Raw genomic sequence first — 1,153,433 nt, 5'->3', positions numbered from 1 at the left:
TCCTGGAGTCCATTCCCCAGCATATGGGGCAAGACCCAAAGCAAGGAGAAATGGTAATTGCATGTTTTCTGTATACACAGTTCCAATTGCAAGCCCTTACAGATTTTCAGAGATCCTGTAAGGATAATGATCTGGGAACCTGTATGAGAAAACAGTACAGTTTACTGGCTCACTCTCTGAATCTCAGGCAGCTGACAGGAGAATTAAAGTGAGAAAGACTGGCCTAACTTTTCAAGACTGACTAATGATTTTGAGTCCCCGTGTGTTTATACCTTTAAACACACAACATTTCATACAGGTGATTTTGTGGGTTTAAATATTTGTCAGTGTGCTCTGTGCACAATTAGCTTTAGGAGCACAGTGGAGGGGGATTCTCTAAGGGAAAACAAAGTGACAGTGTACTTGAAAAGAAAAAAACCCACAACTTGGAGCTCTGAAAAAAAGTAGGCCATCATGTTTTTTATATGCGAGCAGTATTCCCATAACCATCCAGAGGAAAGTATTTTATATATTTTATACATTGGTGTGAGCTTCCCCCTTATCGTACATGTATTATTCAGGAGCTGTGTGAAAGCAGACAGGCATAAAGCATTAGTATGAAATTTGGCACGCACACTTCTGCTCTCTCTTAGACTGTTTTTCAAACACACACACTGGTGTAGTCTCCTCATCCTCTACGTATTGCCATACATGGAATACACACAGAAAAACCCTGGGGAGAAGAACTTCAGAGATATACTAATTGTTTCCATATAAAGCAGGGCATGACTGCAATCTGAGAGGATATTCAACTAAAAGCCTGCAAATATTTGGAAGCTTCCTGTCACACAGGGAAATGTTTGATTATAAGCAAAGATGGAGTTATGAAGTTTTGCAGGCAGGTAGTCAAGATTTCAAATGCTGTTTCTGATCATCTAGTCCTCTGAAATTACTTGATATAATATTTTTTATTTCCTCTATCTATTGCTAATTCTGTGTACAACTCTATCGTACAGTAAATATATAGTTGAAGCCTAGAGATTTCAGAATAGTAACAAAAGAAATCAGCTCCAGGACTAGTTAAGAGATATTTTGTAGGCTCTCCCAAGATGACACTGAGAGGTTACGTCAAATTTAAAGAGAATTAAAGGCTAGGTAACATTAATAGGGATTTCTCTATCACTTCCTTCAATGAACCCCATTTCCAGGGAATAGAAAAAGCAGTTTTTAACCAGGTTAAGTCCTTCAAGCTATTGAGGATACACTGAAGAGATAATATTAAAAAATACAGTTCATAGGGACAGCAGCATAAACATCCAAAGAGGTACCAGTGACTCTCCAAAGAGAAGTTTGTGTCCACATCCTTAGTGTATTGGGAAATTTTCTGAGGGTTATTTAATTCCCATTTTGCATGAAGGATCCACAGGAGGCAGTTTGGTCACTGAAACTCAGCAGTTAGTAACCAGCCCAGTGCAACCATGGAGAACTCGGCATCTTCTGCCACTGAACCCTGGGAACCCGGTGAGTTGGATGGAGAGCTCTGCTACAAGCCTTCCTAGCTTATATGCGTTGGTTGTTTTATCTTAGGAGACGTACTTAGGAGACATACTACAGACGTACTGGTCTGCGTTATAAGGCATCGTAAGGGCTAGGTCAACAAGCTGCATGAAGAATACGCAAAACCCCTCAGATAAATGGGAGATAAAAAATTCCAAAATACAGTTTATTGATATTTTTAAATTAAGAAGCTAAAAAATGTACTTGTACTTCATTCAAGCATAGTGCTCCCTAGAGAGCATGCACAAATCTGGTGAAGTTCCATTTCTGATGTCCTAAGGACAGAAAGTATTCAGTTAATTGAGGACCCACAATTTCAGTTGTTTTTCTTACTTTTCCTGGAATGCATGACTCAAGAGCTGAACAACGTTCAGTAAAAAATGGTGTATTAACTCTCCCTCATTAAGCTTTTTTATTTTTTCTGTGGCTTCCAGCCAGATAATAAATCCATTAGGTATAATTTGGTTCTAACAGTAAGTAGATAAAAGTGTGTATGGGCACGAATAACAAGGGGACAGGTATGCAATTATCTGATTTGCAAATGATAGCAGAGGTGTGTACAAAGTTCATGTGACAAGGTAGGTGTGTCTTCTGAATATTTAGTATTGATAGCTGTCTATTTGTTATCAGTCAGGGCTCTTCATGCTAACCCCTGGATTCCTTTGCTAGAGAAAAAGAATTCAGTTGAGACTGAATAGTCGCAGCAGCTGCATCTTTGGTGGCTAATTCACAGATGAACAGACTTTTTTGGCAGGAAGCTGTATGTCAAACCTTGAATAACCCTGCATGTGGGACTGAGTGTTTTAGTACCAAGAGATGCACGAAAGCTTTCAAACAGAATGAATCAATGTGACCATGCCTGTCCGGGGTAACTGAAATGAAGCAGGAAATGGCCTTTAACCTGGAGCTGATTTCTCACAAGTGGTCTTTTATAGGGATTATGAGCATTTTCCTTTTACTCCCTTGTGTGTGTAAATTGTTTTGTAGCATGAGAAACACTGATGTAGCCAAGGAACCAAAATTGTTCCTGTGCTGCTTCTTAATACAGTCTCTTGACCTTGGCCTGAGTGTAGTAATGGTGCAAGGCCTCATGCTTGCAGCCAGCCATTGCTCACCCCAAGGTGACTCCTTACCTGCTCTATCCGCCTGAGCAGCTCCTTCTTTTGACGCTCCCACTCTTGCCGATCTCTATCAAGCCTGTCCAGGAGCTCCACCTTTTCCCGGTTCCAGTTCTTCTCACTGTGCTGGATTTGCCAGCGGAGGTCCATCACCACACCATGACTCTCAGCCAGAAGTTTCTTGTGCTCCTCTCTTTCCCTTTTAAAAGCTCCCTTTGCATCAGAAGTGAGGCCTGTTTCTCCTGAGGTGTTCTCACTCTTCCCTTCCAGCTGGCATTAAAATAAAACATTACTAGGACATCAAACTTTCTGTGGTAAAAGCCTGTGTCTGACAACGAATTTGAGTTAAAGACCTAACTCCACAAAGGTAATGGCAAAATTATCGCAAGTCTTAGCTCTTAGGTTCTCAATAAATGATCAAAGATGTTCAACTTGAAAAACGATTTAAAATCAAAGCAGTGAAAACCATAGGGAATCATTTCTCAAGCTCTACCAGCTTATGTTATTAAGACATCAGTTGTGATCTTTCTGCTGGGAGTGTGGGTACCAGCAATGAAGAAAACATGGAGGTGAACTCCACCCTCATCATCATCTCTGGCACAATCACCAGGACAACATCCTCAGCCACTGCTCTGCCTTTGTGCTCTCACTCAGTGCCCCCGAAAACTAAAGACAGTGCATTCATCTTCTGAAGAGACTTTTTGCAGAACAACCCTCAGCAATGGTCCTCACACCTTCCAACATAAGAGAGTGTTAGCAGCACAAGATGTACTGAGATCATCCTCCCCATCTCTGTAGGTTCTGCTGTCTGAACTGAGTTCTAGAGCAGTTAGCTGATGCTACCTTCCCTTCCTTCTCCTTCACTTCATGCTCAGGGATCCGCTTGATCAGGTCAGAAGAGCTGGCCCAAGGTAATAGATTTATAGGAAAATGCAGGCTTGATGGGGTGTCAGAAGGTCTCTAGTCCAATCCCCTGCTTCCAGCAGGGTCAGCTCTGGGATCAAACCAGGTTGCGCAGGGCTTTTTTCAGTCAGATCCTGACAAACCTCCAAGGACAGAAATTGCACAACTTCTCTGGCCAACCTGGGCCACTGCTGGAGTGTTGTCAGAGTAAAAAAAGTGCTCAGTGGTTTTGTGTAAGTTCAAGCGAGTGAAGAATTTATCCCTGAAGGCTGACCTTTTGTTGACAACTCAGTAGATGTGTGAGTGACTCAGAATGGGACACATCTCCGTCCCCTGGCTCTGCAGGTGAACAGGAGTGAAAAGCAGCGAAAACTCATTTCTGCCTCTGAAGTTAAAGTTGTCCTCAAAAAGGAGAGGCAGCAGGTCTGCTGGGAAACATGCTCCTTAGCAAGAGAGAAGGACACTGCCTTCACATTGCGCTACATGGAAAATAAGCCTAAGCTTTCTGAGCACACGGAAGTTCAGACTGGATTCAGGAGTGAAGCTTACTGTCTCTAGAACAGCCTCCCCAAGTAAATGGCAGAGGTGTCATTGCTTCAGTCATTTGAAATTGTACTGAGCTGCAGAGAACATCCTGTAACAGCTACTTGCATGGACAGGGAGATCTTAAAACACCTCTGTCCTGTACCACTAATTTCCAAAGTCCAGTTGTTTTCAAACGACCAACCAACCAAGAAAATAAATTATAAAAAGGCAGCATCCTATTTTAACAAAGTTGACATGGCACTATCTTTCTCACACTTATCCTGTTTGTGCAGTGTAAATTTGTGGGACCAGCAGCGATGTGCGAGAAGCTGTCCTGCACACAACTGCATGGCTCAGTGGTGGACCGAAGGTGCCGTGGGGCAGAAACACAGAACATCTCAGGAGAGACACCTCTGTGCTGCAGATCCACGATGGGAGACACCATCCTGGGCAGCGCGGCTCCTCAAGAGGCTGGAAAGCTTTGCAGCCTTCCTACCCACTACCCAGCACATTGACTGCCCCCATGTTAGTTCAGCAATATGTAAAAATATCACGGCCAGTTTCCAAGCTCACCGCTAACTTCAGATAATGGCCTTTTGCCCCTTGCTACATCTTTCCTCTGTCCATCCACAAGTCCCCAGCTCCATTTCATGGTACTGCGAGAGTCAAAGTTGCTGCTGCAGCCAGGGTCAGCCATGTTTGCACCATTCTTTTAGGTTTGTTTGCTTTGATTTTGTTCCAGTATTTAAAGGGTGGCTACAAAGAAGATGGAGACTCCCTTTTTACAAGGAGTCACATGGAAAAGACGAGGGATAATGGGTACAGTTATTCCTGGGGAGATTCCGAACGGACACAAGAGGAAAATTTTCACAATGAGATCAGCCATTGGAATAATCTCCCCAGGGAAGTGGTGGATTCCCCAACATTGGACACTTCTAAGATGCAGGTGGACAGGGTGCTGGGCCATCTTGTCTAGACCGTGCTTTTGCCAAGAAAGGTTGGACCAGATGATCCTAGAGGTCCCTTCCAACCTGGTAGTCTATGATTCTATGATTCTATGATTTTACTATTCCGTGGCCTGCACCCCCTGGCTTGCCCTTGCAAGTTCCTGCTGGGTTTACTAAGTAGCTGTGGCACTAAATAATCATGTATTTCAGGAGTGTCACTGCAGAGCTGAGACTGGCCAAAATAGTAAGGGACTACTGAAGCAAACTCTATACAATTTCCTTACACCTAAACCTGACAGAGGGCTATTTAGGACTTGTTCTTTGTCATATACATAAGTCATCTTTCAAGGACCTTTGATGCTCCTGTAGACTTCTCATCTTGCAATAGGAGCTCTCAGGAGAGGTTGCTGGAGTGTCTGGGGTAAATCCAACCAGGCTGGAGTGCAGACAACCTTACAACTCTGCTGCCTCCTGGGGAATAATGCCATACGCAGCAGTAGCTATGGCTAGCATGCTAAGTTGCAAAGACATACCAATGCCTGCGATAAATTCTTTAGCTGGCATGAAGCATGAAAATTCTAAAAGCAACCTATAAAGCAAACAAACACTCAGATGCGATAAATACAGTTTGTATGATTATCCTATAAAGCAAATTCCTTCTTCCATTTTTTGAATATCAAAAAAATAGCAAAATGTTGAACCTCAACATTGCTCATGCTCTCTCTCCCCTTACACCACTGAGTTCTTCACCACCACTGGGCAAATTCTCAGCCTTTCAGTTAGCAAACAAGAAAAGCAGTGGTGCCTAGGCCATGGTACCTGTGAAGGGCAGGAAAGCTGAGAGAAGCAGCGGGGAGAAAGAACATGCTCCAGGAGGGCGATACTCCAAGAATGCATGGCTGCCGTTAGACTGCCTTGCCCAAGCTGCCAAAATACAGTAAGTGATCCTGTGCCAGACCATGGGCTCACCCAGACCAGAGCCCTGGCTCTTGTCCCATTTGAGAAGAATACAGGAAGCCTATAAGTACAAAGATGAGTTCAAAACCAAGGCAAGTATAGAGTGATACACCTTCAGAATAATTTCCTGGTGTTCAGTGATTTGGGATCTAAACCTTCTTCAGTCAGAGGTGGTGTCTTTAGACTCAGAAGACAGTTCTTGGTGCCTGTGGAAGGCAGAACAATGCTCCTGGCAAGGAGAGAGTCCTTCTGCCTCTGTTTTGATGAAATGGCTCAAATCATGGGGAGAAGGTCCATTGGTGGCTCCTTATCATGAAAGTCTAGATGTGACTTTCCTAAACCTGCTAACTGCTAACGGTGGCCAGATGCCTCTCCATGTGCACCACAGCTTATATTCTCCCAGGTGTCCTGAAGCTGGACTGTTGGTTGGAGTCCTAGTGAGGGTCCATGTCCTTACGTGCAAGTTCTCAATGCATACGCAGGGTTTGGCCCCACATACTAACTCCCTCCTTCTTCCAAACCTTTCTCGGTTCCCAGTTCCCAGAATACTGGGATTTTTCACTTGCCCAGCTGGAAGCTGAGAATCACTGGGACTCCTTATTGACTCAGAGTTATCGCAATCCCATACTTGGGAGCAATCTCATTATTTCTTATCTTAAAAACAATGCCTAAGGATCCTTCTGCCAAATACGATGTACATGCATTTCTGACAGCCAAGACTTTTATTTTTAATGATGTACGCAGTCCTAAAGCTCCAAAGCAGCAGGCAACAGTACACTGTCACCTCTGATATGCAGTGCTTTTGTATCAAAAGAGTTTTCTTTCCTTTTTTTCTTTCCTATACAGAGAGTTGAAGCATCAAAATGCAAAACCATTGCCAGTGACTATTAATTAGGAGTTGACTCTCTTGAGGAAAATGCTCTTGTTAATTGACCTACTGCTTCACAAAAAAAGTGGAAAACAGCAGCAGTGAAGACAACAGTGGAGACTAGAAAGGCCTTGATTCTCTATGGGCTTGTCAAGGGTTTGGCAGCTCTATACCCTCCTAGGGCGGGAGGCTGTACAGCCTGCTGCTTCATCACTACCAATCAAAACAACAAAATGACATCATGAGAGGTTCTCCTACCCACATTGACATGACAGACTTGGCTATTAAGTTAAAGCTGTTGTTATGCCACATGTTGATACAGAATAGCAAAAGATGTTAACATGACTATATGTAATGCTGATATTTTACATGTTGTTCACTAGCTCCTCCCATTTTGATCCTGAAATTGAACCTCTAACAAAAACACCCCATATTTTGAATCCTTAACATTAGTTTGAGATACATTTATGTTTATACTATTTCTATTTCAGGCTTATTATATTATTATTTTTATATTTAATTTTTTAACTGCCTCCTTGTAATTGTGAGCGTGTATACCAGACCTCAGTGGGACACTCACATTGTTTGCCCTACCCTAATTGATATTCGAATGATTTATGTGCTATCTTTTTTGCTACTGCATTAGGGACCTGTTTTTACTGTGAAATAGAAATGTAGTTTGGGGAATTGGCTAAGGAAGACAGTTTGAGGTCTTAAATATTGACCAGTTTCATTCTTTTAATTTGCTGGAAAAAATGTAAGAAGTAACACCCACGGCTTGATAATTACCATATGTTATATATTATTACCAGTGGAGCAGTGGAGGTAGCAAAGACCCCGATAAAGGCACCAGAAGGAAGGATGTAAAGCTACCTTCTCCCTGGGCAGGAATGGCAGCACTGTCCTGGTGCCAAACACCAGCCAACGCAGCACCCTGGGAGTTTATCGCCCATGCAAAGGCAAAGCATGCAAGTTCTAAATTGGCAGTTCGTTGTCAGACTAACTTTCCCTAAGTTTTGTTCTTTGTTGCCATCTTGAGCTTAAGATAAATCTGTCAGCGAGGTTTTATTTTGGGAGGAGTGAAAATGGGGATTGATTCTGTTTCCTTTTTCAAGTGATCTGTTGTCTGGAAATGTGCGTGCACTAAGAAGCAGCTGAACTGAGAATTTGAATCCGCTGAGAGAAAACTCTGCTAAAATGAAAGCTTCTTCCTTCATTCTGGGAAAGCAGCCTACAGTACCTGGGCAGGAAAAGCAGTGCTCGCATCTCAGCTCTGTGCGTCACACTGAGTCTCAAACGTTCAGTAAATCCTCCTAAATGTACCACCCTCCTGGCAGTGAATATTTTTATTATATTTATCTTCTGCAGAGAAGCTCTACAATTGCAAATCTTTTTCTCAGGACCTGAATGTACTAATTCTCCACCCCTGCCCTCTTCAATGCAGAAAATTAGAGCTTTTATGCCATCAGCTTTGGAAATGAATCCTTGTGGGTTTTTTGCTCATTTGTTTTCATATTGCTTCAAAAACAGTACATCTTCTGTGAACAGCCATACATGACTCTGAAGCACCTGGCACCAGATTTTATATACATACTTCTAACAGTATCCCATGGTGGGTAGCTAGAGCTCTCTCTTCAGTAGCGTACCATCCATCACTAACCACTAACTTTGAATAGCTGGTTTAATATTAACATATTGATCTAACACTTCAGTATTATTAAATCACTCTTTTCTCTCCTATGCATCAAATACCGCAGTTGTTATGTGCCAAGGCACAGTGACGAGCTAATCGTGAGCACGCCAACATCAAGACATTTTCTCTCCTATAAATGCCAATAAATACAGACACCCGCATGTCTCGTTACTGCAGCTGATACGTTACCAGCCAACTCTTCTGAGAAAATAGAAGAAGCAAGAAGAGGTTCATTTCCTTTGTCCCCACCTATTACACAGTACCTACTACATGAGTACCTACTACATGAGCTCTTGTGCTGGGACAACTGGATTCCAAGAGGCAAATCAAGAGGCAAAGCTTTGCTCAGGCTTCAGGGGGGCTTTCAGGCACCATGGTAAAACGAATACATATAGTACCTTTCCTGGCTGTCATAGATTTCCCATTTCATTAAGCACCTCAGCCGTTCTTTACCGGTGTTGGACGCAAGCGATGTTACCTGTTCGAGGTGGCACTTCAGTTCAGTCATTTCCACCTCCCAGGCTGCCTTGTGCAGGGCATACTGCTGCTGGAGCCCCTGGCGCTCACGTTCCTCATCCCGCAGCTCCGAGCGGAAGTCATCCAGCAAACCCTTCAGAGCATTCAGGAGCTTCCGATTTTCACTTGCCTGCCGCAACAAAGCAAAACAAATTATGTCATTGGATGGCTTTAGCCTCCAGGTTCATTTTTAGGGGGCAAAATACCTGCATGTCCACTGCATGGAAGAGAAAGTGCCTGGGCTAACTTTTGCATGAGAGAACTAAGAATGGCAATGACTTCTCTGTTTACAGGCTGCCCAGGGAAGTGGTTGAGTCACCATCCCTGGAGGTATTTAAAAGACACGTAGATGCGGCGCTTAGGGACATGGTTTAGTGGTGGACTTGGCAGTGTTAAGTTTATGGTTGGACTTGCTGATCTTAAGGGTCTTTTCCAACCTAAATGATTCTATGGTTCTATGATTCTACTTCTTGTTAGCCCTAGTCCTGAAGCACCCATGAAAGCCAAAGATACTTAAGTCACATTGGAAAAGGCACTAAGCATCTTTCTGGATTGAGCACATCTGTAATAACTTCTTTTTTAATACTGTAAACCAAAGCTAGAGTATAATTCCTGAGGTTTGTTGGGTAGCTGGATGTCTCATACATACAGCCATTGCTCAGCATCAAACCTCAAATATTTGTAAACTACACATAAAGAAAAGGGATTCATTTTTAATGCTTTTGTATTATCAGATACAATTACTTTGGAAAAAAATGTGAGGTTTTGAGCCGAGTATCTGTGCTAAGGTGTTTCACTAGTCTGTACTTCACATTTCTCCTCAATCCCAGGCAGTTGCACACAGGTTAGCTTTGCAGCAGCACCCCGCTTGGTACCAAAGGCACGAATGCCAGGTAGGCCACTTTCCCTCTTGCAGATGGGATCAAAGAGCAAACCCCTACCCACATCTTGTTGAGACTGTCATGGCCATACTGAAAATGTTGTCTGTGCTGTTGTGCTAGCCAGGAGCCATGAATGGAGTCAAACTAAAAGTCTAGCCAGAGCTGACATCTGATCTTGGCAAGTACTGAAAGATAGCATGTATACTTATTCAATTCTCTAAAGTTTTTTTCTTAGTTTTGGCGTTTACTTTCTGCACATTCTCTGGTGACTTGCAAAACCTGTCATTTTCCTGTTAAATATTGAAGAACATTTTTTAAAGATTCATTCTGTATCAGTAAAACAAAAGGTACCCCACTGTTTTTTGCAGTCATTGAATTAGGAGACAGATATGTGTAACATGATTTATTTATCCAAAATTTAAATCAAATATTCCCAATGAGCCTCTCAAAGACCAGGGAGTAACCAGAGATTGTATCTGACAAGTTATTTTGAATAGAAAAGACTTTTAAGAAAATTATACTTGATTAGCAGACACAGCATGAGCAGAAAAATGGGAAAGCTTACTCAACAAATCAGCATTTAATCACCTGGTTCTTATGAATGCATTAGCTTCCTTGGGAAGGCCTAACTCAAATTAGCTGTCTCAATTCTTGCATGATAGTCTCATTTATTTTATTTTTTATTTATTTTCCCAAGTGGAGGCTTCCTGCAATTCCTCTTATCTGGTGTTTCATGAAGTACCTATATGAGGACTTCTTTTAGACACGTCAAGTAAACAGATGTACGCAAAAATCTAAATTATTTTCATGTGCTTTTTTCAATGACAATACCTATAAAATTTTATGCAGACAACTAAGTTGATTTCATATGCTCATCAGATTTTTAGCATCACTGAACCCACCTCACCCACTTTTGTAATTACTAATCAGACATACCACAGTGCCTTTTTTCTTTAAAAAACAAACAAATGTGGTCTACTTTTTCCAAGACATTTGGTTTATCAGCAAAAATATGCTAGATGCAGGGAAATGACTGCAGGTGCTCATTGACTGACCTATCATCTGTTTGGGCTAATGAAATGTGATGGTGTACAACATGGGGTTTTATAAGAAACGCACCTACAGAAGCGGAATTAATTCCATTAACATTTAATGCCAATTAGCAGTTTCCTACTATACAGCAGCAGTCTCCATCATGCATATAAGATCACCTACTTTTCAATATGTAATGACATTTTATGTTTCCACCATGAATTTTCGTTCTGATACCCAATTAAGACTAAATTCTCCAAACATCTCAAGCCCCTTGTGTAGTAATCAGAATAAGAGCTCTTTTGAAGATTTGTCCTTAGTGTCACAACAGGAGCTGCTGGGTATTGAGCACATCAACAGCTGGCCTCATCCTCTTTGAAAATCCTGACCCCAAATGTCTATGAAGTGCTTTCATTCAAGAGCCACGCTCTGTGTTTTCTGGTATGCTGCATAAACCTTTCTCTGGCAAAGTAGTCTAAAGGCTCCACAAGGGAAATGAGGTAGAAAAAAATGTAAAACCAAACAACACTAAACCAAGCGACATCCCTCATTCCTGTGCATACATTTGATAGCTTTAGAGTCCTGTAAAATTGGGTTTGCAAAGAAAGAAGTGATGGACTAGTACAGAGAGGAGCCAAAAGAGCCTCACTGCAGGTTCGTAGCCTACTGGGATGAGGGCATGTCTTATTTCTAGAGGCATTACATCAATGTCGCTGTTATGAGACAAGTACCCCAGGTGCCCCCTGGGCTTGCTGGGATTTTAATTAACTTGCCAATATAAATCCAATTTTGGTTACATACTTTTAATTCCTGCAGAGAAGTCTCTTTTGCATGACTTTGTATTTATAGTCTGAAGTTGGAGAGGTCTGTGAGATTATTTTTTCTGTTTTGCCAAACTGGAGTGGTTTTGGAGAACAAACAAAGTACTTTTGAGACAATGTGCACTGAAATACAACATTTACAGCTAGACATGTTTTAGATTTCTGTTGGTAAAACTGCCAAACAGCTTCTGCCTAAGAATAAGTCCCATAGATACATAATGAGGATTGTTATGGTCTTCCTCTTCCTCCCAGGGATGTTGTACAGGCAGAAGAAACAGGGCATGGCTGTGATTCCCTGGACAGTCTCCCATGCAAGGAGCTGGCTCTTTAGTACCTTACCAGTTACTGAAATTTAGAGCATGGAGGAATCTGACTGATGTAAGAGAAGAGAATAACAAAAGCAGTTTAAAGTCTTGTTGTATCCACAGCTCAGGATTTATAGGTAAAGGAAACAACAGCTGACAATAAGTAAAAACTTAATGTAGTAAACCTCAATTAAATTCCAGGACTTTGGAGTCTTTACTAAGTTGAGTCAATGCCAGAGATGGGAGCCTCCAGCTCTAGAAAAGTTTGGGACCAGAGCAGTTGTTTGAAGCTTGGTTCTGCTTTTAATCACAATTCTTTCTTCTCTGAGAATTTCACTTAAGAATTTAGCCACAGTCTGGTATTACAAGCAGTTTAGTAGAGCAGTCAATTAAAAGCACAAGGTCAGGAGCCTAAACAGCAAACGAGAACTGTGTATTTTCTCTGTCTAATCACAGATCTAGGCAAAAGTGAAGCTGGATCTTGGTGCAAATCGTTTTAGTATATTTAGGTCTTAATTACTATTCCTTTGGGCTTTTCTCTTAGCTAAGCTTTGAAAACAAATATTGTATGAGCAAAAAAAGATCTAATTGGGGATTTTCTTGACCCCTCCCCAGCAACAACACGAGTGTTTTGTTTTTTAATGCTTTTTCCATTGCACCACAGATGTGTAAACCCTTTTCTTCTTACTCCCCTGATCTTACACCATTCAACAGGCATCTCACCCTTTCTACTCAACTGAACCAAAGCTCTTCCTTTTTCCACAGGCTGTTCTCCCTGATCTCTTACTACACACATAGAAACGCTGACTTACAGCAAGCCCTCCTCTACTGTGCCACCAGCCCGACTTGCCTGCTTATCTCCTGCCCGTGACCAGACTTTCCACTTGGCTCTTGAGCCTTGCCAGCTCCTTGCCTGACCCTTTCTGCAGTGTGCCCCAGCTGCCAGCCAAGGGACAACGCCATGAAGAGAAAGATGAATTGGCCCTTCTCAGAGTCCCCATCTACTCTGCCTCTCATGAACTAACCTTTTTTCCCCCCTTTCCCCTCTGTTATGCCTTCATCCCTCCACACACTGGCCGCATAAAAATCTCAGACAAGTGAGACGTGTACTTTCCACCAAGTCGAGTACCTCAAATCATAACAATATAAAATTAAAGGCTGCTTGTTGAAATTAAGGCCTCAGGGTTTATCATTTTTCTCAAAACAATTCCACTTTCCAGGCAGGGTGAGAAAGTCAGCAAGCAAGAGTGCAGGCTGAAAATACAAGCCATTAAATATTAACATTAAATGTTAAAAATAAATATGGGTTACTTCAAGTTACCGTAAGCCCTTTCTTTTTTCTGACCTAGTTATCTCAGCCACTCCTAGACTATCACAAAATTTCCTTCCTAATGTGAAACACACACTGATGTATTTCATCTTGGAGCTTGCCAGGCAGAACCAGTAACTTAGGGCTCTCCTGGGCTGGTGCAAACCTTGGAGACTTCCAGCTTCACCACTCACCCCAAATTCCCCATATAAACAGTGCTTTTTTCCAGCTGCGGGCTTAAGGAACCTGCAGAAGACCCCCAAAACCCTGGGTGTTTTTCAGCACAGCCTGACTAGTCAGTGGCATACCGGGAGGTGAGCACTGCTGAGATCCACCCCTTCAGGAAGGACGTGCTCTGGGTCTGCTGATACTTTCAAAGCTTTTAAAGCTGGGACAACAAAGGCGAAGTGTTTTCTTGCTCTATTTTTCTTTAGTTAATGTGTTTTAGGATCATACATGAATTAAGTGGAGCTGATGTTTATGGGTGAAAGTCTGTAATGTGTGTAGAGCGAGGACCAGGATCTGTTTGGTTGGTGAGCACAGCAAAGGTCCTGCACGCAGGAGGTTTGCAGGGCCAAGCCATCCACCATAGTGAGATGGACAATTCAGGCCCAACTGATACTAAGGTGTGTGAGGGCAGAGCAAGGCTCTGGCAGAGCCTCAAGGGTGCAGGAGGTGTGCAGGCAGCTACTCCTCTGTCACGGTCCTCCAGAAGACACTTCCAATGCCCTGAATCTATGACAGCATCAGAATTAACCTATACTAGGGCTTCCTATTTCTGTGCCAGAGAATACTCATAATCCTTTCTTGCCATTGACAAATACAAGTCCCGTAGCACTGAAAACCCTTTTTATATGCCTGTCAATAAACACAGTGCTTGTTAGAAAATTCACTAGTGTGAGCGGGCAAAACAAGTAATAGTGCTTAAAATGAGAAATATTTAGCAAACTCACTCATTCTTGCAGTGTTGAAATAACACTTTTTTTCCTGGTTGGAAGGCAAGAAACCTATTTTACCTTCACAAGTCCTTTTGGATATCATGCACTATTCACTATTAAGAGGGGTACTGAGATGTGGTCTGTTCCTATGGATCATTTATTTCAGCAAGATTAGCTGGAACTGCTGCATTAGAACATCATGCAGTGTATATAAAAATGAATTATAAGCAATCCTACTTCCCATTTCTGCCACCTTAATTGAGATTAATGCCTAAGCAATGATTATTTCAAAGACGACATAATTTATTTGAATGTTCTTGGTCATTTTAAGAGATCTATATGGAAAGTTAGTACATGACAGAGTTTGTACTGAGAGTATGTTGGTTTATATTTATTTTACTCATTCTAGATTAAACCAGTCTACGGATGGAATGCAGTTAAATGACCTGCTCAGGAGCACCTCCTCCATGGCCTTCTTCAGCCTCTACCAGAGAAGAGCTTGCTGAGAGGATGACAGTGATGGGTCTGGGTGACTGGCAAGGTAGAACCTTTCCAAATGCCAAACTGATCAAATGAATACTACCTTGGTAGCACACTTCACAGAAAATAATAGCTAGAGAATGGAGTTGTCAGCTAGCGCTATGAAAAAAGTAAAGCAAAAGAGTATATAAACTTAAAGCAGTATATGAAGTAGCATAAAGACCACAGATCTCTACTATTTTTATTCAAACAGAAATTCTAACTGAAGTTACATCTTGGACTAGGTTGCAAGGCAGCTGTGCATCTCCCAGCACCAGCCTAACCTTATTATAGGATGGAGACTTACTGTTGCCTGCTGCGTATCTATTAGACCATATAGATAATAAGCAAACAGGTTGTACATAGTCGTGAGAGTCTGGGGAATTCAAGGCGAAGAACTGAAATGCAAAGACACACACAATCCTCAGACCCTGCAGCGAGTCAAGCAAAGTAACGCGGTTATAGAGAGTTACATACTTGTCGGAGAGCTCTTGCTGTGGAGCGGGCTCCCAAGTCAAGGGCCCGGATAGAGATGGGGCATAAGGCATAAAGCTTCAAGACCTTTTTCACTGAATTTGTGTTTTACACAGAATTCTTGCTCCATTCTACTTATGATTTCAAATAATTCCATGTAACAGGATGCTCTCATCTGAACATTTTCCATTTTTAAAATATAAGAAGATGCTCCTGAAGAACTGTTGGAAGCCTTAAGTCTGTCCCCTTTGAATGTTTGCTATTATTATTGTTAGGACTGCTGGTATATTAAATGCACAAAGGAAAAATCTAGGATATATGGCAGTGCTCAGATACACACAGGCAGGGCACAGGCGATGTCAGGGAAAAGTTAGCATGATTTGCTTTTAGGCATTTAAAAACAAGCCTAGTGACAGGAAGGAACTTTTGCATTGTTTTCCTATCATCTCTAAGGGAAACGTTAAATACATGTGCTGGTTTCTTAAATTATTTAAAGGAAATAAAATCACCTCTTCTTGCTAAAAGCTTGACAGTGGAATACAATAGATGTGCTCAGGCAAGAGTAGCATGTAAATTCTGCAAACCATCACATACTGATAGATGTTTCTGGGCAAACAGCCACAAGAGGAAATGGGATTTTTCACTGATAGCATCTGCCAACAGGAGAACAGTAATCACGTGGCTCTTGATTAAATATAAATATAATGGATGAAATCCACTGTAATTGCTGTGTAACTAGAATTATTTTTACAAGTATGATTCTAGGTGATTTAACACAGCAGCAGAAGAAAATGAACTCCCTTGGAAAATCCACAGTTTCCATCCCCAGGGCATGATAAACAAATGGTATAGTACCTGCTTCTGCTGCTGCAGTAATTCTGCAGTCTGCAGCTGTGGTCCACGATCTGTGCTCTCCGTGGTGGGACGCTGGGAGAAATCTGTCAGTGCAAACACAACATCCTCTTCCTCCTCGTCTCGCTCTGCATCATCCACCTTCTGCTCAGACTGAATGCCAAAGTCTGGGAGGGCCTCAGGGTGCTCGATCTAAAATGCAAGAGCTGGGGGTCATCAACACTCTTTTGCCATTTGCCTCGGGGTACAGAAATCTATTGGAGGGCTAAAGGAAGGGACTATCTTCCCCTGCATCTCTGTGGTGGGATATATTGACTTCTATTCTGTAGGCTACAGGAAATGACCTTTGGGTGATATATGACATGTTGCATATGTGAACACAACACTATGCAGGCGTGCGAAATAGGAGGTCTACGCAGCTGAGAAGATGGGTGTAACATAGCATGATGGATATATTCCATTACGCATTAATGAAAATCTATACAAGACACTGGTGTATTGTCTGATGAAGATATGGAGATCAGGAAGTATCCAAATCTAGCGCTTTATTCTCTCTAATGCGTTAGCAAAACACAACTCCAATAATGACTGGAGGTGGATTGATTATAAATTAACCAGTCAAAAAATCCAAACAGTGAAAAAATGAAAGCTATTTTGATATTAGAAGATGAGCTAGTTTACATAGAAGCAAATTAGTACTGCTGAAGTAAAGTAGAAGCAAATTATTTCTAAGTAGTTACTCATCTCTTGTTTCTGACTCATATTACCACAGCAGATGAAGGTAAAGATGTTCATCCACCCTTTATCTAAGAATACAAAACATTGCAGTATTCAACTTAAGCATACTCCTACCAGACCTGAAAGGTTACTTGTACTGCCAAATGCAGCAACCACTGAAAAACACTAGGTACATAAGTATCAGAAATACTGAGAAAAACTACTTAGTTGCCTTAGCAAACGGTTTCAGAATTGCATGAATCTGCAAAATAAATCTATTATTCTCAAGAATTTTGTATAAAATGTCAGAATGGGCAAACATTTTTTAAATTTATTTTTTCTTTAGGTAAGATTTCCAAAGCGAATGGTAATTCTGGATGTGCAACTCGACACAATTTAGCAGCACCTTTCTTCACAGTGCATGTTGACTGGCAATCACACCCCTGCTGAGATGTGTCAGCTTGGGGATTCCAGGTTGTTATGTACTTCTGAAATTCCTGATCTTAATTTAGTTGCTACATGGAAAATCACCATGATGACTACTGGTGTACTGCTGCTGACGGTGATAGACGTGTGTATGGAGAAGAGGAACAAACAAGAATGATTCACTGTAAGTTCCCACAAGAAGCTGTATAATTCTCCTGCCAACATGAAAACAGAGCTTCCCTCCATCTGTATTGATGAAGGTTTTGTAAGGAACACACTGTGCACACGATGAGAAAAACGACAGCACTCAACCCATCTACACAGATTTGACTCCATCAGCTCGCTAACAGTTTTTTTTCTTTCCAAAAATTATTCAGGAGTCATATCTTTGAGACCTAATTAAATTTTCATTTACTATGAGACAGTTTTTCAGGACCAGATGTTTGTGCAAGTTAAAGGTTTAGATTTAATGATGGGTGATCTGTACCATACCATGCAGAATATATTTTAGCACAAGCCAACTTAAGAAAAGGCTTCATGTTTAATTTGAATCCTCTTTAAATCTATGTGTAATTATAAAGTTGCTGATGCCACATCATATTTAAAGTCTACACTTAAAGAAGGAACATCCCAGTACCCCACCGCTTGCAACTTCATTGGGTTAATAAGGTGGGACAGTTACCTCTAATATGTCCTCCCCTTCCTCCTCCATTCGCTTGCCTTGCCGCCAGTGTTTCAGCAGCCACTTCAGTTTGACATACAGGAGAAAGGTGTCCTGCTTGAAATGCCTGAGTTCTTGCTGCAGTAAACTTTTCTCCTGGCTCCAGGTCTTCTCTTCCAGTTTGTTCTGCAAAGTCAAGCTCTGCACTTCCAAGTCTTTCCTCCGCAGGGTCTGCATATGCTCCTCCTCCAGCTTTAATGGAACGACAGACACCATGTCAATGGGGTGGTGTCCTGGGGCGGTTTCCAGGACTTGTACTTTGTTGGGTGAGACAAACTGAAATCTCTAATTTTCTTCAGTAGTGAGTAGCTATTGAGTTTGGCTCAATAAGTTCCTCAGCAGTTATGACTGTTGAGGAAATTAGAGGACAGCAGTCGATAAGCTTTGCTTAGACAACCATATCCAAGTAACCTGCTGTGGAAGTGGACGTTTACTTTAAAGATGCACAAGACCTCTGCTGCTGCTTAAACATTTTATACCACTTGTATTTTCCTCCCTCTCTTGATTGTATCCCTGCAATATGTTCCCAGCACGACCACCACCCTACACTGCTGCACATATCACACCTGCTAAATGCATTTGCAGCCATTCCTACAAGGTGGGACCACAGCTGTCTTTCAGGCAACCTGGAATATTATCCTTGCTTCTTCCCTCCCCAGGCACAGACTCATCCTTTCCTCTGTGGCTACGTCTCCCTCTGCTTCTGGAAGGGCAACGCTTCTGAAGGAACCACATCCAGTGTCTCAGATACAACTACTGGTCCCTCACTTCTCACAGTTCATACTTGGAGGCATCTGAATGACTCACAGTAAAGAGTTTCTCATTCTGATATGACTAGATCAGAGACACATGCAGGAACTGAAGAGACAGGAATAGGTTGCAACTCGGCATTCAACATGTCTCAGTTTCAGTACTAGAAGCACCAAGAAAAGCTCATTCTTTGGAGCACACGTATAATTACATCTGTTTCAACACAAGGCCACCTGAAACATTATTCTTTAAATGTGACTTCTCCCTCAATATGTCAAAATCAAACAATGGCATGACCTGCACCCAATAGTACTTGTACAAGTTAGTGGTACAACATCTCATATTCTGCATGGATGAGATAGTGTTTCCACTTCAACCAAGCTGTGGTTCACATTGATCAAGAGAAAGCAGATGGAAAATGAGTACGGAGCCACTGCTTACAGATGCCAGTTTCTACTATTTTCCATTCTGCGGAACAACAGCCTCTCCCTTTGCTGACCAGCTCCATAGATGAAATCTATGAAAGCCACAGTATACTAATGACCACAACAATTTAAACCGTAAGGACATACCCTGCAACAAACAACATTACACTGGAATGAAGAATACTTCAGAGATTCTTCTTCAGGTGCATGGACCCCCTAGCAATTAATACTGCTAAGAAATATATGCTTGATTTTCATGGCAACATTCAGATGCTTCTGACACGGGCTACTGGTCCATATTAGATGGTTTACTAAGGACTTTCCTGCCCTTTAAATGATGTGCTCTGGCATAATGCAAATTTTCAGCACCTACACTACTATGCCTTAAAAAGTTCTAAATTTGAAATTTTTACAGTAGTTGCTAGCTTAAATGGGCTTAAAATGCAGCATAAAAGTAGTCGGGAACAAAATTGGCTATAACGGCCCAAAAAACATACATGCAACTCCTAATAACACTCATGGAGATGGTACACTGCTAGCACACATCAATTTGATGTCATTGAACATTGCTAAAAATAAAATTATGAAAAAGGGGCTTATTTTAAATTTAATTTTTACAGGAAGAAACAAACAGATTTTGTGTTGATGCAGGTTCTTCCACCAAATGAATTTATGGTCAAATACAGCAAAGATCTGAGTCATTTCCACCAGAAATCCTGGAAGGTGATAAAAAAGGAACAATATCAACCGGATGGGCATAATCTGGAAAAAATGAAGAATCCAGAAGATGCTTTTATTCTTCTATTTCTACTGGCTGTCAACATGAATAGCTAGCTTTGATTTTGCTGCATTTTTTTCATTGTTTTTACAAGCTGTTATGATCTAAGTTCCCTTGGTCACGAATTCTTGCAGAAGGCCCTGGTAGAGGTAGCTTCATAGAGTATTATGCTTTTTCAATGGATAGCTATCGCAAAAGAAAAGAACTTTAAGAAGCAGGCATAGCTTCCAAAAAGCTTTCATGGCCAAGGCAACTAGGAAGGAAATCAATTTACTGGTTGCCTTCAAAAGCCTCCATGAGAAAGCTCCTATGGAGATCAACTGGAAATTAAAGCTACTTATGAAAAAACGGAGGGATACCACTTGGGCATAATGAGATTAGTTGGCACAAGGAAAAATGCTTTGCAGTATGCAACAATTATGCTGAATTTAGTCTATGAAGTAAATTTAAAAAGAAAACTTCAGTTAAGAGCCAAACAGCCTGCAAAAATTAGCAACAGATTTTTTTCGCTCTAGGAGCTAGAGATCACAAAACGATTGACTAATCTGTTCCAGCCTTCAAAAGAGCAGGGGGAGCCCATGTAACAAAATATGATTTATTCACCAGTTATGAATAAGAGGGTTGGAAGCGTGGGGTACTGAGAAATACAAAAAAGTCCTGATTTATGTCTCAGTTATGAGCATGTAACAACTCCTCTGACTTCAGAGGAGCGTTGGTTTTTCTTTGGGCTAGGAGGGGTCAGAATAAAGCATAGAGACAAACTGTGCTCCCAGAGATCAAATGCACCTTTCCCCAGCTCACGGAGAGCTGAAGGGGCTGATATAATTCCCCATGCAGTATTTCACGTCTTTACCTCAACTGGCCCCGCACAGGGGAGGACAAAAATTCCCTCCACCAAGCACAGAAGCCAGATTCAAAGTGGCAAAATAGGCTTGAGTTTACATTTCCCCAACTTCCAGATTCTTCATTTACTCAGATGACATCAAACAGGCACAGCCATCTGGACACAAGTTCCCATGGTCCTGACAAACAAGGTCCACACCACACACCATGGTCATGCGTCTCTCCCAGCAGGCAGGTTTCGTATTTACCTGGATGATCCTTTCTGTAAACTTTTCTTGCTCCTCTCGGTGAAGTCTCGTCTCCTGCTCAAGCTGAGCCTGAAGCTCCTGTATCGATACATTCTGTACAGGTAAAACATGGGAATCCCTGAGCTGATCAGCAGGACAAAGGGATAGGTTTAGCAGAAAATGTGTCTCCGTGGTGTAAAAAAAGGAAAAAAGAAAAGAACTGCAGGACAGACATCTGCACAACTCACGGTTATCAATAGTTAAAAGCAAAGCACAGTGTGCAAGTAAACAGCAATGCCCTAAATATGTGTGGGAATTTCCTGTGTGGCTCCTTCGGAAAACTAAAGCTGGGATGCTGATGTTACATGTTGGATATTCCCTTCAGGCCTCTGCTCTGGGTTTGCACTTGAGTAGCTGAGACAACACACCATCATGACGTTTGCCAGATGAGCTCCTAGTTACAGGATTACATATTTCGTGGTGTATTTCTTTATGATAATGAAAGCTATAAAATTTTAACATCTCTGCAGAAGATGCATCTAATGCATATATATTGAACCTAATTATTTATTCATTTGCAACACTTCTGATTAGGCAGTTAATGGGATAGCATTTATTAAACCAACTAAGCATATAAGGTCCCTTTCTTCAGATACAGGACAGCTCTCTGCACAAGTCGACTTCATTCTGTGATTTCTACTCAAAATAATTACTCCACAAATGTCATGGTGATAAGCTGTGTGAGCCTGAGATCTGACCAAAATGCTTAAGTATCTCCTCTTTCAGGTCCAACACTATTTTAATCTTCATGTTTTCAATTGTATGTTCTCATTAAGTTTGGCATCCCATCCACTTTACTTCTGAAAGTTACTTAATTCAAAAATAAAGACCTAAGAAGGCAGAGCCAGACCTCATTATTTATACTACGTTAATTAATCTTGTGGCACTTATATTCCTGATCAGAACTTTCTAAGCCCTTCATTTTGTGTCTCTCACATTGGAGCTAAAACTGATTTGTTTGTACAAAGGTGATGCTCGGCCAGATGCTGTCCTCTTCACATGTGTGACCACAGAAAACACTACTGCCCCACACTCCTACTTCCCAGAGTAAAGACGCATTTAAAAGAAGGGATCACTTCAGGCTTCAAAGCGTAATCCCAAATTCTCTGCTGGCCGACGTCCAGCGTGCTCCAACCTCAGCAGCTGCAAGGATGTAACGCAGGTCGTGGGACCGCTCTTGGGGGCTGCATTGCTATTTCCTCTCCGGCATCAGCCCTGGCACCTATCTCCTCTCCCTGAGCACTCCTCCTGCTTCCCGAGAGCAACACCAGCTGCTGCCACTGTTTGGGCCGTGGCAGCCCTTGCTGGGACACTCTTGGTTATTCAAAAAGTATTTGTCACTGAAACAGATGCTCCTCTCCTCCTCTAGGGAAAAAGAAGATAAGGCAGATGGAAGGATCTCATAAACCACCCGCAGGACCATACTCCGCTGAAAAACGAAAGTCACCCAACATATACTTTCTGGGCCCTATCAGTTCTTTCTTTACTTCATTCACTTATTGACTTGTGCACATCTGTTTTGTACCTGAGGAAAAGACACTTCCAGCCCTCTGAAAGGTACACGTAAGGTGACCAAGAGAACATTATCTGCCTTATCGATTTCATCTTACGTCTTAACATGTCTGCAGACATTTTGTATTGCACAAAGGCAAAAATTCGGTCTCACAAATAATTTGGAAAGAACTGCTTGCAATGGGATTTGCCAGTTTTGCACAATCATTTGTAAATCATCACTTTAATTTTCTCATCCAATAAAGGAAAAACTACTGTCATCAGAAATTTCTGCATTCTTGTATTCTCATCAGGCTTCTTTATGAATATGGCAAATAATAACCAATGTACTAGTTATAGTACATTAATAACCAATGTACCTGGTTAATTCAGGTGTGATTTTAACAAATGTGTGTTCCTTCTTTTTATGAATTCAAAATCAGCCAAAATCATGCAAAGCTGATCTGGTGAAAACAGATACAACATGGCAACACTCTTCTGTTTGCAATAATCACTGATCTTAATATGCCTCTCTTTACAGTCATACGATTACACATTTAGATAGTTAGAAATATTGTTGGTCTTGGGATTCCTGAAACTGGAAGCTGAATCAGAGCAGCAAAAGGTACCAGGAAGGTAAGGTTTGAATTTTTCACTATTCACTTCACACTTGTGTTTTTCAATGAACAATGATTTGCTAAAAGATCATTTGTTCCACTTCAGACTAGTATTAATTGGAATCACATAGTTATGTATATACTGACAACACCTTATATCTGCAAAATTAGGGCAAGAAAATGATTAACTCATGCAATTTTTTGATAAACATGTAGCCCATGCAAAGCCAAGTTTCAGGAAACTTGGGCGCTGGGATTATGTGATAACTGTTGGAATTACTAAGAGATTAAATACATTATAAAGGTAGATGATAGACTATTACATGCACACTACACAGTGCAAATCTTTTTACAATTGCTTTGCCTCTTTAAGGATGATAGATTTTTATAAGCAGCAAAGTAAACGTCTTGAAAAGCAGTTAATGCATGAACGCAGAGCTGCACACCTTTTGCCTTCCAGTGCAACCTGAGGACTCTTCATAGTCCATAATTTCATATAATGTCATTTCTACCAGAAGCACTGGGATTAGTACTGCTCAGATCATGGGAGATAAGGCTGCTTAAATGCCTAATAGATTGCTGCTAAACATCTGGATCATGAACGAAGAAGGTGTAGAAATGTATCGTGATATTTGTATACACAGTTCAGGTACCTGGCATTGCATTGATGGACGTCTATATGTTTATATGTGGATATCAGGCCCCTATCATGTAATCAGCAGGGTGTAGTCTGTGGCACAACTGTGGTTTGGTTTTGTTTTGGAAAACAACACTGCTACAAAATGGGCACAAAAGTTGATAACCTGTTAACTTCCATTCTTTGTCTCCTTTGTTCTCATAAACAAAGGCGCTACACGAGGAACTGAAATCACCCCTAACGTGACGGCCACCACACAACGTACTGACACCACAGAAACAGGCAGAAACTCACTGCAACAAGACATACAAACACACTATAATGGGAACTACAAGCTAGTGCTACTCCATCACAGTGCCACAGAAGCGGCTGCACTTCATCCACAGCTCGACACCAACCGACAATTTCCCATGAATCCCAATTCTTGCATTTCCAGATCCACTTCCACTCCCATCCTCTCGGACAGGCAGTGCCAAAGCCTTCTGCGGAGTCCTTTTCTTTCACCTATTATCACTCCACAACAAGCTAATCCATATCGATGTCTTTACCTCAAGAGGATGTTCAGAGAAAAGTCATCCACGCTTTGGGGGCTTCACCAGCACTCCCTCATTGCACCGACCCCTTTCTGCCCCTCTCAGCGTGTTGAAGGCTTTTCAGGTTACTTTTCAGCTTGCACAATCCCACATTTCTGCCAGGACTTGTTTTTACAATGTTGCCATGCACCATGAGGCATGCCTGGGTTTTACATGTCTGTTTTCTCCATTTTACATTAGCTAATTGCAATCTCAGTTTGCCTGCAAACTTAATCGGTTTATATGCAACAACTGTGAACATCAAATTTCATGGAATCTTTCTTTTCAGCATTTTTTTTTGCAGAAGGGATGGAGCAAAATAAGGCCTGAGGAGGCAGGGTAGAAAGATGCTCTCCAGCATTTGTGTGTAATTCCAGGAAGCCAAAAGATGAACATTTTATGCTGCTCACCTAATGCTATGCTATAAAGCTTTGATATTTGGACCTTACATTTGACTATGCAGTCTAAAACCTACTACTTTTTCACATGTGACGGCTGACCATTGCATGCATACAATCAACCAGATCAGATAGGAACTTCAGTGCCTTTTGTATTACTTTTTACATGCAATACACATCTAACTGAATTCTCAGAGGCTGCTTCTGAAGATGTACTCTTCTCCTCACCCCTTAAAAATAAATGACATATATTCCATTTACTAGTGTACAATAGGCAGTTGTGTGGTTATTTGTCTGTGCTTATATGGAGAGTCTCTGATTTTGGAAAAACACAGAACACTTTGCTCCAAGTCTTTAAAAATCCATCTCATTGTATGGATAGTACACAAAGTCTCACCGAGTTCAGTTAGGACTGGGATATCCAGATTTACATCATAAAGGGTCTTTTAAGCCGTTATATTGTCAACCTTTATGGAATCTTGCATAGCAAGAAAGAATACAATTCATCAAAGTAAATTATTCTTGCTGCCCCTAATCTTGGTGGGAAGAAATACTGTCAGCACCAGTTTGTCTTTCTTCTTCCCACAACTTTGCATTGGAGGAACAGCGGACACTAAGAGATACAACTTTCTATGCGGTCCTCATTTGTTGTTTTTTTGGCTTTTTTTTTTTTTTAGAAGAAAGAAAAGTCACAATGTATAAAACATTCACTGTTTCCTTTCTGGAAAACAAAATCTTAAATCAGGGCAAGAGAAAAGGTTGTAAAAATTTTCAGCACATGGCTGGGAGCTGCTGCAAAAGCCATCCAGCCGAAAAGCTCTCACATGGAATTATGAAAATGGCACAGAAGGAGCACAGACACTCCAAAACCAGCTAAAAATATAACATTCAAAATATAGACCAAAATTCTTCTCATGTGTCTAAAATGGATCCATACAGAAGTTTTGATTTAAAGCAGGTGGTAAAGTGACTTACCTAACTTGCACATCACTGTATCTGGTTGGTCCACACTTAACCCAGGTATTAACTTAGAGTAATAAAGATGTTTTATATATCTTATGGGCATGATAAGTAAGGAAAATGGATAAACAGATTAAGAATGACCTAGAAGAAATTATTCTTCAGTGTGAGCTCTTCCTACTTTATTACTAGACCTTGTGGAAGACTTGCTTTTTAAGACATCCTCTCACCTCTCTAGCCTGTCTGCTTTTCAATTCTCTGGTGACAACTTGTTCGTTTTAAGTTAATTCACTCCAGTGGTTCTTTTTCCATAACCTGAGAATGTCGGAGATTTTGTGGCATTTTTCTACACAGAAACAAATGTGTAAGTCCTTAAAAGCCATGTATGAAAACAATCCAAATCTGAAATGCAAAGATGAGTGCTTTTGCCTTTGGCGATATCTACTTACTCAGGTAAGGGCAGAACTGATACCCTCTGAAGGAACAATCAGAACTAGGAGATACAGCTCCATTTTAGAGCATCGGGTATCAAATACTGCAACAAACTATATCTGGTCATTTGAAAGAGTGAAATTTTTCTTCTCCAGAATGTCTTCTTGTTTCTGAATAAACAGGAGGAGACTGCTTAAGGAAGCTGCCCTTTGTTTATGGATATTCCATTGGCAAAAAGGGTAAAATTCACCAGACAAAAAATTATTTACCATTTTTCCCACTGGTTCCCATTTGTTGCCATAGTAATCCTTTGATTTGTGCCGGGCGTTTGCTCCATGAAGCATTGTGTTACCTTTCTTAGTTCCTCCCTGTCTTTTAGTCAGGGCAATTCTCACTTGATCACTTGCTTTTTCTTTGGATGGTAAAGAATTATTTCCCCCTCCCACCATAACCCAGCTCTGCTAAAATCATGAATAATGGATCGAACATCCACCCCAGTGGGCTCCAACCTCCGCAACAGCAGCTGAATGGCTTGTTTCAGCAAGAAAACAAAGCCCTGCTCTTAAGGCAATTTCAAGATATAATTTCCCTTGGACTGTGACTCTAACCCGCTTCTTTAACATGCAAATACATTCTAATAACACTGTTGCACTAACAACTGCAATGCAAAGCCCAAACAAAGGCAGATGTTTACAGTTAGGCTACGGGGTAGTTTCAAGCACAAGTCAGTCTGCATTTATTGTATTTAATCAAACAATTAGGCTCCCACGATGCTCATTTTTAAAAATAGGAGAAATGGCTAAATGGAAGCTGCTCAGCATTGCTTGGGAAAATTTTCATTTAAAATTCAGTTTGGAAAAAATGAATTTAGAAAAATGGCTTTGCTTGCTTAAAAAGAAAACATTTGCCTCACTGATATGAAATGTGTTCTTCTCATGCTGAAAGTCCATACATAGTAAGAAGATCATCGATCAATGTTATCCACTGGCCAGTGCATATATTTTTCACTTCATAAGTTAAAGCAGATAACGACTTACGTATAGCCATCTCTGCTGTGGGCACTGAAAGGTTTGAGTCTCCATCTGAAATATCTGTGGTAATATAAAAGCCCCTTCGGTATCTGAATAATATTTTTTCCTGCTCATTCATCTGGCATAAAAAAAATGGTAGTTTTTGCTAGTGCAGTGTATGAAATTAAAAAAGAAAAGACTAAAAATGATACCATACAAAATTATTTGAAGGAATCTTCTGCTTCACTTGGGCTCGACTATTACAGATTATAAGATTTCAATTGGCTGTCCACCCACTGAACAGTTTCAGTGTAAAGCAGTGCAATATTCTTTGTTGCTTGAGTAAACCTGACCGAAACAAACACCTTAGTCTTCAACATTTTCTCACGTTGGGCCATTTAAGCCCCAGCCTTGCTCACCTTCTGAGCACATCTGGACCTCAGCTGGATATTCTCTACCTTTCATTATAATTACTGGCTTTTTCCTTGTCAGGCTATGGTGTGAAAACTATCCATCCTCTGTTTAAACACAGTTTGCTGTACACGGTTTACACGTCATCCCATCCTGGGAGTGGAAAAAAAAGATGTTGTGCCAAAATAACCCAAATTCCTAATCTTAATAGAGGGTTCGCATATACAGGACTTGATATAATAATGAGGCTGATCTAAGGTAAGAGGGAATTAATAAAAATGACAAAATTTAAACCAAAATATTGTAAACATTTGCTGTGGTGATTTTCTGACCTAATCTACCATAACTATTGACCAATACAATTGCAAAAGGATCCAGGCTGAATGGCAAGGTTTCTCTACCTCATCATCCCATTTCACTGCTGAGGAAGAAAACTTTACCTTTCAGTGAGAGACTTACAGTGTCCTGGGTTTATCAGATGTCCTTCCTGAGATTTATTATCACTGGTAAAAGTGAAACGTTGGAAGAGAAGCTGCTGAACAAATTAATTATTCTAATACGACCAAAACTCTGCACTGTCAGGATAGTTTAAAACAAACAAAACAAAACCAGCAAAGAATTACCTGTGTTAAGATGAAGGGCCACTCTCCCTTTGATATTCAATACAGCATCGTGCTGCTTGGCTACCAGCTGCCCTGAAGCTTTTTCTTCCTACCCCTGCTTTCTAGTGCTTGTTATCGCTTACTCACAAACCCAGCTGTTCCAGCCAGCATTCTCCTTCTGCCAGACTCAATTAGGGGTTTCAGATATGCTAAGGCCTCTGCATGTGTCTTTAGAATTAAAAACATATTAAATCTCATCCCTCACTAGAAGCTACTCTAACCAGCACAGTTTCAAGGTAGATTTGGCTTCCCAGTGGCCAGCAGAAAAGTTTTTCAATGCTCCAGCTCGCCTTTGCGGAGACAGATTAGAAATTGTTTTCTTCAGGACCAGCTGTAGTGTTGGACAAGCTATGTTCATGAGAAAGCAGCTAAGGAGATGTTTACTGAGGCTGATATGGCCTCTGCATGGATGAAGATTTAAATAAAAACTGATCAATGTTTTTGACGAATGGAAAAGTATTCCACAACCTGAACAATGGAGAATTCTGCTTTAAATAATGTTTTTTTGGAAGCTGCAGGGTGCTGTGTTCCCTGTTGAGAATCACCATGCACACCAGCATCAAACCCTCTCCTGTGCAGACTACTGCCAGGCAAAACGCAAAGCAGTCTCTATCTGTAGGCTTTCCAGATTTAAAATATCCAACAAGGTGAAACCTGGAAGCATGATCTCACATCAGGGATTACAACCTCTTCCAGAGATCTTTCGTTACGATACTCAATTGTAGTGGCTCCCTGAGCCGTATTTTCCCACTTAGCGAAGCTACTGGGAGTAGGGTGATGAGTCCAAAGTCAGGACCAATTTGCTTCTCTGAAACTGCAAGGGGGAAAAGAGGTCAACCACAAGTTTCACAACAGGGGTGCTGTGTTTGGTCCAATTTACTCCCCCAACCCCTGGCTTCTGTTACTCATCTCCTGGCTAAGGCAGCAGGAGGCAGTGAGTAAGATGGGCTGTTTTGCTGACCTCTAGACTGAAACAGCCCTTGTCTCCTGGCCTGTAGAGTTTAATGTCTCCATCAGCTCTGCGGTGTGGGTCGGTGGTGGCTCGCTGGTGGTGAATCTCTCGCTCCTCTCCACGATCTTGTTTGAGCTGCCACTCCATCTGATCCCTCAGTTTGGACTGTTAGGTGCATGGGCGGTTTATAACAAAAAAACAAAAGGACAGGAGGGAATAAAGAAAACAAAAATGGGTAAGGTAGACGACTGAAATACTACAAGACAAAGAAAAGCGTGAACAGAAAAACCAACTTAAATACAGTGGCATAAGAAAGTGAAGAGAACAAAACCAAAATGAGGATGAGCAAAATGATGGGCTGAAACATCTGAAAAGCAAAAAAGAGAAAGAGAGGAAAAAAGAATGCAAACACTGGTTATGAGGCGCATGCAATGAGGATGCATGAGTCAAACCAACAGCAAGCATACAAGTCATGAAGGATACGGGACACAAGGCTCTTCCTTCCTTACTTGTGCTGTGCAGAAAAGCCATATCCAGTGTGGCAGTTGTGGCAGTTTAGGCATGCGCCCATGGGCAACGCTTTAGGCAAGGCAGTCCTTCGCTGGCTACAGAGCTTCTCACTCGCTGCTCGGTTAGGGGAGTGAGCTGTAAGCAGGCTTTTCAAAACACATCACTTAGAAAACCGCGTTTGGTTGGGTTCTTTTGGCAAGGCTTTTGAGAACACGCCTGACCCTTTTACGAGAGAGCATAATAAAGACCTCCTCACATTTCTTAGCAAGGCTGCTAATTTACATTCATCAGAATTTTATTTTTTTTAAATTAATCTCCTCTTTCACAGGGAAACACTGCTGTTACAGACAAAAAGAAGACAGATCTCTATAGCACCAGTGGATTAGCCTTTTTGCCACGAGGAACCGCCTCTGAATCAAAGGAGTTGTGCAAACCAACAAAAGAAAAAAACCTATAAAGTGTTTGTTTAACATTACACGCTTCAATACATCACGGGTCTGAAATCATAACAAAGCAGCTGAGAGGAAAATTAGCTCTAGGGTAGCGATGCCAGCAAGAAAGAGAAACAATAAACAGAAAGAAGGGAAACAAGGGGCCGACCTACCTGGAAGTCGGTGATTAACTCCTTTCCCAGGTTACCAATGGGAGAGTCTCGAGACATGGACGTCATTGTGGATAGAAAACTGGAAGACTCTGTGAGATGGGGAAGAGGGGAGAGGTCCTCCAGCTGCTCCTTAAGGCCCTCCCCAATGTGATCAACCTTCTCCAGGAAGGTCTGCAGCTCCTTCCGGAAAGCTTTCATCCTGGAGTTGATGGTGTCCAGAAGCTCCGGTTCATGCTTATCTTCTCCCCTTTCCTCACCACTTTTGAAATCCTGCTCTGTGGATGGGCTGCTGGTTACGTGCACCTTTGCGTCATAAATCAAGCTGTCCGTATCAGTGATAAGGCGGTCCACAGTCCTTTCGAGCCGCTCAGCCTCGCGTTTGATATTAATTAAAGACTCGGTGTCTTCTTTCACTCTCATGAGCTCGACGGAGCACAGGTCACTGACTTCCGATGGCTTCCCGCTCCCAAAACCCGACGTCTTCTCATAAACTTCTTCAGAGTCGCTCTCGCCCCCGATGGGACCCTCTCTCTTTGGCTGGGGTGGGCGACCCTCTTCACTGTCACTCTCCTTCTTTCCAGCATCGCTGTCAGCATCACTGTCCCTGGGGCTGGAAGTGCGCAGGCCCAGGTGAGAGGCAAGATCATAACGCTGGACATTGGACATCAGAACCCTGTTCTCATACTGGAGCTTCATCACTTTCCCGCTCAGCTCGTTGATTTGCAACCTGGCTGACTTCAGCTCCTCTTGCAAAGTGCCGCCACACTTGGACGCCGCGTCGTCCAACCAGCCCGGCTCCTGGCCTGGCTCAAACTTGAATTTGTTCAGCTCGTTCGTTAGCTGCTTGTTGTGATCCTCGATTTCAGAGATCGACCGCCTCAGCAGTTCTGCTTCCTCTTCCACGAACTGCAGGTGCCGGCGCAGCTCTGTGGCCGACTCCACAGAGTCGCCGTAGGGCGAGGTAGGAATGCTTGAAATGTGGTCCCTGCTGAGACACTCTTTTTCGTACTGGCACCTCATATCCTCCATCTCAGCTTTAATCCCCCTGTTCTCCACCTCCAGTTCCACTATTTTTCTGCCCAGTATGTTGGCTTCCTCCTCCACCAGCTTCAAACGAAGCTTCAGCTCAGCCTCCCTGGTGCTGGGTGGGCCCCCTGCCTCCCCAGTAGGCAGGGGACTGTCCACGTCTCCATAGATGGACTTGTACTTCTGGAGCTCCTGCTCCAGTTCATCCTTCTCCCTCCCCAGTTTGGCCATCTTCTTACGCATTAGCGCTGCTTCCTCTTTGGCAAACTGGAGCTGGCACTTCAAATCAGCGCTGTCCTCCTGCCAAGAATAATCACCCCCCCAAAGCTTATATTAGAAGCAAAATCAGTTGCTCACCTTCCAAAATCTCCACCTCCCCACCTTCTGAGCTGTATCTGTTAGGTATGCAAACAATACACAGACAGAGCTGCGCAAACCACACGGCTGACACATTTCATGGCTTGGTCCTGGTTAAATTGGCAAAGCAGCTTGACCAGAGTCAGAGGGGAAAAAAAAAATCAGTGTGCCAGTGCAAGTGTTCAGTGATGCAAGAGTGCCAGCACAATGCTTAGTTTTTCTCAAATACTGAGCAAATTTTGTGGAAAATGAGAATGACTCAAATGAAAAGGTGCTGTGATTTGTTGGCACTTTCTGTTCCATTTATGTTTAATGATACATTTGCTCCCTTTTAGCATCACGAAACAAAGACTACTCAGATGAATTTGCTCATTGTAATCCCAAATCCCGGGCTTCTTCAGCTAGAAAGCACAAAAAAAGTGTGCTAAGATGCCTGGGTGCCTTGCAAAGTGAAGACTTTAACTACTGGATCTCTAAATGCTGTGAGCTAGCCGGAGTGCCTAACTCGCTTTCTGAATAGGAAGCGCTACTGTTGTCTCAGCTGCTGTTATTATTAGGATGGACCGGATTGTGATCCCTCTTTCTGGTATGGACAACTGTTCACATGGGAGATTGGTGAAAACATGTGAAAAAGGAAAGAAAAATTCATTAAACCGTAGTTACATCCAAATCTGTCCCACGTGAAAACCTGTGTTTTTCAGGAAGCACCAGGGTATTAAATGAGAGTAGGATTTTTTTCTGTGTGTGTTGGGCATTTTAAAGCACTGCATCTCAACTCAGATGAAAACTCCAGTGCGTATTGTGCTGAAATAAGAGACAAGGTTAAGTAAATTCTAAGCCGATGAACAATTTCTTTGCGTGAATCACTTTCATGAATTGTCATGGAGATACAGGCACTTGGCCTCATAAGAGACACATTTATCAGCATTAGCAATATAATGGAAGGCAGGCTTTGAAAGATGATCTCTTGAGACAGCAGATTTCATCATTGTTGGTAGGCCATGTGGACATATGTGCAATTATCTATGGAAACTTCATTTCGGTCTCCGGAGCACTGTTATCTTTCACAAGCACCATTTTGTTATAATTCCTAACAATGGCAACCAAATCCAGAAGAAAACATGACTGACTTTAATTGTTCACCCAGATCAGGCTATTAAAAAAATAAAAAGATTTACAAAACTAATTATGGCTCAGCAATCTGAGGAAACGATTTAATTTCTAAAGCACACATCCTTGCACATTGGTAATGGTGTCTTTTATGTTACCCAGATTAATTTTGCCCCATTCTATTTAGATATATACTAATTATGTCTTAATTTCAGCTATTAATACCGGAACAGCCACAAAAGTAATTGGTTGTATACTTCTGAACTCAGTCAGCTTTCTTACCGATTCCACTTGGTGCAGCTTGGAGCTTTAAAATATTAAATAGTAAAAAAGTGATCTTAAATGTTAATAACATGATAGAGGTAAAACATAGCCAAAGTTTCTGTTAATATGGGGTTTTCAGTGACAACCAGGAGTCAAACACAACTGCAATCAGTTGATCAGTTGACTGACTAAAACCCTGGTCATTGTGTTTCTGGCACCAGAAATGTGAGTTTTCTATGAATACAATTGAGGTGCATATAATTGATTAGAAGCAGAGCCTCTAGAAGATTGGCTTTCTTTCCTCTCTATCATCTCCTCACATACCCACACCTCTTTTTCACACATAGATTTGCAAATTGCTTTTCTCTTTATAACTCAAAACTGCAAATTAAGTATCAGATTTAAACCTGGCAAAACTCCAGGCAGCCTCCACTGGAGTCACTCTGAATTTTGGTTGCTCTGGCTGGATAAGCTGTATGATTAAAGTGTCATCTTTGGTCAGGGCTGCGCAAGACATTACCTTTGTTTTTCCTCTCATCGAGAATCAGTTTACCCCTGCAGCTGTAGGCTTTACTTTTAGGGAAACAGAAAGATCACAAGGAAGGTTACATCCAGACCAGTGCTGCGCTTCAGAGCTCACAGGTGGGGTGATCACTCCAGTTTATTTATTTATCTGTTAATAGCTAGGAAATAATCGCATCTGACATCTTCCTTATTCTGTCTTTGTAAGGCAGCATTTTTCCCCGTGCTTCTTGCCTACCTTTGGCTGCGAGAGCCCAGCCATCAGTGGCACTAGCTGGTGCCTCGCACCTCCCTGGCTGCAGGCAGCCGGACCCATGCCGGTGGGGAAGGGCCAGCCTGCCCGCACCCCTCTCCCCCGGCTGGGAGCATGAGGGGCCAGCTCCTCCCCGGGGGCAGAGCGGGCTCCAGCCTGACACCCACTGCCTTTCAAGCAAGAGAAGTAACAGTCACCGAGTTGCACTCGGGACAAGGCACTCAGCATTTTGAAGCTTTGGAAGAAAAGGGAAAGGCTTCGATGGGTTTGGGGTCAGGGCCCCAGTGTTTTTGCTTGGCATCACTGCACGACTCAACGCGTCTGCGGAGTTAGCGCGTTGTTATAGCAGGACAAACCCACCATTAACTTCTTATAACGGCATTACTTTATTGCTAGGCTTTGTCTACGAAAAAAAAGGATCACATTTGTAGGTTTTGGTTTTCGCAAGAGCTGAAACAAACAAGATTTTTTTCATTAAACAAACACAAGCCTCATAAAAAACAACAGAGCTGATGGATGTTAATCTCGCCTACTAAATATGGATCCCATCTGGAAAGGTGAGAAAGCTGTAGATCTTCCCCGCTTCTCTGCCAGGGAACATGACTACTGAAAATCCCATTCCCCGGACAGCTTTTTTCCAAAGGAAAAGAATGGTCAGGAGAGATTTATCAGCCAGATCTAAGCATGCCAGAAGGGTAGGACTCCAACCTTCATGCATCTGTCCCTCTGAAACTTTGTGTACAGAAATATCAGTGGTTTCTTGATCAGTTGAAACCGAGTAGAAACAGCAAGAGGGTGAGACACCCACACAGGCAAGTAGAGTTTTGACATATAAGGCAAACTAAGGAGAGGCCAAATCACCAAAATTAAGAATAGTTCATTATTAGTTAAAGCATGAATGAAAAGAAAGGGGGGGAAAAAAGGAGAATACAGTCTTTCCACCATTTTGGCGGAACAAGAGGCTCGAATCCCAGGGGCTGAAAGCTAGGCTATGGCACAGCCTGACACTATTTCACATCCAGTATATGTGGATGCCTTCCTGTGTACGTAGGGCAGACTGTATAGAAAGAAAAGAAGGAACGAGAGTGCAAAAATGTTCCGTCAGTCATGGTGCTAGTCATGGACTTTAAGAGATCATTAAGGATAAATGGGAACTAATGATTACTGATAGTGATTATTTGCATGCAATAGCATCACAGCTCTGCATGGCACTTCAGAGGGATGTTAATGGAAAAAAAAGCAGAAAGAAAAAACCCAGATCCCTCCCTACAGAGTCTGCAGTCTAATTTAGACAAATGTAGAAGGTGGAGATAAAGAAATGAAATGTAAAAGAAAGAAATGAACTTAAATTCATTATGCAATGTAAATGATGTGATGAGAATGAAGAGCTGATCAAAAATCCCCAAATATGATATTTCTTTTCTGGCAAGAAGACACAAAGATAGATAGAGTCCAACGCCATCTCCTCGACCACCACCACCGGCTCAAGGGAACTGCCAGGCAGAAGATGGGTAAGCGGTTTTGGGGTTGCAAGTCTGACGACAGGGCAGTACGACCAGCACCCAAGCATCTGGCTGAGTGCCAGCACTCCTACCTTGCGCTGGAGAACCACTTTTCTTTGTGTTTTGCCTGGTGCCTGGTATTTTCCAAGAAGCTCCGTTTTGCAATTCTGCTGAACAAAAACTTTTTTTCTTCAATACTGCTAGAGGCGGGTAAGCGCTGCTATGAATTCTGCTTTTACATGACTTCAAGACAATCAATTTCACAGGTATTATTTACTCAGTGTGCCCTGCAGTGGGTGCGATGTTCCAGCTAATTTTCATGATGAGCTCCCAGTGAGTAAAAACACCAGTCTTGCCATATGCTATACATATCTGTAAGCATGCGGATGCACAGAATCTAAGTTTGTGGTTGCTTTTCACAAAACATGCGATGGATATTTGAACTTATTTTAGGTATTCAGGGCTGCTGTCCCTGAAGAGCAGTGTTTTGAACCTCCCGGGCTGTGTCTGTACTAACCCCTTTGGGCCATGCCACAGCACCCGGCGGCTGTTTGACCAGGTTGGGGACTTGCTGTGGTGCCCTCTGGTCTCAACCAGCACATACCTCTGAAGGGATACCCGGGTTTGCAGACAGCTCTGGATAGCACCCTAGAGTTGGGAGATAGCTAGGGCATGCACCTATAGGCTGGGCCATGTCAATATATAAGATTGTTTCTCAGTCTTTCCTACCCTAAAGAATTGCTGAAGAAAACTGAATGGCCACCTGGCAAAGCGCTGTCGCAATGGTTTTCATTTTCAAGCCCAAATCCTTTGCTTGCCTGAGTTACGATGCGTGTGTACAGTGTAAAGGGTTTTTTTCCCCGGGTGGTTTCCAGGATCACTTCCCCACGTTGTGACTGGCGCAGAGCTGACCCAGGGTTACTCGGATAATTTTGTGAAGACCTTTTTAAGGCTTTCCAAGGCAAACTAAAGTTGCTGTTAATGCCTGTGTTGGGGCGGAGGAAGCAAGCATAAGGAATCCATTCCCTCTGCACCACTCCTTATTTCCAGGAATGAGGAAAGGAAGAACAGTGCTGCCCACAAACTCTGGTGGACACAACCCTGCCTTCATGTAGCTTCATCTGTAATCTGCATGTGTGTGGGCATATATATGTGTGTGTGTGTGTATATATATATATATATATATATATATATATATATATATATATTTCATCCATGTATTTTACAGACTTGCAGAAAAACAAACTCTCTGACCTGACTGACGACTTAAATAATTCTCCGTAGCAGGCGCTGCAGGCAGACAGCCCAGTGCCCCATTTTAAGGTCTGATTAAGCCGTGCTTTTATTGGCTTGGCAGGGACGCTTGGTCTGCTGTGTCCTGGGAAAGCAGGCTGCAGCCCCTGGCCACCACGAGCCCCCTGTCTGCCCACCCTACCCACTCAGCTGCCTGCCCTACCCACTCAAGTGCAAGACATTGTAATGATTTATTACAGTTATTATTACAAATCAATGGATTTTAAGACTCCATGGACTCAGAGGAGACCTCTAGGGTCTCGGTTGCGTACACTGAGCCTGCTGAGGGGGCAGCAGGGGAGGTGCAACCTTTCTCTAATGAAGGCACGATGTCGCTCTTGGCTCCTTTCGCAGGGAGGTGAAACACTATCCCCATCTCTCCAGCTATAAACAGTAACTGTATGGGTGCTGGGAAAAGCTTTAACTCCTACAGTCAGCACAAAAAGCAGAGGAAACTGGGCAGACTGCTTCCCCGAGAAGGATCAGCCTACGGGATTTCAATAAAACTGGTGTCCAAAGGGAGACTGAGTGGGTAGCTTAGGCTCTGTTCTATCTCAGCCTGGGGGAGCGCAAGTCCACATGCTGCCCGCCCCGACACCAGAGAGAGATCAAACCCGGGGCCACGACATGAGAGCTCGCGAGGTGTCGTTGCAGTGTGTCAACCACATTCCCTGCCAAGATGCTCATTAGCACAAAATCTTTGGCACCATGTATAAATTTAGTTAGTCCCTAAGCTGCGATCCAATTACTTTGTGAGGCAAGGTGATTTTCTCTTCTTGTAGAAAACCTGCAGCCTGAATCTATGGATACAAGCACGAGCCCAGGAAGCTGCACGGTTTAGAGATCACACTTGTGTCCTAAATTGCTTCTACATTATCTCTGGGAGGTCTCAGTAGATTAAGACCTAATTGCACTCTAGTTAATGTGCCTGATGGCCCTGTCAACACCCGTAAAAAGAAATTTGGAGTTTTATCATGTACTTTTGCTCCAAGTTGCACGTTCTTGAAAACCATACCTGGGTAAATGCCTTTTTTTCTTTGTGTATTTCTCTGCTGCCTCTTCTCTTCAGGGAACTCTGCAATAGAAGCAATGCTGAGTTACTGATAAGCTGAACACAAAGCCTGCAAGTTTGGCAGGGCTCACCACCATAAAAGTAATTGAGAATTCTCCTGAGCAGCTAGGGATTTCGTTTTTCGTATTAATCACTAAAAAAACAAGATGATCAGGGCCTTGTCAGTGAATTTTTCAATGCACAAAATTTCCCACCAAAAAAAAAAAGGAATAAAATTAGTTAAAAGTTCACAGAGGGAAAAACCCCACCCTCTTTTCTTCTCTGGACCACCACAATTTTTGGCAAAACTTTCTTTCTGCATGGGGCAATGATTTATGTTTGATTAATCCAGGGCAGAAGTCCAAGAATGTTACTCACAGTAGATGTGAAACACATTGTGGAAACCTCAGAGGAAAGCAACCCCCCAAAAAAAGGGAAGGACATTCATGTTTAAGCTATATGGCATAACATTATTAGTTAATCCGTGCTAGGAAATACACTGAGGAGCCCAGACAAAGATGAGGTAATTCTCCAGGTATTTCTGATTTTACTTTATAAATCAGATTTGATTGGCTTTGCAAATCTTTATATCCCTTTATAAGAAGGTTTTTTAAGACATGGAAATGATGGCACCACCACTGCTTGGTTTTCAGAAACCTCTCAACACCCAAATGGAAAAGGACAGTTTTCCTGAGAAGCGGGAGGTGGAGCACCGTCAGGACGTTATCGAAGTTTGCACTGACTTGTGTCTCAGGACCAAGTTCAAACCGGTGTGAGCTGGGTCTATTTAGAAAAGGCATAAATTTGACTTTTGTAGGTTGAAGTATCAGAGGGGAACGATAGATATTAGGCAAAAAAAGTGGGATGCTAGGAACTATGGAGTCATTTGAATTCAAAGCAAGCCGTATTTGTGCCCAGAGCCTGAAGGCTGATTACTCCCCAGCAATCACCCTGACATTGTGGCCTCTTTTATTTATTACTCCTGTTTATATTTGCTCTGCGGGGGACAGTTTCCAGCTGAGGTGAAGCCCGGGCTGTCACAGGCTTGCCCACAGCATGCTTCTCCTCTGGCCCGTGTGATGGAGCAGCGTGCCCAGACCAGCGCCTGCTCCCGCATCCGATGGGCTAAATCCTGGTCTCTGTAACCTACACTAACCCAGCACTGGAAACCATGAGCCCAGCAAAGAGGAAGGGAAAGGAGGGAGAGGCATCCTGTTAATTAGCTAAGTCCAGTCTCGTGCTCGGCCGTCAGCTGGCAGAAAACACGACGTGAGCTCGGGGACAGGCGCGTACACCCCATGCAAATCCTAACCAAAAGCCTTCTGCGGCTTTGTGGTTTCTGACTGTTAAGCTATGCAGCTACTGCAAATTATAACTATTGCACGCTAAGACAAATCTCTCCTTCTGCTCTTTGTTATACATAGTTAAGTAGTTAAAACCCATTCATACGCGGCACCATATGCCCAAGACATACTACAGTTTATTTTTTGCTAATCTGCTCTCTACTTTAATCCAGTGATTTCCTATAACTAATGAAGCTGAGTAAGAGAAATGGGGTTTTTCGAATACTGAAACGGTTTAATGAAAAAAGACTTTAAACACTGAAAACATCATATGAAAACCTGTTACACAAGCTTAGCCAGGATAAACAGTTACTGTTTTCTCTTTTTTTTTAAAATGTGGTGTTATTCTGGAAACAGCTATGTAGCTGAAAGCAGTCACCAGTCAGCAGCATCATGCCCCAGCATGCGAGATGGGTCACTATGGTTGAAGAGATACAGGGCATAGCCCTGGCCCTCACACTTTTCCGTGTGACTTCAAGCAAGAGTAGCTTGAACAAGAGGAGGTTGTCTGGTTACTGCATTTGGTTTGTAAGTAGAGTCAGGGATGAGTCTACCAATTTCTGTAGAGGCCTCAATGCATGACTGTAACAAACAGCTACCAAGCATACTAGAAATGCAAAACCTTGTGTCAAATCCTAAAACCCTTCTGCTCTTCCCTATAAGTAAAAGGTTACACTTAGACACATCCAACTGGAGAAGCTAGGGGATATAAACACATGGGCTACGCTGTGCAAGAGAAAGTAATAAAGCCTTTGCTCTGTTGTACAGGATAATACTTGGAAAGTAAGGGGAAAGGAATTAAAATGTAGGTAGGAGACATGGATGACACTGAGAAACAGGCAGGTAGCGATCTGGCTTTGGAAGCTGTAAGCTCCACTCCTCACTGAAAAAATGGATTTCACAGATCCAGACTAACAAGTTTGTATCATATTGCCCTAGATGGAGCCTCTATTTAAGCATTTTCACACTGTCCTGATTGGATTTACGTAAGAACAACCTTCTGATCAGTGCTCGGCTGGGAGAGTGCTTTGTATTTCCATAACGCTGAGACTCAACCTTAGGCTGAGTCTGTCCTCAGTGTAAGAAAAAGAATGGGATATTTCCCTCTGGGGGCTACCAGTGGATTACAGGGAGAAACCCCCCTTCCACGTGCCAGTGGAGGACTAGAAACATAGGCATGGCAACAAGCGACTGCCTGGCCAAACCCCCCTAAGCCCTATCTGAGAGCAAGGAAAGATCTCCATTTCACCACCGTGGGACCAGGCTGCACGTGTGTACGGAACACCAACCAATATAGCTGATATTTCAGTAGGACTAAGGGCAGAGTGCTGCTGCAAAAAGAAGTAGGTGGAACATGCTACAAGCTTAAATGGTTTAAAATGTAAAATGGTGCAATAAAGGAGCATTTCTCTTTGATGTACAGGAGATCAGCATCAGAAACTGATGTGAATTAATGCTAGAAGGAACATTTCTATACTACTTGTTATACTCAAGAGACCAACCAGAGTTGGCCATCTACCAAAATGTCTTTCAATGATGGTTAAACAAGATTTTATTATTCCTTTGGTTAACACAGTCTCTTAGGAAAGAGGTTACTAGCTGGACATTTTCTACCTTCACAGTTTCACTGCAGTTTGTTGCCGTACCTCTTGGCTACCAAGGAGAGCTAATATATGGGGGTAATAAATTGCCTGGTGTTTTAAAAGTTAAACTTCCCAAAAGATTATTGGATGTAGTGACTACAGTATTAACAGCAGGAAGAGGCGCAATTATTTTCACTTTCCCTAGGAGCCTAGCACGGATAGGAAGAGATAATTTGTGTCTTTCAGTGAATTCCATTTTTAACAGGTCCAAGAAGAGTCCTGCAAACGGAGCAGTGAGAGCGAGACTACCTACATGGGGAACAGTAAGCAGGAGTCAATGCACTGGAATTAGAGGTTGAGCAAGACATGGAAATAAAGTTTGAGTTAAGAGCAATCATACATGTAAACACATGATATGCCCCCAGTTTTCATACTGAGGCAAGTGCTGAGTAGGATGAGAATAGAGCTATGAACAGGCGGCAGTAAAGAAGGACTTGGAAAATAAGAGGAGAGCCAAGAGTCCCTAAGAGCTGCCAGCCTGTCACTTTAGTCACTGCTATTAAGAGGAGCAAGTCATTTTGGGTGCAGTCTGGCATCTGCAGGCAAGCATGGGCTTGCCATCATATGTGCATCAAACTGAACCTGCAAAATCAAGTAGTCAGCCTTTGAAGTGACGTCTGCAACTTAAAAACAGAGAGGCTGGCTTGGAAAGTCTGGCCCTGAAGGCATTTTCTATCACTGTGATGCATGAGGAATTACTGGGGCTTATGAGCTGTATGAATAATGTTCCGTGCGCAACGATGGCTTGCTACCAATTGCTTTGAAATGGATAATCACAATTTTCATTTGCATTCATTAGAAAATACTGCCTGTGAGAGATCTGACAGTACTTTTAAAAAAAAATATGCACGAGTGACCAAATCCACTTGCTTTAAATACAGCAGTAGGTGAAGCAGACCACTTTCAGATTAGCGGTATCTGCAAGACTAACAGCTTCAGTTGCACATTGGCATTTCATAATAAGAGATAACTTCTTGCTAGCTGTTGAGCCCCCTCATGTTCAAGAAGGAACAAAACATCCAGAGAGATATAATCTCTGCCCCACAGTACGTGACTCATTGGGAGATCTTGCCAATGGACCAACTCTTTCATAGCAGTTACTCTCCAAGAAACACCAGTGATTTAAATGAAGGTAATTCTGCTTGGCATGAATGCGAATCGGAAGAAAACCAGATCCACTTGTAACAGATGGTCAGAGGTGGATTTATCCCCAAGTGATGTAAACCAGCATTCATTGACTGCATTGCTAATCACTGCTCAGGAACGCCCCACGCAAGCGTTTTCCAGGCACTGTGCAGGACTGCATGGGAAGATTATGGCAGAGGATGAAAAAAGCAGGGGATCTCTATGCTCCTTCTCCGGCAACCCCCCCTCCACACAAATCCAGCGCCGCTGGCCACTGCAGGCAGTTTCCCTCTTAACTTTTTGCAGCTTTGGACTTGCCAGACCCATTTGCGGGGGTGCATGATTCCCCTTCATCTCACTGCTTCAGAGCTACCCCTGCTTGCCCAGTCTGGTAGATAAAGAAAAAACCCTTTGCACAGAGCTCTGTCACTCCCAAGCCACTAATGAAAAAACTCTTCTAACAAATGCAGCACTGAAAGAACATGACCAGGACCTGTTTCTTTAGGAGAGGCAGCTTTCAGCTACCACACTGCAGCTTTCTGAAATCTCCTTCCCAGTACTGTTACCTGCCCATTTGGTGAAAAGGAAGCATTTCCTCTTTCTGTAGCAACATCCCTTTTTTGAATGGTAGGACAGGGTGGCTTTCCATTCTTTCTTAAGGCCTGAAGTGTCTCTAAATTCCAAGTACCCAAGTGAAGTTTTGCTTTGCTGCCATCCCGTGCTTCTGTATTACAACGGCTGCGCAGTGAAAGTACAGCGGCAGCTTTTTCCATGTGGACTCTTGTACATATCTATGGGATGCTTAATGCAACTGGAAAATACAATGAAATTCTAATTGCTTTTCAATTGCTGTAGGCCCTTGAAAAAGATATCTCACCAAGCCCTGATAAAGCTGGGTTTGACGCAAATGATCTATATCTGCATTCATTCCCATGTGTGTTTCATTTACTAGAAACCTCTAAATACTGCGATATTCATTGTTCACACGACCTAGCAAAGCAAGCCATGTCTGAAATATCATAAGCATTATAATTCAGGATAAAAGCCATCCCTTGAGTAAAAAAGTACACTAGCTTTCAGCACCAGCTTAAATTTCCCTAACACTGCATTACTCTATTGTGCTAAGCTTAGAACAGGGGCTTTGGAGGAGCCTATTTCTTTTGCCTCTTACTGCTAACACATGGCACTGGTTGTCTCTCACGGCTTCCCGGTGCCCTTCACATGTAGACTGATACCATCAGGATATTATCTGGCTTGGCGTTTGCAAATAATTTGGTGTGACAGGTCTGGGAGCGCGCTGCGGGGAGGGAAGCAGCAGGGTTGTACCCGCTGCCCGAAGCCCTGGCAGGTGAGACGGCAGCTCTCAGGCGGATGGGAGACAGCTGGGCCAGCTCCGCGTTCAGCTCACAACACACCATTTCACTTAATATTTGATCAGTGGAGGCTGACAAGAGGACCTGAAACCAATATAATCATGTTTATGAATATGATAGTTGGTTAATAATCATTATAGTAATAACTGGTAAACAATTAGAGCCCAGTGATGTAATACCTGTTAATAATATAATAAATGAAATCCTGCAACAGACAGCTGAGATCCTAAACTCTAACCAGGTGTATCACTGTCTTATGCAGTGCTTCTGCCCAAACACTTTTCTTAATAACTTCTTAAATTCATTAAAATGTATTCTAAACGTCCCTCTCTGTCCCATTTTGTTAAGACATCAAATATCCAAATTACATCACGTGTCACAATATATGCAGAAAATTATACCAGACTGAGACCAGACTTTCCTTTTTTGTGTGTGTGTGTGTGTTTTTTTGGTTTTTTGTTTGTTTGTTTGTTTGGTCCTATTTCAGGTGAAGAAAACCAGAAAGAAGCCAGGTAGATCTCTGCAGACAGCGCTGCTTCTCCCCCTGCTTCTCCCCCATGGCACTGACGTGCCGGGAGCAAGCACTCCCCTCCAAGCCTCGTCACCCCTCCATTTGCCCAGCGCCAGTTCCCCACGCTGTGCCCGTCCCTTACCCCCACGTGGCAGGCGCACTTGCTAACCCTCTGCCGTGGCACCACCTCGCTTCCAGCCCCTGTGCCGGAGGAGGAAACCACAGCCGCACGTCCCTTGCAAACCTGCCAGGCGGGAGCGGCAGCAGCACCGGCTGGCAGCGGGGGGTTGCTGCCAGGCCTCTACTTCTCCATCTCCCACCACCTTACGCCCATAATGCCCACAGTAATGTGTACTAGCCGGGACTGCCCGCCCTCCCCTCCCCGCCGGCGCAGGAGCAGCACCCCAAATTCCCCTACAGCACCTGCGCTGTAGCCACCGAGCACCAGCCCACTCCTGGCCCCCGCAAATGGGCTGTGAGCCACGCCAGCTTGCACCCCTTTAGGAAAGAGCTCGTTCATGAGCTGGGCCTAATTCGGGTGGTATGAACTGCGCTGACACTGCCCGAGCCCTGTAATTACCTCGTTAGCATTATATCGTAGCAGACAGCCTGTGAAAAATGCGCTGGGCACTATATACACATAGAAACTGTCCTGAAACGGTTTGCCAACGGGAATAGTACTCATCCTCGGCCACAAAACCCTACCTAATGATACATGTCTGGTGCCTGTAGCCCAGGACACACTTCAGCACGCCAAGAGAGAAATGGTGTCCAGCCCCATGGCTGGCGGTGCCAGTTGGGGCTCCCTTCTCTGCCTCTCTGGACAAAGCAGGGGTGGCAAAACTCCCGGAGAAGATGAAACAACTTGTATGACTTTTTTAAGCCTTTTTTTGCTCTCGTGATGACTCTTACTGCAGCAGCCTGGGCAAACTACACAACTGCTAGAGAACGCAAACCCTTGGGAACAGCCCCCAACGTACCTGCTTGGCCATCTGCCATCCACGTCGCAATGCTCGGCATTGCCGCATCGCCCAACACTAAATGCGGACTGCCTGAAAACGGAGGTGAACTGCCCTCCCCTCCTCTTCTCCCTGAGAAAATGCTTTAAAGCCCAGATCTTTTCTGGGGGACTGCAGCAAATGTCCTGCTGTCATGTCACGGGCCTTTCAACTGGGAGCTGCTGACGGGGCTGGCTTTATGAAATTGGTCTGTAGGCCAGGTAGTGCTCAGAGAGGGGATTAGGAGTTTACACTGCTGAAGGAAGACAATATGAGAGCATTTGCTGCTGATCAATGTACATGCAGCCTGGCATTTCCTGTAGCACAGGCAATCTATTATAGGCATAAATATTTGGTTTGGTATTTTTTCAAAAGAAGATGAAGAAGGCAGTATACGCACAGGGATAGATACCTGCTCGCCAATTGCAGAGACAGAGCCTGCTCATTCTCTGCCACCAAGAGCGTTTAGAAAGCAATGCTACATAGCTGGTGGTACCAGTATCAGGACACCCTTCAGCGCACTGGAGAAGCAAACTGGAGAGTTTGGCAGTGACAGGGCAAAGAAGGAGCTGTGATTTGGACAGTGCCGGTAAAGGAGAGCAGGGGAGCTGAGCGAAGCCCCAAGGTCCCACTAGGTCAGGAGGCTACTGCAGCAATTTACAGCACTGGGAGAGGGAGAAAACACACGGCTCTGAAATCTCTGTAGTGTTCAAGGTATAGGTGTAAAGAGCAAATCTCATAGAATCTAAAAAAAAGTTTTACATATATATTTTTTGGAAGTCTTTTTGCAGAGAAAGATAGTCAGAGCTGCACAACACCTGTGCTTTCCACACTAATGGATCAACAGCTACAGAATTGTTTTTCACATTGGGGATGGAAAGAAAAATTTTCCTTGAGCAGACAACTATAAGTACAAGCATATTTAATCTCCCCTGGATTAGAGCAACTTGCTGTTTCTATAAAGTATTAAATGAAATTCTAAAGAAGCAGAGAGATTAAAGGCCAACTGCGATGATCCCCAACGAATGTGTCCCAGATAGTCTTTGTAATCCTCAGTTGCTCATCTATTATTTCACAATTTTAAGGACGCTGCACTCTGACAAAGGGGTTTATAAAAATAGAGTAAAAAGACGGCAAATTCACACTTCGGTAGCTGGTGACATTTTTGAACCTCATATAGCTGCTACCTGTGACACACTTTCCTATACATCATTCAATGCACACAACCGTTTACCAGCAGGTGATGGGTCACCCCCAAGATATTCATATTCAGCAAGCCATGGGAGTCACAGTTCAAGGACAAATAAAGTTAGTTCTGCTACAACGAACAGGCCATCAATTATAGGAATGAAAGTCAAGCCAGAGCATAACACTTGCAATTAAGAAACGGTGGAGCCCGGGCCAGGGCAGGCGCAGGTGACGAGAAGGGGACACAGCTCCTGCGAACACACCAGCCCACTGGTGAGCTGTAGCACACGATGCTCTGGGAGCAGCAGTGTGACGTCCACCCATTCCCCCAACACATTCTGCGGGGCAAGAGTTACCCTCATGGGAGAAAATTGCTAGGCTACCTATGAGCCAAATTGCAGCTGGAAATGGCCAGGAGGGAAAGAAATTTTTAGGAGAGAGTATAATTGCAAAAGCTGCATTTCCTTAGTAAAACCAGTCTATAAAGGTGTGTCAGCAGCAACCCTGTAAATGCCAAATGAAAAACTCTACGTGATGGATATAGCTCCACAAAGATGCGCTTGGAAAGGAGTATGAAAAGCCCAAGTGGGAACACAGTGCTTTAAACACTAAAATTCAAAATGCACAACAAAATTATAAAGGCGCCCATGGACGTTAACAGCAAATTATTCTGGTGAGAAGCATATTTCTGAGGATACCCTCATATGGGTGCGTATTTGGGTTATCCTTAACCATTTTGTCTGCTCCTGGGGCTGGGCTGTGATTGCCTGGGAACCTGTTCCCATTGCTTGTGGGGAGCTGGGGTGACTCTGTAGGTGTGCAGGGGCTGTGCTCTCCAGTGCTACTGCTGCTTTGAAGCCTAAATGAGCTGTCTCGGCTCCTTGCCGGGTTTTGTGGGCCCTGCCTCTGGATATAGAGGGATGCTCCGACCCCGAGGACCAAAGCACAAAATGAAAGGGATATTGTGCATTACTGGGTCTTATGTGGGGTAGGGAGACCCCGGAGAGGGTCTTCATGCTCTGAGACCTCTGAGAGCAGCTCCTAGGAAGATGGGTGAAAGCGTGGGGTGAGATGCTTCTTGGTCTGCTTTGTAGCTCCTGGGAAGGACAGATGGCTTTCCCATCCCTCGGCGCAGGAGCTGACTGCCCCAAGCTTCCCCATTGCAGTGGCTCAGTGCTTCGGGGCACTGATTTCTGGGGAGCCAACGGCGCTCAGCACCTGCCCGAAGGAGGAATTTGCAGCTTCAACTTTGTTGGTGTTCACCTTTCTCTACACACATCCTATTCGGGGCCTAACTGCTGCACTTTGCTTGAATGCAGATTTGCTTATGAAGCACAATGTTTTATATGTTTTCCCAAAACAGAACAGAAGAGAGAAAGAGGATGACCCATTTATATTCCCTTAAAACAGCAGAAGGATGAGCTTCACCAGTCCAGATCACTCCAATAGCAATTATCCAAGGCAAAAATCTTTATTCAAGCAATGTATTGATTTTGGGATACAAGACTAAGGGACTTGGATCATCACATCTTACATGAAGCCGTTATATTAATTAAACATTACCAGAATGGATTAGGACATCTTTGCTAGGACATGTGCTTTTTTTTCCTCACTGTATATTATTCCTGCATTTTTGTTTAGTCTAATTCATAACTTCCAACTTTCATCACTCCTCTTGACAATTTAGACTATACTTAAGTATTCCTGACAGGGGAGGATCTCTCATCTCTGAGAACTTATCCTGCTGTCCTCCTCTCTGCCTCTCTTGCTAATATCTAACCAAGCACAAGAATCATAGAACCATAGAATCATTTAGGTTGGAAAAGACCTTTAAGATCATCGAGTCCAACTGTAAACCTACCACTGCCAAGTCCACCACTAAACCATGTCCCTAAGTGCCATGTCTACACGTCTTTTAAATACCTCCAGGGATGGTGAATAAACCACTTCCCTGGGCAACCTGTTCCAGTGCTTGATAACCCTTTCAGTGAAGAAATTTTTCCTAATATCCAAGCTAAACCTCCCCTGGCGCAACTTGAGGCCATTTCCTCTTGTCCTATCACTTGTCACTTGGGAGAAGAGACCAACACCCACCTCACTACAACCTCCTCTCAGGTAGTTGTAGAAGCCTAAAATGTCAATACAGATGCATATTTTTTAAAAAAAATACAATCATTATGCTCAATAACACCCCACGTTTCCATTCCCCTGTGTGGGACGAGCTGCACGCACACAGCAGGGACTGGTTTTCAGGAGCTTCTTCTGCATGAGAAACCTTGTACCCTCCAGCCACTGCAGCCATGACCAGCCTTGAGCTGAGGCAGCAAGCAGGAAGGGACTGTGTCGGTACTGCATTAGGCTGCTTGGGAAACTTCTCTTCTACCATTTCCTAACCTTTCGAGTGACTGAATTTGTAACCCTAGTCACGTTGTACATGGTATTTTTATTATGATAATTATTATGATAACAAATGAAGACTGACAGCACTCGGGTTTGATGGCTTTCTCTCAAAGGCTATAAAATTACGCCCTTTTCTCTGTACTTTTACACACCTGCTGTAAAACATATATCTAGAGAATACATACAGTTCATCAATGAAGTGGAAAAATCCCACTCCAGCTGTCTGTATTGTGCTGCTGCACACATTCAATCTCAAATACAGAATGAAATACAAAAAAGGTGAGCAGCACTGTCGACTTTACAAGTCCCTGAAAGCTGATGCCAGTCGGTGTTTCCCCGGTTGTAACCATGCACTAAAGCACACAAACTACAGGGAAGATCTTACTGATCCCATTTGCACAGCTTGTTGATGCTGCTGCCTAGTAAGAGAGGTGTCTGACGATGATTTGAGAATCAGCTTCTGAAAAATCATTTTTAGACAGTAACTCCAAAGTCCTTCTAATCTCTGGGTACTTCTCATGCTGAAGTACATCAGAGCAGGAACATCTTCATGTGTTTTGTATTTGATTTGCCTACTCCAAAGAACCTCTTCATAGGTGGAAAGCTTTGCAAAGCACTCAGGAAGAGCAAAGCAGCAATGGCATGCTCCTGCTGGGGACTGCAGGCTGGGAAAATATTCTGGGGAAGTACCTTTTTGTTATACTTCTTGACCAAAAAGAAAAGGAGGCACTTTTTTTACTATAAATCAGCGTATGAAGTACAGGGATTTAACTATATACAAAAGGCTAAATACCAGATACCACTGTGGAATATAATTCTGTGCCAAGATCACAGCAATCTCCACTTTTTAAGGATTTTTTCAAAAAATCTCCTCACATTTTCATTAACTTCAGTGCAGTCTGGACTAGAGCCTCAGGCAGTGTAAGGGTCTCATTGTCTTCTCTGAGACACAAGTTTGTAGGAGACTGGACAGCATACAGGGGTTCCTGCAGAGAGGTATTTAATGGTCACTAATCCACGACTACTGTTCTGCTGTGATTAAAAGTAAGGCAGCAGGAATGCCTGATGAAAGGACATGATCAGGTCACGTCCTGAAGCCATACCAAGTCTGACAGGCAAGAATACAAATCTAGGATTATTTTGCGACGCCTGAAGAAACAACCAGTGCAGATTTGTTAGGGGACTTGGTAAACCTTCGCCTCTTTTCTCGGACTAGCAAAGCAAAACAAAAAGGGGAAAGAAGATGGAAAAGCTTCAAACCATCTAGCTAAATATTCTTTCTTTGCCGCTGGTCAGGACAAGAGTTCCCAAAAGGCTGTTACTCTCCTGGCAATAACAAAATGGAAATGTCTGAGCCACAACGGTGGATGAGCTTTTGATCTGAAACATAGCAACTAACAGCAGAATAGGCTTTATCCCAGCCTGGGTGCAGAAGATTAATGACTATGAATAATATGTATGCATTAGAGTGAATAATGACAGCCCAGTGGAAGGACCGCCAGAGACTCGCAATTTGTTTAGATCATTATTTCTCAGATGACAGAAACTATTACAATGAGGAAATTCATGCACTTTTCATTTTTCTAATTAAAACACGAAAACTGTTTCTCTCTAGCACTTAATTCATTGCTTGGTCTTTCTTTCTGCCTTCTCAGCCACCTGGAAAAAGCAGCTCCTTGCAGGTAAACTGTTTCTTAGCCGAGGGCCCACCCTATCTCAAAGGGTGCTGCAGTGTCAGTGCTTAAAGTAAGGGCACGAATAGCTGCCTTAAGGATTCCCACAGCAAAAGAAGTGCGTAATTTGAATTCCCGGTGACCTAAAGCAGGCGTGCTGCGGTTGCTACCTGGGTGCAGGCTCTGCCCACTGACCGATAAAGAAGGGGAACCAAACTGCTTATGGGACTGATCTTCCAATGCAGCTGCTGATTAGGAATGAAAATTTCATGCGGTTACAGTTTTTACAGAGGGTCTGGACAAAATATGCATTTCTACTCTGTTCTTAGAAATCTTGGTGTGCTTTTTTTTGGTTTGTTTGAGAAGCCTGAAGTCCCCAGGCCCTTTTGGCAGCTATTTTCTAAGATCCTGGCAGTCTTGACACCTAAAACATTGGGAGGTAGAGAGTGAATAAAACCACAGGCAATTAGCAGCTGGTCTCAACCAAGACATCACTTCCAACTCTTGCTCTTGCTTTCCTTGCTGCCCTAGCTTGCCAGGCTCCCAGGAGCCCTGAAGGGAGGTCTGAGGCAGGCTCTGGATAAACAGAAACAGAGAAGCACCCACTTTTTCTCCCAATGAATCTCTAAAGCATGGCAAAGTCCAGGTCTCCCTCTCCAGACACTGTTTCTCCCCCACCTTTTGCAGGGTTTTACCTCTAAATGCAAAGCAGGAGATGCAGTGCCCTTGTCCTTACAACCGAAGGAGCCTCACATGTGTATATTGAGGCTTTTTTTTTTTTAGGGATCCTCGTGGTGTGCATTTGGCACAAGTTACTACACACAGTGCATGACGGGGAGATCAGACCCCTCATGCTGGGATGGGTGAGTGAGGAGTGAAAGTCCTCAGAGATGCACAACATCTCTTTGAAAAAGACCCCCCCCCAAAAAAAAAAGAAAAAGAAAAAGAAAAGCAGGGAAAAAATCAGGCAAAAGTTTGCAGTGTACACAAATAGCCTGAAACATATTGACTGTTCAACACTTGCATATCGGCAAATTCACTAAAGGGACATGAAGTTATAAAAACTCTAAAAAAACCCCCAGAGCTCGGTGAAACTTAGAAACTTTCACCCCATGTGCTCCCTCGCACAGATGTGCACATACACACGAGCACGCACCTTTCCATACTCTTTCTCCATCAGCCAGCACCATCGCAGCCAGGCACGCAGCGCTACCCCCCTCCCGTACCCACACACCTCCCTGTGCTCCTTGGCTCACCAGTGTCAATGCCAGAAAAGCTCCTCCTGGCCACCGAAATGCCCTGAACGGCGCTCAATTTCCTAATCTGGCTTTGTTATTTTCTCTTTATTTTGCATATAACTGAAGTATGAATTTCTAACGTGTTTTCATTTACACGGGAAAACTGGAGAAAGCTGTTTGTGCCCCAGAAGGAGACAAAGAAACTTGAAGCAAAAGTAGATCTAGAGTTAAGCCAAATAAAACTCTAATTGAGATAATTATTTTTAATGACTTGGCACTGAAACTCATTTGGATGAATCCTCTTCAGACTTTGCCTATTAATTTCCCTAACTGTCAACATAAAAATGGCAGGTTTTAGCCAAATAGTCTACCCTTATAACAAAAACTAAAGTGAAAGTTTGTTGCAACCTTAAATTCTGAGAGGCATAAATTATCGATTTTATTAGAAGGCATATACTTATCTGAAATCTCCTCCCACTTTTCAGATAATAAAACTACTCACACGTTAGGAATAGCAAATGATTGATTCTGACTGGTGCTTAAAGAAGATACTTCTTTTTTTTAACCTCGCTTTCTGCCACTGGGCTCTGGTACGGCATTATGTATGCTCTGTATCACTTGTTGCTATGATTCCAGCAGTGACTTGCAGATACTGCAAGTTGAAATAAGTGGCTCTATGTTCCTTCCAAATGATTCAGCAGGGATTCTCTTTAAAAATAAAATTTTTTGAACACCATTCAGCACTACTGAGACATAAAATAAAAAATTCTCTACTCCCAAATATGACAAAAATAATAATAACAATGTAAAAAAAACCCCAACCCACAACCAAACTTCAATAACCATTTTTATTTCTACAGAGCAAACTGACTCTATAGTATTTGCAGCTATTCGGGCTCCGAAGTTGTGCTGCACGTACTGATGTGAGTGGCTCATTATTAGTCACGCAAGGCATCCCACTGACCTCACTTCAGTACAAACTGCAGAATCACAGCCCTGTTATGGGCAGGCCCAATATTTATGCACACTTGTCAGATTTCACACAGTTCCTCTGAATGACATGCTCTCCTCTGGCCCTGCTTTTCTTCTCTTTAGGCGCTTCTTTCTTTCCTCTGCCCTCTAACTTCTATGTGGCTTTTCATAATAAGTGTGAATTTAACCAGCAAGCCTCTCTGCAAACTCATGTGTAGGACTGTACAGTTCTCACAAGGAATGCTAGACATATTCATTAAGATCCCGGGCTGAAATATTCAGTCACACAATAAACTTGCAATGGAAGGATGCTCTCTGGCCAACGCTAAAGAGCTGAGCCCAGGGTAAGAGCTGAGGGAATGGAAGAGACTTTTAAAACTTTGCAATTACTGTCTGCAAATAGTCTGCTGAAAATACTCCAGGCTACCAGCTGATCGTAATTCTGCTAGATGTTTTAAAAAGCAGCTTTGACAAGCTTTCCTCTGAACCAACTGCTCTTCCTCCCAAATTTTTCTGGAAGTAGTATTCTCCATAGAAGCCAGAGGACTCTGATTTTCCTAAGAATAATAATGCTTTAATACCAAAAGTGTTGGAGATTGGAAACAATGCCAGGTGTCCCTCCGTGCTGCATGGAGGGAGCAAAGTCCCCACCGCTGCCGTTGTATTAACACGTTCCCAGGGCAGATCAGCGCTTCTGGATGTATTTCACAGCAAGAAACTATGCGGGGTCTAATGCGGGAATAATCTGCAGAAGCAGTATTTTCCTTTTGGCTGGATTTTAACAATGAATGCAAATGCATATAGGCTTTTATAGTCTGAATGTTTCTATTCAAATCTTTTGATTCAAAAGCCTTTCTTTCTCAATCACTGATCATGAGAACAGAACCTAAAAACCAACCAGTCCTTTTCTGAATCGATATTCTGCGTACAACGGTGCAATAATGTCACCTAAGGGGCTACACTTTTTAATATCATCGCTAGCTCTTACATTTTTACTTGGCTATTTCAGTCTTTTTAAAATGAAAACAGAAAAACCTTAATGTAAAAAATCCTGCAGTTTTGAGGTGTTTCGTAGGAACTAGCTTGGTAGCATACTGTCAGATGGCTGCTCCCAGATTAGAGATAGGCTGGTATTTTCAGCTCTTCCACCAGTTTTTTTAATGTTGCAGTTTTGTTTCCTTATGATCCTACTGCTGCTTTTCTATCTGTCAGTGTGTCACCACAGAGAGATTAGCTGAAATTTCAGGCTCCATTGAAGTCCCTTTGTCCTCTCCCACATGACGCCTTAGCTGCACATTGCAGTACCCCAAACAAAAAGGGATAACTGGCAACAAAGTGGCCCAGCGCCCACACTGCTGATGCAAATTTCTCCAAACCAGGAGTTTTAAGCCCCATTACTCTTGGATGTTTGCATACGTGCCTGGATCTTTGCGCACAGTTGTAAAAAGTTGCTAAACGAAGAAAAGAAATATTGATTTTTCTCTTCTTCCCTACAATTGGATATTTATGATGCAAACAACCCCTAAAATATGTAGGCTTTCTTGCAGAGCCTTGAAGAGGCTGCACAGTCAGCAGAGTCTGAAAGTTCAGCTGCAAAGGTCAGGCAGACACATAGAAAAAGGAAGAAAAATGTCCTGAGACTACCCCCACTTTGGAGCAGAACAAGCAGATTATTCTGCAAGAGAGGTCACGATTTAGATTTCTCTGCAGCTCTATTTCTACCCCACACAGACAGACAACTGAAGCAGCAGAAGCAAGCAAGGATGTGGTAAAGAAGAATGCTGGGTTCTAGTTTAACACCAATTTTTGTATCACCTAATTTCTGGACTGCAGTTTGCTCACATATGTAACTCACAGGATTGTTGCGAGGATTAAATCTTTGCAAGAATTAATCTTTAAATCTGGGTTTTGAAAAGATCTGTGTATTATATGTAGAATAACCGCTATGGTTAAGGTCACTTGATTACTCTCCAGGCAATAGAAATTAAAAGATCAGCTGATAGCTATTGTGTAATTATCTTACATTACATTTAGAAAACCTCTCTCTACTATCCTGGGATAAAATCCATGCGTAATTTGGCATAACTTAAAAAGCAGACAGGTATTGCAAATAAATATACCTCAGATGATTTCAGAGTTACACAAATCGCAGTCATAATTTATTTTTCAATTCCCTTTGATGTTCCCCCACACTGAAAACACATATGTCATTTCACATTATGGCAGCTATCCTGGCTATGAGCCAAATTCACCATCGGTGTTAATAGGTGCAACCTGGCATAAGCCAGCCACGATGCAGCTGCTGCCAACAGAGATTAAGTTGGTTCAAAGCTCTGTCAAACCAGGAACATGCCAGTTTTACACCTTTATGGTCAGTGTGCGCAGCTCTGCTCCCCTGTGTAATTCTATATGGCTGTCTTCTTAAATGTGAAGCATTAAATTAAAGAGAAGAGAAAAAGTAAAAAATGCAGTATAGATAAGAAGTTCCCCACAAAACACAACGGCCACCTTTATAGCTCTGAGGAGCTACTTCTCAGCTGCGGTCCTGCAGTCAGAGCCGTTCAGATCTCCCTGTTGTAAGCCCTGACAAAAGACAAGAACCTTCAAAAAGAGAAGTGTGTTGAGTTCAGTAGAAGAGGCTGCTGCTGGTATGAAGACTCATGCAGAGAAACAGGCATGCCATCAGGGGGGACAGGAGCATGTTGCCCTCAGGAACCCTGTGCATCCTTGGTGACCTCCAGTTCTGGACATGAGACCATAAAGGCTGTATCGGGTGGAGGAATTTTTTTCAAGTCACTTCTATTAGTTGCTACCAGTGGCTTCACAAGAGCTTGCAAGGCCTGAATCTCAGTAGGACAGGCTGCAAGGGTAAGGACACCCCCCCAAAAGGGTTCTTCCCTTCCTCTGGAAATGGATACGTAGGGAAGGTCTAGCTCGGGAGAGAAAAGGTCTATGGTCTGGAAACCTACATTAGGGAAGACCCCAAGAAGAGGTTAGTTGTAAGGTCAACGTAGTGACAAAAGCAACAGCAACCAGAGACTTGTGTAAGTGGTGAGAGCAGCATGACAGCAGTGAGAGCTATCTGGCAGTAAGAGGCAATAAACACTTAAATCAGATTTATACTTGGAAGTAACACTCTGACCAACAATTAATGAGGCTACTCTGAAGTCCGCCCCAGCTGCTGCTGATCTAGTCCATAACTAAACTCACTCTTCCATGTCCAACCAGTTCTTCCAAGCCACTTCTGGAAAAGTGAGAGAGCGTGTTATTCAATCACATCATTTGGTAGGGAAATGCTCAGTCTCTGCTCTCTGCAAACGTCTGTAATAATATCCACATCACAAGAATAGCAAAACATTATTCCCTCTTATCTGCAGACCAAAGTCTGACATCAGTCCCACACTGGCCTGGGCCCTCAAAGCTCTCGCTGGATTCCCAGGGGTTTTCCGCCCGAGCGATGATTGATTAATCCCCACCCATCTAACAGAAGGACGCCAGCGCACTCTGTGCTCCCCTGAATGCTGTGCAATCATAGAATTCAATTTAAAGTTCCTAAGGACCAGCAATCGTCTCCTCAGACACTGATCTACCAAACAGTAGGGTGCTCAGCTACAGAATAAAGGAAAAGCAGGAGAGGGCATTTCAGGAGTCTATTGCTAATGAGCGAACCATCTGTCTGTCTTCTTTGTGAAAATTGGATATTTATTCTGACATTTCCTTTTCCCCAAACAGTTTTTCTGCTGATGACCTTATTATTTTAAAGTAATATAATCTAATTTTAATGCTAGTACTTGTCCCATTTTTTTTTAAAAGCAATAAAGATAACTGTAGCTATCCTAGCAAATGGAAAACCAAAAATGTACCATGCCCGTGAGATAGAAAAGGTGCAAGCTATCCAAGCTGCGAAGTCCCACCACAAACAAGCCTAGCTGGTGATAATTACACTCATTATTAAGGAAAAAAACCATGGCCACAGCTGTGAAATGAGTGACCAATACTGAATTCTTCATATGGGATCATTCTTCCATCACAAATGAAAAAAGATGCTGAATACAAATTAGAGAAAACAAAGGAAAGTCTCACTATTGGCAAAAGCTTTATCATAAATACATAAACTGGGATGGACTCTCCCTGGTCTGCCTTACCCAATTTACGTCTCTCAAAGGAATGGGTCCATTTCAGGACAGCAGACTGTCCTTGAATGCCTGTAAATGCGAAGACTATTTTAGCAGAAATGTAAGGAGAGGATACAGAGACTAATCAAGTTGTCCATCCATCTTCCGGTATCACGTCTCTGCTGCAGACACCACCAGCTGCTTCAGAGAAATGGGTAAGAAGCCTGATGGTAAGTTAATAGGGATAGTCTGCCCAGCCAGGAAATCTCCTCTTTATTCTTACCAGCTATAGACTAGTTGCAGACCTCAAATATGAAGTTTTGTGGCTCTTTCAGGACTTCCCTTCAGATTTTTTTTGCCTGTTTTCAAACAGTGCCATTACAATCCTAAATCTGAGCAGCTAGGCAATGCCTATGCACTTCTAGCAAATGAGAATATCCTAAAATGTAAACAACCAGAGTACACTGAATTGTAAAATGAGGTCTGAGTACACGAGTGGTTATTTTTGAATCCACACTCCCTTTGATCTGTTGTCTCAAATCAGCAAGCATGGGCCAACTCAGACCTCAGAAGTGAAGTCAGGGAAGGCTGTTTCTTTGGATGGAAAGGTAGAACTTAATAGTGTCTCTCCAACCACCTTCTGATACTCATTTTAATCTCAGCTGAGCCTGTATTTCTTTGTGCATGGTTTTATGCCAGGTAGTAAATGAAGAATGCTGCATTTGGACTCACCTTTAGACTTTGGTGAGGCAAGCATTTACCCCAAATGAACACTTTGCTAAGGAGCTTTGTCAGCAGCGGCATTTTCTGATGCTTAACCTGGAGTTCAGTTTGCCAGACTTACGGAGTGAAAGGAGAGATTTATGGAGAAAGGACCGACACATCCTGCTGCCATGAAGGTCTCACAAGAACGTACTGCTTGTAATTACATGTGGCCCCTCCTTCTTCTGATGCCTTCCCCGTCAGCCTTGGAAATGTCTGTGACACGCAACGAAAAGAGGCATAACAAGCCTTGAGCTAGTACTAACCTGGCATCTTCGGGATGCAAACCAGCTGTCAGGGATCAACAGCAGTACTAAATAACACCAAAATGTACAAACCAAGGTGGTACAAGAGCTACATCTCTTTTAATAACCTATGTTTAATGAGCGCAGTCCCACATACCAGGAAGCTGGGTCAGACCCTTTTATTAAGAAGAAGAAGCTGCCACCCCTGGTTTGTATAGTGTGCTACCTAGTGCCCTAAACAGTGTGCTAAAGCACTGCATAAAGTCAACAGTAACCAAAATTTTTCTTTGATCAAGCAACAGAAGACACCCAAACAGGAACTGCTAAGAGCAACCTAACTGGCACAAATTTCTCTTCTGATGGTGAGTAAAGCTTAAGTGACTCTTGCTTATCTGGTGGTTTGTCTAAAGCACCTTGAGTATGTCCACTTGTCTCTAAAGGCACTGTGGACAACTGCTCCAAGCAAAGCTGCTTCACTAAAAGGGGACTTCAAAAAACATGTTGTTAGCATTCATCTGTTCCTCATTACTCCAACTGAATACTAAGTCTGAACAGATCTGGAAAAATGTACTTCCTACACAGACATTTTTTCCTCATTATTGTCTCTCTAAGTACTGAAAACGCAGCTGAAGGCGTGACCAGCTGCAATACTGGAAGCTACAAATATGCTACTTACGCAGTAGCGATGCTGGAATAACCAGAGCATGGTGCTCTGCTTGTTCCAAAAGGAGGAGTTTTGAGAGCGAACTGATAGAGCAGATTTTCCTGCTCCTCTAAGAAAAGCGAGTACTCCGGGGGCATGTGTTCAGCAAACGACAGGACATATGTTTCTGGGTTTACAATCTAGTAGAAGAGAGTAAAGGCCTAAAACCTCCACAATAACCCAGAGTATGTGTCAGCAGCTCTACTCTAAGTTGTTCCTTCTGGGAACATTAAACAATGTGACAATTTAATTTTTTTTTTCATTAAATGGTGAGCCCAAGTGGTATTGATGGCAATGCGACCTGGGAGGGAGAAAGACTCAAGAGAGCCTAGTTACCCACTGGCATCCACCGCCAGATTGCTAATTTTATTTGGTCTGAGAGTGACTGACCCAGGAACACCAAGGCTATTATTATAAAAAAGCTACCCCTAAAAAAATGGAAAAAACCTGAAGAACAAAAAATGAGGGTGTAAGGTTATCTGACTAAGGGCTTTATCACAATAAGCACAAAGACCTGGAGAGGATCAGAGGAGTTACAATAGGTGGAGGAACCCAAGTAACCTAATCAGTGAAATCAGAGCACAGCAAGTGCTCCATCAAAGAAGATTAAGCTGTCATCCCTGGAGTGAAATCCATGAAGAGCTGAGGGGAAGAAACTTCCTTCCTGGACTGCCATGCAAAATATGGGGGTTACTGCCTGAAGGGGCATAGGGCTTATTATGGGATGCAGGGAGAAGCAAATTCGGGGATGGTGTAAAACCTATCCAGTTGGCAGTTTGTCAATTTAAGAAGATGAAATACCATAATTTGCAGATTCACCTGCTTAAAGTGGGCAGAAAAATAAGTTTAGGGAGAGAGATGATGCCACCAGACAACCCTTACATTTATTTTCTTTTTCTACTTGACATTGCTTGTATATCTCCATGGATGTGTCCATGAAGTCGTGAAGTGCACTATGGCTGTATGTTCTACATTCCCTACATCTGCATATTTTATTTATAGGGCTGAATAAGACAGCATAGGTACTTTTACTTATCCATTACAATCTTTACTAGCTGTGTTCAATTTCACTTAAGCATCTCATTTTGACATTAATGGGCTGTAGTCAGGCTCACCTGTTCTGTGCTCATGCTGAGCGAAAGACCTCATCATATAAGTTTCCAGGAATTAAAATTCACTCAAAGAAAAAGGATTGAGGCCATTATTGAATACGATGAATGTGAATCACATGCCTGTTTCCAAAACTGGAAGTCCCATTCTGAGGTTTCTGACGTTCTGGACAGGAACCCAAAACAATCTCTTAAGATTACCTCAAGTTATGAATGCCAGCTTACAGAGGGACTGTGAATCAAGAATTGTTCCAGTGGGTTAAGAAGATATGCAACTTCAAAGGGCTAACTGAATCCCTCTTCACATAATTCACCAATATGGTCAGAACATGAGGAATCACAAGGACTTTACCCATTCTGGCCTGAATTTAAGCTTTCAATACAGAGCACCCAGTGTGAATGGAGATGTAACCTAAGGAGCTTTCTCTACCTCTGTGTACAGTGACTAAGTAATGGTGACTGACCCTGATTGCTCCTCAGAGGCGTCCCTGCTATCAAAAAGTGCCCTAAGACTGGCCATGAGCAGCACATACACCCCTCAACAGCAACATGGCAGGAGTACATTTCACCAGCCATATACAGAACTGCAGTTACAACTTCGAACCACCCTCACTTACAACTTCAGACCACCCTCATTTTTAAGCGCTGTATCCACATAAAAAATACAAAGCATCAAGGATCAAGAGAAGCAGACTTAAAATATCAGAGCTGACATACCAACATATGATCGCACCTTGGTGAACCCCTGTCTCAAGTAGCTGAGAGACTTCTGGAGGCAAGTGAGAGTCTACACCAGCCAGGATCATATACTGGGTCCTTCCATCCAAGCGAGTGTGATGTCTCATGGCACGTAAGGAAGGGCGGCACTGCGACCCTCCACGCTGCGTTACTCAGCAGGCCAAACCAAAACGCACATTCTGCTTTCACAAACTCTGCAGGTGTTTCTGACTTGGATTTGTTTGTTTCTGCTCTTTTGGGACAAGAGCCTCCTTGAGTTAGCCGTGAATTTTGGAAACAGCACAAGTAGTTATCTAAACCACACCTGCCGATCTTAACATATTTGATATACGCACAACTTGCTGGAAAACAGCTGGAACAACCCCTACCAGAATGTAAAAAGCAACCGAATCAAAGACAGAAACCACATTTTTTTTAGATCTCACTGCCACTGTGCAGGAGGTCAGCATGAAACTTCTTGGTTTACAGAGGTACTTTATCATCGCTAAATTAAGAAAGAGTGTCTGTTTAGGGAGAACAATGCTGCAGCCACGTTACAGGAGAAAACTGGAAGAGAGAGATTGTAAACGTTGCTCGCCTTTTCACAGTTGGCAGTATATTCCCCTGACTCACGCATACGTAGGAGACCTGCCCACAGTCTGAGTCTATGCAGGAGCTTTGAGTAAGACTTTATTACAATCTCTTTCAGTGCATACCCATAAACACGTTTGTCTTCTTGGCATAAATCTTCTTTTATATTATATTTATGCTCCACTGCATGTCTCAGGAAAACATTAGAAGGTTTATCATTGCTAAAATTTCAGATATACTACAGCCAATGGTTTAGAAAATTATTCGTTAGCTGCTAAAACAGTTAATGTAAGCCTCATTTTTAAACTGTAGAATCTTTATGACAGAGGACCTGTCTTCTGCCTCTTATGTGAAGTATTTGGGATATTTTGGGGCCACATAAAGTGATAATAATACCCTCGCAATCAAAGTAGCAAAACCTAGCATTTTATAATGGTCTCTCTGATAGAAAAAGTGTTCCAGAAAAATTTGGGCATACCTATCTCTAACTGGAAGTTTTATTTATCATCAAAAAATATTTCTACCTTGCCAGATCTTGATTTCATCCCTTTCTACTTTTAAACAGGTTTTCAATTTAAATCATACTTTCACAGGAACAAATGGCTTCAAGTTGAAATCTCTTTATTCTTTGCTTTCACCCCTCCCTTGCAAAAAAAATACCATGGAAATAATGCAAATACTAGCCTCTTTGCCATAGGTCAGCATCAGAAAAATCTGAAAGCGTTAACTTTTTATATAATACTCCTTCTGTCTGGTACATACATTAACATTTACGATGGAAAATGTTGAAGACCTCCCACCTCCAGTTGTTCAAGAATTTCTTGTTTAGCATCCACTGCATACTATAACAGATTTGCTGGAATACACATCTCTGCATCCTCAGATGAATAGTCTGTGTGTTTGCAAAGGTCTAAGGGATGGGGATGCCAGAAAGTGCAGTTTGTTAACAGCTCCAGACAGTTCTCACTGGAGTTTCTGTGTGCCTCTAATACACATCTTAGTATTCACCTAGAGAAGATCACACGTAATTTCTCTGCACAGAGGTAGAACCTGTGCAGTGGGTCAAAAGGGCCTTGAGGTTGATATCAGTAATTCCTTGCTATTCAATGTCCTTGAATACCGGCTCAAAGGAATAACCTCTGAGGAAGTTCAAACCTTCAGTATTTCTGCCTTTTTCAACTTTTTGGTAAAGATCTCCCCATATCACATTTTCCATCTACCACTTGAATTCCCACTGAACACAAAGAACATGAGTCAGAAGGAGACATATGAAGCATACCTAATTCCAAGAAAAACAAAATTGCATCTCACTGCTAACCTGATGAATAAGGTTCTTTGCAAGTCAATGATTAATCCCCCTTTGTCTGACTTGATTCAAAGGGAGGGGTGTGATAGGAAGCACATACTTCCTTCTCAGGTAGCCTTCAACTCCCAGATCCTCCATGCCGTTGCCTACTCTTTCACATATGCAAGGACTTCTAAATCAATCCTACCCACAAAGAGGGCCATAAGACTCATTTCAAGACTGTCCTTGTTTCCAAGTTCCCAGCTAGTGCGGAGAAAAGTGGATCCTGCCTGGACTTGGGGCCATTTTGGGTGCAAAGAGCAACGTTACTCCATTTTCCTGTGCGATAGATGCGGGGTGAGGGAAGGAGCCTGGGGCTGTTGTTGGGCAGCCCTTTCCTAACGGAGCAATCCTTCAGGGAGGGCAGCATTAGGAGAAGGACACATTGGCTGTCGCCTTTGCAGAGATGGACGCATGGCTGCTTCCCAGGGCTGCCATACGGTTTGGGTTCAGCTCCAGCTCCAGGAGTGGCTTTGAGCCACAGGGTGACTCCCTGTTCCCAGGGATTTACCACGCTGCAGCCCTGGCCCCACCAGCACCAATCAACCAGGCGTGCGGTCTCACGCAGGCACCATCCCAGTGAGCCCGGGCAAGCGACTCCAGCACCCAGTGGGAGCAGGAGCGTGTGTCCACACACTGAGAGGTGGGCAAGTAGGTCACTTGCATCTCCTGCACGCTAGCAGGATGATATAAGTGTATGTCCATAAACGAAACAACCATAAAGGGAGCCCACGTTTCAAAGGCACAGCTTCTTTTACAATGCAGCACTCTTTAAAATTGTAGTAAAATACACATGAGTATTTAAATTAACCATGCACATTAAAATGACAGGCAATCCAAGGGACCAAGCAATGAAGTTACCTATTTCTGGGGAGAGGAGAGGAATAAGTCTGGCAAGGTGAGTTTGCTGTGAAGGTCTGCCTGGAGACCAGCAGTTTGTGGCAAGAAGTTAAGTATTGCTTTATTTATTGAACTCATACAAATATCTTTTAATCCTACCTGCCCATCAGTTCTAGCCTACAGAAGGTATGGAAAACCACCACTGGTCCCTTCCCCAAGTGACTCAGGGGACTATGAAATTCAGCATAATAATTAATAAAGATGTAATAAAATCCCCAAATCTCCTGGGTCGAATTTTCCGAGCAGTGCTGAGGTGGCATGGGATTAGTTCTTGTCCTCTTCTCACTTCCTCAGCAGTGTCACCAACCTGTACAGCCAGCACTTGGTCTGTCTAATTCCTTCCTTCCACTTCCCACCTGTGTGAGAACAACTCTTATGCCTTGGTCATACTTACTACTCCTGTTTTTCCGACATTAGATCAGATAAATGTAACGAGGGGACCAATAGATTTTATATAACCCTTGTCCAAAGGATTCAAAAACTTGGAGGACACTTAACACGTTTCAGCTATCAAGGAAAAGGACTACACATATCTCTGCATGGAGCTTCACCCCTTGCTAGATTCGGCTTCTCCAATCTCAGCACAAAAAGCAGTCACTGCCCACCAACTGTGCTGAGCTCTACTGCAGCGTGTCCATCCCTTTATGTCCTGGAGAAGGAGGCTGGCCTGAGCCTGGCATTAGCGGCAGCTCTTCCCCTGCATGAATTCAGAGCCCAAATCCCCCCGTGATGCTGCAGCCCACAGGCTCCACAAGTGACTGTAGATCTGTTATGCAGCTGTTCCTCTCAGATACCTACCCACACAAATCCTGTTTACTCCAACTCTGCTGGGAAAGTACAGAACAGCACTAAATCCTATTTTACTACAGTCAGGATTAAGCTTATACATCCACGATGACAGTCTAAACCTTGCTATGCACCAGCTAAAAACCATGCAGCAGCCATGCACCAGCTTATAGCCATGCACCAGCTTAAAGCCATGCACCAGCTAAAAACTGGACTCAGACTTCCTAGAAATTCTGTAACATTATCTTTCCTTCATTCACCATTGGGAGAAAATATTAAAAATAAAGACCTTGGTTCAGTTGAATTACTGATTAGATGTTCATCTAGCAGTTTCCATGTAAAAAAAAATTCCATCAGTAAGCAGCAAGATGATACAGCCTACTTAAATTTAATTTATTTTGCCAGAGAAAAATTACACAAGCAACTGCATTATTAGGATGTACTATTTTAATTAAAGTTCCTGAGGAGAAGATAAACATCAACTAAGAAAAGCCAGTCATGTCTGGAAGCTGTATTGTGAATAAAAAAAATGAGATGCCAAAACACATTGCAGAAATGGACTTTTGACATTTGAATGAGGATTTCTAATAGCTCAGATGAAGGAAGAATACGAAACTGGAGGTTCAATCTAGGGCTGATTCAGATGTAATCCCTTCTGTTAGGGATTTGGGGCTGTGAAGCGTCTCAGCTTCAATGAGTATGTTTTTAGCAAGGTTATGCATACCAGACTGAGAGACACCTGCACGTTCCCTTTGGGAAGCAAGCTGGGGATGATCACCGACGGTGCCTGAAAGAAGAAGCTTCTGCAGGAAATCCCTTCAAGCTAATGGGACCCCAGGTAAATCTCCAAATTTGATGTGCACTTAAATCCTAAATCCAGTGTGGCCTTCATTCCTAAAACTTGTGGTAATATTTGCACTTGTATGACAGGTCTGGTTGCTCACTTCATACAGATGCATGCCTAGTCTCCTTTGAGTCTCCCTAAATCCTTGCCCTTCGGTGACAATCATGGAGCAGTGAGTTTCACAGACTAGTGACTTGTTTACGCCGTCTGCCCAACAAGTTATTCTGTAATAGTTTCTGCCTCCGGCAATCCTCTATGCCAGTGTAAAAGTCACTTTGTCTTGGACTGGGGGAGCAAAGTAAGCAGCAGCAGAAACACTTTTTCTTCAGTAAACACCGCGGAGAAGTGATGGGTGTTTAAGGATTGCTGTGAAAAGCTGTGATTTGGAGTGCTATCAACAAAAGGATACCCAAACTGGGCAGAAACTCTTTAGCCACACACGTATATTACACTTCCAATCTGAAAAATGAAATAAAATATAAAGCTGCTTTCAAACATATCCCTGGACAAACTACTGTGGTTGCACTTAAAGGATAAGAATTCATTCATAGTAGTTGGGCCTCAAAGCCCAATGGCTATCCCTACTCAAGAGATCAGGAACAACAACAACAACAACAAAAAAGTAGTATATGTTTTAAATAATCCTGTGCCTCACTTTTCCCCATCAGTAAGCCTGGAGTAAATTGCACACAGAACTCCATGATGTAATTTATTAACTTTTGTGAATTACAGTGAGGGTCTCCAACTGAAAACATTTTGATAGCCCCAAATACATTACTAAATGTCAGTAAACACTCTGAAATATCTTCTTTTCATTTTTGTGAGTATGAAAGAGCTACTCATACTTTAAGTAGTTATATTGGCTAAAAATCTGTTTAAGATTACTCAAAATTCTTGTATACACAACAGCCCTGCACATTCCTGATTTTTTTCTCAATGACTGTTTTCTTTGTAGTAGCTGTAATAGTAATCAATGGTAGTTTAAATTTATTTTCAGCTCGCTCTTTCTTCTTTATTAATTTATCTTTTGCCACTACTGTTTAAATCCCCCTGGAAGTCGGTGGAGACGGTCATCAAGCTTGACAGCATTAGCAGAGGATCTACCTTGCGCCTGAAATGAGTCTCAAGCTGACATTAGATAGGGCTCCCTGGATGCGTCTGGGCAGCAGTTTGCATGTGGCTCTTCCATACCACACCCAAATATCAAAACAAGGCATCAACCTCTGTGTATGCCATTGCAAGCAATGTGTAAACATCATGAGATCATCACAGGAAGTTCACGTCATAAAAAAGCAGGGAATGAATAATACAAACAGATGAATGCTTCCAGGCAAATAAACTTCATACCAAAAAAAGGGGGAAGGTGTCTTCCAACCTCTGCTGCACCAAAGAAGAAATGCCAATTGCAAATTAAAACCAGAGTGCTTGTATTTCATGAAGGTTAGGAAGGAAATTCTGTCTGCCCTCTGATAGCTGTCTGTGCCAGCCAAAAGTGAATTTATGGCATAATTGAAATTACATTCCTTTTCTGCTACTCACTTGCTTCTGCTGAGCATCATTATGCTAATGCAATTTATCATGGTTTATATCTGAAAGAGCTCTTCTGTTTCTACAATCCCACCCTTTGTCCCATCACTCTCTAAAAATCTGGGCATTATAATCTTCTTCCCCCTCCTGGTTCCCTTTCATGAAAACTCTGTAGACAATTGTGAGACAAAATACAGAGGACGCACACAATCCCAGATAACTATTAAATCTTCTAAGAATTAAGATACACTTTCACTGTCACAGGGGAATTTTTGCTTTGAGGTTTTGGCTCCAGTGTCCCTCATCTAGCAAATCCTCCAAACCCACGAAAGAGCAGAAGCAGGCAGCAGAAGAGAGGCAGCAACCTGCAGCTGATGTATCTGTAAGTAGGTAAGCACCATGCAACTGCCCCAGGTGCCGGCTGCAGGGCAGATCAGGCGACTGTTCTGCGAGAGGAACATTTGTACATGTAGTTCCCCCTGATGCTCAGCAAAGAAAGGAAAGGAGACGTATTCTCTTCCATTTCTCCTGGCAGACAAATGAATTAGCATCCGCTACCAAAGGCAGAAGCTGGTGGGTTGGCCCATGCCCTCAGATGTGTTATTGTAAGAAGAGGCTACCTCTGCTGATCATAGCAGAGAATAGTCGATCCGTGCCAAGGAATACAGTCTGTTCAGCAGAACGGTTTTTTCACTGTTGTTTATGAACAAACCACATCCCATGCTGAGATTTCAGGACTGGTAATCAAAAAGTACACTAAACAGATTTACTTTGAAGGTCTGCTTGATCAAACAGCAAGCCCCAGATGCTGCTTTACGTACCATTTTCAAGAACAGAAATACCCTTTTAAAGTAGCATGCTCAACCTCACCTAGTCCAGATTTTAGTTCGTTACCTGTTGCCACAACGCTGAATTGACAAATTCAGTCTGGAGTTGACAAAACGGTACCGCAGAGGGGGAAAAGGGACTGCGTGGTTGCTGGATCCCACGTCGTGCGGGTAGGAGTAGGCACTCCACCAGAAGACGCTAATCGGAGGTTTTTAAAGCCAACTATTGAGAGTATCCACAATTGCAAGATACTGAAACCTTGATATTTTATTTGGCTGTAATCAAATTACCTTATCAAACCTCACACACTTGTTTGCTATGGAATGTCAAACCCAAATAATGGGTGCTCTAATGCATATTTATTAGTCTGAAGGATTCATTAGGTCTGTAAGAATAATCAGTGGTTTGAGACAGAAAAAAATCTTTTTGTTGGGCAGTCTGCCTCCAGAGATTGTCACTGTTACCTGGGAAGGCTTGACTTGCCCTCGCTGCATAGCCAGCTTCTCTTTAAAAACTGCAGACAGACAGCAATCAGACTTTTGACACCTCCAGGGATCCAATTCCCCTACCTCCAATCCCTTATAAATATATAAGTGCTGTCATCAGTTTCTCCCATATTTCAAAACTCCCATGAACGGAATGCTAGAGTCCTAAAAAGCTTAACGTGGCCTGATTTTTCCCTACTTGGGCAGTAATTGGATATTTCACTTTGCATTTCTTCATCACATCACTCCCCAAGGCTGCCTTTGTAACGCACACTCAGTCATGAAAAAAACTAGCTCCGCAATTAAAGAAGGAAAACAAAGTAAAAAAGCCAAAGAGCTAGTACACCATGAGCTTAAAAAAAAAGAACTGCAGGTAGCTATGATCATTCTGACATCTGCTCACTTCTGGTCAAATGCTCCATCTCCTATCAAAGAGGAACAGAGTTGTCACTGCTATGCATGCTATAGAGGCAAAGTCTGACTTGCCTGGCTATAATAGCTAAGAGTGCTGTCAAAAAAATCCCCTAAATGCACAGTCACTAATGATTTCATTATGGTAAATCTTTCATTTGAAAATAATAGTTGGTACTTTAATGGAGAAAATAGGAACTCAATAAATCCTTAATGATGCCTAGCCTCTTTTATGCTAGCAGTTTTACATGGTAAAAACAATTCTTCTTGAGAATGTCAACCTGCCAATCTGGTTTAAGGTTTTAAACTTTTATGAAGAATTTCAGAGGGACAGTAGAAATATTACTGTTAATGGCTTTGTTTGAAACGTCTTGATCATGGATAATCAGCTACAAGGAGCTGCAACACAAGAAGCCCCTGAAAAGAAAATTAAAGCTAAATCAGAAGTGTTCCAAGGCTTTCTATTCCTCATCCCCCATCACAAGCCTCCAAGAGGTTACTGCCATGTCCTCCTCGCCCAGCAGTTCCCACTTCTGAGACAGGAGTAAAATGAGCCTTTGGTGGTGGGCGATTTATCTGAACTATTTCCTCTCCCAATTGCCCAGGCAGAAATCTCGTATTCTCCCCCTCCTCCCCTCTGAGCTGCCCAGTAAAACTCAACTCCAGGACCTCAGAGCAAGAGCTAGAGTGACCAAGTCAGGAACAAAATCAGTTGCAGACCGGGAAAGGCATGAAAAGATGGCTTCAATTTTAAAGACCAGATTGTAATATGATAAGAATGACAACCTTTGCATTCTAATTAGTGCTCCTGTCCCCTTCAATTTTGTTGGATGATGACCTGGAATAAAGGTACCAGGATCCAATCAACACCCACATTTAAAACCAGTTAACAGACTGTCAGGTTCAGTTGTGAAAATGCCTTTATTAGTAACCAGTCTCAGTGGATCCTGGAAAGCACTGTCAGTCTTCATACACTGAGCATTACATGCTGGTTGGTTTAGGAAACTGAAGATAATGTACGGAAAGGCCTTCTTTTTCAATCTCTCTTGGTTTGTGTTCACTATGAAAAATCATGTACTAATGTTACTGAGATCTTTCTGTTAATACCAGATTGTTTGAAGAAGTATTGTACTTCTTGTGGAGCATTACGTTGTGGATACTTGTGGGGTATCATATCCACAGCTTTTCTATTGCTCTTGCTTCTAGGGAAAGCATCCGTGAAGACATGAAGCATGTGCGAAATGCCCATGCCGGCAATGCTCATCCCCACAAGGCTTCTCTTCCTTCCCTTTGACTAAGAAAATTACTGCCAAATTTTCTCCTGATTGTCTTGTAGCAAAGAAACAACAATGCTGAAGTTCTCCACAGTGCTTGTTCATACCGACTCAAAAGGACAGCAGTTCATGCAGCGTACCTGTTTCTTCCAACAACCTGATAGCACAAAACCACGTTCAATGAAAGACAGCTGCCAGAGTGCCAATGCCTAATCTTTCTGTGCAGAACCACAGGAACTCCTTCCGTTTTCTACATTTTTCCCCCAAAGAATACACAAATTGTTACATATGGTTACTCTTACAACAGTTGTGGCCAAGAGAAGCAAGGGATATCCTGAATTTGTGCTACCTGAATTACTGTCTCCTCTACGGCTGTGTGGACTGATGGACTATTCACTCAAACAAAACTGAACAGACGCTAAACTTTATCCAAGAGTGAAATCAACACTGTAGGATCAAAACCACCCTGACTTTAATATTCACTGACATATTGTTTTTCATTTTGTTTGGTCTTTGCATTTACCACAGTCAGGACCAGAATGGAAGTGGCAAATTATCCCAACAAGGGCATGTTCTCACAGTATTTCCAGGGAAATTGAGAGCAGGTGGAACCAGAAATAGCACAGAAAAAACTTCCTATTTAAAGATTTTTGTGCTTGCCTGAAGCCCTGACCTAGGGAAGCAAAAACTTCTGGCAGCAGCTATAAAGTAACTTTTCAAATGGGGTAGCTCAGCTCCCAACGCTGGAGACTGCTGTCCCGAGGTGTGCCTGAAGTCCTGCCCATCACAGCTGCCCCTAACCTCAAGGGCTGGTTTGCATATACTGGAGAACTGTGGGTTCAACTTAGCATCCACATCTGCAATATGCAGAGGAAAAGCCTAAGGTGAAGAAGAGAGGGAAGGAACAAAAGATGCGAGAATCCCACCAAGGAGGGACCAGTAGAAGGGGAGGGAGGAAAGCTGATAGTTTTGGTCATCTGAGGAGATGAAGGACACCAAAAGGGAGGACTGGTGTGCTGGGCATTCCAAAGATGCATTCCAACTCTTTTTTTTTTTTTTTTTTTTTTTAAGGAAACTAACCCTAATTTATTTTTCCTTTCCCTTGTGAAGGTAATCCAGAAACTATAGTCATATCCCTGACAGCTGACCATAACAGTGGAGAAGTGAAGAGCTATCCTTCTATAATTTTGATGCATAATGGTCAAGGTCCAACAGTAACTTCCTTCCCACAGGTGATTTCCACCATTTCACATCCTGATAAGTAATGTAGGACCTATGTTTCAGTCCCTCCCCAGACTAATATGGGAACCTCCCCCTATAACTGCCCACAGTTTGTGATACCTGTGGCAATATGCACTACCTCTTCTGGTTTGGGAATAATCAACAAATTAATAAAGTCATCATAAAAGATACATGAGGATGGCAATGGAAAACCAGAAAGACTCCTTTGGGAACTACCAACCTGTCAGCCTCATTTCTGTGCCTGGGAAGATCATGGAACAGATCCTCCTAGAAGCGATGCTAAGGCACATGGAGAACAGGGAGATGATTTGAGACAGCCAGCATGGCTTCACCAAGGGCAAGTCTTGCCTGACCAACCTAGTGGCCTTCTATGATGGAGTGACTACATCAGTGGACAAGGGAAGAGCTACGGATGGCATCTATCTGGAATTCTGTAAGGCCTTTGACATGGTCTCCCACAACATCCTTCTCTCTAAATTGGAGAGATATGTATTTGATGGATGGACTGTTTGGTGGATGAGGAATTGGTTGGATGGTCACATCCAGAGAGTAGTAGTCAACGTCTCAATGTCCAGATGGAGATCTGTGACTAGTAGTGTCCCTCAGGGGTCCATACTGGGACCAGTACTGTTTAATATCTTCATCAATGACACAGACGGTGGGATTGAGTGCACCCTCAGCAAGTCTGCAGACAACACCAAGCTGAGTGCTGTGGTTGACATGCCTGAGGCATGGGACGCCATCCAGAGGGACCTGGACAAGCTGGAGAAGAGGGCCCATGTGAACCTCATGAGGTTCAACAAGGCCAAGTGCAGGGTCCTGCAGCTGGGTTGGGGCAACCCCTGGAGTCAATACAAGCTGGGGGATGAGGGGATTGAGAGCAGCCCTGCAGAGAAGGACTTGGGGGTACTGGTGGATGAAAAGCTGGACATGAGCCAGCAATGTGTGCTTGCGACCCAGAAAGCCAACTGTATCCTGGGCTGCATCAAAAGAAGCATGGCCAGCAGGTCGAGGGAGGTGATCGTGCCCCTCTACTCCACTCTGGTGAGACCCCACCTGCAGTACAGCATCCAGGTCCAGAGTCCTCAGTACAGAAAAGACATGGACCTGTTGAAGTGGGTCCAGAGGAGGGCCACAAAAATGATCAGAGGGATGGAACACGTCTTCTATGAGGACAGGCTGAGAGAGTTGGGCTTGTTCAGCCTGGAGAAGAGAAGGCTCTGGGGCCTTTATTGCAGCCTTTCAAAACTTAAAAGGGGCTTATAAGAAAGATGGGGACAGACTTTTTAGCAGGGCCTGTTGCGATAGGACAAGGGGTAATGGTTTTAGAGTAAAAGAGGGTAGATTTAGACCAGATATAAGGAAGAAATTTTTTACGATGAGGGTGGTGAAACACTGGCACAGGTTGCCCAGAGAGGTGGTAGATGCCCCATCCCTGGAAACTTTCAAGGTCAGGTTGGATGGGGCTCTGAGCAACCTGATCTAGTTAAAGATGTCCCTTCTCATTGCAGTGGGGTTGGACTAGATGACCTCTAAAGGTCCCTTCCAACCCAAACCATTCTATGATTCTATGAAGGGCCAGACTCTTGAAAACTGAAAGGGGAGATGAATAAACAATCCTCAATTATTTTTGATAGAAAAATATATTATATATGATGAAAAACATTAAAGAGAAAAGCAACTTAAAGGCTTTCAGATTTAAATCTGCCTTAGAACTGTTTATCATGTCATTTAATTACTTTATTCCCTCCTTCATCACTTCAAAATCTGCCATTTTGACACCACTGAACTCAGGGATGGGAATTTATCCTGAACTCTGCACACAGCGGTAGTGAGGAGAGCCGCCTTCACCAATCTCCGCACAAGACCCAGTTTCTCTCGGCACAGCTGACTGCAGCAAGAGCACGCTGAAGAGATTGGACTATTTTGGAGTGATCCCTGAGAAAGAGGCCTTAAATAGACCAATACGTACATCTGGCAATCTCAGATGGATCATTGTGCTCCTTCTGCCCACATAGACATTATGTTGGTGTCCCTAAATATCAACACAATTTACCCTTCCCAGCTCCAGCTACTATCACTGGAGCAAGACCTAAATTTTTCATATCCAGATAAGAATATATTGCAATGCTTATATTCATTTGGGCTCAAACTTTCATCTTGCAACAAAATATACAGTAAAAAGAAAAGGAAACACAGAAATCAGAGGTAATGTACCCATTTGGGGCAGATAGCGTCATCCTTCTAGACTGAATGAACCGCCGTTACGGGTACTAAAAGAAACCTCAGGCTTTCTCACATCAAGGCACAAACCCAAACCCAAATCAAGTGAAGGCTTCACTGTGCCTCCTCCCACAGAACAGAAACTGTCTCCTTCCCAGGCATTTCTCAGCAGGCGGATTGTGGGAACAGGGTGAAAAAACATGCCAGCCTTGCAGCGAGCTCCCTACCAATGTAACTGCTGGCAAAACCCATGGGGATCTATGGGGTGTGGGGATCAATCGTATGGGGATGAGAAAGGGGCTGGAATACTGCACATGCCACCGCTTTGGCATGAATTGGGTTTGTGAAACGAGTGAGATGGGTGAAAGTATCCTCACCTGTGGCACAAAGGAAACAGGTTATTTACAGAAAGCAGCAAAATGTGCTGATTAGAGGTTGCTTGAAGACTCCCAACTGCTCAATTCCACCTCTTTGCCACTTAAAGCCTTTTCCTGACCTACTCGCACTGACCGACTCCACTTTCCCATTCTAGGGGAACGGAGAACTTCTTGATGGATCCAGGCGATGCACAATGCACTGCCAAGCTGGGCTGCCTGACAGCCAGCAAGGCTCTGGGTGGCAGAGCCAGGCTTACCAGCACAGTGCCAGGTGTAGGGAAGGGGGAAAGCCCAGTGCCGTAGCATGTGGCAGTGCAAAATTTGCCAAGATGGTCCGATCTTTCCCCCTCATTCATCCTCTGACAGCTTGAGTAGGGTGATGTTAATAATTCATAAGTTATCTGTGCAATAAGTTATGTTCTCCTTTTAAAAATAGAGCTAGAGAAGCAAGTGTAAATAATTAATTTGAGAAGAGAAATAATCAATTAACCCTTTTCAAAGAAGGAAAAAAATCAATAGCTCTGACTTTTTTTCACCTGCCTAAGCATTTCCGGACAGTGCCGTCCCCGTGGCTGCCAATGCTCCGATGCAACATGTATTCCTACATGCAGCATCACCACAAGAAAAACCACAGGCAATCTGGGAAATTTGGTAAGAAACTACACATCTCACAAAGCTCCTCTTCTCACCCTGACAGACTGTCTCTTCTTCTTTTCCATCCCGCTACCCAGAGCTCCAGATGCTGGGATGAAATTACCGGCGATGTGAGATGAAAACAGTTGGCGCCTGCTCACCATGAGCCAGCCAAAGCGTGGCAGGAAAGCTATGCCTCGCAGGAGCGGCAGCACCAAGTGCCAAATGAAGGGTGCTTTTTTACAGGTTTATATACCCCTTCTCCTTCAGCTGGAGCTCCCTGATATGCTCGAGGCCAGATTCACTTAGGATCTGTGCTGGCTCCTCCGAGCCCTGGGAGGAAAGTGGGGAGGGCAGGGCGTGAGACATCTCTGAAACTGCGATGCCCTGGGTACCCATGTCCACCCCAAACACCGTGTGACGCTTCCCGCATGAACAGTTGCCAGACAGTGGCTGATCTGAATTTCACCAGAGAGCAGAAAGACAAGACTTATTCCTAATTAACTTCACTGTACACTCGGCTGTGGATATTCCAGCTCTAGATCCCAGTTTCTGCTCACAGAACAGCAGCATGCTGCGAAAATTTGCTTGCCCTGGAACAAAGTCTTGCCCACACCTTGGCAAGGAAAGCAAAGGGTACTGTCTTTATCGAGGACTTATGCCCCAATTGAAATGTGATTTAGAATATGGAGAGCATGCCTTAATTTTTCCCCCCAGAACAGCACTTGAAGGATTTGCTACCAAGTTTTTACAAGGGCTTGCTGAAGAAAACCTTTAATTATGCTGTAGATAGATTAAGGGAAGGAATGAAAAATAAGCCCATATTTTTCCCATGAAAGTTTTATATAGATGTCACAGAGGCTACAGTTTGTTTGCAGTGTCACTGCTGAAGCCCATGTGACAGACAGCAGGATTATTTTTGGTAACTGGGTGGAGGATGGGGAGACCGATACACAATTTGAGCTTCGTGGAGGTTATCTCCATGCAGTCTCTGTTATTGAAAGAGCAGCGGTCTATTAGTTACTGAAAGACTTCTGCTTTATAGTAAGAAAAATACATGACAAATGGGACATAGAGGAATTTCAGTTACTATACAAAGCAGGTTTCCTTATAACTAACCAGTACCTGGACAATCATGCAGTTACAGTAGATCACTGCTCCTGCTGTAAATGCCACCACTTAAATGTAATTTCTCCATATGCAAAGGCCAGTTGAGGTCCACCAACATATTTGGGAGCGAGGCTGTGAAGGGGGTGAGTTAGAGGAAGCCCCTGTCTGGGATGAGAGGCTCTGCTCAGGCTGAGTAACAGAAGAGCAGGGTTTTTTGCATGATATAAAGCTCTGGATCTCATCAGCAGAGTCACTATTACTTTATCTCAAAACCCCTCACTTCAAATATTATAATAGGATTTGGAAGCACTATTAGATGATTGCTGGCAAGCATGGACAAATAGCAAATACCTAGAAAATAAAGACTAGCTGGAGCTTGGTGGCAACTTATTCGGCAAATCATAAATTCAGATGTAGATACTGTTTGGGGGGGGGGGCATTTATAAGCATAAGACACTGGCACAAAACATTTTTAAAATTTCAGAGGTTTTTTTTGTTTAAATCTATTTTTAAAATTGCTAAAAAGAAAAGTGGGCAGTGCATTAGAAGATGTATAATATAATTCCTTGGAAAAAAAAAATTATGTTACTGAGTTTGCTTCTCAACTGCTATACATTTTGAGTCGAGCCAGATCCATTTCCACGCCTTTTCTCCACCCTGTTTGTTGGTAGCAGACCATTTCACTATCTGTACAGCTCCTGAAATGCCACAACGAGCATAAATCATTCACTATGGTTTAGGTCCCAATTCATTATTTATCACAGTGAAAAAAGGATACCGGAGACAAAATGGTGCTGCGGTAAAACTTTCATGCAGTTAATGGTTTTAGTTATGATCATTGCACAAGACTTCATTACTTATAACTATCACAAGCAGTAACTTCTAAGCAGGGCTACTGAGTCAACATGGTGCTCTTGCTTAGCCCTTTTAATGTTATTTGAATCTATAGCTTACAAGTCTTCTCTTTGTCCTGTTTCTCAGCAAATTGCCATCATTTAAACTCATTGATACCTAAGAAAAGTCATATATTACAAAAATCAAAGATTTTTCACAGTACAGCCCTACTTCACCCCAGTGAGTAAATTTCTTTTGAGAAATGGCTGAAGAACATTATGTGTTACCTTAATAAACATGTATGAAGTCCTAGCTAATGAAAACATGGGCAATATTTTCTACAAACAAGTGTGTTTTCAGCAAGAATAATTTCTTCACCCTTTGTGTATTACTTTGCACCATATCTATGTATTTATATCAGAGAGAAAAGAGGGACAAGTGATTTCAGATTGGAATAATCACGCTTTACACATACGCTGCATGTATTATGCCCTACTTAAAAGGTTCAAGGCCATGAAAATCAGACTGTCATGCTCAGCTCTATAGAAATAGCCTCCAGATTTCATTTTGCTAGATTATGTTTATAGAGCTAAATTCTTCTGTCAGCAAAAAGCTCTCTACCTCTAGTGATGTTAAACAGAGTAGTGCACATGCACTTTGGAGAAAAATTTGTCTCTAAATAATGTGCCTGGAAGATATTTCATCTCATCTTGTATATTTCTATCATTTTTACAAGCATCTGAATGCAGCTTCTCACTCTGTTAAAAGGAACAGATATTTTAACAGAAAAATTACTTTGACTGTTAAAAGCAGCAGTTCTTGAACTGTGCTTCAAAAATCGGGTGCTGCAGGGGAGGAGGAGAGGGTAAGCTCAGGCATGATAGCATCGCCATTAGCACGTAAGCCTTGGATGAAAGAGCCTTGAGAGAAGCCACTGCCCTAAAAAGCCCACAGGTAACCTGGGAAAGCCCATTTGTACCATATGAAAACCATATGTACTGGTTTTCATCTCAGTCTGTGTCCTAAAGAGATGTGTTGAAGACATTGCTAACGGCCAGTGGGCTTGCACTTCTCTCCTCTCATGCGGAAATGAATGGAAACAGTATTTCTTGCCTTCCCATTTTGCCTCTGCCTTTCTTTGTAAAAACACCAGAGAATGCGAGCTGCAGCCGTGGTCCTCCATCAACTGGAAGTGATTTCCTGCGTGAACATGCCCGGAGAACAGCACTCGTGCCTCTAATGGTCCCAACAACCTGGAGGGCTCGAAGCACAAATTATTTCGACTGAAGTTAGGAGCTGGCCAAGAAAACCTCAGTGTCACAGAGGAGGTTGCTGCTACACCAGAGGTCCTTGCAAGAGAGAAAGCAACACCTCTGGTTGCTCCCCCTCCGGTCCTTCTGCTTTCAGTGGCAATAGAGAGTCACCTGCTCAGTACAGCCGTCCCACAAGCAATAAATGCCCCTTTCTTCCCAGCTACACAATTCTCATTCATTGCTTGCTAAACTGTTTCATAGCGCTCATGTCAAATCTTTCAGCAGCTGCTACCCCCGTCCCTAATCCTTCCCTCTCTTTGTCCAGTCTGGCAGGGCTTCCCTTCCAGCAGCATCAGCGCTGCCACAGCCATGCCTCTTTCTCTTCCCTGGCTCACAATGCCAAACCCAGACAAAGAACACAAGAAAATACAAGTTTAGCAGCTGCGAACAAGCAACCGACTCATTCTCCCCACAGGGAAGAGGAGTGGGTCCTGTGCCATCTCAGCGCATTTCTACAATAAGTAGCAAAAATGGTTTATTATTCCCCAGGTATGTAGTTTTTAGAGAGAGGATTACTCTGAGAGGTATTACTTGCAGGGGAGTTAATGATCACTACAGCGATCATTAGGCATAAAGGCACCCAACACTTGCCAAGCACGATTTCATAGTGGTTTAAACTTACACTACAGATAGGTCATCTAGTTGTGAAATATCTTTGCTGAGAAAATATAAGCAAGACGTTCCCTAAAGACGCCCTGGTGGCTCCAAGGAAGTGATGTTTGGGATAGGTTAGATGTTGACTGGAAGATGTTCAGATGTCAAAGAAGATCCACTTCCTGTTGTCAAGCCTTTGAGAAAAGATCTGGTTTGTAGATGCTCAGGAGAGAATTGGTAAGGGTTTTGCCTTAGTGCTAAGAAAGGAAACTTTGGAAAGAGTTTTCTGAATGCGTGCTGGTTGACCAAGTTGAATTCTTAATATACATAAAAATTTCTCATGAGCTGAATTAGGATATTAGGAAGGGGAAAATGACAGTTGCAGGGATGTTGCTGAGGTAATCTGTTAGTGGTGGAGTCATTTTATTCTCTCCTGGCAGCCTACTGACTCAAATGGTGATGTTAATAACTTAGACAACAAGAGAAAAAAGCAAGCAAGCCTTGGCAGTGATATGTGTACGTATTGAATCTGTGAGGGTACACTGCCTTTGCTTCTAAAGTTATAAGGAAGAAGCAGCTTTGGTAAGTCACAGAAAATCCTAGCAAATTCCTAGAATGGACAGTTCTTAGAGACATCCCAGTTTTGCAAGGATATGCTACAAAGAAGCATTCACAGCAGTAGGAAAACTCTGAAGCTCTGATGAAGAATGCCACAAAAAAGGCATCAGAGGGAGGCACAAAACCAGTTGAAAAGTTCACAGTAAAAAAAAAAAAAAAAGAGGGAAGAGTTGAAAAAGGGAAACTGGAAAAGTAGGTGAATGTAATCGTGGAAAAAAATTCAGTGAACCACAGTGCTGCAGCAGTTAGAGAAGACTGAAGCAGAAAAACTTGGTACAGTCAGGAAAGTTAAAAAATATTCAGAGAAAAAACATTATTACCCAGTGAAAGAAGTAGCTTCAAAAGAATCAGTGGAAGTATTTCAGGCAAGAGTAGCAGAGTGATGAACTACACAGCGATAAACAAACAAAATCTGAAAAAAAATTAGGAAGCATTGTGGGAAAGAAAAGCACCACATTATCTGTTGGCTAAGAGGACTGAAAAAAAAGGAAGTAGAGTGGCATGATTAAGGAAAGTAAATGCCAGGGTGCTGATGAAGACATTCAGAGAAGAATGGTGTCTAACTGGAAGACATCAGAAGTTGATAAAATCCACAAGTATTGGTTAAAAATCCTTACCGATCCAGATCTTAGCTCAAAATACATCTATAGGATATGCTGCAAAAGGCTGGAGGGATGGAGCATGCTTATGGAAAAAGAAAAAAAAAGGGAAAGAGGGAAAAAAAAAGGGAAACACTGTCCTAAAAACCTGCAAGTGACTCACTGATGATCTGAGAGCTCCTTATTGAAACAATCAGTGAAAACCAGAGTATTTTGATGATGGAGAGTACCTGGCAGATACCAGAACAAAACAAGAGCCTAGATGTGGTTTTGACAGATCATGCAAAAGCTTCTGAAAGCATGTCATGAAATGGGAATCCAGAAGCATCTGGGACTGGGGAGGGAAGTGCATTAGCTACGACACAGCTGTAGGAGAGGAGATAAGAGCACTGTGAAGGACATGGCAGGTGACTTCTTGTCACCCTTCCTCTTTGTTGTAATGTTGCTTCTATTATTTGCAAAGCTGAGATGCTGAGAAACATTACTTAGTGACAAAAGAGGAAAGCCTGTCTCATATCTGCTTAATACAACAACTTGAAATTACATGGTCAGGAGGAGGCACAAATTCATTTCCCAGTTAAAACTGCAAGGCTTTTTTGAAGGAAATAAGAATTTTATTTGGACAGAGCAAGCCTGTATATATTTCACACCAAAAAAATCCTGTTGAAAGTATCACAGGAGATCGAAACAGGTACTGGGGTGAAAGAATCCATAACAGCACTAAACATTGTAAATGTTAGGAATTCTTCAAAAGATTATGATAAAAAATGAAGGTGGCTTTAAAGAAAGAGAGCTTTCAGAGATGTGTACAATTCCTAAAGATATTTCAGCATGCAAAATACATTAAACGTAATCAACATATATGCCATCCACTGCAGTGAGAAACTGGACCCGAGGGAATTGTATGGTAGGACAAAGCAGAAGTTGGCACTGAATTAAGCAATAAACATGAACACGGATGTGATAAAATCTTTTTGTTGATCAGAGGATGATAGAGGAAAAGGGCTGAGAATAGTCAAGGATATTACAGAAAATGAGCATATGGTGACAGTGAGCTATATCAGAGAGCGAATACTGTCTAACTGGGTCTCGGGCAACGCTCCAGGACTGGATAGGAAAGACGCTCCTTCTAAGTGTCAGCCTTTAGATAGACAAGATGCACAGTCAGGGTGGATTGGGAAGAAGCTACATGGCCTTTTGGTGACTTTTCTCCTGATATATAAAGCACCAGTTTTCCCACTGCATGTCTATTATACATTGCTTTAGAGCTTTGTGCGCATTAAAGAGGCATTGCTTCTGGTAGTTATTTGAATACATCTTGAGGCCAGATTTTTTTTTTTTTTAATTTTTCAGCAATGTCAACAGCGTTGCAAACACATACTTATCTGACACACGTATCACTGTGTTTCTCCAACTTTTGTCTCATCTGTCCTTGTGTGACCTGCCAAGGACCCAAACCTCTGTCTTCTCACCTACTGTAACCTTGTGAAATTCTGACTCCCAGAGAAACCACCACTCATGGTATGAAAAACGAGACCGTACTACTACTACCACATCTTATGCTACATCTTACACCCTGCTGTGCCTTCAGATCAGCATGATCTCATCCTATCATTCTACCTGCCACCTCCCCCTTTCCTTAGCTCCCCTCCAGCCTTTGCCTCTTATGGGGCAGAGTCTGCTTCCAAAGCAAGGGTACATTCACTTCCACTTGCAATGCAGCAGAGACAGTTGAGTGAGTTGTGCATCCCTGCCCTGCTAGGCTGCAGCAATCTAAGAAGCAGGGTAAATTCAGCCTGGTTAGAGCTCGCTTGAGACTCCAGCACTGCTGGACCAGTTTCCTTCCCACTGCTCACCCACAATTTAGTTTCTCAAACTGCTTAATCCCAAAGACCATCAAGCAGTATCTAGTGGACCTGTGTGTTAATCAACAACAAGCAATACATTTGGTACTGTGGATGACACGGTATTTTTGTATGGAATATAGACTGCAGACCTGGTAACATGGTATCATGTCCATTAAGCACAGCATTCACAAATAACATTGGGAAAGAAGAAGAGTAGCTAAAACATCATGCCGACTTTATCTTTTGTGTCAGGCTCCTAAGTAATCTAAGCAACACTGGTATTTACACCAGCTGACGATCTGTACTGTTAGGTACAAAATGCTCCAAAACTCTTGCACTGGACTCCCCATAACCCAAACGCAGAGAGAAATTAAATAGGAGTTGTCCTTATAAAACCGAGTCAGGCTTTGTGCCAGTTGACTTGTAAGCATTGTTTGAAAGATTAAAATAACACATAATTGCACCAGCTTTCTAAATCTCACCAGGGCTCAGAGGATAAATGCCTTACCTCATTATGTTTAAATGCTCTATCTCAATCTGGTTTAAAACAGAGCAGAGGCTGTGAGCTGCCAATCTGCTGTACTGTTAAGAGAACAGAAATACCACTACAGACCAGGCTGTGAGCTCCGGCAAAGAACCACGCTTAGTATTTGGCTTTCCTTTACTGTCCCCCGCTCCTCAGCTCACTTGCTTCCAAGGATCGTCACTTCACCCAGTATGACTATGTGTCGGCTCCAATTGAAATGATCCCTTTTCTCAACAGACAGCGTTTCTGTGCCTGAAGTGCAATGTTATTTATACATTACAGACCACATTCCTGCTGCCTAGCTCATGCTAGTGGCTCCTACTGTCACCGCTGAAAAGCACCAGCCAAAGCGGCAGCTTGCCTATCTGAAGTATCCTCTCAGAGACGAGTCACGCACACCTCATTTGACTCTCAAATAGGTGGAAGTCCCAGTCTGTGTAAAGGAGAGTCAGAGCTAGCTGGAGTCAAATCAAAGATAGTTTTGCTCCAGTAGGAAGAGAGGCTTTGAGGAGCCAGTTTAAAACGGGACAGAAGCCCTGTGAGAAGCCCCAGCCAAAAGCCCCAGCATCACTCCTCTACCTCCCTTATTGTTTCTAAATTACCAACACATTTGGGACATATAACAAAGATGAGGAGACCTTTTGGGCAATTGTACAAGCAATATCAGTAGGCATTTCAGGTAAGAGTTAGTCCAAGATGCTTGCATGTCAAATTTCCCATCCAACCCAGCAACACCGCTCTGCATGGCTTTCCTGACTATTGCATACCTCTTTTAACTTGTCCAGCTCATTTTGCAGTGTCTGCTTGGATACTTCCACCTCAATAATTTGCTGCCGAAGGATTTCATTTTCATCTTCTGCTTTAACACGTTTCTCTTCCACAGTCTCCAGCTCATGGTGCAGTCTGACAGAAACATCTTTGGCTACCTGGTCAGAAGAACACAACCACATTAAGAGGATCCATGAGGAGCAAGAGCTACAGTATATCTCCTACAGTAGGACGCATATTACAACCCTAGACAGCTGAGAAATTTTTAATTCAATTATGTGACTGTTGATGAAAGACTCCAAGCCTTCCAAGTACCAAAATGAATATTCATTTCTAATAAAGAAATCCAAGATGAAAATCTATTTGATTACCCGTCTCCAGCTCCCTCTCCACATTATGCTAAGGCAATGCCGTGAACAGCAGGAGGAAACGCGCACATACCAACCCCACACATCAAAGTCCCAGCATATCACACTGATAAAACAGAAGATGAGGAATTGTGCTGTAAAGTTGACAGGTCATCGATCAAAGCTGCATCCATGCAGCAGTCTCATCCACCCAAATTTGCTGCTCTAGCAGCAATCACAACTAGGCAAGAGTGATATGAAAGCACAGAAATATATGCTAGCTTAGGTCTTCTGAATCCAGCCTAACAAGAATAAATATTTACTCCAAAAACACTTGGAAAGGTGATTCATCACGCAAAATGATGAATTACTGAATTACAACAAGTCAGCAAAAACAAAGCAAACAAACTAAAAAACCTCAATATCTCTTTCATTTGAATCTATGTACAAGATTTTTACTGAGTAATGTATCATTTCTATTATGATAAGGTTATAATTTGTTTTCTATCATAAAAGAGAAAATTAGGTCTGACATTTTGAAAAGTTTGATGACTTGATATGTCACTCTCATTTCCACTGCTGGAAACCAATCATTCCAGTTTCAGAAGGTTTTATGTTTTGCATTTTTAAGTACAAAATGCTTAATAATTCTAGTAGTAAGCAGTCCCTCTCTACAGAAGATATTTTCAAAACAGCTACAAGACAGCAATATTAAGACAGACGAGTAAAGCTAGATAAACATCGTGCCTATACAAAGCTTAGCCTTGATGGAAACATTTCTGAAAAATATAAAAACCGTTTCAGTATGGACATAATTTTTACAGGAATTTGTGTTTTTATGGGAATAGCATTTTGATTCTCTATCTGCCCTCCTAAAATATTATAATAGTCTGTTCCTGTTATGAGTAACGCATTAGGCACTAAGAAATGCAACGTTGACTAGGGTTTTTTCAGTTATTTGGCATAAGCAAGAAAAGAAAAGGAAGGAAATGGCATGAATTGGGAAAAGCATATCAGGTTTTGTTTATACAGTTCTGCAAAGCTAAGGTTTTCACTAAAACCAGTAAAACAAAACCCTTTAAATCTTTCAAATGCACAAATGTAGCTTGACTGCATTTCTTTCATTTTGAATCTAAGCACACTTTTTTTACTAACACATCTTTTTATGATGCTGCATATTTGTTCTCCACCACAGAAGAAGGAAATTGGTTCTGACGTTTGGAGAACTACTGCCTGTTTCATGTGTCACCCTCCCTTCCATTGCAGGGAGCCAAATCCCCGTCTGCTCTCTTTTGCTGTGAATATACATCTCTCACCCACCTTTAAATCTTGTTCCAGGCTCCTAATGAGCTCTCCATCCACATGGCCTGTTTGTGCAACTTTCAAGCTTTTCTGTTCTGCTTTCCTGAGACGATATTGCAGAATGCGGCAATTCTTGTTTGCCCGGTCCAGCTCTCGCCGGAGCTCCTGCAGCTGGTAAACATCTTCCTCTAAATAGCTGTCACGCATTTCTTCCATTTCAGCCCGAAGTTCATCCAGCTCATCCTGTGAGAAGTCAAAACAGTGCTCCATCATACCTCAAAATCTCACCCGTGGGAGCAAAATAGGAAACATGCTCACTAGGATACCATATTAATGAAGTGATACAGATTGCAACATGCAGCTCCAGAAGTCATAGGAACAGAAGTTTTATCCCAACATTGACTAATTATGCTGAACTAAATTAATGAATACTTGTTATATTTCTTACAATTGCTTTAATAACTAAAACCAGACCAGATGCTTATCAGTCTCCTGAAGCTGGTAACACCTTCATTTTACCATCTCTAATTAAAATAAAAAATGTATAATTCTTTGCCACTATCTGAACTAATTCCTTGCTTTATTTAGACTACAGTAAACCTACTTAACTAAGTACCTCAGCATCCCTGTGTGATGTGCCTTCTTGAACAACCAGCACTACCTTAAAATGAAATTGTCCCTTGAAAACTTTAATGAATCTTTACGCCAAATACCAAACTGCTCCATATGAAAATACTGTCCCATCTCAGCCTAGCACTATGCACATGCTTAATGACAGATGGGTTGGATGCAGGAGAAAGTGGGTTTCTGTTGTGTGCACACACATTTCAATAACAGGACCACATGGACAAAATAAAACCTGTGCCCGTGGGAATAACCTGGTCATTCTTTTCTGGGAATCATGAACTGTCCCAATTCCACATTATACCATGAGTGGCACATGCTCTCTAAAGTCAGATTTAAGGATTTACGGCTGAACAGGATAAGCTCTATCATTCCCATTTGTTTAATGTGAGCATGACTGAAGCTCCAGAGCTAAAACTCTTATAAAGGTCTTCCAAGCACAGGGGTACAAGCCATTAAACTACTGTGTGAGAGGAAAACTATGACTCTACTAACATTGAACAAAGTGGGGAAAAAAATCAAGAAAAAGAGCCAGGAGGAGAATATTTGAAATGAACTCTTAATTTTTAAATGGTTTTCTTTAAAATTGCATTTGATATTTTAAAGACCAATTTTTCTGTGGAAAACATAGCTTAAGAAAGATTCAAGGAGAACTTGCACCAGGGCTAGCTGCACTGTCACCTCACTTCAGATCTCTAAATGACACTTGAAATACCAAGGATGGCTGGAGACTATTTCACACTTGTATCGGGTGGAGGAGACACTGCTATGGAGTTAGCTCCCTTGACAAAGTCCCGCCTGCCCCAGGCTGGACCATCCCTGTCCAGTCCCTCCATGAACATGTTTGCCTACATCCCCCTGGTAGTTCTCTCAACCATTCCCCCTTCCCATGGCCTAACTGAATGGAAGGTCGTGTTTTTCCCTGTATTCATCTTGCTCCACTGGAGCTTTAATAACAAATGAGGGACAGATCTTGTCTCTGAGCACAGTCCTGACCAAAGGAAGACACGTTGAACTTCTTTAGCCTGGTTAGTTATGTTAGAATTATACCGTTACTCCTACCAAAATCCCATCCACATATAAGAACTCCAGTATTTATACAGCTATGTTTTAACTTCAGCTAGTTGAGCCAGCAGAAGTTAAATTTTGGGTAAGCACAAGGCTGGTTATTTCCAACATGACCACTTTGGGCTCAGCAGCGAGGCTTTGCTCCACCAGTACAGCCCTCCCAGGGCTCTACACAGTTCTCCCTAGATGCTCAGAAAGGACAGACTGGTTTTCTCACAAGCCCACTATCGCTATACATTCTCAATATATTCAGATTTCTGCTGTAGGGGCATCCTGTCCCACAATCTCCCTGGGACAGCTGCAGGAGTAGGGTATTTGTGTGGATGGAGAAGCTCAAGGGTTACTCCACAGTGAGCTGGGTCATGCTCGCACCATACACTGTCTGAAAAGGAATAGTACAAGCACAGTAACAGAAGTTACCCTTGCAGCAATGACATCCTCAGAAGCTGCAAATACATTAATTAACCACAAACAGCAGACTGCGAGGAAGCAAATGAGCTCTGCAGACCAAACCCAGCAGGATTCTTTAAAAACATTTTATGGTTCGGGCCCTATCTACTCCTCCTCAGGGTATAGCCAAATACTCTGGCCAGTTTGTAGTCAACACACCGGTAAAGTTTTGATAAATGATTGATATTTTTAAAAAAGAAAAACATAGCAACCTATGCTTGAGTGAATTGCGGAGGAGACCTGTTTTACTTTTTAATGTACACACTTTTTCACTTTGCTGCACATTTATGGACACTTTCAAGAGGTAAAGTAAAAGTTTACCCAGTAATGACAGAGATGCAGAAGAAAATGTCAAGGTTTTAGAAACTGGTTAGAGAGTAGCAGTGGTTTTTGAGCCTAAGAAAAGGAGTACACTTTTGTGTTACCAGTTGATTGACTAGGTATTTTGGCTAAGGGACTCATACCAAAAGTACAGTCTTTACCTGTCGGAGCTAATACAGCCCTCTGGGATGAACAGGACCAGAGTTATTGCCTAGGGCTGTCTGTAGACTCAGGAGCTGAATCTACCTCAAGTAGATTTAAGTTCAATTAACTTTGTAATATCATCTTCAGAATGCTAGTGTTAGATTAATAATTTGGTTGTAAATTAGAATTTTGAAACACAAATCCACAATAGAGGAAAACATCTGTCATCAGATGGGATCTGGTTTATAATCTGATGTTTCTATTTAAGAACTAAGCAACGGCTTTCATGTATTAAGTGGCCTAAGAGCAATTATAATGTTATTGCTCACCTCTTAAACTTCCTTCTCATCTATATCAGGTTTTGGAATTAGTAAACCTGGTTGGTTTCTAAAGACAAATAATCCACAATATTTGACTTCATAGCATTTATTACAACCAAATTTGGAAAGTGAAACTCACATCATTTTAAACAACCCAATCCGTGAAACAGTCATCCCATTGAAACTGAATATTCCCAAATCCTCTCAGTGGGCATGGGAGCTCTCCCAGCCTGAAGAGTCACTCTGTTTCTGTTGGAGACTTGAATCCAGTGTCTTTCCTCCCACCAAAGAAGTTCCCCAAAGAGCTGCAGACATTGGCATGAGCTATATTTCAGGAGATAGATAGGCCTGTCTTTTACATCTGGGAAAACTGAAGTTTTCTCAATCTCCCTTAACAGCACAACTCTGACTTTGCAAGTCTGTGATTTTTTTTTGTTATGCTTGCCTCTGGTTTTGGTTATAAATACAAAGTTTGCTTTTCTCTAGTGTAATTTTGCAGATAAACTAAAATTTAGGATACAATCAAGAAAGCTGTACTTTAAAACCTCGCACAGTTCTGCTCTCAGATTTTTTTTACTGAATTGAGCTTCTTTTCCACACTTAATTTTTCTTCTACTCCCCAAACTTTCATATAGAAATCAAGCTGTGTCCCGGTCCCTTGTATTTAGGAATACAGCGTCCTTTGGACGAGCTTTAGAACACGGCAACATACATGCAAACACAATGAGGGCACAAACAATTTTGACCGTATAAGGAGCAGAAACCTCACCATACGGGCTGCACGCAGCGCCAGCCCGCTTTCTGCTCTATTGCTGCAGTGCCTGGGGCTTGGACCTGCATAGTCTGTCCAGCCCAGGGAGGAAAAACCCAAATGGGACAGATTAAATCTTTTTGGTTAGCAAGATGAAGTCCTATTTTTATATATTAAAAATATACATACAGAAGCATGTCACCTCTGAAACATCAAAATATAGGAAAATGATATGTGGTTCAGATATTGTATGACAGCACACAATTATGGACGCTGGGACAATCTTTTACTAGTTACAGTAAAGACATAATCTTGCTCTCGATACAGGCCACAAAACCACTGGCAAGGGTGTAGATGCTTCCAGTTCATAACAGCTTATTCTCCTTGGTAGGTACTTGTGATTCTGCCGTAGATGCTGGAACCTTGAGTTAGCATCTCCTAAGTCGGAGCTGTTACGATTACACCTACAAAACCAGGACAGCTTAAACTCCTCTTCTAAAGTGATGCATGCACACAAAACAGAGGAAGCTAAGTTAAAGACCCAGGGAAGTGGAAATTACAACTGAAACTATGACGATCCTAGCTACGAAACTGGCAAACCTACTGCTTTGAAGGAAAACATGTCAATCATTAGTGAAATCAAAGGTAAATGCAGCAAAGCCAGAACCTTAAAAATCCCAAACTCTGTAGTTCACAAAAAAGATGCTTTGGCTACAAGGCAGTGGGAAATAATAGGTAAACCCAATCCCTCACTTCATTAAAATGTATTGTTCTTATTACTATTATTATTTTGAGTGAGAATTAAAGCTCTTTCTCTCAGGAGGTATTGAGCTTCATAGCGTGGACTTTAATATTGTAAAACTGAAGAAAGAGATCAGACTAGGCACATAAAAGTAATTAAAACAAACAAGTAAGAAAGTGGCCATCCCTCTTTGTGCGTCTAAAAAATGGAGAGCCTGCTCCCTCCCTTAAAAAGGGAGGACCTGCTCCAGCATCCCAAAGTGGCAATTGAAATTGGGAGGTTAAGTGCTGGCGTAAGAAGCTTCACTTTGCTGTACATCCCTGTAGGGGATGAGAGCCTCCTCTTGATCCCTTTTAATTTAATGATAATTACGTTATTACTTTCAGTAAGAACAGCACCAGGCAGAGAGTCCTGGAAAAAAGAATATTGTTCAGGAAAAAGCTAAACTGCTTTTCTTTCCCGATGTCACTCTGGTCATCAGAAAGAACAAATGGAAGCGTGGGAAAGAAAATAACTTTCTAACTGGCAGCTCTTCCCAAATTTGCAGTAGAAATCCAAGTTGCTCCTCCTCCTGAGTCTAACCACTTACAATTTCAGGTACTTGGCCCAAATGACTTCCTAAAGGCCAGTTATTTGGGGTCTAATAGGGATCACTCATCTGAGATTCACCGGGTGGCTGTATGAACACAGGGCCACACTTAAATAGCTGGTCCATTTTCAGGATTCCCCTAGACTTCAGTGCAAAAGCAACAGAATTAGGATTCACTGTTTCCCTGTCAGTCTACCAAGCCAAGGTGAATTGGCTGAAAGGGGAAAGCCTGTGTGCAGTTTCCATTGCTGCGTAGGCCAAATACATACTGATGGTGTAATTTCACATCTGTACTGTGCAAATTGAAGACTTGCCTGTCAGAAGAGAAGCCATTATCTCATTAATACCTTTACTGATGTCATGCTTGTTTATTATTGATTTAATTTATAATGAAGTATAATTAAGGGTAAATTATAGGAATATGCCTTGTTTAGGATTCTTAAAAAAAAAAAAAAAAGAGAGAGAGAGAAAAAGAGTCAGGCCATGCAGCTATTACAATAAGTAACCCATACTCCTGTGAGTCATTCCCACCGAAACGACCAGGAATACTTGTACAACTGATGGCCTGTGTCTACCCGGCCAGTCTGGTTGAGATCCGTAATGAGGTTTGAAAGTAAATTTTCCAATCATCCCCACCGACTGCGGACTCATTCAGCCCACAGAGCACGCAAGAACCAGGTTCCTTCTGAAATAGAATAAACAGAGACCTACGCTCCAAGGGTGCACCAAATGTGCTCCGTTACTCTTGAGTCCTCTGGACAACTGTAAAACACAGGCACGATGGGGATGTTTCATTCAAGGGGCCAGACCAAATACAGCCCAAACTGCATATAAAGACAGAGGTAGGGGCATCAGCACCAGCTGCATCTAGGCCAGCCTGCCGATCTACCCTCACTGAGCTGAATTACTGGCTAATACAGAAAAAGCTCTTAACTCAGAGCGTGAATAGAGACTGAAAACTGGAACCCAACCATGAGTCAAAAAGAAAAAAGGAATTTTGGAACTTACTATTAGGGAGAAATTACATGCAGAAAATAGCATAAAAGATGTATGGATACTGAATTCATTACTCTGCATTTACAGTTATGTATATTAGCAAACTGAAAGTCTTTAGGCTCCAGTGAATTAGAATGCATCAGTGTCCAGAAGTTATATACTAACTTGAAAACATCTGCAAACTAGGAAGACAAAAACGTACAAAACCAATAAACTGTACAGTGTTTAAAGAAAATGCAAATGAAGTATGAAAGTCAATTGTCCATGTAAAAAATGTAAGTATTTATTAAGTTAGCCAAAAGTCATATTTTTAGATTATGCCAGTACTATTTTCTAAATAGAAGGTTATTTGATATACATTAAATCAAATGAGGGGAGAGTGAGGAAGGAAGGAGGGGCGGAAATTATAGTGGGTAGCTGCTATTGCGCTGACGAACCCAGAGCTTCTAGAAAGTCCTTGATAAATCTAAGATTCATAAACTGTGATTTTACGTAATCTCTGTTTTTGTATTTTAAATACCTCAAACTGTCTGTATGTAGGAGATGCTGCTGCTGCTAAGGAATAAACACATCCCCCATATCACTTTACAGCAGAAGTGCAGCAGGGATAAACATGCTTTAAAAGGCTTTGGTTGGGAAGAAAGCAACAACTATTATTTTTGCCTCTTGCAAAACATGTTAATGAACCTAAAGTCCCTGGGCCCCTGATATTGTTGTCTAGCTCTCAAACCAAACTACTTTACCAGTCATGCACTGATCTGATGTTGTCGAAGCTTGTGCACAAAACAAGATGAAAACTGAAAAATCGTAGGACCGTGAGCACCTGTTGACTTCAGGGCTGGTTTAAGTTTGCAGGATCCGAGAGCGAGAGCAGCATCTGGCAGCTTTTCTGCTTCATTCAAGCATTAGCCCCGGTATTGTTTCAACACACTTCCTCGACTGGGGCGACTGAAGCTGTTCGAGCAGTCATCTGGCTGGTGCAACATTGGTATCATCTATTGAGGGCCATCAAGGGAAACTATTGCCTGGTGCATCACACAGCTAATCCCCTCCAGGCAGCGCAGGGGTTGATGGGGACACAGCTGGGGCTAACAAGGCACACGGCCTTGCTATTCTTCCCCAAAGTGACATCCCCCTCCGACAGCTGACCGTCCCTCCAGCCGAGCGTGGCCACGTGGGTTTTGTGCCCTGGGCAGGGTTATCGCCTCTGTTCTCTTCGGGACCGCCAGTCACCAGGTGGGAAAAGCAGCATGTCAACCAGAGATGGGGGACGAGCTTTGTTTTGCTAACCCCAGTAACCCTCACTAAACGGAAAAAAATAGGTCCCATCGGTTTGCATCTTTTTTGCTCTGCAAAACCCTTTGACATAGACAACTCCCTGCAGGTTAATAAAGGAAATGGTTGTATTACTCCTCATGAGTTCATCCCAAGCCTACGGATGTGAAGATCTACAGTTTCAAGGGAGCTGAGAAATACAATGTAACCTCATATGACACACACTGTGATTTTAAACAAAAATGAACATCCTTTAGATGTATCAGAGTAGAATAAGGGGCCTGGAGTGGCCCCTTATTCAATTTATATCCAGCATATGTCTCAGATAAAAATTAATATAGAAAGAATAAAGACAATGCAAGATAAACAAGATGATTCTCTAATAAATCCAAGATAGTTTAGAATATATTTTTGTCCTAGTCCACACTATAGCACCATTTCTGGCATATTGAACTTCAACCAACACACGCACAAAGAGAAGGCCCAGTAAAGCAAAGCAGAGCAAGCATCAGTTTTGTTTTAAGGGCTGTATGAAGTGTTATGCCTCATGTAGGAGGCTGCTTTCACACTGTGGCCATGAAGGATGTAAAAAGAAAAGGGGCATGTGTCACGGCTAAAATACCACTGCTGTTTCTGCTAGCACGTTTATTTAATTAAAGCAGTCTGAATTAAACTTTGGCCAAGATAAAGCAAGAACATTTTTCATGGCTAAAATTTGGGTCCTCTTCCTTAGGATCCCTCATCCTTTAGAGGGCTCTACACCACAAAGAGCTTCTTTCAAAGTTTCCCAAGGACTTGCATAGCGCATGACGCTTCTCCCCGTGCTGGACACTTTAAAGTAATCCTGAAAAACAACACTTGTGTGGGCAGTATTTTGCTATTACTATCAGGACTGGCTAGCAATAACTAAAACTTTACCTTCTGCTAGCACTTACTGATGACCTCCTGGCTCCACGGAGTCAGGCACCACGACATAATTTCTCTCTTACACATCAACAAATAAATGATACCTTTTAAATGCTGCTATAGTATTACAGTCTTCCCCCATAGGTAGCTGAAATAAGGTTATGCAAGAAATACATGAAACTGAAATCAATGATGAAACTTCACAGAGGTAGGAGAAGAGACACTTCCCAATGTAAACACTTCTCCTCAGCCACTTCACCTACAGGCTTAACTTTATGGATAGTTGGCCACTGCTGGAGCCAAAGTCTCATCTAGGGTAAAATCACAGTCCCTGGAAATACATAAGGTGGTAACTTGCTATCAGGTTGAAGTCTGGCTCACAGTATATGAACTCTGAGATGTTTGCAGCACCAAGAGTTTGTTCTGCAAAGGCTTCTATGGAGCACTCTGGGAGAGTTTCTAGCACTTCTTGAGTAGAAATAAAAACAAATGACTGTTTTGTTTTTTCTGGTAGCCCTTTAATCTCCAGTAATCTTTATCACTAAGTCTATGTATATGTATATATATATACACACACTATCTTCTATAACCTATGTTCCAGCCACATGAAAGACCTTCCTATATGAATAATAAATTTCCCTAAAACAGGCTTTAAAATTATGCACACTTACTGTTGCACTCCAGCTGCAGGGAGGGATAAAGAGGAGTAAAAACTACAAAATTCGGCATATGGCCATGCTCAGGAAATTAACAGTTTCTTCTGGGATTTATCTAATCATTCGTCTATTTACAGCTGACAGCTTCCCCGTTATCCCTTAGCCCCCTCCAGCTAAAGGAGAAACACAGCTTGCTCCAATACCAACCAAGAGAACTGCATTGTAAAAAACACGAGGAACAAACCCACAAGTAAACAACTCAGGCAATGCTGTGGTTTTAATTTGCAGAAGGTTTTTATAGGTTTCCCTAGGAAAGGAAAATGAAGTTTGGGAATGCTCCTGATAACTTTTGTGCCACTGGGCTGTTTCCAACCATTTCGAGAGAAGAGCAGAACTGCTAAGACTTCATGCACCCAGGTGGCCAAGGAGAGCAGACAGACCATGTACCTATTCCCCTCAAAGGAGGCGACAGTGTGAGCTTGTGGCTTTCCAGGCACCAGGACATCCCCACTGGAAGTCAGCTGGGACACTGAGCCCCAGGAAACCAGTCTGTATTATCCTACTGGTCTCAGAAATACTTGTAGCCTGAAAAAGTCATAGTCCAAACCAAAGAAGGGACACAAGTGCTGCAGATGATGAGGACATCAAGGTGAAAGACCTGAAGACGCTGTTGCACAGGGTGAGAAGTTTGAAATTATGTAGAATAAAGTTATTTACCTAGGACTTGCCAATGTCAATCAGGTCCCATGATAAGAAAGTCCCTCAGGTGGAACACCCTAACAGTGGTCGGCCCTAGACGATTCAGACAAACTCTTTTTTTCAGTTTCCCATAGTTAAAAATTACTTTCAGTATGAAACAAGAGGCTTAACACATCCTTCATAAAGGGTTAAAGTTTAAGTACTATAGTTGTGCAAATCCTGTAAGGCAAAGAGGTGCTCCTGGGCTTCTGGCCTCCATGATTTCTAATGGCAGTGCCAGTTTACCTACTCCTAAAGCAATTCCTATTATCAATTCTGATTTCATTACATCTCCTCTTGTTTCTGGGCTGTCAGGTAAAACAGAAGCTTCTGATAAAGGTTCTCTGTGCTGCTCATCTTTTTATAGACTATTACATTTCCCTAAGACACTCTGGAGTTTTCCATCAATAAGTGCTATAAAAGCTTTGCTATGCACCAGTAATTTTTATTGGTCTAGTTCTGTATTATCCTTTTCTAGATGACCAGCAGTGCCCACAGTATTTCAGGTACACCCACTGATCTGTGTAACAGCTACAGACCTATAAACATTATATTTTCTTTGTTATTCTCTGTTCAGTTCTCACTGAAATCTAACATAATTTTTGCCTGCAGTTTCACATTGAGCAGAGATTTGCATTGCTCCTTCTCTCATGATGCTCCTGAGATAATGCAGTGCATTTAAAACCCAGAAAAGTGCATACTCAGTCCTTCTTTCCAAGTGCTTCAAATTTTCAATACTGAGATTTATTTCCCATCCCCTGCCTTAATTTTTCACTTATTCCTTAGGGGTTAAGTCTATGATTAAGTTCTGTCTGGTCTTTGCTGGGCTTGACTTAAGGTAAAAAAACTTAGTGTCATCTGAAAATTTTGCTGTATCATTGCTCGTTCCTTTTCCCAGTTCATTAAGCAGCACCAGACCCAGCAAAGAACCTTGCAGCACCCCTGCTGTTAACCTTTTGCTATGCTGAACATCGTTTCTTGTCCCTGAGCCAAAAGCCCTTAACAAGCCCAGTCTCTACCTTTACCCCCCTTCTCTCCCAAGGTTACACCCAACTCCAGTCCTTATCCGAGCAAAACTCCCATGGATTTCCATGGTCATTTTGCTTGACAACAGTGTTTCCAAAATCAGGGAACAAAGATTGTTCTCACCAGCAGCAGAGTCAAATGGTACCGTAGCTGCGGTTACATGATTATCTCAGTTTATCTTATTTATAGATCTTTATGGATGTAGCCTCTTTGCTGTGCCAAAAGATCAGATTGTAAGTGCAAGTCCAACTAAAGGTTCCCGCAGGTCAACCCAGCTCAGAGCACGCCTGAATTTAGCTTTTCTGTTTCTCCAAGGATGAATGCAGACAGATGTACTTTTCTACCTGCGCAGGGTTGCAAGGACACTTTTTATTGCTGCTCTTGTTAGTCTACTAGTACTTCACAACGAGTGGCTTCACTTCCCAGTGATAAAGTAACACAATAAACAGACAACATAATGCTGTCATCCTTTCCACAGCAAATGAGGGAACCGGTTTCTTTGGCTTTTCTTAAAGGGTGATACCGAGGAAAACAGTTCCTGGAAAGCAAGGTCTTGCTAACCGGTAGAGTGTTTGCGGTGCTTTAGAAAGAGTTGGGGTGTGCTGAGCTACCACCACGCCAACCAAGCGTAACATTGCCACAGTACACGTTGCACCAGACTTACGTTCGTCCAGCCTCCACAAATCGGGCTTTTGCAGGGAGCCGAGATCACACGCTTAAGTCCCTTAATGCCCTTAAGCCGTGCCTCGGCCCCGCTTTGCGGGGCTTTTGGCTCTCCCTGCACCTATTTCTCTCCCGCGGGTGAAATCGGGCATTTGGTCGGGCGGGGGTGGGGGGTCCCACGGGAGGTGACTTCAGGCTGCGCGAATCCACCCGCCGCCCCCAGCGCGGACCCCGCAGAGGCGGGCGGGAGGGGGCTGCGCCTCTAGCGCTGCCTCCCCCTTCCCCTCACTTCCCTTCCCGGGGCCGGGACCCGCCAAGGCCGGGCTCCGCGGGCGATGCTCACCTTGAGGTACTCGTTCTCCGAGCGCAGCTCCTCCACCTCCCGCTGCAGCTCCTCCGGGGCCGCCGCCGGCGGCTCCCCGCGGCTCGGGGCTCGCCCCCCGCCCGGGGGCGCGGGCAGCGGATCCCCGCGGGGGCCGGGGGGCGGCGGCGCTCCGCGCCCGGGGCCGGGGCCGGGGCCGGGGCCGCCGCGGGTCGGCTCGGCGGCGGCGGAGGGCTGGGCGGCGGGCGGCTCCCGCTCGCGGTCGCTGGAGCCGGTGCCGGACTCGGCGTCGCTGCTGGCGGCCGGGGCCAGGCGCTGCTCGTCGGAGAGCGGCTCGGAGGGGCAGTCGGAGAGGTCGGAGCTGCTGTCCGTGTGGCCGACGCGGGCCAGCGCCGCCGCCGCATGGCCGCTGCCCGCCGCGGAGCCCCGCTTCCCCTTCCTGCCCTTGCCGGGCGGCGGGGCCGCCTCGCCGCCGGGCTGCCGCCCCCCGCCCCGGCCGCCGGGGCCCGGCTCCGGACCGCGGGCCGCCCGCTTGGCGCAGGGGGCGGCCTTGGCGCCCGCCCTGCCGGCGGCGGTGCCGGCGGCGGCGGCCTTGCCCCCCGGGGCGGCGGGGCGGCGGGAGAGGCGGCCTGGCGCCGCCAGCAGCCCCGCGGCCGGCGGGTGGGCGCCCGGGTGCGGCGACGGGGGCGACCGGCGGGGGAGGCCGGGGGACTTGGGGGGGGCGGGCGGCGGCTTGGCGGCGGCGGCGCGGGCGTGGAGGTCCTTGAGGAAGGGTCTGGCGGGCGACGGGGCGCGGTGCAGCCTCTTCTTCTCGGCGTGCGGGTGGTGGTGGCCGGGCGAAGGCGGCGGCGGCGGCGGCGGCCGCAACGCGTCGCCGGGCCCCGGGCCGGGGCCGGGGCCGGGGCCGTTCAGCGCCTCCATGGCGCGGGCCGGGGGCGGCGGGGCGGCAGCGGCGGCCGCGGGGGCGCCCGGCGGCGGCAGGAGCGGCGGTCCCCGCGGGGCGCAGCAGCAGGACGGGCAGCCTCCTGCAGCCTCCCCGCTCGCTCTCTCATCACTTCTGCTTCTCCCAGCCACAGCCCTCACACTTTTCTTTCTCGATCCCCCTCTTCCTGCCCCCCCACCCCCACCCCCTCCTCCTCCTCCTTCTCCTCCTCCTCCTCCTCGCCGCTCTCTCCCGAGCACTGATTTGTTTCAATAAAACGAGCCCAAATCCCCCGGTGGCAGCCGTCTCCTCCTCCTCCCTCTCCTTCCCCTCCCGCTCCCCTCTCTGCCTGGCTCAGCTTGATGCAGCTCAAGTTGTGATGCAGCCCAAAAAAACCCTCCTTTTCCCCTCAAGCCGAGGCGAAGGCGTGTTTCCCGGCTGCCTTCGCCTCCGCTCGCCAGCCCCCGCTCAGCCCACCGCCGCCGCGAACCCCATGGCTCCCGCTGCCCCCAGCCCCGGCCGCCGCCTCCGCCCGGCTCCTGAAATAGCCCCGCTGCTGCCGGGGCCGCTCCGGCGCGGCGCTGCCCGCCTGTGCGCAGGATCCGCCTCCGCTGTCAGCGAGCCAGGCTGCTCTCCCTGCAAACTACTTTCCTCGCACGCTTTATTATAGGGGCGCCTCTGCCAGCCGCTTCCCATCAGAAAGCCTAATCTGGGGAGAAAATTTAATTTCCCCTCTACACGAGCTGTGTAGCGTTGCCCGTGTATTTTTTTTTTTTTTCCCCGAGCTAAGACTTCATGGAAACCCTCTCTCCAGAGACTGGCAGCGACAAAACAACAGCCGCCGCATTATCTCTTTGCTCAAGGCAGACACAGGTTCACCGAGAGGCAGGGCTGACTATCGGAGGGAATCAGCCGGTTCCTGGCTGTGGCTAAACTACAAAAGGCACGGACCCATCCTTTTGGAGCACGGGGATATGAAATTACAGCCCTTACATTTGCAAAGCACCCGGAGAGTAAATGAAAGGGAGGAGAGGCTCAAGCGTGGGAAAGAGGCGCAGCCTAATCGGTAGAGCGGAGCAGCAGCAGCCAGGATGTTTCTGACTCCTCCGCTCGGGCACAGCGGGACCTTGGACGGTGACTCCCTTATCTGTCAGAGGAAGGCGGTAAATGCGTGCTTAGCTCACGAAGTCCTTGGGAGGCTCAAGTCACCCACGTCTGAACGGCAGTGGCTGCAGCGCGCCCCGGGGAAGGGCAGTCCCGGGGGTTTTGGGGGGACGCTACCCTGGGGCGCTCCGGGTCCCCCGCTCCGCTCATCTGGGCGCAGGGTATTACCCCGATAGCAAGAGCCCCGGCGACGGCCGGAGCCTGAGGGCACCGGCACCGTCGCAGCAGCAGTCAGGGCGGCCGAGGTAAGATCGGCCGCTGGGCCTGGCAGTCCCGGGGCGGGTCCGGTGCCAGACGACGTTGCCCGGGCCGGCCTGCCTGGGGCAGAGCTGGGACCGCGCTGGCATCCCGGCAGCCCTTGTCCCGGTAAACGACGGAAAAACTGATTTATCCTGCTGAGTAGCAACACCGAGGCTGCTACAGGAGTACGCAACAGGTAGTCTTTACTCTGCCAAGGCTGCGGAGGTGAAAAAAAATAATAATATTCAAATCGGAGCTGTATTTACAGGTCTCCGGGAGCGGGGAGCAGCTCCTCGGCACCGCCCCGGGCAGCCGGCGTGGGCAGCGCCCGCCGGGAGAGCGCGGTGATGGGCGGGCTGCCGGCGGGGCCGGGCTGGGGGCGGCTCCAGCACCCTGGAGAAAGCCGGGGCTCCGGGCCGGCAGCGGGGGCGGCGGCAGGGGTCCCTCCCCGTCCCCGGCCGGTGGGACAGCCCTCCGCGGCACGGCGGTGCGGTCCTTCCGCGAGTGGGCAGGAGATGAAAGCCCTGCTCCAGGGCACCCACCGGGCGAGTCGCTGCTGTTGTCGGCTGGGGTTGTTTTAATCTTTTGGCAAAAGCAGCTTGTCACGGCTCACAGTTTCCCCCCGTTGGCATCGCTGCCGGGCGGCTCGGTTCCCGCATCCAGATGTGCCTTTCAGGTCACACAGCAAAGTGCCTTCTGTGGCAGAGATTACACTTGCTGCTGCCTGTCCGCACATCTGGTAGGGCTACCGGGAAGACTTCGTTGGGCCGAGTCCTTTAAAAATTGTACAAAAGACCCCGAGGAAAGGAAAACACAGCAAACCCGCTGGCGGGTGTAAGCCCCCTCACCCTCCCTCTGTGTACAACATTAGTAATTTACTTGACTGGGTGAGATAACCCGTCTAGAGAGGCAACATGAAGTGGCTCAGGTAGAGTTCGAGCTAGAAGAACGACTTTTGAAATACAAACAATTGCTACATTTTAATGACATAGCATTTGTCAGGCCATCACACATTATCAGTGTTTCCTACCAAGCTGCTGGGCTCTTAGTTGGCGGGGTTTTTGGCAATATGCTGCTGGTCAGTTCAAGCAATCCTCCTTTTCAAGAATGCTTGAGAGTGAAAGAGATGCCAGTTGCTGTATTTAATCTTGAAAAATAGTAATTATTATGGAACTACTACCTATTATGGATGTTGCCCTAGATGCGAGATATCAGAAAGGTTGTTTTGCTCTACTGTATTGTCACTCTCACTTGGTTTTGGCTATAACTTTCAAGAATAGATGGGAATTCCAGCTTCGCCTATTAGATTTGCAATGTGTTCTATTCCTGTGATGAAAGAGGAACTGCTCTGTAATAATTTATGAGTACCCTGTTTTGACTTTGCCCCATGAACAGAACAGTTCAATTGAAAAGGAAAATGAAAGGAAAAAGTATGGCTCAAGATAAGCCACTTTTCTACAAACAATAGCTGAGAGACAGTGCCAGGCTTCTTTGCACTGGAGGGGAAAAGAATTAGGGAGGTGAAAAAAGGAGCACATTCACAAAAGGCTGGGAATTGTCTGGGAGAATTAATCTGAGACACTTGAGTGCCCGACAGAGTCCAGTTTGCTGTGGTTACCTTGTCAATTTTACATTGCAAATACATGAATAAATATATTTTTTGCTATTTTATGTTTTTTTCCACAGTATTTTGGTTGTGTTTCTCTGTCCTCTGCTGTCGGTGCGATGCCATTTGGAGATCCCTACGAGAGCGGTGTAAATAGGCATGGCGTGAATGAGAATAAGACCCTAATATGAAAGCTAAGTACATACCACAGAAATCTCCACTGGGCTAGGCAAATGCCCAGTAAGGATTGCTGATATCATATTTCTTATTTATTTATATCAAACCATTTTTTCCTTGACTTAAAAGTTGCTAATGGTTCTCATAGGAACATGCAGGAACAGACTATCACGCTTACCCTAATTCTCCTCTCCCTTTCTTTTTATGTGCTTGTAATGTCCAATTGTTTTCTCTTATCGTAAATTAGTCATTACACTCCCTGGTGGTGGAACGGGTTCTTATACGCTTGTGTAGCTCTTAACATAATAGGACGCCTGGGTGTTGGCTGAATAATACAAATAATGAGACGTAACACTTTTACAACAAATTTATTTTGGCAATACTGATATCCTTTGTCTGATTAATGCAGACATTTGATAACTGAGTTGTATTTGCACAAATAATGATGAAAAGTAGATGCTAAGCTCGACTACTTAGATTAGCTATCACACATCTTACAAAGCATAAGGCACACTTTTTGGCAGTGCAGGGCTGCCTAAATTCTTTTCTAGGGCTGAGGCATGAGAGAGTTTACAATTACTTAGAGAAGATGTGAAGAGGCTCAATCTAAATGTAAATTTGTCCCTCAGCTGGCCCAGCTTACAGTAGCCTAAGCCTAAACTGTCATTTTCTGCTATTTCAAATCCCTATTCAAGATCTACTTCAATGACACCATAAGAGCAGCCAACTTATAATGGCTGGGCTCGGAGTTATAAGGGAGCACTGATGTTTACGGAGCTAAAACAAAATAGTAAATGAAGACACAAATGCATCCATACAGGCCATACATATGGATAAAACAGCATATATCTGGTTGAGTCTATCATTCTTCCCCTTTTATATGTTGCGGGTCATAAGTTGTAATTTCTTTGTGGCCACATTGTGCTCTGTGATTATACCATCCCGCAGGAATCCTAATCAGGGCCAGCAGGTGTTACAGTAACACATTAACAACAGCAACCAGGCACAGCCTCAACAGAAAAATGTGTGACATTTTCAAGTTCACAAATCCTATTTTTTTCGCAATCTCTCCTTCAACTGCTATCTCTCCTTGGGGGATTCAAAGCCCCAAAGACCTTTTCTAAAGCTTTATGCCTGGTCCCAGGAGTTATTTCTAGATTGTGACTGCTTGCTCCTTATTTGTACAAAACCCTACTATTGACGGTCTCGGTTCTTTACCAGAGCCTCTGTCCTACAGTAATATTACTGATTGCCATAAATCAATCAGGGAAAGGAAATAATTGCATGAACTAGCTCCTCGTCCTAAAGGACTTCAGTACTAGAAGAAGGGCTTAGGGAGATTTTAGGCATGTTCATCCAGAACTGTGATCCCTCAAAGCCCATCACCCAACCCCACAGACTCCTAGCTCTGTTGGCCATCTTAATTTTGGCCATAAAGCTCCAAAGACGACCAGAGCTTTCCCTTGCATGCGTCCATGCCTGCTTACTCAGAGCCAGTAGCAGAGCCCCTGGGCATCATGCGGTCACCACTAATGCTTTCTGGTAGGGATCGGGGTCCTCGTAAAACACAGCAGCAATCAGCTCTGTTGAGAAAACAACAGCACCCCACCTCTCGCAGAGGGCCTAGTGGCCATGTGGTGGGGCACCAAGTGAGATGTTGGGCTTTGAAGCCTTCCCCAGCCTGCAGGGATTAAAGACCAAACCCCCAAATATGAAAGGGCTGGTGGGGCTCGCTGACTGCTATCAGTCATTCCAGCTGGTGCTGAGCCTTTGTGTGTGTGTGTGTATGAAACCTCCCCGGGTCACAGTCAGGAGGCAAACGTGGCCCTTGCACGCTTCTTGCTGGGGAGAGAGTTTGGGCCTCCCTGTGCAAGCAGCAGGTGCTTCCCATGGGTGAAGCCCTCCTACCCTTCCTGAGCATGGAGCTACCCCCTCTCCCTGTTCCTCCAGCTCTGGGTTAGTCACCCCTGCCTGGGCTGAAATCTGCAACCCTGTTATGGGCAGGTGTTCCCAAGTGTGCACAGTTACTCTTCCAATGTCTGAGGAAACACCAAAGAGCCAGAATGTAAAGTCCTACATGTCCAGCATTACAAGGTAGGGTTTTTCCAGTGTCGCGTCTGCTTGAGAGTCACAAAAGTTCATGCTGAGGCCTGACTTTGGCTGTTACCCACTGTCTCATCTCTGTAGTACAGCCAGCTGTAATGTCCAATAGGAAAAAAACCCTCCAAAATTAATATATTGTGCTATCATACCAAGGGGCATCTGTGAACCTCAAACACCAAGGAGCACATACCATGCTATTAGAGATATTGCCTATTTCAGAACTAAGCAAGTCAAACATGCAGTTTCCAATATTAGTGAATTTGTACTTTTCCTCCTCACAGACCACCTGCCACCTCAATAAACACCCACATGCACACTTTAAAATTTATCATCTGCTCCCCATTGTAGGCACAAGTACCTAGAATCTGGTATTGTCTGTAGCAAAGCACTGTGTACCACTCATTTTCCAGCTCCTGAACTTTCAAGGGATCATTTAGTGCATTTCAACAAGTGTGTCTTCCAAAGTAGAATTGATACAGCTTCTTCTGTTTCTGGTTAACCCTTACACGCTACAGCTCAACTCCATTGACCATTACTGTTTGTTTTGTTGGGGTTTTTTTGAGAGGGTAACTGTACTAAATCGAGAGTTTCAAAGCCATAAAACATTTGCTTGTTTTGAACCCCTGGATGTTTGGTGACATTCAAAAGGGAGAGACCAAATAAGTCGAGGATCCTTGAGAATCAAAGGCTGGCTCTAATCAGAGGCACCAAAAGAAGAACACTGCTTTTGGGGTCTTCCTTCAGAGACAGTAAGGAGCTGGCACAGAAAGGTGGCATTAATTTATCAGACATACAATGAGGAAAAAGAAAGACAGGTCATATACTTGTTACTTACTGAAGACAGATGCTTTTCACAGGTTCTAGATGTTGAAATGGATACATATTACTGGATATACTATTTGTAAGTTATAGTTTGATATTACCTCAACATCAGAAATATTTCACAGAATTATGACACATATTTTAAAAGGCGAGGAGGCAGACTAATAAGATGACTGTTGGTTGGCAGTGTTATTAGTTTGGATATTCTGCAAAGGAAAGTGTCACCTTACACTGAGCAAAACATCAGTCAGTATATTATAAATTATCCATTTCTAATGGTACAGTCGGCTGAAGAAAGCTGCAGAAAATATCATATTCTGCACACACACACATACCTCTGATAACTAACCAATATCCCAATATAGCAAACATTTAATAGGATTAACTTCCTAGATATATCTGTGCCAAATTTAGCAATTAAAGAGTCAGTATTTTTCCATGGTGCTTCATTCCCACTGTGTTATTTCCTCCTACCCCTAGCACCTCTTCAACTATTTCTCTTCTGACCATGATTAAGGAGGCTGTTCCCAGCAGAAACTAAATCCCCAATTTTTTTAATTCCCACTTCAATTCCTCCTAACATGCTGTGGGCAGACATGCTGTATTCTTTATTTTGTCTCTTTTCAGTAATTTCAATTAATCTACCTCCAATTGATCCTAAACCTTTAGGACCTCCGGCTTTAGTGCCAGTTCCCTTCAAAGCTGTAGCTGTTTTTGATTTAAGTCTGGTTTTTGAGACAGCTGCTCCCTAATTTTTTTTTCTGCCTCTGAAAATCCCAAACAATTGCTTCTTACAAATACTCTGACTGTGATGGTTTAGGACTTGCTTTGTCCTTGGTGCATCTGCTGTTCTGTTAGAGCTCAGGAAAGCTGATTACTGAAGTCTGCTTCCCAGCCTGTGCTTTCACATGGAATTCCCTCTCCAACTCTCCCATCCAAATTTGGGGCACGTCATTGCATTACCGTGTGACAGTCAAGCTCTCGATTATGCAGCACCTTTGAGGCAAGCCCATAGTTACCTCCTGCAGTTGAGAGGCATCTGAGAAGGCTCCACAATCAGTTGAGAAATCAATGATTTTTAAGGAACATGCAAACTCTCGCCCATCAGTGTTTAAGTTCCAAAAAATAAAGGCCTGGAAGAAGCAGAAGCCAATGAGCAGGAATGTGTTATTCTGACATAAAGAGAAGTATGAGCGAGTAAGATTGATTTTCATATGTCAGAGGGAACGTTTGGAAGAGGGACCATTAATTGCAGGGGAAGATGGAGGCACAATATAAGTAAAATCTAAGCACAATATAAGTCACCAAAAATAGTATTAGTGGTATGTTCAAGGTTCCACGCTCTTTCAGTAAATAAGTCATTGACTTTAAGTTGTGAATTTAAACAAATACTGTTAGCACCTCCTATTCAGAAGTTGAAGAATAAGCTTTGCTTGCTTTCTTAACTTGTCTCGTAGTGTATTCCAGTTTGTTTCTGATCAGTAGCAGAACTGACAACGTTGTTTCCCTGCACCTGTAACAAATGGTTCAAAAATAAAGTATTTCACTAAAACAGGGAGTTAATGTTCACTAAAAAATATTTTCAGATCAGCAGACGCCTGTGGCATATCCAAGAAGTGTCCTTAGCACTGAGTTATTAGAATTCCAAAAAAGGCTCAGAAATTAGACACCAGTTATATCTTTACAACACTTTGAGGCTCTTCTTTTTTGAGGCTAGTTTGAAGCAGTTCTTTATGTCATTTAGTACTGGAAATGCCCACATTTCATAAAGAATAAGACACAATCTGATGGCTAATTTATTTACTGCATTTCAGTTTGTGGGGTCGAGCTCAGAACTACGCTGAAGTGCCCTGCCAGGGCAGAAAAAACAGGGGGAGGAAGAAGAGTTTTCTAGTTGTCTTATCTTGCAAGACTGTTTGGAGTCTGTTCTCCAGCTTCTGAAGGAAGAAATACCTTTTTGTTAAATTTCTTACCTGGCAATGGAATTAAAGCTCTAATATTCTCTATTTAAAATCGTGAGGTGACAGCATGGTGCTAGCCCTGACAAGTCTTAGGGTGTTAAATGTATTTGAATGCCTTACCTGTGCATAATTAGCCCAATATTCATATGAAGATCTGTTTACATTAAAGACAAAATAAAACAAAACCTCAGTTTCTTGGATATCTGTCTTGGTCTGGGAGTGATTACAAGTTGCCGCTGCTATCTTTCTAACACTGACGCTGCAACTTCCTAAATTAATTTATCCTAACCCTGGGTAAGAACAGGCACTTGCCCAAGGGATGCCATGGCAGTGGATGCTTCGGGACGTTATTGCTGAGGCAGGAGTGAGAACCAGCCCCCTTCGCAGCACGGTGGGTACCGCTGCGGGGTGCAGGCAATGCTGCCTGCGTCTGCTGGCAGGGGTGCTCGCCCCAGCCCCAGTCCCTCAGCCCTGAGCCGGGAGGAGACAGGACCAAGGTTCAGTTTTCCACGCTTTCTCCCATCAGCGCTGCGGTGGACTTGGCTCTCTGTCCCAAGGTCTTGTGTTACCCCTCCCCAAGGAGGGACTGGTGAGCCGGGTGGTTTGCTCACATATACCTATGCCTGGCTCATATGGATGAACCAGGAGTGTGGGCTGTGTGTGAACTGGAGCCCTGGCTCTGCTGCTCGTGCCCATGCAGAAAGGTAAATCCATTGACTATGGTGGGACAGCTTGTGACTGCTTGGGTAAGACTAGATTAGCAGCAGAGAAAACAAAGAGGAGGAAGATCTCCCCTACCAAGAGGGGGTATCGGCACAGAGGTGAAATCACAAGCCAGCTACCGCTCTGGGAGAGTGCAGAAGATGACTCGGCTTTGGGTGTAGCGTAGATGTTAATTAAAAACAATAAAATTAAACCTTTGAGACTTTCATAGAACAACTAACATTCTTCTAAATACCAAGAGTTTATGAAATGCAGAACAAACAGGAGCTGCCATTTATTTCAAATTTTCTGAAGTGTTTTGATAAAATCTGTCTTTGGAGGTTGTTGACAATTCATCTTGTAATGAGCTGAAAACTTACTGCAAGGTGGCAAGTACATAGGGATAACTGGCAAAAATGGAAAGCTGTTAATCGTTGAATTTGTCAAGGAATATCACAATACAACTGGCATTTTCAATCTATTTATTTGCAATTTAGAAGAGGAAATGAATGTCCTCATTCACCAAATTTGCCGATAGCAAAATTTTATTCTGGTGGCTCAAGACTGTGACAGACTCTAGGAAAACCTTAATGAAATTAGGTAATAGACAATTTTGTGGTAAACTTAATTTAGATGCATGCAAGACTGGGGACTAGACATGAGTGAATAATTATTTCTAAAACATATTCAGCATATTTAGCTTTTGTATATGTTTGCAAAATGCTAAAGATCCATTTATGGTTTTCCAAAATTCATTACTTGTTTCAGTTATTTCCAATTTAATTGTTATGAATAATTCTCAATTCATAAATTGTTTATGGCAAGTTCTGACCATTTCATTAGGTAGGACCTCAAAACACATGCCCTGACTCCTGATTCCAGGTTGGTGGTATCTGAAAACAGCAATGCAAACTGATTTCTGTGCTTTTAACCCCAGACCATCCTTCATTTATGCATTAATTAATATGATAAAGAGAGGTTTCTAAAAGTTTAGAATTAGCTAAATTAAGGGAAGTGAAAGAGAAATGTATGATAGAGTAGAAAAGGTAATGGTAAGACACAGAATATGGATCAGCCTTTCTTCTCCTGTTCTGTACGAGGCAACTCTACAGGATTTAAAAAATATAAGCTAAAACATATACTCTGCATCACAGCTTAGCAGCAATAAGAAAAACCAAGCTAAAAAATATAAAATGAAGTTTAGAAAAATTACAGGAGTAAATTACAGGAGTAAATATGGAATGGAGGAGAATCGATCCTAGTAAAGATGGTATTTTTGAAGGAAAACCATAGAAAGACCATAGAGAAGCTCAGAGAGTTTGTAGGACCCAAAATGATCGGTCTGTTATCACGGGAACCTCTTTAGTGTTGTCATTTTATCAGGTTGGTCAAGAAAGATTTCAATAGTTAAGAACTTTAGTTTGCTTTGAAAAGGAACTACTCTGTGGGTTAAAAGTAAGAAACTGTGTTGGTCAACAGCATCTAAAACCCCAGCTAATGGGCATCGTAACTGTGTGTGCTAAGAACAATTCGGAGAGGAGAACTGGATCGACCTTTTGTCATTTTATAAAGATCTGTACTGAGCCTGTTTTGGCACACATTACAGATAGCCAGCATTGGATTATAAGTCACATTGCACACCTAGATTTCTGTAAATCTACCACCACACAGCAAAGTGGAGAATTTGGGAGAAAAGGGGAAAGAATCTGGATGAGGAGAAAAAGAGAAGCAAGCTTACAAATTAAATTACCTTCCAACAATTAATAAAATACCTCTAGGTCTAGGACATCCCATTACAGCATATTTGGAAAACTACCCCAGTGCAGTCTGACAACGCCTTGTACCGCCCTCTCTTCCCATCCCTCACATGCCCTTTCCAAGTGGACGAAAAGGAACCGGGCGACGGAGGGCAGGGAGGAGGAAGGGGCTGGCGGAGACCCTATGAGACACCATGGCCGTGGCCAATGCCTGCTGGCAGTGCCTCCCTCTAACAAATTCACCCCCCACACCGCGGGCCTTTGTCACACGAGGATGTACCTCTGCTTTCTGTGTTCCCTGGTGCAGAAGCCATTCACCCCTCCGAGGGTAAGCAGCTTTGCTCCGAGGAGTGCCAGCATAACATGGCAGTTCATGAGGAGCACGGTAGTGCAGTTTCATTTTAACAACAGCGAGTTTATGTTTGTGCCACCTCTCATTTTTAATTTACTGTCACAGATGCATTAATTTTGTATCACTTGCATCGTCAATAGAGCCCTTCCTGCAAAAGGAGCACTAAGGGTCCATTATTTTCATCTTCCCGCCCTATTCTGATTTGCTGTTAGTCACCTTTTCTACACGAATCAATGTTGTTTCTCCCAAAAAACAGGCATGTGGGATTTATTCAGGCAAAGTGCCGATATTAAAGTTGCGGCATTTCCCTTTAGCAATAAACAGTGAACAATAATGTAAAGCATTACAGTATGACAGCTGTCACTCGAATGAGGAAGAATACACTCCTGACTCATCCTTCTTGCTGTCTGTCAACAGCAATGGATTTGGATCTGGCAGTGCCTCTGCATGCTACACAACAGGTTGTGTCCTTGTGTGTTTTGGACTTGTGTACTAAGAACCTGCATTGCCACGCTCCAGAGACGTGCATCGATTTTTATAACACTTCTGTTCTCCGCTGAAGCACAAGAAAGATCTTTAACATCTATTAAATTGGCACTTGTCACTAATGATTTTTAAGCTTATTATCTTTTGTAACTTAGAGGTCTCTTTAGTTGCTTTAATTTTAGACTCCGTATACCATCCTTTTTCCATTCAAGAAAAGAGTACATCATCTCAGGAGGCAAAGACATGTACTATTCTAACAAACTCCTGAAGAGCTTAGAAAGGTATGAATGGATCCTGCGGTCTAGGCAAACACCTATTGTGCTGATGTGACTGCATGAAAGAAATCAACACCCAGAATATAAAAAGGCAGGTTCACTTTTGGCATTAAGTTTCTCTTCCTTTACTACTCTTTCCCTGAAGCATGCCGTGCCTCTGTTTATCTCCATCTCCTGCTTTCTCTTCTCGTCTAACTCCTGCTTATTCAGAGTATCAAAATCTCCTTTGCCCTTTGGGCCACATTATTCCTCTTCAAATCCTTCTTGCCTGCAGCATAATTTTTAAGGTCTTATCCTCCCATCTTCATGGGTTTACCCACGCTTCCTGCTTCTTTCCAAGCATAAAATATGATCAGGGGTAAGAAAGATGCCGTAGGCCCACAGAGTTTGAAACCATTATGTTTAAGCCTGGCAGTGGGTCAAGGCAGAGAAGCAGCTGCAAAGCTGCATTTTCATATGTATTTTATGCCTGATCTATAGTAGAGATGGACCGTGTAAACTACTCGTTGAAACCCTTTTGTGAGGGAAACTCGCAGCACCATGAAATACACTATCAAAAAGAGAACAGGGGAGGAGGGGGGAAAGGATAACTGCTACTCGATGACCTCATTACCCCAGTGTGGGATGAAACAAGGTGACCAGGAAAACCCAGTCACAGGTGCTTGGCAGTGCTCTCCTACCTTACCTCCTCCAGAGCAAGTAACATCCATCCACCACAGGGACAGTGGTCGCAGCCCTCCATATAAAGTTGCATTTCACGGTGGATACAAAATCTCTTCTTTTGTGCCAAAAATGCCACATTTATGGTGCTTGCCCTTCAAGAATTTTCAAGAATATGTACTGACTAGCTTGATGTGAAATTAGTTAAAGACTAGGAAGTATGGCATATGTATCCGTTCTTGTATCATGCATGGGATACACTGGGAGAAAATAGGTTACAGTTCTGCTAAGTTATTAAATGCTCTTCTGGCTAATTGCTGTGATTATACAGACTATGGGCAGGTTCAGGACAAGAGTGCAGGTAACTCTTCAGTGGTCACTGTGCGATCAGAGATAAGCCAGGTACTCACTTCTCTACTTCCAAGCTATTGCCTGCAACAGTGCTGCTCCCTGCGATGAGTCTGGAGTTTCCTTCAGTGACTTGCACTTTTGGGGGAGCCACTGCTACAACCACGAAGGCTCGGACTCAAGCCCTGCTGCTCTCACTTCCTATAATATTGGTCTCACCATAACAGTCCTGCAACCTCAAGAGATCAGCTCTGAAGCTAGAAGCCAGATTCACAGGCTGTGTCTCAATTGCTTGGTAATGTTCTTCTGAATATGGGAAAAAAGTCATAGGAAAATATAAGCTGTTGGGAAAAATTTATAGGAAAATGTAAGTTGTAAACTCAGTATTACTAGATGGTGTGCTTTATTTTGTATGCTTCAGTATTTTGGTGAATTTGCCCACAAATCTGTGTGTTACTGCATATTTTATCTAATAAGTGATATTAAATAATGGTATGCTTTTTGCTGGGTTTTCTTTGTCTCAATTACTGGGCATATTTGAAATTTTACATTGTATTAAATGAAGACTATTATCCAAGCAAAACTATGAAGTGTAAGCTTAAGCATTGAAATCTATACTATTAACTCAAGGCTAGCCCATACTACAGAGTGAAGCCTTTTAAAGAATACTATACAATACATTTTGGATCTAAGCTTTTCAAAGCAGGATATGCAGGATTAAGGCTACATTTAAATCCAAACATGATAAAAGGAAAAAACTACTTTATAGCGATGTTATGTAAGAACTTACATGGGGAAATAATTCATCCCCTGGTTATATCTTGTAAAGGTATCAGGAGGGAAAAAGATATTTTAAAACATTAATTCTTTTTTTTTTGTCCTTATCTGATCTGATACCATAAATACTAAAATACTTTAATCCAAACTGTATGGCTATTGCCATCACACTGCAGAGCTCATTTTGTTTGTGAGGCTCCGTTCTGTATCTTCTGTTTCAGCATACTTCGATTTCTCTTCAGTACCAGCTCGGCTCTGACATTTTGGGATTTTGTGACCACTGAAATACTTAGCTTTGTGACGCTTTTCAAATAACTGCAGCATTATCTGTACTATATTCCATTTTCAAGTTTGTGACAGATATTCTCAGTACTGACTCAGTCTTGAAGCTACTTGCGTTTTCAGGCAAAAATGCTAAGATTACACTATCCTTTGGGACTACGTATGCTGCCTACATAATATATATATATTTTGTAAGCAGCTTAGGATAGGAATCGTGTATTATATAAAGTGGAGCATATAACCAATGCCCTTATTTAGTAATAACCCATGTTCTCACTCCTTCTGACTGTAGTGCCCAGTGGCAGGCTGGGATTTATTCAGGAGAAGATAAGTGGTAGCACAATAACATCTACTAAAATACACTCATTATTCCTGCCTTTCTCATTCGAAGTTGAAGATGAGCAAGCAGCCAGCGGCATAACCTCCTTGGTAATCGATACACATAAGAGGCTCCTAGGTCCTCTCCGGGTCGTTCCATCTTCCACCTCCCCAGGAATAAACGCTGTGATGAAGACGGCAGCATTATCCGCAGGAGGGTACTGCTGCTCCCCTCCCTCCCTCCCTCCCCCAGGGTCCCAGAGAAATACACTGCCTTTGAAACTCACGTGCCAGGATATGATTCAAAGAGTTATGGTTCCTGATTCTTGCTACAGTCCGCTCTTGCTGCTTTATTTACTTGGCAGGCTGAGGGAGGGAGGAGGGAACTGGATTAGCCTCCAAACCCCGCAACAAAAGGCAGAAAAGCTCTGCCTTAGGCTTTTAATAATCTGCATTTCCAGAGAATTACTGAATATGCCGGAATTACCTCCAGAAAATTTGGCGTATTTTAAAATAGCTATTCACAGCACTTAAGAAACACTTCACATCAAAATAGATTTGAAACCAACAGGAGTTTTGTTCTGATCTGCTAACCACTGTCACATACCATAAGAGAGGAGCAAAGCTAAATGATGACACCAGGCTGCTGGATTAGCAGAATTTAGTTATTATTTAAAGTCCCTGAGGTTTTGCTTTATCTACTTTACCTTTAGATGTATAAATGTTACATAGATAAAAATGATCAGAACCACTGGGATGGGAGTATTGGGAAAAAGACGGGGAAACAATTCAGGTTTTTGGTCAAGTGAATAATTATCTTCCCATTTGTAAAGACCTTTACAGCTGAGAGAGGACTACAGTATTTCCCTGAACATAACGTGGGGAGAGGACTGGGGTATTGGTTTTGCTGATTTATTTTTTTTAACAGAGGAAGAAAACTACCTAGTCTTTGCTCGTGGTATTAGACACATATCATGCAATGGCTCAAAACGCTAATTTGCTTAATTGCATTAGTCCACTCCCCTCCTGTTATGGGAATTCAAGCTTCAATGGCAAATTCAACCTCCTAATGAGATTATGGTGACGTTCCCAGTATGAGGCTGTGGGGTGGCAGTAAGATGGGCACGGGAGCCACGCGTTTCCTTGGTGACTGGCTGAGTGGTTAACCCTGGTAAGAAAGGGTGGAGGGAAGAGTCAGTTTGAGTGACAGTGCTTCATCCTTTAAACTTCAGTTAATGGCTGAGCAAAGCAGAAATAGTGCCAAGCAATGACCATGGGGAAATTACCCTTGTTTTAATCTCTGTCTCTTCCAGCTGATGTCAGTAGAAGGGGACAAGACAAAGGACCTCAAGCAGTGGTAAAGATCATTAAAAAAGAAGCATATAAAGCCATGGACATCACTGTGCCATCTATTAAATATTAATTTCAGTTGAATGCAGACATTTTTCTTTGTTATGCTGTTTGATGCTATATTATACATTTAATCCATTTTGTATAGTTTTATTCCTTTTTAAACCTCCTTTGTAATGAAGGTGCCTTCTAGTCAGCTCCACCAGCTAATCAAATTGCTTTCTCTTCATTACTCACACTGAGCTTTCAAAGCCTGAAGCCTAAGCTAACTGGAATATATGGTCACAATTTAAGTTCTGTGGAAGAGCTGAAACTATGCCAGAATCACAGCACAGAGCTGTGTTGTTATTGATGTTATATCGAGAGCAGGTGAGATGCTTTTGAATTAGGGAGTATTCAGTCACAAACATGTCCAGTACATGTACAGTAGTAAAACGTGTGTGTTTATCATTCACAGCCTCCTGTGGAAACAACTAATAGTCTTTTTTGCCATTTATCCAATAAATTGTGTTAAGACAAATGTAGGGCAACATTAAAGAGGTGATGTCTGTGAATGGAGAAAGACAAGAATTTGGGGGGGACATTATTTTTTCCCAAGGCAAAGATATTTCTGAGTCAGAGGACAACATTGCCCACATGCAATTAAGCAGTTTATAACCCACACACGGATCCCCTGAGCCCAGTTTAGTTGACAGCAGTGCAAACCTAGAGGATTTCCATCGCAGCCAGTAAAGTTAAGCTGTTGTCAAATACACTCATAAAGGCAAAAGTGTTCCCACTTTCACAAGACTGCATATGAGAGGAAAGACTGGAGGTGCAGGCCTGTGGGTAAACCTGAACAAAGGGCTCCAAAGGCTACGTGAATCCGAAAGTGATAGAAAACTTACCCTGACCACCGAGCACCACCGGCGGGAGATGTGCCTCTCTGGCACGCGGCTGCTGCCCGGGAGGGCGGCGGGGAACAGCGTCCTGGTGCAAGGGCGAGAAGAAAAAGAGAGACCATCAGTACATGAAACCAACAGCAGCAACTTCTAATTCCTCTACGCTCTAATTCAGTACAACCGAGAGTGTCATCAATTGCTGAAATCTTTTCACTACTTTTAAACCTTAGGGAGCAAATGGAAATCACATTTTAAAGACAGAAACTTAATTAGGGTTTTTGAGAGCTAGTCATTTGCCGAAGGAGAAGAGACAAGGCCAGTTCTACATTCCTTACCTCTTCTCTCCTCTGGGAAGGTTTCTGATGTCTGCTGCTGATCCACATGGTGTTTCTTTTATTGTGGATTTGACTGTGATGGCTCCCGGCAGATCATTTTGACGTAGCTGGTCATCAGGATTAAAATAGAAGAATCAATGGGTTTTTCAGTTTGTTTGTGTTTTTGTTTTCCTCAGCACTTTTAGGAAAGCCTGTAATTCTTATAATCACATCCTGACCTCAGTTCTCAAGATCTGTTTTCGAAGATACCTACACTGTAATCAAAGTTGCCATTACGGCATGGCTAGGCATACCTGCAGTGGCTTTCATCTAGCTAGATTCAGATTAAAGGTTTCTGCCACCTTTGGGCTGCTGAAGCCAATGGCAGGGAGTCTGTCGCAGCAGAGGCACCCTTACAGCCCCACAGGGAATGCTGGGCACCTGCTTGCAAGGGCTGTGGGCTTGGTGGCCCTTCCCATGACAGCTCCTGCCTACCTGGCTCTGCCAGACTCACACCTTTGCCTCCTAGAAATACCTCGTTACCCCTGTCATGATTGGATTGTCTGTAGTTAGGTCTTCAAAACATGACCTTCTTCACTCCTTCAGCCCAAGTATTTATTAAGTGCATGGCCAGTTTTGCTCATTAAGCTCTCGCAGTTCATGTGGGCTGAGAGTTTAGCTCCAAACGTAGCAGCTACTGTTCTGGCTGTGATACACATCTGTGGCTCCTCCTCTTCAGCTCTGGATTTTTTTCTGAAAATTTTTCCTTCTCAGCTTTCTTCAAGCTTCTTTGTTGTTTCTTGTTGGTCTAGAGCCCAAGAGAAGACGTGCTGGTGTACTTCTGAAAGTTCAGCAGGATCAGTTAAGTTAGCAGCTTAAGAAGTTGAGAGGCTGGGAAGAAGGCAAGATATTCACAGCACCTCTTTAAGGTATTTGATACATAATCAAATACAATCAAATATTTTGATACATAAATTAGGAGCCTAATCCCTCCTGACTTTCCTAACAGTGAAAGGGATGACTCCTACTGACTCCACTTGGTGGAGGAACCTAATTTAAGCATCCAGATTTAGATGAGTTAAGTATATGATGTGATGACTCCTTCCCACTCCTGTTCATTTTTCCACTGCTCACATGGGTAGGAAATTCAGATGTATGTTAGTATTTTTTTTAGCCACATGTGACCCCTTATTGCTAATGAGAAGAGATTAACCTTTTGAAACACGAGGATGAAATTACACTCTCTTCAGGACTAGAGCCATAAGCTCTATATAATATAATCACCTAGAGCCTAGGAAAGAGCTATGGAGACACCAGAACCTCAGATCTGAAATTTGTCTATAATGAGAAAACCAGAACCCTTATTAAAAGTTATTTAAAGAGGCTCAGGATCACAATCCCAACCAATTCTGCTTTGGCCAGCAACAGAGAATAGTTAGAGTAAGGATGCGAACCCAGATCTCCACCCACAGTTTCAGTGGGAGAAAAAAATCATCTTCCAGCTGGGTTTTGCCATTGACTAATCCTACAACATCAAGAATTTTGATTTTCATGGAGAGGCCTAAGAACTAAAATGAGCTCTTAAAATGCAGCCCCAACACTGTTTGGAACAGAATTTTGGGTGTGTAACATACACTCATGACAGTCTTTGGCTGTATTATATTTTGAACACAGCTGCAAGCACTCATGTAGTCATTCCCTTAGAAACATCCATCTTGGTTATGGAAATATTAGTATTATTAGAAAATAACTACTAGCCATTAGGAGAGTGCACCCTCATCTGACCATATGCTAAGAGAAGAACTGTGGAATATAGGCAATATTATTTGGAAATTTAAAAAAAAGGGTGTGAGGGCAAAGAAAGGCCAAGATAGAACTTCATCGTGTTGCATTACCATAAAATATAAATAAATAGAATGAAATGCACTCATAATTCCAATTCAGAATTTGAGGAATTACCTTAATTGTGGCTCTGCCACAGGCGAATGGTCAAAAGCACCACCCTTCTGACTGCCAGCAACATTTTCAAACTATTTGATATATACTTAGGTGCTTGTGAATCCACAGGGGAGGAATAAGAAGGTATAATGTAATGGTAATGCCGTTACCAGTAATACCAGTAGATTTATCCAATGCAGAAAATACTTACCTAAATTAATCCATCTCCCTTTTGGTTCTGCTGTCTTGTGCATCAGATGGGATGTCAAGTTAAATATTGCAGTGCTAGAAAAAGAGGTTTTGCTGCTGTTATTGGCACAGTTTTAACAAAAGCAGAGGGCTAGTTTCCTGTGCCACCACAAAAGTAGCCCCACATATATATTTTAGAAACAACCAAAGTACATACAGTTGGATTCTAGTTGAAAGAAGCTTCTACTCATATGCTAACAATTTTGTTGGCAAGAGCTAGACTGCACTTTTAATATTATCAACATCTGTTCCAGTTTCTCTCTTCCATTTCAGTATGAATGTCTCTTTCTTCATTCTTCTCCATCCCTTGTAATTCTTCTGCTCCCATTGCAATAGTGCTCTGGAGGCTTCTGTCCGTCCCGTCCTCTAGGTATGAAACGTGCACGAGACTTTCATGCTACAGCTCCTTGGATCCTGGCCCGAGGATCTGAGCCCTCGCCGGGGCTGCCTGGGGAGCGCCTGCGTGCAGCCTGTACCATGCACGGTTACTCCCCTGCTGGCTGGCAAGAGGCTGCTACATGAGACAAAACCCTTTTTTAAGCCTTTTGTCTCTCAAACACTGATATTTACTTATGCTGCTTACTTAAAAGTTATGCAATGCATGGCAAAAAGCTGATCTTACTGCAGAAAACCTGAAGTTCTCTTTTTTTCACTGATATAATTGCATTCTGTTGCCATTAACTGGGAAAAGGGACGTTTAACTGGTCAGGATAGCTCTCCTCCATCCTCCTTTGGGTTACATTATCAACAACATTCTCAATTTCAGCAAACACCTAAGCTTTCATTATAAGCTGCTAGCACAGCCTAGCACAACTGCAATGATTTAAATCTATCCTATCCAAATATATTTTACCCGTCAGTATCTTATGACCCAGGAAGACATAAAACTCGATTTACTCATTAACCTTAGCTTCCTGAAACCGCAATTACTGCCCTGTGGACAGTCAGTAATTGAATTGAATAAGGGCAGCATGCAAATGCCAGCCAGCGCTAGCTACTGCTAAAAAGATAATCCCACATGCTTACAAAAATTGCACGCGGCACACAGACAGCAGGTAGCAAAGCAGAGTATTAGAAAGGAAAATGCATAAAGTAGCATGTGCAGGGATTAAGGAGATGCAAAAGATCAGACTCACAGGAACCCACTCAGTGGGAATAAACACAGTATTATATGAGCTTAGGTTTACAGTTACAGTTAACAGCATGCAGTTATTACTTTTGCCTTGAAAAGCATCTTCTGAGTGGATGGTTTCACCGCAGAATCAGATCTTGTTTTTCTCTCTGCCTTTTGTAATTCAAGATGTTAGCTGGCATTTTATATAGCCTAGTATCCCTTGCCTCAACTGCAGTAAAAGAGATCAAGACGTTACAGATAAGGACCAGAGTTAGTAGAATAAGATTCAGTTTGAAGTGTACTTGTCTTTCAACGTTGTTACTTTGCATTTTTTTTCCTCCCATTGAACCATGAGTGTATGCTTTTCCAGGCTTCTGGACAGAGCTTTTGCATTTTTCAGCTTGACCTAATTAAAGCATAGATAACCCTGGTCTCTTACAGCTACATTTCATATCTCATCATGGCACTTGCAGAAATATCTTGCTGGTTGGCTGAGTGCATTTACTATGCAACCTCATATTCCTCTCACATTTAACTTGTTTTGTTTAGTTTCCTGGTTCCAGTCCTAATTTCTTAGTTTCCTCCTTCGGTACTGGAAGATGCTCCAGTAAACAAAAAATGCCACTTAAGAGCTTTAATCACCATGGTTCTGATTCCATACAAGACACGACTACATTAGTATTTTAATTCAGATCAGGATCATCCCTTCTTACTGCAGTTCAGTTCACATCACAGAATTGTGTCGGAGAAAATAAAGTGGGTTTCTCCTAGAGGAAACTAAACCAGATGATCTTCAGGAGCACAGGTAAAAAATTCCAACTGCTATCAGTACTCAGTGCCCGAGGCCACACTAGAGCAAGCCCAAAGCAACCCCTTCCCTAGCAATGCCCATGCAGATTCCCAGCACAAATTCAGTTTGGCGGATCTGCTCATTTTGGATCACATTACTTAAGACTGACATAGCATCCACAGCATATGTAAGTACACACAACTTTCTCCTGTTTTAATTTGGTGATGCCTTGCAAGAACCTACACAGGATCTACAGCTATCTATAGAAAACAATATGGTTTTTTGCTAATATTTTTGTTGTAAGTGATGTCTCTTTAATCTGATGTTTGACTTATTAGAGTAGTTGTCTGGTTCTCCTCTTTGTCTGAACTTGTCTCAGCCTGACTGGAAACCTTGGTTTAGTTTGCTTAGCTATAACAACTTTTTTTTTCTAGTGATCAGACAGCTACTACCCGTTCTGTGTACTTTTGCTTATTTTAATCCTGTGATGTACTAATTTTTATAGAGATCATAGTGGCAGTTGGTTATTCCACATCGAAAGACGTATTTAGAACTCAAACATCCAGCGGCTGGTATAATTACATAGGAATAGAGGCAAGGTATGACAGCAAGGCCCTCCAAAGTGGGAACACTGGATGGAATTTACACAAATACAAGCCTGGGCTGATAAGAGGGGGCTCAGGATAACGCTAAGGATGCAAGTACTCACCCATGCTTGATTAAAGATATGCACAATTTGGAGCTGGGCAAAACCAGTATTAGGAGTACAAGAGAACAAAAAACAAGTATCCAACACATGTAAAATGCACTGTATATTGTAAATGTGGATGTAATGTACTTGCAGACCAGCGAAGAAAGAACAAGAGGTACGAGTGTGTCAGCAGACATGAAAATAGCCCCAAGTGGAGCCCAGAGTGATGAAAAAGCTGCCAACATCATATTCCTCCTGACAAAGATAAGGAGGAAACCCAACCATCAACGTCACACTCCACCCAGTATGTGCTCATGTGTTTCTATGCAACAATTTAAACTGTTGTTTTTTTTTTTTAACAGTGAGAAGTGTTTATTTAATTAGATAAATGGAACTGTGAAATTTAGTAACTGGACTAATCATATAACTGTTTATTGCATTTTATTTAAGTCTACTAAGATTTCAATTAGACTAACAATAAATTCTTGGCTTTGCATATAAGTTATGTCCCCATTTTTGCCCATAACAAGATTTTGAGAATAACAAACTGATTTCAATTAAGATTTATGCTGTTGCCATTTTGAGCAATCCTTGTTTAGTTCACAAGAACCTGTGAAGGCGAGTTATTTTGGTTCAGATTTGTATCCAGAACACCACCAGCGGTGCAAGTTGAACATAGCCAAGGTTAAACTTTGAAATGTGTCAACATGGAGATTTTCACTGCTTTTAAACTGCTTTCAATCTGCTCTTAAGCTGACAGAAATTGTGCAACCTGCCTGTGCTTTCCTTAGAGTAGTGACTATACACGTCTAGTGCAAAAACTACCCATCTTGTCTGTCCTCCCACACACATTCCACTGAAGAAGAGTTCTCTAAGGGACATCAGACTGACATCGATATGGGTTAGTTGGTAGATACTATAATCAAAGAATAGAAGGCATGTAGAAAAATGACATTGGGGATCTAATAACATCTGTGATATCCAGCCATTATAGACCACATGAAAAGAGAGATCCACTTGATCTAATTTACCTGGATTTACAAAAGCCATTCAACCACGTCCCTCACTGAAGGCTCTTAGAGATACTAAGGTGCCATGGGATAAAAGAAAACATCCTCTTCTGGATAAATTACTGATTAAATGATAAAAAGCTATTGTGTAAACCTATGCTGAAACCACATTTTTCAATGCAGTGCTGGCCTTCTTGAAAAAAGACGGTAATAGGAAACATGTACAGAGGAGAGTTGTAAGGATGTTTAAAGGTATGAAACGGCTTCAATAACAGGAACAACTGAAGATATTAGGACTTGTCAAGCCTGCAAAGGATGTGACTGATGGAAACATTTGATAAAGGATCTTAAAATTATGGGTGGCATAGAAAAGGTAAAAAGGAAACAATTGTTCCCTGTTTCTTCTGGTAAGAGAATGCTGAGGGATTAAATGAATTAGCAGATGATAGGTTCAAAATCAAGGGAAGCACTTTTTCCCATAGTGTATAGTTATGCTGTAGAACTTACTACCGCAGTAGATTGCAGATATCAATAATCTACATGGGTCTAAAAAAACCGCAAGCAACCAGACCAATTCTTGGAAGAAAAATCCATTGTGCTGTTATGATTCACCAGCTCAGGGCCAGCAGAAGTTTACCATCAAGATTTCCTACCCAGCAGGGGAAAAACTTTCTTTTCTTTTAATCCTTGTCTATTATAGGACGGCAGTGGGCAAAAAGCCTCTATTGTATGTTTGCCTATAATCATGGGGGATTAAGTTTCTCTTCACTGTAACTCTTCTCTGTTCTTAAAAATCAAAACTGCACTGGAGCAAACAAAGCCATGCCCTTATGTGGAGGTCATCACTGGCTGCAGATGGATGTTTCGGTCTCTTCTTTCTCCCAGTGGTTATCAGAGCTCTTTGGATTTTGTCCCCCTCCTGACATGCCCCTAGAAACCCCATTAGGGGCAGCTGCAGTATCCTCCAAGGAGAAGTGACTATAGTCAGAAACCTGTAGCATAAAGTAAGTAATTTCATAATTTGGCAGGTAACTCATTTTGGTTGCCCTACTGCCTCCCCTCCTGCTTTTCATGCAAGCCTGGACAATTCCATAAAGCCTGTTTACATAGCTACTGTGAATTTGCATCACTGTCCCTGAGAAAGAAAACTGACTGCTCGCTTTGGTACTAGCCAGCTTTTAGGGACCCATAATTTTATGTCAGCTAGGGAAGGTGTCTATAGGATTGTGTGTGCTAACACATTAAGATACACATGGTAGATTTTATAACCCTTAAATGCAACGAGAGGTCTTTAGAGAACATGCTAAGGAACTCGGAGTAGAGGAAAACATAACAATTTTAATCGAAAAATGCATCTTAATTCCCTCATAACAACAAAAATCATAGCCAACACGAAACAAGATTCCTCCTTTCTAAGAGACCAAAATCATTGTCAGGAAATAAAAACTTAAAATTATAAATAAAATAAAACCTCAATGTTTCATAACTATCTGTTAGGATCTACAGAAAGCTGGATTCTTTTTCAAGGGCTGGCACTTACCCAGACTGACACAAAATTTTGTTTTTATAGCATTGACCCTGTAATCCTCTGTGATAGAACAGCATCCTTGAAGAATAATACATAGAATTGGACCTGTGAAGTACTTAGAATTATAATGAAAATTTGACCTTTACAAATTTAAGGATATTTAAAATTTTAAGATTTTAATGTATATTTTGGCTAGAGTTGGAAGGAAAAATAATTTCACTCAAGATCACCTAAATCAAGTAGTAGGACAAAGAACAGATTTTAGGGGCAATTCTAAGAATAATAAAAAAAAAGATATGATGAGTCCTGATAGAAACACAAGTAATAAATCACACTGAGGTTTTTTTACCCTTTGATTCATTTATTAGGAAATGAAGAAGGCCCATCTGGATACTTAATGATTTTTGAATAAGTCATCGAAGGAGATCCTCAAGAAGTACAACTAAACAAATTGCATCTATCGCACAGATGACTGGAAATTAGCTAAAAATATCCCTTCTGTCAGAAAAGATACTTAAGCAAACACAACTTCGCATACAGAAAGTGTCTATTTTTAATCCTTCAATACTTCCTTCCTTGTATCAACACAACACACCCGTGCATTTCTTTGGCTATCTTTTCAGTGCCCACAGCTATTCACCAATACTATTCTTTAAGTTGCTGCTTTGGAAAAGCAGCAGGAGTTTCAGCAAAAGAGACATTTGCTCAGTAGCAAGAAGCAGCAAGAAGCAATTGCTAATATCCCAGGAAGAAGCAAGAAGCAGCAAGAAGCAATTGCTAATATCCCAGGACAGGTAACAGACTCCACTGGCAGGGCTTCAGTGACCCCTAATGGACAACTTCCACCAGTGCGCCTGCCCTTGCAGGAAATCCAAGCCATGCCATAAAAACTCGCAGTACTCAAAACTTCTCGTTTCAGCCTAATATGAACTCTGGCACTTCGGCTTTTCCTTGTTCAATGTGAGCATGTGTACAGCTCACACTCAAGACAACCGTACCTACTTCGTATTCTGACCATTTGAAATGTTCTAAGCTAGAAGGAAGAGAAAGGTGAACAAACCCTACATTTAACGCAGCCATTCTGACAACTAGTTAGGACAAAGCAAATTCAACTCTTTAAAAGCTAGAGCCAACTGGTTTTACATCTTCCAACATGAAACAAAAAATGTTGAGGACTAGTACCTCAAATTGACCCATTTAAACTATTTTAAAAGGAAGACTTGCAATCAGCACAATCAAGAGTCTGTATAAATGATGCTAGTAATTTGAAAGACACAGTCCAAGTATTTCTGCCTTTTCTCCCCAAAGTGAGACTATACTGCATTAGTACAGCAACGAGCCGTTTTCATTACAGGTAAAGGATTCTTTGCTTCAGCAAAACTACTGCCGTTTCCACTGAATGAAAAACTGCCAACACAAGAAGGGAGAATGAATTCATGCTGGTTGGTGCAGTTTCTTTTTGTCTTTCACAAACTGCAGAGATGAACTTGTGTGAATGAACTCCCAGTACAGGAAAGCAACCAAGCTGGAAACGGACTGCATTGCCTATTCCCCCTCTAGAAAAGGTTTTTGTTCATGTTCTTTCTTTACTAGCTTGGTTGCTCTGTTCCCCTTTTCCTGCCTACCTTGCTTTCCTTCCCACCTCAGAAATGTACCTGCTATAAATCTTCCTATCTCAGTGAGATTTTGACACACAAAAAGGTCAAGGCACTGAACAGAAGCATGACAGAGCTGATGCTAGCACTGACAGCTAGCACAACAGCCCCATTTAGACAACCGATAGCACTAGTCTGTACAACAGCTATTGGCTTCCAAGGCCAACTGGATTAACTATAAATCCTTGCCCAAGTCAGAAAGACCTACCAAATTCCCAATCCTGCTTAAATCTAGCACTATAAGTGATGATCAGTTCACTGTATCACTTCCACAAATAAGAATGTTAAAAAGGCAAACCAATTAAGGCAAACCCTTCGCTGCCAGAAATTCCTGCCTCTTCAGTGAGGTGACATAAATAACAGATTAAATTAAATTGAGGGAATGCTGAAATCTCCAGCAAGGGCACCAACACACAGCCCTAAATTTGCTTTAGCAAGTCACCATATCTTGGCTTTTAACTTCCAGTCCTTTTTTCCACCTTCTTCTCATCCTCCTTCCTCAGAAGTACCAAATGTTGACATTAGTTGTGTGTCCCTGGCTCTGAAGGAAAAGAACATCTGCTGAAAGGAAGATGTGACTGTCACTATTCCTCTAGCACACACAGCATAATTCAAGATGTCCTGGTAAGCCAGTGGTTTTCAGCTTTTTCCGTATCATGACTCACTATTACACAAGAGAAATTTCCAGTCTTACTACTTTCCTTCTGTTCACCTATGATCTGTTAACTCAACGCAATGGTTGAATGTCCATTATAGGCAGATCTAAAACTTTATGGACACAATCCAATACTGTATCAATCTCTTGATAGAGATGAACTTTGGTTTTGGTACAAGATGCAGTGCTAACTGGACATACCACTGAAATTGTGCCATTTCAGGAATTTACTGGATTAAATCCTAACCACACTGAAATCAGTGGCAAACCACCGTTCAATGGTCACGATCTACCATTATGTCATGAAAGTCAAGAAACCACCACTACTCTGGAGCAGTAGAGACACTGTGATTTCTGCCACTCCTGTGATTTCTGCTTGCCATGCTTGCTTATCAAAAGACACCCCTGTGTATTTTCTCCAACACGAAGAAACTCCCAGAGACTAGAGGACCTCACACCATCTGATGAGTTTAGTGGTAAAGCATGTTGGGCTCGGTATTAGAAGGAAACAATCCCCTCTCACACCCTGAAGAGTGGGAATGGGTTACCCTTAACTAGGGCTCCTAAAGAACAGCGATCTGCTAACACAAGTTAGAACGGACTTACAGCTGCAGCTAGTGCTCTTCTTCCCTTTTTTTATCCTGTGATCTCTCAATGGTTGAGCAGGCCATCCAAACAGTTCATCATTAGATGTCAACAAGGGTTGGGCTGACAGCTGAACTTCCACATGAGGCAACAGAGCAGCAAGAATAACTTTTTCCCCCACTCATCTTTCCACACCGCACTGCAAATCCCTGCTAGGTGGAGCAAGGACATAAATGAACTTTTTTTGACTCATATAAAAGTTGCAGAGATAAAATTAGGAGACAAAACCCTCTTCAGTCTCATAGTATAATAGATGCAAAGCAAACAGTTTTCCTGAACTTTTTATGATTTCCAAGGAATAATCAAATACATTCAAGCATTCTTACATAAATATGTCTTTCTTAAATGCGATAATTTTTAATTTTTGGTACAAGAGACTGGGATTCCAATCTACCTATACACAAACAGCACAGAATTACAAGAAAGTGTATCTAAGTCAAATTTCTTGATTTTTATTAAATTCAAAAACTGCAGGAAAAAAAATCACAAGTTTCTAAGTACAAATAAAAACAAATCAGCTAAAATAAAATGGTTGTCAAGTTAAAACTCATTTTCCATAATTTTCCCTTCCTTGCTATTGCCCACAGTACCATCAGAAATCCTACAAGTGCTTTAGAAATTGATTTTATCTTACCAATATGATAGCAAACTGTAAGTTTACTATGTAAAAAAGCAAACCGTTTAGGCACAAGGTGGCAGAAGACATAAGCACAAATATCAACCATGCTTCCTTAATTTGTCAGTTGAAATCCAGGTGTGCTAAAGATCTGCATGGTATTGTATTCAGAATGTCAGAGCTTACTCTGTGAAATAAGGGCTCATTTTTTATTTTTTTACTTATTTATTTAATGTTAACAGTTTGGTGTGTCTTTTTTCCTTCCAGAAATCAGAGACAAGCTGTTGAAGTCAGTGGTATACCTTACTGGTCAGTGCCAGTGTTCTGGCTAGAAGAGTGGCAAAAGTGACAAAATGGGTTCCAGCACCAGAGAATGAGAAGTAGAGAAGCTGTAGTGTGAAAAAGACTGGTTCATACTTGTGTTGCCAGTGTAATTAATAGTTTGGCGACCACCTGCTGAGATAGCATGACAAGCAGTCACATGCTATTTGAAGATATCAGCTGGGCTAGGTCATCAGCTGCTCTCCCAACAGAGCAGTGATCAAGGTGAACAACTAACGTCTGCTGCTCTCCTAATTACACCTAAAGGAACTGTCAAACTGAAAATTAATCATAACAAAATTAAAACACGTGTTGTTCTATATGCCAGATTCTACCTTTTACCCATCATTTGATACTTGCCATTCTAATAACAGGTGCAGTTCCACTGTCATTCATAAATACAAAATTTTATTTGCACTTAATTAGTTTAGAAAGACCACAATGTTTTTCAATACCACAACATTCAGGACACACCAAGTTATTCAAATATGTAACTACCGATTTACCACAGCTAAACTAAACAGTGCATTTTAATAAAAGATATACCAAAGATATAATTCACAAATTCATTATCAGACATAAACCTAACACAGTATTTGCTTGATGGGAATAATTTCCACCATTAGGAAAGAAAATAATTTTACCTTAGGTTCCCTTCCCCCCAACCCTACAGATGTCCAGACAAATACACATATATATTCCTTAACACAGGAAAATGTATCATCTTTTTTTTCTTTTCTTTTTTTTTTAAAGAATTTGTCTAGGACAGCAGCATTGCTTTTTATACCTTCTTTTAGAGCTTGAATATATCTCCATTCTTTTATTGAAACTTAATGATTCTTGCAACCAAGTTTATGCTTACGCAGAAAATTATATATGCTATTTCAGAGTGCAATCTTAGATCTGCACCAGATGTGATGTCTTGATACACAAAGAAAGGGTGCAGCATTAAACAAAATAAATAAAAGACTGCCAAAAATTAAACTTAGCTTTTCAATAAATCCAGTCAGCAGAGGATGCTACAGCCAAAAATGTTTTCACTACATTAAAAGGAAACATAATGCTGATTATGGAAGCTTTGTACATAAAGTCCTCTGTTTTTAAAAAATTTGTCTTTAAAATAGTTAGCAAAGCACCATATACTTATCTTCATACCAGAAGAGCTTCTGCCTGCCTGTTTATAATAACAAAGAACTATTACAACATTTATGTCAAGAATAGGTATAGATTTAATTTCTCCTCCTCCTCGACTGGAAGTGTGGTAAACCCCCACCGACTGTACAGTATTTATAACACTGGGGCAATGAAGGAAACATCATTGTGAGGGAGAGGGGTAATAATTAAATGTTATAGCTGAATCCTACACAGGATTGCATATTTGCATATTTACAAGTTAGTGTGTAGCTCTGACTCGAATAACAAAGTGCAACAAGAAACTGCCAAATGATTGTAGTGCAGAGTAGTACAGATACTTTCTTTACCCTCCCACTCCTATTTTTCACTCTGTATGGAGTAACAAGTCAACAGCAACGGACATGTGGCCTTGGAGGAGGCAGTTCTGGTGGGATTTCTGGCTCTGGTTGCAGGGACAGGATACTGTTGGACAACTCATTTCTTATAACATCCAGTGGCATCTTAAAGAAAAGAAAAATCACCTGTAAACAGTCATCTGCATAGAACTCAGCACAAAGAACTCGTTTCAAGAGTTCACTGTCAGCCAAGGTCTCAATTTAAGGATCTTTTGGTTCTTATTAATGAACTACATTTGAGTAAGTCATGTTGAGAATTTCTTTCAGAAAAAAGTTACATGACATTGTCAAAATAAAGCCACTTCCTAAACCAATTACAACAAATCACAACAGAACTGCCCGCAAATGAAAGCAGGCAAACGTACAGTCAGCTGCTGATATATAGTGAAGTTATAGGAAAGAGGAAGTACAGCAAATAGGAGCAGATGTTTACCAAATTCAACAGCAGTATTTATTAACTGAAGTGTTCAGCAGAGTCTGTGAACTACATCATGCCCACTACTTATTAACCAAAAATTTCACCTGACTGCGTGTACTCGCCCTCTATGTCCTCCCAACAAATACCTGCAGTCATTATTTAAACATTGACCATTTATGTGGTCAGAGGAACTACCACCTGAATATTTTACCTTTTTCAGAATGTCATCAACAAGTTTTAGAAATATTTCATCCACATTAAAATTATCCTTGGCACTTGCTTCACAGAACCGCATCCCAGTTATTTGCTGTGCAAACTGATGGAAGAGAAAATAAAATAACTACATGAAGATACGCACAAACAGCAACAAACAGCAAATATACACTCCTCATAAAACCTTTAAAAAAACCCCACAACTTTCCCCAAATCTGTCTGAATTAGACTGGAGTCTAATTCAATTAATAATCCTGAATCTCCAAGGTACAGCAAATATTGCCACATATAGCTAATTTTCACTTAAAATTGGTTTACTGGAAAAGTATGCTGCATTTTTCCAGACTTAAATCTGAGAAATTCATGTCTTCAGTTGATGTGGATTGCTGCATATTGCCAAAAAGTAAGAACTTTTCAGAAGAGTTAATCTCAACCTTATTATTAAAATGCAGAAAAGGGAAGTACAGATGTAAGAATTAGCCTTGACTCTCTAACAGAAAATGCTTTACTTCCAAATGCAGGATGGGTAGCTAAAGGAAAACGTTTGTGTATGTCCATATTGATAGTGTCCTGATCAAGATGGTGCTATGAGTGCCATGCTAAAACATACTATCTTGTCAGGTTCCTTACCATTTTTGGAGTTGGAAGATAACAAAAGAAACATGAAAACAAAGGTGAGCTAAGTAATCAAGCGGGGCTGTTGCCTGTCCTAAAATACTACTGAAAAGCAAATGTCTGGAAGAAGGCTCACAAAGATGTCCTGAGTAGAGATATCTCCATTTGTGATTCAAATCTTCACTATATCCTCTTTCAGAGCCCAAAAAGGAGTATCCCCTGCACTACTGTGTAGTGTAAGCCACCTTGTAGTTTACTCTTTCTTTAGATCAAAGACATACTGCTCCAGCAGGAATGCAAACAACTGCACATTCTATAAAAGTAAATACCATATGGATTTTGACAGAACACCACCACTCTCAATATGCTCCTTAGGCCTAACAGTCTGAACAAGAGTAGTCATGGACCACCAGCAGCAATGCCACAGCAGTTTTGCTTCTAACAGTAACTAAGAATCTGGTTAGACCGGTTCTTACCTTTTCTCCCTGCTGTCGAGTAATCTCTCTATCAACTTCACAGTCCAGTTTATTTCCAACTAATAGAAGCTCTGCATCTTCTGAAGCATACTGCAATTAAAATATTTTTAATTAACTAAACCTAGAAATGTAGGATTTTGTAATGCAAACACAATATTAAAAAAGGGCAATTCCTCTACTAAATAAGGAACCACACCTACACAGTTTATATGTAAATGTTCTTTCCAAACATTATTTAAAAAATTTTCAACTTCGATTTTTAAATTCCATTCTTAAAACATGACTTGAGAACTAGCTGTTCTAGTTTATCTAAGAATGAACATAATGACCTTATTTCACAGACAGGAAATAAAACTCCCCCCCCCTCCCAGTGCACAGGTAAATGAATAATGTTACAGATTTCCACTGACACTTCTAATTGGGACAATTCTAGTTCAAGGGAGCAGGAATGGACAACCATTTTACAACAAAAACACATTAATGTTAAATCCTGGCTAAAAGGATCCAGTTCAAATTAGTTGGCATTAGTTTAATAATCCTATATCAATGCTGTTAAAAGTCTTACAGGGTACCTTTTGAGGAAAAAAATAATTGCTTCTTAAAAAAAACATGTAAAAAGAAAATACTTAAGGCCTACCTTATCAATCATTTTCATCCATTTTGGTAAATCATCAAATGTTTCCTTCTTGGTGATATCATACACCAAAATAATTCCCTTGGCACTTCTGTAATAAGCTGAGGTAATGCTGTTGAATCTCTCCTGACCTGCTGTGTCCCTAAGAAGCAGCAGCAAACATTGGCACAAATATTTCACCAATTTGCAAAGTACAGAATAACTCTGTTTACATTTTCATAAAAATACCCCCACACTCATTAGACACTCTATATCAAACATTTCCTTCTATATGTGTGAATTTCAGGCAAAAAAAATGGAGCAGTACTTTCAATCATAAAAAGTTTTCATATCAGGACTACTTATCCCATACTAACTTCACCAAGAAAGGCCACCAAACAGTTCTACATGTGCCTGAGAATGAAGCTGTCCAATGAAAATGTACCAGCAGATGAAGCTGGCTTTGTGTTGTTGGGGTTTGGTTGGGTTTTTTTAATAGCCCTGAAAAAATGAAAAAAGAAATGGATACATGCTTATCAAACACAGCTGGACACCCAACTATGAGCAATGCACTGATCATTATGATTCGAGCTTTCAGAGCCTTTTTGGATCAACCACAGCAATTCAGCCATGGTTCTAAAACGAATACAGAAACTACTGGCAGAAGTGAATGAAAAGAGTGAGCAACCACTATGTGGTACGGCTTTTGAAAGTAGATACCTAGCTTCCACGCTTACATCTACTAACCTGAGGTGTTCAAATAACATTTCCATTCTCACTTTCAGCATTGTAGGTATTTCAGACAGGGTGCATTTACACTGGAGACTATTTTCCAGCAATGACACCATGTCACCTGTACTAGCTATGGCTTATATTCCATGTAGATGAGACAGAAGGGTTATTTTTTACTGAACCATGAAAACCTGTGAACTGCTTTTAATCGTATCAAGCCTACTTATGGAAGATTTTTGGCAGTTATACTAAAAAAATAGCTGGTGCATACCCTAAGTCTTAAAATGTGACTGGTATCACAACTGGAATGTAAGTTATACAGTGCTCCAAAGCGATCAAGCATTTGCTGCTTGAGTTCAGCCCCCAGAGTCAATGGATAACTTTGAAATTTCACTGTTAGAGCAAGTCAAAAGATGGACCAAAATTAAGAGTGGATGGGGGAAAATGTATGCACATGTGCTGGGACTCAAAAGTTCAAAAGGAACTCTCTTTCAACAGTCACATTTTAGACAAGAGGAGGAGGAGGATGAATTTGGGAATGAGATTAACAATGGAGACCTGAAACACTTGTCACCAAAAAAAGGTCATGTTCACAAAATGCCACATTGATTGTCCTGAAGAATGAATTCTTCTAAAGTCTATGCACATCAAGCAGTAGAATAAACTACCACAACCCTGTCTTGCTCTTCACAAGATCTTTAAGAATTTTAACTAAGCAGGTTTAAAAGTGAAGTACTTGACTTTCTCCTGAAATTGCCACAAGTGTACTTGATAGCAACAAATCTTTGCTAGTGATTTCACAAAGTAAAGCAGTGTCCACTAGAAAAAGATTTGAAACTTCTGCTTCATAGCCTGTGGAAAAATATTGACTACTTCACTGCCAGCCAATAGCATTGCAATATGGGGCAGAAGAGAACAAATTCCTATTGCATCCATTTTTATTTTATTTTTATTCAAATCCCATTTTCTACTCAGAACTTCACAATTACATTCATGCAAACCTTTGGGACCCTGCAGAAGGTGAAAAAAGGTAGCCTGTTTCAATAAGGTCAAGCTCTAGTAGTATTTCAGACCGGTTTTGGATGGTTAATTGGTTGCTTTCTTATCACTAATGAGGCATTTTTATTAAAGCAACAAAAGTTCTTGCAGCTGAAATTACATATGTAAGTATTACTCAGAGCAAGTAACTCTACTTTTTCTTCCATTACTTCTTTGCTATGGTCAGATTTATTTTTTGAAAGGTCCTTTGGACATTCACTCCATGAAAGATTAAAAAATTCTAGTATGAACCGTTGATTTTCCACATATGGATAACATTGCTTTAGTGCTTATGAACAGACTTCTCAGAATTATAACCTTGTAGAGCAGCCCCTGCCATCTGTTGCTAATCCAGCCTATTGATCAAGTGTATTAAGGATGGGATCCCTTTAGTTCCATTGTTCTAAGCAGACATAACTAGATGGCAGGTGGAAGGGCATACCTGATGTGGAAGAATGCATCAATTCTAGCTTTGAAGAGAATAATGGAAAAAGTTGCTTTTTTTGCTGGCTGGTCTTCCCCCTCTTCTCTGTGCCCCTACCAGAACACAGAAATAAAGGGGCTCTTTCAGAGTCACCTGGTTGTGCCTTCAGGTGAGTGCTAAGGACCTTTAGCAACTCCATCACAGAGGGGCTACCAGGGTACCAGATCACTCAGTTAATACATCAGAAAAACAGAGGGGAAATAAAGACAGTAATGTTCAGCTACCCTCTCTCAAGACAGTTGTCAACGCACTGGATAAGCCTAGGGGCAGGCGATGGAGCCAACCATGCAACGTTACACTCTGCCACTCCTGCTATCTCCAACTCCGCATTTCGCCTAGCCTGCCGAGTGCTGTATCTCCAAGTCTACCTGGGTACGATCAGCCTTTCCTCACCCCACAACACCCTCAGGCTCTTTAAAAGTTTATGGTATTCACAGGCTGCTGCTCCTCCTCTCTGTATCCTCAGGTCCCGCACTCGCCTTTGTGTAGGTCCTTCACCCAAATATCACACAACTTGTAGTCTGGCTTGCTGGCTAATCGAGACACACCACATGCTGTGACCAATTTAAAACACTCACAGACAACCTGGCTGCCCACTACATTTGTTAAATGGCCAGATGGCCACTGACTGTCACCTGCCAGTCGCGCTAATTACAGTGGATTATGGCTGACTTTCTTTGCCCTGCTTTAAGTCATTGACTTCCCCACACTTACACAACTAATGCCTCTACTGCCGCAGCAAGTTTAAATGAAACCAGTCAACAGGTTTCTGATTGTAAGCACAATATTCTGATCTTTGTTTCCTTTGAAAACTGCAAGAAAATAAGCTGAATTTGTGGTCTCTAACATTACATTAACATTGTACTAGCCTTCAAACAGTAAGGTGAAAATCGGAAAACTATTTCTGCAATAAGTAAGTTTAGAATGCAACCCCAAGCTACCTAAATAAGCTGCAGTTTGAGAAGAGTATCAAGTCGCTCTCTCACATGGAAAATCTCATCTTCTACGAGGTGCTATCTTATTTTTCATGAAAATGTGCAGTAAATTCTTCCAATATTGAGGAGAAAGTGACAACCCCTAATGCAGAGCTAATATTAAAAGCATATCCAACTTAAAATGCCTTCCTTTCATGTGCTGTGCTGGAGCAATTAAGTTTGTTATACTATTTTCATCGATGTATTACACTCCTGCAGCTGGAGTATTTTACTAAGGATAGCTATTGAAGCACTAGTGGAAAGCTGGAAGAAGAGGCGAGCATTATTTAACTGGGCTAACAGTACGCAACTTCATGAATTTCATAAGTGATACTAAGTGCTGCTAGTTCTTTATTTGCTCTGGTCAGAATCAACATAATAAATAAGTCAGTTCAATTTAATTCAAACTCCAGAAGTCCAAACAATATGTTACTACAACTTGATCAATGATTTGGCATCACTGAAAAAAATACAACAGATTACTCCTTTTTTAATGCTAAAAGCAGTGTTCTTTTATTGATTTTTTCAAGAAATTGTTCTCATGGAAAAACACTGGTATTTCTAAATTGTAATCAGAAACATACAGCACATGGCTCCTTGACCATCTGTAATCTGCAATAATAAAACCCCACTGCTTGGCTCTGTTTTTCTGCTTCCAAACCAGAAACTAGACATCACTCCAAAAATACAAACAAACATTACACCAAACAAAAGCAAATAAAAAAGCCACACAAAGCCCATTTTCAAGTGTTGACTTGTCATATTCTCACTATTTGAGACTACATAAAATACAATACAAATACAGTTGATCTTAATTAAAATAGGTTTGGATAATTTTTGTTTTACATAAATGTTCTCTGTGTCTATCTAAAACAGTTGCTTGAAACAAACACATAGACTCAAAACTGTCTTTGGCTCTGAAGTTAAATTTATTTTTTATGAGTGGTGGTGTGAAGTGGCAATAGAAAGGAAAATATTTTTAAACATAAATAAAAATGTAACACTAATTTAACACTTCCACTTGCTCTGTGCTTTTATGGAACCTACAGGCAATATTTTTTAAAAGGTTTTGAAATTATTTTAGAGGTTAATTCTACTTGTCAAGATGAGCTTTTCCATCCCATAAAAACCACAAATATATTTAAAATCTTTTATTATATGAAATATTTTATTTCAGAGGTACTGAACAGAAGGAACTACATTCTGTTATATTCCAGGACAGGTGATCTCCTCCTCAGACTACTCCTCGCCCCAGAGATTTTCCAAGATAACAACTGTCCATTAGAAAATGCTGAGCTGGCAGGATGTGAACTTTTTATGAGAAAGCACCAATTTAAACAACCTTCAGAAGCAAATCAGGCTGTTTTCTTGCCAGGTCACTGGCTTCCTTGGGCGTTAAACCTGTAGAGATACCAGAGAGCCCCTTTGGCTCCCCAGCAGGGAACTGGGCACAGTGGCAGAGCACCACAGCTTCCACTAACCAGGTCCTTTCAGAGAGGAAGCCAGACGTGACTGCTGCTTGTGTCAGCCGAGTGCCCAGATTACTCAGGTAGGAGGGAACAGTCAGACACCCCACTGTCCTGCCGAGCAACGCCCGGCACACCTATGCTTCAAAGCATGAGAGTGGGTTTCCTATTATTTGGTCTAGTTTTCAAGCTTTGAAAAAGCACTGATTCACAGATGCTCAGATTTGCTTGGGACACTTATGCTATCCAGTAGTTCTGGTTACTTTACCCTGCGGCCTGAGCTGCATGTGCGCATTACTTCTCACAGAACGTATGAGCTTGTTTCAGCCAAGAACTGCAATGCAGCAGCAGATTTACTGTATCTACTACTTCTGGCAGCCCAAGGGGCACTACTAGTGTTCCAGGTGGCACAGAGAAGATGGACACTACTCTGCATCCTCAGTGCTGCTCTACCATTTCATAATCTAAGGAGCAGGAGGTTGTTTCCTGACTGAACGTCAGGGAAATAGGGGAAGAGGTACTGCGAGGTAGCAGGGACCAGACAGGAACAGGCAAGCTAGAGGCGAGAGCAGACGCCTCTGTGATCCTCAGCACACAGTATCCCGTTGTGAGAGGAATACGGGACACAAGTCCAATTTGTATACCACTCTACTAACAGCAGCAGGTGTGAAAGCTGCTTTCAAAAGGACATCTCGCACGCTGGTTTTTTCATACATTCAAGTAGTAAAGGTCTGTGGAGAACACTCTGCTGATAGAGTGGTCAGTGGAGAGACAGGTCAGACGACCATAAAAAACCACCAAAGTTAAACTTCCTTTTTAAATTGTTCTTGTTTGATTTTTTGAAGTAGAATCATCAAATGACTAAAAAAAAAATCAAACTTTGATGCTTCGAAACATAACCTTAGTCATTTTAAGAAAACAGAAAAGCATAAACTTTAGAAATTATCTGTTCACCAAATAAAACATTCTTTTGTAGTAAAGTTACTGTAATCATTGTACATAAGACTGCCAGGAAGTATGAGGCAACCTTAATTCTGTCTCTGTGTAGGTATGAAAGGAGACTGACTTAGGATCAGCCATGCAGCTTAAGTCTGTATTTCTAAACTTCCAAGTGTTTGACTTGGTAAATTGCTTTCCTCTTTTAATCTAACAATTGAAGGTACAATAAGGAGGGGCTGAGGGAACTGGGGTTGTTTAGCCTGGAGAAAAGGAGGCTGAGGGGAGACCTTCTCGCGCTCTACAACTACCTGAAAGGAGGTTGTAGTGAGGTGGGGGTCGGTCTCTTCTCCCAAATAAAAGCCATAGGACAAGAGGAGATGGCCTCAAGTTGCGCCAGGGGAGGTTCAGATTGGATATTAGGAAAAATTTCTTCCCCAAAAGGGTTGTCAAGCATTGGAACAGGCTGCCCAGGGAAGTGGTTGAGTCACCATCCCTAGAGGTATTTAAGAGACAGGTAGATGTGGTATTTAGGGACACGGTTTAGTGGTGGACTTGGCAGTGGTAGGTTAACGGTTGGACTTGCTGATCTTAAGGGTCTTTTCCAACCAAAATGATTCTCTGATTCTGTGATTCTATGATAATAAGAGTTTATAAATAGGCCCAACAGCATACACAACATAGTTCAGGATAAATTAGCAAAAGGAGTGGTTAACTAATTGCTTTCCCAAAAAATTAGAAGTATGCCAAGACAGTTTTAAGGGTTAAGTATAAGAACAGCATTTTAACAGCCACTGTTGGAGAGAAAGTGACACTTAGGAACAGGATGTTGTGTTGATGGATTTTATAATATTTTAAAATATTATCTCTTTACATTGTATTTTCTCTACCATTTTAGCAGGGCTTTGCACACGAGTAATGGTCACATTTTAGGAACCTATCCATTTTTAGTTTTAAAAGTTTCCTATATCCTACTAGCATATTCTCAATATGTGGAAAATAATGGTTTAAACATCTCTTTTCCAACAAAACATCTCTCCTATAAAGTATTTATTCAACACAAATAATTTTTTTTATAAGCTTAGCACATTTCATATCAACAATTCATATCAGGTGTACAGTAGCATCTCCATATCAGAATTTTTTGTTACCTCTGTCAGCTCCAGCAGACCCTGGCTAACAATTGCTGGCTCAACTGCCAGCCTTGTGGTCATAGGTTTCCAAACGGGGACAGATGATGGATGAAGACATGCCACTAACATTCAAGTGTTAGGTGACTGATGATATCAAAGATGAAGCAGCAGTTAACTCAGAGGGGAAGCAAGACAGACACATGGTGTGACAAACAGAGTTGATGGTGACCTGCCAAGAGGAGTTAGTAAGCTGAATTCACTGCATCCATGTAGTTAAGAATGAGGAACCACCAGAATATCCCAGAAGTGTAACAACAAGTATATTTAGAGCTTTTTTTCCCCCTCTATGGATTGTTAGCAGCTTTAACAGTTTAACTACAATGCCAATTATGCATCACACCGTTAATAAGCCAAAGCTAAGCTTCTACATAGTACTATAAGATTAACGTATAGAACATAGCTGGTTTATTCTCTCATAACAATGTTTATGTATTGTACCACTCTGCAAAACAAAGGAGCTCTTAAGTTCAATAATTTCTAAACAATAAAAACCATATTAATCATTGACATGGGAGAATCATTATCAGGAAACATGTAACCTACTCCAGAAAGGAAAAGTTTAGCTCAAACTTTGAGCTTTCTGTAGTAGGACATGGGTACCAGTTAAGATATAGAGTCTTATTTGTATGGGATTGTTTTACTTCTCAGTGCTGTTTACAGTGAATATAGTTTACTTAGTCTTGAATGCCCTTCACTTTAAAGTTATTTAATATAGCATCAAAGAAACAGCACTGCCTATACCAGATTTCAGAAAAACAGTTTAGAAAATACTTCACAGTTGTTTTATAATTGCCGTTACAATGAAGGTCAGTTTTAAACAGTCCAGAAAATAAAAAAAACCAAAGAATACTTCCTCTAGTGTCTATTTAACACAGTCACCTTTTGTTGTTTGTAGAACTCCTATCCTATTTCTTGTGTAGGTGATACCATTATTCTAGGAAAAGGGGCTTGAGACCTCTGTGATGTATTAACATTTCAGTAATTACATTCATGTCCTATTTCTAACTTCATCTCCTTCTCCTTCTTTACCCGCACAAAAATCTAAGAGCTATTTGGTTTTGCTTAAGTCTTGTGGGAATGGAGGAGAAGAGGAATAGGGTAAGAGCTAAACCAGCTTATAACAGTTAATAGTATTAGACAAGCATATTAATTCATGCTAGAACATAAAAATTAAAACATACTGCTGGTTGCACGTTTGTTTTACTTACCAGATTTGTAATCTAATTTTCTTTCCTCTTAGCTCTACTGTTTTGATTTTAAAATCAACACCTATAAATAAAATACAGTAAACAGAAAAGGAGGAATAAGAAGCAAAAGTAATGAGGGTGTAATTATTATTTTTTGATAGTTTTTTTTCTTTATATCAACTTGTAACAGTCTGAACAAGCAGAAGGGTTTGCACCACTATGGGTCAGGAACATCATGGGGATTTGACAACCGCTACATAGTCTATGAGCCATCCAATTTGGCAGCACCACAACATAAACCTTCCACTTTGTGCAACACTTCCAGCAGCAGGTAAACCCAACATGACAGTAAAACAACAGGCATAGTATGTTTCTTTCTCCCCTATTCACCTTGACTGTCAAGGACAAGGCTGCTCTACTTCCAACTGGTACAGATGCCCTGGAGGCACGGAGCGAAACCAATCCCTCCACATCAGTTTTGTTGTCTGTGAAGTGGGAACAATACACATCTGATTTCCAGGCTGGATGCTTAGCATCTGTAAAGCGCTTTAGTAGAAGTGCTGGAATTGTGGTTGGCTTATGAAGAAGTTTGTCAGCACTGTCATTCACTGTCATTTATTAGCAAACTGCTTAGATTTAGAGAGGGTATTTGACTTCTTTCCTGATTTCTTTTATACCTGTATGGTACTTTTACCCATCATCTCAGAACTCCAGCCACATTTTGAATGCATGCTAAATATCAAAGATAGAACCATGAAGACCTTGTTATACATAAAGATTTTACTTCTATTAAAATAAAATAATGCTGGCAATCAACACGTAAGACATACTATGGTCAAACAATACCTAGACACAAAAGATTACCACCTCAACTACAAGAATATTTCAGGGTATAAATGTCCTAGAATATCATAGCATTTGTAGATTGTGAACCTGTTCATTTTAGTATACATTTGTATGAAGATTTTTACTTCAGTCCTTCCTTCTGAACACCATTCCTCCTAACAGTGCTAAATCAAAGAGGGGGAAATAAAAGGACAAGAGAACATGGTTCAGACTGGTACACAAACTCACACAGAAGTGTAGAAGCATAGTGTGTTGGAAACACTTTTGCTATTTCACAGACAATTGTATACCAAGGATAGGGATGAAAGTGAAGAGGAAAAAAAGATTTTTATTTTCTCTAACAAAAACTACACATTTTCCTAACGTCTACCCTTGGTAAAAGCCGAGTGTCACTGCCGATATTGTTAGAGTCAAGACTGGATTGTAACTTTGACGGAAAGGACTGAACTTGGCCCTTATGCAAAGCTTTTCAAAAGTCCTGAAAATTTAGGTAGGGAAAAAAAAAGAGTGCATTTTACATCCTGAAAACCAGTTGCACATTGTTGACTTGGCATTTATTTCAAAGTGCTTTTAAAGATGTCTGTAAAGTTGTTGGTATGAGACAATACAATGGACTAAGTTTAAAAAAACTAGATACGCTTGACTAATTGAAATATAAAGGATACACTCGATTCTATTCTTAGTTTGCAAAGCAGGTTGCCCCTGTTCAGCTAGACTAAATAAATGGAATGATCACTGATCTTCATTCTCCTAAACAAAAATCCCTTCAAACAGCTTGCAGTTGCACATTACATAGTGATAAAAGTATTGGTTATGACCACAACATTTGTCCTCCTTCTCCATGTCCTTAAAAGTGTCTAGCACACTTATTCACCAATTCTTGGAGAGCTATTCAGGACATCTGATGTTTATATTTCACTTACCAAAATGTATCCCATTCAAACCCCAGTAGGGTTCTTAGGCAATACAGGAGCTAAAGCGTTAAACTGATTTGTACTATACAGTCTGCAATTTTAATGGCAATTTTCAAGTATTCATATGCAAATTGAGAAAAATATTAGAATGATTAAAATTTCAGAGCATTTATTAATCCTAACTTTAAGAAATATTTTTCTACACTTTTGAAAAACCACCATCTGTGTTAGGGCAAAAGCAAAAGTGAAATGATCCAGCTATGCTCTATTATCCAAAATGTGGGAAATAAGAATTCTTGTAATTACTGCTTTTCTATTAATGAGATTTTTTTTCTTTTTTAAAGAAACACACATCCATTTCTACTGCTAAAAGCCTTTTCTCTATATAAATGCATTTAAACTATAAAATGCAATTGTCTTAATGGTCACAGCTTTGTCTACAACAAGACAAGAACTTTACTTGCCAAGGAGATACGCAATATTAACTGAAATTGCTTCAAACCTCTCCCTTCCTCAAGGAAGTTTGAATATAATTGCCCACACATCTCAATCCCAATTCCCAATCCTGCCATTATCTCATACACAACATACTATATGATTTGCCATTCGTCTAAGAACTCGGGTTAAAAAAAAAAAATCTCACTTTTCTATCCCACCGAAATACAAATAGAAAAAAGAATCTATGATGCTTATACAGGTGGGTATACTTGTCTTAGGCTAACAATTATACTTGTAGAGGAGCTTGATCTGAGCAGAGAGAGGATACAGCTCTGCTGTGTAAAGAAAAAGTCCTGTTGTCACACAAAAAAAGAAGTGTAAACCATCTCTGATCCAAAATTGTGTATTAAAAACCATCATGGGAATTTCACGTAAGTTTCACCAACTCCATCAACAAAGTATTTTTATTTTTACAGAAGTGCTTTATACACTGCTGTCTTACACAAACCAAGGAACAAAAAGGTTTTGTTGTATTTTTTAAAAAGAAAAATAAATAATGAACTATGGAGAGAAAAATCCAACTGTTCTAATAAAGTAAATTTTCAGCTCAGGACTTCCTGGGACTAGCAGGCACATCTGAATGAAATGAAGCAGAAAAAAAGCTTACCTGTTAAAGAGATGGTTTCAAAATAAATAATATGTCAACAACATTGTTATTTCAAAGGCAGATCTTTCTATTAATCATCTTAAAGTCATACCATGGAACGTTTCCCTACTGTTAAATTTTGCAACAAACAATGCAAACTAGTAACGGTTTTGCAAAAGCACGTTCTTCCACAGAACTGTTTGAATCATTTAATACTTAAGTCAGATAGCTTGCCAGAACTAAGCAAAGGTTGCTCAACTGCTCTTTAGTAATAATTAGTAATGCTCTGCAAGCATCAACACAATACCAAAAGCTTAATGTCTGCCAATACTGAAGGAAAAAATCTGGCAACTTTCCTTTCACACATGAAGAAACAAATTCCTAAGCCTGTCAGGTTTCATTACCATGTTTCACCATAGACCTGCCAAAGGTAGTGCTTTGAGTTTACATACAAATTAGTAATTTAATTAAAACAACAACACAATCATTTGTTTTCCACTTCAATTTCAAATATCATCCCGAGTTAAGAACAAAGTTCAATGAAACAAATTACTTAGCTTGATTAACGTAAATGAAAATACCTAAATAAAAAGTTTTGCTATCCATACGATTAGTCCAGCTATTAAAAACAAGGGGAAAAACTGTTAATATTCTTTGCAAGTCAATTGGGAAACTAACACTTTCCACTACTACAGATAACAAATACTTATTAGTCACACATGACATTGAGAGTGAGACAACTGCACCTTTCCATTCATGTATGCTAAGCCAGTCATATACGTTCTTTATATTTGCAGTTGTAGAACAGACCATTTGGATCAACTGCTTCAAACTCCCATTCTTCAGCAAAATAACTGCAAACAGTTCTTTTAAGCACCTCTGGTCAGCACAGGATAGAGAAGGTGTTAAGTCTGCTCTTAGAAAATGGTGTGTTTTTTTAAAGAAGTGCTTTGTAATACTACAGTGTTGATGCTGGAAATATTTGATAAATTATTTAAAATCCTTGCTTCAACAAACTCTTAATTTACAGTTGTTCTAAGCAAGATGTGTCTTTCTGAGTCTTGTTAAACCTAATTCTAAGACCTGTTAAGTACAGGCACATTGTCGGAATTCTTTGAAGTTTCACTCTGTTTGTAATGATACTAGTAGTCCTTGCAGTTACTACTCCCTTAAGGCAGCTCCCAAACCACAACTAATACCCAAGTTTAATAAACTTGTGCATCTGTTCTGTGGCCAGTCCCTCCAGAGACTGCTCCAGTCTTGAAGCTATATAGTTGCACAAACAGTGGCGGGCTAGAATGCGTGCACTGACAGCATGCAGGACTTACTAGCCCTGGCATAACACTCTGCTAGCACAGCTACACCAACATGTTCCCCACCGTTCGCTCGCCTCCAGTTACGGCAGGTATCCCCTAAAAGGATGTCAACAACAGCTAACACAAACAAGCCACTTAAGCACCTTGTGTCCTTAATTATGCAAATAGAACCGAGGTCATGGGTTTATATATAGTTCAACAAAATAGAGGAATCAATAATTACTGTTGACAACTGCCTGAACGACACATCTTGTAAAAGACAGGATTTTAAAAGGCTCTCTCTAGCTGCTGCAACACCGGCAAACTATTGCTGGTTTGCCTGCTACCTAGTTTGCATTTTAAATGCCTGCTGGCTAATTTATTGTCAACGAATAACCAAATGTACACACACCAGTGGAGCTAACAAGTGCATCTATTTATGATCATACTGAAGTGTGCCCTCTGCCAGGTCACAGTGATGTGAGGGGAACCAAAAGGCTTATCACAATCTCCCCTCCCATTAAGAAGTCAGCCTCCTCTCCATACATCAGGCTTGCATGGACCTCAGGCAATCAATGCATTCAGTTTTTCTAAAATTATTACACTCATACCATGAGTAAATCCAGACCACTACCTCTCTCTATGAAAGAAAGGTGTGCATTTTGGATGTCAGATTTTGACCCCCATTTTTCTCTGGAAAAGCCTTTTTCAGGAATCCAAACACACATCCCATACACATGTATGAACTAATGAAAAAGGCACAAAAATATAAATCTCGGCCTCTGGTTTGGGTTTCTGATTTTGTATCTATTAAGCATTTCAAAGGATACTGATTCAGCTTGCCCTACCACTTAAAACTGCAAATGAGCTGCTGCCCTCTCCCCACAGGCTAGATATATGCCAAATAAAGGCATTAAGTACAGCAGCACTTATCTGGTGTGTGTAAGGTAAGATTATTACTTAAGGATTTTCAAAATTTTATACAAAGCACATTGTTTTTGTTAATAGCACATGAACTTTAGATTAAAAATATGCTTCATGCAAATGAGAACATCTGTTACAACATGCGCTCAACTGAAACTATGCTTTTTCCAGGGAAAATAAAGGGCTAGCAGAATAGAAATTTTTTTTAAAAGTATATTAAACACACAGCTAAGCAAACTGTCTGTAGTCCTTTCAAAAATAAACAGCCCTGAAACAAAGAGAACAGACACTCAAAATAGAAGTGCACTAATGAAGTTCTAGATAAGGGCAAGTCGGTGAGGATGACGTATCGTGTCACTGAACCAAACTTGAGACTGTTCCAAATTCGAGACTGAAATCCAATAAAAATTAAGTCTAGCCCAGAACAGATTATAATACATAAATTTCTCACCCCAAACAGGAACTAAAAGTTATCTACTAAAGCACAAGCTGAAACACACACAACTGGGTCTAGCCTTTCTCTTTAAAGCTAAAAGAATTTGTTAGAAATAAAACAAATAGTAAAGAAACTTCTTACGATGCATTTTGCATTTAGGTTTTCCATTTTTTTTTTTTTCCGCCTAAGAGGCAGAAAAAGGAAGTGGAACAGTTTTGGTTTTGCTTAATGCACACAGAGTGACCTTTCAGAGGCCAAGATTTCCTGATAATAAAGTTAAAGGAGGAGCTGGGAAAACAGATGCAAATAGAGCACAAAAACCCCCTCCAACTAAAATCAATTCCAATAGATCAAATTTTCAGAGGCCTATTAGTGATTTGCATCAAAGCAATTCAATCAGTGAAAAATAATCAGACCACATTTAAAGAAACACAATCAGTTTAAAAATTCAGAGTTGCATACTAATTAACCATTAGAACAGACACATAATTCAAAGACTACGACAGTTTATTTAATTTAGACATCTGACAGCATTATACAGACAAATTTTCTTACTTCTGCTACAATTGATGACTGAGGTCACATGCTTCTTGAGGTAAGAACTGCCTTTGTTAGTCCTGGTCTGTAACTAAACACAATACAATACTTACACCTATCCAGAAACTACTGAAGTCAATGAAAAGATGCTCAATAGCTTTGATACTGATTTCTACCATCTTGTTGGGGGGGGGAAGCAAGCAATGACAAAAAGTACATGGAGGGGAGAGGGGAAGGTTACAAAAACTGTTTCAAGAAAAAAAACAAAACAAAACCAAAAAACCATTGCATCTTATTTTAATTGAAGCTGTAGAACACAAAGATAATTTTAAAACACACTAAAGCGGAAATACCTCTTTCAAACTGCATGTTATAAATTTAAAGATTTTTAAAAAGAGATTTGGAGGCATTAAGTATTAGTCAGACACGAGCCAGTTTGGGGATTATTTTAGAGGCAGGTAAAGTACGTTGTCCATAAAGCTTCAGCGTGTAATTCTAGAATGATTCACATGCAGACATTTGAGACTGCTCATCTAAAATAAAACTCTACCCATATCTCAACTGGCAACTGTGCTACAGACCAGAATGAAACAGATACACCAACAACAGAAAAAAAAATTGGTAATATACATGCAATGACTAAATTTTGAAGGTGTAATTATAATGAGTTTTTAGAAAACTGGTAGTGATTTTTTATTATATACAGCTTCCAATATACAGCTTCTAAACATGTCAGATGCTTGGTACTTCCAAACTGAATGGGAATGGAGGAAGTTATCATTTCTTTACTTTCTTGTGGACAGTAAAATTATAAAGCCTTTAACACGATTTACAGTACTAAGTTCAAAGCATGCACCAAAATTTTGATAAACAGAATGAGGTGGAAGAGGAGCATGGAAGGACTAAGACTCTCTGTGCCTTCCTGAGCAACACTTATTTTCAAAACTTCTGATTACAGAACAAGAAAACATAGTGAGCTGCTGGTCTACAACTACCTGACCTGAAAGGAAAACTGAATGTGAAGAAAAATTAAACTTACTTGATGAACAGCACTATCCAGGTTTTAAAAAGGCAGAATCTATTTCAAAATAAGACTGAATTTAGCATTTCATTTTAGGTATCAAGTTTCCCACTCTTTGGGATATCAGAAGAAATAAGTTGTAAAAGTGTTGCTATATGCTGTTAAATAGTTGCAATTTTAACAACTAGGAGAACATTAATCCTCTTTCTTGTTTAAGGACAGTCTAGTGAAGATAGTTTACAAAGACTTCAGGATTTTTGTGATGAAAGGCACTCTAAAAAGTGTCTCTTCCATTTTCTAGTTTAGCTAAAACCACAATTATTCTGCATAGTGCATACACTATTTTCATCAAATGAACATTTAAGCTCACAACTCCCAGAAAGAAATAAAAAAGTCCATAACTGAGAATCATACGGCCCTTTTTTTTTTTTCTTCTGACACGCTCAGCTGTTCACAGCAGAGACTGAGTTTGACAGCTGCATTCCACTCTCCTTGCAAACTAAACTCTGCATTCGACACCATTCAAGTGGCCTCTTCATTTTGCCTGTTGTTTTACTTGCGTATTCTCATATACGTACTGACTAGGGACTACAAGGTACTCTGACAGTTCTGTCGTGTTGATATAACCCAGTGCCTGAATATTTCTACCAGCTGAAGTTATCATCTAGTTTACAAATTAAGAAAACAAACTCAATTTCAAATTTACTCTTCTTCGCAACCTCTTGGTAATTAAAAACCCCATACCTTCCCAAAACCCTATTCCTGAACCCCAATAATTTATATCATCTACCTACTACATTTTCCTATTTTAAAATACAGTTCTGTTACCTTATGAGGACTCAAACGATTACGCATGGAAGACAACTGCTGACTACACAAAATGCTGTAAAATATGCTTAGTTGACACATCCGAGGCAAACAATGACTTGCCAGGTGCTTTCAGTCGCTGTAGTCTCTAGTGTCAATTAGAAGTGACATCGCTCCTAAAGGTGAAAGGCAGCTTCCAGAGAACACGGGCTTCTGTTGCAAGTTGCATTTCCTAAACTTATGGATACAGAACTGAAGACAAACAAGGCAGGTTCATACATGCTCCCTAATTATCTTAAGGTTTTGTGTAAGACAAAATTGTTTTCTGTGCGAGTTTCCAGCCTCCTGCTCTCCTCTATTTGTAGTTTGTCAAGTAATTGCAGCACACCATTAATGAGGTATTTGTTTGTTTTATTTACACTATTCTGCACTAGCCAAAAAGCCAATATATAACAGCAGATATGTATTCACACCCTGGACATGCGAAGATAAGAAGGGTCAATTCTCACAGAAATACCTATCACTGATCAGAACTTTCTTCCTTTTTTTGTACAACAGCAAAAATTTCTCAGTCTGAGCACAGAGCTGATTTTGGGTATAAAGCAAGGACATCTTACTACTACTTTGTCATGATGTGGTAAAACAAGACACATCTATTTCTACCCTTTCTTCCCTCTCCCCATCCCAACTAAGTTTTCAGTGCCGTCTTAGGGAAGGGAAAAAAAAAAAATCTTTAAAGAAAAATTAAAATTAACTATACTTGTCAGAAAGAGCCCACAGGCACATAAAAGTGTAGCAAAAAGACAAGTGTTGTCCTAGTTGATGCAGGATGTTTTTCTGAAAATTTTATGTAGATTGCTCTTCATCTCAGATTACATCAAATTACTAAACTTGTTTTTAAAACATAATTTTAATTACAATTTACTGAAAAATTATTTTTCTAATGGTTAGTAAGCCACATACCCTGTTTACAGTGCTTGTAAGAATAAATACTGACTAGGTAACTAAAATACTGAGGAGCAACTTAAAGGGCAGTTCTGAAAAATGACCAATTGATACTTTTAAAATGAATAGGCTGATGCTTTGAAGTGAATATAATTATATGACAAGCTTATGAGAATGAAACTTAACATTTGTGATGTTAGTCCACATTTTTTAAGGATAAAGAGAATGAAGAAAGATTTGAATTGTGGCAGAACCCCCAAATATATGTGTATATATATATAATTATGTATGTATATATTTATATATCATATATATTAAAACCAGAAGCTGCCTGCCTTCAGATTGCTCTGATAAAAGATAAACCTAAAGTTTTCACCATCGCTGTTGTTTATTTGAGGGACGTTAGGCATTTTGCATGGACATGGGTATTTTAAAAAGAATTGATAGGGAAAAGACTGCTTGGAAGAAAAAGCTACGGAGCTCTGTAAATCTAATGAGTTCCCAATTTACGTACCATTTCGCACTAACATCAAAGTAAAGTGAAATAAGGTCAAAGACCATTTTTGTGAAGCCAGAGGTGTCTTGCACAGCAGTACATTTGCTTGCCACTCATCTGGATTCCACAGGATACAATTAGTCCTAAACAGATCACAGGTCACAACATTCCCATCCTGATCCACAACAGAACTTCCCATTACAAACTTAGCTCAGTAACTCTACCTATGATTTTGCTTATAAACTAGGACTGAAGGAAGCTTTAGTGTTTACTAAAAGCGGTACTGTCATTTCCTGCAAATAGCTGCTAAAAGGAGGCACCCAAACTGCTCTGATATTATCAAGGACAAGGCCTCTTTCCTGGGATGCTTTCAGACCTGCTGAAAGAGACCTGAAGGATAAGACTAGGCCTCAGAAACTTTACATACTAAGCCAGCACGTAAAAGAAAAGCCGAGGAGCTCAACTTGATTTGAGGGAGCAGGAGAGTCAACTGCCTGAGAGGTGAGTCAGTGCAGGCCCTCAGGTTTGGGTGAGCAGGAACCTCAGGTTCAGAGATTAAAACCCAGAGAGAAGCAAAAAGCCTGGGGCAAAATACAGCAAATACTGCTGAGTACAGGAATTTTGTAGATCTGTCATGGAAGAAAAAACAGCAGAGACATTGGGAATGAGCTAAGATTTGGTGGATGCAGGTAGGACAGACAACCGTGAGACTGAGCAGTAGTTGGACAGATGATGGGAAGAGAACAGAGGCCTTTGACTATTAAATAAAGGGACTCTGATTAAAAAGAGGGTGAGATAGCAACATTTTTAAAAATTAATATATAAATTATAACATCACCATTATGGAGATCTGAATTAACACGTATCCCTTTTGGGATAAGAACAATGGGGGGAAAAGGGGGAAGAAGCAAAGGCAAGCACTCTTCCTTCACCACCCATCTTTGAATCTTCTCACAAATGTGCTAATGAGTATTTATCCATGACCTTTGGAAAGACCATCCTTTTTCATGCCAAATTTGGCATACTTCTTTTTAATTGCCAAGAGTCTGAAAAACCTCTAAGCGATAGTTTTGGATTCTGCTCCTGTGTGAATAACGAAGGTGCATGGGGGTCAGGTAACAAATCATAAATGGAGATGAAATTTTATTTTAAAAGAAAAAGTGTATGTATATTTATGTTTGTTGACAAAGCCAATATTACCCTCACACAAGCATTATTCCATTATAGAAAAGAAGTTACCTTAACTACTCTGGATTTAACACTGGCATGAAGAGAATTTTACATCATTGCAGATACAGAGGAACATTTCTAAATACAATTTCTTTGCCCAAACAAATAATAAAAATAAGTTATAACCTAACAGTAAGAACAAACATTCAGACCTAGCACATCAAATTGTAAACAGCAACATCTATTTCTCATCTGACAACCACATGCAAAAATCAGTAATATTTGAGCATATTGAGTATTCCCAGTACTATGTAAATAGCAGATTAAGTAGACACAATATTCTATGCAACTAATTTAATGCCCAAAATAAATACATCAAAAGAATTTTAGATCAACAGCACATCGTGTGCCGTTATGAATAATGTGCTGAAATCTGCCAAGCTATTTTCGAACACTTTCAAAGAACTTCAGTATTTTGAGATGAGACTGAAGACATGTTGATATGTTTTTATTATAAAATTTACCAATCTGGCAAAGTAGTCTTCTTAAATTAGCATTAAAATACTGTATCTTTTTAAATTGAATCCACACCTCCCCTTTTCAGCAGAAACACTCCACTTTTCAATGACATGGCCTTATTATCCTAAACAGCACTTAGGGCCTGGAGACAGCCAAAGGGTTTGGACATTTGCAATTCTTCCACTGTTGGAGAAGACCTCCAAGTAGCCTGTACACTTTCATGCAAAAGGTTAAGATGTTAAATGTTGTTCTGTTTCACCTGTACTTCCACAGGTTTAGTATAAAAACATAAACATAAGGTTCAGCCCATTAATATCAAGGTAAGGGAGTAAATATGTATCCTAGCATTCCATTTAAAATACAGTTTTGCTAATAAAAGGTAGATACAGCAAATTTTAGTCGTTCATTTGATTACATAGTCTTTTCAAATTTAATCTCAAGGTATATTCAGTTTACATAACTTCCTCTGACATTGCATCAGTCACAGGGTTTTCAACAATGTTTCAAAACACATTATCCACTTGTAATTCTTGAAAACCACTGCGGTAAGTGGTGGCAAAGAAAGAGCTTTATGATTTCAACTGTGTATCAAAGTCTGACCTCAGGTCATTTTGGAGTGTGGGTTATTTTCAATCTATGTGAAATGTAAATAGCAGAGGTTACTTTTTCTTATTCTATAGTGCAAAAAAGCAGTGTGCAAGCTGACTGTGAAAAGCTCTTTCATTTAGCAGTCAATGGATCTGAGGGAATCTCAACAGCTCTCAAGTTTAGTCAGAGGACCTTGAAAGAATGCCATTACTGTCAAGTCTTTCTACATGTATTTTGGCACAAGTCGATTTCCCTATGCTGCTTTATGTTGGCACACTTTGTACATCAAACATTACGTAATCTTCTGTCTAGCAGCATACCACCATTTATTTCCTGTTTCTTTTCTAAAATAAGGAAGCTTCTCAGCATCAATCACTTTCTCAGTTATCTAGCAAATCAGTTTTGCTTACAAGGCACCAGACTGGAAGTCTAGACCGGGATCTAGAGTACCTCTTCTCACTTCTCAAGATTCACATCAGGAAACTAACCCTAGTTACAGAGAGCAGCCCAGCCTTGAAGGAACCCTTAATGTAGGTCAACCCAAAGAAGATGCACATGAGTTCAAAACAACATACAGATCTGGAGAATTTATAAAGAATACGTTCCGCTATTAGTTCTATTTCCTCAACTGTAGCATGTATTTAATTAAATCTGTCTGTCTACAGAAGCCATCAGCATTTCTTCATTACAACACATCACTTGAGGATTATGCCTCTGATATATTACCACTGTCTTCTAACTTCTACGAGGTTAAGTTACCAACTTAAAAAAAAAAAAAAGTATCGACACTAACAGTACTGGTCTGCACTACTGGATTTGGATTTTTAGAGGACCTAGGAAAGAATGAAACAACTGATAAAATACACATTAAAACTAAAGTAACTGTGTATTATTTTGTCACAGGAAGATAATTTTGGACAGTAATAATTCAGTTTCTAAAAGGCAATACAATCACTTTCCATCAGATACTGTTTCCTCACATTCCAAGCTACAACTAAGCTAAGCACACGTATTTTCCAATGACACAGACTTAACAACCGCCTTGCTGCAATACTCAAGAGTTCAACTCCAAGGGTAGGACTATAATAACAATGCAGCCTAAATAGCTTGCTTTCCTCCCTTTACACAGGTGCACATTAAAAGACAGCAGGCATTCAATTACCTCCAAGACTCGCACAGATGACTAAACCATGAATAAGACAGCATTCTACAGAACTAGGAGGTTGCTCTCCAGTTAGCTGTGTGAGGAACAAAACATGCAGCGTGCTCAAGCCATCCTCTTCAAGAAACAAAACATGAACTTCCTCAGATCTAACATCATGGAGGGTTCCTCAATGAAGGTGTAACAGCAATCTGGAGTTAATCAGACTATGGTCTGGAACAGTACTTGAAGTCCCATCAACTACGTTGAATACACACTGTGCAACTTTTCAACTCCTGAAATAGTTCCATTGCCCTACATGAAACATCTAAGACTTGTGCACAATAACCCGTTTTACCAACCATCCCTACTTTTTTTTTTTAAACTGTGTTGCTTGTTGTTAGTAAGAGTGAAACAGGATACCCAACACCTTCTCAAAACTTGCAAGGATAATTAGGGCCTCCATGATTTTTCCATCAAGAGCTGGGAAGTCTGACACCAAGGGCTCCCTCGCCATAAACCCTGTGAGCTTCACACTGCAAAGCAGCACATGGCATCTCCAGCAACTCCTACGGCCCAGCAACCCACCCGGTGTGACGCAGCCCCACGCTGCCAGGCAAGAGGCTGGGTGGGAAAGGGACCACCACACACCCCGAAGGGGACAAGGGATGGAAGGCCCCTGAGGGGAAAGCCTCGGGCCGGCATGTGGGGAGGGAGCCCACATTGGGGAAAGGCGGGAGAGTGGCAAGGGAAGGCGGCCGCCACATGAGCCCCGTGTTTCCACGGCCGGGCCCTGCGGCAGGGTGGGCACGGTGAGCACCGGGTCGAGGACACCCCCCCTCCCCCGGGACGGGACGGGGCGGGGGGGGGGGGGGGCGCGGCCCGGCCGTCTCCCTTACCCACGGTGGACTTGCAGGCCTCGCAGAAGGTGTCGTCGGTGAAGCGCTCCATGAGGCTGGTCTTGCCCACCCCCCGCGACCCGATGATGATCACCTGCAGCTTGAAGTCGGCCGGGCGCGGCGGCTGCTTCCTGCGGCGGGACTGCCCCCCGGAGAGCGCCGGCGACCCCCCCGCCGAGCCCGCCCCGAGGTCCAGCCCGCCGCCCCCCACCCTGCGCTGCGGCAGCCCCGAGCCCGGCTCCATCAGCGACGCATGCGGCGCCGCGCTGGCGCCGCGCTCCCTCCCCGGCCCCGCCGCGCCCCGCGCTCCCGCCCTCCCCGCCACCGGCGCCGACGACTGCGAGGCAGGGGGAGGAGGGGGCACCGAGGACGAGACACGGCTGCCGCCCGGCCCTGCGCCCGGCCCGGCCCGAGGGGAACAGCAACAGCAACAGGAACGGGAACTGCGCCGCCGCCGCCGGGAGCGGCGCGCCCAACGCCGCGCCCGGCCGCGCAGCGCCCTCTACAGCGCCGGAGCCGCGGCCCCGCGCCGCAGTGCCGGGGGCGGGGAACGGCCGCCCGCCCCGCCCTTCCCCCGGGCTTGGGCCGGCCGAGGGTCCCCGCTGCCCTGCCGGCGCTGCTGCCCGGGCCCCGCCTGTGCGCACCCGGAAAATGAGGTGGGGAGCGCGGCTCCGCGCCGCAGGGCCTGGAGTCCGCCCGGAGCGGGGCTGGCCCCGCGCCGCCTCAGCCCCCTTGGCGGAGGTGAGCCCTGGTGGCCTCCGGCCTCGCGCGCCCGGAGCCTGCGCAGTCAGGCCCTGCTTCGAAGCGCGGTGCGAGCTGTGCCTGCCTGAGGGACAGCTCGAAGCGCGGTGCGAGCTGTCCCTGCCTGCCCGCCCCTGAGGGTGGGGTCTCCCCTAAATTTACCTTCAGGTAGCCAAACAGACCACAGCCTCACACGGACCCCCCCTGCGTACAGCAGCTCACGCCGCTCTGTGTCGGCTGCGGGTGGATTTCACCATCAAATCCACACCTAATACCTGTGCATAGGGATGACACGCCTGCACCCAGGCACGGACCTTTTCACAACAGCATATGCTAGCTCAGTAGTTCAAATTCCAAGCAAAGGAAAAAATGGCATTAGAGGAAGTAATGTCATAAATCATGTGAAGGAAAAGGATCAGGATGAGCAGTGGCTCACTGTAATTTTTGAGGAAATTTCTACCTCTCCAAGCACTGAGGACTTGGAGTTCACAGAATACAGATTTTTCAGCAACGGCAGGTGGCAAAGATGTGGGCCTGACTTCCAGAGGTAGGAAGGATTCACGGTTTTAAGTGGGATCTACAGGTAGGTGCAGTGTTCCTCTGAACATCAGAGGTGAGGGCAGCCAACGCTAGTGGATATTTGAGAAAATTTGGTCCCATCTTCTAGATTCTCACTACCATTTGTAAGCTAAGGAAATTCCACAAGGGAATATCAAATTGGGCTTTACACTTAGGAAACCATTGCCGTGCAGGAATGATTTTCTCAAGAGTTAATTTTCTTGAAGAAATGAGACAATTTGACAGTAAGGCTATGTTGTCAAGACCAATTTAAAAAAAAAAAAAACAAAACAACAAACTAGAACTAGTTTCCATTTTTCTTAATTGTCACTAGTTTTCATCACCAGAAATATTGGCAGTTCTTCAAACAAGTAGAATGATCTAAACCTAAAAAAAAAAAAAAGCTTAACAAATCAATCCCAACACTTCTTGTGTGTTACTCTCACCCCACCCTCTACCTTCTTCATATTGATTATCTGTAATGCTATCATTAGGTACTTGAAGGGGCAATCCATCACTGAGAGTGAAATAAGCTTGCAAGCAGAGCATCATAACAAGATAACCTTTTTGTTGTGTGTTGGGTTTTCTTTCCCCTTAGGTCCTGCCTCTAGAATTATAATCTCCAAAATCAGGCACTTGCTGTGACCCATCTGTAACTCTGACAGATCCTCAAGATTGCTTAGCTCTTCCTAAATCATGCAGACCACTAGGTATGATGTAGTCTGTTTCCCCACATGCATCATCAGTCATTAGAGCAGCCCCAGTTCCACATACTATTTTGTGTGCTACCAACTCATATTTGAACAAGGTAATTCAAACGAATCTGGGTTGACTGCTCTATTTCTGTACCTGCGCATAGATACTCAGCAGCATCAATATTCATTTTCAGTCCCTCATTAAATGAACTGAACTGTGAATACCAGGCTTCAGTTGCATAGGCTTGAGTGGTTTGTATCTTTTGTGCAGCAGGAGAGCTTTTTCCTGATTAGTCAACAGCTGCAGAGAACCCACATACATAAAGTTAATTCCTCTGTGCCTCCAGTCTGTCATGTGTGTTCTAGCTTGTTTTTATTCCTCTCTGGCTATTCGGTGGGGCCATCTCAGCAAGCATGCATAGATTTTTCACGTTAGCTAGTTTGTGGCTTCCAAATTTTTCCTTCACCTTTTCAGCTTTCCCACATTAACATGCATAGTCAACTACCGAGTATCGCAGAATCGTAGAATATCTCAGGTTGGAAGGGACCCATAAGTATCATCAAGTCCAACTCCCTGCTCCTCACAGGACTGCCTAAAACTAAACCATAAGACTAAGAGTGTCGTCCAGACACTCCTTGAATTCTGACAGGCTTAGTGCCGTGACCACTTCTCTGGGGAGCCTGTTCCAGTGACCAACAACCCTCTCAGTGAAGAACCTTTTCCTAATGTCCTATCTGAACTTGCCCTGACACAGCTTCTTTCCATTTCCTCGTGTCCGATCGCTGGTCACCAAAAAGGGGAGATCATCAGCACCTCCCCCTCCACTGCCCCCCTTGAGGAAGTTGTAGACTGCGATGAGGTCACCCCTCAGCCTTCTCTTCAAGCTGAACAAACCAAGTCACTTCAGCCGCTCGTCAGAAATCTTGCCCTCGGGCCTTTCACCATCGTGGTCTCCACCCTCTGGACACACGCTAATAGACTGATATCCTTCTTATGTCAAGGCACCCAAAACTGCACACAGTACTTGAGGTGGGGCCGCACCAGCGCAGTGTCGAGTGGGACAATCACCTCCCTTGACTGGCAAGCTATGCTGTGCTTGATGCACCCCAGGATATGGTTGGCCCTTTTGGCTGCCAGGGCACACTGTTGACTCATATTCAACTTGCCATCAACCCAAACCATAGACCCAAAGACTTGCCATCAACCCAAACCAACCAGTAGAGCAATAAGTCCTCGTTTGTCAAGATCAAACTACAAATCTCAGGCAGAGTAAGAAGCATCTGGACAACCTGCAGTACTGCAGAAATGAGTTTGTCATACCCTAAACTATTTTACTCTAAACAGAACAAGTATTTTTATTGCAGCTTTTTTTTTTTTTCCCCAATAGCTGGGCTTGGATCTTCTTTAGAAAACAGAGAATACTATCAGTAGCTGCTGATGGAAACTTTTTCAAACAGACTTTCAAAATGGTCTTCTGAATTTTGCTGCTTTATATCAGACATCATCATTCATCGCTTGGAATGTAATTCCTTTTCCAAGGATTTGGATATGTCACAGTATTAGTTTGTTGGTGTTACTTGCCATCTCTGGGTGACCTGATTAGTATTTTAATCTCTCTGGCTGTGAGAGTTGGGAGGGACTGATGCCTTCATCTAGATTTCTTCCTCTCCTACTCATGCCAGAAAGTGATGATTAGAGGAAGAGTCATTACCAAAACCATGGAAAATAGGTTCTTTGGCTGAGCTGGAAAGAGATGATATGTAGGAACTGGAGATGATATTTAGGAACTGTAAAGTACAATTTATGACATAAACAAACTATTCTGAATTAACATTAAATAGCATTTTAATTAGTTGTATTCATCTCAGATGAGTTTTTTAAACTTTTTTTAAGTTTTAAAAATGTATTTAATTTCAGGGATATAAGGGGCTGGGATCTGAGCTTCACAGTTATAACGTAGATTGATTTGACTGAGGGCATGTTTTTTTTAAACCAAAATACTGTTACTGTTAATAGTGTGAATACTCTTTTACTGTTACAAAGAGATTTATACTGGTATGGTTCATACACTTGCCCTAAATGGGAGCCTGTATATATGTGTGTTAAGTGTATGTGCACCAGTAGAATCATACCTACACCAGAAGGATGTACTGATATTACTGTATAAATAAGTTTTGGTAAAGCTGTACAACTTTTATGGATACCCTGGCCTACACTTCAACTCATTTACATATACAAATAAAATATCAACATGGAAAAAAAAATCCAATCAAAAACTAGCTCAAAAAGCAGAGAAAGAGATGGGATTTTGATTTCCTAGTAATTGTTTGGTGAAAAGCAATCAATATGCTAGTAGGTAGTATAGTCTGAGTTGCAATGTTTTCATTACAAATTAAATTGGTATTGGCCAGCAGAAAAAAGCTTGGGGCAAAGCCCACAGGATCAGTACAGCAGCATGGTTGAAATAGGACAAGAGCTTCTGACCTCTTAAAAAGCAAAGAAACAAAAGCAAAAAAAAAGAAGCCCCCCAAACCTCTCTTTTTCATAATAAGCAGATGTATGGAAAAAAGGGCTGGTTTAATACATTTTCAAGCTGTGTTCTTAGGGCAAATTGTAGTTAATATTCCCATCCCTCCCCTACATACCAGACACTCTCAGTGCAGCTAGTGTATGTGTTTATGTTTAGAAATGTGAAAGGAGACTTGCTTCAATGTGATGAACTGTTTGGAGAAGTCACTTTGTGTCTATGCAGTTACTTTCCACTGTACAGCCTTTAGTATATATCCCCTATATGTCATCTGTCGTGCCCTAGGCCTAAACGCTTTTTATTTTCATGCAGTTTCTTTTGCCTTCCACTATGTCTTGTACTCTTCTAGGTTTGATCCAGGTTGAATTTATTTCAAGAGAAATATTGAAAAGAAAATACTTGAAGTATTTTCGTGAAGAGAGGGGGAAGAGCAGGGTTGATTGGCTAGATCAGCCTCAATGGCTGTCAAGCCCAGTCTCTCTAAGCTTAAAGGATATTGATGGAATATTGACAGATCAGTCATTGTTCTAGTGGAAGGGACTCTTGCTACTCAGTTGAGTACAGCAGTATAGTTAATGCAAATGTCTCTTTAATCAATCTTTCTCACAGTGTGTTCTGAGATACTTATACCATAATATCTGAACTATGTTACTCTTATAATTAATTTTTCTTTTCAGTACACATCTAAAGGGCTACCATTGCACCCATATTACAGATGGGAAACTGAGGCCCTGATATTTTTGGCTGTGTATTGTTTTATGCTGATTTGAAAAATTTTAGATGGCTATTTTATGTGTTAAGTCTTGAGGATGTCCTTCATAAACTGGTTGGAATTTGCTGTTTTGGAAAGGGTTGCAAAATAACTTTTAAGACAGTGGCAGTCAAAATGAACACAAGATAGGAACTGCAAGCTTACATGTGCACGCTTGCGAGAGTGTAGTCTAAAAGCAGGATTTCAAGGCTTGTGCTATAGTACATTGGAAAAGTTATAGCACCTTAGAAGAGTGATCCAAGAAATAGTAGTCTTGAGCTTCTGCAAGAAATGCTAAGCACAGGGGTATAGCTAACCTCTCTTCCCCACAGAGTTCAAAGTTTTATACAGCTTCTTCAAGGGGTGTAGCACGATGCAGATTCTCCCTGCCAGACTAGTATCCTAAGACAATATCTTCTCAAATATAAATAAACTCTGTGGCTTCTGTTAACATCATTGCTCCTTTTTCTACTCTATAAATTTGTGAAAAGATACCAACACTCTGGATCTATATGCAGATTTTTTCTTTGGTGGAAATAAAAAATTACCTTTTTTCCGCTGTTTTCAGAAAATTCATCAGCTCTGAATATTTTTCCCTCTTTTTTCAGGGTGGTCAACTGTGATTCCCATGTGAATTTTAGATATACTTTCTAAACTGTTTTTTATTCTGAGCAATAAACCCCCTTTTTAATATGTTTGTTCCTTTCTAGATTGAATATTTTATTTACTGTGTGAGTGAACTGAAAAAACCTTTTTCCTAGGCCATCAGAACCCATTCTGGGATTTGAAAGTATAGCAATTTTGAGTGATATCTCACCCAGTTTTCATTCCTTAATATCTTTTTTCCCCCTGAAAATTCAATATTAGCAATATTATTCATATTGTTATTCAATATTATTCAATATTATTCATATTGTTCTCATTTTTGACAAATTCCATACATGCATGAGATATTTATAATCTAGTATCAAAATGTCAGATTGAGTATGATTAAATCAAAGAAGAAAACAAGCAAAAATTAGAAAAAGTCCTACTGTAAACAGCTCTGCAGATTTTTTATTGTACTATCGATTTTAAGCAGGTCTCCTCATTGATTTCGGTGGGGAGTTTGGTTAAAAATCAATAGTATGAGATGGCCATCTGATTGTACCTTAAAATTTGTACAAAGACAATAAAAGGATTTTATGTGAGGGAGGGACTTTTTACTAGTACCATTAGTATGATAGTTAATGGGCTGTATTCTGATCACTGTCACTTCTGAATAAGTTTTCATTTGACACATCTTGCAGATCATGCACATAGAGAACAGGCTGTACACATGTAATCCATACCTTTCCTCATGCAGGACTGAACAGCTTTCCACATCTTCCTGGGATCAGGATTGATTTCTACGTATGCAGAGACCCTTGGGAGAACGGGAAGGAAATAAGCAGGACACAGTTTAGATAAGGGATAGGGGAAACAGGCACTCAGTTCTCATTTTTTAACAAATTTGGAGGTGCAGAACACCTAATACCCTTTAGCTATTGCCATGGATTTGTGTGGTCTGCCACAGGAACTCTGGTCTGTTCTGTGAAGGCAAGCAGCTCCCCATCCCCAATGAAAGGGTCTCTTAGAATTATATTTTGCTGAATTCCTTGGTTCACAGAGAATTATTATCACAAAGGCGCAACATCTTTCTCTTCATTGACTTCAGTGGAATGGCTTCATAGTTACACAGTGGCTTCATACTTGGCCTTACTTCTGTGGTCATGCTTTACATTCAGCTTTCTGGTTCTGTATTTGTTTTAAATGTAACAAGAGATTCATTGTAAAACATGGCAGTTTTGACAGCTTCAGTACATGTCTAAGAAATACGAAACTCCATCCATCCATCCATCCATCCATCCATCCATCCAGGTAAAGCTGGCTTACTCCAGGTGAACTGTAGGATGTAGTGAGGGAGAACAGAGAAGTCCAGCCATGGGCAGTAAGTGGCTTGAATGGCTGCTGCAGCTTCTGGTTACCAGTGTTCGATGCAATTCCCACTCTTCTCTTGGTCCACCCATGTCATGGCCTTTTGTGATACCCAAAAAAGGAAACAGAGACTGTATTCATTGACTTCTGTGGAGTCAAACTGGATTTATACTGGTGCATACTTTTTTTTTTCCTTGATCAAAGTTTCCAATAAACTTCAGAAGAACACTAAAAAAAGTACAGAGTGGTTTTGCTGATGCAAGCGTATTTACCTCAGTCCTGTTCCTAGCAATGCTTCAAATAGACTTAGATATAATATATTTGCTTCTGAAGTGAGAAACTCAGTAGAGAGCAAAAAATAAATCCTGCAGATAAATGGATCTACAAACAAATTCTTAGAATAAAATTAAAGCTAATGATCCAATAGTCTCTGACTACTGTAATATGAAAACATGAAACATACCTTCAAGGTATGCAATCTTATGGAGCTCAGGTCATTATAATAAGCTTAACTGACCAAGTTTCCTCCTTCCTTTTCATTCTATACTTTTCCTAGCAATTCCAGAGAGCTATTTGTTGGATAGCTTTCAAAATTTTGATTAATTTAAACAGAAATAAGCTCTGAGGTTTGATAATCAACATTGCTAATTATTATGATTAACTTGGAGGCCTTGAATTTAAAATTGAAGGGTTGCAATTAGATGAAGACATTCAAGTACCTTACTCACTATTAAAGAATAGCAGAATTTTTGTAAAATGTGGAGTCTTTATATGAGTTGGCTCCATTGTAACCAATAGCTTTTAAAAACTCAAGAGTTTGTTTTCTTCCTTGTATTTGTCTGTGAAATACTGAATTCCCTCCAGATGAAGCTCTGGATCTCAGAGCAAGTCAGAAATTGAATGTTTTCTCCCCGGTGCAAACACACACACACGCATGCCTGCGCATGCACACACGTACACATATGAAAACTAATACTTGCTTTTAGTTCATGAAATGTTTATTTCAAGAACTTGAACTGTTAAGAACTTGAACTGTTTATGCATTTCAGGACCACTAGGTGCTGCCTATTCACTGCAGCAAACCTTACAGTCTCTTATAGCGAGTGAGAGGAAATAGGTGAATTATTCATAGTACAAAACTGATTTTGAGGCCTTTTGCTTCCCAGTGTAATCCGAACAATTGAGAATAAAGCTAAAATATGGTAGAGGGCTTATGTTGTGTAATTAGGAGAAGCATTTCCTTGGCCACTTAGTTTTGAGCCTTCAATTACTGGCATTGCGAATAAAAGGTATTAAGAAAATCCTGCAAAAAGCCTTTCCAATGTTTTAAGAAAGGAAAACACAAAAAGCCCTCTCATATTCTGGTCTGACTGGCATAGGAGGGATTTACTGTCAGGCAATTACTGAAAATTGAAAAATGTAATTAAGGTTCACTTAAAAGTTTCTAATCTCACTTTAGCTCTGATGCTCATTATCATCTGAAATGTGACATCTATTGTTTTTTAAATAACACGTGAAGAGCTCAATTCTTACAGTTAACACTCAATCCTTCGTAATATATTTCATTACCTGCTAATTCTGTACATGCAACTGCAGATTAAAGCCAGGCAGGAATAGAAGAAGAAAGTTTTTCTGCGTGGTTATAATAGAAAGTAGTAATACAAATCTCTAGCTTTAAACGAGCTTATCCATGACAGTTGTAAATATGCTTGAGCGAAATGCCAACAGCAATCACAACATGCGAGTCACCTATCTGCAGACAAGTGGAAGCTCATGGCTGCATGAAATGGCTTGGAAACCTTTGTGATTTTGCTGTTCTGAACAAATCTGTATTCTTCTAGAAGATGGACTGGTTTGAAAGTAAATATGGGACAATAAAAAGAAGTAAAGGACATGGATAGTGTGTCAATATTAGCATATTATGATAAATGAAACTTACTGAAATAAAATGTGCAGGATGCAGAAAGCAGGGTTATTGCTGCTACGTGTGTTTGATACCACTGTTCTCTTTTCTAAAGAAGAAGAGATGACATTTCATTCTTCCTTTGACTCAGACCATTTTTTTCAGTAGGAAGAATAACGGAGATATGAAACTAATGTTGAAAGGCAGACTGAACATTATCAAAAGTTTTTGCAGAGATTTAGGTAAAAAATTACAAGAGAACAATTGTTCTTTCCGTGTCAGTAAAATGAGCCTAAGAATGAAGCTGTACCCACATTGTTTTCAAGGTCTGGAAAAAAATAGTAATGCTTGAGTAAACAATAAAATATAGTAAATTAGTAGCCTAGGTGAAGAGATTAATCACTTCTTTAAAGTATCTGTCTGTTAATACCTCATGTAAAGTTTGTCCTAAGGGAATATGTAGTCAGGTGACAGAATGCCCGAGGGAGCAGGCTAATGGTAAGAGCATGGCTAAGATTCTGAAGCAAAGTTTAGAAACCATAAAACCCTGCATGTTCAGCTTTCAGTTTCTCCTCTCTTTAATTGCAAGGTGCAAATTATATGTCCCAGAATGATGTTATGATCCAGAAAATGTAACGTGAATCAGAACACACTCCATGTTATATTTATCAGCGGGAAATCACAACTCAGTTTATGCTAATAGGAGGATTTTTTTTTTCACCTCTGATTTCAGTATAGCAAGGCCTCATCCATTACTACTTTGGCTATTCTTTCACTTTAAGCGCTGGCTAAGAAGCTCAGACTGCTACCAGTTGTGTGGAACAGGCGCAACATTCCCATCCATGTTTCCGAAGCCCTTGTTTTTCACAGCTACTGCCAGGTTTGGGGCCATACAGTCACAGTGTTCTCTGCTGCAGATGATTTCTCCTTTTGCAGAGCAAGAGACTTAGCATCAACTGTTCACACTGGCAGCATGGTGTGACATTTATACAAATGTGGTCAAAAGAAAAATGGTATGTCCTGGAGGTGGGAACACTCAAGGTCACTTGGTCCACATCACTACTGTGTTGTAGTGCCCATTTTTTTTCCCAGCAGTAAAAATGAGCATGATTTGGGAAAGACTCTAATTGTTTGCATCATTCCCTTCTCCAGGAGATTTGCCAGGAAACAGCTTTAAATCATGTCTAGGGTTCTGAAGAGGTACTGGTGGCAGAGCCTGCCCCAATGAACAGTGACCAGCTGTGTGGTGTCAAAGCTTTAAATGCCAAATTCCTGAAAACCCATCAGCTATTTAACAGTGTTGTTTTCAGTTACACATGGCAAGCTTGACCAAAGGACCTGCTTAGTGAATGTCACTGTTCAGAGATTAGTGTGTAAATGCCAGGCTTGTGCCTGATCATACAGTTGCCCGAGTTACAAGGTGTAGACCTTTATTTGTAGTGAAGCTTGCTTCTTTATGACAGTGATGATTAGATCACCGTAAAAAACATCTCATTTTCTGGATAGAACGGAACATTTACTCTACCTGAGGAAGGTAGAAAGGAGAATATCTGGTAGCATCTTCTAAAATGAAATATATTTATAACAATAATTTATATGCTGTTAAAGTTCTTCTTGAAATTATATTAAATAACACTAATTTTCAAATGATCTTGGAAACTTGAAGACAATCCAGTGAGGATTTCCAGCATTGTTCTAGAGAAAGTGAAGGAAACTCAGGGATCTACTTATTTGCTTAAATCCCATACAAAGTAACAAAACAGTTAATTTTGTTAAAAAATAAAATTATAGACTTAAACTGTCAATCAACATAATTTCATGGAAGGTAGATGTCTCTTTCCAAACAAACTCACATTTATTTTATAGTGAATGGTGGATCTGATGGAACGAGGTGGTTGTATTGATACAGTAGTGTTGGATTTCTCCAGTGGGTTTGCTATAATCCTGCACATTCTGAATAAAAGATGTGATTCATGTGGGACAACCAGCGTGCACAGTGTATAGATTTAAAACTGGATTACTGAGAGGCCTTGAAATGCAACTGATACCAAGCTGACAGAGCTGGGTGTCTCCAGCAGGTTCCAAAGGGGTCATTAAAGTACTTCAACACTCTTTTTAAAATCAATTGTGTAGCTGATGATACAGAATCTTCTCCTGGATGGTTTAAAGATGACATAAAGATCGACCAGGAAGTAGATAAGGAATACAAGTTGCTTTACAGAGAGGACTTAGTTACCTAATTAAATGCAATTACCCAGTCCAAAGAACTGTGATTCAGAAGAGCCACATGTATAACTAGGAGTCATTACAGGGCACAGCAAAATCTGAGCCAGCGCTGAGTACTCTTCAGTGGGGCTACTTAGTCTTGGCATATGGTCTTGGCTATGCTGTTCTTCGTATTCAAATTAACTCTTTAGGGGCCACCTCAGGCATGTCTGTATTACATTGTGTAGACTTGCTTACTCTTTGTCTTGGTAGATGAGTGACTCGAAGAAGAGTTGAAAGTCCACTGTAGGTAATAATCTCAAAATCAAGCATTAATGGTAGGTTTTAGGAAGAAAGAGCAAAGGGAAATGGCAAAGTGACTTTGCCAGTACACATATTACAGTAACAGCCAGTAACAGCATTATTAGAATGGTCTTAATTTTTGGTAGCTATGCTATGAAAAGAATGTGGACGTACAGTTGAAGGATACAGAAGAGTACAGAGCAGTGTTGTGATGAGGTCTGTGACTATCTCTGCTTGGATTATTGGCGTCTAACTTTTAGGGAGTTTGAAAGAAAGCAGAATGCCTTTCTACTAGTGGCCCATGTTCATAACTTCACTTGTGGACTGTTCATTACCTGGTTAGAAAAAGTCTGAGCTAAAAGTATTCAGCATTGTTCTGAGAATCACATCTGTCTGCTCTCCAGTTTGTGTCCCAAAGCAGAGAGTCCTCTTCCTTGTACTTTCTCTTCCCATTTGATTCTTAAAGGGTCCTTATCTTGTGACCACCTTTTCTATGAAAGCCTCTTGTGCACCTAGAACAAATATCAGGTAAGATGAGCAAAGGAGATTAACTAAGTCCTGCAGAGGCAATTGCATAATACTGTGCTTTTTAAAATTTAAACCTGGATTTTTTTAGAAAAGATGTTAATCATTGTATAGTATTCTAAAGACCCTCTATAACTACCTTTTCATTTTCCCTGACTTCACTGATAGCAGAGGGTGGACCAGTAATGATCTTTGGCTACACAGTGCTTTTTTCCTTTCAATAAAAGAACAATAGATAATTATAGCTTATTAATGGACAAGAGAACAGTTATATACATACAGGAAAAAATGTTAGGGTCTTATTCTAAGCTGCAGAGGGAAAACTTTCAATGCATAGAGGCGTTCTGTTTTATGGAAGGACTTGGTTTTTGTTTTTCCTCCAAACAGTGGTTCTTCAGAGGCTCAGTAACACTTTGAAGACTGTATTATTTGGTATTTAGCATTGTGTGAAGATTTGCATCTTATGGAAGGGGAAGTCTACCAAAATTCAAAGCAGTTTCTGAATTGTTTTAGTGACTCCAGTTCAGGTGGGTCTATCTTTTTAAGTTAACCACAGATTTGAAACCAGGAATTTTAAGTGCAATGTAAAATATACCTGCCACTGGAAAACTCTTGCAATCTGCAAGCATCCCAAATGACATTTCAATATGTGCTTTTGCTATTTTTAAAGATCAATTTTTTATATAACTCCAGTAACAACAGGTATTATTTGAATTTAAATGGTTTCCAGAGTATTTAATAAGTCTTGTGGCTGCAAAAAAATTAAATATATCACATTAATAAAGCTAGACCACCTGCCTCCTGCCTTGATCAATACATCAGTTGTTCTGGAAGGGATAAATCTGTGCTGTAGATTGTAGCTATTTGTTTGCACTTCAAATCCTTTCAATTCATTTTTTTAAAAAAGCAAAGAGAAATACGTCCTCTTCCCCAGTCCCTAACAATTATTGCTATGACTCAGAAGTGCAATTTGAGATTAGGTTATTTACATTTCAAAAGGAGCTTTGAGAAGAGCGGATACATGGAAGATGCAAAACCACAAGAGTCTTTGTGGACCACAATTTCTGAACTGTAATAGACGGGGTTTTTTATTATTTATTGTTAATAAGATGCACCACAAGATGGCTCTCTAACAACAAAAATAGTCAAAAAAATCCGGAGCTGGTTCTAAAAATAGTTGTTGAGCTCTGATTGGGAGCAAGTTCACTGGCACAGACCTGTGTGCGGTGCTGTTGGAGCTGAGGAGAAACAGTTTAACCACTCTGACAATACCAAATGCATCAGTGTTTTTTTCCTGCATGGTGTCATTTGCTTACAGGAAGCAACTAGGATATAATAGCACTTGCTTAAAGGGTTGACAGTAAATAGCCATGCCAACCTGGGACAAGTTAGCAGTGTATTTGTTTTTGGGATGCTGAATGCAATGGCACAAGAACTCAATGGCATTTTGTGATGGGTTGATCCTGGCTGGACGCCAGGTGCCCACCAAAGCCGCTCTGTCACTCCCCTCCTCAGCTGGACAGGGGAGAGAGAATATAATGAAAGGCTCGTGGGTCAAGGTAAGGACAGGGAGAGATCACTCACCAATTACCGTCATGGGCAAAACAGACTTGACTTGGGGAAATTAGTTTATTACCAATCAAATCAGAGTAGGATAATGAGAAATAAAACAAAATCTTAAAAACACCTTCCCCCACCCCTCCCTTCTTCCTGGGCTCAACTTCACTCCCGAATTCTCTACCTCCTCCCCCCCAGCTGCGCAGGGGGATGGGGAATGGGGGTTGCAGTCAGTTCATCACACGTTGTCTCTGCCGCTCCTTCCTCCTCAGAGGGAGGACTCCTCACACTCTTCCCCTGCTCCAGCATGGGGTCCCTCCCATGGGAGACAGTCCTCCACAAACTTCTCCAACATGAGTTCTTCCCGTGGGCTGCAGCTCTTCATTAACTGCTCCAGAGTGGGTCCTTTCCATGGGGGTGCAGTCCTTCAGGAACAGACCGCTCCAGCATGGGTCCCGCAAGGGGTCACAAGTCCTGTCAGGAAACCTTCTCCAGCATGGGCTCCTCTCTCCATGGGTCCACAGGTCCTGCCAGGAGCCTGCTCCAGCGTGGGCTTCCCATGGGGTCACAGCCTCCTTTGGCAGCCACCTGCTCTAGCGTGGGATCCTCTATGGGCTGCAAGTGGATATCTGCTCCACCATTAACCTCCATGGGCTGCAGGGGCACAGCCTGCCTCACCATGGTCTTCATGATGGGCTGCAGGGGAATCTCTGCTCCAGCACCTGGAGCACTTCCACCCCTCCTTCTTCTCTGACCTTGGTGTCTGCAGAGTTGTTTCTCTCACATATTCTCACTCCTCTCTCCTGCTGCTGTTGTGCGGCAACTTTTTTTTCCCCTTCTTAAATACATTATCACCGAGGTGCTACCACTGTTGCTGATGGGCTTGGCCTTGGCCAGTGGCAGGTCTGTCTTGGAGATGTCTGGCATTGGCTCTATCGGACATAGGGGAGGCTTCTAGCAGCTTCTCACAGAAGCCACCCCTGTAGCCCCCCCTGCTACCAAAACCTTGCCACAGAAACGCAATACACATTTTTAGCTGAAGAATAATTTCAAAATAATTTATAGCAAATTTCGAGTGAAAAAAGTGAAGCACTTATTCTTATTTTGTACTATTTTGTTTTCTACTGTTCTTTTGAACAGAAGATAAGCATGTTCCAAACTTCCATTTATTTACAAAAATTATGTACATACTTGACCAATGTACAGGTTTGCTTGTTGGAAACAAAGATTTGCATGTGTGCAAAAGTGTGGGGAGAGAAAATGCGTGTGGAAAATACATACCAAATAAAAGTATCAACTGCAACTTGTATGCAGTAATAAGTCTTAAACAGGTACAGTCAGAAGTGACTACTAGGAAAGGCCATCTCCCAAGAAGTATGCACTGACTTTGCTAGAGATGAAGCACCAAACTTTCGTATCTTTTTGTCCTTCATCTCATAGGTTATTGTCAAAAAGGAGAACTTCCCTGCCTGTAGCAAAGGCTAAACCAAACTTCAGTTCTTTTAAAGTCAGCGACTGTTTTTGGGGAAACATTGGGTAGGTCTACACAGTCCCAGCACAGGACATTTCATGCCCTGGACACCCAGAAGACAAAGAGACTAGTCTAACTTGACTAGTCTAGTCCAGTTGAACTCCCCTTGGAGCTTAAGGGCAAATTTAAGAACACAGTGAAAGAAACAGGGTCAGTATCTGAGTCCCCCTATTCTTGCTGAGCAGACCAGGACATGCGGAACTGAGAGGAGAAAGTCCGAAACTATCCTTAGCTGCTCCTCATCTGTTAGTCATGGCTGAAAGCTGCAATTCAGTAGTTGCCCACTATTCCATGTTCTGTTCTGTGTGAGGACAAAAATCAAACAGAGTAGTTTAAATTCACCTGTTTGAATTTTCCCCTAGATGGAGCAGAAGAGCCCTTGTAGTCTCAGTTACCAGCTCTCAGCTAAGAGTTATACACTACCCGATTCATAGCAAGGCAAAATAACAGATTAGTTTCAACTATCTTCAGCAGCTTGTTAAGATAACATGTCCTGAAATGAAGTGCTCCCATAGTCAGGCATAGCAGAGATGTGATGCTAGAATCTCTTTTTCCTTCCCTCTCAGCTGCTAGCTGCTACCTCAGACCCCGTACCTGACTGTGGAAAGGCTTAGAGAGTACTAATAAATCAAAGGCAGGCACAGATTTAATGTGTTAGTGGGTTTGCTGTGACTGAACTTGTGATAGAGAGCTTAGCTACAACCCATTGTTATTATGGCTCTGATAGAGACCACTTCACAGAGGCTTGTGGTGCTAGTAATGAAATATAAGAGGATTACTGTTTTGGACAGAGATTTATATCTAGTCTTCCCAGCTCTAATAAGAAATGGTCCTAAGCCGCATAAAATGGGATCTAGACTTTCCTAAAGTTTAGCCATGTTCTGAACGGGGACTTTGGTTCAGGGAAAGTATTTATAAACTTACAGCTCCTGAAGTGTCTGCTCTCTGAGACTCCCTTGTCCTCTCTACAGCTCCCTGTGGAGCAGTCCAGCAAAATTACTGTGATAAAAGGTCTGCCTTGCAGTTCTTCAGCCCTAACCCTGTCCAGGTTTCTCATAAAGGGCTCTTGTTGCTGACCTGGCCTCTTTTGTTACTATCCTTCAGGTAAATCATCTTTCACAGGGATGAGATAAGGTTGCAGACAGAGCTAGTGGAGATCTAATAATGTGACCATTGTTTGATTACTCATGTGAAATCATGGGATAGACTGTGTCTGTTGACTGACATCAAGTGAGATGATGTACCAGACACTGAAATAGCTGGATTAAACTGGAAGTCATGGCTGATTCCTTTCCTACTACTCTTATAACACCCTGATCACTCTCTTCATTGGAAGGGTAACCTCCAGTTACAATCTGTTGCAAAACTTAATGTGATGAAAATGGCCCGTTTTAGGTGGTACTGGAACAAAAAAGGATCCCTAGATCTGCGGGATGGACCAGGAAGATTATATCCATTGATACAGAATCACAGAACGGTTGAGGTTAGAAGGGACCATCTGGTCCAACCTCACTGCTCAAGGAGGGCCACCCAGAGCAGGTTGCCCAGGACCATGTCCAGTCAGGCTTTGAATAGCTCCATGGCTGGAGACTCCACAGCCTCTCTGGGTAACCTGCTCCAGTGTTTGACCACCCTCCCAGTAAAAAAGTGTTTTCTTGTTTTCAGATGGAATTTCATGTGTTTTAATTTGTGTCCTTTGCCTCTTGTTCTGTCACTGGGCACCACTGACAGGAACCTGGCTCTGTCTTCTTCGTTCCTTCCCATAAGTTATTTATATAAATTGATAAGATCCCCTGAGCTTTCTCTTCTCCAGGATGAACAGTTCCAGCTCTCTCAGCCTTTCCTCATATGAGAGATGCTGCAGTCCCTTCATCATCTTAATGGCTCTTAGCTGGACTTGCTCCAGTAAATCTATATCTTTCTTGTACTGGGGAGCCCAGAAGTGGACTCAGCACTCCAGCTGTGGTCTCACCAGTGCTGAATACAGAGGAGGGATCACCTCACCTGCTGGCAATACTCCTCCTTAATGCAGCCCAGGATACTGTTGGCCTTTTTTGCCACAGGGCTGCATTGCTGGCTCATGGTCAGCTTGTTATCCACCAGGAACCCAAGGTCTTTCTTGGCAAAGCTGCTTTCCAGCCACTTGCCCCCAGTGTGTGCTGGTGCCTGGGATTATTCCTCACCATATGTGGGACTCTGCATTTCCCCTTGTTGAACTTTATGAGATTCATCTCTGTCCAGTTCTCCTGTTGAAGTCCCTCAACAGTGGCACAACCATCTGGTGTATCAGCCACTCCTCTCTGTTTTGTATTAGCTGATTATCTGTGAACTTGCTGAGGGTGGACTCTGTCCCATCGTTGAGGTCATTAATGAAGGTGTTGAACAGTATTGGCCCCAGTGTTGAGCCCTGTGACTAGTGGCTTGACAAGTCACTAGTGACTTGCCTCCAACTGGACTTTGGGCCACAGATCACAACGCTCTGGACCTGGTCATTCAGCTAGCTTTTAATCCACCTCACTGTCCACTTTTCTAACCCATATTTTGTCAGCTTGTCTGCGATGATGTTACAGGAGTTGATGTCAAAGGCTTTACTAAGTCAAGGTAAACAGTGTCCACTGCTCTCCCCTTGTCCACCAAACTAGTCACATCATTGTACAAGGCTATCAGGTTGGTCAAGCATGTTCTCCCCTTTGTAAATCCTTGCTGACTACTCCCCATCACCTTCGTGTCCTTCATGTATTTGGAAATGCTTTCCAGGAAGATTTTCTCCATCAACTTCCCAGAGACTGAGGTGAGGCTGACTAGCCTGGACCTTTGTTCTTGGCTTCCTGAAGATAGGATTGATATTGGCTGTCTTCCAGTATTCAGGAACCTCTCCCAGTTGCTATGGCCATTCAAAGATAATCAAGAATGTCCTTGCAATATCAGCCAGCTCCCTCATCACTTGTGGGTGCAGCCTTTCAGGGCCCATGCAGTTATGTACATCCAGTTGGTTTAAGTGCTCCCTAAACTGTTCCTCCTCCACCAGGGTAAGTCTTCCTTGTCCCAGACTTTCCCTCTGGTCTCAGGTGCCTGGGATTCCTGAAGGACTTTTTTGCTGGTAAAGACTGAGGCAAAGAAGGCATCGAGTATCTCAGCCTTCTCTGTACCATTTGTCACCAGTTCCCTTGCCACATTCAGCAGTGGACCCATGTTTTCCTTGGTCTTCCTTTTGCTGTTTATGAACTTGTAGAATCCTTTCTTGTTGTCCTTCACATCCCTTGCCAGACTCAACTCCAAATCAGCCTTGGCTTTTCTAACCCTATCTCTGCACCATCAGACAGACTCTATACTCCTCCTGGGATGCCTGCCTCTGCTTCTACCCTTTGTACACTTATCTGTCATAGCCATGTACCTGCTGAAAATACTTCAGCAAACATGGAGAAGAGCAACAAGATTCCTCACTCTCCACCAGCCCTTTGCAAGACAGACTGTGCTGAGTTTGTTAGCTTCTCCTTTCATTTGCACCTATGGACTTAGCATGGTTTCCACACCTAGCCACTGTCAGCAGCTTCTGCCCCAGAGGAGGCAGCATCACCAGTGGGAGTAACAAATATTCCGTGGGGAACTGGGCTCTATTCCTACTTACCTGGCTCAGAACTGAACTAGGTGGCACAGTGGTGAAAACACTGCTGGTCCGGCAATGCCACCCCTCCCAGCAGCGCCAGGAAGAGTGCTGTCAGAGTGTGAACAGAAACAAGAAATTGCTATCTCTAGTGGGGATAAGACAAAAGAAAATGTACACTCGCTTGTGCAGAAAACCCAACAGAGCACTTTGCAGCCAGCTCGGTCTTCTACCCAATGTGCAGCACAGCTTGCAGAAGGGCTTCCAGGCCCCGGTGTCGCTGCGGTGGGAACAGGAGGAAGCACCGTGGCTGCAGCAGCATCTTGTGATCTGGAGCAGACTTGTTCACTGGGCAGTGCCTTTGAGATGTTACAGCCCACTCCTGTGTGTTTACCTTTGGTAAATCCTAATGTGAACTTTTTTGTCTACTGCTATATATTTAAAAGAACAATGGATTTTTTAATATCTAAAGGCTAAGGATGAAAAACACTATAAATGTTACATATGTTGTTCCATTTATTTCTGTTTAACAATTTGTTATTGAAACTTAAAAAGACAAAAGTGGCTTGGCCAGTTGGAACATGCAATCTGCTGTATTGCTCTTTGGCAAGTGATATTTTGGGATGCACAGGACAAATTATCGTTACAGTTGCTGTATCATGGAGACAACTGGAAAAAGATACAACACAGTAGAAATCTCATGATCTTGTTCTAGGTTAAAATTCACAAATATTTGCAGATTTAAATGGAGGAAAAATGTATTTTTAAAATTGTTTTATGATTAAACTATAGAATATTAATAATGGAAACAATAGCAATGCCTTGTAAATAGAAGTGTAACACTATACTCTGTGCATGCTCAAAATTTAGCAATTTGAGTGAATTCAGTATAAATGAAAATAAAACGCAATAAATTTCATCTGTGGTGTTCAAATGTATCACTGTTATATTGTGAAATTTACAGTCTGTGACTCAAGTAATGATACTTGAAAGTCTTAAGTGATAAAGCACAAAGTGGCTCGTACAGAACACAGAAATTGCATCAACATGGACTCAACAAGTAAAGCCACAATAGGGAACAACAGGAAGGAAAATTATGGAGATACTCTCATTGCTTTCAGAGACAATGTGGGGATGGCAGGTGCAGATACGTGTTTGAGAAAAATACTCACTTCTTAAAAAAAAATCTAATGACTTAGTCGGCAGTGAATAATATTCTCAGGGTATTAAAGCATCAGCCAATATGTTTCATCTTGTGAGATCTGTATCATTAACCTATACATGCCCCCAGTGCGATACTAGGTTATGTAGATGCATGTGGCTTATCAAGGTGTATAATATTTTCTTAGATCTGGCAGTTTCTGGGAAGGTGTCACACTGCTAATCAGCATTAGAAGATGCAACATTTTTCCCCCCCTCCATGTGGGTAGGTTATGTTCCTAGACAGCTGACAGTGCACCAGAAACCTTTCTTTTCCCGTTATTAAAGCTGAGGAGTGCCACCAGCACATTCCCAATTTTAATTGAAAGGTGTAATTCAAAGCTAATGTTGATGAAGATGTTTGCTCAAGGGATACACCGAATGGACAATTTGACTTCCCAGTGCTTGTGCAGCTCGACCTGTATTGGAACCGAGGGTGCCTGTACGCCCTCACACAATTGAGTCTGATCAGACATCAGGACTGTTAATTGTCAGTTAGAGGTTGAAATACTGAAGGCCGGGCTGCCAACACACCACTGAGCCATCAAATCTCACGTTCCAAGAAGATGCACGTCAGCATCAGGCTGCTCTCGAGTGAGTAGCACTGGAGTGGGCAGTGCCCTCCTGGTTTTCTCTTGCACTCATCCAGCTAGGAGAAATAAAAGATTAGCTCTGAGTGAGACTGCCAATATAACTTTGAAGAATATATATCAAAAGCCAAGAGGCTGTAGCACCAAATCCCAAAGTGCATCTCCTGAGAAAGAACAAATGTTTTCCCCTGTACACCATAAATTTCTCATTGGTGAAAGAGCTGCAGGTGTAAGAGCTGAGGTTCAAAATTCCCAGGCTTTATCCTGCTTTGCCGCACCATATTTTGTGTGTTTAATACAATTGTTTTCCTGTCAGTAGATGTAAGGACAGGCATATGTAGTATTTTAGACCTACCTTGAATGTCTTAAAGCTGTTCCTGACACCTGGTACTGGGTATGTCAGGAAGAGCACCTTGCCTGGTTCTCTGTTGTTGTGCCAAGATTTTCAGATGTTCTTTTAAAATCAGTGCTCTATCAAAATATATTCAGTACAATTAATGTCTTTAGGTGTTTTCTAGTGAGGATGTAGCTATTAGCAGAGGCAGCAATAAATAGGTTAAAAAAAAAAAGAAAAATCTCTTAATCTAGCAACAATATCTTCCAGACTTGTACGCTACCACATACACTCATAGCAGCTCTTCCAGGACCAGTCCTCTAAGCGTGGGGGTGCACGAGTTCCTTCATACATAGAAATAATCTGCAGCAGAACTAATCCCCTGGAAGAAGTTACTCACGTGCCTTGGTGCGTACAGGGCTTGGCAGTTCTGTATTTGCATTGTGCAGTTACAAATGTCAAGGTGAATGGTATTTACATGGTTAAATTTTTGCATGAAAGAGATACCATAGCACTGTAGTAGATGTCTGTGCATTGGTCCAAGGCAGTGTTTTCTACAAAATTCTGTACTAAATTACAATAATAATACTTTATTTGCTTAATGTCAAGCTATCATCAATCCCATGCAAATTGTTAGCTTTGCAACAAAACACCATGTAATTGTCACTACACTCTTAAGCCTCAGCAGTCTTGATTTTCAAAATACTAGTTCATCAATAAACCATTGTAAAGGCTTTAAGCTCCAACAGGAATGCAGTAAGGAAGCTCTTTTCATCTGTGATGTCAATAAGCTGAGATGAGACAAGAAACTAGATTCATCAAAGTGACAAGTGGATATATATATTTTAACCATAATGAATAAATGACATCCCTATTAATGATTTATCTCCTTTCAACTTTAACAAACAGTTCTAGTGATAATGACTAATTTTTTTTTTGCATTAGGAAAGTAAACTGACACATACCTTACATAGTCAAATAGAGCCTAGTTCGATATTCATAAATGCTAGCTTTGTATATGGAACCCGAGTTGGTAATTACAACCAGAACTATTCATTTCCTTTTTTAAAAGTAGATACCTGGGAATGCCATTTAGTCATTACTCAGAATTACTTATTATCTTTGATGAACTTAGTCTGTGCTTTCATCTGGTACCAGACTGCATGCTAATACCAATCAAGAGTGTAAATATGCAAAGAAAAAAAATATTTGGGATGCGAATTTTAAATACGCTTGGTGTCATTTTCATTCTGCTCCCATCGAATCAGAGACTGCAGTGGCAGCACCCTCTTCAAAAATGCTACCGTTGGGGCAAGAGGGGATATCACCATGCTTAGAGAAATCCATCTCTATTCTTGTGACAAGAAATGCACTGCAAATGGGCATTTTTCCTATCCCTCAGTCCAGTCCATTTGTTCCTATTCTTATACCAATTTCGAGCCACTCACCCGTATCCTGCCCATTAGAGCTGGTTAGTACGTGCTGTTCATTTATCATACGGGAAATAGGCTGCTTCACCGGTCAGATGTTTTACAGGAAGGTATCCGTTTCAGCGAGGCTTTTTCTGAAGGCTTGAAAAGCAAGAGAGAAGAGCCCCGTGTCCCAGGGCAGCCCCGCCATCGCCAGGAGTCACAGGCGCAGGCGTTGCATACTGAAAACCAGCGCTTCAGCACAGCACCGTTTTGTGCAAACAATGGAAACGGGTTGTTTTTATCCATGTACAGAGTAAAAAACACAGCAGCAACAATAAATGTCACAACTTGAAGAGCTGCCACAAAACAGAAATGTCATCCTCCGGTCAATTTTTGGAGACATTTAGTTTGGAAATCTAACTCATCATCTAAGACAAAAAAAAAAAAAAGATGATGTAGCTGTTTTTCTGCAATTGGCTTCTATTTTTTTTCACATCCTTATAGTTAAAATATCTATTTTAAGCTTTCCTGTAGTGTCTATCATCATTCCCTTTAGATACTGCAGAGGAAATTTTGAAACACAAATACTCAATAAAAACAACAATAACAATAAATATGAATGTCAGGGAGGCAATTACTCCTATTTTTGCCTTAGAAAAGTTCTCTCACTGAATCATTAAACATCCCCAGTGTTCTCTAACCTCAGTACATTTATCTGTAGGGAGATTAATGCTCTTTTGAAGTTATGGGTCATTTTTCAAAATGTTGGTTTCCTCCTGCTTTCCGTTCATTTTTCTCAAGATGCCTCTACTCCACGGCGATGCTGGTTAATACATTAGCTCTTCACCTCTGAAGAGCTGGATGAAAGATTTTAGCCTTTCACACTTGTCCCTTATATTTACTCAGTCATAAACCACAGCTACCAGAAAAGCAGGAGGAAATGTAGAGCAGAGCTGGAGCAGGAGGCACGGTGCAAGTTTAGGGAGGGGTAATGTTAGTATAGCTGCGAGGGAATCACTTTTTAACACTAGCAGACCTAGTTAAACCTGAGTTAGGCTGTCAGCACTGAGGTCAGTGCATTGTATCAGCTAGACCAAGGTGAAATCAGGACTTACCCTCCTTTTTATGCTGGTCGTGGGTTCAGTGTCTTGCTCTAGCAAGACAGCAAGAGCTCTCTCCCCACCTTTGGAGACCAGACAGTAACCTTGAAGGATAGTTATTTGCATAATATATGTTGCAAATACTGGATTTCTGAACACAGGCTTCTGTTAACATATTTCTTCTATTTCAATAAAAGCACATTAAAAAACAGATGGTTATTTGGAATTGTCACGCATTACAGTGAATACAAATACACTCTTATAAATGAATAAAATGCTAAAGCTTCTTACGTTAGGATCTGTCACTCAGTCTCGGTGGAACTTTATCCTCTTCGTAAAGGCTTAAATTTTCTACTGAAATAAATATAAATCAGCACCTCATTCTAAGTCATTGAAATGGTGGTTTGCTTTGTTTTTCTTGACGAAAATCAGATGGGATCCAGTTGGCAAGCTTGCAGTAAATGCCTTAGTGGTCAGACTAATCACCTTTAATCACTTCAAGCCCTGAGCCATTCCGACATGAAAAGGGAAAATCCAGGCATTGCTGTCTGCACCTTCCTGAGAAAAACTCTGTCTTTGGGCGCAAAGTCCGGTGGGGGCCATGGCCTGGGAAAGAGGGGCCAGAGGGAATAATAAAATAAGTTCAGCCTAGCCTGGAAATGTTCTTTGTCCCTGTGGGGACCTTCACAAGGCTCAGGAGGATGCTTCTGTTGCCCTTCAGACATGCTTTAACCTCACCGGGGAGGTGCAGGGCAAGTGGATGGATAAACGATAGTGCCTCCTGTCATGGTGTGTGATGGGCTGTGCAGTTAAGCAGGGCGGTGCTATTCAGGAGCTTCAGAAAGCAAGTTCTGAGAAGCTGGCTGGCAGGAAGAAGCGAGTGGGTTGTTTGTGATGGCTAACTCCCAGGAAGAGGGCTCTCAATCTCCTTCCCAATGGGGATCTTTTACAGAAAGTCGTAGCAAACATCAGGCCAGGCATCAGCCAGTTCTGTGGTCTCGCTGTCCTCAGATTTCACAAATAGTGTGTATAGGCCGTTTTGTTATTTACACTGAAAATCACAGCTTCCTACCAGAGACTGGGGAGGTTAAATGAGATTTGTTAACATCTCTGGAATTCCTGCTGGGCTGAGGTCCATGGTCTGCATGCAGGTGTTGATAGTGTCTTTGTATGACAAGGAGACAGCATATAGAAATCAAAATGGTTGTTCAGCGTGAATGTGATTTGTGACCACAGACTCTGCAGTACATATGAACCATCTTTGGTCTTGTCATAATAAGATGTAGAGGAAAATTTCCTTTGGAAAAAAAAATGTTAAAAGAGCTTTTCAAGTGAAGTTTCTACCCTTTTGCCCAGCTTCTTTCAGTTATTATAAGAGTTGAGAAATAGATGTATTTGCTTCTCCCCTCCCTCCCTCTTTCAGCTCTCCCTTCTCCCCGCTCCTCAAGCTCTGCCAGGCTCTAGCTGCTGTGCCTGAGGTGCTCTTGGAGCTGACTGGTTCCCAACAACATCTAGGAAAAAACTTCTGGACTGGGACCAGAAAACAGCAAATGGAAAGGAGGGGATAAGGTATGTGTTACAGACCATTTGTTTTCAACCTTTTCCCCCATGGCATCACGCAATCAGTTCTTGATTATCCACATTAACAGAGACTTAAGATAGCTCGTGTAAAGCAAAAATGTAGCTAATGCAAACCATATGGCAATTAGACTATTGGAACATTCAGTGAAAAATATAATGGGGAAGGGAAACAAGGCCAGTAAAACTCCCAGGAGTGGAGCATGGCGGTCCCCAAGCCAACACTGATCTATCAGAGCTGTTTAAGTCCACACTGCCCTGTGGCACCTGCTTCTGGACGTGTGCAAGATCAGGAGGAGCTGTAGGAATCTCTCTCTAAGAGCGAGTTACTTATTTACACCTCAAACAGTCTGCTAAAAAATAATCCAAAGGTAGTGCCTCAAAAGAAGGTATAGGACCTCCTTTCTTCCTGCATTTCAACAGGAACAATGATCACAGTCCCCTGAAGTCTGTCCTGTCCTAAGACTGAGTTCAGTAAAGAGCCCTTAATAGTCATGTCCTCCTTCTCTAGCTGGTGGATTAACCCGGTACCAAGTTGTTCTAGTCTTCTTCTTGATAAAACTAAAGAAAACCTCACAGAGTCCCTCAATTTGCTAATCCCTTACCCAGCAGAGTTCAGAGCAAGGCCCAGGCTTATTTTTTTCCACACAAGGAAAGGTTGTGATCAACTCCTGTTCTTTAATACCAATGTAAAACACAACCCTCACCCTTCAACAGCTGCATTTCAAACCTGCCACTTGAATCACTGGGCTTGAAAATTATTAATCCCACTGTGGCTTCTCTGTGGGCTCCCAGAAGAAAAGAAATCTTTGTCCATGCTCAACAGCCATCCACTGCAGGTTAAGTTGCCCAGGGGTCAGCGCTGAGGGACAGTACATGCAATCACAACAGGCAAACACCAGTTAAAGCTTGAATGCAAAACATCCCAGCTGCTTCATGCCCTGGCTGAGAAACGAAGGGCCCAGGATGAGAAAAGTTTCCTGTCTGATGAACTGAAAAAGACAGCGTGTGAGCAGTTCATTGCTTAGTTGCACCATCAGGCTTTATAGTGCTTTACTCACCTAGAAGATAAAGCTGAAGAAGTTGCTTGACCAACATGTGTAAGAATATGTAATTTGTTTGCAAGTTTACCGTGTTTATCCTGTCCTGGTACACTCCAGTTCTCAGTGGAAGGAAACGAGAAATAATTCCTCTTAAATATGTTCCTCTTAAAACCTGCCGTCTGCTGATAGTTTGAGATACCAAAAGGCTTTGCTGTTTGGGAACATTGAGTGTTACCCTATGGGATTAAAAGCAAAGGCTCTGTAGTGCATTGTGAAATGGATTCTAGGATTTCAGGAGATGGCAAAAACATTCAGGGGGACTTAGATATAAAACTGTTGGGAAGGAAAGCAGTAATCAGGATTCTTGCAATGATAGGACTGAAACCACCAGATTCCCCATGTGCTATATATCACTTATCTTGAAATCTAGTCTACTGATTCCCACCATACTGCAGTAAATGACTGGAAGGATTTTGCAACCTCTTCCTCCCTGCCACGGCTGTCAGAGTGTGCCTTCTGGTGAGTCTAATATCAGTCTGTTGTTCAGTAATGGAATACTAAGGGGAAAAGAGCTCCATACATGTCTGGGAGATAGAAAACCCCCCGAAAAAAATCTGTGCAGGTTTACAAAGAACAGATCGTACCACCCAAGCTAGGTTATTTTTTGATAGAATTACTAAATTAATGGATGACGAGAATGAAATCGATTAAGCAGTTCTGAGTTTTCTGTAAGGTGTTTGACATAGTGTGTCACAAAATCTAGTGTGAAAAATGAGTAGCCATCAGAGCTGCAAAGAAACGGTCGTGAGAGCTGAGGATTGAATCAAGGACTTAAGGGGAGGGAAAGAAAATTCAAAAAATAAATGACAATGACAAACCAGAAGGAGGTATTTGCTCTGGGCTCTCCACAATCCGGTGTTCATTTCACTGGTATTTCATGCCCTATTAGGGAGCTGTTATGAGAGGTGAAGGTGACAGTAAATTAGGAGATTCAACTGAGTTAGAAATATGAGCAGGAATTAGTAGGAAGATTAATTTCCCCTCAGCCTCAGATTCACGCAGCAACACCCCCCCTCCTCCCCCCAGACACCCTGTAAAAACCCAAACCAAACCTAAAACACTGGGAGAAGGGGAAGGAAACACAGCAGGACTGAAACATGTGCCTGGAAGGAGTGGCATGGGGAGGCTGGCACGGACCTCGGTGCAGAGAATGAGAGGAGACCTCTTGACCGGCTGACGGCCGGTTCAACCCATCTTATCGTCCACCTGGGGACCCTCCGGGCTGTGGGTTTTGGTTCTCTCCCACAGCTTGCTTTGCCTGACAGCCGTGCTCTGCTTGGAAGGCTGAGAAGCCAGCAGAGACCTGTAGAGATGGGAACTGAAGAGAAGAAAAATTAGCAATCCAACTCACATTGCACAGAAAAAGGGTATTTTAAGGAGTATGCAGGAATGTTTAATATCATGTCACAGGAAGGTCCTGTCTGCAGAGTGCTGATGAAACTAGGCTTCAAATACAGCTTTGCTGTACTGACTTTTTACTCCCATTTCTATGTCTCTTCAATAGTAAATAGCACCTTCTTCCCACCTCTCAGGTAAGCTGCACCTTTTGAAAAGATTACTTCTTGAAAATAAGCAGACAGGTAACCCACATCCCCAGATAAGCCAGGCAGGGTGGCAGTGCCCTGCCCTGCTTGGTGCTGGGGAAGGGAGCGAGGAACAGTTTCTATGCCACTCCGCATAAAAGGTCATTTTGCTTTGCCCTCTCCTGTATTCACTGCTGCTGAATTAAAGATATCTCATGGCTGTGCACATGACATCTGTACTACCAGCTTCCAAGGAATTACTAAATAATAGGGTAGGTATGATCTTTTTTTCTTTGTGTCCTACACCCAGAGAAATGAGAGGTGACACAACCAAGCTAAAGGACCAGCGTGGGTCTGTGGTGTAGCCCAGGACAGACCCCTGAGCCCTTGATGCCTTACAACTGAGTGTCAACATCAGGTTTTTTTCTAACTTCTTATAAACACTTAATTTCCTCCCTCCCCTGGAATATCAACATTTACTCCCAAATGTGGTTGGCTGAAACCACTTGTAGACCTGGAAAGCACCTTTTATTCCCTTATACATGTTGTAGAAATTTCTATTCTGAAGGTCTTGGACCTTCTCTGACTCATTTTTTCAGGATTTTTAGAGTTTCTGTGTAACTGTAGTAGCAACCGTGAGTGATACTAAAACCTTGCCACACAGAGAGGCTAATTTTCTTCTGTTACAGAGATTAATGTTATTCTTTTTGGATACAAAAGAAATCTCCTGGCTGATGAACTTTGCTATGACACTGGGCGGGAATGGCTCCAGACTGTTATTCTCTCTCTTTCTCCAGAAACGCTTTGCTCAGCAGCTATTTGCAGGATACTGAATAAGCCAAGGAGCCGTGCCAGTTCCTGCTGAGAATCAGTGATCAGCTCTTGTGCTGGGGGAAAAGGCGGTAGGAGCTGAGCCCTTCTGAGGGAAAGCTGCCTTGTTAAAGACCTGTCAGCTGCTGCCAAAACCAACACGGTGAACAGCCCTCGTGGGCAGCTGCGAACCCGTGGGGCTGGGAGGGCTCTGCTGGTGACACAGTCCAGGGTGAAAACACCTGGAGTTTGAAGGAGCCAGTGGTCCTTTCTGATTAACAGCCTCCTACAAAACACATTTTCATCTAATTTTCCTCTTTTGGCTTTCAAGTAAGCAAGTAACGTCACACCTGCTAAGCAGCTAGAATTATGCAGCATCATAAATTAAACTTTTTAATTTGCCCAAATTCCTGGCTTATACCGTTTATCATTCAGAGAGGCAGAATTGTTTCCTGCACGGCTGTGTACGAGAGGGGAATCTTTTCCCCTTGCCCTGCAGCGCAAGATGAGGCACGTGGGCAGTGGGCAGCGGGTGCCGGCACCAGGAGCTCTGCAGAAGGATGCATCATTAGTGAAGTCGTGAACCCCAGGACACTTGTGTGGCAGTGCTGTGTTTTGCACTGCATACCCACCGCAGCTGCTTTAGGCTGAGCGACTGGTGAGGTCCTGCTGTTTGGGTCCCCATGACACGAACCGAAGCCCTCTGCAGCGCAGGCGCCTTTGGGCAGTGGGGTGGCACTGAAGAACCAGCTGCTTTGCTGCTGTCAGATACTCTGAGAAGTTCTTACAAACCAGAGCACGATGCTCACATTAGTGATGCTGTTCCAGCTGAGTAGGCTGGCATCAACCAGAAACACTCTACCATACAGGGAGGGAAAGTGTCCTTATGAAGTTGGGTAGTTTTGACCTCCCTCTTCCTCTCCCTCAACTCAAGGCTCAAAGCTACTTAACCCATGAGACAGGGAATCAGAGAAGAGGCTATTTCTGTGAATGCATTTCACTGGTGAAAGCTGGGCTTTGAAGATTGATATCTCTTGAAAACTCTTCAATACAGTGAATATCCGTTGGAAAAATATTGATGAGGCTGGATTTTACATACAAGAGCAAGGTGGTGCTGCTGCTTAGCACAAGCTTCCTGGAAGCGAAATCAGAAATGTGAGCTTGTCCCAGGTCTGGTAATTGCAGACAAAATGAGGTGCCTGCAAGGTCTCTTCCTGTGAAAATTTTCCATGGGTTTTCCCCCACTGCCTTTCCTTTCAGGCCAAATGCTGAACCCTTCTCATTGTTTGGAGACTGGTGGTGGTGGTGGGTTCTCCTTCCAAATGAGAAATAAAAACTTGCTCATGGACTAGAATAGTTTGGGGTGGGGGATGTGGAGTGGAAACACTATAGTGAAAAAATAATTTCCTTTTGAAGAAATATTTGAAGTCACAACAATTTGGTTTTTGAACAAATCTATGAAAAATTGTCTAGGCAGCAAGTAATACAAATGAATTAAACTACTCATAGGCAGTTGCCCTTTTCATAAGCAAAAAATCCATATCAAAACAGATCTAGATATATGTGGATGTGCTTAGGGTAAAAGAACTGCATCTAAAGAACTTAACCTAAAAATGGTAGCACCACACAGTCTAACGTAAACGAGAAGATGAGAGCTATTTGTGGTACCTTGCAGAGAGAGACTTAAATTTGGATGCTACCCCTTCTTTCTGTAAAACATCCACATAGCTGCTGGGCAAATAAGTTGGGAAGGAGCCAAAAAGAACAGCAGTGAATGGCATGAACCCCACAAAGGGAAAACAAAGTCCACCCACCGCGTGCAGTGCAGCTCAGCTTTCCCTCTCTGCTGTCTGCTTTCCTCGGGCCAGAAGCACAGCCCGGGGTCAGCGGGCAGAAGGTGGGTTTCATGTGCTGGCCTGGCTGCTGGGAGCCTCCTCCCATTAATTACTAACAGAGTTCAGAGGACCTGCAGCTTCTCTTGACCTTTTTGCTGCCCTGTTTATAGCACTGTTGTTCCGGCAGGGGACTATGCCAGGGCCACGGCCCCAGGGCTCGGAGGAGATGCCTGCAGAGCAGCACACCATGTCCTGTGCATCCTGCATCTGAGCCTGTGGTGCAGTGCTGGCTGATGCAAGGTCTGTCCTGTCATAAACTAACTCACAGCCAGATCTGTCTGGAAAAATATCCTAAAATGGCTATGGTTCCTAATACAACAGGTGCAAACTTCAGCAAGGGTGGAGGTGTTTGCCAGTTGCTGTTTGCACCGCTTGCCTCTGTGTGTCCTTCTGGATAGCCTTCTCCCAGTGGCATCCTGCGCTTGTCAGGGGGAGAGCAAAGGAGCCGTGAAGGCTCAGAGATGCACACGCTTACTCGATGCACCAAAACTGCTCTTTGATCTCAAGCAATCAGGACAATTCACGGAGGTTTAGCTTGTTGTGGTCTCTTCTGAGGGAAGACAAGGTCTTAATCAAGTTAAATATGCACATTGCCCATGTGATACTGATAAAGGATCTTCTATGCTACATCCCTGCTGTTAGGGATGTAAAATCCTTTGTTTAAATTAAGACTACATTATTGCTGTTCACATCTAAATTAAAGTATGGAGACCAAGTCTGGAGTAGTTACACACCTCTCGTCCCAAAGGACTAAGCCGTATTTATTCAGCATAGGGATGGATGCGGGAGGGCCAAGGTCTATAAGTATACTCGTGCCTTGGATGTGCCGGCACCGCCGAGCCCCTCTCAGTCAGCAATGTGAATGCACCGCATGAGTAGCAGAGCGCGGCTTGCTTCAGCTTACTGCTGGGCCTGAGACAGCAATGCAACTAATTCCAAGTCCAGTGGTGGAAAAAGCCCATCCCTGTGGGTCAGCACTGTTAAAGGTCTTCTGGAAGCCAAGTCAAGTAAGATGGATGCACATACCTCATCACCATGTGAAGTGTATTTAGAGCTTCACACCTGTGAGTTATAATAAAAAATATGCTAACATATACAGCAATAAGGTGTGATTTGTGATGTTAATGACTTTCCCATCTATACATTTACTGACAAAATATATTGCATAATTTATGAAATTGCTTTAGCACTCAGAGCACAAACGGTGCCTCCTGATTGGCTCAGTTCAGTGCCATATGTTGTATAGAAAATGTATTTATACTCATGAAGATATAAATTGTAAGGCAGCCTTGAGTACAATGATAAAATTATAAACACATTTTCCGCCTGTTGAACACAGAATTTATATTTGTAATCTTATCTTGGTTGTGTTGCAACAGTCAGCTTGGCTTCTGTTTTTGCCCCTAAAGGCTTTCTTCAAATATTCCCTTACTAGAAGTGTTTTTTGAAGCTCTACAACCAGACAATTAAGTGAGTACAAAGAGCACAATAATTATTTCACACAGCCAGTATCGTGTCATGTGTGGTAATGTCTTTCTTCCTTTTAGTTTATTTGATCTAGCAATATGCTACACCGATAGACTGGCTTCCAAGTCCGTATTCAACTCAGTTACCATCAGTTTTAAGAGAACATAGCTGTTCAAAAAAATACGTAAATGTGCAAAAGCTTGAAAACTGGAAAGAGTTAAAGTGATCCAGGGATTTTTCATTCTCATTAACTGATAAGAGCATTTCAAATTTAGACTCTCCTGCTATAAGTGTGTATATATATATATATATATATATATATATATATAAAAACCCCTCAATTTCCTCAATTGTTTAAGTTATATTATCATATAGCAAGTTACATTAAATCTAACCAGCAGGTTCGTCCTTCCTGAGAGGATTTAGGTGTAAAATATGCAAGAGGAGAGGAGATGGTGGCCCTTGTTACCTCTACACCATCTACATCAGCCTGTGGAGGCAGATGGACGCCTTCGAGGACGACTCACCCCATGGCCATCTGTCTCCATGGGAAAACAGTCTTGCGGTAGGCAGACTCCTAGCAGGGTCCTCGCTCAGGTGGCCATGATTTAATGACCGAGTCAGAGCCTTGGCACATGTGTTTCATTTAAAATACAGCTTTCTGACAATCCTGGTAGACATTGGCCAAGTTGGCCAAGTCTTTTTTCTTTTTTTTTTTCTCCTTTCCAGAGAGAAATGAAGATCTGTTTAACTGCTGCCAGCTTCGTTATCTAATTGATGGGCTTGCTGGCGTAGCCGAGCACTGCTCTGAAGGTTAGGTTTCCTGAAAGCAGAAGGAAAATCCCCCCATGACCACTCTGGCACTTGTAGAACAAGCAGTTTAACTGACTGGCTGCTGAATGTATTAATATTTGAAGTTAATTTGTCTGCTTGAATAATCTGGTGCCAGATCATGCAGCCATTTATCAGTTGTAATGGGAAGATGCCACTCTTGCCCGACCTCCTATAGAAGGTAACCACCATAACCTCAGTACATTTGACACAGCTGACTGTGGAAAATTACATTGCAATATTGTTCTGACTGCTTGGTTACAAAAAGTATTTAGTAGCTTTATGTGCAAGGTTGGACTGTATTATATGTCTGTAGTCCAGATGAAGTGTAACAAATGAATTTGCAGTTGTACCAGCAGTACCAGTTAGGGAAGGGTGCCCAATTCTGCCTAAGCTAAATGGAAACCTCATGCAACAAGTAAGTGTGTTGAAAGAGAGCGTTCTCAGCAGAGGTTTTTGGGAGGGGAGAGAATGCTCTATTTAAAAACACGGAAGGTAAACACCACCCAAGCCAACAAAACTCTGCCCACCTTCAGCAGACAATGCTCTGCCCCAGGCTGTGCTGCTGACAGATGTGGTGGGATGGCAGATGGGAGAGCAACGCTGTCAGCTTGAATGAGAGCCTTCGCTGGAGAACACGCGTTTGGCAAAGCCGCCTGTCAAAACAGACGCAGGATGACCACAGAATGATCCTTGAAATGTAGTCAGAGATTCAGAATGTGGGTCAGAGTGATTTGGCAAGAGGGGACGTTGGCAGCGGGGAGGGAGGAAGGAAGGGCGGAGTGCCAACAGAAGGAGAGGGAAGCTCGATTTCACCAGCAGGCTTTGTCATCTGATAGAAAGACAGTACAGTTTAATATATCAAAAGCTTTTATTCAAATCAGTCACAAGAGCACTCACTTACAGACCCTTTTGGCTGTCAGACTGAGGCGTAGCTCCACGCTAGGCAGCCTAAAGAAGGCAGAAGGCAGACTGATAGCAGTTCATTCATTTATTGTCATTGAAAGAGATGATACAGACTTGTGCATGTGCTATCTTCTTGCTAGATCTCGACAGAGATTGGTACAGGCAAGCTAGAAGTACCAGGATGTGAAGAGTATCTAGTTTGGGGGATGGCCTGTATTTTGCTCATATCCTACCAAAAGAAAGCCAATGTATACACAAACTGAATATCATGAAGCAAAAGAGTTGCAAGCCATTGGCAGATGGTTTTTTAGCGGTTCTATCTCTGTGGATTTGCTCAAAAGCTGGTTGTTTTCAGATGGAGACTGTAATCGTTCCAAAACACAAGGCTGCAATCCACCAATGTGTCTGAGTCTGTGCAGATCCCCTGTAACAGCTACATTTTGTTTTATGTGGTGTGTAATATTGATTAAATTCCTGTACATGGCCAACAAAGGTCACTCTCCTTACGCCTGGCTGTGTGAGAGTTTCACAGGCATTCCCACCAAACTGCGCAGACTGGAGAACACGGAGACGAGCAGATAATTAAGTCTTCAAGGACCAACATCAAATTTCATCCCACTTCTCATGTGGCAAGGCAGTAACTATATTTCACTCCCAAGACTTTTCATCCTCAAAAGGCTTTATATTATAGGCTGATTGTTATATACCATATAAATCAGAATTTCAAGGGGACACAACAGCAGGCTAGTTCTCTGAAATGCATTCAGCTCAGCTTCTAAAGGTTACAAATACAGAGAGTAACTTGAGACTGGATACATCCCAATGTCTCTTCAGAAGCTGTAATTACTAACTCGATGTGTAATATGAGTATTAAGTAGGTGATCCAGCACGGTGCTCTGCCTTCTGAGTTATCTGAAGTTAATAGTTTCTGTGGGAGCAACTAATCAGGGTTAAATGCCACCTCCTTGTACAGCATCTAGAGTTGTGCAGGTCTGGAAGCTCTCAGGCAGGGCTCTGCTGCACCTGTAACATTCCTAATGTATATCCAGCATGAATGAGACAACAGCATAGCAAAAACACTGACAGAATTTTTTTGTTGTAGTAACTGCTGGTTATAGACAACACTTAAAATGGGCTGAATACCACACAGATAGAGAAGACCAAGTATCTGTCCCAGATTTTCTGCCACGCACAATTCACTCCTATGTTTTTCTCATTTTAAGTGAGTGGGTCTATCTGGCCCTGTCTATTTGGGTTCATTTTAATGACACGCTTAAATCATGTGCTTAATTTTAAGCACCTAAGCAATCCCATTCATTTTATGACAAGTAAGCTCATATTTAAAACTTTTTGTTTAAGCACATTGTTGACCGATAGCTGTAGATCTTAGTCCTACAAACACTTCTATGCCATCTGTGGTGGGTTGACCCCAGCCAGCAGCTAAGCCCAAGACAGCTACCTGCACACTCCCCCTACCGCCGGTGGGATGGGGCGAGAGCATAGGAAGAGCAAAAGCGTGGGAATTCATGGGTTGAGATAAAGATAGTTTACTAAGCAAAGGAAAGAGGAAGAAGAGAGGGGAAAAAACCCCATTCAAAACAATTGATGCATAGGCATGCACTCGCCACCTCCCACAAGCAGACCAACGCCCAGCCAGGCTCCTAGAAATGGCTCCCTCCCCCTCCATCCCCATTTTGTTGCTGGGCATGATGTTATATGGTATGGAATATCCCAATATCCCTTCTTCGGTCAGTTGGGATCAGCTGTCCCGGCTCTGTCCCCTCCCAACTTCTTTCCCACCCCTAGCCTACCTGCTGCGGGGGCAGAATGAGAAACAGAGAAGGCCTTGATGCTGTGCAAACACTGATCAGCAACAGCTAAAATGTTGGTGTGCTATCAACACTGTTTTGGTCACAAATCCAAAACACAGCACCGTACGGGCTGCTACAAAGAAAATTAACTTCATCTCAGCCAGTACAGCATCATGACATGACATGTACAAGGACTGACAAGCTCAGATGCAAAATGTGTGTGAGTATCAGATTGATTTTTTTGTGGAAGTGGGACTAGACAAGAGGATATTAATGTAAATGTTTGTAGGACTAGGTGTTTTGATTGCATTTACTCAGTATTAATGTATATCTGGCATGAATGAGACTTATGCTTTAATTGTGGCCCCTGAGCACATCTTCACAGTTACTAGAAATTTCACAACTGTAGAATACAATTAAAAGTCTTCTAGCTGCTACTGAAAACACATCAATAGAAGAGTTTCAGGAGCAAAAATACCATTGCTTGGCAGGACTGTCAGTGAACATGAGATATTAATCTCCCCTGACACATTCCCTTAGACAAGCTACAGCAAGCATCGCTCTCACTCCTCATTGTCAAAGCCCACCTTTTCTGTGCTTTTGTGCATCGAGTACTATCAACAATATTAAACAAAATCGTGGCAGGGTATTTATAGTCCCCAGCCTCTTCCAGCCTCACATCTCCTTTCCACCTATCTCAGGTCGTATTACCCAGAAGAGCATCACGTGCTGCGGTGACAGGACTGGGAGGGAAGCGGGATGGAGGCTCATGGGGCAGGTTAAACACGATCCTGGGGTGAGAGGCAGGACCATGGCACCAGAGGGCAATGCATCTTCCAGGAGGGCCCTTGGAGGCTCTGATGCAAGATACAGACCTGAAGGCAGTGTAGCACTGCAGCTCTCCTGCTCTGCCTGGCCAGGCTGGGCCAGGGAGATGCGACAGCCTTGCCCATGAGTGGGTGAGGAGCTGGAGAGACGGACTGGAGGAGGTGGGGGCGGCAGGGGTTGGCTTTCAGGCTTAGAGCAGGAGATCAAGCGAGTCTGGGGAAATAAGCAGTGCAGGAGCTGCCTTTTCAGCTTTCCCCAGAAAAGTCTGCTTGGACATACCCAGCAGGGGTGAGGAAGGCATTTTGCTGTTGCTGTTCATTGCAGTTTGCAAAGGGTTGACAAGGCTTTGGAAAGGTTCCTTCATTAAAGTGGGCTAGGATGCTGAAGGTGAGCGGTGGCAGCTGAGCGAGGGCACGCAGAGCAAGCCGCCTCGTGCCAGCGGCGTACGGAAAGCTCCCACAGGCAGAGCATGTGAATAGCTGAGGCAATGCAAATGCACCCATCAGCTTATGATTTCACCATATAGACAAGGTCTAGGCTATACAAAACAAACAAACAAATGAGCTCCAATAGAAACAGCGTTATTTTTCACACGGTCTGTTGGGTTTTACTGGTACTCTGCCCCCAAAATGACATTGGTCATTGGCTTCCTTAACAAGCTCAAACAACAGAACTAAGCTGTACATTTTTCTTCTAGTCCTAATTTGATTTTTCTTTTAATAAAGCCGAGTGTCTGGCATCAGATATGGGCTGCACGTGATTATGTAGTCCAAGGCTCCAAGCTGATAAATATAAAACCAACAATAAATGTAAAATGATATGATGAATGGTTCTGTTACCATCATCTGCCTACATACCTCGCTGTTTCTGAAGGCAAATGCACCATTGTTTGGAGAAGCTACTCTGGGAGGCAGGGCAACCAAATTACCTTTGAATCAGAAAACTAATGAGGCTGTAAAACCTCAAGTAAATTTCCAAATCACTTACTTTCCTTTAGTTATCCTTCATTTGGGGGGGGAGACACAAAACAAGCACAGACTCAGCAGTTTTGGAGTGAGTAGTGCCAAGGGGGCTTTAGGTTTGCTCCTACCATTACAGCCTCTCCTCGCCTCCTCGAAGGAAGCTGCCTGGAATAGCTGCTGCTGGAAGTGTCAATTTATCTTCATTGCCACACCTCAAAGAAGAAAAATCTGGGTCTTTGCTACACGTTATTAAAGGGCCAGTGTTGATTGAGAAGGGGCATATACAGTAAGCAGTTAGACCTGAGGGAACACCCACATAGAGTGAAACAAGAAGCAAACATTTCAGAGATATTGAAGATGAGCCCTAACCAGCTGAAGGAGAAATCCAAAATGAAGGTGGTCTTGATGCTGCATAGCGCTTTCAGATCAAGTCTTCATGGCACAGAGACCCTATTGAGCCACGCTGCGTACAGCTGGGCAGGAAGTTTTTTCTACGCTTTATTTTTTTTAATCTTACTATATGTAGTCCTTAAGCTTTGGGTTAGTACTCTGTGAAGCTACCCTGCCAGTGACAGACTCATTTTGCTGATCAGGAAGCTGTCGGGAGCATTGCTGTTAAAAAGATACAGATTACCTGCATGCGATCACTCACCTCTCTCACCATCCCCATTGCTGCTCTTTCAGAATAGCTTAGCAAAAATCATCTACCTCACGTTCCGGAGAGATGATGAGTTGGGTGATACATATGGCTAACCATTTAAAGTATCTCTTATTCATTTATGTACCTCTCATACACTGGGGACTGAAGAAAACATCCCTTCCTCTGTTCCTCCCAAACTAGGACTGATGTCTCCATAAATTCTGCAGCTGTACCAGGCTTGTAATTGTGCAACTTTCTTCTGAAGAGGGAGGTTGGTTTATGAACACTTAAAATGGCTGTCACTGCTGTTTTCTTTCTGTTGTCTCCTCTAAAATGCCATCCTCCAGGTCACTTCTTCGTAAGCTCCGTGCTGCTTCTTGAATATCTGCCCCCCACTTTCTGCTTCTTTCTGCTCCTTTCTGATTCCTTACGTTTCCTCTATTCTTAACTCCTGAGGTCCTCATCTGTTTTCCTTCTTGCCAAAATATTGTTTTACCTAACCCTGGATTTCTCTATCATTTGTATTGATTGATAGCTGTAGTATGAGAGTGAGGACACAAAGCTGCTTGCTGTGCTTTCTTTAGCTGGCTCCAGTTTTAAGGCATTGTAGTTCACAGACTGCCTTTTGGGACAACATCACACAGACTCTGTAACACGGGTTTGACTATGCCTATGTCAGAAGAAGAACAACAAAAAGTAATATCAGTAAAACAGAAAGAAACACTGCAGAACTCTCTCCTCCTTGTCTCCTTCCCCCCCTCATCCCCCAAGACCTACCTGTGCAAAGCATGTCTGTAAGAGTACGGCAGCTGAAATAATGTCTGGCAGACACTGGCAGTCTCTGTCCTTGGGAGAGATTGCCATGATCCTTGCTGCATTTCAATAAATCTCATTCACATTTGGGATCACACTGCCTCCGTCACCTTCTGTCCTAGGGTTCCTTCAGCACATTTACCCGTCTTACTTATGCTTCTTGAAAGCATCAGGAAATACTGGACACATACATGCATATTTCAATAAATAGATCGTGGAACCCAACTTTTTAGTGTCCCACAATTATTACAAAGAAGCATGCTTGGCTGGCATACCTGGTCTGTCAAGCTGGTTGTGAGGAATATGATGTTAGAGGCTTGGATTTTGTTTCCTAACATTAGGGTTTCCAAAGGAATCAGAGCATATTCTGCAACAGGCTGAAGTGCTACAGGGTTTATCCAAGGACCATCATTCTTCTCAGGGCTGGGGTGGTTTTTCCCAAGTTCTTCGGTACCTCTGTGTAATTTATAGCAATGGCAGGTACCTGCCAGCCACATTTTAAAGCAATTTTAAAAGAGATGCTTTCTAGCTGCAGAGGAAGCCTATGCTCGTGTCTTCAGATCTGCATTTTGCAGTGGTTTTGAACTGGCAGTTGCCAAGCTGTGAGTCATTCTGTCCAAGCTAGATCTCTTAGATTTAGAGCTTCTCAAAACATTTTGACTGATACTTTTATATAGACACTGCCCTCATTCCACATGGCTAGCATATTAAAAGGATCTTTTTAGGAGCTGAAATACCGTGCAGTCTGCCGCTTCCTTGCATTGGGTTTCCCATATAGCTTTGGAAGGCTTCAGTATTGAGCAGTTGCTCTGTCTGCAATGTCTCCTTGACACTTCTGGGTGAGAGAAAGATCTGCAGTTCCGGCAGACGGTGCAGCAAGCCATTGCTGCCTCATTCCCGTCTTCCTGCTTCGTTGCTGCCCCTCCTGCATCCACGGACACGAGGCAAGTCCCAGCCTGTTCAGACACGGGTGAGTGCTGGGGAGAAAGGGGAACCACCCAAACGCCATGGAAGTGCAGTGCAGCCGTTCTTGCGACAGGCAAGAGCTTTGATGGTGTAAACCTGTCCACTGGCAGTACTGGTAACAGCCCTAGTAACAGAGCAGTTTTACTCACTTTTTAACCCCCCCAGTCATTCTAGTATTGGTATCTTTAACACGAGGAATTACTTGCCCCTCGCAGCAGTCGTTCTTCCCAAGAACAAATGCACCATCACCCCTTTCGTAGCAGCAGACACAAAGCGAATGGCAGGGCATGCTCAGGGCTCGACTGAGTACTGCAAGCCCAACACCATCTCTTCTTCATACAGCAGGGCAATTTTCAGGTTCTGCATTTGCACATGTGCATCTTTAAACATACAATTCACCTCTTTTTATATATTGGCATGGCACATCCTGCTATGGGCTGGATCAACACTGGATCACACGATAAACACGCTCTGGAGGTAGCTCACTATTTACAAGAATTAATCTGAAAAGAGGCTTAGCTGAAGGCCCTCAGATGCCAAGAGATACTAAATTAAACGAGATTTTATCATGTATGTAATTATTTATTGAGCTGAGAATCCATACAAGGTAAACAAATGTTTACACTATCGTACAGTAAGCATTTCCAGGGCTTAATAAAAATGATTGTCACTCACTGTGCTTCACAAAAAAATTCATTTTAATGAATAAATAATTTGATGAAATCAAAAAATATTTACAATATAAACAAATGAAAAAGCTTTGGATATATTAATCTGAGCATCCTGTATTTTGCATTTTCTAACTGTATTTCTATCAAGATTCTCTCTCTGAAATGGTACAAAGTGGATAGAAATTACAACTCAACAAAGTTAACATGATTTGGTACATGTCTTTCCATTAGTTCAGGTAGGCTACATATGATTCATTTATTATGCACGTGTTAGAATACAAATATAACTAAAATCATATATTATCAAAATGCCAGACAGCATTCTCCACAGAACAGAAATGTACACTAGGCTGTGACAATAACTGAGAATCACAGGCAACGAAATATAACAGAAAAGTACAAATTCCTTCATAAGAATATAATTGTGCTCTCTTATTTACCAGAGGACTATGCTGCTTCACCACATCAATGGCTATGTATGAATACAGTGTTCAACAACTGCCATGTGGTTTGGTGTACGTTCATATGGGTGTCAAGCAGCGGCATTATAGTGGAAAACGGGCAGTGCAAGCAGTTTTATAAACATCTTTTCGGGCTCTTAAAAAGAGCCAATTATACAAAGCAGTATAAGCATAACACTGAGAAGTCTTCATCTCATTTACACAGATATCATGAAGCGACTTGCTTTGTTTGTGGTGGTGAAAGGAGCAACTTTGTCTGTGCTGTTTACGCAATCAGCCAGAATTCAAGTATTCCAAAGCCACTTCATAGCAGAATTTGTACTGATCCTGAAAAATCAAAAGAAAACCACAGTTATTGAAGGAACTTAATTAAGGGGATCAATATTTCTCTTCTGTTAAAATTATTTACTATCAGCTGTTGTCAATGGGAAGCAGTTTGCAAATCCAATTTATATTCAGATAAGAAAATCTTTATATTAACCAGACAATAGACACTACACACAGTAACTTATGGTACTGCTCATATTAGATGCATATTTAGCTGCTTTAATACACTTGTATGAGAAAAATTGACTACACGCAAGCAAATTGACTTGCAACCCTTCTGTCATCTGTCAAAATGCACATGTAGCACTTTATCAGAATTGGAGTTATTGAAATTCCTCCCTGGCAATGTTTATCTTAAAATAGACCCAGTGTCTAGTACTTCCCAGATTGTAACATTTATTTTAATGTCATTCACACGCTTGCTACATTTCAGGTCAAGAGCTGCTTACTGTTCCTCCTCTACGTGCAGCCCAAACCCACGCCGAAATACTGTCCTCTCCCAGTGCAATAGGCCTGTGAGATCGGGCCTGAGCTAAATTAATTGGATTCATTCCAATTAATTTTTAGCAATTGATGGTGATGCGTAAGTTAGGCTTTTAACAGCTCTTCTGTTACCCAGGCTAAGTTTTCAGGTGCCAGCCCTGTGCTTCAGACACAGACCTGCTGGTTTTATTTGCGCCTGCTTGGAAACAGGGCCGATCCCAGGGAAATCCCCTTCCCGTGGCATGCAAACCCCGTCTGCATCCTTCCGAGACGAAGGGTTGTGACTTCGCCCCTTCACATCTTCAGCGGTGTGGAGAGGCCAATGCTTTTGACTGACCCTCGCCCACTCTGCAACTTTAAATGATGCAGTCACTGGTGACATCAGAGTTTTGTGTGCGCACACATACTCCTCTTCCATTTTCATTCTTGCTACTCGCAATATTTAGCAATACTACAAACGTTTGAATGAAACAAAAAAGCTGAAAGAAATAGCAGGTGGGGGTTCCCTGGATCCAAGGGCTCTGTCGTCTAAAAATTCAGTTTGGAAATACCTGCCAGTTTTATGACTATTTTTGCCACTGAAATGCCTCTTTCTCTTATGAACTTTAATCAATTAATAAAAGATAACTAAGCATGTACTATCATACAGGAACACCAACAGGCTTAACTAGCTGACAGCACTCAGCCTTCACCTTCCCACCATCACAAGTAGGAAGCTTACCATTACACTTCAGATATATTCTCCTTTTCATTGAAGCAAACATTTTAAAGGATTAACTCTTTTGGCCTGTACTTGTGATTTTGGGTCACATTTTAGCTGAGAAGACAGTCCACCTTAACATGTAAGAGACCAAGTACTATTACAACAATCAAAAAGCCATTAACAAGCATGGACAATTTCTAAGTTCTTTTGTTGAGAGCTGTCACTTCAAAAGAAAACAAATCTTAGGTGCACATATCATCTAAGTTATGAATGAGTTGTATGTGAGGTTTTAAGATCCTGCAGGGTTCCATAAACTGCTTGTGTCTTCTTCAGAAGGAGAAAAGAATAAAAAAGAAGAAAGGAAAGAAAGGAGAATTATGTAAATTATTCCTTTTCTGCTTTTATTGCATATGTTTCTAAATAAATGAAAATTATTCTATAAGTACATAACAGATCAAACCAAAGTATCAGCCACTCATCCATTTCCATTTTTCCATGCTCATTTTATGCTGATTTACTGATCCACCAGAATAACTGTCATTTTTAGTAAACCGAATACTTAAAGAGCAGACATATATTATTTCCCACTGTGTTCACTCGTGTGTCCTTTGTACGTTTTTATTATTCCCTTGATGGTGGATATTAAAAGTCTCTTTACGTTAGCTAGCTTCAGAGGTATACTTATATTTTTTTTTCTAGGACACCTATTGGGAGGTCCAATAACATTTATCACAAAATGCTTTGGGCATTCTGTAATAGACATTTTGTAATACCATGTGTTACCTTTGTATGATGGCTGAAGAATTTCATAGATTTCCATATTGTATGGATGTGGCATTCAGATTTTTACACTTGCAGGAAAACCAAAGGTTTCAATGAAATCAAGAGATGAATCTCTTAAGTATGGACCGTAAAGATTGCCCTTCATCTCGTCAGAAAGTGCATAACAGTTATTGATAAAGCAGTCTTGAAACTATTTTTGTGAAATCCTGTTATAGTTCTGAGCATTTGATCTTTTACCACAGAATTTTACAAAGGTAGATGAATATTATTGTTCTCATTTTTCAGATATGGAAACTGAGGCAAAGGCACATTAATATAAGAAAGGTCATAAAGGATAAAGTCAGTAACAGGATCAGGAAAAGAACTCAAGTGTCCCGATTCCCTTTTACCATGAAACAATCTACATGGAAATTGAAACCTTGCTAATTCAAATATTTGTTCCTACAAAGTAGAAGACCAAGACTGAAAAGATGTGGTTCTAACTCTGCTTTGTCAGTGAATTACGTGATAATGGGAAAAATCCTGATGGTCCCCTGCCTTTGTTCCTCTGTCTGTAAAATAAGGAAAACAATACTGATCTCCTTCACAAGTGCTTTGAAATCTCCTAATGAAAAGACCTTACAAGGCCTCTCAATGCTGTCCAGACATTCTCAATACCATCCTTAATTTACTAAAAGCTATTTTAATTTTCTAAAATAATACATTTAGCTTTTGATTAAAAAAATTCTCTGCTGAAAAATGGAGACAGCTGCCTGACAAATCTATACCTGGAGAACTGTCACAAACAGGAATTTATAGAGAGCATTTTCTTCAACTGTACAACTCCACACTGGCAATTCTCTTTTTATTTCTATAAAATAAATGAATAAGAGATCAGTGAGTTCTGTGGACTTAAGGTCTGGGAGAACAGAGAACAGCAGGCCTGCCAAGTCTCTATCCAAACTATACTATCTGAATGAAGAAGTAGGACATTTTTCTTAATATCTAGGAAATAAAAATGTATGGTTCTCAGCATGATGATTCTCCTCCTGAGAATATAAACTAGAGGAAGAGGAGCCAACTAAGCTGCTCCCTCCCACCACTGCGAAAGCTTGGTAGTTTCTCACTGATACAAGATTCACAGTTCTACATTGCTGGCTCATGGCCCTGTGGTGCTGCTTGCAAACTCCCTCCTTGCTTTGCACAGCTGGCAACATCTGGCTTTTTTCCATGAGCCCAGCCAGAGCAAGGCCTCGGGGAGGATCTGGGACTTCACAGGTAGGCTAGATGCGAGCACTGCGATGGAGGATGTGGTGGAAGCCGTTCTTCTATGGGACAGATGAGGCGCAGTGATACATGCGGTAGGGAAATGGATAACCCTACCCATCCACACATGAGCCTGAAAGGCTCACTCTTCCCAACAGAAGAGTTGCTTTCTGCCCATCCTCCAGCATGTTTCACGCCCAGATCTTGGTAGCTCATCTGAGAGAGGGGAATCTCTCCTAAAATTACAAGAGGCTGGACCAGCTCTGCGAGATGCCTCCTGCCACACCCTGGGCACCCTGTAGAAAAGATGTTGAAATATGACCCAAACTTGTTTAACCAGAGCTTGCAAAATTAGCTCAGATTGGTTTAGCATTCCTGAAGCTGCCCAGGTGCTGCTTCCTCCTGCCTATGATGCTAAATCGAATACAGCTGCCTCTTAAGCAGCCACCTCTACAGCAGGATGTTGTAAAACAGTGTCTTTTATAGCCCAGGCTTCAGAATAGGGTATCACACTACACCCATCTCCAAGTACAGAACTACACACTGGAGTGCAAGAACCTGCTGGTTTAAGCTGTTCTGCAGCTCTTCTGGCATAGCAGCTGGCACTTCAGCAATTCTCCATTTAAAAAAAAAGCTCATAAAACACTCTCTAGGAAAATAATTGTACATGGCCCCTTGTTTCTGAACTTCTTTAATCTTTCTATGAGATAGAGCAACCATAATTAAATGCAATATTCTGGATGTCAAACTGAAATTCATGGCTTTGATAAATATTAGGCGATTAAGCTATTTATAAAATATATAATTTGAAAATCTGGCATTTCATTTTACATAAGTATTATTTCTACCATGCAAGGGCTGCTCTCCACTTGGCTCAGCCTGCTAGAAAAGAAAATTAATAAGGATGTTCGGCTGAAAGTTTAAAACTCTTAAAAAATTCAAATGAACAGAGACAAAGTCTCCTTGGGAAGAAAGCAGTGTAAAAATACTCTTACAAGTGAAGTGACTTCATTATCCCCTTTGAAAATGACTTGCTTGCTTTGTGAACAACTCCCACTGCAAATCCTGGAAATCTTACTGAGTCTTCTGAGAAAAAGGAACATGTTCTATTTAGTGGTGCAGTTAAAAAGCTCGTACCAGAAGGTCCACCATGTTAGGCTTATTATTCCTCAGTGTCTTCACAGCATGGAATACGTCAACAGCCCTCTGATGTCGAAGCATTTCACAAACAATACTGATTGCACAAAATGTCCCACTGCGGCCACCTCCATTCCTACAATAAAAGTGATAAAATGGCTCAGTTACAATTGACTCTGTGTTACAAGTTCGTACAGCACTAGAGATGGCTACAGAAGGCATGAGTTCCATTAGGGAGAAACCACAGAACGTTCCTGCCCCCAAAGGCTGCTGAACTCTAGGCAGAACACGATTTTTAATTGGAATTAATGGGCTGAAAGATCTCAAAGCTATGATTCAGAATTCAGCAGGCTGAAAGCCTGGAGGGAATTGAATGGCTGAGTTTTGCACCACCCTTCAGTGAACAGCTGACACAGCACAAAGAGGATGCTAAAATAAGGACAAGGTACTTTTCGATTCAGTTTGACACCCCTTTGCACTGTGAACGCACGAGATATTGCAATGAGCATCAGGCCTGGAAATGTGATAGAGAAAGTGGATCTTTGAGTTCTTTTATTCCAAATCCTGGTGCTTTCCTCCTGGACCCAAAGGTGTTTCGGAGGAACAGCGAAAGTGCCCAAAGTCTCATTTGTAGGAGCCCTTCTGGTGGCTCCACCTTTAGCATGGCAGTAGGTGGTGCTGCGATATTCCCCTGGCAGCAGGCAGAGGGGCCGGCTGCCTGGCAATGCCTACTTTTAAAAGTGTATGTATTCCCCCTCCACCCACAGTATCAGAGGATGAGAACCCGAAGTGACTTGCTAACAAAGAAGCCAGGCACAAATGTTCATATGCATGATCAAATACAGTATTTAATAATACTTTATCCCCGGTTATTTTTAATCTTTAAGAGAATCTTTTTCTTTCTGGAAACCCTATTATTTCCACAGCTATTCTAATCAGAATCTTTAGGCTGCGCTTCACCGAAAATAATAAACGTTAATAATTACCAGAGTGCAGACTAGTTAGGTAGCGGGCCTTTCAAACCAGCTTCGCAAATGGTTGATTTTCAAAGGAAGCTACAACGTCGCACATCTGTCACATCCAGGCAGTATGAAAAGAATGCTCTCTGCTGCCAAAACATTGCCTGATATTGTGGGACTCTTTGAGAATTTTAATTAAAATAAAGTCATTTAAAAGGATTATATTAGAGCTTTTTCTTTCTTTACTGCCTGGAAGTGACGCATGTGTGATGTTGTACAACTATTTAATATCATCAGCCACCTCAGAGATAACAGTAATTTGCACTTCAAAAGGGTCTTTTCAGCTAAAGATCTCAAAACATTAATTAATCACACGGCACAATGCTCCTTTGATGAAAGTATTATTATCCCCATTCTACAGATGGGGAAACTGAAGAGCAATGACTTGTTCAAGGTCAGTGATAGTGGGAATTATTAATACACTCTTAGATTTTCCTCCATTGTTCTAACATTCAGTAACCGCAAACCAAACTTCAGGAAGTTATTGTCTACTCTTGGGTCCCAGCTTCTGAAAGTGCATTAGCATGTACTTTTCCCACTAGCATGTATCTTCTCCATCATGGTAGCATCTTTAAGCCGATGCTTAGAGGAAGAGGGATACAACTTCAAGCACTGAAGACTTGGTTTCAAAAGATCAGCTACTGCTGAGGGCAAACAGCATGTACAAGTATTAAGCCATATCAAAAGGAGGATGGTGGCAGAGTGGATGAGAGTCTGCACCAGTGGAGCACAAAGGTCACAGGAGGACAAAAATATATACCATTAGGAGAGAAAGGTAAGGCAATTCCAGGAGTATCGTAACTGGTCTATCACGCCACTTTTACTTCTGTGCTTTATGTCTGGAAGAGGAATCACCCCTCCAATACTACTTATTTCTACAGTCCTTATCTGTAGGAATAAAAGGTACATTGTTCTGAAGGTACAATTTTGATTTACTCTGAATAAATATGGACCTTTCCCATTTGCAAAAGTCACTGGACATCTTTATATAAAATAGAGTTAACTTGCACCCATCATCTTTTCACAGGGGTCTACCAAGGGACAGAGAGGGAAACTCATTAATCTACGTAAAAAATTATACAGTTCCTCTTGTATTCAAAGCTTTTAAATGAGCAGCGGTGTTATTTATCCAGTTCCAGATTAGACAGACGCCTCTTCACCTCTTCACAAATCTTTTAAAACGTGGCACAAACTCTGTAACAGTATTCCCTTACTTTCTCTCTTTGGTTTCCAGTACTTACAAACAATGTACAACTGTGCGTCCCTCTCCCCCGTTATATTCTTCCTGCCACTTCTCCACTTGGCGGATGAGCTTCAAGAAGGAGCGTTTAGAAACGGGAGTGTCTCTGTACATGGGCCATCCCAGGAACTGGAACTGCTGCACCATCCGATAGCCGTCTTGGGGCTGTAGAGATTCAGACAACAAGCAGGAGAAAGTAACAGCATTTTTTTTGGTATGTAATTTAGATATTTGCATCAATGAGGAAAGTTGTTCAGGCAGATCACTGCTGACAAACTACTAATGTAATTTCAACTGCCCTTGAGCAGTTATGACTTCTAATTTCCAACAGAGTTATTAGAACAAGAGGTTTTAAACAGAGTGCTATACAAACAGACTAGAATAGAGCAATGGTACAGCTGCAGGATCAGGCAAATAATTAATTAATATCATAGCAGGAACTTGGTAGCAAAGAGGGAGCTGCAACACAACTTCAATTATATACCTTTTTTCATACGTTTCAGCATTTCGAAGAATGTTTGCATGCTTCTGTCTTTTTTTACGAGAAAGGTCAAAACCTCTCAAGATATTTTGAAGCAGGAAACATTTAAAAAAAACAAATGAAACCCTCAGATTTTTCCAGCTTATAAAAAATCTAACTACATTTTATTTTATTGTGTGCTACTGCAGCAGTCAGAACCCCTCTGGTGAAACATTTCTGAACAGTTGCTTTATGGTGATTTAAAATAAAAAAGGAGCATAGAACAAGTGTTAGTGGCAGAAAATTACAGTCCTTTGAAAAGGGCATAATAAACACACATATGAAAACTGTTTTTGTAGTCTAGGATTTGCCACTTTCACTTTTGTGCAAAGTGAGGGCATTTTAGTGCCACTTTTAAAATGAGCAACACACAGAAAGGTTGACATTACAATTTTTTCTCTAGAGTAAGAGGTAATAGAGAGGACGTAAGACTAACAAGGTAAGGGAATAAACCAAAGTGGATGCAGCATTAGATATATTCTTCAATAGGTTTTGTCTGCTTTATGGCAAAATTTGGAATCTACTGATTTTCTGGCCAGTTTCTTTCAGCTGACGGCCCCTCTTCCCAAAGCACATCAGCCAGCCCCAGTGCCTGCTAAAGCTCACATTAACGCTGCTGGAGATTGTGCTTTTATGTTGCTACATTTACTGCGAATGCAAGGCCTTCCTAGTACTAAAGAAATATCTTGAAGCTTACCATCTGCTTTCCTGTTCAGATATTAGCATGTTTTTGTGTCTGTTTTGGGGGCCTTTCTCTCACTGTCCTGAGAGCTACCAGATCTCAGGGCAGTCCCCAACTTTTTTCAGCAGGGAATGCCACTTATTCCTAGCTATGGTTCTTCGGTGATCGATACCAGTCCATTGCAAAGGCTCTATTCATCTGGAGGGGAAGAGATGCCTGGTCTGTGGTGGAACCTTTTTTCCACTCAGCTTGAAAGACATGCCTCGTTTAGTCTTCTGTCAACTTTATAGGAGCATAAAAGCTGGATATGAGAACGTACTTGTGCTTCTGAAGTGCTTACATATATTATGAAGTGTGATTAGTGGGACAGGATCTTCACTAAAAGCCTGGGACTGGTATTGAAAAACATGCCTAGCATTGGTGCACAGCTTTCTTCGCATGACACAGGAGACAAATAATGCAAGATGGCTAATTTCAAACTGCTGAAAACAGCACTGATTTTGGCATTGCTTGTCTACCAAACTGAATAGTGCATTTATTTCATTTGCATTTAACACACTTGAGATATGCATTAAAATATTTTTTACTTTAATTACACATAGAAGGCTTTTTTCTCATTGATTATGGTGTGACTCAGTATTGCACTGTTGCTCTCAAAAAAATAAGCTGAAAAATGAGAATGGTTTTTATGTGAGTTTAACTTTCATTTTTTGTGACTTGAATAGAGTCAACACATCTACTGAGATAGAACTGTTTTGCAAATAACATCCTTACTCTGGCTGCATTATAAATTCGGAATATCCGGCTGATTATGTCTTCTTCTAAATCAGCTGATACAAACTCCACCTGAATAGGACCGTGTCGGTGTACTCCATTTTCTGGCCAGTACTGAGGACACAGCTGTAGAAGATGACAAACACAAAAGAGCACAGTTAATCACTTTGAATTTCATGCTGCCTCAATATACTTTTCTAGATTTTTCTTTGTGCTACGTTCATTACTGACATTCTCGCGCGGTATCTTTATAAAATACGCAATGCACCATCCTCCATCAGTTTCAAGCACTCTGCTTCTACTTGTGCGGAACAAGTTTAAACAAATGTCTTTACACTTAACTGACCATGCTATTGCTTGCTGCTGTACTCACCAGTCTCTGGTATTTGGAGTAACACATTTCTGACAGTCAGCGTCAATTCTGCAATCCCGTACGACAAGACGGGGGATGCTGCCAAATATTACCATATCTTGGAGACAGCGTGAAGCCTAAAGACCAAGGGTCTGGTATCTCCAACTGTCCTGAAAAGTTGTTACTAATTCAAGCTACATCAGAATGTGTGCTTTATACTATGAAGGGTGCATCAGTTCTCAAAACTCAGGACTGAACTTTCACATCTGTTTCAGCCATGACTGATGATACTGGCTAATATCAGCATTGCTTTACATTTTCAACAACTGCTCAATTTCATCTTATGAATGCCACCTGAAAATAGTAATTATGCTTTCTTTAGTGCTCAGAAAACATTACTTCTAGGTATCTAAAGATCACAAAGTAACATTACCATTATCTTGCACAGTTTTAGTGTCTAATAATATCACGATGGCTTAATCCAGGAACCAATTACCATCTGTGTTAATACTTTAAATCAACACTTTGCAAGGAGGTTTCTGAAGCTAGACTCTGCTTGTCCATATTTTTCCATAAAAACCCTAATGATTTTTTTCCATGTATATTTACAGCAGTTCAAGCACGTAGCTTTTGCAAGCATTCACCAAAATTAAGTATGAACTCATGAAATTTTGTTTGCTTGCAGAAGCATTGATGTCATATTTGGAACTTTATTTCATTCTGTAAAACAGCTGTGGTCTTCATTCTGCTGCATTGCTGTTGGTGATCCAGAGCTGAGCTGACAAATCACATTTACTCCAGATGTTGTTTTGCATTTCTTATAACACTTATTCCTCAACAAAGCCGTTTAGAGATGACTACATTTTAGGAAAACGTAATCATTTACTACATCAATTAAAAAGAGAACAGGGTTTGATTTGCAGGAGTTCACTTTAACAAGTTAAACCCAGAAATTTTGAGTAGGAAAATATATTTTCATTTATTTGAAACCCCCCACATGATTCGGTTTGCTGAGTAAATTACTTTCCAAATATTGTCTAAATCTTACACAAATTTCTATTATGAAATATGCTAGTGTACAGGATAGCAAAATACAATGCATACAACTAATGCAAATGCCAGTGCTCAGATCATTTAACGTGTACAATTTAGTACACGTCTTTCAAATACATAGGAATACTGTTCTAACATATCTTTGAAAAATGCTTAAATGATAATAAGCAGAGCTTTTTGCTGGAGCTGTTTTAGGAAGCCAATACTTTCAAGTTCTAAAGAAACCAAACGCATTTAGGTCTGTGCATTTTGCATGCATGTGATGCTAGTGACTCTCTTTAAGTCAGAGTCACTGTGAAGGGTTGAATTTCATTTCCCAATAGAGCATAACAATCCACATAAATTGTAATATCTTAACAGAACTGTAAACACTCCATATATACATAAATAATAATGATAACAGTAATTATTAATAAATCTGAATGTAATGTGTGTTTTAATAAGCTCTGTCCTCTCTCCACTTCTGTTTGCTCTGAGGGTTTTGAGATTTATTCCTAATGAAAAGATTGTTACTCACATTAGAGGGAAAAAGGTTTAACATACTGCAGAGGCAGGTGCATTAACTGCATATCCCAATAGCTTTTAAAAGCCTGTGAGGCTAATAAATGCTTGAAATAGCCATGCGCTATTGTAAATTCAAAACACAGCCCACAAATTAAAAAAACCCTGTTCAGCAGTCCCTAACAGTCTGACTCCCTTGAGTCTTTCTTTATTCACTCAGAAAATAATCTTAGATTCATGAATAAAAGTTTTGTCTTTCATTTCTATTTTTTCTCCCTGTAGGCAGTTAAGGGCTTGGAATCAGAAATTCAGTCTTTAAAACAGGGCGTGGAATTCCTACACGTTCCTTTGAAAGACAAAACGGAAGATTAGTATGTTTTAAAAACAAATTCTTCATGTTAAAAAGAAATAGAAGGAAACATTTTTCTAGGTATGAACAATACTCAACGAACTAAAAAGATTCTTGATCATATCAAGAATAAAAATGACATGCAGTCTGCTATAAAAAATAACAATTGCTCTTAACCAGTACTTAGCAAATATTTACATATTAAGAATCCAGATTACCATCACGTTATTCCAGCAGACGGCTGGTGCAGTTTGTTAGAACCAAGGAAACGATATCTGTGTAAGAACTTGGAATTGCGCAGGTGCGAGCCAGGCTCTAGGACACTTAGTGATTAATGCTAGTGATTAAATTGCCAAACCAGTAGGTACGGTTTTCCAATTTTCTGAAGAACATGTACAGCATGCACAACTCTCTTGTAAGGTAATTATATTCCCCCATATGTTTCCTTGCCCTGTTTTCTCTTCTGAAGGATGCTTAGTCTCCAATCTTGTTTAGTTCCTATCTCCTTGCTAACAATGTCATTTTGTAGCAAACGTAACACAGATTTTCACACTGGGAACAGCTATCCCCTGGTAAGCAGACCAAGGTCATTGACCTGTTTCAGGCAGGCTAATGAATAGCTGTTGGATTCTGTTTATGACTTTTGGCTATTATTAGTGTGTTTCAGACTTGAGTCAGAATTCTACAACCATCATTTTTGTTTTTTAGCAGCTCTTCCCAAAGTATGTTTTCTTATTAGAATAAATTATGGGTGCACACACTTATGCGTGTGTGCATTAACATTTTGGTGGAGAAGCTGCTGATGGTCTGATTTATTCTTCTTTCCCTATGTGTATCTGCAAGCTACAAATCAATTTTTTAGCGTGTTAGTATTTAATGTTGTTTTATAAAACTAATTACATCCTAAAGCTGTTCTGAAGCGCACATGTGCTGAAATGCTGAGGCACTAGCACTCCTCTGTTGCATGGAGCAGTTTTCTGGACTTACTTGTGCTGGATCAACATCGTTCAGCATAACTATTGAAGTGCAGTGATAATCTAGGACCAGTCTCCAGAAATCTTTGACAGTATTTGGTAAGGGATGCTGCGTAACTATAAAAGCTGACGGTTGCTTGTAGCTCTGCAAAGAAATAACAAGAGATGGTGAGAAGAATGGTAAAAGATAAAAATCCATTTAGCAGAATGCCAGTCATAGCCCCAAAACTTTGGGACAGAAATAATTATTTCTATATAATTAATACATTGTTTTCAGCTCTTTCCCAAGATCTTATATGCTTCAAAGTTAGTAAACTGTATTTGGGCAGAATATAACTTCTGCAGTTGTTATATTTCTGAAACTTATTTTATGCCACAGGCATAGAGTAAAATCATCAGAGGTTTTTGCCTCCAATGCAACTTCTACAAAATTTTGAGCAACAGTTTTGTTTTGAGCTGTTAATGGACAGATTAATCTTGGCTGTCTGCACTTAGCTGTTAATTTGAATGATGCCCATGAAAATAAATATCTAGTCATTTTTCAGAAATATTGTTGAAATTCTGGTCTATCTGACAGCAGCGAGGATACCCAGGGGATAAATTTCAGCTGTTTTTGGTTTGTTTTTTTTTTAGTACCAGAGTATGTCGTTGACTGAGCTGTTTGGTGGAACCGTTTAATCGTGTAATTTTCAACTACGTCCTCCTGAGTGTTGAACGCCAGTGCAGCCATACTGGGGCAATTCTTGGGAGGGGTTGCCACTGCCTTCATTAATGATGGTGGGGAAGCCTCTACATGCCTTGAACTGAAGTATTTGTACCGCGACAGAGATACAATCTGATCAGCTGTTTGCATCTTTCTTTCAGAGACAGTCACTGAAGAGACCACAGAAAATGAATCCAATGTGTTTTGGGGTACAGATGAAGACATGCAAGACTTCAGTTCTTTGTCTTGGTTTCAGCAAACTGCAACCAGCAGGTATGGATGCTGCTGGTACCTCAGTCAGCTGCTGGTCCTGTCTTGCTGGAAGTTGCACGCAGATGAGAGATGCTGGAAGGGCTCTCCATTACTCCCTCACTTACAAGTCCCAGCAGGGCTTTTTTGGAAAATTGTTCTCAAACTCCTTTGGTACTGAATAACAAAAATTATGCTTGCTACCCCTGTTGCTTGAAGTGAGCTTTAAAGGTTTACATGAAGTGATCCAGCTGCATCTGGATGGATGCAAGTGGAGCGGGTGAAACGCATCATCTTGCCTGCTGGAGACTGAGTGTTCAGAGAGAGTGTAAATGTCTGCTCTCGTCCATCAGTGCAGGGATGTTGCAGGAGCCTGGCAAGGGTGCTTTGGGTGGAAAGTGACCCAAATCACCTCCTCCCTTGGAGCCTTTTGCCCAGGCACACTTTTGGATGCAGCTCACTGTTTCAACAGTGAAGAAGGGAAGCATTTTCAAAGCAAATATTGAGGCACTGCTCTTTCTGAGCAGTACTTAATTTACAGAACAAAACAGTACTGAACTCTTCGGGAAAGAAGACAATGTAATGGCAAGATTGTAAATTGCAGATCAAGGAAGCTCCATTCTAATATGAAAAGTCGTTGACCTACTGTAAGAACCTAGAAAAGTCACTTAAACTTTTGTTCTCAGTTTCTCTACATAGATGAAGATAATACACTTACCTTTTCACCGGAGTGTTTTGAACTTGGGCTTATTTTAGGAAAATGCTTTGAGAACTTGGAAGGAAAGAAATGCAAAAACTGCTATAAACTGTTATTACTCTAGCTTCACGTTTCAAAAAGGCCATTTACAATGTGTTCATTCTTTGCTAACCTCTGTTTTCTTGTTGTTTATGTGTTTGACAACTGTAATTACTATATCTCTAAATTGTCAAAGATAGGCTATAAATATCTGTAGACTGTAAAGGCAGTTTAAGTGACTTTTTACTGATATTCTATTAGCAGGATTAGAATTACCATAGATGCATTAGAAAAAAAATCAACACACACATGAAGAGGAACCATTCATTCAAACAGAAATAAACGGAAAGACTGAAGTAATGGCTTGTGTACTATCTTGTGCTGACAGACAATTTTTTTTTTGTTAATTACTGTTTAAATTAGAAACAAAGGGAACTGAAATATTGCCGCAAACCTTATTATCCTATTTAACTGCCTTAGTGTCTTAATAGGTAACTCTTTTTTTCCTAGGCCAGCTGGTTAAAAATTCAAACACTAGGGAGAAATCCAGACACATTTAATTTATCAAAACTCCCTGACTTGCTCTTTGAGCATGGCTTTGGAACCTTGGCTGTGACATAACATATGTGGGATTCTAAATGTACTTGGGAATTTAAAGATTTTGTGCCATGTGTCTGGAAAACAAGCTAGAAGGATTTCAGTCTTCTTATGCTGACTCCACTTTCTGGCATTGCTCAGTTCGGAGGGCTGCTTATTCCCTTTTTATTATTAATGATGTAGTGGAGACTTACATCCATCAGTGCAGCATTAATGTAGTTACTGCTCTCCCCATCTATCGTTATGAGGAAAGGCAGGCATCTGTCTGGAGGCAGAACATCCATACAGCGATTCTTTTCATGATTTCGTGGTAAAAGTGCTATGCTGCAGTCTTCTACGCGCAGTGTCGGAGTCACCATATTTAAAGTCTTTCAAAAAGAGTAAACAATACAACAGAAAAATTAACACAGCAGTGAAAGCATCCCCAAATATTTAAAAACAGATCAGCTCAGCATTCAGTTTCAGTGGGAATCAATATGCAGAGAAATGAAAACACATCACAGTCAGCAGGGTTTGGAAGCAAAAAATCCTGGAAGCATACAGATCTGAAAAATAACCTCAAAGATAGCTGCAGAGTAACCTGCCTTCTGGAGAAAGGACAGTGGAAGAAATCAATATGCTTCCCTTGAGTAAAGAGAAGATTTTACTACTACCCGCTGCATTCTTTTATGATTTAGCATAATTCAATAGCAACTAGTGACATATTATTTTCTTTTTTTTTTGCATTCTTTCCCTCTCAGGCCTAGTCCAAAATTCACATGGTTATAAGCAAGCACTTAAGTAGAAGTCTTCAGCATAGCTGAACTGTATAGCTTCTAGGTACTGCTAGCCACAACTTACCCTAAATTCCTCTTTGATCTGGCTGGAGTTAGTCTGAGGATCCAGTTTATTCATTTCATAGTAAACAGACCTAACTTGAGAAGCTGGAATAGATGTGTCCCCACAAAGACAGGCTTCCAGGATAGCATCGTGGATGAATACATACTGTTCCTGGTAAAGCAATTAAAATAATTACTGACATAGACAGCATACGCTACTAGTATTTTGGTAAATAAAAAATAGCAACTAATATGGTTGCCAGTAATTCTCTCTTGACTTTACTGGCACTGAAGCAAGACCAGAAGGAACAACAGCAGCTCACAAAACTTTATCCATCCCACTCATTTAGAAATTAATATAGAAGGATCGACTCAAACTGGTTACAAGTACAAACAGAAGTGCAGTAACACTCCATAATAAAACTTGGAATGTTTCTAGTTTCTTCATTCCTCTGCACAGTTCTGTAGGTGCTAATACATAACTGAGCCTCAATAAGAGGTATGCCAGAATGAATCCTCCCTGAAGAGGAAACACTCATGATTTTCCTTTTTTTTAGAAAACCATTGCAAGCCTTAAGTGCAGCATAACTGGGCACTTGTTCGGGCAGCACTTCTTCAAGTTTGTATGTTGATTATTTTCTGCATATGACTGAATAAACTACCTTCTGGATGGTGCCTACCACAAAGGGGCTCTAGTTTTATGTGCCAGAAGAATACTTTTTCTTGCAAAGTGTAAGGCAGTATTCTAGTAGATTAACAATACCTCAGTCTGCACCATGTTAACTCTCCGAGATCGAAGCTCTCTCACGCAATTGTATATGTCTACAACGCCTTCTCTTTCTGCCATATCTAGCATGATGTCAATAACAATGAAGCACCCAGTTCTGCCAGCACCAGCACTAAAGTAAAAGAAGAGCACAGTTAATGTTCAGCAGTGTATTGGAAAATGTAAAGTGCAAGGGTTCATCTTGCAGGTACTTGATCAGTGGGATGATTACTGAAATTAAGTCTTGCATTCAGACATTTGCAGGATTTCAGACTCAGTTTTGCCATTCTTCTTTATATTTTAGGTATTAAGCTTTTGTGGGTAGAGCTCCAGTGGCTTCAGCCACGTGTGTGGGGATGAGGCAGTACAGGAGAAGCAAAAGTAGGTTCTGAGTTTAGCGGACAACATTTCTGTTCTACCCACCTGCAGTGAACAACCAGAGGTCCAGCGTTTGGTGGGCTCTTGGATTTGACCTGCCGTACAAATCCCAGCAGGCCTGTCGCATGGTATGGTACGCCGTGGTCTGGCCAGCCAGTGAAGTGAAACTGCCGAATTTCCCGAATCTCATGAGCACCTCTCTGTTGAAAAGAAGAAAAAGAAAAACAAGCTTGAACGTGAAAGAAATTGGACAAGACACATCATAAGAATGTAACTTCAAAAGCCTGAGCCTTGCTGAAAAACATCCACCCCCTACCAATACCCTTATCTGTACAGACTGTTGGAGAGCTTTCTCATAGCAGGAGAGCAAGTTCAAAGGCTACATATCAACTGGTTTCAAAGCCTTACAACAAAACTGAGTAATTTAGCACTAGATTGGTTAGAAACTTTTAGCAACAAGATAGACGCTCATCTCTATATTTAAACACTAGGTTGCTTTGAAAACTGTGGCCTTAAGATGCATGCCACGATCACAGAACAGGTCAGCAGCAAGGCCATGAACATGTAGCACAGATGACATTTTTTTCCCACTGCTCTCCACAGGAGTTTTGCTGCTGACTTCAGGGAACTACAATTTCAGCATAATTTTCATTATCATTTGTCTCCTTCATTGGTCTGAAAGAAACAGCTGAATAGTAAGAAACCTGTTTGCACCTCCAATCATAGGGGCTGCATTTGTAACCCTCCACATGCTCACCCTTCAAATGATTTGCCACAGTCTACAAGGACATGGATATGGTAAGACAGGTATGAATGAGAAGCTGATCGTGTAAATAATTTCCCATGTGACTTTCTGGAGCAGTCTGGATATTAGAGGTGTGTATGCTAAGTTTGATTTTCTTAGTGCTTGTATTTCCCCTTGCCCCTCTAAAAATGTAGCTGCCAGTATTTTATTCTCATTAGAAATCCACAGACCAGAGGCCATCATACATATTTCATGAGCAAACAGCAAAATTATGACATATCATGTCTAGGCTGGACTAAATGTCAGTGATATTAATAACCAGTGGTTTACAGTTTTTCTTCTTAAAGATGTATTTCCTGTCTTGAGCTGGTCTGCGTATAAAAGGTCTAATTCTTTTTGCATAATGAAGTAATATAAACTTCCTAATGTATTGCTAGTATGCAAGCTAAAAGAGTCTGGGATTTTCAATGACTGAGAAATTTTGGCTGTGCCAGTGCTACATGACTGGAGTGGGCTTGGTGTATCTTGGAGTCCTGATGCTCTGACAGCTCAGGCTGGGGATCTGTGGAAACTGGGCATCTGCTCAGAGGAATATCCACACTCATCTCCCTTGGAAACTGTGACACAAAAAGGCAGGCAAGGGAGAAGATGAATAGCGTATGTCACGCTGGTGTAGACTGAGGAGATCACACCCTTGCAACAGAAATGACCTTATATCCTAAAAACCAATCTTAAAACATATTAAAACCCAGGAATAGACAAAATAATTTGCATTTTAAGACAGTGCAGCAAACACATTCAAATACAATTTGGTCTCTGTACTCTGGAGATTTTAGAGTGTGTTAGTTAACACAGCTTTTTGCTACTGTAAGCAAGGCCTCCAACTCCATAAATAGCTGTGCGTAGGTGGGGTATCCATGTCCCAAACACTTTTATATTGCTCCTAACAACTGCCCACAATCCCCCAAGAAACAAAGATCCCATACAAAAAGCAATGCCATGACTATACAAACTGAGGACTGAAACAAGTACCTCTCACAAATTCTTCATGCTGTACGCAGCCTTGATTTTCAAGCAAGTTACAAAAAGTAATCTGCCCCTCCAAACTAATGCACCCAGCTGTTGCACAGATCAGTATATGTCCTGTGTATCTCGTGCATTAGTTTTGAAAATGCTGTCTGTCATGCTGACTGCATTTTTGTCTATCGTTGGTAACACTCAGCTACTTACAAAAGATTTTGCATATAGGGTACTTTTATGAGTTTGCTTATTATACCTACAAAAGAATGATTTTCATGTCTGTAGCTTCCCTGCTGGTTTCTAAACCCAAAATAGTAACACAACTGCATGAATCATAAAAGCATATGCTCGGCTTCGAAAGACTATTTTTTACTTTTTTTTTCAGCTGAAACAAACAGAAAATGGTGTACTTTTTGCTAACAAACCCTAGGTAGGATGTTAAAAAATGTAGACCCTGATCCTACAAATACTTATGGTACTGCTGTATGTTACTATCTGAGTAATTCATCTGAGTTAACTTGTGCTGTAAAGGAACTGCTCCAAAGGAACTGCTTACGCACCCAACTTAAAGCGTATCTAGGAAGTGGTCTTCAGAATCAGAGTGTAATTTTGGGTTCAATTTTCTTAGCATTATCCCCCTACTCCTCAATAATTACCAAATAGCCATTTAAAAAAATGAACATAAGTGATCAATTTATCTCCAAACAAATCAACTTCTAAATTGTATTTTAGGAGCAGGTACGAGATGTTCATCCACAAATAGAAAAGATGGTCAGAAGGGACCTTTGGAGGTCTCCAGTCCAACGGCCCAATTGGAGTGGGTCTATGGCCAACACTAGATCAGGTCACCAGTGGCTCTGTCTAGCTGAGCCCTGATGACCTCCAAGAATGGAGATTCCACAACTTTTCTGGGTAAGCTGCTTTAGCACTGCGCTACCCTCCTCCTGAAGGAGTTTTTCCAGTGCAAGCCTTCCATGCTGCAACTCCTTGGCCATTGCCCCATTTTACCATCCATTACCATTGAGAAGAATGAGGAGAATTTGGTGCCCCTGATTTTCTAAACATCTTTGAGGTAGTCGCAGACTGCAATTAGATCCTCCTTACCCCTCCTCCTCATCTCTACCACACCGAACAAGGCCAAGTCTCTTAACCTCCCCCTGCGGCTCATGTGTCCTACATCCATAATCATCTTGGATGTTAGCTGTTGTACCAGGATGTCACAGCATGTACAGACACATGGGGTTAGGCCACCTAAGGCACAGAACTTTGCATTTTCCCTTGTTGAATTACTAAAGTTCCTGTTGGCCAAATCTTCAAGTCCTTTGGAAGTGAGGCTCCAATGTTGAGCATTTCAACACCACCCTTCACTTAGCATTATCTGCAGATTTGGTTAGGGTGCACTCTGTCTCATCATGCAGCTTGTCTTGGAGATGCTGAAAAGTATCAGTCCCAGCAGAGAAGAAATATAAACTTGAGAGAATTATGGTGGAAGAGATGTACAGACTTGACCTTCCAGTACCATTGGAAGAGTTAAAAAATATGGAAAATAGGGTAAAAACAAATGTACTTTACTCAAACTACACTGACATTGCTTTTAGAGGCTTACTGAAAAACTACCAACTATTAAAAAGCAGTGTCTAAATGAAATCTTTTTCAGATGGAGATTTTTTTTAAGAAATAAAATGTTTAGTGCCTTTTATCTCTATCTGTTCTAATGCACTTATTCAAGACAGTTTGGTTATGATCAACTGTAAAATCCTCTAGGTCTTTTTTTCCAGTCCCAGTTAAGAAGTGAAAAGCTAACATCAAAGCATGGGCTTAAAATTTGCAGAATAGAAATCAACCAGTGCTTCATCTACTTCAAAGTGTAGCCACTATTTCTCATCTGTTTATTAAAAATATCTAAATGCAAGGAAACAACAGGCTTGAATGAATTCGATGTACAATATGTATAGTGGTAAACATGATACAATATTTCAGTTCATTCAAACTGCATAATTCTGTTATCATTACCCTCAGGTTGCTGTGTTGATGCATATTTAAGTATTAGATTGAAGAATAAAACAGGAAAAAACCTAATTCCTTTGTTACTGTGGATATACGTACAGAGACCCTGTTGGGCTGTCTTTTTGGCAGTTTCATCTACCTGGGTGCAGGATTCTTTGATGCTAAAGATTATGTTCTTCAAAACCATAATTGAATACTATTTCATCATTAGAGAGAACCACTGTATCACAGGTACTGCAACTAAATCAAAAGGAGTTTTCTAAGCTAATTAGTTGAAAATCTACTCATGGAGATGCTGCGAGAACATTACTTCAGTGCACCATGAGGAATATCCGGTCTTCCAAACAGGCCCTTTCCTCCTCGTTCTGCAACTCAAATGAGTCTTGATACATACAATACAAACACTTCTGTCCTTTAATGAAGTCTGAATAAAACCCCTGAATTAACACAAAATGCATGACACACTTCAGCATTGACTGACTCTGCTTGTTCTCACTTTCAGTTAAGTATCTTATTTGTTAATTGTATGTTGCCCGTATATTGTAAGCTGTTTGGGAGAGCTACAAGATCTAGTAAGCATCAAACAAATTCATGGCATTGTTCTAATAAACAGTAATACAACATGCTGATTGGAACTCTCCCTATAAAGACAGATTCCACATGAAAAGTGAAATTGCCTTGAGAAGAGAATTAATTTGTTTCAGCTATGTCTCTGCAGAGCAGGAACACACCAGCCCAACAGACAACAGTGTTCTCCACCACGGACTCCTGAATAATGGTGCATGCCGCCTCTAGTACAGACAGAAAATTATTGTGGGGAACATAAGATGGGAAAACAGCACGAATGTGTTTTTCAATTGATTGCTGGGAGGGAGGCTTCGATTTCTCCTAGGCAAGGAACATCACTTTTTCTAACTCAGGCAGGGGCCAACAGTGATGGAAAGCGCAGAAAAGTTGCTGCATTTAAAGAAAACCACAGTTTACCATAAGAGGGCGGTAGTCGTTTACCCAAAAAATAGCTGCAAAACCGGGATGTCAGTCAAAAGATTTAACTTTCCCATGTTGAATCTTTATATGTTACTTAGGCAGATACCATCGTATTTAAGAAAACTGAATTTGGAAACTTACCTTTTCTACTGCAAATGTTCGAATCACATATTCAGCCAGGAGCTCTGTTTCTATTAGGGTAACTTTAATGTCTTTATATATCTCTGTGTCATCTGGCCAGTATTTGCAGCATTTGACCTTTAAAAAATACAAAAGAAATTAAGTTTCATTTATTTTAGAAGGTTCATACTGAATCTATTCTGTATTCTGTGCAATGATTTCTGTTTTAAAATGCAGTCATGCGCAAAACAGTCACATTTCCCACATGTGGAAATGATTAATGTTTAAGGGACACTGCCTCTTTTTTTTTAAAGACATCTTTCAGAGTTGCAGGTGAGATTTGTGTTGTGGTTACTAAAGTAAGGCAAATTTGTACAGAGCACAAGGGATATTTCTACCCTGCTCAACTCAGTTACAGTAACTGTTCATTTCCTGTGCTTTCCAACGCAGGGCGTGCTCAGAGGGACGACTACCACCAGAAGGTTTTTTCCCCAACCTCTAGTTGGTGATTTGTCTCAAAAATATCTTCCTACCTTCTAAAGTGAAAATGTGTTTTTCAGACAGGAAGGATCTTCTCTACTGTATAGAAAAGTATCTGTTTTCTCAGATTAAATTTCGAAAGGAACTGATGAGAGGTCAAATGGCAAAACTCAACACTTGAAGTCAAGAAATGAGTTTTATGTCTAGGCTTTAACACCAATTCACTAGATGACTGCAAACACCATAGGTGGGATTTATCTCACTTAGCTCAAACTAAGAAGAGTAGGACGAATGCCTTCTAGAGGTGCCTTTATTTTTGTTAACTATGAAAAGAGTCTAGACGACTACCTTCGCCTAGGTGTTTGTTTGGCTTCTTGATGGCTAAGGTTAGGTGAGATTAAGCACCCTTTCCTCCATAGTGATTTCACCTGGCTTCTGGAACTGTGCGTTCTTGGCAAATTTATCCCGGGATATGGATCCAGAAAGAAGGTGGGTTTTGTGAACTGTATTTCAGATTTTCTGAGCCCTGGTGTGGTCTAGATGGGATGGACTTCACAGTATTTAACGTATTCAAATGTGCACTATAATTCTGTTACTTTTTAAAGTGGGTTGTTGCGGGGACTGTATACGATGATGCAGATAGCTGACAGACTTAAGAATTTTCTCCTCCTTCCCATTTGTGTGGACAAGGTGGTGGGTGGGGAAGCTAACACATTACTTACATATCTTGGTTTTATTCTGCTCTATCACGGTAATAGCTATGCTATCACCACTGCATCTGGCTATCGTCCAGTAATGCAGTACGTGCTAGGAGTAGCATCTGTTATACATCTGCTGCATGGAATGGTTTCTCTCTCTCACCGAAGGGAAAATTTTAAACGGATCTTTTACTACATGTAAATCTACTGCTTTACTTAAATATACACTTAAATGGGTTGGGTAAAAAACCCAAACACTTCAAATATTCAGTGGAAAACTGATACAAAAATTAAAAAAAAATTAAACTTCACAACTCCTAGAGTATTTCTCAAACCCATTTTCATGCCAAAATATTTGGATTACTATCATGTCTAGTCTTGAGCAAAAGGTAGAACTGAAGGATGTGTGTATAAGCATGCGAAAACTGTAAAGCATGATTCAAATGATTTATTTATTCAAACTCCAGATTCAGTATATAAAGGATTACACAGAGAGTCAAACCTTGTCCTGTAAGGCAGAAGAAGATACTTTCCTCAGAATTTGTTTCTAGGGACATAGCCGATAATAATGTACAACCCCTCTTTACTGTCTGGACAGAAGAGAGGTCTTGACACACCAAAGTGGTAACATCAGCTGATAAAATAAAAAGTTTGTCAGGGCAGGGTCAGTAGCTCTGACCTTTTTTCTGACTCTTTAGCAGGATAAAATTTAAATCTGAATAGAACTGAGTTGAAGGGCTGGAAAAACATCCCCACATCAGGATCCTCAGAGAAAAGAGTAGCCTAGTTGTAAGCCCTGGCTCCCAGCCACAAAATTATACAAGCACCCTAACAGCTTATTCCTGCTTACACAGCTGATGGAAAGCTCCTAGAGCAGAGCTGAAGTTCAGGTAGCTACAAGCAGGTTTTTATTTATTTCTCTAGGCTTGTCTTCAGACCTAGTAACTGCATTAGTATTGGCTAAGAAAAATTCTTTATATTCTTCACATTTCATCTGGTATTAAGCATGGTTTCAGGACAACTGGCAAACACCAGGTTATATAGTTCCCTTCCATAGCAAGAGGCTTGGAGCCGGGACACTGGACAGTCCTCGCAGTGCCTAGCACTCTTGTACCAGGGGCAAGGGTAGCAAGACTGCTTCCCCCACCATGCTCACCAGCCAGCAAGCTGGCAGGGCATCAGTGTGGATGAGAAGGTTTCCACCAGCCAAGGGCCAAGCTGGGGACAATCCCAGGGTGCCTAAACTGCAGGATCTCTGGCAAACGCATACTCATGTCCAAAGCACATCTATCAGCTATAAGCAATGAACAACCATTTCAAAGGCATTACATGTTGCTGCAAGCAGTTTAGTAGTTGCTGCTATCTATCTATTGTTGCATCTACTTGATACTCATTCAGATCTTATCTTATTTGGATGTATTTCCAAAAACCCTCTGACAGAAGCTAAGTGAAAAACATTGAATGCTCATTGTTTTGTCTGTGTTGTTAAAATAATCCAGAAAATTCACATTGTTCAAATCCCTTAGGCCAGCAAACCAACCCTTTTATAGTCATTGCCAGGAACTTTATAAAACAGGGTTTTCGTACCTATGGCTAAGATAATTTTTCGACTCTCCATGCAGAATAAGGCAATTCACACTACCTCCGGACTGGAGCAGTCTGCTGACAACCCCATCTCTGGAGCCGATTCCCTTTTCCTGCCTGTTCACTCATCCTTTCCGTAGGTGGAACCTGAACCACACAAAGACGGCCAATGCACGTAGGAAGGGAGCAGCTGCAGCGTTGATCCTAGTCACAGCACTGCTGATCAGCACGTCTCTTTGTTGCTATCTTTAGCCTCTTTCCTTTCTGATGGGTGCCTGCCATCCTCAAAACAGCTCTAGTTTAGTAAAATAAACAATCGGGAAAAAAACCCCAACCCTGGCTCAATTAAATTGCTCAGCCTTGAAGGAAAACATGTCTGTTTCTAACTTGGTAAGTCTAGACAGTCTGGATTATGACGAAGAACTAGGGACATTTAGAAAGACTAGTTTAGAAGAGCATAGTCCCCACCTTCTTATGCCTCAACTGTTGGATTTTCTTCCACTCTTTTTTTAAACCTTATTTAAGATGATCCAGTGGAATAATTAGGGAAGCATTGGGGGTGTTGCACAGAAGTTATAGCCTTTCGTGCCTCATGCAGCTTACGCCTGCTGGGGATTTCTTACTCTGCTGCACAGGGGATTTTGGGCATGGAGCAGATTGGAGCTAAGCAGAAGGATCCATGACAACACAATTTCCTGAAAACTCTCCCAAGTGGAATAGGGGCTGTAACAGCCGTGGGAACGGTGCCAGAGCCGCAGTCAGAGCCACAGACCAACACTAAATGATTCACTCAACTGGGAGGAGAAAAAAACCCAAGTCTTTTTTTTTTTTTTTTTTTTAATTCAGGCTTTTTTCCTACTTTTGGCTCTTGTTCTGCAATGCTGCTGCACGTGCTGAGCTCTAGACATGGGAACTCTGTGGACTCCTGATGAGCCAAAAGTTAAGTAAATGCTTAAAGACCAGTCTCCCACCTCCTCCGGGACCTCTCAAATAAATGCAAAGGTGTCTTAAAGACAGAAGCAGATTAAATAGTGTAAATCAAAATCACACTTATAAATGTTCATTGGATCAGGGCCTTTATTTGTACAAGGAAAGACAATTGCAACAAAATAGAATATGGTTTTACTCATCAAATATGAGAAACTGCTGGTAACATATGTTTGTTCATTTTTGCTTTTTAGCACAGCTTTAGCTACTGTGAATTGATGAATCTCTTTCCCTTTTTATAAACATTTTGTACATGTTTTGCAAAAAAACCTACTAACAGAAGGTTTAGCTAAATAATTGATACATGAATCCAGAACTGAATATTAAATGCATTAGTTTTTTTTCACACAGTTGCTACCATAACAGTAAATATCGTCCACAAAGTAGAAAACATAATTTTGAAATCTCATCTGAGCAGAACTATAATTGAGAGTTTGTTCAGATACACCCCACATTTATATCCTAACGTGCCAAAAAATACAGATGTTCATCACAAGATGAGATAAAAGGGTGATTGCCAGAGACATAATGAAAATGCTTGGGTTTAATCTATTCATCCCAAGTTAGGCTGTCCAATTGTTCCAAACATGTTTATTTTACTAATAATTTTAGAAATTTGGAGAAGACGATTATCTGCTTCCACCCCCTAGCTCCATCACCCAGCAAAATAGTCTAATGTGAGAAACTAAGACTTAAAAATGAAGGTGGAAAGTTGTTGTTGTTGCTCCTTCTAAATATAACAAACAATGTAGGCAGTGGATAGCTAATGAACACAAATTGTGACTTCCGAAGCTGTATATTTAGCCATTTGGCAATGTGACACATCTAGCTAAAGGCAGTATGAAAGCCAGGACAGTAATTAATTTACTTAGAGGTCTGGAATAGGAGGAAAATTACAGAACTAATATGTGAGCTGGCTGTGAAATATACTTCATAGTTTGTACAGAACAGTTTAAATAACACTGATTTTTCAAAGTTTCCAATGTCCTTTGATTCTGAAATATTCTCAGCAAGAAGGTGACATAACTGGCTATGCACTGCATGGATTGCTATTAGTGAAGAGCAGTATTATATATTCCGATTTAAAATTAATCCTGAACTAAGTAATGATGGTAAGTCAGACATAAATTTTGAGGTGAAACCTCTAGGATACAAAATGAAATAGCCAACCAAGCTCACTGGTGAAAATTTTAAACAGATTTTAGAGATGTAGCTAGGATAACATAATATACTTTTATTTGGCTGACTACAAGCAAAATGACACCCAATAATTGAAAGTATTTTTATTTAAATAATTTTCAAACAAAAAATGTATTGTGATTTAAGAACAGTTTATAAGTTATAAAACAACCTTTGACAGAAGATAAAACCCAGTCTTTCTTTTTTTCATTTTCTTTGTTTGCTTTTGAGCAAGTCAGTTAATTGATTTATACCTCATTTTACAGTTTTCTAAAAGAAGTATGGAAGAGTATTGAGAAATAGAGCATTTAAGATACTGTTTGGCACCATCAGATGAATGGGTCTGTATAAAGGCAGCCAGGAGTCTTTATGTTGTTCACAGCTCCCAGAGGGGGAGAGATGTCTCCATGAACTTTACTAGCTCAGTCTGACTTTTTCCAGTGATGACTCAGAGCTGATGTAAGTCTCCACCTTCTGCTGCCCTATGTTGCCCCAGCAGCGCAATCCTAGGTTGCCTGGTAGATGCACTCTCATTCAACTTCTGCCCAGAATAGCTGGCATTCTGGACATGTCCGGTAGTAGCCATACACTAATGCTTTCCACCTGGGGGAATCAGTGTGATCCCTTTGTTCTTAAGAATCAGTTATACTGTTAGCATGGCATCAACCTGTTAGCTGGGATTAGATGAAATTAAGCTGACAGGCCAAACTCATGGTGTGGCCACACTTTGGCCATAAAACAGAATTAGTTTAGGAGAATTGCTTTAGGGTAAAGGTGACCCAAGGTAAAGCTATTGTAGTGTTGCTGTCTCCATCACTAGTACCAACAGAAGGATATGGATTGCCTCTATTTCATTGCTTATGTTTAGGCAATTTTGTCTCCCACTGGTCATTAAAAAAGGCTGTAAATTAGTGCACCTTAGTACAGCCCTGCAGGAAAAAAGGCTGAGCACAGAGCACATGAGAAGTGTGGTCCCATGCCAAGATGAATGATGGTTACAGGATTAGCTGGAGCTCCTCAAAGCCTGTCTTAATCCCTTACACAACTGTGAAATCATGGGCATATTGCTCAGTTCCTGTGCTCCAAGGACCTGATGTGTCTGCATCGAGCAGAACAGCCTGTGCTCTGAATCATGCTTCTGTTCCAAGAGCAAAATCATGCTATTAGTTGAGCTACAGAGCACCACCAAGTTAGTGGATTGCCTTCTGGCTCTAAAACCTGATCATCTGATGTTAGGGTAGAAAGTTCTACATGTTACTCTACCGGGTAAGGTAAAAATGTGTCATTGCCTCCAGGATGCTTCTTCCTTCACAGGGAGACTGAGAGATTAATTTCATGAGACTGCTGAGGTGAGGAGACTTGCAGTGTTGAAGCCGTTTCACTAGCCCCGACATTTCAAAGAAGAACTTGAAGACCTCTTTGCAAACTGCACTTACATTTGCTTGTTGGGCAGCACTAGCCCAACAAGGGGATCGATCCATTTGTGTATCCTCAAACCTCTTTTATTTATTTCTCAAAGTGAATTGTCTCAATTGGATTAGTGAGCATTAAGATATTAATCTCTGTTGATTACCATTCTTTGAAACACAGCTTTTACTGGAAACGAGAATGCATCAAAACACTGAGAGCTGAAACCATGTCTGCTTTGAGTCACATGGGACAGTGCCGAATGCTTGTAGGTTGCTGTCCTGTTGGATGATGCTAACATTGCTAATCTGGGGACATCTTTATTAAGTGATTGCAAGGAGTCCTTCCTTCTCTTTCCTGAAGAACAACAGCCAATTCTTTCCCTAATGAAATAATGCCAATTTGTTATTTCTGGTTAGAAGTCTAGAAAGCTGAAATCTTTTTTGACTAGAAGGGTTCACTGATTTGAAAGATTAACAATAGTTTTAACTTAACAATTGTTTTCTTTTTTTCTCATTGATTCTCTGTAAAAGTATAAACTCTGTGCTAACTAAGAAGAGAATTACGGTGAAACCAAAAGTAAAACAACAGAATATCTAATAACATATATGTACCATAAGCACAGGTCCTAGGTTTTCTAGGTAAACATGATTAAGAAAAAATTTTCCTCTAGATGGGGAAGGACACTATTTATAGGTTTTAGAAGCTGAGACTAGAATTACCTAGAGGTAGGAAAGGGTTTCATACAGCAACCTTTCTCCCTCTCATTTATAAAATGTGGTTTCTTTCTTTCAGGAGAAAAGTTAAAATGAAATCTTAGTCACCCATATGCTTACAAACTCTTTGGCACACCTCCTAAGGAGCGCTAATGCCAGTATCCTGAACTAATTCCAATGTAGGTAATTTGGCTTATTACATTTAGAGGCAGTTTCAATTAGATAGAGTGTTCTTCCATTTATACTAAAAACAAATGTGCTGTTTGTGAGACGTGTTAAAGAGTTATTGTGTTTCACCTCTGCAGTATCTCCGTAATGGGTGATCTGAATCTTAAATACAATTTGAATTTACCTTTGTTTATTAGAGGGTTCTTCTGCATGGAAGATTCTCAAAACTTGTAAAATGCGTAAGTGCAAGCTTCATAATAGCTTTGTGTCAAAAAATTCCTTTTTATTCTAAGAATAGGTGGCAAGTCCATTGGAAATTTCACACAGTTTTAATGTTACTGGAATTTCCTATGAAGTTTTTGTTTGATTCTTGCAATATGTTTTCAGTAAGAAGTCTTTGCACAGAGCTTTATTTGGCAGTTTTTCTTGGATGTCTAATGTCTGTCTATAACAGAAACAAATCATCAGGTCGACAATAAGAAGATCTGGTTCAACATAAAGACTTCTGGATTTTGTTTGTTAAGGAAACATATTTGTATCTGGTTTAGAAATGTTTCTTGAATGCTGACCAAGGCTGCACATCCTGAGCAAGGACCAAGCTTGGACCCAAGGCCCAAGCACATGCACATATGAATGCTTAGGGCTGGGCCCACAGTCTTTCTTGAGGACAACAACTCTCTTCTGACAGATTGTATCTTACAACAGGGAACATTTTTTACCCAGCCAGCAGCAAGATGTTCCCTTTCTGTCAGAAGACCTTCATATGGGTCTCCTCACTGTCATGTAGACCCCAATACTTTTTTAAGCATGAAAAGTCAGAGCCATCAACATTTTTGCAGCAAGGCAGATGAGAGTGACATGTATGTAGCATGTCAACCGCAGGTCCAGTAAAACAAGCAAAGGAAAAGCTAAGCCACTGCTGTGTTCTTTCTTTTTCCCTATGCAGATACAACCCTGCCGGCTCTTGAGAGGGAAAAGTCACCCAGGAGGAGTGTGAGATGGCTATCAAGAAAGCACAACGCTCCTAAGAGGTAAGATGGCAGTGAGAGGCTGTTTCAGCTGTTTCAGTAGCGCCAAGGTGTGCGTGCAAGCATAGGGGCTATTTACCAGTCCATGGCTGACCTTCATTCCCCTGTTTGTGTCACATCCATTCTGCTATAGTCAACCTTGCCTTCTTTGAAAAAAAGGGTCTTTTGTGTGCTTATTAACACTATTAGCACTGGCTGTTTTCTAATTCTGGATAATAATTGCAAAACTCTAATTACTGTAATTACTATGCTCCTGGGGTGAGGTTTTATTTTTTATAATTATTTCTAGTGATTTTTTTTTGTAAATACTTTGTTATATTAAAAGCATGATAGACAATCATGAGTCCTTGCAGCACATTTATATATCAACCACCTCCACTGAATTTCATCAGTGCATTTCACCATTTATTAATCAGATATTACTAAATTTCTTCTGCCTCAAGCAAAAACAAGGAGTGGGAGAGAAAGTGACTGCTGACAAATGACAAATGATGTGACATGCCAAGTTTGATTCTGCCAACCAAGTATTAGTACCAGCCCAACAAGAGCAAAGATGGAGGTGACAGCTAGATGGCACAATTGAATATATTCTAAATCTTCCCAGAATAACTCTTTAAGGCTGAAAGAAATGTTTCAATGTGTGCAAACATTGAAGCACTTCAAGAAGCAACCTGAGACTTTGGCCAGTCCATAAAGACCTTGATCCAGTTCCCGTTGCTTTCCACAGAACGATCCAGCTCTGTCTTTTGGAGTCTGTACTCCAGAGCAGTCTCTTGGAGTAAGCAAGATGTTCTCTTGTGTCTGTTTTCTGATCAACCCTACACTGGTGGGATAAAAAGTTTTGTTTCTTCTAGAATAATCCACCAGATTATGCAAAGTGTCTCAAGAAAAGATGTCTGAAATTACACTACTATCTTCAGTTGCTCTAGCGCTTACAAACATGAGCATGGAGGCCTCTTGCATTAATATAATCCAAAATACATTATTTTGAAATAACTTGTGGTCACACTAATATATTTTTATGAGTCTTGGTTTTGCTTTTTACCTGTTAGTGTGTGGTTTGGAAAATTCTGATTCTTGCACTAAAATGTAAGTATACTGTGCCATTAATTACTTGTCATTCCCTTTTTGTGAACTTCATTGTGAGTGGAAAGTTGTTGACCCCAGCATGAAGAAGATAGAGACTTTTCTTCAAGGATGCTTCAAAGGCTGCTTATTTGTTTAGTTTTTTTGTACAAGTTCTTATGTCAACCTAGGCCAATCTTAACTAAAAACCACTTCATCATCCATTATCAAAGAACTGTTCATGCAACTCAGCAATGATTTTTCTAAATGACTGTGAGACCTCATTTAGATTTTTAATAAACAGTCACATTCTAATGAGGTCTTCATAAAACTGACTAAATATGTTTAGAAATCATTAGCTTAAATTACCAGTACAAAAGTCTCCTTAGGGAGCCCTGCAGATTTTGTGATAAGACTTCTGGCAGATGGATTAGTATAACAGCACAAGTCAGTTCTGAATTTCCACACAAGCAGTGTAAATGTGAGTGACTGGGTAACAGGCTACTAGATAAAGAGCTAAATGTCCCTCAGGTGGGTTCATTAAAGAGAGAAAACAATCAAAACACATTTCTGTGCCATTTAAATACCAGGTGCACAGCAGTCTGCAGGTGCCAGAAACACTGACAAGGGTCCCTTGCTGGAACACACAAGAGCTTAAAGGCATGCATGGTTCAGACAAGTATGCCTCAGATAATGACAGATATTGGCAGATGTACCCAGACCCTGCTGGAGGGTAATGCAGGGACTGAGTCATTTGCAGCAGGTGCTTGCATTAGGGACAGCCTCATGGTGATTCCTCCATCCGCAATTAAAACAGTCCTGATGCATAATGCTCCAGGGCAAGAAGCAAGTTCCTAGCACTGATTTAATGACTATCCAGCCAGTCCTGGTAAACAAATACGCCCCCTCAATGATTAATTCATGAAGGATGTACACTGTGTGGCAAACATGTTAAATAGATATTCCTCTTTCCTGAAAATATAAAGGAATTTTCCTCCTCAGCTTACAATGGGTCAAGAGGGTTAAAAAATAAAAATAATAAGCCTCTGTAAATCTTATACCAGCAATAGCAATTGAGATAGAAAACCTCAAGGTTGGGAAGGTTACAAGGTTTGCCCTGCAGGAATGCTACCAAAAGGTCCATTAAAATCATTACTAATCAAGGTGGCACAGAGCTTGTGTTAGGAGTTGCGGGACAGATGGTGTGTTTGTAATATGCCTCCTTGTTGCTGATGTTTCCAGCTCTGGGAGCAGGACAGAAGCACCAATGGAAGAGTAACTGCATTGTTCTGTGGCTCATACGATCTCATTTCCATTAAAAGCTCATTTCAATTTCTGCTCTCTGATCTCACCTATGTTGGCCTCCAGAGAAAATGAGAACAAAGTCATTTCTAGCACTGCCAGAAACAACAAAGCCGCAGATCTGTATCCCACTAGGACTCTTGCACCCTGAAGAAATCTCCATGGTGGCACAAAGTTTTACTTGCTGCTATGGGAATGTGCTGCGTACCTAGACGTTGCGAAGTTGAGGCTGCTAACACTGGCACCAAGACTGGTGTCTCCCTGGCTGATACCTGACAGTTCACTCTAACTGATGCTTTCAAATCGTGACTTTAGGAAAACAGTATGTGGTTTCATGCAGTATGCTATTTTTGTTCTAAGGCTTGTTTATCCATACCCTGAAAACATCCCTTTTTAAGTTGTGTGCTTGGGTACTTATGAATGTGTATAAAGCTTTAACGAAGAGGTTTGCTGGAGAGCTTCCTATTCTTACAAATCCATCTGTTTTGAATGGATGTGACCATCCAACTATTTCTACCTTCTTCCTCACTCACAGGACTGAATTTTTAAAGCGGCCTCCAGGATCCTTTTTTGTCTCTGCAATTAGTCGTACATGTGTTCCTGCAGCAGGTGTTAATTGCAGTCACAAATCCCATCTTTTTTATTTCTAAAAATAATACTGGCACCTGACCTGTTGGCAGGCTTGGGCACACAGATACCTAAACGTTAGGATTTATAGTAACAATTGACAAAGGACATAAGGAAGAATAAATTGAGATTGTAAAACTGGACTTGCTAAAAAGGAGACAAGATCTGACACTTTGACTCACACCACATAAACAGTACTCTCTCTCCTCATGCCAATGCCACAGGGCAGAGCGGTATCAGCCACTCCACCAGCGTGAAATTAAAAACATCTCTTAAAACCATGTGGCTCACACCAAAATATGTGCACTTGACTTCTTATTTCAACACTTCGATTTACAGTAACTGCAGTAGTTGCAATAAAAGCAGTGGGTTTTTTTCATTCCAAATGAAAGCTATATGCCCAGTTCCTAAGCAAATTTTCCTGAAAAAAGCATCCCAGATGAGAACTAAGACACCAGTGCATAGACAAAGCAGTAAATTAAAAGACTCAGTTATTGACGGTTGTGAGAAACAAAGAAAATGTTTCCATTCAATACTTGTTGAAAACAAAATTAGCCGTAATGACTTGAGTAGGAGGCATACTTTAGAAGTTATCAAGCAAAGAAAGAAAAGTACACAGTATCAGCCAGGTAACTCAAGCTTTCCTTTACTACTCAGCTCCTGAAGAAGACCTCCTGGTCAACAAATTTAGCGTGCAAATGAGTAAAGCTAATTTTTTCTGTTTGAGACCAGAAGGCTTACAGGAAGGACAACCCAAACAAACCACACTGATTTAGATTAATATACTATGAAGAAGGTGCAATTTCATAGTTTAACTACTTTTCTCAGACATCTGTTTCAGAATTACTCCCCCTCAGCCTCCCTGAGAAAAAAGATGACTCCATACCTTGTTCTGTAACCAATTCCCTGGTTTCCCTTAATAGAAATGGTATGTCTGAGATATATACAAAGATATGACGCTTTCCCTCGTTGGCAGTCTTTGCAGGCTGTGCTGTACAGAGTGCAGCTTTACCAGTTACTTTTTCATTGTGCTAATGTTATCAAAGCCAAGCATCCAAGGCATGTTTAAAAATAATTGATAATGAACCTCTTAGCACAGGCAGTCATAAATATTTTATGTGCTATACTCAGTATATAAGCATTTTGTTGGTCTGCTATTTAATTTCCAAAAGCAAACACCTTGGAAGTCTTTCATCTTTTTAAGTACAAAAATCACTTACCCTTCCCACTTCTACGAGATTAGTAACCATGATTATGCTGGCTGTGTTTTCATGCCATACCATTCTCCAAAAGTCATATATTGTCTCCTGCATTGGTCCTGAAACAATAAATCAAAGGAAAGGTTACTATCTGAAAGTCTCATGATTGGAAGCTTGTCTCTGGGGAACTTTGAGAAACTGTGACTATACACATATATTCATATCACTATCATCATATTTTTCATTTAGGGTCAATTTCTTTTCTGTCATCCCACCTATCTGCATTTAAGTATTTTTCCCCTGAAATAGTGCTCTGAAAGAAAGTTAGTTCTCCAGCATTTAGGTATTTATCTCTGTAATACCCAGAAGCTGAATTATAAAAAATGGATAACATTACTCTTTCTCTTAACTATTAGATGATAACCTAGGGAAGGTGTATTTGGAATGAAATGAGCCTCAATGGACTATGTGGCCTTTCCTGGTTTCTAATATTTTTCTTAGTATACACTATCCATCAAATTACCCCAGCTCCTAAATTGTACTTCCTGAAGTGAGACAGAAGTTACAGGTTTTTTCTGCAGAATATCACTTTGCAGAACAGCGGGGAAAGCGGTACAGAACCCTGGCATGCCACAGCAGCCATGTCCTCTGCGGTGCTTTCCCCAACAACCTGTGCGCTTTTGTAGACAAACATGCAGGGCTTCCTCTAGCGTCATGCTAAAGCTGTGTACCAGCCCACAGGAAATGCTGCAGAAATGTAAAATGTTGAGAACAACCTCATCACTCTGCGTATGCTTGGTCCTGTCTGTTTCTAGCCTACATGTCTGACCCATGACGTTCGGTGTGCCACTCCAATTTTAAACCAATGCTTTAAAATCACTGAGGCAATAAGAATAAACAAACGTAAAATACTATCAGCTACTACAAACTTAACATCCATATTGAATCCATTACTGAACTGCCACACTGCAGTAAGCAATTAGTGCCTTATTTAGAGGAATGCCTTAAATCAGCTAATTGGAAGACAAATGGATAATGTATTGGCCTAAATGTTCCTCTAGTGAAGAAACGAACACTCTTAAAGCATTACAAAACCATACATTGACAGATTTGGGTAGTTTGGCACCCATGTTTTGGTACTTTGAGCTCTCTTTGAAAATAAAATTTTCAGTCTGAAAGTCAAGGACTTAGTGAAAAATGCAGTAATATATTATTACTATATTATCATATCGGGGGGGTGGACTAGATGGTCTTTGAAGGTCCCTTCCAACCCAACCCGTTCTGTGATTCTAGGACTTTGTGATTCTATGATATTATAGGCAAGTCAAAACCAACTCACTAGGCAAATAACATGACAGTTATGATGCAACTTACTTAGAAATTAAGTTTAAGAAACAGGATGGTAATAGTCTAAAACTTTTGAATTTTTAAAATCTATTTTTATTTTCAGCAATTTCAAAGCATAATTTTATCATCCATAATTTGCATAGACCATGAAAAGAAGTTATGTATTCTCCCCCTTACTTTCTCTGCTTTTAAAAATGCTGCATATATAGTTAGTTTCACAGGTTTCCCTATAGTCACTCTCCGTTTACTTGCTTTGGTAGTTCATACAACAGGAGAAAAAGCCATTTAAAACAACAGGAAGCTAAGACTGCCAGAATACAAGAAATGTCAGAAGGTCTCAGAGTAGAAATAACAGCAGAATCTAAACCTACACTTTCTGAAATTACCAAATTCAAGCTGATGTTGTGGCTGCAAAACTGGACACCTTTTTTTTCTTTTAATTTACAGCACAGAACAGTTGCTACTTTTGTGAGATTTCATTCTGAAGTACGACAAGAGTTAAATCACCCTCCACCATATGGAAATTTACAGTAAGTATTTTACTTTACATAAGTGTCCTGGATATGGAATACAGGCACAGTCTGAATGCAATTTTGAATGTCACAGTAAGATAATTAATATACATTATAATGAAAGTTTATCTTACTTGTGCTTTAATAATGTACGATTCAATATAACTTTTGGGGCAATTAAAGTCACAACAGCATTAGAAAGGTTTTGGGCCAACCTCTGCTACTGGTAAAAGGAAGGAGACTCTTTTACTCCCTGTAGGAAAATACTATCTCTGTATGGCTCCTTCCTTCCTCTCAAATCTCAAACAAATACTCAGCAAAATTACTATTGCTATAATATTTGAAGGAGTGTAGCTAAAAATAGGATTAGGGCAAGGCAGTTTTCTATAGAGTAGTGTCCTGGAAAGAGTCTGCAAGTTCATGACACATTATTAAGATTATTTAAGCTTGATCAAGGACAAAAAATAACACCACTATTGCTTCAAGAATCCTTATTCACCACCTGGTTTAATGGAGAAAATCTAGATGACTCCACTGCATTCTGTCACCATAGGATTATGTGATGTTTCAAGACCATTCATCTGAATATGTTTTCGTTAAAGCTGCAGGACAGGTGAGAAAATATCCTCTGTCCACACAGCCCTCCTCTTTTCCCCTTGCAAGAAGCCAGAATCTTTGAGAAAATGAGGGGCAATGTAGTAAGTTTCTATATGTATTATTTCAGTTTTCTTTCCTACAGATTCACTTGAGATACAAGATGGTTGGGCCCTACTTTGTAACAGTCTTTTATTTTTGACAGCTCTGGGATAACCTGCAACAATTTATTCCTGATTTTTTTTTCTACGGACAGCACAATCTGTCTTGTGATTTAAAGATTCCTACATTTCAGATCCTGAAATCACAAATTACAACTGGGGAGAGATCCTAAACACTAATTTCTTCCTAAAGATTTTGAATTTGTCATTCTTTATAAAGAAAAAAAAAGATAATAAATTATGAGAAAAATAAATCTTTAGAAAAAGTAATAGCATTTTTCAGGCCAGAGAAAGAGCTGAGCTCTGACAAGACTTTCAGGCTTGATTCCAAATGTTCTTCTAGAAGAAATGTCCTATTCTGCAGTGCTGAGTATGCTCTTCTCAATCTTACTACCCAAATGATAAGACAATCATAATTATGAGTGCTTGACAGGATTTCCTGCTCTCCTCAAGTATTTTAAAGTGTTTTCTTGCTTTTCCTCTCCAATTCTTACATGTAGCCTCCAAACTTTTTTCACATTCAGGACACTGAAAGGAAAAAAACCACCTGAAAACCTACCTTAAAGTCTCAGAAAGTAATTCTTTTCTACTCCATTTCTCTTTTCTTCTTGACACTTTTCAAATTATTTTCTGACATATGAATAAATTATTACTTGTCTCCAGCCAGAATTGAAAAGCATTAGAGGCTAGGTAGGGTTGGAGGATTTATTGTCATGAAGAACTGAACAATTTGATTCCAGAGACTCGTGGTAGGGAGAGAAAGAGCCTATAATTGTTCTAGGCATCAACTTAACAGATGTGTGCACAATAGGCAGGAAGGTTATTCTCAGCAGTTGCCCCCTCGCGGGAGGAGCAGGTCTGAAGAGAAGGTACAGTGCTGCCTAACAGTAAGCCTGCGGTGTACCCCATTAGCTACACAATATAGTAGTTGGTATCCAACATTTCTGCTGTGAAAAAAAGAAATCAACAACATACTGCAACCAGAAGATGAAAAGCAAAGGAAAATAAGAAAAAGAAATCAACCCTCCAAACCCCAAGCTAATTAAATGCATTACTGAAGAAACTCAACAGAAATGATTGGTTGTATGTATCACAACCCTTAGTTGTATTACTAGTAGTTGTTAGTTGCGGCTCTGGGAATGCAAACATATTAAGAAATGGAAAATCACACAGCTTTTAAGACTGGTTTAAACTCTTAAGAAGCTGCTTCTGTACACAGAGCTTTCTAGAGCCTCTATTTCTGCTCGTTATTGTGAGACCCAGTTCTAACAACTGGTATTGATACTGGGGTATGTGATCAATTCGAATGTGATAAACTAGCCCAGAATAGAGGAAAAAGTGTACAGATGTAGGAAAGAAAGCAAACACACAAAGAAACAAGTAAAACCTGAATCCTGAAATGTCCCCAGCACTTACTCAGATGGGACTTGTAAATCCATGGGTCATTTTTCAATTTCTAGAAAAGCAAGCAGCTTAAACAAGCAACAAATAGCTTCCAAACCCTTTTTCTAGCGTCAAATGCACAAGCTAATGTTGGGTCCACCTGAGACCAAACTCAATGATAGATATTAAAGCTAGAAATGTGCAGAAAATGAACAGACACCTTTAAGCTCCAAAGGCTGCCCAGGGACAGCGCATTAGCAGTGCCAGCCGTTAGCATGTGTTGATGGAGGCAGCAGACTGACAAGATGCAAGACTTATACCTGCAGCAGTTAAATTCCATCTTGAAAAGAGTGCAATAAACCTCCTTCCAGTGAGTAGATGCGTCCACCCAGTGTGAGGAGGTGGTTATAAAATGGTCCCCTCACCTAATGGTTACTGCAGTTTCTAGTAGCAAAGATAACTGTCTTCACTTTTTATTCAAGCAAAACTTGCTGCTTGCTATTGTGACTGCCTACAACTTGACCACTCAAGGACAAGTAGCTACTATGCCTGCATAGAGGGAGCTGCATTTTAGCCCTCATTCTTTACTATGTATGATCCCTTCAAAATGAACTTGAGACACAGTACATGTTTTCTTATTAACAGATATGGCTGCATGTCCAAAAAGCAACGATTCCCTTTCCAACTACACTGTCAAAAAACCTCAAACCCATTATGTAGCAGAAATTGTTCAAAATACACATGAAAGCATAAAACGAGAGATTTAAAAAAAAAATAAAATACTGGGAGAACAGACTACAAGCTAATAGATTAAAAAGTTCAAGAATTTTCCTTTTCATAATGAACCTCTTAAATGGGACAGATTAGCCGTTAGTAGAATAACTTACAGAGAATTTCGCAGGAGGAAGCAAAATTACAGGGTTACTAATGCTCTGCCAGTCCGGTGATCTGATAATCCATAAGTGCATGTTATTTGCTCTTTTAACCATGCTAGAATTCAGAGGTAAGAACAAAATGCCCTTTCAGAAAAAGTTATGTAAAAAACTGCAGTTAAATGTTACTTTAAACTATAAATATGACTAACTGCAGGCAAGGGAACATCTCCTTTAACTGAAATACATTTTTTCCCTACTCAATAAGGCAACATGCCCAAGATTTTATCAACAGGAATTTGCAGGCGCATCATTATGTGATCAGGTTTTCATGAGCGTTCAGTTCTGTCAGCCTCCCAGTTACCTCATGGGAAGCTCATCAGTGGTCACCAGCTCTGCAAACCTGGACACCTCTTTGCGTGACCAGGTGTAGACTAAGGAGTGTAAGATTAGGTTCCACTTTTTCACAAGTAAAGTAAAATAAAATAAAATGTCTCGATCTTTCTATCTAAAATAGTCAGCATATGATAAAGAAAAGTGACACATCCCAGTTGTGCCGATTTAGTCAACTAGCAAGATAAACTGCTAGTTCAGTATTTTTTTGTAACTGCATGGCCGCTGCCACACAGCAGTACAGCTGAATCCTGGCTCATCTCTGCCCTCCCCAAACGAACTGGTTTCTGAATGGAAGATGCTTTGAAGATCTGACCAGTTGCTGATAATCTGATTTGTCAAGAGCAGTCTTTACCATATGCTTGTTGAATAGGTATGGTAGCATGCATTTAACTTTCACTCACCCTTCCAGGAGTTCTTAAGGGTTTATTGCCTCCATGGAGGCCCGCAAAGTCCAGAACAAAGCTCTGCTATAAAATCTTAAAAAACTCAGGCAGTGATCATGCAGTCTTTCTGCAATAACTTATCTCAAAATAGGTTTAGACATTTGTTTTCTACTATAACATATACCTTTAAATTGACTTTAAAGGCTTATACAAAAGTATGTTTTCATAGGCACAGTATGTAATGCTCCTATAAACACTGTGAGTAATTTTTAAGTCTGAGATAAAACTGTGGTCAAGGTATCACTAAACTTATGGGCCCACCACTCACCCATAGCTATCCAAATGCATACAGATCAGTCTTTGGTATTTTAAGGCGGCAAGAAAATAATGATGAAAAAGAATCAGGTCATATAACCTGGATGCTTCTAATGCTTTAATTAAAGTCCTCCCAAGTCTGTTCCAGAAACTAAAACAGCATTGAGGGTAAAACGTACCCCAGTGCCATGCACCTATTCACTTTTATTGAAGTCTCCTATAGGCCTATCCCTGTAAGAATTAGCACGCTAAAAGGCAACAGATGTTTGTACTGGCAAAACTTGGCCATAAATGCCTCAGTGTTATTTATTAATTGCTGGTTTCTAGTTGCCATACTTCAGTATTAATTATTATTTGTCGCTTCTGCATATCCCAGCCCCAGACATTTTGTACACTAAAGAATCTCAATGAAATTAAACAAAACCCCTGTAATGAGCTGAAAAAAATACATTCTTGCTTTTATCACTTTATTTCATTTGACTTATAGTGTTGACTGTGATGGCATTTGAAATGCACTTTCTAATTTTAGCCTTACAAATATTCATTATTATGTAATCTTCAGCAGGGTTATATTGTAATTATACAGCTATGCTGGCTTTCCTGATAAAACTTTCTTGGAAATCTCTCTTACTTTGGAAAGATACAAATAAACAAAGCTGTGGATGACCTTCCAACAAGGTTGGTTCCCTACAAGTATGTTAAGCCAGCAGGCAGCCCAAGCAAGGAAGCCTGAGGCTACGGTTACTCTTATGTGAGGTATGGAAAAAACCTCCCCCTCAGTTTTAAACCTTATTTTCACTGACTCCTCCATGGTCAGAGATGACCAGATTCAGAGATGGTGCAGAGAGGAGCCACTTGTTTGCAGAGGCAGTAATTAACTCATAGTCAGGTAAGAAAGAACACCGTTTTGTAAGCAAGAATGGTACCAGAACGTAATTCACAAACAAATAAAAAATGTTCCATTTCTCCTAACACTAGTTTTAACCCAGGCTTCAGAATACGCCGTGCCTACCATATATATGCAGAACCTATATTTCAGTTGTAGCCAGTCCACCATTTCTTTTTTTGGTCTTTTGCAACGATACCACCTTACAATGCAAAAAAAAGAAAACAGTATGCAGCAACACTATTCCACAGCAAGTCACCTCAGCTACACTCAAGTGGGTTAATCAGGACTGAGCTATGAATTTAAAATGTGTTTTTCATTATTTCCTCACCTTAGATGGATTGTCAATAAGAAACAGATCTGACTGAATCTTGTTAGCTTGACATTTCAGGAAGACGCTGCTTATAAAGCAAGCTGAAACGCTTTATTGAGACAAATCCTGCCCAGTGCAGCTACTGGCAACATAGAGGCTTTCTACTGTATCCTTTGCTCAGGAAAAACAGTCTTCTCTCATTATCGGCCAAGGGACAGCACAGTGAATAGTAATTGGCTGATTTTCAAGCACAAACTAAATCCTACCTGCTTCAAGATAGCCAGTCAGCAAGCCCTGCTGCCTGCACATTACTACATGTGAAAATTGGCTTTCACAAAATGAAATTTTCAAAGTGCTTTCAAGTCCCATTAGCTTTCAACGAGGCTTAGATTACCAAGTGACTGAGGTGCATGTAGAAATTTTATCTAGAGCTCCCATGAGACTGACCAGTGCTCTGGCTGGCTTTCTATACCACCTCCTCCTATATTTAGAGGAGTCAGCACTAGACCTTTCACAGGATGAAGGAAAGGAGGAGATTGACCTGTAAATTCTCCATCTCTTTCCAAATGTAAAAAGAACATAAAAACATTTGGCCTGTAACATGCCGTTTAGAATGTACAGTAGCGATGAGCCACAGTCCTCTCGTTTTATGAAATATACGCAAGCATCTTACAGCTAGCTAAAATAAAAACAACCCTCCATTCTAAATTCCCAGTTTAATATGGAGATGCTTAAAAAATACATCCTTTGAGTAATGACTAAAGTGATTATTCCAGAGAATTTTTTCATTAAAATTGCTCATTTCACAAAACTAGATAATCAGTTTGAAAGTACATATTTTATAAGTGTCCATATATACACATACACATCAACTATCATTTCTCTTGTTGGCTTTTCATCTGATCCTATTCTGCAGTGATTCTGTGGGTAATCAGAAAATTTTATGGGGATGTGGTATTTATTCCCTGGAATATCATATGGCATTTTCTTTTCTTTATTGATACAGATCTAACTAGGCTGGAACAGCGCACATCTCTATGCATTACTTTTTCTGCATTATGGTACCATCTAGAAATCCCAGTCTGGGACTGGAGCTCCACTGTAGCGGGAACTGCATTACATATTAAATGCCCATGAATACACAAAAGGTGTTCATGGCCCTCACAGTCACAATCCAAACATACCTTGAGAGACAACAGGAAGCAAGGTAGGATTTGAATGAACTGAACAGGCTTGGTATAATATACAGCAGCCACAATATGCCAGCTCCCTAGCCATTTCTGAATAATCTTACCTGTCCCTGCTCCACATTAATATTTCCTCCATGTTCAGAAACAAGCCATTGCTGCACTTAAATGTATTTTTAAGTCTGAGACCAGACTTTATGTGTGCACTCTTGGCAGGTGTTATTTAAGACATTTTTATAACACTACAGCTAATGCTACCAGCTAACTTTCCATCTAATAAAGTGTTACACACTTATTGATTGACATTTCTCCACAGCTAAATTTCAGTACTAGCTCAGTTTGTTCTGTATCAACAAAATAAAATAAAATGTCATATGATTTCCCAAAGAATAAATAGCACAGTCCCATAACACCTTTTGACTACTCACAGAAGTAATGCAGACTGGGAACAGAGGAACTGCCAGCAACAGAAATGGTCCAGATTTATCCAGTTAGCCTCAGATTAGGCAAAGCTGAATGCAATAAAAGCTGTGTACATAGTACTACTGGCCATGTACGTACCATTATGCCACTCAAGAAAGCTGCTTTTTCTGATCTTAACTGCAGGAAATTAAAAAACCCAACAAAACAATGTAGTTGTAATTTCATGTAGTTCATCCAGTATAACTGAAGAACTCTTTCTTTCATATAATTTGTTTGCCACACAGTAGGGATGTTAAATGGTCTGTTCCTCTCATTAACATTTTCTCAGACTGGATAAATCCAGTATCTTCCAAATTTTGCATTACATGTAGCATTCCCGGGGGTTAGGGATCCCCTAGTGAGGGTTATGTGGGATACCTGAATAAGGCCACAGTCTTGACTCTTTACCTTGCACAGCTTTCAGGAGAGCACTGCTAGGCAATGGCTTGCAGGGAGTGTGTTTCAGATTTTTCTGCTATGAAACAGGAATACTTTGAATAACTATAATTGTAACTAGAGGCCTTGATGTATTTTCCAGCGGATTGTATTGGCTACAGAGAAACAGAGCTGGTCTCACTCGCACATGGACTCTCTCTCTCTCTATGCCCTACAGACATGTAATTGTTAATTACAGTCAAGGATGTCGGGAGAACGATAGGGGACTCGTGGGAAACTGAGACACAGGACCAAACTGATTCAGATCAAATAGCAACATGAGGTATTGGCTCTCCATCTGAGGTCACAGCTCTGACTGAAGGCTTATTCCAGGAGCCTTGAGCCCAGAGTTTGAACCTGAACTGTCTTTGTGATAGCAGTCCAACAGAAAGTTTCAGTTTAGCTGAATCAATGTTTTCCAGTAAGGAAGCTGGTTTAGTTTCTAATTTGTGCATTCTTCTCAATAAGGGTGATTTGCATCATAGAAATATGAATACCTATTAATCACTCATTCTAAACAGCCCATCTGAGCTTGGGAAGACTAACAAATATGTAATTTATTTTGTAAAAAACATGCTGCGTGTAACATTTCCAACTCAAAAGTCTTAGGTAATTGACTTGTTGGACTGGGTTCTTCATATCAACTTGTAATGCAGAATCAATTTTGATGATGGATGAGAAGTTTAAGATCATTTTATCCCCTTCAGTAGAAGGTTCCTTGGGGAATGGACAAAATAACCTAATTAGTCTTTCCCATTTCTACTTTCTATTTTCATGTTGAGTCAATCGTAAGCATTGGGATGTAATAAAATCATCACTATTCTCTAGCTCAAAAATATGAGTTCATTTTGGCTACTTGTTTCTTTTATTTTTCCCCAAGGACCTTATTGTGAAGGAATGTTGCTCATGCTTGTGAGTAAGATATTCAGATGCTGTATTTTTTAAACTTGTGCTGGGAGTTTAAGTGCATTAACACGAACGCTTTACCCAGATGAACAAACAAGATAATTTAGTCCACATTAAGGCATAAGTAAAATGCTAGCAAAACCAAATTTGTCATAATTTATTATCCTGATAGGTATCTTGTGAGTGAGATATATCACTCAATATATTTTTATATTTAAGGCTGGAGAACTTTGGTACATTCATTTCTTGCTCAGTCATAGAGATAGTTAGAATCAAACAAATATTAGTCAGACCAAGATACATGTGAAGGTCATTAACAAATAAATGTGTATTGGAAATTTTTCCTTTTAACTTCAAGATAATTATGGTAAAAATTAAAGCTGCATGACAACAAATTCTCTCAGCACTATTGTTTATTGTTATTTTTGGGAGCACATTGGTTATTGTCACCACTTCAAGTAGAAAAGGGCAACACTAACTTTTTCATTCCATTTTTTGTTATATTTTATGGGACACTGGAGTATTTGATGTACACTGTAAACAAGGAAAGCGATTCTAACATGCAGAGTGTATTTGGGCTTAGTACACACATAATAACATGAGCATGCTTGCAACAGAATGAGATTTAGCAGCAGCAGAGGGAATCTCCACAAAGTCTACATCTGAATATGCAACTGCACGGAATAATTCAGATGGATAGGGAAATAAATTAATCCAGTAAGTCTGTATCTTTTTTTTTTCAAAGGCAGTGCTTCAAAATCACCCAGACTGTCATGTGCATTGGTGGCTGTATCAATATAGAGATTTCAGTTGCCACCAAAGGATATAGAACAGAAAAAGATGACAGATTTCAAAGATTCGGATATGGTGACAAGACAAAACAAAGCTGCCTTATTTGTTTCTTGATACATTTGTTTCTGAAATTCATTCTGTTCGTAAATTTGCTACACTTTTTTTTTTTCAGCAAATGAGAAGACGAAAAGCCTTCTTACACCTGCTCCCAAGCTTCCTCCAGGCTGCTGAAGACCAGTTGGAAAATAAACTTACCAGAAAAAAAGATGCTTTGACTACGTGATTTTCCTGACAAACTGCATTTCTTTGCTCCTTCTTCTGCTTTAGTGTTAGGCTTCACTGATTGACAGGCATGTTAACAGTACTCCATCAAGAGTGCCAGGTACCTTCCCTATCAAGTCCAATTTATGGCTGATTCTTTATCGAGGATGGAAACTCCATCATCAAACATCAGCTTTTCATAATTCGCAACCCACAAAAATACAGATATGTGAGGTACATTTGTAAGGCTGATGCTGTATACATCTTCCTTGGACAAAAACCAGATTCTAGTGCATAATCTAGGTAATTAGGAGTCTGAGCAGCAAATACACTAATACATGGCCACCTCCATAATGTTCTTTTCTGAAAGTGTGTTTGGTTCACAAGGACAATTTGCTCAGCTCTTGAGTTTCAGGAAGGTCATAACTTCCTTGTTTGCAGGACACATTTTATAGTCACATTTTTTAAAAGAGGACAAATATATTACTTTCCACACAATCTTCTATTTTCTACAATACAGCCTTGAAACATTTTCCTTTTGCGTGATTCACCTCTTTGTCTACTTAATTACTGTAGCCTCTCATTTCTCTTACTTCTTAATTCTGATATGCAGAAGTCTGCTGTAGCTGTTCTAGACTGACTTCACAACAGAGAAATCAAACCAGTATCTTGTCTTTGAGACAAAGATCTACATATGCTCTAAAGACCTTTACGTCTTATGTCCTGCTGCTCAATCTTTGCAGGGGAGAGGATAGAAGGATTGCTTTTTCTTCCTCTGTGGCTTTGACAATGGACTACAGAAAAGTTATCAGTTTCTCAAACTGTTGTTTCACAAGCCACATTAACAAGCAAGTGAAAGAACAGTCTGCATGGGATGTGGGAATTTATATTAGCAAATAAATATTAAATAATTATTCAGTATCATTTCTAGAGCTTGTTTGTACTTGCAAAGAATTTCCAAAGGTTTATGAAAGGCAGGCATGTATTTTATGCAAAATGTAGCCACACATATGTGAAGAAGAATGTAAGTGGCTCTACCTAGTAATGGATCTATCAGCAGTTTTCCAACAATACTGCTGTTTCACTTGGTCTACACACAAAGATTCAGAGAAGTGACACACTGCAACAGAGCCCAAGCCAACTTTGTACCTGTTAGAAAACTATGCTAGCTCTGCATTTACAGCCTTCTACACTGAATGGAAAGCAACAGGGGCATCTCATTCCCTGTACAGACAAACTACTGCACAGCTGATTAAGACAAAGACAGAAAAAGATAGGAATCATGAAAATGGTGAAAGATAACTATTCTAACACAGTTATCACTAAAATCTCCTATTATAAACAAAAAGGCAGAGAGAAACTCTGGTATTCTCATGTACCGTATGTGGCAACTGTTGAAAAGCGTTGACTTTGATAGTTACCAGTTCTTACTACACACTGTCTCTTTTTGTCCTCAGCACTAGTAAAAGTACCGATTTTTAAAAGATGCTCAAATGTTGTAATTGTTATCATCAGCCTTGGGTGGGAAATGGTAGTAAGAGAGCTCTGGTGAGTTTGCCATATGGCTTCATAATATAACCTGGAGATACCACTTCCATATGTAAAGGGTCTATTACTTCTGTGTGCATTTGGGTGTGGGAAAAAAAGTAACTTTGCCATTTGTCACCACTATTGCAAAACAGGTGAAGGACATGTTTCAGAAAGCCTTGCCTATTCAATGTAGTGCTTAAGAATGGGTTTACCTCCTTCACTGAAGACAGCTGGCTTCAACCACCTTTTTAACATTTTGATGTTAACACAGTTGAATCTTCAAGTTTAATACAGTTGTATAGAATTCAATCACTTCATATATATATATATATATATATATAAATATATATAAAGAAATCAGCCTGACTACCCTACATACTGCAAAAATGACAGCATATATAAAGCTGAAAAATTGTGTAGAGCTATCTTGCTTTGTTGTTTCTCAATTCTCCCTGAAGTAATTTCAAGTTTTAATTTTCATCTGGAGGCTAAAACCATGGCAGCAAAAGTTTCTTTGTAAAGAGAAGTGTGGAGCTTCCACACCGCTGTAGTTCTGACAACTTTTTGCTACATAAAAACAAAAAACATGCCAAGGAAGTTAAGAGTATTATTATTCAAAGCAATATTTCTGCTTCAGATGCCTGAAAGAGAACTTTCAGTTTGAAAGAAAATGTGTTTTTGTTTCTGAAAACCCTTATTAAAATGTTCACACAACATATACAGTTGAGTGTGGAAGAAAGACTCATATTTTGCAGGAAAGAGAAGGAATATGAAAGGGGTTATTACAGTGGCAAGTTTATGCTGCTGTAGTGAAGACTGTAAACATTTCCATTGTAAATATTTATTTTCAGAAGTTTATAACTCATACCTAAAAAACTCCTCCTGACTGAAACTTGACTTGATGCCTGTCTTCATAATCAGCAACACACAAAGTGAAACAGTTTAGCATCTGCTTTACAATTGGATACAGACAAAAAAGAGCTTGAAAGGATACACTGGGCTATTATATCTAAAGCTGCTTTATTTTCAAGAGTAACTTTTTACAGTCATTAAGATATGCTCTGAATTACTTCCACAAGACATCTAAGATCTGGTTCCTCTGCAGCAATTATGCAGTGAGCAGAGACAATCTGAACCGTGAGGAGTATTCAAAAGTCCAAGATGCACAAATGAATGTACTTCATATATAAAGACATGCAGCTTGCGTGTGAGTATCTGCTGTTTCACACATGATTGATCTGCTCGAAAACCAGCCCTGGCAGAAATGGCAATGAGCGATGCTGTAGAACTATATTAACCTTTGTTTGTCACTCATAATTTACAGTTGCTGGTGCAGTGGTGGAGGAAGCATTACAAAACCTTTGATAGAGACTTGCTAAAAGAAGCTGACTCACAGCTCAGTTAGCTACCTGAACTTCAGGGGACACAGAACAAGTAAATACAAAAAAGATTAATTTTTCCTGCTTTAGTAATCAGAGTGAGACATGCAAGATCAGCAACAGTCATCCAATAGTAAGAACATCCAGCAGTGTGTGTGAGAGTAAGTACCATAGAGATATTCAACCTAATGCTCTCACTAAAGGACCTGGTTAAAATGCATTGATTACCTAACTCCTGGAAAAAAAACCCTAGCTGCCAGTAAATTGAACAGATCATGCAAGAGCTCAATATTCTGCTATAAAAGAATTTTAAAGAATTATATCCATGGGAACAAGGGATATATAAAACAAAGTAGAGAGTTTTAAATTGCACCAGCTTGCTGGTTCTGCATGACCTGATATGCCGGCTTGTGATGAGGGATTCTTTTTAATCATGGTGACTCAGGTGCGGATCCCATCTGTTGATGCCAATTACAGCAGATCACCAAAAGTCTTTATTAGCTGTAAATTCAGTCTACCACTCACATTATACTTATCACATAAAGGAAAATTGATGTTAATTTTATAATTGAAATCGCACACTCTGAATGTATTACTCTTAAAATGGAAGTAAAACCTTTTTCGGTTATTAGTTGAGAAAGCCTCCATTAGGTAAGTCTTTTAAAAAATGTTTCTCCCCTAATTCAAATTAGCAGCAGGATGCTATGAATGCCAAGGTGGAAAGATACCAGTCTGTATGTCAAACTCTGGTTAGTATGGAAGACAGTAACACTTTAATAAAGAGGTGATTATGCAACTCCCAGCTCTGTTAAAAGCAGATCGGTAGTCTATTACAAACGGATTAAATTTGCCACTTTTTCACTTCAAACAATTATATTTGTTCATTAACACTTGATATGTTGAATGCAGCTTAAGAAGAACATAGGAAAATTAAATATCAATCATTCTAACTCCTCAGAGATTTAAAACTGACTCACATAATGATAATTTCCTTCAAAGAACAATAGGCATGTGCACCTGTGAAAGTTGCGGTGGAGGAGAAAAGGGAGAATGGGAAAAGTTATTTAAAGACTGATGTAAAGTAGACATCAAGGGAATTAAACATGCAGCTTAACTGTTGTGCTGCATTGATGTGTTTATACATATCTATATGAAAGCGTGTTCTAAAACAGAGCACGGACATCGTTGGCTATACTGCAAGCTGTGGCTCATGACAGGCTTACTAGTAAGGAAGACATAGAGAGGCATAGTCTGTTTGACGTGAAACAAATGTCTTTCCTTTCATAGTTAATATAGAGCCTTAAAGGAGTTTTAGAGATTATTCCCAGTTGCCTTATCACCTTTGCAGAAGACAGAGATTGCATCTTACTGGAAGTGTTACTATTGTGCAAAGGCTTTGTCAGGAAGCTGGGATACTGGAGAATAACACTAACTAGCCTTTACACAGCTGCATCTATCAGGACATTGCAGAGAACTATAAAAAGCAGATGAGTATTTTTAACCCTATTCTGCAGATGGGAAAGCTGAGACAGAGGAAGGAAAAGAAACTTTCTCATGATTCTTCATCAGGCCAGGGATAGAGCTAGAGAGAACACATAAACCTCTTGAGATCAGTGCTCTTCATTCCTCCAAAATAGAGATACAAATCTGCTTCCCAACTGGCCTTAAAAAATAAGATGTTAAAGATGTAATCCACCAAAAACCGCACAGCCAGATTACTTTGAATTTGCTGTAAATTGTATGCCTATTTTAAAATGAATTTTATATTCTTTAGAGAGTCAGTTTCTCACTCATTGCACCATGAGAGGGGTTAGGCATCCCTGTGCATTAGCTGCACCTACACAGAAGAAACTGATGGGACCTGCCCCAAAGAATGACAGCTGAAACTGTCATATATCCTTTACATCTTGGAGAAAGACTTGTTTCTACTTCTCTTATTCTCTTCTTGACTAGGTACTTCTTGACACTATATAACGAAAAAAGTGTGGCAAAGAAACTGTAGGGACTTGCTGGTGGATCTGCTACATAGACTTTCAGTACATTACTCATACATTATTACATACTAGGCTTTAAGAGCTGGAAGTACAAAAACCTCAAGCTTGGTATTTGCTATTCAAGCATTATGATGAGTGATAAAGCCACACTTAAACTTGCTTCAGATAGGGATCTCATATGTCTATCAGAAAGCTGTCAGGGAGATCTTCTGGTGAACCTCCTGATGAAAACAACTGTATTACAAACTGCAAGTAAAATGACAACTGTGTATCTTTTTATTTTAGGAGTCAATTAAAGGTGAAAAACAACAGCATCATTAGCTAAAGGTTAAATGGAACAATCCATTTCTTCTTAGAAGAGGAGGGTGTAAAAGCCCAAAGGCAATTTAGCAAATGCTGCATTTTTGTCCTAGTTTTCCTGTCTGGCTCATCTGTAGAAAGACTGTGGACTGAGGAATGTGGTGGGTGGGTAGCAGAAGTGGAAGAAGAGGCACATTTAAATGGCTCATATTCTAAGATCACAAATTCTAATTCTGGTCTAAAAGTGTAATAGACAGTAGTGAGGCAGTTCTAGAAATAAGATCTATGTCCCGCCCCACTGTCATCTGACACAAAGTAGCACCTCATTTGGGACTGTCAAGAGCTGAAGTACAGAAAGGCAGAGATACGAAGCCTCCCACTGTCAGAAGTGGGGATGGGAGAATGCAGACTCTGGGTTACTTAGGGGACAACTGAAATCACAGTAAGAGCTCTTATTTGACATGGGCAACATTTTCTCTGCTTTGATAGAAAGCCATTAAAAAGAATATATGACCTCTAAATTCCACACATGGTAAGATTATTCTGAGTATATTATACTCAGTACTCCAGCTGGCTCTCTTAAATGTTGGGCATGTGTTGAAATAACGTATGTGGGTGTAGCTCAACTTCTTCAGATCCACGGGCAAATGCAAGAAGCTCTGTCACAGAATACCTATTACAGAGAAGACTCCCTCCAAGCAATGGAGGAGCAATCAAATTTTCACATGTATGCTATCCAAGCATAGGCAGGAGACTGGCATGTTCAATATTATGCTTAAGCAGTCACAACAGACCCATCTTTCCCACCTGTTCCAGCTCTGAACTTGACCAAAAAATAAGAACTGTATCAGAATGGGCAAATTATGTCTTTGAAGACAAGTACAATTTGAAAATTAATTTTTGTGTTGACAAAGGAATAGGTTCTTGTTCACAAGCAAGCTTTTAAACGATGGTCTGTAAAATTGCCTCTCTAGATCCCTTTGAAGAATCCCCCTGCAAGTGTAGTATGCCTTTGGGTCCTCTGCTAAAACTTGCTAACTGAAGTGTTTTGTATTTTAAGGACCTGAAGCCTAGTTATGATTGAATAATTAAGAGAACATACATTTTCATGACACTGTTGTCTCTCTGAAAAGTTTACTGAATATTTCTACCATGACTTATTTCTTTTTTCTTGAGTAAAACACATGTTGAGTAACTTCTGTCAAAAAGGATGTATTTTGCTTTTCTACTCAAAACCTATTTGAACACAAAGGTAAAGGACTGCTTACTTGACATACCTGAAAATTAGATAATAATTCAGTTTGCTTGCTTCTACCTAAGTGATTGAGCCTATTCTGTCATGGATATTGATTGTGGCAAGAATGCATATTACAGAGTATAAACTGTAATCCAAGTACCAAAACCTCTTAGCCTCACGTAACCAAAAAGAAAGGGTGATAAACTTACCTTGTGTAGCAATGTAGTGATTTGGTCTATGATAACCCTAAAATAAATTGGAAAAAAAAAAAATAAGCAATATGCACCTCGGCTATGTTGCTATGAGTGAAACTTCATTTAGAGTAGTATTCAGTAAAAATCACAACAATACAGATAACGTATTAGATGCAAAAGTTCTTTCCAGTGGGGGAAGGGCAAGGGAGAAGGGGAACAAGAAGCAAATGTGTTTTCTGCAAGATACTTAAGTTGCAGCCTTGTACATTAGGGGACAGAAGTAATATGTTCTTTCAGTCCCTTGTTGGCTCTGCTGAAAATGAACAGCATGAAATCCTCTCTAGCACTTGCAGCTAATGGCATCAGATGCTCATGGAGGCCAAGATATACCTCCAGGTTATTGCTATTGATATCAAGCCTATCCCTTTTTTAACAGCTAAAGAACGCTAGATTTGCATTCAGCCTGGGGAAGGGTGAGGGGATGTTCACTCTGTCCACTGTGATTTGTTTATGTTTCATTTCTGAACAGTAAAAAGGAGGGTAAATTCTTTGACTAAATGGTTTGGTACGAATACACTTTTTCATATCTAAATAGGAAGAACATAAAACAATTCTATGTTTCTCTGATGACAAGAGCAACTTAATCACAAGCTGGCTGTGCAATAAAGTCTAATACTCTATGGATTCTTTGCAACATTGAATAGGTTGCCAATAGGGAACAATATAATTTTTACAGTATTTGAGTTTCTGATGCAATGGGAGTGTCACCAAAGATTTAGATCATGCACTAGTATGTTGAAAAATTCAGTTATACCAGTGTTAATCTTTTAATAATGGTTATGATGCATGGTCAGTCATCAACAGGAAGAATTAAAGCTGTAGCTTGCATGCCATTGCAATTTATTTGTAAAAGAGCAAGGGGCATTGCAGTGATGCAAGGTGGGAAAGACTCAAAACAACTGAAGACACCTTGAATATTACAGAAAGAATAACGTGAATTACAGAATTGATTCCTTTACATGCCATTGAAGCAAAATTTGGAAGTCTATGAACCGAGAAGTGTTCAGATAGCTACAGAGTTGATTTTTTTCTGCTATGTGTTATCCAATATCCCTAGTGGCTGGGACCAAACAATTCCATTTCCCAGCGAAAAAACGCATGGGAAAAAATACAGCATAACCATTGCCTCTCTCTCTTTTATCCAAGAAAATTTCATAGTGTCTGTGACGGTGCCATTCCCTTATTAACATGTTTATTCTGACAAGATGGCAACTGTACTAATAACCACATACAAGAGTAAAATTGCAGCTGCTTCTGTAGTAGAAAACCAAGCATTTCTAGTGGAAACCTGACTAGCAAGATTTTAAACAAAAAATGCTGTGTTTTGTGGTAGAGTTGTCTTTGGAAGCTGTCTGCAGTCCTCCAAGCTTTGCAATGAAGCCATCTGCTGAGGATGAGGGAGAGAATTTTTTGGTTCTCACCCATTGTTTCTTTTAGGGCCACATTCTCTCCATCTTCTTGTACTTCCATAAGAAAAAAGGTTGCTATGCAGCTATCTTATCAGCATTTTAAATGAGACTATATGGTCCAAATCCCTATTCCTCACATCTTTTAGTATTTTAGAGTCGGATCAAAATCTGACACAAGAACGTACTAGTAGCCGAAAAGGAGAACAATCCTGAATGTTGGAGAAAGCGTGAAAGCAAATTCAAACCCAGGTCCCCTATGTGAACTCTCTCTTTCCTTTTGTGACTGGTTACTCCCATCAGAGTTTAGTGAGATGTCTAACTAAATATATTTCCATATGTGCCTTTACGTCTTGGGGACTGTGCTATTCTTTCAAACAGCAAAGGACTGAGCAGAAATCTGACCTTAACTTAATGGTTCTTGAACATGCTAATAAACATCAACAGAAGGAAATATCTTCAGAAAGTTACAACTTCAGACTTCAGATTGTTACAACTGAAGTACTTACTTTTCTTGTATAGCTCTAGTTCCTCCATACTCCAAAAAAAAATCTGTTACATTCTTGTTTCATACTGGTGATTAAATTTGAACTGTAAACTGTGACACCACTTTTCAAAGATGCCACTGCTGAACAAGAAATCTTTAGCAGACAGTTTCCTATGAAGCAACACTTGTTTTACTTAGCCTAACATCTAGCACTCCATGTAAACAATAAAATTATTATATTTGCTATCCATAGATTTCTGGCTTTAGATAGTATTGACTTTCTAATGATTTTCAATTCTACTTTTGAGTTAATTCTTTCAACCAAAACCACCTTGTCTCTTAAAGAATTTATTCTAATGTAAAACATTAAGTTAACATGATGCAGAATGAACAAAGAAGCCACCTTCAATAATTAAACAGCCTACATATTTAATGAAATGTCTTGCTTGCATTAGAAGTACTGGTTAACAGCTGCAGAATATACTTTGAAGGCGACTTAAAAGTGAGATGACAAGAGATTGCAAATCTCTGCATTAGGCATTACAGAGTTTTGTCACATTAATATGCAAACAGCTTTCTTTTAAATGTGGAATGATGCCAAGCTGTTGACAGAAAGTGAAAATAACATTTTGTTAGCCCATATAAGCACCAGCAGGCAAAGTAGCCATACAGTGTTGCTGGCAAGGTTTCAGTCTAGTGGCAGTTGGGGGAAATTACTCCTTTCATTTGCTTATTGACAAAACCTTTGAGGCTTTTTTTTCCTTTAGTGTACACCTAGCTTCCAAAGATAGTACTTTCCAACAATGTTTAGCAGCTGATACTAGCTGTGATATCTATTACAAATTATGAATAATGTGAGAACAATAAGAGCTGCCTCTTTGACTGAACACGTTAAGTTTGTTGACTACATCAGTATACGCACATCAATATAATTTCCATTGATGTAATCGGAACTTGTTTCTCCTTCAATGGGCTGCAACCTCACTCGAGAATGATCATCTGAAACAGGAACAATGGAGAGAAAAAAAAGTAATTAAAGACACATTCAGTAACAAAGTCGTCATCAAAATACTACTTTAAAGTCAAACTAAAACCTCAGCATTTGCAAGTTCATGCTTGTTTTGTTGTCCAGGAAAACATCATATCTATATTTAATCTTAATTTCATTCATAAAGTTTTCCAAATCCCCTCTGATTTTCAGTCTGAATGTTTTAAATATTTCTAATGTGAAATCCACTGCAGTCATGTTTTTTTGCCTTGACACCCCTCCCCCCCTTTTGTCAATAAAATAAATGACATTAAGTTGTCAAAGGTTTAGTCATTTGGAAATGCTTCTGCCAGTACTCAAAATACACTGAAGTCATTCTACAAGACATAATGCCACCTCACAGTTTCTGAAGGAAACTCATTATGTTTTCAGTAAGGGAGAAAGCAAAAGAAAGTAATGACAAAATCCAAGCAGTCAGATAATGGCTTTGTCACTGAATTTTGCTCCACTGTGGCCATCTGTGTCTATCCAGGAATGTGCAAAGACTTCCAACTCTATTTTCCAAATTCCAATCCAAAACACCATGGCATGAATTTATTTCTTGTCAGCTGCCTCATTTTCTTTATGATATCACAGCAGTGATTAAGAAGTGCTAGAGGCTAGATCCCCCCAAAAACAGAATCTCTGTATGCTGGCAAGGCTTTTTCTTCTTTGGACTTCATATGCTCATCTTGATTCTCTTGGTTCAAAAGCAACCAAACACAATAGCTTTTCCAGAATGCTGCACAAGTTGTTGATAAAACAATTTGGGGGTATAATCTCAAGGATGGAGAGATGGTAAATAGCCACTTTACTGCTGCTTTGTTTACAAGTTACTCTTGCTAATTAGATACCTGTGTATTATTGGTTTTGAATGCTGCTTGCTACCTGAGCTAATATTACTTGCAGCTGACGACAGACCTTCATGACTGTGATCATTTCATTGTAAATGTAAATAAGCATTAGAGCACCTGAAACTTGCCACCCATGTTCTGAATAGCTATTATTTCAGCTTTAAAAATCCTAAGAGATAATGAATGAAAGAACATGAAGTGGCTTAAAAACCCAACTTCATCATAAATAGCATAATATTGGCCCACACTATGGGGGAGGAAGGAGAGGGCAAGTGGTTCTTCAAACAGCATTGTTTTAGAATTACAAGTCAAGAAATTTTCAAATGGCTGAGTAGGAAAGGAAGAGGCAAATACTTTATTTCATCCTCTTTTATGCTCCAAGTCTCAGGGACTAGAGATATCAGAGCCTCATTTGCTTCCTTGTGATTCCCTTGGGAGAGACAAAGGGCACAGTTTTAAACCAAATATAGTAAATCAGAATGAATTAAAATTCCAGCTCGAGGTTCCACACAGCTCTTATTTTGCTATTTTCTTGTGATTATTTCACCCAACAGTCTTCAAGAATGAGTTTTTCCAAACATGCTGAAATATTCAAATCAGTTATGTTCATCAGGTCAGCCTTTTCAGCCTCTTTATTCACTTTGCCAAGACTAAAAATTTATAGAGATGTGACTCTCCATTACATAACCCATGCTGGTCTGACCCTACCAAGCTATGCTTATCCAAGTGCTGTGCTATTCTCTGCTTAATTAAGCTATTTATCAGTTTCTTCAGAACAGAGGTTTGGCTCACAGGCCCTTAATTCTAAAAATCCATCTTACTTAAGAAAGACACTACATTAGGAAGTTTCTGAGCTCCCGACATGGCTGCTGCTTTAACAGTTTTGGGACCTGATCCAACTTCTGTTGATGTCAGCAGACTCCAGAAGTCAAGCTTGCTTGGACTCATGGTATGTTTTCATCCAGATTTTCATGATTTCCTGCATCATTGCCTTCAAAGCATTCTCACCAGGACAACTCAGGCTAGTAAAGATCTCCAGTTTTATATTTCTTGAATTACTTAGGGCAGGATTCAGTTGTCTAAACACAAACATCTCATGCCACTTTAAATACCCTGGGATATACTGCCTAGCCTTCAGCTGCCACTATGGAGTAACACAAGTCTCTCGTGTACTGTGTCACGTTTATTGGTCACCTAGGTCACCTGAAATGGCACTAAATGTCTATGTTTAGGCAACTGAATCCTGTCTTTGATGACCAATGAGCTCCATATTGGGCAAAACAAGCTTAGATTTCCTACTAAGGAATATCTTAAAAATATAACTTCCTGTTATTACTTTTAGACTGATTTACACAATTGAATAATATGCAGTGGTATCTTTTCTTTACCTTTCCTTTTATTTTGTTATTTTCTTTATTTACTCCATTCTTTCCTTGCAATAATTCTTGCTTCAGATTGGGCAAAACTAAATAAGTTACTTCATACCTTTATCTTCATATCACCTTTTTACCCTTTTTTCTTCTCGTGTACATCCTTTCTAGTACTGCATCCTCAGCTAAGTTTCTGGGAATTCTGGAGGTAATGGACTGTTCAATACCCATTTATTTGCAGTGGAGCTGGAGTGACTCCCTTTTTTTATTGCTTTGAAAACTCCAGTTAACTCCTTACTGCATAGCAATGCTTCTTAATTTGAAAAAAATCTTTAGTCAACAAGAAGAAATGTTACTGTGTCTATGCCTGTGCTTATGTCAAGTAGATTTAAACCTAAGAGGTACACAAGCCATATATTCTTCCAACATGTATGTTGATTCTTAAATAGCCTCTAGGTTAACTGTCTAGATTTTTAGGGTATTTTTTTCCTTTATACTTCAGCTGCTCTTGACAATTTTTGTAGCTTTTGAATACTCTCTTTTCCAGCTCATTGTTATTTTGATACCCTTCTATTAGGAGATCAAACTTAACTTTGCACTGATTGCTTAAGCTTTCAAAATGAGTTATGATAGAATCCATTTGTCTTTGTAGAAAATGGTCATAGATAATGAATATAAGCATTTTATTCTCGCTTCCCTCATGTTACCTACAACATGTATATACCAGCCTGCAGACTGTGATCTCTAACAAGCCCCTTGAGTAGCTGGTTGATTAGCATGCCTAGCCAATGACCCTTTCTTGGGACGTGCCTTGCTGATTCTTTGCAAATCACGCCTTTTATAAATGTCTCACCTAAAATCTTTAGCTGCTTTTAAAAGCTATGATCAATATTCTCTTCTCATTTAGTCAATACTGAGCTAAGTAAAAATAAATACATAACCCCTCCCATTCTGAAATTACCTCAAGATCTCTCCTGAGGAAAAAACAATAGATTTTACCAAAATCCATGTATAACCCTACACAATTACGGCAGAAACAGAATTTTTCTTAGGTAAAAAACCATTCATTTAGCAGATTCATGCCGGTTTTAGTTCCTAATGAGAAACACAAAGCTTTTTGTGTTCAGTAAAGAAGGAACATGTTTTCTGTGGGTGAGTGGACTGTGATCATGGTTCGGCTTGTTGATACAGTGGCTCACAAGTTGCAGCCACTTTCATACAGTGGGTAGGGCATGCTTGTAGCCAATTAAACGCACATCACTTGGGTAATGTAAAGCATATTGCCATTTTGACAAGCTCCTGCAATGCTGTCCGCTTGGTGCTATTGTTTTAGTTCCCTCAGAGAACAATAATGACTACAAGCAATAATGTAACAGTAGTATCTCAGGGAAAATTTAAACAAAGAGGATAAATGGATGGAAAAAAATTACATTAAACGCTTTACAGAAAAAATATACATTTCATTATAATCATGTACCCATAGTCGGTGGCATCTGAACCATCGTATTTTTAAGTCTTTAAACATAGCATAAAAGGGCAATTTAGTAAAATGTTTTTTAGCTAAAGCAAATACTTTATACAACTATCTGGGACAAATTTTCAAAAGTGGACCGCTAAAATTGTACTCTCAGACTCTGAGACAAGCGATCATTTATCCAGCAGAAAAACACATAAAATAATTAAACAGTTAACTACCTCATTTGCATACATGTATTTAACAGAGGACAAACTGTGGGCAGTTTCAGCCTCTCTAAAGATACTGCCTTTAACTCTAATGGATTTTAATTTTAACTTGTGTTATCTATGTTTTCACAGCCACATAAATAGGAAGTGTTATTGATAAAAACTCCATCCAACTCTTTCCCTTTGCTAAATACTGAGGACATTAAAAGTAAATTGAGATCTAAATTATCTGAGTTATATTTGCCCTCTCAGAAAGCCTTCAGTATTACTTGTAACTGCCATTGACTTGTGTATCTAATATCTTTTACTTGTTTTCCCTTGGCTACTCATCACTTTATTACCTCAGACATATAGCACTAGGAGTCTTCTGTTTTCTTCAACCAAAGGGTGTCAAAGTGTAAGGCGATGCCTAACATGACTTTAAAGAGGGGACTGACAACACTAAACCTGACTAAAAGAGAAGATCTATTGTCATAGGCTTGGACTGGAAATAAAATTTCACAAAGGAAGGATAAATATAAAACTTTTTGGTATTCTTATTTATGCCTTCAGTATTTTTACTGAAACGATAATAGTCATCTAATGTATTGCTACATCCTCACAAAATAACAAGTTTGTTACACATTAAAGATTGCTTGGAGGAAAACAAGCAAAACCACATCTAGCTAACTTATCTTCTTTTGCATATGCTCCAGCCCATCATGACATTCACATTTCCCTAGAAGATTTCATTTCCTTTTTCAGTAAGTAGCACAGCGTACATCCAAAATACATAGCAATACTATCATGTCCATTCAAAATGATGTGGCTGATAGCTCCTCTTGCTTAACTTGCCTCTGCCTCCACAAGCATTTCCTGTGGGTTCTCCTTCTCCTTCTGCAGCAAGTTACAGAGCGGTTTTCTCTTTGTAGACTGTCTCAGCCCCACTGGGTCACAGTGATATAAGGGCATATTCATACCACCTACTGTAGGTCACTAAGTTATGAGTTGGTCTCTCTAAACTCGTTATGCAAGCACTGCAGAGAAGACTTCCTGAGGTGGTGATTCAGAAGCATTCAAATGGTCTCTGTTTCGGAATAATTTCTCTAGAAGAGCTGTCCTTCTCTCTGTCAAGTCCATATGGTTCACTGATGAGGAAACCTAGGTAGATCTGTGCCTGGACAAGCACCTATACTAGGTTCTGAACTTAGGCGGTGTAAATATGCACTACATAGGTGCTCCAAATGTTCAGACAATCGGCACTGTTTATTCTTCTATGCTGTCCCACGTACCTAGAGTTATACCTAGAGTTATGATTTCTAAACTCCAGCAGTATCATTAAATGATCCCTCCTTAAAGGCCATCGTTCATTTTCATGATTACAAAACTTCTGACATACTGTGACTGCTGCTTATTTCTCTGCTTATACCTGCTTCATGGTTATCTGTCTGGCTGCTAGAAACACATACGCTTCGTATCTTAAACTTAGATTTTGAAGGAAATATCAGGGAAGGGATCATCTCCTACATACACACTGAGAACTTACCCTTTAAGTGCAACAACACCAGTGTGCAAATAATAATATAATTTTACTGAACTTGATATATTTTCTGCCCCCATGTTCATGTGCAGCATCTCTTGCCACACCGTTTTGCGATCTCATAATGACAGATTTAGAAGTCATTCACCAAAGCATGCTATTATCTCCTCAAGTTATTTGATTATTAGTGTATCTAATCTTTATCAAGCTTGGCCTTTTTAAGTAAAAACATGCAGATTCTGGTTTTTTCCTTAGAGCCTGTCTAGCATTAAGTCAGGATAACTGTCACTGTTATCAAGGAATACTTAAAGCAGCAGTATTGTCCACTCCTACAATATCCAGAACCCAATATGAAGGTACCGATGCGATCATGGGTACTCTTTCACTAAGCTGCCAGGAGTGTTGGGAGCTGTTTGAGCCAGATATTGCTTAAAGGTGTCATTCTCCATTAGCCAAACGTTGATCACAGGATGGAAGGTATACAGAAGGCTAGTTGAGAAAATGCATTAAATCTGCCAGTTTTCTCAAAAAAAAAGGTAACATCTTCCCTCACTTTTACTTCTTAATTAGAGAAGAGGAACATAAGCCTGATGTGAGCATGAGGCTGGTGGTCATTCTTACCCAGTTCTGAAGGGAAGTTAACACAGTGCACAATTATGTTGTCAACACTTACATGCAATGATATTCCCGTATCTATTTTTCATTCTGTTCTCATCTTTCTTAGCTGAATCCCACGGTGCAGACTGTCCTTCAAAGAAACTCTAAAAAAGGAAAGAAAGTGACATTAAGAAAAGCATGCAGCAACAGTTACCTTATGGATAAACCAAGGAGAAAGGCAAACAGTACTTTCGGGTATTGTTGTTAAAGTGTCATTTCACTGATTCTTTTATTGAGCAAAAAATGAGTCTCCTGTTTAAATGGTATTTATGCACAGCTCCAGATGTTATCTAAAATTTGACATGAGATTTTCTGTGTAATAGCAAGAAGAATTATTTGCACGTGAAGTGCTATTAAACCTTTCTAAAGTTGCATGCTTGCAACACTAAGAGTCCTTCATTTGTGCTATTCAGATTCTCCGCGCAATTCTCATACACACATATGAAGCTGAAGGAGCTTCATCATCAATGTTGGAGTTGCTCCAGCGTTTGAGTGCAGAATTACACACTGTACTAACATGTTTTATTTTTGACATATCCACAAGTTTACTTCTTGGCAGATGACCTCATGTATCTAAACATATATAGGCATTTAAAAAAATTTCGATTCAACTAGCATGTATGTGTCTTTTTTTTTAAACACAATTTATGATACCACCAAGATGATTATTCTGTCAGAGTATAAAAATAAAGTGATTTTGTGAAAGATATAATCTAATATTCACCCAACCTCTGTGCTGTAGTAGTAGTAATAAATTTGTGTAGTAATAAATTTAATGTAAATAAGAAAGCTGAAGGTGCTAAAAATATATTTTTACATTAATAAAACACACAAGCTGCCAAAAGGGCAGCAAGCAAGTTGTTATGTCCTATCTGTCCTGTGCATTCTGTGGTCTAAAAGAGCATTTGCACAATTTCTTAATTTACGTGCTGTATCTGTAGGTCATATAATGTAGATGCATTTTATAATTTCATATTGAAATATTAATCTTACGTTAAAAATATTTAGTTGCCAAACAAACCAGTGGAATTCTATCAGAACGATGGCCGGTCTTAACTCATGTTTTGACCTTTTTACTAGAATTATCAGTAGATTAAATCTTTTGATTCAAGAGGGACATGAAGGTACATGATTTACTTTTCTCATAACAGAAGCCAAAAATGGCTAAGTCCCAAACTAAACAGGGAAAACCTTGGGAAGTTTGTAACTCTCACAAGACCTCAACAGATTCTGAGTGGTTTAAAATAGATAATGCCCATTAAATTAAATTAAATTAAAAATAATGCCCAGGACACTACCATTAGTGTCCTTTGCCCTCAGACTTGAAATGCATTGTTGTTCAAATCCAATGATTTCCATTAGTAAAGAGCATAAAAGTAAAAAAAACCCCTTGATCTCTTACTGAAGTCAATGGAACACAGGGACTTTCAGTGTCTAAAATGAGTTTTCTTTTAATAAGTTCACTAGAGTGCTGGTTTCCAATTTATGATATGAAAACTCCTGGGAATACATGGATTATTTCTAAAAAGTTTGTAAATAACAACTTAAGAAAAACACAAAGCTTGTCAAAAGGCTTCATTTTTTTTGTCCTTCATCTCTCCACACTTTCTTAGAAAATTTTTAAAGGTTTGCAAATTGAAATTATTAAAACCCACTAATATAAATAAGTTTCTCCTTAATCATTGGGTACAGCTCTGAGAAATGCAGATTGCTGCCAGTATAGAGAAGTGGAACCCTGTAAATCCTAAGATGACTTACAGCTCTGTGGCTGTTTGCCAAAAAGGCGCCAATCATCTGCCAATATGGCAGTATATATCTGCCAATGACATCTAAAGCGAGCAAGCCCTCCCACTCCAGAGCACTCTCAACTCAGGCTGGATGGAAAATACTTTTGTAATAAGCCAGACTGAACTGCATAAGGAGTTGCTCTCCATGGGCAAAGACCTATGTCTCAATTTCTTTCAAAGCTCACACTTACTCTCAGACAACACTGGATGATGAACAATTAAACATAGTTAAAGGCAAAATAGAGATGGAAATGTTCAGCAACAAAGCTCCAAAGGCAGAACAAACTAATCATTCATCTGATCTAAAACTTGACCTGGTAACTTCCTCAGGATTTTGCGTTTCAGGCAGCTAGATAGACTATAGAGAATTCTAGTTTTCTTACAGTCCTTCTGCTAGAGACTAGTTCACAGAATCGATCCATAAAACACTACCCAGAAAGTGGTTTTGGGTTTAATTCACTAAGCATTACATATGCTGTTACAGAGAAAGAGTCGTGCTGATACAGCTTCCCAGCCTACGCCTTGAAATATGGAGGACCCAAATATACTCCTAGGGACTTCTTGCTTCTCCCTGTCCCACTAATGAACTTTTACTAAATTTCTTTAAACCAATCGATTACAGTAAATCTCTGGAGACAACTGGGAAAGATTTGCACGGTATTGAATTCAGGGAAGGTATACAATAGGCAATGTACTGGTTTGGGCAGCTCACCCGCTTCTCATCTGCTAATGTATAGGTTCAATTTCTCCCACCTGTTTGGAACTTCTGAAAACACTGATAAGCTTAATGAGCCTTACAGATACAATATCTCCTAATAGTATATCAGCAACACAGATAATTCTATTCTTTAGAATACATATATATCAAACCTCACACAATAACAGGAGACAGATTTAAGTTTCTAGCTACTGCATACTGACTTCACTTTCTTTATGAAAAATGTATTATAGAAAAAGAACTCCATATATATTTTTTTTTCTTCGGGTTTTTATCAATAAATTAGTGAATGAAATAAAAGCTGTCACATAGGGAAAATAGACGTAATTTATGTAGATCCATTTTTCTTTTTAATTCATTTTGGGATACACACAGGTATTTCAGTGAGAAGTGTACAGAAAAGATAATTTGAAGGAAGAGGTATTACAGTGCAAAAGCATAAAAAGAAACAGTTATTGTAAAAGACAGCTGGAGTGTCATTTCCTAAATTACCCATGTGCTGCCATTACACTAACCGCAACAGAACGATAATCCACAATGAATTATAAGGAGAAATCCCATTTGTCCCACAAGTCAAGAACAGAGCAGATACCTCATAACAGATGATCTGTCAAGATCTTTCCTTACTTGTTAGAAATATATGTTTCATTACAGAATTTTTTTAATGTCTTTCCTGACATATCACCCTCCAGGGAGACTGCTGCACAGCAGCCCACACATTATCTTAGCGGCTATTCATTCTAATTCATCCTTAAAAGTTTCTTAAAAATGTGGACTATTAGGAAGAAATATGCCCCCAAACAGCTTCATTCCACCAAATGTCTGGCAAGGGCAATGAAAGACCGAAAATGAGTGTAGGACATTTCTCAAATCATTTAAAATAAGTATTTCTTTAACTCCAATCACACAAAACCTTGGCTACCCAGCCTCCATGATCTACTTGAAGAATGAAACACTTTTCAAGCCAGCTGTTGTTACAGCAAACATTTCAGTGTCAACTGTTATTCAATTATTAGAAAATAATAATCAGGATAAAACAGTTTCTGAAAAAACCTGAATTATACAGAACTGCTGTATATGCAACATAAGAACTGGCCAGTGATGCAGCAGCAGGATCATCTTAGGATGAATGTGAAGCTTTTGCTTGCTTTAACTCAATGCTGAAGTGGTTTCCATTAAAAATTAAATATTTGCCAAGGGCTAATTCACTGTGACCCTCAGACTAGAAAATAACTGCAATATCTCAAATGAGAGGGGGAGATAATAATTGCAAATACAGATTTTTTAAATTATACCCTTTCCTCATTTAAAATTCACAAGACCAGAAAATATTGGAAGAGACCTATATAAAAGTACAATTTGAAGAGGCTGGAATGTGGAAAATAGGCTGAGATCTTCAGGATACAATTTGTAGCTCTTTTCATTGTCATTTTTGGTGACACGCTTTCCATCCTAGATTTTCATGCTTCCAACTAAGGATAGTAAAAATAATGCATCTTTTTAAGCACTTTAAGATCTACAAATGTAAAGTGTTGAGTGGAATTACTATTTTTATTATTAATCCAAAGCCAAGCAGCAACTTTTTCAAAAAATGCTTCATAGTTGCTAGGTGACAACAGTGTAGTCTCCCACAATGTCATTTATAAAATGCAAGCTCTTACAAGCAAAGAAATGAGAAGTTAAGGACATCATAAATCTTGCTCTGCCTACTTAATAAGCAAGAATATTATTCACAGGTACAAAGAAATGCATATTTCACTGTGTAACAATCTTAAGTTTGATCTGTGGATTTGTTTTTAAATGTATGGCTCTTTATGATGTGTGATTTTCCTGATTGACCCTAAGTTTCTCCACTGATAACATCCATTTTTCCATTGCTATTTCTAGATAACCAGATTAAGATGTACTTTAGCAAAATGAGTAATTTGACCTATTCAGTTATAAATGCCTCTGGATTCGTTTTTAAGCTACATGCACAGAGTTAAGCACGCTGTCTACTTTAGGCCAGACCAGACAACTCATGGTGGCCCTAATGGAGGTCCTTGTCAAAACTCAATTAGCTACAGAAGAAACTTACATTTCTACCATAGGTCCTTTGAGTTGCAGCTAAATTAGATGCCTAAAATGCCCTGAAGTGTATAGTGAAGACACATCGCTAGTTTTACCTAAATATATCACCCTTTACTACTGCTGTGTCCACTTTATATGTGGAGATTACAGATGGAAAAAACCCCATCTATTAAACTCTGAGTTAAGATCCTAGTGTCGTATTAGACTCTTCTTTGTATTTACAAACCCTAGTAAATACACATTTTATTTTAAGCAAGTTCATAAACGTTTGGAGGACAAGGACCTTCAGGCTCATTTAATGAACAGTGCAAAATTTATGAGTACAGTAAATCTGTCAGTTCATTGGTTTTTCAGTATTCAGAATCTGCAAAATACCTGGCATGTGAGGATGTTCTTCTTACTTAACATTAACTGCTTTTTTAAACAGTAAATTGAAATAATCACATTCAGTTTGTTGATAACTGAGTATTTAGATTGTTAAGGAATTAAGAAGGAAGAATCATTGATAGTTACATTAAAGAAATCTGCAGAGAGGTCCAAGCCATGAAACAACATTTTTAATCTTCTAGTCACTTTGCGGAAAGATTTTATCATTGAAAATGCATCACCTGCAAGTAATAGATCAGCCCAAGTGTTTGTGAGCAGTGGTAAATTATTTCACTGATGGCAACCCTCTGTATGCAAGCAGCTCTTCATACTTGAATCATTGCTTTGGTCACTGAAAGCATCTGTGGATGACAGCGTGCCACTAGAGAATACATTCACCATCAGCTTTTTCTTCCCTGTCAGCTTCAATCACTGAGAATTATGTCCAGTTTTCAAATAATGGAATTTAAAAAAACATTTTACTATTCCTGCTCTTGAAAACTGTCTGTTGCAAGAGCCAATGTGAAAATCTATCTAATCAATGTAAACTGCCTTCAGCAGTTATAAAGCACTTACCAGTGTGTTACTGTAACCTAGGTCTGAACATGGAAGAAAAAAAAACAATAGACTGCTGCAAATAGAATATATTGATGTTATTGACAAAACTCCCTCATTCTGTTTCGAATTTTCTGGAAAAATTAGGCTGATAGTTTACATACGGTTTTCTGAGTGTGAGATAAAAGGTGCAGATCAGTCTTAAAGCAGACAGACAGTTAATAGTCCGACATACAGCAACTCTCTAATATTGTTCCTGATGCTCCTTTATGTGGTTGTGCCTCCTTGAACTGATGTAAAAAGAAAAAAAAGAAACATCCATTCATAAAGGCTTGCGTCGCCAGAGGTAGGAAACAGAGTCTTCTCCTTCTCAGGTGCATTTAGGTTAGTCTACATTACATACGAGAAGAAGAGTAGGAAAGCAAAAGTCCTTCTGGTCTTTTGAGACACTAAACATCATAGCCACTGCCTACATTAAATGTTGAAATGGAAGGGGAACCACTACCTCCTCCACTGACTAACTGCAGCATGACTTACCATTTGGATTTCAAAAAAAAGGACTAAAACCACGTGGTAAGACAAAATCTGGTACTAATTCTGTCATTGTATTGGTGTGCTCATTTTTCAGCGGCAAGATGCTTTCAATTAGTGTATTTTCTAATACATTTGTATTTTTAAAGTCACAGGCTTTGGTACTCCCTGGACAGCTGGCCAGTCTAGTCAAGCCATAGCTGCATAATGAAAACATATTAAAATGATTGAACTGCTTTGGTGTGGTATCTTTAATGACATAAATACTTGTAGCAGTTAACATGAGGTAGCTGTAGTTGACAACAGCATTAGCAAATGCATATGAAATTTAGTTAACGCTAGGATAAGGGTGTAGCTCAGTTATAAGAATAGAGAAGTAACTTAAGTGAAAGTGACTGTCAGTCACTGTGAAAGTTGTGAAGGTGTTGCACACCTTCAGGAATAGCAGATCATGAGCGCCAGCCATGGTGAAAGCTAGTTTTTAGGCGCCAAGTGCATTTGAACAAGAAAATCAAGAATTAGGTATTCTTTCCTACCCAGTCCTATATTTGATAGTGTCCTGGGTTGCTCGGGGAGAGGACCCAGAGGACAAGGGAGGAGGCCCCCTGAGAGACACTGTAGGACAACACATGGCATGGCTGGAACCACCACGCAGACCCACCCGACTTCTCTCCTGGACCATGTCCTCTCTCCTGTGGAACAGGGAAGTTGTGCAATTTGTAAAACTGCATATAGCTGTGATTGAAATATTTGGTAGCTGTGATTGAAATATTTGGAATACATTTAGTCTCCAATGACCAATTGTCATTTGGTCTTAAACCATGACAATACTGCAAAAGAGAGTGTCATGGAGTACTTCTATAATAACTAACAAAGAATTACTTTCCAGATATTTTTTAAACCACCCTATTTATGAGATCTGTTGATGTCATTTCTTATCTTGGTATCTAACACTGCCACACCTGAAGTTCACTTTTAAGATTCAACAGCAGGAATAGAAATCTTTATAGATTCTGCAGAGTGGTTGTCCTGGTTTCAGCTGAGATGATAAGAGTTAATTTTCTTTATAGTGGCTGGTATGGGGCTATGTTTTGGATTTGTGCTGAAAACAGTGTTGATAATACAGAGATGTTTTAGTTGTTGCTGCACTAGTCAAGGACTTTCCAGCTTCCCATGCTCTGCCAGGCGCAGAAGAAGCTGGGAGGGGACACAGCCAGGATAGTGGATCCAAACTGACCAAAGGGCTATTCCATACCACATGACATCATGCTCAGTATATAAAGCTGGGGAAGAAGAAGGAAGGGGGGACATTTGGAGTGATGGCGTTTGTCTTCCCAAGTAACCACTACGCGTGATAGAGCCCTGCTTTCCTGGAGATGGCTGAACACCTGCCTGCCCATGGGAAGTAGTGAAGGAATTCCTTGCTTTGCTTTGCTTGCGTGCGCGGCTTTTGCTTTCCCTATTAAACTGTCTTTATCTCAACCCTCGAGTTTTCTTACTTTTGCTCTTCCGATTTTCTCCCCCATCCCACCAGGGGGGAGTGAGCGAGCGGCTGCGTGGTGCTTAGTTGCCAGCTGGGGCTAAACCACGACAGTGGTCTAAAAATTTGATAGATAACCTAGTTTCTATAGGCTTTCAGAGACATTTCCATTTTAGCTACTTAAGTTTTAAAAACTCCATTACTTTAATTCCTTTAAAATTCTTTAAGACTTCCATATAAGGAAAGATTTTAGAAATATAGTGAAATGTGAATTAGTAAGAGAAGTGCAATAGAACATACAATTAAAATTCTAATTTAGAAACTTATTCACTGGCACACTAGATAGCAATAACTTAACCTCATTAATCTTCCTGATTTATCTCCAGCAGAAAAATATAGTATGTTGATGGGATTTTATGATCTTTTTTTTATGGAAAGGACCCTCTGGGGTACAATACGCATACTTGCACTGTAACTCATGTGCAGGATATATTGTTTTTAACTTGTGTGTAAAAAAATTAAAGTTGGTCCCAAGCAGTGCTTATTTCCTCTCATGAAAATAGATTTCCTGCTTTTGGAGGATTTAACGAATAGTTTTCATATACAGCATGTGGGATTTTCATATCTCCCTATTCCTCCCCCACTTTTTTTTTAACACAATATGTAATTAAAAGTTTTGCTCACAACTATCATACCTTGTACATTTCCAAGAAGACAGTGAACTTGAGCAACACTCATGACTGCAATGTCTGTAAACATAAAGTGAATGAACGCAGGCTACACTGAATACCAACTACTTCTGTGCTTTGATAGGAAACCTCTTCTGGGGAAATACAGAAAGACATTGATCACCACATAGGCACTATCCATCCTTTGTGAACAAAATTATCCGCTTCATTATTCAGTAACTCTGCTATCTTCTTGATTCCTCCCTACATTGTTCCAAAAGATGTAATTACACATGTTAATTGCACACTACACGAGTAAAAGATGGTGCAGCGTTATTTATTTCTTAATGAGAATTCCTACTTACCAAGACACAGGTATTTACACAAAAGGGGCAGGACTCAAGGTTACATACAGTGCACTGAATGTGTGGATAAGGGTTTTAAGATAAATTCTAAGGTAACATTTTTATAACATCTTCAGAAGGGTAACACTTGACTACCTCAAATGACTTGGACAGAAGGAAAATATTCAGCCTGATCACTATGACATGGTTTGAATGAGGCCAAAAAGGAGAGGTATCTTAAGATATTGGATGAAGGCAGAGGCATCAACATTAATTCAGGGAAGTTAACGACACTATAATAATAATAATAATAATAATAATAATAATAATAACAACAACAACAACAACAACAACAACAACAACAACAACAACAATAATAATATGTCACAGTGGTAACTTCTGGTGCTCTTTTGTTGCAGTTGTTTTACAAGTAGCCACAATGACAGACCCCTAGAACTTTCAGACTGAGGAAGTTGCAATATTGCTGTTAGTGGTGCCACAGGCTTTGATTTTTTGCATCACAGATCTGCACTGTTTGCTAAGACTCCTTGAGACTTCCTGTTGAGTAAGCTTTGCAGAAGAAAAGAAATGACATCCTGTTTTACCTAGCAGCGGCTTCCTCCAACTTCTCTTTCCTCCTTGGCTGCAACTCTGCTTCTCATTTCCTTTCCCTCTGTTTGGAGTTACTTACGTTTGCATAAGGATGTCTGTATGCCTGTGCATTGCTACTCTATTAGAATTTGGAAAACTGTGGGTTTGTCTTTTCTTGTTTTTTGTTTCTAATTTTTAATCAAGAAAATCTTTTTCAAGGGCCTTTCTGCCAAGCAAAACATTCCTTCCACAATACTACTTAGCACTCAGAAGTACATCGCTCCTAGATTTTCTCTGTTGAACTCCGAATGTTAGCAGGCAGGTGGAGTCTACAAAGTGCTTTTAGATACCTTAGAGCTTTGAGAATATTATTTCGGATCTTTTTGTGCACTTTAAATTTAAATTCAAAAAAACTAATAGAAGATTTAAATGTTTCTTCTGAGTAGCCCATTTTTCCTCCTAAAGATTAGCACTATGATACTTGATTTACTTTACAAATAATAAAAGCTTGCCCCAGGGAACAGTTTCAAAGAGCTAATGAAATGTTATTAAAGCAGAGCATAAAGACACAATGTGCTATGAAAAAAGTAGGCAAGGACTACAGATCTTTTTCCTCCTATAGTAAAGAGAAGACTTTGCAATTGGTTTAAAATATAACAAAAATAAAAAAAAGAAAAAATAAATTAAAATGAAAAATATAAAGAAAGAGAAAGAGAGAGAGTGGGGAGAAAAAGACAAGACAAAAATTTTTTTAGTCATCAGAAGAAAAACAATAGTGTGCATTTAACTAAAGCAGTAAGCTTTGTGTTGTAGTCATTATAATTTTCTGTTCACTCATGTTTTATGTAGTTATTACTGAGAGCTACTCCACTTATTGCCTACATATGCTATGCAATGCACAAAACAAGGCTTAAGGATTTCAAAAAACTCTTTCTGAAGTAAGTGGGAAATACTTACTTTCCATGGCAAAATACTTACTTTCCATGACTTGACTGACACTGTAGGCCAGGACACTACTCTTTGAGCAACTGTATTATTTGAAGAGGTACTATTTATTTAATACCTGTTCACTTCTGTCACCTGCTTGCTGAAGATTATTTCTAATGAAAGGTGATCAACATTGAACTGGTGGACACATACGCTGATAAGAAAGGTGACTTCTGATACATTTCTAGCTAATCCAGTAATATTTTTGCCTGATTTTATCTGAATAAATCCTTGTAATAGAGACAGTGCACTGAGCTCAGAATTCACAAGAGCTGCCTAACTCTTTAAATTATCAGCTGACCCAAGCATAGAAAACCTGATAACATCTTCAAATTCCCTGTAAAGACAAGCTGTTTCTGATTTAGAACCACACAATTTGGAAAAACCTTGAATGTAATAAAATTCCCTGAAGCAACAGAAAACAGCATGTGGAGACACGAAACAAAAGCAAACAAATGTCGAATTTGAAAAGTGAACAAAACCCCTCCTATCTTTGTCCAAGTTGTAATGTACACACAGCTGATCCAACCTTTCAGAAGTGATAAAGCACCCCTCAGATTTTGCGCACTAAGTGAGCCTCAAGGGTTTTCATGAGTGTATCTAGGCCGCTCTAGTTAATATAGTTTGGATAGAAGATAAGAAAGAAACAAAGCTCACATAATAAGATTTTAATTCTGCTACAGGGCAACACTGACATCATATTAAACTACAAGATAAAAGCCAGAGTACACTAGCATGCACAGACGGAACACAAATATTTTGCACACTGTTGTTTTTCCCAGTGGATAAGACAGTACTTTTCAAGGGAAGTAAGAGTAGTAGGGTAGGCTAAAATAGATAAGGGTCTAATTGCAGTGCCCTTTCAAAAAAAGGATAGCACTTCATTGTGCTGGTTCATTACATTTTTTGATCTTCACAGGAAACTTTGGTGCCTTGATGTCTGCTTTGCTTGTTTGCAAATACACTATTTGCTAGCACATATAAAGAAAATTATTCATTCCTCTAGGCTTGACTTTTAGCCCAGCATTTTCCTTGTTCTAAAGAAAAAGACCTCCTTCTATCTAAAGCTATGTGTCTACTTCCCACTGTTCCTGGCTGGCATCCAGTCCCTGTACCTATCGTTTGCTACACTGTTCTGCTCGGGGGAGAGCAGTAATGGGTCACAGTAGGGCCGCTGAGTGCTTCCACAGCGATGGGACCTCCCGCTACTTCACTATTCAAAACTCCTGGCTCTGGCTTTTTAAAGTTGCTTCCTTTCCCCAGACATCCCTCTGCAGGCTCTCACTCTATAACTGCTTCCTGCCAATCATCTTCCCTTTGGACAAATACACACTTACTGGAAAGGAGTGGGCGGGTAAAAACTTTGAAAAAACATGGTGTTGGTCCTAGACGATTCCACACCTCTCTGAGAAACTATTGAAAGAATAATACAGAGTCTTTAAGAGCATACAAAGATAATCAGCATAAAAATAGTAGCGGTAGTAATGGGATTGACAATGATGACAAGTGTTGCTGTCAATTGTTAACCTAATAATTTTTAGCATGCTCACTGTATACTGACAGACAGCAGCGCTTCAATACAGCCCCAAGACTACTTGTTAAAATGCAGAGTGTCTGGTGAGGCACGCTAATGAATAGCAGCAGCTCACCAACCTGAATCGTCCTATTTTGATGTTTGAAATGAATATACAGCACTTTTTAATTCCAAGAGAGGTATCCCTGCAGCAATTTATCAACCAGGCTTAAAACCAGACAGTTTATTCAAACATATAATACATGGGATCACAGGCTATTCAGATGACCCAGACTCAGCTAATGGCTAAAGTGAAGTGGAAGTACTCCGGGTTAACAATGAGGGAGGGGTAAAAGGGGTTGCTGTCCCCTTGAGGACACTGTCACTTGAGGACCACTTCTGCATCATTAATCTAACATCAGATACGTAGTACTAGTATTTTGTCAACGGAAAAGTACAAACACACCATACACAAGTGACAGTTTCACTACAGCATGTATCCACAGGAGCTTATCAATGGACATTTGGATTGTCCAACTCTATTTCCATGTAATCACCTAGTATATTCCTGATGCCTGAGAAAGAAACTTCCAAAGAGCTTTGAGAAGTCTTTTAAACTTGTATTGACCTTGTGCAATACAATGGAGATCTCTGAATGTCCCAGTGCAGATGTCTCTTCTTCCTTCTTATTTATCACTCACACGGCATACATTCAGAGAATATACTCTGCAAGTGAAAAAAGTATTGGACTAACTAACAGAAAAAAATAAATCTCCAGCAATAATGATGGAGATGGCAATTAGAGTGCCATCAGTTACTTACTGGGCAGATGTGCAACAGGGATGTCTCTTCTAGTCTAGTTTGGTAGTGTTTTACATTTGTTGCTATGTACAAGTAACAGCATGGTTTAGCAAAATAATGAACCAAATGTAATATTCACAGAAAACAGATTCTGGCAAAAAAAGGGAAGAAAAGTGCCATTGTTTGACAGGACAGACTTTTTTCTAAAGGACAATATGGTGAGGACATGAAGATGAGTTGTTTATGGAGTAAGGGAGCTAACTGAAAAGTTACAAAGTCCATGTAAAACAAATAGTTTATGAAATAAGAAACTTAACAAACAAATAAAGGGTTAGTCACAGAGAAAAAATAGTGCGAAATATTGTTTACATTCACAGCTTTAAGAACAGAAAAGGAGTAATCATAGTTCTGCACTTAGATCACACCCATGACATTATTGTTTGGATTTTTTCCTGATGTGCAGGACCCTTGCAAACATGTCACCTAGCTACTCTTTTGTTCAGATTCTGATCTGCTAAGTATCAAAACAATTCTTCAGTAATGAAGATTGAGGTTTAACAACTTGATGTATAATTTTGTTTTTTGCAATCTGCTTCTTCATTTTCTCTTTTGCATAAACTGAGCAAAATACAGCAATTTATCAGCTCTCCATGGACATTTCAAGATTTATATATATTGCAGCTCTACATTTTTATTCTACATTTCCTTTCATTAGAACACCGCCCTCAACTTAGATTAATTGAGGCAAGCCAACATTATAAAAGCTCTGTTGAATAGCAGCAGATGCCTTTATTCTCTGCATTCCTCCATAAAACAAAACTTTTAAAAATTTGAGTCTCTATATAAATATTTACCTTACAAGACAATACAAATATTCCAGGCATCTGTCTCTCATTAAGCCAATTAGTAGTTGTTTAAAATAATCCAATAAAGTCCATATTTATCAGATTTCTTATTAAGTACTATTAGACTCTATGTGCCAAATTCTGCTAAGGGAACCAGATAAAATGATGAAGAGTGAGACAGATGGACAAGAGTGACTTGGCACTGAAGCAATCCAGTCCTGACATTTGGTGGAAGTTCCAACTTTGAGACAAACACCATTCAAGCAACAGGGGAAGACTTACTGCTATGGGATTCAGAGACGTCAGCTCAGCAGGGACTAGACTTCCAGCTGGAGTACTAGGGAGGACATATACTAGGGAGTATACAGCTGGAGCATTAGGGAGGTCAATACTGGCTTGAATCCTGTTTAACATCTTCCTTAATGACCTGGATCGTGGGGCAGAGTGCACCCTCACCAATCATAGAATCATTTAGGTTGGAAAAGACCCTTAAGATCATCAAGTCCAACTGTTAACCTAGCACTGCCAAGTCCACCACTAAACCATGTCCCTAAGCACCACATCTACACATCTTTTAAATACTTCCAGGGATGGTGACTCAACCACTTCCCTGGGCAGCCTGTTCCAGTGCTTGACAACCCTTTCAGGGAAGACATTTTTCCTAATATCCAATCTAAACGTCCCCTGGCACAACTTGAGGCCATTTCCTCTTGTCCTATCACTTCCTACTTGGGAGAAGAGACCAACACCGACCTCACTACAACCTCCTTTCAGGTAGCTGTAGAGAGTGATAAGGTCTCCCCTCAGCCTCCTTTTCTCCAGGCTAAACAACCCCAGTTCCCTCAGCTGAAGAGGAAGAAATATCTCAATTTCTTTTAATGACGGATAAAGGAGTCATTTGAATGCAGATTGTGGTACTGAAATTTCACCTGACAGCTCAATGATTAGGATACCTTCCTGATACTAAGGATTTGCTGGACATGGGACATAGTATTCTTTAAAATCAGGTTTCAGCCCAAATTGCATTGAAACTAGAAATGTCCTGGAATTACCTTACATAAGTTACAAGAAAAGATTTGTCTTCCAAAACAAAATAGGCTCCTGGGACACTGGGATGGTAAAAATAATCAAGTTAGTAAAAGATAGTAAGAGACTAAAAGACAGTAAAACTGATTCAGGCCCAGTGAACCTTAAACTCTGTTTTTCTCCCACTGCTAACAACATTTAAGGTTCCAGGAGAAACTTCTAGTAGCTGTAAGCTGCCTGGATTTAGTGCAAATCTATCAATGTAACATGGTAGTCCCATGTCCCAGCCTGGCTCCCTACCTAACCCTAAGTGAACCTCTGTAAGCTGAATCTAAGTTCCATAAGAATATATTTAAAAGTCTATCTGAGACAATACCCTCAAAAAGTATGGTTTGCTTTTTTCATATTAGGTAGCTGGATTTGGAAGTTATAATTCTCGGTAACTTCGCTGTAGTCATAATGGTTGCCATCTAAACTTGCCTTATCAGTTAAAATACAAATACTTGATATGATACCAGATCAAACTTGAATATTAGCATAAACCAAGATAACTTTTCTGTTTTTCATTAGAAGATGCTGAAACTTTTCCAGGCATGGGCAGAACTGTATGGTGAATGGAGTACTTAATTCCTTTATGCACAGGCATTTTCAGCTTTTTAAAATATGGTGGGTATTAGTGGCAGTAAAAAAGTACTTTCTATAGTGTATTTTTTTCCTTTTTCTCCATGGAAATAGAGAGGAAAGCAACCTTTTTCGCTTTTTCATATTATTGTACTACTAAGCTTGAGCACTCCAACACACTGCTCCTCCATGCTAAAACAGTCGTATGGGTAGCACCATTCAAATCTTTCATGACACCAAAAAAATCATGTTGCTACTAAACTTCTAGATCAGTCAGTCAGGTTTCCAGGGACTCTGACACTTGCTATTCTGCAAAACTGTGGAAAAAGGACACATAAACAGGTGACCTTTTCCTCCTTCAATCCCAGAGACACAGAATTGCTACCCTAGTATAACTCCTTCCCACAGCTGTTTCCGCACCCTGGCCTCCCCAGTCAGCACATCTTCTCCACTGTTTTTCTGGGGGAAAAAGAAGAGTGCTGCCAGCTGAAAGGAGTAAAGCAGGAATGTAGTCTGCATTACCTTACATAGTGTTCAGCATCACCTCCACTGAAGGCGGAACCACTGTTCCACACTATCTCCGTGCTTTCAAATGCTCCTGGAATAGCTATGGGACTATGAATGTTTTCACCTTACCCTCCTGTGGCAGTCAGCAGGTGAGTAGTGGGGTTCCCACATCTAGGAGGGGATGCAGTGAAAGGTAAAACTTTATCTGTGGGGAAGGTTCCTGGTATCGGAGGAAGTGCTTCTGGGGAATGAGTGTAAATATTGAGTAAGCACAAGCAGACCTCTGTGTCAGTGTGTAACTAGACAGAAGTTTAATAGTTTCACTCGTTTCTTGGCCCTTGGAACAGGGCTATTTTAAAAAGATCCAACCTGATCCCTCATAAGATATTTAAGCCAATTCCACTGTAGCATGCTTGAGCTAAAAGAAAACATACTCCTAGTTATGTCAACAGGAAAGACATTTGCTTCCCAACTAGGCTGTCCTTCTATCTCAGCAATGTTTAAAAATCGATTGATGGCAGAATCATAGTGTTTTGAAAAAATGTCACCAAAAAATAATAAACACATAGTCTCAATGACAAGAAAGAAAAAGCAATCCACAAAACAGTTAAAATTTATAGAAGCCCTAAATGCTGCAGATAGCATGGCCTTTTTTAGCTTTCTTTGTGTGCCAGAGATACATGTGCCTAGTAAATATCAGTAAAATAAACACAAATGCTGTGCAAAGAACTGACAAATGGAGGGAAAATATGTCAATCTCTAACCAGATCTACAATTAAACGTATAAAAAGCATGAGCAATTTATGTGATTTTCTTGGATTCGAACGTTTTTGTATGTTCTAGCTACTGTTGGTTCTATAGACTTGATTCACAATGTAACCGTCAAAACGTAAAATTCAAGCTGGTGATGCTGTAAAAGAAGAGACAATTAAAAAGTCAGTGGTAAAATCGAAATGTGTATAAAACTACTAGGAAAGCAGCAAGACACCAAATTTGCTTAGATTTGAAATGTTTTCCCCAGTGCAAAACCAAAGCAAATGCTTTGGTGTGGTTTGGAAGCTCAACCTGTTTAATTTCAAAATTCATATAACTGTCCCCCTTTTGCTCTCCGAAAGGCAGGAAGTGGTTTACTGCCCACGCTAGGAGTTTAATTCCACTACCTCTATGTACTGTAAGTAACAGGACTCTCTTGAAAGGGCCTAATTAATGTAAACAAGGTTCTTTGCAGAATAAAGCATTGCTCAGAATAAAGGCTCAAGGATTAGGCTTCAGCATAGCAGCTACATGAATTTAAATAAAAACATTTTACAACTGAATTTCTTTTTTTCTCTTTCCCTTTACAGCATCATCATCCTGCATTTCACAGTCCAACAGCAAGATAGTGGACCAGGAGAACAGCTACTAAAGTAAAAGACTAGAAAACACCAAGGATGCTAGCTAACTTAAGGAGTTCTTTGTGTTCTTTATAAACTGAAGTGATGTTAGTTCTATAAAATTGACTACCAGTATGTAAAAAAAAAAAAAAATTAAAAAAAAATTTACCATTTCACATCACGTTGTTTGCTTTGTATATACAGAAGCATGTATTTTCTTCTTCTTTATGTGTGTTAACAGCCATACTGGGTCAAACCAGAGGTCCATACAACCCATTATTTTTTTCTACAACAGCACTAGTAGCAGATGTTTACAAAGAAGTATGAAGAATAGAGCAAATAGAGAGTGAATCTTTCCCCAGCATACCCTCTTAGCTTCTAGCAATCAATGGCTTTCCTGAGCAATCTCTTCCTCAGCCAGAGACTGCACACAGCCATTGTGTTTAATAATGAATTTGTCTAGCCCATTTTTGAACCCATTTATAATTTTGGCTTCACAGCATCTTGAGGCAATGAGCTCCACGATGTAATTATGTGCTGTGTGAAAAATATTTCCTTTTGTTCACTTTAAACCTGCTGCTTAATAGCTTTGTTGGGTGCTCCCGATTCCCTATATTATAAGGAATAATGAATAATTGTTGTTAGCATTGCAGAAGTAACACTGATCTCTGGCACGGCTCAGAATATCCTAAGGGGGTATTGCAGCAGCCAGGAATGAGTGATATTTCACTACCCTGGAAACAAGGTAGAGACTTGGTAGTGGAGCTGATAAAGTGGCTCTGTGCCACTTTAAGGATTTCCTTACTCATAGAATATTTACATAGTTTATTGTGCCAACCTTACAGAAGCTGTGTACAGCAGTGTTACACAGAGCATAAAAGCTGAAGTAACTACAGTTTTACTGTAGTTATTTGTCCAACTTGACCAGAGACACCAATGACAAATAGAAACGCAGATAAAAATCAAGGCTAAGTGAACAAAAGCTCAGCTGATATCACAGCCTAATGCAGAGGACAATGTTCTGAAATACTCTTCAAGCAAACAATATACTAAAGTGTTCTGGTAAGGAATAATGGTTGACAGCACTTGGAAGAGCAATACTGGTATCACAAAAGACTGAAGAACTGTTGTATGCAGTCTTTCTCAAGATTTAAAAGCATATGTCTCAACTTGACAGTCATGCTTAGATTCAGAGAATCTTGGAAGGACATGAAAATCTAAAAAGAGCTTTGCACTAGAAGCTTTTCCCCATCTATTTAAGTCACCTAATTTATTTCCTGACTATTCATGTGGGGTTGGAGGTGGCTGCTCTTACTGTTCTTTTCTGAGTAAAGGATTCAGGATCTGACCTACCTTTTTAACATTTGTTATGTCATACTGGAATTTTGTTGCTTTGCCATCTAAACTTTGTGATACAGCCAAGTATTTAAGTATCAAAGGCAAAGTATTCCTGTTGCCTTCTCCCAGACTAATCACACACTAAAACTTTATGCTTACTTCAGGAACCAATACTGCACTGCATGGAAGCTTTCACCATCCCAGAGCAAGCACTAGGAGGCATGCTAATCAGAAGGGAATCCTGTCACTGTTTGGGTAGGACAGAGACAAAAAATCTACAGTTTCACTAAAAAGAGTTTATACCTCCTTTATTGCAGGCTACCTTTGTTAGCAGAAGGCAGCCACAGCTACGTCTGCTTCAGAACAGCCCCAGCCTGTGCATCAAGGAAGGTCCTCACTTCTTTTGTCTCCCTTTGGTGTGTGGTGTAGGAGTGGAGATAGCCTGCCTCGTAGAGACTCAGACCTCTTTCTTGTAGATATAAGAACTTCTTTTCTGTTATATATTAAGAGCAGTTATTATTGCACAGGCAAGCACCTTAAAGCTAGATGGGTAATAACTGAGCTCAGCTGGTAGATGCATTTTAACCTTGCATAAATGCATGCTATCTATTTTTTCCACAGACCAAAGCAGAGCATTTTCAGTCATGAATCTTTTTAAGATCTTAGGGGGAAGAAACTGCACTGTTTTGGTGGACAGATATTCAAGCTTCATCACCATTACATGAACATGTCTAAACCATTATGTGTCTGATGCCCCTGGTGTTGCTTCCACTTAAGTGAATGGTAAAATGTAAAACAGGAAAGAATGTATATTAAAAGCAACTTTAAAACAGTCCCTTACATCCCTTTAAAACCAACTGGACTTAAACACATGCTTAAGTTCTTCCCTGCCTTGGACTCCAAATCATGCTGTAAACCTAAAACTTTCAGCTCTTTGTGGGTTTGTGGCGAGGGACTCCAGTCTGCTGTTTCTGTCTTGTGAAGAAGTGTCAATATTATGAATTTTCATCAGTCCTGAACTGAGCTTCAAACCCAGTAACTCCAATAATTTTACACGGTTGATGCTGCCATCACATAATTTCTGAAATACTGACTCTCACTGACAGTACTTCGCAAGTCCCCGAAGCCAGCCTGCTTTTCCTTCTGCCCACCTCCTGGGCTGCTTTGTTTCGACGGGTACTCCAGTCTTCCCATCAGCTTTGCCCTGGGGGCCAGTTTTATCCCATAGTTGCCCTGCTCATCTTTGTCTCTGCCTGACCAAGATGCCTGCATCTTCTTATAGCTGTTTGGCAGGTTATGTCCTCTTCATCTCTCAGATGACTTGCTGAGGACCCAGGGCTACCCAACTGCTAATTAATAAGTTGGATGCAGAACCAAGCAGTTGGAGAACAGCACTGGCCCCACAAGAGTGTAGGCAGTGGCATCAGTGAGATCCCGTGTGATGGGTAACTGGGGGAGCAGCTATCGCACTGAGACAGAGGCGATGGCAGGAAACCAGCAGGAGAGAACGGGGGCTTGCCAAGCCCCTTGTCTGCCCAACTACAGCCTGCCAGATTGTCAGTGGACTTAACATTTTCCATAGAATCTTTCGGGGCCATCAAATCAGTATGTTGTAACAAAAATATCGTTCCTGCTAGAAAATGCTGATCATCTGTTCCATTGACAGGACAATTACTAAAGCACTACAGGAAACGTGTAAGAAGAAGTCTTGTATTCCAGTTAGAAAACTTCTTAAGACACACTGAGCCACAGGCTACATATGAATACAAATTTTCATTTCCTGAAAAATTTATGATGGCTATTTTAACTTATTTAAAACAAATGCATTATAGAAAATAATGCATATTTTAGGTATGCTGTGGATAAACTACTGCTAAATGAAAACTCCCAATAGGTAAATTATGCTAATTTGATTTGAAAAGTGTTCCTCTCACTTTACAAACAGCCAATAATGCTGCTCTGGTCATGAAACTAGCAATGGACTAAAATGCCTAATTATTTGTAGTGAATAAATACAAACCATAGAAAACACATAGGGTGTATATATAATTAATAAAGAATAGATTATAATTGCATTTAACATAGTTGCATAATTTAAAATAGAATAACTACATGACTGATTTTTTATGTCTTCTTAAAGGGCACTGATAAAATATGAAGGAGGTAAGGAGGCTTATATGAGTAGGAAGTAATGAATAATATCTGGAACATCAAAGCACAATATATTATTCTGTGCACATAAATCGGACCAAATCATTTTTGTAGGTGCAATGGGAAAAGTATGGTACATCAGCAGTTTTCAAAAGTAAATAATATGTTAACTGACGAAGGGATTATGGATTCTGATCAAATATTCAATGTCTTATTTGAATAATTAATAAGTCAGTCTGGTGCAAATGTGCCACATATAGCCTTCAATGTTTCAAAAACCTTTCTTTCAAATCATACTTGTCACTAGCATTTAGAAAGTTTAACCTATCACCTTATTGCTGTGAGCATTAAAGCCAGTCTTGAGGATTTCCCTCTGGAAACTCACGTTATGAGTGAAATTAAGTTCAGTGGCCTCATTTAGTTTCCTACCGTGGTGTTCAATAGCCCATAATGACGCATAGATTAACTAAATCTGAAACTAAACCCTAATTTCAAAAGGTACAGAGAGCATAGATTTGATACTAGCAAAAGCATAGTAGCAAGATCACTCAGCAAAAATGACTTGCCTAACAGACAACCAGAGTAAAATATATTCTGAGAAGTCTCCTTAGTACGGTTTGACTGTTTCTCAACCTGTGGCTGCGAAAGGGGAGGAAGACAAGACAGGCTGGAGAATAACGGTGCAACAAATTTCACATATTAAAATAGTGGAGTGATGTGTGAGTGTTGGTTATTAAAAGAATAAGCATATACCTCTGTGTACATCCAAACACAAGGAAGCAGTACGATGGAAAAGGTTAACTCTTCCCATTAAAGTTATATAACCCCCGTGTTAATTACTTGGACTTATCAGATGTGGATACTGGATTTCCAAAGATCTGCTCGGTGCCAAGTTAACAAAACCAGTGAAATTTGGAAGCTGTTTCTTTTATTGCTCCAATTTGACATTGCACATGCCCACAAATCTTTCCAGAATAAATTGAGAAAGATTTTGCAATGCCTTCAGAAAATAAAAGATCCTAATGATGGAGTCATAGGTTAGGAAAAAGGGGAGCAAAATTAAAATGAGTTTTGAAAGACTGCTGTGGCAGCTGGACCCAAGATGGGAAAAACCCCATCTTTCTAAAGCAGACAGATTGAAACTTTATTGCCATGGGATAATGAAGGACAAGAAGCACATCCACAAAACTGCATGCAACAGCTAAAATGTTTCCATTTTAAATGCTTAAGTAGACTCACTAATTAAGGATCAGGAATAACATCAGAGGTGCTTATCATGCTTTACATTACTTTTTGATTTTCAGTCCAGCTATGCTGAAATATGAAATAAATGTCTGCTACATATCTGAACATGGAAAAGACTCCCAGGGCATCTTCAGAACCATGAGAACTGACAGGTTACAACCCATTTTTTATTGCTGATAGATTTTGTATTCATTCACATGTTTGCCACCACATACACCAGGACTACCAGACTCAGTAGATGCAGAGAATGATTAAAATAGCTGCCAGAGCTCCTACATAAGAACATCCGTCCAACGGATCAGCTTAAGCATCTATATCTCACAACTTTTGAGTGGACCAACACTTTTCTGAGTGGATCAATACCACCAGTCTCTGTTTTAACTGCTTAGAGGTATACAATCGTCATGGAAGATGCACTTAAAAGCTACCAGGCTTTCCTTAGGACACAGTCTAAACTTTACATACAAGACTGAGTCTTGTAGACTCACATGGAGAAAAACACTGGGCTGAATTAGGCATCCTTGTTCTTGTTAGCTATCCTTGCTGCCTGATCATATACAGTTCAGACTGTTCAGGCTACTAAGAAGAAGAAAACAGGAGGTTCACACCCAAGTAAATCACAGACTGATCAGCATCAAAAATAGCCGTGTCACATCATGAGCAAACAGCTGCCTACACCCCACTGAGAGTAATCCTAAGGATATTGGAAGCGTTCTAGTCTATACACCTCTGCAATTTTATTATTCAAACAGATAAAACCCCAAAGCCTTTCTAATGAAGCCACGACCTGCCTAAATCTACAATCTGTGGTAAGAATAAACTCTAATGAAACCTGCTTAAACAAAAACAAATTAGAAAGCTGTTTCTGCATATGCATGCACTTTTATTTAAATTGGAGGACGAGTCGGAGAAGGAAACAGTGAGATTTAGAAAGTCCTGGGACACCTTGATCACTCAGCCGTTAGCCACACTGCAGCACAGGGCAGTGTCATGTGGATGATATTATGCACTGTGACAGCATTTCTCATACATTTGAAATCTGTTAAGAACAGAAATTCACAGCTATTAAGGATAGGTTCAGAACTGCATAAAACTGGCTGACAAACCAACAGACATTCAGCAAACTAAGTGTCTCTCCTCTGCACCGAAAAAAACCCCAAACAAACTCCTATTAACTACCACCCAGCTAAAATTGTTGACAACTGATTCTTGCTGATCAACAGCTGGAAGTCACCCGTTCTGCTATGAGACTTACTAAAGAATTAAAGGGATATTGCACGCATTGGGAAGTTATGTCACTAACAACATAGGCTATTTACTACTGAATGTAGTTTCTGGTTTGGGATGACTTTATTTCAACAATTTGGTATTGATCTGGAGTATCTTAGGATTTCCAAATGAAAACATGCTTTGTGGACATGGCAGCTGCTCATTTTTACTATTGCTTTTGACCTCCCTAGATACGATCTCCCCTGTGCTGAGGCTTCCAGTGTCCAAGAGTCTGGGATAAACCCAAGCAGGAACAAGTTACCTGGAATTCATGGAAGGCTGCTGCAGATCCCACGGCAATCTGAAGACACTGGGTTTTTCTGAACACAGTCCTTTGATAAAGGAGAAATACCTGTCTTGCATACAGGACCTTTATATCACCATCAGTTGTGGTTATCCTTCATTGTGCATGGGAGAGAACACTTACATTGCCTATAATCAGACCACTGCAACTTTCCAGTATTAAAGATTAAAGATTCAACTGGGCATTCAGGAGATTGTTCTGAGCCGCATCTAAACAGATGAAACTTCACAAAAAATAATAGCGTTGATCTCTACAGATGACTATTTCCAAAAATTTTCCACACTGTTTTCGCAGGACAAATTCCCACTATTTTACTTCTGTTTCTATTTCTGTTACGTTTACAATCTCTAATGAGTTTTCTCATTATTACAAAAATAGAAACAGAGACAGTTACCTTCTCTGCGTTCTGGAGGACGCAGATGTTGTCCTTCGTGTATTTACGCTGTGGACTAATGCCCCCATTCCCACCCAATGTTCCAGAGTCGTTCTGCTTTCTTTGTAATTTGTGTCTTGTGGGATAGAAAATAACCTGCACTGATTGTGGTATTGACTGTCTCAGCTGGTGCTGCAGAATATCAAATAAAATCAGAGAAAAAGGCACGATAAAAATGTACAGGTTGGAGGTAAGACAGGCCAGTTGCAGTCACAAGGAACACATGCAGAAAAAGCAGCACCAGCTGGGTCCTGCCAGTAGCTATATCAACATAACATCAATAAAATACTTATTTTTCCTAATATTTTCAACATTTCAGAACAGGGCCCCAGAAGCACAGGGCTTAGAAGTGTCATGTGGCAGCAAATTTGTCTTCCAGCTGGAACCAAAGAGAAAGAAAAGCTGTGACACGAGGACTGGGTTGGAGTGACAGCATTCTAGTCTGTTGTGCCTTTACATGACAGCAGAAAATGGAAACTATATCAGACTTCTGTCCTAGGTCAGACATTTATCTAACAGTGGTCTGGAGAAAACAAAACCTTAAGCGGACACCCATGGGGTAAACTTCCTCCATGAAAAATTTCCTGCTTGCCTGCAATACTTTCTGTCCCCCAAAACAAGGATCTCTATTTCTGCTGGTTTTAGAGAGTTTTTTTTTCCTATTTTGTTTCTTAAGACCATTTTCTGTTTACCCCAGATATTTCACTGGCCAGTAGTACACTGTATGAAAAACTGTTTTTATTGACTACCAGCATATCTACCTGCATATCTTCTGAAGTTCCATTTCAATTAATATATTGCTATGAAGATAGGATTTCTTTCATAACCCCAATTATTCTCAACACTAACCTCCAAATCCTCTTTGAATTATCCACTTTTTTATGATCATCTTTGACCACAATCCCCCAAGGTATAACTGAACAGTGACCATGACCAGATAAGCTATTTTAAAATACTCCTACCAATCTATAATAGGTGCTAAGAAGTGCTAGACCAAAATGAAATGTTTAACATACATTAGATAATATATTTCATGTTCCTGACCTTGACAGGCCCTCTGAGCCTGTATCCTCATAGGTATCCATCTATTTAACTGCAGTGATTTAGAGATTAATACAGTTACATTGGTGCAACCCCTCAGAGTGGAGACCATGCAGCATAAAAGGGGCATCATCAGTACAGTTTATCTTGACAGTATAAAACTTCACTGTATTAGGAATAGTATTGGTTTAACGATCACAGAATCACAGAATGGAGGAATAATACAAACGATATTCGTATAAAATAATTTCCTGACTGAAAGAGTTAACTGCCACAAAACCTTGAGAAAGGATGTGTGCGACAGGAGGGGAGGAGAGGGAAGATGACAGAGACAGTGGGGGGAAAGGCCTTAAAATTAAAGCTACATGGAGGAACCTTTTTTTAAACTCTGTTATTGACACAGTCCTGTTAGCAACAGTAAGTGAGGCTGATCTAAGCAGGATACCCTTTGCAAATCCTGGCTTTTCAAAGGAACCTCTGGTTTTAAGATAATGGAAGCTCAGAACTCCCTGTCATGGAACATAATGTGAAATTGATTTTGCAAGGCTTTATCTACACAAAGTTGCACTGGTTTAATTAAAGGTGTGTTTTTAAATCAATTCTGTTAAACCAGTCCAAGCTCCTGTGTGGACACTCTGAAATCGATTTGAAACTGTCTTGTGTCAACTAACCTTAATTTGGCAAAGAACCAATTTACACTGAGCAGGCACCAATCTTTGCTGATCCACAAATAGGGTTAAAAATGAATCTTATTTAAAATGGTAAGATTTTGATGAATTTCTCTGTTTCTGCCCTACCTACGCCAAGCTATGCTGGCCTCCAGTAGCCTAGTCCATCTGTTTAGGAAGGAGATGAACTTGCTTCTTTGCATCTATGTGTTTATGGCTTTTTGACAGATACACGTCCTTGCGAAAGGATACAGTGTAAAGCACTGTGAAACTAAGGAGTCTAAAACCAAAAGGTGGCAGGTATAAGGAGAAAGAAGTGAGACGACCTTCACCCTCCTTTTCGATTTATTTTGTTTCTGTAATGCCAAAAGGAGATAAGCAATGAGCCTCCTTCACGATCAGTAAAAAGCTCTCTCATGCTGTAGAATTGGGGAGCAGCTTAAATAACCCACAATTAGTGTAGGGTTGCATGTGAAATCAGGCCAATGGTACCCTGTCAGTCTAACGTCGCTGGAACCAAGCCACAATTTCTTTCTTAAGGGACTGGCAGGGGATAGAAAGGATTTTAAAGATCTACTGGAGACTACCTGTGTGGAAATTTCCCTGAGTTAAAGGATTTCTGTGCAATCCCTTCCAATCATTCACACTCCACTAGGCCGCAAATGAAGGTCTGCATTTGAGTCCTCAGCTTACGGAAACGTATCCACATTATTTCCACACCTGAGAAACACATGGGAAAATGGGCAGTGAACTTGTTACCAATGTGCCGCTAAGGACACGTCTGTATTTGCTCTCACTCTACAGGCACAGGATGAAGCTGCACTGCTACATCCAAGAGCCAGGGCCTGATCCTGCTCTAGGGAACAGGAGCCTTGGCACGTGCCACCACAGGAACAGGGCCACGCTGTGGGATGTTTCCCTGCTGATATTCAACCAAAGCCTTTTCAGTGATGAGAGCCAAAGTATCTCAGCTCCTCCCAGAAGGAGAACAAAAGGGTGCAATCCTGCAAAGTACAGTCTTCCCCCAAGCCCCCGTATATTGGGAGCTAAAGATACTCAGTATCTCAAGTGGGTAATCCTAATGCAGAGTTGAGCAGCGAGTGACTAAGTACCAGCCTGCCGTTGCTTAAAGATGATTTTTTAACCTTTATCCTTGTGTCAGTTACGTTACTCAAAAACTCATGCATGAAGCCGACAGGACTTAAAACTACGTAGATGTGCTTAGATTGTGAACTATAGCCCTAGTTATTGAAAACAGTGTCCCTAATTATTAAGTTTTATTTTAAAGCACTTAAAACTATGCACAACAGTAAGTGCTTTGTATCCTTGCACTCCTCTGATGTGCTGCTAACGGGTAATGTGCAACTTCACTTTCCGTTCAGTTCAACAGATTTATTTTCAGAGTGAATCCTGTGTGAATTTCTTCTGAATCAAACTCTTCCCCTGGTGAGACTATATAATCCTGCTGTCTTGTTAGAGCAAAAATCATCTATGAGACTTCATTCAAAACAAATGCCCTGCCAAACTATTTCTCCCTTTTCATTTGGACAGTTATCCTTCTGATAATTTATAAGGAAAAAAATCTTTCATTCTCTAGCTCAACCTTGTAAAGAGGACAGCATCAGTCTGATAGCACCGTAAACAGAGACTCGCAATCGTAGCAGTGCTAGAATATATTGGGCAGTTTTTCATTGCAAATGGAGGAAAAACAGCAATACTGCAGTAGTTCAGTGGAAAAAACCCCTCAAGATATGGCTAGTTATGGTTCATTCTGATTATAAACAATTTCCATACATAAAGAGGACTTCTTCAGATGCAGCTGTAGTATTTTAAGTCCCCCTTCCCTGCCACTATTAATAAACTGCACCCTCATGTATTGCATCTACTGGCATTAGTCAAGACTACACCTACTGTCTGTAATGGGATGCCATTCATCAGCTTGGTAAGCTCAAAATTAAGTGATTTTCCTGGAAACTGTTTCTCAGCAGCATCATTTGATCTGCTGTAGTTAAAAAGCCATGTCATTGGTTGCATTATAAATTCTATTTTACAGTAATCATTTTTTTTTTTAGAAATTAATTGTAGCTTTCCTCTAGGCTTATGCTGGTATAAAAGGTTTTGGCTGATGAGCAAATCTTTTCCAAAGACAAGATTTTCAATTCTATCATTTTTAAATAACAGTGGCACAAAAAACCTCACGGGAACAAACTTGTTTAAGTCAGCTACACAAATGAAAGTTGACAAGTGATTAGCTCCTTCTGGGAATGAATTGTTTTCTACATTTTAGGGGAAAAAATGTCATCAGTGACTTTGGAAGTGCCCTGAAGCATGGACTTTGGAAGTCTAATACTACAAATACCAGTTTAAACATTTACATATTTAAGCAATTGTTATAACATGGAGTTGGCATGACAAAGTGCAAACTTCAAAAAAACCTCATCTCTTCTAAAATACAAGCAGTATGCACACTTATAAAAACACAGCAATGTACTAGTAATTGTATTAGTCATCCCGAAGGACCTGCAACAGTGAATACATTAATTCCTACCTTTCATAGAATCATAGAATTGTTTAGGTTGGAAAGGTCCTTAATATCATCAAGTCCAACTGTTAACCTAGCACTGCCAAGTCCACCACTAAACCATGTCCCTAAGCACCACATCTACACGTCTTTTAAATACCTCCAGGGATGGTGACTCAACCACTTCCCTGGGCAGCCTGTTCCAACGCTTGACAACCCTTTCTGGGAAGAAATTTTTCCTAATATCCAATCTAAACTTCCCCTGGCACAACTTGAAGCCATTTCCTTTTGTCCTATCACTTGGAGAAGAGAGCGGGAGAAGAGAACGACACCCACCTCGCTACAACCTCCTTTCAGGTAGTTGTAGAGAGCGATAAGGTCTCCCCTCAGCCTCCTTTTCTCCAGGCTAAACAACCCCAGTTCCCTCAGCCGCTCCTCAGAAGACTTGTGGCTCTAGACCCCTCACCAGCTTCGTTGCCCTTCTCTGGACACGCTCCAGCACCTCCATGTCTCTCTTGTAGTGAGGGGCCCAAAACTGAACACAGTATTTGAGGTGCGGCCTCACCAGTGCCGAGTACAGGGGCACGATCACTTCCCTAGTCCTGCTGGCCACCCTATTTTTGATACAAGCCAGGATGCTATTGGCCTTCTTGGCCACCTAGGCACACTGCTGGCTCATATTCAGCCAGCTGTTGGCCAACATACCCAGGTCCTTTTCCACTGGGCAGCTTTCCAGCCACTCTTCCCCAAGCCTGTAGCGTTGCATGGGGTTGTTGTGACCCAAGCACAGGACCCAACACTTAGCCTTGTTGAACCTTATACAGTTGGCCTCAGCCCATTGATCCAGCCTGTCCAGGTCCCTCTGTAGAGCCTTCCTACCCTCAAGCAAATCAACACTCCCACCCAACTTGGTGTCATCCGCAAACTTACTGATGGTGCACTCGATCCCTTCATCCAGATCGTTGATAAAGATATTAAACAGAACTGGCCCCAACACAGAGCCCTGGGGAACACCGCTTGTGACCGGCCACCAACTGGATTTAACTCCATTCACCACCACTCTTGGGACCGGCCATCCAGCCAGTTTTTTACCCAGTGAAGTGTACGCCCATCCGAGCCATGAGCAGCCAGTTTCTCCAGGAGAATGCTGTGGGAAACTGTGTCAAAGGCTTTACTGAAGTCTAGGTAGAAAACACCCACAGCCTTTCCCTCATCCACTAGGCGGGTCACCTTGTCATACAAGGAGATCAGGTTAGTCAAACAGGACCTGCCTTTCCTGAACCCATGCTGGCTGGTCCCGTATGTGCTATGTGATGGCACTCAAGATGATCTGCTCCATAACCTTTCCTGGCACCGAGGTCAGACTGACAGGCCTGCAGTTCCCCAGATCCTCCTTCCGGCCCTTCTTGTAGATGGGCGTCATATTTGCTAACCTCCAGTCAGCTGGGACCTCCCCAGTTAGCCAGGACTGCTGATAAAGGATTGAAAGTGGCTTGGTGAGCACTTCTGCCAGCTCCCTCGGCACCCTCGGGTGGATCACATCTGGCCCCATAGACTTAGAGTTGTGTGTGTCTAAAACTTAAGCACGGTATATTGAGCCTCTAGGGCAGTGCACACTTGTGCATGCCCAAAAGAGAAATTGTTGCTTGCCCTACAGGGTGGAAGTAATTTAAATGACTTTTGCTGGTTGTCGTCCTCCCTTCTCTTTCTATCAGATGAAAGAATGAGAAGGGACATTTTTTTTTTGCTGGCTTCTACTTTGAGAAGACAGAGTTAAAATTGAATCTGTATCATTCTGCTTCTCACTGGCTATGTCAGAGTCACATCACAGTGAGACCCATTTACACCTGTTCCTTTGATTTCTCACATTCTAGTTTCCAATGAAAGGAAACTGAGGACTCTGTACTGGGTTGGAGATGCAGTGCAATTTGGACAGGTTCTTCAATTGGACAAATGGATGGGACAGGTTCCTCAACTGGACAAATGGACACTACTACATACAGAGGCAGATACAGGCTCTGTTAGGTGTAGCCTGCTCCTGGAAATGGGGGGGATGGGCTGCTGGTGATCATTATTTGATTCTTAGACCACATGGCAGGGAACATTTTTTGTTTAAATCTAATCACATAATCTTGGATCATAGTCCATACAATGTACTAAACGTTAACAGAGTATTTCAGAGGTGACAGCTTCAAGTCTGCCTGCAGATCAGACCCCACAAGTTCTTATGCAGTGCATTTTCCTACTTGATCAATCAAAATTATCTCACAAACTGTCATACACTCCTATGACAATTTTGACAATTTATAGTCCAACCCTGTGGATCAATCTTATGTATTTTTCCTCTGTGAAGTAATATATTTATGCTACTTATTTTTTGGGTTCAAATCCACTAAATTGTAATCTTGTGGGAAACTACTTGCTGTAGACATCGACCCATATTAGAGTGTTCTTGTACGTGAGAATCATTCACAAGAATAAACTTAAAATTTGAGCTAAAAGGAAGAGAAAAGTGGACAAAGGACATTCATTTTTACACCCTAACAAAATATTGGACCTAAGCAGATTTTCAAGGGTCTCAAATCCTCCCTCACATTAGACAAGGAACCCAGGTTGATAAGTCTCTGTTCATTCAACTATATGATTTGGATGAGGAGTGGTGTGTTCTTGAGACTCTTCAGCAAAACTAAGCTTTTGAAGTCAGGCATAATACTACCTTGATTTTGGGCATGACAGCAAGTTTGCTTGTTTTTCGCTTTTTTCACTTAGCAAACTGACTCATCTCACAAGGAAGACAGGATCTGCAGTGCAATGTGCTGCATTCCTATAGTATTTGCCAGGATGTAGTGGTCATGACATTTAAAACTAAGATGATAACAGGGAGGAACAGGTCACTCTAGCATGAAATGAAGAAACAGAAGTTGGAAAAAAAAAAAAAAAAAGGAAAAAAGAGAGACTATAAGTTCATATGAAAAATAATGAGTGCTAAAGATAGCCTCCAGCTAGTGGGAAATGGTTCAGGCACCACAGAATAAATTTTATAGCCCTACGGGCCTCTCTGAAGATTTGCTCACTTCCTCTCCATGATGAATACTATTATTCCAAGAAATACTGCTTTTAGAACTTGATTTCTAAGCTAATATCATGTTACGGGGTAACTATGATTAGACAATCTGTGATGTAGAACTTTGGAAAAAAGCTATATTCTTCAATAGTAAAAGAAAAATATGGCAAGTTCTGGGAGAACACTAGTGGACCTGTTTTTTTGAACATACAGCTTTATGCAATTAGAATTAGGCAGAGATTTCCAAGAAAGGTTTTTATGTCTCACTTCTCATCCTGGCTGGTTACAATCAGAAAATTTGCTTACTGTAGAGATGATCCTTTCCATCCAATATCTTCCCTCACACAGCAGCTGGCTTACTTGGTTGAGTAATTATTTTTCCTGTTCTGTGGTACAGGTAGGTAGCAGACAGATTAAGCCAACAGTGCAGAAGACATAATAATCAGATCATTAGACCTGACACTTACTTCATACTCCTCTTTGAATCCATAGCCTTCTGCACACTTCATTTGGGTGATGTGCTGTAGCAAGTCAGCTACACGGATGGCTGGATGAAGCTGTCCGGTCTGGTAGGGCACATCCACTGGATCTCGCTTCTTGTAGGTATGGGATTGGACCAGGCTGCTTGTGTCACTGACCATCGTATGGGTTTCGTCTAGAAAAAGAGTATCTCATAATGTACTGGCTCATTTTCACTTACTAATAGAAATATAAATTACACAGATTTCTAAAGGAATGGCAGAAATCTGACACCATCAGTATTGCTTCTGTCTGTGAAGGCTACACCAGAAGAACCGTAAATCCACGGAGCAGTTTACACAGGGAAATTGCAAGACTGATTGGAATGAGGCAAAGTCCATGGTTCTACAATGGAAGCATTGCAGAGCAGTCCGAACTCTAATATTGTTTTAAATATCACTAGCTGATTACAAACAGGTTTTAAATTAGGCATTTGGTTCTAAACTGCATAGAAGTTTCATTCTGAAACTTCAACAAGTCCCATGGAATGAAATTGGACTTGTATTCTTCTTAGATTACTGAAGTGTTATATTTTACACTGCAAATTTAGAGCAAATGTTTGGAGTGAGCAAAATAAAAAGATGCACAAAATGGCTTATGGTTTCATCAAGCTAGGACTGCAATGGAAATGTAGATCTGATACAACATTTGGAGACAAACTACGAGAGGACAAATGCAAAGGATCATCTGATCAGGAAAAACGTCTTGACTGGCTGCTGAACATGCTTTAGGACTATGGTATATCATGAGACATCACATTAGGCATGGAATGTTATACGTCAACTGACATGCAAGCCAACAAACAGGAGAACCCAGTGGGCTGGTTAAAATTTTTATGAGACACATACTCTCCCAACCCTCCACATCTCTTCCATGGGGCAAATGGGCAACTTACCATTGATTGGCACTTTTAAGAAGATAACATATCAGGAGAAAAAAAGAGGAGGAGAAAAAGGAAACAGGGCATAAGCAACAGTACTACATTAATAATTACAGGTAATTTTATGTTTGTAATTTAGTCTTTACAGAGTGATTTCCTAAATGAGTCAGATTCTGATCTCAGTGTCACAGTATAAATTAAATGTACTGAAACGAAGGTGTCTTACTGTGAGTCAATTCACACAGTTGTAACTGAGATCAAAACTTACACTTAGCAGTAAATAGACAGATGTGAAAGTGCACTCTACCTAAGGAAGCAATATGACTTTCTTCCTGCTTAGATGGAATTTTAAAAATTTGTTCAAACTTGACAAGAGAAAAAAATCCACCCAAATTCTAAGGTCCAAGTATCATCATAAATATTTTTTCTGTTTACCCAAATAATAATTTTACATATTCAACGAGTTTTTGATTTTTAACTGAAATTGTAAATGTGGTGCTTTGACTTATTCAAACTACTCCTCACTGGCTGCACACTACACATAGCAAGGGGTTTATAAAAAGACTATATTTATTTAAAAATTATTACTTTGTAAAATATGTTGTATGAAAGGGAAGCATTAAAATATTTCCACATTCATAAGTTAGATATAGCAGAAAGTCCCACAAATACTCTGGATGAAAAAGTCCCAGATTCTCATGTACACACCAAAAATACTACTACACCTCATTAAAGGTGAGATTCTGGTCTTACTTATACCACTGAAAATGGATTTTAAAGCCACAAAGCTCAACAAATCATATTTCAAGGATAATTTTAGGTTCTCTCAGTTCACACTGATACTAAGACACATGAAATCTGGTTCTCAGTAAGCATACAGTTAATATGAACTGTGCATTGAAACCTAAACCAAAAATAACAGAGAAAAATTTATGGGTATGACTATGGGCACTTCACTACTTTTCCTGTCAGCTTGCTAACCTGATCTAATGCAGAGGAAAAGGATTCATCTTTTAGTCATAACATTTGACAACTTTTGTCTAATGTGTGATAAAATTGTACTGCAAAGCACCTTGGGATGCATGGCATGAAGCGTGGTATACAAGTGTAGGTACAGTATGTTGCTGTTGAAATGGCACCTGAAAACTACAAGGTGGCTAAGACACAAAAGACAAAAAAAGTGTAGGAAGTTGATCATGATTTTTTGGGTGGCTTATTTCAATTTTAGAAACAGGTTAGAAAACTTGGGTTTTCTTTTGCAAACTACAGAATTCCTTGGGACACAGACTGTTAGTAACTAAGATGAAGGCAAAGTTATCAGATAGCAGGGTCCTGTGCTATAAAAGCAGCAGTTTAATCCTTATGAATCTCTTTCCTGTGAGCATCTTTGTTTTAGACTAATTTCCCTCTCTCCATTTCTGTATCTCTTATAGCTGCATTAATACTATTTTTCTCTCTTTGGGAGTGATCTTTCAAGTTGTTTTAATAAAGTGGTTTCAATCCTTGGTTTATATGGTACATTACAAGCCACGTGTATTACAGTTTTTTGCTTTGCTTTTGAGCACTGTAGCATGAGCATTTCAGGCATAACGGTCCACAGTTTTTCAAAGGGTGAGCTCCTCCACATGCAGTGTTCATATGCAATGTGAAGTTTGTCCAGCTTAAATACTCCTACAGCTGCAGTTGTTCTACTCTCCACTTACTCATTCTCATAGAGCTGTACAACACTTATTAAATAATATATTTATGTACTAGTTATATGAACTCATGGCATGGAAGGTCTCTGGAAACCCAGCCCAATATCTTTTCTGGGCTGAGACTCTTTTCCTTCTCCAATCTCAGAAACATGCACATCACTGATACTAGACAAACATGATCTACACTCATGCTCAGCAACTATAAATTTAACCACTGTTATGTAAAGTGGTTTTTTTTAATCTCAGGCTTTCACTTAGGTTATTACGCTAAGCATGGAAGTTTTTCCTCAAATGTAAGAAAATTTCCTCATATCTGAAACTGAGAAGTCAGACTGTTGCATTTTGCATCATTTAAAGAGTTCACCACCAATTATCAGTCTTTTTTTTTCCCAATTGGCTAAGTTCCTAATTTGCATGAATAGTCCAAAGATCTTGCTGTACATAAATTTGGAAATGGTAAGTGTGTTGTGGCCTTTCTAGCAGATTTTGAGAACTAAACTCAACCATTCACCAGACCTGTACCCTTCTCAGGAGGTCACACTGAAAAGTTCATTTAGTTCCAACTACAGGCTTGACCCTGCAGTCTAACCCAACTTCTTTGGACATTGGAAGACAGCAAGAGCAGGCATTAGCTGCAATTAAAACCCAGCAATTTTTGTTAATAGCTATATTCCTCTAACAACTCAAGAGTAGCTAATTTGATTTACCTGAGATAAAACACTATTCCTATATAGACAGTCATAAACACGTTTTGGGAGAAAGACCTGGTCTGAATGGAACACCACTCATAAAAGGGTACTAAATTTTTAACATGTAAGGTTACAAAAATATTCATTTTCCACAGTGAAATAACTGGAAGATTTTCTGATATGAGTAAGCACAGGTTGCTTTAGTAGACCATAAAATACATATCTAACTAATTCAAGATTTTACAGACTTAGTAAAAGCAAAGAAATTTTTTTCCCAGTGTGTGTTTGTCTGATATCTGAATTACTTGCTTAGAGATTATTTCTTGTGGGGAAAAAAGCTAACAATTTTACCACCATTATTACATAGCGAAGGATCACCAAAAAAATCAGAGAAACCATTAACTAAAACTTAATAATCCAGATAGGAAATCTCAAAGTTTTTCTCCTGATAATAGTACTTTTCTCCTTGCCCACCCACAAGGTCAGAAAGAACATCTACTGGATGAAGCGTTGAATGAATGCTAAAGCACACAAAAAAAATCTAACATCTCAGGCAGTTAAAAGCCACTGCAAATTTCATTTGCATGCAGATTATTACATTGTTACAGTCGCTACCGTTACCTTCTTCCAGATTTACATAATGTATAAAAATGCACAAGTTCCTTCTCCAAGTTATCACACTGAGATGCACTGCACTAAATATTCTTTCACAATAACAAATTTTCAAGATCACCTTCCTAAACTTCTACTTCTTATATGCTTCACTCTACTTTTAGGTAAGCCTGTTTAACTTACAGTTTAAGGGCAGGAATGAGTTAAGGGGTCTTGTATTTCTTACAGTGATTTGAAGAAAAAGGAGGAGAAAGAAAAATATTTGTTGTAAAAATATCAGACATTGTAAAAAGAGTAAATAGATAGGCTTAACATTAGAGTTGGAGTTCTTGCTACAGAGCACTGTTATATTTTGACTTATTATTTAAAAAAAATCTCCCTGTTTAGTTTAAAGTTAGTATAGGAAGGAGGTGTAAATGATTACAAGCCACAAAGCGGTTAGAGTTACTTAAGCATTGAAAATGCAATAGTGCCTCATGCTTATTGTTTTATCACTGTGCAGAAATCTCTCTCTTTTTGACATTGGACAATAGCAGGTTTTCCTAAATTCCCAGTGGAAATGCTTTACACTTTAACTGTATGTTTTTAACCTACAGTTCTACTGTTCTATTTCGTTCCTGTGACACCTGATGCATAATAAACTATATACTCTAAGTGTCATGTTAGCATTTTGCTGTTCAAAATACCATCTCTCCTCTGAAACTTCACTTTGACAAGCATGTCAGAAACTGTGCGGTATTGTGAGAAGAAATGATAGCTGGTGGATGGCCAAAACTGTATTTTGTCTGATTTTCTGTATCATGAATAGTCTAATTAGGAAAAAATGTTATTTTTAAGAAGTGACATCTTCAGTTCTGAGATAAAATGGAAAAAAATGAGAGAAACTATTTCAATTGCTGCGATAATCAAATTCTTTTGTGTCACTCCAAATACATGCATAAACATTTCCTCACAAATCCACTTGTTAAAATTATTTCTCTCTTTTCTCCCGACTTGCACTATGACAGTAGTAATCAAGCCTGATAACTGTCCTTAGCATTTTCAGTGTAGCCAAGCCTACCACCCCTCCCTTTAGCAGAAAGCTCCAGCTTTTTGCATACTATTGTCTGTACCCCGAGAACTGTGACTTTCTAAATTACTTCAGCAATAAACTTTGATAAAGGGAAATGTTCTCACCTAAAATTGCAGTTGGCACAAATGGATCTGTCATACATCATAAGCAGGTCAATGCAGAAAAGGTAAAAAGAGAGAGAACAGTAAATGACTGATAAATGTTCCCGAGTTTTCTTTCAGAAAGCTACTGTAAGCAACCAGTATGTTGCTTATGTATGTATACAATTTCTATGGCGCAGAGTATAATAACATAATTATATATGCTTTTATTATGAAACGGTCTATATAGGGTAGAAACCAAGAAAAAATCGGTTACCTGGGTAATAAGAATTAGGCACTGTTGTGCTCAATGTGTTAGTTTTCATTGTAAATGAAGATGGTGAAGATACAGCTGCGAAGAGAAACAAAGCTGGTTAGAGACAGGGAAGTGATACGTAGCTATTTAAGCTGAGTGATACAGCATATGTGATTGACTTAGTTTAGAATCCGTTCTGTTGTGTTTGCTGCATTGGAATCAGGACCTAGGGAAAACCAGGTGTGTCTAGTGAATAAAATAGCTCACTGAATTTAATCAATTCTCTAAAAAGAAATGCCATCAGAGAAAGCATTTTGATTGGTGATGACAAATATACTTCTTAAATCACAAGATTAGACTGAATACTGATGCTTGAATAAAGACATGGCGACAATACGTGTTTTTGACAGAAGCTTTGATCATTAGTAAATTTACTTAATAATACTGTAAATACTGTATGCAAATATTCTACTATAGTTCATTTTTTCCTCTCCGTTTTTTTGATTTGTTCAGACAGGTGGATAATGTGTACACAGATACAATTATGCCTGAAAATTACCCTTTGTTTAACAATGGTTTTCAGGAGTGATACATAGGCCAATGCTCATATTGGTATTTAATCATTTAACCATTTGTAAAACCTATGGGAAAGCCCCATGCAACAAATTAAGTTCATTTAGTTCCCTGGTATACAAAGATCATGTGAATTACCATTGTAAGTACAGATACATTCAACAGGTGGGAGTTAATCACAACATTTTACAGGACGTTCAACCAAAGAGTCATTAAAGGTTTTTAAGCAAAGCTCATTGCAAATTCAGCCTTAGTTGCTTGTCTACACAGCTCAAATTCAGTCAGATCAGTGAATGTAAGCACATTCTGCATACCTATAAAGACACTAACAGGAATTTGTGTCTACTTTTGTTTAAAAGTAGAATTGACGAAGACAGGATCTGCTGGATGAGAAGGAGTGAGATTACTCCTGCTGGCTTTCATCCATCTTTTTTTGGTTGATCTTCTAGGGCATTCAGTTGCCAGCCCTTGTTAAGATGGAGCTATCTGAAAACGGACTTAAATAATGCTGGCAGTTATCACTTACCCTATAAATGAATATATCTGAACCTACTTTCCTTTGATTAAGTCTCCTGAATCACTGGATGGAAAGAACAGAGTGGTATTCCTTTTGGGTATGGATGCAGAGATTAGTTGAGGTCAGTTGCTGCAGCTAATAAAACTGGCTAGAAAGAGAATGCAGCTAGGATAATAACCTTTCATAGGAAGTAGGAATGTTCTAAATCTCTTGAGTACAAGGCCTTACACAAAGATTATTCCTAAAGACTGTCAGACTGCTTCTTCTGGTGACCACATTTCTTAAGGAAAGTCTAATTAGAGGTTCTAGACCTCAAGTGGTATAAAATACTTGCTATGCCAATAATTTCAAATTGGTTTAAGGTGGTTTACATAAAGACGATTTAGTCCCAGGAACTCATTGCAGCTTCTTTGGTTGTGACCATTCAGTAACACCAGTGGAAAACTACATCATGATGATGGAAGATGAAGTCAAACCTCTTGATCTCTTCACAGAAATAAGCAATCTCATTAACTGAGATGGTATATTCTCACCAGAAAGGCAAGTCAGATTTTGAAAGATCTATTTCAAAGCAATTTCAAAAGTAACTCAAACACAAATTAACATTGCAAATTCTGAGCCTAATGCTGCTGAGAGAAGTCTCACTGTATAAACCTCACCAAGTGTTTGTACAATTGAGCTTGTCAAAGATAAGTTCTCAAGTATATTATTAAAGAGTGGGAGTTGGGCCTCGCATACTGTTAGTACTTGAAACAAAATTCAATCTTTGACAAATTCTGAAGATGTTCAAAAACACTGGTATACAAGAAAAACTGAGGTTCCTTAAGAACTACAAAAAACAAGAAAGGTTTTTGAACATAGTCATTCTTTTTTCATTCTTTTTAACAATTATAAAAAACTACTGTTTTTCCTGGTCTTTGCTCAGTGCTAACCTCCAGACAGGAATGAGTCCTCGACTAAAATTCTAATACAGGAAATTTTATATCCCAAATTTTATTTATTTTCAGGGTAGATCCAAGAAGACTCAGGATATTAGAGAATCTCTTAGGAAACTGCAGAACACATAATTCTACTGAGTTCTTCCTTTGCACAAGCCACAGAAAGAGCATCATCTAGAATTGGAAATAATAAGACAATCAGATCACCATTATTAAGTTACGACATTCAAAAATAAATTTTGCCTACAAAAAAGAAGTGAGCTGGGGAAGCATTTGAAGGACTTGGGACAGTATGAGGGATAAAATTTTTTTAACATAATAGAGATTGCAGAAAGGTAAAACTACAGCTGTTTCAGTAATGTCTTTGCTCTTTTGCAGAAGAAAAGGATGGACAGAAAAAAGCTCAATTATCCTTATTATTTTTAAAGAAGTCTGTTCTTGATGTCTTGTCTTGCTCATTCGAATACGCAGTGCAATGTGCTGCACAGTGGGAAACTCTGGATCCCATGGATTTTCCATGACTGAGTAATGAGGAATATTTTAAAAACCATTTGCACCTTTCTTCCACCTTCCAAAAAAAAAAAAAGAAAAGAAAAGAAAAGAAAAAACTTACATCTCCCATTTAGATTGTGTGTGTCCATGAAAGAGAAAGCTTCATCACAGTTGGTGCCTTGCTCCGTGTAGCTTTTATCCATTGAATTCACCATCACTGTCATTTCCTGCCGTGTACTACTCAATGTCTCTTTCCGCTTTTTAGCCAATTTTCTTAAGAAATGAATGTTGAGGAAAAAAAAGAAAAAAAACAACACTCAGTGAGCAGACATAGTCTTCATGTTGTTCAGATCAGTATTGTAGTTTGTAACCACATTATTAAGCAACATATTTACAATTATTACTGCATTTCTGGAAACTTAAATTGATTTCACACTCATGGCCTTTAGCAGCATCTGATAATCAAGGGATAGTTGCCAATGCCCTGACTTATGGTGAACAGCACCTTAATCCTTGGGGACCACCACTGAATCAAAGGGGACTACTTGGATACAAAGGTGATGTGAGCTACTGTATCAGAGGCTACATCTGTTTAAATACATCAATAAAAATGATAGGAGAGAAGATTTCACTGGAACTGACAAATCAGTAACAATTTTCACTTCACATGTGTAGAACTGTCTGGAGCTGTTTCACTGAGACACCATATAACACAGCTAACTGGTTTACATCATACTGTATAGTATATGTTTCATCTCTTAACACACTTTGCACAACCAAGTGACATTTTAAATTGAATTGCATTTCTAAAGACTATTTTCTGTCACTCTTGATTTCAGGAGAATTAGTCCCAAGAGTTAGTTGCTTCTCAGCAGGAATGCTCTGTCAGAGACAAGATCTTGATTCTGATATTAGAATAGTGATTCATTAAGCTATAGAACTGCTGTGGACACATGTACCTCTTTTTTCCAGATCTGACTGTTTCTGTCTAAACTAAAATCTCACTCTGTCTCCTCCAGAGTTATGCTTAGCTACCATCACAAAATAACATGTCCAAAACTCTTGATTTTTCTTTCAAGCTCTGTGTGACATCTGTGATCCTGATGATGCTGTATCCCATGCCCATTTGGCTTGTTTCCCTGGCCTGCGACTTTGTCTTAGACGAAGCCCTTCCCCAAGTCCTTGCCTACAGCCTTCATTCAAATTTTCCAGATTCCTTCTGTGTAGTATCTTCAAGGAATGGGTTTTACACAGAAATAACTGCTCCACAGACTTCGATCTTCTCGTATCTGTTAATTCAATGATTTTTCCTCGTGGAAAACATAATGAGCCAGGTCATATCCACCCACCAGAAAGATCTTTTAGATATCTTCAACCGGAAGTTACAGGAGCTTATTATCCCATCTAAGTTTCCTTCCACTTCTAGAGGCCTACTGCATCAAGCATAACCAACTTGTGCTAACTCTCAAAGCCTTTCTCTTTGTTAACTCTCATTCAGTATTAAAAAATGATTCCCACCACAGACTTTTACACCAGCCTCCACTAGATTTTCAAACAAGCACATTTGTATCCCCTCATGTTGCATGGGAGGAGCTTTCTGTAAACCTCCCTACCAATAGCTCACTATTCTCCTTCAAATCACTGCCTGCAGACACACTTTGCAAAGTACTGATATTACTGCTCACTGTGCTGATCAGTATTGCGTCAAGAGTCTTCCCATGTTCCCCATCTATCTACCTGTTGTCTCTTATCCTACACCTAGATAACAAGCCATTTGGGCAGGAGCTATGGTTATGTTCTGTACCAATACAGTACCAAGCTCAGCAGTATCTTAGTCCATGACTAAAGCTCAAAAGGCCTTTGAAACTGAAGTCTTGCTGTTAATAGAAGTAGTAATAGTAAGTGCAGGCATGCTATTGGGTCATTGCACACAAAAGTATTAAGGGTCACATTTGGCCCTCAATAAGCTGCTGGATTGCCACTCCATTCATGAGGGCATGTCCCCATGATGAAAGCGACTGAAGTATTCTGCCTTAAAAACCTGCTACAGTACCTGCAGTAACAAGTAGTATGTAACTCTTTGCTCATCCCGGCTCAGAAGTCACCTGTGTTAGCTTGAGCCACCATGAACACACTCTAGATTGCAACTGATGCTGAGAAGGAGAGAGCTTACAGTCAGTTGGATGGCAGCCACTTGTGGAACTCTGTACTACACTAAGCATTTAGATGTGCAACAAAACCTCATCCATAAATGCTCATTATTAGGGATTTCAAAATTCACTAATGATAATATTACAGTCCAGCTAAGAAAGAGTGTAGATAAACAGTAACAAGTCACATCCTTCCTGTAGATGAAGTTTAACTCCTGATTTTGTAATTTGGAATATCACTGGTGGACAGCAAAAATAACTCATAAACAAAGGTTTTGTTTCTAAAATTTGATTTAATTTTCACTTAAGGAGATTAAATGGAGGAGCTTAACAAGTCCCTTTCTGATCAACACTAATTTACTTTGTAGACTTGATAACAAAACTGGTTCTTTATTACTTCACAGTGCATAAATGCAGGAGGGACCACTAGATAATCTAGTCTGAACTCTTTCATATCAGAGACAGTAAAATTTCACTCAAGTACCATAACTAAAACAAAACTCTTACATCTTTGCATCCTTCAATCTCCCCCTTCCTTCATATCTAACTGTAATGAATGAATAATATTTAAAGTAGAATCTGAGATGTATCTCCTAATGCATGAACAACTTAATGGAAGTCCTTTATAAGGACTTATCAAAGTGATAACATGAAATAGATATATTTTTTCCTCCTTCCACCCTTAGCTCAGATGGCAACACACTAAGTCATGCATAGCTCCTCTTCTAATCCTCTTTAGCCTTAAGCTACATGCAGCTACTCCCACCACCTGCCAACCACTGGGCAATTCACAGCTTAGATGCATTGTGAAACCAAAACCTGAACAGTGACAATGACAGCACCCAGTGTGGTCACTGAAACTTCATCCATAAGGCACATATCATACTTATTTTATTTCACGGTTGTGCAGACCATAGGAAAGTACTTCAGGACAATTCAGCACTAGAGCACCGCTTCAGGAAGGCATGTAGAAATAGCTTTTCTTCACAAGACTTCATCTCTTCAGGCTGGAATCAGCAGCTTCTCTTTAACCAGTTGTCAATCCAACTAGCTATCTAAACACTGCATAGTCACTAAAGCCAGGAAACTGCAGTATATAGTGGCCTTCCCTTACTCATCAGTGGACCTGTGAGTACTATGTCTATTCACAAAACCTTTAATCGCTGTCAATGTCACAAGCTCAGCACTTTCTCCAAGAACTCTTGCATGTGAACAACGTACTGGTGAACAGGTAACAACTCTTCCATAACAGATTTTTAAAGAAACGTTGCTAGGAGAATTGCCCCGGGCAACATTATAGTGATACTAATCCATATCTGAAAATCCACAATGTGGTAAAATATATGATACCAGCCACTCTGTGGGATTACAAAAAACTACATGCTCTGTAGGGTTACACATCTGCTGTTACAGGGAATGTCCTTTATTTAACAGTAAAAATTGTATCCTTCCCCAGGAAAGCCAGAGTTCTTGCTTATTACACCAACAACATGAAGCTCAAATTTTGTAAAAAGTCAGCTAATTTTCTTAAAGAAATTACACTAACATTTTCTCATTTCCTTCATTTCTGGTTTTGGTCCCATAATCAAGCTATAGCAGATTGTTTTTATGACAGTAACAACTGTACAGTACTTCTCAATCTGAATCTAATTCTGGAAATAGGTCTCATGGGAAAAGCTCAAATCTGAAACAACTGTTACAGGAAGAGAGCGATACCAGCCAGACTTTTGTACTGTGAACAAAGACACCCACTGGACTTAGTCAAGTAAACTTTAGCTGAATATAGCATTTTTTACATCTGCAGTTTTCAGATATTGCTGAAGGTGTTGCAGTGCTGCAGTCTCTGCAACTCATCCATTCCTTGGATCTCTCGATCCCTGGGAGGCTCTAGCTATACAAGATTTAAGAAACTCGTAAAACCATGGTACTTCACATCACCATCACCACTCATGCTCTTAGATTTGAAGTAAATTTGGGGGGAAAAAAAGACTTAAATATTTGATCATCTTCACTCGCGGAAAAGACACTTCATAGCTACTCTCTGATGTTTCCTCCTTAAAGAAAAAGAGACATACAACCAAAGGAAAAACTAAAACGGATGGAAGCTCCCATGATGATTACCTAGGATGAAATTCTTTATGTAGGGAAAGCAAAAATGACCAGCTTATCACACAAATAGTGTCACCATCACTATATGAGGAAAGAGAATGTACTATACCAGTCTGAGAAAAGAGGAGCCTGATATTCAGAACAATCTCAAGACTAGCTAGGAACTGTTGGTATTTTAAGGCACAAGAAATTGCGACAAGTGAGCTGGTGTAATGGTAAAAATATGGTAAAATGCAGAGCAGACAAACATACAGACTCTCCCCAACAAATTGTGTGGGATTTTGGGTATCATTTACTCTGTTCTGTTACAAATATTAATAAAATCAGCCTAGGAAAATAATAAGCTAAAGGCTTCATCACAATCTGTCCCCATTTTATCTGCCACCATGAAACTCTTAAATGCTGCATCTTCTCCTGCACAGTCCCTTCTAGTTGAAAGGATCACCTTGTAAAACTTCTGCAAGCCTGACTCAGTACCTTTCTCAGAATCCTCCTTCTCTGTGATTTCTCCCTCCAACCCTCTAACAAACCAACGCCAATAACTGTTAAGTTGCTGCTACATTATCAGCCTCTATTTGGTTCATTTTCCATCTACTTACCTGCATCCATTTTCTCTGTCCTGTCTTGACTTAAATAACAAGCTCTTTGGGACCTAGCTTGCCTTTTCCCTTCGTGTTTATAAAGCACTAGGCACAAAGCACAAGACGCAATGGGACACTACCATAGTTAGAGGAATGTAACGACAGTAAAAATAATTTTTAAGAAATGGTGTCTGGGGCTGATAACCGGAATCAACTCAGGCTCTGAAAGAAATGTGCCTTCCAAATGTGCCTTTACTTTAGGAACAGTGAGAAAAGCATATTTATTTGAATCAAGCAAAAGCACTCACTTTCTTCTTCCCAATTCCAAACTGAGTGTTACTCCCCTTTTTGTATCAGTATGCCTCCTTTCTTCCAAGCAAAGAAAGGAGAAACAACATGCTGCTACTTTCCACAGCTCCAGCAACACACTACCATCACCAAGATATTAATAAACACAGTGAGATGAAATTTGTGTTAAAGTTGCTAAAGGAATTTTTTCCTTTAATTAATTCAATGAACTATTGCACTTATTGTAACTTAAGATAAAATAGCTTCTTCTTATATAGATATTGTTTCAAATTCTACTTCTCTGTTTGCGGACAGGTCACATAAATGGTTCTGATAAAGAAAGGATTGGGGGCTTTAATGCAACCCACTGGTGTGGTGCACTTGTAGTTACAAAAGCTTTTAACAGTTTGCTCACCAAACCCCTGAAAGAATCTAAAATATAATCAGAAAGATCCTTTAGTAAAATAATAGCTGGTTAAAAAGATACAATACAAAGGGTAGGACTAAAAGGTCATATTTCACAACAGAGATACATTACTAGTGGGTCCCCTACAAAAGTGCATGTTGGGATTTGTACTGTTCACCATATACACACTGATCTAGAAAAGCAGTGAACAACATTGCTGTCCACAATGTTTTTGGACAACACACAATTTTTAATTGGTAGTAAAAGTTAGAAATGGGGTTAAAAAGTTACAAATTTATCTCATGAGGTAGAGTGACTGGACATTCACTTAAGATAAAATTCAGTGTTGACAGATATAAAGTCACGCATATAGGAAAAAATAATCCTAACTATATACACACAATATTGGGTCTAAATGACTTCATAAACAACAGAAGAAAGAAATCTGGTAGTCACTGATTCTCTGAAGACAAAAGTTCAGTGCTATGTATATTAAAAAAGGCAAAAAGAAATCAGAAATGGTTAGGTAAGGAATAGAGAACAAAATGGAAAATGTCATTAAGCAAGTGTATAAATCTATGGAGCTCCCACATTTTGAACACTGCATGCAGTTCTGCTATGTGCCTATGCAAAAAAGATTTTGTCAAACTAGAGAACATATGCAGAGAAGTGATGGAAGATCAAAGGAACAGATCCTACCAGAAGGGTGGTAGTCCTTACACAGATAAGGAGTCCCCAGTTTAAAAAAGAGGCAGTTGAACTGGGAATACAATAAAAGTATATAAAAAAGAAAAGCATGGAGAAAAGTAAGAAATTAAGAAAGAATTACTATTTCTCAACGATGTAAGAACCAGAACCAGAGGGTATTCAGAAAAATTTTAAATATAAAAGTAAATACTTGCACACAAACCAGATAATTATGGAACACATCACCACAGGACTCTAGAGATACCAAAAGTAAATATCAGTAAAAGAAAAATTGATTAAGGGCTGAGCAGAGCACAGTGAATGCATTACCTTATCTTCGCTCTGTTCCTCTGTTCACCTAAAGGTTTGTCACTGGCCACTGTGACAGACATGATGTTAAGTCTGTGGACTTTTAATACAAGATTTGATGCAATTTTTTATGATATTAAACACCTTATTTGCTTTTCTAACACTTAGAATTACTCACCTTTTTGCATTGTTTAGGCTACTTATGATATACCAGGCAGGATTAATTAACTCAGAAATTAATTACTTTGCCCATCTATTTTGTCTGTCTAAGATACGCTAAAAGAAGACGCATAATTATTTTGGGGAAAATGCGTTAATGTGAAATAATTTAATGAGCATCACTGATTCAGTGACAGTCTGAAGATGTAATTTAATAAAAGCTCTCCACAAGAAGCATATAAGAAAGCCTGCAAATGTAACTGACTTAATCCCTGTTTATTGTGTCTTTATACATTTTTCATACTTATGTTGTAATTATTTTTCCTTTAACAACAAAATAGTCCTTGTCAATAACTGTGATTGTTTTGCTGTTTTCTGCAATGGGTCCTCTAAGGCAGACACAAAACCACACATCACACATCATTGTGAAAACTACATGTGTACGGTGGAGTTCAGGTTTAGTTTACCGCCTCTGGTTTGCAATAGTACACATTTGGTAACATTGTTATTATTCTAACCTGCATTAGAAAATTCAAAATACTTGCTATTTTTTAGGATATCCTTTTAGGGCATACCTTGAATCTCCAATGCCTCATCTGTATTCTTTATGTTACTTTTCATTGTTAAAAGGTCCTCATAGAAAACAAGTTTTATATGAATATCTAATTAATGTCGAACCCATTTCAACCAAAATGGTAAATTTCTTTCGGTGTTACTAAATAACTATCATTAAAAGTAATTAATACTTTTAGTCTCCTTTATATTTCTTATCAAAACAGCAACACTCTGCGTGGAACGCTTTCTAACTCCCCTGAATGGACTGAGAAACATGAAGCAATTGAAATAAAGTGAGGAAACAAAATATAAATAGTATGGCATTAGTGATAGTGAAGTTCTGCTTATAGCAAACTTTTGTCATTCAATTTCACATTTATATGCTTTATATTGAAATGTAATATGCTCAAGAATGCAATTTCCCAGTGACATTAAACTGTGTACTGTCAACACTCTATCAGACAGGAAATAAAGTTAGGAGAAATATTTTTAAAGGCACTATGTTTTGCAGCAAGAACTAGTGAACACTTAATAAAATGCTTTACAAGTTGTCCCCACTTCAGGAACTAGCATTTCTAGAGAACAACCACAGGGAAAGTAATTGTCAAGAGAATTAAAAAAGAAAAAGGTAGGCAGGATCCCACTGAATTGTGTTGTTCCTTGCTTAGGATCTCTTAGTCTGCAAACCTGTATTAGATTATAAAATTATTCTTTGTCCTAAGAAGTCCAACATATATTTTTGTATTGACACCACAACAAAGTAAAGCTACAACAGTATGGAAGACTGATGTAGAGATTATGAATATGTGACTATAGCCAAGGGTGCATAAGCCCTTTCACCTGGTGGTTTATTATAATTTCTTTTAGGTGCCTTCTTTTGTTTTAATTATCAACTTCCTGCTTCAGAGCAAATGCTAACATTATTCATTTCATTTTTACTGTGCTCTTGCATTCTCTGATAAAGACAAAAGAATGAACTTTAAAAAAATGCTGTGATGCTGCTCGAATTTTGAAAACAGAGCTCCTGATACCACAGGATTTTATTTCCCCCCCTTTCATTCACTGTGGCTTTTATTTTTTGCCACAGAGACTTTAGAAGCATTTTCAGTAACACCAAAACTAGTACTGGGAGACCAAGAAGGCATCCTAATACTAGCAGGACTGGCTAGAAAGGGAGAAGGAGAAAGGAATACAAGTAAAAGAGTGGGGGGGAGGATTTATTTAACGTACAGAGTTACAAGAATTGAGTGCAAAATGAATAAAAACTTTTTAAATGAAGGTGGAGGCTAATGAAAATGGTTTTGATTTATATCAGCATAAACAAAACCAGTTTTGATTTTCTGTGTTTTTTACTTGCCTTTTTACTCATTGCATATTAGAACTTTAATGGTCTTTTTGCACTTTGTTGTTACTAGTAGATTGGTTCATTAGCATCACATGAGATCAAAGTAAAAAGAAAAGTTGTTTGGCTACATCCCATTTTCAAAATAGCAGTGGTAGCTCACAGGTAAAGTATGGCATGACTGAAGAAGAAACAGTGGATCAGAAAAGAGAGAAAGAAAATATGGAGGGGAATGGGAAATGAGAAGGAAAAGATGATGGAAAAGTAAGGTGCAGCTGCAGTCACAGACACAGCTCACCTGCTCTTGCTGCTAAGTGTTCTTTCTTGAATTCAGATATTCAGCACATGCTTTCAGATTTGCTTATAGTGACATCATGAAAACCTCTGCTTATCTGTTTCTTAGCTTCTGCTTTGTATGAACTCCTACATCAGGTTATCTGAGTTTCTGCAAGTGAGGGTTATAGCATCAAACCCAAGAACACCTCAGGTCAAAGGAGGCGTCGCACTGACAGATTTTCTTTGCTGAAGCAGTGGCTGAGGGGGGACACTGGTGACTGACCGACAGTGTGAAGAAACTGGAGCTGTGTGGTGCGTCAGATTAATGTAACAACATTTATTTGAAATGGGCTGACTCTTGTCTTAGCTCACAGAGAAAGTTAATTTTGTGGTTACAGTTTAGTTCTTGCTTGTCCATCTAAGAAGGCCTCAATGCATTCTAGTATGATTGACAGGCTCTTCAGGGAAGGCTCTAGGCTATGGCAGAAAAAAGAATTTGAGAAGCTTTGGCAGAACTATACGTCTGTAAAGCTCCTGGCTGCAGTATTTCTGGCTCAAGTTAGTCACTGGTTTTGGTCTTCAGAAAAATCCACTGTAAAAAAAAAACCAACCAACACCACTTTGCCCCCCCCCAACAGGAGAATAAAACAGTAATGAGATGTGAGCAGCAATCTTTTTCAAAATTTACCACTATCTAATTTTGACCATGACCTTGATTATTATAAGTAATGAATCAGGTAATAAAATGTCCCATTCTACTCAGTTGAACTAAGGAAGCAAAATGAAAAGCCACAAATTCTCTGAATTTGTTTCAAAATTTAACAATTTGGCAATATGAATTTAAATTTGTGTTTTGATTCTTATGATCCCCAAATTAATCAAGAAAATAGTGAATACAATGTTTAATTGACCTGTAAGTCCTCCTGAATTGTAAGGGTATATAAGAAAAATACACAGAATATTAACACCTTGGTTTTTTCCCCCCAATGAATTAAAAGGCAAATGCTTATGAATCTCTTCAGTTCATTAAAGACTTAGCTGACTGATTTACTTATGTGATTAGAGCAGTCATGTGGAACTACTTGCAGGACGAGGATCAGGGTGCCACTTAGAATATGGGAGAGGCCAAAGTATGACAAATCCTTTACGAGCACAGGGAGGAATCCAGTAGCCCAGCTGCAGCTGGAACACTTGAAGGCCAAAAATCATGGAGTGACAACAAACTGCTATGTGCTTGTCCTCTCTTCCCACAAAGAAAAGAGGACAGCCAGGCAGCTGAGAGGTCTGTTATAGAGAAGAATGCAGGGACCCGGAGCAGCTGGGACCAGCTAAATTAGAGTAGGGAGATGAGCGGTAAAATGACTGCATTACCAAAAAAAATCACTATAGTCTTTGACATAGGAGCAGACCAGCACCCAGGTCTCTCTTTCAGCTGACAGCTCTGCTCACTAAACCAGTAAGTCATACTCTCTGATCCAGTCAATCTTGAATTACACAAAGCAGTGTATTTTTAAAGGTTTTAGAGAGTTCTTCCTATTAAAACCCATGTATAACCAACCAGGGGATTAGGACCCTCTGATAGGAAAGGAAATGGACTTTCAAATATTACCTGACTGAGCAGGGAATTGAACCTGGATCTCTCTTGACAGACAAATCCTGACTGAGGAGAGACTGAGAGATCTGTGCTTGTTCAGCCTGGAGAAGAGAAGGCTTACAGGGGATCTTACTGCAGTTTTTAACTACCTAATGGGAGAGTACAGAGACAGAGCTAGACTGTACACACATGGTGAAAGGACAAGATACGCTAGACACAAGTTGCAACTCGGGAAATTCCTATTAGATCTTAGTAACATTTTGTCACCATTGGGTTAGTCAAATAGTGGAGCAGGTGCTCAGAGAGGTGGGATCTCCATCACTGGAGATGCTCAAAACCCTGCTGGACAATGTTCTGAGCAACTCGATTTAGTTTAAGACTGCTTTGAGCAGGAGGTTAGAAAAGATGATCTCTAAAGGTCCCTTCTGATCCAAATTATTCTAGGATTCCCATTAAATATTCTGGTAATAGGGCTTTTTTCATAAAAGGCAGCCATAGGGATTTAAAGGATTACAGATTTGAACACAATCCTCAACTGTGCCCCTTCTTTGGAATAGTCCTACACGTGAAATGCGCAGTCAGAACCAATACTAGCAAAATTACATACAGTCATATAATTAAATATGATGGTAGATATAGATTCTTTTTAGTTATTTATTTCCTTTTTTTAATCATTTTTTTCTGCCGCATGTACTAAACCACCTTTCTAACTTAAGGAGCAAAGCTTGTGTAAATATTTTTATCAATAAAGCTTTTTCATTAGAGAGCTAGTTATATTCACATTGAACTGCATAATGAGAACGTGATAATTTTCCATGAAAAAAGGCAAATTATATTTTGATTTTCTAATATGGTATTAATAATATACATGTTCTCATTTTAATGAAGATGAAATGTTCCATTCTCCATTGTGTTTGATTTGTACTAATTTCTGCTACATTAATTGTACATAAATGTAAAATGACATTATACTACTTTACATGCTTTCTATTACGCTATTTCAACTTTATTGAAATGAAGGATTTGAAGTTTCTGAAGAGATTCTTTTCTGAAATGTATGGTCACATGAAAATTCCACACCTGACCTTTCCTTTTGCCGGAGGATACTTTTTTCCCACAAAAAGAAATTTCAGTTTCGTAGCTAACTCTATTAAGAACAGTAAATGAAAATTTACACAGAACCTGGACTTTCTCTTTTGTCAGCATATATGCCATTTTACTTATCTATAGTTAACCAGAATACCTAGGTTCTTTTGTATGCAAATGAATATACATACCTAATTTTGTTTTAAGAGATAAAACTTAAAAGAAACAATTTAGATGAATGAGAGATGTGTATGTCATATTGGGCTCACAGAGAGATATATTTCCTTCACAGTATTGTGTAGATGGGTATTAAAGACTGTACACGGTACAAGAAAACCGTATTTATAATGTATTGTTTAAAAGATATAGTTTGCATTTGACATTGCAAGCCTTCCCCTTTGTCTCAACAGCTTTTCTTTTTCTTCTTTTCCCCCATCATATTATCATATGATCTGAATAAAGAACTAAACAGACAACACTGGGTCCTACTCAGGAGGAGGTAGCTGTGTGATGTGTAGTGCCAGACAGGATGAACATGAAAGCTTTTCACAGAAATACATTCATGGCAGATTTTGAAATTCTCTTCCTGAAACTAATTATCATTTTAGAAAAGGCTGGCTAATGATGAAAGAAAACACCTTCTTATCCCATAGCTGTCAGTTTTAAGTAGAGCCTCAAACTCCCAGGGATGGTGTGCACTGTAGGTGCCCAGAATCCCTCTGCTTTTGCAAACCAAGACAAGAGGCAGTGTTAAACTGATGCAAATTTGTTCTGGGATGATTTTCCCCACATTTTCAGAGGTGTTCTCAGCACGAGGAATTACAGAGCTCTATGGCAGATGTATCTATTATGTGGTAGTTTAATCATCCTCTCTGTCCACTAACCTCTCTGAGATTTGCTATGATATTCTAAACTCCTTAAGCGTGGCCTGGGAAATTTCCTTCTTTAAAAGTAAATCTGCCACATAAGCGGTTCCTTCCACAAACAGAAAATCCCTAGCCCCGCAGTGCATCACTACCTGAGGCCGACCTGGGTACGGGACAGATATTTTCTACATGAAATAACTTGTTACTTTCACTATGGGGTTAGAAAGTTTGTCTTGCAAGTCCCAGCGGAGGAAGCAGATTCCCAGATTTCTACGAAGTCTAACAAGTTACTTCTATGCTTGCATAGGCTCAAGTTAATAGAAAGCAATAGTAACTGTGACAGTTTTAAATACAGGAAATATTTTTCTTTCAAGGTATTTAGGTCTCTGCATAGATCTCTCTCTCACTGGACAGAAACTAAGGCATTTGGCTTTATCAGTATAAGGATATAAAGCACAGTCAAAATAAGTTGTTTGAAGTTCTCCAAAACATTCCTTAAATGAATGATCTTTAGCATATTTGCTATTTAAATATATGTAAATATATTGTATGTATTGTATATATTATATACATGCATGTATATATGTAAATATATAACTAAATATATGTAGTGGTGTAGTGCAGAACCAAAAGCAAAGGTTTTGATAGGCTTAATTTAATACGACTCATTCATTAGCTTGCTGCTCCCCAGTAACAGAATACAAAACAGCCAAAGGCTTTTTGCTGATGCAAAATTCCATTGTATTAGTACAAATGTTCTGGTAGACAGATAAGCATCCTGACCTAGCTCCTACATAAGTCCTGCAGTGGGAGGTACTTCTTCAGTTCCTGGGTATATTGCTTTCTACGCAAGACAGTGTTCCTTGCTCACGCTGACTTTTTGAACGACAGTCCTGTACTTCCTCACTTGAATAGATAATTTTTGCCTCTGTGTATCCCAATACAGGCAGCACTCTGTACAACATATTTGCTAGTCCTGGTACTGAGCATTCACAAACTCGCACATGATTTTTTCTGTACTGCCTAGACTCCATCTCCATCACGTGCCTTTCACTTTTTCAAGCAATTCCCTCCTTCAAGACTTTTGTAATATTCAATACACCTCAGCAGTTCAAAATATCCAACTGCACAGCGTTTTAATCAGCCTTTTAGAGGAGTCTATCTTCTTTCTCTTCCACAAGAAGAAATCTGCCTCGACAAAAGTCACTGACTAAAACCTTAGAATAGGCAATACTCAGTCATGTAAGAAAGAAACTCATTTTTTCCTAAGGGGCTGCTGAAATTGGGCCATCCCCTAAAGGCAGGTAGAATAACTAGTGGGATGCATGAAGATATACCCGGAGCATAGTGTTCTTGGTAGTGCACTAATTTAATAGTGCTCTGTGCTCACTGGGGGGAAGGAAGGCACTAAGCAGTGGTTCTTTAGCAGCACGTAGCTCGTGAACCATTCAAGTGCTGTCCCAAGCCATGGGTATATCATCTACTCAGCAGTGGAAGTGCAGTGGCAGATGCACTGCTGGTAATCCAAAGCCATGACTACAGGAGGAAGCAGTCCAGCTGAGATCCTGTGAGGCTGATACTATTTGGTCAGTCTAAATTGCAGCTGCACCCTCAATTCAATTTTATCCCACGCAGAGGAATGGCACTTCTGGGAGAAACTGCCATTTGCCCACTTTATAAACAGCTAATGAAGTTGTCCAGTCCCTACTTCGCTCTTAGCAGGTATGTGTGTTGGGGTCTTACGTCCTATATTCAACGGCTCATAATGAAGATGTTAATATGAGACTTTTATGGCAAGGAAGGTTGATTAATCCACTTTAGGGGCTCCTTATACCACTGTGGAAAGGGCAGCTGATACAGCCACATGCCATGGTGGCTTTAGGTGAGAACATTCCAAATACATATATTTAGATCCCTTCATTTCTAATTCTGGCAAACTTGAACCTATTAACACCAAAGGCTTGCTTAATTAAAAGATGTAAGAAAGGTGTCAAGGAAAGCTTCTCTAAATCTTTCTAATACCATTTGATCTGAAAAAAATCAGTGTTATAGCCACAATAACGTTAACATTTGAAAAGAATGTTAACTAATGATTGCATATAATATGGGATTTTCACTCAGCTTTGCTGCCCACAAGCAGTATGATAATCCAAAGACTGAGGAATCAAAATTTTTGCATGGAACCATGCTACCTTTAAGTGTACACCTCTGTCACAGAAACACAAAGAGAAAATGAATGCCTCATACTTTTTCTCAAATGTAATTATCCTTAATTCTGTGAAAATACACTTTTAAAGACAGAAAGACATCTTTTATACTCGGAAAAGGAAAAATCTGAAACTTCTGAACAGAGCTTGCATGGTAAAATTGCTTTTGAGCAAACAGAGTAAAAGCTATAAATAATGTCATAGTCCTTCCCCCGATGAAATCATCTGTTACAAGAATACTATATGTGTTAACATGAGTTGCTAGGCACTGTGCTGTTCTTCAGAAAGCAACAACCCCAAACAACTAAAATACTACTACATCATTAAAAATATCAGTCAGTTGGAGTTTGCAGTTTTAACAGTAATGATAGCTGCTGTTCTTACAATACACAGCCCAGTACTTCAAATGTATTGGAATATTACAGATTACAGTAGTGATGTAATACAGTAAGTATACTGAGTTTTATAAAGATACACCGACCTGTCTGAAGTGTTGCAGGGAGGCAGCAATGAAGCCAGAAACAGAACTAAACAGGCTTTGTCTTGAAAACAACAAACTATTCCTTTGCCATCCCCTAATAATAACAAACAACGATGAAGTTTCTAAGATATAATGTGGTAGTGCTAAAATTAACTCTCCAACTCATTATTTACAGAGAAAGGATGTAAACTGTGACAGATGCAAGGAAGACTGCTCTTCCTCTATTAAAGAAAAAAACACCAACAGAATTTGATAACGAAGAAAGCAGTACCTCTGTAGCAAAACTTAAAATTTTGAGTTCCATAAAAATGATTCTGCACCCCTGAAGAATTTAATGGTTAATAATATCCTTTCTATGAGTTTATTGAATAACATAGCTAGCACAGAATTCTTTGTTAAAACTCTGCATGATTTGGGAGATGGTACTTGAGAGGGGGTGTCTTAATGCCTGTAACAAACTGCAGGTTAGGTCAGGAGACAGGTCTGGGTAGGATTCCCGTTAACAGAAATTAGAGGGGGAGGTTAGCAGGATATTAACTTGCAAAACAACACTACCAGTTAGTAACATTTGGGAATATGTAGATATTTTACCCTCCTAGAGAAACTGCTGAAATATTTTTCTGCACTTAAAAAAAAAATTCAGTGAGTAGGAATGCTTCTAAAACAGTACAGTATTTTCTGTGGAACAGGTTCTTTTAATGCTTTGCCACAAGTGTTGGTATATTTTCTACTGAATTAGGGTAAGTAATCCATAATATATTCATTATGGCTATTTAACTATACAAAAGCACCCGGAAATATCTACGGTGTTGTGATTGTTTTCTAAAGCTAAAGAAATATGAATGCACAACTACAAATATATCAAATTCATAAACTGGAACATGGCAATTTCTCTTTAACATACTGTTTGATTCAAATTATAACAATTTTAAGATTAGATGTCAAATAAGTGTTTTGACTAGATTGACATTTCCTAGCCTATCTAGACAACTTGTTAAAAAGGTGTATCTTTCAAAGGGAATTACAAGGCTCCTTACAGTTGACTTCAGCGGAGAGTTAAGTGAATGAGGACTTCAGAACGGTGCATTCCACTTCTGCCCTTGGAGAAAGGAGTGCTGCCTCTTTCAAGAAGCTAACGGGCTTCCCTTTGCTAACTTTTACTTGTGCAAGACCAAATGTAAAAACAAGATCTCTAGTACATCCATTAAACTTAGTCACTTAGTAAACTTAGTAATGGAATCCTCTTAATGAAAAGATGACCGAAGTGCTGCACCATGGGTACTTACAAGAGCTTTATATTGAACTGCAAGTCATTGCATGGAATGACACTACCCTCCATCAGGGGGTAATTTTTAACAGTCACTAATAACCTCTAAGCTTACAAACACTGGATAAAAATTAGTATTGTGCTAGTTTCTTCAAGAGTAAGGAAATAAGTAACTTGAAAACAGATGAGTGGACATCTGTGCAATTCATTAGGGACAGGTTCACTATTTAAATAGTGTCTTCCTTCGAAACACTGTAACACTATAAATAACTCTAACTAAATAAGAGTGGGCAATGACATTGTAATAATATTTTGACAGAGGTGAATTACAGGTGAGGAGACTCTAGTTGACTTTAGATGAGAAGTTATCGTAATAAGGAGCTAGATAAACAAGAGTTTTCCCAAGATCCAGACTCAGAAATGCAGGCTGAAGGACATACATGGACACCTGGTTCAGACACTTGTACATAAGTTTGGGTAGAATTTTAAATTGCAGTAGAACAGTATTTCCTCTACTATGACAGCTGATTTCAGAAATTAGGTAAAGTTTCTCGATTACTGCCATTTGCAGGTAAAACTGAAAAAAATGGCTTACTCTGCCAGAAGCAGACAGAAATGCTTGCATAATTTGGAATATCTTTTTTACATACCAAAATAGCATATGGATAGGAATGCATTAATATTGTGGTCTGAATCTGATAAGGACATCTTATCTCCCCTCTGCAGTCCCAGCCCGAGTTTGTCTCTGCCACTCTCTTTTTTTTTCCACTACAGTGATCTATGAAGTTCGTGTTCCTACACAATGTAAGACTCTCATGCTATTTTTCCACTTTATTAATATCATTCCTTTCACCTGAGGGGTTTTAAATATTTCATGGAGTTTTACTAATTAAAACTTACATCACTCTCTGTGCAATAGGTATGGTAAAGGGACAGACAGAAACCACTTCACTCATCAGTAAAATGGATCTTGGAAGGAAGTTAGCAGCAGGCTGACAGCAGTGTTACTCTTTACACAGAAGACGGAGAAGACTATTGCATTCAGCCAACAGATGAAAGGATTCAGTAGGATGAATGTTATTACCTAAATGGAGGGTTGGTCCAGAAAATGGAAGCTTTCCATTTTCAAACTACTTTATTCATGAGCAGTACAACTAATGGATTTGAGCTTTCTACGGATTAATGTCCTGTGTTCCCTAAGTACTGTGTCCCCAGCTCTCCTTTGGGTCCCCAGCACCTGCTCCCCAACATTTCCCAGCTACCTCTCCTATCTGTATAACTAACTAAGCAGCATTAGTTGCTAAACAGCAACAAGGCTAAAAATAAGATGGAATTTTAAGTGTCTCCAAATATCTGTAACTTCCCCTTTTAAGATGATCCAACAGATGGGCAGAGTGGCCCTCAGCACTGCACTGGGACAATGATTCAGAACAAACTTGTGGCTTTCAACTTATGTAAGAATTCAAAAAGAAGTTTAAATATAACTTAAGCTCGATTCAGGATTATATCTAAAAGTGCTAAGCTTCAAGCAATCACGTAGTGACAAGGCTTATGGCAGTTATGGACCACTCTCATTGACAAACCGGGAGCTAATCATGTCTTGCTGTAATTATTATTTTATCCCCTCCGTCCAATGCCCCTCTCAGGTAAGTACCTTGTCCACTTTTTATGTCTGGTGTTTTGGATTTCAGGTTCAGCAGTGGCGAGACCTTCACTGGTTAGGTGTTTGAACACCTAATGTGAAAGTGTGATATGGAATAGCTTGAGTGAGGGCTTTAGATTTTTTTTTTTAACTAGAAATTTTAAATAACAACAGGCAAAAATATCACAATAGAACATGAAGTAAGCTCAGTGCCCTCTGGAGGTCCTCACCTCTCTCCAATGTCTTGAAATGGAAGCCAGGGATAGTAATATCTTGTATTATGTGTATTTACTTAGGATTTAAATTAGATGGAAATAATCTGACCGTAATGACTTTAGTAGGACATGATCTTGTACATAAAATCAAACATGTTTTAAGTTTTCCTAGTCAGGGGCACACTAATGTATCAGCTCTTAACTGCTAAAAGCAGTTTAGGGCTAAAAGTGGTTTGGGGCACAGAGAGATAGGCAGACATTTTACTTACATTTTTATTTCGGCTCTGGTCACAACACTTTAACTGCCAAATAAATTGCCATGACTGGCTTAGGTGCACATGCCATACTAGTGCTTCCCTGCTACTAAACCACGTCCTAAGAAACAGGCAGAGTAACTCCTAGTAATTGTATTCAAAGAACTATTTTGCATGAATAACCACATCTGAAATATTTTGATCTGCTTCTTGGAAATAATGGATTTTATTACTTGCAGGTACTGCCAACACCACACAAGTCGAGTCATTAAGAAGCAGGCGGTAAAAATAAAAAAAAAAAACCTGCTCAGTTTCTTCTTCACTGTGTGCCATCATCACACTGTCTTTCTACTGGTTTCAGAAAGAAAAGAAGGGGCGTAATGGTTAATCTATTGTTTATTCAAAACCACCAACAGAAGTTAATAGACAGTTATAAACTAATTGAGTGCGTCTGTAGTGCTATCTCCTCATTCATCTCGCTTATTCAATTTAGCTCTGTTAGTGTTCCATATGGTACAGTGCCCCTGCTGCTAGGAACAGTCATTCATTGCAAAAAAACCCCTGTAACAACAGGAAGCTAATAGTTTAACTGTTCCTCTAAATTTGTTTGACAAAACTGACATTTAGTACTCCACGTCACGTTGTCAGTAATCTGCAATTTACCCTTAGGCAGGCAGTGGATGCTCATTTTATTTACCTCTCGTAGTTAAAAGCGTAATTAATATTCCACTCTGAAACAAAGATTAGAGATTTGACAAACATTGCAATTTAAATTCTCCATTATAGCAAACAGTAAAATCAAACATCTTTCACACACCCCATTGCATAAAGGACACGTGTAGCTGTAATTTAACTTTTTAGTTTTTAATACCACAAACTAATTTCTGCTGTCAGTTTAATGAGGTGGAAAACACAAATCTTGTTGCTCTCTGTGTGCGCAGGCTGGGACAGTTAGACTGCAGAGAGCTTGAATCAGTTTGCTTCACAACGTTTTAGTCAAAATCCCCAGATTATTGTGAGTCCAAAAAATAAGAAGTCAAAAAGAAGAAAAGTCTTAAAGACTTTGTTTAACAAAAGGCTTCAATAAACAAATACTTCAGGAACAAAAATACTGTAACACCACAGCAGTTTTCTGAATTGCTGTAGCATTGCTGAAAATCTCCCATAATCGTGGTCCGGGCTGTAACTTTGGGGCAGCGCTACTCATAGCACAAAGCCCAGCTAAACGCTGCAAAGATTGCGTAAGGAGGGCACGTTCCCCTTCTCAGCGTTTGACCTCCTTCATCCTGCTTTACACCCCATCAGGGTTAGGCAGTCATTCAAATCATTTAATCATGGGCTTAAAGCAGAAGCAGTTTGCAGCAATTCCGGACCTGGGTCAGCTGTCAGGTTGAAGGCAGGGGCTTGGCTGGCATTGTCTCTGCCACTTTCCCAGTCCCTTCGAGGCCATGCTGGGATACTCCTCCTCCTCATGCTCCTTCGACCTTCTCTCCATGCCCACAGATTTTACATGTATAGCAAATGCAAAAACAATTGCAGTGCTTTCTGGTTACAGTAGTTACGCTGTGTGTAAAAGTCCCATAGCAGGCTGCTTAGTGGCGTCTGCGTTACAACTGATTTATTGTGCCAGATTCTGTGACAACAGGGCATATTATCAAACTGGCAAAGTAGGGGGAGCTCTCAGAGAAATAAATGACTGCGGTTTTAACTCATGCTAATTTCAATTGGAATTCTAGCTCCATAAATTCTGTGTGACTGATTAAAATTATTAACATGTAGAACACCTTTAGGCAACCATGCTGGCTCATTAAACATGGAAGCCTAGAATTATCTCCAATGTAACAAATGTGTGTGCGAATGTGTGTGTTTCAGAGACATACCTCAGGAATGTTTAATTTGAGGAGATTTTCTTCACGGAAGCACTGATAATGCCAAAAAACCCCCCAAACCAGCATAAACTCAACAAAGAGGCTGCTGTTACTCTCTTCTCAATCCATCCTATGTAGTAACCCACTGACTTCTGACTCCTTCACAAGACTTCATTAGTCACTGCCAACTTCAATCTGCTTCAGTTATTTTGCATTCAGCTCCCAAAGGAAAAGCACTCTCCCCACTGATCACAGGCTAAACTAAAGATAAACTGGCTCATTTTATAACACATCAAGCTAACATGTCCTGAATCACACTAGCATCACAAACCAGGAAAGCAATCTCTGAATATATCTAACCCTGTCACAACACTAAATAAGAGAGATGCACATTTCTAAAACTGGGTCTCCAAAGCAGGAATTCAAGTTTTAGACGCAGGGAGGTTAGTGTAAGCACATTATTTTTTCCTAAATGTCAGAGGATATTTTCTCTTTCATAATGAATGTCTGCATATAAAAAATTCTTAATAGTAGTATTATACTTTAAAAGAGTGCTGTTGATGTACAATCTGAGATTCTGTGAACAAATGATTTGAATGTCCCTGTTAAGAGCAAATATTTGAAAAGGTTATAGCAATTGAATGAAAGTTATTTAGATTTTTATTTTATTCAAAATGAGATGCAGGTTATGAAAATGTATAAATCAGGAGATAAGCAGCAGAGCCACGAAGGTCAGAATCACAGCTGTTGATAAAGGGAACCTCATTAATCATAACGTAAGAATTGCCATATTGGATTAGACCTGAGCCCAACTGGTCTTACATCCTGTTTCTGTGAAGTTCGGCATGTTTTATGGAAAGTATAAGAGATACCATAAAATGCAGGTGTGGAAAAAACTGTTTCCAATCCCCTAATGGCAAGAGATGGCTCTAAATTTTGAAATATCAAGTTTTATATGCCTTCCAAAATGCTTTTTAGCAGTATTTACACCTGAATTTTAACAATTTTACCTCTGCATGTTCTTCAATTCCACAGAGATGTCCAGTTCACCTTTGAATCTTACTATAATCTTAGCCCAAGCAGCACCTGGTGACAATTAGTTTCATAGTCTAATTATGCATTATATTAAAGTTTTCCCTTCTCTGTTAAATGAAAGTTAATTTAAAAACCTGTTCCCTTTATGCTTGTATTAGCTGACTTACAGAGAATAAAAATTCCTGGTACAATCTACAATTTATTAATTTGTTTACTTTTACTGTGCCTACTTTTATCTTTTTCCTTAAATGGTCAATGCCCAATCTTTCAATCCCTGCTCATGTACCTTTTTCTGTCTGTAATTATATTCCATGCCTGACTGAAATTTCTCTCCACCTTCAATATTCTTTTTTGGATGAATACTGACCAAATTAAGAGCAGTTCTAGAGTTCTACAACTCTAATGCATGTTTGCCCCTTCTAGGTTGAATTCTTTCACTACTTTATTCTAGTTTGAATTCCTCCACTTTGTTATGGGATTGATTGCAGTGCAGACTCTTGAGAAGCTGGCTGAAAGCCTTTTGTGTTTCTGAACTGGTCTAATAACAAGGGCTGGATTTTGTAAGAGCAAATTAAGAGAGAAACTTGCACGACAGAAGAATATATTTCTTTCCAAATTCTAAGTAGCAATGCTTGACTTGACACTGTTAACTTTTCCTCTTCCAGGTAAATGAAAAGCCAAGATGGCCTTCAAGGAAAACCGAAGGGGCACAAGCACACATTGGTAGCTCTCACATGTAATTAGTGTGCTCCATTGGCTCAGCATTACCATACCAAGAAGAGGGAGGGACTTCTTCCCTTGGGAGGTCTAGAATGACATAAAATCCATTCCGTCCTTGGGGCACCAAATTTTCCACAGACAGGGGAAAATGGGAAAGCCAGACTTCATTTGAAACGCTAATAAACATACAGGGAATGCTCACTGTTTTCTTACTCATGTCAAAACTGAAGTCCTAAAGTGTCAGGGGCTTGCAAAAATCTGTTTTATATCTGTGTGGACATGGAGATCACAAGGTTTTCTGTAAACTAGTCAGAGCTGCTTTTGTCTGTTTGCCATCTGAATCTGCTCCCAGGGTCAGGCTAGCAGACTTCAAATATGAAGACTACCAATGTTCTTATTAGGCTCTTTAGGAATACAGCTGCGAGGTTTGCTCTGCATATCACAAAAATCACCTGCAAATATTTTGCCTGGGCTTCGCATGGCCCTCCCTCTCCATAAACTTCCTCCCTCTGATCATGCTACAACAGGCTAGAGAAACCAACACAGGTTGTTTTACTCAGTCAGGACTTTTACCTAGCTTCATGAGAAGAGGAGAAAAAACATTGGACACACTTACCAGTTGTTTTTTCCCCTCGCCCTACTTTTAAAAGAGAAATTAAATATACAACAATTGCTGTGGCAACGGAACAGCAATAATTAAATCCTTGGCATTTTCATGCTCTTCTAAGTGACACGCTCTAATTGAGAGACCTTTAACTTCTGTGAGAATGGTCTTCAGAAGAGACAACGGCAACTGTGAATAAAACATCCAGTTTGAAGGTTCTGCTTGAAATGCTCCTATCTTTGAATGATGTCGAAGGTTTGTTTCGACATTTGCACTCTAAATGCTGAGACGAAATTTGTGAAGAAGTCTGGTGGATTCTAATTAACACAAAGTATGTTTTTTGCCTAATTTAAACAGCAATAACAAAAGCATGTCTTATTTCCTGAGGCATTCAAGAAGTTCTTGACTCTACCTGTGCCACTCTTTTGAGGTACAATCAACAGAAATCACAGGAGTTCGAGAAATTATAGAATTCTTACTGATAGTGTCTTTTTAGCCTAGTCTGTGGGAATCTACCATCAAAACATTCAGCTTGCTTTCTAACAGTGAGCCATTGCAAATGTTTTGGTAAAACTGACAAAACTAACTTAGATTTCGAATCTTTTGCTATAAAGCTTCTTCTCAAAGAAATGCAATTTTCTCAACAAGGAAAATGTCACTTAATATAAACTCCACTTAGGAAACGGAAGTTCATTATACACCTAAAATGAGATTGTATCATATTATACAGAGTATGCCAACATTATGTCCACAGATGACTAGGTAGGCAATTAAATATGAAAGCTAACTGAATAAGCAGAGGAATTCATTTTTGGCAGCCTAGATCACAGCTAAAAATGTCTTTTTTCCAATGTGTCAAATTATTTTCATATGTATGTATAATATACATCAGTGTACATGCATCTTTCTGCATTACCATGCTAATGGTACAGGGCAATATAATATAACAAGACTTTCTGTATTGCTGTTATATATCCTCTTAACCAACCTTTTCCAACTATAAACTCACATTATATGCAAATAGACAGTTAACTGACTTTACCATCATATATTTAATTTGATTATGCTTACGGCTTCTTTTTAAAATCTTTCCCAGTGAACTAATTCATGCCATAAACTTAAACGTGCTCTAGGACATTACTGTATTGTAAATTGTTTATTCCTTCACAAAAGTCTATTAAAAAATTATGAATCTGCTCTGCCATTGACAATTGGGGATAATGAGTGAAAATCTTGCATTGATAACTAACTATGTGAGTGGGAGCTATTGTGTGTAAATGCTCAACACATTTCAGGAGTCTGTACCTCAAATCCTTTATGAGAAAATTTGCTTTTATAATAGCTATAGTTTATTGAACTTTCCTTACAATACTGAATTATTCATCCAGCCCACTTATCAATTCTTTTAGAATTTTTAGGAATTGAACAAAACTCTCCATACACTCTCTCATATTCCTTTTAGAACAGACGATTTACAAACCTAAAGTCTTGGTGTGAAATGCACAGAAAGCTCTGAAGGGAGTGTTTATATTCCAGCAAGGCTAATTTAGACATTTATCTTGCAACAGGTAAGTCACAAGTACTTATTTATTGTTCAGAAATTTTGGAAGCCCTATGATTTAATTGGTTGTATCTCCAAAGAATGGCAGAACCAGAGCGATGGTATTATTTTAACACTTTCAGAGCTGATTTGTGCCAGTACAGATGTAAACAAAAGTCTCCTCCTGATTTGTTGTGAATGGCAGTTGTACTGTACATCCGTTCACTGCTTTATCCCGAGAAGGGTGTGGATTGAAGCTATGCTGATTGGATTGGACATAGATTTGCTGTAGAGAGTGACACAGATAAAGTTTTTAATCAGAGGCCTCTTCTACTGCAAACACATTTTTCTTTTATCTCTAGGTGTTTCTAAAGTTCCTGGGATTTTGTAGTTTTCTAAGGTTTCTGGCAGCTAGCTGAAAGCTGGAAAATTTGCAAAAAAGCTCTTGCCAGTGAAGTCCTATTCATGTATGCTGTGTTTAGGTTGTGTGAACACTGTGTGAATGTTTGTATGTCTGTGATGGATGAATTGTTACGTAGATAAAGCTAATTGAACAGTATAGAACTGTTGCATTGACAAATTTAATTTTGCCTGTTTCAGATAGTACCAAAATGTATTTCCTTGAGAAATGACTACGACTGTGATGGTTTGGTATATAAGGCTCTTACCACATTTCAGTCTTTAATGGATGCTGTATCTCAGTTCTCTGAAAGCTACAACACTCAGCATTTGAGAACACTAATTGTATTTTGCTCCTTTGTCTAGAATGCTTATCTAATTGACAAGCAAATTAAATAAACTGTAATCATTTAACTGGGCAATATTTGGGTCAGTAACAGCAGAGAAACCACTCCATAAAAACAGCAGTGAGTTACAAGCAGTATGGGTACAAGCAACCTCAGAAATTAGATATCTTTTGATGTTTTCATATAATCTTTTTGAATACCGTGGCTATCTCCATTACTAGACCTGAGCATTGCAGATCACAAAGAACTGAGGGAATTCAAAGGAATAAAAGTAACTTAGGATGAAACAATGTTGAAAAGAATAAATCAGCATACATGGAATAATAGGTTGAAGATGATGTATAGATATGGAACTTCCAACCCAATCACTGCTCTGAATTGGGTGCAAACACAGCTCTAGACAAGTTTTAAGTGAACTACAGAAGACTGACCTTTCTCACCACAATACCTTCCATTCGGCACACTTCACTGATGCAGATACTAGACTGAAAGCCATCTCCTTTCATCTCTGAATTTTCCTCTCCCTCCTTTTTCCCCTCCTTCCTTTCAGCCCCCACCCCCAGAAAACTGTTACTGACATCAAGGTATGCTTGTCCCTTTTTTCCACTGTTTTGCAGTCTGTAAGCAGCCATTGTGCTTTCAAAACTAATCTTCTTTCTATTTATATATCAATAAAAAAAGCCTAGACTGCAGCATTTCACTAAACAACTTCAGGGATTTGAAAAAGAAAACAAGCCTATTTCACTTCAAAATGTCAAGATTCAATTCACCCTACCATGCTATTCAGCACACACAAAGAAGGGGTAAAATATATCCCAAAGTGTAGTGAGTGACTACCAATCAAAAAATGTCACATTTAGGTAGATAGCTATTGATAAACCTCTGGGAAGAACAGGACGAAGTCGGTACTAACAACAACAATTATACACATACACACCCTGAGAGGGGGAGAAAAAACGTAATAATTAAGACTGTAATCTGTGTATCTAGAATAAATATTAACTGACACTAAAGCAACAGAAAGGAGTTCACTATTGTCTCTGTTAGGCATCCACAACACAGTGATAGCATTTGTCTGTGTTCTGTTCCCTCAAAAATGGCAACGGCAGTTTAAATAAGTAGAGAGACTGTTTGAAGATTTTTGAAGGTTCCCCCCCCTCTTTTCTTCTATCTTGGAAGAATGCCTCTATTCTAAAGAGATGATTGCAAAATAATCTGAGGAGGATACTTTCAACTTCAATACCAGCCACTAGAATTCCTCTGTGTCTTTTTTCTCCAATTTTCATGACAGTATGTTTACTAAGAACAAATTCATAGACATAAGTCAAGAAAGAATAAATCACTCCTAGATATATAATGAAGGTTGGGCTTGAAAGTACAATTTTTAACAGTCTGCAAGGAACTAATCATGGAAGGACTGCCTTTCAGCCATTAAAGGTATGCTCTACATTATTTGGAATATTTGATTAGCTGCTTATTTATCACATCAACTATACTAGCAGAAACCTCTGCTGCTTTAATGCAAAGATATTTTGATCGCACAAGATGTTTTCAGTGCATATACTGTACCACTCAGGGATCTATTCTATTCTTGCTTGCATTGTGTTGTAATGACTTCAGGCAGTTCAAAGGAGTAATCTAAATACTGCAAAGCACACACAGAGATGCATGATTATTTTCTGCTGTCAAAATATCTACCTTTTACTTAGCTTTAGATTAGCACAAGATTGTTCATACAGCCAGGAGAAACAGAAGACACTATCTGGAGGAAGACTGCATGTCAGCTAAATTAACAAAGATGGAATCAGTGCAACTTGCTTCCATGAACCAGTTATGCCTTATTCTCCTCATCACCGTGAAATCTTCTTGCCCAAGTAAAGACCCGGGGCTGCATGAACAGTGATGATAGTCCCTGAGAACTCGGGCATTAAAGGACAACACTGCCAACCAGCATACCATGCCACCTCTTGGTCTCCTAGCTAGCAATTAATATGCATACTATGCGTTGCTAAAAGGCATTGATTATAAGATCGTGTACTTTCTACTACTAAACTCCACCATCCCCTTTCCAGTGCTTTTGTCCTCAAGGTCCCCAGTTCACCCTCATTTCCCAGTCCTCCAATATATTTATAATTCCTGCTAACTCATCAGTAAACTTCATTAGCACACTTCCACTTTTTTGTGACATGATGAGTAATGGCAAATCAGAAAAGATCAGTCTTCAGACCGACACTTAAGAAGCTCCTATGTCAAAAAGGAGGTTTTGCCACTAATATAACCAACCATTACCATCTCTCCTTTTATCACTTTCTTACATGTCCTACAATTTCTGTAATAATTGCGATCTTGCCTAGTTTAACTAATACACATCCAAACAGCACTGCACCTGTTGTCTTACTGAATTCCAGACAAACTGACCAACTACATTCCTGCTGTGTAGAAGATCATTTATACTATTACACAAAAATATCCTATTAATTTGGCATGCCCTACCTTGGTAAATCTATTTTCATATGACACTATTTACATTTAATCTCATGTCCAAATTATTTTCTTCAAAAAATGTTATACAGCCTTGAATAAAAGTAAGGTTATCTGAGACAATAGTTGCCCATGTAGTTTTTTTCTTGAAGATGGGCACCTCATTCAATATTCTCCAATCATACAGAACCACTCTGACTCAATAGCTCTATTAAAGATTTTTGGTAGTGGACCTGTCATTTATTTCATCTGACAGTTCTTTCGGAATTTGAGAAGGTGGATCATTTGCTTCCTCCAGCTTGGGTGCATCATGAGTTTTGAGTTTTGCTTCCACCTTACAGGAGTAATTTCCATTCCTATACCTTCGTTCATGTCAGTAATTCTTCCTGGCAGGCCTTTATCCCCATGTTAACCATGATCATAAGATACAAACATAGTCTTAGTTCAAGAAACCCCTTGCAGCATAGGGAGACCAGGAAGAAACAGCCTAAGAAGGGTAAATCCTGAATGGAGAACAGATAATATGGTGAATGGCTCAAATGATTATACTCACACCTTTGATGATTTGCTTGGTGAGTTATGTGATAACTGAACTTTATGGTAATAACTTTAACTCAGAGCTAAAGGAAATTAATTTTGAAGAATACTAATTGTGTTGATTTTGTGGTTTCAATCATCCCTCAGTCTGAGTACTGCTAAGCAAAGAAAATATATTTCCACTGGTGTTCTGATGTAAAATATCACATTCTCCTGTTCCAGAGGGGCACAGAAAGCCTGACTTGTCCCAGGACATGCAGACAGATTTTGGCAGAGCCAGAAATTTTAACACAGCCTTGGGACCCAATTTGAAAATAATCCTTCCTTCCTATTCTAAGTCCTATAATTTGGTACAAAGTTACACACTTACTCCTAATATCAAAAATTTCTGGTAAAAGCTGAGAGCACATTAAATGGAAATGACAGAGGAGGTAAAAGACCTGGGTGTATAATTTATTGCATTATAAGCCATCAATATGATGCAGCCTTAAATAAGGAAATCCAATTCTAGGCTGTAACAGGGCAGACATTTTCAGAGATAGAGAGGTACTAATGCCAGGGTACAAGGCACTGGCAAGACCTCATCTGGACTCCTCCAGATTGTCAAAAAAAATTAACTCAAATTGAATCAGATACAAAGAAGAGCTTCTGGGTTATCTAGAAAGGAGACCATATTTAACAGAGGAGAATTTTCAAAAAGCACAAATGAGGACATTGGGCAGTTCCACATAGGACGCAGACAGATATGTGGATGGACACATGAAGACCACGTATAGCTAGAAAGAACTATATGTCTGCTTTTGACAACTAATAGCTTGGAGATAAAAAGAACCACATAAATTAGAGGCCAATGCTGGCACAAGAAAAACTGTCTATAAACTATACGTGCTGGAAGTAGTCAAATATGGACCAAAGTAGTCAATGTATGGACCAACCTTCAAAACAGAGGAAGCTTTAAAGTAGGTATAAATTTATGAAAGTAATTTTATGACATTATTACTGAGAAAGTGATTAGATTTGATGAGCCTTCTAGTCTGAGGATCCTACATTCTTAGAAATTCATGTGCTGTGATAATCAAAATAGCAGGGGCAAAATTTTCACGCATGACATTGCACATGTGATTTTGTATTCATTTATGCAACTTGGCAAAGTAAGATATCCATATTGAGATGTAAGGTGCACTTTTCTCTACACAAAATTTTCGTGGCTGGATAACTTGTATGTTTGTCTGTTGGAATTAGAATGGGGACCAGTATTTGGCTCTTAAGCAACCATGCACATCTGGTGTATTTTAACAAAGTTTTTACACTCTTGCAAGTTATTTTTTTGATAGTTCAGTCAGAAAAAAAACACCCAAGATGGGTCAAACCTTGCTACCACATAACTAATAAAAAGAGAGTCAAGAAAAGTACAGAAAGGGTAGAATATAGATAACATGCTAAACCTTTAGCTTGTGACTTAGATTTCACTCATTGTCAACAAATTTTACAGCTGAATTCAAGTAAAAGTAGAAACTAAGTGAAGAGTGTTTGGGTTAAACAGAGCTGCCCATCTTGATTAAGTGGAGTATCTTCATGAAGCAAGGGCAGATGCTACCTACAGTTCTACCCTGTTACTTGCCTTGTCTGATTTATTCCAAACAGAAGACGTGTACTAAAAACTTAGTAAGTACAACACTCTGTGACAGATTTCAGCAGAAACATGGCTGATTTGTAGACAGACACGCAGTGCTAAAGACAGTAGCAGGCATAAACAAGGTATGAGTTGAGCAATGCTGATCACGTGGAAGTTTTGAATTCAGTTCAGTTTGCTGCATAAGGAGGGACTTTAATGTGGTAAATCACCAGACATGCTATGTACCCCTGCATCTCATAAATGGCTTGCCTGAAAGGTCAGGACAAGAGTCTCTATTCTTAGAATAGATCATATTGTATCATATTAGAAGATGATCTTGTATATTATTAATTTTAAAAAAAAATCTTTCCCCCTCATTAAGTGCATAAGGCTGAGAATTGCAGATTTACAGTAATCCCTGACTTTTAGTGAGAGTTATACACCCTCAGCTCTCTCGCAATGCTGCTGCCTGAGACAGTGAGTGAAGGGAGTTTGGTGATTTAGTAATACTGTAAAACGGCAACCCAAAACTGAATCCAGCTGTAAAGGAACAGAGTGAAGCTCAAAAATGTGCTTACTGAAGCTGAATCTTTGGTCTTTGGTTCTACTTTCAGAGTGTTGTGCCTGTATTGAAGGGCTAAAGTGGATTTGGGATGTATACAAAGATGTGATTTAGGCCTTTCATGACTAAGCTGGCTATTTTTTTCCAGGAATCAAGGAGAAAGTTCTCTTCCTACTCCTCAGGAGTAGATTGGGAAGATATTAGAAACAGAACAGACTTGTATTTCCATTGTCTTTGCAGTGGACAAAGAGAATCACAGCTAAGGCTGCTTGTAAAGGCTTTACCTCTAAGATATCTCACTTAGAACAGTTGGATCAATACATTCCGTCTGTATTTTTCTGCTTTAGCAGTGGAAAACAGACATAAAATTGACTTAACTGGATAGTTAAGTCCAGTTAATGGCTGATATGAATCTCCAAAGTATCCCAAAGCAGTTGGAGTGTACTAGTGAATCTGGCCTTTGCAGTTTTGTCTTTAAGAGCAACATTCTAATGAGGTTCTCCTATGTTTAAAGTATATTCATTTTTTAACCTCAAGTCTGTCTTAAAGTATTTTGGGGAAAATTTATGATGTTGAATTGGATTTTGAGATTTTCAAAAAATAAAAATCCTCAAATAAAATGAAATTTCTCGTATGAAGCCTTTTTTTCCCAGTAAAGTTACACAGTCCATTTTTTAAATAGTTAATATGTACACATGGTATCTTTTCAATTTATTATTTTCATTTTTTTCACCCCTTTACACCAACTGCAGTAGCAAGCAGCTATTTTTTCAGGATTCTGCAATTTAATGTTGAACTAAATATCAAGTGCTGGATTATGAAATCTGGGGGCTCAGATATAAGATAGAAAATGGGTTCTCATATGTGTAATTAAAGAGATGGTCAAAATATCCCTTCATAGATGATTTATTTAAAAAGTTAATTGAGTTATGTATTTTATTTTAAATACTGCAATTTTTAAAGGTCAGTGTATGTTGGTCTTTAATAAGTTTATAGCAACTGGGGGCAAACTGCAGAGGCAGGTCAAGATGCAGGAAATCTGCAGCACAGTCTGGATGATGGACCCTGAAAACATCTTGTGAGATGTCTGCTTAGATAATGTATTGCCATGCAAGGGTCATTTGCAAATTAAAAGCATGAAACTGCTGATGCTACTCAAAACTGTATTAGCAGAATCACAAGACAGCATGTGGCCCGATTAATCTTATGAACTCAGCATTAACATATTACTAGATCACAATGTAGATTACACATTTATGAGCATATCAACATCCAAAGCAGAGTAAAATATGCCCTGGAGCACCTTTGAGTGTAATTTTCTTCTACGAATAGAAACAAAGGTTTCAGAGCAATGGCCAGTAGCACCTTCAGGCTCAGCAAGAAATAATGTGGTCAAATTATCATCAGTTGCCACAAGTGGCTGTTCAAAATTCTACCTCCAGTTTCAGATTAAGTCTATCGTTACAAAGTTTAAAAAAGGGAATGTATATACAAGGATTTATTTTCTATAGCATCCCCTCTCAAGACATATGGAATTCAACACTTATCATGTACATGTGTTGCTGTTTTAACATGCAGCAAGTCAGAAGGCAAGAGTGGAACACCTTGAATTTGTTTCTCTGTGCTGGTGGTATGTAGTTCAACACTGAAGGAAAGCATGCCAGTGTATACATGTACTACTTAAATGGTTGTTATGCTCTAAAATAAACAAGCAATAGAAACACCTTGCCTTCCATGGTTGAATCATGTGATTTCTAATGTCACCTATGGGATCGGTACTGCCTATTATTACTTTCTGACTTTACTGTGGGTTTAACTGAAATATTGAGACGATGTGTAACAGTATAAAATCAAAGGCTGATCAGGAACCAAATTTATGAGTCTGGGATCTTAGATCAGGCTTGATATATTCTTGATACAATGTTCTCAATACATCTCCATACATGGATACAATAGATCTTTCTTGCTCCATTAATTCTGGTAAAATGCTTTTCACTATTTTCTGATTCAAAGAGACAGCCGCTGTGCATAACATATCTGCTTTGGGAGTGGGTCACTGAAAAGTCAGCATTCAGCCTGGCTTTGAGCATAGACCCACTTGACCAGTTTCCAGGCCCACAGCGACAAAAGGCCCCAGGATCTACCCAATAATATTCAGTAGGTCTGACAATGAACATGCCAAACACGCTGTTTGCTTTGCATGCACATACTAACTGTGATGCAGTGGACTTACTGCATTGGGAACAATCATGCTCAGCATTTCCAGAAACATTTAGGCAGCCTGACTAGCCGTGAGATAAATTCGCCAGTGTCAGAGGGTCTGACACAATGTAGAGCTGGAAAGTTTTGTCTTGTCCTTACTCTAGTTTAACACTAGATGCCCATACAGTATCTATGAGGCACTTCCATCAAGAGCTGATACCAACTACAGATAAAACAGGAGACTTGGAAACATACAGTATCTATCAGGCACTTCCATCTAGAGCTGATATCAACTACAGATAAAACAGGAGACTTGGAAACACTTTTTGGGTCCCGGCTCCTTGTGCATACCTTGAAACTATACTGATTTGCATCAGTCTAATTCCTTTCATCCTTCATGACCTGGTTTTCATCGAAAGGAAACATGGAATGATTGGGGTCTGGGGCCTCATAGTGCACGCTCCTTCAAATCAGCTTACATATTGCCAGCGTGGTTTATTCCAGAGGAGAGCACTGACTCCGGATACAGCCAGCCCAGAAGTGTGGGGATGCAAAGATGTTCTTCCCAGCACACTTTCACAAGAGCTTCCTTAAACACATATAGAGGGCTTGCTGCATAATTGCAACACAACTGATGGATTTTTCACATTTCATTTAGTGCAAAAGCTTCATGTAACTCAGCTGTAAACTGATGATACAGCTCACCACCTAATACACTAAACAGAAAAAGTAAAGGTTGAAGGTACTGTTTATGAGGGATAAGCTTCAAAAAATGCAGATATCTGAAAAGCAATTCAAACACTTGGAAGGTCATGCAGAATGACAAAACGTTGGCGAGGTTATTTCCTGCTTTCTTTATTTCTAGATATCTTAGGATGTTTTGCTTACAAAATACGTATCACAGCTGCTCCTACCTCTTGTCTTCATGATTTACTGTGCCAGATTCTAAATGCCTGGGATTGCTCTATCGAAGGCATTTCTGAGTATACATGACATTTTGATAGAATAGACCCAGTGACTTCAATATGACGATATGATAGGGGGATGGGTGTCGTCAGACCAGATGCCCTCACAAGGTCCCTTCCAATCTAAATTATTCTGTAAGTCTGTGTCTGCTTACCTACTGATACTTCTGATGTCTGGAATAGCCCAAACTCATCAAAGAAATGGCTACAAGTAAATGAAGAATTACAAAAAGGCTAATCAGGAGTTTCACTGCTCCTCTCTAGAGGTCTGGATATATGGTAGGAATTTGTACATAGCTGGTACCTCCGTCCTGGGGGAGAAAAATACTCAGAAAAAAATTCCACTTGCCTTCCTATTAACTAGTAATACCCTACTAAGAAACTCTCTCTCGTTCTGACTGTACTCAAGCCAAATATTTTTAATGTAGTCAAAAACAAGCAAGAATTCTACTCAGGATTTTTTTTTTTCCTTCAAAAATGGGATCTTTGTATACGAGCGTTGATAATGCACTCAAATACATGCAATACAAAGACACAGATTGGGCAGAAAGAAATAAATTGACTCTTCCTTTTAGCACCTATGTAAAAATGAAATGTGGACTTGAAAAGAAGTAAAAGCGTGACTAGCCTGGAATCCTTTGTTGCTCAAATATTATAAATGAGATAAAGCAATTTGATTGTGGTGGCATTCTGCACTGCATCACTGTAAGTACATGCCATTAACACAGCAGAGTGTAGGAAGACCTCTATTTCCACAAAATAAACATTTTAAATAAAGTACCCAAAGGTTCTGCCATGGCCTGGAGTTCCACATTGACTCTCACCAGATGGAAGAGGCGGGTAGGTATCAGCTGCAGCAGTCCTTCTTCTTGCCTATACTATTTTCAGACTGAGTAGGCAAGAAACAACTCCTCTGCTACAATCACAGCAAATAAATAAGGTCTAATAAATAACCATTGCTACTTTAGACAAGTCAAGGAGTTCCTGTTCATAAAGCAGTTTGTGTATATTTTTTCCATCATGTTATGCCCTTGTAGTTTGTAATAGAACAGACAGAAAGCATCCTACTCTTTGCTTTGTTACTTGCAAATAGGACAGGTGTTGACTGTGGTATTACATAAGTTTATGAAACATCGTAAATTGATTTATTTTGGAGTTCTCTTCTTTTTGTTATACATCTGCTGACATTCAACCCCACAATAAAATACTGTATTAAAAATTCAGTTTCCACTTGGCTGACATAAAAATACAAACATATTTGATGTGAAAATACCATTTACGCAACTGGTCTTCAAACAATTAACTGTTTTCCAAGCAACAGAAAAAATAATCTCTGTGAAAACACACTGCAGCCTTACCATATCACCAAGTATTGTGAATGTCTGCAAAGTAAAGTGAGGTGTTTAGCAAACAAAGAGGATAAAGAATGAGGACTAAGTATAGCTGGAAGATGAGATACAGCCACCTGACTTCAGAAATAGCCTTTTAACTGCCAACTGTATAATGAGAGTAAATATCAGGTGAACATGAATTCACTGACAGTTATTGAGAGAAAAATAGTTGGTGTCAAAACAAACCAGTACTACAAAATTGCCACGGTAGGCTGCTTTTCTTAATAACTTGTTCTAGCTGGATTCAGCTTTTCTGCAATTTAACATGTCTCTTCAGAAAGATGGTCTGTTTCTTTGCTAAAAGTAACCTACTGAAGAGCTGGCTGAATGCGAGGTTCGTTTGCAGTTCTGATTTGTTTATCTTAGATCTGTTTGGAATAATTGCATATGTGAGAGTAATCATTAGATGCCTGAAATAGTGCTGCATCTATCTGAATGGAGCAAAAAGGAAGAACCTTCATAAATAATAGTGAGGTACAGTATCGATAGTCAAGAATTCTCTGTCCCTGGAGTCAATGCTCTTATATTTGGATAAAGATTGAGCATCGAATATAAGAACTGCAGCATGTGTGAGCCACACATACATTAAAAATGAACAGCTGAAGGCTGAGGGACACATTTGGCTCAAAAATTTTTTTATGTGAATAGCTGACTGAGATACAGAATGCTGCTTCTGGCTTCACCTCTGATGTTCTTTGTGAAACGTCACTCTTTTTAAAATCCTCAATGGAATTTGTTCCAGAAACGCAGCTTTTTATACTGCTACCTCAACTTAACTTCTGGAAGCTGATTCATCTAGCACACTTTTAACATTATTATCATGTGTAAATAATGGTATGAAAAATGCATTTTCTGAAAATGAACATAATCTTCAACTGCAGGATCACTGAAAGGACTAAAGTACAGTGCTCTTTGCTTTCCTTATGTCTGTGCTGTTATTTACTTGGGAACTACTCATCCTTCTTGCTCCTCATTAAGTCATTTGCCACCTGAAAATGTCACAAGAATATGATTCTGTACCGTTATTGTTCCACGTCAACATGAAAATGCCATTTCCTTTAGCATTCTACATGCTGCCCAGAAATACAAAAAGATTTAGATGCCTGGTTCCATATAGAGTATCAGTATTCACATGCACATTTCTGGCAGAATTTGCTGCAAAATTATGGGTTGGTTTAATGCTATGGAATAGAAAAATGGCAGCTGCTGCTGCTACAATAAAGGGTAGCAAAAATTCCAGCTGTGGATATGCAATCCCTCTTTCAGTTTAATACAAAAAGTGATCTTTCCTATGACTAAATGCAATGTGCAACTTTGGCTTGTTTCTCTCTAATCTCATGTTTTCAGCTACTTAACTTTCTTCAGGATTGAAAAAAATAGATGCTCAATGCACCACTCCCACAAACAAAAGTATCCATGGAATAATTAATGAAAGCTGTGTAATTTCTTTTTTCTATTTGTGAATCAACCCGTAATTTCAATCTCTTCTGATTTCTGTATAAACATTTATTTTTAGCTTCAGAGATGAAAAGCTGACAGGCTTGGTAAAGAGACTTTCAAAAGAAATAAGGCACAGGAAAATTTTAATAGCTATTAGATATAGGCATAAAAATGCCATCTGTATATAAACTTCAAGATGCATACAGGAAGAAAAAAATACAGCTGATGTTTAAATGTCTATATTTCACTGGTAAATTAGGTACTTTAGGAAATTTTCCAGTATTAGTAATAAAAGATATGACACTGTCTTGTAGTGGAGCTGACTAGATGGTGAAGGAAACATAACACTGTCCCATTCCCTTAGATTTGCAAAGGCAGAATGTAGTAACAGAATGTCTTGTTGCGTTATGTTATGGACTGAAACACTGAGAGCTGCAACTTCAAATTTGGGCCATCCTGAAGCTTCTGTGGGCCTCTACAACCAAAGCTTTTTATGTCATATGGAAAAAGAGGAACTTAACAGTATCACAGCGAGCCACAACAGGTGATAGGTCTCAAGTTCCCACTGCACCCATCTCCACTTCAGCAATACTAAAAGAGTGACTGCCTGGCACAATGTTGTGACAAGCTGTGTGGGTATTGGGTCAAAGAGAAGGATCCCAGTTACTTTTCCTCCCACAGCATACCTTTGCTGCTGATTTGCAAAAATTACAGTCCATGTGGTACCAGTTAATTATTTCTCTGGTCAAATGGATACTTGTGGATCTTGTGCTGTGAGGGAAATTTGTAAGCATCTGAAGCACTGTCAGCTGAGGATTTTCAATGCTTTTCCTTCTACTGAAAGTACTACCTCAGTCTCACAGGTATTTTCTTTCTCTGGTTTGCCTCCCAGGACATTTATTTTCCTTAGCTGTTCATTTTCGGGGCACATTTGTTCCTTGATAAATCAAACAGCTGTCTCCCAGCCCATGGCTAAACTGAGGAAAGCAGGAGTGCTCATTAGCCCCAGCAGCCAGGTGCACACCCTGACTTCATCCTGACTCTCAGGTGAAGCTAAGAATAATCATCCCAAAGCCCAGGGCGGTCGGCTTCCTGGCAGATCCAAGTTAAGCAACATACTCAAGAAACTAGCACATATGGTAGTGTCCACTGGTCTTGCAATGGAGTTCCTGCAGGAGGGACTCAGTGTCCGAGGACACACCAGCATTCCAGGAAGGTATCAGGATGTCAGCGGGATGACATGGCTCACTGGCTGTTACCAGTTCACAGCCATTTGTCTCATGTCTTACTATCTGGTGTCAATGTGCTGCTTCAGTTGTCTCCTGCAGTAAAGCTGGTAAGCTGTAAATGCCTTGAGTCTTGAGACTTGTAACAAGCAGAATTAAACCCCTTGAAGCACCCCAGCACGGGCTTCCAAATTTTCCTCTCAAAAAGTTGTGTTGAGTCACAAGACAGCAATGGGAAGAGCTGAATGGCTTGCTTTTTAAAGATCATCCACACAGACACTGCCTGATCTAAAAGGAGTATGAACAAAAGGAAGAGGAAAGCTTGTTTGAAGATGAGGTCATAGCAGGCCATAGGCTCTTCTGCAGTAAAATTTTATAGCCTGTCACATTGTCTTAAACCCACAAAAAGCCCATTTCAGAATGGGAGAGTGAACATAACCCACACTGCATTACTTCTACAATAACCTGCAATAATGATGCTATTAGAGAAAGTCACAGGACTAAATTAACCCCTTTAATTTTGAAAGCTGGTGTACATGGATTATCATCAAAATGTTGGCAACTAGATGTTAGTAAGACTTCACCCAAAAAAGTCTCAAATTTTCTTCTTCAAAGCTTGACAAAAAGCCACAGCTCAAATCAACAAATGGAAAAGACTCAAAGGAGGCATTTATTTACTAGTTCTTGGGACAAAAAATGGAGGAGGTTTATTGTGCAGTGCACATGTACACGCACACCTACAGAGCTTCAGATTACAGCTTGCATAGACGAACAGAGGTATGAAATACCTGACATTAGTACTCTGGCACTTCATTTCCTTCACTTCAGATACATCATCAAATGATATATAAATAGACTAGCATTACTTTCTGACGTGACTAAGGATCTTTAGTTTTGATCTACATACAACTCCATTAATAATAGATTAAGGGTTGCTATCAAAGCATGATCACATGCTCCAGAAGGAAGAAATGACAAAGTACAGCTGTCAAATCACTCTCACTAGCTAAAGCAAGGGCAAACTAACCGTATCTGAACTTCTAGGACATTGGCTGGTCTATTCAACCTCTCTTTAACATTTCATTCCTGAGCAATGACTTGCATGCACATGACACAAACTAGTATTCTGCTTCTTACTGACCTTGGACAGGCAAGGAAAGAAAAGATCTTTTCTTTAAAGGTGACATTATCATGCAATAAAACAACAGCTTGCAGAGAGTAGGAGGAACCACGGCATTAACATTTTGTTCATTGATACTGAAGAAGTAGCATGTGACATAGGTTTATTTAGTATCTCAATCCAACTTCTCAAGGATTACTCAATATTGAGTGGATGATGCCACTCTAAAATGTTTAAACTCTGAGTAACCATTTAACTATTTCTTTTTTCCTTATAACTATACTGCTCTCTTAAATACCAAGCTGGTCTGTCTGGCCTGTAAGTGTTATAAAAATAGCTGGTTTTGGTTTACTGTCTGGCAAGCATCAGACAGTGAAAGAAGCAACAATAAAAGACACCCCATCACCGTCCTTCCTCAGAAAGGCAAAGCCATTCTGCTGCAGCCCACTGTAACATCTGCAAAATGGACAATTCTCAACACCAAATAGAAAACAAGCACACAGAAGTTACTAAAATGATAACAAATGGCTAATATGCATGGAGATTCCTTTTGTCACAAACAGATAGGATCTGCATGAATATTTATGGTGAAGACCCCAACAGGAAAATCCTAGATCACAAGTACTGCAGAGGCTAACGAGATATGGGGAAGATCAACACAGGCCAATTTAACTTTGAACTTTTGGTCACTAATAAGCAATCATGAACCAGGACAGTGACCATTCCTGCTGTGTTTGCATTCCCGATTAGTCACTCCAATATATATGCATTTCTTGGCTCTCAGATAATGAAAGACAGAGCAGTTTTTCATTCACAGCAAATTCACAAGTACCAAAAATAACATCAAGTGACTTTTATAGGGTTTTACAACTTTTTGGACCACTGCACTTCCTCACCCCTATTAAAAGACTTCGAGAAAGAGAACCGATTTGACTATAAAAGTCTAGATTCTCCATGATTAGTCAAATGCAAGAGATATATTATGAAAATCCTACACTATAAATTTAGCCTAGATTTTCATTAGACTCTGACTCTGGCAGGACACAACTGGAAAAACTAGGTTCCCAAGAATGTCCACAAAAGGAAAATAAACTCGACATTAAAAAGGGAGAATCTTGTGACCAAAATGTTAACCTGTTGTCAATATTTTTAACCCACTAGGCAATAATGTAGTGATTGGAAACACCTACAAGACATTAAGTGATGCGGAAAACAGCACTGCTCAGATGAATCCGTTTACAACAAAATATGAAAACAGTGACAAATTCGATATGATATTATTGGGATGAGCCCTAGGACTGCAGTAGGCATTTCTTGTGTTACTAAAAAGCAGTGTGAGTTAAAAGGAAAGGGAAATTAAGTTTTAATATTTGGATCCTGTATTAAGGATGTGCATGGTCCTGCATATGGGTCGGGGCAATCCCAAACACAAATACAGGCTGGACAGAGAATGGATTGAGAACAGCCCTGAGGAGAAGGGGGTGTTGGTCGATGAGAAGCTCAACATGACCCGGCAATGTGTGCTTGCAGCCCAGAAAGCCAACCATATCCTGGGCTGCATTAAAAGACGCGTGACCAGCAGGTCAAGGGAGGTGATTCTGCTCTTCTACTCCGCTCTGGTGAGATCCCACCTGCAGTACTGCGTTCAGCTCTGGGGCCCCCAACATAAGAAGGACATGGACCTGTTGGAGTGAGTCCAGAGGAGGGCCACAAAGTTGATCAGAGGGCTGGAGCACCTCTCCCATGAAGACAGGCTGAGAGAGTTGGGGTTGCTCAGCCTGGAAAAGAGGCTCCAGGCAGACCTTACAGCAGCCTTCCAGTACTTGAAGGGGGCCTACAAGAAAGCTGGAGAGGGACTTTTTACAAGGGCATGTAGTGATAGGACAAGGGGTAATGGCTTCAAACTGAAAGAGGGTAGATTTAGATTAGATATAGGGAAGAAATTCTTCACTATGAGGGTGGTGAGGCACTGGAACAGGTTGCCCAGAGAAGTTGTGGATGTCCCATCCCTGGAAGAGTTCAAGGCCAGGTTGGATGGGGCTTTGAACAACCTGGTCTAGTGGAAGGTATCCCTGCCCATGGCAGTGGGGTTGGAACTAGATGATCTTTAAGGTCCCTTCCAACCCAAACTATTCTATGATTCTATTCCTCTGTAAATAATCAGAATGGCAGTTACATGCAGAGTCCATAGCCAAAAGTGAAAGATGTGATTAACCAAGAGCAGCATATCTTGGAGTGCTTGTAGTGGACAGTAACCTTTTATTTATCATTGAGGTTAATTTCCCTTTCTGAGGGTCACTAACTTGATCTTATTTGCTTGACTTACTGTTGATCTTCTTTAATCATAGCAAAAAACCTTTCTAAATAATGCCTGTCTGAATGCAGCTAATTTAACCATATGACCTTTTCCATCTTATTTTCACCCTATGGCTATTGACTTCTTCTATCAGACAGGAAATGATTAGACTCTAAGTGGTATAGTGTGCTCAATTATTTTATTTATGCATTTCTGAAAATCATGAGATGTTAAATTATTGTATTATTCTGTTTTACTGTTTTCATACCTTTATCCAAGGAACCTACCACTGCAGTATCTGGGCTTTAAATAATTATTTTTTGTGTGTCAGAAAAGTAATCCACATGCACAAGAGTTCAAGCAGTAAAGCTCAGATGCTGATTAATCCTACTGTGGGAAAGGAGGCAGCTCTGCAGCCACTGAAGTGTCAAAGCAGCTAGTGTCACAGAAAACACTTTACACCTCCCCTGGTGCTTTTGCAAGGGCTACTCATAAGAGAACATGTGTTTCTGCAAGTATATGTGGCTAATCCTGTCTTAGCTGGTGATGTCTCTATCACTGATTTTCAGGTACTAATATGCCGACGACATATATTTTCAGGCAGTGCTGGCTTTCTATTTAGAAACACAATGATCGAATATTCCCAAATCCAAATGATGATAAAGGAAGCATGAAGTACTCTGCCTCTCTGATTAACAGACCTCCAATAGCCCCGATGCCACTGCTTTGCAGCAGTTAATACAAACAAAATTTAATTAATGGACAATGTGGAGAATATGGCACCCAAAGGTTTAAGAACTTTCGTCAGCAAGTTGGTGGCAGAAACCAGACCTCTTGATTCCCATGCTCTTTCCATAACCTATTTGGAAGCTTATTTAAAAAGCAATTGCTATTATGAGATTTTTAGGCCAGGAAGAAGCCTACAGGAAAGAAGTGAACACCAGGATTTCTGAAAGGATGACTTCAAAGAACTGCAAAGTTATAGTCCATAACTTTATGGTGTGAAAGGTTTTGCAGAGGTATTAAAATTACAAAACCTCTGGAAATTCTGGGGAAATTGTAGCCCTACAAAGACAGACTTCCACTGAATGGCCAAGCATTTTATCTGCCACCACAGCTCCATCACTCACCAGTTAATTTCTCTTATATTGCATGGCAGCAGTCATGGCAATATTTAGAAGTAATCAAAACCTGCTTTAATCAGCTATTATTGGGATCTGAGAGAGGGCAATAATGTTTGTGGTGACTTTATTGCCTTGCCAGCACTATATCTCTCTCTGTTTTTAATAGCAAAATGTACAACTGTGCCACAGATAATTTTCAGAAGTCAGTATGTAGGACAAAAAAATGTCCCTTATGAAATCAAATCTACATTCTACCCATGTATGCCTTGCAGCATTACATATTTATATGAAACACAGTAAACCAGCTAATTCATTACACAACACAAGACAGTGATTTATTAGTCCTTTGTTGTGCTGTGAGAAAATCTGGAGTCTCTCGAATTTTAGTCTCATGTAGTTAGGTTTTGCAGCATCCTAGCAATTCTGTCCAGTTGAAAGTAGCATCTGACCCCATGCAGAACACAGTCCTCTATTCATCAGGCAGCGAAAAGATGGATCCCTATTCTTTAACCTTTAATTAGTACTTAGCTACATTATGCATGCTGAGGGCAAGATTAGCCATAAATGCTTCCAGGGGCACTGTACACCTACTAGTAACCTCTGCACCTAGAAAGTACATATTTCACCCAGAACCAGCAAGTGGAAAAATATGTAGCAGAGAGGGTTGGACAGCATATAATTAAACTCGCTTTGCATATTAGGTGAGCAACTAAAGCAGAAACCATTACTCTCTGTCTGCAAAGCAGCTCCCAAGGTTGTTGCAGGCAGAACCAGAGAGTATATGTCTTGCAATACCAGGTATATGCTGCATATGACCAGTGAAAAATAGGTTTTTTGTTACGGCAGGGCTGAGACATCCAAATACTGGACCAGATTCTGCAAGGTGCTGAAGTCAATGGGAACTGAGGGCATTCAGCACTTAAATGAATTCACACAGAAGGGTATAAGAATGGTCCTTGTTTTAGGTATTTTAGGCAATCAAATTTAAGTGGTTATACTGAGTTTGTTTTACTCATTTGATGTTAACTTTATCACTCCAAGATTTTAAAGCAGTGAAGCTTTCCTTTGTCTAGTCAAATTACCAGATGTAAATATGACATTTTCTTTAAGGATATGATTTTAGGGAGCATGCTGATTTCATTACATTATACGGTGGGGGAAACATATATTTATAGTCTTAAAAATCTCATCTAATACAAAGTAATCATACACCAAACAACTAAAGCAGTACGTTCCTCTGAATCTTTCTGTGGTCTTTTCATGAGTATGTCAGCACTCTGTAAATCTGAATACATCATCATGGACTCACACTCACTAACTTAAGCTATGAACATTTTTTGTGAACAATACTTTCTACTTCTAGACTCTATGTCATTGAAAAGTCAACTAATAACGATGCTTAGAAATTAATTTATTTCAGGTATGCTATAACAACCATAATCAGCTATAAATCCTTTTGCCCTATTTGCCTTTACTGAATTTGCCTTAATTATACTGATGCCTAATTATGAAGCTCAGTCTAGAGGGGAACTCGCAAGAAGCAATGATGCAGAAAGCAGAGGACAGTTTATTCCACCTTATGGATTTACAACTTTCTACTACTGCAAACCATTTGGAACAGACTCTATTTGTGAGGTCATTAACATGTAAACAGTGTCACACTGAAGATGCATGGCAATGACCTACCAGGCTAATGAAAAGTGATATTGAGTTTACTAATTCAGATAAGGGTACACAGATTGCCTTTTCTCTAACGTGCAAAGGCCTGTCACAGAAATAAATGCATGGCCCTTGTTGCAATTAATTTGGTTCTTGTTCTTTTAAAGCTTTACTTGTAGACTTAATTAAAGCTTTCATGCAGCACACACTTTCAGGAAGTATCTATGTTTAATGGCTTTTTCTCCTAAATTAAAGAAACGAGTGAAGGTTATGATTCAAAGAACAACAGGCAATCATAAAATGAAAAGCTATTCTTAATACAGTAAGCATTACCTTGTTTTGACATAAGTAAATACACAGTACTGTGGGTGTTGAAGTACACTTCTTATAATTAATGTTATATTGCAACTTCCATGGTGACATCATTTTCAATTGCTTAAGATAAATTTTTTCTCTTTTGAATGTAAAATGTTGCATGCTAAGTTTCAACCTAGAGGTGTATATTTTTAAAGCGTTAGCAAAATCAATTTTTAGATAAGAAAAAATGAACAAATAAAAACAGCTCGCTGTTTTCCCATGAAAATAAAGAAACAATCCCCAATGCAAAAAATTCTCATGTAGACATGTAACTCAGTCTTTCCTTAATTTTACTGTATTAAATGTTCCCACAGAGTAAGTCTATCTAAGCAATACCCCTTTAGTAAATATCAAGAATAAAAAGAATTACAAAAAAGGTTGCACAATAACAGAAGGATATTCTGATGTTCTCAGATTTGCCTCTCCTTCCCTTCCACAGGTCCTGAAGAGAGAGATGGTAGGACGTGGAGCAAGAACAAATGATTAGGCAGCCTGCATTAAGTCTCAGGAGACTAAGCAGAGCATGAAGAATGAATATAAGGCAATTTTAAGGAAATATTTTTCAGGACAGGACAGACAATATAGTATCTGGGGGAGGAGAAGGAAAAGGGGCGAAAGGAAAGGAGGAGTAAGTAGAAGGAGGAGCAGAGGAAGAAGAGAAGCAGATGAAAAAGGAAATGGTCAGTAGAATAAGATGGTAGGCTTAAGAGCTGGGCACACACATTAGTGTAGAAAGAGAAAAAAAAGCTGGAAGGAAGACAACAACAGTAGGATCTAAGGAGTAAGTTAGACAAAACCCTTTGTGGACAGAGAACTGGACAAGACACTTCCATGAATGCACAGTACTTTGGCCTCAAAATAGGTTTACAGTGCTTTGGGTTCCAACAAAAGGCAGCTGAAACTGCAGTAACCTATTCAGCAAAAAAATAAACCTATTCTTGCTGGGAGCCTGTATTAGGACTCAACATGCAACCAAGGTACCTTGTTCTCCTTTTCATTTACTTTTCTTAAGCGTACAGTAGGAATTTCCTATGGTTTACTAACATCCTTATGTGTTTCTCTTCTTTTCTTAGTTTAAAATATATTTTATAATCTTAATCTGGAGAATATTAAATGCAGACATGACTCTTCCCTGTTTGGTAAGCAGAAAGTAAAGTTCTACTGCAAGTTACGCCTGGATGTTACAGCTAAGAATCAGGGCCTTATTCAATGACGTATCATAAACATGACAATCCTACCTTTAAAAATGTCAGTAAATACAAAACATTCAATATTTCATCTGCTTTTGAAAATACACTGTAATCCATGAACCTAGTCCCTTTGAAGTGACCCTTCCATGGACAATTGCCAAATAGGACCATGAAATGCAAAATACATTCCATTATACCTAAACCATAACCCAATACACATCTTTAAGCAAACTAAAATCTATCTAGCCTACCTAAACCATCACTTGCTGCAGACAATATGCATGCATTATTATACCCAATACGAACATGTTGGCCAAATCCATACTGGAAGACCTATTTTTGGCTACTGATGTCACCACACAGGAGGAAAGCACACTATCACTTTGCAATGGGAGATGGGGAGTGGCATAATTGCTCTAAACCAGCTGATCCTCTCATTCCTGTACCACTGTGAAATGCACAGGTTAGCGAATGCTTTGCTTTGCCTTTCTTTCAGACAAACCAGAGAAGCCTCTGGTAGGTCTAACTTGTGCCTTCATGATCAGAGAGGAATCAGGAAATGAGAAAGAAGGAGAGAAGCTAACTCCTTCTGCAGGTGAACTGAGTATAATTTAGATACCCCTAGACATTTGGTTCAGTATCTCACCAAGGGATCTCAGATCAAATGCAGAAGTAGTCCTAAGCTTCAGCTGCTAAAAAGAAAAATAAATGTGCTTCTTTATGTTCACCAGCTTAGTACTCATAGGAGCAGGTAGTTCATGGCACAAGCCCTACAAAACTCTGCTCTCCTCCAACTATTACCTCTTTTTATCTGGATCACTGCTGCTGTCTGGTTAGCACAGGAATGAACTAACAGAATTATGCAGGACTTTTCTGACAGTCCTACAGACTTCTCTCTGTAGCATACACTAGAAGCTACAGTCTAATAATAATAATAGCAGTAATAATAAAACCTTTCTTGTACACTTGTAAACCAAATAGAGACATGTTTCTAATATCTATCATAAGCCTTGTAAAAGATTTTATTTTTCAACAGGGTGTCTGGGACTGATGAAATGCCAGTTTTTGCTGGATTTGTAAGCACACAGTATGGTTCGTTCCTCTGTTTCCTTGCTTGATTAGTTTTTGTGAGGCTCAATTTCACAGCTGATGCAATCTTCCTAGCTACGTTTTGCATGTGGGCTATTGCCCTGAAATTAGGAAGGACCCTGATCAGATAGAATCCTTGCACAGACTCTCACAAACGGAGGCAGAGGGCCAGAGTCACCAGGAGTGGCAGAAGAAAGCAACTGAGGTACGGCTCCTTATCCTCATGCCAGAGTTAGGTAATTCATCGTAGGAAAACAATGACCAAGAAAAATGACAGAAAGAAAATTTGGAACTGAATTATGATTTTGGTCAGCTAGACACTATGGAAAGCAAATGGCCACTGTTGTTCCCTCTAGGGATCTGGCAGTCTAGCCTTTAAGGGAGCTCAAGGAATACTGTAGGTAAGAACGGAAATGAAAAGGAGAAGAAGGAAAAGAAGCCAAGATTAGAACATTTTCATTGTGAAATTAAGAGTGAACACTGACAGATGCTACCCTGAGGTGGATTATCATTAACCTGGCCATAACCCCTGCGGATAGGTTCAACAAAGGTATTTCAGCTGAAGCATCTCCCATGGGATTCAGGGGTCAGAGAAAAGATTACAGATAATAAGCTCAAACAAAAATAAAATCAGTCAATAGAAGTTATTGCAATACTAATGACTACGACACCTCAGTGCCCTGTGCTGACATCACTCAACAGACAGGAATGTCTTGTTACAGTTGTTCTTATCTGTATCACGGAAGTGATTAAGCCTGTGGTTTACTGCAGCAAAGAAGTCTTAGGCTAGATTCACCATATGATTTCTTCTACCCATTTTTCTTTAAGCTTTTTTCTGCTGCTTGTCCTCCTTGAGTCCAGGAGAGATACAATGCAACATTCATCTTATTCCTTGTAGTCCCACCTTTTGCAGACATCTTCTGTCAATCAGTTCAATATTTATAGAATCATAGACTTGTTTAGGTTGGAAAAGACCTTTAAGATCATTGAGTCCAACCATTAACCTAGCACTGCCAAGTCCACCACTAAACCATGTCCCTAAGCACCACATCTACATGTCTTTTAAATACCTCCAGGGATGGTGACTCAACCATTTCCCTGGGCAGCCTGTTCCAATGCTTGTCAACCCTTTTGGGGAAGTAATTTTTCCTAATATCCAATCTAAACCTCCCCTGGTGCAACTTGAGGCCATTTCCTCTTGTCCTATCACCTGTTATTTGGAAAAAGAGACCAACACCCACCTCGCTACAACCTCCTTTCAGGTAGTTGTAGAGAGCAATAAGGTCTCCCCTCAGCCTCCTTTTCTCCAGGCTAAACAACCCCAGTTCCCTCAGCCGCTCCTCAGAAGACTTCTGCTCTAGACCCCTCACCAGCTTCACTGCCCTTCTCTGGACACGCTCCAGCACCTCAATGTCTCTCTTGTAGTGAGGGGCCCAAAACTGAACACAGTATTTGAGGTGCGGCCTCACCAGTGCCGAGTACAGGGGGACAATCACTTCCCTAGTCCTGCTGGCCACGCTATTTCTGATACAAGCCAGGATGCTATTGGCCTTCTTGGCCACCTGGGCACACTGCTGGCTCATATGCAGCTGGCTGTTGACCAACACCCCCAGGTCCCCAGGACCCGGCACTTAGCCTTGTTGAACTTCATGTAATTGGCCTCAGCCCATCGATCCAGCCTGTCCCGATCCCTCTGTAGAGCCTTCCTCCCCTCAAGCAGATCAACACTCCCACAAAACTTGGTGTCGTCTGCAAACTTACTGAGGGCACACTCGATCCCCTCGTCCACATAATTGATAAAGATATTAAACAGAACTGGCCCCAATACTGAGCCCTGGGCAACAACACTTTTGACCGGCTGCCAACTGGATTTCATTAAGCCATTTTGAAAACTAACACTTCAATCTTTCATAAAAAATACAGGCCTTTAGTAACATAAATTATGAAGTGAGTTTTGGTCTTAATATGCAGTATAGCTTCTTTACTGTCAACACATTTACAGTCACACAAAGTGTAATGGCAGGTTTGGGGTTTAGAGAAAATAAGTTTCCAATGCCATTACCCCTCTTGTACAATAAATACTAATACTAAAATAAGGAAAAACTCTCCTTTCTATTTGGATATTTAAAATGAAAGAATCTGCAGTCAGTTTTGAGCTATCTATGTATACAGAAATGAAATTTCAGAGTAAAAAATACATGAATCACACCTTTTTCCTGAGGGAAAAGTCTTAAAGTGAATGAAAATGATTCACCTTATATACTCGTTGAAAGTCTTATTCAACAATGATGGTAGATAATGGCAAAATCTCAGTGCCCAGAATGACTGCTGTTGACAGTAAGCAGGACTGATTTGGGAACCAAATTTTTTAGGAAGCTACAAACAATGTCAACAGGCTAATTGAGGAATTAATTCAATCCACAATTTTATGGAGAAGACAGTCCACCCTGGTAAACTGGTAACATTAATTGAACAAGATTCAATATGGGACAGCAACACAAATACTCAAATACAAAGGTAACTTCTTTAACACGCATACCTGTCCCTATCCTCTCCTCCCCTCCTGAATGTATGTATTATGTCTCAGTGTTGTATATAATAAAGATAGGCTTTCAGGCTTATCCTACAAGAGTATATGGAATCCACAATTTCTAAAAGCTATCTCAGTATTCAATTCAAATCCCTGTATATTAGTTTAGAAAAGCAAGACAAAGCTTTTACTAATGTGGAAAGAACCAAGACGTCTCTAGACAGCGTAAGCATTTATTTTTCCTTCAGTTACATTGGTTCCTACACTAAATGTCTGGTACCTTCACAAAACAAGCAGTGTAAACTAAAACTGTCCCTTTAAGGACAGAAAAATCTCCAAACCCCAGCTCATCTGCAAAATTTACTGCTTGACACTAAGGGAGCAAGGACAGTAACTGAGTGTGATTGTGTGACCTGCGTAGCAATCAATCACTTCCGATATTTCACCTCACTCTCTCTGTAGTACCCATTTATTTTGAAAAACCCAAACTTGCAGCACATTACAGATTATGGTTTCTCACTCAACACACCTGGGCTAATGTTGTTTTGAAAACTCTGGGTAACTTCAGAAATGGCTATGGGTTTCCTATGTGTAGGTATTGGGAAAGTAACTTGGAGTGAGTATCTAAACATGCCCAGAAAAGATGAACTAAAGCAGAGCTATTCCTCCACATGAATGATCTGATGTCTGTTGCACCTTAAGAAAGCTATTTCACATAGTCAGATCACTGTGCTGGGGGGCTCGCATACTTCAGAAAGAGCTAATAAAATTTAAAAAAAAAGGATTTACTTACTGGTGGTCTGAGCGTTAAGGATTTTTTACAATTTTTTCTACAGAGAAATGGGAATGTAAGCCTTGGCTATAGAGCAACACAATCAGATCGAAAAGAATCAGAAGATACAAGGAATCAGTATAAGAAATAATAACTTCAGATAGATTTTTAAAAATTATGTGGTGTATTTTAACTAAAAATAACATTCTAATTCTGAGATCGCTTAGTATCTCTGCATGAAAGCTAGATATCGTACCTCTGTACTCAAAGCATATGGCACATAGCCCACAAATGTATTTTTCAGTGATGGGGATTTAGTAAAACACGCTCCTTGCTATTTTGGGCACTGCATATTATCCAAAGATTTCAATATGTTGGCATTCTAGACTTTGCCAGATGCAACAAAACTCATGGGACATCCCCAAAGTCTAGCTTACAAGACAATTACAGAAATCCATGTTTATTTTGGGTAACATGATTCTGTGATACAAGTCTATGTAACTATGCGTATTTGAAGATTCAGAACAGATCACAGACATAGTCTAACAGATCAAACACATCAAATGGTTCAAACACATTCATGTTTTTTTGTTCAGTGCTCTCTTCCATCTGCAAGACACAAACTGATGAACTTATTCGAGTTCCAGAGGCAGCTGCAGTTGAGAATACAGGACTGTTTCTAACCTCTCTCACTATTTTCAAATTACTACAGAAGCTTTAAACATGATTATTGCATAGTTCCTGGAATTATCCAGAAATCACTGTTAAGAGTTTTGACACCATTGATTTTCTGGAAATTTTATGACTCTGATTATTAGGGTCATTTTTCAAATCTGCTAACCTTGTGCTTTCTGCCATAAGTACTAGGTCAATCGCAACAGGACTGGGGAAATGAGCCACAAATTAAGTCTCTGTACAGAGCTCCAGAAGCCAGCACTGAAAATCTGCTAGCGAAGCAATAGACACAGAGATGACTAAACTGAGAACAGACTCGCAGGCTCCTGAGCTCAAGACAGACATACAAGAAAAGTGTACTTCAACTGGGCCCCAAACTATCAAATTCTCATGAAAAGAAGGGTATGTTTTTATTCACGTTTATATGAAAGAGCTCAATGTTTGTAGAATTAATTTTCTTGTAGGAGGAATTTTGTTCTCTTTGAGTCATATACAAAGTACCAGGCAATAGGACCTCTAGTCCTATACAGTCCATTTTAGTAATGTTTCAACATTGTATTAGGCTTCTGAATTGAGATTTCCATACAGAGGACATACCTGTGATGCACTTCTGTCCTAAGTCACCTAACTAAATGATTAGTGCTGGGACAGACAATATCAGATTTCATACTATTAAGATCTCAACATGATTACTATTTTATAAGAATACTGGGCAATAATTGTCTCCTATTTCCCTACTTCACCTTTCACAAGTTGAAATGACTTGTGAAAAGGCACAAAAATAGAATAACATTATGCACCTAACTGCTGTGCAGCACCGTTGTTGCATAAGTACTTAATTTCAATAATAATCATAACATACCATTTTGATATCAAGTTCAAACTGAGGGACAACATCAAAAGCTACCTTCACAACTTTGTATTTTAATTGGGCATACATCCTACTCATAGGAATGTAATGGAGTCTCTTGAAAGCAACTTATAACAGCTACAATCTGTAACTATCTGCCCCAGAATCTGGGGTAAATTGAATTCCCCAAACTCTCTATCAGGCGTCAGTGCCTCGAGGAAACTGAGATGGTCCAAGCACTCATTGTGTTTGTCTGATGTTTGAATTTGAATGAATCTACGTATGTTAGCTCCTGACTAACGATTAATGATCTCCAAGGGCAGAATCTGTATCAAAATGAAGATCTCAAATATAAAAGTTAATGGCCATCGGTCAGCACAGTGGCACTCGTCGTCACCTGAACAACAGGCTTGTCTAGTTCATTTAACCATAATTACACAATAAACTACGAATGTACTTTTCCTTCTCTGGCCAATGTCACAGGGGTTTTGCCCATCAGAAAATGTGTCAGGAGAAAGCAGTCATGCCAGCACTGGCTGCCACGCTGAGAACACCAGTTATAACAAGTGTCACTAATGACACCCTCTCCATTCTTCTCTTTCCACCTGGAATCGACTGCAAAGTCAAAAGACCTGCTGCAGAGTTAATGAGCACTATTAAATTTGCTCTAATCTTAAGAACAAAAGAACTCATACAGGACTAACTACGGCCAGACAAAAAAAAATCTGCTGCCTGACTGAGGTGAAAGGTAAAAAATGCACCAGTTCTCAGGAAAGCAAGAGTGGGACGAAAGACGTTGGCAGAGGCACTCAAGCCCATTAAAAAGAAGTATAATTCTCAATAGCAGTACTCAACTTCTTTTCGGTAACATCTCTTGACTGGCTATCTAGTAAACACAAGATAAAATGGAAATAATTCTCTGCCAAATATGCACAGCTGTAGGTCCACCTCTGATGATTCATCAGCAGCTCTAGGCATCTGCCAATTTTTTCTTTTTTAATTTTAATTTAGGATGGATCTAGAAGTGGCAGAGATTGCAGTCTACTAGGGAAAAGGAGCCCACAGCACATAAGGAAAGCAGCACACAAGACAATAGTAACTATTTCAGTGCATAGATGCTCACTTGGATGTTACAGCTTGCATTTACAATGACTAATCAGTAAATTTGAATATGACACTCAGTATAGAAGTGGTAAATTAGCAATGGCAGAGTACTTCAAATTATGTTTCTCAAAATATAGAACATTTTATAATCCATACCAACTTCCTCAGCTAAAAATAAAACTGTAATGAATTCTGCATTCATCTAAGATTTCCACCAATTTCAGTGAAATTGCGTGGTGCGTAAACAGGTGGAGAATTTGGTCCAAAATATTTCCTCCTGTTGGGGGCCGATCTTGTCTGCTCTTTTCAGGGCTCTTACTTCCCTTCTTTCGCCAGACAGGGAGCAAAACAATACGAGGTCAAGATCACACAATTTCTTTTGGAAGAGTTAATGTACCCAAACTACAAAGTTACTGAATTTGTATCACACTAACAAAACGACAGATCTTTCATTGAAGCTGCTGTGAGAGTATTCCAAATAATCAAGAGAAGCCCTATTCCATCCGCTATTAACAGTCTCTATGATTGCAAAACTGGGGACAAAACTTTTGTTTGTAAAACTTATAGAAATATTTCAATGCACATATTTTCCATTGACAGTGGAAAAAGAGAAAAAAAGATATAATCCAATTTCTTTGAATAATGAAACAGTGTTTCATGTAATGTTCCATTTGTTTCAATGTTGTTTTTTTACTTAGCCTTGAGACATGAATCATATTACAATATTAATTTAAATATATTTACTTATATGGCAACAAGACACTATATGGCTTACTATATTATACTCTTTTGACATTTTAAAAATAACATTTAAATAGTCCCAAACTGAATTTTTTTTTTGAAGGCCTATTTCATGGAAGATATGGTCTTTTCCTCTGGGGAACAGAAACAAATTTTGAAATACTGTATCTGTGGAAGAGATAATTTTTTCTGACCTTCACATTAATACAGTGCTTTAAAGAACAGTTTAAAAAATTGCACTATATGTAAAGTGTCAAATAGTGTAATACAAAATCTGAATTACCAAGTAAATGAGCAGTTTCAATATATTTAGAAGTTGTAGGGATTTTCAACTAAGAGGTTTAAATTTTAGTTGCTTTAATTAATTTGAAGCATGGTTCTGCTTACCAAGTTTTCAAGTTAGAAAACATTTACTAATTTTTCCATAAATTCTATAAATGAATGTTAGATGCTTTTTCAAAATATTAATTGAAAAAATATTTATTTAAAAAGTTTGAAGAGCAACTAGAAAGGAACATCAAAACTTAATATTGTCTTTAAATAAAAACATTACTGAAATGTGTTCCTTTCCAGAGCACGCCACTACCATATGTGCCTGAAAACTAGTACAACAGTCTGTCTAATGCAAGTAACACCCCATCTTCTGTAACTGTATAAAAATATCTCCTAGTTTCCCATGACTTTTAAACCTGAGCTTTAAAGAAGACAGATATCTACTGGACAGCTGATTTTTGCTGCTGGCCAACAAGATTAAAGAAGGTTAAATGCATCCCATTTCATGACTAAGCAAAACCCTTAATATTTTGCTAATTCAAAAACTATCATGTGCTTCTTGTACCTGGAAAGCGAGAAAAGGTGAATAGCCTCAGAAAGGGATTTGCTAAATTCACAGAAGAACCCTTCTCATTCATCACCTGCTGACAGCAGGGAACGAAACAAAGGCTTTGGGTAAATAAAGAATCATATAATGGTATTACTAAGGACTGTATCAAAATGAAAAGTTATTACGTACTCAAAGTTATGCTTCATCTTGCCCTCGATTTTTAGTGCTCTCTCCTTTGAAATTTACACCAGTAATGGTAACTCATGACATTTATGCATGATCATTATTCATGAAAAAGTAGTAATATGTACACAGCAACAAATGGAAATGCTTGTACATGTCTAACAAATGCTATATTTCCAACAGAACAAATGAGAAAGAAACCACTAAATAAATTCTAAAAATAGTTACTTAGGCATGAAAATTTCTCATAGACGTGGCAGTAATATTTATACCTACTACTTTTCAACTAAGAAAATTCGTTATATAACAATATTCAAAGGACTCTAATGCACAGTATGAGGCATAAGAAACTGCTATAAAGCTAAATATTTAATTACATTATTGACCATGTTGTTTTTTCTTGGTAAAACTTTTACAAAGGTTGTTTTTATAAAGGAATTTTCAATATTAGCATTCACTACTTAGGCATGGAACAACGTGGCAGAAAGAGTGTCTCTGATGACAAAGAAGTTACTTACAGGTAATAAGTGTAGGAGTGATAGCTTCTTCTGCCATGATGGTGGAAGGATTAGGCAGTGGTGGAAAAGATGAAATGGAAGGAAAGAAAAGCCAAATATTAATGTATGAAAAATCAAGATGAAACTGAGACCAGAACTGGTGACACAAATGAAAGGTAGCAAGAATGCATATCTGGGCATATCATGCAATGTGTCTGAAACAGACAGATGGCATATCCACTCTCCGTAAAACTTTAAGCAATACAATATATAATGCATCTCCAACTGTTAAATCAAATCACCTTAAAGTACACCTACTAAGTAATGCTAGATATTTAATGTATATTTATCTCTGCATATACTACACACACAAATACCCCCAATTAAAGTGATAAAACACCGCCGGTTACACCTCAACTGCATTAGGAATAAAGATATGGAACTTCTAACATGGTGTTCAAAGTTTAACAAAGCAGAATTTCAGAACTTGTATTAAGTAGCTTCTCTTCCATCATAGTACTGTAGAATCTTGGGATATACCTTTCTTTACTTAAAGAAATCAATTCTGCCATTGACAGGACTAGAACTTGTTTCCAGAGGGGAAAAATCAATGGCCACAGCTTTTTTAGTATCTCAGCTTTTTTAATAACCATTTAAATTCTGAAGAAAAAATTACTTCTTGCCATGCAAATAAAAAGGCTATCCTTGCTGGCTAAAATTATTTTGGTGGTATTTCCCCATGTAGCAGAGGAAAAAATAAGAACTGATCCTGCATCCCTGTTATTTCTGTCCACGTGAGTGTCACAAAGAACAAGTTGAAGACCTCACACCACCACCTTGAGAAATATGGACCCAGTCAGTCTTTCCTGGATCACCTCTTGCAGAGCCAGATCTTCCACCCAGACATGCTCTGCATGAGCACAAAGTATAGAAGCCCTCCAGCTACGCGCTTCTGCTTTACACCTCTTCCTCCCTCAGTTATGAGCCACTACAAGCAGGACTGCAACTCCCCAAAAGGGGCAAGTTCCAACCTAAATTAATTCAATATATTGACTGCAATTAAAAAGAGGCTGGAGATCTTAAAACATCTCTCAGCATAACATCAAGTAGCATTCACACGTTGGTAAGATAAAAGACTGAAAGGAACCATGTAGGCATTTGTAATTTTTACAGCACATGCATACAGCCCTTTGACTGCAGAGGAAACATGTAAACAGGCCTTGCAAAGGACTATAACTAACGTTAACTTGCCTCTAGCTACATGCTTCAGGCATCCCTTTGAAAACTAGGCTTTCATCAAATTTTCTCTCTCATCTTCTTTGTGTGAAGATGCCGTTAGAAATATTTCCCAGTTTTTATTCCCATTTTTCTGCTGCAAACAATATTGTTCAAACTCAAGAGGCTAGATACTGAATATTTAATCACGTGGCACATCTGCAAAAATGCACACCTGTTAAAGTTGAGTTTTAAAAGATATCTAAGAATAGAGTAAGGGGAAAGCTGCAAAACAGTTATACACTTCTTCTACCAGCACATACCCCATTGCCTTCAGTAAGGAGCACAGGATCAGGTCCTATCAAAGCAGATCAACTTACCTGCTCTATTAGTAAGGGGTTGTTTTCTGGTTCAGTCATAATTATATCTCCCCCTGCCCTTCTTTTCAGAATTACTCATTTTCTCACTTTCATTTAGAATCTCATGACACTGCCAACTCTGTTTCTTGCCATATGTTGCCACGACAGAGTTTTAATGTAATTAGTACAAATGTTCTCATACTTCTAAAAGATGTATAATAATTTGAGAAACAACAATAGATACAATTAATCAGTGAAGCACTGCTGGTACTTATATGCAGAATTTTGCGAAATATGTTATAGAGATAAATTATTCCTTATGAAAAAAATGCTGAAAATCCAGGAGCTTTAATTTGTGTGAATGTCCCATTAAAAATTTGTATAAGATGAGAAAAATTAAAAGACTCAAGGTCCAGTTATCTTTATATTGTTACGGTTGTGAGATTTTCCATATGAAAGTCCTTGAAAAAGAGCACTGTGGTTTTTGACTCTCAAGGATACCAGACACTGAAAAAAACAGGTAAAAAGAATAAATTAAAAACCTACAGAAACAGAAGGTTTTAGACTCGCAAGTCCTCAGGCCACATGCAAAAGCACCATTCATAATTGAAAAGATTTAGCTTTTTGAAGAAATATGGACAAGTTCCATTTTACTTTCTACATAATGTATACAAACTTTCTCTCTCTCTATGTATGAAAAGTCTTTTTCTGCTAAAGAGATCGACCCAAAGATTTTGGCCAAATTTTCTTCTGTGCATGGCTCTTCAGTCACTTCCCGCTAGAGAGGCTATTTTATGTCAATAAACTGTTTCTATGTATAGTGATAATATAAAGCACTTTTATACCCTTCGGGACTGAAGACATAAATAAATTTCATAAATATCACTTGTAGAATAAGGCCCCACTATAGTATTTATCAAAACCAATGCAGCCAGGTACAGGAGGATTGTCCCACTAGAAGGGAAAACTTCTGGCACTGTGTAATTACCGCAGTGATTTCTTTCATTGTCTCTCTTCTGTAGCTGGCCTAGAGGGAAAAACAAGGTTCAGGGGTAGCACTGGAAGACTGGCGTTTTCCTTCAGCCCCTATTATCTCCAATTTCTGTCCTAACTGCTTGAAATTGTTGGTAAAGGTGTATAACTGAACAGCCTGATTTGCTACCAGGGAATGCATTCCCAGCCCAGCTCCACTGAGTGCAAAGGCCTTCCTTATCCACTGCCAAGAACCAGGGTCTCTGAGTTAAACAGATGCCACAATTACATACGTTAGAAACTACTGGAAGGCTCAGGCATAGAGACAGCTGAAAACAGAAACTAAGGATAGGCAAAAGAAAACAATCTTTTTATGGAGAAATGCAATGATCAGAAAAACTCCATTCCACAACTGAAGCAGAAGCCAATGTAATGAAATTTTAATAACCGCTTCCTTACTGCACTCCCACTGCAGCAGCAAGATGGTAGCCCCGAAAGAAACAGCTGCCCCAAAGACATATACTTTTAAGCAAACCTTGGACCAAGAAATCTAATTTCTCAAGTTCTGTATATTTTTTAAACTTAGCTGAAATAGAATATAAAAGAAAAAGAACAAAACCAGAAAAGAATAAAGCAGTAAGGTTCTGATTTTTCCAAGTCTTGATTTAATTGCTATTGCTTTTCCAAAGGTTGTGGGAACAGTTCTCTCATTTTCACTGCTCTACTTCAAGTTGACCAAAAGATGAACTTACTTGCTGCATTTTTTATTTTTTATTTTTTTATTTTTTATAAAGTCCTATGCAGGTATATCAAAGACTGGCAGAGATCAAGGGCCTTGCCTGAGATTTAATATTCAGGATCAGATTCAAAATCTACTTTATTGTGGAGCAATATTGTGGAAACACATGTATTGGTTTCCACTGACTTTGTGTTAACTCTTAAGTGAGAGATTCAGAGCACAGCTGAGGAGAGGAAAGCCTACTGGCATTATTCTGACTTCACAGAGAAATATCATCTCATTGATATGACCATATTGGTATTATGAATAGCTTGCAGGTTCCTAGTCTACATTACATGACATCTTTATGCAGGAATGTGGGTGAATGGATAAAGAAAAGATAGAACAGAACAGATAAAGAACTCTGAACAACCAAGTGGGGAGAAAAACAGGAAAGCACTAACAGTCTTCCCCTGACCCAGGTGACAAGCATACAAATCTGTTTTACTTTAGTCAAAGACTGAGTGTCCACACAGAAAATGTTTTACTGTCCATGATGTTCCTACCCTCACTAGTGACTCCATACCATACAACGAATAGTTAGGCCACCTAATCTCTCTGTGACTCAGTTTATCATACAACTACTTCAGAAGACCACTCTATAGTGAAATTAATAATGATGCCTAATGAGTGACTATTGATATTTGCAGAACTTCTCTACCTACTGCTTTGAAAGTGACCATATCCAAAGCATGTCTGTGCTGCACTGAAAACTCTGCTTTGAATGTTGGTCTTGTCTATTTGGCTACTGAATTAGGAGTCAAAGAGGCTGATCTGTGCAAATCTGTGGTGCCTGGCACCAACCAGGCAAAGAATGGTTGCTGGACGAAATGAGGTGGCTATTAAAGGAATATGTTGGACAGAGTCACGGTTATCATGTACAGTAAAACTGCTTTGCAAATCGCTTGACAATGGAAATAAATGATTCAAAACTAAGTTAATTAAGCACTGTGAAGCCCCAAGGATAAAGTAAATTTAATCTACTGGTGAGATCTGGAGATCAAGTCTACAAGGACCCATTTCCGTGACAGAATGAGTAACAGACAGCATACGCCTTGGGATATGCCTTGGAATAGTGGAGTGTGAATGGGATACCGCTGTAGCCAACTCCAAGCAAGACAAGTTTCAGAGCATGTGGACTCAGCACGGTGAAACCTAGCATTGTGGCCCACAGAGTATGCACATAATAGTGCAGAGAGGAAAGTGGTTCTCAGGGGAAAGATGCCACTGAATTACAAGGTGTTATTCTACTTTTCACTCAGGTCTTTACTCCAGTAAAACTCCTGATAAAGTAAATGAAATAAAATGATCAAGTGCAGTAGTCAAATGACATGCTAGCTTGATAAGATTGTTTCACAAAGTAGCACCTAAAGTATCATAAAACTGCAAAAACACTACAGTTTTACTAAGCTTGCAGAATGATTTATACATTTTCTTCAAATGCATAATGTATACACAGTAACTGAACCAAGGTGAAACCATAGGGGCTCTCAGCAGCATAGTGAATTAATGCACCAATAACAATCTATTGAATAATCGGTTCATCTTTTGCTTAAGTCATGAGTATAATTGTATTCAAGACCTTCTATGCTACAGCATCTGCTTTAGAGGTCTGGGACACAATATACCTACCTCCTGAAACTCTCATTAAAGCCTAGTCACATCCTGTTACACAGATGAACCATTCTTACTTTTTAATATTCACTTCAACTCATTCCACAGTTTGTTTTGTTCAAGGCTGCAGCATCATTCTGGCATATGTTTAAGCTATTGGTATCATTCTTTCTGTACTACACAATGAAATTGTATCTATTTGGTAACAGAGTTCCTGGACTTGTACTTTCAATAGTTTCATCTCTGTCACAAGCCGATTTATTTCAAACCCCAAAGAAGTTCACATAATGCACTTTTCTTCTAACAACAGAATTACTTTGAATAATAATTACTGTGCTGTGGTAGACAGAAGGAATCAAGTATCCTTCTGCATTAACATGCAAACACTTAGGATTCGAGCCTTCCTGCCTCTAACAATTAGATTATCAAAGAGCTTTTCCCTAGAGAATGAAGCAAGAGCTGGTATAGCATCCACTTAGCCAGAGACCCTGACACCTTATTTACTTTGAAACTATTTGGATCATTTTGCAATGCTCTCCCTTCAAGATTAAGAGAACTTGTCTCCCTTGGGTGAATATATTCTATCTTTGGCGCGAACGCTTAAGGAGAGGCTCGGAGCTGGAAGAGAGAGAGTGATGAATGCCAGTCAGGAATTGTGTGAAGAAGGACTGGCCAGATAATGCGAGAAGCCTTCCTCCCTGCATGCCAAGTGTTGTGTCTGGCCCTGGGGAGGAGTTTGGGAGTTCAACTGTTAAAACTGAAGGTATGAATGATGCAAGAAATCAGAAGTGGGAAGAAAAAAGTACTGCAAAGTCAGAACAGATTTTAACTCTGCTACACTGTACTTTATTGAGAAGATTTGGTTACTGGGTCAATTTCATTGCCCCAGCCAGACTTATCCTGGGGCTTAAGTCTCAGTCTCTTCTGTATGGCAGCTTTTGACTGCTTTACCTACCTGTTGTCATGACCTAGCCCTCAGCCCTGGCCACAGCGCACCTTTCTCGGCATAGAGCCCTTCTAATTTATGGCCCTGCTTCTGTCTTCAAGGCGAGTGAAAAGCAGCTACTTCTGCTGCCTGCCCTGAGGCACTGTCAGGCAGCTGCCTCCTTAGCTGTGCACCTCCACTGTTCAAATTCTGGAAGAATTTCAGGCAGCTCAGGGGTTTGGACTATCTCAGACCTGCCAAACTAGTTAACATACAGTTAAATCACATAGTGTTGGGATGAGGAAAATCAGGCCAAGATTGCTCTCAAAGGAAGAAAAGGGGATAATACAGGGTGAATGGCAAGGAGGTGAGGGGTTATGGGACAGTAAGAAGACTATGCCAGATATGGAAGGAGAATTCATGACTCGACCCTTTACACAGCTCCCACACATTCCCAACCCCACCTCTACAGCTGCACATCTCACATCGCTCAGGATAAACCTAAAACCTTAATTCTATTTGCTAATGAACTTCTCCCAGTGTAGACTTACCTTCTATCATCACATGGATTTTTTTCTTACCCATGCCACCTCCCTAGCTATGAGATATTTTTCCCTTTATTATTTTTCCTTTTACAGTGTTGAGAAAGGCAACCAGGTTTAAAAGTCTTACACTTCTAATGTTGTAGCAGTTTTCAAATGATGTTCAAAACAAAACAATCTCAATGCGTGTGTGTGTTGAACCAGCATTTGGAAACATTCAGCACCACTGTAATATTTTCATTTGTTTTCAGGAAATTAAGTTTATGCAGAAGAATATAGACCCCATTCTTAGCACAAATTACCTTAGCTCTAGTTCCTGCTTGACTGAGGATTTCTTTTACATTCAAGAATGAAGCTACATCTAACTTTCAGCTGATCTGTTGAACAGAGTGGAGACTCACACTTTCAGGATAGAGATACTGTTCTATTATTAGAGTCCATCATGCAGTACTAATGCATAAAGTGCTAGAATCATTAACCTCAAGTTGTTTTTCTTCTATAACAAAGCCACAAACATTAATTCATAGAAAATGCTGTGGGATGAAACAGACACCGTGATTTTATAAAAACCCAACAAAGCTTTGGAGGTGGGAGAGAGCAGTACTTCCTAAACTCTGTGGCAAAGGGCACGAAAGTGGCTGGATACTTTTGCCAATATCAAACTGAGAACTGCTGTAGGAGATGCTGTAATATGAATATGTACATAGAAAACATCTACTAATTGCTCACCTTTTCTTCATTACCAGCACGACCCCCAGAAATATAATGACGAACAGCAAGATGCCTGCAATGACTCCAGCAATTTTAACAGTATGGTCGGTCTGCTTCTCAGGCTCTGGGTCCGGTTTTCGAGTGGCAGCCCCTATGGAATCAGAAAAAGGAAAAGAGGAGACAGAAAAAGAATAAGGATGTTATTCTTTTGATGTTTATACATTTAACCTACCAATGTCATTAGTTTTATCCAGGGCCAACAGATATCAATGCTTGATCTTTTAAGAAAAAGTCCTGCTTTCATATGCATTGACAGGAATATAATTCATATTGTTCCATGACATTTTGCAAGACCACAACACAGGTGGGATACCACTGCCAGCCCTGACCCTTTTATAAAAGCCTCTTCACAAATTCACAAATTTCTGTATTTTCATTATCTGTGCTGCCTCCCTTTTCTTTCTGCCATTTAGAAACTTGCTAACAACACAATAACTATCCTAAGCCTTTATCCAAATTTGATTTGCTGGAACATTCCTCAATTATTTTTCATAAATGAAGCTGTAATTCCATAACATATTAGCTTGAACACCTGGAAAAGTGAGATAAGCTCATTTACCATGCATTTTACCCGCAATTGTTTTTTACACAATAGACTTTTTTTTTTTTGCCTTTGGAAATCTAAATCTAGGTCACATCTGGTAGGCAACAAGACTCCTTCTAAGCAATTTATTCACAAAGTGGGAAGCAGCTGATGATCACACCACTGGCACCCACATTTAATATCTGTTTAAATGAGATAACCAGTGCCTTACAGCAGCTACTGTCTTAGCTCTTCCAGCTTCTCCATTTAAAAAAAATAACATCGTTTGTACTGTTTACTGTATAATGTGATGGAACGTCAAATCCATGTCTGATGAAATATCCATTTCCTCTACTAAATGAGTTCAGGATGAAAAATGTTAAGGAAGCAACATTCAATTCACTAAACTGATTTTATTTTTTTTATGGACTTCCATTTTTTTTTAATCAAAACATGACAGCATTCATCATTTGAGGCACCATGCCATAAAGTGGACACAGGGATTTATGGATCACTTTCCTGCTATAGCTTTTTTGGGAAGGGAGAAGGAAGAATAAAGCCTAAGTGAAGTGTAATATTTTAACACCACATTCTTATCTCACCGTCTGGGTTTCACAGAGGGTTTTGAAAGCACGAATTATATTTTATTTGTTTCTTCACTTCCTTTTTTTTGGAAAGAAAGCAAATTAGTGATCAATTTACATGCAGAGATACTTTCTGAAAAGTACAATGAAAACATTTCCAATGTTTCTTCTCACTTGTAACCACGATATTCTAAGATGGTGAGTACTTCTGAGTGCCCACAGTTACACTTTTGGCCTACATCTTCAAAACTCCTTACCAGGAGGAATGCCAGGAAACCCTTGCAATTCGTATTGCTGCCAGAAAAGATGATAACCTTTAATCAAAATATATCTAGAGCTAACTGCAGGAAACAGGTTCTTTGGAAAAGTCTGGCCACGGTACTTTGTGTGAGTGCTAAGTCAGAGGAGATGATCTGCTGCCTGTCTCTGTGCCCAGTCCTACCAGAATATTAGCTCGATAGCAATACACGGTATTGCTAATATACAATACAATTCGGAATTGGTAAAATTCCTACTTTGTATGAGTAAAGGTAACAGAATCTGGCTCTGTATTTTGTTCAATGCAGATGCATAAAATTCTGCTATAAACAGTTCTATTTTTATCTTCCTTGTGTCATATATAAATCATTTTGTTAAACTCTATATTGCTGTAATCTGCACGGCACTCAATAGTGTAGCAGATATTGAGGAGACATCTAGAGTATCTTTGTGCAAAAGGCAGCTGTTGAGTTGAACTTGGCAAACAGGAAGCAGTGAATCAAGTATGATGCAAATGGTAAGTCATGATAAGGACTTCACAGTCCTCTTTTAAATCTAAAACCTAAGCAAGGAAGAATGCCAAGTCAACAACAAGCAGTATCTTTTTAGACGTAATTTCTAAGACTGGTTCCTTCCAAAGTCTATTCTTTGTTATCTCCTTCAGGCTACCTCACCCTACTGGAATACTCATCAGTAAAGTCTTCTTAAAATCAAATTCTGCCTTATGGTTTCATTCCTTTCGTCAAGGCTTCCAGTGCTAGTTTTGGGATCATGAATGCTAAACGTTAAAAGGAAGTGAAGGTAGCCTTGCTACATTTTCACATAGAACTCTGAACTATCCAACGTGTTTTATCTCAGTGTCCTGTCTCTCTTTGACAGCACAGGGTCCTCACTTCTAGCTAGAACTTACTAGCTAGACTTACACTATGCAGAGGAGAGAATATCAAAATTTTATTCAGAGCACACACATTCTGCATATCATGGAGTGCAACTTTCATGAAATGCCTTCAATGACACAAAGCATTACCCTCTTGGGAGTCATGGACAAGCTGGGGAATCCACCACTATTGCAAATTCTCCAAAGAAAGCCTACATGAGAAGAGATACAGAGCCTAACATCAGGACACTGGAACTCCCATATTGCATCATCTATTGATTATCCAATTGAGGGATCATCTCAAATTGTCTAAGAAAAATGCATGTAATGCCACCCCAAATTAAAAATAGAATAAAGCTTCCCATCATGATGGACTCAGCCTGACTCATAATAGAGATTCCCTTAAACTGGAAACATGATGTTTGACATGCCTTTTAAAAACTTCTATCATTAATTATTATAAAAAACCAAATACTGGCATTATCTCAATTCTCCTTTAGTTCCATTCAGCATCTCATTCATTCCCTGACAGAATGTTGCTCCTTTCTTGGTGTCAGTAGGTTCCAAAATCCACTTGGGTTAACGAACCAAATTTGCCACCTTTCACCTTTCTTGAGCATCCCTTGAACATTTCAGTATTAGAAATTTTGAATCAACTGTCTTCATTTTATTTAATACTGTTTATTCCTTTAACGTACCTCAGTTTTTCTACAACAGGATTTTTAAAAATCGTTGTGTTCTACCCCATTCTTTATCCCCCTTAGCATTCTGTTTGGTTTTACTTTGACATCAGATGGACACTGAACAGGTCACTGGTGCACTGTTTACAGTGAAACCTGCATCCCTTTCTTCAGTGCAGTGTTCAGTTTTGAACCCTTTATGAGTTAAAAGTCATTCAAATTTACCTCTGCTGAACACTACATAGCATTTAAGACTGAAATTTGAGTTGGTACTACCTCTTTATTCAGTTTGCTTTTTTCCTGATGAAATTCTTCACAGTCCTGTATGAATTCTGCTAACCTACATAACCTAGCATCATACTCAAGAGCTGCTGCCTCAGCGCTGACTCTTCCATGTATTTAGTAGACATACTGTACAGCATATAATATTAAACCCTTAAGTGCATTAGCTACAATAAATACTGGCAGTTTACTTCTCTCTGTTTTCCATCTGATAGGTAGAATTTGATCCAGAGTAATATTTGTTTCTCACCTCGTAATTACTTCTTAACTGGCTTTTAATCTATAGCCACACAGGCAATTGCACTGGCACCATGGAGAGAAAGGTGAACTGTGTGTAAGGGGATCGAAGCAGCTGGGGGCAGTACTTCTGAAATTCATTTTGCCACTTGATTAACTGCAATGTCAATTTGTGCTTTTAATTTTGTTTGTATGTTTTTAACAGAGATTTGGAAAATTACTACTGCAAGTCTAAAAAAATGATGCCATGGTTTGTCTTTTGCTCTGCTGTACTGGCACATACTAAAACAGTTGAGTGAAATGTAATCTTTCTTTATAGAAATAGTGTTAACTATTGTATCATGATATTATAGTCTTGGTGTTTCATTCTATTTGTTATTGTTGTTTCAACCGGTTTGTCTGACAGTCATTTCTAATTTCCTTGATCACCCTAGAGCCTTTAAAAATATGTATCTACAAGACTAGTGGAGTCCTGTATCTCCAGTAAAATATCTGTTTTTAATGACAGACTGCATATTGTTGCCAACAGCTGAGCTAAGCCCACTGCATTCTCCTCACAACACTGGACCTAATAACTTATTTGGGTTTTTTTGTTCGTTTTACTTTTAAGCTTTTGGTTCTACCCTTGCACGCAGAAGACTGACTTTAAACCTTGCACAATAACCTCACTTCTGTTTTCTTACTGAGACTGTCTGGGCTGGTGGAGTTAGAAGAATCAAGGCCAAACTGACAAATATACTGTGGTCCACCTCTAGAAAGGCAATAGGTCAGTAAAAAGCAGTGAGTGCAAGACAGCTCAAGGGAGCTGCTTAGAAAATGAAAGGACAAGGAAAAGTTTCCTGCCAGTTTAAAAAGGATTAAGGTGCTGACTTTGGAAAGTCCTTACTTGATAAGAACAAACTAAAGTGCTTCCTGCCAGAAATGAAAAACAGAGATACACTTATAGATAAACCCCAAGGTGCCACAAAACCCAGCAAAGTATTTCCACAGGCTTCCTCCATTGAATAAAGTGGAAGACAGTAACATTGTTTGGTTCCATACCCTTAGTTATTTACTTTTCTAATTAATCTCAGCAATTGCAATTTCCCTTTTACTTATTTATTGCCCATTCTTTGTCATTTTCCCTACAGAAGCATTTAAAATGTGAAATATCTTTTTTTTTTCACTTAGAAAAAATGGCATTCAGCTGGCCTAATTTATGACTTTCCCTCATGGGTCCCATTTTGTTCAGTACTTTGCAAGACCCAGGGATAATATTTTTAAGTAGTATCCAGAAAACACCTAAAGATTTTATTTCACTTATTTTTGACTCTCAGACCTATTCCATTAACTTTTTCTTAATATGGAATCTCCTTTTCTGAAGTTTAGTGATTACTCAGCCACTTCTTGGCATCTTACCTCCTCTTCAGACTGATAACTGAATTATGTTCTAGTTGCTAATATTTAGTGTCTGCCATACTGTGAATTCTTAAACTACTTCATGCAGTGAAATTTCTATTTCTGTACCATGGGTTAGAAGACTGGGTAAAAAATTTCTTCTCTCTTTGAAGAATTTCTAGTTCTCATTAGAGATATACAGGTCTGGTATTAGTATTATAGGAATAATTTGTGCTTTTTGCAAACCGGTTCTGCCAATTCCTTGGGTGGAAAATTTCCCTTTCCTTTCTCACTCAGAAGGCACAAGTGCCGTGTTATTGATCAACCCCAAAACTTCATAAACAATAATCTCCTGTAGGTAGTTTGTGGATATAAAAGTTTGAGCAGAACTATTCCTCATTAAAATGGAAGCTAAGACTATTTGCTGAATGAACTAGACAAGCAAAATATCATTCTTTTAACCTGCATGCAAGCATTATCCTGTTTTTCAAAACCAATGAAAATGTTCTTCAGTAAAAGAAATGGACCTCTACCAAACTGAAGAAAAGCGCTCTCTTCTTCTGTCTTTGTAAATGAACAAAGTTTGGACTTGCTTTTCAATGTTTATTAGTCCCTTACAAAAAAATGTAGTTAGAAATGACTGACCATTGTATAGAAAAGAATGACCAATAAAATAACCCTGGCTCAATAGTCTAGGAACTGCTAGCTATACTTTCAAAGAAAGGAATAAGATTAAAGCTGTTACTACTAAAAACTAGCTATAGGATGTTTTGCCTAAAGCGATCTTTAAAAACCCCCAACATTTCTTCTCCTATTTGAGTCAACAAATAATCCCTTCCTTTAATTAACTAGACTGGTTTCACTTTATTTCTCCCACTCAAGGCTGACCATAGTTGCTGCCTTTTTTACTTCCTTTCTGCAGCTTTAAGCTCACAAAAGGTACTTGCTTGATAAGTCACATGCAAGCCTTTCCAACTGTATTTCATCCACAGGTGTTCCAGTGACTGATGTAATGGCTAACTTTACAAGGCTTTGAAGTAATAATACAGTTAGTCCAGATCGTCCTAGTTTCCAGTCAAACTTGAGACTAACTTGTTGCATTAGTAACTAGCCCATGATTTTTTTATGCAGGCAGTGCGATTCAACTGTCACATCTCAGACCTACTTTTAACTTATTTCACAGGACAAGTCAGGAAAATGAAACATGATACCCCTGTGTGACAGTTGCACTGTGATTAGGTGGCAGAAATCATGCAAAATGGTCCAACACAGAAGGGAGGTAGAGAGGTGTGATGCTTCCTTGGAACACCCATCACTAGGATCCTATTGTCCCTGCCACAAAGTAAGAAGACTGAAAAGATCAGAGAACTTGGCTTTAAAGACTCTGCCCACTCTCTCCAAGGACAACACAAATTCCAAACGCTACTATCATTATTACTTTTTATTATTTGTATGTTAGTAGGATCTAGAAGCTCTAAATCAGGTTGGGAGCTCCACTGTGCTAAGAACGGTGCAAGCACACAGCTAAGCAATCTTTGCCACTAAAAGCATACTATCTAGCTGAGCGAGGCTGTAACAGGCAGGTGTGGCAATCGCAGGTGGGAGGGCGAAGCAAATACCCCTAAGAAAATGCATTTACAATACCCAAATAAATTAACACTTCTATCCTTCCTGCTCTTTTAGCTAGCTGGTATCACTCGGCATTTCCTGTTAGTAACACAGTAGAAACAGGCATTCAAGAGTGATTTGAGGGACAGAGTAATGTTTTTACGGATGACGTTGGTTAGGGTGTTCCAAGGGAGGAAGTAACATAAAGGTTCATAAACATAAAGGTAGGAAAAGCAGAGGTGCCAAAAGTAAAGGGCTGGGATAAAATGCAGTATGACAAAATAAGAAAGTACACAAATATGTTTGTGCTACTGGTATGAAAAAAGATGCTCCACAGAGGTAGGTCCTTCTTATAAATGCCAAATGATCAACAGGAATTCTAATCCTGTATCACAGACTGCAAATTACACCTGAATGGGGCAGTAGTGCAAAATGTCCAGTTTCCTCCAGAAGTTTCCTCAGCATTTCTACCCCCATCTCCCCCATGACTGCAGAAAACTGTACCCTCATTTTTAAGTCTGTAGCAGCATTACTGGTGTTATGAAAAGACAAGCCAGTCCAACGTGCTTTTTACTTGAGTTTCAAGTTCATTCCAGATGCCAGGATTTGTGACTGTCTTGGAGAAGACCCAAAACACATACAGATTCGTAGATGAAATGAATTACCACCCTGGCTAGTCTGTTTGTACTGTAAGTGACTGGCATTCAGTCCTCATCTGCTAGCCAGCCTGTATTCTGCTAACAAAGTCTTTGTTTTATTACTCCTGGTAGAACTCCAGCTAAGGGAGAAAGTTCTCCCTCCCCTTTCTTATTGTTAGCTTTCAAATCAGTGTTCCTAGTTCTTCAAAACTGCACTGCTTTTTTGTCCATATGGTAGAAGTTACAAGGTGTTGTTGGGCAGGGTATAATTTGTGACAGAAGGCGGTTTTGATCAGTATTCTTTCAGTTTTCTCTCTCTACTCCATGCCTTGAATATGTTAGTTTTGTAAATGCCTCAGAGTAAGGTCTGCTTTACTTCTCTTTTCACAGTATTTTTCCCTTTCTGTTCCTGGCTTCTTTTGGAAATGCTCATGTGTAAAGTGCTTTTTCCATGGGGCAAGGATTATGTTTTCTTTCTGTTTTGCTGAGCACAGGAGCTATTTAAGTGTTGAAATCGATGTATCCTGATTTTTCCTCTTATGACGTGTTAGCGCTCACTAAATCTATTTTTTGAACGTCTGGGAAAGAGGGCAAACAGCACTTACATTTTAGCAGGAGCGTATCTTCTCTGTAACTTATGATCATCGGTACAATACATATTGCTGTGTACAGATCTTCCTTTCCTAAAAAAGATTTCTCTACTTCCGTAAGACAACCATGCTGATTTGGTACATTGTTTATTTGGTGTTTTTTAAATGCAGGAAAAAACAGCCGTGTTAAAAGATCTATGCTAAGAAGGGACTATCAAAATAAGGCTCCACTGAGTAACAATAATTATGAATTATTAATTTTGTTTGTGATATTCTTTACAAAAATGTAAATATAAGTGACAAAGAACTGCATGAAAAGAAATGCAAAGAACTACTTCACTGATGAATATGACTCATTTAACTGACTATCAAATGAACTGTATCTCTCACTGGTGGATGATTCATGTTGATGCATGTAAGCAAAAAGACTTTTTTTGTTAAACATCTGTGTTTCTGGTTGTCAGGAGTAATAACATTCTTTACAAAACATGCCTAAAACAAATAAAGTTCCCCGTTTGACATGTATCTTTTGGTCTCATCACAATCTATTTTTTAATGGGATTTTAATCCAGGCTCCTTAGACTGGATTTTTCTGGAGACTGTGTTTTTTGAAAAAAGGACTTACAAGCAAGCAAGCCTTGATAAACAGCTCATTTGCTCCTTTGCAACAAACCCACCAGCCTTTCTGCTAGCTTTTTTGCTCTTTTCTCTTAATCAAGGAAATTTAAATAATTAAAATTCATAAAAATTTTCCTCTCCAGTGGGCACCCAAGCAGCTGGAAGCCCTCACTCATATTGGAGGAAAGAAAGTGTAGGTCCTCGCGCTTTAATATCACTGAGATCATTAAGGGATGTTTAAAGCATACTCAACAGCTACACCACAACCAGAAATTAATAACAAGTCTAGAATATACAGACATGGTGTATCTCCTTCTTGGAAATAAATAATTTCCTAAGGAAAAAATATAAAGTCTTTGGAACCTTAAGCCTTCAAATGGCCCTAAAGGGTACCCCCATACACTTTAGTCTATTCTATGACAAAAAAAAGTCTGGTTATGTATTTATAAGTACTCACTCTGTGTGGCCAAAGAAGCAGCCACAGTGGTGCACATCACAGACCTCTATGTCAACAAAGGGAAAGGTCATGGAAGCATATTTGAAAGACAGACCCTGCCACTGAAATAAAAGATAAAATCCTCCTGACTACTAGGGAAAGAAGAAACTGGGCTTCTTTACCAAACTGCTCTCTGATTACCCAAACACGACAAAGGTCAATATGACTTTGTGAGATGCAAACTTCTGATCAAGAAGGTTGACTGAGGAGCAATGAGAACATGCTTGCATCAAATTAGCTGTACACATGTAGGTCTCATACTGAATAAGGATGAGGAGGTCTGAGGAAGAGGCATCAACCAGGGCTGGACCTACAGGTGTCTCAGTACTTTTGAAATGTAGGGCTGGTTCCCAGCTGATGCTGTGTGAAAGAGGTCCCACTTGCAGCCACTGGAAGTGCAACAACATCTTATAAATCTGACTTCTGTGAACAAGAAGTCCTATAGGTATAATGTACAACAAGGGGAGGTTTTGGCCCTAAAACATTTGATTTTATGGCTCTCTACATAACCTCAAGCCAACAGTACTCAGGGTAGAAGAGTGACTCTCAAATTAGCTCTAAGGAAATGAAAGCAGTCAGTCCAGACTGATCCTGTCCATACATAACGCATTTTCTAAGCAAGCCAGCACCACTTTCTAGTTTTCTTCTATAGAAGTAGCAGATAATTTATCATCACCCTCACCAAGGACATTTGAATTTCACCTATTGCCGAAGGAGACCTCTGGTTGACTCTTATGCTTTCAACACCAGATCTACTCCTGAAACTATACTGAAAAGTGTCAAGAAATATCAGACATCCCTGAAAGTTTATTTCAGCTCTCTTCTACAAACAGGAAAGGTGTGGATTTGAAGCCTGAAGAGGACTCTGCCCTCTTTAGGGGAGGTAAAATGTGGTTTTGCTAGTATTCAGTTGGCCTCCACCAAGCAGGGAAGATGTGAAGTCAGATCAGAGTAATGTTTCTGCAGCTGACCTACTCAGGGTGAAACTCAGCTACAGAACTAGATGTTCTTGGCATGGACAAACACAGCTGTTTTATTTTCCATCCATGAATGCAAGGGATCACATCCAGCATGGGAACTGAGTAACCTGAAGCTATGGGTAGGAAGTAGTGGAGCGAAGTAGTCTTCTGATCTTGATGCCACTGAGGACTTAACTACAGGAACACTAATGAACAGTTCCAAATGGAAAGTCAGTGAAGACCTACTTACTTTGCCATTAGGAGGAATGGGGGGGGGAAGGGAGGGAGGGGCAGAAGGACAATGTAATGTAGGGATCCCAGTAGTAGGTCTACACATCCATGCATTTTTTGGCCTATGCTGCCACTGGCTCATAGATGAGGCTGACATTCATGGTGATTTCCACTACCAGCCTCCCTCCACATTGTATCCCTTATGAAGGGTTCTTCAGAAATCCTTCAAAAACAATCACACTCTTCAAATTTACTTATCATTACTTGCTATCCACCTATTTTCTTGGAGGAAAGCATAAGATAGCTCATTCTACTCAAAGATAAATGGAATTATACACGCAATGATGCACACAGAAAGGTAAAAATATATTTGTGATAAATTTATAAAAAGCAGGAAAAAAGACATAAAACTTCTTTTTTAAAGCATTTCCAGAGTCAACACTGTTTTGGGGCAGGAAGGTTGGCTAGAGGAACTGGAAAGCAGAATCAGCACAAGAAAGGAAAAATAATTCCACAGAATTCTAAATCTGTCTTTGTGCCAATACAGTGTAGCAATTCTTTTGTTCACATTTCAGAAGCGTTTACAGTATTGCTAATGAAAAACCTGTCCAAACTGAAGCAATGTTAGATGAACCAAGGTTCTAGTACAGGGACAAGAATAGAATAGGCCTCCTCTGAATGGTTATCACTGATTTACATTTCATTTTTCATATATTTCCTGTAGGTTTTAGGGGTTACAGAAAAATCTCCCTCTGTCCTATTCGATTAAGAATGCCTTAAATAGCCATTTTTCTCATCACTTCTTTTCATATCACTTTTAATTATTGACACATTTACTCATAACCAGAAGCTGTCTAATTCAATGACAGCATACTGAAAAGTGCAAAATATAACCATTTTGCTTCAAAAAAGTTTCATGAATACTTTTTGTTTGCTTCTGAGCAATGACAATTTACCATTTTTCTTGTTTCCCTTTGTGTTTCCAATGTGAACTCAAAAGATGAAACAGAACCTGCAGCTACTGTATTTCCTCTCTTGTCAGCTTGAAACCATGTGAGACAGCAACTTCCACTCACTTTTATGCAAAACTGTGACTCAGCTTTCATTTGCATGGGAGTTTTCCATTTACAGAAAAACTTCTTAGTGGTCAGCAGTAACAAAATCAGATGAAGAGAAGGAAATGAAAGTTCAAAGTTTTGGAAAAATAAAGACTTGAAAATGCACACATATGTTTGAATGCCTTTCCCAAAGCTCTAAAATCATCGGCTCTTGCAGTCAAACTCCCATTACTGCAGAAAAGGACATTTTCAATATCATGTCTGGAGAAGCAGGTGTTAAAAACCCATCAATAACTATAGTCATGGCTTGCATAGTGTTAAGTTATTACTCCAAGCAGACAAATGTAGCTTAGATATTTATTAAGATTTCAGTTATTTCAGGGAATCTAAACTGAGTGAATTGCTGAAACATTATTTTGCCCAAGGTAGTACGTTCTATGTCTTTTGATTAAAGTCGACAGTATTACTCTCCTCTTTGCTGTACTACTGTATTTAACTGTAACACATTTTAACATTCACCTATACATTAACACAGAGGTAATCCATGTAATATTGCATTACACATTTGTTAAACTCTCCAGTGATACAAACACCAGATTTGCAGTTCCTAAGAACTACAGGTTATTTTACCCACAACTGGTTCCACATTTTCTTTCAAATTAAAATTCTAATTGCTTAGCATTTTATGAATACAGTCAATAACTACAGATGGGAAACATTGACATTCACAGGTTTTTTTAGTTACTAATTATATCTCTGAGTTTCTCTTTCTTCCCTTGTCTCTCCTTAATTTTTCATTGTGGTACATGCAAAACATTTTCTGCTTTGAATGTAAAAATCAGAGGCATATTTTTTAATACAGAAATGAAATAGAACACTAGATGACATAGAACCATGCTCTAAAAATTACCTACTGGCATTTTTCCTTTGTTTTATATTTTCTGCTTCTCTGTAGATTGCTGATGTTGAAATATTTTGGATTAGATGTGATACTGACCGGTACTACACAGATGGCAGAGATTCCTTCAGTTTGTTAAAAATTTATCCTGGTCAGTTCATTCATATCGTTATTTTCATGACTGGGTTTTATGTTTCTATTCGTTATAATGAGACTAAGGAAAGTGCCCTCCCCTCCAACCTCCACAGATATCCTCATATTAAGATTACACATTACTGAGCAAATAGATTATTTTTCAAGCTAGGATGAACTGAACAGACTCATCTTTAGTGGCTTAAGTTAAAATTTTTCACTCTCTTCATGTAAGAGATATCTGACACTGACACTTGGAATCATGTTTTTCTCTCAGCTATGGACCAGAACACTCAATTTTCAAATCAGTTGTGTACTTGAAAGATGTAACACAGCTCCTGCAACAACTGACTATTAACTCTGTGGCAATCAACTTTTTAACTCCTCTGAATAAAAGATAAACAGTTTCTACAGTGCCAAACATACCTAATTATGGTATTTGTCCTACCTAAAGGGTAGAGAAAGATTGGTACTTTCTTCTAGGTCATGGGATCTTCTCCAGCTGTTCCTATCCCAGGTCTGTAACACCACTGGCTCTGGCGATAACAGTGCCAGTGTTGCTGATGAACCCATACCTCCTCGGCCAAACATAAGCATCAATGGCCAGAGCAGAACTGCTGCTATGACCCTCTGCAGTTTATCCTCCCTACTCTCCTATTTACACAGCAGAATTGCAAAGCTCCCACTGTCCCCAACCCAACCTGTTCAGAGTAAGAGGAGCTGAATGGGAGGAGGTCCTGAACCCCTGATCAGAGCCTCTGGCTTTTCTGTAATGACTTGAACACATTCAAATCTAAGGCTGCTAATTAATTTTTCAGAAAACCTTGTAGGAATTCTTAGTATTGTAAAACATGAACTGGAGTACTTAATATGGCTAATAGAATCACATTGGTACCTGACTTCTAATTAGGTCAGGTTCTCTGTTGTCTACAGCTGGAAAGGGCTTGTATTTATATTATGGGTTATTTCAGCATTTGTGAATTGTTATCAGCATTATTTTCAGGCCCTCTTTGTCTAATTGTTTAACTGTAGCTCTTCTTCAGGTGCTCTGTGGAAAATGTACTTATGTTTAAAATCCTAGATGCTTTGGCTGCACTATCTTAAAAACAGAAAACCTGACATTTGACTCTGTAATGTACTAGGAAAAAAAAAGGAGAAAAGGAAACAGTAGCTCCCATGGCACTCCTGTATCCTCTTAACATTTTCTTGTAACTATACTGTTTTATAGATGAAACTGTCACTGCAAAAATGACAAATATAACACATAAAAGAACAAAAATGGGCAATAAATCACAAGTGACACTCCAGCCCATTGAAATGCATTCAGCCGGTGCTGCAGAAAGTAGGAAGATTTCCTCTTGCTTTGCATTCTGCCCAGCTGAGCAAGAGGACCAGAATCCTTGAACAATCAGGACAACAATTGCTGGGGCCATCATGTAAAAACAGGCTTATAATTTCACTTTGGAGAGTCAGATCCATTCTCACCCTGCTTTTGTTGTCACTTGGCCTTGCAACAGCATCGTAATACAGCTTTGACATGACACCACATAGGTGCTCGCTCTCCCCTGGATAACTATCCACAACTCCCACTGATGTAAATGCTGTTCAGAAGTATCAAGAGAAGAATAAACTCCTAAAACGGTGTATTCAACCTGCAGACAGACATATCTGCACATAGCTTTGTTATTACAGACAGCACTGTAGTCTCAACTAGGAAATCATGGGTTCTCCATTACCCAAAATAGCACTTCAAGTTTCAACATGTCAGAAGACATCTACATTAATGTTACATGGTTCAGGATGGAGAAAAATGAATGTAAATGTTTGTCCAGCCCGTGTTGCTATGCCTCAAATGCATTGTAAAGGGCAACAAACTAGATAAATAGGAAAACATTCCTTCTCAAATTCATGCTGTTGGTTTTTGTGTTAATAAACAAACTGTGTTTTCAGTAATGCAGTATAAATCTGGAGTAAATCTCTTGACATAAAAAATATTCAATGAGGTTGCGATATAATCAAAGATTTCAGTTGATTTTTTTCACTTTTACAATAGAATGGCTGAGAACAGAATCTGACCCAGACTATAACAATAAATCTTGCTATGTATTGAATACACATCTGAAGAAATCTGTACATTTTATTATGCTGCTAACTTCATAAGGGAGAATAAAGCAATTGGGATTATTTTATGACTGCTTTTAACATGGTTATAAAATATGCTGCTCATCTAGACCTTAAGGTATGCAGGGTAAAAATCATTTAAGCTTTAAGACTGCCACTATTTTTTTTTTTAATTCTTCTCAATTCTTAAGTATCAGTTATTCTACAAAACTTCTGACATATCTTGTTGTATCTGATTTGTACCAAGAATTTCATCTCTGAAGAGTGTACAATACAGAACTCTCCCTTCCAGCTGCATGTGTAATTAACAATGGGTAGTAAAAAGGGCGTTCTATGGAAATCAGTCTTAATAACATCCAGTAAAGTAGTGGCTGCTCCACTAAATCACAAATGGAAATACTTTAATTTAAATATAAGTAGCTCAGACATATTTCAACAATTAAGAAAATGCCTGAAAGAATGAACACCCTAATCATAATTCCAAGCATGCTATTTTATCAGAATGCAGACAGAACAAAATAGATGAGGGCCAAGTGAATACCAAATATGGCCAATTTAAATGTATTACATGAAGTGTCTCTTACAACATAGTGAAGGAAACTGCAAATATTTTCAGGCCTTCTCAAAAACATGGATTTGTTATTCAACTTTAAAGTCAAGACCATACAGTCACTTATGTATGTGATAAGTTTTTGTTAACCTTCTACATGATTTCAACCATACTGTTAAACCATATTTGTTTATGAAAACATGGAGATGGTATCATGAGAACTACTATGCTTCATGTATAAATAGTCTTTTCTCCTGGCTGACAGATGTTAGATGGTTAGATATTCTCCCTATCTGTTGGAGGATAGGGTCAACTGAGTGGGTTTCAAGTTAGTTACTTTTTGTAAGGTTTACACTGAAAGCTAAACGCTATCCCCCAAATTTGAATTCCTTAGTTACTAAGTTATTGAATCAGTGATCATAATATATTCACTAATACTAACAACACTAATTTGCCTATTTTGGCTTGTAAGAATCAAAATCACACAGTTGCCTTTACAGCATGTTGCATTATACTATAACCTAAGGACAACTACATTGTGGGTATTTAAGTGCAACTGCAAGGAAAAGTTCCCTTTGCTACAGGCTGCAAAGGAGTACTGAAGCAAGGAGTGGCTGTCAAGATATTTAGGGCAAATAGCAGGTAATCCTATAAATGGAAGTCATCTTATTTTTACATAAAAAGGAAGCAGAAAGGAAGGACAAAGAGGAACTAATAATGCATTGTTTACAAACTGCACCAGTAAGGGCCAGGATGAGTCGATGATGAGGGCGGAGGAAACGAGTGCAAGACTTGACTTGCAGTCATTGACTCAGTCAACTAGAGTCAACTTGAAAGCTGAGCTGTATTACCATGATCTTTCTGAAGAGGAAGACCTTTCAAAATTGGTAACAATATTCAGGAATGCAGCTGAGATTTTAAATTTTCATTATGCAAGAAGCATCAACTTCCCACCTGAAAAAAAGAAAATCCCAGCCCTGACCTCCCCACTACCAGTTATGTATCTCCTCAAATGCTAAAAGACAAAAGTAATTCCTTGATCTCAGATGTAATTACTTTGGTGCTGAGCAAAGAAGTGAGGAAAAGGCACTGACCAGAAAATGCTAAGTAACATTCTTTAACAGTTACAGCTGTAGGGCTTGTGGTAACTACAGTTAGCGACAGTCCTATGATTTTCACATAAAGAAGTCCTTTTACATGTAGATCCTTTCCACAGTCTGGGAATTTGTAGGAGAAAAGTGTGGGGAGAATGTGCATCATTCCCTGCTTCCTCATGTCCAGTCCAGCTCCTGTAAGTGTCCTTTAAGAAAATCTTTGCATTCCTCATGGATACTGCAGATACCATTATTGCTGTACTGCCCTGAAATCGAAAAGTCTGCCTAAGGGACCTCTACACAGTATGCCTCTGTAGAAAAACATGAATTCCTGTCGCTGTCAGGGGACCAACCACGTGGGCTGGGTGAGGTTTTTTCACTCCCTATTGCAGTTGTGGCAACTGAGGAGGAGGGAGATGCCTCTTTCTTTTTGATCACACAGTCCTTCAAGCGTGAGAAGGGGTTACGAAAATGATGAAGGGATTTCAGAGGCTTTTTAATACATTTCACAGATAGCCATAAATGCTGTTTGCAGGTATTATTTGATACTTCTTTTTCACTATAAAAATTAGTTTCTGGTAGAACAGATTTTTTTTTTTTTTAAAAAAAGGAAATAAAAGTCAAAGATCTGACGACCACAGAGTGCCAATGCTATGAGCCACCAGTGACAAAGCAATGAAATAAACACTTTGCTGGCTGTCCTATGCTAGCTATATCTCTGTTCTCTCATTGTTAACTACTATAGCCATCTCCTTCTTGTGGAAGAGCCATACCTCCAGTGTTTCCTGTAGCTACCCAGTTTTGCATTAAAACAAATAAAAAACAAAATAAGAGAAGAAAAACATTTAATTCTCCATATGGAAAAATATATAAGGTTATTTGAATCCTCTGATGAAGAAATCAAAACTTGTTGAAGTTCAAGGATATGGAAGAGATGTTCTTTGTCTCTTCAAAGCTTTATTTGTATTCTCAAGTAAAAAATAATTGAGCTATAAAAATGTATGTGGACAGAGCTTCTGACAAGCAGCACTAACAAGAATAAGCTAGCACTTCCTAGCATCATGTAAATATGTTATTCTGGTTAGCTCATATGTTATTACATAATACAAATATACATGCAACAATTTTGTCTTGATTGACATGGCAACTTGGGCATTATGGATCACTCAGCTTTGTTATTATAACATATTCCCCAGAACTAAAAGCTATAGCAGACATGTCACTAATTCTCTTATCTTAAGCTGAATCATTTAACTGTCTCTTATCAACTATAGCAGTATCCAGATGCTAAGCATCTGAACTCCTCCTTGTCCCTTTGACGCCTCGGTAGCAACATTTACATGCTTCCCAAGTAACTATGCCAGTATTCTTGAAAAAGGCAATGATTTTATCATATGCTAAATGCTGATGGATTAGGTCTAACTTCCCCTGTTACATATTCCATCAAAGTCACCTTAGATTCTAGAGTTCTTAATGCTCTTTGCTTCTGTTTGAAAATATAAAGGTTTCAAATCCCTTAAAAGCTTTATGCATGTGTTTATTTTCTGACAAAATGAATAATTTCCCCACATTCATAAAGATTTTCTGGTACATTCTGAACCGGCCTTCAAGCCATACACAGCCTAATAATTGTCTCACTTGTGTACTGAGTTTACTCTAACAACTAGATTTAAAAACCTTACAGTCTTGTTCATTCTCATATGTCATTCTCATATGTCACATGCTAGGTTATTTTGTTTTAATCCTAGAACTCATGTATGACATAATTAAAAAGGAATCAATTTTATTTCTTTATTTTAATTTTTTGCATATTGAAATGTTGCCAGAAAATATGATCTTCCCAACATTCTGCAGTAAAAAAAATATATCCATTAATACAAGATCTTTGTCCTAACTTACACATGCAACTCCTGAGCCTAAATTATTTAGAAATTCTAGTGTCTTGATCTAATAACACAGAAAAAAATAAACAGGTACACAGATATTTATCTATATTCAAACTGTCATTTAATTACGGATGGAGGAAGACTAGATCTCTTTACAACATCAAGCTTGAAGGAACATTCCACAGATCCCACACACAATGGGCACATGCAGCGGAGGTGTACGTACAGGGATGTGTATTTAAGTTTTGGTGCCAAGCACACAATTTAATTCAATGAAGCTGAAGAAAAATTTATGAACAAAAAGAAACTTTTAACATAGAAAACTATTTATGAGCAGAGAATGAAGAAACTAGTCAGGGAAAAGGAGCCAAAGAAAATGAGACAAAATGGGCATGATGACTTGTCTATACTTGAACATCTGACCTGTTAGTTGGTCGTCGCCTGCAGCAGGGGCGATGCGAATGTATGGTGTTGTAAGCTGAGTCACGATTATCGCAGCTAAGGCAAAGGAAGATTTCCAGGTCAGCATGCATGAGGGAAAAAAAAGCCAGACTGAAGCTAGGCCAGCAAGAAGAATTTTGGTCAATAGTTTATTGTCTGAACTTCTTACAAATAAAACCCAAAAAACTCCCACAAATTCCTTTTCATCTTCAGTTGTTAGTTTGGTTATTCTGCAAATTAATAAGCTTTCGTATGTGAGTTTCATTCAGGAAGAGGACTCAAAGGACATTATTTACATATAATGCATTTGAGGAAACTGGAGACTCTGGCTCTACTAGTCACAGCACTGGGCTTTCTAAGTGAAAGTTAACTGCTTATTCAGATTACTCTAGTATCAACCTCTCCACGTAATTTGAACTAGTTTCACTTTTTGTTTTCCTACTTCATAATAGTACATTTTTCCTATAATTATTTTTTAAGATAATTTTCATGTAAAGTATTTTTGAGCTAGCTAAGATTAATTTTTCTTGTACCCACTTGGGTCTTTGTTCTGAAAATGCACACACTACACATATACTTAACTTTCAGCATACAGAGAATGACCACTGAGAGTTGGCACGCTTTTAGTTAGGTATGTATGTAACCATCTGAGGTTCAAGTTTCAAGTTCACGTTTTGCCACTAAGACAAGAAAAAGCTGAAAAACCGGAATTGTTTGTGTGCCTGAAGTATTCAGACTTTTCTGTCAGAGCTGTAACAATCACTGACTGGTATAGATAACTATTACCATGGCTCACATTAATAAAATCTCGTATTTCTTTGTTTGCCAGCAGTGCTATGATTGCCTCTAAATGGTTAAGCACACTATGATACATATATATTAAGGAATATAAAAAAAATTAAAAGGTCAGATCCAACATGATGCAGCTGGAGAATGATGCAAAGAAAAAATATTGGAAAATTAAGGACAAAATTATATGAAAGATCACTCATTTACATAGAACAGCCTGGGTGCTATTAGAAATGTGGCAACGAGTGAGGAAAATACATCATCTACCATCTGCAGACAATTAAACTCAAAACTGCTGCTGCATAATATTTTGAAATATCCCTCTGCAACACTGAAATGCAGTGTTGATAGTAGCTGCTAGAGTAGTGTTGCTATTGGATTTAAAATATTATAATATCCTTTTCTCTCTCATAATTAATGAAAGCCTTCCAATATTGCAAAATTAGAACAATGATGTCTCCCTCTTGAGAACTGGATTCCTAGGAGATAACCAAGATGTTTCTATCCAGACAGTGTTGTAAGTCATATCAGGAAATACAGTCTTAATATAAATCACAAAACACCACAAAGTTGATAGCAATAAACTTGGAGGAGTTTTGGAATGTTTTCAACTTCATCTGCTGAGATTTTACAGTCATTTAGCTTGAAGAAAGAGTAGGTATATGAAAGCCATATTTCAAGCAAAATACGACAACCTTTATTACCACTGGTACAAAAATCTCTTCCTGATTTTTGTTTGTTTGTTTGTTTAATTATCTTGTCAAAAATAATGGGAATGGAAACCCTGCAGTCTCTACATTTGTTTATACACCAAATAGCCTCAATGGTCCTAGAAGCCTTTCTCTGCAGAAAACTAAGATCAGAAGACTCTGCATCACAAGAATATGCTGTCTGATGCTTCTTCTAGCAAAGTCAGTGGCAAAGGTTCCCTTTGACTTCAGCAGAAGCAAGAGGAGAACTTTCAGCTCTACAAAACCCAATATTCTGATCCTAAATTACACTTACAGTCATTGCAGTCAGGATTTTTATATGATCTCTAAAAGAATGCATTTAACAGAGTTTTCATTTGTAAAAATATAATGGTCATAAAACAAGTGCATTTTTTAAAATGTTACAGATTGAGGTTGTTTAAAATATACTTGATGGAATGAGAAAATATTATCCAGCACTGACCCTACACATACCTTTCACCCAGTGGAGTTAGGCTGTACTTTTCTAGAGTTAGGCTGTACTTTTCTAACAAGAAGCCTGTCCATATGATAATAGGCTATCTGGTGCACTTTGGCTCTGATTCAGCAATACAGTTTAGTGTGTGCCAGTTGAGCACATGCTTGACAGTAATCACATGCATTATTCCTGTTGACATCAACTGGAGTGAAAAGTGAAGTACCCACTCAAGGCTTCTGCTGGATGTGGGGCAAAAATGCTCTGTATCTTTATATTACACTTACTCATTTATTTTTAACAAAAAATACAACAGCACACAGTGGCCCATGGAATGAACACTGCAAAACTCAATGATAAAACAGAATCTCAATGACCTTAAGAAGGTCTCAAAGGCACCAACAACTTTTAGATTATCTGGAGTTGGGATAATTAAAGGAAATACAGCTAGCAAATGATATAGCTATGCTCATGTCAGGTTCTGAACTCCCATATTGGTCCTGAGGGCAAACTTCAAACAAGCTAACCACACACCCTTAATACAGACAAAGAGATGGCTTGGCCAAGCTCAGCTGGCTCAGTGGAGCAGCCTGGAGCTTGCCTTGGGTGACCTGGGTCCCAGGAAGGGCTGCCGATGTGCTTGGTGCAATCATCAAATTCCATGGGAAGGGAATTGCAGAAGCTTTCAAGAAACAAGCGGACAGTTGGCTGCACTGTCATGTTTGTTTTACAGGGTATGCTTTATGGCACAGGCTTTTATCCAGTAAAATACTTACATGTTCACTTTAAGACAGAATAGTTGCAATGTAGTCAGTGACATTATTCTTTGTGCTCAAAATTAGGTACATAACTGACTTGATTAGGGCCTAAAAGCATATGGTTTCCCACACACGTATTAAATTCTAGAGTATGTCTACTAACTCCAATGGTCTACAGAAGGCTGTAGGTATTTTCAGGATCAGACCTTAATTTAAAAGAAGATTGTACCAGTTTTATACGTGAATGACCTAAAGCACTTCCTTTTAGTTTTAAAAACCACCAAAGTTGAACTTTTAAAGATAACAGAAGGCCAGAATACAAACATTTCAGAAATGTTATTAGTATACGAAAACTAGATGTTGTACTGGAGAGCGTTCACAACCTTATTTGTAAGAAGCACTGTAATAAATAGATGGCACAACAACCACATGATAGAGTTTACGTAGCTTACTGTCTAGTAGCTATACTGAAGTCACAAAACTCAGTGGAAAACGGTGCATGTCTGTAAGAGATCAGGCACAGTGGTCAGAGCAGCCTTTGTTTCCTGGGGTACAGGCAATGTGAATGTTGTACTAAGCTATTTGGGGGGTGTGGACAGAAGGGGAGGTGAACAGGAGAGGACAATTCTCTGTCCTGCCCCACTGCAGGTGTGGTGATTTCTGACCTACAGACATTAGGCATTTTTACTATTTTTCCTAGTCCATATGTGTGAAGTCCAAAGAAGGCACAGAAGTCTGCTTTTCTCTCAAGTATCCCTGTTAGATCTAAAGGGAAAAAACTGTACAGATATGATTAATAACATATTAAAATATGTCATGATCTCCATTTTATTTTTAAAAATTAATATAGTTCAAAAATATAATACAGACATTCAGTTTATGAGCACGAAAATCAGTGCTTTACAGAAGCCCCCCAAGAAAGTTTTGCACCAGGGACTATAAAAGCCATTGCAGACACCTCTGGTTTCAAAGTCCTCACAACTACCCCTCACATTATTTTACAGGCTTCACAAAGGTATTACGATGGATTCTGAAACATGCTTTCAAAATAGAAATGTATGGAGATTTGTTTAAAATAAAAGCTGCATTTCTCACATCTCCATTGCCAAATGGGTTAGCTCAAAGTAGCTTGTTGCTATGGGAGCTATTTCAATCCATAAAGTTACCCTCACTTCTCAAATGAGAGAGTAAGATTTTTCAGTCAGTCAAGTAATTGAAATAGTTGAACGTCCATTAGTGATTAGAAATACAAATCTTCAAATAATTTAAAATCCATTCCTCTAATCACCTATTATAATTTCTGAGGTAATGTAGTCCACTCCTGGTATCACAGAAGCTACCTGAAAACAACAACACAGGATTCCACTTGAATCTGGAATTAATCTCTCATCTTTATTTTACTGGGTTTTAGTTTAGATATTTTAAAGTTTTCTATGGTTTAGTAAGCAGTCAGTAAATTAGAATTAAAACTACTTCCTTTGGTTTGGAAAAAAAACAATAGGAACCAATTCAAAGAGCCATAAGGAAAGTATTTGTCACATTAGGGAGGATCCAGCCTTTCAACAGAGGCAACTGTATGCTAACATTTCTGTTACTTTTAAGTAATGAGATTTTCATCCATACTATTTAGATTTAGTGGTGGTAGTGGAATTGTGAAGCCTACATGTAAAGGAAATCATGGTGGAATCAGTTACGTTAGTGATAGTCACTATGAGACATGCATGATCTCCTGCAAGGAACAGTGGTACAGAGATGAAGTAGTTTTTGTTTCACGCTCTTACCAGGTGCCCAAACCGTAAGGTGGTATTACCTGTTCCTACTCACAGCAGCACCTTCTTTCCTTTTCCTCTATTACAATCTCCAAATAATCATACTACCCCATCATTTCTTTTTCAGGCTTGAAGTTGCCACCAGCTAGAGGTACTAAAAAGGTGAGACTACAAAGATAATCACAGACAGATCTGAGCCTCCGAAGTTAAATATATCAGCGGCATGTTTATCTTTCCCTGTTTGGGGATCAAACCTATAGCTAGCACTGTCTCAATTATACAAACTTGTCTCACAAATGGTAGCATCATGTGCTGACAGTCCAATAAATAAAGCTAATCTGTACCATGAAAATGAAGAACATGATTTCTCCACTTTTTCTTTTATAAAGCAATTAAGATAAGATAATTGCTTACGAGTAAGGGGTAATTTTTCACTATGGATGTATAAGCAGCTAGTATGCACTCTGCAATTGGCAATTTTACAACTCTACTATATATAGAAAAGTCCAAAATATTTATCGTGAGATCATATAAAAACCCACAGAAATATATTTTAAAAACCCTGTGTTCAAGTAGACAACTAAAAATGAGTAATATGTTTACTATTAAAAACAAACAAACAAACTTACTTCCTAAATCTCAGCTAGAGATGCAAATGAATCATTTAAAATTCTGTAATAGGTTTAGTGATGCCTTTTAGCAATATAAACACTTCTTCAAGTTTGCAAAGACCATGTGAAGGAAAGGTCAGCAAGCTGAAATATAGAATACATGACATAATATGAACATACCTTTTGTGGCTACCCTGACGCAGTCAATTTTGGTTTCCTGTGTCAAATAAAGAGGAAAAAGGTCACATCTTGTGTCTAAGCAAAGAAAGTCATCCATGATTCTATTCTTAAAAGTACTGATAAAATGTCAGAGAAATATTCATTTAATGTGCTTCATTACATATTTAACTGCTTATTAAGCAACTCCAATGTGCTTTCATAATATGGACAAACACTGCTTGGGTATGGTACATAAACATTTCATTTAAGAATCCTCTAAAAGTAGAAAATATGTGAAAGATATTCAGAAGAGCACAGGCAAGTGTTCAGCTGTTTTACTTTGGCAATATAATGACCTTGGGAGATTTTTCTTTTTCTTACAGATAGTATGGTTCGACGCATCATGTTAGACAATTTTAGAAAGAAAAAATAATCAATGGTGTTTCACATTTCTGCACTGTCAGTGCACTGTGAAAGAGGGACCATTATGGTTTCTGGCAGAAAACACTTCCAGGCTGTCAGCACAGACAGCCAAAGCTTAGCAAGAACTGAAGGGCTCTGGGTAGGTCTGTCCAGGAAATGAAAAACAATTCCAGGAAGAATTAGTCCAATGAAACATGATCTGTGAAGACCTTTTACACACTTTTGATTTCAGTTCCACCTACTGATTCTTCTTTTACTGTTTGCAGCAAGGGGGAAAAAAAGCGGTTTCTAATTCAGTCAGGGCAACCAAATGAGAAAATGGGAGTTCAAGATGTTACAAACTGAGGTAATGGGACTGGACAGGCGAAGACAGATGTGCTAAAATCCACAATCAAGTTTGGCTTAAATTTAACAAAAGAAATCACAACGCTCTCCTCTTCAAAGCAAGAAAACAGAAACAAAAAAAGGAAAGAAAAAAAAGCCAAACACACTAATTGGACAGCTTTTAGATAATAAGAATGAATGGTAACGCACTACTTTGCCTACTTGCTATTGACAAAATGTGCTGTTTTCCCCTCCTCTTTCCTGTAACGCTTAATCATTAAGCAATATTGTGTTAGGAAAACTGTTATTTTTTAAACTCAGTGTGTTAAATTTCATGGTTACTTCATTTTCTCATTAGCAACTAAATTGGGCATCTTGCTAGTTGGTGCCAATCATCTATTTACACACAAATACTGTATAAAACCACACCTGTCATAAGACTTACCCCATTGGCTCTGCTAGCAGCTTGAAAATAGATGCTGTAGCTCTTATGAGGAAGAAGAGGAGTGTTCCAGAAACCACTGTAGGTTTTGTTATCACCAATAGTAAAAGGCTGAGCAGCTTGTAAACCATTGGCTGGAAACTCTGCAGCAAAGTAGTACTGTGAATTCAAAAGCGAGGCATTCTGGAAATGAATGGGCACTGGGTAGCACTTCAGGATTTCAGTTGTCTTTTTGGTCCTCCGTGGGCGTTCTTCTTCAACAACTATTTGATAGACACTAAGAGTGTAGAAAGGAAAGAACAAAAGAAACACATAGGTTATTTTAAGACTCGGGCAGTCAACTTATTCTGAAACCATAACAGGATACCAGTATTTATGGAAAAAAAGAACTGTTAAAAGCAAAAGACATGGGAAGAAAATGTCATTTTGATATTCAGGTGTACGAATTTGTGGAATAGATTCATGCTTTCAAACAAATTCATTTTGTTTGGGAAAAACAGTATTAGCCATACAAACCACAGCTTTTCATATAGCAAATGCACAGAACACTTCCTTGTTCTAACTCTTGTACAGAAAAAGCTTGCTTGATTAGTGCTAAAATGTAGAATTAAGTATTATTTTGTTCACAGAAGTATAAAGCTATAGATTCCATTCTCTAACCTGCTTATCTTGTCTAAATGAAATGAAATGAGTAGTAAGATAAAAATGAAGAAATAAATTACAAAGAGACGGGGAATAGTATTTGCTTAACTGTTGACATTATAACTATTTATAAAAGCACACATGGAGTAAATTACAGTCTTTTAACATTTTGGTGGCATATTGACTGTTACTGAGCAAGAATAAAACACTTTTTGATGGAAGTTATTCTCACTCAGCAAAGCACTTTTACACATCTTAGAGATAACCATATTTTTAAGTGTTTATGCATTCTGCAAAGCAATTCAGTTTGCACTTGCATTCTTTGCTGTACTGGGACCTACAGGGAACAGTCCATCCCTCTCCACTGTAAAGGTGCTATGGACATTCAAGCAGGAACAAAGAAATTGTGATTTCTGCTGTATATGCAAACAGTGTAATCATTATACCCCTGCAGTTGCTGTAAAAGCCTGAGTCAGTGCTTTCAAATTTGTGAAGTGGGAAGTCCATGTCTCTAAAGAGGACTGGCTTGCAAGTTTATTGCTTCACTGGGGAACAGTGATTCTTAATCGTTATTTGTCTCCTGGATTCTTGAATCCCGGTAAGCAAGTCAGTATAGGTAACTGATGTCAAAGCGGCAATGTGTCCACATTTTTGCACATCATCTACATCTAATAACAATTTATGATCTTTCAAGTTGATAATTCATAAAAAGCAGCAATCTCTGGGTAGGGTATGTTTCTTAAAGATGAAATATCCACACAGTCTTCTGACATGCTGTTCCCACTCTGTCATCAGTAGCTAGATGCTTACCTTTACTGAAGACTGCCCAAAGTACAGGGACACTTGGGCTGGGCCTCTGCAGGTCTCAGTCTGGACCCAACAAGGCTTATTGGCTTAGTCATATCACTGCACAGCTATGGCTATTCCCCTTCTGAAGGCAAATCTGGTTTAGAAGAGATGACTTTGTGCAGTCACCAAGGCAGCTCATAGCCAGTGAGCTCCTGCACCTGCTGGGGCTCTGCTAGACTCAAGCTGCTTTGAGCGCTGGCATAGAGCTCTCCAGCTCTTGCACTCTCTTGAGCCTTACTGACTCGGTGCACAACCAGACTAACATACTGCTTCTACACTTGAGCTGCCTTTGCATGTTTAGATAATGCTGTGTGCTTGAATGATGCCCCATTAGTGGAACTGTTCAAGGTCAGGTTGGATGGGGCTTTGAGCAACCTGATCTAGTGAAAGATGTACCTGCCCATGGTAGGGGGGTTGGACTAGACAATCTTTAAAGGCCCCTTCCAATCCAAACCATTCAATGACTTCATGATTCTATGACAGCACGATGCTAGGTCTGCAGAGCCTTCATAGCTGAATATCACCAAGAGGCAGAAGAACGCGAGTTCTCTTGGCCATCTTACTGTTTTTTTTACCAGACCTACCGATCATGTGCAACAGACCCTGTTCACTACGATTTTAAGATCTAGCATCTCCAGTAGGAGATGCTGCACTTCCTACACTCACAAAAAATGCCCAGAAAGTTAACACTGAGTAAGTTAACACTGAGTATGCTTAATACCTCTGCTTCTGCCTGATTTAGACTTTCACCATGGTGAAGAATTAGTTTAATGTTAAGACACTTAAATTTAAGTGTCTTCATGAAGATGTCTATACATCTGTAAACTCCCATTACAGTCATTGGAGAGCTACTCAGTACAGGCAACAGATCTTAAAGACCTGACCAGTGAGGAGGTATCTACTTTTGGGTCAACTTAATTGCCTTCTAGGCTCCACTGACTATAATAACTAAATACTCAGCTCACATGTAGACAACTACAAGTGGACACCTGAATTTACATATTTTAATCTGATGCTGAACCCCACACAGAAATCTAACCATGTGTAAGTTTGGTAGAGCCAGGGAGACAAACAAATGTCTTGAGGGTCCACTTGAAGGCCGCTGTCTGTACATTTTGCAACTCTGTGCAACAAAGTCTACACATCTAGCAGAACGATTTTCATTAGTTGATTAATTCCATTCTGAGTAGTAAACGAAGCTCAATACATGGCAACCTTTCTTTGATCCTAAGAGAATTGATCTGTAAAAACTAGCCATGAAATATCTACATAACAAACCTGTTTTTTCTCTTCCAAATCGATGTTTGACATGATTTTAGCAGTTAATTTTCTAGAGCAAAACACAGTTGCTTAGAACTGGGATTCCAAGGTACTTTGAAGAGAGCATGCTGCTGCCTCTAACTACTAATTTACAATGAATCTATAACAAACACCATTTGTGAATTTAAATGGAGTATTGGAAAAAAAGTAGAAGGTGATGTAAACATCTATTCTTGCAAGGCAGTGAAGCTAGATACACTTGCCTAATACCACAGCAAAGATAAGAATCCCTCAGTTTCATTAAAGCATCACGGACAGTAAACTAAGTTATTTGGCTGTCGCCTTCAGGAGAGTATTGTTACCTTTTTTATTGCAACCGGACTGAATATAAGAGGGACCTCAGACCAGACAAGGTAATATGACCTGTTTCAGTACTGGTTGAAATGAGGATTCTTTTCATTTTTCACTCAGTGATTAAAGCTAAAGATTGTAGATATTTTAGAAACAAATCTGTCATTAAAATGCTCCTTTTCCTCTGGCAAATTCATGTTGTACTGTTATACTACATGCACTACTCCTTGTATATTACATTTTAAATGCCTGCCATCTATTCATCTTCAGATACATTAAAGAAAGAACTAAGTTGACTGGAGCAATTTTAAACTTAAAATGTCTTTTCATCCTTACTCCACAAGACAAATTAGATTTGCAAGCATCTAGACCTCAAATCTATTTGCTCTTTAATAATTTAAGCACTAAAAGGTCAAGCAGCTCTTTTCTGTTCCCCTTTATCAAAGTCCAAGTGCTAATGAAAAATAACTAAATCCTATCTGCTGCCCAATTTCCACACACTCCTGTTTCTCTGATGTAAATTAACATGTTTTAAGCACCTGGGTCAACGGAAACCTGACAGAACTTTATGAGTGATATGTTTTACATTTGTACAAATGAGATCATCTTGCTAATGAATTTTACAAAATTACCCCAATTACAATTATAATCCAAAAGCTTCCTCTAATTCTTACTGTTAAAATCGCTTTCTTTAATATATAACAGCTGAATTGCCTACTCTGAAAAGGGTTCAAGCTTAGTGAATTGAGCTAGCACTGCACCAGGACTCTATTATTCCTCTTAGGTATCAGACCAATTTCCTGCTTGTTTGAATTTGCATTATTCTTTTTCCACAACTCTACATTTCAGAGAATAAAGTCTTCCTACCTGTAATCCAAAAAATAAAATCTACACTACCGTGAAACGTGCTGAAACCATATTGGCTATTGGTAGAACTTAGATTGATCTTTTTGAAGGAAAGAAATGTAATTTAAGTACAATTCATGTTACAGAGTTCTACTATAGAATTCCAATGCCTTGGAAACTGAACACATTGAACTAAAACCTCTTCAAGACCTTCTTTTTTTATTATCCTTGGAAAAAAAGGGGTTTTTTTTCCTAGGAAATGTACAAAGCCTGAAAAGCTGTTAAGCTCCTCTAACAGTGCCCTGATCAGCTGTGTAAACTGGTGGGCTACCTCTGCAGACTGTTATGGTGACACTGTAGAGCCCAATTTGAAGTTTTCTCCTCATTGTAGTAAGTCTCTTCTTAGTCTCATGCTTTATTATAAACATATATAACTGGCACTTTTTATAGATCTATTTCTGTATCTCGACTTGCATGCTTGCTTTGTTTTAATGCTAACAGATTCAAACAATAGAACAACCTTTAATCTACATATTGAGCATTATTTCAGTTACTTATTCCCATAGCCTTATTTATCTATATGCTGGAATCACTTCACTGCATTCTTCTACTAAAACACCAAAGTTCCAATAGATGGCAAAATTAAGAAACCCAAACCCCACCTTGTTATCTCAGTTTTATGTACATGAAGAACTTGATTGCTCAAACTCTAACAGTCTATAAGGTCCCCACTATTTCACCGATACTTGTGTAGACACTGAAAGTTCTTCTGTTGTACTTCCATTTAAGTCATAAGCACTTTTAAAAAATATCATTTTTTTCGTTCATGTTTTGCATCCAAAGTTTCATATATCTTTGCTCATTGTACGTTATGTAACAAAGTTTATTATTTAACACTGCTTCTTTAAAAAAAGACAATCTTTGGACAATTTTTTAATATAATCTGCAACATAATTTCCTCTTCATCTCTGTCATCAGTTGTCTCTGACATGTTCAAAGCATATCCACATAGATTAACATTGGAGATTTTGATCTATCTTTTCCTGCCCTTGTGTTGCACTAGATTCTTGTAATTCATCCTATAACTTAAAATTTTACAGGACTAGAAATTATATGTAAACCATATATTGAAATGGAAGAGAAAAATTACTCTTTAAAGGACAGGAATTAATAATTTACAGTTAGCAGGCAAATAGAAGAAGGCTACAAGAAATTGCCACTAACTCTCCTTCTACTGAGCAAGAGTCTGTGTATTTATTATAGGTGGCATTAAAGAAAGGTGATAATGACAATTCCCAATTTAGCAGGTGTCTCACCATCATAGCTACATAGGCTTTGCCAGTGGGCCAGGAGTTCTAGCAACACATAATATATACTGAACAAAATATACTCCATGTGCAGTCCTGTTCAGTACAGATGTGAAGCCAGAGAAGCAGCTGAACAGTGGTCCTGACCTCTGACCACTGTAGAACTTTGCACATTTTGTCAAAGGAGGAAGCAGACACTGTTCAACTGTGTTTTGTCTGCATAGCAAACAGAGACCATTGCTATATTCAAGATCAGCATTTATAGGATGAAAGAACTGGGTGCAGTATTAGTTGTTACTAGGGAGGGTACGGGCTCATGACAAGGGCAGTCTGAAAGAATATAAAATGGGTAGTTTATTTGGGAGGGGTGACTTTTCTTGTCTAAGCAGTAGAAATGAAGCAATCCGTATGAGTTTGGAATTTTTTTCTTTTTTTTTTTTTTTTTTTTTTCTGAGAGTGAATTGGCATTGTTACAGGTGGGGTAGGGATTAGATCAATGACTCCATAAACTTGGAGTTTATGGAATAGAAGTAAGACCAGGGAGTTTTTGATTAGCAAAAGGACAAATGAATATGCCTACTAATGACGGAGAAGCGTGTTCTAGGTAGCCCCCTCTATTTCAGGAACATTTTATTTAGGAGATCAGAGATTTTCTGGGCTTTAAGTGAAATACAGCCTTGCCTGCTATAGCTTCTAAAATGAGAAAAAAATGAAGAAGCTTAAAAAAAAACCTTGCATGAACATAAGGTTCAGATATGAAAACATAGAACTTATAGAAAAGAAAAACAAACAGACCAAACAAAATCTCCAAATTAAGGCTGCGGTACCAATGCCAACAACAATGGAAGTATTGTTAAAGTAATATACTAAGATCTAATTTATAAAGGGGAAAAAAGAAGGTGAACTAGGCAATGTTGCAAATAATACTGGCAACACAGAAGCAATCAAAATTCTTGCAACTGGTCACATTTAAGTGCTTGACGTACCAGCACTAAAGGTGTATTGCCTTTTCTTTTTGTGAGTGAAGGGAGTCTTAAATTCCTATAACTTTTTGTTTGCATCTTTACTTGAAGTCAGAATGTTTTATGCAAACAAAAGGTCCACAATCTTTGGCAGGTTTCTAAGTTTGCGGGACAGCTGGTGCTTCCAAAGTGTAGGAAAGGGACTCAGAAAAGAAAATACTTTGTGCTAGTAGCTTGTTGAAACTTGAATGGAATGATTCTGCTTCCACACACGGTTTTATTACTGGCTTTGCAAGTCAAGAGATAAGTCTGGTTAGATTCTTCAAGGCAGGGTCTGTCTTCGTTCTCAGGAAACACTATTACTGGCACCTGAAATTTTCAGCCCATGGGAAAAGTTAAATTGGAGAAAGCCACAAATCTTTCAGAATCAGACTTGGAGTGAACACAAGAGGGACTATTATACAGCACCTCCATTGTCATGCAAGGAGCCCTATTTCTCAGATCAATCAAAGCAGAAATACCTAAACAGCTGTAAAGGAGGAGATAAGACAGCTTAGGTTCAGCCCCTAGAGATACTGCCAAATGTAAATTCCCAGGTGTCATAATAAGCTTTATCTTCACAGACCCAAGTCCATTGGGGAACGGTATCTGGTTTTTAATGTAAAACTCCTAAGCTGCTTTGTGACTGCCCAACTCTTCTGTATGGACAGTCTCAAAGACTTAAAAGTCAGTATTTACAAAGGGGATTTTCTGGGAAAAATACAACCAAGCAAACCTCTCCTTAGCATTCCTATGGATTTATACAGGAAATCCCAACAGTTCTCATATGGGGAGCATTATGTCACTGGAAGTTAAAGATATTTTGCTTGTTCTTTCCTCCAAGGACAATCACCAGGGGAGGATGTGACAATGCATACAATTCCCTTGAGAAGGGAAACACTTGCTACGTAATAATAACTCAATTGCAGAAGAGTCAGATGGGCTCTGAAAGTGGTAAAGCAATGGCCACCGTAAGTTCATCACAGAAGAACTGATAAATTTATCTTTTGTGAGTTTGGACTCTCTAGGATTTAAGAGAGACGTCAGAGCCTGGGGTCCAAAAATTCTTAGAAGAAAATCTTCAAGAAAGGAAAAGGAGACAATGACGCACACTCCTTCCACCTTCCAGTGGCCAGATGGGTGCCACCTAGTCCTGATGACACAGTGTATTTAATTTTTTGCCTTATTTCCTAGTATACAGATTCACTGTTTTAGAGAATTTAAGCACATTACGTCAGGGGCAGAGAATGTCCAGCAGATCTTCAGCCTTGTAATCGCAGGCAATCATGTACCATTCATGAAATGTTTGTGAAATGTTTGTGCCTTTATATTCAGTTATCATAAATGATGACTCAAAATATAACTTTGTTTTGTTAGTAAATAAACTGAGAGAGAAGGAGAGAGAGAAAAAAAAAATCTTTTAAGGATTTCAGTTTGTCACACTTTTGTTTTAGAAGGATAATAAAAGATTGTCAACATGTAAGTGGTAGTAGATAAACTGTATTCCATTTTAAAACACATAGCATGCTGATGAACTGTAGTTTTAACTTAGTCCAGTCCATCCTTTGCAAAAATCAATAAATTCAATACATATGCTAACCTACCCTTATTCAAAGCAAGTATTAGTTTACTACTGAAACAGTGTATTAAAATTGGTAAGAACCATTTGATCAACACATATATAAGTGTGGTTAGACATAATGCCAACAATAATTGTGGCACAATAGCCTGGTCTGCTGTTAACTGAGATTCACTGACTGGCAAGGGAATCAAAACTGTTCTCTTAACCCTCCCAACCCCCCAGATCCTTAATAAATATTGATGAAATTATTTTTTTTTTCCTCCCTGGGTATACAGCTCCATGGTTAATTATTTCTAATTATTTAATACTGGTGCCCAACTAGGACTTGGGAGTGATACTACCAGTATGGTATGCAAGTGTAAGAGACCATTGTTGTCAGGATTACAACAAACAGGATGACAAGGACGCAACTGTGTCTCCACAACTGTTACATATGTTTCTACACCTGAAATTCCTTAATCCTGAAATAAAGTTGCCCCACCCCCACTCCCCAAGGGACTGACTACTACTCTATACTGATATGATCAGTTTGATGAGGGACAACGTATTAGCAACTCTCCATACTTAGAAATAACCACATAATTCTACCCTTTTTTTTTTTCTATAAAGATAAGCATATATGTCCCTTTGTCATTCTGAAGGTAAAGTTTTTCATTGTTATTTCTTCTGCTGGAAAAAAAAATGTTATAAAATACTGCAGGCCACAAAAAACCCCCTATGATCAGAAACATACTTTTTCTGAACCACTTACAACCCCTCTGTGGCTTGTGCTCTCCATACTTAATATGGATTCATGTATTTGGCTGCTTTTTCTTCAAACTCACGAATGTCAAGAAAATATATATATTTTGTACATATTCTGTACTCCTGCACAGAATAAAGTGAGTGCAAAATGCAAATAAAATTAAACCTACTTATAATAGTACTGTTTCACACTGACTTCAAAGTCATTTTCTACAGATGTAACTAATACAAGGCAAGAGAGCATTTGGCTCTATATTTATAAATTCTCTCAGCTGTTAACTGTGTATTTGCTGGACAAGCAAAAGACACCTTTAATTACAGATCTCCCCTAATGTGCTCCATACTGTATCAACGAGATATAGCTGCTACATACAGACTACAAGTGACAAGCTAAGGAGGGCACCAAAGATTTGGCAGTGTGTTTATTTTTTTGTAGGAAACAAAATGTTTAGAATGAAGAGACTGTAAGGACACATTTAAATAGTTTTAGTTTGCAGATAAGTAACTGTGCATGTGAAAAGTGAAAGAAATACTGAGCAAACAAAACCAGAAAAAGATTGAAACACTTAAGACTGTAATGCAAACAAAACCAGAAAAAGATTGAAACATATAAAAGACTACACAGGGTAGGAATGTAGAGAGGGAGAGAAGAAGAAAATAAAAGTAAAGTAAAAGAACAGATAATATACTGAAAACAGGTTGAGATGTACCATCACCTTTGATAAATAAGAAGTGAAAGAAAAAGAAGTAGGAGGAAAGATGAAGTCTATCTAATACAGATATACTTTAAACAAAGCATTTTGTAACAACTTACAGACAGCTACTTTTTATAAATTACATGCAAATATGCAATATGTTCATAACTATATTATGAAATCAAACACCTTTTACAAGCATATTGCATGTAATTTATAAAATTACTATATTTCATAATATAGGTATGAAATCATACCATATATTTTTATAAGACGGGGGAGGATTGTTTACCCAAGAATGTCTTTACACTCATGATGATCTACTTCAAAACATGATGTTTTGAACTGCTCTACCAACTGATACTTGGCATCTTCCATAAATACATAAGCTGATAGCCTTTCTAATAGGTATGTCATCATTATGTTTTTGGCAAACATAAAATTTCTCTGCTGATATCTCTTTCACGTATATGGGACAACAACATCCCATTTACATTGATCCGGTACTGGGTTCTTAAAACACCATTTGAAACAGAAGATGCTTCAAAGCCTTATAAATAGACTAAGACACTACAAGTTTTACAGCGAGAAGTTCAGAATGTGTACCCAAGAACATGCCGTAATCCCATCTATATTCCACACATCATCTGTGATACCCAGCTCCCACCCTCAATATGCTCAGCTCCTTTTAGTATCTCCCAAATACTGGCTGGAAAAGAGGCAACACATGCTGTGGCTGCTTCTGGGCTACATATGGGCTTGCTGGTATGTGAATTGTAGCTCTCTACTGACGGACCAAATGAAATGAACTAACTACTTCACACCATAACACAGCCTATCCTTCAGCATAGATATTAATCTGGGTCTTTCCTCTGTACCCAGAGATTCCAAAATGTGGGAGAAACTTACTATTTATGTAACATTTAAACTATTTCATATGTGCTTGAAAATTTCCAAGATGTCCAATATTAATGAGGGAAGGAAGGAACATACCGACAGGTAAACAGTATGATACATAAGCCTTGTTTTCTTAGGAAACTATGATAAAAGCAGGTGTAAACTTTAACTTAATTATGTTCCAGAAAGTTTAATTCTTATCTTGGATATGTTATATAGCACACACAAGCCAAGGAGTACTTCCTTTCTTCATTTTACCAGTGAACAAGTTTTATTCCTACGCTTGTAAGGACTCAGTCCCTCTAGACACCAGGTACTATTGATCTCACTCCACAAGGCTTTATGCTCTTAATTTAAAGCCCAAGCAGTAGTATCACTAACGGAGATGATGCTGGTCTAAACTGAACAGATTCTCCAGGGCTTTGAGACTGACTTCACTACGGAGCAGTATAAAATAGGGATGCCTCCTACTTCTGTTGTAGTCTGCTCACAACATGGCTTTAAAATGATAGAAAACCAGGGATGGATTGTGAGGATAATAATTCCACAAAATATTCCACAAAGCCACTATCCTGAGATCTTCTGGTGGGCATCATGGAAGAGGTGAGTAAAAAAAAAAAAAATTATCTCCAGACAGTTAGCTATACATACAGCTGCTTATTACGACACTCCTCACCATTGCCAAGTTGTTCACAACCTTACATAGATATATTTTCCTCTTTTCCTTTAGAGAGGAAAATGCTATTTCCATTTATTTCAATTTTAGATATAGGAATGGAGAGAGCATGATGTATTGATTTGCAGAAAGCTACACAGACTGTCCCTACCCAAACCAGAAATAAAACTGTGCTCTCATCTGCATCGAGCCCCAGTGCTGTATCTTCTAGGCCACCCTTCCTACCGCAGTAAGACTATGGTTTTCAGTAACCTGAAGCACACTGTAATTCCTCTCCTGGCCATCTAAGCTAAGAGGCTTAGCTCCTCTTCATCTCTACAACAGAGCTCTCCCTTGGGGAAGATGGGCCTACTCATTATCTGGACGACTTTGTTGTGTACAAACAAATAAAAATAATTTAAAAAAAAAAGTTGCGGAGATAGGTTTCAAGAGGCTATTTCTGCTGATATCAAAGAATTAACAAACCATTTCAAGTACAGAGCTTCTTCTACACTATCCTGCTGGTGACCTCTGTCTTAATTTGAGTATTTTTTTCCAGCAATCACATATTGAAAGCAGGGAGGGAAGGAGGGAAGGGGGAAGAGGGTGAGAGGGAGGTGGGGAGAGAGAGGGATGCAGAGGAGAACAGGAAGAGACAGAGAGGGAGGTTTCTGTAAAATCCTGCCGGGAACAGGAATGCCACTTAGTCCCAAATTATGTGGGAGGCTTTTATAATGAAAACCACTGATCATCAAAGTTATCTAGGTTTAGGAAACATTTCTCTCCAATCTTGTTTACAGTTATTTATATTATAAGACTGCCTTCATCTTTCTAAATTTGTATTAAAAACACTTTATTTCCACTGGATAGTTTAAAGTAACAAAAAGCCCCTCAGTATGCAGTGCCGTGAAAGGAAGGCATTTTGGTTTTTTCCAGTTTAAAGAACAAATAGCGTAGCAACTCAAATGCTCAGATTTTTACAACTGTCATGCTGTGGAAGTGTTCGTGCTTAGCAAAGCTCAGAGAACAGTGTGTAACTCTTAGTACAAAAAGCCTATGACCTAAACCATTCTTGCTCATAAAATATAATAATGAAAACAGGTAATAGCTGGTCTTGCACAGACAATTTTTGTTAGATGCCACATGTTTGATATAATAACACAGCATTGAATATTTCATTCTTGTAACTTTAATTTCTCTTTGTCCTGGTTTGATCAAGATAAAATCAGTCCTAAATTGCTTTGGAATATTAGCTGGGTACCATGAATGTATTTTGTATTCTCTCAACCATAACTCATTACATGGAACTTGCTTGGCATCAATAAGTCACTATCGCTTTTGTGTGTGTACGCATGTGTGGGAGCGTGTGTGTGGCTCAATACCCTGCTGCTAGGCTATTTAGTGATAAAATCTGATCTAATAAAATATTAATTACAGCTGAAAGGTTGGGTGAGAAATATGAACTCAATTACAGTTCCATATTGTGAACAAAGGGCAGGGTGAAAAAATCCTTTAGTTATAGAGGTTTGGGATAATAAAAGAACAACTAGAACATTAGACTCAAGCTGAGTGCTCCCTAAAAGGCCACCTGTTATTAATCTTCACATCAGGCATAGAATTTCAAGTAAATTAGGTCAAGATGAAAGATTTTGCTGCTGATTTTTTTGACTTAACTAATTTAAAGATTTCTTTATCTGAGCATTTTTTCTTTGATGTCATTGCAATTTAGTAATTAGAAATTTGTAACAAGCACGAGGACACAGCAATTAAAGGTTAGATATCATACACAGTATGCAAAATGATCACCTTATATGGTATAAAAATAGATAAGAACTAGCAGTTGATTCTACTAGTCTTCATTTCAGTCAGATTGGCAGTTTCTCAACACCAAACTATAGCAGATGTGGTCCTACCATCTTAGAAAGCCTTTTTTTAAAAAAAAAATACCAGCAGTGGAATATAAATTATTTTAAGACTTCTTAATAAATACATTTCTGTTCATCTGTTTGATTTACCTGAGTGTGGAGCGAGATGAATTACCAAAGACTTAATAGAATGTGACCAGATTGTAAACAAGCACAACTGTGAGCCAAAGTTAGTCCAAATCAAATAATATGACCTTGAAATCCTATGCATAGTAGTGAATCATGAGAACTGAGCAATCTTATCTATTACTGCAGGCTAAAATGTGCCATTATATCATAAAATAAGATTTTCCTTGTCTGAAGAACTGTGTTTTCTATTAACAGTGTTTTCTATTTCACCAAATTTTGCTGAAACTATGGCAATATATTTTGGTACCAAGCCAGAAAACATACTTTCAATGGATTTACATTTATGATACTCGGAACAATCCAAAGACCATTTCAAAGCTTCTTAATCAGCTTTATGTTCTTTGCTTAATTTCTTTTTAAAAAGAACACAGAAAAATGATAAGTTCATAAATACGAGATAAAAATATCTTGGTACAGCAAGCGAGGTGCTTTTATAAGCCAATATTACACCATTTAACTCACCAGTTTTCAGGTTGCCAAGGCCAATTTATAAAACAACTCGAAAGCATGGAAAAAGGAATAAAGCCTTGTCATCAATTAAAAGAAATTAAAGAAAGCAAAACTGTCTAAAATAATTTAGTCTAAAAAAGAACGAAGTTAGAGGGGATCTGAAGGAAATATTCAAAACTGAAAGCCATGGCAGATGTGACTGATCCTTTCTTTTCAATCTGTCGCAGAGAAAGAAAATATTGATGCACAATGGTACTGAAGTACAGATCAATGAGGAAGAAACAAAAGGAAATTCCAGGAGTCTGAACCCATGCAAACCAATATGCAAGAACCTGTGAGATCACACAGCCCATCTTATCAGAATCAGTAGTAGCATTTCTGAAAGTGTATGCCTGACTCTCTGATATTCAAAGAAAGCTCACTACTGCTTGCAAATTGTAGGTCTGACTAGAACGGAAAGATTCATTACAACACACCTTCAGCTTCAGCAAAGTCATTGACGGTACCTGAGCCATCAGAATCCACCTGGTTCCTTCCTGCTACATAAGGCAGGGTGCAAAGAAACAAACTAGTTATTTTTCTTATTACAGACTATGACACAATGCTAATACCAAGTCTTCACAAATTAGATAGAGAATCAATCTAGCAAGGTCTAAATGACCAGTTCACTTGGATTCCCAAGAAAACAGGAAGGCAGACTCCCACCTAACAGGGACATTACTAGTTCTTTAAATCTACATGGGATGAATATGTTATGTCATTTCCACTAAATAATTTTGAGATTCAAGTATTTTTTTAAGAAATACTATACTATGTTGTTATCATTCTACAATGTTCAGAGTTGCTGGATATAACATGATAAAATACTGTACTGGAATTAAAAGGAATGGAGTAGCAGATAAAGAGACAGTCTTCATGCAAGAGCCTGCCTGAGTCATTTCAGGGGCCACTTGCAAACCACAGGTTTCTTCCTCAATAGCCCTGAAAAAGGTCAGTAGCTACACAAAGATAAAGTATATGAATAATGAAAAAAATACTTTGTGAAATAATGTGATGTTCTTAAAGAAGAGGAAGATTTCCTCAGATCTAAATCCATACATAAATTATAAGATACACTATTGCTCATTCTCCTGTATTCCACTCCCAATTTGTTTATTATATAAGATGCTGCATCCTAGCGCAGTGGTTTTCATTCCGTTCTCTGCAAAGTCCTGCACAGTCTGCAAAAGGTAAGAAAACCAAACATACAGCTTGTAGATTTAAAATCGCAACATAAAGATCTGCACATACACTGCAATATCTTCAGAGGTTTACAAATTAAAAAAAATCACTCCTACTAAGAAAAACTGATTACAAGTAAGCAATATTCTACTTCAGTATTTTCTAGTAAACCACAAACTCCTGCAATGCTGTGACTATGCCCTGGAGAGCATCCACAAAGTGTGGACACTCTGCATATGCACAACATTCATGTGTGTAACTATGGCAAGTTGCACAGCTCTTTTTTATGAATGCAAAATAATATGCACATGCAAATTGATCAAGGAGCCTGGATATTACTTAGAAATGAAGAAGTAGTATTTAGAGCAGGAGATCAGCGAACAGATTAATGACACAATGTTAACACTAAGAGAATGAGATCTTTCTATATTCTACTAAGCTGTGCACCGGAAACTCACTACTGAATTGGGCTGGGGAATTAAGCAAACAGATGTATTAAAATGAGTGGTTTATAAGTAGAGGGAGAATGCTTATTTTGTCCCTTTTTCAAGGATGCTTTGCAACCTGCTTGTTTGTGTGCAGCACAGAAAGAAAAATATTTGCTGAGGCAGCTGAATGAATACACAAGCCAATTTCAACAGGTTTTTTTATTCAAAGCTTGAAAACTGTTTACTGTTCATTAAAGCACTCACAGAGGATATGAAGTTTTTAATCTATTCAACCAGGGGATACAACATGGAGCACAGAGAGACTAGCTTAAACAGATCCACTGCGGTGGTTTAAGATGTTGTCTCATTTGTCCATTTTCTCCTTCTGCCACATGCTATGCTTTCATGGGAGACTTGGTGGAAAGCAGCACATGCTTGTGCTTCAGTTGCAACTGAAAAGCCTAGCGTTATCACTTAAGCAACTCAAGCACAGACACATTTTCTCCTGTTGACTCTGCTGTGGGAGAGCAGGACCACAGCAAAAATAACCACAACAAAATTCTCGTCTCTCAGTGCTATCGTCTCTTGCCACCACTTAAATGCAGTGGGTCCTGGTCCAGCAATTTGGAAATGGAGATTACTGTCTGTGTTCATTTTCATCCTTTCTTCTTTACAAAAAGGCTCTGCAGGGCACTCTAATCAGCAGTGCAGAATGATGGAGGCAGATACAGAAAAACAGCTAGTTTTTGTGGCCTTGTCCCCAGTTTCTCAGGACTTCTGTGGATAAATACAAAGCTGACTTTCTATTCTGTCAGTGAAGGTATAACTCTTCCTCCTCCCTGCACTGGGAACCACTCTGGTAGGATTAGGTGGCATAGAAACCTTGGCAGCATGACATTGTACAGCTCTTCCCACAGGAAATCTGGCCGTAGATAAAAGATTCTGCACAGTTCAGGATTAGCACAACAGTTAAATACAGATGAGATTTTGGCCTTGTGCTTCTACTACCCTATGAGACGAATCTTGAAAACAGCTTCAGCTCTAGATGTGAGAACACGGTTAAATCATTTGCCATTGATTTCCCCATGGCAATTTCTCCCTAAATTCAACATTTTTATAATGCCTTAGACATCTATCCTACCGCTCTCTGAGACTGTTTTAGGCTGAGGCATTTATACTGCTCCTGACTAAAGAGTTGCTGCTTTCAGTTGTAGAGCCCAGTAAGTGACTCTAATGTTTCTTTATGTCATTTAATGTAATCCAGTTGAGCAGATTAGCTTTTACTTAGCAATGCTTTAGAGTCATGATGCTTGTTGTAAATGCCAGTGATTTCCTTTCCTATTTAAATGAACAGTGTAACAGAAATAAAGTTTTCATGTTAATGTTCAGTAAAATGAATACTCTTTCAGCATCCAGTATGGGAAATGACAGTGTTTCACTCGGAGCACATCTATAGCTTTTCTTCCTCTTTCAATGTAGCATTCCTCTTTATTCTTTCACCTCCTTTAATACTACTTAATTCACTTGTTTGCTTGCAATGCTTGATCAAAATGCTTTAGTATGCACAGAATGGGTCAAGCAAATATTATTTACACTGAGAGTTAGGAATTTCCCCAAATTACTCTGTCCTGGAAAACACAGTCCTCCTGCCATACATTTATGTATTAGTAACAGAATCTTTTTTAATGCAGCCATTTAGTGTTTGCTAGTGAATAAAGGGCTCGTATAGACTTGCTCAAAAAACACAATACCGGAAGAAAAAATCCTAAGGTCAATGGCAGTATGAAAATGCACCATTGTCAAAGAATCGATGGAAAAGGCAATTAAAATGGTACAGGTTACTTCTGTGTTGTAATCTAAACTATGAGAAAAAACCCACTCACTTTTGGCTCCCTGATGAAGAAAACCCTAGTCTGTGTGAGCATCTTGACAAAAGCTTGTGCTTTTTGGGGGGTTGTTATGTACAGAAAACTGAAAAGGGACTTTTGGCACCACAGTGTCGTGTGACTAACTCTCACACAATACTGCATCTCATAATAATTTCTATACATTTATCTAGCACCACCTTCCCGACATTTATATCTGTACCTGTTTCAGAGCTTCAATTCACCATTGGGTAGACTTTATATTTGAGCTGTTTATTTACATGCTCTCTGAACTGAAATTGTTCTTTTTCCTCTCTGAAGTTTATTCCCCTGATGTATTTTTAGAAAACAACCATGTCTTCTCTTGGCCTTAATTGGCTAGCTGAAATAAGTCCAGTTCTCTCAGTCCCTCCATGTGTAACACAGGTTTGCCAATTCCATGATCATTTATGCCATAATGTTCTGCTGGCATGGTGCTAGTAAATTAGTATTTCTTGGTAGATCAGAACTAGGCACAGGAGTTCACATGAGGTCCTGCCAGTGTCTTGTATAATGGCATTTATAGCTTGTCACCTTTGCTGGAAACCCCACCTGCTGCGTACAGTTTATTTGCCAACTTCACAGTCATGCCATGTTTTGATGTTTCACAGTCATACCACAAGCCATCAATATACACTTTCTTCTCCTCTGTTATTTCCAAAAATGAGCCTCTATCTTACAACATGCATCCTTGTTATTAGCTCATAAAATGCAAACTTTGCATCTCATCCTATTTGTAGGAGGTTAACCCTAAAGGCTATTCAATATTTTCTGTGCAGCATTCAATCCAATGCTGCAGGCAGGATCTACTTTTACTGCAAAATGGATTATGATGTGTTATATTTATATTTGATATCTATAAACAAAACATGCAGAATGTTATTGGGTCACTTCTCAGTTGATAATTCAGTACTTCACAATACAGCACAATGAACATGTACTTACAACATGGCCACTGGTTTAGAGCTCTTGTGAGCCACTTAAAAATACATAGTTAATTTAAATACTTATGAAAGAAAAGCAACTGAATCTCAAGAACCACAAAAAATATAAAGTATACAACATAGCTAAAGCATAGGAAGATTGATGTACAACATTGCCAAGGCTTCAGTACTAACAGGACCCAAGCAGCTATGGCTTCCAATATGACCTGCAAGACTGACTTGAGTGCTTATTAGTCAAATGGCTGAACAATCACTAAAAGTGACTCCATACTTTTCACTTGGGACATCTCACTTTGGCATCTAGCACTTGAGAGCAAAAATACCAATGAGATTTAAACCTCCACGAAAACAAAAGAACTGTAGTGAGATGATAAGCCACAGTGGAAAATCTAATTTCACATTGACATTAAGGATATGGGAAGCGCACATGCATAATACACAGTAAGATCAACAGTGAAAGCTCCCAGAGACAGTAATGGGTTATATGTGCCTGACAATTCCTAACCACAGTTTTACAGGAATTCAGAATGGGTCACTCAGCACTGTGGGTACAAAGTAACATACAGCTGCTGTGATACACATCGTCAGAAAATGACTTTAAAATGTCTCCAGAAAGTACATCCCCACATAATCCTGTTCAACAACCACTTGGGGAAATGTAGCTGACTCACATACTCCCCCTTCAATCCTTCCACAGCACACAGTAAAATGAAAACAAGTCCCTGGCATACTTCAGTAAACACAGGGCAACAGCATCTCTTTCTCATATTTTCAAGGAGTGCTCTGGTTGTTCTGCATTTGAACTCAGGTATGTATAAAGTGAGTACATGTTTAAAAATCATGCAATGTAGTAATTTCCAGTGATGTTCCTAACTATTTCATTATGGCCTCTAAATTAAACACCTCTCTCTCTCTCAAGGCAAGTGCCCAGAAATACACTTGAGCCCCCTACACACTCAGTGGGAGAGAGAAACATGTCTCTTTACAACTCCAGAGGGCTACTCTGAGATGAAGGTGGGATTGTACCTCTCATACTGTCTCTATGGGGTGATCAATGTGCCCATAACTGAGGAACTACCTAAACTCAGCCAGAAGTAGATGCTTACATTTAAAGACCTGAAAGGCACTTTATTTAGGATTTTACTGTATAGGTCTACATCTGCTTAGGATACAAATGTCTCATGCGAGATGTGACAGTCATGCCATTTTTTTCCACAATAACCTAATGACTTGAGCATGTTCTCAGACTGGAGGACAGGGTTCGATATTGTTTTCAACCTGAGAGGTTTTCACCATACTGCTCCCACCCCCCAGCCATCTGAACAGTGTTACTCTGGTCATCTGCTGTGGCTGGCCTAGCATGCAGTCAGAAATACAAGAAGTATCAGAGAACCAGGAGAACATTCATGTTTAATCAAATGGAGACTCTCCTTATTCTGTCCATTATTTCTGGTTTTATTCAATGACCATCTAAAATATAACACATTAAAAGTCCTGTGAGAAAGGAACAAGGACTTCAGGTCTCTTACTTGTCTAGGAGGAGCTTTAGGAACCTTGTGCTCCTAGTTAGAGGTTTCTACTGGTTTACTGAGAACATAGTGACACCTGAGAACAGGCTGGTGGCTCAGAGTTGCTAACACTGAGCTGCCTAAAATCCACCTAAGCTATATGCCTAACAGGAGACTGAATAGAGAAATGCAACACCATCCTCCCTATTAAATGGTTTGAAAAGTCCCCAGCAGGGCTTTGGCACCAGCCAGCTACCACTCTCCCCAAAATTTCTAGACATGAATCAGAGCCCATTCCCAACTGGCAGTCTGCAGGTGGTCATTGCGCCTGGGAGCTCAGCAGTATGAACATGGACTCTTTTCAGCCAGTTGGCCTCAGTACCAGAGAATGGTACAGGGCATACAAAATTCACTAGTAAATATGCATGCCTAAAGTCTGAACTTAAGTGGGCTAAACTGGGTGCTAAGTAGCCATTCCTTGGAAAGGGATCATGGAAAAATGACACTGTTCTGTTCCTTGCATACTCAGAGACCGAGCTGTTCATTTTAGTAAGTAGATTTAAGAAAAACACGTTTTATCAGTTCTGACTGAAGTTGGCGGTCCAGAGCCAGCAAAACAGAGTATGAGTTCCAAGAGCTTATGATCCACCAGTTGAATTGCTGCTGGATTTCAGCCTTTACCACGGAGACTGGAAAAACCCAGTGGTCAAAAGGATGTTAGCAGAGAGCTAGTCTAGCTGAACTGGACTATCACGCTGTCAGAATGAGAGGTAAGCAATATAGAGAAGACTATCATTAGGAATTATGCAAATATATGGTCTCCACTGCATCCTACTTAAGGCCAGCATGTAGAAGGGGGGTTAAAAAAAAAAAAAAGCAGAGCCTCATAACAGCGCAGCAAATTTTTCAGTTGTTAATTGTAACCAAAACCCTTGAGAAAGTATTGGTGAGTTATGAAACTGAAAAATAATCTCTTCAGAGATATGGAATAATCTATTATCTTTTATTCTGGAATTGCTCTAGCTTGCTTTATTTATCATAGATTAATTTTTATTAATCACATTGCTAAATGACAGATAGCATTATGTGCTGGATTCTCAGTGACACAAATTACTACTTCAAGAAATCGAAGATCAATGCCCCTTTTGCCCAGGGACTATGTGAGAAGTCACAGTAAAAGGACCATGGAAATTTGTGAACAAACCAGCAGGACATGTGAAGCTGCAGCACACATGCCCAGGCAACACGTACCATACATTCTAACTTAAGTCACAGTAAAAATCCAAGGACAAGTTCTACTGCATAACAAAAAAGAATTACAGCATTTTTACAGCATAAGCAATTATTGTACTGTTCCCTCAATGAAACTGAAATTGACCCTTCTGCTGTAAATAATTATACTTGTTGCTATAAAGAACTGACTATTATGGGCACTAATAAAACCCTGTCCCTTCTGTATCACAGACATCCTCGAACAAGTTTACTGGCTGCCTTACAGGTTGTAAAACTATGATTTGGAAATACAGTTTGCAGGCAAGAGCTGACCCTACAGCGTACAATTCAAGTCTTTATGTTTACAGACCCTTAAACAATAGAAAGGATGCTTGTGGCAAGCAAATTAAAGAATGGACAGTAAGTTCCCTTCATAACTCTTTAGACCTTTTGGTCTCACAGTATTTCAAAAGGCTGTATTTTGAACATAACATTTCAGAATACTAGGGAGTTAGTAATGCTACTTGAACATGTACAGTAACAGTATTTCAACATAACCATTTCTTTATCATAAATCCACCAAATATCTAGACTCCTTTATCAGTGAGCTCTTGAAAGGCCAAAGTTCACTTTTCATTTTATTGGGAAGCTTTCCAAATCTCTCTTGGTTAATGCACAGTTTTGATATTTCTCTCTCCTCAGCTGTGTCTACATGAGATTTCCTTTTTTTTCATTACTGCATTACCATGTAATGTCACTGGGAATAGAAGGAAATCACAATAACATGCTAGCATTACATAACGTGCTAGGTAGGAATTGTGAAGAGGACAGAGCTAAAAATACAGATATTGTAATGCTTTTATCTGCATGTGCTGTTACCATACCACACAGAACGCTAACATGTCTCTTATTGTGCAAATCAGCATTCTCCCATTTCCAAACTCATTTGTTCACTTATCCTGAATTTATAATCATACTCATGATGTCTGCCTCCATAATTCATGCATGGGAATTAATGCTGCACTCTTACCATGCAACATAGAAACTCAGACTAAGATATCGGTACCTATTCTTCTCTGGAAAGTGGATTGCAACTTTGAGGCCCAGCGCTGTGGCTGCCATGTACTCACAACAGCAATGAGAGTGCCCCGTGGTCTCTTCAAGGTTATGGAAAATATCCTGAAACTTTTGTATTCAGAGTGCTTGAAGCCCTGCTGCTTTTTGAGTTCCAATGACATCTGCCACAGATTTCCAAACAGCCTGGGTAGCTTGCTAGCTTTTGTTTGGATTTATTGACTGCCAGTGAAACAATTTGATCTGCTGATCTGCCGACCAGGTGTGCGTTTTTGTGAAGATGGTAAGTTTCAAGAATGAAGGTAGGCAGTGGCTTCTCTGGAAGCCTGTCTGTCAGATTGGAGGGTCCTGCAAAAGGTCTCTCAGGCTTCAGATGATCCTATTTCTTTGTACGAAAGTGTCTGAACAGTATTGCATGCCCTAACTGACGTGGCACAAGGAGCGCAAACTCCTGCTGCCAGCCTATGAGAAAGTGAGTAGACAGTGACAAAACAGAGGGGGTGGCCAGACATGTAGAAGGCTGATCCTCATGGCACCAGTCATGCTGAAGGAAAGAGATGAGGCCCTAAGACACGTCATCCTACCTTGCAATGTGTGTGGCAGCGATGGGAAGGCAATTCTGACCTCTGCTTCGTGTGCAGCGCATGGTGGTTCCAGTGGGGAACTGTTGCATTACATACGAGTCTTTGCATTTCAAAGGTGACCACCTCAGTTTAATTTATTCCTTCCTACTGCTAGTCAGTGGGTAGGAATTAGGTGTCCTCTGTCATTCATTTAAGAATTATTATACTATAAGTGTAGTTAAAATGGCTAAGCCACATACGAAATTTCCAGTCTCCCTGGGCTGACAAAGGTTTCTTTACACCATGCATCTTCCTTTGAATCATGCTGCTCCTATCTCAGGGACCACGTGCAGATGGCTTTAATTCCACCTGGGACAATGAACCTAGTATTTACAGGATGTCTGTAAAGGTCTGGATTAGGCCAATAAGAAATGTAAATCTCTGTGGAATTTAGACAATCTGTACACATCATGAAGTGTTTATCTGATGAAGTAGTAGAAAGGAGTGCTCATCACTTGAGATAACATGTAGTTTGAAATTTCTATGGTAGTTTTCAGCTGCACTTCAAAATACTTAATAACTTAATATGGCCTTTGGGCTGAAATAGAATATACATTACTTCTTCAGGGAAGAGAGATTAAAAGTATGTTTCAAAATTAAGCACTTCAAGTAGAGATGTTTGCTTTATTTTCCCAGTAGAGTTGTTCTTAATTATGCATGTTGAAGAAGTTGGGCACACTGATGATAAAGGGGATGCACTGAGAGTACACAAACTGCCTTCACTCCAGCACACTCTCAGCTTTCAACTCGCATAATTCAAAGTTTATTTGCTTCCTTCTGCATGTTTTCTTTAAGGTGCTTTTAAATTATACTACTTGGCAATTGCTGCAATTCTCTCTCTCCCTCTCATCTCGTCTGGGCTTTGCAGCTCCAGGTGCTACAGGACTGATCCCACACACTCAGCACAGGAAGCAGTCTGGCATCCTCAATGCCAAGTATTGCATCCACAGGGTGTTGCTTGCTGACATGCTTGGCCCTCCTGTTCTCTCACTTTAGGCTGGAAGAGGAAAGTACCAACTGTCTGTGGTGTCTATAAGAGCAGAAAGGGTGGCTGAATGGGCCATTAACTGATTAGAAGGGTTTAATGGGGCAAATCCAGCTGAGCCAAGCTTTGTAATGTAATATGAAAAAGAGACCAGGAGGCAGAGTAGAGCCTGGATGGTCTTGCCTTCTTTCTTATCCTTCTTGCTCCTTTCCCCAGTCTGCTGCTCCCAGAGTGCTTGCTATCGCCAGGTGGTTCCGGTGTTATCTGGGCCAAAATCTTTGTGATGTTTACTCTTAAGGCTTTTTGAGGATGTGGCACAGAATACCAGGAGGAGGGTGGTATGGTGACAGCATTTTGCTGATTATGTAAGCGAGATAAAAGAAGTGGGAACACTCAACCTTTATCATGGCAAGACTGAATGGAAATATATGTGACAAAGAAAACTTGCTTCTCCCTGCTGAAGCTAAAAGCTTGCAGGAAAACTTTTCCAGAGAAGGTCACAAGAACCTTTTATAATGGAATGCGGCAAACAATCTAAAGCTCTTTCTAACATAGATTAATATATAAATAACACTAAATACATGCAGTTACTGAGCATTACATTTTTCATTTCTGTGTATGAACCAGAGCTTTGCAATAAATTAGCATTCCTTAGCTGAAGTAAATGGAACTGACCAATCTATGTACCTGCAGACAATTTGGCCCCATGGTCTTTTAAACTTTAGGCTAACTGGCTCTGAAGAAGTAAAAGGTACAAATGATACTGCCTTGGAAGAGTGAGTCCCTCAATAGATGTTGAAGAGCCCTCATAGAAAAGATATTTGCATTTGTATGCTTTTTATGCAAGTTCTTTAAAACTTTACTGACTCTTACATACACATCTCTGAAAAAAAGAGAATATCCACAATAAGACATATATTACACAATTTCCACAGACCCATCATCTTAAATTAAAAAAAAAAGCCTTGCAAATTACAGTCATTCTAAAAATCAAAATAGCTTAGCCAGCTGTTAAAGAAGTGCATACTTTCATCATTACTGAATGCATTACTGCTTTAAACATATATAATTCCAAAATAATCTCCTTGAAACAAACAGCAGCAGCCATAAAACATGCCAGACCTGAAGTTGAAGACAAAGCAAGCAGTATTTGTTGTATTAAAACTCTGACAAAATACATTTTAATCATGTCCAGTCTTACGAATTCTAAAACAACCTGGAATGCCATTTGGCCTTCATGATTAATGTGTACTTTATCATTGTAAACAGAGCTTCCTGAACATTTCTATAAAGTCTGCTTTTTGAATCAACATTTAAACAATCAGCATTGCCCTTTCTCTCCTTTTACGTTGTGGTGGTCGTGTGCAGATTCTAAATAAGGTATATGTTATCAGGATTTTTCATATGTAAGTAGAGAAAAAGAATTTAATCACAGAAAAAAGCTGGAATTCTGAATGACCTCAGGTATTAGGTTTGTTGACTTGAATGGTAGAATTTGTGCTCTCTTTATCCATCTCAGGAATTAAAAAATTTTATGTGACATGGCTGATGTGTTGATCAATAAAACAACAACAATCATTTACACTGCAAGTTTAGTGGAGTTTCAAAAATATGCATTAACCAAGCTGGTAGTTGTAGCAGAATCAATAGACAAGGCATCTTGCTTAGTGGTGTGCATAAATGAAGTATGACTAAACTTTTAACATCCAATGAATACAGATTAAGATGATAAAATCCATATGCAGAATGTGTTCTGCAAGCTATGCAATGACTGTGTTTGAGAGTGTAATGAACAATAAAATGTTAAAAGTATTAAGAAATTCTTACTTTAATTTTCACCCTGCTTCATGCAGTATTTACATTGTGAGTTTGCAGTCAGCATTCATTTTATTTTAAGACCTGTTGCAAAGGACCTCTGTAAATTTGCTGCTTTGTGTTCATCTGTCAGCTCTATAGCTTCATGTTACTTTAAATCTCTCCTCCTATTTTCCTAACCACTCATCCCCTTATTTGGCACACTTTAATCGCCTAACTAGCTCCTTTCTGTTGTCAGTGAAGTTTCTGATGTGTCACTACTGCTATAGGAGTCAATCATCTTTAGTTCATGATGCAGATAAAAGGAATGAAACTGTTTTTTTATTAATGGTCTAATATGTTTGTATTTAAACATCAATGACTCCAACCGGTATTATTTTAATCCAGATGCTTGAATTCAGAACGACTACACTATATCTTTGTGAGATGAAGTAAGACAAACATCAAATCATTCTGTTTCTGATCTAACCTGCTAAATCAAATAGTTTCATTAAATCTGCTTTAATTGCTCTCTGTTTTTTTTCTCAGCTGGTTCAGACTTCCCCAATGTGTTGCATTTTGTTTTTAAAAAGTTGTCTGAATGACCAACAGGATAGCATTTCCTAAATGCAAACCTACACACATATAATATATAATGCAACAGCGAGTATGTTGCATAGTAAAAATCCCCAATTATTTGAAACATTGAATATTCTGAAGGAACCCCCAAAAAATTTATTTTCATTCATGCATATACGAGTATACCAGATCTGTATTTCCCAGACAAACAGAAATTACAAAAAACCTTAGCATCTTGATGAAAATAATTGATAGTAATTCACTATAGGTGGAAACTCTTCCTCCAGTAACAAAAGAATTAACCATTTTTGATGATACATGATTAGCCAAAAGGAAAAACATCCTAAACCTCTGAAAAATCTGTATTTCTCTCATCTGTATTTTCATTTATTCAGCGTATTGAGCTCATTAGTGGTTCTCATTCAAAATAATCTAACCATTCCTGTGTTTTCTTCACTGAAAAGCAGGAATCTTTTATTCTAATCAATGAAGGACTACACAGTACTGTGTATCTGGCGGTGAAATAAACATCTGTAAATTGGAAATTCATTAATGGGTACTATATAACACTAAAGAATCTGAGCTACTGGTTTTCCAGGTTGATTATTTTTCTATTTCTGCTCTCATGGTCAATTAAATGTAAATACTTTAAGAATGTTACAGTACATATTGTTTAAAATGGCTAACTTACTAAGAGTTGATTATCCTAAATCTGTGAAGTAAACAAGAAGAGTGAATATTTAAAGACAGTAGCTCAGCATAAAAAATGTGATATGCCCTTGAACTTATAACACTGCAGTAAGCAATTACCTTAAAGAAGCCACCCACACAACAGAACTATGGCTTTGTTCCTTATCTTCAAAGAACAAGCCACTTGCATCTGGATCAAATCCTTTAAACAATACATGAACACTCAACATCAAAGCACTTTCATTTTCTTCAGTTATTTAATTTAATTAGAGCTAATACAGACATGAATTTAGACACTTATTGCTGTGTAGAAAATCCCCAGAAAACATGTTCAAGAAATTAATCAACTTGGTTTTAATTTTATAAAGATTTTTCCCCCAGTACCTGACAGGAGCGCCTCTGCTCTGTGCAGGTTTCAGCAAGACTGTCACAGTGCTGTCAGTTTGATTCAAAGGTGTTTCAAGTTCATATGGTGGCATAGAGGGTGCTAGAATAAGAAAAGAAAAGAGGTAAAAATAATCATTATTCCTGTATTTCTTCTTTCAAGAGCTGTATCTTTATTTGAATAGGTAATTTTAAAGACTTCTTCAAATATAAAGACCATATTATAGGTCTAAGATGCTTTCTGTTACAACACAAGTGTGAGACAACTGTTAAATAACTTCAGGAAAAAAAAAAAAAACAACCAAAAACAAAAGAAATCCCAGCTCACTGCCAATTTCAAGACAGGAAACAGATACTAGTAGGAGTAAGTTTGCAGAAAGTACTGAGAATCCATGACTTGGAAATGAAAAGTTATCTCAAGAAGAGCATCTGCAAATGTGCATGCTGAAGTGACTATAGTTTTTGAAACTGAGCCCAGGTTTCTCAATATGTCAGTGGTATTAGGATGCACTCTCAGAATTTGTCTTTCCTGGAATTTTAACTAGTGCTGTAACTGTCCTGGGTCTATTGTCCACCACAAACATAATTTACAATAATGAAGCAGGATTATCACCACGAGAGCTTATCTTAGTTTGAAGCCACACTCAATAGCACTTTTGCAAACTGTGTCTTCATTAAGGAATTACAGTTGTGATTAAAACAAACGACGCCTCAGTTATTGTCTTTCGTTTACTGTTGCTACTTTTTTCAGTGCTATCATCTAGTCACAGTTTTATCATTATATTGGATGGGAGGCTGCTCGGTTAATTGATTGTTTAGCAGGCTGTTGTATCCTTATTGTCCAGTTGTTAATGATGATACACAATTAACAGATTTAAAGGCTATAGAAGCAAAAAGTGGTCATTGCAATGATCTTTTCTGACCACAGGAATAATGCAGAGCAGTGAACTTCCCTAAACTAATTTCTGCTTGAAAAAGAAAATCCATTTGGTGGGGGAGAAGATTTTTTCTTTAGCAGGTTCTTCCAGTGGCTAATTATACTTCATGTTGAACATGGAGACCTCTTTGGCATCTCAATTTGTTTAGCTTCATCTTCCAGCCACTGGTTACTTTGTGTACCATACTGATGAAGTTACTCAGAGTATATTATGCTCCACATACAGATAATATCAACCTCTAGGCTCCTCTAGCAAATTAAGTAGCTCCAACAACGCCAATCTTTCTTTCAAGTGTATTTTCCAATCCTTTTCACCTTCCCAGTAGTAGCTGCATCTATCTGAAAGGCGTATGAACTTCTCTCTCCTTTATCCATATTGCCCTTCAAGTAAGGACTACTTTAACACTTTTGTCCACAACTCTTCAGTCTGCTGTGAAAACATTAACAACATCTTCATTGCTTTTCATTGATATTCACCAGTTTTGAAATGCTTCACAAATAAAAAAATTAATCTTCAAAAACCTCCTTGTAAGCTGAGAGGGTTTTATTCTTTTTACAATGCTGGATATAAGGCACAAACTTTTAGACAAATCCTTTTAAGTAATTTGGGTACCCACTTTGAGAAGCCTAAAAGCATAATATTCCACAGTACTTTAAAAGATTCAGACACAATTTTCACATATTTCAGTTCTGCAGTTTGGAATATCCAGAACTTGTTCATGTAATGCCCCATTCTCAAGTTGACCATCCTGAAAATACGGGAAGCACAGAGTAACTGCACCTCCAAAAAGCTGTATGAACTCTGAACGTTTTTGGAGGACTCTAAGTGTCATTTCTTGCCCTTGGTCTCCTGCCCACATCTTATCGAGTCTTGTTATCTTCCTAATTTATGACTCCTAGGTCCCTACTTGCACTCTTTACTAATCTTAGTCTCCCTCCACCAAAATTGTCTTCCTGTCCAGGAGATGAGTTGTGGTTCTTCCAGTCCCACCTTTTAGTCCTAGCTACTTTTTCTATTCTCCACAGATTCTTGTATATTATCTATTTTTACACTTTTATCCTGTTGTAACCTATACAACTCTTTCTCCTCCACACTGCCCACAGGTAAAGAAGGTGCTTATCACTAAACAGAGAAAACAGGAGATATTCTTCCTGTTCACAGTTTTTGCAACTGCACACCTTGGTCTTCAGCAGCAGAAAGCTCAGATGCACTAAAAGGTAAGGCCCTTAGCGACTCTCTATCTGTGTTGGGCCACACTGAGTTGATGAACACACAGGCAAGGCTCGAAAAGCTTGCAGAACTTAAACCTCTTTAGTGAGGATGTCATCTATGGTGACACTGGCTGCTCGATTCTGTCAAGTTTCCACCGTTTGTGTGCAAACTGCAGCATTTACAAATTGCCCAAATCTGGACAGATTTTCAGATTGATGGCTCAGAGTAATGTCTCTCTTCTTGCTAAATATTTAAATCCCTGTTTGAAAGCACTTCAGTAATGTATCAGTCACCAGAATTTTTCATGATGTCAGCCATGTTCCTGAAATGGATGAAATTCTTAGTATGAAAGGCAGCATAAAAAATTTCAGCCCTCACAGCTGACTTTTCACGAAGTTATATGCAACAGAAAACAGTTTTCTAATAGAGTGCCCATCAATTTTGATAGCAGGCACTGCTATGAGCTTGGCTTTTGGTAAAACATATTTACATACAGATCACTTCATCCATCAGTGCCAATCACACAACTGTAGAATGAAACATGGCAACTATTCACAGTACAGAATAGTACTACTCAAACACTTAAGACAAGAAATTAAGAGTATTTTATTCAAATGAACATGCAGTCTAGAGTCAGACAAATTAAAATGCAATGACTCAATTCAGAAATTGGTCAGAATGCACTGTTGCCACCTCATCTGTCCTAAAAAATAGTGAAACCTTTTGGCCATAAATGTTCAGCATTTTTGTTGCACATCTCTCCAAAATGGAGAGCACTGGCCACACCAAGACCCTCAAAGCCCTACAGTGAGACAATGAGATCACAGGCCAATAGCACTGCAAAGAGGGTACCATATTCAAAAGCTAAAGTTTGAGTTGTGATTTTTCAATGATACTAAGAAATGTATGTATTCTGCTTCTATTTTAAATTCATCAAGAGATTGGCTTTAACTACCCAAAGAAAATTTTCCTTGTTAGTACAGTAACCAACATGAAATAATGAGAGAGTGGGGTGCAGATGAGAGCTTGCAGAACCTCACCGCATGGCAGGTTGGAGGTTAGTCTCATTCCCAAGCATGCCTGCAATGTCTGTTTACACTAATGACTTTTAGTTGGTGACATATCAAATTTAGAAAAGAACAACAATTTAAGATCCAGCACTATTCCCAAATGCCCATATTCTTATCCACTCTGAAAAGTCTCCTTCCTTCCTCGCTCTAATAAGGGCTGATTCTGCCATCCTAACTCATATCAAGTCTTGCTATGTCAGAAGTTGATTTCTGACAGAGAAAGTTTCTGCTCAGTATAGGGAAGGGGATGGAAAATGAACCCCATCGTTACCCATCAGTGTTAATTATGTTAGATTTTCTATAAAGAATAATTTTCTAACTTGAAAATTAACAACTTTTTTTTTTCTCTACAAAAACCTGTATTGGCAATAATTTCCACCTTGCATTAACTGCCTTTCCCTATAATAAGAAAAAAGAAATTGCTCTATTTCTGATTAACACTTGTTACTTTTTTTCATTCCAGTGAGGACAGAAAACGAGTGATGGGGAAAAGTACAAAGAATGAGAGTAAAAGAGAAAGAATATTTTACACCCAAATGCCTTCCTTTATCCTTTCTGAAAAGCAAAGTTGACCACAAATAGATAAGGTAATTTTCTGTAAACATTATCAAGGGGCCATAGTCCAACTGTCAGTTTAATTCCCAAGAAGATTGTAGAGAAGTGAAGAGTAAAGGGATTTCAACTGTAACTTTGCAAAACATTTTGTCATCAATTACATAAGCATTTTAGAGTATGTAATAGTATTGCATCCCATCAGCCAGAGAAATGAAGTGTTCCTCTGCCTCTGGGAGGGCTTTAAAATATTGTTCATGGATCTGCGGAAGTGACAGAGTCATGCTGCTGTTATCTGAAAACCACTAGTCCTGATGTTCTTGTCTAATACAGTTTCATATCCACTTCAGTCCACACGCCTGCTAGGAACATACGCAGGCTGGCAGTTAGCTACACTTCCTAAGCGAGCGCTAGACATATAGTATTTCTGCTCTACTCTCAATTGTTCATGGCTCATTAAAGAGATTTTCCAGCACCGTTACTGTACTAATTTAGAATCATGTCAAGGCTGACTAAGCTCTGAATGGAACCCTCATCCTCATGTCCAAAAAACCCTATGCTAAATGTTGCAACAGCAGCTGGCACTGACTGCAGGCACATAATTCACAGGGTTTCTTGGGTGATAAGTTACAGTTGTGAATAGGAATTTCAAAGTACGAGCTGATATTTAAGCACTTGGAAGTTTTTCAGATATGTTAATATATGTCACTTGGACATCTTCAGGGATGAACATGTATTTTACTTTTTCAATTTGCTGCTTGTTAAATCCTAAAGAAGTAGTAAACAACAGAAGAATCACCCATGTCATTCTCGTAAGCAAACAATAATACTCTTTAATCAAGTACCTGATATTTTAGTGGTGAACTGATTTGTGATTGGAGGTCCAAAGCCTTTAGCTGTGCTGGCTCTGATGGTAAAAGAGTAGGTAGTGCCAGGATACAGTCCGAAAAAGAGATAGTGCGTTTCATTTCCTAGCTTTGAGACTCGTCCACTTTGATTGGATAAATCTATTTCTGGGTCAAAGGAACTGACTGCTTTGTAGGTGATCTGCAAAAGAATAAGAAAGTTATAAACTGCCTTGAGCAGATGGACAGAGATTGCATCTTTATCCAGTAAACCCTTCTGATGTATGCGCTGTCAGACATTTTATGATAAGCTATCTTACTCTTATACTCTTCAAATCCCAAATCTCACGAAGGGACACAGAAACTCAGCCGTAACTGGTATGAGTTATTACTTTTATAGATACAGAGACTTAGAGGCAGCTAGATTACAACTCTGAAGGATGGCTTCAGGCTTACATTAATTCCTTCAAGATGCTGGCTTTACCAGTGTCATTTTTTGAATTCATCTTACTGTTGGTTTTGATCAGCAACAATAACAAAACCTAAACAACCAGGTAAAAACAGATAAGCGAATAACAGAAGGTATAGCCCCCAGTTCCAGCTGACTTTACTATAATTACACTTTGCTCTGAATAAGATTATCCATAAAAGATGATAAGGGCAGCTTAAGGCAAATTTTTCAGAAAGTGGGTAAGCTTGTATTTTAGTCTGAAGCTTAGCTATTGTAATTGCTAATTTGGAAATTTTCAGGTTATTATATTGTACCTAGGTCAGATTCTCATTTTGAGGAAAGGAGAGATAAAATGTTAAGTAATATATGCACAGTGTATATTGTATCTTCAGTTCCTTCTTTGATTCAAACAGTATTTTTAGTTTTCATTAGAAATGTTAATATAAGTTCACAGCAAAACTTGATCCAGATTTCTTCTATTAATTACTAATTTCCATGCACTGTAATGAGAATTTAAAAATAAGAAATCCATTAAAAAATTAAAAAGTAAAAATTATTCATCCCTCCTTTTTACTTTTAAAGTTTCATTTGTATGCGAATAATTCCAACACTCTTATTATATAAAATGATTGACATTCTTTTTGCTATATTTATTCCATACCATTATAATTAAGAAGACACATAAAACAATACATAGAAACATCTAAGTGTCAGCATTACACATCTGAAACACTTGCAATTTCCTAAAACCTCTGCCTTAATGAAAATTGATTTTTATATGACCCATCTAATATAACATCAATAAAGTGCTGAAAATTAGTAATAAAAACTTTGATATAATCTAGATAAACCCTGACATAATTTTGGTAGATATAGGCAGATCCTCTACAACTCCTCATCCATAAATTGAACTGAAAGTGCCTTAAAAACTGCTCAGCTAACCCTCCTAATTATAACAGAAGACAGAAGATTACACTACCAAATATCTGAACTTTTATCAGTAAAGAAATTAAGGTTACATACTGCCCAAAAGAATCTCCCTTTCTCATGGTAAGTGTTGTTACATCTGCTTGTGAGAGAGTGGGTCATAACTTTTTTTGGAGGTTTTAAAAGACAGGTTAGACAACTACATTGCAACTATGTTTTATATACAGCTGATCCTGTTTTGCCACAGGTATGTGAACTAAATGACCTCTTGCAGCTCTCTTTAACTCTGTTTTCTGTATTTCTATGATTCTTAACTGCATTTTCCAAAATCTCACTTAAGTTTTATTCAAAATAATACCAGGCTATCGGAGACTCTGCACTCTATGTTAGATTCTTATAAATTTTTTGCAGTGTTTAGTTGTTCGATAGCTAAGTGGCTGATGTTCCATAATGAAATAAGTTCCTCCATGGATAACGCAGAAGACATGAAAAAAAGAAGTGTTTTACCTGGTTAAAATGAACTTGCACTGTTTCTGTATTTCATTCCTACTTGTAAGACTGTTCCTACTTTTTTTTTTTAAACTAATTTCTTATGTCCACCATTGCTAATGCCAGTCCAACGTTTCAGTGATGGAAAAAAAAGGGCATGAGGGTCATTTTATCACTGGATGTTGACTATTTTTATCAATTTTAGATGAAACCTTGCCCAAAGGACTAACCCCTTTATTCCTACAACTGTGGACCTGTACTGGTGATAGAGGAGCAAAACTGTATAATTTGTCATTATGTAATTTCTTCATCTAAAGGCATTTTTCTTTAAATATTGGTAAAATAATTGGATTTGCACTTGATTTCACAATAGCAATGAATACTTCAATACTTGATACTTCAATGCACGTTTTTTTCCCACCACCTGTATTAAAAGACTGTCTCCTTCAGGCACTAAAAACAAATGCCGGGCCCCAGAGAACAGACTAAGTTCTGAGATTTTTAACAACATAGAAAGTTAGGTACTTAGAGTAAGAAATGCTAGACAGAGAGGTGAGATTGAGCTTTGTCTCTGGGAGCAGGGATGCCGACTCAGGACTGCACATTAATTTCATCTACCTGCTGGTATCAAGACCCTGGGACGTCCTGCTGAAAGAAACTGTCTGCTGCTGTAGTCTTAAGGCTGCCCCTATAAAAAACGGCTACCAGCTGAAGAGCTTGTCCTGGAAAGAGCAACCTTGCTCCTAGGTCTGACTCAGGCTTACGTACTTGCAGTCTTGCCTCACTCAAGCTGTGTGTCTTCAACTCTAAAGTATCCTGCGCTCTCATACTTGCTTTCCTCCCGGCACTACAATTCTTTCACCCCTGGTTGAGTACAGCCCAGTGGCGGGTGACAGGTGAATGGAAGGAGAATTCACTCCTTGCTGCGGCTCTGCGCCTGAGGTCACTGCCCTACGTGCAGATTAGCATGAACTGGGGAATCCCTCAGGCTGAAATGTCCTCTACCTAGGCCTCCCCCTCACTAGGTTAGTGCTCATCTGCTAGGCCATTCTCTGAAAGGTGAATGCCATGAGCACCATAGTTTTCATGAACATACCAAATATTGCATATGTTTGTATAAGAGCAGCTTTAGTGGCTATGCTTTTTAGATCAGAATTGTTGATGTACACACCACCACGGCTTAGATGCCTTTTTGTCTAAGCTTTGGCTTGCAACAGGGCGTAGGCAGGAGCTAGACACCTCACTTCTCAAGCTTAGGTGATTTGGAGCTGTGCTGGATGCATTACCTCAACAGCACAATGATCAGCCAGAGGTGCCTACTGAGACATCATGGATAGTCTGAATCAATCTATAAACCACAGGTACCTAAATTTCATCTAACTTGTCTGGATCTTATCCTGTGAGCTACTTCAGTTAGCTAAAATATACCTCAAGTATGTTCTTATATTTCACCTGAAGTATACAGGTAAAATGTCCCTGTGATTCACTGTGTATATTTGTTGGCCTCCAGGTAGTTTACCAGTCATATTTATAAAAACTTCGTGATACATTTTAGGCTTATAGGCAAACATCAGGGCAGAAAAAATATTGATCAACAAGCTTTCAGCAACTAGGTGTCTGTTCATATTCAGCCACCTGACTGGACCGAGTTGGCATCTTTAAAACAAGGGATGGTTTGGTTGCATTAGGCTGTTGGTATCTTTTACTTAAAAATTAATTAAATCAAGTTTCTGATTGAACTGATTGCCTTGCTCCCTCCCTCTCTGCTTTGAGGTGTATTAGATAAACAGTATAAGGAGATACCGGTATTTTCTTTTCTTTTCAATATTCTCTTCACTGTTGTAATGCTAGGTTCTTTTGATGTTCAGAGACTTGAACAGTCCTGACAACCTTAGAAAGTCTGGCCAAGTTATTCTTTTCTATTTCTGAATACACCTGCACAACTCCTATTACAGCTGATGGAGTTATGTATGTATATACATTTAAGAATGAACTGCATATATACAGTGCATATACTCCTCGGCAATGTAATTAGACATGCATGCATGTTTCTAAGTAGAAAGATGATTCACCACTGTGTGTTTCTATGTACATAAAGCCTAACATCAATAAAAACATTAACATATTAACTAAAACATTCTGATCCCTGAAGATAGGCAACTGTTGAACTAGCTGGAAAGTAGTTAGCTTTATAAAAAATCAATTCATACTTTTTCATAACATTTTATCCTCTTACAATAAAATAGTTTTCAAAACAGTATCAATAGGTTACCATTCAATTTAGCTTTTCTTTTACACCGTATCTCATTTAGGTGGTTTTTTTAAACAAAGCATTTCAATACCAATTTTGTAGTAAGGTCAGGTAAGAAGCTTAACAGTGATTACTGTCTGACAGCTTAATCTGTGCAGTCTTTTGTCAATTTTTCTAAAAGGTATTCAGGCAGAGGTTCCACATGAGGAAAAGCAGCGATTTTTAGACATCTAACAACATATAATTTTGTTGAATTTGCATTTAAAAAATGCTAGATTTTTTTTAATTATGCCTGCTTGTTTCTATTACAATAGGCTTCCTGTAATGAGTCTTATCTAAATGTGATGTTGACTGTCACCACTGTGTTATGTCTCCTATTTTTAAAAAATTCACTAAGATCTGTCTTTCAATCTTTTAAATATTTGATCCACATTACTAGATAGAATGCTATATCACATGGTTCTAAAAATAGCAGTTTTCTTAAAGCTGATAACCCAAGGACATTTTGGGTCCTGCATAATTCACTCCTACATTATATATTTGATTTTATTACTTTGTGACTGCTACTATCTTCAAAAAGAAGATTCATTTTACATAAACTGGAAAAAAAATTAATTTTCTTCCTAATTATGCACTTTTGAAAATCAAAACTATACATAAAAATTAAAACAGGCAAAATGCTAGGTACCTCATACAAAGTAATCACACCATATGTTTGTGCTGGCTCTCTCCATTGAAGAAAAATCTTCTCTTCAAAGGTACTCCCTTGAATGGATTCAAGTGGCACAGCGCTGGGGACTAAAGGATAAAACAAGGAAAAAATGCTGTTTTGAGAAAAAATTCAGAAGGAGACGCTGCTTAATATTTGCGCTGTTGAGGCATAAAAACTCTCCCACTATTATTTCCCCAAGACTGAAGCAAAGGCCAGGGTAGCTCAGGAAGGTAAAGATTTATTTAACAAGATAGTGCCATTAAAGAAACATATGTGTCACCTTCAGTGTAAGAAGGAATTAGTGAGCATTGCACTTTTCCCATAAAACACTGTTGATGAAAGAAAAGGACAAATCAGCTTTTTATATGGAATTAGGTGCTATCTCAAACATAAATTCTTGTAAATAAAATCTATTTGTGATATCTACTTATCAATATTGTTACTGTCCCATAGTGAAAAACATATTCACCATTCATATATGAAAATGCACAAGCATTGAATTAACAAGGTATATTTTCAACAGACTGAACTAGAATGGTTAGCTTGGAAAGATGAGCCACATGTTGCATAGAACAGCCATCTCACTGACATTAGGCCTGAAGACCTACAACAGCGTGAACATAAGGAAATTATGAAGCAGCCAAACTGAAAATCTGACATTACTAATTTTTCTTCAAGTCTCTTAATTTATGAGAATGACTTCTGAAGAGTCAGGGATGTCAGAAAGTTCTGATAAAAGGTATGTCAACTGCTCTCAGGTATCTACTTCTGTTTCCTGTTTGTTCTGCAAAAATTACCTTATCCCCAAGCCAACCTCAATGCAGTTTTCAGAGAAGGAGATGTGTAAACAGCACATGGACATGTATCTGCGATTTCATTTTTGTAAGAACACTTGCAATGGAATGTGAAAATAAAATCCTGAAAAATGCACTCAGGACTGTTGTGAAGCAACAGGCATTGATGGGTTAGCACTTTTCCACAAACTGTATGTGAAAAATCCGGTAAGAAGATACACTTAACATTTTCCACATGCTAGAGAAAGAAGGTGGAAACTACTTGCTGCAGTGGTTGAATTAACTTCTCAGACCCCTTACTGAGATTTACCCGAATGGTTAAAGAATAGGAAGGTCTGAAAGCAAGACATCTGGTGACTCCTTCCCGTTGCTAGGTCTGGTAGAGCACTACCATCCTCCTCTTCCTCTATGTTGTTGGTCTGGGAGTTTACATGGTTTGAGACTTCATAATCACCTCTCCATAGCTCTCCACAGAGTGCTTTCCCTTACCAAAGGGAAGCTCCAAGGACACAGGTGATGGTTTCTGAACTGGCTTACCAGTCCTGTATGGACCAGTAAGATTATGCCTTTAAGGCAACCTTAAGTCTGGGCACTAAAGCTTGCTTCCAGGTACGAGAGAACTGGTGAAACTCATTTGGAATCATGGGGTTAATGATTTATGTGTAAAGGGAGAGGAATTAAATATAGTGTAAATAAGTTGGAAGTATAGCAAAACACTGTGGTAACCCTCTAAAATTATCTGAAGGCCATCAACTGTGAGCAGTTATACCATAAGAGAGGTCAAACACTGGCAGTGGTTATCTAGAAAGGTTGTGGGATATCCATCTTTAGAGATACTCAAAACTCAACTGTACAAGATCTTGAGCGATCCGCTCTCACACGATCTGCTCTGAGCAAAAGGATGGACTAAATGAGCTCTGGAGGTCCCTTGCAACCTACATGATTGTGTGATTCAAAAAAACATGATAATTATTTGGGTCAGTATACTCTGTTGTGTTACATCCAGATTTATGTACCTTACTGAAAGCGTATGGTATACTAAAAAGTTATAATTTTTGTCCAGGTATTCTCTCAACCACTGATGCTGGTTTTAATAGGTCTTGGAATAACATAAAGTTCCAGAGGGCCAGGAATAAGAAAATATTATGGAAAATTTTAGAGAAAATACATAAACGGCCCAGATAACAATAAGGTCTTTAGCTTTGTCATTCTACAATTGAACTGAATCAAAATTAGAGGATGACAGCAAAATTAATTCTAATTAAACAATTTTTTGTTAGCTATGCTTTGTCAAATCTGTTGCATTAGCAACTATACATTCCTAAATTGTTTAATTTATTCCCTCATATATTTTGATTAGAAATTAGTACTACACAAAACCAATACAGCATATATTAAATGATTTAATAGGTTTAAATGACAAACTTCAAGTGCTTATTATAAGAGGAACTCATCATTGCTGAAGTTTTTTCCAGGAATCTTTCCAACATGTTCGCAGTAAATCTATCATTGATCTCAAAGAAAATACAAAGCCATTCCTGATCAGATTGCAGACAATAAAAATGGGAGGAGGACAGATCTGTTATATAAAGCAATGCCAGTAATTTGATAAGGTTTCTTTGAACAGAATGCATTTTAAAATGGCTAAAAGCAAGGTCAAAAAAACTGAGGTACACTTGTAGAGGGCCCTAAGGGACTATACCTCAGCACAGAGTGTTCTGGAAACGTGAAACTGATTTCTGGTGCATGACCAATTCAACAAGGAAGTCCCATTTTGGTATCATAGCTAACAGAGCTCCAGTAAACTCTCTGCATGTATAATCGCAATAATATCACAGAGGACTTAGGACGATGGTATAATGTTTTCCTGCAATATTACTAGAGCATTACAGAGACACAGTAGCCAATTCTGCTGTCCATGCTTCAAAAAAGACACTCACAAATTATGTTATTGCTCAAAATAAAAAAAAGAGGTCTGAAAACCCCACGTTAGCTGAAAATTACTAAAAGGAAGGGAATATCTGTATTTGAATGTCTGTATATGGAATATATTGTCTGAATGAGCAACCAACAGCGTCCAGTGGTTGGAAAGCCAAAGCTAGAGAAATTGAAACTGCAAATCAAGAACAACTATTTAAGGTTGAGCATATCACTCAACAGAAAAGCTTATATGAGGATACTGTGGACAATCATCTGAAATTTCTTCAAACTGATACTGGAACTTTTAAGAGGCAGAACATAGTTCAAGCACAAGTCATGAGTTTAATGAAGAAACGATTAAATGCGTGATGTTATAGGTTATATAAAAGATCATTATAAGACTTTTAATGGACCCTTTACTGCCTTAAAATTGCTGAGGTTGGTGGAAAATCTGTTACAGATTTCAGTGAAAGTAGAACATGCACTTATATAGAAAAGCATATTGACTATCAGGTAGTATGCATATACAATGTATGCATATATGTAAATACAAGAACTCACCATCTTCATCAGTTTGTACTACAAGTTCTTGGCTTTCTTTTCGTCCTTCGGGATTCATTAGTACTAATTTGATGCTGACATTTGTGTATGGTGATAGATTAGTAATTGTGTGCTGGGGATGTGAACTTTCTGTATCCCAGCTTACTTCTTCTCTGACTTGCTCTTGTCCTCCAGCCTGGTAACGGTAATGGACTGTGAGGTTGTATCGATGGCAACGTGTGACATTATATCCAAATGGTTCCCAGCAAATAGTGATTTGTCGAGATTTGATCTCCACAACCTCTAGTTTTCGTGGCCCACGCATTGGATCTGCAAAATTACCAACATAATTCTGGTATGATTATTTTTTCATATTATAATAGTAAGTAACATGAGTAATAAGAAGTTATACAGTTCTATAAATATGACATATAAGCAGAAACAGAAATTCATTGCTTTATCTCTCTTAGTGCAAATGACAATAAAAGTATAGATCTCTGATTTTTCAGAAATCAGGAAAAAAAACAGTGAGAAAAGGAGAGAGAAGTGTCTTTGATGAAAAATGAAGAGCAAACAAAATACCAGAAAGTTTTTATGCTTAAACTCAAACTGCACGATACAGTTTAAATGACGCTTACTTTTTTACCTATTTGTTGCTTGCAAAGAATAAATCTGTTCAATTTTTTCAAAAAATTAATTTGTGTTAACACTTTTAGAGCAAAAAACTTCACAAAACAAATATCTAGAAAGAAAAGGTAATTTTAGGGAAAACTTACAAAAACCTGGTGATTTTCTCCCAGGACTGTTTATACAAAGAAAAAGTGTTAGGCGGTTCTTCAGCTGTTTCTTATTAATTTGTTTTTAAGTTAGACTGAATTCAATTACTCAATCTCTATTTGGCCAGGACATCCAGTTAATATTCCAATTCTTTTAAAATAGTCTATAGGGTTCTTTTCCCATAAACATTAGTTGTTAACAGCTTCTTTTTTTTTTTTTTACCACATCTAAAATAAACAGTGCAAATACCTCAGTTTGTATTACTGGTTTAGCAAAAAAACAAAAGAAACGACAGGAGGCACATCAGACAATATCCTACTGCATCTGAGCTTTCCTAGAGATCTCCCATTTGATTACCAGCCATAAATCTCATCTAACAAAATCATACCCAAGAACTTACAGCTATCTATATACAAGAACCAAAGACTGTGGTTGATGAAGTTAAATTTTCTTCAGTCCTCCTGGTCCCAGCAATTGAGATAGAAAAGTGAATCCAAATTGCCACCATATTACAGCAAAACCACTGATTTGACACGCACCCCACATTTTCAAAACACTGTCATTAATAGAGCTATTATACAGATTTAGCAATAATCTGTTTTTTTTCATATTGGAGCCCTCAACAAGATTAAAGACAATGTCTGGTTTTATCCACTGCTTCACTAGTTAAATGCTTAGAAGACTTTTAATGAGCTAGAAGCCTCTTATACGTAAACAAATTAATATGCATCTTCCCTCTTTTATGTTTATTAATCAACATGTCTTCACTAGGAATGTTCTAAACAATTTACACAGGATTTCATCTTTTTACTTTTTAATAAAATCCCTGCATGCTTGAAATATTTGTTCAAAGATGTTATTCATCTTAACTCCTTGAAGAAAAGGTGTTAAGAAATTGCTTGTTCTCTCTAACATCTACAAAGCAGGGTATTTTTTTCCCCTTTTAAACCCTCCAGCTTCTTCTTTTTTTTTCTTTTTTAATTAATTGCCACTACCCAACAGTGTTGATCACCAATACAGAATATTTGCCAATTGGTGACAAAATGGCAAAGCAAAATAACTTCAATAACAGATCTAATCCTGGTCTCCTTTCTAGTGACTAGACTGACTAGTAAAAATGTCCTCACCAAGGATAAATCAGTATAGAGCCATTTACCTACTTCCACACTCAGATACCCCAGATAAGAATCCTGGTGTTTGGGGTGTTTGGGACATTTTCTATTGCTAAAACAATTAAGATTAATGAGAAGCAAACCTCAAAGACTGGCAAGTCCTAAGAGTTTCATGTTCTCCTTAAGCATTTATTTCTGCATAATTCAGACATAAATTTCACGAAAAAGGAGTTTTCCCTTTTTTTTTGGTTTCATATCAGTTTCTAAGAATTTCTTCATTTAGGTGAGAGTATGAATAGGAAAAGACATTTGATGGCTATTGTGTAACTGTAATGCTATTTGAATGGGCTAAATAGGACTAGAAAATCAACAAAATTGAGGTGACCCTGACAGACAACATTAAGCACTTGAACAAAGTTCCTAGCTGCAAGAATATGGAATAGCCTGCTTAGTTTCATAGTAGGCACATCAGAAAATTCACAGGGGAGCTGAGAAATCATTTTATTAGAGACATAAAACTAATTCGTAGCATTTTAAAACTGAAATCGAATGGCTGTACAAAAAAAAATGGATCAAAACCTATCCAAGATTTCTGCCCAGGAGGAAGACATTCTTATGTCACGTTACCTTAATAAAAAGTACAAGTTAGCCCCCTAGTTAAATCTTGAAGTCATTGCCATGCGAATGACAGATACATTTTCACTTCTAACAAAACAGACAAAGGAAAAAAGAGATTAGATTGTAAAAGATGGAGACAATACAGCTTTTGTTGATATTCACACGATAAAGCTCATCAGACAAGGCAAATACCCTGGTTGCTTTGGTTCCTGACTTGATTCTGTAATCTATAGTATCAGATAGCTACGCAGCTCATATTTGTTTTTCTTACCATTCATTCAGAGATTATGCAATTGATAGGGCCCTAATAACCCCTTCATGGGGTAAGAGTAGTGTGTCAAGCAGTTAATGTGTCAACCAGTCAATGACAGCACATAGTGGAAAGAAAGGGAGAGGTAGGATATAACAAAACCCTGGGACACAGCAGAGAAAGACAATTAAGGAAAAATAAAGCAAGATCTTATATGATGCACCAGGTCGGATAACCACTGGTTTATGAGGGAAGCCCACTGAGAAACTGAGGTTGAATATTCCAAAGAGGTTTGTCCATGAAATAGCCTCTGAAGGTACAGGCCTGTACTCCAAAGAATTTACCCACTTCATGTCCTTAACCTCACTTTTAAATTCTCAAAATGGACATGGTTAGTGGAATAGATGATGCTTTATTATTTCTTTCATCAAATAAACCTATTTCCTGAATTACCACCACTTTATTTGCTTTATTTTATTTTTCTTTCCAATACCACACTTATTTATCAGACATGACTTCATTACAGACCTGAGGACATTAGTTCTCATCTGCTCTATATAGTTGAGTTCTCAGTCATAACAGATCTATACGCTTCAAGTACATGACAATTTTTGGTTAAATTCAGTTAATTCATACAATAAGCAGGAAAGAGATGAAGGGAAACATGTCTACTTTTAACCAGAAAAAAAGGCTAAGGTAACAATAGAATTTTTGCATTAAAAAACATGTGGCTCAAAACAGCCATGAAAAATAGCAGGTATTGCAACAAAAGATAGAAAAAGAAGTTTCCATTTGATCAAGTTAGCACTGAGCTTCTCTGGAGGTATTGTTGTATACCCCAGAGGAAATATTTAACGTGATATGGTTCTGACAGCACACTACATCGTTTCCAATACACTGGAAAGTATATGTTCTTCATCATGAAGGACGCATGATATTTGGGGAAAGAAAAATGTTAAGCAACACAAAAAGAATGACAGCTAATGACTATGGTTTAAAAGGGAAAGCTGAATTAATTACCACAGCATGATGACTTCATTTTGTTGATTTTACTTTCTGCAGGATCTTTTTATCACTTTCCCATGGGAAGTTCCCAACTTTAAGTGAAAAAGTAAGTATTCTATAGAGATGCTGCTATTGTGCTCATGAGACTTGCACTAACTATTCATTTAGTACTTGAAGGTTGTTATCCTAGCAACGGTTTGCTGTTGTTGTTAACATGCATCGGGTAAGGTTAAGCGATAGCTACATAGAGAAGTGTCATTTCACAGTGCTAATCACAACTGAAATCACATTTTTAAAGTAGAAGACAAATAAGGAGATTAATATGCCATACCAATTATATTATATGCAACATATACACCTCATACCACAACAGCTATTTGCTGAACCTTTGTTTCTTCCTTACTTGGTAAAGGCCCACCTACAGAGAGGTTATACAGCCAGACCTCTCCACTCACTCTGCAGTTCTCTAGATCAACTGAGCCTCTGTTGTTCCTCAGTATTCCAGCTATTTTTTTATGCCTCACTGGTACAAATCATGAGGCGAATGGGGAAAATAAGGCCTACCAATTCATAAGAGAAGAGGTTTTCCTCCCAAAGGAGCGCACTGCCTGTCATGCCTGAAGCTTGGCCAGGTAGCTCTTACTAATTCCCCTGCTGGTGCCTGCAGCATTTTTCATACTGCTCTCCTTCTGCCAGCTTCAGCAGGGTATCAAGCAGTGAAGTCTGACAGTTGCAGCTCTGACCTGAGGGACCAGCAAGCCCGGTTCTAGCCCCTGGCACTTTAGCATCCAATTTAATTGGTGATCTTGGCTCCTTCTCTGCTCCTCTCTGTTTTCCTGAGAATATGGAGCAGAGACTGACAGACAGGATCAATTTCCATTGCAGCTGCAATTCACAGCTCATTTCTCTGGAACTTCACACTTTACCTCTTACCACAAGTACAATGCTTTTTCAGAAACTCAATTTCAGAATCACAGAGACTTTTAGGTCTATTTTTAGCATCCTGTCATTGATCATCAAAACTTGGGTTCAGAATGAAAATTCAGACTGGAAGTTTTGTCTTTTCACCACAGACTGCACAGACCTACTGAAACAAGAGATGAAGAAAGCAACAGCATGGTGATTCTCTGCCACTCTGTGATACTCCAGTAGCTGCAGACATCTGGTGTGTGTTAGGTACCATTTGAAAGACATCTAAACAATAGGAATGAAGAATGTACTTCTTGTCTAGGCAAGCTATTAGTGTGGTATAGCTCTGTAATCACAACTCTTGTGATTTAAATTCCAGATTGGACTCTATTGTCCTGCCACAGGAAGTAAAGGATGAACAGAACAAGAAAATGTAAAAATTTAAGAGGAAACCAGAATCATCTGAGATTTAAGATATTATCCACTACAGCTCTTTTAAACACAAAATTTAACTAATGATAATTAGGTGTACAGGCTTTGTCACAGATTGCCTAAGCAGTCTGTTTCAAATTACTTAACATCTTTTCACATCAATTCCCTCTGAGTAAAGTGGGAGTCACTGTACTCTAGCATCAGTATCAGAGGGTGTCGGATACAATTTAATGAACACCTGCAAGGAACCTGCATACACCTGCATCACTACAGTGATGGAGACCATAAGCACATACAAACTTCAGACTTGATTCCACACACTAAATCAGGGCCACATCTGATTGAGCAGACAATTTAAGACACATGCTTTGTTTCAAAGAAGGCTACTTGTGTTTCAAGTCAAACACATGCTTTAGGAGTTCACCAGCACTGGTAAAAGTGATCAGGCTGTCACTGCACGTTACTGAAGCAGAAGTACCTTCCAGGGAAGAACAAAACAGAACAGCTGAGCAGGAGACATGGGAAGTTCACTTTTCCCTGCAGAGAAACTACAACATTAAACATTTTTTAACAATGGAGATTACAACTCTTACTTTATATAGATTTATGCACACCATATTTAATCCATATTTCTCCTTACTTGGTAAAACCTCACCTGCAGAGGTTATAAAGCCAGACTTCTCTACTCGCTTTACAGTTCTCCAGATAAACAGATAGTCAGCTGCTCCTCAGTAGTCTAGATATTATGTCATGCCTCAGGGACACAGATCATGAGGTAATGAAAGATCATTTCATCTATTGGGGAACAGACTATATGCCTCATGAGCCAGCTGCTAGCGAAGTAACAATGTTTGTTTTGTTTTTAGAAAACAAATCTCAAGATTTGTACATCTATAGTCAACACCAAACAAGAAATTTACTTGCTTGGCTTGTCCTTATTTGATTTGGTTTGATATCCAATGTATACATGACTGCAAACAATTTAAGGTTGTTTGCAAACTTCGTCAGACAGTTTTGTGAAAGATCACATTCAACCGTGATGGAGTGATTTTTATACTGTAATTATTCTTCGTCTGACTTCTTCAACAACAGATTGAAGTTCAAAAAGAGCTTTTCTTTGCTCAAAATACCACATGATTTATCAAATCTGGTAATAGATCAGGGTTTTTCAAATTCCAATTTACCAAAAACTGCAGAGTGCAGTGAGGAAAGAAACAGTGGGCAAGACTTTAGGTAGTGTAATTTCACAGCTTTTTAACAAATTTTTATTTAGGTCAATAAAAACATTGATTTTACACAGCTGCATCTCAAATCCAAAGGAGCAGTCAAATTTGTTATATAAAGAACTGCTTTGTAGTTAGGACTAGAGGAAGAAAAGGGGCACTTTACCTTCATGATTTTTCATACTGTCCATTATTTGGGTAATAAAAGAAAGGAATCAAATAAATAGGAGGCAAACAAAGAAATAAAAGGACAAATGATTCATAAAATGAGCAAAATCAAAATCCTAATATTATGTTGCTGATGTCATTGTCCTGCTGATGTCATTGTCCTGCTGAGTCCAATCATTTTAAAGTTAAACCAAAGACTAAGCTACACAAAGCTGTGGAAGATCCAAAAACAACCCTTTGAATAAAGAGAGGCACATTATAGGTTGGTCATCCTACTTATCTAAGACCACAGCGTGTTGTGGCAGCAAGCAAAACCGTTAAAAGCAGCAAAGAACAATCGTAAATTTGTAAAAAAACTTGAAACATTGGTTTCATCTGGGATATCTCTGCTTCCTTTCATGGAGCAGTCATGGAAATTGATAGCAATAGCTACTAAGATTATTTAGGTAAAAGTAAATGACCCCAGAAGATACCCAGCATCTCCTGGAAAGATTTCAAGTTATGGTATTTAAAATTCTTACCAATCTTTCACTGTTACTTGCTAATAGCATTTCCAAAAGAACACGTCCCTCCTTCTGCAAAAATAGATGCCTCCCACAGAAAAGCAGCACTTCTATCAGTCTTCTAAACGTACTCCCTGACACTTTAAAAAATGTTGGGATGCAAGCCCTGCAGAGCTTCAGCGCTAATGAGACAGCAAAACTGAAATGATAGTCACCTGCAATCCAAAAGAGGAAGGAATAATCAGTTATATATATATTATATGCTGAAAAATACACTATGCCTGTTTTTCTTTGAGCAAATTCTGGAAAAAATGGTCTCTCTTTAATTATATTATTTTAAAAATTTTTTTCTTCTTTTTAATTATATTCTTTTAATTATATTCATTTGTCTTCCACAGTCAAAATGCCAGTGAAGGAAGATGAACACAAGGGTGTATGTACCCTAAAGTTTTCAGGATGATAACTTTGAGCAGTAGCCTGTGGGGAACCTTTCTGCACCCTTCCAAGTTATTGCAGACTTAAGAGCACTCACAGGCAGGAATAGGCTTCCTGCATACGTTTCGCCCAGCACCTTTATTAGTGTCATCAGCATCACGTAATGTGTCACAATGGAGAGAAGGTGTCAACAGGACAAGACTTAAGTATAAAAAACCACATCGCAGGGCAACCCCACCACAGATAGTTTTCTGTCTCTGGACTAAAGCACTTCCCAGCATCTGAGAACTGGAAGATTCTCACTTATGGCATGTGCTCATGTTCAGCCTCTTCTTCCTGCCAGAGATGCCAGCAGTCTACTGGGCAAAAGAGAAAAGCTAGCATCTCCCAAACTATCCTGCTGTCAGTAAGATTATAGCTAACACCATTCTTCTTCAGCGTGGAACCAGATGCAAGATCGTGCTTCCACTGATTTTGTTTTATCATATACTTTGGAAGTATTGTGTAGTTAAACCTTATATATTTGTATGAAGTATGACAATAGCATTTCTCCTAGTTTATATACAAAGAAACTGAAGCTCAAAAGAAATTAATTATCTGCTGAAGGTTACAAAGCATCAGCAAAAGCCATGGAATCCTAATGCTCAGTCTCATTTCTAACCCATTAGAACATAGCACTCAACAGGTTTTTCTGTACTTTGTGGCCAGAACTGGTTAGTTCCAAAATGTGGGAGCTCAGAAAACAATAAAATACATACTCACAGCTCACAGCCATAAAACGAGCAGGCCAAGTTCTTAACATGAGCCAGCTTGAATCCTCACTCACTTCTCCTCAAATTTAAATGTGAGATATAGTAGAGGTCTACTTTTTCCAGGAAGGATCCTAAGTACTAATATCAGCTTCTCACTAGGAGAATTGTCTTTGTGATATTTCTAGCAGCAACACAAGCTAAAAATATAAGAATTCTTGGGAGAAAACCACGATATTTAGCCAATTATAGAAGAGTCATTGAAAGCATATTCTAATAAGCATCTAAGACATCAGCTCACCACTTACAAAATATAAGCGTAGCTGTTGCTTGAAACCAGATGAGGCATTGGATTTAAGCTTTTAGTAATGTATTATTACAAGCACTGGATACAGAAACATGAATGAGTGATACAATCCTGCATGAGACAGTTTCCTTAACTTTTTCATCTCTTATTCTCCAATTCATGGCTACACATATCCCACGAGGCTTATGTCTTCAGGCTGACATTCACAGTTGCAAAATATATTGGTCTAATCATCAATAACACCCTTTTAATCATCAAGAACACCCTTTTAAAGTTAGTAGTATTTTTAAGTGTTAGTTTCTATATAATGTTTTCTTTCATGAGAGAGCCGATATGAACTTTTCACTTTGCAGTAAAATTTAAATCTGAACCGATGCAAATTGAATCTAATATTTCTTTATGTTGTCATTTTATAGGTATACCCTGAATGGTGAGTCATTTAAATTCTAATACATTTAAATAAAGAATGAAAGAAAAACATCATTTGATATATTTTTGTCAAATTATCCACATTACATGATTACTCCTCCACAATCAAAATCAGATTTTAAGTATGAATGATACAAACAAGATTACATTCCGAATCTGCAACAGAGATTTTAGTTGCTTGTTTAAAATGACATACCTAGCTATTCAGTAATCACTTTATAATAACCCCTTTCATTTCTAAATCTACTTAGCCATCAGCCAGTAGTGAGGAAAATGCTGGCAGTGGTTTTTACAACTACACATTAGTTTTACATTTCATGACAAGCTAATTCTAGAGAGTTCGAAAGACAGACAAGCATGTGTTCTTAAGGTTTTCTTTCTTTTGCATGAAGGAAGCACACATCTAACTGAGAAATGAAAAATAAAGAGTGCAGACATATACTTTTCACTTCACATATATGGCAGTGACAATTTATCCTAACTTCACCCCAGGAACCTCCATGAATATGGAAATCAACAAGAAATTAAAGGTTGTGACAAATATCTCTCAGAAGAATTACTATGGTAAGATGGCAAATAAAGTGCCTATTTCTGGTAGATGCTACCTTTGGTAGACCTAGCTTTGGTAGATACTTGGATCAGAATGATCTCTGAGGAAAATTAAAGTCCAGTGACCTATGTTGCATATATTGTCCCTCTCGATTGAATCTATCACAGGCGTTTAACCCTTTTTCTGAGTTGATCATATGGCTGGTTTACAGTGCCATTATTGTCCCTTTCTATCACATGTCCATCATATGTTAACAAAGTAGATGTCATTATCTCCTGATCTGTCACAGAGGCTCATTTAACCAGACATGTACCTCCACACCTGTGGCACCCTTCAGAAGCTGGCACAGGTAGCAGACTTCTAGACCAGTTTATACAGCGTGCAGCCCAGATGTTGCTCATATTTGAGAAGACGCAGGCAACACAAAGGAAGCTGAAGGTCTGAGGAATTGCTCTTGTGGCCATCTGACGCACCTCCTTCACACAGTTACCACGCAACAGTATTGTCTTCACTGAACATTAAACCATCTGGTAATACAGGGTCAACACAGAAACTTTCAGATATACTACGAGTTGGTGCAGGTGGCTGGCTCATAATTAAGTATATTCATGAGAACAACAGACAGAATTTGACCATGCACCATGAACAGGGGAAATGGCATTAATGTAACATACACTTTTCTACTCAGTGGTCAAAAAATGTGAACTCAGGAGAACAGTATAAACATTTAGAAGTTCTGGTGTGAGGGAAAAATCTTTTTTCTAGCCTTTTTTCCTGGAAGCAGCTGGAATACATCTATGACTTTGTAGTATGGCAAACTGTTCTCTTCATACACTAATACAGTACATGTATTTTTGTACAGTAAGTGCCCCAATCACTTTCTAATGGTGACTAATATTAATGGCAAAGCATGCACTGTTTGCTTTGTTGTGTGACACATTAGCATGTTTGAACTCATTAAGTTTTATGGTACAGCTGCTTGACTTGCCCCTGAAGTCAACTGGAGAAAAGATAAACTGTTGTGTAAATTAGTGAAGGTTTCAGCTGCTCAATACCTGCCATGAAAGTAGAAGCCCAGAGACTGTTTATTATGTTGCGCAAAAGAATAAATGGGCAATGCTGTTTCATAGATCAGTCAGAATAAGATGTAGCAGCCTGTTCTGGTTATCACTGTGGCCTATTGCTACTGACAAATCACATTAATTCAGAGCTGTTACGTACAGTGGTGTTAGCTAAATTGGGGATTGAAAACAGGCCTTTATTGAACCTAGATGACAGGACAACATGGTCATATAAATCTACGTAAAAGAGAAAATGCCACCAATCAATGTTACTCGTCTAAAAAGAATATTTACCATTCTTTCTAATCTGACATGTGCAATCAACCTTAACCAAATGATGTAGAGTGAGATCAGTTTTGACAAATAACCCTCAAATGCATAAACTTGATAAATGAATCAGATTCTCTGTAACAACTGGTAAAAGAAACTTCGAACCTACATACATGTCAAAGGAAATGGAATATTCTGTCTTCCTACTATGCTATTACGTGCTAACTACTATTAACATGTAAGTACAATATGAAATGAGAGGTAAGTACTGTAAAGTTGAGAAGACCATCTGTTTAATTTGTGACACAACCCTTTTCCCAAAAGAACTTCCTACATAATACCCAGTCAGTCTGGATACAGCCTCTAACTTTCCTCAGGTTAGGCGCATCCTCAGGACTTTTCCAGGAGCTTCACACAAGCCTGAGGAGTTACTAGCTACTTTTTCACCCATCAATCTAAACTACCATCTTTGTCTTCACATACTGTCAGTAACTAATAAATTGGGCCTCAATATCAGTTGCAACATTGAACTCTGATTCCTTTCTCAAGCTAGCACAAATGAGAACAGTACTTTACTCAGACTTTCTTAAAAGAAGCAAAATACAAACTTCTATGCTATCTGAATAACACATCAAGTTTTGGATGTTTTGATTTAGAATGCTATAAGAACTTACATAAATGATATAGGTAAAGTAATTTTTGTTTTTCTGTGTATCAGACCACCTTGTATGAAAGGAATTTCTTGCTGATTCTCTTTCCATTCAATAACTATACATAATGTCTTTAAAGTACTAGGAAAGTACCTACATTAAGAATATACACTGTTGACTTTGTTGGTTGAATATATTCAGCCTTTTTTTTCCTGATATATCACCATATCTAGAAAATTTATTGAAGAACTTCCCCAGACTGCTCCCTCTCTGGCAGAATTCTTTGAATTTTCCTGTGACAGCTGAAGAAGTTATTTGCCACCAGCATTCTCTGCTATACCATTCCCTGTAAAAAGCAAACATAAGAAAATATGCTTGCTGATGAAGGGAATTTATATTGTTATATTGTACTATGAAATACAGAGGAAACCAGCCCATCCTTGCTTCTGACACATTTGTAACAAGGAAAGAAACTTCAGTGGAAGAGGAAGGAGAAGAGCTGGGAAAAAAGGGTGTAGTGGATGGCAAACTGCTTCGAAGTTAATTCTCTTTTTCCTCATAAGATTTAAGAAAGTCCTAAGATTCCCACAAAAATGCATATACCTGGGACTTTGATGTCTGCCCCAGATACAGAAATATATGATAATACTGACAAAAAGAGTAGACAAAGGAATACAAGCACAGATTAAAGAAGAAAATACGAAAATAAACATGCTTTTGTGTAATGTGTGTCACAGGTTAGTTAAACCTGTGTTGTTTATTTCTTTTTAAGCCATGCTTTATTTCCACACATGGTCTTGAGCCTGTGTTGTTTATTTCCTTTCTCTAGTCATAAAGATTAATCATTTATCAGGTCTACATTTCCCTATGTTGCCTGCAGCATCCCCTGCTTTAATTGCTACAGGTCACTTTGCATTTGGTTATGTCCTTTTGCTTCCTTCCCTCTTCTAAATTTGGTCCTGTCAAATGGATTAAAGAACGTGTGCATTTATGCCAGAACCATAACTGACATGGAAGAACACAAAGCAGCCATCAAATATTCAGGAAAGTGAAGGTTATGGGAGGTTGCTAAAGTACCTGCAATCCTGAGCGAAGGAGAGGGGCCAGGACTAGGTTACGGTTTCACTGGTCAAAGACAGGCAGTTGCTTTACTGTCGAGACATAAGCCAGCTCCGCAGGTCACTCAGGAGCCCTGGATCACAGTTTTACCACACAGTTCAAGGAAAACACAGAAGAGGTGACTGGTAAAAGTCCACCAGAAATAAGCTGGTGTGACAAATTACGGAACTGCATATGACAGCAATTACATAAATCTGAAAACTGTCTAATTCTATCACCAGTGACCCAGGATTCAAAGTCCATTAAGCATTGTTTTTTCCAATTGAACTGAACTAATGGAAAATAATTGCTACTCTGAAAGAGGTCATACACAAAGTAATAAAAAAGCAAGTGCTATACAGTCACTCTTTATACGTTACTCTAATTTGAATTTATAAATTGCTGACATCTGTTATAAATCATGCAGTTTTCTTCCAAGCACAGAAGTTTCTCATCACAGGCGTTCCCCTGTCTCATCACAATTATGAAAGTAAAAAATTCAGGATAATAATTTACATGGAGTTCGTGGAGTGCTCAGGTTTTCATCTCTAAGGGTGCTTTTCATTAACAAAACTGGGAAGAGAGTAAAAAAAAGGCAAAAAAAAACCCAAAACCAAAGATATAAAAAGCAACAAGAGCCTACAACAGCTCAAAATCAACAGCTCCCAGAGCTTCCGGCCACAGAATAGCCACAGAGCTGTCCTTATTTAAAAATTAAAATAAAGTTTTAAAATAGTTTAATTTTAGAAAATAGGAAATATTCAGAAAGATGTAAACCACACACTGATATTTTAAGTATCAAAATTTGCATTTGCGTGATAGGAAATATAAGCTGTTATTTGTAACTCAGAACTGAACCAAATGAGAAGGCAACAGTAGAAGAGCTGCTGCTTTTGCATTTGCAGAATGGTTTCAGGGTTGCCTGTTATAATCTTGAATTATGGTGATGTTTATTTTTTTGTCAGTAATCTACACGCACATAAAAATGGTTTGCTGGTCTTGGTATACATATGCACACAAAATCTAGAAATATTCATATAATGCATAACCAACTTAAACTAGAAGTTTCTCAACAACCAAGCCGCTGCTTTATGCTTATGTAAGTCCGCTGGTAGCACAACTGCATTTTAAACTAAGTTACATTTGTAAGAACAAATAATTTCATTGATTTGTAAATGGATCGTGATATTCAGAACTTCATTTCTAATAGTTAATCTGAAAAACCAGAACATAGCCATTAATATGATGCTATAAACTTGTAATTGCTCTTGCTGTACTAGATGGTGCAAACATTCTCGTCAGGTCTTCCTGGCTGGATCTCAAAGGTCAATCGTAGAGAGAAATTGGAAAAAAAAACTGACAGAAAGACAATATGACAGAGACTTGAAGTCAACAAAAGCTCATTTGCTCACTTGCCCCATCCAACCCATCAGCTGAAGTCTTTGTGGATCGGTATTATTCACATTGGTGACAGGGCTTAGTGGAAAGATCCCCGTACTGGGGAATTTGAAATCTCATCTCAATTTCTGGCTTAGGCACTTGTCACTGGAAGGTCGTAAAAATCCCGCTCAACACCTCAGATTTGAATAACTAAATCCTCTGTTTGTAAACCACTTCGATATTTATGGCTCAGAGGTGTTACATCGGAAGAAGATATTATTATTTTTTCAGTATGCTCTGAAAGCTGAAGGGAAAGCAACATGGGAGTCAGGGTATCTCTAGCTATTCCACTGCTGAGGGCACTCACCAATTCATACAACTGCACTGAAGCTAAATGTACGTCGTAGTCTGCTTCGTTAACACATGACTTCAGAAATGCCGACAAACTGATGTCAGGGAAGGCAAGAGTTTAATTCAAGACAAAGAGGTGAGTTAGGATGGTGTATTGGGTGCATCTGCCCAGGTGCTGGCAGCGGAGGGCTGCAGGGGCGGCCCCGTGCCAGGCACAGCCGGTTCCAGCCGGTTCCAGCCGACCCACCACAGGGCACAGCTGAGCCCCTCAGCCAAGATGGTGGTGCCTCTGGGAAAGCACGTTTAAGAAAGGGCAAAACACTGCCTGGCAGTGAGAGAAGGGAAGAGAAGAGTGTGAGAAACAGCCCTACAGACACGCAGGTGAGAGAAGGAGGAAGGGGAAGAGGTGCTACACGTGCCAGAGCAGAGACTACCCTGCAGCTGGGGAGAGGACCATGGTGTGGAGCAGGTATCCACCCGGCAGCCCATGGGAAACAGCATGCTGGAGCAGGTGGATATACCCTGAAGAAAGCTGTAGCCTGTGGAAGACTCCATGCTGGAGCAGGGGAAAAGTGTGAGAAGGAAGGAGCGGCAGAGAGGAGCTGTTGTGGACTGACCCCAACCCCCTGTGCCAGTCGGAGGGGGAGAAGAGCGGGGAGTGGAGGAGTGAAGCTGCGCCTGGGAAAAAGGCGAGGAGGGGGAAGGTGGGAGTTTCATTTGTCTTTGTTTCTCACTACCCAAATCTATTTTGACTGGCAATAAATTAAATTAATTTTCCCCAAGTTGAGTCTGTTTTGCCTGTGATGGTAATTGGTAAGTGATTTCCCTATCTTCACCTCGACCCATGAGCTTTTCTATCTTATTTTTTTCCCCCTGTCCTGTTGAGGTGGGGAAGTGAGAGAGCAACTGAGGATATCTGGCAGCAACATCTGGCAGCCAGAGCCAGCCGAGGTCAACCCACCACAGTTGGTTTGGTATTTTGAATATTTAGGTCTGATCCAGGTACAAGTGAGTGTTCCCTGAATGAAGAATACAGTATCAAGACCTCAGTAAAAAAGAGACAAAAACAGACAAGAAATTTTGCACTATACCTTGGGTTTTTTTGCTTAATTTTTTATGAATTCACAGTGTATTAAGTATTAGAGTAGAAAGCAATCATTTTAAATTGTATCAGCACTAGCACTGTGTAACCATGGTAATTAAAACAATACTGTTTTTAAAAATTACAAAAGATTACTCAAGACACATAAAAAGGAAGTATCCAAGAAAGAACATCTTCCTCCTGATAACTACATTTCTGTAAGTCTGCAAAATTATTAAAGACACAGACATTTTTTACTCCTGCTAAATAGTTAGTTAGATATGCTACAGAATAATGATTTTAATTAAGAATTAAATTAACAGGGAGTTTGCATGGACAGAACTTTTGAGAAGCCTTAAAGCACATTACTGTTAGATCTCTGAGAGAGTATTTTGACCAGGATTTTCCTACTCCTTATTTCTATGGAGACTTCACTACCTTAATGCATATTTACAAGTATTCTAATACAGGAGCAGTTCCCAACTGGAAAAAAAAAAAACCAAAAAAAAACCAAACGAAAAAACCCCCAAAACATAAAAAAATCAGGCCTTTTAAGAATTAAAGCAGAAGGGGCTCACATGACAGCTCAGAAGCATTTAAGTCCACTTCAGCCCTTTCACTGAACACTGCATCTAATACTACCATTAAGAATATAAGTGAATAGGGGTTCGAGGGACTGGTCCCTCATGATGCAGTCCTTGCTTATGACAGAAGAAAAAACTCAGTAGGCAACAGCATGGAACTGCTTAAGTGGTCATTTATATAATAATGTTTAGCATGGTACAAGCGTATTGTTGACTTAACTGCACTGATCTGAGGCTTCTTCTAACAACAGCTTGTACCTGAAGCCATTAGTGAAAGCAGGCTAGGAAAGGCAAGTTTTGCCTTAATAGAACAGGAATGTGGATGAAATACTATTTTAGGTGAAAGAGATTAGACAGACAAGTCTCGTGTGCTCTCAAGTTTCCCATCAAATAAGAAATCGTCACCAGAAGTCAAAATATGACACTGTAATACCAGGAGATTGGGGCGTATAAGGTTAACCTCCTATCACATTCAGGGAACTTCTCATCCTTTCCACTTAGAGTTCTGTTTGAACATGCAAATGCCCCAGGAGAGATGGTCACCACAGGACTACCCTGCACCCTGGGCATGTGCCCAGTATGATGACTGACATGCAGTCCTGTGCTTTGGAGGCATCCCAAGAATTTCCATCCTTGCTTTCTTGTTTCCTGAGTGACAGGTGTAGCAAAAGCTGCTGGCTCACACAAACAGGAAACCACACTTTTGGTTTTCTTCATTTTTCTCCATTGCCCTGAGCAAAATGCAGCAAGAAGGGGAGAGCGGAACAAAGGCTCCAGCTATTCTCAGCTGCCTCCGGGAAGTGTGGGGGACCCACCACACACAGACATGTAATGGGATAATGAGGGAGCTCAAGGATACTGGACACCTTTGGTTACTCCTGTGGCCATGCAGAGATGCTTAGTGAAAGCTTAAAGTTAACCAGACTGTCTGGTAAGAAGCAGAAGTGCCAAATGTTTCATCAGAAGCCTATTCTCAGTACTAGTTGATAGTTTAATTTAGCAGATTCAGGGCATATGAAAGACAGCTGAATAAAGACAAAGGCTGTTTATTTAAATTAGGCTTTGGCTCAGAATGTCACCTGTCACTAGAGGGAAGCACTGTATGTCAATGCTATAGGTGAAAGACCAAAACAGGTAAGTGTTTACGTGTGCTGTGCAATGCCATGTTGCGTATCTGTAAGAGCACTTTAAAAAGACAAACAAAAAGCTTAAAAAGCTGAACCTACTATTATGGAGTTTCTGCCTTCTAGCAGAGGGAAGTCTAAAGCACGGTTATGGCATCTTATTTTTACAAGTTCATGCCAAATCACCTATCCAAAATTTCTCTAGATAAATCTGCAGTAACAAGTTTAAAAACACATAGAAGTTGTTAGTTACAAATGGCAGAACAAACCCTAGGAGGCTTCTGGCGGCTTCATAGGCATTAATCATGATCCATATATAAAAGTACTCCCTGTGAATTCACATAAAATGAGGCAATAATTCCATCCATGGTTTCCAATGACATGAACAAATGACTCAAGATTCAATCCTGTTGTTTATGATGTTGCTAGAATCTCGATAAAAGTAAAACCTAATGTTTATAACTATAGACACATTATTCCTTCCAGTATGTTCAGCAGACCATAGGATTACCTACATGACTGTATGTTGTTGAAACAATTTTACTCTCAGTACAACCAAAAAGCTATTTAAAACTACAATAAATAAACCCATTTGCTTCAGCAGAATTTGCAACTCATTTCAAATTTTAAAAACAGAGATAGTTATCCCGATCTTAATGTGGAGCTATCTCTTGAGTCAAGAGGGAAACATATGGACAACAAAACGAATATAGTAATAGTATGGAGACAAAAGAAATAGGTGCATGAAGGCCGTCCTATACATACATGAAATACTTTATTCTTGCCTAAGACACTGTCTGAAATGTCCTGGAAGAAAATTCCTAATAGCTGGTTTGAGCTTTCTCCATTTCCTTTAACGAAGAAGAATGAAGAAGAGCATCTGAAACGTTCTGAAGGCAATCTACCAAAACCACTGACTAATACAGAGCTCCCTGTATAACACCTAGAAATAATTATAAAGATCACTGTACATACAAAAATGCCATTACAAAAAAATAATTAAGTCAGAAAAATGCCAGACAGTATCACAGACATCACTAAAAATCCTGAGTTCCTTTATTTAGTTACAAAAATTAAAGAATTTTGTTGTTTCTCAATAAAGCTACAAAAGTGCACAAACAATGCTGGTATCAATCTGAGTGCTCTTGTGGTTACCTTGTGCGTGCCTTCAGTATTAAATTTAGAGGTAGGTATAGCTGCTTGTCTTACCAGGAAAGGAATTTAGCAGTGATCTGCAGATATCTCACTCCTGTGTAAATATATTTTCATATGTATGTGAGTCTGGCAGTCCATATGGCAACACTAATTATTGCAGTTCCAATTTAAAATACATCTACAGATCCAAAATTTAAATAAGGCAATGTCAGTACATCAATTTTTATCTTGAACTCTATTGTTAAATTATATTAAAAAGCCATATTCAAAAAATGTAATATCATTTGCTAATTTATTGAAAATATGCAAAATAGCTCATAAATAACTTGCTCTTTAGTTGAAATAGAACTGGATCATTATAAAAGTTATTGAAAGAAAGTGAAGAAAAAACTCACTGCATGAAGATGCAAACTGAAGAAGAGCAAAGAGGGGGTACTATCAGGGCTTAGGTTAGTACAGCAAAACTCTCTTTTAATAAAAGTACAGTTTCACAAAATACAGGATTCAGGTTCTTGACTCCCATCAAGTTTACGGCTGTGATCTGCTTCTCATATGAGATGTTTATTGATAAGCACGTGTGGTGAAAACAATTGGGCTATTCATGTGACAGCTGATCTACAGAAGTGTCCTAAGCCATTGCAGACTGCAGATCACAGCCAGCTTGGCGGTCCTGCTCAGAAGAGCTGCAATGGCAGGAAGAGACATTCCCAAACGCTGGGGAGGAAAGGGCAGCTTATGCTACATTGAGCACCTACAGGTGAGCATCCTTGCTATTGAGCAGAATTTAAATAGTAGCGAAGACAAGGCTGAAGTTTAAGGAATGGAAGCTGTCAGCCAGATTCCACAGGAGAAAAAAAGAAACACTTTCTTTACAGAAGGACTTGTAAGAGGCAACCATTAAAAAGGAGATGAAAAAAGAAAGAAAAAAATCTTTCATTAGTAACTTTACTTAGCAATTATTCCAATTGGAGAAGTATATGGATACTTCATACACTTGTTAGGCTGTGAATAGTCATTGCTTTTCAGTTTGAGTGTGTTTCTGTAAATAAAGTATTTTTTCAGTACTGTTGTGGAAATAGAAAACTTAACTTTTATAATACAATATCTGAGGTTGAAAAAGAGCAGAAGTCCTTTGTATAAATCAAACATTTATGGCTTGAGGCATATGGCAAAATAAAGCTGGTAATTTTTACGGTTTCCTTTCCTTTTGCAACTGACTCTACCTTCCTAAATGTGTTTGTTTCACTTGCATCCAAAATACAAACAACTTCATCAGATGGCAAATGGCTCACCTTGTGACCACAGGCTAACATCTCAATCTTGTATTATAGTAAAACATTGCCTAAAGGAAAACACACTCTGTCATTTTGGTTCAGGCAACCTGATAACGTAATGTATACATCCAGGGGCAGAATTCGGCCATGTGAGTGCAAAAGAAATAAATCCATCCTTTCGACAAAAGACGAATTACTAGGTTACAAAGCTAAGCCAAGCATATCGCCTAGAGTATCTGCAAACTGCTTGCAAACTGTTCACCTACTAGTTGTAAAGTAAGAAGACAAAGGACTTGAGGCCTTTGTATCTGCAGTAGTACAGCAGACATGAGGCCCTTTGAATCTTCAAAAAAACAGTACATTTGAAATATTTTTCATTTCTCTTTTTTGTTAAGCGCATATTTTCACTTAATGGTTTTCCCTTACTCTACATGATGGTTCTTTAATCTTTCATACCAATTTCTAGCATGATAAGACACAGTCAGCATCCACTTTCATTAAATATTTGATGATTACTTAGCTCTAACAAGGTGAAAAGTTTCTGCGATTTTTATTGTAGGTTTTGGATGTTTTGTAAAATCCTAAAAGTACACCAAGAAGTGTTTATGCCTTAAAACGTAGCTAGGTATACACTGTGATACAGAACAGCTAGTCTGCATTGTATCTGAGAAATGCTTTAATTCAAAATAATGCACGAGCATTTAATATGTGGCGACCAAAGATTTGCACATACAGCTTTGTTTTTATCCATTCATTTAAATGTCTTCAGGAGTAATACAACTTGTCTATGCTATTAGGCATCATAGGTTTATTTTATCAACAAAAGTTATGAAGGTGATGCCTATCAAATGAAAGCATTTACTATAGTACCTGTCTCTACGAATAGTGAGAAGACTCCATGACTCTACCTTCCCTTTAGTTAAGAAATAATGTTAGCAGTTGATTTCGTCTGTAAACTCAATCTGGAGACATCTTCTCTGCCTGGGAAAACATTCTCTCCAGTCATCACAAGCTTTGTTGTCTTTGCTTCTTTGGCAACATAGCCCTGCAAGTTTGTGACTCCTAGCAAATGGATTTGTAGCAGCTTCAGTGCTAACGATATTCCTGTCTTGTATATGCTCCCATGTAATGTTTTGGTAAGTTCTTCAGGAAACCACTGTAACCTTAGGGTTTGGAATGGGTGCAGCACACACCTCAGAAGTCCATATGACGACTAGATTGTTGTGATTGTCAAGCAATGAGGCTGTCCTACCAGACTGATGACAAATTTAGTCTTGCAATCTCTTACGACATTTTCCTAGAGGAATTCAATTTCTGTGAACACGCCAGTTTTGCTTGATCGTTTTCCTGCAAGGTAGAAAGCTGGCAACTTCCTTTACCAAAGAGGAGCACATTTGTTCAGCTCTTAATATCCACTCTGAGATGAAATATCAGATCCACATTTATCCACTGGGCAAAAGATTTAATCTACGTGAATCATATGGCTTCCACATGTCATAAAAGAACAAGACACTAAGTTTACAGATCACCCTACTGGAAAATGAAACAGCAATGAACAAGGAGTGTTGAAGCCTGAGATTTCATGATGAACATCAAGGTTCTCCAGGGAGTCTAAGACCCTAACTGGAGTATTGAAAGGGCATTATCACCACTTGAAGCTAATGCCATAAAGCCACAATAATTGAATGCAGTATTCATCCCCTACGTGCAAGCTTTGCTTTGCTTTGCAGGCACACAGATATATCAGGAAAATACCATTTCTGGAATACACTGATTTCTCTTTCTAGAAGGCATGGAAATAGGAGTATATTCCCTCTTTTCAGTTCATTGTAAAGTTGCCCTCAGCAGTCCACTGATTAGCTAATGATACCTAAGCATGTAAGGTGAGAATTGCTTAAAAGCCTCATGGCTTTGTTTTCAGATGCCTAAGGTACCACTATGGAATAAGATGAATTGGGTGCCTAATTGGAGGTCTGTACCAAAGACAAGGCATCTTTAGCAAAAGCTCTTCATTTATTAGCAGTTTTGATGAGGAAAGCAGGCAACAGTTTCAGGTTCATTTAAAAGACAGGCATACCATAACTCCTGGTCCCATGCCAGTTCTTTTTCTCAGGTGACATGTGGAGTCGCAGGAAGAGAGCAGCTCTGCACATATTTCATGCCTTACTTTGCTTTTGCAAGAAGAATTGTGCTAAAATATCCAGACTTCGTGGTTTAGTCACTATAAAGGCATAATTAGAATTAAAGGTCAAGTCTGTCTGCTGCAAAGCACTGCAAGTGTACAGACATGTCAGTTGTAAGCTGGGAGCATGTGACTGACATCTTCTAACTGTTCATTGAGAAACAGCATGGTATCATACTGTTGATATTTCCCACAATTTGTAGATGAGAGTTGTAGCAGCTGCTGATGCATTTGGCGATACTGGGGGAGCTGGTAGTGATGCAGTGGCTAGGGTACCTCCTGTTATCACAAGAAGAGAGAGGAAGTGAGACTTGTCAAGTGATGGAAAGATAGCTCCAAAGATGAGCAACTCCCAGCGTAACGTGAGCAGTTGATCTAAAATGACCAGTTACCTGGTGCCAGATCTGAACTCTCCGCAGTACTACAGCTGCAAAGCTTGGAAAGACCCTTTTCCAAAATTATGCCATTATTTCTATATTAGCATAACAATAAACAGTATTTTTCATCAGCCAGTGTGCTTTCAGCACAGTATCTAAAGTGTTTCCTAAACTTAGGAAGTATAACTAATAGCAAAGACATGTTCTATTCAGCCTCTTCCTTTCTGTTAAAATGCCTCCTGGTAGACAGGTAAAATTGAACTAGTATAGGAAAACAGACTGCAGAATCAGAGCTTTCTGATACATGGGAGAAAAGCTTCCTATTGCTTAATTTAATATGGCACTCATTTTTACCTTTGATTATAAATCACATTTTTAGAAGAACTTTTATTTTTCTGATAGTGCTTGGGGATCTGATGAAGAAATGTGTTTACTTTTTTCCTATGTTCTCTTTCTCTTTCCCTCATTATCTTTTTAATCCTGTAATATCTGCTTAGAGTTTGCATGACCACATAGTGCTGGTTCTTTTCTGAGTAGGAACTGCTAGGAACACTGAAGCACACAGCACTGCTTTCCTCATGCCATATTTAAACAAAGTCAACTCTCAGAACATAATAGAGAAGAGAATGACTGAGGTAGAGAGCATATATTTTGTATTATGAGTTGCAGCTTGAAAGAAAAGAAAGGGAGAAGGGATGTGAGATAAAAATAAGAATAGATGAACATATTATTGAAGGACTCAAGCTCACAAGTGAGAACCAGTGTTTCTAACTTTTTCATTAGTTCCTCACATACTGTATTTGACAGAATTACTGCTATGCTTGCTGACACAATCCACTGGCCTCCAAACATCATGACTGTAATGTCTGTCAAAGGTGACACCTGTTTTTCATTTGCAGTCATTGATTCTCCACCTTACAGCCAATGTATTTCATAAGAATAAACTGTTATCATTACCAGCAAAATATTGATTAGACTGAAATCCCTACCTGTAAATTTATAGCCTTAATTTCCAGTAGGTTTCGTCAGTTATATTCAAGCAGATGAAGATGTAAGGGAGTCATTAACATGTGTCAAGCAAAATGTTAGCTAGTCTCTCATGTATTTATTAAAGTTTAACAAAAACAATGAATAAATAATTACTTCTATATAATTGGAGAGAAAAAAAAAATGAACAAGCACCTGTTTAGAGTCAGACAACAGAAACTCAGAATTACAAGCCACAGACCTTATAGCTAAGTAATAACATGGGCAGAAGTCTAGAAGGAAAGAGCATAACTCTTCTAGTTGCAGAGCAAGAAAGACGTCAAAGCTCCTCCACATCAACACCCTCTAAGTCCCTGTACATTCAGCCTATTAGCAAGGCCAGTTCTCTCTGTCCCTGTAGTATTATCAAAACCCAACTTGACTTCAGTCGCTTGGTTTCTGAAAGCCTCCATGCCCAAGTTATCCTGGACAAATGAAGTCCTCTCTGGCCTCCACATTTCTCATATGCCACCTGAAATAGCAGAACCACCTTCTGCCATTTGTCGCTTTACCCTGATACATGCTGTTTTCAGTTTGCCATGCATTATTTTATTATATTTAACCTCCTCACCATGGGGAGATATCAATTTTCCCTACATATTTCCACAATCAAGATCCTCCTAATTCCCTCCTCATTCACTAAGCTTATACTAATTATTTTCTTCGTCTCGGTTCCTCAACCTTGGCCCTTGGCTGTTCTTTGTGTGGATGAACATCCGCTCTCCTCTGAGTGTTTTTTGCCACCATTTTCATGTTCTGCCCCCAGCTCTTTTTCCTATTATTCTTCAGGGCCATGATGCTAGTTAGCTACTGTAGAAACACTTCGCAACACCCTCTTGTAAAATGTATTGCAACAATCATTGTGCTTTATCATTTCAGCAGGTGCCTTATTCTATATGTGCAAGTTGAGAACTTGGACTTGTAATCTTATGATCATTGAAGAGCAGGGTCAGAATTAGCTTCTTAAAATGCAGAGCACTTTGTCAAAGCAGCCTGTAAATAAAAGCTCTTCTGAGTCTTAGACACACAAGGACACTTTCCACCATACAGTGCACCTCTGAGATGAACAAGACCTCTGGGAGATCAAGGGTACTCTTGTTTTCTCACTACCCTTAAAAAAAAAATCTTTTGCTCCTTCAGTTACAGATCATCACCATCAGCCCACTGTACATCTGAAGAACAAATGGGGCATCTTCAGCAGGAGCAGAGAGTAAACTGCATTTCTAGAAATTACACTGTTCTGATTTAATTGACTCAAAATGCATTTAAGTGACTAAACTAAGGATCAGAAGTTTGCCTTCTTTTTCACAAAAACCTCTGGTTTTGCTAATTATAGCTGAACAAAGACATACACGTGAATGTACATATTAGTTGTGTGAACCTTGTCAGTCGTAAACATGGACAAGTGAACTTGTAAGTGGAAATTTATAATGACTTGTGAGGTTATTTTCATGAAACATATGTTCCAGAAAAATCTGAAGTCTCAATGCCTCATATATGTCAACATTACATGGGCTCCATTTACTTACAGGAATAAATTTCTGATAATGTAATCCCAGAACCCTCTTTCTCTGTCTCCTCCCTATAACATGTAATTCCTCTATTTCTTCTCGATTATTCCTTAAGTAAAGAAGTCATTTTACTTACTAAAAAGAAAAAAACACTTATAATTTTTATATTGAAAATATAAATCTAAAATAAATTTATGCAATTTATTTAACTTTAACAAACTTGTGTTGTTTTCAGCTGCACTGATAATGCTACAGCTAGGAATGAAAATCCTATACATTCATACTGCACTTTTCATATTGTAAATAGAATAACCCACTTTTCATTCATTAACCACATATTATGACTCACAAATGTGAAAGAGACAAAATAACTATAAGAAAAAATGCTAAATCTTGGCTATTCATTTTTGCCTAGCTTTACAATATCCTGGAGCTCTTTTACATGGACAGACTCAAAATTCTCTGGAAATCAACAGATAATAGATGCGATTTACGTGCTGAAACAGTGAAGAGCAAAAATTCAGCATGGTACTATACAGGTTCCTAAGGAAACAAATACATACACCTTTTTTCAAATCATATGCAAGTCATTTACACCGCTAATGTTGATATGCATTTCAGTGAGAGAAAAATGCACAGCGTTCATTGTGACTAACAGAGTTGTGCCTAAAACCAGAGAGGTAGGTCATTACTCCTTCAATTTACAGTGCATAATACAAATTTTGCAACCTGTAAAAACATTATGCTCTGTTCTATTCTGCTGTGCTGGTAAAGTAGCTTATGGTTGGTCAGACTGACATTTTTCTTTTGAATAATGCAGAGAATCAATACTCTAACACAGAAGGGGGGAGAAAAAATGATGCAGTGGGAGACTTGCAGAAAAACTGTACTTGGACTGTGCATATTAAACAAGTCCCAAGAGTCCACAGAGTAATACAGATAGCTAAGCAATGAGGTCCAAATCTCCTATAAACTTTTCTATACAGAGACTGGAGATTTTTTTTGCATTTCATTCTTTTATAACCTATGAAATTCTTATAGGCCTCTAAATCTTGAAAAGGAGATTTCATCATCTTTGGGGCACAGACGATGATGGTTAAGGAGTTATCCAAGTTGTTGCCCCAACCTTAATTTTCTCCATCAGAAAATGTGAGAAACTCAAATGGAAAATTCTCTGTACTTTCAAACTTTACATACAGAAGGAAGCATATGACAAAGTTGGTCAAATCACTAAGTACAGGTGCCTGTCCACAAAGACAGAATCAGTAGGGTGCAGCAGAACTGTGTAACTAGCACAGAAACTATGGTGAAAAGAATACCAAAGAGAAAACTGGTTTGCTATTGAACAAAAAGGAAAAGTACTCAGTATGGACATCAAGGCAACTGAAGTATGTAATGCCCTTTTTGTATTAGTCTCTACTAAAAAAATCAGCTATGACCTACGGGTTATCAAAAATACAAATTCAAGGGGCAAAGATCTTAGCCTACAGTAGGGACGGAACAGGCATGCTGAAGGGTACTCAGATAAGGAAGATATTTTCAAACCTCTAGGCCCATTGCTCATCCTGTTTACTTGAAAATTGACTGGTGGTATCATGAATATATTAGCATTTATTCTGGGAAAATTGTGTGTAAGATGTCAAAAAGACAAAAATAATGCTGTTTGGTTTTTTAAAGGCTATTTCTAAAAACCCTAAAGGAAGATGCATGAAGAATTACAGGCCTATAGAACAACTAACCAGACTACATGCAAGACACAGAACTCCTCCTCACCCCTGCCAAATTAGTAGAAGACAACATAGACTTGCTAAGAATACATCACATATGTGACAAGGCAACAGGCCCTGAGTTTGGAAACAAAGTAGTAGATACCTATGTCTTGACTTTACTAAAGCTTTTGATACTATATTTTAGATAACTTTTCCATAACCCAAAGAAGCTAAGGCGGATTAGCCTGAATGAAGATACTACATTGTGGACTCAAAGAAAGAACCCGTTGGAAAACTACACTGAAAATTTAGTAACCTGGTACCCTGCAAAAGTGAAACGTAGCAAACAGAGATCTGTCTAAGATCTGGTGCTATTCAAAATTTTCACTAATGGTGTGTGCAACAGCAAAGTTGAGAAGATCTTGGCCACCAAATCTGAAAAAACCCAGAAACAACCCCACCCCACCACCAACCATCAGGACACTGTTCATAAGTTAAAATTGCAAGATGCTACAATGAGGCAGCAACAACGAATTGCACAAACTTTAGACAGGGAACAACTGCTTTAGCTGTGTTTCTGTAGAAGATGGTCTCATAGTTAGTACGAAGTTTGCACCGTTAGGGTCAAAGGCTATTGTTCAACAGTTTAACTGGTGGCTGGTTAGAAGTGCTACTCTGTGGGGGATGATACTGGAGTTGATATTGTTCAGTGTATTCACTGAAGATCTGAAGAAAAGGATGGAATGTACCCCCAAGCTTAGACATGACAAAATTAGGGGAGCACTTGCTATGTGGGAAGGCATCACTATCGATCAGAGGGATCTCAACCAGCTGACCCTGGAGGAATTGTCCAACCTCTTTAAGTTCAACAAGAGAGATGCAAAGCATTGTACTGAGGATGGAACAACCTCATGTGCCAGGAGCAGCTGGGGACCCATGGGCTAGGTAGCACCTCTTTAAACCTAGAGATCCTGCTGGTTGGCAAGCCAAACGTGAGACAGGAAATGTGACTCTGCTAACTACATACGGGACTGCATTAGCAAGCCCACAGCAAGTAGGTGAAGGAAAGTGATTATTCGTCTGTATAAGGCACTGGTGAGGCTGTATGTATGTGCATGCTTTGGTTCCTCACTACGTGAGATTTGACAACAAACTGGAATGTCTCAGAGGGTGAATAAAGTGGCTGGAATGCATCAAATAATGAGGAGAAGCTGAGGGAACTGGGCTTGCTCAGTCAAAGAGGCATTTCTAATAGCTGTATTCCAGTACATGAAGGAGAATTGCAGAGAACAAAGCGTCAGACTCTTGGATGTGCAAAACAAAAGGATGAGAGACAACTCTCATCTTGGAAATTCCAACTCGCTATGAAGAAAAAAATTCTTCACAGTGGTCAAGCACTGTAACAGGCTGCCCACTGTAACAGGCTGTGGAATGTCTGTCTGGAGATATTCAAAACATGACTGAAAAAGCTCTGAGCAAGCTGACCCAGCGTTTTAAGGACTGCTTGGCAATGGAGACTGGACTGGATGACGTTCCCAGACAAAACCCTGTGATGATGCTTTGATTTTATGATTTAGCAGTATCACATGTGAAAAAAGCAACACTACTGGGACTACTTAGGACTCAACCAGAATGCCATGTTCAGGAAGGGAATAACCTTTTCTCTGTGTCTACAGCTGAAAAATAACAGGTTTGTACTGCAGCAAAGACTGAACTTAGAGATTAGGTAAACTTCTAACAGCATGAACTGCTGGAATAGGTGGGATGAAGAAATTACAAAATTTCATTCCTTTGAGATCTTTCAGAAATCTAGACAAAAAGATGTCACGAACAACAGAAATATAGCTGACATGCTATATAGCATATTTTGGGACAGGGAAGGAACAGAAGGCCTCTACACACTCTTTCCATTCTAGAACCCTATGAGAAGCAAACCATGGTGACACACAGAAATGGAAAAAATTACTAAACAATATATTTAGGGGTTTTATATTTTTTTGGTCATAGCTTTTACTAAGAAATAGTCAAATATTAGTATAGCACCATTATTTTGAAACACAGCTCTCAGTTACTAATGTGGTTTGCTTTGGGCGAGCCCCTAGGAAAGTCGATCCGACATCATTTCCTTGAAGAAAGTTTCTTAGTAAAAAACATGAGAAATTCAAAAAAGAAAACAGAGATAGATGCTTTCATTCTAAGCAGAAGTTTGCCATTAATTGTTCGCTCCCATGCTTACCTTTTGAAATGCAGTGCTATGTATGGACTAAGTACCTAGAGCTTCCAAAACTCTAGACACAGGAAAATGTAGCTTGCCCATTGGCAATACTTGACATCAGCATTAGAAAGAAAATATTATGGACTCCTTTGAGACTGCAGTCTGTGATGAACAGAAAAAACTGAGAGCTCCAGGCTGACAGGTGGAATGCAGCAGTCTCTTGTATATTTTGTGACTAGCTTCAGAATTCTACCTATAGTACTGTGCTCCAGAAATCAAGTTTTAACTTCAGCTTTAAAAAAAAAAAAACAAAAAATGCAAAAAAACCCAAACCATCTTGCATTTGAAGTTTTGAAAACAACTACAATGATGACAATAGCCTGTATACTACATGTTCTTCTTTAATCTGCCAGTAATTTAAAACAATAGCTTCAGAAGACTTAAATCCAACTCTGATGTCCATAAATCCTTAATTCTAAAACCTGTCTACACATCAACATCATTAACTCCTTGCCTTTGCTGACTGGTTATTCTCCCTTCTTCCCAAGCTGAGGTTAGTGGTCACTCTGATGTCAAAATTTGGAATAGAATTTTTCTGGGGGCTTCTGTGTGTGTGCAGGAGAATGCACACAGAGGTGCATGAACTTGAGTGACCATTTACAAATTAGCACTTCTTTCTGCTAAAAGGAGGTAGTTCACCTAGATATTAAATGACATCCTAGATTTCTCAAGTTGGTATTTTCTTCATCTTCTAAAGAAGCTTAAATGTAATTATGTCATGCCAATAAAGTTTCATTTCTTTTGATAAGTAGGCCAAAGTAGCAGATGTCTAGTTTAGCCTAAAGGAAAAGACGTTTAATGGTGTGTGACAAATAAGAAATAAAAAAACAAGCAACATTTTTTCAATACTACCTACTTTAAAAATGTTGCTTTACTCTGTTATTTAAGTTGTACATCCCTACTTATATTGCATTAGAATGACAGTAATAATTTCTCATTCAAGACTGGGTATTAAAAATCACCACAGCGACCTTTAATATACTTAACAGTAAGCTCTCAATTTTGTAAAAGTCTTGACCCACTACTTACCTCTTGAATGGCCATCTACCAAAAGTGAAGGAGGATAATGGAGATAAATACAAGGAATCAATTGTATCCCTCCAATCAATTGTATCCCTCCAATCAAAGCCCTCCACACACGTACACTGACAAATCCAGTCAACTCACTTGACTGGTTTAAAATGCAACACTGGTTTCCCAGAAAGGATAATGGACTAGCGCATAAGAAGAAATAATAATTAAAAAAAGCAACAAGGCAACCCAAGTGAAAGAAACCTTTTGGGGAAAAAAAAAAATCATCTATTGAAAGGGAACAGACACTTTATATACTGTATGAATATAGTTTTCAACAGCAGCCTACTAACAAAAACACGACACTTTAAATACATTTAAAATAATAACATGTTATATCATTAAATGATCAACAAAGCAGACAATACTCTCCCAGTAGTGCCTCATGTAACACCAATAATAATAATCACTTATATTACCGGTGGGCCTAGAATATATAATTATTCAATATTGCATTGACCTAGGAGCTAAATACGTACAAAATTAAATGACAGCACCTGTCCCCTGTTTACAGTCTCAGTAAAATGGAAGATAAAAATCAGGACCACAGAACAGATTCAGATACAGGATGGCAGAGAACAAGTGAAAAATCAGATAATATTAGTTACATATACAACAGGTACTCTATGCCAGGGAGGAAAAATTCTTACAGCCTATATTTTAAAACTCTGAAGAAATATATCTCTCCATATCTCTGACAAATCTCTTGGATAACTGCATCTTATCTGGAACTCATTTCTTTTAACAGTGGAGAAAGGATATTATGGATTTAGATACGGAGAGATTCTGATCATCTTGTTTTTCATTCTGGATAGTCCATTAAAAATACTTAGTATTATATAGAATACAATTAAAAAATATTTCTCACATATTATTGTTTTTGGAATAAAAAGTCCCTAGTGTGGCTGACTGGATTCTTTAATTCACTTTGATCCAAAAAATTCTCTACAGTACTTATGCAGGGCTCTTGCATATGCTGTGATCTCAGAACAACACAAGGGAGCAGGACAATAGCACAGGCCTGGAAGGGACAACCCTCAGCACCAAATCCTGTCCTCCACAGTCTGTGTGTAGGCTACATTCCTACCTTTCCTTTTCCACAGGGTGTAACATTTAACAAACCTAAATGTGTTTCTCCTATTTTTCACCAAAAGTCATGGACACAGAAACAAAATTTGTCTTTCACTGCTCAAATCTTGGCAAGTTTTTATGTTTCACAAAAATTCATATTCTAAACTCCAAAAGTCCCTTTGGAGAGCAAGGTGGAAAAGGTGAGATCTTAATTTAGAATGCTCCAGAAGAAGCTTTAAGAAGTAAGTTTACTCTCTTTTTACAGTTAAGAATTAAATAAGGAAAATAGTAGCAGGATTTGTGAATAACCCTGTTATTTTGTCTAGTATGTGTTGCGAATGTTGTGTAAGGCATTCTTTCAAAGCAGTGATTGGGGTCAGTGTAGAAAGAACTGTACACATTGTACTTGTTATTACATACACATTTTATGCCCTTTCATACTGTGATTTAGTCTGCAGTGGATGCTCTAAATAACATGTGTAATTGTAGATTTATTGAAAGGAGACAATTTCAGCAGTTCAGTGAGCTTATCAGAATGGGTTTTGCAGATGAAACTGCACAACATTCTTAGAAATGAAATGTGAAGGACAGAGATGAGCAAAGCCCTTTTCTTCAAGGCTCTGGCTGGCTACCAGAGCATGCAAGTGGATATTTGTAATTGACAATTTTTCTCTGGATTCATAGCAATATGTTACTGGGATGCAACATAAATGCTGAACAGTCACAGGGAATGGTGTTATTTTCCACAGTAGAAGATTTTTCTGACAAGATCTACAGACTTGCCTGACTGTAGACTCACACTGCTCATACATAAAAAGAGTTCCTCACTCAGAACCTACAAGCAAGGAATGGGTTCCCTTCTGTCAAGCTCTCACCTTCATTATTGCCTACTTTGATATCAACTTTTCACATTTCACTTAGCAGTAAACAACTGAGGCATAATGTACCTGTAAGAGGCAATTATCCTCACAGTTCTAATTGCTATGTAATACTTCTGCACTTTAGAGTAACAGAATACAAATGTTTGCCTTCTGCAGAAGCAATATGAGGACGAAGATGCTACTGTACTATCTATCAAGATTTCACCCACGCAAGTAAATAGCAAAATCTGAAAATATAAATGCATGAACAACAAATCCATCCACACAAATTATTTGAGCATGACTCAATACAGTGCTTTTGGGTGCAGTTTAGTTGCCTAAACATAGGTGCCTACTGCTACCTGAAATGTTCTAGCTTATCTGACTGATCTGTACAAGGATTTCAGGTAAGATGGACTCTATGGGAGACCCCCTCCCCTCCTGGACTGTCAGAGAGACCAGGAGGGACACTACGAGGAATCTCCAAAGATACTCACTAGGTTGCTTGTGTTTAGGGAACTGAACTGGGCCTTATGACTTAAGGTAAACCAAGTAAACATGATTACTTAGTACTTTTTAAATAAAGTTTTATCATACCCAGGGTCCAGACTATCAGAATCATGCATGAAAAGAACTAAAAGCAACAAGAAAAATACTCCATTAATTATACGTTTGACTGCCCTGGACTGCTATTTCTATTACAAACCAATATATTATCTTTTCTTCTTTAATATTACATGTATAATGGGAATAACAAATAAAAAATAGGAAATTATTATACCAACTGCACACACCAACCTAACACATTGTCATTTGAATACCTTAGTTTTACTTGAGCAAATATATCTGTGGTCTAGCTTGACTAAGTGGACTGAAAGGAGTAGACAAAATGAAGCAAGAGAATCAGGGAAGCAACTTGCACAAAGCAACAAGAGAATCCAGGTTTATTCCTTGGTTCATGATTCCCTTCCGTATCCACTACTGTTTGCTTTATTTCTTCCATTCTTCATGAAGTCATGAAGAGAAACCAACAAAACTAACTACACAATGATGGAAAATAATTCCTTTAATGCTAGGTTTTTTTCAGCAAAGTACCATGTTCCATGTCTGTGGCTAGAAAAAAATTCAAGGTGTGAAAGTGAAATGAATGCACATGAATGGAGGCACACACAAAAGTTAGCTTTATATTTCAAAAGTAGCATCGAATTAAGACAAGTGAAAGACTTAGGAGTAAACAAATTATGTGGCTTTCTCAGTCTTCTGTGCAATTAAAAACTGCATTTTACACTGATATCATCAATATTAAGCTTCATAAGCAAAGAATAATTTTGATTCCAATCACAATATGCAATTCCACACTGCTGGAGGAAATGCATTAGGGAACATGCATATTGCCCTTTGCAGGTTATTAATGTGCTTGTCTGCTTGATAAGCAGTGCTGGAATGAATTATCAAAACATACCTTGCTGCTCTAGCTGTGGTTTTTTTCATCATCATCCCTTTAGCCATTTCCAACAGCATTTAAAAAGAACCAAACGCCTCTTAATTTTGCTTTTGGATGCTGATGTTGATATGATATGAGGCCATAGGACAAAAGCCTGCTCTCAGCTTTCCATGGTGGAGCTTAGAAATGCTGGTCTAGTTGAACGTGCAGGACTCAGAGATGTTCCTCCTTCGGCCCCATGTGTCTGGGTAACACAAGCTGAGAGTCAAGCTCCACAAACTGAATCTGAAAGCAGCATCGGCTTTCAGAGCCATATACCTTCATGCAGGCAAAACTACTGTCTACATTCAAGTTTTCCCACGTTTTGTACAACATAAAGGAATGGATAGGTGCATTAGCAGTTTTGTACAGTGGAACAAGCAGAGAAGGTTTTCCTTGCTTGTCTTATCCTTAACACCCATTTCCAAAGAAAGGAGTGAAGCTATGAAAAGAATCAGAAGCTATTTCTGTTACTATTACTCAATGGAAAAGACAGCCATCCACTTTGGAAAAGAAAATCATGTGCTTTCTTAAACACTTCATAAAAGGATAGTTAAAAAAATATTTGTTTCTTAACACATTCACAGTGCAGTATGAAGAGGATTTTCTTCTTCTTTATGGCTCTGTTCTAAAAACAATATATTCAGACAAAAAGAGGAGGGGTTTTTTTTCTCAAAAAATTTATTTTAAGCTTAACAATGAAACATTTCACCACCTTTCTTCCTCACCCATTAATTTCCCATAGTGTGTCAGCAGCTGTTTATTGATTTTTTTGACATCTATTTTGCATTGTACAGGACTTCACTGTCAACCTCCTACTGTACACATCTGATAGTCTGCAATTTCCATGATGTGTAGGAGGATGATCTGATATTGGTAGTTAACATGGCAGCAATATTAGCACCTCACTAAGTTGGCGAAGACTTCTTATGTAATGTTCCTCTGCTAATTTACCACATATTCGAATCATAACAGGCTGAAAACTATTCACCTACATTTTACAGTTCATCTCCATACCAAAATACTTGCTGATCCTCGGAGGGGGCCTGTCAGGGCATATGCCATCTAAAAATTTTGCAATCTGCATAACCAGGCATGGATGGTAGATAATTTTGCAAAAATATTCCAGAACAGTACTGAAATTCTGTCTCTTTTCTGAACATTACAAAGATGTTTGACAGCATTAAAAATTAAAATGCTTTATTTTCTTACAAAATTTGCATCATACTTGAGTTAGTATTATAGAGGTTCATCCAAGTAAGGATTTTAGTTTGTTAATATGCCCCAGAATCACAGCATGCCCCTATTAGTTCAGAAGCTATAAAAATTAAAATGCTTTTGGGCATTATCTGACTTTGCCCTTCAACATAACTACTGTAGTTTGTGTATGCAGGACATAATGATTACAGAAATCAGTTTTATTTTCATTTTGTACCATTCTTGGTTTCTTAACCAAGCACCTCCAGACTGGAAGTAAATCTGACTACATGATGGAAGAGGTACTGAACAGACACACAGCTAAATGGTACATGTCTGCTTCCATGGTACGTCACTAAGTCTGGCAATCCAAAAGCTTCTGCTCAGACCCCTAGAGCAGAAGCTATAATCCTGATACATCAGACTTCTGCCACTGTTTAGAGCCTGCTGCTCATGAGGAGAGAGATTTGCCAAAGTTCTTTTTTAACCAAAGCAGCCTTTTTGAGAACGGAAAATGTGTGGATATGGCTTCTCCTCAGGACAACAAGCTTTTAAAGCTTTAAACATCCCTAGGGACTCGTTCCTTCTTTGCAGGACTAAATTCAAACTGGATTTCACAGCTCACATGAAACCATGTAAAACCGTAGATTTTGTTCCACTACATTTTAACAGGTTTAAAGCAATTATAATTCAGGTTAGATGGGCCATATTCAAGTGTCCACAGACATAACGTTCCACCAAACCACCTCAGACTAAGGTTGTGGAAACAGAATCACAGAATCACAGAATCGTATAGGTTGGAAAAGACATTTAAGATCATCAAGTCCAACCGTAAACCTTACACTACCGAGACCACCACTACACCATGTCCCTAAGCACCTCATCCAAACATCTTTTAAATACCTCCAGGGATGGCGACTCAACCACTTCCCTGGGCAGCCTGTTCCAATGCTTGATAACCCTTTCAGTGAAGTAAAATTTCCTAATATCCAGTCTAAACCTCCCCTGGCACAACTTGAGGCCATTTCCTCTTGCCCTATCACTTGTTACCTGGGAGAAGAGACCGACCCCCATCTCGCTACAACCTCCTTTCAGGTAGTTGTAGAGAGCAATAAGGTCTCCCCTGAGCCTCCTTTTCTCCAGGCTAAACAACCCCAGTTCCCTCAGCCGCTCCTCATAAGACTTGTGCTCCAGACCCTTCACCAGCTTCGTTGCCCTTCTCTGGACACGCTCCAGCACCTCAATGTCTCTCTTGTAGTGAGGGGCCCAAAACTGAACACTGTATTCGAGGTGCGGCCTCACCAGTGCCGAGTACAGAGGGACAATCACTTCCCTAGTCCTGCTGGCCATGCTATTTTTGATACAAGCCAGGATGCCATTGGCTTTCTTGGCCACCTGGGCACACTGCTGGCTCATATTAAGCCAGCTATCGACCAACACCCCCAGGTCCTTTTCTGCCTGGCAGCTTTCCAGCCACTCTTCCCCAAGCCTGTAGCGTTGCATGGGGTTGCTGTGGCCCAAGTGCAGGACCTTGCACTTGGCCTTGTTAAACCTCATACAATTGACCTCGGCCCATCGATCCAGCCTGTCCAGGTCTCTCTGCAGAGCCTTCCTACCCTCAAGCAGATCAACACTCCCACCCAGCTTGGTGTCATCTGCAAATTTACTGAGGGTGCACTCGATCCCTTCATCCAGGTCATTGATAAAGATATTAAACAGAACTGGCCCCAACACAGAGCCCTGGGGAACACCGCTTGTGACCGGCCACCAACTGGATTTAACTCCATTCACCAGCACTCTTTGGGCCCGACCATCCAGCCAGTTCTTTACCCAGCGAAGAGTACACCCATCCAAGCCATGAGCAGCCAGTTTCTCCAGGAGAATGCTGTGGGAAATGGTGTCAAAGGCTTTACTGAAGTCTAGATAGACAACATCCACAGCCTTTCCCTCATCCGCTAGGCAGGTCACCTTGTCACAGAAGGAGATCAGGTTGGTCAAGCAGGACCTGCCTTTCCTGAACCCATGCTGGCTGGGCTTGATCCCTTGGTTATTCTCTACATGCCATGTGATAGCACTCAGGATGATCTGCTCCATCAGCTTCCCTGGTACCGAGGTCAGGCTGACAGGCCTGTAGTTCCCCGGGTCCTCCTTCCGGCCCTTCTTGAAGATGGGCGTCACATTCGCTAATCTCCAGTCAGCTGGGACCTCCCCAGTTAGCCAGGACTGCTGATAAAGGATGGAAAGGGGCTTGGTGAGCACTTCTGCCAGTTCCTTCAGTACTCTCGGGTGGATCTCATCAGGCCCCATAGACTTGTGAGTGTCTAAGTGGTGCAGCAGGTCACTAACCATATCCCCCTGGGTTATGGGGGCTCCATTCTGGTCCCCGTCCCTATCTTCCAACTCCGGGGACTGGGTACCCAGAGAACAATTGGCCCTACTATTAAAGACTGAGGCAAAGAAGGCATTAAGTACCTCAGCCTTTTCCTCATCCTTGGTCACTGTGTTCCCTCCCCCGTCTACTAGGGGCTGGAGATTCTCCTTAGCTCTCCTTTTGCTGCTAATGTATTTGAAGAAATATTTTTTGTTGTCTTTTACAGCAGCAGCCAGATTAGCTCTAGCTCAGCTTTGCCCTTCTAATTTTCTCCCTGCACAGCCTCGCTACACCTTTGTAGTCCTCCTGAGTTGCCTGCCCCTTCTTCCAAAGGTCATAGACTCTCCTCTTTTTCCTGAGTTCGAGCCAGAGCTCTCTAGTCAGCCAGGCCAGTCTTCTTCCCTGCTGGCTCGTCTTTCGGCACCTGGGGACAGCCCGCTCTTGTGCCTTTAGGACTTCCTCCTTAAAGAATGTCCAGCCTTCCTGGACTCCTTTGCCCATTAGGGCTGCCTCCCAGGGAAACTACCCTGGTTAGATTTTCTTCTCACCATGGCTGGCTGAGAAGGCAAGAAGCATGCCCACCAGCAACTGGAAAAGACCGGAGCAGTTATACTTGTGACTACTGAGAAGAAAAAATCCTCACAATAAATAGAGGACTCGCAAGACGCAAATCTTCACCAGTTCAGATAAAACACTCTAGCCCTTTGTTCAAATTTGCTTGAGAAATGGCTTATTTAGCCTAAATCAGTTCCTAGTTACCTTAACATTATCTGAAAATTCCAGGAGTGCACACAGATTTTACTCAGGCTACATATGCAAAACTGGAATAAGACCATCTTCTAAGACACTTATGTTAAATGTTATGCCAGGTTAACAAAGCTGCACGGCATCTAGACGTTGTCTGATTAGCACTTGGCCAACTTATAGCTCATGCCTCAAAACCAGTCTAAGGCCAGAACTCGAATTAAACCAGTACAGCCTTACAGGCATATCATAAGCTATAGTGCCAGTCTGCAGGGCTGTGAGCAACTAAAATGAAGATACAATCAATTATCTGTTGTTCAGACTAGTGGTACGATGAGATAGCCGAGACAGAACAGAAACTCCCTAGGTGATACAAAACATTTGTATAAACTAGGCCACTGCAAAGTTGAAATGGGAACGTGCAATACGGGTGTAACAGAGAAAAGACAGACTGTGCAGAACAGGCTCAGGAGGCAATGCCAATTCAGCCTGAGGGCTCCAATGCACAACCTCATGCAAACATGGCCATGTGGCTTCCAGACCCCAGCTAGCTCAGTGGCAGCCAGCTCAGATCTCCGCATTTGTGGCACAACCTACTGTGAAGATGGATAATCTCCCAATGGATAACCGTGGGCTGTGTGTGGCTCAGTTTCCTAGCAATGTACTTTGTGATGGCAGATCATTATAATTGGAATTGCTGTTGCTACACAAATACTAGCTGAGAAATAAGCAACCCAAGGCAGTAAATGCAAAATAAATATTTAGTATTGTGGACTTCACCTGGAATTTCTTCCTAGTCTACATGTCACATAGCATCATACATTTCCTTCAATGTATATAATATAGCTACTAATTTTATGTGATATAGCTATAATATATAGCTAAAAGTATAATACTATGTAATAATATAGCTAAAAAATAATATTATAGCAAATATTATATTTTATATAATACAGCTACTACTTTTATAACCCATATAATTACTGCTTAGGGATAACACTACCTTTAGAAACTTGTTTCCTTCCTTAGGCTTTGCAGTGAGTTATTGGTTAATGGAATATGTATGGGATTTAGTTTTGAAGGGTAGAGAGGAAAAAAAAAAGAAACAAAAAAAGAAAGATAAGGAAATCATCACTTATCGTTTTCTCTATCTGAATTTCTGAAGTTGTACTATATCTGTAAAGAGCGTACAGACTCAAGAGGATTCTGCTTGCATAAAAGAATCTGAACCCTGCCAGGACAGGCTTGATGTTTATTGAAAAACTAGAATAGAATAAAATACTGCATCCCTAATTAGAAAAGTTATTTTAAACTATAAATTATTTGTCTAGAAAGAAGAAATTAACATGGTAAGACACTGGCACACACAAACATAAACAAAGCTTTACCTGTGTTCATTACTCAGGAACATATGTATTTTAGAAACAGCTGGCTATACAAGTTTGGAGGAAGACTGTATTCCAAGAACTTGAATCTTCAAAAGTTATTGTCTCATGTCTAAGGGTATTGTGCAAGCACTGAGCATTTTCAGGATCCATTCCTTCTACTACGGAAACATAACTCAGCTGCTAAATTTTATGAAGCACAAGCACAGTAAAAGTGCATTTCCCAAATTCTCACCTGTTTTTCACAGGTAGTTTCTCTTTTTCCTTGACTGAATTTTTTACAGTTTATTTTTTCCTTTCTTAAAATCATTCACTGTTAAGTTATCTGATATACCTTATTGATACCTAGAAACAAGATATACATTATATTTCATCTTTGAAAACATCTTTTTCTACTGGCACTAAAATAAAACTCATTTAAAACTGGAAATAAATAAAGCACACCAACAATAATGACATTTCCTTATTCTATGCACAATGTAACCTCTGTTTTGGTATGGACCAAACTGCATGAAGAATAACCACACAGCTTCACAATGTGAGTATATCTGGATGCTTCTTGCTAATCAAGCTTTACCATGTGGGATGTATTTTTTGTGTGCAGAACAATGAATATCAATTATAACCAGCAATTATGGCATACACGGTTTATATGAAGTTTAGAAAACCCTTGCCATATTCAGATGAGGAAACTTTTTATGTTGAGCTATTTTAGGTACAATAAATTTATTATTATAAATGCTTTACAGTAAATAGAGTAAATGTGGCCTAACGTTTGTATCCCTATTACTGCAAATCTCTGATCTTATCAGTGTCTCGAAACTGAGGCCATCAGATGAAAAGTCCTGGTCTCTCATTTCGTGCCTCTGCGGGCACTGCCAGTTTTCCCATTACTGGGTGTGAGGCGTCAGCAGGCCCGTCTGAGCTTTGAGACCTCCTACGCTTCACCTGAGGTGCTATGATGAGAGTACAGTACAGCACTGTGATGTACCTTTTCCAAAAAACACACCGTGTTTTCCAACCTCAGTAACAGAAACGAGGCAAAGAGCAGCTTTGGCCCAGCTCACAGCCTACAGGCATGCCTCTCTTAGGAACACTTATACAGACCTAATTTGGGTTAACAGAAATCTTATCCCCTCTACTCCTAGAACAATGTAATTCCATTTTCTCTGTCCCCCATTATTCTTTAGTCAGCACATGCCTTTAACCCATGCCATTCCGAACTGAGCACTCGGAGATGGTCAAATGAAAAAGTCTAAGGAGTCTTGTGTTGTACTAAGAAGCTACAAGCGTGGAGATGTATCAGTATTGCTTCCTTTTTATGCAGAATTTAACCAGGTCTGAACCACTTGCTAGAAAACACACCCTAAGCAAATGAGTAACAATCATGTGGATTTACAAAATTTGTAATTCCCAAAAGGTCACTAACAGATTTAGTCTAGATGACACAGTTTACCATAAACCCTTCCATAAATCACCAGGATCGGTGTTTCTCAGCTGAGATTTCTGGGGCTCTGTCAATTACTTCTATGTGATCCTCAGCAGGTAACTGAGCAGACCTCTAGTCAATAGGCTTATATGCATTATACAGAGTGCTGTACGCAGTAATGGCACAGCTGTAAGGCTATTAAAATTTTTATGGAGGTCTGCAAATCAAAGACATTGAGGGAGGGGAAAAAAAAAAAAAAAATTCACTCAACTGTGCTTTACCCAAACAGATGAGTGAATCATTAAACTTTTCACTTTTTTCCCATTACTTAATCATTCTAAAGCTATCTGATTTACCAACACAATGAAAGTACAAATTAAGAGCTCTAACCTCCACCTTGTCTCAAAGACTAATTTTGAAATTAAAGAGTGCATGAGGTTACTAGCCATTGCTGGGGAAAATATCAATTAAAAACAAAGCACTAGTGAAATTAGCCCTCTGCCAGCAATTTTACACAAGAAGTTGTTACCACTATCTGCACCCAAGACCAGGCAGTTTTGACACCCACTAAAGTTCAGGGCCTGAGTCTTCTCATGTTCACAGTGATGTTAATTACTCTGGTAACAGCAAAGCTCCTGTAGAGAAGGTAAGATCCCAGGATGTGGACTTTTTGTCTGCAGTCTAGTAGAGCCAGTTCAGCACCAACCCAGTATAGTCATGAAAAAGCCACTAAAGGACCACACAATACGAATTCTTCAGATACCTAATGGCTAAAAGGAATTAATGAACTGGTAACGGAATCAAGCACGATAAAATAAAAGCATGAAAAATACATGAAGAATAAGATCCACAACCATGTCACAGATTGATTTTACCCAAGTTATTACGGTGAAAGTCACGTGGTGTAATTAGTTTCTACATCATTAGCGCTATGTGTTTTGGAACCACACTTAACTACAGGTATCATTAAAGTTAAGGAATTGCTTCTTTTATGAGGAGAGAAACATTTGCAGCTCTACAAACCACAGACTAGCCATCAGGGAAAACATACTAACATCTGAATTTAATCATATGTTCCTTCCGTCTCAACGAACAGACTTCAGAAAAGTTTAGTATCAATGCAGTAATATCAGTCCAAGATGTGGAAAATATTCTTGTGGTTAAAATACACTTGGATGAAATATTTCAGATGTTTTTGTAGTTGGAATTGCCATTTTCATATGCCAAGCTTCCCCCAGATTAAAGTAAGTTCATAAAGAAAGCAAAAACACTTTTTCCATCTACTTTTCTCTGCCCATTTTTTTATTTGCTGCTTGTATGCATGTAAAAGTAAGTTGATTTTGCAACGTGAAATATTACAACTTGCAGATTGTTAAAAGGATCATTACATATTTCCTCTTATTTTTTTCCTTTTGCTATTAACACTTTTCCAAGCAATAGCTATATTCTGTATAACTGTATCTTGACTGCGGATCTCTATACAAGTCACCATTTATGATATTATCCATGACATTTAAGATTTGCAAGTGCTGTTCCTACCTGATGGTGATCCTGTTACTTATTATAGCACAATCTGGTTCTATAAAAAGTGGCTGAATAAATTTACTAATTTTTTCCAAGAAAGGATAAGGTATCACTACTGTATTTTCAAAAGATTTTTCAATCCATGACGTAAGAGAAATTTGACTATATATCTGCGTGGTAATAGGATTTATATAGGCTGCAAATCTCTTATCATCCCCTTTCAGAAATACCGATTTCATGATTCTTTCTTAGAAGATGAGGCACCAAAAATAGCTTTCTCTGAATATCTGAGTTCTCTCAAAATTTGACTTTCAAAAGCAAAGCAGTAAGACTGAATGAAACTGGTCTGTGAAAAAGGAAAAGGCCTCCAAGTAAATATCTTGGCTTTTGTCTATCTAATGAAAAAATCTATGGCTAAATCTACTTTGACGTTCAGTTATCCACATGATAGTTTTCAGCTCTACATTTCTAGAGAAACCATGGAACTGGTGAAAAAAAATATGGGAAAGCATATGTGCTGGGGCCAGAATCCAACCCTTTGGGAAGCCAATACTCCTCCTTATGTTCTTCTGCAAAAATACTAGTTGAAACTAGTCCAGGAACTATTTCCTAAAAGACTTCTCTTTACCAGGGACTTTCCTCGCTGCTTTATCACTCTCATGTTCCAAGATGCTGAGGCTGCGCCTTCTTCTGGCTAATGTCCAAATTCCTAAGCTTACTCCTTTTCTGAATGTGCTCTGAATTCCAGAATGATACTGTCTGCCAGCGGACCCTCCTTGTACGCAGGGTCACACAGGGCTGTGGTCAACTAGAATATTATTAACTGCATCCCAGCCACTCCTTTGCATCTGGGAATGGTTCCATGCTGAAGTTAGCACTGTTTGAGCAGGTGCAAAACCTCTGTGGGGAAAAATATCGTTAACTCTGAATAATCTAAAACACGATGCATCTCTGGAAATCTGTGCGGAAATATAGCTTTCATTTTTCTAAATCTAATTTCTGAAAGAGCAGCTCTGTCTCTTTTGGTGTTTATCTGAATCCCTGGAGGATTCAGTGCTCTACTGAAGATGAGATTGCTTTTGTCTAGATTTATTGCAAATCAATGTGTGCTGAGTTCACAATTCACCCTGGTTATATTCTAAATGACTTTGCTCTTGGATGATGGCTTGATGAAACTGTCATCCAACTAAAGAAAAAAGTTCACCACCACAAGTTTCAAAAATGCTTTACAAATTCTTGGGATCATAGAGAAGCCAAATGGCACATACATATCAACGATAGATGTCCTTTCAATGCTGAAACTATAGGTTAAAAAAAATCCTCCCTGGTTTGAAAAAACATCAAAGAAACTGTCAAGAGTTTCTTGGATCAGATTGAACTCTGAAGTAGCTCTTCATTTTACTCGGAAGATTAACCAGATGATGCAGGACATTCACATTTCTTTGATTCCTTTGACAGTATTCCCTTTGGGGTTCCTCTGATCTGTTTCACAGGGCAATTTTGCTTGAAGCACCTGAGAAGGGCCTATGCCAAATATAATTCCTCCACAGGACAGAAAAGAGCTTCTTCTCCCTTGTTGGCATTCCCTTTGGAGACTTCAGCAGACCTTGGTTGGCCAAGGACAACGGATCACAACTGAAAGAGTCACTTAGCCAAAGCGTCAGAGAGGTTTCTAGTCTTAAAAGTGGAACTAAGGAGAAATGGAGGTGCCCATAGCATGATCTACAAAATCCCAGCCCAAATGTTAGGCATCTAAAGCTGGGAACATTTTTGTGGTCACTGCTATGGCTGAACCTCTTCTATCCTGTGACAATTCACATCACTTCCTGAAAACATTACAAAAAAGGTTTCGTCATTCTACGAATGAAGCATTACACTGTCTTACTTCGAATAATGCCTCAATAGCCTGTATTTTGAAAGAATTCTTTTGAACATTTCTAGTACTTTGAAATTTTTTAAATCCCATATGTATAAGCCTAGCTTTTTTTGTTAAAAGATTACCTATACAAAGCTGGGGAAAAAAAGAAATAAAGATCCTGTCCCTTAGATCATCATCCCTTAGCGCTTTATTTCTAGCATTTCCATTTCTGGTAGACAGGATACTAACAGTAAAGCAAACATACGGTATGCATCTTAAAACAAGATATATTTTAATATTTTCACTCTATTCAGTCTTACCACAGCAAACCGAGTAAAACAGAATAGCATAAAATTTATCATATTCTTTCACGTGTGCATATTTACTTCAGTGGGACTTAAGTGTAATGTGATTCTAAATGCCTTGCTGAAGAGGGATGGGAAGCTAAATATGCAGCAGGGGAAGGAGAGGAAAAAAGTAAAGATTCTAGACAAAATAAGCTGTCACAAGAAGAAACAAAGTGAAGCAGTAGGCAGCACAGGATGACATTCTAAGAATAATTTGATAAATGTTTGCAATATGTTTTTAAAAAAATCAAGCATCCCCGATTTGAACCTACTGCACCTAGTATGTATTTCAGTAGGGAAGGGGGAGGTCTGGCATGCCTATGCTTTTTCTTCCATTGTGTTACCCCTTTTTTGGTCCCCTACAGTCTGTTCAAGTGCCTTCTCCTGTCTCTCCCGTCAGGTTTGGAGGGTGTGTTGCTAAAATCACAGATTTGTTCTTCCAGCTGCCACTCCACTTATGTATAAAGTTAAGTCTTGTTTTGAGCTATCAAAACATCATGAGAACATAAAAAGTAAGTCATCTCAGTATATGTACTGTAATTTCTAGTCTATTTTGGCTAGCAGTGGTATGTACCTGCAATGCATTTTCACCCTTCAGCTGTAGTGTGCACAAAAACCCTATACTCAAAACGTAGATTGGCGTTTTTTTAAAAAAAAAATATGTGGACACATAAGTAAACTATTGGCATAGTGTAATCTGGGAACTGATTTAGCTACAGCAGTGTATTACATATATTTTTAGGAATATAATTTAGTCTTTTTCACTAGATTTGACCAAAAAGACCATCCAAAGAACCCCTCCCCTCCATTAAGAACTGTCAAAAAAAAATTAAAGCAAATCTTTCTGACAAAATGATAGAACTATTTTTCCTTTCTTCTAGAACATGAAACTCTGTAACTGGTAACACTGCCGTTGTCGGCTTATTCTTAAGCAGCACAATTTCCTGGCATGTCTCACAGTATTTCAAATCAGTTGCATAAAATCCATAGCAACTAACTTCAGAATTTGGTCTTTTTTCCTGGTATGGAAATTTCCTTGTTTATATTAGATGTTTGGACAACTTCTAACTCCACTGACATAATAAATAGTATCATCCTTGAAAGGGCTGTTGAGAGTGAGCAGAGTCAAAGTGTTATACTTTAACCTTGGCAATGGCCCATCTAAAAATGAATGGACACAACCAGGAAGATTAAGGAGACATTTGTCTTCTCTAGTCAGAGTAAGAATACATTCTGCTCAGATTCAGAAAGTCAAAGCCCTATTTCACATTATAACACAGAACTTAATCAACAATGGCCTAAAAATGAGGCTTTAAACAAGGTGTTCCTGACCTTATTTTAGGAAAATAACTTATTTTAGTCCTTCATCAATGGATATTAGGACTGATAGTATCATTGTGTACATAGCCCAGGCAGGTCTTTACATATTTTATAGGAGCAGCAAATCTTATCTTCATCCTAAGAATGTTTTAACTTTATCCCCAACGAGACTTGAGGGTATTTACAAAGATCAGGTTAGTCTCCACAGAAGCATTTTATCATCAGTGGAAAGATGCTTAAATTTAAAAGATGAATAAGAACACTTTATTTGGATCCGGCTCTGAATCAGCCTCTTGCAAAGTGTGTCTTTCCATGTTGACTACAGAAGTTACTGAAGATACACACTGAGCAGCACAAGCACAGCTCCTGATAGCATATGTAAAAGCTGGAGGCAATTCTCAATTAGCAACCCATACTTCTGCCGAATCTTAGAAAACAAGTTTATGGGAATAACATTTATTGTTTCCATAGGCACTAAGCTGTCGAAGGAACCACAGTATTTCCTCAAATTACTCATAGCAATTCTGGGGCAAAGTCAGCAGAAAGTATATTACAAAAATATCGGCAAAACCTTTCCAAGTTTGATCACAGAAGGCAAAATTAGTCTAGTCTTACTGGCTTATATTTACTTTCCCGCAAATAAAATGACTTGAAATAACAGCATGATGGCAGTACACTTAAACAGCATAATCAGATTACTTATTAGTCCCTTGAAAACAAACGTTTGTTTGCTTCTCTGATTACTCCTGATAAATACCATAGACTTGCCTTAGAGCAATAATGAACTATTGCATAGACAGCAATAGATCATTATTGGTTAAAAAAAAATTCTAATGTTACTTCAATTATTGCTTTATCAACTGTGCTTTTCAGGATTACGCCTACATAACCTATTGTGTAATACGTCTTATACATGAAATGCTACCCAAAACTGGTGTCAAACATGATGAATAAAATGGGAAAATTAATGAGAAGGAGGAAAGAGGTTTTCTCTATGGATATAAGCAAAAGAAAATGCTGGAAAGCAGCAAAAAATGCGGGCCCAGGTTGGACTGGATTAATGAGCTTCAGCCAAAGCAAAAGTTTAACTTTTGCTGGATTAATGAGCTTCAGCCAAAGCAAAGGACTCAAGGGTATCCTGATCCTCATCTAGAAAGCTTCTATCTGAAACGAGCTTATTCCTTCCCCTCTTCCCTCCTCAAGAGCAGACTGATTCCACATTCACTTCTGCTCACCCACCCACCTGAAAAAGCTGTTCTGCTTTTCGCCCTTTTTGTTTCTCTGTAGGAAGAGTTAGGATACGGCTGTAAAGAGTGTCAGCTTTTGCAAGTCTTAGGCTCTGAGCTGGTAAAGGCTTACTGACCCATGACAGCTTCTGTATCTTCCTGCAGGCTGTCTCACTCTAGAGCAATCTTGAGTTGCAGCACATTTCAGTTTCTGTTTTTCACTGGGAAAAGTGATTCCAGTCATAATCTCGACATCTAATACCACTGCAGCACTGTTGAAGCCTTTTTCCTCTCCCAAACAGCAAAAATTGTATCTTTTGCAATCCATGGAAACTTAAAACTGAAAATAGGCAAAAATTACTTTTCTTCTGCATCATGTGCCCTGTGCTTTTACTACAGCATGACAAAATTCTAATTTGAATTCATGGTCAATTTTTTACTATCCAAGACAAATTACATCACTTTAAGTTTCTTTAAAAAGAGTATCTCAGTAGCATCTCTTTAACATTTCATACTGAATAAAATCAAAGATATTCACTACTACTTTAAATGATATTCAATGTATTTTATTTTAGCCCGGCATCAGCCACTGCATGTTAAAGTAAAGCAACTAAATATTTTCTGAATTCATTTGGTAACCTTAAATCTGGTGTTTTGCATGAGAAACAGCACAAGCAAGTATACGCCTATAGATACCAGTGCACATAGTTGTCACATACATTTCGTTATCAGTCTCTTACCAACTGTTTGTGTAACTTTGCTGAATATTAACAATTTAGACTGAAACGACTACTCTTCCTCTTTCGTCATGCTGGAAAATTTTAGCAAACATAGTTCAGCTTTTTCTGAGAATTAGTTTAAAATTAGTTTATCCAATGTTACATGTATTTCCACCATCATTTAATAGCTCCACCATCCCTTTAGGGCCAGAAATAATCTTGTGCAAAAATTTAAGAAGAAAAAGAAATTGATTACCTGTGCTCATAAAAATAAACACAGATTTATGAGTTGTAAATCTGAGAAATAAATAAGTCACCATTCATGTACATTCTAAGAACTTCATAAAGGTTTGCTCCAACCAGTTGCTCAGCTGTACTAGATGTGCCCATTTTTGATGAAGATACTAAGCTATCCCCTATGAAGAAATAATTAAATGTTTATGGAGATCTGTGATGCACTCATATTCACAGAATTCTCTGAGGACTACCTTTTTCTCCTTCATGCATCTTTAAGACACTGCAAAGGCAGAATACTGTGTTGCCCTGCCATTTCAGCATTTCAACGTGTCAAATCAACTGGTATTAGACTAGAATTGTTACAGAAGACATCTAGGGCCATGCCACTTAAAGCTTCTCAATAACAGAGACAGCTCAAACCTTTTCATTTTAAGGAAAAAAACTCTAGTCTGATCCACTGGGGAACTGTGCATCTATAAAGCTCCAAATGCAGAATAAAACCTTAAGATGTTATCTAATTGCAAATCATATAGTTCTAACAATCAAGGCATAAATCAGTTTGCAGAGGTTAAAGCCTGTGGTCTGAACAAAAAGAAAGAGACATAGAAACTGGCCTCAGCAACTTGCAGTAACGTCCAGGAAGCAGCTACTGTAGAGCATGAAATTGAATGCAGAACAGTACTTTTCTGACAGATTTTAAGATATTAAAAATGGACCATTGCTTTCATAAGCAATGGTCCATAAGTCAAAAGAATAACAGTAAAGTGGTAGTACACACAGAAGTAAATGATCACTTTGAATTTTAGTAGAGAGTATCTGAAAGTTATCGTTATGAAAATAACCTATTTTCAAGTCAGTTGTTTTAGGAACTCAGTACAATATTGTACATTAAATGCTTCGCAGAGACTGTGTCACTGTAACACAGAATAAAATAAATTAGCTTTGGAAGATTCATGCCAAACTATTCTGTGATGTTAATAGAGCAGAAATAGATTCATTGTTTTAACAGATTCATAGGTAAGATGAAAGGCATTTTTACTTAGTCAAGAGTCCAACTTTTCTGTGTACATAAGAACCATATTTTGAGATTAATAGCATATACACTTTGTTTAAATAATGAACAGATAGTATAGCAAGAGGAATCAGTGTACAATGAGTAGACTTGTGTCTAATTAACAGTGATAACAAAAGCACGCAAAATACTTCTGTAAATACAGAGCTGAAATGAGTGTATGGAAGAAGCATCACACACCTGTTAGTTAAATGAGAGTGATTCTGAGCTTTGCAGTTGCCTTTGAAAACCCTGTGCCAAAACTTTTTAAAATATTAATCTTTGCTGGAGCTCCCTTTGAAAGATTATGTAGAAATGAACAGGGTACCCTCATAATGTTTTTATTAATTTTCTTTGAGACTCCAGTATCGGAAAGCAAAGGGTTCATCTCAGTCAATAATTGGAAAGTTTGAAAATCAGAATATGTTATCACTTCTTGCATTAGAAACAACTCTCTTCAAGATTAAACATAACCTTGATAAGATGGCCTTATAAAGATCCTACTTCTTCAAGAACAGTCTTAGATACAGACTGAGACAAAGTTCATGTTAACAAAGAGAAAAACAGACTGAGGAGCCCTATCTGCATAATATTACTCTGAATTACTGCAAGACTTGGTTCAACCACCATAATTTTTCATCTGCTTTTACAGCAAGTGAAATAAATAACGAAAGAATTTTTAGTTTCTCTTTAAAACAACTAACAATGCAATGCTATTTGTCAGTGAAAGGTTTCTTGACAAAAGAAATGCTTTCATTGATTATCCTGAATTATAAATTATAGCTCTCTAATTCTTCCTCTTATAAATGAATACTCTTCACAATCTAGCCTTACATGTCAGACAAAAAAGATGAAACTTTTATAATGGAAATTTAATTATAGTACAATTTTTGCCAGTTGTCATTCCAAAGTCATCTATAATTATGCTCAGGTCATTAAAAGTTATTTTTTTCATTTACTTGGCCAAACATGCCAGTTACATACCAGGTCATCCTCTCAAATTCAACGCTATACAACAGTAATTAAGTGAATTATTGAATATTTTTGATGGGTTTTTTTAAGCTAATTGCAAACAAAACATCTGCAGAAACAGTCAAAACAAAGAGCAACTGACAGACAGTTTGATTTTTGTTTCCAAAGAACATAAATTTTTAGAAATGAAAAGGCACTTCTGCGTGTCAAGAGTAAACACTTATTATTGCCTTTTTGCTTTACATGCATTTTCCCATACGTATAATACTAAAAGATAACAGTCCACTATAAACATCATTTTCTACTGCAAAATTTCTGGACCAAAACACCTTCAGAGAGCTTTTTGAAAGTTATGAATCATGAATTAATGGATAAAACTGAACTCTCCCTTTCCCAAAAGAAAACCCTCTTTTTTCCTTACCGGGAACTGGATCGAGCTCAGCAGAATGAATAAGCGTGAACTAAATGCACAGATAGGTTTTAATATATTTAAAATAATAAAAAGGGTGCTCAAAGGATGGTATATATTGCAAGACAGCTAAATGCAGACATCAGAAGGATAAATTTGAAAACACAATTGTTATAAAGTATTTTAAGCGGTTGGTCATATTTCTCATTCTAAAAAAGATCATCCTGTGGATGAAAGAACATCAGTACTGAAATGGAAGAGCCCTAAATCATTAACTTCATTGCCAGTCTTCATTTTAATCTCCATTTTATTCTTTTAATACAGTACTTCATGATAATGCTATGCACAGTGTTTCCCAATTTTATTTCTTATTTCCTTTTAGATATTTAAGTAAGTATTTGCTTGCTCAATGTCTTTACAGTCAAATGTTTTATTTTCTTTGGGCCAGAATCCATTTAGCCATGTGGGTAGAGAGTAGCAAAAAAGCATATAGAGCAGCTTTCTTCCCTCAAACGTTTGTTGCCTGTAAGAGTCTGGAGGAATCTCAGTTCCACAGGGGTGCCCCTCCCTGCCTAACCAACACACTCAGCAGTAACTAGATGGATTACCAAACAAAACTATTCTTTTAAATCTATAGAAATTGAGGTTTAGTGCTCTTTAAACTCTCAACTTTATTTTTCTGTAGTTGTAAACAGAAACATGATGCACACTTGCTGACCAGAAGAGATCCTTGGACTGTAGGACAGCATTACCTATTTACAGCACTGCTGTGACATAGCATCCTGAGGAGAAAGAGAGAATTTTTTTTTTCCTCCAAAGTCAGGATATTTCTTCATTGGGATCTGCCCTGATTTAAGGTCTCAAACTAGACACCTAGTCTATACTCCAGGTTTTAAAGTTGTAGTTGTACTTTATGGCAAAAAGTAGTACCAGAAAAGCCAGAACTTACAGCACCAGCTCTTCTTCCTGGGAACCTTCAGAAGGTTGGACTGGATTCTGTGTACAACAATTCTACATTTGTAAAACAAACAGCTTTGCAAAGACAAAATGCCTCCCAAGCACTGAAAAAACTGGAACCACCTGAGTGGTGTCATTGTTCGTTTTCCTTTGAAGTGAGGTAGAATTAATGCACCATTCATTCTGCAAACCTTTGATTTTACTTTTTCGTGAGCATTTAAAAAAAAAAAAACAACTAAAAGGTTCAAAACTTAAGTATCTAAGTATTTATACATAATTCCTGGATGCTTCATGCTTCACAGATGCTCCAATAGAATTGTGCAGTTATGTTTTTTTACAACTGGCTAAAGCTGCTGGGCAACATACACACGGTCTAACAGTCTCAAACAAAAGGGTGAGCCTTAAAATAATAATACAGAGGAGCATGCCTGTCTGTTCATCCATTTCCATCTCTCAATACCCTTTAAAACCATTGCCAAATTTCATCCAAATAACTTGTTTCAAATTTAAACAAATTTGACACAGTCCTGCCAGAATTTAATTCCAGAAGACGAGACAGCGCCAAACTAGTGCCCTCATTCAGGACGCTCAGGGCAGACAAGCAGAAGTCTAACATCAAATACTCCATTTGACAGCAGATTCCTGGTTAATTGGGTGCTGCTTCTTGCTTTGCAGGTCTGTCGTAAGGGAAAATGGGATTACCATCATAAGGTGGCAATATTTAGTGCACAAATTTTTCAGAAATTAGGCTTCCATTGTCTATGGGACATGGGTCATGTCTATCTTATTTTCCTGGCTCCTAAAACAGATGGCTCAGAAGTTCACTCAACAATTTTTTTTTTTTTTTTAAATTAAAAAAACTGTTCTATAGAGCCTAAATCCCCCTTGGTCATAGGGGTGATACATTCATACATATATATGAAGGAGAAAGATAACTGGATTGATGGACATACGTGTGTGTATGTGTATGTATACATACACACTCTCAGGCACGCATAATTAGTTATTCTTTTAGACATAAATTGCAGAAGTAAATATACTTTGGCCACTTCAAATGTATAAAAGATTTTGCTTTGGTTTTGGATAAAACCTCCTCCATTGACTAAGTCAGAGGAAAAGCCATCCTTTCCTGTCTCATTTGCTAATGTTTTTGCCAAAGGATCAGCATTATTAGTAATGAAGTGAAGTTTGCCTGTAACTGGAAGGCAGTATGGCATAACTGGATGTGAAAACTGGAATAACTGATGTGAAAATTGCCCTCAGAAGAGGGGAGAAAGTGCTCAACAGAAAGTTGTGAGGGATAAATTCAAGGCACCTGTGGAACTTCACAGGGAAGGCTTCTATACCTAAAGCATTCCCTGTTCTGTATTTCTAATTGCTTTTAATAAGAGAGTACTAATGCATTTATTTAAATCTGCAGTGATAACACTTCTGAAAAGAGAGATCCAAAGCATCCATGGAACAGTTCGTGATCACTTTGTTCAGAACAGAATAATACTAAGGAATGCCCTATCAATATTTTTGACAAGTATACCTAATTTACCACTTCTGTTAAAGGTGCCCACATACCAGTCTTTTGTATATAATCAGTACACTCCCCACTTGCTGGGATTTTTTCACTCCATACCAAGAAATTCTTCCTAAATCAAAGTTGGGCAAAATAATTTTTTGAGTGTGTGTTTTTTGAGCTTATCCTTATAATTAATAAGAGACTGCAACAAATCTGGCGATGAAGATATGTCATAGGAGAAATCATATTATCTACTTTTTCTCAAGGGTCATTATGTTTTCTTCACATTCCCTCTACCTGGCAGATGTGAAATTAATAATTTTCCCCCTCAGGTTTGCTATAAGATGGTGAAGGTTCATTTGTCTCAAAGAGCAGGTTAATTTCTTCCTCTGCAAATGTTTTGAAATGGGAATCTAATAAAGTGAAGAACTAAGTCTCCATTTAAAAGACTGCTTTTCACACAACCAAAGACAGTCCTACCTGGCAGTTCTTTTTACGAACACTCAGTTTCCACCCCTATATTAATCCAGCTGTAATTGTCAGGAAAGAATCCTAAATGCTTCTCCTCATTATAATGAGGAGCTCCTCAAAACAAACTGATCTGACAGTCAGGTTTCATACTCCGTATCCTTATCATCACTAGAATAGGTCTACGCTCCTTATACACTCCAGCCCACGTGTCAGAGAGAGGGCCAGCGGACCTAGATCTTTGCAGGAGTTTGCCTCTCCTCTTCCTGCTAGTACAGTCCCCCTTTTAGGTGGTGGGGAGAGAAAATGTTCTTTTTCTCCAATGAGACCTCTGGATGCTGTAACTAAACAAAAAATATGTATTTAGGGACTAACGCAGACACAAAAGTGCAGGGATTAGTACTTTCTACATAACACCAGCTCGTTTGGTTGCTGATATTAGCAAAGTGTGTGCACAGGTTGAAGATTCACTGAATGGAGAACCAACCTGCAATTTCCCCTGCAAAGGAAAGACACACCTGGGATGAAAGGGCAGATACCCTGATAATGTTTTACTTTCTAATAGAAAATGTTTATTTTTCCCTGTCATTGGCAACCACAAATCTGAAGAAGCATCCAGAATGATGCAGTGGAACTCAAACTTTTGTCTATGATAAAGAGTCTTTCCATCACGCTGTTCCTCACTGTTCATACAGCCTCGGTGAAGGACAGGAATATGGTGGAGAGATCATGATACTGGAGAGATCATGATACATCCCTGCTTGTGAAAGCAGAGCCCAGGAGAATTTAATAGACACCGTGGTGACAGCTCCTCTTCCCAGAGTTTGACAGAAACTCAGAATCACAGAATGGCTGAGGTAGGAAGGGTCTGGTCCATCTGGTCCAACCACTCCCTACCCCACCCTTGCCCAACCAGGGCCAACTAGAGCAGGCTGCTCAGTAGTATGTCCAGGCAGCTTTTGAATATCTCCACTGCTCTCCCCTCACCTACCAAACCATTTCATCGCAGAAGGCTATCAGGTTCATCACGCATGACCTCCCCTTTGTGAATACATGCTAACTTCTCCTGATCATGTTTTTGTCCTTTGTGTGTCTGGAAATGGTTTCCAAGATTGGTTCTTCTATCACCTTCCCAGGGATTATGGTGAGGCTGACCGGCCTGTAGTTCCGTGGGTCGCCCTTCTTGAATAGAGGAGTGGCATTTGTTGCAGCTGCATTCACTGCCGTTTACTGCATTTATTTTGCTTTCACGGACTTAAAGGACTCCCAGAGGGGATTTTTAGACTGTGAAATGAAGAGAAGGAGAATTGGACTGAAAGAGATTTTTAATGGGAGGATTTTGGATTATTTTGTTTTTTCTTGACCCAAGATCTCCAATAACACAAGGGAAGGCTGTTCTGTAAGACAGCATCAGAGAAATCAGCTCAGCAAGGAACAACTTGGGTGCTGGTCTCCAGACAAGCAGCTGCCAAGGAAGAGCTTTCATATAGCAGTCACAGCTTGACATCATTTGTGTTTTCAGTGGGGCCCTTTCCAAGAAAATGCATTTTTTTTGTTTCCTAATCAGAGGTAAGTGACAACGGACACAGAGACATGGACATACATCCCACTAGGTAATATTTTCTTGGAATTCTATTAAAATCTATCAGCTTACCTTCTGCACATCCAAAAGCTGTGATTCACCTGCTACACTGCAGAAAATCCAATACTAGCTTTTACCCTTATGAGAAAGTGAACCTTATATGGGAACAATTTGTACATCAGAAAGGCATAAGGAGAAAGGACGATACAGCAGGTATTCTTCATTTCAAATTTCTGTTAAAACTGTAACTTACTTTCACAATAAAACCATACATGAAATGTAAGTTCACTGTGGACTTCCTGTTCTGATCAATCAATGCAACTTCCTACTAAAGTTTATTACAGCTTCAGGTTTGGAATGGTGAGTTTAGAAATACCATTGAACTTTTCCATGGACAATCAAATGCTGCAGTATCTGCAACCCTCCTTCTCAGGGTTCAGGTGTCTGTGATCTGAGGTCTAGCTCTGATACAACACAGCTGCACAACCTTGGTTCAAACTTCTAAGAAAATTGCTAAGTTCTGAGAAAGAGCTGTAGAAAAGAACCTGCAGTACAGCTTCAAGTTGACATTTTCTTATGATCACAAAACTAAGCGACTTTAAGACTTTGTTATATGCCTGAAAAAAACCTGAACCTGTTCACAGGCAGTCCCCCAAGGTATAGCAACAAGAAGGAAGAACTTAATTCCCAGTGACACAAAGATCCTTCCTGTTTTCTTGAGACAAAAAGGTCAAAAGATCCAAAGAAGCCTGCAAGGACAGAGAAAGGCAGCTGCCATTTCAACCTAGAGAAGTTCTCAGGAAGGAACTCATCTTTCCTAATAGTGATACAGAATGGGGAAGGGCATGGAAATAAGCTGTAAGTACCACTGAGATTCAAGACAGGCTAGGGCACAAACACTGACAAAGGGAGGGACTAACTACAGAATTAATGACAAAAGAAGATGGGAGGGTGGAAAATAGGGAAGACCAACTGCAAAGATGATTGAGTATTCAGAATATCACACACTAGGGGCTGCAGACTGTCCATCTTGTAGGAGCTGACAAGTGCTCCGTGTCATGGGGCAGGAGGAAAGTGGTGGCATGCAGTACTATCTTGCATACCTGAGGATGTTGACTTTGCATGCAGAGTTCAAGACAGTTGCTGGCCCATACCACCTGCCTAAAGATACTTTTGTCTGTTGCAACCTGATGCAGTTGGAGAGTGTATGACAGCAAAGTACTGTATAATTTGTAGGGACTATCTAAAACGGGTAGATGGGGAAGATTAAGAATTTTATACTTTGGCTTTGGATCAGGCTGTTCTTTCATCATTCAATTTTCAATAGAGTGAACCTATGTTGCCTGTATGAATACTGTATTTCCATATTATAGACCTTATATACTAGTAAGTTATGCACCCCTTTTAGCAATGAAAAGGAGAAAACAGGGAACTTAGTTAACATTCCCAAGTAAAAATAGGGTTGTTGCTCTCATCCACATCTGATCATTTTCAGGATCTGGTAACAGGAGATGAGGTCTCAATTAATCAGAGGGAAGAGGATGCTCATTCCATCAGTGAGCATTTTGGCACATGTAGATTTTTTCACAATGCCAGTGGATACCAGTGGGCAGCACAGAACTAGCGAAGTAATTTTGACACCTTGGAAAATTACCCAGCTGAAGCCAAAGCAGTGAGCAAAATTAATAAAATGAGAAAGCATAATCTTTAAGAGTGGGGATTTAAAGAGTTCCTCTGCTCTGTTCTTCCAGATTGTAACAAAGCCTTGTAGGAGTAATAGACAGTTTACAACTAACCTGCAGCAGTGAATCAAGAGCTCAATTGTACTGGGAGTAACAGCTTTCCTCGTGACAACCTCAGGTGATGGGGTAGAAGACACAGCAAAATTAACTATGTTAATTAAAACATTCCTGTTACTTCCTTGTATGAGGAAAGTGTGAATTCTCTGCCTGGAAAATTATTGGTAAATTGACAGTGATTGTTTTTGCAAATACTCCAGTGCAATAATTGTATCTTAGCACAGAGAAGTAGAGTTCTGACTGTTAAGAAGACCCCACAATTTGGGGATAGTCCATCAGAAGTTTCATTCATGGCAGTCTTTTTATTTCTTTTTTATTTTCTTAAATTCCAATAGAGTTTTCTGGTTCAGGAAAGGAAAAGATGGTAATTTTCTAGGATTACTCCAAATGTCACAGTGAAAAAAAGAAACATTATAAGAAAAAGGCAACAATTTTCCCTAGAAGGCCTTAAAAATCTTCTCCCTTAGCAGGAGAGAGGATTTTATTTTACTTTTTCTTCCTCAGGTAGCTGGCTTTAAGCTATATCTGTTCACCAGCAAATTCAAGGAACAACATTGTTTAGAAATAAAGTTTCATAATAGAGAGGCCATAACAAAAAAATTTGCAGGAGCTCATTTAGCAGTTCTGGATTTTCCAGGAGACTCTTTTAACTGGGGCACTGCCTCACTGTCAGAGTGCAGGGGCACATACTAGATGAAGATTTGTATCGTGCAATGCATGTCAAAGACAAAACATGTTGCAAAGCACTGAAATAAATAATTCTACTCACAGAAATATTGATATGGATAAGAGGAAACTACAAAACATAGTCTACCTTATTAATCCTTCAACATTTCTACTTGGGTTTTAATACGGAGAGTTCCACTGGTTTTGGGTCAGACTTAGAGGAGATCTGATTCTGGTATTTTTCAGGCACCAGAGGATTCCCAATCTACTTTAATAAGGGATAACAGGTTTTTTAATAACTATTGAATCCCAGATCCTCAAACTGATTATATCCCATATGGCAGAGCCACTGTTGGTTCTGTGCTTACATACAAGGTGATTTCTTTGGTTCAAATATTTGTGCAGCTGTTTAGCTGCTAGCAATGGCTGGGTGGTTGAGGTCTCTATAGCAGTGGTTGGCATTGTGAGCCTCACACCGAACTAACAGTCTTATTCCTCAGGTAATGGTGTCTGAAGTGTGGAGCATTCTGATATCCTGCCCCTAAATAACTCTAATTGTGGGTGACGACTCTGGAATTCTTATTTTACAGCTATACCAGAGTGAAAATGTATACCAGAGTAATTTGAGATATACTGTATAATGGAAATGTTCTGTCATGTATCTCCTGATGAATTTTCTTCCCATTTCCCCCTGCCCCCCTTTTATTTTAAATGGCAGCACTCTTCTAGGTTCATAACACCATATGAGACAGCTGTGGGAAGAGGAAGCTTTGAGCACAGCAACTGGTGATTCAAATTCCAGACAATCTGCAGAGGCCGCGGTTTCAGACCTTGAAACGAGAAAACCCTTTTTTTTAAGTCTGACTCAAATGTGGTTCACAACGACCAAATCCATTAAACCCCTCTTTTTCAAACCTGAACTCCACGTTCTAGGTTAAATCTAATCCAGACCTAAATGTAATTCCTCGGCCTTCCTGAACACTGCACTGAAAAAGCACTTACATTTATATTACATTTCATCAAAAGGAAGCAAAGCACTTTAGAAAGTATGTAACTGCTCCACTGAGGGTGATGCAGCCAAGTCTGGAGAGATTTTTTTTTTTCTTTGCATTCTAATTGTAGATGCTTTTATTTACTAAAGTTACAGATAGGACTTGTCTATTACAAGCCTCTGAAATCTCATTTTGCTAAAATGAAAACATATTTCAAATGCTTTGAAGAACTATTAAGATTATTGAATGTCTAGCGTACTGCTTCAACTCTCCGAGTGGTTCACTAGACCCCTAGGGAACAGCCAAGCAGCATACAATTATCACAGTAATTAAAAAGGTGCAATGACTGTTCTCTTAAAGACTCCTGTTTTATTAATTCTATGGTATGCTTTGGAGACTGGCATTATTTTACTCCTACCCAGCTTAATTATACCATCATTAGTTTATCAACATCTTTTTTAAGCCCTTGGGCCAGTTATTAGCCTGTCACTTGCTAACAGTTAACCAATAACGACTACACCTTCAAAGCAGGATCTTCTGCTACAAAAAAGCCAATTTGTAGAGACAGATTTAATATCATCATTCAATTTAAACTTTTCAGTCAGCCATCTCTTTCTGCTTTTAATTTAAGAGGGTTACTGTTTAGCTTAATGAAAACACAAATAATGCTGATGTATTACAAGATGTTACCAGGTAATAAAATACTTCCAGTACATAGTGGTTTATGAGACTGAACGCACGTTTTAATACTCAACAGTATGTACCACTGAAAAGACCAGAAAGCATATGATGTTCTTAAATGTAACTAAAATTCTGGATTTCTCTCTCTCTACTGGGTCTGGCTGGGATGGAATTAATTTCCTTCATAGCAGCCTGTATGGTGCTGTGTTTTGGATTTGTGACTAAAATGAGGTTGATAACACACCAGTGTTTTGAACATTGCTGAGCAGTGCTTGCACAGCCTCAAGGCTTTCTCTTTTTCCCACTCCACCCCCCCCAGCAAGTAGACTGGAGGTGGACAAGAGGCTGGGATGGGACACAGCTGGGACAGCTGACTCCACCTGACCAAAGGAATATTCCATACCATATGATGTCATGGTCAGCAATCAAAGCTCAAGGAAAGGAGGAGGAAGGGGGGATGTTCATTGTTATGGTGTTTGTCTTCTCAAGTAACCATTATGTGTGCCGAGGCCCTCCTTCCCAGGAAGTGGCTAACATCTGCCTGCCGATGGGAAACAGTGAATAAATTCCTAATTTTGCTTTGCTTGTGAGTGCAGCTTTTGCTTCACCTGTTAAACTGTCTTCATCTCAGTCCATGAGTCTTGTTGCCTTCCTTCTATTTTCTCCCTGTCCCGTAAAAGAGGTGACTGAGTGAGCGGCTGTGTGGGCACTTGGCTGCTGGCTGGCGTCAACCCACCACGCTCTCTAGCCCTTTAGTACAGACAGGCTCACCCAATGCTACGTTATCTAATCATACAAGCAGATGATAAAATTATGAGAAAAACTGGTTTAATTTTAAAATAACTGAAGTACTTGTGCATTAAATACATACTTACCTTACCAGATAATTTTACATTATTATAAAAGGCAGTGACCCAGAAACCCTCCTGAAGGGAACTCTAATTTTTATGCCTCATTTTTGACCAAGCTGAAGTTATCTTAGTCTAGTAAAGAAAATCTTATAAATACTAAGTACTTAACTATTATTATAACTTAACTGTACTGCTTTTTGGTATTTTTCATTAAATACTTCTTTCCAGTAATGAGACGAAGAAAAAAACCAAAAAGAATATCAGAGTTAGTACTTGTATAGACTTCAAAACATAACACTGGGATTCTGACAGCAACTATATTTCATTCTATGTTTGACATCACACCAACCAGTTCAACTGAAATGCCATTTAGCCACTGACAGGTGGCCAGGTGACTTTACAAAAAGTAACTTTACTTTCATATGCGATGGAAATACATCATCATTTCTGTTGAAGTATGTAATTTTTCCTGTTAAAAAGACAAATAACACCAAGCCATTCTTTAAAAGATTAGGATCAATAAGCTAATACCATTTGCTTACTCCCATTTCCTCTAGGTACACTTCTGCCTATCTTCCACCAACTTTACAGCAGCAGAAAGAAGATTCAAAATACTGGGGGAAAATACTAATGACAGAAAAAATTCCAGGTCATCATATACTCTATTATTTTCTGAGCAGCTGAATCCCAAATTAATTTCACTGCCACTCTTCCTGAAAATTACTATACAATTGCTTTTGTATAATAGGTCTACTTTGTATCTTTTCACAGTCAGAGGTCAGCACTATTAATTATAACATTCAAAACAGGAGCCAAGACTGCTACACAGCACCACAAATCACACTATCTCATTTAATGAAAAGACATGCTATCAGTCACTCAAGAAAGCAGTCCTTTGCTAAACCTCATCTGCTAATTGAGACTTAACACTGCATACTTTTGCTGTTACACAGGATCTCTTTCCACTTTATCTACAAGTTTGATATACTTGACATTGAAAAATGGAAAAAAGAAACTTTATAAAAAACAAAGTTCTTATCAAGCTTGGGATACTAGCCAAAAAAAAAAAGAAATTTAAAAAAAAAAAAGAAAAGGATGAATTAACCTGACACCCAAACATACACTGGCAAGAGAGGGGTGTAATGAAATGGAGAGAGCTCAGTGCATACCTGATAGTAAAAATCGTTTCTTTATACAGCACTCTACACTGACCACTTTAAGGCATGCACAGGTATGATTTCATCTACAGTCTGCAGTGGCACCGAAGGTTGGTTTCAAGATCATCATAGCTGGCAAATGCTAATAGCTTACACTTAAAAGCATTCAGTCTTAATTCCTGCAGCGTATTGGTTTAAGGTAGACAGTAAAAACTGCTAGTGAAATAACTTACGTTTTCAACCCTAGAAAGATGCTTACAACTTTCCAATCACTTTTGAGTACTCACCAGCACATTTTGTTCTTGTTTTGAGAGCTGGGCCAGGAGATCCGGTTCCTCCTTCACCTGGTCTTGTAAGTAATACACTGATTTCATATTCGGTGTCAGGATCCAGGTGCCCAATCTTATAGCTTGTGGAGTCCACAGGTTGTATGTCATACCAGCTTCCACTTGAAGTTCGATACTCAACTTCTCTTTGAATAATGGGTCCATCCCCATTGATGGAATTGGCATTCAACTGTATCCACAGGTAAGTTGCACCGACTGAGGACAGCTGAGGTGGAGCAATGGGAACTGGTGGCTCTGAAGCACAGTAAGTTACAAAAAGCAGCAATTATTATCTTGGCATTTTTTCTGCTTCTAAAACATTCAAATAAACCATGGGTTTTGTACTATATTAGAGCTGAAGATTGCATAAAAATATGGATATGAAGAAATCATCACTACAGATTAACTTATTTCCAATAAACCGCAATATGCAAACTTTTGCTTATGCACTTGGAGATTTTAACATGAAGCTTTTATTTTATACCATAAAACTTCAAACCGGGTGCAACTGCAATTCTACTCACTAGACATTACATGGCAACTTTTAACTTCCAATTTAAAAAGAAAGATGATCTCAATTTTTTAATCAAAATACAGCTCTTACTGGATGTAAATATAAATCCTACTCAAAACTAACATTTTTAAGCTTAAATTGATATTGAAGTCTATTCCTAGACATAGCCAGAACAGTGATTTCTGCATGAAAACAAAATGAATTTTTTATTAATTATTTCTCACGGACTGTACTACTCAGCCTTCAGATTTTCAGACTTTTGTGTAAGCAGCATAAATATAGTATTTTTTCAAGTCCTATATCCTGGTTAAACAGAAAGAGCTTCTAAATGAGAGCTGGGGGAATTCTTGAGTCTTTACTATGACTCTGACTCTATTTCATGTAATGGCTTATTTTCACTAACTACCACACAGGAGCAGTACTCTGTTGCACAGAGCAAGCATGCGTGTGATCTCCTGATAGTCTGCATTCTAAAGATTTTAAAAGTGAGGAAAATTTTAAAACCACTTTTATTTGTTACGTGATGGGCATCTCATTTTAAATAAGACTGCAGAAATAATTTGCAGACATCATCTCTTTTTAAAGGTAAATAACAAATTCATTTTTTTCCTATTGATTAACCAGGAAATTACTCTGCTGTTTCATGGATCACATCTGCATAAAATTCACCTTCCCATTGGTTAAATATATTTATACAGAATGAAGCCAGGCTGCTGTAATAAGGCACTGTTTGATCCAATATTCTTAACATATCTATCAGCAAACACTGCCACCTTCTTAAGGCTACACGGAATACGTAATGAATGTAGAACATCTGTCTTCCCTAAGCTGTAGATTCAGATTTATCCTCTTCTGCTAACCCTTTCCCAATATGTTGAGATATAGGTAGTCAAACAGAAAAGAAGTTGAATTTATATATTTCATCATTTTCTCAAGGACTTCAAAGTCAGAGTTAGAGCAAAGAACATGAAAGAATGAAGTACAAGGGAGAAAGGAACTCTGGAAATAAGTACTAGTATTTCCTGAGAAATAGAATTGCTATTTTAACAAACATGTAATTATCCTACGTTATGCCACCTTTTTTCACTTAGAGAAAGAGTACTCAACTCACAGATCACTAAGTACATTGAAGATTAGCTATGCCTCAGATAGGTATTGTTTCTAAATTAGTGCTGTACACTTGCACATAAGCTTCAATCTGGGCAATCTGTTAGTAATTGCTGAAATATGATATCACAAACCAGCAAACATAGTCATCGGCATTATATATTTTCATCTTAACAAAACTAATTGATTACTGTCATGAAGAACATGATACAGTGGGCAACAATCCAGAATGTCTCCAAAGATGTCTACTAATTATTACTGATTGCAATAGACTTAAAAGTAGCTTAATATATTGTGGTAGATTCCAGTAAACAAAGAAAAGAATATTGTTTACATTTTCAAATCACTAGGGAAAACACTGTTATATGTCAGTAGCAATATATGGCAAACTGATGTCATCTTTCGGTTACACACATACTGCAGTTTTATTGAAATTATTGTTCCTGAAGTATATAAACTATGGCTTCATACAGCGATAGCATGTCTGGAAATAGTTCTGACTTGACTCAAAATGATTTACCATCAATTTAAATCATTAGGCTGTTTTGTGAACCAAGACATGAAATGGAACTTTTATAGAGCATCCTAAGGCATTTACTTAGCCATGCTGAAAGAACAGTTAATTACTTTCAAGTTTCAAATGCTACTAAAGGCTGTTGAAGTGCCATTCAAAATGCAAACTCAGGAGTTAGGTCACTAAGGTTAGTGGTTACACCAATTCATTCCAAGTATTACAAGTACTTGAAATAGACAGTATTTTATTGTCTTTTTATCCCTTGGGGCATATTTTTCATTCCTTTGTGATCAAAGTGCAAAAGGTTAATGCAAGCTGCATGATTTCAGCAAAGCCTGCATATACTGCAGTTTAATACTAAAAGTAGTCTTCTTACCAGAGACCGAGGTTACATAAAATGAACCTTTCAATACAAATATGATGCTCATTATTAAGTGACTGGTTAAAAACATGAGACCCGGAGTTAAGCAGGCACTTTAATACAAATGGTGTACTACCAAATATAATGAGCTGATTTCATGACTAAGGTATGAAAGTTGTTCTTCTGACTTACTCATTTATTCCTCCTTTAGGCAGAATGATTTAATTTTTTTAGGATACTGAGGAGTTTGGATCACTTAATCAGGTAAGTACCAGACTGCAGCACCATCTTTCACTAAAAGCAGTTTTACTGGTGGCCACTGCTGTAGTCTCAAATAAATAACATGCAAATTATTTTCCAATTAATACCTTTATGAAAATGGTACGATAGACCTGTGATTTTACAGCTGTGTACATTCAAGGAAGGAATTTCAACTGCCTGCAGAATCAAGTTCATAGCAGTGGCTATTTAGTACGATGGTTTAGCTTAAAGAGTTCTCCCTTGTAGATCCCTCTTGAAACACAAGAAAACAAAGCTATTCCGTACTGTGAAACCCTTTAAACATAGGCTTTTAAAATAGAATATTAACTCAAAAAAGAAGGTAAGTTTATCCATAATTTCAAATTTAATGCTTTTTCAACTTTGAACAGACAGGTGACCTATTCTTGAATTCTGTGGCAAATGGCGATGGGCATAATCCCTTATGGAAAGAAAATAGTGGCCACCTTACAAAGCCAGAGGTCTGAAGATGATGGACAGCTTTAGGCAGATGCTCTAATGTCAGCCTACATAAATGGATCATTTACAGTGAATATGAGAAAAAAACAAAGCCTTTATGATAAGGAGCAGCCCTTCTCTTATGCAGAGGATAAAAACAAATGTAGTCGTACATGCATATAAACTATTTATTCTTATGTGCTTCTATATTAACTGGACACATACTTGAAACAGCAACTTCTTTATTTACACTGCTTTGTGCTTTAAATTATACAGAATTTCCAAACATTTTCTACAAGATCCTAACATCTTTATGTTTTGCAGTTCTTTTAAAATTTTAATAGGGAGGGGAAAGGCATCACACAGAGATGCCAGTGGAGATAATGTAAATCTCTGAGATTTAAGTGAGTTACAGAACGCAAAAAATAGACATTTCTTCTCTGTGGCTCAGAACAGCTAACTTGAAAAATGAAAAAATCTGCTTCAATGGTAACGAGAACATTTTTTGATTTTTCCTTTGAGGTGAGAGGATGGAGCCATGCTACATTTGTGGGAGAACAAGGAAGAAAGATTTATCCTGCATGCTAGTTTTATTTTAATTAAATAGTAACTGTTAGTAAGACAATGTCACGATATTCCCACGTGATACTGTTCAGCACATCATGAGTAGATGAAGTGATAAAAATAAGGTATCAACCGTCTCTGATGCTCTGTCCACATTAAAAAGTCTTTATTATAAAACTAATCAAACCATTATAATATAGTCTTGAAATCAACTAAACACCTTTAAGAATGTTTTTCTTCCGTTTTCCTCTCTATTTTGTTTTTTTTAATATATATATATATTTCTGTGCTCCTCTCTTGAGCATGCAAATTATTCTATCCCTTTGGAAACAATGGAGAGCAGTGCCATTTTGCAGCATTTAATTGTGGATGAAGTGCAACAAATTCCCCCTCTGATAACAAAAGACACTGCAATGATTTTGAAACACCACAGTTCTTCATGCAATATTTTTTTCAAAAAGTCTTTAGATAATTCCTGCCAAAGCATTTAATTATTTAATTAAACAATACCTCTAAACAGTATGATGCATAACATGTGAGCTAATTTTACACTATTCCTTACTGAGACTGTTCAGGATGAAAACTTGACCTGACCCAGTATCTGAATGTTCTTAAAATTACTTGTAAATTCATCATTTAAGAAAATGTAATTGTTGTATTTTATACATATTTTGAAACTTTACAGAAAAACAAGTGTCCTTGTACTATACACTGATAAGCCTAAGCAGGTACAATCTAATTAGTTTGACATTAGTAGATAACCTGCTAAACCCTGCAGTAGTTGTAGTATGACCATTACCACCCATCCCTAACTAGGCCCAAACTGTTCCCTTCCCCAAACATGATTCCTCCCGAACCCAATTGCTCTGACTTGCCCACTCCTGACTTGCCAACTCTCTTTTAAGACAGCGCTGCCTCAGCCTGCGTTGCTCTCTCTCCATGCTCATCTGCTTACCTAAGTGGTCTAAACCCATCTACCCTTCCCTTTCTCAGCTTTGCTCTGTTTTCGTTTTCTCCCCACGCCATGGTCACCATCCCCACGTTCCAGACACCACTAAATTCCCACCCCAGGTTTGGGGTTTTTTACCCCAGGCTGCATCTACAAGCTCTGTGCCTGCTCCTCTCCCTGCCTTCCAGTCTGCTGTTGTTCTTCTAAGCATGCTTCTCCCTAGCATCTGCTTTTCCTTTCCCCTCCTGCACTAGACAGTTCCCCTTTCCAGACAGTTCTCTCTTACACTGGCCTCAGCCCCCTTCCTCATCCCCTACATACATATTTTTACATATGCATGTATGCATATATGTTTATCTTCCACCCTTTGTCGTCTTTCTCCCTAGTTTTTAGTGCTTATGTAGTCCCAATTTTGAGCTACCTCCCCTCTCATTTCAAAACACCTCCCACTTTGCCATACCTTTCAATCCCAACACTAACAACCCCATCTGAGCATGCAGCTACTTGCTCTTGCACCCCTCACTATCCATCATGCATGTCACCATTTTACCCTCACAGCACAAGGGCTCAGCGAGGTGGAGGGCTGTATACTAAAAGCACGGGAATGGTAAGCTCACAGCTTTTGCTTCCCGTGCCTGGATCCAGCCCATCCCAGAGGAGCTCAGATCAGTGCTTGCATTTAAATTCCATTCACTGTATCTAGAATTTAGGGAGAATCTGAGAGCTTAACTCAGAGAAGTCTTCATCGTACATATCAGAATGGGGGTCTTGGTGGGTTTTATTTAGCAGCTTGTAAATTGACTATACTTGAAAACAGATTTTCACAGGAACAGAGAAACAGCATTCTTGACATAACTATTACCCTCCTGAAAAAAAGTTCCTGCTTCAAAGCCCAGAGTCTTCAACACTTTGCTCTAGCAAGTTTGCTAGGATGGCTGAACAATCTCAACTGTTTTGGGTGGAGGTTTTCTCATAACCTTCAGGCTGAGGCACACATCCACGCTGGAAAATATCAGCCTGAAGTCAGTTTGCCAAAATATGAGCATCCAAAAGCAGGACTTCATGATAGGAATTGTCAGGCAACCATAAAAATAAGTCCTAATACCACCACTGTTTGTAAAAAAGGGTACAGACAGCCTGGTGGATCCAGCATGAAAGGCTAGTTGGCAGAGAGAAAACAGGCGTTAAGTACTGTGTATACTTAATGTATGAGAACAACAGATAAGCAATCTTTAATATTTTCTTACTGTGTCTTGATCTCAAAATGATTTTGCCCTGCAGAATAAAGTCTTTGCTCTAGAGGTCCAGAAGAGGTTTGGTTCTGCTCCCGGTGTTAAATCTTCCATTTGGAAAGATGCAGACATTTAAGCTGCCAGCATTACAGATGGTTACCTTTCTATGCCCTCGCTTAAAAACCTAACAAAACTCCTTTTAACCAATTTGACACCTAGGTTTACCTTGTTTGAACTCAATAAGCAGTCTGAACTCTGTAATAATCTGATGTCTGCTCAGACAGGCTCATTCTGTTCTCCTAAATCTAATCTGTGTTGGATCTGCCCACTATTAGAAAAATTCAACCCAGGGACTGTATGTAGAAGTCTAATTTACTTCACCAAATACATTTAATCAATTCCACCCTACTATTTTCCTTTTGCTCAATGTTTGATTACTTTTATGTCACCTATTAGATACGAACTGCTGTTTTTTACAATAAGTGGGTGATCTGACAAGGCCAATTTCATGTCTCCCATCAGATGAAGTGACATTTCAATCCAATTCTCTGACAAACTTAAATGAGGATACTGTGTAGTTTGAGCACACACAATGACAAGGCACTTGTCTTTTCAGCCTTTCCTATCAGAACAAACACTCGGGTAAATTGAAAACCTCCCCTTCAGGATTTATTTAAATAGGACAATCAATACTTTATTTCACCATTCTCTAAAAGACATATAAGATAACACAAACAAGTTTTCAAAAAAACCCCTTTTTTTCCTTCTTGTTTAAGGCCAGACTAATTGTTCACTGACAGGCTTTTTGCTCATTAACTAGACAATATTCATGTTTACAGTTCTTTAATAAGATAACATGGGATTAACTGACAGCTTTTTAATTGCTTCCCCCCACAGATTAAACCTTGCTATAACCATATCTGCTCAGGTAAAAAAAAGAGGGGAAAAAAACCAAAGAAAAAAAGGAACATTTGGCAGTTTCTTACATATCTCTCATGTTCAAGATTTGGTTCCTATTCCTTTGTGATTTCAGGTTTGGTTTTCAGTACCTGACACTAGTAGCCTTTCCACTGATTTTGGAAGTTCTCGTAGCTGGTCTCCAGTGCCACACAACATCATGCCACAGCAGCACTACAAACCTTAAAGAGGTTTACATAAGAAAGTAACTGGAATCCACTCAAAGTAAGTTCCTATTTAGTGAAACTATATCTACAATAAAGAAGAATGAACGTTGTACGGAGTTGTAACCCACTCTACTGTGCAAATGTCCCTATTTAAAAGCAAAGGGACTTTGAAAAAATCTCAATTCCAGTGCAGGAATTGTTATTTGCAACTTGAGTTACAAGTTCAGTAACCAGAATGAAACAGAGCACAATAAATGTTAAGAACTGATTCTCTTTAACTTACAAACGCTAGGTTTGACTCTCCTGTCATCCTAGCAGTGCAATTCCAGGGAAATTCCTCTTAAGTCAGCTTAGTTACACCAGCGAAAATGAGAAGAGAATTAGATTCATTGTTTCCAACAAAGAGCGGGGAGTAATTACACCACTATTTCTACACATACTATTATTAACCCATCAGTAACTTCCATGTATACTAAGCATTATATGCAATATGGGTAAATGTACATTTCTTCATGATTTATCAATGGTAATGGATTAAAAAAAGATATAGCTGCACTGAAATCAATCTATTACCTTTGAATTCTGCTAACTAACATTGCAAAAAAGCTGCTGAAAAAATTAGGAAATACAATTTCTTAATTATACACCACCAATAAGAAAGCATATTTACTAATTAGCCCCTAATGCTGCTATTTCAGTATAGTCATCTAAGGTTTTACAGCACAATGTTTAAAATGGGTCTTTTTAGGTCAGAAGGAATGACCTGCAGGTGGTCTCATAAAAGCTCCAATACAGGCAACAGGGATTACCATAATTACTTTGCCACTCTAAAAGTAGTTAATGGGATTACACCCAAAGGCTATACACTTGTTCACAGCGCCCAGCGCAAATTTTCTGAAAGAATCTGGGTAAGCACAAATGCTTTAATGATACGCTTCATAAATTTCATCTACTGCACTGCAAAAGGAGCACTAATAAATTAAAACACGCTAAATCAAAGAAATTGAAAAAAATCTAACTTCTTTGGCTTTCTGTATCTCCTGTCACTGATACAGTCAATCTTCCATCTGCCTCCTTCAGGCAGTCTCCATTCTTCCTCATTTCCACTGATCTTGGGTCTGAAAGATGCTTCATCATTCCTGTTGGGGTTCATACTCCACCCTTTCTTGCTCTCTTTGCTGACTTCCATACATTTCCATTTTTGGCCACTCCTTTTATTTCCTTTTCATGCTATCTTTGCTTGGACTGAAATAACCTTATGTTTTCCACCATGCCTTGTAATTATATTCTGATCTCACCTTCTCTATTTGCCTCTTTCTTCATCGGTCCATTCAAATAGCTCATCTAAGTTTTCATACTACAATTTGTTTTGTCATGTTATCTTCATACACTGGTTATTTGCAACCTCCTCCTCCTCGTCTTGTCCCGCTTCTCTCCATTTTCTCTAAAACACATCCACTTTGCTTTGCTTTTTTAATGTCTTGGCCTGATTCTTTATTTATGCCACTGTGCCTCCTGCCCTTTAAACCCCTCCTTTACTGCTAGCTTCTCATATGCATGCTTTCTATACTGACTTCAGAAACAACATCCATGCTACATTTTCAGATGTAACTGTTATCCCACACCTTGCTTATTACCCTACATATAAGTTGCCTTTAGGAAAAGGATCATATCTTTAAAAACTCCTGACAAATCCCATATAGGTTTATAAATATACAAAATAATTAAAGAGTTAGGAGAAAGAAAAGAGCAAGTTCCAGATCAACTAATAACAAAGCCCCTTATTCAGTCTGCTGTCTGCAACCAGAACTGTACAAGCTCTTATACTGCAATAGGTACTGATTTTTTAATTAGATTACTAAGTCATAAGAAATGTTAATTTGTATCTTAACCCAAAAGAGAAAACCTAGAGCAAGATTTGGAAAGCAGAGTGACAAGAAGCTACTACACAAAAATTAATTTCTTGTTCGTGTTACTGCTTAGCCTATAAGTTTCTTTAACTCTATTAGAACAGCTATAACGATACCATCCATGATAACCCAAATGCTATCCCCAAAAGCAAAAAAGTCCTATCCAATGAAGGATACTGTTTCTAAAATCAGAGGATACATAACAGATGCAAGTGTGTCCTTCCTAGTTTCCAGAGGAAAATTCCACACCTGTGGTGAATTTAGTTTTAGGGCACTCGTTCACTCCTTAACAACTTGGATCAAATTGTTTTCCAAAAGAAGAGAGAAAGAGCCTTTAGCCCTTCATCTCACTTCTTGCTTGTTAGGCACAGAATGGACCAGAAAAGGAAGACATGTAACACAATAATGTGGCTCCACAGCTTAGGTGCTACAGAATCTGGTTTTGTCTCTGAAACAACAAAAATAAAATTTTGTTCCTCCAAAATACTAGTATAAAAGCAAGAAGCAATCAAAATGCAATTTAAATATAATGAATGTTAAAAAATTGTTTTAGCACAGTTGTCTGTAATAAGGATGGACATACCTGTATGCATTCCATTTACATTTAAGTGTTTCCTGCTGTTTTTAAAAACATCCCTCCATATGTTAGAATATGTGTATTTTATGTGTTCATTTTAATGTAAAACTTTCATATTTTGCAGTAAATACAGTTTTAGAATGCAATCTCCATAAAGGAGGTAAATAGCCAGTATTATGTTCATACCTTTAAAAAAAAATCTGCTAAATATACTTTTAAAGAAATATAGTTCTAAACAGTGCATTTTGGGGAATTATTCAAAATAACAATCAACAAATAAGTAGTTAATTAGCCCTGGCTTCTTCTGTCATTCTCTTGTTACAGCTGGGTAGACTCTTAAGATTTACATAAACAGAGTCTATTTATTGAAAGTCTTATCAACTTTAACAGGCTATTAACCTCTTATCGACATTCTTACTGAATTAGCAATTGCAGGTCCTTATTCCATACACTGATCATGCAAATACTGATTTTTTAATTGTGAAATACCTTTGACTATCAGTTCTGCATAGTTCGATACACCAACTCCTCCTTCTGTCCGAATCATGCAGCGATAGTTACCAGCATCCCGCTTCGTGGCATTTACCACACTAAAAAGAGCTACAAATCGGCGAAAGTTGAACACTTTTATGTCCTTCAAAGGTGCATCCCTTACATAAATACCCTAGGCAAAGAAACAAAAATAAAGAATATTGTTAGTCATATTTAAAAAAACCACCGACAACAAATTTTATTTCTCTCAAGTTCCCCAAGAGAGGAGGCAAGATAAAAGCAGAAGTCTGTATGTTACTTTTACAGATGTTTACGGTGTGTGAGACTTTACTGCTTTCCCATGTGAGTTAAACCATTCATCATCAGTGGGCGACCACTCATCTGGAACATCTGCTTTCAACTCTTTATAGATTAACTAATAGAAAGATTTCAGAGCAATGTAACGTTTACTTGCTTGGCTTGCTTTACACAAATATTTAAAGTTATTTCTTTTAAAGAAACATGAAATCCAGCATACTCAATCTCCGCTTTCTCTTCCCCTCTGCATCTGCTACTTGGCACATGCATCTTGCACAGCTTGCACGGAAATGTCAGTGGATGGTTCTCGTATAGCAGCACCTACACACAGGGTTATCAGCAACTCAGGTGGAAGAGCCTAGGCACAGATTTACCAGGCAAATGACCAACAAGGCAGAAGCTGTCTCCATCTCCCACTTCCTCAGCATGATACTGGGAACTGCGCAGTTTCTACCCCAGTGCAGCATCTCGCCCTCAATTCAACATATTGCATGCACGGCACAAGAAAATGAGCTATGTAACAGCTGAGGGGCACAAGGCCCAGCATAAGTCCATACTATGGGCCTGCTCCCTCATGTGATCTGGTGCGTGGGCTGGAGGAGGAAGAAAGGGAGGGTAGCAGACAGAAGAGGGCAGAGACGACATCTTGCGATGTCCTCTGACACAAAGATGAAGGCAGAGAGACTTGGCTCTCAGATTCTCATCAGAACTTGTGCTCCACCTGCCCATGAAATAGGAATCATGCACTATGAACACCCAAAACCCCTCAGAAAATGTAAAATCATCAAATTACTAGAGCTGGCTGAAAAAAAAAAAAACCAACCCAAAATCTAGTGACAACATTTACTCAAACAAGCAAACAAGAAAGACACACTTTTCACAGGAACATATACATTTCAACAAACTGAAGGCTAGGGCCATTATCAAAACATCAAAAGAAACTGGAGAACCCCAACAAGCACCTCCCAAAAGACGCTCTCTCCAGGAAGGCATATGCACAGTCTTGATGCTATGTAATGATACCAGTTATTTTTAGTAGGTTTTTCTGACTTCAGGAGCTTCAAGCAGGGCAAGGGTCCTGCACTACCGAGCTTCTATAAACCATCAACACAGCTGGTGATGTCTGTTTTTCTGCCCCAGAGTTTGTAGTTTGTCCAGAATTAAGCAGAATTTAAGCTCTACGTAGGAAATACTGACCTCAGTTTGTTATGGCCTTTACTTGCCACCATACTGAAAGTACCCTTAAAATACCAGTTATAACCAGAGAGTTTCAAATACCAGCACATAAAATTAAACTCATCCATAAATCACAAAACCAAGTCAAAGTTAATCATGGCATTAATGCCAAAGAAGCAGCATAATTAACAGTAAATACTGATTCTCATGCACAGTAAGGTAGAGTTACTCCCTCTTCAAAAATAAACGTGGGTGATGCACAGCTTATTTAAAAGAAAAAAATGCTTGTAACATACCCAAAGAAGAATGTAATATCATGCCTTAAAAATTACCCAGTCTTAAATTATTACTTGAGAATTACTTCAGATAATTGCCAGCTCCTTAAAATTCCTAGATTTCTGAGCTGCAGATAAACTGGCTTCTCTCATGTGCCATGGCAGTTACCGAAAACAAAACTTGGAAAGAAACATTTCAAACCTACTATTTTTACTGGTTTTGCCACTGTAATATCCTTCTACCTATCCTTCTAAGAATGGCTGCAGATAGCAGGAAGCAAGCAGAGTGGGTTAATTACGATTTTGGAGAATGAACATTTCTTAAGAGCAACATTATTTTTTGCCTAAGACAATAACTGATTAATCCTAATTATCAGAGCTGCTGACCAGTCACAAACCATATGGTTTTAAAGCGTGTTCCTGCAGCTTTCAGACTCTTTAAGGACTCTGTGCATAGCCAAGTCATGTGCTTACATTACATCCACCCACGCTAGTTTTTCCTTTTTTCTAGCTGCAACATCAGGAAGCTTTACACAGGCTATTTTATCTTGCCAAGAAATAGGGTAAGTTATTCCCTAGGGAACAACACACTGCCACACACTGATTAATTCTAGTACCTAAACTAGCTCAGCTCATTTAGAGTGTGAACAAGGCCCTCCACTTCAGCCTGCACGGTACACCCACCCTTCCACATGGGCACCTGCATTTGGAATTTACCAGGACTCTCATGAGTTATAACACAACTGAAGAACCGTGTAAATATTTAAAGAATTATTTCTCACTGTTCCCACCCAACAAAGGCTACAGAATGCTGTTAAAAGGAGAAAAAGGTGAAGGGAAAGGACTAGGCAATGCCATGAGGCAGCATAATTTCTGCCTTAATCTGCAGCCTGTGAAGAGAGGAGACCACGGAAAGGTATGGTGCATGCACACGCCCTGCTGGTCCTACACAGAGGACCATCTCCTACCATGCCAGCCCCCTCAGACCTCCCAATGGCCCATAGAAATCCTGAACAACACAGCCTGGGTTGTCATATAAACAGCCAGGAGTCCACAAAGGGAAGTGCTCAAATACCCGGACACATAGGACTTATTTCCCATCTCTTTCTGTGCATACGTAGAATGAAAATTGGAACTGATCAATCCATTGCAGCATTTATAATAAATTATTATTTCACTGGGGTCCCATAATCTTTTTCACCTTTTTCTTATTCTCAAACACACTAATGTCGCCTGATTTCAAATGTCTTAACTGCTGTTCTACAACAGGAAATCTTAGTTTGATCAAATAATTGACTATATGGCCATGCAACACGTGCTATCCATTCACATGTCAATAATTTCAATTGAAAAAGAGAGAAGCCAAAGCATATTTCAGAGGCACACATAATTTTGCTCAAATGAACAAGCTACATGAGCCTTAAATGTAACTCAGCTTGGCTCTATAGAGGATTTGAGCCTTTTTGTCCCCCACTGAAGTCCAGATGTGAAACAGGTTCTTAATGGTGGCTTCAAAACTCATGGAGCTCCAGAATAAAAAGTCTTTATTACTATTATTATAACACACCTGTAAAATAGATGTGAGATTATTATTAATAAAGATTATCTTGACTGACTTCTCTTAAACATTACAAACTCACATCAGCAAAGTGTACAGTTTCTAATTATATGTTAGAACTCAAACAGTCTCACAGAAATCACTGGCATGCCATTTCCTACTAGAACTCAAAGGAGACAAAAAAAAAAGCTTAGATTTTTTTCTTTAGTCTCTTTGGGAAAAATATTTTCAAGGAAAACACAGTATCTGGAATGGACAAAGACTAAGAAACATAATTGTTTTACTTTCCACAAGAAAAAATACATCTCAAGAGAGCAAGTCTTCCCTCTCTTCTGGGATGACAGCAAATGAGTAGGAGAGCCGCCTAATTTATTTAAGCCTGAGCATAAAGGAATGGTAATGACGGTAATGAATTCAAGTATAAGAAAAGTTCAATCCACAGGCATTGCAGAAGAGAGTTTAAAAAAAAAAAAAAGGCTGTACAGTAAAACAAAACAAAACAAACAAATAAAAAAACCTAACCAAAAAAACCCTCAAACAACCCACACCCCCAAACACTTATTTCAGCAATGGACAAATGGCAAAAGACTATTTTTAGTCTGAAAAAATGTTATTTATAATTTGATATATGAATACAGAGTGGCTTCTGTTTTAACTGTACCCACACGGCCAGCTTTGCTCCCTTTATTTGTGATTCACATTTTGTTCTCTCTGAGTTACTGCACAGTGTCTTCAGGAAGCTGCACAGGTATGACAGTGGTCACTTTTATGGTTAGTTAACTATCTGAAATTTGGAGGAGAATGTCAATAATATTTTCTTTTCCATATTTAACAGGCCCCTTTAAGCACATTGTATGATAAACAAGCTCTCATTTCATTTAGAATGGCTAGAAATAACTTACTTATATCAAACGAACATTCGTTTATTTAACATATTAGTACATCCCACTACAATTTTTTTTACAAAGAATTAGTTTTAGTAGCATTCACAAAAATAAGTTTTTAACACTCGCTAATGCAACATTCTGAAGTCTCACAAATAAAAGAGATCATTTACAATCTATCGGTTTACTAATTGTAGTCATTAAAACCTTAATTTCAGTTCTTTTAAGATAGATTTTGAAATATACTGATAGGTCTTGCAAACTACCAGTTTTTATCTGGAAGCCCGAGTCTTCACAAATATATCATATCCTATTGAAAATTAAACACACAAAAAAAGACAAGTCTGTAATTTACTAATCCCATTCCAGAAAACAGTATAAAATTCATGATTTACAATGCAACACTGTGGTACTCTATATTAAAACCCATTAAAACAGGTTGTCGGAGCAACTTTGTAGTATCCTTCTGTTTTATGGGTGGGGTTTTTTTGTTTGTTGTAAATACAATTCAAAGATAAAGATAGTTCTTTTTACTTTTTGTACTTTAGCCCTGATTTGCCATGTGAAAGACCGAGGCTTTACTACAGATTAAGCTTGCTAGCTCTTTCTGCCTCTGGGACTCGGAGAACTGTGTGAACAGGACACTTCATTCTTTGGAAGGAGGAAACTGCCGTAATCATTTAATGCTAGACCTGCTTGGACTACAAAGGCCATGTCCCCAGGGAAGAGCTATCTAACCTTCTTAGAGCAGAAGAATTTTGACTGCAAAACAAAGATTGCAAAATGTTGAGATCCAAAAATGAAAATAACAGGTTCCACTGGCTGCTGAGCAACCCATACATTTTCAAATGCTCAGAGAAAGCTTTTAAAAAAAGAAATACACATATTCAAAAATGCTATTTAAGCCAACTAATGAAAAGACATAACTGGTAAATCACTTGTAACAATAAAATTTCTATTAAACAATGCATTATTTAATATATAGGGATATTAAAAAAAAAAATCTTAATTTAACCTCAGGATATATACAGCTTGAAAATCCATATTCCTAGTACCAGCATATTAAATGCATACAGAAACAGCTTAAAGCACTTTAAAATGCACATTATTTTTCCATTTTAGGCAAGCTAGAATGAAAAGAAATAGGTTGATGGTTATTTAAATTAGACTTACAGTCTCTTTTAGGCAATGAACTAACTGTAAGTCTTCTAAATGAACAGCAATTTAGCAGCAACAAGATATATATTAAACCTTTCAGAAATACTTTTAACAAAAATGCAGCAATAATTCAAAGGGATTGAAGTTCTGGGATGTTATATCCAGCACTACCACCGCATTAATAACTCTCAAGGTATGTTTTAACAATTTTGCCAGAAGAGACTTAACAGGAAACATTGGTCAGTCACCCTCTGTCCATACAGGTAGATTAAGCAGCTTTTCATACATTTAATAAAAGAAAGGGTTTGCATTATCCCACTTTCAAATATGCACATTTATAAAATTGTGATTAGAGTCATACCAGTGGGATCTCAAATAACATTGGTAGTGCCAGAAGTAATTTTGTTTAAAATATGTATAAAATCTAAATCAAATAGTAATTAATAACTCAACAAAATTGCTTCGCAGAGTTCATATCATTCCAATAATTAAGACAGCTGGCTTTACCTCTGAATTTCTAGAGCTGCTTTCATAACCAAGACAACTGTTTGTCAGTCTAGATTAGAACCACCACAGATCCTGTGATTATCCTGTATTTATTCCATCTGTGTAAGTTAACAAGTGTATTTCATTTAAGTAATGATGCTGTGCTGGAAAAATATTATTATTGTCCTATTTGGAATTATTCTGCTATGAGCCAGAATTGCACTCTGCATGTGTAACTAATGGGCATTCAAGCAAAATGTTATTATTTTACCTTTCGAGAAAGATTTCAGCTTTCAATATTCTAGTGTTTGATAACTAAGCCTTTTCTTCAAATCACATAGCTCTCCATAAATCTGTTTATTATGACTAAACCTAAATGCTGGCTGGAGCTGCCAGGTAATATTGTAAAATATTACTAAAGTTACACATTGAGATATCAAATATTAAGAAATGACATCTATTTGAAGATACAATTAAACATACAGAAAGTAAACAAAGGCATTATTGCATTTTCTGGAGTTGTTAAACTCAGTGTAATTTACCCAAAGCAGTTACTCTTTACTTACATACTGAAATTGTTTTGTATCATTCTGACAGGAGCAAATCTGTTATTACTACATAGAGATTTTAAAACCAAAAAAAACCCCAAACCCCTGCTCAACCTTTTTTTTTATTTTTACATTAAATTCCAGAGCAATTGAGAAGAGTTAATATTCTCTAAAAATTTGTCAGTGCCCTCAAAATACGTAAAAATTCCAAGTCTTCTTTCCATTCATCTTTAGAAGCACAGAATACAATACAAAATTACTTGTAGGGAACTACATCCTCAGAAACATCTGGAGAAAACAGAGCACTAGGAAATCTCTCTCTAACACAAGAGTTTTATACTTTAGATAGAAATTATGGCAATGATCCATGTATCTGCTAAGCATTTTGCTGAACCCATAGCCCTACTTATAAAGTCATTTAATCTAATACTGTATCTTAATTCTTTGAAATACGCAATGCTAAGTACTTCTCATCATCCTTTTATTTGTATTAAAAATTCCAAGAGTTAGGATTAATAACTTGCTAAAAAATGAAGAGAACATACACAGGATCTTAAACACTCTGCCTTTGAGTTCTGCAGTCGCCAGGCTTCTGGAGGGGCTGGGAAGGAGCAGAGTGATGAGGAGAAAATGAGAAAGTAAAGATCATTAGCATAATTTTCATCTGTACACACAATGCAAAGTATACTAAAGCAGGCATTTGTCTGTCTTTTCTATCCAAGTACATAACAGGACAGTTAAAAAACCGTGCGGTCGTGTCCCACATTCTCTTCACTGGACAAGTGTTATCTTGTTGGGAAGAAAAGCGGCATGGGATGAAGGAAGTCCAACTTGCAAGTTCTGGAGACAGCCTGAAGTCTATTCCAAAGTTATAAACAACCAGAATAGCAGGCAAAACCAAAGTAATACCAAGTCCTACAAAGCAGGTAAGGAAGAAGGAGCCAGGAAGGAAGCACACACATATTTGATGATGAAAACCCATGCCCTATTCAGGGTGAGGCAGCGGCCTCCTGAAAAGATCCTTTCAAATGGGAGGAATGAATGGCAAGAAGAGACGCATGCCTATGGTTAAAGAAAGCTATAGTAAACCCAACAGTGACAGTGCAATTTGTGAATAAAGACAACCATAGCAGTAATAACCAGTAATAAGTTAGGTACACACTGGTTCATGAAACAGGGAAGCTAATGTAGAAGGGTTTGGCTGGAGGTGTTTCCGTCTTAATTACTGAGTCAGTCACGTAGTTTAGCAGCTCTCACCCCCAACACACACCTCCTCCAATGCTCTGTTTCCTTCCTATCATCTTCCCTTTGGGTTTAATTTAATTTAATCTTTACTTCGGTTCTCTTTGCCTCAAAACAGTTTCAACAGCCCTTGGTCTTATAAAAGAAGCTGCCATTCAACTCCAATTTGAACACGATACCTCCCAGCAGTAAGTTTGTACATTTTAACTACAGTATTCATTGTAAAGGTCACTGTTTCTTTCTCCCAAAGGTCCAAGAGCATAGCACAGAAAGCTTATTGCATTTACTTCACCAATTGCCTAACTCATATGTGTCCCTAAGTGATTCTACTGCTGCTGAACTGTGCTTCATATCAAGGCAGTCTTCAGGGTCCAAAAACAGGCATACCTAACAGGCTCTTCAAAAGCAAGCTGAATTTAACCAGCCCCCCGTGGCACAGGTCAACTGTTCCAATATCTCAGGTTTGCTAATCACCATGTATTATATTATTTAACACTCCAGAATAACTGGAAGATTAACACATCAAACTGAGTTTCTTGAAAAGAGAACACTACTTGGGTCGCTTCGTTTTCAAATTCAGATAAGAATACCAAAAAGGTTAGACTGATACAGGTAATCCCAGAATAACTTTTCTTATGGGTCACTTCATCGAATGAGAATATATGTGGGGATTGATAGGGATGGAGGAGAGGGACAGATTTATGTGCATCTGTGCTGGGTTTGGCTGGGATAGAGTTAATTTTCTTCATAGTAGCTGGTATGGGGCTCTGTTTTGGATTTGTGCTGGGAACAGTGTTGATAACACAGGGATGTTTTCATTACTGCTGAGCAGCGCTTACACAGGGTCAAGGCCTTTTCTGCTCCTCACCCCACCCCGCCAGCGAGTAGGCTGGGGGGGGCACAAGAAGCTGGGAGGGGACACAGCTGGGACAGCTGACCCCAACTGCCCAAAGGGACATTCCATGCTATATGATGCCATGCTCAGCAATAAAAGCTGGTGGAAGGAGGAAGGGGGGGGACATTTGGAGTGACGGTGTTTGTCTTCCCAAGTCACAGTTACACATGATGGAGCCCTGCTTTCCTGGAGATGGCTGAACACCTGCCTGCCCATGGGAAGGAGTGAACGAATTCCTTGTTTTGCTTTGCTTGTGTGCAGGGCTTTTGCTTTGCCTATTAAACTGTCTTTATCTCAACCCACAAGTTTTCTCACTTTTACCCTCCCGATTCTCTCCCCCATCCCACCAGCGGAGAGTGAGCAAGTGCCTGTGTGGTGTTTAGTTGCCGGCTGGGGTTAAACCATGACAGCATCCCCTCTAACTTGCGTATATCCATAAATATCTGCAGGTAAGCAAATTTTCTGCAAATCAATGTATGTAGTCCATTCATTAATATCTGGTAGTTTCTGAATACTTGAGACAGTTCTGAAACAGGGGAAAAAAGGAAGAAGAAAGAACAACTACCTGTTACCAGAAGCTTTTTGTCCAGAGTCCAAGTTTCATATCATCCTTGTTAAATAAAAATAATAATGGCTCTCTTAGGTGGCACTTCTGACTCTCTTTATAGATACAAGGTGCAACAGGGCATCTTCAGCAAATGAGGAGGACCAAAATCTACTAATTTTTCATGTTACCCACAAACAAACTTCGCCAAGCTGTGTCCAGGTGTCTTACAGTTTTGCACTGTTGTCCATAACCAAGGTCCTAGTGGATTTCATAGAGTTTCCAGTGTACCTCTAAAAGCAAAACTTCTACAGTTCATGAATTTTTTAGATTTACTTTTTCCCAAAAATCTCTTTTGGTCACAGGAGATTACCAAAGATACAGAGGATTGAGTGTCATATTTTTGTGATAAAAAGGCTTTTTTCAAGACAAAAATTTTAATACCTATATTAAAAGTTTTCAGATTCCATATTCCCTTCATAAGCAGGAACAGCTGGTATACTAGTTGAAAACAAAATGTGTATTTCAATCTCACAAGTGCACTCTTGGCAGGGCACCATCCACCTCTGCTAGACTGGTGCTGAAGGAAGGCCTTTATCACCCATTATCACTCCTTGCAACCTGATGGATGATCGGCACCGCTACAGAGATAAGCACCTCTCTTCCCTCTATCTACAGTACTGTTTTTTTCTACTGTATCAAGGGTTGCTTAGTTTTCTTGAATTAAAAGAATGAAATTTGCTCACATCCACTGAAGTTTTTAGTTTCTTTTTTGGTATCACTACCAATGGGGTCTGTGGTGCTCACTGATCTGAAGTTTCCAATTTAAAGGTTTTGACAATGTAAAACTTCACAGCTGCTTCTGCCAGGTATTTTCACCAGAAAACACCTATTTCGGATAATATTTTAAGCTTCTGCGCCACTTAGGAATGGTGGAGCTGGTTCATGAGGATAGGAGTGAAGTTTATTCTTCCATTTACCCTTATCTGCATTTTTTTTACTATTAATAACAAAACATGCTGACGTTTCTTCATGGTTACCGACATTTGACTCTTGTGCCTGGCAGGGCAGTCCAGGTGGATGGGGAGGCTTACCCCATAGAGCAGCTTTGCTAGCCAGGCTTCTGCAATGTTTCTGAGTGGGAGAATATAAGGCTCATTTTTGTCTCCACTATTACAGTGGCCCATCTTATACAAGCAGTGTAAGGCTAGTATATAGATTCAGAGCAGCTATCGCACCAGCAGGCGTTTTAGTTTTTTCACCTGCGCATTTCATTGGTCATAGTATCTGTGTGAATCCCAGTTGTGCTACACAGGAAGCACGTGGAAGTAAGATGTCAGTCTAACATCCATCAGTGATTGTACTGGGGCCCCGACTTGGCAAGTTGGCCTCTATTTTTCTGTTTATTCAATGGTTTATTTTTCTAAGGAACATGCAGAAATCTCTTGCAAGAACCAGCCTCAGCAGCACAGTGCTGTGGAGGAAAGATTTCATTGTGCTTGGATGCAAAAACAGGAGGACGGCAGGTTGGCAACCCATTCCCAACACTTCTGAGAGCATGTCAGTTCCCTGACTTTAAGAATTTAGTCCTAAAGCAATCTCAGCACTCGGACAGTCATGCCAGTGATAAGAGTACACAGCACCTGACGTGCCACTCAGCCTCGCTGATGCTAAGGAAAAGATGTTGTCCAAGGAGGAAAGTCACCTTTACTTCCTATCACACTCCAAACACATTTTGTAAATTCAGCTGCACATAGCTTGTTGATAAAAACACTAGGCTGGATGGTTTCTGCTGGTCAGCTCCAAAACATCACTGAAGTCAAAACACCTCACAGATACATTGATTTCAAGATATCTTTCTGTTTCTTGCATATGTTCACTGGGATTTATCATTAACAGTCCACAATTAATTAATTTCTCCTAGTCTCTGGTATCACTAATAATTGAAGATTCTGTAAGAGAAATCTTAGCATCAGAGAAAGATTAATCAAATCTATGTACACATAAGAATAAAACCAGTAAGCCCAGGTAAAAAAGCCTGGCTGGTGTTATCCCTGATGGGAGATTGCATCCCAACAGACAGAAGATAGAAGAGGATTGCTTTAAGTGTGATGAAGCCTTCAGCCCTACTGCCCAGACAGAAGTGATGTAACTGTTCCCAACAAAGTTTGTCACATAAGCAATGCATTCGTCTTTCTCAAAGGATAAGCATCTAACCTAACAACTCTTTTGTAACAGGAACTGGTTTGGAAGTTTAGGTATACATATTCAAAAATGTATTTGACTTTTCATGCACCCTAAATATATGCTGTCTTAAGGTATAAAGCTTGTAGTATATGCATTTGCTCATAGCTAGAGCAGAACAAATAAAATAAACGTAGATACTTTGTTCCAAAAATTTGGTGTGGGATCTCTAATACATGTGAACATACTTTAAAATTTTGTAAGTTTGAAATGATGTTTAGAAAGCTGAGATTTGTTACATTTCTTTCTTATGCCTCTCTTTAGAGAATATGTAAATTAAACTAAATCCTTCTATCACATTTTATCACAGTTCTTAAAATGCAGAAAATAAGAAAAATTGAAGTTTGTCTCCTAAAAAATTATTGTGACAGAGTTTGTGCAAATTAAACCTCAAGCAGAATGAAAATAAATGCAAACCCAACTAGCTAACGCAGTACTGTACACAGATGTTTATAAAATTGTGCTGTAAATATTATGTAAGTGAGGAAGAAAAGGGATATACAGATAACAGAATGCATTGTTCCACAGGTGCTTCCAAGTACCTATTATTTGCATTTTCATTACTTCACTTTTGTAAATCATATGAAAAGCAGCTTCTTTTTGCCACTTCCTATACTACTGGCATTTTATACACAGTACTAGACTGCAGCCTCTGCGTTAACAGATGATATTGTACTTCTGACACTCTCCTAGCAATATACTACTCCTCCCACATAAATTGCTGGAATTTTAGTGTGATCAGAGGTTTAATAGGTCAGTGTTCATTGATAGCTAAAGCCCCATCCCAACTGCTTTGCTGGGTTTCCTCTGTATGCTCTTATTGCTGAGAATTTAATTTCTCTTCCTTTATGATCAACAGAAATAAAGTAAGAAATAAGAAGTGTAAACTGACAGAAATAGAAATTAACAGAAAAGACAGACCAAGAGGTTAAAATGGGAAAAGAGAGGAATCCAATCAACTACTGAAAAACAGCGTGTGTACATAGGCACACATCTCACCTCAGCCAAGAAACTCAATTTCAGTATTTCCTTATCAGTAAAAGTTGCTAAATGCTACAGACGAAAATAGTGATTTTTAAATATTATCCCAGAATCATAAAATAACTGTGGTTGGAAGGGATTTCTGGTGATCATGTAGTCCTAGCCCTCTGCTCAAAGCAGGGTCAACTACAGCAAGTTGCTCATGACTGCATCCAGCTGCATTTTTAATATCTCCAAGGATGGAGACTCCCTAGCCTCTCCAAGCAACCTGTTCCAGTGTTTGAACACCACAAAAATTTTTTTTTTCTTATGTTTAAGTGGAATTTCCTGTATTTCAGCTTCTGCCCATTGCCTCTTGTCCTGGCACTAGATACCACTGACAAGAGTCTGGCTCTGTCATCTCTACTCCTTTCAAGATCTCCCCTGATCCTTCCCTTCTCCAGACTAAACAGTCCCAGCTCTGTCCTTGTATGTCAGATCCTCCAGTCCCTTAACCCTCCTCCAGCATGTCTGTATCTTTCTTGTACTGGGGAGCCCAGAACTGGACACAGCACTCCAGGTGTGTCTCCCCACTGCTGGGCAGAGGGGAAGGATCACCTCCCTCCACCTGCTGGCAACACTCCCCCTATTGCAGCCCAGGAGGCTGTTAGTCTTCATTGCTGAGAGGGCACATGGCTAGCTCATGGTCAACTTGTCCACCACTATCACCAGGTTCTTTGCAAAGCTACATTCAAGCCTGTCACACCCCACTGTGTAGTGGTACATGGGATTATTCCTTCCCTGGGGCAGGACTTTGCACTTCCCTTTAACGAATTTCACAAGGTTCTCTCTGCCCACTTCTCCAGCCTGTTCAAGGTCCCTCTGAATGGCAGGTCGACCCTCTGGTGCATCAGCCACTCCTCCCAACTTCATATTGTCTGTGAACTTGCAGAGGGTACATCATCATCCAGGTCAGTAATAAAGAGGCTAAACACTTACGGCAATTGGTACAGCCCTTACAGTGGGAGCACAAGAAAGAGCACAGGAAAGGCATTTTTGCTCAGTCATTCAATGGAATAGAAAGAGTCATCCCATACTGACAATACACAGATGCAATAAAGAAAATGTAAACAGATGGGACACATCTGTTAATTATAAACATTCCTTCATTAGTGTCATCAGATTTATTTTTAAGGTATGTTTATGTTTAGAACATAAGCTAATGAGGACATGAATTCATAAACATACAATCTAGCCAATGACCTTATTGATTGGACACTAGTTACAACACTAAAACCAAGCTTGTATGATGCCGTGTTGTGTTCTTCAGTCCTTTTGTCTGACTTTAACTTGAAATGATATCACTGAAAATACCCACAATGATATCACTGAAAATACCCACAATTGGTTGTCAAATTATCTGACAAGCCTGCAATCACAGCTCATGCACTAGGGTGCATGGCTGCCTAGCAGGATCAGGAAAAATGCTTTTCTTGCAAAGCAATGCACTATGGAATAGGTAAACAGCTTTCTATCTTCCGTTTCCTGAAAGAGTAAATACTGATCACAGCATCATGACACAAATTTCATGGTTCATTGGTCTAATTTGGGCAGCTAACCTGTGAATTGTGGTTCCCCCATCATCCTTTCAATTGCAAAAACTTCTATAATACCCCATAAATTAATAGACTTCATATTCCATAGAGAATAAGAGTGGGATAGGCTTGAAAAGAAAAAAAAAAAGGAGGGAAATAAAATGTGATCTATGGTTTTCACTTAGGACTACTTCAAAGCCTGGGCATTATGAAACTAAGAACATCTATGCCATTTGCAACAACTACTCAGCAAAGACAAGGAGACTAAAATAACCAACAAAGTCACAATTCTTCATTTGTTTTAAGGAACATATATCCCTCACAGTCCAACAGACTGTAAAAAGTAAAGTATTTGTTCACCCGAAAAATGCATACTACTAAACTTGAAGACTTCTGCTGCATACAAGCTGAGAGGTTTTTATATAGTTATAAAAGAGATAGAAGTACAGGAGTAAAATCCTGCCACCACTGGAAACAGTCAGAAACATCACTGAATTCAGTGTGTCTGTGATTTCACCCTGGCAATTTACCTGTACTTCAGAGTAACAATGTGAATCTGAAAAAAAATGCCAGGTACTGGAAATAATTTGGGAGCAAATTATCTCACTATATTTTGGAATTGCCAAATCCAAACATATTAAGCCTCCTGATACGACTTATGTGGCAGAAATGCTGAGAGAAGCCCCTGATAAAAATCACACAACTGTATTTATTTATTTACTTACTATGGTTTGCCCTTAAGGTTTTATAAATTTAAGGAAACAAACCATCAAAAGGATGGTAGAAAGGGCTTAATAATACTGGTGGACAAACTAGGCATATCAGAGAGATTGCACAACCTGTTCATAGCACCACTAAGACCTGAATCCCTACTACCTGAGTGCTAGCATAACTGTCTCCAGAGAATGGTGCTCATTTTACTCTGGCTCTAGTGTACATAAGAATGTCTTCTATTAAGATGTTTTGTAGTTGATTATTGGTTCTACTGCTACCGGGAATGAAAGAATCTTTCATGTTCATTTGGAAGATACCATGTTTTCTGACAGCTGTTACAGATAGCTGCATTGTACTCATGGTCCTGTGGCAGCGTCATGAGATGTTATAAGCAGGCATATACAACATTGCCCAATACCATACCATGAAACCAGATGGTCTCAGTTGATTGACGGAGAACTGCAAGGTCTGGGGTTCTGTTACCCGATAGTGACCTAGTACACTAAAATACAGCTAATCCTGTTGGGAACTGTATCTCATAGCCTTGATTTGCAGCATCCCACACATGGAGCTGTATTATCAGTCTTACTGTAAGTTGCAGCAGACATCTGTGGAAACTGGCAAAGAAGTACAAAAATAAATCCAAGCTATCCAGGAGATCCTGTCAACTTTTAAAATGTTCTTACACAAAGGCACACCTGGAATTCGCACAACCTTGGACTGATTACCAGAGGGACCTGTAGTTATATGGGCAAAATAAATAAACAGTGGCCCTGCAGGAAAATGAAATACCTCAACAAGTCAATCTGTTGCTACTTTCTTATTGTTCATATGGAGAAAAAAAAAATCTCATAATCATGTATAAACAAGGAATCACTTAACTAAGCTCAGCAAAGATATTCTGGAATTGCTACTGCTGTTAAGAATTATTTTATATTACATAAAATCTAGAAGGGCATTTAATTTCTAAAATAAAGAAATTACATTCCAGCCTTGCAAAGAACTTATGTGTATCCTAAATTCCGTGCAAAAAAGTTAAAGCTAAAATTATACTGTCCTGAAATCTATGGAAAAACTGAATGGAATCAGGATTTCCCTATATTGAATTCTACCTTCAATTTTACAAAAGAGCATTATGCAAAAGTTCAAAGGTTCTAGAAAGGTTATCGTTGGTGAAATAACAACCCATTATTTTCCCATACGTGCTAAACTCTTTCCATGATGGGTAAAATAATTCTTTCAAAAAGTCTCAGTGGCTTAGGAAAGACAGGAGTCTAATTCTACCAACTCAACACTGTAATACTGGCTTTAAAGGGCTGGAGCGTTAGAGAAATATCAGCCTTATATCAGCACAGAGGTTGAAAATACCCATGCAAACCCACATGAAAACAAAGAAGATTTCCTTTGCCTTCTACTGTATTTGATCAGGCTCTTTCTGGATAGACATAACAGTTCACCATTCATATACAGATAAATATGGATCTTTGCTTTTCAAGTGGTTTTACATATTTTTTTGTGTGCTAGTTTTCTTATAAGTACTCAGCTGTTTAACCTGTCACACTTAAATGAATTATTTCTGAAATGCTCGATGAAATTTTGCACCAAGTGCAATGTGAAAGGAAAACTATAGTAAAAGCCTGAAATTGTTTGAACAACAAAAATAGAGAATTTCATCTCTAACTCCCACCTGTTACTATTGCTTCACTTTCTCCTATCCCTCTTTCTCCACATACTGCAGCTTCATGTGACTGATCTCCTTAGGCATTGTTTTAGGCATCCTTATTTCCTTCTCAGTGACAATGTACCAGTTCTAGCATGTTGTTTTTCACGTATGGAAAGCAATAGGGATCTGGAGGTTGGTATATCCCTAATGCTAAGTCCAAATACAGACTATTGTTTGCTGTAGAGAACAGACAACTCTGAAACGATGGCAGCAAGACAGCAGTTAAACTTGTACCCCCATTACTAAAAGAGATCAAGTAAGATGCATGTTTTTGATACAAGGTTACACATTGGATAAGGGGAGACTGTCTTTACTGAAAGAAAAGGAGTTGGAGACAGTCTTTAAACCAAGATCTGACACCTACCTAGAAGCTACATTACTCCATAAGTAAAAAATTATGGACTCAATGAATATAGGTAAGATTCTTTGGCTCTATAATACAGAAGGTCAGATTTGACTGTCATGCTGGTCTTCTCTAGACTTAAAAAGTAAGAGTGCAATTTTAGCTGAAAATACTAAATAGAGATAGAGGTAAGCGAAGCAAATCATTAGCGTAATGTTGCAGTTAGCCAGCACAGACCTTATGAGAAAGTCATATGCTCTTCCTTGGGGATTTAGCCTTTACTCATGATCGCCACATGTAACAAAACCAGTACCTTTGTTTTTAATAAGGCATCCCATTGAAACAAGGGAGCAAAATCTTCCAGTATCATTTTCTGCAACAGAATACCTACTATGCAGCAGTTCAAAGGCACTATAAAATCTAATATTGATGAAACAGACAGCCCTATTAATTTTCATGTTTACATTCCTTTCAGAGTGATGAACTCCCCTCCCCCCAGATCTCAGTGCACTAGGAAAGAAAGAAATTACCTGTAACCAGAGTCTGTCACCTGAGTCTGTTCCACCATTGGCAGTGCATTGAAAAGTAGCAAATTGCCCTGCATTGACTTCCACACTCTGAAGACGCAAGAAATGGGGAGTTTTTGCTGTTGGAAGAAGATAAAGTATTGAAGTTACGCAACATGGAGGTACTGGCTGTGAATAATACACTGAGCAAATTAAATAGCCCTGCTTTAAAAGGTTCAAATCACTGACTACACATTAGATTTTTAGGCTGGTTTACTTCCATACCTGGGAGAGAGCAGAGGAGAAGGGTGCTGTTTAATTGTTCCTGCTGTGTAAATTATCTTAGCTCAGCATCCCTCTTGCAATAACACTCTATTAATAAAGATCATACTGGAAACGAAGTATGTTTTGAACAAAAACCTATTAGATACTTACACTACCAACTAGACAAAACAGTAAGAAGTTGAGTGATGTTGTCAGGGAAACAGGTTTTTCTTTTTAACCCGGTACAGTGTCTATAGAGGAGATGCTTTAGAAATGTAGCACACCAAACAGCTAAAATACTAACATAACACTTCTCACCAACTACAGCTGTATCCTTTAGATACAATTCCTTTCAAGAACAATGCAGAAAAAAACCAGAACACAACGCATTCTCCATACCAATACTTATTTTTCATTTAGAAAGAGAAAACACTCCCAGTAAAAATTAAAGCAATACAGCTACAAATAACTTAATGAATGAAATAGATATTCAAACAAGAACTATGTCCACTGAAGGAGAAAAGATAGCATGTGTATTTTTGTCTTACTGCAAAGAGCCAACCACGTGACACAGAAAAGCATAGAAATTTCATACATAAACTTATCCTTGAAAAGGCAGTATTCCCCAACCATTCAAATCCTACTGCAGGCAAGGGGACTTTTTGCACGGCCTATACTAGCAGATAAGCCAGGCTCTGAACATTGCTTTCACACATGGAAATGATAGTACTAGTAATAAACTGGCAAAGTAAACATACACTTTCTAGCAGAGCATCACAACCATTTAAAATGTTGATGACATTTTCTTAAAAGAACTTATCGCTGGGAGAAACTGCAGTTTCAAGGAATTTATAAATAAACAGCTACCAGAATTCAAGAAAAAGTTGCTTAATATCCATAGAATCATAGAATCATTTCAGTTGGAAAAGACCTTTAAGATCATCAAGTCCAATTGTAAACCTGACACTGCCAAGTCCACCACTAAACCATGTCCCTAAGCACCACATCTACACGTCTTTTAAATACCTCCAGTGATGGTGACTCAACCACTTCCCTGGGCAGCCTGTTCCAATGCTTGACAACCCTTTCAGGGAAGAAGTTTTTCCTAATATCCAATCTAAACCTCCTCTGGCACAACTTGAGGCCATCTCCTCTTGTCCCATCACTTGTTACTTGGGAGAAGAGACCAACACCCACCTTGCTACAACCTCCTTTCAGGTCATTGTAGAGAGCGATAAGGTCTCTCCTCAGCCTCCTTTTCTCCAGGCTAAACAACCCCAGTTCCCTCAGCCGCTCCTCAGAAGACTTGTGCTCTAGACTCTTCACCAGCTTCGTTGCCTGTCTTTGGACACACTCCAGCACCTCAATGTCTTTCTTGTAGTGAGGGGCCCAAAACTGAACACGGTATTCGAGGTGCAGCCTCACCAATGCCTTGGTTTTTTTCAGTTTTTTTTCAAAAAACTTGGTTTTTTTCATGGTCTTCCTAAACTCTGGAAAACGAGCCTTTCTGAATTACCAGGTATGGCCTAAGGGGTGTTAGGTTTTAGAAACAAACAAACAAACACACCCACAAGAAAAACCCCACCCACCACAAGCCATCCCTTTCAGTTCTACATGCTTACAACTTGCTTTCTGCTTGGTCTTTGTTCGTACTACCCAGACAACTGCCTAGCAAATATTTTTCCCATTTCAATTTTTGTTTAAAGAGTTAATCATTCCCAAAGTATTTTTTTCTGGCAATATACAGAAAAAATAGCATTATGAGTCTTGCAAAGTTTTAGACACACAGCAATTCTATTCCAATTTTCACACTTTTTCAATTTTCTTGTAGACAATGTAACTGGTTTGATGTCTTAATTTCTAACATTTTAATTACTTCATCAAAGAACTTTTCATTAAAGCTTTTGCATTTCAACACTGCCACGTTAGAACTCTACGCGCTATGGGGTATAACTTCGTCTCCACATTAACATGAGCTACTTGCAGGTTTTGAGAATTGATTGGTACAAATGCACAGATCAAACCTCTCAAAATCTGCGTAAGAAAAATTATTAAGCTGATAAAATGCTGCTTTAGACTTATCCTACCTGAACCAAAATTATAAATTCAAAATGCACAAATACTCTCTAACAACATGAGAGCCGCTGTGTTTATTAGAATTAAGTGATTCAGAAATAACAGCTGCTGATTCTGCATAACTGTCTCTGTATTTGAAGAAATGTCTGTGTCTTGCCACTAACACTAAAACCATTTTTATGAGGTGCTCTGGTACTTTATTGGTTAATAAACCACTTTTTATTTTAAATCACAGCTCGTACTCACAAGCCACAAAGAATGCATACAAGTACAACGGTATAAGAGGAAGGTGAACAATTACACAGAAGTTGGTATCTTTTTCCCCCCTCAGTCACTTGGTCAATGAGATTACAACCTCCAGTTTCATGTATGATCTTACTACATCTTATTTAACAAATAGCAAATATGTGAAATAATCATTTATTTAAGTAGTCTGTCCAATTACGTCTGGATTACTATATTAAAGCTTTAATTTACAAAGTTTTGTTTTGACAGCAATTTTAAAACTTAGGATAGTTTATTACATATCCTTAATAATGGGATAAGGAAACATCTGAAACCTAAGCAAGTAAAACACTGCAGAAATTGAGCCATGAACCCAAAGTAAAATACCTGGGGAAGTACCCTAAGTAACCTTGCTTAGCAAAGCCTCAGCCCTCAGCCAGATGAGTTTTCTTCCTTCTAAGCCTCGGAAAAAATAATCATATCTATTCAGCTCTTGTGTTGTTCATCTGCTCTCACTAATGCCTCAGCTTGTGGCTGCACAGAATTTTGGATGGCAATAGAAAACTGGTCAAGAAATCTTTATGACTTTTGTTCTGAAGGCGTCATTAGATGGCACAGTTAGGCTCTGGGGCTTACACCAAGCGCTGTACACGAGGTGCATATAAGAGATGTCTTTAAAGCCAATATGGTGCAACTGCACATACTCAGCCTATATTTATAGCAGTGACAATGTTTTCTGACATTTTTTGTATCTTTTGCTCCACATTTATTGAAGCATAGTGGCACATTAATTTTAGAGGGCTGGCTTTAAAATAGCAGATAGGTACTTACTACACGGATGTCCTAAAACTTTCACTTCATCAATAGCCACATATCCTGGGTGACCTGAAGTGACCACTTCAAAAACGACCTGAGAAGCAAAAAGAGAATTTCGGTTAGCAGCTTTGTAACACAATGAATATAAAAATACTGTGTCATGGAAAAATATATCAACTCTTTTAACATGCTGAGAACACACTGAAAACAAAATACAATCAAAAAACCCTCAAAATGTGTTGTTCTTATCATTAAAATGAACCAGAACATAAAACACATTTTTTCATGTTTATACTACTTTTGGAGATTTACAAGCGTGATCATATATAGATCACAGTGAGAAATAACCAAATCCCCCCCAATATTTGGTCTGCCAAAGTAGTTACCTAATAACCACTTTATTTTCAATTCTTTGTCTTGCAGAATAAACTCCTACTTTTATTTTTAAAATGACAGTTCTGCAGTACACAGAGATTTGCACGGTATCAGACACAAACATACCTATTTTTATGAATGTATTTTCCATGCTCTTAATCTTCCACCAAATGTAGTGAATTAACTAAAGCAGATCCATTTGCTACGGTTTGTTTAATGGCTATAAATAGGTCACAAAACAAATGGACCGTTCTTGTCATTTGAATTAAATACACTCAAAAGTAAACCTCTTCAAATTATGGCAGTCTTAGTGTTGAACATTCCAAGAATGTTTATGTGGAATAGAAGAAAATATGCCGGTAACATTAGCAGGTACATTTCCAAACCAATGCTCAAGGAGTTCATGCTCAAATCCAGGTTGTGATTTTCTTTTTTAATGCTTCCCTTTTGCTTGGAATGTTAACTCTAATTGCCTTTTGTAACTAGTCTCAGAAGTACACTGAGGAAGACAAAGTTTAGAAACTATTTTTCACACATATGCTGCACTTGACCTTGGAACAGATGCAGAAGGACACTACGTACCATATCCTTTACTGCAATTATTTCAGCAGAAAGAGAATGATACAGAATGCAAACATGTCACAAGGATAACATACAGCCCCGTAGTATTATATCACAGTTTCCTGGTGCTGAATAAACACCGGCAGAGCACTGATTCTGATTTTAAAACAAACCTGGAGGTAAGCAAATTCTTCACCACTTCTTGCCTTTGCCTTCTCCCATCTTTCTCATTGCTCCACCTGTAGGCACCGATCCTGTTCTCTCCCAGATATCATCTTTCTAAATTCTGTCCATTTCTCCCTCTCAATCTCACTGGAGTGAAATGGCCATAAATATGGCTTTAACTCCATATGTCTGACACGGAAAAAACTACTTTTCATTCTAGTTTTGTCTCCTGTCCACACAAAAATTTCAACCTACAGTGCCAATGTTGCCCCCAGGTAAACCAGGCAGCAACAAGAAAACAAAAGACAGCAATGAGAAAAGCCCAAAAGCCACCAAACAGATTTTGCAGAAACAAGTTCTGGAAGAAAAGGTTTACTCAGTCACAAGCCTCAGCTTGTGGCCTTCTAAATGCCCAATGGCACTCTGATGGCGCTTAAAGTTCATATTACTGATCCACAGCAACAGAGTGGACAGGGTATGGATTTCGCTCCCAGCATTCAGTAGACCATCCAGAGCAAGACCATTCAAAATTTCAAAACATTTCTTTCCTACAAAGAAGAAAATCTCCTGGTGGAAACGGTCTTAGGATCTGTCTTGGGAAGTGGAAGTTCTTAAAGAAGAAAAAAGCAGAAATTATTGAAGAATAACTTGCATTCAAAGACCTGAAAGAGCTTTTCCAACAATGATCATTCTTACCCTCATCTTAACAGCCTTAAAATGGAAATATAGAGGTAGGTGACATGCACAAAGTAACCCTAAGTTTTGATGGCAGTGAAAGACCAAGAATGCAGCTCCTGTTTTCACTCACTGACTTTAAAAAAAGAACAAGCATTTCTCTGTTAACAAATGCGACAAACAGTTGTATGTTCTCAGTTTGTATTATGCTCTCTGAAAAAAATGGTTATGCTGGTGCCCTTGGAAGAAGGAGGAAACTGCTCCATTTCCTGAAGAGCTACCAAGACTATTCAAAATGGAGAAGATCTGAAAGACTGTAGGGTATGAGAACCATGGCATAGCCCCAGGAACCTGCAGTTAATGCAGGGATGTTATAACACAGCGGTGAAGAATAGGAAGCAGACAGGCAGGTCTCAGAAATGGTGGAAAAGTTTCCTAGGGAAATATGCTGCCACTAAGAAAGTCATTGAGTTAACTGGATCTAAGTGTGGAGGCAAAGATCTGCCTGTGAAAACACAGAAGGCTAGGGACAGTTACTGATTCCTCTCCTGTATTCCCTAGTGGCTTTGAGTTTTCTCTGTTAAGAAAAACAAAAACAAAAACAAAAACAGTTGACTTTCTAGTTTTTATTGAAATATAGCTTATTTAAAAAAAAACAAACAAAACCACCTCCTTCTCTTTTGGAGCACTCAGTATAAGGAGAGATCTGCACAAAGCCATCTGAAAGGTCTACCTGATCCACAATCCCATCACTGCAGAGCAGAGGAGGTTTTTTCAGGTTCTTCACTTTTAGATATGGTGTATTCTAGAAAATCCTGGGAGGAACTGGTACATACACACCTCTGAAGCAGCCAGCCAAACCAGTCAGAAGTCTTCTGCTAAAAATATTACTGCTAGATAATGGGGATTTAACTATTAAAAAAGAAAATGTTGCATAAAACTGTATTTTCCAAAGAATTACCTGACTTCCAGCAAAACCAAATACTTGAGCTCTAGAAAAGTAAACATATGCAATACCTGAGTAGAAGATCTCAAAATAATTTCTATAATTCATAACTGAGGAGCTTAGCTACAGGCTCTCTGAGAGGTTTTAAGTACTTCATTATTGCAATATACTCACAGACAAAAAAAGCTTGTAGATTCTAAACACAAACCCGTTCCTTCAGTTCACAGGCAGAAACAACAACCTTGAAATAACTGAATCAGACCTGCTTATGACAACAGACAAAGACTCAATGAGTGATCTAAAATATCCTGCTGTATCTCTAGACAACACACCAAAAATGTCATTACCACAAATAAGCCAGGCAATGTATCAAGAAACTGCTAGCTGGACATACTATTAAATTACAATTATTGTCATTAAAGAGGGCATGTTCCAAAGAAAAGTAATACAAATTGCAATATTGTCAGTTTAATCATGCTTCCATTAAAAGCAATAGCCAAGCTGATATCACTTTTAATGATCATGAGTTTTGGTCTCTTCTGACACAAAATATGCAATTTTTAGTAAATGGAAAGAGCCACTACAGCCAGTAGGGACATACCATCGTCAAAGAGACATCGCTGATGTGCCTTTTACTTCATATATAAAAGAACATGACACCTATTCCAAGCACAGTCTGTTCACAGGTTGTGAAATACTATCAACTGGTGTATCCAAATCTAGTATTTTGTTTTATTTAAATTAGTAAATGAAGATTATGGACTAAAATATCTGCTTAACTAAGCATTTTCCCTTTTTACTCTAAAAAAAAAAGAATTTGATCCTATGCATGACACGTTTCTGAAAGTCCTAGTAAGTGTGCTGCACACTGTAAGAGGGTGCTCAGGAATGGACCTAGAAACACTTCTGGTAGCTCATTTATTCACTGGGCTTTTTGGAATAAATTCATTGGGAATTTATTCATATTAGGGACATCAAGACTATTCACAAATGTGGATCAGTTTTGCTAGCAATTTCACTAGAAATTAAACCTAGAAATTTATTTCATATCCATTTTTTTCCATCATTTCACATTTGAAAAGTTGCTTGTCTTGTAAAAGTTAACATTTTTACTCCCACCTCCAAACTTTGCCTTTCCTCATGGCTGACACAACACCTGCAGGCAATATAAAAGAGCCCAGTCAAAATAGAGACAACACTCCAGCAATGTCAGACTGGGCAGCCCTTGGATTTTTCGCCTATTATTCTGCCACCTTATCAGTCCGGAAACAACCGGTTAAAACACTGAATTCATTTGCTCAGGAAAAACTCTGCTGAAGGTTGGCCTTAGAGCTGTTTTACACCATTCTCCCCCTCGCAGGCCTGCCAAACAGGAACCAGGGAAGCAGCTTAGCACTGCACTGTCCCTGATCCTCCCTGCTTCAGCGAAGAGCAAAATTAGCTTTTCATTCCTGCCACTTCCCCTTTCTACATATGAACAAAGAAAGGGGGTCTGCTCACCAACATAAATGCTTACTGCTGAAAATGTGCGACTTGAGATAACTTGTCTGTTCCAAAGAACAATAGAAATAAACAGGTTTTGTTGCCATACAACCTTACTCTGTAAATTCCTGCCTTTGTTGTTGCAAAATTACGCTTTTAGTCAAAAGGTGGATTGTACCTAATATAAACACACTCTACTTCACATGACTTAAAAATAGCACTTTGCAAAAACAAGGAGAAAGGAGTATGAAGAAAGCTACTTAACCTCAGGCTGCAGTCCTGCTCCCCTGCACCCCCAGTAAGTGGGCAGTGCTCTATCACACGCTGCCCGCAGCGCGCACTGCGCTCTCCTCTCTGCCTGCTGTGCTTTACTGCACAGAGTGCCTTTCTTTTGACTATATTTTACAAGGTGTTAGGAACAGTCTCCCTCCAGAAAACTGGCAATGTCTTGGACCCCTGTGGGTTGAGCTATTCTCCCTCTTTTGATTTGTCCTAGGACTACCCACTTTATCACTGGGGCATGATCACAGCGACTGCTGCCTCATCAAAGCCACGTGAAGGGAGGTTCCTGACCTGGTCTTTCCCAGGCCCCATAGAAACCCATCACAGCTTATTGACTTGGGCTGCCTAAAATGTGGTTAGGCCTCCCTGGCTGGGAATTCATTTTATGCCGTTTCCCTCCCCATGTCTCACTCCTGCGCAACTACCATGCAGCGCTCACGCATGCACTCAAGCACATTAAATAATATTTTGGTGGTTGCTTCGAACCTGAGACTCCAAAGAAACCTCTTATGGGTGAGCAATGCTGAAAACTGAGCTCCTGACATTAAGGCTTATTAAATCTTATTCTTCTCTTTTTGTTTTTAAACCGATTGTTGTCTTACCTTTCTCTACTGAAGGCCCAGAAACTTTCTTGGTTTAGGAACAAGGGACAGGAGAAAATAACAGAGCCTTGTGTATATGACAAAAAGTGCACGCCTGCTTACTCTTGGCCATTTTTAGACTGCTGCGGTTTTTAAATTTAGGTATGCGGTCTGCCCTGGAGCATCTTTCTCAAAATAACTATTCCCAAATCACCCTACTGAATGAAGAAGAGCTATTTAAGATGCCTGACACAAGGCTGTGATTCAAAATGCAATATGCATTTCAAAGTTTCTTTTGAGTTCAAAGAGCAGTTCAGGAACCGTAAGCGTGCTGTTGAATGCAACACACACAACACACGAGAATATGAGCCTGACCTTTACTGCACAAGAAGCTTAATTCTCTGTCCTAGCTGATGACTTAAGACATTGCATGAGCCAAACTCCAAGCAAAGCATGTACAAAGCAGGTTATGAAACAAATGAAAGTTCAACTCCAGATTTGAAAAGGTAGGTTGGATCTACCGATTCTTATTCCCTAAACTCCTAATTTACAGGGGAAAGTGTCAGAATGGTAAAGGGTAAATCTCATCTCAGTGTGAAGTGATACCATGTAACTCCTCTGTGTCCTTACTAAAAAAGATAAGGAATTACTGCCAGGCTCTTATCCCATTTTCTCATTCCAGCTTCATAGAAATTTATGTTTAAAGAAGGTGCAGTGGCATAGAGAGTAGCATTACTCCACTGGAAGCTATTTTTAATCCTTTCAATTCCATTTCTGGATTTTAAAACTGCAGTGTTTGTTATTTCATCAAGATTTGTTTCAGCTCACTGCTGCCGTGCCTGACTCCCAGCAAAGTACAAAGCAAATAATTCAAAATATCAAAACTGATAGAGGGACGGTGTGTAACTTGCAATGGTGCTGTGCCAAATTGCTTGCTTGTATAGGGTTAGGAGCTGGAAACACAAGCCACTCACCAGACTCAATCCAGTAGTGGCATTTTGCATATTGTAAAGTTCCAAAACTGCAATGCTTAAGAAACATAAAATATATTTAAAATACTACTAATTGGTCTGAGAATCATTAACTAATCTAGAGAAAAAGAAAAAAAAAATTACTCTCCCTCCGCCTCAAACAGACAAAACAAGAAAACAACCCTGAAATCAACAGATTTTCCTCCTGCTAAAAGATCCAAATGAGGAAAAAAAATCAAAACTTTGAAGAAAATAAAAACAACCCCCCCCCCAAACCTCCCACCCCCTCCTCACTAGAGGAGCAGCCTTTTCAGGACTTACTTTTATCTCAAAGATAAAATTGATATCATCAATTTTAGAGCCTCTCAACCTACTGAGACTGCTCCCCAAGAAATCTAAAAACAAGCTCACCACTACCCATAGAAATCTACATAGCATTTAATCCTCTTTTTCTGTGTACATCCTAATTCTATTCAAGTAAGGAGGAGGGTGAAGTTCTTAGTAATATGCGAAGGCTTGTTTTGTTTGCAGGCTGTCTTTAATGGCATGATAAACTCCTTGATGCTCTTGCTTAAGATGCACCAAGGAGACAATAGCTCAGTAAAGCAAACAATTTCTCCTGTGACCAATGATAAAAAGAGGAAGCCAATGCTCCCTCAGGGGAACACTCCTAAAGGGATTTTATAATACAGAAATAATACTAGCTCCTGTAGAAATATGCCAGCTACTTCGAAACAAATAGCTCAGAGACGAGGAGGCACAGCAGAAAAGAACAAGCTGTGCTGATTATCTTTGACCCTCAGAAGTTGTTTGGCAGCTTGAACCTATGTTACTGCAACTATATCGTAATCAGCAACTGGACTGCAATGTAGACATACCCTAAAGTCAAAGGCAGATGTTAAGCAGTGGCACTTAGAAGACCATTAATTATGGAATTAAATATATCCTTAATCACTAGAATACTTGACAATTTAAGTTTAATTAAGCAGTAATTAAACTACAATTAATGTTGTTACATGCAGGTTATCGTTGTGATTTATATACATAGTACAGCTTTCATACGGGGTGAAACCTACACAAATAATTACCTAGTAAAAAGAAAAGTGTACACTAAAAAAAATTAATTACTTTGTTCAGAGACTGTACTTCTAAAGAGTCAATTCTAAATGGAAACCCAACATGAAAGGTATTAACAAGCTTGGATAACTGGTGCTACAATAATAAAATACTGTTAATTATTAAATCTTTTGAACACTTTGCATATATGTGTTAATAATACATGGTTTAAACAAATAAATTGTTAGAAGTTGGATTAAAATTCACTCCACACTACACAATCTAATTTCTAGTCAACTACCATTAGTGGGAGTTATTTTGCCTACGTTTTTCATGAATCAACAGCAAAACAGAACAAGACTACTGTGTTTTTAAGTATCCTGAATTGTATAAATATTATAACTCTGAAATGTTGTCATATAATTTGTCTTCAGAGTTCTGTAGTACATTTTGTTTTCATTTGCAGCTAGACACCTTGTAGGTGTCCTACTAATGGAATGGAACTATAAGGCATTCACAAACATGCATTCACATATCTATACATGGATATGTGATTTAAAACACAACAAAGAAAATCACATTATTACATTGCTTTGTCCCTTCATCTACTAACGCTGAGTCTATTCCTGAAGATTACTCATCAGGAAACTACCGACCTTCATATATGAAAAGTTAAAAAGGGCCGTATCATTCCTTAAAAATCTTCTTAGCGGACTTTTCTTAATTTTGTTCAATAAGGTCAGACAGCCTCAGAAAATCCCTGGGAGGAAGTCTTGTACATTTTGGAGGTTATGTGAGAAACACATGGATTTGTGCCAGAAGAAGTCGGAGTTTGGGAATTAAATGAATAGCAGCTTAGGAAACAGACCTGGTGCTAGGCACCTGTCAGATGGGTCCTCTCCCTTCTTCCACCATACATGCAGTCATCTGAGCTCTCACCTAACTTGGATGCACATTCTCACAAGATCCACATACACCCTCTACCCTCGTCCTACGCTTCTCCCAGCTGCAAGCAGATAACTTCCTGTCTCGCCCCAAAACAGTCTATGTGAAGAAAAAGCATGAAAACACATGAAAAGAGTTCAGAAACAAGGAGAAACTGCAAGTGTCACCTGGTGAGTGACAAAATTGCATCACATTTCTGTGGAAGACGGAGGCATGGAGGCAACCAAAATGGAGACGATTGACCATAAGCTGTCAAAATGGAGACAGAGCTTCCTCAAGAATAAGTTAGCTTATCTGCAGTGAAGCTACACTATTTTATACCGATTCCTTGGACTGCCATGGATATTACTATAGCATAAGACATTTTCGCACATTAGCTAAATTGCAATACCTAACCAGGAATTATTTCAGACCGTAGGCAGCAAATGCAAAGAAAATTACTTACTACACCCCTCAGTGAAAGAAATATTATGTAAAAATTTCTATATTTCCAGAGGCAAACAGAGCACATGGAATCCATTACAGACAGACTCAGGTGTCTATTATATTATCAGCTGATGCATGGTAATTTGCTAAACTCCAGTACCCCATCCAAGCATATAAGGGTTCACCTACGAATAAGGGTGAACAGTCCAGACAGCAGGTCTCAAGGAGAAAGTGGACTAGAAAGGTTATCTTTCTATTTCTATGGCCAAATATCCACATTAGTCAGACATCAGTTAGAAGTATCATATTGATAGAAATCTATTAGCTTGATAGAAAACAGATTATTACTAATATCAATAACATTTAAAACTGTCAGAGCTTGCCTATTTTTATTAACGTGTTGATTTAGCTTAAATTTACTAGTCCAAGTCAGGGCTTCTTCTATTAAAATTCCTCTGTCCACATTAGCATTTTGGTTCAGAGCTAGAGTGAGGCTTTGAAGCACAATCCTTGTCTTTACTGACTGATGGTTCACAGAGCAGTTCTGTTCCATAAAAAACAGACTCCTTTCAGAAGAAAGGAAATTAGAAGCTCCTCTACTAATTCACTCCAAACCCAGATGGGGACATTATGGTCCAGACAGGCATGAGTGACACAGTCACACATTCACGCAGTGTCTGCAAAGTGCGCACGCACCACATAGCATTCCTGAACCACCCAGCACGCTCGCAAAACCCTCCAGTAGATCCCATGTTACAAACTGCCCAGAGTTATATGCCATGTCAACCACAAAATTGTCTGTGGGACGCTCTACTCTTCTCCCACCATCCACTGAGGCTAACAACACAGACTGGTCCTCATTATTTCAGTCAAGATAGAAAGGGTTTTTGGCATCACTGGAAGGCATTCTCAACACTGGCATCAAATCAGTAACATGGGGCCCACAGTCTTGCAGTAAGGTCATAGAATCATGGAATATCTTGAGTTGGAAGGGACCCATAAGGATCATAGAGTCCAACTCCCTGCTCCTCACAGGCCTACCTGAAACTAAACCATATGACTAAGAGGGTTGTCCAAACACTCCTTGAAGTCTGACAGGCAACAAAATACACATTGCCCTTTCACTCTGTGACACGTAAAGGTATGGCTAAACCAAGCTTGGACTCCGTGATCAGGATACAGCCTCATGCTCTAGAGAGGCAGGTAGTACACCGCTTCTCCCACAATGCTGAAGTGAACCTCAATTCTGCTAATACACCTGCCCTTCTGGAAAAGGTGCCAGTATTGCCTCATCGAGTCCACAGCCAATTACAGGAGATCCACATCATGAGTCATCCCAGTGAGGGTTGCTTAGATATTCATAAACTTACCCTGAATCCTCTCCAGGAAGCCCCGACGATGCAGTTGTAGCAATTCCTAGCCACCTTGGGCAGAGCACTGGACCCACAAATGTGGACCCTGTCAATACCCCCTGCACAACCTAGGAACACACTACCGGAGGCAAGAGGAAATGAATGAGTGTGCTCTTTTGGGTCTGCAGGTATTGCACCCATTGCCAGGTATCCCATGTTCCAAGGACAAGATGGTCCCGGCACTCCAAACTCATCTTTTGGACCATGAGTTTTTGTCAACTGTGGGTGAAGCAATCACAGAGGGAAAGACTCCAGAAAGTTCTTCAGCTTGTTTTTTTCCTTAGAGGAAAAAGGATTCAAAAGGAACAGCTTCGGTTGACTTGAGACATCCTCACAGATCAGCTGCCGCAGCCACAGAAAGAAGTCCACTATAACCCACTAGAGTACCTTGCAGTGCGTATTGTCAAACTCATAACGAGAATATGATGGGGCACCAAACACCTGGTCACCCTAAACAGCACATACAGGAACAGAAACAAGGCTCTGCCATGTGTGACACTGGTAGTTGGGGTGTTGACATAGGAATTAAGATGCTGTCACCCCCTGGAACAACACTGTAAAATGACAACTTTGTACTAACTAGGGAGGTCTGCAGTCAAAGAACCCCCATCTTTGGGAGAGCTTTTCTTCAGAAAGCTTTAAACCATAAGTATAGTGACAATGTTCAGCACAGTGGACCAAATAAAATCCAAACCAAACTTTCCAAACTGCAAGTGAAGATTAGAGGAGCCTCAATAACATCTTTGATCTACTGGTCTGCTCTTATTACACCAAATCACTTGCTTGCAGAGACATAGACTATATTTTCATGGGAAGAAGGAGAAAAACCGTTGAACTACTATATAACAGAAAATAACTGTATAATCTGTAAACTTTCCTACAAAAAAGCAGCACCTAAAGGAACTGTCAAGTGCGATCCTCCCTAAATCTTTAGGATGTAACCAAGAAGCCCATTCCTAAGATAACTATTGTTATATTTATGATTACTACTGGACAGAACAAATGGATATTGGATTCAACCTGAAGACTTAAACTGAGGATTCAAAGGATTCTGCTGATTCTAAGGCAACAAGTATTGCTGATCTAAATCAAACGTGAAGACGCTACTGCAATAAAATCTATTGGCATTCAATTCCAGCATTGCTAATGAACCAAAAGAATGACTGAATTTATTATAGAGAAACAGAGGTAATTGACTGAAATCAATGGCAAAATTTCTAAATTGTTTCAATACAATTATTTCACTCACATTTAAAGCATGTGTGTGTGTGCAAACATTTCATACAATTCTATAAATATATGTAAAAATATAAACACAGCCATATATATGTAAAAACAAACATTTAGCATCATCTACAAAATATAATTAAGATAAAGATCAACAAAACATACTGAAAAATATTTTGATTTAAATTCAAAATGATGATTAAGAACCAAGTCACTATTATGAGAAACAAAATTTCATAAAATGTAAAACATACCTGATAAAAATTGGGCCAGAAAGTGCTAATTGCCAGTTCTGCTCTGTTCCACGTAGCAGTGATAGATGTGTTCCAGATCGGGTTACCAATAGGACCATCATTAACTTTCACATATATATTCAAAGTGCCAGGGCTAGATCCACTCTTGCTTGAAACGTAATAGTGGAAATCAATACAATGCGTATCATTTTCTTTCAGATGGGGCAGCAGGAGGTGAGCCTTCTGTCCCGCAAATCTCCCAGATGTATTCACCAACATAAAAGAACCTGCAAAACAAAGTCACTAGTTCAATTTCTTCTTTATTTTATTCTCCTCTCCCTAATACGGCGATCTGTAATTAAAGCATCATTAAAAAAATAATCATTTTGCTTTGCTTTTACTAACATAACAGTAATTTGTATTCGGTAGGTATTCAATCTCAAATTACTTTTCAGAATCTCAATATTCTTTTCCAAAGCTAGTAAATATTAGAATCTTTATTTTAGAGTTGGAGAAAAAAAAGACACAAACAAAAAAAACCACTGACGTGATCTTCACTGCACTGAATCTACAGATGTTAGAAGAGAATCAGTTGTAGGTCTCAACTATCCGAGCATTTCTATATGCAGAGTCTGTATTGGGTTTGTGTGGCAAGGTTTTGGTAGCAGGGGCGGCTACAGGGGTGGCTTCTGTGAGAAGGTGCTAGAAGCTTCCCCTATGTCCGGCAGAGCCAATACCAGCCGGCTCCAAAATGGACCTGCCACTGGCCAAGGCCGAGCCCATCAGCGATGGTGGCAGCGCCTCTGGGATAACATATTTAAGAAGGGGAAAAAAAGCTGCTGTGCAACAGCATCGGGAGAGAGAAGTGAGAATATGTGAGAGAAACAACTCTGCAGACACCAAGGTCAGTGAAGAAGGAGGGATGGAGGTGCTCCAGGCACCAGAGCAGAGATTCCCCTGCAGCCCATCATGAAGACCATGGTGAGGCAGGCTGTGCCCCTGCAGCCCATGGGGTTAATGGTGGAGCAGATCTCCACCTGCAGCCCGTGCAGGACCCCACGCCAGAGCAGGCAGATGCCCAAAGGAGGCTGTGACACTGTGGGAAGCCCACGCTGGAGCAGGCTTCTGGCAGCACCTGTGGACCCATGGAGAGAGGAGCCCACGCTGGAGCAGGTTTGCTGGCAGGACTTGTGACCCCTTGGGGGACCCACGCTGGAGCAGTCTGTTCCTGAAGGACTGCACCCCATGGAAGGGACCCACGCTGGAGCAGTTCATGAAGAGCTGCAGCGTGTGGAAATGGACCCACATCGGAGAAGTTTGTGGAGGACTGTCTCCCGTGGGAGGAACCCCATGCTGGAGCAGGGGAAGAGTGTGAGGAGTCCTCCCCCAGAGGAGGAAGGAGCGGCAGAGACAACGTGTGATGAACTGACCGCAACCCCCATTCCCCGTCCCCCTGCGCAGCTGGGGGGGAGGAGGTAGAAAATTCAGGAGTGAATCATAGAATCATTAAGGCTGGAAAAGATCTCTAGGATCACCTAGTCCAACCGTCAACCCAACACCTCCATGCCTACTAAACCATGTCCTGAAGTGCCACATCTACACAGTTTTTCAGCTCCTCCAGGGATGGTGACTCCACCACCTCTCTGGGCAGCCTGTTTCAATGCTTGACCACCCTTTCAGTAAAGAAATTCTTCCTAATGTCCAAGCTAAACCTCTCCTGACGCAACTTGAGGCCATCTCCTCTCGTCCTATCGCTAGTTACTTGGGAGAAGAGATCGACACCCACAAGTTAAGCCCGGAAAGAAGGGAGGGGTAGGGGAAGGTGTTTTAAGATTTGGGTTTATTTCTCATTATCTTACTCTGATTTGATTGGTAATAAGTTAAATTGATTTCCCGAAGTTGAGTCTGTTTTGCCTGTGACGGTAATTGCTGAGTGATCTCCCTGTCCTTATCTCGACCCATGAGCCTTTTGTCATATTTTCTCCCCTGTCCAGATGAGGAGGGGAGTGATAGAGTGGCTTTGGTGGGCACCTGGCATCCAACCAGGGTCAACCCATCACAAGAGTCGCAATGAAATCGAGAAGAATTATATGTGCACAGATGGTGGGATACAGTATATGATGTAGATGGAGTCTAAAATGTTCTCAGTTCCTTAGCCTTACTCTAGCTAATAACCATCTACGTCCTTGACTGATTAAGTGTGACAATTGTCTCCTGGCCTCAAGAGCTGAGAAAAGAAGGAACAAATTAAAATACCCAGCAAATTGGTAAGCTTTACGGGGGGGGGGGCAGCGGTGGTGGTCGTGAATTTTACACTATGGTCCCAACTTAACAAACAACGAGAAATGTAAAGGTATAGTTCAAATAAAGTTACATTCAAACAACCCTCACATGAACAGCTAGTCAATTTATGCTCTATTTTTCAATGCCTATTAATGTGTTTCTTTGAAGTGTACCTTCAAAATAATCATGTTACAGAACAGATGCGCAACTAAAGAATTTGAATGACTGTATAGACATTACATTAGAAAAATACAATGTGATTTTCAAGACATTCATATTTCTGGGTTGAACAAACCCAAAGGAAAGAATTCTAGTAATACATCTACTATGATATCATAGAAGGAAATAAAATTCAACACAATGTCTACTTTGGAAATAAAACATAGCAATAAAATACATGAGGTAATTTAAACCCTGTGTTTTTCATAAAAGTCAAGAAATTGATATGTTATAGGTGCATGTTATAAACGCATAACTAAGTGCTCTTATAAAAATGTAAGCACACATATTTCTCAAACAGTTATTAGAAACAATTTTTACCTTTTTTTTCTTTTTTTTTTTTTTTTACTTTGATGGGTGGTGATACCTTGGAATTTCAGTGAGACGCAACCTCCTAAGTCGTTTCTTGAAACGGAATGTAAATGTTTATAGAAACTTGGTCCAGACTGCACCTTTATCTTAAATAGGTTTAACTATTCAATAATACAGTTTTGCAGTTACTTTAAATTATTTATCAAGCATAACTTCTCATTAATTTTCATTCTAGACAAAGTAATTGAGTTTGTAAAGTTGACAAAAATGGAAATTAATTGTGATACAAAGGAATCTGAATGTTTTACTTCCTAAAAGGCATTACTCTGTAGTAAATTTACAGACTTTTAGTTACTACAACATAGTGGGACAAATCCTTATTCATTAGTAATGTAACTAGAAGTCACTGAACGTGTTTTTCATACTCTTCTAGAGAAAACTTTTAATTTTTAATTTTGGAGAAGGAAAAAAGGCAAGAAGGCAAGATTCATGTGCTTTTCCACGCAAGGACTGGTTTCTACAAGTTTCTGAGTACGCTACACTCAAGTCTATCGTATGCACATTTGCAACATTTTATTTCTTGCTGTGTTTCAGTAATCTAAAATGTAGGAAGGCCATAATAAGGAGAAAAAAGGACACACACACACACTGTTCTAGATGAAGCAGCCAAGAGGTGGTAACCTTGCTCCTAACCTATTGGCACAAGCACAGGAAGGAATACTCTTTATTACTACTTTTCACATGTGCTCACCCTGTTTCAGCCTGTCACAACAGTACACCATTTTCATACAGAATGCCCTATGTGGTTTTGACTTGTAATACAAACATCTTCAAATACTCCAATGCAGAAAGAATCAAATTTACTTCCACAAAGACACAGTAAGAAGACTCCTGTCTTTATCTTATACAGAGGAGACTAACCAAGTTAGTAGTCTTTGGTCTTTACAATATTTTCTTTAGTATGACAGTTTCTAAGTTGTTCGTGGTCTTGGGTTGATCCAAGTATAGAATTCCCCTGTGTTGGAATTTTTTATTCTGTTGCTCAGTGATTAATTAGGATGCTGAAGGGTGAAGAATGAATACACACCCAGCTAGAACAAGAGTTAGTCCTGCTATATTACTTATAACACATTTCCCCATCTTTATAACACAATAAAGGGTTAAAAATAAAACCCACAAAAATATATCTGGGTACAAGAAGGAAGAAAATAAATTTTGAATTTAGCCACATGGATCTTTGCTTAAAACAGGCAGGAAAGACACCAGTGTTCCTTCCATCACTTAGGACATGCCATGCCATTCAATTCATTTATTTAAATTTAAAATGTAAACCCCTTAAAGTAGTTAGAATTTGCTAAGTTATCAAAACAACACTTAAAGCATTCATGAGTTCCCTAAAAATTAGCTGGCAAGCTTTTATAAATCTTACCACCGAGAATGCCATGCAGAAATGTCCATCTTTTCTTAGCCACCTTAAAATTTCAAACCAGTGTCTTCCTGATAACCCAACCAATTTTATATTCCATGCTGCTAAGAATCCCACAGTCCTTGACAGAATTATATTTTTAAGAACTATTTAACTTATAGCATCCTGATTAATGTAGTATGCATTGCACAACTGAACCATGTGAAAAATTATCAGTATCTTAAGAAATGGAATATAGTCAGCCTATTTTGAAAATATGTCTGTAACTCCTTTGTTGAAAGTGAAAAAGTACAGAAGAATGTCACTGTAAACAGAATAAATCCTACTTTCTTTTTTGTAAGAAAAGGGAATCTTTAAAGAGAACTAAAATAAGCGGCAGTATGTCATTCAGATGTTTTAGTTTTTCTGCTAGAAATTATCTGGTAAGCTCTTCTTAGTTCATGAGGCAAGGAGTAGGACATAAATGTGTCCTTTTAATTGTTTGACTAAACTATCGTCTGAATTCCAGGAAATAAGACACCAAGCAGTGTCGTGACAGGTAAACTACATCACATAGGTCTTTTGGACCAATTTGATTTCCCACTCGTGAATGTCTCACCAACTAACGCTTTCGAAAGCTGAAGTTTCTTTTGTTCCAGTGCACCCGAAGCAGCACCTTCACTCATACAACTTTTAACAGAGTTGAAAACCAAAAGGACATTCAGCCATCTAGTGTGGCCTTCTAAACCCAGAGCTGATTAAGTAACATGTAATAGCTTGTTGTATCAAACATAGTAACTTCTATTCTAGCCTAAACATATCCCCTAGACAGCATTTAAGGAAAAATTTCTTAAAGCAAGTAGGCATCTAGATGATGGGTCCAGGAACACCTGACTGTAAGAGCCTAGTTTCAGAAGAGAACAGACTTCTTGCACCAGGCATGGGCCACGACTTGTGTGCATGAGAATGAAAACCCAAAGTGCCTGTACATTAAGCTATCTAAAATGAGCCTGCTTAATGCAGAGCCATTTCAAGCTAGCCAATGAAGAAAAATTGAATATAGCTACATCTCCAACATTACTCATCTTTGAAATTCTGTGCTTTGCTGGAGGAAAAAGAATGTGTTCTGTCTGCCTAGAATAGCTAGCACTGCTTTTTTGAAGACAAATGCTTAGGCCTCTTCTTTCAGTGGGCCAGATGAACAAGAAACATGCACACAAGAAGTCTCAGGTACATGCAACCACCAGCACGTAGGCAAACCTAAAGTTCAGGTGTAAGCCATCGATGTTCTGGGGGTTTGACTAAGGTTAAGCAAAAAGAAAACACAGATAATAAATTTCATGGAAGCCCCTAGTTGGTGCCTTAACCCTTTATTAGCCCTTGTCTTTTAAAGACTGCCATCTCATGAAGGAATTCAATATTTTGTTTGACAGTATCTGTTTTTCCAGGCATGTGAATTCTGATAAAGATCAACTCAGCTTCTACACCTAGTTTTAACTATGGATCTTCCCACAAGAAAAATAAACTAGTATGTATTAAAATTAAAAGGCATAATCATTAGACAAAAATCATTACATATATTTTACTTAAAGCCATACGGTGTGCATAACGAAAGAAGTGAACTGAATGCATTAAAATCTTTCTTACAATGTTTTTTATTTTTCCAAATCTAGTCAACTTATCTTCAGTGTTAAGTCATGTAGAAATATTCTCTTTCAACTTTTACTATTGTCATCTGTTAAACAGATTGTTGAAATAATACTATGCCAGATGGTTATATAAATCTAAAGCATGTGGATAAACTCAATACACAAATAAACACTTAATTTTGACAAAAAAAAAGGGGGGGGGGGGGGGTTCAGCCATGATAAAGGAAAAAAAAAAAAACCAAAACAAAAAAACCCAAACCACAGCACACTTTCTTATAGTAGATCAGTTCTCCAGAATCGTTTACCACATATTTGGGCACATGAGAAATACATGCAAAAAAGAACTGCAACTATCCACTAGTATATCTACTAGGAAACAGTTATCTGCCAGGAAACAAGGATTCAACAAGAAAACACGTAAAATTATAATCAATTCAGTACTCATTCATAAGAAGAGATAGCAAGTGCACATATTACTATAAACACATTCCTTTTAAAGTGACTAATTGAGGAGGAGTTGGAAGCCCCTGTACATCAGGAAAACTATGATGTGGTTGCCATCACGGAAACATGGTGGGATGACTTGCACAACTAGAGTGCGGCAATGGATGGCTATAAACTCTTCAGGAGGGATAGGCAAGGAAGGAGAGGTGGTGGGCTAGCCCTATACGTCAGGGACTGTCTGGATAGTTTAGAGCTTGATGATGGTGACGATAGGGTGGAGTGTCTATGGGTAAGAATCAGGGGGAAGGCCAACAAGGCAGATATTGTGGTGGGAGTCTGTTACAGACGACCCAACTAGGATGAGGAGACTGACAAACTATTCTATAAGCAGCTGGGAGAAGCTTCACGATCACTAGCCCTTGTTCTTGTGGGGAACTTCAACCTACCAGATGTCTGCTGGAAATACAATACAGCAGAGAGGAAACAGTCCAGGAGGTTCCTGGAGCGTGTGGAAGAGAACTTCCTGACACAGCTGGTGAGTGAGCCAACTAGGGAAGGCGCCCCGCTGGACCTCTTGTTCACGAACAGAGAAGGACTTGTGAGCCATGTGATGGTTGGAGGCCGTCTTGGGCAGAGTGATCACGAAATTATAAGAGTTTTTGATACATAGAGAAGCGGCGAGGGGGGTCAGCAAAACTGCCACCTTAGACTTCCGGAGGGCAGACTTCGGCCTGTTTAGGAGACTGGTCGACAGAGTCCCCTGGGAGGCAGCCCTAAAGGGCAAAGGAGTCCAGGAAGGCTGGACATTCTTTAAGGAGGAAGTCCTAAAGGCACAAGAGCGGGCTGTCCCCAGGTGCCGAAAGACGAGCCGGCGGGGAAGAAGACCGGCCTGGCTGACTAGAGAGCTCTGGCTCAAACTCAGGAAAAAGAGGAGAGTCTATGACCTCTGGAAGAAGGGGCAGGCAACTCAGGAGGACTACAAAGGTGTAGTGAGGCTGTGCAGGGAGAAAATTAGAAAGGCCAAAGCTGAGCTAGAGCTAATCTGGCTGCTGCTGTAAAAGACAACAAAAAATACTTCTTTAAATACATTAGCAGCAAAAGGAGAGCTAAGGAGCATCTCCAGCCCCTAGTAGACGGGGGAGGGAACACAGTGACCAAGGATGAGGAAAAGGCTGAGGCACTTAATGCCTTCTTTGCCTCAGTCTTTAATAGCAGGGCCAATTGTTCTCTGGGTACCCAGTCCCCAGAGTTGGAAGATAGGGATGGGGACCAGAATGGAGCCCCCATAACCCAGGGGGATATGGTTAGTGACCTGCTGCACCACTTAGACACTCACACTCACAAGTCTATGGGGCCTGATGAGATCCACCCGAGAGTACTGAAGGAACTGGCAGAAGTGCTCACCAAGCCCCTTTCCATCCTTTATCAGCAGTCCTGGCTAACTGGGGAGGTCCCAGCTGACTGGAGATTAGCGAATGTGACGCCCATCTTCAAGAAGGGCCAGAAGGAGGACCCGGGGAACTACAGGCCTGTCAGCCTGACCTCGGTACCAGGGAAGCTGATGGAGCAGATCATCCTGAGTGCCATCACACAGCACGTAGAGGACAACCAAGGGATCAAGCCCAGCCAGCATGGGTTCAGGAAAGGCAGGTCCTGCTTGACCAACCTGATCTCCTTCTGTGACAAGGTGACCTGCCTAGTGGATGAGGGAAAGGCTGTGGATGTTGTCTACCTAGACTTCAGTAAAGCCTTTGACACCATTTCCCACAGCATTCTCCTGGAGAAACTGGCTGCTCATGGCTTGGATGGGTGTACTCTTCGCTGGGTAAAGAACTGGCTGGATGGTCGGGCCCAAAGAGTTGTGGTGAATGGAGTTAAATCCAGTTGGTGGCCGGTCACAAGCGGTGTCCCCCAGTTCTGTTTAATATCTTTATCAATGATCTGGATGAAGGGATCGAGTGCACCCTCAGTAAATTTGCAGATGACACCAAGCTGGGTGGGAGTGTTGATCTGCTTGAGGGTAGGAAGGCTCTGCAGAGAGACCTGGACAGGCTGGATCGATGGGCCGAGGTCAATTGTATGAGGTTTAACAAGGCCAAGTGCAAGGTCCTGCACTTGGGCCACAACAACCCCATGCAATGCTACAGGCTTGGGGAAGAGTGGCTGGAAAGCTGCCTGGAAGAAAAGGACCTGGGGGTGTTGGTCGATAGGTGGCTGAATATGAGCCAGCAGTGTGCCCAGGTGGCCAAGAAGGCCAACAGCATCCTGGCTTGTATCAAAAATAGCGTGGCCAGTAGGACTAGGGAAGTGATTGTCCCCCTGTACTCAGCACTGGTGAGGCCGCACCTCGAATACCGTGTTCAGTTTTGGGCCCCTCACTACAAGAGAGACATTGAGGTGCTGGAGCGTGTCCAGAGAAGGGCAACGAAGCTGGTGAGGGGTCTAGAGCAGAAGTCTTCTGAGGAGCGGCTGAGGGAACTGGGGTTGTTTAGCCTGGAGAAAAGGAGGCTGAGGGAAGACCTTATTGCTCTCTACAACTACCTGAAAGGAGGCTGTAGAGAGGTGGGTGTTGGTCTGTTCTCCCAAGTAACAAGCCATAGGACAAGAGGAAATGGCCTCAAGTTGCACCAGGGGAGGTTTAGACTGGATATTAGGAAATTTTACTTCACTGAAAGGGTGGTCAAGCATTGGAACAGGCTGCCCAGGGAAGTGGTTGAGTCACCATCCCTGGAAGTATTTAAAAGACGTTTGGATGAGGTGCTTAGGGACATGGTGTAGTGGTGGTCTTGGTAGTGTTAGGTTTACGGTTGGACTCGATGATCTTAAAGGTCTTTTGCAACCTATACGATTCTGTGATTCTGTAATTTCCCTAGATGTACTTTCAGATTTAAATATATAGATGATGATAGTTTCCTCAGTCAAAAAGTTTAAATGGGATTTACTTGGGTTTAGTGCTTAGGTCTATGTTTAGGCACTACATGCAATTTAATTGTTTGAAAATACACACTGAAATCAAACTGAGAATAAAATCTAAGGTAGATGATGGTGCTCAGCATCCATGAAATTCAGGCTTCTTTAACCCACAAACTTGCTAAATCATCCATATTTCATCATTTTACCCAGAGGGTTTAAGTCAACAAACTGGTGGATTTGCTACCGTTGCTGTTGGTGTTTACAATTCCTCACTGCAAAATGTTTCAGCAGTAATTCAGCAAATATTTGGTTCATTCAAATATTAATTCTAAGAAGATGCAATACTTGAAAAAGAAAATATAGACTACGGTTGCTCCAGAGTAAATGGGCAATCAAACATCCCGGTAATTCTCATTAGAATCAATGGAAGTTTTCTGTGAAGTAAGCATAGAGAAGACGAAATTTTGTACACAAAAAGACGCCCAAAAGACAGAGTGACACAAAAACTGCAAAAAAAAAAAAGCATTTGTTTAAAAAAAAAAAATCCGACAACTGAAAAAGCAATGTACTGTCCTACAAAAATGATGGAAATGGCACAAGAGAGATTTTCTACTCACTTCTGCAGGTTTTCACCATGTCACATCACCTTGTTAAGAGCCACTGTTTATACTTGGAATGTCAAATGCAATGAAATTGAAGGCAATATCATTTTTCATGCACGAAGAAAATGTGAGTAGTGGGCAAAGAAAGTTACTTTATTGATTTTTCACCAGTCTTATACATGGTTGAGGACAGAAGATTAGTTTTCCTTCCAGACTGTGACAACAGACATGACCTACACAAGTTATAATTGCAATCCTATTGCAATTTCATTGATACAATAATAAATACAAGTTAAAAAGTACTGGTGTTTAACTTATTTAGGCACTAGTATTTGTTGATTTTGACTATCACTATTTGAAAAATGTGCTAAATGAAGGAAAGCAGAAAGTCTGATTTTAAGAACAGATATTCTATGTATTACCTTATCAAAACACCCTTCAGGTGCAGAAACATCTCTCTGGAAGGCTGAAGGGTATCAAAAATGCTGTGATTAGGTAATTGCAAAGGGTTACATTTTATTAACAAAACAGCATTCCCTAAATGCCAGACAGCCCTACTGCCATCACTCACAAGGAGTGGTTACCTTTTACCATTAAAATACCCTGACTGTGACTACTGCGAGTGCCCAAGACTAAGTATGTGACTGTCCAAGATACTGGAACCGCTGTGTATATGCAGATGAAGTGCAAGGCTCAAGTGTCATGGGTCCCACTTTCAGACAAGGCAAAGTCAATATATATGTTCTTTTATTTATTGTATTTTATAAACATGTGTATGGACCATCTTGGAAGTACTCCAGAAAGCAGAAGACATGAATTTAATAATATCCAGCCTTGGACTTTAATTCCCAAAGCTAGTAAACAGAAGAGTTTGTGTCCTCAGTATTTTTTCCTACTATTTACTGATTTTACAGATAAAGGAAAATACGTTCTCGGGTAACATTTGAAAACTATGGAGCTGCTGTAATTTGAGAAACCTTTCAAAGCATGACTAGCACTACCTAAAGAAGCCGGAACTTCTGCTCAGATGCACCACATCCAGATACCATGCAGTAGGTAACTGCACATAAACATCAGTGCCACTTGCACCCCTGAATTGGCATAATGAGGTCTGCCAAAATACACCAGTTGAGAGTCTTCCCTTCAGTGCCTCAACTAACACCCATCAGTTCTGTTCATTAACTTAGAAAACATTGTCTCGGGTGAATTTTAAGCCTTCTTTTGAACAACATTTACTCATATTAAATTTCATATGGTAATTTTAATCATTATTTATTACCAATCCTAAAAATATAATGAATCATCTCAACTTTCAAGTTGTTTATCTTCCAAATTTTCAACTACTAAATATCTTGAAAAAAATCCATTAAGCTATTTCATCATAAATCCTGTATAATGTTTGAAAACAAACTACTTCTACCCATAGTGCCATCTTCGTTTTAGCAGAACAACTAATAAGCCTAGTAAGCCTTATAATTCTTTCACCAAATTCAATTCTTCCAATTCTTCCTCATGTCATATGCAGACACATCTTCCATTATTTTGTTAGAAATTGTTTTGATCAAACACAAACATCAAATCAGATATTTCTGAATCATGTATTTCTGCAGTCCCTTTTCTAATAGCCAGTAATATCTAAAAGGACTGCTTTCTGATGAATGTTGTTTGTTTTTTCAATCCTTTTCAATAGTTAAAGAATTTCAATATTTCATGAATTCCACTATTCATCCTATAATCTTTGTTCTGTTTCCTTCATAACTCTTCTAAATTTTCAAACACTGTATTGACATTTTTAAGGCTGTTTCTTATATAACTAATATTACCTCTTTACAAAAAGAAAGCAATGTATAGAAAGTCCATACACACACAGTTCACAAGCTGTTAGAGAAAACAACTGCATGTGGACAAATTCTGAGAGATTTGTCTAAAGTTTCAGATTCAACTTCTGAACCAACCGTTGCATTTTAGAAAAAATAGAAAGCAAAGTAAGAAAAGGCAAATTATCCATATGGTGGAGTACACAATATGTTATTTAACAAAAATAAAAATATCCTCTGGTGCAGAGCTAACTTGAAAATAAAAATATGAAGGTTATACATGAAGAAAAGGAAATGAAGTGAAGGAGGATGGGATGGAAAGTGTTGGGGAAAATGGATCAAGAGAAGATTCATGACTCCAGGACAGGCAGACCCAGGGAGACTTTTAAAACACAAAGCTATGCAGCAGCATCTCCCCAGGACTGGAAAAGACAAATTCAGGTTGAGTATTCTAGAGCAGGGCGCAGGTAGATATGTGAAACAATTCATTTCAATTAACTGAAATTAGAGGACAATGTGGATCTTTCCAAAGTATCCTTCAAATAAAGTAATACGAAAAGGAATTTGACCTATTTCTACCCTCAAGCTTGACCAGAGACAGCCTTTAACAGAGGGATTCAGCATTTCCGAGATGAAGGTGTAAAGTGTTCCCCCACATGAGGCCGTCACGGTGGACACCCCCAATCCGTTTTCAAATCAGTACAGCTCCAGAATAAGAGCAAAGATCATTCTTTAAATATATACATCCAAACTGGGGGAAACTATATATTGCAAAGTATTTCCTCCATCTTCCACTGTTGATAAAGGACCAGAGATAGTTTATGCAAAAAGAAAAGCCAACGGTATCATCCTACAGCTGGATGGTTTGTATGCAGAAGAAGATGATAAGTCTCTGTATTGTGAACCATATGTGCACTTAAAGAAAGAATACTGAAGAGTATATATTCGTCTGAATTAAAAATACCATGCGGAGTATTAATGGAAGGGAAAACTAAAGCTCACAGGTTTGAATGTCATCTGCAGTTAAAGATCCTGTAAATATGACATATCACAAGCTTCTCTGGCTTCAACATTGTGGGTGTAGATATTGTTGATTTGGAACAAAGATAAGTTAATGCTGGGTTTGTATAAAACCTTCTGAAGGGCAGGAAAAAGGGATCTCATTTGAACTGCAGTTCCACTCATGAAGGCAACTGGAAAGATTTTTTTTTTTTTTTAAACAGGGAACCTGACTTGCCTCAATATAAGGCAAATGTAATTACAAGGTAACTCTCCTTCTGTTTGATAAGGGGGCCCAGGCAGTGTGGGCAATGAAGTCTCCAAGGAGTTGTGCTACTCCTCTTGCCCCTGGAGGGCCACCCTATATGCAGCCCAGCCCCAAGGCAGTAAAGCAAGTACCACCACAGGCGGGAGAAGGTTTCCTTACCAGCCCTAGTCACTCAGAAAATCCACAAGCAACTAACTAGCCAAGGGGTACGACTGCTTGGGAGAGGTTTTTGTTTGTTTGTTTTTAAAGGAACTGTGCTCCAACCAGGCTTCAAAGAGGCAAGTTTGGTGCAGGACAACATTCTTGTTTGTTTTAATTTCTGTAAGATCCCTCATCCCATGTTTGGCCAAACATGATATGCTCTGGCAGCTCCACCAGTACAGCCTCTACAGCCAGTGAGAACTGTGCCACAAACTGTTAGAACAGTAAACTGATTTATAAAATGCACTCACAATAGACAGCTTCCCACAAATGGTACACAAAGTTTTCTTCAAATTCTCTCAAGAGTCCTCAGGACATAGTCAGCTGCATTTCTTTAAAGCTGGCCTAATACCTTTTACCACCTATAACATTTTTTAACTTTTATGCTATGACTGGATCTCAAACATGCCAGAGCTTTGAGACAGACCTGTCTGCACCTTCTCTTTAAAGCAAACACACCAAAAAATACCAAAAGGGCTTTGAAGAAGCAATGTTTTATTAGAATATAAACTTGAACAAACTCTCTTCTGTCTGAAAACCCAGATTCTTTCAGGTAAGAGAGATAAAATACAGCCATTTGAAAACAAACACCTTTTCTGCCCAACTGAGTCTTTGTGACAAGGGCCCTTTTCCTCCAGATCTGCTTTTCACACTAGCAACTTTCAATAGCCTCTATGGTTTCAACAAACTGTACTTGTTCTCCTCTGGGTCAACAGAAAAATCTCCCCTCTTTTCATCATCCCTGGCCTGGTTTTGCGTCTCTTCCCCATTATTCTAAGAAAACTCCCCAAGTGCGAGCTCCCCAGTCAGCACATCTATTACTGCCTGCCCCATTCTTCCCTGGAAAAGCTTCTCTCATGGCCAGGTGCTCTCAAAGAAGAAATCCTCTCCTCCCCTTCAAAGAAATGCCCCTGACCAAAAAGCATGCAGTTACCAACCATGGACTTACCACAGCATATAATGTGCATACAAAAATCATTTTAAAAGACACTTTGAACCACTATCTCATTTGTCACACACAGATTGACAATACGTGCATGAAGAATTTTTTGCATGTTCCTTCTGTTTTCAAGGAAATAAGATGAAGTTTCCAACCTCACAAACAATAAAACTTGTTTAGCACAAAGGCTCTTTCCCTGCCTCTGAGGACTACACTCACAGATGCTTCCTTGCCTTGTCTGTTCCTAATAGGGCACAGCTCCACCAGCTGATTCTTTAGCCTGTGTACCTGCAGTGAGTTTGGAAGAAGAGGTATGCTAGACACATCTGCTAAATCTATCCTAAAGAAAATAAGGAAATTCAAAACATAGGTTTCAGTAAATAAAGGATTAAAGGATAGGAATAGAAATAGTAACAATCAACATGGTAACAGACAAACAGGTCTTGCTAAAAAAAGCCTGGTTTTACAGTTGGAGGGGATTGCAAGTACTGCTGAAAAAGCAGCTAAAGATACAAAAGACTTCTGTGAAGTGCTTAACATAGTAAACAAACTGATTAGAGCAGCATGACAGAACACATCAAATGTATTAAAAGCTGAATAACTGAAGCAACTGTTAATGAAGAAATCCCAGTAAAGAAGGGATGAGGTTCTGCTAGTGGGGTTCTCTTTGGATCACCGCTAAACTAGATGCTATTTAACTTCTTTTAAAAGGACATAACAACAGATGTAAAATTGATTCTGGGAAAAATTGTAATGGATACACACACTAGCAAAACAACACAAAGTGTCTGAGTAGCCAAATCTAGGCTAGTCTCAGGACCCAGGGTGAGTTCTCCTCTCCCAGCCTGACAGACGCAAGGTCGCTGCAGTTCCATGTCCCCAGATCCACCTGGTGGTGAGGCTTCCCAACACAGACAGACAGACATACACGCAGAGAGAGATGGCCTCACAGAACAAATACACACAGAAAAACAGTGCCTTTACTGGCACCCCTATAAACACACAGAACACTCATACGAACAGCATGGACAGCCCCATCCTGTTCCTCCTCTCCAGCTAACAGGAATTTCAGTCTGCTAGTGGAACCCACACCCTGCTCCTCCCCAGGTGCTGGCTCCCGGACCCAAGAGCCCCTGACTTTCATGGTCCCACACCAGCTGCTGGCACTCAAACCTCTTCTACTGCTCTCTGGTTAGCCTGGTTTGAAGTTCGTGAGCATTCACACACACATTGAAGACAAGAGCGCACCCACATACAAGATGGTTAGAAATAGGATTTAATAAGAACACAGGATAGACTGCAGTGATCAAGCATCAGGCAGAGTCACACCAGCATACTGAGTGGCCTCCTATTTACACCTGATAAGCTTCTTTTATCCCGTTATCCCTCTATTTTTCCCCACGCTTGCTCCTTCCCAATCCAACTTTACTCCTGCCTTTGGTCCCCACATTAAGGCACACATGCAATGAGGGCAGCAAGCAAAATTGCAAGCCATGTTTTCCAGTGAGTTGCTTACCTATCAACTTGTATTTTATTATAACTTGGCATTCAAAGGATGAGACAGTTGTTTTGTCACTGAAGATAAGTATTTGTAAAACTAACCAGCACATGCCAACAATTAATGCCGTAGCCTAGAAATTCTCCCTTCTTTTCTCAGCACATTCTCTTTGCTGCACCACCAATAACATTAGTCTTTATTTTTGTAAACCATTCAACCATGCAATTCAGCATTTAAGAAACAATACTCAGGAGATAAGCAGAAATCAGCTTTAACATGTTTCAGGGGAGCTCCTGGGGTAAACCAGTTGCTCTGCAGGTAAAAGCTTTGGGGAAGTAAATATAATGGGGGGGAGGGGGAACATGGGTTGATCCTGCACGTTATCCTTATTGAAAAGAGCCACCTCCAAGAACAGGGTTAAGTGCTCTTCTCTCTTCCCAATGACAGGCTGAAAGGTTTGTTAAACACAGAGGTTAATATAAAAAGCTTCTCAAGGCCCAAAGACAGTGAGCTTTACAACTTTTATAGAAATTCAATTTTGTTTCAGCTTTAGGTTGCCAGGTTAATGTTTGACTAACGATTATACCTATGTACACCCTTCCAAATTTTAGATCACCCCAGCAGTAAGTTACTTTTCATTTAAAAGCAGACTGTTATTGTACTTTCTGCATACAGTATTCTCTGGAAAGAGTACTGCCACCTGGCCGATTACCAATTTCCTAACTACTGATAAAGGCACATTGTCATCATAATACTATCACATGTTTAAACTACTACTAAGGTGTTGCACAGATTAGCATCTGCAGTAATACAGCACATGCAAGTGACATCCATCCTTTGAATTCCACTCAAATGTCTGATAGTTTGTCAGAGACCTGTAAGACAGAAAACAAAACACTACTATATTGCCTATGGCACTAAATCCCACAACAATACAGAGCCTTCTGAAATCTTGTTTGACATATCAGTAATTTTAGAAGCATAAAGCATATTAGCCTCAAGGGCCATTCTGTTACTGGAGTAATTTACTCCTGGTTTTATGAGTGTGAACAAAGATAACTCACAAGAAATCTACCTTATCTATCAAAGGGTAGGCTAGAATAAAAACAAAAGAACTCCACAGATCTACAGTAGACTACAAAGCAGTGTTTAATCTACTTTCTTGAATCAAAGCACCCATCCTTTTCACATCTGTTTAACAGGTTCATCTGAAACCTCCCTTAGCATGGACCATATATAGCCTCAATTCTTTTACTTCCACATAAAAATCCTGCTCAGCAATTAGAAGCTCGCCAGTATAAGTACAATCAGAGACACTTCCCTAAAAGATACTTTTATATTTTGTTTGGTTTTTTGTTTTTCTGAACTGAATCACTGGTTGAAACTACAAAACACAAGTAGTAGGCTTTTTCCCCAGTTAAACTACAAATTATTTTAGATTAGCATTTACAGCATTTTTCCTCCATGGAAACACTGCAGAGACCTTAGGTAAGACTTGCCGAGTAAAATTTTAAGAACATCAGGGCCTGTGTTTAGCTGATGAGCAACAGGATGGCTCAGGACCTTTCATCTTGAGCCCCTGTCCCCACAGGAAAGCACTATGTTATACCAGCATTAAGGCACTCACCTGCCCCATGGCAACTACATGACAGTTTAAGCTTTAATGGATAAGCTACTGCACTTTCCAAAGGCTGTTATACACTTTAGATATCTACCTTTTATTGTCTCATAGCAATCAGTCTGCACAGTCAACCTATACTATAACAATATGAAAGCTTTAAAACTGATATAATAGCATATGCAATTGGGGGTGTTACTTCAATCTTAAAAAAACCCAACAAAAACCATAAAAACCTACCACCATGAATTCAAAATCTGCTCTTAAAATGGAATTTAACTCTGGTCTACACCAAGATTTATATATATATCTATATATGTGTGTGTGTATATATCAGCTTGAAATATTGCATTAGTTGGACTCACTTTGTACAGGAATTAGAGACCCATTACATCTCCATTCCTGGATTTCTTTCTCTCTCTTTTTAGTGCACTTACACCTTTGCCACAAAAGCAGCTGACAGCATTTTCTACAAATTGGTATATAAAGCCATATTTCACTTAGGTTTTCTCCTCTTAGGGATCCTGTTACACTTAGCAATGATAGAGAGAAGAGTGACATATCTTAAGAGTTCAGATTTCTTTCTTCCTACCTGATTTCCAAATTCTAAAGCAAGTAAAAAGTACAGAGTTATTTGTTATCCTAGGTCTAAGATATATGACAGGGTTACATGAAGGGGTTTCAGTACATGGCAAATGAAAAAAAACCAAAAATAATTTAAGGCATAAGGATTGTATTTGCTTAAAGAAATCAATTCCACAAGTTTGAAATCTCACTTCTAAAATAAAACTCTTTTTGCAAAAAAAACCTTCTTGGCATTCCAGGAAGAAAAAAGACTGACTCTCAGCTATTTTATTCTAGATATGTTAACCACTACAGTACAACCTATCTTTAAAGGCTCTTATCTAGAAGAGATTACGTCACAGACTACATTACAAATAATGACTACTGTGCAGGTTGCCAATTTATGTGTTTATTCACACAATAATTTCCTTCACTGGGGCAACAGTTAGACTTTCCAAAGCCATCTGCACACTGATAAAGTGGGAATTTTGCTTCTCATTCTTTTAAAGAGACTTTTTCCAAGCTCCAGAAGGAATTGGTTTTAAGTCTTGTACTACTATGGCTATTTGCTATGTCCCAGTTAGTCGCAACTTGTATCCACCTTAAATATAGCAGAAAACATCCCTAAATCATTTAGCTGGTGTACATAATGAAGTTAACATACTTACCCCATGGAACTATATATCCTTTTTTTCCTGTGCAGTCCCATGGAGGATACTGTTTGATATACCTAATTCCAAGTTCTAGTCTGCTGGAGATGCATTAAAGATATTAATTTGGGCCTGATTCATCACTGAAATAAGTCCTCCAGTTTCCATGACTCACAATCCCAGGAACTAGATTGTCACTCAAGAGAACAACAGGGTCAGGTTTTTTTCCAAGAAGGAAAGCATAAGACTTTAATTAACGTAAGAGCTTAACGATGTGCTTAAGTACCATTCAGGAAAGCACTTAGATACTTACTTAATTTGGCTTCAATAGGATTAAAAATTGAGAAGGTACATGCATAATGTTTCTGCATTATGCTTTCTGGAGTTCTGAGTTCGTGCTATTGCAGGAACCTGACATTTCACAGCTTATTTAAAAATTGTTAATTGAAATACCATTGTATTCATGGATACAATTTTCAAAAATACCTAAGTGATACAGAAATCCTAGAGTTGATTTCATGAGAGCTAATGTGTCAACAAAGTACAGTAGCTAAAGACAGCAATTTAGGAGCTACAAGCTGTAAAATTATATTAGCACATATATATACTATGCATATTAGTAGAGCAACTGAACTAACCCACACCCCGAGAAGGAAGTGCTAATTAATTCAGCAAAACTCAGACTCGTAAGTCCTGAAACTACTTTTTCCAACAATATTTAGCCACTTCTCAGCAGACTTGTAATTCCCAAATTACCTAGAGCAAATGAACCATGCAGAACCATATTCAGCACCATTCAGTATGGTGTTTTCAGTTAAATTTTAATTATGGGTGGCTGGTGGTCCATAAGAAAAGTTAAGGCTTGGTAGCAGTGCTCAAGCCAAAAAAGTTTGGAGAACACTGACTTAAACTGTTTAAAATTTTTTTCAAGCCCAGAATTTAATCCAGGTTTTAAATATTAAGGCATGTGAGTGATTCTGAAGGGGGAAGAGGAATAAATAAGTGTTCTCACTGCTGTGAAAGGGGAATGTGCATTTACACATATTTAAAATATGCTGCAGGATAAAGCAGAATCAAACAGAAACCAAACTAAAAGATGACAAATGCTCTGCGCCTTTCTTCTTCCTTGACTTCCTCTTACCTTTAAAGCTTCTAGGTTGAAATTTGGACAGGATACCAGAATCCCTCAGATTTCATTACATGTTACTCAAACAAAAACTAGGGAACTAAAGTGACATTTTTTAGATCACGTCACCTTTTTTTGCAATAATTTTAGCCTGGTATCCTCATGACCCATTCTGCTTCTCCGTGCTGCCCAGAGAAATGTGTCCCTCCCCCCTGCAGCTTTCAGGGATGACTCCCAAGCGAGCCCCAGGCCGCCATTTGCAGCCACTGCTGTGTCTTTCCCCTGCTGTGGCTGCCCCCTGCCAAGCTGGGGAGGACAGAGGAGGCTCCCGCCGGGGCCGTACTCCCCAACAGAAAGCGTGAGCAGCCAGGGGTCCAAGGCAGGCGCAAACTCCCGCCGAAAGGAGGGAGGGAGCATAGAGTCCTTCTGTGGGAGGATAGATCCTGACCCTCAGGCCTACAGGGAAGGAAGCAGGATGCCAGCCAAGACCTTCCATTGCACCCACAGGGCCCTCAGCCTACAGCTCAGACCGGGAAAGACGGCAACGTTTCACATGGTGTGTTCACTGCCAGCCCTTTACCCATCCTTCCCCGCTCCTAGGATGTTACACATATTCTGCTAAATCTTTGTTTAAAAAAAAAAAAAAAAAAATCCCCATTTCAACTGTTTCTTTCAACTAACGGTTGTTGCAATGCTGCTGAGCAGCATGAAGCGTCCCTTACGGCCCCCCACCAGAGCGACCTGTCCCCGTTGCAATGCTCTCTGCAGCAGGCAGGTGAAAGCTGACCATGGCAATGATAGCCACAGCAGGGTTTTACTACAAATACGCCTTAACGCTTCTGCCTGTCACTCATCATTAACGTGTTTCACATCAACAGTTTCTTATTTCTGCCCCCCTAATATTAAGAGCAAATTGCTATGTACGAGCAGGCAGCCTTAAGCTGAGCCTTCTATCTACGTAACCATGAAAACAAGCAGTGTAGGCAATAGTTTAAGTGTAGGTATGCCAAACCACTCACAAAGTAATGGTTCTGTATTTTTAACATTTAATAAAAAAATTTGTTTCCAAACTGACTTATTGTGTCTGGCTGTAGTTTGACTAAAACATGATTTAAAGTCTCAGTTCCATGAAACCTTTCCTTGTCTGCAAACATGAACCATCTGAATGTACCTCCTGAAGTACTACAGACCTTTGTTGTTGTTGTTTTCAAAGCCTGTTTCACATAACCAAATAAGCTATGCTTCAACAGCATTTTATGAGACAAAAATCTTCAGACATATTATGAACCTTTATCATAATGAACCAGATTACATTAAAATATTAAAGGAAAACGAAAATCCTAAACTGAATAATTTTTAGACTCAATTACCCTTTACAATATAATAAATACTTTCTTCTTCATTGAGACTACAACTTGGTGTCAAAAGCAGGAAGGCAAAGCATAGTGACATAAATTCATTTTTAGGCAAGCAACAGAATCACTTGGCTTTACTGGAGACACTGCAGCATTTGTTTTCTCTTCTCTCATCTCACTTATCGCCTTCTTATTTTGCCTTATGCAATTATTGTACTTAACATCATTTTATTTACCAAAAACAAATTTGCAACACCACAGTTCCTTATCCTGGAATTTTTGCTGTGACCTTTTGAAGCCTGGCTACCTTACTCTTGAGAATATTTTCAAGTGTTTTACTGGTGAAGTTTCAAATAAACAAAATGTGTACCAAATTTTAAAGACTTATCTGCAATCAGCCCAGGAATACTTTGCCAAGAAAATCGTATCAGTGGCAGAACATACTCAAACTAAAAAATTCATTTATAGCCCAGATACTTTTTTAAATCAGCTACTATTACAAGTAATACTTACAACTCTAGTACTTAGCCAAGATAAAAATAATATAGCCCTCATTTTCCAGTTTACTTTGTGTGTGTTAGACAGTACTTTGTATATAGGAACATCCAGACTCCAAGCTATATATTCAAACCAAAATGGAGACGGAATTGGGAAAAAAAAAAAAAATATTGGTAGTAGTTACGGTACCATAAATACACTTTTTAAAATAACTTTGGAAGTTGACTTGTTTTGAAATAGATGCCCGCTCTTCCACCTTCCTTAAGAGTCGTAAGTCCCTTTTTCAGAAAAGCTAGAAAATAAACTATAAATAAAACCACCCCTTCGAAAACACCCACTCTCTGAAGCACAGTGAAAAGCCCAGATCCTCAGGCAAACTGGATTGTTTGCTAAGTCTGTTGGACTAATCTGAACACTAAGCACTGCTGGCTCGCTCACTCTCTCTCTGTTACAGTTGTATTTTTCCAAGTCATCTGTCTTCTATTCCTTCTTATCACCTGCTGAACACAAGGGGGAAGTTGAGAATAGCCTACTAAAAAGCGAAGGCACACTTAGTTAGCAGACGTCAGCAATCTTTTTCACATGTTGCACAATTATGGATTTACAAGTTCACAGATTAAGATTTAAGAACGCATTGAAAACATTTGAAATAAAATTCTTGTAAACATATTTCTTGAAGTGTGGGGATAGTTTAAACCAACATTCTGAAATGCCTGCTGAGACACAGAAGTTGCTATGTGAAGCACAATAAACAGCTATGTACTGAATGCCATTTATGCACAGAATGAATTATTAGTCATGCCAAAGAAGCTGTGCACTGCTGTTTGCATTTTGTTTAAAGTTTGCACTAACTTTTGTAACTAAAAAAGTCTGTTGAAAAGTTAATCCTCTTTTTACTCTCTTACATAAGTCTCTAGAGATAGGGGGTTTTTAATCATTCGAAATGTACTTATTTTAAAAAGAAAGAAAACTTTTCAGTTAGGCAGCAACATCAACCATTTCATAACACTTAAACTTGGTTTTTTGTGCAGACTGTAACTCAACAGACTTCACCGTATGATGAACAGTTAATAGATAAATGCATCTAGGCTATTCCTACTCTTTGCTCATCATTTTGGTGAGGCTTGTCATTATATAGGAGGTAAAACTCACTAAGCTTTAACAGAATGTAAGTTAATTTCCTGAAAGAATAATGTAAGGGAGATTTTTATTAAATCCTAATTACTTCTACTTCATTATCACTTCAGTAGGTGGATTGGCTGATATCATTATTGTAATGGAGGGCAGCAAGAATGAATCAGTCCAGTCTTACAAATATACTGCTTCCTCTCATCTTTTTATAATAGTCTGTCACCTTTTCTTGTATTTCAGTAATAAAATTCACAGAGGTCATACTGGGGAAGTGAAAAAGCAATGACTGAAAAGTGTCAATGATAGACAAGCTCTTACTGCCTTTTTTAAAAAACTTCATCCAGAACTTCCTCTAGTTGTAGAGGCTGGCAATATTGTTAATATGAAATAATTTAACTTTCAGTCTGGTTTGGCAGATGAGAAGAATGTGTTATGAATCTCCTTGTTTTGTCAAAAGTCAGGGGCAAAAATTCTGGAATATATTCTGACTGGCTACTTCAGGAACAACCTATGGCTCTGCAAGTCTAGCTCAAGCAAGTAGACAGGAATAATCTTGAACTTCTGTTTTCTCTAGAATCCTCTTTTTTCCTCAGCCAAATATTTTAAAACAAAACAAGATCAGCACTAAAACTAACTTAAATGATTACAATTTATAAGCCTGTTTCACTGATTTAAAAATCTTTACGCTTGATTAGAAAAATTGCTGTCTTGATATCCCCTGAGTAAATTTTTCATCAACAGCAGTCCGTAACTACTGTTTTCCTTCAGAATAAAAAGCACAGGAAAAAAAGGCCTAGAAAAAGAATAAAATCCTATAAAATTCTAATTCCTTTAAGAACTAGAGTCTGTAAAAACTATGTATTTTTATGAAAAGCTAAGATTCCTAAGAAAGGATGGGGTTTTTGAGTGTAGCTAGTTTACTATGTTATTATTATTCACAAGTACTGCTGTTCATTTCACACCTACAAAAACTAGTTTAAGATTCTCACAGTTTATGTGCCTAATTCTTTCTTTAAATTTCTGGAGTTTCTTGTCCTACCACACTCTACCTAACTTCTTTGCTCCATCAGGGATGCCAACCTCATCAATCTCTTTGGTTTTGTCCTGACCATCTCCTTGTGTACCTTCCCTCTGATCCAATATTCAACAACCCACCCTCTTTCTTTCTTCCACTAAATCAGTTTGAAAGGGCACTCAATATATTAACAGGCTAAATAAGTTAATTGTTGAATGTTACTGTTTCCTCTGTCTTGAATCCCGATTCCTTAATTTCTGTTAATGGGGGCCACAGCTATCATAATTTCTAAAACCGTAGGTGGATTGTATACATAAGCATTTATACTGCCTATTTCGTCCCGACCTGACCTCGTAGATACCAGAAGATTGCTACAAGATAGGTGGAGCCTTTGAACTTAATTAGAAGTAAGTGAAACTATGCAAATAGCAACATATAACTGATCTAAACACACAAGAAGGGTCATAAAGCTATAGAAAGCGTTCACATCCTTACATCCATCAGTTTTCTATCTACCAATTACATGTGCTAAACTACAGGTGAAAGGCATTCTTTAGATGAACTAATTTTAATCTTGGATTAAACCACAAAAATAGTATTTCATACCTTTAAAATCTCAAATTATTTTCTAACAGATGGAAAAACAGTGGTTGAGCCAAAATATCAGCACTACAGCTATTCTCTGCAGTATTCTTTTTATTTCATGGCAGCTAAAAAGATTTCTTTTTGTTCTTTTCTTTTTAAAGAGTAATACACTAGTTCAGTCCATTAAAAAAGAAGGAAAGAAAAAGAAAAAAATCTGAAAACACTGATGATTTTCTGAGACACTGGTAAAGAAGTTGCTTAAGGATTCTCAAATGCCCAAGCAAATCATTACCAGGAAATTACTTTTTAATCAAGCATGAGGAGGAAAGAGGAACGTATTTTATTCCCTACAACAATACAGCATATGCTTAAACAGTTAGAAAACACTGTTTGCACTTCAAGAGAGACTATATCGCCAGAAATAACTAGAATTCTCTAATATTTAGCTTATATCCACAGGGAGATTGAAACTTGTATTTTCCCATAGCTTACTCTTCCTTGCAAATTTCTAGCAAATTTCATGTAGTCATTCTGCTATTATTTATGATTTTCTATCTCAGCTAGGACAGCAATTATAGACTAGTTGTTTTCCTTTTATGCTACTCAACTTTGGTTAGTAAGGCTGCTAAGACCTAGAGAGAAACCTGTAATCCGCAATCCTCCCCCACCTTTCTTTTTATTTTTTTTAATTGTCTGAGGATAAGGAGGAATGGATACTTAGTACTGTAATTACTTAATAATGGCTCCGATACTTAAGTAGCACAGATAAGTAGTATTTTAGGGTTGGATGTGTCATGAAAGCTCAGCTAATGCAATAATAGAGTAATATAAACATTCACTATTTTTAAAAAATAGTTGACATTTTAATAGAAAATCCAATGGAAATAATTCTGCTGAACAGCCTACTAAAAGCTCTATAATTTATACATTTTTCATTATCCTTCTGCTTTGTTCTTCCATATCTCTTCACACAAACATGTTGCAGCTTTTAGCCTCAAAGTGGTCAAATTGATCCTAGGTAAGAAGAGATTGCCAAGTCTTGCAAATCACCATCAAAGGTGCTGAAAAGTATAACTAGTGCCCATGTACACCTGCACAGCGACTTGGTCTCTAAAATTAAAGACTTGGAAATGGAGACTTAGAAATTTCAATTGCCAAAGAAAACCTCTAGTCCTTTAAAAGCAATCTGCATCATAAATCTGAATCACCTGGTAATACTTAGAAAGTTTTAAAAATATATTTAGTACTGTTAGCAAGTAATTTCAGAATACTAACATTTATGTATGACTGCAAAGTAAAATGAATCTGGAGAGAAACCCTCAAATTTGGAGCACTTGAGACAATGCTCTGTCTCCAGGTAAAGGCTGAAGAGGTGTACCTCAGGCTTTCTGAAACAAAATTCCCTAAAAAATAAGAAGTACTTTTGCTCGCCTTGCACTAACATAAAGACAAACTTCACCCAAGTCATCTGAGAGCTGGAGCTCACTGGAGTGAGAAAGATATGCAACATTCAAAGCCAAATCAGCATCTGTTATCTTATGCAGGGATACCTGCATTGCTTCTAGAGTATTTCTTTAGAGTAATTACCCAGTGCTGAGTGCAAACATCCATTACAAAAAGATTGTATTTTACCAATGCCTCTTTTATTAAGGTTGGTTTTTATTTCAATTAAAGTTTGAGTTAAAGGTGGATTGCAGACCTTGAGTCAACATTGGTGTTTTAGAATGGAAAGCAGTACAGGCGTCCTCTGTTAGGAATCATGAACTAGTGTAAGTAACTCTCAGCTTTATTTCATGCTCTGCCACTGACTCATTTTCCCAAGTGAGTCACTTAACCTGCATAGATCAATTAGATTGTAAATTATGCAGGATACCAAAAGGCCTCATGGTTCTTATGAGGTGTTACTCATTTCTGGAGGAACATTTGACATTCTTGGATAAATAAGAGTGTAAATTTTATTACTGCCAGCTAACGAGAAATCAACTTACAAGAGGGCCATGCTATTTGTGGTTATTTTGCATGATAAATGATTCTCCCAAATAGTCATCAGTGGTGAATGTCACTTTTCTCAATCCCTGCCCTGTTTTTCATATTTACAAGCTTTTGCACTGGGTATGCAAGAAGACAGACATGAAACGTGGACAGTAATTGCTGGTTCACACACAACTAAAACAAAAATGGGGACATGGCATCCACAAAGATGAGATATAATGTTCACTTTGTTCTGCAAAGTAAAACAAATAGTAACTTTTTAGTCATGATTACTATGTCCCTGATTCATTTTCTTGTTTTCTGAAAAAGTAGAACCATAGTCCTTATGTAATACTGAGTCCAAATACTTAGTTTACAGTGTACTATTATTTATTTGACAGGTATGTTAAAACCAAGCCCATTGAATCTGTTAATATGAGTTTTACTATTTTATTATTATTACCTGAAGCCAGAAGCAGAAGGACTGTTTACTATGCAGTAATAAGCAATATTTGGCATTAGCAGGAATAAGAGATACAGAAGTCATCAACTTGTGGTGAGGGAATACACTTTTATGGGTTGACTCACAGGAAACATATTGTTACTTCTTCTGGGCTTTTTTTCCCCCCTTGTTTTAATTAAAACAGGAATAAACTGTTTCCCAGTTTTGCTAAACAAACAGAAAAAAAGACCATGCTGACAGAAGGAAGAAAAGGTCTTTTCTCAGGAGACATTTCTTAAATGCATAACCTTCAATAACCTTTAGTTTCTCCAGGTTTCTTTAGTTTCTCTGAAATTCTGTTATAGTCAAACACAATTGTTTTTTGAAATGGACAAAGAATTGTTTCAACTACTAGTGATACACCATCTGTTAAGTAACATATCAGGTAGAAACGCAGAAGCTAGGCTAGGAAGCATTTCAAGGCCTACCTCTGTAGCCAAAATTGTTCTTTAAGCCACTACAGACCAGTACTCGTACTGAAAGTGGTCCACGCATTTCTACTGTACCTTCCTATTTCTGTCCTATGAGGCTGCACGGTAAACCAAATCAAGGACCCAAGTGATTTTCTGTTTTTCTCTGTTGTTTTTTTTTTTTTTTACTGCTGGGGATGTGGGAGAAGGTGGTGTCAGGTCCCGAAGGGCATTTCCAGGCCATACTGTCCCACCCCCCACCCTGCCCCTGGAGCCCTATTTCAGCTCAGCCCTGGGCCGTCAGTCCCTGCCCCGGCAATGCTGGAGGAGTGCCCGTCTCCAGCCCTGTCTCTGGCCCCTTCTCCTTCATATCCTGCCCCAGACCCGTACTTGGACCCTGGACCTGGGGCTTTCCTTGGATCCCACTAGCAGGACGTTACTGCTGTTACTGGCTCTGCCGGCTGCATTTAGATGCTGCGGGACTGCGCCCGTCTGTGAGGGCACGGCCGGTGCTGGGGCACCCTTGGCTTCCAAAGCCCCTTCCCCAGAGAAGCAGCCAGCCCTTGCTGCTCCCTAACGGGGAGGGAAGGTGTTGGTCAAATTTATATAAGCACGTGTGAAACTACTGCCTAAAAACTAGGCTTCATCTCAGCTCATCCACAGGAAATAATAATGTATGTACTTCCTCTCCAGTTGTACAAACCTCAGTAAGAAATGAAATCCTAAGCAACGCTGACATTTAAAATATCACATTTGTTACATGAGATAGCACTTATGGAAACAAAGGGACAAAGCCTACTACAACACTATGCAACCATATGGTACATACAGCTTTATTGGCTTGAATTTTTTCCTTTAATAATTTGTGTGGTAACATTTAATATCTGTTACATATTTAGCACATCAATATTTAAATATTATGCTACTTCATTATACAATTGTTTGTATGAAAGTAGTTGATTTATTTTTTCAAAGACTGGAATGGTTTTGGTTTACTGGGGTTTGGGGTTTTTTTTGTTGTTTTTTAAAGAAACCTAATATTCTGCTCTCATTGACCAGAAGTACTACATATATTTGGAAAGTGCTGTTGTCTGAGTGCATAGAATATTAAGACATGTAATGTGTTCCCTGCAAAGAAACAAAAAACAAAAAATCCTTCTCTGCTCCCAAAGGAACTTCACTAAAATTAAGAAGTACATTTCCATCCGAGTCTCAAAGTAAAAATATTTCAGGGATCCTTACAAACCATTTGGAACTGCAAAGTAAAACTACACTTACATTTCCTCAATGTAACACAGTTATAAATATAATCCCCCAAATTAAGGTAAAATAACTATACAGAATAGGCTACTCTTTCTTTGTTGTTACTGAAAAAGGATGTGAAGGCAGAGGGAGGAGTAGTAAGAGAGCAGGAGAGGAAAGAATGACACATAAAAATTATTTTATTGTGTTCTCTTCATAAAAGTTTATCATTATTTTGAATTACAAGCAACTTATACTCACAAAATACAGTCTATCACAACTTTAGTTGTAAGCATTTGCATATATTTAGCCTAGCATAAGAAAATGAGGCCCAGGTGAAGTCAATGGCAGTGATGGACCAGAATCGTAATTCAGCTTCAGCCCCTAGTCAGATACAATGCGTTACTAAAAATCAACATGTTGTTCAAGTTTCAAGTACGCTGTCCTCACAACTTCCATCAGGAAGTTTTGTTTTAGTATAATAAAACATTTCTCTTCCAAAAAGACACTCTAAAATTTACTTAGAAATTTCATTTCCAACAATGAGATTTGGCTCTTTTAAAAGACCATGAGAATATTTGAGGCAAAATGCTTTTTGATACCATAACAAAGAATGTACTGAACAAAGAAAAACAGTAATTATACTTTTAATTACTGTGCTATAATTAACACGTCTTGTATAACAAACTTCAGAATTGTAGACAAAGAATATCGGATGAGGGCAAAACTTGCTGTCATCAGCTGCTATTTGCACTTAATTAGCAACCCAAAATTTGCAGAAAAATTGTATCAGTTTCTAAAAACATGCTTTTTCACAATTTAACCTTGACATGGAAAGAAGCATGTGTTATGAAGCTTTGTATTAAGTATTGAAGAACACCTTGGAAAAAAGCAGACTGTAACATTATTTATCTTGAATGTAAGTAATGCATCTGTGCGTGTGGAAGCCAAGTGAAACCGAATCTCTTCATGTGTTCGTTTCAAAGTAAAGGCAACTACCTTGCTCAGAATATCCTGTGCCTCAGCAGATGTATTGAAAATCATCAACGTGGTTATATCCAATTGCTAGTCAGGCCTTCTGGAGTCGGAATACATACAGCCATAAATATTAATGCTTGTGCTTTTTTAGACCTATCTTCAAATGTTCCATCAAATTTTCTTTAAATGAGGAAAAACATAAAGGAACACATTTTAATAGGCAAAGAAAAGCTCAGGCAACTATTAAGTAAAAAAGGATATCCCAGAATTCTTTAGGGAATTTGACAGTCTGTGCCTCCCTAGTCTCCGCATCATTGATATGCTAAAATGCAGTACACCAACAAAGCTTTAGCTAGAAAATGAATCTGTGAAAAATAATAACGCTTAGGAAAAGCATCTCGAGTTAGAGGTGGCGAAGAGAGAAATTTGGCACAAAATAACAAACACGACAGCTGATGCAAAACTTAAAGTCTGTGGCTAGCGGATTCAGCAGAATTTAGAGAGGCGCTATAAAGACTTCCTGACCACAGAAATATCATGCATGTACTGAGCTTAAAGCAGAAGGAAGAGAGAATGAAATTCTTGCAAATAAATATATTCTCCCAAGAAGCATTACGGCACGTGAACTGTACAGAATAGGAACGAGAACAGAATCTTGAAGTAACAAAACCCCAGAATCTCAAAGTAACAAAAATGAATAAATCTTTTGGCAATTAAATTTTGCTTTCATTACAAAGATCTGTCATTTAACAAATGTAGTACAAAAATTAGGACTGCTGTTAGGCTTTAGCCTTACAATAGTATTGAAAGGCTTTTAAATGACAAAATAAAGGAAATGCACAGCTTAATCATAAAAGCAGCCTCCCTATTAGCACACAAAATAGTGGCCTCAGGTTACATAATTTCAAACACTTTTCTTCTCAATATGAATAAAATTCACTAGTGAAAGACTAGACAACCTGAGATTATACCAGAGGATTTTCTATATTCCCTTACACAGGATAAGCTCTATTTGCCAAACACAAAAGATAAATAGCAGCACTCAAGTTATTGAAGCATCACTGCAGTATAAATTTTTATTTCCATATTACGGGTGGAGAACTAGCTTTTCCAAAAGAGTATTTTCATTTGAACGACAGTGATAAGGGTAAATAAAAGACCTCAGAGGAGCTCTTTCCTGGAACTTTAAAGGCAAAGTCATTAATGGGAAACAAACCCACAAAACTTTTTATTTATGTCTCGATAATTTCACATGTACATTGCTAAATATCTTTCAGTAGATCATAACAATTATAGATTTCAGATTCCAGAAATAATCCACTTGGAGAAGATTTTTTTTTTATGACCCATTTGCTGTTCAATCAGAACGTCACTGCTATTTAGCGAAAATTATCTCTACCAGCTATAAAGGTGAATAACTTGATAGAAAAGGATGCATCTAATCTGAACCTTAATACTACAGAGAACGTCACATCAGAGTTGGAAGCATTTCCAATATGTACAGCTTGAGGAGGCGGAGGAGAAGAGAATGATGAAACTAAAGGGGAGGCTGGACGAGGTTAATTGACATAGATGTGTAATACCAGAGAAATACTGTCATCCTGCTGGTGCTGTGCAGCTGTGAAGACTACACCTAATATAAAACCATTTTATACATGTAGAAATCCTAATGATTGACGTCACTGGTGAATACACACCATATCCAAGGTGTGCATTCCAAGGGCTTTTTCTTTTTTCTTTCTTTCTTTTTAAGTGAACTTTGCTTCTTTATAGACTTGCACAGGAGGTAAAATGACCTGTTTTAATACTTTATGTTAACTTAAAAGTACAACTGGATGTAGACACACTACAACAATTAGCATGGGTAATTTAAATTCAACAGGCAGTATAATATGCCCTTGCAAAATATAGCTTTTCCTTGCTGTAACTAAAATAATAATAAACTTCTTACTAATTATATAATTGTTGTTACTGCTACACTAAAAAGCAGGAAAAAAAAAAGTCTGCCATGCATTCAAAGCTGCTTACGTTTCGCAAGCCATGTAAGTAAAATGCCTGAATTGACATTTCTCCAAACAACTTTCTGCCTTCACAAACATGCCTCACACTAAAATTAAACATGGCAAGAAAAACACCACAGCACACGTAACACCTAAATATCATTGCTGAAAGATACCGCATCTCTTTATACATGGTACATCAATTTATTCCACTGCAAAGTTTTAGGGTCACAGGCTGCCTTAAATTTCACATAGCTCATTGTGCACTCATGAAGAGAACCTGATTCTGCTGCTGACCAAGGCTACTCTAGAACACGATCATTTCTTGTTTCAGGCACGTAATCATTGCTACTGCTGCTACACAATGAGCTTCCAGAACTCAGGTAGCATCTTTACATAGTTCTGCATGGTGCTTTTTGGATTTTGGATTAATCAGTTCCCACAGGCACTAGCTCAAGAGCAGGTACACAATATCCCACTGATCTCCTCAGAAGACCACCCTCACCAACCCAGCCTCGACTTTTCAAAGGCATTTCATTTGATGTGTGGCTGCTTAATAAGGAAATGCCAAGGAAAGCAGCAAGTTTTACATCCCTTTCTTCAGGTACCCTGCTAGCTTCTAGAAAAGTACCCTTCCCTATTTGGGATATAGAAGAGTCCAGAATCCTCCTCTAAAAGCCTGTCCTCTCTTTCAAGGGTGGGATACCACTTGTAAGAGATAACGACACCACCCTTTTAAGTAGCACTACATTGGTAGGATCCCTTTCTTAAGATGTCAGAACCATAGGGTCAGTGCTGCCTTCCACTCAAACGGTAATTAGCATTGATTTCTATCAACTGAAATCTGCTAAAATACTGTAGAAGTAAAAGACTGGAATCAGGGGCCTGCTTCTCTTCACCTGCTGTTTTCCTTCCAGAGCCTTCTCAAGTGCCTGACAAATCTTGATTTCTCTTCTACAGATTGATTTCTCAAGTTGATGTCTCTTCTACAAAAGCCCATGTGCAAAAGGAGGGCTAATGACCAACTTAGGTTCTCATCTTGAGGACAGGACTATTTTCTTGCAACTGCAAGATGTGAAATTAAAAAAGCTTCAGAAAGGAGCATCTCTAACTTCTCTGAGCAGTGGTCTGATCACACAGGTCTTGCATAAAAGAAACAGCCTCTTTAGCAAACTCCCCATTCCCCTCCTTTCTTTCTTTTGTGGCTCTCAACACATGAGAAGTAAGAGAATACATTAAGGATCATCCCATTGTCACTACGTGTTTGATGTATTTCTTGTGCAATTGCAGGAGACGGACATTCTGGGAAGAACAACATCTGACTCCTGAGTTCAGGCTGGTGCCACAATGCTCAGCTGCATACGTACCAGACACTTAGAGAACTCCCCTTCACCAACTTACATGGTGCTTAGGTGCTTCCAGGAATAGGTGACAATGTTCCAGTCTATAATTCTATTGAGGAGTTTCCACCATCACTGTTTTGAACTTGTGCACCTTAATTTCACTCTTAGCCTATTGTGGGTTTCTATGTGCCTTTTTGAGTCTAGGTCTCACTCTCACCTTTTTCTGATCTGAAACTGTTTGGGGTGTGGGGAAGAGCTGAATGCCACGACAGCAACTAATGAACCATGAAGTATATCCTGCCCAGTCACGCTCCAGCAGAAACCAGAATGACACAAGAGTTGACTGTGACACCTAGGAGAGGTAAAGACTGTAAGAGTATGGGGAAATCAGGAACTCAAAATCTGGCAGAAGGACATTCCTCCCCTCTAAGGTAAGGGGAAAAATGAAATGATAAAATTATAAGTAACAATACAATCATATTTGAACTTAATACAAAATCATAGTATATGAAGTTAATGGTGAGAAAAGTGCCTCTGTAGCTTCCATGTTCTAATATGAATATGTATGTATTGAAAAGTGCTTTTCAAATCTGTATCATGTGAGGAGCACAGAACTGTGATCAACTGCTTGCATGCAATTATCACAAATATTTGATGTTATTAGCTGCTGCAACATTATGACTTGGATAATTACCTGCACCTGTTTTCTCATAATTAAATGGCTGTGTACATCATTAAATTTTCAATGAGGTCCAGACAGTATTTTTTTCTTTGTGCTACTGAAATGCAGTTGATTAGAAATGTTGTGACTTCTAGATGAAGAATGCATTATTTCAGCTGGTGAGGGAAATAACTATATTGCTTTAACACTGAGAACAAAAGTACTGAGCTCTTTAATTCAGCTCATGGAATTAATGAAAGCCTTTTAATTGCTTCTTCTCTGACTCTGAGTTCTGCAAACATATACAAGGGAATTAAGATTGTGTCTGATATGCTGGGAAATCTGATTGCTTCAAATACAAGAGAACTTAAACACAACACAAAGTAGAATCCATCCAATTTGCTTGTGTACTAACCTAGCTCCACAGCCACATTTGCCACCTCACATACTGCCACATGACTGTCCTCAGCTTGGGAGCAGAAGTTCAAAAAGCATAGACATCTGGAAACACTTGAAGCCGCACTGCAAGCGGAAGGTCTAGGTGGCTATATGTAGTCTCCTAAATGTGCTGCTTTTGGCTGAACCAATGGCTTTCATTGGAAAAAAAAAAAAAAAATTGTTTATGCCCACACCCTAAGGGAAGAAACTTCACTCTCTGCAAAATTGTAGACATTTTCCAGTACACTTCTACTGTGTATCAGATTTTAAAATATTACATAGAGTATTTTCCTACGAGGCTCGATTAAAGTTAATGAAGTAATTTAAACCACATAATTCTCTAGTAAAAGGAGGAAGACAAAGGGAGATGCTAAAAATACATTGTTCTTAAACTGTGATAAAAATATTGATTTGGTCGGAATGAGGGCCTGGTTTTTGACACTGATGAGGAAGAAGCTTTCTTGTATTTCAGAGTAATTTCAAATTCAACCCAAAGAACAAGTACTCTATAAATGACAGGTTTGCCAAATAGCTTTCTGATGCAGCATTTAATGACCTCTGCCTCAAATCACTCAAATCGATGACTTTTTGGCCACTCTTACTATAGTCACAGCTCAAGCTGCTAACAACATACTATCAGTCATCAGTGCCTGCCAACAAATTAAGTGCTGTAAGAAGGCATGAAAAAATCTCCCATAAATCTAATTGAGACAAGAATTCCCTCTTTAATTTCAGCAGAGAGCCTTAAAATAATATGCCAAGAAAATGATTCCCTGAGGAATCATAACGTTTGCGCTCCTAAAGAGGAGTGATGGAGTCCATCTCCAGCTCACTGGCATTTTCACTGTGACTATGACTATGATCTCGTCGTATAGAAGAACTGTCTTAAAAGATAAACTTCTAACTCAGGAAATAACTGACTTAGGCCCTGAAATGGAGGCAGTCACATTACACACTTTAAAGCCTGTAAATGCAAGGAAAGGTTTTGATCCACTCTTTATTAGTTTCTAAAGGGCAGGATGGATGAGAAGAAATCTAATGGGATAAGCATGAGACTGAAAGAAAAGCCCTGAAGACTGCAAGAAATTAAGAGGCTTTTTTTCCAGTAGATTAATTACTAAACAAGAAAAAGCTTATTTAGGAATAGTCTTGATTATTCCCCTTCCTCCTGATCTTGCAATGCAGTGAGTGCAGCTCTTAGAGGAGCATCTTCAGACTCACTGTTTATTCACAGTCCTCACAAGCTTTTTACTGGTCACAGCTTTTCTCAAGTATTTTTATTCTCCAAAAGAATAAAATAGCCAGGCAAACAAACACAAAGTAGAACAGAATAGACTAGACTATTTCATTTGGAAGGGACCTACACCAATCATCTAGTCCAACTGCCTGACCACTTCAGGGATGACCAAAAGTTAGTCAAAGCATGTTATTAAGGGCATTGTCCAAATGCCTCTTAAACACTGACAGGCTTGGGGCATCGACCACCTCTCTAGGAAGCCTGTTCCAGGGTTTGACCACCCTCTCACCAAAGAAATGCTTCCTAATGGCCAGTCTAAACCTCCCCTGACACAGCTTTGAACCATTCCCATGCGTCCTGTCACTGGATACCAGGGAGAAGAGATCAGCACCTCCCACTCCACGTCCCCTCCTCAGGAAGCTGTAGAGAGCAATGAGGTCGCCCCTCAGCATCCTCTTCTCCAAACCAGACAAGCCCAAAGTCCTCAGCCGCTCCTCACAGGACATGCCTTCCAGCCCTTGCACCAGCTTTGTTGCCCTCCTCTGGACACATTCAAGGATCTTCACATCCTTCTTAAATTGTGGGGCCCAGAACTGCACACAGTATTCAAGGTGAGGCCGCACCAACGCTGAATACAGCGGGACAATCCCCTCTTTTGACCGGCTGGTCATGCTGTGTTTGATGCACCCCAGGATGCAGTTTGCCCCCTTGGCTGCCAGGGCACACTGCTGACTCACATTGACCCTGCTGCCGACCAGCACCCCCAGATCCCTTTCTGCAGGGCTGCTCTCCAGCCACTCCCCTCCCCATTTATACCTGTGCCCAGCATTACTTTGTCCTAGGTGCAGAATCCAGGATTTGTTCTTGTTAAATTCCATCCCATTAATCATAGCCCAATGCTCCAGTCTATCCAGATCTCTCTGCAAGGCCTCCTGTCCCTCAAAAGAGTCAACAGCACCACCCAGTTTGGTGTCATCAGCAAACTTGCTAATGGTGCATTCAACTCCTGCATCCAGATCGCTGATAAATATATTGAACAGCACTGGCCCTGGAATTGAGCCCTGAGGAACACCACTGGTGACCAGCCAGATGTAGCCCCATTCACTACAACCCTTTGAGCCCTGCCCTTCAGCCAGTTCTTCACCCAGCGCATTGTGAACCCGCTCATCCCACAGCTGGACAACTTCTCCAGAAGGATGCTGTGAGGGACAGTATCAAAAGCCTTACTAAAATCTAGAAAAACTACATCCACCGCCTTCCCTTCATCCACTGGGCAGCTGACCTTATCATAGAAGGATAACAAATCAGTTAAACAGGACTTTCCCTTTGTGAACCCATGTTGACTGTGCCAGATGACTGCATTATTCTTTAAATGCCTTTCAACAGTACCCAGTACATAATCTTCTCCACAATTTTTCCAGGAACTGAGGTCAGACTAACAGGTCTGCAGTTCCCTGGGTCTTCCCTCATGCCCTTCTTGTAAATTGGAATAACATTGGCTAGCTTCCAGTCAGCAGGGACCTCTCCAGACTCCCAAGACCTTTGGTAGATGATTGAGAGGGGTCCTGCCCTAACATCCGCTAGCTCCTTCAGTACGCTGGGATGAATCCCATCAGGCCCCATGGACTTGTGAACATTCAGCTGATACAGCTGGTCCCTTACAATTTCAGTCTCCACAAATGGAAACTCACTGTTCTGACACTCGTAGTCATCCGACTCAGGGGACCAGGCAGCCCAAGGTCTATCAGTATTATTGAAGACTGAAGCAAAAAAACACATTGAATGCCTCTGCTTTTTCTTCATCCCTATGAATCAGATGACCATCTTCAACAAGTATCGGTCCAATGTTTTCTTTAGACCTCCTCTTGCTATTAACATACTTGAAAAAGCCCTTGCTGTTATCTGAAGCAACACTGGCCAGTTTCAACTCTGATTGAGCTTTGGCCTTTCGTGTCTTCTCCCTGCATAAACGAACCACAGCTCTGTGCTCTTCCTGCGAAGCCTGACCTCACTTCCAGAGATCATGCAACTTCTTTCTCCTCTTGAGCTCCACAAGGAGTTCCCTGTTCAGCCAAGCTGGTCTTCTGCCTCACTTGCCATACCAGCGATACAAAAATTGTATTGCTACTTAATACAAGTCTGCTGAAACTGGAGCAGAAACTGCAGTAGTTTCAGTAAGATACCGATGGCAGGGAAGGTACAGTAACATAGCATTCAGCACTGAGTGAGTACCTAGGGAACCCTATGCTAAAGCACATGCTACTTCATTTATATTACTATGGAGTCCCAAACTACCCAGCTTAAAGCTTCCTGAGGTACATTTACATGTCTCAGGCATATCCCCAGGAAAGAAGATTTACATTCTGTGTGGTCTTTTCTGAACCAAGAGCCTCCACCAGAAGTAACTGAATTTTTCTTTTCCAGACCAATATTCCAGTTGAAAAATGCTGGTTGACCAGAAGGTAATGCAAAGGTAGCTGTCCCGAGTCCCTGATGAAATACTTTAATCCTTATTTACTGGCTTTACAACATGAAGCCCTTTCCCTCCCTCCTGTTGGGATTCTCCTACCTGACTTTCCCTCTCTCCTGTTGGGATTCTCCTGCCTCATCCAAAGGAACTCCTCATGAACACTCCAGGGAGGGAAAACACACACACAAACAAAACCCCAGTTATTCAGTGTACTTCTACTTTTAATTTAGCAGGGAAATCTGAAACAAGATTCTGATGCACTTAACCAGCAGGATAGTGTCTGGCACTATGGGTGGAAAATGAGAGGGAGACTGGGTTTCCAATGTGTAACAGTAAAACTTTGTAATCCTAAACATTTTTGTTGTCAAGAAATCCATTTCAAATACAGCTCCAGTGTCTAGCTTATTATGTTAGCAGTTTCTCAGCATATATTATGGCAGGTGTTATATGTAACCTCAGCAGGAAACATGTAATCACAGCAAGGTAAATGAGTTAGGCTAGAGGGCTTGCTTAGCACTGTGTGGTACTACACCGTGTTACACAGAAATACCCACAGCAGTCAACTCCATCTTCCAGGTTGCTTTGAGAATACTCTGGTTTAATGAGAAATGAATTCCCAGACCTTTCATATAGCCTCTGACTTCTACGGAACAGGAGAGTTCCTCAAACATTAAAAAAAGTCATAATTTATCATATCATCATTTTCCAGTCAAACAACTTTAACAAATCTTTAACTACTATTGATGGATTCTAACGTAGCACCTCCCACTCACTTCCATGAGTTGCAGCATGTTCTGTGATTTTATACTCAAACATCAGAGGGCTGCTGGAATGTATAAGAAAACATGACAACTGTTATCCTCCTCCTGGTAAGCTACAGTTATAAATACTAAAGAAAGCCCATTGCTTCAAATGAAAATTTGAAAGTCAGTCATCTACGTTGGGCATTACCTCATGAACCACACTGTTTATATTCAAAATACTTTGTTCTACAAAAGAAGAAAAAAGTGTAAAATAGAAGTCATATGTAGAGAACATCTACAACAAAAGATTAAATAAATCATTAGCATATTAACCCCACCATTTTGTCTGAAAGCTATTAGGTGTGTAGGCAAAATACATTCAAATAACTTGTCTAGTTGGCCTATTAAGCAAGCTAGGAACATTATCCATCAGAGATTCTGATCCTGATTAATCTATTACTTCCCTTTGTAATAAACCCAGTATTTGTGCCAGCTGCTGAAATCTATAAGTCAGGTCAGAAGGTACAAAAATGACCATAAGATTCCTGTAAGTTATCACAACAAGCAATACCTCAGACGTAGCTGGTGGCATTACTCTGGTTGTTGAACAAATCTGTTAAGCACACTACTCACCAAATCTTTAGGTATATTTTTAAAGTAGCTAATCCCTTTAGTGCTTGCACTGTAGCCATGGCAGCACAAAGCTAGCTGGATCTGTACTCAGGTGGTTTGCTCAGGCTGACCTCCATCTTGCTCCATATTAGCAGCAACTGATATTAGCTTACGCAGTTAACTGGAAACTGGCTTGAATGTGTCAACATGAGCTGGAGCTGCTTGCAAAAGAGGCACGTCCTTAATGCTTGCGGCTATTACCTGGATGTGCAATAAAGTGCTAAACATGCTAGTGTTCCAGGTCTAGAAAATTCTATGAAAAAATGTGACTCAAACACAGTGAACAAGGTGCAACTCCCACACCTTGATAGTAATTTACGTTATCTCTGGATAGCATTCAAATTAATTAAAAAATGCACCTATTTAAAGTAAACTGGAAGAAACAGCATTGAATAAGAAACACATTTAATTCTCTTCTATATGAACATATACAGAAGAAAAGCATCCCTGCTAACACAGAACACAAACACAATGCAGTGCTAAAATATACTTAATGATAAAATACCCATCACAATGGAAAGTCAAAGCACTATAACTTTACATGTTCAGACACTGCAGTTGGCTTTAATATAGACTTGCCAACTGATCACTTTATCTGTCTTTTTAAAAGGATCACAACTCTTCTACACACAATTAAACAACAATGTACATTTTTCACACAACTACTTCACATTCTACAATACTAAATACTCCTTTAAATCAGTACCTTCATTTATGGAATATCTGCTAGCTACACATATCTGCTAACTAGGTATCAAAAGGCCATTTTAAACAATAATTAATATAAGCATTATATACATTTTCTGCAGAGACCACATAGACACTGCTAAACATTAAGCAACACTAGGTATTCAGGATACAAATAACTGTAGTAGGCCATTCAAAAAATTACATATAGCCATGAAAATCCTATATTATCACCTCAAATAGCACAAACAGAATCCTCATCCTGGCTTTGACCAGCACTATATTAAACACAGAACTCTTCATTGCCAAAAACATCCTTTCAATGCACTGAATGGCAGCCTGTGAAGATTTGATTTAACTGATTTTGAACTATTCTAAAATGAATGAAAGGCTGATGCCAGTGACTCATTGCAAATGCAGTGACATCCCTTCAGTGATATCAAACCAACCGCTGCATCGAAGAAAAATGATGCTACTGTCCTTTAGAAATCAACTGGAACTGTGAAACACTGTAGAAAGATTTTATACAACTGAACACAGTGTTTTGTAACAAAATACACAGACGTGAACAGAAATGATATCCAGCAAATGACAAATAGAGCAGACTCTTGACAATATTTGCATTTCTTACAGTAATCTGTAAAATTCCAATTGTATCACTGTTAGTGACAAGACTCGCTGTAGCAGTATATAAACTAACACAATGAACTCAAATATCTCAAAAATTCTGTTTTCATTTGAAGTTTGCATACTTCTGTGTGTTTTGTTTGTTTTACTCATTTGAGTTTTCTCAACTCTTACCCTACTCATTCCTCAGACTACTCCAGATCCTACCTAACTCCTCATTTCAGAGCTCTGACCTCTTCTCTTCATGGCTGTCTGTATGCCAGTTGTTCTCAAACGGTAAACTGGCATCCATACATCCACATGGATGTGTCCATATATATATAAATTCTTCAGCTTGTAACCTGCCCGCCCTTTAATCCAACCAACACCTCTGTTGCTCTCAGTTCTTCTGTTCCTCCCTTCTAGGATACATTGCCAGGTGTCAGAGAGATGGCTTCGCTACTGCAGTCTCACACACTCAGCCTGCATTCCTTCCTATAAACATCTCAGAATAAGCAACAGTTTTCAGTTTTAATGTAGAGTACCAGAATACTCTGTGGGAACACCACAATTTCAAAATGCTGACAGGCCACAATGAACCAGATGGGACATGAGCATAAGAGGGACTATGGAGTGAGAGTAGGGCAGGCATAGGCCAGAGAAAGAAATCAAAATCTGGGAGATCAACCAAAAATTAGATTAGAAATGCAGGAAGAAGAGCTCTAGAAGACTGTTTATGTTTGTTTGCATTATCACAGGACCTTGGAGCACCAAACAAGAACTGCTGGGCAAACACAAAATAAAAAATGGAACAAATGAATGAGGTAAGAAAACAGTACTGATAAGAACAGTGCGAAGGGATTTAGGCACAACATTTTGTTTTTAATAGACAAAATGACAAAGGAAAGTTTTACAAGCAATGAGAAGGCCACGTATCTGTTTAGAGGGAGCACCTTCCAACAGTGAGGCAACATGAAGGAAAGCATAAAGATCTCTCCCTGAAAATTTACCAACTAAATGACTCCTCATACTTTTCCCCTGCTCCAGTATGTGGTACCTCCCACAGGAAACAGTCCTTCACGAACTGCTCCAACGTGGGTCCTTAACACAGAGTACAGTCCTTCAGGAACATACTGCTCCAGTGTGGGTACCCCACAGGCCACAGATCCTGCCGGAAAGCCTGCTCCTGTGTGGGCTCCTTTCCGCAGGCCACAGCTCCTCCCAGGAGCGTGCTCCAGTGTGGGCTCTCCACAGGCTACGGCTTCCTTTAGGGCATGTCCACCAGCTGCGGTTTGGGGTCCCGCATGGGCTGCAGCGTGGTATCTGCTCCGGTGCGGTGCTCCATGGATGGCAAGAGACAGCCTGCTTCACCATGGCCTTCTCCACAGGCTGCAGGGGAGTCTCTGCTCCGGCGCCTGGGGCACCTCCTCCCCCTCCTTCTTCACTGACCTTGGCATCTGCAGGGCTGTTTCTCTCACATTTTTCTCACCTCTCTCTCTCACACCTGCTGCCCAACATTTTTTACTCTTTCTTAAACATGGTATCGCAGAGGTGCCACCAGCATTGCTAAGGGGCTCAGCTGCGCCCTGTGGGTCCAGTGGAGCTGGCTGGAACTGGATGCATCCAAAATGGGGCAGCCCCTGGTCTCTTCTCACAGAGGCTGTTCCTGCAGTCCCCCCACCCTGCTGCCAACACCTTGCCAAGAGAGTAATCTACTGTTTGGGCATATTTTACTGAAGACATCTTTATTGGACTACAGCTAGAGTGTTTACAGTTAGCTATAATTGTAAATGTGTATTATATAAAACACATTAATATCAAACCGCTGTAACTGTTCTCTAGGACAATGCAAGATGGCATTAATAATGACTAAGTGTTTCTATAATTGCAGTTTTGAACACTATTATAAACATACATACTTGGAACAGAAAGACAAGGAGAAAGACAGAGGCTGGGAAAAGGGAAGAGCCACTCTTCCTACAGCATTTACTCCATCTGACGCGGGACACTTGAAACAGAAGAGCAGTGGATTAACCACCCTCATTTAGTCCATACCAATATATACATGTCATTGCTTTTTGGGTCTGTTTAACACAATTTCAGATTAGTACTGACTCATTAAAGGTCATGCTTATATTCACCAAGAAAATTAGCATCCTACTTACTTTAGTAGCCACGACTTCATCTTCTTCTACTACCGTAACAATCCAACAAGGATTAAAGTCCAGTGTAAGGAACACTTTTAGAAACTTTTTATAATTATCTTTGATACAACTTACCAGTTTTCACCTAAAACTAGATCTCACAAAGAACTATTTATGTTCACTAACATGTAAATATATAGTGTGTACATTAATGCATGCAAACATATGCATGAATGTTATATCACATTTCTTTTGTCCCACTGAAATAACATATCAAGCCAAAATATTTATCTATCTGAAGTACAGCTATGGTCTCCACAGACTCATGTGCATTAAAATAAATCAAATGCCATAACTAGTGTGCTTCCCCCTGACTAGCACCAAACTATACCAAATATTATATATTGACATCAACTCACTCACTGGAGCATATTGCCTGAAATTAGGAATGTTATGTGCATTAATTTTTTCTACTGACAAGGGACTACTGAACTGAGAGTTCTTGTTTCAGTCTAGTATTACAACATTGTTGCATAAAGCATTTTGCTTTCAAGCCAAGAATTCCCCACAAACCATTAATCTAAGATGTTCTATTCATTATCATCTGAAGTTATTTCTTCTAAAATATGTAGCTCAGAAACTGCTGACAAACTACTTGAAATCTTTTTTTAAGTGTATCACATAACTCTCTGGCTAAGGCTAACTGAAAACTAATTAAAATCATTAAGATGATGATTTGAACAAGAACAGGAAAAAAAAGTCTAGATGAAATTATGAGGAAAAATTAGATGCCACTTGACTGAATCGTGCCCTTAGATATACCGCTTCTCATTTGCAAAAAATGAGCATTTCTTTCCCTCTCAAAGGGGTTTTTGACCTTTTAAGGCACCAATATCCACAACCCTCCTCAGACTAACTCGGTCATCTTCTGACCCAAGACTCCCAAAGCATATTTCACTTCCTTTATGGGCACAAATATAACTCCCTAAACTCTAAATATAATTTATTACCAAATTTAATACCTTTTTACTTGATCATCGGAACATTATTTTAGTCTTCTGATAAAAAGGCAGGAAGACAAATAAGAAACAAGTTGTATAACATCTGATAAATAAAATTACATATATATCATTTTCCCTCCATAAAAATACCAGTCCCTAGTCTGGACTCTTGCCTCTGGGAAAACAAAACAAACCAAAAAAAAAAAATCTTCAAGCCTATGGCCATCACAGAAAAGAACATCGATTTGAACGTCTTCTATCTGCCAAGAAGACTGAACAACATATACCGACAATCACTTTCACAAAATCCAAGTGGGGAGAGTAACGAATGAAATTTGGAATAGAAAGAGAATTTCCAGTGGCATGATTGCAAAAAGAATGTATAGCTTGTATTGCAAGCCAAGATGACTGATAAACTATGTGTGTTAGCTCCAACTTGATAAACAGTATTAAGCACTAATGAAATAGTCCAGAAAATTTTTAGCAGTGTGCGCCAAGACCACTGGACAAGAGCCAGTTTAAAAAGAAATTTGCAAGAATCTCCTTTATCTGGGATGATGAACTCAATCTAGCATGATGATCCAAGTGCCGGGACTCAGGCAAACTGAACATTCATCTTGAAGTTGGGACTCCTACCTTTGCCAGAGGAAATGAAGTGCTGAAGGAAAAGGCACTTCAGTGCAACCACCAACCTCAGAGACGATGCTGTCCACAACACATGGCAACATTGATAAATCTATAGTGAAGACCACTTTATAAGTGAATGATATCTATGGCTGACTAGTGCATATCATATGTCAGGGCATTTATTAGTCCACTAGTGATGAATGCATACGTTCAGGTTTTGTTTACGTAGTAACTTCTGAAGATTCACACTGTTTCTCTCCTAATTTCCTTATCCAAAAATAAGGGAGGAACATTTTCTTGGAAAGGACAACTGTTAAAGAGATTTTACAGAAACACCAAAGTACATTATGAGTGCTTTAAAGAACTAATTGAAATGGATGTGAAACACCAGGACATTCATCTTCAATGCTTTTAAGTGTTCTGGATATATTTATACTAAATTATGAGGCTAATGCAGAAGTCGTCCCATGATGCTACCACCAGTGATTTTATGAAGTGGTCTTTTTGGTTTGGCTACTTTTAGGTGACAATAGTCACAGGAGGCTCAGTCTTTAAAAGCCAAAGAAGACGCTGAGCTGGGCTGCAAGCACTCAGCCTCCAGGAAATGGAGATCAGTACATGGGGGGAACTCTTAACATGCCTAGATAAAAAACATGAAAAGAGAATAATTGATTAATTTTAGGCTAGTGAATAGTTTAAAACCAATGGTCAGATTTTACGTATTTGTGTGGGTGAAGTGGTAAAGGAATGACTGTATGACCAGAGCAAGTTCATAGTTCAATAGAATGCAAGGGTTGTTGCTATGGAATTAGGTCCAACTGCATGCAGTGCACAAAGTACATTAAATAATAGTATCACAACTGTCTTTTAAACACAACAAGCATAATATCATTGAGGCCCTTTGTTTTGGGATACCTCTCCTCTCCTTTTTCTTTCACCTATTTTTCACTCTCCATTTCTTTTCAGAAGAGATTTTGATTAATATCTCTTTTAATGAAAAATCCTAATGCCATCTTTGTTTTATCTCTTACTATCCCCTCTTCCTCTGAGACTTCCTGAGTAGTCCTGTCTGCCTGGTTTTAGTACTGCTTCATATTCATTTTCATGCCATCATTCTTTCTGCCTTCCCTGATTACACCAAATTTCTATTTCTACTTTCTAACCTTTATGTTCCCCACACAATGAAAGAAAACCTTTGCTTTGCAAAATATCCCTCACAAAAATCACCTGGAAGATCTCAGTATTGCAATTAACAAACAGATTTAGACAACGTGTTCTAACAATAGTACTGTCAAGAAATGCTGAATAAACACATAAGCTATGTCAAAGAGAAACAAAGCAAAAAAGACCAACCAGATGGCATCCCTTGACCTGAGGGGGGCTTTATCGGTGCGTTCACCTGATCCCAGTTAAGATCATCATCATCTGACTGACTATAGCCACAGGAACTGAGAGGCTCATCAAAGGTACAGCATCCTGTAAAATAAACACAAATATAAAAATTAAATGAGGCATGCAGATAACAAATTATTAATCTCTAATCCTAACAACTGCAACATGATTCAATGCAGGCTGTGTAATTTTTAAATGTCTTTTAATACAAGTGATTATATATATTAATCATCACTTTCTGAGAGGACATAAAACATCCTTGTCAGGAAAACAAAATCCCAAGGGTAAAAGAGCAGATTTAGAACTGCAGACAAATCTTCTCCTATGACACAATCATCAGGTATCAAAAACAAACCAGCAAAATAAAAAGCAGTAAAACTCAGAACATCAAAAGATTGTATGATTAACATTCTTCAGGAAAAACGAACTATTCCATGCCTAAGAACCTACATTTTAGAAGAAAACTGTAAGCATGGGAACATCAGCTCCCATTCCTGTATCTTGGTTTCCAAGTAAGGGAAGGCCTAAATGCTCTCAGGTGTGCTGTGTTGCAAACCAGTACCAGCCTGGGTGCTTGTGGGATCAGCACCTCTGGTACAATATAGCACATCTATCTCAAAATGCCAATCTATGCATAGCTTCAAACTCTCTGAAAGAAAACAGTATTATTTCCTCTCTTTTTCACATTCCCTTCTAAGTAATTTAGAAAAGAACAACATGTTATAAAAGCTCACACTATCCCAAGATGGGACAGGGAAAAGTCTAGTGTCATGAATTTATAAGAATGGAATCTAACATTATCCACAAGAAAATGGGAAAAGCTTTGCTTTTTCCCTTTCATACAGAGGAAACTTTTCCAGCCTTTTTACATAGTTCTCTACAGGAAACTAAACACAGGGTTACAAAATTCTGTTTTCTTTGATGTTCGATGTTTCACTCCGGTGAAGAATGACATCTTTCCTATTCGGGAAAACAAATATAACCCTAGTCACGGATATTTCAGTCCATATTAAAGTAAATTCTGCAGCTGTTCAAACAAAACTAAACTTTAGGGCTATTCATCATCTTTGCTATCTGTCCATAGGCACAGCAGGCATAGCCTTGCCAAGCTGTATTAAAATAGGAACCAAACAAAATCTAGCTTTAAAAAAATACTTTAAAACTCTAAATTTTCCTGGAACATTACAAATGGCATTACAGAATACCTTTATCAAAAAGTATAGGATCATCGAATCATAGAATCTTTTAGGTTGGAAAAGACCTTTAAGACTTTTCGAATAAAACTGTAAGTGTGGGAAAATCAGCTCCCATTCCTGTATCTTGGTTTCCAAGTAAGGGAAGGCCTAGATGCTCCCAGGTGTGCTGCGTTGCAAGGCAGTACCAGCCTGGGTGCTTGTAGGATCAGCACCTCTGGTACGGATCAAGTTCAACCATTAACCTAGCACTGCCAAGTCCAACACTAAACCATGTCCCTAAGCACCACATCTTAAAGCCTTTCAAATACCTCCAGGGATGGTGACTCAACCACTTCCCTGGGCAGCCTGTTCCAATGCTTGACAACCCGTTCAGAGAAGAAATTTTTCCTAATATCCAGTCTAAACCTCCCCTGGCACAACTTGAGGCTGTTTCCTCTTCTCCTATGGCTTGTTACTTGGGAGAAGAGACCAACACCCACCTCTCTACAGCCTCCTTTCAGGTAGTTGTAGAGAGCAATGAGGTCTCCCTTCAGCCTCCTTTTCTCCAGGCTAAACAACCCCAGTTCCCTCAGCTTCTCCTCAGAAGACTTCTGCTCTAGACCCTTCACCAGCTTCGTTGCCCTTCTCTGGATACGCTCCAGCACCTCAATGTCTCTCTTGTAGTGAGGGGCCCAAAACTGAACACCGTATTTGAGGTGTGGCCTCACCAGTGCCAAGTACAGGGGAACAATCACTTCCCTAGTCCTGCTGGCCACGCTATTTCTGATACAAGCTAGGATGTCATTGGCCTTCTTGGCCACCTGGGCACACTGCTGGCTCATATTCAGCCAGCTATCGACCAACGCCCCCAGGTCCTTTTCTTCCGGGCAGCTTTCCAGCCACTCTTCCCCAAGCCTGTAGCATTGCATGGGGTTGTTGTGACCCAAGCGCAGGACCTGGCACTTAGCCTTGTTGAACCTCATACACTTGGCCTTGGCCCATTGATCCAGCCTGTCCAGATCCCTCTGTAGAGCCGTCCTCCCCTGAAGCAGATCAACACTCCCACACAACTTGGTGTCATCTGCAAACTTACTGAGGGTGCACTTGATCCCCCTTGTCCAGATCATTGAAAAGATATTAAACATAACTGTCCCCAACACTGAGCCCTGGGGGACACCGCTTGTGACCAGTTGCCAACTGGATTTAACTCCATTCACCACCACTCTTTGGGCCCGGCCATCCAGCCAGTTCTTTTCCCCAGCGAAGAGTACACCCGTCCAAGCCATGAGCAACCAGTTTCTCCAGGACAATGCTGTGGGAAATGGTGTTAAAGGCTTTACTAAAGTCTACGTAGACAACATCCACAGCCTTCCCCTCATCCACTAAGCAGGTCACCTTGTCATACAAGGAGATCAGGTTAGTCAAGCAGGACCTGCCTTTCATAAACGCACGCTGACTGGGCCTGATCACCTGGTTGTCCTGTACATGCCATGTGATGGCACTCAAGATGATCTGCTCCATAACCTTCCCTGGCACCAAGGTCAGACTGACAGGCCTGTAGTTTCCCAGATCCTCCTTCTGGCCTTTCTTGTAGATGGGCATCATATTTGCTAACCTCCAGTCAGCTGGGACCTCCCCAGTTAGCCAGAACTGCTGATAAATGATGGAAAGTGGCTTGGTGAGCACTTCTGCCAGCTCCCTCAGTACCCTTGGGTGGATCCCATCCAGCCCCATAGACTTGTGTGTGTCTAATGGTTAGCAGATTGCTAACCATTTCCCCTTGGATTATGGGGGCTTCATTCTGCTCTCTGTCTTCCAGCTCAGGGGGCTGAGTACGACAGAACAACAGGTCTTACTAGTAAAGACTGAGGCAAAGAAGGCATTAAGTGCCTCAGCCTTTTCCTCATCCTTTGTCACTATGTTTCCTCCCGCATCCGATAAAGGATGGAGATTCTCCTTAGCCCTCCTTTTGATGCTAATGTATTTATAGAAACATTTTTTACTGTCTTTTATGGCAGTAGCCAGATTAAGTTCTGGGCTGGGCTTTGGCCCTTCTAATTTTCTCCCTGCATAACCTCACAACATCCTTGTAGTCCTCCTGAGTTGCCTGCCCCTTCTTCCAAAGCTCATAAACTCTCCTTTTTTTTTCCCGAGTTCCAGCCAAAGCTCTCTGTTCAGCCAGGCCAGCCTTCTTCCCTGCCGGCTCATCTTTTGGCACATGGGGATGGCCTGCTCCTGTGACTTTAAGATTTCCTCCTTAAAGAATGTCCAGCCTTCCTGGACTCCTTTGCCCTTCAGGACTGCCTCCCAAGGGACTCTGTCAACCAGTCTCCTAAACAGGCCACATTCTGCCCCCGAGAAGTCCAAGGTAGCAGTTCTGCTGACTCTCCTTCTTACTTCTCCAAGAATCGAAAACCCTATTGTTTTGTGATCGCTATGCCCAAGGCAGCCTCCAACCGTCACATCACCCACAAGTCCTTCTCTGATCACAAACAAGAGGTCCAGCGGGGTGCCTTCCCTAGTTGGCTCACTCACCAGCTGTGTCAGGAAGTTCTCTTCCACACACTCCAGGAACCTCCTGGACTGTTTCCTCTCTGCTGTATTGTATTTCCAGCAGACATCTGGAAAGTTGAAGTCCCCCACGAGAACAAGGGCTAGTGATCGTGAGGCTTCTCCCAGCTGCTTATAGAATATTTCGTCTGTCTCTTCATCCTGGATGGGTGGTCTATTGTCATAGATTCCCACCACAATATCTGCCTTGTTGGCCTTCCCCCTGATTCTTACCCATAAACACTCAACCCTATCATCACCATCATCAAGCTCTAGACAGACTATCAAAACACTCCCTAACATACAGGGCTACCCCACTGCCTCTCCTTCCTTGCCTATCCCTTCGGAAGAGTTTATAGCCATCCATGGCAGCACTCCAGTTGTGTGAGTCATCCCACCATGTTTCCGTGATGGCAACTATAAGATAAGGATGTAAGTAGGATAACAGAAGACAAAATTTCATTATACCTGACAAACTTCACCTAACTGAAGTCCAGCCTTCCTAATAGCTAGTACCAGTTTATATCTGAGATTCGTGACAAGCACTTTGCAAGCATATAATCTCCAAAAGAAATTAATTTCATATGCAATCACCAAATAATTTTGGGTTTTGTTCTCTTACAGTGACATTGGTCTTTATAGACATATCATGTTTGCCCTACCCTTGTATACAGGTCATCCTATACTGTTCTCTGTTCTTAAGTATTTTTCTATAGGAAGTCTTCGTTAGCTCTAGGTATATCAGGGAAATTGGCACCTCTGGACACTGCATCTTTCTGTACAATTTTAAGTGCACAAGGTTCAATTAGATAACTCAGTGGGAGCAGAAAACCCATTAAAGAACTTGCAACTCCAAACTCTAATATTTCACCTCAATGATACCAACAGATATAAATTATCTCTCCCCTAAAGTTAAACAAATTCAGAAATACAAGACTTTGTATAAAGTATATAAAATAACATCTGCAACATTTCCAGTGGGAAGGCTTAGAAAATTAGGCAGTCATTTACACATTTGTTCTAGTGCTTGCATAAATATTACTTCAAACGTCATAAAATACACCACAAGCTAAGTTTCAGACACAAAAGCAAAACATCAACTTTCACAGACCTGTTTGTGCTTTTTTATAAAAAATAGAAAAAAACCCAAAACCACAGGTGAAGCAAAAGGTAGCTTCCTTGCAAAGGTACTGCAAATGATACTAGGACATAAATTTAAATATCAAGTTATGCAGTGTGCAGCGTAGTCAAATTTGGCAAAAAAATATACACCCAAATAAAACCTGGCATAAATCAGGGGTTACAATTCAAACACAGGACTAATGAATGTATGGAACAGCTCCCATACCTCATTACATCATACGTATCTCTAGCTATAAGAAGACATAGGAAAGTTTAAGGTGTTCTTGCTCAAATCCAGAAGCGCAGCTAAGTGCTGCAAAATGTCCAATACTGGAAAAAAGGGAAGAGTTTGTGATTCCAGATGGTTAGTAAAGGCTTCTCCCCTTCTCACTAGTTAGGACGATGCCAAAAAAGTGGCTAACTAGAACAACAGTTCTACTTGTCTAGACCATTTGTCTGTCAACACAGGACCGTTTCTCACTGTTTGTTTTTCTTCATTTCTCTTGCGAGTCGATAGCTAAATCACTCTGTCAGGTTTTCTTTTTTTTTTTCCTTTTATCTTTGCCATTTACATCCTTCAAACCTTTGTGAATTTACTATCTTATCACTTTCTCAAAATGGGTATCTAATCTTCACATCTGCTATAGGAAGAGTTTAAAAGGAAGTTTTGAACTTCCATTCCTAAATCACTTCCACCCACAACTCATAACCAAACTGTAGCAAGTATTACTATGAACAATCAAACTCCACAGCCACCCATCCAGAGAACTGACCAGCATACATAAGATCTTTAACAGCACAGATGCCAAGCCATGTTTCTTTCTACAGCCAGCACTAAGGATAAGATGAATACTAATGAAAGCTTTTTGCACAGTCATGAATTTTTGGAAAGTCTTCTGCAGATTAAAATAGCATACATGGCATATATAAGTGTTGGAAGTATAGACAAGTTTATAGACTGAACTAAGAATAACACAGAACATCTTACTAGAACAACAACAACAAAAAATTAGCTTAGCCAAATTATCCAAGTAACAATTACTATAAATCAAGAGTCATCAACAGTCCTAATGGCTTATGCCTGCTCCCCAAAGTTCTGACCCTCACATCTGACTGTATCACAAATAAGATGAAGCTCTTTAGAAACAGGTCATGACATTTGACAAAACCCTACATTTGCATCTACTCAAGCCCTCCTGCCTTCTTCTGCAGTGCTTTCCCTATTTTCTAGTCATGATGCTCTTACTGTACAACATTTCCACTTAAAAAGTTATCCACATACGAAATCAACAAGGGGTAGTAAAATCTGAAAAATTATCAGTGGTCTTTAATGTCTCACATCATCACACTGTTTTGAAACATGAGCCACGGCCAAGATAGGCACTTGTTTATAATCAGCTAGCACACTTGAAAAATTCTGCCCATTGTTGCTATTAGAATTTATAATAACAATCAAAATACATATTGTCTGCTATATAGTTTAATCAAGCAAAGCATTTCCCTGCCTGTTATACTGGCATTACATTTGGATAACCGAACTGTGTTTTAAGGATTAATTCTCTGCTGACTGAAATATTTATAAGTAAAACAGGAGATACACATCCCATTAAGATTCTTTGGCTTATGATACATTTTATAGATATTTTTTGGATTCCTAAGGAATTGAATTGACAGATGCACAAGATGCAACAGTCTATTACAGCCTATGGTTCTTTCAACTGCAATTATCCATTTAACCATCATGAATCCAGTCCAATATAACTATGCCATTGTCCAAACGTAGTCCTTTTTGCACATTTCTATTTTCATTTGGTTAAATTACTTTAGGTCTTGAAAAATTTATGAGCTTAAATGAGGAATATAATTTAAGATGAAAGCAACCAATTAAAGTAAATGGGAAAAAGAATATACTATATTTTTCCTCATGTGAATAAAGTTTTATTCAAAGTATTCTGTGTGTTACAGACTATAACTACAACATCTGTTACGAAGTATTCTCCAAGAAAACCTTACCAAAAGTACAATAACAGAAGACAAAAATCGGTTAAGTGACAAAAACTAACATAGAAAAAAGTTCAAGTTACGCTGGACACTGCTTTATTTTTGTTGGTCTTATATACTGCAAAGATCTCAGATCAATATGCACTTTCTATCAGAAATTTGCTGCCAAATGTACAAGTGCTAAAACTTGTAATGCTTATGAGTATCAATGCTAGCATTGGCAGGGGACATATGTGCATACTGGAACTGATACAAGGACCCTGCTTTGGTATAAAATATATTTTTTCTTTACAGCAAAACCCTGTGGTTTCTGGTCTGCCATAGTACCATGAATTCTGTTGCAGAATAGGTGAACTCAGAAGATGAGTTTACTGAATCCCACATTTTATTAGTAGTATTCTTTATCTCATTTTAAAAGTATTCTAAATTCTGTTGTCTCTGTATTTTCAGTTTCATACTCGAAATGTATTTATGTTGATTAACTCTAAGTACGACATAGCTATTCTTTGAAACAGAAATAAAGATTTTGATACCTGACCCAAAAGCAGGGTGTCTAGATCACATGCGGTATCAGGGGGCTTTGGTAATGCAGTGCAAGATTAACCTCCTATTAGGCAACAGATCTTTTCTTTCTGTCTATAAAAAAAAGGAGCCTCTACCCAAACCAAGAATATACCATTCCTCAGCCAGCCGCATTCCCTCCTGTCCTCCTGACCATCCCTGCATCCAGCAGCAACGGACCGAGCACATCACCTGGACAACATACCAAGGCAAATGAAAAGTGAAATAAATGAATACTGTGACAAACTGCAATTGTTAAGCTCGACTGGACTGTGAATAAGTCAGCTTTCATCCCCAAGGGTTACTACTCAGGAGGATGAGGCAGCATTATGGTGCTGCCTTGTGCTTCCTTTTACATTTTTTAAGTTGTAGATTTCGGGGCAATCATCCTATCTAGACACTCTCACGACAATTAGAAAACGATGTGAGAAACACAGCATTAGGAAAACGGGATCCTGAGCCCCTAAGCTGACAAACCATCAAATCAGAGAATAAACAACTATTCCTTTGGGGGCAGGTAAGAAGTCATAGAGTGGAAAATAAAAAGCCATTCCCAATTAAAAACTGGCTAACAGAGAAAGCAAAAGTGGGAATCAGTGGACAATTTTTAATGTAAAAAAATTTAAATACTGTCTCTAAACCTGTACAACAGGTCTGGCCTGCTGTATAACTTTTATTAAAGATAGGGTGATGACAGAAATTGCTTAATACAAAACTGTTTACCTCTGAAATCAATAAATGGTTGAGCCAATAAAGCTTCAAGTAAACTAATTACAGCTACATAAATGGACGGTTTAAGGAACATATTAGAAACTGGACATAACGGCCTGTCTGGATTCTGCTTTGTGCGTAGATTCTCAGCAAAAAAAGGCTCTACCTGCCCTTTCAAAGGTGTTACAGCATTACACATTAAAAGGACTTTCCAGACATGCTAGCTCAGAGATAGCTAGCAAAAGAAACTCTTCTCTGTGTGCCTCCAAAGTGCACGCAGAGCTGCCATGTATCTGCAGTGACATACACACACCAAAAATTCTTACCCAGGCTTTACAAGTGAGCTTTCAACAGTGGGTAGTCTGTTTTAAAACAGAACATTTATTATCTCTCAAAATATACCAAGTTTTTGATTTATGCTAGAGGCAAGTGTTCAGAGCTATAAAATAATACTCTAATCTAGATTACTGGTCAGGCAGTCTGAAAAAACATATGCTGCATAATTTAAAACAGTATCTACATTTTGTCAAGTCTGCATATGCGCGGGGGTGAGGGAGAAGAGCAAGAGGGAACAGATTTTACAATTAAAGAACTTCTCTGATTGCGGCTGTGCTCAGAAAGGGTTTTGAAAAAGGTAGAGGATGGAAGAATTATCTGGAAAAATCTCATGAGCCAGAGCAAAGATGATGAGGTAAAAGGATGTACTTTGCAACTAAGAAAGGCCAGATATTAATTCTGACTGTAAGGGCGAATAACAGACGGAAAATGATAGCAAATTGTGCTAAGATATGTGGAAAAGTGGTATGAGAGTGCTAGAGTTGGGAATTCACGGACCCAATTCCAGCAGTATCACAGGTGATAACAGTATACAGAAAAAAATCATTTTGGGTAAACATTTGTAGCTGTTATTTATGAGACTTCAAAAGCTCACCACGTGTTCACAAACCATTTACAATTGTTCTCTCTGTTCTCCCTCCACTTACCTGACAGAAACTGAATCAACACAAATGTCTCCAAAAACGTTTCAGTTTTGGTGACACGGGACACTGTAGCAAAGTTGCATTTTATGGAAGACATATCTGTCAGTTCTAACTTCCCCTGGAAACCTGCCCACATTTAGGCAAATAAAATGTTTTCTAAAAAATTAGACTTGCCTAACAGATACTGAGAATAATTCCAAATTTGAGTTCCCAGACTCTAGTGAAAAGCCCTGAAAAAAAGGAACAATTTCCTCTCAAAATGTGCATTTAAACTGCTTTTAGATACCAAGACATAGGAAGGAACAGACACCACTCACCAAGGATAAAAGACAAGACATTGAATAAGGGCTCCTAAAATAAATATCACCCATCCTGTGTAAGCAAATAATATCCATACATTTGTGTCATTTTTATATCAGTGAATATTTATGAGGCCCATGGGAAAACAGGAGCACATTAACACTCTGTGAGCAAACTTATTTCTGGGATTTTTTTAATGCCAGGGTGTTTGATTTTGCAATATTAGTCATAGCTTTTCTTAATGTATGGCATGGATTATATGGGCAAGTGTACATGTATGCTTACATACACAAATTATATCCCTGCTGCATCCTGCTGCAAATTATATCCCATGCAGTTGTCATTAATTAGAACACATTACCAAAAGAAATATTTGAGTGCTCAATCCAATAAAGAAAGTACAGGATTTTGTAGAAATGTATTTAGGAAAACCTATTTTGAAAGGTATTATTAAAACAAGCATATTTGAAAAAGTTATTTGGATTTTATGCTTTAGTAATAGGGAAAGATGATATTCTGGGTGTTAAAACTACTAGCTGGTCTTCCAGTCCAACACAAGTTAATACTAAAAGAGACATTCCTTGTACAAATAGCTGCTATGGCTAAATTTTAGTGGTTGGGGGGTTTTTGGTGGTTTGTGTGGTTTTCTCTTTTGGGGTTTTTTTAGTTTTCATTTCATTTTGTATACATATTGTTGCACCTTTTTAATTATTAATTTAATGCTTAAATTGAGTTCCAGATCAGGGAATTCACTTTACAAATGTAATAAATATTGTTATGATAACTTTTTTGAAAGAAAGCCTTATTAAAAAAAAATCTCCATATGATAAGTACTTCGGAATGACTTTTCAAGAACAACTAAAAGTCCAATTTGTAACATATGTTTAACCTACAGATGTATATAGCTTATTAAAAAGATCACATTGGGCATACCACTTGCAAAAGGGAGACGGGTGATGTACATGTGTTTTGGAGCTGACTCAACCTGCCGAAACTCTGGACTGTGGTCAAAACCATTACAAAAATAAATAAATAAAAGGCAGATCCCCCATATGTTTTGTATCTTGTTTATCACAAATACATGACAAAACCATGCTTCAAAATGCATAAGTCTCTTGTATAAACTGCCTGAAACATTTCAACATAAAGCTTTGACCTACAAATAACTAACAAATGGAACCTTCTTTTCACATACTTAAAATAGAATTAAAAATTCAAAAGATACTCTGACAGTAGAATAAGCCTCCTGAGAAAAACAAAAATGCAAGTGAACACCTCTTTCACATAGTTTATATCATAGGATTCACTTAATTTATTTTTATAGCTACCACCCAGGAGTGCACAAAACCCCTTTATTAAATGTGTAAAAGCATTCAGTCATCTTGGTTGGCAAAGAAAGCAGATGCTACAGAACAAAGATGTGGGAGAGGTATTTTTTTCCCCATTTACTTGAAATGGAGACTAGTAAGGACATACTGGGAGGGCAGGAAACAGACGTACATACTGCAGTAATATATACACACAGTAAGAATTGGGTATACTTTATTTTGACAAGCTAACATGCAGTACCTCTTAAAGGACTTGAAACACCTCCTCTGTTTTGAAAAACCACAGTAAAACACATAACAAAGTTTTCTGTACTCTTTCCTAGGGAAGAAAAGAAAGAAGGTAATTTTCAGTCTAGCTCCTAGGCCATACATTAGCCAGTTGCAACTTTGAAGCAGCACTCTGCAGCACTTCACCCTTCTGTCAGCCAAGGGACAAAATACATGCCATAGGTACCTCTTCTCCACTCAGCGTCTATTTGTGATTTCTTATGTTGGTAACAGAAGCTGCCCCTATTAATTTAATTATTATGTAGAATGCCTCTATCCATTCCTCACCTGGATTTTATTGCAATTTTACCTTCACTTCTCCTTTCAGTTCACTGAGGAGAGCTATCACCAAAACATGCCCAAGCATGTGCAGCTGGCATTAAAAAGAAAACATCTAAACATAGTAAGAAATTACTAATTGGATTTCTTTTCTTTCCTGGTTTCATTTGCTCCTATAGAGCTACCAAGGCCTAGAGGCAAAATCCTAAATTGTTTCCTTACGTAAGGTGCTGCCCTGACAAAGGGTAAGCTCAAGAATCACTCACCATTAATCTCTCAGTATGGTATTTACAAGGCATGTAAGCAGTTGCGTTGAACTGCTGAAGATAGGCAAATTTCAACAAAAAGAAAGAAGACAGCTATCTGCTTTCAGGAGCTTCATATTAATTCCACTTTTTTAATTGATTATCCTAAAAACTACTTACTTCTTTTCATTTCACCTCACTTGAGTACCCCAGCATCTTCCTATATCACTAAAATACAGCACAGTAGAGCTGCCCCAGAAAGATTTGTCCAGGGGAGGGGAGAGGAGAGCAGGGGAAAGCATTTGGGAAACAGTACAAAACCTCACAGATTATATTCAAGAAAGAAATGTATATACTGGAAAATCTCAGATGAAATAAAATGCAATTCAGAAGGAAGGAAAAAAATAGGGTGCGGATATTCAGTCTTTTTTTTCCCCCAGCTGGGAGGAAGGGATTGAAATGTATGCCTTGCAGCCAAAATCTGTCATAATAAAGGGTCTGCTCACACCGACACTTTATTTAAAACACAGTGTAACCTAAGAAACATACAATTATCAAGACTGTGATTACAAGACCACACCAGACCATTTCTCTAACACCCGTTCAGGAAACACTGTATTAGATTTTCAGTTTGTCAGGAGGACAAACCTTTTCATGCTACATCCATCCTAGGGCTCTGGGGAAATACAGCCTAATAAAAGACAGTCAAACCACCTTTTCCACAACCAGCTCTGCCATCCATTGAACTCACAAAGCCATTAAGTTCCTGATCCCAATGTAATCTGATTTTCACTAAGGCACTTTTTAATAACTTTGACAAATAGCACTTCCTTCTTACAATTACTAAAATCCAACATCTTCATTCTTAGTTAGAAATTATGCTATTCAATTATCCCCGCAAAAGTTTTTCCCCACGTTGTAATGGATGTGCATGAATGAATGGATGTGAATGAAGGCAAGAATAAGCAACACAGTAAGCAACCACTGTTCTTTTGTCTATGGTTGTGCCAAGAGTCATACAAGTTTTCACAAAACAAATCAGCTTTCAGCTGCATTTCATGCTATGAGACTATGAGAAAAAGACTATGTTGCTTCAACGCATTTATCACATAAATTTACAATTCAGATTGAGCTAAAGAACACTTGCTCTGGCTGAACAAACCACAGTGTTACTTCATAGGTCAAAGTCGCTTTGTTCATTCCTTGCTTTACAGTGTTAGGTAAATGGACAGACATCGACGAACAACCCTCATGCTGTCATAGAATAATCAAAGCTATGATATTTTAAATTACTTTAACTACTGTATAACTACTATAACTGTATCTGTTAACAGCACAGATTATATCACAATAAGAAGCAAATAAGAAGCTAAGTTCTGATTTTAAAGCTCAGTATCATTATGTTTTTCTAAGGTCAATAAATACAACAGTGTAAAATAGTTCAAAGACTTGGAATAGGTAAAGTCAGTTCTAAGACAATGGGCCCACAGCAAAATTTAGGATACCACAGCTGGACTGCTAGTACAATGTAGAATATCCTCTAAGTGAACCCCAAGACTCATTTCTTTCCTGGCTTCCACAACTTTTACAGGCAGTTAATACTGCCTCTGAAGTTATCAGGTAGCAGGACTGAAGACAACCTGTTTTATCAAATCCAATTTTGATAGCTGAAAGATTATCATTTCATCCAACTATCAGAACATTCTGACATGAGTAAATTTTTTGGGTTTGTTTGTTTGTTTTTTTTCCTGTTGTTAAAAAACTACTATAATATCCTATTTATCTACATATAAAGGGATTTCACTGAGAAACCTGACAGCATTTTTCTCATCTCCCAGTTGAGCTTTTAAAATATATCTTCACCTTTAAACTCTTCAAGCTAAAAAACACAAGTGTACTTGAACCTCAGTCATTCTCCCTGGTGCTGCCCATTTTTAGTGAGCCTCTTGTCTTTACAGCTCCCAGAAGACAGACTCCACAAAGCAATCTCAGGTGATGTGAAACCAATGCTCGATGCTTCTCCAAACCCCTGTCTTTTTGAGCCTGAAATCTTCCTGCTAAACCCATATGGGACTGATGGGCCATTTCAGTCAAACCCAATTTCACTTATTTATCACAAGCCCCCACTTAGAAACTCTACTGTGGATTGCTTGTATGCACAATCTGTTTTCCAGCTTTGAACTTTAAAAAGGATTTAAGCAGTCAATCTCAATATCATTATAAACCCAACGTGCATTACTTGACTATTGATTGTGAGAAAATAAAAGTTTGAAGCTTGATTTCAGGGCTAATCTTTCCATTTGTTTGATGAGTTCTGCAGTTGTTACAGAACACTTAGTGCATCCTGTTAGGTAACAGCATATTGAGCTTGGATGAGAAATCCAGACTATTTACAACACACTTCTAGCTTTAAGTAAAGAACAAAGGCAGTGTTAGCTTTGCTGGTCTCGGAGGCTTTTCAGCTATACCACAATTAAAAAACCAAAACAAAACACTAAACATTTCTGTATAAAGGATTCCACAACCTTAAAATATTTTCACAAAACTAATAATGTTAAGGTGGATTTTATATTTCTTCTGCCTGATACATCAAAATTCAATATATTCTGTCCAAATCTAGACTTTTATATTCTACTTCATCAATGGATAGAGCAAATGAAAAAATAGGACAGGACACATTGGTATTCATTCTATTTGTTATCAGACTGTCTTACAAATGGTATTTTTCCCTATAAATTTTAAGTGAAATAGTTTATCATCTAATTAAATGAGCTGTTTATGTTCTGAATTTTAATGTGTGTGTACTGAGACATTTGAGAACAAATGCCATTAAAAAAAATTTATACATGGAAAGAATTCAAATAGATATTGAAGCCCATGGAGCCCCTTCCCTGCCTGCTAATCGAAGAATTCCCCCATACCTTTTTTTTTTTTTTTTTTTTTTTTTTAAATCTCCGTGTTTTCTGCTGCATTTAATCTGGGGGCTTTCCTTCAGGTGAGAAAGGCTGATACTCATTTTGTTTTGCTTTTTAAAGTTACTGTGTGTGCGTTTTCCCATGCAGTGACTACGAACTGCTACAGATGCATCCCAAACCATTTAGTTCTATGATACAGCTCTAGCTACTTGATCAATAATTCAGGAAAATGTTCATCTCGATTTAGTTACTACTGTCAGTACAACCCTTTGTGCCTGGATGAAAAGAGAGCAGGACCTCCATCTGGAGGTTTTACCTGTGCTGCTCAATGAATTAACCTGTAGGAGGTGTCACAGTGATGAAGCAGTCAAAAACCTCCAGCAGGCAACTTCATCACATGGGTAATTAGTTCACTACATCAATAACGCCTCCAGTCGTTAGCAGCGCCAAGGCTGAATCCCTGGTCTGCTTGTTAAATTCAGTCAGCACAACAGGCTTTCACTGTGCTACAGGTATAAATAACTTTCTATTTTTAAATGTAGTTAGCTACTGCTTCCCCCCCCCCCCCTCATTTTTAGTCATTATCTCTTGCAATAAATCATACTTTATTTCATTCATCAGGTCTATAACCTCCACCCAGAAGAAGAAATAATTAATTTTAGAAACCTCTGACATTTCACAAGGTCTGATCAACTATAAGAGAGACCCATATTTGAGAGTATTAAAAACACTACCACTGCAACATTGACATGCCCAAGCTCATATGACCCAAAGAGTGAACCCTTGAATCTTCTACATAGCAGAACAGGGTGCTAGTGCTACATTACCTGGATAAAATAATTACTTCCAGTTCTTGCTTATAAGAGGATTAAATCAGCACTAAACTCGCTTAAATGTTGTACCACAACAAAAAGACAAATCAAGGCCACACAGAGCTTCACGCTTTCTAACCCTGTAGAAACCATTTCAGGTCTGCATGCAAGTGACTGTAGGATCTAAGTACTGGGAAATGCAAGGACTCTCAGGTCGATTCAAGTATCCTTAGTTTACCTTTACTTACTTACAGACAAAAAATAAACAGTTGAGCTTCTGGGGCAATTTTCTTCTTATGTAAATGCATCTTACTTAAGTGTTTAAAAATCTTAATAAAAGTTATGTTTGGCCTCTATTTTTGAGGCAGCCAATAGGTCTAAAGACTTCAATGGGTGCTAGGAGTTGTGCGTCAAGTGTCAATGCCATCCAAATACAGGGATATTTCAAGAGGATGCAAGACATTCATACATTCATCTGCCATCACCCAGTCTAACCCAATGTACAGCACAGACCTCAGGACTTAGAGTAATTAATCTCTGCCTGAACCAGAGCACATCTTTTAGTGACATATACAATCACAGATTTTAAACATTTTAAATCATAAAGGTGCCAGAGTTACTGAGCTAACTGCATTCTCTTCTTTAATAATCTATTTGAGCACCATTTCAGGTCTTAGCTCTCAACTCTGTTCATGGGTGGAATTCGCTATTTCTCCCACTGTCATATCAAATCATGGACTGCAGTCCTGCAGCCTACTGTCAGCCAGCCTGCCCTGTTCACATCTTGCAGTTTGGAGCCAAGGGTGCCAGCCGACAACTAAACAGCTTGGAAAAGCAAAGTATTGTTTGTTCAGGTTAAACACATACTAGAAAAGGAGTTTAACACAGTAAGTCAGTGTCTTTTGCATGGGGTTTTTTTCCATAATGTTTAACACTCCTAGGACTTGGAGGTATAATTCTTTTTTCTTTTTTTTTTTTTAAACTTACTTCACAAAATGCCTCTCTCCCCCTCCCTATCGGTGCTGTACAGATCCTGACAATTAGTTGAATCCTTCTCACTTCAGCAAACGTTCCTAACTGGTTACAGCCCTTTGAAGTACTGCTCCCATGAACTAGTAAGACAGTCCTCTTTTCAGCTTCAGGTGTGGAAGCATGATGCTCCCCTACAATTGTCTCCTGGTATTAATTTGAAGATTATGCATCTATAGCTATTGTGTCCTCTTCCTGTTTGTCTCCCTCTCTGAAAGAAGCATTTGGACAGAATAATCCAGTTACCACAACAACATCATCTCAAACATGCCACTTAAATGCATTTGTAAAATTACTTCTCAGCATTTTTAGGTTCTTGAATCACAGAAGGGTTGAGGTTGGAAGGGACCTCTGCAGGTCATCTCATGTCCCCCACCCCAAACTTGGGCAACCTAGAGCAGTGGTCTCCAAAGTGGGGTGCATGCAAGACAATCCATTGGGGTGTGGGAAGAAAATATTAGACTTTCTATCTTCTTTTTTAAAATGTAAAAATAAGGAAGAAATTAAGCTTTACTGATATTTAATATACAGCTGGACATTGGCACTCTCAGCTGGTCCGTATGTCAGACCGTCATGTCTTCCTGGGGGAAGAGTGGGTGCTCCACAACACAGAGGGGGTGACAGTGATGCCCTCACTTGATCATTTGCTTTAAACAAACTGCAGTGTACTGCAGTTCAAGTGCGCCTGGTTAAGTGGATTTATGGATATTATCTAGTTTCAACTGAAGTAAAGTAACCCTCACAAAATGGACAAGTGGCTTAAAAAAATTCCTGTGAAGAAACCGAAGTCTGAAGACGATACTAATAATACAAGCACCAGCAAACAATAAGAAAATGGCAGAGCTGACATTTCTCCTTAGTAAGAGCTCTTTGTCAGCCACATTACGGGGTAACAATGGTGATGACCTAATCAGATCTCACAAGAACTCGGACAAAAAAATTTGAAATTATCAATATTGAAATAGACTGAACTTAGAGGCAACCTTCAAATCGCTGCATCATAAAGTGTTAAACTACGGTTTTAAAAAATAATGAAGCATATTCAATTACATAGCTGTCCCTAAAAAATGTATTATTAATAGCAATACTTTAACATGGAGAACAAAAAGGGGCTTTTTTTACCATTATTTAAAAAAAATTTTAAAATATTATTTCATCTTTATATCATCCTTTTTAAATTTTTTGTGCATGTTTTAACTGTACTAATTATATTTGTATAGTAGTATGTGTATATATAAACTATAAATAATGACACACATATTGGGAGTGCATGCTCAAAAATTTTTTACTGATAGGGGTGCATGATCAAAAGAGTTTGGAGACCACTGACCTACAGCAGGCTGTTCAGGACCATCTCCAGATGGCTTTTTACTATCCCCAAGAATGGAGGTTATCTGGTCCAACCCCTCTGCTCAAGCAGGGCCACCTTGAGCCACCTGACCAGGACAACGTCCAAATGTTTTCTGAGTATCTCCAAGGATGGAGACTCCACAACTTCCCTGGACAACCCGTGCCAGTGCTCGGTCATCCTCACAGGGAAAAAGTGTTTCCTGACGTTCAGAGGGAACCTCCTGTGTGTGCCCGTTGTCTCTGGTCCTGTCACTGGGCACCACTGCAAAGAGCCTGGCTCCATCCTCTTTGCACCCTTCCTTTGGGTACTTATAGACATTGATAAGATCCCCCTGAGCCTTCTCTTCTCCAGGCTGAGCAGTCCCAGCTCTCTCAGCCTTTCCTCATAGGAGAGATGCTCCACAGAGATGCTCCTTTACCATCTTTGTGGCCCATCACTGGACTCTCTCCAGTATGTCCATGTCTCTCTCGTAGTGGTAAGCCCAGAACTGGACCCAGCACTCCAGCCGTGTAGAGGGGAGGGATCACCTCCTTCGACTTGCTGGCAACACTCCTCCTAGTACAGTCCAGGATATCATTGGCCTTTGCTGCAAGGGCACATTGCTGGCTCATGGTCAACCCAGTGTTCACCAGGGCCTTCAGGGCCTTTTCTGCAAAGCTGCTCTCCAACGGGGCATCCCCCAGCCTGTACTGGCACATGGGGTTGTTCCTCCCCAGGACTTTGCAGGACTTTGCACTTCCCCTTGTTGAATGACCCTCTGGTGCATCAGCCACCCCTTCCAGTTTTGGGTCACCTGCAAACTCAGCAAGTTTGCAAGGGTGCACTCTGCCTCATCATCCAGATCATTAATGAAGATGTTGAACAGGACTGGACCCAGTATAAACCCCTCAGGTACACCACCAGTCACTGGCCTCTAACTGGACTCCGTGCCACTGATCACCATTCTTTGGGCCTGGCTGTTCAGACAGTTTTCTACTTGCCCCACTGTCTGCTCATTCAGCCCATACTTCGTCAGCTTCTCTGTGAGGATCTTATAGGAGACAGTGTCAAAAGGCTTACTGCAGTCAAGGTAGACAATATCCAGTGCTCTCCCCTCATCTACCAAGCCAGTCATTTTATCATAGCAGGTGGTCAAGCTGGTCACTTCCCCTTGGTGAATTCATGCTGCCTGCTCCTGATGACCTTCTTGTCCTTCATATGCCTGGAAATGGATTCCAGAATTAGTTGCTCCATTACCTTCCCAGGGACTGAGGTGAGGCTGACCCACCTGTAGTTTCCTAGATCCTCTTTCTTGCCATTTTTGAAGACAGGAGTGACATTTGCTTTCCTCCAGTTCTCAGGCACCTCTCCCAATTGCCATGATCTTTCAAAGGTTATGAAAAATGGTCCGGCAATGACATCAGCCAGCTCCCTCTCAGAACTCATGGGTGCATCCCATCAGGACCACAGGCACCAAAGGAATGTTTTTCCAAAAATTAATTCACCTAATTCTCAGTCTAAATTTGTTTAGTCATTCAGGCTTGTTTTACTAGTGGCCTGCTACTCTGTGGGTCACCTCAATTATTAAACAGCAGTTCTCTACAGCATGCTTGCAAACCCAGATCAAATACTGTAAATTTGATTTACTGAACAGATTCTAGTGGAAGATTTAAGGAATTTCAGAGGTGTGCTTCCAAACACTTAATGGTTCAACATAGTTGTTGTTCTGAGCTCCCTTGAGTTTGTTGTCCTTCACAAGTTGTGATGCTGCATGAGCTAAAGTATTCCAATGACATTATAATAATGCCAAGTATTCCTCCTGTTTCGGATACTTCTAATCAGACATCAAAAAGCATGGCTTCCAGTCTTTTTCAATCACTGTTTCCTTGATAGTGTTTCTTTAGGCTGGAGGCATGTCTTCATTTCTGTGTCAAAAGATACAGTGCTTTCTTGCACTCCAGCTTTCAAGATCACTTAGCTGTCCTCTGATCACTACTTACCATGGCACTAGCCCTGTTGTTATCTGCATGCTTTTATCAGTAATGGCTCTATATTTCTTCCTCATCACTAATAAAAAGGTTAAATACTGTCAGATCCAAAATTAATCCTCAGAGGACCTCCATATACTCCACATTGATTACTGACTACAATTATGTTATTGAGATCTATTAGCCATTTCTTTTAAAACACACTTGATGTATGCTGATGATTCTGTATTGTTCCAATTTCTAAATCAACATGTCAAATGGCACAAAATCAAACATTTTACAAATATTAAATGTCACATATCTTTGACAAGTCAAACTTGTTCTCTCAAAATATCACATTCTCTTGAGAAAAGATCTATTTCCCATAACCATGTGTTGATTGAAATTAATTAATGAAGAATTAAAAGGTATGTAACACAGTTGACTCCCAGGCAGCCAGTGTATTATTTTGCACAAGATTAATGTCTGCTTGACAGACTTAGGATTACTTGGTCATCCAATTCACCCTTTTAATGCTTTGTCTTATCAAACAATTCCTAACTTTTTTTAATGCACACAGCTATCCATTTCTCCTTCTCCTCTTTCCCCCACTTCCTCCCCATTCTTATAACCCATTTTACTTTTCCTCCCATCTTAACGAGGATAAACCAAACAGTTCTATTATTGCAATTAGTAACATTCTGCATATAAATTTGACTATCTCTTCCTCTACTACTTCCAAATCCACATTACTTCTGGATGCAGAAGTAAGCACCTATGTATTGTTGAAAATAAATGTCTTACTCTCATGATAAACAAGCACACCAATATACTTACTCAGTTTTATGATGCTAGCAAGTAAATTGCCAACAGTAGTAGTAAGGACACTACTGTGCAATTCCTAACCTGAAAAGAGTTCTGAATTGTGAAGCAGAGAAATTCTTTACCAGTTCTATCTATCTTCCCGGGGCGGGGGGGGGAGGAAAAAAAACCAAACAACAACAACAAAAAAAACCCCAACCACAACTTAAACATAAAAACAATAATAAAGATATTTTAATATAGAATCTACCAGTCCAAAAGGTCTCATGAAAATAACATACTTAGCCATACACTCAGAGTAGTGATGTAAAACAATCACCTGTCAGTGAAGTCACTGCCCTTTCAAATAACTCCACTAAGCTGGATTGAGACTTTTAGGAACACAACCACACACATCTCCTGCCTTTTCACACACTTTGTTTTATTCGCAAGGGAAAAAAAAAATTGCGTTATAACTCACCTGTGGCACGAGATGATTAGCAGTGTTCTGGGAAATACCGTGTTTTATTTAGAAAGGCATTGATTTGCAAACAATGGGGCTACAGAAACAGAGCTCAACAAAAGTAAATGAAGGACTAAACAAACATTCATGGAGACAGGAAATTCTGTGTATGAGAACTTTCTGGAGAAAAATTTATAATAAGCTTTTGTTCTTTAAAATCGAGACTAGTAGTTGCAAAATGAATGGCCAGTTTCACTGTGTTTAATAGTTTCTATTCCTTAGAAGGTTACTTTATTGATATAAAATTTAAACCACCGTTGACAAAATGCACGTCTGTTTCTCCACAGTTGTGAGAGTACTACAAAATCATGGCTCTCCTTTCTGCAGAAAATTGCCTCATTTACAAGACGAGTGTCCCGCATTTTACACACACATTACATTCAGTCATATTTTCCCGTGTTCTTAGGCAGTTTTTATTTTTTCTTCTTTCTCCCCCTTACCTCAGGTAAGCCTGAGAGCAAACAAGAATTAAACAAAAGCCACCACAATGACATAAAATTTGTATTTCTTATTTTTCTTATTGTTGTTTAGCATATTTACCTTCCAATTTTTTAGGAAAGTATTTTAGTCTAGCTTCAAATTCATGCATACAGGAAACTTATTTAAAGTAAGTGCAATAGTAATACTGAAGTCATTTTACTCCCTCACTGATTTTCAGCAGTAGATCTGTTCTTCAGTCCCAAAGGACTAGTGGCATTCATCCATACCCCCTTGTACCCGCACCTTTATTTGGTTGGTTTTTGTTTTGATTTGTTTTCCCAAGATAAGCATATTAAAACAGAAGGAATAGCCTACTTACAGGCCATCCTTTTAACCAACCATACTTCAGAGCAAGGTAGTTACAGGACATGAGGGTAATGGGGATGTTACACATTCACTCAGCTGCCCTCTGATCACATTTTTCCTTGCTAAGGAAAGGCACTAGAGCCTCCTTATGTGCTTGCTTGTTGTTCACATTATGGCTTATATATGGCAATGCGCCAAGTCTGGCATTTTCTTTGCAGCAAACTAATTCCCACGTTACAATATCCTCAGCACTATGTGGAGACATTTGACATTCACCAAACCTGACAAGAAAGAAATCTTGAGTTCTTTTTGGTACAGTAAATAATAGTCCCTGTGAAGGTCTACCCTAAACAGACGAACCAAAAAAAAAAAAAAAAAAAAAAATCAAGCAACAAAGATGGCTTCACTATTTTAAAAAGGGCACACCACTATCATGCCGAGTTACTCGTGAAAAGAGTCTCAAGATAACATCTTAAATTAACGCTGCTGCAGCAATTCTCACAGATGGTAAATCAACAACAGCTTCTGTACTGTAAATCCTTTACTAAAAACTGTAAATCCCTGCCTTTAAGGCCCATCTCTCTGTAATCATCTTTGCTCATCTTTCACTGCGTTGCCAAAAGCCCCTAATTAGTATCAACTAGGGCTGCCTTTCACTGCCCCTCATCCTAATCAGTTGACTAATTACTTGCACATAATCTCAGTGTCAGGTTAGAAGATGTTCTTTGAATGAAGATAAGCATGTGGAAGAAGTCTCTTGCCTAGGGGGCATGGAAGACAGCCTGTAGACAGCTACAAGAAGACCTCAATAACAGGTAGGTAAAGCTAACTAGCCTTGCATAAGGGATGGAAAGGGGGAAGATGCAGTCACAGCCAACAGCAAACTTACAATCACGATAATCCACAAAAGCCAACAGCAGGAAGCTTTTAGTGAAGAAGGCAAGTCAAGGGAAAGGCTGCAGTATGAAGAGCACTCATTCTAGCATGACAGCGGGGAATGTGACTTTGGATTTCAAATGGGCTATACAAAGAAACACCAGCAGATGCTGCAGTAACTGATGTAGGAGGAGCAGAATGCATACACAACGGTTCTCTGCAAAGGCAAGAAAAGAACACATCTGTTTTTAGGAACATATGAAAATACTTGGAGACGGTATGTATGTATGAGAGAAAAGAAAGCACGAGAGGTGTACCTCAAAAAAAGTAGTAAGATTAATGAAACAAGGAGCATGGGCAAGAGTAGAAAGAAGAACAGTGTAGAGAACAACACTTAAGAGGAGCTATCTGCCTCCCAACTCAGACAGCATTGCCATGAAATCCTCAGCATAATGATGGTGCGCTAAAGGGTAAAGGAGATAATCCAGGAAAGATGAAAAGGACTGGATTAGGAATGGAATCCTTTTCAGACTCTTTTGCAAAGAGCAGACCTCATGACAGAAAATAAGAGAAAGAACAATTAGATCAAAAAAAGTTAAAGAACCATTTTAAAAACAAATGCTTTAAAACTATTAAGTTTATATCATGTTATTACACTTAAGGAGGGGCAAAATACAATACTAACTTTTAAAAAAATGTTCTGGTGACTTAATAAAAATTCCACCAGGTGGAAACATCTTAAGGATTTCTCTAGATATTCTGAAACCAGTACAGAACTTGTGAAGAATGCAGAAGAGCATTTCACAGACGTGTATTTGTAACGTTGCTAATTCAGTAGTTACTTACCAACAGAGTAAGTACTGCAAAGACCCTAAAACTGACACCAAGGCAATGTGTGGGGATGACTTTTTACTCTTAAGATGAAACAAAACTACATTGATTTGAGTTTATGGAGTTTATGTTAGTACATCAAGGAACACTGAAAGTTCAATATTCACAAATTGTGGATCTGTCCCCCCCTTTTTTAATTATTTTTTCCTTAACTAAAATGCCTTGCAGAGATACTTCTATTTTGTGCCTAAGTGCAAAAAAACTGCAGTACTACATTCAAAATTATAAACTCATTTGAAAAACATAACTGCAACATTTCAGAAACAACATCTGTGCTCAGCACAGCCTCCCAGCAGAATCCCCAGGGGGGTATTTCGCCCAACAGTTTGCTCCATCTAGCATTTCTAGGGGGAGGTCCTAAGCTTCTCCAAGCCATACAGTGCAGAGTAACACTGCTGAATCACACCCATGCAGTTATAGTGACCGGCAGCCAAGAATGTGGCCCTACAGTACAGCCAGAATCTCCAGACTGATGCCCTGGGTCCGACGGCAGCCACATTCCAACAGTTTAAAGAAGAACATCTGACAGTCCTTAAATTTGTCATATTTCACATCCCATTAAGATGAGCAGAGGCTGAAGATTTAACTCTGCAGTTGGCAACAGTGCTGCAACACATCAATCCATGAACTGCAGACCTGGGCTGTGTCCAGCAGCCGGTGCAGCCCACCCTGTGGGGCCACTTGCCAGCATTGCTGGTTTGTATCCTCTCAATAATTTGTACCGATCTTTGCTAGTCTCCTTCACAGTCAGTGACGTGGTCCAGAAGCAAATACTCTCTCTAAATCATTATGTGCCAAGGCCCAGAATTGTGGCAAGCGTTAGCATGCCACAATTTCTTTTCTGTGACAGTCTCCACGACAGTATCAGAACTCAGAAGAAAATTGTTAGCTTTTTCTCACCTAACACACAACATGTGAATTCGATTAAACAGCTAATTATCACATATGTAGAAAAGTACAAAGAAACTACTTGGTTAACTGGATTTTCCTCTTTATTTAGCTTGCTTCTTATTAATGGGGAGAAAGTTTAGTTTGGCTAAACTATCATACAAGCAACATACAATAGTTTATCCATCTCAAGAAGGCAAGAAAGAAACTGAGGCACCCGCCGAACCTCAGGGTTAAAGAGTCTCAGGATGCAATAGACTTCACCTCCCCTTGACTTTGGGCATAACTGCCTAAATTAGAGAGTCAGTTCCCTTAAGGCCCTGGCCCCCCACCACCTAATCCAGGGAACGAGCAGGTACCTCTAAAGGACAATTCAGATTTACAGTAGTATTGCTTCCAATTTAGGTTTGGTTGCTGCTATTTATGTGCTAGACACATATAATGCTTTATCTATGCAAGTTTGTTTTTCAAACAGCTTTGAAAAATCTCTAGTTCAAATTAAATGTTTTGTAACAAATGTCAAAACTGTAAATCACTGAACAGTAGCAGTAAGCTGATAGAGAAGATGCAACTTGCTCAATACAATTCTCCAAATGTGTTAAGCCAAAAGTTGTTTAATACAATTTAACTCACCCTGGAGTGCAGTTAAATTGTGATGGATGGCAGCTTGTCTTAGTCTTTTTCATTTGTTAAATTATGATAGATGAATTATGCATATTACTGAATTTCAATGCATTCTTTCTGTTCACCACCCCCGTTTCATGAAAAACATCCAGTCAATAAATAGTCTAAATCCATCTCCATCGGAACCATATGACATTCTACAACTATGATAAAGACGTAAAGGCCAAAAATGTTTCAGAGTAAGTCCCTTAACATTAAGAGCAACAGTAAATGTACACATGTAATGTAACTACTAACATGCTTAGTATCTCTTTTTTAAATAAAGTAACTGAACCTGTACCTGGTAAAAATGTGTTATTAGCGCTTTATCAGAACTTTGAGGGAGGGAAGACTATAATGAATCAACCCCTCAAAAAGACATAGGCTTTTTTTTTTTTTTTTGAGCAATTAGCTAACATGGTATCAAAGTCACATACTAAAAACTATGTAAAAACAATTCTTTCATAAAAGAAGAAAAACAAGAAATATATTGCTAAATATAATATAATAATTTCTAAGAAAACTTCACATGAGCAGCCATGTGGTAATTATCTGCTCTTTGACAACACCCGCACAGAGACTCCTAGGACATACAGTTTGTCATTTTAATGTATTCCACAAAATCCCAGAGCACTAAGGTTCAAAAAAGAAAATCCATACTATCTACTTTTTCAAAGGGTTTTTATCTTGCAATAATTGTTGCATGTAACTGCACCTGACTTCTAGCCACTTCAGCATCCGTGCTCAACCAGTGTGGCATTTCAGGAGAACATCTGTTTACTTTGAATTATGTCCTTCAACTGGATTGTTCTTCATTTAACAACAGATGTACAGTGTCTTAAGTTCCTCAATTTGGAAGAAATTATAAAGTGAAAATGGCTGATACAGAGGTTTTCTTTAGAAAAAGACAGCATATGTCTCCATATGTATCTCTATATGTATTTGTAAACTACCACAACTCAAAATGTCTGACAGATATACTGGAAGATTAACAGAAACTGCTTCTGATTTCAGACGCGCTGCAGTGCACCAGGAGAAAGTCTCTGAAACCTACGGAGGTACATCAAGGAAAGACAAGTCTACAAGAAAATCTAGTCAGGCTTTAAATGTGTCCCTCAAGACTTACGAAAAAGTAAACAAAACCAAGAAAACAAAAGGATTTGAATTTGAAAAGTGCCACACATTTCAAAGATTACAGGGTATTTACTTTAACTGTTGGTGTGGTATAATTTAACATAGCTGAAGAATAGCATTATGTATCTGATTCACACTACCAGCCTTAGGTGCCTTAGGTACCTTCCACAGTAGGTTTTTGTCAAACATAGATGGAAGGACTCAACCTAGAATGGCTACTTTAAAGAATAAGGAAAAAAAAAGAGCTAGACTATTAACTTCACTAGCAAGTTTCTCCATCTTTGATGAAAAGACTTATGAAAAGTTTATGAAAGTACAGACATGAGGCAGTAGCTCTGTCAAATCACAGCGATATGGTCTGACTGACAGGTATACAGCTTCACAAACGCATCCTGACAGTTACACACACTGAAGCACAAGTAATCTTATTTTAAGTAAAGTTTGCAAAAACTAAAGTGTGACACTTACAAGATTTCTAAGCAAAAACCTCAGGGACAAATTCAATCTGTATTGCGTTCATTTCATCCTAGTTTTCCTTAAATATATTGTCCCAGATTATTCTTCTGATGTCTCCTATCCTGATATAGACCTAATGCCTAGGAACTACATTGACACTGTGAGTCTGCAAGGAGCTTTCAAAAAGCATTTTTATCTTAAATATGAAGCGTTTTCCTGCTGGTGAAATGGCATTACAACTTGCAGAATTCTTCATTCATCCCCAGTGATACCACCTACTGTGGAAGGTTAGATCTGAATCATCTTCCGTAAAGGAAGCTTGACAGTTCATTTCAGAGGTTCCTTTTTGTCTCCAATTTCTAAGCAGAAAGTAGAGTACATTCAGAAATTTCAAGCAGCTGTGCACCACTGCAAGTGCCACAGAACTAAAATAACATTTCTCAGAATTAGTCTGTCATAGTTTAAAGCATCAAAATTGTTAAGCAATTCTCAAGTGACATTGTAATTACAGAGTGCAGCCGCAGTGACGCTATACTTAAGGTTGAGAGAGCTATTCCTATCTAAAACACCATTTTCAGTTTCTTGAAACTTTCTCAGCACCCTTCCTTTAAGGCATACCTGACATGGGGCAGATAGAAGCACACTTTTTTGATGTGGGCCTCCTTCACAATTCCCATTTTTATTGACTAAACAAGCTCCTGTTCCTTAGAGAGGTTAATATTCAAACAGCAGACAGAAGAAATTGCTATACATAAATATTACAGAAAAACAGTTAAGTAAAATCATACATTCTTGTCCCACTGGATCCTACTTGGATGACAAAAGCTATGCATGTAGTTGAAAGCAGGTTATGATAGCAGTGCGGACACTATGAAATGGTAAAAAACCTCAATTAGGTGTAGTACAATTTGGAGAAGGTTTTAACACAAAAATCAGTTATTTGTTGTCCCTATTTAGCTGTCCCCCAATCCTGGACCACCTAAACTCAATGAGTGACAGAATTTCAACTCTGCATTCCCTAGAGCTAAGGCTACGATAAGCCCAAACAGGCTGTATGAAATGCTTGCATTTGACTCCTTGTAGCAGCCTGATTATTTTTGAAAGCTCAGCTGAACGATCAGGTATGAGCTGAGCCCTGCCACTCTTTCTCCACAAGTCTAACTTGTGCCAGATTCTAATCAGCCCTACTGAGATCTAAAAGTGAGGTATTTTTTAACTGCAGACTCCTGAGATGCTTTTTGTGACAGAGACCATGTCTAGCATACACCCCAGGGAAGGAACACCACACAACATAGCAGTGGACACCTTTCAAAAAGCAGCAGAAGAGGCTTGCCCTGTCCCTGTTTTTAAATCAACAGATTAGATCTCAGTTTCCTGGCCAACATAAACCCTACATTCTCTTGAGGGAAGACACTCTCCAATGCTCTTCTTAAAATGCACTGCTGTGCAGGAAAGGATGCAAGACTTACCAGTCCAAAGACGAGGAGACAGAAGGATGGCTGATGACACTACAATCTCACGATAAAAGAACTTATCCTGAAGGTGAAAAACTTTAAGCTATTATACAGTAAGAGACAAGAGAAAAAACAGAACCAGAAAAAGAGGAAGCAGACAATTGCATTGAAGAGCAAGTTCTGGACTGTCAAGAAGATGCATATGCCAGAAGATGCACTCAAAGCTTTTGGGGAATCAGTTGTCTTCAGTGTTTCCCTGATTATTAGATCTAAACAGGCCTGGCAAGGTGAGGTAGCGAAGCTGCCTGCCTACTCTGCCAACCATCCTGGAACACCTGGCTTTCTCCTTATCCAACAGAGAATGCCTCAAATGCACTAGGAAGACCCTGCACACCCAACAAGAGTCCAGCATTTCACTGCAATACCCAAAAAGCTCCATGGTACGACACCTAAGCTCTTTCAAGTATTTTTACTGGATCTGCACCTAACAATTCTCACTTCAGGCCCTGAAAACCAGAAAGATTGCGGCCCATTGATAAATTGCGTTGACTGCTTGTTCTGTCTGGTTTCAGTAGATTTGTGGTAATTGTCAAGACAAAGACTAAACAGCGTTTATCTGCCCCTTTTTGCACTAGCCTACAGTAGAGGAATATAGACAGCAACCATTTTTTTTCTCTTCTCTCTCCTGAGCTTTTCATCCCTTCTTACTATTGGACAACCTCTCTCAGTTCTGTAGCTTCTTCTAGGCTTTCTCAGATACTTATTAATTTACAAAGTTTCCCAGTGCAGGAATTTGACAGCTTTTATATGAAAGATAGCTCTCCCCCCCCCCCGCAGTCATCTTCAGTAATTACCAGTCAATAAACAAATGATGTCTATTTAGGCATATTAAAATTCTTCCCAGAATATGCAATAACTGTTTCCTTACCAAGACTGTCTTTTTAGTTGTCAAGGTTGCTGGAAGAACAGAAGGACAGAAAAATCATCCGCCATTCTTTCTATCCCACTGCATCTACATTGTATTTAATCCAACAGACACGGCAACTGCTCATACAACACATGTGCAAGATCATGAACACATAGATTTTGTTATCTAGATTCCACATTTCACCAGACTTACTTACTGAGATCAGTCCTTGGACTGCATGTTACAAGTGAACGTGCTGAATTTTCATTGAGACAAAACCAATAAATTCTCTTGGATTTATTTATTTATATATTTGGGGAGTGGACACTATTTCTTCCTTGCCCCTAACCAATACAGACAGCAACTATCCTTAATTCCTGTAGCTGAGGTCCCTAACTGTCAAGGAATTAGCCTGTTTATTCTGAAGAACAGGAAAGGGTGAAACAGAAAGATGTCCTATAAAAATAAAAAAATAATTAAGTAAAAGGGAAATCCTTTGCTAACTCTGGCATACTGGAAGTGAGAGCCAGGAATCTTAATAAGCAAGTTCATTTCAAGACTGCTAAATAACAGAACTCTTGCTAGAGCTCAGACACTAATACTTAAAAAACAATACTGGCTTTAAAAATAAAAATAAAGGTAAGTCCTCAGAGCCCTTCTTTCTTAGAAGGAAAATTAAGAAGGCAAAGGGAGGTCAAAAGAGCCAAGCATGCAAACTAATTATTCAGCAATTCTTAAAACAATAGTTAAAACATTTTCTCAGAAATTGTGAGAGAAATATGGGTATTTGTGAAACCTACCACATAGACTGAAGACAGATAAAATCATAATTATTATTAGAATGAATAAAAATCTTCTTAATTTTGTTCCTTTCCAACTTCCAATCGTATAGCTCTAGATAAGTTTATTTTAAGTAGCTTTGAAATAGAGCTCTTGAAAGAAGAGGATATGGGTGGAATAAAATCAGCAACTACCTTTTCCCATCTGCAATGACCAATCAATGAAATGTGCCAGCATCAACTAACCACTGCATTATTTTAAACTTGAACCAAAACTAACATACTATCAACAATAAAGTGTATTATGTGAATTTTATTAACACTTAATACAAATTCTTCCTCCTTTGTACGTACAGTCAACGTGATATTTTTCCTTCCTCCCAAAAGCAGGAGATGTAAGAATTAATTTCATCCCATAGCGAATCATCTTGGCCTATTTCAATACTTATTACATTTCACTGCAATAATTTATAGGCTGAACACTTGCAGTGACAAACACTAGGCCAGAATTTTTCAGTAAAACGGTGGAAAGAGCACTGTAAGTAAATAACATTAAATGTTTTCACCAAACAAATTGCTCTCATAAAAATGTAATCCTCAGTAAATTCTTCAAAAGAAGCCTGATTATAATTCGCAGTCCTTCAGAACAGGTTAATTTAATATAAAGAAACTGGAGACCAATTTGTTTCGCAAATACTGCTAGTTATGTTTCACATAAATCGTAGTCATAAAATATGTATCAAATTTAGCCTAGAAAGCGATACCTTCTCTTAGTTCAGCTACTTTTTTCCCCACAAAATCATGTAGAAATACCTACAATGTAGACAGGTGTAGAACTTTTTAACTGCCTCCCTCAGGAACATGTATAAAAGTCAGAATCAATCTTTCCAAAGATGAATATCCGCAAGGTGAGAGGCAGAGATGCTCCTCCATGCCTTCTGCCTGCTGTCAATGGATGACAGCAAGAAGAATCCAGGAAGAGGCATTTACAATCCTTCTGCATACAGACACTTCCCCGGTAATTTCAGTCACCGGACAGAACTACAAAATGTATAGGTTTCCATACAAGAATAATCTATGATCTGACGTTTAAAAAAAATGCTGGACTCTTCAGCAAGACTATTCTGAGACAAGACTGGTGAAGACTATTCTGAGACAACTTATACAAAGCCTATACTCTTTCTGGTTTTAAAGCATAAATACAGGAATTTGCAGCTTATTCAGTGACAACAAGTGGACGTTACTGCTAACTTCAATCTACTAAAAAAATATAATCTATCCATTATATTTAAAATAACTATGACTACTTGAATAGCTTAAAGATTTGTCTTGAATAAAGGTCAGAATACTGACATAAATGTTAATTTTTTTAAATGGAACCTTTTTTATAGCAATCAAGCTTTTAAAGAAATTAGTCAAGCATTAGAAAATTAATTTTGTATCAACCACTAATAAAGTCTGGAAATAACATGACCAGACCTTCGGCCTTCAAAAGTAAAAATGCAACACTCAATTTATACATCTTTTTCATTGTAACAATGTCAGTTATTCCTCCTGTCTTGGCAATTTCCAAAAGGTCAGCTTGTTATACACTAAGGAAAGAATTCTTAGACCATAAATTAATAAAGTGAGTTACATGGCATTCCTTATCAACCTTAAAGTTAGTCCCTGCTAAGAAGTTTTGCGGAAAAACATTAAATTGCAAGATTTTTATAACTACACCTCCAAACTGTAAATGCTTAGCCTTTCAAGTCTATTATGACAAGCAGGGGGAAAATAACTTGTTACATCCAAAAGGCAAAGCAGTGACAGAATGGAATTGTTTTAAAAAATTCTTCATGCTCCCTGTGCACTACAGAACATCAGAAATCCATTCTTTGATGATGCTGTAATGAAAGAAAGTTGCTCTGGTAATATATACAAAGCCCCAGATAAAAGCTTACAGGATTAAAGGATTACATGAAGGTTATTAAAGGGGTTGGGGAGGGAGGGAGGAGGATGCACACTCTTTTAAATAATGATCATCATTCTATCTGGAAATGTAAGTGATAAGTTTGGTTTTAGGTTGCATTTTAGCTTTTGTAATAAATGCTCTACTTACTTTCTTTTGAGCAAAAACAAACCAGCAATATGTAAGGAAATAAGTGCTTAACTTGATCTGCAAATGCACAAGAAAGATTTGTTTGCAACATAAATCTGTTGCACTGGCATAGCTTCATTAAATAGAGGTTTCAGTTCTGAATTGGCACATTATATATGGCATTTTTATCCATTAGACTGTCAAGCACCATATTTTCAGTATTTCTTTCTATGGAAAAACATATCTAAATGAAATATTGACATACCAGTGTAATGAATTACACTGTTTATCACTTCTAAAATAAACAAGTGACTATTGTTAATTTACACGTCATCCATATACATTATGCATGAGTTTCACAAAGTTTACAGTTGACCAAGATTAAATCCACTGTGGCCTCTTATTTTCACCTACTGTTGAAAGTAAATGCAACTCATCATTTGAGCAAATGTCTTAACTCTTTTTTTTTTTTTCTCATACATCTCACATCATCAGGTTTCAGCTCATCCCCAAAAGAAAATTCCAAAAATAAGAATATATAACTGCTTCCCAAAGGGGAAATCCTCAATATGATTTGGAGTTACTATGATTATTTACAAACACTGGTTGCACCATACCCACTATGGTTTTATTGACTTTCAGTGTAGTTAAACTGACTTTATTAAATATAAAATACTAACCTCAGACATGTAAGGTATTAGACTAATGGGCTATTACTTTCTTCTAACGCAGCTGTACATTTTACAATTAAAGCTTCCTTGAGAATTATCCGATTTCTTAAAACTGTCAAAAATGAGGAAAAAAATAAAAATCAAACGTTATTTGATTCTAAACAAAATACTGATGGTCCCAGTGTACTGGGTATAGTTGGTATACGAAGAAATGAGTAAAGTAATTAGAACAGCACTCTAGCTCTTTTCAGATATAATGAAATACATGACATCTCCTTGGGGACTCATTTGTTCTTAATAATTAAGCATGAATTGAAACTCTTGCTGAGGGCAGATCTGTAAACAAGTATTTACTGTAGCTATCTAAGAAAACAGGACAGTCTGTCTATTCTGCAACCAGCAACTACTAGCAATTTTAAGGCAACACATGGGTTTAAGTTCAAATATTTAGTCTGTACTCAGGAAATGTATTTCATTTTACACATACCAAATTATCCTATTAATATGTTATGCAGTCCATTGAAAAATAAATTGAGATAGTTTTAGCACTTTCCAAAAGGTTATTTTGCAAGTTCACATGAGCAAACATTTTACAGTAAAGTATTTCTTCTACAGCTCTTAGTACATATTGTAGCACCTACCAAAACTGGTACAGGAACTAGCTGAACACTTTGTGACCAGCTTTTTTTGCAAACTTTTAAAATAATCCATGTAAAATATATTCACAAATTATATAGTAACTGAAAAGATCCAGAAATCAAGAACATAGGTATGTCTTTGATGTCCTAGTTAAGAGGCATTTGACATCAACATTTTAAGTCTTTTTGGCAATCACTGAGTCATCTAACAGATGCTAAGGGGAAAAAAGGCTGGAAAGTGAATATGTATGACAATAATGAGACGTATAAGAAAGCCAAACAAAATAAAAGCTTTACAATTAATACTGAGAGAACATGGGAACATTATTTAATGTTTAGAATGGAAGAATGGAAGAACATTTATCCTTCCAATACTCTTAACTTTTAACCTATTATCCTGATAGACCTGCTGGAAAGAGGTATTGCTAAGTAACCATGGATAGGTACAGAAGATTTACGGCAATAATCATATTAACATTATTGGGCGCTACTAATATAAATCATCACCAGAAAAAAAAAAAACAGTATAAAACTCCCAACACAGATGCAATACATACATACTTTTGCTTGCATTTATAACACATGAATCCACTATTAAAACCTTGTGTTGCACAGAGGTTGCACAAAATCCCATCCCTTACTGGAACCCTCATGTAGAAAATGTTAAAAAGGTGGTGAGTGATTAGGAACATGATTTCTCAGTTTCCACCTCAGTATTTCCTATGTACCTTACATTCATCAAAATAAGTGATAGGCTTTATGCCTATTAAAATTATCAAATACTCATAGGCGTTGGTCCCTATTCCACTGGTAGGGAGAGATTATGAAGAGACACAGGCTGGAGCATATAGACAAGTCACGCTTTTTCCAAACCATTCTGTCAAGCTCCCGGCAGGAGAAGAACCAGTAGCAAGACCCTCAGCACTCCAAAACTGTCTTCTACAGTAAACATTAACAGAGCTTAAGAGTGGCCAGATAAAAGGGCACAAAATCCAACCACTCATTCTGCAACCGCACAATGTCTTGGATCTTTTCTCTACTGAAGAGTCCCACATTTCATTTAACCCTAGTCTTCACTGCAAGCTCAAATAATCTGTATTCCAAGGATTTTGCCAAAATCTCCTATAGATGGGCAGTACTCAATACCTTGGAAAGCTCCGAGATGCAGCTTCTTTGAGTAGTTTACTCAAACACACCACCGCAGTAGGTGCATTCATAAATTATCTTTGTTGTGTTTTATACCTTTCACTTGAAGTACTCGCCCAACTTGCTCTAGTTATAAAACTTCATACATATGGATAACGGTCCTTTGTATGTGCTAACAATCCTGGCAGGTTTCCCTTCAATAAACCACTCCAGATGTTAGTCTCGGTAATTACGTCTGACATCTCTCAGCTTTGGTAATGAAATACTGCTGATACAATTCCTTGTTTGTATTTCTATGGATCATCTTCAGACATAAAAACTACAGAGTTGAAACAGCCAAATCGACAGGCACAGAATGAAAATCTGCTAAAATGAATATACAGCAATCGCATGATTAGCATAAACAGGATAAATATGGAAATACAGGATTCTATGAGAAAACTATCAGTTATACAGTATATTTCTCTCTTCTGCTTAATAAAGATGCCCTTTCAAATACTATATATACATATGTATGACTACATGAAAGACAAAATTACCAGTGTTATCAATTTCATGTAACACTGTAAGATATAACCTCTTTCTTGCTTCAAAGAATCAAACTCAACTTTACACAATAGGCCTGTTGCCAACAAGGTATGAGAAGAAAGACGCACAATGGAATTTCTAACCTGAGAAGTCAAGACTCAATACTTATTTTACCTACGATATTATCACATCAACTAAACTGAATATTAAAAGTTCTTAGGCAAAAAATGCAGTTAAATAATTTGCATCCAAAAAGCTTGAATTTTGCAGATGTGATCTTAGAGAATGCAGATTCTGGAAGGTATAATATAAGACGTGTACAGTTTCTACATTGATAAATAAGCCTGCTCAAGAAGAAGTCATGGGCTCATACCACTTTCTTGGGGTTTTTAAATTATCACATTAAATATCAACACTAACAATAAAGTTATTAAATCAGTACACAACTACTGCTGATGTCTGAAATTGCAAATATTAGTAGCGCTGTCAATGTTGTATGGGGCACACAGAAAGGAATTTAAGTAGGAGCTGATTTTGTATTAAAAGTAAACATTTCTTATGGTCTTAAGCTATAATAGGTGTCATGCCAATATTTCTGCCAACAGTATTTTATTTCAGATAAATTATCAAATAGTGTTGACAAGTTCTTAGTGATAATAGCTTTCCTATATATTACACAAAAATATTAGATATATTACACAAATATATTAATTATTATGACTACCTAGCAACATTAAACACCATCACTAAGAAGCAACTTTTAGGATCTACCCACCAGCACAAACCAGATTTCATTTTTAAAAAAAGTAAGAACAATGTAAAAGTCACTTTAACTACTGACTTCTGAAGGACTAAAATTATGCCAAAGTCACTTAGATCAGCAGGAACTCAACTGACTGCTAATTTGAAGTCTTCTTAATTGAAAATCAGGAAGCCACTCATATTTACTGTAATATGCAATGCCACCATTTTCATCACATAAAACAAAAGCTTCAGCACATGCAGAAATAAAAGAACTTCCCCCCAGGCTACGTGAAGTACGCGAAATGGGCTGTTTCCCAAACAGTATTATGACTGTTCATATTGCTATCCTGCAACTTAATACCATAACTGAAAATCATTTCTAAAAACACACAATTGCAGTAATGATGTCCCACCCCTGTACATTTTATTTATATAAGCATGAACAAATGTTTTGAACAGAAATACGCGGACACACATACAGCTGCCCATCCCCATGGCAAAAAACCCATGCAGCACACTGGATATGCTTTTGTAAACTCAAGGTCATCCAAAACAGTTAATGGTTTTGAACTTCTCTAAGTAGTTTTAGGCATTTAAGTCAGCACAACATTTGTCTAACTACAACATTCAGTTAATGATCAAACAAGAAAACCAGTACTAACTGGCCACCTATGGCAAAATCTCATTACTATAGTTTACTAATGAAGGGATAATTATGTTTTGTAAGAAATAAGGAAGTACAGATTTCAAAGGGATTCACGTATTACAAAAATCACCTTAATATCTCAGAAGAATGCACTCAGGCTTGCCCCATCAAATGAGAGAAGAAAGGTGAAAAGAAGTCAGAGGATCATCATTATCTGCAACTCTGAATATCTCAGTTTGCTCATCACATGAACTCTGTTACCAAGAACCACAGCATTTACGTGAAAGAAGTGAATCGGTGCCAATGCTGTCATTCATAACAAGGTCTACGAAACGTCCTGATAAGGTGATTTTATTTAACCTAGACTGTGCTAGTAACTTGGCAGGTTATTTTTCTCCTGGTAGGATGAAAGGATACAAAAGAAAAGGACTAAGAAAAGCTCAAGAGACTTGGAAGGGAACGGTTTCAGCAAAACATGAACAGTGTATTTTGGAAGGGGGGACATTACGAGAAATGTATCAAATGCTTCTGATGATTCAGAAAGTTCAAGTAGGTAGGTGTTACAGACTGTAGATTTTAAGACATCACTGCTATATCTGACTCTAAACAGAGAATCGTCAAGCTCAGAAATAAAAAAATAATGCTGCACATTTAAGCCAAAATTTTAATTGTGCAGATTTATTAAACTCCCTGTGTTTTCTTCCAGAAAAGTCTGGCTGAAGCCTAGAACCAGTCAGTAGGAAAGAGAGAGATCACAGGAGATCACAGTCTGCATGAGTACGTCTGAACTTACAAAGGGAGTCAGCTCCTTACAGACAGGGCAGAAAGCCCAGCACAGCACTAGCAAGGACTTTTCTAAGTCTCAGGTGAATGATTCCTTGACCGAGGTCAGAGCTGACATGTTGGTAAATGAAATTCAAAGGCAAACTTTCTCCCTTTGTCCACACTTATCCTCACGACCCATCTTAAAGGCATACCATGGAGAGGGATAAATTGAATCTGTCAGAAGAAGCAGTGCAAAGTGACATCGGAGGCACAGCCAGAGCTTTGTCATCCCGTAGCCTAGGCCAATCAACCTGTATTTTGAAATATTCACACCAGGCAGAATAAAATGTTAAATCTTATATGCTGGCTATATGAAAAGGAGAGAAGAGCCAGGGGAAAACAGTAATGACTACTCTTTGTGGAAAACAATAAACTATGTGCTAGGAATATTTGATTATGCAGAGTGGATAAAACCATTTTAAATAGCTCTACAGTATTATTTTCTGTGCCTTCTCTGACAACAGAACCACCTCCAACTGAAGAACTACCTCTTGATCTCTCTCTGTTCTTCAAGCAAGGCCTTCTGTGTTACTAACACAGTATATAAACATGTGCTTACTTAGGATCTAAAGAGCACCATTATTTTGACAGGACTGCCTACATAACAATATGCTTGTGCTAGACTACTTTGCTTAATTGAGATCTAAAGGCTGAAGTAATGAGAGAAGAAACATGAACCCCACCACATTCTCTGAAGGTAAATTGACCGAGTGCTATGTGAGACACCAATTTCTACAGCCAAAAGTTTCTGTTAAAAAACTTCTGATCTGTGATTCCTTTCAAAATTGCTTAACAGTAGAGCTTAAACATCTCAGTTTAAGAGGACTTTCCAGAGAAGAGTCAATACTCACCACTCTGAAATCCATCAGAACGAAATAGATATCTTATGCCATGCCTGGAAATATTTCCCAAACAAGGTTTTTCACAGGATCAAGACATTATGAATTCAGAGACAGAATACTTTTGTTTGTTCTCATACAACATTCAACAAACCTATGCTTTCACCTGTTCCTCAATAAAAATATTCTGAATTTTCTAAAACACAGACCACACCAATCTTCCATTACCGGGTATAATCATCATAACTATTTCAGTACAAGCCTCGAGTAAGCTAGTGTTAAAAGTTTATAAAAGAAAGACTAATGAATTCTTCAAAAGCATCATTACTGCCTTTTACCTTTTGAACTGTGTGCACAAAACAAAGCCCCAGCTTTCTCCCTCCTCGCCTATGTGGCACTAAACCAGTCGGCCATTCTTTAAAAAGGCAGATTCCTATTTGTAGTACTTAATGCCAAGGCTAAGCTAGCTGCATCCAGACAATAATAACTATTTTTATTACTTGGTTTCTGAGATAAGAGGATTCTGTCATTAAAGTGTTCTCTTATGTAGTGCTTATTCCTGCTCTAGTTTACTGGCTGAGACTGGGAAAGCTTGGAACTGATCACTTCCATTTGTTTTAATAAACTGCCCTACTTAACTCCCAAGACTGTATTGGCTTCATTCTCCAAGAGGTTTCGATGATGCTGATTAAATTATGTCATTTTTAGATAATTTCTAACTCTTATTTTAAAATTCAGCATTAATTTATGATGCATTTTCTAACAAACTGTGGTGCACAGATACCCTATGTATATTATGAAGATGTAAAAGCCCTGTTTCTATTCTCAATAGAATAAATAGTACTTTGGACAAAGTACCTGTACTCTCAGTGCAATCCGATGCAAAGAATTATTAGGAGACTTGATGAAAGTATTTCTCTTTCTGCGTGCGAAAATATCTTGACAGCTGCATTGCTCAAATATTGTTATGTGTTTACATCATCATATGGTTCCAGTAGGTTCTGTGAACGTTTTCCAAACAAAATTTTTATTTTATTTTTACCCTGGCAGTGCTGTACCCATGCAAGCTGAACACTGCATTGGTACATGAAACTATGTACTATGTTTTAAGGAACAACTATGGTTTACTGCAGCAAGCCTCACATTATTTCCCCCCACAATAAGTATGCAGAACATGATCAACTCCAGTCTTAGAGGCACAGAGGAATGGGTACACAGCAGCATCACGCCACTAAGACTGTGTCTACAAGTAAGGACAAAGGTGCATGTCTTCTCTAACAAAGCAGCCTCCTGCAGCACTGAGTCACAGCACAAGTGAAAGCTGGATACAAAGACCCAGGCATGAACAACTGAAAAAACTCCTGAATCTTCCCAAATCTCAGGCTGGAAGCCTATGACAGAAGTAAAGAGTTGAGCTGGGGCAGAGGAAAGGTCTCATAACCTCAGATTCCCCCCCGCAGCTTTCAGTGTAACTGCATCACCAACAGGTTGGAAATTGCTGTTTTCCCACCTCCATCTCCGCCTATTCACACCAGTACAAGGGAGACATGGACATACAACAGAGAGTCCAGCAAAGGGCCACAAAGATGATGAAGGGACTGGAGCATCTCTCCTATGAGAAAAGTCTGAGAGCTGGGACTGTTCAGCTTGGAAAAGAGAAGGCTCAGGGGGATCCAATCAACGTCTGTAAGTAACCTAAGGGAGGGTGCAAGGAGGACAGAGCCAGGCTCTTTTCAGTGGTGCCCAGTGACAGGACCAGAGGCAATGGGCACAACCTGAAACACAGGAGGTTCCCTCTGAACAGCAGGAAATACTTTTTCCCTGTGAAGGTGACTGAGCATTGGCACAGGTTGCCCAGGAAGGCTGTGGAGTCTCCCTCGTTGGAGACATTCGAAAGCCATCTAGACATGGTGCTAGGCAAGTGGCTCCGGGTGGCCCTGCTTGAGCAGGGGGTTTGGACCAGATGACCTCCAGAGGCCCCTTCCAACCTCAGCTATTCTGGGATTTTGTGAATTACGTAGAGGCAGAACATAGGCCAACAATAGTGTCTGATCCAGGATTTGCCTGTTACACCCGAATGACGAGAACACTTATTTTAAAAAGTCCATTACAGACCTGACCAATTCTTTCACATCTTAACTGCTAAGAGATGCATCCAGTATTTTATATTACCCCAATCAGATGAAATCAAACAATCATAGGAAGAAATTCACATTTTCAAGACAGCTGTGAACCCCTGTGTGACTTATCTGCTTTAACTTCTGGCATATTTTGAGGCATCATCAATGTTTAGAAACTCACTCAGGTTCATACGTAACTAAAGCATCTGATGAAACAGGACTGAAAACAATTGATAAGTACCTGTACCTTACAGAATATTTACTATGTTTCTGTGAGAACATGGTTAAAATAATGAAAATCATATTTTTTTTTTACTTTTAATAATATAGTATCTCTTATTCTGAGTTTCAATGGCAAATAAGATTTATTTATTTTCCCATTAAACAGATTTCCTTTCTATTTGAATATCTCATAATATGAAATAGAAACTTTAAGTCTGATCATTGTAATTATTTTTACATTATACAGCATTACCATTTACAATCTAAAGTCAAATAGCTAGGCAGTATCATCCCAAACATAACCCATCTAACTTATTTCCTGCATGTTTACAGGGATATTAGTTTATGAATCTATTTACCAGAAAATGTGGTTTTCTGTATACACAGAAAATACACTGTCTTTTGCAGTAGTTATTCACCATAAAGCAAATACTGCAACCTGTTTTGCAAGCTGTTACTCTCCTACTTGAATTACATCTTTCAGCTTTCTGTAGCTGTCATTAACTTTGGCCTCTTCTTTATCTTCAATCTGAAGTTAATTCTCTGGCCAGCATGTTGCTTGCCGCTTTGAGGGATTAAATATAAGGGTTTATGAAGAAAAGGAGCTTTTCATACAATGCTATTACACCATGATAGCTTTCACAGAAGTTGTTGACTCTTGAAAAATGCATGTTAAACACACATGTTGTTCATTTAAAAAGAAATATTATCATATTGCAAAATAATAAAAAAGGATTATTTTAAAAGCATTCACTAAACATATATGGAATCCTATTACAAGAAGCAGACAGTGACATATTCTCAGCACAACACACAGACACTGGAAATGCTGTTTGTTGTTTATATACATTGTACAATTATACTTCTAAGACATATTCAAAATAATACCTAAATTTTTACTTATAAAGGAAATTCTCTTAAGAAAATGGTAAATCTAGAGAAGCATTCTGGTATTACAGAGTTACGAATCTGTGTTCCTGTCGTACCAGCCTTTCATTTTATCCCACTTCAGCTGCTGATGAAGTAAGGCATTCATCTACAGACCAATTTGGAAATTTAGGACAGTAATTAAATGGTTTATGCTAACCATAATATAGTGTGTCTGTGCTAATGTCCAAGATCTGTCTAACCAACAGATGCAATAACAGAGGATAAATGTTGTGTATTTGTGGACCACACTTCCTTTCACACCTGCTTCAAAACAGAAACTCACAGACAATTCTTTAGTGATAAAAATACACACATACTTTGATTTAAAAAATGAGCAACTTCAGCTGACCCTGCTGATCTACCTGAGCACCAGTAGAGTATCTCAGGCTTTTCAATTACAAACAACTGGGAAAATCTTAGAAATTTAAAGTACATGTGAGATGCTAGCCAGATGTAACCTGGACCTCAGTTGGAAATAATGGCAATACCACTCTCATTTCCCTTTCCAACATGTTTTCTACCCCATAAAGTGGAGGATGGTGTAGGAAGCTGCAAGAGACAACTTTGCTAACAATTTAGCTACTGAAAAGTCTCCACAGTTGAGGGGCTTTTCCATAGCATTAAGAGACAGCCTAAACAACATCTATCAATACCTACCACTATGTGTTTAAAGCCCCAAATTCTGCATCACAAAAAATAAAGCAAGCCACCAAAGGAACACTCCAACCAATGTGCCAGCAAGCCTGTCTCTGTGGAGAGAACATGTTGCAGCATGATTTTGTTTCTTTTTTTGCAGACAATGTGGTTTTCAGTGAATGTAATTATCTCAGTATCTTCTACAAGCAATAATCTTTCAGATGTGTTCTCTTGCCTCACATGCTCTGAAACACTAAAATAAAGACTATTTCTAACTTCAGTTAATTTGCACTGGATTATAGCTGAGTGACTTAAGTTAAAAAAATATTATTAATATTACATCTGTTACAGATGGAATAAGCATGGATAAGCATAATCTTTTCATTGTTTTATGGAACCACAATCCACCAGCAAGTGTACAAATCCGCATGATATCCTTGAATGCTGGATTTAAATTTAGGTCTCAGAGAAAGGTGAAAGATGTGCAAGTTCTTAAGTATACAAAGAATCCTTAGCTGACTAAACATATAAGCTAGCTTCTGCAACTCATTTGCAGGGATAAAGCACATCTTTATTTCAGCATAATCAACATAATTTCTCACTTGTTCCTGATTTTCCAAAAGTACAGAGAATAAACACACAAATGGGTATGACGGGGGACTCGGGAACCTGCAGCTCAGTATAGGAGACTGCAATATGCTTCCTGCACGCCCTCCAAGCAAATCAGAGATGAAGGTTTGTCTGGGGTAGCTCTGCAGGCAAAAGCCTTGATACATACTTACGTACCCATTCAGCAAGGAAAATTAACTATTAGGAAAAGCATTTTTATTCCAGTGTAATGGCACATACACTGGACTTCAGCACTTAAGCACTGCAGAATAAGCAGCCTACATAATGTATACAGTTATTCATCCTTTGAAATATGCAAATACCCATATCTCACTTTTCTAGATGACACTGTTCCCCTTGAAAACTTTTTGAGTTTAGCCCTTTAGACCTTGGCTTCAGATTTAGAAAACTAATAGTACAAGCACTTCTCCTGAAAGAGCTCTACCTTAAAGATTATGAAAGATGCCAGATAATCAGACAGAATGAATAGTAGATGGCCTTACAGCCAGACATATGAAGTATCAGTACTTTCCTGTTAAGTACAAAACCTCTCTCTCCTTCCCCTAATTGTCCACCACCGACAATGACAGTAACTTTCCAAATGGCTCTTCAGCTCATCTTCCATTTTTAAATATGCTGAATAAGCAAGCACAAAATTGCTGTTACACCCATCCGCAAGAGATTTTATCTGGCAGAGTACTTTTCACCTACATAGCATGTATAGACCAAAGGGAAAGACGGTAAGCGGTCCATCATTTTTACATTCCTTGTTCTCCCTAAATACTTCAGGCAATTAATTCTGAACATTTCATTAAAATTTAAGTTACATAAAATGCACCTTTCTCCCTGCTGGCTGGTTATATATTAGAGCAGTCTTTGTATCGCATAATCAAGAGATGATGGACAGCATACAATCAATGTGGCTCACAATGAATCTAGCTGCCACTCCGGAAAGTTCATGAAGACTGGCACCAATGACCGAGGCAGAGAACTGAATAAGCAACATATTGCCACATAACCTACGAAGGTTAGCAAAGTAACATATCCCAGCAATACTCACCAATTACTAGCCACTGGATGTTGGGGAGAAGCCTTCCCTTCCACCTCTAAATGCGATGACGAGAGTGACCCCTGAACACGTGGACAACCCCCCGCACCATCCAAGAAAGAGGGCTTTAATACTTCGGCATCTGCTCTTCAGCAGGCAGCCTGCTGAAAGCCGAGGGGAGGCCTTCAACTAATGGAACTCTACGGAAGGGAAAATAAATGGCTATTCCTTTTTAAATGAAATCGTTTAGTCAAGACTTCACGTATATTGTTATTTATTATGGGTGGGTGGGGGGTGTTAACTGAAAAGAAAAGGCCAAATTAGATATGAGGTTCAAAGTGAAAACTAACAACATGTACTCGGTCACCTCCATTAAACAAGCAGCATTCAGACAGCACTGATCTCTTTGAACAATACACTGTCTGAACACTGGCTCAGCCTGTACGCAAAATCCAAAACTGGTTTACTTAATTATGATTTTAAACTAGGCAGGAAGCAATTGAAACTTACAGTATAGGTATAAAAATGGACAGTAAACAAACACTTTACAGAAAACACCAGCACAGGAGTCTACAGGATACTCTAGAGTATTACACAAATAGCAGATGAATTATTATCTAATTATGCTTGCCTTGCAAGCATATCCAAAGAAGCTCTGAGCATCTGCTTGTCACATCGAAGACTTGACAAAACAGTAAAACTTAAACTGATTAGATACCAAATTTTGTCTTCATAACGCTGACCACCTCCTGACAAATACACCACTCTTCAAAAATTTCTGTCATCATTCCTCTTGGCTCACTACGAACTTCATCTGCACAACTGAAATAAGCCATGATAGTTAATAGTACTACAGAGACCTGTAAAAGCAAGTCAATGGCTTGAAATAGTAATTTAAAAATAATTTCATAGTCCCAGATCCTAAAGAAATTAAATGCATTCTGAAGAACTTCAACCTTGAAGCACCTTCCCCAGTAAGTTTCTGGACACTATCAAATCCATATTGTACTCTTCAAATCACAAGAAATGCTTGTCCTTAGGAATCACCTATTTGGACAGAGGTATTTTCTTTCTTCCCTCTCCCCACCAACTGGGTCACAAACCATTTTGGTTGAAGCTAAGCCTGATATTTAGCTCTCAAAGGTGGTTTAGACAGAATTAAAAAACAACAGACAAAAAAAAAAAAAAAACCCAGCCAACATCAAGGAACATAATGTAGCAAGTTAGAGCTTTTTAAAAATGGAGAAATGAACTGAATCCAGTTCAGAACTTCCAGCCCAATAATATGAATACAGAACCCCACAGGAAGTATCCTGCTCTCTGCAGAGGCCACCCAGTGGTTGGAAGCCTTTCCCTGAACAGCAATCTGAACTCAGCTGAGAGAATAAGACAAATCAACTTTAAAGCACTGCTCTACATTCCCAAAAATTAAAAGTCTACTACAATATTAAATAGATTATTTTAATCTTGTGAACTTAGAAGTTTCAATTAAAGTCTTAGTGGAAAAATGAGACAGCAGTAAAATGTAAACATGACACAGCAGGTCAGCTAAGCCTGCTCTTAACACTGGCAAGAAATATGCAAGAGCAGTGCTTTTCATACAGCAGAAAACCTAAGGTACCTGTAACTCAAGGACAATGAACCAGTTTACACAGCACAGAAGCAATGAAGACAGGGAACTGACTAAATCACATGCCTTCTCAGAGTCAACACAACAGGTTTGATTCAATATCTATCTAAAAGAATAACCGTGGGCTGAAGGAAGCAGGTGAAAATACGGTGGCAATTATCTTAACGTTCACCACTGAGAACATACTAACGCTAAACAGCCCACTGTCACACTTCCAGGGGGTACGTTAGTAGTTCCTAGGCTTGTGCTGGGCACCCGTGCCAAAATGACTGATCCAGCCCAGAGCGTGCTCAGTACTCCGAGACAACCGCAAAACTGAAGCTTGCATAGGATGCTGCGCTTGCTTAACGAGCGGAGCTTCACACCATAAAATTCAGACTGTCAGGCAGTCATTACCTTTTCAGCTGAAATTCAGATTATTAGTATTTTATAAAAACCCTCAAATGGTCCAGCTACCTTATAGATCACCTGCCCTCCTCATCCCAGGTTCCTCTGAGGTAACAGATGCATTCTAGTAAGAATTCCCCTCTCCTCAGAGGAGAGAGAATTCATGTGATGAAGTTTACTGTAAAAGGCTGTTAATATTGGTGACTTTTTCCTCCATTTCCATTCCTCATCAGAGCTTTCTTCTTGCAGCTTTACAGATTGTATGTAAGATCTGATTCCTTCTCCTCCACCTTGCCTCAGCTTTACTCTGTGGGCTGAAATCCTCAAATTTATCACATTTGCTGAAGATATCCATTCAGTAAAACTAATAACAAAGGATTTTTTTCCTGTATTTCTTGTGTGTGTTCATTCTTTTATTCACAGGATAAAAGTCTAGAGCATTGAGTAAATACCTTGAGAAAAATATACAATAATGTATTTGCAGTCAAAATAATTTGGCTCCAGAACAAACTCACTAGTTTCTCCCCGAAACTGAATTTTCAGTTAGTTCTATTTGAACACAAGAAAACCAGGAATTTGTTAGATAAAAGAAAAGTGGGTCAGTCTAAATCTCAATTGTTCATGAAGCAGAGGATGGCTCAGTGCTGTGTGTCAGGATCATAACCAGTTTCAAGTTTGTCAACTGTAGTTTCTCTGACAAGGGCTGGTAACAAGTCAACGTTCATTTTTTTACCCCAAGGCTGAGAAAAGAAGAAAATTCTTGAAAGAACATTTAACTGACCTCATAGTGCTAACTCAGTCCACTTTAAAGTGATAAATGACCAGCTCTACAGGGCTCCACTTAGAAAAACTTTAAATAGCACAGCTGACCACTAACACTAAAAGGTTCTGCAGTTTTGACCTACTAGATGCAGGCAAAAGGAGGGGGAAGGATTTTGTCCTGAGGGCAGGGAAGAGATGCTGACTGAAATTTTAAATGATACTTCCACTTAAGACATTAGAGAATATACTTTTTTATGTTACTGAGAGCAATAAATATACTTACTGCATGTTTAACCTTGACTACTGAAGTTTTTCTCAAACCACCTGAGACACAAATATGGTAATACCTAGGCTATAATTTTTTTCCTGGTATATAACTGCTCAAAGGTTTCCAATTTAATTAAAATTGTTGTTAATTTATTGTCAGTTCCAACTGACTCCACTCTATAAGTCTGCAGAATTGATTTTTTTAAGGAGAAGTTTGGTGGGGGTTTGGGGTTGTTTTGGGGTGAGGTTTTTTGTTGTTTTGTGGGGGTTTTTATAAACAACAATTTATTCACAGCATTATCATCAACAGTAGATGTGTAACTAAGCCATCAATTTTGCTTATACCCTTGTAAGGATGCAAAGGTATCCTTGTAAGGATACTTATCTGAGTAAAATGATTGTTTCCTGCTGGTACCAGAGTCCACTGAGATTAGACGTGTTTTCAGAAGGTTAAAAAGTATCTTTAAGAATATTTATTTTACAAACCACAGTTACATAGCAGTATGGCATGCCAGCTATAATTTTATACAAAGTCTGTATTTCCTGTTGGAAGTCTTGAAAATGAAGAACAAATTATCCCTAATAAAATAATTTCATAAGATTGATATATTTTTTAAAGATCTTCCAAAGCAATCTCTTATTGTTCCTATTCCCACAACAACCATATAGAGTTATCCATCTATGCATACAGAAACTTGGGCCATGACTATGCAAAATACAATCAGCTGTAAAATAAGATATATATTAAGGAGAGTTATCGATATTCGATGCACTTATTTCACAGATCCACACTACGTGATCCATCAGAAGACACTGGAGCTTTTTTCCCCCCAAATGAAGAAAATGTAACATGCACCCATCCACTTAAAAAAAATATATATAAAATACAAGTGCTTTCACTCAAAAAAAATATATTCCTACATAAAAAACTAATCAGGAAGTTGTGGTGATAAGTTACTCTACCAATGTTCTGCTGGACTCAAAGTGTCGAAGTGAATAATTGATCGACTGTGACACCGCAATAGCTGGGACTATATAGCAAAAGAGAGAGAAAGATCCCTAAGGACCAAAGTGCACATCTTTGTAATGGGAGCAGCTGTAATAAATCTAAGCTGACAAGTATTCAGAGACTGAAGCAATGTTCCATCAAATATTTTTAAAGTCAGTTCCACACAAGTCAACCCAGCTTCGCCTGGAGATTTATCAGACATTTAGCTGGTGCACATGTGATCACTTGTTAAAGTGGAGAGGAAAGCAAAAGAAGTGGACAAATGAGAGATACCGGACCAAGGCACAATAAGATTTTAATGCCTAAGGATGAACTTTCACATTTTGTTAAAGTTTAGAAACATCTAAAACTGTTCCCCTATCTTGCATTTTTTAAATATCTTTTGTTTTCCCCTAAAGGTTTTTATTTACAGAAAAGAATTGAGAAACTATTTTCTTTCTTTTCCTAAACTTAGGAATGTGTTTCAATCAAAGTTCTTGAATGAATTTTTTTTTCCTCAAAGACGCACATTTAAGTTGTTCTTTATCTCCTAACAGAGTTGCACATTTTTAACTTTCAAAGTTTTACAGAGAGGTTTGTAAAATTCTGCTGGGAAACCCGACCAACTCACACAAAAGACATTTGATTAAAATGGACTTTAGAAAACAGTACTAGAAAAACAAGATATCATGCATTTGAGAAAAAACAGTTTACTAATACCCTTCAAAGTATCAGCTTAAGCAAAAGAGTAAGAACAGTCATGGAGTCCCTGTTCAAGAACCGCCATCCTCAATAGCAGACCGAGCCTGTTTAATATTGGGAACTCTTCAAAATACTTATCAAAAGGGACAACTTGACAAATCCTGATGTCAGCAAAAACCCCAGCATTTGGCAACAAAAACAGATATATCAAGTACCTGACTATATGCCAGGCTGATTCTGTATCCTGCTTCCATCTACACCCACATGAAAAATGTGAACTGAACAGCTCTCAAATGCTGTTAACTCAACACAGTGCAAACACAGACACCGTTAACAAAACTCTGCTAAGATCAAGCATTCCCCAAAATTTAGATATACGTAAAATTATAAAGCAGTGAGTGGAAGGAGGAGATTGGGCAGGGAGTGGAACGATACGAGAAGAAAAACCACCTAAAGGTTATGAAATAAGATGAGAAGGCAGAATCCTGTACCATTTCACAAACACCATTCAGGAATAGTGGAGTTGAGCAGAGTATTAGACATTCTCTGATGTGAGCTCGGGATCCATGCTCCTTCTGTACGTATCTCTGGTCATAGCACAGTGCAAGCATGATCCCTTTTATACTAATGGGGTTACCATACTGTTAATGGTAATTTGGGGGTTTGGTTTCACACAAGTGAAATGTAAAGATGCAGTGGAAAGTGGACAGGGGTATTTCAGACTGGAACAGGCTGTCTGCTCCCCAGAGCTTCACGTTTGCAGAATTCAGTAGATCTGAATCAACTGATTTAGGGATCCAGGAGTTTGAAGATATTTCTACAGAAAGTCTCTGAATCTCACTGCCAGCAGGAAATTCTGTGACTCTTCTGTTTATTTACATTCACATTTTCATATCCAAGTTTGATGACAGCCATCTACTGACAATTGGGTTTATGGAGTGAACAGAGACGGATAAACTGTCACACAAACTGACATCCACAGTTCTACTCATCTGATGATGGAAGCTGGCACCAGCTTGTCTATATGAATGAGAGAAGACAGCACAGGGTGGAGACGTATCGTAAGGGGCTGCTGAGGTCCCTAAACACAAACACAACCAGTTTATAATTGATGAGGTAAAGATGTAAGAGCCAGATGGATTTCTATCATGCGGTCTTTTTTGATCCTCATTTATGTTCCCTTCTGTTGAAGTATGCAGGAGTTGCTGGGTTCAGTGATGCAGTGCTACCCTACCTAATACTTGCCACGGCAGAAATGCACCATTACATCTGACAGCCCTCCTACTGCAGCTGCCATGGAGAGCTAAGCACAGCCTCTCCCCAAGAAAAGGGATTCAAATCAACCTCTGCTAAACTGAGATTGTCTCAGTTGACAAAGAAACAAGGGTTACAGCAAGGTGACCCATTCCATTCTGAAATATCAATCTGTTTTTTTTCCTTTTGAAGCTTTTGATTAGCTTTAAAATTACTGACATGAAGTTTCAGAATTTTGAAATTCACAGGTAAGGCTTTTTATGGACCAACACGTATCAACTTCAAAGTGATCCATGAAAGCTACTTTATCATAAGACTTAAGCACAAAACCACATTTTCCCAAGACCATTATATATCCTTACTAATTTGATATTTTTGTTACTGACTCTCCAGAGTTATTGAATTATTTACTAGTCCATGTAGATACTAACACGTAAAGAATGATTTTTTCTTCAGAAGTTACTAATACAGAATTATATGATAACTGCATTTTAATTCAAGCAATGGAGCGGTCAGGGACAGATGAAGAAAAAGCAAAGAGCACCAAGTTATTTCTGCTTTACCAGAGTCCAACAATGACAGTGATGACAGCATTGATGGTGGCACCGTACACCTGCAGCACCATATCTGAAGAGGATTCCCAATGGCTTGAGCTGCAAAAATACCAATGTAACCACTCACTGCTTTTCAGCTCTCTGAAAGTCATTATTTATTTTAAGTTAGTCATTCAAGTTAGTCACCTTACAGCCACTCTGTAAGGTAATTCATCCCATGCTAAGAAAGGTAGCCAAGAAAAGTGAGATGAAAGTGAGACCCTGCAAGAGGTCTCTTGTCACTAAGAACCGGAGAAGCCTAAACAACTAGGTTACACAAGATGTCTGACTTTAACACACAAGGTCAGAAGAAATAAATCTGTCCCCTGTTCACTAGATTGAGTTGTGGGACTTGATTTTACGTTAACTGCAATACTGAAGAACTTACTTTTCATGATCTGCTCTATCTACAAATAGAAAACAATGCTTCAAAAGAAGCAAAAAGCAGACACTGAAATAGACTTAAAAATTAGTTCTAGCTCTTTGTCATACTTGAAAAAAATATAATGACAACTCAAGGCTTTTGTCATTCACAGAAATGCTATAAAAATCATAGAATAGAGTGGCCAAAATTAATTTAAAAAAAAAATTATACATCATCTTCCTGGTTTTCTGTAGTGCTTTTACAACAGCTGAGAGGCAACATGAGCATTGCCTACACTGGCTATTGCAAAGCACAGAAAGAGCTCTAATAAATTTTGCACTTGTTTTGGAGAGGTTGGAGGATCGAGTCCTTATCTTAAACACCAAACATGATTAATTTTATTCAATGGGACTACTCATATTAGTAAAAACGTTTGTATATATGGCTGTTTGCGGAATGAGACCTAAAGCAATTTTGTTCTCCTTGACATTCCGTTTCATGCAGAGGCCTTTTATTTTCCATGTACGACACTCATATTTTATACATGGCAGCTTGGAGAGTCACACTTTCATCAACATCAGCACCTTTTTGAAATCCTCTAATGCATTACAGCTTGTGTCAGAATAAGGCAAGTCAGTATTCTGCACTTGAGATAAAGGAGGAAGTTGTTGTTTGAAAATACAACATAGAAGAGTGAAATAAAATATATAATTTGGTGAAGAAATTTTAACACATGATTCATGCATCTTTCATGAGTTTTAGGTCACAAAGAAAATGCATGCAAAGTATACGTACATTGTATGAGCTGGACTCAGATAATTTAGGATTAAAAACTGAATAAAAATAAGGAAAAATTATTATCTGAATAAGCAAACATTAATAGGAAATAATTTTCTTCATTTTCACTTCTCTGAATAATTATACCTGGGAGCTATTATGAATAATTTATGAGATTGCATGCAGTTTACATGTAGCTCTGAAAGTCTATGCATTTATAATACGATCATTCCAAATAATTCTGGGGCAAACCACGCCTGGTAAGTGACTTCTGCACAAACAGTCTTTCAGCCTTAGGATACTTTAAGCTTCTGTTAACAGAGCAAGGCATTCCGTTAAAAAAAAAAAAGAGAGAGAGAGAGAGAGAGAGAGAAGAAAAAAAAAATATTTTTAGTTTATTTAAATCTCTCTCCCGAAAGTAGCATTCAATAATTCATTAAAATCTTGTAACTCCAAACTTCCTTTAAGCTTTGAGAAATATTGACTAACTACTTTATATATTGATCTTTACAGTGATTAAATTTTTAAGGCACTTGAGACTAAATTCTGGTAAAGGCAATATTCTCTTTTTCCCAGCAGCATACAAATTATGTTGCGCAGCCCAAACCCAAACCATTCTGAGTACCCCACACTAGTTTTAAAAGTACAACATTGTTTCAAAAACAAAAACCTCACTCATAACTCTAGTGTTCTATTTTCTGACCATGTGGAATATATGGGACCATTTAAAACAATTACATACCATTTCTCTATTGAAAGTCCTGTTTGCCAAGAAATTGTTTATTGTACACATACTAAAAAGAACAATATGCAAAAACCCTTTCTTTTTTTCTTTTTTGGTCTACAGTGAATTTTAGTCTTGACCAAAGATGAAAAAGCCACTTGCAAGAGTACAATAGACTACACATCCTTTTCTCTCAAGATCATTGTGCAGATTTGTAAACAGGCAGTACTTTGTCTTCCAGCATAAGTAAACTATATTTAATGACTAGAGGAGTACTGTATAAAGAGATAAACTAGAACAAAAGACATTCTGCAAAATACAATTCAGTATTTATACATAAATTATCCATTCACAATACTGGCGCCTTTTAATAAATTTTGGCCTTTAAAGTAAAATTTTGTTAGCTTGGTCTAACACATTTACTGTCTTTACAGTACATTTTACTCTTTCCTCTTCAAGATGCAACAGAAATAATAACCACCAACAGAAACTGTATTTTCAAAGCCTGTAAGTTTATTTATTAATTCTTTTCTGCTTAAACTGTGTATCTCAAAAATATATCTATTGTGTTCCTGTGCACTTTAAGTTCACAGACTGGAGTTTGTCTGTTCACCCTATCTCACTTGTACATCTGAACCTATCTTCACAGTACACTACAACATTCCTTAGAAATTAAAAAAAAAAAAGGCAGCAAGAAACATGTTCCTGACAATCATCCAAAGCACTGACATAGCTCCATCTTCCACCCACTACGTTTTTCTAATTATATCTCAACAGCTCAGCTCTCTTAAGAGAGAGAAGGAAGCAGATGACATTGTCAGTATGCCAGGGGAAAGAGTAAGACAAGTAAGCAAGGGAACCCCAGGAGGGAGGAGAATCGAGAGTTGCTGAATTTTGTAGCAGCTACTGAAACCCAGCTCAGTTGTATGTAAAGATTACACGTGCTTCAAACCTGCATTGAAGCCATTGTATGCCAAAAACTACCACGTGTATTCCTTCTGTGCAGAAAAAGGGTGGTTTGGTCACAAAATGTGATGACAGAGTAAAAGATGTGAGAAGAAAAGAAAAAATTGCCTGGTCAAAATAACAAAAAAGAACTCAAAGTTCTCCCGTAACAAACTTCCCTTGTCCTAACATCCTCCATCTCCTCCTACCCTATACTTTTACTTCTCTCCAACAAAAACACGGCCTTCTGAGGTTGGACTACCGTCTCCGATACACTGAACAGACCTGTATAAACCTTCTCCCTTTCAAGATCTTTCAGTAACACTAGGCATCTTTCCTACCTTCATCCAGAGCCACTCTCATGCTACTAGTGCTTTAAACTACTGAACACGTACTAAAAATACTGATTTTTTACAAAGTTGGTACTGGACCGATAACAAAACTTAGTAACCATTGCCCCCGCCAGGAAAGGGCAGTGAGCAATACCTACCCTACTTGGAAGCTGTCGATATATTTGAAAAGTACATCAACTTCCTTTACGAAAAAGTAAAGGTCATTGGCCAGAGAACACGATTCCAGATGTCCCTTCTTGCCTTTACTGTTTGCTATTTTGCTGCAAGAGTGATTACTCTCATAAAATTCTCCCTCCATAAACATGTTACATCATATCCAAGCACATGCTTAAGTTGCTTATAACGTTAAAGTACACTAGCTAGTTTCAAAATCAAAGCTCTGGTATCCTTTTCATTATAAATGAAAAAAACGTTTAAGATTCTTAGAGACCCATTTGGGGAAGGGAAGAGGAGAAACACCACAGCTACGTGGCACCTAACTTGTGGTATAAATGAGGAAAAACGAGTTAATTTTGAACAGGGGGAGAAGAAGCAAAAACAAACATTCTACTTGAATTCTGAATCAGCAATGCAAGCATCCACATTTCACATTAACCCACCCTTCCCTGGTATCTATTGCCAATAGCACACCACAAGAAAACTTCATCAAGATTAGTAATACACATATAATAGCTGGAACAAATTTCTGTGGGCAAGGTATCCCTGCATATTATTGTTAAGGCATGAGAAAGAGAGAGAGAGGGACATCCTGTTCCATGTAATGATTCCCTTGATGGTATACTTTAGCCAATTTCATACTCTTCTAGTAGAAAGGGCATGTCAAGAAGAGAGATGACAAGACCAAAAACCACCACGTTCAGCCATATCCTAGCAAATGCCAGGATAAAAAGTGCATTCAATGCAAAGATGATTCAGAGCAATTTGGCCTAACTTTATGTGAATGCCAATTCTGTTATAGAGTCCAAAAATAGCAACGCGCCCTGTTCCTCTCATACAACTTTGCAATTGCAATTGAAATGGGAAATACAACATATGATGCCAAACATTTTCTGTTTTATAAAAGACACAGGTGGCACCAAACTGTACAATTTCTTACAGAAATATTGATTTTTCACCTTTACTGATTAAGTGGCCATTCAAGAAACTAGTTAATCTTAAAACAACCTACACTGCTTGGAAATCAGTTAGCAAGCATACTCTAACGGAGCAGCCTTTTAACTTGACACAGGTTGGAAAACTGGAAATGCCTCACCAGAAGAGCAGCAGACCTAGGAGGTAGCCTGGATATCACATGCCAGATACTGACCATCCATCATTTCTATGCAGTTTCTATAAAAACAAAGCACTGCAGCATTCTGGTCTGTCCCAGAACCAGCTGAGCTCTTTCCCAACAAGCAAACGGGTAATTTTCATCCACTTCTTAGGCAAGACTGCTCTCTATTACACCAACCCACACTTCCTCACTCTTAGCTGCAAGGAGACACTGGGGAAGAGAGAAGCCAAGTCATTACTCCTTGCTCATGAGTTATTTTTGAAAGAGGAAACCGAGACATTGGATTCCACCCATCCGTTGGAAAAAGTGTCTGACACCTCACCAATGTTTAAATGTAGCAACCAAAGAAACCATTTTAACTAGGAGCAGAGTCTGAATTTTATTCATTTGGTATTCCACATGAAAAACTCCACCAAATTGGATCTTCATTTAATATTACCTTGTTCCCTGAGAAAAGTGTTGGCCGGTCTTCAACTACCTATGCCAGAAATCATATGGGAGCAGATAGATTTCAGAAAATACAGAGGTCCACCAAATACTGAAGATCCAGTTAAGTGCCAGTCAGTCAAGCCTACTCAGGAAAGACAACAGTCAGCTCCTGAAATGCGACACAAAGGGGCAAGCAAACTCCAACACATTTTTGTATCTGAAGTGCTCTAAGCATGGTAATACCAAACAAAAAGAAGACGGAAGCTGCTTTAATAATTGCATATAACCCTTGTCCTCCAAATGGGGAACTATTTATGAAGGCAGTTACAGAGTAAATCAATTTAGCAACCTTTGATAACTGAAGACTTCACAGAAGTTTTATTTGCATGGGGTACTGAGATTCGTATGCCTACGGAAAACTACAATACTTGAAACTTCCTGGGAGTATAAAGTACCACCAATTTTTGCTACCTCCTTAAGAATTCAGAATTCTCTTTTTTTATATAGACTGGTTTTGCTTTCTTGTCCAGATATTATTAATCTAATAGAGAGGGTAATTTTTGTAAATCTCTGTATTCTGGAATTTAAACATATGTGCATCATATATACAGAAGCATGCAAGTCTGGAGCATCTGTGACTAAGCAAATATAGTATCTTGCCCTCATTTTCACATACATTTAAGGATAAACCTGCTGCAAAGCAGAGGAAAAACACCTAGTAGACAAAAACAATATTATTTTTAATTGACGTTTGTAATGAAGTAAAAAAGAAATGCTTAAGGGGGCGGGGGATATATTTTAAACCAAAAGATAGTCAACACAAAGAAGGCCTGATACATTTATGGCATGTAGTATTTTACTACATAAATGCTAGAAACTAAAGCAAATAATTTGCCAGAAGAAATCCAGATTTTCCATAGGAGAACCTGGTGCTATATCATCACATATGAAGCCTAAATCCTGTCATGTACTCCTCCTCAGAGTACAAACGTCTGGAATAATATAACCTGAAATAAGTAGTTATTTTAATGCAATCAGAAGTATTATCTGTAAAACTCTTGCTAGACACCCTGTACTTTAACTGGTTTATTAAAAGGGAAAGCTGGCTTATCTCTAGAGATCAGTCTTTCAAATTAATATCTTTTATGTTCTGAATAATGTGTTGTAGCTAAGTAGCAGAGAAATTGGAGAATTTATGAGTAACATTATAGATGGTTCTAAAAAATTAACCTCTCCATTTTTTTTCTTGAAGGAATCCAGCATACTATTCTTTTTAAACTCTCAGTAAAGTATCTGCAAACACTCATGCTATTCCTTTTCATATTTTCAACTGACAGCTTTCCTGCATTAATACTAAACATGCAATAGCAATACCCTTTTTGCGAACATATATGATTTTACATGCAGTTTCTAGCTATAAAATAAAAGTTGGAGAACCAAAGCAGTCACAGTGGTCAGCAGAGCTTCATAAGCCAGTGTAATGAATTTCTCAATGTAATAATAGACATTATGAGAATTTTCATATTTTCAAGAAAGGTGGATTAGAGATAAATGAAAGATGCACACGCCTGCAATATCTATATAATGCCCAAACCTTTCTCTGTCTTCATGATCTGTCCCATAGCAGCTCAATGTCCAAGAGGATTAAACACCATAAATATATAGACACCTGAAAATGAAGACCTAGCCAGAATGGCGTATTTTTCCTCCCAAAAAAAAAAAAGTTTTTACCTTAATTGTGTTGTATACAAGGAATAACCACCAACTCTTGCAGCAAATAAGATGCCTTTAACAACTTTAAGGAACTTAATTTATCATCGTATTATTTCTTGAGACATTCTTGATACATGTTACAGTCAGGAGGCTACAATGATAGAAGGCAGACACACACATTTTTGTCCTGCTACTAAAGAGCAAAGCCATTATAGCTCTTCACAATCCTTAACCAAATGAACATCTATTGCTAAGTTCTTCAGCAGTCAAAATCCACAGCTGATAAGCTTTCATGCTTCCCACTATTTTCAACCATATAAAACAATACAGAAAACCACACACTCACTTTACAATTGAGCAGGCTACAGTTTGGCTGGTCTTCAGCCTGCAGGTGGGCACCCTCAACTTAAAGAATTCTGTAGAACTTAATTTAAATTTCTCTGAACTGCATAAAGAAAGTGCATTACCACAGCTCCACAAACCGTTTTACACCATGCACTGGAGCATCTGAAGGGAGAAGCAGCAGAACACTGGAAGACTAATTTTCTTTTAATTGGCCCTTATCAGTGCCATTTGTATCTTCCTTTCAGTGGGTTTGAGTAGATAAATATTGTTTCCTATTCCAAAGATCTACCTCCCTTCTCTTTCCAGATTAAGACTTCAATGATAAACCCACGCTCACAGCATGACCATAGATTTCTGATGAGTTCAGTATTTCCTTCTTAATGGAAATCATCCTCAGAAATACAAATGAAAAATGTAAACCTCAATCCAAGTGTAAACTGAGTAAGTATAAATGGACAATGATTTGAATTACCCAAGATCTCTAGCATCTCCTTCCCAGTTAAGGGTGTCCCCAAGTAACAACAGATTTCAAGCTGAGATCTCTGCACAGTATTAGTCCTGTTAGTCAAAAATCTACACTAATGTATACCAGTATCATCAACAAGAATCATATCTATTTTAATCCAGCCTTATTTTAGAGCACGAGAAGTATCAGCAATGAGTTATGGAAGATACTTGCAAAAGAAGAGCCTCCTCGCCCATCTTCACAGAAAAGGTCTGGAAGAAACAGGGGGAGGCTGGACGCCAACAGTACAGCAATGGAAAGGCACGTTTTGCTTACTGGTATCAAAGATGAAAGCTAGGATTTTTGGTGAATACATCAATTAGGAACTCATTTCCTGCAGTGATTCACACAGTTGCTGTGGTTCTGAGAACTTCCTCACACCGCTATGAAGAACATTGAGCCATGCATCACCTCAGCCCCTATCAGAGAGCAGAACTGAGATTACCTCCAAGGCACTTCTCTTTCTCCGCTAACCAAATTGGCCAACATTCTAACTCCTCTTTGTCTCTCAGTCGTAGAATATGCAAAAAATACATAGAAATTCTCCCCTAAAGAATCTTTCCCCTACAACGTGAGTGTGTATCTTCTCAGACCTCTCAGGAAGTGTGCAGAACACTGATTTGGAAAACACATACACGCTCACACATTTGGTTTACAAAGGAATCTGTTTTGCACTGCACTTTCCAACTTCTGTGTTAAGATCCCACCTGAGCAAACATAGTAATAAGACATAATAAACATGAGAGCCTGGAATATTATTTTATATGCAAAGCATATTTTGATAGTGGTACTGTGATTGTAGTAAACTCAGAAAAGAATTAGAGAGCAATAAATTGAATACCTGCACATCCTTGGGTATCTATGCTTCATTAAAAAACAAACAAAAAAAACCCAAACACAAAAAAAAATCAACAACAAAAAAACCACTTTATCCTGAATGATAGTCGCATAAGGTCAATGTCAATTAAATTTTAAGTGTTCCTTTCATGGTTCAGCTGGTGAAGCTTCCTATATAATTTTGCTAGAATATACAGCATATAAAATGAGTAATGGAGCTTGTATTTGTATTCTGTCATTCTCTATTAGTGTTGTGTACAGAAAACAAGACCCAAACAGTTAGTGATGAGTGAGGTGGAGAAGGGAAATGAAAATGTCAAATGCAGGAAGAAACTGTTAAATGGCACCAAGTGCCTGGGTGAGGTGTTTGTCTACCCATGTGCTGCTTGTCTTTCTCAATCTATCATCAGAAAGGACAAGGAACCTCAGGAGGGATGAATGTCCTAAGTCAGAAGTATGGAGTGGTCTACATCCTAGACTGCCTCAGGCAACAGCATGCTTGCCCTAAACTGTCAGTTTATGGTCTTCACTGCAATCTGCCTCCTGTCAATGTAAAATTCAGAAATTGAAATTCGATGTGACTTGTAGCCTTCAAAAACAAAGAGTATACTTTTTTTTTTCCCCAAAATGATAGAACAATGATTACAGGCATTTTTAGGGGGGGTCACAGCATGGGAGGGAACACACATTCCAGTATACCAGCTTGCCCAGTTTTTCACTCAGACTGATGCTGTGCTGAGAGATAAGAGACTGACTGGAAGTGGTTGGCCCAAATGACCATCTGACCATGAAAGAGAAATATGGGCTAGAATGTGAAAGGAAGTCCTAATGGAAATGTTAAACAGAGAGAAACAGCACTGCCATTACTGTCAGTAAGAAAGGACTGGAATAACAGAAGAAAGTCGATCAAAATAGTTAAAAATGAGAACAGAGAGACACAGAAACATGCTTAAGTTTCTGCATGTCAGTTCATCCCTCCCATTTCATAATAAGCAAAGAGATGATAAACAGGAGGCAAGCCAACAGGTTGTATACTCACTATTGCTCTCAGACATGAGCAACACAACAATTTGGATTGAAAGACTGCAAGCCACCTACTTCTACAAATGATGCCATCCTGAACAAGTTAGGTACATCCCAGTTTATCCTAGTTCTGCTTTACATTTTTCTTTTTTTCTTTTTAAAGTATTTTTATTTTTACATGTGATGCTGGGTGTTTGAATATATGGCAAACAGAAGAGATCTACATGAGCATTCAATTCAGAATGGCCGTTTCCCTTTTACAGCATGAAAGCTCACCAAGAGGATTATATCCTATTTCATCACAAAATAGTGATTTAGATTTTATTTTTTTAAATCTTTCTTATACCTGGGGATTTTAAAGAGTTATTTTTACATTTGCTGAGAGTATTTTATAAGTGAAGGCACATTATTAATATTAAATATTCTGGAATGCTTATAATAGTACCACAAGCCATGCAAGTCATTGCTCAGTCACCCACAGAGACAAAGTCAAAGCATAGATCTGACAGTATTTTCCCAAGAGACCCTAAAATTCACAACCCTTTAATGAAGTCTGGACCACACTGGAGCCTTGCACTGGAAGTTTTCATTATAGAGAGTTCTCATTAATTTACCATGTAGCAGATTAAACCAACTGCATTTTGTTTAAGATCTCCAATAAAGACTTTCACTTACAGCCAGTTTACAACTTAAAAAAAATCATTTTACACAACTTCTGTAGTCATAAAAATCAACAACACAAAATGTCATAAATTTTATATTCAGCAGCATCCTAGATCTACTTTTGTTCTTAACTGAACTCCACAGCCACGCTACCCTCAAGTTGAATGGAAGCACAGTTAGATCATAGTTTAAATCATCTGAGACCCGAACGCTACATCCACGTGACAAGGACGAATGTTGGAATCTTTTGGGTTTTACATGCAACATACGTAGGACTGAAGACTGTGCTACAACAGAGCCTACTGCTACTCTCGAGCATAATTAGAGGTGTCCCCTTCTCATAACAAGTCACCAAAGCCCAGGCAAACATATGCTGGTAATTTAAGAACAGACAGAATAGGTGAGAAGGATGCTGAAAACACAGGCATGAACACACTAGCTGTGGCGATTCATGCCCAATTTGCCAGATGCTTTAAGCAGGAATCCAGACAACCTGCAGCCCAGTGCAGTTACCGTCTTTAGGGCAACTGCATCAGAATCGACAAGATTTTTCTGAATGACCTCCAGAGCCTTAAGTGGTTGCTGGCACAGGTTACACCTTGGCAAAAGCACATGCTTTAAATCCAACACAGTCCTCAGAAGCTGACTGTATATTTCTGATGATGTCCTGTGCCAAGCCAGGCCATGTTTTCACCTTCTCCCCTACATGGTGAGCACTAGGAATCCCAACCTAATACCCATATATAAACAGGAAATAAAACAGCTGGTGGAAGACTGTCACAGCATGAGTATCTGTTCTGGATTCCTCTAACAGTGCTGTTTGGTACAAGAACAAAAAACAAAGCAGTAAAGCTTAGTTTATCAACACATGTATTACTGCAAGAATTTGCAACCTATTTACAGGTACTGAGAGATGTAAAAACTGCTTAAATGGAGAGTAATTCAAAAAAAGGCCTATTAACACAGTTTTTGGTTTTGCAGGGTTACTCCTATTATTTGATCCCATCAGGAGAAAGCAGATGAAGATGCAGACTCTGCAAATTGTATCATTTTTTGTTGGTTTTGTTTTTAAATGCAAAATTGTGTGAATATCTCAAATTGTAGCCTTTTCCACTTAGACACACAAACATACATATAGCGTCTGTCTCTCTCTCTTCTCCCCCCCCCCCCCCCCCCCAATCAAGTATTTGGTATGACATCAAGTAACAGCGTCATGACACCTTCTCTCCTTTCCATACCCTCCCCAGAAGAAAGTTAAAAATGAACTTATCCACCTTACACCCCCACTCCTTGGAAAACAAGCCCCAGCAGAAGAGCAGCCAGTTAACTGAAGACCCCCACGCCCCCTTCTCTCCCTGCTGAATCCCAGCTTGCTCTCCTTTACCTTTCCAAGCTCCCCTGGCTCTGGCCCTTCACAGGGTGGGGTTTTTGCCTCTCAGCAGCCTCACTGCCTCTTTCTAGCTCCTTCCAGGACTCTGCTTTCGCACAAGCACATATGGCAAAATATGCTCTGTAAGGCCCACTGACAACATTTAGCAGGGCAGGGCAGGGGAAGAGTCTTCTGAAGACAAAATCTTTTTTTAAGGACTTCCCCAACAGTGTCTCACTATTCACTTTCACAAAACACGACTAAACGTAGTAACACAGCTAGGATTGTCATTCTCCCTCTACCGGCACAATATTCTCTATGGGGAAGAAAGGAGAGAAACAGGGCAGGGAAGCATGGACAGAGAAAAAGAAAGAAGCAGCCTCAATGACTTATGACAGAAAATTTCTCTCCTAGCAGGACTAATCTCCATTTACTCTACTAAGATGGAGCTTCTTTATGGAACTCTTCATCTACAGCAGGAGATTATTGATTCACCATCCATCAGAGACAAATTTTATTTTTATTTTTTTTAAGCCTGATAGCTTTATAGATAGAGTTCTACTGGATACGTGTAATAAGATTGTTTCTTATTTAGTGGATTATTCCCACTAAATAAGTGCAGAAATAGCATCCCAAATTTAAAAAGTAATTCAACTTCACCCTCTTCCCACCATAACTATATATCTGACTTAACAGTATGATCATCACTGACCACATCCAAGTTGCCTCAGGTCAGATGAATTTGCAATGATCTTATGATACTAAAATAATTTAATTTGAAGGGAAGAGAAAGTAAACAGCAAATTGGTCAGTTGTTCCTTCTAACTGCAACAATCATGGAAAGAGCAGCTCACTCTCAAGATAGCCAGAGTTCTCTGAACGAAAACGGGTTCTCACCCCCTGCTCCCCAAATGCCAATCAGTGAAGCCAAGAAAGGCTCACAAATAGCCAAAAGAGGAAATGCAGCTTCTTCATTCAGCCCCGTGGAAAACAATCCTGATAGCTTTTTCCAGTATATGCAGATTCCAATCATAAAAATATTCTGCTGGGTTTTTTACCTATTCTTTTTTTTAATAAATTATTATTAGTCAACTATTCTCCAAGACTGGATAGTCTCCAAAGCGTTAGCTAAGGGTTCCTTTTAGGAAAATTATAGCCAGCCAGTGCATAAGGGGCCACATTAACAGTCACAAAACTGAAAATACAACTGTACCAATTTTAGATTTCAATACACTATGGTGTTGCTTTTACCCCAGCAGCTCTGATGAGTTGCTTAAGGTTCTAGTTAACAAAAGGTCACTCTGTAACAATTTTTTTCTTTATTTTTTAATGTCAGAGAAATCCCCAGGGCTGTTGCAAAGAGCTCTGCAAATGCCATAGCATGGAAAGGAAGAGAACAGCTTTTGGGCTGGGGGTAGGCATCTGCGAGAACCCAAACCTTCTTGGTCCCCAAGGTGACAGTGAAGATGAGTCCACTGTACAGACTCATGCAGACAGACAAAGCTACTGAGGGCTACGAAGGTCTGCTCTCAGCGCCCTCATTGAAAATCTGCAGAATGAACATCACCTTTCCAAAACTTCTACCTGCTTGTAGCGTGTATTAATCATCTAGTGTTTCAAAAAGTCAGAGCATGAGAGACTTGGAGAGAACAAGGACTGAAAGCACACACAATTCAACCAGAATAATTCAAAAAGAGTCACTTGGAAGACAAGCAATTCAGCACAATAAACTAATCATTTCCAGACAGAAAAGTCTCACTGAATAAAACAACTAGAGTGCTATATGAAAACACTGCACATCAGTAAGACTTGTTAGCGTACGTAGGTCCTGCTGACTCAACACAACCTTAAGGACTGTTATTTATTTCCTGAAAGTACAGCTCTTATTTACAATATAACCTGGGTATAAAATACTTAAGCACAGTATTTGCTTAGACAAGTTTGCTTCCCTTTTTCTTCTTTAAGAATTGATGAGTCCAGAGAAATAATTATCTTTAAACAAAAAGATAGTTCAGGTTTGATTTTCTTTATTTATTTCACATTTTATGGCTACGCAAGTCAGAAGGTGAGGAAAACTGGCAACAGAAAACAGAGTTCCAATTTCTAGTATTTAAAAAATGGACTAAATATGAACCAGAAGAAAATGGCATGTAATTTAGGGAAAGAAAAACATAAAAAGGAAAAAAAAGGCAAGAACAAGAGTTTTCCTTAAACATCTTACCCAGTTAATTTGGAGATTTTTGGTTTTTCTTTGAGATGGCAGAAGGAATGAGTTATAAAATCCTGAGCTTTGAAGTTTTGTTCATTTGATATTTTACATTTCAGCAACTATTTTTTCATTATTCACTGATCTTCTTATATTATAAGGCACAGCTGTGAACGCAGACTTAACTAGCTCATGCAGCGCCTCAATATCAGGATGTCATTTGGCAACTTAAGAAATGCAGAGATATTCTCGATCAGCCAACAAAAACAAAGTCAAAGCACCAGGGTTAGAATGAGATTGTAGCAACTCAAATCAAGGGTGCCATCACTATCAACTTCAGCTATAACAGGCATTATTATTATATTTTATTTTATTCTACTTTTAAAATCAATTCTCTTGAAAGAAAAGTAGTAATTAGATATTGAGTAGGTAAATGGCAAAATAAGAAATTTAGAAAGTTTAAAAAAAAGGTTTCCATCTATTTTTCATGCTATTTTTACTCCTCCAAGCTGTCTCAGTATACAGAACAGTAAATCAGCTTTCCTTGCTCAGAAAGTCTGACTTTCTTATTCTTTCTTAATCAGACTCTTCTCTCGTCTACCTGTGGACAGGAAGATGCTGCTAAACACTGTAATTACCCTCTGTAGAAATTACAGAAGGAAATTACAACAGGTAAAAAAGAATTAGAAAGTAAAGTCAGCAAGTTTAAAGATTTAAATCAGCAGAATTAAGAAAACCAAACTACTATACTTTCATCTTTATACATAATATTGGTAACAAGAGGTGGTCATTCAGAAATATGGAACCCATGAAACTGGGCATCATAGCTAGCATGTTTCTAATCCAGCCCAGCTCACACTGGCTGTATTTCTTCCTATGTCCTTCCACTGAGGGGAAGAAAAAAATCCACGCACAACACAAAGAAGCTGTAAAGACACAAAACATTTCAGACCAAAGTTAGAAAGGCAACGTAAGGAACTACATCCAAGTCAGCTTTGTGCTTCACATGGTCACGGCCAAAATACAGTACTCATTTTTCCTTAAAATGTGAACACTGAAACAGCCATCTGTGCCTGTCTCTCCTCCATATTAGACAGCTGATGCTGAAATGTAGCCCACAATAAGAAATTACTTTAAACTCTGTGCAGAACTCCGTAGTCCGTACACCAGAAAATGTAGCTACATTGGCTACCAATGGCACTAACATAATCCCAAAGTAGACTGGCCCTTATTTATCTGAAAGCTCTCTTTTGCTCAAGAGAGACTTAAGTCATACTACTGCAGCTGCAATAGATATGGTGCTACAGCTAGAGCTCCAGGTACATACTGGATGAACAATTAACATGGTATTTTCTGATTTTCTAGGCATCCTGCAAGGTCGCTATATGGCCAGAAGCACAGAAGACCTGAAACATTTTCATTATGAAATTACCTTTGGGTATTTTATCATCGCTGGTAAGAAGTTCACATAAATGGTCAATTTTTACACCATGAGCCTATAACTACAAATTAATAAATACATGTTTGCTGAACAGCATGCAGAGCGCTCTCATCTCAGATGGCCAACTGCTTTCACTCATTTATCTTAAAGTGTTTTGGGTTTTTTTACATTGTTAAAGTTTTTAATGACCATGTTTATCCCAATAGGATTCTGATTTGAAATATCTTCAGGTCTACCTATAAAAAGTAACATCTGTCTGTCATTCACCATTTTTGCAGAAGTAGTGCCATTATATCCAGTTTAACTATTCAGATGACCACCACATTGATGTCAATGAACTCAACAGATAATGGAATCTAAAAGTAAAAGGTTTGTTCAAGCAGCTGTTGCTAATTTCCAATTAAGAATACAGGGTACATAAGCAGCTAGTGCACTGAAATAAACAAAATACCACCTGGCTTTGCAGGGTAGTTATGCCTTTGCATCAGCTGATACATTTCAAGATAAGAAAGAAAAGGTTCTCTTCTCTTCTCTTCCCACCCACCTCCAGACTGCATCCAAGCAGGGATCTGTTTGGCCCTAGTGAGGACCAGGATAGGACTACCCTCAACTAAGTCCCCGCAACCCTTCCAGTAATGGGAGACCAGGCAAGAATACATTTTGGCAAGTGGATTTATATATAGGTCATGGCTGACCTGGAGGCTGTGTTATTTTGGCAACAGAATCGGGACGAAGCCCTTAGCTCCTCACTTTCTGTGGAGTGGAGCCATCAGCGCGACCCGAGCTATGGGCCATGCAGCCACCCTGCAGCAGGAGGGCTCTGGAAAAAAATTTCCATTATTTTCCAACCCCGCGTTGGCTGCAGCTCCCTCAGAGTCCTCTTCCTGACACAATAGGCAAAGCAAGATGGGCTGCAAGTGGTTATTTTCATTTGTTGCAACTTAGCCAGGTCTATCAATTATCTTAGAGGTGAGGTCAGAGGGAGTTTGAAAGCCAATCAACTGACCTAAAAAGCAAAAGATACAAAAGAGGCTAGTGGACCTGGAGGCAAAGCCAGTAGCTGACCTGCAACGAGAAGTAGCCTGATAGACTTTGAGCTTTAGGAAAAGTAGGCAGAAACTATCTGGCCACAGTGGACAACCTCTCCTAACTCTGTGCAGCACAACTCTTAAATGGGACTTGAATATTTCTTGATAACGGACCTAATACTGTCAATACAGGTGAACTAGAGCTCATTTATGTCTGGTTGTAATTATATTGTAGACAAGTTGCTATCTGCCATTCAGTCCTATGTGGTCTCTCTTTACCTTTCCTATCTCCGCACATGAGCCAAACAGGATTGCAAGGTTGATCACCCCAGCCATTACTGCACTTACAGTGTTCTTGCGAAAGTACTATTCAATCAAAAGGAGAAAGCATCTATAAATCCTCTTTTATCTCTATAATGTAAGGGCACAATAATTTGCAAGTTCAATATACTGCATAAGTTACAAATTAAATGAACTGCTAGCATTTTGAAGAGTTCTCATTTTTAAAAGCTAGTGCTTCAGCGCAGAAATGAAACAGGTCCTTCTAAAAGCTTACAAGGAATATAAATACTCCTCTGGTTTAGTACAACTGCTGTGTTTTATAAGGACCAGACATTTCAAATACGTTTTGCATTAATAATAATAATCTAGATGCATTTAACTATGAAAACCAAAACTGAGCTCCTTTCAGTATGAATTTGATATCAGATGTGTTACAGATACATTTAAAATAACTGCCCATGATGTTTCTTGCTTATGTATGCATATAAAGCTGTTCAGAATTAAGTCCTATAGGGATTTTCCAACATGAATGCTGGCAAGTATTCTGAAAGTTCAGAGTCTGTTGATATATATGGATATTTTGTAAAGTTACTTTGTGGAGTTGGGTTTATTTTAACTTGGTAAAACAAATATTTAGGGAATACAGTGTATTAAGTGATTCATACAACAGGGAAATATAAACACTATCAAAAATACACAGCTATTACTCAAATTTATGTAAGCTGCAATACCTTTTTACCAGCTTAAAGGTACAAGATAGCAAAGCTGTCATTTGATTTTAGAGTATCAACCACACGCCATGTATCTGCTTTAGTTCACAGTTCTACCACCAGTGCTGTTAATGACACACTGCAGCCTGATGCATCAGAGGCTAATCCTGAGGTTTAAACAAATGATTCCCTATTATCTCTTGGTCTCAGAATGTGCCACATCAGAAATCTGATGGATTAATGAAACACTGCTACCGCTAATTGCTGACACAGGAGTATTTAGGGCACTGAGACAATCACAGGAATAAAAATAATAATTAAAAAAAAAAAGGGGGAAGAAAAAAAAAAAGAGGCTTCCTCGTTTTCCTCTGCAGTACATTACTCAGTCACACAATGTCCTGTGTGAAAGATAACTAAACATATGCTTTATCACTTAGTCCCAAACAAAGCAAGTCTTTTCCGTAGCAGCTGTATGACTAACAACCAAAGATACTAAACACTGTCACAAAGCAAAAGACGAATAAAGAAATGCTTTTACATTGACTTCCTGTAAAACTGCATAATGCAGTAAGAGGCTAATGAAAATGAGAAAACTCTTCAACTATATAAAACTTGGGGCCTGATCCCTAGGAAAAACTGCTGGAGAATTTGCAAGGGTGCCCTGATCAGCCTTACTTTTACTGACACACAAAAAAAAAATCTAAGTTTGGTATTAAACAAAAAGGCAGGTAGACAGACAACTTCACTCAGCAGAAATCACAGCTTATTTTGCTGAACAGTGTTGGTTCATTGTCAAGACCTGTAAAGGAGGTGGAGGTGTTTTGTTTTGTTCTGAGTGAATGACTGGAAAAAGTCCCTAAATACACAGACACCTCAATTGCTGATGATCAGTGTACTGAGCTTTTCCACACTCTCACCAATTTATCCAGTAAACAACAAAAAGTTTAGTAAGTTCTGGAAATTTGGATCAAGCTTGCTCTGAAGTCCCTTTAAAAAGCTCCCCCACCCAAAAAAAAAAAAAGAAATGAAACATATGATGGAAATATGCACATTAAAGAGAAGTATACAATAGATTTTCTTTATATTTAATGAAAAAATACCAGTCATTTTCTGTAATCCACCAAACACCGATATGCATGTTCACTTCCAGTATCACAACTGATAGAAACAAAAACACAAAACCAAAACTAAACAAAAAAAGCCCCACACAGGTGAACAGAAAAGATGGCCTGCCACTCTTGGACAAAGGCAAAGCACTAAACTAAATGGCTATTCAATGACAACGAGAAAACATGCTTAAAAACCTTCCCTTCCTTTGCCTGCACAACCAGAAGACAGGACCTTGTCAGGGGAGGACAAGGCAACACACAGATAACATTTAAAGAGAGCTGACAACATTTATGTTGACCAGAAAAAAATTTTAACATTTATGTGTCTTTCTTCTAAGTTAAAGACAAAGTCACCAATTAATGAAATATAATTATAGACTAATTCCCCCTGATTTTGTGCAATAACCTGAACAAACAAACACCCACTCCTAAATTTCAATTAATGAAAAGCTAACGTAACAGTGGTTTTCCAGTACCATATGCAGTTTAAGATTTCCAAAATTCAGAAACCTCTCAAACTGCCAATATCTGCAAATTAAATGATGAAGCAGTAGCGAGAGGCAGTGTTTCCAAAGACAGCAGGAGCACGTCCAGCCTGTTACTGGGGGCTGCACCCCACCACCCCAGCCTCCAACGGCCAGGGCGCAGAACTGACCTGGATTTTTAACCTCACTGCAAAACCTGTTCCACATACTCGAAGTGAAGTAACCACAGATACCACAGCATTTAACGCCTGGGTATCCCACAACCGTTATCAGTGCCTTTACTGTGGTTTGCTACAGAAACTCTAGTGGATTTTCATGACCAAAAGTGGTTGAAATTAGTCCCCATTACCAGTAGATTTCTGCCCATAAAACTCATTCCCATGAACATAAGACATCCTGAGAGAGCATTGCTCTTATCTCAAGGAACATCTAATGGTAGCAAACAAAAATCGGAGTGTTAAAACTCTAGAAAAAGTGATATTAAAGAGATCTGCCACCTCTTACTGATATTACACAGTAAATGGTAGATGTTGCTGCTTCTTGTCAGTGTTTAGAAGAACTTCTAAGGGGAGCAGGTGGAAAAAGTATTTGCTAACTTAACTGGTCCACAGATTAAAAACAAGAAAGTGAATAATGCAAACACAGAAGTATGTTGAAATTCTGATTTCTCTTACCATACACATCTCTACTAAAACACCATTCACATGCTCTTACACGTTATTTTCCCATATTTTTTGTTGTTCAAAGATGAAACTCGATCCATCTTAGAAATCAATATGAAATATCATTAAAATTATCCATTGCAAGATGAGATGTTATCTGAAGATTAAAAAAAAGTATTAAGATGCTTTGCTCTAGGAAAAGAGAAAGGGAAAGTACAAAGACTTGCTGTACTGCAACATTTTTGAATACGCACTGTAACAGGCTGAAAAAAAAAATTCAGAAACCCTGAAGTTATACTAGTATGCTTGTGTAAGTTTCATATAATTAAATATATTGTATTGCTTTTTTAAAACTAGATATTTATGTAGATTTTAACACTTAGAAAAGACTAATGCAGTAGAGGCAACCTCCAAATATCAAGATTCCAAGCAATATTACTGTGTGTAGTCTTTTGCCAGAGGTGAATAACCCCCGAGTCACACAACTTCTGGCTGTCACTTCCAAACACAAGCAAGTTAGAAAGCGAAAAAGGACTGCTGGAAAACAGAAGATTGTTGAAGCTAAGACTGGACGATACTGAACTACTACATTGAATTTACACCAAAAAATGGTTTGGAACTTAAGTGATCATAATTATTTTTGTAATCACCTGAAATTACTCCCCTGGTGTTCTGGTACTAAGAGAGTATCAAGAAAACAGCCAGTAGACTTCAGCACATGCTGCAGCTCTGACTGACATTCTGTCATAGGAATTGCTGCACTTTGGCAGCTTGTCTATCCCAGTAGCAGAAATCAGGATGATCACGTATATTTTGCTAAGTGCAAGTGAAATGTGTTTTGCTTCAGAGCAGAAGCTAATTCAGTAGTCCTTCTAAATATCTATTGCTCTTTCTGGTTTCCAGTTACCCTTTGGCTGTGGCTAAGTCAACCATGGTACAGATATCTCACACCAAGCCTTTGCTTAATGACTACTCCACAGTCTTCCCGTGGTGGAGGCGCAAGAGCCGGAAGGTGCTGGAGCATCCGAATGAGGTTGTAACTATACATGCACACGCAGCGTGGAACTGGAGAAAGACAACCAACTTAGAGAAGTCACTAAGCAACTCAGAAACATCAACCACCCCACTCAGTATGTGATTCCAGCAGGTCACCTACAAGCCAGCAATCAGAACCATTCCCAGGTTTAACAATGCACTATGTGCCTGGGCAACCTCCAGAACAGAAAACTGAAAGATTGGAAATTGTAGTTGTACAAGCTATGGAAGTCGTTTCATCATACTATGATGTTCTTTACCAGATCTATGACATTTAGGATTCTGAAGTAATGGGATTTTCGTCTTTGTAACATAATGAACTTTTGACAGATGCATAATTTCAATAACTGAAGAGCTAGGAACAGAAAGCTATTCAAGATATTTTAGATATATCAATTTTTTAAAAGATAGCAATAGATAAACTCATCACACGTAGCATTAAAAAAATTGCAGAAACTTTACCAATTTTCTAATTCACTTTCTAGCCTATGTCCAAATGGTACCAATTACCTAAATAAATGCTTACAATGAACTGGGACTTTTTTTCCCAGACTACATTTCAACTTATTTTAGTAGCAATTATTTTCTATGCCTATTGCTGTGGGAATAGTGGCATAAACAATTAGAATAGTGGATGACTGAGTAGGTAGAAGTTGATAGATGGGAGTAAAACTTCTGGTCATATAAAAATCTTCAGGACAACAACAACAACAACAAAAAGGAAAAACCTAGAAAAGTGACATTGTGTAATGTCAAACTATAAAAAAGGTCTTAAATCAGAATCTTGTAATTTATAATACTTAAATAAGGTGACGTATTTTACTGCTTCAAAAACTCATCCCTTCTCTTTTTTTTTATTCAACGGATAAATCAGTAGAACACTCATAATGTGTCATTGCATTTCAGCTAATCTTTCCATCTAATAAAGCAGTAACAGTAATTTTAACTAAAATTATAATGCAAAAATGGCAAATTTGTCATTTTGCAAAGATGAGTTTTTCAGGGTTTTTTTCCAAGACTAATAATATCCATTATTTGCTATCACTCTCTTTCAGGCTTTTTTAGATCATACCATGATGGAAATACCTTTTCTACTGGGAAACATTTATTAGTCAAAATCTGACTGTGAACTACCAAAAAGATATTATTTCTTCTTATTTTACTACTGTTCTGACAGAGCAACCACATCACCTACTAATATTTAGAGTAATTACTTGTAGTATTATATCTACTCCTAACTAGAATGGTTACATTTTTATTTTAAAAGTTTGTGGGTGGAATATAACTAACCCACTATTATTCAACAAAACTGAACCACAAAATAGGTAGATGAAACTTTTCCCCCCCCTAGGCCAGTAAAAGCTATTTAATTATTTAAAAATTAAATTTAATTTTTGAGGACATATACACAGAGTGAATCTTCAGAGACAAAAGTAATGTCTCCTCTGCTTAATTTAGTTCTTTAAATTAGTATTGCAGTCCTAATGTTTTCACTATTTGGACTTTAACCTGATGATTACTTTGTTGGTGTAGGTTTATTAATGGATGGGCTCAGTGCCCCCAATTAGTGCCTTTAATTATTGGTTCCTTCCTGGATTTTTCCTTCCTTTTGTAGTTCGTAGGCAGCCATCAATTGTCTTTTTTAGTTTCTTCTTCTGCTTTTCTTAAAGATAGTGCATTTGCTTCCGTAACAAGTACAAAAGTATATTCATAACAGCAGTGAGCATTAAACAACACTTTCATAACTGGCAGTCTTACCAAGGTCATTACATTTAATACTGTTCTTTGTTCCCTTGTTCTTTGTCATCTTTGTGGCTGATGTTCTCATGGCCAGAACCTCATTCACATGTTTTATTTTCACTTGCCTCCTCTTCATGTTATAATGCAGCTCTTGTAAAAGTCATGATGTTATACTGGCCACAAAGTGACACATCTGTTTACTCATATTGTCTCTGATTTTTGCTATAGGGCAGCTGATTTCCAAGGGTTCAGCGAGCTATTTGTTAGGGGGAGAGGGGTGGAGGCGTGAGGATTGGTAGCACCGAACTTAATTTTGAGTCAGCTGCTTAGGAAAACACTTTTCTTTTTGTATTATACTCTGGCAGGGCTTTTCAGCAGGGGATGCCTAACTCTGAAATCGGTTGATTCTGCAAAACTACACAACACTGACCTTCATGAAAAGGCACAAAATGTTCCAGTTCTCTCCAGATTTTTCAAGGAGAGGATGGCTATTAAGGAACAAGCAGATCAGGAAGGCTTGTAGCTTTCCTGAAGACAGCTGTTCTTAATATAATATTTTTATTCTTACACTAAGTTAATGGTACATTTCAACCGCTGGTCAGGTAAATATTTTGGGATACTATCTTATTTCAACTATCTTAAGTTGCCTTTCTTCTTTGTAAGAATTGGACTTCAGAGCCTCTTGTATTTTTGAGCATTTTTTCAGTTCAGGGATGAACTAAAACACAAGCAAGCTAGAAATTCCTACAACATAATTCAACTTCCACACAGAACCCCCATTAGCTGCCATTCAGTCCACGAGCAAACATGATGAGCCAGCATCTTGGTGGCAAGCTGCATCAGGGCAAAGGTCTTAGATGGCACTGCCGCTGTCAACAAGCAATTCAACTCTTCCACTTTACGTCACTCGCAACAGAAAGTGAACAACTTAATAGCCAGATGATTTATCTAACAATTTATCTAATGTTTAACCATGTTGAAAGTAGTATCACTACTTTTTTATGAAACCTTGTTTTACATTAATTTTTATGCAACATCTGAGTTGCTGAGGTTTCCTTTTACCCAATGTTTTACTGTGTTTCAGTCTCATAAGTATCAATTAAGACTTGTATGAAAACTTCATTTTAGACACTGCCCAAATTATCTAGCTTCAGAGCAACAACTGACTTCTGAAAATAAGTCTAGCTGACCTTTACCTCTCCTATCTAATACAGAATTAGTTCCGTTCAGAGAAAAAAAAAGCACAGACCTCAGCGCTTCTAGTTTTCTTATTATTTGGGGTGGGGAGGGAAGCAACCTCACTAGAAGTAGCACTCTTAAAAAGAAATGTAACTTGGCAGGAACACAAACAGCCTCCATATTTCTTCTTCTTCTTCTATCCTCTACCAATTTATATTTTTTTTGGGGGGGGGGGAGGTGTTTCTTGGGGTTCTTTTTGGTGGTGGTTTTTTTAACTACCATGTAAATATATAATCCATGCTTTGTCATGCATATCTCCTATTTGTGTTTACGCCAAGACTAAAAAAAGCAGTGGCAGACCAACCAGCTAATCATATTCTTCACCTTACAACCTCAGGCAAATGACCTTAAACACTGCAAAACATAATCTTAATCAAGTCCAAATAAAAGTAATAATTAATTCAATACTGTTAGCATACAGAAGCTTAAGAACTGTCCTCAGCACACAGCAGAACGTTAAATACACTAAAAACAGCTCTGAAAGAAAATACAGCAACGAAGAGCCAAAATACCTTTCTCAGAAGCCCTCTCCACTGCATGCCACTTAAAAGTAAATTTTAACTTGCATATCTAAGTTTTATCAAAGTTAAAGGAAGAAAATCAGCACTTTGGCTTCTTCCACAATGGAACAAATACGAGTTCTAGGAAACAGCCCAGGATTTCCTGCCACAAATTATCACAGCTTATCACAACTTCCACAAAGCAATATCTTCACATTTCCCTCAATACCCCTGATGCTCCCTCCTGCCTCCCATCAGCTGCGACAGAGAATCCCGCAGTGATGGTTCCAGGTGTGCAAGCGGCCGGCCAGGCTACAGCTGAGCTTCTGCAGCAGCCGTTTCCCCTGGCACGCACGAACTCGAATCTCCCTCCTTTACTTAGTCACGAATTTTCACACAACTAACAGGAGCTAATTACCTCTGAGGTTTTTTCAGCTGTTAAATGTGGAGAAGCAAGTTCCAATGTTGCAACGAGAGACTGACAGAGCAATGAGCAGAGCAGTCACGTAAACCTCACCACTTAGGGCAGTAAGCTGCAGATATAATGCATCTGGCAAAGCTAAAGCTTTCGTTTCTGACTCAAGGTTTACACAAAAAGAGCGTACAGCCAAGATAATCCATCCTTAATTATGCCTGAGATTTCCTGACCTTTGTGTTCAAATAACACACTTGGTGACAGTAGGGTGCAAGATTACAAGCCAGTTTCCATTACAATTATATCAGTATTAATCACACAGATATAATGCCATGCACCTTCATTTGCTTCCAAGGCACTTCCCTGGTCAAACTCCAGAGGAAGTTGGTTAAAATTATCCAGCCGTATTACTAAGCACCAAGCACGGCCCGATGAACCTGATGAAGTTACTGACTGCTTTTGATCATTCACTAGGGCTGAGAAACTCAAAACCAGAAAATTATGTCAAGTTACACAGTTTATTAAATGAAGATGTAACTAAGGTTCAGTTTTACAGACTTGCTTTAGCCTCTATATATGAAGAGTGCTAGGAAAAGCATCCAAGGCTGCAGATATGTTACCTGTGTCATAAGACAGAGGAGGGATTCTTCTCATACAGTGCAAAAATGTTTGTTTGTTTGTTTTAAGTAAAGGAGGATGTTAATCAATGACTAACATCCCACAGGCAGCTCTGCTAAGATCACATAGTTTAGACTTTCCGAAAGAGACGACTTAAGCAATTTCTGAATCATGCATTTCAGGAAATAACTATGCAAGAATTGAAGTCCTGGAATACCAGCAAATTTCAGAAAATAAAGCTGTAATCAGAAAATAAAGCTGCAATGACACTTAAAAAAAGACAAGAACAAGAAACCTCTTGATCTATCCCTGGATCCTGGAACAATCCCCAGTAAGAGAACAGCTGCTAGGAAGTTCAATTATATCAAACTACCATAAACTAGCACCAGTTTATGGAGAATACTTTGAAAAACTGCAGTGTATGCTTAAAAGAAAATTTATCAGAATGTAACAGTTTTGATGCATTTTTTTCATGAAGACTTTACAATACTGTATCAGGAAAATCAGAATACTAAAAAAAGTTTTCATGACATTTGTTAAATTAACTAAAACCTAGCCAAAAACACATCTCAAATGGTAACCACTTAGGAAAAAAAAAATACACTAACTAGGTGTGCAGTGGGAGGTCTTTAACAAAAATGTTGAATAGGACAATGTTAACAACCTTTAAGAAAGCTGCACCATCCCCAAATTGAGTTTGAAGATGACAGAAAGACTAAGAAAGAAACATGAAGTAATGAAGAGTGTTACACAGCAACTTCAGTAACATTCAGTAAGTCAGAGACTAGTAAATAATCATTTTGGCAAACATACAAAAACTTGTATTTAGAAGCAAAGGATGAGTGTGGAGAACGAGAGCCTCCATGCCAGGAAGACAGGACTGAAAAACTTAAAAATAAAAGTATTTAAAAACAAACCAACTAACCTACCCCCAAAAAAACAGACAATCAACCAAATGTGGGTTCTTCATAGAATGGTGGGGCCAAAGAAACACATACGAACAGCAGGTGGGAGTTAACTACCTGGGCATTAAATGCTGGGGTTCAAGGAGGACTTAGTTTTGGAAACTGCTACAGCCTAGAGTACAGAGGCAGACAGACCAACCCACACACACCGACCCCAGTCCCTTCTGGTAATATAATCTACAAATCATGTAAAAATTTCCATAACCCAAAAGCCAGATTAGCTTCCTTTGAAAGGAAAGACAAACAAAAGGAGGAAACTGGCCTTTAACAGGCAGTTAATAATCTCTTTGCCTTGCTTTTTTTTTTTTGTTCAAAAATACTTTTCAGTTTCAACTTACTGTTAAACCCAAAACAGAGGGAAAGTCCTTGCCTAGTAAATTCAACTTTTCACAACAGTAAATTATGTTGATTTTATAAATAAAAAAGATCTCCACAAGATCTCCATAGCAAAGGATATGGAATATTAAAGCAGAATTTCTGTACAAAATTTCAGCAAAGCTCCGATACAGGATGCAGAGGTCAAATGTGTGGACATTATTAAAGCAACAAAATATAGAAAAAGGAAAAGCTATAAGAAGGGACAACCCTGGAGGTTACACATATTCAACTGGCAGAAATATAATTGGTATCCTCTGGATTTTTTCATGAGCTCTAGCAGCTTCCAACATTGCATACGCCACTGTGTTATATGGAAACTAAGCACTAAGTATGTCTTATCATAAATACACAGGTTTCTGCTTCACCAAAACATAGTCATATACATATTTATCTAATCACCAGAAGTTTCAAAGGCAAAGAGGTATGGAAATTCACTATTTCTGTAGTGAAGGAGTAATGGCTGTTAGAGCATGGGTATGAGAAAGCAACACCCACTTCCGAGTTTGAGCATTGTTAATATCCATAACATGACTTCAGCAGTACCAACATGGACCTTTTAAAAATACTGGGGGGCGGGGAGGGGAAATCCTAATTTTAGGCTATGAGCTTACTCGAGTAATATTAAAATGCTGGGCAACAAATGAGCCAGGTAACACTGATACATAGAAACCACAGATAAAAGACATTCCTGAAACATTCTTCTCTTATATTCTTTAAACAAAATAACTGATAAATCTGTGCAAAATATTAACAGAAACAATAGGGCAACACAAGGAAGGCTGGGTTCTCTCAAAGGTGAACATTTATTCCTCAAATCCAGTGCTAATAAGACTATAAATTGACAACAGCAACAAAAAAGAGAACTATGAGCTCGTCTAGCTGGGTTGCCTCTTAGCATGGGTGACCCTGAGCTCAATTTCCTGTTACATACTTGTAATGCGGGAGACCCAGAAGACTTCTTCATGAGAGAGCCATTTAGGAGTAGGTTTATTGTAAAAAAAAAAAACTCCACGACACTGACTCAGGCTGCCCTAGACTAGCTCAAGACTGGTAAACAAAGATTTCACCCTAATTGGTGATTACTGGCAGACACAGGAACTCTATTTCAGAGAAACAGAAAGCTTCATCGAGCTCAGTATTTGCAAGAGTGTGCATACTAACCTGCATATACTAGCGATTTACATTTCCAGAGTAAAGAGCAATTCATTTAATACTCTTTCTTTTGTAAACTAGTTAACACTGTAGAGTATCCATCTATCCGACTTCTCTAACTAGCTATTATATTTGAATTAACCGAGTTCCTTTCACCACCGATAGTTGCCATGATTTGTTTGTGGAGGACTTCATCCCCCACTGCAATGATCTCTGTATGTACAGCGGGAATTTCACCACAGGATTGCAGATTCCCCCCACCCCCTCCTCTTTTACAAGTACACTATGGAGAGGTAGATACTAAACATCAGGGGTTTGTAATGATCAGATCACTAAACCACCCCATCTAATATGAGGACACAGAGTGTCGTTCTTGTAAGATTAAGATTTCAGAAGTCTGCGTTTCTTTAAGAAAATAAATTCTCTACTGTGCGTGTACTCTCACAGCAGCTAAAACATCATCTTTTTGCCAACATCTTCTTAACATTAATCCAGTTATTTCATCAGTGCCAGTAATCTGACTGTTTACCCCTCTGCAAGTCCATGCGACTGAATTGCTGAAATTTTATCTTGCCTATGAGCTTACAGGTGAAGATCAGCCATCTGAGAAACTATTCTACTTGCCGGTTGACTCCAAGAGTCACCAAACATCTAATCCACAAGGAATTCATCCCAAACACTTTGCAGTGATACTAGCAAATAGTTACAAAACACATACTGCATTTGTTCCCAAAAGATTCAAGCAGAACAAACCTGTCCCATTTCATATTCTTGATTTCAGAAGTCTTGTGCCTTGCTTCACAGCTGAAGAAAAAGAGCGCTTGACCTGGAAAACGGCCCTGCCTTTCTTTTAAATTGGAAGAGAAGCTTGTAAAAGTTGGCTATGCCTGAAAACATGAGCAGAATTGTAAGTATGCTATTTCTCAGATAACAGGAGGTGACCAGTTTTTAGGTTCCCAAGAACATTTCAGAGTTTAGCTAAGGAAGTCCCTGAAGAGATACTCATTTTTAAAAGGCAAGTAAATGTAACAATATCTGAGGACCAGGACTGCTGACCTGAACAAAAGTGCCCTTACTTCCACAGTGAGAGGACACTAAATGGATTGTTAATCGAAGGAAGCCCTGACCAAAAAAAGAAAAAAGGAAAAAAAGCAGGAAAGTGACTAAAAGCTACCAATGGATCATAAGTTTTTCAAAGACTGTGGGAGATGGAAGTAATTTTCCCATTCTCCCATGGAAACTGTGAATTCATCTACCATTTTGACAGAACCCTCACAGCACAGAGCACTTGTCCAGCTGGACATTTGAGACATTATCTGAAAGCCTCTGGAGGAAGACTTTTGACTTTTCTTTGGGGTGCCCCTCGTTAATATAGCTCTTTCCTAGAAATAAGCAAAATGTTTTCACCTACTACATACCTGCTCTGGCTTCAGCCTCCTTGGAGGCAAGTTCTGCTCAAGATAACAGATAATTCTGCTCTTATCCTGGCAGTGGACTTCAAGATACTTTCCATTTGTCGTTAAATTCCACAGACAAATTTTTGCAGAAGACAGCGAGACAAGACCAGATCGACTGCATGTTCTTTTTACCTGCAAGGGAACCTAATCAGAGTGATTCTGGCTCCACTGCAGACTAAAAGCAATGTATTAGGTGAGGGAATATGCATCAACTATCTGAAGAGACCAATAGCAGATACAGGGTAGTGGCTTTCACGATGTCATCACTAGTAGTCATAATATCTGAGCTTTTTTGTCAGACAGGAACTTTAGCTTCTGAAGTCTCAGGATGCTAACCTTTAATTGTGGGGGATGGCAGGGGGTGGAATCTAACCCAAGGGAAATAACAGCCTAAAGGATTAAAAACGTGAAGCCGAGGTCAAAAGCTTTCTACTCCTAATATTACAATCAAAATATTCACCAATAAAATACAGTAACACTTCTTTTGCCTAGATAAATTAGCAGACTTCAGTGTACAGCAGACGATTTTGGCAGAAGAAAACAATTGTTAGAAGAATTGAAAGCATTAATGAAGGTCTGGAAAACCTGCCATTTGATGAGACCTATGAAGTCCAAATATTTATTTCAGAAAAGTTTAAGGGGTGATTTGCTCATAATCTAAAGAATTTAAAGAAGAATGAGATTTCTGATAACAAGCAACTTCTTCATTGCTTGATAACAAGCAACTTCTAGCAAAAAAATGCATAATGAGATACAACAGGGCAGAACCTCGAAGCTTAGACAAATTCAAATTAAAAATAGGCATTCATTTAAATTCTCTAAGTGACAGTAATTTACCACTGAAAACACTTACCTCAGGATTTGGCTTATTATCCATCAGATAGTCTATCTGTATCAATACCTTTCCAGATATAGATCAAAAAAAGTATAAAATTTAATGGGAAAGCCTATGTAGGCAACAGGGAAGATTAAAATATACAAATCTATAAATTAATCCATTCGCTCTTGGACCTTCTTATGGATAAGTCACAGCAGAGACATGATAGCCTTCAGAGGAAAAATCAGAGAAGCTAAAATTTAAGAGTTCAGTACCAACAGAGCAATTAGCATGGGCAGAAATTAGATGAACTGAGTAGGCAAGAACCTTTTCAAAGCACTGAAAATCATCCCAAGTTTGTGAGTATTTAACCAGAATAGTTTCTCACATTACTTTTTGATGCCTGTAGTAAAGCTTCTAAATACTAGGTATCTCATTAGGAGGTTTAATAAGAAATTTAAGGGGGGGGGGGAGTTTAGGGGGGAAGGTTTTGTACTTTTTAAAATCGGAATCATGAATAATGTTGTCCCACTTGGCAGAAAACAAAGGAAATCCTAGGATATGTAAACCTAACACCTTCCAGTGCTAGTAGCCTTTCTGCTGCCTCTTCCTTTCAAAGAAAGGATCCACTCCATGTACTAAGTAAACCTTAAACAAAAACAAAAGACTCAAACAAAAACAGCCAAGGTCAAAACAAAACTGAAAATCTGATTTATAGGCAGAATTGGGGATGAATCCACAATCATAGATTGTCTACACATATTTCCTAAATGTTTTAGTGAAGATCTTACTAAATACTATTTATCAAAAATCATTATACAGTAAAGGAAGTTAACAGCAAACATCTCAAATGCTAAGAAATCTCAACTTTTTCACATTAAAAGCTATGAAATAATTCAATAATTGTAAGCCATCCCCACAAAGATAACATATTCCTTTTTATGAAGAATATTTTTGAATCTTAAATAGTTCTGTACAAACCTCAGTCAATCTCAACAGATTTTTTTTTTTGAATCATCAGTAAATGTTCTCTGGGGCAAAGCTCACACAAAAACTACAGAATGTCTCCTGGTACTAAACCTTCTGTGAATAAAGCTTTTAGATACTTGCAATGCTCTGGCATCAAGACATTCATACAACTCTGCATTATTTATTCACCAATCTTTGAGCAACTTCCCAAACACCAATGGAGACCAAGACTATTTCAGCTATTTGATGTTACATCTTCTCAAGTGGCTAAAGAGGCTATAAAGCACCCCATTGCTTAAGCCTGCCATCTCAGTTCCATTAGCAGTAAAGACCTCTCTATTCAAACTGCTAAGTAAATCCTCTGAGAGCCTGGGGACTGTTTCATGCTTGAAAGCAACTGTTAAGAATTTGACAACAACCAAACTGTTCCTATTTAATCCTTCTCCCAAGGTAAAAAGAATTATAGGTAAACATATGCCTTCATTATTTGCTTTGCTGCATTTCAATACTCAATCCCACACAAAATTGCCAGCCAAGGATTTAATGCAATCTCTTCTGTATTTCAGAGCTATTGCCTTTACAGAATGGAAAAAGCTTAATAAGGGCTATAGAGTTGGTTAGCAAACAACTCTATTTTCTATAATACACACTAGAGATTTTGCAAAGGTAACTTTAATAATGGAAGGAGTTTTGGAATTTTTTTTTCAAGTTAGGATTTTCAGGTAAGCCAAAACAGTTGTTAATCCATTCAGTCTGCCAATAACTGTTTTTCTTTTTAATTAAAAGAAACAAAATTGATCTATTACAGAGTACAACTCCTCTAGTTTTACTACACACACAGATTTACATAGGCTTTCTTTTGGGTTAGTAATATGTATGTTAATCAAACAGTAGAATATCAAGGAAAGCTTCTTAGATACACTCTGGAATGTATTAAAATGAAAATTTCAAGCCTTCGGTCAGGTTAATTCAGAAATGAAAGAACTTCAAAGTTTTTCAAAGAGCCTGACACTTTGTTACTCTCTTAGTGATGTACAGTGCTCCCACCCACACAGCCAGAGCATTCAATGTCTAATCCCTCTTCTTCATGAAAAACGTGAAGCAATACAAATACAGAATAATTACTATAATGACTGAATGAAAATAAACATGCAGTTATGTTCTGTTGCAACAGTCGCTAATTGACAAAAGGAGCACGGACATCACAAAGCAGCAATTCCTACAAACAGCTGCCATAGTCCGGGCTGCAGCACCATCGCAGCCATAAGGGTTTCAAAAGGAAATGGTGCTGTGTGATGGGAGGGCCCTGCAGAGCAGAACAGCGGAGCTGAGCCATCCTCCACACGGGTCTTGACTTTAGAGTAACTGCAATGCAGTCTCAAGGACTGGACACCCATTAGCATCAGTGGGTGATGCAACTCCTGCATCTCCCACTTTAGTTTCATCCAAAAGGAATCCAAACTTGCAAGCTCAAGGATGGCTTCGCAATGTGAACTGAGGTGCGCAAACCCAGGCAATTCCGAAGTTCATTTCAGAGGTACATTCCTGATTCAAACTAAAACATGAATGTAAATGCTCCCTCAGAACATAAGCGAGGCAAGGACATAAAGGAGAGAGAATAAGTGTATTAACCCATTTTTTTATTTAATTTAAAAACAAACAAAAAAAAAACAAAGAAAACCCCCCAAAAGTAGACAACCATTCAAGCACACAAGCCTTTATTCAGACTGCAGTTTTATGCAGTGCTGGAGACAAAACCAGGGCTAATATTAAATTTCGGAGTTTATTTAAGCAGACAAAAGAAACTCCCAATTTAAAATGAAGGCTGTGGGCAACTCATTAGGCATCAGAAACCAAAGGCTAAGCCCAGATGTCTCATTAAGTTTCATGGATTTGGACTGAATATACAGTACAGCAAAAGTATCATTTACATATAGCACAACAAATACGTCCAAAACAATCTATACCGTTAGTAACATTCATACCATGTCAGAGGACTTGTACAATTATCCCCATTTTACCAAGAAGCAAAAAGAGAAAAAAACGTATTGTGGTTTATCTAATTGAAATCGGACAACTAATCACTGGGAAAGTCAAACCCAAAAATCCGAACCTTGAATCCTAATGCTTATGATTGAATTTAAAAACAAAATTCCCAAACCATTTATCATACTGTGTATCATTTATCATACTGCACTTTTTAGTGGGTTTCCCACACACACCTTAGTGAGCAAAGCCTGTCATTCATTTTAATAATACTTTCTACAAGTAAACAACCAGGTCATGAAAACAAAACATGAGACTTGAAGACACTCAGTTATTGTAGGGCTAATTATGCTATTTAGTGGAAAAAGAAAGCCTTCTTCCTAGCTTAATTTAAGAAGCAAGAAAAAGCCACCACTAGCTTTGAAAGCTGCAGCTTTCCCCACCATTCAATTAGGCTTTCTTCTTTTTTCTGCACATTCACACATTAAAACTTCATGTTCTTTTCATAAACATTTAAATAATAAATCCCTTTTCTGTTCTGTACTGCTTAAGGCAGTGGGCACAGTACAGTCTTTATATTACTTCTAAGCTTTTTTGCCATGTCAAGTCTCTACATACGTCTTTGGTTGTGCTTAACACAGGACTAAAGCACTGCTGAACACATTACGACTGGAGCAGCAGATTAAAAGGTAGTACCTTAATAGCCATTACTTTTCTTTTATGTCAACTCTTTAGAAACTTCTAAAACCAGTTTAGCATTAAAAACATGATTCTTTTTCCCTTCTAACTCATGACATGTTTTAACCTATGTTTCTTCTACAATGACATTTGAGTACAGTACCGCACTAAATTGCTACCTTTTGAAGGGAACAAAATATAACTAATAACATGTCATCCCATCCATGTGCATAAAGAAGCTCAAATGAGGACTTATACAAACTGATGCTTAAGTAAATATTTTGAGACTTCTTCACCATATTTGGTGTATTTCAAGTTTCTTGTTTTTCTTCTTGAGAAATGCTGCTCTGCTGAGGAGCTTGGTTGTTAGCAAACCTCTATTCTTACAGAAAAGAGTGGTAAACTAAGTGTAACAATAAATAGAATAAACGTGTACAGCAAAATCCTTCATTCAAATGGAGATGGAAAAGGAAGGTGATGATGGAGAGAGAGTGAATGATCTTCCTTTGATGTATTTGCAAGGTTTTGTACATTTGTACATACTCAGAGTTCCATACTATATCATCTGTATTTAGCAACAATCATTAAAAACATTGCACAGTACAATAAAATATTTCACATATACACAGTAGTCAAGTACAGAGTAAGAAAACAAACAAAAAGTATCTTTGTAAACAAATGTAAACAACCAGTCACTTAATAGTGTCATTCTTGACACATTTGAAGTTTTATGAAGGTTACTACTAGACAGAGATTTCTGCTACATTATAAATATGAGATAAAGCTAACCAGAATCTTGTATGCATGGGGTTTTTTTCAGAAGTTGTTCTAACAAAGCTGCTGTGATCAATGTTTTGCTCTCTGCATTTTCAACCTTGTCCCTTATGTTCGGCTTGTAGGCTTCTCCTGGCGAAAAGCATCTACTGCTCTGTTTACACAGTATCAGCCACGATACCTGTTTGGTTCTGAAGTACTGTCCTGCTACTCACAATGAATGATAACAGCTTGCGTGCTTTATATCTGCTTCCATGCTCCTTTCTTGTATGTTGCAGTATAGTATTCCTAAACAATAATCAACTGTTCCCCTGCGCTACAGACAACACGGGGGGACAAGAAACTTGAGAGCTAGATGCACACACGTCATATATATCCCTCCTAAAAAATTCAAGACTGTATGAGGCACAACTCATTTATATTCAAGCCCCTACATCTGTACATTTCTTTCTATAATTATGATATTGTATAGTCCACAAACAGCCTAAGCACTAAATGATACACTGTAGCTGTTGCTAAGGCAGCAGCAGATTTACATGGGTGAAATCTAGCCAGGGTACCACCCTTGTAAATTATCAATAATTAAGCTGCTTCTCCATTAAGGCTGCCACAACTAAAAAAAAAAAAAAAAACCACAACCAAAAAAACCCCACAAACCCCCCCTCCATTTGTTATGAAAACTTTACATAAAATAAAGGTCCATACGGTAAAGACAGCAAATATTTTTCAGCTTTTAGAACATTTATGGCAAACGTTTTTTGAAAGTGCAGCAGCGACTCATGGGCTGCATGCCCAGTCACAGAAACTACTTCAGGAAAGAAAAACACGAACCCAAAACCAGTTACGCCAAAACTGTTTCATAACCAGTTTCATTGAGAACCATCATGCTTTATTTAGGTTAACTGCATTGCAGGTATTCCCATCTTACGGTAGTTTCAATAAACTCCTATCTCTGTCCCTTTTTAAGTCAATACAAGTACTCACACAACAGCAAGAATTTGAAAGACTTTTCTGCAGAAGAAGAAATGTGCAGAGGAGGTAGCTGTTTGTTCACTGTTTTTGTCTGAAAGTGTTTAAGCTAGGAAAAGAGTAAAAATAACAGAGATTTTATTCTGAAGCAGGTCAGGGATAAAACTTTTCTAAAACACATTACTATTCTAGCGTAGAGATCTCTACATACAATACAATTATAACTAAGATCAACTGCGAGTAGTTTAACTATACTTTTCCAGATCTTACTTCCAAAGAAGTGACTGGTTTTGTCTATACACAGTTTTTGGAAAATGGAAAACATACTCTCAGCAAGTTGTGTACCAGAAAGTGAGGACAACAAACTTTATATACTCTGAGTACCAAAGCCATAGCAAATTATTAATATCAGCCCAACTGATTTTATTAGAACTTCCTGTCATTATGTTAATAAAGAATTAGTGGCAAATTAGTAAGTCACAGTAGTTGCATTACAATTACATTATCATGATATTGAACATGATAGTATAAACGAGACTAGTAAAAATATACTTAAGCAGAAGATTATTTGCACAAGGAGCTTCATAACCGATATGTCTTGTGTAATTAGAACAAAAATTAAGCTAATTTTTTCTGCTATCTCCCCAGATCACTCCAATCTACACATAGCAGATAAGCATTCTAATCTATACTGTGTAGTATTTGCTGAGAGGATTTTTTAGAAATTCTACAAATTTCAAATAAAAGTTGATTTGAGAAAGTTTACATTGCATAACCTTCCCCTAAACAGAACGAGCTTGATGAATGGGGAGAAATGTAAAAGATAAAAGTATTATAAATGCCTGCCTTTAATTTTGGAGACAGATGTAAGTATGTGTGTGTATAGACATATGTGCGTACACATACACATGCACTCACATTTGACTTGTTTCCTAGCCATTTTTAAGAAGAGTTATCCAGAACTGTCTGGACGCATATATTCTATAAAGTTCAACAGAACATAATTGGGTTATCAACTAGAAGAGAGTACACTGACCATACTGGAAAAGTATACTAAGTTATTCCACAGTATCTTCCAAATTAACTAAATAATTCTTATACTAAATCATCCAACAGAATTAGATAGCAGGGATAGAGTTTCCTTTCAAATTCTACAAGCCTTTGCCACGTGGAAGACTAGAAATCCAGCCTTCTTTTCCTACAATATGGTAGCCACCTGCCAACTGCAACCTCTTTTGCTGTGGAATACATGAAGTTGAAATACTGGAAAATAGAAAGTAATAAAGAAGCTTAAAGAAGTACATATTACTGCTGAACTGGAGATCAAGGCTGCTTGAGAAAGGAACACTTAAAATTGCCCTGCTATTAACTTTTTAGTTGTCTCATCACATCCTCAAACTGCCCTTCAAGTCCCACCTGTGCCTACAGGGTACATCATAATCTGCTTCCATCCTCACCAACCCCTTCCAGTTAAAGCAAAGCTTCATATGTGTACAAATGTTAATAGTCCATGCTATGTGTTGGCAATCAGTCCCTTACTCACTAGCAATTATGATCCAAACTAAAGATAGTTCTGGATCATCACAGCCTGTCACTCACACCGTAAATGCCACACTACAAGTGTTATTTCGAGGCCATTAGCCATAACTACATCAGATCACATGGCCTCCCAATAAGACTCTCAAGAGCATACAATAACCCAAAGCTAAGCCTGTAAGCACAGCCAAAGGCAGAGATGGAGCCTCTCCTCCAAAGGCCCACCACTAGCTATACTCAAGAGGGCCTTCTCATGCAATTTGTGAGACAACTACATCATGAGAAGACATAGGGTTTTGCTGCACTAATAACTGCTGCTAATCTAATGATTAAGCATTGCCAGTCCCAGTAACTGAGCTAACATGATCCTCTATCTTCCAAGGAACAGCTAGGTCTCAAGAAAGTCCTAAATGATCCTGCTATCAACGCCTGATGCTTTTTTAACATAAAAAGTGTAACAGTCATCTGATAAAAAACTATGGTAGCCTACCTCTCTATCAAATAAAACACCTAAGGAAACCTGAAAACAGAACAGGCAAAATGTAGTCAAAACTGTTTTGAAATGGAGTTTTGGGACATTAGGTATACCCACCAAATAACCAAAACACGTCAGACCTAGAATTTTGAACACTATAACCAGTGTAATAGGCCAACATTGCAACTTTCGTAACGCTGTGGAATACACATCTTTCTATACTTCCTCCATTACAGTACTGTCAAGTTATACCAGTTACCAAAAAGAAAGTTGAAATAAGCCTTTTAGGTTGCCTTAAATTCCTGTATGTAAAACGCTACATTAGAAACCAAGCGTTACATCCATGGAGATTTATTCAGCTCAAATACCTGAACTTTTGGAAATGCAAAACTCGGAAAACCTCAAATCTTTTATTTTGTCCATTTAATCTCTGCATTAAGTAAGAAGAAGGGAAAGTCCTATAGAAAAGCCGTATCTGATCACATAAACAGGCATTGCACCAGAACGCTTGCAAAAGACAAGAAAAATCTCATTTCACCATCACTGACAGCCTTCAAGAGCTTTTGAGGCATTCATAGTTGTTATGATGTATTCAGAAGAAAAAAGAAAAAAAAAAAAGGTGCTGCATTAATCAATTAAGGCAGAAGATCAACATCCCCTCCATAAAATGGGGAAACACATCTTCCTTTGTAATGTGCTCTGAGATCTGCTGATGAAAGATAGCTATAGATGATGAGTGTGGAGGGAATAAGCAAGTGAAACTATTTGACTGTTATCTGAGATCATTTCAGCTTGGCACATCTGCTTAATATTTTTAACCTTAAAATCATGACAGATTTATATTTGTTACCTAAGATGTATTTTTATATATGTACCATTTCAACAGTATTTAAAGACATAAAAATACCTCTGGCTTTAAATAAGAACATTCTTTCTTTTAATATCTTTATTAAAAAGTTAAAATATTTAAAAATTAATCCTGATAACCTTATTATTAGAGTGAATTAAGAGCTCACAATGGACACACTGACAACAAATAGCAACATACAATGTTTTGCTTATTCCATGGTTGTATAGAATCATAGAATCATTTAGGTTGGAAAGGACCTTTAAGATCATCAAGTCCAACCATTAGCCTAACACTGTGAAGTTCACCACTAAATCATGTCCCTAGGTACTACTATTAAAAGTTACAAACATTTTTCACATGCATACAGAATTCTGTCTTAATTAGAACAATATGACTAAAACATCTGACAACTGGAAAAGCACCGAGACATCACCATTCTCTTCTTAGATTATTGTCAGCATTTAAGAAGTATTCAGAAAGCAACAGTTCAGTTGCAAATATTAGCTAAGCCAAGATAATTAAAAGCTGTTTCTCTAGACATTAGAAACCAGTATTTGCAGTGACCCCTAAGGGGATTCTGCTTCCCCCACATCACACTGACAGAGAACCTGGTTTTCCCACTGCATCCAGTATAACTTTAAAAGGAACAGAATAAAGAAACATTTTAATTATACAAAGAAAGTATGCTTCCTTTACCAGCAATGAAGCAGACAACAAGCACTATGCCCATGAAGCAGCAACTACGTAAGAGGAAATGATGGGAGATCTAATTAACATAAATTCTGAAAGTGTCTGAGAAAGCAATTAAAAAAAAAAAAAAAAGAAAGATGTTACAGAGCCTATTAAAAAAATAGACAATCAAAACCATATAGATTGGTATTAGGCTAGTATTAGGGGACAAAAAGTCTGGGCTCTATTTACAATTCAGGCACAAAGAGGTAGATGATGTGGTAGAGTAAATATTATTGTTTTGAGATCTTCTCAAAAAGCAAATGAAGGACATTGCCTAGCTTCTGTTTTACTCATTAATTCACTCTTCAGGGATGTATTGGTGCAAAGTAAGAATAAATCAGTGTAAGAGTGCCTATTAGAGCCCTAAGCAGCAGCACTTGAATTCAAGAGATAAGAACTGGACTGTATAATACCACAAAGAGAGGAGAAGAATCACTGAAGGTTAAACATGAAAAAAAAAAAAAAGAAGAAATTAAAGTCACAATAACTGTCATATTTATGCACATTCACCTAACTTTGAACAGCCGTGGCAATGTAATTCTCACCAACAGTAACAAATTCTTGACTTTGTGTGTACATCTTTCACACTGTCTCTTGGTTTTTTATTGTTGTTTCTTCAAGTTACTAAGATGTCAACAGCAGGAACAGCTACTGCAAGCCACCCAGTAACAGACGCAGGGGAGAGAGGGAATCTATAATCATAATAATCTTTTGACCAACTCAAAAGACTCCCTTGAATCTACTGCAGAAGACAAGAGTGAAGTATAATAACTACACAGTATAATGAAATCAGAACTTTAAACCCATTTAAAATGCCTCACAAGATACACCAGAAAAAAAAACAAAAAAACACACCACAAAGCCAAACAAGAAAAGGAATTTACAGTATAAAGCACCATGCAGACTGAAGATACTTTTCATAGTGCAGTCTGAACACCTTTAAGCTGAGCTGTTTCCTCTGCTTTGCAAGCAGCATGAAACACAAGTGCTGTTTCACATGCAGAGCCTTTCAAGAACCTCCTCTTGGCAGCTGCAGCTAGCACACAACTGCCGGTACAATGTAAATTCACACCTTAACATGGTGTGCAGTAAATTTATTTGTAGACAAATCCTAAAAGCAAGATAATTTACTGTGTTTTTCAAATAGTTATCCACATTGTCAGTGTGTATTCAAATGGGAATTAGTGCCAGCTGAATTCACACACTGTAACTCCTGAGCACTCCTCTCCTGATGTGCATAGGTGCAGCGTTACTTGTTCTTCGTTCAGCAGCATTTCTTGATCTATGCCCCAGAGATCAGAAGAGATCATGATCTAATGGTTCCTTCTAGCCTTAAACTACATTATGTTATGCGTTTGCAGCAAACCCAATGAGCCACTGGAATTCCACTATGTACTTAGCCAATGTTTAAAGTTAAAAGGTAATTTAGTCATAATATACAGGGCACTTTCTGCAAAAGGCAGAATTCTATTTTAATAATTCTTTCCATATAAATGTACCGATAAAAGGCTATATGCAACACCAACTCATATTAAAAGCACCAGCTGAATCACACATTCCCCTACAGAGCTGCAAAGAAATGGAAGACCAATTAAACAAGTTATATTGTACAATCGCACAGATAAGATCCAAAATCATGTTTCAATCACTGAACTTATATACCATACAAATATTTTTCACTGATGAAGTCCCAGTATACAAGATTAAAGCATTTTCCCACATTTGCCTGAAGAACTCAAACACCTAAAGTAAATATATAGATCTTTCATAGTTGTAGCAAATCAGTTTAATAATGTAAATACCTTATATTTCATTAAAATAGGCATGATTACATGAATATATTAGCTTAAGTTCAATATATGATATATATATATATCTCATGTCTTTTATAATGAAAGTGACAACCCACATAATCATATATACAGCTCTACCAGCCTATTTTGAAATATCAATTATTTGCTTTGTACATTCAGCCTGCTTGAGAAGTGGATTGAGCAACAATGATTATGTTTAAGCTCACTCTGTGGGGTTTTTTGTTTGTTCATTTGTTTTTTGTTTGCTTTGTTTTTCAAGTTATAATCACTATTACTTCCGGAGGATGTCAGAAAGGAAAGAAGAGCAATACATTAGCCTTAAACTTTGCCCCAATGCAGTTTTGCCAATATCGACAGACCAGATAACACCAACTAAGTGAGTAAACAAATCTATTTTAATTTCATGCTCAATTAAAAACACAGTGGGTTGCCAAGACTGAGAAGGGTGTGGAAAATTGAACAAAAAGTTTCCTAATTTTAAAGAATTTTTAAGGGCAACTATCTGTGTAAACTATTACATAACCCCATTACAAAGAAAGAAACAACGCAATACCTACTTAGGGCTGATATGCACACAAGAACTTGCAAAATTAACCTGATCCGTTACAGAAGCAAAATCTACACGCTAGAGTGAAAAATGCGTGCATCATCAGGTGTCCAAAAAATAAAAAAAAGCTCTTCAGACATCATGCAATTTGTTTAGTTGCAACATGTTCTAAGTAGTTGTTATTAAATAAACTGAAAACATTGAGTTTGTTGCTGGCTCTCTTTCATTTCATTTTTCCCTTTCCTACACATAGTAAATGAGATAAATAGTTCTGTATGTTCCACATCCCCCACTCATTTGTTTTTCCTTTCTCTTCTCTCTGGCTCTGTTCTCAACAATTTCTTACTCTTCCGCTTCGCAGCATTTTCTATCCTGTGTTTTCTATTCCCTTTCTTTTCCTAGTTCTGTTCATATCCTCTCTCTCTCTCTCCACAATTCCCTAGGTCTCATTTCTTGATTATTCCTGCAATCTCTCCCTTACACAACTAGGAATGGAGAGATTCTATTACAGAACTTCTCTTTTCACAACTAGGACAATTTTACTACATTCTTAAGAACTAATGCTAACATGAAAAACTAAGAATATAGGCCCTAGATAATGATGCGCTGGAAAGCAAATTTGTAGGTTCTAACTACAAAGGAAAAGGAAAGGGACAGTCACTGGAATTCTAAGAAAAAGAATAGAGAAACATGAAAAAAGACCTTCTTTTCATTGCTCTGTTCCTACAACCCTCTGGCACTTGTGAGATGTGTGCTGCAAGCATGAAGACTTGCATGCTTGCAGCCTGCCTGCCACCGCCTACCAGTATTTTTTTATTCTTCTTCACAGTAAACTACTGCAGTGCCTGCTTCTGCATTTATAGTTAGAGAGCAAAACTGACCCGATAATTGACTGCTGTACTGCTGCCCACGATGTTAAATTAAAATCAGCATCCATATAAGAAAGAGTGTCTGTAAGTTGAGCATCACTGCAGCAGTTAGCACGCAGTTCATGGTTTCAAGCTCTCCTTTCCAACTATGCCACCTAGAAACACACTTTTACTCCTGTTAGCTTAAATTGTGAAGATGCTGACCTAGCACAAGGCTAGGATTGCATTCTGCTCATCAGAATCAGATGGGTGTCCAACCACGCAATGAAGCATCAGAGTTTAATTTCTTAATTGTGCAACTTCTGCTTGCAATGTCCCTCTTATATTACCTTCTCACAATCCCGTTGCTATGATTCCTCTCTAAAAATGAGACACATCTTCCTCATGAAATCTTGATTAGAAGTCCTGACAGCAGTGAGACCAGGATTACAATCCTGTTTCTCCCTTACAGCATTTAACTTCCAGTAGTTTCTCTATGTTTCAAATACGGTGCCTCTGATGCAGCACAACATTATACCAGACAAATTCATTGAAAATATTCTAATATAAGGTAATTATAGCAAAAAATATGTGGAACTGTTGTTGGCAATGCTTGGAAATTCATGCATCTCTGCTGATAACAGCCTTCATCAACAGCCAAGTTTTCCCCAGCCCAAAGGTCCCTTCTCCCTGAAGCACCAAAAACCCGAGGCCGTTACCACACACACAACCCACTGCACCACACTTCCATGAAGATGTTGGGGTTGTCAACTACTGACATGAAACCACAGGAATAGTAAAATGGAAATGCCGACCACTATACATTGCCTACTCTATTTCTCCCGTGCAGGGATAAATTTCACTCTTACAAGAAGTAACAGTCTGTGGCATAAGAAAGCCACCGCAAAATTAGCCAGAATTTGAAGCTTCAAGTTGTAGCAGCATTAGCTGCTGTTCAAAATGCCCTCCTCCCAACAGAAAGCAATACTCCACCAAACAGCCACGATTACTACTAGAGTGAGGAGGATGGTAAAAAGTATGTTAATACTGAAAAAGGAAAAGCTAGAAGTAGTGTGTTGAGTTCTGGCAGTGTCAAATAATGAGGTTGCAAATGAAAAAAAGGAGATCCACGCTTAGGAGGTTTCTCTATTTCTCTGCTGGCCTGAGTCAAATATGCTAGCTCTGGGGAAATGTTCACAGATACCTTTTATGTACACCAACTCCAATATTCACAATTCTATTGATCTGCAAGTGTAAAGTGGGTTTTTTAAAACTACTTATTTTTGTCTTGCTTTGAACTGACAGTTCTTAAAATTGGCACTTATGTGCCCATATGCATGTACACACAGATTCAAATGGTAATAGCAGCTACATGACTAAATGCAGAAGCGTGCTACTTAGTCTTCTGCATTTTATCCCCCAATAAGACAAAATCAGCATGCTGTTAGCTAAACCAGCAGTAACTAAATAAAAAGAACAAAGAACCCCTTTGCAATGTTTTAAAGAACTTTAAAAAAAAAAAAAAAACAACACTATGCCTTTTAAACAGTTTAAGAATTGCATCTGGAATCTAAATTATCACGTGTCGATTCTACAGAGCTTGTTGAGATTCCCAAAACACAGAAAAAAAGAAGATAAAATTTATTTCAGTCATTCGTGAAATCTCAGCTATAATACACCAACTCCTAATTAGAAGTCTGACATGGTAATTAATTTAAACACAGAATAACCCATAACCTTTTCACTGTTCACTGATTCCTAGCAAGATGTTTTTACTGTGACTATAAACTCCAGAATTCTCTGAAAACATGAACTTTAATCCCCTGGAAATGACCAGCATATGTCATCTCATTAGTTAGCACATTTCTGGCAAGAACAAAATTTATTGCTAAAAGGATAAATAAGGAAAGAGGACAGCAATGGAGCCTTATGTTACATAAGTCTCAAATGAACCAATACCCCTGTGAATACCAGCATGCCTGGGATCCAAAGCATGTCTAGTCAGGCTTGTTTCTCCGAGTCTTTCTTTAGTTTGGTCTCTAAACAAAAAGAAAGGTTTAGGTTTCTACAGCACTTGGAATGAATAGAACCCAATTGAAATGGAAGTCAACAATAGTTAAATGAATTAGGAAAAAAAGTATAGGAAAAAAATCTTTGGACACAGCATAACAACAGGAAAACATGTTGCTGCTTGTTGTTTCTTTCCACAAACTTCTCTAGAGGCATCACTTCTCCTTCCTTCCACTGTTTTAAAACTCCCCATGGAGTTTTAAAACTCCATGTTATGCAAAGAAGAGTAACACCACTTCTTTCCCTGCCAGTGTTCTCTGGGACAAAACTCAGTTAAAAACCTGTAGTTCTTATCTTTCAACTAGTAATTTCCCTCTGCAGGGATTTTTTTAATACATTTTTCTCATTTTAGAGGTTCTGCAATTTGTTTTTTCTTTAGTATTGGTGTGTATTTTCTCTTTACTGAAGTTTTTAATTGAAAAAAGCATTTTAATTAGGGAGAGCTCCAGTATTCTCTGTTATTAGACAAGAATGCTGGTACCATACAACGAAAACTTCTGCTATGGAAGTAGTTAAGTGTATGCCTTTAAGCTATGTGAATTTGAAAACCAAATTAAAATGTTTTCTAGAACGATTATCTCTTACTTGATTATAAGTCATCATTTTATTATTTGAAAAATAACACAACCAGAAGTGGTCACTGGTACAACCATACTCATTCTGAACAAAACTAGACAGAAAGCAACAGGAGTTTACATTACTGGCACCCTTAAAAGTATTTATCAACACTACAAAAAGGTATTTAGAAAGACCTTCCTAACAGATGCATTTCAAACACAGTACATTCAGAAGCCTAAAAAAATTCTTTAGCTTTTACCTTTTATGTTTTAATATACTCTGGAATATCTTCTCTCGATAAGTTTTTTCTCTTGCATAAAAATATTGCACTGACATACTGAAAAATTTTTAAAGCTCATATTTTACAAGTTCATATAACACAGAGGGGTTGTGGAATCTCCATCCTTGAAGATATTCAAAACTCAACTGGACAAGGCCCTGAGTACCATGATCTAGCTTTCAAGTTAGCGCTCTCTGCGCTGAGCAGCAGGTTGGGCTAGACAATCTACAGAAGCATCTTCCGACTTTAATTGTTCTGTGACTCTAATCCCTTCCAAAAGGAACTCAAAAGAAACTGCAGCACATAAATGCAAAGCATTACAACCGATCTCTTAACAAAATCTGCTGCTTTTACCTATGCAGGGTATTGAGCAGGAAGGCATTTCTCCAACTGTACATCTACCTTTCATAGTCTCTTAAAAGCTGTGAGAACAGCAATATTCATTCTTTGAGGTGGAGAAAATTAATAAGTGTGGACCAAAGCTGTGTTCCTGCTCCTCCTCTTGGTTTCTAGTCCTGCTTCTTCAAGGCAAAGTCTGTCAAGAAACATCAAGGGAAAAGCTGACAGCAAGAACCTCATAGTCAAGACTGATTTAGCAGGTAGTGGTATTTCCTGGCTCCCTCTTCTACCTCCATCTGGTGAGGCTGCCTTTCAAGATTACAGGAAGACAGTCAAACCAAGCACCAACACAGCAGAGTGAAAGCTACAGTCACCAAAATTAATCATGAGTAAATCTCTCTCTTTTTAGGTCTATACGCCAGTTCCTCTGGCATCAGATTCTACCTGTCACTGCTCAAAAGCAGGTGACGTGTGAAGTACCCATCTACTCAATGCAGTGCTCATCATAATGAGAGCATTTCTCATTTGCAATTTTTGCCTGTTAACTTCTGCTAACGTACTATTCTTCTATAACAAATTTGGCATAAACATCAAAGTTGTATATGTATGCATTTTTGCTTGATCTAGTACACTTTTTTCTTTTTAAAGGATTCTTCAGCACCTTTAATAAGTGTTTTACAGAATGGGCTGCTATACAGCTATGGCTAGGAGCTGCTGTACACCACTTCTTCCAAACAGCATGCAGCCCTTTATGCAGAGAAAAACAATTTCACTCACACTTAACACATTTACTATGTAGTAGACAGATACTAGAAGCAAAAGTTTAAGTTTAGAACTTTTAAAAAATACGAATAAAAAAAAATTCAGATGTTCTTCACCAGTGATGCTTTTACTTTTTGCATTTAGTCAGCAAAACAGAACCTATGCTTCTTATTACTTTTTGACTTCATAAGCAAATATTTATTTCCCAACTCCACGGGATTTTGCATGCAAACACTAGAGGAAAATATTTTAATACATAAACTATGTTCATGAAGACATTTTTAAGTTTGCTAATTTTTTTTTAATTATGAAAACACTTAAGGTTATCACTGTTTTGTTTTTAAGAATAAGCAGAGTCTACTACTTAGATCTAAGTTCTTAACTGTGTCCTTTTAAATGTTTGTACTACCTAAGTATGTAAAAATACAACAGAGTTACACAGGTTTTAGCATACAAGGTCAAACCACCACATTTTCAAGTGCTGCACGCTGCCTCTGGCAGAAACCATTAACTAGAATTTCAGAAAATAAAATACCCATAATGCATCTAACTAGTTTTGTAGAGTTTTTTCTTGTGCACTTTAGAAAAACAATCCTGCCATCAACAAGTCTAAACTACTGCAGGTAATACAGTTAGGCATTATTAAAAGTTCTTAGTCTTTAACAAGAGCACTCTTAATCAATAAAAATGTCAAAGCCAAATCGGTTTTGCTTCTTTCTTCTACTTGATCATACCAACTCAGAAATTCCCTATGCTACAAATTACCACTTCTAACCCTTCTCCTGTACAGTACAGTCCCTCTTCCTTTACAGGGAGGGTCAAGGTGAAATGCTCGTCATGTATAGCTGAAGCCTTGCGGTTCCCTATTTACCAAGCCCTCCAGACAAGAAAACTGGTGCATATGAATCAAATACAAGCAACACTAATGCATTAATGACTGACATGTGGCAGAGACACAGACACACAGATGCAGTTTGACATTAATGGAGAGATTTGCCTGTGGTCATGCGCATAGAGGAGGGGGGGGACATAGACCCACCTGCCTCATGTTTTAACCTGAGTATGAAATCAAATGTCAGACAAGATTAATTAGATGCCTAGAGTTTTATTCTTTTCTGTTGATAGAAAAAGCACATTTCCATAATGTGAGGAAGCATTTATGTGGAGAGCAAATCAGGTTGACATTGAGGGAAGGTTTACTTTATTGTAAATGCTAGCTGTGTGGTGCTTGTCAGTGCAATTACTTTCTACTCAAGTGGTTTGCTTTTTAACATTTTATTATCTTAACAATAAAAACCCTGGAAGCAATAATTATTTATTATGCTAATTCTTTAGCTTTTTTATTATGAATTTCTGCCAGACCATTAAAACTTGCTGTTTTCCAGAAATAAACCAGATTTATTAATATTCAGCCAATTAAGAAAAAAAAGAGAAGGCAAAACCAATCTCTGTACTAGTAATTAGTTACTAACCAGTCAATTTGTACACTTATCAGCTTCCCCATAAGTTCTGTTTTCATTTATTCAATACCCAACATTTCTAACATCATTCTGATTGAAAATAACTTCAAAACACTAAGTCCACTGCAGCATTTTTTATAAATAATGATTTAAACAGTCTGAGAGGCAGCAGGGCTTTAGACCACTCTGAAAATGCACTATACTCAAGGACTGCATTTTAATTATGGAAACCTTTTAGAACATCCCTGTTTTATTAACAGTAAGTGAAAGACTATAAACAAGGCTTCAGTATGCACCACTTCTTCTCAATCCTGCCTAAAGCCCTCAAGGGGAAACAGCTTCAACGTGCTTTCATTTCTCCCCCCAAGCATTCTCATCTCTGAATGCCTCTTCTCACCAGCTTTAAAATTCATTTAACATAACAACCACACAGTTATGCTTTTTTCTTCCCCCCCCCCCTTTTTTTTTAAAATATACAAGTGTTCCCTCCTTTAGGAATAAACACCAAGGCTCTCAAACTCCCACAGCATAAATGCAATATAGGAGACCATAAGTAAGTCTAAGCAGAAAAGCACTGCAACTAAATATACCTTGAAAAGCTCTTAGTTTGCAATGCTTTTATAAAGCTTTATGTCCATGAACAAACTGTCCCTACATTTCACGCAGTGACAGTGGTAGTAATCCCTGGAAAACTTCTAGAACAAATTCCCTAGCTCAAAGTTTAGTTCCCCCTGAGTCAGTACAGCACTAGCTTCTTCTATGGCAAAGATGCAATGCTTCAAGGTTTGTCAGAGCAGCCCTCCCAGCTTCAACGAACAATACCAACTCCCATGCTGCCACACACAAGAGTGGAGCCAGGTTTCTTCATCGCTCCCTGCTTCTGAAACAGCTTTCTCCTGTACCTCCCACTGGGAGATTGTGCCCGTGGCAACAGAAAGTTCCCTATTAATATGTAATATATACCATAATTAGGACTGTAAAGCAGGTAGTTATCTCACAACTGTCCTCCCTCCCATCCTCTCCCTCACGATCACAAAACTTTACTTACAGGGAAAAAAAAAAAGGGAGAAAAAACCCCACACACAACTTATTCAAAGCCCCAACTATTCACTCCTGACTTGAATCACTGGTATGCCACTGCCCACTGGATGGGCACAACCCAACAGGGGACAGATAATTTGCTCTTTAAGCACCCATAAGTCTCTCTCCTCCCAAACACCTACAATCCAAACCACCCAACTGTGCTGCTCCCACCACTGAAGGAACAGATGTAGAAAGGAGGCAGGTATCAAAAGAGGGAAGGAAGGAAGGAAGGAACATAAAGTAAACTCTTGCTATAGAGCAGCAGTAGGAAGAAGTAAGCTTTGCTGGCGTGGATGTTCTGTAAAAAGACAGAATAGGTTGTGGATGGAGCAACTTTTGCCCAAAAAAGATCTCAAAACTTAAGTCCAGGCTCTACAGTACCAAGGTGGGACCATCCTGATCAAGATTAATGACATGGACCAATTGTAGACTAGGGTGTAATCCATATAGGCACATGGTTACTGAGTTCAGGACAAATTTTGTTAAAACTATGACTCCTTGTTATGGAAGTGCCCCACCTCTCATGTGCTCTCCCAACATCATCAGTTGCTTGTGTTGAGGGTTCAAAGGGCCTATTTACTAAAACCCATATTCTGAAGTTTTATTTCTATCCCAGTTCATTAAGTAGATAAAGTCATCACATGGAGCACAGATGTAGAAATATACAGAGACCCTCGTCACCACCAAACTCCTCAGCTACTCCATACTCTCATGGCCCCCTGCTATTTACTGGAACCTACTTCCCTCCCAGCCTCAAGAAGTTGAAAAAACAGCAGCAAAAACTTAAGTGGAGGTAGTTTTTCACACCTAGTTATCAGATTACTATCAGATCAGGCACCATGTCCGAAATGCTTTGAAGAGCACCAAAGAGAATATAAAAATTCAAAATGCTGCCATTTGAAGACACGAGATCCATATTCCATTCTCCATATCCAGGAATAGTATGACAATACATTCAAGCACAGAAGTTCTCCAAAAATCAATTAGCAGGCCACTTAATTATTTGTTTAAATCAGTAGTTGAAAAGGAAGCTATTACACACAGTGCTACCCCCCTGAAAGACACAAAGCATGACTCAATGCTGTTTTCAGTTGTATTACCTCCAGTAAAGACACTTGTACTTAATAGCGATGTGAAATAACTCTGACCCTTCTAATTTGCTCTTCCCATTTTCTACAGGAACCTGGCCTCTTGTACAAAAAGAACACAAAGAAAACAACCATAGGAATGCTACTGATGTTCAGTTACCACTTCTCATCCTAAGGGAAAAAACAAAACCAAACAAACCCCTTGAATAAATAAAACCGATCAAGGCCAGACTAAGAAAGTTACCAAGCCTATTTAACAAAAATCAGAGTAGAAAGACATACTTTGTAAGGTACTTTCTAAGCACAGAGTCTGGAGATGGAGGAAAAGACAGCAAGTGGGCAGGGATGTAGATATAGAAGGGTCCTGGCAGCCTAGTCTGTCCTTTCCTGCTAATACACACCTAAGTCAATCAGAAACAGCATCTGCCTGATCAACCTACAAACCAGTGTCAACACAAGGCAACAGCAAGATAACCAGTTTCCTGGATAACATCCACCTGTGCTTTACCTGACAGAAAGCAAGGCCAGGGGGTGCGTGAAATCCTTTCTTACAAGGGACTAGAGCTCTCAGGATGGGCACGCAGTAATTCACTTGCCTTTTTAAATACAGACACAGCACATTGCTCTAGTCCCTCCTAGGACATCAGGTTACACCTCTAGGGTTTAAAACATTAGTGCAGCCTTTCTAACAAAGTATGTGCCTCAGTGACCTGCATTATTCTCTGCTACAGAAGAAGTAGCCAGATTTGGTATAATCATTACATTCCTAGCCACACCTCTGACAAAGTATGCAAAAAGCTCTGAAGTTCTGTCATTCCTGGATCCCAAAAGTATTTCATCTGCAAATCTAAGCCAGTGAGAGTTGCATTTGTTATCAAAAGGTAGATAAGGTAAATTGTGAGTTTCAGCATGATTGTCCCTTTTCAGCAGAAATTTAGAATGTAGTGCTCTTAAGCTTTGGTCTCAAGATATACTCCATTTGAATAAGTAAATGCTAGAATTTTTTTGTAAAACATACAAAAACTCTCTCAAAAGCTATTCACCTACCAAAATACTTTAATAAGCATGATAATCAATTTGGGAGCGACACAGAAACCCCTAACAAATACAGGCTTCTACAGACACACCTGAAGACAATTAGCTCTTGGCAATGACTTTTGGCTGCTCTACTCGCAGTAACATAATAAATACACAGTGTGTAGGCTGAGAGAAGCAATGCACATGGAACAGAACAATGGAGAAGCCTCTGAATTTTCTCTCTCAAGACAGACACCAAATTTTTTATTAATACACTCTACAAACTATATTACTAAATGTGATGAAGAAACAGAAAAAGCTCTTCAAAAATATAAGATTGTGACACAAGCTATATATCCTATTATCTTCATTTATTGTCCATGCATTTCAAATGGCATTAATTTAAAACAGTAAAAAGCAAAGCCATTAAGTACATACAGGGCCCCAATAGCTTCAGGTGTAAAATACGACTAGTTTCTCACAACAGCTTAGAGTGCTGTTGTGTATGGAGTAAAGTGTATTGAGTAAAATTTTATACCATTGCAATTCTATCTCGTGTATACCCAGGAAAACACATGGAGTTACTGTGAATATTTTCTCTCAAAGAAAATGAATTACCATGGGTGCAATATTCCTGTATCAAAGGCGCAATAGTTCACAGCCATCTTCCACATCAACATAAAAATTTATTGCAAGTGATGTCAAAATCCATTAAGTCCCACTTTGTTTGTTTATTACTGATCCGCCGCTGGAGGCAATCAGCTCCATCTCCAACCGGGCTGCATTAGCAGGCTGACTCCAGTGCAAAGTCAGAGTGGGGAGCATGAACCACCTCTGAAAACAGTCTCAGTTAACACAGCTAGATTTGCACAGAAACAGATGAGGAGTGCTCATGAAATCTAGCAGCACAGCTGAGCGATAAGGGAAGTATCCTCCATCTCTAGGTGAGTAGTGAACATCTTTGGAAATAAATATCTAACTCAAGTGATTTGTTGAAGTTAAGAGTTCGTCCACCTGAACTCTTACAGGAATATACCTCTACCAAACTCTATCCTGTTATATAACTGCAGCCATTTTAAAGCTTTTGCAGGACTTCAGCAATTCCCACATAGCTGAACCTCCACACAGTGTGTGTACACAAGATCAGAGTAACCCTTTTCTATTCCCAATCATGGCCCCACCTCAGCTAAAGACGGAATCTTACTGCTTTCCGATAACTGAGACCCTGCCTGCTTCAAAATCTTCAACTACTCTCAAAGTCACGCTGCTTTTCAAACTTACAATTCTGTCGATACTGTAGAAGGCAGCAAAAGAAATCAGTTGCAGTCTCAGAGCTATGCAGCTCTGAAGAAAAGATACCAGTAAAACTTGCTCCTGTCATTAAAGAGAGGAGACAGAACCCAACCAGTATTCAGCTTCCCAAAGCTCTGTGATCTAATTCTACACAAAAGGCTTAATAAGGTTTAGACTCATAATACAATTAGTAATTTAGCTCACAAATTAGACTATCTATTAACATTCCAGCAGAGACATCAGCCATATGAGGATTAAGAAGGAATCTTCTGCTCTCAATATGGAGTGAGAACTTGAATGCTTTAATAGACCACTTCAGTTTCTGCACAAGAGAACATATATTGCATTGTACAGAATGACGTGAGCATGGCCAGCATCCTGCTCATATATTGAACTTTCATCAACAGGAACCCCGTTAATAATTTGCACAGTAAGTACAGAGTGGGAACTTTCAAGGTCATCTTAAAGCACAATTTTAACTGGTAAAAATTTGTACTGATAGCACAGAATACACGGCATATGCATTTATAAGCATTAGAAGCACACATAAAAACAAGGGCCAAAATTAACATGTCAGCATGGACAAAACACAGGTTAACCCAAGGTATGGATATTATACAACATTTAACTGCAGGATTTGAATAAAGAAGCATCCGTTTTCTGAATCTTTGCTTACAACATTTATTCTATATCTATTATGAAAGGAAGGCAGATGTATGTAATACAAGGTTCTGCATCATCTTCTGCCCATAATCAGTGCTCAAAAGATTTAGAAAAGAGCTGATACCTCTAGCGTACTACTTAATAGCACTTTGTCCACACAGCAAAAAATGTTCCAGATGAATTTTCAAAGGCAGGCCAAGTAGGCAAAAACCACTCTACCTATTATTAAGGAACTAAAATTTCAATTGCTGTATCCAAAAAGTGCTGTTCCGATTTCCAGAAAACTATACGTGTAACTACATTTCTACAAAATGCTGATATTGCTGTGCTCATGCTAACTTGTGTTAACAACTGATTTACTTGCAATTATTGTGTCAACAGGAGCTTTTTGTAATTACTTTCATAGTATGCCCAAAACTGACTGTATTCATCTTCAGGTTTTGAGCTTGTGTTTGTATAAATAGTGCCAGTATTACTAATTCTTTTTAGCTTGAAAAACAAACAAACAAAAAATCTTCATCAGTTTACTTCACACTCTTGTAAAAACCATTCACACCCAAATAATATTATGAATAACATCCATCTGGTCTGAAATCTAGATCTGGCCACAGTACCTCATTTTCCAATAGCACTGCTTGCTGTTTCTATCAAATGTTCAGTGTGACTACACTCAGTGCAAAGTAAGACTTAAACTTCACTCGCTTGTAGTACTTACTCATAAGCACACGCTTTGCTGGCATGTGCATTAGCACACGCATTGGGACCATTTTGATCTTATTGGTCTCAGAAAAAAAAAAAAAGAGGTCAAAAAACCTGACTTGTTATGAATAATACTCAGGCAGTCAGGAACTGTATCCCTAAGCTTCTGTCATAGCCCGCCCAGAGGCCCTGGGGCTTTCTTAAAATGTGCACATAGATCTCCAAACTGTAAGGGCAACAGAGTGGCCCATGGCACCATAGGATATCCTAAATCAGAGCTACCATCCTCCAGTCTCAGCTCTCTTCTCAGCTCAGTCACAGCTGCCCAAAGGATGGAGGTGGCAGAGGAAGGCAGAAATGATCTGTGATTTGTGGAACATGGTGATGAGGAGCAGACATGAACAGAGAAAAGGCGCTGGAGAGAGCACAGGAGGTGGCAGGTAAGCAATATATTCTTAAAGGTGGCCTGGTGGTTAACAGCTTTGTTAAATATGTATGTTATTTGCTGGGGAATAGATGGTACTAAAGTGCAATTTTAGACAGAACTGAAAGCAGGTAAGAACCCTCCCTCTTCCTCTGCACAAAATTCCAGAGTACACAGCTCTAGCAGATTACTATAATTGGCCAATTCTTTCTTTTATTGCTAGACCACTGTGTAGAGTCAAAGCACTGAAATCATGCGAATGGGGCTGCTGGTGAATGTCACGTATTTGCTCAATGCCAGTTTCAAGCATACAGATCTGATTTTTTTGCAGTTCTGCTCCCAAGGGTCCAGAAATACACATCATCTAATTCTGGCACACAAGCCAGAATTAATTTTTCACTGCTGCAAATCTAACATGGCACTCTGCAGTTTGCAAAGACTTTAACTGAGCCAGTTCTGGAAAAGTGCAATTTCTCACTCACAGCGAGTGGCTCCCAAACTGTGGTTTGCAAAACTCCTGTGATCCACCCATTACGAGCATTGATTTGAAGCAAACAAGCCTGTCAGATACTACTTCACTGAGGCAGATTTACTGTGGACTGATTCAGGAAGCTGAGAGTTTATATTCATTTTGAAATTGAGATCTTCAAAAATACGGACAGTTCTCATTACAAAGTCGTTGAGTTTGGGCTACACATCAGAAACTGACTTCATTTTTGCAACGAACGCAACAGAACTGACAGCCAAGCAATAACTTTCAAAATACAAGCTTCTATGTTGCAGCCTAAACTGCAACACATTGCATGTAACCAAAACCTCCAAAGTAGTTCCTGGCTGATGCCAGAATGAGTCCACAGCTGCTTTCTATTTCCATTCGTCACTGAGTCGTAACAGGTATCTTCCAAAACAAGAATTTAGACTTCCAAAGACTGTATCTGTTTCTCTGTAGACATCAGAGAAAGACTTTCAAAAGCAGCAGACTATGCATGCACAGTTTATGTTCCCTAATTCCCCTTGAAGCAACATCGCAATACAGCTAGACCAAGCCCAGACAGTCTTTATCCAAACTTCTCAGGCTGAACATATGCAATACCTAAGGCTTCACCCCTACTCCCAACTCAAAATTACTATCTGCACTCCAAGACTCCAAGTCCACTATATGACAAAGGAAGGTACAGGTGAATAAGGCTGAAGAGCACATTCAGCAATGGATCTACCAGTGAATCAACCCACAGGCACAGCAGTATGTTTGTCTATGGTTGAAAATAGAACAGAAATAGCTGAGGAATATTATTCTTACGGGGTTATTTCCATGTCATTTCCCTGTATGGATAATCTTATGCTAGATACTAGGCTACAACTTGAAGAACATTTTAAGGCTTTTTCTGTTCACACCTTTTTGTGGTCATGTAAAGTTTTTAATGTGGGTAACATTAAACTCCCCAATATTCAGGATGCAAAGAAGTAACATTCTACTGGACAAACTGACTTTCTGTTAAGCAATTGTACATGGAAAGATCCAGCTTGTTTAAAAAACCCAATCCACGTCTGCTGTTGCTGCATGGCTGCTGCAGAAGCCGGTTTTTTATTTGTCAAGAGTGTATTTCAACTTGCCTTGGGCTCCTGGGCCCTACGCAATTTCAATGCATGTTTGCTCTAAAGGGCGTGTGCTTGTCTCAAACACTCTTAAATAAATAAAACAGTCAAACCCCAGTGTTTTCCAAATCCTCAGATGAAAATGCTAGGTTAATTCACATAAATCCTTTACTAGCCTAGATTTATGTAGGCAATTCTAACACCAATACTTAAAGTAAAAATAAATAAAACACACCTCATGAACTTTATATATGGTCTTCAATCCATGTGCTTTGCTGTCACTGTAAACAGAAGGTAGTAATGTTGGGCAATATATAGGGTTCCATTTCACATTTTCAACCTCTAAGGTTTTAAATAAATATTAACTTTAATTGTGTTTTGGTTTTGTTGGTTTCCCGTGACACTCACAGACCTAACCCCAAAAGGTTGCTTTCATACTTAGAAAGTTGCCTGCAAAGGTTTTCTTTGGAGCTAGGATTGAATCAAGATGACACCTCTCAGATACAGTAAAGAGGGCATCAACTGCACGGTGCCTTAAAATTATTACTGGGACAACAGTTTATCTTACATAACTGAGAAATTACTTCAGTAATAACTGTCTCTGCAGAAGTTAAAACGAAAAACAGCTTAAGTGATGTGTTATGTAAAGTGCTTATATTAAAGTGTTGAATGCAGTGCTTTGTAAAATAATCATCTACTCTGCAGAATCCAGAAAAGGTAACATTAAAGGAAAAAAGGCTATAGCAATTCTCAGTCATTAACATAAGAACTACCCCACCGAGTACTATGGCTCCTGGAAATGTCCACAACTGTCTATCTCCTAAACATGTGACAGTATTTAAGCACATTGTTGAGTTTCTAGGGAAGACTGAAGTTACAGGTGGTGACAAGTGACTGCTGTAGATTTTCTCTAAATACATTGGGGGGTTCTGAACTGTCACCTTCTTTTTTTTTTTAAATGTAAATTTAGCAGATTTCTCAACCATGAAAAAAAATCCTACTGGTCAAAACTAAACAAAAACCCACAAAAAGAACAGAAAAGCCTGGCTATGAAGATCCTCACCCATGTCACAGTCAAATGCCAGAGCACAGACTTAAATCCAGGTCTCTCACACCGATGTAGGAGTTCTGATCACTAAGCAACTGACTGTTACAACACGAGTTAAATATATATCTGTCTTTTTCATGCTGTGCTCCAGTGGTATGATTCATGTTAGGCTATGTCATCCCAATGTGGAACCAGAAAAATCTCCAGGCTCAGAAAGTGCCACTGAGAGAAAATAATTTCCTGGTTAAGATTATGAGACACATCTTAAAATAGTTAAGCAAAAGAGATCTTACACTATCAAAATAGTAATAAGTTCCAAAAACTGTAATCATCAGAACGCTGTTGATCCTGAATTATATAGGTTGACAGAAACATCACAGTAATTACAATAGATTATATATAGTCCTATACAGATATGCAAACAGTGTCAAACCTTGAAACAAATATACTTCCTCGCAAGTTTCTACCAAGCCTGTGAGCACACTCTGAACAGGCTGTAGAGTTGTTAGGACATTAGACTTCTGGCAGTGATTTTATTTACTGGAAGGATGGAAGAGGGAATAGGTAATAATGAAATTTTTCTTTTCAAATGAAACAAATAAACAAATCACATAAGAAGAGACAGCAACTATACCAAACAACTACAGAGAAAACAGTTATGTCTGATCTGGGGCCTAACACAGTTCATTGAGATGGCCATTGACTTGCATGTTTGTTTAGCTGAACTGTTCGTTAAAACAGGAAAAAGCCATGAGCATTAAAATAGCAGAAGTGAGATGAATGGGAGTTCCTATGCAGGTAGAGGACAATGTGAATCCCTTTAGGAAATCTCAGTCTCTGCTTGAGATATAACCTGGTAATATTCTTTTTTCAAAACTGGAGATCCATTTTCTCTACATACCCTCAGAAACTATGTAGACTTGGTAACCAAAACTTTAAGATGTGCATGCAGATGACCATTTTTTGGTCATAAATTACTGTATCAGCGATAGTAGGATCACTAAGCATCAGCTCCCAAAATAAGGAATTGTTTGACCTTAGAGGGAGAAGAAAAAGAGGAAAAAAAAAAATACAACCTCCCTGCAACCACCTCTGCTGCAAGTATGCCATGAAAAATGCAAAAGTCTGCTAAAGGGTAAGAATTCGTCAACTTTTTAAGACACAGACATACAAACTAGTGCATAGATTACAAGCATATACACAAGTATAGAAGTGCACGTCATGGACGGAAATTATTCACCAGAAAAACAAATGTGAAAAGCCCCTCTATTCATTTACCCATAAGAACAACTCCATTATGAAAACCTCAAGACATTACTGGTCCACTATCCGTCCACCTGAAAGTACATAGAAACTCCTGTAATACCCTCCTCAATCTTATGTTAGAATCTCATCAGCACAACTAAACGGTTCTTTCATCTAATCAGCCTACCCTTATGCACTACAGAATTAAAACAAAGGGCCACAGACAAAAGTATTCTATCTAGTATATTACCTTCAAAAATAAAGAGTCTAAACAATATTTGATTTTAGAGTTAAGGATAAAAGAGGCAATAGGATTCAAGGCAATAAAGCACAATCTTTCTGAAAACTTCCCCAAAATAACCGTGCTGTAAACCTCAAAAAAAAACCCACCAAAACCAAACAAACAAAAAAAACCCCTGCTATAATACAGGCATGTGATGCTCTATTTCATTCTCCTAGAAGATGAAAAGCTAAAGTGATGAAAGAGGTAATTAGCTGTTAGTTATTCCAGAGCAAAAACACATTTCTTGTGATTAACAAAACAGTGCTGTAAAAGATATTTATTATAGCTTAACACTGAAGAAAATTTTAAAAAAAAAGAAAAGGGGGGGAGGGGGAAAGCCAAGCTACCCCTCAAAAAACCCTACTGTAACCAAAACTTACTGCTCTCTAAATCAGGGCAGATTACACATGGGGGGAAGGGGGAAAACAAACACACTCATGAGCAAAACATTGGGTTTACACCATTCCAGAGAAAAGAATTAAAGATTCATTAACATCACCACACTTAATCATATGTGTAAAGATAATCAACTATTGCTATGTAAAGCTGTCAGAAGACATATTCAAGCCTTGAATATATTAAAGACAAACGTGTTCAAAACTAAGATGACAAAAATAAGAAAATGTGAATAATTATAAATCCATTTATGTTTTCCAGGTGTAATTTAGCTGCCTTTAGGACTTCAGCTTTTTTTCTAGAACATCTTCTCTTCCAGTAAGGTTCATCTGTTACACTTCCAGAAAATGTTATGCCTTCCTTCCCACCTTTCCCTCCAACCACCCTAATTCCAACCTGTTTTGATAACTTCTTCCTGCTAATACTGCCGTGGTTTTGTCTGAACAAATGTGGTCATTACTTTGTTTCCGACCACTGCTCCTTATGCGGCAAAGGGTCACTGTGGAGTCAGACGCTTCTGGCTGAGACACTTCTTTCCTATTTCCTGCAGCTACTGAGCATGAGTATGTGTTAGAGGCATAAATACACCTTTATTTTTACTGTTATTACTCTCAGAAATCTGGGCATAAAAATGTCTTTCCTTCATTTTTAAAAGCATATGTGGGGACTTACCCTGTGTATCTCCTCATAACATTAATGGAGGCTTAATGGCTTAAAAACCAACATGACACATTATTCCAAAATCAGTACAGAATTCCACTGACAGCAACATCATTTCTGAAAATAATTATTTTGAGTGGAACAGAAAGCTTCTTAATAGGTTGTGAGAAGACATATACTCACACAACACTTAAGCTTTTCTTTAAGACAAGGATCAATCAATATAACCTTATCAGATCTCTATAGCAATAACCTTTTCATTTAAACCACTAGGAAAGTACTGACAATTTCTTTGTAATTTCATGCATTTTGTTGTGTATTTTTATTATACTAGAGCATTCATTCATCCTTCTGTTGAATACTAACACTGATACTGAAATCAGCCTTTTTACGAGTAATCAAAAGTTCATTTGTATTATAATCAAACTGGTGCAAACAAGCCAACAATGGATTAAAATTCTCTAGGTCACAAAAATCCATCATATATTTTCACACCTCCCCAGCTCCAAATACACCTACACTCTCATAAAGCCCAGTTTACAGCCCTTCCTCTTTCTACGCTTAGAAAAGTGGATTTAGAGATGCAGCTACACCTAGTGATCAGCAGCAGATCACAGCAGGCAAAACTCATGAAGACACTACCAAAATCAGAGAGAAGTATGTGAACATAGTGGGGTGAATAAAGTGACACAGTAAAATTTATTGATAGACTTCTGGGGTTTTTTTCCTAAATATATGACCATATGCTCCAAATTGGTTTTAGTTTCTTGAAATCCTTTTTAATACATTGATAACATTACACACTAAAATCAGAAATACAGATCTGGAAGTTATCAGCAAAAATCAAATGAAATAAAAAGGACTCTCTCAATTTTTCCTACAGAAATTGAGCAGATAATTCAGCTGCATTCACACATCAGCAAACAATTTATTCCCAGGAAAATTTTCAGAACTACTTTACACAAGAGTCGTAAATGTGAGCTGAAAGGTTCATAAATGCATGTCACTTTCTGGGGAAACATCTTTAAAACTTATTTGAGGTAGCTACATCACTAAGTGTTTGACAGTGACACCAACGAGCTTTAAACACAAGAGAACTCCCTCTCAAATGGCATTTCCTTTAGCATGAAGTTGCAACGTGAAATACAGGATCAGTTCACGGGTCCTGACCCCACAACATCACTGGACTTTGTTCTATCAAGTCTACACCTATAATCTTCCCCTAGCTGAATCTAACGATGCAAATGGAACCGACTGTCTCAGCAGTAAGGTGTAAAACTGACCTGGCCACTGGCAAGTAGGCTGTTTGGCACATTCACTGACCACCTCAGTGTATGAGTGAGCGCACATGAAAAATAAACGATCTCCACATTTTTTCAGGTCAGACTCAAATGACATTAGTGAGATGGAGTTCAGAAGCTTATTCACTCTATCCTAACATGTTTTGTGATTTGCCTGAGGATTTGGTCTCTCTAGCTGTCAATCTAGCAACTTCTGTGACAACTAAATATATTCTTTTTTCATAAATTATATGCTACTATATTGTTTCAGGACACTGTGATTTGTTTTCCTCATGGATTCTGACGACTGCTAAATCGTGAGACCAAATAAACATCACAGGATTTTTTCCCCCGGTGTTATTACATCCTTGTAATATTTTGTAGGATTTATTTTTAATTTCTGATGAGGTTTCATTACTAGCTTTTGACAACAGGACAAGACCAGAATAGCTAAATAAAATAAATTCAAAAATTCAACCCACATACCCACCACACAGTTTCTTTTTTGACAAACTGTGCCATTTCCAAAGCCCAGACTCTCATTTTTACCTGAAGCATTCTGAAGTCCATCCAGTTTACAGGGGAACACAAACTTTATTTAATCTGTTTCTAACTGTCAAAAGGTTTTTTAAAAAAAAAAGAAAAAAAAGACATATTTAGAAGCCAATTCTTCAACATGCTTCTATTAATTTGCTGGAGTATTTTAAATAGGAATACTCTTAGGTGTAAAATACAAATCAAGTCATTCACCTGTTCACCTGACAGCAAGAAGTTTGGTTTGAGAATCTTTCCCCACAGCTCTCACTGTTTAGCAAGGCCACATCCACACTATGGACTTTGGAATAGTTTTGTTGATGAGCTGACAACTGTGTCAGCCACTAATAAAGCTGCATTTTCAGTAGTATGTGTTACTTCCCTTAGGAAGTGGAGGAATGCAGAGTTGATGGATGGATAGAGAGGAAGGAAAGCAGGTGGAATAAGCAATGCAAGCAAAAGAAGAATTTGTTAAAATGAGAGATAACCACACTTGGAGCTCTTTGCTGGTCAAGTGATCAGAGCAGCTATAAAAGACTTCCAAACAGAGAGCCTGAATGCTCAGAGAAATCTCTTTAAACACAATTAATTTTACCAGAAACTTTTTATTTTCTATACATTGCTCCAATTGCCAGGAGCTTCATTTCAGCTGGGATAGGACCTATGAAGACTTAACCTATATTCTTTCTTTTCATCTTCCCTCTCTGCAGTCACCAAACATCAACATCATTACACTGAATTTCAACTTCAGCGTGTCAAACTTCTTCCTTACATCTGTTTTTGGAAAACATGATTCTTGTTTTTAGAAAGCCTACACCCAAAAATGAAATAGATTAATGTAAGGCACAACATCTATTCAGAATGCAAGTTTTTGTATTTTTAATCCATGAAATAGCTTGAGGACTACTATTGTCTATGCAAAACCTTTACTAGTCACCAGGAAAAGTAATTTTCAATTTTTTGCACAGCACTTTTCCTCCTGTTGTTCTCCTCATAATTGCCACTAGCCCTGGTGCAAAGTTTGTTATGAATGGCCTCCTACAAGCTCTTTTAGTCAGTCCGTCCATATCTCTCTCTCACTGCACTAGTACTCATCCCTTCTCAGACAGGACCTAAAACTTTTTAAACTAGTACCGTAAAAAGAGTGTGTTAATATACAACCTTGTCACTTTCCATAGCAAAGGAGAATATAACAGCCTAATAATAGCCTCCCTTGGTCAAATTCGGGTTATAAGCAAGAAGCACCAATTTCAGAATTCAGGCTGTGTGCAAATTTACACCTATCTGAACATGATGCCTTCATAAAAACACAGTTTCTGAGTTCTATTACATATCTCCTTGCCTTCAATTTCAGCTCCCCATTTTGGTATTTGACAGAACTCATCTCATCCAGACCCTTCATTTTATGCAAGACCTAATATTTAGGCTTACAGTGTCCCTTCTAACTTTCCACACCTCCATGTTTGACCTAAATTCCTTACAGGACTGGATTGCTTTCCCTAGCCTGAATAATCTACCAAGGAGATGGAAGAAGGAACACAGTGGAGTCAGGTGGTATTTTGTATGACAGGAACACCATGTTTCAGGAACTTTTGTAATATTAGCATTCAGTGTTCGCATGGGACCACTTAGTAACATTTATGTTAAAATTATAAACAAAAACAGCTAAATTAGGGGTGCTACAGTTTCTCAGAAAGAAACTAGAAAAAAAAAAACCAAACCCAAAACTACTCTTGCAGAAAGACCCCAGCTACTTTTAAAAACTTGAGATAAGCAGCATTGTCCATTTAAGACAATGTTTTCAATAACATCTCTTGAATTCAAATTCTTGAGACCATTTGCTTCTTGAACTGATGAATGCAGAATTTTAAATTCTTTAGTTAAGGACTCAGAGAAAAATCTCATTGTTATTAACTGTTAAGCTGCTTTCAAAAGATTACTTGAAAGCTTCCAGGCCTTAAAAAGCCAAGATCCGATCTTTCAGTAAGATTATTTTCTGAATAAGAAACTCAAATAAAACAATAGCTGATGGTAATGTTAGAACCAATCTCTGGAAAACAAATCAGTCATTTTAGAAAAGGGTAAAAATAAGAATGGAACTATAAATGCCAAAGATTACTTAACTTGCCCACTGCTATTCTTTGCTTAGAACATGTGTGGAGTTGGTTTTGCTTCTTTTTTCATTGTTTGTTTTTCAACTTTTTATAGGTTAGTCATATAACTCCCGTCTGCAACAAGGGACAGCTATTACAAAAGATAACTACCAACTCAAGGACAGATCTTTCTGTAATTTAATTTCTATGACACTGATGCACCAAGCTTTTAACAAAAGCAACAGCAATTTTTTCCCCCAAGCAAAAATGACTCCCAGGCACGCACTTCAAATGGTAAAGTACAAAAATGGAAATTTCATCAATTTTGTTCTGAGTGCCAAGAATCAATATTTAAAAAAAAAAAAAATCTGTACGTGCATCTTCACAAATAATCTTTACATTCAATATTTAACATACACAGGCACGCAGAGGGAGAAAGGAGGCCAGATTCTGCATCCCATGACATCCTTTGCAATCTCACTGATGTGTGTAAATTGCAGCCTCTGTTATTCAGTTCTTCAGAACGGTTGGAATCACACCTTTTGAATAACTGTATGCACAAGTCATCTGTGAACTGTTTGTGGTTTTTATCACAGTTCTTTCCACAGTGTGAGGCAATGGAAATGAATACGACAGATACAAATCTAACACTAATGTGGGATTGTTCCTCAGTAACATGAACAGCACTTAAACGCTGACCCTAGTATAGTATCAGCATATCGCACGCACAAGTCATTTAAATATCCAGGAGAATAAGAGTTGCCCCAGCTTAAGTTTAAACAAGAAGTGAAACAGTTCACGCAGGTCAGCAATGAGTTATGGATTTATCTTAATAAAGCAAGAGCTCTCACTGAAGTCTGGACACTAGGCTTCCAATATTAATGAGTTATAGGGCTAATATACATGAGTTCAGTTCCATAATTCACTACAGAGCATAGCTTCATCCTAACAGGAGTGTTCAGAAAAGATTTCATCGTTGTTATATATCACCTCGGTACAAAACATTTTTCTGCGCAGGGATCTTCTGTCTCATCTGCAGTAAAACTGCTGGACAGAAATTAGGGGAAATGCAGCTATGTATACAAAAGGTCCCTGGAGCCCAACATAAAACCAGAATTTCTCGATTTTTAAAAAAGTTTTAAAACAGACCACCAATTCCTAGCCATAAAACCTGGTTTAGCTGCATATAAGCAACATGTGATGTACAAAATATAAACTATTCTGCAGCCTGAGCAACAAGGAAAGTCAAAAGTATTGCTTCCCACCAGATCAAAGTACACTTTGCATGAACTGAAGACCAGATGTCTTCAATTTAACGTGCTTTTCAGTTGCACTCACTTCATACTAGGAACAAAACAAACAAAAAAAAATCTGAAGTTACTCTTTGCAGTGAAGCACAGAGAACTATTTCACAATCCAAATTTCTGTCTAAAATTATGGGTTTCTTCAGCATATAAATAGGACAGGGGTGCAGGCAGAGGACTCGAGCCCAAGATAACCATCTGCAGGTCTTGGACTTCAGGGAACAGAAAGACGCTGTTGATGGAGCACTTTCCCGGGCTCTTCGCTGGATGTGAATCCTGACACCCCGCAGACGCAGGCAGCTTCTGCCCTGCCCTCCGAGGTGACGATTTTGGGGGCTGCAGAAAACGAGGGGCCAGGGCTCTACCTCCGGCTCTACCGGCGTTTCACAGCCGCACCTACGGGCAGCGCGAAAGGCGGGGAGCTCCGGGGGCGAGGGAGGAGGAACCGGCGGGGCGAGGCAGGCAGGCAGGCCGGCCGGTGGGGCACCCGCCAGCCCCCCGAGGAGCATGACAAGTTTTTGTTCCCCGTCGCCAGCTCCGTCGCCGGGTGGAGCGGCGGAGGCGAGGGCGGCGGGGGCCCGCGGCGGCTCTCCTCGCCCCTCCACCTCCCGCGCCGGGGCAGCGGGAAACTTTCGGGAAGTCGGCGGCGGAGAAACGCCGGAGCGAGCCCGAGTCCCGCCCGTCCCTCCAGCCCTGACCTCGCACTGCCCGAGCCCCGCCAGCCTCTCGCCCTCCCCCTCAGCGCCCTTGCCGGCAGGGCACAGGGGCGCAAACCTAACGGCATCCCGCCGCCGCCTCCTCCGGACACTTCCCCCCCCCCCATGTACGCAGCGGCTTCGAAGTGTCAGCCCCGCCAGGGGGACGGGGAGAAAAAAAAAAAAAGAGAAAAAACAAAAAACCAAACCCAAACGCAAACGACTCCGAAATCGCAGCGCTTCCCCTCCTTGTCCCTCCGCGTCCGCCCGCGGGAGGGCTGCCCGGCCCTGGGGGCAGGCGAGGCGGATCCTTACCTGTGAACGTCTGCGCTCCCGCCGCCAGCAAAAGTCCGGCCAAAGTAACCAGGCAAGTTCCAACTTTCCCCATATTTCCACCCCTTCCTGCTCCGGATCCAGCAAAGTGCCAAAGTGTTTGCCAAAGTAGGAGGCGCGCCCCTCCAGCCAGTGGGGCAGGCGGGGAGGGGGGAGCCGGACTCCCCCACTTGGTGCCCCACGGGCTGTTTTCCCCTCCTCGCCCTCTCTCCGATTTTAAGGGCAGGGAAAGAGGGGTGCGAAGTGGCCGGGGGCTGCCTGCCTGCCTTCCTCCGGCCGCGCCGCTGCCCTCGCCCCAGGGGCCGCGCCGCCTCCCTGCGCGGACGCCCCACGCCTTCCGCGCTGCTCGCCTCCCCCGGTGCCCGGGGGGGGCACCCTTAATCCCGGAGCCTCTTCGCCCGGCGCCGCCGTTAGTCCCGGCTTAGCTCGGCTCCCTGACTGACTCGCGGTTCCCCCCGGCAGGCAGGCAGGCTAAAGGGAGCGCGGAAAGTCACGCCCAGCCGCCGGCGCCGCCGCTCTCCCCCGCTAGAGGGCGAGGCGGCGCGGGCTCGCAGCGGCGGGGCGCCGTTGACAGGATTTCGGTTGGCGAAGCGCTCCAGTCTCCCTCCCGGCGCCCCCCCCTCGCTGCCCCGAGAGCGGCTTTGTTTGCAGAGGAGGTGGCTCCGTGCCTGGCAGGACGATGTCGAAAGTTCCAGGACGGCGGGGGAGAGAAGGAGGAACCGAAAAAAAAATGAAGAAGAATCTCAACCAATGGTCTCGGTAACTTTGCCGCGGGCCGGCCCCGGCGAGAGCTGCAGCCGCTGAAGTTGGGGCCGCCGCGGCTACCTGTCCCGCCGGGACGGGGCCCTGAGGGAACGGCTGCCGCCGCCCCGAGCAGCCCGGCCTCTGCCCGCGCCCCCGCCCCACCGCTCTGGCGCTCCTCCGAGGCACCGGGACAGGGAAGGATAAATATAAGAGAGGGGGAAAGCGCTGGCTTTTCATAATCGTTTTGTTTTGTTTTTACAGACAAGCTGGAGTCTGTCGGAAGAACTAGTTCGAGGCCACTACTCAGGGTTCCGCGAAAACCGCAAGCGTTAAGAGCCCTGCGCTCACTGCGAAAGGCTGATACTAAAAGGAAATTAAGATGTAAATGGGGTTCTCCGGGCTGGCGAGCGGCACTGTGTTGTAAATAAATTGCTTCTTATTCGTGTGCTGCTAATAAAACTTCAGCTCTTTGCCCAGCCCTCAGTTACAGCCACCCTTCGCCCCTCCGGAGCGGTGCGGGGCGGCTGGGAAGGGCGGGAGGCGGGAAGGGACCCCTGGAGATCGCCCAGCCCGGCCCCCCGGCTCAAAGCAGGGTCGCAGCTTTTACTCCTGTGAGTGAAGAATGACGTCATGAATTGGCAGGGTTAGATAGTGAACGATGGAAGTAAAATCACGTTAAAATGGCAGTCACCTTTCATTATTCGCAGTCTGCGACTTCTGGTATTTATCTCTATGTCGTGTATGAAATACAGCTGCTTGACAATCTTTTTCACTTTGGGGCTTTGGCTCCTGGTGTCCAAGACACTGCAAGGATGTGTTTATTGGTTTTAAACCACTTCTTTCTAAATTGGACTTCTAGAGGTGGAAATACTTTTGTTGGCTATCGCTTTCAGTGAAAGCTTTCTTTTCATTTCAAGTGCAAGTGTGGCCAAAATTAATGCCTATTTATTCCCTGGGGGATACAAATAAAGCGGTAAAAACAAGAATCTAGATAATGCTGCGATTAAGGGTTTGAGCTGGCAAACACAAATATAAGAGCTCAGGTCCTAGGTTCTCATTTTTCTCCAGCACAGGTCCTCTGTTTTCTATGCTACTCTCATATATAGGTAGCCGGCTTCACTCTCGTTTCAACTGAAGCCTTAACTTTGCCCATCCCCCACATGGTAGGGCGACTTACAACATATTAATGAGTTGTGCATATTTTGTATTATTTTAACATATAATACGTCATCTTCAAACTTAGGCACACGGCTGTATCATTTCCAGTGATCACCCAACCATGCTGTTGTCAGGACACTGCTCCATTATGTTTTTGCTAATGCATTTGTTACGTGATGCAATCTTCACGAAGGGACGTGAACTTTTTGATGTGTGGGGGTAAGGCAGCTACCTCAAAAGTTAACGCAAGGGGGCAGAATAGCATTAATTGTTGTGTTTCCTGACGTCAGACTACTTTTGAATTGTGAGCATTCTCTTCGTTTATTATTTGCCTGGAACTTCCCAGTCTTCTCCGCGAAAAATGTTACCTTAATTCCACAAAGCTTTGATAGCCTTGGGGTAGGTTGCAATAAAAATTCTAATTTTTTTATTTTACAATTTTTTCCTGGGTGTATAATTTATGCAAATTTTATGTTCTAGAAAAGCTGCAGTTATAGCTTCTGAAAATTAGAAACTATAGCTACTCTTGAAAGTGTTACCTTTGTAACTACAAAACTGTTAAAAAAAAAAACCTTAGAAAGTTTCATAAGTAATTTAACTTACGGCAAATTTAACTTTAAAATGTGTCTTCTAGTGGATCTGTCACTAAAAATCCAGAAATGAAATGAACAGTTAAATCGGTGCTTATGCTAATGATGACCTCTCTCTAGGTTCACAATGTCCAGACACACACAAAATTGTATCTCTGATCAGCCAATGTCAATCCTAACACAGTGTGGTAAAGTATCGTGTTCAGACATATAACGTTAACTCTCAACCCCGTTTTTGATACAGCAAATCGAAAACGCCATGCCTATATCCACAGCTATCTAGTGTTAGCTTAGCGAGGATGAGATAGAAAGTCACCGAGTTCTGTGGATTACAGAAGAGCATGTAAAAGTGTTTGGTCACAGTTACGGTAGGAGTAAGACTGAAGTGCTTGACCTTCAAAGATATAACCATTCTGCTTTAATTACAGTAAATCTAAGAAACGGTTAAGCTTCGGGGAACAGCTAAACCAACAGGAACAATAGAAAACACAGGTCATGCATGGCTGATCAGGAATTGTTAGCTGTGTTTCGCTGAGTTTTAGTACTGGAGCATGTATGAAAACAGTCCAGAAATACTACAAAAAAGAACTAGAGCATCAAGAAAACACTAGACAAAAAAACACAGGTTCACTAGTGGTTGGATTCCAAGAATGCCTTCAAGAGAGTTCATTAAGGGCTAAGCTGTGGCTGGAAAGGGGATTGGAAGCATATGAAAAAAAAACCCCTTACTTTGCTGATTGTTTCTTACTGACAAACGGATACTTTGCATCTCTTCTTGAACTGGATCACCTCAAAGAAATACCTGCTTACAGTTCCCTACACACACACACTTCAGCTTAGGAACATAGAAGATCACATATATCACAAATATAATTACTCCTGCTTAAAGGAGTCAAAGAATGAGACAGTAAGATGTGGAATAAGGAGAAAAAAATCTGGAATTTGTCACAACTATTTTCTAGACAACTATTCTCTAGTTGTCATAACTATCTCTATCTTTTCTTCTTGATGCACATCAATAGGAAATGCACACAACCAGCCTTCATTGCAAAGTTTTTGTTTTATTTTTAAATACAGAATTTGTATATATACCACTGGGGGGAAATTAAACAACCTGATGATAAATTATGAATAATTACACTGTTTATTACACAAACTTGACTGGCTCAGCTGCCCTCTCCCTGCTAATAGTTCTCTTGCAGATCCATTTCCAATATTCCAGAGCTCTGACCTACTCCTGACAAATGATTTTTGAAAATTCCAAACTGATAGAGAACCGTATTACTGGTTAGAGAGGTCTGAGGTCCAAATACTTACCATAATGTGGAAACAGAAGTACTTGACCAATGTTAAGGAAAAGTTCTTAGGACAGGCACACATAAATGCTTAACAATTACATATATATTGTGTTTATCTATTTAGCTGTGACCTTTCCTTTAAGGCACTAATGATATTCACAATGCTATTCATTCTATATTACTAGCACAAGAACAAGTAAACTTATCTCAAATTCCATAAGGCATCAAGGCCATCCTGCATAATCTGTAGCATGAAGTCACCCTTCCTATAACGATACAAAGCAGGAACACTCTCTTGCTCATGTTACAGCACAAATAGAAAAGTGAAGACTCGTATTCAAATATCAGAGGAAGGCCCAAACATCCTGCCTTTTTTTGACCCGTGACAATGCCGATTAAGTGGCCAAGAATGTGGGCTACAGGGCTGTCACCTGATCTTTTGGATCAGTAGCAGATAACATCACTCGCAGCTCAAAGCTATTTTTTGCACTATAGAGTGCAAGAATGATTTTTCACTAGCCCACTCCATCTTGTTGTAAAGCTCACAGACAAAACGTCGTGAGTCTTTCAATGACACTACTGTTTAAATATGATGAAAAAGTAATTTTCTTCACAGGACGGGCACATTTTTTTAGTTAAGTACAGCTAATTAGCGAAAGTAAGATGTGCTTTGTTAGAAGAAAGACAGACAATGATTCCAATTCTCTTTTTATCAAAGCTACTTCCCTGCTACAGTGAAATTCCAGAGCCAATCCTTGGTCAGGAGGACCACTCAAGAAAAATCACATTATCTCTATAGGCTGAGGGAGAATATGCCAAACCTAAAAGGTTTTTTTCCATTTGTTACTCTTTGTTCTTAAATACAGAGCAACATCTCCTTTGCCAATGTTCACTTATCTTTAGGTAGCTTTATCTTCTAACCCAGATTTTTACGGATACTCTTTACCTTTTCACTGCTGATTTTTTGTCAAAAGCTTCAAAAAGAAAAAAAGTGTGCTTATCTATGTGCCAGGATTTATTGATTGCATTATATTCAATTATATTCTTTCATAATGTTTAATATATCTATATCCATAGATGCTGGAAAGGTTTCATTTGTTACTGAAGAGCTATTTCAGTGATAAATGTAGTGTTCTGAATAAATCTTCTAGTGTTTATTCAAAAAGTCAGGTGTGCCCCCTTTTTTTTTTTGAGGGGTAGAGTGAGGACATAGTAGTGTCCTTAAAAGATCATGTCAACCCCATACCCCGTCTTTCCCTGCCTCCGAGGAACAACAGAGAATTCCTTGGAATTCTAAAATTGGTCAGTCTAAACCAGCTACAAAAGTTGCTGCATACAAAATGTTCCATCTTCAGTAGAGGCTCATCATCTTTCCTGCTTATTGCTGCTGGGGTTTGCTGGCACTGGAATTGATCCCTGATCATTCATTTGGCACTGAGATGCGCTAATCACAACTGTGGCTGCTTCCTATCAGATATTGCCATGTGTAACAGGACGGCCTGCTTTTTTTTTTTTTATTTTTGGTACTGCTAATGATTTGTGCAAGCAATGATAATGATCCACTTTGTACCAAGGACACCTTGCCTTATTCAGTTGATCACTCTGAAGTTTGGTGGTAATAAAAAACATAGTCCTCTTTGTTTCCATTTGTTAAAAAACAACACTTTTGATGATTGAGGAAATTCTGCATGGTCACTCCTGGCCATGATATTAAACCATGGCTGGGACTTGAAAGAGAAAACACATCCAGATCTTTGAAAAAAGTACTTAAAAGACTAGAGAGAAACAATCTTTAATCAGAAGTTGCTGAAATAGAAGTGAGAAAAAGGTCTGAAGTATCCAAGGAAAACAGTGGGGGACCTTTAGGTTCTGAATGTCAGGAGGGGAGCAAAGAGCACCAGACGGCGCTGTACGGACGTGGTTACTGCTAGTTCAAACCCAAGAACAAATAGCTGCATTGTGGAAGAATATCTATTTCATAATCTCACACTTTGCTCTAATAAGATGGATAAGACAGAGTGTAGCCTAGGCAGGCAGAAGCTTGTAAACTCATAAAAAATTTAACTCTATATGCAATGCTGTCTCTCTATTTGCTGCTGGAAGCAAAGTTTTTGATTCCATGATGAGCGTAGTCTCCTTTTACCCACACATGTGATTTGTATGGACAAGGGAGAACATGTACCTCATACCAGGTTGTGTTTGATGCATTTTGATGTCCGGGAGCCAAATCCTGTCTTGTCTTCTGCTCATCAACATTTTATTAGAAATCTATTGTGTTTAACAACCTACAAAGACTTAAAACGATTGTGGCTTTTAACTCTACTCAGAAATTTTTTATCACTGTATAGTATATGTGAAAAGCAGGCCTCTTCAAACTTGAACTTTCTGTCAGGGAGCAGAAAGGGTCAGCTGCTCCCTAAGGGATGGGGAGCCAGGAGCTGAGTGCAGTAACACCTCCCAGCAGGAGAGAGGCCAGGGGTCTGATCCACCAGCCCCCGCAAGGTAAGCAGGTTTGCGTGGCAAGATTTTGGTAGCGGGGGGGCTACAGGGGTGGCTTCTGTGAGAAGGTGCTAGAAGCTTCCCCTGTGTCCGGCAGAGCCAATGCCAGCCGTCTCCAAGATGGACCCGCCGCTGGCCAAGGCCGAGCCCATCAGTGACGGTGGTAGCGCCTCTGGGATAACTTTAAGAAGGGGGAAAAAACTGCTGTGAAATGGCAGCTGAAGGAGAGGAGTGAGAATATGTGAGAGAAACAACTCTGCAGACACCAAGGTCAGTGAAGAAGGAGGGATGGAGGTGCTCCAGGCGCCAGAGCAGAGATTCCCCTGCAGCCCACGGTGAAGACCATGGTGAGGCAGGCTGTGCCCCTGCAGCCCATGGGGTTAATGGTGGAGCAGATCTCCACCTGCAGCCCGTGCAGGACCCCACGCCAGAGCAGGTGGGTGCCTGAAGGAGGCTGTGACACTGTGGGAAGCCCACGCTGGAGCAGGCTTCTGGCAGGACCTGTGGACCCATGGAGAGAGGAGCCCACGCTGGAGCAGGTTTGCTGGCAGGACTTGTGACCCCGTGGGGGACCCACGCTGGAGCAGTCTGTTCCTGAAGGACTGCACCCCATGGAAAGAACCCACATTGGAGAAGTTCACGGAGGACTGTCTCCTGTGGGAGGGACACTATGCTGGAGCAGGGGAAGAGTGTGAGGCGTCCTCCCCTGAGGAGGAAGGAGCGGCAGAGACAACGTGTGATGAACTGACTGCAACCCCCATTCCCCGTCCCCCTGCGCTGCTGGGGGGGAGGAGGTAGAGAATTCAGGAGTGAAGCTGAGCCCGGGAAGAAGGGAGGGGTGGGAGAAGGTGCTTTTAAGATTTGGTTTTATTTCTTCTCATTATCCTGCTCTGATTTGATTGGTAATAGATTAAACTAATTTCCCCAAGTTGAATCTCTTTTGCCAGTGATGGTAATTGGTGAATGATCTCTCCCTGTCCTTATCTCAACCCACGAGCCTTTTGTTATATTTTCTCTCCCCTGTCCAGCTGAGGAGGGGGAGTCACAGAGTGGCTTCGGCACCCAGCCAGGGTCAACCCACCACAGCAGTGCAGGCCTAGATTCAACCAAGGCTCCAGATCATCAGGCAAGTTCACAGTGATGAGGCAGGTCTGAGAAGAAGCCAGGAAGACAATCTACGAGTCAGGATTAGGATCATGTTCATTGATCACCAAGCAGGTCCACAGTGATAAGACAGGTCCAAGATCAAGCTCAGAAGTCAACCCACAGATTGGGCCCTGGATCAATGGGGTCTGTGACCAGACACATGGAGACCAGTGTTCCTACAGCATAGCTCCAGCAGATACTGAAAGCCCCAGGGTGAGCTGAAATGGGGCTCCTGGGCGGAGGGTGTAGGTAGAGGCCCCAGGTGAGGCTGATCAGGGCCATTAAGGCTTATTACTGCACTCAGAGCCATCTCACTTTCCACCTTTGCATCTTCAAATATATTACATGGCTTTTAATATTTTTTCTAGCTTCCCATACCTTGTAAAGAAAAGTATATTCACTGTTCTTCTTTCACTACTTGTTCTTAGCTTCTCCCAAAATGCGTATGTCCTTAGCCGTGTCTCTGTCAACTATATCAGGAAGCACATACAGGAGACGAGAGCAAAATAGTTCAAATACCAAATACTGTTAAACAAACACCTACTTATGCCAACTGAGAGTGTATAACCTTCAGATTTGTGTATGGCTGAATAAGATTGGTCAGGAGCAGAAAGAAACAGAAACACAGGATTGATCAAATGCAAATACTTGCAAATATTCATATATTCAGTCTTCAAAGTCTGTACAAATACAGACTGTAATATCATCTTTGTCACTCGTTGCTTTGATCTTGTCATTCATCTGGGTTAACATCCTTTTCTATTACAAATTTAGGCTTAATTTCATTGTCTTCAAAGTTCTGTACTGTGCTACCTCTCCCTACTCATTTGAACTTCAAGTTGCTATTCTTTCTATTCAGTGCTTCTATAATCAACCGTGTCAAGGAATGAGACCAGAAGAATCAAAATTTAGGAGAAAAGCACTGTGAAGTAAGCTAACTTCTCAGTCTTCCAAGACAGAGTAATTGTTCCAAAATAAATTAACATTTATTACATAATAGAAGGAACACACACTGAGTTATACTGGCAGAGCTATAGCATTATATTTTTTCTGCTAAAAATATTCTATTCCATCCCTTTCCATAGATAAACCCGTTTCCAGAGTGGGTTTCTCTGCAGGCTCCCATCAGATGGAACATTCCCTTTAGTAGTAATCCCTAGAAATACTTGACAGAAGTTTATTTTTCAGATGTCTTCATACAAGGCAGAGGACTGAAGCAGACAACTGGAATAGTAATGTCTGATGCCATCAGTGCTAACATTGACTGATCACATCTGCGAGAGCCCTTCAGATGGTGTCTCCAGTTGGGAGAACATATTTCTGACATCTTGGGTTCATTTCACCAAAAATTCACAGAAGCAAAAGCCAACTGAAAAGCCATATTCAATATAAGGTTAGTTTTCTTTCTGCCTGTAGACTTCTCTTGAGTTTGTTCACTCACATATATTTTTCTTCAATAGCTTTGAATTAGCATCAGATAATAGTAGCTGTGTCTTGGCATAAGATTAAGTTTTTTCCAAAAGTTCATTTACAGCTAATTAAGAGTTTGTGAAACAAAAAAAGTGAAATATGCAGCCTCTTTGTTTCTCTTCATGGGTCTTAAAACCAGTCATTGATGGATGGAATTGGAGTTCCTTCTGCCTCCTCATTACTAACTCTTATTTAGCAATGTAGCATTCATGTTGTCAACAGCAGCTCTAGACAACTTCCTACTATTACTTCAATGCAATTGTCATATGAGATGCATGAGATGTTATTAAATTGGATCCTGTTGCAACATGAAGTTAAGATTTTTTCCCTACAGTTGTGGTTGAATGGAAGGAAGTGCACTTTATATCTTGTACTTGTCTTTCAACAAAAAAAAAAGATTTTTTTTTCCCATGAAGTCTACTTTAACAACAATTTACGCTGTTGCAAAACACTACGATACCGTCTCATTGGAGGCAATTCTGAGCAGGCAGACACAGTAGTCAGTGATGCAGAATCCATCAAAGAGGCAGCATATGAGCATAGATGTAAGTACAACCTCTCACACCTGTGCTGACTGCAGGTTTTTACCTTAATATGTTAAAAAGTTGTTGATAAGTAAATTATATGTTATAATGATGACAACTCTAAATTACGCGGTTTGTGTTAGTCATTTGTAGAATGTATTTCATATTTGTGTATTTGGAAATATTTGAAGGTTTTTTTGAAAAATGGTAATAGTGGGCCAGGGAAGGCACTACAAAGTTGAAAGGTTCACATGTAAAATCTACTTCTCTTATTTAATATTTTTTCTGTTTCTTTATTTTCTTTTCTTAATATTTCTGCTTTTTTAGAGAGGGGAGGAATATTTTTCGATATTCTTATGATTGAATTCTTGTTGGTGTTCGCTTGTGCAGAATGATGAAGAGGCGTGAAAGTTAAATGTGCTTCATACCATCATTTTTTCCTCTTGATTGCTTTCATACCAACAGCAGATGTCCAGTGAAGGGACACAAATATTTCCCTTTAGCAAGTCATTCCACTGAAAATAATGGGAGATTATTTAAATAGCGTGGCCCTGAGGAGACAAAGCGGGGGGCAAGCACAGGAGAGAATAGGAGCAGAAACGTACTCAATCAAAGAATGATTTTATTTGCATGCAGTGAAATTTTTTAGCAAGTTACACATAATAAAATTAGTAGGAATTCAACTACCCATCGATTTGTCAAAGGCATTGGGAATGATAACTTGAAATTTGTTGTGGCCATGAATGCTATTGATTCTCCTGCTCCGTGCACTATTGTGCTAAAAAATCAATTATTTAATAATTGATTTTATACTAACTGTTAAATTATTTTATTAAGTCTAAATTAAGAATTATGATGGATACAAATGTATGTGCTAAAACATAATGCTGAAATGGATTCCTCTCACAAGTTTAAATAACCATTCTGATGAGACAAGAATGATTACCAAAATAAAAGCATGATAAATAAAAGTCAGGAAGGCTTTGCAGATGTGGTGAATCATTACATATTACTTTGCCTTTCAAAATAAGTGTTGATCCTGCTGTTGCTTATTGTGCAGGACTTCAATTAAACTTAATGGGAGTTCTATGCACAGGAAAGCTGCAGTGTGGTGGATTTGGTTTTTTTACCCTCGCACCAGTATTAATGGGAATTACAGGTGTGTTTTGGGGCAAAACCACTACCCATATTAAAAAAAGTCTAGCCACATTTGCAGGGCTACATAGTACTGTTAGTTACAGGTCTCAAAAAGATGAATCTCTGTGGCAAATGAGACTATGTTTTCTCCCTTCTCCTGTGCAGTGATCAGATGCAAGCTTTGCTGAGGAAAATTTTCTCATGTTGAGGAACTGACCAGTTGTTGTCTGAAGCTATAAGCTAAGGGTATGTTGTTTCCAGAGAGACAGATGCTAAATCAGAGGCAATATCACAAATCCTTATTTTTATTACAGTACAAACAAAGAAAATATATTAAAAGAATACTACTAAAAATCAAGCACCAGCAAGTTATAAAACACCTAGATTAAAACACTTCTATAACTTCAGGGCTATACCTCTGCTAAATTCAAAGGTTCAGGTGCAAACAATGAATTGACAGAGCTCTTCAGAATATAATTGAATGAATTATGTGCAATAACCTTTGTGGTCACAAGCATTGCAGATATGAGTTAAAAGTTTCCTAGATTAGAAATTCTCCCTTCTGAGCACCAATCATTTTGGAATAATCCATATCATAACTGGAAGTAACTGCTTCTGCTTACCTCTTGTCTATAAAATCTCTGAAATGCTTCAAAACCAGGGATACACAGCTTCTGGAACAGAGTAACTGGGGAAAAACTCAAACTGAAAAATCAAAATATTTTTGCTTTTTCATGATCACACTAGTAGAAGAACTGAGTACAGTCAGGACCCTGAATATTAGGAAAGCAAACTTCCAGCTCTTCAATAAGTTAGTCAATAGGACCCCCTGGGAAGCTGCCCTCAGGAACAAGGGAGCAGAACGGAGCTGGCAGATCTTGAAGGAGGCTTTCCATAGAGCGCAAGAGCTCTTGATACTCAGGTGTAAGAAATCAGGAAAGGAGGGCAAGAGACTGGCACGGCTGAGTCGAGACCTGCTGGTCAAACTAAAGGGCAAGAAGGAACTGCACAGGCAGTGGAAGCAGAGACAGGTATCTTGGGGAGAGTATAAGGACGCTGCCTGATTGTGTAGGTATGGAATCAGGAAGGCCAAGGAACAGCTGGAGCTGAACTTGGCAAGGCATGCAAAGAATAACGAGAAGGGCTTCTACAGGTATGTCAGCCAAAAAAGGAAGGTCAAAGAAAGCGTATTGCACCTGATGAACACGACTGGCAAACTGGTAACAAAGGATGAGGAGAAGGCTGAGGTACTCAACAACTTTTTTGCCTCAGTCTTCACTGGCAACCTCTCTTCCCACACCTCTCAAGTGGATGGACTGCAAGACGGGGACTAGGGGAGCAAAGTCCCTCCTGCTGTAAGAGAAGATCAGGTTTGTAACCACCTGAGGAACCTGAACATACATAAGTCTATGGGACCTGATGAGATGCATCCCACAGTCCTGAGGGAAATGGCTGATGTAGTCGCCTAGCCACTCTCCATGATATTTGAAAAGTCATGGCAGTCAGGTGAAGTCCCTGGTGACTGGCAAAAGGCAAACATTGCACCCATTTTTAAAAAGGGTAGAAAGGAGGACTCTGGGAACTACCAATCTGTCAGCCTCACCTCTGTGTCTGGGAAGATCATGGAACAGATCCTCCTAGAAGCTATGCTAAGGCACGTGGAGGACAGGGAGGTGATTTGAGACAGCCAGCATGGCATCAGCAAGGGCAAGTCCTGTTTGACCAACTAGTGGCCTTCTATGATGGAGTGACTACATCAGTGGACAAGGGAAGAGCTACGGATGGCATCTATCTGGACTTCTGTAAGGCCTTTGACATGGTCCCCAACAACATCCTTCTCTCTAAATTGGAGAGATATGGATTTGATGGGTGGACTGTTTGGTGGATGAGGAATTGGTTGGATGGTCTCATCCAGAAGGTAGTGGTCAACAGCTCAATGTCCAGATGGAGATCAGTGACAAGTGGTGTCCCTCAGGGGTCTGCATTGGGACCAGTACTGTTTAATATCTTCATCAATGACATAGACAGTGGGATCGAGTGCACCCTCAGCAAGTTTGCAGGTCACACCAAGCTGAGTGGTGTGGTTGACATGCCTGAGGGATGGGATGCCATCCAGAGGGACCCGGACAAGCTGGAGAAGTGGGCCTGTGTGAACCTCATGAGGTTCAACAAGGCCAAGTGCAGGGTCCTGCAGCTGGGTTGGGGCAACCCCTGCTATCAATACAGGCTGGGGGATGAGGGGATTGAGAGCAGCCCTGCAGAGAAGGACTTGGTGGTACTGGTGGATGAAAAGCTGGACATAAGCTAACAGTGTGCACTTGCAGCCCAGAAGGCCAACCGTATCCTGGGCTGCATCAAAAGAAGCATGGCCAGCAGGTTGAGGGAGGTGATTGTGCCCCTCTACTCCACTCTCCTGAGACCCCACCTGGAGTACTCCATCCAGCTTTGGAGTCCTCAGTACAGGAAAGACATGGACCTGTTGGAGCGGGTCCAGAGGAGGGCCACAAAAATGATCCGAGGGATGGAACACCTCTCCTATGAGGACAGGCTGAGAGAGTTGGGCTTGTTCAGCCTGGAGAAGAGAAGGCTCTGCGGAGACCTTATTGCAGCCTTTCAGTACTTTAAAGGGGGCTTATAAGAAAGATGGGGACAAACTTTTTAGCAGGGCCTGTTGCAATAGGACAAGGGGTAATGGTTTTAAACTACAAAAGGGTAGATTTAGACCAGATATAAGGAGGAAATTTTTTATGATGAGGGTGGTGAAACACTGGAACAGATTGCCCAGAGAGGTGGTAGATGCCCCATCCCTGGAAACATTCAGGGTAAGGTTGGATGGGGCTCTGAGCAACCTGATCTAGTTGAAGATGTCCCAGATATCCCCACTCATTGCAGGGGCGTTGGACAAGATGACCTTTAAAGGTCCCTTCCAACCAAAACTATTCTATGATTCTATGATTTGTCTGCCTTAACACTTTCACCGGTGGTACTGTTCCTATTTGATCAAGTCCTGTTCCCAGTGAAATCAGTAGTAACAGCACAGCTCCTTCAGCACTTAGGCTGCATTTCAGGATACTAAGCACCATCCTAACATTGTGACTGGTCCCTGTTGTCCATACTGATTTTGCTATGCAGCTGTGCAGAGATGAGGCAAAGGTGGAGGTGAAAGGCCAGGCTGAGGCCTATTTGGTCTCTTCAAACAGAAGAGAACAGACAGGGCTCAACCCCGTGAGTTCACCATCATAACTTATGGGAGCTACCACATTGTGGTGACTAAGAAGCTACTTGAAGCAGATGACGAGCATGCTCTGGCCAAACAATGTCAAGATGAGAATAAGGAGCAATAGGCTGCCTGGTTATGCACACCAAAAGGCATGGCTCTGTCCTAAGCCCATTCCCCAAACTGTGGACATCCACCAATGGATGACGGTGGCAATATTAATTCAAAACATCTTTGTGTCATAGTTCACTGTCAGAAGGCCATGGTTTTTGTTGATGCCTTCCTTAGAGCACCTTTATTTTAGTCTCTCTGTCTCTGTCCTATCTTTCTGCATGTCCTCTTTAGATTGTCTCCCCTTCCCTGTGAAAGCAGTAGACCAAGCTGCCTGTTGCCTCAATTCCAGGAAATATGCTAGTTAATTCTGTAGGCCCCTGACTGCTCTCCTGAAAAATTGTTCTCCTATCTCCCATTTTGAAAAACGTTCATTAGTCCTGTATTTTTATTCCCATCAAGTTTGAAGAGAGGAAGAAACCCTCCCTACTGACTAGTATCTGTTGTCTCCCATCTAGAAAAAAAGTGTTTTCTAACATGTCACTTGGAGGAAGTCACAGTGTGTGGTTTTTCATGTGTGCCTTTTACCTACAGTAGGGCTTCTTTCAGGAAAGATGTTTCTCCTTTGATCCCTCTGGAGTGTCTCCCAGGATAAATGTCCTTAGGATAGTATCTCCGAGCATGAATGGACACCAGCCCTCACCCTCTGGGCACTTTACAACTCCATCTCATCCAATTGGTTCCCAGCGGTGCTCACTCTGAACTTGCTGCAGATGTGAAGGAAATCCCTGCAAAAATACAAAGCAAACACAAGGCACAAATCTGGAAATACCTGTCTCATGGCAGATGCTGCAGCATGCCTGGAAGACCTGTATGAGGTGACCCTGTATGGCAAGAGGGCGCTTGAGAAAGAGAAGCCATAAATGTTCCATCCTGACTGACAGAAATGCATCATTTCCAAAAAAAGAAACCACTAGGCTTTCTTATATAGGCATAGGTGTGTATTTTTGCACACTAGCTTGAAAACACAAGGAAATAGCACTGAGGCTTTGCACTGGCCTTCCCCCTGGTAGAAAGAGAATTGAGGAGAAGGGATAGACAAGAGGACAGCAGTGGAGACTGCTTTGGACCACTGGTCCATAGATAAGGCTGGTTGGGAGCATCCTGGGCTTAAATGCAAGAGGTCACAAGGCAGACTCACAACGCAAATGTCTGGTGACCCCAGACTCCGTTATTCTATTGCTACTTTGAGCAGAACACATATTTGTAAAAAGTGACTTCCAGCAACGGCCAGGGTCAAAGTGAAGGAGTGTGGATGCTACCTAGTGTGATGGTTCAGGTCAGGGCTGTTGGGCTCCCCTGTCAACAGCTCCTGTACCTTCTTATCTCTGCTTTCTTTTGTCTTGCTTCAGCCTCAGAGTTGTGCAGCTGAACCTCTGAAGATACCATGCTGTGGTCTATTCTGGCTGTTTTGGAATTAGGAGTCCCAGAAAGAAATTCACTGGGTCTTGATTTCCACCGTTCAGCAACATCCATGAGGGTTTGCAGAAGAGGTTCACCAAAGGAGTTCTCATATTCATTTGTATCTGATGGAAAGCAAGGTATGGCTAAAGGCATGCCCCTAACTAGTCTGACAAAGAGTAGGTTCTCTGCCTGGCAGGGCTGAGGCTGCTGGTGGCTCTGCATGATGATACAAGGACAGGTTGTGTAAACCTGAGCTAAGGAGGATGTCTGGGGAGACTCCGATCAATGCGGAATGGGAAGTATTCCTGCAGCTGCAACAGTGGATTTGTGGTACCACAGATTATGCTCTCTGTTAGCTGGGATGATCTGGAAGCTTTTTGCATTATTGTCTCAGCAGTTTGGGGAGTAATAGTCTGAAAATGGTTGTAAAGTTATTCAGCATGAGTGGTCTGTACAGTGCATTTGGCCTTAAGGCTGTCTCTGAAGATGCTCTTACAAGATGGCCCAGTGTAAAGATGTTCTTACAAGAATGGCACAGATGGTAGCTGTTAAAGATACAAAAAGGAAATAGCTGGGTTTATTCTTGTCTTTTTCTAGGTCCAGTTTTGAACTTTGTGTGTTTGGTTCTGTTAACAGCCACTAAGTGCACTGGTAAAATAATAATTTTGATTTAAAATGAAATCTGACAGGAGTGGGGAGGGATTGAAGTTGTAAAGATGAATGACTTCTTAATCTAACTTCCATAGGCATGTCAATGTTTTTGTTAATATAAAAAATAGTGATTGCACAAAAAGATAATGTACACAATGTTACAGTTTTGTAATGCTCGTAATGCCTGGCACATGATTACGTTAGAAAGCTGTCACTCTGCACATTTGGAAAAAAGAAAGAAAGAACCAAGAATTACATATAATTCCTCCTGTCATAACTTAACAGTATTTTTGCCCACTTAAGGTTACTTTCTCCAAAACCAGTGCTTAAATCTTCAGTCACCCTAAGTTATATTTTGACCTTTATAAATACCATTTTGACATAAATGTGCTGCAGCTTCTTTAGTCTGTTGCAGCTCACGTGGCCACAAGACTTTCTTCACTAATAGCAGAACACCAGCTGTATTAGCTGTATCTGTCTTAGATAAATGTAAGTGAAAATGTCCCTCACATTCACTGAACATTTTAGGTTTTACTGAGAAGCAAACATTTCTGGGCTGCTCCTGATGCCCTTGAGAACAATTTTTCTCATTTTTCTTCATTCTTCTCTGTGATTCAGTTTCTATGAAGAGACTCTAGGAGAAATACAAAAGGCAGGGGAAAGAAAGGAGGGGAAGGACAGCAAAGAAACAAAGAAAGGAAAGGTGCAGTTAAGAAACAAAACGGCATGTAACAGAAGCACTAATGAAGTGGGAAGGCGTGAAGGGGGAGAGGAATCAGAGACTCAGAATAAAGGGACCCAGAAAATGATGAAACAATTGTGACTGACACAGAAAAGTGGAACTTACCAGTAGCTAACATGAAAAGGATATTTGGAATAAGAATGGTCCACTTATATTTCATGGTCCTTTCTGTCCATGTCCATTTGGAAAAAATTACTGGAGGAGAGCACTCTGACAGACACAAATTAAAGACACGGAAAGTCCTGTGTCTTTATTATGACATGTATATGTTATGTGATTGCTGATCTCAGTTGATGACATTTATCTTTATGAATTCACTGAGTTCTTTAGGTGGGAGAAATCAGAAAACATATCAGTGGCATTCTCTTGGCTCTGCTCAGAGTGAAACGAAATGTCAGTGTCATCGTAAAGATGAGCTTTCATGTGTAATATATGTGTAGTATTGATTTTATGATGAATTACAGTCTATAAAATGCAAACTATTTTAAAGACCTTAAGAAATTAATGTTATGGATATTACTCATACACCAATAAAAGCATTTGCAGAAGACTGATCCAATATTAAAAGAAAATCTTTCATGCATAAATAGTTTTAGAATGCTGCAAATTGTGAGAAAAGGGTGTTTTTTTCAGATGTTGCAACAAAGTGAATTGTAACTTTATAAAATTAAGAGGTCTGCTTTGTACTATACACTGAGGGGATTCTCTGAGTTTACATTATGTCTACAAAATATGTCATCCTCAATAGCTGGCTTGGTTGAAAAAGACATTTAATGCTTCTCTAGGAAAAAAAAAAACGTATCAAGGACCACCAGTTCTGACTGATAACTTTAGTTGACACAGGACTCCTGGTTCACACTCAAGGACCAATTCTGGAGAGATTTAAGTGGGAGAATGATGGATTAGTGTGAGTGGTGATATCTTCATCATCATTGAACAGAGAGAGGTCAGAGTGGGATTAAGCTGTGCAGGAGAGAGTAGGACATTGTTGCATAAGGAGAGCTCAGGGAGGAAAGAAGAGACTGATCAGCCTCAGTTGCTGACCAAAAAAAAAAAGCAGATTTAGAGAAGAGATCAGTTCAGATTAGGAGAAAGTGTGCCAAAGCACCTGTAGATATCGAGAGTCTTGCAAGTTAAACTCAAAGGCATTTCTTTCCTGAACTTGAATTCCATGTTTTTCTGGCACATGGAGTCTGAAGGGTATAAACTTGATCTGCAAACCACTCTGTCACAGTGCATGACCGGAGGGCTTGGGAATGTGCAGATGCTGCAGTAAGGAAGGCTGGGGGACTATCACTTTTTTTTTAAAAAAAGAGGATGCTAGACTGCTAGACAAGAAATCTAAGTTCAAGAGTGTTAGTTTCAAACTGGAAACTCGAGAAACTATGAGAGGACTCAAAGCAGAGGCACTTTGCCTGAAAGCATGTGAAAGTGAGCAAATTACTCTATTTGCACCAGTTTAATGGATAATGAGGTTAATTTGTAACTGGATAACTTACCCCATATTCCTGTGTACCTTGCTGCTGTGCGTGTGCTTATGTACAGCTTCAGAAAATAAGCATATTTATATGGGAATAATTAAAACAGATACATGTATACATGACCTGCACAGACATTCTTTGCAAGATCATTTGCTCCAAAGATTGTATTCCTGCTGGTAGAATGCAGATCTGATTTCATTTAGACAAACCTTTCACTTTTTAATAACAAATGAAAGATTATCTGTATGTGAGACAATGCTATACATTAAGTATATGGCTAAGATGTCACACATGCTGAGAGAAAATTGTTGTCAAAGCAAATGAGCATTTTGATGATACAATGATAAGAATAATGTAATTAAATGCATTTTCATACCACTGATTTTATCACCCCATTTTCCACACTGTTGCTTCTAGCCATATGCTTTGTTTCCATCCAAATCTACTCATTAAGGAACAGTGACTAACATTTGTTACAGACAGACAGTGCTGAAGATCAGGTCCTGGGATTGTTGGAATAAGGTTTAATTCATCTGAAGAAGTAAGAACATAGTAAGAAAGAAGAGAGGGAGAAGCTGATATAAAATGGAAAAGCCCGTGAACACAGCTAGGTAAAGAATGGGGGGCCGAGGAGACAGATGATCAAAAGGATTTGGAAAAAAATTGAAGTAAGGGAAAATGAAAAAGACACAAACAAGAATGAAAAGGAAAGAAGGAAAAAGGGAGAAAAGGAAAAAAGGGGAGAATGAAAAGGAGCCTGTTAATGGTAGCTGGAGATAAAAGGGGAGAGGGAGGATAAGGCATAAAACGAGACAGAATTTAATTATGCATACTTTTCTTTAAATGGCCATCTAGCCTCCAGCCCTGTGGGCCAAGCGTCTGTTTCAGTTCGATTGGTGGAACAAGCGTGTTGTGTATCACAGCTAAAATATTTAGCAACAGTGGCATACTGAAAAGAGCGCACAGTTTTCAGAGGGGCTAGGCAGGATGCAATGTTGGGGATAAGGCTGCTAAAGGAGCAGGAACTCCGGTAGCACGACTCATCCCTGGGACTGGGCTGGCAGGATTTCACATACACTCCTCTGCCAGTGTGAAAGAGGCACTTGTGAAACCGAGGGCTCCTTTACTCTTTCCAGAGACTGGAGACACGCGTTGGGCTATTTTGCTTATGAGGGCCCACAGGGCCAGAGTAGTTGTACCATTTGAATATTTGCTAAAGCTCTGGGTACCCGTTTGATTATAGCACTCTGCCAAACCGTCTTGACTGCTGCAGCCCTTCCTCCCATGTCTCTGCCTCCAACTGCACCCTTCACTCTCTGCTGTGCTTTTGGCAGCATCGTTCCTTCCCCTCCCTCCAAATTACATGTTAAGAGGGGAACCAAGGAGTCATTCTCCAGTCAGAACCAGGCTGGTTTTCATAAGACTTAGTTATTATTCTGCAGCATATTTACATAATCAAAGGAGCAGGGCAAGAGTTAGGATTAAACCTTTTGCTGTTTGGCATTTTTAGGATTGGGGTCTTGGTGTTATATTTAACCTATCAACATACAAAGGCTTTTCTAATATCTATGTTTATAAAAACTTACATTCCAAATTTGGGAAGTCCTAAAGATCACAGATGAAACCTTCAGCTCCATCCTTAGATGAAGAGATCTGTCTTTATCCTCTTGGTGTGGTATGCTGGCACTTAAAAGGAGCTTCATACATTCCTATAGGAATAGCTGGTCAGGGAGGGAACCACCACCACGCTAAGAGAGGACTGACCTCTCCAACTGAGGTCTTTTCTGGGAACAAACCTCAAAAGAGCTTCTATGAGATACACTTTCTTTTTGTCCCAAATATTCTCAGGTCAGAAACTAAAAATAGTTTATTTTCTCCTGTTCTGCTCTCTCAGAGACAAAACACCATTGTCAGAAATGTTAAAAGGATTGCTCTAGAGTCAAGATGACTCACAGCATTGAACCACTCTTCGTGATAGGGATAATAAGATTTTACATTTTGAGGCTTGTTTTCCAGTTCAATCAACATCAACAGTCTTTGGATCTATTTTTCTTTTAATATCTCTGGTACTGTTACAGTACATTCTTTTTCTTGATAGTATGGGGGGGAACCTTGCTGTCTAATGCTACCATGTAAATAACATGCATAGGAATGTGCACTACATTTCATCTCTCCAGGTGTGTATAATTTATAATAGGACTAAGCCTGCTAAACAGTGAGGTCACGGCATGCCCTGGCCTCTTGGTCCCTCGGCAGCAAACCAGAGTGTGGTGTAACACCATTTCTGCCTACACAAGCTTTCCTTATTTTGAAAGGAAAAGTGCACAGAAGCTAGCAGATTATTATGGCTGGGACTCATACGACAGTACAGGATGATGCACGTGCTTATGAGACCAGCAATTTAGACATAACCAGAAAGACCAATTTCCATCTTTTTCTCCAAAAGGCACTTGTGTAAGGCTATATTAACTTTCTTTAAGGCTATAAGGCTATAGCTTTAAGGCTATATTAACTTCGCTTTTTCATTAACTTTCTTTCCCCCTTGCCCTGTCATCTCATTTTTCTCTCTCCTTTCTTCACTTCGTGTAGCTGTGATTCTGTCTTCTCTAAGAAAAGGTTTCTAATAACATCCCACTATTTCCTAAATGAGCTCAACTCCATTTGGCTTAGAACCCAAGGGCCAGCAGGCCACTGCTGACATTTTTAACACTATTTCAGATTCATCTCCTCTGAACCTCTTCTGAACAAACTTGCAAGGTGGGAGTTTAAAACGCCACCTAAGGCCTGATGCTAATGGGATATTCACATTCTGTTAGTACACGGTGTGTATGTTACTACCCATTACGCAACAAATTGATTATGGTTTGGAACTAAGAGAAAACCACATCAAAAGGACAGAAGCCACCTATTGTCCTGAACTTTGAGAGATCTATAATACTGTTTTTTTCTACACTTTTGTGGAGGTATCATCATTTACCCAAGTCTATATACCTAGTATTCTCTTACATAGGTATATAATTATAGCATCTGACTTGGCATGCACCTCTTTTGATGTATATTTTGGAAAAATAAGTATATCACTGCAGGTGGGGGAAAATCCAGTTTAATCATCGAAGAGCCAGGTTGAGTTCTTTCAGCTACTGGAAAAATAATTAGCAGCTGTATTTGTTCTTCTTTTCCTGCTACCAAGAGGAAAACTAATAAAAGAATGATCATAGGATATACAATATGCCAGTTAGATGTCTGCGTTTAAGAAAGTCTGTATCTACAGCACTTTATGGACATTATGGCTATTATGCCAATCAGTTCTCTGTTTCACTTTCTTTTAAAATAACATGAAGAAAAGACAAACAAAGAGGACACAATGTTAACTTGTTCTCAGAGCCAAGTCTAACCTTTGAATTTAAACACAACCCCTCAAGGGACTTCAAAGAAACCTTTACCCAGTCATCTAGAGAAACAACTAAACTGAGCCACAAAAAGGGAATCCTCACATCTGGAATTCCTGTATTTATCAGTATTTCATCTTTAGACATTTTGTGGAGCAAGGATTGGAACCCAAATTCTCTTTAGGGTAAAAGGATACCCTAACAACTAGCCTATCAAATGATCCTTTTCTTTGTTCTTTCTGGTTTTTTGGTTTGGTTTTTGGTCTTTTGGGTTGTTTTTTTTTGTCTAATGAATATTTCAGTACTCCAGGCAAAACAAAACAATTTTACCAGAGGCATTTAGGGAGTTTGCTTTTATTCTAGAAAATGTTGAAAGTAGACATTTCAACAGTTTATTAATTTTCCCCAAAAAAACAATGTCTGTTCCATAAACAGACTGGTTTAAGTAAAAACTGTTTTGGTGTTTGATTCTTTCCAACAGCTTCATTACTTGTAAAATCAGCATGGCTACATTGTTGTATTTTTAAGATCATAAACACGCATTGTTCTTCTTCAAGAAGCAGAGTAGAAAATTACTCTTTCTACTTCAGTCATTAAAATAATGTTCAAAATGACTCACACATTTCAAATTCAGATTTCTGGGGGTTTATATTTGTTTTGTAGGAAGTGGAAAACAAGCCTTAATAGACCTACAGAATGTGACAAAAGAGTTCAGACCTGTCACTGAATCATATGTTATGGTGAGAGAAAATGTTATATGGTAAAGAAATAAATCCCTATTGTGGAAAGAAAATGTAGGGTGTCTTGTCCCCCAAAATCTACAGCTGGCACTTACTCTGATTCCAAAGACATATACAGAGACAAGCACTTTCAGTGACCTGTGTTGCCACCATTCTGTGGTAAGCAAACATGAAGGAGGAAATAATGGACTATTCAGAGCCTGTGAGAGCTTGCCTGGAAGTTGATCTCACTAATGTGTTTCAGAGGAGAATTAAGGCAACATCTGCATTCCCAGATATGGTAAAATAATTAAAAAGCTGTTTGGGTTTTATTCTGCTGCTTTTAAAACCATGTCATGTCTTGAATGGAATAAAACATTGGATAAATATTTTTTTATCATCTAAGCTGTTTTTAGTATAGAAGATGGAGTTACATCTTTGTTCTCCTCCTAACATCTTAGGGTTACTGTGACTGCTTCAGGCAGCTACTAGCTTAGCTGGCTTCTGCCCCAGCCATCATGGAAGGAGTGCAAGCAAGGCTGCTATCAGTCAAGAAGGCAAGTGCAAAGGTTAGTCTGGGCCTCTGTGTATTAAGTAATAACAAGGAAATTGTTTCCCTTCAAATTATTAAGACTGATTCTGCACTCACTGTGACCCAATTTTCTCAAAAATGATGGGGTTGGTGCAGGGGAGGAGAAAAAATGTGGAGCTATGTCTATTCAGAAGTTACTCTGAACATTAGAAGATGTTTTGCATTCCCAAGTTCTGCAAATTCTCTTTGCTATATCAGAAAAAAGGGCAACCTTTGATATACTTTTTCAATCGAATACTGTTTGTAGTTAGATAAAAAGAAATACTTCTGGTGAGTTATGAATGCTAACTGTCTGCTCAATAGGTGGACCATTTTGGCAGCTGGATGTGAATTAAATGGACTGCTTCATGTGTCTTTGCTGACTCAGTTCTGAAGCATGCCAAATTTCAGTAACGGGTAGCCAAATAGTTAATCTGATTTTTCCATTCTTTTCATAATTAGGAAAAAATCCTCCTCTCTATGTAGTGGCAATCTGCTTAAAAAATGGAAACTATGAAGTTAGATAGGTAGAAGTTATTTAGTCATAACTGAAAAGTAACAATAAACAAAATAATTGCACAGAGCAATTGCTTTGCAAAATTGATGTAACTGTACACATTTAAAATTGTACACAACTTTTATATAGTAAATCATTTAGCAAGTTGTTTCGTTTACTGCATCCAGCCTCCTCCCCAAGTCTCTCCTTGTTCCCAAATACGCTTTCAAGAATAATAAATACCACCTTAAGGGGATATGCTTTAAAGCAAATAACCACTGCCAAATAATTTATCACATGTAACCACTGGTCTCCATCCTTAATTACTCGCATTTTGTTCTACTGCTGGTTTAACAGAAGTTAAGCCTAATGCCTATTCTCTGTATATTCTTTCTTTCAAGAGCTTCTTTTCATCATGTATTCAGAGTTTGAACCAGACTGTCCCTTTTTTTGTGAAGAAAAGCATTTCTGTGGGACTTTGCCTATGGGACCCTGTGGCAGAGAGAATCCTATTTAATTCTTGGCATGCGACATATAAAAGAAGTCCTTGTTTGATTCAGGTTCACTAAACAATAGTTGGTACTTATTTGCATAGGGTAAGCTCTATGCTTAACTTCTGGGTAGTTCAGGTTTTGCCTGCTGTTCAATATTTATTGCACTATCTTATTTATTTCTTTAATTTATTTAATGCAGCAATATTTGGATGCTGTTTTTCTGGGAACTGAAACAGAATGAATAGTCTGACTCCTTGTGGTTTTATTGAACTTTTTTCAAGGTCATAACAATTTACTAGGGCATGACAGCCTGTAAGAACCAAGTTACCAAGAATTTATTCCACTTTTTAAATGGTTTGGATCTAAAAAAGAGGGAGGAAAAAAACCATGCATTTTCACTATGTTAATGGCAATCTAGTTTATTTCACTAAGAATACTGAATAACCAAAAGATTATATTCTGCTCTCATCAAACAGATACAATTCCTCTGACATAGTGGACTTGTGTAAGCAAATGTCTTCCAGCTTTTGGTGTTTATTAGGAAGGAAGTTTTAAATAGAACTGATAATTTTAAACAGTATTATAAATCGGCTTTGATTACACAGAACTATGAGATCTGCTCCTTTACCTGCAGCTTATTCTCTTAAAATCAAATCCTCCTCTGGAGTCATGGAATAGAAAATGAACAGGCGTGATCCTGACTATTTTCATTGCACTAATGGGTTTAGCTAGTGTTAACAGCTCTTTAAAACCAACATATGATGCTGAGAGCTGGACTCTACAATGATCTGAGCACTACACATGGCTTAAGTTGGATACGGTTCCCAGGACAGATCTAGGTAGGATCTGTAGCATCTAGGGAAGGCTCTGACTGTGTCGTGGTTTAGCCCCAGCCAGCAACTAAGCACCACGCAGCCGCTCGCTCACTCCCCCCTGGTGGGATGGGGGAGAGAATCGGAAGAGCAAAAGTAAGAAAACTCGAGGGTTGAGATAAAGACAGTTTAATAGGGAAAGCAAAAGCCGCGCACGCAAGCAAAGCAAAGCAAGGAATTCCTTCACTACTTCCCATGGGCAGGCAGGTGTTCAGCCATCTCCAGGAAAGCAGGGCTCCATCACGCGTAATGGTTACTTGGGAAGACAAACGCCATCACTCCAAATGTCCCCCCTTCCTTCTTCTTCCCCAGCTTTATATACTGAGCATGATGTCATGTGGTATGGAATAGCCCTTTGGTCAGTTTGGATCAACTATCCTGGCTGTGTCCCCTCCCAGCTTCGTCTGCACCTGGCAGAGCATGGGAAGCTGAAAAGTCCTTGGCTAGTGCAGCAACAACTAAAACATCTCTGTATTATCAACACTGTTTTCAGCACAAATCCAAAACATAGCCCCACACCAGCCACTACAAAGAAAATTAACTCAATCTCAGCTGAAACCAGGACAGACTGTCAGCTCATCTAGGTGAGAAGAGGAAAGAACAACATCTCCTCTGCTGCTGCCTAGGCTACTTGGATCTTGACTTGATGTAACCAAGACAGCACCAGTATTCATGGAGACAGTGACTGACCTCAGCTACTGCCCACCAGTACACAGCTACAGAACAAGAAGAACCACAACACAGAGGTACCTGTAAGGCTTGAGGCCTCTTGGGGCTACTCCTGTTCTGCTACCACCGGTCCCTTGTTCAGTGATCTAAATGTGCAATCTAGCTTGCAAAATTAAACGCGTGTTCTGTTTGAGGTTGCAAAAGGGCTGTTGACTACTAGTGAGTCATTACATGCAGACCTGGGCTCCCCAGCTGCCCGGGGAGTATACCTGTGGAGGTGTTTTGCACCTATTTAGCAGTCTATATGCAAGTACAAATTTTTGCAAGTGCAAAGACTAAACTGTCAAGATCCCAGTATTTTTGTCTTTTAAAAGGACTAGACAGAAAACTTCTCTTTAATATAGAGGTGGCAATGGAGCCCTCTTTCTGACTGGCTTGCACAGAGAATAGCAAGACTTGAAATGTTGCCCGGTCTCTATGGTGGAGCTGTAGAGAAGTGCACCTCTCAATTTTCCCCCCAAAGCAGCAAGATCTATAAACAGATAATGAAATGTTTTTGTGAGTCAAAACTAGTGTATTTCATTCAAAGTATGTTATAAGATAAAGCTATTTCAATACTCGTTATACCGTAATGAGCATGCTTTATGTTCAAAGCAGAGAGAGCAGGGCTGCATTTCAAAGAACACTGAAGTTAGGTAATGGATTGTTTCTCCAAATGTAGAGATTTCAAAAAATAAAGCAGTAGTTTTGTTACTTTTTTAAGGAAAACCATCCTGGCAATATATTTTTTTCATATAAATATAGAAAAAGGCAGTAGATGTGCAAAGGAATATATTAGAATTGAAGCAGTAGCATGTTTCAGTAGCCTCGGATATATGAATTAATTTTCTTCTCATTTGTTTGTTTTCTCTTGCTATACCTTTCCTTAAGTAGCTTGAGGATATATCTGAAGCAGTTATTCCACTTTTCCTTGTCTATTCTCACCAACAAATGCTATAGCAAATATAGGTTTCTGCAGCTATAATGATTAAATAAGTTCACTGACTGTGCTCACAAAGAATTGAAATAAGTCCAGTATCTGTCTTTTCTTTATCATAATTTACATACTGCAGATACTAATTTCCGAGAAGAAAGAATTAAAATATGTTCCCAAGTAAAAGATTAAAAATGTGTAAGAAATTGGATTAAAGTGGCTAAAATATTCCACAGAATTGCAGGAAAAATATGAGTTGTGTTTTGTTTTGTTTTCTTAGACTGTAGGGAAGACATTATCCACAAAATCATAAGAAATAGAGCCAATATAGCCTAGATTTATTCCTAACAGAAGACTATGTTAGGAAATTACAAGATAATCAAATCTCCGCTATAAACAAATAGGAACATTCTACACACATTTTTCTAAAGAACCAAGGGGCAATATTGACAGCATAAGGTTTTACTGGGAAAATGAAAGCAAACCTCTAGAGGACTAGAAGAATTCAATGCTAACTGCTGTGAACAGTGAAAGTTTTCCTTAGAGGGAAAACACCAGTGAAAAATTATGATTAGCTGTTTCCAAATGTGAGTTTGAAAAAATAAATGCAGAAAGCAAAAGGAAGTAGTGTGGTAGTAGAAGGTTTCTTGAGTGACTTATTGTCCAATTGTAAAACACTGACAGAAATTAGTAGAGAATTCATATTCAGTATTGCCTACCTCTGTTGTTTATCGCTTATTTTTATAGCTAGTTCCTCTGCTTCCTGAAGTAGAGGAATTTATACCCTTCTAGCATTTATAGATTTAGGTTTTCCCATTCCCATTATTCATTCTTTAGAGATTCTGAAAATCCAGCAGGCATCGTGGGCCATCTCAGCATTGTATCAGGCACAATTGCATGAAGTGTTATTTGAAGTAGGACCTGGAGCTTGGAGTGTGAACAGAGCTTGTTTGTGTCCTGTCTGCAAAATGAATATATTTATACCATACAGGTGGCTAACATAGGCATTGCAACTGTTGTCCATTGATCGCAGAGGGAGTCGGCGTCTGGCAACCTTGACTATTTATTAGGCAGCTTGAAGTGCATATTGCTCTGTTGAACTTCAGTGCCCACAGTAAAGCTGTAGGAAAAGTATGGCCTCTCTCAGTGTGCCAGGACTGCAGTTCAGATGATACCTGCTTCTGATGGTGGAGTCCATACTCAGAATCTGCAGCAGAGGAGAGAGTATTTATAGTCGGTGACCCCACTATTAATTGATCCAAGCGCAAGTTTGCTGACCTTCAGGCATACACAGATTTTGTCCACTTACTCTGACTTCTACCCTGTAGTGACTGTGGGATTCCTGGAGGCAAGATTTTGAGGACAATTCCTTTGAGTTGATGTTTATTGACATTTGCTGTGAAATATCACACAAACAGTGTTTGATAGACACATTTTTATAGATCTTGAATTAAGACAAAATTCCACACTTAAAAATGCAGTATTATGCTTGTTATCCTATCCTAATGAGCAGAGTTATATATATTAAATATGCACATTCAGATTTTGGGTTGTGGGCCCGATGTGCTATCCAGAATCCTGCCATATTAACTATTATGAAACCATACATGCAGACGGTGTGCTAATTGAGAGCTAACTAACCGACTTTTTCTCTATTCACTTATTATTGAAGCAAAACTTTTAGTGAGCCATATCATGCTCTGTCTGAAGTCCATGGGAGTTGTGTGGAACAAGTCTGTGTGGAACTGTGTAGAACAGTATTTAATCTAAAAAAAAATCTGGAAAACATTTGCTAATGCAATGCCAATGGTACGTAAGTTAATCTAAATGTTTGCATTACATGAGATGTAAAATGCAACATTTATTTTCAGTACATCTTTAAATTGTTTTCCTTGCAACTGAATTTTTTGTGTCAATGTTAGATAAACATAAGCAAAATACCTTTTTCTTCAGGATTTTTTATTTACTTTAGAGGAGTACAATGACTGCTAACCATCAACTGCATGTTTATATAAATAAGTAGTTTAATAAGATGATTATATTTTTAAGTGCTTTTCTTTCTTTCTTTCTTTCTTTCTTTCTTTTTTTATCTCTGGGGAGCAGATCTTTTGCTGTTATAAGCTATTCTATAAAGGTATTATCTTTCAACCTCCTCTTCAAGGTGTCCAGTAACAAGTTGTAAATTTAGCAGATTTTTTAAATGATTTTTTAATATTGTTTTTTAGCCTTCACCAGCAAAATTTCGTATTACCACCATTTTTGTGGCACAGAGTTATATGTACATGCCTAAAAACTGAGGAAGAGGAAAGAAAAAAAAAAGTTAATACTGTACAAGTTGATACTATATGAGGCATATATGTATGATACATCGTCATCACATATTAAAAGATGAGACTTTTCAAGAGAAAGCAAATTTCTACCAACCAAAAAAAAGGTTAAGTGATGACTATCCCAAAGAACAAAACTGTAAGTACTCGATTTTTAAATGCTGATATTTTCATTACTTCCCTAGTCAAATCAATCAAAGTAAGTCAGTGATTAAATTTGCAAGATGATAGATTGATCGGTACATTTTTAATATATTACCTTTAATAATCACATAACACCTTTTAAAGCAAGCTAAAAATTCCTGATTTCAGTATGTTAGCACTAGTAAAATACCATAACTCATAGAAACATTTTCTACATTTGTTTCTTCTGAATTTGTAGAAACTGTGTCCATTTCAAACTTTTATCTGTCCAAAAATCTTTAAAATTGTCAAGTTTAATTTTATTTGTTGGATATATGCTATACTTTTCATATCACTTTAAGAATCTTGATTTTCCTACTAATCAGCATTGAATGGTCTAAAGAGGTATTCACACCATCTACTTCATGCAGTATGGAGCATGTTGAGTAGAGCAGTCAAGCCTCTATGTATTAGAGATGTCACCAGACAGTGATTCAGGTCACCTGCACCTAAAAATATACAGTGTGAATCTCTTGCTGGAGGTCTTAAAAATATTCAGACTTAAGTTGTAAATTAGTTTTCTTCCAAAGGGCCTTTTCCATCACCAGCATTCGGTTCACAGTTCAGAAGGGAATTGCCTCTACACCCTCAAGCACAGGTAGCAGCACTGAGAAGTGACAGAACACTGGATGACTAAAGCCAATCCTCTTGGCTGTTGCAGCTGCTGTTGTATACATGTGTGCCTGAAAATACTTGCCTTTGTCTCAATCATATTAGCAAATCAAATGTCATTTGAATGACGTGAGGATTACTTCAAATGCCTCATTTCTATTCAAATACATAATTTTACACATTAAGATGCTTTTTATCTCTTTCTGTTGTGTTTCTGGTTTGGCCGTGCTTGCAAGATCATCCTAAAACAGATAAGGTGTAATTTCATATACTCTATAAATGGATTATGAGATCAGATCTCAACCTAAAGCTATTGGCAAAATTCTGATGAACCTCCAAGAGAAGATATCAGTCTTTAAATATTATGTAAGCTAGTATTAAAAGGCATTGATCTCAGTAGAGATCCCTCTTGGAACTTGCTCTTCTGAAAATGCTAAGGCCTTTGTAATCTCAACAATTTGCTTTCCACCTCCCTAATGTTCCTTACCTATTTTATTTTATTTTATTTTATTTTATTTTATTACCTGTTCTATATTTGAAAAGATCATGACACAATAATCCATCATGTCTAAAGTTGACTACAGGTTTGTGAAAATCCAAATATGTTAAATCTGCTGGCTCTGTCTATACCAACAGTTATTTCATTAAGTACTATGATTTGTCTGAGACGATTTACCTTTCACAAATCCACGATGACTCATGCTTATTAAATTGTTCCCTTCCAAACTGAACGAATCTTTAAGATAGCCAAAAATAGCATCTCAAAAGTTCTGCTGCTATTGGCTCAGGCTTTGACACACTTAAACAGACTGCAAAATATCTTCGTTCACTAATTTCCAGTTGGGATTTCTTTTTCAGAGTAAGTTATTATTAAGCCTGCATAAAGGTGGCAGAATCTTTCTCATGGATGTTTTTTCTTAAGATTTAATATGGTGTTAATCACTACAACTTCTGAAAACGATCCATTTCTGATCTAGGTTACTTTTCTTTCTTTTCAGCTGGTGAGACATTTGTAAGTGCTTATTCATGATATTTTAAAGGTCTAGCTATCTAAGATGTATTATTTTTTGTTCACAAAGACAAGACATTAGAGATACTTTTCCACTTATCTATGGAGGGGAGAGAGAAGCTTTAAAGCGCTGGGAAGACTAGCTGTAATAAACTATTTGAAACACTTTGAAGAGTATTTATTTTACCATCTTCCCTCATGAGTACAAAATGGACCTGTTTTTAAAACTACATTTATTTTACCATGACTATCCTAAGCAGTCTTCTTTTTTTAAAGCTGCTGTTTCTTTGCCTTTTTAAAAAAAAATTTATTTTACTTGTCACACACTTTTTATATGCCTTTCATATGCTGTCCAAGTTAGGGAAAGATTAGTAATGCTTGTGAAATCAGTGCAAGACTTTTATCACAGTTGTTGTTTAGGTCTTTTTATACAGTGTTTGCTTCTTCCCCTGCTGTACTCAGTAAGTTAAGGATTCTTATTTAGTGCAGCCAGTTTTATGTAAGACGTACAAGAATAAGAAGGCAGAGCTGGAGTGGAAAGTGAGCCAGCATATGCTAGTCTCCAAGACAATGAAAATTAATGGCTTATAAAGGAAAGAAGTAGTGTCGGAAGAATGAATCAGAGGATCAAGAGAACAAAAACAAAGAGCAGGAAGGTGAGGTGACCACAGTACAAATGAAATCTTAATGATACGAATTAATTTTTGTTTGTCCCAACATGCTGCACTGTTCTAATGATGAATTTGCCAAAAATCTGGAATTGTCTCCAAGACCCCGGGAAGCATCTCTAATTTGTGCACTGAAACATAAAAGAGCCAGTCACTGGCACATGTAGAGACTGGAGACTTCCACTTGCAGTGAGTTTCTCATATTTATGAATACGTCTTCTGAAAAACAAAATTCGCTCCATTAATTTCCCTGTCAACATCACTCAGTAGTTCATTGAATTTGACTAGGAAACCCAACAGCAGCTCCTGCTTCCTCCTCCCCCAACATTCTCAGGCCATTTTTTCTTGTGCAACTCATTACTATAGAAACAATCTTTCTTAAGGTATTTCAGTTTCAGAGAGCAATGCTATACTAAAGCCATTCTGCTTATAGAACATTTTGTTTCTTTTTGAAAATGTCTCAGATGAAATACTCCATGACAATAAATGTTTTCAAGAAACAATTTCCCCAAACACAAATGAAATGAGCACTTACTGCTATGGTGGTATTATCATGGTTTCCACAATAACACCAAAGAAGGTCATGTAAACTTTCATATTACCCATTTCATGTTTCATCTAGTTCTATATGTATGTGTGTGTGAATTTGATGTATTGTAGAAGTAGAGGCCTGGGAAGATTCATGTCATATAATTGCTTTCATGGAGTGATCAAGTACCACCTTAAACAGAGGTAGAGGCTTTACCTCAGAGTTCCCACAGAGCCTAGTTGTTAGGAAACCTCCTTTTCTTAGAGTTATAAATCCAGTTTCCACTCTGATTTTATCCATGGTTAAGTTTCTTCCTCTTAGGCAAGTTCAGTCCTTTAGTTTAAGAAATTCTCTTCTGTATCCTGGTATGTATCCTTAAAATTAAATTATAGACAGCAACAAGATGCACACAGTCTTCATTCGGCTAAGCTGTGCATGCCACACCTTCTATACTTTCTTCATAAGAAGGGAACTCCTTTCACAGCGCATTTTCAAATTTTTCTGGGTTCCTTGTTCCTCTTAATCCTCTTCTGTCTTTTATTTCACATTGATACCTCTATATTCCTGCCTGTCCCCCCTTCAGCTCATCTCTGCATCCCCCACCTCTGGCTCACCACTGCTTTTGAAAGCTATCTGCACATTCACTTTCTTCCTTACCTGCCATCGCAATATTAGGCTTCAAGCAGCAGCTGGCAGCCTGTTCCTCAGCTTAATTAAAGGCCACCCTTGAACTTCACAGGAAATATCTGTATTTGGGACCTCAGGACTCTAGCTGCGCTTGGAACAGTGAGAGAAATTTTTGATACGATTCAGTGCGTTAATACTGCTGGTGCTAAGACTTCCAAAGTGTCTGCCAGAATCCATACAAAACAACCCCCCAGAAAAACAGAAAGAATATTTTTTTCATTAAATATAACAAGTTCAAGGTAAAATGTGTGGAACCCAATGGATATGTTTTGCTATGTGAAACTAAGTCTTAAAGAATAACCAGTAATCGCTGTGCTTCTGTTTTCATGAGCTAAACTTAGTTTTGCACCAGTGGCTCACAAATGCCTATGCCAAGTAAGATGTTCTGACAATTAAGGAGGAAGGAAAGAAGTCTGTGGTTTGGGAGGAGAAGCAAATCCATTCTCTCTCAAAGGCATCTGAGAAATAAAAGGTTCACCATCTTCTGTTTAAAACTACTCTCCAGCTGCATCGGTTTTAAGCGTCACACATTCCAAACGTGTGTCATATATTTGGACAGAAGTGCTTTAATGTCATGAGTCCTTCTGAATCATCTCTTCCAGTAGTACATCCAGGACCGTCTTACTCGGCAGGCTGAGAGCAGCCCAGCCTGTGTTTGGGTTGCCCCAGTAGATACACGCGCTCACGCTGCACTGATGAGAACTGTACAGCAAGGAGAGATTCTGCCTGGAACATAAATGGCAGAGGAAAATCCTGTCCAGCACTTAGCATCACAAATGGCAAATTAAGAGATGCTTACAGATATAATATCTGTGAGCCAAAGAGAGGAAATTGTAGTAATCACCCATTGTGTTTGAGTAGTACTTTGTACTGTGAAAAAGCTTAGCATGAATATGGTATATAACTACATTGCAGCAGGCCTGTCATTTGGAAAGTGGGAGGGAAAGAGTTTATCCTCTCCTCCACCCCATCCCTCATTTGAGTTTCTCCTTGTAAAGTCATGTCAATAGCAAACAAAAGCTCACAGTGCAATAAGCATGAAGATAATCAGCTTTCAATGCTCCCACTCCCACTGGATTTTAAATAGCAGATTCCCCTGCGCATAACAGTTTTATCAGAATGCTTTGTTAAAATGGGGCTCTGCTGTTGATGTTCAAAAGCAAACACTGCTCTACAGGTATATACATCATCTGCAAGATTCACATGTTCCACTGGGCATGTCAGTCCTTGGAAAGAGTGGCGTCTTGCTCAGGTGTGGGAAAACTCAGGACAGCCCTGTACACCCATGCAGGACGTGATTACATGCTTGCAAGTGGAAGCTGTGTGGAGTGGTGTTCATTGAAGCACAAGCAGCTGCCGCTATCCTGCACTCCCGGCACAGAACTAGAGATGATAACGCAGGACGTCTGCCTCCTCAGATGAAAAGTTTCATTTGCTTTCATCTTTCATGTAGATTTTATAAAATAAGAGGTATTAAAAGAAAAAGGCAACAATTGGAAGCTCCAGAAATAGTTTATATAAAAAAAGCTATTTCCTATTATGTGAGCAAAGCTTGTGCTAGATTTCAATTGCCAGAGTATACGAGCTGCCTGTTGAAAGGTCCAACATTCTCATCTGGAAAAACTTTTGGATTTTATTCCTTTATTTGGCTTGAAACAGAGCTTTTTTGCTTTTGTTAAATCTTTAACTGAGGTCTGGGCCACAGGAAAAGTAAAAGGCAACATGCTGGCTAGAGGCCATCATTTTACATTTTAGAAGAAGGATCTGGAGTGAAAACAGATGAAAGCTATGGGGGCCCTGGTCAGATGGCAGTCAAAAGATCTGCAGGAGCCAGAAGGAACAGAGTCCAACATATTTGAATCCTGGCTCAGAATAAATCAATGATCAGCTGAAATTGGGGATGATGCAAGGAAAAATTAAAAAAGCGACATTCCTTGAGCTATTGCTTCAGCATTTTGTATAGCGAATAATGGAAAAATACCATCAAGAGGAGATTTTCATAATTCTGGTGTCAAGAAATTCTGTGAAGTGTTCGCACTAACTGCTGTCACTCCAATGATATTTCTAAAAAGAACAGAAGCTGCAGAGGCACAGAAAGCAAAGGATGGCCTAGAACAAACAAGAAGACCTGGAAAACCAGAAGAGAGCAGACTAAAAAGTTGTATAGAAATCTAGTCTGTGCTCAGCACCAAATGGGAATTAGAGAAGTAATCAGGGAGGAAGCAGACTGACGTACACTGGATGAGGTAACCCATCAGGTCAGAGGAAAAATTCATTTTGAGGAGGGCCGTGTTAGAGAAGATGTTAGTAGACGTCATTGTTTTTGTGAAAGCTAATGAGCTAATACAGCAACTCCAAACTTGCTGCCTCTGAAGCTTCCCATGCCCTTGTTTAGAAAAGTTGTGGAGGTCACAGACTGCAAAGGAACCTTTTAGCTTCACTGTGCAATCTTAAAGAGGTGCAGCCAATGCAGGAAACACTTGCAAGGAACAGGGAAATGCGGGAGGTGTATCTGGAAACAAGCAAAACCCCAGCTAACAGCTTTTCTGTTCTCAAATTGTGAAGAAATACAGTTCCTAGCATTTTTATGAGAATGGTTTAAGTGAAAAAAATAGCTCACAAGAAACGTTTTACTTCTTTTCTTTTAAAACTAGAAACTAAAGTGATCATGCAACACACTGAACATTGCACTCAGGTGGTTCTCAGGTGGATCAGCTGATATTCCTGTTTGGAAAATCCTTCACTCATAATGGTACCAAAACATTGCTTTATATGTTAACTATACTCCTATAACAGGTATTTATATTGCTATTGTTACTAGCTGTGCCATTTCAGTCAAATCCTGTTTCCTTTGTCATCCACCTATGGTCAGTGGAAGTAGGATATCCTCTTCATGCTCTGGGGCACAGTTTTGCGGTGGTGAGAGAGAGAAAAATGTGTCCGTCCTCGACATAGCTCAGGACAGGCTGAGTTACCCTCAGAAATACCTCCCTCCGCTGACTATACATGAAGACTCAGTTCTTTAGGTGCTTCAGTTCTCCTTGTTCTGCAGAACTCGGGTACCAAGAAGGGGCACACACTAGAGATTTAGCTTTATCAACTAGTTTGCACCATTAAACAAAATGATTTAAAATTAAACAAAATGTCTAACCTCCCCCGTAATCCATTCAATGCAACACACACCTTATTTGTTTTATAAATGCTGAATCTCCAGCTATGATATAAAGATCTTATATAAATTTACTGGGGGAAGCCAGGAGGAACAGAGTCCAACACAGTTGAATCCTGGCTTGAACACTTCACAAAGAGCAGGAGGGGGAGAAGGCTGAAGGAAGTTAGATCTGAACATTCATTGTTTCAGAAATTCATCACTGACTATTTTAAAAAAATCATTTAAACAGTTTTCCACATGTGCTATTGTTAAAGCCTCTGCATGTCACACAGGAAGACGTCTTGCGTTGCTGCACCGGGCCCTTGAAAGGAAATGAAGTGGTTCAGCCAGTCACTTCTTTTTTCAGTTTCCATCATTGTGTTAAGGTTAAAGTTTGTTTTCCTTACGGATACCAACTGTAAACAAGCACCCACTAACACTGATAGTCTCAAAAAAATGTGGTTTGTCTTTTAACAGAAGTTAAAACATCTGTTATTCTTTAAGATTGGAGTTATAATGCACACTTCAGTCTAGCAGCACTTAGCATTGAATTTAAAGGACTTTTCCTTCATTAGAAAGTTTCCCTACAAGGAGAAAAAACATAAATGAAGTCTCTCTAGAGACATTTTGCTTTTAATTGGTACTCACAACTGCCTTGCACACCCACCCGCCTCACACACCCCCTGGCACAACAAATGCTCCCCCCCACCTTATTACGTGGCTCCATTTATCTGGACTTTCTCCCTAAAGAGGAACTAAATAATCTTTATTTGTAGAAAGAGGCTTTGCTATCAGAAATAAATTACAAAATGCATATTCACAAATCTAAAGGCTAAAATCTTTGGAAGGACAAAAATAAATATCGACTACAGTTTGTTTAGCAATCAATTTTTTTAGTCCATGTTGACCTGTAATGACAAAGGAGCTTAACATATTTCTAACACTTGTACATTTTACAACTAGAAACAAAAGAATCTGTATTATTGTAGTGCATCTGTATTTAATAGTTACAAAATAGTGAATCAATGTTACTCTCTTTTTCTTTCAGTAGCATTTTCCTTGGAAAATGGAAACTGCTTTACAAACCTAAACTAATACAGAGAATTTCTCTCTCCCTCCTTCTCCGCCATCATGAGTAGAATCCTCTCTGGAAAAACCCTTTCAGGAATATTACATTCTAAAGATCATTGATTGTTAAACTGTATTACATTCTTTTCCTATCATCTTCCTGCACTGAAGACTGCAAAGACACAAATTGTTATTGCTAGCATTATTGCACCATCTCATGTTGTTTCCAGTGGCTCATAAATTCTGTATATCATCATATCCTTTTCCTATGACTTTACATTAGCACTGTAAAAGCCCAGAATATGGATTACTATTTTGGACTTATTTTTCTCCTTTTTTGGATTATTTTTCCTGAATAATTATTTCCAGTACATGAAATGTATGTCAAATGAACAAATTCTTATTATGTAATCTTGTAATCTTGTAATCTTTACAGATACAGCCCAACCCATGTTGGGTTGCCCTGGTACAAAGAGCATGGCACCTTTTTGCCACACTGGCATTCAAGAATTTTTTCCTAAGCCATCTCTGCTAGTCGTCTTGGCTGTTGCAAAGAAAAACCTTGGGACTGTAAACAAGAATTTGGCATTGGTCTGGGTCCCCAGAGAGCACTGAAGAAAAGATCAGGAGCCAAAGACAGTATTTTAAATAATTCTCACTGTTAACCATTTCAGTGCTGATGAAAAAAAGCAGCAGGCATGAACATAATGCAAACATCTGCTCGACGGCTGAGAGCTTTACCTCACAGCTTGGGAACTCAGATGGACGGGGCTTGGAGTGCCACCTTCTTTTCCCTCCCGGCTCAGGTTAAATATAACTGGACTGAGCTTAAGGCTGTTTGTTATTTGCAAGCCAAGGTCATTATTAGTGCAACAGCTCGCTGGGTCCAAAATGTGCTAAGCACTTTACAGAGATGTAGGGCAAGGCAGGCCTCAATCCCACAAAGCTGATATGTCAGTGTCAATTTTAGACACAGCAACCAAACCTGCCACTCCTCCCTCTCCCTCCTTCCCTCCCGTGCCCGTTTCCCTGGGCTGTGTTGCCTCTCTGGTCACTTGGAAAATCAGAACAAGCATTTAGCTTTAGGACACTGAAATTTGCCTCAGCATCTGAGTTTTGAAAACACTTACCCAAACCCAGGTATTTTTGCAAAAGGAATGGGGATTAATAGCAGACTGTGGGATCAGTCACCTCTGGTTGCATGGTGAGTAGAAAACCCCTTCGGCCATTTCAAGGACTAAACAGGTATCTGGAATCAGCTCTGCCTAGATCTAGCAATGGCCTCTTTGGGTAAAGGCTCCTGCACATTGTGGCAAAGGGAGTGGGGAAACGGTGGCCTCCATCACTTATAAATCCGTCATTAAATTGTCTTTTTTCAAAGAAGAAATACTGCAATAATACAAATATTATTTTTTAAAGCAGCTTGCTATAGACAAGTTCCAACTTGTCTGTGAGACACTGGCAAAATGATAGCATTTTCAGGAAACAGGCTTTTGCTTCTCACATGTTCTGTCTCTTTTAGTCAGTTCAGTGGAAATGACAGTTCAGGGTGAACCAGCAAAAAGTTATTTAGTCTAGATCAAAGGTTAAATTTTCAGCTCCCCTCTCTAATCATAAATAAAGTTTTGAAAACATGTTTTGGTAATGGTATTTTGTGAAATGAATTTCAAGGTGGCCTTTTAGGGTAGTCAGTATTACAAGAGCCAATGTGACACACATTGTGTGGGAGAGGGAAAGAAAGAGCTCATGTATAAGGGATTTAAGTAAGCTTATCAAAACTGCTCTTGTTGACTTGCATTTTTCTCCAGCTGAATTCCTGCTCGGTAGCAGTTTACCAATTGGGTCCTCCTCAAATGAAATCTACAGTTTTCTCTGCAAGGGAGGGGAAAATATAATAAATCAAAACTAATGAGGTATTCTTTTTACTATTGACATCTTCATTTTTTCTTCCTGTGTCACTGTTAGATTTGAAAGGAGAAAACAAGGAGTGATATTGAATGTGAAAAATGAAAACTGCCCACCCAGTGAAAAGAAGGGAAGGAGGAAATCAGGAGAGTGAGTTAGCAATTCCTTAAGCATATGCAATATCTGTAATTTTCAAACTTGACAATGGCACTGAGACACAGAGGGGAAGTGAACTGATTGGGAGAGTGTTTGCTCTTTCACAAGCAGACTTGCAAGAGAAGTGCATCAGTCATTTTGTCCAGGCTGTGTGTAACACATGCACATCTCAACGCGGGCGCAGAATGGCAGCCACAGGAGGGAGGAGGGTTCTCACCTGTTTTTCCTCCCCTGCTCGCTCTGCCTTCCCTGCAGGGAGAAAATTGACACAGCCCTTCCTTTCTCCAAGCGGAGCTGTTAGCTCGAAATCTAGTCAATTAAAACACTTTCCTTTTCCTTCTCTAGATGCATCCACAAACACCTGTGCTAATTTTTTTCCGATTTAAAAATCATACTATCCTATTTCTTTTTCAGTTCCTTTTGTTGCTATGTGATGCTTTTCTCTCTCTCCTTCTCCAACCCCTCCCTTAGCTCCCTCCCCCCAGGATAACAGAGTGACTAGACTGAGCAAACATTGAAACAGACAACGTACAGATTGCTTTCAAATGCACAAAAAAACAAACCGTGAGGAAAGAGATAAAAATTGATAGGTTTCTTTTCCCCCTCTTTAGTCGTAGGTGTTATTATAACAATATAGGTAAATATTTTCCGACGGAGGTGTGATTCTTAAATTGATAATGTCTGTAAGTTCAGACAGTGGTTGAGAAGTTGGAACTCATCAGCTTCTGTGTGCTGGAGCACTGGCACGTTAGGCAGAATGAGGAGTGCAAGGACGCTGCAGTGAGCTGTGCTCACCCATATCATCGCACATGATTAAGATCACATGTAGCCTTCTTGCAGTTCTGTAGGAAGATATATCTAGAGTTTGACTGTCACTACATTGTACTGAATTTAGTGGGCCTTTTTGTTGCGCTCATCTTACCTCTTGATTTTTCTCGTCTGGCTGCTTCTGACTGTTACCCAGAGAGCCATTCCAAAGTCTAAGAAATTAATCGATGCTATAGTCCTGCTAGGGTTTGTTTTCAGCTGCTACAGTTAACAGGTTCTTCAGATACAGAAATTTGAATAAAATGAACAGTGAAACTAGAACATTTTCTCGCAAGTGAACATTTGTAGTGAACAGACGGACATTGAATACGATGTGTAGCATTCCACACAGTTATCAAATTTGTCTTTAATGCAGGCATGTATATCTAAGAGTCTTGTCCTTGCTTCAGAGATGCTGCATACTCACAGCTCTGCCTTCAATGGGGGCTGCAGGACACCAATTCTCCACAAACCTCCAACTTGCAGAAAGATAACTTACATTCAACCCATCTCTTCTACGAGACCAGGTATGTAAATATATTTTCTCATGACCAGAAAGCTTCCGTTATCTCCTGTTTTAGGATATTTGAATGCTGTCCCTGTGCACCTATCTCAACAATTAGTTCACACTCTGTAAGAGCCATCATTTGTTTTGCCTGAGATGTATCTCTGTGTGTGCAGCAGAGGACATTGGTATACATAAGACATACGAACTGAAACATCAACCTGTATTTCTGATGAGGCAGTGCAGAAGGTTTGGGTTTGGGTCTAAGTCCAAGAACAAATAGAATTTATGAGTAGTTTGGGTGAAAGAAAACTCTTTTCCTTGTACTTTCAGTTATTTTCTTTCAGGACTTAAAGGATCACTCTCTGGAGCCATCAAAAATTCCTCCCTTATATGACAGACTAGAACTTGAAGCAGAACCTCTGTTGCCGGACTGACTCATCTGGCTTCCCCAAACAAGAACAATACGTATCTTTATAGCCCCTCTCTATATTTGGTGGATCCTGTAATGAGGATGTTAAGACCATGTATCTTGCCTCGATATCTTTCAGACTTTCCAGGAGACTCAGACAATCCGTGCAAAAATACACGCTGACCTGGGATCCCCCTGGCTTTCACCTTCATGAGAATACCTGGCTGAGGTTTAAAAAGTGAGCATTCATGTCTATTAATTCATTGTAAGTTATGGGCAGCAGCATGTATTCTTCTGGTAGCCATTATGGATCTTAGCACCTTTTACAAGGATAAGACATTCTACATTACAGCATAGAGAGAAAGGACAGTGTAGAAGCTAGTGACAAGAGCCGACCCTTCTATCAGAGAAAAACTGATTATCAGTCAATTTTTTATTTGCCTGTGTAACACTCAAGACACCAATTAACTACCTGTCTTTCCCCTATTAGTAATATCTACACTGCACTATCCAGGAAAAGTGTCTTAGTCAAAATTAACAAGGCACAAAGCACTAGTTGAATAGCAATTAGCAGACAGTGTCATTGCCATATCTTGCTAATAAGATGAAACAATAGAGAAGGAAATGTATTCTGTGTGTCTAATGGATGCTGTAGATCAAATAACATCTCAGAGATTTCTGAAGTAGTGTAAACAGAACGACTCCCTGTTGTGATAAGTCATCTTGGATCAATGGTGGAACTGGAATAATCGCTGGCATGTAACTGATGTGGAGAAGGGAAAAATACAACATACTGAATTTTATGTTATCAGATGAATGGCTTCATTTGAGCCTGCAAGAGTGTTTGACCGACTCTGTACTAGGTAGGAGACAGACACTAATGGGGCTGGTTTGTTTTTGCAGACAGATGTCTACAGTTCCACCCCTTCTCCCTCTTGTTGCCCAACCTCAGCCCAAGATCAACATGATTCAAAAGCAGATTTCACTTATCTGACATCCACATGTGCTCCTTTAGGGGAAAGAGGCTCAGATAAATGGTTTGGGTTTTGAGGTCATCTCTGTAACAGGATTAAAAATATTAACTGGCTCATAAATTTGTTTTACCAGGGTAGCGTTGCCTGACTGAGCCTGTATCATTTTTATTGCTAGCTACAGTTATGTTTATTGACAGACAAGGATTATAAAATGATGACACAAAGCAGTAGTTATTCTGGGTTCCAGCAGGAACAATAAATTCTCTGCCTCCAGCTCTGGAAATGTTTCAAGGCTTTTTCTTCATGAATAGTTACTCTATAAAGCCATAGTGTTTTCTTGACTAACATTACTCATTTAGTTCACCTGTGTTGCACCAATCAGCAGAACAGAGATGCAGAAGATGGTATAATACTATAACATTTACAAAGCCCTAAATGGACAGAGCTGAAATTATTTTTTTCTGTAAATCTTAGTTGCCAACATCAAGAGCAGAGTTTCATCTGTCTAGGGATATTTCTAAACACAAAACAAACAAACCACCAAAAAGGCAAACAAGAAAACTTGATAAACATGAGGAACTTCAATTGGAGAAAAAGAAATAAAGAACATTTACACTTCTAAATACACCACAAAGTGACACAAAATCAAACATGCATCAGAAGTCTGTTGAACCCCAAGTTTTCAAATGTTAGTTATCTGCTTTAATGACACAAAGAAGTTGTAGGACATTGGCTGTTCGGTGCAACAAATTATACAGAGGTGGCCTACTTCACTTTCAGCCTATTTCAGATGTCAAGTTTTTCAAGCCTCTATCATTTATCTTATCTTCCTTTTGCCCTTTTAATATTTGTTTACATCTTTCCCATAGTCTGAAGCCTGAAACTGCACTCTAACTGAGGTATCACTGGTCTCAAGAATAGCGAGAGTTACACAGAAACACAGAAGAGTTGAGGTTGGAAAGGACCTCTGGAGGTCATCTTGTCCAACTTCCCCGCTCAAGCAGGGTCACGTAGAACCGCCTAGAGGCTCTGGCCCTTTACAAATTAAAGTTAATATACCTGAGAATAAGGAGAATCTTTTTTAACATAGTGTCACACTGTTGCCACTGTCTGTGTCCCCCTACCTTCTAACTCCTTTTCTGCCTTATACTGCTTCCTAACTGTTTTTTCCCCATTTCATACATGCAAAGCACTTCTATAGCAACTGCATGTGCCTTTATCAAATTTCCACCAGTTGATTTTGGAACATCTTTCCAGTTTCTGGAACTCCTTCCAAATGTAAAAGCATCCTCATCATTTCATCATCCAGATCATTGATCAGCAAAGGACTGAATAGAACTGGGCTCAGAAACACCCCATTTTAAATGTCCTTCCAGTTTGACAACAGACCGTTAATAGTTTCTCTTTGATTTTGTTTTCTCAACCAGCTGTGAGCCTTCTCTGCAGTGATTTCATCATATGCCTTAATTTGCTTACGAGAATGCTATGTAGGAGACTCAAGAGCTTTACTGAAGTCAAGATATATCACATCTACTGCTTCCCCCTTATTCACTTATCCTGTCAAAGAAAGGAATTAGATTGGCTTGATACAATTTGTCTTTGAGAAATTCGCATTCACTAGACTATTATTACCCTCGAGGTGCTTATAAATTGATTGATTGATCCTCCACCATACAGCTTCAGTTCAAGGAAAATCACTTCACCAGCATCTACTCTGATGTGCAGCTAATTGGGCTCAGTTCTGTGATTTCAAATCTACTTCTCCTAGTTTGGTGTTGTCTTCCCAAAGAGGCCTTCTAGCTATCTCGACCATGTGTTCTCTTCAGTCCCAAAGCTAACCAGGTTATACGAGCTTTACCTGCAGTACTCAAGAGCACCAGACCTATGAACACTATCCATGCTCATAAAAAGACCGTGCACTCTCTAACTGACCTCTTTCTACTGTACTATCAAACATAAAACCCCTGTTGATGAGAGTGACTGAGCAGTTCTGGGGTGCATGCTGCTAGGGTGCATGCCGCTAGGGTGCATGCCGCTAGGGTGGATGAGCAACAATTTTTTGTCATTTATGCAGAAAGATTCCAGCTGAAGAGCAGAACGCAGTAGATGGAATTATTGGTAAGCAATATTTGTCATTTATGTAAATGAAGCTGCCCAGAACTGTCTCATCTCCTTTTTTCTTACAAAGGGAGCAGAGAGTTTCAGTTTTCTAAGCCATTTGACCCTGAGGCTTACATTTGGAATTCCATGCTAATAGACACTACATAATTATTATTTTAATTAGAAAAGCTGCAAAAATATTCTACTGAGTCTCTTAATTCAAATGGTTTAACTGCCACATAGGGCTTAGTCCTACAATGGTTTCAGCAGAGAGTTATACTGAGCACAGTTGGCTTTTTGCTCAAAACAAGCTCAATATTTTGGCATGGCATCCTCACAATGCAGAATTAGGTTACTGAAAGGGTGTTTGAACCCAAGCTGACCACAAGTAAATACTCCACTATTAAAAACTGCAAATTTGACTTTTACACTTATTTCATATGAGTAAAGGATTTTATTAAAAATGTTAACATGCACAGAGACCTAATTTTATAGTTCTTACTTGGGCAAAACTCCTGTTGCAACTAAGGAAGGACAGTCCAAGCTCAGTGTGAGGTGATCTAGCTTCAGTCACAGTCCTGTCCTCATTCTTCTTTGATATTGATCCTGTGTTAGGCTCTGCCATTGCAAAAATTATGTGCAGAAATTCACTGGGACTGCTCCCATGAGTAACAAAGATTTTTAGGATGACAGTATCTCAGTTTCCTATTTGTGAAACAGAAATAAATGTAACTTTCCTACATCAATGTTTGAAGAGCTGAAACACATTTTTAGGGGCCGGAGAAGTACCAAAATAATAGATGATTTGTTTCAAAGATAATGCAAAACACTGAATAGGTCATTATAGAATAATTTGATTTGAAGAAACATTACCACAGAGCAAAATGAATAGATTAATGGTATAATTTTGCTATTTCTTTTCTTTCTCTGTTTGCAAACATGTAACAGAAAACATTTGCAGAATGATAACATTTTTTTTTATTCATCATCTACCACTGCAAGTATATCCATTTGCTTCATTTTATAAGCAGTTAAATTACTCTGACTCCTTACATACTTCTGTGAAAAAAGATGTTTACCTTAAGATTTACATGCCCCCTCTTCTACTCATCACTAAGGGCGTGTTTGTGTTTTGCAAAGGGATACAGCATGATGCCTGAGGTAGGTTTCATCCCAGCTTGTATGTCCACACATTGCTATACAGACCCCTGCTACTAACCTAAAGTGGAAGCAATGGAAGTCCTAAAACACAGCACTGTACCTGCACCAGTAAAGCCTCACCTCTCAGCAACTGGACTGGGATCCAGGCTGTGACGGGGCTGGGCTGCTTCGTGTTCTTCTTTTCTGTGCAGACCTAGTCCAAGAACAGTCCCATCACTGCTTTTATGTTCCTGCCACAGGTCTTTCAGGCAAGATATGGAAGCTAAGATACAACAGGAAAACAAGCAGATCCTCAAATGTTCCATAAAAATTTAGGAGCTTTATAAAAACAGGGAAATAAGTTCAAAGATGCATTTCAACTTAATTATCTATTAATTTAAATATGAGACTTGGACCGTATCTTAGTTCTCTGCCATAGTTTTATCTACCTAAGAAACAGCAACAACACGAGCTTTCTTTGTGGCTCTGTAAGTGCAGCTGGCTAAGAACATTGTTCCCAGGGCTGTGTGTGCCCCTCCTGACACTGCAAGGTTACTTGTGAATAAGAATCACGTTTGCTTCTGCTACATCAGAAAACAATTAATCTTCATTGTTTACCAACCAGGAGTAATCAAAAGCAGTAGGGAAATAAACTGTGTTTTCAGGTACCTATGAAGATATTATGAAAACAAAGGCAAAAATGCAAACTAAAGCTGAGGAAAGCTCCTAGACTGCCTCTTACAGGAAAATGAAGATTTAGGTATTTTACAAACAGTTTATTTTTTTCACATTTCAGTGAAGACATATTTCATGGTGTAAACTCCAGAGGTATGGCAAAGTGATCCAGAATACCTTATCTGCTCTGGAAACAGTTAAGGTCGGAGCAGATATACAAGAGCTGCTTTATTTGTTTAGGGTTGATTTGCAAAGGTGATTTTAGCAATACCAATAGGGAAATTTGGCTCCTTTTTACTAGAGAGGAGGAGAAAAGTATTGCTATGAGTAACCAGGAATGCACTTGTAAGGTACTGACATGCTGCTCACCACTGTAATTACAGGGATAGATAATTATCTAGGTTTGAACAGAGTGCAGAAATTAAAAGAGTTGAACTGCTGATTCTATATTAAACTGAGGGCTAGAAGCAATAAAGGACTTACAAGTCCACAAATTAGGCACTGCTCTGCCCAAAACAGAAAACACCCAGTTCACTAAGCAGAAACTAAAATCCAGCTGGTCCAGAAAACCCTAAGCAGGTACCTGCTTTCAGCTAGTTAGCAAGAAAGACAAAACTTCAGGCTATGTGCCAAACCATCCAAGGGAACAAAGGCCCCTCCATGTGGTGGGGACCCAGAGCCTGGTACCTGAGGTGAGGAACTGAGTTTTCTTCCTGAGAAGACGCAAGATGTTCCCACCATGCACCTTTTCTGCAATAGCATGTGCTCAAGAATCGGGCTCAGAGGCCTGTCAAGACTGGGGAAAGAGGAGAGGGAGAGGAGAGGGAGAGGAGAGGAGAGGGAGAGCAGCATTTCAAAAGAAAGCAAGAGCACTTCTGATTTCCTGTGGGGCCCAGTCCAGCCCCAGAGATGTACTGGTCTCTCAGAGGAATTGGACTGTCCTCTGATTAGCTTTTGAACCTCAGTGGAAAATGAGTAAGAGCTGGGCCAAACTTTCTGACCAAAAAAGCCCAGCAAGTTTAGATACTGCTGGCTAGCTTCTGAGTGGGTTTAAAAAAACAAAAAATCATAGTTTCAGATTTATATACCTAAACACTGCAAATGCAACTGTAGGTTCTGGAGGACTTTCTTGGGTTCAGCACCACATGCTTCGCAGTGTACTTCCAGACTACAAGCCCCTCCACTACAGCAATTCGCTATAGTCCCCTGCGCTGCAACCCACGTGAAGTTTCTTCTCCTGTATGCGGCACGTGCACCACGGGGACTCTGTATCACTTCAACTCAGTCATAACTTCTTTTAGCAGAGAACATTCAGCTACAGACTGGCTTTCCAAAAAAAATCACAGACTTGGAAAGGTAAATTTTCTATCAATTTTAAGCTGTAAGCTCACTGTAGCAGAATATCATTTGGAAAAAAACCCCAAACATGCTGACAGTCAAATAAAAAATGATTCAGGCTGTAGTAAATACCAGTAGGACAACAGCCTGCCTTTCTTAGATGCAAATCCTAGGCTAGTGTTATGCACATTGTTAAAACTTCTTTCTATGTGTAAGTTTTTCTGTAGAATTTATCCTGGAGTATCTAAGCCTTGTACGGCTGCTCCCCCCTACTCTGTGATTATCTGAGAAGCCAGCTGAAAGCTCGGTTTTAGGCTTCTCCTTTTTCATGCAGTATTGCTTTACTGTAGTTATTTGATGAAATGCTGTGTGTGACAAAGAGAGGTGTTTCAAAACATAAACAGAAATACCCTTGTAAAAGTATTTAAAGCCTCGGGCCTGTTATTAAACTGCTCACCAATGGTTATGGTCTCTGTCGATGTTGCTCCCATGGGTGCCAGAATGGCGCAGAGCTCCCTGGGCACGATGCGGGATTTGAAATGGGGGACAAAGCCACAAAAAATAGGAGAGAACACACTGGTAGGTAGAGTGGTTATTTCAGATGAGTTAGAGAGGGGGTCGGTGAAGAGAAGGGCAGCAGACAGCTGTGCAGCAGCAGTCCTTCTCAAAGGGGTAGACTGCGCAGGGATGCAGTGGTCCTCTACTGAGGCACGCTGGGCTGAGACGTGGGGACAGGACGTTACCACATGCTAATAGATATCCAACACGCTAATGATCACCTAGTAGATCTGTCCAGCAGACTCAAGCAGGAGCCAGTATCTCCCTGTGTCTAAGGGAGCTAACACAGTGAAAAGCTAAGAAAAGAGGGAAAACTATGAGAAGCTTTAGAAATAATTACGTCTGTAGATGAAACCAGCGCAATGGCCTGTTCTGCTGCCAAAGCATAAATCTACCAGGAAGCTTTGTGCTGTTTACCTTACATACTGCATGGCAAAATTTCTTCTAGGTGACCACTTAAGGAGCTGAAAAAAATATTTTTTAGGAAAGATGGTCTTCAAATAAAGTGAAGCATAACTACTCAACAGGCTGGGAATGCTTTGGGACAGTCTGTTAGGACAGATGGCTGCTTAACAAGAATGGTCTCTTGACCAGGTTTCTCTGTCTGCATTCCAGGTGCCTGCACGTAAGGAAGCAGATCACATGCACTGTTTCAAATGTGTATCGATTTGCCAGTGGGGAGAGAGAGAAAACTCTGTCTTTGATAAAGAATTTGATTTGATGATCATTTACAGACCACACCACACGAAGTCTTGACACTGTTTCTTCACCCTAATTACTTTGTGAGCCATCTGGTGCACCTGCTGTTGCAGAGAGGCAGGAATAACAGTTTTACACCCTCCCTCCCTTTTCTTTTCCTTTTTCTCACACTGAGATGGATCTTTTAAGTGCACATCCACCTGACGTGGCCAGACAGTGCAGATGTAGACGCAGGTGCAAACTCGGTCAACCATGCCTCCAGATGGCTCTTACTTATTAAGATAGCCAAAGTAATAACCCCAGATAAAGGGCCTCCAAGAAAAAAACAAGACCATTCTGCAGGAAGACACTAGGTTGAGAGATGGAGTTTATGAGGATCCCGAAGAGGTAATCAGCTTTGAATCTGTGGTGAAAACAGGAGTGGTCAAGCCCCCTGAAATTCGGATGAAATGACAGATTGATAATTGAGCAATCGGGAAAATGGTTAAAATGCAATAGTCTCTCCGAAAGGCTGATTAAATAAGCATAAGTGCCAGTAGCTAGATGCCAAGATGAAAGCCGTGGCTTCCTTTTCTCCTGCTGAGTAATATGCTCTGCCACTGAAAAAGCCAAGAGACAAAAGCAATAGGATATTTTATAGTCTGGTTTCTTTTAAACATCAGAGGAATCACACTTCCAATGGCTGAACTCCAAACAAACAAACAAGCGAGCAAAATGAAGCAATTGTGCCCTCCCTCAACCTCTCCCTTTAATATCTTTAATTACTGGCCCACAAAGTGTGAAAGTTCAAAGGAATGAGTTTCAGGCTTGGGAAGCTGCCTCACTAAACAAGTTCATTTGGGCAGAAGAAGCTCACAGGAGTCCAGAGGCCACCTCTGCTTCCACAATTGAATGAGCTTCTCCTTGTTAACCTGAATGCTCTTTAGGGGAAAGGCATCAGAAAGAAAAACATCTTTTTTCAGCCAACTATTCCAACATACCTTCTTCGGGACTACCACAGATCACTTGGGGCTTTTCTGGCCTTGAGGGACAGCATAAAAAAGCACCCTCCTCTCTAGTGATCATCCCAGCAGCCATGCTGCCTAAATGAGCGCTCTGCTGAGCAGAATTAATTGCTGCTTTCCACCTGTATTTTCTTGAGAGAGGATTTGTGGCAGAGTGCCCTGTAGATGCTGTGCTACTCGGGACAGCGGGTCCAAAAAACCAGCATGCAAAAGTGAAGGGAGGTGCAGATCCACGGGCAGGACTCCCTTGGCCCTGCCATTCTGATAGCGGCACACAGACGCCTTTGGGCTTGGCTGAGGAGCAGTCAGCCCTGCTCCAGGCCCTCTGCAAAGTGAGAAGGAGATGCAGGGTGAGGGAACTTCACTGTAGCAAATCTTAGTGAGAGGTGGGGTTGCAATACAAGCAGTTCATGCTAAGCTCCCTGGTTTTGGTCCACGATGACTATGAAAATGGCCTAGGTGTATGTCTCCTCTGACAGGTCTTCTCTGAATTTTCCTTTCTAGAGGGCTCCTCAAAGCCTGAGATCTCAGGGCCTTCAGCCCAAAGAGTCCTATCACCATGAATGCAATGAGATCCCAAAGCTGTTTCGTAATTCCTGACATACCCCAGAGAGTCAAATCAGTTCCAGAACCCTCACGCGTCTGACCAACATCCTTTATCCAGCTTTCTTTCTTTCTCAGTGGCTTGGTCCCATTCTTCTAGAGCAGAAAAAGGTACAGTTTTAACCACAGCTTCCACTGGAACTATGAATTTGGTATTGGGATATAAATGTTATTAGGGGCATAGGTGACATGCATTGAAGGGCAGCAAGATGGGTGGAGTCGGAGGTGGAGATGGAGATTTCCCCACATCTCTGGCCCTTGTTCGGGGTGCTGCCCCACAGCAGCTCCTCAGAGGCAGATATGCCAGAGCATAGAGGTAGTTCTGGCCCTGCCTTATCCCCTGTCCTCCCGATGCTTGGGAGGCCCCCAGCAACCCTGGGCAGTGGAGGGGAAGGAGAGGAGTTTGAGGTTGCCTGTGTGTCCCTTCCCTTTCTTTTCCCTCCTCTCCTCGCCGTCAGTGCGGTCAGGCCCATGCACAACACAATCACAAGCAGAGAGAAAGGCAAGAGCAAGCCGGGGGAGTTGTGCCTTGACCCTTTCTGTGAAGGTGTCTGTCACTGCCATAAATACCACTTTGCTGACACAGTTGAGAAACCTTGAAAATTGTTATTACTTCTAGAACTTAGAACTAAGAGTTTTATCCTTGGACCAGTACCTCCTGCACAAACCCACAACAGTGAGACATCTCCCTACCACAAGACCTTTAAATGCTGCGTATTAGGCAGCAGATGGAGATGGGGAGTGTAAGGAGGCAGTGAGACCTTCCCCACCAGCCTGATAGACACTGTTCTTAGCACAGCAAAACCTAACTGTTGCCAAGTTTCTGTAGGTATCTTGAAAAAGGAGAATTTTACTGAGGTTTTAAAAGAGGATAATGCAAACAAGAAAAGAACCGTATTCTGGATTATGCTTTTTCGAAAATTCTTTTTAACACAACACACAGGGACAGCAAAGCCACTTGTTAAGTCCTGTACACCATGTTGTGTTGTGAGAACAAACCTTTCCCCAGAATCCCTGTTTTATTTATTGCCCATTCAGTTTGCTAGCCATATGTAAAGCTAAACCTTTGCTAGTCTTCCTGGAAACTAAGCCAGCCAAACCACTGAAGAGATATATTTAGGACGGAGGAGCTGTAGGGGACAGCTGGAGCATACCTCTTATATTTCTTTACTGTAGCACTATTTAGCCTTGTCACTGGTCCCAAAGTGAAATAGCTGGTACTCATATTTTAATGAATGACAGCCAAGCAAATTCAAGTGATGAAGTTGTGATCAGCTCTTCCACAGTAAAACAAGAATTTGGATAAACCTGTATTTGATTTGGCCTATAAATATATTGCCCTATTAACGACCTCACCCAAAGGCAGCCTTAAAACTGGAACAATTTGTTTTTCTGCAATCAGGGCTTTCAGTGAGTGCTTTGATTTGGATGTAAAATCCAAGGACAGTGCCTATATTTTTTGATGCTAGAGATTCACTGGGCAATTTCTGAATTCACTGAGGGGTAGTTATCACCAATACTGGGATTTGCATGATGAGACTGTGCTATGGAGGATGGATTTGTTCTACAATGTTGTCTCTTTCCTGGGCTCACTGTGATCTACAGTACATGTATATTGGTTTGCATCCTGCATTCTGAGTGGCCTGCATTGGCAGCAACATGAATTTTATATCACTTATTAGTGATATAAATTAAGCATTTCAGCTCCTGAATAATGTTAATCTGAGGCCCATAACCAGGGAAGGGAAAATCAGGATCCTCCTTTCAGGACAATGGGATAATTCCTGCAGTAACTGCTCTTAGCAAGCTGTTTCCAACTCCAACTTTTTTCTTCCCTTTTTTGCAGCTGGATTTCCATTTGGAAAAGCAAAGTGACAGGGCAAAGTGAGAGCCTTTGCAATAAACTGCAGTATGCAAGAAGCAGAAGGAAGAGCTTACAGCCTGGCTAAAGCAACCCAACTCCATAAGAGGGCAGTGTAAGAAATGAGCACTGAAAATTATTCAGAAATTATTTTCAGTAGCGTTGAAGTTACATTTCCCATAGAGGCAAAGCTCCCAGTGGTTTCAGGTAGCTGGGGGGACAAGCTCTGTGCTGAGCAAGGTTTCAGGGATCGCACTGAAGTCCGAAGGATTACTGCATACAGAAATTTGTCCTTTGGCTCTCCACTCACGCTCGATTTTCTGTCTAAACCCATGATTTAATTTGGGTGAATCCTGATTTATACCACTATGAATAAAAGGGAGGTGAGGCCACCAGTAGTATAAATAAAGTCTTAGCTCAGTGGCAGTCTTGCCTGTGCAAGAACTGCAGGATCAGGCTGTAGAGTCCTGGTAGCTCTTTGGCATTCGATGAGCAAGTTACCTTTATTTATAACATGGTACAGCAGGACGTGTCGTTGTGATTGACTTACAACAACTGCAAGGTCAGAAGTTTGATACGCTGAGGGAAAGGTGTCCTGGCAATGTATGTCTGGAGATCGTGTTGAATCAGGGATATGTAAAAGGTTAAATAGGGTAAGTCTGGAAGCTTTGGGCTTTTTTATATCTCAGACTAGCTTTTTAGAAACATCCTTGGAGGATACTAAAGAGCGCCTTCTATAGCAGAATGCTGAATTCACCTTTTTTGCCACCTTCTGTGACCTTTTTCCCACCTCCTTACTTGTGCTTTGTAAAACAAGAACCACTAAAACAACCCTGTCATCAAATCCACGGCATCTATTCCTTCATTGATTCTTGAGAGGCGATAACAAGCTCAGCTAGGAACACATTTTAATAATTATATAGCTATAATTATCATTTGGCTTTGCTAGGATTTTTGAAAGATAAACTGTGCAATCTATTTATAAGCTTGATAAGCAGGAGGACCTAGTGCCCTTTCCTTCTAGTAAATCCATGGTAAGTCTCATATGCAGAGTGAAATCATCGAAAAGAGCATCAAATAAAACAATGAGGCTTCCAATTAAGCATAATCTTGCAGTAGGTAGGCACAATAAATACCTCACCAGTGAAGGGAAAGAAAGCGTTGTATTTTACGCAGAAATACAGACGTTTCAGTAAATACTTAGAACATGGCAATCTTCCATGAGTAGTCTGATCCACACTAGCGCTTATCCCAGGACAAATGGTGAGGGCGAAAAGCTATTCCAGGAATATCTTTGGTGTATACCAAGAGGATACATTTTGAAGGAGAGCTCCATTTTACACAGCTGGTTAGTTACACGATATGTATCTGCTCATTTGCAAAATTGGATTTTGTAAGCAAAAACAAATGGAGAAAAATAGCAGGAAAGACAATGAAAAATGGAAACACAATTTCAAGGATGTCAGAGCAGGGGCTCTGGGTAAAGTATGAAAGCAGTCCCAAAGACAAGGCTTATGGGGTCCTGATAACTGTTTCCTAGCAACAGGAATACTATTAAGGGGGATGCTGAAGTCCAGTTTAATACGTTTATCCAATGCTCTGAAGGACAAGTAAGTAACATCAAATTCCTCATTTTATACAGGGCTACTCAGTCAGGTTCTGTAACAGTCTATACAAGAAGAGTTTCTACAGAAATCAGTCCTGCGTATGTACCTATATATATATCTGTATATATATGTTGGTCCTTTTCCAGCAGATCGGGGAAACAATGTTATTTATTGGGATACCTGCTTTGGGTTATTTAATGAGATATGAGACTGCAAATGAGTTAAACACGATTATGTGAAAGTAAACTACAATACTTTCTGCTTTTATTTCTAGGATATTTAGACTGCTAAGCTCACAAAAAATCTATTATGGTATTTACAACTGACTGTCATAAAAGCTAGTTCATGGCACAGTTTTAATATAGTTGAATGCAATTATTTTTAGCTTAGTTGTGAAATTGCTTGAAGTAAACAACTGCTGTGTTCTCCCATTTTATCATACTTCTCCTAGTAATACTAACCTAGACTAAAACTAGTTCTCCATTAGAAGGTTTTTCATGTTAAAGAGAGTTCCATATATAGCTATAAAAACTATAGATTGAACACTGTAGATTATGTTGTGTTAGAAATTTATTTTAAAGCTCTGAGCAAACTTTCCACAGAATAACCACCCAAAGGAGAGGATAACACCATGTAAACTTTCGGGAAGGAATTTGATAACTTGGTTAAAAATATTGCATAATTCAGTAAAACTCCTTAGAGTCAAAGCTCAACAGCAGTATTTATGCATACATTGAAGTGACTAAGACCAAAGCCAAAACTGAATCAAAATGTTGGAAAGCATGGAGAAATTTATTCAAGAGCCAAGCACTGAAAAAGGTTAGCTGTTGCATGTCATCATGCTTATGTCAGTGCAGTCGTACTCTAGTAAGCCTCAAATGTAGATAATTAATGATCGCCATAGCCCCAGTAGCCTCCCAAGCCAACCCTCAGAGGTCTGCCATCTGATTTCCATGGCAGATGACCTTTGAAATAGGTTCTTCACATTTTGAGGCGGGAGAAGGGACAAAAATATGATAGGATTTGGAAACTGTTTTTACTCTATTCTTTTGCTGCTCAGGCTGAGGTTCTAGTGAGCACCTGATATTTCTGTTTTTTTCCAGCACTGTTTCAGGGGTCTGATTCTCTTCTTCAGCATTCGGCAGATCCCTAGACCCAAACAACAAATTCTAAGCTCCATTCTTTCCACAGCCCAAAATAAACCCGATGCAAACAGGCTCTAAGACCCACAGCCATCCTCTGGGAAATTTACAAAGTAACCCTAGGTAGAGGACCGGTTTGCCATCTCTCGTTTCCCATTTAAAGCATGATGTTTAGTTAGCCAACAGGTGCAGAAGACTAGACAGCTGCACTGTTAGGCTCAAACTGGCAAATTTTCAGGGTTCATTCATTAAAGCAAGACAACAAGCGCTTTTGCTGCATTCCCTCCATTTCTCTGAATGTAAAATTATTGGTTGAGTCCACCCCACTTTCAAGGCAGGGGTCTCCAGAGGGGCTGGAAAACCGATGTCTCCCTATCCCATTCCATTTGAGAGGAGACCTCAGGAGCAGCCTGCAGAAATGCCTGCAGGCAGGCTCTCCAGGTGGGCCTGCTGGGGTAATAAGCTGCCTAATGGCATACTAAGCAGCAGAGCAGCTGGGAGTGCTTCAGCCATCAATTCAGGTGACTCATAGCAAAGCTACCTGCATTTTCACAAGCCAGGGACATCAGTCATGTCACTTTTTCGGTTTGCTGTCAGGAATGGAATGAGACAAAGCTGGCAGCCATAGCGGAAACAACATTTCCCACCTAATTTGGCAGGCTGGAAATCCTGCAACCATCTTTGCTTCCGAAAATGCCTCTGTGTTCTCTCTGTACACCTCGCTGTGGATGTCTGACTAGAAGCTGGTTTACACCACTTAAAGGATGGGACAGGCACTTACATAAAACAAGGCAGCAGACAGCTGCTTTCAGACTATGTAGTTTCTAGAAATGAAGGTGTAATTTTAAGAAATTAACTGTTTTATTTTTTATCCTTCTTGAAGTAGTTCCAGCTCTTGCCTGAAAAAACAGATTTATTTTTTTTTAAAGGATAGTTGAGGCACAGTTAAGACACATACACAGAATGAAACATTCAAGCAGTAAAATCACTTTGCTACTTTGAACCCATCTGCAAAATACCTTTGTGTACTACCTCTATAACCTTCCCACAATAAACAAAACCCCTGCCCAAAACCACCTTTATGTAGAGCTTTAGGCACTTTAATTTTTTAGTGACATCCTTGGGACACTTACACAGAGGCTCTACCATCACCCACAATTAAAGGAAAGCCAATATCTTTCTGTAGTGAAACACATTTGATACTTGTTCAAGTCTGCAGCTCCTATTGCTGATTCTCACCACTTTCAGTGTCAAAAACAAGGGCCTGTGCTACCCTTTTTATCTTTATACCTGAGCACTTGCTCACAAAATTGTAGTGTTAACATAAAATAAACCAAAGGAAGGAAACAGCTGCTGGAGCCCTGAAGAAATAAACTGCACGAAGCACACACAGGTGTTCACACTTTTGCTCTTCTAGTTAGGAACTGGGGGAGATGGTTATGATCTGTTCCTCCTTGTGGCCCAATGTTTGAAAAATGACAATGCTTTCTACCACCATTAGCTGGCTGTGCTCCTTTTTTGTGGTAGCAGAGGGAACCGATACTTGGGGGATCTAAAGGTGTCAGGCTTAAATCCCTGCTGAGCTGGATTCCTCTCAAGAGCGCAGCAAAGAGATACCAAATGAAGGGTTTTCTGTGTTTGACATTTTTACAGGTTGTTATGGAATAGTTTATAAAACATCAAATGATAAATAATCTTTTATTTCCTCTGTTAGCTGCTTAATCCTTGTCTACCTCCTTAAAATGCCAACTACAAAATCGTGGCAGATCTAGCTTGCCTTTTACACATTCTTGCAGATGATCATAGACAGGGATCCTTATACATTTGATATGAACATACAATTTAGCCGCCTGAATTTGGTCCCATTGAGTCTTGCCTGCCTGGATCTGAGACTGAATGCCAGAATTTGTTAACTGTGGTGCTATTAGTGCTTAAAGATTTTAAGAGACTAAACAGTTGTGCATACATTTTGGCACCGCATCTTACTGCTCCTGCTGATTTAGAAGCAAACACTGAAGAAGGCATCGAATGGATTAGAGACCATAGAGCCCATTCTTTAGTGTGTGGTTGTTATTAAAAGGTTATTTAGGGGCTCTCTTATGGGGGTGTCTCTGGATTAAGGATTTAGGGAGATAGACCAAGGATTTCTTGGTAGGTACTTAGCAGTTACATATGTACCATATGCTGCTGTTTTTGAAAGTTTCCCTGTGTTTAATAGTATCACTTTTTTGGCTTTTCCTTAATATTATTTGCAGTTAGGTCAGAGGTCTGCTATGCTAAACTCTGATCTGAAGGCACTGCAAATGTGATAGTGAATCCAGCACTTTTCAGTAAGCCTGTATGAAGTAATAATCAATTACCAGGTGAACTTAACCTGTAAACAGACGTGGATTGCAGGAGGCAGATCTGGTAACATCAAGAGAAGCAAATCATAGAATACCACTTGTCAGAAAGTCCCTGTAAAGATATTAGGGACTTCATGAAATTCATGGTGATATTCCATTTACTCAAATCAGCATGGGATCGTGTGAAAAAAGTCAGAAGAGGAAAACCTCACCACTCCTCAAGCTGGAATGAAAACAATATTCAACTTAATAATAATTTCTACTGCAACACTTATTGAAAATCAGTTGGTTAATGATGGTCAGATAGGAACCCTTGATATTTGCCTATCCACCTTTGATGAAAGAGATAAACACATGCATGCATAACCACAAATGCAGACATGCATATTGCATGTGCATTTGACTACATCCCTTTTTGATTGCTAGTTTTCAGTTATCAGTCCTATCCTGAGCTTATAAATACTTTACAATTATGACCCTTAGGTATTCGACACAGTTCTTACAGTAAGGGCTTGATTTCCCCATGTTAGGTTACATACACGTTACTTAATGTGGTGACAGAGTTTTGCCTGCAGGAGTGTTTTTGAACAATAAAAAATGCTCGTTCTGTCAAAAAAATGCCTTGATTAGAATATGCAGAAGCTTGATTTTCACCTGCTTGCCTCTTAATTCTGGGTAGAGCAGGTGTGAAACACTCTGTAATTGAGCAAGTGGTTACATCTGCTCTCAGAGTCCCAAATGAAATTATTAAAAAGAATTAAAGAATGAATTAACCAATGAGGACTAGAAATAGGGCAGAGTATTTTGCTTCCATGGAGGCTTGATTTTTTTGATGCTGCTGCTTAGATCAGTTAATGATCCTCTGTTATTGGTCATGATCCCTGTCCATGAGTCCTTTTCAGACACAAACATTTCATTATTTTATTTTGGAAGATCTACTGATTTTTGATAAGCAAATGTCATTACAGATGCTGTTATTGGCAAATCATGGCAGATCTTCCTATGGAGCTCTTTCAGAGAGTATCACTCGATCGCCAATATTAGACTGCAGCAGCTTTGCTGCTGCTGTGACAAATTTTAAATTAAATTTTTAAAAGCGCAGGAAGATAATGATTTCCAATAAATACTGTGAAATTCACTTCCTATGGTAGTAAAAGGCACACAAGTTACAACACACTAAAATTTATACATTTGCTGCAATTCACCATTAAGGAACGCAAGAGGAAAGTTAGTGATTTTGAATAGATGATGTGTTTTATTTTATCGTTTGGAAGCATGCCTGTTATTCAGGATCACAGAACTCATGAATTGATGATCCAAAGGGAGGCTCTTTTACTATTGCATCCCCTGCATTGCCTCTATAAATATCTTTTTATTATTATTATTCTGCAGTTTTTAGATTTGTTTTATGGTAGTGGTTATTAATGTTCTACCTCTGACTGTTAAGAGAATTCATAGCTCTGTTAGAAGTCTGACATGTCTGGGAGATTTGCTTGTGTATGTAGTTTTCTTGCAGTAAACCATTCTGCTGGACAGGGGGGGGAATATTCTGCCTTTGATAGCAGGTATATTTCTGATTACAGTTAGTGGGAATATGTGGCTTCAAACAAAACTAGCAGCCCCAAAAGTTTAAATTACTGCAAGTGCGGAGTGTGTAAGCTTTTTGTATATGATTGCATAGCCTAGACAAAGAACAAAGAAATAGCTACTGCTATTTATTCCTACCGGAGAGTGAGGATTGGGCATGAAAATCTCATGCTCCCAATTAACTTCTCCGGGAATTTAGAGGATTGTCCAGCCATAGGACAAACAGTGTCTTCACCTCACCCGAAACTGCAACTAAAGGAGATCAGTGTTACTAACAGCATCAACCTTTTTTTGTTTTTAAAACCTCCATAGTTTCTCTTTCTCTCCTGAAAATGCTATCATGACTATATTGAGGTTCTCTTCCCCCTGCCCTCGGGATATTTCAGAGCCAGGAAGATACTAAAATCTTAGAACATATTATTTTGTGTTTTACTTGCATCTTTGGGGTGTAGTGAAATGACAAAACACAATGATGAAAAAGAGTCAGCAAAACTATGGCAACGAAGACTTTAATTTCTCCAGCAAGCCATACTAACTTGGAGTCCGCCACCTACTGCAAATCATCTCTAACACACCAAATGATTCACAGATATTTAGTGAGTAATGGGATAGCTGCTGGTGCAGCAGCTCGACAGTGAGGTAGGTCAGGAGCTGGTTTATCCATGAAGGCTACAGTGAAAAAGAAAAAGCATGCTTTTTTTTTTTTTAAAGAATAATCACCCAGGAGGTTAGATAGCTCCTCCCCTCCGGCCGTGACTTTCAGAACAGACAGAGTTTCTGAGTTTGTTTAAGATTATTTCTTCTCTGAGAAATACTCACTAGAGAAAAGGCAGAGGGAGAAAATGTATGCATTGCTTCTTACAGCGTGTTTTGTTGTTCTGGGGGTGATGAGGACACCTGGGGGAGCTTTGCACCTGGCAGCTGCGTTTATAACACACCTTTCAAAGAGAAAGGAAGACCATCTTTAAAAGCACTAACATCACATTTAAGATCCTCTCCACGCTGGGCTTGTTTTGTTTGCCTTCCAGCCCTTTCTCCTCCACGAGGAAGGAATATCTCTTTTGACAGAAAGCCCCCCAGACAAGCAGGCATGAGAAGGCTGGTTCTTGTGGAAAAAGCTGGCAGTATGGTCTGGACTCTGGCTCTCGTGGGAGCTTTGTTATTGACTTTAGCTGGGCCAGGATTTCACCCGTTGCTTGTGTCAAGTTTGGCAAGGATTACTGGCATGAAACTGATCCTGAGGGAAGAAATCAGACTGCTTTTCAACACAAATGACCAAATGTCCAATGTGTATGAAGAAAACTGGAAGGATCATAAAAAAGACTAATCTTTTAGACGTGCTTAGCAGGCCTGATGATGCTCCTATCGAGGCTATGGGAGCTGACTTGAGGAGCAACCACAGTACGCCAACACGAGCACTTCACCTCCGTCCCTTATCAGGTTTCCTTCACAGCCATCGCAGGGCAGCTATTTCTTCACTGTACAGCTCCAAATGAAAGAAGCTAGGGTGGCCCAGGAGAGATTTAAGCTGGTCACCGCAAATTGATTCACGCAAGTGTCTCTGGTGTGAGGATGTGCTACTTCTTAAGCAGCAAGAGAAGGGGAAATGAAATGAAGAGGTTGTATGGCTGCTCTCAGGAGAACGGCAAGCTAACAAGAGTAGATTGGTGTTAATTTAGCTGAGAAAAGAAGCCTCTCCTCTTTTAGTGCTTGAGGATTTGAGATTCCAGCAACAGGTTGGTGAGGTAGGCAGGGGGAAGGAGTGGGAGGGAGATCGCTCTTTCTTAAGCGATTGCAGAAGTGTGGAAGTAGGTTAGGGAACAGGAAGAAAAATACATAAGTGAAAGGGAAACACAAAAAAAGGGCAGAGCACAAATCTGGGAGAACAGTGCCTCTTTGCTGCTTCAAAATCATCTCCGTTGGGAGAGCAGGGCAGGAAATTGCTGCTCTGCTCCACAAAATTAAAAAAAAAAAAACTGAGAAGAACTACTCCCGCTCTGTAGCAGGACAGATCCCATATCCTGTCTTTCAACAGGGTAAAGTTAATGTGGAGCAGTGTTTATTCCTATCAGATAAGACTAGAGCATGGCAGGAGCAAGCTACAATTTTGTCTTTATGCCAGCCCAAGAAAACATGTCCTGTAGCCATAATCCCATGTACAATTTGAGCAGTTAGCACTGCCAATGAAAAAAGCAGTTCCCTGTTGCGTGCTCCCTAGTTCCCCTATCTAGTTCTGTGCAAAACCCCTAATAGCCCTGCCAAGCCCTGCTTGAAAGTGTAAGAAGTGTAAATGAGTGACTGGGGGAATGGACAGAAGGTTAAACAGCTCTTTCGAAGTCTTAGAGTGTGTGTGAAACTATGGCTCAAGAAAGACCTTTTGTAAAGATAAGAGAATAGCCACCTAAGAGGTACTTCTTGCTGGACAGCCAGAAATTTCTGATTAAAAGCTGCATTAAAAGATGCTAAACATAACCTTGAAGAGGAGTACTGCTTCATATCTGATAACATGACATAGCGTGTGGATTTTTTAATACAATATATCATGTATATGACGATAATAATAATAAAAGCATAGGTGATTTTGAGTCCTTCTACATCCTAGGTTTATTGTTATTCTGGTTTGTACTGTCAAGATAAAGCAGAAACAAATGGTTACCCAAGTGCTGAGTATCCTTGAGAGAGCTAAAGAACAATTTTCTGAAGATGGAGAGAAGGATAGATTGGCATGAAGTAAAAGAGACACCTGCTTCAGTTCTTTTTGTTGATCCAAAGCTTCTGTTGATTCAAGGGATAAAAGAAGTCCCCTGATGGGATGTGCCAAGAGACACTTTTAATCTCTTTTTGCTGGTGAGCGAGAGATTCTACTGCCAATGCTTGCAGTATGAACTTCATCCAGTGTTTATTGTGTGAAGAGACAAGATGAAGGGGTAGCCTTCCCTGCACCTCTCAGACTTAAATGGAGACTAGAACCTAAGATGCACACCCTTTAATCTTTTAGGGAAAGGATAGAGAAGAGATACGGGTCCAAATCTGTAGGTTCAAATTAATGCCTACATCTTTGGATCTCAGAAGACCCTTATTTTTATTTTTAATGTGTCCGATCTCCTGAAGAATGACTGGTTTATTGCAAATTTAACTCAGTGTGGTGAAAAAGTAGCTTTCAAAATGTCAGCTGATGAAACACTGAGTGAAGCAGAGGCTTGGGGCAGCTTCATCCTAAATTCAGGGCAGAATGAGGACCAAACACACCATCTGGAAATGTTCATATCACCTGCCTGGTTACATAAGGGAGATTAATGGCTTCTTATGGCTCTTTTCTGTGGAGGACAGTAGTTGCATTTCCTTCAGTTTCCAAAGAAGTTAACTTGCATGCTGATCCAAACAGTTAACTGAAGTGCTGTCTGGCAGGAAGCAAAATTCATGCCGAAACTAAGTATCTGCTATGCATTCTAATTTACTTTCCCTGATTACAGCAGGACTCAAACAACAACAACAACTACAAAAAAAGGCACAGAGCAGTGAGCAAAGAATCTCTCTGAACTAGCACCCAACCCAAAAGCTCTCTGGGCTTTTTCTCTGAAGCTGCTCTACCCATCCTTCTATACCTGATGGTTTCTTCTTTGTTAGTCTGTTGTTTGCTTCCTCCCTTTTTTCAGCGTCTTTGTCCTTGCAGCAATTTCTCCTGCAGATACAGAAGATTTCCAGCAGAACAAGAAGGGGTGAGGCAGCTCTGCTCCTGGGTGCCCATGCTCCATCTTTGGGGTGTGGAGGTAAAGCTGTATATGTAAGAGAAATCAGAGCCACTCACTTGTTTTCTTGCAACTATATTGAAGTGGTGAACTGTGATTAGACATTCCTGCAGCTGCTGGTTTCAAAGAGGTTTAACCAAGTGTATAATTACACAGCTATTTCACCTTTACCACTTGGGGCTCAAAATGCCGACAATGCCAGAGTGCAACCATTGGCAAAGCCTTATTGCATTTGACTTTGTCAAACCTCTTCAGTTTTCTGTGGGATGCACTTAGCCCCTTTGCATCTGGGAGACTGCCCCAAACACTTTATCGTAGGCAGAAGATAACAAAGCAGGACAAAACAAAAAGCAGCGACGAGAAAAAACCCAAATACTTCAAGACATTAAAGTCAATACATTCTTGAGTAGCTTTGCCATTAGACATGTGCTCCTGGTTGGTCGACTTAGTCACCTCTTGTGAAAGCAGCCTACTGAGAGATTTGGACATATTTTTTCCTCCCCAAAAGTTTTTTCCTATAAAGCATTTGGCCCATCCATTGTTGTATCAGACTCCAATGTAGACTTCTCCATGTTGTCACCTTAGAAGTGGGCCCTCAAAGTTTATGAAGAATTAAGCTCACTAAAATTTCTGTTGTTTCAGTATGCTCCATATGATCCTGTTTGCAAGGTACTGTTGGACTAGGGCTCTAGCAGTAATTTGGATTTGAATGTCCTGTTTTCTGAGCTAGTTTTCTACATCGTGCCTACATTAAACTCAGTAGAATTTTCTCTGATCTTTGATAAAGGCTTTGTGGCCCCAAAATGTCCAGGAGTTTTACAATCATCTTATAACTTATAACTTAATCTCCCCTGTTCCTCATTTAACTGCTCTCTTGAAGTATCATGTCTCAGCTTATATCATTCCAACTTTGGATGAATGAACAACACTGAACATCAGAGAGAGGCAAACACTGTAATGCTTTTATGAATATTCATCTGTATTTTGAAAGGAACTCTGCATTTCCTTGGTTTTAATTTTCACGCCATGAATTTTCTGACAAGTAATATCTGTACAGAAATATTTGCCGAAACAGCATATACTATTATAATAGCATCAAGTAGTACTAGAATGTTAACATTCAAATGAATAATTGATATTCACATCAAAAAACTGAATCAAAGAATTATCCAATTGAGGCAAGAAGACATGCCATGTGATCTCTGTGTTAAATTGGATCAGACTGAATTTCTTTTTTGAAAACCTGCAATAAGCTGCCTGTGAATGGGCCTAAACTTGAGTTTCACTCACTCTAAATCATTCTGAATGACAAACAGACTTGCAAAAACATGTTTATAGACAATTTTCAAATGGAAAAAGAGGCAAATGCATTAAAAAAAGTATTTACCCTGAAATATTCTCCCAGCTGAGCTCTTAGATAAGTTACTGTCAGGCAATCCAGAATAGTGCTTTCCCTTTGCATTCTCTCTCTCTTAAATGATGCCAATTCAAGGAGCAAAAGATTGTGCTTTGACCCTGGCGTGTCAATCCTCTGCTTATCCGTGCAGAAGACTAGCTCGGAGTCAATGGGCTCTCCTTATTTAAAGTACTCTTTCATTCCCTGGCCAAAGTGTGCCCATACCACGAGTATTCTTGCTTCACCTGCTGACCTATATTGCTATGACCGTTACCCAAGGTGATGCCTTATTGGTATTTCTGCTCCAGTAAATGAGCCTTCCCAGGGCTAAAATACCCTTTACCAAAACATTACAAGGAAGCAGCAGTATGTACTAGAGTGGTCACCAGTGAGAAAAAACATTCTTTTTCTATGGAAGGTGATTTTACAAAATATTCCCAGTCAGTGGGACAAAAAGACGATCCCCAGATGAGCCAGCACTGCTTCGTTCCTCTCCTGGGAGAGAAGGGGAAAGGCCAGTATAAAAGGGGGACACAAGTAAGGTCCCATATGTCATGACACTCCTGGGGTTTGTCTGGCTGGTTTCTTCGGCCAGAATAGAAAGCAGAGGAAACCTTGCAGATCTTTGAGCAGCTTGGTCATGCAGGTTGGGCCATTAATATGCACTTACAGACACTGTTTAATGAGGTAGGCTCACGAGAGGATGCAATAATTGAAAGGGGGGTGCACTGCTGGAGGTCCTGGGGAGCGCTCATCCATCTGCCAGCTGCAATGGGAGGTCTGGGGCAGAGCCAGCTCGTGCTTGGTCACCTCGGGCTATGCACAATCCAGAAAAGTCCTCCTGGAGAAAAGGAGGCAATGGCAGCAGCATTGCAGACCTGTTAGTGAGAGCAGGGAAGGGCTGCCAGGCTGCTCCGGGCAATCAGGCAAGCCATGTGCTTCCCCTGGTCTGCAGTGCTGCCAAAGCGGGTGTAGCGGACGGGAAGCATAGTGAGGGCAGCAGGAAAGCTGCCTCTGAAAGAGGTCAAAATGCCAGCAGGCATGGGAAGAGGTGAGATGCCTCACAGGGAAAGATACTACGTGTGCAAGGAACCGTTCAGAGTAAGGGGAAGTGCATCCATCTGACAGCAAGGGGTTTAAAGACCTATTTGGATCATGTTTTTTTTTAAAAATCAACCAAGCAAAAATCCCATGTTGTAGGACAGGAATAATACTTCGGGGGATTGTGGTACACCACCTGGCATGGGTGGATGCAGCGCAAGCCAAGAGCCATCCCGCAGTAGGAGACAGGCTGGATGACAGGCTTTGAGCTCCGAGAAAGGAGGGTGAAACCTGGGACTGTTGGATCAGCTTTCCTATATTTTTTCCCAACATGAGCCCTAAGTGGATTAAGGAATCTTGGTATCCTTTGGCTCACCCCATATCCTTTTAGAAGCCGTGTGCCATGCATAAGTGTAGGAATCCTGTTATATTCATTGGCTTTTGTTACATTATCCACACCTTACGTGTAATAGTAGCCTTCTGTTGAAATTCACATCCAGTGCTCATGTCTCCCTTGCCTTTGTGTCTACCCATGAGCTCTATGATATCAGAATTGTTCATGAATCAGTGTCATAACACTTACAAAAATCTGTCTTTGATGTCACTTCTCTTGCTTTTTCTGTCTCCTAATATTTGAGCTAAGAGGAGAGCGGACAAATAGCAATACAAACCAAGCCAGCAACAAAATCCTACACTGAAAACATGTAGTACCTATTATTTGGAGAGACCTTTCAAACAACAGTCTTTGCTTGCTGCATCTTTACATGTGTAGAATTGTGAACACCCCCGTTATTCCCAAACGAGGTATCCAAGAGACTGGTGGCAGTTCACTGTAGCTTTTTGACACAATCCGCTTACAAGTATTCAATGCAGAAAGATGTTATTGGGCAGCGTATTCTGGGAATTATTTCATCTTCCTACACAAAGGCAAAGCCATTTATCAGCTCAGATCCATTCATTATCCTTTTCTGTAAGACAATACCTTTCTACCTAGATATTACCTTCCAAAACCCTGGCCATATTGTATGAAACAATAAACACTGGAGCTATCACCAAAAAGCATCTTTCCTGGCTTTGCCAGCAAAGCTTTTCTTCTGGGGAAATGTGTGCAGACAGGATGCTCCTCCTTTTCCTTCCCAGTGACCTCCAAGCCAGCAGCTGTCTGAGGACAAGGGGCCTCCCTGGGTATTGTGATTGCTGTTCAGCTGGGCTTTATAGGCCATGGTTAGTCCATCTAAGGGCAAGTAGGATATTTCACAGGCTTTTGCCATCCATGCAAATTCTGGGTTATTTCCTCCTCTGCACAAATATTATTGCAGTTAAAAACAAAACCACACAGAAAAACAAACCCCCTTCTTGCTAATTTGTTTACTCATTGACTTTCATGTAATACAGGAACTGGCAATGCGGTCCCTGAGCTAGCTCTTCCAGTATCAGCACATCAGTATTCAGGAGTCCAACTGCTGCTGTTTGCAAATCTGTGTAGATGAATGCAGTCCAAAATGTACAAGTTGGACCTAAACATTAAACTCTATTTACTGTAGAATTAAAGGTAAGTCTTCAACAAACAAAAACTGAAAAATGTGGATCTGCAAATATGAGCAAATATAAACTCCTGATTTTAGTATGCTAGGAAAAAGGATGTTCATAGTTTCTATCTCTGACATTCCCCTGTTTTACATACATTTCCTCTTCACAGATGTGTCTGGACTTTAAAAAGCAGATTTTGGAGGCTAGGTCTTAAGTTGCAGCATGAACAGTTGCTCACTTGAGTCATTATCTATAAAAGTTGTGGCCAAAATTCAACAGTGTTGATGCAGAAGATTAAGCAACTAAAGCAAAGACTCTTTCCCCTGCCTGGCAAGGCACCTTAGCACATGCTAGACTTCATGCGTATGGGTATGCACACCAGTCCCCAAAGGGGTAGTTATGATCCTGCTGTGAAGAATGGTCTGCAATGGCTTGTGACATGAAGGCCTTCAATAAAGCATTAATTTTTCGGACTTGCTGAGTATACCTCTGTCAGATTTATATTACCTTTATTTACACATGGTAAGCTTTCTTCACTTAGGGTGTATTTGGCTATGTAGGTTGATTTTAAGTGCTCTTCTAATTGAACGCAGTGTAATATACTGGTGCACAAATGACAGAGGAAGGCCATCAGTGGTATTTGTTTTTGCTACTAAAGCACTCCCTTGATCTGGATAGAGGAATTTGGAAAAGGCATGTTGTGTACTAGCATTAAAAATATCTCGACACCTGGAAGATTTGGAAGCCAGCCCAGGGTAAGAGTCGGACCTCTAGGCACTTGAACTTCACACTGGTGGAACTTGAGGAGCATCTTGACAGTGATGGAAATGAATCCTAGACTGAAAGCTGAAGTGGAGAGGAGCAGTTAAATTAATGCAATGGCTATCCAAAGTACAGAGCATTGCTGGAGCCTACTGTGTCACAACTCAGCTTGCTTGTGAAGGGAACGCCAGCCTCTGAAGGGGAAACCACCAGCAGTGCCACTTCCATTCTGGCAGATAGATGTTTGGGGAAGAAACATGCATCCATGGAAACATGCATCCCTGGAAATATTCTCTGTGTTTGAAAGCTGACCTCCCCAAAATGCACTTCACAGGGCAAGGTGCTTTGTGAAGTGTGCAGAAGTTCATGTGCAAGGAACCAACAAAAGCATAGATAAACTGGTAAATTAAGTCCCAGGAGGAGCTGTATGCCCATATAGTTTCATATTAAGCAGGGGAAAAGAAAGAGTAAATATTGATTGTCAATGTAGGATTTTGATGACGATAAGAGTCTTTCTGTGGGTAGCCACTGCATTGCTTGAGCACAGGAAATTAAATCAGTCTGATCCCTGATTGATAGGAAGCCTGTATCTGACCTGACCAGCCTGCTAGATGCCTCTAATGCTCTCTAGGTGTCAACCTACCAAGCTGGTTCTGCCCTAGATACCACACTGCAGCTGCCAGCCTGCTCCTCTGGACGCGGGGTGCACCCGGGTCAGTGCCTTTTGGTGCTTCGCTAATGAATTCCTTCTTGCCTGGATAGAAGTAAACAGTTTAATTGCCCAAGAGCAATTCACAAGTGTAATGACGTTTGCTAGTGTCTGTCAGTCATGAACTGGGGTTTGCACGTTTTGCCTAGTGTCCACAGTCAAAGCACACACGTGCACACACTCAAATCGACGTGAGTCCATTTGAGCTTTCTTCTTCCAGTGACTAAAGAGAGCAAAGGAAGTAATTTCTCCTCAGATCACCCCAATTTGCCTGGCCATATGCAACCTTTTGAGGGTGCCAGATCTATCAGCAGGAAGGTGGGGGTCCCCCTTTCTACTGCTTCTCAGAGGAGTGACTCTGGTCTAAATGTGTCTCTGCAAAGATGATGCATCTCATCTGTCTTTGTTCCTTTGTAGCATGGACATAGAGAAAGGGTAGAGGAGATTGGCCAGGCATGTGTCTGACTTATTTGTGAAGGTGATAAAATTGAGAAACAGTCAGAGTATCCAGTAAACTACTAATTAAGTATGACTGCAAGTAACCCTGTATGACTTATAAGCTCAGCCTAGGTTGTTATGAAATTTTAGCATCCAGTCAGGAAAAGTGGATGGGTGCCTGGCTTTCTATTGATAGTAGCTGCTACATCAGGTGCCTTTGGCTATAGTCTGGCCTGACGTTATGAAATCTAACTTTACAGATTTGGATGTATTTTGCATTTCCTTGGGTCAAGTCTGAATTTAATGTGCAATGAAAAAAAAAAAAAAAAAAGAGGTGGAAGCAGGACGATTATTTAGGAAACCGAAAATGCCAAGGGAGCTCTTGGACGCTATGCTTCTCTTCCCCATCTTACTGCATGCAAATAACAGCTTTCCTTACAATTTCCGACAGAAAGTATTTGGAGCACTCATTTTGACTTCCTGATTTGAGTGTGTGCTTGACTCTGTGCAAGTGGCTACAGTTACCAAAAGCGCTGAAACATAATGCTGTGCCTCAACATGAATATTCAAGTTCTTTCAGGAGGACACCGCTAAGATCATTACAATTGCTAATTATAAAAGTGGTAGCCAAAACTCCCGCTTCCTTCTATTATTCTTACATCCTGCAGATGTCCTGATTTAGCCAGTTAATCATCAGATTCTCTTGGGAATCATCTGGTGGTTCAGTTTTGTGTTTCTTTTTTTTTAAAAGAAGCTGCTTTCAATTTTTAGTGTGGTGTTTCTCATTCTCTCAAATGTTGTAATTCATTTCTTAAATATTGTATGTGATGTTGCATTTCTTAAATACTGTGCTTGGCATGTGTGCGTGCTCTTAAAAGGTCCCTGAGCCACATTTTAGTTCCTGGGAAAACAGCACATATCCCTTCAGTCAAAGCAGACATTTCATTTTGCCTTTGATCATTATACCACCTGCTCACTCTCAGCCACAGCAGGTCTTTCAATAGCTCCATCATGCAGCTTCTGTAAGTTTTGTTTACATCTGAAAATATTGCTCCCGTGCGGCAGCACTTCTGAGAACCATACCAAAGGCTGGGGTGTGCTTGTGGGCTGGTGTGATGCCCTTCTCTGCAACAGTGCCTTGTGAAATGATATTTGGGGGAACAATAAGCAGAGTGAATGGCTGGCCAGAGTCCCCTGGCTGTTCTGTCACTTTTGTGCTACCTGTCAGCTGTAGATATCTGAATGCCTCCTCATCTTTTCATATGCTCTAATTTTCCCACAGCTAATGAGATAGCATGGGACTGCTACACCATAATCTGCGAGGAGAAGGATGTGAAGGGAGGAAAGGTCAGCCATTAGGAAACCATAACCCTGAGGCCTAGAAACACATAACCGTTGTGTTCCATCTACTGTCGCAAGAGGCTATATTTGTAGAGCATTTATGCTGTATTATGTTTGTAACGCGCGGATGGTGTGGTATTCACTGCATGGCATAATCTGACACTGTGAAAACTCATATCCTTTGAAAAGGCCACTAATGGAGAATGGGAATAGAGATAATTACAGGAGTTGGCAGAGCTAAACCATCAGATCACAATAGCAAATTTGGCGACCGAATTGATTAGCAGCATGAGAGACTCTTCTATACCAGAACAAGTTCTATTTTTTCCTCCTCCTCTCTTTCCAATAAGGCATCAGAGCTCAGCTCCATGGTTGCAACAGAGTCCACAGATTATTCACTGTGCCTAACTCATCTCTTTTGTCCTTTTTTTTTCAGTAAACAGTGCGAAAGTTGTGTGTTTATTCCTTCTGTGTGGGTTAATGTATCTGAAAGTAAATTCTCTCTTTCCCCCTGCACATGCACAAACCTCTGTGCTGCATTAGCACCAAGGATTTGAGTCCCAAACTGCATGTGTAGGGGTGCAAAGCACAAATCTCATCATGTTCATGTTATTTGCTGATTTTTCAGTCAAGCCTAAAGCTACTAGCAGGTCACTTTCCTGAAGCACTGGAGCTCACTGCTCAGAAGCCGGCCCCAGGGACATGCTCCAGGCTCTTCAGAAGTGATAGCCAAAGCCATGGGAAGAGAGGATGCATGAAAATGGAAGAGGAATGTGAAAAGCAAGATAGGTGGGTAAAGTGGGTGATAAAAGGGATAGTAGGGGGGAGGGAAATAGGAGAGAGAAGTAGCTCTAATGAACCTTGAAAAAAAAATCTCAGACAAAGAGAGTTTTAGGGAATGAAAAGATGTCAGACTTTTTATTTATCCTCTTTTCTGTGGATGAGCACAGAGAAAAAAATGTATCTATATTGAATGGATGGCATTACTCTGGAATTCACATTATCCAGCCGTTAGGATGCTGTTTCCTCATTGCACCCCTATGTCTGTGTGATTTATGATGCCATTTTAGAGAGAAGATACTGAAGCCCCAAAGGAGTTGGGGTTTCCCCTCACTGCCGTCTTGCACTGCCTCTCATCATCTGCATCGGTGTGAAACACTGCCTGTGGGATTCAGCAGCAGGCAACATCTGCTTTGTGCTGGAGTGGATACCTGCACAAAGAAGCAGAAGTCAATGCCCTCAGTATCCTGCCCAAGGCCAGCCAGCACAGCGGTGGTGCAGCCTTCACCCAGTCTCCCAAGTCCCACTTATGTGTCTGAACCTCAGAAGCAACCCTCCTCTCCCAGAGCCATGTGGTGCACCAAGTTGTCATGTCCCCATGCGAGCAGCTGGTCTGCAGGACCAGAGTGAGCTGCTGTGCAAAGTCCCCCATGGGAAGTCACAGTAAGTCTTTCCATCCACAGTTGCTTTTATTCACAAGTGCTGAGGGTTGAAAACATACAAATGGGCAAGCAATGGGTTTTTATGATGCCACGTGAGCTCCAGCCCTGCTGGTCAGTCTATCAACAGGTATTTGAGCTGCCTGTAGTTTTCCTGCTAGGCACAAGAGGCTTGGCAGCCATCCAGCATCCATCCTCTCCCGCTGGACTGTGTCCTCCCACATGGACCATCCTACGCATCTCTTTTAAGCTTGCTTTTGTGCAGCGCTTCACATCTGTGCTGTGTAAAATCAAATCCTTAGACAGCTTTCTGAATCGTGGTTGAATTTATTAGCCCAGATTCTTCTCTTGGTTACTTGAGGCAAATCCAAATGTTCTCCCAGGTATAGCTGAGGGGAAAATTTTGTGATGATGTTTTTGAACTTCTTCCTTTGATATAAACACTGTCCTTGGAACAATTCTTCTCTGCTTTGTGAACTTATTTTTCCCCATTTGGAAATACTGAATAAACTGAACAACTTGGCGGCACATTAAAGCTTGTTTGAAACCATACACAAAAGATTTTGTGCAGCTCAAATGCCAGAGAAATGTGTTCACATGTGATTGAACATAATAGTCCAAGATTAGAAAATCTAGCAAGAAGCAGGGAGGATTAAGAGCATGCTCTCGTGAAAACCTTCAGAACTTTGGATGAAAGTCAACGCAATGAGGTACCCAGATGAGACTAGTTTGCTGAATCATATCACTCTACCGCAAAATAAGCAGTGTGAAAAGGAAGATTTCACTCATTTCACTTCCACTGTTATCCTGCATCTAGGCATGAATATAAATTTTTAAAACCTCACAGTATTAAAGCTATATATTTGTGTCAGCAAATTGTACATAATCTGTTTTGTAAATATTAGGAGCTCTAAACCCTTGGGCCAAGTTCTGCCATGAGATGCACACATACAACGCTGACAGTCTTCGGATGAAGTTATGCATGAAACAACAGAAAGCACAATGTGACTGAGCCAAATCCATTTCTTTTAGTATCATAAAACATTGGAAAAATAAGTTGGGCTAAATTCTGATCTCAGATGCGTTATTATAATTGAGATAATAACACAGTCAGCTAAGTTACTGTCATTTAAAAATATCCTAGCAAAAAAGAGCAGAATTATGGCTGTTTGTTGTAGAGCCTTATAGAAAGATTCTTCGTCTTGATGAGATGCTGGGTCTTCAAGGAAAACATTAAAAGCTATGTTAAAAAAATGAAATTCCTACCTATATCAAGAGTTTTGTGCATTTTGACATAATAGAACTGCAAACCAGTAAGTCATCAAATAGATCTCATAAACTATTTTTGCCTGTCCACTCCACCAGGAGGATGAATCTGTGAGATCAGCTACATCGACGTGTGACTCAGTGTTGTTATGCCTCACTGGTGAGATTAATAAATGAGATTAGAATTTTCACCCATCGTATCCTGAATAAACTAAAATGGTATTAACTAAAGGGTATTCCTCATCTAAAAACTTCTTATGTTTCAGCACTGGCTTCCATCACTATGTAATGGAACTTGCTGTTCTAGTGACACATCTGTATTTTCATGAAATGAAAAAAAAACAACCCACATTTCTCTATGATTTTGGAACCTTCACATACTTTTGTGATTCTCTAAGTCTCTGGAAAGGTACTAGTTCCAGAGAAAGAGTAAAAGAGATCAACATTAAATTTATCAAACAAGCCATCTTGCTTACTTTTCCTCTGCACTACACTGTAACAGAACCTTCCAGTTCCCATTTTCTTGAGCAATAAAATGAACTATGTAGTTCTGGTTTAGGATGGCCCTGAACTGAACAATTTGGTCTTTGACACAGATTTTAAGGTGGAACTATTTACATTTTTTTAATTTTCATTTTCAAGAAGAAAATTTCCTTCTTTATTTTGTCTCATTTTGTTGTTTGCAAAACTAGCATATGGATCTAGAACTGGATTTAAAAAATGGGTCAGGAGCTGTCTGATCTAGGGCTGGGGAATGGGTTTATCTCCTTTTATCTCTGTGATTTATACTGTTTTGTTGCAAGGACAATAAAGTGTTATTACAATTCAATGTGTGTTACTACTATCTAAGGAAAGGGCAACCTATTAGGAAAAAGGCACAAAACCCAATGTAATTTGAAAATAACACAGCATAACTGATATTTCTTTAGAATGGGCTTATATGGAAGGGAACCAGAGGTTAATTGTGCAAAATAATATTACTGCACATCCAAATGCCAGTTCTAAATGTTATAGTACATTAAAGTATACTGCAGTGAATTAATAGTCCTAACAGTGATGATAAGCATGAGTGGACTTGAGGAGGTATCCTGCAGCTGCTTTCTGTCAAATATAAGTAATATTAAGGAAACAAGTGTACTATTGCTTTTGATCAGAGTTAATGAGACATTAACAGTGAATAAAATGACTTTAAACCTAAACTTCCTTACTATATTTTAGCAAAATATTGCTAACCACTTTTTCTGTAGGGACAGAGATGGAATGACCTTGCAGAGGAATTTGGCAAGCCTGTGTAACATATGGGTTGCTTCCCCATTGAAGGTGTCACTACCTCGTGCCACGCAAATTTCCATCCAGCCTCGCTGGGTGCAACCTAATGATCTTTCCACACTTTGACATCACTGTCACCAGTGGATATTGGTGTAGCGTTCCCAGGAAGTCTGGACCAGTGTTCAGCAAAAGTCAAGTCAGTGCAACCAAGGCTGAACAAATAATTCTCGCCAACAGCCACATCAACCTAGTGGCTTTCAGCTGCTGAGGTGTTATGAGAAACAGCATAGGAAATGGTGACTGAGTGTCTGTCCTGAGAGCCCTGTAGCTTTCAGTGTCACCTGGCTCGTAGCAGTAGAGGTCATCTTTAAAGGAAGTTACTCAGTGCTGTGGAAAGGTAAGTGGACTTCTATGAGAATTATTCTAAGGTAGCCGGAGGACTCAGATGCCTTTTATCTGTTTCTTTTCCGAAAGTGTGGGGCATGTGCTCTGCTTTTGCAAAGTCTCCCCTGCAAAGGCTCCAGAAATGTATTAGAAATTCTATTGCCCCACCGCCCCTCAGTGGCCCCAACACTCATCGCTGCTGGGCAGGTCTAAGGGAAGGACAGAGGCAAAGGGCTCTTAACAGATTGTGTAGTTTTTCAGGACACATGAGGTTGTATTTATAAACCACATCTGCAGAAACCCAGATTAGAGGAGGGCCAGCAAAGGCAGCAGTGTTCCAGGCAGCTGCACTGCCCAGTCTCTGTAAGAGAGAGATGCAATTCGCTCTGTTACTCGGTGCGGTTCAGAGCTATGTGCTCCTAAATGCGGGTGAAGATTCCAGAGATACTGAATAGAATTGGCACAGAACTATCTACTGCAGGAATAACACGTTCTGCTGAAAGAAAAACTTCTCTGAAGATTGACACGCAAGTTACCATTGAATGATTGCAGGGAGAAACTTAAATTTTTCTGAGTTTCACTTGCATATATCTTAAGGAAAGTTCTCTCAGGTAATGAGGCCCAACCATTCCCTTAGACTTTCATATATGTACCGATCTATTATTGCCTTAAGCAAAAAGGTACAGCATAAATAACTGCATTACAATGCGATGCACACTCTAGAGCTTTGTAATCGTAGACATAATTGTAACAGCAGGTCTATGTTGTCCAGCTGAATAGAGATCTGTAATTCAGACCATGTGGAATGGAGTGTGGTTTGTACCTCTCAGTGTCATAAATCTAAGGTGGGAATTTTACTCTTAGTGTGCTGTATTGCAACTTTCTTCACTGTGCGGTGTTGCCATCAACTGCAAGGAAAAGTTCCTGCATCAATTCAGTGCTAATAGGACTTGCTGGGTATCATCACCCAAGTGTCTCTGGCCAATTAAAGTTTTTAACTTAGTCAATCCAGCATAAATATTCTTTAATACCAATTAACACAACCCATTCATCATTATGATCATTTTACAATTGTGCCAGCTTTTGCAGACCTTGGAATACATACAGTACAGAAAAAACCCCACAGCCTGAATGAAACATCATCTTGTTATTGAAATAACATTCTGATATTTTTACATGTAATGTGATATCAGAGAATGAATGAACGCTCCAGGATAGATGTTCAATTAAATCTCTTGTTTTCATTCCTGAAAGACCGCTGCCATACATTTTAGATTGTGCTGCTGTACTATATTATTGAGGTTATTTAAAGAAGGTATCTCTTCCCTTTAAGCAAGTGGTACTGGGAGGGTATGGGGGTATTTTTTCAGCCCCAGCTATATTAATTCCCCCAAACAAGACTGTAATTACAGTGTAAAGGAGAAAAAACAGATTTACAGTTTGACGACAGTGAAGGCAATAATCCTAACAAATAGAGGACAGAGCCTAATAAAAAACAGTTATGATTTTTGCCTTGTCCCTGACTATGTAATTTCCTTGTTCTGTCTGTGGGAGGACACACATTGCCTGAGCTACTCCTGAGGCTCTCCAAAGTCATCTTTCACTCTTACATTTCAGCAGCAAGCACTTACAGGAAACTTTCATTCCATCTAACAGCTGCGTATTACCTAAGAAACCTCAGCTGCAGAATTGTTCACTGTGATTCTTGGAACATAAAAATGATTGTTTTTCATTGAAATGTTCTGGTCCAATTTGACCCACTGAGACCAGCAAATAACGAGCACCTGAAATAAAGCATTTTCAGATGACAGGAGAAAAGGACTGGGAATTAGGAGACTGAGGGTATTAGTTCTTGCTCTGCCACTGGCTGCCTACATGACCTTGGCCAAACTGCTTCCTTTCTCATGTTTCCCTTCCCCTGTTCTCTCCATTTCAATTGCAAGCTTTCTGTGTTTGTTTGCACAGACAGTAGCACAGTGCAATTCCATCTAAGAAAGGGCACATTTACAAAACCAGGCAGGCTTTCTCTCTCTCATTAACTTCGGCAGTCTCGTGCTGTCGGGGGGTTTGTCGGGGTTTTTTTTTAAGGATGAGGAGTCGGCACATCAGCTGCTGAAACCGTATATTTTTGCTTTGGGAGAAAGTAATTTTCTGGGTTTTGAGCCCACTCCTTCGTTCCTGCTGAGCCGCGGGTGCAGTGAGATGCGTGTGGACAGGGATGCTCGTAGCCCCTGTGCAGGCAGCCGGGAAGGGCTGCTGGCAGCAGCTGGTGCCTACTCCTCCCTGAGCTGCCTCCCTGTCCTGGACCCACTTCACCACGACCGAGAGGGGAGTTCCTTCACCTGGCCTCAGGAAAACACTGCTTACTTGGCTCAGACATAATTCAAACATGAATTTGGTAGAAGATTTACAAGGAGAGTGGAAAACAGCAAAGATGCGAAGGCCCCCTCATGCCTAGATTACTCTGGGATTCGTATCTAGATAGATTTTTAGCCTGCTGCAGTCATTACCACATTTTGAGGACTCAGGTAATTTTCCTCCATCACTGAATTGATTGAGACGGGGCGAATTTTTCCACCTTTCCCAAGAACCTGGCTGGATCACTAGAAAGGGCAAGTTCAGACTGGCCCATTTCAGCAGGCAACAAAAAGCCACTTCAGACGCTTATCTGATGAGGAATCTGATACCTCGCTTGATAAAACCAAATCAGATGAGAGAGCAGCAGAAAGCAGAGCTCCTACTATGTCACTGGAAGCAAACACTCTCCTGTTCCTAGGCCTTTAGTCCTTGAATGATCAGAGAGCCCCAGCATTAGGCTGGGGAGCAGCCATGGAAAGGAGCAAGGGAGGACATCTCCATGGGGCAGGGAGATGGTGGGGAGTGAGGTGGCAGGGAAGGAGGAAACAGCCTTCCAGCAGGTGAAAACAATTAGGGAAGAAACTGTGACCTATCCTGCACAAGTTATTAACAGTTGTTCCCAGATGATTTTTATTAATAAAATTGTGGCCTAATTATGCCACCTCACTTGAATTTTGTTTTACTTTCTATGCTTCTGGGACAAGAAGCAAAATATATGCAAGAGAAATGAGAAGATGGTCCTGGAGACAAAAATCCCTGATATTTTTAAAGACATATTAACCAATATACTAGCAACTTTGCTCATGGGAAAGCAGACAAAATAATGAAAACAAGGAGATGGAGACTAGAATAAGAGAAGCAATTGAGCGAAAGGAAGAGCAGAGCAATGTGGAAGAAATGAAGGACACAGTGCAGCTTCTTAACGTGTAAGGGAAAAACATTATTGTCAAATACCGTGCATAACATGTACGAACAATGAATACTTGCTAAATCCTGTACAGAAGCGTGAAGGGTATAGAAATGTCTGCCAATATATCCTTTCCTAAAAAGATCCAGCCAGCCAGGGCAAAATTATGCAGGCAGCCTCACAAAAGCATGCTCTGCGAAGGCTGGGTGTCTCCCCTCCTGTCTTCTGGTGTTACTAGAAGAAGAAGAACTGGGAAAAAAGCAGCTTTTTTGTTCTCAGCAATGCAGTATACAGGCCTTAATTTATAAAGACTCATTCCGAATAGTCATACTGTAACCTCAGTGGACTCGCTGAAGTTGAGAAAGTTCAAAAACATTGCAGGCTGAAGATGTCCTCTTGCTTTTTCATTTTATTTATTTTTAGTTTGCCGCTTGCTTTTAAAAAGCCTTGTGTTACTATGGTTATAACTGTGATGGTCAAAGGACACGGGCAAGCTAAAATTTGCAGGTCATTACTGGAAAAAACTGATACAGTGGGAAAAAGGAGATAATCTTTCTGGTGTACAAGCCCTCCCTGTCTACTTTTTCCAACTATACTGGTTGGTCTAATAAAAGATGCTACTCCCACCTACAAACCTTATCTTGCCTGTTAAAAGATTGTAATTAATTTACCTCTCTAAAGGCCTCATAATACAATTTTTTTAAATGCTGGAACAATCCTGAACCATGTGCCTGTGTATTTGATAGTCTAGGTTTGAAGCACTAAAGGCAATTTGTGACATAACTCAGTCAGCTTTCTTTTTCTTTTTTTTTTTTTTTGGTCCCAAATGCATAGCTTAACTCACATAATCAGAAAGTGGATTTACAGAAGCCATCGCAGCTTTAATAGTTGAAGAAGCATTAGCAATTTAGGAAAAGATAGTAGATAAAAAGACTGGAAATTTTAGAAAATGCTAATCCTTTTCCTTACTGAAACACACTTGCCTTGCCTGAGGCATCATTCCTAGGGAAAAAAAAGAAAAAAACAAGCTGCATTAAGATTTAACTGCAGGGTTGGATTTAATTTTGTTTTATCGCATTTGTACACAGGAAATGTATATGAATAACTAGTCCTTCCTGCAAAAGGTATCATCAGAGCCTTGTCTGACATGTTTGTAATTGCTTATGCAAAGACTGGGGAACGCGGTGGGGAATGCAATGTCCCAGCAGTGGTAAACTGTGTTAAAATCCAGTATAAAATAAACTATTGCTAGTTAAAGTGTTTGAGCAGACCAGCTTACAGCACATTCATTGCTGCTTGTGCAAGAACAGCTCCTCTGTTCAAACACTGGCAGAAAGTGAACACAAAAGAGGCATTTTTCTCAGCTGTAGTACGTAGTTACAAATTATTTACATTTGGGGTGGAATCACATCCTGGTTTGTTTTTATGAGAGTATTAAGCATGTTTTTGATACTGGATAAGTAGTGAAAACCAACAAGATTAAGGACATAACAATACATCCTAGGTACCTATCGCTGCAGCAGACAAGCACCTTGGCAGATGTGGATAACGGAGGCAGAGACATTACCGATTCAGCTGTCATTTTGTTGTATCAGCTCACCTTCTAAACCTGTCTGGAAGAGAAAGGGAATAAACTGCTGTTTCACATGCATGCAAGAAAATTTGTTCTGCTGCTTATGTGCATGTAAAATTGAATGATTTCTTCTTGGGTTTATTATTAGCATAATCAGAAGCATTGCACTCCATCATTTTGTTATAGTAATCCTTGTTGTTGTTATAGGGACAAAATAGACAGCAGGATAAATCCTTTGCTCCCTTACATTGGGACAAAGCCAAAATAATCGTGTTCATAATGGATTTACTCTGGAGTTTACATCAGGGTAAATGAAATCAGAAAACATTGCAAACTTATATGTATTATGGACAGTAATGGGTACCAAGTGTAGAAAATACAGTGTTACCACTTGAACTCAGTTTTACCTTTCACAGCATTATTGGGCTGCTTTTTTGTTCATGTCAGCTGCTCAGAAGGCTAACATCTAGTAGAAAAAAACAAAGTGAATTTTATGTACCCAATATCTTTTAAGTTCTTGGATTTCCAGATTTTATGCTTCATCCAGTGTGATTTCTTATGACATCCAAAATCCACCACCTTTTAAATTGACAATGTTATAGCTGAAGCAAAAGTTAAATAGAACTCCTAGGACTGGATTAGCATTTCACTGGCAAAGAGGTAAAGTTATATTAACAAATTTTGCCAAGGACTCTACTATGTGTGCTTAGGGAGCAGGCAGTCTGAGAAGCAGTTGGTACCTCCAGAGAAGTGGTTCGTCATCGGCTGGGTGGTTCTAAATGTACCAGCTTGTTTAAATAGCAAATTATTTTAAATATGAAAGGAGGCTTCTTCCAAGAATTGTTATATTGAGCATCACAAAATTGCTGGTGGTTTTTTTTTTTTCCCAGAGAGCTAACCTCCATCTGTTTCTGAAAGAGCTTAACATTCATAAAGTAACAAATTATATTTCAGAGCATAGCTCTTTATCCCTCACCAGTTAATAGGGCTAAGAAAAGATTTCAGAAGATTCTTCTGACTGCAGTGCAGGCTTGGAGGAAACAAAAGGAGCCACCGGGAGATGTTGTGAAGGCATAGTTATTTGGTTACAACTTAACCTCTTACAATCAGAAAGCAACAAAAGGCATTTAGGTCACTACAGCAAACGCTGCCATTAAGCTGGTCATATTTCAACAGAGTTCTGAAGTCTGAAATGCTATTAGGCAAGCAACAGACTGGAAGGAATATGAAGAGAGAAAGCACTGAAAAATGCAAGAGACCAATAGCAAAGGACAACATATTTTAGAGAATACACAATTTTCAATTCCCCCCTCTTGAAGCTGGAGAGGACAAGGAAGCAGCGATCATTGGGTACATCATCGATGAAGATATTTCAGGGACTCGGGATTCTTCCCTGCCTGTGTCTGAAAGCATTGGAGAATTTAATTTTGTATTAACCACCCAACTCCAGTTTCTGCTTCTTGGTTGTTGTTGCGATGTTGATGGTTGGTTACTGCGTATTCGTGGCATATAGAGGCAATGGGCCACCTTCCCCGTTACCTGATCATCTCTGAGCAAACCACTGCTTAGCAAAATCCTTCTCTGTCTTGCTAGGGGTCATTAGCAAATGCATTCCTGGTGCTTTTCAGCTCTAGATGGTTAGTAATGGAACAATTCAGCCTCAGCCCTGAGATGCCTTTTTGATGACAGTTTTGATAAAACCAATGCATTTCCACAAGAAGTGTCTACAAAGGTGGTCTGAGTCCATAAACATTTTGTTGGAAAACTGCTGACCAGAGCTACTTAAAAAATAGAAATATCTCTATGTAGTTGCCTTTCCAGTCTTACCTTTCCCCTGTCCTTCCACATATGCATTGCAACACACTAAGTATGTGTCAGATACTATTTTCCTTTGGTTCCTTGTCTCAGTCAAGGCATTTGAAGGAAGGTCACCCAGTGGATCTATATTCAGTGCATCTTTCTTATCCAGCCCTTCAGTGGATAATCCTATGTGTTGGTTGGTCTGAAACTTGAATATTCCATAGAATTATTCCTTGCTGAATAGGTTAACTTGTTTTAAAAATTATTTTAATTAGGGCAAAGAAATATATTTTTCTTTTAATCTCTTTGTCAATGGCTGAGCTCGATAACAGAAATATTTGGTCAAATCAAGCTTCAGGCATAAAAAAACATGAAAAGATCAAAAAGTTAAAAGCAACTGGAAACCTGAATCTGATAATAGACAATTTTCAGTGTAGCTGTCACTGCTGGTAATACGTTAATCCTTTTGTAAACACTCCCACACCTCTCCATAATGTACATAAATGAATACCACATATAGTAGATAATCACAAATGTTGTAACCATGACAGTTTTATTAGTGCTAATGATACTATTTTATATACTCACAAAACATATGGCAAGCAGGTTAATATTTTTAAATTGGCTGAATCTCTCTCGTTTGACAGAGCTATACTTGCCCTAAATTTCCAGAAGGATTTATTGCAGTTTTGGTCTCCCACCTCCAGGGCAACCACTTAGAAGTGCCCTGGAGGGGCTCAGTATTTAGCAGCAGAGCAGCATTTCTAAGGGCAGCTCCTCCAAGGTAACTCACTTCTCAGAAGTCAATGCATAACATATATATAGCACTGCCAACAGCATAAGAACAGCTGTGGTACTACTCAGCTGAAACGCGGAGAAAGGATGCATTTAAAGAGACACAATACATTTCTCCGGTTGACTTGGCATAACCTGATGCGATTTTCCTTTCAATTTGCTGCAGTCCCACATGTAAGTCAAACGGAGCAGTAACACATGTATCTGCAGCGGCTGTAACAGCAAACTTGCTTGGACATTGCTGGTTTGTTGGGGGGTTTTGTCTGGTTGGTTGGGGTATTTTTTTTTTAATGTGCAACTTTTGCTATAACTTCAGGATAGTGACATCATTTATTTCATTTTTAATAGGGTATATTTTGACCTGATGATGTGTTGCCCTTATGTTTGACTGATGGGTGTTTACTTGAATAACAGTAATATTTTCCCATTCTTAGTAAACTGAGGGCGAATCAGAAAAGAAGGTAGGATTTTGGCAGTTATAAAAACTTGTTGCTGCATGCCATCTTCTTCCTGCTAGCATTCCTGATGCCCCTAAACCCTCTGGCTGCACTACCCACACTCAGTCTGAAGGTACAGTGGAAAGTCTCATCTTTCAGTCCAAAATAGCATCAATCTTTTCCATTGCAAAAGCGATCTGGAAGACTAAAATCTTAACAAAAAATCAGTTCACTAGGGTTAAGCGAGTGTCACTCAGCTTTTAAATATCACATTGTGAAATTCCCATAAACGAGGAGAGGGGAGGAGGGGGAAGTTTGTTTTTTCAATGTTGCAAAAGCCATGTTCCTGCCCTAGGAACGTACAATCCACTGGGAAGAGGCAGCTGCTGAGAAGCTCCGAGATGGTCATAGTCAGCAACCAGTACTCAAGAGACGTTGCTGGAAATCCTTGCCTAGAAATCTTGCTGGCTTTACCAATTTGGCAAGGATGTCAAACCTGCTTCTGGAAACAAACAAAAAAACCCTTAAATAATTTATGCCCAATGACTGAAAAAAAAAAAGGGGGGGGGGGGGAATAAAGCCTTGCATACTGTCCTGGCATGCTCAGTACGATTAGAGCACAAAGCACGCAGCCTGCGCTGAGCAATTCTGTTGTTCTTTTGGGTACCTGCAGAAATGGCTGAGAGCATCCTCCTCCTCCTCAGCAATCTCTCTCTTAAGTGATCGGCAAACAAGAGTTTGCGTTTTTGCTAATGGTATATGATTTCTCATACCTTTTAACTCTCCCACGGTGAGAATGGGGACAACCTCTAGAGACAGCAGTAAGAGTTTCTGAAATGTGGGTGATAAAGATGCTGAAGTCTGCAGACGTAAATGGTTTTGAATGAGGGAAAGTGAAAACAAAAACAGTATCAGCTGAGGATACTTTTGGAGTTCTACAATTCTTATCCTTTGCGAGGGAGAAGAAAGCAGAAAGTTTATTTTATGCAAAAGCAGAAGAAAGCTTTAGGGTTTTGATTTTTTAAAAGTAAACCTTATTATTATTATATAGTTAAAAGCTGAAAATAATAGCTTGCGAGAAGCTTTTTTTCCTCCAAAACAACAAAAACCTGAAAAAAACCCAACTAAACTTAAAATCCTTCTGTATCCAAAACAGAAATGTTTGACTAGAGTAGTAAGACGAAATGGAAAGTAGTTTTGCACTGAACAGACAAAATGAATCATTTTACAGTTCAGCATATATGAGGGCAATTGCAAGAAACAAAAAATACGGGGGGGGGGGGAGAGAGAGAACAAGAGAGAAGTGTGGGCACACATGCACATGCACGGGTGCATGCATGTGTGTGTTTGAAGAATAAATTAGGAATACATAAAAAATGCAATATACAATTGACCCTACTGCTGCGATCTTGATAGATAAGGCAGTTGGACAGGAGTTGTGAGACGTTGTGGGAAAATGTTTCCTCTGGAAACATTTTAGCTGCCTCTACTGAATGTCTTTCCCTCCACAAATACCTCATTTTCCATTGTAGTAAGGAGGGAACTTTTTTGCTTATTTTCTTGGAAAGCATTGATATGTACTTAGGCATACGCTATTTATTTAAGACTTAGAGCTTAAAGAAAATAATAACTACCTCATTAGCACTACTACTGTTACTACTACGTTTCTGCTAAACAGATGTTTTGGTTGAATGCAATGCAGAAGTAAGTTTGCTTTTTATAAATCATAAAGATGGTGGAAACACTTCCATGGATTTCCTGCTAGAACTGTAGAGATAAAACAACAACCACCACCACCACCAAACTTAAGAAAAAAGAGCCCACAAATTCAGATTTTGCTGCATTGTTCTGGCAGGTAGGAAAGTCTATCTGAAGTAAACTGGTAATATTGGGTTTGATACCATTTAACATGTCCTGAATGATGTCCATCACCATCCTGATTGATGAGCACCACCAGCAAGCTTGTGCCTAGAGCTAAATTAGGGTGAAGCATCAGTGCACAGTTGCTACTCACATGAGGCTCGACAAACAGGAGAAATGGGCTGACAGGAGCCTCGTGAAATTCAAAGGCAAATGCAAAGTCCTACCCCCGAGATGGGGTAATCCTATGCTGTAGCACAGGCTAAGGACTGGCAGAGAGGCAGCTCTGCAGAAAAGGACTTGAGGCCTTGGTAAACAACAAATTGCACAGGAGTCAGCAATGCATCCTTGCAGCAATGGAAGTGGGCCTCATGTTGGGCTGCTTTAGCACAGGCACAGCCAGCGGGCTGGGAAATGTGAGTATTCCCCTCTACGTAGTAGTGGAGAAGGCTGCACATGAAATACCATTCTCAGTTCAGGGCCACCCAATCCAAGAGAGACATGGACAAGCTGGACCAAGTTCAGTGGAGGGCCATCAAGGTGGTTGGCAGGTGGAGGACATGACACATGAGGAAAGGGAGCTGGAGTTGCTTTGTTTGCAGAAGAGAAAGTCAAGGGGAGAGCTAACTGCCTTCTACTGCCTAAGGAGGAGTTACAGAGAAGGGAAACCAAACCCTTCTCAGAGGCACAAAGTGAAATACAATAACAAGGTGCACCCAGGGAAATTTGGACTGGATATAAAAAAAGTTTTTCTTTACAGCAAAAGTGTTTAAGTCCTGGAGCCAAGAAAGTTTGCGGAAACTCCACCACTGGGGATTTTTAAAGCTTGACAGGTAAAGGCCCTGAGCAACCCTGGTCTGACTTTGAAATCACTTCTGCTTTGTAGCAGGAGGTTGGACCAGTTGACCTCCAAAAGTCCCTTCTGATATAACCTTTCTATGATACTACACTTCTTTGAAATGATTTATTCACATGGGAAATTTAACTGTCCAGGATGAAAGAAAAGCAAAAGTTTACAAAAGCCTATAAAACCGAGCAGAACTAATTAGAAAACTGTTTCTATATCACTGCCCTAAACTCCTGATTCATATCCATATAGCTAATTTAGCTAATGCAAGCACTCCAAAGACTAGTAGATAATGATCCAGAAAGGAAGTTCATTGCAACAGTATGGAGTGGGTCACTCCAGGCACCGGGAGGCAGGGGACATCTATGTTTTCTGCCCTGTCAGTCTCTAGAGATTGATTAAATGTTGTGTCTGAGTGCAGGTTTGCATCCCGAGAGTTTGGCTTGGGGCATGGAAAATTTGAGCCCCAATTCCATTTTAGTCTTTGAAATACAGTGAGGAGCTGCCTGTAGGCTCTCAGTGGAATAAGCTTGTGGATCCGGGATCTGAGAAGAGAGCCGCCTATGCCAGTAGACAGAGCAGAGTTTTGTGAGCAGAGCTGTGCCTTAGGTCTGCAGTCCTTGAGACAGAAGTGGATAGAGAGCACTCATGTTCCTCTCTTCTCACAGAGTTTACAGCCTGCCACCATCTGAAAGTGGGTATGGACAGTCTTTCCTTCAGAAAGAACTAGGCAAGGCAGAGGACACTTATCTTATTGTCTCTTTATACATTAGCATAGAGGTTAGCGAGCTCTTTGTGGAAGCAGAAGATGTTTTCTCAAAAGCAATACCTTCCCTCCCACCCCCAAGCTTGAAGAGTGTCTCATGTCTTAGGACATGCCCTAATTGTCAGTCTACAGCTTTGTGAGGGAGGGAGGAAGGGAAAGGGAGGCATTCCCAGCTCTGCTGTGAGAGCTCTTCAACTGCTGAGAAAACATTTTTTTTTTTTTTAAAGGGAGGGAGAAGCAGGAAATTTGGTTTGGTCACATCTCAGAGGTTTATGTTTTGCAATTAGACATACACACTTCTAATAAAGGCTGGCTCTGTGGTCCTTACCAGTTTTTGACTGGGTAATTACTTATTAATTACCAGTCGGAGACATATATGCAAGCCAGAGAGCATTAGAGATGTGTTTTACTTTTAAGAAGCATGTTCACAGAAACCAGCATCCCCAAAGAAGCATGTTCACAGAAACCAGCATCCCCAAGCTGAAGTATACAGGGAGCAATATGCAGAGCCAGCAACCCCGTCCTTGCATGATCCCATGGCACCTTCACCTTCTACATTTACATGAGGGGCAAGAGGAGGAGGTCATTCGTTTCATGGGCACAGCCAAACTTTTTCTTCAGGGGTGCTTCTTCAGGTGTATTCCCCAGTGCAGGGCACAAGGAAACGGCAGCACCGATTGAACATAAGTAGTGACTGTGCTATAGAAGAGGGGTGGGAGTAATAGCTCCTGATATTCCCTAGTAAATATGTGCTTGAGTGTTTTTGCTGGTAAGCCACTGCCTGTGCTAATGAGTAGTTCAGTGTTGTGTGGTTGTCCTCTGTTTTGGCAGTGGCAGCATAAACCAGAGCTACTTCCTTCTCATGAAATGGGAGGTTTAGCTGTGGAAGTCTCTAGATAACTAGCTCCAGTGTGGTTTAGGGTTTTTTATGTTGACTAAATTACACTCTGATTGCATTTTATCTACTAGACAGCATATTTACTTATGTAGCAAACTGAACAGGGAAATATTGTCTCTGTTGCCAGACACTTGATCTACTAATGCCCTATGACCTCAATAATAAATTATTTCAGGTTTGTGATGCCAAATATATGCTTGCTCTGACTACACAAATAATGCTGTGTAAACTGATTTGCGCCTTTGCAATGGCCTTGTGCAACATTACCAAATACTTTGCAGGCTTGTTAGAAATTCAGAAGTATTTCTTGATTCAAGAAAACTCAGAATCCAAACTGATAACAATGAACTTACCTGCAATGGATGTTTTTTCCAAAAGAAGATGGTTCAGGATGGTTGCTTAAGAGATGGGAGTGAAATCCATGCAGTCTTAAATTTGCATTTTCATGAAAGTATGTCCTTACTTCCAGACTTCTATCAAATCTGCTTACGTTCTTCAAAACATGATGTACCACATCTTTTCCTCCGCAGCAGTGAAGCCCTGAGCCTATCAAATGAGGCAGAATGTGAGTTAAGATAAGCAAGGATATATTTTTAAAACCCGCTTCGCCAATGGGCTTCAAGCTCTAACTTGCCCCAGTTACTCTGACAGCTTCAATCAACCTGGAAGTTCATTATTTCTTTTCAATTTATAAAAGCTGCATTCACATTATAAAGCAGACGATAATCCTTGTGAGTTAAGATAAATCCATAGACAGTGCTCACTTTAGTTCTAATTCTAATTAGAATCTGCACATTTATTATGGAAAAATGTAAGTTGTATGATTTAATCTTTCGTATTGCCAACACTAACCATATTATTTCTGTATTATAAGTTTGCTTTTCACATATATAGCAATATAAAAAGGATTATTAACTTAAATCCTGTATTACAAACACTGATCCATACAGTGAAGCAATTACTTTACAGCAGTTAAATATATAGGGGCATAGAGCTCTTCCCACCACAGTCAATAGGAATTTAGCCATTAACTTAAATGAAAGCAAGATTAGGTCTGTATTCTAAAAGAGGTAAAATGCATTTTTATAGCTACAGTTAAGGACGACGTCAAAGTAAAAATAATGAGTCATCATTCATTGTGTACAACTGCTACTGCTATCTAAAAAAACCTACCCAAACCAAAAATCCTTATTGCTAATGGCATTTATATCATCAATCAGAACATTCACAACATCTGGAGAAGGTAATAATTGCTTCAGCTTGGATCTAAGCTTCAGCTTGGATTTAAGTGCAACTAGCAATTAGCAGGGGCTCACCTTCATCAGATCTCAGAGACATCAAAACTCTGCAAGCTGCTGGGACTTGTGCCTACCACCTCCCCACGTGTGAGGAGCTTGATGTGGTAGATGGGTCTGAAAGTACCAGTTGTCATTAGCCAGAGCTGCCTGTCTACACAACCTAGAGTACTCGCTAGTTCTCCTTAAAAAGAGATTAAGCTGCTCCCTTTCCGTTTGTATACCTAAGGCTGAAAGCTCTCACCTTGAAAATTAGAAACCAAGGTTCAATTCTCTCCTCTGCTGTGACCCTGATAAAGGAGTGATTGGCCTAGCTCATAAACTAATCTGGGGTGGAAGGTCCCTTTCCCCTTGCTGTTGAAGCAATACCATCACACACAAAAAGCAATGAGAAGATGAAAAGTGAGCACAAAAGAGCCCACCTGTACATGCAGAAGCACCTACATGGTCACCTAGAAGTGAGGTGAAGGGACCTACATAAGAGGTTTCTTGCTAATGGCTCTCAGGTGCGTGAAACTCTTGTTCAAGATGAAGCGTCTCCACCAACGAGCACTAAGGCTTTCTGGCTTTGTTTCTCCCTAGCTATTTCATGCAATCAGCTTAAATTGACCATGCAGGAGTCTCTGTGAGATGAAAAATTAGAGTTTGATTTTCACAGACTATGGCAGAGAAATGAACTTGTGTTTCTCGTAGCCAGTACTCTGATTTCTGCATGGTGTTATACTTTCTGATCACATCAGGGCTTTTGACAATTTGAATATGGATTTCTGGCTCCACCTCTATGTGAAGTAAACCTGTGCAACTTCTCTCTTAAATTATTTGTAAAATCAGGGACTAAAAGCTGATAGCTTCCTAGAATGGCAGCTGTAGGTCTAAAACAAAGGCTGGGAACTACTAGGAAACATAAACAAGACTTGGCAGAACTGGGAGTTAAATGCTGGCTTCCAGCTCTGTGCGGATTCCCAGAGGCTGTTAGGCATTTTGTATTTTTGCAGAACATTGCCTGTCTTTGCAGTGCAGGAGACGAGGCAGTCTATTCAGCCAATATGAAGAAAATGTGGCAAAATCCGGTATACCTAAGAGGAATGAAAATACCAATGTTTTCTGCCCCAAGGAAAAGCTTGAGATTAGATAAGAACCAAACCGACCTTTTCCTGTCTTTGAAAACAAACATTAGCAAGACATTTTTTTGATGCTTGAAAATACCTCTTTTATTCCTTTCTTATGGACATTGCTGAAGAAATGAGTGGGTGGTGATGTATTCAAAGCATGCCTTGTCATGTCTAATTGGCTATATAAAGAAATCAAATAGCCTCCTTCTCCAAAAATATATAGCACATTAATAAGAAATTATTATTTTATTGGTAGAGCTGACTATTGGCTAGGAGAAAAAAAAAATTGTTCTTGAAGCTAATCAAGACCTAGATTTTCCAAAAAGTTACAGAGAACAATTGTCACTCAGCTGTCTAAAGCATCCCTCAATCAATTGATTTAATAGAAACAATATCACTATAATAAAATGTTGTTAAAGAATATGTCTTGTAGTTTGAAAAAACATGCCTGTGACTTTATTTTATAACTGTCCATGATTTGTCTTGGGCTTTTTTAATCTCAGGAATGGAGACCATTCTCTTATGATAAAGTTCTAGCCAATTGACATTGTCTCTTAATTATTTTTGTAACATATTCATTGCAGAATTTGCTCAAGTAAGAAGTTATTGTTTAATTTCCATGATGGATGTGCTAATTTCATGAGTATTAGATTAGTGGAGAGTATACAATTTGTATTAACATGCATATGTCATTGAAGAATACATTGTTTTCCAGCTGTCTTCGAACAAAAGCAAGCCTATGAGATACTGATTTGCTTTTGCAACATCTACTTATGTGGATAGTTCCAGTTAATATTAATGTGAGTAAGGATTACATAATTCAATCTACAGTTTTTGCATTTATTTTGCTTTGGTTTTCCTGATTTTTCTTTTGTGTTCATTCTCCTAGAAAACACACACACGCAATTTTTTCTTGAGATTGCTTTCATAGTAAGATTAATTTTGATGCTAAACGCAGCCAGAAACAAACCAAAAGGGCAACACTTCTTGCCTAAAGAGGATGAACATTTCTGTGCTGTAAGGAACAATCCTGCACTTCTAGGAAAACTGAAGGGAGGACCTAACGATAGGTCTTTCATTCTCTAAATCCCTTAATGTCAATTAACTCCTATAACAAACAAAAGGACCGAACACTTACAGGGTGACAAAAGGGCACCACAGGCTTTTAGGATTTCACACCAGAACTATACTTTCCATTCTCCTAGCAGCCGGGAAGCCCCTGCACCCTCAGTCATGGGCATTCCTGATTCAGCCAGTCCGTTGCTCCCATGTGCATCCCCAAGGATTACGTTTTATCATTCTTGCCTTAAGGCTCATTCAGATTTATAGTTCTGGAAGACATGTGGGCTTCAGACGGACACAAAAGTCTGTCTATCTTAAATTGCTGGGGTTCAAATATGCTTCTAGCTCAAAGCTACAAGGCAAAAGTGGAAGGCAGTACTTTCAGTAATCCTTGTGTCCCCAGATCTAGACTGGGATATGCTGAATTTCACTGCATCACCCTGCAAGAAATTCGGGGCACAAAGGGACTCTGCAAAAGGATGATGGACAGCAAGGTTTGTCTCAAAATGGCAGCAGTACATGATTATGATTTTCCTCAACAACAGAAGGTGGGAAGGACTCCTGACTTCCACAGCTTAGACATAACTTTAGTTACCAAAACAGGATTTAGTGCTTAATTTCAAAACTCTGACTATGCACTTGGCACTCAACAGTCACTTAATCCTGGTGGCACCTTTACCAAGTACCTCCTTTTTGACCCAAAGTACTGGGAAGCTGGGGTCCAAAGAAGAGCAATGCCTCAACCACCTGAGGGGACCCTAATTTCCAGGATCGCAAGTCAGGCTTGCTTTGGTATTGTACCTTCCATGAAAGTCTCTTTTTTTTCCCTCTACTATTCCACCAGTTCCACAGGAAGATGTAAAAATAGGTATGAACAATCTCAGCCTGGGGGGAAGGTTTCCTACTTCTCGGACAAATACAAAGTACGTGCCAGCACCCACACCTCATGTTCCTCCCATGTCCTAGAGAAAAACAGTGATCTGTGTCCAGCTCAAGCAAAGAAGAAATGTGGGTCGCTACTCTCAGGCAAGAGTCCGACCTGTCGGATCCAGGGGCACAGCAGATCTTGCCTGCAACTTTGGTTCAGGCAACAGGACCTGAGCTGGGGGGTGCGATCCAGACACCCCTCTGTGCCCAGGCTTTCCTATTAACTGCACTAGGCAGCTCCCATTCCCCTTGTGGGACACTCACCTCCATGACCTGAAACACCAAACTCTTTTTTTGCAGAAATGGTGCCAAATGATGGGGTTCGGTTTCCATGCAGCTAGCCAGGCACCTCAGGGTTACACATTTTGGCACCAAGCCTATGCTTTTTAACAGGGCAGAGTCCTGTTTGGGTAAGCATTTGCCAGGATAGACATAAAGCAGTTGCAATTCCTCAGTTATTTTTTTTAATGACTAAATCTCCAATAAGTTTCCAGTTGCCTTGATGCTGGTTGATTTTAGTGGAAGCTTTCAGCAGCTTTCAGGATAGGACTGCATTAAAAAGCCAGCTCATGCATATGCAGCTAGTGGCAAATAAACAAGTATCTCTCTAATTAAAACACATCTAGGAAAGTCTAAACTAATTTAACGTCTAAATGACTGATGATAAAGGGGTAAGGGAAACCCAGAAGTATTAGCCTTTTAAAAAATTGTTTGGCATAAGGGTTATAAAATGAACAGAGATAAGTATCAAGGCATCTAGCATGAAAAACCAAATGAAAAACATCACTGAGACAAAGTTATGGAAAGAGATAAAAGTCCGTGTGCGCTGCAAGTGAAAAGACATGGCAGAAACGTGCTTGGCTTCCCCAACATGCTATTAACATCTGAGAAAAACACTACTGAAATGTTACAAACTAATTAAATTGGGCATACAAGGGAACCAATGGGAATAAATTATTATGCAAATGCAAGGTTTTCCCTACATAAAGCCACTGCTAGAAGTCGGTGTGGTGTTAAGCAAGGAGTGGGGTGGATGCAGGGCTGCCCAGGAGGTGATGCTCGCACGGAGGGACCCCGGCGCTGCAGCATCGTGCTCGGGTGTGGATGGACCAGATCACAGAAAATGGGGTAAAATCCCACCGAAAGCCGGAGGGTAGGAAGGAAAAACGTACCTGGGACTTCCTACAAAGGGAAAAAAAGAGACTCATGCAGGACTGCCAAAGCAACAGTGCCATCTGCTGCGTACTCCCCTATGGAAGCAAGCTGATTTTAGCTGTCTCCTGCTCTGCTGCAGCGAAGGCAGCAAAGCTGAGAGCCTCCATGTAGCACTGAGCTGAGGCGGGCAGGATGAAACCCAGACTTTCCTCTGGCTCAGCCTTTGTACCCAAATGTGTATGCAAGCATCCTGAAAAAGCATTTTATGGACTGTCCTTACTAGAGACATTGCCCATTGAAAAAAAGGTTTTCTCTCTCTCTTGGCATAGCAGGACCCTGTGCTCAGACACTTGGTGAAGGATCAGTCTGTCAGTGAGACAGACATCGTGAATATGCAAGCAACCAAACAGCTGCTGTCCAATCTCTTTTCTATGATGTATTTCTGTCACCTTGTAAAAGGGCTTTCTGTTACTGGTGCAAATCTGGTGTCGGTTTCAATCCATATTTTATGCACAGTCCTTTTCACAGCAATTATAACAGAAAAGTCTAATCAATATTATGAATTTTTATAATGCCTTTCATCAGTAGCTCTCAAAACTCATTTCTAAAGATTGAACCTGACAGAACTCATAAAATACAGGTGTAGCCACTCCGTGCACAATTCTGGTGGATTTAAGTCTGTAATCCACACATCCATGTTTACGCATCTAATATTTTTAGCCTTTACTCAAACACCCTTACTTTTTTAAAGAGTTCCCCCAAAAACATGTTCAGGACAGAGTAAGAATGGAGTTTTGATAAGGTGATTCCCTGTCATAGAATCATAGAACCACAGAATGGTTTGGGTTGGAAGGGACCTTTACAGGCCATCTAGTCCAACCCCCCCTGCAATGAGCAGGGACATCTTCAACTAGATCAGGTTGCTCAAAGCCCCGTCCAACCTGACCTTGAATGGTTCCAGGGATGAGGCATCTACCACCTCTCTGGGCAACCTGTGCCAGTTTTTCACCATCCCCATTGTAAAAAATTCCTTCCTTATATCTAGTCTAAATCTACCCTCTTTTAGTTTAAAACCATTACCACTTGTCCTATTGCTACAAGCCCTGCTAAAAAGTCTGTCCCCAAAAGTCTGTCCTATGACTTCCCTCGGGATGCTTACCTTACTCCTTAAGGACATGTTGCAGGATGGATAGTCTAACATTGTTAGCCCAGGCGGTGTTATATTTAATAGGTCCCATTAAAAATATTCCCCGTGTTAGGACATCCCTCTTTAAAAATGTTTATAGTCAAAAGGCTATTCTTGACATACTCCAGCATCTACTCATTTTTTCCTCATTAGACCATTGCTCAGGCACCTATTCTTTTTGCACGTGTGCTACAGAATCCCTGTGATTTGTCTGCTGTGGGTGTTAAACTTCGGTTTTCTGTTAATTTGTAGATTTCCAAGCTGTCCTCTATGTCCTCTGCTACTGTTCCTAGACTCATTAACGACGTGTGGAGGCGAGGCTTTTGGAACTAGGCAGTGTGGGATTCTGGGGCAACAGATGCTCTGCGGTAACTCAGAGATGCTTCATACTGCAGACCTGATCTTCGCAATCAAGGGTATAAATTTGAATTTCAGAAAGGGATAAAACTTGTGATGAAGTGTTTGCTATGACGAGAGCTGAACTCCAAGAACTGAAGTCAGCTCCTGCATGGGTTCAAAATATGAATCCCGGTCTCTACTGGTAATGAATGAACGCACACTCCATCACTAAAGTACCTGAATCACTGCCTTAGCACACATAGGCTGGATCAAGGATGCATTTCTTGTGACTTTCTTTCTGTCTCTTTTTTGGCTTCTTGGAACATTATATGATTACTTTAGATTGGAATAGCTGTAAGATCTGGAGGCTTCACATTAATTATTAATCTCAGTATCTGACTCCTATATTTTAAGATCTACAGCTCTGAAAGAGGAGACACTGCTGGCAGTAGCTACCTTGGGAGGGTTGAAATTTATTATAAATCAAACTAATCTATACTGTCTCCTGCTCAGGAAATTGAATTCTGGGAGTTTGAGAGAGTCAACTCAGAGTTGACTGAGACTCCTAATTCACATAGATGAAGGACATTTGCATTGAGATAAGAAAAAATCTGTTGATCTGATTCTCATTACAAATCAAGTTTAGTCATTCTGGAATTCAATCTACCATATTTAAGTTAGTTAGTAGGACCTTCAAAAATGGAGAGTGGAGTCTTTGTACTTTAAAAATAGATGCAACAAGATTATCTGTTAAAAATAAGAGATACTCATTTTGTGCATATTTAGCCAACAGATACTTATAATCAAAGAGTGATAACAAGTTCCCATTATTTGGTTATGGGCCTCTGCTGGCTGAGGTCCCACAGTAGCGATTTTTGAGTGAGTTCTTTGTACTCGTGAGCTTAATCAAAAACAAGACGCAGCTCTGTATTTTCCTCCACAAAGTCAATGGACTAAACTCATCAAAGTAATAGGGTTAAATTTAGCTCAATGTGTCTTTGTTAAAATGTTTATAACGCAAGTGGTGGCTATTCATAAAAGAAGTAACAGAGAGTCTGTAGATGGATTTGTTTCTTTGTCACCTCACTGAGCAGCTGGAAGGTATCTCCAGAAAGAAATACATGTCTTCTTGTGAGTCTGAAAAAAAACCCCACCCTCCTATTGTGTAAATTCTTGGCTGCCCATTTCCAAGAAGATGATGGGCATCTTTGTGCCATGCTTATTAGCTGCAGTTAAGAACGTTATTAAAAGCTCATAGATGCAAGTTCTTCTAGCTAGCACAATACAAACTAAATAAATAAAGTGACGGACGTTGCTTCTGAAGTCAGAAGATTCAGCCTTTGCTCTGCCTTACACCTGCTAAGGGAAAGTAGCTGAACGTCAGCGAGGCCTCTGCTGGAAACGGCGGCCGTGGGAACTGCCTCAGGGAAGTGAGGAATCGCTGTAACCCCTGCCAGCGATGGCCATGCCCTGTCTCAGGCGCCTTTGTCACAGCAAATGCCTGCAGGGATCCAGTTTGCCTAGAAACAGCTTTCTGCTGCCAGCAGCCCTCTACTTGGGATGAAGGCATCTGACACTGATGTTAAGCGAACGAAGCCTCTTGAAGCAACTGGATCCCGGTGCCACAGGCATGCTCTGTGTTAGAAGCAGACAGCGGGGGAACTCAGACGAGGGTTGGGGGGGACGTATTAAGCTGTTAGCAGTATCTCCATGCTCTGGCTAAACCTGTGCGAGCACTGCTCCAGCTACTCCAGCTGCTGATGTGTTTTGTCAGCAACGAGTTAAATTCTTAGCACAGACAAGGCTGAAGAGGTGAACATTTCTTGATTTCCAGCTTTGCAAACACCTTTGACCAGCATCTCAAAGTATGACAGCCTGAGAGCATATTAATGAGCAGCTACTTCCCAACGGGAACTGTGTATCAGCATTTCTTCTCCCTCTCTGCCGCTACCCTGAGTGGTGACCCAGGGGTGCATGAGCAGCTCAGAGATGGCTGCAGCAGCCTAAGTATCTAAACCAGCCAGGAGGGCTTGGGGTACAGAAAAAAATATCCTAACCTTAGAATGACAGCTCTCTTTCATCTGGAGATGGGGTTATGAATATAGCATTTACTTTTACACCATCAAATAGAAATGATAACATAATGGACCGGCAATTCTGCTGTTATTCTGTGGCTACAAAAGCACATAAACTGAAAGGCCAGGGGAATGATTCTTTTGCAGTTAGCCTTAATTCCTCTGCAGATACAGAACTATAATGGGAAGCCAGAAATGGGCCTCTACAATGCCCTATTTAACCTATTGTCGTGGTTTAACTGCAGCCGGCAGCTAAACCGCTCACACAGCCGCTCACTCACTCCCCCCCAGTGGGACGGGGGAGAGAACTGGAAGAGTAAAAGTGAGAAAATTCGTGGGTTGAGATAAAGACAGTTTAATAGGGAAAGCAAAAGCCGTGCATGCAAGCAAAGCAAAGCAAGGAATTCATTCACTCCTTCCCATGGGCAGGCAGGTGTTCAGCCATCTCCAGGAAAGCAGGGCTCCGTCACGCGTAACTGTGACTTGGGAAGACAAACGCCATCACTCCGAACGTCCCCCCTTCCTTCTTTTTCCCCCAGGTTTATATACTGAGCATGACGCCATATGGTATGGAATGTCCCTTTGGGCAGTTGGGGTCAGCTGTCCCAGCCGTGTCCCCTCCCAGCTTCTTGTGCCCCCCCAGCCTACTTGCTGGTGGGGTGGGGTGAGGAGCAGAAAAGGCCTTGACCCTGTGTAAGCGCTGCTCAGCAGTAAGGAAAACATCCCTGTGTTATCAACACTGTTTTCAGCACAAATCCAAAACATAGCCCCATACTAGCTACTGTGAAGAAAATTAACTCTATCCCAGCCAAAACCAGCACACCTATGGGAATTTTTCACTAGAAGAAGGGGTGGGCACACTGTGTCAGAAATTATATACAGTGCTAATGATATATTAGACAGGAGATAATAAGCCTTTCAGGGATTCCTAAATGTATTACTTGCTAATTTAGGAGGTACCCTGGGTGCAACTTATGAGGTGGTACTAATTTAGAAGGTATCATGAGTAACTCTGCTTGCTGGAGGGCTGAAATGTAAATCCCATTGTTCAACAGGGAAAACGAAAATGCTCCTTCCATTAAGTCTATGATCTGTCCTTCACTTGCCATGGGGAATAGCATAATTTAGAAAGCTGCCTTCTAGGATGTTGAACAATCATGCCTCATCAGTGAGATCTCTAGATTAAAAATGTGAACGTTTTTACATTACTAGAGGGATTATTATATCTTGCTTAATATTTCATATATTTGACATCAAACTACCAAGTAACAAGTATAATGTATTAAAATGCCCTTCCAGTCATATTATTGGCCTGCTTTTATGTAATAAGACTCTAACTGCATTTGTTCAGTGATACTGTACAGTGGTTTGATTTATGTTTTGTGGTGTCAGGCTGAGAAAGGACTTTAAAACTGATTGTCGTAGTCAGTTCAGATCTCTGAGTTTCTATGGATCCTGAAACAGGTTTTTCTCAGAGGCAGAAGAGTTTCTGTATCCTTCCCTGAAATGCAAAACTGATGCAGCAGCACCTTCCATGGAGCTGGATGCACCTTCAGGCATCCAGCAGTAAGCAACAACATTGTTTTCAGCCCTGATTGATTCCTTCCAGAACTAGTAGATAAACTATACTATTATGCTGTTACCGTATCTTAGACCCTAATGCCTTGTGTACACCGGGTCCAGCCCTCTTCACTTCTGCATGCCTACACTTCCCACGGTACTCAATGGGAGGTGAGGCTTGTAGGAGCAGTTCCCTTGGTCCTGTTTTGCCAGGTTGAGTACCCCATGCAAGGAGAGCCCCCCCCAAAAAAATCACCTGACAGTCATGGCAGGGCAGTTCTGAGCTTCACACCACACGTGCACATCAGCTAGGTCCAAACCAGGCAAGCAAATTTGTGCTTCTTTACTGGATCCCATTGTCTTCCCTTTCTTTATTCTACCTTTTTTCCTCCTGTCCTGAAGTTAAAGTGAGTACGTCTCTGTGAACAGCGGAATTGTTACCGCTCTCTGTAATTGTGGCTACGCATCGTTGCTCCAGCCTCAGACTGCAGCTTCCCTTTTAAAGGACTGACACCAAAGAGTAGGAGTGTATTACACATGGGTGAAAGGGAGTGAGGCGGGCATATTTTTACAACAGAAACGGAGAACTACACATAAATCTCACCATCTACAGCACGTGGCAAAATATGGGGCTAGACAAGAGAATCTATTCCTGCTTTTATATGTTTCTAAATCATGCTGTAGCAATATAACAACCAGGGGGACCGAAATTCCTCACTTCCAAAATACAGGTAACAGAGGCAGTGAATTTATGTAGAGCTTCACTGGGAACAGGAGGGGACTTCTGGAGAATAAGTCAGGCAAGGACAGGACTTCTTGTTTGTTCACAGATGTGTATAGACTCTTTCCTATGCCTTTAATATTTGCCATAGCCCTTCAGTAGCTGGTTAACATAAATGTCCATCTAGAATTGTATTAGAGACTGAGGATTTATGAGGTACAGGGGCACAGAAAAATGCCACTAAGTGTAAAGTATATTCTGCTTTTCAGGCCAGTTACTGCTTCCTGAGGCTTCTTTAACATTTTTCACTTATTCTATTTGTTGTTTTTCTTTTTTTCTCTTTTCTTCTTCTTTTTTTTTTTTTGCTATCCCTCTGTGTAGTTGATGAAGACAGGCCTCTGCTAATGATTAACTTGTTTTGGAGGGCAAATTCAGAAAAGGAGGGTTGAACTGGCATCAGTCAAGCAGTCAACTTTAATTAAAAATGTTGAAACTCGTTAATAAGAAACAAAGAGGCAAAACAAAAAAAGGAAGGAGAGCGTGTAGCAATAGAAAAGAGAGAACATAATAAAACAAGGAGGAAGGACAAATGAAAATAAAAAGGCAACAGAATTAATGGGAAAATGCAGATAGCTAGTATAGAAGAAACTGTACATCAGCTGTCCTGGCTTCTTATTAAAGTGACTAGATGTCTAGCAGTAGCCTCTAAAGTGGCAATTCTTTCCCTCTTGCCCCCCTTATATTTATTATTTATCTGATATTTTAAAATATACTGTTGCTAGTATGAACTGTGACAAGGTAAACGGGGGGCATTTCTGCTGTATATTTGTTGTTGAATATGCACACAAACCTAAGTCCTGCTCAGAATAGCCAACTGCTGGTTTGGGGAGTACGAGAGAGACAGGGGACTGTTGCAGAAATCCCAGTTTGATGACTCATCACCCTGGCAACACTGGCAAGAGAAAAGAGATGCTTACCTTTATCCAAATCTAGACTATGCTAAATTGATGTAAATGTGAAAATTACTTACTGAGAAGAGCTATTATCTTCACGGATAAGTCTTGAAATGTCACTGCTTTGCAACATATTAGCCTAGCTAAAGAACATTAAATAGCCTCTCTAATGGACACCTGATACACCAGAGAGAATTCTGAGTCTCTGGTGAATTTCCACATCCTCCCCTAAGGCTAGTCCTTATGAGGATTTGGACACGCTGGATGAATTTTCTTACTCATGCACTCTTAATATCTGCATGCCAGTCCAAGGAAGATGAAACATCTTAACCGCTGTAAATTCATGACTTTGAGCCAAATGAGAAATAAATCAAATCTGCCTCTGATACGGGCTTTGCGAAACTGAAAACTTACCAAGTCTAACTAAGAGCATTCATTTGCTTTCTGTTCTCCAAGCCCTGGTGGATCACTTAGACCAGAGCAACCCCACGTCCTCCGAGCAGGACTAGAAAATGTAGTACCTGAAGTCTGTGAGACACTGGTTTTATGTTTTCACACAGTGTAAGAAGAGGCTATTAAGTCTCGTAGTAAAGACTGTTATATTAACTTATCCAAATAAAATATGGGGATTGAAGGGGAGGGTTAAAACATACACATCAGCTTTTGATAAACAACCAACTACTAAAGTTCTTCTGAAGTTAAACTAAATTTTGAACCAGCTGTGCTTCATGCCCTGCCTCTAGGAGTAGCCCAGACATTTGGGTGTAAAAATTCTCTAAACTTTTCCATTTGAGCCTTCTACAAACATCCAGGCCAAACTGAACTCCAAAAGTATTCAGTTTGCTGTCAGATCTATAAATTTTCTTAGACAGATCAGGCTGTGTAGAATTTAACTTCTTTTCTTCTTTAATGGGCTAAAGAATACATTTCAAATAGTTCACTGCAAGACCTACTACACTTTTAGTGACTAACAGAAAATGAATGTATCTGCTTGTATGATTATTGATCAATAAAAGAACAACCGAATACGAATTCTTCCATATTTTAAATCCCCACATTGCTTAATAAAAGTCCCAATGAAATTTGTGATATCTAACACTAAAAAACACCCAGAAAAGCTAATGTACAAGAAATTCAAAAGCAAAGTAGTTTACCACCATGTGTTTTAAGTCCTGCTTTGATGTTAAATTACCAGCATTTTATTTGCAGTGGAATATGTTACTTTTCAGTGAGCTGACATGTATTCCTCAGATACTACATTGCAAAGCATTGTAAAAACCTCCCAAATATCTCCAAACATAGGCACACACAAATGCACAGACACACATGCGCAGAGGGTTTTTTTTTTAATGAATTGAATTCAAGGTTAGTATCTTTGTAACTTCATTTGTATGTGGACAGAACACACAAACACCACATTACAATCTATTCTTTACAGTGTTATTTTCCAACTGGAAAGAGAAGGTAAGTGTGCTGAAAGATATACAGGACCCTTGCACAGGGAAATGGCTATGGAAAGGCATTATCTTAACCAAGTCACACTCGATTGAATAAATTTCCCAAAGTGAAGGTTTTATTCTTCTGGATTCTTCAGCTCTCCAATCGCTGCCATTCACAGGGCACTATATTACTCTGTGCCAGAGAGACTTGTCTGCTTACCCAGGCAAACAATTTAGGAACCACTAATAGCCTCTGTTGTTCCCTATAGGGAAAATACATATACATGCACAGACCAGTACAAAAAACCATATATACATACGGAGACTTCCATTACGATTTTTTTAAAAAAAAGGACAACGAACAAGTAAGGAAAGTATACTGCAAATAACTTTGTTTTCCAGATGGAAGTGATTTTTTACTGTAACAGTTTGCTGTTACTCACTTGGTAATTGCTTTTAGCTGATTTTGGAATGCTGTTTCTAAAAACTATAGAGGCTTCTTTTAAATGTGTCCTGCTTACCCTTGTTTTGAGGTGGAGCATTTTAATAGCTAGGGAGAAAGGTTTTTCTGCCATTGAAAGCATTTGGCACAGGGCATTGTAGGTGCGTTGGTGTTTCTCTGATGTATCATCTTCTAACCCTTCACAGCAAGTCTGACTGCTATCCTATATTGAGAGAGAGTGCTTTGTGTCCTGTGCACACGTGCTGCAGAGGCAAGGCCAGGCGAAGGAAGGTATTTGTACCCTACAGCTTCACTGACCTTGCTTCAGATGCCTAAATTGGGCTGCAGATGTCCTGGGGCTCTCTCTGGCCAGTGGGGAGAGACCTGGAGACAACATGGGGCACTTCAGCAACACTCCTTTCCCGGTGCCTCCCAGGAATAATGCATCCATTTCTGTCAACCATGGAAACAGTGTCCGGAGACTAACCACTGTCTGAAACCTCTAAGGCAGGTGCATAAAGTTGGTGTCATGAGCACACCACCTATTTTGGGTAGGTTATCTGTCTCATGACCGGTGGTTGTGGAGCCTGCCAGCCTCCCCCGTCCTGCCCTCCTTGCGCGGCAGGTGAGAGATTGGACCCTCGGTCCATTTTCACACCCACCCACACCTGGCAACACTGCCTTTGCAGGAGGGGAAAAGCAATTTGTTGCTTCTGTGAATACGCCCCTGATGCAAAGGCTGGAGATCAGGAAGAAAACAGAGCAACATATATTTCCCTTAAAGAGTTGTATCAAAAAAGAAAAAGGAATTTTTTTTTTTTTAAAATGTCTGGGAAGTGGAAATTAAAACCAGGCTGTCCATCAATGAATTTACGGTATCTGAAACTCCTCTGAGCCCTAGAAAAACATAAAGCTCTGCCCTTTGGTCTTCCTTTCGGTCTGCCTGGGTAAGCTCACTTTATGAGGCAGCATAATTTGCAGTGACCTTTTCTGAAGCTGTTGCTACACTTCCTGCTTCATTGGAAACCACCTTTTTAGCCATGCATGACGTGACTCCATGTACATTGGAGTATAAATTTCAGGCTTTGTCGCTAAACCCTGCAAAGTAATCCGGTGCGGTAGGCGGCCGTACCGGTGCAGGATGCTGTTGGTACCGCTGGGCTGCAGAAGACAGTGCTGAGGGATGTTTTTTGAGCGCTGGTTGGCCCTTGTTACGCCACAGATAAATGCAGGGAATCAATGGGGGTGGGGGATGAAAGAAGAATTTAAAACTAATAATGTCAGCAGTCTGCTTTTCTCTGGATTGCTGGGAGGGAGAAAAAACATTTCTTATGTAATTCCCACTGTTAAAAAATCTTTATATGAATTTGATTTCCTTTTGGAATATTCAGGGTGTTCCGATAACCTAATACATTTCCAAGGAGAGCTGTTTCAGTGTCTCTTTTTTCAACTTTTATAATTATTATTCTGCCTCTTACTTGTACAGAGGAAGGACTATGCAATGTTATAAAAGGATTTTCAGACTTATTCCATATGTGAGTACCTCTGTCAAAATTTGTCAAAGTGTACCTCTGTCCCAATATACCTAAAGCCCCATACCATTTAAACATCTACTGAGTTTTTAAATCTTGGTTTTGCCATTTATAAAATGGTAAATGTATATATTCTCATATAATTGCAGGCCCTTCTACAGTCAGCAGAAGTTTTCCTTTGTCTGTAACCCTTTCAGGATTTCAGCTCCCACATGTGTGGACTGCAGAAGCACATGGGACATAATAATATGCATATTTTCTTAACATTTTAGAAATTATTATGTATTGTTATTTTTATCTAATTATTTTCATACATCTTAATTATACTTAATAGAACCGTGCAAGGCAGTCTGAAAAACTCCCTTGAATCACTCAAGAACTGCCGTCTGAAGGTTGTGCAGCAAATTTATCCTTGGAATTTGGTAAAACCATACTGACCAGATGATTAGTTCATTTTCTTTGCTTTCTTTCTTTATCTCTCTTTATTTACCTTTATTTATCTCTCATGTGGTGAAGACCTTTGAGGTTTCTTTTTTTCTTTGGTTCAGGAAATAAGCTGAAATATCAATGATTTTTCTACTTGTGGAAGTTATATGCTGTAATATGTTTTCTCAAGTAATATGCTGGCCTAGCAAAGCAAAGAATGTGTTCAAATCTCTCCAGGATCAACACAATACTTTTTAGATGCATCCTCCTTCACTTAAACGATGACTGTAAAGTTCTTAAAAATATTAACTGAAAGATATGGTTTCCTGAAGGTACCGCATAGTAATAGGAAATGAATTCATTATATCCTAAAAAGCTTAAACTGCAAAATGCATATTCTTATAGTAAAAATGCCCAGAAACTGTTCTCGAGTTTGACAAAAAAAGAGGAAGTTTGGTGAAAATGAAGACAAGTACAGAGAAAATATTGGCAAGTTGGAAAAAAAATAAAGTTGGCATATTTTTCAAGCAAAATAATAATCATATAATATTTAATCTGAATTTCAAGAGCTTTCAGCTGGAATCTGAAAAATTCTGTTTTGAAATGCCACCCAAGTGCCTCTTGGAAATCGGTCTTTGTAGGTTCTTGCTGCTTCACTCACGCAGCGGGCTGGTGTTCCTGGCCAGGTTACATGCCCATGGGTGCCCCACGGAGCTGCTGGGACATTGCAAGGGATTTGGGGAAGAAACCAGTCACCAGCGGTGTGAGGAAATTTGTCCACATGGCAGGTTTGGCCAGTAGCCCCAGAGCAGTAGGTACAGCACGTTTCAGCTTTAACTTCCAGTGAGGTGTTACAGCAACACTTCAGATTAAAATGTTTTCCTTTCAGTCAAAGGTTGAAGTCACTAACTTTGGTTAGGCCAAGAGCCTGAAACGTTCCAGTTTTCAAAGACTTTGCTTGTTGACTAGACTTTAAACTTTTCACAGAATGCAGCTTTCTTTCCGATTTAAAATAAAAATAGATGGAATCTGTTCACCTCACCAACTGTACCACCAGTGTATTTGATGATAGCTGGAGAACAAATTGTATAGCCCTATTGTATATTACATTTACCCCAACCATTTGACCCCTGGCTATGTTCTTTCTACTTTGTTCTTGTGCTTTGCCCTCTGTTTCGTCCACATCAATAATTTTTCTAAGCTCTTTGAGAGCTTCTCTGAGTGATAGCCGTAGAAAAGTCACCCTGCCAAGAGAGTATCCTTTTCCACGAGTGGATTCCACTTTTTCCATTCCTTTGAAGAATACCACCACCAATAACAACAAAAATAATAGATGCATCAAAAGATGCATATGCTGCTGTGAGGCTTAGGATGAGAAAACTTCAGTGAATACTAGAAACAAGTGTAACATTCTGCATATAGTTCTCTGAACGATTGTAAGTCAACATCATATCATTTAATATACAGATAGAAGTGGTACTGTCGTCATATGTTATGAGATATGACTACAGTCCGTGCAGCATTTCAGCTCCTTTTTTCTGTCGTCCGTCCAGCTAATATCAGATGACAACGCTGAGATGCGCCAATTCTTTGCTAATGCCCTGCTCAAAACTAGGGCCGGCGTGTGACATCATACTTTCTATCTCCCTCCTGCGCCTCTTGCTTGCTTTCTCTATCTTGCGCCCTCTCAGATGCAAATACATACATCTTTATTTGCCTCTCATGCATATTTCTATAGATTAACAGTGATATACAGTCTTTTCTTTTTAGAGGAAGAATTCAGAACACTACCTTTAGTCATGTGAGATCATTTTCTGTATCTCTGAGAAAGCTATTTATAAGGGTCTTGATTGAGGAATGAAAGAAAGACTAAAGCAGTTCAGTAGAAATTATCTTCTTAATGGTAAAATCTGAATTATACATTAAAGTACCATTTATTCAATGAATTTTATTATTCTGTTTAAAAAGGCACTTTTATGTGTTCCGTAGGCTTACAAAGGTTTATTAGCTTGAGTAAAAGGTTATTATTATTCAATTGAATAACTGAATTTTAAATTATTGGTATTGCACTTCATATTATAACTGCTTTTCCAGATGTATTTGATTATGTCAAATTTGCGTTTTAATTCCCTGTCTAGAGACCATTTTCTTGAATCATGCACTGTTTCTCACCCTCCGTAGCGGTATCCTAATGGACACACACAGTCCAGTCTCACATCTTCCATGTAAATTACTGTGCATACCCCTTCTAGTCAAATCACATCAGAGGCTATCTGGTGTCATATAATCCTGGATACTGATACGTGGAAAATCTTTTCAGGTGATTAATGCCATAGGCATCTAATTTTCCTGCAAAGCACTATTGCGGGACTGCAGCATTTACGTGAACGCCAGACTTGGGGATATGAAATGGACCTCTAGGAAAGTTAATAATCTGTGCCTAAACTGCTCCAAGAATTATCTGTTGGTATTTCTATAAAGAATTGCGGCTTTATTTCTTGTTGCTAATTGAATCACATATTAATTTATTAGACGTATTGTTCATTTAAAAACTTAGAACTTTGCTATAAATCTCATTGCACGGGTGAAATAAATACATGTGAAGCTACACATAAAATATCTTTGCATTTGAAACATATATTAAGTAAAAAAGTCACAAAATAACTGTGCTTTGGTGTTTGTTTACTTGCTTTGTTTGTTTGTTTACGTAATGCTCGAGCAAATGTGCCCTTCAAAAAGGTTTCTCGTTTGCTGGAAACATAAGATTTGTCCTTGACTGCACACTTGGAAACTGTGATTCCTGGGCGTAACACTGAAATTCTTGATTAAGATAACAAATGCTACACAAAACAATCCAACACAATAGAGTATCAGGGTAGGCAGCCCCGGAGTGGAATATTCTGTGAGCACCGATTCTTCATTGCTACGTTCAATACCGCACTGATAACGTTAGCGTGGCCAAAGGTGCTGTGTTTGCTTGCATGTACCTATGAATTACATAATTGTCTGCTGTTATCGGGCTGCTTCTACCCTTGCTGAAGAGTTTTTCCCTCAGCCAGGGGTTGCCCATTAACTTCACTAGAAGCAGGATCAGCCTTCCACAGCCTTCCATAATTTCGAGCAAATTATGTTTTAGAAAGTAATCATTGATTCCTGAGATTTGACATAGGATAAGAAGCACTTTAAAAGTGGCTTTGAATACTCTTAATTAGCTCAAGAATTACAGGCTCATTCCTCTTTTATGCTGCCATTACAAGCATTTATCTCAACTGATTTCAACAGAGTTGCTTCTGTTTTACACTGGTGTGAGAGAACAAAAAAACCAGGTTGCATAAATTGTTAACAGCTCTTTCATACTGCCTCTTTATTACCAGATAAAACTTTGATGAAGGACATTCACAGAAGATCAATATGAGAAACCACATAAGACCTGACTTTTATGCTACTGGCAGATACTGAAAATCACAGAAATAAGTATTTGTTTTTGAAGCTCTTACTTAAGCTGATGATTGGTTTGACGCTGCCTTTTCCTGAAAGAAATATTTCACCTTTAGGAGACGTCCTGCTCCAATTGCAGCGATGCGGGAAAGGGAAGGGAGTGCAGTTGTTCATCTAGTAATGAGCAACTTCGTCTGACAGCCTTCCTTTGAGGGAATAAGGACCCACCTTCGTTCCTCTGCTTCGTGTGGATGCTGCTCCCGGCTGATGTGACGCACCGCTGTCGGCATCCTAGAAAGGCTGCGTGTCTCAGGAGGGGTACTAGGGGCTTTGGGGAAGTTTGGGGTCTTCTTCCAAAGAACCGGGAAATCGCCTCATCAAGGGCGATCTTCACCTGTAATTTATAGAGGCCAGCACACAGCTGTGGGGTAAACAACATGGTATTGAACTGGCCAGTAATATACTGTCTGTGAGCTAATATAGCTCAGGATATATTCACTGCTGAAAGTAAATTAAACATTTGCCTTGAGATTCACTTAGATAGCAGTGTTTGTTTATGTAGTGGTTTATCTGCTTATGAAGAAGTGAGCAGGAGTTAAAGTGCAACTGCAATCACATATAGTAAATCCAATTTATATTAATATTCCTCCAACCTAATAGCTGGCAAATACATGTTTCTGCACTTCTAGCAGTCTGCCTTAATTTGTTTCTGTCAAACGAAGAGCAAACATTTTATCACAAGTTTGTTGGGGTTTTTTTTCCTAAAAAAACCTAAGCACACCAACACTGAGGGTTACAGAGGTGGCTATTTTTAGAAAGTTTACTCTTCACACACTTAATCAAGACCATCATACTTTACTTGCTTTCCTCCAGCCGTTACTAAAGACATCCACAGTCTTCGAAATCCGAGCGTTATGAAGTGGAAATGCCTGTGCAGGAAAGCGCTCCGGTACGACTGAGTCTTGATGACAGGCTTAATCCCAAGCTCAGCGGAAACTCAGTTGTGCTCCTTTTTCTCCCTGAGGTAGTTGAAGAGGACGTCCAGCCCCCCCTCGATGACCTCGGGCAGGGGCCGGGACAAGGGGTTGTGGGCAATGTGGAGGCCTTTGTCCATGGGGTTCCAGGCAATGCGTGGCAGCCGGCGCAGCAGGTAGAGGTCGTCCGGGAGAGTCTGTATGGCGTTGTAGTCGACGTTTAGTAACTCCAGAGCAGTGACGAAGCAGAGAGACCGTGGCAGGGTGCGTATGTTGTTATTCTCTACGATAAAGATTTGCAAACTGGCCAGATGCTGGACACTCTCTGCGATGTTTTCAAGCCTGTTGGACCCTAGGTGCAAGAAGTCTAAGCTCCTCAGTGCGAAAATGCAGAGGGGAATTTGCACAAAGCGGTTGTTACTGAGGTTCAGTTTCCTCAAACTTGTCAGGTCGGTGAAGCTCAAAGGCAGTTGCGAGAGACAGTTGTGAGAGAGGCTCAAAACCTCCAGCTTCCTGCACAAGCTGAGCTCTGCTGGCACTTCTGTCAGGCAATTCATGTTGACGAACAAGACCTTCAGGTTCCTCAGCAGCCCAATCTCTTTAGGCAGACACTTGAGGCAGTTGCCACCCAAGTTCAACACTACCAGCCGGTCCAGTTTCCCCAGTGAAGGAGGAATCACCACCAGCTGGTTGCGTGAAAGGTTCAGTTTCTGCACCTCAGGCAGTCCCCACAGGAAGTCGGGTGTGCTGGTCATCCCTTTCATTATGAGGCTCAAGCTGACATAACGCAATCCCCGTTTCAGCAGTGACTTGGGCTCTTTCCCTGAGAGAAGAGCATCTTCCCATGCAGGCAACTTTGGACCTTTCCTCAGAAAAACCATGCTCCTTCGCCCCTCGTTCTTCGAGTGCCCAGTTCCCATAACACCCTGGATCCCTCCTGAGAGATGAAGTGAGGTTTTCTTCCCTTGCAAGTGCTACACCAACATGCAAATGCCAACAGAGGATGACAGCTTGCAGGAGGCGGGAAGGTCAAAGCAAGGAGACAAGGAGGAGCCTGTGAAGTGCATCTCAGTCCACCGGGGCAGTTTCCATAGCTGCTGAGGGAAAGTTTCACTTTTGGGGGCTTATGTTGGTCTTGGTGCACAGTCTGTAATGAAATACTTGCTCCTGACTTGTGAGCAAACCTGTTCAATTCAAACTGAATGCCACAAGGCAGCTGTCACTGTCATTTGGCCTGGGCTTTATTGGACAGATATGTATCTTCACTGCAAAAAGGTCACAAGGATGCTGTATATAACTTCACCATGTCAGCTTTCTTGGCTATCTGGTACATACCATGGCTGCAGGACAATTAACAAGAGTGACTTCAAAAAACAAACAAGTAAGCTATAGAAGAAAACAAGCAAACAAAGAAGCCATCATTTCAATTCAGATTTAAAGGACATTTTCACAACCATTTTTATTTTGATGTTCCTGATTTCACTGAAATAGTTACAAGTCCACCAGAAAACTTTGCATGCTGCAAAAGTGCTGATAAAGACTTTTCATGTGAGTCCTTGTTTTCTGTTTAGTTAAAAAAAAAAAAGAAAAAGAAAAAGTTAATGCTCGTAAAAAGCGTTAGCTTTTATATCCCCTTTGTGGTGAGGATAGGCCTCTTTCTTTTCAGAAAGGGTACCGCCGTCACTGCAGCAGTGACATTTTCCAGTGGTATCTGCGCCCACTTGGATGATTGCTTGCTACCCACGTCACCAAGTGTGAGCAGTCATACAGTGCAGTTCTGCCCAAATTACTCTGTCCTAAATGTCCTGTGCTACTTTTACACCTACCAGCGAGATTTTTGGGGTCTGGTTCTTTTGTGCTGCAGAAAATGTAGCCACTTGATGCCCATGAACTTTCCTGTCTTTCTGGGCTATTCTGGGGTACAGGGGGACTAGCAGTCAAATAGCTCGAACTATAAATGACATTTAACTCCGGGATAGAGAGACTGATGGGAGAGGAAGGAAGCAGTATAATAATACCCGACAACAGCTGAAGCTAGCTCTGCTGATGAAAGGAAATTGTGTTGCTACAGGAATATGCAGTGAGTTTAAACTCGAAGGGACCCTCAAAAGGATACGCAAAAACTTCAGGCACCATTTAAACTAGGTGAAAATTTAAACTAGGCACCATTTAAACTAGGTGAAAAGACTTTCAGGGCTTTTCCTCCCCAGTGGATCTGTGGTGATGGAGATGCTTTGCAGCTGCCTGAGAGATTTGGTGATGGCTGTACCCTCCCCACCACCTCATTTCAGAGAGCCTCACCTTAAAACCCTGCATTAGCTCAGATGCTAAAGGACTATGCATGAAGCTGCAGCTGGGAGTCGGGGCACTCCAGCAACCTCTTTGGAGTCAGTCCCCGCAGTCCCCTCTTCCTGCCAAGCACTGCTCAGTCTCTTTTCAGTTTTGGGTCCCTGATAGAGCTGCACCTGCTTGGGAAGAGAGGGGAGAGAGGGGCATCCCTGCAGTTGTGTCTGGCGAGCAGGGTCCTGCAACAGGAGAGGAGCCTGGACCATAGCGAGAAGTGCGAGATGGTGGCGAGCTGAGCGAGCCACGCAATTAAAACGTGTGCCTTAACAGGGCTGCACGGCATAAAAACAACGGGTCCTGAGGCTGAAATACTGCATTCCCTGGAGTGCCTGGATGAGCCTGAAAAGGGCTGAGGCCAGTTGTAGCTGTTTGGTTAGAGTGGGTTGGCAGCCTGACTGAGAGTCACAGATCCCTCCCTCGCAAGCACTTTCTGCCAATATTTGTCAGTTTACAAACAAACATTATATGGAATCCCATCACAGCCATAAGCTCTGACTCAGTGTTCTTGTTAATCATCATCCAAACGTGCTGCCCGGAGTGGCAGAGATAACCCTGTCCCTGTAGCAGAGCAGCCGCTCCGTGGGGGAGAGGAAACCCATCGGCAGGCCAAGCTCCGGCCAGATTTGGCCTTGCATGACAGGGGGACCTAAGGCTAAAATGTGTCCCTTCAGCCCAAGCAGGTGGAGAAGCAAAAAGGGGAGCCTCTCACGAGTCCTAACTCTGGGTCGTCGGCCCAGCTGCTGTTAAAAATGCACCTATTATCAGACAGCCTAAATGGATTTGAACAAGGCATTCCCTTCTGCAGCGGCAAACATGAAGGGAAGAAAATAGCCTTTTAGAGAGCATTTACAAAGTTAGGCATTTCCCTTCTTTTAATCACACTGCTGGAACGAGGAACCTGCTGCAGCTCTGCCCAGGAGCCAGCGTCCCTCCCCATGGCTGGGCTCGCACTTGTCCCCACGGTCGTGTCAGAGCTCTTCCTTCTGGGGGTCACTTTTAGTAACAAACGAAAACAAAACACAAAGGAAGCACAGCCTCTGTAGTCACAGTCTCCCCCCGGCTGGCCAGATATTTTTGGATGAGAATGTTGTCCCCATCTCCAAAACGCATTAGAGTTCACTGCCTGGGGACTTGGCAGGGCCCAGTCCAGCCTCTCACCACAGAAATCCCCATTTCCTAACAGCGTGACTCAGCCAAAGCGCTCTGTACCCTCCCCTGGTTTTGCATCACGCCGCCGATTTGAAACTAAGCCTGTACAGTCTGGGTCGGGCTGTTGGAAAGCTTCACCCGGGGCTCGCTCTCAAATGCTCCGCTCCTGTCGCGCAGCATCTCCTGCTATTGCATTGCCCTATCATCTCCTGCTATTGCATTGCCATATCTCCTGCTATTGCATTGCCATATCTCCTGCTATTGCATTGCCATATCATCTCCTGCTATTGCATTGCCCTATCTCCTGCTATTGCATTGCCGTATCTCCACTGCCTGTCAGGCAGCAGCAGCGGCAGCAAAGGGGGTTTATAAAAGAAAGTCCACATCTGCAGCTTCCATTGTCCGGTTCTCTTCCTGCCTCCGCAAGTACCGTAACTGCTGCGCGAAGAAAAAAAAATAACCATTTCCTTTTCTTTGTTCTCCAACAGAAAAACAGGCTATTGAGCACGCTTGCAGTTGTGGAGACGGGAAACTCTGAGGTAACCAAATTAAATTCCTTCTTGAAATTGGGATAATAAAACCACAGTGGCCTCATCTGGACGTCTCAGGAACTAAATTTCTGAACAGAAATAGTCCCTTATCTGTTGGTGTCCTGTACTGGCTTTGTTCAAACACTTTTCGGTTCCCTTTTCCCTGAGTTGCCCGCTGCCCTGGCCCGTGCTGTGCTGTGCTCTGGGGACGCACCGGCTCCTTTGGGCCTCCCGCAGGTGGCTGGGCCAGTGAAACACTGCGTGGGCAGTGAAACAAACACTGTGTGGCCAGTGAAACACTGCGTGGCCAGTGAAACAAACACTGCGTGGCCAGTGAAACAAACACTGTGTGGCCAGTGAAACACTGCGTGGCCAGTGAAACAAACACTGTGTGGCCAGTGAAACGCTGTGTGGCCAGTGAAACAAACACTGTGTGGCCAGTGAAATGCTGTGTGGCCAGTGAAACGCTGACCTGTGTCCACACAGCCTGGCAGAAAGCAGAAATTAATTTCATGCATGCAAGTTTGGCAGGGGAAAAAACCAACCAACCAAACAAGCCCAAATCGGTGGGATTTACAGGATACAGGGTAGCTGATAATTGCTTTGTGGATTAAATAAAAATGTTAGTATGCGGGGGGGGAAATGACCCAAAACTTGCTGAAGAACTTTGTAGTCTAACAAATATAATAAGAGAAACTGCACTATTAGCAATGATAAAAAACTGGTAAGCTGACAAAATGACAAGCTATATTTTATGACGTTCTTTGACAATGCAAATGATTAGATTTTTTTTTTTTTGAAGGAAGCAGGATTGTCAGCCCCAAAAAAACTGTAAGATGAGTTCACAAAGACCTGGAATTTTAAAGTCTATTATCTCTGGGCTCTTTTATTTGCCTGCAGGTTTGGAGTCTCTAGAATACAATTGGGAAACATTTTCAAGCTTTTCTCTGCAGCCAGGCGGGGGGGGCTGGACAACTGCATTGTTTTTAAATAGAAGTTGAGATCATCACATCATTACTTTTCTATAGGATTTGAGCTTTTCATGAAATATCCGATAGCATCAGGCTTTTAATGAAACCATAGCCATCTTGACACACTGAATTTAAATTTTGTTTTCCTGCAAAACCAAATTCTGCCATTGTCTTTTAAATTGGTGAGCGTACAATAGATACTTACAGTTTTATCAGGATATACCTATAGGTTCATAATTGATTTTGAAGCAAATTTCATGTTCTCTATGGAGCCAAAATCTTACATAGTTCCTCTGGCTCAGCTTTATTAAAAAATTTATTATTATAAGAAGGAATAGTTTAAATCTTTAAGCATATCCTTTTCTAAAATGCTGGGAAGTTCATCCCATACTCTTTCGGAAGAAATTTTCATTTCCATTCATTATCTAGGCATTATAACAAACACCTGGCTAAATGAGGATGCAGAAACTACCTAACCTTTCCTGTGACAGGAAGGATGCTTTGGCTAAAAAGGGTTAACTTGTTTCAAGTTCAGCAGAAAGCAACAGTCAGGCCAGAGAAATATTCACTACAAATACAAGTGCAGCTACTGAACCATCTTTTCTTATGCTGTTCCTTTCCTCTGAAGTAAATAAAGGGTTTTAAAAGTGTCAGTGCCATGATGCAGACTGTCAAAGATATCCTCTGGTCTTAGTGCCAAGGAAGCAAGTTTTGTAGGTTTTTAACTACTTTGTAGTGGTTTGTTGATCTTGCAGCTATTCTGAAACACTAAGTCAAATTTGAAAGGTAATTTGAGATTTATGAGATGTGACACAAGACAGGAACAATTCTTAAGGCAATTTCAGATTTCCTGTTAATTTGTTTTTAATTATGGTGCTGTTAACAGCCTTTAATGCCTGTGTGTCCCTGGAGCTTTCCTGGAATGTTTTATTAAGGTCCCATGTGGAGCTGCTGGATCACCTGACCCATGAAGAATTGGACCTGGAGGTGAATGACTGCCTGTGCAGGGGCTCATTTAACAAGAGCTTTGGCAAAGTTTTTCTGCAGTCCTCTTGACAGAAGACAAGCTCAGACTATCCATAGTATGGAATAAAAAGAGAGAGATTTGGTTTTGTGTGTGTATGTAGACGAGAAATGACCGGCTCGATTCCTCCCAGTAGTCAGCAGCCAGCAGCGACTCTCATGTTACATGGAATTACAGGAAGTTTTATTTATTTTCTGCACACTTGCAGTAGTATTTTGAAATTCCAGAAAATGCATAAATGACTGGTTGGTCTGCTCCTACTTCTGTCACAATTTCCCTGTGTGTAGACAAGCGAAATAAGTGGCCTGTCTGGCTATATTAAACAGAGGCAACCCACGATCCTGCGCTGCGGTATCACCCATGTCCTCTGGGGCACCAGTTCATCCCGTGCCCACGATAGTTCTCCTGGGCACCACCAGAAACCGCTTGCCTTAGGTGCTGGCCCACTCGTCTGCAGGGAAAGGAGAGTTTAGCACATGGACATGCCCTAGGGCACACCACCGTCCTGCAGCAGCACACCTAGGGCCCTCTCCTGCTTTATTGAGTCATCTGCACACAGCCCTTGTGTCTCAGCCTTCTCCCCCTCTTATGACCAGTGTAGTGACAGATTTGACACCGTTCATACACGTATTTGAAGTCATTACATGGAGGATACCATTGCAGTGCAGAAAGCATTCGCTCTTCTATTATTCATCACTACATTTATGAACAGTCACATCTACATTCATAAACACCTATAAAATAGCCTGTAACTGCCTGTTAGCAATATGGATGTTTGCTAAATGCTACTCGTGATCTATGGCTTTCCAAATCAAATTGAAAAAAAAGTTGGAACAGATTCTCCAAACTGGGTGAAGTAGCTTTTAGTATAACTGCTGCCACACCACCTCTGCCGCAGGTATTCTTTTTCACAGAGCTCTTGAAGGTCATTTTGTTACCTTTTGAATGCATCGTAAGAAAGAAAACAGCAATTCTTGGAAAGTAGAAGAGAGCACCTGAATTCTCCTTGCCTAAATCTAATCTGACCTAAAAAGAGGTGTTTCTTGGCCTGTCTCACAGAAGGAGTCAGATCATCTAAGTGTCCATCACATGCCTACTCAGTTGGCCTTCGCGCAGAATGCATCAATACTTTCCTTTCTTTCTTTCTGTCTTTCTTTTGGACTACAACTCCTCCCAGACTTATTTCAGTGCCTGGAGCAGATTCAGTTCAGCTGCCTGTGGTGTACAACCCCCAGCTCTCTGAAGCATCCTGTGACCAGGGGCTGTGCGTCACTCTGGGATGGGGGAATATCCCCACCTCCCCTAAAGCTGTTGCTCAAATTAGCAGGGTTTTCTTAAACATCCATGGGTGCAGAGAGTCCAAAAATAAGCATGAATCTATGGTCTGCTGGCAGAACTCCCAGTCCCTCCTCCAAAGACTGTTTAAGTATTTTACTTTTAATGGGTCACTGTAGTTACCTACTTTTCTGGAATCTGAAAATCCATGCTCTGTTCTGGAGACAAAAAGCAGAGATGACCCTGAGGGCCCTGAGCAGAGAGAAGCATTTCCATGGGGACCTAAGTGTAGTACCTGTAGTTTAGAGACAGATGGGATTTAAGCTAGACCATTAATTCAGCATTGTCTAGTAAGAGTCTTACAGACTCTCCCTGCTCAATCTGCCAATATGCTGATTTTGATAGACTGTTTTTAAAATAAGTAATTCTCTCCAGGCATTATTAATGTCAATGTGTCTGTGTCCTGGCTCCATGGGGTTCTGCATGCCACAGTAAAGACCAGGCGATTGAACGTTATGTATTGTAAAGTTCATTGCTGCTGTGCCAATACCCCTCTTTTTTATTCTAATCGTTTAAGTGTGTTTGAAAATGCTGTTGTATCATAAAGTCTTAAGGGAAAAAGCCAGAGGGAAGTTGTAAACTTATTTTAGAAATAAAATCAAACACCGAACGATCCAGTTTTTCATGCCTGATTTTGTGTTTAAAATAAATGCATGCTTCTCCAAATGAAAGCACAAGCCCTTTTTATCTCAGTCCTCAGGAAATTTGGCAAATCAGTACTACAAATCAATGTGACCCAGTGTGAAGGGGTTTAGGTATTTCCATCCAGAGTCCATTACAACAATGATTGCAAAAAAGAACTTATGAAATAATTCAATCAAAGCTGCTGTGGAGCCTTAATCCCAGATCCATGACTCTTACACGAATTTCACTGATATAAGAAGAAACTCTGCATTTACCTTCATATGCCTGATAAATGATAAAACAGAATCTAATTAAAACTCCCTAAAACACATACCAGTGTCTCAGTTTGGGATTTATCAGAGACATTATCAAACGAAAGGGCAGACATCCCTCTAGACATTTGAAGACTCAATGCTGACAATTAATAGCTTGACTTCTAAATTTCCAAGCTCTAACTTAAGGAAACATATTGGATGCTTAGCTTCAAAGGGCTTGAATGAACAAATAAAACTTCTCAAGCAATCAGTAAAGCAATGCATCTAGGTATTATTAGTATGACAGAGATATTTGAAATCCTGTGAAATAATATGGGTCACTGTATGGTCAAACAAAGGCTGGTGAGATCTGAGTCAAGCTGCAGTTCAGGGGAGCTAAGGGCATCGCACAGAGCACAGCCCGAAGGCAGAAGATATAGCCCAGTAGGTGAAAAAAGCACATGACAAGCAACTTGCATAAAAAAATTACCTTAAAAGAAGTAAAATAGAGCAAATCAAAGGGAAAATAAGATCTCGGAGCTCAAGTACAAGCAAAAGAAAAAAGAAAGAAGAAAGGCCCACCCACAATCGTCACCTCTCTTGCTTTACGACCTCTAATGAGCAACTTCCCAATAGAAAGAATCAAACATGAATCTGTTCTGTACATGAACATCACAAGAGATTAATTGTGGTGTACAGCCGCGGGGTTTCAGCACTTACTGGACTGTGGGACGACAGGATATCGTAGTTAATGATTCCACCTGGGGTGGAACGATGGCACATTCCGCAGCCATGGAGGTAAGCTGAAGGTGAGCACTGATGCTCTGATGTGTGGCCAGGTCAGCTAACCACAAGCCAAGATTTTTCAAAAAGGCAGAAAATGATGTGTGGCTCGAAAGGAACACAAATGGCAGTACCAAAATTTAAGAATGAAATTAAAACTGGAGGTTGGACTGGGGTGAGCAGGGCAAAGAGTTGGAGTATTTTATTTTTAATCTTATCTTTCTGGACCGGGGAAGATGACAAGCAATATTTGCAGAGGATTTGAAACAACAGTGCCAGCCTGTGCATTTGTCATGAAAATTTGCTACACATAGAGCTCAATAAACTGATGAAAGGCATTCTATGATATGGTTGCCTGTGAGATCTGGAGACTAGACCTGGTGACACATATTGTCTCTTCCCATGCTGTGGTCTTAAATCTGACCTCCTCTCCTGCTGCCTTCAGCTCCCCTACACGTGCAAAATTCAGGAGCCTCCGTTCACAGGCCACTGCGTTCACATTATCTTTGGTGCTGATCTACACGTTTTCTGCCTCACTGCATTTCACTTTTAGTTTATTGGATTTGAACAAATGTAGGCAATCAGAGGAAAATGCAATTTTAACAGAGTTGCAGCCAGTTGTTTTCCAAGTGATAAGAAACCTTATCTGTGGCCAGGGCTGGGTGCAGACATAACCTTGGCTGGTGGGCTCAGAGCAATGTGCTGGCAGATGCTAGCAGAGGGTTACAGTCTGTTTCCCTCCCTCATCCATGGAAATGGATTCAAGTTTTCCAAGGCTAATGAACTTTGCTAAGCCATTTCATGAGTCCAGGCTGAACATACAATGCGTTACAAATGTCTTAATTGAGTTAGTTTGGCAATCCAAAAGTGAATATACATGCACAGTCTTTGTGAGGTCTATTTAACTAGCAGCCTGGAATCCACTGCTGCTCTATGGGTTTAGAGAGGTAACATTTCAGGAATATAGATTTTGTGAGCTTCACTTTAAAAGCCACTGATGGAATGGAGCAGCAAGAAAAATATTTCTTAATATGCTGTTTTTACCTACCCCTCAAATGATGGTGTCATGATACTGGAGTAATATTGGGTAATATATGGTGACGAAGGAACGGTGATATTCCCCCACTGATGAGGCAGAGCAAACATTTGTCTGCAGCCACCTGTTCTTGAACTTCTCTAATTGCACTTTTTCACTGTCTCACTCTGGAGCAAACTATGTGCAAGACAAGTGGAAAAGAGCTAAGTGCTCTTCCTCGGGTGGAAACCGATATGGAAATACCAAACATTGTCTGCTACCTGACATAAATACTGATCTAAAAATACGCCACTTTCCCCCCAAACCCTCACTTTACATCATAAATGAAGCATAAGCAGACCCTAGAAAGATTGAAGCAGAATGTCTACTGAATTTATGATTAATAAGCATGTCAAGTTTTATAACAGCATCCTTATGTGGACACAGCTAATGGCCTTAACATTGCTTCCAGAATCAAAATTGAATGGTTGAGCAGCCTTAGCCTCAGGAAGGCCCACGGTGATAAGGGAACCATCACAGAAAATAGGTGTACGCATTTTTCAACCTGTCAAGCAAAAAAAAAATCACAGATGATGATAAGTCAAGGATATGCCCTCTCATATATGAGCTGTACGAATGTTTGTGCTGAACAAGGTTGCCTCCTAAACAAGAGGGAAAAGGCGAATGTAAGCAACAGAAAGCTGCATGATTATCCCGTAAATTACACTCACCCAAGAGCAATAATTACTTTGAATCAGCATTTAAATAGGGAAGGAGTTGTTCTGTGCTGCTCAAAGCTGTTGTAAATTGTTAACCCTGTAAGAAGCTCAAGAAGAAAGAAGCAGACAGGTAGGCGCGGCAAAAAGGAGGCCACAAATTTGGATAGAGCAGCACATACACTTAAGAATTATGTAGATTTTTTGGAAGGATTTCACCTGCCAGTGTTATCAAAGGCTGCAGAAAACATCTCAGGCCCCAGGGACTGAGCCAGGCTGTGGCTGCTGAGGATTAGGAAACTAAACTGGAGGACAGCCTAAGGACCTGCCGATCTCATGTTAGTTTGCCTTCCTCTGAGGCATCTGCTGCTACTTTGCTGCTGAAGGTGGGGCTGAAGGGCCTGTGCACCAGCCAGGTCTCATACAGAAAGACCCAGATGCCAGATGTATTTTTTTCTGTTTCTAATTAGCAAAACAATGTGCACAAGTATTGACATGGGTAAGACGTAAAGCACTGGACATGGCATGTTGTCTTTTGATATTGATGAATCACCGATGTTCTCCTGGATCAGTCTTCTGGGAAGGACAATAATCGACTAGTTAGGGATGTTATTTGTGTCAGCCCAAACTCTCCCCAGTAAATCTCATAAACAAATCTATTACTATAATGCTTACATGCTTCATTAGTTTTCAAATAAATGCTTTGAGTAAAAAAAAGTGCTGTAAAGGTAGAAGTCATAAATTAAGGGGAATTCTCCATTAGCAGTGGTATACAACCATAACATGTCCTTGCAGAAGTGATATCCAGATAACTTATTGAACTATCCAGGCAATCACTGAAAAGCATTGGAAGAAGGACTGTCATCTGAGTTGTCTATGTGCAGTATATAACATCTGCTGCAAAAATGATGGCTAATTTTGTAAGAGATTCTGTTGCTATGTAATAACCACAGCTCTGCACCACTGGTTTGTGAGAATATCAGCTGTGATAGACTAACAGTCTCTCTCTCATTTCACAGCCCGGCAAACTTTTTTCCCACTTTGCTCTTATTATCAACCCTTGCCGATTCCCTCTGTGTTTTTACCACAGGACAGAACCAGCAGCATCCGACGGTGCTACAGAGGCAGTTTTTTCCTAACTAGCTTCTGAAGGGTGGTTGTACTCTCTGATGCAAGCAGGTCTGTATTTCTTCCACTACTATACGTACAGCTTGTAGGAAGTATTAATTTTTACTATTATAGCTTTTAAAAAAAAAGGAAATAAAGTTAGGCAAGACATCGCAGCAATAATCCCCAGCCTCCTCCTGATGTGCTCCACGGCGAGTCCTTCTCAAGCCACCCATGACCATAATGTCCGCTGCACAGCTCAGCCGAGGCGTAAGCTTTGGCAGCACCGCATTTGCGACGGCAGAGCTCCAGCTCCTGCTCTGTGCTGACTTGAAGGCAAGAGTGGCCCCTGATGAAGACTTACTTCCTGAGGCATTTATGCAATTTGGGGGCTTCTAATACAAGTGCTGACAGATGAGCTTTGTTTCAGACATGAAGAATACATGTGATACAGTGATAATAGTGATTTATTTTTTTTTTTAAATAAACATAGTGCTAAGTATTACTATGACCCCTGGTTATATCCCTGTAGGTGGCCACTATTTTTATAAGGTATAGAGCTACACTGGGTATTTCCAGCATGATTATAAAATTCTTATGTTCTAGAATTAAATAACATTTTTATGCAATTCATTCCATTTAGATAATTTGAGAACACCTGTGACTGTGTGAAGGTATTTTGTATTCTGGGGCATTAACGAGACAAAAATATTTTCTAGACAACAGGCCAAATTCAGAATCAATGTCAGTCAATGTTGTTTATTTTGGAAGTCGCACCTGGTAATTCTCAGCTGGAATGTGACCCTCTGGCTTTGCATCTTAAACAGTCATAAGTATCTCAAAGTAAAAAATGGGGGAGCTTTCTTACGGACTCTTACCATCACATAATTGCATCCCTTCCGTACTTCTGACACTAGAAAGATCTCTGTCTATTGATTAAGAGAAAACTATGCCTGAACAGCTAATTTCCTTTTATTTAAACTCTCTGTTGACATTTTAGTGGCAAATAACTGTACAACATCCATTGACTTTGTTCAGTTGTTGTGGCAGTTAAGACAGAAATATGTGAATCTCTACATCTTCACTGAACAGAGATTTGCACACGCTGCTGAAGTTATTAAATGTACATGATATAATTTATTAACTGAAAGCCCATTAGTTCCTGACAAAAGCTAGGAAAAGGAGTCACAGTATAAATATTTAAAGTATTAATTCAAAGACTGTTAAGGAACATGCAGACAACACCAGAGTATAGGAACCACGCTTTGTATAAGGCAAGATTTCTTTGTGAGATTTCTCCTCTCTAAACCACTGAGCATCCTAGCAGAGCATAAAGGAGCCATTGAAATACTTCATCAATTATATAAGAATAGCTACTTAAATATACTGAAACATATGTACAGTTCAGTAGCTGTGATTTTATTGATTGCCTCGATGACGTGATTAAAATTTGCCAATGATGTGTGTTTTCAGGAAATATTCAAATTCCGCTTGCATTCAGATTAGAAAAAATAAGACTTGAAGCCAGTTATAATACAGTGGCATGTTATAAGAATATATTTTATTCAGAGAGATGTTGAAACTGGGATCTTTAACATAGAATCATAGAATCATTAAGGTTGGAAAAGACCTCTAAGACCATCTAGTCTAACCATCAACCCAACACCTCCTTGTCTACTAAACCATGTCCTGAAGTGCCACATCTACACGTTTTTTTGAACTCCTCCAGGGATGGTGACTCCAGCACCTCTCTGGGCAGCCTGTTCCAATGCTTGACCACCCTTTCAGTAAAGAAATTTTTCCTAATATCCAATATAAACCTCTCCTGATACAACCTGAGGACATTTCCTCTCATCCTATTGCTAGTTACTTGGGAGAAGAGATCGACACCCACCTCTCTACAACCTCCTTTCAGGTAGTTGTAGAGAGCAATAAGGTCTCCCCTCAGCCTCTGTTTCTCCAGGCTAAACAGCCCCAGTTCCCTCAGCCGCTCCTCATAAGACTTGTGCTACAGCCCCTTCACCAGCTTTGTTGCCCTTCTCTGGACACGCCCCAGCACCTCCATGTCCTTCTTGTAGTGAGGGGCCCAAAAATGAACACAGTATTCGAGGTGCGGCCTCACCAGTGCTGAGTAGAGGGGCACGATCACTTCCCTAGTCCTGCTGGCCACGCTATTTTTGATACAAGCCAGGATGCTGTTGGCTTTCTTGGCCACCTGGGCACACTGCTGGTTCATGTTCAGCTGGCTGTTGAACAGCACCCCCAGGTCCTTTTCCGCTGGGCAGCTTTCCAGCCACTCTTCCCCAAGCCCCAGTCATCACTTAGTGGCTTAGGGCATTGCCCACATCTGGCTCTGACTGTGTTCCTTGGTCTTCCAGCTGCACTGGGACTGCCTAAGAAGCATGGCCACACACCTTTTTTTGAAAAGCTAAAAAGCCACGGCATGTGCTTACTTTGCTGTTTGCAAAACAGGTGATGCCATTTGGAAACAGAAATAAAACGTTTATCTCTCTGCGAATGAAAGGCGTTGAGTGGGTGTGCTCTGGCCAGAAGGGCATTCAGCTCCACAAGCAGCATCTGGCCTGCCTTTAAATCATGTCCCAATGTTGTGGTTTAACCCCAGCCGGCAACTAGGCACCACACAGCCGCTCGCTTACTCCCCCCCAGTGAGATGGGGGAGAGAATCAGAAGAGTAAAAGTGAGAAAAAGTCGTGGGTTGAGATAAAGACAGTTTAATAGGGAAAGCAAAAGCCACGCACACAAGCAAAGCAAAACAAGGAATTCATTCACTCCTTCCCATGGGCAGGCAGGTGTTCAGCCATCCCCAGGAAAGCAGGGCTCCATCACATGTAATGGTTACTTGGGAGGACAAACGCCATCACTCCGAACGTTCCCCCCTTCCTTCTTCTTCCCCAGCTTTATACACTGAGCATGATGGCATATGGTATGGAATAGCCCTTTGGTCAGTTGGGGTCAACTATCTTGGCTGCGTCCCCTCCCAACTTCTGCACCTGGCAGAGCATGGGAAGCTGAAAAGTCCTTGACTAGTGCAAACATTACTTAGCAACAACTAAGACATCCCTGTGTTACCAACACTGTTTTCAGCACAAATCCAAAACGTAGCCCCATACTAGCTACTATGAAGAAAATTAACTCTATCCCAGCCAAAACCAGCACACCCAATTAGATCCGCCTCTTCCTCCTCTGCCTCTGGAGGTGAAGCAGGCAAAGCCTGGGTAGAGAGAGAGCAGGCAGCGCAGACACGCTCTGCCCAGCGGCACAGACGTGGTTGGGAACCTGGTGGCTGGGAGCAGAGCCGTCGGGTACTTGTTGTGACCTGGAGCTTTTATTTCGGAGGTGTTACTCCTGGTTTAGCCGTGCAACCCCTGGTTTATGCGCCCTGTATCCATGTCACATTGGTGGATCCCACTCTGGTTTTAAACCAGGTGCATTTCTGTGTCTCCAGCATTTCTGCAAGAGGAGTTTAGTTGGTGTACAGCTACCGCTACCCTGTACGCTAATCCCCTCATCGAGTCACTGGCCATTTTCTACCTCTGCTCTGTGAAATCTCATCCATAAAGTAGAAATTTGGGATGTTATCTCTTCAGAGAACAGGGGGAATCATGATAGCAGAAATATAAGTGCTCCAAACCCATTTCCTCACAGTGCCTCAGTCCTGATTCAGAATGATCACTTTTAGAGATAAAAGGATAATTCAATCATCATTTAGTTTCTCTTCCTCTGAGACTCCCAGCCAGGAATGATTTATTGAAAATTGTCATGATAGCTGTTATGTTTCAGACGTTCTTGGAAAGGCTCTTTCATAACACATAGCCAATTCGCATGGGCACAAAAATTAACTTTATTTTAAAGACAGATGTTTTAAAATATGTATTAGAGAAAAAAAGACATTGAATTTAAACCGAACAGCTATTAGCTTCCCTAGATAGTCTTTTTTAGTAACAATTGCCTATTAATTATTTACTACTAGCAAAAGATTTGATCTCAAGCAAATTCTTTGGATTTTGTTGACTTCTCTGCAGTCGCTGCTGCAAAGTCTGGCACGTGGTAATTCCAAATTCCAGGCTCAGTTATTCACTTTTTTTCCTGTGGTAAAGTTCAAACTGACTTTAATGAGAGATTTGCTTCAGGAAGGGATGTGGAATTTATTATTTTGTCAGTATTACACTATATTACACAAAATATATAAAAGTTAAACCTGTTACATTGGCAAAGCAATTAAACCCATGAACTTCGAAGGCGTCCTACTTGTCAAATGCAAATAAGCTAGTTCAGTGTGGTGCCAGGAGGAGCTCAATTTCAGAAATTTTCAGGGAATAAAAGGCTCTACAAAAGTTGTTTTTCTTTGCGTTTTTTCAAAGAAATGAGGGTAATGTGGCATTTAGATGAAGCAAAAGATAGATATTATGTCCTTAAACGTAGTGAAATGCTATAGCCAAGACATACCCATTGTACCCGCATTAATTTTCAACCTTGCCCATTAGCTCCTGCACCCCCCGCACTCCTCTCCCACCCACACTCCTGCAACCTTCTCTGGACTCTGCTTCTTACGGAAACGCTGTCAGGGGACCAGTGTGTGCAATAAGCCTGATACTGTCAATCTTCAGGCACTATATGCATGATGAGGACATTCATGCAGCCAATCAGTTACATAAGGCAGGAGAAAAATAAACGCATAAAACTCATGCTTTATGAAATAAGCTAATGCTAAACTGTTCAGGAGCAGGAAAACTCCCCTACAGCCAGCCTGTCTCATCATTTTTTCCATCCGAGCGACTGTTTTGTCTGCCTGAAGCATCCAGAGCTGGCCAGCCTCCTGCCGGGTACTGCCAGCGCGAAGCCCCAGCCTGCAGCGGCCAGCACCGGGGTCTATGTAAAACTGAACCTGGGTTTTCTCATTCCCTTGGTGAAAGGTGTGAAAAATGCAAAAAGTTACCAGCAAAGAGGAAGCTGGTGGGCTCTGCTTTGCGAAGACAGGTTGCATTGATTTCCTTAGCGCGTCGAAGTGGGTGCTAGAGGGAAAGGAGTGAAAGGTTTTGACTTGCAGGTTTACAGTGCCATCCAGTGGCTCTGCCAAATGCCTGCAGAACAAAACCAGGAAAACTCGGAGCTTACTGAGGATTTCACTATAGCAAGATTTTCAGATTTGAATGAAGCAGAGCATAGGTCTTAAAAGTGAAATTGCATTAAATTGCTTGACTGCAGTTTATATTTGTTGTTTTTAATAATTAACTTTTTATTACAAGTACTTACTCTTTAATATGTTTTAAGTACTTCTCTACTTTTAAAACAAATGTATTATTTGTGTTAGTATTAAAAAATTGATTAAAAACCCAATTAAATATCCTGTAAGAACACAATCCATCCAGACACAGCCTCGTCACAAATAATTTAGCAGTGTCTGAAAATTGAACTGGTGCTAAAAAAAAATCTCATTAGGAAATTCTTATCCTACATGTTAGTGATCTGGTTTGGGATTTAAAGTTGTTTTTTTTTCCTGTAGGGTCTTGTGTTTGTGGCTTCATTATCAAGCCAATTAATTGAATCTTATATGTTGTTTGTGTCATCAGCTTACAGAGTTTATAGAGTACTTTGGAAATGTTATAATATAAAGTATTCACCAAAAGTCACTGTGTAAACTCTGTGTGCTGACTTGTTTATTTTATAATTGGCTCGTTTTCAGTCACTCTTTGACAGAGCAACTTTCAATCTTCTGTAGTTCCTGGTATTTTATCAAAAATCCTACAGCAATAATAGCTATTTTTCCTGTTCCTTGATAGCACTTATAAAAGACTCTTAAAAAAAAAAGTTTGCTTGGTTGTGTTGTGCATGCAATACGAGTCAGGTTTTTTTTCCCCCTACTTTTACAAATGAGAAAAACTGAAAAAAAGAAGGAAACTGATGGCTTCATGGGCAGCTTAAGATGAGAAACAAACGTCATCTTCAGGCTGATGGTGCCTCTTCCCAGCGAGGTGCGCATTCCTGGGAGTACCTGCGGCGGGGTCACCTCGGGCTGCACGATAGTGGAAGGGAAAGGGGAAGGAGAAGGAGAAGAGAGTTTTTGCAGAAGGGGAAGAATTTTAATTGCCGCTCACAGGATGCCACCTCTGCCTGCTCCCTGTAGATGACCAGAAATGTGCAGGGAGGAATCCAGGAATGGTAAATACAATGCTGCAGTGTTGCTGCAGATGATAACCATTGACTAAAGCTTGATAATGTTTTCATTTGTTTAAACCCAGACATTTCTCGATTGAAGTCAAAGACGAGCTAGAGAGCTCAGCTCCTGAGCTCTCCCCTCATCAAACTGATTGGCTTTGTGTCTCCTTCTCCAAAACAAACCTCTAATTAGCAATGGAGTTTACACAGAAACACTACCTTAGTAAATACAGCCTGACGATCCATCCATCATGTGTATAATATTTACGTAGACACAGTTGTCTCTTCTTGCTGTGCAGTTCAGATTCTCAACATTTCCAGTATCTCATGAATTTTTAATTGTAATTCTTTTTAAAGTGGAGCTGATATCTCGCTAGATATTAAAAAAATGTTAGACTGCTTCTTCACTGATGAGCATTTGTCTACACAGCACAAAAGAGCCAGCAAATGCTGCTGTCAGGCTCAGTAGCATTTAACACTGACTTTGCACTGTAGGTAGCTATGTAAGTAGAAAGGGAATCAGAAAATAAGTTCTAGTCAGTGCAGTTTAACTTGACAGTAATTAAAATAAGATTGCCCCATAAACTTTGTCCTTTTGCCCGTATTTATTTATTTACAAATTAACAGGGCATCTGATTTCCCCTATTTTCCAAGTCAGGCTATTCTTGCAACACAACTTAAAGCCTGATTCCATAACTGCCTGCAGTTAGTTCAATGTAAGTGTATTTAATTAAAAAAACATACACTTCAAATAATGCAGAGATTTTAAAGGTAATTTTAAAGATAAAATGTAAGCATTAACTCTGCTTCTGTTCTATATATGAATGGTAATGTTTGAGTAGCAGAGGATCTCTCTAAATAGCATTAGAAAGGTGAAGCACAGAGATTTCCAGACTACATTGTCCTTTTTTAAATACGCTTGTGAAAAGTCAGTTGAAATATATGTAGGGGTACCCACAGGTAGTAGGAAGGCACATTCACCTGCTTTTATAGACAGGAAGAGTTATTGCTGGTTTTGAAATGATGCTCCCTGAACCTCACATTAGGATGCTCCTACTGTTCCTCAAATTAGGAACCTGACATAGGTTTTTTGGATTATTATTTTTTAAATGGCTTCTAGTTTCAGTCTTAGGCAGGGCTAATTTCTTGAAAATTGGAAGTGATAAATTATTCAGTTTGCTAATAATGGCTTTCCAGATAGGTGTAAGGCACTTTCTTGCAATAGCAGGAATGGCAGTTAAGTTTAAAAAAATAGCTCGCATTATGCGCATATTTCCTCCCACATTGATAGAGTTAAATTGCCTCTTGAATTAGATTCTATGGCAAATTTCTATAACAGAAGCTTAAGCTGACATCAAATTCATATTTAAGCGTATAAATAAATTACTTCATTTTAAAAGCTACAGAAGACAACTGAAGATGTTCTTTGTTCCACAAGTTGGACTAAGGTCACAGATTCAAGCTCTTGGCTTTCACCTTCTGCTTTCTAGAAGTTTTTTTTCTTCCATTATCTCTAGATATTCTACACAAAAAGGTGATGAAGCCTTGCTCATCTCACATCAAGATGCCTTCTTTTAACACAGATTTTTGCATAAGCAGGTACATGTCTCTGGGCAGCAAAATCTTGGCACTTGCTGTTAAAAGCTCAACCACTGGAACAACACTGATGTCCTATGGATCTTTTCCCAGCTGCATACCCGACTACACTTGAGAAGAAATGCAAATTCACTGAAGAAAAGATCAGAGGGTATGATTAACTGATTAACTCCTATTTAATATTTTCTGCATAATAAGGAAGGAAAAGTTAGTCACAAACTTTAATCTGCTCTCACAAATTAATCGTGGTTTAAATTATTTTATAAATTCTCTATTCATTCAGAACTATCTGAGATGTTAGGAGCACAAATTAAATGCCATTCAGCTTGCACACTGCTGTAAGGGCCAACTTATATTGTCTCTCCTTCCTAATACAAATTTGGAAGTGATGGGTTTGGATCCTTCAAGTCTCACAAGTCCTTTCCACAAGTCCAACATCAGTTTGGAGATCACAGAATCACAGAATCATACAGGTTGGAAAAGACCTTTAAGATCATCGAGTCCAACCGTAAACCTAACACTACCAAGACCACCACTACACCATGTTCCTAAACACCTCATCCAAACGTCTTTCAAATACTTCCAGGGATGGGGACTCAACCACTTCCCTGGGCAGCCTGTTCCAATGCTTGACAACCCTTTCAGTGAAGTAAAATTTCCTAATATCCAGTCTAAACCTCCCCTGGCACAACTTGAGGCCATTTCCTCTCGTCCTATCACTTGTTACCTGGGAGAAGAGACTGACCCCCACCTCTCTACAACCTCCTTTCAGGTAGTTGTAGAGAGCAATAAGGTCTCCCCTCAGCCTCCTTTTCTCCAGGCTAAACAACCCCAGTTCCCTCAGCCGCTCCTCAGAAGACTTGTGCTCTAGACCCTTCACCAGCTTCGTTGCCCTTCTCTGGACACGCTCCAGCACCTCAATGTCTCTCTTGTAGTGAGGGGCCCAAAACTGAACACAGTATTTGAGGTGTGGCCTCACCAGTGCTGAGTACAGGGACACGATCACTTCCCTAGTCCTGCTGGCCACGCTATTTCTGATACAAGCCAGGATGCTGCTGGCCTTCTTGGCCACCTGGGCACACTGCTGGCTCATACTGAGCCAGCTATTGACCAACACCCCCAGGTCCTTTTCTTCTGGGCAGCTATCCAGCCACTCTTCCCCAAGCCTATAGCATTGCATGGGGTTGCTGTGACCCAAGTGCAGGACCTGGGACTTAGCCTTGTTGAACCTCATACAGTTGGCCTCAGCCCATTGATCCAGCCTGTCCAGATCCCTCTGTAGAGCCTTCCTTCCCTGAAGCAGATTAACGCTCCCACACAACTTGGTGTCATCTGCAAACTTACTGAGGGTGCACTCGATCCCTTCGTCCAGATCATTGATAAAGATATTAAACAGAACTGGCCCCAACACAGAGCCCTGGGGAACACCACTTGTGACCGGCTGCCAACTGGATTTAACTCCATTCACCACAACTCTTTGGGCCCGGCCATCGAGCCAGTTCTTTACCCAGCAAAGAGTACACCCGTCCAAGCCATGAGCAGCCAGTTTCTCCAGGAGAATGCTGTGGGAAACCGTGTCAAAGGCTTTACTGAAGTCTAGATAGACAACATCCACAGCCTTTCCCTCATCCGCTAGGCAGGTCACCTTGTTGTAGAAAGAAACCAGGTTGGTCAAGCAGGACCTGCCTTTCCTGAACCCATGCTGGCTGGGCTTGATCCCTTGGTTATTCTCTACATGCCGTGTGATAGCACTCAGGATGATCTGCTCCATCAGCTTGAGATGATCAGTAAGATTTTTCCTGCTGTTACCACTTGTTCTTCATGTTATAGATGTCTGTCATGAACATAACTGTGGCTATTCCTTTGCCTGCATGGGCTACTGAGCCTTCAAGCTCTTGCAAACAGTTTAATCAAAATGCAAGGAAAAGTCCCATCCCCAGACTGGGAACAGCATTACGGAAGGGTTCTTGCTGATTAGCAGCAGTGATGGTGTTGAATTCCCTATTGCCTATGGGTTCCATTTTTTCAACAAAAGAAAAATTAATGTGAATTCACTGCGATTTTTGGGGAGGAATATATTCGCCATAATACAGTATACCATCCAATCATTCCTGCTGGACAATAATCACAATTTCCAGCCTGTGAGCTCTTCACAGGAAACAGGCTGAGTCTTGCCTTTGACACCATTAATGCCAATAAGTCAGTTCTAGTAGGAAAACAGCAGAAACCAATCAACAGAAAAACATCACCACTTATTTTGCAATGTGGAACCAGTGCAGCTCTAATTAACCTATTTCCAAACCATGCCACCCTTTGCAGGCACAGTTTCCTGCTACCCAGTATCTCTTGCTTCCTGCATCTCCTGCTTTGGTAGCCATGAAGAGACAGGAGTTACAACAAGTGTCTTCATACTCAGGTGCCTAGGCACGATCCAGGCATGTGATATATTTACCACAATATAATGAGATAGTTCCGTATTTCATTTCAAAACAGGGGGGCTGGGGCAACTATGCTGCTTGCATTGGGTCTATCTGATGCTGCATGAAAGCAGGATTCCCAGGATGAAGAGATCTAAGAATTACTCACTCTCTGTATTCCTCTTCTTATTAGTATCTTATTATTAAAGCACTTTTATTAAACTATTTGGTGTTGTGCCTTTCTTATGGAGATTGGGGAAGGACCCTGCACATCCCCTGTGCAAGAACAGCCAGCAATGGCACTTCTGTGCTCTCCTAACTCCTGCCCACATCTCCTTGGCAGAGCTTTCAGCCTCTCTGCTGCAGCCCCTGGTGCCTTGTCCCCAGCAGCCTGGCAGGAGGTGGCTGGACCGACTGCCTTTAGCACCAGGCTAGATTATGGCTGGTAATAGGAGGGGGTGACTGGGTGTTCACAGCCCCTTGAGAGCCTGGAGGGAAGCCTACCACTAAACCTAGGTGCTGTCGGTGTGAGGGACATGGAGGTGCATGAAGGTGGGGGCATGTACCAGGCAAGGGTGATAGCCCGAGCATTAAAACCCCTCCATGTTATGGGACTTACTGTTCTGGGAGCAGAGTAGGAGTTTACACAGTTTCCCATTTTCTTTCTTCCACTCCCCCTTTTTTGCATCCAGACAGTCCTAGAGCGCCTGCTTCTCTCCGAAGCCAGCCCTCCTCTCTGGTGAGCACTTAAGTCTGGGCAGCTTCTGAGGTCAGTGAAGCCCGTACCGCAAAGCAGGCAAGCCCTTGAGGGACCTTGCACCCGGAGGCCAACCCGCGCGGTGCCTTTTCTGGCCAGGCTGGAGGCATTCAATCCGCCCCCGCCTTTTCCCCTGCCCCGTGACAGCTCCGTGCAGGCTCCTGGAGCAGCTGTTTCCCAGGTTCCTCTGAAACAGCAGATTTCCTTTAATCCTTATGGAAGCTTTTGTCATCTCAGAGCCAAATTATTGTAACATAAATTTCAAGTTACAGCTTGAAATCACTTTCAGGAATAGAAGGGGCAAAGACTTTTGCTGCTGAAGCAGAGCGTCAGGCTACCAGCTGAGGAACATCAGGAGGGACTTGGGAGCTGCCCTGGCCTACACCTCTTTCCTTGGGTTGCACTTCCAGCCCACTTCCAGAAACCAGTAGAGGTGGTTTCTCTGTTGAGAGGAAGTTGTGGGCAGGGTGCGCTGTGAAAGGCTTTTTGCTTTGAATTTACTCCTCTCTTTGGTCTGTCACAGCTCAGATTTATTAACCTCTGGACGTACTTTTCCGAGGGAGGGAGGAAAGCACTTGAAGGGTTCTGGGGAACAACTGAAGAGTTATCTAAACCAGCTTTTAGTAGCGGCTGAATGTTTATTAGAGGCAGACAGGCAGTTTAGTGTATTGGTTTTTTCCTCCGATTACAAGTGATAATTATTTCCAGAATGCTTTTTCAGAACACTTGGGTGGTGCTTATGAGACAATGAGGCAGAATAGATAACAAGTGTGTGCAAAAAAGCCCAACAAAAACCAGCTAAAAATTAGAGGCACTTTGTTGTACAGTACAGCTATTGATAAATACCTTATTTAGCCATTAAATGTAGTTCTGGGTGGGATTATCGTCTGGTTATATCAGTGTACCTCCTTCTGGAAACTATTCCAAATTCCCTACCCCAGTTCCAGCAGATATTGCATCAATGGTGTTCACAGTGTAGAAACGCCACGATGTGCGGTGAGGAGAAAGGATCATTGAGAGTGGGATGGGTGGTAAGGCGGGATGGTGGGACGTGCAAGTTATTAAATGTTATGGATGAGGAAAAGCACGGCACCGCTGACAGCTACGAGTGCCCCCACTGCCCTCCGGGGTCAGGAGGTGACCTCATGCTCCTGAGGGGCCTGGAGGGAACCTGCCATTAAAACAATAGCTCTGCCTTAAGCACAGCAACACAGACAAAAGCTGAAAAAACATATTTGGTGTTCACTTGGAGTTTACTTAGGTGCAGGATAGCAGAGCTGTTCTATTCAGACTTTGTGCATTTGGGCTTTCTCCAGTTTGAATTCTCCCAAACTTCTGTTTTTGCCAAAGGCAATGTTTTTATCCATAGGTTGTTATCCACAGATGGCTAGATTAACATATTCACTTTGTGCTACATCATCCTAAATATTAGGATTTTCCATTCCTTTGCAACTGAAACACTTAGTCCTTAAGGCAATTCTAATTCATGAAAATTGGTGAGAGAGAAAACAAGGTTTTAAGAAGCTCCCTATAACCACATCTCTGAGTATTTTCTGGGTATTTACAGGTAACTTTTTTCTTATCTTACATAGCAAACTTTTTTTGGTTGTTTTATTTTGTAGTAAATTTTAATTAGCAAAACCAATAACTGTGAGGCATTCAGAAATTACCCTTCCTAAAGTTTGTGCCATCTCTGTCTTTCATTCAAGTGAAGTTGGAGCAGCAGTAACTTAATTGTTTTACAATATAAAAGTCTCCTGTGCTATTTTAATTTGCAGTGCTACTATCTATGTTAAGCATATATGATATAGTAGCGCTCAGAGTTTCAGTTTATGCAGATGTTTTTCAGGGACTGTATAAACATGCACGAAAGTGCAGTGCCCTAAAATGCTTTCATTCTCGTGCATGTTTCTTGGCTTATTCAGGATCTTACCTGTACCACGGCATTCCATTTTCTCATCGGATTAGTTTGTCAAAGAGTAAGACATTTCTCATCTTCAACTTATAATACCCGATGCACTCGCTTGGTGTAAATGTGCAGTGGAGTTACACTTGCTTAAGAAGCTGAGATTCTCATCTAACGTCATAATAATTCAAAGCTCATTAGAAACCTAGGTTAGGAAAGAATTATATTAATAGTGCCATGTCTTGAACTGGGGATCATTGCCTGGCACTTTGTAATACCAGCAATGAACCGTGGAAAAAGGAACGATAGAAAACACAGTAATCCTCTTCTCCAAGAAGGTACATACTCAAATGAAATTTGAGAAGAGTCAGTTTTCTTAGGGAATGATTATAATGGACACTGAATGATGGTGATGTAGTCCTATACATATTCAATGTATATATTTCAGTTACAAGTTGTATTAGTTAAACTATAATAATTGAGTCAGATGATAAAGTCCAGAGCTGGCCCTCAATATACATTCTCTAGCTCTTGTGGAATATTCTGATGAGGATAAATGCACGTAATAATGAACTGGCACTTATTCGTTGCATGGATGTAAGAAAGTACTCTTCAGCTTGCTGTAATTTGAAGAAATGGTTAAACTGATCATAAAGCTGTAAACTGGCAGGACTTTACGCTGCACAGATGCTCCCTCTTTCCCTTTCCTTTGTACTTGGCTCCCAACTGGTACTTGTGATCCTGCACAGAGGATTCCTTAACCTGACCTCTATGATTTTAGAACAAATGACGCTTTGGCTCTTGAAATTTGTTGACTTTTCTCTCCACAGATGTTTTGCTTTCCTCCTCCTTGCCTGTCCTGAAATGTAAGAAGTTCCTGGTGTGAGCAAAGGACAGATCTGTTGGAAGGGACAGATGTGGAGTGTTATTTATTTGCAGGCTTGAAGGCCTTTGATAAGGTTTTATGGCAGAACTTTTTCATTTTTTATCTCCTTGACCCGTAGATTTTTCCTGTTTGTCTATGTTCTGAATATAAACATTGCTATGCCTTCTCAAGTATAACTCATAACTCTGAGTTATATGGTAAGAAAGAGCTTTATTTTATACAAAATCTGTAAATTACTATTCTTTTCCTGAATTTATTTACCCCGGTCAATAGAAACAAGCAGCCAACCAAGCTGAAGTCTGAACTCCATGAGCAGCTGCCCCCAAGTTGAAGAACGCACTTGCAGTCTAACTCCGCTTATGCAACTCATACACATTACTGTACTTTGAAATATGGTTTTAAATGCAATACCATACCGAGCAGCACGTTTTTCTAAAAAATAAGCAGCATGCGTTGTCAGCGGGGATTCGCATTTGAGAGACAGTACCTTTTGACTAAAATTCCCCCCCTCAACCAACTTATTTTGGGCATACAGTTCTTTTCCCAGGCAAATGTCATTCCTCGCTGCAACTTACTTGAAATATTCGTTAACAAGTACTGTAGATACGAGCTCTGCGACCTGACAAACCTTAAAACAGGAAAGCCTAATGGGAATGAACTTCCCTGAAATATTACAGAAACGTCTCTATCTTGAGGAATTTCTACAACCAGTTTGTTATGTTTTAAGCTAGTTTCAAGAGGTAGCTGATCATTAAAAAGTTGCAAAGACTTCCTACGGGACAAAAGCAGTCAACCTCTTAGCTTAGCAACTGAGGAGAGAACTCGTTTCATTTACAAACATGGCTGATTTGCTGTGTTGATGTGGAGCGGAGGCTCAAAAAATGGCACCACGGGCATGAAGATTCACACTTGGGGATAACAAATTTCCAAGGAAAGGCCCAGCAGCTGTACTTTTTTTTAAACACGTGAACATATCTGCCATATAGGAAAGCTGTATATTGAATTAGCTTCGCAATGCTTTCTCCCCCCATGCACTTTTACCTTGTTATTTCGCATACTCACCTTTCCCTTCTCCCCCTCCTTGCAAAAACTCCCAGTTCATTAACTACAGCTTTCCAGAACTTTTTAGGCACCGGGCTCGGGCTCGCCGCACCCCGCGCATCACCCGCAACGCGCGGCCGGGGCTGCAAAAGTGCTTCGGGGCCGGTTCTGCGGGGACGGGCACGCGTGGTGCGGGGCGTGGGGTCCCTGAGCGTGCGAGTGTGCGAACGTGTGAGCGTGTGTGTGTGTGCGTGTGTGTGTGTGTGTGTGTGTGAGCAACCCCCGGCGGTGCGGGCGCGGGGCGGAGCGGGCCGGGGGCGGCGGGGGAGCATATAAGGCGGGCGCGCTCGGCGGGGCGGGCAGCGTCCCTCTCGGCGGCGGCGATGGGCAGCGGCGGGCGGCGGCTGCTGGCGCTGCTGGCGGCGGCCTCGCTGCTGTGGGCGCCGGGGCAGGGCCAGCCCCGAGGTGAGCGCAGCGGGGGGGCGGCTCTCGGGGGTGCGCGGCTCTCGGGGGTGCGCGCTGCTCGCAGCGCAACGCGATACGATACGATACGATACGATACGATACAGCGCAGCGCGATGCAATGCCTGCAGAGTTTGTGTGCAGCCGCCCGCCGCGTCCCGGGGCAGGCTTTCGCCCCCGCGGGGCCGGGGGAGCCTTGGCGGCGTGCCGCCAGCCCCCGCCGGGCAGAGCCGGTGCGGGGGCCGTGCTGCGCTGCAAGGGGAGCCCGGCGGGCGGAGGCGGGCTGGGGTCCGGCAGTGCTGCCCGCCTCGCTGCCACGCTCTTCCCTGCGCACCCCCTCCTTTATCCCTCCTCATCTCCGCGCTGTGCAGCCGCCCTCCCCCCCTTTCCTGGAGCCCTTTCTTCTCCCTCGGCGGCGGGGGCCACTCCGCCCGGCCGCCTCCGGGGCCGCCCACTCCCTTTGTGGGAGCCGAGGGACGCTGTGCAGCGGCAGAAACCCGGGGGAGGGGGCGGCCCCGGCGGCACGGCCGCTGCCCCGCTCCCCGGGCAGGGGGGAGGGCTGGCGGGCGGCTCGGCCCCCCAGCGCCGCCCGCCCCGTGGCGGCGGAGCCCCCGGTGCAGCCCCGGCCGCGGCGGGAACCGGGGCCGGAGCCGGGCAGGGGCCGCGGCCCCGGCCCCGGGGGTCCCGCTCCGGGGAAGGGCAGGCGGACCCGAAGGATGCCTCACGCTGTCTCTAATGTAAACCAGATTAAGCTCTGGTATACGGGGCGAGAGGGGATCAAAACCACGTCCCAGGCATGAGACGGAGGTAGCATGAGGATGCGATGGAGATAATTTGCGAAAGTTTTCTTCCCTTTTTTTGGCACGTGGGGCTGGCCGGTGCATTGCAGCCGGGATACGGGAACGCTCCGCGGCGAGTTCTTGCTTTGCGAGGAACTTCATCGCACGCATCCTCTTTGTTGGAAGTGCAGTAACTTGTGTTTTCCTGTGAGCTGAAGTTCGTGAGCAACAGCCGCTCACTCTTACCGGGTCAACAGCAGTTGACTGCGGCGTGCTGGGCTATGAGGGAAAGCACTGGTAGACACCAGATGCTCTCACCTTCGGCTTGATTCAGCCCCTGGGGGCGTCAACAGCAGAATTTCTACTGATCCCCACTCCCTGCACATTAGTCCCCAGCAACGTTAAGTCTCTATTAAAAAAAAACAAAACAAAACCAAAAAACCGAGAACAGAAAATGGTTGGAAGGCATATGTTGTGCAGATGCATTACTTCGTTTTCTTTACGGCGAAGTGTGGTGTTCGAGATGGATATAGTGTGGGAGATTAGCATCTGGATGTTTATACACCGCAGTAAAAGCGAGTGTGTTCATTAATATCATTATGTGTACAAAACTTCATCCTCCAGGGAAGGAGGACAAAATCAAGCCCAAGTAAACTGCTAAGTCCATATATTTCAGCTTGTAAATAAATACACTTCACCTGATTATGAAAATTCAGTCTTTGAAACAAATGAAAAGCCAGACAAACTAATGCAAAATTTACTTTTCACAATTTTTTTTGTAAGGTACCAGCTTATGCACACCAAATAACCTTAATTCACTATTAACTCCTATTTGAATATGTATGTTAGCACTTAGTTTAAAAAGGTAGGAATTTTCCTAAGGCTGGTCAAATATAGGTGACGAGTCCGTACCTTTTTTCGTAGAAATTTGCAATGATCACACTGCAGTGATCTGCTACAGCTTTTGCAAATGGTTTAGTACTGATATTCCAGCTTTTGTATAGCAGCTCACATTGTTAGAGGCATCTTGATAAAAATGCATATTTTTATATCAGTGATTGAAGATACCAGTATATTTGATTGCTCCTAAGCCACCCCTCCTGGGGCTATTTAAATTCATAATTATGTTTTTCTAGTTGAAAGATCAGGTCAGGAGACCATTCTTTCTATTAGATTAAGTTGATAGAGTTTTTTCTTTCTCAGCATGAGAGCACAGATCATCCGAGGAAGCAGTGAGTATCAAACCCCCCTGTAAGGTTTTGACCTTACAAAAACCAGAATTCAAGATAACTGATCCTAAAACAATGTGAAGAATGTGATGCAGATTAGAATAGCTATGTTGCTTTTGCGGAAAGTAAACTACTGAAGCTCAAACTTGGAAGCATCGTGATGTTGTAAAAATGCAGTTTGTGGTGAGGCTGGAAAGATTTCTCAGAGCTGTTGCAAGAACACTGGCGAAGTTTGGGGGAAAGGTATCTTGGCATGCCCATAGAGAGTGCCTTGGTAGAACTCTCATCATTTCTTGTTTTTCTGTTTGTTCCTGCTTTTGTCCTGTCAGCAGATGAGGAAACTGGAGCTTACCACGGTTGCAAGGGTCTGTCAGAAGGTGCTGAAGTCCAATCTATGAGAGAAACACAGAATAGTAAAGTCACTGCACTGAACAACTTTGAAGGTTAATGATTGGTTCTTTCAGCCTAAAGATTAATATCTACATACCTATAAAATTTAGTTGGTATTTTAATTGCAGGTGTTTTGTAAAAAGTGTCCCCATCATGTTGAAAAGTTGGGTTTGTATTTTCAATTGAGTCTTTTGTGTCCACTAATGGAGTAACTCTTCATGAAGCATGTATCACTAGTGTCCGGTTCCAGATGAGAGTTATTTTACAACCTCAGAAGCACATAGCCATTTCGGAGGCTTATGTAGCAGCTTTGCTCTGCTGGAATGCATTCTTAATTATACTGGAGGCAACAGTGATACAGATCTACAAAGTAGAAAGGGAAATCAGTTAATGGTTTTGCACACTATTGCCTATTTTTCATAAATTTAATTATGCCACTGTCGGATGATTTTTCTATAATTAAAAAAACCATCCTGCTACTGTAAAGGTAACTTTCAAGGCTGTAATTGTAGACTAAATGTTTCCTCAGCTGCATCTCACCTCAGCTTGTTTTTGTAAGCTGGTGTGCTGTAGTAGCCTGCTCTGTTGTTCCTGCCTGGAGTTTTGGAGTCAATACTCTGGTAAGTGCTGATGCTCAGGGGGTTGAATGGCCCCAGGAAGGTGCCTGGGATGCTCCATCTGCGCACAGCTGAACACAGGTATTTCTCACACTTATCATCATTTGGGTTTCAAACCTGCCTTGCTTCAAGAATCTGGTTTAGTAATTATGCTTAGGCTATGACTAATACACAAATTATGACATTATGGTCAGCAGCCACATTTTTTGCTGAAACATAAGTGATATGGTTTGCTTAGAAATTTGATTGTTAGAGCACTTGCCCAGGAAGTGGGAGATTTAGGTTAATCTCCTTAGTATGAGATGGTTTGAACCCACATCTCCAATTCCTGAATAGTGCCGTATTACCAAGTTGCTGTGACAGGTAATGCAGGGGAGGCATGTACGAATCTCTCCAAACCTCTGTTTGAAACTGAGCTACTGTGCAGCCAAGAATGCAAGTTTAATGGGTGCAGGAGAATGGGCAAGAAAAAAAGCTGATGCTGTAGCTGGGTCATTAGGGTACTCAAAGATGGAAGAGAATCAAATTGCAGGCCTTCCTCTTTTTTATTTACTTGTTGCAAGCAGCAATCAGGCATCTGAATTTGGGAGAAAAACTTTTTTTATTGTACCTGTGTCTGTTGGTTTTTTTGCTGGGTCACTCAAGCTTGGCACCATTTGGCGGGATGACTGTGCATCCCACTTAGTGGAGAAGGACTTTTTGGTGCCTGATTCAGGATGGCAAGTTCCACCTCAGAGGTGATGTGCTTTAATTGTAAGTGTGACAGCATTTGGCAGGAAGATAATTCCATCTTTTTTGGTTTTTTTTTTTAGATCTGGCCTTTAGTCTACAAGCCTAGATAGGTAAATCTTAAACTCTTAGCTGCCTCGCTACAGCCTCATGCATTCAAAGGCGTTTCATGCGTTGGTAGTTTCCTCTGACGCTTTTGAAACTGAGAGCCAGACTTCCAGAATGTACTTGGATGACCATAAAACTTTGAAGAAAGTCTTCTCACACTTTCAAGATGAGCTGGATGTTGCGTTCCCAAATGCTTTCTGTATGAGATGAAAAAAATGTCATAGGTCTTTTGCCATACTGTGTCGTAGGTTGGTGTATGCTAATGGCTTGAATAGAGCTTGTTTCTATCAGGCTTAAATACCAGATTTTTCACAAAATCTGCAACAAAGAGTTAATTGATATGGGACATGGGAAGGTTTCTACCCCCTGCAAAGTTTGTCTTTATTTTTAAATATTTTCCTTTAACATTTCAGCTATGCTTCCACTGGTGTGAATATTGTTTCCTGATAAGAGAACACTAAAAGAAACCTAAAGTCCCTTGAGACTTGTGGAAAACTTAAAAGGCAGTGCTGTTTGCAACTTGCAGTGTGAGGCAGGAGACTAATGAGCTAGAAAGATTGTAGGAGTCTGAGGCAGAATCACTTAACGTTGTGGTAGGCTGAAAACTTTAACTTTTGGCAAAATTGGGCAGAATGGTATACTTGGCTTAAGTTCTCACTTTTTCCTTGGGTTGGAAACCTCAGTTACAGTGAACCTACAGACACCCCTTGTGTCTTCATGCAGGTTAAGTAGCAGGGCCATAAAATACTTATTAATTGTCCACGCTCTAGTTAACTTGTTAGATTATGCGGTAAGTCTCATGTCCACACACGCAAAGGAGCACAGAGGAACAAGGTGGGGCAACCCCAATAATGAACCCAGAGGAACGAGGCCCTGCCAGGGCTGTCCCATGACAGCCATCGCTGTGAGTTATGGGAGCAGCTCTCCAGAGCTTACGGGTGTGTGTGGGGGGTGGTGGTGGCTGTCTACAGGGGTATGGGACTCATTATGGCATGCAGGGGAAGAACATTTTGGGATTGCACAAGACTTATTTTGGGATGAGGAGGGGAAGGGCCAAAGACGGGGAGGGGGAGGAATGAAGGTGGTCTGGGAAAGAACAAGTATGGGGGGCAGTGGGGAGAGGGGTAAGACGTTAAAGGAGGCCAGTTAGCTGTAAACAGGTTGCAGGTCAGTATGTTTGTCTCTCCATGCCCTGTACCTCATCAGTACATGTCCTGTAATGATGTACCTCACGTCCTGTCTTTTTATTAAATTCTGTTTCTAACTGTTCTCCTGGCTGAGGGGGTCACTGTGCTGTGTGCATGGAGATATAAGTGCCAGTCTATGGGGAGAGGACCACAAGTCACAGGGGCCTGCACGTCTTGGGTGCCTGTGGCTGGAGAGACCGGAGCGTGTGCGTGTTGTGTGGGTCTGTGTGTCAGTGTGTGATCGCCAGCAAACACCAAGCCAGACCAGCCAGCCACCAGGATGGGAGGCTTGGGAGCCAGGTATCAAAGCAGCCATAATTTTGGGATGGATACTGGAGAGACCAGAGAGTCTGCAAGTTGGCTACTGGGGGGAGCAGGAGATCCAAGGCACCTACTGGGTAGACCGTGGGGTCTAGGAGCCAGCCAAGAGACCCGTCTGCATGCATGTGTCTGTGTCAGGCAACTGGTGATGAGAAGATCCAGGGCCAGCTACAAGGTAAGCTGAGCGTCTCATCCAGTAACTGGAGGGATCTGTAGTGGGTGTGCGTGCAAGGCAGTCTGTGGACCAGCGGCTGGAGTGGGGCTGTGGGCCTCAGGGTCTCACATGCCCAGGTACCAGCAACGGCGGAGACATGGGATCTGGGGGGGGAGGGAGGGGGGTGTTACTAGATTGTGTGTCCAAGTCCAGCTACTGAAGGAATCCACATTGCATATATATCTGTATATGAATATATATTTTTCTACTTAAGGTCTTTCATACTGATCAGCTGGAGCAGGGAACAGGATGAGACCATTGGTGGTGGTTGCATTTGTGTGTTTCTGTCTTTGTTGATCTATGTGGCTGGCCATATGTATATGCATATATGTGTTGCATTATGCATGTGTGTGGCTATGTATGTGCCTGTTGGGAATACATGCTCAGCTTTACTACTGACTGGACCTGGAACATGGAGCTGCAACAGCTGCCTCTCTGTTGGGCTACAGGACTTGGCACACCCCAGCAAAACTGTAGAAGAGCAGATGTAATTCTGGAGCTCTGGGCTTTTGTTTTCTCTGACACAGTTTGGCTGTTGAGGCCTTGGTGTAATGGAGTTTGTTCCATATAGTACTCTACAAAAGTCAATTTTAGATGACCTGTCTATCAAGTCTCCTCAAACAGAGGCCACATTGCATGTGCCCAGGAATGGTGACTTTGTGGGTACCATTGCGTTAAAATGATAAGCTTCCCTAAATTCATAATAAGCAACACAAATATATTTTGAAACCTTTATTAAATAGAAATGAGGCTTGATCATATTAAAAGGAATTTGTAGTGTAAAAAGATTAATGTAAAAAGTAATGGATCTCAACTAGGTGCAAATTTTGCTGATTCAGGTCTGACTTGAGGATGGGAGAGAAGAAGAAAGAACCATGAGAAATTTCAGTTTTTCTTGTGGTCTGCAAAGAACATCTTGGACATTTTATGGGGAAAACAATGTGCTTGGCCTTGATTAGAAGGTCCTAAATTTAAAATCTGCTTTGTGTTTTTTCCCTTGCTTATTTTAAAAGAAAGTCAGCACCAACAAGCCACAGACTATTTCTTTTCTCAGAGTACAAAGGTATGTGACAGAAAAATCCCATGAAAGCATTCTAAGTAGACTGAAGATTAAGGTAAAAAACCCATTTGTCTGTCATAAATATTTTCTCCATTCCCTGAGGGCTTAGAAAATTCATCTCTGGAAATTCAGGACTATCAGTGTGTGTTGATCAGTTGTTGGTATTTACAGCAGTCTCACAGAGGATATTCAGGTGGGGTTTGCTGCCTTCTCCTATGTCTATTTTTTCTGTCCTCCAGGCACCCCTCCTGACCAAACAGTGGAATAGTGTGTTAGTGAAGTTTTGCAAGATGAGATTGGTTAGGTCAGCTTGCAGGAATTGTGATTTGTTAGTTGGCATAAACCTTAGGTGCACATCAATCAAACTTCCCATTTATATATGTTTTTAGGTACTTGATATGGTAAATGATAGCCCAGAGGCTGTGTACAGTGCCTCTGGGCACTAGGATATGGGTACAGCTCTCTGGCTTTGAGGTTTAAGGTGAGTGCTTCATTTGCTTGTGGGTCAGAGCAAAAAAAGATTAAGTATATCTGTGTTCATTCTTTTTTAGTTCTGCTATTTAAGGACTTTATTTTAATGATTTCTCAATCATTCTGTGTTTTTTAGAGGGGAAAAAACAGCTTTTGCCCTGAGATGTAATTATTTTATACGCATTTCTTGGTATTAAAAGCTGTATACATCACAATTTTACAGGAAAACTATAGAAGATTTATTTTGTAGTTAGTGGAGATATAAATAACACTCTAAAAATTAGAAAGCATAGAAGTATAAGACTATAAAAATACTATCAAAGTATAAGCCTCCAGTATCCTTATTACCAAGATACGTAGATGTACATAATTTAGACTTCCCCTCTTGATGTGAAACAGCAGTTATGATTCTCGAAGTTTTCCCTTGTGTTCCTGGCAGAGCAGAACAGACTTATAGGATGCTTTGGTTTTACCTGAAAACCTGATTTTTTTGAAGTCTCCCTGGAAAATCACTACTGCTCTAATGGCTATGTGAGCTCAGAGGGCTGTTGGAAGGGAGGGGGTATGCATGGCAGGCAGCCTCACCCACTGCCCTTCCCACACGTCGTCCAGCCTTGCAGGCTGTGTAAAGCAGCAGCTAATATGGATTGATGGACTGAGTTGGTTTATCTTGGCTTTTCTGGGCTTTTCCTACCAGGCAAGGCCATGAAGATCCCACTGCTGCTTTGTGTAGGCAGAGTAGATTTCAGCCTTTAGCAATTCCTTCTGATTTATCATCTTTAACTCGTTAGCTTTTGATGATTTTTTTAAACTGTCATTTAATACAGTAACGACTCCTTCAGAGATATTTCCTAACCAATTCTTTTAGATTAAAGTTTCAGATTTGAGAGTTGTTTTGCAAGCATAATGTAATTCCTTTCTGTGAGCTCACTGATTGTGCTGTGAGATCCAGCCCCCCTCTTGATTCCCGCATGAGAATAAAGGTTAAAAAGCTGTTTAAGAAATGGTCTTCCTGAAGTGGAAACTTTATTTTCCCCTTGGCTCTGCCTGCATTTTTACTGCTGTTTTGCTCCAAAATGACCTTGAAGATAGGCCCATGTCCACTGCCTCCTTTATCATATTTGTATAAGCTTTTATTTGCTGAAAGGCTGAGAGGACAGTGCAGAACCTGTGTAGGTAATTTGAAACAACTTCTATAGTCTTGATTTGGTTATTGGATTATTATTTTTTTCTTGTGAACTTGATGAAGCAAGAAGTTTTTAACAGCAAAATCCTAGCTCTTTACAAATCAGTGGCACAAATCTTGCTGACTATAATAAACCTTGGAATTCAACTATTGAGCATGAATGCAAACTGGAGCTAGCACTGATGCTCGCTTCGATTAGTATTGATAGTTTTTATTCACTTTTCTGAAAGTGCAACTGGCATTTTGCCTTCTGTCACAAAAATCACCTGATCAAAGAAGTGTGTAAAGCAATGTTTGTGTGGGAAGGAGAGGAAGAAAACCCAGTAGCGACTGGCGCTTCCGGTGCAGTTTTGATTGTGGCCGAATGCCGCCCTTCCAGGGAGGACTGGAGCAGGGGTCCGAGTTGTCCTTCATTTGGTTTACATGGGTGCCGGCAGAATGAGCTTTGCGGCCACGGCGCAAGGTGGTGGGCAAGCTGGCTTCCCCGGGAGGATGGCAGGTTGGGGAGCATGGCTGCACCGGCTGCTCCTTCGCCACTCCCTACCCAGGGCAGAGCTGCTGCCAGGCTGGATGGAACCTGGCCAGTCTTCGCTGACATCTCAGGGTTATTCCAGATCCATCCAGGAGTATCTAGACAGGGAGTGAATTGACGGGAGTCTTGCACCAGCAGTAGGCCTGTGCTTGAAAAGCCAATTAATGGAATTATGCCTTCGCTGTTTCTGGCTGTTGCTTTACAGAAGTGAGAAAACCAGCTCCTGAAGGTGCTTCTAATAAAACTGCTGGGTTTTCTTCTCTAGTTTTCCCATACAAACGTTTCTCAATTCAAATGCATGAATAGCTAATGCGTGTTTTGTTAGTCTCCATGCCACACCATTCCTATATTTTACTTGCCTTTATAGTGCTGCCTTTTGTGTGTATCTTGCACTGTTGTAAGAGGGGAGGGCAAAAAAGGCTTGTAACTGTGTGCTAATACCTCTGATGATTAGGTTGTTTCTACTTTATTGGCTGAGAAGGGCTAGATAACAGAAGTTTGAAGTGATGGTTCTTTGAATTGTCAGGATCTGTGGAAACGCTGATTTAAATTAGGGTTGCGAAATATATGCTGTTGAAATTTCTAGGATTCCTTTTATTTGCGTTAGCCGGTAGAGTCTCTAAAATGTGTACTCAATGACTTCTACTAGAAAACACCCTTTAAAGTATGGTGAAGAGATAAAAATTTTGATGGGAAGTGAAGGATCAAATGAACTCCACAGACTTTGGGAGAATTCATGTGAATTTACATTTATCTACAGACAATTGTTCATTTATTCCTTCAGTAGTTGCTAACTAATGTGGTGGTTCGGTAAGGCTCTTTTTTAATTGCCCAAGTAGTCCAGTTTGCTTTTATGGGGTAATATATCTCATTTACAGGATTAAGAAAAACACTTTTACAAATAGAAAGCAAATCTGCCATGTATCTAGAACTCCATGACTTGTGAATAAAAATGGATATTTTTAAGGGTTATTTTTGGATATTAACAATAAAATTCTGATCAACTCTTCATGAATTTAGAAACCATAAATTATTTTTTGCTAATGCAAAAATTTAAGCTTGTTACTGAGATGGACTTTAGAAGTAAACATGAATTTTAAGCTAAAACTTACAGGAATAAGTCCTTCCAAGCCCTATCCCAATTTATCTTCCTTGAAGTAGGTTTACAGTGTGTCTGCCAATGTCCTCCAGAGCAAGTTTATCATTGCTAAAGGCATGCAGCAGATGCAAATACTGCAGCCAAATGTATGACCACTCTTTACTTGAGAGTGGTCACACAAGGGACAGCTTAGTTTCTTGCATATTTGATAATATGGTAATGGAGACATTTCTAATTGAAGAAATGATTCTGCAAAGTACAGTGCAGGTTTTCTGTGAGGTGGAGGAGGCTGCTCTTTGCAAGCAATGAGAAAGAGATGTATGCGGCTGGGCAATGAACTTCAAGATGAATTGCGTGATGACTAAAGGAGAACAGATCTTTCCATAGTGATGAGTGATAGTATAAGATCTGAAGGCAGCAATCAAGCATTAGGTACAAATCATGACTGTTGGTGGACAGCTGTGTTCAGTGTGTATCTTGGCATGGGTCAGAAGTTGCCACGCTGATGTTTAGCTCCAGTGATACGTCAGGTTGCTCAGAAACTTTTTACTGTGGGTACCCGGTGTTAAGGATTTGCTATCGCTGTGCTGCCATGGCTAATAGTGGTAATGGACAAATCCAAGTTTGGATATCTCTGGTAGGCTGAAAATCCTGCTGATAGGAAAAGAGGGTAAGAAGGGGCTTCTCAGTGATGCAGTGGCAAGGAAGAGGTCAGGATGTCTGCCCCTTCTGTGTACCACATAGTACTAACTGATGATACAATCTCTCTGTAAAACTTGAGCAGCCCTCCTCATCTTTTGTGTTCTTAAGGACAATGAGATTTCTGCTGCCCACTCGGCAGCTCTACCTATATGATCACTGCATTTCCCATAGTAATCAGCAAAAATGTTTGGGGTGTTTCAGGGTAGGATCTAAAACGTGCCTTGCACTTTTTTTAGTGTCACTGTAGCATTGCTGAATTTTAAATTAAATTACTTGAACTCTCAGTCCTGGTCTTCAGACTGTTAGAATTTTCTTTAAAAATTGCCCTCTGGGCTGAAATGCATCATTCTTGTTTTCAGGCCAAAGGCAAAATACTTTCAGGACACTTGATTAAAATTCCATGCGGCTGGTTGAGTTACTGAGCATTGATGGCAACACAGAAGAGAACTTCTTCGGAAGTTTGCAATATAGGTTGGGTTTTTTTCCCCTCTCTATTTTTGTGTTCTTAAAATTACACTTTTTCAGGAATTTATCCTGTGTGACTCAAATGCCTTTGATTTTCATGAAGGCATTTACTGGAAAATCATAAAATGAGGGTTTGAAAGTGGTGAGGGTTTGAAACATAGAAAATGTGCAACAGGTGACTTGCTATTAATATTTTTAAAATAGTTGCGATATGTGCCCTGTACATTTGTTAACCTGTGTGCTTGGAGGCCAGCAGATGTAAGTAAACAAAACATGGTGATTTGCGGTTTTACTTTGTTGCCTAGAGTAAAATGCCTACAAAAAAGCAGCAGGGTATATTTTACTTTTTGCAAAGTGCAGAAAGCCACCTCTATACCACGTTGAACAATTGGTTATAACTCTGAGGTTATAACTACAGAGGTTATTTCCCAATTAGCCATTTAAATCGGAGATTGCAAAATCTCGTCAGTAGAGATAAGGGAATGATCGAGTTTTGCATGTCTTCAGCGTTACACAGTTGCAAATCCTTTCAGCTCCATTCAAGCTGGAGGAAATGGGCTCCCTTGTACCCAGGAAGATCTGGCAGTGATACAGGGCTGTATGTGCCCTGACAATGGCTTTGTGCCTGCTGGAATGAAAACATTTTTCTTCTATGTCTGAAAAAAACATGTCTTTGTAAAACAGGAGAGCTGGTAGGTCTGAGGTGCCAAGAACTCTTCAGCTTGAAATAGCTTTTGTTCATTAATAGAAAAATTCCACTTATTTTAAGTCGAAATTTAACTTCATCTAAGGCAGCTGCAATTTGTAATATTAAGATAGTGCATTCATATTAGGAAAGTGAAAAAAAATATTTTTTTGAAATTCGGACGGTGAAATAAATTTTGGTTTTATATATGGCTGAAGAATAACAAGCTTAAATGAACTAAGTGAAAAATACATTTCAGAGTTCCTTTGTAGTGCAGCTACCTGCTATAAGACTTCATTTATGATCGCAAGGAGATGCCAGCTGCCTCAAGGGGTCCTTTATGTTTACATGGGAAAAGAAGTAGTAACATTTTGGTTGTGATACTGAGTCACAGTACAGAAGTGACCGGGACCACTAAACCTTTAAAATTCTTCTCAAGCTCAGGTCTCTTAGACTTTGCAAGAGATAAATATAAATTTAGAATCAGGAGAGAGCGAATAGATACTTGGGTCATAACTTCCTATTTATTATAATAAATGATTCACTGTGAAGCCTAAAGCTGCACATTTACGCATGCAAATTTAATTAGGATTAAACCCAGACAGGAATTTCGTTTACAATAAAGACTTGCCTCAGGTTGAAAACTGGTGATAGGAAAGAAGTGCAGGGTGAGCCATTATCTATTGAGGTAGTCATAGTAAAAGGCAGGGGGACGGCTACTTTAGATCCAACATCAGTAAGAACAAAAATGTTCTGTCTTGTTGCTATTGGGACACATCATAAGTGACAAATGACTGAGGTCCCTAGTCTTTGACATGCCAATCACACTGGCAGTACTACTGTCATATTGATCTAAGCTAGTATTGTGTCTTGGGCTGAATATAAGCAAAACTGACAAGACACTGAAATACTTAATAGCTGTGGCTTGTATTTACTTCAGGTTTGAGTGAAAATTGTTCCCAAGATTAAGGTGAGTTCAGGAAAAAAAGCTAGTGTAATGCCAAAAGAAAGAACAACCCCCAAACCACAAACACAACAGTGTAGACTCCTCAACATGTGCAAAAAGCTTTGGGTGAACAAGAAAGAACTAATTTCATGGTCTGGCAGGTTTGTTGTTCTTTGGCAGCCTGCCCATCTGTCAACTTTTGGCTCTTTTGCTTTGGTGTAAATGCTGTGACAATTTCTAGGCAGATTCTTGAACAGGCCAACACCATACAAAAAAATCAATACTTGCAAGACATGACTTGACAGAAGAAATATTGATTATGCTTTGGAAGTGCATGATATATAGTACTCTTAAATTACCCACCTTTTATATCCAGTTGTACTGTCTGATGCTGAAAACTAGCATGAAAGCTAGTTTTCTTCTTTTCCTACTGCCCCTTAGTTTGTTCTGATTGAAAGAAAGCAGCAAGTTACTGCCAATAATGAAGGTATTAGAAATTGCTGTGATAAAACTTTTTGATGCTCTTTTTTATCCCCAAGAACTCAAATTTTTTTGCCTTGGATCCCTGAAACTTCTGAAAGACCTAGCCATAATACTAGAAACCACATTCAGGGCTGCGATGTAACCCATTAAACCTATTGTATTTACTAATGTTTTCTGTTCTCTCAAAACATTCAGCTGAAGGCTGTCAAGGGTGATGTGCACTCCTTTGGGAAACAAGGTAGCTCTTTTGTAGGAATCTCTGGATGGGACTGAAAATCAGTTGCTCCAACTCCTTCAGTGTTAAGAATTTGCACGCTGACCCATGTCTTTGCATCCTCATCCTCTACTTCCAATTGCAGTACATGTATTGTGACATAGTCTCTGTATGATCTACATCTATGTTTGCAAGCTCCAAGCATGAGAGGGACTCAGAAGGTGGGACATTGTAAAGTTTGCATTAGTTAACTTGTTAACACTTAGCTTCATAATCTAAAGGATATTGTTTGTGTGAGGTACTAGCTTAGATCGAATACTAACCCATTTGTGAGTTAGTTAAACCTCAATACTTTGTGTAAGAAAATGTTAGTTACTGTGTAACTAACAGAGGTGACAAGCTTCAGTTTCTTGTGCAGATGTATTAGTATTGCTTAGCTTTCCTTTTTTTTTAAACATTTAGTCTGGAAGTCTGGGTTTTCTTGTTACAGATATTTTTCAGTGAGTTTGATAATTCCCTAATTTTAACTCTCTATCCTTCCAGTAATGCATATTGGGAAACGTAGCATCTTGCAATAGAGACTTAACTGGGATGTAATGCTTTCCTCCCTCTTCCTCTACCTTAGTTTTCCATTGCCTTTTATATTTAGCATGCTGCTTCTTACACTTTGAAATTTAAAACTTTATTAGGGTTCAGGTTTTCTGCCCTTTTTTTGGAAAAAACATCTTGCCTTGTTCAAATTCTCTGCTACATTCTGGCCATCAACCTGGCTGTTTGCTGGTGTTTGAGAATTTTAAGGAAGACATGCAAGTTCTGCCAGACTCTTGCATAACCTTCACGAACTATATGGAGGAAGCTACTGGGGGGAGAATAGTACAGCTGATGTTCATTCTTGAGTGAGCAAACTTTTGCCTTCTGTGTTCCCAGTCTGAATTTGATAGCATCTTTATTAATCTGCAGTGTTATACTTCTTTCCAATAAATTTCTGAGCACTGAATGCTAATTAGCGCATCATTAGCCCAAGGCAGACGACAGTAGGTAAATGCCTGTTGCTGCAGTACCCTGTCTCCATTAAGGCTCTTATTAATGCTGAATGCCCATAAGCAACAGCAGAAGATGTTTGGCAGAGAAGCCCTTTGCTATTTGGACAGAGGAAGGGGCAAGGTTTGGTCTTCTGCTTCTGTAGCTTGTTTGTGCTCTTAACAGCTTGCAGGGTTCAAGCAGAATGTTTTCAGTTACATTAACTGCTGTAATGGATTTTTTGTTGTTCTTTCTTCTGGTGCTCCAGTTGGATTGTTTAAGTGTGATTTGCGAAACCTTTACAGAATCGGAGCTGTAAAATAATCAGCAGATTGTTCTGAAAGCAAGTGTTTATCAGTATGCAGCAAATGCCTGCAAAGTTATCTGTTTTACAGATAACCTAAGCTCATCGCAGGGCCTGATGTGGAGTATACTTCTCTTTCATGACTGACCAGGCTGCAGTACAACAAGGATCTTTTATTTACCTTAGCATGCAATGCAAACCGAACTGTAGTGCCTTGAAAAGAAAGCAAAACTTATTCTCGGGTGTGTTAACAAAACTGTCAAGAATTTAAGAAATTATTCTACTCCAGTTGGTGCTGATGAGGTCTAAGGAGCCGCACTGTTGGAGAGATGCAAACTGCCAAGAATTCAGAATGATAAGAGGGTTAGAAAATTGACTGTGGAAAGATTGAAAGGGTTGTTTACGTAGTCTAGAAAAGATAAAAGGCTGTGTGATAACAGCCTTTCAGGTAATCAAAAGCTGTAATCAAGATCATGAAAGATCATGAATGCAGCAAAGACTACTAAGATTTTGTAACTTTTAAAGTGATAAAGCCCCAGAACAGACTTGTCAGGGATGGTGAGGAATATTGCTCATTGGAAGACTGAGAACAGACAAACTTAATATGTTCTTATATTGAAAACTGATTGAATTAAATAAACTTAATCTTCCCCAGCTAGTGTTTCTGATTGACAGATTAGTCAGCTTTGCTCTACAGTATGAGAAGAAATAGAAAACAGGTTTTAGGAGAAGATAGTGGTCTGTCATGGTAGTGAGTTTTCATTTTAATCTGAAATAGTTTAATCGAAACATTGCACATTTAAAGTTTGCAGAGGTTCTGCTAATAAAACCATACATACCCCTTAGTTAGCTCCTGTAAAGTTTGTGTTGTGCTAGCAGAAATTCTGTTCTCTGTGGGGCTACAGAAGAATGAGTGGTAAGTTTTCAAAATGATTTCTACCTAGTGGCTTGCTACCTAAGCCTATTGTGTAAGTTGTAGTGAAGCTTTCAGCTTTTCAAATGGGTCGATGCTGCAGCTAATGCATATTTTTGGGCAACATCTCCACAAAATGGATTATAAGGTGGTGCTATACCACAGATTTCTTGCTGACTCTGAGGACAGGGAATTAGTACCTTAATTCCTGCAGTTAAAAGTTAGGGATTTCAGCCCATTTATTTTGGGGAAATCAGCCTGGATTTTCCTTGTGATTACAGGATAGGATTCTGATGAAAGTGCATAGAAAAGGTTAAGCTAGGGACATTCACTGCTGAAATAAAATGAGGGCAAGTCTATTAAGTAGGCAAGGAATCTGAACCCAAGCCCAGTAGTTTCAGGGCTTTTATTTAGTAAACTCATTTACTCCAAAACTTGAATGAGACAGAACAACTAAAACAAATCTCTGCTATTGAAAACTGTCTGAGAATGTTACAAAGAATGTGACCTCAACTTCTGCAGTGTAATACTATTACATTTCATACATTCTAATACTCTGTGACATTTTATTGCATTTCGTCCTTAGCCCTTTGTGTTGTCCTGAAGTGCATCAAACTACTCTGAACAACTGTCACTGTGTCCTCTGTAAATGTTTTCAGTAAAAGGAGAATCTATTGCTTGTGAGCAAACTTCAACATTGCCTACTTGTTATGAACTGCTGATTGCCTTACATTTTTAAAAAAGCTAACTTGCAAATGAGATTAGATCCTTTCAAGTATTTCTGTGTTCTGAGAAACGACACAATAAAAAGCTCATTGTTAACTGCACACATCAGCTCTGTTTTTTAAGTAACATCTACTTTGTTCACTTGCGAATTACTGCTCTATTACCCTCTGCACAAAAAAAGCCAAAAAACTTAGGGAAAAATCAAGCTGTTGCTTTGCTGAATGCCTCAGAGTTGCTCACTGAAGCCTAGTTGGGAGTCTTCATTGTATACACCAACGAGCAATCCAGAAAATATTATGTCACCTTCTGGACTCAGTTCTTGGCTTGCTTCAGATAATTTTCATTTCAGATAGTCTTAATTTCCTGTCATTTTTGTCTTCTGATTTCTTAAAAAAAAAAAAATCATCTCCCTCATTTATTCAGTTTTCTGGATTAGTGATCTGGATTCAGAGGGAAGCTGTCTTAAAGGTTGCCTTCCTGTAAGTTTTGCCATTCTCGCTATGTTGATCAGGATACCAAAAAGTGTTATTGTCTTTATTGTGCTTATTGAACATATTTCATAGAATCATAGAATTGTTTAGGTTAGAAAAGACCTTTAAGATCAACAAGTCCAACCATTAACCTAGCACTGCCAAGTCCAACACTAAAGCATGTCCCTAAGCACCACATCTACACACCTTTTAAATACCTCCAGGGATGGTGACTCAACCACTTCCCTGGGCAGCCTGTTCCAGTGCTTGACAACCCTTTCAGGGAAGACATTTTTCCTAATACCCAATCTAAACCTCCCCTGGCACAACATGAGGTCATTTTTACTCTTGTCCCATGGCTTGTTACTTGGGAGAAGAGACCAACACCCACCTCACTACAACCTCCTTTCAGGTAGTTGTAGAGCGCGAGAAGGTCTCCCCTCAGCCTCCTTTTCTCCAGGCTAAACAACCCCAGTTCCCTCAGCCACTCCTCAGAAGACTTGTGCTCTAGACCCTTCACCAGCTTCGTTGCCCTTCTTTGGACATGCTCCAGCACCTCAATGTCTCTCTTGCAGTGAGGGGCCCAAAACTGAACACAGTATTTGAGGTGTGGCCTCACCAGTGCTGAGTGCAGGGGGACAATCACTTCCCTAGTCCTGCTGGACACACTATTCCTGATAAAAGCCAGGATGCTATTTGCCTTCTTGGCCACCTGGGCACACTGCTGGCTCATACTGAGCCAGCTATTGACCAATGCTCCCAGGTCCTTTTCTACTGGGCAGCTTTCCAGTCACTCTTCCCCAAGCCTGTAGCGTTGCATGGGCTTTTTGTGACCCAAGTGCAAGACCCAGCGTACAGTTGGCCTCGGCCCATTGATCCAGCCTGTCCAGATCCCTCTGTAGAGCATTCTTACCCTCAAGCAGATCAACACTCCCACCCAACTTGTTGTCATCTGCAACCTTACTGAGGGTGCACTCGATCCCCTTGTCCAGATCATTGAAAAGATACTGTGCTGGTTTTGGCTGGGATAGAGTTAATTTTCTTCATAGTAGCTAGTATGGGGCTACGTTTTGGATTTGTGCTGAAAACAGTGTTGGTAACACAGGGATGTCTTAGTTGTTGCTAAGTAATGTTTGCACTAGTCAAGGACTTTTCAGCTTCCCATGCTCTGCCAGGTGCAGAAGTTGGGAGGGGACGCAGCCAAGACAGTTGATCCAAACTGATCAAACGGCTATTCCATACCATATGACATCATGCTCAGTATATAAAGCTGGGGAAGAAGAAGGAAGAGGGGGACGTTCGGAGTGATGGCGTTTCTCTTCCCAAGTCACTGTTACGGATGATGGAGCTCTGCTTTCCTGGAGGTTGCTGAACACCTGCCTGCCCATGGGAAGGAGTGAATGAATTCCTTGTTTTGCTTTGCTTGCATGCACGGCTTTTGCTTTCCCTATTAAACTGTCTTTATCTCAACCCATGACTTTTTCTCATTTTTACTCTTCTGATTCTCTCCCTCATCTCACTATGGGGGAGTGAGCAAGCGGCTGTGTGGTGCTTAGTTGCTGGTTGGGGCTAAACTACAACAGATATTAAACAGAACTGGCCCCAGTACTGAGCCCTGGAGAATGCCGCTTGTGACCGGCCACCAACTGGATTTAACTCCATTCACCACAACTCTTTGGGCCTGGCTATCCAGTCAGTTTTTAACCCAACAAAGAGTACGCCCATCCAAGCCATGAGCAGCCAGTTTCTCCAGGAGAATGCTGTGGGAAATGGTGTTAAAGGCTTTACTAAAGTCTAGGTAGACAACACCCACAGCCTTTCCCTCATCCACTAAGTAGGTCACCTTGTCATACAAGGAGATCAGGTTAGTCAAGCAGGACCTGCCTTTCATAAATGCACGCTGACTGGGCCTGATCACCTGGTTGTCCTGTATGTGCCATGTGATGGCACTCAAGATGATCTGCTCCATAACCTTCCCTGGCACCAAGGTCAGACTGACAGGCCTGTAGTTTCCCAGATCCTCCTTCTGGCCTTTCTTGTAGATGGGCATCATATTTGCTAACCTCCAGTCAACTGGGACCTCCCCAGTTAGCCAGAACTGCTGATAAATGATGGAAAGTGGCTTGGTGAGCACTTCTGCCAGCTCCCTCAGTACCCTTGGGTGGATCCCATCCAGCCCCATAGACTTGTGTGTGTCTAATGGATAGCAGATTGCTAACCATTTCCCCTTGGATTATGGGGGCTTCATTCTGCTCCCTGTCTTCCAGCTCAGGGGGCTGAGTACCCACAGAACAACAGGTCTTACTAGTAAAGACTGAGGCAAAGAAGGCATTAAGGACCTCAGCCTTTTCCTCATCCTTTGTCACTATGTTTCCTCCTGCATCCGATAAAGGATGGAGATTCTCCTTAGCCCTCCTTTTGATGCTAATGTATTTATAGAAACATTTTTTACTGTCTTTTATGGCAGTAGCCAGATTAAGTTCTGGGCTGGGCTTTGGCCCTTCTAATTTTCTCCCTGCATAACCTCACAACATCCTTGTAGTCCTCCTGAGTTGCCTGCCCCTTCTTCCAAAGCTCATAAACTCTCCTTTTTTTTCCTGAGTTCCAGCCAAAGCTCTCTGTTCAGCCAGGCCAGCCTTCTTCCCTGACGGCTCATCTTTTGGCACATGGGGATGGCCTGCTCCTGTGACTTTAAGATTTCCTCCTTAAAGAATGTCCAGCCTTCCTGGACTCCTTTGCCCTTCAAGGCTGCCTCCCAAGGGACTCTGTCAACCAGTCTCCTAAGCAGGCCAAAGTCTGCCCCCGAGAAGTCCAAGGTAGCAGTTCTGCTGACTCTCCTCCTTACTTCTGCAAGAATTGAAAACCCTATTGTTTTGTGATCGCTATGCCCAAGTTAGCCTCCAACCATCACATCACCCACAAGTCCTTCTCTGATCACAAACAAGAGGTCCAGCAGCGTGGCTTCCCTAGTTGGCTCACTCACCAGCTGTGTCAGGAAGTTCTCTTCCACACGCTCCAGGAACCTCCTGGACTGTTTCCTCTCTGCTGTATTGTATTTCCAGCAGACATCTGGAAAGTTGAAGTCCCCCACAAGAACAAGGGCTACCAATTGTGAGACTTCTCCCAGCTGCTTATAGAATATTTCATCTGCCTCTTCATTCTGGTTGGGTGGTCTATAACAGACTCCCACCATGATACCTGTCTTGTAGGCCTTCCCCCTGATTCTTACTCGTAAACACTCAACCCTATCATCACCATCATTAAGCTCTAGACAATCAAAACACTCCCTAACATACAGGGCTAGCCCACCGCCTCTCCTTCCTTGCCTATCCCTTCAGAAGAGTTCATAGCTATCCATTGCAGCACTCCAGTTGTGCGAGTCATCCCACCATGTTTCCATGATGGCAACTATATCATAGTTTTCCTGCTGCGCAATGGCTTCCAGCTCCTCCTGTTTGTTGCCCATGCTGCATGCATTGGTGTAGATGCACTTGAGTTGGGCTATTGATCCTGCCACCTTTTTGGGGGGAGAAGCCCTAATTCCTATGTTACCATTCTCAGGCGCTTCCGTGGTTTCTAACACATCCATAACCCTTGCATCTTTGCTGCCACGTGGATCTCCATCCCCTACCTCTACTGAGATGGCAGACTGAAGGACCTCACTAGCACACTGTTCCTCAAAGACTGGTGTGCTGCCCCCAGGCTTATCTCTAGCGAGCCTGATTTTATCCCTTTCCCCCTTTGAATCTAGTTTAAATCTCTTTCAATGAGCCCTGCTAACTCCTGTGCAAAGGTCCTTTTTCCCCTTTTGAGACAGGTATACCCCATCTGTCACCAGCAGGCCTGGTGTCGTGTAGACTGACTCATGATCAAAAAACCCGAAATTCTGCCAGTGACACCAGGCTCAGAGCCACGTATTGGATCTGCTGGCTCTTCCTGTTCCTTCCCTCATCATTCCCTGCAACTGGAAGGATAGAGGAGAACACTACTTGTGCTCCTGATCTCTTAACCAGTCGTCCAAAGGCCCTCAAATCTCTCTTGATTGCCCTTGGACTTCTTGTTGCAACTTCACTGCTGCCTACCTGAAAAATCAATAATGGTTAGTAATCTGAGGGCCGTACCAGGGTAGGAAGCTTTCTCTTCACATCTTTAATCCAGGCCCCAGGGAGGCAGCAGACTTCCTGAAGAAGTGGGTCTGGTCTGCATATTGGGCCTTCTCTTCCCTTCAGAAGGGAGTCTCCTATGACAATGACCCGTCTTTTTTTTCTTTGGGGAAGCAGTTTTGATGCAGGGCATAGGCTGACTTAACCTCGGCGACACCTCCAAGCTAGAGGAACCATCGTCCTCATTATTGTTCAGTTCTACTTGCAGAGCCTCATACCTATTTGCTGGCATAGTGAAGCCTATGTAAAGCAGAACTCTCATATGTATCCTTCTGTTTGTACAACTGTTTTTGTAAAAGAAATGAATTTAATCAGCTATGCTTCTGCTAGGAGGATTGTTATTCTGAGGACTGTTCTTTTCTCCACATGCCATCTGTAAAAAGTGAAGAAGTACAGTTTCACCCTGTCTGTCAGTCACATTGTGAGAATCCACACAGTCAAACATGGTCAAAAACAGACAATGTGTGGATTTTGCCAAAATGCACAAATTCACTTTCCCTCCACCTGAAACAGAACAGTGACAAATTACTATTAATTTCCTGAGTGAAAAAATCATTAATCGGGAATGGAATTGGGGTTTCATTCAGATCTAGCTGTACAGAATGCAGCCAAGGGTCCTAAACTGAGAATACTTTTTAAAGATAAGGAAGGGAATAAATATGTCTAAAAAGCCTTTGATAAATGGCACACAACTGCATGTGATTTCCATATTTCCATTAGTGATGTGTATGTGCAGTGGTCTGAGCACGCAGAGTCAGTCTAATGTCTTTGGAGTGCACTGATGCTTCTGTACACAGGCAGGCTATCTGAGCTAGACAAAATGTTCAACAAGGCCAGGATATGTCAGATCCACTGTGCAAATACTGTGGAATTTATCTGCTCATGTGCAGTGAATCAAGTGTATCCAGAATGTATCACCAGATGTGCACTGGCCAGAGTTGGGAGTTGCCAGAATGCTGGAAATGTCCCAAATCCTTGAAATTCTTCTTGGTGAAAACTTCAGGGGTGCTTGGTAGTCTATACCTATAACAGAATCAGTTAGCTGAAAAAGACTTACAAAACCACAAAGAATTAAATTGAGTCTCCAGGGAAGATGATGGCACTTATCTCTGCAACAAGGAGCTTGTGAGGACTTCTGTAGACCGTGGTTTCAGGTAGAATAATTCCCAAAGAAGTGTAGGCTGTATGATCAAGCCATAAACTTTACAATACACAAATAGCTGTCCTGGTTGCAGACATCTTTTACTTATGCAATGATGTATCTCAGTCCGTGATGACTTTGTGTGAATTGTCAGCAGTTTGAATCTGCCCAATAAGCTGCATGCTCCAAATATCCCCATTCATTCTGAAGGATTAGAGTCAATAGGCATATTGAAGCACATAAAATAGAAGTTGGCTGCCTCATCTACCTAAAAGCTCTTTGCCTGTCTTCTTTTTCCCTGGCATACTGCATGCTGACCACCTGTTCATCATTCAAATACATTACAACTGGCTCCATTACGAACAAGGCTTTTCCCTGACTTTTGGTGAACGATTAATGCTATGTCCTTCACCACAAGGTCTGCCTGCTGAGCTATACATACAACAAATCCATCTAACCTTTGAATTCTTCCTTCTTGTAATTTCTTTAAGAATTGAACATTGTAGAGTGTGAATGTGACAAATTCTGCCATATGCACATTGCAGACCACCTTGTTAGGGATTTGATTCCTCTGCTTTCTCTGAGCTTGGGACATTTTGCCCCTGTAGGAAAGCTCTGAATGACATAATTCTGACAGTACCTACTCAGGTTTTCAGTTTTCCTGTAGTGAGTTGTAGTCATGCATCTGGCTAAAACCAAGCTCTTACAAATGAAAGCAACTTGCTTGAACATCTAATGAAAACATTGTGCTCCACTTTTGTGCTGAGCTATAGTGAACTAGTTGTTATTCTTTCTTAAGGTCAAATGAGTATTTATACACGATTCATTTTCTGGTATTGGGTGGTGTGTGAGTCTCTGGTTTGGAGCAAATGGGCAGCTGCGTAGCTGGAAAAAATCAAGCTAAAAGAGTTTACCTTACCATGAAAAGAGCTGGCCAGCAGTTAGAAGTAAATGCATTTAATCTAAAAATTCTTTCAGCTTTTCTCAGGACCACCATAGTCTCTCGCAAAATGCTGAACAGTAATTCCCAAACAGAGATGGGCTCAATGGTGGAAAGCTGAAGTAGCAAGTACTTACACGCAAAGTTGGCTGCAAGGTATTTTAACAAATAGAATATAGTCAACCAAACTAGATTAGTGAGCTGAGAAGTCTACAACTGAACTCTGTACAGATCCATATGGATCTGTTGCCATCCATATGGAGATCTCTCAAAGCTTGTTCAAAGGTACGATTGTCTAATGTGATAATGGAGCCTGACAGCTCAGCAGTGAAACTGAGGATTTTGTACATAGCACTTGCCTTCCTTTCTAGTGAGAATAAGTATGATAAATGCAATTCAATCAATCATTTGTGCTGGACTTTAGATATCAAACTGTAAAAGTTACATCAATGTCTTTAAGAATGCAAATACCATTTGCTAAAAGTTCAGTTTAATGATACGTGGTATCTTCTGCCTGAGTTTTATGTCTGTTATGACCACTTGGATTTTATAGCAGGATATGATGACAGTCACCTATTTATCTGTAAATGGCTCATTTAAGTGATGATTCTGTGGTTGCTCATCTTTATCATACCTACCTCTTCCTAAGAGAGATAAAAATATATTTTACCAGATGGCTTTACTCTTCTCTTTATCTTTTTTTTTGTTTGTTTTTTTTGTTAGAGGGGCATCTAAGATCTCTTGAACTCACAATTCTGAGTATGCAGCTTTTCCTAATAAAAGATTTTTCTTAAGAACATGCTGAATGACTGAAGAGGAACAATGATGTTCTGTAAAGATGCAACTCATTAAATTTGCTTCTTTTCTTCCATTTTGTTTATTGCAGATACTTATTGTTTCTTAATAAATTGGCTCATACACTAATCTCAGTCTCCACTGAAATCAGTGGCTGCAACTCTGCAGATTGCCTTAAAATTTGATCGCGTTAAAGAGAATCGGAGGTGAACGTAATCAGCTAGGATTTGAAGAGATGCAGTACCTTGCAGGATGAAGCTAACAACCTCTTGCTTTTTATTTGGATCCTGGGGCAAAAGTCCAGTGCAACTTAGTTGGATTGAAATGTTCTTTCTTCTTATCTCTGTGGGACCTAGAAAACTCATCATGAGTCCTTAATGTTTCCATACCATTATTCATTTCATTATCAATCAGTGAATTTATTAGAAGTCAGTGAGATGCTTGATGGTGAGCAGACAAAAGGGCTGAGTCCAGGGTGAATGTGGTGACTTGAGCTTGGGGTTTTGGAATGAAGCTTGGCCAGCACTGCGCTTGCCATCAGTACTTTTTCTTCAGAGCTTTGCTGTTCCTTTGGCACAAGTCTATTGACTGAAGGTTATTGTAGGCAAATTATGTCACTGTAACAAATGACCCTGGAAAGAAATGGCAGGGCTACTGTGTAACGTGAGTGAAGGTAATGAATGACCTGGGAAGTAATGGATAGCTCTTGAAGACTGGCTGATAGATGCCTACGTGAACAATAATGAATACTGAATACAGAAGATTTTATATCATTGGAGAGTAATGTAAAGGAGGGAACCCTCTTCCACCACTGAGCTTTCTTGTCCAGCAGGAAAATGGAGGGCAGCATTTCTGCTTTGCCTTCAACTTCAGGTCTGGAGCAATACTGCACCGATACTGCATGAGGTGAGAGAATACTGTGCAGAAAGCATGTTACTGGCAGAAGAGCCTCACCAAAGTAGTCAATAGGATGTCTTCAGCATCCTCATCTGCATCAGATTTAGTTATAATGAGAAAAAGGCATCTGACCTAGACTGGATTTAACTTAAATGAAGTCAGGATTCAAAAAAATAAAGAGCTCCATCTCCCTCCTGTTAAGTTTTGAGTATAGCACAACTGAAAACACACTGTTATTCATACTGCAGTGCAGAGGGTTAGGATTTAGCCACATTTTCAATAGCTGAAGTGAAGGTCTCGAGGCTTTCCAGAGTAATGCAATTACTGGGCAGACAAAGACACTTTAAATGAAAAGAATATTGAATTTTGCCTGATCTAGATGGACAGCTCAGAAAAACAAAATATTAAAATTACAATCTGCTATGATGTGTGTTGTAGATTAACGAAGTAAAAGAATCCATATAGTTTTACTAGTGAAAAAGGCATGTATTTTCACAAATATGACTGGAATTTTTTTTGTATTCAGCATTCCTTATAACAGAAGAAAAACATTAAAAACCCTTTCTGAGATGTGATTTTAATACCTCACTATTGCAACAGTAGCAATTCTTGCGGCACTGTTAATACACCATACCAAGGCTCTAGGTTTCATTTCAGCCCATTGTGTTTAATCTCTAAAGACAGGACTCTCTTTTCCAAAATTGTTTCTCTTTTTCAGAGTTGCTTCTGAGTGGAAATGGAGTATCTCTGTTACACCATAACCATGCATGAAATAAAAGCTTTTTAGCTCAGAAGGGAAGGCTAGAAACTGATAACAACATTGCTGAGAAGCTGTGCTTAACTTCTTTCTGTTGCATGCAATATTCTTTAAATTTTATCAGTAGCCTCCAAGCCAAAGTAAAACTTTACTCCTTTTAGAAAATACTAAGGATTCCTGGTCCAGTAGTAGTAATCTTGAAACGCTTTGTCTGTTGTTTCCTTATTCCAGCGCATAAGAGCAACACCATTTGAAAGTTCAGTAAAGCGTTTGTGTGAAGATTAATAAGTGGGAAGCAAAGCATCCCTTAGACTTTACACAGGCTGCAGAAAAGCCCAGAGCAAATGTCTAAATCACAGTCCTTAAAACTTGTGAGCCCCGATCGTGTTGTTAGGGGCGGTGGCGTTGCTGCCTCGGAGAGCTCCAGTTAAACACCGTTTTCCACACCAGCCAAGTGCGCGCTGTACACTTCCTCCTCGCTTCTGGCAGCGGGCCAGTTGTCCTCCTGGTTTTGATCAATTCACAAAGTGAAGAGAAGGTTTAGTGACTGGAAGAGTTAGTTTACTAACTCTTGTGTTCCTCATCAATAAAGCATCCAAAAGTGGAGTAAAATAACAGGGTTATTGCGGTTAGGGTGCCACAAGGGCCGAGGGCACCTTGAGGGCCATGGGGGCTCCCTGTGGGGTCCGTCAGGGTAGGTCCTGTCAGCCAGGGCCCGTCCCACCGCCCCAGCCAGGAGCAGGGCAGTCGGGGGGCACTGGGGCAGCCCTGGGCATCGCGCACCTCCCTGGGGCCAGGCCAAGGTCGGGCAGGGACGTGGGTCAGTGAGTGGGCCCAGCTTGGCGGGGGGGGAGCTCTGAGGGGAGCTGGAGACCATCCCTGCTGCGGCATCGCTGACGCAGGGGCTGATGGCCCCAGGGCCTGAAATGGGGTCCTGGGCTGAGGTGGGAGGAACCCTAGGCAGTGGGCAGGGACAGACAGGGCCATGACGATTGATGTGCCGGTGTCAGTGTGGTATGATAATCTTTTCACAAAATAAATGGTTTTCCTTATATTTTTCCATATCTCTAACTCTACGCTAGAAGCTTGTCATGAAAACCTGTATGTTCAGACTCATACCCATGTCTGTATTTTGCTTGCCTTACGATGTGGCTGATAATCGTTACTTCTTTCAAGGCCTGTTCCCCGCCATTTTGAACCTGGCCAGCAACGCTCACATCTCCACCAACGCCACCTGCGGGGAGAAGGGACCGGAGATGTTCTGCAAACTGGTGGAGCACGTCCCAGGACGGCCCCTGCGCAATGCACAGTGCCGTGTCTGCGACCACCACAGTGCCAATCCCAAAGGCAAGTTTCATGGGGTTTTGTTTTGGTTTCATTGGTCTGTGTCATTCTTTTTGACCCTTCTCCATGAATACAGGGTGCATTGGGGTAACGTACTTTTTACTGTTAGTCTCTCTACTACATGAGTGAAACTACCTTTAAGCGAAGGGCTGACAGAAAGTGTGAGCACCTTAAATCACCGTTAAGCACCGCAGAGTCCAATGACAGCCTTTTTGTCTGGGGGCAGATTTCAGCTTTTACTTCTTTATGACAGGAAGAAATTGTGCTCAGTGTGAAATAAATGTGCTGGGTCAGAGAAGATGCAGTGAGATGTATTTTCAAGAGATGTTTAATTTTTTGCTTTAAAACAGAGCAGCACCCAATTTCCAGTGCAATAGATGGTACCAATAACTGGTGGCAAAGTCCCAGCATTCAGAATGGGAGGCAATACCACTGGGTCACCATCACCTTGGATTTAAGGCAGGTGAGTAGCATTTAGGTGAGTGTCATTTGTTGTATGTAGGATGTAAGCCAATGGAATTGATTGCAGTTCTGTGTTTAGATGGTAGCAGTTTAGATGGTTTAGTAGTTAGCTGTTTAGTAGCACATAATTAATCATGGAAAGTTAAAGCTTATATGAACTGGTTTTAAACAGATGTGTTTTTCAATTATTATCTAGAACATCTTGGAGATTTCATTCCTATCAGACTGGACTGGAAATGACTATGTTTGTAAGCATATAGGTCACAGGTTGTTTTCCTTCGTGGCACAGTAACAATTGTATATGTGTGGATGAGAGTGTTTACACAGGTGTTCTTTCTGTCTTGGTAACCTTCCTTTGCCTGACCTTGCTGTCTTTTCCCCAGCAGTCGTCTGATATTGTTTTCTTCCACCTTTGACTTCATGCAGGTTACTTGAAGTCTGGGTTATCAAAGACTTGTTTTCAAGCAGTAAACAGAGTTTTCAGGGTATTGTCATAAGTGCAGATTTTATATGTGAGGATGTATCTGTTTCTGTTTATTAACTATAACTATCAGCCTGTCACCTGATCATTGTACAGTTTCTTAGTAAAAGAGTAAATGATTTGGAGTAGCACATGGTAGAAACATTTGACATTTACTGTAAGAAAACAGAGCACAATATACTTCCAAATATGAACTCTTTGATCCATACATATTGTAACTCAGATACTGAGTTTCAGAGGAGGAGAGAAAGGTAAGTGACTGGAGGATTATTGTATTCACATCAATTATCTTACAGTAGATCTCAATTTAAACTCTTCTGTTTAAATTTCTCAGTATTTTTGCATATTTACATTAAATATGTAAACCTGTTAATGCAACGTAATGGTCAGATTGAAGTGTAAAATGTCAGAAGGTTCAGCTGCAGGATCTCCAGAACCCTGGAAACATAGGCTTTCCTCAGTTGAGGGATATCCTTCAGGACTAGGAAGCAAAACATGCACAAAATGGGGTAAAGTTACTGTTGCTGAAAAAGTTGATTTGCCACTTTCTGTGCTTCTCTTCTGACTGATTCTGATCACCATCTTGTTGGAAGGAGCACTGGGAAGAAATGTTCTATGTTATATTTTCTATGAACTTTTGCTGTCGGTTGTTCTGAAGAGTTAGGGATTATATCTCTAAAACACTGATTTCTGACCCTGAGGAGGCTGGAACTGTCTGGGCAGAAGTTGGTTCCTCTGTTTAACCTTGGCACTTTACGGCAAAGCTCGGAGGGATTCATCATTCTTAGGCAGGAGGCTGCTAGACTGTACAGACCATTTGCTAATTGTGCTGGTTTTGGCTGAGGTAGAGTTAATTTTCTTCACAGTAGCTAGTATGGGGTTATGTTTTGGATTTGTGCTGAAAACAGTGTTGATAATACAGGGATGTTTGCCTTACTGCTGAGCAGTGCTTACACAGAGTCAAGGCCTTTTCTGCTCCTCTTACTGCCCTGCCAGCGAGTAGGCTGGGGGGGCACAAGAAGCTGGGAGGGGACACAGCTGGGACAGCTGACCCCAACTGCCCAAAGGGACATTCCGTACCATATGACATCGTGCTCAGCAATAAAGTAGGGGGGAGGTTGGCCGGGGGGCCGCTGCTGAGGGACTGGCTGGGCATTGTTCAGTTGGTGGTGAGCGATTGTTTTCATTTGCATTGCTTGTCTTTCTTGGGTTTTATTTCTCTCTTCTTTGTTATTTTCATTTTCATTACTATTATTATCATTATTATCATTATTATTATTATTATTTCTATTATTTCTATTATTTCTATTATTTCTATTATTTCAATTATTTAAGTCTTCTTATCTCAATGCATGAGTTTTCTCACTTTTACCCTTCCAATTCTCTTCCCCTCATCCTGCTGGGGGTGTGGGGAGTGAGTGAGAGGCTATGTGGTGCTTAGTTGCTGGCTGGGGTTAAACCACGACACTAATTTATTAGTTTGTCTGTTAGACATGGAAGAGTCAGAAGTCTCCTATCCTGCTCCGAGAAAAGACAAAATAATTTCTGATTTTCTTGGCTTTTTCTTGTTGTTTTGCTTTGAACAGATCTATGTGTTGGCCTATCTAAGCTGTTTGAAAATCATAGCTCAACAATCCATTATTAATATGGGGATGCTTCCAAACTCTGGAAGAAGTTTTGTTACTAAGAAATGCATACTTCAGGTGTGCAGTTGGTAGCAAGCTTTTGCAAGATCTCTAGACCCTGCTTGAAAGTTATTTTAAAGATTAAAACAGAAGGTTTAACTTTGATGTTTTAAAATGAAGCATAGGTTAAACAAGTGCCTAGTTTGCTCTTTAATTAGAAAGCAGAACTGTTAGGAAAATAATCACAGGGTATCTTTTGTCTGTGACAGAAGGTTTGGATAGGACTTTCTTGTTTGAAGAGTTGGCTTTGTGTTTGGTTTGTAAATAGACAAACAGGAAGGAAAAATGAAGGAGGAGGGAATACCTTATTTTTTATCCTCCTAGAGCATTTTCACTGTGGAAGCAGACCAGCTGAGCTGCCCTCTAAAACTTTTATTCTCCAGCCTTAGTGCTGTTGATGTTTCACCAAATACCTGTCTTTCCTCTCCTGACCCATACTCAGTTTCACTAATTCGATTTGAAAAGTTTCCCCCAAGGGGCCTTTCTTCTGTGTTTTCCTTAGAGTGTTTGAGAGAGGGAAGGCATCCAGGGCTATGCAAACTGAATGTAAATTACTGCTCTGTGAGAAAGGATTTGGTTAATAGAGATCACTTGAAGTCAATGAGTTATTAGAGCTGACTTGGTGTGCTTACTTTAAGCGAGTCAGCACAAGTAAAGAGTAACAAAAGAAAAATGTATGAAGGACCTTAGTGATTTTAGTAACTGTTTACTTCATAAATTTGCTTGAGAAAGAGTTAAAATACTCTTCTAGGACCTTTAACTATAACTATATGTATTGCAACTGTAACTGTAACAACTGTAACTGTAACTATATGTATTGCAGTGTATCTTTAGCATTGGTACTTTTTTTTACACTTCAAGCTTTGCGCATTAAATCTGTCAAGTGGCATATTAAAGTAAATATGTCCTTTAACTTTCCTTGCCAGAATATAGAATACGTTCACACCCTTTTGTGATGTGATGAATGACCATTTAGTCATTATTTATGTTTTTTGAGTAATTACCAGAAGTTCTAGCAGTAAGAGGAATGCATTGTATCTTGGGATTGTTACCAATGTACAGTTTAGAGATACAATCCAGCAGTGGGGTTGGTGAGTGCTGGAACATAGCCTTGGCTGGCAAATATGGGGAAGATTCCCTTAGCTGGTGAAAACTGGCTCCACTCCAGTTTACCCTAGGTGAAGTTCTGGCCACAGTCTGTGTCCTGTGTCCTGTAATTTGGCTGTATTCATCTCTTGGCTCAAAGTTGAAGGGAGCAGAGGATAGTCTTTCAGCGAATATTCTACCTTGCACTTAGTTTATTTAGTCTAAAAACAGCTGGACTGAAGAGAAGTTTGATAGAATCTCGTTAAGAAAAGAGGGCTGGCTAATAAAATCAGTATCGAAATTGCTGTTTTGATCTTTCTTCTTTGCAGTCTCTGTGCTATTTATAACTAATGCTAAGCATTTTGTAAGGGCAGCCAGCGGGTATGTCATGATTTCTTAGCTTAGATGGATCATAAGAACTAGGTGCATGTATTCTGTTGTGCCTTTCAGTCTTTCCAGGACCTAGATGTATGATAGTCTTTCCTTTATTTTTTTCTTTTTTTTCCCCCCCTTTCCATTAAATGTATGGCAAAGATCCAGAGCTGGGGAGAGAGTAGTTTAGCAATGAGGTGTAGTATTGATGTACAGGATACCAAGATTTGATTTATGACCTTGCGCTTCTTACACTGGCAATTCTACAGAAACAAAATGCGCAGCAGCAGTTTTAGATAAAAACAGCATTTTTTGCCTGAGTTTGACTCCTCTGGACAGCTACTTTGTGAAATTATAATGAATTAAAATAAATGCTGACTATTATAAATGTCAGCAGCATGCTTGGGCCAGCTGTAAAATATTTCTCTGTAACACCATTAAATGAAGAATATTTTCCTCCATTTTATTACCATGCTTCAGACTTTTAAAGGTATTTAAGGGTACTTTGTACTAGGCATAGCAGAAAGGCACAAGTTTATATGTCACAAAGTTCTTGAATTATAAAGCGAGACCAGTTGTTCTTGGAAGTCCCAAGAAAACATCTCCACTTCTGATTAAGTCATAGCTCATGAATATTTCATGAGTACCGGATTACCACTCAGAGGCTGATGTAAGAGTAATTTGTAGTTTCTCCTATAAGAAAGTAAAAAATAATGTAAATATTATACTATGATTTGTACAGAGCTTTTATCTTGAAATCAATCGGCAAGAAGATATTTCTGTAAGGACCAATCCTTTGCTGATGTAAAAAGATATTATTCTGTTGACTTCACTGGACCAATGCTAATTTATTGTATGTGGCAAGCTTCATTAAAAGCCTTTTGTGGCTTTGTAAAACTGAAGATGCAAGATTCAGGGTGCTCATCTGTACATTCTTGCAATACATTTCTTGAGTAAAATGCATTTTTCTTCTATTCCAAAACAATGGTTGCTGAATGAAATGAATTAAATGAATCAAGTGAATCAAAATATTAAAGAATAGATAATTCAGGAGACTAGAAATTCTACTGGATTTAGTTTATTTTGCACTTTTAACATCACAGACCCCTCAGAGCAAAATGTCACAAGCAATTTCTAGGCCTCACAGTCTCTAATAAGAGCCTGAAGCCATCTTTGTCCCTTAAAAAGACATTTCTGTGAACAATATAGGCTGATACTCAGAATATCCCTTCATGTAGTCTTCTACTCTTTGAGAGTTTGCACAGATAAATTTTAGACTTTTTGGACAGTAAAATGAAATCTGGGAAAAAGAGGCTTTTCTGGTAACCAGGTTTATATGTGTTGACAGCACTGAACAGAATGGATTTTGCAGTTTCACTTAAAATGCGGAGTAATGTTAGTTGTAATAAACATTTTCACCACAGGAGTTGTCACGCTATTTTGAAAAACATACTTAGCTGTTTTTTAAATTCCCTTTCTGCACTCATCCTGAAGGAAAGATTTAGCTGAATTTATAAACCTAGGAGGAACCAGTCTGCCAAGAGCCTTGCATTCCTCCAGCCTTGTTCATTTTGCAGTCTTCTGCATTATATGGTTTACGTTATGCCAGTGTGATTTCAGGAAGGTATGCAATAGGACACTGAAAGTGATCCTGAGGTCCTAAAATCATATCTGCCTCTCGGGTTTTTCAATGTCAGGTAGAGTTTGGATTTGAATTGGGGTGTAGATTTGAAGTAGCAGTTGGTACCTCCATTCTTAATAGGTTAAGCATTTCTGAAATTTAGAAAAAAAAATGTGTTAGGACACATCTTTCCCTTTGACTTTTCACTTTTGGAGCCTAGGGCTCAAATACTTATAGTTATGAAAAGACAGAATCTTCCCTTATCGTTGTCTCCGTTTGTGTAAATTGAAAACTATAAATGGGAGTCTTTATCCAAAAAGAGTACCAGGAAAGCTGTGCTTGCCAGGGCACGTATCTGTGTGTGTTGTAGAGCACTGACCATGCCCTTGGAAATGGGGACTTTTGGCTAGCATCTGCTGCGTGGCCACTGCTGGCTGAGTTTACAGTCTTTAGCAAAAAAATATGCAAAATTTCCTGATGAATGGGGAAAAGGGTTCATTTATAAATCTGTTTCAAGAATAATGCACTTGGTGTTGCTGGATCTGCATTCAGGGAAACAAAGTCATTAGAAAGGCTAAATAAAGCAGAAGTGACTTGTTAGGTTGGTATTGCTGCTACGAAGAAGAGGCTCTTCAGTACAAGTTTATTTGGCTGGTCTTTACAGTCGGGATTGAAATGCCTGTAAAATGACACTTCTAATCTATGGCTGCTTGGGAATTGCTAACTTGCTTTGGCTTGCCCTTTTTACCCTTGTAGCTCAATAAGGAAATGAGTTCTGGGAAAGCTATACAGTCAAATTAAAGTGTACAAATCATTAGCTTTTGCCACACAGCTCAAGTTTATCATGTGGCTGGTTGGTGGACACTGAGTGGATGTGGAAAGTGGTAAGAAACTGCCTTCAGTGATGTTCAAACCTGAAGAATTTATAAAAGTAAAAATCTGTAAAGAAGTGCTCTGACGGTGTTGGAAAATCAGCTTTTGCTTTACATGGAATTCCTGGTTCAGATCCATTTTGGGTTGCAGAGGCTGTGGAATACAAGGTCTGCGAAACCCCCACCTGCTGACATTCCTTAAAATATCTTCATCTGCAAACACTGGGAACACCTTAATCCCTTCCTCCAGCTTCATCCCCTTGCTTGGGAACATAATGCCTGAGAATACAACTCCTACTGATAGGTTGTCTTGTGACTTCTTGACTGCAGGAGCATTTATACAAAATCCTTTCATTTCTTTATTTAACCTATATTATTTCAGGGGCTGACAAATTTTTGTGGTGTTGCTGATATTCGTTATCCCGTGAATTTACCTATGAAGTATTTTTTGGTACCTATGGGCTGTGTGTGTAAATGGAAGAGAGTTGAGAGGATCTGGGGGAAAAGAAGGCAATGGTTTTCTATGCTGTGCATACTTAAATGTTTATAGAACCATTCACTGATTTTCAAATGCCTCTTTTGGGTTCATAGTGTCAAGTATCTTCATTTCAGCTGTTGGTGAACTGTAGGCATGCAGGAAAAAATCAATTCCTAGATGTCTTAAGTACCAAATATGGCTGCTATTTTTCTGGAAAAATGTTGACTTGAAAATATTTAATTTATTGAATTGTGCATTGAATATGTGCACAGTTGCTGTGAAAATTTTTATCTTTAACTGGCTTTTCCCTTCACTCCCCCCTCACCAAGAAACTTGATATTTAAAATAAATGTAACTTGCATACTCTTGTGAATATCTTTTATTTCTGCAGCAGTGGCTGCAGTTAGTTTGTGATGAAGGATAGCTCATTGTTACTAGTTGGAACTGGATTTAAAACTAGCTACATCAGCTGCAGACTATAATGGGTCTTGAAAAATCTCAGTGTAATCAAAAGTAGATCATTTGTTGTTCAGCCAACTGTGTAATAAGTAGGGAAGTAGTTTAGTTGATGACAGCAAGCAGAGAGCGAAAATAAATAAATAAAAGACATATAAGAGTTTTTGAGGAAAATTTTCTACCATGCCATTGGAAAAAAAATTGGGGTTCCAGTCTTGCATCTTTTATGCATTTGAGAGAGATTATTGACTTCAAAGGAACTTGGAGGTGCATAGAAGTTCCTGAGCTCAGTCAATACAACTTCCCTCATTTTAATAGTTTTCTGCAGTTTTCTTCTGTGATGGAGAAAATACCCATGCAAGTGACTCTTGTCACATACAAGTTTCTTCAGGTTAGGGGTACTGAAATGATGATACCCCAGATTCTGCTGGTGCATAACCCAATGTGAAACAGGTATATAACTCAACTATCACTAACTGAATCAATGAAATCCAGGTTGTATGTAGGGAATACAGTTGCTTGACTTGGAGTCTGCCTGAATTGTGTTCTTTTCCCTTTAAAAGCATGTATTTTAGCATTTTTTTTTCAGTTGGAGCTTGTTGGCATGTTGTAAGTTTTGTTTAAAAGGGTCTCTTCTCTTCATGGAAGCTGGATTATAACTCTTTGTATTCAGTTAGCTTTGATAAAATTTTCAGATTGTGCTGAACAACAGAGGATACACAGATCCCAGAGAAATTTTATTTCTAGGACTGTAAGGCTGTGACTAAACAGTGAGCTGGCTTCTCTTTTTGTTTACTTCTGCTTGCATTGCTGAAATGTCATATAAGTCAGTAGACAAAATCCTCAGTTTGTGTAAATTTTCATATTTATTGAAACAACTGGAAATGTACTGTTTGTACGTGCTTGATGTCTCAAAGGATAAAACTGGAGTGCCTGAAAAGAAAATCAGACCAAGTGAATATTATGTTTTAAGTTAGGTCTGATTTTAATCAAAACTGAGATTTTTTGACGTTTTTTAAGGTATTAAATCTAGTAAGTCAGAATTTGAAGATAAGTATCACCATTTTTTTTTCCTCCTCATGTCTGCAAGATCTCCTAAGCAAAGCTCTGTTCACTTAAATAATGTTTTGTTTCACAAGTAGTTTCCTGAGTTGCACACACAATGCAATTATTATTTATCTCTGTCTGTTTATTTCCCCATTTGACAAAACCAGAATCTGCTTTTATGTGGCTTTAATCTGTATTGAAAAAAAAAAAAAGCTAAAAAAAATTTTAAATTTAAAATGTCTGAAAGAACTGATTGTGGCCAAAATGAAGCTCAACACAGTACTAATACTGCACATGCAGACAGGAATTATGATGATTATACCAGCTGACCAGGCAGTCTGCTCAAGTGAGAATATACACCTCTGAGATGGTTGAATAATATGGCATTTTTCTTTCATCTAAATGTGGCTTGATACTATAGTGCATGTAAAACATTAAACTCCTGTATAGAAGTCTTATCTATTTGCAATGACAGCCTTTTTAAGTGAGGTGATGTAGTAGGTATTAGGTAAGGAAGAAGATAGTAGCTTTGCAATAAGTGCACTTCAGTGTAGTGTCTAATGCTGTAGCTAGTTAGGGGCCAGTGGAGGTTATCTAGCTGCCATGACAAGGTCATTTAAAAGGTGATATAAACTTAATTACTGCCCTGCCTACTCACAGAAGTGCTGAACAGTGCTGTTGTGTGGATGGGGATTTCACTTGGGACCCAGGATTGTTAAAAAAATAGTCAAGATACCTGTATAGCTTAGAGAGTACACATCTTAAAAGAGCAATTATTTTTAAATGAGGTTACTGTGCTTATATTTGTCACATTCAACTTATTTGTCCCTGTGTGTTTTCAGCAGTGTCTGTAAATAGTCTTCTGCTTAAATAACTTCAACACAGAATGAAAATGGAATGCACAGAGTTTTTTAATATAGGGTGTAAAAAGCTTATCAGAAATGCTATTACTGAGAGGATTAAACTCCCAGCTAAAATGTGAAACAAAGAGTTGTTTAGGCTGCAGCTGTTTTGAAAAAAAACCAACCCACTTCTCTGAAGCCCGCAGTGGTTCAGAAAAGCTAAATAGCACATTGCCCATAGAAAGAATGTTATACCCAAGTAATCCTGAAATGTACAGTGTAGATATAGATTTCAGCTATTACATTAACACAAAATGATGCACTGAATGCTTTTGGTCTTTTTTTAGTCACATAAACAAATGTTTTGTGTCAGAGTTTTGACAAAAAATGATAAGTATTTCTGTTAGTGACTGGCCTTTTGTCAAAAGTTTGTGCAAAAATTTTATCCCGAGTCACTGTACCAAATTTTACCCTCTCCCCAGGCAAACCATATACTGCTTTTAAAATCTGAGTTTAGTACCCAGTTGGCTTGTAGTGGTCTTCTACAGCATAATGAAGTGTTAAAATTTTCTTCTTGCATTTTTCTAGGTCTTTCAAGTTGCATATGTCATCATCAAAGCTGCTAATGCTCCACGACCTGGAAACTGGATTTTGGAACGCTCCATAGATGGCACAGAGTTCAGACCATGGCAGTACTATGCAATTAGCGATACCGAATGTTTAACTCGTTATAATATTACACCAAGAATTGGGCCGCCAACTTACAAGAGAGACGATGAAGTTATCTGCACTTCCTATTATTCCAGACTAGTTCCCCTGGAACATGGAGAGGTATGTTTGTTTTTGCACTTGCAGTTTGTGAGTAAGTGCAATTGCTATCAGTAATTTGATAGCAATTTGAAAACATTGGGATTACAGTTACAGAGTTCATCGCCCTTAGCACTACCAAATGATCTGTTATTCTTCTTTAATGATACTATTGTTAAATCATGTACCAGTATAGCAAACTTTTAAATGTTAGGATGAAACATCTCTTTGGCTCTACGTATTCCCATTACTAAACTCTTTGTTCTCTCTCTCCACATAATTTGGTGGTAGCTATTAGCTGTGAATTATTAGTTGCTTTATCCCGAAAGACTATAACAGAGGCTCTATGTTTTGCCAGGTTTTTCATTTAATAAAGAAAACCCCTGTGTTAGGAACACCTGGTTGCGTGAGATAAAGCTGCAAACACTGTTGAAGTGCTCGGCACAGCTGGAATTCCTAAACAAGCCTTGGCATTGTTTCAGGGATGTAGCATAATTAAAAGAGCTACGAGTTGTGCAGCCTCACTGTTGATTGTTCTTTCTTTTAACAAACTCTATTCATGGTACTTGTGTAATTTATTACATAGAGGCAGCCACATAATGAAATGATACATTAAAACCAGCAGTTATTCTGTTGTGAATGCTATAATGTAAGAGCATGATAATAAATGCAGCGTTATCCCACGGGGAATGCTAGTAACTCTTGGCTTAATGGAAGCCAATATGTTTTTATTTCTTGGTTAAAAAAACACTGGAGTGTATGCAGCTAAGGGCTAAAGTGTGTCGAACAACTTCTTCACATAAACTTAAAACTATGTTTCAGCAAGAAGAAAACAATGACATTCAGTAGCATCAAGTCTCACTCACTTTAATCAAGTGTTTATTGCAGTGATGTAAGCATATGGCCCACAGATCAGATGGAACAGACAAAGAAACTTAACCTGTCTCTCCACACAATTAACCAGAAAGCCCTTAGGTTCACTCTGTACGAACAGTGCCTCTTGTAATGTATGTCTGATAGGCCATACAACTCCAAACCCAGGAATGCCAGAGCTTCAGTTTAGTGACTTTTTTTTTCTCATTTATTTTTCCTGATGTACACAGAATTAATTGGGTGATACTATCCAGAACATTGCTTTTTTTTTGGAGTGCAGTAACATAAAAACATGACATAAGAACATAAAAAATGACAGAATTAAAGTGCTGTGTACTACATAAAAGCTGTCATTCACAAAGGACAGGCTGCTCCTTCATAGCTGGAATGTCAGACAGACAGGAATATTCCCTGCACAGAGTATCTCACAACCTGTATTAGTGAATCTTGGCACCCCTTTGAAAATACATGTATTTACTACTCTGTAATTGGTTGTAGCCAATCTATTGAACTTCAGTATGGGGCTATAGGAAGTCCTGCAGACCAGCTAATCTCTACAAGCACCTGCCTTGTATCCAGCATTTGTTAGTGTCCCAATGTTCTGCAGTCAGCTTGTAGTGTCCTGGTGTGAAAGAACTGGTAAGGTAAAAGGACCACATGTCTAGATGTGGATGTCACTTAATAATAACAACATTTTTTTCCAAATCAGACATTTTGACACTTTGGCTGCTAGATTTTTCACAGGTTTGAAGAGGTATAGCTGCTCCACTGTAAGCTCTGTTGTTCACCTGATTTATACTGCTTGAAGATCTGCTTCCAGAAATTTATGTAATGAAGTCAGTGCTCATGATGAATTCCAAAGCTTAAACTACAGTTGTTTGGAAATGGTCTTGAGTTATGGAGGACAAATAAGCCAAAGATATAATAAAAATATATCAGTGTATATAAGCCATATATAAGCAATATATTAGCCAAATATAGCAGTGTACCTGGAGAATCATTCTTTTTTTTTCTTAGTGTCTTAGTATCTATCCCTACTGTTTCTTCTTTTTCTTGCTAGGAAAGATTCCTCTGTTGTCTCTGTGGAAATTACAGTGTATTATTACAGAATTTCTACTGATCAAGCCAGTAGATAACTCCAGAGTTAAAGTATGAATAATGTTTCACATTTCATCACTTGCAGGCACTATTCATGAGTAGTGAGAATATGTATTACCAGAGAATTGGAGATTTAGGCAGGAAAGACTATGTAAAATGAAATGATGTGTCACCCAGGAGGTAAGGCAAGTTGGTTGTAACAGGCCTTTTTGGTTCTTTAAGTCTCTGGAGTCTAAGTGATAACAAGGAAGCACAACACGCTACAACTTGCAATGCTGTGGTTGGGTCCTCCTCTCTTTGTTGTGAAAATGGAAGGATTGCACTGAGCCTGGCAAATTCTACATCTGTAGTAGGATGTGGTGCTCCATGCTAAAGTTGGGCTTCTATATAGTGAGTATATAGGTATTATTTTTTTTCAGTGGAAGCAGTGCAGCAATATTTGAATGTTTGGCCAACAATTCTGTCTTGTAATTCCTGGCAGAAAACATGACTTCTGAATGAATATATATCACAACCAGTTTGCCGAGAGAGAACAGACTGAGATGGGGTGGGCATGTTCAGTCTTCAGTTGCATAAAACATGGGTACAAGGAGGAATAATCTGTTCTGCGTGTCTGTGACAGGATGAAAGAAGTGGTCTGAAATTGCAACAAGGAAAACTTGGTTTAGAGATTAGGGGCATTTCTAACAATAAAGAAAGGCTGGAGTAGATTGCCTTGGAGGGTTGTAGAATCACCACCAACAGTGGTCTTCAAGAACAGATTGGTCAAACATCTAATAAAAGTCTAGTAAATCCTACTTTGGGGTAGGAAATGGACTAGAAGAATTTTCTGTGTTTCTATGAGTGCTAAATATTATATAAGGTGGTGTTAATTTGCAGGATCAGACCTGGAAAAAGGTTTGGGTTACATAACTGTTATTCTGCAATTGGAAAATGGATGATGGATAGTTTCTGAATGGGCTATCAGGAAAGTGAAATTCTTCGAACACAGTATATTAGAATATTTAGAAGGAATAGTGATAATCCATAAATGTCAAAATTATAATGTTGGGAGTGTGAACTCCATTACCAGTCTCTGTTTGTATATCTTTGAAATAATACAATTACTGTCTGGGAAGGACCTAGCTCCACTACAGACTTAAGATTAAAATAAAAAAAGAAATAAGTAAAATATTTAATATTTAGAAATATTTTCAGTGGAAAGATTTGACGATATTGGACAAAGTTTATACCATAAATTCAAGAGTAGTATATGAGTTAAAATTACTCTGCATGAATGAGGATATGCCATGCTTTCTAAAATGTAGCTGACAAGCCCAAAGCATGACCCCTTTTTTGTTGTGGACACTAGATGCACTGTTCAACATTTGTTTGTGGCACGTAAGATTTCATTTTGCAGTTTCTCCCATGAAATGCAGCAGGAACTACATGGCCATATGAGACTAAATACTTGTGTGTTCCTAAGTTGCTTTGGAAAGAAGGAGGGGGCTGTTGCCAGAATAAGTTGTGCAGCTCAATACCAAAAGCCTTCTTAGTGGGGCCAATTTGGGATTGTGCGAGAAAGATGGAGGCCAGATGAGTTGGTTTGTTGTGGCAGCCCTTTGCTTTCAGTTGTCATCTGTATTGTGGCTTCCCACTGCACCCTCGTATCACTGAGTATTCCATGCTGATTGAGCAGCCCTGTCCCAGCAAGGCATAGGATTAGTGACCCCAGACTGAGCATGTGCTCAATATTATGTTTTGCAATAAGATCTTTAAAAATTGTGGAAGAGAAATCCATAAGGACAAAACTGTGCTTATGGCCAGAGTTACATGTTCCATCTCAATAAGGAAGAGGAAGGAAGACCGGGGGAACTAAGGACTAGCTTGTGGTACTGTTTTTCTCTTTATGCTATCTCCACAAAAGTCCAGGAGACTTGAGACTCTGTGATGAGCTGAGAGTGGTGGTTTCAGAACTGCGTGAGTCAGGAAGCAGGTAGAGGGTGTGGAAGAAAAAAAAATTCCAGTTAGTTTAGCATCTCACTATCCTGAGTTGTTGGAAAACAAGCTTAAGTTCTATGTTTTTAATTCTCACACTAAGATGTTTCTTGTTGCAAATGAATCACAATTATGTTTATGATTAAGTCAGTCCCTTTTTCCAGATTCACACATCACTGATCAACGGTAGGCCTAGTGCTGATGATCCTTCACAAAAGCTTTTGGAGTTTACTTCTGCGCGATACATCCGCCTACGACTACAGCGTATTAGAACCCTTAATGCTGACCTCATGACTCTCAGCCATAATGATCCTAAAGAACTAGACCCCATTGTTACCAGAAGGGTAAGCTTATTGTTCATAAATGGTATTCAATGTGAGTCGATGGGAGAGTCTTTTCTGATCTATTTGAGGAGGAAGTACTTGATTCTTGCCATTGACAATCAGAATTATTTTGATAGGTTGTTAAATAATTCTTGCCTTCCCTTTGACATTATTAACAACAATACCTTGTCAGAAACAACTTTGAAAAAATATTTTTAGAGATTGTTTTTTATTTGTTTGCTTTTTGTTTTATTTGTTTGTGAAAGTGATTTATGCTAGGAACGGTATTTATGATGCTTTATCAGCAAAGTAAAAATATGGTTTGGCTGATGGAAATGTCACTTGAGCTTGCTCTTGGTGCAACTGCAGTACCTTTTCTGGTGTATCAAGGATTTCAGGACCCAGTGCTCTGATTCATAAAAATAATTATTTAAAAACCTTGCCATTGTGAATTTTGATGTCTGATGAGAGTTTTCTTTTTTTTTTTTTTTAAGGCTGTTGTAATCAATTGGTTTAAAGTCCATGAAATAATAATAATGCAAAACACTCGGATAGAATTCTGGAAAGTATTAACTGATCTTTACACTTTTGATATTGAAACTGGTGAAACTGAGGAACCAAGCACTTAGGCTGACTTCTTCAAGCTCTCACAGAAATTCGGTGTTGGAGGCCCTAATAACAGTACCTATCATGAATAACTTTTCTGCAGTATTCCTGCTTTGTATTTTGCTGTTTTGACCCTCTTCTTAATTTGCCTTAGACCCATAGGTTAGGAGATCAGTGGCTTCAAGTTTTTCTATGAAGGCAGGCTTTCTGATGAGAACAGAAAAATATGAGAAGTGTTTCCTCTTCCCCTCCCTTGTAGCTATTTACCTTGAAGAACATACACAGGCAACTCTTCCTTGAGCAGCAACAGGACTCTTGCAATTTGTGGCTTCTCTGATACAGGCAATCCTTGTTCATTGACACTGCTTCTATGAGGTCTGGCTGAATAGCTGGGTACAGAAGGGAGAAAGGAACTTAGGTTTGGTCAGGGTTTGGTGGGTACTTTCAAGGCAGCCCCAGTCTTACCTCGGTGATAGAGGTGCCCATTCAGCTGCAGCATTTCTAAAGCGTAAAATGTGGATGTTCTGCTTGTTCTGTCTTCTCCATATGGGAATTGCTAGCATGGAGACTGCAAGCGCAGAGTATTGGACAGCTGCTCCAGCTGTGCCTTGCTAGTCATAGGGAAATGGTTAATGCACAGCCTGAGCAGGTGAAATGTTCCTGTGGAGCAGGCTGGTTGACATTTAGGTTTGTTGATAGTCTTGTAATATCAAGAAATACACCCCAAAAAGAAAGGCTCGACATGGAAGCATACAAACATACAGCTGGGAAACAAGGGTGTTGAGGACAAGCATTCCCATTGCTTTTTTAACACATACAGTTGTGCAATGCAGGGCCTAGTACTACCCTACCTCGCACTATTTAGTGCACTTTCGCATGAAAAGCTACACATCTTTTTCTTCACAAGATGTGGGTTTTATTGGGCAGGGTTCCCAAATCCTGCTGTCTCACCTTGTGTCTCACTGTGCAACCAACTATGTGCAAGCAAGATAATCGCTTCCAGCTTTCTGGCTGTGTTTTTATTGTTTTTTGAAGACTTTACATCCAGTTGTTAATACCAATTTTGTTAGTCTCTTGTACATATTCTTGTAAAAGGGCTGATGCAGAACTTTTCTAAGTGTTCAACAGCACCTTTATTTCTGTATTCTATTTATTTATATTTATTTCTGTCTGTAGCATTTGATTAGCATTGGTCTCTCCTTCAACTTCAAGCTGCACACAGCTGCTGTGAGCCATATGCTGTGAGTTTTAAGAAAACAAGGCAAAGGAGATGAAGCAGGGAATGCAGTGAGAAATACAGCTCTGCTTTTGTCCTCCTACTTTTCTCAGTCTGGACCTCCTTCTCTGTAGTTAAGGACTTACTGTTCATGATAAGTCCCTGAGTGTCTTTTGTAATTCAAGCCCATAACATTAAAAAAAATACTAAAATACTAAACATAATAAAAAATTTAAAAACATAAAAAATTAAGTATGAAATCAAAGAGGCTAGTTTGCTCCAGATCCAAGTTCCTTCAAAGAAGTAACAGTCCAGGAGTCAGCATATCTGACCACACAGGGCCACCTTCTCTTCCTGAACCAGATGACTGTAGGGTTGTTAGGTCTGAGAGTCTTGAACTCTTTCCTTAGAAGTATTCTCAAAAAGTGTTTCTTTTTCATTCCCCTGTAGTACATACTTCCCAGGATACAAACAGGACAACCATGTTGATACTGCAGCTGTAACTGAACCCAGATGGTCATTTCCTGCCTCTTCCTTGTCTTGAAAATTAAATCCTTTCCTTATGTATGTTGGTTTTGCTCACCACCTGGCAATATTAATGGATTGTACTCTGCTGTATCACCAATTTTTAAGCTAAGAATTTGGATAGAATAATACATTGCCTACGCACTGGTAGCAAAGAGCTGGTCTGGAAACGAGTGCACAAACTGGTTTTAAGGGAGGGCAGAGTTCCCGTTTTAAGAAAGCGTACTCTTACTCCCCAGACTGAAATTAAAAGATAGCATTTTGTTATGCTTCATGGCTTCTTAAAGCGTGAAAACAGGATTTTTTTTACAAGTAAATTTGGTCTGAGGTCACATTTGGTGGTCTTTCCTGAAGCTGAGGAATTGTGCATACTTAATTAAACTTAAAAGTCAGTTATTGTTTTGTACCAGTGAGGAAAAACATGGGAAAAAAATTTTCACAAAATGGAAGGTTTCCCCGAGTGGCAAAAATTCAAAGCTTCTTTTATTTTCTTGGCATTTTTCAAGTCACAGAATAGTTGAATGCTGGTATTTTTTTCCAGAGTAGGGAGGAAGATGTAAATACATGTCAATGTCTTTTATTCATGCCTTTTTCAACTTTGTTTTTTGTAGTACTACTATTCAATAAAGGACATCTCTGTTGGTGGCATGTGTATTTGTTATGGCCATGCTCGAAGCTGCCCTCTGGATGAAATCACAAAGGTATTCTTTAATCTCATTGATTTATTGTCACAAAACAACTTTTCCAATTTAAAAAAAAAAAAAAGTACTTTGCCTAAGGAGAATGAGAAAGAGGAAGCTAAAAGAGATCTTACGATATGGTGCACACAAATTATTTGCTATAATTTTCTTCCTTTTCTCTGTAAGCGTATCTGGGTCTCTGGCAATGTAACTTTCTTGAAGTAAACTCTTTTTCTTTGGCATTAAATTTAAACAATTCAAGGGGCACAACAAGAAATAGTCTCTTGCAACACAGGAGATTTGTCCCTCCTGTTCTAGAAAGGCTGTTCCCCAATAGTTGATATAGCGTGGTTGAGCAGTGTAATGCTAATTGTGGGGTATTTGTGGGTCTTGACATTTTTTTGGAGTAAGTCTGATATTAGGCAGACTTTTGGCAAGATTGATTAAATTATCCATTTAAAAATATTTCAAGAAAGCAAATTTTTTATTCTTAGAAATTGCAGTGCCAGTGTGAACACAACACATGTGGAGAGAGCTGTAACAAATGCTGTCCAGGCTACCACCAGAAACCGTGGAGACCAGGAACCATTTCTGCTGGGAACAAATGTGAGAGTAAGTATGCACAGAGATTCAGATAGTTTCATAAAGGCTTGTTATGTTCTTGTTTGAGGTTGCTTTTCATACAGATCTATACTAATTCCCAAGAAAAATCCACAAACTATTAAAATGGGATTGTTTAAAGGTAGAGGATCTACTTCTAATCATAACTGTTAAGATTGTTTTAAATATTCTATCCAGTATGACTCCCTGGCTAGTGGAGTTGTCATGTAGCAAAGCTTTCAGAGTCTCTTTTTCAAAGAGACTTGGGGATTTATTATACTCCTGTAAAAACTAGCAGATTTGCATCAATCATTTTATTAGCTACTTGAAATGTAAATTTTGTACACTGATCATAAATTTTGTCAGATAAACAACTTTATTCTGATAACAAATGTTTTGAAAGAAACTCCTTATTGGCCATTTACATTTCAGATTGTCTGATAGATTGACTTAAGCTGTGCCAGTACAGCTGAATGTGTTGCTAGGGCTAGTTAGTGCATTTTCTCTCTTCACATCGCTAATGGATAGCACAAGCTGCAGACAATTAAGAACCTATTAGATAAAATTTACAGTTATGAATGGAAAAGTAGTCTTTTTTGTTGAAGTCTTTACACAAGTCTTAATGTCACTCTTTGGAAAGTAGGAGTTTATGACTGTTTGGACCAAAGTACCCTCTAACCTAAATTAAATTTATACTTGTGTACTGGCATTGTTGAATTCTCAGACTTTTGTCTATAATACAAATAAGAGAAGAATTAGGTGGATTTTCTTCTGTAATGCAGAGGACAGAAAATGAAAGAACAGCTACTGGTAATAGCAGACATCACTATTGACATCAGTCCTGATGGGATTGTCTTAGTGAGATCTACCGAATACTGTTAAAAACAGTGCTATTAAAGTGGTGACAGTGGTTTTGAAATGTGCTTACTTGCTAAGAAATACAGTGTATCGAGACTGCTGAAGCATATAGCATGGTTAAAGAGAAAAAAGCACACTTTTGAGATTAATTGTGATGCTCTTCTACTTACATTTTCCACTTTGAAAAATGTCAGTATTATAGGAACCGTTATACAATGTAAATAAAAAAAAGTGGATTTCTTTTCCATTCCTTCTCAGAGTGCAACTGTCATAACAAAGCAGAAGATTGTTATTACAATCAGAGTATTGCAGATCAGAAAAGGAGCATGGATATTCATGGCCAGTATATAGGAGGTGGCGTGTGTTTAAACTGTACTCAACATACTACTGGGATCAACTGTGAAATGTGTGCTGATGGATATTTTAGACCACACAAAGTAAGACTTGGAAAATACCATTCTAATGTTTTGGTGAATTACAACATGATATGATGATGTGTATTTCATCTCATTGTAATTAATATATATATTTTTATCAGTAGCAGAATAGCTAAAAGCTATAGAGGGGTTTTTTTAATGGATGACATACCACCAAAACTTTCAGAGAAAAACAAAATGCTTGTCCAGTTGTGTGGGAGGGCAGGTCAAGCTGTGGGAGAAGAAAAGAATGAGTGAAGATGAAACTTGAAGTCCTAGTGTGGAAATGTAGACGTTCTGATAGGAAACCCATTTCTCCTGTGGATAAAGCTCTAAAAAGTGCCAGTATTGAAGTTTCAGTGTCTTCAGAAGTGCTAAAATTGTGTACCATCCTATATTGGTCCATTTCAACCATTACGTGGTTCTAAGATCAGAGTCTTTATCTCATGAGATGTTGCAACAAGTATTTTTCTTCTTGACATGATTATTGTAGAACATGTGCTCCCTGAGCCTGTGTACTTTCCAGTTTACTGACAAGAGTCACTCTTTGGAAAAATGACCTAAACTCCATAAAAGACATTTTTTAAGACATGACTAACAGAGTTAAACACATGAACTTCCCGCAATGTTAGAGGTCTCAGTATAATGAGACATACTGAAGGTCTTGCTTTGGCAGGTTCATACGTATTTTGGAAAACCCATGCTTTAGGAATCCAGCATAAACTGGTGCAGAGAGCAAAGGTGAGCCTGTAGGAGTATGGTTAGACAGCAGGTAGAGCTCATACAAAGAAGTAAACTGGAGTCAGAGATTGTCTGATTTGCTTGCTATAAGAAGCATTGAAGAAAAGTCTTCAATCAGCTTATAGCCAATAAATGTGTATCTAGAGGTCATTACTGATTTGCTTTACATCTGAAACACCTCAAAGGAAAATTTTCCCTGAAAGAAAATAAAATCTTGCCATATGAATTGCATTGCCTTATATTTCAAAGATGTATAGATTGTGAAGTCAGAATGAATCTTCATGAATAGATAATCTGTCCTCCCATTGAACACAGAGCCAAGGATTTCTTTCATTTCCTTCCTCTTTGAACCAGAGTATCTTTGCAAAAAGCATCCATTCTTGTCTTAAACAATTCCATAATCTTTGGCAAACCATCACAGTGGTTAATTGCTGTGATGACTTTAAAAAGATGACTATTTAGGCTGAACGTGTTGGGCTTCGGCTTCCAGCCATTAGCAGTTACTATACCTTTGTCTGTGCTATTGAAGACCAAATTTTGTTCCCACATTTAAGTTTTTTCTAGGCTGCAATCCCCTGATCTTCTGTTTGCTAAAATTAAACTAGTCCCTTGATCTATTACTGCATATTAGCTTTTCTGGGCTTCATTCAGATTAGTTCCAGTGATCCCAGACAAGAAACAGATGTAACTTCACTTTTCCCAGTTAATAGTTTGAGAATTTGACAGAGAACGTTTGTTTTTTAGGTTTCTCCCTATGAAGATCACCCCTGCTATCCCTGTGGCTGTGACCTGTTCGGCTCTCTGAGTTCTGACTGCGTTAAAGATGAGCACCATTCTGACTCACAGCGTGGTAAGGGAGCAGGAAGTGCCTTTTCTCTAAACTTCAAATCTGGCTATATTTCTGGACATTGAAGTCTGAGGGAACACTAGCTACTTGTGAATGTCTGCCAGTTAGGTACCACTTCAAAACAATGGTCAATATTCAGGAAGGAGAGGTGAGGCGAGGCATAACATACTTTTAGGATTTTAAGGTATGTCAGGTCCCTGAATGTATTCTTGTGTGGGAATGGTGGGCTCTGACTGTATAAAACGACGTGAAGGATTGAGATCTAACACTGTTGTTTATGAATGCTGTTACAGATGTCACAAAATCCATTTTGCTGCAGTTTCTGTGCATCTGGTACTCTAAACGTGAAAAATAGACGGTGAGACTGACATTATGCCAAGTATCTGTGTGGAATATAACATGGAGTGTAATAAAAAAGGAATGCTAATTTACTTGCACCCTCTGAGACATCTTGAATCCAGCCTACTCCCTGTTCTTATTTGTTTCTCTGTTTTTGCTTTTCAAGGGACTTGGCCAGGTCAGTGTCAATGCAGAGAAGGTTACACAGGAGAAAAATGTGATCGTTGTGCATTTGGGTATCGGGGCTATCCAAACTGCCTGCGTTGTAACTGCAGCCTGGTTGGTAGCATTAATGAAGATCCATGCACAGAACCTTGTCTTTGCAAAGTGAGTATTAAGCTGTCATTTTTGTTTAAAATCGAATCTGTGGATTGATTTGTAAACTCCTTTTTAATAAGGGAAACTACTTCATTAACTGGAGTGATCACTTCTTTTATAGGAAGTAACCTGGTGTAACTGTACACCTGATGATAACACAGAACTTAAAATTACTAACTAGTCACTGTACTGAAAAATATGATAATTTATGTTGAATAGTTCTGTATGTTACTAATAGACCATTTTCTATAATAATGGGCCAGACTGACATTAAAATCGAATAATAACTGCACACGGGAGTGTGAGGGAGAATCACAGAGAATGACAGTATGCCTAGCTGTGTTTGGTTTTAGGGATGAGCTGATATTTCTCTTCAAAGTCACTGATTTCTTGTAAAGAAAGGATGTGTTTATAACATCTGCTTTGTGTGAAGAAACAGCATGCCTTTGGAAAGAACTATTGGAGCAATTACATTAGATGTATGTATGAATTATGATTTAATTATTTGATTACAAAATATAAACCATAAAAAATATTTTAAAAAAGATCAGTTTTGCAGCCTTCTTTTATTTTTTGGTAAATATCCAAACCCCTTGAAATATCTTGCAGCTGTAGATTCTGCTGAACTTTATTACAAAGCTGTGTGTCAATATTTAAAGAAGTTACACTTAATTTTCTGAACCAAATGTTAGCTAGTAGTTTATGTATTTGTTGCCAAGTATGACAGTGAACAGGAGCCAAAAAAAAACGTGGTTTGTTTGACAATTTTTCTGTAACTTCTTAGTTCTTTTGCATAATTTATCTGATCCAAAATATCAAACATATAAATAAACAGAGTCTGGAAGAAAGAAATAGCTCCAATGGCCAATTTAAATAAGAAAAAGGAGATACAACCATTTTGCTTGATTTTGAGCTAGAGTAACACTATATCAGTTGATGCAGCTAACTGGTGAAAATTTTGGTATAAACTGGATGAGAAACTGTCCCCTTTCAGTGCTGTCGTGGACATGAGCCTGACATACAGAATTTTTAGGCCAGGTCACTGAGAGTGTCACCAGCCAGCAGCCCACCTATAGAGGTGGAAAGAAGGAAGGAGAAAATTTGTGTGCTCTAAATATCAAATGAAGGAGACATGATTTCTAAGCCTGTACAGTCTCCGTGAATGCAGTAGTGCAAGCTATTCCTTTTTATACTCTGAATTTCATAATATTTGATCTTTTGTGAAACACAGCTCTTGAGGTCTAGTTGTTGGGTAAGATTTTTATTTTTCATTAAGAAATAAATAATAATTTCTGTCTAATAATGTTACAGAGACAAAGTGAAATGTGTGATCCAAGTGCATCCTGAAGACTGAGAAATAAAAAAGCTGAAAAGAGAATACAAATATTATTTCTGTAAAAATCCAAGATTTTAAAATCTCATTATCTCAGGAGGCCCTTTGTCAGATTTTTCCCAAGTTTGGATATTAACAAATAGAAAGCAGTCATCCTCAGCCTTTGAATCAGAGCTGGGGGTCATAAATTTTTCATATGGTTTGCAAAAACAGTTTGTAGTTTGCTTACAAAAGTACATAACCTACCTGTTTAGAAAGGCCTTATGTAAACTTGACATGCCAAACACTGGTCCAGAAGAAGAGATAGTTGCCACCAAAGGTCTCAGATTTCTCTCTGGTAAGTCTGAAATTTGCTCCATGGGAGCAAATCTGCTGTAAGTCTGGAATCTGGAGTGATTCTTTTGGCTGAAGTTACCCTGGTAACTGCTTCTGAAAGCAGAATTTGGTCCACAGGCATTGCATTTCAAATTGCAATGCAGAGCTCATACAGGCCTCCTCAAAATAGCATGACAGGTATGCTTCACTGTATGCCCTGCAGTCCTGGTGTCCTAACCGTATGTATCAGGGAACTTTGTGGGGTGCTCTGTAAAGTTCTCTTTGCCTTTGTAGTGGAGTTTTCCCATAGTGGAAACCAAAGGTTGACATGGGGGAGTGATGTGTGTCCAGGTCTTGCCCTGATATGAAGCTAGGACATGATCAGAAACTTGTCCCTGGCAGCAGGAAATGTTCTGTATCTTACTGTGTAGAAATACCCATGGAGATTTACTATTTACACAGCTTTGTGGGCATTTACCGAATATTTTCTCTACCTGTTTGCTTGTCAGCAGCAATTGTCTAAACTTTTTGAATAAATAGCTACATATTGTCTGTACAAATTTTACAAGAAAAAAAATTGAGTGCACTGGTTTTGATTTTTTTTCCTGTAAATTCTACATTGAAAGAGGTATGTAGCAGTAAGCTCTAAACTACCCAATTTGCATGGTAAGGAGGCAGCAGGAGCTAAAGGAGTGGAGCGCCTCTACTTTTGGAGCAGGAGTTTCTGGACCTTAGCCAGAACATATTAGGAGGAAGAGCTGCCAGCTAGCATAAGTGTATGTGGTGTTCCTCCAGGAAGAGGTGGCAACAGTGGTGGGGATCATGGTATAAGTATTAATAGATGGTTGAGGAACTGTTGTCTTTAAGCTGGCTGTGGTAGCTCCAGGAGCCTGGCCTTAAAGGTGAGCTATGCTGTATGTAGACTAGCTGGATTCAGTAAACATGGGAACTTTTCTCCAGAGCAATCTATGAATTCAAGCTATGAGAGAAGTAGACTGGCAAGCTGGCAGAAGCTTTTCAAACCCTGCCTGTGTGCTGAAATTTCACTGCGATAGAGCCCTTGCCAGGGCATGTTTAGATTTTGATGAACTGGCAAATTCTGATGAATTTTTCCAATCAGTTTTAGTTTTAAGCTCTGAGTCTTATTAAATAATCCTGCTGTGCTGAAATCTGTTTTATTTTATAACCTTCTGAATGCTGTTATGCCTAAATCCTGTCTAATCCACTGTGTTTGTTACCGTAATAATGCTGATGCAAGACAAATGTTATATGCCATTGACAGGAAAATGTAGAAGGTGAAAACTGTGATCTCTGTAAACCAGGATTCTACAATTTGCAAGGAAGAAATCCTCAGGGCTGCACAGAGTGTTTCTGCTTTGGGGTTTCTGATGTCTGTGACAGCCTAACATGGCCCATCAGTCAGGTATTTATATGCTATGTCCATGACCTAATATTCTTTCCTCAGGCAGCTGCAAAATGAACTATATTTCTCTTTGACATGCGCCGAAGTTAACTCCAAATTCCGGCACGTGTCTCCTTACAGAGGAATGGATTTTCAGTGTTATTCTGCAGCTCTGAGGTAGTCAGTGTGTCATCCCAGTGCAGGCTTTGGCCCCACTGGCTTGCAGTAATACCAGAAGCATTGGGAAGTGGAGGCTGCGATAATGCACTGGAAAAATGCATTTTTTTCTGACCTTGTGCTGTTAAAGTTTCTTTGCATATTGAAGAGATGAACCCAAACCTGTTTCATTGCTCTCATACCTATTGGGCAAGGCCAGAGTGACCTCTGGCAATATTTCCAATACTCTCTCTTAGAAAACAGAGTTATTATAAATATCACTGTCTTCTGAATAGACACTTCTTGAGTTAGGAGGCTTTGGGGACACTATTTTTCCACTAAATTCCTTCCATATCTTTGCAGAGCTAGTCACACTTCAGTCCCCTGTTTTGTGTGCCAATAAAAAGAGAGCAAAACACCTCAAATTGACTGAAATTTTAAGATGCTTGTATAAAACTTTCAGTGAGAAGAACGAAGTTCTCTCATCTTGCTCCCCCTTCTGGGACTCTGGATTTAACTTTCTTCCAGCTCAGCCCTATCTGTAAATGGAGGCGATAGACCTCAAAGCCCTTGAAGTTCTGTAATTCTGTCTCAGGGAATTACATAGGTATAATGCTAATTTTACTGGGAGGATGAAAATCATACTCATTATATTTTTGTTCCTGTCTAATAGAGAGGTAGAGACAATCCTAGTCTGAAGTGGCATGTTTGCATGTATTGAGTGTCAGACTGGATTAATGAAAGTGTTACAGATCCATCGGTTTGAGTGAATATCTGGGGAGGGGTTAAATTTAGTGACTGCTTTCTCAGTGACACAAAGCCTGACTCCATTAATATTACTATTCTTTCTTGCAGATATCAGACATGACTGGATGGCTTGTTACTGATCTGTATAATGCAAGGAGTGTGCACCCTCAGCGAAGCCAATTTGATGGACCCCGTCAAATAAGTATTAACAACACTGAGGCTGTGAAAGTACTGAAACATACTTATTACTGGTCAGCACCTGAGCCATACCTAGGAAATAAAGTAAGTTCTCAGCTAGAGTCAAAACTCCTTTATAGTTTCTCTATTTTAATCATACTATATTGCTCTAATATATAGTTTCTGTAATTAAAAATTACACATAAACCACAGTATTACCAGACTTCTCAATCTATTTCTGCTTTTCAAATCATAGTGTTCCGGGCCAGACATTCCCAGTACCTTCTTCTTGCTCTTTGTGCTCATTCATCTCCCCACTTCCTTCTCTGCCTGTCTTTGACACAACATAATCTTTTTTTCTCTTGACTGTTACTAACTTATATGCTCACATTCCCCATACTCTTGACTCCTATCCCAAAGCTTACACCCTCCACATCTTGTCCAATACAGTAGATAGGACCATTAAATTCCTCTAGCCTTCCTCTTGGCCATCTCCCATTTCGCGTTTATTAGTTTCCAACCAATTAGTCCTTAACTTTTGACCTGGTTACTACCTAAAGCTCTGGGTCTCCCATTTTTTGCAACAGAATCACAGAATAGTTGAGGTTGGAAGGGACCTCTGGAGGTCATCTTGCCCAACCTCCCTGCTGAAGCAGGGCCACCTAGAACCAGTTGCCCAGCACCATGTCCAGAGAGCTTCTGAATATCTCCAAGGATGGAGACTGCACAGCCTCCCTGGGCAACCTGTGCCAGTGCTTGGTCACGCTCACAATAAAAAAGTGTTTCCTGATGTTCAGAGGGAACCTCCTGTGTTTCAGTTTGTACCCATTGCCTCTGGTCCCGTCACTGGGCACCACTGAAAAGAGCCTGGCTCTGTCCTCTTTGCACCTCCCTTCAGATATTTGTATCTATTTATGAGATCCCTCTGCATCTTCTCTAGGCTGGACAGTCCTGGTACTCTGTCCTCCCTCACAGGAGGGATGCTCCAGGCCCTTAATCATCTTAGTGGCCCTTTGCTGGGCTCTTTCCAGGGTGTCCATCTCTCTCTTGTACTGGGAAGCCCAGAACTGGACTCAGAGCTCCAGCTGTGGCCTCACCAGTGCTGAGTAGAGGAGACCTTGCAACCTCACTTGTTTAATTATTTTTGGTCCCGTCTCTTTGCCCATGCAGCCCCGTTGCTTAGTACGGTGACACAGTAAGCGAACACAAGTCTCAAAAGTGTAACATTAAGGAGTACTTTTGCACAGGGCAACGCTCACTCAAATTCTGATCTTTCATCCATTTAATATAGGACTGACTGTTGGTACTACTCTTTAACTTACCTTGAAGTAGTCAGCAGCAGCTGTGGGGCTAAGGAGCCTGAAAGGTGGAATGTGGAATGTGACTAACTCCAACATGCTGTACCCCTTGGCTAGGATGGTAGTGTAAACCTCTGCTGTTTGTTGAAAGTCCTGTAGGTGTTTGAGGGCACTTATCTGAATCATCTGTAGAGCCTTCAGCTAGCTTTCCCCACCTGCACAGCAACAAGCCAGTGCTTGTCCCTGTGCTGATACACACGGCATGTTAAATTTTCCCTGGAAAGTGGTATTTGTAATCCCACGTACTCCTGTAATTTGGACATTGTACTGTCCCATGTCACTTCTTTGTGTTGGCTGGAGGTTATCATGTTGTTAAGACTTTGCTTTTTGTTATTTCAGCTCACAGCTTTTGGTGGAGACTTGAAGTATACGGTATCTTATGACATTCCAATGGAGAGTGTGGACAGCGATATAGTATCTAGTGTGGATGTCATAATTCAGGTGGACTTTTTTTCCAGCTTGTTACTATTCACACATTATTAGGAATCTATGAAGGGGTTAAAAAAAGGAAAATAAAATATTTCTATAGTAGTAGTAGTTTTGTCAATTTTAAGTCCCTTCTTAAAAGTCACTACCAAGATTTTGTTACTACTCATTTCTCTGATTTTCTGATCCATTTCTCTGAAATTGTAGGTATACAATGCTAGTTTTAAATGATAAATACTTAAATTTTAAGCTTTGTGTAAACAGGTGAGGTGTTCATTACCAGAAGTACAAAGCTCTGTTTACAAAAGAAACTACAATAAGCTGGAAGAACTTATATTTATGAAATAGATGAGTGTTCTTGCTGATTGCTTACTTCTTCTAGATTTATGTTGCAGTTAAAAAGTGAGGCTCTATCTTGAATCCAGGCACCTCCAAAAAAGCGTTATTTTGTAAGACGTACTTAGCAATAGAACAAAGGAGAAAAGAGATTCTGTTTTGTAGAGGAGTTTGATTTTTGAAATTTAATTTAATTCTTTTTCCAAAAGAAAATCAAATATCTCTGAAGTCTCTGAACCAAAAGAGAATGGGATCGTAGTCTTCCTGAAGCCATGGAAAATGCAGACCTTTTACTTACTTTTTTTTCTAGTGCAAGAAATCTAGTTTGATTGCCTCTTTTCTGTGTTATCTGGATGTAAATCTGACACTAAATGTAATTGCTAAATAAAATTTGCATGCAAATATGGAAAATGTTTTCTCTGACTTTCAATTTCAGGGTAATGGCCAGATTTTGAGTACAAGAGCAGCGGGCTTGTCATTACAGCCATATGAGGAGTACTCTAATGCAGTGAGATTTGTATCGGAGAATTTCATAGACTTCAATACAAAAAAAGCTATAGACCGGGAAAGGTTGATGACTGTTCTCGTAAACATGACCCATCTTCTGATCAGGGCCAACTACAACATTGCCAAAAAAGCTGTGTACAGGTGAGGGAGAGAAAATATTCAAGTTAATCTGTATACTTCTATTATTTTTGTGCATATGAAACACTATTTATAGTGGCAGTATTCCTAAAGTTTTACGTTAATAATTCCTAGGGAGGAAAAAAAAATTTTTCTTAAGAACGGTCTTGTCCCCCAAATACATTCACGTGGAATGTGTGGAAAAGGGCATTTGGTGGTTTTAAAGATATTTGATAGCAGAAACATTGTTTTCTGCTTTAAAGGAATACTGCATAAAAGCCTTATTACAATGGCAGCTTTGTTAGAGGGAAATACCTCCGAAACTCTCAACAGTATGCTTATCTTGGTATGTGGCAAGTTAATCCATCACTGACTATTGAAAACCTGCCAGTAATGTTGTTGGCTGTAATTTCTTTTAATGTCTGTTTGTAGATGTTACTGATGCTCATCTCTAAGGGAGTGCTTAATAGGAAAATGGGGTTGGAGTGGATTAACTGATCATTCCATAGTCTCATGTCAGCATTAGCAGTATCTGCATCAGTCCTTACAGATCTCTGTTTTACCTGTTCTCCAAGATGTACAGGAATAAAGGATACCAATATACTTCTAATACCATGATAGAGGGGGAAGGTTTTGTTTAAACCTCTCCACAGGAGAAGACAGGAGAATGGTAGTAACAATAATGATAACAGGAGGAGGGCATGTCTACTCCCAGAACTGCAAATGCAGTGATAAGACTATGATCATAGTCTTTTTACAGCAGAGATTTGTGCCTGTTCCTCAGCTGTCACTCTCAGGGAGCAGCACTCAGCAGTGTTACTCCCCTAGAAGCAAACTATCCTGTTCAAAATCAAGTTTGAGGAAACAAATGATGTGATGTTTTCATGCTTGATCCTAGGCTGGACTCTGTGACTCTGGATACTGCAAGTGCAAATGTTATAGATCTTTCTTCAGCACCAGATGTGGAATTCTGTGAATGTCCTCAAGGTTACACAGGAGTATCCTGTGAGGTAACCTCTTACAGTGTTTTATGTATGCAAAATTATCTCCTATCTGAAAGGATCTAGGTTTTAAAGGCAGGCTGCCTTTAATTATACTGCCATAAAAGTGTATGTTCTGTGGTGAAATGCTGTCTACTATACTGTACACAATGCTGTAGGTATTTTCTTTCAGATACACTAAATGGGATTTTAAATTTATTTCTTGAATTCTCTTTTGTGGCACTAAAAGATGATGATACACTTTAGAACATCAGTGTTCTGCAGAGGGATGAGCTGTAAAAGCTCTGTGAAGCTGTTTTGAGCTTACCTGACTCATTAATAGCACTTTTCCTGGATCTGAATCGTATATAGTTTATTTCTGTTTTATGTCATTAGATTTATGGAGGAAATAAGTAATCTTAGCAGGGAGGAATGCTGGCCTTTGGAAGATGCCACAAGGGTCAAATGTGTCACGCAAGGTGGTGTCTTATATATCTGTGAATAGAAGATTAGGGAGGCAGAGCACCATCTGCAGAATAGCAGGAATTATTTTGACAAATAATTTCAGTATGAAGCCTTGTGCCATAGCATCGTTAATGATTCTGCAGAGGAGGTAGAACATCTGCTTTTTATTGTCCCATAATAAAGAACTTCACATATTCAACTGCACAAAACTTAACTTATATGCCTCCAGGGGACAAAGGGCTGAATCAAAGTTTTGTGCAGTTAATTCTTATCCCCTTTATCCAGTGCAAGTAAAAAACAACCACCAGAAAAGGCTGCAGTGACATCAATAGAGTTGAAAGAGCATTCAGTTACCACAATGTGAATGAGTCAGATGGTGGGTGGTCGGAAGTGGGCTCTTTGAAAATGTTTTGATGTGTACCCTTAACACACATAATGCTACTGCTTTTTTCCCCTTGTTTCTTTTCAGTCTTGTCTCCCTGGGTACTATCGTGTGGATGGAATACTCTTTGGAGGTATTTGTCAACCCTGCAAATGCAATGGGCATTCAACTGAGTGTGATATTCATGGTGTTTGCTTTGTAAGTCCTCCTTCAAAGTGTTTGTGTTTTAAGCATCTATTTAGGAATTAGGAGATAATTTTAGGTGTGGGAGACAAGTTTCCAGTGTATGTAAATTTCAAGCTATGGGTACCAAGTGTTTATTTTTCTTGCTTTTCATTGTTTACCTCAGAATATGTTCAGGTGGCTCCATTAACGTGTTCTCCAATAAAGGGTTTGTTTCAGTTTATCATTTCAAGTGGTGAATAATCAGAACTAAAATAAAAATGTCACCATATACTGGCTGATAAAAATCTTAACTTTGCTTGCTGCAGGTGACAATAAAACTTTTCCTGAAGGGAAAAAATTAAGCAGTGATTTGGGTGAATATCTGTTTTTGGATATATGTGCATCTTCCATGACTGACATCAGTGGAAATTACACATTACCTTCTGAAGAGAGAATTTAGCTCTCAGATCTCTTCTGAAATTTAAAGGTCACAGAAATAAAATGGCTAGACACCAGTGAGAAATATATAAGAAGTTTGTTACTGCCAATGCGTGCAATATGCAAAATATGTTTAAGTTTGTGTATAAGTAACGTGGCTGGTTTCATGGTGTAAAGTGTATTCTAAAATGTAGGAAAGAAACAATTAGGATTTGTTGTTACAACTTGGAAAGAAACCCACTTATTTTCAAAGTTCTACTCTGTTCTTCATGGCTGTCTCCTTCGATGTTATACTGCAGCAGACTCCTGCAGGGATCCCTCAGGGGCTGGAAAACCATCAAGAGTAAATATGAAAGGATTTTTTCCATGTCTCACAGGCTTGTCAACACAACACCACAGGACCTTTCTGTGATCAGTGTTTGCCTGGCTTCTATGGAAGTCCATCCCAAGGAACTTCTGAGGACTGCCAGCCCTGTGCATGTCCTCTGAGTTCTGCCACAAACAAGTAAGCTGCTTATGTGAGATTTGCTTTTGCACCTTCAGCAAAGTCAGAAAGTAAGATAAAAAAAAGTGTTGTGAAATCTGAAGGCGAGAGAGAAGGGCTTTTTTTCTCCCTCTTCATTTGAGTATATCTCATAGAAACATTGTTTTTCCAGGTAGACAAATGTATAGACTAAGCTAAGGCAGGCTGAGTGAACTGGTGCAATTTGTACGTGAAGGTTGAAAGTAATACTTCGACCTGTCCTTGAACTTGACAGCAAAATCACTGTTATCTTTCATGTTGTTTCAGAAAACAACAGAAGGACAGAAGTGTTGCATGTGAAAAAGAGGAGCTCGGTACAGAAATTGGACAGATTTGCTAGAAAGAGGGCCAGGTTTTTAGGAAGTTTTAAAATCTCCCTTTCTTTTAAAAGAAAAAAACTTCAAGAAGACTTTTGAAAATTATAACTTTATTTTGACATATTGTAATGTTTAAAGCATTGATGTTAATCTAGAAAAACTTGCAATTACATGGTTATATAGATAGGTGCATGAACTTGAAGGGTGGATACTGAGTGTTTGTAGAAGTCTTGTGATTCTGTGTATTGATACTGACTGCCATAAATATTGTTGATAGTTTCAGTCCTACTTGCCAGCTGAGTGAAGGAGGCGGAATTGTCTGTGACAAATGTCTTCCAGGCTATACTGGTTCTCAGTGTGAAAGGTATGTACAGTAGCTTTGGGTAAAATATCTATATCATTGCCATCACTAACTGTTCATCATCCTACCTGCCTTGAATTGTTCATACCACATTTACAGAATATTCCTAATAAAATTTTCCTTCCCATTTTGTCTTTGCTTGTAATACAGAGATACTTAAGATAAAAATTTAATAGGAAGTACTCCCTTGGGTGGGGAGAGTGTTTGACATGACCGCATTCCAGCTGATAAAGTTTTTAATCTCTGGTGCAGGTGTGCTAATGGTTACTATGGAAATCCACTCATGCCTGGACAATCATGTGCTCCTTGTGAATGCAATGGCAATGTAAACCCTCAAGAAGATGGCCACTGTGATACCTTCACAGGACAGTGCCTGAAATGTCTGGGAAACACAGCAGGTCACCACTGTGAAAAGTGTGCTGATGGGTATTACGGGGATGCAGTGATTGAGAAAAGCTGTCGTGGTAAGCTATTATTATTACTCTCAAAATTTAAAGAACACAAGAATGTGGTGTACAAGGAGCAGAATGGATGGCGAGATATGCACCTTTGCTGAAAGAGTTAACCTTCAAGTTGTGACTTGGAAAGTGCAAGTTGAAAACTATGGGGTTGGGTTAGCCTGAGGAAGGAGTGTATTATGTTAGGGTCTGACACTTCATATTCCTGAAACTTATTGGCTTGCTTGACACTGTCCCTCCAGTGACCTGCTGTAGACATTTCCTACTTCTGAATGTTACATATAGGGCTGGAAGAAACAAACTTCTCAAATATATCTATTCACAGAAGTGGGTTTTTTTAATCTTTTAGCCCAAATGCATAGTACAAGTATTACTGTAGTATATTAACATCTATGTGATATAAACAGGTGAAACAGTCATTATATATGAAACTTGGAATTCTGCATATAGATAGACATTAATGAAGTTTCTTTATTTGGTTTCTTTTTGTCTAAACATAAGCCTGTACATGCCATGTGAATGGTTCCCTTTCGAGTACTTGTCATCATGAGACAGGCTTCTGTCACTGCAAATCAAATGTGGTCGGAGAAAGATGTGATAAGTGCTTGGTAAGCAAATATTTACCTGTTCCTAATATCTACATTTTGTTATATCTTGGTCTTCCTGTTTATCTATGGATATTGATTAGAGCAGATACAGAGAATCGCAGCAAATATATTCAGGGGAGAGGGGACCTGTTGCTGGAGCGGAGACCAAAGGTTTGTCTGCACAGGCTTTTGCAGTTGCAAATTTCTCTGCCTGTGCTCTTTGCAGATGTGAAGCTATATAGTTGACTCAGCACCCTTCTGAATAGGGCTGTTCAGGCTAGTGCTGCACTCACTGACAGCGTGCAGTCATGTTGGCTTACCGAAAAAAACAAACTGAACTCTGCTAACAGACCTGAAGGGATCCTAGCGCTGTGCTTCTGCAAAATGAAATCTGAGTGGGAATATCTGAAGAATGTGGTTGGTGATAATAAATACATCATGGCTGAACGCCAAAAAAGGATTCAGCTAAAAGACAGGCCTGTTATAAGAACAAGTAGGTATTCACTGGTGATACAAAACAGCAGTTTCCAGCCTTTGCTAAGTGTAGAACTGCCTCACAGACCAGAGCAGGAAATCTGTGCCCAGTTACTGCCCCTGTGCCAGCCCAGCTGAATGCCTTTCAATCCACATGTACCATAGGTCACTGGCCTGCTCTGTTCTGGTCTTTCATTCACATTCACAGAAATCTGTGCCTGATCAGCACAGTGCACCCTCACCTCATGGAAGTCTTTAAATTAAAATAACCTCAGACTTTAAAACATAATGTCTCACTGATGAGATTAGAGGACCACAAGAGCATTTCAGTGTTCACTTTTTCGCTCAAATGCATACTTGCATATAGCTGGGAACAGTGAAGAGATAAGGCCGGGGAGTCCTCCCACAGCAGTCACACAGTGCTGACCAATATTCATGCAGGTCAGACAGCAGGGAAAGTAAACAAGAGAAAATAATAGTGTACATCGTATTGCTTTCAAAAATTTATGAAATACAGCTCAAATGCATTTACTTCCTGTCCAACAGAATGGTTATTATGGCCTGCTTACTGGGCTTGGCTGCATTCCCTGCAACTGCAGTCAATTTGGCTCAGTCTCCGAGGACTGCAATCATCAGGGGCAGTGTCACTGTGTACCAGGAGTGGCTGGAGAAAAGTGTGATCGTTGTGCTCATGGCTTTCATGCATTCCAGGATGGTGGCTGCACACGTAAGCTCTAATCCATGATCTTTTCAGGGTTTGTCTGGAATTTCTTTCAGCAATATGTTTTATGTTAAACTCTGGCAAAGGTCAGTTGTTTTGATGACTATATGGAAAAATCTGTAGAATGGTCTCCTAATACTTTGATTAAGGTAGGGAACAAAACATTTCTTTGATTGCTTATTGTGTGGTTCCTTGTAAAAGGTGGTGACTATGAAATAACAACTCATAAAAGTTGCATGAGAGAAATATTACATCCTCAATAGCTCCTTTGTCTTTTTTTTTACAAAGGCCTTCAGTCCTTCAGAGAGAATAGAAACTTTTCGCCTGCAATTGTAAAAGTTAAGAGCTACTACTTTTACAGATTTTTACTTTGTTTTTACATTTAATTCTTAAAAATATATTTTATACTTTGATAAGAAGTCATTGACTCTATTTTCCCATCATCATCTGGGTGTGTGAAATTTTTAGTCATGATACAGAGGAAAATGTTAATCCAAACAGAGAACATGGCATCAAAAAACCTAATTTATCATGTTAATAAGATGCCCTTTTCAACACAGTATAGCTAAAGGAATGCCTACCTTTTCTCCAACCTGACAGAAACATTTTTTCATGCCTCAAATAGCACAGTCATATGAAATCTGCAGTGAGATTATGTGATAGGATTATGTTTTGGAACATATATACTATGTCTTTACTAAGAATCAAAGATCCCTTAGGTACCTTTAACTATTTCAGTCTCAAAAATTTTGTAAATGTTATTAAAACAATTAATAAAACCACATTTCTGAACTTCTGCTTTTTAGCAAGAATAGTATTGCATTTCTTAAATAGACAAGTGCTTCCTGCAGTGGCTAGTTACTATAAAAATAGTTATCCATCCCTATTATTCACTAAGCAATTCTTGAAAAGTACTAATTCCAGAGGTTAATCCTTTAACCTGCTTGAGAACATTACCATATCTCCTGATGAGTTTTGTATCCTCTATAATAGAATTTTTTTCCTACAAATTTACTCTTCTCCACAATAATTTTGTTTGTCTTTGTTGATTCCCCTGTGGAAACGCAGCACTGCTTTTTAAACCACCAAACAGTCTATGTCAAGAAGCAATAATGGGCTTTCAATAAAAAGATTAAATGTCACTGTGGTCATAATTTGTTTCTCAGTGATTAGGGATGGCAAGGAGTTCCTAGTGGAATGGATAAACTGTACTGCATAATTAAGAAAAGTAAGACCATCAGTGGTCTTGTAGTTTCTTCTCTGTAGCTAAAGCAGGGATAAAGTTAATAATTTGGTCCTATTTCTCTTGCAGCCTGTGACTGTGCTCATACTCAGAACAACTGTAATGCTGATTCTGGCCAATGCATTTGTCCCCCTCACACTCGAGGACCAAAATGTGAACTCTGTGAAGAAAATCACTGGGGACTCTCTCCTAAACTTGGCTGTAAGGTATGGTAGGCTGGCCGAAAAGCCATGTCTAATTAAAAGCAATTCGCCTTATACTAATGTCAGAACTGGACTCTTGTTTTGAGAACCTCAAGCTTTATTCTCTGTCTCAAAGTGTTAGTGCAATGTGCTCACGTTAAAAAAAATTAAAAAATAATCAGACTGTAAAGTGTTTATTGAGGAACTTTCTAAGAAAGCTGTCTTTGAAAATACTGGTCAGAGTGCCTATTCTGGATAGGTGCATAGATCATATTAAAATTTTGAAGTGTGTATTCTAACTTTTAATTGCTTAAATAGCGATACTATAACAGATTTATAGCAACAATTGGCAACAAGGAACATAGTTTCTGTGCTAATCAAGGAGTGATGATATTATGGTTTTAAGAACAATGAAATCTAGCTTATCTTGAAAGCCACTGCATGCTTTTTTCCTGAATATTTAAAATTAAAATGGTGTAAGGTAGTTAATGTTTCATGAATGGAAAACTGGTAACTCCCATTATCTCGGCTTAATATTTATGATTAAGCAGTAAAATGCCAACTCAGTGCAGATCCAAGGAGTAGCAACCATTTACGCAATTAGGTCCATGCAGTAAATTCCTGACAGATATGGCATTGGGCCGATCTTTATTTTATAAATGTTGAGATTTTGAAAAGCCTCAGAATTACATGAATGTAATGGGTAATTTCAGTGGAGAAACCACAAATATAATCAACTTGACAAGGTCTGTCATTATATGCAGTAAGTACTTAACAAGTACAAGTATCAGCCAAATTGTTTTCTTTTTTCTCTCTTTAATTTTTTAGAGTAAGGATGATAAAGTAGTCCTATAATATCTCTTCAGAGTTTACCCTCTTAGTAATTTATAGCAACTTACTTGGCAGCCAGTCTTTAAACCACTGCTTTGTCAGCTACCAGCTACTGTCATTCTTACCTAATGTTCTGCAAATACAATCTGCTGGTCCCTGTGCATTTCCCGTGAAGTGGGTGATTCATAGGGTGATTTCACAGCACTTGCCAATGATCAAGTTTAATTAAATATGTAACTGCTCACTTTTGCTCAGTTGTTTAGCATTCTTTTTGGTTACAGCATGACAGTAATTAACATGAATTACTCTAAGGTATTTTAGTTACTTTCTTGATGCAACAAACAATACTGTGATCTGCAGGTAACAGTCTCAACAGAGGCTCCCCTGTGCTGAATAGTCAGCTCTGGCAGGTTGAGATCCAGTGCAACATCTAATGGCAAACCCTGGAAAGGCTCTTGCATGCTTTCTACATGGATGAAATGAGGGAGATGCTGTCAGAAACCCAGCTGGTCTGTTTTTGCAACGCAGACTGCATTAGTGTGGTACATCATCTGGCTCCGTTTCTTGCAGTTTTCTTGGTATTCAGCATCCATTTTTGGGTGCAATGATGGAGCAGAGCTGTGGTCGTGTTTTGCTTACAACCCTTCTCAAGTGTGCTGCAGCACAGTTAATTGTACCTTAAGAGTCCTTATTTATCTTTATCACATATAGAGGTTGAAGTACATGTAAATTATTTCTATTATTATGATTCTTAAAATAGGGTTTGATGTTCAGAGCTGTAGACCTTTAATGATATCTCGTAGCCAAAGTTGTTAACTTGTTTGGTCATAAAGTGTATTAGACTAGGCAGTGTAGTATCTCGTGCTTGCTGCTAGAGTAAAACCAGCTTAATACAAAGAGTACTAATGGTGAGCAGCAAACTTGTGAAGAATGCTAAAGGATACATAGTGATGCTAATAGATTTTGTGGGTCTTTGTGTAGAGTGCTTTACAAGGTAAGGCTTTTCATCTCTAAGAGAGATGATGAGGAAAGAAGACTCAGGGAAAATGCTCACAGTCAGGTGATGATAGATGGAATGTACTTTTTGCCTGCACTGTTAGAAATAACCACAGAGCAAAATTGGACTTGTTAAGTAACCACAGATATGAAATTAAGACTGAAGATTAGATCCATCCTGCTTCAAAAAAGAATGACAAATTAAGTACATCCACTTGGCATATTTGTAATAACAGGTTCATATTACTTATTGCATAATGAAGAATGGGCTCTGCCAGGGAACAGTATTCCTTTGGTATTGAGCTGCATTGCATGCTGAGCTTCCCACCTTTGGATGCTATGCGACTCTTGGTTCCTCATCAAATAGTAAATGAAGCTTAAGCAAGATGTAGGCCCTATTAATGCTTCTTGAAATCTTAAAAGAATGTCAGTATTAAGATTTTTCTTTCTATCATTTATAAAATTATTGTACTTATAGATTTCTTTCATCCAACATTTGTGTAACATTAGTTTACTTGCTGCACTTAATACATAGTATTTTAAATAAAGTCTTTAGGATTTTTTTTTTCTGGAAAAGGTTCCTTCAACTCCTTTGATTCTCAACCCAGATTTGGGAATCAACAAAGCTTCTTACTTTTTGTCATCCACTGTTTAATGGAGATGCAGTTCTTTGTTCAAATACAAACCAAACAACTCCATTTCTATGTGTTCCTATGTGAAGTTCTTTCCTTCTATTATTGTATAGTAATTGTTGACAAACATTGAGTTTTAAGGGCCACCCTAAATTTACTGTGCTGTTTCTGTTATAACAACATTGTTTTTAAAGATCTGCTATTTATGAACATTTCTTCTTTTCCTCTAAGGCTTGCAACTGTAGCAACACTGGTTCAACCAATCTGCAGTGTGATGTACTGACGGGTCAATGCCAGTGCAAAGTTGAATTTGGAGGACAGGACTGTTCCAGGTGTGCATTAGGCTACAGGGACTACCCAGACTGTGTTGCCTGTGACTGTGATTTGAGTGGAACCAAAGCGGAGATGTGTGATGACAGTGAAGGACTTTGTGGCTGTGAAGAAGAAACTGGCATCTGTGCCTGCAAGGTACTGAAGTATTCAGACCCTTTTGGGACAGCATTGGGGTTTTCTGGACATGCATTACATAAAAGTCATGGAAGGTGTAGGGCTGAAAGGACTTCAAAAGGCAACCTGCATCCCTTCTTTGAGACATTTCCGAGTACACCTAAATCACCCCTAAAGGATTTTCTGTGCCAGCGCTAAAGTGTGCCAGTCTTATTATTAGTCAGTGGGGTTAAAAACTGTGAGATGACATTCCCCACTTTGGACAGACACAACACAGCTGTAGGCAGAAGAGATAGCAACATTACCAACATGGCGTTGTTATTTCTGTTCTCAGAAATTCCTGTGATAATACTAGACAGTTTTTCTTTCCTACCTCCCTTTGTTTTGTTTTACGTAGCCAGGTAATTTTATTTCCAGTTTGTGGTCATAAAATTATTGTGGCACAGTATTGTAGTTCTCTTTTAGACAGAATTCATGGAATTTGATGTGGATGTGTGTTAAGAAGTTAGGATCAAGACCCATTGTATGCGTAATCACAAAAAGTAATTTCTGGCTGACTAATGCTCCATCCTTGCTAAATTTACAAAACAGCCACTGTACATCTGGTAGAAAAATGACTGTCTTTCTAGTCTTGTACAGGATTTGGCATATTTCACAACTATGGTCTCGCTGCAGTCCTAAATTCAAGTAGATTGCATTTGCTCAATGTAGGATCCATGTGTTTATTCTATATTAAGTGAATTTCTGTAACTACATAATTCTTGTACTATATTCAGAGTCCTCTCTTTCGTGGATTAGTATTGTAAGGTAGAAATGAATGAGAATGCATTTGTCTTGCTTTTCCTGTTGCTCCTAGATTTCTGTCTACCTCCTTTTGAAAAGGACAAAGTACTGGCCATGAGTTCTGGGACAAAATTTTTTTAAATCTTGTTAAATACATGAGAATGGTGCTAGTGACTTCAGTGTCACTATATTTCTCTGTGTGATGTAAATGCCTTCTGATACCAAGAGCAATGCTTTATGAACCATTTTTAATGGTACAATTTTTACGTGTTTTTTTTATCCCACTTGCTTTTTTCTACAGTTGCATTTTGGCTTGCAAATAGTTCCAATAATAATAGTTCATAACTCATATGCATTATTTCTTAGTTGCTATTTAGAAGGTTTTTTTTCTGAGTACACATAGAACATTGGAGAAGAAACAGCTGTAATAGATAAAAGTATTCTGATGCAATGAGCAATACAGAGAAAATGTTTCTACCTCAAGCCAGGGAAAACTATTCCTTCATAGAGTCTAGGAATACTTTGCTGCAAGAGTTGCACTTCTGAGTGCAGGTCGCATTAATTGATATCATCTTGAAGTTTCTGAGCAGACAATCTCTGATAAAAAGGTTGGCTTTTTCTTAACTTAAAAGCATAAATTCCCTACATGCTGTTTTGGCAATGAATAACTTCATTCTCTGTGTAGAGATAGATAGACAGCACTTCTACAGCTTCTTCATGCTAAATGTGAAAGCATTTTAAAAAACTAATTAAATGTTAGAAAACTCCAGTGAAAAAGCTATTATATTCTTATCCTCTTTATACAAATAGAAAAAATGAAATACAGAGAAGTTTTTTCTGCTCATACACACATCGTTTTATTAGGTTTGGGAACAGCACATTGATTCAGATGATGTAGCCTGCTCTTTTGAAAATCCAAATGATAATGATAGGAAGAAACCAATAAATACAAAATGGAGAATCTCAATGTTTTTTTAAATGTGGTTATGTTGCAAGTTCTGATTTGTTTCCTATGCTATAACCAAAGGCAGGGTTTAGGAATAACTCACGTACATTGCTAATAGTGAAGTCTGAATTGACATTCTTGTATAAAAAGAGGAAACATTACATACAGAGATTTAGTAGTATAGAATCTTCTGAAAAGGTGAGAATCTGTTCTTGAAAGATTGAGTGATAGAAAAGAACTTACTTCAAGGAAACAAATGTATGCCTTCATAGGTCTCTCTCCAATCTTCTGGTTAAAGGTGCCAGTGGGCACTGACTGTAGTTTTGGGTGTTTCTTGAAGTTGGACTTACCAGTTGGGAATTGAGTGCAAAAACAGACACTTGGGCATAGGTCCCCTGGTTCCTATTCATACTGAGCAGTTTCTTTGACTTTGAGAGCCCATTTTCTGGGGTGCGGGGGTTGGTTGGAGATTTTTCTGTCTTGAATGGAAATGTATAGCTGCTAATTTTTGCTAGAAATTCAAATACATGGGTTTAGCTCGAATGTTCCATGTTTGGGTTTTTTTAAAAGAAAAACAGCATTGGAAAATAATGAAAAAAATAATGTACTGCATAGTAAAATGGAACAGATACAATAAGTGACTTCCTGTTATGTAGTTTACATAGCAACTAGTTTTTCTTCCAAAAAGAACCATCTTTCATTCGGCTAGCAAAGTAACATGAGGGTGCTGTTATCTTTTTTTATTTCCTTCAGGAAAATGTATTTGGTCTACAATGCAGTGAGTGTAAACCTGGCACTTTTGCTCTGTCTGCTAACAATGCACTAGGTTGTACACCGTGCTTCTGTTTTGGGATGTCCACAGTTTGTTCGGAACTAGAAGATCATGTGAGAATTCCTGTAAGTAAAGTGACATGAATATACAGACACAGTTTGATGTTATCCTCATGTTAGCTACCACACTGCTGTGCCTAAGGTTGCATACATGTCATGAATCAGGCTGAATATAATTGGCTAGCCTATGGAGGCAGTGGTGTATGGCAGAACAAAAGAGAAAGCAAATGGTAAGTGGTCATAGTCTTATTTCTGAAACGTTGTGTTTCACTCTTCGCTTTTTAAAAAACTAATATCAAACATGTTTCCCAATTTTTTTGTTTGGGCATGTATTACTCTAAGATGGACTATTGACTAAATAGCTAAAACTGTTAATAGTATGTTAGACTGAGATAGAATATTTTTATTGAATGAATCTTTCGCTCTTTGTGTTGCAGACAACCTTAACTCCAGATCAGTCCATTCTGCATGTAGTAGCTCAAAGTAACCTGACTGGAACAGTGGAAGGAGTATTTTCGCAATTTCCTGATGTTTTACTGGATGCTGCCATAGTCAGAAAATACTTAAATACAGAAACATTTTACTGGAGGTTACCAGAGCAGTTTCAGGGAGATCAGGTAAGATCATTAAATAATTAGAATGCTTTGTAGATAATTTCTTTATTGTCTAATAGTCAATCCTTTATTGTATAACAGTCACTTTATCTTGATAACATTTTTCTGCATTAGTTCTATTCCTGTAGGTCATAATATTATAAATATTCAGTGACTGAGCAAGCACAAACAATATGTTTGCATTACCCTTTCCTAATGAGATTTTTCTTGACCCTGTGAATTGGTAACACCCGTATTTAATTACCATGTTACTCTTCAGAGATCATATGGGGAGAAAAGAGGGATGTATTCAATTTTACTGTAGAAACCTGAAAGAGTTTTCAGCCTTGATGCTAGATTCAGTATATAGATCATGGAATCTCTATTGCTTAGGAATTAAATGAAAATTGAGTGCACACCTTGAAAGGGCCTAAAAAAAGAAATTGAGACTGCTTTTTAGAAATACGCATTTAACCTTGGTGCAAAACCTGCTGAATTTAAGTCAATTTTCATGTTTTATTGCCAATTCTTCAAAGAACTGACAGTTTTCAAGTCTTCTGATGACGTTAAAATATTTTCAGCTAGTAGCTCTAACCTTGGAATAAATAAAAGTTATAATTTTTTATCCAAACAGCTCATGGCCTATGGAGGGAAGCTGAGATATACTGTTGCTTTTTATGCTTTGGATGGCTTTGGAACCTCAAATTTTGAGCCACAGATTCTAATGAAGGGAGGTCACACCAGCAAGTTGGTCATCTATGCAGACAACTCTTCTCCAGAAAACGGAGTAAGAACTGACAAGGAAGTAGAAATGAAGGAGGTAAGCCAAAACATCGGTGTGGAAATATTTCCTTTCTTCTATGAGCTTTTACAGAAAAGCTCTCTATATTTAATAAAATACTTGGAAAAATGCATATCTGATTTCAAATACGCTGCGTAAATAGAGTGCTTGGATTAAAATGCATCTATTTTAAGGAAAAAATGGCTGGGAATATCGTGCTATAGCAGCAAATAACATTTTGACATTGTTTCCTCTTTTGGAAGTGCTGAAGGTGTTGCTGTGGCAAGCTTTTCAAACACAGACTCAGATTTCAGTGATGAATGACAGGCAGACAGGTATTGTCACTCTCAGGCAGTCTCGTGATTTTGTAGCCTGTATGTTACACTCAGAGCCCAGGAGCTTCATATGGGATGTGAGTCTTAGCCTAGCAGGAGCAGTAAGTTGCAGTAGTGCCCACTGGAGAATTTCAGAGGAGATAACAATGACCTCCTCTGGTCTCTGGGACTCTCTGCTGACTGGGGCTGAGTTGAGGTCTAGTCTCTCTTCTTGACAGGAGGCAGAACACAGTCACAGCAGCTGTTTCTAACTGCACACAAAATGAGTGCTGTGACATTGTGGTCTTTTGGCTGTCTGGGTTCTCCGGATCTAGCCAGAAAAAGCTGTGCCGTGCAGGCCTGGACCGCTTTCCCGTAGAGACTGATCATGGAAGTTGAGTGCAGGGAAGGAGAGGAGAAATGATATAAACCCATGTCTTGTTCTACCATGGAGCAAGATTTTGGATTTTCTGGGACCTGGAGTTTAGACATAGTCACTGTGACTGCATTTCTGAAAGAACACGTAAGGAGGAACAGAGCATTACTTTGAAGTGAGCTTGAACACTCCTTATTTTAATAGTATGTGTTATGTTTCCCTAGGATTCTTGGAAGTATTTTAACTCTGTGTCTGATGAGCCTGTCTTACGTTCTGACTTCATGTCTGTGCTAAGCAATGTTGAATACATCCTTATCAAGGCAGCTTATGGCCAAGGATTACAGCAAAGCAGGTAAAGCAATCTCTGATAGCATTTACTTATTATATTGCATTTACTGTGATTTAACCTAGAAATAGTCCCAACTGAGCTATACAGTAAAGATTTAACTCAAATTAGAGAAATTTCCAATTTCCTATTTATGACTTTTGTTCTTCCTCTGATAAGAAAACATGACCTTTAATGGCAGCAGAATCCCTCTTTAATTCTTTCTGTGAAACACTAAATGTCTCTGCTGCCTACTTTGGTAGAAAAGCCCATAAAGAAGCACAGAGCCTTACAGGCTGATGCAGTGTTCTGCAGGATGGGTGATATAGTTAGATATTTTCTAAATTGTTTCTTTCCCATCTTATTTTTATGGGTATTTAAATTTTTGTTTGTTTTTTTTCAATTGAAACACATGGTTCCCTGAGTTCTTGGGTTTGTACCAATCTAGGTCTCTCCTATAGCTTTACGCACTCTGGGCAGTAGTAGAAAAATATTCTCACCTTGGAATGGTAGCATTTTACTGCCATTTTGAACAGAACTTGGTTACTAATGAAAGGGAGGAGATGCGATATGGTCATTGCATCTGTCAGTTTGGAAGCTAACAAGACAAGCAAGAGATGCATCCAATGAAAACCCAATATTTGTATATCTTCACAGCTGTGAAGAAGTGTTGTTCCACTTCCAGATTTGGGATTATTTTTGATTCGCATGCCCTCAACTATCTTTTTCTTAGCTCTGTCCAAAAATCTGTGGGACAAAACAGGTGTATTTCTGTCTAGTGTTTCTGAGGCAGGAATACATGCTCTTGCATAGTGGGTTTGTCAAGTTTGGCAGACCAATGGGAATCAACTTATATTACTTTGAAGTACTTCTGATTTGTTTGTTGTAGGTCCCTAGATCCCATAAATAAGTAAAGAATCTTCAGATTTTATTGAGATATTTGCATGGGGAAAAGGGGATCATGGGACATTATGTATGGTAGCCCTGACCTTGAAGCAGAAAAATGTTTGGATCTCAGTTTTGGTGCTAGGACTTCTCTAGATGTTCACGCTCTCTTCTGCATATATCTTGTAGAATTGCAAATATCTCAATGGAAATTGCAATGAAGTTTGAAGAAATGCATCTAGGCAGAGCTAGAGCTCATCTTGTAGAGCAATGTAGATGTCCTGCTGGTTATGCTGGATTGTCCTGTCAGGTACAGAATCCTTGAATCCTTTTTGTGTGTCTAATAGTGAGATAATAAAAAAAGTTACTTAAACAGCTTTTAAAATTGTTGTAACTGTTGATAGCCGTGATCATGTATTTTTTTTTAATTTTACTCCCCTTACAAACAGGGCTGTGCTCCAGGATATTACAGGGGAAAGCATACAAAACTCAGTGTAAAAGAGCCTCACACTCTGATAGCACCTTGTGTGCCATGTCAGTGCAACAACCACAGTGAAACCTGTGATCCTGAAACTGGAAAGTGCTTGGTATGTACAGTTTATACATTTTTCTATTGGTTTCACCTGAGTATACAATGGAAGTAACCTATGGAAGGAGTTTCTGGGAGAAGTATATGGCTGTACTATTTGGATAAAGTATAATTTCCCCCCCAGCTCTGAAAAATGGAAAATCTGAGTAGTATTTCCTTTAGGGTCCATTCAGTAAAATTATTAAGCTTTTTGGGCACTAACATCTTCAAAATCATTAATTATTTTAGTTTTAATTTTACTTTAAAAATAACTCATGTATCAGCTCAGTGTATCTGTTTTTCTGTGAGATGTTTTGAGCTTCTGTCCTTGGTCTGGCAAAGGTCCACTTAATCACACAAAAAAGAAGTAAAGGAAGCAGTAAGCCATAACACACCACAGACTAGGTCAAAGTCAAATTCTTTGTCTCTCAAGAAGAGAATCCTCTGGGCAGCTTTAAGTGAGGCTTTTTTAACTCCCAGAAACTAAAGTAGTATAAGGATATGTGTCAGCTAAGTTCATTTGCTCACTTTTCTTATTTTATCCCAAAAGTTGCAAAGAGGGGCCACATCTTACTAACACATTGCCTCTCTCTTGTGGGCTGACAGCCCTGTGAACAGCAAATTCTCAGCTAACCAAATAAAGCATATTAAGTCTGTTCTCTGGTATGGCTCAATATTCTTTCCTAAAGCTTTTTCAGTTGCTTTGTTTCTCCAATGGTGAGTAGGTTAGTTCAAAGTCAACTTCTGCTGAATTCATTCTTGAAGTCAGTTTTTAAAGTGAGTTTCCTTTGTTCTTCAGGCTTTTGTAAACCATTCTTTTGCTTTTAGGTTTGTCCTAAAGTGTGTATCTCATGAGTAAGAACTATGGTGCTCATTTCTACAAGGCCAAAACACATAGGTCTTTCACACTGGTGAATACTATGCATTCTTCCTCTCAGCTTCTCATTGCAGGGGTGGCAAGTCACCTATGTGTTGAGATTACTAAGACATTTCTGGCTGAGTAGTGTGTGCAGAAGAGATGTTTTTCACCTCTGACTTCTGCTCCCATACAATAGGAGGCTGCATTGCTACTGGTTACTGTCTTCAACTAGCCTCTAAAATATACATGCTTGCAAGAATATGAATCCAAAAAAAGGAAAAAAACCCAGAGGAACTGAATTTTATTCACTTAGGGGACTAATCAGTTAAATTATGTTTATAATACCGATTTAGTGTTTTAATATTAATAGCACTGGCTCTTGATCAGTACTGTTGACAAATTAAATATAGTGTCTATGAATCCTAACTGTGGATGGTCCTTGGCTTATAGCATTCAAACGCATTTGCTGAAACACTGATGTTTTTCATCCGGGTATCCTGTTTAATTTTTCCATGAGTTGCTTCTTTTTTTTGAGGATTTTTTGCTTTGTACTGTGATTTCCTGGCCTGAATTGGATTAATAGAAGCAGAAATATATAAACCTTAATGGAAATTTAGAACAGAAATTAGGTCAGCCTGCCTGAGTGGGCATTCACATAAGAGAAAATATGCTGGCATTCCGCTTATTTTTGCATAAAAGGTTCCTCCACTCAGAGAATGCTGACCAATGGGTAGTGACATTTAGAGATGATTGTTGGAAACTGTATACATTTATTGACTTCGGGGAAGATAAAGTTCCTCTTGTTGTTTATTGTTGTTTTAAACTGACTGAATTCCTTTTTGTGTATCAGAACTGCAGAGATAACACAGTTGGTGATTACTGCAGTGCTTGTGCTCCAGGCTACTATGGGAAAGTAATTGGATCTGTCAACGACTGCTCTCTTTGTGCCTGTCCCAGAGCCAACCCTGTTAGGTAACCAGAACTTATTAAATCCAATGTACATTTTAGCATTCTGGATTTCTTGTGCTGTATGTCTTGCCTCCTATCCCCCCATGCTATGACAACAGGAGTTAGTTATCATTACATGTCCTTAATTTTTAGACATTTGAAAGCTACCTATTTCAGTAAATGGAGCTTACATTCTGAGTTGTTCACAGCTAGTGGTAACTCTGTGAGGTTTTAAAATAAAAAGTTTAATGGATAGATAAGTCAATTTTTTCTCTAAGAGTGGATCAGACACACAGAATGTTTTATAGATAATGGAGTAAGTTGCTCTGGCATGTTTTAGTTTCAAATGTGGGTCCCTTTCTTAATTCAAAAAACAATGCTTTTACATTTACAAAGATTCAGGCCATCTCCAGACAATGCAGGAACTTTTCATGAGATCAGTCCTAGGGGAAGAACAAGTACTCTTTTGTTTGAAATTTATACATCTGTTTGTTTGGTAGAGGAACAGTTAACTTCTTATTTTGAAAATCAAAATGCTGTGCAGACTGATTTTTCTCCAGAAGCTTGAAAAGCATATTTGTTGTTTGCTTTTGGATAATTGAATCAGAATAAGAGTCTAGCAACTCTGATGTTCTCATGCAAGTGTCAGTTAGATATATACTATAGCCATATCATGCAGCATCCATTTTTCATTGTCTTATCTTTTAAAAGGAAAGCTATAAGGTGCTTTAGCATTTTATACAGTAATGGAGTCGCATTGGGAAAGCAAACTTTTTAAGAAATAAATAATTTAAAGTACAAATTCTAGAGCACTGCATCAGATTGAGCAGAGGATGCTGTTGTTTACAATATTTAACCCGTGGCTGAAGTTGTTCTCTGTCTTTGTATGGTCTTCCATTTATGTGCTAGCAGGTATTTGTTTATCGTTCTTCCAGTTTTAGTCCCACTTGTGTCCTGAAAGGTGTTCAGGATTACCACTGTGATGCTTGTCTCCCAGGATATGAAGGACAGTACTGTGAAAGGTGAGTTACACATGATGTCCCCATTTATCCCCAACTCCCAAGGACAGTTTGATTAATATGAGCCATATTTGTACTTGGAATAGGTAATTCAGTGTTCATAAATAAATATATGAATGAGTGCTCAAGGACTTAGTGATTTGTTAGTTACTGTTAAGAAGCCATTAATTAGAAACCTGTCAGTGATTCTCAAAGATAAATACAACGTCTAATTTTATGATGAATATTCCCTGATGTTCGGTGTCCCATTCCTCCCTGTGTAGGTGCTCCCTTGGCTATTATGGTGACCCTCAGCTTCCCGGTGGCAGCTGCCATCTGTGTCGGTGCAATCCAAATGGCTCTGTTCATGTTAATTGTGATCGTGCAACTGGCCAGTGCCTCTGCAAGCGAGGCGTGACAGGACAGCTTTGTGAGGAGTGTGAACCGAGACATCTTCTTGTGGAAGATGAGTGTGTTTGTAGGTGGTTTTAAAATTGTTTACTCTCCCAATGGGCTTTGGTCTGTTCCAGTGATATTTATGTGCACATGATTATTCCTTGAATGTTTTTATGGTGTCAGGCCCTATTCTTTCTATGAAAGGAAATAAATCCTAACAACTTAATATCTCTGTAAAACAGGAGGGAGTGGACTAGATAATCTCCAGAGGTCCCTTCCAACTTCAGCCATTCTGTGAACACAGAGGAGACTACAGTAGAGATCATAACATCAGACAAGCGGTTAATCCTTAAAATGGCTTATTTAGTGTTACAGACTAAGTTTAAGGAAAGATAATTTTAATACTATTTTGCTTTCTGTAGCATACCTTTATTTATTTGAAACTGCTGAATTCCTATGTCATTGACCTTTGGATGTGAGGTTGCTGTAATAATACTTTTGGAGTTATCCCAGGTATGTAGGCATACTCCACTGATAATTAGTCACATTCCACCAATAATTAGTCATGTAATTCCTTATGAGAGGGTGGATAGCAGAAAGACACAGCAAGTACAGTTATCTGCTTTTACAACGAATTGGGATTTAGGACTCAGATTTTGCTTTGTATAAGTTTAAAAAATCCCCAAGGAATAAATGGAATTACACCACTATAAGCTTCAATTTTCTGTCTTCCTAACCTGTTTGAGTGAATGTCAGTGGCATCACCCTGGATTTATAGTAATATAGCTAAATATGCTCAATAAGCTTATAATACAGCAAGCAGCTCAATAGCCAGCAGGATCAATAAGGCTTGAATGTGTGCTAGCCTAAGGAGAGTATGTTTGGAATAGGTCCAGTCTTGGGGCAGGAAGGGAAGGGCAACACTACAAATCTGTATACTGAAAATTATTATACTTAATCACTCTTACTCAAAAGGTGAAGGCATATACTGTGTAAATCAAAATAAATTTCAGTATTTGGTGGCTTCTTTTTAATACTAATATTGCTTCCTCCTCTTAATGGTTTATTTAGCTTGTGATGACAACTGCACAGGAGTTTTGTTAAACAGTTTGGATAATCTCAACAAGGCCATACTTTCAATGAACCTCACTGGTGTTGCCCGTGTGCCATATGGGATATTGTCAGAGTTGGAGAATGCAGCAAAACATCTGAAGGTAAAATGAACGCACAAATAGTAGAAATACTTAGTCACACCTTTAAAGCAAAACTTGCATCCACTCACGTGTGCCGGTAATTTAACAGAAGCCCTCCTGAAGTTCATGGCTTGATGTATTAACAGATGTTAATAATTACAATATCTGAAAGCAAACTTGATTAAATTACATGTTTATGCTTCAGCAGAGATACTCTTATCCTTTAGTTTTAGTGGCTAACCTTTTAGTTATAAAGCATCAGTTATGCTTCCCTTCCTTTATGTCATAAGGCATAACGTACTGCATTATTGTAATACTTTAAGGATACAGTTGACTTGCTTTCTGTAATTGTTTTGTTTGTATAGGAGCGTCATCTTCCAGGACTATAAACTTTATTCAATATGTAGCTTTTATTTAGCACTTTAATTATAAAACAAAGTCAAATCTTATGTAAAAATAAAAGCAGTTTAAGTCTCTCCTTTAGTACATACATTTTGTTATATTAAAATCAAATCAAAGCCAGCTGTCACTCTTTTGGAAGTGGGATGCTAAAGGTGATATAAAATTTTTTGTGACTATGATGTAATTTCTGTTTATGTAAGGCCACGATGTTCTTTAAACAACTTAATCTCGAGGGTAAGTTGGTAGTCTCGTATTTTTTCTGTTTGGAAGCAGGTATTCCCCTCTTTCTGGCTAATCAAAGATTACCTTCCCTTGTGCCTTGTACCAAAGTAAGTGTAGCTGGAAGCCAGAAAATCCCCAAGTTTGTTTATGTGAATTACAGATCTTCCCTGAAGGGCTGTCCCCTGCACTGTATTGTGTCTGCGTCATGCTGATTGCTCTGGAACTTGAGTATTTCCTCTTTTCTATGCATTAGGTGTGGGTCTTTCAATGAGAAAGTTATCAAATCAGATCATCTGCTCCTCATTGCTTCTGCATCTTCAGTCCATCTAAGGACTTCAGTAGTTCTGTTTTTCTAGTTAAAGGCTCCTGCTCTACTCCTCCTAACATATCTAGACATACTTGCTGTCCCATTCTGGGTTTTTGAACTGGGCCTTTAAGGAAACTTTGCTGTGCTTTATCCTGGGAAGCTCAAGAGCTTCAGCTTCTGTTTCTCTTTCACTTGTTCTTTCCTCATGCTGAGGAAAAGACTTTGAAATTTCCATTTAACACAAGGCTGTTGGATAATCCTGTGTATTACTTCTTCAAAAAGTTGGGCAAAATGATACTTATTATGGTATTTACAATGGTTGGCTCTGAAACATCTGAAATCTAAAAATGACCTTTCCCAGACTTGCTCTCTTTGTAAGAGATGCCTTAAGTTTCTTTGCATCTTTAGAGAAGTGGTATTCTGTTGCAGGCCTTGACTGTTGCAGGCCTTGACAAGGAAATGATACACTTGGGTACAATGGTCTATTTATTGCCATATATAGCAGTTCTGAGGTGACCTTGAAGCCAAATACAGCCTATTATTCTCTCTTATTGGTGAGAGGATCTGCAGGGCTGCTTGTGTTACCTTATCGTGTCTGGAGGGCCAAAATCCTGAACTCCTGAGTGCCATGCGCTGGGTTTTGACATGGAAACATAGAGCTCTCCAGGGTCATCCTCACAGATATACCCTAGATGCAGCTGTTTTGACAAGACCAGCTGCTGAAACAGTAGCAGCTGTGGGACTGGATGGAAGCACTTAATTTGATGGGCCTTGGAACTTCTCAAAGTAGCTTATATGGGCAGCCCAGACTGTGTTGAAATTGAGAATCAGGAAAGCAGAAATTATGCTTCCTTCTTATTACTTGATTGAAAGTATGACATGGCTGGATCCTTGTTTCCTTATTTAAAGAAATGACCCACTTAGTTGCATGAACTGCATGTATGTAATTACTTTATGTCATCTTATGTGCTTTGCAAATCAGTCATTTAAAACATATAAATAATCTAGATAGTGTGCATAGTTATTTTCTTCCCAGAACTTCTCTGGACACACAACAAAGTCTTTAAATTACAGTGTGCTGTTTCTTCTGGTTTCCTATAGGGGTCTATAGTTCCTAGACAAGATCCAACTTACTCATTAGCTACAGTAAAAGAAAGTCTTCTGACTTTATCAGGAGGAATTGATCAGCTGCATGAAGAGGTAGGTGCTGGCTTCTTTATTCTTAGCCTTTCTGGAGAAATCCTTTGAGATTTCATAGCATGGTACATAAATGCCAGAGAGCTGTTTAGAAATTATTTTACATCTATAGAGTTCAATGAAAGAATTCAGTCCATTCTATAGTCTTTCTGAGGAGGGGACTTAACTGGTCTGTGGAATTCTTCTGCAAACTACAGTGTTTTATGATACTGTACAGGAGATTTGCATGGTTTCTGTTAAAGTTCAGAAGCTTTTTGTACTGTGATCACTTAAGGCCCTAAAACTGGAGAAAGGGAAATACTTTCTTCTTACTGGTTTTAACATGTGGAGTTTATTCAAAATTATGTCATAGCTGAATATTCTCCAAAAAGTCTTTGATAGCTATAGTATAGTGTTTAAAATGATCTCAGCAGAAATAAATCTGTGGCAAATTCACATGAAAAGCAGGCAACATTTGTATTCTTTATTCAGTTTTAACACAAGAAAAATTGTAGGTAGAAAATTGACAGTTTACTTCAGCTATTAGACCTCGTTTGCTGACCATATGTATCTATAATTTTCTGACCATGTATACATAATCTAACTAGGTGCCTGCACTAACAGTGTTGTTACTGCTAATAGTGATGTATCCAGAAGAGTGATTTTTTTAAGGTACGTTAGTTGTAGCTAAAATAATATATAATGTTTACTTTGTTAAAGAAATAGCTTTGGTAATTATGATCTTATTGCTTCTGAAAATAATGGATAACACAATTCTTCACTGATATCAAAGGCTGGAACTTTCAATATAATTAAGGCATCTGCAAGCATGGAAGCATCAGAGATTTATGAATCAGCTAGGTCTACCTTATCAAAAAACATTTTTTTCTCTCACAAAGTATTCTCAATATTGGGAAAAAAGTATAAAAACCATAGAGAAATGTCATGAATGAATCAGTGTTTTAGGAGAACTGTCAAAGATTATCTCTGATTTTATTCTAGTTGTCTAGATTTTTGAAAAAAGCTTGGCAGCTTAACACAATGACTCAGGAAACCAGGAATAAAAGTCGAGAACTGACTGGATTTATTGACACAGTACATACAACCATCAAAGGTATCCTGCTTTTAAGATATTTCCACTTCTTTACAGAATTTAGAAGGGTATTTCCTTTGCAACTCTTAAAAGAACTATTTACATGGAAAGTGCTGCAGTTTGCACAGGGGGTTCACATATATTCTTTTTTTAATGATATGACTAAATTGTTTACTTTCCTACTTAGTACTTGCTGAAGTTGCTATGTCACTAAATGAAACACTGGGCTTGGATCTCCCGCTATCAAACGCTACATCTCAGAGCCTGCAGGATGATATTTCTGCCCTTTTGGATGCATTGCGCAAGAAAGATTTTGTTCAACAGCACCATAATGCTACTAGTGTCCTAACGTAAGCCTGTTCTACTGAAAACTTTATTTCACATATGTCTATACTATGCAGTACTGCTTTTTGGAGAGATATCTGGAGAAACATTGTGCTGTAATAAGGGGCAGTGTGATGGATAACTAGCCCAGGCTATGAACTCTCAATTTGGAGTCACATGATTTGAAGATATTTGGGCATCCCACGTGATACTAATATAGCCAAAGCCTGTTCATTTGGATGTGATACAAAATTCCCTTGCAATAAGTGAAAAGACTCCCTGGTTCCAGTTTGTTTCAGGTCTGGCCCTAATACACATCTCCTTGTTGCTTTTAGGTAGGAGACGTCATAGAGCTGTCTCAGTCAATTGCAAGTCCAGGACATGTCAGGTCTGCTGAAAGACATGACGATTTATTGTCACTGCAATATGTATCACATAGATTTGCAAATGAAACCAAGGCATTTGTTTCAGCATTCTGACCCACTGTCTAGGATTGTATTCAGTTGTCTTGATTTGTCCCCAGTTAAAGGCTATTTTAAAATGGCTTTTGTATTCATTATTAGTGCTTATTGCCAGACTTGACAGTATAAAACATTGACTGTTCCAACAGTCAGCAAAATTTTTGTTCCAGCTTCAGAAATACTAAGTATTGCCCTAGCCCACCAAAAGCTATAAGCATGTTAACATTGCTTTCAAGGGACAAAGATTTAGACCAGAGTGGAATATATCTGAAAATTTTACTTTTCTTTATTAAGTGCTTTGGATTAGGCAGGATAGAATGTTTGTGTTGGTAGCATGTCTGATTTTGTTCGACAGACTCCTGTGCTTGTCCTTGTGCTGAATATTAAATTGTACAGAAGCTAAATGGACATGAAAATGGACTAGAAATGTACCATTTATCCTTATATTTATTAGGAACTTCAAATAGCTTTTTCTGCACTTACAAAAATGTCTCAAAATGTCCTGTTGCATAGTAACAGAATGTTCTGACTTTCAACATCAGCATTTGAGCTGTTATACAAGGCATTTGTAAATTAACTTTTTCAATTATAGGCTCTGTTGAAATTTCTGAAAGTTCTCTGATAAGTGTCCTTTGGCAGATTGAAGAAGAAAGTTAATAAGATTTATAAGATTGTTTGCTCTGCAGAATTTATCATGCAATGCAGCTGTAAATTCAAAACCGATTTAAATAAGCAACTTGCCAGTCCATTTTTCAGGGAGCAGAAGTTACCACATGGCTCACAGCAGACTGAGCTTGTGATGACATACTGTTAAGCAACATTCGTAACTGAGGTCTCTGCACATTTGCCACGTAAAGCAAAGTTGTCAAACAATTTGGTATATAACCTTTTTACTCTACACTGAAATGGAAGCCATTACTGTCTTGTAAAATACTTTCATTCTTGTAACTTTTTTAAGGCTATGGCTTCTGAGTGTAAGGACTCTGAATTACTAGTTTTAGGAAATACATGCAAATGCACATCTGCTATTCAATAAGAAAGATGGAATGTGTTTTGCTGTGTATAATTGTGAAATAAACTAGGTTTCTTTTGCTTTGGCTAAAGATCTATATGATTTGAAATCAGATTAAAAGGGACAAACATTTACGTAAAAGTATCGTTACAGCTGCAGTGTGCAGCGTATGTGCTGAAATGAAGAGAAACAAAGGAATAGACTTTCAGGATCATTTTCAGTTCGATTCCTTCAATACTGGAAAGTGTTCAAACGGAGATGCAAATATTCCCAAATAGAACAGCTGAAGTGATTAACAACTGACAAATTTGGGGGGATTTGATATTTCCCAGATAATGTCTGTTACTGATTAAAAAAGATAAGTGCAGAGATTGCTCATTTCAGTGTTCATTTTAATGAGACTATTTATTTTTATTTGATACTTAAACTTTTCAGGACTCTTGGGTATATTTCTTTCAGTTCTGGTTACTTGTTTCTTTCCAATGACAATCCTCATAATTGATGCTTTGATCCTACATGCAAAGTATGAATCACTACAATTAAAATATGGAGCAGTCCTAGAGGAATGTTTCACAGAGATTTTGATGTGGGGGATGTCCCAAATTAAGTCCAAGGAAATGTGATTTATACTAACCCCTTTCCCCCCTAGTCACCTCATACAAAGTTTATTAACTGTATTACTGCCCTCTCCCCCAGGCAGTTATCTTTTTGTGTGGTAAGACAAGTAACTAAGCTACCATGTATATGTATGCTATTATAGAAAAAAATTGCAGACTTTTGTAAGAAGATGCATTTAAATTAATTTCACATGAGCCCATTTTCTCCTCAAGAAATCTCCTTTGACGTTTATTTATTTTCTGATTCCTCTCTTTGTCAGAGATGCAGAAAATTTGTTGATCCAGGTTCAGAAAGAGTATCTTAAACCCCAGCAGGAGCTTGCTGAACTAAAAAAGGATGCAATCCAGCTCTTATCAAAGCACAACAGCAGACTGCAAGATGCCCAGGACCTGGTGAATGAGGCGCTCGCTAACTTCAATGAGACCAATCGCTTGTTTCCTCTTATCTCTAGCAACCTGGCAGAGTTAAATGTAAGACTGGACAATCAGTGTTGTTGCATAACAAATACCAAATATGAAATTGTGTTTAAAAGCTGCTTTTTAGACTTTAATAAAATTGTACATGTTTAAACATGGTAATATATGTGACACCTTAAAAACTCAAAGGAAACCAGACCCCTGTTTGAAAACCAAAAAATGATTATGTGTTATGTGAACTCATCTGCACTAGCTGACTTTACAGACTACTATAAAACACTTGATTTATGCTATAGGACAAAAAGCTAAATATAAAGGAAGGTGAAGAAGTCTCGACCATGCTCATTAAAGAAGGGAAGGTCCTAGTAAACACTGCTGCTGCTCTTGCTCAAGATGTAAAGAACTCTACGTCTGTAAGTTCTTAAGTTTTAACATCCTCTTTGACACTATATCAGGTGTATTTTGCTATTGGAAAAAAAGAGGAAACCATTTTGTTATGCAGAACCTGGAGGTCCACCAGGATGGGCTAGTCCTATGGAGCACCAAACTGCGACACCACGTGGATGAGTTGGTGATGCAGATGTCTGTGAGAGGAGTGCTTGACCTGGTATACAGAGCCGAGGACCATGCCACCCAGTTCCAAAGACTTGCAGATGCACTAGAAAGGTGATACACTCAAGAAATATGAAATCAGGAGAGATTTACAGTCATGTCAGATTTGATTTAAATAGGTAGTAGCTTAATCCACTAAAGGAATTCCCTGCCTATGGCAGGGAAGTTGGACCAGATGATCTTTAAAGGTCCCTTCCAACCCAAACCATTCTATGATTCTATGATCAATTTTTATTCCCTGTTTCATTTCAAGTGCTTGTTACTTTTAATGCAGTGTACCTTTATTAAATGATATGGAGTGGGTTGATTAGTTCCACATTTCATGTGGTTGACTTACACAGTAACTAGTGAATTTTTAAATGCCCAGTGAGTGTTTCATGGTATGGCTTGAAAAGCGTCTGGTCTGTGTATGAATAGTTCTTGACAATATATCTCTGAATATCATCAAGAAGCTATTCCTACTATGACTCCATTATTGTTGCTTTCAAAGCATCTTGCAGAAATGAGTGGATTGCAATGTCAAATCCACTCAAATGCACTCTTAGAATTGGAAAGTTAGGAAGTTATTCCATTTAATTCAATTGAAATTAATCTTCTATCCCAGGAATCCTTCTAGGATTCTTGCTGTTTTGTCTTTTAAACTCAGAAGTTACGTGTTAAAAATTAAATCACATCAGATTGGAAAATTTACATGTATTTTAAGTTTGAGAACAGAAAATTTTGCTCTGAGTGACACTGAGCAACTCTGCTGACTTCATTTCAGCCAGATAAATTCAATAAAGAAAAATTTAATACAGAATAGCTTTCAGATGCTTATAATTTCCTCCTGGATTCTGTATTTCTCTACTTTGCTTTTGAGCTCCAGCTAGGAACTTGTTTCTGTTCTGTTCTGTTTAGGCGATGTGATTTGTTTGTTCTAAGTGTCTAAGTGGCTTTATAAATTGAAAAACTGACCATAAACAAAAAGGAACAAAATAGAAAAAAAATAGATTAAAACCTTCTTTGAACTAATTTTTTCAGTTCAAAATAATGAACTTAAAGCCTCTTATGCAACATAGGCAAGGTGTGCTCATTTTTTCAGAGTGCATCATGTATTCTAGGAAGATGTGCATGTTGTAACTGAAGACATGGAACTTGGTGCTTGATTAAGATATTCTCATGAAAACAGAATTACTTGTTAATTCTCTATTTAGTGGCCTCTCTAAAGTAAGAAATGTGACTCTGAACACAACTGCTGCTGTCTACACCCACTCCAGTGTTAAAAGTGTGATTGAAAGAACAGAGAGTGTGGCAGATGATGCATCTAGAGTTGTGAATGGCCCCTTGGATTTAGTAAGTATCAGTATTAGTATTTTAATTAACATCTTTCCCTTTCTCATTTTGGAATATTTGTTCTAATTGTTTTTGCACTTGCTGAAATTTGGGTCTTCTTCATGGAGGCATGTACGGCAGCTTGTCCTACCAACTAGTGTATCCTGAATCTGTACTCCAAGGCAGTAATGGCACCAGATTTCATGTTCTGTTTACCTTGCTTTTCTCTCTGCCACAGTGCCTTTTTACAATTTTTTCTGTTTTTTTAATGTCTAATGCATGGTTAACTGGACTGGACTTGATTCTATGAGTGTTTATATCAGTCATCTGACATGCATTCCTGTAGAACTTAAGTTCCCAGACCTCTGGCGCTCCCTTTCACCTTTGGAATTATTCAGCCATCTCCTTATTTGACCTGTCCCTCTTCCATTTCTATCTAGGTATTCCCAGCCACAACTATTTTGCTTAGTTGAGGACATTTCATAACCAAATGTATGTTTGTGTCTCATCTGTCATCCCTCTGCCTTGCAAGATTATGAGGCTGTTATTGAAACAGTAGATTAAAAAGACCTGACCAGTTACCAGTCTGACCTTATTACTTTAATATTATTCTGTTTCCCCCCTTTTACCTCTTTCTGCTTTTCCTGATTGTAAACCCAAGGAAGGAATGGGCTATGTTTTACAAGTGTCATGCACATTTTGCCTGACGAAACAAATATGTGACAATGCATTCACATAATAGTGATCAAAATAGTTGGCATTGTTTTGTGAGCTTGTATGTTATTTTATAGCACTCTGTCTTGTTAAAGCTTTGTACAGCATGAATCCTTCAAGGTACATTTCCAGATTTTCCAGTTGGAGAAATGGATTAAAAGAACACTTTAAAGACTGGGATTTTGAGATATCTCACTTTAAAGTGCTCAGTGATGGGAATTTTCACTTAACTAGAATTACTGATATTCCAACAGGCAACACTGAATCAGTAGCAGTGTTCAAACTAGAATTTGGTAGGTTTTGTTTCACAGTTGTCTTTTTTTATTAACTCACAAAGAGATTCAATGTCACGTTCTTGGACAAATGATTGCAACTTGTATTTTTTTTTAATTGATGCTTAATAAGGTAATAAATAGAATATCTCATAAATAGTGAGAATGTTCAGTAACTTGAAGTAGACATCTGCAGATACTTAAATGTTTTCAGCTGAATTTCTGTTTTTCGTATGTGGCAACTGATGTTTGTGTTTTTCAGCCAGAGGAGTCTCTCAGTCTTCTTGGAAAAGAAACTCTACTGCTTAGCTCCAAATTTCAGAATGAAGCTAAAAATCTTAAGAAAAAAAGTGATGGTCAGTTCTTTAGAGTTCACATTTCTGCTTTTTTTTTCTACATCCTGTTTTGTATGGGTTTTTTTAATGTGTTTTGTTTTGTTTTTTTCAAATGAGCATAAGCTAAGGTAAAATACTACATACAACTATATATGACTATATACATATTTTCATACAATTAAGATTAATGTATTATGGAGTCATGTAGTATTTTACTTTTTTGGGTAAGAATATAACTTTTCTCTGTAAACCTTTAAAAAATTGGTCTTCATTATACCTCATTTACCTCCAAGCAATGCTTTCTTTAAATGGCTGTTTTTCCAAATGTTATTAATTAAATCATTAGGGATTGTGCAGTAGATGAAGAACAAACATAATTCTTGAAGAAATACATTAATCCAATTTTATCTAATAAATCATGGATTACACAAGTATGTAGGGTGATACATCTTAAGTCATAATACTTTTTACTTGTTCCTTCTACACAGCTGAAATACAGTAACAAAAAAAGCTGAACTTTTTTTGCCTGTACAAAGTGCCTTTTGGCTCAGAGTCCCTCTATAAATTCCAAAATCCTTTTGGTTTTTTATGTCTCCAGAGATATCAGCAAGGCATTGAAGTCTGCACCATGGAAGTTCAAAAACATTTTGAACACAGACTTTGTGTAGGAGCAGAGGCTGGCCCTAAGGGAAATTTTGGACAAAATTGGACAGAAAGTGAATGTTTCACAGAGATAAACTGTAACTGTAAAATGGTCTTTGCTTTTAATATCAATGGCTTTACAAATATATATACATTTTATGTAAGTCAGATGGACAGACTACATACCTTTTTTGTTTCTTCTGTTCTACATACGTATTTTTATTTCTAGTGAGAGGATTCTGCAAAGAGATCACAAATAAATAAAAGAAAAACACTTCTTTGGCTCCTGTTAGATGTCACAAAAAGTGAAGAACATAATAAAAATTCTAAGAGTTCACAATCATGGAATCATTTTAATTTATAGCCTTTTTCTGACTGTGTTTCCAATAATTCAGTCTGATGGAATTGGCCAACAAGGATAACTTGAATGGAGCAGTGCCCACAGGAGCTTATCTGTGCATACTGCATTCATTTTGCATTCCTATTTGTAAAATGCTCTTTCTGTTGAAAAAACAAAAAAAGTTCCATTGATTCAATAAGTGAATGCTTATTATCTCTATACATAGGGTTTGTGTGGGTTGTATGGTATTTGTTTATGCATAGAAAAATCACAGTTATTTCTTCCAACAGGCCTTCTATTTGGATTGAACGGGTTGAACAAAAAGATAGAAAAGATTCAGGAAAGTACTAATAAAATTGTCAAACAGCTTAACGATTCCCTGTTGACACTAAGAGCATTGCCTAATGGTAAGTGAAATTTATATTGACATTCTCCTTATTACAGAACCATCTAGTACAATTGTGATAAAGTCCTGTTCATTGTCTGATTGCCGAGACCTAGCAATAAACTATACTGGGGACTCATTTAGCCTCCTCCCTTCCAAGGAATATTTTCAATTTTTTTCAGTAAACCCGTGAAACATAACTGGGTTATCATATAAGGTCTGTAGTCTGGTTCCCATTTCACACTGCTGTAAATCAGGAGGGGCTCTGAAAGCAATATAATTACACTGCTATGAGAAGAGAGTGAAGTCCTAGAATATTTAATCCCACATGGAGATAAATTTATATATGGAACTGTGAAGTTTTGCTTTCTTTGATAGCTTGTTTCAAAATTGTTTATACTGTGCTGTGAGTCTTATCATCTGCATCTAAATGTTTTCTTGTTGTAAACGCTGACTTCATATAACTGATTAAAATGCTCTTTCTGTGCTTTTCCAAAACAAAAGAATCCCCTTTAAAAAAAAAGTCATTATTTTGGATAAAGGCAAAACCTAGAGTTCATGGAAGCTAATAGAGAAAATGTCTTTGAAGCTGTGAATAAGAGAGTCTGAAATACTTTGTCAACCTTAATAATGTTTTTTTTAAGGTAGAAGAACACTCATAAAGACCTCCTGCCTGGGTTGTTGGGTTGTGCTGTATGTCCAGATTAGGGTGCTAAGTCCAAAGCTTTAAAATACCCATTTTACAACTGAGGCTCTTAACTCACACTAAAGGGTGATATTAGTGATAAAGTTACACTGGATATTAATTGCAGGATGCTATCTAACATAAAGCTACACATTGAAAATGAAGGCATTAGTAAAATCATAGGACTGTCCTCCTTAACTAACAGCTTAACATTGTTTGATTTCAGTTTTGTTGTTACATTTCTTGAAGTTTTCTTTTTTTTTTTTTATCTGGGCAGAGATTCATGGTGGCATTGCCCTCTCTATAGGGTACTGGTGGTGAAGAAGGTTCCATGCAGACCTAAATCAGGCCTTTTGTGCCAGTTGCAGCATCTTCCCGCTATTCTGGGCACAGGGGGTATAAGGGGCAGGCTGAGACTGGGAGCAGTGCACTCACTATATAAGTGATTGTTGCCCAAAGCAAAGGGTGTAATAGACCTTCTGCCTCACCAGCTTTCTGTGGGATTCAAAACATAAGTCTCAGGCTAGTGACTCTGAGTGCCAACACTCATTCAGGGAACTTAAACACTATGAGCCTGATGTATTCATATAATCTTCCTGTTGGGATAAGCAGAATCAAGTTCCCCATCACTGCATTCTGTGTCTGTATTGTATTCAGAGCTGGTCATGAAAAATAAAACATTTTTCCTAGAATTCAAAAGTTGGATTAATCAAGTCTTTTGATCAAAAGACTTGAAAATCTAAACTGATGAGCCTTAATTAAAATTGCTTCAAATTCTATTATTTATATATATGTGTGTAATATATTATTATATACCTCTGTGTGTGTGTGTATGAACAAACATAGCTACATCTATAGCTATATCCACATCTGTATCACCAGCTTGGGAACACTTACCGTGTTTTTTGTTCAGGGCCATAGCCGTGGCCATTTTCCATCTTAATAACTGGGCAAGAAGAGTTGCATCAGCCTTCTGGCACTCCAGTTTCACAGAAGGTAAACTTCCCACTCTGTAAGCCATGACACATTCAACAGTTAAGCAAAGTTAGATCACAGTAGGTCTTGGTTTGGAGCTCCCCTCACAGACTGAAGAATACAAACAAACAAAAATGTGACTCTTACTATGAAAGGAACATAACCGACAGCATTTCAAGTGTTTTGACTATGTTTGTAACTGTGTTGTTATGAAGCCAGGCATTTATTACTCCCAAGTATGTATGAAAGCTGTGACTTTTTTTTAACCTGGGAACCGTGTTTCAGGTACAAGGAAATACATGCTTGAGGTGAAAGAGCTGGCTGTGACTGTGAACACCAGTGCTGTGGTGGGTTTAAGTCACTTTGGGGATTTCAGTCAAAAGCTGATGAATACTTCTTCTACATTGTCCCGAGTTAATGACACATTGAGGAAAACTAGTGAACTTATAACTGATTCATCAAAAGCTGGTAAGTTTGCTGCTTCATTGCTGTTTTGAAATGTCACTGCTTGCAGAAGCAGTACTAATATTCAATTTTAATAGGCATTAAATATGAGTCTGATGGATGAAAGTTTCTTCCTAATTCAATAAAAATGTGCTAACTTTTTAAAATACCTCTAGAGGAGTCACGTGGGATACCCTTAAGTATGCATATTCCTTACAGATATTTAAAATTGCTGAAAACAAAATGATCAGAAACAGGCTGCCTTGGCTAAGTATTTTAGCAATAAACAGTACATTTCTCTTTCAACCTGCCTCAACATTTCATTTATGTTTTGGCAGCAATCACAGCTGAAAAACAAGTTAAAGAAGTCGAAGCACAAGCAAGTCTTTTATTGGATAGGCTGAAACCTTTGAAAATGCTAGAGGAGAACCTGAACAGAAACCTATCTGAAATTAAAGAGCTCATCAGCCAGGCCCGCAAGCAGGCAGCATCTGTAAGTTCCATCATCCCAGACTTAGCTGGCTTCACTTTCATTTTTAGCAGGGAAGTTCTTAGAGATAAAGAGCCTAAAACTTACTGTCAAAATACCTGGTTGTTCCGGGGTCTCACTGAAGTCCAAGAGCACTGACTGATGCTAAAAGCATACTGGCAGGGCTGTTGGTATGTTTTATAGTTTTAGCTTCAAGTTTCTTATTGCATTTGTGAGTTTGTCAGAACAGCAAGACAGTAATTTATTTACTATTTCCTTTTGTTTCCTATGAAAATAATGAAATACTATATGTCAGAAAGCAATCACAGATATTTTGGTGAGAAATAGACGAGGGGATGGTGCTGCCATTCTTTTTAGGACAAGATGTTAATTTCTAAGCTTATTTTAGAGATTCATGTGGGGTGCCTCCATATAACATCAAGTATCATTACAAATTTTTTAACAAGAATGTTGATTCTATCAATAAATTTGCCATCTATGCCCTGCTATGTCTGTATATGGTTCTCTGCAAGAAACTGCTGTGCATCCAGAATACTTTAAGACAAATAATATACTTGTTTTTAAATCTCTGCACCCCCCTTAAAGACAACAAAAGTGGATCAACTGTACTATGGACCTCACTAAACTGTGAGGGGAATATGGAAATGACTTTGCACTCAGTAATTTTTGGTATGCCTTTGGCTTTAGTATGGGTATGTTATTGTAAGGTTTATGGAAGTTTTGTTTTAAAAAATAAAAGGCTTTCATTTTTTTCTGCAAATCTCCTTAATTATATGGTTATTGCTTCTCTGTCACAGTCTACTGAAGCTTAATGAATCTACTGCAGAAAAGAGGGAGTAATATTTTCTGAAGTGTCGTAAACCACAGAGGTTTCTGGCAGGGTGAAAAGAAGTATTAGCAAAATCCCCTTTTCCAATTTTGAGACTTTGTTCTGTTGTTTTGTAAACTTTTACTAGAGGAGAGAAACTTTATACATCTGTATATGCATGTGCATATGCATATGCACACATGTGCTTCATGTATTTAGTTGTTATAAGCATATTCAATGAAGTTGATGAAGTTAAGGCTTTTCTGTTAAAATGGGTTTTCTGGCATTATACTGCTAAGCTCCTTGGAGTTTGGCTGCATTTAGCTTGAATTGATGTCCTATCAGTATACTAGACAGTGTTTAAAGGAGTATGACAACAGGAACATGAATTTCTCTACTTAATGTTAAAAAAGTTTAACTTGTAATATATTCACAAATGTATTTTTTGAATAATCATGTAAACTGTATTATAAAACTTTGAAAGAACCAGAATTATTGCAAACTGTCTGCCTTTTAAATTAAAAAAAAAAAAATTATCTCAACATAGACTAGAAATTATGTTTTTGTTTGGTTTTGGTTTTTTTTTTTAAAGGCTTTGAATTTCTGTATCTTTATTTTCTGATATTATTACAGTGGCTTTTACTGATATATGGGCTTCTGACCCAAGATTTATTGTTATTTTCTGAGGTATTTGAATAGTTGAATTTACTGGATTCAAATTCCTGATTGAATGAGTAAATTATGACAGATTTAATTATTTTCTATTTGTGAATCTCTTTGTCAAGTGATACCTAGGAGATTGCTAAAATCTAATCCAGGTAGCAATACTTAGATTGCATGAAAGTATCTCAGCAAATGGCTTGCATTTGCTGGTCAGAAGCTAAGTACATATTCCAGAAATATGTGCTGTGTACACTGAGACTTGCTTAGATTCCATTTCCGCCTTCCCCCCCCAGATTAAAGTTGCAGTATCAGCAGACAGAGATTGCATTCGTGCCTACCAACCCCAAATTTCATCTACAAATTACAACACCTTAACACTCAATGTGAAAACTGCTGAACCAGATAACCTCCTTTTCTACCTGGGTAGCAATGGAAAGGTAAGTTTCGGGCATACATTTACTGAGGTGATGGTAGTCAAATGTTTTAAATGACTATATATATTTTTTTTTTCCTACTTGATTTCAAACTAAGTATCCATGTGAGGCCCCTTGCAGATAAATGTGTTCACTAGGGGTGGAAATATTTTTGTGCTGTAAATGATTCCAGAGATCCTCAAAGGTAAAGAATGAAAGCACCTGGTTCCTTAGCATTGCCTCTTGGCCATGTCATGAAACTCCCCCTTCCTTTTCCCATGCTGTGCATTTAACCTCATGGAGTGTAACACTGTATGTGATGCTTTCATATTGCATGCTGGAGTATATCAAGTGATTTGCCTGGTATCACAGAGAAAGTACTTAAATTTGGCCCTCATGAGCATGGTGCATCCACCCACTTGAAAAGGAGCATGGTGGCTCACTGTCACATTGCCCTCCTCTTCCTTCCCTCTGTAATCCTAATAAATGCACAGCCGCTAGCTCCCTGTGGCATGCTATCATGTGCTAGTACTTTTTCACAGATTGGTAGGTCACTTTACATACACTCAGAAGTGCGTATTTCTTTTATGTCTACATGTGTGTGTACATCACAGATTTTTACATATCTATAAAGAAAACATTCACCTACTTGTATATAAGCTGAGGTTTTGGTTTCATTAAAAGTAAAAATGAGTAAAAACTTACTGGGCCTGATTTTACTAAAAGTCAACTCCCGTAATATGGGATGAAGGGACATGAATCTGGACTTTCTTAATGTTACATGTTAAATACACAAAACAGAAACTGCATGTTCGATGCCATGTATTAGAATAAGCCCTGCTGTTTTTCAGACAGACTTCCTTGCGGTGGAGATGCGACGTGGGAAGGTAGCTCTTCTTTGGGATTTGGGCTCTGGATCAACAAGAGTGGAATACCCTGATTTTCAAATTGACAACAACAAATGGCACAGAATACATGCAACCAGGTAATTAAAATGAGAATGGCATAAATGTTGGAGAGGAAAATTGATTATTATTATTTTTTTAATGAGATGGCTGCATTGTAGAAATGTCCAGCTACTTAGTGAATAAGCTTGGCATAAACAACACAAACCATCTTTTGAGTTCTGCAGTGGCAAGTTTTTTCTTGTCCTTAAAAAGAGAAGCCAATAGCATGTGTTGATTAAGCCTGGTGATTTCTAAAACTATTGGTATTTGTACTTGGCAGGTTTGGAAAAACAGGTACACTCAGCATAGAGGAAATGAATTCCAATCAGAAGCCTTCATCTAAATCTGCAACCTCTCCAGGGACAGCCAGCATACTGGATGTTAACAAATCAACCCTGATGTTTATTGGAGGACTTGGAGGGCAAATCAAGGTTAAATTCTGAGATCAGCATTGTGTAAAATGTTTTTATCATGTTTGAGATATACTTTTGACATAGAAATAATTGCATGAATTGGTTACTTCATCAAGAAATGCCAGGTACTCTGAACATAAAGCAAAAATGCTATAAGGACGTTCTAGTATCCTGAAGTTAATTTTCACTGGAAATTTTTTGCATAATGTGTTAACCAGGACAGGCTGTGTGTGCATGCATGATGCGTAGACATTACACAATGAAATTGTTTTTCGTTCCCTTCTTCCATGGCTTCTTTTAGTTTGCCATTGTTATTCATGCCATGAGGCATGTAAGTAGGTCAAGGACATAGTTATTTTACTTCTTTACATGCTGCAAAACTAATCTATTATGATTTAAATCATAATTGTTAATAGTTATGCTAAAATGTGTTGTTATTTTATTATGATTTATATCTAACAAAGTTAGAGTTCAAGGAAAACAACCAAGCAAAAATTTGGCTGCATAATTTTCAGAGTACTTAATATTAATTGTATTCATGAAGTATTTCTTGTCTTATAGAAATCGCCTGCTGTTAAGGTGACCCATTTTAAAGGGTGCATGGGAGAGGCATCCCTGAATGGCAAATCTATTGGTCTTTGGAACTACATGGAAAGAGAGGGCAAGTGCAATGGCTGTTTTGGAAGGTATTTTGTCTCACTCTCTTTTTTGTAACAGATCTAGAGTAATTTACATGTGTAATATATATTTCTGTGCTAGTTAAAAATAATGCACTCAGACAAATTGCAGTGTTTCATTGATCATTGACTTACAGTTCTGAACACACTAATCTGAATGTGCCAGTGGTGTCAAATAATTTCATTGGATGGCATTTTATCACTTATTAATCACTTTTTCAGAGGAGTTCTATTGCTGTGGTCTATTTTGTGCTTTGAAAGTAGGGACTGCCAGTGAACCAAACTATTTTGGAATGTTTGCTTTCCATTAATTTCCAACAAGACAAATTTATTCTTTCCTAGGATAAGAAACAGTATAAGGCACTCTTATAAAAAAAATTCCATAGCAAAACTGTAGCCACTGAGCTTGCTACTGTTGTTGTAGTCATTGTGAAAGTGGATTGCAGCCTGTACCATTTTTATGTTTAAGGAATTGAAAAGAAATATGCTTGACCATATTTCCTTTTGCAGAATGTTTCATGTAGAAACAGCAGAGGGTGCTGCTTGATTGTATGAGATGCTTTTTGCAAGTATTGTATTGCAGGTAAAGGGGCTAATAGAGCATTTATTGTAAGTGCAATTATGCAAAGCATTTTGATAAATGGATGACATGTTAAGTAAGAGGGTGTATGTTGTAACAATTATTTTTTCCCTTAAGAAATCGTTGGGGTTTTTTCATACATCAGGGAAGAACATTTTTTATCTTGTATACATCCTTCCCCACGGCTAAATCATGTATTATGAGATTCTATAATGAAAGTGGCCTTTGGCTGGAATCCCTCAGTTGTTCGTAACATCAAGATTCAAGTCTCTTTCCACACTTTCTAATCATACTGCCTGGGGGCTGCACCAACTGATCTAACTTTTCTTATATTTTATATAAAAATGACTGGAAAAACACAAATCTTCTAATGTTTTTAACTCTGATTTCTACTTTTGTAGTCCACAGGATGAGGACACTTCATTCCATTTTGATGGCAGTGGATACTCAGTTGTGGAGAAGGCACTCCGCTCAACAGTGACTCAGATAATAATATTTTTCAGTACCTTTTCACCTAATGGGCTTCTTCTGTATCTTGCTTCAAATGGCACTGTAAGAAAATGGATCCGATTCTTAAGCTGTCAAAAACTATGTTTAGATCACTTGATGGTTTCTTGCTTTCTTTGTTATTTTTCAGCTTATGTATATTAAAACAAGTTGTTATCTCTGTATGGATTATCACCTGTGATTGACATCATAAGTCAATGGAGTAAAGACAGGAACCCTAGAGATAACTTTTTAGAGCAAATATTCACATATACTAAGGGCAAAATTAAGCAATGAAAAGAATTCTCCATAATTTGTTTTAATTCTAGACTAAAATTAATGATTATTTAACTAAAGGCAAGAAAAAGAAACAGTAGGGACAACAAACTATTTTTGTTCAATTGGAGGAACCTTTGCAGAATGTAAAATCTTTTGGAACTGAGCTTGCAGAAGGACAATATAAAATTGAATAGCCATATTGAATTAAATCCATAAGATGGGAATTCAGTAAACTGAACTAAACTAAATAAAACTCCCTGCAACAGCAATACAACCTACACCCATCTCCAGACCTTCATTATCATGTCATGCAGTTTACTGCATACTTAGCTGGTGGTTTTCTTTAGCTGGTGGTTTTCTTTTCTTGAAGGAGGATAAAGCTTTGTTTAGATACAGATTGTTTCAGAGTCACTGTATTATTCATTTACTTTGTTATGTACTCACTGCCTGAATACATTGCACAATGATATCTGACAAGTTTTACAGTGCAGAGGGGCACTTCTAATACAATTCAGAAAGTCTTTTTTACTGTGTGAAGAAGCTCTTTGCTTCTTCCAGAAAGAACATTGTAGTGTTTGATCATTATGCTAACAGTCAAATCACTCTCAACTTCATCCAAAAAAAAGCAAATGTGACATTTGTTATTTAAACCTTCCTCTGCTGAGTAATCAAGCCTGATGATGCATTTAAGTAAGAATAACAACAAAACAAAACAAAATGACATCCTTGTGAAGTACCTGTAACTTAATTTTCCTAAACATAGCAAAGATAAGTGTCTTGGGCCTAACAAATAGTCTAGGTACAACAGTTACCGAACCTTTTTCACACAGTAGCCCAAACCTACCAAGGATCATCCTTTTGGAAGATTTTATTTCCAGGAATGTAATCTGTTGTTTGGGGTTTTTTTGTTTGTTTGTTTGTTTTTTCCCCTCCCAGAGAGATTTCTTGTCCCTTGAGCTTGTTGATGGCAAAGTGAGACTGACTGTTGATCTAGGTTCAGGACCTCTTGCTCTTACGACAGAAAATCGTTACAACAATGGAACATGGTATAAAATTTCATTCAGTCGGAACAAGAAACAAGGTAGGCTACAGAGTGAATAAAAACAGGTGTCTGCACATTTACAAATACAAATATCTAAGCCACAGGGACCATCATTGCAACCAAATTTGGTCACTTCTAATGCAGTTTCTTTAGCAGCCACACCTATGTTACTTTGCTTTTAGGACAGCAGTGTAAGTCTTGTGCATGGTTTGGCACAAGATTGTTTCAGAGCCACTGCATTATTCATTTACTTTGTTATGTACTCCCTGCCTGAATATATTGCATAATGATATCTGACTTAAGTTTTACAGTGCAGAGGGGGCACTTTTAATACAATTCAGAAGGTAGTGCAGGTAGTGCAGAAGCTGCAAGACAAAAACATATCAATAGTCTTTAAAGAGTGAAAGATCTTTTTCCAGGTCTGTATATCAGGGATCACGTTTTCTGTTCTGCATTTTAATAGTACCTAATACATCAGTATTTAGGGCCTGCGTTTGGGAAGTAATGCATTACAAATAATATGTGTTGATAACTATAACATATATATTTTTTCCTGTAGAATTCCCCAGATTTGGTTTTGTCAGAGAAGAATGAATGAGATTAACAGAATAGCTGGAAGTACAATAAATTACTCATTCTAAAAATAAGAAGATTGTCTGTACATGTTTGAGTCAATGAATACATTTTCCTTTATTAGAGACAAGATTGCCAAAATGGAAGAATGTGTATTTGTGTCCTTCTCCAGATCTTTACTCTCTTTTCTTTGCAGGAATTTTGGCAGTCATGGATGCATATAACCTTAATTATAAAGAAACCAAGCAAGGGGAATCTCCTGGGGTTGCCTCAGACCTGAACCGCTCTGATAAGGACCCAATCTTCATTGGTGGGCTGCCAAGATCGAGGACTGTGAGGTAAAGTATCCTCTCGCTTTTCCCTCTTTGCTAAGACTCTTGTAAGTAGAGGGAAAGACTTTAACAAACTCTGCTATCTCCACTGAAATTAGTGAAAATCAGTGAAATCTGAAGTCTTGTTTATGGCCATGTATACCACAGAATTATCTGTCCTTTGCCTTCAAACTCTAATGTGGTGCTTTTCAGTGGTTGGTCTGACACTGCAGTTCAGATCAGAGACAAGCTTCTGTTTTTCCCATCCATGGGTGATTTCCACAGCAGCCGCCTGCTCTTTGTGTCAGACTGCAGCAAACATTCAGCACTGCTGCCTGGAATGATGCTTCTTTGATCTCTACCTGTGTAAGCCTTGTGTTTTCCAGCTGGCATTTATGGACAAAACTGCACTTCACGATAAAAGTTCTACTTCAGAAAGGAATTCTTGTAATTCAGTTTTGAAACTTGGAACAGAGGAGAAACAATTGTGAACAGATCAACAAAAAACATTACAAATATATATTTTGTAGCATGTCTCTAGTTTATACTTTTTGTATCGCACATCCCAGGTGAACTTGTAAAGTCGAATTTCTTCCAGTGGCTTCACTTTGAAAGGATAAACGTGGCAAAAGAAAATCTAATTAAACTGGCTGCATGCTCTTGACAATAAGGTAAATTCCAGGACAATATTGGTCTCTGCGCAGTTATTGCAGAGGTGCAGACTTGTTAATCTTAGCTGGCATGGCAGCCTGTAAGGGATTATGGCAGGACAGCCTTAGATTTCTCTGACTTAAACCTGGAACCAAATTAGGCATCCTCCAGACTTAAGAAATGAAAAAGAATTGCTAGGTAATAGAGAGCTACAGTTACCTCTCACACAAAAGCCATTACATTTCAGCTGAAGATTCACTTTAAAGTTTTGGAAAATTACCTGGCCTGGCAACACAGCATTACACACTTGTATGTTTCCATCTGGGGACAATGTTAGCTGACTCTTTTTAAGATCAGAATTAACATCTGCTAAGAGTAAAACCCAAATTACCCCTGTTTTCACTTACACTGGGCTGACTGCATTCTTTAAAACAGATCTCTCTTTTTCTTATTGAAGAGAACTTAATCTTTTCTGCCAGGAGATTCCAAATACTGCTCCTTGGAAAAAAAATCCTTGTTTTGTGTTTCAGGAAAGGTCTTAATAGTAGAATGTATGTGGGATGCATCAAGAATCTGGAAATATCCCGTTCAACCTTTGACTTGCTTAGAAATTCATATGGAGTAAGAAAAGGCTGTGTATTGGAGGTAGGATATTTTTAGGTTTTGTGACCTGATCTTTATTGTTATTGAACAATGAATAGTAATGTTTGTGAAAGAATATAGTGAATTGAAATGGGTTTATCTTGAAAAATTCTAAGATAATCTAATCTATACTTGAATTTTTTTTTTCTTACTGGGCGCTATGTAGGGACAAAGTCAGTAATTATTTCTCTTCCTCATAAAATAGCCTATTCGTAGTGTGAACATCTTGAACAACGGATATATTGAGTTGGTACCTAAGTCCTTGAGCCCAGAATCGGAACTGATGGCAACTTTTGCTACAAAGAACAGCAGTGGCATCATCCTTGCTGGACTCAGCAGAGGACTGGAAAAACGACGACGTAGGCAGGCACATTTGGCAAGTACTGAAAACAAAGATTTTTTCATTTTGTTTTTGCCATTTTTATTTTGTAATATCAAGTCAGGTTTTTATGACTGTAACTTGCAAAGAATGAGAAAGAAAAGTTTATCTGGCTTAGGAAGGCCCAAATACAGAGGCTAGGTGGGGAACAGAGGATATTTGTTGTAGCAGAGGAGAGGTGAAGGATCAGTTAGCAGAGACCTATTACGGTCACTGGGACTCAGAATGCTTTTGCAACAAGGAGGAAAACTGCACGTGAAATGCACACAGAGTATTACTTTCCACTTCTGTTAGTCAGAAGTAGTTATTGAAGGATTTGAGATGAACAGCTATCTCGTATCTGGTGGACTGTTTTGGAGCTCCTGGAATCCAAGGACAAAGTCTTAGTAGGAATACCTGCCCCTTCTTATTTCCTTCCTCTAAGGGGAGGAGTAAGGTGGTGGTGGTATAAAAAAACTCCTGCATTTTAACCTGAATTTTTATCATGACCAGAGCAATTTCCAGCTTTCATGTTTTCTATTAGAAGGCTTTGCACTCTGATAGGTACCAACACATGCCTACTAGTCTTTGAGTTTCATTTAAAAGTTTGTTTACAACAAAGTTGGAGGTAAATTTTTCCAAAGTAAGTTCTATTTAAACACTGAATGAGTGACAGAAAATTGAGTTATAGTTAAAAATTAATCTTCTGATTAAATCCACAGCCCTTCTTTTCCATCATGCTGATTGATGGTCATCTTGCAGTGCATGTTAATGCTGGAGATAGAGCAAGTACTAGAAAAGTAATTCTTCAGTCTGCTAATGGAACATACAGTGATGGACAAGAACACTCTGTCATCCTAATCCGGAATAAGAGGTACATGTGACTGCGAACAGTACTACCTGTTTAATTACTGTATGCTGTTGTCAGTTCACTGCGCTCTCTGAGGAACTGCGTTTGCTAGCTCATTAGGTGGAATAATCAGGGCTGTGTTTTTCTGCTGTTAATGGAGGTGTTCTGATTTACGTGATAATTGTATACAGCATACAGCCACTGAAGAAGTTGTAGTTAAAAGCTCTCAAAATCTCTAGACAGCTTGGGCCACTTGAGTAAAGTATACTAAATAGTATTAGAAAAAAATACAGCTATCAAAATAATTTGGAAAGAGACCTATCAAAATAATTTAGAAAGATATTTGACAAAACTCTACATGTTAAAAATTATCTAAAGAAGAAGGTCTTCTAGTTTTAAGACATTGAAAGGATTATCAAAGTGATGGAATCTTTATTTCTTTGAACAGGACATTTTTGAGGCTGAAAGGAATGCTTTTCATTTGAAAATAAATGTCTAAGGCCCTTGTTGAATGTTTTCCCTACTTCATCTTTTTCAGGATCATAACTGTACAGGTGGATGAAAGTAACCCTGCAGAATTGAGGCTTGGTTCATCAGCAGAAATGAGCCCCATGAATATTTCCAACTTCTATGCTGGTGGCATTCCAGCAGGAGAGGGCATCTTAGGGCTAAAAATGGCTGGCTCCTTTCATGGCTGTATCAGCAATCTTATTTTTAACAAGGAGTAAGTCAGAGGGGTAACTGCCCTGTTTCGGAAAACTGCGTATAGTAATTATTAATTGTAGTTTGTAATCTCTTTCATTACATTGTCCATTTGCCTGGTTTTTAACATAAGACAAGCATGATACTGATGATCTGGGTGTTATAACAGGCAGAAAATGGATATTACCAGCTACATTTCCAAATAGCATCAAAAAGGTCTTTAATGTGTATAGAGGCACTGCACAAAATGCAACCGTCTCTACTATAGTTTCATCTGCATTCACAGACAGAATGGTTTCCAAGAATATTGTCTGTTAATATTGTTCTATGGACAGATTAACAGATTATGCCACTTCTCAATCTTTTTGTCCCAGCATGCCACTTCTTTCCCTTTCTCCTGTTACTGGTGAAAGACCCTGTAAAATACTCTCCTTGTGCTTGGGAAATGTAGGGATTTGGGATTTCACCTCTTAAAATGTAGGTTTTTAAAACACAGGCTTTTGTATTTCACCACTTCCATGAAGTATGAACATGTGGATATGGAAAGCTGCTTTTTGTCAGAGAAGCCTAAACCAGCCATGCAGCCAGAAGACATTGAGATTCAACCTGAACTTCAGGCTTTACCAGTTCCCCTGAGGCCTCTTACAGATACAAAAAAAGTATGTGTGACAGCAAAGCTCTATTGCCTCTTCTAGGAAAGTGTTCAACAGCAAGATGCATTTTAGCTTTGTGGAGAATTGTCAAAGTATGGACTGTGTATATTTGCTTCCTTCTATGGTATGGAATGGTTCAATGAATGTGGATTTGAAATTACTATTTCTTATAGAAAACCTGTGATATAAACCTTTATAGCAGCCTGTTGGCCTTTTGGAAAGGAAATGTAGTTAGGTTTATCATTGTTCAGGGAGCAACACTAAAAAAGAAAAGAAAAAGTGGAGTGATAATCCCCCAGCAGAAGGACTTGACAGTAACTATTATCTTTAGCGTGTTCCTGCCAAAGTGGCTCTGTGCTGAGATTTGCATTAGCTGTGCAATTCAGCATTCACATTTTCCTGGTCACACACATGCAGTCTCTGCTCTGTGTCAAAGAGGAGGCACAAATTATTCCAGAGACACACAGTGTCTGAATGCAGCTTGCATGGCATCTGTTTCCTCTCACACAGTCCCTGTTCCCAAGAGAGAAGGCAGCATTACTTCTCTCCTTCTGCAGCTGCACGTCTTTATAATGAAGTGTTTCCAAAGCATCCTGAAATCATTTTTCTGTGGCAACAGAAAGCAGGATTTTATACGTTTCATAAAACTGTGGCTATAAAAAGAAATAAGCTGTCCTTAGAGCTAAAGTATAGCTTTGGCTCATACTCTGTTACTCAGCTCTCCATCCCCCAAATCATAACAAAAATGTGCGTCCTCACTAAATGGGAAAATATTTCTACCAAGTCCATAAGATTTTCACACTGCAGTTGTACTCTGTCTTCCAGCATTTGTTATCAAAAGGGCTATCAATTAAGACAAATGCTGAATGAATACTTCTCAAACTACAAACATTTCTCAGTAGAAAAGACCAGTGCTGTCCATGAGACATAGCTTAATCATTAGAACTAGTTCTTTTTGAGCCTAAAGAGAGCTCAGAATGATTGGGAGTTTAGCTAATTGATGTTGCTGTATACTTTGTGGTTATAATGTGGGTTAGTTTTGCTCCTTACAAAGTTTTGCATAGGCACATTGCCATTCAGCACTTGCTGGTCAGCACCTGATACTATTATTCTTAATAAAGTCCTTTAATTAACAGGTAGTTTGTGCAAAAGATGAACTACCTGATCGTGTTCAAGGTGCCCATCAATTTGGACTTGCCAAAGGCAGCCACTTGACACTGCTCTTCAATCAGTCTACTGTCAGGAAGAAGTGAGTATATCCTGAATCACACATGTACACACTGTGTTACCTTGTATTAAGCTACAAGAAGCCCAGTGATGGTTTTGATGAATGATCATTGCAGTATCAGCTTTGAACATGGCCCTCGCTTCAGGTTTCTGTGTGTTCCTCATGGAAGAAGGTGGTATGACCACCACAATGTAATTAATGTGTCTTTCCCAGCTTTGTGGTCATGAGTTTAACTCATGGTCAGAGTTCTGCATTTTTTTCCCCTCAGACTTAAGAGCCCCACTGTACCTTCTGTATGCATTTTGATTTCTGTTTTCCACATACAAAGCTCAGCTGGTCCCTCCTCCTTTGACTGATACAGATAACATCTTGCCTTCTCCTCTGGATTTTCTGCAATTGCACCTTCCATGTCTGCTTCACTCCCCAGGTCACTGAAGGAGCTAAGACTACTGAGAAGAATAATTCTGTTGAGACTTAATGTGCAATAGGTTCTCTGCCACTCTTATTTGTTTGAGAGGCTCCCAACAAGGTTCCCAAAACACAGCCTGCAAGCCACTTGCGTATGCTTCTTTCAGCTCAGGAAGCCTCTGCAGGCATTGAGAAAAGAGCCTTTTTTGCTTCTAGCCCTTCTGTTGTAACTATTGAACATAAGGACATTGCAGAGGATTAATGCTATGTAGCCTGAACCTAGTGTCTCCACAATAAATGGCTCAATCAGCTCCTCTACCTTTTAAGCCTCCCTCTGTTCTCAGTCTGCCTATTATATCCCAGGAAGCCTGGCTGATAGTAATGGATGCCATCACATTATCCTGGCATTCGTTCCTTTCTTGGGGCAATAGGCAAGCCTGCAGTCACAAACAGCTGAGCCTGTCCCTCTTATAGCCCATCTCACTCTGTGACAAGCACTTTTTCTGGCTCTGACAGGTACAGGACTGATTTCTATTATGAAATACATTAGAGGTCATGCTTTCTTAGAATCAATGCAGATTCTACTTTACTGGCCTTTGTAATAATAAATTTCCTTTCATACTAGTAAATTGGTTGAGGCTGTTCTCTGCCTCCAGAAAAGCTTTTTATCAATGCAGAAGAAATATCTTTCAGTAACACTGAATTTTTATTGTCTAGACTTTCCGTCCAGCTGAATCTCAGAACCTTTGCCTCCAGTGGCCTGATTTACTACATGGCTCACCAGAACCAGGTTGATTATGCAGCCCTACAGCTTCATGGGGGACAGCTCTATTTCTCATTTGATCTAGGCAAAGGAAAAGCAGTAGCTTTTCACCCTGCTGTTATCAGTGATGGAAAATGGCATACGGTAGGTAGTCACCAATCTTGTACTCCATTTTCTCTTCCCTGGAGTTACTGGGATGGTTTTTCCCTGCCTTTCCTGTACGTTTTCTGTGTTGCAAAGGCAAACAGGTTTTAATCCAATCATGAAACCATTCAGATAACTTACATTTGAGTACAATTATTTCATTTTTAAATTCTTATTAATTATGCATCAATTTCAGCATCCAACTACTGGCAAGTATCTCAGATTATTTAGAAATAAAATAGTTCACCAACTATGTAATAATGTAATAATCTTCACCAGAGAAGACTCCAACAGAGAGGTCTAGAAACTCTGACTTTTTCCACAGAGAGCTTTCCATGCACTGTCACCAAAGACCTGCAACTAAGTGTGTGACAGGGTGAAAGAGATTTGTGGGTGCACAGTTTCTCCTTCCTCCCACTTACAGCTTAATACCTGAGCATGTCATAGCAGCTAGTGCTAACAGAGAAGCACTCTCTTTCCTTTCCTTGGTTGATGCAACATGAGAAAGGTAGACATTTGGAATGAATGGAGGCTGGAGGGGGAGGACTTGGCATAAGGAGAGTTTGAGGAGAAATTATGGCTACAGCTTTCAGCTGTCATGTAGCCTTCAGGGCCTTCTGTACGAAGACTCTGTGTCAGCCTCTATTGGTCCAGTTCCTCTGAGCAGCCCACCTGCTGCTGGCTCTGGCTTTCTTCGTGAGAAATGACTGTGATGTCTGCATGAGTTTTAACAGCAACTCTGACCACATTACTTTTCCTTAAGGCAGGTGAGGATGACAATATTCATCCTGCTAAGCTTCCCTTCCCTTGTCCATATGTGAAACCTTAACTCCAGGAAGTGGCTTCTGTGGGACAAAGTGATTGATGACACAAAGCTGCCACCTCTCCTAGGTGCCTTGGGAATCAGCAGAGTGTTATTTTTGCTTTTCATGTATAATCATCAGAAGAAACACCAGCAAAAAATAACATAGAGAAAGCAAATGTGAACTTCTGTCAGAGAGAGATATCACAGTTAAGCTCTGCTGCCTACCCTGAAAGGAAGAACGCTCTAGGATTTACAGCTGCATGTTTAAAATTAAATATACTCATGTAAAACTCATACTCACACTATTCACTTTTTAAGAGATTAACAGATTCCATATGAAAGCTGACCTACCTTTACTAGCCAGGACATAAAAACATTGAACCTTTTTTCGGAGATTAAGGCTGAGTCACACCACTTCACAGCTGGGGGTGATTATTGCCGTAGCTCTCCAATCAATTTAAGCTAATATGCATTGCTGCCGAAAGAAACACTTCTTTCCATTCTCTACCATCTGCTTATATCACCCTGCTGTACCACTTTATCCCCTTACCAACCCAAACGTTCATGGAACCTCATGTTGAACCTGGTCAGGATTCTGAGTGGGGCTAAAAGTAACCAGGGAAGAATAAATGGCTAGCTGACTTCAAAAAAAGTCCCTCATCAGCATGTGAGTAATTGCTTTAATGCAAGAAAGGCATTGGGGCATGAATGAACAAGATGGACAGAATTGGAAAGCTTTTTGGTCATAGCAAATTCAGCACTGCCTATCATAAAATTATAATATAGGAGTGTGCACTTCAGAGGGCTAAGATGACTCAGCTGGTGGGCAGCACAATAATTGCAGAAGGCCGGCACAGTACTCCCCTCTTCAAACTCAGAGGTACTCATATCCTAAGGCAGTAAACTAGTGGTTTTAAGTAATGTTTGTTAAGGCACTGAAAAACTTATGCAGGACAACATACAGTCATTGTGAGCCCTTGGGGAGGCAAGGAAGCAGTTTAGCTGCTCAGTTGCATTCTGAAATGGCCTCAGCCTCACAGTGAATTTCAAGAGGATGCTTCAGTACAGTATGTTCAAAGCAATCTAACCACTAAAAGATTGTCTTGCTTACTTCTATGGCAAATGATGACTAGGTAACTGATTCAGCTTACTGATTCATGTTTGCATGCTCTCATTTTTTCCAGATAAAGACAGAATACATTAAAAGAAAAGGTATAATCATTGTGGATGGACAGGAATTGGTAGCAGTCAGTGCTCTGGGAGATGGTAGCACTTTGGATGTGGAGGGGAAGCTCTATGTGGGAGGACTCCCCTTAGACTACGTGCCGAAGAATCTTGGGAATGTAAGAAGGTTTGGAGTGGTGGGGTGTCTCTGACATTTTGCAATACTAGAATGAGTATACTGCATCAAACCCATCTAATTCAGTATCCTGTCTCTGATGGGCAAAAAAAGAAGTACTTAGGGAAAGAAACAACAAAGAAAGTAATGACCCTTTATCAGATAAATCTTTCCAGCTTTCTATGGCTTAGTGACTCTAGCTAGAGCTTGTATGCTTGTGTTTTAGTAATAGCCCTTAACAGATTTTTTTCTTCTATCAATCTCTCTGTTAAAAATGGGTAAAGAATATAAATTCCTGTGTTTTATAGTATTAGACAAAAGTATGACCTAGAATCTCAGACGTTTGGGTACCTAAGTTGTATTGCATTCAAATAGGAATTAGGTGCCTTAAATATCTCTGAAAGGCTGAGTTTAGCTGCCTGAGATTAAAACATACTTTTTACACATGCTTTTAGAGGGTAGGTTTTTGTCACCTTCCTCCTTGTGCAGCCCATTATCTCAGGGAGGATTCCAGTGATGATAACAATGTTTCTCAAGTCCTGGGCATACTTTCTTCACCCATGCTTTTTAATTGGATAACAAGGCTAAAAAATATTTTAATACTTTGAATCTGCAATTGCTGAAAATAGTAGTAGTGAGAAATTATAATGAATCTTTTTGCTGGATAACACTCTAGTGATCTATACTTGCAAAATGTGGTACAAAATCTTGATTTACTTGTTAATTTGCTGAAGCATGTTTGGAATGTCTTTAACTGTTGGGTGTATCCCTGCTCGCATTTGAGCAAATATAATTCTTTTTATATGTTATAGAGAGTGTAATACTGCGAAGACATTATGTACATTTGTAACCTTATATAAGTATATGTAATAATAGATAAGTATATGTAATAATAGAAATGTAATTACATAAATATTTTAGATCCTGCTGTGTTTTGTTCAGAGAATTTTTTATTTACAGTAACATTAGGTGAATCACTAAGAGAGCATTGCAGCAGTTTGTATTACACATTAACTCTTGTATTTCAATATGCTTAGGTGACTCACAGTATTCCTGCCTGCATTGGTAGCATGACGATTAATAGCAAACAACTGGACAATGAGAGCCCTGTCTCCATCTTTGCTGTGAATAAATGCTATGTAACAGTGCAGGATGGTACTTTCTTTGATGGGAGTGGCTTTGCTGCTCTTGGTAAGTGTCATTAAATGAAAGCAGTACCTTACTGAATTAATGTTAATGCAAACGTACTCTTTTTAGGTCTTGCTGGAATTGTGTGTAATTAATTCACTCCTCACACAAAAAGTGCATGCCCTGCATATGTATTTCTAACTGAGTCCCTTTACTCCATACATCCAAAAGTGGCCATTTCTGCAAAGGGCTGTCTTCCACAAATGAAAGAGCTAATGATTCTAGCACTGGGAAAGAAATGAACTACCTCTTTCTTCAGCTAAGAATGTCCACATTCATGATGTTTTAAGTTAAGGTCTGTTAAAGGGCATGGAGACAAAAGATGTAGGGGACTTGTGACGTAATGTGAAGTAATTGTGCTTGTTACTGTTTCTTACAAATGAGATAGAATGTATTAAATCTAAATTAATTAAAGAAAACTTATTTGGGAATTTATCTTTTCCAGTATAAAATGTGAATTATGACTTTAGAAAACTTTCCGGAGATTCTGCAAGGTCGTATCCCAGCAGAATAATTAACAAGCTTTTTAGGCCTTTTACTTACAATGTATGTATTCTACTTTGTACTGTGGGTTACAAGTCTTCTCTTAGAAGCTTATAACTTCTTTTCAGTCAGAGAAGGTTACAAAGTCCGGTCTGATGTGAACATCACACTGGAGTTTCGTACAACAGCGGTGCATGGCGTTCTCCTCGGGGTCAGCAGTGCTAAGGTTGATGCCATCGGACTGGAGATTGTAAATGGCAAGGTAGGCTGCCCTGCGCCGGCACACTCATTTCACAAGGCTTGCTTAAAACTGGGAGGCTAGAACTGTTGGGTAGCAATAAATAGACACCAGTGAAACGTGAGGGAGTCAAAATGGCCGAACCAAATCCCCACAGAACTAGTATGGGACAGACTTTCAGTCTCAAGGTTCCTCATCATCATTATATCATAAAATGTGAGATTAGCAGAAGTCACGGGAACTTTTTTGCCTTCTTAATTAGTGTGATTTTTGTTAGTCTGCAGCCACTGTGACCTGCTGTACTAAATACCTTGTATGTTAGACCAAATATATACCTTTCTTGTAGCTTAATACTTTTTCTGCCATAGAGCTACACTTGTCCTTGATAAACATATTATTGCATGTACAAAGCGCCCTGTTTTGTAATCTCTTCCTCAATATTCATGAGCAATTAACTCACTCTCTACTTCTACTGGCCATTATGCTCCATAAACCTTTTAACAATCAATGCATAGTTCTCCACTCATCTCCTGCATAAAAAATGTATACTTGATTGCTCTTAAGTATTTCCTTTTCTCAGAAATAGCTCATTTTTTATTTAAAACTTCCTAGCTAGATACAGTGTTAAATATCACTGTTTCTGTGGGACATACTTTCTCAGTTAATATTTATGTATTAATCCTCACCACACAGTTGAGGAAATGTCTACTGCTTTGAAAAATAAATACATGAAATAAATCAATATATGTATTGGCAATGAAAAGTGCTTTCAGTCCATTCTCTTTCTCTTCAGTTAGATACAGTGGATCTTCTTTCAGATCTGAAGTCTCAGCTTCTGTGAGAAAATGACTTGATTTGTATTTGTAAGAAACATTGAAATCCCAAGTGAAGTATACCAAGCTAACCCAATGGACCATTGCATGGATAGATCTAAGTCTTTTAGATTTTAAAGATACTTCAATAAGGACACACTCTGTCCATCAAAGCAAATATTAGCTTTGCATAATTACCAAACATTTATTAAAATGGAAATCTCTGCACCAGCATGATTGTGCTTCTATCTAGGAAAATTAGTTCATGTATTCTTACTTTATATCTTTATTGGCATCTGGCTGTTTATACAGGTTTTATTCCATGTCAACAATGGAGCTGGCAGAATAACGGCTACATATGAACCAAGAGGCACAAATAGTTTGTGTGATGGAAAATGGCACAAGGTTCAAGCAAACAAAAGCAAACATCGCATTTCGCTGATAATTGATGGGAATTTGGTTCAAACTGATAATCCCTACATCCAGTCAACATCTGCAGATACAAACAATCCCATTTATGTTGGAGGCTATCCTGGTAGGTACAATAATATTTCTCTTCCGTTCTCTCCCTCCTGCTCTCACCCTCTCTCATAAGAATGGCTCTTAACACATGTGCTCGCTTCCTCCCTCTCCCTCCCCTGCGCTCTCTCTCTCTCTCTAATTCATGAAGTTCATGATTGAATTATAAATCATAGTTACCATTTTCCACATTGTCGCTGAGATCACAACAGATTAATATTTGTGTATACTGTCTTTGTGGAGGACTGCATTAAGCTGTTGAGTGTGCTGGCAAGATCAACTGAACTCGTATCACTTTCCTACACAAACCTGCTCCTTAGTTTCTGAGAAGGATTTCCTCCACATGATTTGGCTTTCACAGTCTCTCTCAGACTTCACAACATCTCCACCTGTGTACCAAGAGGTGTGGTTCTCTTGCAGTCAAATTCATATTAAGGCTTTCCTTCACATTCATCTAAGTAAGGTTTCTATAGTGTTCTTCTCTGCTTTATTTTTGCTAATGTTTCGTGTCAGGGGCTGTGCAGGCAGAAGTCAAGCTGCTGCAGATGAACATATATTTCCCTTGTTCTGTGCAAATTCCCTTCTGAAGTCTGTCAATCATACTACGATGGTAATATAAAAGATAGTAACACAAAAAATATATAATTGAATTACTTTTCAATTAAGTTGTGCAACTCATTAGTTCATAATTTGAACCAAGACAGTGTATTCATTAAGAGGGACTGAATTTTGAACATCATGAGTTTGGCCTGTTTGCAGGCATGCTTTTTAATGAACACATCAGTACTGAGAGTTTGGTTTTGAGTATCTTATGCTTTTAAACATAGCATAAAATGCACATATACATTTGTCTCTGAAGCAGCTGTTGCAGTTTATCAGTTCAGATATTTCCATTTGTGTGAAAACAAGAGTGATGAGGTCTGAAGGGCAAACGCAGCTTTTAAATATTTGGAAAGCTTTAGGGATAATAGCTTGAAATGTTACAGAGCCTTCTGTTGGACAAGGTTTTGGTGCTTAATGGAAAATGTATTAATGGTAATTAACCAGATCTTGATTAATATTTGGTCTTCCTCGAATACCAAAGCGGCCTTATCAGCATCTTGTGAACTTTTTTTTTTTTAAAATAGGGTAATGTGATACTAATTGTTCTTTCAGTGCTCCATCTGTAAAGATAGGCTTCATAGAGAAGAGAGAAATTCTTCAGTTTAGTTGAGTACTGCAGAAGTGGAATGAATTGTTTCACAGGTTGTATGGGAAAAAAAGAGTTGGACTCTTTCCCAGCCTCATTTTTTGGTTTACCAATGGAGTCCATGACTGTGTACAGCTCAGCTGTTGCTTCATATTCTGTCAGTTTCAATTTTAACTCGGAAGACACCTATGTAGAGTGGCTTTCCTCTCTCTTTTCCCCTCTGTTGTCCACCGGGATGAATTATTTCTGCAAACTCTGCACAAGTTATCCCAGTGCATGGCTTATGCTTGAAGGCAGCAGTGACTGTCCGTGGTGGGATGTACCAGATCATCCAAACATGAATGGAACTTGGTGCTCCTCAGATGTTGGTTTTAGCTCTCATATGGGAGGGAGGGGAAGCAGTTGAATAATAACCTGGACCTTTGTATTGTTTCAGTTCACTGGAAAAAGATTCTACATATTTCATGTTTGTTTTTCAGCTGATGTGAAGCAAAAGTGCCTCACAAGCAAGAGCTCATTCCATGGCTGTTTGAGGAACTTCGTGTTGACCAAGGGCCAACAGGCAGAATTGTTTGACTTCAGCAGGGCTTTTGACCTGCGTGGAGTCTTTCCTCATTCCTGCCCTGGGGCTGAGCACTGAACTGCAGCAAAGCCTGTCTGGACTGAAAGAGGGTTTTTTTGTGGATCTGTTATTTTTCATTCTCATTTTGTAATGAAAAGAAGAATTGGTGAGAGCCTGCATCTCTTTGATTTTCTGGTTGTTTTCCAACTCAGGTCAGTTTTTTTTTTTTAGTCAGAAGCTCTATGTCTGCATTTTAATGAAATGGTTTTAAACAACAAATACCTCTACTACAATGTTAATGGCATCAATTGGGTATTTTTCTTTTGGGAATTTTTATTAATCAGTGTTTACAGTATGTTTTATTTTGATTACTTGACAGTATTTCATTTTCTTGTGTGTCGGTCATTTTATAAAAAGATAATAATTTTGGACCACATAATAAAATTACAATAAACTGTGCATTATTTCATGTAGTTCAGTTGTCCATACATTTCAATTAGAAGGAAAAGAGCCAGAAGGCTGAGAAGTGAAAAGTACCAGAGGATAGAGTCCAGCAGAGGGAGCAGGAGACTAAAAACATAATTTTGAAGGTCTCAGATTCAGAGTCTAATGAATAGAATTTTCTTATATGGTGGCTCCAATCCCTTTTCCTTCTGCCTTAATATGCAGTGCTTCTGACCCCCATTATAGCCACATTGTCTAGGAGGATTATGTTCCCGTTTATGCTTTCATATAATCAGCTGCAGGACAAGCAGCAACTCTACAGCACAGAGCCGCATATGAAATATTGTGTTGGTGAAGAAATAATTTGGGTCTGGCTTGGGAACAACTATGTATTTTGGCAATGAGAACTTTCTTGGGAAAACAGTATTTCTTACAGGACACGGGAGCACCTTTGGTGCTCTGCGATTCCTGATTCACAGGCCAGTCAGCAGTTCTATCTTCACCTTTTCCTACTGTGTCTGCCTCTGTTTCTAAAATGAGGTTTCCAGTAGTTGCTCTTGAGCCAGGTTTGGGGGGCACGCACTCAATCTGACTCAAGTAAGGACATCCACTCATCAACTGGCTGGATCATTGATCAGTGACAACCATGTCTCTTGAAGATGCATCTATAATAAACATAGTTCTTTACAAGTCACTTTCATCTCCTTTTTTCTCTTTGAACTAGCAGTACTTTTGTTTGCTCCTTACAATTTTGTTTGGCTTTTACTATGCATTTTTACAATTCATTCTAAAGTCAGTTTTGCCTATGTATTTCATACTAGTGTAAAAAATGCTAGCTCAAATGAAACCCCAAAGCAGTTTGTCATTGATTTCAATGAGGCAGGATTCCAAGCAGTGTCATTTTGTACCTTGCATCGAGGTAGTCCAAGAGAAGAGCTCCTGGACCTCTTCTAATTCAGAACTGCTCCACTTGAGCAAGGATGGCAGAATGTGGTCTTTTGTGTAGCTATTCAGGTGCTATAACAACAGAGTTGCTTTTAAGACAGATTCACCACTGCTTTTTGCAATTTCTGTCACCTGCTTCTATCTGAAAACCGCATGTTTAGATTTGAAGAGCTTGCTTTGTTGGTATTGGTTTTATTTTTGCCATGGATACAATACAATGGACACATTCTGCTGTACGAATACACTTATGTGTGGGATTACTTCAACAAAACACATAACATAATGAGGATTGTAAGGGAAACGTACATACAAACATTTTGCTTTGATTAGTGGCATCATATTATTTTCCAGAGAAGGCACACATTAATGGAAAGCCATAGAAAAATAAAAACTGAAACATAGTGTGTTTGTATTTTTTACCGATTAGTCCCAGGATCTGATCTCGTAAGGTTCACGTTACAAGCAGTAATTGAGGCAACATGGTTTGGGTAAAATTTCATCCATATCCTGAAATATGTCTTTTAATATATATTTTTTGGTAATTTCCAAATCTTGCCCCTTAGAAGGAGAAACATTTTATTAATGTAAAGGACTAGTGGAGAGGTGAAATTAATAATAGAAAGTTTTGGAATACTAAACCTCTAAGCCAAAATATTTTTCCTGGAAAATGCAGAGTGAGGTAGTTTAATATTATACATAGACACAGACACATTTGCACACATGCACACATTCTAATGACATTAGCTGCATAAACAGGTTAGAGCATTCCAGTCTGTTTCCAATACCTACTTAATGCAATACACACACACACTCTTTCTCTTTTTCTCTCTCTCTCTCTCTCCCCCTCTCTCTCGATATGCAAAATGCTGTCTTTGTAGAACCATGGAGTACATAAATGCTTGAGGCATCTTTGGAGTTTGCTGAATAAGTTTCTCCCTGCTTGCTACCACTTTCTTATTAATAGCTTTCCACATATGTTGCTTTTTGTTAGGTGACAATCCTATCATAACTTCATTTTGACTTCAACTGCTGTTAGGAGGAACAAAATTCCAGGTGCCTCCACCAGCATTTTGAAATATAAGGCCTAAACCTGAGACCTCATATGCAAAAATGTGGTAGAGATTGTTCAGTTTGTCTGCTGCATATTAAATCAAGTTAGTGTACCACAACAACACAGAACAACTTAATGTGTAACAGTATTAACCACAGTACACATGGGTCATTAGGTGCATTTCTATCAAAAAAGAATTTTGCCATTCTGTTTCAGAGACAGCAGGTATTTGGCCATGTTGTCGTACTCTGGGCACTGTACGTAGAATCTAGTTCATCTGCTAAGATGCATGCCTTATAAAGTTATAGGCAATTTTAGTATAAAACAAGTGTTCACAGGATGGATTTCATTACATCAGATTTGGCTTTCCTAAGTTGCAAAGTGGTAAAAGGTGAAAGTCTTCCAAAAACCCCTTCTATCCTATATGGAATACAGCGAGATCTATTTCAGAAATAATTTTGATCAAGTCCTCACTTCAGGGTCCAGAACATGCTGAGCAAGTTACAGTGTGAGCACATGGGTGCTCTGTACTTTCCCTTGCACGGCCATTGAGAACGCAGAGTAAAGTGAGTGGACAAGACAGAGGAGGTCAATGTATTTGTCTGAAAGTACTGTAGAAAGTTATCTCATTTGCTATGACATTTCAAATTCTTTAGTTAATGTTTAGGCTCTTTGTAGAGTCATAAAAGCTCTTTCGTTGGCTATAAATACAATGATGCTTAGCATTTATATGATGCTCTTTGTATTCAAAGCACTTTGCCCATAAAATCCCTTTGCTGAGTTTGTCCTTCCTAGATGGATGTTTATAACTCCTGTTCTGCTCAGGGAATTGTTTGGCTGCATCTGAGACCAGAATTTAACTCAACTAATTATCATGTTACCTTTATAAGGAAAGTACTAGTCCTGCTTTACAGCTAAAAGAAAAGGGCAGCATAGTAGAAAGAGTTGTCCATTGCCACAGAGGGAACTAAAGGGAATCAGGAACAAAGCATTTGACAAAACGTTTATGCTTTGTCCTATGAACAAACCACAGATCTACTCTCTCTCATATACTTAAAATAAATAGTTGTCAAAATAAGCAGCGTATTTTATAATGCAACTGTCCTGGTCTTAACCTGGCTGCAACTGTGCATGCATTAGTGTTAAGAAAAAAAAAATTGGAAAGTTAAAAATTTCACTGTTTTAAAGAAAATGAAAGAATAATGTTGCTAAATTTTATCACTTTTTATCTCAAGAAGGTAAGAAAGACAGGGGATCTGCCTTCTGTAGACATTATTGTTGCTGGTAAAATTACTGACTCAATGTTGATTTCTTTTACTGAATGCTAACAATGAAAGTTAACTACTGGAGAACACAGTTAACTTTGAACCAGAAGTAAGGTTTCTAGAATGTGAAAATCTTCATTGCACAGCCTAGCAGAACGTCACAAGTTACAAGTTTCTCTGCAGGACAGCGTACTTTATGTTCACCTGGAGGACTTGGTTCAGAATGCTTTTACATTGCTAGCTGGTAAACAGCACCAGCTTCTGCCTCATCTGTGTGTCCAGATCAGGAACAAAACCCACTGCTCAGCCTGTGGGTGAATTCATTGTGCAATATTGTCGTCCAACGATGGAGACATTGCAGTGCAGTTGAAGGCATTAGTTCCCATTTTTTGTGTAAGACAAAGATGAAAAAAATACTTGCGGTTTTCCAGAGACTTGTGATTTCCCTACTCAACAAACACGCTGTAGTTCTATAAAGTATAGCCCAAAACCAGAGGATTAGGTGAAGAATGGTGCTCACCCTTGTGACTGGCTACAAACTAGACATACTGTCTAATAATTGCTGTGCTGCATTCCCAGTGCAGTCGCAGGCCACGGTTCTCTTGTCAGCCTGTGTGTTTGCACAGACTGCATGCCATCTGTAAAAGGAGCTGCAATTTGCCTATGTATTTGTAAAACCCCCAGCACAAGTGGGCCTAGTTTGGCTATGGTTTTAAGGCCCTAATGTGTAAATGTTAAATAAGAGTATTAAATCCCTCTGCTCATTGGAAGCTCTTTTTCTTCTCCATGCTGTATTATGCAAGATCCAGAAAACGATCTCTCTTCTCAATGCAGCTGAATAGTATAAAAGTTGCTTACATATTAAAGCTAAAATAAACAAAAGAAAAAAGGTTACAAATTAAGAAACTATAATGTTTAACAAGAAAGGTGACGGCTGTAAGTGGCACCATTAACACATAGCTCATGTTATGGCATTACACAGACTTAAATCTGAGAGTATCAAGTAAAAGATGGAGCCAGGGGAATATGCCCCATCTCACCTAGCATTTATCTCCTGAAGCTTGTCTGTGTGACAGGGGAAGGAAGGAGAAAATGGTTTGTGGTGCTACAATTGCACACAGTAATGTGATCCAGACAGACAATTTTGGGAGACTGGTAGTAATATATACAGTGGTCCATACATAAAGCAGTATAGCTGTCTATACAGTAGTTCTTCCTCCTGCCTCCCTCCCTCCCCCAGCATCAGGTACTCATGAGGAGTGACTGAGAGACATAAATATTGCAGTAATGCACACTGTACAGGTTTACTTTCAGCAGAAAGGTTTGATTTTGTCACACAGCTACGTCTTGGCACCGCTGCAGGCCAAGGTCCTCTCTTCCACACTTGACAGGTACCTTCTCTTCTTGAGTGTCTCTGGGGTGCTTCTATGTTACACTGTGGTCGGTAGTGTTTCATACATCTGTGGATGCCGCTGCATTCTTTCCTTTCCAAAAATTCACGTTCTAACTCCAGGTCAGGAAACGAACAACTCTGTATGTGACAGGTTGTTTTCTGTGCCTCCGTACCTTGGTCTGTCCTCCTTGACTCCTGGGCCAACTGGCACAAGTATAATCCATATGAAAGCATAACTGATGTGCTATTTTCAGATGGTCCAGAAGCTGGAGTGATAATGCTTATACCAAAAGTAGTACATGGCGAACATCAGTTGGACAGTACAGTAGGAAGGAATGATATCCTGTAGCTACCATTTTGTTTCGTCTCTGCCAAGAGCTTCTTAAAAAGACAGGCATCACTGTTGTCCATTTGGCTTTTGTCCAGTACGCCACAGCCTTCTGCTTCAGCTTGCTTTTGGTTTTATCACCCATTCTGCCTGAGGATTTGCACGGTAAACATCTAACATGTATGCATCTGGATCCAAACAGTGCTGACCTGAAACAGAAATCGACAGCCGTGAATCATAGGATGTTTTGAGCACATCAGTAAATGGGACAGAGCTATGTTAAAATGTCCTTGAACGTATCTCCAACTTGCACAGAGCGAGCCTAGTTTGGTGTGCCCAGCTGACTTCTTGCCTGGATACAGACAGGGGCTTCAGTAAATTTGGCAGTGATTTTACTCAGTGAGAGTCACGAATTCACTTTAACTTCCAGGCAGGATGCCCTGCATTACACTGACTTATGCACAAGGCATTTAGTCAAGTATCGACTTGACTAAATGAACACGTGAACAAGTGAACTAAATGAACAGGTGAACAAGTATTATGGTTTCTTTAGAAGCATTAACAACACTGTTACTGTAAGTGCCACAGTATGGTTTTTTAATTTCTCTGGATTTACTGGGCTGGATTTATAACTCTATGACTTTGTTTCTACACTATTTTTAAATGCTGAAAAAGTAGCTCTGTAAACCATGTGTTCCCATCCAGCTAGGATCTTGCAAAGAAATATAGGGACTATATCAAGGTTTTTTGTAGTTGCTGTTTTGCTGGTTCAAAAAAAAAGAGTTCTCTAAAGTCTGGCCGTTTGAGGGTTTCGTTAGGTGGTGACCAGGACTAGGAGTTGGATGGCTGGGGAGTCTCTGCTGTCTTTGCCACAGAAAGAAGCATTTGGTGCCTCTTAATTGAGTAATAAGGCAATAAATTTTTGAGTTAAGTTTGATTTGTTGGACTATATTGCATTTACACTGGGTGATGAACCCATTTAACTGGTAAGGTTACATTGTTGTGACACAAAGGATTATGGTAAAATTTTTGTACAGTTACTTATAAGGTCACTGGGGTCCTAATGATTTTATTCAAGTGAAAACAGTATAAATGAAATAATCCTTAATCAGTGGACTAAGGTACCCTGAAAGTTCTAGGACTATAAAAAAAAATTTAAAATGAAGACACAAATTAAATGTCCAGATTTTTGAAAGAGCATGGTGGGAATACTTGGAATTGTTTCACAAGGCCTTTAGGATCTTCTCCTGTTTTAGCATCAGTTGGTCATCCTGTTTAGCCAGACAAAACAAATCACTAATCAAACTTAGCTTTGTATGAGTATATATCTTCAGTGATAAAGACTTTGCTTCTTGACTGCTGCTGAAGCAAGTCCGTGATGTTTTGTAATAACTTTATAGAAACTGTTTAGAGCTGAATCTAGAAGAATTAAGGAATAATCTAATCAGACAGTTGACAAAAGACTCCAACAGAGCATCCAGAATTTTAGTATGAATAGAGAAAGGATAGAGTCAGGACTGTGCAATATCAAATTAAAATCTGCTTTTTGACCTTTAGGCCAGGAACTTGTGTGGCAAGCCACTGTTGTTATTACAAAAATATCACTGCATGAAACACGGAAGAAGACAAAATCCCTACTGCAAGGAATTTACAGTCTAAATAAAGCATATGGATTAGTATGAGTATAATACACCCATACATGCAGGGGATGAATTCTCAATTTGTGTTTTTTATTTGGAGGAGGTTAGCACTTCAGTACAGTGAGGAAGAAATAGGTCTTGGGAAAAGGCTTGACAGCGAGGTGGAATGTGCTCACGAGAGGAAGACTAAGGACCTCTTAACCATGGAAAAATGCTCAATTATGAGAGTGAGAGAGGTAAGCAAAAGGTCAGATGAATTTGGCAAGACTGTCTGGAGTCCGGCTGAGATCCAGCCATCACATCACTATCTCCTGCACGGTGTCCCTTCAGTCATACTGTAGTCAGAAGGAATCATTACATTGATTTTAACAGCTTTTGGGTCAGACTCCTTTCCTGCAGAAGGACTGGAAGGTAGGAGAGACCCAGCTGTGTGAAAACAGCACTGCCCTGAGGTGTTTTAGGAGGCTAAGGACATTCAGATTGAATTTTCAAAAATGAGACCTACCTATATTTCCTCCAATTTCATGTAAACTTTGGATCTGGCCTCTCATGTTCTGTGATGAACCACGGCTAGGATAGAAAAAAACCTTCAGTATGTCTTTCTGTTATAACCACTGCCTTATCAACCACCATCTATATTAAGCTAAAAATTGATATTTTTGCCCCTGTGCACTTACTTATCAAAAGCAAGGACTTCCACCAAACGGAGCACTGCAGAATAGTGAATCTGCTACAGAGGTAGATTACTGTGTCACAGTTAACTAAGCCTTCTATTATATGATTTATTTTTTATTATTTATTTAAAGAGAATTATGTGGTAACTTGGGAAGACTTTGCAGAAAAGACTTTCAGATACAATTTACCATTTCCCATAACTGTTAATAATTACTACCTTAAAGAAATAAAAACATTAACATTTTATGGGCAGATGTAAGACAATCCCTCTGGGTTCTCTATGCAGCAAGTCTATAAAAAGTATGGTTTTAGTAGTGGCATAACAGAGGGCAGATTGATTCTGTATAGGAGCCAATTATTAAGTAAAATATGAAGAATAAAATCAGTGGTTACAATTTCTTTAACCAATGTAACCATAAATTAGCAATTTTAGATTAGAAAAAGAGTTTTTGTAACACAATGAGTCTTTGAAAAGGGGACAATCTATTCATTAATGGTTCTGACATTATTGCTCAGGAAAAACAAAATGTTCTGATTTACCCACCTGTTTTCACAGTGGAATCGAGCCAGGATGTCCTTGGCTTTTGTTTGGCTGTTGAGTTGAATTGCCATAGAGACTTTTGAATGCAGTGGAGCATAAACTCTTATCACCCCCTCGGGTATGTCAGACTGTAGGTATGGGGGAAAAGTGACAGCTCCCTAAAATCAATATTCAGTAGAGTAAGTCTAAGGCAAATATTGCTGTAGCTCCATTCAGAAGCAGTTCTGCAACTCTTTTGAGGTTGCTTGCAAAAATCGCTGTCCTGGATTCACTTAATTATTCAAAAAACATATTTACAGTCATACAAACACAAATTTATAGTTACAGTATAATAAGATAAGACACAAAGACACAAACTCCTTGGTAAGCATCACATAAATGCATGGAGAATAAAGTACATCCCTTGAATTTTAATTGCTTGCAGTAATACTGAGTCAAGTTGTTATCTGAGATTTTTTTTAAGTTATTTTTGTTAACATTGGTCAGTGAACCAACTGCTTATTTAAAAGTACATAAAAATGACTAGGAATATCTGGTCTTCCTTTTAAAGGTGAAATTCTCCTGGGGCATGAAGATCCAGTTCTCTGTTTCTGCTTCCTATAGCTTCAACTAGATCGAAGCTTACGTACAGTAAAATATCAAAGTACCATATGGTCTCTGTTAATTTGAAATTTGACCTTGTGTAGGGTTCAGATGATCATCTATGAAGTTTATGCACTCTTCCATGATTAATGGCAGAAAAATCAATTAGCAAGGTTTGCATTCCAGTTCTAATTCAGTTAATACCATGCTGAGCAGAGTACAATAGTCTCTCCAGTCTCTGTCCCTGTGTAATTTAGAACATCTGAGACCCGGGGATTGTGTTAAGTGCTCTCAAAATTCAACTCAGTTATCCAAACAGAGTTTGCCTCCAATTTACTGTTCATATTTCAGCTACCTGCCATGGCTAGTCTCATTTTTATTAGATGCAAAACCAATTACTATGATCAATGAACTTGCCTTCCCGAAGGTGCAATGACTGCAGTAACTGACTCTCCTTAGAAGCTCTCACTGTATTTGTTCCAGGGTGAATACAGTTTTGCAACGCAGTAGTCCACACTGCCACTTTAAACAACCATCTATGTCTCCATCTGCAGCACAAATGTGTGTCCCACCCACAATATATTTCAGTCAATGATGGCAAATGAATTCTCCAAAAAGCTGAATTAACATGGATTCATGATTCACACATATCCTTTTTCTTTCTGTTTTTTTCCCAGACATTCCCTTCTGCATTTTCTCTGTTGTCTGTGTTAGGTTGCTTATTCTCTATTTCTTGTCATCTCTTAATATCACTTCTTCCTAATTTGTCTTTTCTTTTGTTCTTCAAAACTATTCTTCAATAACTATAGAGTCCTTGACCAGTTCCTTGATTACTCCTCTTACAGTTCACCAATCTCCATTCTTTTAAACCTCCATGGAAGACTCTAAAGACTTTCTCTGCAGGTTATTAAAGGTAGTTGCTACATGGAAATACTACATATAAGCTGCTATAGGAACTGTATATGTTGTGCATGTGTACCCAACATGCTTTGTTGCCCAAATTGTATGTTACACCTAATACATAAGCTAATTTTAGGTGTCTATTGAAGTAGTATACCTCAGGTAAGTTCCTAAACTCCATATCCAAGCAGTGGAGAAAAGTTGGTGGCTTTAAGACCTCCAAAGGAAGATTTTTGTATCAAACCTTCCTAAGTCTGAACTGCACCTGGAGCTCTGGAAATCCTCAAAAATATCCACCTCTCTCCTCTGACTATATGGGGAATAACAACACAAACTACTTCATTAGGCGCTTAAAATTTAGACCCAGTTTTGGTGTCTATGTTTGGCAAACTGGATTTTTCTCTCTGCTTAGGAAGTTAGTGCAAAACTGTAAAGCTAAAGCTTGCAAGGAGAATATCGAATGGCCTGGACCAGGGCATGGGTATGTGCAATTAATCCTACTACAGACCATCCTACTACTCAACTACAGGTCCATGCATTTGTTGAATATCTACAGATCATTGCTGTCAAGGACAGTCCACATATGATCATTTTCTTTTAAAACAGGTACAAAGCCAGCATGTGTTTGTAACAGCTTATAACTTGGGCTGCTAGAAATCGTTCTGCCTTCCTCACCTTTTCTCAATCAATCCCCAAAGCTTTGTCTCATCCGGATGTTGGACTGGGAAGCACATCTTTCAAGATAGCTCCCAAATCAGCCTATTTTGTATGGTAAAATTTCCTCTTCACCCCCAGAAGCTTTTACGAGATAAGAAAAGAGGGAGGCTGGTTAAAGCTGCACTTGAAAATGATATATTTTTATCACACCTCTGGTCTTTCAGGTCTCTCCCGTTCCATGGTCTTTCTCCTCAGAAGTTTTCTCACTCCTTTGTCAAACATCAGCTGCCTCTTGCTGTTGTTTATTGCTGCCTCATTCATTTTTCTCACTTGGGAAATCAGGAAGGATGGGACCTAAAGGGAGGAAACCAGAGCTGAGAATACACAGTAATTTTTTTCCCCATAAAATTGGTATTGGTGCTTTAGAAAGGCACCAAGTTTTAGGCAGCAGAAGCTCCATTTATTCCCAGCAGATACATGCAATTAGTAGCTCCCTCTCACAACCCACAGTTACTCCTTTGGTGAAACTGTAGATCATCTTTCATACCATATGAAACTTTTTAGTGATGTTTGCAGTTGTAGGAACTTTATTAGGAGATAGTCTTTGCAATCCCCATCATACCCTCCCTCTGTTATGAGGAAATGAGCTGAGACTGTCGTCATCTTCATGCCAACCTTTGGAAGTCCAGCAAGCAGTACACACTTGGGGCCCATATTGTTATGGGCTAGACTTTAAACAGTCATTTGATCTCATTCAAGTTTAGATATCTCACCTACGCATCTAGATTAAATCATTCTCCTATGCATTCTTCTGTATAACCAATGGTGTGGGATAGGTACCTCCAGAGGGCAATTCGTGCTAAAATGGATGTATCAGATAGGTGAGGTGTCCATCCAGAGGTATCTGTCACCCTATCTCATTCTAGCTATAGAAGACTCCAGCCAGTTTCCAAAGAATAGCTGTTTAAAAGGTCAGTTTACTCTGATTTCTACAGAGCTGCTGCATATAGCAAAAGAATTCTTTGTACTGGAGCCATAAAGAGGGAACCAGCATTACTCACTGTCCACAGGATGTCCTGGTACCGAATTAAAAGCCGCACAATGTGCGCTGTGGTGGCGGCTGCTTGCATTTCTTGTTGGTTTGCACGTTTCCCTTTGTAGATGAAGAGATTTGGTGCAACAATCATAGAAACGTTCCACAAATTCATTTTATTTTTCCCTTCGTTAGCAACCACCTTCTTCAGGAACTGAAGAAAGGCCTGGAAAAACAGCACTTGTTATGCTGAGTCTCACAAAATAGTTTACTTCTTAAATACAGCATTTTCAAATGCACAACATGTCTGGCTCGAAAGCTGCTGTATTTGCACTTGGAGGTGAAATTTAGGTGTTCTTACATTCTAATTTGGATTACTCTGATATTTGCTGGCACAACCACCTGTGTCAATCACAGAGGAATAGTTAATGTTATCAAAATCCACATTAATAAATCATCTATCACTTGGAGCATAATCCCAAATCTATAAGTCAAGTACAATGTCTGCACTAAGGCTCTGAATCCTGCCGTAGAGGGAAGAGAGAAAGGTGTTGCAGTGGTATAGTTAATTTCTTCATAGATTTCAAGGTGTCCATTTCGATGTATCTGGCCAAGGCTTTTTATATCGCAGTCACCAGGGTGATCAGCCTCTCCTCGAAAGTGCACCAGTCCCATATATGATATAATCGGAGGAATTTCTGCCAGCAACCCCCAGACTTTTATTCTGGGATAATGAAAGCAAGAAGTGTTCAGTGGTTGTTCATTGATGTCACTTCTGCACATGCATGGCAGAGTCAAAGGAAACTCATTTCCCTTTTGGGCAGTTTATTCAGAATTTTGCTTGAGTGACTGAATAGGATGGATTGCAGCTGTGGTTAGAGTTGGGGTCTGCCAATGAGTTCTTTTGCAACACCATACCATTAAAACCACTGTCTTTGTACCCTGCTATTGCAATTAAAACATTTTTACAAACCCAGGAATTACAAAACAGAAACTGTGTTGGAGAAATTTCTAAAATCTCATTATAGATAGCAAGTAGAGATGCATTCAGTTTTGTCACTTCTATTTTTGTATAAATAGTAATAATTAAGACTACTTATCTAGCATATGTTTTACATATACTGCTGTGTATCGATATGGACTCTGGTAGAAGAAATAACCCCCATTCTTCACAGAGCACTAGTAGCCCTCCAAATGCTTTAAAGATGGTTGTTATTCTTGTCCCTTGTTATTGTATAAATAAATACAGGTAAAGAAGGCATCTGGACTCGTAAAGCTATTTGTAAACTGACCAGTGGGAGACTTTCAGAGATGGGGGACCTGCAGGGTCCTGGTGAGCAGGGGACCTGAGGAAATGTCTGGGGGCTCCCAGGCAGCTTGTTCACCCAGGTTTCCTTTATGTGGAAACAACTCCAAAAATGCAACCAGTGTCTCTTAGGGTCGGGACATAGCTGTAGCCAGATCTGGGAGCTCCCAAGCACTCAAAATGCTTGTAGCCACCGTGTCTGTATCAGGAAGTAGTAGATGGGTGTGGGTGTGGGTTTGTAAGGCAAAACGGCTGAGGCTGAGGCCCTGACATCCGTGCTACAGATGTATATTTCAGGGGTTTTTACTTCAGACTACCTCCTCCAGGCTGGTCCAGTGCCCCAGAAGACCTTCAGCCCTGGCAGTGCACTAGGCAAGCTTCTGGGGGGCAGCTTCTAGTTTAACTTCATCCTGGAGAATTCCAGTTCTAGGGAAACCCCAGAAACTGGACCTTCTTTTTCCAAACTATGCGAGGAGCAAGCCTCTTTGAAATGGTTGCTCCAGAATAAATGATGCCTGGGAGACATTTACTGACACCAGCAGTTGGATACCTCCAGCAACTATTTTGTAATTTCTTGTAAGAGAAGTGACAGCCAGGGAACTGGAACATCTTTTCAAGGAAATTATAAAAAACACAGATTAATACATTCACGGTGTAGCGTCTGATCAACTGACTGTTAGGAAAAAAACGTGTGTCTCATTTAAAAGTCAAAGGCACCACAGATGGCAGGTAATAGCAAAGAAAGAACTTACCTTGGCTGTGTCTCTGTTGGCTTCAGGCAGCAGCATGATCAACAGATGCAAAGCTTGTAGCTGTAACTTGATCTTGGAGATTTCTAAGAATATGAATAATTAATTTTTTTGAAATCCCAATTACAATTGGTTTGTTCTAAAATCCTTGTTGGTCAGCAGAGTTCTAGAAATACAGCAACCACTGCCTGGTTGAGACTAGTATGTTTAGATATTTATTAACCATAATCTTTTCCCCAAATATAAAACCAGTTGTCATGAGTGGGTTTTTCCTCATCATCTTGAGTCTTTGTTACAGGGGGAGATGAAGCTCTATAAAATTCTGTCTAAATAGCAAGGAACCAATATTTTTCAGTACTATCCCATTTCTCTTTGATATCATGGTCAGAATGTGTTGTATATGGATCAAGTATTTTCCCCCTTTCAAACTGAAATGGATATTTGTTTTCAGAAAATTTTCAGACTGTTGTTATTGAGTAATTTGCCGAACACTTGTGCCATTAGAGTGGAGACTGATTGCTTATAACTTAAACTTATTTGTCCTGAGTCTAGCACTCTAGATAAATGTAGAGCCCCTTGTCAGTTACAAAATACCATCGTGTTTTCAGCAATTGGTATATATTGATACTGTGCAATGCTCACTAGAAGGGCTGGGGTGGAGAAGATGGGAAGAATAACTGTCATTTGCTTCCACTCAGGGTGGATGAGAGACGTTTGGAGAAAAAAAAACAGTGTCGTGGAGAGTGTATCTGTTGGAGGGAATAAAGTCACTTTATTCTGCACAGACACCTGGTGTCCAGTCCTCTCCTCCAAACTGCTAAGCAATCATAACTGCATGAAACTGGGACTCACAGGGAGCACACTCAGGTATGGGAAGGTTACAGGAAGGGGTCACCTCTTTGTGCCCTTTAAACTACCTCATGGAGACACTGAAAACTTGGCTGCAACCTTATATAAAGGTTCTAAGTTTTCTCTACCTATTTGCCTAATAAATGTACCATGCTGATAGTTTCACTCTGTCCTAGCTCAAGTGAATTTACAATGAAGTCAATAGGTATTGCAAGGTATTACTGCATTCTTCCCGGAAGAGAAATTACCAAAATTGTACTGAGAATGAGAGGGCGTATGGACACTGAAAACAAAACCCGACTGCCTGAAGCTTTCTGTGATCACATATATCTTTGTACGAATATTCTGACCTCAGCATAAACCTGGAGAAAAAGACAATAGATCCAATAGAATATCAGCTAACGGGCAGTGACCTGAATTTACCTTGCAGAAATTTTCATTTGTGAAATCTATAATTTGTGTGAATCAGAGTCTATATATGAAAGTCATTGCTCAGCCAGCATTTGCTCACAGATTTCAAATCTCACCTTAAACAGTTGTGTCACTCACACAATGAGTCTATGCTATTAGCTAAATGCATAGACTTTTTTCCACTTGAAAGCTTGCAGAAAAAGTAAATGTTTAGGAAATGCACTGGGCCTTTTTTCTCTCTACTTCAGAGAGCGAAAAAATTACATGTATTTTTCTCTCTACTTCAGAGAGAGGGAAAAAATGTAACATCTACTATTACATTTTATCTAGATCAATCCATACTAACTCCTTTTCCACCTACTTTCCACTAGCGTGATGAAAGCAGGCAGATATTCTACTGTGAAGAGCGGGCTTGGGAGTTCTCTTATAAACATTTTCAGCAGTCCTGCTGCATCATTATTTCGTACTTGGTCCCAGTCAAAAGTGTCTTCATAAAATTTTGCCTCAAGTTCTTGATGGAGATTCTGAAAGATAAAAGGAGCATCTGACCTTTAATCATTGCTTCTGACCCAGCAGTTTGAGATCACTTCAGAAATCCCATTACAAACAACAGGCAGGTTTACACTGTAGTTGAATTAAAGTAGCCCTGAACCAGTAGCTGTGCGGAGTTCAGAGCAGGTTAACAGATCAGATTCCTGGGGATATTTTGCAACCCAGGCTAAATTTGGTTTGCCATAGCTAGATTTCTGCCAGTGACCCATTTGAACCATTTTAAAGCAAGACAATCTTGTGCAATGTCTTAGAACTAGAAACAGAAAATTAAGTTCAACAGAATTTTTAGCACAGCTGTTCTTTTTGTTTAAAACACTCTCCAGAGGTTTTGACCCTTAAATCACAAAGGAGTGGCATTTCTTCCTCGCTGCCAGGGAACTTGCTAGACAATCTGTTGGCATCCGAGTCCATGGGCCTTGAGCAAATAGCTTTGACTTCAGGTCTTCCTGTCTTTAGGATGTTTTCTTTTAGGATAGCTATAACTAGATTTGATCACTTCGTAGAAAAATAAAGGTATCAAACCATTACTGTCAGAAAACCTCCACTGAATACATGCCAAAAAAACCCCTCAAAAACCACAAGAGAGATCTAAGACAGAATTGATTATACCCTTGTGGGTGCCCATTTCATCCTCTTGTTCTCCAATGTCAGCATCTTGCTCTATAACACAGGTGTATTTAGTTCTAGAGGGTAACGAATCGATGTTTCACACACATGTGTGAATGGAAAATATCCAGTAAGGTTCCTAGTAGGAACAGAATTTGGCTTCAAACCCAGACCACTGTTTGGAAAATGCAAGCTCCCCAAAAATTTGCTGAGTTAATGAGACTGAAGGAGGCTATTGTAAGGTAAGGATATCCATAAATACTGCAGCTTTCACCATTATTACTGGCCAAAGACTGCCTTATCCATAGGAAGTTTGTTGCTGCTTTTTGTGAGACCATTTATGACGAAATATATCTGTAGCTAATATTCAGGTTTCAGATCACGTTTTTGTCAAATGTACTTTAATATTACACAAAAAAGTTTAGTCCATTCAGACAGAAAAGCTTTTAAAAATGAGTTCTGTTTACTGTGTCTCACATGAATGGAAGGAAATTACATATCAAATATGGTCACACATAATGAAGTGGAATGGCTGGCACAAAAGGAAATAGAAAGTCATTCAGGATTTGGTATATAATGTTACAATCTCATTTTTATTAGCACATTTTACTGGTTGTAATCTAGGCTATCTCCGCTTCCTTTGTATTCACATCCTTTGCACGTAATCCATACAAACACCTGGATTAAATTCTGTCCTAGTAACTGACTGGGAAATGTGGAACAGAAATCGTCACCTCATCAAAATCGCAAGGGGAGAGAAAAACTACTCCACATTTTTCTGCTGAGAACTGGGAAAAAGCCATAGAAAGAGAAAGCAAGATTTTTGGAACATAAACATTTTATATAGATATCCACACAAGAAAGCATATATGTATATTTTATACACTCACAGCCCCCCCATATATATATATATATATGCACCTAAATACTTTTAAAAAACATTTTTGCAATTTTTTTTTAAACATGACTGATCCTACAGTAGACTCTCCTGCATTTTTGGTTCACTGGAGCTTTTGTTACAAACCAGATTACAGACAGAGGAAAACTTGTATTTATTTCTTCTATTCTTTGTTTTATATAAAAGTAACCTTTAATCACTTCCATATGCCTTTTCTTTCTCCAAACAAGACTGAAATAAAATTGGAATGCCCTCAAATCCTAATGTCATAATAATGCATGAAGGCTTTGAGGGATGAAATCTGGATCTGCTTTGACAAAATCTCTCTCTTGCTGGTTGGCTTGTTGGACAGACTTAAATGAAGCCAAAACTCAAATAATTTAAAACTTTCATATGGGCAGTTTGACTTACCACCCAGTATAGGAGAGTTACATATAAAGTCATATCTCATAGCAGCTCCCTGGATATAGGTTGTGAATAAGAAGTGAACAAGACACAGTACAGTATATGCAAAGAATATGAAAGTAATTTAATTAGCTAGAATGCAGCCCTGCTGTGTAATCTCCCTGGAGAGGCTGGAAAAAACTGAGATTGTGTGAAATAATACTTTAAGTATTTGTCTGAAAAAATGAGGAAGCTGAAAAGTACAGGCCAAATTAGGAGCTCCCTTCTGCAAGGTGTGGCACTTTGCAAGGTGCTGAGAGCTTTTATCAATCCACAGAGTCAAAGGGAGCTGGGATGCTACTGCCTATCTCCAATGCGTTTCATGTAATGCCACTTTTTCTTGTACAGTCATTTTTGATGATCCCCAGCCCATCAACGTTTAGCAATCCCCAGCATTTGTGTGGCTGCCACGATGTTGAGACTTCCTGCCTCAGAAAGCACGAGTAGCTTTCCTGAGGATGAGAAAGTGGGAGTGGGATGCACTTAAGAAGTTGCTTAAACCAGGCCTAAAGGAACCTAGAAAAATCCGGGAAAGAGGTAGATACTACTAAGCCCAGAAAAAATCTTGTTTTCCTAATTTGCCTCTGCCAAAGGCTTTCAGCTCCTGGAATCGAGTTAGTCTGGAGAAACAATTGCAAGCATTACTGCACCACAACAGGTTATTGGGTACCAACTATCTTCTGTTCATAGCCCGCAAATAGCCTGTGAAAATGCAGTGCTTGAGGCTGCCAACCAGTGAAGGCAGGCCAGATTTCTCTCACTTGGAACATGAAATTGTAAGATCACAGAAGATAAATGAGAAATAAAATGACACAAAGGTTAAAATGACATAGAATAAGATCTTTATCTGAAATTCGCTCAGTTTAGCAACTCTGGATTTCTGAAATAAATTAAAACGGAGATTAAGATCACAGCAACTTTGGATGGCAGAGATAAACTGAAAGGATCCCTCAATGCGTAGTGGTGAAAAACTCTATTCAGTGTCAAGCCTGTGCTTTATATAGAACATTAACAAATGCAAAGCAATAGACCACATGTTCTGTGATTTATTGGTTCCCAGGAACCAATCCGATCTTTCACTGGTAGGAATAGAAATGCTGAACTACACACATCAGTATTTATGTGCAGTGTGAATTTGTGTGTGCTGTATTATTTTACATAGAGTCTGTGGTCCAGGAGACAGAAAACTGGCACGAGTGTGTACCTTGACTCTGGAGGCAGATCCAGGCACTCGTAGAATTCCTTCGGTTTCTAAACCTGTTTCCTCAAGCTTGAGCAGCAACTGAAAAAAACCCAACAAAACCCAAGAAAATACTCAGAAGCACTTAAAAATACTATTCTCTTTTTTTCAATCTAGGTATCCTTGAAACTAATTTGAAAAAGATACATTTCTATGTAATTTGCTAATGAAAACAAGCCAGCTCATGTAAATAAACCTTCCTAATTTCTTCTCCATATTCCTGACCCTGAAATACGCAGTATGCAGAGTACGGAAAACTGATAATGCAACAGGCCCCTCTGTCCTTGATTTGAGATTTGGCACTGCTATAGAAAAATTAACACATACACGTACTAATAAAAGGGCAGATACACTGGGTAAAACACAATGGTGTTTTGAGGGAAAATTAACCTCTGAGAAATGTTTAAGTCTTTCCCCGAGGAGCACAATGGAAAGGTCTATAGATAACATACGTTTCTGGGAACTGAGAACTCTGATTAGAAAATGATCCCAGGTTATTTTATTTTGAAATTTCTGAATAAAGGAATAGGTTTTCCACCCTAATTCTTTATAAAAAAATAAATATGTTTTCATTTAACATAATTTAGAACAAGGAAAAAAAATAAAATCATTTCCTAGCATTTATTCGTACAAGTCTGGATTTTCACCGCCAGCTCTGCTTCCTGCCCTAGCTGTTGGATCCTTCTAATTTCCCATGGTATCTTGACAGGGGAGCTGGAGAGCTGATTGCGAAGTCATGTAAATATGCAAGTCATGTCAGTTTTTCCCCTGACACTCCACACTAGTTCCCCTTTTGTCAGTATTTGCAGGGAAATTTGTTGTAGTTTCGAGTCCATGTAAACTGTGTAATTGCATGTGTGCTTATGTCTGTGTACCTGTCTCCAACACATCTGCTGAATGTCATTGTACTGTCAAATGACTTATATAAATGACTTTGTCTTGTCATACAAACCTCAATGAGAAGATACCACTTCCATTCTGGAAATAATAGCTAAGTAACACCTACGGTTTGAATTCATGTGAAATTAAAACTCCTGAGACAACTCATCTCTGACACTTCTGCACGCACACACAATTTTGCATGGCGCTCTAATTTAATGAGAAAGGGAAACAGAAAGCCAGACATTTGTTTCCCGAAGTTTCCTGTATAGTACCACATAATTACAAAAATGGAAAGAGGTCTTCACCACAGATAAAACACAAAAAAGGAGCAAATTTTATCTCCTTGTCACAAGGTTTTCACAACATACAGACAGACAACCTGTAGACACCTTCAAGTCTGTAAAGCCTATGTCTTCTTTTATCCGATGTCTGCTTTAAGTGTCAATGCAAATGATGGCAATGTGAATCTTAGTAGCCAAGTAGGATGAGTTGTACTCACTTTTTGGAAGATGAGGGGAACTTTTATTCCAGGAACCTTCTTTTGATCATTCTCCAGCAGTATGGTGAGAGGGACTCCAAACAGACCATTCTCTTAAAAATAATAACAACAGATGTGAAAAAGAGGAAACACAACCTCATATACATCTGCTTTGCAATGCTGGGCGGCGCCCAGGTGGCCACCATGGGGATGCCACAGCACGGTACCTCGTCCCCGCACCCTCTCTGCGCGGTTCCTCTTCAGCTCCACCCCCAGTGCGTCGTAGAAGGCCGTTAGCTCAATCAGGGAGAGGTAGCGGATCTTCTTCATGTCTTCAGGAGAGAGGTCTCCAACCTCTGTCAGTCCAAACCGGCTTTTCCGAACAATGAATTTCTACAGTAGAGATGGGTCGCATCTTTATTTGCAGAAAAATTACAGGATGTGAATTTTTGTTTTGAAAGAGATGCCCGTATGTGATAGGAAATCGTATTAGGGTAGATGGATAGAGAGCTGAACTACAACCCTATATATTGGCCTGGTATGTTGACATAACTTGCATCCGTCTGAAACATAAAATGGAGCTTCTTGCTCATCATGTTCCCTTGCAGTTTCACTGGTAAGCAGTGCTGGAGAAGAGGTGTTAACCTCAGTGTCTGTACTCCAGCTGTGACAAATGAGCTGTGTGCTACTTAAACTCTTGCCCGGTTTCAGCAGGATATAACGTTTTGCTCTGCTTCTGCCTCCCCCAGAGCGTCTTTGAATGCTGTTGAAGCAGCTGACACATTTCATCATGGATATGGTTGTATATCAATTGTGTGTGTGCGTGTGTGTGTAATGAATCCATGCCTGCTTTGCATATTACTATTAATTTATGAGGTCTTATAGGAGAGTTCAAACTAAAGACCTGAGGAAAAGCCCAGAAGCAAAATTACTTAGTCCTGATGCCAACCTGCCAATTTACTGGTACTTTTTATTACTCAAGAAGCATTTAGGCTCAGAAACAGGACTCCCAGCAGCTAAGAAAGAATTTATTCAAGTAGGCTTGAACTAAATGATACTTAGTAATTTGAGGGCATGTGAAGATGTCTACATATTTTAGAAACTGCAGTGTCATGGACCAGAGCCAGGAATGTTGCGTCATGACAGAAGCATTTGTACAAATGTCAAAAAGAACAAATACCCATCAGTTTTTGACATAATTGTTTTACATAATAACAAAGTTATAGTAAAAAACATGCTTTTCAAAGAACTGGTATTGAATGTTTTTTTAATTTAATTGTAATTTAAACCAGTAATTGTTAGTCAGAGGTATAAATAAATAGCATTACAAATCATCTCCTCCCTTTAGGGAACTGAGTGGAAACCCAGCCTTTAATAATGTTTTGCTTCTGGAGATTGCAGCCTGGTCCTCCCTTTTTAAAAAAAATTTGGACTCGGTAGGTTTAACCCATCTTTAGATGAAGCCAGTCAAACAGATTAAGAAAAAAACCAAACCAAAACAGAATTAAACTTACACCAGATTTCAAAAGTAAGAGAGGACAAAGGACATCTAGATCATGTAGGTTAGGACTTCCTAAATCACATTACACATCGTCTTTCAATAGGGGTTAATCATAACTGGGGGAGAAAGAGTGCAGGGGATAGAATAACTAATTTACATGCTGTCTGGGGTATTTTAGGCCAAAATCTTCCCTCCCCAGAATGCAGCAATTCCACTGTTACCCTTATGCCGAGACTTAATAATGTAAGAAAAGCTACATGGAGGATAGTCTTCTGAAGACACATAAAATACTAAAGAATATCTAGGCATTTTGGCTCCAGTGATGCAAAAAGTCCAAAAGCAGTCAAAGCACAATAAATCATCTTGAAAATAAGAAAAAATCACACAGTATACATATATTTTCTGAGGGGAAAGAGAAAAAGTATGTTTGCCCACAAAAAATGACAAATGCTCCAAAACCAATTACAAAAGGTAGCTACAATGATTTTCCATGGTGGCTGGTTGACTCCTGGGGTCACTATGATGTGATGCAGTGTAAACACAAGGTTTAGGGCTGGGCCTCTTTCCTCTGTCCTGTGTTGCAATTTTCCAGTGATTTTTCTTACAAACAGTGGAGTCCCAATATGCAGCACTGAAGGAGGTTGTGCTATCCTCAAATTAGATTACTAACGTTTTGGCTAAGGATCGTGTCTGATATTGTGTGACACGTTGTTTCTATGTGGAGCTATACAGTGTACTAAGATGGGTCTGAAATGCTAACTAACTCTTTGTTCTGTAATATCTTCAACTAAGTCACATTGGTCGTGGTCCCACATTGGGGAAATTGCATGTAACCCTGTGCAGACAGTGATGTTGAGTTTGCTCTTCTGGGAGTTGCAGGGGACACACTATTTTATGATACATAATCTCTCTCTGTGCAGCTAGGTATATGCCATCCATCAAGCTGGTTATACTAATGTGTCAGACCTGCCCTAGAGAAAGTATGATGTTGTGTAGACTTCAGTCTGGCCCTGTTGGCCCACCTCGAGGAAGGAGGGACAGTCCTTCGGAGGGTGGGTGACTGGTCGCTGTGTGTAACAGAGCAAGAGGTGATTTTTTTGCTAGGGCCCATTACAGTCTGAGCCATAATGGGAAAACACAAACTCCATGAGTGGCAGCACATGAAGTAAGAGAAATGCCAATGTCAACAGCTACGATTGTTGACTTTATTCAGAAAGCCTCTGTCTGTGATGACCTGGCATATTTCTCGTGTACTCTTCTGAGCACACAAAATGATGTCCTGCATGCAGTTCATTTCCAGCACAATACTGGCCTTTTCTAATACTAACCAATTATGCATCCACAGGTCCATGATACTCAATGTAGCATCTTCTCTTCCTTGTTTGTCACCAATCTCCCTGATCTATCAACTGGAAATTGTCCGAGCTGTTGCAGAGAACAATTTGTGTGTGTGTGTGTTGTAGTGAAGGCTGGGGTCCTAGGTTTGCTATTACAAAGAGCAAGGATGAACCTTTGGTTTACCAAAATCATGATGAATGCAGAGATATCCTTACTCTCCCCAGGGCACCAAGTTATCCCCACCCCAAAAACCCCAGACACACTAAAGCACAGGGATTTCACACCAGTTGTCATCTACTTGGTGCCTTATCCCTCCTTTCAACAGGGAAGCTTACTCCTGCATCTCAGGTTCTTCTTCCTTGATGGTGCCTGAGATGGACAAATGGATAATTCTCAGAGAATTCAATGTCTGTGTGGACAGCAACAATTTCAGATTAGTTCAGGACCTCAGGACATCATATCATTCAGGAAATGCTTCCTAATAATTTACAGCTATTTCATACATTTCACTAAAAAGGCTGTATCTGAAGCACAAACCTAATGCTCCAGTTTTCAGTAATGGAAGCTGTGAGGGCTGATGGAAACAGAAAACTGGCTTCCTTGACTTCAAGAAATAATTCCAGATAATGACACAACTGCGTAGTGTGTGTCTGGTTGGATGATATGATAAACTTTCCTTTAACCATTCAGGTAGTATCTCCTATAGCGTAATTGCTCTGCATACTGATTGGAGACAATCAGTACTGCTGCAGGACTAAGGCGTGCTTTCTCCTTTTCATCTGTGAAGCAATTTTAAATCCATGTGTTAACAAAGGCAGATAATCTGTGGGGGAATAAAGTAGGAAAGCAGACCAGTAATGAAAATGATTTCTAGTTTTAGTGCCAGTAACTGGTCTTTATTTCTATGTGAAAAATGTGTGGATGATGCAATATTTGTGGACTGAGTTACACATATTCAGCTGTGATGGGTACAAGTAAAAACCGGGCTTGGATATCCAGTTTAGCTTTGGTGCCTCTCTGGGAAGCAGTCACAAGTGGTGGGCAGGCACAGCGGGCAGTCTCTGTAAAGCATACATAGCAAAGGACAGCTAATGTATTTTAACAGACTCCACTGTGCTGGGGCTATAAAGCAGGACATTACTGGGTTAAAGAAAACAATTGAGGAAACATGTCGAGAGCAAACTTACAGGCAAAGCAGAGTCTTCCTTTTTGAACCTCTGGTTTTTCGGCCATTCTTGGGTTTTTGGAAGGACCATAACGGATTCTGAGAAAGAGACCTCATAGGAGAGCTCTTCTGTTATGGATGGGCTGCCTTTATCTAGTCCGCAGTCTAGACAGCTATTAGCTGAAAATAAGAGAAATTATATATGAATGCTGAATGTATGCTTGCATTTAGTACAGAGACATTAAAAATTGAACCAAGATGACAAAAATCTTGAGAAAGTAATAAAGGAAGTGCTTCAAAGGGGAATTTCAGTGTAACACACGGCATGTTCCTGTTTTGTCTGGAGGAAATAACCCCTTAGAAATAAAATCCCTATTTTCATTTTAGATTATTTAACTTGTTGCTTTTCATGAGAAAGATAGTCAAGCTGGAACTTCCTGTTTATCAGGAATTATCAACTTTTTGTACTCCATCCTTGTCTACCCAGGCCAGCAAACTGTGTTGGCACTTGTCTAATGAACAATTAAAAATAAAAGTTCCTGACAGAAAAATGCCGTTGACACAGTTTCTCAGGTCACTGTTGACTTACTTGCAATCATAAGGCATTGTGCATATATTTTATATGCTCACGTACATATATTTCTCACAGTTGCTAGTTCAGGTGTGTAGCACCGAAATAGGACTCAATGTACAATCTTCCAGTTTGAAAAACACTATATTTACTGGAATTTCTGGTAGGTATTGTGAAATGACTTATTGTTCTACTCTAAAATTTAGTCACCTGCTGAAATTAGTGGATGCCAAAGGAAAATTTTTGAAATCAGTACAATCAAGTACTGAAATACCCTATTGTCATGGAGTCCAAAGTGTGATAACATGCATGAGTTCCAGTGTTGCCAACTTTCATGACTGATCTCTCACACCTCAGGACCATTTTACATTTTTGATTAAGGTCCAGCTCCTAGACACACGCAATTGGAATAAAATAATAATTTTCATTGGAAGTGAAGTAAAATTTCAGCCCCCAGGACTGCAGAGAAGAGTTTACTAACATGACCCAAGTGCATTCAAAAGCCATGGAAATCAGAAAGTGAATTAAAAAGCATTACATGTTTTATAAACATGTGTATGCCCCATGATTTTTGAATCATTGAATTTACAGATACAGGGACCTAAACATTTTTTGCAATACCCTTTGTTTTGCCAGCCTTTGTTTTTCAAGTCTGGGGTGAAAAAGCTAAGTGTGAAAAAGCTAAGTGGCTTCTGAGCTGTGACCTTAGATGTTACCTAATGGCCAAGCTGTTTTAAGATGTTTTCCATCTCTCTTTCCATCCTTGGACCTGGGACCACAGACCATCCACAGTGTCCCTGGCAATTTGGTTCCCCATCTGTTCTAGTACAACTGCTTGCAGAGCAGAGGTATCAACCAAGCAGCGAAATGAACAGTTTTTGCAACCAAGGAAAATGTCTGCGGCACTATATCCAGAGGTAAACCTGTAAGAGACTAGTTTTGAAGCTTGGGTATTGATATCCCTTTAGTTAAGCCCTGAAAAATGGTGATGGGAAGAGCTTTCAAAATAAAAGATGGACGTTCCCGTGGAAGGCTGGTGACAGTTATCCAGACACTGAGTAGAGCAGAGCTATCATTTTCATTAGCACTGCCAATCACTGTCAGTTCAAGGTGTTTAAGGGATGTCCAGAATAACACCATTAGTAGATCAGAATAATAGGGCAGAACCAGAAAAATGATAAATTTCTAATACTACAGTTTCTGCAGTACTGGAGAAGAAATGTGAAGGAAATATGCATCTTTCTTGTCATGATTTGCAACAAGAAAATACACTGCTGACATATTTTGGACAAATTCTGCACCATATTGTTTAGAGGTTATTTTTACATTCCCAGCCTTGCAATGATCGGTACTTTTTAGACACCGATGCCTCAAGGGCAGCAGTCTCTGTCTGTACAACACCGGTCTTGAACGGGAAACTTTGGTTCCTGCATGACAATAAGCTGACAATGAAGGTAAGAATATATATGCAGCACAGCCCCAACACAGAAGAGGGGAGTAACCTCAGAACCACAAAAGGATCTTTCTGTCTATCATTTTCCTAGGAGGAAGTGAACACTGGTTACATGTTTGCATACTCACAGCTAACTGATTTCCAAACTGGCTTCTGCCCAGGAAGCTGGATACCATTAGAAGGAACTGGTGACACTGGAACTGTCTCAAATGTGGGCTGATAGGCAAGGAAAAATGATCAGACTGCAGTGAAGGTAAACGTCCATGGACAGAAACTGCTACAGTTCAAGAAACAGCGTATCATTCTCAGCTTACACTCTTTTGCCAAGTTTAAACAACCTGTTGTGATTCACCAGAGTACATTTTCATAGCCGAGCCTGAGAATTAATCTTCCCCAGGCTGCACAGATTTGGATCACGTTGAGGTCAGTAATATTGCAGCTCGCTGTAGCTAATGAGTCCTGTCCTATATAATGACTGAAATTAGCTAAGTTAAATTGCTGTACGTAATTGTACTAAGCGAAAGGTCTTCATCAAATTGTAATCCATCCTGCTTTTAATCATTTTGGCCACAAATCTTTTTGAGGACTCTCTGACACATGTCGAACATCCCCTGCTCCCAGGCACCTGTCCGAAATCAGGCTGTTCACCGCCTTTCGGTATTCGGGCACCAGCAAATTATGAATGGATGGATGTCCTCCCATAGGTTATATACTAACACTTTATCAGTGAACTGCAAAAACAGTTTTTGGGGAAAAAAGACCTTTTCTATAGTCAACTCCATTTCTTTCTGCTCCAGAAATCATTCTGCACTGTGTGAAAAGGGGGGAAGCATGTGTGGCATAGCAGAGAAGGGACTCTGAAGCCCAGGGGGTGACTTTCAAGCACCATCACCTCTTCTTGGCAGCTGAGTTTTGCCCTTGTTCTCAGCAGTTTTGGGAGTCGTCATAAGACAAATCTGAGTGTGCGTGTGTACATGGGGCAGTAGCAGCTCATCTGCATGTACTTGGGTAAAAAAAAAAGGTCAAGGATTTAAAAAATGCTCTGAAGGGTACTCAGAGAAAATAAATACAATGCCCCAAACCAGCCTTGTATTTTTTCTGCTGTCCTTTGCATCCTGGTGGGGGCCCTCCCTTTCCCAAACCCGCTGCCTCACCCTCACCCCCAGCCCGATGGAGCAGCCCCCAGCTTTCCAGCTGAACCTGCAGCCGAGGACCCCAATGAGCCCACAACAGCCGCTCTTTAAATTGCTAAAGCGGCTGTTTATCAGCAAGCAGCAATGCCTCAGGGCAGAAATTTTGTCTCCCCCATTTGTAGCCAATGCACAGGAGCAGCATTCAGGCTGCTAAAAAATGTCAGATATTTAAAAGACAGGCAGCTCTTCCAATTGGAAGCCTGAAATAATGTTGCAGTTGTTTTATTCGATCTTGTCCTCTGAGCTGTTTGGGTAACAAAGTCAAATGTAACATGAATAAAATCTCTCCTGAGAGAGTCCGTTCAATGGCCCGCAAACTTGATAGGAAACAGGATTTGAGTCACATGGACTTCCTTTGCCAGAAGACTATAAGGACCATTGATTTTTTTAAAAGAACTGTAGGATGCTTTTATGATATGATAAAATCCTATAACATTTACACAAAAGGCTTTAGGACATCAAAAAGCGAGATAAATTTCAGGTGGGAGTGTGGAAGTGGAGGGGACGGTTAAACTTGCCTCAGCAATTTGGGAAAATCAAACATAAAAGTGGTTGTTCTGCTGCTTAAGATCCAGATGGAGAAATTAATGGTAAACATTAGCAACTGGCTCATCTACTTTCACTGCTCAAAATGTCTGACCCTGCGAACAGTATTCAGAATGGATTTACAGTAAGTCAAGTCTATTAAGGAAAAAATCCTTCCAGCCTTGTTACACAGGTGAAATCAATAGTGCAGCAGCTGCAGTAACCAGGTTCTGTTAAGCACGGTGGAGCTGGCAGCGGGGAGCTGACGGCACAGCTCTGCCTCGCATCCAGCAGTGCTTGCGAGAGCCTGCAGGCTTCTCTACCTTGTGGCAATTGAATATCATGAACCATGTACAATAACAGGGGTAGCTAAAAATATCGTATTCGTGGTGTCATTTCCCAGCCTCCACAGGGAGAGCATATAAAGAAGCCAAATCTTTGTCTCTTTTGTGAAAATCTCTTCCAAACAGGACCAACAACCCCGCCCCCCCCATTTTTTTTTAGTCTTAGGATAGTATGATACGAAGAAAAGGAAGACTGGCAATAAAACTTTTTTAATGCATGAAATTTAAAGATTCAGATTGTTTCTTTAGTAAAAAAGAAGATTAAAAAACTTTGGAAGCTCATATCTTAATAAATGTGAAAGGCCAAGAGTCAAATTGTATCCTTAACTAAATCGGGACAGCTTTATTCATTTGGCTGGGGCTCCAGCAAAGGCAAGACTTCTCATATCCTGCTTTCTGATTGAAGGTGATTAATTAGACAGTTCTCATTATCCAATACAAAAAATGAGGCCAGTGTTTACTGGCACAATGTACACAGGAATTTCCAATGGGAAGAGGAAACCAGAAGAGCAAAGAGAAGATGGAGATGAGGTAGATAGTTCTTCAGTAGCTACCCTCATTAAAACAGTAAAAACAAATCATTAGAGCACCAAAGCAACCAAATTCTGTTGTCAGCCCTGCAGCTAAGGGAAATAAAGGCAAAGGAGGATAGCCTTGTAGCTTTGGTCAGGATACAAGTTGCCCATGCTTTGGATATATTCATATTTCTGAGCACTGTCATCACAAATGCTTTTTCATGCAAATAGCTCTGGGTTAGTTAGTGATTCTTCTTTAATTAGGACATGATTTTCTCATGCATTGCTCGAGTAAAATGCTCCTAAAACTCTCGAGGAGTTTTAGCTGATCACAACGTACAGGGTTGGGCTGTTAATGAGCATGATGCTTCATTTCCTCCCTCCAATAATAAAATCAATGTTTCTCCCCCCCCCGTTTGTATTCTGCTGTTGTTTTTTCTAGGCTTTGAAAACTAGCAGAGCTGATAGCTTCTGATGGAAGCAGCGGGGTACCAGCAGTAAGGAAAATCAGGCCACTGTGATTAATAAACCATCCAATTTAAATCTCCGTAGTGTGGCTGTCAGTCAAGCCTGCTGCGTGTAGGCCTGTCTGAAGCAGAGCAGAGGCACCTCAGCCTGGGCAGGCTGCTCCACCGAGGCATCACTCTCGGAGGGGCGAGGTACCGCAGGTGCTGCATTTTGTCCCCCGGGATCACGGTACCTTTCCAGGGTGGCCAGCAGGGAAAAAAGAACAAACCACAACCCCCCGAAAGGAAATACGGCTTCATTTCCTTTCATTTCAGTCCACTTGGGCCGTTGAGGGAACACTCCTGCCCTGAGGGGATGGACCTCAAGGCAGCATGAGGGGAAAACACCCTTTGCTCTGAGTTGACCCACACAGACACTGGCCACCGGGAAGTAATAGCAAAACATCTAGCAAGCTGTTTTTTTCAGAACAGAGAAAAGAAACTAGGGCAAGTCTATCTTCCCCCCTCCCCCAATGGCAACTATCTATGCCTCTTCAGTGGTCCCCTAAATCTCGTCTCAGGTGACCCTAGTGAGCTAATCACCTTTTCTGTCATCATTAGCCACAGAAGAGAGTAATCCATCCTGTGACCCATCCCTCTAGGCTCCTGTAATGCTTAGGTTGTTGGGAAGATGTAAGTCCATCCTCCTAATGGGGAGGATTATAGAGAAGCAATAGAAGCAATTGCTCCTAAAGAAGCAATTAGAGGTGCTTTGCTGTTTGCAACACATTTACTTCTTCCCTTCCCAACTAAAAAGCAGGATGGGAAATCAAAACTCTTGCATGTCATTTCAAGCAGTCTTATTACCGGTGTCTCTTCAGCAGCTGTGCTAAAAAGATTTGCCCCTCCCTGTTGCTCTTCTTTTTTGGCTGGGTGGTTTCTATTCCAGATCACTTACCCAAACCGATTCATCACAAAGATTCACTGACAGTTGTAGTGCCATGCCCAAAGAGGCAGCAGGGTGTGAGGGGCTGCTTCAGCTGACACCCCCTTACACAGGGCTGCTCAGGAAAGCCTCAGCTTGGGGCACAACACCCCCCCTACAATGCGCCTGTCCCTGAGGAGCTGATAATTAGGATGGACTTTCTAAATCCCATAATAAGCAGCAGAGATAGGAGCGATGGTCAATGGGAATGCCCAAAGGGTGTTGGGAACCTTGGAGGCTTTTAGAAATACAATCTGTTTTGCAGTCCATTGGAGGGAGGTGACAGTGTGCTCTGCAGCTGTATTTGTGTACCTGTGTTTAACATTTAGGTAAGCACCCTGCAGAACTGCATATTTTTGTGGGAAGAAGAATTAGAAGTCTTAATTACTTTTCCAGTCTTATCTTTCAGACTTTCACAATGCAGAACAAGTAAGTGAGCTGAATTTCAGAGGAGGTAGAACAGTGCTTTGAAGGGCAATGGCCCTGAAACTCCTAATTCCTTTAGCAAGTGAGGAATAGAGGTGAAAAATAAGCAGGTCAAAACCAGATCAATAATGTGCCCATCCAAGAGAATGGGTGCAACATTTATTTGGCTGATTGAAATTTATTAGGAAACTCAAGCTTATAATTATAATTTTTAAAAATTTTAAGCACATTAAGGTTCACAGATACTTGAAACAGGAGAAGTGTGAAAATCTAATAAGAAGGGCCATCAGCTTTTTAATGTTCATGCAAACATGCCTGAGGATTTCTCATGCAAGATAGTCTACCCACAGGAAACTACTGGATGCTTCTGGATATATTTGTGGGATATGTGCAAGAGGTTCAAAAGAGCCCAGATACTTAAACTGGAGACAAATAAGTCCCCAACCATTATAGCTTTGTAATTTTAATATAACTATGCAGCTACAATTTTGTTTCCCAATTTTTTGTTTTAAATTCATTCAGGATGCCAAGCCTTGAAGAGAAGGTAGGACAAATAGAAAAGGACAAAACAATTTCGTAATGAAAAAGAGTTTCTTGGAGTTTTGTGATGGCAAGAACTTTAATATTCATTTCAAAGGTGAGCTTGTGATCTTATTGGCGACTCCCATTTAAGATATGATGAGTGACATATGTAAAGTCATGCACATTGATTTGAGCATTGGACTAAACTCACGCAGTTGACTGCATTCATCAAAATCAGAACGTGTAGGGATAAGAATTGGTGCGTTTAGAGCTATCCTCAGGGAAAAGTGGATGAAACCACCAGAGGCAATGTTCATTTCTGAAGCCATGAAGCAAATGAACAGTTAATAGATTTTCATTTGCTATGTAAGTGAAATGTAACTGCCAGTGTACCAGTTGCAATCATGCCGGCAGGTGTTTAATTGCTTATGCATATTTGAACCCCAGTTGCTTCATTAGAGAAGTTTTACTTCACCGCTGAGACGGCTGAGCAAATAGCAAGTGTCCCCAGAAGCCAGCAAAAATTTGAATAGCTGCCAAGAGTAACTCACCAATTTCCAAAACATAAAGGAGTAAATGTTAGTCTTGATAGGAGATTGCAGGAGGAAGGCTGGCAACAGATACAACATTATGTTACAGGTTAGTTGCAAAACTGTGCACCATCTATTTTATTTGGTTTCTTCCTTTCCTCTCAAAATGTAGTAAATACAGCGTTAAAAGTCTGGACTTAGCGTCAGGTACTGCTACTAGCTGTCCGTACATTGTCAGCAGAAAAGGGTTCTTGTCTGGTAGAAGCTTTGATGAGCTACTTGCAAAATGCATAAAGATTAAGCTCAAAAGCATTCGCTAGGATGCATTGGCTACTTACAGAAGAGTCATTGATGCCAAAGATGTCTCGCACATCCCGGACTGTGTGCTTGTTCTTCTTCCTCATGGTCTGAGTGTAGGTGTTGTACCTCTTCTGTACGGCAGCAGCTTGAGTTCGGGTCAGAGTGGACAGCAGGGCTTGGCCGTCCTCCTCTTCAGCTCCCGAGATCAACGTAGATAAACCTACGTCTTGCAGCCATTCTGCCTCCAGCTCCCCTTCTGTGGAGGAAGAGAGCGTGTTACCAAGCCTGGCATGGGAGGGAGAAGGGGCTGAAGGAAGGGAGGTTGCACGGTGGACCGCTGCCTTAGCTTTTACCTCAAGAAGATTCCACTTCCAATCTTTCTTAGGCCACAAGGGTAAGTTAATTTAGTTTTGTCAACATACTGTCAACTTTCAGTTTGGCAGTCTCTGCACAGGAGTGGCTTAGGAGAAGAACAGAAGAGGTATTTTTAACCTGTGCATCAACACACTCATGTGAAGAAGGCAGTAGTGTGCCTAGCCTGACACAGCAAAGTCATTAAAACTAACCCCTCATTCAAGAGCATAAATCCCCTCGGTTACCATTTATACCACATTGTACCAGATGAAGCCATTTGGCAGGTGGAAATTAAATTGGTATTCCAATTAAAATAAACAGAAATACTGAAGTGGTGTATACAATAGAATAATATATGTGCACACTAAGGATGAGATTTGACATGCCAGAGAGTCAGCTGGTAATCAGACACCTAGTGAAGATGCCACACTGAGAGTAGCATGATGTCCACCTAATCCAATAACCTGTTTTGGACAAGATGCTTAAGAGTCAGAGCCACTCACTAAAGAGCAAAGGTCAGGTAGGGGTAGGTATCAAGGAGGTCAGGTAGGGGTGGAAGATGCAGAAATAGCTATCCTTGCATGCCAGGTATCATCCTGATTTCTAATAATTAACGACTGGCTAGCAGTCTCTACCTAGGGTTTCTTGATATCCTGATTAGTGACTAATACCTTCTTGAATCCTGTTCAAAACCTGTTTCTCAAATGGTTCAACACGGCAACCGGTTCCATAGTGAGATTATGCACTGTGTGAAAAATTATTTTCTTTCCTCAGATTTCAGCTTGCTACCTGGTACATTAAATGAATATCCCTGGTCACTGTACGACAGGGACAACCTTCCAATCTACCTTCTCTAAATCATTTAGTAATTTTAAATTTTTCTGTCATTGCCTTTTTATTTGTCTGCTTTTTAAAGTAAAGAGTCACAGTGTTTTAAAGTCTCTCTTCACATAGGAGATTTTGAGGGCTTTCATTTTAATTCTGTCTGTGAACAATCCTAGCTCAGCAACACGCTGTTTGAGACAAGACAATAATTGCATTCCAGCTTTGGCTGAAGAGGAGGTATACAAATAAACAAGTCAAACAGGAAATGGATTAATTTGCAGCATGTTCTATAAAACAACTAGTCAATGCGCTTATTGTTCTTGTTCTAGCACTGGTCTTAATGGCAGGTTGGTATTTCCACTCTCCCTTTATTCTTGACACCAGAATGCAGATTGATAGATACCAGTTTGCTGCACTTTGGCAGTTAGATACACAAAAAAGAAAATTACAGGGCTGGACCTTAGGGACAAGTGAAAGCATCTTACACATGTGCCTTCACTGACTTCATTGTTAACTGTCTTGTCTCTGTACAAAGCTCTACAAAAAAATATCTGCTTCTAAAACCCCTGCTCTGTGTTAGATGGGATGTGACCAGCCCTGTATTCGGTGAAACAGCTTGTCTCCTCCCTGATCCTTTCTGTATCCACAGATAGGGTGACAGGCTGTTCCTTTCCCTCCTTGAACCAACGGTTCTTCTGCTGTTCTCACACTTCTTTCTAACAAGGACTCTTTTCCTTTCCGTGTGTCGCTATTCTAGCCACATCCATTCGTGTTCCAGTTTCTTAATTATAGTCATTTTGGCTTTTGTCCTGACATATTCTTTCCAAGAATTTAGTTTTTAATCAAACTTGGCTTTCATGATGCTATGAAAAATAGTAAAGCAGACATGAAATTGTGCCTGCTTACCAGCCACCCCTGTGATTTGTTTTCTCTGGCTTTTGCCCTTTTCCTGTTCCAACCACTCACAAACAATAGACTAAGAAATAAAAAAACAACCAGAGGAGTAAAACTATTAAAGAGAAGGAATTTCTGCATAAAAAATCCTCACAATTTTATGACACATATTTTTAAATAAGGGCTAAAAGAAAAACATGTTGTTTTACAAAACACTATTTTTATAGTGGTAGCTACTTATACAGCAGGGTCTTGATACAGTGATTCTGCTCCACCAGAAGACAAACAGATAATCAAGATGGTTCCCTCTGGCTGGTAATTCTCTTTTTCTCATAGAGATTGCTAAGAAAGAGGTCTGCCTTTCTTTGAATTTCAGATATAACCTCAAATAACTCACAGCATCCCAGCCTTGTAACACCAAGTGTTAAAGCAGTTCTGCACATCACTGCCATCTTAAATACCCCATGACTTCCTCTTCCCCTACATTTTCATCCCTTGTATCACTTGTTATGATCTTCTGTTCTTTCTTGCCCGTAGTTACTAACGTCAACAGAGTAAGTGTGCTGATGTCTTCCCCTTGCACATGTGGTCTGGCAAAAAACAGCTTTGTGGTTTCGACAATATCAGTGGTGCCTGGCTGCTATCATCCTTTGGCTTCCTTCTCAAGGATTCTGCATCTCTTCCTCTCAAAGGCATCTCAAAAGGGTGACAAATATTTGTTTTTATTTTGCCCTGAGGACTTCCACATTGATTTGCAGTGTTTTGATCTTCGGCAAGGAGTATTATCCTATTAGGAGCTTAATAGAACTCACAATTATTTCCAAGATTTATAATCCCAGACCGAATATATTCCTGAAGTTAATAACTAGAATAAGCACTGCCTGATTGTGTGTGGGTGTATGCGATATATACGTGTTTAAAACAACAGTATGAAGGTAAATGAAGTGTGGAGATGTATTGCATTTTTACCTTGCAGTCTCATTTTTAATTCAGGATAGAGGGGGAAAAAAATCAATGCAATGTAATGAGGTGTAATCAGACAAAGGGTAACATGGGACTGCAGCAGAATTTGCACTGTTGTGAAGATTTAGCTCAGCAGTGATGAAACTGATGGAAAAGTTTCTGAGAACACAGAAAATGGGCTCCTCTATTGCCTTGTCCTACTAACTTGTCCGGCTTGGTAACTCACAGATGTGTGACATTCCCCTGACCGTACAGACAAGTCAGGGACACCCAGTTCATGCTGACAATTGCATGAAGGAAACACCGAGAGGTTCACAATCTCTTTCTGGGGTCTCCAAGCTAGAGAGCATGATCAGACAGGAATTTTCCCAATAAGGTCAAACTGATTGAGGCAGATTGCTTTTCTGCCTTCCCATAATAATAACCATAAAGTTTCAATGTTATACCTTGATTTATTTTTATTTGAAACCACAGGCCAGCACAAAGAAGTGCAGTTTGGATTTAAGCTGCCAGACCATAACCTTCATAGCAGACTGAGACTTCTGGTGAATGGAGGTCTTCTCCTTTTGCTTCCAGGAGAGCCCTACCTGGAACTAATGAGTGAGAGGTGTTCCCCATGGAAACGGTACGTGGATGGAGCTAGATACCTCTGTGTGGGATACTTATCATGACTGTTTTCACATTTGGTTGCTTAATAAAGTAGCACTCTGTCCCCCTTTTCACCCTTTTTCCTGGTAGCAGAATTAATGACAACCCATTGCACGTCAACGTAAGAAAAATACATCATCACTTGTGTTAATAATTGTATGGAAAGAACAAACCATTTTTTCAAAATCTATCCCTAGATCAGTAGTTAGTAGACTAGTGGCCCTGACCCACAAAAGGGTTGTAGCAGTTATCAGTGGGTCATGACCTCAGAAGAAATTCAGTTTCATCCTATAGTAACACCTGATATTTTGTGTTGCACAACATAATGCATTTGTAAGTCGGGTCATAATTGGAAAAAAAATGAGAACTGGTGTTCTAGATGTTATCAAATCATCTAACACAAAGCTGCACTGCAGCAAGCTATTACATGTTTTTCCAAATACATTACAAAAAAGGAGAGGAGGAAACGTTCAGGTAACAGAAGGAGGTAGGAATACCTTCAGCATAATTTGTAGAAGTGATGAATGAATTTTGGCAAGTGGGGAGTCTGAATGATGTAGGCATCCATATATTCAGACTTATCTCTAATCTCTCCTTGAATTATATCTAAATCGGGAATCTCAGAGAAACAGGCAGTTATCAAATTTCTGATAGCAGCAAACGATATCTAACTAAAAACTGCTTCAAGACTTTAATAACTTCTGCTTTATATCATACCAAAAGCCAGGAAGTTGAAAATTCCAGTATACTAAATGAACCTTTTGGTCCTCTTATATGATTTGGTTTATTTTATTTAATGCTGGAGATGAAGTTTTCATTTAGTGCCTCTCTTTTCTGAATTACACCATATCTGTCCTCTGAAGTACAAATAAAATTGGTGCAAAAAAGCCTACTTCAGAAGTCAATTACCAGCCCCAGTGCATAAACCAGACTGAATTATTGTTTCTCTCTAGTGATCTCTCGTACATTGACTGTGATGTTCAGAAGTAGAGCTACAATGATCATAGACCCAGCCTAGCACTTTTGGTCATACTGGATGACAGTACGAAGGAGACCAGGGCATCACTAAAGAGACAAGGCAAAGCCAAGGTGTGCGGAAGAAGTGGTGTTTGTGTGCTCACCATCAGCAGGTTTGAACTCCAAGAGTGTTGCTTCTTCAGGTCCATCCTCACTGCTCTCCTTGATGCTCTCCACTTCACACCAGAAGTCCTCCATGGAGGTACTGTCCATGGAGGCCTGTGAGTTAGAGCGACTGAATGCAGGAGGAGGTGCCGACTCGTTGGAAAGCATCCTGTTAATTCTTCGACAACGAGGGAGAGACTTTCTGAAAAGAGATAGAGATGCAAATAAAAATACTCTGTCTTTCTATCTTGCTAACTTGTACCATGCAGACAAAGCATGCAACTAGGGCATCAACTGTGACCATACCAGGGAGCAGGGAACAAGGTGTTGGAGGCAAAGTGCACAGTGCTGGTGGTCTTCATGATCTGTGTTGCTCATAACATTTATGGCTGGAAACTTATTTTGCATCTGATAATTTATCTATTTAATATCCTTTAGTGTTTTACACTGTTCAAGGGGATTCAGGAGATGCAATTTCTATTTCTAACACTGATACCCATCTAATGAGACACTGGAAAAGTATTTTAACTTCTTTGTGCCTCAGTTTCCCTTTCTATCCCTTCCTGTTTTGCTTACTGGCTGAAATGCTTCAGTGCAAACTTCTTTGGGGAAAAATAATCAGACTTGGGAACCGTGAAATATTTTACAAACTCATCTTGGCTCCAGAAAAGAATTAAAAACTTGAAATATTTTAATTCAGAAGAATAATTACCTTTTATTTGAAAATTCTTTATAAAAGAATGCATTCTAAAAATGAAATTAAAATAAATGAAATCTTAACAAAATTTGTCTTTGAAATGAAATAGTATGTTTTAGGCCAAACAGAAGGGTTTGATCACAGGTTCAAAAAAAATTATGATTCCCTAAAAATCAAATTTCAAGTTACAATTCAATACAGTGATGGAATCAAAACAAAGAAGTTTGTTCCTTACTCCTTTGTTCTTGTGTTTTCCCACTGTAAATTCTTGCAGCTGAAGACAGTTATACAAGTTCATACAAAATCTTATAAATACCCACCACAAAAGTCTTGTCTGACTGCTCTTTCGGATTATTATGTTTGCAATACTGTAAGCAGCTTTTGTAAGTGTAATTACAGTAGTTACAGTAAACAGTAATAATAACCACAACAATATTTGTACAAAGGAGTCAGGAGGTAATGTAATTATGGCAGAGAGCTAGACTACAGGAATTAATGGAAAATTCTGTCATAAGGTCTTCTGGCCTGCACTTATCTGAATTAATTCAACTGCAGTTTCCCTTTCTCTTCCTTTTCTTTATGGCATCATCCTGCCAACAGGCCTTTGTTTAAAACCACAGGCATCACTTTTACTCCACTAAAAAAAAAAGATACTTCCTTTGCAGTATTTTCCTCCTTGTCAAAGTTTTCGTAATGGATGTATAAACACTATATTATTTAATAAAGCCGACTGGACATGCTTTTCCCGCTTGGTGCTGCTGCCTCTGGTGCGTTCCCCCCGTCAGCGAAGGGCTGGCTGCTTCCCTGAGGCTCCTGCAGCCTCCTCGCTTCGTCTGGGTGGTCCCAGGCAATTCCTTCTGGGTTAGGTCTGGGCCCCAGGTTGGGGAGCCGTGGTGGAAACAACGCAGCACTATAAATCCAGCTGCGGACATTAGCAGTCTCAGGTCTTTGCCCCTTTTTGAAAACACAGAGGTGTCATATGGACGATTCCGCTGCTAGACCTGCCCATGTGCTCTTGGTCAGCTGCTGGGAAGCAAAGCTTTCTGATGGGTGACAATATTTCAGCAGAAGAAGATGTAGTATGGTGCTGTGGAGACACACGTCCTCCAGGAAGAGAAGTGCTATCTTCAGTGTTTCTATCCCTTTTCCCCTCATAAACAGCAAATGATTGTTTGCTTTTAAACATAGCGCTGAAACTGTTATTGTTTTAGTTCGAACAAGCCACAGTCACCAAATCTGAGAAGAATTTGTGACACAAGTGTGGTTAAAGCTTTTTGAGTGCTTTCCATGTAGCTCTCCCTCTGGGGAGATGCGAGCGTTTCAGTCAGCTTTTGTTCACAACGCCTCAGATGACTGGGGTACCTGATAAATCATAATTACTGGAATTATGTATCTGGATGTTTCGGCCTCTGGTTTTTTATGGATTCACCTCTCTCTCTTCCCTGTGTCAGCATCAGCAAAGAAAAAAAATATGCAAGTCTCACAGGACTTAAATATAATGAGTTAATACTGAACCAAGCATCCCCAAGCAGAGCTTTTAACCAGCAGAAGCAGAACCCCCGAGAAGCAGCCAGAAACCCCCACCTCTTCAGCTGGGAGCTGGCGGGGATGGGGGAAACAGCTCCCGCCAGCCAACTGCTTACTGCTGTGAAAAGCTGTGCTCTTTTGTTTAAAAGGTGATAGTGAACACAAATACGGAAAAAGGCAAAACTTCCTGGCACTCTCATGGCATCTGGGGCCCCTTTTCACTGGGCGCTGTACAAGCAGAGAGAGACGGTCAGGTCTGGTGACAGGCGAGCAGTGGGTGCCCATCATCCCTGTCCTCCCTGGCCTCCTCTTTAGCTCGGGGCTCTGCCTGAGACCCCCACGCTGCTGCCCACTGGGCAATTCATATCCCTGCTTAGTATAAACCTTTGTGAAAAATAAGTCCCTACATCTGCTATAGAGCCCAGCCCAGAGCTCCCGCACCAGCAATCGTAGGAAGAAATGCTCTCGCCGGTCTGGAATCAAAAGTGCTGGGATGAGAAGAGGGCTTTTTCCCTGATAGCGTCACTGGCTCCCATCATTTAGTCATGGTCAGGGAATTTAAACATTTCCTGCCCTCCCAATGTGAATCTTGACCACGGCCCTTGTGCTTTTCACGCACGCCAGACTGATCCTTGGGCTTTGACTCCATCAGCACTTCAGCTAGCTCAAACCAAGGCTTTTTATTTCACCATATTAGGAAGAAAGAGGCTTGGCGGGTTGTTTCTTTTCTCCCCACAGTGAGTATGCTATTTTGTAGTATTACCATACCAAAAAGCTAAATGCAAAACAGACCACGTAGCATGGCAACAACTGCTGTGACAACCAGCTTTACCAAATACGTCTAAGGTTCCTGGGTAATTAACGTGCATTTACAACAATATTAAAAGTACAGAGCTTATTTGGAAAATCAGCTGGACAAAGTCTCCTGAGAACCTCATATCTGAGGCTTGTTATCTCAGCCTGGATTAAATCGAGCTGTGTAAAATTCCTGTAACAAGAAAGGTTAGGCAGAGGTGCTTTATCCTTATTGGTAAACAGCTGAAGCTTGCTTCCAGGTGGTCTGGTGCAAACCTTCTGCAATTATTCTGAGTCTGCCTATTAAAAGCTCAAGTGTTTGAAAGACCTCCAGCTGCAGTTTTGACCCATATACCTGTGGCTTTTGTCCTGGAGGAAGTGGTCTTGCTTTTATGTGATAATGGCAGTTGTCTCCATTTCCTCCAGCCAAAGCTGCTCAAAACAGTTTCAGGAAAAAAAAAAAATCCTACTGAGGAAGCAAAGCATATTCTTCACCGCTTTTATTTCATTCTTGAAGGACACTGAATGAGCACTGACTCAGCAAGCTGCCTGCCTGTCTCAGAAATAGCTGAACAAGCCCAGGTTGCCTGTCACCTGGGAACTCTCCTAGCAGAAAACCTATGTTCTGGATACCTTTTTCACCCTCAAGGTTTTCTGGCTTGTTTGCTCTTTTCCTCAGTGTCTGTAGAGAAGTTTACAAGGTTAAAATGTTTTCATTAAGCCAAATCAGTTGTTCTTACAGAAAATTTGAAAACCAGTCTTGTTAGGTAAGTAGCAATCATGAAGCTCATACTCGGTTTCATTTGCTCCCTCACACACACTGGCAGTGGTGAGCTAATCTGAAAGGCTGACTAAATTAAACACAGGAGGGATCTCAGATTTTGGCCTCCTAGATGGAAAATGCTGGGAGAGAAGGACGAACCTTAAAGCACTGAGCAAAAATTACAGTGACTCCGCTGAATGAGCTGAAATTGTTTTCAGAGTGTAATTAAAAAAAAAAAAAAAGCCACACAGACACAAACCCAAACCCTTGAAAAAGGAAAGAAAAAGAAAGGAGAAGTATACTACAACGGCCAATGTATCAAAGAACTCCTCTATTACTGGATATTGGTCACAGAAGAAAGGGTTAACGAGTGCCAGTAAGGAGAAATATGATGATATCATGTAGAAAGCCTTCTGCGGAAAGATTTTTGCAAAGAAGCAGGGTATTTCCATGGGGCACAAGGAGGCTGATTCAGCTGTGTGTGACTCCGGTTTTGCCCTGGTGTATGTTTATAAAGCTGATGAAATGCAGTAGCAAATCAGGCCCACTGATCCTATATTTTATATTCCGTATATCATGCAGAAGTGTGCTGTTCAGGGTCTGACAGCACACATCGATTTCAGGATAGCCAAGCCAAATCCAATAAGCAATTCTTACCCTATCCCCAAAGTGAAAGTTTGTCACACCACATGAAGAGCTGGTTCAGTGACACCTGATGATTGCTCACAGGCTGACTAATAATAAAGCCAGGCTTCTGTTTTCAGTTTAAGTAAGATATGGGTGGTAAAGAATCCATAAAACAAACAGGAGCAATAAAGCCATCTTGTAGTTAAAACTAGCATTTAATCCTTGTTTACACAGAGAGACAAGACACCTTACTCTTGTGCATCGTTATGCTTCATTTCATTCAGTGGGTCGTGAACCTGCTTCACTGCAATTAGTCACGTTTATAGGAATAGGAAAGATGAAGGAAGCAAATTCTCCTGGTCATTTTAGGTCTAAGATCCCCTTTTTCGTATTGCAATCATTCTGTCAGTGTAGCCACTTAATCCAATGAAGTCAGTAGTGCCTGAAAAACACAACAGTGGCAGAGTACAATGTTGTTTCCTGTATCCAGATCTTTCTATCCTTCAGTTTATCATGATAATTCACCAACTTACTTCTGACAAAAAATAATTACCCTCTCTCTGCCTAGCTCTTCCCAATTGTAAAAAAGGGGATGGTAGCTTGCATTGATAGGGAAACAAAATTTGTTTCTCTTTATTAAGAACTATGTTTTTCTCTGTTCTGAAATGGTAGGAATCAGTCATGTGCCAATATTTCTCTTTTTTTTAATAAAATGTGTACAAATTCCGGGCAAAGGAAGAGTCCAGCAATTGGAAATAGTATCTTTGTGCACAGTTCACGGCACAGTTCACTCGTGCCCCAAATCTCTTGCTTTCTGGTTCCTTCCTGGCGACCCTGTTCCAGCACTGTTTGCTTCTGCTTGTTTCCTTCTCTCCATGCTTGGTGGCTTCTGCTCACAGAGAGGGGCATATCTCAGACAATATCCCCCATCTCCATCTGCACACTTCTGTTTCTGATTATCTTGCAGGTGTCAGGCCAGTTGTAGGCAATGGATCCTAAAGTTTCCCTTTTCTTTCCCTAACATCTAGCACAGCAAATATTTAACCTATCATGCTCATTGATTTCATGGAGGTGTCACCCAGCCTCCCTTGTAACAGAGTGTTTGAGTGAGAAGCAGAATAGGATTTTATTTCATTAATAACTTTCTCATCATGCTGCCTAGCAGAACTCCAAAATCATATTAATCTGATTGCTCTTTGTTACAAAGCTGGGTTTGAAAATAAGCTGAGTTATCACATCACTGTATCAGCTAGACTTGAAAACACAGGCACTGAGTACTTTGCATGTCTTTGTATTGTACAAAACATTGTACAAAATATGCTTCTGGCAACTATTAATTTTATTTCTAAAGATGCTTCTCTGTCTCCACAAACATTTTTGGACTGAAAGGACGTGTTTAATGAGTCTTAATATTTAACGACTTAAAAGAGAAAAGACTTCTAAGACTTATAAGATTTAAAGGAATTAAGAGTTTCATTTATTTATTCATAACTCATCTGCAATTCATCAAGGTACTAACAGGAGTTAGGAGATTCAGCTGTAGAGTTTGCACGCCACTGTTATCTGCCAGCATTTAAAAATGCATTTCACCTTGAGTTCTTCAGCTCTCTCGTATGCAACCTTTTCCGAAGTGGTATGGAAGTCCCCCGTCTGCAACAAGGGCAACATTGTGACCGCTCTGCGGCTGAGCATGCAGATTGCAGAAGAATCTCTCTCTGTGCGTTTCAGTGTGAGGGCTCTCACAATCAGACCCTTTGAGCTAGGGGAGTGCAGGGAATATACTCTCTAGGTATTGCCTGCTGGCAATGATGACCTTTGGGGACACGACCCAGACCTCTCCTCCACACTGGCAATCACATCACTTCAGCGCTGGCCCGATGCAGGAGACAGTGCACTACATGGCTTCAGTGTGTCTGTCAAAATCTGAAAGGGACTCTATTTTGCCTTCATTCTCCTAACAAGGCTGTTCCCAAAGGGCAGCAGGGATTCCCAAATGATTAACACTAACAAGAGTACATTCTGTTAACCATTTTTTGTTGAAGTGAATTGGAAAAGGATTCTTTTCATATAGATTAAGAGGCAGCAGGATAAGCTAGTTTGGATGCTGAAGACTTAACGACATGAGCAGATCATGGCAGAGTATGTTAGGTGTAATTTTCAATGGGTATGGGCAAGATAAGAAGCATCTGGACACGGCCTACAGCAGGTGAAAGCTGGTTGTGAGCAGCCAGTTTAAACACCTTAAACATTTCCAACACATTTTTATTGTTAGAGGTGACAAATTTTTTTGTTGTGTTGGTGCTTGCTTAAGTCCAATTGCTTTTATATGAAACAAATCCGCATATCTAGGGCAGACCAAAGTTTTCCAGGAAGAAACTTAGGCACGTGGGCCATGTACTGTGGGCTTAGGAAATCCCTTGCTTCCAGGAAATGTTTGATCTATTATGCATGTGCAGTGCAAATTATTTGTGTCTGAGCATTGGACCCAGTGAATCTGACAGTTCACCGTACAGAGCTGATGAAGGCCTCCAGGAGCATTGGGCTCACTGTGCATGCGCTGTACAATTTATCCACTCACGTTGAGTAGATGCCTCCAAAAATTCCAGCTGGCTGGCACTCACCCAGAGAGATCGCTAGGTAGCTGAGCACCCAGAAATCCAAGGCAAACCCTTCAAATTCCACCTGGACAAAATTTGAAATCAAGATGTATGACAGCCCTGGATATAATACTGTAAGATTACCAGTCTTTGGGATGATTACTTGGTTAAGCCACACAGTAAGCATGAGGCAGACATGTTTCATCCTGCAGTTTGGTGCAAGCAGCTACCCAGTGTTTTACCCAAAGTAGCAAGCAACGACGAAGCAGTCACATGAATGAAAAGGAGAGGGGGAAGCGCAAATGCACCAGATCCTGCCTAAACTCTGGTACTGCACGAAGTCTAATGCTGTTCACTGCATTCACTCGGTTCCTCCTCAGAGAGCCATGTGTAGTAGTGAGAAAACTCTCACAAAAGTCAGTGGAAAAGCTGTATTTCTCTTTTGCTTCCTACTGCTCTGGCAGTGTCACTTCGAAGGTAAGCAACAACCCAAAAGTGCTCCCCGGGGATAGCATCATCTCAAGCCAGCTGGAGTATGTCAGGCCACTATGCACGCATCTGTGTGTAACTACAAATACCAAGGAGGCTGGGAGAAGGAGGGTAATGTGCAGACTAATCCAGAATCTTCTCTCACAATAAAATTGATAAGCCTTTGCCAGCAACTCACACTTAGCCAGACTCATTATTTATAACACAACAGGATACAGTTAAAACTGCAGGAAATGCACAGGTTTGAGGGCTCAGATGAGGCTTAAATCATTCAACAAGCAAAGAAGCAAACCAATTAAAACCCATGGGGGATGTAAACTGGACAGTATTAAAAGATTTTTGGCTCTAGAATCACCAACTAGATGTTCTAAAGAAAAAGAAATATTAAAATACTTATCAGGCACAATGAAACACTGAAAAATAAGGGGTCAAACTTTCTACAGCTTTCAGTACAGCTGCTAACATTGCCTGCATTTATGTGGCAATTGTGGAAGAATATATACTTATTTTTATTTTAGATCACACTAAAGGAGTTATCCTTTCAACCAGCATGATTATTATCGTTAAGGAACTCACAGTATTTATAGGACTTCCTTTCTCTGAGACACTTCAAAAGACAAATTAGGTCATTTTGGTTGAATTAAGGTAACAACATAAAGAACTGGACAATACTATCTACCGGAAGGCATCTAGTGCAACTACATACATTGCAAGTGTAAGCTCTTTAAGCTCCTGACATAATCAATGAAGGGAGGCAGATATGTCTAGAGAGTGAACATGTAAACTAAACAGGAGCTCAAAGTCATGCAATATAGCTTTGCAGTTTTCTTTGTGCTTAGTTTTAAGTGAACTCCAGCTGTTACTTTCTCCCTTCCTATAATTAATGCACCCTTTTAAGTAAATGTCACCACTCCACCCATTACATTTTTTTTCCAAAGGCTTCAGGACCTAGGCAAATAAGCAGTACTTATTTTCATGAGATATTGGGTTTTCCTTTAAATATGTTTTAGTGTATATGGGAGGCAATGGTTGAGCTACAAAATATGAATACGTAAACTCTCTAATGTATTCATTTACATTTTACTCATGAATGGTATCAGTTACCCTGCAATTCATGAGAAAGTATTTTGAACATTGTGCTTAATAGTATTCACAGGACTGGACTGAAGTAATGTAAAGCAACACAATTAACTTTTAAAGCTAAGCAACACACAACTTTTAAAGCTATTTTATTGAAAAAAAAATGCTTATGTGGTGAAGATACTGTTAAATCTTTCAACAGAGTGAGGAGCAACGTCACAATGTCGCTATAAAAATCCTGGATCTGATTCTCAGATAGTTATAAACTGTTACAACCCCACTGGCTTAATGTATCCCTTATGTTTAAATTCAGAATGTCCTTCTTTGTGGTACTGCTAATGTAGAAGTTATTACAAATCACAAAAATTTCATGAGCAAATGTACTTCTCACCATTTAGATTTTTCTCGGCAGCTCTGGGTTGGCTGTCAGGCAATTCTGAACCCTCAGCTTGTATTTTCCATGGCGTATTGTACTTTGTGGCATACCGAATCAGTCAGCAGGAATGAAAAATTTGCTGGAAAATGCTGTAGCCAAATAAAAATCAAGATGTGCGCATAATTCTATTTTTTGCCACTCAAGCACATTAGTAAAAGTTGTATGAGTTACTTTGGAAAGAGCCCCAAATTTGTTGAATAGACTGTTCTTTTGTTAATGAGGCTTCTTAATAAAACAGTGTAGATGAAGAATGAACACCGAATAAAGCAATGTAGATGAATCTTGGAGAATATCTCAAAGCACTATGTTCCTATTTTCACCTGAAGAAAAATGGTTATGCATCAGTTGTAAACTGATGGAAAGTACATCAAAGTGGAAACTACAGAAAAACAGATTTTTAGCACATTGTCTGTTGATTATTCTTGTCAATGTCCAGAACAGTCTGCAACTTTATTCTGGATGACTTGAGGCAACATGAGACCTCATCTCTACCTTTCCACCTCTCCATCTGCAGCCAACCCTGAATTCTGCCTCTTTCCTTTCCTTTTCCATTTTCCGGAAAGCAAGTGCTGCTGGGCTGGGTGGGAGCCTTGTGTAGAGGTGGAGCAAGCAGGGAAGCTGGCAAGGGCTCTGTGCAGAGAGGAGGTGATACCAGTGCGACACAGGGGGACCTGACACACAGGGCAAGGGATGGGGATTGCAGCTGATGGATGTGTTCCCTCATGTTTCTCCAACAGCGTTTGACCGTCATATCTCTTTATCAGAAGTCACACACAAGCCTCTCTCTTCATCCAGTTCTAAATATTTACAAAAAGCTCAGAGTCAAAGCAACTATAGTACTTTACATTCTAAAAAAATAAACTACTAGAAAATCCCAAACAACTAGGTGATATTAACAGAGGTAAATCCTCTTGGCTCTGCTGAAGCCAATAGAAGTTTTGCTAATGCAGTGCACATTTCACCTTCAAGCTTTAAAAAGCAAACTATATTAGAATAGATTTTTGACCAACACTTTTGAGGGAAACAATGAACAACTAATTTCTTGCTAAATCACTCATCTTCTTTTTGGTCAAAATTTTAGGGTGTTTCACTCACTCTAAAATTAAATAGTGGTATATTATTTGGTAACGTCTCCCATTCAGGACATCAATAACTGTACAAGCATAATTGTGAAAGCATAAAGCTGAATTTAAAGCAAAAGCTGGTAGAAGGCTCCTATTGGAGACTGGTCTAGAGAATTTTAATTTATAATGTATGTACAGAAATGTGTTGGCAAGAACCTCTTGAGTTGCCAGATGATACTAGTAACATTAGCAGTACTATGAAAGGTCATGGTGAGATGATGGGAGATGTAACCATAAGAAAGGACAGAGCAGAGCTGAAGATGAAGAACAGACGCTTAAATTTGATGGAGACAAACACAACAGACAAGGAACACTAAGTAGAAGATCACAAGTGTCCAAAGAGCAGACATTCCCATTTATTTTGAGGAATCAGTGGACCACAAAATCAAATTTAGTTTATTATATTCTCAAGTCTTCAACAGAGGAATGAAGAGGGAAAGGAAAAAACAATGCATGTTCTTATACTTTGGCTATACAATTCCAATCAATGAGGTATAAAAGGTTGTCTGTGGTCTTAAAGTGATTTCTAGGCTTATGCTAAACAGATAGAGGGAACATCCTCATGAGAATTTTCAAGACAACACCCTAAATTTCAAGTGGTATTTTTCTAATTTCTGTTCAAATGTTTGTACTATGTGCCTGTGAAAATCATGACCTTTCTATGTAAGGATGCAAACGAATCAGTGATGCTTCCAAACCACTTGAACTCCAGTGAGAGCTGGAAATATTTGACTAGATTACACTGCTTTACAATGCCCATAAAAAAGGCAAATAACAGAATAAGAAAAATCACCTCTTAAATGGGAATATTAGTACATGATGCACAGCAGCTTTCCAATTTCCTTCAACTACCTTTTTTTTCCTCCTGCTTATTTTATTTTAGAGGTTTCTCAAATATTTCATCCATGAGCACTCTGAGGGAAGCTGCAGCATGCCAGGTATTTCAAAGCTAACTTTTCAAATATACTGCAGCTCCTGAAGCTCTTGGAGCTAGAGAGACCACTAATATTTACAAAACATGGTGTCTTGGTCCACAGTTCCTCAGTTATATGAGTAATTCTGAATCCTACAAGCAGCCCTGCTGAAGCCAGCCAAATGACTCTTGTGTGTAGGGTTTGGAAGTTCAGCTGTCTTAATATTGATGCTGAGGGAGTAAGAGGTAGCTCTTGGAAATCTCTGAGGAAAATGGGCTCATGTTGGAGGGAAGTCTTCAAGGCTCAGAAGATGTAGAGGGACAATATTATCTTAGCTTCAAGCATCTTAACATAGGTATAAAATGCCCATTCATGTTCTCCTGGGAAGCAGAAACCCTAGATGGCCCAGAACCATGCTAGAAAGTTCTACAGGACCTTTTGTAGACAGCATGTATTACAGGAAGGGATTACTCTTGGCTATTTTGACAGTTACTGATTTGTTCTGGTTTGTTCTAAGCTGTTCTGGGTTTGCACCAGGTTGCGTTGGGAGAATGGAAAGAGGACTTTGGAGAATTGCCTCTTTAAGCTGTGTTGAGTTCTCTTCAGTCACAGCTGGGAATCTGAACCCAGATACCAAATCATCATGTGGCGAATAGTAACAACAGAATCAAGAATTTGGTAACTACTAAAACACCCCAACCACCCCCTGTAGCATTTAATTAACTCTATGGGAAAGAGCTAATTCATCATAACAGGACCATGGAGACACTGTCAGATAAGAATTATGGAGGGAGGTAAAGTGACATCTCTGAAATCACACAGATGTTTTGCCACAGAAGAGGGTTAAAAATATAAGAGCTAGTTCGTGACTTAAAGCTATGGTACACGGTGAGTAATAGAACTGCTAATCTTTTCTAAGTCCTGCAGAGCTTGGCTGAAGTTTCTAACTGAGCTTTGTCAGCCCTGTACATATTCTTGGCTGGATAGCCTCTAAAAAGTAATTAATATTGCTATACAAACATAGTAAATCAAGTTTGAAAGTCCACATGCTCATGTCAAATGGGTACAACTAAGCTGTTATTGTGCCCTCTGTCATCGTGAGTACATGCTCCTCTTCCCGCTCCTGCCTAGATAACAGCCATGATCCATGATAGGAGGTGAAGATTCACAGGGCATTCATCCATCTTTTAATGATCGTGTTAGATCTTTCACTGTACAGGCACTTTATGAATGTTGTGAAGCTGTAATGCTATCCTTCCCACGAGGACACTGAATTAGTTATCCATGCTTTTGATATAATGCATCTTGGCTGAACTGTTGCAGCTCTCCTGCTTTGGAAGGTTTCCAGTCAAAGGCTGTATTTACGTCAGTTACAATTGATTCAAAATTCTTCCACAGGACCTTGAACAGGCTAACACATCTTCACAAGTTTAATCCAAAACAGAGACGATAGATGGCTTTCCAGTAAAACAGGGGAATAATCATGCTTGTACCTCTAGTTCTTTGGTTTGAGTTGGTATCCCTGGTTGGTATTCAGCCACTGCTTGGACCAGTACCTTTTCTGGACTTCCAGGTGACTACAGATTATGCTTCTAAAAGGGATTTAGGAGGGCAGTCACCTAACTCCCATTTTCAGAAAAGACTGAAGGATTCAGGAGCACAAATCCTCTGGACTTACAGGGAGAGTAAATGCACCTGCACACAAAGTCAATTTTGAAGGTGGTACTTAGGCTTTTAAGTCACAGAAGTCACTTTTGAAAATCTGCCTTCAACTTAATTGTATGCCTTCAATTTACACTCTTTATCCTTGGAGTTCTTTTTCTGTGAGCATTAAGCTTGCCCAGTTTTCTGGGATTTTGACCACCTAAATTTAAGCCTTATCTTTTAAATTTGGCTTTGATTAACACAGCTGTTATTTATTCTTTTGCTTGGCAGGAGTTTCTGCAAGATCGCCATAAAGTCAGCCTGTTTGTATTGTATTGTACCATTAATCTCCTTTTCCTTTATGACATACATACACAATATCCTAAGGGGAAGATTACTGTACATACATACGGATTCATACTCGCATATAAATATATGTATGAATACACAGCAAAGATGGGAACAAAGGGAGGGAATATTTTAGTAATCTCCTAAAAGCCTTTGTGAAGAAGTCTAGATAACACATAAAATGGAACGTTTTGTATGGCATGAACCAAGGGATCAACATTAATTGGTTGCTTAATGGAAATGTAATTCAAGATAAAAATGGAACAGACTTTATTCAAAGTAGTTGGAGTCATTTGGGTGGGAGGAAGATCTGTCAAGTTAAGAGGCTGCTAATATCATTATGATCACTTATGCATAGCTCACCACCTCAGGTTTTCCAAAATAGTGCATCTGAAGAGACTTTCTAACAAAAAGTAATTAGGAGAGTTGAAGAAAATACAGTGTTGCTTAGAGTTGCCAGGTTAATTTTCATCAGAATTCGGTCATTATCTTAAAACAGCATCAACAGCGGAGAATTTCTAGCTATCTAGAAGCATCCACATTTCTGTGTCTCACAGAGACTTTCTGAATTAGGAATCATTTTGCACTGCAAGGTGCAAGGTGCAAGGTGCACTGAATTAGGAATCAAACTGCACTGCAAAGCCCTACCTGAAAAGCCCGAACACCCAAGAGTGAGCTACCTTTTCATTGCATGGACAGGATCACCTTCACTAAGAACAAACAGGAGCAAATCCGGTGATGGGAGATCCCCCAGAATTCTTCCATTCATAAGAAGAAGGAGTCACAAAATCACAAAAAGCAGTTTGGACAATCATTTATGCCAGTAAGCCCTATCTCCCATCCTGACAGAACGCTACTGGGACTTGTAATGCCACTGTATTTCCTGAAGAAACTCTATTAGTGCTAGGAGTATAATTGTCCAGTAGAAATTTCACAATAATCCTGCTGATCTAATCCTCTTTTCTAAACAAATCAATCAAGAATCTAGGTAGCAAAAGTCAAATCTTCAGGGATATTAGCTGCCTGGATTTCCTTTCAGCGAGTCTTCATGTTTGACAAAGGAAGAAGAAAGTACTTGCTCTTTCATCCTGATCAAAGTCAATTAAAATCTATTATGTACTTATTATATTGGACCATGATCATCATATTCTGCTGCTCTGCAGCATCTGATGCCATTTCAGACTTCCCTTTGATCCCAGTATAGGCCTCGTGCTGCCCCTAGAGAGGGAATAACAGGGGAAGAAAGCCTTGACAAGTTTTCCCCAAGGCAAGGAGTATTATTTCTGCTGATGGTCATGACCCCGGCTCATGATATTTTGCTGCAGGGGGACTTTGGAACCGGAAAGGTTGCGCTGGCCATTTCAGCGTGTGCAAACTGCCATGGAGCAAGAACTGCTAAAAGAAACTCCTCAAACACTCCTGATGTTTGCTCTGGAGGTGCAGAGCTGTAAGCATCATGCCAGCCAGCCAGTGGGAGAGAAATCCCCTGGAATCCCTCCGTGAGGGATGAGCGAGCGTGTCCGTGAGTGCTGGATCGATGGTCTATTGTTTGCATTTATTTAGACTACATAAACAAGCTTCCAGTTTCCTCAAAACAATGTGGACAAGTCCTAGCTCCAGCTCCCTTGAATTTCTCCAGTTTTCCTTACTAGGTAAACAGTTTTAGCTGCTCTTCCCCACCAGTCCCCTGATACCCTGGATTTTTACTTGGTTATCAGACATAAGCACCTTCAAACTGAAAGTAGCCATTAGAAAAAGCCTGCGCTACCTGCAAATCCCTGCCTGCCAAGTGTACAGAACCGAGCCAGATTTGCGCACAATTTGAAAAACGTGTATTAGGATAATGTATTTGTGAATGTAGAAGCACTTTAGCTCATTTAGCCATGTAATCTGTATGAACGCATCACTTAAATTATCAGACCTGGCTTTCCTCCCGTGGGATGATAGAAGTCATAAGTTTCTTCTTTCCTTACAGCTAGGTTTGTATAAAGCTCTACTTGTGCAAGTTAGAGTCTGGTCATGACACTGAGCTGAAATACACATAATTATCATAAACATCCATATGACATCAGAAGGCAAAATTTGAAAAAGGCAAATTTCTGACCCCAAATCAAATGAAAGTGAAAATGGGAAAAGCTGTGATTAATTCAATTTGAAGAAAAGATTCTGCTCCCTCTGGAACATTATTCCAGTGGAACACATTTTTAAACAGAATAAATGGTGAGAAAAAATTGTATTATAACAGAGTATAATTTTCCAGAAGCACAGCTTGTTAATAAAAGCTTAAACGGGTTCATGTTAATAGATTCTTGAGGCGTATTTTCATACAGCTTGAGTTAATGCAAAGCATGCATATCCCCATCCTGCAGTTGCTTTCGCTTGCACTGTGTCCAGTTGTTTTTCTACAGTGGATCATTTTTTTTTGTCCCCCCTTTTCCTGCCTGGTAAAGCTGGAAAATTCCACTAGTGATAACTCTGACAGCTTGCTCCCCCTCCTGTCACTCCTCGTTTAAGAAAACAAGAGGGAGGGAGCAGGGTCTGGAAGGCTGAGAAGTTGCTCATTTAGTAAATTCTGCAAGTCTTACCTCTGAGCAGAATAAAGCCTTGGTGTTATCCTTAAAGGAGCAGAGCAGAGTCCTTCTGAAGCCCAACTTCTTCATGCTCCTAGTGGCAGTGAGTCCCTCCTCAGCCTATGATCACCAAGTTGCATATTCTGGGAGCTATCTGACAGCCTGTGATAGGATATTCTGCCTCTAGTCATGCAAAGGCTGCGGGAACAAAGAGCGGTGGAGCTTCTGGCCCTTGTGGGAAACAGACTGACACTGCTCCATCACTATTTAAAAAGTAGATGCCTTCAGGATAAATCCTCTTAGTGTGTTTTCCTGTTTGTGTCAGAACTTAAACCTTTTATCCATTTCCTAAGAGGAGAAATAAAAAAGTAATCAGCACTAAGCTGCGCTGTAATTCAGGAGAGTCCCTGTGGGGTGGCTCAGAAAAAGACAGAGCCAATTTATGTGTGTTCTGCTAAAGGGATATGAGACACTACCATCAGCATAACGCAAAAAATCGTACATGACCAGATGCAAATTAACGAGGAGCTCTCTCTGCACGGAGATGGCTGCTCCACCCGGAGCAGAAGCATAGTGCACAATGCCAGCGAGGAAGGGGAAGTGAGCCAGAGTACAGCTGTTAAGAAATCAAATATTTATGGCAAAGCCTTTCTTGCTTTTCCTACAGTGGGACAATCACTGGGAGGCCTAGATGAGTGCTGAAAAAAGCACACACCAGGTTTTGTATGAACAGTGGCCCAGAGCTGGGTTTTGGCCACAAGATAGATAAAGTCTTGAAATTTGGGGATGATTTTGCGCTGCAGCTGGGGGATGAGGGAACACACTGTTGTGTTAATGCTGTCAAAGGAGCCCTAAGAAATAACTCTTAAGCATGGAAAGCATATGAGATGGTCAAGCTTTACTCCTTCCACCAAACCTTCGTTTATCCTTTGAAATACTTAAACTGGTCTGTAAGATTTACAGCAGTCCTGTCATCATTCCTCCAGCCTAAAATACAGGAGGAAAAGCTGGCTTTCTGGTTATAAGCTTTCTGATATCCTTCACTTCCTCCAAGACATGGCTAAAGCCCTTCAGCAGAATAAAGGGAAAAGAAAGCCTGTTATTTAATCAGAACAAGCAGAGAAAGATAGGAAAAAAAAAAGTCTGGGGAAAAAAAAAAGAAGGGAAAGGACTTCCTGAATCAGTCACAGATTTCCGAAGGGGACAGAAAAGAGCAAAACCAGAAGTGGTTTGGTTTTACAGTTCATCTTGAAGTTAAATGTGCTTTATATTTTAAACTGGACTTAATGTTGCCTTTTTATTTCTTCTGGTGAACTTTTAGGATCACATAAATCCTTGAAAAAAATTGAAAACTTCTTGTCATTTACCACTGTCTGTAGGTCTCTTTAGGGAGCAGCATCCTTTAAAGGATAAACTGCAGGGAAAAGGGTGGCTGAGGAATTTGGTAGTGGACTGTGGGGTTCTTCATGCTACAAATCCAGCTGCTGTTAGTGGTGACCAGAAACTGCTTGGCAGCTACTGCTGCTTTGCCTGAAACGATATAGTGATGCTAGTCCATATCATCCTGCCTAAATATCTCTATAGTGTTACCACCTACAGGCATTCAGAGCTAACCTCTAGGCTGAATAGTCATGAGACTGCCCTCCCCGCTTCTTTCAAGGATGTCTTCTCCCTCTTTTTAATTAAGTGGTACATGCTGCCACTATTACTCTCCTTGAGCTGTAGCTGTATGAAGAAATTAAAGTAATTTTATACCTAATTCTAGGCTTTGTCTGAACGGTCAGATAAATATAGTTTTAGGATTACCTTTTTCCAAAGTTGCTCTCTAATGGAATTTAAACAAGCCTCGGTCACAGTGACTTAGGTTTTCCTAGGCATTAAGGTGAGTTTTGGTTGGATTTGGTGAATATGACGGTGGGTTCCCATTTGCAACCCAAGTCCCTTGCAGCTTGCCACCTATGCGGCACAGAAAAACACCGTCGGGGAGAGAGGGGAGGAAGCGGAGGCCGGCTCACTCGAGCAATTCACAATGAGCGCGTCTTCCCTCTGACTGCTGTCGGCAATTAAAACACTCCCCATGTTTCAGTACGTGCTGGATCCTCTCATCGAACATTAGATGTTGAACTGGGATGTGTGCGTTAGGACCCTGCTTGCCACAGGCTCCGGATTACAGCCAGGGGAAAGAAAGTCACCTCCAAAGAGTAATTCAGCTCACCTATGGATGAGATGTCTTTCTTGCTGTCCATAAAGGGAGAAGACAGTGAGGGACTCACCAAAGAGCTGTTAAATGCTGGAAATGGGTAAGTGCTCACTGGGCATTAGGTACACTTAAAAGTAAGAGAACTGTAACCCTCTCCCTGCAGTGCCCTTGTATTTAACATATTTTACCTCCAAAACACCGTATTTTCTTTAACTGCAATTTAAACAAACATTTAGATTAAAAGTCTTGCCGTAAAACTACGTAAATATGTTTAAACATCTTTTTTTTGCCCTCACTTTTTCTGGACCAGCACAATGGTGAGCCCTAATCACAGCTGTCCTACGAAAAATAAACAGTGGTGAACTCGTATACACAGGTGTCCCACCAAAGCATGACACAGAGATCTGCCTGCACTGGTATCTTTATTCATATTTGAGTATTCTGTTTAATGGTTTGTACAAAAGTAGCTCTGAACTAATTCCATATATGGGACATAATGATGAAATATTTCAGCAGATATACTGGATGTCATACAACTGATAAATGCTGACGCATGTAGTTTCATGCTATTCTTTTTCTAAAGTTAAATGCTGAGATATAAAATAGACCTGCTGTTGACTCCATTTTATGACTGCAGAAATACATAGATAATCCTTACAATGAGGCAAATGTTTAAGCTTTTTGCTGCACCTGGATGTAAGAACCAGTCATAAACAGTTAGCTATGAAAATAACTGATTTTTCAGGGCTTTGGCCAAACAAATAATTGAAAAAAATCTCTATTTAAAGTTAATCTGAAACAAAGCCGTTTGCTTTTCCTGTAGAAATTCAGAAGAACAATAAACATTTTTATCTCAGAGATTTGTTTTACTTTTCTGTTGAAAGTTAAATCCACACAAATTAGAAACAAACCAGTTCATTTAGAAGATGTTGCAATGAAATGTTTCAGCTTTTTCTGATTTTTGCCTAATTTTTTCTTGGCTCCAAAAATGCTCAGTAGATTATTCTGATCACCCCAAACCATTTTTTTTCCCCCTGAAAAAGAAACGTTCCTTTTTTTTGGTCCCACTTCTAAATACAGTCTCCTGTTTTAACAGGTCACTGCTGCTGGGGAATAGCTTTAAGGACTTGTCTAACTGATGTCATATGGCAAGCATGAAAATAAAACTACAAGGAAGGAACTGGAAGAATTATCATTGGATTAATTATTCCACAGAAATTAAACTGGCATGATCATAATCATGTGGTGGTTTCTTCTGAAACATGACTGCTATTTCCAGGGACTCTATATATTGATCTATTCCAGCTGTTAGTGAGCAAAAATCAGAGGCTCTTCTCCAGGCTGGATTTTACATTAACACTGGGATACATTAAGCACACATGCTCCAAATCTGGCTTGTTTTTCATGCTGGAAAAATGGCAATATCCTAAGACTTAATAAGTGATGTATTTGAAAGCAACTATGTAGATAGGAAGAAGATAGTCATTCATGGCCAAGCAGTCCAGACTTGACATCAGCTCCTCAGATGTCATGAAAGGTTAAACCTTCTCTTAGGAGACCTCTGAAGATCTGCTTCTTCTGTCCGGGCTTTGGCAGGGGATCTGTGAAATTTCCTACCTACACTCATGATCGATTAAGATTTAGTTGTGGTCTTAGCTCTGCCTACGACACCATTAATTTACAGAATAGGGATTTTTCAGAAGAAACTACTTAACCTGAAGACCATTTAGACGTAAAACCAGTCAGGCAAGAGAAGAGGGTTTACAGAGCATGACAAAAGAAGGATTGCAAAATGTGCAGCGCCGACATACAAAAACCTTGGAACAGAAACCCTCCCGGTGCCTGTAGGAAGGGTTTTGTTTTGCAACGCCCCTGTGCCTTACAGGAGGCCTGCGGCCGGCCACTGAGCTGGGTTTCACAAACACGCTGAGGCGGCATTCTTTATCTGCAGTAATGCTCGGTGTCAGCTGCAAAGGTCACCTTGACAAATGAACTTGCCCGGTGGAAAAAACCCTCCTCCACCGGTAAATGAACAGGAAGGGATTGAGCTTGTTTTCCAGTGCCCATTACAACAGCCGCAGACCAGGGCCATGTGTACACTGGAAACAGTACGTGGAGCCATGTGATGGGGGAGCCATTTTTTGTGCTGAATTTACAAACACAGAGGTTTTTTCAGGTGGCTCTTTGATCTTTGGAGAAACACTATTTTGCACCTTAATTTTCAGTCATCTGGTGACTTTTGACAATATTCTCCTATTAGGTCCCTACAACGAAAGCCTGTCTTACTTCTTGCATTAAACTATATCATAGAGAAGCTGTTAGTTACCCTAATCCTGAGGATTTACAGTACAGTTCCCTAGGGAAGCTACTTACTTTCCCTTAGAGACATAATTTCTTTCAAAGCTAAACAGGCCAAGAAGGCCAAGAGTAAAAAGATGACAGTCTGATAGAAGAGTCACTGAGTGAGGAGAAAATGAGTAACAAACCCTATCAGTCACCTGGCAAGAAGATGAAGAAAATAATTACTTGCTAGTATCTCTGAATTTCAATGTATTTTCACTTGGAAAGAGGACCTGAGCTGATAGTCTGTAACGCTACCATTTCCTACCTTCACGCAACGGCCTGACCATGCTCACACCCTGAACCAGGTGTGACCCTGAAGAGGCTTGTCTAGGTACAGTTTGAATCACCCCTCAAGAGCAGCGAAATTCTGACCCTTAAAAGTAATCTTTTTCACTGATCCTTCCCCATTTTGTGTTTTCTCATCCCAAACCATCTTTCCAAACTGGTTTTTCCGCTACTTCTTCTCCCTGATGTTGCTCCATGTCTTTGACGCACAGGGAAATGTTAGGGGTAGGGTTCCTGCAGTCTAAAATGATTGCCTGCCTCTCTTCTCCAAAAAAAAAATATTCATAACATATGGTGTGGGCTCAGGGTTCAAAGATTATTATAAAGAGTATAGAAAACCCAGAATGCATGACATCAAGGGCTGAAGGATTACTGCAGCTTGAGCAAAAACAGAGAAACTTTGTCTAAACCCAAACAAAGCCAAGCAACGGGTAAAAGCCCTGGCTTACTGATTGACAAATGTAAGACATTTATTCCCTCTCCTCCCTTAGATGTTAACCAAGCACTGCTAAACTAACTACAGCTAAACCACTGTAATGTATCAGAGATATTTTTATATTAACAGATGTTCTTCACTAATGTGACTTTAAAAGTAACCGTAACTGCCAAATTCGTATTTGGCCAGTAACCTTTATTTTAAGAACTGGGGTAAGTTTCTGCCGAATTTCTAATGGTCTATTGACCAATTCACTTCTCCTTAAAGGTGAGGATTTAATTTTAACAAAATACCTTACTAGTTTCACCCATTAGATAATGCTAATTTAATCAGCAATATTACTTGAGGGGGACTGTAAATCATGAAATGTGTTCCAGTAAAAGGACTTAAAAAAAATCCCTAACTAAACAGGCATTACATCTGAAAATTCTGTTGGACACAAACAGACAAAGGAAAAAATAAGTTTTTACTTTCTATACATCTTTATGACTCTGAATGTGCTCAATCAATTACAAATGTCCAATCTCCACAGTTCATTCCTTTAAACAGAAACGTACATAAGTCAAAGACATATCTAATTACCATGTATAATGTAAATATTAGGTTAGTCTAAAATGTTGTTAATTATTTGACTTGAAAGCAGAGCTTGGCTTGGCAGTCAGGCAGAATTCGAGAGGCCTGTCTTGTACAATGCAGCAAAAAAGAGGGTAGAAGGAAAGAAACTTTTATTAGCAAGTTTAAAAGAAGGAATCCATGTTAACCACTCCACTGTGAACCATCACAGCCATTTCATCATAAAAAATAAAATATGAGAAATTCAAAAATATTAGCGTGAGATAAAAAAGAACAAAAAAACCAGCAGCCCCTCTCAAAAGTAAATGTAATACTATTGTTTACCATTGCCACAATTTGATGGCATTAAGAGAGTGACGGTAGCTGAGATCAGATCTCAGCTGATCTCCCTTGCCTGACTTCAATCCAGAGACCTGCAGCCCACCATGTTCAGTGCTTGGCACACCGAGTGCGGCCAAAATCCTATCTGTGCCACCTGAGGAACCAGCCCCATCACTGGCACTACTGAAAGTGGTGTTTTGCCCCTACTTGTGCAGGTCTGAATGGCTGCAGCGGGTGCAAGGTAGTGGAGACTCAGGCCCCCAAAGGCACTTTTATCTGCTCGGGAAACGGACATACACCTTTTCAAACACAAATGCCTTCACGAGCCTGAATGAGGTTCCTGCTTGCTTTCAAGATCAAGGCTTTTATCAAGATTTATCAAGAAATCTCTGGCTTGAACAGCACTGTCCAAACAAGATACACCCAGACCCATGGTGTTCATGAACGGTGATATACAGAAGAGTACTTCTTCAGGGCCAGCCGCCACCTTCCGTTTCCAGCTTTCCTTTCTCAGTCCCTCTCACACTTGCACAAATCCAGCTGGGAGGCCCGAGGACACCAGCCGTGTGACAATGTCACAGGTTTCATGTAGTCCTGCGAGATGATTATCTGACAGTTATTTCCTCTTGCAACACTCTCTCTTGCATCAAAGCACTTCGGCTCCCTGTTGTTCGTGTAACAACTGGTACTGACCCCAGCCCCAGCAGTTTCACCGGCAGGGCCTTTTTGGCATTGGCAAGACAGAAGAAAAATGCTGATTATGACTAATAGAAAGTGCTGGATCAGAGAGAGGAAAAATTCAAGATATTTGATAAGAGACGGTGTTTCGAAAAGGCTTTCCTGGCAGCCCTGTCGAAACTGCAGTAACAGCCTCCTTTGCCAGCCGTCGCAACTGTAGGCAGCCCTCTTCGGATGTTCTGAAGGATGAATGTTTCACATGGTCCTGGTTCTTGTTTTTCTACAGATCCGTATGAGCTGAGCGGGCAACTTACGTCTTATAGGACATGCGCTATTAACTTACTTAGTGGGGGGTTATGGCAGATGGGAAAAAGCATGCATTTTAAAGGAGGGGCAATGAAATCTGACAATGTCACCCACACAGGACACATACAAGCTCTATTTGATGAAGACACCCCTTACCCCCTGCCCCACCAGCATCCGTGTCGGGGGTGTGGGTGCAAGAGACCTGCCAGGAGATCCCACGGGGCCATGTCTTGGTAGGGCTGCAGTGCTGTGTCTAGTATTTTGGCCCAATTCCAGCATATATGGAGGCCTGTTTACGGTACTCGTGAAATTTCAGTCTGCTGCTTACTCCACCTCTGCTCATTGCGTTTATTTCTGTGCGCTGTGAAAATGTTGTTGTTGTTGTTGTTGTTATCGTTATTATTGCTATTATTATTACACACTGGAGGTGTGAGTCAGAAGCAAAAGCCTCCTGGGTGCTGTGCTTTGTACCAGCTACGCTGGAAAATGCTGTTTACCATCAAAAGCCTGCAGCCCACCTCTGCCCATGCGGAGCACTGTGCTCCCTGGCCACGTCCTGATTGCAGTTCAGGCAGAAAATGTCATTTTATACCCCTAAGATAGCTACATTTCAGAGATAGAATTGCTTCTTTCTCACTACATAAACTCAGAAAGTTAGGGCTGTAAGAAAAACATAACTATGACAACAAAAAGTCAGTCTTTCCCGTATTCAATTACATGGCAATTTTACAGCTGCCATCTTGGGTCCTACGAGGCATAGTGCTCTAGTCCAGTGTAGAATTATTTCTAGCCTAGGAGGGTATAGACATACGTGTGGACGTACAAGGCCTTAATCTAATCAGTGATCCAGGACTATATTTTGTCTTTTTCAGGCCGTAGGCCAATTTTATAACTGAGGAAAAGAGGTAAATATTTCCTTTGTTTTTGTGTTTCTTTCTGGCAGGCTGCTTGGAGAATATAGCAGCTCTTTGAAGATGGCCAGAGGTTTGCAATGCTAGTAAAATTTTGTTGTGGGGGAAGTGAAGAGTGAGCAGGGGGCAGGTGAGGGGTGATGTTCCATCACCCATCAGGGAGGAGTGGGGTTTTTCCACATGGCTAAAATGCTGGGTGTCTGCACTTTGGTACCACAGACGACTAACACACACCACACACATGCATACATGTACAAATGCACAAATGAGCACGGGAGAGACCATACCATGGCAAATGTGTACTCTTCAAGGATTTTTAAAGCACTGAGTAATGATCAGCTGGTAGGGGAATTATGCAGCCTGACCCTGAAACTAAAACCTTCAGCAGATTTGCCATGACAGCAGAAAGTGTCTCTGCTTGCTTTGTCATCTCTTTCTCATTATAGTCTTCAGACTGGTTACAGATCTGGCTATAAAATTTGAAAATTTGGTTAGGACTTGTAATTTACATCTGCTCTTTGCAAAGATTCGCTGCTATTAGGAAGAGATGGAAGTTGAGCGCATGGAAGGTGCACCTTGTGGTGACAGCTGCTTTTAGAGTTATCGACTTGAAGTATTTCATGTAGTGTACGCTGTCAGGCACACCACAAGTCCTGGTTTTCTAGGGATTTCTTCAATTTGATTTAATAGCCCATTGCCCCTTTGGAATATATGCTGGCAATGCCCAAGAATTTATTACACGTTCTCCCTTCTCCCCTGAAGTTTTTCTTTTTCACAGGTTGAGCAAAAGGAATTTTGAATAACTCCAGGTAGGACCTCTGTTCAGGCTGAAATATTGTCCCCTGGAGTTTCCTCAGAGGCCAGTGGCCTATACTGGAGTTTCCACAGTGGGCAACCAGTGGCCTAACCCTGCTTGGCACCAACTACTCAGAATAAAAAAGAAAAAATGTGGGGGTTGGAGTGGGGTGGGGAAGGAAAAATCTCGGTCAGAAGTGCCAGGGCTCAGAGCTAGAGAGTTTTTTTCTACAAATCAGAAAAATTAAGTAAGGGCTGATTCCTGTGAAGTGCTCAAGCACATTGGCCACGATCCACTAAAGCACTTAATGTTAAGCGTGCTCTGGAGAGTGCCATCGAGAACAGTCTGAGCGCTAAGTACCCAGCGGGATCAAGCTCCAAATGGGGACCAGACATAAACCAGATGGTATTATGTTAGCTTTGCCGTATTATAAGCTCTTTGGTTTGCATTTTAATCTCTCTCTTATTTTCCCCTTTCTTGCTTTGCCTTTTCTATAAAACAGTCCATACGTGCACTGGGAGAGGAGGGCAATATACTGAAATTGGCCCTTGTCACCTTTTCACAAGCATGGAGTTAAGGCACGAGCTGGGAAAACTGCTGCTTGTTTTTAACTTAAACTTAAATCAGCGGTGCTTGGACAAGGACCGTCAGGAGTTTGGAGCTGCTGAAGGGAGGAAAACGCTGACTCTGTCCTCTAATGCGCTCCCCAAAGGTTTGTGGTGAGTCTGCTTTTGCGTTTGAGAGCATCGGCACCTGCATCAGAGGTTATTCCTATGCCTTGGCATTTTTTTGGGATGGGGATAGGGGCAGGTGGGATGGCTGGGCAGGGACAACGGGAGACAGCTCTCTAGCTGTTCACAAACTGGGTTCAAACCAAACTGAAGCAAGACTGCTGCTATGTAGTGCTCAGCGCTCACACATCCACTGAGGTCACCTGCCAGAAGGCAGTGGGAAGAAAATAAAACCCTAGTTGCCGCTTTGTTTTTTTAAACAAGCTCCTGGCTTTCCAATTCTTCCTTTCCAGCACAGTTACAACTATCTCCAGAACTTCCTCAGACCTGGGATTTGTGCAGATGCCAGCTTTTACATGGATGTTTTTGAAACTGAGCGCTGCCCGACTGGAAGCCGTCCTAGCTGGAGCTGCTTTCCTGCAGGGAGGGCATGGCGAGCAGCCGAGGTGGGACGTGTGCCTCTGCCTCTGCGGTGCTGACACTGCTGACTCTCGAGACAGAGCTGTCCGGGCTCAGGTCCGAGCCTTGGAGCCTGAATTAGGGCAAGCCGCCTGGCTGCCAGGCCGGTTAGGGGTATTTCTCCTGCACAGGCTGTGCATGCATGTGGGCTGTGCAGTGAGACTTAAGAGGAAATTTCTGTGATCGTTTTAGCATTCGGGCAACTGGAAAAGGAGCTGACAGAGGCGCCAGGCCTTTGCTTTCATGACTGCATTAATCTTCTCCTGGCCTCGGAGAGAAATTTTAGACAAACTTAGCACATGTTCTCAAAGAGCTTTCTTTCTCAAAGTTATTTGTGCTGTGGATCCTGCACTGATGAATGATAATGGCAGTGAAATGGCCAATATAAATCAAACTTTGCTGGATAATCATTTCAGTAAGGATGCCTGATGCTGTGCTGTTATTTAAAAAGTTGACAGTTGACTACCATGGTGCAGAACTTTTGAGATACATGGATTAAAAAAATGGTTTTTTCCTATCTCAGAAGGTGGTGGTGGGGACAAGAGGAAAAACTAATGCCCCTTTTTTCATATTTATGTATCACCCAAGAAAATTTCTTTCTTAGGTGTAGTTATGGAGTTCTTTTGGTCCAGGGGAAAGAGTTTCAGATGCATATCATTTTAAGAACTAAGACAAATAATATTATTGCTACTGCTGGAAAAGTTCCTGGTTGGCAACAGAGCTATATTAACTATGATGTGAAAGTTTAGTCCACGGCAAATGTGGCATAATTCAGAGTTATTCTGCCATGAAAGAGGTAAAAGCCTAGTTAAGTTACTTTTTATTTGCCCCGTGCTAAGAGCAGGTCCCTGGATGGTTACAAAAGCTCACATTTTAAGTGGTGGCTTTTAAAGTCATCACAACTTGCTTGTGTTTCTGATAAACTAGGAGGGAATGAAAGTAGTTTGGACATAGCTGACTACCAGACAGAACCTATGGGCTTTGTGGGAATTTGACAATAACTTTTGATCAAACAAGGAACAAACTGAAACAAAGCCGTTTTCTATTTGTGAACTGCCTATTCCTCTAAAGTTTCCTCCAGAAAATGCTCACATAGATGCAGTTGTCACAGCTCCAGGAGGAACATGAGTCTGTGCACAGCCATTTTGTTTGTTTTTCTGCACTTTCTGTCTGTATGTCTATATGGCCATAGGCAGAGCTACAGTTCTGAAAACTGACAGAGAAAGTTTTCTGGCCTCATTGTAACACTTTGAGGCAATGATCTGAGCTGGGAGATGGGTCAGGAGGACCCCAGAGCACCCGCTGGCACATCCCACAGTCAAGCTTAGAGGTCAGCTGAGTCTGTCCTTCATGAGCAACTAGACAACACAATTAATTAATCTGTGACAAAAGTACAATTCAACAATTTTATATAGAATATTTCTATATGAAACAGAATATGAATAACAATGTGTGAATCAGGCCCAGCGAACACTGCAGGAAACACAAGGCAAGTGCTACTAAGAAGAAGTTTATGGTAAAGTTTGTGTCCAATGAAAATTAGACAACTACAGCAACTCAAAGGAGCCACTCGCATTATTTGTCATTAGGGTTAAAACCAGCCCATCCATCAAAAGGTGTTCAAAGTGCTTAGAAATAGAGCAAATCAGAAAACTTTCTATGCTACAGACAGTAGAAGTGTATATGTCAAGAATTGCCACTCAAGATATTATGTGGTTGGTTTCTTCATGCAAAATAAACTAATAGCATTTTTGTTAGGCAAACCTTGGATCGTAGCATGAGGTCACAGCTAACCAAGAAGCTGCTCTCTTACCATAATTTCCAGGGAAGCAGGACTTTCCTATTTATATATTGTATAGGATAATAGTCAGAACTCAAATACAGTGTAATAAATACTTTGTCCGTAGGCATTTCAAGGGTTGTGTCAAAGAAATGTATAGACTTGACCTTTCAAAAAAGTTCTCCCATCATATCTGGTATGAATGTGTATTTTCTTATGCTTTCTTTGTTGAAATGCCTAGTGACATGAGTGTATTTCAGTTACTTGTTTAGACTTCTGAGTAACTATTTTGATTTCAACAATCAGTATTTAATATTCTGGTCACAAACTTTCTTTTCTAAATAATGCAATTACAGAACTTTTCAACAGCTTTGATTTCAACAAGTGCATGATTAAATCAGTAATTTAAATAACGCACCACATCAAAATTAAATGTTGAAGTTGAGATTCATTTAAAATAAGCTTCAACTAAAGAATTTTGCATGACCTTTCATCTACTTTCATCATGGTTTTGGTCTACCCTTCACTTCACTACTTAGTAATGGAAGAGCATATCTACTCAGCAAGATATCTTCCAATGCTGTCAAATGTGTCTCATTTTCAAAGACTGAATAGCCGAGTTTTGTTTGATGACAAGACAAATGCAAAAAGAACCCCTCATCTGCATAGCAAAAGAATTCACATGAAAGCATGGTTGTCATAAAAGTAGATTTTAGATGTTTTCTTTTTTACCTATGTACTTCCTATTTCCTTAGGTAATTGCCACTTTACCCTTAAATTCTGAGTTTTCTCTTGAATTCCTTTAGATTATTTTAATGATTGGAAGATTCCTTGGTTAGGTTTCTGATTGGTTGCTGTATTACTTTATCTTTACATAAGCTACACATTCTGAAAATATAGATAGGACAACATAAATCTCCACCAATCTTCTTATCTTAGGCACCTAAAAATTATATTTATATTCATTTAATTTGATGTCTATGATCAAAATCAATTCAATGATTCATTCCTAGAAGGCACAACATCAACTGCAAAGACCAAAATACCTTCCCCATTCTCAAAATCTATAGGACTTATTGCAAAACCACAAAAAAGCAAGTCATCAAAAGTCAAAAGTAATATCGAAAGCATAGAGAATATCATGGGTACAGGAAAAAGTCCCACAGCTTGATACTTACAGAATTTCTTAAAATGTAGCCACTTTCCAGCTGCCAGCCAGAGCATAGCTGTGCATGAGGCAGAGACACAAACAGTACCTCCTTTGTTACCTGTCCACACGGCTATTTGAAGTCTGCTGAAGAGCAAACTTCTGAGCAGTTACATAATGACAAAACAACACGAAGGAAAAACACATACGTGATTTTGCATCAGCTCTTTTGCTTTCTGCACGGCAATTCCCATGAAGATCGCAATGTAGAATATTTTTTTGCTGTTAGTATTGCTCACTTTGAGTTTTTATAGCTGCTTGGAGATCTGCATCACTGTATGTGATTTCAGCTAATCAAGCATACAAATGAACAGGAACGCAGACACGCAGCACTGTAAAAAACACAGAAGGAAGTTTTTTCAAACCAAATCCCTCTATTAGGCAGTGGTTCCAGTGATGAAATCAGAATAGGAAGGAAAGTCTGTGTTGCTGCATTGTTTTGTTTGGATTTTGGGGTCCAGTGCTAACTTGTGATAATATTTCCATTTGTAAGTATATTTCTCTGAGGGCAATCCAAAAAAGTGACTATGATGAATTTAATAGGAAAAATATCCCATTGAACTTGCTAAGTTTTTCCACCATGAGTGATTGTTACAGAATTGCCCCACTCAATTATCTTTCCTGTGTAGTTCAGTAGCTTTTGGCTAAGTTTATTGTTTTTTATCAAAGTCCAATAAATGCACAAAGTGGATTCAATAGAAACGTAATTACAGAGAAATTCAGTAACTGATTCATCCCTGTGAGAAATTTAAGAGTTTTTAAATCAGAGAATGGAGTGAATAGCATAAATGACTAAAAAGAAGCACTGCAATGTATATCAAGGATATAGAGTTGGTTGCAGGGACATCTAGATCTTTAGAGACAAGCTCAAAGCCTACTGCCACTAAGAGGAGTTTTGGATCTGACCTTAAATGTTGTGAGATGTCAATTGCATTTGTAATCCAAAGATTTAACTCCCTATAACCTCCACAGTTCAACAGTTAAAACAAACATGTCCTCTCTACAGACATGTAGACAGACATTATCTGATCGGCCCATCACACTGAGTAATTCTAAACAGGATTTTCCCGGTTGCGTGTACAGAGCACTGTATCGTCTCTCTGGCTTTAGGTAGCATGGTTTAAATGTGAGAAAGGCCAATGATGGCAGAAATGTTAGCTTAAGCAAACGGGATTTTTCCTTATGTCTCCCAAACATAAAATGCACAGCAGCAGTTTTGCAAAGTGAGCAAATTCTTTTCATCAAATGTAAAATTGATATTGAAGATTAAGAAGTTTCTTCCCCATCCGTAAGAATATGTCACTCCCCTCACCATACGTAAGTATGTGTTGTTCATTGCTTGTCCCTGAGACCTGCTCATTGCTTTCAAGTGATCTTCAGAAAATGGTAAATTCAGTCTGCTGTAACCACATTATCAGGTGTTACTCATTTTATAGGTTGTCACAAATGATGGAAAAGTCGTATTAAGTTTTTAGCTAAATATAGATCACAGAAAAGCACAGAAAAATAAATACTGAGCTTATTATCTTCAGCTATACCGGTTGCTTAAGTATATTGACATCAGTGAATGTTGTAAGTCCCTGTGAAGATGGCCAAGGCCATAAATATGCATTTTCTGTAAAGATATCAGAAAAACTCATTCCACTATCTATTATTTTCCTGGCTGTTTCTGGTACCTGATGCAAACTGCTTTACTTAATTTCAAAGATTAATCCAAGACTTTACTTGAAGTCTTCAAAGATTGCCTATCAAATGTTATTGCTACTGCTATGTCCCGTGAATTCATGGGCTATGGCTATCTGTGGGCTTTAGGGTAGCCCCGCCGACGCATTCCATTTCAGTGTTTGGTTCATTTCTATTGTTGCACAGCCAGAGGTCCCCTTTGGTTTGGATGAAATATAAAATCTATCCCAGTGATAGAAACTCATCACCAATAGTCTCAAAGGGGGTAACTTAATCTAGCCGTCCACTCCACTGATATAATTAGGAATGCACTTTGTCAGCCTTTGAGGGTTTAACTACAGCTGGCTGGGTTCAAGGCAGTCTCAGAAACCAATCTCTTCTTAGTAACACCATCTCCTTCACAGAATTACAGACATACTTTCAGCAGATGTACCCAGCTAACTGCTGAATGATGTTTTTCCACCCACTTATGCAGTGGTCAATGTCTTTTTCAGCAAAACCAAAGCCCTGGATCAATGTCATGAAATGATTCAGAAACCAAAGGCTTAACTGACAGCTCAAGAATAAAGGTTATGAACCTTATTTACAGTGTTTGAATGTGGCTCAATTCAGCTGCTGAACAACATCATATTCCTGATCCAGCTGATGAGATTTAATTAGAAAAGAGATTCTAATGGATATTCAGATGCGGACTGGCCTATCTATTGTTTAAGAAATAAAAGATATTTTAGGCTCTATTCTCTAGGAAAATCAGAACTCTTCACACGGATTAGCTAAGTTAGATGAAAAAATCTAACCTAATAAAAATTTTAAATCTTTTAATTTATTCATCAGGACTAGTTCTGGATTCCTGCTGTACCCTTGGCTCTTCTGCTGGAGCTTGCAGGGATTTGGACGATGAATACTTTCATAGTATTGTCAATATGCTTTTTTAACTGAATATCACAAGCACCGCTCCTTTTTTCATGTGCTTTGCTCTAGTAGGAATCTGATTTGCACAAATAAATGAGATATTCTGTTATGGTTCAAGCACATTGGATAAAGCTTCCCTTCCAACCTGCAAAATATTTGACAAAAATGCAGTATAACTTTATACCTATTTACTTAACGCACCTAGGCCTGAAAATACCCAGCCCAACCTATTAATCAGAAGAGTGGCCTGTTCAGAAAAAAAATACCCTTTTTTTTTCTTATCAGTCCTGAAGCATTAGTCTAAACACTTTGAATTCCAACCTTCAAGTTTCCACCTACAGCCGTGTCAGCGGGCTGGACACAGGCTCTGCCAGGTGGGAAGCCCTATAGCTGTGGTAGTGCAGTGCTGCGCCTGCTTATTGGCTTGGGCAAAATGCTGTGCTAACATCATGTACAGCTCCTGGACACAGGCAAAGGGAGGTTGGATTTGCCTGTGGCCACCCGATAAAAAGATATCCTGAATTCCTGTGTTGTAATCATTATGTGGCAATCGTGAAATTCACTAAAGCCATGGAGTTACTACCTTGCTGTTAAACCTTATGGTGTCAGACTGAACTTTCTTTTATTTTTTTCATTGCTTTATTTGGTTCCTTTTTGATATAATACAGATTTTCAGTAGGTGTCAGAGTACCGGCATCACAACTGGGCCTTAAATACTGATAGTACATAAATTTCAATGTCCTGTGTCCGAGAGAAAAAAAAAAGGACTGTGAATTAAATAAAAAAGCAATACACCTCCTTCTTGCTTCAGTAAGTCTCCATGTAAGTAGGAGAAGGTTAACTCTGAAAATTACAACTTACTGTATCTTTTAGAATTCTTGATAGCACTAACAGTGTTAATTATAGACATCCTCATTATCCACATGAATATCATACCCCAGATTTGAATCTGGAAAGAGAAAACGAGCCTCCAAGGACATCCTATGACAATAAACTCCCCGTACAAATGGGTGATTACTTAAAACTGCAGTGACTCGTTGCATGGCACGTAACATAATTAACTGCGTAACATAATTAACTACACTTGTGTTCAGTGTAGACTGAGGCAAGCTGGTTTGGTTTGCATGGTCTTACTGCATTGCTGAGTGTGGCACAGTTAACTTCAGGCCTGGGTTAGCTAAATCTTATAAAAAAAATTCAGTAGTTAAAAAAAAGCCATAAGAGATGGAGTCCATTAAGGATGAAATGCATCTTGACCACACAGAACAGCTGCACAGTCAATGTCCCTCCCAAAAATCTGTGGTGTGCTTCCTAAATACAGACATGGAGGTCCTGTATGTTGAAGAAGGCTTTTCAAAAACTGACATAGTGGGTTCGTTTGTTTACTTTTAATTGCCACTATTTGTCAGAGGCAACAGATGGCTTGAAGACATACACTTGAAGAAGATTCCAGTTAATGTTTGACTTGTGGGATAAGTAATTCTAATGTTTGCCATATAATCTGTGAATTGCCAGTGATGGGTAGCCTTAAGCTTCATGTTGCATCTATGGACTTGTACATATTGTACACACACGTGTAAATAAGAACAAAGGAATACTTCCAGAAACCTCACATTTCCAGTAATGTTATCCTTAAATTCTCGTGGTTTAATTGCTTTTGCTAATTGAAAGAGAGAAAGAGGGAAGAAAGCAAGCGAGCAAGACAGCATCAAAGGATTGCAGCAGATCACTGGGGATTATGGGGAAATGCATCCTCTGAGTGGAAGATGTAAGAAGGACCTTACACAAGGCGGACACAATTGTTTCAGCAGGAGACTAAAGACTCCCACATATTTAAAAGACCCCTATCCTGTGCTTGGTCAGCTGTCCCTGCTTCCTTCAGCCCACCCTCTCTCCAAAAGTGAGCACTTTTAATGTGAAATCCTGCTGCAGCCTGAGTACAAAGGCTTCCCTTGTCTCTGTTCATCAGGATAAGCTCTCTGTTTCCTTTCACTTCCTTGCACATGCATGATATGGGCACCATCTGGCCCAGAAATGGCCAAGGACAGCCAGAACTGCAAAACTTCTTCAGAGAATGCCCTAGGCTCCCCTGCTCCATGTTTCACCTGTAACTACAGCAAAGATTTTATATTCATCTCTGATATATCCAGACAAATATTTAGAACTCAAGTTTTCAAAATATTTGAATAACGGAGGGAAGTATTGCAAAAGGAAGACAGGCCTAGTCACCATTATGTTTTAATTACCTAAGACTTCATACTGATGTCTTATACTGCAAGAATCCTATTAAATAGGAAGTCAGCCTGAGCTGAGACAAGAGATAGCATAATCAGATCATGCCCTGTAAGCAAAGTTATTGACAAAAAGTTCTGAGTTCTGATGACTTGATCCCATTTCCACTGAATTCAAAGGTAAAACCTCCATTACCACACCTAAGTATCCATTAACTCAGTCCATGTGTATAAACAAGGCTCATATCCCACTTGATGTTCCACTGCAGGATTTATTATTGACCTTTTATTAGACTAGAATATAAAAAAGACAGAGCATTTCATGTTAGATTGAATGCTACAACTATCCAGTTCTTGCTCTCATACTAATGTTAACCTTAAAAAGGAGCTGACATTCTCACTTTTAGATTCCCCCTTGACCACTAGGTATGATCACCACTGGGCCAGAAAATAAGCTTGGATTATATTTTGTTCTGAGCTTTTATTAGCCAGAGAAAGAGAAACTAATGGGGAGGAGGCTCTCCATCACCATACCTAGAGTTTGCATAGACTAACCCAGAGTCTGGGTAACTGCAGGCTCTCTGATGTCTGCAGGGGCATAGTTAGTGAGGAACAAACTACTCAGTGAGTCAAATTCAGGCCTTGCATAAATTTGTTATTCCCTGCCCAAACCTGTCGCTTGGGAAGCTAGTATTTTTCTGATTAGCTGTAGTAAAATATGAGGACTTACAGCTCTAGAGTGTCTTCCATCTCTGGTAGAAAACTGTGAGAGCGACCTCATGCCTGATGTCCTGAGGTTTCACCCACAGATGTTTAAAACACAGTTCCCCAGCTTGCCTCTTGCTTTACTTGTCTTTCAGCTGGTAAATGACGTCAACCCAGCTGGACTTCTACATCCAATACAGGTTTTCAGTATATACTCCCCTCTGTCTCTCTGCACTGGTAGGGCTCTTCTACCCTCCACAAGAAGACCTATGGTCATTATTTTGCTCATTATACACTCAGAGCAACTTCTGCACAAAGAGATGTTATAAAAGGCTTGTATAGTCCTCAGGTGGAAATTCAATAATGGCAACACTTAGTAGCAGAGATTTCTGTCTCTCCTTTGTTCAGCCTTCTTCTGTCTAAACATCCAGCATAGGTCCATCCTAAACTGGATGATTTTGCACATCTGAAAATCCCACAGGCTTACAGTAGCCGAGTATTACACATAGTGTCCTAAATAAGAAAACATAACTGCCTTCAAACGAACAAGCTGATAATAGGCTCCCTGCTCCAGTGTTTGTTCCACTCTCCTCAGAGACTCTGGCAGTGTCCAGGAAGTTAACAGATACAGGCAGGGGAAAAAATGAACTACAGACATGAGGGATCCCTCACAGAGCATGTCTTTCCCTTGCATTAATTACAAGGGATGCCAACTCAAGCACTTCTGCTGACCTCTGCTAAAATAGTCCTTCAGGGTAATAGAGGCTCTTTTTCAAACAACCTGTCTTTTAAACCATTTCAGCTTTTGACTTCAAAATCACCACTTAAATGCCATTCCAAAACCCATTGCCACATATGTATGGTAGGACTTGAGGGTCAGCTGTAAATGACCCCACCACAAAACATCCTTTGGGACACCTTTCTCTTCTCACTCCAACTCCTTTTATTGGTACACAAGGAGGAGAATCAGGTCATATACCTGTGAAGGTGGTCCGTCTCCTGTCCTCCTTTGCTCCCCTCTTCCTTCCACCCCCTTGCATTCTCTTTTTGTCTCCCTTTTCCATGTCCCTGGCACATACACAGGACTTGGAAGACCACGATGGGGACTGTTTCCACCGAGAGAGAAAGAAGGAGGCAGGCAAAGGGGCCAAATGCTAGATAGGATGCCTGGCTTCAGTCACCAGCTTGAGACGTGACTCTGGACACTCTTCTCCCAGTTTCCCTCCTGTGCTCTTTTAATGCACCCACCACGGTGGTACCTGAAGGTACCTGCACAGAGCATGGTCCCACCCTGATGGTGGACGTGCTGCCTGCTAGCCTTACTCTGCTGTGCTGCCTGACCAGCTGGAGCAAAGCACTGCAGTGGGCCAAGTGGCTGCTAGTGCTGTGGTTAGCCAAAATCCAGGATGTTAACTTGATTGTTTGCTATGGATACTCTGCATTATTTGAGGATGTGATTCTATATTTGTACAGCGCTAACCAGATGCTTTTCAGATACTATCTAGGACTTTTACTAGTATTCCACAGTTGTGTCTTGCAGTTCCCACCACTGCACATTTTCCACACATTCACACTGAATTATTTTGATCTCCTGTGCAAAAATAACACTTTACGGTTCTTAATTCCTGGTGGTTTGTTATGCTAGTGCTGTCAATCTGCCAGATGCAATCTGAAGGTGTCTGTGTAGGGCATGCAGGGCTCTCAGGTCCTAAGTTTTTTTGTGGGCAGCTCCAAACCTTGTGTAATCAGAGATAAGTGACTTAGTTAAAAATGAGTGGGGCAGCTGGCTAAATGCTCAGCCAAACAAAATGATCAAAGGGACAGTGCCAGATGTTTTCCATCAGCTCTACATATGGAGGTACCAGGGAGAGCAGCAGGAGCACCAAACTAAAAAGAAACCAGAGAAGGCAACTCCAGTTTCAACCATAACATGAGGAACTGGCTATAAATACTACATTCCGCAGTGAGGCTCCCAGAGGACATTCTGTAGGTATTTCTAAAACCTACAGGAAAAGCGTGTCTACCATTGTCTGACTTATTTGTACGCATCCTCCCGGTAAATATTTTATTAAGAATTATCATTCTTAGCATCTATAAAAAATACACTTTAAAAATCATATTTTAGAAAGCTGCAAAAAATGATAAAAAGGTTTTTTTCCACAAAATGCATTTTTTGCCCAACCTGTGCCAATACAGTCTTTTCCTAGACTACTGTTTTGTGGGGTTTTCCTTTACCACTTTTAGTACATTTTAAAATTTTAATTTCATAGGTTTTGAGTCCAAGTTACTGCAAGAGGGCCAAGTCATGTCAAGATCTACTGTGGAAAATGAGCCAGCTTTTTATTTTTGTCTTCTGGGGAAGTTTATGGTAGAGTGAGATAAGCATCCAAAATAGTTAAGGTTGTTTATCCTGCATCACTTAGAAGATATTCTTGACATCACTTGTATACAACTGAGCAGGGGAGCTGCTCAATCAGCACTGACAGAAGTTAAACCCAGATCACCCAGCCTCAGGGCGCACAGACCTTACTTCAGTGTGATAAAATCTGCTTCTGTTGGGATAAAACCTGAACTACTCATACAGATCCTCTTGTCACAAGCCAAATTTTGGTGCATAAAGGCTCCTCCCCTAATTGTATTCCTTCTGGGGACACAATCATTGTTTCAGGACACTTTACCTCACCCTGCATATCTCTGTAGTATCTTGGGGCTTGCAAGGGGGGGTGAATATTGCAAAAGGATGTGGTGCTATGCTTGTCCAATTGGCCTCAAATCTCCAAGTCTTAGACTTGGAAAGCAGGGATCCTGGAAGCTACCAGCAGGTAACTCAAGGCAACATAGTATCTTCAGAAATTTATCCTGGTCTTTTTTGACTCTACAGTTTAGTGATGCCAGCCTGATCAGCAGGTCAGGCTGAAAGTCACCCCCTGACAGCAGGAGGAGGGAGACATGCTGAACGTGAAGAGATTGGGAAGGCATTTCCCTGAAACAACTGGCAGTGCCAGACTTGCTGTTGACTAGGGGAGAAGGTAAGAAGGGGTCTTGGCTGTGTTGTTCAGTGGTGCTGAAATCCACTTTGTCCTTTACCTATGTAGCAAGCTCCTAGGTTTGGTAGTATATATGCTGCTCTTTGCAAGAGTATCGATTATTAAGATGTTTATTCCACATATAAAAAGCTTGATGTGACCTTTAAAAGCTGCTCTAAACCCATTCTGTAGGAACAAAGCCTGCGAAGGTGCCTTTTCTCTCCTCTGATTCTTATCTCATGCACATATAAGCGTAAGCCACTCGTTGCAGTGGAAGTATCTGTGATTTGCAGTGCAGGATGAGTTCTTTGCTGGTAGATATGCTAGTAACAAACAGGCTGAGGAACTCACTAACTCTCGTACTTGAGTCAAGGAAAGCTTGAGCATGACTCACTTAGGAATGCTTTGTACTCCCCTAATTGCATAATTACCTTAGAGAGCTCACTGGCCATTTGGCATAGAGGTCATGCCTGTTTCCTCTGAGCACAGGAATAACTCCTCCTAGCTTCTCCTAGCAGGATAAAAAGGAGATGTGAGGAAGACGTATGGCCGTGGCCCCACTTTGCCTCTGTATAATCCAGGAGCAGTATTTGTGCACAACTACCAAGTCCTTCCTTCTCTGAAGTGAGGATAGGAAAGTTGACCATTATGTAACATAAATCAGCACTTTCACCTTTGCACTGAGACAGTATCTGTATTGAAAGGGGTAGTATGACATTCTGGGGTGTTTGGTGAGGGTACTTGTGACATCTGAGTTCTAATAAATGGGATTAAAAAAAAGTGAGGGGGATGCCGCAAGCACAGGAATCTTCCCCACTATACTCAAATGCCATAGAGTTAGGCTGACTGCCAAGCAAAGAAAGCAGAGATCTCCCCAACACCTTGTTCTCAAAAGCAATAAGTAAAAAAAAGATATGAATAATATAAGTGCTATCAACAATTGCAATCATGCAAAGCAGATGGCAAGCGAAGTGAAGGGACCTGAATGTCCCATGAGAAAAATGGAAAATGAACTTGCTAGTTGCATTAACAGAATTAAAGGAAGATTTGGCTGGAGATTCTCCTGTACCTCTAACAAACTCAACAGTGCAGTTTTCAGGGCTCACCCCATGTGTAGAACTGGTAAAGTAAGTAAGTCTGCAAGATGAAACAAAAGGAGAAAGATAGAAATGAATGATATAGATAGCTGAGGAGGAGATATTTAAGTATAGCTATCTTTAGTCCCCCTGATGCTCTCTTGTTCTGAAGAATGGCTGGCATTTGTGGTCCCTCTTAACCTCTTTATCAATGTTATCCAACAGCAAATTTGGAAGCTAGAATTCTCCTTTGCAGATTGGTGACGGCATCACTATGCAGTCAAACTTTCATCCCGCTCTCCCCTTCATTACACCTATGAATTACCATCCTTCCTTGCACACTGCTGCATCTTCCATTTGAAGTAGCTAAAGCACATCTTCTCCTGTCCCCCTTACAGCCCACCAGCCAATATCCCCTAACAGATAATGGGGCATATACACTCTCCTCCCACTGGACTTATGAATGAAACTACCTGTGGCTGCTATACGTCACGCTGATGCTAATGCTGCTGGTGTGTTTTAGACATGCGCACAGGATGCCTGCCTGATTGGCCCTTCAAGAGTTGTAGATGGATGTGAATCCAAGTGGTCTGATGCATTTAAGTTACTTTGTTAGTGTAAACTTTGGTGTCCATGGGCTTCTCAGCTGTGTACTTGGATTGGCAAGAGTGTACTTGGATTGGCAAGAGTGTTTAAGATTACTCATTTGTTTAGAGATTCATGATGGCTACTTAAATCTTTCCTTCTTTTTTATCAGTGTCTTTTTAAATAGTGGGAAGAAGAGCAGTTTAATGCCGACTGAGGCTGCATTAGCTTCCCCTTTCTGTGAGAAACCTCTGCCTAGAAGGTTCCCAAAGTGAAAGTGTTTGCAAGAGAAAACAGCTGGGAGAGAATCACATCCAAACCTGGCTCTGGTGAGTGGGGCTGCTCTTCTGATACAAAGGGAGCATCGCTCTAAAGCAAGAGAAAAGTTTTGGGGAGAGGAAGGAAAATGAAAGATCTTGATTCCTAACTGAGAGAGAACTGGTCAGCAGTTTATCAAATTGAAAGTTAATGTCCAAGACTGATCCTGTTCTCACAGATATATATCTGAAGTACGGACTTCATTAGAGCTACATCTAACTAAACCCAACTGAATTCAGAGGAAAGTCAGGCTCTAGATCCCAACTGCTTTTGTTATCAAACAAAAAACAGGCAACACCTCTGTTCTTTGCACGCTTTTTTGAATCGTTCTCCTGGAGACTCGAGGAGTTAGCATGCCATAGTGCGGGTGGCTGCCCTAGGGATCAAAGGACACCAGACAGAGTCTATAGTAAAGCTTCTTGCATTAGAATGGCGGCAGAGGAAACTATACAGAAAATGCAGTCCAGGAAAGAGTTCTTAGAAGATGAAATAGGGATTAAGCCAGAGCCTATTTTACCATTTGCTAAAACGCTCAGTGCATTTGCCTTCATGGATTCTGCATTCCAGAGGACTGCATGCTGGGTTAATAAAATCCCTCTCTTGAACACGCTTTGGAAACTCAGACGGTCACTGACTGCCCATATGGCAGAATTTGGCTATTGCTATTAGACAGCTGCAGGAAGTTGAGGACAAGAAAGGGGAGACAGCACCAAAATCTTATGGACACACAGACATATAAAGAGACACATGGCTTTGCCTCATGGCAGGAGCTTCCAAAATATGTTCCTCATCAAAATGCCAGGATCCTCTTTTCTTTTTTTCTTTCATGAACTGCAATTCGCACTTCTGCTTTTCTTAGGTGATACATATGTGATTTAAACCCTCATACACCCCGCGCTTAAGTTTCAAGAGCATTTTAAAACAATCAGCACACCTACAAGAAAAATAGCAAAACACCACATTTCCGTTCCTCACAGACTCAAAGGGAGATTGAGTTTAGCATTCTTCCTTGGGGAAGAAATGACATGCTCCCCAGTAACCCAATGCCAAACCACTGCTCTCTGTTTTGAGTAGCAAATGCCATTCTTACTGCGTCTAAAAGCCCAGATTGTGTTTCTTTTCTTAACATGAAATTGTGTATTTTGGTACTGCTCTCAAACAACAGTTTAACAGAACAAAGGAGTTATCTTTATGAGACAGCCAGGGAAATACACAAAGAACAGGAAGATGCAGCTAACCTAAACAATGACATTGAAAACAAAATAGCTATCGGCCTATAAATAAACAACATAGAGTAAATATCATTATTTTTATTAAGAGAAGACACACACTTAATTTCTTGGGATAATGACATCTACTGTTTCCTCAGACTTTAGTTCTCATTTTTTCAGTCAAGCCACAGAATAACATTTCCTACTTTCTTCAACTTTTTACAGTATGAACTTTCATAGCACTTCTTTTGGAGAAAATTGCAAAACCCAGACACGTACATTTAGGAGAAAGGTCAGGTTTTCTAAAACAATAAAATCGCCCAAACTGCTGTTTTTGAACTGTGCAAATACATGCATTCTCACAGGGCAGGGGAGTGAACATACACATGACTGCATTAATTAAGACAATGCTTAGTTTCCTGCAACCCAAAGGAATTTTCTTATTTAGACTAAGTCTTTAACGATGCAATCTCCCATTGTGTGTATGTGGGTGTGCAAAGCTGCAACTGCAATTTCACAAAAAGGCAAGGGCTGGTTCTGACCTGGTGGGTGAATGGGGAAGGAATTAAATAATCCTCTAAACCAAAGCCAGAACCAACTTTCTGAGTGCCAGACTCAGTCACTCCAGCCTTCTCACTTTCCGTAATACAGTCCTAAATGACCTGAGCAGAAGCCTGATTCACGTGCTTTTTTTCCTGGGGATTGTCTTATTGAGTACCTTGGGCAGGAAACTGGCCTGATCTGTTGACTTACAAGATTTAAAATAAGCACTCGCGTTTCCCCCTCCCGATCCAGACAGCGGCAGTGGGCTGAATCACTTCCCCGGTGGAGGCAAGAAACGTGTGAGAGCAAAGTGCTCGCGAAGTGGCCGAGTGATCGGGAAACGCTCTCAGGCTGACGTACAGTCAGCAAAACCCACGACCGACCCCGGCGAAACGTCGGGGCATGGCACCGATCCGCATCCCTCAGGCTTTACCTGCTGGTGGGCGAATGGCTGGGGGGGCTGTCCCGCACAAAGCTCTGCTCCATGCCCGGGATCCTGGCTGGGCTGTGGGGATGGTAAGCTGTCAGGACCACGCTGCCCGAGTCCTTCATCTCCATGGTCATAGGCACATGTCGGCCCCGCTGCCTGTGACAAAGGTGACCGGGGGGTGTGGATGGGCCCCGACGGGAGGACGAGCGGTCCTGTCACCATGAGCACATGGCCTGGCTCCGTAGCAGCTTCTTGCCGCCGTTGGCTGTCAGGAGAGCTGTGTAACTGAGACACGGCTCCTCTCCCTGTCAGGAAAGCTGCATTAGCATATATTCAAAAACACCGCCCACAAAACAACCCATAGGGAAGTTACTACGTTCCTAGGAAACTAGAAACCTGAGATAATCCTGCATGGCACCGAGCGACCGCTGGGAAAACTTCTTGCTTGCTTTCTTGTTGTTTCTTTTTAAGAATCAATTTCTTAATACTCCTCCTGCTCCTGAAATAGGCTCGACTAAGTGAAATTATTTGCCTTTTAAGCAGCAGGACGGGTGGAGAGCACTACTCAGACACAAAATGTGGTTTGGCAGGGCAGGGAGGGACATTTAAGCTGCTTCCATGAGAGATTCAGAAACTGAGCAGGCTCTGCTCTGTTTAAATAATCAAGGAATAGGAACCTTGATTTCCTACATGCTGGGTCATTTCTGTGGCAGGGAACTGCACTTGCTTTCTCCTGAAAACCTATTAAGCTTTCGTTTTGCCTGATACAGCTGGGTACATGATGAGAAGGGCGCTGGGAGATGAATGAATTATTTTTACAATAGTGTGCGTTCATCTGGAGCAATCCCATAAATAAATACACTCTGAGGCGCTTGATATTTTTTCATACTTGTGCTTGGTCTTTGTATGCTAATTGAATGTTTTTCTCTCAAAAGGAAACAAAGCCAAGCAAAAATATTTTCTCTCAAAAGCAAGCAAAAATATTGGGGTCCAACTCTGGAGTAACACCCAGAGAAAACTCTGTAGGCAAAATGAGAAAACTCACACAGCCCTTTATTTTCCTCTCCCACTTCTTCAGTGTTTGGGTTTTTTTGGATAAATGCTTATTCCTGAAAACTATTGTCCTGCCTGTGAAATCATGGGAAGGCTGTCCCCAGTTTTACTCTACGAGGCACAGCTCTCTGAGCGCTTCGTGAGCATGTGAGTGAAACACCAGCCTCCGTGCACCTTCGTCACAGCTGTGGGCAGCGTCCCCAGTGCAGGTGCTGTGCAAAACGCCTGTCAGGCTCCTCTTTCGCATCCCCCTTGAATGAAGGTGGTTTCACTAGCACAGCTATAGGGCTGCCTAAATTGCACCGTCAGTCTCTCCAGCTGGCGAAGTAGCTCCGGTTTTGAAGGGCACAAAAATGATTAATCTCATCTCCGCCTTCCCCCTGAGCTCCGTATCCTGCCTGGGGGGGCAGGAGTGTTTCAGTCAACTATGTTGCTGCGACTCATGTAGGCAGTGCCTAAGTTAATTTTAAATTAGCCAGAATAGGACACTGATAACAGTACACTTGGCAGCACTTCTTGCCAGACTCACCCAGGGAGCATAAATATTTGAACATGCAAAGCCTCTAGGCTTGTTCTTGCTATGCTGTTAACATGTCCTGGATTAAATATTTTAAAGCCAGGTTGCACGGGATAGAATCATAGTTACTTCCATGGAAGCGTGGAGGCCTTCTGGGAGCCACCATGCAGCCATGTACATATGTTAGAAATGAAGGAGAAGGCTCTAAGCTAACTCTGGAAGCATTGCCTACTGCCCATGGCATCAGGACTGTATCCCACGGTGCCTCCAGTGAGGACCGGGGTGAATGCAATAACCAGTGAAGACCTCATTGTGCTCTGTGATTACTGGGGTATTCAGGAGAGGGATAGGGTCTGAAAAATTAGGATAGATGCCATCATGGATCTCATATCCCAGCTCTGTGGAGCACTGACTGAATGCCAGGTTTATGCCTGGCTGCTGGATGACCACGGATGCTGCTGCCAATGTAATTTTTTTTCCTTCCTACCCTGGCTTTACATTCCTCTTCCTGGACCAGAAGGTGGGTACCCCACTTCTGTGATGAGGGGGAGTAAATTATAAATATAAATTTATAGCTGGCACAAGTGCAAATAGGTATATTGAAAATCAGTCAGTCAAAATACTCATATCAAACTGAGAGCTAAAGATTTATAAAAAGAAGGTATAAAATATCTGCTGATGCCCTTTAAAGGCATTCTCCACAATTTATTTCAAGAAACTAAACACACACCATGGAAGGCACCAAACACTATCAGAAATGGAGTAGGCATCCTTTAGGAGATCAAGCTACAGACAAAGTATTGGCTGCAACTCCAGGAAAGTCTTGTTTTCTCCCCTTCTTTGCATCATAGCACTAGGCTTTCTCCAGTACCATCAGACAACAAAATTATGTCTATGTGCTTTAGCCTATGTGCAGATAAAGCCCCCAGTAGAAATAGCATGTATTTTTAGTATTATTTTTATTTCCTCTCTTCCCATAATAAAAAAAATCAAACAAACACCAATATGACTTAGAATAGAATACAGTTACCCTCTCAATAGTAAAACGCATATAAACAAAAGAGGCCCACGCTTATTAAATGGGATTTTCTCTCTAAGAAAAATAAACATGGAAGATTTTATTTGGAGATTTATAAAGTGCTGGTGCATAAACTGGAGGCTTGTATGGAAATGTCAGTCTGTCTGGCACAAGTACAAATAGATATTTTGAAAATTAATCAGCCAAAATACATATATCAAACTGAGAGCTAAAAATGTTTATAGGCATAATGGCTCCTGGGGTTAGACATCTGCATAATAGTGAAAACTAAAAATGATGCTAAATCAACTAGAGATACACATCAGCCATGTTTAAACAAAGTTTTAACTGGACTAGCAATGCAGCCATAAGAAAAGCGTACAAGGCAACGTGGGCCAGATTCTGCCTTCAGTTCTATCTGTGCAATTCTGTTAGTTAAAGGAGAATTTTATTCTCCTGGTTTCTAAAAAAGCAAGTAGGAAAATATTTTAATCCAACATGCTTGTGTTTCCACAGGATCCCCCTTCAATACTCGATCGTGGAGTACTCAGGACTATGACACTTGCAATTGTTTTTTCAGGTAGTTAATAGCTCCGTAGGCCTTTCAAATACACTGAAAATGCCAGTTTGTTGAGAAATATATAATACCGCGGGGATGTTTTTGGTGGCAACCAGTAAAGTGAAGTTACAGCAAGAGAAGAACCTGTGGGGAGTCTGTAGCCAGTGAACCCGTGAGCAGCTCCTTCGGTTTTGGTAGGCAAGGACGTCGGGCTTTCGAATTTTACATTGTGCTTGTGCCAAAGGGAGTGCTTTGCACTTTCACAAATTTGGCAAAAGAGTTGTTTATATATGGATCAGTGGGCCAAGACTTTGAGAACGAGGAATGAAAAACCTTTATTAACCTGTTGTTTCAGAAACCTAAATCACTAGCTATATAGTTGTACGATGAAACCTTCAGCTTTTCTGCTGAAGAACATCTGTGGCAGCCATATACAAGAAGTATAAACACACAGAAAGTCATTAGTTAATGTTTACTGAGATGAAAAAGAAATTTTCATTGTTGCTAATAATATTAATATATATTTACATAATATTAATTAGTAATAATTGTGGCAGTAACATGATGGGAAACCTTTGTATGTCAAATTTAATGTCTGTTGCTTAGAAAGGAGCTAATAAATTTTTCACATAGATTTTAAACAGCCTTTCTGATTAAGTCCAAGGGGGCTGTCACTGAGAGGAATGGGAGTTGTCAGCTAGGGGTTCTTGTCCCAAGATGGTGGGGGCATGCACCATTATATCATAAGAGCAGACCCACAGAGCCCTGGAAAGTGCAAAATTCCCCTTTGAACTACAAGTTACACAAAAATCTCTGGGTATTGAATTTCATTGCTTGCTTCCAGCTTAAATTAGCCAGGACAAAGTTGGACAGAATTCGCAAAACTTTGAAGTTAATTTTGGATCAGTTTAATGTGAACTTGAGTTAGATTAAGTTTTAAAAGGAAGCCGTGTAAAACACAGCATTTTTCACTGATTATATCAAAGGAAATAGAGTGGAGCAATACACAGAAAAATGTCATCCTAGCACTGTGCCTAAATTTCCTCATCCCTCTTGTTCAGGCAGTAGTATGCAATAAATTTTGTATCTATCTGTGTGAAAGAAACTGTATTTCTCCATGGGAGACAAAAAAGGAACAAAAAAGGCTACCTCTTACTTGCCTTTAATTTGTCGTTTTGATGGAAAGATGCCTGAGGGGTGGGGGGCAGAAGGGCTCACCACACCAAAGAGTTGGTGCAGGCAAAAAGCACCTGGACACTGAAAACAAGGAGTGTCCCAAGGTCACATGAGAGTCAACTGACAGCGGTGTGTCAGTCTTCTGCTGCTCGGTACCAATACCTCCTGTGAAAAAAGGCTCTGAGAAGGGGCTGGCTCTTGTGTCAGGAAAATTTTCACTGTGGCTTGAGGTCTATTTACTTTAAAAGAATTTTCTGCATCATGAAGGATAGTTTCTAATGCTTGATTTAGCCTCTGTACTTTCTATTCCTATGATGCTGGAAGGATTACAGTCTCTTTTTTCCACTATAAAGGTGAGGTGTTTGTGTGCCTCTGTGTGGGCAGCTGAGAATGTGAGCGAATGGGTGAGATTCATTGGTAGCATCAAAACACACCCACGGCTTTTAGAACATTGAAAGATTTATAAGCCAAAAAAACCCCCAAATTAGAGGAAAATCTTTGTTATTCTGCTTTGTTCATCTTTTCAAACTGAGATTAAAAACAACATTGAAAAAACAGTTGCTTGTTCTTTACAAACAGGTTAAGTATCAAGGCTATTTAGGCAAAGAGAATAGAAATCAGGTATCATGGCAATTGGTGGTGTTTCAAAGGTTTTAAATTAGAGTATGAAACAAAACATTCATCTTTCTTTGTTAAATATAACCTCACATATTTCTATCCCAGACCCAATTTAAATGTACATCATAGTTTGGTGAACTTTAACATGGTCATTTTTTATTGAGTGATTTACTGTGGTTGCTTTTATCTTAAAAAAAGACACAAAAGCATAGAAAAAAATTCTTTAGGCAACTTTGTGTAGCTGCTTGCTTAGCAGTGACCCTCATTTTTTTTCTAGGAGTTCAAAAGTTGGTTCTCCTTAGCCCAGATTAGACTACCCATATATTATTCCCATTTTACTTATGTACAGAAAAGGAAACTTCCTTAATCTCTCTGCCACAATAGGGCTTTCTGGAGGTTTACTTTAAGAAAAAGCTCATATCCTTTCATTCATCCATTAGGTTCATGCTCCTTCATGACATGTTGATCTAACCACCTCAGCTGGGACAGCTGACATCCACAGCTGAATGCTGTGGTCTGTTTTTATGTTCTGAGGCAGTAAGTTAAAATTACATGAAGGAGTGGTAATGTGGTCAAGTTAGGAAAAGTAGCATTGGGAGAGGCTGGGTGCTTCTCTGAAATGTTTCTGTAAGCACAAGCTGAAAATGGGAATTGATCTCTGCAGCATGGAAGGGGAAAAATGGTCAGGGATAGACAGCAACGAGCATTTTCAATACATGTGCCTCCATCCTGATGCCTCTGAAACAGCAGAATTGGGTTGGGCATTTGCATTTGGTACAGGGAAAATGAGTCCTCATCTTAAAATTATATATATCTTTATAAATACTTATATATTCCCCATCATACAATTAGGGTTGTAATAAAAAAATTTAGGAAGATAGTTTCTTGTACAAAAAGCCAACCAGATAGAGCTTTATAACATTAACATTTTAAAAACTACTGTTTTCCAGGGGCTAATCTAATACTTAAGCAGCTGTATGTATATGTATATATACATATATACATATTTGCTTAGGATATGTGTATATACACACATAATCCCTCCTCCCCTTTTAGCCATTGTTTTCATTTAAGAAAGGTATTCCTTTTTTTAAATACTATGAACAGCAAAATGCAGTTTTCTGAGCGTGGTAATGATTTATGCATCTACCTTTGCCATTACGGTGTCACTTTAGTAGAATATCTGAAGACAAAATTATTAAGAAAAAGGTTGTAGCCCCTTTGTTGTTACAATCATAAGCAATTTCACATTCAGCATTTTGGTAACATTTTTAACCTGTAAATCACTCCATTTCTAGGGAAGGCTTTATGTAAGATGCAGTCGGGATTTCCCTGTAACTATGCCAAAGATTTCTTTCATTGTGCCGTTTTGTAACCGAGTCTGTTTCCCAGGGAGCAGCAGTAGACCACAGCTCTGCTGGGGTATTGGGAAGTTGTACCGAGCGAGACAGTCACCAGAGCACCGCCCTCTTAATTGAACCAGACTTTGAGCTATGTTCTGAGGGATATGTGTAAAAATTGATGAAGCAAGGTAGAGAGGTGTTAACACGAGCCACTGATGTTGATCAGGCACATAACGAGACACATGTCAATATCAGCTATCTTGTATTGATTGCATTCTACTCCTTTTAAAATCAAGAGCTGTGGTTTTTAAAATGACGGAGTCCAATAGCGCTATTAACTGGATTTCCCACATCTGCACCCAAGAGGCGAAACCCCAAAATCTCCTTCCCATCTAGAGCAGAGGGGTGTAATTCAACAAAGCATAGCTTACATCTTCATCCTGCTTTGGCATACTGCGGCTTGATGACTTAAATTCCTGAAGTTACTAAATTTACTTTTGCTTTTCCTATGGAGAAATGAAGAAACTATTCTTATTTGCTGATTTCTTCATAGTACTAGCACTTCACCAGTAAAGTAGTAATTGAGGTCGTTGGAGGCGTCTTATTCATGTATAGGTCATGCAAATGTGATATCTCAACCTTCCCTGAAATGACTATGTGCATAATGAAGAGAGGTGAGGATAAAAATAACCTTTGTGATCTTTGCATGGTAAGATGAAGAATGATGCAGGTGTTCAAGTAGCGGGTCTGGGCTGTATACAGTGGATCTATCCCCCTACCCCACATAGTACCCACTTCTGGAAATGCTGTGAGCATGTTGCCATCACTGTACAGCCAAGCATGCTCGAGCTGACCAGAGAACTTCATGCAACACTCTTTCCCAATTTTGAATAAACTCAAAAGTTGCCATGGTCTTAACTGGGAATCTGAATTTCTGCATTCTGAATTTTGGTCAGGCCTTTTAAATATCTAAGTTATTGCAGAATGAAGTGAGTTCTACTCAAAAGTGATTTTCCTATTTTGATAGAGACATTTTTTATAAATTAGTAATTTCAAATTTAGATCTGCTGCAAAAGTAAATAGATGTTTATTGACTTATACCAGCTCTAAAGATTTTCAGTAAGAGGAGGAACAAATAAACCTAATTAAAATGTCTATAAGTGAATTTAATGCTCTAATTTACATGACAAGTTTGTTATAATTTTAAATCCTAATTCTAAGGCCTCTATAGTTTATGAACAGTAAGACGAGAATGCTCTCAAATTAAAAATAAAACAGTTTGAATATATGTAAACAATTTAATATTCAGCAGAAAAGCACTGGAATGTACAACTATTAATGACCATTTGCATTTTGAAATCATATTATCAAAGGTATGCATTTACTTTATAGTATTGCTAAATTAAACATATCTGTGGGAAAGGCATATTTCATTAATCTCTGTGCGAACACTCTGTGTTTTAGGAACAGAGACATTGAACTGACTTTTCCAGGAAAATGCAGGATGCCTGTGGCATAACCATAGGGGGAACCTAAGCTGCCTGACTCACAGTCCTGTGCCCTAATCACATGTGAGGACGCAGCTTAATTAATCAACAGTTTGGAAAGTACTTTTGTAAAGGAATGGGTTGTTGTGGTTTAACCCCAGATGGCAACTAAACACCACACAGCTGCTCACTCACTCCCCCCCGGTGGGATGGGGGAGAGAATCGGAAGGGCAAAAGTAAGAAAACTTGTGTGCTGACATAAGAACAGTTTAATGATTGAAATAAAATAAAATAATAATAACAACAACAATAATAATAATGAAAATTGTAATGAAAAGGAAAGCATAAAAAAGAGAGAGAGCAACAAAACCCAGGAAAAACGAGTGATGCAACTGCTCTCCACCCGCTGACCAATGCCCATCCCATCCCCGAGCAGCGATCCCTGCCCCCCGGCCAACTCCTCCGGTTTCTATACTGAGCATGACGCCATATGGTATGGAATAGCCCTTTGGCCAGTTGGGGTCAGCTGTCCTGGCTGTGCCCCCTCCCGGCTTCTTGTGCCCCTGGCAGAGCATGGGAAGCTGAAAAGTCCTTGACTGGTATAAGCGCTGCTTAGCCACAACTAAAACATCAGTGTGTTATCAACGTTATTCTCATGCTAAATCCAAAACACAGCACTATACCAGCTACTAGGAGGAAAATTAACCCTATCCCAGCTGAAACCAGGACACGGGTGAAAAAGATAATACATTTAATCAGCCACAAAAAGAAAATCACAACAGGAGATATGGAGAACACACCGTGTGAGCCACAGAAATGAGACGTCTTCCCTGCAAGTGGCTAGTTAGCAATTTATTCTCTGCAGAGGGTATGTGCTAATTTTGGTGGGTTGTCTAGGGAGACTAGAGGGCGTTCCACCTAATAATTATTAAATCATCCAGATTAGTCCTAAGTGGAAACATATAAATGAACATAACTTTGCTAAGCACATTAACGGTAAAGTTTCTAGGCTACTTTTATGGCACTGTATTGAACACCATGAGCTTAAATATGTTTCAGAAGCACTAGAAATAAATTTTGCCACTGCTCCAAGTGGGTGGTTGCATCACCATGGTGAGCTAAATGAGCAATGATAATCAGAGGGTGACAGAAGGGAATTTTGCAATATAAAGCATCCGGGAATTCCTGGCTTGGGAGATTGCAAATAAAATTTCCAATTTTTTGCTTAAGAAGGTCAAGCATGAGACTTTCCCTCTGTGATACTGGCACCAGGAATTTTGTTTCATAGTTGAAGGATATATCGGAGTTGAGGACATGGAAATTTAGCATTAAACTTTGTCATTGTATATTGTTCATAGAAAAATAAGGATTCCCAGGGTTATTGTGCTAATTTTCTTAATGTAAATTGCTAGCCTTCTCAACACAACAGAAAAAAAATTGCAGTTATTCTAAAGGCATTTCTGTTAGAGGAAAAAAAATAACATGTAGTTATTATTTATTTGTTTCATTTGGGTTTTGTTTTTATTCACATGTAATTTATCGGTGGCCTCAATGGGCTACAATCCATGGTATGCAACCCTATTAAAACAAAACAAAGTCCCACCAGGGATGAAATGGATCTATTTTCTCCAGATTAATTTAATAGATGAATGTTTCACACAATGAGGAAGCCAAGACTGCAGATGACTTGGTTTTGGTTTGGAACTTCAGGGAACAGATGGGAAAGCAGCAGCATAATGGATCCACAGGACCGCGTTTATTATTTGGCTTTGGTTCAGATTTTTATTTTTTTGCAGTGACCGTGCCTTGCTGAATCACCTCAGAGTCTTTTCAGAAACTTTTCCCTTCATTTCTCTACTGTATTTTTTCCCTACTTTTGATCCTATCTTTGTTGTCATGCTTGATTATAGGTTTCAGTCTCAAAAAAGCATGGGCAGTCTCTAGCTGTTTTTGCAAAGCAACTGTCATACATGAAGATGTTTGAAGGACTGAAGGGAATAGGCAGGAATGTGCCCTCTCGGCCCCTGCTCCAGAGCCTGTGGATACTGGGGAGGACGAGGAGAAGGGCCAGCAGAGAGCAGCTCAGCTCGTGTGCTGTTTCTTAGCAGCTTCTCCTATTGCCACTGTTGGAGACAGAGGACTGGGCTAGATGGACCACAGAACTGACCTTATAGGGCATTTCTTGTGGTCTTCTCTTTTCAGAATGAATTTTCATTAATTACTGTAGAATAGGACGGGCACAAAACTGGACAGAATACAGGGTATCCATATAGGATAAGGTTTTGTTTCCAGTACAATTCTGGTCTCCCAAAGAGATACAGACAACAAACACAGATACTGATTATCATCAGTTAAATACTTTTATTTGGGGGCTTTGTGATATAAGAAGCCAAGAAAAAACAGCAGTACATTGTTTATTAAAAACCTGTTTATATCCAGTTCATGATGGTGATTTTGTGCAGTTATAACAAAACTAAGGCATGGGTCTCAGTCAGAGAAATGAAGTTCCAGAGAGTTTTTTTGGAAGTTATGGAAACTTGAGTTTATCCTCCAGTACCTTTAGAACTGGAGGATAAACTCAGGAGACCCTGGAGATGAGATGCAGCTTAGAAATAAGAAAGAAAACTTATGATGGTGGTTCTGCTTATTTTTGCTTTTACCATACTTGTCTGATTCAAGCATGTTCCTGTTATTAAGTAGAAAGGTGTCATGAGCTTACCCGTAAGTGGAGGCAAAGCATATTCACATACTTAGCTTTGAACTTTAGTCCGCCAACGATCAGTGACAACACCCCGTGGAAGACCTTGAATTCATTTTGTGGCTCTGCTTGTCATTTTGTTCAGGAAACTAGTGGATAAATGTGTGTCTTGTCCATGAAAACAGCTTGCCTTCTAAATTTATGAAATCTTAGACTTGCTTCTAGCTTTACCAAAAGACAGCATGAGTGCAGTCCCCCACAGGGATCTACCTTGGTCCATCAAATGTGCTTTTGTAGCCCTACCGAACTGCAGTGCTCCTGTGCAGAGGACTTTTGTCTGCTATCAGTCCACATGGGGCACAGTAAGGCTCGGCTTACTTTTAAACACAAAAGCATCAAAAAATCTCTGGACTGCTACTAATAGTGCTGTCTCTTTACATATGTCTTCTGCATGTTATGTGCAACCTAATTTTCTTTTATTTCTTGCAAACAGCAATTTCATTATGTCTCTCTGGTTGTTCTGCTCTCTGACATTTCAATCTGTCTTACCTTCTACTGAACGGGAAAACAATACCATTAAGTGAAACTTGAAAAGACAGAGAGAAACTAGCAGACTCATAATTTATTAAGCTGCTTTGTCCTTATTCAGCATGACTCAAATAAGGACAAAGAAGCACATGAGAAAAAAAAGATGAGATACTGGTAAATTGGGAGTGTTTTGTCCTCCTCAAAGTCTCATCATTTGATGAATGAGATACTGCAGGTCTGTTACTAGACTGAAAACACATTTCTTGTGTAATCTTGCTAAACATGCATGTCTCAGCAAAGTTATAATGACAAAGATATGTGGATAAATCTCAATTACAGCAAGCATAGGATTTTATTTAGTCATCCAAGTTTTTACGCAGCAACCAAACTGGCATGTCAAACCTGGCATTTGCTTGCACAAAATAGATAACCAAAACTCTGAGTAAGCCCCATTTTCCTGGGAAATTACTGGAATTGCAACAAACAAATAAAAAGCCTTTCACAGGCAGAATGCAAGGCCATGCATTTTCCTGGGTGATCCATTGTATCTCATGCCCAAAGTGTGCCTCACTCTTTCTCAAAACAAGAGCTATAAATAGGCAGGCATTTTGTGCCATTTTAATGCTGAGTATTACACATTCCAGCAACTTCATTTTTTCGGCTAGTTATTTTTATTTTCCTTTGTTGTGACGGAGCAAGTGAGCCCAGCCTACTGAAATGCCACCCGCTCCTTGAAAGAAAAATCTAGGAATAAACTCAAAGATCAGGAAAGGGCTCTGCCTAGAAATACTCCTGAAACAAGGAGGAGAGAATGCAGAAAACTAAATGAGAAGAGTGATCTGAATGCAGGAAGTATTTTGTTTGCAAATAGCAATGAACTTTTGTCTGAAAACCCCTGCCTTTTCTGGTGTTATTTTAAATCCCAGTCCCTAATGAGGAACATCACTAGACTCACGAGGGATGAAAGAAATTTTTTATGGCAAGTCAGAAAACTCCCTGAAAAATGTTACTTTTTTTTTTTTTAAATATGGCCCCCTATTGTTTCCATACCTTGGGATCTGGCACTCAGAGAGACAGTAATTTCCTCTGAACGCTTTTAGAAAACACCAGGAGTGATATGGAACATTAATGTCCCTTACAAATAGTTTCAGTTTATGGGGGAAATCCTACAGCATGAAGACACATTTATAACTCATCACAGGGACTTCCTCACCCTATTATCGTTAGCAACACAGACCTCAAACTTGCAATCACCATCCTGCTAGCAAAAAATTCCTAAATCTGCATTCGTGTCGGCAACAGTTTCGTGGATGCCCTTTGTGTTAACAGATCTCAGTGCAATGCCAAGTCTTTAGTTTCCACCGGACTGCTGAAATCTGTGCTGGACCCGTGCTCTGATGTCAGCCTGAGCTTTGTGTTGCCCATTTAGGCAGCCTGGGCTCTGGCTGCTTGGGAATCCCACATCCCTTGGTGGCAGGCAATGGCAAGACTCTTCCAGGGACAACCACAGGCAGAGCCATCTGCTTAATCTTAGGCACTGCATTAAGGGAGGATGTGATAGAAACAGAAAGTCAGAAGAGTTGCATCATGCTGGGGCTGTTTGTTGTGAATGCAACTGTGAAACTGCGTGTTTTGGAAAACCCAGGGTGTACACAATGTTTTTCTGGTAGATTTACCAGCTAGTTTGCCCAACCTGGTCTGTGAGAGTGCTCTAGAGGATAAACACTCAGCAAATCTGACCTTGAGCTAACAATAAATTGAATAGCTTTACTGTGCCTCTTCTCAGGATTTAAAAGTTTAATAATGAATTACACAAAACTCCTGTTCCTGGGAAACATTGTCTATGTGGGATCAAAACTATTCTGTATACTGGCAGACTGTGATCCTTGTGGTCTCATATTGATGTCACTGCAGCTTTATTCTGGGCTAAACTTCTCTGACCAAAACAGAATTACTCCTTGTTGATGCCACTGCAAACAAGGTTAGTACAAATGGCTGATCAAAGCAACTGCTCCAACTTCTAATGGCTGGGCTAGGACTCGTCCTGCGAGCTGTGACTCTCTGGTTCTGCACTGCTCGGGAGGAGACCCATTTGCACAAAGCTTCAATACCCTAAACTTCTGCCACAGTTTTGATCTTTCGTTAGACCACTCTCCTAGAGTCTTGGCCCTCCTCCATCTCTCCAGTAATTAGTCCAGCCTCATAGACAAGGCTGCAGATTTGTTATGTTCTTTTAATTCTTAATTTTCTCTCTATGGTGAATTTTGTTCAGGGCGATTCTCTTCAGGCGAATAGGAAAAGGCCAGTTTGGTGACCTCCAAAGAACATCATAGTGTTTACAATTGGTAGTGAGTATATAGCAAACACTACAGGCCACTGGACATATGGACTTAAACACAGGAAAAGGTTGAACATGACTGCATTTCCTGAGCTGCAGTCTGCATTCTAGTAACGGGTGTCTATGGGTGCCAACTCTTCCTTCATAAGCTGATGAAAATGGGTATTTGTGCTTGCAGCAGCTAGAAGGGCAACCTTCCACATGTCGTCTGGTGTGTAACACACACAGAGCTTTCTTTGCACTGACAGCAACTCTTGGTGCTGCAGATCCTTTGATAATTTGTCCTTTACTAAGTAATCTAACTTCTACTCCCATTATGTGTCTGAGAACTGTGTCCTCATTTGGATTGCAAAATTATTGCAGCCTATGTGCTGAAAATCAATTAAAATAAGTTAAAGAAAATAATTTTAAAAAATTATTTGTGATTCTGAATAATTACCAAGATTTTTTTTGCTTTGCAATTACTGTACCATCCAAGAGAGAACGTGTCCAGCAAATCACTTAATAAAATGCATTTCTGTCAGAGAAGCCTGCTCACCTGACTTTGCTTCATTTGCGGAGAGGATCAAGGAGATTTCTTACTGCAAATGGTGCGCTGATCCTATTGGAAGACAGTGTAATTATGATATGTAGATACCATTTTAAGTTGCAAGTAAGCCCCTAAAGGGCTTTATAAAATTCTGCTTCACAGTGCACCAAAGGTACAAAAAGGGTGGCACAATCCCAAAAATTGGTACATGGCTTCCAGCTTTGGCTCTCTAACTGCCACGAATTATGAATTGTGTGCTATTGCTGCTTTTGGGTCAGATACCATTAACTTACTTTTTAGGAAAGGCCTAGAGCAGCAACAGTTACCAGAAAGAAAAACATAAGAGAAAAGTATGCCCTTTCACCTGGAGCATATGATTAGAAAACAGAGAAGGCAACGTAAGAAGTGTTCAGCACAAGGACAGGAAGGGCCTGTCCAACTCAATAGGCTCAGTCTTTTCTTTTTGCCTTTGTTTATCTGAAACTAACTTCCCTTCTTTTTTCACGCTGCTCCTCTAACTCATTCTGAACTTGTCTTTAATTTCCAGCACTTTTTCCATTAGCACTACGTAAAATCTTGGCATAAAGTACTTGTGATGGAAACATTTCCCAGTTTCTTCTAAGTTTCGAAACAGGGGGAAGCTCTAATCTATTTGCTTGTAGTTTTAAAGGGCAGTGCAGACAGTGAGCATACGGCTTTAGTCTGCTAGCTGTCTGTGCATTACAACTTAGCTGAGTTTTAAAATTCTTATGCCAAATTAGATTAGCCTGAAAGCTGCTCTAATAAACTTTTGAATAACCACAGTTGGTTGTGGCCATACTTTTCGACCAGCACGGCACAGAGCTGTCCCATCAGTCTTCCTTTTCCCATTTAAACATTGTCAGGACAAGGGATTATTGGAAGAAATCCATAATTTTCCCTACACCATCAGATTTTAATCAACTTTGAAAATTCTGTCACATTTCATGAGGAAGGTAAATTTGTGATAGCTGTGAGGGACAAAGTGGATATACTCCATCAGAAACTGTGGCCCTTGATTTTTAAAAGTCCTGTTCAAAGTACTCATACCTCAATATTTTTAGAACGTTTAAAGTATATACTTCAACTAACCCTGCCATAAGAATTAACCTCTTTTCCTCTAATAAGAGCTGTGCATCATTTGCTTTTGTTCTTTACTTTAGGAGACAGTACTGTACCAGTCAAGAGAGACTGTGCCCAGCAAATCACTTAGCCTTTGTTCTACCTTTTATCCAGTAATCTTTGATGTAGAGCAATGCTAACTATCTTCTGAAAACTTAATTAAATTAGAATTCTCCTTATGTATCATGGCAGTAATATCTTCAAAGAATTCCAACAAGTTAGTTAAGGTTGAATTCATTTGCTTCAATATAGTCCAAGTGTCTCGAGATGTTATCCCCCTAACAGAGAGCTCTTTAAATAGCTTTCAATAAATTCTTAAAACAGTCTTCAAAAAACATTGGATCACCATCTAGTGCTACCTCTCCCATGTAACCTTTTTGATGATTGAACTTAAATTGTCTATCTTTGTTGTTTTATACAAGGATCCCACTGTAAGTTAGTGAACTTCATGTCAAAATTAAAATAAAATAAAACGCCTGTTCAAATGTTCTCTTTCTCCTTTTACTCACTAATGTTCATGGACATCGCTTTGACTAAATGAAATTCTGCTCACTAATTACATTATCTACCTACCAGAATATAGTCTTTCCTCTTTGACTTTGAAGACCGATTCCTAGCTGAGAGCAGTTTACTTTGTATTTCCTCTACAAGGGATGGAAACATAATAAATATTTAATAATTCTATTATTTTTAATCCCATAATAACCTCTCAATTTTATATTTTCAAAATTCCAGTCAAAATGCAGATTTAATATATGGATAGAACAAGACTCGATGGATTCATATAAGGTCTTTGTATTGAGATCTATCCTATCACTTATGGTTGATTAATTTTTGCTTTAATTTATTTTTAATAATTATTTCTAGGTTTTGTTTGGGTTTTTTTCATAACACTTTGGAAGTCCCGGCTTACCAACTCCTTTTTCACTTGCATAACCATAAACATACCATAAGTAAGTTTACAGAGTGTCCTGGAATAATTTCATTTTTTCTTAGCAATTTCACCGGTGCTTGCACAGAACTCACCCAACACCTGGCTCTCCTGAGCTAAAGGGCCGGCTGGGCCGACTCTACTTCTGCTGCTGCCTGGTGCCTTCCAGCACTTGGTGAGCTTTCAGTTCCTTTTCTACACCTTCCATGTTTACAGTAATGCTTCCACTAGCAATGAGTTAACCAGACACCCAAGCTGATTCCCGCTGCATAAAGCAGCAAACGGAGTCTGTAGGAGAGATTTTTGCTGTACGGTGGTTTGTCCATGTGCTGGGAAACGTGGGGATACGTATGTGTAGGAGAGGGAGATGTGAGGATCTCAGGAGACCTGCTTTCTTGCAGAGAGCAGACAAAGATGAGATTGCAAAATACATCTTGTAAAAGAGCAAGGGCCGCAACCTTGTTTCGGCCAAGCTGTACTATTGTGGCCCTGTGAAGCATGGCTAGCAGGCACAATTTACACAGCGGTGTCCGGGGAGGAGGAAGCCCTCATCAGTGATTCCATGGAAGGGCTTGCGACAGCCCCGTTCTCTCTTCCACTGTGCCATGGCACAGGTCGGCTGGGCTTCTACTGGTCTGTGCACCCGATGGCTGCCATGGTGTGGATGGTGTAACCATTTCTGTTTAAGCATCACGTAGCAACTTTAATTATGCTCTTGTTTAATTTAATGGTACTCTCTAATCATTTGCATGAACTAAACAAAAGTTATGAAAAAATCAGGGGTATCTTGAACTGAAAACCCACTTTTGAGGCTAATGTCTGTTTTGTTGAAGTAGGATATCCTTTTTGGCAGGTTTACAAGCATGTGTCAGACAAATGTTTTACAACAAAAACATTTTGCTACAATCATGGGTTGATAGAATGACTGATTATCATTTAAGAGACCCTTTGTTCTGACTCCTCAGAGGTATCCTCATGTGCTTACAGTCTGAGATTCATTTCTCTCTGAAATTGCATTCATATGTGCTGGAGAAAAAAAAACATCCCCTCATTCTTCTACTATGAGGTCTTTTTCTTTCCCCCCATGACTGATTTTCATAGTCCTGTAACTGATTTTCATAGTCTGAAATTATAATTTTATAACTACATTGAATGTAGCTCAGAGTGCAAAAGAAGTGAAGCACAGCCCACAGAAGCAGGGAATTGCCTGGACTACCTGTGGAGTGCTGTATGGAGACACCCGTGTCAACTTTGAAAGAGGGGCCTTGGGTACAGAAAGCAACCCAGCTGCCACTTCACAGAGGGGAGTCCCCTCTCTCATCCCTCCTAACACAGACCTCCGGCACAGAGATTAATTAATAGCGGCCCACTGAGGTAGTGAAATATTATACCTATAAGAGTTGCCTGCAGTCACAAGCTGCAGCAGAGCCAGGAGCTGAACCCAGCCTGGAGTTCCAGTCTGGTGCCTTTTACCACTTCCTTCTCTCACATGACTATTTACATTACTGACCTTTGGGAAAAAAAACCCAGATATTTATATATGCTCATATTTGCACACAGGGTTCTTGGTTTTGAAACATCTTTAAAACCTCTGCAGTCCAAAGGTGTCTGTAAACTCTGGTGTGTCTAAGGGAAAGCACATACTGAAAAGCAAAATTTGAGTTCTCCTAACACTTGAATAGAGATACAACCAGCCTGGTAAATCCTGTTTTGCCACATTAGTTCCCTTTGGCTCAGAATAAAGGAATCTGGGGATAGCTGCTGGGCAGCTTCTAGGAAAAGTAAGAGTAACACTGTTTAGGTGGCGACAGTGGCTTAGCTCTTACAGGGATTTCAGGAGCACCGTCTGGTCTTGATTGCTCTCTACTGCAGACCCTAAGCTAACCAGCCCTGAGAGGAGAGCACTACCTCAGCAACAGATTTGTCCTGGTGTCAGGAGAAATGTTTTCCACAGCTATAAAATCCAGGGATGAGAGTTTGGTTGCTCCTTACTTTTCTTGGCATTGCTATATTGGCAGTGCAATGCTCATTAACTCAATTTATTGTTTGTACCATTTCTGCTATAATCAGTGATTCAGACTTGACAGGATAAGAGCAACTCTACATTTTCAAATATATAATATATTGCTTTATCTTCTTAAATATCCAGACAAAACCTTTTTAATTCTTTTTAATTTTTTTTCCTTTTTTTTTCTTTTTCAGCCATAAGCTAACTTCCCTGGGTTGATAGATAGAGAGAGAGACTTATGGAGGACTGAAAAACTAGAATAATAATTTTCAGGTTTTTGGACATCTGTGTAAAATTTCTTTGCTCAACTGAGTCAGCACAAGTCAGCACAGGTCATTGAAAGAGGTCTAAAAGAATGATCTCACAGGCTTCACAATCCAGAGAAAAAAGAAATCAGAATGTATATATTTACACTTTTTTTTACTTTCTTGAAATATTGCAAACCAAACTGTGAATGCTTCCTCTGCATTGGTCTCTACTAACATGGTAAAAGTTGTTCTTTGTCATGTAAGACCAAAACTTAACAGTGGTCTCAGCTGCCTCAAATGATTTCAATCAACCATGTGGTGAACAAGCTGTCTAATTACTTTATGGAAGTAAAATAACTATTACTTGGTTGTCCTCTTCATGCAAATTTGTAAAATGTTGAATTTATTGACTTTATTGGCTTAAAATCGAAATTTTTAATTCACTCTACTGATCTAAATGGCCCTCTTTGGGTATCACAGTATGTAAAACAGTTCAGCTAGACTCTGCCATGAGGGTAGGTGCCTGATCCTCCGCAGAGGGCATGCTGTCCCCCTTTTCTGAGCAAATATTACCTGTTTTAGCCTAGGTCTGCTGAGCCCAGTCCTAGGTCACCACCCTCCACCACCAAATAAAGGATTTTGGCTTGGAGAGGGAACAACGGAGGCAATGAACAAATGCAGAGTAGCAGCCCCTCAGTTTCCAGACAACCTTGGGGTCATTAGAAGCCACTGTAATTTAGAGGTGTCTTTATGTCCTGCTGGAAAGTGAAACTGCTGTAAAAGCAGAAGAGTGACATACAAAATTAAAAATACAGCTAAAATAGAAAAAGAATGACTTATCTCTTTGGGTTTTCAGAACTAATACATCTAGAAGTGTTGTTTCATGACATCAAAAGGATGTATTGCCCTTTTACAATGTCATGTAGCATAAATTAAACTGAAAAAAATGACTAAATCTGAAATTAAGGGAGACTTTCAGTTACCTGCCTCCAAAAAGCTTTCTCAGGGAATTCTGTACGTGGCTACATTATCAGTTCATATGCAACATGAATTGATAGAGGAATATACGTAAAATAAAAATAATGTACCTTAAGGCTCCTACATGGTAATGAAGGGTATGGTAGTCTGGAAAGAAAATAAGATCTTTCTTGTATTGTACAGAAGCCCAAATGCACAGATGATCTCTGTGTTCGTACACACACAGAGAAATCAAAACACAGCTGTAAGGTCTAATTTTAGGGGCCACTAACCTTGATCATGCTCTTTTACTAATCTTCCTATTTGGGAATTCAAAGGTTTAAGGAGGGCATAACCTTGAGGGTTTTAACCAGTCCTTGAAACCAGTATTCACAACGTGTCATCTGATTTTAGAAACAATATTATCAGACTGCACTGGTAAATAGTGGCTTGACCATGAGGTCTTTCTCTGGTGTAGGTACAAAATTAGGATGTCCTGGAAGCTGAAACATCATCTTAAATATAAACAACACAGAGGGTTCCACAAGGATGTTTCAGCTGAAAGAAATGTGCTAGGCGTCTAATATCACATTCCTGTGTCAATAAAAAGCAGAACTAAAAATCCTCCATCCTTCAAATCCCCCGCCAAGCCACCTCTCTTAACAGTTCATCCCTCTGAAGAGGGACTTTGGTAGGGTTTTCTAGTAAATAAAAGGAATTACTGAAAAAGTCCTGAAATCGACCTTATGCTTAAATCTTCTTTCTTTTCCTTCAGCATTCCCAGTTGAATCTCACCAAATTAAAGCTTTTATACATTTTGGACCAGCTGCTGGTTTTACAAAACTGCAGAATTTGCTACTTTCAAATGTATTATTTATTTGAAACCTTCTTATGTGACAGCTGACTCACAGTAAGGAGGCAAAAAGTGTAATTAAACGGTAACTCTTCATGTAATTTTATTCAGTTAGAGAAACCTGTGATATGTAAAAGGAATGAAATAAACCAAGTGTATGCATATATTAAAACATAAAGCGTAAGGGAGGTCTCAGTCCTGTCCTGCAGTGACACAGCGGCTCCACGGCGGCATTTGAACGATGCCCTGCACAACCAAGCTGACAATGCTAGATTGTATGGTATTTCTGCAGTAAGGAATAGAGCTAAGCTGAGCCTGGGATGAGTTAAACCTTAACCCATCATATACAGTATTCTCGGTTGCTGTTAAGAATCTGTTGCCTGAGCATCATCTGCGGTTTTTAGGTTTGCTTGTGATGGCATAGATGAATAATATTCCAGGATGGTGTTAAAGGAAAGTTCCACAGCAAAATCCACTCCCTATCATATTTCTACCTTATGACCACAGCTCTGTACAGTCCCTCCCACATAACTGCTCAGTTGTGTTTCAAAATCAGAATGATTCCCTACATTCCTGGTTAGCACATTCAGAGGTTAAACATAAACCAGAAACCAACACTGACTATCATTAAGCATTCCTGTGCCAAATACCTTGCTGAAGCAAAATGATAAAAGCTCAGCACACCATTCTTGGCAGGTATGACTGAATTGTTTATTTATGCTTCTATTAATATTCTTGTTTTACTATGGTCTCACAATTACTTTTATTCGTCTATATAATTCCACTTTCTTTAGTCTTGTGAGCCATTATTTCTGATTTAGTCCTGTGTCACGTAGCAGAAAAAGGCTGCAGGAGTTCACAGCTCATTATTATATATTGCAATGAACTGCTGTGGAGCTAACGTGATACTACATGAGCTGGGAAAATGCTATGTGAAATCTAACTCTAAAAGGCAACCAGAGAAAATGGGCACCTATTTACTCTTGTATTTTTCCCACTTAACCAGAATGTGCACAGGCTCTGTGTGATGAACAATAGTTTGGTTTCTGCTTCCTACCCAGATTTATGTCTGTTAGCACAGACGGTTCCCATCCAACTGTCAAACACCTTTCCACTGATTGCTTTCTTCAATATGTAGGGACTTTTTTCCTTGCTACTTTCTTCCAGGGGCTCCAGGCACTCCAGAAAAGGGTGGAAAGGAATGAGCAGTTCACAGGCCCTGGTCTGTGCAGCTAGGGGTCATGGAGCTGAACTGGCTTTCAATCAGTGCATCACCCATACAGTATTTTAAACCCTGTTATCAAAACCCACTCATTCCTGATGGTGCAAATTCATGAGGTTTTCTGAACTTAGTTGAAACTGGCATCTGAGATAAAACCACAAAACTAAAAAATATTAACTAAAGCCTATGGGAATAGTATAGACACCTATGGAATGATGTACCATCAATCTTATATGTTATACCTTGCTGTTTCTGGTCTTACTTCCATACTCTGAAGCATTCATGTAGATTACAGGCTTGACAACGAGAAGGAGTATCTGTCTCTGGAACATTAACAGATTTGATTACACCTCTCCAGTACTCAGAAGTGACATACATTACTAGGATCTTTCCCAACCCCATTCCTTCTCTTCCAAAGTTTGATAAAAATGAAAATCGTGTCAGTACATAAAGTACTTGACAGTACAATCTGTTCATTTTTTCTCCTTTGATAAGTCCAGTATTACCGTAGATTCATAACACAATGGGTTCTGCTTATGTGATAAAACCCACCACCTTATCTGTCCATTTTCAGTCCAGCAAGGATTGGCAGATATAACTTCCAAGAAAGGCTGCAAGACACCGGCAGAACAAGTCATGGAAAAAGGTGGAATTCCTCTGGTTTTTCTCTTCAAGTGGAAGAATTGAGAGAGTTAGGATTGTCTTTGTGTTTCCCTATACTTAAATTTTCCTTATCTTCTTTATAAAGGCCACTTAATATAGCAAGAGGGGAAACATTAAAAAAATGCATGAAAGTGTGTAATAAATAAAGTTATGGAATCCTCCTGAATATTTGAAATAGCTTTAAAAATTTTGACTAGAATCCCTCAAATCTGATTGTCTACAGCAGGGGATCACTAAGATGCTATTTAAAAACAATAATATTGTGATAAAAATGTGACTTACTTTTTCTGGATTAGGTCAAAGAGGTTGCAAAGGTGTGAAAGACTGGCAAACAAAAGAGTTTACATAGATACAGTTTCTTTAAAACACTGATTTCACCTCTGATTTTCAAGCTCCTTATGAAAATAGCCAGCCAAACAAAACCTAAACTGTGCCCAGATAGTTCCTTTATAAGCAAGAACAAATGCATCTTGGCATAACAGAGATTTTTCACCTCACCTTTCTGATAAAACTAATTCTGGTTAAATAACTTAGTTTAAACATTAAAAAGCAAAGATAATCTCCCCTCTCCTCCCCAAGAGCTCTTTCTCATTTTTCTGCTCTTCCAATCACAGACACTCTCTGTATCTCCCCAGAAGATCAAACAATATTATCAAAATTAGAAAAACTTCTTCTCCAAGGGTTTTGTGTTGTTCTTCTCCCTGATGATGTTTTTAAACACCGAAAACAAAAGCAGAATTTCCTTGCTACACAGAAATCCCTCAAAACACCACTGGAAAAAGCTAAAACTAAGATAAAAACTCCCTTTTAAGAGGTTGCTTTCTCGGTAAACTCTCCACTGTAAGTCAACCAAAATAGTCCACTCTGCTTCTAAAGGATATTTCAGCATTAGTTGTTTCTTTCATTGACTATTTTTCCCTTAGAAGAGGGAAAATTCTTGTATACTTTGCTCTTTCTCACATGTGTGTTGCCGTGATTACCTAAAGCTCCCATCAATTTTATCAGATGTAGTTGTAGCATTTGGGTAGTTTAGAACTTAGTTCTTAGACAAATAACGCCAAAACAATACTTTGTAATCTGGAATTCTTCTTTTATGCACCCCTGTTACATATACTAAGAACTTTTGAGACTAGTAGCACTGACTTTGGAAGCTTTTCTGACTACCTTTAAAGAGCAAAATGAAGGGAAAAACATTTGGCCATGGACCATAGTTTTAGAAATAGTTATCTTTTGAAATAGGGACAATATTCTCTGTCTGCACATCCTGATTTACATTAGCTTTTTGCTTTGTTCAGGAATGTTTTCTGTCCTCATCTGCTTGTTCATTGCTTGCTGCAGTGTGAAAAATTAATCTCTAATCCTTTGAATTATACAAATCACTCTTTATGGACTGTCTTGCACAGAGATAATTATCTCTTGTTTATTATTCTTCCTATTGAAATCAATATTCTAAACAACAATAATGAAGAAAGATGTTTTGATGTCTATTTAAAGATATATACATTTACCTAGCTATTTAAATCCTGTTCTCATTTAGCTGATGTTAACCAGAATAACTCAGTTGATGCATCATGCAGTGTGATGCATCAGCTGCATGGTGGATGAAAAAAGTGCTGAAGAATCTGACCAAGAAAAAGCATATTGACTTAGAAAGTAGTTGAGTTTCAAATGCAACTACTGGGACATAAAAGGAGTAGCAGATGTAGCTCTAATGCTGATTTTGTCCAAGAGGAGCAGCTATTAGGCAGACAGTAGACACTGTCCTCTTCCTGTGAAACAGAAGTGGGTTTTCTGCAAAACACCTGTCTGGCTATTGCTGGCTGCGGGCCGAAATACCTGTGACAAATATAAGCATCTGCTTATGAGCAACTGCTAATCCTCTGTCACATAGGATACAAGATGTGATTGGAAGAAAATCCACACATCAAGCGGGAGATCTTGTAGCAGAAAATTACAACATTACAAGATACTTTATTGAGCATAGAGTATGTCCTTAAATTTTTCTTATCCCTACTTAGAAAAAACAGAAATAGAAGCTTACTAAAAAGTTCTATTATTATTCTTCAAACAAAAGTTGATGTTGATTACATTTTTTGTGATGGTATTCATGACCCCTTTGTTTATTTTTTTTTTCTACTTCTAAATTACCTTATTAGGACCATGTAATTTAATCTAGCTAAGCCTAGTTCTAATTTAATCTAGTTCAGCTCACAAGAGCAGGAATCCATCTGTTCACCTACTTTACATGTGAAACCATTACATGACCTAGTTTTGCATGAAATATTAAGCTTAGTATACTTTTCGACATCCCTGGGCTGAAAAGAAACCTGTGCTTGTAATAAAATATGGCAATAGTTGATCTGAACGCAATGACTACTGAACAGTAGTCTGATATGCTGCATTTTGTAGAGGACAGTGGTATACATGTAAGGTGTAAGGACATCATGAAAGCATCATATTTTCCATCTGTAATACTAACAAATGGTCAATTTATGTTATCCTGCTGCTTATAACAATGTGGGCAGATCTCAACGTAGAAGAGATCAGTCAAACAACTTTGTCAAACTGAACAAAAGTTATGATATGAATAACCTATAAAATGAGACCAATTAAATATAATAAGTGTGATGAAAATAAAAATTAATATAGCAATATTACTTTTGCATAATAAGTGATCTGGTAGTTAACAGGATCCATATTTTTTACTTAGCTTACCCATGCTATAAAAGGATTAGTAATGACAAGCCTTTGCAGCCTTTATACTTTCTTACTGTAATTAATCTTATTCTATAATCTTTAGACCATTCTGAAAGAATTAAGAATCAGGTTGCTCTGAGACCAGAAGCGATTTCTTACATTGCTAACTTGCATGAAATGATCTTTGTTGGTCTTAACTATAGTTTTCTGAATGGATCTTCAGCAAGTATAGTTTTTTACCAGTCTTTGGGGAATGATGTACCAGAATGACAACCTTTTCCAAACGTGATGAAAGGACCAGAAAGCCATAGCAGAAACAAATTTGCTAGATGAGAAGCCCTTGCCACTGAGAGGGAAAAATTCAAATGCAAAGTATTTCAATTCTTTAACTCATATTGCTATTTTAAGTATTGGCATCTCTGGAGTGCCAGAGAAGGTCATTTTAGAAAGGGAATAGCAGCTGCTAATTTGAGAGCTAGAAAGACAACCAGAGGTATTTATGGTAGTTGCAATAGTATGAAGTATGACCTCCACAAAATCTCAAGAATCTGCAGGGAAGCACTCCAAAATGGACTACTCTAATTATTAACAAAGCTTCAATTACAACCCACACCACATGCCAACAGTTGTCAGTGGCTACCGTATCAAAGATATTTAGTGAGCCTACAAGGATGTAGCATAAGCCTGGTTCTCTGTACCCCATTGTCAGAACTTATTTATTGTTAATATTCCTATGATACTACTATAAGTATTTCAAACATAAAAGAAAAAAAATTTGCCAAACATGAAAATGATAGATCTACTTGAATAGATCAGAAATGTAGTGAATTGTCTAGGAGGAGGAAGGAAAGTATAGTGTTTTGATGAACTTAATGAGTGAATTTTGAACTCCAGGTTAAATTCATGATTTTAACCTGGACGTGCTTCTTTGACATCTACTATCTCCTAAATGCCCTTACATCCATATGTAGACATCGCTTCTGAAAAAATAGTTTGCCTTGTTCACAGGCTGGATATAATAATCAGATATCACATTTTAATTTGTAGTTACTGAAATGACAATATCTTGAAAATTGGATAGCCCTGTCCTACACAAACCAGAGTGGCCAGTTGGTCTGTAGGGGCTACTGAAGCTGACAAACATTGAACAAAGAAGCCAAGAACTAAAGCATGAATTTAAATAAGGATTCATAAGAGGTAAGCCTCATGCAGACATGGAAAATTTGGGGCAGGAGAAGAGTGGAAGCAAAGGGACCAGCTTTCACAGTAGGAGAAGCCCAGTTTAACTGTTGGCTGATATCAGCCAAGACAACACAAGTCTCCTTTCTGAATATAGTTGCTGTACCCTCAAAGATTCCCTTGGGGAAGGGCGAGTTACCTTTTACTTTCAGGATGCCTGTTGTTTTTTTAAATTATCTGTACACATTTGGATTCTGTTTTTAGATAAAAGAAAGTGCTACAGTTAGAGATTTGTGAATAACATGTGTGTAAAGCAGAAAGACTCAAAACTGCATGGGGATTCTGAGAAGGATGGGTAAGGGGTCTCTCTGAGAAGCCTGTGCTGGACTCAGTGTCAGGTGCTTGTATCTCAAAGGCCTGATTGTCAGAGGAGATGATAGGAAAGGGTCCGCCCTCAAAGAACAAGAAGGCCCACAAAAAGGAAATGCCTCATGCTCGTTGGCTTAAGCTGAAGTGGAGATTGTCAGTGGGTGAATTTTGATGAGAAATCAACCCTGGTCCCAATTTAGTGTTAGTTCATTATGTTAAATGGGCAACATAATGTCTGCCTACATTCACTTCTGTGTTCCATTCACATATACTTTGCACTTCCATAGGTTTTTCTAATGCTGCAAAGCCTTTTTCTAACAAGAATGAATGACCTCACTATAACCTGTAAAGTAAGCATTTTATCCCTATTTTATGGGAATCTGATGCATTGGCTGATTAGATGACTGACCTCGTATTACACCCAATAGAGCTGTGGCAGAACTGAAAGCAGAACATTGATCTTTTCCTATGGCTTATTACCCTGTGACTTTTTATGGCAGAAAGTCAAACTATTTAGCTTGCTTTCCCATCGGTTCATGTCTTTTGTACCTGTACCTCAGCCTCAGAAATCTGCCTACCAATCCCCTCAATGCCTTCAGATCCATCCTCCTGCATCTCTTCTGAGGATTCTCAGAATTTCTCAGCAATTCCGGATGCTCTCTTTTCTCCATCGATGGTCTGTGAGGTACATGCCATAGCTTGGCCAGCAGCTTATGTGTCAACTGGCTCATCAGTAGGCAAAACACAAGAGATGACTAATTAACTTACAGTTTTGCTCAGAAAGACCATTAACTGGGTTTCTCTTCTCTAGTCAGGTGACACTTTTCATGAAACTTGTATGAATTAAACTACCTTTTAAGATTTTCATTCTCTCATCATGCCTGTTTAAGCTGGCCAATCAGTTCATATTGATAGGAGGGAGGTTGACATAAAAGATGTGATTGCAATACACCTTGCCTCCAAAGAAACTAGTTAAAAATGAACCTAATCTAAATGAAATATAAACTCCATACATTGAGGAATAAATTCCTCTACAATGAAAAAGTAGAAATAAACTTTTGTGGGATTTTTCCTAAAACAACCTAATACTGAGTTTCTTTCATTTTCCTTTGAAACTTCTGGTAATTTTGACTATCTAATGCAAGGAGAGAGACTTCAACAGTCAAGGCACAAATCCTCAGTTCTTCTTTTTTCCAGTCAGAGGAGAAACTGCAGTGAGGAATAGATTCCATATGGCAATTGATCTATGAAGCTGAGCTAGATCGTTCAGTCTTTCCCCCCTAATTGTTCAATAGATCCATTACACACTAGGATTTTTCATAGCCAATTTTTGACTAAGGAAAAGGCCATTGCTTGACAAATGGTCCTTCTGTTCCTGTTCTGTCTGAGCCTCCTGATCCCCCTTTGTTTCCTTGTCTGGCATTAGCCTTCTGTTTGGCTGAGGTGCAGGCGGGTAGTGTTATTACACCAGGAGTGCTTGGCTTGTGTAGCTACATTTCTGTCAGTATTTATCATAACAAACACTTTTCCCCTTTCAGTGAATTCCTAATTAGAGTCTGAAAGCTGGCTCAAGGCTGTCTTAATATATCAAGGGCCCAATTCTTCTTTCAATTACATAAAAGTAAGTCCAGGGCAGTTAATAGAATCGATATAGATTTATGCCAGTGCGATCAAAGTCTAATCCAAGTTTCTGCTAAGGAATACATTTTCAACTATTTGGGGGAAATAAATAGCTTGATGTATTTGTTGTGTAAGTAGCTTGATGAGAAAATGGCAGTTTCCTTGATGAAGATGATTTTCCCTCTGCTTTACTCCCACAAAGGATGTCTGGTCATGGTGAACACCTGCAGGTGAGAAGACCGCAGGCAGCATTACTGGATGTAGGGTCCAGGTTAGCTGTCTATAGCCAGCATGGGTTAAACGCCTTCAAAGAGCTACAGCAAGGAAAACAGTGAGGACAGGCTCACTCCAAAGCTGGTGACAGGATTGTCCAGAGGCACAAGGTATTTTAAGGCCTCTATTGCCCCTTGCAGAGATAATGGCAGGTACAAAAGATTGAGAAGGACATTTCTTGCAGGAATGTAATGTCTCCTATCTCAGAAACAGAGAGCTAAAGTGAAGATCTATTCACACTCGAGCAAGCACGCTGGAGTGAGCACGTTGGCACTCAGGAGGTTGCTTTAGGAAAACATAATACCACAAAAATACCAACAAGACTTCTAGCAGCCTCCCCCAAAGGGAATCTGACATACAGATAATGTAGGCGGGTGATATTTTTTTCACTAGGATACACTTCATATTTACAGATGCACTGTGAATGAATCCACTGAGGGTTGGAGATATTCACATAATCTACTATAAACACACAGCACAAATGAAGAGCCTGGTCCTTTTAGTCTTAACAGGAGACCCAGGCTCGTCCAACACTATAATGCTCATGCTTAAAGCAGTCTGAGCTGGTTTTCTTTAACTGAATTGATTCAAAACAATCATAGGTGATTTTGATTATTTCCAGTAAAAAATGAAGAAGTCATACTCTCTCTATCATGCAAACAATCATAGGAACCTTCTGGTAAAGTCTCACATGGAAATATATTCTGAACATGACATTTCTTCTTCCTTAGATCAGTGTGAGTGGTGCTTTTAATTCCCAAGACTTGGCTAACTTTCTGTTCCTTAATTTGACACTTCAGTTTTAATTCCCAATTTAGTTTGCATATACCGGTTTATTTTAGTTACAGGACATCTGAAGTTAATAGTAGCTTTGCCATTGAATTTAACATGCAAACGTGGAATTAGAACAGTAGAGCAGGAAGCAGATGTCCAAAAGTTTGCTGCCAAACCAAGGTTTAACTATGTTAAGTCCACTATAAATGCTTAGCTCGCTCTGATTTTCTTTGATCCTGGGTCTGTCTTCTGACCAAAAGGATCAGTTTTAGACCAACACTGTGTTTATTCTGACTTTTGAGAGCTAGAAAGATCATAACAGAGGAATCAGTTGTTGATAAAGGATGAGAAGGTAGAAAGACAACCAATGTGTTTATAGACTTGGTCAATGTTTTCTTCGAGGAACCTATGAAATAGGCTGTTGCTTCACATGGGGTAGGTATTTTTATTCACAGAACCTCAGAACTAATTAGTGTGTGTGTAATTCTGGTTCGTACCTCACTTTACCACCTTACGGCAATTACTTATGGCTGCTGTAAAAAAACCATGCTGTCGTGTAGAGTCTTACAGCTGTATCTGTACCAATTAAATTTGAAGCTGGCTTTAGCAACCCCAGGCACATGAAAAACATGGAGTGTCAAGATTTCCAAACCGCTAGAGCGTTTTTCAGAAGTAGTGTATCCTGATACCCTAGTTTACAGGAACCAATTGATCCCAGAGTATAATATGCTGAACAACACATTCCTGAAAGGAATTTGCTGATGTATTAACAAATGGTGATCCCAAGCTGTCCTGCTTTAAACTCGATCAAGGTTTCTTTTCCACTAAGCGCTTGATATCCTAGCCACATTTAAAAGGGAGGCTGAGTCCTGAGAAGAAAATGAGTATAATCATTCGTGGAACAGCAGTGGCATCTTTATGAAGGAAGCCAGCTGATGTGGCAGGGTGTTTTCAAAACTTTTCTTGTAGACAGATGTTCAATTGAAAAAGCTCTGATTTTTCTGCAAACTTGCAGGAGGAGGCATAGGCACTTTGGGAAGTAGATTTGTTCACAAAATCACTTCTGTTTGATGTTATCCCTTCACACATGGATAACAAAGAAGATAATCAAGCAAATGATCACGGCTGTTAAAAAACAACTGTGTCAGGAAGAAAAGCATGTGCTAGGAATTTCCCACAGAGATGTTTTGAATAATACAGTTACATTGCTGTCCATCATGCAGATGCCTTTTCTCTTTTGCCAAAATTCTATACACAATATAAAGTTATTTCACATAAAAACTATATGTAAAGGATACATTACTTTTTTAGATTATTTATAGACAGTTGTATAAAATTCAGCACCTTTCCATCACAGAAGTGGTAACAGAAAGATAGTTTTAGCAAGATTTTACAGAAAGGTACAAGCTTTCTATAAAAAAGGTAGAGGTAGTTAATGAACAGACAAAGTGTCAGTCTGATATTTGAGATTAAAATGTATAGTTGTGCATTAATTTTAAACCGCTAGGATGGCAAATTTCACAAAAAATCAGAACTTTAGGATGGATTTCCAACAGCTATGTGCCTATATGAGTCAGCTGAATGCTCAGCTTCTTTGAGAAACTGGTGTTGATTGCAGAATTTTTCAGCTAAGGTTCATCCTTCATTAAGTGTCATTGGAGGATCATGAAACAGAGAGCTTCCATTTTCTTTTCCTGTTTTTCTGTATTTACACTTTCAGTCATTTTGTGAATTAGATGTCAATGTTCCTCTCCCCAGAATTAGAAAAGGGACTTTGGCATGTAGTTTTTGAAATGCATTGAAAGTATGGTGAAGTATCAACTAATTTCCTCAAAATGTGAATTAAAACATAAAGCTTCACAAGTTTCAGAAAGTGTTAGCCATATGAGAAGCACTGATATTCTCATGGTAATAAAATTTTGCAAGAAATGTCTGGTGTCTGGCAATAAATCAATTGTGATCCATAATAAATTCCAACTAATCTGGTATCTCAGTGTTTCTAATAGGTTTGTACCCTGGAGTTAGATTTTCTTATTGTCCAGAATTTGTTGAACTTTAGGGCATGTTAAACTTTAAATCTTATTTGAACTTTAAGGCCATTTCCTTTCTTAGGACTCTACCTCAAGGTGTGGGGGAAAAGATCTTCCTGATTGTCATAGGTCAAATCTTTATCTTTGGTTAATTAGTTTAATCAAACTGATTTGGTACTTTTAAAGTCATTGCATTCATTTAGGTAATTACGTGCATATGCCATCATAATTTAATCGGGTAAATATTTCACCTCTTCAGTGAGGAAATGGCTGACCCTCTTTTAGTAAAACAATGTTGGACGGATTTCAAAATACTTTGTCATGATCCATGATGGATCTAGGTCCAGCTAAATGGAGCTAAATGAAGAAGGAAAATCCTACAGTTGATAGTGTTCAGTTTGCTGCTGCAGAACTAAAGGGAATACATTTCTTAAGACCAAACTAGGTGTAGATTGCAGCTATTTCTGGCCACCCAACACATTTAGTTCAGGTTTCCTTGCAGCCGTTTAGTACATGGAATTTGGTTTAAATTTTATCTAAAATGTAAGCACATCTGGGAGTGGCTCTGAGGTCCTGTGTAGGGATGCACATCTGTGAGATCCTGCCTGAATGTTTGGATGGCAGCATTTGAGTGAGATATGTACCTGCCCCTTTCCATCCCAGATTGAACAGGAGCCTGGGCACACATGCAGGGTCCATGTGATCAAGGAAGCAAGACTGCATGTTCACTGTGGAGCATACTTACTTGTGCAGTATAAACACTGTTTCTGGGACTTCAGTCCTTGAAACAAGTACACCTTCCACCATAGGACCGCTTACATTTAGAATTGGGCTTTTTAAAAGCTGTATTGATTAAAAATACAGATAAAAATCACACAGGAACAGAAATAAATGGTCTGTGTGATATTTATAGAATTAAACAAGAAATGACCTGGGATAGCTACCTTCTCTGAAGCAAAAGAATATGCTGTGAACAGAAGTGCACACACTTTGGTAAATATTGGAACTGAAGCTTCACAGACATCCAGACTAGTGCTGAACATAGGCAGATATTAAAACTATGATCTGGCTCAGGTAAGAGTAGAGGTAATGATGGCTTGAAACACATTATATATAAAGTTTGTAATGAAACACTACATTAGTAGTGGTATAATAGGTAATTGTACAACTCTTTCAATAAAGGACATATTTACAACTGATTGAAAAATGGCAATCTTTTAGCCAAAAATGTTCCCCTTTTTCTTCTTTTTGAAAGGAGAAAAGATTAAGTTGGGCTTGTTTACAGAGTGTGATTACACTCAGCTGAGTGCTGTTAAAAGGCATCTTGTTTAACCTTAACACAAGCTCGTGGAATCAGCAGAAATAGGAAACCATCATTTGAAAACACAAAATCTGTGAAATGTCTACCTGAGTTCCTCAGGTAGGACATATTAATATGTATGCTATCTTATTTTAGCACTCTAAAACAATGTAGCTGCTTTAAGTTAGTTGTCTGCGTTGTCTGCTGCTCCAAGTCAATGACAAGAGAGAGGTACATCCAAAGGGGCAATTCTTTCCCGGCTGAAACAAAGATTTCTGAATTGACAAAATTTCCATTAGATAGCTCAGGAAATGAGCCGCAGGATCACCCAGCATTTGTTCAGAAGAGCAAAAGAGAAAATTTTCCAGACATTAAGTCTTACAATCAATGCCGAAGGAATAGTGCAGTGATGATTCAGATCTGTCGAGTGTAATGCAAAATGAAGCAAACATTAATTGCAGAACCATATGATTTAAAGTGGGTACAAAAGTACAACGTAATATTATTCTAAGGAAATTATGTTTTATTTTAACTATGGAAACAATAGAGAAGTTTAAAGTAAATTTGTTTCATGTTCCAGATGTAAAAGCAGTAAGAATATGTGTAACTATTCAAATATGTATTTTTAAGTAGTATCACTTTCTAAACAGGAGATGCAGTTAGATTCCTGCTCTTAAGCTGCTAACCTTCTGTTCTAGTGAGGTAGTTAAAACTGAGTTTGCTGTAAATGCCAAAGAACCATGTTTAGTATGCAGAGACCATATTCTACATATCCTGATATTTTGTAAATCCTAAAATGTAATTTATTCCAGTAATCCTTCTCCAACAAAAATGAATTTCTCCAATCAGCAGAGTAAAGGCTAATTGTGATAAAAGGGGAAAGCAAAGACCTTTATGAATGAGAAGATAGAAGAGCCTGCATCTTGAGTTAGTTGGTGATTGTATTTGCAAAGACAAAATGAGACTGATTCACACAGACTTTAATAAAACTTTATAGTTTAAACATTATCTCAGAAGATTTCCTGTGACGGTTCAGAACTCCCAGAAAGACAATTCTCTTCAGTAATTCTAAGTACAATGTAGGGTTTGCATTTAGAAAGACAGGCTTCATGTTCTAGTTTGTTTCATATATTATTCAAGTATTCTACATTCATTTGGTATTATTATTAGACCTAAATATATATTAAAGAGCAATCATGCAGATCTTGGAGTGCTAGCAGACAATGAAGTTACAACAAAAAAGCTGCAATATAGGTTAGGAACCATTAAGACAGACTGAAGGACTGAGGCAGATTTTCAGTGAGCAAGAGAAAAGCAAGAAGTTAAAAATCAGTCTAACAAATCAGTCTACCATACTCTTATCTATTAGACACATATTTTGAGCAATGAGAGCTTAAGTGGAGATAAAAGCACAAGCAATAGGTGATATATCTGAGAAATCTCAGGCAACTGCTGATGGAAGCAGAAAAGGTAAAACTGCAGTTCTGCAAGGCACAGATAAGGCAATAAGGGAACACAGTCCCTGCCACGAAAATCACTGCAGGCATCAGCACTGCCATGGCCCTTAGGTACAGAATTATTCAAGAGACCAAAATTACCAGTATTGCCAAGTCTGTGTAAGCATGGTGGAAACTTAATTCTCATCAGTTCACTTAGTGTGATAGCAAATTGGTGCATCTTTAATCAGACAAGTGTAGGTAAACACCTATAAAATTAACTACATTTGCTACAAACAAACTATGTGTTTCCAGAAATCTGAGCTTAGACTCAACTGACTGATCCAATTTTAGTGCTTGAACGGTTCATAAAAGTGACAAAGCACCACTGCTGACAAATCTGATTACTAAGCACCTACCTCCTGATTCCCAAGGGCTTATTGAACATGACGTGTTCTACATGTAAAAATATTTCGCCGCATCTGGTATAGCACAGACAGACTTCAGAAAGCATGGTATGACTTGTTAGCTGTCTGTGTATATATTATGTTGGCCAGACAGATTTCCCTGTAGCACACAAAATAGTTCCTATGTTCCAACAATAATAGTTCCAATAATAATAATTCCAAAAATAGTAATAGTAGTAGCAACAGATCTAAAAGGAATTTTGATCATCTAGTTCATGCCTTTGCTGAAATATTTCAGCTAAGATTTTTCTCATATAGAAGAGAGTGAAAGGATAGGTCCCTCTGTCTTGTAGAGAATAATCTCTTTTCTAGATCCTGGTTTGGCATTTCCCACCCGTTTTTCTTTCAAGAGTGTAACATTGCTAATTTGGGTTAAATTTGTGGTCCACACTAGCCACATGGACTTTTTTCTTCAATTCCTTTCTGTGTCTCTGTGCAGCTAAGCAGTCCTACTGCAATGTGATTTTCTTATTGAAAGAGATAAGAAGAACATTTTGAACTCAAATTTTGTCTTCTAGCTTGCTTGAAACCACTTACAGGCTTAATTTGAAAAATATCTTTCTCTACTGTCCAGTCCATTAATTTAAATGTGTAATAGTGCCAGATCCATGACAAATTATGGAACCTTTTTGATTGCTATAGTATTTATCCTAATTTGTACACAATTATCCATTTTGAACATTAATCATAATCTCTCAAAAAAGAAAGCTTGTTCACAGAAATACCTGATAGAGTTCGAGCACCTGCAGAATAAACCTCTTGCATTATGTCAATAAATCCTCATGCATCTGTGGATAAAACTGGACCATGTAAGAGTTTATGAAAATTAAAAGGGAGACACCCAGAGGACGAAAATGAGTGAAACCTGCTGAACTGTTAAACAAAACCAAATGTGTTCCAAGTACAGGTAAAGATTCTAAGTGGGTTTTTTTGTGGTGTTTTTTGTTAGGTTGTTGGGTTTTTTTTTTTAATGTGTACTAGCCCTGTCCCATTTTACAGTAGCATAGTACATAATTTTTATGTAATTTTCTTTTTTTGGGTACAAGCCTCAATGTTAATGTTTGTGTTGATGAGCTTAGCTGGTGCAAGAAAGCTTAGAAGAAGTACCAAGACAATACTGAGTGCAGCAATAGCATGCTGAATTGTATGAATAAGGATTAAAAAAATAAAATTTGGAAGAATTCCTAATGCATGCATATGCCATTTTCTTCATCAAGGAGTCACTTGTTCTTTCAGCAGACTACTCCATAAATTCCTCACTGCAGAGTTCAAAAAGGTAGAATAAGAAACATCTAATCCAAGTTAGAGACAGAGTATAAAATAAGATAGAGTGCTAGTATAACATGGAGTGACAAATACATTATCTTTGTGTATTATCTGATTAAAAATTAAACAAAAAATTGATTTGTAAAGCTGCTGAAACTTTTGTCCCTTCTGGCTTTGCAAGAAAATGTGTCTTTTAGCTTCTAGTTAATGTGTCCCTTTTAGTAACTGCTGCTGATATACATCTGCAACACATATCAAAATATTTTAATATAATTTCATTTGTCAGATAGATGACTGTCCCTGTTACATTCTTCATTTCCCCGTAAGTGAATAATGACAATAAAAAGTTTTATTTGCCACTAGTGCAAAAGTTTCTAGAACAAGCTTCTTCAGGTAACTATATACAGGTACATAGTGTTTTATGCAATTACAGACTTAAGAGTACAGTGAAATAAAACAAGTTGCATTTAGTGTTCACACTTAGAGGAATCCAATCTGCGGTTTAGTTATCCTAGGAAAAAGTCTACACATACTATATAATGTAAATATGAAAAAGTCAGTTGCTATTGTTATGTTATATTTAGTTCTTTGGATCCAATACAGCATTTATTTATGACAGCAACATTATTATTCTCAATATAACACTAATATGCTATTCAGATAATACTAAAAAATTGAGAAAAAAACTTTAGCATCTGTTCAGATACAATTCCTGGCTGATTCCAGAGAGCAGCAGTGTTAACACTCAATTGCAACTGAGACCTTTGGATTTTTAATTGTGATTGGTATGTGGCAAATCCTACACATATACAAAAACTCCAGCCATGTTTCTCCAAGTAGATTTCTGCTTATGGGACTGGATTCCTCTGAGTACTACATAGATTTGCCAATAGCACAAGCCAAAGTATGATTCACTCTAAGTTCAACCAAAGCAGCCATGCAAAATACAGAACATAGCCCAAAAGATAGTGCTTTTACAAGAAGGCTCATGCCATATCCCCATCTGTGGTTATACAGTCACTGCTGAAGGCCATAAATTAATGGTTTTACACAACCATATATATACTGGATATTAAAGTAAGAAAAAATCAGCCATATATAATATTGAGGAATATCCCTGGTAAAAATGAATCACGTTGCAAAAAAGAAACAAACCAACAACCATCTGCCCTCCTGCTATGGAATTGCTGGAAACATCTATGACACATGAGAGTAAATTAACATGATTGAATAGATGCCTCAAGGTGATTTGCCATGAAATATAAAATGCAATTATAAAAATAATAAATATTAAACTTTCATTCATACTCTCATGAAGTATAAGAGCTAATGCATCTTCATGGAGGACTCGGGGATGCATTAACTGTGATAATCCTCTCACTGCCATACCAATGACTTGGCATACCAACGATCAGATCCTCTTAGGTGGAACCTACAAGATCTTGCAAAGAAGCAATTACTGCTCTGTCCATTATTAGAAGCCAAGAACATAGCTTTTGAAAAAAAAAGCAGTTTCCTAAGATGTCCCTACTCACTAATACTTTTGAAATTTTTCATTCTACCATTTTTTATAGCTTACCAGCATAGATATACCCATTATTGATTTCTCCTGACTATTTTCAAGGAATGTATCAATAATTATTTAAGGAACTTATACTTTTTTCTGGCTCATACCTCTCAGGCTGGGTTTTATTTTCAATGTAACGATACACTTCAAGCCTTAAATTTCCAAATCTCTCTAAAACTCAGATATAACAGGTCAGAAGGTGCACTAGATCTGGAGCACAGATGAGCTAATCACTTTTCCTTGTGTTCCCCTCCCCCGCAAAACCCAAGCAATGGAAAAGAGGCTGCTGACAGTATTTATGCCCTGAAGCTTGGCAAGGCTGCTCTGGATGTGATGTGATGCTGTCCTGTGGATACTGAATTGACATGCCATCCAGACAGGAAAGGAAGTGCGGGCCGAAAACTTGGGGCCAATAAAATTTTGAGCTTCTCATGTGAAGCATTATTGTGCTCAAAGGAGGAGTTAAGGACATGGTTATGTCTGTATGAAGCCACACTGGCTGTTGAACAACTGAATTATCTCCTGGTCTCATATATGAGTGTGGGGGGAATCAGCTTGTGGTACTCCTTGTTGGGGAGACAACCTGACAACTGTGCTTTATTAGGTAAGGTTTTACAGTTGACAAAACCAAAAGACAAGCACAAAATTCACAAATGCAGTAATGACTGAGTAATTATTTGTATACTCAATATTTGTCTCACAAGGCTAATCCTGTTTAATCCATTGTACAGCTCTTCCAGTGTTATTCTATGTTTAGAATAGAGAACAGATTATTTAAGAAAAATAAGAATGACATAAGTATAGTAAGTAGCAATAATCCAAGAAGGATAGACTTTTTTTCTCAAGGAAAAGTGGTAAGTCATCTATAAAATCTAAATTAGTCCTCAAGGAAAAAAGATATTAAAGATCTCAAAGTAGATAATTATGTAATGAGCTATGAAGTGTTATCAAATTAAGTAATTCAATATTAATTCTCAATATAGGAAGGAAAAAATGCTCAAAAAAAAAATTTAGAAATGCTCAATTGTTTAAACCTCTGGAGCTAGAAACAATATTTATTGTAATGTTTAAAGTAATATTTATTTATTGTAATGTTTCTAGAATCAAAGATTCTCCTTCAAATATTTTAAAGATTTTTGGGAAGACTGATTTTGGAATCTATAAATAAACTATTTCTAGGTATAGTAGTCAACTTTTATCTTGGTTGATGAAGTGAACCTTCACTTCAGAGGTCTACAAAAAGATTAACTAAAGCAAGCCTATTCAAGGATTTACTGAAGATTTTTGGGTGTCTGCAAATATAAGTTCTTTCAGATGAACATATTAAAAATACGTAAATCTGTCTGTCCAGCTATCTTCAACAGATTTATCTGCAGGCAAATCATTGTAGCTTGCACAACAGAGTATCCCTCTTTATACCTGCTCATGTCCTACACCTGGGCCGGGGCAACCCCTGGTATCAATACAGGCTGGGGGATGAAGGGATTGAGAGCAGCCCTATGGAGAAGGACTTGGGGGTACTGGTGGATGAAAAACTGGACATGAGCCAGCAATGTGTGCTCACAGCCCAGAAAGCCAACTGTATCCTGGGCTGCATCAAAAGATGTGGCCAGCAGGTTGAAAGAGGTGATTCTGCCCCTCTCCTCCACTCTCCTGAGACCCCACCTGCAGTACTGTGTCCAGCTCTGGAGCCCTCAGCACAGGAAAGACATGGACCTGTTGGAGCGGGTCCAGAGGAGGGCCATAAAAATGATCTGAGGGATGGAACACCTCTCCTATGAGGACAGGCTGAGAGAGTTGGGGTTGTTCAGCCTGGAGATGAGAAGGCTCTGCGGAGACCTTATTGCAGCTTTTCAGTACTTAAAGGGGGCTTACAAGAAAGAGGGGGATGGGCTTTTTAGTAGGGTCTGTAGCAATAGGACAAAGGGTAATGGTTTTAAACTGAAAGAAAGTAGATTTAGACTAGATATAAGGAGGAATTTTTTATGATGAGGATGGTGAAACATTGGAACAGGTTGCCCAGAGAGGTGGTAGATGCTTCATCCCTGGAACCATTCAAGGTCAGGTTGGACGGGGCTTTGAGCAACCTGATCTAGTTGAAGATGTCCCTGCTCATTTCATTGCAGGGGGGTTGGACTGGAAGGCCTTTAAAGTCCCTTCCAACCCAAACCATTCTATGATTCTATGTCCTTTCGCACTGAACCTGTCATGGTTCTTCACATGTTAGTTTTCTGTAAAGTCTGATGCAGATATGATGATGTTCCAAAACTTGATGCTGCAAGTTTGTGCTATGGCTGCTGTACAATTGTTTATATTTAATGAGCCAAATCAGCTAACTTTTCTGCTTCTGTTTTCCTTAAGCAAAGTCACTGAAGTTGCCTGTAGCAGAAGTTCCTTATGTAAATCCACTGATAGCTGCTTTGGAGCAGAACAGTAATAGGACAAACTAAGTCTGCTTACATCCTTATGCAAACACAGTAGTGGATCATACAAATGCAACTTTGCAGAGTCATTTATAAATGTCTTTTCCTTGCTTTCAGCACAACTGTTATTGAATCCCATTACTGTAATCTGTCTTCTAATGATCAAAAATGATGATCCGGTTCACCTTACCCTCTAACCAAATTAGCCCCTTTAATTAAGAAACCTGAGGGTTTGCATCCACAATTCTAATTTAGTTGGTAGTTTTAAATCTGCAACTTTTTGGTAGTTCCTCACACTTACTGATTTTGCATTTTATGGTCCTACTATTCAGGCTGGAGTTTTTACTTGTGATTAAATGCACACCATTCATCAGGCATACAGTGAAGAAGTTTTAAACTTTTATTATATTGAGATGGTTTTGTTGGTTATAAGATTGTGGACAAAGTTTCAACAAATGTTACTTATGTAGATTCATAATTTGTGAAAAACCCTTTAAAATTGCATTACTTTGCATGAGAATGGTCTGATTATGAGAATACCTTTAGGATGCTGTGCCACTAATCACACATCTTACAGTTCTTTCTTCCTTTGTATACTTTTTCCTGTGTATTCATACTTCACAGAATATTACTTAACATTTCCCAAACAGTTTCATCAGGCTTAATTAAAATTCACTACCCTTGGAGAGGTAGTATTAGTATTCCTGTTCTACAAATGACCACTTTGAAGTCCAGTCTTGTCCAAGGTCAGTGTGGGGAAGAGGAGAACTGAGCTGACTCTAGCCCTGGGTATAATCACTTTCCTGGGGCATGCACCCAAGCCCAGAGGAACCTTCCCTCTGTGCTTTGGAATCCACATGGTTACTTTATAAATCTTCTTAAAACTTAACGACTACTACAGGAAATTTCAGTTAAATTAAATTATGCTGGTGAAGGATAACAGAAGGACTAAATAAAGCTGCTTTAGCAGCTTGTGTTTTATGAGAAACAGAGGTAAGGGAGAAACCACCCACACTTTCCAGGATGACAGAGGCAGTAAGACAGTATGGTCCCTTTGAGCTTTTGAGTGCTACGATAATCAACAGAGCTAAATAAAATACAGAATTTCCCTGGGCTTTTGGCAATGTGAGCCTTCAGAGGGACATGAAATTATCACCAAAACAAGATCTTAAAATCTTGGTTTTAAAAATCCTGCCTGCTTTTTCTAGCAGCACTAAATTGTCCCTGAAGTTGGCTGAGTAGTCTGTCTGATCTCTCTTTTTCAGGATTAGATAAGGGAAATGAGGTTACTGTATCATTGATCAAAACAACTGTATTAATGGTCTCCTTTTGGATTAGGCCAAAAAGAGTCTCTACATTTGATATGCTAAGGTTGAGAGAAAGCCTACAGTGTTTGTGAAGCCTGGGGCCTATATGCTGGATATGAATGTGTGAAACAGAGTCAGCAGTAAGATACTGACTACTGCGAATAACAGATGGTAATATTCAGTGTGAACTGGTAAGGTTAGTCAGCCCAGCAAGGCAGCCAAGATCTTTGCTGAGATCCTCTCTGTCTCTGAATGTACACCTACCCATTGAGAAAAAGGCTCACTCTCTCACACACTATTGCTCAAAATGCTGAATTTATGAGATCTCCTAATGCAAAACCTCCACTCCTTCTTGCTTTCTCCCCTGGGGAGCTTCTCCATTCATTACCCAGGCTCAATCTACTCCCACTGCAGACTGAGCAGGCAACTAACTTGTTTGCCAAAACAAATGTTGCCACGTCCAGCACAGGACTTCTCTAAATTGTGGCATTCAGCTACCGTAAGGCATGCTCAGAGTTTACCTGGCTAAAAAAAAAAACATTTTGGAGAGTGGAAAGATATTTTATAAAAAAGAAAATTCCTTTGCGCTTACAGTCCTTTAAAGAGAATGCGAGCGTTTAGCGATTGACAGCACCAGTTTGTATAAAAAGAGCATCTTCATAATAAGCATCATGGTATGATTAAGCTTTCAGGCCAGGTATCAATGAATCTTCATGGTACCTTGTCCACCTCAATATCCTACTATTTCTTTGGGGGAAATCTTGTAGAAAGGCTGTGGAAACCCTGTATAAAATTCTCCCCTTTCTTGCTTCCCCATGATCCGGGGACACTACCCCTCAGCCTGGCTCCCCACCTGATGTACCCATCAGGTCCTGGGGTCTGATGCCCCTTTACAACAGCTCTGTTCTGCTGCAGGTCTTTTCTGCTCCTTTTTATTGCTGGAACTTGCTCCAGATAACATCTATGAAGAAGAAAGGGGTTTGGGCAGCATAGTACAGCCAGCTCCAGCCCTGGCCAAGGCACAGAGAGGTACAAGACTGTTCAGAATAAAGCAACGGGATCCAGGCCTGAAATGTTGTTCAAAATCATGGTTAGAGAATTGTAAGAAGGCTGTTTCTGAAAAGAGAGCTTTAAAGAGGTTAGAAACAAAACATTGTATTAATTGACCAAGCAGACCCTAATTATGAATCCTTTCAAGCTATTTCCTCTTGGCCACCCTAGTTCAGCTGGAGGGCTGCTGCAGACTGGAGGCAATATAGCTGTAGCAGCTTTACCCCAGCTGAATGCTTCAGGAGAGCAGAAATGCAGAATAGTTATTCTGTATTCTTAAAGCTGAAGCAATTAAACTGTAAGGTGGAATTGCAACAGCTCAAGTCCGATTTCCTGGATAAACCCCAACACCCCCCAAAACTGGCACCTAGAGTTGCCTTTTCTTTGTAAATTAGTTTTTAAAACATGAGATAAACATAAAGATTGGCTATTTAAATAAAGGAACAATGGCTGTAAGTAAGTAAGTAGTAAATGTATAATGGCTGATTGATCAGAGAGAGGAAGTAGATTGGTACAATTGTAGGGCAATAGCATGAATCTTCCATGTTTTAAAATCATGCACTACCAGTTTTCCTCTGCAAATTTCATCTTACAGGAAACCAGTGAGTATAGAGAAGTAGGGAAAAAATATGTGTGACCTGTGCAACCCACATACAGTCAGGAGACTTCAATAAAATAAGAATCCTAACTTTTAATTGAGAAAAAGTATAGAGGAAATAGTGAGAAATTGCCTACCCCAAAGTTTTGGGAAGGCTCTCACCCCAGCTGTGAGACTGAGGCATCTCAGCACAAGTGAAGTCAGGATGGCTCTGCTCATGCTGGCCAGGACAGGGAGAGAATGATCAGGAGAGAAGGGAAAAGGTGAGAGAAGGCAATGCCAGTCCAAAGCTGGCCTGGCAGTCTTCAAAGAGTGGAGTTGTCTCTCATAACGGCTCAAAAGTAGACTGGCCCTGAAGCTACACCAGTTTAGCCAGGGTTGGGGCAGTTTGTGGATTGGGAAGGTAATCGTTCCTCTGTGTCTTTTCCATTCTCCTTTTCTTCTTGCATTAAGGATATCAGAGAATCAGAGAATGGCTGAGGTTGGAAGGGATCTCTGGAGGTCATCTGGTCCAACCTCCTGCTCAAGCAGGGCCACCTAGAGCTGCTTGCCCAGGGCCATATCCAGACAGGAGATATTCTGAATATCTCCAAGGATGGAGAGTCTGCAATATCTCTGGGCAACCTGTGCCAGTGCTTGGTCACTCTCACAGTAAAGAAGTTTTTCCTGATGTTCAGAGGGAACCTCCTGTGTTTCAGTGTGTGGCCATTGCCTCTGGTCCTGTCACTGGGCACCACTGAAAAGAGCCTGGCTCTGTCCTCCTTGTGCCCTTCCTTCAGGTATTTATATACATTGATAAGATCCCCCTGAGCCTTCTCTTCTCCAGGCTGAGCAGTCCCAACTCTCTCAGCCTTTCCTCGCATGTGAGGTTCTTGAGACCCTTAATAGTCTTAGTGGCCCTTCACTGGACTCTTTCCAGTATGTCCATGTGTATGGACATGTATGCTCTCTGTACAAGAGCATGTCCATGCTCTTGTATGGAGCAGCCCAGAACTGGACCCAGCACTCCAGGTGAGGACCTCACCAATGCTGATTAGAGGTGTAGGATCACCTCCCTCGACCTGCTGGCAATACTTTGTCTAATGCAGCCGAGGATACCATTAGCCTTTTTTTGTTTGGTTTTTTTTTTCAGAAAGGGCACACTGCTGGCTCATGTTCGACCTGGTGTCTACCAGGAGCCTCAGGTCCTTTTCTGCTGAGCTGATTTCCAGCAGGGTGGCCCCCAGCCTGTACTGGTGCATGGGATTGCTCATCCCCAGGTGCAGGACTTGGCACTTCTCCCTGTTGAACTTCATGAGGTTATATCTTGGGAAAGAAAAGAATCCGACCTCTTAGTTTTCCTACTACTGTAAACTTTACTTTTCTAAGAGCTTTGAAAAAGGGTCTTCCATTAAAATTGACAAACATGTAAGAATATTTCATATATTTTATAAGGGGAAATATAATTTTTCTCTAATTATTAGATGCCAAAAATGTATTTAAATTTATTTTGCTTATGTCTATTTCTTACAATAGTGTGTTTTTTTAAGATAAAAACAAACGAGAATTTTAGTTTTGCGTAAGTATGAATGCTGATCAACAAAGTGGTAAATATTCACTTTACTGAAGCCAAGCTAGCATCACCTTGGTTTGCACTTGTACTAATTTCCCCAGTAAAGAAGTCAGAGTCACAGGTTTCTTGGTCCTGCTGGTGCTTTTAAAAAATGTCTGATGCCACTTTTGCTACACTCCAGTCCTCGGGCACCACAGGAGTCTTAAGCAGAACTTAGATATCGCTGTTATTAATTTAGCTGTTTCATCCTTGAGATCTCTTAGAGCTCTCAGGGGCACACGATCCAGGCCTGGTGATGTTTTTACTGTTCTTTTTGTTGATTTGTTCTATGGCCCCTCCTAGAATCACTTTGGTTTTAGACAGGCCCTTTGCTGAGCCCACTCCAAGAAGGAGGTTACAGGGGGGATTTTCTTGTATTTCCACAGTGAATGTCAAGGCAAAGAATTTGTGTATCATTATACCCTGATCATCAGTTGTCCCTACTAAAAGTGTGTGGGTTTCTTCTCCTGATGTGTTTGAGGGATCTAGTATTAGGTTTTATTTTATTTGCTAGTTATTAGGTTCAAATTCTGTTTTAGTCTGCCTTATTTGCCTTATTTGCCACAACAACCCCATGCAACGCTACAGGCTTGGGGAAGAGTGGCTGGAAAGCTGCCCAGAAGAAAAGGACCTGGGGGTGTTGGTTGACAGCCGCCTGAATATGAGCCAGCAGTGTGCCCAGGTGGCCAAGAAGGCCAATAGCATCCTGGCTTGTATCAGGAATAGTGTGGCCAGCAGGACTAGGGAAGTGATTGTCCCCCTGTACTTGGCACTGGTGAGGCCGCACCTCAAATATGGTGTTCAGTTTTGGGCCCCTCACTACAAGAGAGACATTGAGGTGCTCGAGCATGTCCAAAGAAGGACAACGAAGCTGGTGAAGGGTCTAGAGCAGAAGTCTTATGAGGAGCGGCTGAGGGAACTGGGGTTGTTTAGCCTGGAGAAAAGGAGGCTGAGGGGAGACCTTATTGCTCTCTACAACTACCTGAAAGGAGGTTGTAGAGAGGTGGGGGTCAGTCTCTTCTCCCAAGTAACAAGTGATAGGACGAGAGGAAATGGCCTCAAGTTGCACCAGGGGAGGTTTAGACTGGATGTTAGGAAATTTTACTTCACTGAAAGGGTGGTCAAGCATTGGAACAGGCTTCCCAGGGAAGTGGTTGAGTCGCCATCCCTGGAAGTATTTAAAAGACGTTTGGATGAGGTGATTAGGGACATGGTATAGATTCTGTGTGGTGGTCTTGGGAGTGTTATGTTTACGGTTGGACTTGATGATCTTAAAGGTCTTTTCCAACCTATATGATTCTGTGGTTCTGTGATTTTTCTTTTCATTTGATATGCTTAAGTTTCTATCATCCTCTTTGTTATATTAATTTGAATATGCATGATTTCAGCAATTTGAAATATGTTTTCCTGTTTCTAGCAATCTCCCTTCCTTGCCATTCTGTCTTGTTTTCATCCTTATTTAAGCCTTTCTTATTGCAATGCAATATGCACATCACCTGTAAGAATTTAATTTTCTTAGCTCCTCTGTCAGCCTCCCTTTTCACAGGCTCCCTCATTTTTATATAGTGCTGTTTCTTCATGACTTCATGAAATAGTGCATGAACTGGAAGAACTGTTTTGCATGTGTAATCTTTTTCTTGTTAGTAGAAAGGTGTATGAGGCCACAAAGTATTTTTGTTTCCATAGCACCAATTCCTGTATGCTAAAAACAACACGATTCAATAGAAATGGACTGGACAACTTCTCGAGTGGTAGTTGTATCAGTCGTGATGGAGAATGATGGTCCAGATGCGATCTCCAGCTCAGGAAGTCATTACCTAATTGCTGGAAACTGAGACAGTGTACCAGGGGAAATATTACCCTTTATGCATTCTCCATCTCCTACATACCTCCCTAAGCATACCAATCACTGTCCAAGACAGGATATTGAGGCAAATGGCTTTTTTGATATAACTCCATATGCTTGTTTTTATAAAAAGTAAATCTGTTAAGAAGGAAATGCTTCATGGAGTGAGTTAGATTTCCCCAGAACTTCATTTCATAGGAAAACAGCAGAAAGAGTCCTGACATTATTGAATTATTCATTTTAAAGCTACTTTAAATTTAAAGGTACCTATTATGAAAAAAAGACAAATATGAAGTGAAACAATTTTGTTGCAACATAAAGTTTCTCCTGATCCAAAAGTATTTTTCTTCCAGTATCTTCCTTTCAGAACTGTGTCACAATGGCCAGCATTAGATCCTTTCAGAGCATCACAGATTTTGCAATCTATAAAAGCTTTCACGAATCAAAACATTCAAAGCCCTGAAAATACAAACAGCCTCAAGACTGCACAAAATATAAAGTCCTTCCTGGCATATGAGAAGAGGTTTGGTTATACTGAAATGAAAGGCTCCTGCCTTTCGTCTTTTCTTGCAGTTTCTATTATAAAAAGCATTCGGGCAAAACCAGACCAAGAAATGCAAATTTAAAAGTAAGCTACAACCAAGATGTAACTCAAAATGCTTTCATCCTCTCTTACGTGTTTCCCAGTCACACTCTACTAAGCTTCATTACAGCTTGATTTCGCCTTTGTATCTGAGTTATGATTCTTCCCTTGAAGGAGCCTGGTTACCTCACCCAGCTTTCATCCTGTTAGCAATGGACATAGGCATTTTTTTCTTTCTTTGGAAAGGCATTTGATTATAAATGTGAACTGACCTTGAAGCTATTTGGTGGTCATCAGCTTGGAGGAACACACGCAGTTTGTTGTGATTGTGGGCTGTTTCTAATGGTCTGCCCATACAACCTTCTGCACTGGTCATTCCTGTGAATTGGGATAGCCTGTTTATTTGGCCTGTTATGGAATGTAAAAATTCTGAATTACATAGTAAATTTTAACTATTAACAATGATAGGTTTATCAATGCATTCCTAACTGCTTCAGAAGACATGACTTGTTCTCCTTGCTGTTTTATTAACCACAAAGTTATACTGACATTAATAAATATAAGTAAATAACATAATTTTAACAAATAATTTTATATTTTGTAATATTCATATGTATATCCTAATTATAAAAATATTAAATCCTATGAAGAGAAGCAGAAATTTGATCATTCTTAAAAAACATTACTTGACTTCAGAGAGGCATAACTGAGGTAAAAACTGTGTTTAAACTAAAATACAATAATGTGAAATGAAAGTTTGAAACCGAATGAATTGCAGTGAACACTTAAGTTGCAGCAAAGGCTCAGTACTTTTATTGAAAGAGCTCTCATCTTAAACTACTGGGAAACAAATAAATATTCATATTAATGCTTGGTCTGTATTGGGGCACTTGAGCATATCTCTGGTAGGAAACTTACTGTGTAGGTTTAATTTGTATGGGGCTTTCCCTGCAAGAGAAAGGATAACTGGTAATTTTATAACCAGCCCTGTAGTAATAACTTGGGTGCAGATATCCGAAGTGACATGCATATTTCAGAATCCACAGTGCTGAGTTACTTTTCCTTCTGGGGACCAGGCTCACTTAAAAGGAAGGCTTTTTTGAAAGAAATTTATTTACGTTGGTAAGAATTCTCAGTAGTGGATTTTACCTTGCTTTTTGTCAGGATGTGTAGCCTGCCTTTATATCTTTCCACATTTCTGTGAAGCCTTGAGCCAGCTCTGCTGGTTTGGTTATAAAGCTGTTACCCAGCTGTCAGCTTGTATGGTGATATTTTTAATAGCTCCAATATCTCATGCTAAGTCTGCTTAGGCTTCCAGAAAATACGTGCTCTGCCTTGGATGTGCTCAAGCACACCAACTGTGCTCAGGCACAGTTGTTAGAGTAGTCACTCCATACTAGCTATCATCATATCTGTTGAATTGATGATTTCCCTTGCAGTCACGATAGAAGAAAGTGCAATGTTTAAAGCACTATCTCCATTTATTGACTCGTAAGTCTTGCACCTTGCCTAGCTCTTAGTCCTTCTTTCTTTTTCCTTTTTCTCCACTGTTTCTGCTGCACCCATCTCCTTCCTCTGCCCTTGCTCAAGCGTGCACATTACGGCACAGGAGGCCATGCTGGTACCTCCATAGCATAGCCCCAAAGAAACAAAGGTTCCTCTTGTTGTCTCCCTTTCTTTGGATTTAAAATTAGTGCTCCCAAGATCTTTGCTCTCATGGCAAGGAATAAATCATAGGTTTAAAAAACCAAAGACTTACATTCTCACATAACTGCAGTAACAATGGCTTTAAGAAAAGATTTAAAAAAAAAAACCTCATATTAATCTGAAAACACAGCTGAAATATGACAATAGCATTTTTCCTGCTCAAAGGAAAAAAAATATTTTTGGAAGAAAATATAAAAAAAATTGTTAAATTGGACCTTTCCTGTAAAAAAAATCTGTTACGTTATAATAATAATTTCTAATTGGAGAAATCTTTGTCTAAAAATGTTGTTTACTTCTAGTTTCTTATTCTTTCTTCTACACAACGCAAGTTTTCTTATGTCCCCAAAATATAATAATCTCTAAATATAATAATTTTAACATGTACATAAACCCTCAAAAGACACTGACAAAACACACTGCTTATTTAGGTATACATGGATTCAATTTCATACCAAATTTCAGATGCAGAATCTGATTCAGCCAACTCATTAAGCACATACTTTGCTTGAAGCCAGGGATAACTCTATTGACCTTAACAATCCTATTAGCAGGTTTACCTTGATTTTAAACCCACAAATGTCTCATTAAAATAAATGACACTGACTGTAAGGACTTTTAACTCACAGCCTGGGCGCATACACATGATTAATCTTTGCTGGGTCAAAACCACAGTATTCACTGTCGGACGACTTTATCACTTATGTGTGATAAGGTATACAATCAAGTATAATTATAGGTTCTCATGTCTGGACCAATTTAAAAAAAAATAAATTCCTGCTTTGGAAAAGTTTTGAATTATCTATTTAGCTTGTACAAAGAATATGTTTTCTTTTCTCATCCTGCACCCAGCACAAAATCTTCCCTTCATCAAATATTGACTTGGATTTTTTCCCTCTCTTATTTCCTATCTTAGAGATTAATAGATCTTTTGTAGTTGCAACAGCTAACAATTTAAAAATTGGAAGAAAAATACTATAATGATTTTAGAAAAAGTGTACATTTATGTTTCAGAACTTCCAGAACATATATTTCATGCCTTGCAGCGTGAGTGTATTCACATCTTTGAAATCTACAGCCTTTTAATCACTCTTGCTAGTCACTTACTGCAGTAATAAATTTTGTAACATCAGATAAAACATTTCTAGGTGGGTTCTCAAAGAGGAACTCGATAGTTTAATGTGCTGTGATGCTTATATAAAGCACTGTGCTAACAAACTGACAGAATTTCCTAATTAAATGTGGTACAAGTTGTATAATGCAGTGGTTAGTAAAACTATGTTACTGGCTCAGGAGCAAGGCACACTAAATTATACATGACGATCATCAGAAATTAAAACAGAATATTTGCAAGTTTAACAATCAAAGAACAGACGATTAAATGTAGGCTTAATTCCCCTTTTAAACCCACAGATAGTTTAAAAGCCCTTTTGAAAAATATGAAAATGCAGGTAAGAAGTGTAGTATTGTTTTTAGCAGAATATGTGCTTTTTAATCTAACACTTCCCAGGTGAGTTTAGTCATACCCCCTCCCCTCGAAAGCTCCAATCACAGGAACTGTGAATGAAATGCGGTCCACAACTCAGGAAGCTGCAGTCAAGAGGGAAGCATCTGCTGCTCTATATGACAGACAGGTGCCACTGATTGCACCCAGCTATTTATTCCTTTACTAAGGAGTTCCTTTAACATAGAAGCAACCAGGTAAAAAAATTCTGAGTAGTAGAGTTGCAAGAGAGATGGTTATTTGGCCTAGAAGCATACAAATAATTAACAGGAGAGGTGGGAATTCTTAGTAGTTATTGATACTTTGTGGACAATTATCATTAATAACTGATAAAAATTCAATGGATTGTCTATTCTTGTATAGTATTGAGAGAATCACATCTTAAATGGCATTCAAGAAAACAATCATTTTAAGAAAGACTTCATAACAAAGCAAAGAGCTATTACATTTCAACAACGCCACATACAATTTAACTGGATGTAACTGTTTTTCTGCTGGATAGGAGAAGTATGCTCTACAGGAGGTCATACTAATGGGAATGGTTATCTTAACTTTTTAATCAATGTGCGTTAAAATAATGAAATAGAGCGTGAATTTTAAAGTGAACATATCTGTAGCAATGGTATACATAACATTAATCTAGTCATAAAAACCTAGGTTAGATGGCTCTAATAACAAGACTATTTCAAGGACCTTTGTTTCTGCAGAAATTGGAGGTGTTTATAAGTGACAGAGAAAGAAGCAAAGCAGGACATTGTTCTTCTGACGGATGAATTACTAATATTTTCTTCCTTATCCAAGGATGTTCAATAGCCAACAAAGAAATTAAGTGATTAACTTAAGCTGTCTTTACTTATTCTGTCGTTACATTTCATGCAGGCTTGCACTACAGCAGTCCTGCGGCATGCCAAAACACTGAAGACACAGTAATGGATTGTGCATGTATATGAGTTTATACACGTTTATCTGTATGCTCAGGTGTGTTGACTGGCATTTAACTCCCTTGCACTATCTGAAAAGAAATAAGTGAAAAGTAAGGGTTTACTGAATAAGCTTAAATGCAGAATAACATCTACTCACAGATGGATAAACATTAGATTTACATAATATAAATGCAATCTAATGGCAAGTATTAACTGAATTTTTTTAACTTGATCTATTAACCAAAATAATTGTTTATGTAACTAAATATTTAGAATATTCTAGGATGACTCCCAAGGACTATGGTGAGCTTTGGATCAGGTCTTCAAAAAATCCAGCATGTTAAATGACATTGGCCCATCCACTCATGGCATTTTTTATACTATACTATTGGAAAAAGTGTGTTTAGAAAAAAAGCTATGGGCAGTGCAAGGTTCTTTGCAAGGTTCTTAATGCAAGGTTCTTTCAATAACCTTTGAATTATTTATCTATCTTTAAAAATCCAAGATGCTTATAATTAAATATTAAAGATTAAAGTGCAATATTTTAGACTCCAAGCAAATAGTAAAGAGACATTAGTAACTGAGATACCATCTTGTCATTGTCACTAAATGTCCATTCTTATCTGAATAACTTACATGTGCAGTTGACAGTAAGTTTTTCTCCTACAGAACCACTTTAATTTCTTAAGTAGTACCTCTGAACTATTTACCATTACTTTTTAAATGTCTAAATAAGGCTAAACTTACTGCTATTGAAACTTTGAGTAGAAGCTATTCTTTCAGACAGGATAAGCTTTAAAAAAACAGCTACTGTTATTAATATGCCAACAGCGTTTGTACTATTTCTTGTAAAGGCTAATCTGCAATTTTTAAACATCAGCACAGAAAAGGTGAGAGCACATGATAGCTGCCCTTCACAAAGGGACAGATTTATTTTCCACAGTCAAAATGTATAATTAAAATGATGAAGGAATGTAGAGTAAGGAATAATTAAGAATTAATGTTATGAAAAAATACTGAACAATAACTCATGACATATTAAACATATCCATAATTAAATATTTCGGTTTAATGTGGTATGTCATTGGAAAGAACATTAGTTATAACACAGTCATTAGCCATGTACTGTGAAAAACTAATATTCTGAGAGACCAAGAAAATGATTGTTGCTAATCTATTTGCAAAAGCAAATGTGAACTATCTCCAGATTTCTTTTCACAAAATTATTCTCCATATTCTGTTGAGAAAAACCACTGTGAGGCTAAATGCTGTGTAAGAGTCTTCTGCCTGTGCTATACCAGTAGTAGATGATAACCCCCACTTTCATTAGGTGAAGGTACACAGAAAGATAGATGAATATGCTGGTTTTATGCTGTACCAATCAGGATTACACAAATCTACTTGTGTTTGGACCAATCTCACTGTTATGTTTGGTCAAATAATTGCTTTTGAGTAACATTACTTGAATGCTCATCTCCTGCTGAGTGACGTGACCTCATGAGTCTTGAGGATTTTATTCTGCAGACAGTTAATGAATAAACAAGCAGAGGGGCTCCTCAAGACAGGAATTCTGCTGGACCCTGGCAGTTTCAAAGGAGATTAAATGCACCTTCTTGATGCAGCCTCTGCCTTCGAAATCTTGAGAGTGCTGCTGGCTGGAAGCTGAAAGGAGGTAGACCTTGCTGTGCATGCCTTGCCCTTCTACTTTTCCCCAACCATACCCTCTAGATGGTTCTTTCCTCTCATTCAGCTCAGTATTTCTTCTCGTTTTATGTATTTGCTTAGTCATGTGAAAGTGGGTAAGACTTTTCCACACACATAACAAGGGGACAAGATTTCTGGAACCAAGAGGATGGCTCAGGAATTAACCTCAAATAAGTTTTCACCAGGCAGTTGTGCCAGGCCTTTCTACGCAGAATGGCTTAGACCCCATGTGAGTGTCACCAAGCATGTACATTTCTACACAGGCAGCTTAGGATAGGTTCCCTTCATCTGAGAAAGTGGAAAGAAGAAAACATCAGATGCTACCAGATGAAAGAAATTTCTTGATCATATTGTCTCCAGAAAGCCTTGGAGGGTCTTGAAATTTTTTTGCTACAAAAGGTCCATGATGCAAATGGCCAACTTGAGTCTCTTGTGGAAAGAAATCCTGGATAAGATGGAGCTGCAACAACACAACAGATCCCGCTGGTTTTGCAGTCTGGTGTTTTTGAGGAGGTGATAATTGGTGAAAGTGTTACATTGAAACCACTTGTTAATGTGGTAACACAGCTTAAAATAGTCTCCACAACCACAGCAAACTCAAGAAGTCCTTTGGCACAGTCTTCTAATTGAAAATTGTTGGCAAATAGATTGAGCAATGATAAGATTATTTGCTCCCCAAGACGGGGACTAGGGGAGCAATGTCCCTCCCACTGTAAGAGAAGATCAGGTTTGTAACCATCTGAGGACCCTGAACATCCATAAGTCTATGGGACCCGATGGGATGCATCCCAGGGTCCTGAGGGAATTGGCTGATGTAGTTGCCAAGCCATTCTCCACGATATTTGAAAAGTCATGGCAGTCAGGTGAAGTCTCTGGTGACTGGCAAAAGGGAAACATTACACCCATTTTTAAAAGGGGTAGAAAGAGGACTCTGGGAACTACCAACCTGTCAGCCTCACCTCTGTGCCTGGGAAGATTGTGGAGCAGATCCACCTAGAAGCTATGCTAAGGCACATGGAGGACAGGGAGGTGATTTGAGACAGCCAGCATGGCTTCACCAAGGGCAAGTCCTTCTTGACCAACCTAGTGGCCTTCTATGATGGAGTGACTACATCAGTGGACAAGGGAAGAGCTACGGATGGCATCTATCTGGACTTCTGTAAGGCCTTTGACATGGTCCCCCACAACATCCTTCTCTCTAAATTGGAGATAAACGGATTTGATGGGTGGACTGTTCGGTGGATGAGGAATTGGTTGGATGGTTGCTTCCAGAGGGTAGCGGTCAATGGCTCGATGTCCAGATGGAGATCAGTGATGAGTGGTGTCCCTCAGGGGTCCGTATTGGGACCAGTAATGTTTAATATCTTCATCAATGACATAGACAGCAGGATCATAGACAGCAGACCCTCAGCAAGTTTGCAGGTGACACCAACCTGAGTGGTGCACTTGATATGCCTGAGGGACGGGATGCCATGCAGAGGGACCTGGACAAGCTTGAGAAGTGGGCCCATGGGAACCTCATGAGGTTCAACAAGGCCAACTGCAGGGTCCTGCACCTGGGTTGGGGCAACCCCTGGTATCAGTACAGGGCTGGGGGATGAGGGGTTTGAGAGCAGCCCTGTGGAGAAGGACTTGGGGGTACTGGTGGATGAAAAACTGGACATGAGCCAGCAATGTGTGCTCACAGCCCAGAAGGCCAACCACATCCTGGGCTGCATCAAAAGATGCGGCCAGCAGGTTGAAAGAGGTGATTCTGCCCCTCTACTCTGCTCTCCTGAGACCCCACCTGCAGTACTGCATCCAGCTCTGGAGTCCTCAGCACAGGAAAGACATGGACCTGTTGGAGCGGGTCCAGAGGAGGGCCACAAAAATGATCCGAGGGATGGAACACCTCTCTTATGAGGACAGGCTGAGAGAGTTGGGCTTGTTCAGCTTGGAGAAGAGAAGGCTCTGCGGAGACCTTATTGCAGCCTTTCAGTACTTAAAGGGGGCTTATAAGAAAGATGGGGACAAACTTTTTAGCAGGGCCTGTTGTGATAGGACAAAGGGTAATGGTTTTAAACTGAAAAAAGGTAAATTCAAACTAGATATAAGGAAGAATTTTTTTATGATGAGGATGGTGAAACACTGGCATAGGTTGCCCAGACAGGTGGTAGATGCTTCATCCCTGGAAACATTTAAGATAAGGTTGGACAGGGCTTTGAGCAACCTGACCTAATTGAAGATGTCCCTGCTCATTGCAGGGGGTTGGACTAGATGGCCTTTAAAGTCCCTTCCAATCCAAACTGTTCTATGATTCTATGACTCTAAGTGTTTCAGTCTCTGCATTTAATAGCAAGCTTTTCTATGAAGCATAAAGATGCTCTCTTAGGGAGAGTGGTCTATGTGTAAGGTTTAATTTATTTTCAGCACAGTCCTGTAACATCCAGATTTTCGTTTCCAAGGCCCAAACACAACATGAGACAGTCCTGGTCTCTCTCAGGGTGAAACTGCAGATTTCCTTCCTGGTTTAATTTCGGAAGTTGCACACAGCAACCTTGGCCTCCTGAGTGCTGCTGAACCCAACATACCTAATTTGTAATTTAAGCAATGTTTTACAAGTTTTAATTTTATATTGAAAAACTAAAATCTCTATTTTTTAAAAAAGACACACTCCAAGCAAAAGATCATTTAAAATGCAGCATTTAGAGACTTGCATTGTGGCACATTTATTCCAGCAAGTATATTTTTTAAGAGAAGTTAGTGGTTTTTGTTTTAGATTCAACAAAGATGTTGCAGGGAGGGTTACCCAGAATTCAGACTGGGAGTGAGGAAAGTGGCATAGTTCTGGAGCAGCTTCAACAAGAGACCTAACCAGAGCTGCATCCTGACACCTTAAAAAAAGAATTTGCCTTTTTTTTTCCCAACTTCCCTGAGCTTCAGAAGGTAAGATATAGAGGCACTTCCTTCTGTCAGGGAGTTCTTGCAGCGGTGTCTTAAAATCAGGATATCCCCGTGTTTTGCACAGGCTGCAGAAATAATTCCGAATGCCTCGTTACCTGCCAGGAGAATATACTAATAGGAGCTATGTCATCTATTAGCAGAGCTCAAACAAAATCTATGTCTGCCACCAAAAATTATCACTTGGTTGTGGCAAATCCTCTGTGCTCCTCGTTCTTCCACCACCTGTAAATCATGGGTACACAGGCCCTGTAAATATGAGCTACACTAAATAATAGTGTTGCAGGCGTACTTTGGGTCCCAGTGAGGCAGTAGCTCAGGCTTATTCTCATCTGTGAGCAGCTGGCTGACTTGGCTCTTTTACTAGTGAATTGGTTCAAACATTGGCCAAATAAGGTCTGACCTCTCGCCTTCCCTCTCCCCTCCGCCTTGGCTGACATGGTGGGTGCTCCCTCCTCACATGAATCATCCGTGGCTGTTGGACCAGCGAGGTCAGCCCTGCCTCTGCTCTTGTAATAAGCTCTTCTAATATTGACACAGCTTGCACTGGCGACAGTGTGGTTTTTGCCAGGATAGCTTGTAGGGACTTCCCTGAATGCAGTAAGCTGAGTGAGAATTTAAAATTTTGCTGGTCTAAGTGGTGGATGCAAACCAGTAAGCTGAAGTAATATACCAGTAAAGATGTTTTATGTGTAGACAAGACCAATGTGAACCTTACAGAAATAAGCAGAAGAGTACCAAAAGAAGAGGCTATGGGTAAAATGGTTTGTCATTAATGCTGTACGATAAAACCCAGGCCAGGTCTAAACGCTGCTCTTCCTCCTCCTTTCTACAATCAAACCTTCCCTCACTGCCTGCACGGTTAATGGCCCACACATTTAATGGCCTTGGACATAACACTAATGTTTTTTCCACTTGCCTTCCTGCTAGCCTGCTTTGCCCACGCTTGCATCCACAGCCCCTTGGTAGTGCAGCTGCTGTGATCATTGTTGGTGTCCAAAGCCTCCAGCGCTTATCAGAGTCAAAGAGGGAGACAGAAAAGGGTGAGAAACTCTCTGAATCTTGTTAAAGATGAGTTAGAGCTGAATTTGTGTTGAACAATGTGGGCATTACAAAATAGCTCTGTGATTAGCTCTTTTATCTTAGATTAATGGGACTTTGTGTTGCAAAATATCCTGCAGAGATCTTCCAGTGCTCTTTGCATGTGTGCATGGACTTACGTTCTCAGAGAAGCATGTTAACAGACACTTATACTTACATATAAGTACCTATATTTGGAAAACACATGACCTTTAATTTGGTACTTCTTTTGCTTCTTGCTTTTGCTGGTGATCTTTCATGATGCTACAGTTAATTGAACACAGGATTAATTCGATCACCACTTTATTAACAAGAGAAATCATGAAAAAGTAGGCTGGCATTCTCAGTGAGCAACAATGAATTTCCTGATTTGACTTGCCATGCACTATTTTATGACAAGGCTTATTGACATTCTTCTGATTACTATTTACTTGAATACAAGCTTTCTACCAGAGACTAAGCAATATATAATCTCTACAGAAACCTGAGCTACTTATATTAAAATCTGATGTGATGTAAAATGGAGAGTTTCTGTTATTCTTGGCTCAGTAATATGCAATTATGGTAATTTCTACCAGCATACTCAGTGCCTGTACTTTTGTGACAAAACAGAATAGGCCTTTGCTTGGCTGGTTCTCTACCATTAGTGACAGGATGACTTAACAGCATTAATGCAGGCTAGAGACTTTCTGTCTCAGAGATGGCTTTGCCTGCACTTGAGAGATAGAGGAAATGTATGGAGGGGTTTTATAAGCAAAGTGCTTTATTGTGCACCGAGGCACATAGGTGTGTGAACACAGAGGTTGTTATTCCTTCCATGTGGCGAACATCTTCCTCACTTTAATGGCTAGCTCCAAGAACAACGTTGCTAAAACCCTGCTAATAGCTGCAGGTCCAGCTAAGTTTAGCAATTTCTTAATAGAGACTCAGAAACCATTGGCAAGAGCAGCGCACAGAACAGTAGGGAGTCAGCATACTCTGTTGTCCCGTGGTTTGTTAAAAATTCCTATGAATGTCAGGTATGGGTGCAGAGACAGAAAGGCTTTTACCAGAAACTCCAAAACTCTACTAAGAACAACAAGGATTTGAAAAGTAAATAACTAAGTTAATAACTAATTATATAAAAAAAATTAAGTAACTTCTCAGTTTCAAGTACATGACTAGATCTGTTGAAATAATGCCGCAGAATGAAAGCTAAGGGATTTTTTTTTTTTAATATTTCTATTCTTTACTATCAACTTAACAAGGAGAAAGAGTGAGAAATAAAGGAAAAACCTTGCTTTGCATGCTGGTGGAGAGGATGTTTGATTCATTCCACTCACCCTACAAACGTGTGAAGCAGGAGATGCAATATCATTTTCACAGGAAAAAAAACAGCTCTTGCAATTTATATTTCCACTTAGCATAGAAAGTGAGAGCAAACAAAATTAGAACAGAATTAAGCTTTTTTTCTTCACCTAAAAAGAAACAATATGAACAACAGGAGGTGTGTAATTCCTTTGCCAGACATGAGATCCTTATTACATTTGCCAGAGCTATCTAAGTAATAATATTGTTTCTATTGTCATAGGCATCATTAAACAGAGAATGTACAATTTGCCTGGAATACACATTTCCTGAGTCATAATCACCATCAACTTGAATTATAACTATTCATATCTCAGAGTCTTCATTCATTATAAATGTTAATATTTTCTAGCGCCTACTAATGATTTGCAACATAAATATTGTAGAAAGATGTTATTCTTTCCTCTAAACAATCGACAACCAAAATTGAATATTAGAATATACATAAGGCTAGAATTCACATTTACTAAGAAACTGGCGTCTATTTCAGCAGACAATAAGTAGCTTATGACACATAGTCAAGTAGTTTACAACACTAGTATACCACCCAGATGAGGGTGTAGTAAGTTCTGTACTCCCCAAAACAGCTGGTCACACATGCCAAGATAGAAAATACAAGGTTCGAGATGGACTGTTTGCTACGTCCGAACATTCACCTCCCTTGGGGACTTCTGATATTGTCCAGTTTTTGAAAATTATGTGATGGGGAATGGATTGACAAACTGGCAAGTGTTACTGTTTTTTGCAGATGACCAAACCCTTGATCTTAAGTAGGGTAATTACGTAGACAGTGGTGAAGCATTAACCACACTATCAATGTACAATTTGTAGATAATAAAAGTACTATTTAATTGCTTTGTGAATATTAAGGAGTAGTGTCATTGCTGCATACTGTATCTTGGTGTTGTCACTGTGCAGAGTTGAGTGTAACCACACTGCAACTTCACGTCAAAAATAGCAAAGTTATTTATATTTCCCATCTCTAAGCGCTGCCCTCTCAGAAAGCCTCCTTTTCACAGTGGATGTTTCTGATCATGACTCATCAGCTGGCTGAATAAAATCTAAACAGATAAAAGAAAAAATACTTTTATACAATTTAATGTCTATGAGAACCCACTAATTCTTCTGCATATTTCTGCACAGTTTGTGTAAGGCCTCTGTTATTAGGTTGATTCAGCTCAGAGGGATGCACTATTTTGCTTTTATGACTCTGTATAATCCTTTGCTCTGTGGTTCAAGATGCATTGTCCCCTGACTCACAAGAAGTGATGAATTACAAGGTAGCGCTGCCAATTTTCCAATAAAACAAAATGAGAGATATAAACAATCATTTCCTCATAAGAGCAACATGAACTAAGCTGGGCTCAACAAAACTGAAGTAAAACCTGCACAATACTAATTTTTCTTGCAGACTGTGATTCAGTATCTCCTTTTAGTCCCATATTTGAAATTTTGGGTATAAAAAAATGCAGAATTCATTTCTATAAGCCACCAATCAACCAAGGCCAAGTCTGGATAGCATTAATCTACACATATGCACATGTATGTATCTATATGCATGAACATACACACGCATAAGTTGTCAGTATTATTAATACTCCACATAAGACAATAACTCAGAGCCATAATTTCTTAAGCCCTCATGTACCTTCTCACAGTGATTTGATTTTTTTTATTGTAGGTTTAAAATTCATCAGCTCGGTACCTTAAATCAGGAAGATCTTTTCTTTCTGACAGCCACCTTTTGCCCTGATTTCAACTTCTGCTAAAAACTCTAAGAAACCTTAGAAGTATTTGCATTTCCTCAGAGCCTTATTTCTGTATTTTATTTCAAATGTTGTTATAACTAAACTGTAACTTAGCCATTTTTTTTGTGTGTCTTAGGGGTTTGCTTTAATTACTGTGATAGTCAGAGGCTTCAGAACTGCTTTGCAAACCTGTCTTCACCATTGTTTTCTTCAACACCTGCAAAGCTTCATGGTTTGTGGAACCAAAAATTCAAATTACCCTGTAAAGTGAGACATGCAGAAAAAAGGACACCTTGTAGATCAGTAGGGGAAGAGCTACAGATATGCACAAATATAGCTATATGCAAAAATGCAGAAATGCTGATGCCTGCACACGCAAACCTTGGAAAAATTCCACCACATTTATGAATCTTCCTCTCTCTGCCTTCACTGTATGTTTTTTGGAGTAGCAAATCTCACTCTTTTTCACTATGTTTGACCCTGAAGTATGTCTGTGAATATCTATGAAAGGGTGTAACCCTTCTTCATTATTACTCATAGGCACCACAATATTATCCAGGGCTTCTTTTCCCAGCTTAACAGCTGAAACCTCCATGAAGAACAGGGTTTCTCATGAGGAGATGAAGAAGAGAAAACTGCATCATAAGTCAGAGTGAAGGTGAGCTTTGAAAGTGAGCTAAAAAAAGACTGAAACTAGTACAGGGATTTGAAGAACAAACCATACCATTGCAGACTAGTAGGAAGCAAAGATTTTTGGCTATGATGCTTTGGTTGGTCTGAAGACTGCAAAATAAAGACCTGAAAGAACAGGTTACAGCAGATGTAAGAAGAAGTGATTAACCATGTAGGAGAAAGTGATGACAACAAAAAAGAGGCTGATAGGATTTAGTGAAAAGGGTATTTTAGAGGGGCTGAAGAGAGAAGAGTTGTAAAAAATCCACAAAATCAGGCAATCTAGTAACAGAGAAACAATAATGGTATAAGAGGTTAAAGAAAAAAAAGGGAAAAGAGATAATTATTTAAGCTGTCTTTCCATTTTAAGCAGGAACTTAAGAAACCAGGGACTTTTCTGAACAGGCAATCTGGATGAGGCCGTGGCATCTGTGTGGAGGGTGCTGGTTTGCTGTTGCCCTCCATGACACTTCGGGGCCGAGTGCTGCTTTGCTGCTCCAGCCGTGGGAGAAGGGACAGAGAGAGAGTGAAAACACCCCTCTCCTTCTGAATCTGTTTAAATAAGTGTGATTCATTTACTCCTGGAAAAGAAGTTTTGTCTTAGAGTAGAGCTGCAAACAACTACTTCCCTAAACTGAAACCTCTAAACTGTGTAATGCTTACATTTAGACTCTGGCAAAATTACTAAATTCACAACATTAATTCTAATCTCTAAGTGGGTACATAAGTATATTCTTTATAGAGGTAAGAAAAAATAGATATGACGATTGATATATTTCAACATTTTAGATGCTCATGATGAATACAGTTCCTAGTCAACAAAAAAGATGCTAATGACTGCATCAGTGAAGCTAAAGTAGGAGGCAATATTGTGCATAAAGATTTGGAAAGATGGACGTCAATGCAATTACCAATAGTAGATAATTTTATAGACATTCTCAATTTTTACCTCAAAAAAGTTTTTAACTCTAGTGCTCTTTAAAAGAAAAAGTTATTTCCGTAAATGGCATCTGTAAAATCTTCCAAGTAAAAAAGCTCAAGGTAACAATACTCTTTGAGATTCACATACATTCACTTTTCTCATCTCAGGTAAGTAGCCAGAGAAGAGAGCCTTTTTTTATAGTCAGCAATGACATATGAACTGATTATAACTACCTTTATGTACTTTTTTCGCCCAAACTTTCACAGATCCAAGGGAATTTTGCCTAAGAAGAAAAATAAGATATTTCTCAGAAGCTGGGCTTTGTAACAACTTCCACCCATGACTTCAACACAGCACTACCAATAAACAATGCCATCATCAGCCAGGATTCTCTCTCAATTCTCTGCAAAAACACTATCATGTTTGTTTACGTGTTCAGACGGTTTTGGTGCATGACTTGTTTTATTGGCAGTTCTGAAAGGGGCACATTCTTTAGCAATGACACTCTTAGATTCTGCCCCAAAAGTGCATCAGACTGCACAGGATGTGTTGTTATCTGCTCTGTAACACATAGGCAGTAAATTAGCTGCTATCAGCCAGACGACAGACAGCTAAATTGAATGTTTTCATATAGTTTTCTTTAATTGGCTATATTTCTTGATACCTATCTTTTCTGATATTGGTCCCATATCAGATGTGAGAAGATTAAGTCTGTCAGAACAATGGCAGAAATTATTATAGACAGCAAAGATATGACACTCCATCAGTGGCAGGCGCTTTTCAATCTAATGCCCTGTAGTGTGTATTACACACATTCACAAGCCCTCGTTTCATGGTTCTACAAGTGTATTTTATCTTATGGGAAAAAAAAGAGATTCACAGATTTCTCAAATGTGCCAGCAATTGCTCTGAGTCCCTGAGGAGCCTAAAACAATTGTATCTTGAAGCGTAATATATTTAGAAATACACATTTAGGGGGGCTGTGGCTGCATTTTTAGAAGGATTTTATGACTTTTCAATTCAGTACAATTGGATTCCCTATAAAAAATGAATTTCAATATGTACCTGAAGCTGAAAATCCTGAATGCACAGAGTATAATTTGGGAAAATTATCCTTTCAATCAAAATTAATAAGTAAGGAAATCCAATAGTCAGAAAAATGCCAAATTCACTCATTCACTGAAGGCTAAATGATATTTTCAATGCATGTCTCCCAGCTATTAGCCTACGGAAAAAATCACATGCTCCAGTAATATGCACTAGACTTTTATATAAATGCCTGTCTAAGAATTTACAAATTTCACTGAAAGTTTCTTATTACTACAATAATTCAGGATGTAGCTGTGCCACCTGTCATGAAAAGCACAATGGTGGAACAGAATCCTATGACATGAATAAGTGTTAATACATAAAATTTTCTGTCCTGTTCTTTCAGAACATATCTGTGTTATGTTTTATAAGCAATACTGATACATGCTGTCTACACAGCTGAACGATTAAAAAAAAAAATAAAATAAAATTGCAACTTGTTACCACACCAGAAATGTGATCTGCTGCAAAATCCAAGTAAGCAGAGATGTTACGGCAATTAATTAGGCTTGTTATTGTTACTAGCATTCATTTCTGTGTGAAAAGGAGTTTCTCGAATTGCTGTGTATGATGGTGGTTTACTAGTTGGTTTACAAAGGAGCTTTATCCGGAGGACGGACAGCAACAGTTTGTGGTAGAAAATAACTGTATAATGAACAAGTTTGTACTTTATGTAATATGTTTTTAGGTTGTATCAGACATGCCCACGAATCACATGGCATTTTGGAGGGGGCAGCCCTTGTACCAATGGGAGTGGGTAGGAAAGCATCGCAGAGTCTAAGGCAAGGACTCCATAGACCAGAAAGCTGCATTTTTACAGAATTAATGTTTAAGACAGCTTTATACAAGGTCATTTAACACAGTCCATTTTAGGACAAATGTATAGAGATTTTCTATCTCCATGTTGTAATCAGCATTTTTGATTAAAACATTTGCTTTCTTATTTCTGCACCCTCTTATCTTATGTTAATGACAACATAAAATGGTAACTTTCATCAAATTGTCTTTACCTATAGCTTCTGGTATTTGTGTCCTACATGGCCAAATATATATACTCCTTATATACTCCTGCTTGATAGGTGAGTCTTGACTTGCTTTCTTTTTTTTTTTTTTCATTGACATTTGAAAAACCTCCAATCTGCTTTCCTGTTGGTTGCATCCTGCATCATAGTTTTTGTGAAATAAAAAAGTTCCTTTGCCCTGTGTGTCCCCTAAATTATGAATTATTCAACCACTACACCTAAAAACATTATCTGTGTTTTTAGTTCACAGTACATTAAATGCTGCAGTGACATCAGTCAATTGACTTTATTGTGCCGTTCTCAGAACTGTAAATGAATCAGATTTCAGCTGCAGACAGACCCACAACCTTGAGTATACTATTTCTGTACAGCAGCACAAAAGAAGACCATTACAAAGTAAATATCTGTAGAAAATAATCAACAACCAGATAGAGTAACAATTTCATAAAAAATTGTAAAAGGGATTTGTAGTTTGATGTAAAAATCCCTTAAGCCTGTGTATTGATCGTCATTAGCCTTGACAAGTACCTTGGGCTACATTAGATAGCCTCATTAGCCAAGCACAGTTTACTTCAAGTCACAGATGCTTTTTGGAAGGTTAAAACTGATATCACATTTTGATGGTAAGATTAATGTTGAGAATAAAGGTATGTAATTTCCCTTAGGTCAAAATCTGAGGGTTTCTTGTATGTTTTATAATGTTTTTGCTTTGTTCTTCTGGAAGTAAAAACCTAAAGGTTGGCAAGGAACGTGGGAACTTAAAATTAATAATGCCTCTTCTTCTCAAAATATTTATGTTGATTTTGTAGCCATGTACTTGATAGCTCATAAAAACAATAATAATTTCAGTGCCAAGGTACAAAGAAGAAAAAACAGCCTGAGGTAATGGTTTTACAAAGGTACAGATACTATAGATGCTGAAATACGCGGAAAAAAAAAAAAAGATTGTTGTTGGCAGGACATGGAGGGCAGTGATTAATCTCAGGAAGAAAGGGGCAGATGTCAGACATTCACCAGCATGCAACACAAGTGAACAGCATTTAGAAAAACAAGATGCTTATGTTGCCCCAGGATAGCTCATCTTTCAAGCAAATATGGTAAGTATGACCAAATCAGCAGTTATCTTCAAAATGTCTTCTGTGATGGATGGCACAATTTTTCTTTACTTCACTCCTTTTTGCACTTCTTAGGACATGTTGATTTTCTGAAATGAAAGAAAGATCATTTGAATACAAGCTCTCGTATATGGATTGCACAATGGGAAGGGAAAAAAATCTTATTCATGTATCTTTCTGATTTCTGTTTCTAGTCCTTGGTACATATTCATTAGATAAACTTAATTGCTTTACTTCTTCTGCTGAATTATGAAAGCATCCTCAGACATCCACTGCAAGTGTCTCCACATAATATTGCTTCACAAACATTAAATCTCAATTATCTTGGGGTAGAAGCTGGAGTCACATCTGTGTCATGATAAATGTCCCCAAGTTTATGGGTGCTTCATACACCAGTCTGGAAGGGAACTTCATTTTCATACTGAGATGAAGGGTTGTTTGTGCAATGAGGTTGGTTCCCAGTGCTCTAAAGGCTATTAACAAGCATTTATGCACAAGACACACAAGAGTGGCTGCTGCTTTTTTACTCCTGTGCAATGAATGTTTCATCACCGTATACTACAAAAGGTGGAATGTTTACAGTCTTGTTTGGTGCTGGTAAGATAAACAGTTTTTAAGTTATGGGAGGAATTAACCGAAACGTTAATTCTAATGCTCTGTATGTTTAGCTGGAGAATACTCAGTTCTGGACAAATATAAGACAAATTGAGTCTAAATTCTCCATACCTGTGGCCAAATGGTGTCAAGGAACAGCATCGGTAATCTGTGCTGGTAATGGTTAGGGTGGTCCCTGGCATGGGCACCAGCACCAACAATACACAGCACAGCTAGGGGGTTAGTGTAGGCCAGGCACCATCCCCAAAATGCAGTTTGGATGCTTCCAGCCACTTCTGAAGTGTAAAAGAGTTTAAAATATGGATGGGCTGCTCTGTGCCAGGGAGCATAGTGTGCATGTGAAATAGTAAATTTAGTAAATAGTACAAACAGTGCTTTTCTGTTTGCTCCCTGCATGCTCTGCTTTACCATAGACTATGTTGCTTGCAGGTGAAACCAAGGGACTTCAGAGACAGGGGGCATGCCACCAACACCTGTGCCTGGGCCAGCTGCCGCCATGTGGCATCAACCTTTGCAGTACCATCGCCTGCCAAGGCTGAGGCGAGGATGTCAGCCTGTTGGGAATGGCTTTGGTGCTGTGGGCCATGATGGCAGATGGGGTATGAAGGCATCCTGAATGTGGTTATTGTCACCACAGAGGGGACAGAGGCAAGTGAGCTACACTTCGCACATCTCAGCAACATAGACATCTGGAGCTGATCCAGACACCATTCTGGGCCTTACCCTTGACATCTCTTCCTTTCACTTTTTTTCCCTTTGGCTATAAAATTAACCACTTGCTTTTGCAGTGGTTTGTGGGTCCGAGCTGCTAGACATTGAAACAAGTTTCAAACGAGCATGTCTGAGCTTCAGCAGTGTATGGCAGTAATATTTTTGTCAGAGAAAGAGCACAAGAAGAGAATAGTCTCCTCAAACCTTCACTTCATATTAGTTTGCACTTCCCCCCCATCTTTCAGAGACCTCTCAGTTGGACGACTTTGGACTTTTACAATCACTAACCCATCCTATAATTTACAGTGACTATACTTCAGCTTTCACAGTATTATGCCAGAGGCTTATGAATCAGCCTCATAAGTTCACCTACAGCCCCAATTCCTCTCGTAGCAATGGTGTGTACCTCCTGCAGGTCACCCAGTTTCCATATAAAATAGCCAACAGTGTGGAAAGTGTCTGAGGATGTGTTCAAGGACTAACCTTCAAAGTGGCTGTTCTTATAAAAGGAAACCTTAGCAGCAGGATGTATAAATTTGTGACAGGGATTAATTACAATACAGAGCCTAAACAAGCACCTCTCATGGTCACTGGAAACAACTACAGCAGGGCTATGGTATTTGCAATGTGAATATATGACTCAACAAACTCTGCTGATAAAAGGCTGAGAGCACTTGGAGAAGATACTTAAAATTTCTGCTGATCTGATTAAATCCTTTTTTGTAAATAGATTAAGCAATACAGGCTGCAGAACACCAGAGGAATGACTTGTCTGAAATATTGCTAAATGCCTTCTGAAAGGCATATATTTGAGATAATCTCTCTGGCTGGGAACAAACTGGGTTATGGAAGTCCTGTCAACTAGGAAGATTATATTATGCTTTTATGGATTCATCCAGCAGCATCAAGTCAATCGCCATTCATGGAGAAACCAAGCACTGAATTAAAAGTAGGCCCATAATATGTTCTCACGACAGTGTCCAGGAAGCATTACAGTTCACAGTGAGTGTGAGTTCAAAAAAATCTTCAATCATCTCTCTCTAATTCACAGTAAATAAAATAACTTTCTAAGCAGTTGTGATTCATTGCTAGCAGGCAAACTATGAAAATTGCATCTCATTGAGTACTTTTTTTTTTTTCATGCAGGGTTTAACACTCCTGTAGTTAAAGAACAGAGCATTTAGGGCAGTGCTTTTTTTGCCACATATTCCCTGTTTCTTGCATCAGGCAGGGATCAAGCTTCACACATGATCCTGCAAATAACACACATCTGGAAATGCAGAAATAAATGCATATGTCATGTAACATTTGCTTATTACTGAAAGGCTTCACCATGGAGCTATAAGGAGTCACACCAAGACCTCACAAAAACTGACTGTTCTTCCTTCCATGTCTCTCCCACCTCATTTGCACACTTTGGCAAGTTTTGGCACCTGGAGTCATCCGGCCTCAGTGTTATATCCATCCAACCTATCCACTCATCCCATGTTCTTGTAATCTATAGTAAATTTAGCTTTCATTACTCGCAGAATTTATGAGCTGAGATTAGTCTATCTTTGTAGTAGAGACTAGGTGGATACTTCTGTGGCAACATACCATGAACAGTTTTCTGCGAGAATAAAACACTAAAAGTCACCCTAGCCATTTTGGAACATGAGATCAAAATTCCTTGGAAACAATCCCATAAAACTACTGGAACTAATGCTATTTTTAGGGTCCAGTTTTGTAAAGAACTTTGAGCAGTGCGCTGCCAAGCTCTGCAAAGCCTATGCCCATTTTCAAACTTGATTCAAGCAATAAAGGTGAAAGCCACAAAAGAAATCTGATGGTGCAATGGTAACTTGGGGCTTTCAGCAGGGACATGAAGGATGAAGTCCTTGCAAAGAGAAAAGTGACCTGAAACCAAAACTTCCCTATTACAGGAAGGCACTCTGACTTCCTTACAGTTCACAGGATACAGGTGTTTATCTGCTCTGCCTTCAGCCTCCTATGCCCCGAGTTTTCTTTAGGACCAAATCTGGTAAGTGTGGTCTGAGAAAGACAAACCAGTTTGGGCCCTCCAAGTCTGTTTTTGAAATCTAATGTAGTCGAAATATGAGATAGCTACCTTGCCCCTCAGTGTTACCAAAGATTTAGGACACTCTAGGCTTGTCAAGAAACAATCTTGGGATTGTTTGGACACTGTTCCCCTGGGAAGTGTGCAGGAAAGGCACATACGGATGGCAATTTAGGAGCGTGGGGAACTCTAGCAGGGCTTTGTGGAGTATGGATTTGGCGGTGCTGACTAGGTATGTTTGTTCTTTTGTGGACCTAGTCCTTAGTCTTGTTGAATGCCAGTGGGACTTAGTCTTCTTCATGACCAAGTCATGACTAAAAGTGAGTCTGGCTTGTCTAAATCGCTTTGATGTTATCATATTAGGCGAACTCAAGAGTGTCTTCACATTTGCTCTCAGAAGAAGGTGTTCAGGCAGAACCTGGTTACAGAACAGAAGAATCATTTCTTCTAATAGCTGAAAAGGAGGGTTTTGGGGTAGAGGAATAGGCCAGAAGCTCTTGAATTCATGCTGGGAGGAGGAAGAGAAGATTTGCTTAGCAGGAGGTATCTGCAGGCTCTGTCTCCAAGCCCTCCAGTCTCATGCCCCCAGGCTGCAGCAGCCAACACAGACATTATCACGTTTCCATTCCCCACAACCACCCCCTCCCCTGCCAGCTCCAAGTGAAGCAGAAAACAAGCAAATTCCTCTGCCCTGCCCACAGCTCCCCTTCTTTCTCTTGCACTGTGCAGTGTTGCTGCTCATCAGCAACATTTTCCCGGGCTGACCGTTCAGACCTAGCCCTGTCTGGTGTCCCCAGGGATGCTGATACAGCACATCCCAGCACACAGGAAAGGACAAAAGGAGGCACAGAGGCTTGAGAGGACAGTCACAGTAACCATGGGTGGTAGACTGAGTTGTGCCACGTGCACATGTCTGTGGACGCTTGGCATGCTCGTGCCTTCAGCAGTGAAGGCCCAAATAGCATCCTGAACATGAGTGCCGTGCTGATACACTGCCTGCCTGGTCCTTGCTGTCCCAGTCCCAAGTAGAGGAACAAAACCTCAAGGTAGTTGTGCAGGGCACAGCAGGGATCTGAAGTTCAGAGGATGTAGGGAATATTTGTGTCCAGTCAGTCACGTAGGCACCATCACCTTGAAGGAAGGTCTGTCTTCACAAGGACATGCTCCCAGGGTAGCTCCCACCCCCAGAAGAAAAAGGTCACCATTCTCTTTCCCATTACCCCCCACCAAGGTGTGTTTGGTTGGCACAGTACCAAACATGAAGCTGGGAATGGTGCAGGCAGCAGGCATTGTGGTTTCACTCCTTAAAGAGCAGACACAGAATGAGCAAGTACAGAAATAATTTCTTGCTTCATGTCAGACCTCATATAAGAGGCAGCAGAAGGAGCCGATATATGCTCCCAGCATGTCAGTGGGAAAGACAGAAAAGACTGGGACTAAATCCCCAGTTCCAGCGCCTTGTCTATAGAGAGAGAGGAGTCTCCTCCAGCCCATGAAAAGTAATTCAACAGTGACTGAGGCAGCTGCTGGTTGTGAAAATCCGAGGTTCACTAAGACAGCCAGAGCAGCAGCTCTTGGAATTATTGATGCCAAAACAGCATATGTTCAGCCTCCTGCAGTTGCTGACAAAGTTCACCACATGCTGTGCTGGATTTTGGTACAGACCCTGACACTCAGAGGTTCTCAAGACTCTGCAAGGAGGTAGCAGTGATTGAATAGCATCAGAATGAAAATTTTCTCTGACATCCATCTTTAAAAATGTATCCACCTCAGCAATGACACTGACAATGCATCCCAATGATACACTATGATATAGATAGAAAGAAGATAGCGTTGTAGGATGGGTAGTGTACACTTAAAGGAAAACGAAGAACAATGGTTATAAGTGCTTTTAATATTAAAGCTGTCACTGAAATGAGGTTTAATTCTGCTAAAGCTGAAGGCTGTTTCTAAGTTTGGATGCTGAATCAATGCCATCTAGTGGTGGTAGGGTTGGGTTTTTCTTTTTTTTTTTTTTAATTTTATGGTCATGAAGTTCACAGCCAGTTTAACATCATCAAAGTTCCGCCTAATAAGTAGAAAAATTTCTTGGTGTCTTTCATACCCTTATGAAAATTGTCTAAATATTCCTGCAGGCTGAGCAACTAAAAGCCATTGATATATAACAATCAAGATATGTGCAAATTCAGAAATATTTAAATTACCAGTAGTTCAAATAACCATATCCATCACAGACTAAGACTCTTTTCTATTGAAGACAGCATTGCAGCACAACTTATCCAACACTCCCAATTTTAAAAGAACATCTTTGCTTCATTATGGTTTAAGGAGATAGGAACACCAGACTGACCAGCACCAATAACCTTATATCAGTTTGCCTAACAAAAGGTATTTCCTCTGATGTTAGGCCTTACAATAAGCTGCATTTTCTTAGCTTTTAATTATAAGCATCATGTTCCCAGGTGTTTGTCATCACACCTGGCCCCTCAGCAATAAATTCTTCTATGTCAACAAGAGTTGACAAGAACAGGAGTTAACAAGCAGGATTCATTTCAAAGCTTCACAGGAAAACAAAGACATTCTGAGCCCCCCGCAGTCATATATATGAAAAATGAGCTATTTTGGTGGTCTGTTGTTTGCTTGCAGAGTACTGGCAGAAGTAAAATGTCAGAAATAAATGTAGCCTTATTTCATTACCCCTGCAGGCTGATTGTGGTAGTGAGTGTAAATTAGAAGACATACACAGTTGTGAGCATTGTACTTTATACTCATAAGGCGGGAGTGCAGAAAGTGCGTCCTACGTATAACTGATAATTTTCTTAATATATTCCTCACTCAAGGGTTTATATTAGAGTAGATACATTCATAAATGCTTGGTATTCTGTTCAGTGCTATGCATTAAATGCAGCTCTTGGATAAGCTGTTGCTTTAATTTGTTCCTAGTATCAGTGCTGATCTACAGCTGACTTGGCAACAGGGACAGAGGAGATGAGGATTGTACTGAAATGTGAAATGGTGCTGTGCTGAGTACCAAAATTCAGTAAAGACTGAGTGCCTAAGACACAACTAAAGGTGACAAAAGCAAAAACTCTGTGGGCAGGAGCTAAAAGCAGCTCTGGAAAAATTGCAGTGAAAAATTATGTTGCCCTCTTTTTATGTTTACCCCTACTCTTTTTCTTTTTCCCTTATGGGTTCCATGAAGCTCTTCAAACCTGTCCTTTTACAGAGATGCAAATTCAGGCTTATCTTGTAAACAGTGCTGGTATAGGAGATTGGGTTTTGAAAACTTGATTGCTGCTGTAAACTTTTTCCCTGTTGTGAAAAAGCCTCTGGGACTTCATTAAAAGAAGCCAACAACACTGGAGCTATAGGTCCTTACACTTGCAAAGCTCTAGCATGTTTTTATAAACATAAGTGTATGAATCTGAAATCTAAGAAATTTTGTAAAAGCAAAGTATTTTTACCTATTTAGTACATGAAAAATCTGTACATGTACATTGAACATCTGCAACTGATGCATATATATATATATAAAGTAATATGCTTTATATAACAGACTGGAATTACCTACAGCCCTTGTTTCTTTTCCAAATTGTTGTAGTTTATGCTGTTTCTGACAGTACCTGAAAGAATTAAGAGCTGCTCTGGTCTGCCCTTGCAAACAGGAGAAAATCAGCAATAAATGAAGGAAAACACTGTCAGTGACACATTGCTTTAATTTATTTCCATCAGCGGCAATGCATTGCCAACTAGAATTAGTTACCTTTCAGTGAAGTCCATTTTTCTATGGGAATTTGATACCTGACCTATATGAACAGTACGAACCCTCAGAAATGATAAAAAATGCCTATACCACTGGACTGTAACATCTTCTCTGCATATCTTCTCAGTTGCATCAGCTGGGGCTTCAAAAGCTTATAAACTAGCATTATTATCAAACACTTTGCTTTTCCTGGGCATAAAGTCATAGATTTCCCAGCTGAACTGGATGCTTAGGAACTACTTCAGAGGAGATTTAGAGCTTTGGGAGTGAGACCCTTGAGACGTGTTTGTAAGAACATGGTACGAACACAGTAGCTGGTGGCAGCATGAACGGACTGTAGGTCTTGGCACTCGACCTTTCCTGTATACTCCTTCCAGCATTTGTTTTAATAATTTTCAATAACAGCCCTGCTTTTAAAATCTTGAGAGCCTAAGAAATGAAAAATACTTTTTTCCACCTCTTTATGCTACATAGATGTTATGCTTGAAGTTTAGACTGGGCTCAGTGTCGAGCTTGCCAGATGTCCAGTTTAATCTCAGGAGGCCACCTGATGAAAGGCTTAGGGGAAGCCAGCTAGCATGGACTTGGCCATCCTCCACCATCCCCTCTGCCTTGCAGTGACCTCCAGTGCCCAATGTTGGGCAGACAAGATGGGCCTTGACTTTCCTGCAGCGAGTATCACATATCACAGGTGAGGCTTAATTGTCAAGAGAATACAAACCACTCACTGGTGGAAATTTGTATCTTGTTACCAGAAGCCACCAGTTGTCTCACTGGCACATTTGCACTCCCACTGGAGTTGAAACTCTCTCTTGGCCTGTGCCCGCCTCCCACCACATTAAATCAGACATTAACCTGAAATGGCAAAGTCTGTCTCTCCAGCTGTAAATTAGACAATGCTGTTAACTTTTGGCAGCTGTAGCACCCACCGTTGTGAAACCAAGCTTGGTCAGGTCTGGGAGGCAGCTCTAGCATTATTGGTCACCCACTGGCCAGGGCTGTGTGAAGCTATTCTGTGCATCTTCATTTTTACACAGAGGCTGCATAAGAGTTAGGCAGCTCAAAAGTGGAAAAAAAAACGGAAAAAAAAATAAAATTGTCCTTGCCAAGGTCTCATGTGACAACAGACAGCTGAAAGCTTTTGGGCTTTGGAAAAAAGTTCCCCTCTCTCTTCCCAAAGCCTTGCACCAACATTGTTCATAATTTCAACAGAGAAGCAAAGGATGCTGTGAGAACCACCCCTGCAAGTTGGTGATGGTTATTATGATCTAATTGGTTAAATAGGACTGTCCTCTTTTGAATATGTTTGAAGCTACTTTTAATTATAAAATCCAATGAAATATCCTTCATGCTTTATTAAGGAGCAAGAACTAGTAGTCACTATTATGAAGAATTTTTTACTGATGAAAGAAAATTAATGTCAAATAAAAGCATAATGAAATGACACTTACGCTTTTCCTCCTGTGAGTGAATATGGTATTAGAGTTTTACTCCTCCAGAGCTTCTGAGCACTCCTGGTATGTCTTTACACAACAGAGAGCTCATGGCAATTCCTCAAAGAGTTACATCATAAGGATATTACAGAGCTGCAGATGTGCCCTACTTATACACAGGATACCCAGAGGCGTTTTCTTGTTCCTCTTCTAATTTCCTTGTGCTTAATATTTGATGGCAAGTCCTAAGAAAAATGCCTAATTCCTGCATCTTTAGGTGATTAAACACCTTTGAGAATCTGAACCTAGGACAGTTTTGGTAAAATGCATTCTTCTTGTATCAGTATCAATGGCAGTGACTAGCGCTGCGATGCCATTTTCTACTAAAGAATCCACTTTTGAAAATGGAACAAAACTCAATCACTCACCTGAACACAATATCGCCGTTCTGTTTTCAGTCACTACACCAACACTTTCCTTTTCTCACCAGGTGTTTTGTAAGAAATGGCTGTTTTCCTCCAAAATACCATGTAACTAAGCAACTGGGGGCGATCAGGAGTTACCAGGACAGAACCTTTTTAAACCACACATTCATGTGGCAGCTTAATGAACAGTGTTTTGCAGGCAAAGGATAATCATTATATATGTGCAATGCCCTTCCATTCTTCTCTCCCAAGAATTTTCATGTGGAAGACAACTTATCAAGTGCAACATAGCAAAATGCACTGAGAAAAGATAACACTAAATATGAGTTTACAAAACATCCCACCTTTTTGGGAATGGCTCTGTCAGCAGTGGAATCCCCTTTCATTTAAAATCCATTCAGCATTGTTACATTGAGCATCACCATGACTCCATGATTCAAGAGCTGACTAGAGACTGTCAGGTGGCTCTAGGACAGAAGCGTTGAACTGATGTAATATGTTTCTGACACTAGGTGAGATAAGTCAGATCTCTTTTATTGCCTGATAAATGATTTTTCTTTTGGCAGAAGTGCAGCAGATATCACATTTCTGATTAGACTACACAAAGAGACTGCAGTACATGCTCCTCAGAACAATAGCTGTGCATGAATATGTGTATGTATAGAGGACACTGATAATGTAAATAGGGCTTCTTTGTTTGTTTGTTTGTTTCTTTCTTTCTTTCTCTCTTTTTTTCTTTTCTTCATTCTTTCCTTCTTTCTATTTCATCTGTAACAAAGTCTGTTATTTTTGCAACAACTTGTCTTCAAAGAAATATTCTGCTATACAATCTATTTGCCCTAGTTTCTTAGACGAAGCAGCTTTTGACCTATGCTTCATATGAAATACAAATATGTTTGTATTTCTTTCTGACTTCAGGAAAGGTATTTTCAAAAGTTGCTCATCAGCCAGCTCTCAGTTTTCTTGAAAAGAAATTCTGCATCCTTTAGTGAGGAATAACAGCCATATCCCCTCAATGACATTCAAAGGGAATTTAGAGCCATGGGGTCAGAATAGGCACTTATTGTGGACAGGACTTGTTTAGTATGCATGGGTATCTTCCAGAAATGAAACTGCATTTCATGAATTGCCTTCCTACATCAACCCTCCTCCCCCCATATCAGATGCTCCCTCTTCTCTCTGTACAACCACTGAGAAAGGAAGGAATAAAAAATACTGTAAGCCAGCCACAGCAGTCCATTGCTAGGCCTAATCATCAGCAATTGTGTCACAAAGTAAAACCTGGAGCTCAGTAACTCTGGGATTACGCATTTAAAGTGAGTTTTAAAATGGGAATTGCAAGAGAGCTCTCCCAACGCCCCTATCTCGCCAGATTTCCAGATTCCCTCCATGTTCAAGGACTTCAGATAAGGAACCATTCAATACCGGATTTACCCCTAGTTTCTTCATCTATGAAGAAAGCTGCAACAATTTGTCATGTGGGCTATAAATAAATATACTTTTGTCTCTGCAACCAAGCAAGATCTGGCTTCTGTTTCTGTTACTACTGCATTATACAAGCAGACAGGTTTTTGGTTTTATTGTTTGTTTTTTTTTCCTTTGAGCTAGGCATATTTAAATATTATTGAATAATGAAATCAGAAAAGAAATGAATAATGAAATCAGAAAAGAAATTCCAACTGCATTAAAAGGATACACTGATTTGTATCTTAAGTGATATAACAAAGAAATAGGAAGGCTTTTCTGGACTATAAAGGTAAGAAAAAATCCTCAGAAAGTGCTGCTAATAAACACATCTGGCAATTTAGCCACATCATTGAATCCTACCCATGACAAAAGGCAGTCTCACAACTGTCAGAAAAATGCATATGCTTGCATTTCCTATACACATCTTCAAAGTGGCAATATATATATAGCATATTTTTCAGTGAAGATAAATAAAATTACAACAGCATGCTAGCTGGTATGCCATAACCACTAAAATTGTAACTATGCTCCAGAATTACTCTTACAAATAGAATCTAAATGGTACCACACTCACAGGGAAAGAACATGAGTCAGAGACAAGAGTCAATGCACTAACAGGTAAGATCACTGCAACAAATCAGAGCAAGAAATCAAGAAACCAGGAAAATGCTACCTGATGGGAATGGAGATTTTAAAAGTAGCCTGAAAGCTTTTCTACACTGGACAGAATCAAAAGCAGCAGGAAGAAGAAATAGCAGCCAAAACACAGGAGGTATTGAGCAAGATGTTTTGAACTACCACAATAAAAATGCATATTGTCTGCTAACAGTGTTTACTTAGATATTCACACATTAAATGTTCAATTAAAGTAATAAGATCAAAGCAGACAGAAAGTAGTGCAGGAAATGTCAAATGTTGTTGTATGAATTCTTTGTGTTCTCTCAGACCACTTGCCACACAGCTCAATTGCCTGTCTTCAGAGGTGGTCAGCTACTTCAAGGGAAGGCTAATAAACAAAATAGAAGCAAAACAGAAATGATGGTGTGAGAAAAACATCCTCTTCAGCTTTGTCAAGGCACTGAATGAAACTCTGGAACTTGTGGTTTAATTATAATATTTGTTTTAACATAGACCTACCAGTGTCAGGAGTCTTTTTAGGAGCTCCAAAGGAGATGGATGAACATGGGAACTCAGAACCCCACATTTCAAGCCCAGATAGACCATGATTATTATTTGTCTAAGCTCTCACTTGACACATTTCTCCATACACAGGTTGGAGAATGTGTGTCCCATCCACACCCCCCTGCCCAAATAAAGAGCACACTGAAGATCTTTCTAAAAAATGTGCTGTTTTACGTTAAGGATTCTCGGTGGTGGCCTATTCACCATTGTCCATGGTTAAACTGGATGAATATTAAGCCAGATTAGTTTCCATAGCTTCTAGTTGCAGCAGCTGGACCATCTCATCAGCTCATCAGACAGTTAAGAAGACTTCATATTTGTTCCTGTACCTAAACACAGCGGTCAAGTTTCTTGTGGTCATCTTCTTGGGCATCTGAATGAACCAAGGTCCTTACATGCCTATGAGAAGTGTTGTTTTTCAACTTCTGCATCTTTCAGTGTATTTTGAAATTTCTCCAGTTTTCATAGTCATCTTGAAGCAAAGTCAGCTGATGCAAACTGAGACTAGGCCTCTTCCTTACTTTTATGTCATCATCCCTATTCAGACAGCTAAAGATTCCCTTTATTAGAGAGACAGAATCAAGTAATTACATTTCTTATGAGAAATTCTGAGGTAATTGCCTGGCACTTCTCAGAGTCACTGCTTTCTATGACTTCATTTCCCATCCCATAAACATTCAAAGTTCCAGTTTTAAAATATTCCACTTAAAGGGTGAAACTGTACTAAATGAGTGATTTCCTATTTGTTTAGTTTTACTGATAACTGAAGACATTTTTAGACATTTAAGTTCATGTATGGGGAAAAATCTTATTACTAATGGAAGTGGTTGAGTTTATTTTGGAGTTCATACTAAGTAAAATAGATTTTCAGATTTTTTTTAATAAGCAAAAAAAAGTTGTTGGAAGAGGACACCTATAAACAACCAAATGATTTGATTTTATACTGTCATCATTGCATAGTTGCTTTTCTCGAGTTACATTCTATTCATTTGGGGGATTACATGGCTTGAGAAGAAATTAATCTCCCTGATTATCTAATCTTATTCTAAAGTCTGCTCTATTTTAGGCTGAGAATCATAGAGAGCTTGATGAAATAACTGCCCTGATTTCTAAAGCTGTGTTAATAAAATGTGGCAATTTAAAAAATATAATTAATTTACATTTGCTTCTAAGTGGTGATGATGATTATTGTATAGCTTAACAAGAGGACATAGGCATGCACTCCCAGTTACAGATTCAAGACCTAAGTTTTAGCTCACAGGATTGAAGACTCTATCCCTACAGCTGTAGATCATTATACATAGATATTGAGTTCACTTTAGTGTCTTGTTTACTGCAACAATTATAATAGCTAGAACTTTATTAATATATGCAGTAAAAGCAGTAGCAAACAATACGATGTCTTTGCACAGACAAGCTTTTATCACATTGTGTATGATGGAAAATTTCTCAGCTGCTTCATGTTTTCCACATTTGACAGCTAATTTAAAGTACTCCAATGTTATATAGCACCTACACAGTTATTTAGTAACTAACAATGATAATTCTTTGTAAACAGACACCAAATCTAAGGTTGATTTGAGGTAATTTATTGTAACACACTTGGCCTGAAGATATACATGAGAAGATGTTATGCTGGTTAAATGTTTCTAAGTAGTTATGATACATTTTACTGAAGAGCCTACGATAAAATCAGATTTGTGACTCTTCATGCTATTTACACAAGATAAACATTAAGTAGACTGCAAATATTTAATCATCCTAATTTTATTTAGTCTCTCTAGTTTAATAGATTACTTCCTCTTTATCATTCCAGCTAAACTTTGAATGCTAAATAGCCAACCAGATTAGCAGCAGCTACAATGATAAACAGAGCTGACTTCTGATTATTCAGGATGTTAAGAAAATATGGACAAGAGAAGTCTACTGTAAGAAGATGTGAACCTTCATTTACTGAGGCAAATGCTCTAATCATCAGAGTTGATTCACTAGACCATGGCAACAACATGACTACAGTCAGAGCAAGTTTATAGCCTGTTGTATAGGGCAGTCACTTGGGAAAGGGGAAACTTGGATTTTGGTCACTTCTGCAATTACCCCTTCATTTAAATACTTTAACGTAACAACAGATCCTTCCTGCTGCTGGAAGCCTCTTCCATGTTCTTTTTGAAGACTATTTCTTTTGTTGGAAAACCCTTGAGGATTTTTTTTTTCTTCATATTGATGGGATTTTTTCCCATCAAAGCAGCTCTTTTCCTCCTACTAGTTATGTTATACTTTGCAATGAACTTTGATTGACTGCCTATTTGCCTTTCTGAACATGGATAAGCAGGATTTCATACTAGTGGCCTCAGGGATGTTCATTAGGTGTCAGGACATGAAAAGCAACTGGGAAGGAAAAGGGCATACAGTGGAAAATAATTTTAACAACTCTGAAAACTTAGAAAATTTAGCCTCTTTGTGTGTGGACTGTGTAAGAGGTGACAGTGACATGATGAAAAAGGCAGAAAAAGAAGGAAAAACATACCCAGGAGAAGCAATGAAAATTATGAAGGCATGCATCAGTTAACTAACTGATTATGCATTTGAATAATATACTATTGTGAATATTGCTTTTCCAGAAAACTGTGCAATTTTGAAAATAGCATTAAAAGCTTTTCTGTACTTACCACTTTCTGATTAAATTACTGTGGGCCCAAAATGTATCCAGTTACTAAACTACATCTGAATGTGCACGGCGGCACATTCATATTAGCATCAAGCATATTAGCATATGGCACGGCATATTAGCATCAAGAACAACTGAGGTCAGAAATGCAAGACAATGTAATATGTGTGAAAACTCCTACTGTTACTAGTTTTCACATGTATTACATTATGTTGTTACTACTATTGTTACTAAATATCATAATAAAATAGTTTTTTTTAACTCAATCCTTTTGTATAGATTATTTTGCATAAATTATTAAAACTCTATAATCCAATTGAGTAATATCTACATCAGAGATGTACAGAATTAAGAATATATTTCACCTTCAGCAACTATTTCTGGAGCATAATACCAATAAAGATAATAAATAAAGCTTTAATATGCTGAAATAGGGAGTGGATTTTCAAACTAGGAAAGAACTATTACAGAAAGATATGGTTCACCCATTTTTCATTTTACATGAATTATTCCTCTAACAGGAGGATCTATACAAATTATAATCTCTTACTTTAGAGAATTCCCATTTTTAGAGGTTTTATTTAATGAAAAATATTTAAATAGCTCTGCACACAGAGTGTACTATAGTTAATTAATTTCCCCTAGCAAAAAGGTTGAACAAAATTTTCTAACAACTTCTTAATTTTTTAGTTTTCATGAAAGTTGGCAGAAGCACAAATTATGAATGAGACCTATGAAGGAGTGTTCTTTAAAATGTTTAAAAAAAGGAAACAGGGAAACATCACACCCATTTTTAAAAAGGGTAAAAAGGAGGACTGTGGGAACTACTGACCTGTCAGCCTCACTTCTGTGCCTGGTAAGATCATGGAACAGATCCTCCTGGAGGATATATTGAAACATATGGAAGACAGGGAGGTGATCAAAGACAGTCAGCATGGCTTCACCATGGGCAAATCATGCCTGACTAATCTAGTGACTTTCTATGATGGAGTGACTGCATCAGTGGTCAAGGGAAGAGCTACAGATGTCATCTGTCTGGACATCTGTAAGGCCTTTGATAAGGTCCCCCACAGCATCCTTGCTGCTAAGTTGGAGAGAAATGTGTTTGATGAATGGATTGTTAGATGGATAAGGAATTGGTTGGATGGTCATGTCCAAAAAGTTACAGTCAATGGCTCAATGTCCAGGTGGAAACCAGTAATGAGTTTTGTCCTCAAGGGTCTGTACTGGGACCAATACTATTTCATATCTTCACCAATGCCATGGACAGTAAGATTGAGTGCACTCTCAGCAAGCTTGCAGATGGCACCAAGCTGAGTGGTGCAGTTGATATGCCTGAGGGAAAGGATGCCATTAAGGGGGACCATGACAGGCTTGAGGAGTGGGTCCATGTGAACCTCATGAAGTTCAGCAAGGCCAAGTGCAAGGTCCTGCACCTAGGTTGGTGCAGGATATTTATTTATTTATTTTTATTTTTATTTTTTCACAAATTATAGCTGGTTTATTTCAAGTGAGCTTTGGTTCCATGTTAAAATAGCATGATTTATCTTCTTCAGGGATCCCCAATATCAATACAGATTGTGGGACGAATTGATTGAGAGGAGCCCTGCGGAGAAGGACTTGGGAATACTGGTGGATGAAAAACTGGACATGAGCTGGCAGTGTGCACTTGCAGCCCAGAAAGCCAACCATATCCTGCGCTGCATAAAAAGAAGCATGACCAGCAGGTTGAGGGAGGTGATTCTCCCTTCTACTCCTCTCTCGTGAGACACCACCTGGAGTACTGCGTCCAGCTCTGGGGCCCCCAGTACAAGACAGACATGGAACTGTTAGAATGGGTCCAGAGGAGGGCCATGGAAACTCCTCTCCTATGAAGAATAGGAGGTCAGAGGGCTGAAACTCCTCTCCTATGAAGAAAGGCTAAGAGAGTTGGGGTTGTTCAGCCTGGAGAGGAGAAGGCTCTTTCAATATATAAAGGCTGCTTATAAGAAAGATGGAGAGAGACTTTTTACCAGGGCCTGTAGTGACGTGACAAAGGGTAATGGTTTTAAACTGAAAGAGGGTAGATTTAGATTGGACATAAGGAAGACACAATGTGGGTGGTGAGACACTGGAACAGGTTGCCCAGAGGACTTGTGGATGCCCCACCCCTGGAAGTGTTCAAAGTCAGGTTGGATGGGGCTTTGAACAACCTGATCTAGTTGAAGATGTCCCTGCCCATGGCAGGAGGGTTGGACTTGACGATCTTTAAAAGTTCCTTCTAATCCAAACTATTCTATGATTCTGTGATTATGAAAGAAATATAGAGTTATCAAAAATAAAAAACCAAACCAGAAAACAACCTCCTGTCTATTAACTACAGATAATTTTTCTACCTTCAGCTCTAACATGAAGACTAAGTTTAAACTGCTCTACACTGTAATGTCAATTATTCAAAGATGACATTTCATGAGTAGACAAGACTTGTATGCTATCGCCCATCCTAGATCCCCAAAGCCTTTGATTTGTAAAATTTGATTTCTAAACTAGAGGTCAGTCAGCCTCATTCACTTTGACTTCTGGGAAAATCATGGACAGTGTCCCCTTGGAACATGCTTCTGGGCATGCGAAGGAGAAGAAGGTGATGGGGAGGAGCCTTCATGGCTCTACCAAGGGTGGGTGCCACCTGAGCAACCTGACTGCCCTTGATGCAATGACTGTCTGGATGGATGAGGGGTGGGCAGCAGATGTAATTTACTATGACTTTAACAGAGTTTTTGACACCTTCTCCTGCTATGTTCTTGTATACAAGTTAGGCTATTACAGTCTGGATGGAGGGCCACCAGGATGGTTGGGGCTGGAGCACTTGTCCTGTAGGGTGAGGTTGAGGGACTGGGGCTGGTTCAACCTGGAGACAAGAAGGCTTTGGGGACACCTAACAGCAGCCCCTGATATGTATGGCGTTACCCAGAAAACAAAACCAAGCTCATTGCACCTGGTGGGAGTATGAGAAACAACAGGCATAAATGGAAATGAGGGGTTCAGACTGGATTTAAAGAAGGTTTTCAGCCTAAGGACAGTCAGGCAAGGGCACAGGTTGCCCAGGGAGGCTGTGCAGTCTCTGTCCTTGGAGGTTTTCAAGACCCGACTGGACAAAGCCCTGAGCAACCTGGTTGGAACTCCCAGCTGACCTGGCTTGGAGCAGGAGGCTGAACCAGTGGCCTCCCAAGGTCCCTTCCCACCAGTATTATTGTGAGATTAAAATTCATATATAGCTGTCTAAAATATAACTGAAAAAATTTCAACTATTTTGAAAAATCCTGTTCCTGTTCCCTCAGGCCTGTGAAGAAAAGATGATACTTGCAAAGGGTCCTGTTGCTTACTAAGACTGGCATAATATCTGCAGCTTGATCTCTGGAGAAGCAATTGTCGACAGCTTTGATATAAATACAGTAATCAGAATTCATTCATCTGACAGTGTAACATGGCATTTCATTTTACAGAACAAAAAAAAAAGAAAATATTTCCAAAGGAAGCAGAAATCTTTTACTTCTCCAGAAAATGAACACAGCCTGGCACTCACAATCACAGCTTTAAATTAAGTGGAGCAGTTAAATAAAAGATAAAGATAAAGATAAAGATAAAGATAAAGATAAAGATAAAGATAAAGATAAAGATAAAGATAAGATAAAGATAAAGATAAAGATAAAGATAAAGATAAAGGTAAAGGTAAAGATAAAGATAAAGGTAAAGATAAAGATAAAGATAAAGATAAAGATAAAGATAAAGATAAAGGGGTGCTAGTGTCACTGAAATTTATATATTTTTTTTTATTTGGAACTCAGGAAAAAGGGAGAATAAACCTGGAGAAAAGCGGACTGATTTTCAAGCATATACTTAAGTATTTGTCTCTTTCCATGACGTCTCAATAATAGGTGCACGTGACCGGTGCTGTGTATGCTACTGGGCTCTGCCCACGTGGGGCCGACACACGTTTAGCTGAAGTACTGTTGGTCTTGTCAGCATATGTGAAAACATGAGAGTAAATGGGAAGAGTGTATGTGGATTCAGTGTGTGAGCCTTGGAAAAATGTGCTAGTCCGAATGCAATGGGCTTGTGTTAAATCATTGAGAGTCAGACTGATGTCTGTCTCCTCAAATAAAACTTTGTCTGTGAATGGTGTGCTGCGGCAACAAACATACACTGGTGGCAATACTACAGTGGCGTTATAAAACATGAGCCAGTGCTGACTCAGTCTTCCAGCAGTAAGTAACTGCCTCTGGAAAAAGCACCAGCCACACAGTTCTCTGTTGTTCTCTTTCTTTGCAAGCCTTTAAGTGGCACTAATTGTTTTTGGCCAGGAAAGAATAGTTAGGAGCTTTTAGGTCAATGAACCAATCTTGGTGGGGAACAGCATTTTGGAAAAATATTAAGTCTGTAGTATTTTCACCAGCTGCTGACCTGCTAAGTAGGCAAATGGGCTAACAGATTGAACTCTGAAGGGATCATGGGGTGATAAACACAAGGCTACCAAACCAGTCGTACAGCATTACTGGTAGTTTGCTGCCAAAAAGCCCAGTAATCCCAAGTATCCATGTTTGGTGCCAGATATATTAACAAGCTGTAGCTGTGCTAATTTTGTTTTTATATAGCATACAGGAAAAGTGTAACGAATAACAGCTAAGCCATCTTCCAAGAGCAACGTTAATACTTTAAGCTTCTGTTAACATAGATACACTGAACGAAATGGGATGTTAAATACTCCATGAAAGATAGCTGCTTCACAAAAATCTGTTCTGCATTCAAAGTCCACTCTGACAATATAAAACTGAAATGTGAGTGTATATGTAGAACTGTAGCCATTTGAACATTGTTTATCATTGTTCTAGGATCGTAAAAGGGACCTTAGGGTAAACATGAAGGACAAGGCTGACAAGCTGTACGGCAGGGCTAATTTTGATTTGAATGAGGTTCTGAAATACAAATTCATGTAGTCGAGAGCAGTTCTACATACACTATTCAATAACAAAATTAGCCCTGCTATATAATTTTGGGCATATGCATCTGTAACTACATATTCATTTTTTAATAAACCAACAGTAAAATATGATATTATGAGCAACTGATGGATTCTATCTGTATTAAAAACTATCCAAAGCTATAACGATACACATAAGAAAAGCATATTTATAGCTTTAACATTTTCTTGTTTTCACTTAATGAATCTCCCGGAGGAACTTACTTTCCATTTTTTAAACAGCAGTCACATAAGAAGTGAATCCTGAATCAACTGAATACCATGACAAAACTCTGATTTACTTCAAAAGGATCAGGATTTCACCCTTGCTTATATTGTGGGTTTGCTGGAAAGGTTTCCAAAAGATACTGAGAAAAAGGCCTAAGGGTTATGAAATGTGATTGTAGACATCCTTCAGCAACAAAAGCTGAAAGATTACGTAGCATATTCAGAAGCGTGTCCAAGAACCTCACTTTTATTTATGAGTCTAAGCAGTCAATAAGCCAGTATTAATGCAAGTGATTATTACAAAAGCATGTTGTTTTCTTACCTAGAAGAAACTGAATTTTAATCAGAAATGTACTTTGATAGTTAATGGCATTTTAGAGCATATATTGATCAGTAGATCTACATGTTGAATACCACAGCATAGCATTTAGTCTTTCCCTCTTCTTTTATCAATCATGTTGTTCTTTGCAATTAATGGCAAGAACTTCTAACAAAAGACAAAACCTAAATGGCCTCATAGGAGAGCATACCAAATTATTCAGGGTTTAAATACCTTAGTTGTCAAGCTGTAACTTCAGACTCCTCACTCCTCCTGTAGACATGAGAAGAATAATTGGCCAGCAAGGAGAGGAGCACTCTTCATCAGCTGGTTCTACCAAATTAATAAATGAACCCTGACTAAATGGCCAGTGAAACTCTGTTTGAACATGTGTAATTCAGTGGATGCTGAGGAGTGATTTTAAACTTGATTAATCTAGATTAAAAAGGTTTTTAAAAAATTGCTGAAAATCTCTAACAGCGTGTCTTTGTATTTTCAGAGATTTACTGGAGAGAGTATTAGGCTGTATTATTGAGCTATTAGCAAGCTTCACGAAGAGAAGCACAGAAAAGAGTAAAGGCAGTGCCATTACAGAAATCATTGGGATATTTTCAAAATGAATAGACTATACAGAATTTTGGTCACTGCGTCAAAAACAACCCCAAAAGAAACAGAAGAAGCCCAGCAGCTCTGACAGAAAAATTACAGCTGTAGAGATTCTTCACCAAAAAAAATGAGATGAGATAAACACCAGCACCATCTCATTTTGCAATAGCATGCATATGAGGTGATGTGACAGATACCTAGGAAAATGCATGTTACTTCGGCTGTCATTCAGATGTCCTGGAAATACAGAAATATGAAAGCCCATGATGAAATAGAAGGGAAGGCAGGAAGGCAAGCTCTTATTAATGACATGTATAAATATGAGGAAGAAGTGGAGGGAAAGGTTAGGAAAGAGAATAATTCTTAACATTCCTAATGATTTCAAAGATAACCATAGCAAGGGCAAGAGGAGCTCTTCTCCTGAGTGCTTTTTTGTATAAGGTGACCTCTCCACAAGCCCTGGCATAATGCTTGGATAACTCTGAGCCACCTTCTAGCTCCTGCTCAGTCCTGTGTCCCAAATTCAGCCTCTTGATCTCAGTGGTGGCTTGTTTGTCCAGGGACATAGTGTCAGCCTGCAGCTCCCCTTGAGGCCAGACTGTGTCACTAGTGGACCCGATGTCAGTAACCACTCTTGGGACTAGGAAAGCTGAAATCATAGCGGGTGCTTGGAGAGTGAGAAGAGATAATGCAGCTGAACACCCAGCTTCACAGCTCTCCAGTTCTAGATAATGAGTGAGAACAGTTTCAAACTGCTATAACTCACCTCCAGCCGCCTATCACCCACCAGGACAGTTTTGGCAGCCAAGAGCAGATATAGCGTAAGGGCCTTTGACTTTTCTTTTTCCACCTCAGCCTTGCTATCTGATATGTCACCCACTGGTTCCATTTGCACATGGGAAGTCCTCTAATATCAATTTCAGCTGCCTCTCTGATTGCTTCACTGGACAAGCAGCAGGCTCCAATCCTATACACTGACATAGATTTTCCCATATCTATTGTACTACCTCTAGGGAAATCTTTTGTTCTACTTTTCGTCTTCCTTTTTGCGAGCATTAGTCAGCATTTCTTGTTGTATCTTGTCTTCAATTTGGTCCACAGCCTGAGTGATAATAAGCATTTGCAATATACCTGCATCCCACTGACTCCCATTAAAATATAGCAAGTTCTATGAATCTCTTGGGATCTGACCAGTAGACTGTTCCTCTTTCCAACAGCAACATTTGTAATGCATTGGGAACTTTTATAGAGCTATCAGCAGAAAATATATAGTATAAACAACTGCACTGTGCAATCCCAACACCCAAGCCTTAGCCTAGCAGCCACTATGTGTCAAAATCTTGCAGACAGGGGATTCTGACCCTGTATGGTATTTTAAAAATAAAACAAATAGGAAAATATTTTATTTTAAACAACAACAAAAATTATTAGGGTAATTGCATTGAAATAAGTTACATGAGAGGTGATTTTTTTTTGTTTCAGGCTGTTAGTATCGATCGCTAAACAACACACCTGTTCTCCATTGCATGACAAAAGCAATCCTCTGTTCTGTTAGTCAAGGTAAAGATGACAAGTATACATGTCCAGTGATTCTGAACTTGGTTTTGGACAGAGCTTTGGACAGAACAAGGAATTTACAGGTACAAACAATGATTTTTTGCTTAGTGCTAAATCAGTCCAGATGGTTGCAAAGACGACAGGCACTGTGTCTCTTGAGTGGGGACTTTTTTCCTCTTCTTTTCTTTATTGTTTTTTCAAACTCAGACCTACTTTAGACTGAAATTATGTGAATGCTTTTGGAAGTAGAGGAACCTAAAGCAACGTTTCCTTAACCAATTAACTTTGACTTGTGGTGTTCAAATTGTAATTTTTCAGGATGCAAATTTGTTTATTATTATATTACTGCAGAAATATCCATGCAGAATGCTATTCCTATTTAGAAAATCTATATTGAGAGAAAGTGAGAGGTGACTGATTTGTATCTCAATACAAACAGTAGATGTAGATGGCTTTGATTTTTGAAAGACAAAAGAGACTAATCTAAAAATATTAAGAGCTTTTGCAACCATCTGGCTTGCTTCTCCCTTGGTACTCTATAAACTACAGGTAGTTTATATTAATCAGTTCTTGATGAATCCTCATGCAAGAGTATTGATGAGGCAGAAAAGGCTCTGTGTTAAGAGTGAGCACATCTTGTAGGTTAGAGAAATACAGAGGAGAAAGTAAAGCAGAAAGCAGCACCAGACAAGTAGTTGAGAGGCCATGAGTTGCATGGGTTTTGCTGTCTTGGAAGGCTTTTCAAAGGACCCACATTCAGACTGTGTCAGGATGCCAGCTTGTTTCACTTAGTGCTAGCGGGGAGAGGAGAGGCAGAAGGGGAGGGAAGGTATCACAAGCTGGCATTTCCTCTTAGCTGTCCCTTTCCTATAAAACACACATATTATATTATGACTTCGAGATCATGGTGCTACAGACTAGCTCATCCTGTTTTCTGCTGTGGATAGCACTCACCTCTTGTTTTCCCTAGTGCAAGGAAATATTCCAATATATATTGCAGTATTTGTATACATATGTGTGTGTGTGTGTACATACATAAAAGACATATACATATATTATATTCTTTTAAAATATTTTTTAAGGACTGTGGCAATCAATTCTATCTCTTGTAATTGCTTTTGTTACCCAGTGATGGACTACATGTCTGCGTGTGAGTGTGTGTGCACACAGAGGCAGGGAATGTGGGGGACTGCAAGTGTGAGAGCAAGATGGAAGAGCAGAATGACATTCTAACACCCCTGTTTGATGTGTGCTACATTTGAGCACTGGTATCATATTTTTTTTTTTAAGTATTGTCTGCTTCACTACTTGCTGCACTTACTTCAGCATAAACTGGTTTTTGCTCCATTTTTCCCACTTATTAACTAAAGAAGAAAAACAATAAAATAAATTTCAGTGCAAGGAAAGACTTTTCTGTGCGTACATTAATAGTATAACAACACTTAATACAGAAACTGAACAAAATAGTAACATTTTCTGTCCTTTTTATCTTAGTGATAAAATTATCATTTGCATGAGATATAAATGGAATATCTCTTTTTTTTTACTTTTGAAGTAGCATGGAATCTTAAAAATACTGAAACAAACAGTTTAGTTTTTCTGGGAGAGAATAAGATCTCTTTCACAGGCAGCTGCACAGATTATGCTTTCTATTCCCACAACCACGATTTGCTCTTTTCTTACATATGGCTATTTCGTACTCAAAGTACACAGCCCTGAAACAGGCAGGCTTTTATTCATGGCATTCATATTGCAGAAATGAATCGGAGGTTGCCCTAGATGTTCAGACACATGCAATCTTTCAAGGATTAAGCCTCAGAATTGTGTATTTGCTTTATTCCCAGCACATTTCTGAAGTTAAAAGTGAGAAAACATTTCAAAAAGGATCATACAGAAATATTACAACTAATAGAAATGTTTTACTGGTGTTTTCCTGTCAAGCTAAAAAGTTCAAAGGGAAATAATTGCAAATTTCTGTACTGGATGAAAAGCATACATCAAATGCCAAATGTGGGAATGATACCTTATCTCATGCTTAGCATCAGACTCAAGTGTAATTCTTTTTACTGTGGTGGAATATGCAACACTTTGCTTTTCTGAATACTTTAATGATGTTTGAAAATGTCAGAAGGATCCTAGCCTTTGAAGTAGAGAGATTCTCATCTATAACACTGTTAGTCAGCAAAGCTCATTGTTAGGCAAAATCATGCAAAATGACACTGAGATTAAATTTTGTTTACAATGGAAACATCAAAGCAAGTAGCTAAAAGTCCCATGCCTGAGAGCATACTATTAGCTGTTTTTCTTTTAAAAAAATTAAGTTTTAGTTTCAGCTGATGGACACTTTGCTGCACATTTTCACCTTCTTTGTGAGAGATTTTATGACATGAAGAAATGTAAGTGTAAGAAGATAAGTGATAGGTTCAGAGGAGGTACAAGAATAAGATGCCAAGAAAGAGCTGATATTTACTTCCTCTTCAGGACAACACACGTACGTAGAATTGTTTAGGTTGGAAAAGACATTTAAGATCATCAAGTCCAACCATTAAACTCCAGGGCTCACCATGTCACACCTTTACTTTGTTGCAACCAGAAAACAACTGACTCAAAATATGTTTATACGTTTGACTTTATAGTAGATACTTTCAAAAGTGAGCATAAACATTCTTTTCATTGAAAATAAACAGGCTTATACGATGCCAGTTTAGTATTTGTGACGTTCACTGAACTTCATGATTCATGTTCTTATCAATTTTTTAAAGTATTTCCTTTTCGTTGTCTTTCAATCAGGCACTTGGATAATTGCAGTAGGCTCATAAATTCTATGAGTTGTTTTTGCGCAGGCACCTGCGTTGAGAATGGTTTTGGAAAGCGGGCTATAGGCCTACACATGTATAACTCAGGTCTGGATGGGCGTTTACACTGCCAATACTTACCTAAGCATAGATTCACCTGGCACTGCAAACCATATTCAGTTACCTTATGGTGGAAAGTTTCATAAACCTCTCATTCTGTCCTCAGTCGAGGGACTGCAGTGGTAGTCACAACAGGCTTTGCTTTTTGTAATACGGAACTGATCATTTTGAAAACAATACTGATGGAAAGAACTACAGAAAAAGCAAGTATGCATGTGCATGTATGTCCATATTAACACAGGGACTCAGTTTAAAAGTGAGTAGTTAGTGTCCTTAAAGCGAAGCATCATCATACATGGTCTGACTATACATGGTCTCCTCAATTAAGTATGAATCCTGTTCAGACTAGTTGTTTTCAAATGAAAAAACAATTTTTTAACACATGCAGTGTGGTCAAGAAGATTTTTTTACTGAAAACTGGACTTCTCCCAGCAGTGATTTTAGAAAAGGTACACACTAGCAATATTTGATTACAGGTAAGAGTTCTTCACATAGAACCACCCTCCTCCAAGCTTTAAAATACAAAATATCAGTTTGTTCAGCTTTAATGATTAAAAAAATACAGTTTCCACGGTTAGGTGGCACTGTTTCCTTTTTCTTATTAAAGCTTTTAAGTCTTTGCAGTCGCTGAGCTTCAGAAACACCAAAAACATAAAGCCCTTTCTGATTAAGGCTTCATTCTGAAAAGGAACCGGACAAACGTCAGTCTGTCTCATGGGTCTGTAATTATTCCCTTCCCTTCTCTTTGAAGCTGATATGTGTTTCCTACAGTCTTTGCCTATCACCTTTTATAACGTGCTACAATTACTGTGGGTATTTTCTAGCTTGGAGAAATGCTTCAGGGTGAAATTTCCATCCTCTCCAGGTGCCCTGCAGATACCGCTGTGCCCTGCTTTCCCTTACCCTGCAACACCATGAGAGCTCTATATTCAGCTCATGTATATCAACCATGTTGAGGATCCTCAATAGTAAAAAAAAATGCCATTTCCAAAAGACCATGCCTACAGTAAAATTATGGTGGTGAGGGCAAGAGTTGGCTCCACTTTAGCCATGGTTTTGATGCGGTTGTGTTTACTTTTCTAATCCATCTTTCTACAACTGTATTATATACCCTTGCAAACTGAACTGTCTTGAAGAGAAAGGAATTTAATATTTTGGGGGAGCTAAAATACTGCAACTAGAAACAAGCAAAATTCTTTTGGATCACCACTGAAACTGGTGAAAACACCAAACTCAAATATTTGCTCTGAAATGGCCAGTCCAGGCATGATTAGGAACTAGGTTGTCAGCTACACCAAGAAGATAAATTGTACTCTCATTGAAACTAGACTGTGAGAACCTCTGTGTATATAACAGGTCACAAAGAAGTGTCAATGAAAATATCAGAACCCATAGTACTTAACATAAGCTATAGCTACAATATCAACTGCCTCATGTTAATTCACCAATATTTTAAAATTCCTATTGTATTCATTATTATTGTTTCAACTGACTTTATAAAATGTTTCATTGTACCAAAATCTGTTTTTGTTAAAACAGGGACTGTCAGCCACCAATAAGCCTTGCACTGTACAAACAAGAAGTACAAAGGAAGTCCATGTTGCTTTCTTTTAAGACAAAAATGGGGTTGAAATAGTTGATGAAGTGGGCTGAGATGTGTTGGGAGGAATTGTCTTCCCTGAAGCACAATGGTCTTATCCCAGTATTTGTAACCCAAGTTGAAGTGAGCAAGTGCTAAAGTTTGCACCTCTGGAGCTCTGCCCCTTATTTTCTATATTACAGCCTGGTGGAATGTCTTATGTCAAAAAACTCATGTATTAGTCAACAGAATCCTTCTTTTTATTTTCTAGGTAGTCACAACAGTGACATCACTTCAAAAGTCATTCCTGGACTTCTCTAATTAAGCCAGTTTATGTGTTAACAAGAAGTCTCAGAAATGGGCTGGACTGAGCCTGTAGAAAACAACAATGCTTTGTAATTTCTGAACTGCTTTTTCACAATATGTTTCTGTATGGTTGCCTGATAGAAATCATCCCTCTGAATATTTACTGAATATTAGTGGTCTTTCCCACTTGATACAATTTTACAATATTATATTTCAATAAAACTGCGCTATTGAATCATTGCTTGTACCTTTCTGAAAAGCTGCCTTTTTGGATATAGTTTATTCTGCTATATAATTTAATGTTATTTTTTAAGTGTGAGCTAAATAGACTATGAAACTTGGCCTCACTGTGATATCTGAGTGTTCTTCTCACCCTTTCCTATCCAACCTTTTCCACAAAACTTTCTTCTATTCTTTAATTCACAATAGTCTGTAGTGTTACTAGAGGCTTCATGAACTTGAGAAGTTATCAGCTATTAATGTACCACAGATTACTGAACATGATCAAGAACATTTTGCTATTCTGATACTCCATCTGTGAAAGTAGACACCAGGGAATACAAGAGATCTACTAAGGTACACAGCTGTTGCTACTATTTTTTATTTAATGCTTCCCTCTCTCTCTCTAGACATTTAACTTATCTAGAGAGAATTTTTCACAGAATTTGACCAAATCTTCATAAGTGTTGAAGCTGTTGGCTAAATTTTCTCTTACATACTTGAGGTTTACTGTGTTAAAAAAGGTAAAAACAAAATAAAAAAAACCCCAGACTGCTCACAGACCTGTAAGACATCCTTTTTTGGAGGATGTCTGTGGACATTTCTGTTAGAGAACCTGGAAGGATGCAGAGATTTAGAGTAGAAGTTGACTATTTCTCCTTATTCAAAGGCACCACCTGTTCAGGATTAGCAGGCAGTGGTCCCAAAATTTGTTTTCATGTAATCTTCTGAACTCCAAGGGGGTAACAACAGTTCTGTGGCAGGGAATGGATAGATCTCCTCAACTTGTTTGGTAAGATCCACTGACCAAGCTTACTCTTCTCCTCAACCCAACTGTCTGTCTTTGCTTAATAAAACACTGAAAGGAAGACTCGCTCTGAAAGTGAAATCTGTTGGACTTTCTGTCCCGTCTGCAGGAAAACGTGTAGGGAATGTATGTGCCTTGGGAAGGTCAAAAAAGGAAGTTCTCAGCTACAGTGATATTTCTTTGAAAATCCCTCAGAAATAACTTATGATTAAACAATAGAACATTTTTCTCCAGAAAGGACACCAAATTTATTTATGACTAAGTGAATATAATAAAACCAAATCCTTCTCCAGAAATATTCAGCTAAATATTCAGCTTCAAAATGTCAGGTAGGGAATACTACAGCATTTGAAATTGGTTTCCAGTCTCTCTAAATCCAAAATTAGTATCTACACAGAATATAGTATATATTAGTATATATTATATACTAATTAATGCAGATGTGCTTCCTAACAACTGTTGGATAGCAAAGCAAAAAGAAATTATAACACATATTAAAAGATATATATATACACAATATTATTACAGTTCCATTCTAATCTGTCCATAAATATTACTACATCTGCAATGCTGCTGAGTTCTGTGTAATGTGTATAGCAGATACACAGGTCTTTATTCACAGAGCTTCACTGGCTCACTGTACCTTAAGAAATTATTCCTTATGCCTCTATGAAGCATCTGACATACAGGAGTTGAAATATTAGGTAAAATGCAGCAATTTATTAAATAAATAAACCTTAGGTCTATGGTGGATAATTCTCAATATACTCTGAGGTCCTATATAATTACTGTTTTGTTTTGTTCTTCTCTGATTCTGTTGCTGTTTCTTGAGATCTGTATGCACATAAATTAATGCAGTTCATCAATATGACAGATGAATTTTAAATTTGGGGTTTTTATTTTTTCAACAGTTCAGCAGTTTTAACACCAACAGTGATGCAGGCTTTACATTATGTACTTTTTGACATCTTTAATTACAGATTTATGTGGCATAGATTAAGAAGAATATATATATTCCTCAGTGGAGCAGACATTTTTATTTTCTAGAGCTCTCCCTGAAACAACACCACAAACTCTTCTGAAGTCATGAGACCGTCCATGTTTAACTTAATCTTCTACTGGGTCATCAAAGGGACATGGGAGTTAGTCTAAGAGCTGGAAAGGCATGCCTCTGCTTCTGTTCCCTGCCAACAGCCCTGCCTCAAGGCAGAGGTTCAAAATTGTTTTTATGACCTGAGTCCCTCTGCTTCCGTCTGTTTTTCTTCTAAGGGAGTATGTGAAAAGCATACTCACTCATTCTCTTTCACAGGCTGGCAATACAGTTTTCTTTTTTTTGTCTTTAAGTATGAGCTGTTGGACCTCTGTTATTATGCTTTTTTTTGCCCAAAAACAAACAAAGAGAAAAATAAGATTATAAAAACCAGTGAGGAGAAAATTCTTATTTAAACCACTGTTTTTTAGTATTTATGAGTGTGATAGAATTAACTGTAACCTTTCACAGCATGCCATGTTTCTCGTTAACATGTTAGCCTCTTAGGAAAAAAACAGGTACCAATCCCAAACCTCTGGTTGAACCGAAGGGAAGCCCAGCTCTTTGCTTCCCTGAGAGCCAGACCTGGCCAATTGTCCTGAGGCTCTGGATTTGCTGCAGGACATAGACCATAACCGGCCACTGGATTGCAAACACCTTTTTCATTTTTCAGTGGAAGCTGCTGAGCAAGCAATTATATCAGCTTTCTGTTTGTTTTGAGTAGCACCTTTCCTTCATTTCCATTTCACTGAATCTGCAGCAGAGGCACAGCACAGTGCTAATGGTATTTTTAAGAGTAAACTTGCCACAAAACAACAGCTGTCAGGCCTACCATATGGAAAAAAAACCCAAAACACAACAGCAAATGTATCCAAACTTGGTACAAACAACCTGATAATAAGGTAGCAACAATAAGAAAGCAGTTTGATAGTAGGCTAAAAAAATAGCTACAAAATTAATTATCAATATAAGGAATATTTTTATTTGAAAGTGCTGGATACTTTTAATTTTTTTGAAGGAATCTTTATTTGAGCTGCAAATTGATTCCTGATTTTAGAGTCGTGTACAAAAAGGACCTCACAACGTTCAGACAAAAGGTCTTCAGTTAATGACAATGGCCACGCTCTGCATACCCTTATGACTTCTCTGAGAAATGTGCAGTGTAACTAGCTATAATTAAATATATGCAGATATCACAATAATAAGAGCTTGATTAACTCCATTCTATATGAAGCTGCATATTAATTTCCATAATGCTTAAAATTAGATGAGTTCCATCTGAATTTTAACATTTTCCCTTGCCAAATGAAGATGCTAATCGCACTATTCAAATGTTTGAAGAGAGACTTGGGAAGCTTAGTGCAGACAAAAAATCTATAGTGTTACCATTTTAGCAATACTCATGTGCCTAACTTAACCAATCATGAATGAAGCCCTTTTACTTAAATATTTGGGATATGTCTAGTACATCTCAACAAATCAAGATTTTTTATATTCATCTGCAGAGAATTAAAAAGGAATGGATGCTTTCTAAATAGATTACCATGGTATTTATTCTTCTTGAGAAAGAATGTCAGCGCAATTTTGTTAAATATAATATTAGCTGAATTTTGGAAGATGTTTATCTAAATCCTACTTTACAGAAAACATGCATGTTTTGATGTCATTATTGACTATTGGTTAATTATTGGCACAAAAGATTTGTTCTACATCTGGATGTTGAATCATCCACATACTAAAAATTATTTGATCAAGCCAACTTATGATTATAACAATCAACACAATACTAGAATCAAGATCCCCTTTCTAAGAAAGAGATTCTAGTTTCCTATGCTATTCCTTTGGTTTCACTCAGTTCTTATAGCTAAGATACAAATCTTACATTCCATGAAGCTTGTTTCTAATCCAGCTTTTGGGGATGGGGTGGGCTCGGGAATTCTTCCTGCTTAAAATTGAGTCTGCTAGCTGTAAAGGGCTACTGCTACTTTCAAGACCTTTTCAATTCTGGTATTGAGGGAAATATCCCAGCCAGTTTCATTCCCAGCAGGTGTCATGGAGTTAAGCACTTCAGGGCAGTAAAGTGTTGTTTTATTTCTTCTGGAGTTACTAGTCCAATGTTTTTAAGTAATGTCCAATGAGAAGCCTGGGATGATTCCTTAGTGTGACAACAAATAAACCAACAAATGTTAGAGGAAAGATACTGTGGCAGCAGTAGAGAATCTACAGCTTACTCTTAGTCAAGCTTCTCACCCAACAACTGCAGCTGGTTTTAATCCTACTGTTTTAGACTTCAAAGCCTTTTAGGATGCCAGTTTCATTTACACCTTAGTCTCCTGCTAAGAGCGATGGCGTGATACATAAAGCGTTATTTGAGCAGACGTAGCAATGATTGCAATCCACTACAGAGCAAACCAATTCTTTTTCTACGCCTCTGTTCCTCCTGGCTGATATTTCACCTTATTGATTTCAGGGTATCATGAAGTGTCAACCATTCATTTAAAAATCACCATGTCTGAACAAGAGCAATGCCATATAAATGCTATAAAAATTACACAGGCTTTAGCTAAATCTTAATCACTGAATTTCTGAACAGACTGATGATGACAGCTATCATGCTGAAAAATGTCATAATTTATGACACACGGTATGTGTTCTCTGAAAGACTGTAAACCAGTACTTCTGCTTTTACTAGATATTTAGGATGCAGATTGCTATTTTGCATAATTATGGCTGCCACAAAAGATTAAACTTGTACTAAAAATATGTATCACTATCTAAACACAAAATGTGGGCTTTTTTCCATTGCTTTTTCTCCCTCCTCTCTCTATTCAATCTGTATCTCATTCCCTTTTTGTTCTTCTGCTTCCATTCTCTTTCCCATTCGTTCTTTGCTTTGTTCCATTTTCCTTTATGTCTTTACCATTTTGCTCCTGCCCCTGTATTTCTAAATCATTATTTATTTAGGGGAAGAAAAGTTCTTTTTAGCCTTTTTTTTTCTGGTTTAGCATCATTCTCAATCCCCTTCACTTGTCTCCTTTGTTTCTCGGTATTATTTGATTCTCCTCATTTCACCTCTCTGCAGTTTGAAGTTCTTCCCTTTTCCAGAATTCCTGGTTTTCTGTGCTTCCTCCAGCCACTTATTTTGCTGCTTCTTCTATCCATTGGTTACATGTTCTTCTGCCTCCTTCCAATGCAATATGTGGATTTTTTTTCAAAATATTATGTCACTTCATTTAAGCAAGGCTCAAATAACCTAGAATGCCTTACATCAGATTGGGTGCACCTGCAGAAATCCTTAAGCAAACCACAGGTATGTATCCAGTAGTTTACTGGCCCAGTCAGTGAAAAGCAATAGTGAGCTACAGATTTTGATGAAGAAAAGCTAAAGAAAGGATCACTGATGGTGTCCAAGTAAAATGAGGCTTCAGCAAAAGCAGAAAAGCAAAGCTATATCATGAGAAGCTGTTACAAATTTCTGTTCTTACCAGAGTAGGTAGAGTTTGGATCCAGTCTTCACCTAAGCTATCTTAAATTTCAAAGTATTTAGTATGTTTCTTTCAAGTCCCTATCTGATCAGCCCTTCCTCTATTATCTCAACTTTTGCCCTTGAGCCTAAGCAGGAAATTAGGTTAACCTTCCCAGGCCTTTAGTTTATATATTGTTTAAAGGGATCTAATTATCATTTAGCTGTCTTGATAAGGTATTTACAGTGTACTTACTATTTGTAAAGAGCATCGAGACTATCTGATTAATGATAATTTGAATGCAAACTATTATAATTCCCAATAGAACCTGTGACCTCAGAATTAAGTAGTTAGTTACTCAATCATATAGCCCTCAAAGTTACTTGTTTTAGAAAAATCTGGTTTTGCATTAAGTATTGTATTTACATGACAGAAAATTAGTTTGTTACTTGTCAACTTGTTATTAGTATGTATGTCATATACCAGTTCTGAAATATCAGCTTCTTGTTAGGCAATTGTTAAACAGAGGAAGAAACAGAGGCTTGCAAAAATTATACGTTTCAAGTCTTGTCTTGTGATTCTCTTACTTTATGCACTATCTGCATGCCAAAGCACAGAATGTACAGTGTCTTTTTTGCTGCCTGGAAGAAATCTATAAATCAAGTAAAACTTTCAGTCTCTGGTTGGCACTGGCAATCTGCTGTGACAGACTGCAATATGAACAGTCTGGTAGCTGAGCAAGAGAGTCACTACTAAGGTCTTGCATCCTGCACTGAATTCTTATTAGCAGTTAAAAAAAATCTGTTAGTACATTCCCTGTTTTAAGACTACAATATTAAAAATCTTGGCTATGAATATTTAATGTTGCTTAATTAATTTAAATTGTACCAACCATTATCTTGCTAAGGCTTTCAATGAGGACTGAGCTACCAAGGGCCTCATAAGTAGCAATTAAGACTGTGAAATGGGAGCTGTGATCAAGAAAGTAGTTGCCGTTGCCTCCATCTCCATGTTCACTGCAGCACTGCAACATCATTTGGAAATACATTTGAAGCAACAGATACCAGTAGACCCACATCATACAAGATGTGACATTTTGTTTTAATTGAAGGCCTTCTGACTTCTCTCATATTCCTCACCAGGGTAATGGCTCCAGTTGGCTGCTGTACACCCAGGCAGTCCTGGTAGGGGTGCTCAGTGGGATTTTTGGCATTTATAGTATCGTCATCTAGGTGCCCTGCTGGGATCAGCAAAGAGAAGGTGGCCCAGCCAGCGCACAACAACCTCAACCCAAACTACGCACCACAGCGCAGGTGAATTGCCACCTAAAACTGCAGTGGCTTCCTACATAAGGATGGTTGCCTTCTAAATAAACATAAATATAGATGAGAAGAAGCTTACCCCTAAAGCCAGTTTCTATTCACAAGGCTTCGGTTATTTCAGCAATTGAAGGAAGCAAAGGGTGAGGACAAAGCAAATATTAGTATTCTGCTAACTTGGCACTGAGATCTGGATAAAGCCCTAAATCTCAGATCCTCAAAGTATTTTGCACATCTCGTTCAGGTTCAGCAGCCTCACTTGCAGCTGTTTGGTGTCTCTGTCCGTCCAGGGCTGCCTGTCTGCCTGATGGCACATGGCAACCAAAACACAGAAGAGACGGTGGCATTCAAACTCACAGGTCATTCACCATCTTCACCTCTTAGACGACCGGGATATAATGAAATAACTTTTGCAAAATACAAGTATCTGTTTCTGCAGTCTGTTATACCATCCGCTCCAAGTTTGAGAAACCAAATACGGATGTTATTGTGTATGTAACATTGATTTTGTGAGGGAAAATAAACATTTTAAGCTTCTAATAGGAATCAAGAGGAATATAGTGTTCGATTCAAAATCCTCTTGGATGAGTGAATCTGTGAGTTTGTCTGAGTTTAGTTCAAAACTTGACGAGAATTTAACTCATAACTAACTTTTTTAGTCGCCAACAGTAACCGCTGCATGCTTATGAAACTTCAGTTGCTCAAGAGCTGATGTTAGTATTTTAATACCTGTCTCTTCTTCATCAATAATTAAAGGTAGTCTCATTATTAACTATTTATCAAGTATAATAAATTTATGGGCATAGTCTATATTTTGACCTGTTTTTGTAATAAGTTCTATGTGGAAAAAAGCCAATCAAAAGAAAAATAATAAATATATGCATAGTATATCTTTACATGTTTTTTTACATTTTGTTTGAAATGTTGCTTGATAAACATGGGTAATTTTAATAAATTTTGCCAATTATATCAGCCCATAAGTGTTATCTAATTGTGGCCTTGAATTACTGTCATCTTCATTTTCTCTGTTGTGCCATATTCTGTCAAATTTTAGAATACGCCTGAGCTAACAGAAACCAAATTAGTGCAGAATACAAAGGGGTTCAGTCATGCCCAGGAAGTTCCAGATGGATTCAGGTTATGAGAGATCGACCATATATGTAAAAAGCCTAGAGCAATTCTGCCTCTCAAAACCTTGAAAAAGGTATAATTTAAGCAACCTGGTGTTCTTCTGCTAATCTCTTTGAAGTAGTATACCTTTTCCATTAGCACAACAGCAATAATTACAGCCCATATGATGTAGAAGAACTTTATGCCAAGGTAAATCCAATTCACTGAACTTTGTTCAGAGATGACAATAAGGCTCCAAAAATACTTTTTCTGAAATGAAATTTTCTGTGTTAGACTAGGGACATCGCTACATTCCTTCCTCCAAAATGTTTATATGATTAATGCACTCTTTCTGGGTTAACAGTAGAGTTGTTTTTAGATTAAAAAAATACATGTTGGCTTGCTAGAATTATTTATTTTCTATGTACAAATTGATATATAAGTGCAAACTATTATTCCTTTTTAAAAAGAGCAGATCATCCACACTTGAGCCGATGTAGTATCTAGGGGGATATAAAATCACATCCTAAGAAGGTCACTGTTACAACATGTTTTAACCTTTGTTGCATCAGTATGGCATTTGCCTCACTGTCATCTTTTAGTACTCCCTTTTAGTACTCCCTCATGCAGAAAGACAACTTTTTAGCTGTCAAATAATTGTCCTGAAAGCAGCACAATAACCAGAGAAAGCACAGCACAAGGGGCTGGAAAGGCCCCCAAGATGTCATTCAGTCTGTGGAAGGTGGTCCAAGGCAGGGCCAGCTGCTCCTAAATCACATCACACAGATATCTGTTATCTTAACAGATATCTTTTTCTGGAAGCCTAAAATGATAGCTCTATATCAGGTTAGATATTAGGAATTTGTTTCTAACCATAAGGGTAGCGCAGAAAAGACATAGCTGCCTGGAGAACCTGCGAGATGGGAGGTTTATAACTGCAGGTGAGATAAACATTAGCCAGGAGTGATGGAGTCAGCGACAGCTGAGCCTGCCTTGGGGCAAGGAGGTGGATTGGATGAGCTTGTCAAAACAGGACACAGGGTTTGTCTGCCTTCGTGCAGCGTTCCCCATCAGCAGCTCTCAGCACTCTCAATGTCGTGTACCACGTAGCATGCCGTTTTCCCAAGTGGCTGTGCATCATCTGGATCACTTGTGCTGCCTTTCTCCATGCATTTTTACCAATGAAGTGATGTTGTCTTCAAGCCAGCGTGTTGCTGCCGTTTGCTGTGATAGCTGAGACTTGGGGTAAACGTATGCTGTGTGACTTCTACTTTTGAAAACATAGCTAAGCTAGCTCTAAATCAGGTTGTTTAGGCCCTGCTAGCAGGTCTCAAATATGATTATGACTGCAGCTGCACTATGCTTTCCCTGATACGCAAGCCAGTAAGGTTAAACCTATTTGTGCTACTGAACACAAGCCAGCAGAGTGCTCCTGCAAGGAAAGCTAAAAGCACGTTGGGCTGCATTGGCAGGAGCATAAGCAGCAGTTTGAGGGCAGTGATTATTGCCTTTTGCCTGGCACTGTGGTGAAGCTGTATATTCAGCATTGCATCCTGTTTTTGATCTCCCCTCCCCAGTGCAAGAGGAATATCAACAAACGAGAGACAGTCTGGCAGACACCCACCAGGATGTTTAGGGACATAGAGCATATGTCTTACAAAGAGAAGCTGAGGGAGCTGGGTTTGTTCATCCTGAAGAAAAGAGGTTCAAGGAATATCTAATCACTGCCTTTGAGTACCTAGAAAGGAGTTGTAGAGAAGACAAAGCCAGGGTCTTCTCAGAGATGCACACTGGAAGAATGAGGCAATGGTCACAAGCTGCAGCAAAAGAAATGCCTACTAGACATAAGGAAAAAAAAATCATGGAGTGGTCAAGCTGAACATGGTGAGGCATGAAATTTGCTTTTTTTTGAGATTTTCAAACCTTAACTGGAAAAGGTCCTGAGAAACCTGATGTTGGCCCTGCCTTCAGTACAAGGTTGGCCCAGACAACATGTTGGTGCCTTCCAACTCAAATCTTCCTGTGATTCTGATTTAACCTCTTATTGTGCACTGTAGTTACTCCTCGACCTTCAGGGAAGAAATGTCTTATAGAATCACAGAACAGCCTAGGTTGATAGGGACCTCAGAAGATCATCTGGTCCAACATTTCATGGGAAAGGGAGCCTAGATGAGATTATCTAGCACCCTGTCCAACTGCATCTTAAAACCTTCAGTGATGGGGACTCTACCACATCCCTGAGGAGGTTTTTCCAGAGACTGATTGTTCTCACTGCAAAAAAAATATTTCTTACACCACGATGAAGCCTTTCTCAGTGCAACATGCACCTGTTGCCCATTGTCTTCTCCATGTGGTTCCCTGTGGAGAGAGAACCTCTGTCCTCTTTGTAGCCGCACTTTAAGCACTGGAATACTTTAAGTACTGGAATGAGGTCCTCCTGAGCCTTCTCTTCTTCAGGGACAAAAGACCTAACTCCTTCAGTCTGTCATCATGGGGCAGGTTCTCCAGCCCTTTGATCATCTTTGTGGCCCTCCTTTGGACCATCTCCAGTCTGTCTGTGTCTTTCCTGAATTGTGGGGACTAGAACTGAACGCAGCACTCCAGGTGCAGCTTGACAAGCGCTGAGTAGAGAGGGATGATCACATCTCCATCTCTGCTAGTAATGACCCTGCTGATGCAGCCCAGGATCTGATTTGCCTTCGTTGCTGCAGCGGTGCTCTGCTGACTCATGTTCAGCTTGTTGTCCACCAGGACCCCCAGGTCCCTTCAGCAAGGCTGCTCCCCAGCCACACAGATCTGAGCCTTGGGACTCCTGGAATGTATTGCGGGACATGATTATTAATAATAATAACTCCTGTAACATTCTATTAGGATCACATTTGTCTTCCATAGAATAATAATAGCTCTGTTAGGCTAATTTTGAAAGGATTTGATCTGATCTGGGTATGAGCTAAGAAACTGTGGTTATGCCAGAGGAAATGAGAAATCACAATCTTTTTAAGAAAACTGCACTAAGGAAATGATCCAGAGTTCAAAGTACTGTTCACCTTATTTTCTGGAATTCATAGTCCTTTCTCTGTGCCATATTTTATTAGGAAAAGGCAAACGGCTTTTTCCTTACTGAGCAACTTATTGAATGAGTGTGGTGCATATAATGTTTAAAAGGAAATTATAAATCTGTGTGTTTATCATCAAACAGAAGCTGTATCACTCTTCACTGTTGTAATCACTATCCTTTGAAGTCTGAGGTCCCATAATTGTCCAATAAAAAAAAATCAGTTAGGATCTACTTTTGCTTTAATGTGGAAAGCTATGTCCATGACATTACTTTTAGCAGCTATGCTTCTGTTCCAGAACATATATGTAGGTATCAAAGATGTTTTAAGCTTTTGTACTAAAGAGATTTCTCTGCTTCTGAGACTGAAAAATAACTTAAAAGTACTTTTTTTCAGAAAGAGGTCAATCTGTACTACTATAGTACAGTCTAATTAGTACTGCAGCAAATGACATAGCAAAATTAAATGCATAGATTAGATTTTTACACACATACAAACACAGAGAATACCTATTACATTTAAAGTAACTAGTTAACTGGTGTGTTTACTGGGACCAAAGAAAGAATTTTTAATAAAAAATGACAATATAAAGGTTGAATTTATGGTTTTAATTTTTTTTAAATATAAAATTTTATGGGCTAGACTGTGCATCTGTAACCTGATTTAAATAAAGAGCAGCATTTAGTCTTGCAGTTTTCAAATGGAATGGGAACTTCTGTACTTCTGTCCTCCCTCCTCATTAATTCTAGGTCAAAATAATGTACAAAGTACATGTCCTTTCATGCTGGTTCTGATGTGCTGGACACAGCATGCACCCATCTCACTGTCTGTGAAGCATCTGCCCTTGCTTGCTGAAAAGGTTCAGGTAAAGAGCCCATTTGGGGAATGACACTATTCAGTCTTCCTTCCCTCTACTGATGGTGTGTAAGTGAAGAGATAGTTTGCCATATACCTACTTTATCTTTTATATACCTTCAACACTCAGGAAATGTTTCTAGAAACTGTCACATTATTTTATCAGCACTGCAACAAACATCTTTCACAATTTTCTTCTCATACATATATAAAATATTTGCCATTTTAATCAGTGCAAAGGCTTTTAAATTGATAATTTTTGTCGTAGAATAAACAGCGTATTTTTTTACACGCTTGTCTCCAGCAAAAGTTGCCCATTTTATCTGAGAAACTTTGGCATTCCCACAGTGAAAATAATTTATCTCCTCTGAAAATTGCTTTTGGTTTGTAGAAGAAGTTAAATGAAGCTGAAAAGGTTCAGTTGCACTGAGAATTGGCAGAAATATTTTTCATTTGCTTAGATATGTTTGAATTTTCTGCACGTTTCTGACAGCACAGTAAAAAGACTACACATAAAAAGGCATATATACTATATTTGTAACCTCAGCTTAACACCTGAGACAGTAAAACCAAAATCTAATACATTTATCATTTGGTACCTTTTCATTTTGCCATAAATTTCTTGTCGTTGTTACTTCCCTTTGAAGCCTACAGGGACAGCTGGTAAACTGAAAGCCCCAAGAGGCAGTAGCTAAACCGATATAATGCAGTGACAGCTCACAGGTTCCAGGTCTGGGCTGACATTTGGATTCTGCTGATGTTACACTACCAGAAAAATTAATAACATTATACTGGAGGAAATTATGTCCAATATTTCCAAGTGCCAAGTACTTGGGCAGGTACGTGGGTCACTCAGTGGTTTGGGCTTTGTGTCTGCTTCAGTAAAAATGTGAAACACAATCACACACAGATTTTGGCCTACGTAGAGTACAGAAGGATCTTTGCTAGTTTCTCAGTAGTGTTTGCAACTTTGATCTGGGTCTCAATAAGGGAATGGTCCATTTCCATGCTCTCTAAAATAATAAATACAGTCATTTCTAGTGGTTTGGCCTGGGGTGGGAGAAAAAAATGCGATGGCAGGAGGTAAATCTTTCCCATTCTGCAGATGCTTTAGTTTATAAACTCAGATATATTACATAGATATGTACACATATGGAATTCCATATGGAAGATTTCCTTCTAATGAGCATGCGTGTGTGCACTTCCACACATTTCCTTGTGACACTTTCCAGCAAGTTATCTAAAGAAACATGTATCCCTAAACCTGTGAATAGTCCATCTTATTTCAGCAGCACAGTTTAAACGCAGACAGTCAGTTTCATGGCCACATTCTTCACAGTACTGGGCTCTTAGGATGCAACCCAGTACCCAGTGAACCCATTGAAGAAATGTTGACTGGTGCCAGTGGTTTTGAGTCAGACCCACTCACTGTGTTTTGTGATTTTTGTCCAGTCTGTCTCGTAGAGGGCTGAACAACCAGCAGCGATTTGGAGGCATAGCAGGCGCCTATGACAACCTGCATCCTGATGAGCTGCTTCTAGACCGCAGAAGCATTGCAGCTGTACACCCTCGAAGAAGGTTTAATTTTGCCTCAGCGGGGCCAGCAGCGCAGCCATAGAAACAAAGTGGTCTCATGGGGGAGACGGATGCCTGTGAGCTAACGTCACCTGTTGTCCATAGATGACATTGAGGGCAGATTCAGATTTGGATTAAATTAGAGATGAGAAAATGCATGAGTGCAGAGCAAGAGCTAAACTGGTTAAATTTATACTCACCTCAGTAGCCCTCTCACCCACCACCCCGTCCAGATACCAACTTAATGAGCCAGTTTGTAAAGCAATGTGACCTTCCTCTGTCCAGATAAAAATATTCTTTGAAGATTATTTGAAGAAAGTTGAAAGGAGCTCTTTCAGGGAGTCCTGAGCTTCATTAAAGTGGGACAGAATGGTGATAATGGATAGTCCAGGGAAAAGACTAATAAGTTACTCAGAGCTGCTATAATTGGGAAACAGCGCTGGCTGTAAACTGATTACTCATGTGCAAAGTTGGTACACTCATAAAAGATGTTGATATCTCACACAATAATAAGACCTAAGAAGTTTCTTGATGTAATCCACCAATATTTTTGATTGAATACTTTAGGCTGATACAATCTGACTTGTGTTTAATGAATAAATAACTCTTTGCCCATGCATTAGTGGAGAATGTGAACTATTCTCTTATTTCCGTTTAGAAGAATGAGGTGAAATCTGATTCCAACCACCCTTTCTTCTCTTATTAAAAGAGGAAATATTAAAACTTCCTTGACCAAACTAGATTTATTTTCTTCCCAATTTAGTACAGAGCAGCCCAGATGGCTTAATTCAAAAGGATGTGCCACTGATAATGATAACTCTCTTAACCTCTTGACTGTCACATAACAAACTGTACGTAGCACTTCTGCACCATGGGAATGGGTATTTAGTCTGGATGGTGAAGAGATTTAACTGAAGCTTCTTAAAAAGACAAACATGGACGTCAGCTTCTGGAATGTTCTGGACCCTATACATACAAAAAAAAAGAGTAAGATGCTCATAAATACTTTTGAGTTACTGGTGCTTGAATTCAGATACGCTAGAGGAGGCTGCTTGTTTGCCAGTAGAGCCTGAAATGTTTTCCTACTAATAAATACACCAGTGACACTTATGCTGTTAAAATATGCAATAGACATCATAAAATTGATCAATATGTAGAAAATACACCATTTTCTCCCTGGAGTCCATCACTCTTTTTGCCAAATGCATATATATTTTTTATTATTTTACATTCGGTTTCAGATTTTGAAGTGAGTTCTGATAAAAACAGAGACAGTTCCAAGTCCACTACTTGCTGCATAAATTGCAGGACTTCTTTCCAAAGTAATTTTTGCTTATACAAGGCAAAACACTGTTCAGTGGTCAGATGTGAAAGTTATAGCCAAGTTGCAGGGCTTCCTCAGATTTCTTGTTGCATATTCCAATGTTGGGTGTAACCATGAAGAAAATGGACCCCTGAGAAATTATTATCTTCCCTGGATAGGTTAAAGAAATATGCCTTAAAAGCTGCAAAAAACTATCAAATAGTCTTTATATTTACCTAAATACATCAGTATTAGTGACTTAATATGAAAATGAGAAAGGAACATTTTCTTTTCCAGGGAGAAGGTAGTCATAGCTAATTTTTTTTTTTCCTAACAGTTAATACATGAGATCTTCATGGATATTCAAAAATCAGGTCAGGTCTGAAATTTGCCATCTCTACCATAAATTAAAGTAGCTTCCTCCTAAAATCCTATCACTCTACCCATCATTAACTTCAGTGTCTTACAGTAGGTTGTAATTGAATTACTTTATTGCATCATTTCATCACATTGTATTCACTCAAAAAAATGTTAAGACCTCTCTATTTCACCTTAATTTACCTATAGCATTTTAAGCTGCTCATTTGTTCTGTTCACCTCTGGCTTTGTGTTTGCAACCCACTCCTTACAGTCAGCAGACTGTGCTCTGCAGGTCTTTTAACAGAGATGGAGAAGGATGGGCAGGTTGCAGACAGGCTTTCCTGGCCTGGGAGCTCTCCTCTCCTCCAAGACAGCCTTGAACAGAGCTGAATTTGGAAACAGAGTCCTTGCAATGGCCATACAAAATGTCAACATTTCTTGCCACCATATTAAAGAAACATATCTCCATATTGGGTGAAAATATCTTTCAGTCACCTTCTGCTGTGAATTTAGCCTGGCTGCATTCTCTAATTGCACTTCCCTGTGAAACAGGGCATAGTATTGCCACCTTTGCTTTCAAACTTCTCTGTAGTCATCTACAAATAACGCAGCCATGTTTGGTTTCAGTCCTCTTTCTAAAGGGTAGCTCACTGGGTATATAAAGGTCCTTACAAGTCATTAACAGCAAGCTTTCAAACTCAACGGTTTTACTCAGGTCTGTGTGCCATCTTCAAAGCTCATTTCTTCCCCTCAAAGGTAAAGTCTAGCCTTTCCATCCCTTTCCTATATTCATTTTCTGTCATGATGAACTGGGGACGAAAGTTCAGACTCTCTTTCACAGTACTGTATTCCTTTTTGCTTGTTTAAAATTCAAACCTTCTACTTGGGATACTTGGGTGACTATTCTGGCTCTAACATTTTTACCTTCAGAGGATTTTGAACTAAATTAGCATAGTGTTATAGTCTGTAGGGATTGTCCCTCATATACCAAAACAAAAAGTTCTATACTTTGTGGCAGGGCAGGCATTGCTTTCTGCACCTGCATTAAAGTCAATGGAAAAACTTGATTCAAGGTATAGAAATACTCCACTCAATCAAATAAGCATTCTTTCAGAGTGCCAGCACTCATTTTTTCTTCTTTCTTTCTGTTTGGCTGAAAGGGGTTTCTAGTGCCTTGGGAAAAAAAGATCGCAAACATTATGCAGCTGCAATAAAAAGATTTCCTCATGAACTAACCTAGCTGAGGCCTTTCCATCTCACAGAATAAAGAAGAAAAGTGAACTTGAAACTGAAAACATATTTCCCTGCAACTATCACTAACCAGTGAGACCGGTGATCCCTCTTGTTGCCCATGTTTCCTTACTGTGCCTGAAGAGCTCTCTCAGTGCCCACAGCACCTTGTTTCATCAAGGAGCAACAGGCTGCCAGATATTTCTAGGTCTCTTGGCTATGAGTTGGAAAGACTGAGTTTCCTGACAGTTATTATTTGTGTCAAGACAGTGAAAGCTCAGAGAAATAGGTCCTGTATTGTGAGAAGGACAATCCTGTGGTGAGAGCCCAGGTTTAGGTTTATGACAATACTGGTCTGCCTCCCACTCAACCTCACGATGCATGCTACTTTGGCATATTACTTTCTGCGAGTGTCAAGTAAAATACTGTCTGCCTTGCTAGGTGTCAGCTAATGTGTTTATGTTCTTAAAACACTCTTTCTGTTATTTCTATCTTTTTGTTAAAAAACAAAAAGGCACTAGGAACAGAAAGTGTTATTCTTCTCTCCAATAATAATATATTCTGCTTTATATAAGTAAAGGATATTACGAGTATCTATATGATAGTATTTATTTAGGTTTCTACAACTAACTGTCTTAACAGCTAAATACTGAGTCTTTCTGAGCAGGTATGTAAAATGGGGAGGACATAAGGAGTCTTTCCCCCCTGTCCTACACATTGCATGAGAGGTTTAGTCATAATCATAATATCCACACAGAAAGAAAGACAAGGGACTGTTCGTCTCACATCCTCAGAAACACACCATCTGAAGGACTCTGAAGATACATCCTCAAAGGGTGCACTCACATCAGCATTTCAGTTCAGATAAGGAACGTGCTTTTGAAGTGAATCTCCCTGTTGTCTCCATTCACAGCATTTTATGTTATGTTGTGGAGCAGTCTTAGAGGCCTAGGATCCCTCAGCATGAAAAAAAGGCATATCCTAAGAGCATGCATAACACATGCCAGTGGCTAGGGGGTTCAGTCCAAGGGGCCAGGCTAGAGTCAATGTGAAGCAAAACCCCTAAGGTGCATGTAACATCGATGGCAATGCCTCAGCAACAGCGGTTTTGCCTTCAAGATCCATTCTTATCAGGAGATGCTACTGCTGTGTTTCTGTGGGGCTAATGTAGACATAGACTCAGTTGTACAAGTGATTGGAAGCACTAGGAAGAACAAGATGCATCAGGAAGTTAGGGAGCATGTACTTCTGCATCATAAAACCCAACCAAAAGAGTAGAAAAAGCTGTAACCGAGCACCCTGTGGAACATAGCGTTTCTCCTTTAGTTATTAAGTCTATGAATATATTTTCCAGCCAGATCTCCACTTAAGTACAGGTTCTCAGTGCAGTTTGTCGGTCTGGCATCCAAAACAATCCAAATGCTTTCTGAGCTCCTCCACAGCAACATCTTTGGGAACCCTGTCTCAAAGTGCGCATCAGTACCTTCCTTGGTAGCAATACGTCTTAAATGGTCTGATTGCCTAATGTGGAGCCAGGTCTACCAGAGAACTGAGGTCTCATCTCAAAATGTCAATAAAATATTGTTTGTATTAAGGAAAAACTCACCTTTACATCAATTTTTATACACCCACCCAGGACTAGGACCTGACTGTCACTTCACACTTCCCAGTAAATCAGGTATACTCTTTACTTGGTTCAAATAAACCTCTGCTCAGATTATTTCATATCATCAGAGAGGGGAAGTCATGGGGCAGGAGAGTGAGGATTCATTTGTATTAGTAGCTGTGCTTAAATTCTCTGTAAAAATAACTCATCTGATCATTTTTATCACACTGCCTGTGTGATATAAAGTGTTTCTGCAAAATTGGAAGTGACCTTTGCCTCAAATATTTTTACATGCCACTTCCTACATTAGTCCTACATTAGCCACTTTCTACTGGCTGCTCATCACTTTTTCCTTGGTCCTTTTTAGAGGACCCCAACAAAATGACTTGTCCCAGTTGCAATAATCAGACTGGCACTTGGCAAAACCTTCATTTCATTTGCTCATTATTTGGTGCTGACCACAGTCAGATCAGGACAGGCTCCACTGCCACCCTGCCTTGGTGGTCCAGTGTTGCGTTAGCTGAGGGGCAGTAGCCATGCTGCTGGGAGACTGGATAAGAGGTGGGAAAGTCAAAATTGTGGTTTGTGTTGAAGACATTAATATCTAAGGACAAAGGCAAGAGTGCATGCCAGGGTTTTTTTCCAAGGTCTACAAGACGGTCATTTTCTCTCTTTTTTCCTAATAGCTAATCCTGTCTTTTTACTCTAGAGGAGGAATATAATCTTAAAGGTATGTTAAACTAGTTCTCTTCTAATTTCCGTCTTTATACTTAGAGGCCTGAAGGAATGACCATGCAGTAGTTATTATATATTGTTTTGTAGTGTTATCAGTGAAACTGCTGTATCTTCTGCAGCACTGAGAGTCTTGTAGATTTGTTTCTTGTTTCCGATAAAGGCCTTTGGGAGTCCTAAATATTTCTAGCATGTCCTAAATAAGCTGGAAGGAGGAAGAGGGAGATAAAATATAAACAGAGTCTCGTTTTAGTGTGGCAAGTTGTGAGGCATCATTAATTATTGAAAGCAAAGCTGGCATCGACGCAGTATTTGTGACACATGGCCCAGGTTTGCCAGTTGTGTGCCACAGGCATAGATTTTAAATTGTTCACTTACAGAGAAGGGCTGGATTGATAAATTTTATTTAGACAGCATGAAATTAATCTTTTGTCATTATATTGAATTCATTCAGCCTATGTGTCCCAATCTCACCAAGTAGGGAGCTACTGTATGTAAATAAAGATTTAGGGTAAATAAATACACAGGCAAACAAAAATCAAAAGTAGTATCCTTGGACTGGGATCTTTCTCTTATTGTCTTCTTTGGACTAATGACAGTATTTTGAATGGTTTGTTGGATTTATAATCACCATTCCCAGGGAATTCTGTACATGGACACAAAAAGGGCATATGTTTAAGTATGACTAATTTTGGGGGGGTTCTGACCACTATAACAAAAAAATTAAAAGGAAAGGTGGGCAGTTACTATACATTTTTAGTCCTTATTATGGGGTTTTTTGGCCTAAAATCAAATGATATTGCTCACTGTTTGTTCTCTGAAGCTGTTTACAAATGTCTTCTGCAATATGAACACCAAGTAGCATTATTATTGTATTTATTATCTCCTGAACTTTAACAGATAGTTGTGGTATTTTCTTCAAGACCTACAAGGTTCACAAGGAATTTGCTAAGAAATTTCTGTTCAGTAGCAAGAGGTAAAAGAAACTGAAAGGGTTTATGAAGAGACCTGAAATGAAGTTGAAAGACAGTCGTCCAGTCTCTTTATTCTTAACTGGTTGTGTTTTAAAATATAACTTTATCCTGAAAATAGATGTACAACAGAACAAGGAAATGAAAACTGGTAAGTTAAACAATTTGTGAACTAAACAATGAGTCTCTTATGGTAGATTTGAGCCTGATTGGTAGTCTTCTGCTGCCAAACTTTCTCATCATTCAGATGGGATACACACACCGAACAATAAAAAAACAACAATTACAACAAAACAAGCCAAACAAAAATGGATTACTGCTTGCTAATTGGAATTACTATCCATTCAGTTCATTGAATGAGGCAAAGGATGTCTGGAAAAAAGATAAAATGAAGTCATAGGTAAAGGCTGTCAAAGTGCTTACGGGCAAGGGGCATGAATTCCTATTGTACAGTCAATCTTAATTTAGCATTTCCGAACACTGGAGTTTAAACATAAAGCTTGGTGTGTTATAAGAATTACATCTTGGTAGCACCACAGAAAAAAAATAACTTTGCATGTGAAATCAGTAAAATCAAGCAGATACAGAAGTAAAGAAACAAATTATATGAACGTATGATGCTCATTCTTTCATAGTTTACAAATCTAGCAAAAAAAATTACACTAATAATATGGAACATTATTCAACTTAATTTTGTTTTCTTACTATGCAGTTCATTAATACATATGTATATACGTATTTTTTTCCCATTAGGAGCAAATTCTAAATACAGCAATAAGAAACTCTTAAGTTTCCAAAGGATACAATTATATTGTCTATCTGAAGACAGATTCTATTATTATAAACTCTTTTTCCTGCTGTAAATCTTCCTTCAACATGTGTCTTGACTTATTTGAGGTCTTAGTTCCTCTTCAATACACCCAAGGAGGATAATGAGGTGGTGTTTGGAGGATCCTGACAGCATTGTTGCCTGGGCTGAATTTCATCCTGTCTGTAATAGATGGGAAAAATTTGTCCAAGAGACAACCTGAGAAAATCTTTATGTTCTGATGAAAGTCACTCAATACAAGTTAAGTCCAAGCTACTGAAAGACAAAATGTAACCCTTTGTCTCCCAGCTTGGGGCTCCTCTTATCTAACATCAGCACTGTAAATATGAGATATCTAGACTTATGCCATGGTCTCTCTAACCCCAACTGAGAGAACAGACACCTCCAGAGGTAATTTATCCAAACTATCTTATTCTTCTGTACTGAAGTTTTAAGTTTTTAAGTTAGTCACACTAGACTCCTTCAACATACCTCACTTTTTGGTGCATGTTGTGAGGTGAAAACAATCTCAGGTCACTTACTGAAAGAAACTCTGATAACGATGATAAAAATATTTTAATGGTATTAACATAATTAATGCAACAATATGTAATGCTATGTGTTTCAAAATGTCTTGTTCATATTAATTCTTGTGAAAATGTGGGTTTGTTAGCTATTTTACATAGCTACGTATTCATCAAGTGTCACTTTGAAAGTGTTGCCTGAAAAGCAAAAAGAACTGTGTTTAGCAGACATGCTCAAAAGCGCAAAGGGAAGTTAAGAATGTAAGTAAGTCCTATGCATCTTCAGTGACAGTCACACAATTTGGGGAAAAAAAAAAAAATCTCTTATCTTACCTTTTTTTCTCTTATCTTCTGTTTACTTTTCTTCTAATTTTTGTCTTTCGCAACAATATGACTTAGTGATGAACGTGTATACAAAATTACTTCATATATTGGTCTGATTAATCTATAATTTCTACTACATATTTATTGGTTTTAATGAACAGATATACTGGAACAAATCCTAGTGCAATATCTGTACCATATTCTTTTATCACCAACTAGGCCAAATCCTGGCAAACAAACTAAAGCTTGCAGTTCTTAACTCCATAAAGATTTAAGGTGCTGCAACTGCTTAGTAAAAATGAGGCTAGTTTTTAAGCAAGACTAGGTTTGTAAGTAGGTATGGTTGGAAATGTCAGGCAAGCTTTTGGGCACATAAAATCATCATAAATTTGAAACATATATGTGTCTGTAAGTCTATTATATTTTCCAGCCATACCAATCTGTCTAACAGGAGATATTACCTCTGCCTGTCTCTCCTGTCTGTGCTCTTAGGCCATCATGGATATCTCTAGTTTTAAATTTCTTTTTCAGGCTTCATAGCTGATTCCTGTTAAACACTGTCATAAAACTTACTACAAAGTATTTTGTTAGTACAGCAGAGTCTTCTTGTCCCCAGTGGGAATTTCATTGTTTTCATTGCTAGAAATCAGAACTGGAGACAAGAGAACTTACAAATAAGTCTTTTCATGTTCAAAATTTTGGCATGATAAAAACAAGTTGAAAGGTAGATATCTGAAAGTAGGAATGGCTTCTAAAAATTTCTGTGTAGCACCCCTTATATTTTCAAGGCATCTAATTTACGTGTCCATTAGCAAATTATATATTATAGATGTGATCCCCACAATAAATCAGGGTTCTATGTTTTATTGGTTCATTATAGCTACATCTGTATTTAAAGCAAAGTACCATTTACAGTTATGATGCAATTGGAACAGTACTAGCCTTGTTCAAAGACATAAATTTAGAATCTATTGGTATTAGGCAATTGGTATTTATAGGTACTATCTCCATGGCACACCAAGTGGAACTTGTAAGATTCCTTCACCAGCAAGGGGAAGCCAGCCTTGCCAGCAAGCCACCTCTAATGACAAGCACACTTTTACATTTTTAGAGAAATGCTTGATAATTCACCTCCTTCATTATGGAGAATTGCAGTCTGATAACCATAGTAACAGGAATGATGCGCTCACACTTCAGTGATATCCACCATAGGATGAAAATACCTGCCAGCCCATTACAGACACCCCCTTGAATGCTCTGAGGTCACAGGTGTTGAAGAAACCAACAGAGAATTAGAATAGGTACGGTGACAGAAAGTGGTACTGAAAATGTAATATTGTTATTATCTAAAATATTCACTCTCAATCTGAATCACTTTTTTCCACTGTGGTTGTCACAGACCAGTCTGAGAGAAGACAGCTCATGTGAACTATGAAATGACTTCCTCACATCAGGAAGAGACTATGTTTATTTCCGAAAAGAATATGAGAGAGATATACAAATTAAAATACAGGTTAAAAGTTTCTCAGAAGCTTTTTTTTTTCTCATTTACTCATTTCTAGCAGAGTAGAGGGCATATCCAGCACTCTGTAGGAGCTACGTATTGCTATGCTCAAAAACCTGTTTTATGGGCAAAGAGGAAGAACATTTTACATAAATATGCTTGGAATTGATCAAGGAAACATTTTATAATTATTCTTTGCAAAATTTTTTCATGTCTGAGACTTCTTGCCACAAGATTTCAGTAAGTTGCAAAATCAAATAAAAAGTGTATGCTGAAATTCCAAACCTTTATCCTTCCATATATGAGAAAGTGAGAAATTTTGCTTAAGAATTTTGTTGAATTTAAGCCATTATATAGTGTTGGGAAAGATGTAGCTTTGCAAAGTTGGCAGTAACTGTAGAATTAAATAGACTTCTGAACTCAGAACTTACTGGGAGATGTCCTGATCCAAAACCTATTGGAATCAATGGAAAAACCTTTTGCTAATTTAGACAAGTTTGGATTACTTGCTCAAAATATTCTCATAAAGTATTTCTTTGAATTATTTACATTTTAAAAGTGACATTTGAGGATATTTAATTAAATTCTTTACAGTTAATATTTAAGCAAAAGATGCCAGTCTTGGAGTATTAGATTAGGTGCTAAACTGTCATGTGCTGAAAAGTCTGTCAGCAATTGAATGGAAAGCTAATACAATAGTTAAGCTACAGCAAACATGGTGAACTCTAGATATTTCTACCAAATTATCTCTACTGTAACAAGATGAACTAGACAACCCCACACCCAGGCTGATCAAAAATATATACTTCAGCTTTCAGGGTCACTAGGGAAATATTACTCAGTATAAAAAATTGTGTCGAAAGATTTGCAAGCCATTTATAGTTTTGTCCTCTGAGTGAGTTCCATCTGTGCAAATGTTCACTGAATGATAAAAAAGCCATCTACTTATCCATTAACTTAGCTGATTTGAAATACTGATAAATGAATAGCAGACACATTTTGCATTATTATTTAATCTGACAGTAAGGTACAATAATGGATTAAGTTCCATTTTATATCTCTGCTAAAAAATCAGCGGAAAAAGTACCCCAAAATGTCAGAGACATGAAGTGTGTTTGTAAGCTTCTGATTTTCATACAGAAGGAAAAGGAAACAATGAATATGTGATTAGACAACTCTTATTCCAGAGAAATGCACAAAAACTTAGTACTGGCAGCTGCTAGTGAATGTGTTCTTGATTTTCCTGTTTGGAACGTAGCAATCTTCCCCAGTGTAATATAATGTGAATGGCTTTAAAAGAATATATTAGTACTCATCGCCAATTCCTTTTAAGTCAGATGTGCATCACTATGTTGTTCATTAGATAGGTTCTCTGCTCCATTTTGTTTTCTTCCAACACATTTAATGCCTTACACCTGGGTCTAAGGCAGGTTTTGAGCTTCCCAAAACTTTTAACAAAAATTCCAGCTCTAACAGAGCAAGAAACTTTTTTTTAAAGCTATACAATGTTGACAGTAAAATGCTGTTGTGTGTTTTTTATAGATCATGGCAGAGTTCTATGCAAAGGTGTTATTTGTATATTGCACATGAAAAGAAGACCTCCTTCAGGGTGATTTTCTTAAGACGTAAATATTTCAAGAATTTAAAGAGAGTTTTCATTTCCTTTACCCCCAAGTAAAACATAAAACAAATGTATGGCCCCACCTGCCACATTGCTGCCTGCCTCTTGGCACTCAGCGTGGGGGAACAGTGGAAAAGAGCACCTCATAAAGCACATACCTCCTTGCGTAACTTTGACTATCAGGTCATAAACTACCATGGTATTTTAAATATAATATATAGCACCATTCATTTTTCATTACAGGAAAGTTTCTTTCCCTTTAGTTCATAGTAGTCTGTGCTTTATGTCATGAAGAGCTCTCTCTCTCTCTCTCTCTCTCTCTCTCTGCAGCCTTCTCCAGCAGGTCTCACTGTGCCAGGGGAATTCAGGTTGTGCTCAGGAATGCAATACACATTAATGCCTTCCGAAATGCCTTTGTACTGTAGGCAGCTACACCTCTTCCATTTACAGTTTCTGCTCTATTGTAAGTAGAAGTGGGGATCTGTTGCCAAGGTTGAAACTCATTTTTCATGCAGTTTATTTTTCTACATAAATGTGAGTAATGTCGTTGATGAGGCAGACAAATTATTTTCCACTGATTATAGAGCAGATGTTACATAATCTGCGTGAACCATTGCAGCCTGTGTTTTCTTTCATCTTCTTCTTTGCCGGATATTTGAATAAAGTGTGAAGCTGATGATATGCCCGCATTAAAGCAGACTGCACGGGTTGCTGCTGGGCAGCCTGTTCTCCGCAACACAAGCCGGGAACCACAAAGAGAACTGGTGCATGAGTCTACTATAAGTAAAGGGAGGGGAAAAAAAAAGGTACTGAACAAGCCCTTCTGCACAGCATGTCTAGAGCAAAACTGTGCACAGAGCTACAGTTGATCCTGGTTTGGGTTTGGAAGGAGGACTGAAAGACTTAGTGAGACCTCCTTTAAAATTATTTTCCTTTGATACAACAGCAGAGTTCTGTGCTGTGTTGAATTGTCCCAAGCAGTGAGGCTGGCTTTAGAGCAAGTAGGTCCCACATAATCCTTCCTCGGCATGTGTCCCACCTACCACACATAGCTCGGCTGTCCTGGGCTATTTCTGTATACGTGCAATAGCATGAATGAAATAACTCATCCTGGTCTATTTCTGTACCTATGCAATAGCTTTCCTGGCAGCTTCCTGCCCGCCTAGGTGCAAAAAAGCTGGCACGTGGGAATACGCTCTGCCCCGTAAGTGTGGGGCCATGTAAAACAAGGCACGCCCTGGAAGAAGAGTACCTCCCTGGCAGCTGAGTCCATCGTTTCTGAGCCTCTCTCTGAGGAACACAGAGGAACCTGAATCTCTGCTCCCCTTTGCACAGGGAATATGCTTGTCTCTGGCTCTGGACACATGCAAAGGGCAAAGCTTCTGCCCCAGGAATAACACTTTTTTATGCTTTATCTCTAGGGTTGCATGTGAAGGATCACACAGGCATCTCAGCATACGCTGTTGAATATGTATGCAAGAGGTGGTGATTAAGTAATGACATTTCTCCAGATTTTTTTGTGTCCCTCTACCCTAAAAACAGCAAAAGGTTGACCAGAAAGAATTTCAGGACATTTTATAAACCGAGAGCAGCTATATTTTGCAATATGTAGCTTAGTGAATTCCCCAAGAATGCTGAGCTAAAATTACTTCTGGCATCCCCTTTCCATTTATTATTTATAAGAGCGATCTTATTTGGTGACATGGTATTGAGTCTTCTCAAAAAGTCGGAACCTTACGGGTATAATGTCTATATAATACTAGTTGGCATACTACAGCTCTGAAGGAAAAGGTGGGATGGTATCCTGTACTGAATTTAACTGACTGAAAAAAATGAAAAGAAGTTAGGTTTTTCAAAGTCTACAATATCTACAGAAGACTTTGGAGTACAATTCCGTTCCTAGCCCCTGGATGCAGATGCATTCTCAGTTCTGCGCTTAATTTTTTACACAGCTGTTCAGAAACAAAAAATTAGAAACTGCATTTCTGTGTTTTACATCATAAATGGAAAAAAAAAAGAATTATGGAAGAATGAAGGAACTTGAAAAATGATGTGGTCATTTCTGGATGGCTTTAAAGTTCAAGCCATACATTTAATGTGGTTTTGCATCTCTACACATCTTGAGGGAAAGAAGCTGGTCTACAAAAGCAGATTTTGCTTTGTTAAATATCTCCATGTAAAATGGTCTACAGATTGTTACTGTGTTATTGTTAGAACTGTATGTTGCAAGGCTTAGGAAATATTCCGATTTCAAACATTTAATCAAGTTTATTTCCTCTATTATACAAATATTTAGAAAATTAAAAGAAACTATGTATAGCAATTTGAGATAAGTCAGCAATATATTTTATCCATTGTCCTTCAATTTTCCATGTCAAAACCTCTTAACTTTGTTACATACATATATTCTTGAAAACAATTAGCAATGGGAAGGAACAGTTATACATCATGAAGAAGCATCAATTTACCTTGTTATCATATTATATTGTTTTCATGTCTGTTAGCAACTGATTTTTAGCATTACTCCTACTCATTTGGTGGCTGGTATACTGATGAAAAGACCTGAATACACTTTGCATTTCCCATGACAGAATAAATATCAGGTAATGTATGATTTTTCAGGTGTAGCAACAGATATTACAGGGTATTTGTTTTTTACCTTTACATGAAATCCTAACTCCTTTGAAATCAGTATGCATCTTGCCATTGCTTTTAATGAAGACCAAATTTCACCTTTTACATTATAGAATATGGCAAATTTCTTGCTTTAATACCAGGGATCTTTATTTAACTTTCTTGAGCCCCAGAAGTCTGTAATGCCTTATTGTTTTAGTTGAGTAAACAATTCATCTTGTGGCAAAAGGTGGAGAAATGGCTTTAGAAGTTTCTTTTTACAACTTTAAATATTTCAGCATGACCACAGGAGAAGTAAAAAATCTGCAGAAGAAGCCTAGCTGAACCTCAGAAAACTGATTCATGTGACACTGGTTTTATGTCTCTCCTGCTCCTGAGATGGATACACAGCACGGGAGTTGTGTGATCCCTCACCCCTACTAAATGAGGGGAAAATGCATGCTTTCTATTACAGGCAAACAGTTAAAACCTTCAGTATTTTTCTTCTGCAAAGACCTGTCAGGGATCTTGCTGAAAAAGCACAGGCAAATGCATTTAAATTTCATAATTATATAACTTAAGATTCAGTTCTGTTGAAAAATGTTTAGTTATGTGTCGTGGTTTAACCCCAGTCGGCAACTGAGCACCACGCAGCTGCTCGCTCACCCTCCCTGCCCCCCGGTGGGATGGGGGAGAGGATCGGGGAAAAAAAAGTAAAACCCATGGGTTGAGATAAAGGCAGTCTAATAGGACAGCAAAGCAAGAGAAAACAATAATGACAATAATGATGATAAAAGAATGTACAAAACAAGTGATGCACAATGCAATTGCTCACCATCCGCCGACCGATGCCCAGCCAGTCCCCGAGCAGCGGTCACTGCCCCCCGGCCAACTCCCCCCAGTTTCTATACTGAGCATGGCGTCATATGGTATGGAATAGCCCTTTGGCCAGTTGGGGTCAGCTGTCCTGGCTGTGCCCCCTCCCAGCTTCTTGTGCACCTGGCAGAGCATGGGAAGCTGAAAAGTCCTTGACTGGTATAAGCGCTGCTTAGCCACAATTAAAACATCAGTGTGTTATGAACATTATTCTCACACTAAATCCAAAACGCAGCACTATACCAGCTACTAGGAGGAAAATTAACTCTATCCCAACCGAAAGCAGGACATTATATTAACAGTGGAATTTCAAAAGCACAGTTATTACATTTACCCCTAATAATAAAACAGTTCCTCTCAACTGAAAAATGTAATTCTGCAGTTTATCACTTCTTTTTCTTATTGTACTATCCCCAAAATAAAATAAGTAAGTAAATAAATAAAAATTTATTGTTATTGCTGTCATGTTCCTCATACTTAGTAATTTTGCTTTCTGTTACCATATTATGGCACCTCTTCCTCTAAAATGACAAAAAAAATGAGAAAGAAGATGAGTAAATCTGGCTTGGCTGAATTCAAAGAACTGCAGTTGTTTTTCAAACCATAATTCATCTTGTCATGTAATCTTATATTGCAGTTAGCATCTATATACATATTTTTAAATTTAAAATGTATTTCTCTTGTTGCTGTATTCATGCTGAAAACCTTACTGTGGCTACCACCCAAGAAGGGAAGCCACATTAGACCCTTGAAAGCAATACTTTTCAGGGCTTCCAGAACAAGGGCTGTTTCAGAGAATATTGAGAGAGAATCGTTCCTGGCCCATCACAAAGCAGCGCAGAGGCAGTTGCGGCTCTCACAGAAACTTTGCACCAGATTACAGGACAGAGGGTGCTTTTTCTTATCCTGCTAGGCTGTTCAAAGGAGAGACATTTCTCTTGCTGAATAAACAGTAATTGCAGAGCTGAGCAGTGATATTCAGTAGTCAGTGGGAAAGAAGAAAGCAAAAATAGTCACTGCCTGGTGGATTGAGTCAAACCGCAGATGCCCCAGATGAAAACCTGATGTAGTTGTGTAGGAGAGATGGTTCTTTTTCTTGGACTATCCAACAACAATCAGAAAAAGAAAAAATCTCATTTTAAAAGAAAAGCTCCAAACTGTACATCTTTCCCTGTGAAAGGTTTATGAATGTCGGTTTTTCAGAGCTTTTTTGTCCAGGGAACAGTGAATGCAAATTTTTTAAACTCAATTTAAAAAAAAAATCTATGTGTCAGCTACTCTTCTCTTTAAGTCAGAAAAAATACGGCACATACTATTAACAATGTTAATTAAACTGTTTTTCTTCCTTTCTGTAGCATGTGTCTCTGAATGCCTATATGAGTGTGAGGAACAAATATAACACACATTTTGTTTCTTCCCATACCTTCAGGCAGGCTGTTCCTCCAGGAAGCAGTGCAAGGTCTAGGAAAAGTAAAGAAAGGTGTAAAGGAGACTGTGAAGAGGATGAGCTATTTAGTTGAATAAATAATTACATAAAGTAGGACACAGGATAAAAGACATGAATCTATTTAAGCATAGTTTGTAAACCAGAACTAGTTTATGTCCCTAGCTGAATTAATGATAATGTCCAGTGAATACCAAGGGAGCTAGACTGAGGCTACTGCTGTGGATGAAATAAAGGTCTGATTAAAAATCTGTTTTAAAGAAAAGAACAAGGGAAAGACTCTGTTCACTTCAGCAGGGCTTGGACAGGCCCCAGCTAAGTTGCCTCCATGTCCATACTATACCTAGTAGTCCCATATATCTTCAGGTAGGCACACTACAGGGAATGTTTGGGTTTTTTTCAGATTATGAAATGTGGAAAAACCTTTCCTAGGTTTACAAAATAACTCTTTTATGAATGCACATTGCACAGTTATGCAATGTTTTACCGTAACTACATGTTTTACACAGGCCTTAGTATGTATTCAAGAACTTCAGATGAGTTCAACACAAACTGCTCACATAATGCAACATCGGATGGTATTTCAGCACTTAATGAATCCCAAAGAATTGTGCTGGGTTTTGCTCCAGTGGCAGGCAGCTGGGAAAGGGTCAGATAGATCCCCTTAGAAATATGTCTATAAGCTAAAAAACTGATTGTGGTGAACAGTCTCGGGGTATGAAACATTCCATGGCCAAAATTATGGGTGGTTTCTCCATCCACATTTCAGGAAATGCAGTGCTTAGATAGTGAATAGTAGCCTAAGTCTGCTTATGTATACTAAGCAAGATGCTGCTAATGAAGTCTGTCCTTGCCAATAGACGAGGGTATTCCAGCATCTGAAATTTTTGCTGACTGGGATTTATTGTTTGGTGACGTATGGAGCTTGGAGATGAGTCAGGAAACACCATGTTTTTTTGCTATAGCAAGGCCAGAAGAAGCAGACTGCAGTTCAGAAGAGCGGAGCTGGCAGAAAGGTTATGCAAAGAAGAATTCTAGTAGATTGGGAGGAGACCTGGCCCAAGGTCAGAAGGTTTCTCATGAATATTCCTGTGCTTTTGGTTAATGCAACAGAATTTTCTTTCTGTTGCTCTCCAGAATTATGCATTGTTCTTCAAAAGGAATCAGATATTTTATGCAAGATGTTCAGAGACTCAGTTTTGCTACAGAATCTTTTAGTAAATATGGGTTATTTTCCAAAATAATTCTGCTATCTTTCAGCCCAAATCCACATTTTTCTGCACAGAGCATTACTTTAATTATAGTCTTAAATTTATCTACTGAAGTGTTAAGCAGTCATATTTTGAATTGCCAACTAAAATGGTTACATTCTCCTCGGTATTTGCCTTTCTTGCCCAAAACAAGTAACCAGGTTTTCTTTAAGGTTTTGCATGTATGAGCATAACTGTTTCAACTCAGTTAGACTCTTGCCAGGTGAACCACAGAAAGTACCCTCCCAGTTAATTGCAGTATATTCTTATCTTTGCAAAAAGAGAGGTTTAGTCAGTGTGCTTGTTTGCCCTTTAGATCTCAGGTTGATAGTCTGCCAAAAAGCCCTGGCTACCTTCACTCCTCTCTCTTCACAGACTCTCAGTGACACTTTGCACCTGAGTTCTGTTTGTCACTTGGAGCGAAGATGATAACTTAGTGAATTCTCAAATGTGAAATCAGTGTGTCAGATCTGGGTAATTTAGATGTGTCCAGAAAGCCTCAGGCTTAAAAAGTTCAATAAATTCTGGCTTTTCAATAGGTATGCTAGACCCATCTTTTGTTTCGACTTTGTCATCTCACCATAGGAGAAGTATACTGTCATTTGTCTACGATGACTGTAATTAATGCCTCAGCTCCCAGTTCAGTCTTTGGAGGGCTGCAACTGGATAATTCATTCTCTGTAGTGCACTAAGAAAAGAATGTATCTACTTGTCCAAAATGACAGTACAGCTCCTGTATGCCGTCAGACATTTGTTTGTATTCACTCAAGTGAATTCTTAGGTTGATCTTTGTCTAACCAACTTGTTAAGTCATTCATCTTAATTTTCCTGGTTGCTAACGTGTGCTCTACCCATATTTTTCTTAAAACTTTTCCATCATCTTATAAATGACTTGATTGTTTTGTGGCTTCTGGGGGAAAGAAGTACAAAGTCACAACTAGGAGTCTTCTTTCATTTTTTTTTTAAACATTTCCTACAAACAAAATAATGTATAAAAGTCTGCTACTGGCTAACATATTCCCTGAAAAGTATGATGAAGATGTACAAAACAAAAAGAGTCCATAAATGAGAGACCACCCCTACAGAAATTACCACCTTTGAGATATCATTCTTACTTATCAGATATTCGAACAAGAACTGATTATGTAAATATAGATATTTCTTCTTCACATCCACAATTAACAATGCAGCAAATAACTGTTGTAATCTTATTACTATGTGTAATACCGATGGTAGGCAATTAACAATACTTGTTGGATAATAACATTATCGCTGGAAAAGGGATCCAGGCTTAATGACTATTTCAGCACTTCTGTATCAGCAATCAGCATAGTAAGGGCTTTATGTGAGAAAATAGCAGATGGCATCATCAAATGCATCTCTTCTGCTGTTGGGTTTGTATAATGTCCTACTCATCTGTTTCCGTTGGGTGCATAACGTGCTGTTCATCTATTTGATATCTGGCTTCCTGTTTGACCCTTTCAAACCTGTCAGTGAAACAGCAAAAATAATTGACACCTTGGGAGTGAAGAAAAAAAAACAGGAGAAGTTAGAACTGCTGGAGAGAGGAGGGATCCTTAGAGAGCTGCTCTGAGAGGAACAGGGTTGCAGGAGCACACCCTGTCAAACCATGCAGCACCAACTGCAAGACTTTTCAAAAGAGGGTTAAGGAGCGAGCAGGATGCTGCAGTGTTTTAATAACCTAATTGTACCTATTCCCGAAACAGCCGATTAAGCCTTATGCCCAGCAAAATGCTTATTGAATAATTAGTTCCACAGTAGTGCCAGATTTCAAAACAAAACAAAACAACTGCAAACAAGAGTATTGGTCAGGAAGCAGGAAAAAAAGCAATGGATATTTGAGAGCAGCGAGATCTCTTTATTATTAACCCATAAAATTCACTTCATGGTGGACTAAGAAAAGCCTGGCAAAATTAGAACAGATGGGTGTGCTGTGGTTACTACTCTCTTCAAATGTTTACTAAGTTAAAACAATTGGCATCTAAAATGACCAGATAACAATATGTGTAAAAATTAACTATACAAAACTACTGCAAGAGTATCTAATAAAAGGGAGTGTGGTCTATGAATGCAGGCATGTACGACACCTGATCTAAAAGTTATGCATCCAGTATTATGCATTATTATGCATTATCATACATTGCCTGTTGGAGGCATTGGTTTAAATGTTTTTCCAGGAAATGTCTTATTGGTTTTTGCTACCAAGTGAAATCCAGTGACGTAAGTCTGAGCTAAAAAAAGGGGAAAATAAAATGTGATAAATTGTGAGGCGCATGGTCTCTGTCATTCTTAATAAAAAATATTCAGTGAAGCAACAACTGAGATGAAGAGAAACAGAAGAACAAGTAGTGGGTGTCACAATACCTTACTTCAAGCATTTAATGTAGGCATCTACATATGAGCTAGTCAGCTAAACACCTATTATGGTACAGAAGAGAAATAAGCACTTCTAGAGCAGTTTTCACCTCATCCTAATTTAGATCTGTGCATTGTAGTTGTTTATAGAGGTGAGAAATGAATCCCACCCTTGATAGTTATCTTTTATGTATTTGCAGCATCTTATTTACTGCGTTCGATTCAACGAGATTTATCTACCCACACAAATAAGTCAGAAATAATTCTACTCACTTTGACTTCAGTAACCATGAAAGCATTGATGCTAAGCTCAGTGTATGTGCCGGACAAAGGGACAACAGAGGGGAGAAGGTATATAAGAAGAAATGTATTTACAATAGGACAGCTCAAATGGTTGATCTACATGCAATGGAAAGCAAGGCATTTTCAGGGACAGCCAGTTATCCAGAGAAGGAGCGAAGCCATGAAGACTAAGAGAGAGAGATACAAATTATGGAGAGCTAGGAACACAATTTAAAAATGATCTGCCAAATTTTAATCTTGAGCTTACTGGTTCAAAAATACCATTATTTTAATTGTACTGAGCAGTGAACTGTATAGGAATATAAAGTAGTTTTCCATAATTTGAGCCAAAAAAAGTATAAATAAACTCAGTGATATTTATTTGTTTAAAATGATCTATTGCCATGTCATCAGGCTTTATTTATTAAGTCCCTATTGTCCAGATGATGTCTCCAGTCAGTGCTATCTGTAATGTTTAACATTACTCTGTAATTTTCTTCTTTGGTTAACCAAAGAGCATGTTCCAGAGTTATCATTATTATGCACATTATGCAGCTTACTTAGACCAGTACAAATAGCAGCAAATGTCACTTAATTCAGAGCAGTTCTTCTGCCATAAAAGCAGTGTGAAAATATCCTGAAAAATTACTATGTAAAATTAGAACTAGTTTATTCAACTAAGCAGAAGACGTGTATTCATACTTGTAACTTGATTAGTGCCAGAAATAAGTATTGTACTCCTTTCTTGGGTCTTGTGTGCATTTGTGAATCAATACAACTGTGGGAATGTAAGATAGATTCTATTCCAACTTTTATGTCTTTAATAGAATAAATGACTTAATCGAACTTCAGTCATCTAATAGTTAGACATCTAGACTGTTCAATTCATGACAATATTAGACATCCATACTGTTTCAAAAACCATCAAACATCTCAGCTTTCTTATCCTAGCTGCTTCAAGTACCTGTCCTGAGATTAAAGAATGATCCTCTGGAGGTTTCCACTGCTATTAAAGCTAGATTGGAAAACAAGCTTTGACTAACCTTTAAAGGGTTGAAATCAAGTGAGAGGAGTCTCTCTTAGATCGTCATCCCATAAGCTGTTCCACAATGGTTTATCACTGTGCCTATTTCAAGTCACTGGGGAGATGGGCTGTATGTTGTGCCTTTAAAGGCTCAGAGTCCAAATTCGTTGCAAGACCAGTATATATGAACTAGGTGGCAAAAAAAGAGCCAGTTTGACACGCTGGCATTTGAACTGATGGAGTATTTTTGGCGTTAAAAAAAAAACAAACTCCAAGTTTTTTTGGAAGCTGCAAATCCACAATACATTTTTGTATAAACATTGTTTAAAGTAGAAGCTCAGAAGTCGCATTTTGTGGGCTAAAAATATAAAGTTTTCCAATTTGAGCACGCCAAAGAGTTCTTACCTTTGCAGCAGAGATGTAAGAGTCTTATAACAAGACAGATATGTTTGTGTGTACATCAACACTTGGCCATCCTCACTGAGGTATCCATCACTGCTATTCCATTTTGCAACTAATGATCCTCTTCTAGAAACATGTCCTCCCAGAGATGGATGACAGCTGGCTCCAGAGACAAGTGGGAAATCTGGCATCTTAAATTCAAGAGATCATCACAGCGTGCCTGATGCCTATTACAGATATAGGGGAACAGCAGCCACCTAGGCGACAAGCAGAATACTGTTGCCCCACTGAAGAACATGGTGCTAATTACAATAATTTCAAGGAGGAAATTTCTTAACTCAGGCCAAGTTAAAAACTGTACTGTAAAATGAATGATTTTATGCACAGCAGTTTCCTCAAGGTCAGGCATTTTGATGCTTAGTGAGAGAAAACACTGGATGTAAGTAACCCCTGCTGCTTGTCAGTAAGAACTGTGCCAGGGCAATATATTTTTTTAAGACAATAAAGCTTATGTTGTTTTTATGGTAGCTTATACTGCACATATGACAATGCTTCTTTATTTCAGTTCTAAGGACCCTGTAGCTTAGTAAAAGCTTTCTGCACATTTAGTTGCAGGTTAATTTATATTTCAGAATGCAACTGTGGATTCATGAAATAAATCATCTGCAGTGGAGCAAGAACAAGTTTTGCTCTCTCTGCTAGATGCCTTTGGAGAGCGCTGCTGGTATTCTCACACAATTATTCTCAAGATTTCTTTGGGTAGTCAAAGAGCTTTTACAATGACACCTGAACATTTCCATCACCACTCTGCTCCTCCCAGTTCCCAATACCCACCTCCTTGCCATATCATCATTAACATCTTTATCATCATCTCTAACAGTCACCGAAATTAATATTTCAAGTAGGCTCTTGGCCTGCTGTTTGCGTATGGTTGGCCAGATGAGCACCAAGGCCACCAGTGAAACACATACATTTTTGAGGGCTTGAGTGCCTGAGGACCAAAGATTTGAGGCTTTCCACACACATTCAGCGGCTTGCCCTGTAGTAATGGTAACAAGTTGATTGTCCCTACCCTGCCCACCATCCCTATGGCACCCTGATGTCTATTTCCAAAAGCAACAACATACAGACAATACCTTCCACTGGCTACTGCTTAGTATAAACTAGCAAATAGCACCCTGGAAAAAGCATGTTTTTAAATCTCACAATCTTGTTCCTTCGGCTGACGACACACCGTGTTGCTGTAAGGATTTTGTTAGGACAATAAAGTAGCAAACATCAGCTTTTTTCAAAATAAGGCTTCTGACTGTCAGAGGGATTGCAGTAATTACACTTTCCAACGTAAATTCAAAAGATGATGCCAGCGTTTGAGCTCAAGGTCCCTGCAGAAGTGGGTTTCACAACATGGTAGGGATCTGCTGACCCCGGGGAACCTGAAGGAATTGCTTTTCTCTACAGTTATCTGACACATTTATCGGCACAATTTTGCATTTCTAATTCAGTGCTTCACAGCAGTAGCTTTTCAGGGTGAAAATGGTGTTTGGAAAATTACCACTACCTTTAAGTCATTGAGTTGGCTTCTGTGAACTGAAACTTGCCAAAATCAAAGACTGACCCAGCTGGGAGAAGTGACGGTTTGCTGATGGTTGGCATATGTACCTTAATTCTCCTACACAGTCACCTGATCTTTTCCTCTTTCTTTCCAATGAGTGCTGTCGTTACCCATTATAACTACCAATATTTTTTTTCTTATTTTCATTTGTCTTTTTAGTCATCTCTACAGCTTGCTTTATTTGTATTTTTGGCAGCAGACACTTCAGAGACTGGGTTGCTTAAAAAAGTCTGTTTTCTTCACAGTTGCTAGACTTCGCTGTAACATGCCTCTGGCTCTTTGGCTTTTTATTTTAAAATTATTTTTTATCACATTGTGTGAAACATGAGTTATTCCTAGCTCTTCCTGCCACATGGACAAAAGTTTAGGAAGTGTGATTTTTTTCAGACAAGATATTGTTGTTCATTACAATAAGGCCTAGCACCAACAAGTTTAGTTTTCCATTTTGGCTATGAATTCACATCAGTTTCTCTTAACTACTAGTTCTAAGGACTGGGACAGGCCTTGGTTGAGGACTGTCAGGCTGTCTCAGCTGGCAGAGCAGGCGGTACAAGGGTGAGGGAGGCATCCCCTTTGGCAAATAGCAATTCTCCAAGAAACGATGAGCCAAAAAAGTTTTCTTATTTCTGTTCCTCTTGAAGGGCACTAACACAGCATGACATAATGTGGCAGAGCTTTGCCAGGCCACCCATGTTGCAGGCCCTCAGTGTAAGCTATATTTGCTGTATAAGAGCAGTAAATAAGTAACATTAGCGGATGTCTGGGCATCATCCTTCCTTTGTAGATTTCCATATCCCCAGTCCCATCACTTACACACAAGCCTTGCAGAGAGCCCAGCTGAGATCTAATGCAGCCCAGTCTGTCTTTGCATAATGCACGGCCTTTATATACGTGCACAAAAAACTCCCTTCATGTTTCTTGTTGACATTAGCTCTGGCCTTCACTGAAAATCTCCTAAGTAAGTTAAATCACAAACAAGCTGTCTCCGGAGACTGAGGGAACACTTTGGTCCTGCACACCAAGTACCATCAGGTTGTACAGTCCTTTATACTGTTAAGAAGCACAACGTCTGCCTGTCTTACAGACCTCACCTCTCAGAGGCCATGAGTTACATTTTCCTTTTGACTCTAGCAGTTAGTCACGTATGCTGTCCTTCGAAGGCTGGTGAGGTAACCTCTGTCTCTGTGCCTCTTTCAAATGATGGCAGTGATTATGTGTGAAAGTGGTGCCTGCAGTCCCTTTTGTATTGGCAGTCAGCTGAAGCACTCTCTAATGTGAGTAACTCTCTTGTGCCTTCTTCCTTCACAAATTGTGTACATGTGCCTTCTTAGGGCAGGATCTAAGTTGCAACAACAATATAGGCCAATAACCTCCTGCAGGACACTTCAAACTCCGGTCCCTCTGGCATTTCCTCTGCATCATTAGGGGTCCTAGCTTAGAGCCTGCTGGCTTTCGCGAATCCCAATATACCTGTCCTATACACCTAATAGCAAAGAGTTTAGTTGCCTTAATACAGCATTACATGTTCCATTCCTTGAACTGGCCATCTTAGTCTTGGGCATTATGTAGGCACAACCCTAAAGTCTGTTTCCTAAAGCTGATCCTTGTTGTTACTTTGTTAATCACAAAGACCATCTAGAAAGATCTTCTCTTTCAAAATAGTTTTCCTCAAACAGGCAAGCCATCAAGAGTAAATCCCACGCAGGGCTGTGCCTGTCCTTCTGACACCACATGGGATTTAACAAATTTAGCTATCTATAGTACAGCTGTTTAGATTTGAGCTTGTTTTGTGGATACCTTTTGTACTCAGCAGAGAAAAACAGGTGTTTCTGGGCAGTGATTCATCTCACTCTAAGCAAAAAATAGGTCAGATGAATTACATTCTTGGATTGGGGTGAAATGAACCCAAATGAACTTCAGAGACCATTACAAGGGCCTGATGCCAAATTTGGATGATGCAAATGTCACATTAGCTTCTGCTCCTAGTAAGTGAAAAAGACATAGTCACTTCTCAATTCCTCTGAAGAGTGACTCACAAACTACAATAAAGAAATGGACAGGGAGCTGCCATCCAGTCAATAAAAACCACAAACCACAGGGAATTGGAGGGAGTGTAGGCTGTCTTTATTTGCAAACGATGTATGTCTCAGACAGAGGTACCTGAGAGACGGCATCCTGCTCCACGATCAGTGGCTGCAGCTGGGGCAGAGGATGACAAGCGTAACAGCAGGTTGGAGGAAGCAGCAGTATTGATGGCTAAGAGCCTCAGCTGAGCCCTACAGAAAAAGCTGCACCTTCCCACCCTTACAAGAGGGGACAAGGTATCTTTGCTGTGTAGAAGTGGCATGCATTCTCCTTAAAACAAAATTGCTAAGTGGGCATAGCAGTTTATTCTTAAAGACATGATATATCAGTTTCTTCTGTGTAAACAGCTTTATTTTGTAAAAGAGGAAAGGGGGAGCATTTCCTTTATCCTTGGGGGAAATGGTGGCCTACTTCTATCTAATGGCACCCTCGGAAATCCACGCAATAACAATAGTTATTCTGAGGAAGAGATAGAGATTTTCAGGGCTCTGTTTTGAAAGCCCAAACTTCTACATGTTAAAGGGCACTGTTATCAGACAGTACTCAGCAGTCACCTTCATTAAATGAGTCCCTTCCTCTCAAATTGTGAAGTCAATCATTAGTCATTCTGAATATCTCAGTCCTGATTCTTCAGCAAATGCCTTGGTGCTGATGCTTTTTTCTGAAACCAGAGGTACTGATAAGCACAGCAGAATTGCGCTGTGTCAAAAGAGTACTAACAAGAGGAAGGTAACAAGAGATCTGCTGTACCTTAAGAGAATCCCCATTGCCTGGTTGTTTAAAAATCCAAGCTTAATCTACTACTACTTCCTTTACAAAACAAAAATCACTATTTTTTGTCTCAGCAACTTATTCTAATAGGTTATTCTCCAGCCTAGACCTTTTGTGAAAGTGTCTCCTTATGATCTTTACATCTAGTATGTTTGCATCACCCTACACCCAGCGAGACCGTAATAGTAACTTTGGTTGACATTTGTGTTGTGTAAGATTTTGACATCTGTCTCTTTGCTTGGTTATGAATGTTTGATTTTTAGCCCGTCTCCTTAATTATGCTTGTTCGTTCCAAAAGCTTGTTTATATCTTTCCCCTGTTAACTTTTAGAACAACTTCTGCATGGGCCAACCACGTCCACTGCTAAGGGTCTGATCCTGCAAGTCTCAGCTCTCAGAGGATCAGGCCCTTTGACACCTGCAAGTTACAACCTGTTTATTTATGTGTGTTGCAGCCCCTGAATAACGAGGTCGGGCCAGGCCAGCTGCATGAGTAAAGCATGAGGAGCCCGGTGGTCCCCTCGCCAGTGCAGGGGTTTGGTGGCCTGCCCAAGGGGTGCTGCAGCTCAGGGGCAGCTCAGGGACTCGCTTGAGCTTTGCTAAAGGCAGCACCTCTATGGGCGCACAATAAAACTGCCTGGGACCGTGACTGAGAGCCCTCACTCTGAATGTCAGAAGTGGCACCTGCGTCCCAAAGAGTCAGACACTTCTCTGCCATCCTTATTCAAATTCTTACTGAAAGGATGTGGGTTTTTTTGAATTGGTCATTGCTGGAAGGACATCTTGAAGCTCTTAGTTATGCAGCAATTATTCACGCTATACACACTTGTATGGAGCAAGTTTTTACATTTCCTTTCAACAGTATTTTGGATGTGCCAGCTTACTTCATTTGCTAAAGTAGGCTTAGTTAGGAAAAAAAATAGGCTGTTTGACCTTTGAATTAAACTGTCCATTTGTTGAACATTCCCTATTATCACAATTACAATACGTATCATATTAATGATAATTAATTTATGGTTTTCTCCCTGGATAAATCATTTGTGCAGATGACAAACTGTAAAGGTCTAAGCAGTGACTTCTAATGCTCTCACTTGACTCTTAGTTCCAACTTGTCCCAACTCTACTTACAAATATGATCTGTTTTCTTTCATTAGTATGTCCCCATGTGGCTTACTTAGGCATCCTTTGAAGAGCTATAAATTTAATTTTAAATATTTAAATATATGTCGTATAACTTTTTCTTTCAGGATTTCTACATGGTAAGAGATTGAGTTGTCAGAAGGAAGACAAGCTTCATTTGGGCCATCTGTACTGTAGAACAATGAAATTTTATATTCAGCAGGTTGAACCATTTTAATGAGCAGGGCATGAGAAATGAAAAGTATGTTTCTTTACAGAGCTTGAGAGACTCCGTTTTTTTTCTCAGAACTTGCAACATAGAATGGTCCAATTATAAGCAAACTACCAAAGTCATGGTTGGATACATTGACTCAGGAATCTAGTGCTTTCAAAGGGAAGTTGGAAAGTGTATGTCTCTCATGTATACACTTCATCATCATTAACAGCTATGAGTCGTGCCGTAGTTGATATGCAGCATCATCAAGTCACCTTACTGCCTTGCTCAAATAAATTCAGAAGCTCTATTAGATTTACCTTAAACTGTGCTTTATTTCCCAGAAGTTTATATTAGCTGCAGTTTTACTTTCATTTTCCCCTCTGTGATAGCAGCAGGGCCTGTTATATGTTTTCCAAGTGTTGCATTTTCCTTGATGAGTTTTATCTCTTTTTGAACAAAATAGTATTGCAACTAGAAAGCCATAATAACTTGAATATAAACACACAAAATATCACCTGAAATTTTCATGTTTGAGATTGAGCAATACAAAACTATATCCTAGCTTTTTTTTTTTTTCCCCAATGGGAAATGCTACAAGAGAAGGTCTTTTTAAAAAATTAAGAATACCTGTGAAGATTTTTTGTTCAGTTACTGCTTTATTTTTATTTTATATGTTTGTTTTGTATTCTTTTATTTGAGAGAACAGGAACTTTTCATGATGTTCCTGATCCAAAAGCCTCATGTTAATATTTTCCAAAGAAGGAATTTTCCTGCCTGTTTGAATGTTTCTGCAGATTTTCAAACCAGAGCACTGTTTAAATTATGTTAGCCAAATGATCCCAGATAGACAGTGATACCCTGACAGATTACAAATATATCCACTTAGGAAGTGAGGCACACAGAGCTGAAATGTTAAAAGATTTGCTTTTATTAAAACAAGTCTTTCATGAGGGATACTCTTTGACGAGAGTGTATTTTTTTTACATGTATACCTCCAATGTCCTAAAAATCTTTGGATCAAAAGCCATCCATGCTATCTTAACTTCATCAAAGAAAACCGTTTCAGCAGACCTTCAGAGACCTCTCCGAAGAGGATGGTCATTAAAGTAGGGTTAGGAAGGAGGAGATAAATTATTCAAGTATGGTATTATGAAGAATACCATTATCTTGGAAGGACTCTAGTCCCTTCACAACCTTAACAATTTGCAGAGAGGTGGCTGTACTAATTACTAGAACTGTATGAATATCTAGAAATAGAGTAGGTCAAAGAGTCTTCCTTGAATAAGCAACTGGACTGACTGCCAACGCGGTAAATTGCTTTACTGAAATGTCAATGAATTATTCAACAAGATTTCTTTTTTGTCATTTCTTTGTGGCTCCTCATCTCCTTCCCCTGATAATAAGAAAATACACAAGTTCCTGAAGATATTAGATTATTTTTACTGCAGCAGTTTCTAGGAAGCAAAGGTTTGGTATGCTTTGTATTGACAAATAAATACAAAAAAACCATATAGTCACTGTCCAGAGAGCTGTTCATGTTCATATTCACTCACTATAGTCAACATGCAACAGGGGACAAAGAAATAAGTATTGAGATAATAGAGCAATGAGGTGCTAAGAGTCAAAAAGCAGAATTGCAGCTAAATGGGCCATGGGTCTAGGCCTAAGCATGGGGCTGGGCATTTAAAGGAGGATTAAGTGAAGTATTTATTTTACGAGAAATGTTGTTTCTGCACCATTTGAGAGAGCATAGATTAGGAGACATTTCTGTGAGTGGGAGATGCTACCCAGAATCTTGTGAACGCTCTCAGAGATATGGTCAAAGAAGGACATGTTCTTCTCCACAGAGAAATTAAAAATAAATTTGTATAACTCAGACTCCACAACTGAAGACTGGAAAGAAAAAACAGAGTGCAAATATTCTGCCTGAGCCAGACCTGGACTTTAATACTAAACACCAAGCAGCAGTGGGGATTTCTAAGTTCAGAAAATAAATGTTTAATTGTCATCTGGGCAGCAGGTAAAGGAGAGGAAGGAAGACTGTAACTCATGAGAAAGAAAAATATAATTTGGGATTAAGGGGAAGAAAAAGATTGCACTCTTTAAGTGTACAGCTGCAAAACCATTAGTAGATTAAATGGAAATGGACTAGTTAAATTGCTTATTAAAATTATGATATTTTATTAATATAATAAATTATTTTTTTAAACATAAGTTTTCATTGTTCCTTATTTGTATAGCAGGTAAGGTGTGTGTGGTCTTCTGAGACTACCAAAAAGATATTGCTCTACCTGGGAATATAAAAACTCTACCCTGACCTTGCAACCAGATCTATGCCCAAAAATGCTTAAATGAAAATATTAAACAGATCTTTTCTTGCAACAGAGACTCTGCTGGTAGCCTGAGTCAGGGCTTGAGATCTTACTAGGCAACAGATACATATAAAGAAAAAGAGTTAAGATCATCTAGCAAACTGTGAAATTTAATTGGCATTTTCTTAGAGCCTCTCTTTGCTTTGCCATTTTTTAAAAAAATCTATTCTTCGTGTATTAATATTTGCATTCTTGTAAGAAAAGCTGGATTTTAGGCACCAGTACTTGAATAAAAGGAGATTTACTTCATCCTTTTCCTGATATATCCACCTTCTGTGGTTTCTGAAAAAAACTAAATAAAAGTCACATATGAAGTGTGGCTTGATTTCTACTTTTTCTTTTTTTTTATGTCAGTGTTTATATGGTAATCTATTTGATCCATCAATAAAAATGATGTCTAGATTATTTTACCACCCTGGAAATGCTATCTTATTGTTGTGCTTTGTTTGCTGAATTATACAGGAATCATCAGAAATAGTTATTGCTTCTGATTTGCCCCTTATATTAATGCTATATTTCAGTGTACCTCTTCGACAGACTCATTAAGACACAAGGGCAGGCTGGCGAGCAGAGTGCATCTTCTCCTGCATTTTAATATTGTGAATATGTAGCAAACGCTTCACTGCCAGTTAGAACTGACAAAAAGGAAACATTTCACAGTTTTAAAAACCTGACTTTCTCTGACTGTGCCTTGGCTAACAAAGCTAAGGATAATATCTTGTCATAAATATAGAGCAATGATGAAATTATTCTTTTATTTCTTCACAGTTCCTTGTAAGATTTCTCAGGTTTCAGAGTTGAAGCGGAACATTTTAATACTTGAAGTATTTTGGTATTACAAACTTACCCACACAGTACTGAAGGCTTTGGAGAGCTTGGTTTTGCAAAGAAATTGTCAACATGGATTAATGGCACCACCTTTGTTCACTATCTTGTTTTAATTTGAGCAGAATTGCACTTTATAAGAGTTGTGTTTCCTGAGAGATTGTTCATACTTTTTTCCTCAAAGGAGACAACAATTCTCTGTCATTCTGCATTGTAAGGAATTCATTGTCCTCAACAAGCTTTATGTTTGTTCAAGCAGCACCCGTACAATATAATTTCTGCGATTATGTGGCACTTTTCAGCTCAATGTATCCATTCACAATATTTGTGTTCTACTTAAATATTGCATCTCCTATCATGAGGAAAACCTTATGATTTCTTTTACTTATGACAAAGCAAACCAGGAAGTTTCCATTTAAGACTGAAAACCAAACCCCATTTAGTCCTGTATCCCTCAAAGCAGAGACATATCTAATTCTAACTGACATAAAAACTAAATTAAGTAATAAACCAGACATAAACATTAGCAAAACAGATAGGAACCATATTAGCCAGCTGAGCATTTCTCCAATTACAACATAAGAACTGAAGGTCAAGGTGAGTTTAGTATTTGCTGAATGCACATAGAGCGTAATTGTTCAGTTTAAAAAAGAAATATTACGGAGACATCCATTTTGATGCGCAACCTTGGAGAATAGTTATATTTGTCACTTTCACGCACCCCTTGCTCCCACAAGAGTTCTGTTCACGTGACAGCAATAATCTCCAGAGAGCATCAATGAAACTTTGTGGAGACCTTGCTGTATTAGTGTTAGAATGTGAGATATATGAATATGCATTGGCAACATTATTTCAATTGAAGGTTGTTGAGGCTTCTGCTACAGAGGCATTAGAAGGTCAATTGTGAGATTTAGATTGGTGTAATACTTTGAATGCAAGGCTACAGAGACCAGTTGACGTTTCCATTATGATACTTTGATGAGGTGATTAGTCTAGGAAAATTATTCCATTTCAAACCTGAACCATTAGAAGAATCATTTCACATTATGGGACATTACACTATATTCTGGTAGTGTGATTATTTCAGTATTGTATTCACAGTAAAATAAAATGAATGGCAAATTAGAAACTCTAAGCATGACTTTTGAATAGCTTTATAGGCAAAGACAGAAAACCAAATGACAATACGTTGCTTAGTACATCAGGAATCAGAAGAAATGTGAGACGGTTAAAAGAAAGAATCAGAGGAAGATAACATCCCTTGCAAGAGCTGACTAAAGAAATGGATGGTCATCCAATGAGACAGAAAAAACATCATCATTAATAAGAATCAGAACTTAGAAGCAGGAAATCACAGAACTGGCAAGTGTCTCAAAAATCTTCTGATCCCAACTTCATGCCTCAAAACAAGATCTATGACCCTCCTAACAGATATTTGTCTTACTACTTCTTAAAGACATCTGTTAGCAGAGACTGCATAATCTCCCCAGACAATCAACTCCAGAGCTCTGCTATTTTCATCAGTTTTGCTAGTATCTAAACTAAATCTCTTTGCTACTTAAGCTTATTGCTTCTTCTCTATGCACATCATATACCCTCCATACAGGAAGCAGATTTTTGTGTATTTCAAAACTATTAGTATGTTCTCTGTGGTCTTTTCTTCATCAGGCTAAATAACCTCTATTTGACCTATCATTTTTCAAAGGTTATTATTTCTAGGCTTTGTTATTCTGATCTTTTTCAGTGTGCTCTGATTGATCAACATCTTTCCTGACATATAGTGCCCCAACCTGGACCTGTTCCTCCAGCTAAACCCTTGCTAGTGGTAAGGTTAACTTCATCTGTCTGAAAAGACAAGCAGAAAATGAAGAAATGGTAATTTTTCTGCCCAGAAAATAATAAGTAGTTTAACTCTTGAAATATATTTTGACCAAAAGTGTAGATTATTTAAAATACATTCCATATGCACATCAGAATGGCTTTGAAATGGACTTGGGGTTGGGGTATTTATGACATTTTCAGATTTAAACAAAATGCTCTCTTATTTGAGATTTCTTTTCCAGTCTGGAACCTTTTCAGTTTTCATTGGCATGACTCTTCAAGCAAAATGCAAGATTGCACATGAAATTGTACACACCTTACTATCCAACCATGTATCTGTTCCAGCCACTCTAAATAATATTGTACTGCCACAAGCCTCCTTTCAGAAACAAGCATTATATTTAATATATCTCATCCTGCTTTGTGTAATTTCGCAGGCTTTGGAAGGGAAGAGATTTGTTATGTGACAAATTTACAGATGACAAATACACACTTGTTACAGAAGTCCAGGAAATATCTCTAAAATTTCAGTGAAAGCTAACAAAACTATGTGAGAGAATGGCGCACAACACGTCAAAACTGACAATATGTGCTGGCAGTGTTCATTTGAATTGCTTATACAGATCACCTCATTCAAAATTAATTGCAACCAGACAGAGGAAAGACTTAATGTCATTGTCGAGAGCTCAATAAAAAATTATGTTTAACATGTACTATCCACTAACAAAGCAAAGAAATTGCTAGAATACCTAAACGATGAAAAGGAATGGAAAATAGTGAAGGTTTCACTGTCTTGATAAAAACATGCATGAACCATACAGGTCTTGAATCTGCTCCCAAAAAAATGGATGGATCAGAAAAAGGACAGCAAAGATGAGTATTAAGAACATCTATTAAAAGATGCCAAAAAGAGAACTTGCACTGGAGAGGAGATACACAAAAGAATCCATGAAAGAAATAATCAAGGCAATGAAATGTGCTGAGAGGGTAAATAAGAAAACTCTGCTCACCTTTTCCTTATGTAAAAAAGGAAAAATAGTGCCAGTGAAAGAATGATTCAAAGCAAAGCCATACCTACCCAAGATAAATCCATTATATTCCCTGGCTATGTCCAAAAGATCGGACACAGCAACTTTTCCCAGCTCCCAGGAAAGGATTGTGTAGCTCACACAGGTCCCACCTACACAGTGCAAGAAGACTAGATTTCTCCTTTGTCTCCCTACTTTCCAGAAGAAGAAAAGCCTGTTATGAAGGTCAAAATCCATCCATCTTGCCCAGGGACCTCAGTGGCAGATCACTTGGTGGTGAGCAGCTGCCTTACTATCTGCCAGTAAGTAGTACTAGTCATAGATACTGTGACAATATAAAGTTGATATCAAAATAACAAGAGAATACAAAGTGAGGAAATAAACACGTGGAATAATGACAACATTCAGATTACTGTTACTATTAAGAAGGAGATAAACTTCACTTTTTGGAGAATTAACTAGCATGACTAGTTAATGACTAACATGATTTTACTATGTATTACTATACTATTATTTTCTTGGCATATTCTTTAGAGTATCTGTTCCAGACCATTGTAAGAAATTGAGATATTAGCAAACAGATCATTTGTTTACAGCATTATGAAAAACTTAAACAAAGTCAGATTAATAAGATGGTAAGAATCACTGTTTTAAATGTCTAGGTAATATGAACTTCAGAGAGCTATTTTCCCCACCAATCTGTTGTTTAATTTTGTTTTTTACATTTTGATCACATTAATTTCATACCTGTCTAGCGACTAATGTGGCAATATTTGCTTAACAATCAGTGTTGCAGATGGTGCCATGCCTGGAGGTGGAACCATGTATGGAAATTTCATTATAACTTCAGAAATGAAACTGTCGATTTAGATTATACTATTATGAAAAAAATTAAGTTTCATGTGATGTTAAAATGCTGGCGTAGTGGCAAAACTGTAAAAGCAAGGGAATGCTGTGATAAGGCTTTCAGAAACAACATTACTCTTCTCCCAGAAACTAGCAGCAGGCATGGGCCGGTGCGCTCTCAGAGAAGGAGTTCATTTATCACTATGGATGATGCATTTCGCAAAAAATCAAGCCAGCAAGATGCTTTAACAAATATCTTGCATTTGTTGTTGCCACTCCCTTGTGACACTTAAAAGAAATATAAGTTGAAATATTCAGTCTCTTGTATAACAGCACTGCAAATTTCTGCCTGTGTGTTGAAATTTTTACCGTGGTTAGTGCAGACAAATCCATTGCAGTGTGCTTACCTCGGACAACTTTACAACTTCCTCCACCACCTACCAATTTGTTACTTTTCATGCACTTTAGCGACAGTCATATTTTCTTAGGAAACATCAAGATAATACTGTCATACCTAGCTTGCCATTAATCTGACACGGAGTTTTGCAATACCTGTGGTTCCTACGCATGACAAAGCGTGTTGCAACGCACACCTCCAAGCCTGCAGTCTGACTTGCTGTTGTACATCTAGCTTCCCAGACCCCTCTCCATGGGTCGGTGGAAGACCTCTGTCTTTCAGCACAGTAGTCAGCTTTCCTCCAGCTAACACCAGCCAAATGTGTGTTTTCCCTGCACCCGCTGCTGCTCCTGTGTTTCACATGAAACAACTACGTGAAGAGGAATGGGCTCTGTTGATCTGCACACCCACAGGTTGAGGAAAGCTCAAGTCCTGCACAGTATTTCTTGCTTTCTCCACAAATAGTCACAACAGGAGTGACAAAAGGTTCTGTGCTTGTCTGGAAGAGTTTAAACTAACAGGCTCAGTACTCTTAATTGACCAATATGCTTCAACGGACTCATATAAAAGTTCTTTTTCTAAAAAGTAGGCTGTTTTATCTCCTATATTTTTTAATGCTACGTAATGCCTCACATTGCTTGAAGTAGGTTTCATTAGTCAAACTTGTAAAGATCATCATATTTCCATTGGGAAGTTTAAACTCTGTCTTCCGAGTTGCCTAATATTTAAAATAAGCTTCTTGTTCATAGTTCTAGTACTTAGATTTAGTAATTAAGTTACATCCCAAAATGCACTGTAGCAATAATTTAGGGTATTTCTGGCTTTAGGGGCCTGTGTGCTAATTGTAGAAACAAATTTATTCACAGTAAATTAAGACAAACAGGAAGGCCTTCAGCTGAAATACTGTGGAGAATGTTTGCTAAAGCTGACATGGATTAAGAAGCTTCAGTAAGACTGTACTAGCAACCTAAATGTACTAGCAACCTAAACACATTTCAGAATTTAAACATAAATGGATAATTCAGTTTTTAAAATACCTAGGGAGTATTAACTGAGAGTCATACATGCTAAATCCTGAAGAAATGCTGCCGCTTTAAATGCTTTAAGCTTTGCTGGCACAACTGCAAAATGTATTTCTACTTAATGGAGAACACAAAAGTCTGATAAAATGTTTAAGTATATATTTTCATAACCCATGAGAGAGCATCTGCTTGTGCTTCATTTTGTACAGGTGCATCCCTAGATTTAACTTTGATCTTTTGGATGATCATTATATTTTGATTCACTGTTATACAGCTGTAGTTAAAACACAGGTACTGCTTATAATAGGAAACTCTCCACTTAGATACTGCTGTGTTTATATAACGCTTTTCTATAGCATCCAACTTCCATTGCAAAATCTGGAAATTAGATAATCACGTAATAAGAAAAGTATTAATACCTGGTGTCTCATCCATAGATGAACAGCAGATGTAGAGATTTAAACATTCTGGTAATAATCTGATAACTATTGTTAGTATTGCATTAGTTCAACAAATATTACTTTTCATTGGACGAAAAGCATTTCTGAATTTAATGAGATCAGTCTCCTACTCTGGGTTTTATTTTCCCTTTGGTAAGTACATGTGATGATTTTAAAGTCATGCCATATTTTTTTCCATGGTTATAGGACTACTTGGTAAATAGGCTACAAATCTGACATACACAGTTGCATCATTTAACCACAAGAAGGAGGAATCTTCTTTTCCTTTCAGCCAAAGAATAGGGACCTTATCAGTCCATACGGAGAAGAGGCTTTACTTTCTTCCGGGTATAGATCAAGCCAGCTTCATGGTGCAGCCCAGCAGTGGGGCACGGGCTGGTGAGGGGGCTCTCCTGTGCACTGGGCAGTGTAGGTGGGGGCTCGCACCCCCCAGCTGCACCATCTCCTCCCTGGGAAATGCAGTGCAATGCTGTGTGGTTTGAGTTCAGCTGAGGAAGAAAGAGAGGACCTGTCTCTCTTTAGACTCAACTTTTTTGCTTCCTTTTTCAACACTGATTTTTGTTCCTCAGACTGGTGAAGCTGGACAAATAAACTAAAGGGGAAGATAAAGAGACTGCATGGCTGGGTCCTTGCACTAAATTCTAAGAATAGATTATTTAACGCTTCTTTATGGACAGGTAAGGCCATCGATGTGTCCCTGAGGATAGCTAGCTGCCTGTGTGAAACATATTCTCTCTGCATTTGTTGACCTAATGATTCACATGCTAGTTTTAATCAAATTCTTCAGAACATCCAGTTTCCTGATTCTGGAAAAAAATCTCAACTTCAAACTCTTTGAATATCCCTCCTAGAGATACAGTTTCACAGCGAAATCTGAAATTATTCTGCTTTAGCAAAGCTTGCAGGAATAAAGCCCAAGGGATATGCTACTGCAGAAGACATAGCTCAATTTTAGGCAATGGAGTTTTGGCTATTTACAACACAACTTGTCCCTAAGCTCCTTTGTAATTTGAAAGTGTACTAAGGATATGTATCGTAGCGTGGTATCTAAGTTCCCATTTCTTACCCTCATGGCATGGCTGAGCTTTCATTGTTTCTAGAAGTAGGTCATCATAGTTGTTTTGACTTCAGTGTAACATTTAGAAGAACTAACCCACATTTTGTTAATTTTGAAATATTTCCTTTAACAAAATGAATGCAATTAAAAAGAGATTTATTAAATGACTGTCCAGTTTTCTCTACTTCTGAATGTGTTCACCATTCAGAGTTTAATTTAGTCACTTCACTTTTCAAAGATTTATTTTAAGCCTTCCTGATTTGCTGAAATAGCAATTTGCACATTGTATAAGCTGTTTATAGATTTCAGCTGCTAGAAGAGTGTTAAGGATATGAATCTATTTTGCCTTCAGGCATGTCTGTCAAAGACTGATCTGCAAATGAAAAAATAATTACATACCATTTCAGATTATGTTTTGATGGTAATTTTGATACCCAATATAACTGAAACAGGCTTTTTCTTTAGGGGAGAATAAAAATGGAGAAAAACAACTTTGTTCCAGTGGAAAGAGCAGAGCCATTTATACTTACTCTAAAATACTTGTAATCAGGATTGGAAGTGCTCTCTGTGAAGAGCAAGGGATATCATATCTGAGAGACAGAATGGGTTTGATTTGTCATCTTCCTCTTTCAAATCCTTACTAAGTGAAATATCTACAGCACTTCAGAAGAGGATTACTTCACCTAATCACCTGTCCCCACAGACAGTCGAGCAGATGTGCGTTGTAACTACAGTGGGGTGAGAAACAAGCAGGCAGAAGGTAAATCCTGAGCTCTGGGTGGCAACACCTGTAGGCAGCTTGTCCGCTCTTCTGTTCCCTTCCTGAAGAGCGTCTCTGCCACGGACGGATTTGAGGGAGCTCTTCAGCTCTGATGGCAAAGGAGCAGCATCTCCCTCCCAGGCAGTGATGGTGAGCTGTGTTTTGTCCATAGTTTCCTACAGTTAGAATACTCATTCATTAAAAAGTGCAGAAGGGAGGAGAAAATGAAAGCATTTCTTGCTGTTAATTCTAGTTTTCTGTACCTGCTTTACCTGCTTTCTTAAATCTGTCAGGTTTAGCAAACATAGGGCTAGTAAAAGAATAAAGAATAATTAGAATCCAGCTCTAAACCTGTAAGGTTTGACCTATAAGGAATGAGAGTTTCTTGCAAATGTTTTCCTTGGAGAGAAGTGAACTGGATGGGTGAACTATAAAGTGGGTGAAAAGCTGGCTGAACTGTCGACCATCATCAGTGGTCCCCAGTGCAACCGGCAGCTGCTTACAAACAGCATCCCCAGAGGTCACCACTGGGGCCGATCTCATTCATCATCTTCATCAGCAATGTGGAAAGGAGATGGTGCACACCCTTGGCAAGTTTGTGGGCCTCACCAAGTTGGGGGGAGCGGTGGGTACACTGGGGTGCATGGCCACCATTCAGGGGGCCCCCAACAAGCTGCAGAGATAGACTGATGGAAACCTCATGCAGCCCAACAAGGGCAAATGCAGAGGTCTGCATCTGTGGGGGAATAACCCATGCAGCCCCTGCGTGGGCTGGGGTCGGCTGGCTGGGAAGCGGCTGGGCAGGCGAGGGCGTGGGGGCCTGGCAGATACATGATGAGCAGAAGTCAGCAGCACATCCTGGTAGCAATGAAACCGAGCTCTCATCGGGATGGTGCTAGCGCATGTATAGCCAGTTCAAATTAGGTAGGAGGAAAAATGTCCTCACAGTGAGAGTGGTTAATCCCAGGAGCAGGTTTCCCAGAGAAGCTGTGGAACAAGTGTCCGTGGAGATATTCAAAACTCAGCTGGCCAAGGCCATGGGCAACACAGGGTAACTTTGGAGCTAGACCTGCTTTGGGCAGAACCTTGGATCCAAGGACTCTTTCTACCTAAATTATTCTCTGTTTCTAAGTCAAAGTGCAAAAGCATAGACTACGCCTCCCTGCTTCTAAAGGTAAAGTTTTATCCGGGCAGGGGATCTTGTTCACTGCTCCATCTCACAGACCAGGAAAGTTTCTAACAATGAAGCAAAAACTGCAGGAGGGGACAGGAGGATGATGGAAGAAGGGAATCAGCTCCCTTTTGGAGACATCCATAAGCAGCAGTAGTCTCTATGGATTGTAAAAACTACAGTCTGGAAAATTATTATATCAACCAAACTGTTGGTGTAAATTTACCTAAATTATATGAGTTTGGCATAATTTTGTCTGTTTACATGAGCCAAGCTGTATAATGAGCTATTTTTAACTGGTGATAATGAACTCCAACAGCTTACAGGACAGATGAGAAAGATGGGTCCAACCATGCAGAGATAAGACTGGAAATCAGAAGCCTCCTCACAGATCTACTGCATGCTAAATATTTTTCATAAATGCTTTGAAACATCTCAGATGGAAAATACTGCACAAACGTAAAATAATATCACTAATATTATTGTGCTTTGTATAAATGCTCCTAGCAACAAAAGGAGATGAGGAACACAACCCTGCTACCCCATAAAATTTATATTAAGCAGAATTACCTATGAGCAGAATCTTTTAAGACAGTCTCATTAGGGATCAGCTATCCTTCATGCTATACCAAATGATTAGTAACCACAGTGAAATAATCTTCCACCTGGCAGATAAATGTACAGGATGTCACAAATGGGTATATTAAATAACAGAAATGGAGAACAGACAAAGAAAAACATAACAAGAAAGATTTTGAAGTAAAACATGGCTGTACCAGTAGGTTGTGGTTAGCTACTGTTATCAGTTTCCAGAAACTGTTGAGTCCTTCCAGTACCACTCAGTCTATATATAGATATCATCTTCGTTTTATTGAACAGCATAATGTTCTTCTAGTCTCTTATGTTCTGAAGACCGCAATGCTTCCTACCATAGTCTCCAGTGGCCATGGGCTTTTTGCTAGAGCTTATAGATCTGCTTAGTTCTTCATTTTCAAGTTTATGAGATGCTGGGGTAGAAGAGAAGCGACAAATATGAAATATGAAAATCTGGTCTGTGATCATTACACGTGTAGTTTAGGATCTCAGTGTTTTCTCTGGGACTAAGTTTGAAGACATTGTAAAGATACACATTCCTGTATTTGAGCCATTTCAGACTATTTTTCTGTACTGCCTACCTAGCCTGTGCAACTTTCAGTCTGAATAACTGTTTTCTGCAAAAATTCTAAATAAAGAGAAACTTTCATCCAATGCATGTTCAAAACTAGTCAGGTGTTATCTATTTTACATTACTGCCCAATTTTTTTTGACAAGGATTAGAGATGCACAGAAACAAGGGGAAAATGTGAAGTTACAAAGGTGAAGGTATCATTGCAATAATTCCTTAAATTTTAAGTAGCAGAAAAGAGGAAATAGTTTGTATTATACAATTTTTCCAAACGGACAAATTGCAGGAGTACAATCACTGAGTAGTTATGTATTAGAACTGAGTGAAAAGGAATAAAAAATGAATAAATATGAAAACAATTTATAATTAACATTTTTTGTTGACTATGTTTGCATTCCTTTCTAATGTCTTTTTGGAAGTGTTTAAGCAAATCAAGATTTGTGTTGGCTAACACCCAAGATTTATTTAATCACAAAAAGACATTTTTTGGTGACTAAACAAAATTAATCTGAGTGAAAGCCAATTACAGTTTATAAAGGCTAGCTACAAGAAAGAAACAATGTCAGTCACTATGCTTAGGTATAAAATCACATCTATAATAAGGAATTGTAGGTGACTAAATAATCCACAAGGTGGGAATTTTTTATTTTAAAAATGTAAAAACTAAGCAAATTTAAAACAAGTACTGTATGTTCTCAGATAATTCACTAATTGGATGTAGTAGATTAGACTCACTAAACATATTATTTTCATATTTTTTCTAGTTCTTCCATATCATCATATCTTTCCTTAAGCTAGAAATGAAATTAATTTATATGCAAAGTCATGTACTAGATCAACTTAAATGAGTGGCAAAGTTTTGTAGATTTTATTATCGATTCCATTTTTTCTTGTTATTTTTTTGCCAGCTACATCCAAGTTACACATTAACCATTAAGTTTTGCTTTTCCAGAGTATCTTTCTTTAAAAGCAAGAAGATCTGAAATTGTGAAATTTCTGAAATTCTGAAATTTTTGAATTTCTGAAATTCACTTGTGTTCAGACCCAAAGCCCACTGATGATAAGGAGAAGACTTCAGTGAGTTGTTCCAAACACCCAGTTTGAGATATATTTCATTATCTGCTAGACTAGATTATATTTGGTACATGCCTGGGTACAAAAAGGAACAGGAGGAGACAAGGCTCCTGGGCTTTCCTGGGTTCCCTTCGCAGGATTTAGGTGTTTTTAAAATGAGCTAACTTTCTGAGGTCACTGGCTCTTTCTTGCTCCTGTCCCTATAAGGGCCAGCAGCAGGCGAGCCCCAGGCCTGGAGAACGAATGGGGATTGCTACCAGCCCTGCTCTGCAGTGTCTAGGAAAACCAGGCAGTGAGAAAGCAGATTTTGCATCCTTTTACAAGTCAGGGTTCATCCCCAGTGTGAATCAATGAATATTAGATACAGTCTAGTCTATGATTTGCTATGGCTTGCACCTGAATGATGTTCTTAATACTCATTTTGAGTCTGCATTATTTCTATGAATGATTTTAGAAGACTGTTTTGATTTGTGCTGCTGAATTTGATTGGCTAATCTTTAGCTACAGAATTGCCATTGCTGGTTTTGGATAAAAACAATATACATTACACTGCCTGGAGGAAGATGTTTTTGTCTCCTGTTTGATACCTGACATTGTTCCTGCTGAAATTTATTTGCTGTGATTTCTTCAGCAACCCATTTCTATGCCATGGGGGTTTTTTTTGTCGCTGTTTTGATTTTCTGCTCTCTCAGTTCTTCAAATCATGCTTACCAAGATATGACAGAGTACAATTTTAAAGCAGGGAAAGCAGTGGTGACCACACAAATCCTTTTAAATCCAATCTGCTGCATAGCAGAGTGACACTTGTGATTGGTGGGAAATGTAGACACGCTTTTGATCTCTCTGTAGATAGAAATTCCTCTACAAGATTTGCATTGGCTTTGCATTTTCATTGAATGATTTTTAAAGCGATCATATATTTTGGGTAAATTAAAAAGGAAATTATTTAGTGGGTATGTGCAGATAATTCCTCCTCATATTCTTGTTTGTGCTTTGAAAAACTTCTGTAGAATATTTAGTTCTGTATTAGCAAGGTAACAGAGCCAGTGAGTTGAATTGTGTATGAGTGATGATCGGGTAGTTTATCCTCTATAGTCAGAGTTTAGCACTCATTTTTAATTTAGAAAGATACTATACACTCCATTCAACTTGTACGTAACTTATATCAAAAGATTAGATTATAATCATGCAGCACATAGGATGGAAGGGAGCTTGAAAGTGTATTGTATGTTTTACATCCATTTGTGACAGTTCCTTGTAGACTATGAGCTCTCAAAGGAACAGGACTGCAAGCAGAGAAGCGGGCACTTTGAAGTGTGCTGCTTGCTGCTGGCTGTATTCTTAACCATTCAGTCTTTCCAGAGTGCTTTTATTCCTTTTCAGAATGCAAAATATTCTTTAGTTCCTTTGGCATAGCTGGAAAAAGAATTAAAGTGATGATGAAAAGATGATGCCTACAGCATGGACTAAAGCTATATATCATCTCCTACTTGGGTGTACAACAGAACCACATCCAGGATGGAAAATGCCAATATACACAAAAGAAGAAATTAGGCAAGCTCGTGAGTTAGGGGTGCTCAGGTGAGTGGCACAGGAGAAGAGCTTAACTGGAAGACAGAAACGTGAGTGTATGTCTGACATACATACCCTGGAGCATGGTGTGCCAGCACAGGGCAACTGGGAGAGCAAAGCCTGCAGGGAAAGGGGGCAGAGGGAGCCAAACCTGGTTGTCTTCTTTATACTGCCTCTCGGATGGGACCTTGCAGTGAATGGTCCCCAAAACCACACAGGATTTTGCTTCAAAGGAAGGTAGTTCATTCACTTCAGAAAAAAAAGCTGTACTCACAGCTATGCAGTGTGGACAGCTAAGGACCTAGGAGCAAACTGTGGAGTTAAGTTATGTGCTAGTATATATGGCAGGTGTATCCATAGGCATCCAATTAGACTTTGGTTTGGCTCTACCGTCTAACACACAATTTCCTTCAGCACACAAGAGCCCTGCTTCCACAACAGATGGGTAATTCTGGTATCGTGAAGACTGCACATAAAGTCTGAAATAAAAGCTGATATAACTGCTGAAATGGCCACTAAGGATTGAAATTGCATCCTGTGAAGGATCTCATCATGGAGCAGGGAAGTGCCAATAATAATTTTTCTCTCTGAAGCCTTGCTATGACCTCACCTGCAACAATTTTGCGCAGTTCAAGGCACCCTTATACCAGAAAGTTATTGACATATCAGGAGTATAAAAAAGAGCAACAGGAACTGTTATGAAGCTGGGCAGATGGATGAAAAGAAATATTGTTGAGAGAAAGAAATTATAGCAGGCTACCTATGTGTCTGGTTTAAACACAGTTGGCAACTAAGCACCACACAGTCGCTTGCTCACCCTCCCTGCCCCCCGGTGGGATGGCGGAGGGAATCGGGGAAAAAAAGTAAAATCTGTAGGTTGAAATAAAGGCAGTTTAATAGGAGCAAAGGAAGAGAAAATAACAATAATAATAATGACAATAAAAGAATGTACTAAAGAAGTGATGCACAATGCAATTGCTCACCACCCACCGACTGATGCCCAGCCAGTCCCCGAGCAGCGGTCACTGCCCCCCGGCCAACTTCCCCCAGTTTCTATACTGAGCATGACATTGTATGGTATGGAATAGCCCTTTGGCCAGTTTGGGCCAGCTGTCCTGGCTGTGCCCCCTCCCAGCTTCTTGTGCACCCGGCAGAGCATGGGAAGCTGAAAAGTCCTTGACTTAGTATAAGCGCTGCTTAGCCATAACTAGAACATCAGTGTGTTATGAACATTATTCTCATACTAAATCCAAAACACAGCACTATACCAGCTACTAGGAGGAAAATTAACTCTATCACAGCCAAAACCAGGACACTATGTTTGAAGGAGGTTAAAAAAGGGAAAGGGTGGATCACCACTAGGAGCAGCATGTTGGATTGCTGTTAAATTGGGAGTTTCATGCTGAATGTTAAGAAAGAAATCCTTGGCATTATTTCTCAGTGAGGCTGTAGCAGTCCTTCCATGTGGCTCCAGCCCATCCTTAGAATTGCACTAATAAACATTGCAGTAATTCTTTGCATTTGTGTCATAGTAAGGACCAAAACTGTTTCCATGACAGCAGACATATTGCTCTAGGCCCTTTCCCACCCCAATGTCCATATAGCAAACAAACAGAAAAATACTAACACTAAGTGCTCACTGGAGATAGTCAGCCAAATTCTGCTCTCACAAGTGTTAGGTCAGTGAAGTCCATGCACACAGCCAAAAGCTGATTTGACCCATAGTGTGAGATACAAGTAAAGCAATAGTAGATGAACATTTGTACCCCTTAATGAGGTCATATTTAATATGCTGTGAGCTTTTCTGGTCACCTTATTATAGTAAAGTTATTGTAGAAAGGAAGTGACAGCAGGGGGGAATCAGTATTGTATAATGCAGAGACTTAAGCATTTCAATTTTTTTCCGAACATTTGTGAAAGTAGGACTGTGTTAAAAGGAAAAAGGAGAACTGGAGAGGCATTGAGGTACACAAAGCCTGCCTATTTAAATTCCAGTCAGAGATAAGAGCACAGGTTTGTCACTAATATAATGTGAGGAAAAGTTTAAAACAATGAATTAGCTATGATTTCTTTAAAGTGTAGTTAATAAATACGGCTGCAGTCAGTTGGAATTAGATTATTGATGATTGGCAATAGGATATTAAAAACTACTCACATAAATGCTTTCCAAACAACTTTTTTCCACCCATAGTACAATAGCATTTTGTTATGGGTTCAGTGTGCCACTTTCAATTTAAACTGAGGGAATACTGAGGACTACAAGGGCTGAAACCCAGTTTAAATTGCAGTCTTTGGGAACTCACTTTCAATTCCCAGAAAAAAATTTAAATGTTTCTGATTTTGCTGCAGCCACCTCCCACTCTCACCCACCCCCTTGGGCGCAGAAATCCAGAAACGCAGCAGATTTGTCACAGGCCTCGGTCCCTTCCTTTGGCTGAGGGAAGAATAAATAGACTGAAGCAGTAGCCAGAAATCTGCAGCCATGGACTCCCTGTCTGCATCTGTAATAAATCCTAGAAATTTTCAACTTTTTGTTAATTCAGTTATGTAGAAGTTATGTAGTTATGTTATGGAGAGTTATGTAGAAAGACTGTGATTATTTTTTTAAAAACTAAATAGATTTGGGTTTAATATTGAATCATTCTCTTTCTCAGTTTGCTTTCAATGGTTAGCTTTACTGACGACTACTCTGTTGTTCCTATGGATTGTTTCTCTTTGTTCCGGCAGATATTCTGATTCTCTCCAAGCTGCTATTGATTTCGGCGCAGAGAGGTTTCACCTCCACTGTTTTAAATGCATTGTGTTCTTTAAAAGTGCAACATCAACAGCCGCCCGTTATTTGCTGCTCATCCGGCAGGTCAGTGTATGGAGAGGATGGAAAACCTCCTGCTACCCTGCAGAGGGATTGTATCACACCACCATTTCTGCCCTTGCAAACGCTGTGTTATGAAATGATTCCCTTCTTAAATGCAGAAGATTTAACAAAGACTCAGATGAGGTGCTCAAATCATTACTAATTTAGGTAAATATTAAAGATTTGAGAGTCTTATTTTGAAAATTAAATTTGAGCATTTCTAACCTTAAGTTCACCATGACATTAATATAATTTGTGCTACAGTAACTATCTATTCATGCAGTAGTTATCTGTAAGTACAAACCCCAAGTTTTTCATTTCAAATGGATCAAAGTGATCTTGTGACTGACACCAAACACACTTTGTAACAGAAAAGTAATAGAAGTAAAAGTAACAGAAAGCAGATAAACACAACTGTACTGTCAGTCATCCATAACAAACTATTCACTTAGAAACTGAAAATGTATAAAATATTTACCGATTAAAGAGAGGAAAAGAAAAAGAAGTGTGGCAGAGAGAGAAACATGAAGATCAACACTATGATTCACATAAATATACTTTCTGATACTGAGGTCACGAGGCTCAGACACGGCCCAGAACTGTTGACTGTGAATTGGATTATTAGAAGGTCACTTAACTATCGAGGTGATATGTTTTATGTAAGCTGAACATTTAGCCTAATTAAAAAAAAAATCTAAAATATAAAAGCTATTATTCATACGCAAAGCTGAAAATTATGTAAGAGCTATGGCATACATAGCTTTTTTTCACATTGTCATCTTTATAGCTACATTTCCAGGGCTTTCAGAAATAAAAGTGAAATCATGTCAATTTGGTGTGAAATACTGGGACTAAAATGAATTATGTTCCCTGAGAGGAGACACTTTTGAGAAATACAGTTTATGATGGCTATGTGAGATTATACATATATTTCTATATTGGGTTTGTGTGGCAAAGTTTTGGTAGCGGGGGGGGCTACAGGGGTGGCTTCTGTGAGGAGGTGCTAGAAGCTTCCCCTGTGTCTGACAGAGCCAATGCCAGCCGGCTCCAAGATGGACCCGCCGCTGGCCAAGGCCGAGCCCATCAGCAACGGTGGTAGCACCTCTGGGATAACATATTTAAGAAGGGGAAAAAAACTGCTGTGAAATGGCAGCCAAAGGAGAGGAGTGAGAATATGTGAGAGAAACAACTCTGCAGACACCAAGGTCAGAGAAGAAGGAGGGGTGGAGGTGCTCCAGGCGCCAGAGCAGAGATTCCCCTGCAGCCCACGGTGAAGACCATGGTGAGGCAGGCTGTGCCCCTGCAGCCCATGGGGTTAATGGTGGAGCAGATCTCCACCTGCAGCCCGTGCAGGACCCCACGCCAGAGCAGGTGGGTGCCTGAAGGAGGCTGTGACACTGTGGGAAGCCCACGCTGGAGCAGGCTTCTGGCAGGACCTGTGGACCCATGGAGAGAGGAGCCCACGCTGGAGCAGGTTTGCTGGCAGGACTTGTGACCCCTTGGGGGACCCACGCTGGAGCAGTCTGTTCCTGAAGGACTGCACCCCATGGAAGGGACCCACGCTGGAGCAGTTCGTGAAGAGCTGCAGCCCATGGGAAGGACCCACGTTGGAGAAGTTTGTGGAGGACTGTCTCCCGTGGGAGGGACCCCATGCTGGAGCACGGGAAGAGTGTGAGGAGTCCTCCCCCTGAGGAGGAAGGAGCAGCAGAGACAACGTGTGATGAACTGACTGCAACCCCCATTCCCCGTCCCCCTGCGCAGCTGGGGGGGAGGTAGAGAATTCGGGAGTGAAGTTGAGCCCAGGAAGAAGGGAGGGGTGGGGGAAGGTGTTTTTAAGATTTTGTTTTATTTCTCATTATCCTACTCTGATTTGATTGGTAATAAACTAATTTCCCCAAGTCAAGTCTGTTTTGCCCATGACAGTAATTGATGAGTGATCTCCCTGTCCTTACCTTGACCCATGAGCCTTTCATTGTATTTTCTCTCCCCTGTCCTGCTGAGGAGGGGAGTGACAGAGTGGCTTTGGTGGGCACCTGGCGTCCAGCCAGGGTCAAGCCACTACAATTTCACAAGATGGTAGCCCTATCACTAGGACTAATGTTATTTTAAAATAATGAAAAGTATATTTCTTATGGTAAAACATTCAACAGACATAATTTTTAAAATTACTTGTTCTAATTGCTATGTTTACTCATTTAAATGTAATAATGCATAAAATCAGACATCTCTGGACTTACAAATATATATATATATTCCTTACTTCGATTCATAAGAAATATTTTTTTTCTTAAACATGAGAGGTTTGTCAGTATCTCATTTTACAGATACTTCACATGAAGTTGTTTATTTGGTATATTGCATCAATTACATAGTTTTCCAAAAAATGTATGGATAAAAAGGCAGTACATATAGCTAAATGCTCTTCCGAGGCCAATTAAATACTTGAAAGTAGAGTAGCATGGGCTGAGACCATGCAGCTGTCCCCAGTGAGCTGTGTTAAATTTTGGGGGATTGCAATGAAAAGGAAAAATGTCAAGGGAAAAAAAGATACAAGTACAAAAAAAGTTGATCTTCCAGCAAAGAAAATTGTGAAACAATCATAGTTTTCAGCTATGCAAATTCCTATCTAGCAGTTGCTTTTGTGCTCTGATTTTTGTGTTAATAAACATGAGCTTTTTTCAGCTAGAATAGATTTTCTCATTTGAAGAAGGTACTTAGATTAAATAGTTGAAAGCAGGGAAGATACTGGAGAATATACAATTATCCTTTGATTCATAGATTAGTTATTCTTATTAGCCTGGAAAGGCTTCAGATTATTCATTCTATTTTGTTGTGTTATATATTGTCTACATTTGATTGCTAATACTTGATGAGTGTTTTCTGTAATTAAAAATCCTGGTTGTTGTAAAGAACAATGAAATGTGCATAATTTCCCTTTGTCTTTTTTTTTACCCAACTCAAAGCTGTTCATACTTTGTAATTTAGGAGAGGTAAAACGGTTTATAAACGTGTCAATGACAAACAACCACTGAACTTTTGATTTCATATTCCATCTAAACCTATAATCACTTGTTCATTGGTTTCATCAGAGACAATTGTCCTGACATAGCTTGATTCGGCACTGAAACACGTTGACAGCTCACCTGATACCATAATTGGACAAAGCGATGTTGATAAATCTACTTCTTCAACGAGATACTTAGTCTGGAGAGTGAAGTCCATGTTGGCCTCTAATCCAGAAGGATGCTTGGATTTGTCTCTGCAGTCGTCACACTGTATTTATACATTCACAGTCCCCCACTCTAAATTCATCTTTAGCAGACACTCACAATCTGATGGCTAGAGATAATCTCAACATATAGGTAAACACTGGGTTCGACAGCAAGTGATTTTGTCAGCACTTGTGAAAGGAAGCTGACAGTGGTGGTGCAGAAGACCTGGAAGCTTGCCCCTGCCTGCCCTTGCACGCAGGGCTACAGAGCTACTCAGCCACACAGCAGCACCCCCAGCGCAGTGGCATCCAGCGGAGGGATAGAGCTGAGGTCAGGCTGTGACTGATGCTACAGGAGCCTCAAAACTTATATTCTCCTCCTCTTCCTCAAATTCCACCTCAGTTAAAGGTCTCCTGTAGAGAACTACTGTATGTGGTGAAAGAGATTTCTTTGGCCTCTATCCCTAACACAGCTTCCTAACAACCATCTTGCATCTGGGCACTAGATTGAAGATTTCTTTTTGGTGTTTTCCTCATAGAGGCTCTATGCATGAGGTACTGCTGGTACTTGGCTTTAGTTGGAAGTATGCAATACAAGCAAGAATGTTTTAAATTTGCAGTAAAGATCCTGAAACACATAATTGTTATTTTGATGTATTCGGGGGGGGGCAAAACTGCTTGTGTTCGTAAAAGTGTGAGGAGCAATCACAATATTGATGGAAACAATTAATGAAAATCAAAATATATTAGACACAAGAAATGGACAGAATAGATGAGATCGAAATTTGATGTGTCCAGTATCAAATCTGCAACAGTGTCCCATATGTTTTCTAACTGCACTGGTGAAGGTTAACCTGGCAATAACTTGGGCTTATTTGCTACAGCATCACTGACATATGCATCCCCTCCAGGGCCAGTTCCTGGAGTACAGGCAATGCAGGGTGATCACCACACACAACTGTTGGGGT

At 39.5% G+C, this 1,153,433-nt stretch overlaps 6 protein-coding genes and 1 long non-coding RNA gene across 27 annotated transcripts in view; 1 reads left to right on the top strand and 6 right to left on the bottom strand.

The window, feature by feature from the left end:
• Positions 1-95,323, bottom strand: part of MTCL1 (microtubule crosslinking factor 1) — a 110,567-nt gene extending 15,244 nt beyond the window's left edge. Inside the window, exons 1-12 of one of the 5 annotated variants that reach the window (XM_072852728.1) lie at positions 94,827-95,323; positions 83,233-83,457; positions 81,565-81,723; positions 37,740-37,799; positions 35,524-35,601; positions 30,398-31,723; positions 29,293-29,448; positions 21,103-21,195; positions 18,020-18,250; positions 16,198-16,386; positions 9,026-9,193; positions 2,670-2,924 (exon numbers count right to left, since the gene is read on the bottom strand). In XM_072852728.1, coding sequence (XP_072708829.1) covers positions 2,670-2,924; positions 9,026-9,193; positions 16,198-16,386; positions 18,020-18,250; positions 21,103-21,195; positions 29,293-29,448; positions 30,398-31,723; positions 35,524-35,601; positions 37,740-37,799; positions 81,565-81,723; positions 83,233-83,430 — 2,913 coding nt within the window. In that variant the 5' untranslated portion in view covers positions 83,431-83,457; positions 94,827-95,323. The remainder of the gene's footprint in view (positions 1-2,669; positions 2,925-9,025; positions 9,194-16,197; positions 16,387-18,019; positions 18,251-21,102; positions 21,196-29,292; positions 29,449-30,397; positions 31,724-35,523; positions 35,602-37,739; positions 37,800-81,564; positions 81,724-83,232; positions 83,458-94,826) is intronic. The other 4 variants (XM_072852730.1, XM_072852729.1, XM_072852731.1 and 1 more) reach the window with 4 other exon arrangements.
• Positions 95,324-110,015: 14,692 nt separating this feature from the next.
• On the bottom strand, positions 110,016-112,573 carry LOC140647750 (uncharacterized). The gene is made up of 3 exons (XR_012040949.1): positions 112,324-112,573; positions 111,995-112,076; positions 110,016-110,123 (listed from the first exon to the last, which is right to left on the bottom strand). It is a non-coding gene; the product is annotated as an uncharacterized lncRNA (long non-coding RNA).
• An 11,327-nt stretch (positions 112,574-123,900) lies between these two features.
• Positions 123,901-149,389, bottom strand: RAB12 (RAB12, member RAS oncogene family). Its single transcript, XM_072852727.1, has 6 exons — positions 149,011-149,389; positions 135,410-135,470; positions 127,403-127,541; positions 126,766-126,855; positions 125,673-125,777; positions 123,901-125,148 (listed from the first exon to the last, which is right to left on the bottom strand). Exons 1-6 carry the CDS (start codon positions 149,252-149,254, stop codon positions 125,035-125,037), a joined length of 753 nt encoding a protein of 250 aa, XP_072708828.1. The 5' UTR covers positions 149,255-149,389; the 3' UTR covers positions 123,901-125,034.
• Positions 149,390-189,241: 39,852 nt separating this feature from the next.
• Positions 189,242-678,474, bottom strand: PTPRM (protein tyrosine phosphatase receptor type M). 10 transcript variants are annotated; one of them, XM_072852716.1, is made up of 34 exons: positions 677,968-678,474; positions 563,012-563,134; positions 517,856-518,121; positions 506,513-506,591; positions 503,141-503,256; positions 485,966-486,140; positions 475,869-476,162; positions 415,091-415,399; positions 411,792-411,901; positions 406,986-407,187; positions 402,369-402,471; positions 375,693-375,966; positions 374,522-374,558; positions 369,233-369,307; positions 351,071-351,203; positions 343,958-343,987; positions 289,642-289,793; positions 287,022-287,096; positions 286,769-286,795; positions 281,663-281,850; positions 250,395-250,482; positions 244,191-244,267; positions 241,331-241,367; positions 223,498-223,595; positions 211,058-211,174; positions 206,203-206,357; positions 205,777-205,912; positions 205,036-205,185; positions 204,390-204,563; positions 201,924-202,055; positions 198,682-198,807; positions 196,707-196,870; positions 194,447-194,582; positions 189,242-190,095 (listed from the first exon to the last, which is right to left on the bottom strand). In XM_072852716.1, the coding sequence occupies exons 1-34, from the start codon at positions 678,038-678,040 to the stop codon at positions 190,042-190,044; spliced, it is 4,485 nt and encodes a 1,494-aa protein (XP_072708817.1). In that variant the 5' UTR covers positions 678,041-678,474; the 3' UTR covers positions 189,242-190,041. The 10 variants fall into 10 exon arrangements, with proteins under 10 accessions (XP_072708817.1, XP_072708818.1, XP_072708819.1 ...); XM_072852717.1 differs by having other exon boundaries at positions 563,030-563,134; XM_072852718.1 differs by lacking the exon at positions 286,769-286,795.
• Positions 678,475-784,216: 105,742 nt separating this feature from the next.
• On the bottom strand, positions 784,217-785,341 carry LRRC30 (leucine rich repeat containing 30). The gene is given in 1 exon segment (XM_072851308.1): positions 784,217-785,341. A coding segment is annotated over 1 exon segment (1,044 nt). The 5' UTR covers positions 785,261-785,341.
• Positions 785,342-811,196: 25,855 nt separating this feature from the next.
• LAMA1 (laminin subunit alpha 1) lies at positions 811,197-922,123 on the top strand. The gene is made up of 63 exons (XM_072852705.1): positions 811,197-811,292; positions 838,009-838,179; positions 838,527-838,639; positions 848,167-848,409; positions 852,498-852,677; positions 855,615-855,704; positions 856,178-856,295; positions 857,400-857,578; positions 859,043-859,148; positions 859,651-859,811; positions 862,733-862,873; positions 863,864-864,037; positions 865,630-865,731; positions 866,489-866,700; positions 867,575-867,686; positions 868,591-868,701; positions 869,484-869,611; positions 870,224-870,310; positions 870,560-870,771; positions 871,267-871,373; positions 872,373-872,553; positions 873,860-873,996; positions 876,663-876,899; positions 879,361-879,504; positions 879,876-880,055; positions 880,666-880,851; positions 881,727-881,854; positions 882,902-883,022; positions 883,162-883,299; positions 884,990-885,111; positions 886,023-886,109; positions 886,370-886,563; positions 887,553-887,695; positions 889,707-889,805; positions 890,784-890,895; positions 891,062-891,224; positions 893,549-893,759; positions 894,002-894,118; positions 894,208-894,371; positions 895,511-895,649; positions 896,877-896,970; positions 898,222-898,338; positions 900,262-900,444; positions 900,759-900,913; positions 902,675-902,818; positions 903,646-903,779; positions 904,022-904,172; positions 904,716-904,840; positions 905,813-905,963; positions 907,113-907,257; positions 907,988-908,129; positions 909,284-909,398; positions 909,601-909,771; positions 910,476-910,627; positions 911,142-911,327; positions 911,802-911,964; positions 913,095-913,207; positions 914,312-914,501; positions 916,491-916,649; positions 917,683-917,836; positions 918,445-918,578; positions 919,679-919,901; positions 921,554-922,123. The coding sequence occupies exons 1-63, from the start codon at positions 811,211-811,213 to the stop codon at positions 921,712-921,714; spliced, it is 9,294 nt and encodes a 3,097-aa protein (XP_072708806.1). The 5' UTR covers positions 811,197-811,210; the 3' UTR covers positions 921,715-922,123.
• A 1,729-nt stretch (positions 922,124-923,852) lies between these two features.
• Positions 923,853-999,776, bottom strand: ARHGAP28 (Rho GTPase activating protein 28). 8 transcript variants are annotated; one of them, XM_072852709.1, is made up of 16 exons: positions 999,486-999,605; positions 962,787-962,976; positions 958,125-958,327; positions 953,358-953,575; positions 947,662-947,749; positions 945,532-945,689; positions 941,733-941,898; positions 941,527-941,618; positions 940,110-940,187; positions 936,767-936,929; positions 935,149-935,231; positions 933,119-933,316; positions 932,268-932,411; positions 929,922-930,076; positions 929,208-929,272; positions 923,853-927,271 (listed from the first exon to the last, which is right to left on the bottom strand). In XM_072852709.1, exons 2-16 carry the CDS (start codon positions 962,807-962,809, stop codon positions 927,180-927,182), a joined length of 1,926 nt encoding a protein of 641 aa, XP_072708810.1. In that variant the 5' UTR covers positions 962,810-962,976; positions 999,486-999,605; the 3' UTR covers positions 923,853-927,179. The 8 variants fall into 8 exon arrangements, with proteins under 8 accessions (XP_072708810.1, XP_072708814.1, XP_072708809.1 ...); XM_072852713.1 differs by lacking the exon at positions 999,486-999,605 and adding an exon at positions 973,752-973,864 and having other exon boundaries at positions 962,782-962,976; XM_072852708.1 differs by lacking the exon at positions 999,486-999,605 and adding an exon at positions 973,752-973,864.
• Positions 999,777-1,153,433: the final 153,657 nt, after the last annotated feature.

This window comes from Ciconia boyciana, chromosome 2 (assembly GCF_034638445.1).
Source record: "Ciconia boyciana chromosome 2, ASM3463844v1, whole genome shotgun sequence".
Lineage (NCBI taxonomy): Eukaryota > Metazoa > Chordata > Aves > Ciconiiformes > Ciconiidae > Ciconia > Ciconia boyciana.
Note: the sequence above shows the minus strand (reverse complement) of the source record. Positions and strands in the feature narration are given on the sequence as shown.

What these genes read in the sequence shown, in the direction of transcription:
- ARHGAP28 (XM_072852706.1), bottom strand. Translation starts at nt 999,616, where the DNA reads ATGACCATGGAGATGAAGGACTCGGGCAGCGTGGTCCTGACAGCTTAC. An exon ending in AGCCATTCGCCCACCAGCAG is followed by an intron (nt 958,328 to 999,485) that starts GTAAAGCCTGAG and finishes ATCTCTTTTCAG; the next exon opens with AAAGTCTCTCCCTCGTTGTC. An exon ending in ACCAGGACATCCTGTGGACA is followed by an intron (nt 932,412 to 933,118) that starts GTGAGTAATGCT and finishes TCCTCCCTTTAG; the next exon opens with GTCCCATCCTTCCTGATTTC.
- PTPRM (XM_072852716.1), bottom strand. Translation starts at nt 678,040, where the DNA reads ATGGGGAAAGTTGGAACTTGCCTGGTTACTTTGGCCGGACTTTTGCTG. An exon ending in ATCTCGTAGAAGTGGGAAGG is followed by an intron (nt 211,175 to 223,497) that starts GTAAGTGATTTT and finishes TATTTTTTAAAG; the next exon opens with GTCAAATGCTGCAAATACTG. An exon ending in CGCACAGTTGTACATTGTTT is followed by an intron (nt 194,583 to 196,706) that starts GTAAGTACTGGA and finishes CTTTTATTGTAG; the next exon opens with GAATGGAGGTGGCCGCAGTG.
- LAMA1 (XM_072852705.1), top strand. Translation starts at nt 811,211, where the DNA reads ATGGGCAGCGGCGGGCGGCGGCTGCTGGCGCTGCTGGCGGCGGCCTCG. An exon ending in TGTGGAAGATGAGTGTGTTT is followed by an intron (nt 886,564 to 887,552) that starts GTAGGTGGTTTT and finishes TGGTTTATTTAG; the next exon opens with CTTGTGATGACAACTGCACA. An exon ending in TCTTAAGAAAAAAAGTGATG is followed by an intron (nt 896,971 to 898,221) that starts GTCAGTTCTTTA and finishes TTCTTCCAACAG; the next exon opens with GCCTTCTATTTGGATTGAAC.
- RAB12 (XM_072852727.1), bottom strand. Translation starts at nt 149,254, where the DNA reads ATGGAGCCGGGCTCGGGGCTGCCGCAGCGCAGGGTGGGGGGCGGCGGG. An exon ending in AAAATTAGATTACAAATCTG is followed by an intron (nt 127,542 to 135,409) that starts GTAAGTAAAACA and finishes GCTGCTTCTTAG; the next exon opens with GGACACAGCAGGTCAGGAGA. An exon ending in CTCGACAGCAGGGAGAAAAG is followed by an intron (nt 125,778 to 126,765) that starts GTAAGAACCGGT and finishes CTCTTCCATCAG; the next exon opens with TTTGCACAGCAAATAACTGG.